A 1,153,433-nucleotide genomic window follows, 5' to 3' on the forward strand; every position below is an offset into this window, starting at 1 on the left:
TGAACATGGTTTTCTGTGCTTATCTATTTTCACACTAGGCGAATGCTGGGGCTGTACCTTAATTAAAGCCATGTCCGCTACCTTACCAGTTCTAGCCCTTTTCCATCCTTCCTTTGCTGAAAATCTTTGACTTGTTAGTGCAACGTTAAACAAGTAACAAAAGAAAACTTTTAAAAAAATTCTTCCTTCTAGATATTGCACTTCAAAATGGAAGAATCAAAGCCTCCTTTTCTGAAATATTGTGTTACATTATTGATTTTGCTGTTTTTATGGCACTACCAAAGTGCATTATTTTAGACTTGGTGATACCAGTAATTGCACACTACTATAACCATGTACAGTACATTTGTCGAGACCTCAGCCCAGAGGCTGGTTAAATCCCCAATGGCTCCTCCACCAGGTATCATTTGAGGAGGCATACAAGGAAAATGAAGAATGATGTAGTTTCTCGTGGTTTTCCTCACCAAAAAAAAAAAAAAAAAAATTATATATATATATATATATATATATATACAAACTAGGACTGTCAGAATATATTATATAGGCCTACATAGAATCGCCAATGTGGTCAGTATGCTTGCTATTGAAATTATTGTATTTTTGTTCTTGATAGGCATACTTACTAATTGTTTTTGTTTGCCTCTATTTCCGTATGAATTTTCTTTCAAGATGTTATGGCAAGCAAACCTACCAGTTGTAGTCTTCCCAAAACCTGCCATAGTCCACCCTATGATGTCATTAGTACCTAGTAATGTATTACCTGGCCCTGGGATGCTATTGTCTTGGTTGATACCGTGCTTTATGGGTTTCAGTTTCTACAGCTGTAATAGATTGAAAACTCGTCAGTACTCAGCCTATGTGAGACCATTATAATTTTAATATGGTATAAATCAAGGAATTTCACCAAAGTTTTTATGCTGATGATGATAATAATAATAATAATAATAATAATAATAATAATATTATTTTTTTTTGCGAGGGAGTGTGGAAAATCTTTCATAAGACGCTTGTGAGGGTCCGCACTCAACAAGTGTGTGGAGATTCTTACCCACTAAAAACCACACTCCCTTTTCCCACGACGTTTATCTCCGCCCCGGAAACCGCTCTCGCATTACTTCAGGGCGGATGTCGTGCTTAATGCATCTTGTGCTTCATCTTCCTTCTTCTGCTTTACTATCTGTCATAATCGTCCAGGTCCTTCTTCTTCTGACGCAGAATATTTTCTACGTAGACTGCCACCTGGTCCCAAGATTCTCGACTTCGTAGCATTACTGACACGATCCCTTCTGGCGTCAATTCTCCGTGCATAACTTCTAAGCATCTTCTTTGTGGCAGCCAATGAACACACACAAAGAAAGTATGTGATACGTCATCGATATCGCCGCAGTATATGCACACCGGACTAGTTGCTAGCCCTAGCCTATGAAGAAATTTTCGGAAGTATCCATGACCTGTCAAGAACTGTGTGAGATAGTAGTTCACTTCACCATGATTTCGGGCAACCCATACGCCCAGAGAAGGTATCAGTCTTTTCGTCCATTTCCCTCTAGAAACATCTTCCCATCTTGTTTGCCATCGTTGCATTCTGCGACTATGAGCCAAAGCCTTTGCCCTTTTCCTTCCTAGCTCTTCTTGTGTGAGCCAAATTTCTTGTCTTTCGAAGGCCAACAGGTCAATGGGAGCTACTGCTGCTACTACTAGAATCGCGGGTTCTGATACTGTGCGATATGCGCAAGCAATTCGTAAAGCTGCTCTCCGTTGTACAGCCGCAATTCTTCTCCGATATTTCACAATTTTTAACGATTCAGCCCAAATTTCCGAACCGTATAGCAGTATCGATTGAACAATCGACATGAGAAGCCGCCTTTTACTAGATATCGGTCCCTTGATATTTCCCATGAGTCTGCTCAATGCAGTCATGGTTTTCGCTGCCTTATCTGTTACCCGTTGGATGTGGTCCCAATATGTAGTAGTAGTAGTAGTAGTAGTAGTAGTAGTAGTAGTAGTAGTAGTAGTAGTAGTAGTAGTAGTAGTAACTTACCTTCAACCTAAAAAATCTGAGATTCAGAGGGATCTGGCTTTCAGAGTGATCACTTGATTGGCAATAATCATTGTCTGCAGCTTTTCCTCTTAGGCCCTCCATACCCGGATCAAACTCCACATGAGACGAATCTTCTGGAATGTCATACAGTAGACTCCACAACTCGTCACTCATCATCAGTGAGAGGTAGTGGTCTATGAGACATGTTTACCATACTGTGACAAAGTAGTGAATATCAATGCTACTGGAGACGCAGAGGAAGCAATTCTCATACAGTTCATAATATATTCAAGTTTTATTGTCGTGTTTTCTAACATCGCCATTGTGGATAGGATAATTGTGAGCAGTTGATTATATCTCAATGAATACTGTGCAGACATGTGTTATAATGCACTTTATTATAATAATTAATACAGCAGTCAAAATGACTGCTCCAGTGGTTGTAGGTATACAGTACTTTTTACTAATGCCCTATCCAATGATGCAAAATTAATTATATTTATTAATGATGATCTTAACTAGTAATGAGGAAACGTCACTGCAGCTCAATATCCTACAATAAAAACTGTAGTCAAAATTGAGTTTGGAATATGTGTAGTAGACATTTTGACCACTCTAGTGGTTCTAGTGTCACTGATGAGTAATATCAGTCAAGTCATCCCTACTTACACGTCTCTTAACACAGTAGCTGATGTTGACTAGAATTATTCATAATATTAATACTAGGTAACTATATCACAGATTCTTAAACAATTTACACATAATTATGTAAGATCATAAACAAATACAGTAGTAAACTATTTTTCTCTAGCCATCCTACAAACTATAATAATGTGTGGTTTTAGCCTATGAAGGAAAGGAAAAGCAAGATTTGTTTCATGCCACATATTGTTGGAGCAATAGTCACAATGCTTATTGTCAAATGAACAAATGTTTCTAGAATTTGGCCAGATGCAGGTCTTTTGATTTGACGCCCATAGGTGACCTGTGCATCGTGATGAGGATGAAATGATGATGAAGACGACACATACACCCAGCCCCCATGCCAGTGGAATTAACCAATTTTGGTTAAAATTCCTAACACTGCCGGGAATCGAACCTAGGTCAGTCTAGTGTCATGTATACTAAGCAATGCTCTGGTGGTATTGGAGGGTAAGTAAGTATCTGGCTACATGTAACTGGATGCATGCAAACATTCTGACTATACCATTAACAGCATAGAACATCAAAATGCTCCAAATATAATGCTGTATTATGTATATGATCTTATTTCACCTTGCATTTTGAGGCTTGGAGTAATGTTGAATGCATACCTGAAATCTATACTTAGTGGTGATTATTTACTGAATTTCTAGGCACAGTTTTATACATCATACTGATGTGTATAACTGTGTCTACATTTAGTAGTCGTAACTAATGTAAAATAATTGATAAAATCTAAACTTTGTATATACCTTTTTTGTCTTCCTTTTATTCTTTCTTTTTTCCATGTAGACGTTCAGTTTTTCTTTGTAGCTGAGCCTCACAGTGAATTCTGTTAAACTTTACAGTGATTTGCATACAGTGGCTTGCAGCTGCTATCTGCAGTCCTGACTGCTTAACTTCATGAAACTATACTTGCTGAGAGATAGCACTAGTCCAGTGGCGTAGCCAGGATCGACCGATGACGGGGGGTGAGGGCTTATAGTTTCAAAATGATGACAAAACATAATGAAGGTGCTTGTGCGTGTGTGGTGCATTCATGCACGAGTGTCATAAGGACACTGAAACAAGTAAATTATGTTGATATTCAGATTTCAATACTGGTACATTACCAAATCTTATATTAAAATACAGAACAAAAACAATATGATCAAATTGAATAGATTTACGGTGAATAGTATGTTCAGATTACAATCTAAAATCGAACATTTGAGGCTTCTTAGTAAATAGATTCAAGAGATATGTTGGTTTTACAATGATGTCTTCGTAAATGTTCAAAAGAGTCGACCTTCACTTCCTTATTATCATTTTCTGTTTATTTTCTTTTGTAAAAATTCCATGGGGGTGGGTTCTAAACCCCCAGTAATCCCCCTCCCCCCCTGGCTATACCACTGCACTAGGCACAACTGTTTACAGTATTGTGCTGCTTGCTGAATTCTCAAGTGCAGAGCAGAAATAACTTCTTTCCTTAAAACTACTTAGGTATCAGTGCTATTGGGCTAACTGTTCCATCTGTTGCTGGGTGGTTAGATATTTGAGCGGTGTAGTTTCAAAATGCGACTTTTTTTACTTTCCATAAAAAAATGAGTTGTTGTATGGAATGGGAACTACAGGAGGTTACCTTTCAAATTTGTAAGATGTTGGGTTTCAAAATGCATTTATTCTTGTCTTAAAAGGCCGTGATATTCTTCAGTTAGTTTCAAAATGCAATTTTTCCACCTGCAGGTATGCAGCAAAGAGCGCTCTTTCCAACTAACAATCACAAAGCAGTATGTATGCCAGTTTGCGCGCCATTAACTGCCGTCGTAGAGTTGTTATTCTAGATATTTTACGTTATTAAGTCTGCTGTTCTACCAAAAATTTAGCTTAATAGGAGACAGTTTTATGTGTTAGTCCTGCCTTTGAGGAACGAGGAAGGAAAAGAACAAGAAATCCAGCAATGTGGAAGAGAGAGAGGGCAAAGAGGCAAAAGTATCTAGCTTTCTTTTGAAGTTTTAGTACTGAACATAACCTTCTTTTATCTGTGTATAGTAATGGCCCATTATCTTATTATGAGGGTGCTATTGTTTCTGTAAATTAAAGACAATACATTCGTTTGTTATAGGTGTAGACCTTCATCACCTCCTAGTTACCCACAGAGTCAGCACAATGGAAAGCTGTATCAAGCCTTCCAATGCTGTCATCTAACAATGAAAGATGTTCAAGATTTCCACAACAGATTTTATTCATGTAAACTTACCAGTAAGGTGGAGCAAGATATATTCATTTTTAAATATATAAAAGAAAATACAGTTGCGAGAATAACACGTGAAGCAACCATCAAACCAAGAGCAGTATGATGTAAGTATCAGGTATATAGTGCATACCAGAGATGAATGATATCAGTATGCAAGAAAGCAATTCTTGGCATTCTTAAGATAAAGAAAGATAGAGTGTTACGATTGGCATGAAAATTTTATAAGACAGGTAAATTAGCACAAGAGAACCGTGGTGGTGATCGAAAAAGTGGTAAATTTGAACAGAAACAAGTGGGAGTGAGACAATTCATAGAGTCTCTGAAACGTGTAGAAAGTCACTACTGCAGGTCTCAGAGTGGAAACCGGTCATACCTTCAAAGTGAACTAAACCTGAGGAAACTTTGGGGAATGTACAAAAAACTGCAGAGACAAGCTTAAGAGTTAAAGAATCAATTTTTAGGAGAGTATTCAATACCGAATAGAATGTGGGTTTTGGAAGTCCATCAGAAGACGTGTGTTCAAAGTGCCTAGAGTTGAAAGAGAGATTAAAGGCTGAACGGGACGTAAACAATAAACATCAAATCATGATAGAATACAGAATCCATAAATTGCACTCTAATGCTTTCTACATGTCTCTGAAAGAAACCTGACAAATTTTATTCACACTAAGTTATGACTCAAAAAAACCTCATCCTCCTCAAAGTTCCTGATCAAGGCGCATATTAATCATGCCAACTGTATCAATACAATTTCACTCAGATCCAAGGTTCTTCTCATGGGAATATTAGTCCTGAAACCGTAAAAATACATACCTGGACTGAAAATGAATACCTGAAACCTTCTGACAAGATAGCATCAGCAGTGTATTTCTCATTAAACAATGCTAGTATTCCTGCCGAAATAGATACTGTGCGACTGATGGCAGACGGATGTGGCGGTTAAAATCGCAACTCAATAATGGTTGGTATGTGTCTGAAATTGTTGTCAGAAGCTCCTGATAATATTAAAACTGTTGAGATGATATTTTCTGTATCTGGACATAGCTTTCTACCGCCTGATAGGATTTTTGGCAATATTGAAAAAGAGCTGAGGAGAATGGCAACAATAATAAATCCTAATGAATATGAAGAAGTGTTTTCGAAATATGGCAAAGTCTTCAAATTAGTAACTGATTATGGAAATTTTGATTGGAAAAGTAATGTTCAGGATTGCTTAAAATCAATAAACCAGTGGCATTTGAAATTTAATACTTCAAAGAGGATCATAATACAACGGGGTATGCAAGTTCTATGAGTGAGAGTGAGAGTGGAGCAGTTTTATAAAAGTGATTTGTGCTTGCATAGAACTGTTTTCAAAAAGTTGCGGACTGTGTTGCAGATAACCTTGCATTTAACTAAACGAGGAGAAGTTTCTGTGAAAAGAGAAAAGTTACAGGATGTGAAGACCTTACTTAGAAAGCACTTAGGGGATGAATGGATTCAAAATGAGAACTTAGCATTCTACAGAAATTTATAAGCCAGCAAACACACTGCCACTGAAACTCAGGACTTTTGTGAACATCAAGAAGTAGAAGTTGATATTCATGTGTGAAATTGAGGAGTTTTGTGAAAATCAAGAAGTAGAAGCCAATTTTAAGTATGAGGCATAAGTCGACATTTGTATGTAACGTGAAGGTGAACTGCATCTAAAAATTAACATAAATTAACATAAATATAGTTATATTGTGTATGCTGAAAGTTCATTTGAATGAAATTGCACAAAATGTACATTTATAATAAAAACATGCCAACACACTATTCTGTGGTTCAATGATGAATTTGAAGGTGAGACTTTTCCATATTTTAACTGTAATTTCCTCAATATTGATTAAATTACCTAGTACAAAATTTTCACATATGATTCACTGATGATAAATAAAGCCAATAATTCCAAGAGAATAGTGGAATACTCACTTGATTAAAAGAAAAAGTTTTCTCTGTTTTCCTTGAAACGAACTGGAATGGAAAAGTCACGTTTTGAATCTAGACCCCTCATTTGTCTCCTTTGTTCAAGACTGTGGGAACAATTCTAGCACTGTCAATTGGTATTTAAAAGGGGTTAAGTACAATAAATCTCTGTGTTGGCAAATTTACTAGCATGTTAAGGAATTCATTTTCAGGGGAAAATTCTTACTCTGGCTTCCTTTAAGACTGGTAGTAGTTGAAAGATTGTTAAATATTTAGCATCATTTAATCAACTATTTTAAAAGCTATTCTTCCCTGCAGAAAACACATTTTTAACTTTTAATCTCCAGTGATGGATGGACTTCTCATCTAAATTAAGTCTGGTTAGTTTTTTTTTTATAGTCTACCATTAGTGTCATAAGTTACTTAAAATCTCTCTCTGCAAAGGAAAGTTTTACCCTCTCATGCTATTCTCTATTCAGTTCTTCTACTAATGTCATTAGCCTCTGCTACTTGCTATTCCAACTTGGTAAAGTTTGATATTGCCAGCCTCCTTCACTCCTCTCGTGCATTGGAATATTTTAATATCCAGTTCCTTTGAATGTGTGGACTGAAAATATCTCAAGGAATGTTTCAAATTAATCAAACTGAAACATTCTTTACTGCTTACTCTTAAAAAAACTGTGTCCTAACTTCGGTTAGTAAAAAGCCGAGCTGAGTAGCTCAGTGGTAGAGCGCTGGCCTTCTGAGCTCAAGTTGGCAGCTTCAATCCCGGCTAAGTCTGGTGGTATTTGAAGGGGCTCAAATACGTTAGCCTTGTGATGGTAGATTTACTGGCATGTTAAAGAATTTTTGCGGAAGTAAATCCAGGCACCTGGGTATCTCTGAAAATTGTAAAAGTAGTTAGTGGGGCATACAACCAATATTATTATTATTATTATTATTATTATTGTTAATATTTTTATACAAAGATAACTAGCAGAAAAACATTAAGAGAGGTGAAATTAATAATATACTTAGTGCAATTGTTCTCAAGCTGACATCACCCACAATCTACTGCTTAATCAACTCAAATTTGCGAGGTACTGGATGGGAATCGTCAGTAGCGGTGATTAGGTGGGGTGAGGGGGGCGGGCATTGCTCTTCCCCCCCACACATTGTGGAGGAAACATTACATTTTTATTCCATTTTAGCAGGCTGAAACTAAGAATCATTCAATAAAAGCAATTTGTACAAGAACCACACCCAGGCGACTGGAGTGGGACATTGATGATGATGATGATGATGATGAATTTGTACAAGCTCTCTTGTCTTGCCAGCTAATTCCTTCCTTTATATTCATTAACTGTTAACAAAATTATTAGCGGAAATGCGCACAAAAAGTTGTTTGTCGCAGCTAACTGATTTGTATCGCGCCGCAGTAAGTAGTGGAAACTTTGCATGAACTTTGAGGAAATATAGCTGGGGTATATTTTCTTGCCAACATTCATCAGTCTGGCAGCCTCTTTCGTGTCTGTTAGTTTCTTAGTGTGTAGTCAAATACTAAATGATTTTTAATTGTATAATCATGCCTATTTCTATACTTAATTTTAATACATGTGAAATTATTATTCCTTAGGTGAAAGTTTTGTTGTATGGTATTGAATCAAAATCTCAGAAAACTATTATTGCTGCACTTAAATTCATAAACTGTCAAACTTTACCTCCCTGTCAAAATTCGCTCAGATAACATAAAAAAACTTACCGCTTTGTAGCTCTTTTTTTCAGTTTTGATGTATATACCCCCAACCCCCCCCCCCTCCCGGCAGCACCCGGGTACTGGGTACTTTTCGTTGTCTGTATATTTTTTGCCCTCCCCACCTCTAATTCCCAGTCACTGGTACTGGGAATCATTGTGATTTTATGTTCTGGTCATGGATCATTCTTGTAAAATGACTTAGAACTTGAATATTTCTGACAGTTTTACTCAGAGGAATTATTTGTGATGGGCACAGTGATCGTATCATGTTTTCCTAATATCTACTGCATACTGGTAATCCCATTTCATGAGGGTTATTATTATCCATAGCATTTGTGATTAACCATGTAGAGTGCAGTTAGTGATGGATTTAAGTTAGCAAGTCAGATTATGAACACATGCTGAATTTTGTGGAATTAATTAAGTTATTTGAATTTTTTTCTGCTTATATCAAACACCACCTTGTTTTGTACTATCATATCTATTATGTCGATTTGAGAGAATAGGATTTTCTACTGCACAAAGAAGAAATAATATTGATTGTACTCATAGGGAGTTAGTAATTGCTGCAGTTGATGATCCTTATGTTAAGCCCTTAAAGATATTCGTTAGTCCATAAAGGCAGCTGCCACATGCTCACACCATTTATCAAGATGGTAATTTAATCGAAGAAGAACAGAATATATGAAATGTCATCTTCTGTGTTTCAGTTTCACTAATCCTATATAACCAAGCTCTTTCAATCTCCTTCACTTACTTTCATTATAATATAAAATATGAGAGAACTTGTCAGATAGTGGAATGTTCAGACATTTTGGGAAATGTTTTTAATTGTCAGTTTGTATCCGGAAGTACGGTCACTCTGTGTTTCGTCTTCTGCGGTTCTTCATAAACATCCACACCCCTGCTGATGCTGATAGACTCCCCCACTTGGCGACATCACTTTCCTAAAAGTAAAGTATGCAATATTTTACAAGAGATGTTGGGAATGGTTTTTAGATCAGTTCTGTGGAAGGTTATTGTAGGAAAATTGTAGGATAAGGTGTAGGCTAATGAGATCTACTTTAATGATAATGTATGGTATTTATGACTCCAAAAAGACAACAAGGATGTTATACAGCCCCATTAACCATTTTCCTGTGAACACGTTTGTGTAAAATTCCAACCTTTTATGTTTGATCTAGATACATTTCTATAATTTGTTAGCTTTGTTAAAAAAAGAACTGTTTAAACATTCATTTACCTCGGGTGTTTATATACTCATATACTACTTCTTAAAACAAATTTTGAAATTTCTGTTGTTTAAAATCCTACCTGTCTCCGGCGTTCTGGAACTTTCTCTCCATGACGACACCAGTAAACAAAATGCTCAGGGTTGTGCCATTTTCTGTCAGTGTGTTTGAGAGCCTGAAAAAAGGGATTTGATTGCTTAAATATATTCTTATATTAGCCAAATCATAGATTCATAGATCTAACAAAGATATATGATAGTCTTCCCAGGGAGAAGGTTTGGGAAACCATGGTCAATAAGAAACAGTGTACACAAACTTTAGAAATGATGCAAGCAACGTACTACAATCAGCTTACAGATTCCAGTTGGAAAGACAGAATGGTTTAGAAATGAAACTGGACTAGGATGGGAATGTTCTGTCCCTACTTTTGTTTCTAATTGTTATGGACAAAATTATAAACGAGACAAAGGAAGCATATAGGAATATGGAGATGAAGTTATTACTGTTTGCAGACAATATTGTTGTTGAGGGAATGAATAGCAAAGAAATACAAGAACAACTTGATGCACTGAATGAGAAAATTGAAAAGTATTGTGTGAAAATCAGTGCAGAGGAAAGTAAGACCATGGTGATATCAAGAGTAGAAAGACAAGGGAAAGGCATTGTGAAAAATTGGTGGTTAAAGCATTGAAATCGTTGACAGTTTCAAATACCGAGTGAGTGAATTAATGCAGAATGCAAGGCTGGATGTGGAGATTAGCAAGAGCATGCAACAGGGCAATGCATTCTACCAGAGTGTAAGAAACCTTCTCTGGAATAAGGAAGTATCAAGGAAGTTTAAAGAGATAATGTACAAAATGTACTTTGCACCCATATTGACTTACGTGGCTGATACCTAGACAATTACAAGTAGGGAGGAGAGTATAATTCAAGCCGGTGAAATGAAATACCTAAGAAGTATGATAGGAAAGAGAGATTGAGAAACGAAGATGTGAGAAAGGAGGTCGAAATGGAAAACCTAAATGAGAGAAATGTTGGGAGTAAACTAAGAGGGTTTGGACATGTAAAAGAGGATGGAAGAGAAAAGAATACTAAAACAGATAATGGAGATGAAGTTCCAGCAAAGGAAAGCGAGGAGGAGACCTTGAATAAGGCAGATTGATTCAGTTAAGGGGAGAGTAAAAAGAGGAAACCTGGACTGGGACAAAATGATGGAAGAGGAATGGTGGAAAGAGAGAGGAAGGTGGAAAAGATCCATGCCCCAAACTGGCAGGAGCTGGATAAGGGGAAAGGAGGAGGATGATTAGTCAAAATTTATAATATAAAGAAAATTTGCTTATCTGGTGTTGTATTACACTGTTGTTATCCAGAAAGAATTATCTATATTTGGTTAGTGGATTCTATTGAACTCACATGTTCTATCTGCTTTCGGATCTGGATCTCGTCATGGTAGGGATGATCACGATCACTGTTGTTGTTGATGCGAATCCTTGTGCCTGATGTCCAAAATTGATGAAGTGGTTCCTTAACCACCTTTCTACTCTTATCCTTTCCAGAAGGAGGTTGAAGGCTCACCACAACAATGCTCTCAGGTCCTTTACTTTCTGCAGGAATAAAAATATATATATTTTAAAAAATTATGACAAAATTACCAAAACAGTAGCCAGTGATTGTAATGGAACAATTTTAAATTTAACTTTTTAATTTTGAAAATCAACTTGGCTATTGCCAAACTTAGAGAAACACAAGCACAAAACATTATCCTTAAGTGAAAAGTGTGTTATTCTTAAGAATCCGGATTGAGGTGAGAAACTGACTAGTGATCCAATATAGTGTCAGAAATGCATCAGTCTGTGATATTTAAAAGGAACAGGCAAACTTTTTTTGTAAAAACTGCTGCATGTGGATTATGTGCAAGATGGACTATGAAGATGGGAAATAATCAAAAAGTTGAAGAAGTGCTCTATGCTTGGTTTCTTCTGGAATACAGCCAGATCTGAAAATAATAATGTATAGGCTACTTTCTTTTCCTCAAATACTGTGTGCAATATCAAGTTTTTTCTAGTAATTTGTAGGTGTTCTTAGTTGAAATGTTTGTTTTTGAGTCATTTCCATAAATATTAAATGAAGTGGGCATAAATTAACTTCTTTGATTGTTGTTACTGCACATGAAAATTGGGATAAGTCAGTTTTAGAAAAATTTGAAGTTGTGTCAGATTCCAAACCAGCATAGCATATTCTATTTATGTGGGTATAAGAGGTTAATTCATTGTTGTGTGACCCTCCAGAAAAATATGACTTGACCTCTCGTGCAACCTATGGAAATGAAAACTTGCAATAGAAAAACAAGTTAGGTCAATTTATCACCTTACACACCCTCCTATCTCAGAATATCTTGTGAACAGTGGCGTATGCTGGGATTAAGACATGGGCTACCACTAGACTTAGGTTACCTCTTTTCGATGGTTTAGTGCTGTGCTGTGCTGTGTTGTCAAGACTGTTTTACAGGCTACTGCCAATGCTCAACTGCTGATCAGTGGAGATGGTAGCCTAAGGTTTAGCAAATTAAAGTCCGGCTTTGTGGCTAAATGGATAGAATGTTTGCCTTTGGTCCGATGACCCCAGTTCAGTTTCTAGAATCAACCTCCTTATACTGTTAATTCCCCTGGATTGGGGACTGGGTGTTCAAGACGTCTTCGCCCTTTATTTTATGGCCATTAGGTCAACACCAAGCCTATATAGATGCCATGCCCCATTATTATTATTATTGTGCCGGGCGGTACACCTCTACGCGACGCAAGTTCAAATCTTGCGCCAATTGAAAATTCTCTACTGGGGAAACCCAGAACTTTAACCACTGAACTAACTCTACTAGTTATCAGAAGAGGTCACTGAGTGTTCTTGATTTGCTTCTGTTTTTCATTGATCAAGAAGTGTGAACATTCTCTAACAGATGTCTCTACCAAAAAAAAAAAAAACTATGGTAACACACTCTGGAGCAATGGAATGAACTCTCTTGAAGATATTTTGTGTTCTTAAGTTTTGTCTTTACTAAATTTCGTTCTTTTAATTTTGGGGTTGGCAATATTAATCTTTCTGTCCACCAGTTTTGAACTTAGCCAATCCCGAATTTCTTTAATTAATTTTTGACCAATAGTGTCTTTCTTCTTCGATGTTGATGTATAAGTTTTAGCGACCCAATAAAATTGAGGGGGTGTGTCTACTCATTCTTGAGAGGTCTCAAATTCTCCATGAGGGTATAAAAACTGCTGATTTTCTTGTCTCGGGGCCACTAGTATAACATCTAACTCAGTGCATGGATATGTAGCAGGGGGCAGGAAGCGCCTCTTTCTTCAAGCAGCAGCTCTTCAACAAGGTAATGGCCGTTTAACATCTTCATTTCTTGCTAGCTCAGCAGTTTAACTCTCGGGGAGGGTTCAAAACCTTTAGTATGTAACCTACATTTTAAAATGTATATTCCTTTTCTGTCTATGTAAAATCTACAAATCTCCTTTACTGTAAAGCGAGGATAGAGAGTGCTTTACCCTCTCGAACTCCCCTTCATTTTTTGAAATTGAGGTGACTACATTTTTATAACCGTTTCTTCTCTTCCTTAATGTATTCAAGTTTTCTCATACGGGTCACCGCCTTAGCTTGGGATTAGCCCCTGTGTTTTGGCCTCGCGCCACATAGGTTTTAAAACAAAAACTTTAGTGTAGAAGTGCAAGTAATCGCCTCCATTCAAGTTTGTATTTTGGGCCATTTATTTAACTCGTTTTGTTTTCCCTTCTGAGAAGGCCCAGTAGATTGGGTACGAGGTACCCCTGTACCATTATATGTGTGCCTTGAGGGCAGTTAGGAGTGAAGTTTGTTGTGGCCTTTGATAGGCTTGTAAAATTGAGAGCGGGTCTGCTCTTTCCTGAATTTGATTTCTGTGTGCCTCTTGGAGGCTTAACATTGTAATTTAGAGCAAGTGTTCCTTGGCATGATGGGTTTTTCTGCCCCTTTGTTAGATTTTGTACCTTGGTAAAGTTGGGCTAATAGCTCAAGGATTGTGATTGTGGGGCTTGAAGCCCAGACCTTGTAACAATCCCCTAACACTTGTAAATTCTTTGTATCTGATTTTGGCTTGTTGTTGACTTGTTAAGTTTTCAAATTCTATGTCACCATTGTTAAGTTTTGAAAATATAACCTTTGTTGAAATTTTAATTCATCTTTCGAACTTTGTAGTTGAGACCTATTCCAGCCCGCACCTTCTTTCAGCTCTGCTGTTCCACAGATACCTCGGAACAAGTGGTAGCAGAGCGTGGTTGAATGGGTCTCAATTTAGCCCCTTTTGACAGCTAAATATTGCTTTTGTTTCGAACTCCAACTATTTTCTCCGTCGCTGGAGTTTTTCGATTTTTCTAAATTTGTAAAGTTCTGTCATCATGCCCGGCCCTCGCGATGTCCTCCATCCTGGCTATTTGCGCAAGGAGGAATTAATCTATGAATTAACAATTAGAAATGTGCAATCTGGAGGCACGGTTGCAGTAGATACCAACAAGCTTAAAGACTCCCTTAATTTGCCTATTTCCATCCCCATTTTGGGAGAAAAAGAGATTGACGATGCTCTCTCCACGATCACTGACAATACTACTGAGCTAGCATCTGTAGTTAGTTTTTTTGAAGAAAATGATCCATCGCCTAATCAACTTAAACGTGTGCAAGCTAGATTGTTTCATTTTTCTAATAGAGTTAACGATCTGTTGTCTCTAAAGTTGAATGACATTCAAAGGAAGGAAGCTAGTGTTGTTCTCGAAAACCTTTCTGATTTGTCCGGTAAGGTTAGCCTATTGTTAACTGGGGCAGTTCCTCCCAAAACCGACCAACCCGCTACGGTAAACGTAGTTAGCGAGGAAGATTCTTCTAAAGGAGAGGAAAATAGGAAATCAGTAGGAGTTCAACAAACCTCGGCCCCATTAGACAATGAGTTTGAACGTCGTACCTCTTTGAATAATGCACCTTCTGACACGGCTTCTCCGCCACTTAGGCCTCTACCTACTATGTCACCTGGCTTCAGCAGTTTGCCCCATCCTTTAGCAATGTTGCTCAGAGGTATTTCTAAGTTTTCTGGTAACTCTACCAGTGACGTTATTTCATTCTTAAGATTTTTCGTTGAATTTCAGGATCATTCACTTGTTTTTTCTCTTTCTCTGAGTCAAATCCTACAAATTATTTACCCTTATTCCATTGGTATCCTCTGAGACAAGATAGTTGGGGCAATTGCCGAACAATCAACTATTGAAGAGTTTCATGCACACCTGTTAGCAAATTTTATTCCGGCTCGGGCAAGGTCATCACTAATTCAGAAGTACTATTACCGTGTACAGTGGCTGGATGAAAATCTTGCCGACTTCATCCAAGATATTAAATTCTATACCAGGGTGTTTGCTCTTCACTTCCCTGAAGAGCAGATTGTACAGGCCATTGTGGAAGGCATTTCTCCATCATACCGGTCATACTTGTGCTTTGCGTCGCGTCCTCAAACGTTTGCCGAATTAGAGGCAATGGCTGTCTCAGGGGAAGGAGTTTGATACACCGACACCTTACGTGTCGCGAAAGAACCCCCTCCGTCTTCTAGTAATTTTCGACTCCACCTCGCCGAACCTTAACACCCCGCAAATGCTATGCTTGTGGGTCACCTGACCATCTTCGGAACAAGTGCCCCTTGATTAAACCCAATGGGACCAGGAATGGAGCAGGGTCATCACAAGGCTGTTTTAAATGCGGCGCGTTTTCACATATTGCCAAGAACTGCCCTAATGCTAACAGCACCCCCTCCTGCTCAACTTCGGGTGCAACTTCTACCAACAAGCATAAGTGACTAGTGGCTCCGGCTGAGTCGGCAGATTCATCTTTTCAAGGCTCAGCCCAGGTTAAATCCGACGAAAATCCAGGGAAAAATTAGAACTGTTCTACATTCCCATTTGAATGTCCCAGAGAATGTCTTAGGATTGCGGCGGATTCACCCGCACCTGTTCCCTTTCTCAAAATTGAATTGAATAATGAACCTGTAACAGCTCTATTAGATTCTGGCGGTGTTTGTTCTATTATTTCGGCTGAATGGTACTCCAAATTGAAAACTGTTTGTAAACTTCCTGATTTTTGTTCGACTTCGGTTCAATATGTTTCGGCGAACTCATCCCCATTAGAAATTTTAGGTTTTCTGTATGTCAAAATTAGAATTGCTAAATTTACTTGGAAGGTTAAACTGTTGGTGGCTAAACACTTGTCTTGCCCTATTATTTTGGGAGCGAATTTAATGTCTTTTACTGGTCTAGTGCTCGACATTCAGAGCAAGTCGTGCACGTTCAAATTTGCTGCTAATTGTAAAATTCCCTTATTGAAATGTAGTTCTGCGTCGTGTTCATCTGTTTCGCCTACCCAGGATGAGATGTTGTTAGACCTTAGACATCTCCCTGAGGAGCAGGCTGATAGTATTCGCAGGTTGTGTCAGTCATTTCCAGAAGTTTTTTCTGATACTCTTGGTGTAACTGACCTCATCGAATACAAGATTGAGGTGACTGATTTGATTCCAGTCCGATTTCCACCTTATAGGCTGTCTCCACCCAAAATGAAGGCTTTGAAGGAAATCATAGATCAAATGTTGAAGGATGGTATAATTCGGCCCTTTAAGTCGGCGTATTCATTGCCTATTTTCCTTGTTCCGAAACCCCAAGGTGGCTTCAGGCCTGTGATTGATTATAGGGCTCTCAATCGGAATGTTGTGTTACAATCAGTGCCCCTTCCAGACCTTCACTCTTGTTTTTCATGGTTTCGTAAAGCTAAGTTCTTCACCATCTTAGATCTTAATCAGGCTTATAATCAGATACCCCTGGCTGAAGAATCTAAACATCTTACAGCGTTTGCCACGGATTGGAACTTGTATGAGTACAACCGCGTGCCTTTCGGGCTCCCCACGGGAGCAGCTGTGCTTACGAGATTGCTGGATAGGATATTCTCCGACATCAAATTCGAGTACCTGTACCATTATCTTGATGATGTCGTTGTATTTTCTGAGACCTTTGAAGAACACCTTGATCATCTGAAAGAGGTCCTTAATCGTCTTCATAAGGCAGGGTTAACAGTTAAGCTGTCCAAAGTCGCTTTTGCTAAGCCTTCTATGTCATTTCTAGGGCACATTGTGTCACCCGATGGTGTTGCTGTAGATCATTCTAGAACACAGGCCATCCGTGATTTAAAACCTCCCAAGGACATCAAAGGTATTGCTAGGTTCATTGGTATGGTGAATTTCTTCAGGAAATTTATTCCAAATTTCGCCAATAGAGTGGCGCCCTTGAACTTACTTCGTAGGAAAGGCGTCAAATTTGAGTGGGGACCTTCCCAACAAGCCGCTTTTGAAGATCTCAATTTAGCTCTGTGTAATGCCCCTGTTCTGGCCATGCCTGATTTCTCGAAGAAATTCATCGTCCAAACCGACGCGTCATCGTCTGCGGTGGCAGCAGTCCTTCTTCAAGAGACTGAACTAGGGAGGCGACCCATCGCCTATGCATCTAGGACATTATCGGCCCAAGAATCCAAGTATTCCATCTATGAACTTGAGGCTTTGGATGTCTTGTTTGCTCTAGAAAAGTTCCGCCTCTATCTGGAACATGTCAAGTTCGACTTGGAGACTGATAACCAAGCCTTAAGCTGGGTCTTAGCTAGGCCGCGTCGTACTGGTCGCATAGCCAGCTGGGCCATCAGAATTTCTGCCTTCCAATTTGATGTCAGGCATATTAGAGGAACAGAAAATGTTGTGGCAGATGGTCTAAGCCGAATGTTTGCCAATGATATAGAGACACCTGAACAGGTTGATAGTTCTTCACCTCCCGAGTCCATACCTCCTGAGTTAATGCCATTCTAACTGATGCTCCCATGCTCTTTAGGGATATTGAAAAATATCAGCGTGAAGATCCGACACTGGCCCCTATCATGGAAACCCTTTCTTCGGGGGAACATGTAGTCCCTTATGTATTGAGGAATGGTGTTTTATGTTGCCCGTCGGGGCATGATAAGAAGATGAAAGTTGTGGTTCCAGCTGTTCTCGTACCTATGATCTTCAAGTATTACCATGAGACCCCACTAGGGGGGCATTTAGGCATATTCAAAACCCGTGAAAAGATCCGTGAAATGTTCATTTGGAAGGGTATAGACAGAGAAATCCGTGAATTAGTAAAAGCTTGTAAATCTTGTTGGCTCAGTAAACCCACCTTGTCCACTAAGCAAGGGCTCTTGTCTTCCCACCAAGCGTCGCGCCCCATGGAACGACTCTATATCGACTACGTCGGACCCTTCCCCCAGTCAAAGGGGAATGCAAATAAATTCATCCTTGTGTGTGTAGATGGTTTTACAAGATTTTTTGGTTATTTCCGACTAAGCTGGCTACCGCTCAGTCCACCATTTCTTGTTTAAATTCTATCTTTGCTTCTTTTGGTCCGTGCCAATATATTGTATCTGATAATGCTAAAGCCCTTACCTCTAATCTCTTTCGTAAATTCTGTTTTGACCTATCTATCTCACATGAAACAACTTCTGCTTACTATCCTCAACCATCTCTGGCTGAACGGGTCAATCGTAATCTGAGGTCGGCACTGATTGCCTATCATCACGACGATCATTTCAGGTGGGATACATCCCTGCACTGGTTAGCCTTCGCTTTGAACTCGGCGGTTCACGAATCTCATAAATTCACCCCAGCTTCATTGATGTTCAAGTTTGTACCCAACACACCGCTCTCTAACCTGTGGTCTCTTAGCGATATTCTACCTGAGGCAATAAATCCAGATAATATTAGAGATCTTTGGAAGAAGGCCAAGGCCAATCTTAAAATTTCTCATGAAAAGGTTAGGGAAAGATATGATCGTGGACGGAGGCCCACCAACTTAAAAGTAGGAGACCAAGTTATGGTCAAGAATTTTGTTCCCGCGGGCAAGCTTGCCCCCAGATTTCATGGGCCGTGCACCGTCTTGGATTTTTTAATGCCGGTGACATTGTTAGTGAGCAATCCAGCCACCGAGAGAATCTTTAGGGTTCACCTGTCCCAGGTGAAACCTGTGTAAATTACTTGCTCATTGGATCTTTAACATCTTGTAAGAACCCCAAAAGGTTATATTTTTCTCTAAATCCTAGGCCTTCTGCCCCTTATAGTTTTACATTTCATTTTTTTTTTATCTGCTCTGTATAAATTTTGTGAAACTTTCCCTGAAGTTACTCTGCTGTCCCCTCCTTATGGCCATTATCAAGCTCCCGTCTCCTGCTAAACCCCGCCAGTGGCATTAAAATAAAAGTAATGAAATAAAAGTTTCCACGCCGCTGGCCCCTCAGCCTCAACTCCAAGATAGTACCCTAAAACATTATATTCCAACAAAATTCTGCCGCCGAGATCTTAATGTTTCATTGCCCCCGGAGCCGTGCGGCGCTGTACCGCCACTGAGTTGGGGTACGGGCCCACTCCACTCCAGTGAGGTCAACCAGTGTACGGTGAGCCGGAGTCCTCCTTCCGGCCAAGGCTGATGTGCGGCGCACCACCTGCAAACTGCTCGAGGACTGTAAACAATCGTCGCATCTGCGGCGTGCTTCACCACGACTACCCCTCTCATAGTAGTGGGAGAGGTGTATCTCAGGGTACTTGAGGGGTCCGAGCGGCCTCCACTGGATACAAGCAGCGGCGACAGTTCTTACAGTCAAAATTAATCAACAGCTTATATACTTCTTAAGCTACATGGACATTCCATATCCGCAATTACTACATTTTTGCTCCAATTAACATTTGGTGGACTCAAAAAAAAGGTTTTTCCTTTCAAGAATTAAAGTTTTTTTCTGAATTCAACTACTACAAACATAGAGACCTTTCATCAAAATCTACTACAAAGAAACTCTAAAGCTGGACTTAAACTAGTTTCATCAGACCATTTAAGAAACCTTCGGCTACTGGAAAATTTTATTTTCTCTTCATGTTCATGTTTGTGGGTTACTGTAGTCATGTCCTAGTTCGTGAACCATGGGCAACGGCTGAGTGGCCTCGTAAGTGGTCTTGAGAGTCGGGATACCAGTTGCTATGGAATGGGTGTGGGCATCTCGGACATATTCTGAGTCGTGGCCCTCCTTGTACTCAGGCGGCTAGGACTATACAATTCACCGGTGGTCCATAACCCGTCAGAGGAGAGATCCTCACTTGGACTATGTGCAAGTAGGGCAGCATCCTGCTTCATGAATTTACCGAGTTCAGAACACTTTAAGCAAGCCTCGGACCTATGGGAGTAATGGAGTCCCACTCCCATTTGACAGGCGAGGGACTCCTTGGAAACAACTTGGCGAACGAAATGGAATTCGATGGGGAGCTATCAATATTAATGGGGCTTATGGAAGAAAGAAGGTAGAACTGGCTGAGTCAGCAAAGAGGATGCATCTGGATGTGCTAGGAGTAAGTGATATTCGGGTAAGAGAGATAATGAGGAAGAGATAGAAGATTATAAGGTGTACTTGACGGGTGTTAGAAAGGGAAGGGCAGAGTCTGGGGTAGGGCTCTTTATCAGGAATACCATTGCACGCAACATAGTTTCTGTTAGGCACGTAAATGAGCGAATGATGTGGGTAGATTTGTCAGTGGGAGGAATTAAGACAAGAATTGTGTCCGTGTATTCACCATGTGAGGGTGCAGATGAGGATGAAGTTGACAAGTTTTATGAAGCATTGAGTGACATCGTGGTCAGGGTCAACAGCAAGGATAGAATAGTGCTAATGGGCGATTTCAATGCGAGAGTTGGGAATAGAACTGAAGGATACAAAAGGGTGATTGGTAAATGTGGGGAAGATATGGAAGCTAATGGGAATGGGAAGCGTTTGCTGGACTTCTGTGCTAGTATGGGTTTAGCTGTTACGAATACATTCTTCAAGCATAAGGCTATTCACCGCTACACATGGGAGGCTAGGAGTACCAGATCCATAATAGACTATATCTTAACAGACTTTGAATTCAGGAAATCTGTTCGGAATGTAAGAGTTTTTCGGGGATTTTTTGATGATACAGACCACTATCTGATCTGTAGTGAACTAAGTATTTCTAGGCCTAGGGTAAAGAAAGTGAAATCTGTCTGCAAACGAATAAGGGTAGAAAATCTCCAGGATGAGGAAATTAGACAGAAGTACATGGATATGATTAGTGAGAAGTTTCGAACAGTAGACAGTAAGCAGGTTCAGGATATAGAAAGTGAATGGGTGGCATACAGGGATGCTGTAGTAGAAACAGCAAGGGAATGCCTAGGAACAACTGTGTGTAAAGATGGGAAAAGGCGAACATCTTGGTGGAATGATGAAGTGAGAGAAGCCTGTAAACGTAAAAAGAAGGCTTATCAGAAATGGCTCCAAACAAGGGCCGAGGCAGACAGGGATTTGTACGTAGATGAAAGAAACAGAGCGAAACAAATAATTGTTGAATCCAAAAAGAAGTCATGTGAAGATTTTGGTAATAACCTGGAAAGGCTAGGTCAAGCAGCAGGGAAACCTTTCTGGACAGTAATAACAAATCTTAGGAAGGGAGGGAAAAAGGAAATGAACAGTGTTTTGAGTAATTCAGGTGAACTCATAATAGACCCCAGGGAATCACTGGAGAGGTGGAGGGAATATTTTGAACATCTTCTCAATGTAAAAGGAAATCATCCTGGTGGTGTTGCAAACAGCCAAGCTCATGGGGAGGAGGAAAATGATGTTGGTGAAATTATGTTTGAGGAAGTGGAAAGGATAGTAAATAAACTCCATTGTGATAAGGCAGCAGGAATAGATGAAATTAGACCTGAAATGGTGAAGTATAGTGGGAAGGCAGGGATGAAATGGCTTCATAGACTAGTAAAATTAGCGTGGAGTGTTGGTGAGGTACCTTCAGATTGAACAAAAGCAGTAATTGCACCTATCTACAAGCAAGGAAACAGGAAGGATTGCAACAACTATCGAGGTATCTCATTGATTATTATACCAGGCAAAGTATTCGCTGGCATCTTGGAAGGGAGGGTGCGATCAGTCGTTGAGAGGAAGTTGGATGAAAACCAGTGTGGTTTCAGACCACAGAGAGGCTGTCAGGATCAGATTTTCAGTATGCGCCAGGTAATTGAAAAATGCTACGAGAGGAATAGGCAGTTGTGTTTATGTTTCGTATATCTAGAGAAAGCATATGACAGGGTACCGAGAGAAAAGATGTTCGCCATACTGGGGGACTATGGAATAAAAGGTAGTTTATTAAAATCAATCAAAGGCATTTATGTTGACAATTGGGCTTCAGTGAGAATTGATGGTAGAATGAGTTCTTGGTTCAGGGTACTTACAGGAGTTAGACAAGGCTGTAATCTTTCACCTTTGCTGTTCATAGTTTACATGGATCATCTGCTGAAAGGTATAAAATGGCAGGGAGGGATTCAGTTAGGTGGAAATGTAGTAAGCAGTTTGGCCTATGCTGACGACTTGGTCTTAATGGCAGACTGTGCCGAAAGCCTGCAGTCTAATATCTTGGAACTTGAAAATAGGTGCAGTGAGTATAGTATGAAAATTAGCCTCTCGAAGACTAAATTGATGTCAGTAGGTAAGAAATTCAACAGAATTGAATGTCAGATTGGTGATGCAAAGCTAGAACAGGTGGATAATTTCAAGTATTTAGGTTGTGTGTTCTCCCAGGATGGTAATATAGTAAGTGAGATTGAATCAAGGTGTAGTAAAGCTAATGCAGTGAGCTCGCAGTTGCGATCAGCAGTATTCTGTAAGAAGGAAGTCAGCTCCCAGACGAAACTATCTTTACATCGGTCTGTTTTCAGACCAACTTTGCTTTACGGGAGCGAAAGCTGGGTGGACTCAGGATATCTTATTCATAAGTTAGAAGTAACAGACATGAAAGTAGCAAGAATGATTGCTGGTACAAACAGGTAGGAACAATGGCAGGAGGGTCCTCGAAATGAGGAGATAAAGGCTAAATTAGGAATGAACTCGATGGATGAAGCTGTACGCATAAACCGGCTTCGGTGGTGGGGTCATGTGCGACGAATGGAGGAGGATAGGTTACCTAGGAGAATAATGGACTCTATTATGAAGGGTAAGAGAAGTAGAGGGAGACCAAGGCGACGATGGTTAGACTCGGTTTCTAACGATTTAAAGATAAGAGGTATAGAACTATATGAGGCCACAACACTAGTTGCAAATCGAGGATTGTGGCGACATTTAGTAAATTCTCAGAGGCTTGCAGACTGAACGCTGAAAGGCATAACAGTCTATAATGATAATGTATGTATGTATTCTATATCCTTCTGCAACTGATTTCTATAATCAACACCACCAACTTGGACTTGGTTTTGGAACAAATTTTTTTTTTCTCTGTGTCACCCCATGGATGGACTTTTGGGGGGAGAGTTCTGTACCGGGCGGTACACCTCTATGCGACGGAAGTTCAAATCTTGCGCCAATTGAAACTTCTCTACTGGAGAAACCCAGAACTTTAACCACTGAACTAACTCTACTAGTTATCAGAAGAGGTCACTGAGTGTTTTTGATTTGCTTCTGTTTTTCATTGATCAAGAAGTGTGAACATTCTCTAACAGATGTCTCTACCAAAAAAAAAAAAAAAAAAAAAAAAAAAACTATGGTAACACACTCTGGCGCAATGGAATGAACTCTCTTGAAGACATTTTGTGTTCTTAAGTTTTGTCTTTACTAAATTTTGTTCTTTTAATTTTGGGGTTGGCAACATTAATCTTTCTGTCCGCCAGTTTTGAACTTAGCCAATCCCGAATTTCTTTAATTAATTTTTGACCAATAGTGTCTTTCTTCTTCGATGTTGATGTATAAGTTTTAGCGACCCAATAAAATTGAGGGGGTGTGTCTACTCATTCTTGAAAGGTCTCGAATTCTCCACGAGGGTATAAAAACTGCTGATTTTCTTGTCTCGGGGCCACTAGTATAACATCTAACTCAGTGTGTGGATATGTAGCAGGGGGTGGGAAGTGCCTCTTTCCTCAAGCAGCAGCTCTTCAACAAGGTAATGGCCGTTTAACATCTTCATTTCTTGCTAGCTCAGCAGTTTAACTCTCGGGGAGGGTTCGAAACCTGTAGTATGTAACCTACCTTTTAAAATGTAAATTCCTTTTCTGTCTATGTAAAAACTACAAATCTCCTTTACTGTAAAGCGGGGATAGGGAGTGCTTTACCCTCTCAAACTCTCCTTCATTTTTTGAAATTGAGGTGACTACATTTTTATAACCGTTTCTTCTCTTCCTTAATGTATTCAAGTTTTCTCATACGGGTCACCTCTTTAGCTTGGGATTAGCCCCTGTGTTTCGGCCTTGCACCACATAGGTTTTAAAACAAAAACTTTAGTGTAGAAGTGCAAGTAATCACCTCCATTCAGGTTTGTATATTGGGCCATTTATTTAACTCGTTTTGTTTTCCTTTCTGAGAAGGCCCAGTAGATTAGGTACGAGGTACCCCTGTACCATTATATGTGTGCCTTGAGGGCAGTTAGGAGTGAAGTTTGTTGTGGCCTTTGATAGGCTTGTAAAATTGAGAGCGGGTCTGCTCTTTCCTGAATTTGATTTCTGTGTGCCTCTTGGAGGCTTAACATTGTAATTTAGAGCAAGTGCTCCTTGGCATGATGGGTTTTTCTGCCCCTTTGTTCGATTTTTTTTTTTTTTTTTTGCTAGGGGCTTTACGTCGCACCGACACAGATAGGTCTTATGGCGACGATGGGATAGGAAAGGCCTAGGAGTTGGAAGGAAGCGGCCGTGGCCTTAATTAAGGTACAGCCCCAGCATTTGCCTGGTGTGAAAATGGGAAACCACGGAAAACCATCTTCAGGGCTGCCGATAGTGGGATTCGAACCTACTATCTCCCGGATGCAAGCTCACAGCCGCGCGCCTCTACGCGCACGGCCAACTCGCCTGGTTTGTTCGATTTTGTACCTTGGTAAAGTTGGGCTAATAGCTCAAGGATTGTGATTGTGGGGCTTGAAGCCCAGACCTTGTAACAATCCCCTAACACCTGTAAATTCTTTATATCTTATTTTGGCTTGTTGTTGACTTGTTAAGTTTTCAAATTCTATGTCACCATTGTTAAGTTTTGAAAATATAACCTTTGTTGAAATTTTAATTCATCTTTCGAACTTTGTAGTTGAGACCTATTCCAGCCTGCACCTTCTTTCACCTCTGCTGTTCCACAGATACCTCGGAACAATTATTATTATTATTATTATTATTATTTTACAGCGGTCGTACCCATTATTCACTGGTTAATTAGCTTCCTCGGGAGTTCAGTGGTGGTGTCCGACCCATGATCACGGGTTCGATTCCAACCAACAAAAGAAAACACTAAACCTGAAAGATGGCATTTCATTTTAGCAGATCTACCAATAAAAATAAAACTATATTGCTCCTTTAACAGCAGTCCTGCAGTCTCTTCCTACAAGGATGTAGAAGTAAACGGGAATGAAATACCAGCACTCTCTTATCTATATCATTAAGTGAGAAGTATGAAGTGAGGAAGAACATACGATGAGTAACGCATGGTTGATAGTTAGCAGTTGCGATCTGACGGACCGAAGCCTAGCACACCTATCTTCTGCCATCCCCGCTCCTAACCGATATACAGCTGCCAGCCGCGTGTGGCGAGTCGCGGAGAGAGGGGCGAGAGGCTGGGCTGCAATATCAGTCTCCGATGCCTTGCTCTCAGAAATATGTGCGACGTTTTTTCTCGTTGCTTTCAAGTTTTGTAAATGGAACAATGTTTCAGATGATTACATTATAATGTGCTTTAGACTTCCATCATTCTCAATTGAGATTTGTACTTCTCTGGTAGCCTTGGTAGCCCTCAGTATATGCTACTGCTTGTGAATGAATATAAACACAACTCAACTGTGTTTTCACAGTGTCTGGTTTATTTCTGTCCCCTTAATCAATTGAAATAAAAAGAAACAACACCAACACTAGTGATGTGAAGCTTGTGTCAGACCAACAGAACCATGCATGGGGTGTGACTGTTGCCTACAGTAGCTGGAAGTGTCTTATATCGACTGATTCATTTGTTACGACTGGCTTGTTTATTTTGTGGTGCATTATTAGCAATAAGGACTTGAATGCAGTCAACCAAAATTAGCTATCTATACTGTTCGCTCCTGCAGAGCAACAGTTGCATGTGACTGAAATAGATCAACATGAATTTTAAAATTTTTCAGCTCTTTACAAAACTTTGTTGACAAATTAATAAATAGATAGCACAGGTGAGCTCCACTAATTTGGCACCCCTCCAGTTCTAAAATGGCCCGTATTACTGAGACTCTACTGTCTAAAATAAAAAACATCACATTCAATTATTGTTACAGGTGAGCAGTTCAATGAAAAAGAATGAAAATGAAAATGTCATTCAAGATGTCGCTGAGTAATCAAGAGGAGTTTAAATGAATTTTCTTAAAAAATAGAGGGAAAGTAGGTTGCGTACAATCTCCACCCTAAACATACATCTGTCCAGTGCCCATATGACTAGGAAAAAAACCATCTCTCCCCTATATTTCTCCATCATTGCGGGACTTTTACAAATCTATACCCATGGATGGAGATCAGCCACTGTACTACTCGGATGATTTGTCAGACGACAGCAATGATGAGTGAACCTGTTCTCTTTCATTGGAAAACACTAGGAGATTTATATCACTGTGATTTGTTCATTCGTGTGGTATCATAAGAATACTTCAGAAATTGTAATAATTTTTCAAGAGTTTGTTGACTCTGTTGATGTTTTTCAGCCACACAGATAATTTGAGATTTGGTTAGATATGCCAATTGGTTTCTTTCAAGTATACTTTACATGTAGGTGGCTGTTATATCTTACATTTTGCTTACATAAATCTGTAAGATATTACGTGCCTTGTAGACTGAAAAATAATTTACTCTCTACTGTTGCCAGAAACTTATAGGCCCCCTTTCCTGCATCACATTTAGCGAATTTTCTTTCAGCATTAAATTATTTTATAGTCCTCAACATATGAGAGATTCACAAGAAGTATTAACATCAGAGCCATCATAACCTCTTGGTAACCAAGCAAAATATTTTCCCAATATCAGACACTGTTTTCTCAGAAGTAGTTTTTTTTAATTTATCCCATTTTTCACATGCAGTAGCAATATGTACAGTATACTTTCTTCTTATAAAACCATTCCATGCAGTCCAGCTCTACTAATTTAGCACCCCTCCAGTTCTAAAATGGCCCGTATTACTGAGACTCTACTGTCTAACATCAAAAACATCACATTCAAACGGAAGTGTAGCATTTTTTTCCAGGCATGCATTATGTTATTGAATACTGGAGGATGAACTGATTAGCCTATGAATAAGAGCATGAAGATTGATGGCATTACAGCTTTGGAGAATGATATCAATGTTGTCATGCAATACTTACTTGCAAAACCATTCTGTAAACTTTTGCCGTTGGTGAAAGAATGACTGTATGCATCATCTGAAGGTCGAACCAGTCCAATTGCACTGGGTTGAACGGTTGTTATCTCAAAGTGTTTATTGGAAATGCAATTGCAGACAGCATTTCATTATTGTGTGGAAGACAATTATGCTACCATTTTCACAAATATTCTAGTCCATTTTGCCAAATTTTGAACATGTATGTTTAGAAGTTGGATAAGGGAACCAAATGTTCATTTCAGCTTATGTAAGAGGGCATGAAAGGTGAGATGTAATCACTGGTTTCTCATCTGGGTGGCCACAGTTTGAATCCTGGACAATGTACTGTATATAAGATTTTTTGTATGAAAAGTTATATCCCTGTGGTTCATATTCCATGTAAAACTGGAAGTCCCATGACTGTGCTCATGATATCAACAGTCTCATAAAACTACAAGTTTACTTCGGTTTTTGTGAGAGAAGAAGAGGAGAGAGGAATTTACCTTCTATCGATACAATGAGCTGAATTATATTTGATTCATGACGTTCTGGATCCTGATTTCACTTGAACAGTAATGGCTCTTTCACCCATGTTAGATAATGTATAGTCCCTGTGATGATGATGATGATGATGACGATGACAATTATTATTATTATTATTATTATTATTATTATTATTATTATTATTATTGTACCGGGCGGTACACCTCCACGCCGCTAATTCAAACCTTGCGCCAGTTGAAACTCCCCTACTGGAAGAAGTCTGAACTTTGTCTTATGTGTTAATTTTCAAGTTATCCTGAAGATGTCACTACTTGGAGATTTTGAAGTTTCTGAACTGTATTGTTTTCGACGTATTTTTGTTTTGCTTGTAGTAAGAAGTGTGAACATTCTCTTCTAGAGGACACTACTGAAGAACTACAACGGCGCACCCTAGTGCGAAGTGAAAGAACTGATTTTTTTTTTGGAGAAAATTTAATTTCAAAAGTTTGTTCTTTGCTAAATTTCTTTCAGTCATTGTTTAAGTTGGCAATATTAACCCTTTCTTTCCCCTTGTTTTGAATTTAGCCAATCCCGAATTTCTTTAATTAATTTTCCACCAATAATGTGTTTCTTCTTCATTTTGTGTAGGGGTTTTCTTTATCCACCAATAAAATGTTTGTGGGCGGGTGTTTTCCTTCCTGAAACGCCTCGAACTTTCTGCGAGAGTATATAAACTGCTGATTTTAGGGTCTCCGGGCCACTTCAGTACCATCTTTCAGTGTGTAAAGTACATAGCAGGGGGCGGGTAGCGCCTCTTTCTTCGGGCAGCAGTTCAACAACCAGGTAATGGCCGATTAATAACTTCTTTTCTTGCTAGCTCAGCAGTTTAACTCTCGGGGCGGGTCCGAAGCTTTTCCACCATGTAACTTTCCCTAAAATGTAAAGTATCTTTGTATTTATTCTATCTTTTAAGCTTCATATTGGGATAGAGAGTGCTTAACCCTCTCGAGCTCCCTCTCATATTGCATTGAGGTGAACTTATTTTCACAACAGTTTCTTCCTTAACGTAATGTAAATTGTTTCCTTCTAAAAGTCACCTCTTTAGTATGGGATTAGCCCTTGCATTAACGGCCTAGTGCCAAGTAGGTTTTAAACAAAGTGTATTAGGAGCGCAAGTTCGCCTCCTCTCAAATTGGTATTTTAGAGGCCAGGTAATTAAATTTTCTCACTTAATTGGCCTCAGTAGTTTGGGTATCTTTACCCCTGTGTTTATGTCATTAGAGGAAAACTTGAAGGTGGAGTTTGGTGTGGCCTTTGATAGGCTTAACCTTTGAGAGCAGATCGCTCTTTTGAAGTTTGTTTCTGCGCGCCTCGAGGAGGCTTTATGATGTAATGGGGAGCAAGTGCTCCTGGGCTTGATTGGGGTCTTCTGCCCCTTTGTTGAATTCTGTATATCGTAAAGTTGGGCTAATTGCTCAAGAATTGTGTGTCTGGCTCTCGGAGCCCCAAATCCTGTAATTGTACATTCTCGATTAGTGGTTTTGCTACTCTGTACCTGCCATTATTGTTATTTCTTGTTTTTGCTAAGAAAATATAACCTTGTTAAATTTTAAATTCACTTTAATTTCGTAGCCTGAGACCTGTTCACCCCCCGCACCTTCTTTCACCTCTAACTACCACGGAAAACTCCGTAACAATTATTATTATTATTATTATTATGATTATTATTATTATTATTATTATTGTTGTTGTTGTTGTTGTTGTTGTTGTTGTTGAATCCAGGCCATTTCAGCTAAAGAATAATTTGGAATGATCTTGTTTGGTGAATTCAATACAAATGCAATTGTAGAATTTTTTTTACAATTGATTTTACGCTGCACCAACACAGATAGGTCTTATGGCAACAATGGGATAGGGAAGGACTAGGAGTGAGAAGAAAGCAGCCATGGCCTTAATTAAGGCACAGTCCCAGCATTTCCCTGATGTGAAAATGGGAAACCATGGAAAACCATCTTCTGGGCTGCCAACAGTGGGGTTTGAACCCACTATCTCCTGGATACAAGCTCACAGCTGCGCTTCCCTAATCATATGACCAACTTGCCAGGTGAAATTGTAGAATCTATACTGGGTTGTCCATCCACCCCTTGCGATCTTGTTTTATGCAACCCACCGCATTTGGTACAGTTCTGAAATACATTGGTCTCTCTCCCTAAACCAGGGTACTATAACAAGATGTGTGGTTACAGGCTAGAAGACGGCAGGAGTCATTAGCGCCACTTATAAATCTTAATGGGTACCCCGAATGAATGCGTAAAATACATACCTTACAACAGGAGGTGCACACACAGACCAGAAACGGGTGTTGTATAGGCTGGGAACTGCCCACTGCGTGTCAAGCCTAGCTCACTTGGCAGGGGCGCAGTTGGAGATGCGATGGTGAACAGTGCTCGAGGGTGCGGAGGTTTGAATTCCATCATTCAGTGTGCATAATATAAAACACATCTGTAGGCTTCTTCCCTCCTTTTTTAAAGAACTTACTTTGTGCAAATTGCTCATCTCATGTTTATATTGTGAAAGAGTAAGCTATGCCAAGTAAATAGAAGCATTCATGATGTACACTGCCATTCAGCAATGCAAGCTAGCAAATATCTGTGCCTGTTTTCAAACACTTGTTAATTGTGTACAATGTGACGGATGGTAAAGGAAAAGTAATAGTGAGTAGTTATGAAAAGAAAGAGTTAGAAATGATGAGAAATATGGCTTAAGTGTGTAGAAATGTAGAATTAGAGGATATCAGTGATAAAATTAACAGGTGGTTCCTGAAAAGCAGCAAGTTGTTGGATTTGAGTGCAGCATGCAATCAATGGCACCTAATGTCAGCTGGTGTAAAAATTATGGATGAACTTATATAAACTGTGTTCTATAAAATTGATGTCTGTAATGCACAAGATGCTTCTTTATTTAAACTGGTAAGTTGGCAAGAATGCAGTAGCATTTACACAAATCGAAGAATTAATGAAATTTCAAGAAGGCACATATCTTTCACATATTCTGTGAAAAATTCCCTTCATACTGGAAGGAAAAATTAATGAAGCTAAATACAAGGATTTGATGTCTCTTCTACCAAATGTACCACAGAATCACCATGCTATATATACTGTACCATGCACTCCAGCCAGATGATTTGAGTACATCTGAGAATGTCGAGGAAGACCCCAGTATGTGAAGGTACTGAAATATTTTGTTTACCTTGGCTTAAATTCAATATTCTATTTAATTGAAGATCTAAATTCTTTGTGTGAAGAAAAAAGAGATCTAAAGTAACCTGATAATGAAGGTGATTAGCGAGCTGGCCATGCTGTTAGGGGCATGCAGCTGTGAGTTTGCATCTGGAAGATAGTGAGTTCGAAACCCCACTGTTGGCAGCCTTCAATATGGTTTTCCATGGTTTCACAATTTCACACCAGGAAAATGCTGGGGCTGTACCTTAATTAAGGCCATGGCTGCTTCCTTCCCGCTCCTAGCTCTTTCCTGTCCCATCATCGCCAGGATCTGTGTCGGTGCGATGTAAAACAAATTGTAAAAAAGGAAAAATTTACTGAGTTAGACTTATTGGAAAGTGGATAGATGGACCTTGGAGTATATGGACTTGTATCTATTGAAGATGATATTATTATTATTATTATTATTATTATTATTATTATTATTATTATTATTATTATTATTATTATTATTATTACCAGATGTGTTGGCCGTGCGGTTAGGGGTGTGCAGTTGTGAGCTTGCATCCGGTAGATAGTGGGTTCGAGCCCCCACTGTCGGCAGTCCTGAAGATGGTTTCCCGTGGTTTCCCATTTTCACACCAGGCAAATGCTGGAGATATACCTTAAGTAAGGCCATGGCCACTTCCTTCCCATTCCTAGGCCTTTCCTATCCCATTGTCACGATAAGACCTATCTGTGTCGGTGCGATGTAAAGCAAATAGCAACAAAAAAATTATTATTATTATTATTATTATTATTATTATTATTATTATTATTATTATTATTATAATATATAATTCGCTGGGGCCATCAAGGACCACGTTAAGTCTTGTTGTATTTGACACTGAACTTGGCCTTCTTTAGAGCCCAAATTTCCCTCATTCTTTGTGAGTGGGCGTGCTTACACTCCTCTGTCCAAGGGGCACCGTGCCTTCTCTTCGGTTGCTCGTCTCGGTTTAACCCGTTCGTCAATATTTTCTTGCGGAAGAGATCTCTGTTAAGGGCATCTTCAGCTGAGATATGTAGCATTTGCAGGTCTTCTTTGGTATTTCTAAACCAGGGAATTGTGGTTTTGGGGTTTGAATCAAAAAAGTGAAAGATTTCTTTAGTTAACTTTCTTCCGTCCATTCTTTTCAGATGACCGTAAAATCATGCCCGTCTTTTTCTGATTGTGTCAGTAATTTTCTCTATTTTGCTGTAGACTTCCTTGTTGGATCTCTTTTGATGGATTCCATTTCTGTACATTGATCCCAAGATTCCTCTCACAATTTTGCGTTCTCTTTTCTCCAGTTCTTCAAGGAGTCCTTTGTTGGCATTTAGAGACAGGGTTTTGGCTGCATATAGAACTACTGGCTTCAGAACTGTTTCATAGTGACGTATCTTGGTGTTTTGGGAAAGGCATTTTTTGTTGTAGATTGTGCGGGATGTTTGGTAGGCTATTTCCAGTTTGCGTACTCGCTCCTGAAGTGCTTCTTTGTCCAGTCCATTTTTCATGATGATCTCACCCAGGTATTTGAATTTGTCTACTCGGGTGATGTCCCCGTATTTTGTATGGAGTTTTGGTGGAGCCTCTTTGATGTTAGTCATTACTTCTGTTTTCTCAAACGATATCTGCAAACCAGTTTGTTCGGCAATTTCCTTTAAAATTTCAACTTGAGCTCTAGCGGTTTCTATGTCGTTTGAGAGAACAGCAATATTATCGGCAAATGCTAAGCAGTTTGTTGCGATCCCCTTGGATTTGGTTCCTATTCTCAATGGACTGTAGTTGGTTTCCTGTAATCTCACCCGCCAGGTTCTGATGATCTTTTCAAGAACACAGTTGAAGAGTATCGGGGATAGCCCATCACCTTGTCGGACTCCTGTTTTGATGTCAAAGGAATGCGAGAGACATCCATGGAACTTCACCTTGGATTTTGTATTGGTCAGGGTGGCTCTAATTATTGCCAGCAGTTTCAAATCAACTCCAAATTCATTTAAGATGTTTAGCAAGACTTCCCGGTCAATGGAGTCGTACGCTTTCTTAAAGTCCACAAAGACAGACACATACTGCTTGGACCTTAGTGTACAATATCTGATGATCGTTTTGAGATTTTGGATCTGTTCAGCTGTTGAGCGATCTTTTCTGAACCCTCCTTGGTATTCACCTATTTGATGTTCGACTTGTGCTTCCAAACGCTCCAGGATAGCAAGTGATAGAATTTTGTAAGTCACGGTTAGCAAACATATTCCTCTGTAGTTGTTGATGTTCTTCATGCTGCCTTTTTTGTGTAGTGGATGGATCAAAGCTATTTTCCAATCTTCGGGTAGGGTCTCCTTGTTCCAAATTTCTTCTATTTGCTTTTGCAAGATATCAAGTGATTCCTCTGGGGCATATTTCCATAGTTCTGCTACTACTGAGTCTTCACCCGGCGCTTTGTTATTTTTGAGACGGGCAATGTGGCGCTTGATTTCATCTCTGTCGGGTGGTCTGGAATCTGGGTACCTGAGTAAGGGTTCCTTGGTCTCAATGGCGCTTTGCGGTTTAGAGCAATTAAGCAAATTCTTGAAGTAATCTGCCAGAATGCTGCAATTTTCTTCATTTGACGTTGCCAGTGTGCCGTCCTTTTGCTCAAAGCATAGAGATGGTGGTTTATAGCCAGTGAGTTTGCGTTTGAAGGCTCTGTAGTACTCTCTGCTTTCATTCTTCCTAAAGTTTTGTTCTATCTTTTCAATGAGAGATTTTTCGTATTTACGTTTCTCAGTTCTGAACACCCTAGCTGCTTGGGCACATTGGGTTTTGTAGGTTTCCCAATCATTTTCTAATTTCGTAGAGTAGTACTGTTTCCATGCATTGAGTCTTTCTTGGAGGACTGATTCGCAGGTACCATTCCACCAGGCATGCGTTTTGCTTCTCTTGATTTCTGCAACGTCTTTGGCGGCCTCAAGAAGGAGACTTTTGGTGTTGTTAAAGTCACAGTAATTTGGTCTAGCCTTCTCCTGGAACTCCTCGAGCCTTTGCCGAAGTTTATCGTTGTCGAAGCGTGTGATCTGCTTGGTTGTCTTCCTTGTGTTTGCGGGAATTGGTTTGAATTTGATAAGAGACATATAATGATCTGAGGCCACATTGATGCCTTTCTTTACCTTGACATTCATAATCTCAGGGCTGTTTCTCCTGGAGATTGCAACGTGATCAATTTGGAACTCTCGGAGAGCTTGGACGGGAGAACGCCAAGTCATTTGCTTTCTGGGTAGATGGCGAAAGTGGGTCGACATGACCTGCAGGTTGTGATTTTCGCAAATGGACACCAGTCTTTTGCCGTTGGGATTGGTTCTTTTGTGAGCAGGGTAATTTCCTATAACTTTCTTGTACTTCTGTTCACGACCTAGTTGGGCATTGAATTCACCCAAAAGAAGCTTGACATGGTGTTTGGGGATTTTGTTTAATTTTTCATCCAGTAGGTCCCAGAAATTATCAACTTCGTCTGGATCAGACTTGTTCTTATCGTTTGTAGGAGCATGTGCGTTAACTAGGGCGTAGGTTTTGTTTGCGCATTTAATTGTGAGTATAGACAATCTGTCATTCACAGGTTCGAAATTTGCAACTGATTTAAGGATCATGGTTCTAACAGCAAACGCGGTTCCAAGCATCACAGCTCCATTGAGGATTCCTCTTTGCGCTTTGCTCTTGAAAAATCGGTAGCCTTCGGATTCAAAAATCTCTTCATCTGGGTACCTTGTTTCCTGTAGGGCCATTATGGATATATGATTTTCGTGAAGAGCTTTGGTGAGGGTTTTCAGCTTGCCAGTTTGTGTAAGTGAATTTATGTTGAAAGTTGCTAGAAAGGTTTTAGATTTTGGCCTGAGTTTTTGACTCTTCGGGGTACACCGAGACGCTCCGACTCGTCTCTTGCATGATGTCGAGTCTCCCCCAGAATCCGAACGAGACTCGTGCGCCGTGGCATTCACGACGAGGGATTTTTCCGAAGATTTACCCCCTGGGGTATGTTTCTTGAAATGTTGTGCCATCATGCTTTTTGACTTGACTTTGCTTTGGACGGGTACCCATCCTTTTACAGCTAGGGTTCTTAGCCCTAGAGGTTGCCTCAAGATGTTTTCTGGCTTCTGGTCATTTACCAGTCTTCGCCATAACCCTGGCAAAGGACCAGTTTTTTTTTCACGGTGGTATTTTATTTCCCTACTACCCTCTGACTCTGCTGGTGGCAGAGCCAGCGAGCTTCCCCAATTCCAATGGGACGCGCCCGATGGAGGTAACCGGTAAATCCCCACATGGGTATTATTATTATTATTATTATTATTATTATTATTATTATTATTATTATTATTATTATTATTATTATTATTATTATTATTATTCCACAAGGAAACCTAAAACTTCCTCAAAATTAACACACATAAAAATAAATACACTTTTAATGTAAAACAGTCATCACACAGATTAATTACCAATGAATAACAGTGCAAAAAATGTATAGAGAGCACAGGATGTGTGAGTGCACTACTAGGTGGACCAGTGAGGAGAAAAGAACCACATGAGGAGTACTTCATTAATATGTAAGTTATAACATTTCAACAATTATTGGGAGGGTAGGCACATGTTTACCCTTCTCAGTAATATTAATCAATACATAAGTCATTATATAAAAAATAACAAGATGAAATGTGTGATTTGATAGAATTTACTGTAGTGTTTTGTCAAGAATGAATCATGCCATTCTATTTTAATTAAGTTGAAACTTAATTAAAATAGAATAAACTTAAATAAATGGCTCCCACTTTAACAAAAATAGAAGAAACATCATTATCATTTAAAAATTGCATATTCAGTCCCCTTTCCTCCCAATTCATGAGCCACATCCACAGCAGTAAGCCTGGGGTTTTATTTGCTTCTTTTGAAGATAAAATGTTCATCAGTTGCCATCTCTTTCTTTTTTCCTGCCACAGTTTCCCCCTTTCTTCAGAGAAATTGAGCCAATTTGTTCGTGCCACTGAATAATTCTATTCATAGTGCCTACACTGATACCAAATTTAGTGGCTAACTTTCTATGTGTCATGGAAGCATTCTGAGATTATGCTGTAATTACACTACATTTCCTGGGATTCATGTCTGCTGAAGACATACTGTATTGTTGAAGACATTATCACATAAGGAAACCTCAAAATTCCTCAGAATTAACACAAATTGAAATAAGTACACTTTTAACATAAAACAGTCATCACAGAATAATTACCAATGAATAACAGTGCAAAGAACGCATGGAGAGCACAGGATCTATGAATAAGCAATGTGTAGCATATTGTTGCCAACCATTGGGAAACTTATGAAAAAATACCTTGTTCTGATTAATTTTCATGGCACTGTTGGTACCTACAATGATCCCCATGATGTACTTTCACTCCCTCAAGACAGTAATTAAAACTTAGGGGAGAAACTAACAACTTGACTTTTCACCCCATTTACCATCAAACTATTGTCTTTTGTCCATCTCATAACATTGTCAAGATCTTTTTTCAGTTGACCGGGTGAGTTGGCCATGCGGATAGAGTTGCGCAGCTGTGAGCTTGCATCTGGGAGATGGTGGGTTCGAATTCCACTGTCGGCAGCCCTAGAGATGGTTTTCCGTGGTTTCCCATTTTTCACACCAGACAAATGCTGGGGTTGTACCGTAATTAAGGCCACGGCTACTTCCTTCCCACTCCTAGGACTTCCCTATCCCATAAGACCTATCTGTGTCGGTGCGACATAAAGCAAAGGGCCAAATGGCAAAAAAAAGAAAAAAGCAAAAAAAAAAAAAACAGTTGCTCACAATCCTGTAACTTATAAGAGTTATTTTTTAACTATGGTCTGATCAGCTGTAGCTTTGTAAAGTTGGTGTGCCTGTTGAAATGCACATGCCCACTGTCTCCTGGCATGCCTTGGGCATGATTTAATACCAGTTACTGTCGTAACATCATTGTGTATGGTTTTGATGTGGGCAGTTCAAATATTTCAGATAACTGAGCATCCCGTCAAGTGTGAAATAAGGTCTGTGACTCTATTTTTTACAACAAGGAATGTGTCAGCTGCAGATATTCATTGCCAGATATGAGAGGTGTACAGCCCAAATACAATGAGTGACAGCAAGCTGTTTAAATGGGTGACAATTTTTAAGGACATGCACGACAATGTCCTTGATGAACCGTGATCGGGCCGACCTTCTGTAATCTCAGATGATTTTGTGCACACAACACAAAAATCCACGGACACCAGCGTTTGATGATTTCCACTTTGTCATGGCAATTTCCACAAGTTTCAAGGTCAGTGCTATACAAAATCGTTTTTGACACCTTGCAGTTCAGAAAACTGTGCGTGTGATGTGTTCCCAGACTGCTTACTGACGAACACAAAACCAGGAGAATGGCTTGTACCCTTTTTTGTTCCGGTACAGTGAGGAAGAAGATCATACTTTGGACCACATTGTCACAGAGGGCAAAACATGGATTTCGCATTTGTCTTCCTAACAGAAGCAGCAATCAATGGAATGGCGACACATGTCATCTCCAGTCAAAGTGAAAACCAAACAGACAATGTCAACATGCAAGATTATGGCCACTGTGTTTTGGGACATGGTGTCCTGTTAGTCAACTTTATGCCATGAGAGACAACAATAAACTCAGCTGCGTACCTCATGATCTTGAAAAAGCTACAGCGTGCCGTACAGAACAAGCGACATGGCCTGTCGTCAGCTGGAGTATTGTTGCTGCGTGACATTGCACAACCTCATTCTACTGTTCAAACTCAAGAGTTAATCTGATCTTTTGAATGGGAGTAAATAGACCACCCACCATGCAGCCCGGACCTTGTCTCGAGTGACTTTCATCTGTTAGTGTGGCTGAGAGTAAAAATGGGGAACCGGGCAAGTTGGCCATGCGCGTAGAGGCGCGCGGCTGTGAGCTTGCATCCGGGAGATAGTAGGTTCGAATCCCACTATCGGCAGCCCTGAAGATGGTTTTCCGTGGTTTCCCATTTTCACACCAGGCGAATGCTGGGACTGTACCTTAATTAAGGCCACGGCCGCTTCCTTCCAACTTCTAGGCCTTTCCTATCCCATCGTCGCCATAAGACCTATCTGTGTCGGTGCGACGTAAAGCCCCTAGCAAAAAAAAATGGGGAAGGGGCAGCGGAAGCAATTTGTCTAGCCCTACTTTATAACCATCTGAGCAAATAAACGTTTCTTTGATGAACTGATTGAAGAAATAAACACAATTAAAGGGCTGTATGTAGAAGATGGTATAATTTTATTGGGGGATTGGAATGCGAGAGTGAGCAGTAGGGTACCGGTGTATGGGAAAGAAGTAAAAGTAGGCAGGGGGTGTTAGAATGTGGGTTAACAGAACATACATACATACATACATTATCATTATAGACTGTTATGCCTTTCAGCGTTCAGTCTGCAAGCCTCTGTGAATTTACTAAATGTCGCCACAATCCTCGATTTGCAACTAGTGTTGTGGCCTCATTTAGTTCTATACCTCTTATATTTAAATCGTTAGAAACCGAGTCTAACCATCGTCGTCTTGGTCTACCTCTACTTCTCTTACCCTCCATAGCAGAGTCCATTATTCTCCTCGGTAACCTATCCTCCTCCATTTGCCTCACATGACCCCACCACTGAAGCCGGTTTATGCGTACAGCTTCATCCATCGAGTTCATTCCTAAATTAGCCTTTATCTCCTCATTCCGAGTACCCTCCTGCCATTGTTCCCACCTGTTTGTACCAGCAATCATTCTTGCCACTTTCATGTCTGTTACTTCTAACTTATGAATAAGATATCCTGAGTCCACCCAGCTTTCGCTCCCGTAAAGCAAAGTTGGTCTGAAAACAGACCTATGTAAAGATAGTTTCATCTGGGAGCTGACTTCCTTCTTACAGAATACAGTCGATCGCAGCTGCGAGCTCACTGCATAAGCTTTACGGCATCTTGATTCAATCTCACTTACTATATTACCATCCTGGGAGAACACACAACCTAAATACTTGAAATTATCGACCTGTTCTAGCTTTGTATCACCAATCTGACATTCAATTCTGTTGAATTTCTTACCTACTGACATCAATTTAGTCTTCAAGAGGCTAATTTCCATACCATACTCATTGCACCTATTTTCAAGTTCCACGATATTAGACTGTAGGCTTTCGGCACAATCTGCCATTAAGACCAAGTCGTCAGCATAGGCCAGACTGCTTACTACATTTCCACCTAATTGAATCCCTCCCTGCCATTTTATACCTTTCAGCAGATGATCCATGTAAACTACAAACAGCAAAGGTGAAAGATTACAGCCTTGTCTAACCCCTGTAAGTACCCTGAACCACGAACTCATTCTGCCATCAATTCTCACTGAAGCCCAATTGTCAACATAAATGCCTTTGATTGCTTTTAATAATCTGCCTTTAATTCCATAGTCCCCCAGTATGGCGAACATCTTTTCCCTCGGTATCCTGTCATATGCTTTCTCTAGATCTACGAAACATAAACACAACTGCCTATTCCTCTCGTAGCATTTTTCAATTACCTGGCGCATACTGAAAATCTGATCCTGACAGCCTCTCTGTGGTCTGAAACCACACTGGTTTTCATCCAACTTCCTCTCAACGACTGATCGCACTCTCCCTTCCAAGATGCCAGTGAATACTTTGCCTGGTATACTAATCAGTGAGATACCTCGATAGTTGTTGCAATCCTTCCTGTTCCCTTGCTTATAGATAGGGGCAATTACTGCTTTTGCCCAATCTGAAGGTACCTTACCAACACTCCACGCTAATTTTACTACTGTATGAAGCCATTTCATCCCTGCCTTCCCACTGTACTTCACCATTTCAGGTCTAATTTCATCTATTCCTGCTGCCTTATGACAATGGAGTTTATTTACTATCCTTTCCACTTCCTCAAGCATAATTTCACCAACATCATTTTCCTCCTCCCCTTGAGCTTCGCTGTTCACAACACCACCAGGATGATTTCCTTTTACATTGAGAAGATGTTCAAAATATTCCCTCCACCTCTCCAGTGATTCCCTGGGATCTATTATGAGTTCACCTGAATTACTCAAAACACTGTTCATTTCCTTTTTCCCTCCCTTCCTAAGATTCTTTATTACTGTCCAGAAAGGTTTCCCTGCTGCTTGACCTAGCCTTTCCAGGTTGTTACCAAAATCTTCCCATGACTTCTTTTTGGATTCAACAATTATTTGTTTCGCTCTGTTTCTTTCATCTACATACAACTCCCTATCTGCCTCGGGCCTTGTTTGGAGCCATTTCTTATAAGCCTTCTTTTTACGTTTACAGGCTGCTCTGACTTCATCATTCCACCAAGATGTTCGCCTTTTCCCATTTTTACACACAGTTATTCCAAGGCATTCCCTGGCTGTTTCTACTACAGCATCCCTGTATGCCACCCATTCACTTTCTATATCCTGAACCTGCTTAATGTCTACTGTTCGAAACTTCTCACTAATCATATCCATGTACTTCCGTCTAATTTCCTCGTCCTGGAGATTTTCTACCCTTATTCGTTTGCAGACAGATTTCACTTTCTCTACCTTAGGCCTAGAGATACTTAGTTCACTACAGATCAGATAGTGGTCTGTATCATCGAAAAATCCGCGGAAAACTCGTACATTCCTAACAGATTTCCTGAATTCGAAGTCTGTTAAGATATAGTCTATGATGGATCTGGTACCCCTAGCCTCCCATGTGTAGCGGTGAATAGCGTTATGCTTGAAGAATGTATTCGTAACAGCTAAACCCATACTAGCACAGAAGTCCAGCAAACGCTTCCCATTCACATTTGCTTCCATATCTTCCCCACATTTACCAATCACCCTTTCGTATCCTTCAGTTCTATTCCCAACTCTCGCATTAAAATCGCCCATTAGCACTATTCTATCCTTGCTGTTTACCCTGACTACGATGTCACTCAATGCTTCATAAAACTTGTCAACTTGATCCTCATCTGCACCCTCACATGGTGAATACACGGACACAATTCTAGTCCTAATTCCTCCAACTGACAAATCTACCCACATCATTCGCTCATTTACGTGCCTAACAGAAACTATGTTCCGTGCAATGGTATTCCTGATAAAGAGCCCTACCCCAGACTCTGCCCTTCCCTTTCTAACACCCGTCAAGTACACTTTATAATCTCCTATCTCTTCCTCGTTTTCTCCCCTTTCCCGAATATCACTTACTCCTAGCACATCCAGATTCATCCTCTTTGCTGACTCAGCCAGTTCTACTTTCTTTCTTCCATAAGCCCCATTAATATTGATAGCTCCCCATCGAATTCCATTTCGTTCGCCAAGTTGTTTCCAAGGAGTCCCTCGCCTGTCAAATGGGAGTGGGACTCCGTTACTCCCATAGGTCCGAGGCTTGCTTAAAATGTTCTGAGCTCGGTCGATTCATGAAGCAGGATGCTGCCCTACTTGCACATAGTCCAAGTGAGGATCTCTCCTCTAACGGGCTATGGACCACCGGTGGATTGTACAGTCCTAGCCGCCTGAGCACAAGGAGGGCCAGGACTCAGAATATGTCCGAGGTGCCCACTCCCATTCCATAGCAACTGGTATCCCGACTCTCAGGACCACTTACTAGGCCACTCAGCCGTTGCCCATGGTTCACGAACTAGGACGTGACTACAGTAACCCACAAACATGAACCATTAACAGAACATATGTCTATCAAAATAAAATTGAGAACTTTGGTTGCTGATGAGAAGGAAAAGATGGAGCAAAGTAGGGAGATATATAGGAATGGAGGATGGAAGTATGTATGAGATGATAATGCGAAAGAGAAATTGAGACGGGATTTGAAAGAGGAGGGAGATATATTAAGGGTAGGAACTGAAAGAGCGGCAGAAGGGAATGATATGGATAGGTTGCTAGAATTAATAGAACTCCCTGTATGCAGGGCGGGGAAGGAAGTGAGGAGAAGGGTAGAGGGAAAGAAGAGCAAAATGAATGGACGGTTTGATGAAGACTGCAGGAGAAAATGTGAGGTTGTAATGAGAGCCCTAGCGGAGTTTAGGAAGGAGGGGGAGCAAGAAAAAAGGAAGGAATATTGTAAATTGAGAAGGGAATGTAAGGTGGTATTGAACGAGAAGAAAAGAGGATGGAAGGAGGTGGAAGCTGAAAAAATAAATAGATATTGTAGAGAGAAGAAATTCGAGAGGATATGGGAGTCAATAAACCGGTGAGGAAGGGGGGAAAAGTAGGAGAAAACGAATGGGTAGAGAAATAGACAAGTCATATGTAGGAAGGGAATTGAAAGTGGAAATTCCAATATTGGATGAGGAGATAACAAGGCAGGAGGTAATGAGAGTACTAAAAAATGCTAGACCCAAGGGTGCAGGAGGTGTGAACAGTATTTCCAATAGTGTGTGGAAGGAGGTTGGGGCAAACGAAGCAATGTTGAGGGGGATTGTGAAGTTCTTTAATAGGTTGCTGGAAACGGGGAAATTTCCGAGGGAATGGAGAAAGGGTGTATTATGCCCTATTTAAAAAATTAAGGGGCTAGTAGTTATCCTAACAACTATAGAGGAATTACACTCCTAGACGCGTTGTCGAAGGTGTACACGAGGGTTTTGGCAAACAGGATAACAAAGTTGGCAGAACAGTATGGTAGGATATCTGAGTTTCAAAATGGATTTAGGAAAGGAAGGAACACAGTCGATAATGTTTGGATTCTGGACACCTTGATTACAAAGTATGTGAGGATAACAGGGCATAAATTATATGTAGCAGCGATTGACTTAGAAAAAGCCTTCGATACGGTCAGTAGGGAGGCGCTATTTTTGAGATTAAGGGACGTTGGTATGTCGAAGAAAATGAGGGTGGCAATAGAAACAATTTATGAGGAAGTGTTTGTGATGATTAAATGTATGTATGTATGTGTAAAGAGGATACAATAGAAAGCTTTTGGCAATATCATTATTACTTTTGTTTCTATTGACAAATGGACCTTACTTAAAAAAATAGGCTTCATATTTCATTACACTATACAGTATAACATCATCTAAAAAGCCATATTTGTGATTCCAGTTCTATACTAATATCATTTATACTGTGTATACCATATTGGACATTTTTAAGAAAACATAAAGGTACAAGAATAGTGCCTTGCATAAAAACCCCTCTTAATCATTACAGGATCAGATAATGCTTCACCTACTCTAATTCTCAGAGTTCTACTTTCTAGAAATTTAGTCACCCATTCAATCCTCTTTAGTCTAGTCAAATAGCCCTTCTATGATCTGCCCTATCAAAAGCCTTGGATAGATCAATAGCAAATACACTCCATTTGACCTGAATTCAAAAGATCTGCTATATCTTGCTGGATTACTGCAAGTTCACCCTCATTCAACTAACCTTTCCTAAACAAGAGAAAAAGAAAGAAAAGTGAAAGAGACAAGTGAAGAGATTGAGATGGATATGGGAAATGGAAAGATGGACAAGGCATATAACAAGATAAGAGCACTACAAAACAACCCAAGAACTAGAAGTACTGTAGTTAATGATAAAAACAGAAGACTGCTGTTTGGTTAGTGGGAGGTTGTTAAACACTGGAAATCTATATATATAACTTGTCCTGACTGACTGACTGATTCATCATCGCTGAGCCAAAACTACTGGACATAATGAAATGAAATTTTGGGGATACATTCATATTAAGATGTAGGTGCTCGCTAAGAGAGGATTTTTGGATATTCTGTCGCTAAGGGGGTGAAAAGGGGGGTGAAATTTTAAAATGAGTGAATCTATATCTCAAAACTTTAAAAGATTACAAATGTAAAAATGGTTATTTAGAATCTTCTTTAAAAATAAGCAAATACATATTTTTTTGTTTTCAGAAAATCCCAATAGGAGGGGTGAAAAAGGGTGAAAAATGAGTTGAATGACTTTAAACAGGATACCGCTACTTATATCTCAGAAACTGAAGGTATTACAGACCTGAAAATTGGTACTTTTGATCTCCTTTAAAAATAAAGAAACACGTATTTTTTTGTTTTCGGAAAATCCCAATAGGAAAGGTGGAAAGGGGTGAAAAATTGGTTGAATGCATTTAATGAGGATACTTATATCTCAGAAACTGAATATATTACAGACCTGAAAATTGGTGTTTTGGATCTCCTTTAAAAATAAAGAAACACATATTATTTTGTTTTTGGAAAATCCAATTAATGGGGGGGGGGGGGTGAGAGGGGGTGAATACTTAAAATGAGTGTATCTATATCACGAAACTTTTAAAGTTTATAGATGTAAAAATTAGTATTTAGAATCTCCTTTATAAATAAAGAAACACGTATATTTTTGTTTTCGGAAAATCCCAATAGGAAGGGTGGAAAAGGGTGAAAAATGGGTTGAATGCCTTTAATGAGGCTACTTTTATTTTAGAACCTCAAGATATTACAGACCTGAAAATTGGTATTTGGGATCTACTTTAAAAATGAAGAAACAGGTATTTTTTCGTTTTGGGAAAATCCAAATATGGAGGTGAAAAGGGGGGTGAATTTTTAAAATAAGTGTATCTACATCTTAAAACTTGAAACGTTTACAGATGTAAAAATTGGCATTTAAAACCTCCTTTCAAAATAAAGAAACATGTAAATTTTTTTTCGGAAAATCCCAATAGGTGTGGTGTAAAAGGGTGAATAATGGGTTGAATGCCATTATTTTAATTAAGCTACTGATATCTCAAAAATGAAGATGTTACAGACATGAAATTTGATATTTGGATTCTGCTTTAAAGTAAAGAAACACGTATTCTTGAAAAATCCAATGAAGGGGGGTGGTGGGTGGTGAAATAATTGAAAAATGAATTGACTTAATTGTATGAGAATACTTACGTCTAATAAAAACTAAAGTTGTTACAGATGTGAAAATTGGTATTTGGATCTCCTTTAGAAACAAAGAAAACGCGTTGTTTTTTGGGGGGTGGGGAATCATCTTGGTGGACGGGTTTGAAAAGGAGTTGAATTCCTTTCATGAGGTCACACAAATCAAAAACTGAGGAAGTTAGAATCGTGATAATTGGTATTTAGAGGATCCTTTACTATTAAAGAAACAAGGTTTTTGCCGGAAAATTCAATTCTGGGGGGGCGGGGGGGGGGTTGTGGAGGAGTGTGAAAGGAAGTGAAAAAAGTGAATTATTTTTATGGGGATACTTATATCTCAAAACTGAAGGTAATAGACGTGAACATTGGTGTTTGGAATCTCCTTTAAACATAAAGAAACATGTCTTTCAGTTATTTTTGTGGGGGGGGGAGGGGTAAATAAACTTAAAGGCGGTGGGGTGTAAAAGGAGGTGAGAATAGTTGATTTTACTGTTCATAATGTACTTATAAGGAGCCTCCGTTGCTCAGGTGGCAGCGCGCCTGCCTCTCACAGCTGGGTTATGTGGTTCAAATCCCGGTCACTCCATGAGACATTCGTGCTGGACAAAACTGAGGCAGGACAGGGTTTTCTCCGGATACTCCAGTTTTCCCTGTCATCATTCATTCCAGCAAAACTGTCCAATATCATTTCATTTCATTTGTCAGTGCGACAGGCTTCGGCAGCCGGCACAATTCCTATTGCTGCCGCCAGATGGGGGCTTTATTCATTCCATTCCTGACCCTGTCGAATGACTGGAAACAGGCTGTAGTTTTCTGATGTACTTGTTCTGATCATAAACCGATCATTTTTTATCTTTCCTGGGTTCGTTTTCAAGAGCCATCTTTTTCTTCGGAGAACATTCTTAGATTACAGTACATTCTCCTGGCATATAAATAAAAATTTAAACACCTTTGAAATAAATGATAGGAATAAGATTGACCGTCCAATTGTTCACCTCTATAATAAGGTCAACAATGCATGGAATATGTCATTCGTATCACCAGATATCCCGCACACTTGGCTACGCGCGACAATGGTGCTGGTCACATTGTTAACAATGACAGTGGCAGCAGATGTAATTTACCGCCAAGTAGCGGTCTTGCATCTTGCTGCGGGGTCCAGAACATCTATAATAATAATAATAATAATAATAATAATAATAATAATAATAATAATAATAATAATAATAATAATAATGTTCTGGACCATCGTCAAATGTGCAGACCGCGCTGGAAACGGGTCCTGGACGGGTAATGACTATGAATGCAGTCCGGCCGCAGGTTCAGTACCGCCAAGGCACCCAAGACGACACCACGCCGGATCTCCTTCAGGATATGATCCATACTAAAAATGCTTATAGGAAAAGATGGCGAAGATTTAGGGACCCAAATGACCGGGTGCAATACCTGGATCTAGCCCGGGAAGTACGAAATCGATTGCTGGAAAGAAAGATTGAAAAATGGGAGGAAACTTGCCGTAATCTATTAGAAAAAGAGTCAGATCGTGAATTTTGGCGGATTCTCTCAGATAACCAGTCAGATCGCGAATTTCGGCAGATTATATATAAAACAATAAGCATTCAATTATAAATTTCAGTATAATACCGTAGCAAAGCACGGGTATCTTGCTAGTAATATATAAAGGAATTATAATCAGAAGACAGAGAACACCTCCAGACCTATTTAGAAGAGGAAAAGGATATGGAGGACAATATTCCATCCATATCCCGGAGTGAGTTTGAAAGCAGCACTATGAATTCTTTGTGATTTGAAGGCAACTGGTACAGAAAACATCCTGGCATTAAAGAAGTCCTAAGGCCATGGTAGTAAGCAAGAGTAAACAAAAGAATGGCTCCCGAATAATAATAGGAAGTGCGCAGCTGGGGGAAGTAAACAAATTATGCTACATTGGACGCATTATTACCTGTTAAATCTGAATAAGTTATTTACCATTTGATTGTCCGACTCAGCTGAACGGTCAGCGTACTGGCCTTCGGTTCAGAGGGTCCCGGGTTCTATTCCCAGCCGGTTCGGGGATTTTAACCTTAATTGGTTAATTCCAATGGCACAGGGGCTGGGTGTATGTGTTGTCTTCATCATCATTTCATCCTCATCATGACGTGCAGGTCGCCTACGGGAGTCAAATAGAAAGACCTGCACCTGGCGAGCCGAACCCTTTCTGGGATATCCTGGCACTAAAAAGCCATACGACATTATACCATTTGATTGAAAACAAGTTTATTGATTAAAAGTGTGTATGAGAAAACATCAACCACAATGCACACCACAGCCATCTTACACAAATCATGATCGATAGTTGACCTCAATCAATCCAATAGCCTCCTACTTCCCTGCCACCAATTCAGTCAGCCCTGTCAGATTGACATTCTCTTTACTCGCATCCTATTTGAAAAGCCAGTCTTTCACTTTTCCTTCTTCACAGCCGATAACAAAAGTGTTTCTCAGCACTACTGTAACTTCCTCTCCAAAAGCACAATCCCCTGCCAACTTTTTCAGTCTTGCTGCCCACTCTGTAGCTGACTCTCCCTTACTTTTAACTGCCATGTAGAATTAACTTTGAGCAGAAAAATGTGTCTTTGATGGGGTAAAATAATCCTATAACAACTTGATCACCTCAGTGTAGCTCAAGTCAGCTAACTTTATTCGCACACACAGACCTCTGGCAACGCGTAAGTGTCATCTGAGATCGACGTCACTAGAATGGCCTTTTTTTAAACTTTTATGTCACTGACTTCTGCCATGAAGTAATAATTGTACAACTTTTCTTTGATAACATTAAATTTCATTGTACCGTTTTCGAAATAGATGCCAACTGACAAATTTCAATCTGCACTCGTGGTCATTTAGGTTACACTTGCAACCACTTTTTGTTTAGTTTCACCAGTTTCTGACACTTTTCCTATTCCTCATCACCTCTGTTTTATTTGATTAAGAAAAAAGTTTATTCATTAAATGAATGTACGAAAAGACATCGAGCACAATGTACACCACAGACATATCATACAAAAACATGATCAATAGTCAACCTTGATCAATCCAAAGAGGAAGTAACAATAAATCTAATACATAAAAAGTTATTGCCGTAAGGAGTTCAAAAGAATAATATTGTTAGCAAAGAAAGCATTTCAATCCAAAAAACCCCTACTAACAAACAAAAAATTGGAAAATGCATGTTGTTAAACAGTTTAGTTCTTTCCAGTGATGGGTCTGTTTTGAGGTGCGGTGTTTGTAATATTTCAATAACAACAACTACTTCGCCTTCCACTTTCCTCAGTGCTTTTTGGATCTTAATCACTTTAAGGCTACATTTGATTACTTAGATGCTTTACCAAATGACTCCTCAGCTGTGACAAAGGACGAAGAACTAGCATCTAAACGGGAATCGCAAGATGAAATCTTTACTATGCATGCTCACTCTTACCTGACAACTGCTGTTACAAAACTGGAGGAGCAATGTCCTCAGAAAGATGAGTAATGTGCTGTTCCGATGGATGGGAAGGAAGCACGTGGGGGCTGATGACATAGATAGGCCCCTTTAAACAACAAGCAAGAGGGTAGTTGAAAGTGGAAGCTGGAGTAGAGCTGAGCCGTAAACCCTGACATTCAAGATTTTGCAAAAAACAAGGATCTACATTACTGACTACAAACAACATATGCATCACATTTGTCTGCTGATGTTCCTTTTCGATATATTCAAACTTATTGAACAGATGTACGGCTTCACTGGAAAAGCAAGAAAAACAAACCAATCTCTGTGTGATTACATGTGATAAATCTCATAATTAGACTGTATTGAAGATAATGTATTAAAGTTAAAAACTTTTTATTACCACCTATTCAATACAAAAATAATGCACTCAATTATTTATAAAATATTCATGAGGTACATTGGTTAATAGGACATGTTTCATTCGTCTTTGCAAACATCATCAGCTATAAATACACAAAACTTAAGGTCAGGGCCCTGAGTTTATTTAAATGGTTAAAAATATCGTTATATTAAAAGAATGGTAAAGTTGTAATAAAAGTTGTTGTATAGTATTAAAATTAGACTGTAACATATTATACAGATTAGCATCAAGGATTTTTCATAAAGTACAATGAATATTAATAATCTGAAAAGTAAAAACAATCATAAAGGTTGTTAAAATAGAAATGATGTAATAGTAGACATTAAAAAGAACTTTGATGTTTGAAGCGTGGATTAATTGTAGAGTTGTTGGGTATAAACTTGAAGTTTGAAATCCGTAAGGCCGGTGAAAATATTTGCTAGCGATGACAGCGTGAATAGGACAAGGCAGGCCACTTGTTATTGCCTCTAGTGAATTGTGTTGAATTGAGACAGATAATATTGTAGGCACTAAAATACGTCCATATGTGACGCGTGGATAATGTTGAAAGCATGAACTTGAAAATTATTTTTAAATCTGCTGTAGTAGAAAGGGAGTGTCTGCTAGCGTTAACTGCGTGAGGCAAAATACTATACAACCACTTTTATTACAACTTTACCATTCTTTTAATATAATGACATTTTTAACCATTTAAATAAACTCAGGGCCCTGACCTTAAGTTTTGTGTGTTTATAGCTGATGATGTTCGCAAAGACGAATGAAACATGTCCTATTAACCAATGTACCTCATGAATATTTTATAAATAATTGAGTGCATTATTTTTGTATTGAATAGGTGGTAATAAAAAGTTTTTAACTTTAATCTCTGTGTGAGTCGCTTTAAAGACATTGTTACTGAGTGAATGGCTGTGCGGTCTGGGTCATTTAGTTGTCAGCTTGCATTCGGGAAGTAGTGGGTTTGAACCCCGCTGTCGGCAGCCCTTAAGATGATTTTCCGTGATATCTCATTTTCACACCAGGCAAATGCTGGGGCCATTCCTTAATGAAGGCCATGGTTGCTTCCTTCCCACTCCTAGCCCTTTCCTATGCCCTCTTCACCATGTCGGTGTAATGTAAAGCAAATTGGAAAATATAAAAATTTGTGTTTTGGGGTTGTTTTTAGCAGCCTTTTTAATACATGTGTGAATTTGTGTCCTAATATATAATGTTATTGGTATTGATACAGTTTGCAATGAATATGCATACATTTTAAATTTGCACTTTTTTTTTGTACCTTTTAAAACTAAATTATTGCACCTTTTTGACCCAAATTTTGCATCTAAAATTTCTAGCTCTAATAATAACCTACTAACAACACTATATATATTCAAACTAAGAAATGGGATATTATTTCCTATTTTCCCCAACTCAGGTATGAAAAAAAAAGTAAAAACCTGACCTACATTAACTACAATACATAATCTACTGGATGCCAACAGGACTACTCAATGTTAGATTTAAATAAATATCAATAATTTTGATTACTACAAAGAAATACTAAAACACTAATATTTATTGCACTCAATGGAACACACAAAACTGTACACACAAAGATAACTGAATATTGATAGTTATTTGCTACTTTGTCACTAGAAGCCAAAAATATATATTTTTTATTGGCTTTACGTCGCACCGACACAGATAGGTCTTATGGCGACGATGGGACAGGAAAGGGCTAGGACTGGGAAGGAAGCATCCGTGGCCTTAATTAAGGTACAGCGTGGTGCGAAAATGGGAAACCACGGAAAACCATCTTCAAGGCTGCCGACAGTGGGCTTCGAACCCACTATCTCCCGAATACTGGATACTGGCCGCACTTCTGGTAATGGGAACTATGATTGTTGAGACGAGACTTAGCCTTAAGAAGCCGATGGCTGAGGACAATTTTCAGGGCTGCGAAAGTGGGGCTCAAACCCACCTCCTGCCGAATGCAAGCTTATGGCTACATGACCCATACTTTTACTATGTAGCCAACTCAGTTGGTAATAAAAAGTCTCCTAGGTAGTTTATCTCATTTCACATGTATAAAACCATTATGATGATTGATTTTACTGAGCACAGAACATTCACAGTTTATGTAATAATCAGGCAAATCAACACCTAGTTTCATTATGTTTCATAAGAACACACACAGAAATGTAAACAAGGGAATTACTGTTACGTTTATTAAATAATTTCTAGGATTTTTCTATAGAACAAGGATAGTATACACAATATTACCTGTTCTTCATAGAGGATATCACTAGGCATTCAATGTATTCTTTTGTGTACAGTAATCATTTTGATATAAGAAGAAAATTAGAACTTGAACTGAATTACAAACACTTGCACACTTTGTCATGTTTGAATCTAGTTTAGGACATTTATGAAGATTTATGAGCACAGTTCCTTTTTACTTCTAGTTAAGACAGTACATAAATACAGTGCCTTAATCAATTCTCTCCTTAGCAAGCAATCGGTACATAAAGCATACAATAGCATGTCAAGGCGCTTGCATGCCACCTCACTTAAAACAATAAGCCTTGCGGGTTACGTTCGAAGGAAATGTGTAAATTAAGATTATGATTCAATGTGATGCAATATTCAATATTTTTTATTAAACAGTTTAAAATGCATATTTTAATGTATTTTAAAGAGTTTCAAATATTTCTTTTCACAAGAAATGTTGAAAACGTTTTCCTCCATTCTCTAGACACACACAAACACAGTTACACATATTGTCAAACACTTTGATCAGAGTTTTATTGGATATAAACTTAACATAATTCAAAATGGCAATTTCCAATTTTTCAATTATTTTAGGCTCATCTGCATAGACTTTGGATTTAGCTGATCCCCACATGAAAAATCTGGTGGCCCAAGATCGGAGCAGTATGGCGGGCCAGAGACTTTTGGAGATTATATGCACACCAACAACATCTTTCAGTAAGTCCATTGAAGTGTGTGCTGTATATGGTTAGCATTATCTTGTGGAAAATTCTGATTGAAAATATCACCTTCCATTAACTTAATTGGTGTAGGGAAATGGATACAAAATTTCTGAACTGTATCATTCAAAATGTATTATGGTGTCAAAAGAGAGATAGGACCTACATATGTTTGCCTCGATATAGCTACCCATACACCGTTTTTTTTACTGTGTAGAGTGTTTCAAACACTGCATACGGGTTTTCAGAACATCACAAGTGGATGTTTTGTGAAGGAACACTACCTGACAGATAAAATCAAGCCTTGTCTATATAAAACACAGAATTTAGAAATGTTAGTGCCTTTTCTGCTGAAAAATTTTTGAAATCATTGGCAGTAATAATCTGTCTTCCCATGATATGGGGTTTCTAATTCATGAGCTGACATTACTTTATATGCATGTAGACATAAATCTTTTTTCACAGCTTTATGTATGTACCTATCAATACAATAGTCTCTTGAGACAGTTTTTAAATTGATTTAAAAGGACTCTGCAACAGTTTGTCCAAAATTTCACAGATTTTATCTTCTGTTAAGACAGGAGGTCTCCTAGGTCATGGTGCATCAAATACAGCTCCAGTTTCTCAGAATTTTGTTATCAAATTGCGCATGATATTTCGATGTGCCAAAGGGGTATTTGGAAATTTGTTCTGAAACTTTTTCTTGACAATTTCACTGTATTTGATCCAATCTCGAAACAGATGTTCCACTAAGAAGTTATGTTGTTCATAGTTAACATGTCTGCACAAGACGACAAACTGTACTGAAGTAAAATTCTGGGAACAGTTATTTGTGGTTTAGACCTAACTGTCAAGAGTATAATGTTGGTATAACTCACTAGTGGAACAGAGGAAGTTCTCAAGTAAGCCACAGAGACCTTACAAGCATGCAAAGCTCTGTGGAGCAGCAGAGAATAGTTGAAGGCACTGTACAGAAGGACAACTGTGAACTATGTTAGTATAGTTATACCTTCATTAAGACTAAGGACACTACCTTCTTAATTTACTGTTGCCAAAAACCTGCACATGTTAGGGCAATGTTAAATTGCTTAAAAAAAAAAAAAAAAAAAAGAAAGCAATGCCATCAACGACAACACAGTCACAAGTTATTGAAGAGTGTTTCAAAATACTGACAAGTTTTGCATGTTAAATTTAATTTCATTAATCAATTAATTAATCATTCATTTTACTAGTTATATTTTAGATCCCCAAACATATTGTTGCATAATCATGTCAATTATTAATTGTCTTTATATGGGACAGATATGAAAAATTGAGGTGTCAAAGATTTTAAAATATGTGCATTTGGTTTAAGGGCATATTAAAGTGGGTGGGGGAACCTGAGTAAATAAAAAAGAGAGTGGAGGAAACTTAAGTAAATAAAGTAATAATCTTGTTGTTAAATTCTCTGCCGAATAGATGAATATCCCCTCGTGTATTTTTTTGAATGAGAGAGAGCTTATGGTACGGTACATAATAATATAAGTTGTCATCCTAAAGCATAACTTTTTGATACACATTACTTTATTACAGGGTAATATTGTTAATCCTAATTGTATGAAGTAAAATAAAATTCTTGGAACACTTATTTGTGGTTTAGACCTAACTGTCAAGAGTATAATGTTGGTATAACTCACTTGCACCCTCAATTCTGATGCCGACTCCCCAGTGGTTGCCATTTGGTCGCTCTACTTCCAGGATGTCGCCAGTCTCCATCACATTGCAGAAGACGGAGGTCTCATCAACTCCCAGCCACTTGGATCGGGTCATAACAGTGAACTTCATGGCAGTAACGGGCTTCCCACCTGTACAAGCCATGGCCCAGGTGACTACTGGGATGTATATGCCATTGTATCAGTCCATGTGCTGGCTTATCTTTCCACCCTTTCTCAGATAGCACAGAACAAGAGTACATGCAGCCAGTCAACTGCTTGCCTTGACACTGAATAGACTTGGCAAGTAGTGGTCCAGTACCTGCCAAGACTCATCTGCTTTACCCCAAGGTCAAGCCAAATTTAAGAAGTGACTGCTGCCAATGTTTTGGAGGTAAATATAATTACAGCTGTTGGATAGAAATACTTAACCTTTTAGGATAGTTCATACAACTTAGTAAATAAAAGAAAACTCTAAGTCAAAGAACTAAAAATGTAGATCAGTGATAACAATTCATTTTTTATTACATGACACCAATTAATCATATGATTTTAATGTGTGCTACGTTATATTTCCTTAAGCAGTAATGAAAACAGTGAAGGACATTCTACTAACCTGCATTACTGTGTTATCTTCTCTGAAGCCTAATCATGTATTTGATGTAATAGTTGCATCAGTTCCTTATCTATCTCCATTTAGGTATACTTTATCTTCTTGATTGTCTACTCAGTTTGACTGAATGATACTATGAAATTCATTCTATGTATAAGCTGAGCAAGCAGTCTTATCTTTGTCATAAATAAAATGAACCTTCAAATATGTCAGAGTCCTGTTATTACAGCACATGATCTGGTATGAAGTATTCACATCTGTCTAGATCCCATGTGAAATTACTGAAACCATTGATTTTTCAGGTCAAGACTTTTCTGTTATTTGGCTCTGATACTAAATATTAACTTTGTTTTAATTCATTTCAAGATAGTTACATCCACTGTAAACACAAGCTGTCATAAACCTATTTTTAGTTTCATTGATATATCACTGAGTATAATTTCACGCTATTCTTCTTTGAAGATGTCGCTGGGCATTTATTGCATTCTTTTACGTCTTTCATGCTAGAGCATCCTCATAGTACAAGTAATCAATTTAATTTTCAACAGTTAGCAGGAGGAAATGGTTATTAGAAAATGAAAACAAATCTATTTTCCTAAAAATGTTGATGTATTATTAATTTTAAACCCAGTGCACTTAATGCTATCTTTGTTTTTCAGACTTAATGCTTCTTTCCTGAAATTGAGCTATTTTTGTCATATACTCTTTAGACCTTTTGATATACCTAACAGAAAAAATGAATGGAAACTTGGAGTTCAATTTAATTTGAAAATACTTGCATTCTTTGTCAGGTATGAATCTGTTTTAGGACATTTGCACCTTCTGTAGTATTACACTTGGTACCTAAGGTGTTGAGAATATTCAAATGTTCATTGTACATATAAAGTAGGCCTAGCAGTTAAACATGTTTCTTGTCTGCCTTCAAGAGAGGGACTAACTAAATTACCATGAAATGGATGGATTTGAACTAATTTACAAATACTGAATGGGAAAATGGCTGTCAAATATTTGTACTGTATCATATTTTTGTATCATAGGCATATATGCTTTTATTTGTGATTTAAAAAAAAATACATTGACCTTAATTCTCATTTCCAGATTTGCAGTGGCCAGTATGGTATGAAGAGCGAATCAGGTTTGAGTACAATAGACTTATCTGAATAAATCAATAAAGAAATTTCTAACATTCGGACAAAATGGAGAATGTGCAGAACTTAGTTCATATCCTCTTGTGGAAAGTTTTGTGATTATTTATGTATCTATTTATTTATATTTTTTGTCTCATTCATATGATCTCATGTAATTATTCTTAAGGATGTCAATGGACATTAAATGTATTCTTTTCTGTATTCCAGTTGATAAAAAGTCCACTGAAAGCAAGAAGTGGACTGGTAGCCACAACTGAACTCTATCAGCGTTGATGGTTTTCTATTTTGTATGAGTGTTTTAAGAACAGATTGATGATTTCCAAAGGTCTGAGCTTTGTAATGGAAAGCGTGGCATTTTAAAGTGCTCTTGTCTAGAAGCTATCAAATGTGCCTTCTTTCACGTTGGAGTTATTTAGTTTGGGAAAATGCGTTCTGAATTGGCGAGAATCGTAATAAATTTTGCCTAGAGATTTCATAAAACTTTTAGAAAGTCTTACTTTGCATCCAATAGGGGGAGGTACTGTTTCAAGTTTTACTAGTGGATTGTATTTAATGATATCCTTGCCAGAAGCATGATCTTCTTGAGGAAGTAATTCCTTTCTTACATGTTTTCTTTCTGTTGATCAGCTGTCCTATAAACATAAGAAGCAACAGTACTTTTTCAACTTCCATGCAATCTAGGTACCTACTTTAATTATGAAAATAATGTTAGATTCTTCAAGCTTAATGCAGTGTTGGTAGAAAGATTTAAAAGAAAGAATTATAGACATGAGCTAAACTTGAGAGGCATTCAATCGTCCTAAAATAAGGAGTGTGTGAAGTTTTGAAACTGGAGGTTGCAACATATGTTTGTGAAGAATATAAGGAAGTTTTGGCTGCCTTACAAGATACAATTTGGGTGAAAGTTGGGGATTGTGAGGATCAGAACAGAACTAGAGAAGGAATATAAATCAAAACCAGTAAATTGTATACTCCAATGATGATTAATAACTGTTAGGTTCATCAGTTGGCCAAAACTAATTTTAGGTAGTAAATTTATAAACTACCTTAAAAAGAAAACATATGATTACAGTATTGTACAGAAGAATCCCGTTTATCCGAAATAAAGAGGACGGAGCCACTTCGGTTGACACGTTTTTTCGGATGACACATGGTAAATATTTTCGGAAGTTAAACGTCAAAATAAAAATGCATAAACTCTGTTAAGGAAAGGTGCATACTGTTTATTAGCATTAAAATATTTACCTAATGTCACTCATTGAATAAAATCTGTGATTTTCTTCTGAATTTTCTTGGTGCAGCTATGTCGTGCAACCGTTTAATCAACAATACATCAGCTGGTGTAGATTCAGTCTGAAATAATGAAACAATTTCTTTTGCAATGGGGTAAGAAAAGTATTGGAACTACAGCATAAAATCGCAAGGCCACTGGAACGACCTTGAGTGAAAGAAAATGTATGAATGGAGAAGGGTCGCTGGACGTCCCTCGTTTTCTAACAGAAGCTACAGTATAGTCCGAGCAGTAAACAAGATGAAACTCCCGCAACTGAAGCAACGTTAACCACAGTCTATATAATCTTCATGACGAATAATAATAATAATAATAATAATAATAATAATAATAATAATAATAATAATAATAATAATAATAATAATAATGTAGTAATAGTAAAAATTCATGCTTGTTCAAGAAAAAATGTATCATGCAATGAACTAGATGGTAAGAAACTGTATTGTTTTATGCTACACGTGCATTCTGGTATAAGTCATGATATAACAATAGGGTTTGCCTAGTAGCTCTCAGCACATATAGCAAGAAAGTTATTTATATCGACGGCTAAGAACGAGAGGGTAAAAACTAAATATTAAAATACAATTTTGCCAGAGCATTTCAGTTAAGCCGGGTTTGGGTTAAGCGAAGTTTGGTTAAGCGGGGTTCTACTGTACTTGAAAAAGAAACAACTTATTTAAAATAGAATTAACTGAGTTGAAACTGAAATGATTGGCTTCAGATATTACAAAATACTCCACTGATGAGGCAGAATGTCCTTATTCTGAGGCAAAGAGACATTTTGGTGCAGTTCATCTATCGACTGACTGACTGACTGACTGATTCATCATCGCCGAGCCAAACCTACTGGACATAAAGAAATGATTTAAGGGATACATACATATTAACATGTAGGTGCTCGCTAAGGGAGGATTTTTGGATATTCCATCACTAAGGGGGTGAAAAGGGGGGTGAATTTTTAAAATGAAGATATCTCTGTCTCAAAAACTTAAAAGTTTACAGACATAAAAATTGGTATTTGGAATCTCTTTTAAAAATAAAGAAACACCTATTGTTTGGTTTTTTGGAAAAAAAAAAAAACAAACCTCTTAACGGGTGGAGGGGGGGGGGGGGTTGGTGGTGGTGAAAGAATTGAAAAGTTAGTTGAATTATTTGTATGAGAATTTATGTATATATACCAAAAAATCTAAAGATATTACAAACGTGAAAACTGGTATTTGGAATCTCCTTTAAAAATAAAGAAACACGCATTTGGTGGGGGAATCAACTTGAAAGAAACGGGTATTTTTTTTTTTCTTTTTGGAAAATTCACTTGAGTGAGGAGTGTGAAAGGAAGTAAAAAAAATGAATTCTTTTTCTGGAGAAACTTATATCTCAATACTGAAGGTTACAGACGTGGATATTTGTATTTTGAATCTCCTTTAAAAATAAACATGCATTTTTTGGGTGAGGGGAAACCAACTTAATGGGTGGGGGTTGAGTGAAAGAGGAGTTGAATTCTTTTCATGAGGATACTTATATCTCAAAAACTGAAGATGTTACAGACATGAAAATTTGTATTTGGAATTTTCTTTCAAAGTAAAGGAACACGTAATCTTTTGTCTTGGAAATACCACTTGGGGGATGAATTAATTGAAAAATTAGTTGAATTCTTTGTATGAGGATACTTATATCTCAAAAACTACAGATGTTAAAGACGTGAAAATGAGTATTTGGAATCTCCTTTAAAAATAAAGAAACACTTACTGGGGGGTAATCAACTTGGGGTGGTTGGCGGTGAAAAAAGAACTGAAGAAGTTACTGTCACGATAATTGGCATTTGGAAGCTCCTTTATAAATGAAGAAACAAGTTTTTTTGGTTTTCAGAAAATTCACTTAAGGGGAGGGTGAAAGGAAGTGAAAAATTTAATTCTTTTTATGGAGAAACTTATATCTCAAATACTTACGGTTACACACATGAAAATTTGTATTTGGAATCACCATAAAAATAAAGAAACATGCATTTTTTGGAGGGGGGAAACAACTTAACGGGCTGGGGTGGAAAAGGAGTTGAATTCTTTTTATGAGGATACTTGTGTCTCAAAAACTCCTCCAAAAAGATGTTAGAGGCATGAACATTTGTATTTGGGATCATCTTCCAAAGTAAAGAAATACATGTTCTTTTGTCTTCAGAAAATCCACTTAAGTGGGGTGAATGAATTGAAAAGTTAGTTGAATTGTTTGTGTGATGATACTTATGTTTCAAAAACTAAAAATGGTAAAGACGTGAAAATTGGTATTTGGAATCGCCTTTAAAAATAAAGAAACACGCAGTTTTGGGGAGGGGGAATCAACTTAACGGGTAGGAAGGGGGGTGAAAAAGGAGTTGAATTACTTTTATGAGTATGCTTATATCTCAAAACTGAAGATGTTACAGACGTGAAAATTACTGTTTGGAATCTCCTTTAAAAATTAAGAAACATGCATTTTTTTTCTTTCGGAATATCGACGTAAGGTGTGTGGGGTTGAAAATAAGTAAATAAGGAGTTGAAATATGTTTATGAGGATACTTTATCTTAAAAACTGAAGCTGTTACAGACATGAAGGTTGGTATTTTGCATTTCTTTTCAATGTAAAGAAACACGTATTAAAGCGGGAGAGGGGTGGAAAGGAGTGAAGAAGAAGTTGAATTAATTTAATGAGTATACATTTATCTCAAAAACTGAAGGTGTTACAGACGTACAGACATGAAAACTGGTATTTGGAATCTCCTTTAAAAATAATGAAACATGTATATTTTTGTTTTCAGAAAATCCAGTTAAGGGGCTGAAAAGAATTTTAAAAGCGGGTGTATTTTGAAAATGATTACCATTATATCTACATTATATGTCAAAAACTTAACATGTTAGAGACAAGAAACTTGATATTTGTAAAGTCCTTTAAAAATACAGGAACCTGTACCTTTTTGTTTTCGAAGAAGACACTTAACAGGGGGTGAAAGAAGTGAAAAATAGTTGAATTATTTTCTTTGTGAGGATACGTATATCTTAAAAACTGACAGTGTTATAGATGTGAAAATTGGTATTTGGAATCTCCTTTAAAAATAAAGAAACACTTATTTTTGTTTTCAGAAAATACACTTAGATGGGGTGAGGGTGGGGGAAGGATTGATCAAGGGGTTGAATTCTTATTATGGGGATACTTATGTATATCTCAAAAACTGAGGATGCTGCAGATGTTGGAATAGGTATTTGGAATCTCCTTTAAAAATAAAGAAATATGTATTTATTTTTTTGACTTGAGAGAAGACTGTTTCTCACATGTAACAGTTCTATGTCGCAAGGATGTCTTAGCCCTGAAAGGTAATACCACAAACATTGTTTACAAACAATTTCTGGGGTAACTGAAACTCAATTTCTGGGTGAGTTTTTATACTTTAAGAATTTTCAGATAATGTCTTAGTACAATGCCGAGGAACGATTACTTCGTTCAAATTATGAAATCCACGCGAGCGAAGCTGCCGGTAATTGCTAGTATAAGCATAAACTTTTGGAGTACCTGTGTAACATCATTAAGTTAAAAAGAAGAAATTCCTATTCACTGGAACAAACCGTTAATGCTCATGAAATCTCAATATGTTTTCAGGTGCTGATTTGTAGTCTGTACCCTAGAACATGAAAAATTGCTTGTGACAGGTATGTTGTGTGCACTTGTCAGTGGAAGGAAATTGCTGCTATACATAGTATTGAGGAGTAAAGTGTTGTCACAGAACAATTGAAAAGTTGTGCACATCAAACTATACGCTGTTATGACTTATACCCATTTCTTATAGTTATATCTCGTAATACTAAATGGTACTGTGGAAGTATGAACAATAAGTAGAAATGCCAAGTATCGTGTATCAGTCAAGCGACTTCATCAGTATAGCTTTGTCTATTGCTTGACAGACATGTTGTTTTCCCAAGAACAACAAGTATTCATTATTGAACCTTATCAGACATTCGTGCACACATATTGCAGACGAGTCTTATTAGGGATGTCCTGATTCTGTATCTCCCAACAATTTGATGATAACAAGGCTAATCAACTGTATTTTGGTGGGCGTCTCTTTTCGAAAGGATTGTGGCTCGCGCGTTTGCCAAATTTGTTGGCCCTAATTTTTTTCGTTTGTGGCTTCCTTAGAGGTAACATCTGTGAAAGCAATCTGCATACACTGGAGCAACTAAAGAACTCAGTTATTACCAACATCAGCGTACAGGTATTCCACAAAGTGGCCTCAAATGTTGTGAAAAGAGCTCGTGCATGCATTACCAAACTGTGCGGCCATTTTGAGCATATGTTGTTAAGACATAATTTGATTTGGACTTGGATGTAAGGTTATAAACATTATTAGTAAGTGCTGTATGTCTTGCAATTAGTTTGTGCATTAAACTGATATTGTTACTTTTCAATCAACCTGCAGAAGAGGAGCTCCCGCAGGTATAGTGTTTTTTTTTACTAAGAGATCGATTGGATTACAAATGATGTTACAAACTGGATGAAGACTACTGGTATGTGAAAAAAGAAGGGTGGGTGCCTTCCATAAGTGACATGGTAGGCTTAGGTGCACTGAAAGATCATTTTGCTCTTGAAGATAGGTATTAAATAGTGAACTCAATCCGTGAACTCATGATTATAGCTGGAAGTATAATATCCCAACTGCAAATGCGAATGAACCTCTAAACCTCTACTAAGGTGCATTCAGCCTCAAGAGGACAATTCAAGTTATGAACCTAAGAACCTACTTCTTTCTGAGCAAAATAGTGTCTATAGAAGGTATGTCTCGTATACATATAAAAGAAGATGAAAAGAAGCATAATAGGATAAAAAGAATGACAAGTCAGCATTGAAAGAGGGAACAGCAGGAAGAGGGGACAAGAGCAAATATGAAAACACGAAAGGTCAAGTACGGACTCCACATCTTCATACACTGCTGTCTTCAAAAGGATGGGCTCTCTTCTCATCAACCCCAGTTCTTGTACATCCACTTCTTGGTGAATCTGGAAAGCAGAAATGAACTCGTTTGGTACTGAGAAGAAATGGATGTTAAAGGACTGGGTAGAGAGAGAGTCCATCTACTTGTAGATGTAGAGACTGTCCTTGTCCGTCTTTCTGTTGCTCCCTCTTCTGATGCTTATCTGCCATTCTTTTTATCCTATTACATGTTTCTTTTGTGTTCGTGTTCCTTTCTTTCTATATATGACTTACCACTTTGTTCTTTTCCAATACTTAAATAGAATGTATGAATAAAACATGCTTATTCTATTCCTAAAAACTCTGTACAATTTTGGGTAATTTAATTTGAGTGTATTCTTCTCTCATGGAGAATGTATCTTGAATATCAATACCTTTGAATTTGGTAGCAAATAGAGCACTTACCTTCCACACTCTATTATTTGAAATTGATGCGCAAAGTCAGGTTAATTTAGTAAGTGCCCACATCATATTAAATGTTATGCAGATCCATCCCTGGCGAGATATAGAGTTTACAGTGCACTATATCTTCTGGTATTGGCTAGGTCAAGTTTGTAACTTTCATTAATCTGTTTCAGTATCATCTTTGGATTGGACAATATGTAAGTAGCAGTGACGAGAGAAATGCTAGCAACACCATTTCTTCTGCAGCCGGTTCCTATGATGTATGATGTAAAAGTGCCACCCGTAGGGTTGTTTTGTGTATGTATTCTGAGGAGCTTAACAAAAATACATAATAGTATATTAATGTGTATATATAATAGTTTTACAGTGTGTATTTTTTACAGGTATGTTTATAGTGTTATAATTTATGTTGAAATTACTGTGTGTTTGAGAGATTGAAAAGTTTTTGTTACATTTAACTAAGTAGACACTAAAAAGTATGGCTTCATTCTTGACAAATCTGTGAAGAATGTAACAGGAAACTACCTTGCACCATATTCCCTAGTATGCTTCTTGACTGATACCTAGGCTATGACGGCTAGTAGTGTATCTGTTAGGGATTCGATCAGCCTTTATTCTGTGAACTCAACATATATCAGTTTCGCACACACACACACACACACACACACCCCCGCATGCATGCATGCAAACTCTGTCTCTTTTCCCCCCCCCCTGAGACAATTGAATATATTCCATAGGGAGTGTAAGTTATTCAGTTCTGAGAGAGATGAATTTTGTGGAAATGTTATAAACTCAGCGGGCCATTCATCGGCCAATGGACAAAATCCTCAAGGAATTTTATAAATTTGTAAACAAAGTAAATTTTAACATTTTATAACAAACAAAATTACATAATTGGCAAGAAAACACACTTAATTAATTCTAGACTGCGTGCCAAAAGCCTAAATTCAATTCCAAATCTCTCCGCGGTGTTTGTATGGAGTAAGGGCATATGACTCTGTTGATGACAATTTGTCCCATTGGACTGAGTGAATTAGCCATGTGGTTAGGGTTGCACAGCAATGAGCTAGATAGTGATAGTGGGTTTGAATTCCACCGTCGGCAGCCCTGAAGATGGTTTTCTGTGTATTCCTATTTTCACACCAGGCAGATGATGAGGCTGTACCTTAATTAAGACCACGGCTGCTACCTTCCCAATCCTAGCCCTTTCCGATCCTTCTGTTGCCGAAAACCTTCAATGTGTTAGTGTGACATTAAGCAAGTAGCAAAAAAAAGAAATCTCCTGCCAGATGGAGCCATACAGGCGTGAATAGACCCCTTGGTACTATTCAACAGGAGTTAGTTATGTGCTGGCACTGGGTTTCAGCATCTCCCTTCCTTATGTCATATCATTAGATTCATTTCGTTAACTCCTCTGATGAGGTTGACGTTAGGAAGGGCAAGCAGTCGTAAAAGCTTGCTACAGAGTTTCATTTCACTTCATACCCAACCCTGTAGATAAATGGGATAAGGGTTGGACAGAGAGACATACATACATACATACATACATACATACATACATACATACATACATACATACATACATACATACATACATACATACATACATACATACATACATACATACATACATACATAATTAAATGTATATAGGGTATTAACTTAGTACTATCATTATGTACTATGTATACAGGGTGGAGGGTAACTAATGCACCAAATTAACACAAATGATAGATCTTGGGGAGAGGACCACAATGTTATAAATTGTATTGTTAATTGAAATCCGTGATGTAAATGACTAATGGCTCAAAATGCAGGATGATGGACTGTACAAACACTTACTGTCATGGAAAAGAGTATAGACACCCAAGTTAATTCATTAATAAAAGGTTTATCTGTTGTCCTACATAGAAAAAAGCTACACCAAAATTTAGCTCATTTTATTCTACATTTAATTAAGTGTAGTAGAAATTTTTACCTTACCCAGTTCAAATTTTAATGCAGGTTGAACAAAAAAGAGTGCTGGTATTTTTTCCATTTCCAATAGAGTGCTCACTTTGAAAATTCATAACATTAAAATTATTGATCTGATCATTACCAAACTTTAATAGGTCTTAAAGTAACTTATTGTTAATCTGTATAGGCTACCAAGTTTTTTCCGTCTGATATTTGTGGAAAAGGATGTTTGTAAATTTTGTGAAACAACATTTTCCCATTACTGGGTAATCATAGCCATAAAAAATTTGGCTTGATATGAAGCTCATGAGAATGTCAGGCAAAAATTAAAACTGCTTTTTGCCTGCATGCAATTGTTGATTTTATATTGATTTATGTTTAATTGGTTTGTTGTGTGAGGAGAAAACAGCCTACCAGTCGGCGAGAATAATACACTTGGCCCTGAAATCCTTAGCGACATTCCTAGGTTGAACATCAATTGGGCGTACCCTGCTCTACAATAAGTGGATGTTTGTTGTTTCATCAGTTGTTTAAAATCTTTATTGGACTAGCACTCGATATATGAAAGATAGAATTATGTAAGTTCTGGCTTATGAAAAGGACCTCTTCATTTCGTTAGTGATTAATGCATCAGTGCACTTTGCAGAATTATTCGGAAACTTACTTTCCTTAGAAGTAGAGAAGAAGTCATTGTTTCTTCAAAAGGTCCCATTTCTATACGAACAACAAAAATCGCAGGGGAAGTGAAAGATACTGTGAGAATCTTCACTGCTCGTTTCTGAAAATAATGTAAAGGTTGCATGTTTATCCTTCATCGTTGGCTTTTCCTGGGCAGGAAAAGTTTAAGTCCCTACAGTATGTGCCAAAAAAATCCTTTACTCTTCATCAGACTCCATAGCTGAATGGTGAGCATGTTGGTTTTCGGATACAAGGGTCCTGGGTTCGATCATTGACTAGTCATTGAAATTTATTTTCACTCAGGGCTAGGTGATGGCTTATTCAAAGTGTACCCTCTCTTCAAGATATCAATAGTAATGGTGGGACGCCTTCAACTTGTGAAATGTTTTGTATTTAAAGTTCCGGGTGATGGTAGAAAACACCACTCTTCATCATCTAGAAGATGCGGTTAGGAGCGCGCAGCTGTGAACTTGCATCCGGGAGCTAGTGGGTTCGAAGATGGTTTTCCGTGGTTTCCCATTTTCACACCAGACAAATGCTGGGGCTGTACCTTAATCAAGGCCACGGCCGCTTCCTTCGCTATCCCATCATCGCCATAAGACCTATCTGTGTCGGTGCGACGTAAAATAAATAGCGAAGCGTGTCTTGCCCGCAGTGGAAGTTCGGCTCCCTGCAAACGTCCAGTGTGCCGATAATGAACCGTGTGTGTGTTGTGTCTCACTGATCCGTGAGTGAGCCGCTCAGCACTGTCTGCTGCGAGTCAACTGAATTGTGTGCCGTGAGCTCGCCATTCCTGTGAATCGATTCGCTTGGACACTTGAATGAATCGATGCACTGCTTCCAATCATACACTCCGCAGTAAACACTAGTGTGTTAGGTAGGAGGAGGCCAGGTGAGCGCCTGCATTCCACCTGTCTGCGGTGTCGACACACTGGACCTACACCAGAAGTTCTGGTCTGGGGAGCAATTTCCTATGACAGCAGGAGCACTCTCGTAGTTATTCGACGCACCCTGATTGCAGATGTGTACGTCCGTCTGGTGATTCAACCTGTTATGCTGCCAATCATGAACACCATTCCCAGGGTGTTTTCCAATAGGATAGTGCACACCCCCATGCCCCTGTTGTAACCCAGCGTGCTGTACAGAGTGTTGACATGTTACCTTGGTCAGCTCAATGCCCCGATTTGCCCCCAATCGAGCACGTGTGGGACATCATTGGATGATAACTCCAGTGTCATCAATAACTGGCATTAACCATTCCTGTTTTGACCGACCAAGTGCAACAGGCATGGAACTCCATCCCACAAGCTGACATCCAGTACCTGTATGACACAATCCATGCAAGTTTGTATGCCTGCATTCAACGGTCAGGCAATTTCACCAGTTATTAATGGACCAGCATGGCACATTTGCGATGGCTTTTCTCGTGCGGATATTAACCTGCAGTCTTATACCTTTAATCAATTAAATATGTTACCTCAACAAATATATTGCCAAAATTTCCATATTCTACATTTCTTATTCATGGTGTTTGGATACTTTTTCCGCCAATGTAGTTTCAACAGACTGAAGAAGAGTTATAAATTAACTGAGTCAAAACTGAAAAGAAATTGTTTCAGATATTACAAAAAATAGATGAATCAAATACTATGGGAAAAAAATGTGATAGAAGAAATGAAATGAAATAATGTGCAACAAAACAATGACAAGGACAGAAGAATAGAATGTGGCTTTGAATCCCACTGTCAGCAGCTCTGAAGATGGTTTTCCATGGTTTCCCATTTTCACACCAGGCAAATGCTGGGGCTGTACCTTTGTTAATGTCATGGACGCTTCCTTCCCACTCCTAGGTCTTTCCTATCCCAACATCGTCATAAGACCTATCTGTATCAGTGTGACGTAAAGCAAATTGTAAAAAACAAAAACAAAAACAAAACAGAAGAAGAATAGAATAGAGGTGAAGATGAAAAGAAAAGGGTGTAAAAAAATCAACAAAAAGAGAAAACATTTGTGAATGAATTGGATGGGGGTGGGTTGCGGTGGAAAGGAGGATCTATTATTGAAGTTGAAGACATGAGAATGAAAAGTAAGAATAATACAATAATACAGTAATAGGTGCACACAGGTTATGAAAGTATGACACATAGTCTAGACTGAACCATCTAGTGATTAGGAGAGTATGAATTTGGAAAAAAAGTAAAAAAGAACAATGAAATAACAATAGTGAAAGACAAGGAAGAGAACTACCTACATAAATCTTTAATGGCTGGCTACCACGTATTGCTTAATTGATAGCCAGTGTGTCCATTGAAATTATTAGGATTATTATAAATTATTATAAGCTTCCTTTTAATCCTAGATCTGTAGTATTCTGTGTGGGCCAGAGCTCAAACATTTTGGAACATTACATGTTAAGTACTTCATATTAGATTCCATATTGACCAGTGGCGGCTGGTGGTATCTGAAGATGGATGTTGCACCAACATTTTCAGTGTCACATTTTTATAGCTTACTGAAATAACAAGAAACTCTATTATCGTTAAGTAATGAACTACATTCCTACAAAAACTGCAATATATCTGGCAATTACAATCCAGGAAATAAGAGACTAATTATACACTGTAACTCCAGTTAGGCCAAGTCTTAATAACGTTGTTGGCTTTACGTCTCACTAACGGCTTTTTTTTACGGTTTTCGGAGACGCCGAACTGCCGGAGTTCTTTTACATGCCAGCAAATCTACTGACATGAGGCTGACATATTTCAGCACCTTCAAATACCACCAGACTGAGCCAGGATCGAATCTGCCACGTTGAGGTCAGAAGGCCACCGCCACTCAGCCTGGCACAGTTACTCTTGCCTTACTTGAATTGAAAATTTGCCGTTCTGTTTTTCATTGAAGCAAGATGTTGGTAATACTGTGGGTGGTCTGGTATGGCGTGGAGAAGAAATTACCCAGCAAGTTGGCTGTGCGGTTAGGGTCGCGTAGCTGTGAGCTTGCATTCGGGGTATAGTGTGTTCGAACACCACTGTCGGAAGCCCTGAAAATGTTTCTCCCCTGTTTCCCATTTTTAGACCAGGCAAATGCTGTGGCTGTGCCTTAATTAAAGCCATGGTTGCTTCCTTCAAACTCCTAGCCCTTTCCTATTCCATCATCGCCATAAGACCTATCTGCGTCGGTGAAATTTATAAATTTAAAAAATGGAAATGAATTACCTTTGCGAGAGCAGAGAAAGTAGGAATGAAGTAATCTCCATGGATTGGCACAATCTGAAAGGGACATTTGGAACTGTTTCTCGGTAGGGGACTTGCTTGTCTCGTGCAACTCCCTGAAACCGATACTGGCGAGCATGCAACCTGATGCTATGCAGGCTTACGCTCGGTCCTGCTGAGGCACATTGTGCCGCACTGTCCGCTAGGGAGTTGCCGTAGGAAAGTAAATCCCCTGCGTTTGATTCGAAGCCAACAGCGTTTTTGGTCCTTTACGAAGCATTAGTACAGCGAGCGACCGAAGATGGTTGATTTTAACATTTTATCGAATATATTTTAGGTTTATACAACTAAAACATTAGAAGAATAGATGACAAATGAAGTGCAAAATTATTGGGAGTTGTGCAACCCTGCAACAATACCATGTGCTGCCGCTGATATTGACGTCAACTATTCAGCTTGTTGAGAGATGTGTTATCCACCTTTTCAATACAACACAATTAGTGATTTCTTAGATCACTAAATCAACGAACACATTAAAACTATTGTTATAGTAATCTAAGATATCACAAATTGCGTTGTATTGAAAAGGTCTGACTGGATGAGACTGATATTTCTTTGGTGTTCCTTCATAAGAATACCAATGGACCAGCATGTTTGGTCAATGTATACCTTGCTGTAAATACAGGGAGTTTTATATGCCCTAGGGTATAATAGTGGGGACAATTTGTCCTTGCTTTTACCTAAATTGTGAGCAATTTTTGTGACTAGCACAGTCACAGTTTAGCACAAACACGGTTTTTACTGTATATTGTGTTTGTGGAGCATCTTTTCTATTCGTTCTGTGGTATTGTGGATAAAACAAAGATAGTCAGTTCCCTTTAATTCTTCTTTCTGTGAATTTTGCTTAGTTGTTGCTCTGGGATGCAGGGCTCTATAAATCTTTACATCACTGTAAACATTACGCTTAAACATGACTTTGAGTTTGTCCATCTTCTTCTGGATAGATGATGGCTCACAAATTCATTTCCCTCACATGGTGAGTGTTGTGAGTTACCCTTTCTTTGTGCTGAATGGTAGTGAGATTTGGCATGGAGATAGTGATCTGTGTGAGTAGGCTTATGATACACAGTATGCCATTAGGAGCCATCTGGTTTCTTTCTTACTAGAACATCCAAGAAAGGCATATGCATACCTACCAACTTTCCCGATTTAGGCGGGAAACCCCCGATTTTCGACAGTTTTTCCCGCCTCCCGATCATTCGATTATTTCTCCCGATTTTAGCTTATTTTTGATGAACTTCAAACATTTGTTTTCAAATCCGGCTAACTTTATACGCCAGTGGCCGGAAAGTCTTTCTCTCATTGGCCGCTTTCAAATGAAATATCAACATTTATTAATAGGCTACGAGAAATGTGCGCGGATGTGCGATGTTTATTGAAACCTGTATATCGCGATGCGTATATCGATTGTCATTCCCTTGTTCTCGCATGCTATTGTTCGTGTTCGTTAACATCAGTTTAGTCGATTCTAGGGACTAGTCGGTAGATTTTAAGTCTTCCTTTAGTAATTTAGGGTCAGAATTTCAAAGCGATTTTTTTTTAGATAGGGGCCATTTGGAGACAGTTCTAGCAAATTTTTAATTTATTAGCTACTTGATAAAAAATGCATTGCGCTTCACATAATCGCGCGGGCGCGTGATGAAGTATATTAATCTATGCATTTGTTAAGTAATGGCATCTAAGTGCATGACTTATTCACACGTGCGGAGAATGAGTTCATACAATTTTCGGAAAGGTTATCAGAGACCGATCATCTCATTCACATACCTGTGAGGGGATAGAGATGTGCAGTTTTTAGCCTTTAGCTTCATATAGCAACAGTCGGGTTTTGAGACAATACGTGTTATAATATATACCATAGTACTCCTGTATTGCGCAAGACATGTAGAATAAGCAGTTTTGACCAATTGAATCTCCTGCTTTCTCCTATTTTTTTCCTGATTTTCATATCAGAATCTCCTGATTTGTTGTTTTGTAAAGTTGGCAGGTATGCATATGTCTGCCTCCCTCTCCATAGTGAATTTAATTGAAGGATGATGCTGATTTAGGTGGTTTAGAAAGTAAAGTTTCTCAGGACCTTCTGTCTAGGCCACAAATGTATCATCAACATACCTCCACCAAATCATCAGTTTGCTGCAGAAATAGCCACCCCCTCCATGAAATAATTAGCCCCTCTGACTTCCCATAGCACACCACCTGTCTGTTCTTAAAATTGCCCAATTCACAAGAAATAGCTGGAAGTCATGCAGTGGTGAAATAGCTTAGTAAGTCCTCAGGGAACAGATGCTCAGTGAGAGACATGATAGTCAGAGTCAGTTGGCACTTAAGTGAGCAAGACTCCACATAAAAACTCACCAGAAGTGCATTGGATTGAAGGGTTATGGTTGACAATTTACTAGCAAAATTAGTGTGTCCCTAACATATGATTCAGTACGTCCTATATGGGGTTGAAGCAATTTTCTTTGTGTACTTTTTCAAAGCATACATACGAGAACCTGTTACACTAACAATTGGTCTAGAGGAATGTCCTCTTTATGGATTTTTGGTAGTCCACATAATCTCTGTGGCACTATATCCCATGCAGTTGGATCATTAACCTCCTCTTTTGAAATTGAGGACTACCTTAAGAGTTCCACGGTTGCACTGGACATCAAGTGGTAGGGTCATGTGAGCTCAGTCTGTAAACAGGCTCTGACAATATTACTGGGACCTTATTCTTATACCCATCAGTGTCCATCACTACCGTCGCATTACTTTTATCAGCTGATTGCATTCAGGAGACAGAGGGTTCGAACCCTGCTGTCAGCAGCCCTAAAGATGGTTTTCTGTGGTTTCCCATTTTCACACCAGACGAATGCGGGGGCTGTACGTTAATTAAGGCCATGGATGCTTCCTCCCCATACCTAGCTTTTTCCCGTCCCCAGTGGCGGCTCATGATCAATTCCTCTAGTGGGCCTGATATAAAGATTTTGGCCATGAATATGGGATTGAGGCAGGCATCTTTGAAACATGGGTTTCTATACTGTACTGTAGTATACTATACTGTACCACAAAAGCTCAAAAAGGCAGTTCATATAGCAAAATATATCAGGCTAAATATATACACTAAATAGTTAATAATAAACAGAATTGAACTCTCTAATGGCACATTAATTATACAGCAGTTGAATATGCCTATTCTTATGACTGGCAAATATTTCAATAGGTCTGTTGTTGAAGTTGGGAACTTTACCAATTTCCTGCATATGAATTCAACAAACAGCGAGTGAATTTAGTCTGTTTTTACCTATACTATTCCAAAGATTATTCTCGACTCTTTTTAATGTGCTGAAACTTTGCTCTGCTTCCACTGTTGAGACTGCAGTAGTTAGTGCAATTTGTAGAGTTTTATGTACCTCAGAGAATGACTCTTCGAAGGAATGTTTCATGAAGAATGCGAACAAATCACAGACTGAAGGAATATGTTTAAAGGTATCATTGCAATAAATCACTAAAAGTTCATTCCTCAATTTCTCATGGGAAATAAATGGACTGCAACTCGATGAAAGGTATTGACTAAATTCGTTGGGAAAATTTCTCTTAACGTAGAAAATTTTTTCGGATCAATAATTTCGAAACTACTGAATATGTGAAACTGTTGGAATCAGTCTTTCATTTGCTTGATCACTATATCACACACTTCTTTGGCACTTACATTCAGATTTACACCAGAGCTAGATCTTTTTGTTGTTGGAGTAAGACATTCATCTTCATCTGCCTGATACCTTTCATTGTTCTCTTTTATTTCAGAAACAGCTGATTCAAAAACATTTTATGCATTGGACATGATAACTGCATTGGCACTCTGCATTGGAATCATGTTATACAAAGTATCAACATGTTTTATCATCTCAAAAAAAATTCCAGAAAAGACAAAAATTCTGAATTGCTAAGTAATTATTTTAAACCAAAACACTCACTTATTGTTACATCATCCCAACCAACTGCGTTCTCAATTTTCTCAAAACATTCCAATAAATGTGATTTGTTTTCATGAACACTACTCACAACCTGAGACTGGAAGTTCCACCTTATTGAAGAAACTTATCACAGTACATCACTTCTCTTAGGCGATGAGGAGAAAAACGTAGTAAATCCAGTAATGTTTGCAAAGAACAACCAAACAGATTTTATGTTCTTGCTACAATCATTTCATAATATCTACTAACTTAGTTGATGAGCGCAACAGTGAACGTAATTGACATACGGAAAGGAATTCTGCATCAGAGCCTGAATACCTCCCTTACTCCCTTGCATCACCATGGCTCCATCAAAGTCCTGAGCTATGAGCTTTTCCTCAACATTGAAAGGTTCAAGCAGTATTTTCAGAACCTTGCTGTGACCATAGACTGTCCTATCAGTAACATTTTCAAAGGAAGGGAATCTTTCAACAGGTTTATTGTCCTTAATGTACCGCAATATGATAACAAATTGACTTTGGCAAGTAATGTTTGTTGCTTCATCTGCCTGCACAGGAACAAAAGTTGCAGCATTGATGTCTTTGACCAAGTCTTCAATGTACATCTGATACTTACAATCTAACAGTTCGTTTTGTATAATGTGTGTCGTATATTTGGAAACTGATGTGCGAGTGCCGTTCAGATGGTCATCTAACACACAGTCGAGATTACCAAGAAGATATAATAAATCTAAGAAATTATCATGATTTGCTGAGTCCTGTATTTCATTAGGCCCCTCAGTGCTAACTTGTGAGTTCCACAAAATTTTAAGCACTTTACTATTCTATTTAGTATGTGTCTATTTTTTGTGACTACTTTATTATGTTTGTGGATTGAGATTTTATATGCAGAGTCAGTTTGTGCAGCAATGTTAACAGTCCAAATATTTTTAATTTACAGGCTTTTTCTAAGTGTAGTGCACTTTCCTCATGTCTTTTAATTTATTCATTTAAATGTTTTAGATCCTTACACCAGGTCATTGACCACTATCCTTCACCACGAAATAACACACAGTGAAAACAAAACAGACTTTGTTTCTCTTCACTCACTCTTAACCATGACATTTTACTGAACCATGTACTATAGAACGTTCTAGTTTTCTTGCCATCAAGTTGAGACAACGTGAAATCATTTGGTTGGTAAGCACCTAAATGTTTAATTTGAAACTTTTCTTCTAGACTTAATGAATTGAAGGGAGTTTTTAATAAACAATCCACTCGGTTCATCTTAAATTAGACACTCACTCGTCCACCAAATAATTGAGAATTGCCGTACCGCAATAATCACACTTCGGCGCATTGGCGCTAACTTTGGGGGAGGGAAGACATTTTCTGTTCCCCCCCCAACCATTCCTTCAGAGAAATACATTTCTCAATGGAGACTGTTCAGGCGGTAAATCTGGTGGTAGGGCTTTTCACATTTCATATAACGAAATGCATAATATATGGTATAGGAATACAGGAATAGGATATTTAATAAGAAAATTCATTTATGAAGCAAGTTCTATTTTTTTTGTGATTATTTTTTATAGCTTTGTACATAAAACATTCCTTCAAAGTATTTATGAATCAAGTTATATTTTTCTGTTTACTTGTGAATATTATTGGAAACTCCATACATAAGACTTGTTCAAAAATGTATTTGTGAAACACTTTCTATTATTGTTCTGTTTTTTCTGTTTGTTTGTGGATATAGGAATGTTTGCATTATTAGTTTTTCCTCATTTCACATGCCTGTGTTCAAGTTAATCACACCCCCCAATAATTACCCAACGCTGGCGCTGCTGCTTCCATGCACAGCCAAACAAAACGTGGAATAAAGCCAGCGCAATGACCCAGCTTCCTCTGGCACCAAATGACACGATAACTTACCAGCAACACCCATGAACACTGCCACTCTGCCAGGCAGTTAAGGAGGGGATGTAAGCCAGTCGACTGATGTGCCACTGAGAACACGTAGGGAGGCAAGGTGGTTGGGACCAGCAGAGGCTTGCTTGCTCACATGGAGCCAAGGCTGTTGACGGACTATTCGCGTTGAATATCATACTCGCTTCATAGTGTTTACAGTAACAACTAAAAACAATAAATTACAAAGGATTACAAAGGTGGAGCCTGGCCCCTCTGGCCCTTGTAGTGGATCCAGCTCTGCCCGTCCCATTTGAGTTGGTGCCATGTTAAGCTAATTGTAAGAAGAAAACAAAATTAGCTGCCAGAAAGTTCAGTTTAGAAACATCTTTGAGTTCCTTCAGAGCTCTCCTCTTGTTAAATTTGGCACAAGTACCACTGCAAACCACCTCTTAATTGGAGCTAAGTTGGCATTGTCACTTCATACTACCGGGCGAGTTGGCCATGCGCATAAAGGCGCGTGGCTGTGAGCTTGCATCCGGGAGATAGTAGGTTCGAATCCCACTATCGGCAGCCCTGAAGATGGTTTTCCGTGGTTTCCCATTTTCACACCAGGCAAATGCTGGGGCTGTACCTTAATTAAGGCCATGGCCGCTTCCTTCCAACTCCTAGGCCTTTCCTATCCCATCGTTGCCATAAGACCTATCTGTGTCAGTGCAACGTAAAGCCCCTAGCAAAAGTCACTTCATACTCAGAAGACTAGTGCACAGTGAGTAATCTGGTGATGAATGAGAGTACCATTTACAACAGACCAATGGTGAAGTATTCTCAAGTTCAAACCATCGTTATTAGGGAAGACTTCCTGGTGGTCAGATTAGTTTTCCATCTGAGAATGCGGAACAAAATCTCTGCAAAATATGATGAATTTCACCTTGTTCTCTTGATGTGACAAAAACTCAAAAGCTACATTATCATGTCTCTGATGTAATGTTTACAACCTGGATAGGACTAGTGTGTAGCTAGTGAACGCATACTGCTTAGCTATGGCATATTCCACATCCAGGGAATATTTGGGTATGGTTTTAATTTACAGCAAAATAGGACAGAACATTCATGCAGCTGCAGAGATGTACACTGAACAATTTCCACAAAGAAGACTCCACATCAGCATTTGATTGTAGCCACTATGAATAAAATATTAAATCATTAAAAACAAATGTGAACAACAGTAGCACCTTAATATATATTTTAAAAAGCACTAGATAACTTGTAAAAACCCCTTTAGTGTATTGAAAATTGGTACTATCTCCCACTGGAATTTCATCATGTTCCCCCCCTCCCAAAAAAACCAATTGGAATAACTATAGCACCTTAAGATTAAAAATAACTCAAGATAAGTGTTAAAAACCTCTTTAGTGTACCAAAAATAGTTGACAATGGAAATTTCATGCTCAGGCATGCAGCTGGTGGGTCTAGATGTGATCTTCATTCAGAGGACATTCAATCCAAAGACTTCACGAATCCTATTTTGTGGCCTCTTTTACAAGGAGTGGAATCTTCATTTTTCACAACACGCATGTGTGGCCCATGAACATGCTACAAGATGTTCCCACCGCCAGGGTTGGTTTTCCATTAATGTTTGAACAGGGATGGTGGGAGGCATTATCATAGGACTTGTGGTTTTACCTCATAGACTGACTGGCATATCACAATTTCTGGAAGGCACTCTACCACTACCTACTACTGGAGGATGTTCCACTTCATACCTGACGGCGCATGTGATTCCAACACAATTGAACATAACCACGTATCACCAATGCAGTGCGCCACCACCTGGATGCAGCATATCCACAGTGATGGATAGTGCGTTTGGGCCTTAGCAGTTGGCCAGCAAGAAGCCATAATCTATACCCCTTGTATTACTTACTAGCAAGATACCCGTACTTCGCTACGGTATTATACTGAAATTTATAATTGAATGCTTATTGTTTTAGATATATAATCCGCCGAAATTCGCGATCTGACTCGTTTTCTGCGAGAATCCACCAAAATTCCCGATCTGACTGGTTTTCTATGATTTTACGGCACGTTTCCTCTCATTTTTAAATCTTCCTTTCCAGCAATCGATTTCGTACTTCCCGGGCTAGGCTCAGGTATTCCTCCCGGTCAGTTGGGTTCGTAAATCTTTGCCATCTTTTCCTATAATATTTTTAATATGGATAAAATCCTTCAGGAGATCCGGCGTGGTGTCATATTGGGTGCCTTGGTGGCACTGAACCCACGGCCGGACTGCATTCTTAGTCATTACCGTCCAGGAGCCGTTTCCAGCGCGGTCCGCGCTTTTGACGACGGTCCAGAATATTATTATTATTATTATTATTATTATTATTATTATTATTATTATTATTATTATTATTATTATTATTATTATTATGTGTTGCTGGAATGGCTGATGACAGGGAAAACCGGAGTATCCGGAGAAAAACCTGTCCCGCCTCCATTTTGTCCAGCACGAATGTCACATGGAGTGACCGGGATTTGAACCACGGAACCCAGCTGTGAGAGGCCGGCGCGCTGCCGCCTGAGAAACGGAGGATCCTGATAAGTACATTAATAACAGTAAAATCAATTGGTCTCACCTCCTTCGACACCCCACCCCCCACCGCCGTTAAGTTTAATTACCGCCAACCCCCCCCCCCACCAACAAATTTAAAAGAATGCTTGTTTCTTTATGTTTAAGGGAGATTCCAGACACCAATGTTCACGTCTATTACCTTCGGTTTTGAGATGTAAATATCCCCATAAAAATAATTCAATTTCTTTCACTTCCTTTCACACTCCTTCCCCCCCCCCCCCCCCTAAGTGAATTTTCCCGCAAAAAGTACTTGTTTCTTCAATAGTAAAGGATCTTCTAAATACCAATTGCCACGACTCTAACTTCTTCAGTTTTTGATTTATGTGTCCTCATGAAAGGAATTCAACTCCTTTACACTCCCGCCCTCCAAGATGGTTTCCCCACCAAAACGCGTTCTTCTTTGTTTTTAAAGGAGGTCCAAATACGAATTTTCACGTCTGTAACAACTTTAGTTTTTATTAGATGTATGTATTCTCATACAATTAAGTCAATTAATTTTTCAATTCTTTCACCCCCCCCCCCCCTTCTTTGGATTTTCCGAGAATACGTGTTTCTTTACTTTTAAAGCAGATTGCAAATATCAAATTTCACGTCTGTAACATCTTCATTTTTCAGATATTAGTAGCCTAATTAAAAGAATTCATCACCATTTTCAGTCACTTTTTGCCCCCCCCTCCCTCCAACCAAGTGGTATTTCCGAAAACTAAAAGTACACGTTCATTTATGTTTAATAGAGATAAAAAAATACCATTTTTCTCTTCTGTAACATGCTAAGTTTTTTTAGATATACTGTAAAAATTCTCATTTTAAAATTTCACCCCTTTTGAGTTCCCTTTAAGTGGAGTTTCCAAAAACAAATCACCTATATTTTTTTACATTTACAGGAGATTTACACCCACTCTTTACGTCTGTAACATTTTACGTTTCCAAGATATTCTGTAGATAGTCTTTCAAAACATTCACCCCAATTTGTCACTCCTGTTTAACCGCCATTAATTGGCTTTTCCAAAAACTAAAACATACGTGTTTCTTTATTTTTAAAGGAGATCCCATATGCAAATTATCAGTTCTGTAATATCTTTCGTTTATGAGATATGTGTATCCTCATTAAAGGCATTCAACCCATTTTTCACCCTTTTACACCCCTCCTATTAGGATTTACGGGAAACAAAAAAATACGTGTTCCTTTATTTTTAGAGGAGATTCTAACTACCAATTTTTACATCTGTAAATTTTAAAGTTTTAAGATGTAGACACACTCATTTTAAAAAATTCACCCCCTCTTTTCACTCCCAATATTTGGATTTTCCAAAAACGAAAAAATGCGTGTTTCTTTACTTTTAAAGTAGATCCAAAATACCAATTTTCAGGTCTGTAATATCTTCAGGTTCTGAAATATAAGTAGCCTCATGAAAGGCATTCAACCCATTATTCACCCTTTTAAACCCTTCCTATTGGGATTTTCCGAAAACAAAAGAATACGTGTTTTTTTATTTTTAAAGGAGATTCTAAACACCAATTTTTACATGTATAAACTTAAAAAGTTTTGAGATATAGATACACTCATTTTAAAAAATCACCCCCTTTTCAACCCCCCCCCAATTAATTATATTTTCCACAGACAAAAATACGTGTTTCTTTATTTTAAAAGGAGATCCCAAACACCAATTTTCAGGTCTGTAATATCTTCAGGTTGTGAAATATAAGTAGACTCATGAAATGCATTCGACCCCTTTTTCAACCTTTACCACCCTTCCTATTACGATTTTCCGAAAGCGAAATATACGTGTTTCTTTATTTTTAATGGAGATTCTAAATACCAATTTTTACATCTATAACTTTTAAAAGTTTTGAGATATAGATACAATCATTTTAAAATATTACCCCCTTTTCACCCCCCTTAATTGGGTTTTCCAGAAACAAAAAAATACGTGTTTCTTTATTTTTAAAGGAGATCCCAAACACCAATTTTCAGGTCTATAATATCTTCAGTTTCTGAGATATAAGTAGCCTCCTTAAAGGCATTCAACCCCCTTTTCACCCCTTTTCACTCCTCCTATTGCGATTTTCCGAAAACAAAAAAATACGTGTTCCTTTATTTTTAATGAAGATTCTAAATACCAATTTTTACATCTGCAAACTTTAAAAGTTTGGAGATATAGATTCACTCATTTTAAAATTTCACCCCCTTTTCACCCTCCCATTAATTGGATTTTACAAAAACAAAAAAATACGTGCTTCTTTATTTTTAAAAGAGATCCAAAGTACCAATTTTGAGGTCTGTAATATCTTCAGTTTCTGAGATATAAGTACCGGTATCCTGATTAAAGGCATTCAACCCATTTTCTCCCATTTTCACCCTTTTTCATCCCTCCTATTGGGATTTTCTGAAAACAAAAAAATACGTTTCCTTATTTTTAAAGAAGATTCTAAATACCAATTTTTACACCTGTAAACTTTTAAAGTTTTGAGATATAGATACACTCATTTTAAAATTTCACCCCCCTTTTCACCCCCTTAGCGACGGAATATCCAAAAATCCTCTCTTAGCGAGCACCTACATTTTAATATGAATATATCCCCAAAATTTCATTTCTTTATGTCCAGTAGTTTTGGCTCGGCGATGATGAATCAGTCAGTCAGTCAGTCAGGACAAGTTATTTTATATATATAGATTTTGTGGGTACACAAAATCTAAGATGTATCGCAGAGAAGTGAAAACCCTGCAAGAACTCCGGGAACATGTTTTGGAAGCTGCCTACAACATCAGTCCAAACCACAAGGTACTGAGGTGGGTTCAAGAGAATTTTCTCCGAAGGTGCCGAGCATGAATTACACCCGCTGTAACAATGTGCCCCATTTCCTATGAACAATCTAGTTGAGTGTGTCATTCTCTAAAAGGTACACAAACACTTTGCCGTTGTGTTCTCATTTTTCTGTTAAAAAGGTAAACTATGCTTAGAGTTTTTCATGACCTTTACTTGTGTGATCATAAGCCACGGGACCTCAATTTGTATGTGGAATCTGACTCATAGGACGTGACATTTCGTTTCGTAAATCGCACATGTATTGGCCGGGAATCAAACCCGGACTGACTTGGTGAGAAATGAGGAGCAATGCCACAGGATTGTTTCTGTTACACCCTATTTTTCCCATTTTTATTGCAGGGTTAGGGGTTATACATGATTTTGCTCAGTTTTGTGGCTGGATGCTCTTCTTGATGCCAACAATTAGAGGAGAAATGCTGCGTGGTTATGTGGTGGTGGTGGTGGTGATAGTGATGGTGGTGAGTGCCATGCCTTGTTCTGTGCTGCATACAAGTGTTGATGGCGGCAGAAACATCCAGTCCCCAAGCCATAGGAATGCACTTGTTAATGTTATAAAACCTGGCCTGGATCAGGATTGGAATCGAACCTGGGCATTAAGGATGGAAGGCAAGTATTCTAGCTATTTGGCTATGCTACCAAACAGTTGTGTTCTCATTGTGGTGTTTTTTATTACCAGATTGGGCAACCTGAGGAGCATGGCACGGTTGTAAGTGGCAAGCTATTCCGGAGAGTTTGTTCCTATCAGATGGTGAGTGGTTTGAATTCTACTGCCAGCTGCCTTGAAGGTAGTGTTCCGTAGTTTCCCATTTTCACCATCAGGGTAGAAATAAGGGGCAAGAATCATCATCAATGGAATAGGCCAAATTATGCTTAGTGTCATGTTGATGATAGTTACCAGTCATTTATTACGTTTGTTAAGATTAAAGCATGAAGCTACTCCCTGTACTGTCACAAAACTTGGTCAATGCACTAGTAGTAGTCGCTCTTCTGGAGAGAGGATATGTATGTTGTTGTTGTTTATGTTGACCGCAGAAGATCGACCTTGAAAATACATCAGCAACCAGTAATCGGCTTATCACTTACTGCTTACACCGGCAGACTCATCAGGAGCTACCACCAGTCACTCCATTGCAATTCTTGCATTTCCCAAACACAATTATCCTCGAGAACGGTGCAAGGTACAGACCTGAAACTTGCAACACTATCATCCTATCTCTAAGAACTATTACTTGTGTTACTTTGGTGCATGTTACCTTTCATCCTGTACAGAGCAGAAACGTGGTCTGTCTCTAACGGGCTGCTGGAAAAGGTACCATGTTGCAGAGATGAAACTGCTGAGATATTTGTATGGACTGACAACGAGAGATAAGAATGAGACAATGAAATGAACAACAGGTGTTGATGAAGTAAGCAGAAAAGTTAAAGGAGCGTGATTGAGGTTGTCAGACTATTTTAAGAGCAGGACAGAGGATTATGTCAGAAAAATGGAAATAACGAAGGAGCAATAATGAATAAAACTCTCAAAACTCCATATAATACATCCACGTATAATAATAAACATTACGAATGAAGTAGAATTCTAACACATAATAAGAATATAAATAACTAACAGAATGTACTCATCATTGACGGGCCGATAGTTGATGGTGTCACTGACTTCTGTTTCTACCCGAGGTTAACATTTAAGCTGTCATTTTTAAGTCACTGGTAATGAAATGAATTTAGTTAAGAACTCTGTAAATTAGTAAATGAATTTAGTTAACAACTCTGTAAATTAGTACACAAAGACCTCTTTGTACACTCTATTAGTGGTCAGTCCACCTGGAGCAAAAACGCAGCTGAACAGTGTTCTGGAATGTGTGCTTTTAAGTGTAATTTTCTGGAGAAACATTAGAATTACAAAGAAAATGCATATGATCTTTTTTGTAGAAAACTGAATCTGAAGTCTTATGTTGATTGGGCTTTATTTTATGATAAGACTAACCATTTTCCCATTATTTTGTTTTTAGTGGATAAAACATGCATAACTTTCATTAAAAAAACTACATATTAAGGGGCGCCACCTCTGGAAAGCAAGCTTTAAAGTTTTAGTGGAAGGTGTAAAAGTGAGAAATGCAGTAGGATTGATTTCTGTATTAAAATTTTCATGGCTAGCTGGAAGGGAGAGGAAAGAAGCCATTCCCCTTCTTATTTTTATTCTATTTTGCTATTTGCTTTACTTCGCACCGACACAGATAGGTCATATGGCGATGATGGGATATTAAAGGCCTAGGAATGGGAAGAAAGCGGCCATGGCCTTAATTAAGGTACAGCCCCGGCATTTGTTTGGTGTGAAAATGGAAAAAACCACGGAAAACCATCTTCAGCGCTGCTGACAGTGGGGTTCGAATCCACTATCTCCCGATTACTGGATACTGACCGCACTTAAGCGACTGCAGCTATCGAGCTCGGTCATTTCCCTTCTGAAACAGGAAGGAGTTTCTACCTCTGTTGGGACAACATATGTTGAAGCAGAACCAGGGAAAAATTCAGTGATGATGAAGATAACATTTTCAGTTCTACTACAGCACAACCAGTTGCTTCACCAGTACTGGATGAATTATTACCTTTCCCGTACCGTAATCCCAAAAGACATCAAACCTAACCTACAACATAAATGCTGGGGATCTTCTTAAAATTAAACTTGGGTATTCCTTCAGGTGCCCTTTAGTTGTCTTTACAGTAAATGCAAATATATACTTTCCCCAAGAGACTGAGGCTTAGCAATCAGAATTTTAAGAAACAATTATTTTGCAGAGTAATGGCAAATTATTTGAAATGCTAAAAGTCAGAAAATAAAACAAAAATTATGGGAAAACATGATTTTGAAGGTTCCAAGGTACCACGTTTAGTCTCACTCAGTGATGATAGCCATGTAATGTGTCCGTGCTAAAAGAATACTAAATTAAGTGATTTTCTTTTCCTTTCTGACCACATGTACTTTGCTTACATTTAGAAGTTGTCTTAAATGGCTGAGAATATCGAAATTATTTTTCTTGATGTCTGGTCACTATCTCTTACTTATGTATGTCAGTAATAAGAAACAGCATTGCAGCTTTTAGTACTGTTGCACTGTCTCAAATGGAACTTTATTCTCACTGCCAATTTTTGCTGGATTGTTGCCTTTTTTTTTGGCAACTCTGCTGTGCTAAATCCATATTTTTCTGCTACCTCTATGCAGTGCTTCAACAACACTGAGTAAAAAGGTCTTCAGGTCTGAAAGATCGTAAAACGCCAAGTGTCCTGTTCTTCACTGATTATACAACATCATAGGTCACACTACTGGACTGTAGGGTCTTTGATAAATAAGTCACATTGCGCTAGAAATCTTTTGAGTAAATGGAAATCAAACAAAAATTTGAAATCCTCCATGCTTTTTAACAAAGCTTTGGCTTTCCTACCACTAGCAGAGAGAGTCCATGAAATTTCTTGTAAAGCCGACGGAGTGGCTTTAAAGTTATCCAACCATTATTATATACCTATTTATTTATAAGTAAAATTAATATTGTTATTGAAATCTGAAAAATGTTTCTACATAAAGATTAAAATTTTGACTTAAAAAATTGTAATAAACATTAAGCAAACTGGAACAAATTAAACCAGGGAAAATAAATACAGTAGAGAGTGTCCTTACCATTTAGTTATTAAAAATATTGAAGAATGCAGCAAATGAGAACAGCCATTAAATATAACTACAGGAGATTCACGAGACAAACAGTACACTGTAACATAACCAAACAGTGTCTCCACCACTTGGAAAATATAAATATGGTAGGGAATCTGAACATCTGATCATCGAGACAGTCATGTATAGCCACAGCCCACAGTCAGTCATGTTCGGCACCTACCCAACAGCATTTCTTCGGAACTTATTAGCGACATTTTAATTAGATTGGAGGGGGTAAGGTAAAACAATAATTATTTCTATCAGCATTATATAGGGAGGCTGTACAATTTTGCAATGATAATTTTATTTCATTGAGCTAAATTTAACAGAGTAACAAAAAAACTTGTAAATTACATAGGCCTATTTCTATGCCTGTAATATAAAGAAAATTTTGTTTTCTCCAAAATATTGGCGAGGGGGGGGGGTGGGCAACTGCCACCCCCAAATTATGCCTATATTTGTAGATTTCTTATAACTGTTCATTGTGGGCTGTTATGACTTTTAATTGCTCAGTCTACAATCCTCTGTGAATGAAATAAGCACCTCAACAACACTGTTTGCAACTAGCACTATAGCTTCTACTTCTTTACCTCTCACATTGAAATCTTTAAAAACTGCATCTATCCATTTGTTCCTAAGTCACCCTCTAGTTCTCTTATCAATGACTGAGTCTCTTATTCTCCTAGGTAACCTATACTCTTTTATTTACTTCACATGATCCCGCCATCAAAGCTGGTTCAATTGCGTAGCTTCATCAATCAAGTTCTTTCCTTAGCCTTTATCTCCTCATTGTGAGTACCCTCCAGTCCTTTTTTCCCCTTCTGTTTGAACAAGCAATCGTTCTTACTACTTTCATGTTTGTTACCTCCAGCTCATGGGTAAGATATTCTGGATCCACCCAGCTTTTTCTCATACACAGCAAAGAAGGTCTGAAAACAGGGCAAAGTAAGGACAGTTTCTTCTGTGAACTCACTTCCTTCTTGTGAAATACTCTTAATCACAACTTAAATCTCTCTACATTGGCTTTTTTTTACACCTTGATTTGATTTAACTTACTATTCTACAGTCTTTGGAGAATATGCATTCTAAATGATTGAAGTGATTTACTTATTCCAGTTTTGTTTTGTTTTGTTTTCTCTACCTTTGTCTTCCCAATCAGCATTACTTTAGTCTTGGAAAAGCTAATTTTTGTACCATACTTAAAGCATTCTTTTTCAAGTTCTGAGATATTAGATTACAGGTTTCCAACTCTGTCTGCCTTTCAGACAAAATCTCCAGTACAAGCCAAACTGTTTACTACATTTCTACCCTACTGATTCCCTTCCAGTCATTTTATACCTTTCAGTAAATAATCCATGGAAATGACGAACAATAAGGTTGAATTATTAGAACCTTGTCTAATACCTGAAATAAAGTAATGAGGTACTAGCACATTCCAGTTTCTCTAGAATAACATGGTATTTTTTGACCTCTGTAGAACTCATCCCACCACCATTTCTACTGCAGCCTGACTGTAATCATGAAATCCTTTGATTGCCTCTAATAAACATACCACTGGCCCCATACTAACAAAAAAGTGAAATGGCGTATGGCTTTTAGTGCCATGAGTGTCCGAGGACATGTTCGGCTCGCCAGGTGCAGTTCTTTTGATTTGACACCCGAAGGCGACCTGCACGTCATGATGAGGATGAAATGATGATGAAGACGACACATATACCCAGCTCCCATGCCAGTGAAATTAACCAATGATGGTTAAAATTCCCGACCCTGCGGGGAATCGAACCTGGGACCCCTGTGACCAAAGGCCAGCACGCTAACCATTTAGTCATGGAGCTGGACATAACAACACAGTGTGTGTGCGTGTTTTTTTTTTCGAATGTCGAGACGCTTGGATATAATAAGTCCTTTGGCCATGATAATGGGTGGTTAGTGATCTTCATTTATTTATTAATACAATCTTTGGTCAAGTAGTCAGTTACTTCTTGCCTCAGAAGCGAAGATCATTTCACGAGTGTATGTTCTTCTTCTTCTTCTTCTTCTTCTTCTTCTTCTTCTTCTTCTTCTTCTTCTTCTTCTTTTGTAGTAAGGTCACCCCTGCAGTCTAGGAGTAACAAGGCTGCTCCTTTCTCAGAGTCCTTAGGTTTGATTCTCAGTTATGTCAGGGAGTTTTACCTGGATCTGAGGGCTGGTTCAAGGTCCACTCGGCCTACATAAAAACAATCGAGGAACTACTGAATGGTGCGATGGCAGCCCCGGCATAGGAAGCAAAGAATAACAGCCGAGGGGATTTGTCACACTGACCATGCATCACCTCGTAATCCGCAGACCTTCTGATTGAACACTGGTTGCATGATAGGGCTTGGTAGGGATTTAGTGCCATGAAGTTTCTTTGCTTTTTTGTGTAATGCGTGATGGTGATAATAAGGTAAGAAGAGTGTGGAACCCGGTGTTGATGCATAGCCTACTTCTATCAAATTACACCAAGAGGTCTGCTGAAGGCTTAAGGTCTCCTTCTGATGAGTGAATAAACATTAACAGCATCATATACGCTCACTCTATATGAGTACTGTGGAAAGGTGTTGAACTGAAACCAGGCTGTTGGTGCACACTGTAGTGATCAGGAATTGCTATAACACCCCTTCTTCTACCCTGCCGATCAACATTCTGATGATGAAGTATTATTCCACCAACGGGACTTGATCCAGATAATCATGTATGACAAACATACTTTCCCTTGGTACTTTTCTTATGTACTTTTTGAGGATCTGTGAATGATAAGCATAGCTGTCTATTACTCTCAGATTAAAGGAAAGCAATAAATATAATCAGAAAGAAGCCCAAGGGAGGACCTAAGCAACAAGCCTGAGGAGTGTAATTCTACGCCACAACAAAAATCAACTGGAAAAGCAGAGCTACATAGATGAATCTACCAATATGCGGGACAAAAGCTGTTATACAAGAAGAGGAAATATTGTGCTTGTCATGCAAGTATGCCAGTTGTAGAATTGGTATGAGACAGAGGCGTAACAAATATGATGAATGCCTCTCTGCTGAAATTATACTTGGTCCCCTCAAAGAAATTGTATCAGACAATCAACAACACACATAAATTTAACTGCAGTGATGCAAACCATGTCCCTTTAATACAGTACAGTACCTATATGCAAAGACTAAAAATGTAATTCATAGATTTTATTTTACCTCCTTCAATTTGCTTTAAGTCACACCAACGCAGATATGTCTTATGGCGACAATGGGATAGGAAAAGCCTAGGAGTGGGAAGGAAGCAGCCGTGGCCTTAAGTAAGGTACAGCCCCAGTATTTACCTTGTGTGAAAATGGGAAACCATGGCAAACCATCTTTAGGGCTGCCGACACTGGGGTTCAAACCCACTATCTCTGGGATGCAAGCTCACAGCTGTGTGCCCCTAACTGCACAGCCAACTCACCCGGTGATTTTATTTTAAAAGTTACATATTTTTGTAAGGACTGAAATACAACATCTAAAGATGTCTCTTGTTTCATTTTTTAAAACGTTACTGTACTCAGATCAAAGTCTAATGAAATTGGATCATGCAGTGTACTGTCTTGGGTGGAAAAGTATTTATTTTACTGATGTCAGTGGATCTTCCCCTTTCACATTCGATGCTGAGAAGAATGATTTCAGTGAGTCAGTCTTGGGTCATATCATTTCACTATCAGTTCTTTATAAGTTCTGGTTTGAAAATGATCATTCAGCAGAGAAAACGGTAACAGGAAGAGTTGGAAACTGGTAAAATGCCATGCACAATTCTGGAACAGTTGCAGCTACAACTCAGTTATCTACTAAGTCAGTTACAGAGATTGTCATGGTGATTAGTTTTTTTTTTTCAGTGCATTTTGTGAGAAAGCGTGTCGCTCATGTTATGAGAGACAACTGCGCTAGACTCAACATAACAATAAAAAAATAAAATAAAATAATAATCACAGCTAGATGCATTCACCTGATATCTACTTATGAATTGTAAAACTATCTTTTTCAACCCATATTACTAAAGCTTCGTTATGAAACATTTCCCATTCAGAATAGCGTTCAGGTAAAATATTTTATTTCATATTATATTATTTAATTTTATATTTGCGGGGATGTCTACGGGCTACCTTAAGCCTGCATTGCAATCCGTGCAGGCCCTAGTGTTATGCCACTGATATGAGATAAAAATTACAATTGCAACATTGAAACTATGTGGATTCTGAACAAATGCAAGTGCACAGAAAACAGTGGTATAATTTTCAAAACTCAGCTTCCTGTTTCAATTGGGTGGTGTTTCACAATAAGACACAGGAACTGTGTGAAGAAACATTTAAAAGAATGGCCAAAAAATGGTTGAACACAAATGTATTAATAATAAACATAACAACACATTTAAGAGGGCTTATGTGCTGTCAGCATATTTATTATTACATTAAGGAATCACTTTGTATGTATGTTCAGTCTTCAGCCCTAAGGCTGGTTGGATCCTCAACAGCTCTGCCATCAGCTGTCATAGATGGCCTAGGCATAACTGAAGAGGCGTTCTAGGGAAATGAGGAGTGAGGTAGTTTCCTCGTTGCTTTCCTCACCGAGCCAGAAGTTGCTATTACATATCAGTTTGCCAAGCCCACTGAAATGCATGCACCAACCAACTCTACGAGCAACGTTTTCACACGATTCATAGCAGGGACTGGTTGCACAAGGAATGGCACTACTAGCATCGCTCATACCTCATTCACTTTCATATTGTCAAAGCCAAGGATAAGACAGAGGCAGATCAATGAAAGTAACAAAATTGCTCTAGCCCATACCAGAAGACATAGTGCACTCTAAACACTAGGTCCTGCCAGCCATACAGGACAATATTCCACCAGCTTGGAGTTTCTTGAGACCAGTAATAGCTAAAAATTTATTAAACTTGTGATGTATCATAACTATTATGTTTTGAAGAGCACTCAATGAAGTTTTTCTGTGAAGATCTTAGCATAAAATAATGACATTGGAAAGTACTCTATATTTTCACACAGTGACCCTACAAGACAGCAGATAGAACCAAAATGTGAGAAGAGCACAGTAGACCTTAAATTAAGCAAAGAATAATGTTATTGTTGTTGGTTTTATGACCCACTAACTACTTTTAAGGTTTTTGGAGATGTCAAAGTGCCAGAATTTTGTCCCATGGGAGTTCCTAAATGTGTTCGTAAATCTACTGAGCAAAACTGATGAATTTGAGCACTTTCATATACCTCCAAACTGAGCCAGGATTGAACTTGCCAACTTTAGCTCAGAAGGCCACCCAGCCCAGCAAATTCAGCAAATTGTACCTAAGTTTGTCTCACACTTAGAAGACCTCTTACAATCTTTCAGGTTGAAGTGATGCAACAACATGGGAATCTTCCAAAAGACAAAAGATGTAAGAAATTATCTGTATGTCAATACTGATAGTAGTAGACACTGAAGGTATCCTTTACCTATCACATCACGTTAGTTCAATTTTCACATTCACAGCAAGCATCTGTTGCACAAATTAGAACTGTTATAACTCTAGAAGTGATTAGTATGAGCCATTTGCTATTTTCTGACATTTTGTCATCATTAAACATTTTTTTGCACCATGCTAGATTTCCTGCGATTCCATGCATGCATGATCATTGGGGCCGTTATAGACATTTTTCATCTAGAATTTTGCAGTCAACTGTGTAAATGGATCAACATGCTATATATAAAATATATATATATCTTGGAAGAGTTAAATATTAAATACTGAAATGTTGCCTGTTTCAGATACCTCCATGAAAATCTTGTGATTTCTCTGAAAGAGTCTACAGTAATTGATATTCTAGAAATTCTGAACTAAAACTTTTATAAGTTTTATAATTTAAGACATACTATTCCTCAGAAATCAGAGATTAACCTAAACAAGATAGGCAAATTGTTTCTGGCTAAATTTTCTTTTATTTATTCTGTTATAAAAATAGAGAAGTTCAGATAACCTGAAATTATATGACATTTCAAGAGTAGCTGCTGCTAGAAGTAACTTTTCTTTCCATTTCTTTGAACATTGGAAAGTAGAAACATGTAGAAGCAGCTGAAATACTGATATTAATATAGTTATTTATAAGTTTAAATTATGAATCACCTGCACAGAATTTTCTAAGATGTGTGAAAATTATGGAAATTAGAATTATTTAGTTAGTTAAAAAAAAATCATTCTCACCCTTTTCAGCCATGCTTGGAAGCTCCTATAGCTTTGTGTAACTGATCAAGGACAAGCTACTTAGCATCTGCTCACTGAGTAGAGCAAGCTAATGAAAGGAGGAGGTAAACAGGATACTAACCTTATCTTAATGGGTAGACAGTCACAATGCTTATGGGTAAGTCATCATCTGTGGTTTGGGTATAAATAGTCCTTTGGTTATATATTAACAAATTAGTTTAAGTTCTGCCTGAATTAAAGTTACTATATGAGGTATGTTCTGTATGTGTTTCTACTGTCTGTTTTTGTTGACTGTTATTTATTTTGTAAGTATTGGGCAGGATGTAAAAAAGTACAACTTTTCCTGCATCCAAGTACCATGCAGGATGTTGATACAAATCTGTCTATCCTCTTATCTCATGTTTTTATACAACAATCTAAGTGACAAAAGAAAGACAACTAATTTTCTGAGTATGACAACATCAAGCACACACTTTTGATGTTTTGTAAAACACAATCACTCTTGATCTGCATTTAGGGCAGTTGCCCAGGTGGGAGATTCCCCATCTCTTGTTTTCTACCCTTTTTTCAAATGATTTCAATGAAATTGGTAAGTTATTCCAATCCCTAACTCCCCTCCCTATAAACGAATATTTGCCCCAATTTGTCATCTTGAATTCCAACATTATTTTCATATTGTGATCTTTCCTACTTTTAAAGACACCACTCAAATTTATTCGTCTACTAATGTCGTTCCACGCCATCTCTCCACTGGCAGCTCGGAACATACCGCTTAAAACTAAGAAACAAATTTAGGCTTTGGTCCACCCAACAAAGTTCTTAAAAAACATACCACTTACTCTAGCAGCACGTTTCCTTTCTCCCAGGTTATCACAGTCCAGACTTTGCAACATTTCTGGAATGCTACTCTTTTGTCGGAAATCATCCAGAACAAATCGACCTGCCGTTCTTAAGAATTTTTCCAGTTCTCGAATCAAGTTATCCTGGTGAGGGACCCATACACTGGGACCATACTCTAGTTGGGGTCTTACCAGAGATATATATGCCCTCTCCTTTACATCCTTACTACAACCCCTAAACACCCTCATAACCATATGCAGAGATCTGTACCTTTTATTTACAATCTATTTTATGTGATTACCCCAATGAAGATCTCTCCTTATATTAACATCTAGTTACTTGATGTGGGGATATTGGTATTTGGAATCTCCTTAAAAATAAAGACACACGTATTTTTTGTTTTCGGAAAATCCCAATAGGAAGGGTGAAAAAGGTTGAAAAATGGGTTGAATGGCTTTAATGTGGATACTTATATCTCAGAAACTCAAGACATTACAGACCTGAAAATTGGTATTTTGGATCTCCTTTAAAGTAAAGAAACACAATTTGTTTGTTTTTGGGTGACAAGGGGGGGGGGGGGTGAATTTTTAAAATTAGTGTATTTATATCTCAAAACTTTTAAAGTGTTCAGATGCAAAAATTGGTATATAGAATCCCCATTAAAAGAGAAAGAACAACATATTTTTTTGTTTTTGTAAAATACTAATAGGAGGGGTGAAAAAGGGTGAAAAGGGGGTTGAATGCCTTAAATGGGGATAATTATATCTCAGAAACAGAAGATATTACAAACCTGAAAATTGGTATTTGGGATCTCCTTTGAAAATAAACACAAATTTTTTTTGTTTTGGGAAAATCCAATTAATGGGTGTTAAACAGGAGTGACAAATCGGGGTGAATTTTTAGAAAGACTATATCTACAGTATGTCTCAGAAATGTAAAATGTTACAGACGTAAAAATTGGTATTTGGAATCTTCTCTGAAAGTAAAGAAACATAGATGATTTTTTTTGGAAAGTCCACTTAAGGGGAACTAAAAAGGGAGTGAAATTTTAAAATGAGCATTTCTACAGTATATCTAAAAAAACTTAACATGTTACCGAAGTGAAAAATAGTATTTTTTATCTCTGTTTAAAATAAAGAAACATGTACTTTTGGTTTTCTGAAAAACCATTTGGGTGCAGAGGTAAAAGTGACTGAAAATTGGGTTGAATACTTTTAATTAGGATACTGAAATCTAAAAAGCTGAAGATATTACAGACGTGAAATTTGGTATTTGAAATCCACTTCAAAAATATAGGAATACGTCATTTTTTGTTTTAGGAAATCCACCTAAGGGGAGGAGGGAAATTGAAAAATTAGTTGAATTATTTGTATGAGGATACTATTATCTCAAAAATGAAAGATTTTGCAGATGTGAAAATTGGTATTTGCAACCTGGTTTAAAATTAAAGAAACATGTATTCTCGGAAAATCAAATGAAGGGGGGGGGGGGGTTAAAGATTTGAAAAATTAATTGAATTAATTGTATGAGGATACTTGCATCTAATAAAAACTAAAGATGTTACAGATGTGAAAATTGGTATTTGGATCTCCTTTAAAAACAAAGGAAAAAGTGTTTTGGGGGAAAATCATCTTGGGGGGGGGGGGGGTGCTGAAAAGGAGTTGAATTCCTTTTATGAGGACACATGTCTCAAAAACTGAAGATGTTAGAGTTATAATAATTGGTATTTAGAAGTTTCTTTGCTATTAAGGAAACAAGTATTTTTAACAGGAAATTCATTTGAAGGCGGGGGGAGTGTGAAAGGAAGTGAACAACGTGATTATTTTTATGGGGGATAATTGTATCTCAGAACTGAAGGTAACTGGCGTGAACATTCGTATTTGGAATCTCCTTTAAACATAAGGAAAGCCGGGCTGAGTGGCTCAGACGGTTGAGGCGCTGGCTTTCTGACCCCAATTTGGCAGGTTCGATCCTGGCTCAGTCCGGTGGTATTTGAAGGTGCTCACATACGTCAGCCTCATGTCGGTAGATTTACTGGCACATAAAAGAACTCCTGCGGGACTAAATTCCGGCACCCCGGCATCTCCGAAAACCGTAAAAGAGTAGTTAGTGGGACGTGAACCAATAACATTATTTATTAAACATAAGGAAACATGCCTTCTTTTTTGGGGGGGGTGGGGGGTAAATCACCTTAATGGCGGTGGGGTGTAAAAGGAGTTGAGACCAATTGATTTTACTGTTCATAATGTACTTATTCTGATCATAAACCGATCATTTGTAATCTTTCCTTGGTTTGTTTTCAAGAACCATCTTTTCCTTTGCAGAACATAAAGTTAGATTAAAGTAGATTCTCCTGGCATATAAATAAAAATTTAAACACATTTGAAATAAATGATAGAAATGATAATGAAGTGCAATTGTTCACCTTTATAATAAAGTCAATAATGCACGGAGGTATATCATTCGTGTCGCCAGAAATCTCGTGCACTTGCCTACGCGCGACGATGGTACTGGTCACATGGTCACCGATGACAATGGCTGCAGATGCAATTTACCGCCATGTAGTCCAACTCGTTGGCTGAATGGTCAGCACACTGGCCTTTGGTTCAGAGGGTTCCGGGTTCGATTCCCGGCCGGGTCGGGGATTTTAACCTTAATTGGTTAATTCCAATGGCACGGGGGCTGGATGTATGTGTTGTCTTCATCACCATTTCATCCTCATCACGACGTGCAGGTCGCCTACGGGAGTCAAATAGAAAGACCTGCACCTGGCGAACCGAACCTGTCCTGGGATATCCCGGCACTAAAAGCCATACGACATTTCATTTCATTTCATTTCACCGCCATGTAGCGGTCTTGCATTTTGTTGTGGGTTCCAGACCATCAATAATAATACCGGTAATAATAATGTTCTGGACTGTCGTCAAAATGTGCGGAAACGGGTCCTGGCTGGGTAATGACTACGATTGCAGTCTGGCCGCGGGTTCAGTACCACCATGGCACCCAAGACGACACCACACCGGATCTCCTCAAGGATTTGATCTATATTAAAAATGCTTATAGGGAAAGATGGCAAAGATTTAGGGACCCAACTGACCGGGTGGAATACCTGGACCTAGCCCGGGAAGTACGAAATCGATTGTTGGAAGGAAAGATTGAAAAATGTGAGGAACATTGCCGTAATCTCTCAGAAAACGAGTCAGATCACGAATTTTGGCAGATTTTCTCAGAAAACGATTTAGATTCGGTGGATCATACATAAAACGTTAAGCATTCAATTATAAATTTCATTATAATACCGTAGCAAAGCACGGGTATCTTGCTAGTTCATTATAAGCCTATTAGTAAAATCAGTTGGATTTTTCATGCATCCAGCTCATGGGCTAAATGGTCAGCATAGTGGCCTTCAGTTTACTGGGCCTCAGGTTTGATTTCCAGCCAGGCTGAGTATTTTAGGAATGTTTGAAGAAATACCTGTGGGATGGGGTCTGGATGTTTACGTTTGTCTTGATGCACATCTTCATTTACATACAACACATCACACGACCAAACTCTGCAAAAGCATGCAGAAGTGAATACATCCCTCAACATAGGGTTGATGACAGGAAGGACATCTATAACTTAAACTGGATAATATGGAAAAAGGCCAAGAAAACAGAAGAACTTTCATGTTCATTCCTTATATATTTTTATGTAAGAATTGTAAGATAGGGGATGGTTTTTTATCTTAGATATGTTTTGTTATGAACTCTTGTATAATACCCAAACGCCTGTGTCCATTATTAATATTATTTTCTGAAAGGGAACAAGTGAGCTGACAGTTTTACATGACTAAATATTATGGTCATATCTGTAGGACTTCCAAACCACATGGAAGTGGTAATTCATTTCAGAATTCTCACTTGCTTGGCCAGTATTTGAACTGTGACTGTCTTGGAGAGAATTGAGTGAAAGTGTCACAGCTCATATGTTTCATACTTTTGCATTCTAAAATATGTAATATGAGGCTTTAATGAGAAGCCTGTGAAGGTGCTACTCAGCTCGTACATTCCCTAATTCTACACTGTAATATAGTATAAGGAGTGTTATCAGGAATTTTTTTAGGATGCAACAAAGGAGGATACAACTTTGAATGTTTGTTAAAAAATTGAAATATATTCTGATGTTTAGAAAAGTTTTTGGAGGATAGCTTCTCTGTTTGTCATGATTATTTGATGAAATAAATGAAAATATGACCACCCTTGGAACTTAAACCCAGACCAAAGGCAGCCAGTTCATCATTACAGAGCTGAGTGTATGTATCACTCTTGTACGTTGGTCATTCTTATGGAATGGTTATTGCGCTTGCCTGGAGATCAGGGAATTTCTGGTTCGCCATATAGTAAGGGGTGCAAGAAAGGATATACAATTCTCTGGTTAGGCTCCAAGTAGTGTATGGGACCCTCACCAGGATTACTTGACTTGAGAACTGGAAAAGATCCAAAGAAAAGCAGCATGATTTGTCGTGGGTTATTGCTGGCAAAAAGGTAGTGTTTTGAAGATGTTCAAAACTTTGGGCTGGGAAGTTTGGGAGTAAGGAAATGGGCTGCTCGACTAAGCAGTATGTTAAGTCAATGATGTTACAAACGTTTATTACTGTCCATCTATTCAATACAAATTAATTCTTAAAACTGAAGACTAATTAAGGCCACGGCCACTTCCTTTTCACTCCTAGCCCTTTCCTGTCCCATCGTCGCCATAAGACCTGTCTGAGTTGGAGCGACGTAAAGAACTTGTAAAAAAAGATATAAAAAATTTAAGACTTAAATCTTGTCATATTAAACTATAGGAACATGTTTCACCCATTTTATGGGCACGATTTAAGTCTTAATTTTTAGGAACTAATTTTTAATGAATAGGTGGTCAATAAAATGAAACTGCGTATGGCTCTTAGTGCCGGGAGTGTCCGACAACAAGTTTGGCTCATCAAATGCAGGTCTTTTGATCTGACGTCCGTAGGCGACATGCGCGTCGTGATGAGGATGAAATGATGATGACGTCATACACCCAGCTCCCGTGGCAGCAAAACTAACCAATTATGGGAAAAATTCCCAACCCTGCTGGGAATCGAACCCGGGACCCATGTGACCAAAGGCCAGCACGCTAACCATTTAGCCATGGAGCCGGACAGGTGGACAATAATAAACATTTGTAACAAATCCTCTTGGCTGTTATTCTTGGCTTTCTAGAATGGTGCCGCCATCTCACCATAAGATAACTCCCCAATTGTAATCAAGTAGGCAGAGTGGATCTCGAACCTGCCCTCAGATCCAGGTAAAAGTCACTGACCTGGCTGGGAATCGAATCCAGAGCCTCTGGGTAAGAGGCAGGCACACTTCCCCTACACCATGGGGCTGGATTGATTGATTGACTGACTGATTGATCGACTAATTGATTGATTGATTGATTGATTGATTGATTGATTGATTGATTGATTGCTTGATTGATTGACTGACTTAATGTACATTTCAATATGGACTAACCATGAGATTTATAATATGTAATAAGCAGTATGTTGTGAGCTGTCTGTGGAGAGATAGCGTGGAATGACATCAATAGACAAAAAAGGTTGAGTGGTGTTTTTAAAAGTAGGAATTATCACAATATGAAGATAAAGTTTTAATTCAAGAGGACTAATTTGGGTAAATATTCATTTGTAGGAAGAGGAGTTAGGGATATGAATAATTTACTGAGGGATATCAGATAAATTTCAAACTTCTTTGAAATTATTTAACAAGAGACCAGGTAAGCAACTGATATGGAATCTGCCACCTGGATGGCAGCCCTAAATGCAGATCAGTGGCAACTGGTTGATTGGTTTGGTTGACTGTAAAACAAAACTGCCAGAGCGCAACAACCCTGAAGGGCCTTGGTCTAACAAGTGATAGCTGCTCAGCTGGAAGGCCTGCAGATTATGAGGTATGGTGTGGTCAGTATGACAAATCCTCTTGGCTGTTATTCTTGGCTTTCTAGAATGGTGCCGCCATCTCACCATAAGATAACTCCCCAATTGTAATCAAGTAGGCTGAGTGGACCTTGAACCTGCCCTCAGATCCAGGTAAAAATCCCTGACTTGGCTGGGAATCGAACACAGGGCCTCCGAGTAAGAGGCAGGCACACTTCGCCTACACCATGGGGCTGGATTGATTGATTGATTGATTGATTGATTGATTGATTGATTGATTGATTGATTGATTGCTGAGATCAATAGTGGAAGTCGCTTAACACTAGAATGGCCAGAGCGGTCATTTTGACTGTGAGTGAATTTCAAGGTATTTCCACGCTTGTAATTTTTTACGCACGAGGTTGTTCTTTTGTGACTTTTAATCTTTTAGGGTTATGTACATTCACGCCAAAAATTACATCCGTAGATAATAAGGAAACACCGATATTGTCCCTTATACCTAGGAAGGCCATAAGCGGTCATTTTGACCGCTTCACTTCCTTGATATGGAGAGCTCTATTCTGCTCACTGCTTGCTTCCTGTGATATATTTACAAGTGGCGTAAATAGTATGCCTCTAGCAGTGGTTGCGAGTGGACGAGTTAGTGCCTGTCCCTTGTGTCGTATAGTGCGTAATAATGGCTCGGCGGCAAAAACTTACTCCTGTTCAATTATTAGCAGAACTTGAAAAGCTAGGAGAAGACGAATCAGGTGACGAAGATACATTATCAGATATAGACGCAATCAGTGACGATGAGGATTTTATACCTCAACAGTGTGATAATATGTCTGATAGTGATGGTGATTCGGCTGATGAAAATATGCATACAGTGGATTTCGCACCTATGATAGACGCAGTTACTCCTTCAACCAGCCGTGATCAATCTTGCAGCAGAGGACGATCTCTTAGCAGCAGGCATCTTGTTCGAAGTGGAATGGGACGAGGTGGGAGAGGTCATGAACTGGTAAAGTTTTCTTCATTTGCACCAGGGGATCAGTTATGTGGTAATGACGGAACAACTATTTGGACTGTTGTCGACAGTAGTGGGAACCCCCCTGGAAGGATGGCTGCTCAGAATGTACTGAAATAGGCAGCAGGGGCTACTTCTCATGCTAAGCGTAACGTAGAGATAACAGCAAGGTTAGTGCCTGGCGTTTACTCGTTGACGCATCCATGTTGAAGCATATAAAGATGTGCACAGAGACCGAAGCTCGTAGACAGACAATGGATAATAATTGGTCTATTTCTTTGGAAGAATTAGATACTTTTATTGCTTTGTTATACGCCCGTTGAGCTTATAAACCTACTAGTCTAGCTGTAGATCATATGTGGTCTTCTCTATGGGGTCCCCCTGTTTTCACAAACACTATGGCGAGAAACAGGTTCAAAGAAATTCTAAGGTATTTGCGCTTTGATCTCCGTAAAACTAGATCCACTCGTTTGCAGACAGATAAATTTGCTTTGGTTTTGGTTATTTGGAATAGATTTATTGAGAATTGTTATGTGTGATATAAACCAGGAGCAAATGTCACAGCTGATGAACAACTCTTTCCCAGCAAAGCTCGGTGCAGGTTCACGCAGTACATGGCCAACAAGCCAGATAAATTTGGCATAAAATTCTGGCTACTGGTAGACGTTGATTCTAAGTATGTGTGCAATGGATTTCCTTATCTTGGGAAAGACGAAATGCGACCCGCCAATGAGTCACTGCCTGAAAATATTGTCATGAAACTTATGGACCCATACCTCATGAAAGGACGTAACGTGACCACTGATAACTTCTTTACATTGGTAAAGTTGGCTGAGAGACTGAAAGAGAAGAAAACTAGTATTGTTGGAACAATCAATCGAGTAAGGAAGGAAATCCCGGTGTCAATCAAAGCACTATGTATGAATCTGTACGAGACTGTTGTTTGGAAGATCACACTACACTCACAGTATATCAACGAAAAGTGAACAAGAATGTGCTTCTGCTAAGCACTCTACACCCAAGCGTTCAAGTCAGTGAAGATAACAAGAAGCTCCCTAGTACTACTGAATTTTATAACGGAACTAAGTATGGTGTGGATGTAGTTGATCAAATGGCGCGTAAATACTCCACTGGAGTTGGATGCCGAAGGTGGCCTGTACATGTATTTTAGAACGTACTTGATCTAGCAGCAATAAATTCATGGATAGTCTACAAGGAAGTTACGGGACAGAGAATCTTTCGACATGATTATATTCTTGAAGTAATACAAGAACTAAGATCTGATTTTGTGAAGACAAGGTCCCGGTTGATTGAACTCCTTACACTTCAGCCTGAGCCTCAGATTCAGGTTCAATGTGCCAGTCGTAAGCAACGACAATGTCAAGTGAACTCCAATTGTAAACAGAACAAAACCTCTGACACATGTTCTTTGCGCAACAAAGTAGTCTGTGGAAAATGTTCGTGTAAGGTAATAACTTGAATAAATTGCTTGTCAAGTGCCTAAATAGGCTTGTAAACAGAGACTGATATTTTTATCATAATTTTTCACAAAGGCATTCAATAGCAAGTCCGCCGAAATATTTCATTGATACCTATTAGAAGTGAGAGAATATGAACAATTATTAATATTTAAAAATGGATTGATCTGTATACAATACATCCTAATGGTTAACTGTTGTTTTAAAATAAATTATTTAACATTCTCATGCTTCCCAGATCCTGGATCCTAGGTATATGTCAGTAAGCGGCAGCGGTCAAAATGACCGCCTGCGGCCTTTATAGGTATGAGGAATGTTCGGCCGTTCTAGTGTTAAGTGCAGCCAGTATCCAGTATTCGGGTCCCCTGTCAGCAGCCCTGAAGATGGTTTTCCAAGGTTTCCCATTTTCACACCAGGGAAATGCTGGCTGGGGCTGTTCGTTAATTAAGGCTATGGTTGCTTCCTTCCCACTCCTAGCCCTTTCCTCTCCCATTGTCGCTACAAGACCTATCTGTGTTGGTGTCAATCAATCAATACTGATCGGCATTTAGGACAGTCGCCTAGGTGGCAGATTCCCTATCTGTTGTTTTCCTAGCCTTTTCTTAAATGATTTCAAAGAAATTGGAAATTTATTGAACATCTCCCTTGGTAAGCTTATCCAATCCCTAACTCCCCTTCCTATAAATGAATATTTGCCCCAATTTGTCCTCTTGAATTCCAGCTTTATCTTCATATTGTGATCTTTCCTACTTTTAAAGACGCTACTCAAACTTATTCGTCTACAAATGTCATTCCATCTTTCTGAGCACGGAACATACCACTTAGTCGAGCAGCTCTTGTTCTTCCTCTCAGTTCTTCCCAACCCAAACATTGCAACATTTTTGTAACGCTACTCTTTTGTCGGAAATCACCCAGAACAAATCGAGCTGCTTTTCTTTGGATTTTTTCCAGTTCTTGAATCAAGTAATCCTGGTGAGGGTCCCAACACTGCAACCATACTCTAGTTGGGGTCTTACCAGAGACTTATATGCACTCTCCTTTACATCCTTACTACAACCCCTAAACACCCTCATAACCATGTGCAGAGATCTGTACCCTTTATTTACAATCCCATTTATGTGATTGCCCCAATGAAAATCTTTCCTTATATTAACACCTAGATACTTACAATGATCATCAAAAGGAACTTTCACCCCATCAACGCAGTAATTAAAACTGAGAGGATTTTTCCTGATTGTGAAACTCACAACCTGACTTTTAACCCTGTTTATCAACATACCATTGCCTGCTGTCCATCTCACAACATTATCGAGGTCACGTTGCAGTTGCTCACAATCTTGTAACTTATTTATTACTCTATACGGAATAACATTATCCACAAAAAGCCTTACCTCTGATTCCACTAGTTTACTCATATCATTTATATATATAAGAAAAGATAAAGGTCCAATAATACTGCCTTGAGGAATTCCCTTCCTAATTAATACAGGGTCAGATGAAGCTTCGCCTAGTCTAATTCTCTGAAATCTATTTTCTAGAAATACAGCAACCCATTCAGTCACTCTTTTGTCTAGTCCAATTGCACTTATTTTTTCCATTAATTTCCCATGATCCACCCTATCGTATGCTTTAGACAGGTCAATCACAATACAGTCCATTTGACCTCCTGAATCCAAGATATCTCCTATATCTTGCTGGAATCCTACAAATTGAGCTTCAGTGGAATAACCTTTCCTAAAAGAGAACTGCCTTCTATTGAACCAGTTATTAATTTTGCATTGTCATAAGGCAGCAGGAATAGATGAAATTAGACCTGAAATGGTGAAGTACAGTGGGAAGGCAGGGATGAAATGGCTTCATAGGGTAGTAAAATTAGCGTGGAGTGCTGGTAAGGTACCTTCAGGTTGGACAAAAGCAGTAATTGCACCTATCTATAAGCAAGGGAACAGGAAGGATTGCAACAACTATCGAGGTATCTCATTGATTAGTATACCAGGCAAAGTATTCACTGGCATCTTGGAAGGGAGGGTGCGATTAGTCGTTGAGAGGAAGTTGGATGAAAACCAGTGTGGTTTCAGACCAAAGAGAGGCTGTCAGGATCAGATTTTCAGTATCTGCCAGGTAATTGAAAAATACTACGAGAGGAATAGGCAGTTGTGTTTATGTTTCGTAGATCTGGAGAAAGCATATGACAGGGTACCAAGGGAAAAGATGTTCCCTATACTGGGGGACTATGGAATTAAAGGTAGATTATTAAAATCAATCAAAGGCATTTATGTTGACAATTGGGCTTCAGTGAGAATTGATGGTAGAATTAGTTCTTGGTTCAGCATACTTACAGGGGTTAGACAAGGCTGTAATCTTTCACCTTTGCTGTTCGTAGTTTACATGGATCATCTGCTGAAAGGTATAAAATGGCAGGGAGGGATTCAGTTAGGTGGAAACGTAGTAAGCAGTTTGGCCTATGCTGACGACTTGGTCTTAATGGCAGACTGTGCCGAAAGCCTGCAGTCTAATATCTTGGAACTTGAAAAGAGGTGCAATGAGTATGGTATGAAAATTAGCCCCTCGAAGACTAAATTGATGTCAGTAGGTAAGAAATTCAACAGAATTGAATGTCAGATTGGTGATACAAAGTTAGAACAGGTCAATAATTTCAAGTATTTAGGTTGTGTGTTCTCCCAGAATGGTAATAATATAAGTGAGATGGAATCAAGGTGTCGTAAAGCTAATGCAGTGAGCTCGCAGTTGCGATTGACAGTATTCTGTAAGAAGGAAGTCAGCTCCCAGACGAAACTATCGTTACATCGGTCTGTTTTTAGACCAACTTTGCTTTATGGGAGCGAAAGCTGGGTGGACTCAGGATATCTTATTCATAACTTAGAAGTAACAGACATGAAAGTAGCAAGAATGATTGCTGGCACAAACAGGTGGGAACAATGGCAGGAGGGTACTCGGAATGAGGAGATAAAGGCTAATTTAGGAATGAACTTGATGGATGAAGCTTTACGCATAAACCGGCTTCGGTGGTGGGGTAATGTGAGGCAAATGGAGGATAGGTTACCTAGAAGAATAATGGACTCTGTTATGGAGGGTAAGAGAAGTAGAGGGAGACCAAGACGACAATGGTTAGACTCGGTTTCTAGTGATTCAAAGATAAGAGGTATTGAACTAAATGAGGCCACAACATTATTTGCAAATCAAGGATTGTGGCGACGTTTAGTAAATTCACAGAGGCTTGCAGACTGAATGCTGAAAGGCATAACAGTCTATAATGATAATGTATGTATGTATTAATTTTGCAAACATGTCTTATATAATCAGAAATAATGCCCTCCCAAAGCTTTCATGCAACACATGTCAAACTTACTGGCCTATAATTTTCGGCTTTATGCCTATCACCCTCTCTTTTATACACAGAGGCTACTATAGCAACTTTCCATTCATTTGGTATAGCTCCTTCAACCAAACAATAATCAAATAAGTACTTCAGATATGCTACTACAGTATATCCCAACCCATTGTCTTTAATACCTACCTTCTGACTTTCTGTGGCGTAAAGCAGCTTGTAAAAAATAAATAAATAAATAGATTGATTGATTGATTTATTTATTTATTTATTTATGTATTTATTTATTCTCCTTTTATCTCTTAAAGGTATTGACTACATAAGCTATCATCATTGCATATCACTTCCATTATTGGCTTAAATTTATATTTTACTAATAATAATAATTCCAATATGCCAGAATATTTTCCCAGCAAATCTACCGATGTGAGGCTGGTGTTTTTGAGCCTTTTCAAATACCACCGAACTGAAATGGAATTCAATTTGCCAACCTGATCTTGATTTTCAAACCATAATTCTACAGCATTTGCATTATGGGTAATTTTTTTCCATTTTTGTTTTATGTTACACTGACACAGATAGGTCTTACGGTGATGATGGGATAGAAAAAGGCCTAGGAGTGGGAGGGAAGCAGCCATGGCCTCAATTGAGGTACAGTCCCAGCAATTGGCTGGTGTGAAAATGGGAAAGCATGAAAAACCATCTTCAAGGCTGCCGACAGTGGGGTTCGAACTCATTGTCTCTCGGATGCAAGCTCATAGTTGTGCGCCCCTCACGGCCAAGTCAACTCACCTGTTCGTTATGAGTAAAGTTCTCCTTATATCCTTGTGGCTGTTGGATGACATTGAGGTTACAGCATCACATATTTATGTCATCCTTCCTGAAGGAAATCTCTCCTGTATTTAAGTTTATTGATTATTGAGTCAACCAGAATCTAGCTGGAAGACAGAGGATAGGACAAATGTCCACAACTCTCCCAGTACATGCTAGTGTGGAGGAGGGCAGTGCTGTTTGTGGTTTGTGAGTGAAGAAATGTTACAGATAGCACAAATATCAAATCGCCGAATTGAGGGAATTAACCGCTCACGATTCAAGACCACGACTCAGCTGCTAACTGAACTCAGGACTCGGAGTTCCGAAGGCCAAGATGTTGATTAATGTGTATGGTAGTGGAACAAATATAGTTTTTGTTCATACAAAGAACTAGTAACATCGTGGCCAACGAACAGTGCTGTGTACTTGTGAGTGACTGTGTGTTTGTATTTTACTCGATTAACTATATGGCTGTGGTATCTGTACTGGTATGTATTTAAAGAAAAAAATAATTGTGTGCCAGAATTGGGAAGGACATGGTTACAATCTATCAGGAACCAATACAGAAGAGTGGTTGCCAAGCCTCAACACATATAGATTTGTTATCTTATCTTGGTCACATATTCTTGCTCTTCGGTGCGTAGCATAGACATCACTCCCATTTACTTTTATTTGAATTAACCTTGTGTTTTGAAAGTTAGTAAACAGTTCATATCAGCTGGAGTTAAGTTCATCTGAAAAGTTGTCATTGTTCAGATACAGCATATGAAGATATTGATAAGGATATTGACTCTGGTTGAAAATACTGATAATTGCTGAGTAATTAAACAGCCATACATTCTAAAGCCTATAGATTCAGCTAACAAGGATATCGGTATTTTCTGGAGCTTGTAGATTTGGATGTTGGTATATTGAGTGAGAACTATAACAAAACATTCCCAAATAATATTGCTTTGTCAACTTAAGTTTGAGAGGAAAATGTGTTTGTGGAATGCCTGGTGATTTTATAAACAGTGGAAATATACACACTGATGGCATAGTGTAGTTGGCAGACTGAGTGCTGGAGTTATGCCTCATCATAATGTACATTTTTAGAATTACATTTTATGAGTGTTTGTTTTGTAATCTATGTAATGATCAATTTTTTGGAGAAAACAGCCTTCCTTTATATGAAATATTTGGATGTTTTTTAAAACCTTTTGATGAAAGATATTTTTTTAGTAGGTAAATTTTAAATTCCATATGATCTTCACTTCTTAGAGGAAACAAATATATTTTGCAGAGTAGATATCTGTTTTAATGAAGAAGTAACAAAAAATAAATTGAACAATTTTTTGAACTAAGTATTAAAAAATAATATATCAGATATGAAAATCTATGCCATTAAATGAGATGCACTGCTGTATTAGATACCTTCTATTAGTATAAAAGGAAGGTAAGTTCTTAAATTTACAGGGGAAGGGCATGTACCGGGGAATCACCAGTCTTAAGTAAATATTGCGCACATATTAAGTGAGTTAAGAATAACTTAATGGCTTGAATACTTCTTTCGGAAATTAATTTGTGTGACCTACAGAATGTGTTAAAGTTTGTATGTTTGAATTGGTGCGCAGTGCTGCACTGCATGCTGATTTCACTCATCGAGAAGCTGCTACTCATTACCGTACCTGAAACTCGTTCTGTCCAACAGGTGAATTGAGGCCACGCTTGCATATGCTTAGAAAGGAAGGCTGTTCAATATTGGAGATGCAGGAAGCAGGGTATGCTTTCGTTTTCTTCGGTGAAACAAAAGTTCCATTGTGTCAAAAGCAAAAATGTTTTATATTTGTGGGAAAAGCACGTAAAGAACTGTGGGATGCGGCACGACAAATTCAGGGCAATAGCACATATGGCCGGGAAAAAATTTATGATGTGACCATCCAGCAGTGGGCAATGCAAGTTGTTCATGAAGAACAACGTGTGGGGTTCAAAGCATGCCACACGTGGGTACATAACTTTAAGAAGCACTATGGTATTTTGTCATGGAAATTAACATCTGTAACAACAAAAAAGCAGACCAACAAAGAACTATAAACCATGGCAGCAGCAAAAATATTTGTAGAATTTAAGTCTGTTGAGTCCTACAGCCCCGAAAACATGTGTAACAGTGATCAGAGAGGGTTCAGCCTGGAGATGTGTACAGGAAGGACATTGACTTTAAAGGGGAGAAAGTCAGTTACCACCACAGTGCAATCTGTGGTGTCCACCACACAGAGTTACATCATAATGCTGAGAGCTACCACAAGTGGCGAACTTATGGGGCCTTTATGCATCACTTTAATAAGAGAGTCCTGTGCTCATTCTGGATTCTTTTTCTGGACATAAGTTTACACAAAATGAACATACCGTACATCTGATGATGATCATTTCTGGTGCCACAGCTTACTGTCAACCACTATATAGACGTATACAGGTTTAGAGTAAGGAAAGGTTTGGTACTTGGATTATCTGACACTGCTCGATTATTCAATCAGGATATCATTTTGCCGCAGAGGCAAAACATTTTGAAAATTCAATCTCTGACACACCACAAATTGTCGTCTCCTCATTTTCGTCCCATGTGGCAATATGCCTGGTACCGAAGTCAGTAATCCAGGAGCCTTAGAGCATCCTGTGCAATACTGTTTTGACAGCAGTGACTTATGTTCCACTTGCCCTTATCCTCACTTCATTAGCTTTGATTGGTGTAAAATCGCTCCGTGCTTTCAAAACTTTCACTACGAGCATCATTGTTGCAAAAACTGTAAGGTGTAACTTGCTTTCGCGTGTAACATCCATTGTTATACTGATTAACCTTTATTTTTACCATAAAAATCTTGTTCTATTGCCTTTATTGACCCACACTCAATGCAGGAATTAACTTATTTCTCTTAATGTCGCTACATCATCTTTGCAACATGCTTTTACTAATGGAATAAGAAAGAAAATCAGTGGTGTGGTCTCTCGACAAGTGAACCCAACATGTGCTGCAGTCCTGCGTAACCAAGCACGTCAATACAGACATGCAAAATTTAACAGTCTCTGTATGTCGCATAAGTTTGAGTTGGCGTGGGATGACATAAGCAGAAGAACAAGCTTGAGTGCATGATCACTTCTGGTGCCACAGCATTTGGCAGATTGGGACAAATATTCATTTATAGGATGAGGAATAAGGGATTGGAATAAATTATCAAGGGAAGTGTTTGATAAATTTCCAAGTTCATTGAAAACATTTAAGAAAAAGCTAGGTAAACAATTATTTAAAAAATGTAAAAATTAGGTAAACAATTGATAGGGAATATGCCACCTGGATGACCTCCCTAAATGCAGATCATTGATCGATTGATTGATTGATTGATTGATTGATTGATTGATTGATTGATTGATTGATTGATTGATTGAACATACTTGAGTGTTCGCCAGAAATCCACCAGGTCCCACACACACCCTTCTGAGTTTGATACCATATACCGTGATTCATCTCTTGATAAAACCTTCCACCGCTCCACAGACCAATGATAGCATTGTTTTTACAACTCGGAGCGATGTTGCGCACTTGTTCATATAATCGGTGGCTTCTGGGTAGCAGCATGGTCCTGAAAACAAGTCCTATGACCTATTGATGGATCATTCTGTCACTAAAATCTGTCCCTGCAATGGAAGTCCTCTGCAATAGTTGATAAGGATGTCTGATGATTGATTCCTACTGTAGGCTACACTGTAGAGTGTTTGGAAACTTTTCGCTATGTAGTGTATATAAAGTAGAAAGTACTAATAATGTATAAAAATGGAAAATCAAGTTCTAATAATATATAAAAATGTAAAATCAATGTATATATGAATTCTATATTGTTTTTGTCATTGCAGTGATGTACAAATTCTTAAGGCGACACTCCGGAGATAAAAATATATTTTTACCTAATGCATGGAGTTTCATGAAACTTCATGGGAATGTCACCTACATAAAAATAGAGATATCACCAACGTTTCCTTCATGTATAATTAATGGTTTTTCCAAAATAAATGTCTGTTTTTGAAATTTTTAATTCCATTTTTTCATGAAATTGAATTAACGTGTTAATTTAGATTTGTAATAGGTAGATAATACTCCTTTTAAAAGCACTATGTATCAATTTTTCTGTACATAAGGAGATACTGTATATTGTACTAAAGTTTGTGTAACTTCTATGTTCTAAAATTTTGGACTTAAAAATCTCTACTACATGAAAAAATCTGCAATCAAAAATTCCATTTGCAAGTTTCTTTATATAGCTGTCATACATATACCATACAAATTTTGTTGCATTTGGCAGAATATTATGGGATGAAAATGGGTTTTAAATGTAAAATTACAATTGCAAACAAAGCATTATTACAGTGATAAATTGTTTGAATTCAGCGGAATAACTTCGTGACAAGGAAAAAGAAACTCAATCCTTTCAATTTCAGTCATAACTCAATCCTTTCAATTTCAGTCATAACACAATCCTTTCAATTTCAGTCATTGAAAAAATGTCACCAAAATAACCAAAATATTGATTTTTATCTCTAGTGTCGCCTTAATCTTTTAAAGAATCTCAACTTTGAGATTATTTGCAATTTCTCACACTTTATCTTGTAGTGATGTAAGTCTCTTCCTTGCCAAGATTAACTGAACTACCTGACTTTGGCCCTTTTGGAAACAATCTGATTTGTCAATACACAGTTTGGGATGATGTGATAGAAAGCAAAACCGGGGCGAACACTATTATCTAATGAGCATTGCTACGTCTACATTTCTTTAAAAGTGTGACAGAAAAGCATATACTGTTGCCACCTAGAAATGCAGTTCTTCCCAATCAGATGAATTAATTTAATTTTTGAAGAAGTTGAAAGTGGGACTGGGGTATTAGCTGCACTGTGTTGCAACTCCCAACATTCCAATCCCTCTTAATCAGTTAGGAAGTTCAGGCATAATTCATATCTAATTTTCTTTGAAGTAAGGTTTCTCTTTCAAATAGCCTGACTACTTCCTTTTTTTTTTTTTTTTTTTTTGGAGGTGAGGTGCACAGATCAGAAAGCTAATTTTATCTATTGTGACCGAGCGAGTTGGCCGTTCGGTTAGGGGCGCGTAGCTGTGAGCTTTCATTCAGGAGATAGTGGGTTTGAACACCACTGATGGCAATCCTGAAGATGTTCTTCCATGGTTTCCTATTTTCACACCAGGCAAATGCTGGGCTGTACTTTAATTAAGGCCACAGCCATTTCCTTCCCACTCCTAGCCCTTTCTCGTCCCATTATCGCCATAAGACCTATCAGGGTCGGTGTGGCGTAAAACTAATTGTAAACATCTACTGTGACATTTGTTGCTGTTGTTTGTCTACTCCTTAGTCTTGTTTCTTGATACTGGGTTGGGAATGAGATGAGATGAATTTATATGGCATGTTTTTATGGCCGGATGCCCTTCCTGAGCTAATGAAGATGAAATGAACTATGGTGAATGAAATTGGGTAAGGAGGCGGAAGAAATTGGCAATGGCTTTTGAATTGAAACTGTCCGAGCATTTGTCTGGAAGTGAAAATGGGGAACCACAGAAAACCATTCTCAGCACAGCCGATGATGTGGTTTGAACCCACATGTCTCCGAATGCAGAGCTTGGCTCCATAACCATAGCATATTGTTAATATGCACTGAACAAATGTTTTGAACAAATATTACTATCCTTTCAAAAACAGTGAGTGAACAGGTAAATTATAGTGCACATTGAGTGGAAGTAGTTACCCCAAATTACAATAAACTGATACAAGTATCTCCATACCCATGAACAAGTGACTGATTAGGAGTGGTGAAAAGAGATGTTAATATAATTGAAATTTGTTTGTGCCTTGGTTTTGTTTTGTTATAACACTTCTGACATATTTAATATGCAAAGGCAAAATTGTATTGCCATTTTTAAATTTAGAATTAACTGTACGTACCTGTCATTATTTCATTACCCACACCATCGCCCTCTACTATGACTGCGCTAATATGCCTTCTGATTCGCCTAGTCTCACATGTAAATGAGCGAACACGGCGTAGTTACCAGTTCAGGCACTTGGGGCACTGAGAAGCTAGCATCAGTCTGCTTGATGAGACACGCTCGGTGATCATTGCTAAGAGTGCTGGTATAATTTGAGCCTGTGTTTACCTTGTTTGGATTGTTTCTTTGGTCGTGAACCGTCTTAATGTATATGTACATAATATTGTTTACTGATGTGTGCCTTAATATAAGATGAAAAGCAGATCGGGAAGTGGGATTTCATTTCATGAATTTTCTCTCAACGAGCAACAATATCATAAATGGCAAATGTTATTTCAAGAAAGGATTTCTTGCCGAATTTCAATTCCAGATCATCGAAACGATATGTTTCCCACACCGAATAAATTCACACTTTCACGCCACGTAGGAGATAAAAACTGCGAGTCTGGAATAACACTCTTAGTAAAGGAGCGCCCCTTAATAGAAAGTCAGTGCCTAAATGAAGCGGAGAGATTGTGATTGTTGGTAGTCCATCGAACAGCAGATGTTATATGACAAGAAACTTGACACCTTCTTTCAACAGGGAGATGCTTCATTCCATGTTGAGCGAATAAAAATTACTCAACATGATTGTCATGCAAGCGAAACTAGAAATCGAATGACCCTAGCCAACAACCTTTTCTGTTTTATAATTTCTGCTGTGACTACAAAATAAAGGTTACGGCAGCATTTTTTTAAAGAGGCTCTTAGGCACAGAGTTACATACTTTAACGCTCAAAACAACGAAGGAGGTCGAAGCTTGCTTTCTTTTTCGTGTTGCGCATTGTGAGTGACAATCATAACACTAATCTTAACAGCGTAAGAATGTCTTCAAAACACATTAAACCGAAGATCTATCATCCTGTTGATAGTAAAATGCCTCTTCTTGCTTTGACAAATGGCACATTCTGAAAGGTAAGAAATTCTTTACTCAAAAATCTATGTTTGATAGTTTCCAGGATATAAATGGTGATTTTATCAAGAAACTGTATCAGATGCAATCAAATTAAACTGTGAAACCGGTTCATTTTTCTTACATGCAAAAACATCGAGCTGTCTACATTTAAGAAAATGAATGTGCGGCGCGAGAGATATTTTCTCGTCTGAAGTAATAACAGCCCTAGAATATTTAAAAGACCATTTGTATACAGATATGCACGATTTTTTAATACAGGTACCACTGTCAAATACATGTTGTCGATAAAAAGTTGATTCGACATATGTGTCAGTAGCACAAATGTAGCAAAATTGCAGCCGGACAAGATGCTTGATTCTTTTGACAAGACCAAGGTGTTCAACAGTGCTAATGGACATGATTTATAAAAGAGGTTAAAACAACAGGCTGCAGTACTCATCTGATTTGCCACTCTGAATTTTGAAAGTTATCCATGATTTTCTATTGAAAGCACAACCATTTGTGCATAAACATCTTGTTGTGTCTATGAGTGACTAGTGCCTGTGTTGCGAGATTTTCCTCAGTTCAGTTGTCCTGAAATCGGTCATTCATGGTTATTGAGTGAAGTTATTTGCGAGTGTGCTATTCCTGTATTCTTAAATAACATAGCCACATAAATAACATAGATCTTTGAAAGATTTAAACGGGAGAACGCGAAACACTTAAACAGAAAAGTGTGTGAAATGATTTAGGCTACTACCTACCGTTAACATTATTTTGTACGGTTTTTCCGCTGCAGAGGGGTACGTTATTCACTGAATTTCTTTATTAATGTGTAAGGTGTGATTCAAATATGTTTATTGAGTGACTGACTATATATTTGAACAGAAATATGTAAAACACTTAACGTGTGCTGTAATGAACAATAGTATTTTAATGCCAGCAAAACATTAGCAGTCATAGTAGAGGGCGATGCCCACACAGACAAAATGAAAAGATATAGTTATTAAAAACATAGTCAATTTTTTGCTGGAAAATGAATTTTCTACATATGGAATATGTTTAAGATATACAGTATATATTTTTCATTTTTCACTTCCTAGCAGCAGGAGGACACTACCCTGCCTGGCAGGGATCAGTTGGCACTCTGCTTGCTTTGAGAAATTTTAGAAAATTCATCTTATAAAAATGTTAAACAGAACAGAACTTGTAAATTAAATTTATCTTAAAAAATTCATATCAAGTCAGATATTTTAAATTTTATGTTTTATACTTTTATACAAAGTAGTATTTAAATTTCAAAACAAAATACACATTAAACTTCAATTTGGGCTTGCCTTAGTCTAAATACAATATTTCTTGCATGACGATAAAACAGACATACAGATACAAATTGATTTGCTGCAGTCATTCACCTTAAATGGATCTGAAACTTGTAAGTAGTTCAAATTTCTTCAAAAATGTGATTTATTGTGCACTTGTCCTCCTCTGAAAATATGGAATCCTAGTAAGGAACAAGATTCAAATTAAATCAAAGTACATTCCTCTTCCATGTATACTTCTGCTCTCATCAGCAACATTAATTCTATACCCAAAACCAAAGTGTGTAAATATCAAGATGATTATTTAGGCTTTACCAGCATTCTTTTGATTAAAAAGGAATGATCTAATGAATTCTTTGTTTAGAGATTATAGCCAATGACAGCTTGAAGCTTGTAAAACTTAAGAGGCACTTGCAGACAAATCATCCAGACCATGTAAGTAAACACATAGAATTTTTAAGCATCATGAGCAACAACTAAAAGGAAAAGCAGGTAAAAGTTCCTAAAAATGCACTGAGAGGTATCCTATTTAATTGTGAAATCCAAATCGTCTCAAATCATTGGTGAGATATTATTTTTTCCTGCAGTTATGAAAATATGCGTGGAGAAAAGTTTGGTGAGTGTCTGAAGTCGATACCACTCCCAGATGATACAGTGGCTCATCTTATTGATACAGTTGCCTCTGACATAAAAAAATCAACTGCTACCACGTCTTCATGATAGCCAAAAATTTGCCCTTCAAATTGATAACAGTATTGATATTGTAAATAGTGCCCAACTCCTTGTTTTTGTACGCTACTATCATGAAAATGAAATGCACAAGGACTTCATGTTTTGTAAAGCTCTGGAGGGGAGGACTACAGGTGAAGATAGTTTCTCTGCTTTGAATTCTTTTTTTATTGACAACAATCTGTCATGGACAAATTGTGTTGGTATATATCGATGGATTTACGTGAACTAAAAGGGGGTTCAGGGCAAGGGTGACTGATGTTACTTCTTCTGCAAAATTCACACATTGCATGATAAACAGGGAGGTATTGGCCTCAAAATTACCAGAAGTCAATACATTGCTGAACAATGCAGTCAGTGTTGTAAATTTTGTAATGCAAGAGGTTTAAACAGTAGGCTATTTTCAGCTTTTTTCAAGCAGATGAGATCTACACATGATTTGCTTCTGTTGCACATGGTGGTATATTGACTGTCATGTGGTTGTGTTGTGAAGCTGAAGAATAAACTTTGTATTTTAATACTGGATAGCAGTCCTATACTCACAGCTCTGTTTCTGGATGAAAAATGGCTTCAAATACTGTGCTTCTTGGTTGACATGTTTCAGAAACTGATGGATCTTCATATATCTCTTCAAGGATTAAATAGTAATATTATCTTTTTAAGTGAGAAAGTGATTGCGTTTAAGAGAAAGCTTTGGAAAAACCAGATTGACAAATGTAAGTGAGACATTTTCTTGCCTAAATTAATGTCTGGTGGATAATGAGTTAGATTTTTGGTAAAATAAGTGGAATTGCTGTTACACATCTCAAATACCTTCATCATCAATATGAGTATAAATTTCCAGAATCTTAAGCTGAGTATGTCTGGATTCGCAGTCCATTCAATATGAATGTAACAGCCCACTTGTCAACTGTAGAACAGGAGGAGTAAATAGAAATCTGAAGTGACAGAACACTTTGAAATTAATTTTAAAATGGAAGTCTCTTGAAAAATTTGGGTACTGATTTTGAACGAATATTTCAATTTATGAAGAAAAGCAATGGATGTGCTATTACCCTTCACATCAATATATTTGTGTGAGTCAACATTTTCTGTAATCCATCCATCAAGATGAAGCATCAGTCTTGACTGCAGCTGAAAGGTGATCTGTGGGGTGCGGTTTCAAAGTTACAACCAAAACTGGATCTGCTTTCATCACAAATTCAAGCTCACACATCATACTAAATCAGTAAGTGCCATTGAATCACCGAATTCTGAACCATGTATATTCTTATTCCTCTGTTTTACTCCTTTATTTGGGTGAAGTATTTATTTATATCATTTTTCAAATTCACATTTAAATGTTGACATTTTTAAAATATTATTTCTATTGTCATTTATACATAAGCTTTCAAATAATAAAAACATTCTAAATGAACTGAAGACAACACAGGTACTACAGATAAAGAACTATTTAGTGAAAAAATGTGTAGTGAAATAAACAAATTTGTTTAATTCCAATAAATGCACATGCAGCTGTTGTTTTCATAAGAAAGCTATAATAGTTAACTTTCAACACCTTGGAATAATACAAATGCATGAAAAGTGTTTACACAAATAATGTTGAACTCTGATGTGCTCCATGAATAATATTTTGTGTATTATTATTATTATTATTGTAACTGGTAGTTCTGGTAATTACACAGAAGCAAATACTGTAGATCTCATGAGGCATTTTTATGCCAAGTAGCCTATGAGAACTACCAAGGAAGGAATAAGGGGGTTGCTAAATATTTCATATTTCGGAGGGGGGGGGGGGGGCAGAAAATATTGAGTACCTCTTGTTTTGGGGATCATGCAAAAATATCAATTACGGCATCAGGGTTCACATTAATATGTCAGTTAATAGCTAAATACGCCAGTACATTCAGTCCCTCTTCTTCCATTGCCGAGCTCAAGTAATATCAGTGAACACAGACAGCTAAAACTTCTCTCATAACTCCATGCTGTTACAGGAAGAACAGAAAATATTTGAAGCAGTATTCAAATGTCTGGAAAGAAATTATCTGAGCATTTGTCCAATGCATCGACTGTGTTCTTTGCCCTGTCAATGAGGTCAATATTTTCCCATATTTTCTTCATTCTCATGATTTCATCTTTCACAACACTTTCTGAACTTGAGATGTCACTATCATTTGACTGTATATCAGAGAAGTTTTCATATGCCTTGCTAGGTTTCCAACAGTTTGTTAGGAGCTCAAACTTTATGCTGTTGGGGATATTTCACTTTCCAACACAGTTGCCAATGTTAAGATGATGAAATTCACATGACTGCTCCTGTACTTTCGTTCATAGTTGTTCACCCAGGGCACTGATATACAGCTGTTTCTCTGCCTCTCTAATACTACTTGGAGATGCTCATAGTATGTAAGTCTCAATACGTGCAGCTTTGGATGTAGCTGTTGCAGAAGAGTCTGTTGCTTCCTACATACTTTTTCACAAAGATGTCACAAAAGATAAACAGTATCATATGTCTAACTAAATTACTCATTCATATTTTATTATATTACTCACTGTTTTCTACATTCATAACATTCTTAACATTTCTCTGGGCAAAAGTTACTGTTTATCTGAGCAAGTTAAGGAATTCGTGCCAGAAAAGCTCTACCGTATTGTATCTACCCAGGGTAGTATAAACTCAAATATTTCAGGGATGGGGGGCACCCTATGGGTGCAAGCCTGATCCAACTCTTGGCCATCTTAAGGCTTGGTTTCTCAGAACTGACGCATGCGAGGTGCGAGGTGCGAGGCCGACGTTGCGTAGTTTCAACCCAATGACGCTGCGAGGCTCGTGGTTTCCCAGGCTTCGAAGTGGATCAGTTGCCGAGCACATGGCTCGCAGCCTGTGCGCTACTGTTGGAAGAGGAAGCGGATTATGTGTCAGTACTGGAGGGTTTTCTTCACCCCTATAGCAGTATCAATGGAAACTGTTGATGATCTTGTGATGTCAGCCTGTATCGTCCACAACCTTCTCCGGAATGAGCGAATTCCTTGCCCAAATTAACACTTTATTGGCTATTTGGAATTAACAGAAAACATGATTCCTCTGGCAGCTGACAATGGAGGTAATTCTATACATGATGCTTTCATGATAAGAGACAGCTTCAAGAAATATTTTTTGTAGCAGGGAGAGAGAATCGGTATGACAAAGAGAATATGCTAACAGGGTGGAGTGAAAGTTTTTTTTCTAACGGACAAACATGTATTTGTGTTTACCTATAGTTTACTTTTTCTGTGACCCAATTAGCATAATAACGGAATGAACACCGTTATTAAAATAAAACACGTGATTTTATTAAATGAACAATACTGAACTCAAATTTTGTAAAATTATATATACTGGCATATTTGATATTAAAGTAATGGATTTATTGGTTGATATATCATTTCTAAATCTGTTAATTATTTAATCCTTTGAAACTGAACTCATTATATTTGTTATAAGTAACATCAATAATAATAATAATAATAATAATAATAATAATAATAATAATAATAATAATAATAATAATAATAATCATAGACACCCTACCATCAATCCACAGAGGCAGCTACCACATCAATGAAAAAGCAAAGAATCCCAAGAACGGAGGTTCCAAATGACAGTAAATTAACATTAATCGTCTGGTACCTCCGTTTTTGGAGTTTCTATTTTTACGAACTCTTTCCTTCTCAAGACCATCGTATAATACATAAAACTAGCAACATTTATTAGCTGTTCTATCCATCTTCATTGATATCATTTTCCGTAAGTTGTCTTTCACAACGTTGTTTTTGTAGCTCTTGTGTTGTAAGTTATACAACACTGGGTGTATTCGAATTTCTTTAATCAGTTCCTCGTCCACTTCGTCCGTAAAGCTCATCGTGTTGCTTAAAACAGTAAAAACAAGAACAGAAATAATGTCGCCTCGCACTGCTGTCGCCTCGCACAAATCTGGCCGGACAAATCAGTGCGCGGTGACGCTGCGAGGTCTCACTGTGAGGTTGCGCACACTGCGCACCGCGCAGCTTGAGAAACCACTTGCATAAGCTCGTGTAGTTTGGATTTGTGCGAGGCGGGCCTCGCACCTCGCATGCGTCGGTTCTGAGAAACCAAGCCTTTAGCTATGAATTTCCATGATTTCTCATTTTAACTCCAGGCAAGTGACACTCACACGATCAGAAGAATTCCGGGTGGAAGGGAAAACGGGTAACGTTTAGGCATAGATTTTGGCCAGTCCTGAGAGTGCATACTAAACAAGTGGGACAATGTCAAATGTGTCCTATTCCAGGAGGTATTTTTTCATTGAAGAGGCCAGTTATATATTCATGCAGAGGAAGCGTTCATTCTATTTATTTAATTTATTTACCTCTTCCTTTTATTTATTACTAGCTGATGTACCCGTGCTTTGCGACGGGATTCTCAGAAAGACTGACTTGGTGGTTTTCCTACCTGAATTCAACATAGGTCATTACAAAAACGTCAGTAGGAATGTAGCGATTGAAAGCAATGTTATCATATAAAATACTCGATCAAATGAAAAACCGCACACTTTCTCACTTTCAACGAACAGTACTACGGTGCCGATCTAAGAGTCCAAAGTTCCAGAGCTGGAATAACCAGGTCGCAGACTGCCGTGAACACTCCTCTATCATTATTCCGTTAAATATGCACACTACTCATTCCAATCAGTGGCTCAGAGTAGGGATTGTATAGCTCTAATACTATGATGAACCAGTGTGTTACGTACCATATATATCAGAAAATGTATGAACCAGAGGAATGGCATGCTAAAGAAGAAAGTTATCTTACACCCCAGCTACTTCCCACCAATATACAGGCAGGCTGTTACAGTCGGTACGACCAGGCGAGTTGGCCGTGTGGTTAAGGGCACGCAGCTGTGAACTTGCATCCGGGAGATAGTGGATTCGAACCCCACTGCCGGCAACCCTGAAGATGGTATTCAGGAGATAGCGGGTTCGAGCCCCACTGTCGGCAGCCCTGACGATGGTTTTCCGTGGTTTCCCATTTTCACACCAGGCAAATGCCGGGACTGTACCTTAATTAAAGCCACAGCCGCTTCCTTCCACTTCCTAGACCTTTCCTATCCTATCGTCGCCATAAGACATCTGTGTCGGTGCGACGTTCAGCAAAGAAAAAAAAAGATGGTATTCCGTGGTTTCCTTTTTTCACACCAGTCACACCAGGCTGTACCTTAAAGCCAAGGCCGCTTCCTTCACACCACTATTAATTTCCTATCCCATCGTCGCCATAAGTCCTATTATCCGCACACTTTATCTTGGTGCATTTACATCCTAGTGCTGAATCGGTCGACCTCGGCGATCTTCGAGATTCGTACTGGCAACCTTTGAAACACAAACTATGAATCGCTTAAGCATCGTTGTGCAACATCTGGTGTAAACTTTACGTACTGGTACTGTTGTTGTTTACACATCAAAGCCAAAGTATAGAATTCATGCTAGGAACAGGATTCGCATCGAGAGATATGTTTTATAATGTTATATAATGTGTATGTGACATAGTTGTTGGCTTAAGATGATAACGGTTTAGAAAATTCATATCGATCGATCATGTTCTCGATTCAATTCAGATTTCATTTTTATTCAGTTGGCAGCACCAGGCAGCACTATCGATACCGGGACAGCTCCCTCCTTACTCCTCACCCCCGTACACAAATGCATCAAGATAAAGTGTGCGGACAGTACTTGTATCGGTGTGACGTCAAGCAAATTTAAAAAAAACCTCGGTACACTGCAGTAATCCTATCTATCGGGGATGAGAGGAAACAGAAGACAAAAAGCATATCACAACAAACAATGGTCAATGTAATGTTATTGTTGATAAAGTTTATGAGCTTTCTATATTGAAGGCCTTCACATTAGTTTTCTTTCGACTCTGTGATATTAGGGTGTCTTACAAAATTATTTATATCGTAGACTGTAGTTCCTTATTCTCAGACTTTACATACCGATTTTCACTAAATTCTGTTTACCCATTTTCTCGTGACTCGGCCCTGATATGGACTTAGTAACAAAAATCGAAATTCATGAATATCTCCGATTATATGCAGTACGGTAACAATGTATAAGACATAAGTGATCGGAAATTTAATAACTTCTTACATAACTACTACTAACTTACGACATAACTAAAGTTATGTTAGTTATGTAGTATTTATCGATACGACCACTAATAACATAAATAACTTATTTGAGAATTACATTTCAGACCTTCCCCTAAACTACCATTTCACTCAGCGTGAATAAAATAATTTTAGCCTAGATTGCAGTGGTTCATCACCCGACATTACATACTGATTTTCATTAAATTCTCTTCAGCCGTTTTATCGTGATGCGTGTACATTCATACATATCGACAGACAGAGAGTATGGAAAAGTAAAAAATGCATTTCGTTGTTACTGTGGACATGACCGATACAGAAATACCATTATTTTCAAATTCTGAGCAATGTACAGGAAAAACACTTATTTTATATATAGATTACATTTCAGGCCTTCCCCTAAACTAACATTTCACTCAGTGTGAATAACATTATTGATAGCCTAGATTATAGCGACCTATTACCCGACTTTGCATACCAATTTTCGTGAAGAGACGACCACTAATAAAATAAATATTTGACATTTAAATTTTAGGCCTTCCCCTAAACTACCATTTTTCTCAGCGTGCATAGCCTATATTGTAGTGACTTATTTCCCATCTTTGCCTAGCAATTTTCATTAAGACACGACCACTAAAACATAAACATTTGAGAATTAAATTTCTGGCCTTCCCCTAAACTACCATTTCACTCAGCGTTATTAAAATAATTTATAGCCTAGATTGTAGCGGTTCATCACCCGACTTTACATTCCGATTTTCAATAAATTCTCTTCAGCCGTTTTCTCGTGATGCGTGTACAGACAGACAGACAGACAGACAGACAGACAGACAGACAGACAGACAGACAGACAGACAGACAGACAGAAATCACAGAAAAGTAAAAATTGCATTTTCTTGTTACTGTGGACATGACCGATACAGAAATACCATTCTTTTCAAACTCTGAGCAATGTACAGACAAAACTCTTATTTTATATATATAGATGACAGTTCATTATGGCATTATGAGAATATCTTATTTTTCTTCATTACAACTCACCTATCAATATTCTTTATTTTTTGGGTTTTGAAGAATATTCTTCTGTTACAAGTGCCACGCAGTCGCAAATTACTCTAGCTCGATTAGCATTTTCTTGGGAGCTGTGTAAGATGTTTCTATGATTAAACATTTTGGCTATACTGACTTTTCCTAATCAAGGAAAACAATTAACTGTAATTTCATTGTGAAGAAATATGCATGATGTCTATAAGTACGGGCCGTGAAAGCATTAATGGCAACATGCATGAGGTAGTCAATTATGCATGGTTACAATTCAAGCAATCCATACATTTATTTACAATCTCATTGTTCCCATAGTTACAGTCAGTCAAAGATCCTAGAATAAATGTGAGTGTCCATTTTAAAGAATAAAATATCTAAAACCAATAAACAACAGACATATCTTTCATTTATACTTTTTCATTTCTTTTTGTGTGGCCTCCAGAGAGGACTGGCGCAGTCTTTTGAGTTGACGCCTGATATACAATCTGCACATCTGTGAAAATGGGGCGTGCACACACACACACACACACACACACACACACACACACACACACACACACACACACACACACACACACACACACACACACACACACACACACACACACACACACACACACACACACACACACACACACACACACACACACACACACACACACACACACACACACACACACACACACACACACACACACACACACACACACACACACACACACACACACACACACACACACACACACACACACACACACACACACACACACACACACACACACACACACACACGAACCACTGAAATTAAACAATGAAGGTTAAAAACCCTGACACAGCTGGGAATCCAACCCAGGACTCCTTGGACCAAAGACCAGCATGCTAACCATTTAGCCACAGAGATGGACTATTTTTCAGTGAAGAGGCCAATTATATTTTCGTGCAGAGGAAGCGTTCATTTCATTTATTTATTTACCTTTTCTTTTTGTTTATTATGACAGTTCATTATGGCATTATGAGAATATCTTTGTTTACTTCATTACAACTCACCTATCGTTATTTTTTGTTATGGATTTTGAAGAATATTCTTCTGTTACAAGTCTTAGTAAATGTAAGCATTACAATGTCATTTGATATGTGTGCATATTTTAGTGAAAAATACAGTTATTTTCCTTTTGACAGTGTTCACAAAATTATTAAAGTGGTTCAATATAATAGGGTCTGTATTTATGAAAATAAGTGTCATTATGGTCAAAACTGCTAACATTGCAGCACACAAGGATTACCAAAAAAAAAAAAACCTGGGAGAATTTGATCCTCAACAAGTTGACATGCTTATCTGTGCTCTCTCTTCGCAATTGTGTACATGTGTTCAGCTTCTACATGGCTTGGCTCTGAGAGAAAGTGTAAGCCAATACTGGGCAGTTCTGAGGTTTGTACAGATTTTCTTTCCTGAAATTAATATTTCTGGCCACTAGTTACTAATGAACATCAGTGTACTTTATACATATATCACATTCCTTGCCATATCTAGCCCAATTACACAGACACTTACTGGTGTAGACATTATAGCAACACAAGTTAAAACAATCCTAAGTATGAGGACTTTTGAAGAAAAATAACTCATTAGTGTTTACCTGCAGACTTGTTAACTTTGTCTCCATTGAAGAAATCTCCTCACTGAGCAAGTGACTACATGGTTTGGATCATGTAGCTGTCAACTAGCATTCGGAAGATAGTGGGTTCAAACCCCACTGTTGGCAGCCCTGAATATGGTTATTTTATAGTTTCCCATTTTCACACCAAGCTGTACCTTAATTAAAGCCATGGTCCCTTCCTACTCGCTTCTAGCCCTTTCCTATCCCATAGTAGCCATAAGACCTGTCTGTGTCAATGCGACCTAAAGGAAATTGTAACAAACAAAAAATCTCTTCTCCTCTAATAATACCAATGTTTTCTGCTTATGGAAGCAGTCCTGGTAGGCAGTTTGGGGGAGCACATGCACTTCTGGCTGCAATTTTACTTTGATTTCTTCAGTTGACTGAAATAGTTGCCCGTTTTGGGTGAACTGCAGTTTGGGGAACAGCAAAAAGTCTTCTGGGGTTAGGCCAAGTGAGAAGGGTGGATGGAGAAGCACAGTTGTCTTTGTCATGTCATTCCACACACCTGTTAAGTGGTTAGCCGAGTGAGATAATGAGGTGCAACAGTCCCTTGAAATGTAGTGATGGGTCATGTGTTGCAAAGCTCTCGATGCATTCTGAGCAACCAACGAAGTACGTGCCTCATAATGCTATCTCGATGTCGTATAGTGACGTCAGGCGCATGCGGTCTTTGTCTCGAGGCAGAGCTGGGAAGCGTACTAAGAGTTCTCGATGCATTCTGAGCAATCAATGCAGTCCAAGCCTCGTAATCCTATCTCAATGTTTGAATCGGGACATCATGCGCATGCAGTGTGTTATCCCTCGACTATACTTTGTCTGCTGATCAACTGACTACATTACGCCCACTTCTTTATAGTCTACTCCCAGTCAACTTACATACTTCCTCCATTTTAATTGCAAAATACCGCTTCCATGGCTAAATGGTTAGCGTGCTGGCCTTTGGTCTAAGGGGCTTCCGGGTTCGATTCTCGGCAAGGTGGGATGTTGTAACCTTCATTGATTAGTTCATTTGGTTCGGGGACTGGGTATGTGAAATAAATAGTAATGAAGAGTGTGACATACAGTATTTGTAAGATTTAATTGAAACTCTTTATTACACGACGCATCGAATAGTGTAATAATTTGAACAGAGTGGAAGATATAATGGTGTGAAGATACTGGTGTACGTGTAAATGTACCTGAAAAGGGGCTCGTTCTCGGGTTAAGTCTACTTCTGGACTATCGATACTTTTATATAAGTATGGTAACAAATAGATCGTTTCCATGAAAAGGATCATTCAAGACCAACTACAATATTATCAGACCTGAAGGCATGCATACAGGTTGAAGCCAAACTCCACCGACAAACTTTTGGAAACTGTCCAGGGATACCTTCTGTGTATTTTGGTACAAGGGACCCGTGGTCTCCGGTGTCTCATTATAGATTAGAACTGGTAGTGAAATGATGATTTATTTGGTTTTCTTCTTCTTCTCCTTCTCCTTAATCTGTTTACTCTCCAGGGTTGGTTTTTCCCTCTGACTCGCCGAGGGATCCCACCTCGACCACCTCAAGGGCAGTATCCTGGAGCGTGAGACATTGGGTCGGGGGATACAACCGAGGTGAATGACCAGTAACTTGCCTAGGTGGCCTCACCTGCTATGCTGAACAGGGACCTTGTGGGGGGATGGGAAGATTGGAAGGGATAGACAAGGAAGAGGAAAGGAAGAAGCCATGGCCTTAAGTTAGGTACCATCCCGGCATTTGCCTGGAGGAGAAGTGGGTAACCACGGAAAGCCACTTCCTGGATGGCTGAGGTGAGAATCGAACCCACCTCTACTCATTTCACCTTCCGAGGCTTAGTGGACCCCGTTCCAGCCCTCGTACCACTTTTCAAATATCGTGGCACAGCCGGGAATTGAACCCGGGCCTCCAGGGGTGGCAGCTAATCACACTAACCACTACACCACAGAGGCGGTTTATTCACTTTTATTCCCCCAAAATCCTTATTTCTGTGCAAATACTTCCACTACAGAGAAAAAGATTGCACTATTCAATAACCAAAACGTAGAACACAAAACCCAGAGTAGTGCAAAGCCTGTAATATGTAATAACCAAACCGTACAACACAAAACACAGAGTACCTAATGCGATAACCCTCAGTGGAAACATGTACACTTTTATCATAGTGTGTTCGATATGTTCTGTCAGTGTACTGTACAGTAAAGGCTGTTTTAAAGATAACAATTCCATGTCAACGGCTCCCAGGACATTAAAGAACTCCTGCGGGACAAAATTCCCACACCCCAGCGTGTGTCAAGAACTAGCATTTAGGACGGGCGTAAAAAAAAAAAAAAACCAACATTATTATTATTATTTTCAGTGCAATACAGATACAAAGATAACTGATCTGTTGAAATGGCCACGAGGTAATCGGGTTTGTTTACATTATGATTGGTTTGTATTGTATGTGTTTAAGCGGGAGAGTTTTTATCTGTTGGTTATTTTGTACATTCAGTAATGCTACAGTAACGTCTGTTAGTGATTTGGTTGTTTCTGCACTAAAAGGTTTGTGTTTGGTAGCCGAAACTCCAATTGCAAAAAAAAAACAAATAAAAATATTTGAAGAGGAGATTTGAACCATCACAAAACGGATCGAAGGACAACATCCATTTATACTATTTAGCCAACTGAGCCATACTCACAGCACATGCACAACGTTTACTAATTGTTTCTGTTTCTGCCATATTAGCTCTGGCTGAGATCCAACTGAAGTGTGCCTCGAGATGCATCGAGAGTAGTGACGTCACTCTCGAGTATCTCAAATGAGAGTTATGCCCATCAATATCTGCACCTCGAAGATGTTTCGAGAGTAGTGATGCCAGTCTTGAGTATCTTGAATGAGAGTTTTGCCCATCACTATTGTAATGTTTATGGTAGATCTAACAAGGAAACCCTCCCAACTGTATGTCTCCGATCTGATTGAGATTTGGTACGACATCTTCAGTAGGAATGTTTTATTCAGCCATATCAAAATTAGATGCCCAGTCGTATATTTAGTTCCTGTTTAGGGGTGTTAATGTTTGCTCATTTATACACTGTGTAGTTAGCAGTGAGTGGTGGGAAGCGGGTAGAGGTGGGGGAGTAATGTTGTATGAGAGAGAAAGAGTGAGAGCGTGACATTTGAACTGGCCAGCCACCCTGCCTCTACCTGCTTCCCGCTGCTCACTCCGGACTATGCGGTGCTTAAGTGAGCAAACTTTGACACCCCAAGACAGGTACTAAATATACAACTGGGCATCTATTTTTGATATGGCTGAATAAAGTATTCCTACTGAAGTCGACGTACCGAATCTCAATCAGATCGGAGACTTACAGATCCAAGGGTTTCCTTGTAAGACATCACCTTCAGCCAACAACTTATGACAAGGTGTGTGATGGTTCTAGACCCCCAGCTTGGTCCTGCTTCATGATTTATGTGGACTATTAGGTTTGCTGCTTTGCCAATAGAGAACTAAACTAATTTGAAACAACTGTAATAAATGTTGAATAACCTTGAAAGAAAGGTATTGGGATTAAATTGATACTCCAGGTGAGCAAGTCAATAATAATAATAATAATAATAATAATAATAATAATAATAATAATAATAATAATAATAATAATAGCTGTCAGCTTGCATTCGGGAGATAGTGGAATCGAACCCCACGGTCGGCAGTCCTGAAGATCGATTTCCAAGGTTTCTCATTTCTCGCCACTGATCTGCACATAGGGCTTTTGGCTCAGGTGGCAGATTTCCTAGCAATTCTTCACTCAGTCCTTTCTTAAATGATTTCAAAGAAGTTGAAAATTCATCCAACATCTCCCTTAATAAATTATTACAGTCTCTAATTTCTCTTCCTATAGATGAATAGAGTCAAACCTCCATTACTCAAATTAAGATTAATTGTTTGAAAACCACGATTGCTTCCTTCCCACTCCTAGCCTTTTCCAGTCCTATCATTGTCATAAGACCTATCTGTGTGGTGCGTCATAAATCAAACTGTAAAATAATAATAATAATAATAATAATAATAATAATAATAATAATAATTGTTGTTGTTGTTGAAATACAACATCATGCTAATAGGTTAGAGGTATTAGGGAGATTGATTGTGATCAACCTCAATGTTACAACTAAGGTATTGAGCCTTAGAGGTTGCCTCAAGATGTTCTCTGGTTTTCATTTTACAGCACTGAGCCAACCAGCAAGAAGCAATTTATTCCAATGAAAAATTACAGGAAACTGCCATAAAAACAGGACTTCAAATCTTGTATGAGAAAACTCAATACATGGAAGGAGCTTCACGATCCTTAGATGGACAACCTATGGTAACTAAATTCGGTGAAATCTTTCAGGTGACCGAATTGAAATATTTGAGAGAAATTATTCAGCCCTCTGGTTTAAACTGTGAAGCAAATAAAGAAGGAATGTCCAAACTACAGAAAGCTTATAGGATCACTTGGAACAGGTACAATAAAAAAATCAATACTGTATCTCAGAAAGCAAAACTTAGACGCTATAATACAGTAATCAAAACTGAAGCATTATACGCTTCAGAAACCTTAATCATTGGTGGTGGGTCTCTGACCACAGACATAGAGAAACAGGAAAGGAAAATTAAAAAAAAACATTTTGGCCCAGTTTGTATAGAGGAAATCTGGAGGAAAAAAATCATCCCAGGAAATATATTGTCATTCTGAAAAAATATATCACACTTTTTGGAAAAGGCGATTGAAAATTTATGGACACATTATCAGAATGAACAGTAACAGACTAAAAGAATTCTCAACCTGGGCCTTTCATCTAAAACCAGGAACAGCTGGCTTTGTGAAATTGAAACAGATCTCCAGGAAATCAACATCTCAGAAGACATTATACAGGACAGATGTAAATTCAGAACCAAAATCGACAACCACCAGTTTGAAGACAAACCCAACACTATAACTTGGACAGAAGATTGAAGGAAGAAGCTCAGCAAGAGGATGAAGAGATTTTGGGAGGAGAATAAGGCCAACATGTCAGCTAAGCTGGTTCAATCGAGCTTCTAAGTAGGGCATAACTATGTAAAAATAAAAATTATTATTATTATTTTAAATAGTAAAAATTGGTCGTGAAAGTCTTGCCTCGAAACTTCAATATATTCTTAGCTATACCTGGATCATGGTAAAGTTTCCTGAGGACTGGAAATGTGCACTAATTCACCCACTGTACAAAAACAGTTATAAAACTGACATCAACAACTATAGAGGTATCTCCTTGGTATCAGTTACTTACAAAATTTTCTCCAAAGTTCTACTGAGAAGACTTGAAAGACAAACAGATCACCTCATTAGAGAATACCAGGCAGGTTTCAGAAAGGGCAGATCATGCACAGAACAAATACTCAATCTCAAAACTTACAAATGCGCAAAACTAGACAATCAGTGATCGCTTTCGTAGATTTTAGAAAAGCATATGACTCCATAGACCAACAGACACTTTTCAAAGTACTCAAAGAATTTAAAGTAGACAGAAAAACAAGAGAACTGATCAGACAAATATTAACTGGCACTACTTCCAAAGTTAAATTCTTAGGAGAAATATCTGAGCCTTTTGATGTCAACACAGGGGTTCGACAAGAAGATGGACTGTCACCTCTCTTGTTCAGTCTTGTTCTAGAAAGAGTAATCAGAACCTGGGAAAAAGAAGTTACAGAAGTAACTCTTGGTAGACAACTGCCAAAAGCTAGAACTTAATACAATCTGGACAGAAAAATGTAAGAAGAATTTCAGTGAGAGGATGAAGAGATTTTGGGAAGAGAAGAAAGCAAAATCATCAGCTAAATAAGTTCAAGTATGCTCCTCAGCTGGCCATAACGATGTGAAAAAATAAATAAATAATAACAACAATATGTATTTCAACATACCTTCAGACACTAATAAGTGCTCAAGTGAGGGAACATAACTCTCTGACAGATTATTTAATATTTAAAAAAATGTTTTTCTTAGATTTATGCACTCATACATGTGAACAGTGCTGAGATTCAACCCTGCAATCTTAAGAACAGCAGGCAACTGCCTAACCAACTGTGCTACCCATTGGACAGAATCTTGAAAATATTAAACCGGCATAACTTTTTAATATTTTCTAACATTAACAAATTATACAGGTCAAAAAAATGAAAATGATACTATTTTTATAGAGATTGTACTGTAGGACATTAACCCTGACAGTAACACGTCTATAAATATTGCTTTAGTTACACCACACGTCTCGAAGACGTGCCACTCAAAGCCTATTATTTAAAGTTATGTTTCGGTAGGTGTTATGCTCTAGAAATAGTTTGCACCAATTGCAAGTTTTATTGAATTCGTTCATTTTAATTTACAAGGAAATGGAACGACTGAAAAAGTAAAAGAATTGTTTCAGCTAGCATATCTATATTACCATTTGATATTGAACAATTTAAAAATTTTCACTGTAAGAAGTGACTACAATAAAAAGTCTGAATTTGATATAGGCAAACGGGAAAAAACACAAAATATGAAAATAGTGTGTCCATGGTACAAGCAAATTTGAGTCCATTAAACATGAATATCCATATACAAATACTCAAAAAGAAATCAGGATTCAAACACTATCAGTACACACACAAATAAAACACAGAATTTCAGAAACTGAAGCATAAGAGCAGAAAATTAACCAAACACATGTTTCTAATTATGGCATAATAATTAGGCATGTTCCACTGTGCTCAACTCTGTTGAACATCCACTAATCTCACCAGCCTTCACAATTTGGGCAAATTTTCTTCTGATGCTCGCCACAAATGGCACGTTCGCAAATCGTGCATCTTACTTTTGTCATCCTCTTTATCTTCCAAGGACAGAGGCTGCAGTACTTCCTCTTTTCACAGGCCATGGTGGCAGACTTCTGACCTGCTTGATTTTCTCTGATCCCAAGACGCCGGGTGATTATCTCCCGAAGATGATTAGTGATTGGTTTCTCCAATCTTGTTGCCAACCAAGGAGCAACAAGCTGTTCAGAAAGCCTAACCATGAACTGAAATTGGGACATAGGTTTTCTGTTTCCCCCTCCTTTGTAAAAATTATGGAGGTACACAACATATCCATTAATGCATGTTGTATTCAGCATGTTATAAAATATACACATGGGCCAACGCTTTGTTTTGCACCCGGTGTTTGTCAGCTGACACATTTGAATGGATGAAAACCATAACAATATAAGTAGCGTTTTGGTTATTCAGAGAAAAAGGTATTTAAACATCTTAACACTCATATAAAGCATGCTATTTGTAGTTATACCACCCATCACTAGAGCGCAGAATATTACCGCTATCACTTGTATCTCTTTGCTGGTGAAAAGATACATCCTCCCGGAGTTACATTCTGCACTTAGCTCATTTAAAAAAATGTCACTTATACCGTTATGGTTTTCATCCATTCATTTGATCAAAGGAATCTACGGGACCTTTAGTGTCATTATAATTAAAAATCATCTCTGGTTTTCTGTTCAATGGATTGACAGTGTCATCATCGTGCATGGTTGAGATCAAAGTAACAAGTTTGTTAGCTTTTGGTTTATACGAAACTGCCATCATATTTTCCTTGTGGATAAATAACGATGGTCCAACTTCCCGTTTCTGAAACTTCACATCCCCGAATTCAACAAGAAGCTGGGGTTTGGTTTTCTTTATGGTGCCTAAGTAAGTCAACTTGTAGTTATGGAGAAGTTCTTCAGCTAATGGAACACTTGTAAACCAGTTGTCCCCCGTGATGTTTCATTTGGATCCTCTGATGGGCTCAACGAGAAGCTTAGTGAAGTATGTAGGGGCTGGAATGCCAGGTGGTGTTGAACCTTTTCCCAGATATGGAATGGCATTCACCATGTATTTGCTGCTCTGATCATATAGGATAGTGATTTTGAGGCCATATTTGTTTGGCTTGCTGGGAATGTACATTCGAAAACCACATTTACCCCTAAAACCAACCAACTGTTCGTCAATAGTCAGATATGAAATTGGCTGATAATTTTTCTTGCAGTTTTCAATTAGAATGTCCCAAATTTCAGATATATGAGTGAATTTATTGTTCATCAGTGTCTCCTGTCATGTATCCTTTGAATCAAATCTTAGGCAACTGCTAATGAATCGGAATTGATTCAATGATAGTGTTCCTTGATACTTGTCACCACACAATGATGAGTTGTAGAGGGCAGTAACAGGTAGGTGGTAATTTTTGGAAGCACCAGCCAAAATGAGCAAGCCAATAAATGCTTCCAGTTCTTCACTCACAATATCTATAAGGGGCCCTTCATTGGAATACCTGTTAGATTCACTGTTTCTAAGAGCAGTCATCTCTTCATTGGTGTGTTGTAAGATTGTGTGAATAATATCAGAAGAAATGAAGGCTCTAAAACATTTGATAAACTCTTTCACATTAGCAGCATTACATATAGTTTCAACATGCTGATTTACAAGGTTTTTATGGAGGGTTTTTGTGCTTGATGAAATTAGTGGTTTAGTGCTCCATTTAGTTCCATCTTTTCCAAGAACTTCAGTGCCTGGAAATGTAATCTTAGGTGATAGTGTGCCATTCATTTCTTGGTTTTCAGACAGTTCCTCAAGACGCACATTTTGCTTAGTTGTAGATGGTCCAGATGCTCTCTTCTTACTTGGTCTCCCACCCTTGCAATTCCCAGGAGCATCATGTTCCTCATCTTGTAGAAATCTCCTAATGTTTCTTGCAAGAAGTTCATCCTCATCAATGAGGTCTTCATCTCTGGGTTCGTAGCCGGGGTCATCCAAAGAGTGGTCAGAGTTATCTGTCTCCACCTCAAAATCAGCTGGTTCTTATGATGCCTCTTCATCTTCTGAAGAAATGATATCGTCTTCAATATCTGATGAAGAAAGACCTTTTTCCAGCTCAGCTGCAATTTCTTCCTCAGTAGTAATTTTCCTCCACTGTGATCTAGAAACAAAAAATAATGAAACCATTAGATGGTTTGTCAAATAAAACACCTAAAGGAAAACAACAGGAAAGAAAGAAACAGGGTTGAGAATGGAGATGAGATAATGAAGCCAACTATGCATGGTAGAAGGAAGAAAAATGGAAAAGAAAGAAAGAAGGTTGACAATGGAGATAAGATATTGAAGCCAACAACACGTGGTAGAAGGAAGCAGGTAAGGTAGGAGAGAGAGAGAGAGAGATTGGATAGTAAAGACGTAGAAATAATCTAACAATACAATGATGAGAATGCACTAAATATAGAAATAAAAAGAAGTGGCCTAATACCTAATATTTCTAACTTACTTCTTTTTATTCCTGCATACCTGACATGTGTGCATAGAAACACACAACACACAACACACAACACACCATACACCAAAATGACGTGAGAGATCACTCCATGTATGTTACACCCTACGTAAGAAAGACGTGTGAATATTTACGTTAGAGTTACACCACACGTCATTTTGGTGCACTAGGTTTTAAGAAAGGAAACATAATTTACTGTGCATGACAGACAGGCAAGCAGCACCAACAGGATCTCTTACCAGACTGAATAAACGGGGAATAGTGGTGGTGGAGGGGATAACTCTCCCCTCCCTTTGAGCGCTAAATGGCATTCATTTGCACGACACATCAGAAAGTCATATGGTTTAATGTCAGGGTTAATGTAGGAACACTTTTAGGGATGCAGAGAGTGGGCAGATTATCCACCTGCAATACTCAGAATTTTCAACAGTTCTGTAAGTCCAGCATCCAGTAGCATACCACAATTGCAACGATCAACAGAAGAAGATGAAGGAAAACTACGAAATGAGGACTGCTGTTATGATTTGTTTATACAATACGCTTGTTTTAAAGAAAGAATTTTATCATTCTTGTTGCGGGATGTACAAAAATTGTCATATAATATTAAAAGGTTGTAATATAGGGGATAAAAAACTATTAAGATGAGGATAAGAAACAACCCTCCAACTTGCAGATTTTATCTAGATTCATCTTGTGGGGCAAGCAATGTAATGTTGTCTCAGATGAGGTATTTGGCCCAAATACTTTAGGGAGCCTCATTGGCATCTTAAAATCACTGTTATGTTGCAAAAACCCACTTTTTCAGTGTCATGAAATGTCAAGATCTATCAGGTGATGGATTGTTGAATGAAAACAATACTCCCTTCACTCACACAATTGTTCATAAGTAAATCGTGAATGGGGACCAAAAAAAACCTACCATAGAGACTTCCGCCTCATAAATTATAGCTGCTTCTCCCAGTTGACTCTTGGATGAGTTAGGAATTTTGTTCCAAACCTCATTTTAACTGTCCTGATCCCTTTTATCACCACAAGTGATTATTGGATGGCATTTTACTGCATTCCTCTATATTTATAAATGTGCTGTATTAAAGTTTAGATTCAGAGAAGTTTTTGGATGGGTAACTGCCCATCCTTAGTTCTGTCACTGAAGCATCTAGGAAAACAAAATGGGTTTTTGTTTATCAGTATGGATTATTGTTTGGTGCTTCAATGAAATAACATGTTTTCAAGAGAAATATAACACCACAGATGTAACATATATATTTTAACAAAACTGTAATTACATCACATTTCTGTACAATAGATGTGCATATTTTTCTGTGTACAGTTTCACAAAATAGTTTACTGGCAATATTTTCTTTATACAGAAACATTCACAAAATATTTATACTCATTCAGTTGAGCTGTTACAGTCAATACATTTAAACAGAACAATCACATCAAATAACTCCCTTAATACAGTCAAGGGGTATCAATATATATGTATATATATAAGTAAAGCTTCTACATATAAATGAAGTTAGATATAGAATACTGTTCTTAAATTTCAAATATATTTGTCATTTTAGTTGTATATGGTATGGAGTGAAAGGTTGAATGGTTTGTGATTGATTCTAATTTCTTTCACAATCAATAGAAAACTAGATCTGTGTTATATGATCCTATTAACAATCTCTTACATAAAAATAACTGTCTTGCATTAAAAGACTGCTCCTCACTGGTTTTCAATTCCATATTGACTGAATCTACATGTGAGAGCACTATAGCTGTGAATTCAGTTCTACCTGTCTTTTTAAAGTGCTTTATTGAACTTCAGTAACATTACATATCAGTTTCATTAAAGAATTTCGCTTGTGCATGTCGATGGTGTTCAGGTCAATAAGGGACCTCCCAAATTTCCAAATTGAGGTTATGTGTGAATCAGGTAGTTAACACTGTAACCATATTCTGGTAAATTGGCTAACCATTAACACCTCCCTTCAATGAAAAAAAAAAAAAAAAAATGAAGTTGATGACCTGGGCGTAACCAACTAGTCGTAACTAACACACAGTTAACAGTACAAGTAGGTTGTACCAGTCAATTGGCGTAAGCCACTATACTTGCGACAGCCAAGTCTGTCAATCTCATAAGCACGCGCAAGCCAGCCAGTGTCTGTCTTTATTTTGATGAGCACGTCTGATTTACTTGTCATTAAAATTGACGGCATAATACATTAGTAGTACTTTTGTCATATGGTATAAAAATATTTATCAGTATACGATGCTAATTCAGTTTAGTTGTGAATCTGAGTATTACTTCTGTGAGGGTAATTTATTTAAATAAATCAGGATAGAAAATTTGTCTTTTATTATAATTTTCTTACTATTAATGATCATTCATTCACATAATAAAGACCTTACCACTGTCATTATTATTTATTCCAGTTAGTGCAACCCAAAATATACATTGTTGTAACCAACATTGAAGTTGTATCAGTCCCAGTCAAATGGCGTAACCCTCAAATTTCATGTTATAGAATTCATTTCAAGAAACTGTATGATCCCACACTACATATTCCAGTACACTACAATCTTAGACACATTATAGAATTCAAATAAACAACAATTAAGAAAGTGTAGTGAGGTGAATTTTTTTTTTTTTTCTCTTCTGAAAACTTCACTTTTTGTGGCTTACACCATTTGACCTGTACACCATCGATATACTACTGTTGAATATTTCTATGTTACACTTATAACGGGTGAAATTCATTACTTAATAATATAAATTCAGAGAAAGGAGCTCCGAAATATCGAGTTGAACGCATGGGAACACCTTTTCACCTTTCAACCTGTCAGTCCAATCAATCTGATGGCAGGCCAAATACTGCCACTATACCACCATAGTTTGTCCTGAAGTCTTCTATGGTTCTGAATGCTTGGCCTTCACTCACCATGGTCATATAGGGATGATCCATATGAAAGAGAGGAAATTCCTAAGAGCCCATGTCAGAATTTGAGGGCGAATTTCACCTGAGGTCAAATGCAGAGTTGTACTCTAAATTTGAAAAGCTGTCACTTGGTATAAGGAAGTGCTGCCTTATGTTTTACAGTCATCTGTCTCTAATGCTTAGCACCAGAATATCTCAAAGAATTTTGATCTTCTCATGACTTGGAAGTGTACCTCTCTAAGACAATGGTTCAAGAAAGAAACAAGTTCAGGACTTGAGTACATGGATTAAAGGATCTTCTGGAAAGAGTGAGAAGAGGACCTGGTGCAAAGTGGTCTGAAGTGTGAATAACTGCATGCTCCATCAAGATGAAGGAGTACTAAAAATCCAGAAAGGCTCGCAAGTGTTAACTGTGGTCCTGAGAGGTTGAAACAATATGTTGGGGAAAAGAAAAAGAAGGTCTGAGATGCTGAGGTGCCAGAATTTTGTCCCTCATGAGTTCTTCTACATGTTAGTAAATCTACCAACATGAGGCTGAGTACTCAGCAGAATACTTAAGAAATAAATCATCAACACTCAAGTGAAAGTACAGTGTCATTTTTTGTGTAGTATGTCTGTTGTTGTGCAGGATTATAATTTTTTGAATTGTTAAAATACAGTTTATCAGCTACTATGCATTAATAACTGAATGTTTTTTAATACTGTATTTGGTATTTTGTAAAGGGTTTTGTTTTCAGTTCAAACTCTGCCATCAGCTGTCCTGAGAACCTTGGTTTCCCATTTTCACTTCCAGGCAAATGCTGGGGCAGTTTCAATTCATAGGCAGCCATGAAGATGGTTTTCCCATTTTCATACCAGACAAATGCTGAAGCTATACCTTAATTAAGGCCATGGTCACTTTCTTTCCAGCCCTAGCCCTGTCCTATCAAATCATCACTGTAAGTCCTGCCTTATTTGATGTGTCATAAAACCAATAGAGAAAGTAAAGTTCGTGCAATTCTGACAACTCCTTGTTGGTGCATATTTTTGGGACAATGAATGTATTTGGATTAAGACGTGTACAGTCGTTCAAAAAAAAAACATGTGCGCATGGCGTTGTACAAGTTCCTTGCAGGTAAACTTTTCTCAGAAACAATTGAACCTATAGATATGCTTGTTGTTGGTATACACAGGGTTTATATTATCTATATAGGACACAATAATATTAAACGCAAGGAACATAATGATACCATGCACTCATTTCTTTGAGTGACTATTTATATTAATTTTTCACTTCCTCCTTATACAAAATTATATTTCTAATGTCATAGTCCACTCACCTAATCTATATTACTACATATCACAGTATTAAATTCAAAATTAATTTTTCCTGTTTCCTGTAAAGTTGACGATTTTGACATGGAAGTTTTGCATCCTACAACATCAATATAATACATGGGGGGAAAAATAGCAGTTATTGACAAACTCAGGAATGATATAGGATACTTACTATAATATCTAAATAGAAATTTTGATAGGGGCAGGGGAACATGTCAGTGATTTCAGAAGTAACCAAAGAATCCTAATTAATGGGAAATATTTTAAATATTATAAATGAAGATGTCCAAATTAAAATGAGAAAGCTATGCAGGTACAATAAAGTGAGACAGTGAATAAAACAATCTCTTTCTTGGCACCCACAAGAAGATGCTTGATGATAACTTAAAAGACACTTCAAACATTTAATGCCATTACATTACATTATTTCAAACAGTTTTGATCCTCCTTATGATCACTGGAAGCAGCTCACATTAAGGTCAGTTTTCCTGACATGAGGAACAGGACAGAGAAAGTGACTACTTAGCAGGTGATCTGAGTGATATATTTCTATACAGAATCAGAAATCACCAGACCCCATAAAGCATCCACAACTTCAGTTTCAGGTAGTTTACTCTATTTTATATGAATACTAAAATGCTGATAATAAATTGGTGTTAAATTTGAGTTCTATTGTAATATTTAATATTAAATCATTTATGAATATTTAACTTTCTCAATATTGTTATAACAGATTACTGGATGATCAGGATGTGGTACCTGCATATTTACTTGTGTATTTGCCTCTCCCCTCCCACTGTTAATTTCCCCTGAGTTCTTTTCCTATAAAAGTGAGATGAAATTCATGGAGAGAGTTTAGTGCAGAACCAATGTTATTTCGATATTTGGACCGGTAAGAAGGAAAATGGAAGTCCACATATTGATTGTTTCAAGGACCAGACTGTGGGAATGTCCTCAACACAAGGCTCTTAAAGATGATATTTATCTTCTGATAAAATTAAATGCTCAAAAGCAGTTAAATTCATAGCCCCATAACTGATTCCAGTTGTATCTTTTCTCCATTATCTTGTTAAATTTACACTTGCTTTGTCAGAACAATTTAATTTAATTCCTTCTTCAAAAAACATACAAGTTGCATTTACTCATGTTTGTTGTTCATGCTCTATTTTATATGAATACTAAAATGCCTTGCATTACTCTGATAATAAATTGGTGTTAAATTTGAGTTCTATTGTAATATTTAATATTAAATCATTTATGAATATTTAACTGCCAGCCCCATTCTGTATGGAAAGCATGCCTGCCTATTTCCCAAAGGCCCAAGGTTCGATTCACTGCCAGTCTAGGAATTTTAATTCTGACCTAAGGACTAGAACGGCTTTCATTCAGCCCCATGAGACAAGCTGAGGAGCTGTCTGATACGAAGAACAATGGGCCCAGTCATGGAAGTCAAGTAACACGGCTGACAATACCATTGTGTTTACTACACAACACTCTGATAACTGCAGGCCATCTGCAGTCATCTTGGCAGGCCAAGGGCATTGATCATCTATTTGCACCACAGGTTCTGAAACAATGTTGACTTATTTAAGAGCAAGAAAAGAGATTTGTTACAACAAATTCGATAACTTGTGAAGAGTACAACATCATAGACAATGAAGAAACTTTAAGAAATTGAATTCTGTGGCCTTTTTGAATTTTGTGAACAACAGCAGAATTCAAATTTATCTTGTTTAGATTCCCTTCTGATAATTTCAGTTATTTATGTGATGTCAAGAAGAGTGCCCAAATGTGCAGATATTACTTAATTTTTGGTGTGAGGTCAGAAGAGTAGACCACTTTATTTTTGTGCTATGGTAAAGCATAATTTTCATATATTTTTGATGAGCTATATTTAGTTTATATCTGGATTTCTGACTGCTGCTTTTCAGTTACCTTTATTAAAATAAACCAGCTCGTGTACCCATGCTTCACTATGGAATTCTACATTGTATACAGAATTCTAGGTATAATACTATACACATTGTGAGTAAGATTTTATTACATTGCATTGTTCTTGGTGTTACCCGAGAAATGCCATTGGGTGGTTGTCATACATCGTTTCACAGTCACAATTGAGTTAGGGTATTTCCATTATAATGGCAGGCCCCCTTGCCTACTGCTGGTTACAGTCAACTTGGGGAGTTCTCATTGTAATGCCAGTCTCTGTTACTTACAGAAAGTCACAATTATTCTACTGCCATTCAAATTATGTTGTACAAAGTTGTTTTTGAAGTGAGGTTGTTTTATAAAAGTTCCTCTTTAACTACTTTTCATTTGCCCCTGTAGCTGTAGAATCACAAGGCTGTCAGGAGAGCCATCGTAGACATCATTCAGCCCCATGAGACAAGCTGAGGAGCTGTCTGATGCGAAAATTAATGGACCCAGTCGTGGAAGTCAAGTAACACGGCTGAGGATACCATTGCGCTTAATACACAACACTGATACCTGCGGGCCATCTGCAGAACAACATATAACTGACCATGAGGAAAACAATAATTCCTTAAGTTCACACCAGCAAATTATAAAGACTTCCCCTGAGCTCTGTTTACTGGCACTGCGAAGCATTCTTTAACGCAAAATTGCAGTCGTTTGAATAGGATTTGGTACTCGGAGGAATCAAAGGAATGCAGGGGATGAAAACTGTTTCTCCCACACTACATCCTGTGAAGATTGTTGCAGTGAGCATGTTACTATGTAAAGACTTCACTTGCAGCCTGGTACCATTACAAAGCTCAGGATATATATATATATATATATATCAAGATTCCATAGCAGCATTATAGGTGCTCCAACTTTCAGACTGAGACTGTGAGGTGGAAAACCTGGTGGATTTAAAGTGTGGAGATACTCCACAGGGTGGTGGACCACGTCCTCTATCTCCACCACGGATTCCACAGACTTTCAACTCACCACCTTAGTAGGAAGTTTGTCCAATAAAGAATCAGTAATGCTTGCTGCGGTATTGTTTTTAGGTATGAGAATAGCTCTCCTTTAGCCAATTCAGCCAGGAGTCAGTGCTGTATGTTATGATAGGGAATAGAAAAACCAGGACGCATCTCCCTTTGTGAGTACAACACAGTAAGGTACCTTTACATTGCCAATAGCAATGAGCTCCATGCCTAATGAATACTAATATGGAAAAGAAAAGGAAAATAGTGTCAGCTATGAGAAACAGAAACTACAGTATATAGGAGGTTTAGGTTAACAGAAGGAAAATATAGTAGAACAACTATAGCGCTATGACCAAAATGAGAAAGTATTAATAATATAAGAAAATGTTATGACAAATGAAAGGTACTTCAGTAGTACGAAGGTGTATGATAGGATGCAGAGGCATGTCTGATTGTATTGCTGTAAATGAGAAAACTGACGGTGAGCACCGTAAAAATTCTCTCAGAATAATATGGTCCTTCTGCACTCTTTCTTCATGTCTTACATATTCTGCCCAAGCAGAAGCTGCTGCTTCCGTTCACCATGTTTTTAAATCCGTTAACATCTGCCCTCCAGCACTTTGACCTAGAGCGGTGGCAGTATGGTGTCAATATCTCAAACGGTTGGTGGCAGTATGGTGCCAATATCTCAAAAATGGTTTGTTTTAGGGCCTTAAACTGTGGTTTTTGGTGTCCTGAAGGGACTTGCTGAGATTTGTTCCCTGTGTTATAAGACATAAAATTAGCCTTGTCTCGTCCTTGTACAACAAATTTGATTTTCGTCTCTATTAGCCTGTGCTATTGTGGCAAAAGGCCTAAATTAAGGGAAGAAGCTGAAATTTGAAAAACCTTTTGTAGGACAAAAGGTTAAACTAACATATGTTCCTAATTTCAGCTTTCTAGGTCTTTCGGATCGGGAGATGTCACGATCGGTGAGTGGTATTTGGCTTTAATATATGAGGCGCCCAGAAGCAAAACACTGTGAGTGTACCAGAACGTTTTTTTCAGGAAACACGAAAAACATCTTACTTCCTTTGGCTTGCAGATATGCAAAATTCCTTTTCATTGTAGATTTATATTCACTTACGGACTATTTTTATTTCAAACTTTAAAATATTGGGGTATTATTTTTTTAGTTATTACCTAAAATGGTTTGGATTCACCGAGTTTTGCTCCTGTTTTCATGGATCTATGTAGGTTTGCTTCTGTAGAGATATTATCATAACGTAATTGGAAAGAAGGTGCCTTAATCCTGGTTCAAATGACAAAAGAAATTATTTATTGACTACAAGTAAGTGTGATTACATAGTATATTAGATCAAATGAAAGTCTGCAAGAAGTAAAAAGGCTGCAACCTTGCAAGTCCTGTCCTGTTCCATCGAAATTACACAGGCAACTCATTGTCTTCTGGATGAATTTCAAAGTCTGAGCCCTCCTCTGCATTGTTCACAGCTGTTTGAGAATCCATCAGATTCTTATAGAAAACAAGATCTTCGTTTTCTTCCCAACTCTCGCCGAAATGCTTTCTAAGCAGAAAATCAATGTCCCTAACTTTCACTACCTTTAAGGCTCTTCCAATCTGGATAACATTCGGCGTCATAGACGAGTAGGCGTTGCCACGTCTGCATATCCCTCTCCCTTCACCAGCGCCCATTCTGTAGGCCACTTCACCTCTTACTATTGCGTTTCCATGTTTACTCCTGGTGATCACAACCCTTTTTACAGGAGCAAATTTGAAGTGCCACTGACCACAGGGCTTGACGACATCAGCAACTGCATCTTTCCAACACCGACTTACGACATCTGCTCCCAGCTGGAAAACTATTCCGTGATCCTTGAATACTTCATGGTACTCACTTGGTAATATGACAGTAACTTTCGACCTGAGAATTTTATATATTCGACCAAAAATTCCATGGAGAAAAAAGCTTCTAAAATAGCAATATTCAAATGCAGGACACAGTGGGTATTAAGCTAGTTTTGCACCTGCAAACCACCTTAAGTAATGGTGCTTGGTAAGGATACACCAAGTTCTGCTTCTTTATAATGAAAATGGATTCACTCAGTTTTGCTTTGCAAACAGATGTGGATACGCACACTTTTGCATCTGTAGGCTGTTTTTTGGGTGCGATTTAAAGCAGACAGAAGCAGTTTTAATTGAGTTTTAAGGGTCTAATCAACAGACGACAGCATAGAGAACAAAATGGTGGCAACAACTCATTTTCGAGCAAAAGTGGATTTACTGCATTTTGCATCTGGACGCCTCATATATAGATGATTAAATAAAATCATTCAATATAAGCACACTTCAGTTTATTTATAAACAATGTATTTTTTCTATTCATAACAAGTTTATATCAATTTGTTTAAATATCTTGGGACCAAATTACATATGAAGTAGAGAACTTCAGTAGTAATATTACTGTCCACATATTACAAGAGAGCAGAAATTTGTAAGACTGATAATGCAAAGTTAAGATGGATGATACTGAAAAATAAAATGGCGTATGGCTTTTAGTGCCGGGAGTGTCCGAGGACAAGTTCGTCTCGCCAGATGCAGGTCTTTTGATTTGACGCCCATAGGCGATCTGCGTGTCATGATGAGGATGAAATAATGATGAACTTATGAGAGGGGAGTATTACAAGCAACATTTTTAAGGAAACAATGGTTGAAGAGGTTGGAAGATGATCCAGAACTCATTGGAAACTGGTTTAACCTCTTGCATTCCTTTGTTTAGTGGGCCTGGACAGATATGGTTACCATGTTGAGTCCTTTATCTAGTGCCATTGGCCAAGATGCATTTCTTTAAACATCTGCAGTTTATCGATGCACAGATTTTTTCCTTACACCAACTGGTTGTTAAGAGGTTGCCATAGTTTACATTTCCATTCTCATCAACCTTGATAGAGATAGAAGCCATTTCAGATCTGTGAAACACTTGAAATTTCAAAAAAAAATTTAGTTGATACAAAAGTCACAGCCTTGTTGATTAATCTCTCATCTGGCAGAATCAGACATGGACAATTACTGAAGAATGAAGAGGAGAGGTACAATAAGAGACAGTATTTCCTTGCTGAACTGGAAAAATACAAAATTAAGAACTATGTAGTGTGTGTTGACTGACAACATAAAGGAGTGAGACAAAAGAACAACAAATTTTTGTTAAAATGTATTTTAGAAAATTGATTATCCATCCCACTTAGTGGTTTGAAAATTACCATATCTTGGTGAAATTCCCTCCTCGAACACTAGTGGAAATTCACTGATGAATACCTAGTAAACATCATCCAATTCAAATGGCTCTTAGAACACAAACTGTTAATGTGTAGAGGACATTCCAATCATACGGGGAAAAGCACCATTCTCCTATGCCAGTCCGCAGCCGTTAGACCAAATATCTTATTCCAGGTCATTCGACAACACAACAGCCGCAGTTGGCTGAGTGATTCTATTGCAGGTGTATCACAGAGCATGTCTAGAATGTCTGGAAGATGATGGTAGGTACCAGTTGAACAACTAATTGACTTTGAACATTACATGTAGTGGGACTCTGAGAATGTGGCTGATCGTTCTGCAGAACTGCCACTCATGTGTTGGTGGTCCATCAGTGGTGGAGAAGATAGGAGAGAAAGTATTCCATAGCCATCTAGCCACACCAATACCAACTCGCTGCACTGGTAGTGCCTGGATAGAAGGATAATTCAGGTTGCCCTGACGGACAGAACAGAACAGCCCCATGTGTCTGCATGACATCTCATCATTGGGAATGTCTGTGGTGGTGTCAAGAGAGAGTGCATTTGAGAAGCAAGTGGAGGGCAGTGTTGTTAAGTGATGACAGTTGTTTCTGTCTTGTACAAATTGATGGCTGTTTTCATGTTCGCAAATGTGCAGGCAAATGGAAGAATTTGTCTTGTATTGGCACTTGCTATACTGGACTCACACCTTGGATTTTGGTAGGGTAAGCCATAAGCTACACGTATCAATTGCCTGTGGTATTCATTCAGAGGAGCATGACGACTGAGTAGTACATTTGTGATGTCAGTCCTGTTCTCCAACCATACTTTGAGACACTGCAGGAACCAATCTTCCAGCATGATAATACACATCCTTTTGTTGCATGGGTAACATGGCATGTACTACACAGTATACATATTCTACCTTGGCCCACTACATTCCAGACCTCAGCCCCATTGAGTATGTATGGGACATGATGGGATGGCATGGCATCTGACATCCAGCCTAACCCTGGGACAGCCATCCCCTAGCCCCACCAAGAAGTACAATGAGCATGGAATACTATACCCAATAGAGACATACTAGAATCACTGTTGAGAGTGGTTACACTCCTTATTCTCCTTATTAAGGTGTCTGCTGTTTGTGTTATATTTAATGTTCCGTATATCCCAGGGACTTGATATTTTGATCAGTCCCACATACTACCTCTTTCTTCCTGTTTACCAACTTTCAGACAGATATGTATATTCCTATGGGATGTTCTTAAAATGTATTTCATTAGTGCATATGTATTCACTTTATCTATGTAACATTTTTTAAAATGTTATTTCAAATCATGGGTACTTATAGATGTGAGTTTTCTTGTAGACCATATTAGACCATCTGAAATGTATTCAATTGGAATTAAAAAGGACTGCAAAAGGTTAAAGTTAAAAGAAGAATCAACAGTTTAATTTTCCAAAAGTGGTGAAAAATTAGGTTGAATTAGTAGGCTTTGATGTATTATCTTCCCAAAAGTCAATCTGGAAAAAGAGGACAATGTAAAAATAGTTGTAGAGGAAGCAGTGGTAGTGGTGGTGATGGTAATTGTTATTTTAGAAATAATGGGTAAATGGTCATTGAAGGCAGAGAAATGAAAGACTTTGTCAGGCTTACAAATCTAATACCTTTGGGATATTAAAAGAACAAGTTGATAAAAGGAGGTCACACTGAAAAGATGAAAGACAGGAGACTGGCTCAAATATATGGAGAAAATCTAAGAATTAGCCGAGGTCTTATGATTGCCAAACACACAGCCATAGAAATGATGGTGGAGCTGATTGTTTTTTATTGTCTTAGTAGTACATAGTAGTATTACTATTTTAATTTTACAGTTGCAACATAATAGGAAAGACTCGTAAACCAGCCACCAGAGGAGCAGATCAGCTCAATCCAGTGTCAGTCCCAAGTCCAGGCAAATGGTGAGTTTCAGTGACTAGTTATTGATTCTTGATGGTGATTCCATTGTCAAGTAGGTGTTTCTGTCAAGTACCGGGAAATGATCAGGTTAGTACATCTCCTACTTATGCACCCTGCAAACCCCACTCTTTTGGGGATGGGTGAGAGTGAGTGTCTAGCACCTTAAAACTGGACCGTTTTGATTCTGATTTGGTAACCCTAATAGTAGAGTCCCTTTTCCTCCAGACTGGGAGTTGGGTGTAGTGCTAACAACTCGACCTTAAAAAAACTTACTGTTATGAAACCCTTGCAAATATAAGATAGAATGGGTAGAGTTTTAGATGACGGACATCTCAACTATCAATGGAGCTCTGAGAAACGAACTGCGAATAGGATGTGGAATAAGACCTTGAAAGGATGAAGGCACAGAAATGATAATGGAGAAAGTCAAGAAGAGAGAAGAATGGGCCACTATTGTGTGGAAGGCAAAAACCCATCCAGGAATGATTCTTCTTCTTCTTCTTCTTCTTCTTCTTATTCCTGTGTATTTATAATTGTTTTAAAGGGGGAAGTGATATCAATTTTGGTCTAATAGTGAAAGCATCTGATTATTCTTTTTTCAAATAGTCCCCGGTTTGATCCTCAATTCAGCCTACAATCTTTTTTTTTTTTTTTTAATGGTGTAAAAGTCTTAAATAAGGTTAAATCTATATATATAAAATAAGAGTTTTGTCTGTACATTGCTCATAATTTGAAAAGAATGGTATTTCTGTATCGGTCATGTCCATAGTAACAAGGAAATGCACTTTTTACTTTTCCATAATTTCTGTCTGTCTGTCTGTCTGTCTGTCTGTCCGTATGTATGTACACGCATCCCTAGAAAATGGCTAAAGAGAATTTAATGAAAATCAGTAAGCAAAGTCGGGGAATAAGTCGCTACAATCTAAGCCATAAATGATTTTATTCACACTGATGGAAATGGTAGTTTAGGAGAAGGCCTAAAATTTAATTTTCAAATATTTATGTTATTAATGGTCCTATCTTAATGAAAATTGGTATTCAAAGTCGGGGAATAAGTTGCCACAATCTAGGCTATAAATAATTTTATTCACACTGAGTGAAATTGTAGTTTAGGGAAATACCTAAAATTTAATTTTTAAATATTTACGTCATTAGTGGTCCTATCTCATTTAAAACTGGTATACAAAGTCGGAGAATGAGCCACTACAATCTAGGCTATAAATCATTTTATTCATGCTGAATTTAATTGTAGTTTAGGGGAAGGCTTAAAATTTAATTCTCAAATATTTATATTATTAGTGGTCGTATTGATAAATACTACATAACCAAAGTTATATAGAATTAAATTTCAGACCATTTACGTCTTACACATTTTTACCGTACCAGCTATGATAACACAGATATTCATGAATTTGTATTTTTGTTGCCAAGTCCATATCGACGCCGAGGCACGAGAAAATGGGTTAACAGATTTTAATATAAATCGGTATATAGAGTCGAGGAATAAGAAACTACAGTCCAAGCTATAAACAATTTTATTCACCTGGATGAAATTGTAGTTTACGGCAACTAAAATTTAATTCTTAAATACCTAAGTTTCTGGTCCTATCAAAAAGTACTACATAACAAAAGTTACAGAGAATACAATTTCTTATATATTTTATTCAGTTTTACCGTACCGACTATGATGAGTGGTATTTCAGAGTCGGAAGAAAATAAATGTGAAGGCCTAACAATATCGAAAGCGCATAACATTGATCAACAATAACATTACATTGACCATTGTTTGTTGTGATATTATTTGTCTCTTATGCTGCCTCTCAACTCCGATAGATGGGATTACTGTTGCCTACCGAGTATAAGAGCCTGAGTGAATATTGGCGGGAAATAGCCGGGGAGTTAGAAAACTAGCACGCCATTCCTCTGGTCATACATTTTCTGATACAGCTGGTATGTAACACACTGGTTCTTCACAGTATTCCAGTTATTCGTTACCTACTCTGACATGTTGTTTTGAATGATCAGTGTGCATATTTAAGGCAGAGGCTGACTTAGTAGTAGTATGACCTAGTCTAGAAAAACAATTTAGGCCTATTCCAAATTAAGCACCACAATTCACTAAATAACTCAAAATTCAACCCTGAAAAGGGCCGTGTCTTAAGAAAAGCTTCTTCCTCTTCACCTAAATTAAATTTTACATTCATTTTATTCCAAATCATCAGTGAAGAGGGAGTTTCTCCTCTGGCTTGAAGGAAAAATTTGCCTCCAAATTAGATAGATTTTCCGCCGCCAGTGTAGTGAATTGAGATTTTCTGACCCATCGGGTACTCCTAGGAAACAGATTAGTAAAAGAGCATAGTTTTTGCCCTGGGAGTCTCCACTATTCGACCCTCTCCCCGCCGAAAAAAGACGAAGAGTGCTCACGAATCACGGCTGTCTGCGGCAGGTCATTCCAGCTCTGGAACTTTGGACTGTTAGATCGACGGTGTAGTCCTGTTGATTAGAAGTGAGAAAATGTGTGGTGTTACATTTGATCGAGTATTTCATATGAAAGTATTGCTTTTAATCGCGCCATTCCTACCGACGTCATTGTAATGTACGTTCATTTTGGTTGGGAAAACCACTAAGACACTCTTTCTGAGGATGTAAAAAGGCAGGTGGAGAGTGAGTGTCTGCCATTATAATGAAAACGCCCCAACCTGATTGTGACTGATGGTATGCAAGTCGGTCTACCATTACAGTGAAAATTCCTTAACTGAGTCTTCATATGAGAAAAGATGTTTGGTGACTTCCCCGTCGCGTTTCTAAGGTAACGTTAAGAGCTATGCAATTTAATACAATCTTGCTCACAATGTGTACAATAGAATTTCGTATGCAATGTAGAATTCCATAGCGAAGCATGGGTAAATCAGCTAGTCAGCCTACAAGGACAGTTGGAAAGATATTTAATACGAAACTTGACAAAACTGATCGTGTGACTAGTGCATATGGTAACAGAGTTTACTGTGTAAATTACATGGTTTCGTGTTCTTTCCCGAAGAAGGCAGATATTATGGTTGTACTGGAGGTACAGTAGTTATGCCACCGCTCTTATTTCAAAGGAGATAATTTAAAATTACTTTTATAATATTTCCTCACTGGTCAGTAATTTGATATCCAGTAGTTTCAACTTACTGTAAACATTTCAGGAAGGAATTCCTGTTAACTATCAGAAACTAATTTCACTGCACTTTCCAACAAATAAACTGCTGTGCATTCATCAATGAAGTTGTCAATTTGATTTTATTGATGTAGTCTTTTGACAGTTAGCGAATGACCATTACTAAACAGTGCATGAGTTGTGCTGACTTCAGTGATAGATCGAATAAGAACTACTCGGTTAAAATATAGCATTACTTCAGTAATCTCAACTCCTGAGAAAGGAGTTATCAGTGAGTGGACAACATCACTGATAAAGGCACTCAGTAAGACTGAATATTCTAACAGTTGAGTTTTAATTTGTTTTGTTATTATTAGTTGAAATACATGATGTCACATATGTAGCTTGAACCAAGTGTTTATAATTTTCTGTGTTTAATATAGTTTGTAAAAAGAAGACATATTTCTGTACAGTTATCGACAAAATAGAATATATTTAGATAAATACAGAAATCATTTTAACACACGTATTAACATATTTTAAATATATCTGTTTATGAACTACCTACTATATCATCAAAGGATATTTTTAGGAAAGTTATATAATCATTCTTCATTTCCCTTCTTCATCTTATTACTAATATGCTTTGATGATCATTCTAATTATATATTAAACACATAGGATACATTATAGATTTGGTTCTGAATAGTCTTATATTCTCTAAATTTAGTTACTGAAATTATGTCTGAATATATTATTCAATTATTCTCTTCTTTATCTCAATGAATATTTGTATTTACATATTTTATTTGATATATTTTAACACAGAACAGTTCCAACATTAACTTCTTATATTTAGTGTAGTATGCAATGTTTCACAGTTTTGTACAATTGTACACAAAATAGATTATATTTAGATAAATAATTTTATCACATATTAACACTCATATTAACATATCAGAAATACATTACTTTTCATCAGAAACTATCAACAACATAACATCTCTTCAAGGAATGAATGATAAAATTCAGTTTCTACTACTTATAGATGAGATATGATTCTTCCCACATGATACGGAAGTCTTTTTGTAAGTCATGACAACTATGTTATACCAGTCAATAATGCTGCAACCGAACTCAAACATGCATTGGAAATGGCCTACATCCTTCAAAATAGTCTTGCAGGGGGTCAACACTTATTTTCCAATGATGGGGAAGATGTTGAATACCATCAGCAGTGTTGGTTGCGGCAATGCAACTGATATGCCGCTCCAATATTCTGCAAAGCACATCTCATACAATAGCTTTATTTTGGAATGAGAACAAAGTCACATGGACTGAGATCTGGCAAACTGGGAGGGTGTTCTAAGACTTTCCACCCCCATCTCTGTACAAGGTCCCTCACGGGAGCTGTAGTGTGTACTGCAGCATTATCATGAAGGGGTATGGCATTGTCTGACAGTGTCGGATGTTTCCATCAAAGTGAACTACTCAGATGGCTCCGCAGAAATGTACGGCAGTACTGCAATTTTCACTTATAACCCCTGTTCCACTTTACTTACATCCATATCAGAACATGATTGGATGGACACTGATGGTATCAGGCAATGGAACTAGCTAGCCATGTCCACAGATGTGATCTGTTGGCTACCTTCAGTAGCGTGTGCCACAGAGTTTCCAACGTTATACTGGCCTTAGCATGCTGCCGCATGTTTGGACAATGTAACACCATTGCCATGACATATGAAATGACCTAGGTATTTCTATATTTTGCTCACACTAACAAAACTTTTCTCGAATTCTATCCTCCCATGAAGAGTTAATTATATGTTTTCATTCGAGTGAAGAGACAGTGCTTTTGCTTGCATTAGAAATAACAGCTTAAGCTTTCACGGTCAGCACCTTGTTGATAATAGCAGTTTTGTGTACTTGAGGCTGTGTTTGAATGGGGCTTGACATTTTCAATGATTCATTAAACAATACATTAGGCATTTTCAAGCAATCACTGTCTCTGAAAGTTAGTAGTGGAGCCAAGCCCAGAAAACTTCTATTATCAATAATAACTGTGAATTGCTTACATTACATAAGTGATTATTCGGATAGACTACTTTGCTGCATACTTAATAATTAAAATTAATTAAATATTTGACTACTGCTAAAAATATGGATATTCTAACATGTCATTAATTGCATGCAATAAATTAGAGTTAGTAATTATGAAATGCTGATTCTGAGGCCACTTTACATAATTTCCTCAGCGTAAATATAAAGAAAATATTAAAAATAATGACGTCAATGCTGTGACTTCAAAAAATTTCCTAAGTTCTTGTATTGGTATGTTATAAACAGAAATTCAGAGTAGTTAGAAATTCAGGGGTATATAGAAGGGTCTAGGTAGACAGAGATTTGATTAGAAACCTTTAGCCCAGGGCCTTACAGCTTTCATGTTATAAGAAGAAGGTAAATAAAAATGTACTCTATGTTTGTAAAAACAATCAGCTTGTACAGGATCAAATAACATTTTACTAACATTAAATATGAAAATTTGCCTGTATGATTGACAAACCAAGGTAACAATGAACTGGACTTCAGACATTATGTGATATACAATGATTACGTGAGGGAAACATGCTTTTCCAGACATAGGTTCCTGATCAAATTTCTGTATATTCTTACCCTTCTAATAATCCCTATGAGTTTGCAATAGGAGTTACTAAATACAGTATTTTGTACATCTAGAAAAGTGTTGTCAGAACATTAAGGTGTAAAGATTCATTTCCTTTGGCTGATTTTGTCTAAAGAATCTTGAAAAGAGTAACATAGAAATCTGTGGCATGAATTTAGAGCCATATTGTGGACCGCAGAATTGTGAAACATTACTTCTCTGCCTTGGATGGTGAGTTGAAACAAGATGATGTCCAATGTCAATGCTCCAGTGGTGATGTTCAGGAGACTTGACGAAAGCTCTGTCCTAAATTTTGCTAGAGTGTGGGTGAGGGAAAACCATTCTTTGGATAGGTGGTGTGAGCTCCGAGATCCAAAACTCAAGCTCTCAACAGTACAGCTTCTCATTTCTTCAAAGTATGGCTACGATGATGGGTGAGTGAAGAATGTATCAATCAATCAATCAATCAATCAATCAATCAATCAATCAATCAATCAATCAATCAATCAATCAATCAATCAATCAATCAATCAATCAATCAATCAATCAATCAATCAATCAATCAATCAATCAATCAATCAATCAATCAATCAATCAATCAATCAATCAATCAATCAATCAATCAATCAATCAATCAATCAATCAATCAATCAATCAATCAATCAATCAATCAATCAATCAATCAATCAATCAATCAATCAATCAATCAATCAATCAATCCTGATCTGCATTTAGGGCAGTCACCCAGGAGGCAGATTCCCTATCTGTTCTTTCCCTAGCCTAGGGTAGCAAACAAAAAGTAACGGAGCATTTTGTTTGATTGCCTGATGATGTACTTGATTGTAACCATATAAAACTAAGTAGAAAAAGGTTTAATATGCAATTCTGTTTGAGAATTTAACAAATGAACTAAAAATTGTAGGTTTCACACACAGGGATATTTATTCAAATACATACAAGTAATAAGGGAACCTGGGATATCTAAATAAATGAATAAACTGTTCATTTACTGAACACCTCCCATGGCACAACAGCCCTGAAGGATCATGGCCTACCAAGCGACCGCTGCTCAGCCCCAAGGCCAGCAGATTATGAGGTGTTGTGTGGTCAGCACGATGAATCCTCTCGGCCGCTATTCTTGGCTTTCTAGACCGGGCCACCATCTCACCATCAGATAGCTCCTCATGTGTAATCACTTAGGCTGAGTGGACCTCGAACCAGCCCTCAGATTCAGGTAAAAATCCCTGACCTGGTTGGGATTCAAACCTGGGGCCTCCGGGTAAGAGGCAAGCATACTACCCCTATACTGCAGGGCCAGCATTTACTGAACACACAAAGCAGAAATTTAATTTATGAATGTGTGTGCACATTTAATTTAAAAAAAAGGAAAATTCCTGTTTTTTTTCCATAAAGAAACTATGTTTCTTATCCAAACCTGGATTTTTTCCACCTAGTCATTGCCCCCAGCCGAGTCAGGGACCACAGATAAAGCATCTTGAGACAGAGCTTACTTGCACTAAGGTGGCCAGTTCCTTTCTACTGCTCCTCTTGCCAACGGCACATGAGCAACCCATCCAAATGGTGTCCATGCATAATTTTTCTTAACTTTGGTGATCTCACAGGATTTGATGTTACAGCAAGGCAACACCATTGGCCCACTTCCCATACGTGAAAAATAAAATATATTGGTTTAAAATCAAATTCCTGTCAGTTTTTTTGAATGTCACAATCCTGCACAGATCTAACTAAATTGGACATGAAACATGGGCAAGTAAAGCCAGTTAAACCTTTATTGATGTAGTAATGAATAACATGATAGTAGTCTGTTTAGTTCCTGTGTGCTGTGCACATGGTGCAAACTCTAGTGTATATATTTCACAGTTCTCATTGTGAAGACATCCAACCATGCCATGTCGCTTAACTTGGACGTTCTCGGCAGCAATCATGCTTGTCGCCCGTGAATTGCAAGAGAGTGCTCACTGTAGTGACCCTTGATAATACAAAATTCCTATAGAAACACAATTAACAATTGCTGATTGCTATTTTTATTGGAACTTCACATAGCCAAGACAAACATCTTTTGATATGACTACTTTTCCTTAAAGCTCTGTTCTTTTATGTTTTAAGATCTTGTCACTTGTATTAGTTTTACCATTGTAACATATTTCTATTGGCTGAAAAAGGCATAGAAGAAAAGGGCTGAAACTGTAGCATTCTTTGTATTAGTCCTTAAAGTTTAAGACTTAAATTATATTGACTAAGGTGGAACCTTTTAATTGTTTACCTTAATAGGAATTTTATATGATATACGATCAATATGGAATAACTTAAACATGAAAATTTTTTAATTCCACTCGCAAATGATACAATAAACTTCTTTAGCTTCATCATGAGGGTCATTACTTCTCAGCACAGTTGGTTGGTTCAGTAGTCAACATCACATCAGTATTGTCCAGTCTACCTGCTTAATCTTAAAAGGCCAGGAATCTGAACCAGAATCATTGGAAAAGCTGGCAATGCTAATAATCATAAGTATTCCATATCAGTACCGGTATTGAATTGCATTATAGTTCTTATCTCAAGAGATAACCATTAAAATGTTTACTACAACTGAATCTCTGTAAATTTCTCATTCATTGTGCCTGACTGAATGGACACTATTAAAAATATGTTCTATTCCTTGACAATATGATATCAGGAAACTGTGCCTACATTATGTCCTCCCTTAACTGATTTTTACTGAATAATAATATTAATAGAAGTGCAAGGTTCTATTACATGTAATTAGAATATTAAAAACTTCATTTCCATATGTATCTGCTTCAGTTGTTTCCAGTTGTATCTGTTTTAGCAAAATAACGCTGTGGTCAGACTGGTAAATGTAATAGTATAGTACGTTACTGCAATGTCATCAGACTTTGTACTGGCCATATGAGTAACAGTTGACCACAAGATGGGCAGGACACGAGATCTCTGCACATATGATTGTGGCCAGATTTTCGGTGCCAGGCGTGTGGGTCATTCCATCTCAGAAGTTGTGCAGACACTGGGCTTTCGAAGGGCCACCGTATCAAAAGTGTTCCACATGGATTTGGGGAATACCATCACCACCAGGGTCAACTACCGTGGTATACAATGTGTTGATGACGAAGGTCACCATCGGCTAGCTCGGATGATAAGAGGTGATAGACGGGAACAGATCACTAGCAAATTCAGTGTTTGAATTTCTCAGGATAAAGGAAGAGATTTCAAGTGATCACATTCTCATTAAATATGATCCCAAACCCCCTCTCTTACTGGCTACAGACGCTAACCCAGTGGACTTATCTACTGTGTTCTTGCATTAAGTGAGCGGTGAAGAACGATGCATTCAGATCACTTACAACTGAAAAGAACTATTCTCACTTAGACAAAGAGGCAACAGCCTATACTGGGCATGTAGGAAATTTTATCCCTGTATCTATGGCTGAAAATTTACTTTTGTAACAGTCATTGAACCTCTTTGATATATTTTTGAACCTTACAGGAACCCTCCAACAAGCACTGCATTATGTCTGATCAGATATGCTATGTTTCTCAGCAGATTTCATTATCAGATCAAACATAGTACAAAAGACCATGGAATTCAGACTATTTGTCAAGAGCTCCACTTCACCACTCTACCATTGATGAAGTAGGTGAATGCTATGTGTGTAACATTGTTATAGCACAGATCTTAATTGATCCAATTCATTTGACACAATAAGGGCACCAACACATGAAGATGTTGAACTATGGAGACTTGAAAATGACCTCCTTTATGGTCGGAACAATTTTTCAGAATTCAGCCTTCATGAGGACATAGTTTTCCACGGACCTTGGGTTCTGGTCCCAGTATCATCACAGTCATACATGTTGGATGATCTCCATGCCACTCACCAAGTATAAAAATGAAGGCTTAGGCATGAAGATACTACTGGAAGAATATTGAACATGCGGTGAAGTCCTGTTGTGCCTCTATGCTGACATCCCCAGTAATCCATGTGCAGTACCTCTGCACACCTGGAAGGCACCCAAAGAGAACTGTCAAAGAACACATGGATTTCTCTGGCCCTTTTCAGGACTGTTACTTTTTCATAGTAGTTGATACTCGATCAAAATGACCACAGATTATACCGAACAAATCTGTGCTGACATCAGCATCCATGATCCTAATGCTATAGAAAATATTCAATTGCAGTGGTATTCCACAAATTCTTGTTTTGGACAATATTCACATCAAAAGTGTTTAATGATTTTTGTTTCAGAAATGGGCTTGGACAATATTTTATAGCACCTGGCTATCCTGCAAACAACAGACAAGCTGATGATTCATCCAGGCACTTGAGAATAATCTGAAGGCCACTGCTCAAGGATCGGGCTTGCTCCACAGAAAGCTTTCTGAAATTCTGCTAGTTATTGAGTTAACTCCACCTCTAAACTTAGACAATTCATAAGCAAAAACCTATGTACTTGTTTGGATTTAATAAAAGTAAAACCACTGTTCTGTAACAGATCATAACTACAGCTGCTCAGTAATCTATTATGCCTGGGAGAATGAGTACCAGTTCAAAGTTACTCTGGTCCAGTGAAATGAAAATTTGGATCCATTCTGGAGAAACTGGAACATCTGCATTACTTAATTGAAATGGAGCCGGGCTGAGTGGCTCAGACGGTGGTATTTGAAGGTGCTCAAATACGTCAGCCTCGTGTCGGTAGATTTACTGGCACGTAAAAGAACTCCTGCGGGACTAAATTCCGGCACCTCGGCGTCTCCGAAAACCGTAAAAGAGTAGTTAGTGGGACGTAAACAAATAACATTATTAATTGAAATGGATGATGGCGATGGAACCAAGTAGCATATTGACCCAATTAGAAGCTCACTAGTTCCAAGACCAAATCAGAAACATGTCATATTTCACATTCACAGCGATGCTCACAGGAAAATCCAATAGTCTGCTGCAAGTTCTAAAATACCAAAGATTCATCAGCCCGATCAAGCAGTTCCACTATACTTAACTCGAGAAGCAGGTCCAGTGCGCAATTCAAACCAGGAACCACGACATTAAAAATATCTCCCGTCTTAGAAGCTCACACTAATTCATAGCCTCATTAGACTACAGAAACCATGCCACCATGCATCAACCATGAAATAATCAACCAGTGCCTCACAGGCCATGCACGGCATGAAAAAAAACCTGTTCAATGATAAATTTTTAATATGAAGCATGGTAAGTCTGGGAGAATTATTGTGTATTCTGTGCAAATATATTCTTTGAAATGGTCACTTATATTTATTGCATGAATGTAGTGTAGGTATATTCTTTGTCTTATTATAACTACGGGAACAATGTGTTTTTAAATAAATGCATGATTGAAGTTCTTTAATTGAATCCAAATCAAACATAACCATGACTGTTGTTTTTCATAGGGCCTCTTTGCATGCAGATATCCAACAAGTAGGTATACTGAACTCTGTCTGTGGATATATCAAACTAGCAAATACTGTCGTACTTCTTTGCACACAAACTGTTGTTATAATGCATGAAGGTGTATCATTTTTTCCATTCCACCATACATATGAGATGCTCCTCACCTACATCAGTTTAATGTAATTTGAAAGCAAATTTGCTGCTTAACACATATAGCTTATGATAAATAGTTTTTACCACTTAGTATATTTTGTGAAGTTCTGCATGTGCTTTCGACATCATCAAGGAGTAGAAAGAAGCTAGAGTTAACAATGATTTTTTTGTTGCTCGGTTGAATGCAAGAGAAGCTGCGTTCGGCGGAAGTACAGCGGCACAGACAACACTGGTGAGCGTTTTTGTTGTGTTGGTTGTATGAATATAATTTTGCAACAAATAACTGAGATATCATCAAACAAACATACAGCAATATTCTACAGTTACACTATAATTATGTACAAGTATATACAAGCTATATACAGCTCTAAAATAAATATTTTCCAGGCACACAAGATTATTACAATTCATCTGTCTTAAAAGCTATATAGATGGTCATGCTAGGGACATTGCTCAGTAAATAATGTGAAATCATAATAAAAGTTCAGCCAATGGGAATTAATTAACCTTTACATGCATGGTGTAATATATCTGAAAAAATAGATTAAGAATTGTTTTTTGCAACTGTGGAGGGAGGGTTGTGAACAAGTTGACATTTCACATTTGCTAGAAGATTGTATTGACCAGTATTTGGATGGACTTACAGTAATATCTATTGATGACCAGGAACATATCATTACTGGGCTGGCATTTGAAATGTTTATTTTCATTATTAAAAGCTGGTCATGGATATTTTTCCAATATATTTTTCCTTTTTGCAAACCTTCCAGAGAACCCAAATAATTTAAATTTACAAATGAAAATCATGCATTTGAGGGTTAAGCTTATATACTGAAGAGAGAAAGAGTGCAATATTTTACTTATATCCAGAGCAGTACTCTAATATAAACTAAGCTATTAGCACATCTAAAGACTATGTGGAGAGAGAGAGATGGTAATAATAGCTGGAGGAAAGGTATAGTATTGAAGGTTAGAGATGGATATGCAGCAACAGTCTCTATCAAAATGAATGCATAAGGTAAGTAATAAAATCACACAAACAAACTATACTGGCAGAATGTGTGTAGGCTACATACACTGAAAGAGAAATCTATTAGATATACACCATTGATTATGCAAAAGGGTTAAAGGTTACATTATCGTAATGCAGGAAGGCAGCTGAAAATTTAGGAGTAGTAGGGGACAGACTGACCTAGCCGGATAACTTGTTTATCTCTTTATTGAAGTTTTAGTCTCATGAATAATTCCTCATAGATTAAATTTCATTAAAATCAATTTTCCATGTATTTTTCAGAATATTGTAATTTATATTTGATAACTTAGGGGTGAAATGGGAATTTTGCATTAGGATATCTTAAAGTCACAGTACATTATACACTGCTGTCCATTTGGAGAAGATGGTGCCAATGTATGCATGAGGATTTCTGTTGTAGGTGAATAGTCACTGGCAGTAGCAGCGATTGGGAGTTAAAAGTGGGTGGGTGCAAGAATTTATAGAAAACAAAAAAGTACCAGGGGCCTGGGGAATATAGTGGTGGATAGATGACAAAATTGAAACAAAATAGCTTAAAAAAGGGTAAGCTTTTATGCTCACTGAGCAAATTTTGATAGAGAAGTAAAGGTTAACAATTTCTGTACTTAACTGCAGTAATAACAGGGTTTCTCTGGGGGGAGGGGGAAGTTTGATTCAACACTATACAATAACATTTTTACCAAGGGAACAATTACACATGTGCGCAGCTAAGGTTTTTTGTCATTAGATACTAATCGTGCTTCTGCACTCTGCTGCGCTAGTCTCCACTACCTGCTGTGGCGCTGAAAAATCAGTTAGCTGGATGGATGATATTTTGCGCGTATTTCCGCTAATTAATTTTTTATTTAAAGAAAATAAAGGAATGAATTAGATGATAGACAACATGGTTTTATAAATTGGTTTAGAAAATAATTCCTAGTGTTATGTGGCTAAAATGGAATACAAATTTAATTTTTTCACCACAAAGTGGGGGGTGACCACCTCCCCTAATTGCCGCTACTGGTCACTGGAGTTGAAAAGGGAGAAATGTACACATCTGCTCATTAAGGCAGAAACACGCTACTGTTGTCCGACTCGTTGACTGAATGGTCAGCGTACTGGCCTTCGGTTTAGAGGGTCCCGGGTTCGATTCCTGGCCAGGTCAGGGATTTTAACCTTAATTGGTTAATTCCAATGGCCCGGGGGCTGGGTGTTTGTGCTGTCCCCAACATCCCTGCAACTCACACACCACACATAACACTATCCTCTACCACAATAACACGCAGTTACCTACAAATGGCAGATGCCGCCCACCCTCATCAGAGTGTCTGCCTTACAAGGGCTGCACTCAGCTAGAAATAGCCACATGAAATTATTATTTACACTACTGTAACTTCACGTGAGTTCGTGCGTATCGTGATGCAATCGAACCTGTCAAGAAAGATGTGCTATGCCTTATCCACACTGTATGAAATGTAGAGTGATCACACTGCATTCATGTCACGGCTGTTGACGTTGGCTGACGTCATTGTGACGTAGAATCTGGTGACAGCGCTCTTCACGCGGAGTACAATTTTCTGCTCTAGCACATATCTGGCGATGTGAAGTGTGAATAGAAGCAATTTTTTAGCTATATGGAAGAAATGTTAATTGCATTGGTGCGGGTGCATGAGAATCTGAATGACATAGATTCGATTAACTATAGAAATCAGCAAATGTGGCATGAGGCATGGAACAAAATAGGAAAGGAATTAAAAGATCACACATACTAATTTTAATAGGCATTCAGTTGTTGAAAACAGTCCAAAATTTTACTTATGATTATTATCCCAATAATAATAATAATTTTTTTTTTGCTACTTGCTTTACATCAGATGCTCACAGCTGCGCGCTTCTAACCACATGGCCAACTCGCCCGTTCCAATAATAATAATAATAATAATAATAATAATAATAATAATAATAATAATAATAATAATAATAATAATAATAATAATAAATCAAATGGCATATGGCTTTTGGTGCTGGGAGTGTCCGAGGACATGTTTGGCTCGCCAGGGGCAGGTCTTTTGATTTGACTCCTGAAGGCGACCTGCACATCGTGATGAGGATGAAATGATGATGAAGACACATACACCCGGCCTCCGTGCCAACGAAATTAACCAACGATGGTTAAAATTCCCGACCCTGCCAGGAATCGAACCTGGGATCCCTGTGGTCAAAGGTCAGCATGCTAACCATTTAGCCACGGAGCCGGACATGATAATAATGAATTAAATACTACACAAATTACAAATACAAATTATCCTGTTGAATTAGAGAACGGTGAATAAATAATTATTGTATGATCCATTCACTGCCACACAGTTCTTTTCTTCTTTGTTCAATTTATTCTTCCACGATGAACTGTTGGTAACTGCCATGGCACAGAGCCTTCAAGCGAGTTGAAGTAATTTTTGAAATGTTCTCATATCTGAAAAGCCTGTGTAGGATTCCTCCGAATCTGTTGCAAATGCAGAGCGTACTTCAGCCAACAATTTCATCCTTGATGAGATTATGTAAGTAGTTGAATTCATCTTTGTTCAGCCTGAAGTACATCTGAAACCTTTCTGGATGCCCATTTAGCTCCCTTATTAAATTGTGGTATCCACCGCAAATTACTTTCATGTACCCACAGTCGTTTGTGACAGACAGTACTCATGGCAACAGAAATATCACAGGCAATGAAAAGATCATCAGAATGTGATGAACTGGATGTACTATCATAGTTTGCCGTCGGACGAAGTATACTGTGAATGTGGGGACAGTGTGTTTCCTGTCTTCACGCTGCATGCAGTGATATCATCAACCTCCACTCCACGCTGAATCAGCTCAGAGAAAGTACTGGTACGCGTGAAGTGACAGTAGTGTGTTTCTGCCTTTATTGTACTCTCATGTACAAGGGTATGAATAAAAAAGTATAATAGCAGTTTCTCATGGAAATGAGTTGTCAGTAGTGCACACACATATCTATGTTCTCTAATCACTACAGAATATTTAGTAAATAACGGTATTTCCATTAAGTTGCTTTGAAAGTAGCTACATTTTGCCTTACCTTTCAATACAGAAAAGACTCCATATTCACTCCTCACGGCTAGTCTGTAGAAATATCTTCAGATAGTATCAAAGGGGTGGTTTTTAAGGAGCCTTTGAGTACACACTCAAATCAATTAGTTATAAATGAGAGTCCCAGTGATCCCCGACTCTGTTTTAGTTCTTACATCTTAGAAGGTGAACTGACCATATATAGGCCTACACAAACTGCCTGATCTCCACTTTATTTCACTCTGCCCATAATTTATGAAGGGTGACTTCCTCCTTGCAGAGAGAAATCATTAATGATACTCTTATGAAGCTAATAGTTTTCATAATTTCATACAAGTATGGGCTAGTGAAGCAAACATGTTCTACACCAAATTATGTGTATCAGAAGTAGAGGTTGATGCTGTAAAGGTGACTGAAAGAAGTGTACCTGTCTTTTACATTCACATTTTCTCATTTTGAGGATGGATATTATATCTACAAGTTTGGCTATTGTAACAACATGTTTATTTTAAAACATGTTGCATTCGGTGAAATTTACAGGTACCGTAGTTATAAATTGGAACGGTTGTCCTGCACGACGTCCAACAAACCTGATGAAGTCTTCAATATTTTTTAATCATATGATATACCGCATTCCTAATTGTTGACAAATTTGTTAACAGCCACTTTAACTCCTTCCATTTAGTGCATTAGAAAGGTAACAACTTATTCTATTTTCATAGATACGCATACCAGTATTTAATTTTTTAAATCTTTGTCATGAAGGTGGAACATAAAAAAGAAAAGAAAAATACTGCAGTGCATCCTGGTTTACATACAGCAATAAAAATAAAAGAAGCAGCATCAACTAGAGTATGCAATCTTCCCAAAACTTCTGTTCCAAGGTTATTGTAATCGACTTGTAGAAAATAGTATGTAATTCTCTCTTGTTGGTCATGCCCATTGCATGTTTGATCACTTCCAGTCAATAGGTCAAAAGGCTTCTATGAATTAAGGCAACACTTCAGAGATAAAAAGATATTTTTACCTAATGCTGTGATTTTTACAGAACTTTGTGGGAATGTCACCTACATGAAAGAAGAGATATCACAAACATTTCTTTAATATGCAATTAATAGTTATTCCAAATTTTTTAAAAATATTTTGTTTTGAAATTTTTAATTCCAGTTTTTTCATGAAATTTAAGTAACATGTTAATGAAAATTTGTAATTAGGTAGATAATACTTCTTTTGAAAGCACTACATAGTGATTTTTCTGTACATAATTTATATAAAGAGATATATCGTACTAAAGTTTGTGTTCTAAAATGTTCTAAAATTTTGGATTTAAAAATCCCTACTACTTGAAAAATTTCGGCAATCAAAAATTCCATATGCAGGTTTCTTAATATAGCTGTGATACATATACCATACAAATTTTGTTACATTTGGCAGAATATTATGGGAGAAAAATGGGACTCAAATGTAAAATTACAATTGGCAGGAAAATTAAAGCAAGGTTCTAGTGATATTTTCTTCCTGATCCATTAACTAAAAGCCACCAGAACTGTATGTTTTTCATTCCTTTTCTTTCTTGCCAGCTTCTGCACAAATATTAACAACTCTGGAAGCTTGTCTCTTCTTCTTCTCCTTCTCCAAAGAACGACGGACACTTTGTTTCACTCTACGACGATCCATCTGTTTACTCAGGAGTCCCTTCACATCGGGCTCCTATCTGCAGTTTTGGCAACTTCAGTACTATATTGTCCTTGGTTAACCAATGAAATTACTTCTGACACAGCCATTACTATTTTCCTCCTAGAAATAAAGATTTCTTTCTAGCATTTTGACCAGATAACACTGTGGAAATTTTCATTAGCATTTTGTGTCTTCGCAGCACTGCACCTAGTTAAAATGGATTCTGATGCCAGTCTCCTGAACACAGGCACAATTTTCAACAATACATCCATATTCAGTGGAGTGTGAATTACTGACTTGTGCAAAACAAGGCATTATTACAGTGATCAATTGTTTGAATTCAGTGGAATAGCTTCGTGACAAGAAAAGATAAAGTCAATCCTTTCAATTTCAGTCATCAAAAAATTTCACCAAAATGATCCAAATATCTATTTTTATCTCCTGTGTGTCACCTTAACTACATGAATTGGTTCAGAACATGTACTGCAAGAAGCATGAAGTCTATCACTCTGTTGAGAACAATAATTATAACTTATTCAGAAATGTAGAACAATAGATCTTAATATAACTTTCAGATATAAATTGTGTTGGTGTAAGAAATCCTGGACCTTTAGAAAAAAGGAATAAGAGGATGAAAATCACTTAACAATATTTTGATATGGTATTTAATCAGAATTAATTTAGTTGGTTACTTACAGCCAGTATTGAAATTAACATGGTTCTTATGTATGGTATTTAAGTATAAAATAAACACATAGCACAATAGCTCGTTAAGACCTTGACTTGCCAAGGCAACTGTTGCTCAGCCAGATGGCCTGCATATACTGGAGTGCCATGTGGTCAGTGTTATGACATCCTTGGCCATATTGCTTGCCTTTCTTGAATGGATGCTTTGCTTTGTGTATCCGACAGCTTCTGAGTTGTTCTCATGCGGCTGTGTAAAGGTCATTCCAGCCATCAATCCAGAATTACAGTAAATCTTTGGACAGGCTGAGAATCAAATTCATGGCTTCTGGGTAAGAGACAGCTATGCTACTCCTACACAATGGGGCTCACTCTATGTATTTATATAATTTCCAATATTTTGGGGTGTTACAGGAAAATATGTAATAATCTACTGTATAAGTTCTCTCTCATTTCTACTGATTTGCAGAAAATTTGATAATTAGAAATAAACACCAAAGAACATTACATTTTATAATAAACTGTAATTCTCCTGAGTATTTTAATTACAAAACAATATGGTAATTATTCAAGTCCTACCCCAGTGTGGCATGGGACTCATCAACTGAATTGCCACACCTCTCCAAGATGGTGGTGGCAAGTATGCAGTTGAGACACAACTGTAAGTTGGTTAAGAGCATATGCAGGGGCAATGCACTAGGGGAAATGTGAACCTCCACTTACTTTCCTTCTCAGAACTTAGTTTTTTTATTTAGTATATATTTAATTCTCTATGAAACCTTCATTTTTTTCTAAATTAGACTGATAACTTATGTAGCACCAGTATTGTGTTAACCATTGTAATAAGGAGTGACAAGCTCAGTGTTGTGTCCTTGACTTGACTTGACTTCCAGGCCAATTTTTCACAATGAATTACCTGTATCAGAGGGGAAGTCTAATATATGTACATTAATGCACTTTTACCAAAATTAAGCTGGATTACTATTCTGCAGTATGCTGTCACAAAATTCATTTTATATTTTATTAAACTTGTGAAGGAAATACCAAACACGTATGTGCAAAATATAGTGATATATATAACTATGGATTGAAATGTTCACTAAGGGTGCATGTCATGTTTCATTGCCATTTTATCGATTTTGATGGAAGCAGCCACTAGTACAACTTAAAAGATGTAAATCTTGGGAACATTTGATTGGAGCACAATGTGTACGATTATGGAAGGGATTCTGTATCACACACAATTCCGTAATTCAGATAACTGCTATTTTCCAAACAAAACTAAAGACTTGGCAATGATAACTGTCACAAAACATACCTCATTGGCTTTTCATTTGTAATGTTTCTTTAAAGTGTATATTATCATCTCTATCTGTCATCTGTTCTCCTGTTATGATGAACATCTCTTGATTCTGAGTAAGTGCATAGACCAAAACATACCTGGCTTATGTTCAGAGGGTTTGTGAATGGAGGAATGTTTGGTTTGGCAAATGACATGGTACCTCTTAGGTGAAGGAGTTACAGTCAGCCAGTAAACAACAACAAGACAACAATCATAGACAACACAGAAATGATCTTGGTAAATTCTGTTAAATATAGTTGGTGTCGCAGAATATATATTTTGTTCCTATGACATTATCTATTTACAAAAGAATGTAGATGTCCTTCCAGGATAACCAAGTTGATGAGGACATATCAATATACTTCCTCAATGAATTTTGATATGTATATTCTTGGATACAAAAACTGACCATAATAAACACTCATAAGAACACGAATAAGTTAAGTATTAGTTTACAACATGTTGCGAGGTGTATGAGAGACTGGACATTATCATTCTATAGAAACACAGTACACAATTTCTTCTGTCTCTAAATGATGATGAATAGATATAATTCTATCAATATCAGGCCATGGACGTGATAGGTAGTAAGACAAGTGTTTCTCAGCAATTTTGAACCTCATAACTAGGACTCGGAAGTTGAAGACCTATAAAAGACCTGAAATATTAAAAAAGGGACCTAAAGACCGGCGAAAAGCACGTAAAGATGCAATCCAAATTCATTCATAATTTTAGTTTCAATTACATATTTAATGTTTAAAAGTGCAGAATTCTGCTGGTATGCAACATACAGTGCAAAATATATGAGTGAAATATTTCTTCTTTCAGAATATTGTGTTATTTAGATTAACATAATTTATAAAAAGGAATTCCATGTTTGTTAAGAAAAGTACTTGCAGAATTTAGACTGTAATATTTTTTCGCCCTAGAATGAATTCCGTGAACCCACAATGGACATCCAGGAAAAATAAACTGAAATTTGTATAACTGAAATCATATTTGGCTTAACCACACTAGGGTTGCAGAAATTGGAATTGGGAAACCTTACCTCAGTTAGCTTCGCAGTATAACACGATAGTCATCTCAAGGTTCTTAAGTGTTTTCAGACAGCACGTTGCAAAACATCCAGAAATTTCCTTCCACATTAACGAATGTTAAAAGTTCATACTTTAAGCAAGTGAGATCTTCCTCTTCAAAATTTTCTTCCTTTAGTATTTCATTTATCTTGCACATAATTTGATCCCCTTAGATTTTTTTGAAGCACAAATTTCATTTTCTCTCTTTTCAGATATGGTTCAAATATATGTACTTACTAGAGAAAAGATGTTCAAGAGGTGATGGGTGGACTAATGATGATTCGAATTTAGAATAGACAGTAAAACATAGTCAAAAAAAGGTGAAGTTGCAAAAAAACTGTTAAGATCTAAAAAAAAGACTATGAAAGGACCAATAAGCCAAAACCCCCCCAAAAAGCAAAAAAGTACAAATAAAACCCACTATTTTCTGGCCTACAATGACCCAGAATGAACATTATATTTTGTTGGGCCTCGTCTTTAGACACTCGAGAAAAAAAAAAGGATTTTTCCTTAACTTCCAAGCCCTATTTAACCAAATCAAGTTTGATGAGAATTCATATAAATGGTATAGAAGTGTAAATACACTTTGTGTTATTCATATTCAAATTAGTTGTAATTTATAACTAAATTTTACCACAGGAATATGAAAGTAGACTGTTGAAAATACTTGAAGTTTTAAAGATATGTACTATATTACAAATTTTAATTTTCATGGTGTTATCTTATGCCTCGTAGTATTTTGTTCATTAGTATCAGCTTCCAAAAGAGAAAAGTTACTTTGTAAGGAAATCATATGATTTTAAAATTACCAGTGTAGATATCCTGCAAACCATCCCTTCCCCTCATGTTCATGAGATCAAATGAATATGCTGTACCCAAAAAAAAAAAAAAAAAAAAAAACAATGCTACTTGCTCTTCATTGCATGAAAATAAAGTGCTTATATAAATGTTGAATTTGACACTTGTAGAAAAAAAGTGAATATAATGTGACAAATGCACTAAAATTTATGTTAAGAGAATTCTCTCTTAAACAGAACTATCTGCACTTAATATCTTATACCTCTTTCCTCATGCAAAAAAATGAAGCTTCATTCCAGAGAGGCACTGATGTTTTGATACTTTTAAATAATACAAGCAATACTGAATGACAATAAAACATCTGCAACATTTATGGATGAAAATACATGCTGAATAATGCAACTATTAATAATTCAGAAATATCTCTGCCCACTCTTGGTGTAATAATATTACTTTGAGGCAACCTGAATACTGTGTTTTGAAGGCACATATTGATATTAATACTATTACTACAAGACAAAAGAAAAGAGTTCTCCTTGCTCTTCATTGAGTGAAAATGAAGTGCTTATATAAATGACTTATTTAGGGAATCTGTTAACATGTTTCACTCTTCCTTAGCATCATCATTTCACATGGATTACAATGGTACATGATAGTTAAGAATGTACCGTAGGTGAGGAAACAAGTGATAGTGTAGGAAGGATTTGGGGAATTCTTCCTGGAGTGGAATATGCAGAGCCCTTTCTGGTATTTGATTCTTAAATTATGTCATGATTTTGAGAAGTAATTGTTATTGTACCAGTTTATAAAGTGTGTAAGCATAAAATTATCTTTGGGGTTGCGTGTGTATAAAAGGAGAGGAGTCTTTGTTCTGTGCAATAAAATGGAGAAGGGAACAGTTTGATCACCGTATGGCAGGCCTTGCTATTTACTTCTCACAATGTGCTGATGCCAGAAAGAACCCTTGTTTAGCATGTTCTTGTCAGTGTTAGAGAGAGTTGGAATGATGCCAGAATGAACCCTTGATTGTGGTGTTCTGGTAAGTTCAGAGGGTGTGAGAATGTTCCATCTTCATCTAAGAAGATTCGAAAGCTGCTCTGTTGAAATTCTGCACGTGATTGGTGGCTTTCTTCCCTTGTTCTGGAAGGGGGACGTGTGCAAACGGGGGTTTATATCCTAAGACACAAAGTTAGCATCGCACATTCTGATTTTGGTTCTCTGTCAAGGCGGATGTGTCTGTTCCGAGCCTAGGTAACGGTATAATGTAAGTTTTATTTTCTTTATCATATCTTAATTAACCTCTTCACTTGCAGAAATTCTATGGGGCAGGCTCACATCTTCAGTAATTCAATTTAATCAAAACAGTGCTTTGCAGTGCTTTCATGCTTTTGTTTTCGGGCCAGGCGACCTTGCCATATGTTACAATATAAGAATCGTGTTATAGTATATTTCTTTCCTTGTCTGCCTCCAGTAGAATTTGTAGTCTTTGTAAGTTAGATTGAAGTACCGGTACCTAGTGCAGGTGTTGGCTGTTAGTAATCTGTCATTTGTGTATTTGTGCTGGGATGTACTAGAGTAGGCCTATGTAATATGACCTCCTTCAAGTATTTTGAACCAAAGGACATTGAGGGGAACAGAATGGTCAAGGCAACAAGAAAGAAAAGAAAGACATATAGCAAAGGCTAGCGCGATGTGTTCTTCATCGTTATAATTGTGTATGGTGAAGCCCAAGTACCTTCTGGAAATATGTTTACCATCAAATTCATCCTGAATTCATCCCCATCAAATAGTGCAATTAATCAAATTCTTTGTGGGAGTATACTTAATGTGGAATATAGCCCTTTAAAATAGTTACTGAACATTGATACACGCAACTGTTTCTCTGGTCTAAATGCGGGATGATTGGACTGATTGTACAGGATTTAAAGGTTTATCTTTCATCATGACAACATTAGAACCAGCAGTTTTGAAGACCATCCATGCTGACAAACAGAAGGAAACTCCTGAATTCATCACTTAAAGAATCAGCATGGTAACTGAGTCGCTGTGATAAGGAAAATATTTCTAGTTAATTTAAAGTTGACGAAAAGCACATTTTTAATTTAAAAAAAGCAAATCTCTCTTATGGGTGTCACTTGCATAGGCACTTCTGCAGTTTCCTTTCTATCTCAAACATCTAAGCTTAGTGGTTCTGCTGTGGAATCGGTCCCATGCAGCAAAAGGCCTGACTAGAGTTACCTTGATTTTCTTTCATTCATTTTAGGCGAATGCTGGGATAGCATCTATCTCAAAATCCGTGGATTTAACCCAATCTTAGAACCAAATGTTTCAAGCTGTACACTATGTCACAGTCTGGGCAATGACACAGATATCCAGGTCTAATGACCAAGGAAGTCTGAAGTGCCAAGCTGCATAGCTCAGATGGCAGAGTGCTGACCTTTCCAGCTTTGACATGTTCGATCCTGGTTCAGTCTGGTGGTATTTGTACCGGTAAGTGTTCAAATATGCCAGCTTCATGTTGGACCAACACAGAAAAGAACTCATATGAGACAAAGCTTGCTTGCTTGTTGTTTTAAGGGGCCTAACATCGAAGGTCATCGGCCCCTATGAGACAAAGTTCTGGCACCTTGGCATGTCTCAAAACAGTAAAATTAGTCAGTGGGATGTAAAACTATTATTATTCTGAAATTTCCAATATAGGGACAAGAACTTCATGAGTTAATTCAGTTCCATACTGATAGGAGCCAATGGTCCAACGACTTGGCTGAATGGTCAGCATTGAGGCCTTCGGTTCAGAGGGTCCTGGGTTCAATTCCCGGCCTGGTCGAGGATTTTAATTACGTATGATTAATTCTTCTGGCTCGGGAAGTGGGTGTTTGTCTCAACACTCTTCTCTTCATATTCAGACAACACACGACACTGCTAACCACCACAGAAACAAGCAAAGGTGATTACATCCCTCTACATTGGGTTGGCATCAGGAAGGGCATCCGGCCGTAAAACAGGGCCCACATCTACATGTGCGATAAAATTCAGACCCGCAACCCCACAGCGTGGGAAAGGCGACAGAAGAAGATGGATGGGGGCCAGCAATCATCATCATCATCATCATCATCATCATCATCATCATCATCATCATCATCATCATCCCAAATACACTGCCTGACAAAAAAGTTAAGCACCTAGAAGGAGTGGTTGAAAGTGAATGAAACTACATATGCTGAAATATCATGTGCCTGTATTGAACTGATTACATACAATATGAGATGAAAGAGACAAGGCCGTTGGCAGGTACAGGTGGAATGTTGGAGCGAGGTCAGTAGGGAATCTCACCACCGCCCCCCCCCCCCCCCCGACCCCTGTCCGCAAAGCATGTCCTTATGTGGTTCGCAATGGCGTCAAACAGCCTTTAGATCCTCTCCTGAGGCAACTTCGTCCACAGATGTTGCAGCTGTCCCTCCAGATCCCGCATGTTGGTACTGGGGCGGAGTCCCTTTCCAATGTCATCCCACACAAGTTCAATGATGGAGAGGTCTGGAGATCTTGCTGGTCACGGGAGGCACTTAACATGCTCTAGGCAGTCCATAGACACATGAGCTGTGTGTGGACGTGCATTATTTTGTTGGAATACTGTCCCAGGGTGCTGAATGCAGAATGTCTTTGACGTATCGCTGTGCTGTCAAAGTCTGCCGAAGCACTATTAGAGGTGACCTGAACGCATATCCTATGGCCCCCAACACCATGATGCCAGGGATTGCGCCTGTGTGTCTTTCCACAATACGGGCAGGATCTGCCCTCTGCCCTCAACGCCGCCAAACCGACACACGATGGTCACCGGTGGTTATGGAGAAGCGGAACTCATCACTGAGGCACGTTCGTCCACTGATGCGACGCCAGTTGTCCTCTGTCCATGCCTCCTGGGCAAGGCACAACTCCAAACGCAGACTTTGGTGTTCTGGTGTCAGTAGCAACCGATGCATGGGGCGGTAGGATCCCAATCAGGCGGATGCGAGTCGTCGAGGCTCTGTGCTGGAATTCGCAGGATGTTGTAGAGTCTCCAGTACATTTTCGCAGATGTCAGGTGCCGAAGTTATGGGATTCCGCATTACTTGGTGTACCATTCGACGGTCTTCCCTCGGGATTGTGTTTCTTGGTCAACCGGAACCTGCACGACGTGATTGGGTGCCCTCTTGTACCCATTGAGTCCAACATCGAGCCACTGTGACATCTGAATAGCCAACATGCCTGGAAATTGCACGATACGACCAACCAGTCTCATGCAGTTCACAGTGCGGCCGATGTCAAATGTCGTCAATTGGTGGATAGGCATCTAACGCGTCTGCAAGCCATCGCGGGTGCTTCGTACTCTACGTAGTCCTCTCTGCACGTCTTGCTTAACTGTTTGACCCACATCAGTTGATTGGTAACTACTTATCAACAACAGGGCGGTGGCATGACACATTACAGATCCTTGTAAATCTTATCATTTACTCACACATCAATGGTATGCATGTATACTGAAATCGGAATTCTGGGTGTTTAACTTTTTTTTTTTTGCCAGGCAGTTTATAATAACACACCCCGACTTGCCTTTACCAAGGACAATAACTCCGCTGCTGTCTCTCCTTAGCTACTTAGAAGTTTAATTCTGATGGCAGCACAAGTTTAGACAAAACGGTGTGAGAAACATTAGAAGTATAGGTGATGAGTTGTGATGAGAAATATATGGAAATGAATACTTTTGATGTAGCTACATGTCTTATTAACACTTAATAATTACATATTTAATGTAAAATTAAGACGACTGAAGCATGTCTGTTAGTAGGCTACATATATATATACATATACTGATGTTTTGATGTAGCGAATATTTTTGAGTTTTCTGGGCTTCCGTGGAAAAAAGCATAACATGCAGCAGATCGTATTTAACTGTAAGGCAATGCTGTGCAGAGTGTGCATACATATAAACAAATGTTCATAGTGTGTGCAAGAGCATCAAGTAATATTGGAAACACAGGGCATGGAGTTATCTGTGGACGCGGCTAGTGGAAAACGTAACAATGATGTGAAGCAGGAAATAGCAATCGACCTTGCAAAGGATAATGGACTTGTGAAGCAAGGAGTGTTATATTCTTCAGGCATCCTTAAGATACATAGTGCTGTGTTTCACTATGCAGTTATTTCCATTCTTTCATTTTTCAGTGAGCAACATGTGTCATTAAAATTTAGCCCATAAAAAGCAATACTACTGTTATATTTATTTGTGTTGATTATTGTGCTGAAGTAAAAAAAAAAAAAAAAAACCATCACATCCAGTTAAAATATAATAACGTAATAAACTGTAATGGTAATTATGAAAACAATACATTTCATTGTTTGTTACTTCATTTATTAGTCCGGTACTTAGCTGAATGATCAGCGTAGTGGCCTTCGGTTCCGAGGAGGGACCCAGGAAAGGGGAGGGGGGGGGGGCAACTAGAAGGTAACGTCTTCACCTCCGGCCACGTTCAGAGGGAAGAAAACGTGATATTAATAAAAGGAAGTATGAGAATACGTACGCACGCACGACGAAATAAATCCGTGTTCGATTCCCACCCTGGTCGGGGATTTTAATCTTAAATGGCTGATCGTCCTGCCTCGGGGACATAATATTTGTGTTGTCGCTAGTGATGGGCAATGCTCTCGCTCCAGACTCTTGAGACTGTCGTTACAGATCACGAGACTCTCGTGGGAATCTCGAGACAGATTATCCTGTGCTGCGATCTGTGAGACGTCCCAGTAACTATGAGCGTAAGCTTGATAGCAATCATCAGCAGTTATTGCGTGAAATAATGTTCTCATATGGAAATGTGTGTACCGATAAATTTTGTCAGAAGCTTGGAAAAATACTGCATGTTCAACAATGAGTCCCTTAATACCATTGACGAAAGTGAAAACAGAATACCGGTATCTTAAATGGTTCACGAGTTATTTGAGGTGGATGTCTTATCGCTGAATAACGTTACATAATTTGTGAATAGCTGTAGATAGGCATAGGAAGTACACCTACCTGGATACCTCGCAATTGTTGTCGACAGTAGGCCTATAGCTTCTTGTGATGCAGACCGGGCCGGACAGTGATATTATGTGCTTTTAAGTGCCGGATCATACCACAAGACAGTATTTCCTCTGACGTATTTTACTTCTTTTGAACAAACTACACAGCGGGCTGTGGTATATGGCATCTTTTCAAAATAATCCCACGTCTACAACTTCGCTGCGTTTCGGACATCGTCTTAAAGTTGTCGCGAACAATTAGACGCATTCAGATTGCCTATATCGAAGTACCTAATTATGACGCGAATACTCTATAACATTGTAAGGAATTATTTCATTCGTCACCATAATGTCAGTAAACACAAACATTAGCCAAATGGATATTGAATGTGGGGTCTGATAAAAACTATGAGTGTTAAACGCAATTTTTTTTTTGCAAGCTGCTTTACGTCATACCGACACAGATAGGTCTTACGGCGACGATGGGATAGGAAGCGGTCGTGGCCTTAATTAAGGTACAGCCCCAGCATTCGCTTGGCATGAAAATGGGAAACCACGAAAAACCATTTTCAGGGCTGCCGACAGTGGGGTTCGAACGCACTACCTCCCGGATGCAAGCAGGGATAAACGATGCACATCTACAGTATCCATCATTTCCTGTACTCAGCCTACTCATTCATGTACTTACCGCTGCATACAATGTCAGAATGCGTATCCTTTATAATTATGTTTCACTGCGTCAATAACAGAACTCGGTAGAAATGAACGGCCTAGTCTCTTGTTGAGACGTACTGTATTTACGGAATGGAGAAGGCCCGTGGTTGGTTAAAACAACATTCAGCTCCGCCTATCTGTAGACCTACGACACGCAGCTCGCCGCACAATGTGGAGACAAGGCTCTCTAGATCTCTCGACAGTTTTTCGCGAGAAACGGTCTCGAGAAATCTCGAAAAATCTCGAGATCCTGTCTGAGACTGCCGATCACTAGTTGTCCCCAATATCCCTGCAACTTGTACACCACACACAACACTCTCCTCCACCACAATAACACGCAGTTTCCTTGTCGGAGGGTCGGCCTTACAAGGCTGTACCAGGCTAGCAATAGTCGCACGAAATATCAATAATATTTTTTTGGTGTTTGTTTTCAGACTCATTGTGTAAACAGATGCCAACTATGTTGTGTTCCCCCCGTACAGCTGCAAAATGTAGAAACAATTTCCAATATTTGGATATATTTTACTTCGAGCTGAGTAGATTTATATATACTCCCATTTTATTTCAAAAAGAGTTTACGAACATTGTACAACAGGAATCACATATCTGTCTGCTGTGTAGAGCTTATAATATATTTCTCTTCATTTCCCAACATTATGTTTACATGGGCATGACACGTTTTGCAAATGGGCAACTCAGATGCAAGTCAAGCCATACTTGACATATTTGATACAAGATGTACTAAGCTAACTGTGAATTGGGTGGTAGTTTTGATGGGGTGCTCGTATTTAATATTTCAAGGTTTGCTCACTTTCTTTGTAAATTATATTGTCGCAAACCTTATGTGAAGCATGAGGAAATCCTCACAATCCTTCATTCTTCTTCCTTCTTGCATCTCTGGCACTGCCTGTTATTATCTCTAGACGGACGCAGTATTTATGTTGTATCTGTCTCATGGCCCAGGCCACAGCAAAATGTAGCTTTCGCTCAAATCTGAGTCTTATTTATGGATGCCACAGTAGACATCGGGTGATGCTGAGTAATGACGTACAGAGCACGATAGTGCGTCTGGATGCTGTGAAAGGTGTTATTCAGAGTCAGTCGTGCTGTAATAGCACTTTCTGGCCCAGTGAGGAAAGAAATGGCAAACTGCCTAACTCCTCTTCTTGCTTAGACACCGTAATATGTTTTTAAGATTTTTCCTATAAATGCATAATATTCGGTGGTGTCATTAGTGGATCCAGTCAAGCGTTCAGGTTGATGACTTAACGCACATTGTTTTTCCATGTTAAAGAAATACCTAGATGGCAGTGTGTAGTTGTGAATTCACCAGTGTTGGAAAATTAATCGTGTTATATTGTGTCGTGAGCCAAAGGAAATGTCTCTTCGGATAACAGAGTAATACTCGAATACGTTAGACGATAGATTTGAAAGAAACAAAAAAGGAACATTACCAGAAATGTGTGTGTGTGAGCGAGAGAGAGAGAGAGAGAGAGAGAGAGAGAGAGAGAGAGATGTATTCATAATTCATTATCCACGATTACCTTAATTTCATTTCGGTTGCAGTAATCAGCATTTTTATAAAAATAGGATATACTGTACCACTCATCAATTTTACGAAGAATGATATTGTGTTTATTTCATGCACATTTTGCACACATGTTACCTAATGTTTATGCAGATACTAATAAGAATACTATCTCAGTTTTCATTCGAAATACTCCTTCAAGAAAGTTCATTGCCATGTTTAAGCCATTAATTCGGCCAGTGAAAAATTAAGTAAAAATGAATTTTCTCCTAAAGTGAAATTTTAATGTTTTAGTTATTAAATTTTTAGCTTGGGTCTTTTCAATAAAAATTGGTGGAATATTTCATTTAAATACAATATTAATTTAACGTTACATATAAAAATATTACCAGGTATAATTGTTTATTTAACAACATTGACCAATATTTATGATATTTATCATGTATCATAAAATTCCTATAGCCCATATTACTGGACGATGGGATAAGGTTCAGTATGCTCGCCGTTTACCTGCTGGCAACTGTACACAATTAGGTTAGAGCAAGTGGCTCGGATCACATGTAGTAGTCATCTCGTAGACGTCGTATGAAGACGGGCTGTACGTCGTCGAAGAAGGAAGGCGTATCAAGTTCAGCAGCTCGCGCTATTCCTCCATCCTTACAAGTCAGCCAGTAGGTTTCCATGAGACCTTTTCCCTGCCAAGAGAAAATTTATATTATTACTTGATCATAACAATCGTTTGTATTGGGTCGGTTCGTTTAACACAAATACGACAGCCCGCAGAATCTGTAGTATTATCAATCATAATGAGTGGGAAGATATTTTCCAGCAATTAAACGTATCCGAAAACCATAACAATGTAGTTAGTGGGACGTAATGCAAATAACACTAATGAATGAATGAATGAATGAATTATTCTAGCAATTTCACGAGATAGGAATACCGTACTGAAATAAAATGAGAAAGAAACAGAACAAGAGATAAGTGTGAGGATCTATGACATCTTCAATTCCATTATAACATGAGATGTGTTAACAATGAATAATGCTGAGTTCTATTCTGGTAGGTACCATGTTTGAAGAATGTAGGCGACATCATTTGAACTTTATAACTACGGCGTTATAGTGGAGACGTTCTTTTCTTTAGGTGTGGTTATTTCTACTGCATTCCCATTCGTATTTTTTCTGAGCATCAGTGCATGTGGTGCGCTGTTACGAACTTTTCCAGCGGGCGCGATTGTTGTGAATAGCGGTATTATTAGCGTTTTGTTCTGAGAAAGAAACCGGTATTTTGATTTCGTGTATTGCAAGTCCAGTGTTTAAAGTACCTCGAAGAAGCCGAAAAACTATTAGTTCTCAAGATAGAGAATGTATTCTGAACACCAGGTAATATTTTGAAAGGGGATATGCAAATAATATAGGTCTACCCGTGAGCAAAGTGGTACAAAGAACTGCACAGGCTAGCCGCGTAAGTGTACAGTGTCACAGATAACATCAATTAAGCACGGCTGGTCGAAAGGAGAAGAGAATGAATCAGGGACACTAGGAAACCACGGAAATAGAGAGAGACCTGTCACTAGCATTGACGAGTTCGGCTATGATATAGTACGTCGTCATATTTATCAGTATCACGCTCGAGAGAAAGTTCGAACATGTCAGAAATTAACGGCTTCCTTTAATAACATCAGATAAGCATGGCCGGTCGAAAGGAGAAGAAAATGAATGAAGGACACTAGGAAAACACAGAAATAAAGATGCTGATGCTTGTTGTCTTAAGGGGCCAAACATCAAAGGTCATCGGCCCCGGAAATAAAGAGAGCAGTGGCGTATGTTGGAATCAAGACGTGGGCCACCACTAGACTCAGGTTACCCCTTTTCGATGGTTGGTTTAGTGAACGTCAAGCAGCGTTTTGAGCTGCAGCCAATAGCCAACATAGTAGCCTGCTGTGTTGTCAAGACTGTTTCACAAGATACTGGCCTGGCCTCTGCTACTGCCAATGCTCAACCCCTGATCAGTGAAGATGGTAGCCTAAGGTTTAGCAAATTAGAGTCCAGCTTTGTGGCTAAATGGATAGAATGCTTGTCTTTTGTCCGATGGCCCCGGTTCAGTTTTCAGAATCAACCGCCTCATACTGTTAGAACATCTGGCTTTGGGGACTGGATATTTATTTATGACGTCTTCGCCATTCCTAATTAGGTCACCACCAAGCCTATACAGATGCCATGCATTATTATTATTATTGTTATTATTATTATTATCATTATTAAATGAGTTCCTTTTAAATGAGAATGAGTTCCTGGTTCAGGGTACTTACAGGGGTTAGACAAGGCTGTAATCTTTCACCTTTGCTGTTCGTAGTTTACATGGATCATCTGCTGAAAGGTATAAAATGGCAGGGAGGGATTCAGTTAGGTGGAAAGGTTGTAAGCAGTTTGGCCGGTGCTGGACGACTTGGTCTTAATGGCAGACTGTGCCGAAAACCTGCAGTCTAATATCTTGGAACTTGAAAATAGGTGCAATGAGTATGGTATGAAAATTAGCCTCTCGAAGACTAAACTGATGTCAGTAGGTAAGAAATTCAACAGAATAGAATGTCAGATTGGTGATACAAAGCTAGAACAGGTCGATAATTTCAAGTATTTAGGTTGTGTATTCTCCCAGGATGGTAATATAGTAAGTGAGATTGAATCAAGGTGTAGTAAAGCTAATGCAGTGAGCTCGCAGTTGCGATCAGCAGTATTCTGTAAGAAGGAAGCCAGCTCCCAGACGAAACTATCTTTACATCGGTCTGTTTTCAGACCACTTTGCTTTACGGGAGCGAAAGTTGGGCGGACTCAGGATATCATATTCATAAGTTAGAAGTAACAGACATGAAAGTAGCAAGAATGATTGCTGGTACAAACAGGTGGGAACAATGGCAGGAGGGTAGTCGGAATGAGGAGATAAAGGCTAATTTAGGAATGAACTCGATGGATGAAGCTGTACGCATAAACCGGCTCCGGTGGTGGTGTCATGTGAGGCGAATGGAGGAGGATAGGTTACCTAGGAGAATAATGGACTCTGCTATTGAGGGTAAGAGAAGTAGAGGGAGACCAAGACGACGATGGTTAGACTCGGTTTCTAACAATCTATATAAATAAAATTGTTCGTGTCTGTTTGTTTGTCTGTTTGTTCCACCATCACGTCGAAACGGCTGGATAGATCTCAACCAAACTTCATATTTAGAGTATACTCATCCCGGGGAAGGTTTCGATATGCATATCATTTTAAAATCTTTGAATACACGGGGGGTTTATAGGAAAACCAGAATGGTTTTTCCACCATCACGTCGAAACGGCTGGATAGATCTCAACCAAATTTCATATTTAGAGTATACTCATCCCGGGGAAGGTTTTGATATGCATATCATTTTAAAATCTTTGAGTACACGGGGGCTTTATAGGAAAACCAGAATGGTTCTTCCACCATCACGTCGAAACGGCTGGATATATCTCAACCAAATTTCATATTTAGAGTATACTCATCCCGGGGAAGGTTTCGATATGCATATCATTTTAAAATCTTTGAATACACGGGGGGTTTATAGGAAAACCAGAATGGTTTTTCCACCATCACATCGAAACAGCTGGATAGATCTCAACCAAACTTCATATTTAGAGTGTATTCCTCCCGGGGAAGGTTTCGATATGCATATCATTTTGAAATCTTTGAATACACGGGGGGTTTATAGGAAAACCAGAATGGTTTTTCCACCATCACGTCGAAACGGCTGGATATATCTCAACCAAATTTCATATTTAGAGTATACTCATCCCGGGGAAGGGTTCGATATGCTTATCATTTTAAAATCTTTGAACAGACGGGGGTTTATAGGAAAACCAGAATGGTTCTTCCACCATTTTCTCTTATACTATTGATTTTCTGTAAACTTCGTTTACCGTACGTGAAACGTCTCTTCATTATAAACAACTTTCGTTATGTTCATAATTTACCTTACTCTTTACATGACGGAGAAATTTACAATTTTCTGCTGGTACCATGCTCTGCGTTGAGTGACCGACAGACCGACAACGAACCTACAGGTTACCATGGCAACGTCTCTGACTGCATGCCAGCAGGGAAGTAACGTATTGTCATTTTCCTCATCATGCTTTTAAATTCGTGGTTGTTCCTTGGGTAGAAGGCAAGAGAGGCGTCAATCGGCCTATCTGCGGGATATTGGCGGAATATCGTTGGATGTTATAACCGCCTTCGAATAGATTAAGTAATAACACCATTAGTCATCTTATTATTTGTTTACCTAGGAATCACTGGACCTAAATTTCTTCTCTGTTACCGCTTTATTATATCCATAACTCACACTAGCATAATTTATTGAGTGGCATTTGATTTTCCGATACATTAACTTGGCATTTACATATTTGTCGTTATCCGGCTGTCCTCAGTTATAATCCATTTTCTATTACTTTCAACTTTCTTAACTGTATTATTTTCTTCCTTAATTACGCCGTATGTACGCGAGTGCTACAAACTACTGGATGTATTTCCACCAAGACTCATATTTAGAATACACCTGTCCTTGATAGGTTTTAGGGCAAATATTGTTTCTAAATCCCTGAACTGACTGGGGGTTTATACGAAACCGAAACAGTGATTTTGCACTTCCACAAAATATACACAACCAACGTTAATTTAAATCTACCTGCCTTGGTAGAAATTAATTTCTAAACCTTTTTTCTCATGTGCATAATTTCGATACGAGGATTAATAAGGGAGATATCATTAACGGACCGTTTTTTTGTACAAGTCCCATCGGACTTAACTCACGAGCGGGTGCGTGTAAAGCGTATTCCTTACAACTTGAAAACTACTGAAGACATTCGAACCAAAATTCATATTTAGCATCCACCTGTCCAAAGGTAGGTTTTAAACGTAAATAACATTTCATGTTCCGGAATGGACTGGCGGTTTATAGAGAACCGAAATGGTGATTTTACTCTTCCACAATATATACAGAACAAGACCAACCTGACTGGAAATCGACCAAACGTGATGGAATTCCACCTCTAAACCTTTTTTTCATGTGCATTTTTTCGTCAGGAGGATTAATAAGGGAGATATCATGAATGGTCAGTTTTGCAGGTTAAGTCCAGCGGACATAACCAAAAAGGTGTTTTACATGGAGCAGATTCCTTATCTATATAAATCAAATCGTAACGACTGTGTGCCTCTACACTGACTATTTTGGCGAAATTTTCGTACAGCTTTCCGTTTAAGGGGTAATAATGACCATCTGCATAATTTTTGGTTTAGCTTCCTGAAAGTCCTAATTTTTACCCGCCTCGCCCAAAATCCAGATTGCGGCATAATCTGCTAGAAGAAAAAGAAGATAATTGAAATTTGACAAAATTATACGTTTTAGCCTGTAACGAACGGAAAACATCCAAGATCATTAAATTTTTCACTTTTTATCCCCGAAGAATATCGAAACATGCAGGCAATTTTAATGATGGTGCAGACCTTCGGAAATTCCTATCACATAACAGATTGCACAATCACCGTTCAATTTTGAATGATCTACAACCTTGGTCTTATGACTTTTTGCCGTATCTGTATCCCTTTTACGTTTGATTTTTCTCTATTAATGGATGTTAAGTCAATTTGGAATTTTCACATGCATAATTCATACCTTCGATTACTTATATGAAATACAGAATCATCAAACTCTTCACGAAAATTTGCCCACCCAGTAGCCACATGTGAGCCAAATGCTATGTATCTAGCTGCCACATAATTATCCGAAAAGTAATGTAATGTGAGATAATCTTACAAGAACGTTACCCTGTTCCACGTTTCTAACTCAATCTGACCCAAGAATAGATGACATATCATAGGACCAGGCATTTAGGCCACTAAATCCGGCGTGTCTTATGGTATAATCCTTTGTCGATATGACGTACGTTTAGTAGCAGTTAATCTGTAAATGAAGGTCTTCAATATTGTAAACACGCATATACTTTCGTATGTCGATCTATATATATTCACTGATGTCGATTTGTAGCGATCGAGAAAGGGTGGGTCTGCTATTGTAATCAGTACTCCCCACACCGACTTTGACTGGCAGTATGAAAGGGTTCCTTCTCCAACTCCTGTGTAACTGTCATTAGTAAGGAAGGTCTACAATTGTAATGAATAGTTCACTTCTCGATTTGACTTGCAGAAGGCAAGTGAGCATGCAGTTTTGTTTAAAACTCCCCTACCCGATTGTGTTTGGCAGTAGGCAAGGGTGCCCGCCATTATAAAGAAATGTCCTCATCTAAAATGTGACTGGCATTAGGCATAATAGCCTGCTATTTTGATGGAAACTCACCAACATGGTGTAAGCTGGCTGGAAGTAGGAAAATGGGCCTGACATTATAATGATAACTGCACAACTCAATTTCGAGTGATAGTGGGGTAATTGCCTGCCATTATAATAAAAACTGTAATCTGTCTGGAAGTAGGAAAGGGGGGCTGCCATTTTAACGAAAACTCCCCAAATCGATTCTGTCCGCACAGTAGGCAATGGGGCCTGCAATTATAATGTAAACTTCCCAACTCGATTGTGAATGGCAGTAGGCAAGTGAGCCTGCCGTTATATCACAAATCCATAACAAACACTTTACATTGGAAACAACGTACGGGGACCTCCCCATGCTCTTTCTCGGATAACGCTAAGAGACATGCAATTTTAAAACAATCTTATTTACTGCATGCACACTATTTACTTCGATATTCGAATACAATGTAGAATACCGTAGCGAAGCACGGGTACATTCGCTAGTTTAAAGATAAGAGGTATAGAACTAAACGAGGCCACAACACTAGTTGCAAATCGAGGATTGTGGCGACGTTTAGTAAATTCTCAGAGGCTTGCAGACTGAACGCTGAAAGGCATAACAGTCTATAATGATAATGTATGTATGTATGTATGTATGTATGTATGTATGTATGTATGTATGTATGTATGTATGTATGTATGTATGTATGTATGCATGTATGTATGTATGTACGTATGTATGTTAAATAAAAATGTTGAATTTTACTGCGGTCGTACCCATCGTTCACTGGTTAATTAGCTTCCTCGGGAGATCAATGGTGGTGTCTGATCCATGATCACGGGTTCGATTCCAACCAATAAAAGAGAACACCAAACCTGAAAGGTGCATTTCATTCTAGCAGTATGAGGTGAGGAAGTGTAGCCTCCGCGGCACAGGCGGCTGCGCGCCGGCCTTTCACCGCTGGGTTCCGTGGTTCAAATCCCGGTCACTCCATGTGAGATTTGTGCTGGACAAAGCGGAGGCTTTCCAGCAACACTCTCCAATATCATTTCATTTCATCTGTCAGTCATTAATCATTGTCTCAGAGGAGTGCGACAGGCTTCTGCAGCCGGCACAATTCCTATCTTCGCCGCTAGATGGGAGCTTCATTCATTGCATTTCTGACCCGGACGAATGTCTGGAAACAGGCTGTGGATTTTCGTTACGGCGAGTAACGCATGGTTGATAGTTAGCAGTAGCGATCTGAGGATATAATATGATATAGATGAAAGTCAATATCAAATGTTGGTTCCAAGACAGATGATCCCTTGTAGTCTCAGTCCGCAATCAGAGATTGCGCCGCAATGCGCAATGTGTGCAATACCTTACTATTATTATCAACAGATAGCACAGAGAAGTTACTTCCGCCGTAGTGACACACATCCGGTTATGCTCACCACAAACCCTCCCTCCCGCCCACCCTCCACCTTCTATCCTGCAACCCCCCCCACCCCCACCCGCACCTCTCCTTCAGCACACTCACCTACTATGACGATTATAACGCAGTTCTATTATTTCCATTCGTAATACATTATAATTAATATATTTTTATATATTCCAGGTACTTGCTATGTCCTAAATGATGATAATGAGCTGATGGATAACGCATGGTTGATATTTAGCAGTGGCGATCTGAGGATATAATAGGATAGAGATGAAAGTCAATAATAAATGCTGGTGCCAAGATAGATGGCCCCTTGTAATTACTATGTTACTGAAATGGATAATTGACACATTACCACTAAGCTGATATTATGACAAATAATGAATTCCTTCAAAAGCAAGATAGCAAAGCATAGCATATGCAAGATATGGGTAGGTATCATATCAGTATACCAGTTTACCACATGAAAATAAAAATAACAGAATTAAGTGCACTGTGACAGGAAACATATATAAATACATTAATAGAACCATTCAGCTTACAGCCCCTGAGGTGTACTCAAACAGGAAATACAGGATTTCAGGAGGACTGGCGAAGATATATTTCTAATAAACAAGCACAAGGAACAAAGATTTACAGCACATACATTTGGGCACTTGAAATTCAAACAACACAAATACCGTAGCATCATGGGAACTATAGCTTAAAATCGATATTAGTTCGAACAAAGTTAATCGATTGGGTGAAGTAGGATTGAATGCAATCCAGCAATATTATCTCCATAATACTTGACGTTATACGACTGATTCTTTGTCATAAGCGCCCACTGAATGAGGTTAGACTTGAAATACTTCATTCGAGGCAAACAGTCTTTAATTACAAAAATCGCTCTTTTCATGCACACATGCGTGCCATCTACAGAACCTTCCTACAACTATCTACACGTTGTGAATGACCTCCAGCGCCATCTAAAAATTAGGACTGGAACTACCTGAAGCTAGCTACAGATTGGAACCATAAGCCCCATAAGAGTTTCACCGGAATCTGACGGACAGAAGCCTAGCACACGTATCCCCCCTCACCCCCACCGGTCCCCACTCCTGTCCGTTATACAGCAGCAAGCCGTATAGGGTGGTCGAGGGGAGAGGGACGAGAGTCTGAGCTGCAATGTCAGTCTCCGATGGCTTGCTCTCAGAAATATGTGCGACGGTTTTTCTCACTGCTTTCGAGTTTTGTAAATGGAACAATGTGTCAGATGCTTACATTATAAAGTGCTTTATACTTCCATCATTCTCAATTGAGGTTTGGGCTTCACTGATAGCCTTGGTAGCCCTCAGTATACGCCACTGAGAGAGAGACCAATCACTGGCATTGACGAGTTTGACTATGATGGAAAACGTCGTCATATTTATCAGTATCACGCTCGAGTGAAAGTTCGAACACGTCAGAAATTAACGGCTTCCTTTAATGAAGCTGGATATTTTTTGGGGGAAATAATATCTCTCTTTCATACTGTACGTCTTGAAGAATCAAATATAAGAAATTTAGCGATAGAAAAGTCTCAACACAGAGGCATGGCATTGCTCGCGCACGCGTGTATAGACCGTGTCCACGGTGATAGTTCTCGCGCAGGCTGATCAGTGATCGACAGGTTTTAGAAAATCTGACACTGCACGAACCTGTGCTATGCGCATTACATCATCAGTAGCCAATTTCAGTGAACGAATTAATGGGTCAGCTTCCCGGAGCTATTCTATGATTCGCTGCCGGCAGTAAGTCAGAAAGTGCAACTATTCAGGAGACAAACTTTTCTAATGACTACAAGGAAATAAAAGGTCAAAGGTACATGTACTGTATAACATATTGGTCTTCTTCAGATACAGCAAATATATGTAAACACAATATCAAAAATGAATGTTAGGTTTTACAAATAAATTTTAGTGATTTTGTGCAGAAGTTAGCACTGACTTACGTTGTTGGCCTCTCATTATAGTTCACATTTAATGTTCTGTTATAACATTAAAAATAACCTCAACAGTACATACAGACATCACTGTCAAGTAAATTTTACCAATATTTGCTGCTACTAGGACTATGCCATTCTAATCACAAAATTCTACCAACTCAAGGTGTGCATCTCATTATTTGCTAGAAATATGTAAATTGTGGTAAAACTAATGAAACACGGTGGGTAATAGAGGGAGCAGACAAATGAGATCTTTCTTCTTATTTCCATTAATTGCAACAGGTTTATCTGTTATTTGCCTCAAGCAAGCCTTGGTCGTACTGGTTCTGGTTCTAGGACATTTCGTACCACGAACATATCGTACCATCGGACATTTCGTACCACTTGACCGGCTGATTACCTGCGAAATATCAGTTAATGACTTTAAAACATTTGGGAGGGGACATTCCGTACCTCAGAAGACTCCGCACGGTGTGACCACTACTGATGTTAAACTTCCGTTAGACACAACTGACATGATTGGCGCACGTGCTCATTTTTATTTCGTATTCGTCATTCTCGGGGACCTAGCTATTTACACCTTTCAGTAGTTTCCTGTCTCCGCGTGACCTTCCGGCACATATCGGCCAGTGCATCAGAATCTTTTATTTTACTTACTTGACAATGAAATAATGCAGTAGTTTAGAAATATTATCCATCCTTGTGCTCGTCAGGCACATTGCGCCCTAACACAATGTATATTTCTCTCGTATTGTTTTGTTTAAGGATTTATACTAAAAAATTCGACTTTTTTATGATATCTACGAAAACACAAGTGATAAGTATAGTTTAACGGGCAACTATTAAAATTACGGGAAAACCGTCGCAGATAGATGACGACCTAGGTGGTACGAAATGTCCTCAAAAATCAAATGGTACGGAATGTCCGGATACCACTGGTTCTACGTCTTTTCAGAGATAGTGTTTCGACATGCTCTTCCTCTTTGAGTTTCGTTTTGAATTTTACTTCTCCAAAATGAGGTTCGTGCCATATATGTATACTTTCTCCAGTAACATTGTCATGAACTACGAGGGTTAAATGTCCATGTTCGTAATGCAACTACTTAAGCGCCCTACACACGTGGAAACCTGGTTTACCGATCTCGATTCGCGCGAACCAAGTTGCCGTTTATTTGCCTGTGTGTGGAGATTAACAAACGAAGTTCGTGATGATCTTGGTCTTCCATCAGGTTTTTAGAAAATATTTGTTCGGTTCGCCACCTGGGTTTAGGGCTTTCGCCTGTGTTCAGAGGATATGGACCTGGTTCGCCATTTGCCAGTGGAGATGGTGCAGCTCGAAACGACTCAGTTTTAAGTTGTTTGTGTTAACTTCTATTTACACTCACTGCTAAGTTGTCCGATAAGGATAGCGACAAGTTTATGAACCCTTCTTTTCTGAACAATTTTATCTGAAGCCTAATGGCGCTCATTGTTTATGGAAAGTGAAAAATTGCTAGTACTGAGACAGGAACAAGCATGATGAAACTTTCGAATAACCTTTTGATCATGACTTTTTTTTTTGCTAGGGGCTTTACGTCGCACCGACACAGATAGGTCTTATGGCGACGATGGGATAGGAAAGGCCTGGAGTTGGAAGGAAGCGGCCGTGGCCTTAATTAAGGTACAGCCCCAGCATTTGCCTGGTGTGAAAATTGGAAACCACGGAAAACCATCTTCAGGGCTGCCGATAGTGGGATTCGAACCTACTATCTCCCGGATGCAAGCTCACAGCCGCGCGCCTCTACGCGCACGGTTGATCATGACTTGTGAGATAATTCCCTGTTTTTCAAGATTAGGAAAATTATGGTTTTATTGGCTCCATCTGCAGTTGCCACTTTCTAGACTCAGGACACCAACTCGAACACACCAATAATCTTTTCCCGTGTGTCTATTTAGTCATTGGGTCCTTTCAGCCATACCACAAGGATCAGTCCCCGGTCCTTTATGTTTTTCTATTTTCATTAATGACATCTCTGAAGTTTTTAAAAGCAGTACCTTTCACATGTATGCAGATGACTTACAAGCTTACTTCCACTTCAGTCCCACTAACGCACATTCTTGTATAATGCATTTTAACCATGAAATCTCTCGATTGATCGAATGGAGCGCAAATCATAACCTCCAATTAAATGTGGCTAAGACCCAGCTTATTTGCATAGGTTACACAAAACTCTCGAAAACTCTTGATCTCAAATCCCTCCCAGCAATAAAAAATTCTAGATACAGATATCCGTTATAGTGACACCGTCAACAATCTAGGACTAATTTTCGACAGAACCTTATTCTGGTCTGTTCATACGTCAAATGTGATCAGAAAAGTTGTGACATGGTGGGACGTAAAACAAATAACATTATTATTATTATTATTAAAAGTTGTGACATCCATGCATATTTTGAAACGTAACGTGTCATGTACACCACCTTTCATGCGAAAACTACTTGTTCAAAGTCTTATATTCTCAATAATTGACTATGGATCAGTCGTATACAACGACTTATATGAAACTTTGACCATACAACTACAGAGGGTACAAACGCATTTGTTAGTTACGTGACAAATGCCAGGCGTGATGAACATATAACACCCTATTACGTACAGCTGAAATGGTTGAAACTCCAAGAACGACGGGAAATCTCAGTAGCCGTTGCTACGCACAAAATTTGATTTGTTGGATGCGCTTGTTGATTTGTTAGATGCGCTTGTGAATGGTCGGCTGTTGAGAGTGTTCTTATATTATTGTAGTGATAAAGTAGTTAAAACCTATTGAAATTGTTTAATTTTTTTTTGCGTGTGTGATCCATTTAGTGCTATTTATATATTGGTGTTTAGTGCTTGTTGGTAGAGATTGGGAGTAGTGATATTTATTTGAATTTTTTAACAATTAGTTTAGTTTTTGTTCAGTAGATTACGGTTTCTAGGTTCAGTGTACCTTGTTTCGAATTTAGGTTTAGAAAATACTTTAGGTAATAATATTAAATTTAAAAATATTATCTGGGCCGATGACCTTCGATGTTAGGCCCCTTAAAACAACAAGCATCAACAAGCATCAAAAATAATATTTTTAAATATCTGTAGGTTCGTTGGTATAATACTTACATAGGCAAATTATCATAAGGAGATGTAACTTCCGCAACTTTTACGGTGCCGGTATTCCGTGTAGATATCGGTCCAAACTATCATGAAGGTAATCTATAATATTATAAAACGAAGTGTTTGTCTGTCTGTCTGTGCGCGATGCCCAGCAAAATCTACAGCACGTAGAGATCTGAAATTTTGAACATCTGTAGATGGAAAGCGGTCCGAATGCACCTCGAAGCCGGAATTTTCATTTTCGCTTTTGTTGGTGAGTTATGAACGAAAAACCATCGGAAAACGTGCATTGGGATATGACAATCCAACGTGCTGTCACCAAGATTAATGCATAGAGTCGCTGTCGCTAGGCAACGTACATAAGATAGGTAGAGAACACAATATGCAAGGAGCCATTTTACGTCCAGGACGTAGGAAGCTGTTTTTGGTCTTAAATGGTGGGAGGGCATATGACGGTGTTGATGATGATTCGTCCGTCGGATCGGGACGTTAAGTCTTGAGCTATTCGCGAGGAATGGCATATATGCCGGCGCCGGGTTTCATCCTCTTCATTCTTGCTATCATATATCATGTCATTCATTTCTTTCAACAAGCAACTTTTACAAGAATTACGCGATGTTCTACACAGTTACAAGTCTATCGACTACACGGCAGAACTAATGTCGAATACATCGTTTTCGGGAGTCGCCGAAGTGAATTGTATACTCTGGATTTTTAGTATCAGGAGACAAACAACGTGGGGGTAAGAAAGCCCAGGAACCCTTAGGGGAGGGGGGCAGGGGGGTCAGATAAACAAATTAACGAAAATACTGTTGAATCCATACTTTTTAGGGTCGCTGATATGAATAGTGACACCCCGGATTTTTTTAAAAGTTCAAGTTCAACCCACTTTGGGGTGGGGGCGAGGGGGAGTGATATATAAAATTAAACGAAAATAGTGTCGAATACATAGTTTTCGGGGTCGCCGAGGTGAATTGTACATTCCGGAGTTTTAGTATCAGGAGACAAACCACGTGGGGGTAAGACAGCCCAGGAACCCTTAGGGGCAGGTCGGGGTGAAGGGGCTGAGATATAAAAATCATCGAAAATAGTGTCGAATCCATACTTTTCGGGGTCGCTGAGATGAACAGTGACACTCCGTAATTTTTTAGAGTCCAAGTTCAGCCCCCTTCGTGGTGGGGGGCGAAGGAAGAGTGATATATAGAAATAATAATGATATATAGAAATAATAGTGTCGAATACATAGTCGCTGAGGTGAATAGTGACAGTCCGAATTTTTAGTATCAGGAGATAAACCACATGGGGGTAAAACACCCTAGGAACCCTTAGGGGCGGGGGGGGGTGCAAGCGGACTGAAATATACAAATCATCGAAAGTAGTGTCGAATCCATATTTTTCGGGGTCGTTGAGATGGATAGTAACATTCCGATTTTTTAAAACTCAAAGTTTAGCCCCCTTTAGGGTGGGGGAATGGGGAGTGAGATATAATAGTAATCGAATATACTGTCGAATCGATAGTTTTCCGGGTCGCTGAGATGAATAGTAACATTCCGGATGTTTAAAGTCTAACTTCAGCCCCCTTTGGCATAGGGGGTGAGAAAGGGTGAAAAAATAAATTGTCATAAATGACCGAGATAATGGACGTGTGTATGTTCCAGTATGACTTTCAAGTATGACTTACTACTACCTGGAAAACGTACTGTGGGAGTAAGACGCCCCTAGAATCACTAGCGAAGCGGGTAAAATATTATCCATACTAATAAATGGAAGTTTGTTTGGCGCGATCTATACTGTACTATATACAATATTAAGGCATAAAAATGAAAGCAGACGGAAATTAGTGAGACCATTCTAGGCATCTTAGAAATTTAAAACTTGGTACCAGAAAACCTGATGACTTCAGGATCCCTAGAAAAATCTCAAATTCTCATAATTCTCTGAGGGGTACATGCTGGGAGTTTCAAACCTGCATAACAACACAGTCGGTGATATTTATCCAGAACCTACAGGTTTTAGGGGCTTAAAAGTTTCCTTAAAGTCCTAATTTTTAACCCACTCCCCCATATCAAGATCGCAGCACAATCTCCCAGAAAAGTTAGAAAATTGAAATTTTGCAAATTTTAGCATGTAACAGACGGAAAATTTAAGAGATGTTAAAACATTTTATTTTTTACCCCCGAAAAATATCGAAATATGGAGGCAATTTTAATGACGGTGCAGTCCTTCCTTACGATGTATTTCGTGGCTAAACGGTAAGTCGTATCACAAAACGGATGGCACAATCTCCGTTCAATTTGGAGTGATCTACAACTTCGGTCCTATGACCTTTTGTCGTATCTCTATCCCTTATACATTACATTTTTCTCTATTTCTGGATTTACCTAAATTTTGCACTTTGTACACGTACAATTGATGGTTTCATTCACTTATAGGAAAGATGGGATCATCAACTTCTACACGAATATTGGCCCACCCAGTACCCATATGTGAGCCAAATTCTATGTTTGAAGCTGTCGCATAAATATCTGACAAGTAATGCACTGTGTGAAAATCTTACACAAATTTCACCCTATTCAACGTTTCTAAAACATAATAAATTGTGGTAGACAAGTGCACCTGTCGTTATCATCACAACTCCACAACTCGCACTTTACATTGGAAACATCGTCTGCGGACCTCCGTATGCTTTTTCTCGGATAACGCCAATTTACATGCAATATAAAAATTATTATTAGCTTCATGTACAGTAATTTACTTCGATATCCGTATACAATCTGGAATACCGTAGCGAAGCACGGGTACAATTGCTAGTAATTTATTAAAATAAATAACACGATACGCCTGTAAACTTCGATTTAAAAAGAAGTTAAAGAGAATACACGGTATTTCACTGGATAAGTAGTGTACTCAACAGCCTTTGGATTGTTGACGATTGTTGCTGAATTCCGACGAGATCAAAGAGTACATGCACATGGTAGTTGTGCAAACAAATACATACATCAGATTACTTTATCCTGATAATTTGTAGTCTAAGTTCCGGCTTACTTTGTACTTTGAACCTTCGTTTATTCATCGAGTAAAAGTTAATAATCAAATTCCTATATCCCAGTAATAATGCAGTTCAAGCCCCCGACGTAGTTTTGACAGAAATTATTGTAGACAGCCTCTTATTTTTCATCATTTAAGGACACTTTTGTTCTCCGTCCCGCGTAGTGGGAAAAATGATAATAATCCACCAGTGGTTAAAATCATTTAAGCACATTTCAGTTGAAAATTGTACTGTAGATAGGTATATTTAGATAGTATCGTATCTTGCCTGCTGTATTCATGTGTATCCTTCGCTCGTATCTATTAGAGCATAGCACTAATAAAAATCTGTCTAAGCTTTCAGCTTTGTTGGTAATCTTTGAGTAGTTCTTGCAAATTTCAAACTTGCAATTTTCATTTCTATTTTAGCTTAGTACTAACATACGTTATTGTAATTAGGATGCATCTAAGCGTGGTTTAAAATTATGGTAGTGTACTTTACAGTAGTATACGAGTAATATCTTATTAGAAATTAGCGTGTTTATTCTATTATTGTAGAATATTTGTGTAGTATAGTAGAGGTATTCGTAGAAATTCTCTTACTAGAATTCTGTAGTTGTGATTAGGATAGGCTTAACTGCAGTTCAGAATTGTGTAATTCTTGTCTATTCCATTCGGTATTCAGTAATTAACGGAAGTTTTATCCTAATGTGGTGTTGTAGGATAAAAATAGATTACGACTAAGTAGTATTGTAGTATAATGGTATATTAGTTACCTTATTGTCGTGTGATCTTCGTGTACTATCCTCCTAGACTATATTTCTTACTTTTCATTGTTTTTGTACATACTACGTTATTTTATTTTTCCTTTTCTTATCATTTTTCCGTAAAGAATGGCTAAGGAGTGCAAGTGTAAGAACTGTGGGTGTGGCGAGGCATTGAGGAGTTTGAGGGAGGAGTTGGAGAGTTTGAGGGAGATAATTAGGATTCTCTCAGAAGACAGGAATGAAGGTAGGCCTCCCTCAAACAATGTACAGGATAGAGAAGGTGTAAAAGAGGGATGGGAAGGAAAGGGGGAAATTGTAGAAGACAGGTGGTCTAATGTTCTAAGGGGAAGGAGATTGCAGGCTAAGGGCTCTATTCAGGATCAGAATTCAGGTCAGGTGTCTGTGAGAAATCGGTACGAGTCATTGCAGGTAGAAAAACAGAGGGAGGATGAGAAACAGGGAACTGTTGCTGAAATGTGTGGAAGTAGGAGGAAAGGGGAATCTAGAGTAGAGGATAGGAAAAGACAGGTGGAACAGGGTCATGGGAGTGAGAAAAGAGAGAAGGAAGTAGCCTCTGCAGTTGTCAGGAAAGATAGGGCTGACCAGGAGGGGAGGTGAGCAAATACGGTGGGTAGGGTTGAGGCTCTGGTCATGGGGGATTCCATTGTTAGACATGTGGGGAAAGTGTGTGGAGGTATGGGAACCAGGGTAGAGTGTTATCCAGGAATTAGGTTGAGGTAGATGTTGAGGAAAGTAGAAGAAAAGGAGGAGGGGAAGGAGAAGGTGGTAGTGTTGGTCCCAGCAACGTAAGGCAAGCTGGTATAAGTACTGTACCAACATAGTTGGGGATGTGTGAGAACTGGTAAATGCAGCACGGGTGAAGTTTTTCCTTGCTAGTTGCTTTACGTCGCACCGACACAGATAGGTCTTATTGTGACGATGGGACAGGAGAGGGCTAGGGGTGGGAAGGAAGCGGCCTTGGCCTGAATTAAGGTACAGCCCCAGCATTTGCCTGGTGTGAAAATGGGAAACCACGGAAAACCATCTTCAGGGCTGCCGACAGTGGGGTTCGGACCTACTATCTCCCGAATACTGGATACTGGCCGCACTTAAGCGACTGCAGCTATCGAGCTCGGTAGGTGAAGTTTAAGGAAGCGGAGATTGTTATCAGTGGGATACAGTGTAGGAGGGATAATGGCTGGAGGGTAACTGGGGATTTAAATGAGACTATGGAGTGGGTATGTGGGAAACTGGGAGTGAGATTTCTAGATCCTAATGGGTGGGTAGGAGATAGGGATCTGCCCTCAGGTGGCCTTCACTTAAACCGCAGTGGTATATATAAGTTAGCAAATTTGTTTGTAAGTGTAATAGGGAAGGACGTTCAGGGAAATGGTGTAGTCTAGGGAGCGGTGATATGGTTACAGGGATCTGGAAGTCAAGTAGGGATGACAGAAATGTTAGTGTTGAACTGTAGAAGTATTGTAAAGAAAGGAATAGAATTAAGTAATTTAATAGATGTATACTTACCAGATATTGAAATAGGAGTTGAATCATGGCTGAGAAATGATATACTGTATTGTATGCAGAAAGTCCCTCACGGAACTGGATTATGTATCGTAGAGATAGGATAGGAATGGTGGGAAGGTGGTATTCATTCTGGTGAAAGAAGAATTTGTAAGCTACAAAAATGTTAAAAATGACAAACATGAAATTCTAGGCGTAAGGCTCATTTCTTAAGACAATAGGTAACTTGATATCTTTGGAGTGTACAGACCGGGAAGGGTAGCGCTATTATTTGATGAGATAATCAACTATGTGAGAAACGACATGGAAAGGAATGTGATTGTAGCGGGAGATCTGAATTTACCAAATATCAATTAGGAAGGTAATGCGAATGACAGGAAGCATGACGAATAAATGGCAAATAAGCTAATATGGGAAGAACAGCTGATTCAGAAAATGATGGAACCAACTAGAGGGAAAAATATCCTGGACGTAGTGCTGATAAAACCAGATGAGATCTATAGAGAAACCGAATAGATGGTATTAGTGATCATGAAGCTGTTTTTGTCGTAGTTAAAAATAAACGTGATGGAAAGGAAGGCCTTAAAAGCAGGACTATTAGGCAGTACCATATGGCTGATAAAGCATGCATGAGGGAGTTTAAAAAGTAGATTCGAATCTCTCTGTCGGCTGTTCTGAAAATGGTTTCCCGTGGTTTCCCATTTTCACAGCAGGCAAATGCTGGGGCTCTCCCTTAATTAAGTCCACGGCCGCTTCCTTCCCATTCCAAGGCCTTTCCTATCACGTCGCCGCCATGAGATTTTTGTGTGTCGGTGCGACGTAAAGCAAACTTGTAAAATTAGGTAAATATTACAACCACTAACTCCTCTTCCTATAAACGAATATTTGCCCCAATTACTCCTCTTGAATTCCAACTTTATCTTCATATTGTGATATTTCCTGCTTTTTAAACACGACTCAAAATTATTTGTCTACTAATGTCACTCCACGCCATCTCTCCTCTGACAGCTCGGAACATACCACTTAGTCGAGTAGCTCGTCTTCTTTCTCCCAAGTTTTTCCAGTCCAAACCTTGCAACAACGCTACTCTTTTGTCGGAAATCACCGAGAACAAATCGAGCTGCTTTTCTTTGGATTTTTTCCAGTTCTTGAATCAAGTAATCCTGGTGAGGAATCCACACACTGGAACTATACTCTAGTTGGGGGTCTTACCAGAGACTTATTTTGCCATCTCCTTTACATCCTTACTACAACCCCTAAATACCTTTATAACCAAGTGCATAAATCTATATCCTTTATTTACATTACCGGTTATGTTATTACTCCAATGAAGATCTGTTCTTATATTAACACCTAAATACTTACAGTGATCCCCATAAGGAACTTTCATCCCATAAACGCAGTAATTAAAACAGAGAGGACTATTTCTATTAGTGAAACTCGCAATCTAACTTTTAACCCCGTTTATCATCATACCATTGCTTACTATCTATCTCACAACATTGTCGAATGCCGGTTACTTTTCGTTGCCTCTCCCTGTACATGGTTCCTTCACTTTTGGTACATACAAACCAAGTCTATAACTTTTGTGCCATGACTTAGTTGCTTGAGGATCCAGAAGATAGAATGATAGAATGTCATTTCACTGTACTGCATAGCAGTTCATTTGTAACGTGTAAACTTATATAAGAACTCCTGAGTACATACCTTCACGTCCACGAGACCTCGGTGTTCGGTGCGGAATCCTCCGACAACATCCAGAGCTCTCTTCACTTCCAGGCTGATGTGTATGCGGAGAGCTGCAACAGTAAGAGCTGTCAGAGATTGTGTGTTCGCTAAGTCAGACTGGAAAATAAGTTGAATTATCTCTGTATTTTTTGGTGGAGATGTCGAGTAGGTATGCGAGGTCTATTAGAAATTTGGGGAATCATACGCACCGAAGGCATTTTTTATGGTTAATACTCAATGCACAAAGCAAATATTTACCAGATTATGAGTTTTTAAACCGGAATTATTGAATTTTGACGTGGTGATTTTACCGAAATTAAGATGCAGATATAGTTAAGGGCACGGTCATTTCCTTCACAGTCCTGTCCTATCGTCGGCATAAGACCTGTCTGTGTCGGTGCGACGTAAACCAAGAGCAGAGCAGATATATTTGGGTGAAATTGTAAAAGGTAATTGCGAATGATTCCCCCTTCCCCTATTAGGTTAATGGTGTGCATCAAATACATTTACCAACAAATCATTTACATTTAATTAATTAATTTACTCAAAATTAAAGAAAATGAAGAAAAATAGCTGAAAATGGTGTATCTTATTTATATTCATCATAGAGAAGATCTTCCATTAACACAATCATACCACACAATTAACTAAAATAATGATAGAAAAGTAGATGTCCGACTCCTTGGCTGAATATTAAGCGTTGAGGCCTTCGATTCAGAGGGTCCCGAGCTCGATTTCCGGCCAGGTCGGGGATTTTAATCTCCTTTGATTAATTTTTCTGACCCGGGGAGTGGGTGTTTGTGTTTGTCCCAACACTTTCCTCTTCATTTTCAGACAACACACCACACTACCAACCACCACATAAGTAAGTAACCTTTATTTTTCTCCAAATATTAAAGTTTTCTGAACCCGATCGATCACAACGGAGAAAAATAGAAAATGCACTTTAGAAACCAAGCAATACTCTGAAAAATTACAAGCGACAACAAAAGAAAGAAAAACAAGAACAATAAATAAATGGCAACGCGGGAAAACCAAATAATACTGAACACAAAACAGATATACAGAATTACAGAATAATAGCAACACGCTAACACACACACACACACACACACACACACACACACACACACACACACACACACACACACACACACACACACACACACACACACACACACACACACACACACACACACACACACACACACACACACACACACACACACAAAAGAATAAAACCTGCCTCTCCAATCCTGGTTGAATCAACAAATCTTAATCATTCCATACTCGCTCGTCACGCGTTAGAGCACAGCAACCCTTGTCCTTGAATCATGTTCCATTTTTCTCGGCAAGGTTGTTTGCTCCTTGTCGCGACCTACCTCACCGTACTAAGACTTGCTGAATCAACCTTTTCATTTCTTTAATCTGCTGGGTGTCATGCGTTCATTCCTCTTTACTTTTAGCTTAGCAGTCGCTTAAGTGCGGCCAGTATCCAGTATTCGGGAGATAGTAGGTTCGAACCCCACTGTCGGCAGCCCTGAAAATGGTTTTCCGTGGTTTCCCATTTTCACACCAGGCAAATGATGGGGCTGTACCTTAATTAAGGCCACGGCCGCTTCCTTCCCACTCCTAGCCCTTCCCTGTCCCATCGTCGCCGTGAGACCTATCTGTGTCGGCGCGACGTAAAACCACTAGCAAAAAAAAAAAAAAAAACTTATAGCTTACTTCCTATGTACCCAATATCGACCACGCAAGATACTACACACACAGTTCTACTTGTTTAATTTCATGTCCAATTGTCTCATTAGCCCACTTATACTACCATTTCTTTTTAATTTTTAACACATCCAAATGAATTTACAGGACCACTTCTTTTAATTGTTCAACGCATCATTTTTAACAGCACTTAAATACCAATTCAGACTCCTTCCTCTATTCCATTCTTTAATCGCCCACCCATTAATTTTTGCCTATCACTCTGTTTTAATAACTCTTGCTGCCTTACACTCAAACGTTTCACTCTCACTTTTTCTGTTTCTTTACATTGTCCTAACAAGTGCATGCCTTCATTCATTTTACAACACAATGTACATAATGAATTATCTTTATTTCTGAACCAGCTCTTATTTTTATATATGCCGAAAATCCACCACAGTAACCCACCTCTCACCGTTCTGTCCACATTACCAATATTTATTCTTGATACTTGGCTTATATTGTTAAATAGACTTAGGGATGCTCTCTCCCTACATTTCTCCATCTGTCGTTGCAGTTGTATATCCTTAACCCTCATTAAAATCGTTTTCAGTCTTCTGCTACCCCTTTTATTCCAAACTACATTCCATATATATCCCATACCTAACCTTTCCACATACAGTTTGATCTTCGACACCCAGCTTCCAGCATACATTCTTTTCAGCTGATGCTGTAAGCCGATTGTAACACTATACACCCTCTCTTTAATAGCATCCAATAGTTAAGCACCTTCGTCACACATTCGACTACTAGATACTCGCCACATATTACTATCGCCCCGGCATTTGCAGTACACTGCGGGAGACGCATTAACGTCTTACTAGATTTTCAAATAATCTGATTTAGCATATCTCAATCAATCAATACCGATCTGCATTTAGGGCAGTCGCCCAGGTGGCAGATCCCCTACCTGTTGTTTTCCTAGCCTTTTCCTAAATGATTTCAAAGAAATTGGATATTTATTGAACGCCTCCATTGGTAAGTTATTCCAATCCCTAACTCCCCTTCCTATAAATGAATATTTGCCCCAGTTTGTCCTCTTGAATTCCAACTTTATCTTCATATTGTGATCTTTCCTACTTTTTTAAACGCCACTCAAACTTATTCGCCTAATAATGTCATTCCACGCCATCTCTCTGCTGACAGCTCGGAACATACCACTTAGTCGAGCAGCTCTTCTTCTTTCTCTCAATTCTTCCCAACCCAAACTTTGCAACATTTTCGTAACGCTACTCTTTTCCGAAATCGCCCAGAACAAATCGAGCTGCTTTTATTTGGAGTTTTTCCAATTCTTGAATCAGGTAATCCTAGTGAGGGTCCCATACACTGGAACCATACTCTAGTTGGGGTCTTATCAGAGACTTACATGCCCTCTTCTTTACATCCTTACTGCAACCCCTAAGCACACTCATAACCATGTGCAGAGATATGTACCTTTAATTTACAATCCCATTTATGTGATTACCCCAATGAAGGTCTTTCCTTATATTAACACCTATATACTTACAATGATCCCCAACAGGAACTTTCACCCCATCAACGCAGTAATTATAACTGAGAGGACTTTTCTATTTGTGAAACTCACAACCTGACTTTTAACCCCGTTTATCAACATACCATTGCCTGCTGTCCATCTCACAACATTATCGAGGTCACGTTGCAGTTGCTCAGAATCTTGTAAATTATTTATTACTCTATACAGAATAACATCATCCGTAAAAACCCTTACCTCCGATTCCACTCCTTTACTCATATCATTTATATATATAAGAAAACATAAAGGTCCGATAATACTGCCTTGAGGAATTCCCCTCTTAATTATTACAGGGTCAGATAAAGCTTCACCTACTCTAATTCTCTGAGATCTATTTTCTAGAAATATAGCAACCCATTCAGTCACTCTTTTGTCTAGTCCAATTGCACTCATTTTTGCCAGTAGTCTCCCATGATCCACCCTATCAAATGCTTTAGACAGGTCAATCGCGATACAGTCCATTTGACCTCCAGAATCCACGATATCTGCTATACATTGCTGGAATACTACAAGTTGAGCTTCAGTGGAATAACCTTTCCTAAAACCGAACTGCCTTCTATCGAACCAGTTATTAATTTCACAAACATGTCTAATATAATAAGAAAGAATGCCCTCCTAAAGCTTACATGCAACGCATGTCAAACTTACTGGCCTGTAATTTTCAGCTTTATGTCTATCACTCTTTCCTTTATACACAGGGGCTACAATAGCAACTCTCCATTCATCTGGTATAGCTCCTCCGACCAAACAATAATCAAATAAGTACCTCAGATATAGTACTATATCCCAACCCATTGTCTTTAGTATATCCCCAGAAATCTGATAAATTCCAGCCGCTTTTCTAGTTTTCAACTTTTGTATCTTATTGTAAATGCCATTGTTATCATATGTAAATTTTAATACTTCATTGGCCTTAGTCTCCTCCTCTACCTCGACATTTTCCTTGTAACCAACAATCTTTACATACTGCTGACTGAATACTTCTGCCTTTTGAAGATCCTCACATACACACTCCCCTTGTTCATTAATTATTCCTGGAATGTCCTTTTTGGAACCTGTTTATGCCTTAAAATACCTATACATACCCTTCCATTTTTCACTAAAATTTGTATGACTGCCAATTATGCTTGCCATCATGTTATCCTTAGCTGCCTTCTTTGCTAGATTCAATTTTCTAGTAAGTTCCTTCAATTTCTCCTTACTTCCACAGCCATTTCTAACTCTATTTCTTTCCAGTCTGCACCTCCTTCTTAATCTCTTTATTTCTCTATTATAATAAGGTGGGTCTTTATCATTCCTTACCTCCCTTAAAGGTACAAACCTGTTTTTGTATTCCTCAACAATTTCTTTATACTCATCCCAGAGTCTGTTTTAATTTTTATTTACCGTTTTCCACCGATCATAGTTACTTTTTAGAAACTGCCTCATGCCTGCTTTATCTGCCATATGGTACTGCCTAATAGTCCTACTTTTAAGACCTTCCTTTCTATCACATTTATTTTTGACTACGACAAAAACAGCTTCATGATCACTAATACCATCTATTACTTCAGTTTCCCTATAGAGCTCATCTGGTTTTATCAGCACCACATCCAGGATATTTTTCTCTCTGGTTGGTTCCATCACTTTCTGAATCAGCTCTCCTTCCCATATTAACTTATTTGCCATTTGTTGGTCATGCTTCCTGTCGTTCGCCTTTCCTTCCCAATTGTCATCTGGCAAAATCAGATCACCCGCTACAATCACATTTCTTTCCATGTCGTTTCCCACGTAGCGGACAATCCTATCAAATAATTCCGAGTCCGCGTCACTGCTACCCTTTCCCGGTCTGTACACTCCAAATATATCAAGTTGCCTATTATCTTTAGAAATGAGCATTATACCTAGAATTTCATGTGTCTCATCTTTAACTTTTCGTAGCTTACAAATTCTTCTTTCACCGGAATGAATACTCTCCCTCCCACCATTCCTATTCTATCTCTACGATACACACTCCAGTGCCGTGAGAAAATTTCTGCATCCACTATATCATTTCTCAGCCATGATTCAACTCCTATTTCCTCTAGACCCCATAGTTCAGCCCCATACAGTACTCTGCTCGACATTGATGACTTTAACACCATCCTTTGAATACTGTACCTTATGCCCGGATACATTGTCTCCAAAATCTTAACTGAGAGAGCCGCCGCCCCATTCCATTTCGCTATCTTAATTTGATCCTCCCATCCCCCTCTTCTGTTGATAAGCATTCCTAGATATTCCAACTTTTCTACCTCTTCAATCATCTCCCCCTAGACCACCCATTTACTCTCCTGCTTTCTCGCCCTATTCTTTCGGACTACCATCACCTTCGATTTATTACAGTTAGTTTTTAGCATATTCGGAAACCGCATTTAAACTTCTCTGTAAACCCCACCCTGTTAAGGTCATTAATATCACATCATCAGCAAAAATCAATCCTGGGATCTCTACATCGTTTACAATCGGCGATTGTAATATACGTCAACTTCCCTTCGCTATCCCCTTCCCACCAGCCATTCAGAAAGTAAAATTTGCCTGCGGCACATAAGTATAAGAGTTTTAACCCATAATTATTTCTTTCTTTATCTTCGCTACATCTCCTTCCCCTCATCATCATTTCATTCTATTTGCTGAATGTTGGACAGAGCTCACCTATCCTAGCGTTCCAATTACCAAATAGCAACATTTCATCTTCTTCATATTTCTCCCCTATGACACTTGTTTCCAATAATAAATCCTCAAACAATTTTTCATTAGCGTATGTAGAGCTCTTGGGGTGACAGTATAGAAAAGCCAAGCATACATTCTATACATTTCTCACTCCCCATCTTAAATCTGACCCAGACCACCTCTTCCATCTCATTTTCTATGTCTTCCATTAACTCACTAATCTCTTTTTTATTAAAACAACAATACCCCCGACGTCCTGCACTTGGTCCGCTCTTTTATTTTAGATTTGTACTTGACCACAAACCTCCTCCACGTTAACACCTTCCCTATTTCCAACCACCTCTCAAGGTGCGCCACAATACCGAAGCTTTCTACTACTTTTATTACTTCATTACCTATTTAACAATCCTTCAATATTTACAACTCCAATCTTCTAGTCTAGTTATAACTAACATCCCCCGCATCATCATTTCCTCCCTTATTTTTACTCCCCTCAGCCACATTACTTGATTTACTTCTCGTTATTATGGCCCTCTCACTTTCCACTTCCATTTCATGTTTTCTGGACATTTTGAGACGCTCTTTGTCCTCCTTATCCTCAACACCTTCAGTTTTCTTTCCCCACAGGTCCCTTAAACTCAGACTTCTCCTTTTGCTCAAGGCCTATCTTTCTTTTATTTCTTCCCGCGTACCTTCACCTTTACCATGCACGTGCACACTGTTGACTGGACTTGCAGATTCTTGAGATTCTCCCTCAACCAACCCCTGCTGAGTCTTCGTTTCCATTCCTGAGCTGCACTGGACACTGACCTCTGCCATACGCCGACCTCTTGCCTCGTTACGTCCATCCGTTCGCTCTGCGACCTGCCTGTCACATTGCTTCGTCACCAGGCACTCTTCCTGTTTGAGCTTTATATCAATTTCCTGAAGCTTAGCCACTGCCCACGTTCTCACCCATCTACTATTTGTTACCACCAGCTGTTGGCCCGCGATGTAAGCCCTTAGTCCTTGATGCCTGGCTTTCATTAGACGTCTCCTTAAAATTTTCAAGCTCTTGTTACCTTCACTTCTAAAGTCTCTTTTGACCCATATTTTCTCTCCTTGCAAATTCCCAGCGTTTCTAACCACAATATCGGCCATCAAGGTAGATAACAGCCTGACCTTAATTGGCCTGTGCCCTCTAACTTTGTCTACCCTTTATACATCATCAATGTCAACTTCACTAAAGTTAATCTTCATTTTGTTTTGGATAACTTCCACTATTTTGTATACTATGTCCACTTTATTTTCTTTCAAACCCTCCTGGACACCATATATAAATATGCATTTCCTCGTAGGTTCCTAACTACTGACTGATTCCTCATTCATCAATTTAACCACCTCCTCTTCCAGATGTTTAGCCTTCTTCCTCAACAGCACAATATCTTACTCATTACTCCCCACCGTGGACATTGTCTCACCCATTTTTTTCTGAATCCACCTCTTAATGTCGTCAAACTCTTTTGATTGATCCTGAATCCTTTTCTTGATCTGGTCCAATTGGCACGCTTCTTTAACCACCTTCTTGATCACCTCCTTAATGGCTTCGATATCGTCCCAACTAATATTTCCACTCGTATTCCGGCCGGGATCCAATTCCACGCCCCCAGTAACTAGTAACACTCTTACCACAGCTGCCACCAAAACCACCTTACTTATACTTCCAAGATCATCCTTGCACTCCATTCTTTTTGTTATTTTCCTCTTCAAACTCCTCTGCCATCTTCTAATTGCGGCTCGATATCGCTCCACTGTAATAATTTCTCTGCACTCACCACGTCTGCTTTCACTGCTTGCTTAGACTAGACAGGGCCAACCACCACAAATACGCAATAGGGATTACATCCCTCCATAAAGGGTTGGCGTCAGGAAGGGCATCCGGCCGTAAAACAGGGCCAAATCCACATGTGCGACACAGTTCGCACCTGCGACCCCACAGGCCTGAGAAAAGTGGTAGAAAAAGAAGAATGATAGAAAAGTAGACGCAAGAAAAATCTAGCTCAATTATTATCGTACTAAGGGAAAAAGCATGTTTCAGAAAAAGCCGCAACCAGTCAATAAAGAACTTGGAATTTATCCATCCATTTCTTTTTAACGTTTGTATGAAGCACCAGTGGGACTATTTGTTTGAAGAGCAGGTGTCATTCTTTGCCATGGATGTATCAACATAGGCGGAATATAGTTTATTTAAGTTATTGGGTAAGCTATTTTCATCGGTGTATCTAAAGAGGCCTACTGGTGTTAGGCCATTAAAAAAACTGGCTAGCACAGGAATATAATTCTTCAGTTTGATTTTAATTTAATTATTAAAATAGGTTGACTAATTAAACTAAGCTGCGGGGCCTGAATTAACTTCAGTTTCTTTCTCGGCGTTGACTCAGGAATCCCAAAATTTCTGTCTACGTCTCTTATTTTGCTGTTATCTTTCCTAACAGCTCCTAGGGCATTAAAGTTTTCCATCGAGTAGGAATTTATTTCCGTACTTCTTTGGTAATTAAGTTACATCTCAGATCATATATGGGGAATTGCTGAATTAGTATCTGTTCGAATTTCTTTTCTTTTCTTTTTTTCTTTCTTTCTTTCTTAATTCTTCTACCGTCCAGGGTTGACTTTTCCCTCGGACACAGCGATGGATCCCTCCTCAACAGCCTCAACGGCAGTGTCCTGGAGCGTGAGACTTTGGGTCGGGGGATACAACTGGGGAGAAAGACCAGTACATCGCCCAGGTGGCCTCACCTGCTATGCTGAAAAGGAGCTTTGTTGGGGGGATGGGAAGATTGGAAGGGATAGACAAAGTAAAGGGAAGGAAGCGGCCGTGGCCTTAATTTAGGTACCATCCCGACATTTTCTTGGAGGAGAAGTGGGAAACCACGGAAAACTACTTAGAGGATGGTTGGGTGGGAATAGAACCTCCTGTACTCAGTTGACTTCCCGAGGCTAAGTTCCAGCTCTCATACCACTTTTAAAATTTCTTGGCAGAGCCGGGAATCGAAACTGTGCCCCATGGAGTGAGAGTTAATCACACTAACCACTACACCACAGAGGCGGACCTGTTCAAATTTAAGTAGGATAATTGTGCATCATTATCCCCCTCTGTTTTAAATCTATATTTTATTCTTTCAGGTAAAATTATTTATCAATGTCGGTAACTTCTACACTTAAAACTGGACAGAACTTAAATAATGGGATAACTGCTATACAGTAGTGTTAGCAGAGCCACCATGAGAGGCTGGGAGCTGTCAGACAGACTAACTTCTCACTTCAGTTGACGTAAACACACGAGCACCTCCCGCATACGTTTCCCCCCACTTTCCCATATATGGATTGTTTAGTTTCAAAAGAAGTTAAGTCACAAATACAAACATTTTCAGGAGAAACATAATACGGTCTACTGTGTGAACGATTTTTGAAATGGAACTCTCGCAATATTCCGATAAGAGATGGTACAGATATAACTAAAGTACAAACGTTCAGTGGTCTATGGTTTTGTAAATAATTGGAATTTAATTTGGATGCGCTTGGATTTGAAACAACTTAGTCGGGTGTTTCCCGTTTTGAAGAAGTACAAAATATATTTCTTAAGAATGCTGATGAAGGAACACGACTAAAACATCAACATTCAGTTAATAGTGTAGGATGTAAATTGCATGAAATTAAAATGAAGCCTTAAAGAGTGCAAATGCTTCATTTGTTCCAGTAGGAATTCACTCTTTATACGACTTCAATGGTATCAATTTTTTTTAAACACGAATTTCCTTCTACATGCATAAAAGAAGCATTTTCTGAATTATCAGTTCCATGAATCTGGACAATTTTATTGTAGTACGACGAGGTTCCAAAGGTAACCGACGAGGACCAAAATGTTCTTTGAATAATGCTGGAAAATCGCGTACTTCCAGTGGAGGAACCTTAACTCAGTTGCATGGAAGTCTTGATTGTCTTGAACATTCATGTAGCTTCCTATAACAACTAAGAAAGCAATTGAGCATAGTGATAGGATATTCGATTCGTTTACTGAAGCAATTAATTTGATTCCCTTCACGTCACTGAATCGATACAGTGATCCGATTCACGGCACATTAGAGTCACCGTTCCCATGACATCTGTATAGTATGTACTGATAGACAGCACGGACAGCATTCAATGCTCGCTGCTGTCAACAGGTTTTCATTCTACGAACTGCTTTCCTATGCTTCATTCAGCTTTCAGATTCAGGTTTCTCATGGAACCACCGCTTCGCATCAAGTTTTGATCTTACAAAGCTTTCCTCCACAAAGACAACGCCATTAACCGAGCTGGATAGCTGCTGTCGCTTATGTGCGGCCAGTATCCAGTATTCGGAAGGTAGAGGATTCGAGCCCCATTGTCGACAGCCCTGAATATGGTTTTCCGTGGTTTCTCATTTTTTAACACCAGGCAAACGCTGGGGCTGTACCTTAAATAAGGCCACGGCCACTTCCTTTCCTTCAAGAAAACCGAGTGACCATTTCATTTAGGTTTTGGGGGCCGTAAGACCTATCTGTGTCGGTGCGACGTAAAGCAACTTGTAAAAATAGATATAATTATTAATTATATTCCTATTATAAGATTCGTTAAACTAATAAATAAAATAACCTAATAGTCTACTTACTTACTAGTTACTTTGGAATTATGCTTTGACTACCTTTGTAACACTGCAAATAAATCCAACAATTACGTAAACCTCCCTGTTAGAAGAGGACAGTGATGCAAGTGGGTATTATTTTCAAGTGAGCTGAGAGAGAGAGTCCGTTCTTTCAGTGATCCTTAACTCTGTATGTCTCGACCGCAGGGGAAGTCCGACTCCCCGCCAATGTCCAGTGTTCCGATAATAAACCGTGTTTGTGTTGTGTCTCAATTGATCCGCGAATGCGCCACTCAGCACTGTTTGCTGCGAGTCAGCTGAATCGTGTGCCGTGAGCTCGCCATTACTGCGATTCGATTCACTGGGACAGTTGAATCAATCGATACACTGCTTCGAATCATGCACTCAGTAGCCAACACTAATCGAGAAATAATTAATTACAGTTGGATAGCACTCAATTTTATACAGAGATCATCTCTCAGTCCAATGGTACTTGAAGGTGCTCAAATACATCAGCCTCGTGTCGGTAGATTTACTGGCATGTAAAATAACTTCTGCGGGACTAAATTCCCGCACCTTGGCGTCTCCGAAGACCGTAATATTAGTTAATGGGACGTAAAGTAAATAACACTATTATCATTAATTTTATAGAAAAAACGCACTACTAAGATTTGCACGGAAACAGATAATGAACGCGACAATGAACATTACCTTCCCGCATACCATACTCGGACAGAGCAGCGTAAATGGATGGATTGTGATTCGTTGCAGCACACTGCTTAGTGCCTGTTCAAGATGTGTATGGTTTTGAAACTAACCCCATACTTCACCAGTTTAAAAAAGGCGTGATGTAGCTGGAATTGACAAATTCCTCACATATAAGCTAACCGAGGACTCTTTGGATGTAAAAATCCAACAATACTTTTTAGTATGATGTACCTGCTTTTTTAACTAAACCAGTCTATGTCCTGAGACGCCTTTCCTATTATTTTCATTTCATAGTCACAACACAGATAATAGACTCACTTTAATCTTCAAGACAAAGCTGAGTGATCATTTCACTCAGGATATGAGGGCCCTTATTATTGCCAAGGAGCCGGCCCCGTGGTGCAGGTGTAGTGTGCCTGCCTCTTACCCGGAGGCCCCAGGTTCGATTCCTTGCCAGGTCAGGGTTGTTTACCTTGATATGAGGGCTGGTGGAGGTCCACTCAGCCTACGTGATTAGAATTGAGGAGCTATCTGACGGTGAGATAGCGGCTCCGGTCTAGAAATATAAGCATAACGTCCGAGAGGATTCGTCGTGCTGACCACACGACACCTCGTAATCTGCAGGCCTTCGGACTGAGCAGTGGTCGCTTGGTAGGCGAAGGCCTTTCAAGGCTGTAGTGCCATGGGGTTAGTTTTTTATTATTATTGCCAAGACAACGCCTGCCCAGTCAAAAGGTCTGTAGTTATTGGAATGACTCGTTGTTGCATGACGATTCTCTCAGTTGTATAGCATGGAATTCACGACTCGCATCGCAGTCCCTCGTATTAGTAGTCCGTTAATTGTCCTCATTTGGCTTGGTTAAATATACAGTGGGTAAAATAAGTATTCATACATGTATGGTTTTAAACGGTACACAAACGGGAATTATCGGGAAGCAATTTATACTAACACTACAGATGCACTACTGTGACAGTGACGTACACTGGGTGTAGGCACTACATTCCTCGATTTATAACAAGTTATTGTTTAAGGGCACCCAAAAAAGTTTTCATAAAATTAGATCGTAGTCATGAATGGTATGCAAACGTCACCGACTGATGGCTGAAAACAAATCATTCATTGAGTATCCAGTTTATCAGTGAGTAGTAGTGCCTGAACCTAATGGTGTACGGGCATGGAACGTCGATCTGCTGAGTTGAAGACTGTTGTGAAGGAAAACAAAAATGTTTCCTAATGGCAAGAGGGACTTGGACACCGAAACATTGCTAAACATCTGAACTTCTCTCATGCTGCTGCCCAGTATGTTGTGAACAAATACAAACGAAGAAGATCTACGCCGCATGCGCGAAGGTCTGGGCGTCCTAGAGCTCTAACGGACCAAGAGTCGCGATATGTAGCACAACAAGCGCGCAAGAATTCGGGCGTGAAGCTGGCTTAAAAGGCAGAGTGGCAAGAAAAGAACCATTCATTAATCAGCGCAATAGAGTGAAAAGACTGGAGTTGGCTCGCGCATATCTCTGCAAACCCATGGAGTATTGGAAGGTTATATTCTCGGATGAGAGCAAGTTCAACCTTTTTGGATCTGATGGGCGAAGGTATATGTGGCGTAAACTAAATCAAGAATTTGACCCTGAGAACACTGTACTAACTGTCAAGCATGGCGGAGTTCATGTCATGGTGTGAGGATGCATGAGTTACGCTGGGGTGGGAGAACTGGCTTTTGTTGAGGATAATATGACTGTCACAGCGTATGTGAACATACTCCGAGATAATTTGCTGGCCAGTGTTGCGAAATTAAATCTTGAGGACAAGTTTGTTTTTCAGCAAGACAACAATTTAAGCATACTGCTCGTATAACAAAAGAGTGGCTGCTATATAATGTTCTCGAGCAACTTCCAACGCTACCACGGTTCCCAGAACTCAGTCTCATAGAAAATCTGTGGATATTGTTGGAACGGAGAGTAAAGAAACGGACATGCTCGTCAAAAGTAGACTTCATCAATTATCGGAAGAAGGAATGGTCGAAAATTGATGTCGACACCCCATCAAACCGTGTAAGCTACATGTCACGAATGCTTCAAGCGGTTATAGATGCCCAGGGAATGCAAACGAAGTACTGATTTTTTTTGCTAGTTGCTTTACGTCGTACCGACACGGATAGGTCTTATGGCGACGATGGGACAGGAAAGGGATAGGAGTGGGAAGGAAGCGGCCGTGGCCTTAATTAAGGTACAGCCCCAGCATTTGCCTGGTGTGAAAATGGGAAACCACGGAAAACCATTTTCTGGGCTGCCGACAGTGGGGTTCGAGCCTACTATCTCCCGAGAATACTGGATACTGGCCGCACTTAAGCGACTGCAGCTATCGAGCTCGGTGAAGTACTGATTGTCAAACTGTGTGTGGTTGAGGACAGTGTTTCAACATGTATTGAGCCGTATCATGCCTGCCCAAAAGAGATATTCAGATTATTATTTGACATAATATATAAATTTTATTCATATAAATATCATTCATATATGGTAGAGTAATGAATCCCAAGATAGCTGAGACCGGAAATCTATGGAGCCATCAAGTCGCTGGATATTGCCCAACATTTCCTCGGGACCGTGAGAATAGCTTAGCGTCACCAAGCGTTGGCACAGATCGGCATGTGTACAAGGTGCTGACCAAGCTAAATATTCAGCCTATGAGAACGTGAGGATATGGCAAACATGGAGTCTACATCGCGGGAAGTTATAATCCCAGGTTGACCAACGTGTACAGTTGCTTGAGTTAAATTCTGTCATTTGTCGGATTTCCACAGGTCTATAAGTGAAATATAATCAGGAATACGATATAAAAATTATAGGAAGAGATTTGATATGATTTGAACTGTGTTTTATTAATGTGTTATAATTAATATTGTGTCATTATCAACGGTAAGCATTCTGATTGGTGGCTTGTATAGACAAGCGGGAATCCCATAGTTGAAACGGCGTTACCTAAGCGTCGTCAGCACCCTAAGCTCTGGAGAGCATCACTCTGATCGCGGTAGCCGAGGTGATGTGAAGTTGTTCGGTGTGCTCTGAAAATTATACTTAAAAGTTGCCACGAGTACAGTATATGGTTTTAAACAGTGTTTCAGTCATGCAGTTGGATAAAGTAACTGATGCAGAGTTAATTGCAGATCATATTATCGCAAAGTTCACTACCAATATATAGACGGTGAAAATTAGCCGCAGTGTAGAAAGTACAGGAGAGACGTGCCATTGTCTCATATTCTCGTGTCGGTCGCGTTTCGCGAGGAACTCTCGATCCGTACCGCGTGCCGCTCTCAATAACTGTGTACATAAACCCTTAAGTGTAAAATTTGTAGTGTATTTATTTTATGTCAGTGTGTTGGCTGAGTGTGTAGCCAAGCAAGGGTTGTTCGGCACGTGCAGAATTGAGCGGTGAAGAGATATTCATCCAAAGCCTTCTGTGTTGCAGTGTTAAATAACTTTCAGCAAGAAGATGGCTTCGCCTATGGAAGAAGGAAGTGTATTTCTACGTGTTGAAGCAGTGATCGACATAGAGTAGAAACCCAATAAGGCAGAGATGTGAGCTGCTGCCATGTATCCAGAGAGTCGTCCAAATTAAGATAAGACGCATGTGTTAATTATGGAATGTTATATGGGTTATGTTAAAATACTAGTGCAGTTTAGAATAGGGATTTTATTTAACGTAAAGTAAGCCTGACGGCATGTGTTTATTTCACTTTGATCTTGTTGTATATACGGATAGGAGAGAAATGCATGTTCTCTGTATTTTTATTTTGATTTATGACTAGATAATTGGGATAGTGAGGGATTTGTTAGGATTAATTGTTGTTCATTTATGCATGATAATTTAGTGTAGATTATTCCGATTTTTTCTTGTATATTAGTGCTAGGAAGATTAGATTGACAAGTTCATCCAAGTTGAAAGTTAAATACTTGCTACGTTATTTTATTTTGGTCATTTAGAGAGACAGTAATAGTTAATTGCATGTCGCATGGTATTTCAGAAGCTGTACGTAAGGAGCTGCATAACGACGTTGAAAGAATAGGATCTTCGAATTTAGGTTGGAATCTGTTTTTGCCCAATGATTTGCACAGGAAACGAACCGGGTCTCATAAAAGGCTGATGTGATTTGTGAGAGATATGAGATGCATGCGGAGTTATAATTATGCAGGCCGATTGCATGCCTGATATGTGAAATAATAATGTGCAGTGGATATGTACATGCTATTGTCTTCTGAGAGAATATTATTATCAGAATTGACGGAATTGATTCCAGACCAATGAGTCTGATGTGTGTTAAATTGTCAAAGCATGCTAGGAAGGAATACGATTATACGTGAGTTTCCATGTAGCCGACGAAAGATGATGTCTCGTTGCAAGCTGATATATTGGCCGTGTCGCGCGAATGAGATGGTATTTCCGTGTTACAATCTTGGGAGACAGAATCCAAGCCTTAGTACAGTGTTGAGTACAACATTTCCTTTCAGCTCACAGCCCACCAGGAAATACTTGACGGATGACGGCGTTGTTGAGCGCTCAAATGCAGCAGAAAAAGGCAATGTTGCCCGTTGCTTTCTACATGATATTGATGGAGAATTATATGTTTTCCCTTACAGGATGATGTTTTATGATGTTTCATGTTGTTTGAACATCTTGTCTCGTTGTTAATGGGGAGCAGCCCGAGTGCTGAGTTATATTGATGGTCAATCTAGTTCTCACTAGATCCTTTGTGGTGAACCGCGATTCACGTAGAATCTGTGTAGTATGTAAGACACTTTTTCTTTATCCGATGTAAATAGATGTGTTATTTTGCTCATTTTGTTCATTGTAAATATAGCGTAGGTGAATGCCACTAGTATTTTTCATAATTCATATCATGTCCCATTGCGTCTTAGTTTTTCTTTTCATCGTAAGTTTTCTTTATATTGCAATTTTTCCATTCGAAATAACTACGTATCAGTGTATGTGTACATATGTTACCATATATCATGAACAATGGACAAACAGAAGAAGATTATTTCTGGAAGTATGCAAGTATTCAATGTTGTGCTTGATACTTCATTTCACTTTTGTTTCTTTGAATAATTAACGTTGTTAATGACCAGTTATTTCTTTAATTTTGAGATTTTTGTAATGACATTTTATTATTTGATTTATTTGATTTACGAGTAGTATGATTCGGGGATATTTATGAATAAACTCATCCTACCCCATATTATTGTTTCTCATTCGAGTTACACCTCCATTTTCCTGTCATTTACTTATATTTAAGTGTAGAACTTCGACTTTTAGCCTGACCCAATTGACGACCAACCCACTCTCTGCCCAACCCTGAGTTAGTCGGATGTTCATACAGGAATGGAGGCATCGTCCCTGAGGGTATTCACCCCTGGGTACGGTACAGTATGGATATTCATCTTCGGACAGAAAATTATATTCGTTTTGTTTTGTTGTAAAAAAAAGCAGTCATCTCTCTACAGGCTATGAAGGCCCTTGGAGGGGTGGAAGGTAAAGGCTTCCACTAACCGTAACCTCGGCACTTGATGGGGTGGAGTGGTTAGCTCTACGCCCGGTCGCCTTTGCCCCCAGGAATTAACCTGCTACTCATTTCTGGTGTAGGCTGAGTGAACATCAGGGCCATATGCATCTCCGGAAATGGAAATCTCGTTTCTTAAATTTTAGAACTTCATGACGAGGATTCGAACCCACGTCCTTCCGGGCAAACCGAGGACGCCTTTACCGCTTCAGCCAGGCAGCCCCTTGTTTTGTTGTAAAGGCTGCATAATGTACATCCATAGGTGGTTCTTCACAGTTCGTTCTTCTTCTTTATTTGTTTACCTCCAGGGTCTGTTTTCCCCTCGGACTCAGCGAGGGATCCCACCTCTACCGCCTCAAGGGCAGTGTCTTGGAGCTTCAGACTCTGGGTCGGGGGATACAACTGGGGAGGATGGTCAGTACCTCGTCCAGATGGCCTCACCTGCTATGCTGAATAGGGGCCTTGTGGGGGGATGGGAAGATAGGAAGGGGTAGACAAGGAAGAGGGAAGGAAAGGGCCGTGGCCTGAGGTTAGGTACCATCCCGGCATTTGCCTGGAGGAGAAGTGGGAAACCATGGAAAACCACTTCCAGGATGGCTGAGGTGGGGATCGAACCTACCTCTACTCAGTTGACCTCCCGAGGCTGAGTGGACCCCGTTCCAGCCCTCGTACCACGTTACAAATTTCGTGGCAGAGCCGGGAATCGAACCCGGGCCTCTGGGGGTGGCAGCTAATCACACTAACCACTACACCACAGAGGCAAACCTTTACACTTCTTTAAGAAATATAATTCATGTACTAGGGCATGAAATATTAGTGTTTTTATAAAGGATATGTGACAAGTCGCATATGCAGTGTATGGATACTTACTGTATTTTACCCACTGTATATCCCAACCCTGAGATGAGTATTAACATCTTGGACAAGCCAGATATCGATCTCGTTGCTTCTGAGTAAACAGTACAGACGCTTCTACTTTTTAATAAAATGAATTTGACCCGTCCATGAATAAGCGAACATTCTTGGGACAAAATTAATTTATACAGATTTGGGAATGATGCACTGGAATCAGATTATTAATGATTTGTAAGGTTTGTTAGAGTTCAATGTTATCTTGTTTACTGGAACTTTAGTGCTTTGTATGTTTTTTTAGTGTTCAATGTTAGTTTGTTATCGGAACATTAGAGCATTGTGTGCTTTGATATTTTTTTAGAATATACTTGCTACAGCATAATATCAACGTCAGGACATCGCCAATCGAAGACGGTAGAAAAGTGGACACTTATGTAGTCCGCGAGTGAAGCCTGATCCGATCAATAGGAAGGACATCAGTTAGAAGAGGAAATATTCCTTATGGTCTGCAGACAGCTCGTTGCATTATACAAGTACATGCTACTGTAATTCCAAATTCATGTTACATACTTCTAGGCGTCATAGAGGGGACTTACTTGTGGGAACCTATGTCTGGAAACACGTCGCTTCTGTGCTACACGTAAAACTACTGTAAATAGGATCCGACTCGTTGGCTGAACGGTCAGCGTACTGGCCTTCGGTTCAGAGGGTCCCGGGTTCGATTCCCGGCCGGGTCGGGGATTTTAACCTTAATTGGTTAATTCCTACGGCACGGGGACTGGGTGTATATGTTGTATTAATCATCATTTCTTTCTCATCACGACGCGCAGGTCGCCTACGGGAGTCAAATAGAAAGACCTGCAGCTGGCGAGTGGAACCCGTCCTGGGATATCCCGGCACTAAAAGCCATACAACATTTCATTTACTATAAATAGGAAAAAGTATTTTAGTCTCTCGGTACACCTACTGTACACTACAAGAGGTGCTGGAAATGACGACTCTATCAGCTTTGACGCACACATTATATCTTGCTCCAAAATACCAAAATTTGTACAAGCTGATCATTCTCCGACCCTACGGGGGTCAGGTAACTATGATCCTACAATTGACCCACAGGTAAAAATAGATGAATTAAATCTGGCGATCGTGATGGCCAAGCTCTTGGCCCAACTCACTTTATCCACTAATGTTCGGTCGAGATAAAATATTTGACGGTGCGCTGACATGCTGAAACTACATTTCTCCACTAATGTTCGGTGGCCCATCGCCCAGTACTTCCACAAGTATTTCTCGCGGTAAGATCAAGTGCCTGAGATCCATTAGACGGGGAGGAAGAATGTACACACCACTTGAACGGCCATCGATGATACCTGCCCATACACTTGACGCCCAGCTGTTGTTGAAATCCAGGGGACTATGTGCAATGAAGATTTCCATCAGCCGAAACATAGCTGTTTACACAGTTGAAAACAGCATCCCAAGTTAATTGGTGAAAATGATGGATGGTACAGGTCTAGTTTCACGAGTCCTGGCTCCCGCACGAGATTCAGCACACAGCGGGTAATTCTGAGGGAGTGTAGGCTACCAGAATATGCTTCGCTGATACAGTGTGTGCATCGATCCTTGAGGTCACCGTATCAAGCAGCTGTTGTAGTATAGGTGAAGCGGGAAAATGAAAATCCAGATTCGATCTAGTTTTCATTGCACCACAGAGGCAAAGCGTTTCTGGACAATTGTTCTTATTCAAAACTTAATCTGCTAGGTCTCCTCTCAAAGCCTATCTATGACAGTTTATGAAGGCACTGTTGGGGATACAGGCAGAAGACTGACAACACTAATACATATACCGGTAGAGTAAATTTCTCCTGGGTCTCGCGAATTGTTAAAAGCGGGGTGGTAATCACAGAACCCAACTTGAGGCTGGCACTACTTCTACTTAGGCCTACTTGTGCCTGACTTCCCTAATTCTTTTCTATCCCACTTCCCTTAGTCAAATCTTGTTCTTTTCAGACCCCGACGGTTTCAGCTTTGGGAAGTCTCATTTTACCTTTCTTTACGTTTAAAGGGACTGCATCTTCCATTCATGTTAAGAGGTGATGGTTATCCCAACAATCACCATCAATACACCCATAGTTCTTTACTAACTTACATTAATAATTTAGTGCTTTAACTTTTCCTGATCTATGACAGAATATAGCCTAATAACTATTTCATTATAACATACCTTCACCAGTTGATTCCATGCGACTAGCAGTGTTGACGGTGTCCCCGAATAGGCAGTAACGTGGCATCTTGGAACCAACTATACCCGCTACCACAGGGCCGGTGTGCATTCCACTACGAATTTCTAGCTGTTCGTCTGGTCGATGTGGCAGCCGAAACACAGTGCAAGCCGCTAGCAAGTCCAAGGCCATAGTAGCGATCTCAGTAACATGTTTATCACCTGCAAGGAATAATATTGATATAACACATTATTTAGTTATTGGCATTTGGTGTTTAAACCACACAGCCAGCTACATTTATTTTAACTTTATATTTCTGAATTTCTGTCTACATATATTATTGTTTTTCTAGAGGAATCTGAAAAAGAAAACTACAACACAGTAACGTAGCTTCTGCATGTAAAAGAAATTGCACCTGGCACTGAGATTCACTCAGCCTACACCATAAATCAGGGCCTCTCAAACGCCCAAAAGCTCACGCGTGCAAATCGAGGCAAGAGCTCCATGCACTGTGCATCGGTTCCACTAGGTTCGGCTTGGACCAACGCTTCGTCTCTGGGATACTCGGCTAAGCTCGGCTCAACTCGGCTCGGATTTGGAGCGCTACGGAGCAAGTGAGGAAGAGGGAGACAGGGAGAGCGAGCGAGACAGGCGTGGGGAAAGAGAGAGACAGCGCTATTGCTCCAAATCGAGGAGTGGGGTCTGCACTCTGGGCAACCAAGCGAAGTCGTCTTTTGCACCGTGCACAGTGCATGCACCAGGCGCATGCACCCTGAGAGGCCCTGCCTTAAATGAGTACCTGGTACAGGTTAATTTCTGGGGGCAAAGACTGTCGAGCGTACAGCTAAGCATTCTACCCCATCACAAGTGCTGAGGTTACGGATAGTGGAAGTTTTACCTTCCAACCCTCCCAGGGCCTTCATAGCCTATATGGAGATGACTTTGCTTTGTAAAAGAAACGTCACTCCAACGTTTATCAATAATTTTTAGATGAAGAAGAAAAAAATAACAATATCAGAACAGATCAGTTTATAATACATTAAATTACATTTCAAGAAGTAGCAGACAGCCAGATGGCGTCAAATTAAAATGTCTGCACACGGTAGCCGAGGCCATACGATTATTATTATTATTATTATTATTATTATTATTATTATTATTATTATTATTATTAATATTATTTATTCAAGAAGAGTGTATCTGATATACTGAATTATTGCCAGGCAAATATTTCTGTTTTGTGAAGCTAGGAGTGTAAATATTGATGTTGGGAACTGATGTTGATGTTTGCTTATTGATTTTATGAAAGGGTCCTGTCCTTTTCGGGATCTACTCCAGGCGAAGAAGAGGTGGTTAACATCTCCAATGGTAGTGCCATCGCATACACAGAGTGGAGAGTTCACTACGTTTATGCGATAGAAGTGACTAGCGAAGCTATCATGACTGAAGGGCATCCTGCTAATATCAGTTTTTATTTCATGGCTTAATTGGAGGCTGTGTTTGTATTGTCAAGTAACGTTTGCCTTGAGTATATTTTGATGCTATCCATTCTTGATTTCACTGTGCATGTGTCAGTTGCTTTATTCGTGGAACTGGAGCAGGGAGATGTAGCAACATGTTCTCTGTTTGATTACGTTGCGAATCTTTCTTCGCTGTTTGATCTGCGTACTCATTCTACTGGATGAGAAGTGATCCATACAACGTCGGTGGGTGTCCCGCATCTTCTTAAATCAGTAGTCAGTTTGAGGACGTTTGCTATGTAAATATGGGCACTTTGTAGTACAAGGGGTGTTGTGAGAGTGAGATAAAATGACTAATTCTTGCATCTGAATTAATTTGGCGTAATTAAGGTCTTTGGCGGTGGCAATAGCTTCTGCGGTGTAAATGGATATAACAAAAAAAGAAGTGAGCGATCCAGATTCCCTAATCTTTGAACAGTAAAAGGCGCATTCTGCAATAACAGCGGATGTAAGTTATTGCAGCCATAAGTATAAATTTGTGTTGCAGTGGGCCAATTTCTCTAGTATGGGGTCATTACAGATCTGTTGAGCAGGCCGCGGACTGGATTATTCTATTCCATTTTATTGACAGATACTGCTGTCAAGCATGGGGTAAAAGGGAAGTTCGTGCATGTTGATTCGCTTCAATTGTCGTAACTGTGGACGTATTGATATCTGCGAGTTTAGTATAGCCGAGCAAGGAAGGCAAGCGAAGCGAAGCGAAAACAAGTTATTTCATTCCTCTCCTCAATGAGGAGGGGCGGGCCATCAGCTCAACTAAGGAGCTCTTAGGCCTTATAGAGGAAAGAAATGGTGGAGAAGTTATAATCGTGAGGGTGTGTGTAGTACACACCAGAAAGGGAAAAGAGTGAATGAATCAGGCGTAAGGGCACCATCACAACAAGCCGGGACCCAGGGCGAAGCCCCCAAAGCACCCCGCACAGGAAAAACCCCCGCGAACACGAGAGGAATGGAGAGGAGAAATTTTATTTAGAGCAATGTATCTCGGGCGCGCATTCCGAAAAAGACAATGTTACATGACAGAGAGTTACATAAATACAGTACATTACAGACATTGTGCTGGTACAATGAGTGGGGTCGGTGTAGGGTAGTATGGAGAAAGGAAGTAATAGAGGGTCGTGGTAATGTTAGTGAGGGAAGTAGCGAGTAAACGAAGAAGGTCCAAGATCGGGAGGGGCGGTAGGAGGAAGGTGGGTTGGGGAGCAGGTACGTTAATAGGTGGCGGGGGTGGGGTGGGTGGCGGGACGGAAGTTGGACGAGGAGAGGGGATGTTAGGAGAAGAACGGCCAGGACAAGGCGGGGAACGGGAATGTTCCACTCTGTAAGTCCTTCCGCGGAGACGGACCCCAGTGGTGATCAGCCGGTCGACGTCGGTGGCAGGCGGGAATTGAAGGCGGACCATGAATGTTGGGCCGTGGTCGTTGAAGATCCGGAAGACTCGACGGGCCGGGACACCTTCCAGTTGAAGTCCATGAAGGATATCTTGTTCCGTGACGGCCGGGTCAATGCCACGAAGGACACAGCTCACAGACGATGGGAGTTGCCGTTGTGTGTCGTCGGATGACGGTTCTTGATGTGAAGGTGGAGCCTGCAATGTGTGAGTCTGGGGATTGGCAGGGGAGGGTAAGGGACCCGAATAAGAGAGAGGGGGGAGGTGGTGAAAGTAGACATGATAGGAGAAGAGTGGCTAGACGTGGCAATGACGGACGAAGTAGGGAAGGGAGTAGAGGCAGAAGTGGTGAAGGTAAGAGTAGTGGTGGTAGACGTAACGGAGGCAGGAGGTGGTGGGGACGGAATGGTGCGAGAAAAACGGGGTTGGACAGTGAGAGGGGGTCAGGAAGGTAGCGCAGGTCATATAAAAGACCCTCTGGAGTAGGCACCACTTCATGGGGTCTGCCGGAGAGGAGGACGCCACTGGTGATGAAACGAGCCACGTCAGCTTGCTCCCGGAAGAAGGCCAGTACATCCGGTGAAGGTTGACCAGACAACTTATCTTGGAGCCGGACAACTTCCCATATCCCGATGGAGGCACGGTGAAGTTCGAGAAAGATGAACTGGTCCGAGAAGGCAGTGTCCACGCCTTTAATGAGGCAAGTGTACATGGTGGAAGGGGAAGGCGACAGCCAACTAGGCGTCTGCCCGTTAGATTATTCTTGGGCCGACTGAGCTGCAGCAGAGAAGAGCGCCACCCAACCGAAAAAATAGCGTGGAAATGGGAAAAAGAGTTGTCACCGAAGCCCTGTTTGTGGTGTGACCGAGTATGCAAGGAAGGCATTTTCTGTTTGATGCAATTCTGACCATGATAGTTCACCAAGTGTTAGAGATGCGTAATTCTTGTCAAAATAGTTGAGTAGCTAACCGGCTCCGGTGGTGGGGGCATATGAGGCGAATGGAGGAGGATAGGTTACCTAGGAGAATAATGGACTCCGTTGTGGAGGGCAAAATAAGTAGAGGGAGACCAAGACGACGAGGGTTAGACTCAGTTTCAAACGATTTAAAGATAAAATGTATAGAACCAAACGAGGCCACAGAACTAGTTAAAAATAGTGGATTGTGGCGGAAGTTAGTTAATTCATAGAGGCTTGCAGACTGAACGCTGAACAACAGTCTATAATGAAGATGTATGTATGTAGTTGAGTAGCAGAATAGTAGACGCCGATGCGCGAATGAAATGGCAATATCCTCTACAGAGTCTTGGTGATACGATGTTAGGACTAACGTAGAAAAACCGTATTCAAGATAATTAGGTTTTACGCTGCCATTGTCTCCATTAAATTTATCCATTGGCGATATTAAATTGAAGCCGAAGCGATACGTGGAGCGTCAACCCCAAGTAGAACTTCGGGAATTAAAATTACAGCATATCAGGTCTCGGGGGACGAGTTGCGAGAAATCCTCGTTCCAGACAGTAGCAATACGAGTTTTCGGGGGACAGGTAAATTCCATCCTGGGGTGCTGTATATGGACAGCTGATACCTGTATTGTAGCCGGTATTGTCAGAATGAGGGTGATAGTCTGCTAAGCGACATGTTTATTGACTAGTAATGCAACGCCACAGTATCCATCTGTCCTGTCAGATCGAACTACTGAATAATCCCGAAATCTCACTTTTTTAGAAGGCACAAACCATGTTTCGTAGCGAGCGGCAACACTTACGTTTCGATGAGCGAGTAATCGCTCTAGACTCACCCTATCAGCGATTGCTGACCTAAAATTCCATTGTAATATATTAAGTGCCAGTGCTACTAGTAATTAACTGAAGTAACGTTTCTCGTAGAAGAGAAGGACTGAGCCGTGATTCTTCCACTAATATATAAATAAGGTGGAGTATAACATGAATTATATGTACATGTGCCGTACGAGCTTGGAATGTAGGCTGTGAATTGTGCGGTTGAGGAAGGTAAGGATTATGCGACAATAATGAATACGATACATTTTGAGGATCATTAAAGATAGAATATAGTTACCGAAAATTAGGTACATTAGTAGACCTCGGTATGTCCGACTCCCTGCCTGAGTGGTTAGCGTTGGGAACCTTCGGTTCAGCGGGTTCCGGGTTCAGTTCCCGACCGGGTTGGGGATTTTAATGGCATCTGTTTAATTCTTATGGCTCTGGGACTGGCTGGTTGAATTCGTCCCAAAACTCCCCTCTTCATATTTAGACACCCACACACTAACAACTATCACAGATACACGCAATAGTGATTACATCCTTCCACGTAAGGTTGACGTCAGGCCACATAGGGTTGGAGTCAGGAAGGTCATCCGGCCGTAAAACAGGGTCAAATACACATATGTGTGACACGGCTCACACCGCGATCCCACATGTGTGGGAAAAGCTGAAGAAAAAGAAGAATAAGAATAATATTTAGGGCTGTCCTCCACGTTACATATTCAGCGTCTACCTCCACCACCACGCACCCTTCACCAGTTGTGGGACGCACAGCAGATATCGTGGATCCAAGGTACCTGTGTAGACCTGCCCAAGTCACTGCCATCACATCTAGCTGCTGTCCGTTCTGCGAATAGCGGTTACTCGGGATGCTAACAGGTGGTCATAATGTGATTCGACTGTGTGTAACAAAAATAAAGACATCATAATGTATTACTATGTTGTTGGTTTTTATTTAGTGGTGGTAGTGGTACGATTGTAGAGCCTCCGTGGCTCAGACGGCAGCGCGTGGGCCTCTCACCGCTGGATACCGTGGTTCAAATCCCGGTCACTCCATGTGACATTTGTGCTGGACAAAGCGGGGGCGGGACAGGTTTTTCTCCGGGCACTCCGGTTTTCCCCTGTCATCTTTCATTCCAGCAACACACTCCATTCTCATTTCATAGCATCTATCAGTCATTAATAACACGTTGAGTGCCAGACCGAATTTCATAGGACTGCCGTCTAGTGCCGTGCGCTAATAACATCGAGTTACTCCCTGGTGCCAAAACGTTCACAGGCTTAACCAAGCAAATGATCACTGAAATGAGGATGTATTTATGATATATTACGTCAACTTATTATGTATATTAGGTAAAATATTTCGACCCCATATGGGGTCGTATTGGTCATTACGAATTGTACACGAACACGCGCCCCCATATGGGGTCGTACTTATACAGTAGTTACTGTCCCGACGCTCGGTCATACTTACCTTTTCCTTTGCAGGGACGCGATATATGCTGTTGATTATGAGAGATGTGTTAGCTTGTTCATACTGGGGCCGTAAAAAAGTAGGATCCCCGATTTTAGGTCAGGAAATGTTTGTAAATGGCGACCTTCCGATTTTAGGTTAGGAAATTCTTGTATAAAATGTTGTTATATAAAGTAGTGAAAATCATGTAAATTTGGTTATAAGAAGAATTAGTAGTTACTGAATACTGAATAAATATATAATTTTATTTGTATAACATTTAATTTGAGTGAGAGAACCTAGCAGCGATGATCATGCAACATGGGAAACCAGTGACTATATCGTTGAAGACGATTATAATTGTTGCAACAGCTGGCTTGAAAACCCAGAATACAGCGAGGATGTGTATGCTGAAGACTGTAATTTGTCAATGTGGATGAACGTGCGAGATCGCTATTTGTTCTGTACTGAGTTCAAAATCACTGTAACTATATACTACGTTTGCGTAATTTTCCGACTTGTCCGATATATCGTCCAGACTACCTGCTCTAAGTATTTTACTGCTCGATTTACTAGTAACGACTTAAAAAAAGAAAAGAAAACTCGCAGCACTGCACAATTACAGAAACAATCCGTGCGCGAGATAGGCAATTAAATTTTCACCATCCATAGCACTCTTGACTTACCCATATGGGGTCGCGCCAAAACAGGAATTGAAGAATGGAAGGTTGACTATGCACGTACTTAAATAGACAACCAGCAGATGGCAGGAAGAGAACTTATACAGCTTCGAATCACATACTTACTGCGCACCCAAATGGGTTCGCACAGTTCTCGATTTAGAACGAACGTACGACCCCATATGGGGACGTGAAGTTCAAAAACTTGACTACTCTCACGTACCCATATGGGGTCGCTTGGCACTCAACGTGATAAATCACTTTGGGAGCGGCGACCCCATCGTACTAACAGCCTGTATCTGCTTCATGCATTCCATCCCTGACCCGGTCAATGACTGGAAAACAGGTTGTAGGTTTTCATTTCCAGTGGTACGATTGTACGGCAAATAAAGGAATTACTTGAAGAGGCAGGTTTGACATGGACAGAACGGCTCGAACGTAAACGGCCTCCCGGATCTTTCGTACTCGGCTGTAGTATACAATACTGATGATGATGGTGCTTGTTGTTTAAAGGGGCCTAACATCTAGGTCATCGGCCCATATACACTACTGCTTGATAGAAACATTTCGTTGTTTGCCGATGTAGCCGGGAGTCAGACTATTTCATTTAATCTATGGTCCTCCTACTTGGTCATGCAGACCCGTAGTTTGAACTTCACCGTTGGTAACTCCGAAGACGGTATTCTGCGGTTTACCCTCCCTACACCACGGGTAAATACCGGGACGTTAATAAATGCCACGGTCGCTACTTCCCCTATCCCAGCGTCGTCGAATACCTCTGTGAGGCAGTGCGACGTTGCTGCCAGTAAATACGGCATGTTCCCTAAATAAGAGTAAACAGCGCTGAAGAGAGAGGGTGTGTAGTTAAAGATGAGTTGCCACCGGTCATTACAGGGACGTGTGAAGTCTGATTATTTCTTTTGGAGTACTGCAAAATCCTCGGTACATAAGTATAACCCCAAAACAATTGATGAACTTAAGGGAGAAATCACCAATTACGTAAATCATATTACATGAGAAAGTGTTCGAAAACAAGTACGAAAGAGTTGGAGTTCTGCCTTCAGTAGGGAAGACGACATTTCCAGCATTTCCTCTAACTGTGGTAAGTAATTTTACTCAATTTAATTTAATTTAGTACATCCTCATTCCCAATAACGTATAAATGACGCTAAGTTCGGCGGGATCAATTGCCAACGCAATTGAGTGTAATTTAGTGTGCTACCGTACCCACCTCGCTGAGAAGACAGTTTTGATATGCTCTGTATCTCTAGCATTGTTTCAATAAGCCATAAGCTAAATCTTCGTTTTTTCAAACGAAGAACTGCTTCAGCGATCAGAAATTCAAGAAATTGCCGAAGAAGTCTGTAGGCTATATTGCCTCGGAAGGAGATTCTGTCCGCGAAGCGAGCGGGTCAAGGGTACTTCTTCTCCCATATTCTTGTGAGGTCGCGGATACGAACCGTGTCGTGCACGTGGATTTGGTCCTGTCTTATGGGTGGATGTATTCACTAATTCGTGTTTCTGTAACGGTTGCTAGTATGGCGTGTATTATGTGTGTATGAAGAGAGGTGTATTGAGATAAACACTAACACCCAGTCCCGGAGTGAAGACGCGGTTAAAGTCCCCGACCCGATGGGGAATCAAACGTAGGACTGTCAGAACCGAAGGCCTCGACGATGGCCATTGAAGGAAGTAGCCTCACGATAGGTCAACGGTACAGAAAAACAGATGTCGGTGAAGGCAGTATGCCATTCTAGCAAGTACAGCTTAGGCAATGTGTTGAAGAAAACAAGCGAGGCTCTGCTGGTAAATCAGTTGCTGTTAGTGAATACAGTGTATCGATGAACCAGTTACGAACCTCAGTGCGCCCACGGGAAAGACTATGCCCTATATTCAAATTATATTAAAGTGGCGCGGTAAGTCAGTCGATCCGGGCTGCGTAGCTCAGGTGGTAGAGCGCTGGAGCTCTCACGTTCGCAGGTTCGATTCCGGCTCAGTACGCTGGTATTTGAAGGTGCTCAAGTACGCCAGCCTCGTGTCGGTAAATCTACTGGCACGTAAAAAATTCCTGTGGGGACAAAATTCCGGTACTTCGGCATATCCGAAATCCATAGAGAGGAGTTTGCGGGACGTGAAAGCATTCTTCTTCTTCTTCTTCTTCTTCTTCTTATCATCATCATCATCATCATCATCATCATCATCAATTAGTTGTTGTCACCCTGTTTCCAAGAAAGCGGGGAAGATACCAGCTCAAATCGGCGGTATTCGAGGGTGTTCAAATGTAACCACTCCGTGTCGTTGACATTCTTAACGTTAAGTATCTTCTGTGGGCCAATATTTCTGTTGGCAATTAAAGGGATTTTAAACAATTGTTGCTATTATTATTATTATTATTATTATTATTATTATTATTATTATTATTATTATTATTATTATTATTGCTTCATTGAAAGGAGTCTTGTTTGTTTTGCACGTATATACCTTTCTGTAGAGTTTAATTTAGGGTGAACGCTGTTCCCTGTGGTTTACTTAGGAAGCAATTTGTTGCTTTAATTAAGATTTCTTCTGCTTAACCGCGCACAATCACACGCTTGTCTTCAAGTACCTTTCAAAATGACTTCAGACGTAAGCTGTTGATGCGATTTAAACTTTCACGGCGTTGTTATTCTGTAAACAGACATATTTGTGACGCTAAAGGTGAGCAGGTAGATGGTCGCACACGGGGAGGAGATACAACCCACGAACTTACTATTAATTTTACCACACACAAGGTTTCACCTTACGTGGTATTTTACTGATACCTACTCGACTCTGATGAGGTTGGTGTGATTTTGTATAATAATAATAATAATAATAATAATAATAATAATAATAATAATAATAATAATAATAATAATAATAATAATAATAATTTATTTAATGTGTGCAAGAGATTGTTAGTAGTTCAATTTATTTTAAGTATTAATATGTTGATAATATGTCCTACTACTTCTGTAATATATGTGGTTTAGTTATAAGATTAATATTTCTCAAGTAATAATGTTATTAGAAGAGTTATGTATATATAAAACAGAGTCCTGTAAATATGTAAACGACATGATGAATGAATAAATACTACTACTACTACTACGCCCATTTCCTTTTGTATTCCAGAATGAGGATGATTGGAATCAGAATATTTATAGCCAGTATTAGATCAAAATATACTGGTACGATATATGTAAATACAAAAATACCAGGCGCGTGGAAAAACGTCGCTTTTGTTCTCGGGTTCCTTATTTCATTTTCCACTTCTCGCTTCATTTTCTTCTTCTTCTTCCCTTTTTATCTGGAGTGCCTTAGCTCCATGTTTCATTACTGTGTTGTTATCATCGTAGAATTGTTTTGCTTGCTGTTTAACATTTCTCTAATACAATTCAATATTCTTGGGTGCAGACCTTGCAGTACTACTGATCTTGTATCGATCTCTCATACGCTCAGTCATTGATTACAGAAGTATCCTATATGGAAAGGCCCCACAGTACCTCCAGAAAATCAACATTCTTCAGAATCGCGCTACGAGGATAAGGAAAAGTCCGGAATTTGGCTGGTGTTATCATGTTATCAAGGGAAAATCATTTTCAGGGTTACTCACCTTTTCTCGACTGATAGATTATAACTGCACATAGCCAACTCGCTCTGTAGTAGTAGAACTGCATATTATACAGTATAATTTCCTTTGCTGCTAGTTTGAACATTAATATAAAAATCTATAGTGTTCATGAATAATACACTCATTCAATAGCAGTTTAATAAACAAATCACGTCCCTGATGTTTTGATTCCACGCAAACCTTTAGGTCCTCACGTAAATTTATAATCTTGCAAAAGTTAGTTTGATCATGTGATGTTCAAGACTGTTAGTTTTTGTTGTGTTGTATGAAATAGCTTCCCGTTTTGTACTAACACATGATATTTGAAACTTTCCATTATACAGTTCACAGAATGTATAATCAAGTATGGTATCAGCGACTGTTTTACACATACGGAGTATTAGGCCTACATGAAAGTGAAATGCTGTTTAGTTACTCGAAAGAAAGAAAGAAAGAAAGAAAGAAAGAAAGAAAGATACAAATATACATACGAGGGCTGGAAAAAATGTAGTGGACCAGGCGAGTTGGCCGTGCGGTTAGAGGCGCGCGGCTGTGAGCTTGCATCCGGGAGATAGTGGGTTCGAATCCCACTGCCGGCAGCCCTGAAGATGGTTTTCCGTGGTTTCCCATTTTCACACCAGGCTGTATCTTAATTAAGGCCAAGGCCGCTTCCTTCCAACTCCTAGGCGCGACGTGCGACGTGCGACGTAAAGCCACTAGCAAAAATAAAAATGTAGTGTCATATATACGAAACCATTTAATGCAGAACCACCGTCTTTCTACAGGCCGCCGGGCTGAGTGGCTCAGACGGTTAAGGCGCTGGCCTTCTAACCCCAACTTGGCAGGTTCGATCCTGGCTCAGTCCGGTGGTATTTGAAGGTGCTCAAATATGACAGCCCCGTGTCGGTAGATTTACTGGCACGTAAAAAGAACTCCTGCGGGACTAAATTCCGGCACCTCGGCGTCTCCGAAGACCTTAAAAAGTAGTTAGTGGGACGTAAAACAAATAACATTATTATTATTATTATTATTATTATTATTATTATTATTATTATTATTATTATTATTATTATTATTATTATTATTATTATTATTATTATTATTTCTACAGGCCGTTAGTGTAGGCTAATCCCTTGCAACGTATTGCTCCAGTCACCATGTGTGTGGAAGGCGTATATTACCAGTAGCAGTACGGCATTTATTGATGTCCGCGACAGAGCGTGCTACGGCGTGAAGTATGGTGTCTCGTGTATGGAAACGCTTACCTCAAAGTAGTCCTTTAGTTTGGGGAACAGATTGAAGGCGCAGGGACTCATGTCAGGTGAGTAGGGTGGGTGCTCGTGGACCTTCCACCTCCGTCATGCCAACAGTTCCCACAAAGGAGCAGCATTGTGACAGCGGGCATTGTCGTGCAGGAAAATGGGTGGACGCGTTTGGAAATAGGGCCGCTTCCTGCGCAGAGCAGGACGAAGATGATGATCCAAAACCTTCGACGCGCCACTTAGATCTTTATCCATACTTGTTATTCCACCTTCGAAAACATCACTTTAGGGCGGCGTGGTTTCACACCGCAAATTGATGGCGCATCCTATCCATTCGATTGACACTTAAATTCAGGCTGGTAGACTCATGTCCACGTCTCATCAATGGTGACATTACACTTCATAAATGCGTCTCCTTCGTTGTGGTATGTGTCCGGTTGGATGCCAGCCAGTGTATACCGGTGTCATTTCTCTACGTCGGTGAGTTGATGTGGAACACAACGGGACGCAATTTTCCTCATGTTAGGACATTTCGACAGTATTCGCCACACCGTTTGATGATTGAGACCAACCTCTCTAGACAATTCCCGGATGGACCATCGATGGTCTACGGAAACGAGATCACTCACGATGTCAATCTCATCTTGAGGAATGGACGGCCGACCTGTGCGGTGCAAATCCGCAGTCTCATTCCGACTTGCACGAAGCGCCTTGATTCATCGTGCAACCGTCCTATACGATAATGCATTCTCGCCACAGACTTCACATAATCCTCAATAACATTCTGATGCATTTTTGCCACGGCCAACCTCGATTTTATTCTACGAACGCAGATTACCTTTTGAAAACATGCTTTAGAACGGTGAAATCGACATTCTTCACTGCAACGCCACACAGCAACAACACTCTCAAATGGATGCTCGTCAAATGCACACTACACATCGACAACAGCGCCACCTGACAGGTCCCATATCCTATTTGCGCACGCCCGATATCCTGAGTGTCTGGATTACGTAGTCACTACTTTATGTACAGCCCTCGTAAGTTATCGCAGTTCAGGCCAGCGTTACAATTCGCAGGCATGACTCAATTGAATGTTTCGCTTACTTGGGTGTTCCTTATCTTGTCTTCCGACTAGGAAGGAAAGATTAGGTACTTCATCAGAGCTCTGTGTTATAATATTAGTTGTGGGTGTGAAGTTCAACTGTGAGCGAAATGGTTCCTGTGTTCTGTATAAAATGTTTGAATTTTATACAGGGTGGCCCACTTAAACTTTTCACCGCAAATATATCTGGAACAACTAGATATATTGAAAAATGACTTTCACAGGCATGAAGGCAGGGAAAGGGCTAATTAAAGTAAATACTATGAGCCAGTCAAAAACGTAGGAAAATAGTATTTTCAACATCAACTTACGTTTTTTTAAATGGACATTCTGTATTATTTCGTAAGCAATCGTTAATATGAAAAATCACATGCGTAATGGCGTTTGTTTCATCGCAATAGGTCAATTACATCCCGAGATACTGCAACGTGAAGTTGACGCTTGAGATAAACGAAACGCGCAGCAGTTGCACATCCCGAGTTTCTCGCGTGAACCTCACGGTCTTCCTACTCGCGATATTTTTTTTTCATCTGATTTATTTACATGTAATAGGTAATACATAAAATGATTTCAACTGTTTAACAAAAGGAACACACAGTTAGATAGAGAAAACACAACAGGAAACGTCGTTACAACTTCGTATTGCCTAATGTTCGTTGATTATTTGAAGTCTCAGAATATCACAATAATTCACATCTGTACTTGACAAGAATTAACAAATAACAAACGAATGAATCACACAAACGTATATCACATTTTTATACAGTCTATCTTAGTTTGTTTCTAAATTTAGTTTAATTTACTCTTGGCACTTCCAGCACTTTACACTTACAGAACACTATTTAGCTGCTCTACATATTCTCCCAACCATCGCTTCCTTTGCGGACATTGAATGCACATTAAAACAGAGTCACTTATCTCGGACATTCTGTCGAGGGCACTGTAAGGCTCAGAAGATTTCAGCACACAGTCGACGTAACAACCTAACAGTAACACGACAGCACTGTTCAGTTGCGTTGGTTGGAAGCTAAATACAGGGCGGATCACCCATTCAGGTGCGATGTATGTATTCGGACGTCCGATGATACACTTTAGCGTCTGTTTAAATGTATTCCATGTCAGTCGAATCTGCGTACAAGTTGTAAGTCGGTGTTGGATTGTATCTGTATGTTGACAGAAGTTGCACAAGTCCGTCTCCAGCATATGCATGTGATGAAGTCTGCTGTTTGTCGGTGTAATGTCATGGACTACTTTATACCGGCTTTCTTTTACTGCGTCTGGAAGGATGCGATGGGAGATATTCCTCCATACTCTATTCCAGTTGATTACCATAGCTGCTTTCGTTATGTGTGGGGCTAAATACTGTTGAGATAGTATACAGCGATAAACTTTTTTCGTTGAGACATCTGGAGATGTGACGACGTCTTTTGGCATATAACTCAGCTCGACTCTCAGATATCTTGCGTGAGGTGCATGATGATGTATGTCATAATACGCTGGTGGGTTAATGCATTGTGGAAGACTGCACCATCTCATGAGGAAGTTCTTCAATTTATGATTCCCTGCTGTGTGAAAGAGCTTTAAGTGTCTTGTTAGAAACAAGGTTTTTGCTTTCTCTTTGTCGTCAATTAGTCCCAGCCCACCCTGGGATTTAGGTAAGGTGAGTGTACTTCTGGCAATTCGTATTAGTGATCCTTGCCAAATGAACCAACCAACAACCGAAATTAGACGTTTACCAATCATCCGTGGCATGGGAAGAATTTGGCTCAGATACCATATTTTGCTTAAGCAGTACATATTCACATACATTATTCTTTGTTGCAAGTGGAAAGATCGATACCTAACCTGTTGCAATATACCCCTGACTGAATGCAAAGCATCGGCCCAGTTCTTTTTGATCATCTTGTACACACTGTTAAAGCAGGTTATTCCCAGAATTTTAATTTCTTGTGTTAATGTTACACACTCTGGAAGTGCCGATTGGACTCGGCCCAGTTTCCCAATCCACATCGCCTTTGTCTTCCGTGGGTTCAGCTGAGCCCCGGAATATCTCTCACAATCCTCGATTACCTTGAACAAATGCTGGATATCAATGGTTTGATCGAATATTATAGTAACGTCATCTGCGAATGCGACAATATCCAAATTGCTAGGACTGAACGTTTGCTGTAGATTGCTAAGAAGGGGTTCTAGAGATAGAACGAAGAACAACAAAGACAGCGGACACCCTTGCTGTAGTCCTCTGTGGATGTGGATTGGCCTTGTTAAATAACCATTTATGTTAATCTTTGAAGAGCCTCCAGTAAGAATTTTGCCCACGAGAGTCGTGAATCGAGTGTCAAAGCCAAGGGCATGGAGTGTTTCAATTATATATTTGTGGTTTACCCTGTCAAATGCGTGGTCAAAATCTTGTGATATTAGCAGTTTCTTTTTATTGTTGACCAATGACTCGCTTATAATATCCCGAATGACACATAGAGAATTTATTACACACCTTCCTGGTATCGCACCAGACTGGTGTTCGGATGTGGCGTCCTCCATAAACGCAGTTAGTCTCTTTTTCACACATTTAGTTAATAGCTTATAGTCAAAATTTGAGAGCGTTAATAGCCGAAAGTCAGATAACTTGGTTGGATTTGTCATCTTGGGAAGAAGGACCACAAGGCCTTCTTTCATCTTGTCGATGTTCCTTTCTGGATTACAGGCATCATTCATTGCTGCAACAAGTTCGTCGCTAATGATGGACCAGTATGTCATATAAAAAGCTTTTCCTAGACCATCGGGACCAGGAGATTTATTCGATGCGCTTTGCAATATTGCCTGCTGGATTTCTGCTAAGGTGATGTCTTGGGTCAAACTTTCTTGTTCGCTATGCTGAATTCTTCCTCTTATACCATCAAAGAAGGGGTGTTGGTGATTTATGATGGTGGGCGACTCTTCGTTATACAAGGACTGAAGAAAGCTTTCCGCCATTTCTTTTATTATTTCGGGGCTATTCGTTATTTGTCCATTAGTTGTTTCGATGTCATGGATGTATTTTTGACGTCCTTTCCTGCAATTTCTTATAAGGTGGTAACTGGAAGGAGACTCGTTGCCTAGAACTTGACGATCTTGCGCTTGAATTTTCAAACCTTCCATTTCTCGTCGCTGTATCGTTAGTAGCTGCGCTCTTATTTTCTTTATTCTTCAATAGGTGTCAGGGTTGGTAGGATCCTCCTTATATAGCTGTCTTAAGCATTTATAGTAGAATTCTGTCGTGTGGTTTAAGTGCCTTATCCTCTCAGCACTGTATGATTTCAATAGCCAGATTGTGCGAGGTTTAGCGTATGAAATCCACCAATCAAGAGTATCTCTATACCGGGGTATGTATGTTTTCCATTTTTGCCATTCAGCGAAAAACCTTTCTTTTAAGTCCATGTTCTTCAAAATAGATTCATTTAACCTCCAAATTCCTCGTCCGCGTCTAGGTCCCCACTCAGGTTGTCGGATCTTACAGATAAACGCACAATGGTTTGAAAATTCCACTGGGCAGACATCTGTTTCCCTCACGTGTTCTTTCAGTCCCCCGCTGACATATATCCTATCGAGACGAGAAGCGCCACCTGGGTAATAATACGTATATCCAGCTGACCTCTGTTGCTTCACTTCCCATGTATCGTTTAGACGTAGCCCTCTTATTAAATTAGATAGCGCGGGACATCCCTGGAACTGTCCTGTTTGGTCTTTGGGTGATAATACTGCGTTAAAATCACCTCCAAGGATCATACTGTCTCTATGTCTGTAAATAAGTGGAAGGATGTCTGTGGTATAGAACAGCCGTCTTTGCGTCCTTGCTTGTGAGCCGGATGGGGCATAGATGTTTACAATTAGTAAGTCCCGAATACGTATGCTGATACCTCGAGAATTTGGCAGGAGCGCTGTGTCCGAGTATGGTATATTGTCCTTAATGTATATGGCTGTACCGCGTTTGTGCTCGTTAACATTAATAATTTTATCGTATCCAGGAATGGGAGCAAGATCATCGGTTGCCACTTCTTGCAACATGACGATATCCACGTCCTGGTCACGAATAATCTGTTTAAGGAGCGACTGTTTACTTGCAGTTTGAATACAATTTATATTTAGTGTCATCAATGTGTATGTTAAGAGCATAATCGTGAATATATACATGTTTCTTCTCCTAATAAATTCAACGGGGATGGGGGGAGGGACTCTATCGTCTATCTCCTACTCTACTCCCCTGTAGCCGCGGGTCTCTGCTGTTGTATGGCTTCTGTGTTTTCTCCCTCGAGGGTCTATGTGTTTTAACCTTTGTTTTGCTTTTCGAAAGTGCAACTTCTTGGGTTGATGTTTCGTTTGTCTTCAAGCTGTCTTGATTCCCTGACCTCGTCTCTTCTATTTACATAAGATTCGAGGTTTCCGCTTCGATCTCATCAGCCCATTGCATGCTATTAGTCGTAGTGTCTAGAATAACGCTCTTGTTCAGTGGTTGAATACCTATGTCCCTCTCTCCTGGTTTCTCTAGTGTCCTAGCATTTATTGTATTTTCCGCTTCCGTGTTGACAAGTGTGTTTACAAGTTCCTGTTCGTGGTTGTGTATGAGAGCAAGTTCTGTTCCGACATGACCTTCATTCTTGTGTTGACTACTATCGGATGTTTGTTGTTGCTCTTCGTCTTGTGCTGATAGCTGTAGTTGTTGCGGTGTGGATATGTCGTCTGGTGAGGCTGCCTGGCTGACTTGTGTTGGCGATAAGGCATTGGAGTGAGTAAGTGACTCATCAACTGCGTGTTGGTCTGCATCCTGTATTTGTACTGGGGCAGGTTTGTCCGTGGGAGGTATGCTTGTGGGTATAGTATCCACCTCTAACACAGCGGGTGAATCAGTGTGATGTTCCCTCTCCGCAACGATATCACTGAGTAACCTTGGCCCTGTTTTGTTGTCGTTCCCACCTCGCCGTATAGGGCAATCTTGTCTAGAGTGATCCGTAGCGTTGCAGTAAAAGCAAGATTTAGGTTGCCCTTCATATATTACCTGCGCTTTATATCCCTCTATGGCCACGATGGGTGGTATGGCAGTTTTAAGTTCTATTCGCATAGCTCTGATACCACTGTAAATGTTATAGATGTAAGTTGAAGACCATCTTTCATTTCTAATTTCCCTGACTTTCCCATACTTGTTTAAAATGACATTATTTTCTCGTTCGGCATTTCTATTGGTAGGTTCATTATTCGCACCAACTTACTATCAACATCTACACATGTAATAACAACATCAGAGAAGGAACCATTAAATTTTCGTACCTGTGATTTTCCGTTTGTAGTGAGTAATATCTTCTCTATCAATAGTTTGCTGGTTAGCTTGATGTAAGCAGCGGTTTCCAGATTATCGAGTTGAATGGCTTCCAGTTGATCCACGGTAAGTTTTAAGGTTTGCTGAATCCACTCATGAATTTCTGCTGGCCCCGGTTTATTTGTCTTGTCGGTAAATGCACATTTTATTGTATTTCGCCTAATGCTATTGGTTGCCATTGTCACTTTACTGTACTTTACTGAAAAATATTAACGCACCAACTTCACACGCAAGGAAGGCAGAGTACAGCGAACAGCTCTCTGCCACAGCTCACACCGGACTCAGTGCGATATGATTGTCGTACTACGATGCGACAGGCACTGTACTTAAATGTTATTTGCACTGTTATTAAGAGGGTTGAAAATAAGAGAAGGGTTTCCTGCCACAGCAAAAGGATATGTAAATAACGGTTTCTGTCTTGCGTGTTTTATTTACCTACACAGTACATTGCAGTACTCTGTAATGTACTACTTCAGAATGTACATAATTCGTACAACAAAGTTACTGGAACGAAATTATCTTATTTTCATCCCTCTTGATAGCAGTGCAAATAGCATTAAGTATAGCACCTGTCGCATTGTAGTACGGCAATCATATCGCGAGTAAGAGGACCGTGAGATTCGTGCTTGACTCTCGGGATGTGCGACTGCTGCGCATTTCGTTTATCTCAAGCGTCAACTTCACGTTGCAATATCTCGCGATGTAATTGACCTATTGCGATGAAACAAACGCCATTACGCATGTGATTTTTCATATTAACGATTGCTTACGAAATAATACAGGGTGTCCATTTAAAAAAACGTAAGTTGATGTTGAAAATACTATTTTCGTACGTTTTAGACTGGCTCATAGTATTTACTTTAATTAGCCCCTTCCCTGCCTTCATGCCCGTGAAAGTAATTTTTCAATATCCCTTGTTATTCCAGATATATCTGCGGTGAAACGTTTACGTGGGCCATCCTGTATTTATTATTTTATTATATTAATTACGAATACGGAAGCTAGAAAGCTTAGTATTGGCGAACTGCGCAGTAGGAAATGAATTATAGTACTGGATATATTTATGTATTTCTTAAAAAAGTGGACGTTACCCTGGCAGTTGAAGAGAGAGCATAAGCTAGCGGGTGTTCAAAAAGTTGAATATATAAAGAATGGAGAAACGAAAGGTTAATTAAGTACGATGGAATAGTACAAAGCAGAGTCCGTTACGTCGTTCATTCCTGTTCTTTAAGAATATATCACCAACATTAAATATACTTTTAAACTAAATACAAAGTGATAATACTCTACCAAATGAGTTGAGATCCACTTTAAATAGATTTCTTCATGACATAGGGTTCGAATATGTACGTCGTAAGATGGGCTAACAAATGTGCTCTCATGGATGATATAATCAGGTGGCCTCATAAGCATCTCAAGGATTTGAAATATTTAGGAATGAAGAGAAAATTATTGTTTTTATAGATGAGTCTGGGGTAAACATACTGTAGGTCATCCCTTTCCGAAGTGGTATGTTGAATTGGGAGCTTCTTTTTATTGTGACTCAAAGCAGGAGACAGATATGATAAATACATCATTGACGAGATGGCTAATTTAGCAGGAAAACATGTTCTTAGCTTGCCACCATACAACTGCGAACTTAATCCTATCGAAATGGTATGGGGGCAAGTGGAGATCTATATCAAAATGAACAACGTCTTATTAAAAAAAAGAGCTGCATACCAACACGAGACAATACAAAATTGGGCAAACTACGTGGACCACACAAAGAAAATCGAAAGTGATTTATGGAAAGCAGACGAGATTCAGGATGACGAGGAACAATTTTTGATACATTTGTCATCTCCTTCATTTGATGCATCGTCAACTGGTTCCAATTGGTATATCATACCCAACCTATAGGGCCTTCGTGTAAAAGCAATAATAGTTAACTAAATGGCCAGAACACAAAATGAAAGGAGGCAAATGCTTGCGCTCCTCGATATGAACATTTAAAACCTAAAGGGCACTAGGCCAATGAAAACAGGGGCTATTCCCAAACTATGGAGGTGACTCGTATAATAAAGAAATTTTAAGACATTGCGGAAAGGATGAAAATCAGTTACAAAACGTACTCACCTCAAACCAATATGAAGGGGAGCTCGAGAGGGTAAATCACTCTCTATCCCCGAATTACAGTTAGAGATTTTATGAAAATGTTTACATTAGCCGGCAGAACTTCCATTTTAGAGAAGTTGGTTACATAGTTAAGGTTTCGGACCTATCCCTCGGGTTAAACTGCGGAGCTAGCAAGAAATAAAGATGTTAAACGGCCATTACCCTGCTGAAGAACTGCTGCCTGATGGAAGAGGCGCCTTCCCGCCTCCTGCTTGACACACACACACAGTTAGTTAGATGTTGATTAAATGGCCAAGAGACGAGAAAATCCGCGGTTTATAAACTCTCGGGGAAAGTTCGAGACCTTTTATGAATAATCAAGACACACCCACAGAATTTTATTGGTCAAATTTAAAAGTGGCCCTCAGAATCGAAGAAAAAATACAGGATTGGTTGGAAATGAATTACAAAAATTAGGTATTGGATGGATTCAAAACTGGCGGAAAGAAAAGATAAATATTGCCAACCCAAAAATAAATGAACATCAATTAGTAAAAAACCCTTATGAATACAAAACTTCTTGAAAAAAATTCTCATCTACTGGTGAAAGTGTGAAATTTAAACTAGACCAACTTATAAATTTACTTAGAAGATATCACCACTAAATTATGATATATTTTTGTTATGGTGAATTTTCCTGAACTGACTGTATTTCTACTTGTTTTGTTTGCCATTCATCAAGAAGTTTGGACATTCTTCCATAGATGTCACTACTAAAAACTATGCTCATGCACCCTGGTGCGAAGTGAAAGAACTTTTGATTTAAAGAAGTTGGGTATTCATAAGTTTTTTCCTAATTGATGTTCATTTATTTTTGGGTTGGCAATATTTATCTTTTCCTTCCGCCAGTTTTTGAATCCAGCCAATCCCTAATTTCTGCAATTAATTTTCTACCAATCACAGTCTTCTTCTTCGATGTTGAGTGTAACTTTGAAAGTACCCAATAAACGTGAGAGAGTGTGGCTAGTTTTATCTGGAATGGTCTCGAACTTTCCCCGAGGGTTTATAAACTGCGGTTTTTCACGCTTCTTGGCCAATTGATCGTCAGTTTACTAAGTGTGTGTGTCAAAGCAGGAGGCGGGAGGCCTCTTTCATCATGCAGCAGTACATCGACAAGTTAATGGCCACATGACATCTTTATTTCTTGCTAGCTCCGCAGTTAAACCTGAGGGAAAGGTCAGAATCATTAACTATGTAACCTAGTTTTCCTAAAAATGTAACTTTCTGCCGGCTAATGTAAAAGCTTCATAAAACTTTACCTGTAAATCGGGGATACAGAGTGATGTACCCTCTCGAGCTCCCCTTCATCTTGGTTTGAGGTGCCACGTTTTTTGTAACCTTTCGTTTCTGCAATGTATTAAAGTTATTTCCATTCGTGCTACCTCAGTAGTTTGGGAATAGCCCCTGTTTCGTCGGCCAAGCGCCCTATAGGTTTTAAATATTTTTTTTTTTGGGGGGGGGGAGCGCGATCTTCGACCCCATTCAAATTGTACTCGGGCCGTTTATTTAACCTATTCTTTTTCACTTATTCCCTGTAGGTTGGGTACGAGATACCTCTATGTAATTAGATGTCTATTTGTAAATAGTGCCTCGTAAGGCCAGAGATTATTAGAGTTTCATGCTATGTTGCCTTGAGTAGGCTTGGAGAAACTGAGAGCCTGTTAGCTCTTTTAAAAGTTTTTGTATGATTAATGAATGCCTCTTGAAGGCTAGACGTTGTAATGTTGGGAGCAAGTGCTCTTTGAATTAGGGGACTTCTGCCCTGGTATAAATTGGTGCTCTTTGGTACATTTTGAGCTTGTAGCTCAGCAAATGTAAAACTAGGGGCTTAAAGCCCAAAGTGTTAAGTTTCTGAATCTTGGAATTTTCTAAGTCTTGTTTCTAAATTGCTATTTGTACCCTGAAATGTCCTTGTTATCTCACTAAGTGAAAAATGGTTAAGTTTGTTGTTTTTCAAAACGTAACCTTCAGTTTAAGTTTTAAATTCAATTCTTGACATTGTAGTTAGACCCATTCACCCCGGCACCTTCTTTCACCTCCGCGATCCACAAATACCCCGGGACAATTATTATTATTATTATTATTATTATTATTATTATTATTATTATTATTATTATTATTATTATTATTATTATTATTATTATTATTATTGTACCGGTCGGTACACCTCCACTCCGCTAATTTAAAATGTGCGCCAGTTGAAACTCCTCTGCTGGAGGAAGTCTGAACTTTATCTACGCTATTAATTCTCTACTTTCTCAGAAGATGTCACCACGTGGAAAATTTTGAGTTTTTGAACTGTGTCATTTTTGATGTGGTTTTGTTTCACTTGAAGTAAGAAGTGTGAACTTTCTCTTCTAGAGGACACTACTGAAGATCAACAATAGTGCAACCTAGTGAGGAGTCAAAGAACTATTTTTTTTTTGGAGAAAATTTAATTTCAAGAGTTTGTTCTTTGTTAAATTTCTTTCTGTCATTGTTTAAGTTGGCAATATTTACCCCTTTCTTCCCCTTGTTATGAATGTATCCAATCCCGAAATTCTTCTATTAATTTCTGACCAATCTGGTGTATCTTCCCCCAACTTGTATCGGTTGCGGGGTCCTACCCAATAAAATTATTGTGGGCGGGTGTTTTCATTCCCCTAACGCCTAGAACCTTCCGCGAGAGGATATAAACTGCTGATTTTCGGGTCTCAGCGCCACTTCTGTTCCATCTTTCAGTGTGTTAAGTACATAGCAGGAGGCGGGAAGCGCCTCTTTCTTCGGCAGCGGTCAACAACAAGGTAATGGCCGATTAATAACTTCTTTCTTTGCTAGCTCAGCAGTTTAACTTTCGGAGCGGGTTCTAAGCGTTCAACCATGTAACCTTTTCCTAAAATGTAACTACTCTTTTCATATATTCTCTTTTAAAGCTTCATACTGGGATAGAGAGTGCTAACCCTCTCGAGCTCCCACTCATATTGTTGTGAGGTGAACTTAGTTTTCTCAATCTATTCTTCGTTAACGTAAAACAAATTGTTCTCTTCTTAAGTCACCTCTTTAGTATGGGATTAGCCCTTGTATTAACGGCCTAGGGCCAAGTAGGTCTTAATCAAAGTGTATTAGGAGTGCAAGTTCGCCTCCTCTCAAATTGTTTTAGAGGTCATTTAATTAACCTGCTTTTCATTTAATAGACCTCAGTAGATTGGGTATTTTACCCATGTGTTTATGTCCGTTGAGGACAGCTTGAAGGTGGAGTTTGGTGTGGCCTGGGAGAGGCTTAAATTAAAGAGCGAGTGGCTCTTTTGGAAACGGAGTGTTGTATGCCTCGAGGAGGCTTTACTGTGTAATTTGGAGCAAGTGCTCCAGGGTTTGATTGGGGTCTTCTGCCCCTTTGTTAAAATTTGTATATCGGAAAGTTGGGCTAGTTGCTCAAGAATTGTGAACTCAGGGCTCGAAGCCCAAATTCTGTAATCCCTGTAATTGTACATTTCAAATTGTGTTTCGGCTACTAAGTACCTGTTCTTTGTTATTACTTAATCTTGAAAAGAAAATATAACCATGTTAAATTTTACATTAACTTTGATTCCGTAGTTTGAGACCCATTCACGCCCGCACCTTCTTACACCTCTACCTACCACCAAAACACGGTAACAAGTGGTAGCAGAGCGTGGTTGAATGGGTCTCAATTTAGCCCCGTTTGACGGCTAAATATTGTTTTTTCCGAACTCTAACAATTTTCTCAGTTGCTGGAATTTTTCTTGATTTTGTTTCAAAATTGTTCTGTCACCATGCCCGGCCCTCGCGATGTTCTCCATCTTAACTATTTGCGCAAAGAGGAGTTGATCTATGAATTAACTATTAGAAATGTACAATCTGGAGGCACGGTTGCAGTAGACACAAACAAGCTTAGAGAGTCCCTAGATTTGCCCATTTCCATCCCAAATTTGGGAGAGAAAGAAATTGACGACTCTCTTTCCACGATCACGGAGAATATTACTGGTCTAGCTTCTGTAGTTAGTTTTTTTGATGAAAATGATCCGTCTCCTAATCAAATTAAGCGTGTGCAAGGCAGGCTATATCATTTTTCGAATAGGGTTAACGATCTGTTGTCTCTAAAACTGAATGACGTTCAGAGGAAGGAAGCTAGTACGCTCCTGGAAAATATTTCCGAATTATCTAGTAAGGTCACTCTATTGTTGACTGGGGAAGTTCCTCCCAAATCTGATCAACCCACCATAGTGAATGCAGGTAGTGAGGAAGCGCCTCCCAAGGGAGAAGTTAATAGGAAAACCATTGCTGCCCAAACTATCTCTGCCCCATTGGACAACGAGCCTGAACGCCGTGCATCGTTGAGTAACATCCGTTCTGAATTAACTTCCTTGCCATTGAAACCTTTACCTACTATGTCACCCGGGTTTAGCAGCTTGCCTCATCCATTGGCAATGCTGCTCAGAGGTATTTCTAAGTTTTCTGTTAATATCACCAGTGATGTAATTTCATTTTTTAGATTTCTAGTTGAATTTCAGGATCATGCCCTTGTGTTTTCTCTTTCTCCATGTCAAATTTTGCAAATCATCTATCCTTATGCTATTGGTATTCTCTCTGATAAAATCGTAAGAGCCATTGCCGAGCAATCATCTATTGAGGATTTCCATGCCCATTTGTTAGCTAACTTCATCCCGGCTAGGGCCAGGTCCTCCCTTATTCAGAAGTACTATTATCGTGTACAGCGCTTGGATGAAAACTTGGCTGATTTCATACAGGACATTAAGTTTTACACTAGGGTGTTTGCCCTTCATTTTCCTGAAGATCAGATTGTACAGGCTATTGTAGAAGGCATTTCACCATCTTATAGGTCATATTTGTGTTTCGCGGCGTGCCCGCAAAGTTTCTCTGAACTTGAAGCATTGGCCGTCTCAGCGGAAGGAGTTAGATACGCCGATTCCTTGCGTGTCGCGAAAGAACCCCCGCCTTCCTTTAGTAACACTCGGCCTCCACCTCGCCGACCAGTCACACCCCGTAAATGTTATGCTTGCGGGTCGCCTGACCATCTTCGCAATAAATGTCCATTGGTCAAAACTAGTAGGGCAAATACTGGAGCTGGTTCAGCGCAAGGCTGTTTTAAATGTGGGGCTTTCTCACATATCGCCAAGAATTGCCCAAACTCAAATAGCACCCCCTCCTGCTCAACTTCCGGTGCAAATTCCAACTATGCCAATAATAAAAAGTGATTAATGGCTTCGGCTGAGTCGACTAATCCATCTTCCCGAGACTCAGCCCCTAGTAAACAGGTTGTAAATGCAGAGAACGATCAGCCTTCAAATTCATCTTTTGAATGCCCTAAAGAATGTCTTAGGATTGCGGCGGATACCCCCGCACCGGTTCCTTTTCTTAAGATTGAGTTAAATAACGAGCCTATAACAGCTCTCTTAGATTCAGGAAGTGTTTGTTCGATTATTTCGGCTGAATGGTATTCTAAATTGAAAACGGTTTGTAAACTTCCTGACTATGTCTCTTCTCCTGTTCAATACGTATCGGCTAATTCATCTCCATTAGAAATTCTAGGTTCCTTACTGGTCAAAATTCGTATTTTTAAGTTTACATGGAAAATTAAATTGTTTGTGGCCAAGCTATTGTCTTGCCCCATTATATTGGGAGCTGACTTTATTTCTCACACTGGTCTTGTGCTCGATCTCCAGTCTAGGTCGTGCACATTCAAATTTGCTTCTAATTGTAAAATCCCACTATTAAAGTGTAATTCTGTGTCATGTTCTTCTATTTCGCCTACCCAGGATGAGATGTTGTTAGACCTTAGACATCTACCTGAGGAGCAGGCTGATAGTATTCGCAAACTGTGTCAGTCGTTTCCCGAGGTGTTCTCTGATACTCTTGGTGTTACTGACCTTATTGAATACAAAATTGAGGTCACGGATTCGATTCCTGTCCGTTTTCCACCTTATAGGCTATCTCCACCTAAAATGAAGGCTCTGAAAGAAATTATCGATCAGATGTTGAAGGACGGTATTATTAGGCCCTCTAAGTCGGCGTATTCATAGCCTATTTTTCTAGTCCCGAAACCCCAAGGAGGCTTCAGGCCTGTCATTGATTACAGGGCTCTCAATCGGAAGGTGGTGTTGCAATCTGTGCCCCTTCCTGACCTTCATTCTTGTTTTTCATGGTTTCGTAAGGCCAAGTTCTTCACCATCTTGGACTTGAATCAGGCCTATAATCAAATTCCCCTTGCCGAAGAGTCTAAACATCTTACAGCGTTTGCTACGGACTGGAATTTATACGAATACAACCGCGTGCCTTTCGGGCTCCCCACCGGAGCAGCTGTACTCACTAGGCTACTAGATAGGGTCTTCTCCGACATCAAATTTGAGTACTTATATCATTACTTGGATGATGTCGTCGTATTTTCAGAGACTTTTGAAGAACATCTAGCTGATCTGCGAGAGGTTCTCGATCGCCTTCGTAAGGCTGGGTTAACTGTTAAGTTGTCCAAGGTTGCCTTTGCTAAGCCCTCTATGTCTTTCCTAGGGCATATTGTGTCACCTGATGGTGTAGCAGTCGATCATTCTAGAACACAGGCCATCCGTGATTTCAAACCTCCCAAGGACATTAAAGGTATCGCCAGGTTCATTGGTATGGTGAATTTCTTCAGGAAGTTTATTCCTAACTTCGCTAATAGAGCGGCGCCCTTAAACCTTCTTCGTAGGAAAGGCATCAAATTCGAGTGGGGACCTTCTCAACAAGCCGCTTTTGAAGACCTTAAATTAGCTCTTTGTAATGCCCCTGTACTTGCTATGCCTGATTTCTCGAAGAAATTCATTGTCCAAACCGACGCATCGTCGTCAGCAGTAGCTGCAGTCCTTCTTCAAGAGACTGAACTAGGGAGGCGCCCCATCGCCTATGCGTCTAGGACGTTGTCGGCTCAAGAAGCCAAGTACTCCATCTATGAGCTCGAAGGTTTGGCAGTCTTATTCGCCTTAGAGAAGTTCCGTCTCTATCTGGAACATGTCAAATTCGACCTGGAGACAGATAATCAAGCCTTAAGCTGGGTCTTAGGTAGGCCGCGTCGTACTGGTCGTATAGCCCGCTGGGCCATCCGTATTTCTGCCTTCCAGTTTGATGTTAGACATATCAGTGGTACCGAAAATGTTGTTGCTGATGGACTCAGCCGTATGTTTTCTAACGACGTCGAGACCCACGAACCGGTCGACAGTTCATCATCTTCCGAGTCCATACTATCTAAGGTTAATGCCATCCTAACAGATGCTCCCATGCTCTTTAGGGATATCGAGAAATATCAACGTGAAGATCCGACGCTGGCTCCGATAATGGAAACCCTCTCTTCGGGGGAACATGTTGTCCCTTATGTTCTGAGGAATGGTGTTTTATGTTGCCCTTCGAGGCATGACAAGATGATGAAGGTTGTTGTTCCAGCGGTTCTTGTACCTATGATCTTCAAGTATTATCATGAGACCCCATTAGGAGGGCATCTTGGTATCTTTAAAACTCGTGAAAAGATTCGTGAAATGTTCATCTGGAAAGGTATGGACGGTGAAATCCGTGAACTAGTAAAGGCTTGTAAATCCTGTTTGATTAGTAAACCCACCATGTCCACCAAGGTAGGCCTTTTGTCTTCGCATCAAGCATCGCGCCCCATGGAACGCCTGTATATTGATTATGTAGGACCCTTCCCCCAGTCGAAGGGAAATGCCAACAAATTCATCCTTGTATGTGTAGATGGTTTTACCAGATTTTCTTGGTTATTTCCGACTAAGCTGGCTACCGCTCAGTCTACCATTACTTGCCTAAATTCTATTTTTGCTTCTTTTGGTCCGTGCCAATATATTGTATCTGATAATGCTAAGGCTTTTACATCTAATTTATTTCGTAAATTCTGTTTTGACTTATCCATCTCTCATGTAACTACTTCTGCGTATTACCCTCAACCATCTCTGGCTGAACGGGTTAATCGTAATCTCAGGTCCGCACTGATTGCCTATCATCATGATGATCATTCCAGGTGGGACACGTCCCTGCATTGGTTAGCTTTTGCTTTGAATTCGGCGGTTCATGAATCACATAAATTCACTCCAGCTTCTTTGATGTTCAAGTTTGTTCCCAACTCGCCGCTCTCTAACCTCTGGTCTCTGAGTGACATTCTACCCGAGACAATAGATCCGGATAATATTAAAGATCTTTGGAAGAAGGCTAAAGCCAATCTTAAAGTGTCTCACGAAAAGGTTAGGGAAAAGTATGATCGTGGACGGAGACCCACCACTTTGAAGGTAGGTGACCAGGTGATGGTCAAGAATTTTGTTCCCGCGGGCAAGCTTGCCCCCAGATTTCATGGGCCATGCATCATTCTCGATTTTCTTACTCCGGTTACATTGTTAGTAAGCAATCCAGCCACCGAGAGGATATTTAGGGTTCACCTGTCACAGGTGAAACCAGTGTAAATTTTGTGTTAACTTGCTTCATATAATTTGATAGGAATATGAAGGTTATATTTTTTTGTGAGTTCCACTCTTAAGGCTTTCTGCTCCTTCTATTATATTCCTCTATATTTAAGCATTTCTTGTAAACCTCCCCCGACTCGTTAAACTGCCATCCTGTCCTTGCCACGGCCATTACCACGCTCCCGTCTCCTGCTCCACTATACACAGTGGCTGGCATAGATGAAATGCCATGGATATCTGCACGCCGCTGGCCCCTCAATCTTTCTACATGCCTGTGCCCTCAAAAGAAACATGATGGTCCAACACAATTCTGCCGCCTAGCTTTAATGTTTCAGTGCCCCCGCAGCCGCGCGGCGCGGTGCCACGTCTGGGTTCGAGGACGGGCCCCCTTGGCCCCAGCGAGGACGACATGCGCACGGCGAGCCGGAGCTCTCCTCCCGGCCAAGGCTGATGTGCGGCGCACGACCTGCTACTTGCCCGCAGCCTGTATATCTTCACCGCGGGCGCGGCGTGTTTCAACACCACTGCTTCCCTCATAGTGCGGGCGAGCGGTATCTCAGGGTACTTGAGGGGTCCGAGCGGCCTCCTTTGGACGCAAGCCGCAACGGCCGGTCTGGCCATCCCATTTCATCACCATCAACTACATGAACAGTTACTATAAGTAATGACTACACTTGGGAATTTAACTGCAATATTTGGTGGACTATGCAAAAATTTTCATCACTTTTAAGTATTAAAGGTCCATCTTCGGAATTCTACTTCTACAAACTTACAAACTATTCTTCATCTGCAACAACAAAATTTTGAAACCAAATCAACCAAATTAAGAAAACCTTATAAATTTTTTTTTGGCAATTAATCTCCATATCTACATCAAAACTTGGACCTTGTTTTCAAACAATTTCATGTGTCACCCCGGGAGGAATTTTTTGGGGGGGGAGGTCTGTACCGGTCGGTACACCTCCACTCCGCTAATTTAAAATGTGCGCCAGTTGAAACTCCTCTGCTGGAGGAAGTCTGAACTTTATCTACGCTATTAATTCTCTACTTTCTCAGAAGATGTCACCACGTGGAAAATTTTGAGTTTTTGAACTGTGTCATTTTTGATGTGGTTTTGTTTCACTTGAAGTAAGAAGTGTGAACTTTCTCTTCTAGAGGACACTACTGAAGATCAACAATAGTGCAACCTAGTGAGGAGTCAAAGAACTATTTTTTTTTAGAGAAAATTTAATTTCAAGAGTTTGTTCTTTGTTAAATTTCTTTCTGTCATTGTTTAAGTTGGCAATATTTACCCCTTTCTTCCCCTTGTTATGAATGTATCCAATCCCGAAATTCTTCTATTAATTTCTGACCAATCTGGTGTATCTTCCCCCAACTTGTATCGGTTGCGGGGTCCTACCCAATAAAATTATTGTGGGCGGGTGTTTTCATTCCCCTAACGCCTAGAACCTTCCGCGAGAGGATATAAACTGCTGATTTTCGGGTCTCAGCGCCACTTCTGTTCCATCTTTCAGTGTGTTAAGTACATAGCAGGAGGCGGGAAGCGCCTCTTTCTTCGGCAGCGGTCAACAACAAGGTAATGGCCGATTAATAACTTCTTTCTTTGCTAGCTCAGCAGTTTAACTTTCGGAGCGGGTTCTAAGCGTTCAACCATGTAACCTTTTCCTAAAATGTAACTACTCTTTTCATATATTCTCTTTTAAAGCTTCATACTGGGATAGAGAGTGCTAACCCTCTCGAGCTCCCACTCATATTGTTGTGAGGTGAACTTAGTTTTCTCAATCTATTCTTCGTTAACGTAAAACAAATTGTTCTCTTCTTAAGTCACCTCTTTAGTATGGGATTAGCCCTTGTATTAACGGCCTAGGGCCAAGTAGGTCTTAATCAAAGTGTATTAGGAGTGCAAGTTCGCCTCCTCTCAAATTGTTTTAGAGGTCATTTAATTAACCTGCTTTTCATTTAATAGACCTCAGTAGATTGGGTATTTTACCCATGTGTTTATGTCCGTTGAGGACAGCTTGAAGGTGGAGTTTGGTGTGGCCTGGGAGAGGCTTAAATTAAAGAGCGAGTGGCTCTTTTGGAAACGGAGTGTTGTATGCCTCGAGGAGGCTTTACTGTGTAATTTGGAGCAAGTGCTCCAGGGTTTGATTGGGGTCTTCTGCCCCTTTGTTAAAATTTGTATATCGGAAAGTTGGGCTAGTTGCTCAAGAATTGTGAACTCAGGGCTCGAAGCCCAAATTCTGTAATCCCTGTAATTGTACATTTCAAATTGTGTTTCGGCTACTAAGTACCTGTTCATTGTTATTACTTAATCTTGAAAAGAAAATATAACCTTGTTAAATTTTACATTAACTTTGATTCCGTAGTTTGAGACCCATTCACGCCCGCACCTTCTTACACCTCTACCTACCACCAAAACACGGTAACAATTATTATTATTATTATTATCAGTGCACCCCATTTAACGCGTACTGTCTTTAAAGGTAGAGAGGCGCCACAGATACCTCGTACGTATACTGCTGAAGGTGCACTGAATGTTACAATCGTTGATTAGATCCTTAAGTACCGTATACTGTAACAAATGTACTAGTTGTGACAACCGCTGACTATAGCTCATTCCATGTTAAAAAAACAGTATTGCTCTTATGACAACAGGGTTGCAATATCGAACGGCTTTGCTCAACACCACCACGTGAAAACGGCAGCACATAAATTCGTGAAATTCAGAATTTAATTTCATGACAAAAGGCGGAAGAAACTAAGCTACAAATGATTTTTATGAACTAAAGGTGACGGGAGAAGGGGGGGGGGTTTACAGGTGCTGTTTTTGGTTTGTACAGAATCTGAGGTAAACTAAGGCACTTAAAAAAACCTCAGCATTGAAGTGTAAGGCAAATTGGGGGAGAAAATAGACAAATAATTTTTATGGGCTGGAGAGGATTCATTTAATTGCATTTAATAATTTTTTCCAGGCAATAAAGGCTAGAAAAGGGAGCGTGATTATCTCAGTGGCTTAACTGCCGGCTTCCCATCTGGAAGGCTGAGGTTCGAATCCCGGTCGACCCTTGGTCGAGATTTTCGTCTCAGGAGTCATGTGGTGTCAGGAAGGGCATCCGGTCTAAAACCCCCGGCCGGAACCAAAATGAACCCGGGTGGCTCCAGAGACCCCAGAAATAAGTGTGATAAGCTGACGAAAGTTTTTTTAATAAATGCGCAACAAATAAATACTGTAGATGACTACAAAAGATCTCAGTATTAATGTTAAAGAAAGAAATCACACACGTAGGCTTATCGCATAATTTTCACCCAACGCAAGACAATTACGCACTGATTTAAAGCCTAAAAATACACACGCAACAAATAAATACTGTAGATGACTCCAGTATCGAGAGGATTCGTCGTGCTGACCACACGACACCTCGTAATCTGCAGGCCTTCGGGCTGAGCAGCGGTCGCTTGGTAGGCCAAGGACCTTCAAGGGCTGTAGTGCCATGGGGTTTGGTTTTTTTATGACTCCAGTACAGAAGTGAGCTGCCGGCGGTTCACAGAGTGAGGGACTACACGATGCTTGTATCAGAGCCACACAGAAGAAGGAAGGCAACGGAGCGATGGCTGTGTTCCTCCCTACGAATATATTTATGAAAAATAAAATGTTATCTAGTTATTTTAATAACTCACAGGCAAAAATGCCTCATTCTTTTTATCTATCTTCCATAATCCATTACAAAGTACAGTATAGTATCCCTTAATCACGAGGAATTATGGATGTCTTAGACGGAGTGTATTCACTCCTTGTAGGTCTATAAGAGCCGTACTGTTTTCTTAACGTGGAATTGGCTAGGTCCTTACGTACACTTCAGAAGATGTACTGACTGAAAATCGCTAATTGGCAGGAGACGGTCTGTTCGGCGAAGTGTTCAAATGTCGAAACAGACTGTACCTTTATCCCACGCTCTCGACCTTACTATCTTGTTACCGTCCAAGAGCCTCACGTCACTCCGCGTTATTGGATCATCTTTCTCGTTCTCGTCAATCTCTTTCTGCAGTTCTTCTGCTTGTTTCCGTTCTTCTGGCCTAATTAACTGGATTTTCAAAAGAATGGCCAGGTTATCCTGGAAGAGACTGTTGGACGTTACTACTGTATAAGGTATACCCTGCACTGGAGGTAAGATACACGACTTCTCCAAAGCTGACCAGCTGAAAGTACGAGCTGCATATCATTATGAAGAGTAAACGAAACGTAGGCTACGTGGTTTGATTTCCTGCATGGTGTAAGAAACTATTTCCGTTTTACTTCATTAATTTACTGAGAGAGTTGGCCGCGTGAATAGTGTTGTGTAGCCGTGAACTTGCATTCGGGAGATGATGGGTTCGAATCTCACCGTCGGCAGTCGTGAAGATTGTTTTCCATGGAATCCCATTTTCACACGAGGCAAATGTTGGGGCTGTGCCATAATTAAGGCCACGGTCGCTACCTTCCCAATCTTGCCCTTTCCCTTCCTCGCGTCGCCAAAGACGTTCGGTATGTTTGTGCGACGTTAAGCCACTAGGAAAAAAAGAAACAAAAACCCACTTTATTAATTTGTTAAAGTGAAATGTTCCTGTTGCAGTTTGACTTGACTGTTGATATCGTACTCATGGCCTCGGCTTTTCCAGCTGTGTATAATATCGAGAAAAAAAGGATGCGACGTTTAATTTTCATGATCCCACGTACAAGTGGCCGGGATGCGAATCTCAGCCATCTTACTACGAATTCAGTGACGATTTCACTCAAATATTACCCCACCTCCTCCAACCCACGTTCATGCTTTAATCTTTCTGCGAGAATGCGCCAAAATTCGCGATCTGACTCGTTTTCTAATAGATTACGGTATGTTTCCTCACATTTTTCAATCTTTCTTTCCAGCAATCGATTTCGTACTTCCCGGGCTAGGTCCAGATATTCCACCCCGTCAGTTGGGTCCCTAAATCTTTGCCATCTTTTCCTATAAGCGTTTTTAATATGGATCAAATCCTTCAGGAGATCCGGCGTGGTGTCGTCTTAGGTGCCTTGGCGGTACTGAACCCGCGGCCGGACTGCATTCTTAGTCATTACCCGTCCAGGACCATTTTCCAGGGGGGTCCGCACATTTGACAACGGTCCAGAACATTATTATTATTATTATTATTATTATTATTATTATTATTATTATTATTATTATTATTATTATTATTAAAAGATGTTCTGAACCCCACAGCAAGCTGCAAGGTCGATCCTTGGCGGTAAATTACATCTGCTGCCAGTGTCATTGTTACAATGTGACCAGCACCATCGTCGCGCGTAGGCAAGTGTGCGGGATTTCTGGCGATACCAATTTGCTTTCTTTAAATCCCAATAGGAGGGGTGTAAATGGGTGAATAATGGGATGAATGCCTTTAATGAGGATACATATATCTCAGAAACTGAAAATATTACGGAACTGAAAATTTGTATATGGGAGCTCCTTTAAAAATAAGGAAACACGTATTTTTTTGTTTTTGGAAAATCCAATTAATGGGGGTTAAACAGGAGTGACAAACTGGGGTGAATTTTTTGAAAGACTATATCTACAGAATATCTGAGAAACGTAAAATGTTATAGACGTAAAAAGTGGGTATTTGGAATCTCCTGTAAATGTAAAGAAAGATAGGTGATTTGTTTTCGGAAACTCCACGTAAGGGGAAATAAAAAGGGGTGAAATTTTAAAAAGCGAATTTCTACAGTATATCTCAAAAACTAACATGTTACAGAAGTGAAAAATGGTATTTTTATCTCTATTAAAAATAAAGAAACGTGTATTTTCAGCTTTCGGAAATACCACTTGGGTGGAAGGGGGGGGGGGTAAAAGTGACTGAAAATGGTGTTAAATTCTTTTAATTAGGCTACTGATATCTCAAAAATGAAGATATTACAGACGTGAAATCTGCTTTGGAATCTGTTTTAAAAGTAAAGAAACACGTATTCTCGGAAAATCCAATGAAGGGGGGTGGGGGGTGGGGTGAAAGAATTGAAAAATTAATTGAATTAATTGTATGAGAATACATACATCTAATAGAAACTAAAGTTGTTACGGACGTGAAAATTGGTATTTGAATCTCCTTAAACAAAGAAAAACGCGTTTGGGGGGCGGGAGTGAAAAGGAGTTGAATTCCTTTCATGAAGACACATAAATCAAAAACTGAAGAAGTTAGAGTCGTGATAATTACTATTTAGAAGATCCTTTACTATTAAGGAAACAAGTATATTTTGCCGGAAAATTCACTTACGGGGAGGGGGGAGGGGAGTGTGAAAGGAAGTGAAAATAAAGTGAATTATTTTTATGGGGATACTTATATCTCAAAACTGAATGTAACAGATGTGAACATTGGTGTTTGGAATATCTTTTAAACATAAAGAAACACGTCTTCTATTTTTTTTGGGGGGGGGGTGTAAATAAACTTAACGGCGGTGGGGTGTAAAAGGAGGTGAGATCAATTGATTTTACTGTTCATAATGTACTTAAGGAGCCTCCGTTGCTCAGGCGGCAGCGCGCCGGCCTCTCGCAGCTGGGTTCCGTGGTTCAAATCCCGGTCACTCCATGTGACATTCGTGCTGGACAAAACGGAGGCGGGACAGGTTTTTCTCCGGATACTTCGATTTTCTCTCTCATCATTCATTCCAGCAACACTGTCCAATATTTCATTTCATTTGTCATTCAACGATCATTGCCCCAGAGGTGTGCTTCGGCAGCCGGCACAATTCCTATTGTCGCTGCTAGATGGGGCTTTATTCATTCCATTCCTGACCCTGTCGAATGACTGGAAACAGGCTATATAGTTTCGATGTACTTATTCTGATCATAAACCGATCATTTTTTATCTTTCCTGGGCTGGTTTTCAACAGCCATCTTTTCCTTCGGAGAACGTTCTTAGATTACAGTAGATCCTCCTGGCATGTAGATAAAAATTTAAACACATTTGAAATAAACGATAGGAATGAGATGGACCGTCAAATTGTTCACCTCTATAATAAGGTCAACAATGCACGGAAGTATGTCATTGGTATCGCCAGAAATCCCGCACACTTGCCTACGCGCGACGATGGTGCTGGTCACATTGTAACAATGACACTGGCAGCAGATGTAATTTACCGCCAAGGATCGATCTTGCAGCTTGCTGTGGGGTTCAGAACATCTTTTAATAATAATAATAATAATAATAATAATAATAATAATAATAATAATAATAATAATAATAATAATAATAATAATAATAATGTTCTGGACCGTTGTCAAATGTGCGGACCCCCCTGGAAAATGGTCCTGGACGGGTAATGACTAAGAATGCAGTCCGGCCGCGGGTTCAGTACCGCCAAGGCACCTAAGACGACACCACGCCGGATCTCCTGAAGGATTTGATCCATATTAAAAACGCTTATAGGAAAAGATGGCAAAGATTTAGGGACCCAACTGACGGGGTGGAATATCTGGACCTAGCCCGGGAAGTACGAAATCGATTGCTGGAAAGAAAGATTGAAAAATGTGAGGAAACATACCGTAATCTATTAGAAAACGAGTCAGATCGCGAATTTTGGCGCATTCTCGCAGAAAACGAGTCAGATCGCGAATTTCGGCGGATTATATATCTAAAACAATTAGCATTCAATTATAAATTTCAGTATAATACCGTAGCGAAGCACGGGTATCTTGCTAGTTAATTAATATAACAGCACATGTTCGACTGTGTGAGGAAGGTAGTCCAGATAATGGAAGGCTTCAAAATGAAAAAAAGGATGGCATGCGTTCTATCAGCATTGCTTTGAATACTAAAAGTGTCTAGAGTGTATTTCAGTGATCCTAATTGTTGAGTAGTTCATGAGATTCACCTCTTAGAAAATCTCAGATGTTTACATACAGTATTAACTACCTTGACACTCATTTTTATTTCTCACATCCGTTTAACACGTCCGAAGTAACATAGCCATACCTTAACCCTGTGGCACTTACAGGTCAATAAGGGTTTCGTCCTGCCAGGGTGACTGCTACGCAGTCTGGTGCCCAGCAAATATTAGAGTACCACGTGCTCTTAGCGATGTCTTTCTCAGTCATATTGTTAATCTTTCTTGACAGAGCCCGCTGCCTCTCATATCAGACAGCCCCTAATGATGAGTGAGCCCCTTTGCAGTCCTTAACACAGAAATTAAACCCTTGGACGACCAGGAATCGTATCCGGGCCCCCCTGGTTAGAGGCAAACATACCACGTGGCTGGTGTACAGCCTTACTTATCGTCAATAAATTATAATCAGTAGTTCACATTGTGAACATTGAACTTCTTCAAATCATGAGAATTGACGTTCTGCATACTTGAGTAGCACCTCACAAGATGGAGCTCACGCACAGCACCTATTATTTATAAAGTAACATAAAAATACAATTTCGGCAGTCAACAACTCTACACAGTGCAAATCGAATGATTCCTATCCATGTGGCAGTTGTGACAAAACATTTCGCATTCTTTACATCGCTGGTACTGGGCTAAGTGGCTCTGAGCGTAGAGCACAGGCCCTCTGAGCACAAGTTGGCGGGTTCAATCTTGTCTTTTAAAGTCTGGTGGTATTTGAAAATACTAAAATACTCCAGCTTCATGTCGGTAGATTTAATGACATGTTACAGGCGTCCGCTGAACACAATTCTGACGCCTCCGCGTCTCCGAAAACTGCAAAAGTTATTAGTGGGACGTAAAATAATAATAATAATAATAATAATAATAATAATAATAATAATAATAATAATAATAATAATAATAATAATAATAATAATATAATAATTATCATCATCTTATTGGCCGACGTATTTTGAGATAGATGTATTGAACCCATAATTCTACCTTGCTGAAATTTGAACTACAAGATGAAGTGCATCCATATTTTTATTGCAAGGTCATCTCGCGTTCTGTGGCGTGACAACCCACAGCGGGAAGCGGCCTACCAAACATCGAACTAGATCGGAACATTTCGGCAGACCTCGGGTAATTAATAATGAAATTCTGGATAATAACCCTCACTGCGAAAGATTTCGGCACTGTCATTAACAAAGAAATAAGTAATTAAGAATTTGGGAAATAAGTGATGACGCTTAAGTCCACAGGGTGGACATGTATTTAATTAGGTCTGGAGAGAAGTTGGCATTCATACTGGCAGAGTAGTGTACACGTGTAAAGGACATGCAGTCGAAATGCGCAGGAATCCTCGTGCACGAAATTAATTAATTACGCCCGTTAAAGATACAGGAACAAATAGCAAACAACACCATCATGACTGGAAAAATAGGTGGAATCTCTGGGGTGAGTCTCAAAGAAATCCGTTCAGTGGTCATCAAAGGGAATGATTGCACAACAGCAGATAACGCCAAGCAGAGCATCCCTTCTACATGCATAAATTCTCCCTCCTCAACCAAGAGCGTCAGTCATCATTCAATTGTCCGAGAGTGTGGATCTGCGTCAGGCGACATTAAGAAGAAGGCTTAAAGTGGGCGAAATAGACTTGTAGAATTTCTAAAGCCAGTTGACTTGAGAGTGGAATATATTACCAAGTGGTAAGTGGTGAATGGAGACAAATTAGATATTGATAACATGGTATCTACGATATCCATCCCGGTCGGGGAAGAAAATCGTAAGTTAAATAATTGTAGGAGTCCTGAACTTCTGCATAGGGAGACAGCAGATCCATTGATAGCTCTTGTGAATTACTGCGGACGATATTATTTTTGGTAATCAGTAAGGAAGGACTGTGGTCTGGCGGAGATAAGCCTGTGTCTCACGGTCAGTCACACCTGTGAAACATCTGGATAGGAAGGAGTTGGGAGGTCTCCGCAAATTGTATTAGTTGAGTTCTTGACACGAACCGGGGTGGTTTAACTGTTGTATAAATAGACAGAATAAAGTGTTTTATATATATATATAATTTTTTAAATGTGTGTTGCTTCAAACCGAGTGCGGAATCTGTGTATTTATAAGGTAGTTTTTAAGCTAACAATATGTCCTGCATGTATAAGAGGCTACGTCCGAGGTGGCTGTTATAAAATGAAGCCGAGATAACGCCATGCCAACGACGCAATTACATATCTGTATAATTTAAATATCATGTTTTGTAGTCAGAAATGTAAATGCTTGTCCCTTTAAATTAATTAATTAATGAATCATAACATCGCGTTGTATATGTGGCGTGTGAAAAATTTAAGTGTTGCGACAACGAGGATATGTCTTGTCTTCATTCTATTGTGGAGGCGAATTCTCTATTATTTGTGTCAGCACGAGAGACTTTAAAATGTGTTAACATTTCTTCAAAAAAAATAAAAGTGGAGTTATATATTGTAAGGAAAATCAATTAAATAATGCTGGAGCCGATAAAACTTACAATAATGATAACGGTAAAATAACCGTTAAGTGTGATAAAGTCAAATATAAAATTGTTCAATAATAATAACAATCAAGTCGGTATAAAATTGAGATGATAAATTATGCGTTTAGTAGTAATGTCAAGCGAGATTTGAGGTTTATATCGAAATCCAGTGAAGAAAATCATAAGTCGGCATTATTAAGAAACTTAAATTTTGTGACACCATGTATTTCTGATAAAATTCACGGTATGCCATTTTGGCCGAATTCAGAAAAACATTTCGATAAGTTAATTGTGAGATCATTATGAAGTTGGCTGTTCATGGGATCGCGTGTATTTAAAAAAGTGTCAAGCAAGAAGGAAATGGATTGTAATGGAAATGAAATATTATTAAAATAGTTAGGAGGATGTTAAAGGCAGAGTAAGCCTGTATTTTGTGAGTGATGTAGAATAAGCAGGATACCGATGATAAGAGACCCTGTATTTCGACGGAGAGGAATTTTTGTGACATGGTGTATAGGTTGAGGTGTAGTATTTCTGAGCCAGGCTGTATGAGAGGAGCGATGTCCTGTAGCAATCCAGAACGACTGATGAATGTAAAGGGCTGTCAAATCCAAGTGAGCGCGTTGTAACGCCTCTTTTAAGTACAAGTTGATGTTCTCCCATGATTATTATTTTATGTAAGACCGTAGGTAACGGCAGTTAAGTTTAGGTGACGGTTCTATTTGATACCAGCGAAGTGCATTTTTGTGATAGCCGACCTCACGAACAAAATACGTTCTGATACACGGTCAGGACAATACCTAATTATTGTAAATTGAATTCTGTTCTGTATCTTTACGAGATGGAAATATCGTGGACTGGAAACATTGTGGGTCTGAAAAATGAATTTTATTATTGCGTAGATCGATGGGAAGTTACTTCACTGGACAGTTCACGATAATACCTGTTTGGAGTGTTAACATGGAAGGTCAGTTGGAGCTTCACACTCGAGTTGTAGCGTGAATATCGTGATGGTAGTGATTATTGTTTTCAGTGATATTGCGTAATATCACACGAAAGTTAAGTTTATTTTTATTTAGCGGACTTCACTGCATGTGTTGGGAGTTGAGATTGTATTGAGGAATATATTAAACTATTTGGACACGTTGTTTAATTTCGATTTCACGCTTTATTGTAGGAAATAGGCACAGTAATATTTCCAGGTTCGAGTTCATTTTTGTAGCGAATTTCACTTCATGTGTTAGAGTTTCAACGAGGATCAGATTTAAATATCCGGACATTGTATTCAAGTTTCGATTTCGCCTGGCAGTATAAATGATGTGTAGATCCCATGACGTTGGCTCAACGATAGATTTAATATGCCGTGTGTATTATATAACTTAAGGATGAGTAGACACTGTAATGTTGGCTCAACGACAGGATTAGGGCGTCGTCTGTACATAGTCAAGTCGTAGGTTAGGCATTTTTGCGAATCGACTTGAACGATGTTGGTGTTTGCAGTAGTGGATACGAATGTGAGAGATATTAGCAGGTACTATTCAGGCCATGTTTCGGCATAATTCTTAGTAGACAGAAGATGCTCCCATAATAGCGTTGCATCCGTAGCGGCATGAATATAAGGGTTGTCCCGCGTGGAAACATGGCTAATGGAGACCAATCATTATTGCTACTGTACTACTACTACTAAAATGTTTTCATTCCTTTACTGACGGGGGAGGCGGGCCTCTTAGGTGGTGACGCCGTCTCTCAGTCCGGGAGATTTGTTCGGTGAAGCAGATTTTCGGAGAAGGTGAGGGGGTTCGCGCCCGTGGCTTATATTCGGAACTGTCCCGTCATTTGCTTTAGTGCAGGAGAATGGAAAACCACGGAAAACCATTCACAGGACAGCCGACGGTTGGAGCCAGCCGTAAGGTCCAGCCCGGTCCCGTCTCCCGAATGCAGAGGCGTAGAGCCACGGTAAAGCCGTGGCCACCCCTCGTCTGCTTGGTTGGCCGGTCAGAGTGCAGACCTGTTGGACCACGGACCAGCCGTGGCTCTGCACTAAATGTGTGGTACTGTTCGCAATTTTCTAACAATTATTCTTTGATTTCATTTCCAAATTCAATACGGTATACTACAGACACATTATACTCAGAATTTGAATGATTTGATCTGGTACCTAGACAATTTCAACTGGCCTTCTGATGAAAAGAATGCATCTGAAACATTTTTGAAAAGCGCAAAATTGTGTAAATGTAACTATCACAAATTTTTAATTAATTTCGTGTGGCTATTTCTAGCCGAGTGCAGCCATTGTAAGGCAGACCCTCCGATGAGGGTGGTCGGCATCTGCCCTATGTAGGTAACTGCGTGTTATTGTGGTGGAGGATAGTGTTAAGTGTGAGTTGCAGGGATGTTGGGGACAGCACAAACACCCAGCCCCCGGGCCATTGGAATTAACCAATGAATGTTAAAATCCCCGACCCGGCCGGGAATCGAACCCGGGACCCTCTGAACCGAAGGCCAGTACGCTGACCATTCAGCCAACGAGTCGGACGCTATCACCAATGATATCAGTTGAATATGTCCCAACTAAAGTGTGTGTCTTTGACAGTAATTATAACATGCTTAGAAATCTTAAAATCCAGTCTGAATGAGTTGACTTCCTGAAACCGTCCATTTATTAAGGAAATGTTTTATCTGAGGGTTATAGTACTCAACATACCATTCGTGACAGGAAGTCCTGAAGCAACCATGTAAGAATCTCCAATTGTCTCCACTTTGTATACGTCGTAGCATTCAATTCGAGCATCGAACAGCTTGTAGATGGAGTTCAGGAACGTTACAACCTGGAAAACGAAGTATCAGATGAGTGAGGTAGCTCCAATTTGATACTCATTGCTAAGAATTTAACTAATTATTTCCTATATTAATCAAAACAAAGACAGAATTTTTGCATATCTACATACTGCACAATGTTCAATATGCTACATCTTCTCAGTAGTGAAGATGTCTGCTACTAATCAGCGCTCTACGGTTCTTCTGTTAGTGACGTTCTTAATAGAATGTGTAATTCAAATATTATTCTGAACAATGCAGTATTGTAATTCACGAAGATAATAGCTCAATAAATTGATTACTGATACATAACCATGGATAATTTAAGTACGCATTCACCGAAAGTTGGACAAGACGATCAAGAAATACCAAGATATTTTGAGCTTACATCATCCTCCTCGTTTTAATTCTTGGAGTAATTTAGAATAGCACTTATTGTATGTTAAAATAGTGGATAGTTTGTTATAAAAAGTTAAATCAAGAAACCTAAGGCTTGTTAAAGTGAGTACAGTGTAACAGATTAGACGTTAGTCGATGAGCCAGAGCTAGCAAAATTTTCGATGGCCTAAGCAAAAATCGGAGTTGAGCATAATACGTTATTATTATTATTATTATTATTATTATTATTATTATTATTATCCACTCCCGGAGCTAACTGGTTAACATGCTGGTCTTTAGTCGAAGGGGTCCAGTGATCTATTCCTGGCCCTGACGAGGACTTTAACCTTCATTGGTTATTTCATCTGTTTCAGAGACAGGGTCTTTGTGCCGTCTTTGACTGTAGATTCAATCCTAGATAGGGCCCATCCTCTCATAGGCTCAGGTTTCCGATGGGCGTCAACTAGAAACTCCTGCAACAGAGCTGCTGCAGAGGTCACATGTTATGAAAACATTCTTTTTTTTGCTAGTGTTCGAACATCGCACAATCACATCGTGCTCTGTTGTAACCCAACGTGCTGTACAGAGTGTCAGCATGTTACCTTGGCCTGCACGATCCCCCGATCTGTCCCCAATCGAGCACGTATAGGACATCATTGGGCGACAACTCCAGCGCCATCCACAACCGGCATTAACCGTCCCTGTATTGACCGACCAAGTGCAACAGGCATGGAACTCCATCCCACAAGCTGACATCCGGCACCGTACGACACAGTGCATGCAGGTTTGCATGCCTACATTCAACAGTCAGGCGATTACACCGGTTATTAATGGACCAGCAAGGCACATTTGCGATGGCTTTTCTCGCGCGGATATTAACCTGTAGTCTTGTACCTTTAACCAATTAAATATGTTACCTCGACAAATATATTGCATAACTATTTATTATCAACCAGTACCACTTTCCAATACTGACCTTCCCTTTACAAATCGCACCTTTTTCTAAAATTCCACTTGTGGTAACTAATTGTATAGATCTCGTGATTAAAAGCAGTGTCAGAAACATAACTGGGCTTCCAGTTTAGTACATCTACTCAAATGTTCACCTCGACGGCTAAGAGGTTTAACAATTTTAAATTGTACGTGGGAAAATATCTTCAACATTTCTCAATAATGCAGAGGTTAAAGGCTTTATCTAACCCTTTAGGAGACAAAATAGTAGGCTTTAGTGGTGAAATGCAATTTTTTCAAGAATCACTTGGTACCTATTTAAAAACATATAAAATTTTGCGTCAGGATCTTTACAAGGAAACATCGGCAATGGGTTAGTCGCCGATCGCGATGAAACTTGGAAAACACATTGAGGTACACGTAAAAATTATGTCGGCATCAATTTTGGGTGCCAACATTCATTAGAGCGTTAACTACGGGACCTAAAAGTTGCGACATTTCAAATTCCGCGCGATCAGCAATGAATACCTGCTGGCCAATGCTAAGCTGGCACACTGCGTACTTGGAGACACGCCTCTGCACCTCCTCCTATTGGCTCGCCACCGCAGCCGGCAATCGCGGGGAGAAGGGAAACGTGCGGTGGCGAACCAATTGGAGCGTGGAGGGGAGGAGGTGCAGAGGCGTGTCTCCAAGTACGCAGTGTGCCAGCTTAGCATTGGCCAGCAGGTATTCATCACTGATCGCGCGGAATTTGAAATGTCATAACTTTTAGGCCCCGTAGTTAACGCTCTAATGAATGTTGGCACCCAAAATTGATGCCGACATCGTTTTTGCGCGTACCTCCATGTGTTTTCCAAGTTTCATCGCGATCGACGACTTACCCATTACCGATGTTCCCTTCTTAGAATTAAATCATTACAAGAATGGAGTAAGCAGAACTGGCAGGGAATAAGTGTTACAGAGTTTCAAATTTTCCCATAGACCAACTGAAGAGTTCACTGAAAGGTGGAATTTCAAACTCTGATTGGACTATCTTAATACCATCTATGCCAATCTTTATGGAGTACCTCGTGTGAGCAGGGAGTCGCAGATGCAGCAGAGAGACAGAAACCTCTTCCCATGTAATCTATAGCTGTGCTCATAATGGGTTACTTATTAACTCTCGTCACCACAGAGTCAAATATAAACTCAAGGAACTACTGGCTAATACATGATTTGACTGCTATGAAGAAGTCTTCACAATGGATTGTGATGGATATCAACGGTTCAGTAATTTAGTAGCTTCTTTTTTATTTTTTTATTTACAGAAATGGCTCCGAAGCTCTCATTGTGGACCCGACTATCTGTTTCGAAAACAATGATCCTGAACACTCTATTTCAGTTGAAAGAGAGAAACGAGCAGTGTACGGGAAATGTGAAGACTATTACAACAAATATTCTATCACTTGTATGGAAATCGAAAGTTTAAAGTTATGGTTTTCTCTTTCGAAGCAATATGCCGTTCTCAATTTCTATAAAAAATTAATTTGATGAACACGAATCGGTAGGCATGTGTTAAACCGCCGTAACAGATTCTATAAAAAATATCAAGCACCATATGTATGGGACTTCCGACCAAATATAAACCGATCTGTAGTTACAAATTGTAACAAATACTTATTTTATTTTATTTTTCACTTTATTGTTTGAGTTTTAATTGATCAGTGAGCTGTGCATCATTGCACGGAACAGACTCACTTTATTTCCGAATAAAGTTGTTTCTCTCTCTCTTCTTTCTCATTATTTTGTTCCTTTTTCTGTTCGTAGCACCTCTCCCTATGTATAGCTGTGAGAATCTCACAATTGATATACAGAATGGTACTCAATGCCTACCTCCAAGGGAGTGCTGACGGCAGCAATTTCCGTAAAGCCAACGATGTCACTGAAATACACAGTCACAGCAGCGTAGAACTCGGCAGGGACCTTCAACATAAAACAAGAAAAAAATTGAAGTCAGTTATTTAGTGAAGCATATAAACATGATATTACAATGTAAAGATGTAAACGTAAACATTCTCTGACCTTTTTCCGTAACAGGATATATGCAAAATATCAGGTGTACTTTTGTGTGAATTGAAAAGTGGAACATATTAACTGTACCATATTCTCTTATAGGATACTAAGGACGTATATTTCGGAACCGAGCAATTGGTTACTTGGTATGTGTCACGTAGCTATTACCTTGAATTCGGGAAGTAGTGGGCTCGAGCCCCACTGTCGGCAGCCCTGGAGATGGTTTTCCGTGGTTTCCCATTTTCACACCAGGCAGATGCTGAGGCTGTACCTTAGTAAAGGTCACGGCCTCTTTCTTCCCATTCCTAGCCCTTTCCTATACCCTCGTCGCCGTAAGACCCATCTGTCTCGGTCCGACGTAAGGCAGATTGTAAAATGTAGTTCGGCACACATTTCACATCACTACTGCATGTGATTATGGCTACAACTTGCTATGTTTCGGTTTGGAAGACGGGTTACGATAAAGAATCGAATGAAAAACGACATTCCTTTTTACCACAGAAAGATCCAACTCTGTACTCCAAGTGGTCGAATTCTATTTCACCACAAGACCTGCCTTTAAGTGGTGAACATGCTCAGGACTTGGTTCCAAAAGTAGTTTTCGACTATATACGATGCCGGTTATATTTCCTAATAAACGAAGTAAGGAAAGAAATGCACGGTTGTACCATCGCAAAAACATACCTAAAGATGTCAAATGACTGATGGGGAGATGTACAGGTAAGATTTATGATTAAGTTGAGCATGTTAACATGTGAATACAGTATGTATTTATGTAGCCTAGGAATTACACAAGTATGACGTAAGCCCATTTATAACAGTTATGTGGTAATTTGTAGAAGTTTAATACGTTTATTAGGGAATATTGTGTAGCAAGTACACTAAGCAGCTAGGCTTCGATAAGCAGTTTGATTAGCAGCTAGTTTCGTAGTGAATTACTGAAATATCACTTACTGTAGTTCAACAAGGCATACAAACGTTTCAAATATTGATAAAGTTACTGACAAACCGATTTCTGAAGTAATATCGTTAAGTCATTACCAAAAACCCTACGCGTTCTTCACAGATTCCCTATGAAACAACGAACAGTGGATCTTACTTTGCATCCAATACATATAGTAAAGAAACACAGTCACGAGTCAGTAAATAGAGTGCACGATCGTGAAACACCACAATAATGAATATGAAAATCCACAGCCTTTTTCCAGTCAATGACCGGATCAGGAAGGGAATGAATGAAGCCCCCATCTAGCGGCGAGGATAGGAATTGTGCCGGGTGCCGAAACCTGTCGCACTCCTCTGGGGCAATGATTAATGAATGGCAGATGAAATGAAATGATAGTGGAGAGTGTTGCTGGAATGAATTATGACAGGGAAAACCGGAGTACCCGGAGAAAAACCTGTCCCGCTTCCGCTTTGTCCAGCACAAATCTCACATGGAGTGACTGGGATTTGAACCACGGAACCAGCGGTGAGAGGCCGGCGTGCTGCCGCCTGAGCCACGGAGGCTTTTACAATAATGAATATGCTATTTTAAATAATTTACTTAAATGTGAAATTGGGAATTGAATCACTTCACACCCCATTTAGAAACACTGGACCGGGAGAGTTGGCCGTGCGGTTAGGGACGTGCAGCTGTGAGCTTGCATCCGGGAGGTAGTGGGTTCGAACTCCACTGTCAGCAGCCCTGAAGATGGTTTTCCCTGGTTTCTCATTTTCACACCGGAAAAACGTTGGGGCTGTACCTTAACTAAGGCCACGTCCACTTCCCACTCCTAGCCCTTTCCTATCTCAGCGTCGCCATAAGACCTCTCTGTTTCGGTGCGACGTAAAGCAATTGTAAAAAAAAAATACACTTTCATGTACGGAGCTTGCCTGACCAAGGCGGTAAAGGCTTGCTCGGTTCGCTCGGAAGGACGTGGGTTCGAATCCCCGTCAGGAAGTAGTAAAATTTGAGAAATTTAAGAGGTGCATATGCCCATGAGGTTCACTCAGCCTACACAAAAAATGAAAATGAAAAACCTTCAACCTGTTTTCCAGTCATTGACCGGGTCAGGGATGGAATGAATGAAGCAGATGTAGGCTATTACAGTAGTACGATGGGGTCGCCACTCCGAAAGTGATTAATTAATGACTGATAGATGCTATGAAATGAGAATGGAGTGTGTTGCTGGAATGAAAGATGACAGGGAAAACCGGAGTACCCGGAGAAAAACCTGTCCCACCTCCGCTTTGTCCAGCACAAATCTCACATGGAGTGACCGGGATTTGAACCACGGTGTTCAGCGGTGAGAGGTCGACGCGCTGCCGTCTGAGCCACGGAGGCTCACAAAAAATGAGTACCACGTTAATTCCTGGGGCAAAGCTAACCACTCTACCCCATCAAGTGCCGAGGTTGCGGATAGTGGAAGCCTTTACCTTCCAACCCCCAAGGGCCTTCATGGCCTGTATGTGATGACTTTGCTTTGCTCTTTTTTTCTGTGTGGTTATCTATCTGTTTGTATATTCCTAAAAGGGAAAACTGCTGGACTTATTTCAACTAAACTACGTATATGGATTCTACTCACACAGAATTGTGTTATCAGTGCATGTGATGTCATGGTAATCACATGGATTTGGTATTTATAGGAAGACTAGCAAGATACCCGTGCTTCGCTACGGTATTGTACTGAAATTTATAATTGAATGCTTATTGTTTTATATATAATCCGCCGAAATTCGCGATTTGACTGGTTATCTGAGAGAATCCACCAAAATTCACGATCTGACACGTTTTCTAATAGATTACGGCAAGTTTCCTTCCATTTTTCAATCTTTCTTTCCAGCAATCGATTTCATACTTCCCGGGCTAGGTCCAGGTATTCCACCCGGTCAGTTGGGTCAATTGGACGGTTAATCTCATTCCTATCGCTTATTTCAAAGGTGTTTAAATTTTTATTTATATGCCAGGAGAGTCTACTGTAATCTAAGAACGTTCTCCGAAGGAAAAGATGGCTCTTGAAAACGAACCCAGGAAAGATAAAAAATGATCGGTTTATGATCAGAATAAGTACATCAGAAATCTACAGCCTGTTTCCAGTCATTCGACAGGGTCAGGAATGGAATGAATAAAGCCCCATCTGGCGGCGGCAATAGGAATTGTGCCGGCTGCCGAAGCCTGTCGCACTCCTCTGGGGCAATGGATAATGAATGACAAATGAAATGAAATGATATTGGACAGTGTTGCTGGAATGAATGTTGACAGGGAAAACCGGAGTATCCGGAGAAAATCCTGTCCCGCCTCCGTTTTGTCCAGCACGAATGTCTCATGGAGTGATCGGGATTTGAACCACATAATCCAGCTGTGAGAGGCAGGCGCGCTGCCACCTGAGCAACGGAGGCTCCTTATAAGTACATTATGAACAGTAAAATCAACTATTCTCACCTCCTTTTACACCCCACCGCCGTTAAGTTTATTTACCCCCCCCCCACACAAAAATAACAGAAAGGCATGTTTCTTTATGTTTAAAGGAGATTCCAAACACTAATGTTCACGTCTATTACCTTCAGTTTTGAGATATAAGTATCCCCATAAAAATAATTCACTTTTTTCACTTCCTTTCACACTCCTCCCCCCCCCCCCGAATTGAATTTTCCGGCAAAAACTTTGTTTCTTTAATAGTGAAGGATCTTCTAAATACCTATTATCACGACTCTAACTTCCTCAGTTTTTGATTTGTGTGACCTCATGAAAGGAATTCAACTCCTTTTCAAACCCGCCCACCAAGATGATTCCCCCCCCCCCAAAAAAACGCGTTTTCTTTGTTTCTCAAAGAGATCCAAATACCAATTTTCACGTCTGTAACAACTTTAGTTTTTATTAGACGTAAATATTCTCATACAATTAAATCAATTAATTTTTCAATTCTATCACCCCCCCCCCTTCATTGGATTTTTCGAGAATACGTGTTTCTTTACTTTAAAGCAGAATCCAAATATCAAATTTCACGTCTGTAACATCTTCATTTTTGAGATATCAGAAGCTTAATTAAAATAATGGCATTCAACCCATTATTCACCCTTTTACACCCCTCCTATTGGGATTTTCCGAAAACAAAAAATACATGTTTCTTTATTTTTGAAGGAGGTTTTAAATACCAATTTTTACATCTGTAAACTTTTCAAGTTTTAAGATGTAGATACACTCATTTTAAAAATTCACCCCTCTTTTCACCCCCCATATTTCGATTTTCCAAAAACGAAAAAATACCTGTTTCTTTATTTTTAAAGTAGATCCCAAATACCAATTTTCAGGTCTGTAATATCTTCAGGTTCTGAAATAAAAGTAGCCTCATTAAAGACATTCAACCCATTTTTCACCCTTTTCCACCCTTCCTGTTGGGATTTTCCGAAAACAAAAATATACGTGTTTCTTTATTTTTAAAGGAGATTCTAAAAACTAATTTTTTACATCTATAAACTTTAAAAGTTTTGTGATATAGATACAATCATTTTAAATATTCACCCCCTCTCACCCCCCATTAATTGGATTTTCCAAAAACAAAAAAATACGGGTTTCTTTATTTTTAAAGGAGATCCAAAACACCAATTTTCAGGTCTGTAATATATTCAGTTTCTGAAATATAAGTATCCCCATTAAATGCATTCAACCCATTTTTCACCCCTTTCCACCTTTCCTACAGGGGATTTTCTGAAAACAAAAAAAATACGTGTTTCTTTATTTTTAATGAAGTTTCTAAATATCAATTTTTACAACTGTAAACTTTCAAAGTTTTGAGATATAGATACACTGATTTTAAAAATTCAACCCCCTTTTCACACCCCATTAATTGGACTTTCCAAAAACAAAAAAATACGGGTTTGTTTATTTTTAAAAGAGATAAAAAGTACCAATTTTCAGGTCTGTAATACAATCATTTTTTTAGATATAAGTACTGGTATCCTGATTAAAGGCATTCAACCACTTTTTCACCCTTTTTCACCCCTCCTATTGGGATTTTCTGAAAACAATTAAATACGTATTTCCTTATTTTTCAAGAAGATTCTGAATATCAATTTTTACATTTGTAAACTTTTAAAGTTTTGAGATATAGATTCACTCATTTTAAAATTTCACCCCCCTTTTCACCCCCTTAGCGACGGAATATCCAAAAATCCTCTCTTAGCGAGCACCTACATCTTAATATGAATATATCCCCAAAATTTCATTTCATTATGTCCAGTAGTTTTGGCTCGGCGATGATGAATCTGTCAGTCAGTCAGTCAGTCAGTCAGTCAGTCAGTCAGGACAAGCTATTTTATATATATAGATTATTCTCAAATATTTTCGTTAACATTAGATCCATCAAAAGACCGTGTGCAAGAAACGTTTAAGATTATGTCATTTCCGTTCCTTTATGACATCTACGTATTTATAGTACGACGGATAATAACGCAGATGATTATGAAAAATCGAATTTTTAGCCCAAGTCCCATGGGACAAATCGTGCATGTCACTTCAAGGTGGGCAACGGGAAAAACTAAAGAACCATTTGTCTCTTTTCGACAGGACAGATATTAAGGGAGGTATCACCAATGTCAGAGATCCACGACAGTAGTCAGGGATACAATATGCAACCTGAGAACCACAGAGAATTTCGCACAACTTCGGACCAGGAACTGTATCGTACAATAAATTCGTAAATCGTTGTCTTTCTCTCTAGACTTTTTTCAGCTTCATTCTATTTCACGTTACTGCCGCGCGCTTCCATACGAGAATATCATTTAAACATGTCGCATTAAACGAGTGAACAGAGCCATGTTACTTCGTATACATTTCTGAAGGTAACATGTAATCCACTGCAAATTCTCGCGCGAAGAACGGGTACAAATGCTACAGTGGCGTATACTGAGGGCTACCAAGGCTATCGGTGAAGCCCAAACCTCAGATGCGAACGATGGAAATCTAAAGCACATCATAATGTAAACATCTGACCCATTGTTCCATTTACAAAACTTGCACGTCGCACGCATTTTTGAGAGCAAGGCGTCGGAGACTGATATTGCAGCCCAGACTCGCCCTCACCTCTCGACTCAGCTCGCGCGGCTTGCTGATGTATGTCCGGTAGATGCGAGGACCGGCGAGGATAGGTGTGCTAGGCTTCGGTCCGTCAGATCGCCACTGCTATCAACCATGCGTTACTCATCGTATATACTTCCTCACCTCATACTTTTGACTTAATTAAATGATAAGAGTGCTGGTATTTCACTCCCGTTTACTTCTACATCCTTCTAGGGAGACACTGCAGGGCTGCTGTTATAGTTTTCTTTGTATAGGTAGATCTGCTGAAAATGAAATGCAATATTTCAGATTCAGTGTTCTCTTTTGTTGGTTGGAATCGAACCCGTGATCATGGGTCGGACACCACCACTGATCTCCCAAGAAAGTTAATTAACCAGTGAATGATGGGTACAACTGTAAAAATCAAAATTTTATTTAATAATAATAATAATAATAATAATAATAATAATAATAGTGCATGGCATCTGTATAGGCTTGGTGGTGACCTAATGACGATAAAATGAATGGCGAAGACGTCATAAATCACAGTCCCCAAGCCAGGGGAATGGACAGTATGAGGGGGTTGATTATGAAAATTTAACCGGGGCCATCGGAACAGAGGCAAGGATTCTACCCATTTAGCCACAAAGCCGGACTTTAATTTGCTAAACATTAGGCTACCACTCCACTGATCAGGTGCTGAGTGTTGGTAGTGGCAGAGACCAGGGCAGTAGTACCTTGGGCAGTAGCTTGTGAAGCAGCCTTGACAACACAGCAGGCTTCTCCGTTGGCTACTGGCTGCAGCTCAAAACGCTGAAGGCTTGACGTCCACTAAACCAACCATCGGAAAGAGGTAACGTAAACATAGTGGTAGCCCAAGACTTGATCCCAGCATACGCCACTGAAATGCTAGTTTTGAATAAGAACACATATCCGGAAACGTACGGTTCCCCGCTACAAGCAAAGGACCACCATGTGTTTAAATGTCGCGTGGCTGCTGTGTCAGTGAGTGGAGCGGAGTACGTACGTTGTTGTTGCCATGTTTCTGCGTCCACTTACAAGAACGGTTCACCACGCTGACCACCAATTTCGATATAAACATTGTACCTACGCAGACAGAACAGATCATCCTCTCACTCCACAGCTGTCTCGTAAATCCGACTCTTTATGTGGCCTCACATGAAATAATCCAGAGGCGTTAAATCCTGCAAACGTGTAGGCCAATCAATTCGGCAATTACGGTCTATCCACCTTGCCTGCTTTGCTTGTAATTGGGAAATGGTACGTTGCCGGACAATCCACACTACACGCCCTCGTAGTCTTCTTCTTATTATTATTTTCTACCACTTTTCTCAAACCTGTGGGGTCGCGAGTGCGAACTGTGTCGCACATGTGGATTTGGCCCTGTTTTAAAACCGGATGCCCTTCCTGACGCCAACCCTTTATGGAGGGATGTAATCACTATTTGCATGTTTCTGTGGTGGTTGCTAGAGTAATGTGTTGTGTGAATATGAAGAGGAAAGTGTTGGGACAAACACAAACACCCACTCCCCGGACCAGAAGAATTATTCAGAGGCGATTAAAATCCCCGACCCGGCTGGGAATCGAACCCGGGACCCTCTGAACCGAAGGCCTCAACGCTGACCATTCAGCCAATGAGTCGGACTACAAGCCCTCATAGTGTGGAATAGAAATTTAGATACACCCTATACCTTATGAACTACACTCAGATACTCTACCTGTTGAGTGTGTTTGAGCTGCTGAGCTACGCTGGGTGGTAACATCTGGAAGAGGAGAGTATCACTTTTGCGTTTTTCCTTTTTCAGCTCCTTTGCTTTCTGTGCCAGGTTGGCGGAATACATCTGGAACAATACCGGTATGATAAATCGAAGTTCGAAATAGGCAAGGAATGATAGTCATTCTTGTCATTCCCTGGGTACCTGAATAGTGGCAACAGCGTTTCTGACGAGGATAATGATGATCGGAGACACTACAAGCACCAGCACTAATATAGCGATCCCATAAGCTTCCTTATGACTGGCATCCAATAGACTAGAGTTTACGTAGTCCCTGTAAACAAGAAACAACTGGCAACATCACACATTTCGTGACACATAGTAATAAACTAGGGCAGAAGTATACATGGTTAACCAAACAGAAGGTATCCTCAAAGAAAAGGAAATAACTATTTATTCTTATTTAGACTATCACATGTAATGCTTTTATTTCAACCAAGAACATTTAACAGTATTAACTATTTCTAGATCCGCCTCTGTGGTGTAGTGGCTAGTGTGATTAGCTGCCATCCCCGGAGCCCCGGGTTCGATTCCCGGCTCTGCCATGAAATTTTTGAAAAGTTATACGAGGGCTGGAACGGGGTCCACTCAGCCTCGGGAGGTCAAATGAGTGGAGGTGGGTTCGATTCCCACCTCAGCCATCCTCGAAGTGGTTTTCCGTGGTTTCCCACTTCTCCTCCAGGCAAATGCCGGGATGGTACCCAACTAAAGGCCACGGCTGCTTCCTTCCCTTTTCCTTGTCTATCCCTCCCAATCTTCCCATCTCCCCCGCAAGGCCCCTGTTCAGCAAAGCAGGTGAGGCCGCCTGGGCGGGGGTACTGGTCATCCTCTCCAGTAGTATCCCCCGACCCAGAGTCTGAAACTCCAGGACACTGCCCTTGCGGCGGTAGAGGTAGGATCCCTCGCTGAGTCCGGGGGAAAAACCAACCCTGGAGAGTAAGCAGATTAAGAAGAAGAAGAACTATTTCTAGGACGTATGATTCTTCTTCGATTAGTCTATTCGACACTTAATTTAAAATAAACATTTTGATGATTTCTTTAGTAATGTTTTCTAAACCAGATATTTTACCTCAGTCAGTAGATGCACGCTCATACAAGGAACACATTGAAAGATAACGGATCAGTGCTACGGTGAGTAAAGTAAGAGTGAAGCCAACTCATCGACACGATTCATGGCAGTGGGAAAAGTTCAGTGATAGCAACTCGCTGACATGGTTAATGGCAATGGGAAGAGCTCAGTGATAGCAACTCACTGACACGGTTCATAGCAACGAGAATAGCTCATTGACAGCAAATCATTGACACTTTCATAGCAGTGAGAATAGCTCATTGACAGCAAGTCACTGACACGTTCATAGCAGTGAGAATAGCTCATTGACAGCAAGTCACTGACACGTTCATAGCAGTGAGAATAGCTCATTGACAGCAAGTCACTGACACGTTCATAGCAGTGAGAATAGCTCATTGACAGCAAGTCACTGACACGTTCATAGCAGTGAGAAGAGCTCAGTGATAGCAACTCACTGACACGTTCATAGCAGCGAGAATAGCTCATTGACAGCAAGTCACTGACACGTTCATAGCAGTGAGAATAGCTCATTGACAGCAACTCACTGACACGTTCATAGCAGTGAGGATAGCTCATTGACAGCAACTCACTGACACGTTCATAGCAGTGAGAATAGCTCATTGACAGCAACTCACTGACACGTTCATAGCAGTGAGAAGAGCTCATTGACAGCAACTCACTGACACGTTCATAGCAGTGAGAATAGCTCATTGACAGCAAGTCACTGACACGTTCATAGCAGTGAGAATAGCTCATTGACAGCAAGTCACTGACACGTTCATAGCAGTGAGAAGAGCTCAGTGATAGCAACTCACTGACACGTTCATAGCAGCGAGAATAGCTCATTGACAGCAAGTCACTGACACGTTCATAGCAGTGAGAATAGCTCATTGACAGCAACTCACTGACACGTTCATAGCAGTGAGGATAGCTCATTGACAGCAACTCACTGACACGTTCATAGCAGTGAGAATAGCTCATTGACAGCAAGTCACTGACACGTTCATAGCAGTGAGAATAGCTCATTGACAGCAAGTCACTGACACGTTCATAGCAGTGAGAAGAGCTCAGTGATAGCAACTCACTGACACGTTCATAGCAGCGAGAATAGCTCATTGACAGCAAGTCACTGACACGTTCATAGCAGTGAGAATAGCTCATTGACAGCAACTCACTGACACGTTCATAGCAGTGAGGATAGCTCATTGACAGCAACTCACTGACACGTTCATAGCAGTGAGAAGAGCTCAGTGATAGCAACTCACTGACACGTTCATAGCAGTGAGGATAGCTCATTGACAGCAACTCACTGACACGTTCATAGCAGTGAGAAGAGCTCATTGACAGCAACTCACTGACACGTTCATAGCAGTGAGAAGAGCTCATTGACAGCAACTCACTGACACGTTCATAGCAGTGAGAAGAGCTCAGTGATAGCAACTCAATGACACGTTCATAGCAGTGAGAAGAGCTCAGTGATAGCAACTCACTGACACGTTCATAGCAGTGAGAATGGCTCAGTGACAGGAACTCACTGACACGGTTCACAGCAGTAACAGAAACTCACTGACACGGTTTACAGCATCTTACCTTCTTAAGTGTATTCATAATTTCCTTTTCCGACCTTAAAAAAGGCTACAGGAAAGTACAGCCAAATTCGGCATTTAAGTATTGTTTCCAAAATTCAGGATTTTGGGTCACCATGGTCAACATCCCCGTGTGAATAGTGCGCTTAGGGGTCTTGTCTAATGCCTGTTCACGTGTTTCTATTTTAACTAATTGGGACTGAAATTTTTAAATTTATTTTTTGCTATTTGCTTTACGTCACACCGACACGGATAGGTCTTTTGGCGAATATGGGACAGGAAAGGCCTAGGAATGGGGAGGAAGCGGCCGTGGCCTTAATTAAGGTACAGCCCCATCATTTGCCTGGTGTGAAAATAGGAAACCACGGAAAACCATCTTGAGGGCTGCCGACAGTGGGGTTCGAACCCACTATCTCCCAAATACAAGCTTACAGCTGGGTGACACTAACCACACGGCCACTTGTTCGATCATGTCATTTCAGATATGTGCATGATTTGAAGTGATTTGATAGAATCTGAGGATATTCTTGTAGAACGAAACTGTCATTCTTTATGCAATTTTTCCAGGCATGTTATAGCGTTATATATTATGTTTTAGTTAGTGTGTTCGGCAGACTGATAAGATTTTAGGTTATGTTACGATTCAAAGTATTCAAAGTAACTCACGCAGGTATAATTTTGGAAGAGGGACATTATTATTGATATTGAAGCGAATTTTCGGCTCCGAAATTACGATTGCTTGTAATTTTGCGTCGTTTAGTCTAAGACCATGCAAGTCTACAGTTACAGATTTCTTTTAAATCTTTGTTGAAAGTCTCTATTTCTTCAGGCAGTCCTTTCGGTTCACAATGTAAGTATAAGAGTAAATCGTTCGCGTGTAATTGGTATCTGCAGCTGTGAGCCGATGAAATGATATCGTTTATATAAAAAGAAATGAGGTCCGAAAACAGACCCCTGTGGGACTCCAGCCTCTACGTTTCGCCAGGATGAATATCCATTAGAATTACATTTTTACACGCTGCAGACGTTCGCGAAGATATGAGTTCATCCACAGGAGACTGTTCGTTGAGAGATAGAGCTTGTATAATTTGGGACATAGTATGCCTGTGTCAACAGAGTCAAAAGCTTTAATAAAGTCAAGAACAGCTAAAACTGTCTCTTGCCTTCTGTCTATACCCTTCCATCCGTCATCTGTTACCTCAAAAAGTGCCTGGCGAAAGCTAGCCTGGTATTCGTCAAGGATATTGTGCTTTTGGACAGAACTGCAATGTTGCTGTTGTACGGTGTATTTTAGTGCCTTTGAACAAGCTGATAGTATGTTTACTGGGCGCTGAGGCAATTTTGGGAATGGGACAACAATGGCATCTTTCCATAGCTACAGAATAGCTCTTCATATACCTAAGAAAGTAAGGCCGTTTATTGAAGGGGATTTTGCGAAAGAAATGATGGTTACAGACGCTGAAGATATATGCCCACATTTGGTAGAAGACATTGAAAGAGTAAGTTTGTCTCCTAAAAACATTATGCGACGTATTCAGGAAATGAGTGCAGAGATGTCCGCGAAGAACTCTGTTACATATCACGCAAGTTTGTAGTTAGCTATCGATGAGAGTGGTGACATATAAGATACTGCGAAATTATCTATTTTCATTCGGGACGTCGATGACAAGTTGAACATCACAGAGGAATTATTAGATGTAGTTCTCCTTAAGGGCACCACCACAGGGTTGGACATTTTCAAAGGTGTTGAAAGAGCTGTTGAAAACCCTGGCCTGAGTTGGAATAAGCTTGTTTGTGTCGCAACGGATGGCGTTCCGTATGGTAGGAGTAAATGCTGGATTAATAACACGGATGAAAGAACATATGAAACGTGTTCCTGGGGCAGCACATGATCTCAACCCATTCCATTCTTCATCAAGAGAAATGTGCCAAGTATATTAATGTTAAAAAAGTATTGTGGATACCGAGGTACAAGTTACAAACTACATCCGATCAAGAGGAATTAAACATTGACAGTTAAAAAAACTTTTCTTGTATTGCAAACGCGTGCTCCTGTTATTAGTCCCTTTGAAGAAAATGTGCAAATTCTACAAAATATTCGTCATCAGTTTGAGTCCAGGTTTCAAGATGTAGAAACATTTCCCACCACCTTTCAAATCTTTGCAACCCCGTATTCAGTGGATATCAATAATGTTCCAAGCAGGTACCAAAAGAGCTGTTCAATTTACAATGTGACAATTTTGTTGAAGGTCAAATATAAACTCAAGGAGGACTTGGCTGATTTTTACACGACTGTCCCCCAAACCAGATTTTCGAGGTTGTATGCACTTGTTGCACGGATGATATGTAAGTTCGGTACGACATACATGTGCGAACAACAATTTTTTCTGTTATGAAACTTGCTAAGTCGGAATCTGGAAGTGCCTTGTCAGATTACAACCTAACTTGCGGTCTTCGATTACAAATTGCCTAAACATGACGTCCTAACATTAATAAACTAGTTAAAGGAAAACGAACAGAAAATGTCCACGTAATAGTTTTGTATAGCTCTCTTCTAAACTGTATTATGTTCTGTACTTTCTACATAATAACATGGCTGTCCTTCACATAAACTAGAATTGTTATATATTTTCTCATATCACAGATCCGAAATGTATTTGTTTGTAATCTGTGACCAATATTGTGTAATTCAAACAGTCAGCATGAGCATTGCGATATCTACGACGTCAGTGGTGTTATAATATCTGATCTGCTTCCTGTCTCTCCTACCCGTTTCATCCCGAACGCCTCAAACCATTTCCCCTTCCCATCCGGCGCATTGACGTCACACAGCTGAACTCTACTTCACTGAGAGCCTGTGAACTCAGGTCACACTGGCGCTTCTTGGTGCTTAGTGCCTGGTCCGAGCAAACTTTAAAATATTGTGCACCTTTGTTTTAACCTGGTCAAATGTTCTGTGTAGTCAGTGAGGTACTTAATGAGTCATAACTTGTGTTTCTGTGCGTTTGCATTAATAAATATATACAGTGGCTCACAGAATTGAGCGTACACCTGGAAGTAAACAGTACTATCAGAGACAACGACCAAGCTTGACAAGTGGCGTATTACTGACGTAACCAGGAAATCGAGTAGTAAGTTCTGCCGTACTATCTGTTTCAACAGAAATCCCATTCCTATGTTCATTAGTGTTGGCTACTGAGTGTATAATTCGAAGCAGTGTATCGATTCATTCAAGTGTCCGAGTGAATCGATTCACACGAACGACGAGCTCACGGCACACGATTCAGCTGACTCTCAGCAGACAGTGCGCACTCATGGATCAGTGGGACACAATACACACACGACTCACTAGCGGGACACTGGACATTGGCGGGGAGCCGAACTTCCGCTGCAGCGAGACATACAGAGCCATGACACACTGAAAGAATCGTACGCAGTCACGGTTTAGTGAAACACAACATATACACGGTCCATTTTCCGTACACTGGACATTGGCGGGAAGCCGAACTTCCGCTGCAGAGGTACATACAGAGCCATGGCACACTGAAGAATCGTTCGCCATAACGGACTTTCGCGTTCAGCTCATTTCAAAATAATGTGTTGGGTATTCAGCCCGAAGCCTGGTTTGATCCTCCACAGTTCCACCAACAGCTGTCGTAGATAGCCTTGGCGTCACTGAAGAGGCATACTAGGGAAATGAGGAGTGAGGTAGTTTCGCGTTGCTTTCCTCACCGAGCCAGAAGTTGCTATTACATATCAGTCTGTCAAGCCCACTGAAATTCATACACCAACCGACCCTATGAGTGACATTCTCATACCATTCATAAAAGGGACTGGCTACATAAGGAATGGTATTACTAGCAATTACACATACCTCGGTCACTTTCATATTTTCAAAGCAAAGGATGAGACGAGACAGGTCAATGAAGGTAACAAATTTATTCTAGCCCATACCAGAAGACATAGTGCACTGTAAACACTACATCTTGCCAGGAAAGGCATTTGAAAATAATACCCACTAAATAATAGACGGATTTATTTGCAGTGTTAAAAAGGTGGTCAAAACATAATTCTAAAGTACCTAGCTTGTAAGTAGGTAGGCTATTAGGTTATTCTATTTACCGTAATAGTTTAACCAATCAGTATTTTTATAACTAGTTAACATTCGACAATTAATTAGTCTCAGCTCCCGAGCCTACCCGACTGGCTGAGTGGCTCAGACGGTTGAGGCCTGGCCTTCTGAGCCACTTAACAGGTTCGATCCTGGCTCAGTCCGGAGGTATAGGTGCTCAAATACGTCAGCCTCGTGTCGGTAGATTTACTGACACGTAAACGTACTCCTGCGAGATGGAATTCCGGTACCTCGGCGTCTTCGAAAACCGTAAAAGTAGTTAGTGGGACGTAAAGCCAATAACATTATTATCTAGCTTACCCCATGACTATGAGTCATGCTCATGAGTTCGATCGCTGCAGTCGCTTAAGTGCGGCCAGTATCCAGTTTTCGGGAGATAGTGGGTTCGAACACCACTGTCGGCACCCTGAAGATGGTTTTCCATGGTTTCCCATTTTCACACCAGGCAAATGCTGGGGCTGTACCTTAATTAAGGCCACGGCCGCTTCCTTCCCACTCCTAGCCCTTTCCTATCCCATCGTCGCCATAAGACCTATCTGTGTCGGTGCGACGTAAAGCAGCTTGCAAAAAAATGTCATCACCACATAAGTGGAGAGTTTTACTTACCTTAATTTGTACATATTATGTTCACCATTATTCCTCATTTTTTCCGTTTGCTTATGAGTTAGTTTATATGATTATAATTAGACTGTGGATAGGTATTTTTGGGAAAAAAGGTAGCTTGAAGGAAACAGAGGGGTCTTCGAATACCGTACACATAATATTTCGTGATTTAATGTGTGCGTGTCTTGGTGGTAACCTCCTTAAGGTATGCATGATTTTCGAAATAACTTGGGATAATATGAGGTAAATAATGAGGTAAACAAGGATCTTCAATATAGTGTTTAATATTGAGATGTAATGTGGTTTATGAGTTATGAGTGTGTTCGGGAATAATTTAATGTTGAATAAAGAAAGGGGTAGAGTCGTCGAGTTTTTATAACAAATAGGAGAATATATTACATGTTCTAGGAGGGCCTAGATTTTCGGATCTTTGAAAGTATGTTGAAGTGAATTTTGAATATTATTTATCCTTGAGTGACTTCGTGTGTATACATTTATGTTGCGTCTTTATTATTTTCACGCGAGTGGAAGATCTTCAGCACCAGGAACATATTTCATTGATACTAGCTATGCCTTCATGAAGAATTTTCTTTTGTTATCATAGAAGGTGGAAGTCATCTAGATGAAAAATCAGGTTAAGTGTGCTTGGAACTACATATATGAAGACGTATCAAACAAAATTTATTACGCAATATTGAGGCGAGTTTTATATTCATTTGATTTGCAACTGCCCAAGCGTATCGGAGGAATCATTATTGGAGAGAGCAGAGACATCGAGGACCAGATATTGCATGTCTTGAATTCAATTGTGAAGTAGAGTTATTCGTTTATAAACCCTGTAGTGTTCTTATTTTCAGATAGACATGCGTTGAATGTTATGTTCGAGGAAAAAAAAACCGACCCTGGAGGGTAAACAGGAAAATAATAAGAAGAAGGAATTCAAGAGGACAAAGTGGGGTAAATATTAGAGCACCTCAATGCATGCTTTTTACTCGCTCGTATCGTTCGAAGGTTCTGGACTCGAGCGGGTTTCCCCCCAACTATGTTGACGAGTGATCTATGCTCGCGAGAAGGATAATCGCAGGAAACAACAGGCAATCATATTCATTTTTATTAGAAAGCGATACAATAATGCCATAACATTTACGTGTTTCGTGATTTGCCTTTTTATTACTTATAATTTATACTTGGTACTGAATAAGTAAAAATTAAATAGGTAATTTTTATTTCGTAAACAACGTTAAATATAATTATCATTTTTAATAATACATTATGATAAAATATAAATAATATATGAATTAGAACTCCGAAGATCCGCCTCTGTGGTGTAGTGGTTAGTATGATTAGCTGCCACCCCGGAGACCCGGATTCGATTCCCGGTTCTGTCACGAAATTTGAAAAGTGGTACGAGGGCTGGAACGGGGCCCACTCAGCCTTGGGAGGTCAACTGAGTAAAGGTGGGTTCGATTCTCACCTCAGCCACCCTATAAGTGGTTTTCCGTGGTTTCTCACTTCTCCTTCGGGCAAATGCCGGGATGGTACCTAACTTGAGGCCACGGCCGCTTCCTTCCCTTTTCCCTTTTCCCTCTTCCCTCTTCCCTCTTCCCTCTTCCCTCTTCCAATCATCCCATCCCACCGCAAGGCCCCTGTTCAGCATAGCAGGTGAGGCCGCCTGGACGAGGTACTGGTCATCCTCCTCAGTTGTATCCCCGACCCAGGGACTGAAGCTCCAGGACACTGCCCTTGAGGCGGTAGAGGTGGGATCCCTCGCTGAGTCCGAGGGAGAAACTGACCCTGGAGGGTAAATAGATAAAGAAGAAAGAGAAGAAGAAGAACTACGAAGAACAAAATAAATTAATAAAATGTGTTTCTTCTGGTTATTTAATTCAATTTATTATAATTTGTTTGCCATTGCATCTTTTAAATATATATAATATGTGGGCCCTTTCTTTATTCTTGTACATTAGACCGAACGTAAATTAAATTATGTCTTGGGGTAAAAAGTAATAAGGATGTAGAATATACATTTTTAAAAATAATTTGCTTTACGTCGTACTGACACAGATAGGTTTTATGGCGACGGTGGGATAGGAAAGGGCTAGAAGTGGGAAGGAAGCGGTCGTGGTCTTACTTAACGTACACCCCCCCCCCCCAGCATTTACCTTGTATGAAAATGGGAAACCACTGAAAACCATTTTCAGTGTCAGGTTCCAAACCACTATCTCCCGAATGCAAGCTGACAGCTACGTGACTCGAACCGCATATCCACTCACTCGGTAAATGCAAAATTAAACTCTGTCTTTGGTTCGAAAATAAAAGTAATACAAGAATAACGAGTGAGAGCAAGAAAATTAAATCACGATTTATGTTCGTTGTGTTACGCATTCTCTTGTTTTATTTAGTGGTTTAGATATTTAAAGTTCAATTGTTGTATCAATGAAAATTAAATATGGACTTTTCCTACTTTTTCAAACCTAAACTTAATTCTCTCATTACATAGCCAACGGCCGTAGCCGTGTTGAAACACCGGATCCCGTGAGATCTCCGAAGTTAAGCAACATTGGGCGTGGTCAAGATGTCGCGCGCTGTTGGTGGGGGTAAGGGAATGGAGGAGCGGAAAGGAACTGGCCACCCTACCGTACGTAAACTCCGTCTCAGGCACACCTCTACGGAGGTTCGGACCTGTCTTCGGGCAGAATACATTCTTACCTTACCTTCTCATTAAAAACAAATATTATTTCCGTCTGCTAATGAAATCAATTACACGTGGCTATTGTGTATCAAGAGAATAACATGGGCCGTGTGGGTCAAGAGAGTTTCGTCTATCTCACAACAGATCTCCAGCAGCGCTACAAATTATCTCACTTGCTGGACTACATGCAGGAATATAAAATAATTATGGCGCAATTGTACGTACAGGTTTCCTCCACCATTTAAGTGGATCGTCGGCATCGATTGCAAGATATAGGTTAACTTCCTGCTTGCCTCATCAGTTTCAGTATCATGCCAATCTGCAAATAATAATGATTTCATTCTTTGCTTAGTAACCGGAGAGTTATTACGACGGATGGGCCTAAAAATGTGATTTATTATACTCTAACAAAAGAAAACGTGTAGGCCTACTGTACATACACATACGACTTGTAGCCACACCATCGCTGGGAGTCAAGGGCGCCCATACCCGGGGGCAAGGTGGGGCCGCGGCCCCCCTCTAGCTCTCAGGGAAAGGCAAAAATCTAGCGTAGTCACGTGTTTTTCTTTCAAGAAAATGATTTAAAAGTTAGTACGATATTACGTAAAAGCGGTAGTACCGTCCCCCACCAACAGGCAGGGGATACCGTGGGTTATTCTAACGCAAAATACAAATCGCCATTTATCTTCCAAAATATTAACATTACAACGTACCCCCAGGTCTGGGCCCCCCTCTAGAAACTGTGGGAGTGGGGATATCACAGTACGTATGCTTTACGGCACTGAACAAACATTGTCTCTCTTCTTGGGGCAGACATTTTAGTTTACGAGAAGATAGCCGCAGGAAAGTATTTTGTGCACTTCTTCAGACGAAACTTTATCTTGCATGTACTGGAGTGCACGTCGTTTAAGTTTTCGAGTCTTCTATGAAAATAGTAACACATGTAATAAATGTTGGTCTTAGTAGAGAAAAATACTCTATACCGGTATATGTTTTCATAGGTGCCAAGTAAAGTTTAAACGTACCTTAGTGTCCTCAGTGACTCCTAGGCTATTTATGACAGCTGTTGGCGGAGCTGCAGAGGATCAAACCCACAGAAGTGCCAATTGAATTGTCGGCTAAGTATCCACTTCGAGAACATCAGTCGCCTCTTTGAAGGGTTTCAGAAATCTGACGAGATGTCCCACCAGGTTGTTATCATAGCCTTCCAGTACTCCTTGAGTTTAAGAAAGTTATGAATTCTATCGTATTTCGACAAAAAAAAAAAAAAAAAAAAAACTGAATTCAACATAATAAACAGACTGTTCCATAGTTTCGATTCTTTAGCGTTCTTTCGAAGTAAGTAACGTATCCAGTTTTCTTCATAAAGCGAACTAATTTTCTTTAGCACTGATTGTGATGTGTTATTTTCCTAATTCGATTCCAGATAGTTAATTTTTTTTTTGCTAGTTGTTTTACGTCGCACCGACACAGATAGGTCTTACGACGACGATGGGATAGGAAAGGGCTAGGAGTGGGAAGGAAGCGGCCGTGGCCTTAATTAAGGTACAGCCCCAGCATTTGCCTGGTGTGAAAATGGGAAACCACGGAAAACCATTTTCAGGGCTGCCGACAGTGGGGTTCGAACCTACTATCTCCCGAATACTGGATACTGGCCGCACTTAAGCGACTGCAGCTATCGAGCTCGGTGATAAAGTTAATCAGAAACGTGTCTCAGTACTGTATTCAAACATGTGTGATAGATGAGGAATGACGGTAAGGTTCAAGGGCCTTCAAAATATTTGATCCTCGATCGGATTGTGAAACGGATGTCGTGTTAGTTCAGACTCTATTCCAGTTCGACGAGACTGTCTTTGATTTTCTCGTTGATATTTTCTCCAGTTTCTTCTCTTGTCTGGGAAAACGAATGTCGCTACTGCAAGGCTTTTCATTGTCCATTTAGAATCAACCTAATGGGAATCTTCGCACATATTTCAGCGGCCTTTGTTTGTGTTGGTTTATGCCAGATGGTTTTAGAAGGAGGTTGCATATTATCCCCCGTTTATTCTTCAACACTGTGCACCAATATTTACTAGTTCTTGGGACATCTCACAAAAGCCAGTGCACATTTTTACACATTTCTGCGTAAATAATTGTTCTGTGTTCTGTCGACACGTACTTTAGAGACGTGTGACCTCAGATGTGGTGCAGTAGCCTTAAATGTTAACAATGAAGACCACTGTTAACAGGATGCATAGCCTACCTCAGGGCTGTCCAACGTTCGTTTCTACGCGAGCACATTCACATGATAAGTAAGGGTGTGTGGGTGCCAGGTACGATTCCACTAATTCGACTATTGTTATCGGTAGTACGACTATAAAATAATAATAATAATAATAATAATAATAATAATAATAATAATAATAGACTAATAATAATAATAATAATAATAATAATAATAATAATAATAATAATAATAATAGTAATAATAATAATAAATCTAGAATTAAAAATTATATGAAAATATATTTACTCACATAATTAATGTGAAATCTGGCACTGTATGTTCGTTGCAAGTTGAGGAAAGTCTGATGTGTAACTGGAATAGGCTGCTCTTAACGCGTCATCCAGGTGTGAGTCTGTCAGGTAGGATCGGTATTTGTTTTTTATTATGTTCATATTCGAAAACGCGAGTTCACAAAGATAGGTTGAACCAAAAGAAGATTGCATCTTCAGAGCAACACTGAGGGTAATGGGATATTTTTTACCGTCCGCCAGTGTCCAGAAATTGCCATATGTTGTGTAGGAGTATTTCAAAGAAAGGTCTGACTGAAGGCTTAAAATTTCCATTTCAAATTCTTCAGGATTATAATTTTCGAATATTTCACACACCCTCCCTCCAAGCTCACAAACGTCAACAGAAGCGAAGGGATTATTGACAAACATGACCACTGGTTCAAGCATTGAAAACTGGCTAAATCTGCTACCAAATTCGGACCCAAGAGTTTCAAGATGTTTAGCAAGAGATGAAAAATCACGCTTGCCGCCATTTACTGTATCTGCCATAGATTTCAAATTTGGAAAATGTGAAAGGGAATTTCTATTTAAATGGACAATCCATACCTTAAGTTTCTTTTCAAATGCATTGAAAATACTTATCATACCTGAAATATTATGATCCATTCCTTGCAATTCGAGATTTAACTCATTTAATTTTGAAGTTATGTCTGCCAAGAATGCTAATTCGATTAGCCAAGATATATCATCAAGTTCGTGATAGTATTTCCCAGGAGATGATTTCACAGTCTCGTATCTCATCCAACAGGCAGCAAAACCGTTCGAGTGTTTTTCCCCTACTAAGCCACCTTACGTCTGCATGAAGGATGACGTCACCATACTGCGAATCTGACATACTTAAAATATTTCTGAACAATCGATGACGAGTAGATGACGATCTTATATCATTCACGACATGAGTTACAATTTTCATGACATGATCGAACTTTAAAACCTTTGCGCTTAAAGCTTCTTGGCGAATAATACAATGATAAGAAATAAATTTTGGAAATGATTTATCCCTAGCGCAAAGAGAAAGAAATCCATTATTTCTACCAGTCATAGACGGTGCCATATCTATTGTTATAGCGACAAGCTTTGACAGTGGTAAGTTACTCTCTTTGGTGAATTTAACGAAAGCATTAAATATGTCTTCTCCCCTAGTACGTCCATGAAGTGGCAATAGCTTGACAAATTCTTGCTTTACTGTAAAATTATTAAAAACTATTCTAGCAAATACACACAACTCAGCAGTGTCAGACATATCAGCACTTTCATCAAACTGGAGTGAAAAATGTTCACACGATTTCAAATCCTGATGTAATTGAGATTCCATATTATTAGAAATATGTTCAACCCGCCTAGCAACAGTTTGGTGAGACAACTGAAGTCCTTTGATTGGAGATATCAATTCAGATTTATTTTTGTGAGATTCGAACAGAGATTCAGCGGCACTTAGCATAGTTTCTATCATTACTTTCCCATCACTGAAAGCTTTTTTCCTTTTAGCTAGGACGTAACAAACTTTGTAAGAAGCTATTGTCACGTTACGCGTTTGCTGAATTGGCTTCTTAAACGCACATTGTTGCAATTCTAATTTAGATTTTAGGTCTTTCACTTTGTGTTTTCTTAGTTCAGAATTAACAGGAAATTCACTGTCAACTTTTTTTGTGATTAGTCGTAAAATGTCGCTGTATATTACTTCTTTTAGGAACAGATATGCTAGCATTACACAATAAACACACAGACTTTCCTTTCTTTTCAATAAAGCAATACTGGTCCTCCCATTCACTGTTAAAGTTATAATTTCTTTGCCTTTTAGCCATGTTAAGAAGAGTTATGTTTAATGAAATATAACTGATTATAAACTGAATAGTTTAAAGTTTAAATAGTAATGAAAAAAAGCACACGAAACATGTTGAATGTACAACTTATCACAACACAACGCACTCGAAACGTAATCCATAAGCCCTGCATAAGTTCACAAGTAATACTGAATGTTCGCCCGAAAGCAAGGAACTGGGAACATTCCAATTGCAAGACTTTCATAAATCATTTGTTCATTGTTTACAGCACAGCTTTGTTGGGATTAAAGTTACTTTGTGGGCAAATTGGGTGTCCCATTGCCGTCCTGGTGAAATTCTATCATGGTAGGTAGTTTATGGCATTGCAATCAAGTGAATCATAAGGAAGCGGTTCTGTTTGGCAGAATAAATATGCGGCTATATTTAGCTCCGTGAGTAGAGAGGGCCTTATACCTGGCGCTATCACCCCCCCCCCCTTCCTCCCCACAGTGAGATGTTTGTGGAGGATTTCCCTTTGTCGCAACTACTTACATGTCGAATAGCTCTCTTTCTGAACCATTCTTCTATCTCTTCACTAACTGCGGACACGAGTCAGTTAGGCCTAGATCACATTTATGGCTTACTCAAAAAGCTCGTTGTGTATTTGGAGGTACGGATATAACAAATTTCCTGACTTTGAGGACGGTATTTTTAAGAGGAAATTAAGAATATTTATTGAAATGCAAAAGTATAGTTTTCAAATATTAAGTAAAATTTAATTTGGAAATTGATTGCGAAGGGCACCATAAAAGGGCACCTCGGGCGCCGCGTTGGACAGGGCTGACCTACCTGCTTACCAACGTGATTAATTGCAATAGAAAACTTTTCCCACACATCACCTTTGAAGCCTACTGGCTTCCTTAAACTGTATTCGTGACTTACACATTTTTTCCATCACTACCTCTTTAGTTTCCCCGTGCCATATTGATTAGGAAAGTATCACCACGAGTGTTGCTTTCTTGTCACGAGCATCACTTGCTCCCAGTTCGCTGGCGGGCGAAAAAGCCTCGTACACTCACTCTAGCGGTGCGTTAGCCAGCGAACTGATCCCTTGCTCATGCTCGAGCGAAAAGCGACAATGCAGGGCTCTAGTAAATGAGTGCCGGGAGTCTCCGAGGACATGTTCGGCTCGCCAGGTGCAGGTTTTTTGATTTGACGCTCGTAGGCAAACTGCGCGACATAATGAGGATGAAGTGATGATGAAGACGGCACATATACCCAGCCCCCGTGCCAGTGAAATTAACCAATGATGGTTAAAATTCCCGACCCTACCGGGAATCGAAGCCGAGACCCCTGTGACCAAAGGCCAGCACGCTAACCACTTAGACATGGAGCCGGACAGGGAAGAAGAGTTAGGGAATGGAATAATTTACCAAGGTAAAATATATTTCCAAGATCTCTGAAACGATTTAAAGAAAGACTACACAAACAATTGATCGAGAATCTGCCGCCTGGGCGACAGTGCTAAATGCAGGGCAATGATGACTGTCCGTCATTAAGTTCATAATACTCGGAGGATATAATCCACTTACCTAATAGATACTCTTAACTCACGTTGCAGTTTACGCAGCTCGTCCACATACGATGCCATGTTGTCGAAATAGCGTATGGCTTCGTTGACACTTGGTTCCTGGCTGTGATTTTGGAGGATTTCATCCTTCCTGTAACAAGAAACATTTTGAATGTATGGGTGGTGCATCGTACAAGAATGTTATCCAGCTGTGTCATCCTATGACAAACAGCTGAGGGAAATATTTTGATTTTATTTCTTAAAATCTATCATATCTACATTTCTCATTATAAGGAATAATATATGTTATACAGCTATACAGTACTTCTTTTGTAGTTAACATATAAATACACACTATTTTCCTGAATAATAATAATAATAATAATAATAATAATAATAATAATAATAATAATAATAATAATAATAATAATAATAATAATAACAGTAATCCTCGAGCTCGATAGCTGCAGTCGCTTAAGTACGGCCAGTATTCGGGAGATAGTAGGTTCGAACCCCATTATCGGCAGCCCTGAAGATGGCTTTCCGTGGTTTCCCATTTTCACACCACGCAAATGCTGGGGCTGTACCTTAATTAAGGCCACGGCCGCTTCCTTCCCACTCCTAGCCCTTCCCTGTCCCATCGTCGCCATAAGACCTATCTGTGTCGGTGCGACGTAAAGCAAAAAGAAACAGTAATCCTCCAGCTCCTTGGTTGAGTGATCAGCACAAGGCCTCCGCTTCAGAGAGCACCGGGTTCGATTCCCGCTCGGGTCAGGGATTTTAACTGCATTTAATTAATTCTTCTGGCGCGGGGATTGGGTGTTTGTGTTCTTCATTCATACAATCATGCTGATAAATTTCATGGCTTTATTTTCAAATATAGTTATTTATTTATTTATTTTAAAACTCGAAACATCGACTGTTTTGGCTCTTTACTGGTCCACTTGGTATTGAAGATGATGTAAATGATATTAATCTTCAAAGATACAAGACTGGGTGACTTGGCCTTGCGGTTAGAGGCGCGCGGCTGTGAGCTTGCATCCGGGAGATTGTGGGTTCGAATCCCACTGTCGGCAGCCCTGAAGATGGTTTTCCGTGGTTTCCCATTTCCACATCAGGCAAGTGCTGGTGCTGTATCTTAATTAGGGCCACGGCCGCTTCCTATCCTACCCCATTGTCGCCATAAGACCTATCTGTGTCGGTGCGACGTAAAGCCACTAGCAAAAAAAAAAAAAAAAAAAAGATACAAGATGCTTCGTCCTGATATGCCTCCGATGAATTTCACCTTTTGAGGTAGAGAGAGACGATTTTGAAGTCTACATGGTTTTGCACATCTGTATATATGCCCATCGCGCGGGTGGAGCCATGTCGTAGTTTGATGCACGTTGTGTAGGAAGTTGCCGATATTTCTAATTCCCTGCGTATCCATTGTCATGTAATAAATTACAAACTGGTGTTCAATATATAGCCACCTAGGGGGACTGATCACCTCGGTTCGAGAGGAAGCCTTTCAGTTACCTTGATAATGAAGATTGAAATCTAATGGGAACCTGTGCTTTTGGTTCTTGTTACGAGGAGAATTACAGTATTTGACTGAGATAAGAACACGAGAGCATGATGATGCTGTTTTCAACACGGTGACCAGGGTTTGAATCCTGATCAACCTGTGTGAAATTTTTCGAAGTAATATTTCAGTTCAGGCTCAAGGCTTTTTGTCTATTACAGTTAATATTACGTAAAACTATAGAAATATTCTTGATCCTGTGTATGAGGTAAATATGTTATTTAATAAAGCTAAAATATTCAGGAGTTCACAACAGAGGAGATATTCTCTTCACAGAACGTAAGTGGGACACTTTCCGAAAAGAAAATATAATAATAATAATAATAATAATAATAATAATAATAATAATAATAATAATAATAATAATAATGTGTGAAATGTCCCTTAAATTAAGATTACTCTTCATGGGCACCAGAGAGCCAAAATTTTCGGAAGGTTTGGAGATCTTTACCGGACTAATAAATCTACAGACTCGAATCCGTCTAATTTAAGCGCTCTTAAATGACAACCGACTGTAATTCAATTCGAACACGCAGCCTTCAGCACAGAGGTCAAGAATCTAGGTAGTAGACCACTCCTGCAGTGTTGCCAACTCGGCGGATTTTCCACCAAATTTGGCGGATTTTTAAATGGAACAGCGGAAAAATTTTACATTTAGCGGACAGCGGATTTTTTGACGGATATCTGAACTTACTTTAGCGCTTTTCAGCGGTAACAATATCGCCTTTCAGCAGGAAAATAAAAAATAATACAGAACTTACTACGGTGTAATAGTCTACTTAATCATGTTGTATTGAACTTATGCTGCATACTACCACTCCTTTTCTAGACCAGCTCTGGCCCACAGCCTCAGTCTGAATTTGTTACAATCGTTACTGTACTCTTGATGAGCCGGGTAGTATCGTGTTTGATAACATGTTTCTTTTGACATCAGGTTATTCTTGGTACGTCAATACGTCGAACGAAAAGGTTAAAAAGTATTCAGATACACTGACTGACAGAGCAAATGCAACACAAAGAAGGAGTGGTCAGAACTTTATGCCAATTGCAGGGTAGACTGACGTCACTGAGGTATGCTCATGATGTGAAATGCGCCGCTGTGCTGCGCACGTAGCGAACGATAAATGGGACACGGCGTTGGCGAATGGCCCACTTCGTACCGTGATTTCTCAGCCGACAGTCATTGTAGAACGTGTTGTCGTGTGCCACAGGACACGTGTATAGCTAAGAATGCCAGGCCGCCGTCAACGGAGGCATTTCCAGCAGACAGACGACTTTACGAGGGGTATGGTGATCGGGCTGAGAAGGGCAGGTTGGTCGCTTCGTCAAATCGCAGCCGATACCCATAGGGATGTGTCACGGTGCAGCGCCTGTGGCGAAGATTGTTGGCGCAGGGACATGTGGCACGTGCGAGGGGTCCAGGCGCAGCCCGAGTGACGTCAGCACGCGAGGATCGGCGCATCCGCCGCCAAGCGGTGGCAGCCCCGCACGCCACGTCAACCGCCATTCTTCAGCATGTGCAAGACACCCTGGCTGTTCCAATATCGACCAGAACAATTTCCCGTCGATTGGTTGAAGGAGGCCTTCACTCCCGGCGTCCGCTCAGAAGACTACCATTGACTCCACAGCATAGACGTGCACGCCTGGCATGGTGCCGGGCTAGAGCGACTTGGATGAGGGAATGGCGGAACGTCGTGTTCTCCGATGAGTCACGCTTCTGTTCTGTCAGTGATAGTCACCGCAGACGAGTGTGGCGCCGGCGTGGAGAAAGGTCAAATCCGGCAGTAACTGTGGAGCGCCCTACCGCTAGACAACGCGGCATCATGGTTTGGGGCGCTATTGCGTATGATTCCACGTCACCTCTAGTGCGTATTCAAGGCACGTTAAATGCCCACCGCTACGTGCAGCATGTGCTGCGGCCGGTGGCACTCCCGTACCTTCAGGGGCTGCCCAATGCTCTGTTTAAGCAGGATAATGCCCGCTCACACACTGCTCGCATCTCCCAACAGGCTCTACGAGGTGTACAGATGCTTCCGTGGCCAGCGTACTCTCCGGATCTCTCACCAATCGAACACGTGTGGGATCTCATTGGACGCCGTTTGCAAACTCTGCCCCAGCCTCGTACGGACGACCAACTGTGGCAAATGGTTGACAGAGAATGGAGAACCATCCCTCAGGACACCATCCGCACTCTTATTGACTCTGTACCTCGACGTGTTTCTGCGTGCATCGCCGCTCGCGGTGGTCCTACATCCTACTGAGTCGATGCCGTGCGCATTGTGTAACCTGCATATCGGTTTGAAATAAACATCAATTATTCGTCCGTGCCGTCTCTGTTTTTTCCCCAACTTTCATCCCTTTCGAACCACTCCTCCTTGGCGTTGCATTGTCACTGTTAGTCAGTGTATTTCGTAAAAAGTGGTTAAATAATTAAACTTTAAAAGACTAGTCTGTTGAGCTCCCCAGTGATCCCAAACACGGGCGGTGCATCTATTGGCAGTGCAATATAATTGCGAAATTATTTGACATTATTGTTTTCCGCACTTACCAAAAACAATAAAAACAGTAATGAAAGACAAAATAACTTTCCAAATAGATTTGAAATTTTCGTATGTTCTTTGCTGCTGTGAATATATCTTGAAAAAGAATATTACCATGTGGCTTCATATGAAACATCTGCTTCAGAGCATACAGTGCAGGGAGGAGAAGATAATGAAGTCCTGTTCTGAAACTGGTGAGTGTTGAGTTAATCTCTTTTATTAAAACACCTAGTATATGCTATTTTGCTTCAGTTCGAAATTTAGCATAATTTAGCGGATTTTCAACTAAAATTTAGCGGAGAAAAGATGTATGGTTTGGCAACACTGCTTCAGGATTAAATTGAAGTATCACAGATAATTTTAATTACCTTAGCACCGGGGTGAGTTAGAAGAGGAGGGAGGTTTTTTTAACTACCTTTCGGTTAAAACATTTTTTCGTCTTCGTGGAATTACATTTCAAACATTAGCCGTCACTGGCATGGCAACGCAATGCCGGTTGATAATAACTCACCTCATCTTGACGTAGCCGTAGTCCTTCATATCACGTGTCAGCTGACGGTAGGATTTCTTGAGTTTGGGCACATAGTTGAAGGAGCTGTTGAGGAGGTCGTTGCCAAGGGCCTCATGTCGAACATAGCTGATGTAGTTATTGCCCTTTAGAGACCCTCTTGCAAAGAAGTTGATGCCGTACACCATGGCGATTCCCATATTCTCGATGGAACGGAGGAGATTTTTGAACGCGATCAAGTATCTGAAACAACACGCACTTTAAGAGAATACAAAAGAAATAATGTGTTACACGAAGTAATTCAAGACTCAATATAAACTGTAATCGCACATGAACAGGTTGGTTCTCAATGCCACCTTTTATTTTGGTAGTACTGGGAAGGAAGCGGCCACGTCCTTAATTAAAACACAGTCCCGGCATTTGCCTTGTGTGAAATAGGAAACCATGGCGTACCATTTTCAAGGCTGGTGATGGTGGAGATTTTAACCAGCCATCTCCCGAATACAATGACATGAACACGTACTGCTCAGACACCCCGCTCAGTCAATGACATCCTGGGGTCGATGTAGCACCCAGGTTTTACTTGGGTCTTGGTCGGGGATTTGAGGCTAGATACCATTCCTGGCTTCACGTGAGTTTTAGGTGAACATTCTACAGTGGGGTCACTAGGTTTCGAACTTCAGTCGTCAGGGTAGATAGAAAGCCAGCAGTAACTTTAACCATAACTATCTCCCCTAAATTGTGTATAGCAAACAGCGTTACAGATAATATGAAAATGAATAAGACTTCCATGCTGGTCTGAAAGGAACCTCTTGATTTAAAGATCCTTTTCGTTTCTGAGCAATATATTATAGCATTTCTAGCCGAGCCGTTCTCAGATATATCATCAATGTAAAGTCCCAAAAAATTAAACGAAATAAAAACCTGTGTTTTGGCGCAAGTTTGATAACAGGTATAACTTGAAAACAATGTTCTCTCACCCATGGTTAACTAATGCCGATATCGAGCTCGAATAATAATAATAATAATAATAATAATAATAATAATAATAATAATAATAATAATAATAATAATAATAATAATAATACATATTTACGATTATTATTATTATTATTATTATTATTATTATTATTATTATTATCGTTATTACTTTACGAATTATTATTATTTTACGATTATGGTTATTATTATTATTATTTGTAGATAGAAGGTTATACTTTCTAGAAGCCTGTATGCAGTGATCTACATACAGTTAGTATTAGTACTATTATTACTTACGTAATTGAATGATAGTATTGTGTATGAGGTTATGTCATGAAACATGTGTTGTACATAGACATTTACATCAGTTTAGTTAATGTAAATACCTACACATTAATATTATAATTTATTCTTACCTGTATATATAAATTGTAGTCAATAATTGTAAAACACACTGTAACTTCCAGAATGGTAATAGGCACGAGAACGATTTAGAATATTCTATACATTATAACCTATGTATTAGACACTCCAGAATGTATACGGAGATATTTTTTGTAATGTAACTTTCTAGAAGCCTGGCCAGGCACCTATATTAAGAGACGATCTTGACGGTGAAGTTAGTTATGATTTGGAAGTTAGTTATTGAGAGTTACTGTTAAGTTGTTGTTTGGAATTTATTGGTTGAAGAGTCGTGGTGTAGCAAGGTTATACTTATGATCACGTGGACGACATGCTTTTAAGCAGTCAATTGTTTTATTTGTGTTTCAATGTTGTCATCTCGATATGCAGCGATTGACAGTTGTCTTTAACCCGGCAGTGGTCGCGTGGTTGGTGGCACATAAATGGTCGCGTCTGAGGGTTTCCCTCACCCAGTAATTTTTATGTTATTGTGATAAGTAGTTTACTTAAATGCATCTGTTAATGCTATGGAAGTGTTCACGGACATGTCCCATCACGTAATATGAACGAAAATATTTCACAAATTATTCACGGTGTTAGTTTCCAGCATAATATTCTAGTCTGAGAATTATGATGTCATTCTGATACAAAAGTGGTCGCGTCATTAGCATTTCGCTCACTTCAAAACCAATACTAAAATCGGTTTTGTTTATTGTTTATCCTTTCTTTGGTTTAATAATTATCTTGAAGTGGACTTCTAATGTATTTATTTTACAAATGCAAATGATACATAAATACAATATAAAACTATACAAAGTTTTTAATGTGTGTCATCGAGACTATGTCGTGTAACGTTTCAGAGGGAAAGAAAAATTTCCAGGACTTAAGTGGTGATCTGACAAACTTGGCATTCCCTTTCACGCCTGGTAACTTAAGGATGAGGTTGACGTGATCGGTGCACAATGGATGCCCCACACCGTGCAGTTGTCCTTTCCAATATAACGAGGTACTGGTACACGCTGCTCCTCTTCCAGCTCTTCTCCCGATACCTCTGAATCAGTATCATGATCACTGTTTTCCACGTGGTCACTCTCACCCTCATTTTTACTGTCATAAGGATCATTTTCATCCATCGTATTTCTTACTTGCTTTAGTTCCTGTTCCACTTCGTCCATCCATTGCAGGATTCGCTATTCTTGTGAATTAGCCATTGAATAACTACACAATGTTGACAACTCGGTAAATCACTAATGAAAGAACACAATAACAAATAAAACAATACACCAGAGATACATTGTCGAGTTATAATAAAACAGTAACACTAGTGGTCGCGTGCTGAGAAAATCCCTCACCGAGCGCACTGCATACTAAGAACAAAAATAACTCTTCTCTAGTGAACGGCTAACTCATACTGAACATCCTGCATGGAAGATAAGGGATTGGTCAAGGAATACCTTGAGGGGAGGGAAGCTGCGCACATGGGTTGGGCAATTACAACACTTCATTTCGAGAAGTGAGGGATTCACTCACCATGCGACCTCTGCCGGGTAAAATGGCGGTTTGTGATGTGAGAGTTTTGTTTTGACAACAGTGATGAAGGTTATGTGTGTGTTCTGTAAATACATGTCAGTAAAATAATTGTACCAACCGGCATTATCTCGTGTGCGTCTTTGTGGATACGTTAGTTTATAAAATATTTTTCTGTACTCGCCATTAAGGTTATGTGTGCAGTGGTCTCCAAACAGATTACGGTACACAACAACGCTATTGTTGTCAATAAAGTTTTAAAATTTTAATTTGTTTTCAGTGATTCTCAACTTCCATCAAAAGCTTTCATATCTTATTCTCTCTTATTTTATTTCCTGTTATTTGCAGTCTATTTTTCTTAGTATCTGAAGACAGATCAGTGGTATGACGGGATGGTTCAAGTGCAAGAAGTTGAAGATTTCGATTTGATGAAAATCCCAGGGTGAGACAAGTGTTGGGGAGTGACAAATGGAACAGGTAACTCTGAAGGAGAATTGTCCTATAAATTCATCAGTTGCAAGTTATTTTCTCACATAATACTTCGAAGAACTGTCCCACCGTCTAGTACCTTGAGCATTTTGATCTTTTCTTGACAGGAGTTCTATTGTCCTTATTTCCTTCTTCCTTTCGTTTAACACATCTTTTCCTTTAATTATCCCTCTGCCTTTCTAGTCTCTCCCGGTCAATCCCTATCGTTTCTCTTTGTAACTTCCTATTTTACTCTTTTGATAGTGTTTTTCCGAGTCATTTTAGAAGAATATTTAGACCGAAACTGATACATATCATGAAAATAAAATATATAAGCTATTAATAGCCAAATAGCGGGAACAAAGCCGCAGGCAAGGCTCACTGGCTCTCACCCCAACAGTCCCATTGAAGTTGAGTGCGGGGTCCAGCCAACACACAAGAGCTCAGAGCGGTACGCAAATCCCAACCCGGTTGTGGAACAAAGCGAGTTTGTTCTTAACTCACCTCGTAGTTTGTTAAAACGATCTATTAGTCATAATATTAAGTGCGTAAAATCAATAACAGTCCACAATCCACTGTGTTAAGTATCAAACAATTGAACGTACTTCTACTTCATTTGAAAGCGTGCGCCGCTCTCACCGCGCCTGCATGTGGTATATGAGCCTCTTCGGAGTGAATTCAATCTTTTATTAGCAGTTTGTTTCGTGACAGAAGCTGATGGTAGGGGCGTATCCGGCGAGGGGGCGTGGGTCGGTTACTGGGGGGTTAGAACACCCTACCCCATGGAATGTTTACAAAAAGAAAATGAACAGAAACTGACAATAAACAATAAAGTAAATAAACATTCAGAGACATAATTTACAACCAACAGATCTGTAGTTCATTTATATAAGTACCCTTGGAATGACAAGTCATGCATGCACCTTCATTGTCTTCTACCATGATTCTGTAACTATAACCCACCTCTTCGGCCTATCCTGACTACGCTACTGGCTGATGACGAAGGTGAAATGTCCGACGTAAATACTGGCTAGTTTATTTATTTTATTGATTACTCTATACAGAATAACATTATCCGCAAAAAAAACTTATATCTGATTCCACTTCTTTACTCATATAATTTATATATATAAAACATAAAGGCCCAATAATACTGCCTTGAGGAATTCTCCTCTTAATTATTACAGGGTCAGAGAAAGCTTCGCCTACTCTAATTCTCTAAGATCTATTTTCTAGAAAAATAGCAACTCATTCAGTCACTCTTTTGTCTAGTCCAACTGCACTCATTTTTTCCAGTAGTCTCTCATGATTCACCCTATCAAATGCTTTAGACAGGTCAATCGCGGTAAAGTCCATTTGACCTCCTGAATCCAGGATATCTGCTATATCCTGCTGGAATCATACAAGTTGAGCTTCAGTGGGATAACCTTTCATAAACCCGAACTCTCTTCTATCGAACCAGTTATTGTCTAACATATTCAGAAAGAATGCTTTCCCAAAGCTTACATGCAACGCATGTCAAACTGACTGGCCTATAATTTTCAGCTTTATGTCTATCACCCTTTTCTTTATACACGGGGCTACTATAGCAACTCTCCATTCGTTTGGTATAGCTCTTTCATGCAAACAATAATCAGTTAAGAACTTCAGATATGGTACTCTATACCAACTCATTGTCTTTAGTACATTCCCAGAAATTTACCAATTCTAGCCGCTTCTCTAGTTTTCAACGTTTATACCTTATTGTAAATGTCATTGTTATCATAGGTAAATATTAATACTTATTTAGTATTAGTCACCTCCTCTATCTGGACATTATTCTTTTAATCAACAATCTTTACATACTGGTGACTGAATACTTCTGCCTTTTGAAGATCCTCACGTACACACTCCCCTTGTTCATTAATGATTGTTAGAATGTCCTTCTTGGAACCTGTTTCTGCCTTAAAGTACCTATACATACCCTTCCATTTTTCACTAAAATTTGTATTACTGCCAATTATGCTTGCCATCGTGTTATCCTTAGCTGACTTCTTTGCTAGTTTCAATTTTCTAATAAGTACTTTCACTTTTTCCTTACTTCAACAGCCTTTTCTAACTCTATTTCTTTCCAATCTGCACCTCCTTCATAGTCTCTGTATTCTCTGTTACAATAAATTGGGTCTTTACCATTCCTTACCACCTTTAAAGGTACAAACCTGTTTTCACATTCCTCAATAATTGCTTTAAACCCATCCCAGAGACTTCTTTTCCTTTTTGTTGTACTTGACGACGCAGACATATAAATATTATATGCCAGAACACTGAATCTTAATCAGGCTCATTATAGTTCAAGTTTAATTATGATACAGGTTCTCCACCAATCAGAGTTCAGATTTTCATTATTATATAGGTTCTCCAGAAATCAGAGTTCATATTTTCATTATGATAAAACTACTAGACCAATTAGGTAAGGATAGCAAAATCACCCTCCTCTGCGAACCATGTGACCTTGCCGCGGTGGGGAGGCTTGTGTGTCCCAATGATGCAGATAGCCGAGCCGCAGGTGCAACCATATCGGATGGGTATCTGTTGAGAGACCAGACTAACGAATGGTTCATCTAAAGGGGGGTAGCAGCCTTTCGGTAGTTGCAAGGGCGACAGTCTAGATGATTGACTGATACGGCCTTGTAATAATACTCAACATGGCTTAGCTGTGTTGATACTGCTACACGGCTGAAATCAACGGGAAATTACAGCCGTAACTACGTCCCGAGGACATGCAGCTCCCTCTGTATGAATGATGTACTTATGATGGCTTCCTCCCGGGTAAAATATTCCGGAGGTAAACTAGTCCCCCATTCGGATCTCCGGGTGGGGACTACACGAGAGGGGGCGATCATCAGGAAGAAGGATACTGACATTCTGCGAGTCGGAGCGTGGAATGTTAGAAGTTTGAAACGTTGTGATAGGTTAGAGAATCTGAAAAGGGAGATGGATAGGCTAAAGTTAGATGTAGTTGATATAAGTGAAGTACGTTGGCAGGAAGAACAGGATTTTTGGTCAGGCGACTACCGAATTATCAACACGAAATCAAACAGGGGAAATGCACAAGTTGGTTTAATAATGAATAAGAAAATAGGGCAGCGGATAAGCTACTACGACCAGCATAGTGAAACAATTATTGTTGTCAAGATAGACACCAAACCAATGCCCACCACAATAGTGCAGGTCTATATGCCTACTAGTTCAGCGGATGATGAAGAAATCGAAAGAATATATGAGGAGATAGAAGATTTAATTCAATATATAAAAGGTGACGAGAATCTAATTGGATGGGAGACTGGAATGCAGTGGTAGGCCAAGGAAGAGAAGGTAGTACAGTAGGAGAATTCGGATTGGGACAAAGGAACGAAAGAGGAAGTCGGCTGGTTGAATTCTGCACTGATCATAATCTAGTCCTTGCCAATACTTGGTTTAAACACCACAAACGACGGCTGTATACTTGGACGAGACCTGGAGACACTGGAAGGTATCAAATAGACTTCATTATGATTAGGCAGAGATTCAGAAACCAGGTGTTGGATTGCAAAACTTTCCCAGGAGCAGACGTGGACTCTGACCACGACTTGTTGGTCATGAAATGCCATCTGAAATTGAAGAAATTGAAGAAAGGAAAGAATGCAAAAAGATGGGATCTAGACAAGTTGAAAGAAAAGAGTGTGAGAGATTGTTTCAAGGAACATGTTGCACAAGGACTAAATGAAAAGGCTGAAGGAAACACAATAGAGGAAGAGTGGAGAGTCATGAAAAATGAAGTCAGTAGGGCTGCTGAAGAAATGTTAGGAAGGAAGAAAAGATCAACTAAGAATCAGTGGATAACTCAGGAGATACTAGACCTGATTGATGAACGACGAAAATATAAGAATGCTAGAAATGAAGAGGGCAGAAAAGAATACAGGCGATTAAAGAATCAAGTGGATAGAAAGTGCAAGGTAGCTAAGGAAGAATGGCTGAAGGAGAAGTGCAAGGATGTCGAAGACTGTATGGTCTTGGGAAAGGTAGATGCTGCATACAGGAAAATCAAGGAAACCTTTGGAGAAAGGAAATCTAGGTGCATGAATATTAAGAGCTCAGATGGAAAGCCACTTCTAGGGAAAGAAGACAAAGCAGAAAGATGGCAGGAGCATATCCAACAGTTGCATCAAGGTAACGATGTAGATAATTTGGTTCTGGAACAAGAAGAGGCTGTTGATGCTGATGAAATGGGAGACCCAATTTTGAGGTCAGAGTTTGACAGAGCTGTGAGTGACCTAAATAGGAACAAGGCACCTGGAATTGATGATATTCCCTTTGAACTACTGACTGCCTTAGGAGAAACCAGCATGGTAAGGTTATTTCATTTAGTGTGCAGGATGTATGATACAGGAGAAGTCCCATTCGATTTTCGGCAGAATGTTGTCATACCTATTCCCAAGAAAGCCGGTGCTGACAGGTGTGAAAACTACCGCACCATTAGTTTAGTATCTCATGCCTGCAAAATTTTAACACGTATTATTTACAGAAGAATGGAAAAACAAGTTGAAGCTGAGTTGGGAGAAGATCAATTTTGCTTCAGGAGAAATGTAGGAACACGTGAAGCAATCCTGACTTTACGTCTGATCTTAGAGGATTGAATCAAGGAGGACAAGCCCACGTACATGGCATTCGTAGATCTAGAAAAGGCATTCGATAATGTTGATTGGAACAAGCTATTTATGATTCTGAGGATGATAGGGATCAGATACCGAGAACGAAGAATTATCTACAACCTGTATAAAAATCAGTCTGCAGTGATAAGAATCGAGGGCTTTGAAAAAGAAGCAGCAATCCAGAAAGGAGTGAGGCAAGGCTGCAGTTTGTCCCCTCTCCTTTTCAATGTTTACATAGAACAGGCAGTAAAGGAAATCAAAGAGAAATTTGGAAAGGGAATCACAGTCCAAGGAGAGGAAATCAAAACCTTGAGATTTGCCGATGATATTGTTATTTTGTCTGAGACTGCAGAAGATCTCGAGAAGTTGCTGAATGGTATGGATGAAGTCTTGGGTAAGGAGTACAAGATGAAAATAAATAAGTCCAAAACAAAAGTAATGGAGTGCAGTCGAACGAAGGCAGGTGATGTAGGAAATATTAGATTAGGAAACAAAGTCTTAAAGGAAGTAGATGAATATTGTTACTTGGGTAGTAAAGTAACTAACGATGGCAGAAGTAAGGAGGACATAAAATGCAGACTAGCACAAGCAAGGAAGAGCTTTCTTAAGAAAAGAAATTTGCTCACTTCAAACATTGATATCGGAATTAGAAAGATGTTTTTGAAGACTTTCGTGTGGAGCGTGGCATTGTATGGAAGTGAAACATGGACGATAACTAGCTCAGAAAGAAAGAGAATAGAAGCTTTTGAAATGTGGTGTTACAGAAGAATGCTGAAGGTGAGATGGATAGATCGAATCACGAATGAAGAGATACTGAATCGAATTGGTGAGAGGAGATCGATTTGGCTAAATTTGACGAGAAGAAGAGATAGAATGATAGGACACATCTTAAGACACCCAGGACTTGTTCAGTTGGTTTTTGAAGGAAGTGTAGGTGGTAAGAACGGTAGGGGTAGACCAAAGTATGAATATGACAAACAGATTAGAGTAGATGTGGGATGCAATAGTTACGTAGAAATGAAAAGGTTAGCACAGGATAGGGTGGCATGGAGGGCTGCATCAAGCCAGTCTATGGACTGATGACTCAAACATACAGCAAAATCACATATGTTGGACACACATACTAACATCAATGCACCTTCTACTTCCAATATTCCACAACCACACGGCACATTCCCGCAAATTCACTTCACCAACTGAACAATAAACAATCTGTATTTGAAGTATAGCTAGGTTATGATAACCTTCTATCCAAAGTTTGAAAACGTACGAAATTGTGAAGGTCTGTGATCCACTCACGGAAAATCAATAACCCAGCGCATGCGCTCTGCGCTCTTTTCAGTAAACTCAACTGTAAAGCGACATCTCGACAGAAATTTATGAATATTTGAAAAATAGTTATAATTATCGTGCAGCATAAACAGTCGTAAGCAACTCGCCTATAATGGTAATTAGGACACTTGTATGGAAAATGTAAAACTCGCTTCGCTCGTTTTATAAACATACTTGTGTCTTAATTAATGCCATTATAGGCGTGTTGCACAATGTACTATTATTTACCGTTCTCCACCGATCGAGTAGCCGGTATTCGAATACCGGATATTTCAAGTGGAATTTTCAATAGGATCTGTGTGTGGTGTTAAAAAAGACATTCAGCCTTTCCCCTGGATTGCTTGTTGGCCCTACATAAACGTAAGGACGTGGAGTTAAAATCGAAATGTGATATGGAATCAGGTTTCATATACAATATATCAGCTAAAATAAAACAAATTATTCTTCCAGAATGTATATGTTCTAACAATAACACCATGCTCACCTCTTCAGTAATTGGATATATTAAGAAGCTGTGAAGTACTGTAGTTTTGTCCGATAGAAGGGTCATTTCACGAGCCACTAAAGCTATAGACCGTGGCAATCGCACTTAAACACACCTAACATGAACAGATTGTGGCGGATTTCGGTTCCTGAGCTTTAGGCACGGGAGACGATAGCCTAAACAATTGTTTTCAAATTTTAAAAATTTCTTTATTTTCCTCCAGATCTACAGTATATTACCCAATTGATCTGTTAAAGGAGAAAAGTAACAATGTCCAATCTAGACCAGCTCTTTCGACTTAATCAATTAGCCCTTACTGAACAAACATACAGATGATCAAACAAGCCAAAATAAATGAACATAAAATGAACGACAGACACTGCCATATGGTCCACAGTCAACTCCTTATCGGAGATCCGATGGCCATGGCAATACGGCAACTGGATGAACAAAAAGCAATATGACAAAAACATAAAAATAAAAATAAATTACTGCAACTGTATAAAGAATAACATAAAATACGGTAAAATAAAGACATCTGCAGAACGGCACATGTTGGGCTCGCAAAGCCTGCACATTCCACATCCTACACTGTCCTTTCTCTTGGCCTACTCAGGTTTGCTGACTCAGTCTTAACATTTCAACATCTGCCGAGCTAGTGTGCCACATTCCCCTCATGTTGCATTTTCTACATGTACTACTTCCTAATTCCCAGTCAACATTACCTAACTCCATCTCCAAGACAAACTCTTCTCGTTCCAGCATATCTAAACATACTTAATCTTACTACCCTTCTCTTGAATATAATCACTCATAGCAACCATCACTCAAAATTACATTCACACTTTCCTTCCCCATATAATTAACAAACACACTCACTCATCGGCACCACCTCTCCCAACTCATTTAAAATTACCATCACTCTTAGATTCGCTTATACTTCAAATCACCTTAACTCTGAAGATAATCACTCATGGCAACCACCACTCAAAAATACCTTGATACTTTCCTTCACTTATAATTCATTCTAAGACCAATCTCAAACCACCTTACAGCCAACCTTCATTATATCACCATACTCAATAATTAATCCGTCTTAAATACCTCCAATCAACCTCTTAATCATAATCACTTAATCACTCTCAAATACCACCAAATATTACAATCACTTCAAAATAACTATGCCAACGGCCGTAGCCGTGTTGAAACACCGGATCCCGTGAGATCTCCGAAGTTAAGCAACATTGGGCGTGGTCAGGAGTTGGATGGGTTACCACGCGCTGTTGGTGGGGGGTAAGGGAATGGAGGAGCGGAAAGGAACTAGCCACCCTACCGCACGTAAACTCCGGCTGAGGAACACCTCTGCGGAGGTTCGGACCTGCCTTCGGACAGAATAACCCTTACCTTATCTACCAAATAACTATGCAGTTCCACCATTAACTTGCTTACTCTTAGCCACCATCACTCCAACCTCATTTAAACTTAAGACTTTAAACTTAAGACACACACTCAACCATCTACCACTCTGAATATTTACAAACCGGCCCTCGCCTTTCCTTATGACCACTCTATTATTAACTAAATCAAATTCCACATATAAGTTCATCTCTCTTAACTTTAAATTACCATTCAAATATTGTTACACTCTACCATCTACCAAATTTAACTTTATAACGACCATCACTCAAAATTCCCTTCATTTAACATTTCCATCACTCTTACATTCGCTTATAATTCAAATCTACTTGTCTATAATCACTCTTAGCATTATCACACTTAACAATCACCACTCCGTTGTCAATCAATTCCACAATAAATTCACTATTACTGGGCGAGTTGGCCGTGTGGTTAGGAGCGTGCAGCTGTGAACTCGCATCCGGGAGATAGTGGGTTCGAACCCCACTGTCGGCAGCCCTGAAGATGGTTTTCCGTGGTTTCATATTATCACACCAGGCGAATGCTGGGGCTGTACCTTAATTAAGGCCACGGCCGCTTCCTTCCCATTCTTAGGCCTTTCCTATCCCATCGTCGCCGTAAGACCTATCTCTGTCGGTGCGACGTAAAGTAAATAGCTATTTTTTGCTAGCCCCAGCATTTGCCTGGTGTGAAAATGGGAAACCACGGAAAACCATCTTCAGGGCTGCCGATAGTGGGATTCGAACCTACTATCTCCCGGATGCAAGCTCACAGCCGCGCGCCTCTACGCGCACAGCCAACTCGCCCGGTAAAGCAAATAGCAAAAAAAAAATCACTATTCATTTCAAATTTACGACCAATTGTAATTCAATATACTTGGCCATAATAATCACGCTTAGCATCAAAGATTCTTAACTTTAAATCACACTATACCTTCTAATTTAATTATACATTAGCACCATTCGCTTACTTGCTAATAATACGTAACTTTTTTACTTCTCGTTACTATGCCTTCATCACTTTTACCTTTCTTACCCCATAGTTCTTTTAAACTCATGGTTCTCCCTTTAACCATAGCTCCTCTTGCTTCTACTTCCTCCCTCAAACCATTATTTTCATTATGCGTATGCCCACTTGCCATTTCTTGTGTTTTTCCCTCCACCGGGACTTCATGGATCCTCATTTCTTTTTCCGTACTGGCCTCCAGACTCAGTTACTTGTGTCCACTTGACTTTTCTTGCGTTTTTCCCCGTTTTAGCACTTTGCTTATTTCTTCTACCACCGCATCTATATACAGGTCCTCTTCATCCCTGATACTCGGTGCTCCACCATTTCTATTATGCTCGTCCTCTTCAGCCCTACTCATTTCTTCCTGCTTAGGACACTCTTCCATTGCCTGAAGTTTCGACACTGTCCAATTTCGGGTCCATTTTCCATTCGTCACCATCAGTTCCTGCCCCCTAATATGCGCCCTCAACCTTTGCAGCTTTGCCCTCACTAGATGCTTCTTTAAGGTTTTGAAGTTCTTAATTCCCTTCCAATATCCCTCTTAATCCAACTTTTTTCACTCTGCAGGTTGCCAGCGTTTCTCGTCACTATGTCCGCCATCAATGTGGATACCAGCGCCCCTTTTATAGGTCTGCGCTCTCTCACTTTGCCTACTCTCTCAGCATCATCTATATCGACCTCACTGAAATTGACTTTCATTTTGTTTTGAATGATATCTACCACTTTATAAATAATGTCCACTTTAGCTTCAGCCTTTTCCGCCTGCACACCGTAAGTAAATATGGATTTCTTCCTACGTCCTTGACTGTTTGCTTCTATTCCTTTCTTCAGATTCCACACCACCTCTTCCATATTTCTTATTTTCTCCCTCAGTGACACAATTTCTCTCTCACTGCTTTCCCATTTTAGCCTTAGTTTGTCTCGTGTTTTCCTCAATCAACTGCATCGTCTTCTCGTGCTCCTTAACTTGCTCCTGTATCATCTTTTTTAACTGATCAAACGGACAGAGCTCCTCCACTACCTCCTTTACCACCTTCATAATTACTTCTATGTCCTCCCAGGTCATATTGCCACTGCTCTGTGGGCCTGGATTTACTTCCAGGCCCCCAATAAATAGCAACACCGTGACCACCGCTGCCACCAACAGCATCTCACCCTTCAACCACATCACCATTTTACCTTCCTTTCTTTTGGTTGTTCCCTTCTTCATTCTTCCCTGCCATCTTCCGATAACTACCCGATATTGCTCTTTACCGATCATCTTCCTCGTCACACTCCACTTGACCCGTCCTCTCCCCCTCTTACTCCACTCCACTCAGCCTGCACACTCAACACGGCACGTCCATTCCCGTTGCTTGCTTAAGCTAGACTGTGCCTAACCAACTACGATACTCACGTTCATGTAATCAGCAGCCCCCGTGTACTAAGAAAACGTGAAATCAGATAACCTTTATACTTGTGGTGTGTGTACTAGTCAATACTCGTGCTGAATTTGTGCCAGGGTTGGGAAGAAAGGGTCGTGTTAAATTTTAGATACCTCTTGGAAATTCACTTTTTGACGAATTTTAATGGACCTCCTTTCGTTGTATCCAGCTCCATATTCCCAAACTAGTCTTGTATTCCAATCTGGGACAAACGGGGGGGGGGGGACGTTAACAAACTATCTTTTGGATTACGAAGACGACCTCACTGTGAACTTCTGGACTAGGGCAAATTAAGTTGTGCATGGGTACATAATTACCAAGGAACAGGAAACATACTTGCGAGCTGTTGGAATACTTTTGATTTTAGTTGAAATATTTCACAGGACATGTCTGAGGTTGGTGCTATGTTTTAGGACCCAACCGTCGTTCGGGTTAAACTACAGTACAATCCAGTAAAATAAGGACCTCACAATCGGTGTGCGATTAAGAGATAATCTATAGCTTAGAGGACAAATTTAACCAAAACGAGAATGTTGTAAGTGAGAGTGAATAAGTAACCGTACGTCACTTACCTCCATACTCCACTGTTGTCAGTTTCTTTGATCTGGTTCGTTAGGTGGTCTAGCATGGCGGCGTTCACTGATGTGTACCAGTGAAGTACTTCGGTTATGCTGCTCTCCTCCGGGTTGATCTTTTCTCTGGAATAATAATAATAATAATAATAACTTTCTTAACAAGAAAACCAAGGGACCCTAGTTTATCGAAGTTGAAAAAGACCTTCAAGAAATAGTAATCACACTCGAAGACATCCAGAAACGTGCTCCTCTCTAGAAAAAGCTCCAGGGATACAAGAGATTCCAAGAAAGGCCAAAGTTGAAAACAGGCAAGAAATGGACTGATGAAAGAATGGAGGCTCACAGAACGAGAATGCGTGAGTACTGGGGAAGAATTAAAGCTCAAGGATGCAAACGGTTGAAAGGCCGAAACGAAGAAATAATAATAATAATAATAATAATAATAATAATAATAATAATAATAATAATAATGAATTTCACAGAATGATCATCATTTTAAAGAAAAACCCTGAGAAGTTTGAGTACCAGAAAGGTAATACGGAATTGAGGCAAGCAGTGAATTTCAAAAACTGTGAATATGTATTCTCCTAGGACATCACCGTCTGCTATTCTCATAACACCTTGCCATTTGTCTCCACTTCCACGCTACACAGCGAACAGTTCTTAGTTGACGGTTTGCTTACAGAAGCGCTGATAGGATGTCCAGCTTGACAGATTTCTCACTTCCAGTAGGCGAGCATTTCCCTTGCTAATACACATGTTTTTGTTATTAACGGAGTGTTTGTGATTGTGAACGAGTTCCTTATTGATCAGCTACGACTGAATAAGAATCACGCTTTAGGAACGTAAGGTATGTATTTCTGTTGCGTTGTTTAAATTGTATTAACTGCGTTTCATTTTTTATTATTTTAATTATTCTGTCCGTTCGTAGGCCTATTTATGCATCCGGGAAAAGTAATAACGTTTAATTGTCGTAGGTGGGTGGTTAACTAAAGTGGTATTCTGTTGTGTGCCATACTGTAGGAGTAAGAGCGGGAAAGTAAAGGGGACTTCATTTCACTAATTTCCATGCAATTCAGAGCTCAGAGAGAAATGGCTCATGCTATTTATAGAGATGTATTTGTACCCAATTTTGAGGCAAGAACGTCTTTCGTATGTGGCGGTGTTTTCGTGAATCTGATTTTCACCCTGGACTGAAAATAAAGAAACTGAAGGATAATGTTTTCCCCACTGTGTTTGAAGATTATTCTGCACAGAAAACACCTACAATAACTGCAGAAAGTAGAGAAATTGAGAAACATAATGTGAACCGTGAAAGAAAAGGAAGTTGGACGATGAGTACAAAATTCAAGGCAATAATGACGTTACTGTTCCGCTAGAAATAGGAAGAGGTGATGAAAACCCATACGGTGCGCAATGTACCAATCTGACAGACCATAATAGCAAGTCCATTTAAGTTCAGACGGAAAATACTGCTAACACTAATTTTATTAAAGTGCTGAAAAACGTTTGTTTTAGCTAAGAATAAAACTGTGGCGTGCAATACAAAAAAGTTAACAAAATGGAGATGGAGGTAGAATACCAGAGGAGGCGTTTGCACCAATATGACAACCAGCACTACGCATGTTTAAAAAAAAATGCTGGAAATTAACGAAGTAAAACCTTCCAACATAAAATGCTCGTTTATTTTGATCAAATTTTAATCTTGAATAAAATATCATCCAGATGGCGAGAACATCCTTTAAAACAATGTGTAATTTGGGAATTAATTTTGCCTGAAGGGTATGACTCTGCTAGGAGCAATTTGTTTAAATTACTATCAAGGAGCACACTGAGCCGCTATGTAGGGAACACATCATGTGAAACTGCTGTAACAGACCTAGTGAAATCCAGGCTTCATGCAGAACGGGAAAGGCTGAATGAATTCGAAATCATGTGTTCTCTAACTATTGATGAGGTCTATCAAACAGCAGCTAGAGTACGATAAGAAACTAGATACATTTTTTGATCGTAAGGACACTTCTGCACATGCAAAATCTCTTAGATGTGAAATTAGATCCGATGACATAGGCCTACCTATTCTTCAAGATGCGAGAGAAAATGAGACAGTATTTGCGAACTATTCATTATGCTTTCTGATAAATAGCTTATAAATCAATTACCGAACTCCTGTCACATACGTCTTCTCAAAGAAACTTTCTGGACTGAAACGTCCCCCCCTAACTCTGTCAGTAACAAAACAAGTGAAGGCTTGTGGTTTTGTAATACTGAGGTTAGTTACTGATAATCAAAAAACTAATGCAGACATGATGAGACGATTTCCGGAAAGAAAAGCTATAAAACCACAAATATGTCATCCAGAAGACCAAAGCAGGCCTTTATTTCTAGGCTTCGAACTGTATCACATATTGAAGAACCTTAGAAACTTAGTTCTAAAAAGACAGTCAGAGACGGACATGAATAAATAACAGGAAGGCGTCTAGAAAACTTGTATTAACTACAGTAAAAGGAAGTAATTAAGCCTCTTCCTTTCGTAACAAGGAAACACGTTGCAGTTCGAGAAGATGAATGTAAAAATAAATATTTTCTACGGACGTCATCGCTGCTTTGGAATATGCGAAGGAGAATTCCTCCCATTTTAAATCACAAGCTTTCAATAATTGCGGTGCTACTATTACTTTTTTGAAATTCATAAAGGAACGTTTCAATATTCATGTTATGAATATCATTAATACACGTCACCATAAAGAGAAATACTCTTTTTGACATAAGTGACGAGAGGCTACCTTGGTTTGAAAATGAATTTTTGGCATTCTTGGCGGAAATCAAGACATGCAGTAAAGAAAAGGTTACTGGGTTTCTGAGTAAAGAAACATATGAAGCTATTCTACCTATACTGACTACTTCTTCTACCATTAAATGTATCAAGTACCTTCTGTCCTCTGGATTTCATTTTGTACTAACGAGAACATTTAACGGCGATTCAATACAGAATTTCTTCAGAAAATTGAGACATATTTCAGAAAGTAATGTCATGCTCGATTGTAGGACAGTAATATCCATCATGAACAGGATTTTGAAAACAGGCTTGTTTTCATTATCATCCCACAGAGAAGTAAAGGACAAATGGAATCAAATATCATATCAAGCAAGAATGTGCACAGGAAAAGAGATTTTACAGAGTAGTATTCCATGCTCAGTGACGAAATCTTAAACAGCCTTAATGAACTAATGAACCTCCACGTAAGTTAAATTACTGAAAATACACTGCCTAACAAAAACGTTAAGCACCCAAAAGGAGTGGTTGAAAGTGAATGAAACTACATATGCTGAATGACCATGCACATTTATTGAACACATTAGAATATGGAATGAAATAGATAGGGCTGTTGGCAGTTGCAGGTGGAATGTTGGCGCCAGGTCAGTAGGGAGTCGTACCTCCCTCCCCCCACACCCCGCAACCCTGGCCGTTTTGCGGTTCGGAATGGTATCGAACAGCCTTTGGATCCTCTCCTGAGGCAAGTTCGTCCGCAGTTGTTGTAGCTGTCCCTCCGTATCCCGCACTTTGGTACTGGGACGGAGTCCCCTCCCAATGTCATTCCACACGTGTTCAACGATGGAGAGGTCCGGAGATCTTGCTGGCCATGGAAAGACCTCAACATCCTCTAGGCAGTCCATAGATACACGTGCTGTATGTGGACGTGCATTAACTTGTTGGAACACTGTCCCAGGGTGCTGTGCCATAAGGGGTAGGACGTGCGGACGCAGAATGTCTGTGACGTATCACTGTGCCGTCAGAGTCTGCCGAAGCACTATTAGAAGTGACCTGAACGCATATCTTATGGATCCCTACACCATGATGTGAGGGATTATGCCTGTGTGTCTTTCCACAATATGGGCAGGAACAGCCCTCTTCCCTTGACGCCGCTAAACCCGCACACGATGGTCATCCTAGGGCATGGAGAAGAGGAACTCATCACTGAACATGATTCGACACCAGTCGTCCTCTATCCATGCCTCCCGCTCAAGACAGCACTCCAAACGCAGGCGTTGGTGTTCTAGTGTCAATGGCAACCGACGCATTGGGTGATAGCACTCCCATCCGGTGGGATACGAGTCGTCGAGACACTGTGCAGGAACTCGCAGCATGTTGTAGAGTCTCCAGTACATGTTTGCGGATGGCGAGTGCCAAAGTTATGGGATCCCGCATTGCTTGACGCACCATACGACGGTCCTCCCTCGGAGTGGTGTTTCTTGGTCGACCTGAACCAGCACGACCCATTGATTCGAAGATCGGGACACTGCGACATATGAAATGCCCACATGCCTGGCAATTGCACGATACGACCAACCAGCCTTATGCAGTCCCACAGTGCGGCCTCAGTCAAATGCTGTTAATTGGTGGATAGGCGTCTGACGAGTCTGCGAAACATCGCGGGTGCTTCGTACTGTACGTAGTCCTCTCGGCACGTCTTACTTAACTGTCTAACTCACAGCAGTTGACTGGTAACAACTTATCAACAACAGGACGGTGCCATCACGAATACACTCTGGTGGGCGTTCTACACATTACAGATCCTTGTAAATCAATGGTATGCATGTATACCGAAATGTGATAATATTGGACCACTCCTTCTGGGTGCTTAACTTTTTTGTCAGGCAGTGTATTTTCTCACACTATTTATGTTCTATTATATTTACTGTGCCGGCCCCGTGGTGTAGGGGTAGAGTCCCTGCCTCTTACCCGGAGGCCCCGGGTTCGATTCCCGGCCAGGTCAGGGATTTTTACCTGGACCTGAGGGCTGGTACGAGGCCCACTCAGCCTACGTGATTAGAATTGTGGAGCTATCTGACGGTGAGATAGCGGCCCCGGTATAGAAAGCCAAGAATAACCCGAGAGGATTCGTCATGCTGACTACACGACACCTCGTAATCTGCAGGCCTTCGGGCTGAGCAGCTGTCGCTTGGTAAGCCAATGCCCTTCGAGGGCTGTAGTGCCGTGGGGGGCGGTTATGTTTACTGTAATTTCCATGCACTCACCGTTTATCTAAATTTCTGGCCCTGGATTAATTACTTTGGAACAAGCGTCAATGACGTACGTTGGAGGTTTTATAGTACATCAAGTGCAGAAGGAAATTCAGTGTAAACTGCGCTATCGGCTGATTGGCAAGAGTAAAATTATTTCCCCACCGATAGTTTTAATTTAAATCAGAGACGCTTCAGATAAGCTGTGTTAGCCAACTGTAGAATTAGTGGGGATAATGACCATGATTTTCAAATTCGTGTGCAAAGTTGTGAAGTTTGTGTCCACTAGAGTGTGTGAAACTTAGTGACTGACATTGCTCTGTCTGTACTGACAAAATCCCCTTTACTAATGAGCAGTTATGCAAGCTGATTGAGCAATTTCAAATTTCTTGTACAAATTGCTTGCGAAAAAAGCAGAACGATTTGAACATGTGAAGTATCTAAATGGAAAACCTTAAAGTCGGAAGATATTAAGAGTTTAAGCTGCCTGCAGCAGACGCGAAGGCAGCGAGTGACTACAGTGACTCTATATCAGAGGTGCTCAGCTGGGTGCCCGTTAAGAGTAGCCCAGTGCGGCCAGGCTGGCGTGACGTAAATGCGGGCAGCTTACGTAACGAACATTCGTCACAGTGAAGCGAGAGAGCGGACACACTTGGAAGGGAAGGGAGGGAGCATCGATGTTCAATTGTGATTACGAAGCTCTCCTCCACTACTAAGCGAAATGCTGATTGGGGTGCAGTAATTAAAACAAAGCGCTATAATGGCAAAAAACACCCCTGATCTTTTCAAGATATTCCGGATTGATTTATACTGCGCTCGATATAAACAGTCAGTTTTATTTTCTTATATTATTTATTCAAAGAAAACTGACACATTATAATTTTTTTGTTACAATCTACAAAGGTACATGGTTTAAGCGTACAAGCTACGATTTACAATTCCTGGGATGGACATGACAGTATTTCCGTTTAATTTTTTTCTATTCGTTTTACGTCGCACCGACACAGATAGGGTTTATGGCGACGATGGGACAGGAAAGGCCTAGGAATGGGAAGGAAGCGGCCGTGGCCTTAATTAACGAACAGTCCCAGCATTTGCCTTTTGTGAAAATGGGAAACCACGGAAAACCATCTTCAGGGCTGCCGACAGATTTCCGTTTAAAAAAGTAAAATTCCTGTTATTGATTAAGCAAAAAGTAATATAATTGCATAACTCAACAAGTTTACTGCTTGATTTTGCACAGTGTTGTAGTGTTGTGTGACTTTCTCTGTTCACTGAATTTTTGAAAATAATATTTGAAATTTAACATGCATCCGATGATAATAGCTAGCCTCTAAATGGCCAGAGGGAGCCTCATTACGAGTGAGGACATAGATATTTACTATCCAACATTAAAGTGTAACAACAATGTAAATACGTAAGCATGAATGGATTGTTCGTGAGTTTATCAGATAATTTAAACCCAAACAACTACAAGCCACAGTTTAGCCACCTTAATTCCGTATTATGTTTAAAATGTTTCTAAAGCACCTCTTAACATTGATGTATCCACAAAGACACACACACAGTGCTGACAATTGTGTACACTGTTTCATTTACAAGCGGTTTACACAAATTCTATACACATAAACTAATAAGCTGCCATCATAGAACAAAACACTACTATTCGCTTTACGTCGCACCGACACAGATATATCTTATGGCGACGATGGGACAGGAAATGCCTAGGAAGTGGAAGGAAGCGGCCGTGGCCTTAATTAAAGTACAGCCCCAGCATTTGCCTGGTGTGAATATCGGAAACCACGGAAAACCATCTTCAGGGCTGCCGACAGTGGGGCTCGAACCCACTATCTCCCGATTACTAGATACTGGCCGCACTTAAGCGACTGCAGCTATCGAGCTCGTTAAAAGAAAACTAGAACGAAGAATCAGAAGAAGACTGCAACAGATGCATGTCAACTAACAACCCAACAAAACCTATTCATATACTTGACTTCATACACTCGGCTGACACGGCTTCCACACAAGTCTCATTAAAACAACTCAACTCTAGCCTCAAGACTGCCTCTTTATATAAGTTGCCTGGCCAGGCTTCTAGAAGAATATGACACAACATGCTTTCTCGTAAATTCGAGAGTCTCCAATAGCCTACTTACAATGTAAGGGAGTTTCTACATAATTCTAGTCGCACGTAGCATTTATTCTGGACTTATTACAACCGGGCGAGTTGGCCGTGCGGTTAGGGGCGTGCAGCTATGAGCTCGCATCTGGGAGATAGTGGCTTTGAACCCCACTGTCGGCAGCCCTGAAGATGATTTTCCGTGGTTTCCCCATTTTCACACCAAGCAAATGCTGGGGTTGTATCCTGATTAAGGCCACGGCCGCTTCCTTCCAACTCCTAGGCCTTTCCTATCCCCACCGGGCGAGTTGGCCGTGCGCGTAGAGGCGCGCGGCTGTGAGCTTGCATCCGGGAGATAGTAGGTTCGAATCCCACTATCGGCAGCCCTGAAGATGGTTTTCCGTGGTTTCCCATTTTCACACCAGGCAAATGCTGGGGCTGTACCTTAATTGAGGCCACGGCCGCCTCCTTCCAACTCCTAGGCCTTTCCTATCCCATCGTCGCCATAAGACCTATCTGTGTCGGTGCGACGTAAAGCCCCTAGCAAAAAAAATTCCTATCCCATCGTCGCCATAAGACCTATCTGTGTCGGTGTGACGTAAAGCCACTAGTAAAAAAAGTGTATTTGGGTAATTCCATATAAACTATCCCGTCCGTTACCCAAAGACACACTTGTTATATGATGTTAATGTTAAAAATCAAATAGAGAAATAAGAAATCATACATTATGTAAAACACCTACTTTACAGACCACTCGAAAATTATATAATATTCAATGTTATTTGCATAGATTTTTAAGTAACAGATGGGAGAACTCACGTGGAATTATTTCTCAATAATACGAATGAATGAAAAGTAAAAACAGCATTTATTTACCTTTGCTTAAAGATATTTACGACATAGAAGTGCCCTGATGCTGATACCAATCATACTTTTCTGAACATGACACACTTTTTAGCAACCCATCATTTTTAAAATGTAATCATGAAATTCCTGCCAAGGTATTTCTTTAAAATTGTATTGCAGCAATAATATTGATTTAACATATCCTTCTTTCAGTCTAGTTCTGTCATCTGCTCATTGTGAATTCATTAAAGAAAAAATCATTTCTCCACATGCATTATGGCCAGGTAAACAGAAATAGAACTCAACCAGTTTAAGCAATTCAGAATATTGCTCACTGGATTTACATTGCTTTACAAACTAAACCCATTTATTACTGGCTAACATGGATACAAAATCATTTTCATCATTATTCAACACGCTGCTCCCGGGCGGAAGTAGATAGCGTTAGCGTAGGTCAAGCCTGTTACCCAGACAACGTCAGGTAATGACGTCAGACTCTGCTTCAGGATGACCAACCAAAATAATACCATTCGTTTTCAAAAATATTTTAGCAAAATTTTAAATAATTTGGTCTGATTTTTTAAATTCAGGACATTTAGGGATTTCTAAAAATTCAGTCAGGACGTCGGGACACATGTTCAAATTCAGGACAATCGCGCTTTTTCAGGATGTATCGCAACCCTACATTCACACCACTGTGAGCAACATGTCTGTCTGTCTGTTAGGTCATCAGCCCAGAGGCTGGTTGGATCCTCAAATAGCACCACCAAAGGTTATGCGGTTATAAGGAAACCGCAAAAACCAATGGCAGCACCGAAATGAGGCGTACTAGGCAAGACGAGGAGTGAGGTAGTTTGCCATTGCTTTCCTCACTGGGTCAGAAAGTGCTATTGCAGCACGACTGACCCTATGAGCAACACCTTTCATAACACTCAGATGCACTAGTCGTGCTCTGAATGTCATTACTCAGCACCACCCATACCCCAGCAGCTTCCATATTGTCACAGCCATGGATGAGACTGGGACTTCGGTGGAAGCTACACTTTACTCTGGCCTGTGCCAAGAGAGATCGGAAAATATATATGCCTATTTAACCACATATAATTATATTCTTCGACTCCGAGGGGTCCCTGCTCAGAGATGTCTTTGGTAATGAACATTTATTTTGACTAAAATATATCTTTAACCCTTGGAGTCACGTAGGGGGTACTTCAATGGTAACTCGTTTTAACTGATAGAAAGTGGACAGCTTTCTCCATTACCAGACTCACCCTGTTTTATGCACGGCTTGAAAATGACAGATGTCTGGCTGAGTGGCTCAGACCGTTGAGGAGCTGGCCTTTTGACCCCAACTTGGCAGGTTTGATCCTGTCTCAGTCCGGTGGTATTGAAGGTGCTCAAATACGACAGCCTCGTGTCGGTAGATTTACTGGCACGTAAAAGAACTCCTGCGGGACTAAATTCCGGCACCGCGGCGTCTACGAAGACCGTAAAAGTAGTTGGTGGGACGTAAAGCAAATAACATTATTATTATTATTATTATTATTATTATTATTATTATTATTATTATTATTATTATTATTATTATTATTATTATTATTATTAAAATGACAGATGGTACATTTTCCTGCTTGTGCTACAATCTTATATAAGCGAACATTCATGGGAACGCAAGAAATATCGTTAGCTAATAAATATCTTCGTTTACGCTTAATTAAAAATTCCTTCGCTGAAATGTTTTTACCAATAAATTACTGTCTTGTAATAATGTTGTGTACAATCGAACCACTTCTCAGAAGTTCCCTTTTTTGATATTTTAAAGATGAGCTTAGAAGAGAGTATGCACTGAAAACGAAGTAATTGTGAACTGGAAAATGCTTTAGGTATTCCACTAACGGCTTTCAAGTCGGGAAATTCCAATTATTATTACTGCAATGCCTCCTCAGGATTTTCTACTCTCCCTCCAGTAAAATACTGGAAAGGGATCTTATTTCAATTTGCGTGTTATTACTTTGCTTTACGTCACACCGACATAGATAGGTCTCATGCCAACGATGGGATAGGAAAAAGGCTAGGAGTGGGAAGGAAGCGACCGAGGCCTTAACTAAGGTTCATCCTGCTGTGAAAATGGGAAACCACGGGAAACCATCTTCAGGGCTGCCGACAGTGAGGTTCGAACCGGAACCATTATTGACCGGAAAACTGTCCATATCGGAACATTTTCCCGGTCCTATGAATTATGGTTTAATATTCATGTAAGTTTACCTGTATTTAGCGGAACCTGTCTGACGCGGAAACGGAAGGAGATTTTTTGATTATAACGGGAAAATAAGTAAATTTCCTTCCTAACCCTTTTCAGTTCATGTGTACTCCCAATAGATCCGAGATGGCCAAGATGGCATTCGGCCAGGAACTGTCAGGAAATGTCTTGTCTCTGTACTCGATGCTGTAATTCGCATCGCTGAAGCAATGAAAGGTGTGTCGCCAAATATGGTACGTCAATGCTTTTACTTTTTTTTTGCTAGGGGCTTTACGTCGCACCGACACAGATAGGTCTTATGGCGACGATGGGATAGGAAAGGCCTAGGAGTTGGAAGGAAGCGGCCGTGGCCTTAATTAAGGAACAGACCCAGCATTTGCCTGGTGTGACAATGGGAAACCACGGAAAACCATTTTCAGGGCTGCCGATAGTGGGATTCGAACCTAATATCTCCCGGATGCAAGCTCACAGCCGCGCGCCTCTACGCGCACGACCAACTCGCCCGGTCAATGCTTTTACGAAGCTGAGTTTGTCTCACACCCTCACGAAGGAACCAATAAACGAAAATACTGATATGCCACATGGAACTCTTGAATAGCCTAATTATGGCAATGTCAATGCAGAAGATTACGTTGAGACAGAGGCGGCGTTAGAAAACATCGAAGAGTTCGTCACCCATCACCTCCAAGAAAAGAAAACAGAAATTGATGGCGATGAAGACGAGAACAAAGATAATGAAGAAGGTGGTTTATGTAACGTGAAGTCCTATCGACATGTCCTATCAGCCGTAGAGGACATCCAGTCTTCCTCCGCTTCCAAATAATGACGTGAAATTGTTCAACATTATTTGCCATGCCCGAATTTTAATTCAGAACCGTGCTACCAGGGATAGTTGTGTCCAGTGTACAATTCGGGATTACTGGAAGAAGTAAATTACAGTACTGTACAGCAGGGCCTCTCAGGGTGCATGCGCCTGTTGCATGCACTGTGCACGGTGCAAAAGACGACTTCGCTTGGTTGACCAGAGTACAGACCCCCACTCCTGGATTTGGAGCAATAGTGCTGTCTCTCTCTTTCCCCACGCCTGTCTCGCTCGCTCCCCCTGTCTCCCTCTTCCTCACTTGCTCCGTAGCGCTCCAAATCTGAGCCGAGTTGAGCCGAGCTTAGCCGAGTAGCACAGAGACGAAGCGTTGGTCCGAGCCGACCCGAACCGAGTGGAACCGATGCACAGTGCACGGAGCTCTTGCACCTCGATTTGCATGCGTGAGATTTTGGGCGTTTGAGAGGCCCTGCTGTACAGTTTTACTATTGGTGTTATTTCGATAAAACATATGTGTATTTAATAACTATATGAACTGTTCTACTGTGCACTGCGAGGAAGTTCTAAGCAAGAACAGATTTGTGTTAGTGCCGATGGACTGGTGTATATATGTGTGTGAATAGTGTTCTTACTGTATATACTACCGCCCACAATCATACAAATCTATTGCTGGTTTATCTAACGGAGCTATGCACCTATGAATTTTATTTTAATTTAATCACCTTTATGAAACGGAATCCTGCATACAGTGCAAACAATTTCCGGACCCTTGGGTTTCAGCTGAGGACAGGATTTACTGTATAAACAACTAAGATCAGACTAATACAGAATCGAAAGGAATTAACAAGATGTGGCTAAAATCCCCAGCCTGACTGGGAATCGAAAAGAGGTCTCTCTGGATCGAAGGTCCCTATACTGACCATTCCGCCAACGAGCTGGGTGTATGGATTCTGATTGATATGAACATGTTCTGCTGTGACGGAAACAGTAATGACATGTGAGGTAGAGAGATCAGATGTTTTGTTCCCTGTAGCCCCGCGTATACTTTGCTTGAAGCCTTTGAAATAGCGCTCAGTAGGGAAACTACAGGAAGTTCATATTCTGTCAAATGATACAAATGAGTATACAACACCGAGCGTTTTGAAGCAGGAATTTTAAAGGGCGTCGACGGTGAGTGAAGCCTGTATGGAGCTTCCTCCTTCCTTCTATTTGTGGATTTCCTGTAAGGCTGTGTGGTTCATTCATTCTCTTTTGCACAATATGACTTTCAGAAACTACCGTGTGTTGGTGGTGAGAGAAGCCTTCAATGAACTCTCTCGTTTCAGGCATTTGTGATCTGCTCTCGTGTTCATTCATTTGCTTCTGGGCAGTTTTCATATGAGGAGCTACCCTCCATGGTCCGGCGTATCACGTCTAAACCAGAGGCAGCTCAGCTCTCTGATGTGCTCTGTAGCACCCTTAAAATGCAAGCAGAGAAGAAGAGATTGAGACAGCAAAGGCGATTTTGCAGAGATAATACCTGGTGGGAAATATAAAACTGGACTGGGAAATATTTATAAGACTGACGTGGAACTGATCCTTGTTAACGAACAGGAGAACTGCCTATTACAGGAAATGCTGGAAACCGAGATTTCGATGCACCAATGAGTTGCTGTCACATGTATGCGCATGCGCACCTGGTTCGACCGAGGTTCAAAACTTAGTCATTCGAGTGGAAAGCCACCAGCTAAGCCACTGCGCTAATTGTGCCCTTAATAATAAGGTAAGGTAAGGGTGTATTCTGCCCGAAGGAGTTCCGAACCTCTGCAGAGGTGTGCCTGAGCCGGAGTTTACGTACGGTAGGGTGGCCAGTTCCTTTCCGCTCCTCCATTACCTTACCCCCATCAAGAGCGCGTGACAACTCATCCAAGCTTTGACCACGCCCAATGTTGCTTAACTTCGGAGATCTCACGGGATCCGGTGTTTCAACACGGCCATGGCCGTTGGCCTTAATAATAATAATAATAATAATAATAATAATAATAATAATAATAATAATAATAATAATAATAATAATAATAATAATAATAATAATAATTTTGACTATACTTTCACTGCCTGTAGTGCTAGATACGATCATAAGGATAGATGTGATAATCTTGAGGATTTATACTTCGAGAACCGAAACAAAAAATTTACATTTTACGAAGATCCTGTTCTGCTTTCTTAGAAGATGACGATTGCCCAAAATACGGCTGATCAATGGGATTTTATCCTGAAAAGGAGTTCTTTAATGTATCAGTAAATCTATAAACATGGATCTCACACTTTCAAACAGTCATAAATGTCAGCGCTCAACTACGTACACAATGCGGCAGGACAAAGCACAAGACTTTAGTAGGTGCTAGAAGAGAGATTCAGAGAACATGTTCATGAATATCTTGTAACAATATTAACGACAATTTTGTGTACATCATCATCATCATCATCATCATCATCATCATCATTTAGACCCTGTTCGGGCCGTTGTTGGATTCTGTGTTGCACATCTGAATTTGACCCAGTTTTACGGTGGAATGTCCTTCCTAACGTCAGCCGGCTGTATTCTACCCTCTCTTGTTTGTTTGGCGGTATGGTGGGTTATGTATAAGTGTGTTCAGGCGAACACATATCCAGTCCCTGAGGTACAGGAATCAACCAGACGCGGCTAAAATCCTTGTTATGTTTTGTTTACAATTGGCTTTTTGTCACACCTACACAGATAGGTCTTATGGGGGCGATGGGAAAGGAAAGTGCTAGAGTTGAAAGGAAGCGGCCGTGGCTTTAATTAAGTTGCAGCCCCGGCATTTGCCTGGTAGGAAAATTGGAAATCACGGAAAACCATCTTCAGAGCTATCGACAGTGGGGTTCGAATCCACTATCTCCCGAATGCAAGCTCACAGCTTTGCGCCCCTAACCGCACGGTCAAATCGTTCGGTCTAAAATCCTTGGCCCGGCCGGGAATCGAACCCGAATCGCTACCGAAGGCCACTATACCGACTATTCAGCAGAAAAGAAGACTCTACCATTTCTTTTTCCCTATGATTGATTTTTCTTTTTGTTCTAAAATTACCACCATCTCATCAAACTACCGAAAAAGTGGAAAAGTACAGAACATTATTTCCAGATTGACAGAGAATGAATTTTAATCGAGTTATCTTAACTACTGTTTTACCTAAAGCTGGTTGCACCCTGTTCCATTCCTTTACGCTAATCTCAAACTCCTGGCACAGTCGACAATCAAACTCTGAAGCTACTCTACTAAACTCTCGACTACAGCGGTGGACACAGCTCTATTCAAGAGAGTTCATTACATCTCTTTGGTTCAGGAATATTAACAGATATATGACATTTGGGTAGAGTAGCTCTGAGAATCAATATACAGTATAGCGAGGACATAAGGAATGTATCTGACAGTTCTTGTGTGTTACCTGTCGTTCAATGATCACTACATGCTCTGTGTTCTGCTAGCCACCAGCTATTGGTGCATATATTGAAAGTCTCGTGTGTTTTGTTTATGACCAGGCTGAACGTCATGTATTTAGTATTCTGGGACAAATGCAATACAAAATGATGAACCGATCCTGAACTTATTATTAAACTATTTCCGACTGAGATGATAAAGGTAAGAACTATTATTCAGATTTTCAGGGCCCAAATTTTAGTTAAACCTTATGACAATTCAGCCCATTGGGCCAAGTGTTCTACTGACCGTTGGCTACCTTCCTTGGTTAGTATACTTTCATAGCAAATTATATCAGTTCCAGTATGGTCGGGAGGAGGTTTTAACACACTTCTACGAGGGAGTTGGCTGTGTGATTCGAGGCGTATAATTGAGCTTTCATTCTGGGGAAAGTGGGTTCTAATTCCACAGTCGGCGGACCTGAAGATGGTTTCCGTGATTCTATATTTACACACCTCGTAAATGCTGGGGATGCACCTATCCTGTCGTCGCCATAAGACCTGGGTCGGTCTGACATAAAGGAAATAGAGGAAAACAACCAACTTCTCTAATCCGTGGTATTACTCCAGGTTGCGTGTCCGGTGTAACAGTCTTAAATTCATGACAGTGGAACTCGCATTCGGACTAATCAGGAAAGAAGTCTTTCGAACACGACGGTAGAAATTGAGATAGATATTCCGAGGCTAGAAAGGAAGTACTACCTTAGCATTTTCTTGAAGTGAGTGTCAAGAAAAGAACACCTATGGGATAACAGTCGTCAGTGCATGTATTTAAACGTCACATCTCCGAATGACATGGCTTCCTTGCTCTATAGTTGAGCGGTAATGAAGGTAGGCGTTTTACTTCATTTTCAATAAATTGGAAATTATATGTGCAAAAACTATAATTATTTGGATCAGGGATTGAAATGATTCCTCAGGGATTTGAAATGAAGTACTGGTCCACAATTTTCCTGAGGTGAGTGAGGAAATGCTCAGGAATAGTCAAACTCAATAAGTCAACTGACGACACCAAAACTAGATCATAGGTTCTCCGAATTTCCAGCTGCTCACTCCTATGAGAGAGTGTGATAAAGCTAACGGGAACAGAGGTGACAAAATTCATATGAACATCACTTTTAAAGGTATTAATTCTCCCTTGCACCACCATGGTTCAGGTACACGCACCCCTTTTATTTGCGCCAGGCTCTTCACTTTCAGCTTTCCTATCCGACTTCCTTTGGTCATTTCTCGTTGTCTTCTAACCTGATGGCTTTTCTGTTTTTACAATTTGCTTTCACGTCGCACAAACACTGATAAATTATATGACGGCGATGGGATAGGCGGCCGTTGCCTTAGTTAATGTACAGCCGCACAATTTGCCTGGTGTGAACATGGGAAACCACGGAAAACCATCTTCAGAGCTGCCGACAGTGGGGCTCAAACCCACTGTCTCCGGAATGCAAGTTGAGAGCTACGTGTCTCAAACCGTGTAGCCACTCGTTCGGTGATCCCGATGGCATTAGGCTTTCGAAGTCAAGGGAGACTTTCATTTTCACAAGCTTGTTGGTCATTCCTTTTACTTTCCTTTGTCGATAACTTCACTGTTCGAATTGTCGGAATCTTCCATCCTCCCCCCACCGCGAATGGTGTTAAGAAAGGGTCGTTGCGCAGTTGTACTTCCTTTTAAAACAATAAACACCACCACCAACACCGCTGTAGGGTGCTCGGTTCACCCGGAAGGAGGTGGGTTCGATTCCCTGTCAGAAAGTCGAAATATTTAAGTAACGAAATTTCCACTTCGGGAGGTGCATATGGTCCTGATGTTCATGCAGTCTACGCCAGAAATGAGTACCAGGTTAATTCCCGGGGATAGAGGCGGCCGGGCATACAGCTAACTATTCCATCCCACCAAGTGCCGAGGTTATGGATAGTGGAAGCTTTTACCTTCCACCACTATAAGGGCCTTCGTGATCAGTACGAAGATGACTTTGTTTCTTGCTATGCTTTTACCATCACTACCGTACACGCGCTCACTCTCCGCACAGCATTTGACCTTACTTAACCTCACGGCTGGATTACAACGAAGCACCCATCAGCTGTAATATTACTTCATTCAATTAATTCCACACTTTAGGAGATTCCGCTGGGACATTACACGTTCAGTCAAATAAGACATTAGGGTTGTTTATAGCTCAGAGAGAATTACAGAATTAACGTTTAGAATTAGTTCGTTGTAGTCTGTATGTTTTAACAGAAGTTCAAAAAATAATGTTATCGTCTTCTCTAAGAAAGAAATTTGAAGGATCCAATCAATAGAATAACGAACAGACAATATTATTTGCTAAGATATGACCTAAAAATGTAACGGCAATCTCATTAAAAGGCGTAATTACGCCATGTGTTGAAAATATCTTAAACTATTATCAGTCCTCAGAGATTTCAAATAATAATAATAATAATAATAATAATAATAATAATAATAATAATAATAATAATAATAATAATAATAATAATCTCCGACTCTTTGGTTCAATTGTCGGCGTAGCGACCTTCGGTTCAGGCGGTCCATGGTTCGATTCCTAGTCAGTTTGAGGATTTTAGCCGCGTCTAGTTTATTCCATTAGCACGAGAATTCAATACACAACACACCGCGTGATCAACCACTACAGAAACTGCAAATGGTAATATGAAACACGCGTAGGATACATTCCTCTACATTGGGTTGGCGTCAGGAAGAGCATCCTTCCGTAATACAAGGCCAAGTCCACATGTACAATAAAACTCTCACACGCGACCTCACCAGGGTGTGGATAAAGCGGAATAATAATAATAATAATAATAATAATAATAATAATAATAATAATAATAATAATAATAATAATAATAATAATAATAATAATAATAATAATATATTGTTTGATGTCCCTTCAATTGCTGTAGATTTTGAAAGACCCTTGGTGTTGGAATTTTGTTCCAGAGGAGTTCTCGTACTTACTGGAAGCTAACGACATGGAGATGTTGAATATAAATGAAAATGTGGACTATCTCGATTGTAAACACCTAGCTGCCGAGCTAGAAGAATGAACCAAAAGCAGATAAAATCCCTGGCCCGACCGGGAATCAAACCCAGAACCTTCTGAACCGAAGTCCACCACGCTGATCTTCCGATTCGGACACTGAAGGAATCTTCTTGAATACACAAACATGTGCAAATTTACCATTTTAAGAGTTGGCCTTTATCAGCTTACATCCATTACAACTATATACTGTATATTTTTTATTTTGCAAGTTGCTTTAAGTCGCACCGACACATGTAGGTCTTTTGTCGATAATGGGGTAAGAAAGGCCTAGGAGTGGGAAGAAATTGTCCGTGGACTTAATTAAGGTACAGCCCCCGCATTTGCCTGGTGTGAAAATGGTAAGCCACGGAAAACCGTCTTCAGGGCTGTCGATAGTGGGGTTAGAATGAACTATCTCCCGAATGCAAGCAAGCTCACAGCTCGCTCGGTATTAGAAATAGATAAGATACATCAGAGGTATTAATAATGTTGTTGGTTTCACGTCCTACCAATGGCGGCGCGTGACTATCGTCACTGGGGGTTCAACAGAAGAAAAAAAATTGCACCCCCCTCCTCCACCTCTCCCGTCGTGGGCCGTAACCTCCTAAAATAAGTTTTGAAAATGTGATCGAATACGAGAGAAGCAGACAATACATGCCGATATTTACCACATGCAAAATAAGAAATGTTTCACAATCAACTTACCTATGCAGACAGCTTATACAAAAAATCCATCCTGTGCTCCTTGAGGGATGCAGACTTATCTATAACTACTTCGTTGAAATCCACACAGGCTCGAACCAAGTCCTTTTCAATTGACAGCATAACAAGAGCATTAAGTATATCCTCGGTCATTGTGCTGCGCAAGAAAGTCTTTATTCTCTTCAGGGTTGAGAAGTACCTTTCTGCTTCAGATGTCGTCATGGGAATAGTAATAACTATATTTAAAAGTTTTATGCTTTCGCCAAAGACACTCTGCAACTTATTTTCTAAAAGAAACTACAACAAAGTCGTAGCCCCAGAAACAGTTCAAAAATCATTTCTCATGTATAATATTTCAAGTTCGGTTCTCAGTTTCGGTTTGTCGAGAAATGGGTAGGCTTCACACGCTTTGTACAGAAGTGAGTGGGGAAACTGATTCTCGAAACTGCCAAAATTCTCAGCTTGAAACAGGTTTGCTGCAAGAAGGTGGATTGTGAATTGAAACCGTTCCTTTGCTTGAAGAATGACCGTGTCACATACTTCTTTTGCCGCGACTCGTTTCGAGGTACGCAGCGGCCCTCGTGATACCTTCACTGGCGGGGGCAGTATGTCATGTTCGTCAGCGATGTGGTCAATTTTATTTTCCCGAACCATTTTTATAGAAGTCTCTAAACCTGAAAGTGCACCTTTGACTTCCAACGGATCCGAATTTCGCTTTTGTAGCGACTGTATAAAATGTCCACATGAGGCATTATCTCATGAAAAACAGCCAACCAGAACTGAAATAACGGGTGCTCCAATTTTAAACGCAAACCTCTTACTTGCGATATGGTGTTAGGCTGTCGAGAGGAAGTTTCCTTTTGATCCAGGCATTCCATGAGGGCATCTCTGTTCTCGTAAACTACTTCAGCGGTCCTTGATTTAAAATTCCACCTTGTGTTTGAAGCAAGAGGTACTCTTCTACCAACTACTTCGGTCAATACACCTGATCGCTGCGGGGAGTTATGAAAGAAGCTGCGGATTTCACTTAAATCTGCAAAAAACATACGACATACGGACATCCGTATTCTGGCTTGTCGCTTGTGCCATGGCTAAGTTCAAAGAATGGGCATAACAGTGAACATAATGTGCATGCTTAAAATCTTCCCTGATGAGAGCTTGCACTCCTGAATGGCGACCACTCATTACATTTGCCCCATCGTAACTTTGTGAAAATAACTTATCTGGGCTATCCACAACATCGCACAAAGAAGATTTCAAACACTCTGCTATTGTCTTAGCATCATGACTAGCGGGTGAGAGGAAACCCCAAAATCTTTCACCTGGCTTACCGTTGGGAAGAACGTAGCGCAGTACAATAACTAATTGTGCTGTAGTTGATATATCGGTGGTCTCGTCTGCGATTACCGAAATGAAGTGCGCAGTTGTGATTTCCTTCTTTATTTTCTCGCGACAGAATTCAAACATGCACAAAAGCAATTCATTCTGAATGTCTTTCGAGGTGCCTTTGAAAACAGTAGCTTTGGACAAATGGTCCCTTAATGCAACGACAATTTCGGATGTAAAATTAACGATGCCTCGAAATATGCCAGGATTCGACGATTCACTTGTTTCGTCATGCCTGCGCAATGCCAACTCAAACGCGCCACAGAACTTTACACAGTCGATAATTTTTGACAGCACATAACGATTTTTCCGTACTTGGTCGTTGTTTCTTTTCACAGACTGTCTGTGAGCACAGTCAAGTTGCTGCCGGATATCGTGTCTTCCCAGAAGATCGAATTCTAACTGGGCATGCATATGAGATTTAGAACTTTCGTGTTTCTTTATTTTTTGGAACAAATGTCCTAAATCTACCACTCCGACTTTGGTCCAAGTCCCTTTGCTTTCATCACTCACAAAGCATAAACACGAAAGACAAAACAACCTGTCAGTAACTTCGTACCCACAGATCCACTCGGTTGTTTTGTATATATTCATTCCGAATTTACGCACGATTTCTTTACTTTTACTTTTAGTCTGCCTCGTTATATCAAGATCAGGCATTGGACGCCCGGCGTTCTTAATCTCAAGTTTTCGCTCAAGAGAGAGACAAGAAAAGTTTGTCTTCTTAAGTATCTGGACACTGTTCAAACTCATTATGTAGCTCCTTACCTTTTCGGGGCACAACGATTGTGGACGCAACTACAACGCACAAAAATACACACACGCACACGGACAAAGATTGTTTAAGTTTCTGAACGGCACAACAGTGCAGAAAACACTCACACGCTTGCACAGCGTACAATAATATTACGAATTATGATAATTACTACGTACAAACGTTTACATACACTAGTTTCACACTTCAAAAACACGAGGAAACTATAGGAATGAATGTTCGCACTTTTGAATTGGCGTATGGCATTTAGTGCCGGGAGTGTCCGAGAACAAGTTCGGCTCACCAGATGCAGGTCTTTTGATTTGACTCCCGTAGGCGAACTGCGCGTCGTGATGATGATGAAGATGAAACATACACCCAGCCCCCGTACCAGCGAAATTAACCAATTATGGTTAAAATTCCCGACCCTGCCGGGAATCTAACCCAGGACCCCTGTGACCAAACGCCAGCACGATAACCATTTAGCCATGGAGCCGGACAATGTTCGCACTGTTCACAATGTTGGTAACTTTATTTTAAGAACTAGTGTGGGCTGGTCAATTAGCGTTTTCATTGGTATTACCTTCCCGCTACTCTTTGCCTCAATGATTTTTAAGCCAAGTTTCTCTGCAAAAAAGTAATTATTCCAAAAAAGGCAAATGAATAGATGTTTAATAAGTATTGATATATTTGGGACAAGATATCAATTGGAATTTGGCAATTTAATGTGACTTTTGGTAGTAATGATGCTATTCAACACTAGAGCTAATTATGTGCACTATTCTCTGCTGCCTGTTTAAATTCCTGTACGGGCAACATATGGCAGGCACATACTATTACAGTTTTCTTACCCACAACAACACGACTTGCGACAGACTTGAGAGAGTGGCATACTGCGTATGCGTAAAGCACGGATATTCTTTTCTGCAATATCCGGGTCTTGCTTTAATGCTGGCAGATTTTCCCCCGAACCTCTCTGCTCCCTTCGCCTAGGTACGGGCGGAGATGTAGCCTTGTATGGGGGTTCATTTCAGACGGGTATCCAGCCACAGACTATGCGCAACTCACATGAATTGAAAGCCAGTACGAGTATATTACGGACAGATGGGCTTAGCACGAGCTTTGAGGATGACGAGGGAATCGTGAAAATTAAGTAGCTGAGTACAATTTGATATAAACTGGAGGTGTATTGCTCCATTTCGCTCAAGGTACGTAGAATGCAAGGTAGGGATCAGGAGCGAGATGCGCAGTAGCAAGCAGAGCTGTGACGTCACGCAGGACCCTCGCGTTGATTCTGCTCTGAATGAGGTAGAGGTAGTTCGAATAAGAATCGCTGTACAACACGCAGAAGCTAGGTGCTAATAATACACGATTGTAACATATCTGTGGTGTATAAGAAATCGTGTGTGTTTATTTTATGTGATAAAACGTAAAAAGCAGTAATAGTGTACACTTTTCAGTATGCTTTGTCATGCCATTGCAGGCTGCACAAATTATAACAAGGAACGAATCATACACTTTCATGTATTCCCTAAAACCACTGACCTAAATAAATGGTGACAGAAGTAATCAGGACATTATTGAAAGCCATCTTTCTCAGCTTCGAGGGTTCGGAAGGCTTTATGATCATCCTCTTCCGACAGCTGTGACGCGAAAGGTGAGATCATTGCTTCTTAGCCGCAATGCTTTTGAGGCGATAAGAAATTCCAGCTGTTCTCCGGAAGATAATGAAACATTACGCCCAAATATGTTACATGCTACTGATGAACTCGATCAAAACTCGGATATCGTGTGCCATTCTAAGGCCAGCGTTGAGCCCACAACATGCTATTCTTTACCGGAGGATAAGCAAGGGTTTGCTAAAGCCCTTGAAGAGCTAGTAAAACAGCTCGAGGACAGTCGCGAAACCAAGGATCATGATGAGCTGCTTGAAAACTTCAAAGGCTATATTGCAGCTTTTAGGGTAAAGAAGAAGAACTTCGATATAGAAAGCAATTACGGAGAGAAAACAGGTCAAACTACAAGGGGAGGAAATTAGATTTCAAAAAGATTTCCATTTTTTTGCAAGTTGCTTTACGTCGCACCGACACACATAGGTCTAATGGCGACGATGGGGCAGGAAAGGGCTAGGAGTGGGAAGGAAGCGTCCGTGGGCTTAACTAAGGCACAGCCCCAGCATTTGCTTGGTGTGAAAATGGGAAACCACGAAAAACCATCTTCAGGGCTGCGGACAGTGGGGTTCGAACCCACTATCTCCCGAATACTGGACACTGGCCGCACTTAAGCGACTGCAGCTATCGAGCTCGATAGTTTAAATTTTACCACGGGAAAGAACTGAAATAGGGTTCTCAACATCATCACAAACCTTACCGATATCCTGAAGAAGGAATTCCCCGAAATTTATGAGCTTCCAAGTTGCTTCGTGAGAAGCCGTTCTCTTATTCGAATGGACGCTTTACACAAAAGTAAGACATTCAAGAGACCGGGTTTCAGTTAATACAATACCGATAAAGAAAGAAGGAAAGCAAAGAAATAGCACTGATAAGTGTGTTTGATATTTTTTTAAATATCAGCATTATACTTTGTGTATAACATACCAGTTATTTTTTATGAAAGGCAATTTATTATGTTGTATATGAAACCAGTGCTAAGAATGTTAATATACAGGCTCATTAATTTATATGGCCTATCTAACTGGAGGAGAACATTTACTGTACTGTTTGTTTTGTGGACAGTATCCTAACATTTGCTGTTTGTGTTGTTGACAGTGCATATAGTTTCCCAATACTGCTTGTAACAACGAACATATTTCTTGCAGTCATCAAGCTTTAATATTCGCGTCTGTAACAATTAGAGCCCCTTGTTATTGTTATCATAGGTGTTGAGAACATGAACATATGGAATGGTCATTCCACTGCGATCACATGCTTAGCATTGTTACAACCTTTTATACGGATCGAAATACTTCAGAAACGTTGCTGGATTGACAGTGTATTTGATCGCCTATTATTACTCTAATGAAATAGTGAAGTGGAATGCCTTTTCTGACGTTAAAATATCAATGAAGTTCTCTTATCTCTAACTTGTGGCTAAAACAGAATAGACCGGGCGAGTTGGCCGTGCGTGTAGAGGCGCGCGGCTGTGAGCTTGCATCCGGGAGATAGTAAGTTCGAATCCCACTATCGGCAGCCCTGAAAATGGTTTTCCGTGGTTTCCCATTTTCACACCAGGCAAATGCTGGGGCTGTACCTTAATTAAGGCCACGGCCGCTTCCTTCCAACTCCTAGGCCTTTCCTATCCCATCGTCGCCATAAGACCTATCTGTGTCGGTGCGACGTAAAGCCCCTAGCAAAAAAAAAAAAAAAAAAAAAAAAAAACCAGAATAGCTTACAGCTGTGTATTAGCCTACAAGGCGCTGAGGGTTCACGTTGACGTCATCGACGGCCAAGCGTGGTGGGGAGACCTGCGCGTGATCCCTACCTCTTACTCTAACTACCTTGCATTTCGCTATACCAGAAACCGCCACTGCGTCCTACTAACTACTCCTGCGGTTTTCGGGAGGCCTGAGTGCTAGAAATTTTCTCCTGCAGAAGTTCTTTTTCGTGCCTTTAAACCTAATGGACACGAACGAGGCTTCCGCCATATGTCGTTTATCATGTACAGTCCGGGTTGAGGAGTTTTCATTATAATAGCAGGCCCCATTTCCTACTGCCATTCACAGTCGTGTTTGTGAGTTTATGTTATAATGGCAGATCTCCTTGCCTACAGTCAGTTGCAATCTAGTTGGTGTGTCTTCATTAAAATGGCAGACCCCCTTGCCTATTGGCGGTCACACTCGACTTGAGAACTTGTCATTATAATGGCAGGTTCCCATGCGCTATTTTCACCCAAAGAAAGTTGTGAAAAAACGCAAGGAAACGTGTAATAAAGGACACATGGAACGTACCCATCATCGGGTACAGTACTACTTTTAAGGAATTACATATTTGCTCATGGCATTCGAGAGTATTCAACTACTGCAATGCATGTGGACGATATACTAAACTTTTCAGAAGCGGAAATAGCACCTTTTGAACATACACTCCACAACTGAAAATGGGAGTTATTAAGTGCCTCAGATAAACCGCATAAGAAAACATCGGTTGTACAGATACTAAACTTCCATAACATGAAAACTAAGTTCAAAGAAAAGTCCACCAAGTACAGTGCATGGATCTGACAGGATAAAGGAAACGCACAAGTTACTTCTATTGCAATCGTGATCTCAGCAAGTGGAACGTGCCAGAATAGTTCTACACTAAATGAATCTACTGAACATCATCTAACAGGAACTACAAACCATGCAATGTGGTTACGCGGTTTGGGTCCAGTAGCCGTGAGTTTGTATCCGGGAGATCGTGGGTTCAAACCCCACTGTCGGCAACTCTGAAGATGGTTTTCTGTTCTTTCCCATTTTCATACCAGGCAAATGTTGAAGCTGTACCTTCATTAAGGTAACAGTCGCTTCTTTCCAAGTCCTACACCATCGTCGCCGTAAGACGTGGCTGTGTCAGTGTGGCGTAAAACAAATAGCAAGACAAAATCTACACAAGGCAGTTAGGAATTTGTTTGCTGTGTTAATGTCGTAAAATCCTTAAATATTGACAGAGACAGCAAAACCTCATGTATGTAACCACCGAAATTTTACTGAAAGCAGAAACAAAACTAAAAGAATAACAAATAATAATAATAATAATAATAATAATAATAATAATAATAATAATAATAATAATAATAATAATAATAATAATAATAATAATAATAATAATAATACATTATGTATATACTACTTCTTCTTCTTCCTCTTCTTCTTATTCCTCTTCTTCTTCTTATATTTATTTGAAAACCCTTAATTTGTCATAGATTTTAGGAGATTAAATGATGCCAGAAAATTCTCCAAGACGAGTTCTTTAAGCAGCCCGGAGCGAATGACATGGAGCTAACACAACCGACCCCAGCCGAGATCGAAGCCCCTGTCTTTGGATAAGAACAAGACTAACCGACTGCACCACAGGGGTCGGATCTCAATAGTCTGTGAAGCCTGGTTTCGTTTAAGTTTACTCTTTATATGGTTCAGTTGCATTGGGACTTCCCATCTCGTGGTTCATGTTGACCTGCATTTTTACTTCGCTTGCTCGACAAGCACAGAAGGGTAATATATCACGGACCTTCTGATGTCATTTAAAGCGTGTTTCATGTAATGCCACCCACCCTTGTTAATGGGTGATAAATACGAAACGCGAGGATTTAAAAAATTGAATGTGGTTAACTGTCAAAGCTAAGCTCGTAAAAATGGAACAAGCTGCGTAGTCAATTTTGAAGTATTTTTGTACCAGAGAGAATCACCCATTTATTACTGATTTTGTGATTATCAGATACTCTTTCTTTCCTCTTCTCATCTGAAGTCAGTTTTCCATAGCAGGTTACCGGTCAGTCACTCTTTCATAAATATTACGCTATGTTTTTATAAAGCCGTTCGGGAGGGATGAGAATTAAAATCGCATTCTAGGCTTTCGTACAGGTATTTCATGGTTTCCCTACTTCAACGTAATGCTGGTACCCAACATTCAGGTCACGGTCCATTCCTGTACAATTCGGCCAAGTTAATTACAGCAGAAGCAGCAAGAACAACAACCACAATGTTATTCGTTTTACGTCCCACTCACTACCTTTATGGTTTTCAGAGACACCAAGATGCCACATCTTGTCGCGCAAGCGTTCCTTCATCTGCCAGTGAATGTAATGACCCGAGGCGGCTTATTTGAGCACCCTCAAATACTTCCGGACTGAGACGTGACTGGCTGGACCCGTCAACTTGAGCTCTGAAGGCCAGCGCTCGATTGTCTGAGCTGCTTAGCCCTGCCCCAGTTAATTATACAGAATATATGCATACATACATACATACATACATACATACATACATACATACATACATACATACATACATACATACATACATACATACATACATATCCATCCATAACGCGAATATAACACGGCAATTCAATTAATTACATTATTTCAAATAGGCCTATGTGAATTCAACCTACACAGGAGATTCAGGATACCCATTTCGTTTCGAAGCTCTAGACCAGCCGCCGATAATCTATAGCCACTGCAAGCACTCTGAGGCACGAACTGCTTGATAATTATGTTGTAAACCAGGTGCAATACAATTTTGGGCACCGCCAGAGCCCCACCTTTACAAACTTTCTCGTGAAAAACAAAGTTCGCAGAACAAAGCACCAAGGAAACTGGATAAATACGGACAGGGGATGCGAAAACAAGGATAGGAGATACCTGACTTCCATTCTTTACATGTAATTGTCCAACCCATTTGAAATTTAGAAGCAAACCAGCCAATCAGAATGCAGGATATTCTAAAGCGCCAAACATAGAGGGCAAATATTGTCAGTTATTTTGTGTTACACATACAAATAACAGGTGGAATCTAGTACACCTCACGTCAAATAATTTAAATTAATTTTGGAGATAATTTAAGTGAACAATTAGAAGTGAAATAATTAATTGTGAGGAAATAGGTCAGCACATCCCGCAGTGTAGTGTCAACGAAAATGCGTTACTGAAGTACACCCAGACACCATTCATCTGCTCTAAAATTTAATTCATCTCAAGCCAAGTGAATGTTTTGAAATTGAACGACCAGATATTTAATCAGGGAAGTCTAGTAATTCGCATGGATATTAAGTAGACAGCGGACCTAATATTTTATTAATGGAACTACGGACATGGGAGATTCATCTCCGATGCGCTCTGCGTTACGTGCGGAAGGGTATAGTTTCGGCACAAATAGCGGGATTCGAAGAGGGAAGGTCGGTAGCAAACCAACAACCGTCACACCAGTCTTCGTTTGGTAGTAGTGGTAGTAGTCTTGATACCGAGCTCGATAGCTGCAGTCGCTTAAGTGCGGCCAGTATCCAGTATTCGGGAGATAGTAGGTTCGAACCCCACTGTCGGCAGCCCTGAAGATGGTTTTCCGTGGTTTCCCATTTTCACACCAGGCAAATGCTGGGGCTGTACCTTAATTAACGCCACGGCCGCTTCCTTCCCACTCCTAGCCCTTCCCTGTCCCATCGTCGCCATAAGACCTATCTGTGTCGGTGCGACGTAAAGCAAATAGAAAAAAAAGTAGTCTTGATCAGTCGTGCTCTAAAATCATTCGTCTTCAATGAGTCAATCTCAGTGTTCACTCAGTGTTAGAGTAGATGGTAAAACGTTTTAAATGATAAGTGGTCAGAATGTTATCACTTATAGAATGGAGAAGTGAATTATTTAACTATCGTGAAACAATAATTTCCAGTAGAGATGTCAGGGCACTAAGAGAGAAGTAAGTGGCAATCGTAAACATTAATTATACACAAAAGCTAGTGGGAGTAAAGTTCATATGCCTTTGCACATTCACTTTATAAACTACTGGCAGTTACCCGCGGCTTCGCTCGCGTGATTTCGTAATTTGGTAGAAGTAATCTTTCCTCGGTACTGTACTAAGATATTATCTGAAAATCCCTAAAGTATAAAAACTCACCGAAAAATTGACTTTCACTTACTCCAGAAACTCGTTGTAAACCACGTTTGTGGTGTTGTCCTTTGGGTCTAAGATGACCATGCGAAAAGAGCTGTACATGTGTTAAACAGTCTTCTCTCAAGTCGATAAAAACCCATGTTTCTTTACTTTTAAAGAAGATTCCAAATACCTATTTCCACGTCTGTAACATCTTCAGTTTTTGAAATATAAGTAACCCTATAAAAGGAATTCATTCCCTTTATCAGTCCTTCCCCCACCTACACCGAAGTGTATTTTCCGTAAACAAAACAATATATGCCTTTTCTGAAAACAACAAAATACATGTTCCAGTATTTTTAAAGGAATTCCAAATACGAAGTTTCATGTCGTTAAAACATCTTCAATTTCTATTTATTTATTTATTTATTTATTTATTTATTTATTTATTTGATTTATTTGATGTATTGTTCAACAGGCATTTCTGCCCATTGACAGAACATTCCCATTTCTTATTTCTAATTTTATAAATAATTTACAATAAAAATTAAAATATAAACCTAATATTATACTTATGAACTATGGACAGTGGTGTGTGTTTCAACTTATTATTTTAATTTCTCCTAAGATATACATTATTAATCTAAATTAATCTAAGGACTAAACTATTCATGGTACACAATAATGCTACTCTATTTACTTTATGTCTTCTTTCTGTGCGAGTTTCCTTCTGACTGACCTTAACAAGATACTCTCGTCGTGAAATATGTCCACGTTTGGCATTTTATTAATTAACTGACATATTCTGTTTAATGGTGAATTCATATGGTGATTTGTGTTTGACCTTTTAACAAAGAAAGTTAAATTATTTCTATTGCTTCCAAACGGTGCATATAAATTTATTTGGTGGAGTAACTCTCGGTTATCTGCTTTACCTTTGAGAATTCTATGTAGGTATTTTACACACGTTAATGTTCTCCTCGTATGCAACCTATCTATCCCAAAATTTGTTATTAAGTCACTATATGCCACATATTTGGACTAGTTTTAGAGATACAGAAATACAGATCTCTTAGGAATTTAGCTTGAACATTTTCTTTTTATACGTTTGATACATGATGGATTCCAGACTATAGAGGCATATTCTATTACCGTTCTAACTAGTGAATTGTATACCTGTATTATCGCTTTGATATTCTTGAATTTATTTGTGTTTCTCATTAGAAATCCTAGGTTCCTATAGGCCTTATTTACGGCGTTGTTTATGTGTATATTGAACTGAAGTTCACTCCTAAATCCTTCTTTTCTTCAACTCGTTTTAGGCTGATACCATTCATTATATGCCGGTATTCATTTTAAAAATTCACCCGCTCTTTCAATTCTCTTCAGCTCCTTAAGTGGATTTTCCGAAAAAATGTTTCTTTATTTTTAGAGGAGATTCCAAATACTAATTTTTCAGTCTGTAACATCTTCAGTTTTCGAGATCCTCAAAAAAAGTATTCAACTTCTACTTCACTTCTTTTCAGCCCCTCCCCCCCCCCTTAAGTGAATTTTCCGAAAACAAAATGTACTTGTTTCTTTCTATATAAAGGAGCTTCCAAATACCAATTATCATGACTGTAATATCTTATCCTCATAAAAATAATTCAGTTCATTTTCACCCAACCACCCCAAGTTGATTTTCCCCCAAAATGCGTGTTTCTTTATTTGAAAATGAGATTCAAAATACCAATTTTCATGGCTGCAACATCTTTAGTTTTCGAGATATAAGTATCCTCACACAAGGAATTCAACTAATTTTTCAATGTTTCACCCCCCCCCCGACTTAAGTGGGTTTCCCGAAACCAAAAAAAGGTTTTTTTCCTATTTGTTTTTACGTCGCACCGACACAGATATGTCTTATGGCGACGATGGGATAGGAAAGGCCTAGAAAGTGGTAGGAAGCAGCCGTGGCCTTAATTAAGGTACAGCCCCGGCATTTGCCTGGTGTGAAAATGGGAAACCATGGAAAACCATCTTCACTGGCCGCACTTAAACAAAAAAGGAGACTTCAAATACCAATTTTCACGTCTGTAACATCTTCCCTTTTGTGGTATCAGTATCCTAATAAAAATAATTTAACCTGCGTTTAAGTCCTTTTTACACTCCCAGAAGTGCTTTTTCCGAAAACAAAAAATACATGTTTCTTTATTTTTAAAAGATAATAAAAATACCAATTTTCAAGTCTGTGACATGTTAAGTTCTTGAGATATACTGTAGATATGCTCGTTTTAAAAAATGCACCCACTGCTTCAGTTCCTCGTAAGTGGATTATCCGAAAACAAATTATCTAAGTTTCTTTACTTTTACAGGATATTACAAATACCAATTTTCACGTCTGTGACATGTTACGTTTCTGAGATATACTGTCGATATATTCTTTCTTTTTAATTCAACCCCGTTTATCACTTCCGTTCACCCCCATTAATTGGATTTTCCAAAAACAAAAAACACGTCATTCTTAATTTTTAAAGGAGATTCCAAATACCAGTTTTGTCTGTAACATCTTCAGTTTTAGAGATATAAGTATCCTCATAAAAGGGATTTTTCGAAAACAAAAAAAATTCTTTATTTTTAAAGGAAATTCCATATAGCCTACCAAACTTTATACCTGTAAACTTCCAAGTTTTTGAGACATGGATACGCCCCTTTACACCCCCTTAGCGACGGAATATCGAAAATTCCTCCCTTAGTGAGCACCTACACTCCAATATAAATGTATCCTCAAAACTTCATTTCTTTATGTCCAGTAGTTTTGGCTCGATGATGATGAATCAGTCAGTCAGTCAGTCAGTCAGTCAGTCAGTCAGTCAGTCAGTCAGTCAGTCAGTCAGTCAGTCAGTCATGTTATTTTATATACACCCTTTGTCAGAAAAGTTCCGGGGCAAGTGATGTATTTCTGATGTTGCAATGCGAACAAAGGAACAAATGTTGGTTTGTTGTTACCTGGTATGTGTACGTTTTGAGATGGTCTTGGCACAAGGTGGCAGTGCTGTTCTTATCAACACTCTGGTTTAGTGACGGTGACAAAATGGACGCAGATAATGAACAAAGAGTGAACATTAAATTTTGCATTAAGCTCGGAGAAACACCTAGTGAAACGTGGACAGTTATTACACAAACATATGGAGGCGATGCACTGTCAAGAAGTCGTGTGTTCGGATGGCACAAAAGGTTTCGGGAAGGCAGAGATTCAGTGCAAGACGATCCCAGAACGACTACAGTACATTCCGATGCAAATGTGGAGCGTGTAAGGCAAGAAGACCGTCTTGTAACTGTGCGTGCGATATCAGAAGAGCCTGATTTGAATCGTGACGTATGTCATAAAATTTTACGCGGTGATTTAGGGAAACAGAAACTGAATGCAAAACTCGTCCCGTACACCCTAACAGACAACCAGAAAGGGGAAAGATGAAGACTTTCTGCGGAACTACTGGATAGAGCCAGACGTCTCCCACATTTCCAACAAAGATTATTGCTGGGGGTGAAAGTTGGTGTTACCAGTATGACCCCCACGAAGCGTCAAAGTGCAGAATGGCGGAGTCCTGGATCACCAGCCTCTAAAAACGCCAAACGTCAACCTTCGAGAACAAAGACCATATTGATCGCATTCTTTGACAGTAAAGGGTTACTTCACCATGAGTACGTTCCACCAAGTGAAACAGTGAACCAAACTTAGACTTGAAACGTTTGCGACCAGCAATTCGACGTCGCCACCCTGATTTGTGGCAGTCGCAGGACTGCTTCATACTGCACGACAGTACAAGACCTCACATTGCTTTATATGTTACCGAGTATCTGGCCAGACATTCTGCAACTGTCGTTCCACATCTACCATATTCGCCCGAGCTCTCGCCTTGCGATGTTTTCTTGTTTCCGCGAGTGAAATTGCGACTGAAAGGAAAGCTTCATCAAGATATCGCAGACATTCAACGGGCTGTGACGCATGAGCTTACAAGCATCGCAGTGGACAATTTCCCTTCTTGCTTCCAAGACCTCCAGAAACGCTGGCAGAAGCTACTTCGACAGAATCTAAGATCATTACTTGGTAAGTGCAACATTTCTATTTTTTACGACCTCAGTCCTGAAACTTTTCTGACATAGGTTGTATATAGATGCCATTGAATAATAGGAGCTAAGGGAATGTAAAGTAGGCCAATAGTAAATTAGCTATAGACAGTGTAGAGAGGAATTTTATATTTCTGGTGGTATGCAAGAAACAGTAGTAATAAGTACGGACTTGCATTAGCTAGAACCATCCGTGAGGGCGGAATCCAGAAGCTTGCAGTCCGTTAGGAGGATGAAACCTATGAAGGTCACGGAAATATTCCATTTGGTCAACACATCCGGTGCATGAAAGGTCAACGACCTACCAAAGGGATTTGTGTACAAACAGAAAAGGGGAAAGTGCTGGAAGCCTCGACATAGAATCAGGTAAAACAATACTTCGCTAATTGCTTATCCAGCTGTCTACGCGAGATCTGGTAGGCTAGGAGGATCTGATAGTTAGGGTTAAAGAGACAGATGAACAAGTCTAGTGTTAGTGTGTAAGTGGTCAATATATTAATTTAAGTGGTAAAAGAAAGCAGAAAAGTCGTGTGATTAGTGCGTTTTTAAAGTGCCAATATATGTTGGATTACCCGGTTTATTGACAATAAAGCCATGGAGTGAGGTGGTTATATTTGAGATCTAACGGGTGAAATGGAACGGCGGCGACTGTCTAGCGAAACAAAGTAAGTGCACACACGACATGTTGAATTTATAATTTTGTAAATATAATTTCAGGAGCCAAAATGTTCTCCGAATTCTATTGTAATCAATGTTGGATCCTCGAGTAGAAGGATAAACTTTGACTTGATGAGTAATGTAGGTGAGATCACGTACCGGTAATAACAAATAATAATAATAATAATAATAATAATAATAATAATAATAATAATAATAATAATAATAATAATAATAATAATAATAATAATAATAATACATTTGAGAAATTAAAATAATTGAATTTAATCGATCGAAGATCAAATAATTTAATTTATCAATCTTGTGTTAACTATTGTCACCTAAAGCTAAACTCATAAAACGACGTAATTCAGAGATAAACTTGGCGTGAATTCCGATAAATAAATCGGCAATTTAAGGAGGTAGTTAGATGCCTATAAACAGTGTTGAAGAATAATTTCGAGGATAATATGATGGATGAGGTAAAAGTTTCTCAGGTTACATAGAACGCACGATGATAATAATTATTATTATTATAATCACTGATATTTGTTGAATAATAACAATAATAATAATAACAATAATGTCGACGAACTAGCATTGATTACGGTATTAACAATCTTCCTGTAATTATCAGGTGAGCATAACTGATAGCATACGGTAGCTAAAATGCGTTAATAATAGTAATTCTTAAGACAGAGTAAACATGTAAGATTAATAATCAAAAGGCCCAGATAATGTAAACGCGGAATCGATTTTATGATTTGAATAGAGCGGAGATAATTGAAACTCTCCTGATAGATATTAGTTATTATTACATGTAAATAGAGCCATTTTATAAATGAACTGATTGCGAAATTTGCATACGGTAGAAACAACAGAAAATATTAAATGTGTCACGGTCCGGAAAAGATAAGAAAGATGAGCACATGAGATGATGTAATATCCCGATAATAATTTAATGTAATTTTTTTTTAAGTTGTTTTACGTCGCACCGACACAGATAGGTCTTATGGCGACAATGGGACAGCGAAGGGCTAGGATTTGGAAGGAAGCGGCCGTGGCCTTAATTAAGGTACAGCCCCAGCATTTGCCTGATGTGAAAATGGGAAACCACGGAAAACCATTTTCAGGGCTGCCGACAGTGGGGTTCGAACCTACTATCTCCCGAATACTGGACACTAGCCGCACTTAAGCGACTGCAACTATCGAGCTCGGTAATTTAATGTAATTGAATGAAGTGTTGAGTTCCCACATAAGAGAGACAAAGAAATCATGTGATATGAATGGTAATAAATATGCAGACTACGAAGTATAAGGGACAATGGATAAAGGGAAATGTATGACGGAAATAGGTCAACAATCCAGAATTGAGTGCTCAGTGAACCAGCCCTCAGATCCAGATAAAAACTCCTGGCCGGGAATCGAACCCGGGGCCTCCGGGAAAGAGGCAGGCACGCTAACTCTACACCGCGGGGGGCTGGCCATACATACATTACTGCTCATTAATTTCATCACACTTCATACCTTACATAGAATTCCCTATAATAATATAATTTCGTGTGGTTATTTCTAGCCGAGTGCAGCCCTTGTAAGGCAGACCCTCCGATGAGGGTAGGCGGCATCTGCCATGTGTAGGTAACTGCGTGTTATTGTGGTGGAGGATAGTGTTATATGTGGTGTGTGAGTTGCAGGGATGTTGGGGACAGCACAAACACCCAGCCCTCGGGCCATTGGAATTAACCAATGAAGGTTAAAATCCCCGACCCGGCCGGGAATCGAACCCGGGACCCTCTGAACCGAAGGCCAGTACGCTGACCATTCAGCCAACGAGTCGGACATATAATTCTCTGTAAATTCAGTATAAAACCCGTTGCCTACGTTATAATACAAGGCCTGGAAATAGAGCCCGTAAAACGCTATGGAAGTGGTTACACTGAAGTTCAATGCCGGGCCGCTAGGATCGCTATCTTGCCCCCTGTCTACCAGGCTCGCGCCTTTAAACGTGTTCATTAACCGAGTTGGTTGTGAATGTATTATGTATTTGTCTGATGTTAAGCATTCGCAGTTCCAGCCATGGTTTATCCACGAGAAATTAAAGTTAGTAGAATTTCGTTTCACAAGTTTCCAGTGAATGTTCAATGTTCGGAACATTATACAGAGGAAGTATTACGCATGAGATACGACTTCAAGCTGATCAAAGTAGGAGTCTTGTTCCTAAGTTTTGATCCGAGTTACGTCATGAGAATCGGGCGATCCCAAAATTTGTCACTGGACTTTTTTAAAACTATGCTACCGTGACCGGCAATCATTTGAGAGGCATCTTCAAACTCAGAAATCTTAAATTAGGAAACCAACGAGGAAAATAATTTGCCCAACAAATTTCACGAAAATAAATGTAGCAAGAGCTAAAAATATTGTATTTTCCCGTGAAACAATCTCTGGTTTGTAAAGTATGGAGGTGGTTTTGTCCCGAGAGCATAAAATACAGTTTAAAATAAGCCATTTTTTTTATGGAGCATTTTATTAAATTGTTCAATGCGCATAACGTCTGCAACACCTCACATGGGACATATTCAGGAACGAGAACAAACGAGCATCTTTTAACCGGGCGAGTTGGTCGTACGGTTAGGGGCGTGCGGCTATGAGCTTGCATCCGGGAGATAGTGGGTTCGAATCCCACTGTCGGCAGCCCTGAAAATGGTTTTCCGTGGTTTCCCATTTTGACACCAGGCAAATGCTGGGGCTGTACCTTAATGAAGGCCACTGCCGCTTCCTTCCAACTCCTAGACCTTTCCTATCCCATCGTCACCATAATACCTATCTGTGTCGGTGCGATGTAAAGTCACTAGAAAAAAAAGCATCTTTTAGTACTGAAGATGAACTCCTCAGTTGGTTAATTAATGATTTCCTGTCATATATTAAGAAACTTAAAATGCATTCAGAAAAAGTAAATAAGAATCATGAGAGAAATGTATCAGGCATAGATCTTGACTACCCAGTCCACTGTGGCCTGCGTAAAATACCTCATAAGTATACATTTTCATTATGCATTGATGAGGAACCTAACGAGCTATGACATCGAGCTCTTCTTCAGCTACCTAAGACGCCAAGCGGAATACAATGACATTATGGTTCGTGTGGGAAAAGAAAAAACGGACTGTAAAGGCTGTTTAGAACATATCTGTTCTCCAGCTACTCAAAGTCCAACATTGTGTCTTATTCGTTTTCAAGATCGAGAAGACCTCAGATACCGAAAATCGTCTGTGGCACTTCTGCAGTGAACGACGGAATTTGTCACTTCCGCTACGCAGTACTTGTCCCGAAGAGAGTTACTAAAGGGTGTATGTTTATTTTTTCGAAAAACATGTTCAACAGTGAAATTAAGTGTGGAAAGTGTAAAGGTAACAAACCACCTCTTTTTCTACTATGAAAATTTCTGAGACCTCTGTTAGACAACATTGCTTTGCGCCACTCAAGTAGAAGAGAGAAAGTTTTGAAACTTGATAAGAAGCCCCTCAGAAAGAAAGTTTTGAAACTTCAATGACATATCCAAGCCAATGCAGCACCGCTCTATAAATAAGGTACTGTCAATACTCGCAAAAATATTCAGTTCTTTTTATTTAGGATATACTTTACTTATTGACATATACGGCCATGCGAATACAAGGGGGTAAGACCGCGATCCTAGCGGCTGAATGGTGAACTAGGAAGCAACCCGTTTCCACGAGTGCATTTCAAGGCCTTGTATTATAGCGTAGGCAACGATAAAACCGTTGGTTTTGGTCGACTAAGTGAAACGCTAGCAACCTGAGCTATTATGTTTGTTTACCTAGTTGAAAACTGAAGGCACATTAAACACATCTCTGTTGTTCCCTGTAGTGTTTTGAAGTCCGTGGTGACCATCAAGCATTGCTAAGACGCATTGTACTTTGTTGGTAGCATGCTTTGTCTCTTACTGGCAGTTGCAAGGGTGTACATCTTTGGAATGGTTCCAAGAGTGGAGATCACAGAAAACGAAACAATGTGGTGTGTCTGTAAGATAACAGGCAGCAACGAAGACTTGCCAGTGCCAGAACAACCTCACAAAGCAACTAAAAGTGATGATAAATTAATCAAAATTACTAGTAATAGAAATAGGTTAAAAACCGCGCCACAGATACGCGCATAAGTAGTATAAATGGACAAGAAAAACATATCTGTTGCAACAGTAAAAAGGAGGCTCTGAAGCTTGCTTGAAAGGACGTGTGGCATCGGAGAAGCCCGTTCTGAAGCCGATAAATAAAAATAAGAAACTCGAATTGGCTAGGGAACACCCTCATTGGACACACGAAGGTTGAAAAAAGTCCTATTCACAGATGAAGATGGAAGTCCTTGATGAGAGAAGGAGGATATTTGTTCGTCGACGTGAAGGAGGGATGTGAACCAGCAGTACATTTAAAAATGGCAGGGGTTCTGCTATGGTTTGGGGATGCTTTGTAGGAGATATAGTTGGGTACATTGTGAAAATGGAAGGACGTATGGATCAGAAGTCATAACACCACATGGTTCAGTACCATGCAGTAACATGGGTTTACCTTGCAACAGGATAATGATTCAAACATCGGTCAGCGTTTGTATGAAGTTCATTGCATCAGAGGAAGAACAGGAAGTTCTGAACGATATGGGCTGGTCGTCCCATAGATGTAATTATAATTTTTCGTGGTTTCTCACTGACACATCGGACAAATGCTGAGGCTGTACCTTAATTAAGGCCACGGTGGCTTCCTTCCTACTCCTGGCCCTTTCCTATTCCATCGTTTTTATTTGCTATTTGTTTTACGTCGCACCGACACAGATAGGTCTTATGGCATTTTCCTGGTGTGAAAATGGGAAACCACGGAAAACCATCTTCAGGGCTGTCGACAATGGGGTTCGAACACACTATCTCCCGGATGCGAGCTCACAGCTGCGCGCTCCTACCCGCACGGCCAACTCGCCCGGTACCTATCCCATCGTCGCAATAAGACTTATTCGTGTCGGTGTGACGTAAAGCAGATTGAAAAAAAACCACCTTAGATAAGGCCTATAAGAATTTAAGCTTTTTAATGAAATGAAATGGCATATGGCTTTTAGTGCCGGGAGTGTCCGAGGACATGTTCGGCTCGCCAAGTGCAGGTCTTTCTACTTGACACCCGTAGGCGACCTGCGCGTCGTGATGAGGTTGAAATGATGATGAAGACAACACATACACCCAGCCCCCCTGCCAGAGAAATTAACCAATGTTGGTTAAAATTCCCGACCCTGCCGGGAATCGAACCCGGGACCCCTGTGACCAAAGGCCAGCGCGCTAACCATTTAGCTATGGAGCCGGATAGCTTTTTAATTAGAAATACTAATAAATCCAAACATTTTAAACTTCTTATACAGATTTGAAATCCGCTGGTTATCAGTAATCTGAAATCCATCATTTCATAAGCGTATAAGGAAACTCAAAATATTCAAGCTAAATTATCGAGATATCTATATTTCTGCATCTTAAAAATTCGTGCAACATACGTGGCGTATAACGACTTAATTTTGTTTGCTAGTGGATTTACCTCGTACCGACACAGATAGGTCTTATGGCGACGATGGCATAGGGATAGGAATAGCCTAGGAGTTGGAAGGAAGTGGGCGTGGCCTTAATTAAGCTACAGCCCCAGCATTTGACTGGTGTGAAAATGGTAAACCACGGAAATCCATCTTCAGGGCTTCCGACAGTGGGATTCGAACGCACTATCTCCCGGATGCAAGCTCACAGCCACGCGCCCCTAACCGCATGGCAATGAACAAAAATTGATATTGATTCATTGCATACTAAGAGAAAATTGAGCGAGCCTAAAACACTTCTCAAAGGTGAAGTAGGGCCTAGATAATCGAGCATTTTAGTTTTTAGAATACCGGGCGAGATGGCCGTTGAACATCTCCCTTGGTAAATTGTTCCAATCCCTAACTCCCCTTCCTAAAACGAATATTTACCCCAATTTGTCCTCTTGAATTCCAGCTTTATCTTCATATTGTGATCTTTCCTACTTTTAAAGACACCACTCAAACGTATTCGTCTACAGATGTCATTCCACGCCATCTCTCTCCTGACAGATCGGAACAAACTTTGTAACATTTTTGTAACGCTACTCTTTTGTTGGAAATCACCCAGAACAATTCGAGCTGCTTTTCTTTGGATTTTATCCACCTTTTGAATCAAGTAATCCTGATGTGGGTGCCATACGCTGGAACCATACTCTACTTGGGGTCTTACCAGAGACCTATATCTTACTACAACCCCTAATCACCCTCATAACCATGTGCAGAGATCTGTCCCCTTTATTTACAATCATATTTAAGTGATTACCCCAATGAAGATCTTTCCTCATATTAACGCCTAGGTACTTACAATGATCCCCAAAAGGAACTTTTACCCCATCAACGCTGTAATTAAAACTTTGAGGACTGTTCCTATTTGTGAAACTCACAACCTGACTTTTAACCCCGTTTGTCATCATACCATTCTCTACTGTCCATCTCACAACATTATCGAGGTCATTTTGCAGTTGCTCACAATCTTGTAACTTATTACTCTACAGAATATTTCTTATAAACTACTGCATTATTTCATTATCAAGTAAGTAAAATAAAAGATTCTGATGAACTGGCCGATATGGGCTTGGGAAACAGGAAACTGCTGAAAGGTGGAAGTAGCTAAATCCCCGTGAATGACGAATAAGAGATAAGAATTAACACGCGTGCCAATCAGATCAGTTGGGCCCGACGGAGGGTTGACATCAAGTTGTGGTCACATCGTTCGGAGGCTTCTGCGCCGGTAGTGGACAATGGATACCTATACAAATGAATACATTCATTAGGATATCCTTTATACTTCGCAATACTTCCCACTGTTTCAAGTAGTACGGAATATACTTTCCTAAATATTCTAAAGTCATTCGCTGATACTTCGCAGGTAATCAGCCGGTCAAGTGGTACGAAATGTCCTATGTAGAACCTGTCTCCCCAGTACGCTTGGCCGTCAGTGCCGTCATCGGAACCCAGACATCTCAGCGCATTTTCCTCTGTATGAGGTAATACACAGCTGTGAGCGAACCTGTTTTTAACCACAAGTTAGGGATAAGAGGACTTCATAGATATTTCAACCCCACCTCAGGAAAGTTATTCCACTATTACATTGGAGTAATAATATGAAATCGAGTACAATGTGAATCAGGTAGCATAGGTGGCTTTTCTGAAATATTTATACGGTCTGTATAAAAGGTTGTAACAATGTAACATTGTAAGATTGCGATCGCAGTGGAATGGCCATTTCACACGTTCACGTTTTTAACACCTTCTGTTAGTGTGACAACAATATCAAGGGGTTCTAATTGTTACAGATATTTGCTGTTCCTAATTTGAGAAGGAGTACATTATTATGTTCAAACTGTTTAATATTTTTCAAAAAATATTCGTCGTTTAATATGTGTTCGGAGGTTGAAGTACCGGTTTGCGAAATATCTGTTGAATCTGATACATCTGCTGCATTGGATTGTTTTTCAGAATCTTCAAACGTATACACGAGACTGTCCTCTTCTTTCTTTGTAACTCGCTTTATTAACCTCTGACTTCTTGCACTGTTATAATAATAATAATTGTACCGGGCGGTACACCTCTACTCTGTTTATTTAAAAGTTGCGCCAGTTGAAACTCCTCTTCTGGAGGAAGGTTGAACTTTATCTATTCTATTAATTCTCTACTTTCTCAGAAGATGTCACCACGTGGAAAATTTTGAGTTTTTGAACTGTGTCACTTTTGATGTGTTTTTGTTTCGCTTGAAGTAAGAAGTGGGAACTTTCTCTTCTAGAGGACACTACTGAAGAATTACTATAGTGCAACCTAGTGCGAAATCAAAGAACTATTTTGTTGGAGAAATTTTTATTTCAAAAGTTTGTTTCTTGTTAAATTTCTTTCTGTTATTGTTTAAGTTGGCTGTATACCCCTCTCTTTCCCCTTAGTTTGGATCTAGCCAATCCCGAATTTCTTTAATTAATTTTCCACCAATAATGTGTTTCTTTTTCCTCTATGTAGGGGTTTCTTTTCCCGAACCAATAAAGATTTTGTGGGAGGGTGTTTTATTTCCCCTAACGCCTAGAATCTTCCGCGAGAGGATATAAACTGCTGATTTTGGGGTCTCCGGGCCACTTCTGTTCCATCTTTCAGTGTATTTAGTACATAGCAGGAGGCGGGAAGCGCCTCTTTCCTCGGCAGCGATCTACTACCAGGTAATGGCCTATTAATATCTTCTTTTCTTGCTAGGTCGGCAGTTTAACTCTCGCGGCGGGTTCGAAGCGTTTTCCATCATGTAACCTTTTCCTAAAATGTAACTACTCTTTTCTTCTTTTTCTTGTAAAGTTACATATTGGGATAGAGAGTGCTAACCCTCTCGAGCTCCCACTCACATTTGTTTTGAGGTGAACTTATTTTCTCAAACTTTTCTTCGTTTATGTAATGTAAAGTGTTCTTCTCTAAGTCACCTCTGTAGTATGGGATTAGCCCTTGCGTTAGTGGCCCAGAGCCAGATTAGGTTTTAAAAGCAAAGTGTATTAGGAGTGCAAGTTCGCCTCCTCTCAAGTTGTATTTTAGAGGTCATGTATTAATCTTTTCTCACCTAATAGACCTCAGTAGGTTGGGTATTTTACCCCTGTGTATATGTCCTTTGAGGACAACTTGAAAGTTGAGTTTGGTGTGGCCTGGGAGAGGCTTAACTTTAAGAGCGAGTGGCTCTTTTCTAAAACTGAGAGTTGTATGCCTCGAGGAGGCTTTGCTGTGTAATTTGGAGCAAAGGCTCCAGGGTTTGAGTGGGGTCTTCTGCCCCTTTTGTTAAAATTGGTATATCGTAAAGTTGAGCTAGTCGCTCAAGAATTGTGTTTTCAGGGCTCGAAGCCCAAATTCTTTAATCCCTGTAATTGTACATTTCAAGTTGTATTTAGGCTACTAAGTACCTGTTCTATTTGTTGTTACCAAATTTTGAAAAGAAAATATAACCTTGTTAAATTTTAAAATTTAATTTCTCTTTAGTAGCTTGAGACCTATTCACCACCCAGCACCTTCTTTCATGCTTAACTACCACAAAAACTCGGTAACAAGTGGTAGCAGAGCGTGGTTGAATGGGTCTCAATTTAGCCCCTTTTTACGGCTAAACATTGCTTTGATTCGAACTCTAACAATTTTCTCAGTTGCTGGAATTTTTTTTGAGTTTTTCAAAATTGTTCTGTCATCATGCCCGGCCCTCGCGATGTTCTCCTCCTTAACTACTTGCGCAAAGAGGAGTTGATATATGAGTTAACTATCAGAAACGTTCAATCTGGAGGCACGGTTGCAATAGACACTAACAAGCTTAGAGAGTCCCTTGATTTGCCCATTTCCATCCCCAATTTGGGAGAGAAAGAAATTGACGACTCTCTTTCCACGATTGTCGAGAATATTACTGGGCTAGCATCGGTAGTCAGCTTTTTTGATGAAAACGATCCATCTCCTAATCAAATTAAGCGTGTGCAAGGCAGGCTGTATCACTTTGCAAATAGAGTTAATGATCTATTGTCTCTAAAGGTGAATGACGTTCAGAGGAAGCAAGCTAATACGCTCCTTGAAACTATTTCTGAATTGTCTAATAAGGTCACTCAATTGCTAACCGGCGAAGCTCCTCCCAAAACTGATCAACCCGCCACGGTGAATGTAGGTAACGAGGAAGAGCCTCCTCAGGGAGAAGTCAATAGGATAACCGTTGCTGCTCAAACTATCTCTGCCCCATCGAACAACGAATCTGAACGCCGTGCGTCATTGAGTAACATCCGCTCTGAATTAACTTCCTTGCCCTTGAAACCTTTAACGACTATGACACCTGGGTTCAGCAGCTTGCCTCATCCATTGGCAATGTTGCTTAGAGGTATCTCTAAGTTTTCCGTCAACACCACCAGTGACGTAATTTCATTTTTAAGATTTCTAGTGGAATTTCAGGATCATGCCCTTGTGTTTTCTCTTTCCCCATGTCAAATTTTGCAAATTATCTATCCTTATGCTATTGGTGTTCTATCTGACAAAATAGTTAGAGCCATTGCCGAGCAATCTTCTATTGAGGATTTCCACGCCCATTTGCTAGCTAACTTCATCCCGGCTAGGGCCAGGTCCTCCCTTATTCAGAAATACTATTATCGGGTACAGCGCTTGGATGAAAACCTGGCAGACTTCATCCAAGATATTAAGTTTTATACTAGGGTGTTTGCTCTCCACTTCCCTGAGGATCAGATCGTGCAAGCTATTGTTGAAGGGATTTCACCACCCTACAGGTCATATTTGTGTTTCGCGGCGTGCCCGCAAACCTTCTCTGAACTGGAAGCATTAGCCGTCTCTGCGGAAGGAGTTAGGTATGCCGATTCCTTGCGTGTGGCGAAAGAACCCCCGCCTTCCTTTAGTAACACTCGGCCTCCACCTCGCCGACCAGTCAATCCCCGTAAATGTTATGCTTGTGGGTCGCCTGACCATCTGCGGAATAAGTGTCCTCTGATCAAGTCAAGTGGGACAAGGAATGGAGCAGGGTCATCACAAGGCTGTTTTAAGTGTGGGGCCTTCTCACATATCGCCAAGAATTGCCCAAACTCAAATAGCACCCCCTCCTGCTCAACTTCTGGTGCAAATTCCAGCTATTCCAATAATAAAAAGTGACTAGTGGCGTCGGCTGAGCCGACTAATCCATCTTCCCGAGACTTAGCCCCTAGTAAACAGGTTGTAAATGCAGAGAACGACCAGCCTTCAAATTCATCTTTTGAATGCCCTAAAGAGTGTCTTAGGATTGCGGCGGATACCCCCGCACCTGTTCCTTTTCTTAAGATTGAGTTAAATAACGAGCCTATAACAGCTCTCTTAGATTCAGGCAGTGTTTGTTCCATTATTTCGGCTGATTGGTATTCTAAATTGAAATCTGTTTGTAAACTCCCTGACTATGTCTCTTCTCCTGTTCAATATGTTTCGGCTAATTCATCTCCATTAGAAATTCTAGGTTCCATACATGTCAAAATTCGGGTTTTTAAATTTACATGGAAGATCAAATTGTTTGTGGCCAAGCGTTTGTCTTGCCCCATCATATTGGGAGCGGACTTCATTTCTCACACTGGTCTTGTGCTCGATCTCCAGAGTAGGTCGTGCATATTCAAATTTGCGTCCAATTGTAGAATTCCCTTGTTAAAGTGTAATTCTGTATCATGTTCATCTATTTCGCCTACCCAGGATGAGATGTTGTTAGACCTTAGACATCTACCTGAGGAGCAGGCTGATAGTATTCGGAAACTGTGTCAGTCGTTTCCCGAGGTGTTCTCTGATACTCTTGGTGTTACTGACCTTATTGAATACAAAATTGAGGTCACGGATTCAATTCCTGTCCGTTTTCCACCGTATAGGCTATCTCCACCTAAAATGAAGGCTCTGAAAGAAATCATCGATCAGATGTTGAAGGATGGTATTATTAGGCCCTCTAAGTCGGCGTATTCTTCGCCTATTTTTCTAGTCCCGAAACCCCAAGGAGGCTTCAGGCCTGTCATTGATTACAGGGCTCTCAATCGGAAGGTGGTGTTGCAATCTGTGCCCCTTCCCGACCTTCATTCTTGCTTTTCATGGTTTCGTAAGGCCAAGTTCTTCACCATCTTGGACTTGAATCAGGCCTATAATCAAATTCCCCTTGCCGAAGAGTCTAAACATCTTACAGCGTTTGCCACGGACTGGAATTTATATGAATACAACCGCGTGCCTTTCGGGCTCCCCACGGGGGCAGCTGTGCTCACTAGGCTACTAGATAGGGTCTTTTCCGACATCAAATTTGAGTACTTATATCACTACTTGGATGATGTCGTCGTATTTTCCGAAACCTTTGAAGAACATCTAGATCATTTGCGAGTAGTTCTCAATCGCCTTCGTAAGGCTGGGTTAACTGTTAAGTTGTCCAAGGTTGCCTTTGCTAAGCCCTCTATGTCATTCCTAGGGCATATTGTGTCACCTGATGGTGTAGCAGTCGATCATTCTAGAACACAGGCCATCCGTGATTTTAAACCTCCTAAGGACATCAAAGGTATCGCTAGATTCATTGGTATGGTGAATTTCTTCAGGAAGTTCATTCCTAACTTCGCTAATAGAGCGGCGCCCTTAAACCTTCTTCGTAGGAAAGGCATCAAATTCGAGTGGGGACCTTCTCAACAAGCCGCTTTCGAAGATCTTAAATTAGCTCTCTGTAATGCCCCTGTACTTGCTATGCCTGATTTCTCGAAGAAATTCATCGTCCAAACGGACGCGTCGTCGTCAGCTGTAGCTGCAGTCCTTCTTCAAGAGACTGAACTAGGGAGGCGTCCCATCGCCTATGCATCTAGGACTCTATCGGTTCAAGAAGCCAAGTATTCCATCTATGAGCTCGAAGGGTTGGCAGTCTTATTCGCCTTAGAAAAGTTCCGTCTCTATCTGGAACATGTCAAATTCGACCTGGAGACAGATAATCAAGCCTTAAGCTGGGTCTTAGGTAGGCCGCGTCGTACTGGTCGTATAGCCCGTTGGGCCATCCGTATTTCTGCCTTCCAATTTGATGTACGACATATCAGAGGTACCGAAAATGTTGTTGCTGATGGACTCAGCCGTATGTTTCATAACGACGTCGAGACCCACGAACCGGTCGATAGTTCATCACCTTCCGAGTCCATACTATCTGGTGTTAATGCCATCTTAACAGGTGCTCCCATGCTTTTTAGGGATATTGAGAAATACCAACGTGAAGATCCGACGCTGGCTCCTATAATGGAAACCCTTTCTTCTGGGGAACATGTTGTCCCTTATGTTCTGAGGAATGGTGTTCTATGTTGCCCTTCGAGGCATGATAAGTTGATGAAAGTTGTTGTTCCAGCGGTTCTTGTACCTATGATCTTCAAATACTATCATGAGACCCCATTGGGGGGGCATCTTGGAATCTTTAAAACTCGTGAAAAGATTCGTGAAATGTTCATATGGAAAGGTATGGACGGTGAAATTCGAGAACTTGTAAAAGCTTGTAAATCTTGTTTGATCAGTAAACCCACCATGTCCACTAAAGTAGGCCTTTTGTCTTCTCATCAAGCGTCGCGCCCCATGGAACGCCTGTATATCGATTATGTGGGACCCTTCCCCCAGTCAAAGGGTAATGCCAACAAGTTCATCTTTGTGTGTGTAGATGGTTTTACAAGATTTTCCTGGTTATTTCCGACTAAGCTGGCTACCGCTCAGTCCACCATTACTTGCCTAAATTCTATTTTTGCTTCTTTTGGTCCGTGCCAATACATTGTATCTGATAATGCTAAAGCTTTTACATCAAATCTGTTTCGTAAATTCTGTTTTGACTTGTCCATCTCTCATGTAACTACATCTGCTTATTACCCTCAACCATCTCTGGCTGAACGGGTTAACCGCAATCTCAGGTCCGCACTTATTGCCTATCATCATGAAGATCATTCTAGGTGGGACACGTCCCTGCATTGGTTAGCTTTTGCTTTGAATTCGGCGGTTCATGAATCTCACAAATTTACTCCAGCTTCTTTGATGTTTAAGTTCGTTCCCAACACGCCGCTCTCTAACCTCTGGTCTCTGAATGACATTCTGCCCGAGACAATAGATCCGGACAACATTAAAGATCTTTGGAAGAAGGCTAAAGCTAATCTTAAAGTGTCTCATGAAAAGGTTAGGGAAAGGTATGATCGTGGACGGAGACCCACCACTTTGAAGGTAGGTGACCAGGTTATGGTCAAAAATTTTGTTCCCGCGGGCAAGCTTGCCCCCAGATTTCATGGGCCTTGTATCATTCTCGATTTTCTTACGCCGGTTACCTTATTGCTAAGTAATCCAGCCACCGAGAGGATATTTAGAGTTCACCTGTCCCAGGTGAAACCGGTGTAATTTCTGTGTTAACTTGCTCCATATTATTTTGAAAGGATATGAAGGTTATATTTTTTTTGAGTTTCACTTTTAAGGCATTCTGCCCCTTCTGTAATATTTTGGTTTTAGATGTAAGCCTTATGTAAAACCTGCCCCGACCCGTTAAACTGCCATCCTGTTCTTGCCACGGCCATTACCACGCTCCCGTCTCCTGCTCCACTCTACACAGTGGCTTAATGAATACCATGAATATCTGCACGCCGCTGGCCCCTCACTCTCTCTACAAGCCTGTACCCTCAAAGAAAATAATTGTCCAACACAATTCTGCCGCCTAGCTTTAATGTTTCAGCGCCCCCGCAGCCGCGCAGCGCCGTGCAGCGACTGGGGAGGGGGATGGGCCCCCTCCTCTCCAGCGAGGACGACATGTGCACGGCGAGCCGGAGCTCACCTCCCGGCCAAGGCTGATGTGCGGCGCACGACCTGCTACATGCCCGCAGCCTGTATCTGTTCACCGCGGGCGCGGCGTACTTCAACACCTCTGCTCCCCTCATAGTGCGGGCGAGCGGTATCTCAGGGTACTTGAGGGGTCCGAGCGGCCTTCGTTGGACGCAAGCTGCAACGGCCGGTCTGGCCATCCGACTCAATCTACATCAACTACATGGACAGTCACCATAAGCAATAATTACATTTGGGAATTTAACAACAATATTTGGTAGACATTGCAAAATTTTTCTTCACCTTTAAGTATTAAAAGTTTATCTTCAGAAATACAAATTCTACAAACATAAAAACTTTACTGCACCGGCAACAACAAAATTTTGAAATTACTAAAATCTTATAAATGCTTCCGCAATTAATCTTAATATCAACATCAAAACTTGGACCTTATTTTGGAAACAAAGCTTATGTTCTTCTGTGTTACCCCTTGGAGGAACTTTTGGGGGGGGAGGTCTGTACCGGGCGGTACACCTCTACTCTGTTTATTTAAAAGTTGCGCCAGTTGAAACTCCTCTTCTGGAGGAAGGTTGAACTTTATCTATTCTATTAATTCTCTACTTTCTCAGAAGATGTCACCACGTGGAAAATTTTGAGTTTTTGAACTGTGTCACTTTTGATGTGTTTTTGTTTCGCTTGAAGTAAGAAGTGGGAACTTTCTCTTCTAGAGGACACTACTGAAGAATTACTATAGTGCAACCTAGTGCGAAATCAAAGAACTATTTTGTTGGAGAAATTTTTATTTCAAAAGTTTGTTTCTTGTTAAATTTCTTTCTGTTATTGTTTAAGTTGGCTGTATACCCCTCTCTTTCCCCTTAGTTTGGATCTAGCCAATCCCGAATTTCTTTAATTAATTTTCCACCAATAATGTGTTTCTTTTTCCTCTATGTAGGGGTTTCTTTTCCCGAACCAATAAAGATTTTGTGGGAGGGTGTTTTATTTCCCCTAACGCCTAGAATCTTCCGCGAGAGGATATAAACTGCTGATTTTGGGGTCTCCGGGCCACTTCTGTTCCATCTTTCAGTGTATTTAGTACATAGCAGGAGGCGGGAAGCGCCTCTTTCCTCGGCAGCGATCTACTACCAGGTAATGGCCTATTAATATCTTCTTTTCTTGCTAGGTCGGCAGTTTAACTCTCGCGGCGGGTTCGAAGCGTTTTCCATCATGTAACCTTTTCCTAAAATGTAACTACTCTTTTCTTCTTTTTCTTGTAAAGTTACATATTGGGATAGAGAGTGCTAACCCTCTCGAGCTCCCACTCACATTTGTTTTGAGGTGAACTTATTTTCTCAAACTTTTCTTCGTTTATGTAATGTAAAGTGTTCTTCTCTAAGTCACCTCTGTAGTATGGGATTAGCCCTTGCGTTAGTGGCCCAGAGCCAGATTAGGTTTTAAAAGCAAAGTGTATTAGGAGTGCAAGTTCGCCTCCTCTCAAGTTGTATTTTAGAGGTCATGTATTAATCTTTTCTCACCTAATAGACCTCAGTAGGTTGGGTATTTTACCCCTGTGTATATGTCCTTTGAGGACAACTTGAAAGTTGAGTTTGGTGTGGCCTGGGAGAGGCTTAACTTTAAGAGCGAGTGGCTCTTTTCTAAAACTGAGAGTTGTATGCCTCGAGGAGGCTTTGCTGTGTAATTTGGAGCAAAGGCTCCAGGGTTTGAGTGGGGTCTTCTGCCCCTTTTGTTAAAATTGGTATATCGTAAAGTTGAGCTAGTCGCTCAAGAATTGTGTTTTCAGGGCTCGAAGCCCAAATTCTTTAATCCCTGTAATTGTACATTTCAAGTTGTATTTAGGCTACTAAGTACCTGTTCTATTTGTTGTTACCAAATTTTGAAAAGAAAATATAACCTTGTTAAATTTTAAAATTTAATTTCTCTTTAGTAGCTTGAGACCTATTCACCACCCAGCACCTTCTTTCATGCTTAACTACCACAAAAACTCGGTAACAATAATAATAATAATAATAATAATAATAATAATAATAATAATAATAATAATAGCACATGGCAACTTCAAATGTGGAACGGAGTTCGATTCCTGGTTTCTTCTGGAGCTTAATTGAAGTAACTCTGAATTCAAATCTCGTTGATAATCTTCATCTCCAAAATGTTCGGAACAAACCCACGCATTATTTGTTGAAATCGAATCTTCTTTTACAAGCATGGACCCACCGTTTATTTAGGTCAGTGGCTTTAGGGAATGAATGAATGAATGAATTAATTAATGACATTGTATGTTTCGTTTCTTTGCGTGCCTGCTATGATTTGTGCAGCCTGCAATTCCACAACAAACCATACTGAAAAGTGTACACTATTAATGCTTTTTACGTTTTATGGCATAAAATAAATACACACGGTACCCTTTACACCACAGAAATGCTAGTATCGTGTATTATTAGCTTCTGCGGGCATACCGATTCTTATTGGACTACACCTACCTGGTTCAGGTCAGTTTCATCATGAAGGCCCCGCGTGACGTCACAGATCCGCTTTGCTACTGCGCATCTCTCCCGTGATACCTACCTTCTATTCTACGTACCTTGGGTACCTCTGTGATTAATACGACGGCCATAAATTATCCAGGATCTACACATCGGTCTTAATGTGAACATGGAACCCTCCATTTATCGGAGGCTCTTCCTGCGCGTTGTTTGCTGGTATTTTTATTTATTTATTTATTTATTAGATACAGCCTATGGAGGGCCATTTTACACTAATAGTAATAAATTTAAATACGTATAAAAGATAAGAAAGATATAAACAACAATATCAAGTATCAACAATAAATTAACAATTTTAATAGTAACAATGTAACACCAATGACAACGATAACTGGTAAGTGTCGGTTACAGAAATCAGGTCGAGGGTTGGAGGGACGGAAGATAATAGAAACCTGGAGAGGACTTAAAGGAATATTTTAATTTTTTGTTTGAAGGATGCGAAAGGTGCGAATATGTCGATATCGGGTAGTGAGTTACCAAGAGTAGGGAGACGGTGGAAGATAGAGCGTTGTTGTAAGGTTAGGCGCGGACGGGACACATGACTGCGCCAGTTGTGTGTTGGGCGGGGAGGAACGTGTATAGGGAAGTAGGCCGGAAGAATATTACATTTTGTGTAGCCATTGATTATTTTATGGAGGTAATATAGATCGGAGAATTGTAAAGGGCTTCTCAGGTCAAGTATACCCAGATAGTTCAATGTCAGATTTAGTTTTGTTCTTAAAAACAGGATTGCGAGTCTTAACAATGAAAGTGAAAAAGTTAAAAATACTATTTAGTTGAGATATGTTTGTGATAGCAGATGAGGACCACAGAGGGGAACAAAAGTCAATAATGGGGAGAACATACGAGACAAAGTATAATTTTAAGGCATTGATATCATTAATTTCAGTGAACCTATAAAGAATGCCTAGGGTACGCATAGCACGGGATTTTATAGACTGAATATGAGCAGAGAAGGTTAGTTTACAGTCTATTATAACACCTAGGTCTCTTACCTGAGAAGCCGATTGCAATGTATTTCCCTGGATGGTATAGGCAGTGTTCATTCCTTGCTTTAGCAATGAAAAGGAGATTGTATTGCACTTTTTAACATTGGGAGAAAGATTTCATTTCCTAAACCAGTCACCACACGAATTGAGTGCAGTCTGTAATTTATCACAATTATCAGGTTTTTTAGTTATTTACAGGGATGGCTTGCGGGCAGAAGCGAAAGTAGGTCTATAATAAAGGGTTTATTTTTCCCTACCGGAAACCTGTAGCGTGTACGCAGCAGAGATCTACGCTGTCCTTGAAGCTCTGCGGTACGCGCTGTCCAATGAACATCGAAACTTTCTGTTGTGTACTGACTCCTTGAGCTCGTTACAATCTGTTGATGCACGTTTCCCGCAGCACCCTCCTGGTGAAGCGGATCCAGGACCTGCAGACCTGGTGTTGGGGTGCTAGCACCAGAATCACATTCTTGTGGAGGGAAACGAGTTAGCTGATAGGGCGGGCAAGAAGGCTGTCACGTTGTTCCCGTTGCCTTACAAGGTTCCAGCCAGTGATATTCGTTCTCAGTTGAGACATTTAGTAATTCCGCATTGGGAGATGGAGTGGCAGGCCACCCCTCTTTCAAATAAGCTGAGAACGATTAAAGGAAGTACGAAGGTATAGAAGACTTTCTTTCGGGTTCCTCGGAGAAAAGCAGTGGTATTATGTCGTCTGCGGATCGGCCATGGTATTGCAACGCATTCCTACTTACTGAAGGGAGAACAATGGCAGGAGAGTACTCGGAATAAGGAGATAGAGGCTAACTTAGGAATGAATTCTACTGAAGAAGCTGTACCTATAAACTGGCTTCGGTGGTAGGGTCATGTGAGGCGAATGGAGGAGGATAGGTTACCAGGAGAATTATGGTCATGCATGGTAAGAGAAGTAAAGAGAGACCAAGACGACGATGGCTAGACTCAGTTCGTAATGATTTAAAGATAAGAGGAATAGAACAAAATGAGACCACAGAACGAGTTAGAAATAGAGGATTGTGGAGGCGTTTAATAAATTCACAGAGGCTTGCAGACTGAATGCTGAAAGTAGTGCTGATTACTGTTTTAAGTGAATGCTGAAAGGCTTAACGGTCTGTAATGAAGATGTATGTATGTATGTATGTGTGCATGCATGCATGTATGTATGTATTCATGTATGTATGTTCAAAGATAAACATTTCTGAAATTATGAAAAACTTCACAAAGAGAAGTTCTCAATAAAAAAGTTTATTACCTTGGAGGAATAATTTTCATGTATGAGATGAAGTCCAAGTTCCCTGTCTATAAGATATTGTGACGTAGCCACTCTGCCCACATATGTGTGACAAAATTGTAATGTGGCGGGTCACCTTAATTTTAATATAAATAAGTAATATATCATTGTTTCCCCATAAACAATATCCCAAGCTTATGGCTTGAAAAAGATAGTTTGTAATTAATAATGACGATAATAATAATAATGATACGTAATGAGACTCTAAAAATTCCCAGGGGTTGGGTGACGGAACACTAACCATTAAGTACACTAACTTGGAAGTTAAGGATCATTAATAAGAATTTCAGAAAATAAAAATTAAAACAGCTATTTATTAGGATGAAAAACGTGACGTAACGGCATATTAACGGAATCTGAACTTACGGAAGCAAAAGAAAAATTGAATGAAATAAATTCTAAGAAAATCAACTGTTGCGCGAAGACTTGCAGTAATTTATGCCATTGGCTCACCATTTGTAGACTCTTATGTGGATACGATCTATGTAGTAGCTGATGATTGATTGATCTCTCGTACAGGCGTCGTCATCTCTAGTTGTGGGTTCCAGTCCTACTTCTGCATTGTGCATAGTGCACTAGTTGTACCATGACTTTCCTGCCTTTAGCACTTCCTACTGTACGCCTTACATAAAGCCGTAATGAGTCCAAATTTTAATAGCCAAATCACCATGGGTTACGTTCATGGAGAGAATACACTTGTGTTCTTCCGTATTACGGAAATGTAGCGTAACTAAATTCATAACAAAATCTCTCCTGCCCTATACCAGTCAAAACCGGTCTCCCGTTGACTTGGTGTCGTAAAACTTGCGCCGAGTAAAAGTTGCGCCGTTTTAAAATCAGTAAAACTTGCGCCGTGGTCATTAATCATTCTAGGATCTCATTAGCGAGAGGTCTTGTTTGGGCATTCCACAGCGAAGTTTCGTGTTTCAGAATGTGACAGTGTCCGCTGCCTACTTACTCCTTATCAGGGTTTTCAAAATATTATTTCTGATTTCTTCATCTTTATATCAGCATCACTGTTTGAAAAAACTTCATTTGTCATTTATTAATCTTTTATACCCAGGTGAATGCGACAGTCCTCGCCAGGGCACACAATTTCCTTTCCTTGGCAGTAGCTATGGTTCATTCTTTACTCCTATTACTTCATAAGGGGTGCATATCAGGGGAAACGTAGGGTGAGACAGTTTTTTTTCTGTTTTCACCGGTCATTCTTTATTCAACCAATTCGCTATCATTTCATTTGCCATCCATTAATCTTTGTCCGTTAAAGCACGCCAGACCCCGTATTCGGCAGCATTTTCTTCCTTTAGTGGTATTTCATCCTTCATTCATTCTATTCCTGACCCTGTCAGTTAGCTACAAACAGGCTGTGGATATTCTTCATGAGACTGAAAAGCTGATTCCATGTTTGCACACTTGGTTTGTAAATTAAGTCAAACTACGTAGTTATACACATTTCACCCACTGATATAAATACGATGCAGGACTTTTAAATGTGCAAGAAACCAACATTGTTAGAGTGAATAACATTTTTTATATATTAACTAGCAATTACCCGCGGCTTCGCTCGCGTGGATTTTGTAATTTGAACAAAGTAATCGTTCCTCGGCATTGTACTAAGACATTACCGGTATCTGAAAATTCATGAAGTATAAAATCTCACCCAAAAATTGAGTTACACTTACCCCAGAAATTCTTTGTAAACCATGTTTGTGGTATTACCCTTTGGGGCTAATTCGACCGTGCGACATACAACTGTACATGTGAGAAACAGTCTTCTCTTAAGTCGAAAAAATAAATACATGTTTCTTTATGTTTAAAGGAGATTCCAAATACCTATTCCTACATCTGTAACATCTTCAGTTTTTGAGATATAAAAAAGTATCCCTATAGAAATAATTCAACCCCTCAATCAGTCCTTCCCCCATTCCCACCCCCATCTAAGTGTATTTTCCGAAAATTAAATTCGTGTTTCTTTATTATTTTAAAGGAGGTTCCAAATACCAATTTTTTACGTCTGTAACATCTTCAGTTTTTAAGATATAAGTATCCTCATAAAAATAATTCAACTATTTTTCACTTCTTTTCACCGCCCGTTAAGTGGCTTCTCCGAAAACAAAAAGGTGCATGTTCCTGTATTTCTTAAGGACTCTCAAAATATCAAGTTTCTTGTCTCTAACATGTTAATTTTTTGACACATAATGTAAATATACCGGTACTCATTTTAAAAATTTACCCGCTTTTCCAATTCTTTTCAGCCCCGTAACTGGATTATTCAAAAACCAAAAAGTAGGTACGTAAGTACGTCTGTAACACGTTCAGTTTTTGAGATAAATGTATACTCATAAAAATATTTCAACTTCTTCTTCTTCTTCACTTCCTTCCACCCCCCTCAGCCTTAAGTGGACTTCCCGAAAACAAAAAACTCGTGCTTATTTTGAAAGGAAATTGAAGATACCAACTTTCACGTCTGTAACAGCTTCAGTTTTTAAGATAAAGCATCCTCATAAATATATTTCAACTCCTTATTTACTTATTTTCAAATTCACACCCCTTACGTCGATTTTACGAAAAACACATGCGTGTTTCTTTATTTTTAAAGGAAATTCCAAATATTAATGTTCACGTCTGTAACATCTTCAGTTTTGAGGTATAAGAATCCTCATAAAATTAATCAACTCCTTTTTCAAATACCGCTGATTCCCCCCTCCGAAAACGTGCATGTTTATTTTTAAAGGAGATTCCAAATACCAATTTTCACGTATTTAGCATCTTTAGTTTGTGAGATATAAGTATCCTCATACAAATAATTCAACTGATTTTTCAATTCATTCATCCCCCTTAAGTGGATTTTCCGAAGACACAAGAACACGTGTTTCTTTACTTTGAAAGAAGATTCCAAATACAGTACAAATGTTCATGCCTCTAACATCTTCAATTTTTGAGATATACGTATTCTCATAGAAAGAATTCAACTCTTTTCCACCCCAGCCCGTTAGGTTGATTCCCCCACCCCTCCAAAAATGCGTGTTCCTTTATTTTTAAAGGAGATTCCAAATACAAATTTTCACGTGTGTAACCTTAAGTTTTTGAGACAGAAGTTTCTCCAGAAAAAGAATTCCATTTTTTCACTTCCTTTCACACTCCCCATTCAAATTAATTTTTCAAAAACAAACAGTACCCGTTTCTTTAAAATAGCCTCCAAATACCAATTATCATGACTGTAACTTCTTCAGTTTTTGAGATATACGTATCCTCGTAAAAGGAATTCATCTCCGTTTTCACCCCTCCCCCCAACACGTTGACCCCCCCCCCGGCAAAATGCGCGTTTCTTTATTTTTAAAGGAGATTCCAAATACCAATTTTTACGTCTGTAACCTTCCAAGTTTTTGAGATATAGATATCCTCATTTTAAAAATTCACCTTCTTTTCGCCCCCTCAGCGACGGAATATCCAAAAATCCTCATTTAGTGAGCATCTACACCCTAATATAAATGTATCTCGAAAATTTCATTTCTTTATGTCCAGAAATTTTGGCTCGGCGATGATGAATCAGTCAGTCGGTCAGGACATGTTATTTCATATAGAGAGATTTCAAAAATCTCAGTTGTACGGATATTCACACCATTCGTTGAACCTGGAAATAAGTCCCTGCGGTGCAGCGCAGGTAGCAGTTGCTTAAGACAGCTGTCAAACCACTTCTACTCCCGGCGGGGAATCTCCACGGCGCAACTTTTACTCGGCGCAACTTTAACAGAACCGTTGACTTTACCTCTCGTCATTGAGATAACAGGTCCCATTGCGAGTTACTTTTGACTAGTACACTACTCGGATGCGAAGTGAACTAAGTTAAGATCTTCTCCGATGTGCAGACGTACAGCCCTCCTCCCATGATAGATTAGGATCGTCCTTCAAGTAAGAGTGTCTGAGGGTGAGTGTCTCTCCAGCCCTTGTCGTTGATGTATATAGCCTACAAATCTCCCTCCATCAACCATATCACATGGTCCAGTAAGATTTGAAGTCTTATCCCTTCTCCTATATATTGCTGTGAATCCATCATGTTGCTTCATTACGTTCATTCGCATAGGTTGAACTTCTCCGCGGAAACGAAGCGTCAGGTAGCGAACTTCGAAAAGTAGGCGTCAACAAGGTTTCAGCTGTCTCCTCAGAGTATGGAAGGGGTACGTTCTCTCGTAAGCTTGATGACGTACATTTCCTGGCAATGGGCTGAAATTAGCCTGCTGACTCCGGTCACCTCACTACCGCTATCGGAAAAATTTTCTGCAAGCTATTAATACGAATGATGTTGAAATACTTTACACAATAAGTTGTTCGTTCAGAATACGTTATAGCCGCGACACAAAGAAATGAAATGATGATGTGAAATGGACGATTAAATCCTATATATACATAATAATTCAAAAATGACCTACCAGTGATTAAATATATACATCTTATCAATTAATTATATAGTTCAATAATTTAATACATTCAGTGATGTCCCAAACATCACAATATGTCTGTAGCAGAATGACAGCCCTCTTGTATACAGTCAGTTGAAAACCGTTTTGGTGGAAAATGTTCTAATATTCGTTTATTGATATAAAGTTCAGAGATGGTAATGGCTGAATATTACAATCCGTTGCTTTACTTGGTCAGTGTATTGTTCATTATGATGAACCTTCTTTTACACTCTGGTGGGGACATAGGTACTACTTCAGTTCTGTTGAGTAACTCGTTTAATGTACTACCTTACAACATTCAGAGAGCCTGGTAATAACCAACAGTAAATATAATCCTTAGGTTTGGGTAAGTGGACAGGGAAGAATATTGTAATCTTGAGCCAAAAATGCAATTGTACCACTCTGTTAGTAGCGGAGAAAATGAGGATGATCTTATTCAGGATAGCCTATGTCAGTGTCAGGATTTGTACTTCAGATATCTGTACGGTGCTGCAGGTTCCCAATCACATGATAATTGGATTAATCGCTCGGCTAACAAAGCGATTTGATCGCTTTTCCCGACCAGTAAACAATTATGATGACTGCCTGAGCGTCCGGCTCCATGGCTAAATGATTCGCATACTGGCCTTTAGTCACAGGGGTCTCGGGTTAGATTCCCGGCGGTGTCGGGAATTTTAACCATGATTGGTTAATCCCCCTGGCATGGGGACTGAGTGTATGTGTCGTCTTCATCATCATTTCATCCTCATCACGATGCGCAGGTCGCCTACGGGAGTCAAATCAAAATACCTGCACCTGGCGAGCCTAAGTCCTCGGACACATCCCGGCATTAACAACCATACGCCATTATTTTACTGCCTGAGCCTTTTAAGTGAAGCAACAGACTTATTGTTTCACCTGACTGCTGATATTGTGATCATAGGCACGGAGTATATATGAAAAAACAACAGCAGTCAAGTCTAGGAAGAACCTGAAACAGTCCACTCAGAGACGACAGAGTGGAAACCATGTATTCGATTCCCCGCTTTGCCTGAAATTAAGACATCTCCTCTTTCGTTTAGTAATGAAAGTCTCTGCATATTATTCATTCATTCATTATTTATTTATTTATTTATTTTCGTACAACACAAGGCTTATTATTACACCGTACCTACACTGTTTATTGGTAATAGCCTACACTTTTCAAAAATAATGCAATAGTTTTCCAAATGACATATCATTTTCTTCAGCTTATTCCAGATTTTTTTGCAGGTTGCTTTACGTCGCACTGACACAGATAGGTCTTATGGAGACGATAGGACAGGAAAGGGCTAGGAGTGGGAAGGAAGCGGCTGTGGCCTTAATTAAGGTACAGTCCCAGCATTTGCCTGGTGTAAAAATGGGGAAACCATGGAAAACCATCTTCAGGGCTGCCGACAGTGAGGTTCGAACGCACTATCTCCCGAATACTGGATACTGGCCGCACTTGAGCGACTGAAGCTATCAAGCTCGGTGCGGATATTTCCAGGGTCGCTGGAGTATTCCCTTACCAGTCTTAATTTGCTTTGATCAGGGGTTCGTTCAAGACCGCATGCCCTTCCTACGCTACGGGATATTTCAAGTGATAATTTCAACCCAGGTTCGACCGTGACCCGAACCTCGGTCATCTGGTGTGGAAATCCAGCAGCTAAGCCACTCCACTAATCACGCCCATTTTCAAATAACACATAATCTATTTTATTTAAATGTGTAACCCCGCTATTTTAATTAAATTAAATCAAATTAATAATAATAATAATGTTATTTGTTTTACGTCCCACTAACTACTTTTTAAGGTCTTCGGAGACGCCGAGGTGCCGGAATTTAGTCCCGCAGGAGTTCTTTTACGTGCCAGTAAATCTACCGACACGGGGCTGTCGTATTTGAGCACCTTCAAATACCACCGGACTGAGCCAGGATCGAACCTGCCAAGTTGGGGTTAGAAGGCCAGCGCCTTAACCGTCTGAGCCACTCAGCCCGGCTTAAATCAAATTAAAGTACACTATATTTGTTACACAGCGTTAGATACCTTACAAAATAACTCACTTACTAACCAACCAACTTACTATCAGGACTGATGACCTTATATATTAGGCCCCTTTAAACAACAAGAACTCACTATCAACTCACAAAACAATACATATAATTAATTATCTAAATAAATATTATATAGTAATTTACAATGCTAGGCATGGGTAATATTTCCGTTTAAACAATGTTGAGCTAATGGCAGTTTTAAACCGAATGTTTGCTGTACGGAGCTACGAAACATCGTGAAGACTATTAGAGTGCTTCATGTGATGCAGTGGCAAATGGAGGAGTGGAAATAGGCGTGTCTGTCTGCCACAGTTAAAACATAGCGCCCTCTATACAGCAATTGTGCCCACAAACGTAGCTAATAGTATCACAGATTATCAGATTCCAGTCACACCCGAAGGTACATGTCTGATGACCAAACGTGTCTCTAGACCGGAAACAAATTAAAAGCAGCGGTGAACTTTCATTTCAGTGGATGTTGGCAGAGCAATTGCAAGTCAAGTGCCCCATAATATCAGTATTGTTCCTCTCATTTCTTTTCCGAGCAAGACACTAGAGACATCAAGGCCTGGCCAAGTAATTGAGATTGACTGTCGCACTATTGGAGACAACCTCGGAGGTTTGCTCTTGTAATCATCGAGCCACTCATTAGTATGTATAGACGGTCCTTTATCTGCTAGGTCAACACAAGCCGTACAACAATTTCCAACAACGATGTGTGGGTTCGACTCTTACCGCTAATGCAAAGAGAAAAGCTGTTGTCGAAGGAGAGAGGTTTCTTTTCGAAGTCGGGGAATATTTCCTCTGCTCAGTTCAACGGTCCCGTCCAATGAGAAATATTAAACCATTCGGGAATGAAGAAGAGAAAAAGTATTTATAAAAATTGGACTCCTGGAAGGAGATGAAATGAGTACCATCCTTGAAATTATCGTTGAAAAATAAGGCCCTTTAACGTAAGGGCCCGCATATGTATGCAGTCAGTCCGTTTCTTTCTAAATCTGTCTACTGTCCAGGGTTGGTTTTACCCTCGGACTCGGCGAGGGATCACACCTCTACCGCCTCATGGGCAGTGCCCTGGATACATTGGGTCGGGGATACAACAGGGGAGGAGGACCAGTACCTCACCCAGGTGGCCTCACCCGCTATGCCGAAGAGGGGACTTGTGGGGGGATAGGAAGTTTGGGATGGATAGACAAGGAAGAAGGAAGGAAGCTGCCGTGGCCTTAAGTTAGGGAAGATACCGGCATTTGTCTGGAGGAGAAGTGGGAAACCACGAAAAACCACTTCGAGGATGGCTGAAGTGTGAGTCGACCCCTCCCCGCACCTTTACTCAGTTGACCTCCCGAGGCTGAGTGGACCCCATTCCATTCCCCGTACCACTTTTCAAATTCGTGGCAGAGCCGGGAATTGAACCTTGGCCTCCGGGTGCGGCAGTTAATCACACTAACCACTACACCACAGAGGCGGACATGTGTATGGAGTAATAGGCTAAATCTCAAAACGTTTATTATTTCGATGTATCGTCTTACCAACGCAATGGTTATGTGCCGAGAGTTACATAAACAGCACAAGTTCCAAAAGGTCTGTACCCCTAAAGGTTATACTAAGCTCCTTACGTGACAGCTGTGCGGGCTGAAAGACACATGCCCCTTGTTTAAGATCAAGATAACTCACTTGCTTGCTAGAGGCTTTACGTCGCACCGACACAGATAGGTCTTATGGCGACGATGGGATAGGAATGGCCTAGGAGTTGGAAGGAAGCGGCCGTGGCCTTAATTAAGGCACAGCCCCAGCATTTGCCTGGTGTGAAAATGGGAAACCACGGAAAACCATCTTCAGGGCTGCCGATAGTGGGATACGAACCTAAAGATAACTCAATGGATAAACAATCTGGGCAACTTTAAAAACTTATACATTTACGTGACTGTTGATGTGATCATAGTCACGGAACCTTCAGATTTACATAGAATCCGATCCACAGAGACCTGGCATTTTAATTAAAAAGAACAATATGCATTGATTGCAATTAGAACCACGGTCGCCTTCATGAGAAACAAGTGACTGTGCTTCTCGGCTATCACGTCCCTTGGGCTAGCTGTATGCCATGTCCATATTTATGTGCAAGTTTTTTGAAAATTGTAGTTTGTCTTTTCTTGACTACATTGTACAGAAAGAGAATTTTATGTAATTATCTATCGTAAAGCTTCTTTTTCTTCTTCTTTTTTCTACCGCTTTTCCCACACCTGTGGGGTCGCGGGTGCGAACTGCGTCGCACATGCGGATTTGGCCCTGTTTTACGGCCGGATGCCCTTCATGACGCCAACCCTATATGGAGGTATGTAATCACTATTGTGTGTATCTGTGGTGGTTGGTAGTGTGGTATGTTGTCTGAATATGAAGAGGAGAGTGTTGGGACGGACAAAACACCCAGTCCCGGAGCCAGAGGAATTAATCAGAAGCGATTAAAATCCCGGACCCGGCAGGGAATCGAACCCGAGACCCTCTGAATCGAAGGCCAGTACGCTGACCATTCAGCCACCGAGTCGGACCAATTATCTATCGTAAAGCATTAGATAATATTTGCTTTTCTCATAATGTCAAAATATTAGAAGATGTTTAGTCATGTTTACAAGCTGTTGCTCCTTTATTATTCTAAGTTCATCCCGTCCTGATATATAGTTCTATTTTTTTGCTAGTGGCTTTTCGTCGCACCGACACAGACAGGTCTTATGGCGTCGATGGGATAGGAAAGGGCTAGGAGTGGGAAGGAAGCGGCCGTGGCTTTAATTAAGGTCAAGTTCCAGCATTTGCCTGGTGTGAAAATGGAAAACCACGGAAAACCATCTTTAGGGCTGCCGACAGTGGGATTCAAACCCACTATCTTCCAAATGCAAGCTCACAGCTGCCCGCCCCTTACCGCACGGCCAACTCGCCGGTAATATATATAGTTCTATATTACCAAACGCAGAAGCAGAGGAGTACAGGAACACACACATTCCTGAACACGTAAAGAGAGAGCAAATGCATGCCGTACTGTTTTAAGTACAGAAACTGCGTACATGATTATGAACCCTAGGGCCGGAAGCATTTGTTGTAACTTGTGGGAAATAAGACTTGAAATATAACTTCAAAGGTGTAAGTGTTACCGGAAGAGGAAAAAGGTAAGAAAACTGAATTGCTGGACAAACTCTACATTTGATCAAGCAGGCCATTTCATTCTTCTTTAACGGCAAAGTACTAGAAGTGGCACAGCCAGCTGTCAGTTCCAATCTACTGTGTTATGCAAGAAGGACGTCGTTCCTTAATCAAACGACCTTTTGGCGGCAATACGAGGGAAAAAGACTGGGAGTGGGAAGGAAGCGGCTGTGGTATTAATTATGGTAATTATTTACCTGGTGTGAAAATGGGAAACCACGGAAAACCGTCTTCCGGGCTGCCGACGGTGGGACCCAAACCTACCATCTCCCGAATGCACGACCCTAACCGCATGGCCAACTCGCTAGGTAAGTGATAAACTAATCGTTTCTCTGCATTAGCCCTGCAGTGGACATTTATATTTCTGGTATCTGAGTATCCCAATCTTGGAGTTATGGTTTCGAACCCTGAATTATAATATTTTGGCTCAGAGTTGCCTCCACAGACCTTACAAAGTCATTGTTATGATCTACTTTTCTGGCAAGCAGTCGCATTTGATTAACAAAAGAAGTGCATGATACTTCGGTTTTCAGTTAAATTTTCTCCAGGCGACAAGGCTTGTTTAAGAGGCATGTAAATACATTGCAATAGAAGAAAATTACAAATGAAAAAACCCAAAATTTCCAAGTGGCAATCCAAAGGATCTTGGTTAAGTTTAGATGTTAACATATATTTGTACCCTTTGTCCCAGAGCCATTCAGTTAACTGCAAGGTGCTCTGAATAGACACTATTAATGATTCCATCGTTTAGATGATGCAATCTGTTGCTAGTAGTCTTCAGAATATGGAGAAAATCACATAGAGTTTTATGCGAGTCAGTCTTTATACAGAGCTTTTGAACGTATGCATGAATTTAATGCGGGTGAAACGTCTTTTAAATTTCTCGTGAATTTTTTGTTTACTGAGATCATTTGAAATCCTTGGATACTGCTTCTTGAAAAAAATATTCCATCAGAAACATTCCTACTGAATATACAGAACGTAGGTTTGGATTCAGTTTTTAGAATGAAGAAGGATCTAAAAGAGTTTTCCATAGCTTGGGACAGACTGCAAGTCCATAAGATTCACAAGTAGCAATTTTATAAAGCTTCCTATAGATGTTGAAATGTATATTTTCACCTTCATACTAAAGTTCAAACTTATCACGGAAGTAATTCCTAATGCATTTTAAAACATGCACAAAATCCGAAAAAGCCCATATTTTCCGTCTGTCATCTGCTGGATTTAATACAATACTTTACTCGCTTCCTTTCAGTACTTGCTTCACGTCGCACCGACTCACATAGATATAACTAAGATGGGAAAATACTAATACAGTTGGTCCGTTCTTGGACATTATAAATTTTCCAGATAACTCATTCCTGGTTGCCAGCGCTTCGCCCCAGTGTGCTAAATTGGGCTCATCAGTTAGTAAATAGCACACCTACCAAGACGCATGGCTAGTGCATATCGTGGTGGTCACTGCTTAGGCTACTTGGGATAGGAAAGGGCTAGGAACTGGAAGGAAGTGACCTTCAGAGCTCCCATTGCTGTTGTTAAATGTTGCGTTTCGACATAATATCGCAATACCTATCTTCTCCTTTAAAGGTTACGTCATACGAAGAACTTCAACAGCTGATAACTGCATGGTACACGGTTTGAAAAATTTGAACAGTTTTGATCGATGCATTCACGGCCGTTGTTATGCGCAAACAAAAGACAAACTGCAGACAAGGTCCTAATTTCGCGGAAATCTTGCTATGCTTCCTCAGAAGCGAACTACTACCTCCCGCGAACGTTTGAAAGATTTGAATTCAATTTTACCACTACTTTATTGACGAAATGGAACCCTTGTTTGTTAACATATTTGCATAGTGTCGTGCAATACACGCTCTATGCTCGGTTCATATTTGTCGAGTATGGCTATGACGGAGCTTTGCTTCTCAAAGACGAGGCGAGCCATGTTCGTTCGACCTTGCCGCTTGATACTCGCTCCTTCACGTGCTATCTGAGTCACAGGTACAAGTGCTCACCTCCCTGCGTCCTTGCTTAGCCGTACTCTGTTAACCCTTTAGAATACTGCATGAGTGATTTTTCGTTTTCGTTTGGTGAAAAAAATTTCAAGCTTCATTGTTCAACTTACGTTCAGTGTTTTAGATTTACCAGCAATTCTTAGCTGGGGCTAATATCTTAACACTCGTATGTGATGTGGATTTATACAGGTGAAAAGTTATATGTTGCCTGAGGGCAACAGTATGCAGTAAAGGGTTAAGTTTCTCTCGCCTACCTTTATCTCTCGAAACTTTACGCATTTACGACAATGGTGGACTCATGACTGGGCACGAAACGGTCAATAGCCTAATAAAACTCATATCTTTATACTACGTTTCTACAATATTCTGGGAGAAATGGTTAATTGATTTCACGTGCTGCTACGTGTATTCCTCCAGGCTAGCGTACTTTACTGATCTACGGTATGTACGGAAACGAAATATTATTAATGCAAAAGCCATAAAGGCCTATTTCACTACTAGCCATACCAAAGACACTGTTTATAAACTGTGCAAATTAATGCAATTATAACACATTGAATCCTTGAACTTACCGTTCCATCGCTGGTCCTCTGCCTCGGCTGTAGAGCAATATCGTACTCTCGGATCTTGGGGAAGTTACGAGTTATTTTTGTCACTTCATCGACCAAACGTAAGGGTTCGGAGGAGAGCATAACTACTTCAAATGAGAAGCAAAAATTTGCTTACTAAAATATTTATTCAATGTAAATCACGATTATTTCTTTATTAAATTTGCAGGAAAATTCAGTTTAATTTTTCACAACATGTTATAACCCAGTCACAATGCATAACGTAAATTGTAAATATATTTTTGAAATAGTTTATTATTGTATTCCAAAGAATGAAAACGCAATGCAAGATTCGTGGACAGCAAAAACCAAAAAAAGAATAGGAAACCTGAAAATCCGGCAGCAGTGATCCAAACGTGGAAAATCTGACCTTCAACAAGTATAATTCCAGATTTACATTTAATTAAGGTTATCTACCATTCGACTATCCTATCGGATATTGGAACACCCCGAATGGATCCTTAATCGAACCAAATGTTCTTACTAAACCAACTTTCCGGTTATAAAGCAGTTACGCCTTTAAATTCGTTAACATACATGTCCACAATATAAAACAAACAACAGGAAGTCTCCCCAATTTTCTATAACTAGGACTGCAATTACAAATCTGTCTACCTACACCTATCCGATTGAACCAAACTACAAGTATTCGGTAGATCAACGTGTCACATAAATCATGTGAATAACGATAAATGAAAATAAAATATACTAACAGCTGACGAATTGAAACCGCATCCTTAGTGTAAATCCTACAAAAATCAACTAAGTGTCAACACACGGCACTATCATAATATACCGGACACCAGAACAATAAATCTTAAAGTAAAGGGAAGAAACAAATGGAAACGAAAGTTCATCGAACTTGAACACCCGCGGCTAAGTAGTAGTGATCAGTCTCCATTAGCCAGGTTTCCACGTGGGACAAACCTTACATTTATGCAGCTACTGATGGAACGCTATTATGGGAGCACCTTACAGCTAGCAAGTATTATGCTGAAACATGGCCTAAATAGTACACATCAATCCTGAACCAACTTCAGATAAAAGTTCGTCTATCGTGGAAGGTCTCTCAACGAATTTTACGCTACTTTGGACATATAATGCGCCGAGATGGTAGTCTACAAAAGCTGATTGTTGAGGGCAAAGTCCAGGGAACCAGACAACGAGGACGAATACCAACGCGATGGATTGACATGGTGAACGGCCCCCTACAGTGTTCTCTCAGAGTGACCACATTGAAAGCTTTAGATAGGGAAGAATGGCGGAGTATGGTTCATCGGCTAGAGGGCTGAATATTATGATAGTCACGACGCCTCAGTCATGAGGCAAAACGAAGAAGAAGAAGAAGAATATCTTACACACTCGTATCCACTACTGCAAACACTAACATCGTTCAAGTCGATTCGCAAAAATGCCTAACCGATAACTTGGCTATGTACAAACGGCGTCCTGTTCGTGTCGTTGAGTCGAAGTTACTGTGTCTATTCATCCTTAATGATAATTGAAAAACACGCGGCATCCTAAATCTATCGTTCAGCCAACGCTACGGTATCTACACATCACTCGTACTGCCAAACTTTAACACAATGTCCGGATATTTCAGTCTAATCCTCGTAGAAACTCTAACACATGAAGTGATAATCGCTACAAAAATGAACTCGAATCTGGAAATATTACTTTTCTTTCTTTCTTTTCCTGCCGCTTTTTTCCACACCTGTGGGGTCGCGGGTGCGAACTGCGTCGCACATGTGGATTTGGCCCTGTTTTTATGGCCGGATGCCCTTCCTGACGCCAACCCTCTATGGAGGGATGTAAGCACTATTGCGTGTTTCTGTGGTGGTTGGTAGTGTAGTGTGTTGTCTGAATATGATGAGGAGAGTGTTGGGACGGACATATACACCCAGTCCCCGAGCCAGAAGAATTAATCAGAAGCGATTAAAATCCCCGACCCGGCCGGGAATCGAACCCGGGACTCTCTGAACCGAAGGCCAGTACGCTGACCATTCAGCCAACGAGTCGGACGAATCTGGAAATATTACTGTACCTATCTATTCCCTAAAATAAAGCGTGAAATCAAAATTAAACAACATGTTCGATTAATTTAATCTATTCCTCATTACAATTTAAACACATGAGGTGAAGTTCGCTAAATAAAAATAAACTCAAATCTCAAATTTCAAATCTCGTTTACCGGGCGAGTTGGCCGTGCGCGTAGAGGCGCGCGGCTGTGAGCTTGCATCCGGGAGACAGTAGGTTCGAATCCCACTATCGGCAGCCCTGAAGATGGTTTTCCGTGGTTTCCCATTTTCACACCAGGCAAATGCTGGGGCTGTACCTTAATTAAGGCCACGGCCGCTTCCTTCCAACTCCTTAGCCTTTCCTATCCCATCGTCGCCATAAGACCTATCTGTGTCGGTGCGACGTAAAGCCCCTAGCAAAAAAAATCTCGTTTGATATTACGTAATATCCCTGAAAACAATAATCACAACGATTACGATATTCACGGCATAACTCGAGTGAGAGGCTCCAACTGACCTGCCATGTCAGCACTCGAAACATCAATCATCGTGAACTGTCAGGTGAAGTAACTTCCCATCAACCTACGCAAGCTAAACTCTCATTCTAATAAAATTCATTCTCTCAATGTTTCCAGTCAGTGATGTTTCGTCTCGTAAAGGTACAGAATAGAATTCAATTTATAAAAATTAAGTGTTATCTTGACCATGTGTCAGAATGTATTTTGTTCGTGAGGTAGGCTATCACAAAATGCACTTCGCTGGTATCAAATAGAACCGTCACCTAGACTTAACTGCCATTACCTACGATCTTAAATAAAATAGTAATCATGGGATAATACCAACTTATACTTAAAATAGGCGTTACAACGCACTCACTTGGATTTGACAACCCTTACATACTTCAATCGTTCCGAATTGCTACATGAGATCGCTCCTCTTATACAGCCTGTCTCAGAAAAATTACATATCAACTTACACATCGTGTCTCAAAAATTCCTCTCCATCGAACTACAGGGCCTCTTATTCTCGGCGTCCTGCGTATTCTACATCACTCATAAAATACAGCCTTACTCTGCCTTTAACATCCTCCTATTTATTGTCATAATTAGGGGGCGGATTTCTATGACAAGTCATATTTTTTCCCTTAACATTATATCTTATAGTCTTGTATTTTCAACACGTTTCCAAGAATGACAATCAAAATTAAACAGGTTTTATTGGGCATATAAATGCATATTTAGGCTTTCTTATGTTTTATGGCATATTTTGAACAAAATATCATCATAACGGCATATTTTGGTAATTTTCATTTTAATTTCGTTTTATAAAAATCAGAATAAGCTCTAGAAATTATTTTTCAGGATAGACTGGAATATACTACTGAAGAACCATTCTAAAGTAGTGTATGGAATGTTTCTAACAGGTAGGAGCTATTGTTTGATAGCTGGGTCAATTCCTGGAAACCGGGCTATTGTTTACACGGAAGCATAGGTAATTATACAGTTATTTCTCATTATTCTTATCTCTCTCCTTCGGCCATCCCTCTTCCACCTTCAACACACTGAATGACCTTGGTCATTAGGGAGCTTCAGTCATTCAGTTCCTTTAAATATGGCTAAAACGAAAGTCTCAATTTGTGGGAAGTTTTGTTCGCGAGTTCGGTGAAAACATATTCATTACGGATAGAGTTATATTATTCTGTAAATTGTGTGAGGTAAAAGTTACTGCCGAAAAACGCTTGTCTGTGTAACAACACTGTAATACTGTAAAACATAAGAATTGTGTAACTAGATATTCTGCACTCAAAAATAGGCAACGTCTGCTATTCGAAACTCCGAAATCAAGTTCTCAGTGTTCACAATTTTCACAATATCTCTGCAAGATGATGGTTTCGTCTAATATTCCTTTAAAAAAATTTAACAGCCGAAGCTTCAGACAGTTTCCTGAAAAATATACAAAGCATCCTGTTTCCAACGAATCTACTCTCTTGTTATGAAGAGATGTTGGATATAATAAGGCGTGGCGTGGGAGACAGTAAGATATGGGTTTCAATAGACGAGATCACAGATGTGGATGGAAGATTTGTAGCAAATGTGATCGTTGGCACGTTGAAGGAAGACCGGCCTGGAGATACGTCCCTCGTGACATATGAAGTGCTAGAGAAGACAAACCATTTCACAGTTGCAGTTCTCTTCGACAATTCAATGAATCTTTTGTGTCCAAACGGGGCAAAGAGAGAGCACATTTTTCTATTTGTAACTGACGCTTGCACATGCCTTGCATAGGCCAGCTGAAGAAGTTAGAAGTAGCTACCCTGAAGTTGATAAATTAATATCGAACAGTAAGAAAGTGTTCGTCAAAGCTTCACTTCGCGTTCAGAAATTTCAAGGAGAAGCACCTTCACTACCCCTACCTCCCAAGCCAGTTATAACGCGATGGGGGACTTGGCTTGATGCCGCAGTGTACTATTGCAACAAATTAGATGTCGTGGAGAAGATCGTGAAGTCTTTTGATTCTGCAGAATCGTCCTCCATAAAAACCACTCAAGATTTATTTTCAAGCACTACATTAAAAGCGGTCCTGGCTGACATAAAGTCCAATTTTAATTCTTTATCTGGAGCAATCACGCAACTGGACGTTTCAGGTGCAGAACTAAGCGATACACTGGATGTTGTAAAGTGCATTGAACAGGAATTAAAGCATGCGAAAGGAACAATAGCATCTAGGGTGTGTAGAATTAGAAAATGTACTGAAAAAAATAGCGGACTTGTGTACCTGCGTGGAATAAGTGACATTCTTTGTGGAAACCCTTCACTGCAGATTTCCAGGAATTTTCTCGTAGTGATTTAACTCTATTCAAGTACACTGCCGTTACATCATGTGATGTCGAAAGAAGTTTCTCTCGCCACAAGACGATACTCAGCGACAACAGGAGGGGATTCTCATTCAAGAATCTTAAGATGCATGTGATCATAAATTGCAACAATTCTGATAATGGAGACTAGATCAGGTATGAAAGTTTTATTCAAATAACATATGTTTTGTGTATAAATTAAAACTGATTGAATATTGAACAGTGAAAGTAACTGTAGTGTTTATGACTTCCACAGAGTCCGTCCTTGCCTAGGAGTATGCAGTGTAACCTTAACGAGTTCATGAAATATTCATCATTTTAGTTGATTTTGGGTGAAAGATTTCGAAGAATTAAAACTTTTTAAACTCTAAATTAATTGCAGCCTGTAGCAATCGTAATAAAAGCGTTTCTATGTAATGTAGATGCTATTCATTAAGTCATATTTTGAATTTTATAGATCATAATGTTTTAGGTCATAAATGCATACATATTTCATACATTTTTAGGTCATAGAAATCCGCCCCTAGTCATGATATTTCATGTCCATTACAATAAATTTCCCTGCTTGCTTGACATTTTTTAAAATACAAGCGATCCCATCACCAAACATCTTTATAATGGTCTCACAATTAACTTCTCGAAATTTTTGCGGACCTCAGGAGCAAAATAACATGCCGTGATTTTATATATCACAAATACACGGTGTCACAAAATATAAATTTCCCAAAAAGCCAACCTTGATCATACTTCACTGGATTTCGATATGAACCGCAAATCTCGCTTACCTAACTGCTGAACGCATTATTATTATCTCAATTTTTATCCTGGGGTGATATTATTATTATTATTATTATTATTATTATTATTATTATTATTATTATTATTATTATTATTTGATACGTTGTTATTTGACTTTATCACACTCATAACGGGTATTTTATCGTTATCATTAATGTAACTTTTACCAGCTCGAACATTATTTCATTGATTTTCATTGCAATATTTAACTTCACTTTTATTTTTAAAAGAAATTTAAACACAGTTTAACGTCTCGTGCACTGACATAAATAACAGAAAATTCGCGCCCACAGTGGAATAACGACAAGAAACATCGTCGTCATAGCAACCCTACACACGCCACATATACAACGTGATGTTATGATTTATTAATTAATTCATTTAAAGGGACAAGCATTCTCATCTCTAACTACAAAAACATAATATTTGAATTAGACAGACCTGTAATTGTGCGGCTTGGCGTGGAAATATCTTGACTTCATCTTGCGCCAGCCACCTCTGAATTTAGACCCTCATAATTGCAAGAGACATTCTTCACTTAGATACTACCTTATAAATACACTGATTCTGCACTCGTCTTGAAGCAAGATACACTGATTTTTATGAGTTTTAACTTAACAATAAATTTTATTCTGTACATAAATACAACAGTTAAAACGCCCAGCCTCGTGTCGAGAATTCAATTGGTGCAGTTTGTGGACATTTCCAAATCCTTTACCTCCAGGTGTCCCACAGATGTGAATGACCGTGAGACGAAAGCTTATCTCTGCAAGACTTCAACAGTCTTCCCTTACTGATTATCAAAATAACCCTGTCAGCAATAATTCACAAGCGCTATCTATGAATCTGCTGTCTCTATACGCAGAAGTTCAGGAATCCTACAATTATTAACGTATGATCTTTCCCCCGACTGGGATGGATATCGTAAATACATTGTTTCAGTATCTAAGTTGCCTTCGCTCACCATTACCAATTTGTAAAACATTCATCCCTCAAGCCAACTGGCTTTAGAAATTCTCCAAGTCTACTTCACCCACTTTAAATCCTCTTCTTAATATCACTGCAATTAGGTTCACCCTCTCGGTCAATTGAAGGATGACAGACTCCCTTGCTTGATGAGGGGGTATTTATGCATTCTTTAGAGACGCTCTGCGTGGCGTATCTACTGTTGTGCAATCATTCCCTTTGATGACCACTGGACGGATTTCTTTGAGACTCACCCCAGAGATTCCACCTATTTTTTCCAGAAAAGACGGTGTTAAGTTATTTTTCCTGTTTCTTTAACGAGCGTAATTAATTAATTAATTAATTAATTAATTAATTTCGTGCACGGTGGTTCCCACGCATTGTGACCCTATGTCCTTGACACGTGTGTTCCACTCGGCCAGGATAGATGCTACCGTCTCTCCGAGCCTAATTAAATACATTTCCACCCTGTGAAATTTAGCTTCATCAAATATTTCCCTAAATTCTTAATTACATATTTCTTTGTGAATGACAGTGCCGAAATATCTCACAACGAGTGTTATTAGGCAGAACTTCATTATTAATTACCCGAGGTCTTCCGAAATATTCCGCCCACATTCGATGTTTTGGGGGCTCGCCTCCCGCTGTGAGTTAACGTGCCATGGAACACGAGGTGAGCTTGCAATAAAAATATGGAAGCACTTCATCTTCTAGTTGACATTTTAGCAAGGTAGAACTATGGGTTCAACAAAAAGTCAAATATGAACCTCAAAATTAATGAAAAACGTCCTCTTTGCACAAGATTTTCTATCCAAAGATATATGGCTAGTGCAGAAACTCGAACTCAAAATTGGGAAGGAATTGCAAACTAATTGTTATGATTGTTATGAATTAATAACAACTCCTTGATTTGGTATGGCTCTAGCTGACATCTACGACTCGTAAAAAGCATTCCAGCTTTACTAAAGTTTCTCTCGCTGCTGCTGGAATGCACAACTTACATCTGGCAATTACTGACAGAGTGGGCAGACTGATTTCATGCTCCTTTCACCGGGGCAGTAGGTCGTCGTCATCTTCACCAGCATTCATATCGCAGTACATACCTACTTCGTCACTCGCAGCTCAGTTGTCGCTTATTCACTCACTGAATTGTTCTTTTCCTTCGGAGCCTCATGTAGACTGGTCGAGGCATACACAGTACGACATGAAGGCTCTACCTTTTTTAGTTACTATATTTCTCATTTTAACTAAGCAAGGTGTTTGGTGGACGTTGGGATACTATTACTTAAGCAACAGCAAATTATATTTTCTTTCTTTCTTTCTTTCTTTCTTTCCTTCTTTCTTTCTTTCTTAATTCATTTACCCTCCAGGGTTGGTTTCTCCCTCGGAAACGGTGAGGGATCCTATCTCTACCGCCTCAAAAGTAGTGTCCTGGAGCGTGAGACTTTAGGGTCTAGGGGATACAACTGGGAAGGAGAATCATTACCTTGCCCAGGCGTCTCCACCTGCTATGCTGAACAGGGGCCTTGTGGGGATGGGAAGTTTGGAAGGGATAGACAAAAAAGGGGTAAGGGAACGGCCGTGGCTTTAAGTTAGGTACCATCCCCGCATTGGGCTGGAGGGGAAGTAGGAAACCACGGAAAACCACTTCGAGGATGGCTGAGTTGTGAATAGAATCCCCGCTACTCAGTTGACCTCCATAGACTGAGTGGATCCCGTCCCATCCCTCGTACCACATCTCAAATTTCGTGGCAGAGCCAGGAATCGAACCCGGCAGCTAATCACACAAGCCACTACACCAGAGAAGTGGAAGCAAATTATATTATGAACCTGATATACAGATCTGTTATACAGATGCGTCTGACTTCGTCCATTACGGCCTTCCTTTCATCTTCTTCTAACATTTTCATGTGGCGAAACGGAGGCCATAGTAATGTGGCTACTTCGTGTACAGCTGAGACTTGTACCTTTGCACTTAAGAGCTTGTGAGCTCTGATCTTTATCTTACGTATTTACTGACATAAAATCAAGGTTCAACATAATATTAATGTAATGACTAAATGCATGTTACTTGAGTGACAAACTGCAGAAGTCTACCATTAATAAATACCTCACAGTCAGCTGAGCAGTGCTGCCGCAGTTTATGGAACCACAAGAGTGCTAAGGGAATTGTTGGTGCTGTTTCGTGTTCCAGGTCATTTGTGAATGGTTTGAGGAAGGCTACCATCTGTTCTGCAACCTCATAACTGAAGTCATCTAACACTTGGAAGACATTATCATTTCCCTACAAAGCAACAATTTGATCATACTGTTTAACAACAGACTGTAACATCATACAGAGAATATTCCACCTCGTAAATACTTCTTGCTGTATATTTTTTTGAAGCTGGGCAGCGAGACCGCTTATTACGTTCAGATTCCTCACCATAGCCTATGCGGCGTTTATCTTGTTTCCACATACCGGAGCATCTTCCACAAGAAATCTCATCTCATCAAATATTTCTGCAGTAAACAGCACAAGGCAGACGTCTATGATTTTCAAAACTTTTTTTTAATGTTTGAACCGTGATCTGTTACGAACAGCATGTCTTTTTAATCACTCTGAGGAATGTTTAACTGGTAAACTTATTCAATTATACTTTAACTTATTTTCTTTGTATCTGGAAATTTTGCAGTAAAAAGCACATCACTGAACAGCTTCCACTCTCTGTTTTTTTCTTTTTTTAACAAGTTGCTTTACGTCACACCGACACAGAGAGGTCTTATGGCGAAGATGGGACAGGAAGTGTCTAGGATTGGGAAAGAAGCGGCCGTGGCCTTAATTAAGGTACAGCCTCAGCATTTGTCTGGTGTGAAAATGGGGAAACCACTGAAAACCATCTTGAGGGCTGCCGACAGTGGGGTACGAACCCACTATCTCTCAAATACTAGTTACATGCCGCACTGCAGCTATCGAGTTCGGTCACCACTCTCTGTCTATACGCTGTATAGTCAGTGTCAGATAATGGATTTTGTCAGACCACATATCAAAAGTAGCCAAGCCAACGTTTGTCGTGCATGGCAGAAATAGTCAGTGGCATTACTTCACTTCGTATTTCATTTGCCTTTGCTTGGACACCCCCCCCCCCACATGGCTCTGCAGCACTCGAAGGGCATTGGCCTACCAAGCGACCGCTGTTCAGCCTGAAGGCCTGCAGATTACGGGGTGTCGTGTGGTCAGTACGACGAATCCTCTCGGCCGTTATTCTTGGCTTTCTATACCGAGGCCACTATCTCACCGTCAGATAGCTCCTCAATTCTAATCACGTAGGCTGAGTGGACCTCGAACCAGCCCTCAGGTCCAGGTTAAAATCCCTGACCTGGCCGGGAATCGAACCCGGGGACTCCGGGTAAGAGGCAGGCACGCTATCCCTACACCACGAGGCAGGCACCTTTGCTTGAACGTTTCTACTAATGGTGGAAGGATGTGGTAACACATCAACAATATCTACTTTGCCAACATTAGCACCGATATTAATTAGCTCTTGCCCTAATTCTTTATAGTATTCCACAGCAACAGAGTTGAATGGTCGGAAATCTTTTTTATTTTTTAAAGTTGCTTTACGTCGCACCGACACAGATAGGTCTTATGGCGACAATGGGACAGGAAAGGGCTAGGAGTGGGAAGGAAGCGGCCGTGGCCTTAATTAAGGTACAGCCCCAGCATTTGCCTGGTGTGAAAATGGGAAACCACGGAAACCATCTTCAGGGCAGCCGACAGTGGGGTTCGAACCTACTATCTCCCGAATACTGGATACTGGCCACACTTAAGCGACTTCAGCTATCGAGCTCGGTCGGAAATCTTCGGCACACATGAAAACAGTCGCGCTAGTGATGGTTTGCTTTGTAACGCCGGCAATTCTTGGCGAGAAGAGCCAGAATTAAATTTGCAAATGTGTTTTTTAAATGAGTTGTACCGAATTTATATGTTCTGTACATTGCACGATTCACATGAAACATACCCTGTCTGCTGACTGTCTAGAGTGACCACTAGCCGGAATTTCTTCCAAACATCAGTACTTAATTAATTTATATTCACTGCTTTCAATTTTAGCCATAACGCTGTCCGTCGATTCATGTGGCATGGTGAACTTCAGCTCAAAACTAATGGTTAACTCAATCATTCCATCAACCGTTTATACCTCTGAATTCCCGGCCTTTGCTCATTGCAATCGAAGGCTTACTCTTATCTGGATGAACCACATTGTTTGGAACGTCAGTAAAGCAAGCCAGGTCTTCCTCGCTAATCAGCAAACTTCACTTCGGACATGCCCTGTCGAACGAATTGCAGCAAATCCGAGCATTTTAGCTTGCACTTTCCACCCATGCGTGATAGTGGTTGCATATGCAGCAAGGCACATGTTGCTCCGTCTTGGTTACCCGTCTTAAGTTCGAACAATGCACGCCACTAATTTGCACGGAAGTTTGGTGTTCTCGGCAAAGTGTTCGGAAAGACAGCAAACAGCGAGATCATCAGACTGATAAGGGAGGACGACTTTTTTGAAAATGCCGGCCTGGCGGTCTAGGGCTAGCGAGGCTACCTCTTATTCGGAGGATCCGGTTTCGCCGATTTCGATTCCTGGCCAAGTCAGTAACTTTCACCTGGATCTGAGTGCTGGTTCGAGGCCCGCTCAGCCTACGCGAGATTGGTTGAGGAGCTATCTGACGGTGAAATAGCGACCGGGTCTAGGAGGCCAAGAAGAACGGCCGAGAGAATCCTTCAGACTGACTGAGCGTCGCTTCGTAATCCGTAGGCCTTCGGTCTGAGCAACGGTCGCTCTGTAGGCCTAGCCTACCAGGGCTGTAAGGTCATGCCATTGGTTTGTTTGTGCATTTGCTTATTTATGTTGTGAACTAAATATTACAAATCAAGTGTGATGAAAGGCAGGTGAAGAAAGACAAGGGAAAATTTAATGGATATGGAGATAAAGAGAGCAGAATGTATCTGAGAAGGAGGGGTAAAAATGTAGAGATACACTATATAGAAGGAAGGAGCTCATTATCATAAATATCTTTTTAAATACTTGTTTAACCTCACACTAGCACATCGAAGGTTTTCGGCGACGGAAGAATGGGAAAGGGCTAGGATTTGGAAGGTAGAAACGCTACAATAATTAAGGTACAGCCCCAGAATTTTTCTGGTATTCAAAATGTGAAACCACGGAAAACCATCTACAGGACTGTTGACGGTGGGCTTCGAACCTACTGTCTCCCGAATGTAAGCTCACAGCTGCGTGACCCTAACCGCAGGGTCAATTCACTCAGTACAAATATTTCTTGTCCAGTTAAAACACGGAGCTTTAGCTATATGCTACTTTGATAGTGAAAAAATAAATTTCTATGATTTTAGAACGAGTTTAAATTATTATATTCGCAAACAATTTCCCTACACGCTAGTTGTCATTTTTCTAACACAACAGAACCATGTACTTTTCTTGGCAAACTGGATTAGAGTGAAAGACAAGAAATATTTTAATATGAATGGATAGGGTATACGAGATTTGACGCTAATTCTTCCGTACAAGAGGCTGCTTAGTTTTATGTCAGAAAATGTGCTATTGAGTTAAATAGTCATAGATGACATCATGTTGTTTGGGTCAGCAATCCACAGAGTAGTTTGATGCAGCTGCCTATGCCACCCTATCCTGTGTTATACTTTTCATTTCTACGTAATTACTACATCCTACATCTATTCTAATTTGTTACGTCATATTCTTGGCTTGGTCTACCTCTACCGATCTTACCGCCTACACTTCCCTCAGGAACTAAGTGAACTGGGTGTCTTAAGATGTGTCCTATCATTCTATCTCTTCTTTTGGTCAAATTTCACCAAGTCGCTCTCCTCTCGCCAATTCTATTCACTCGTGATTCGATGTATGCATCACACATTCAGCATTCTGCATTAACACCATATTACAAACAATTCTATTCTATTTCTTTCTGAACTAGTTATTATCCATGTTTCACTTCTATACATTGCCACGCTCCGGACGAAAATCTTCAAAAACACCTTTCTAATTTCTATCTCAATGTCTGAAGTGAGCACATTTCTTGTCCTTGTTTACACTAGTCTGCATTTTATGTCGTACTTATTCCTGCCATTGTTAGTTATTCTGCTACCCAAGTAACAATATTCATCCTTTAAAACTTAATTTCCTAATTTAATATTTTCTGCATGACCCGACTTCGTTCGAATACACTCCATTACTTTTGTTTTGGAAATATTTCTTTTCATCTAGTACGGTGCTCCTTCTCCAAGACTGTGTCCATACCATCCAGCAATTTCCCCAGATCTTCTGCAGACTCAGATAAAATAGCAGTATCATTGGTTAACCTCAGAGTTTTGATTTCCTCTCCTTGGATTGTGGTTCCCTTTCCAAATTCCTCCTTGATTTCCTTTACCACCTGGTATATGTAAGCAATGAAAAGGAGAAGGAACATTAAGAGAACATTTTTACTGGCGTTTCTTTCTCGTTGTTTCCACAACTTTCAGTATGGAAGGACGATAGTTTTTGTTGTTTTGCAATTGGAGTCGAATTCCGTGGTGTTGCTTCAAGAAAATATAAAATTAAATTATGGCGAATGTTGATTTAAAGAAGAAGAAAACGCGATGGATGGTCCTTCATAACATGAATCATTGGAGAAGGATGGAGTTCTCTTCCCTATATGAATGGCGGTGTTGGCTAAAGGACAATGAATGGCTGCATGGTAAGGGACGGTAGATGCAAAATGGGTTTCGGCCCTTGGGTTTCGTCCCTTAAGTGGCCACGGCTCTACCGTGGCTCTATGCCTCTGCATTCGTGAGACGGGACGGGACTGGACCTCACGGCTGGCCCCAACCGTCGGCTGTCCTGAGAATGGTTTTCCGTGGTTTTCCATTCCCCTGCACTAAGGCGAATGCCGGGACAGTCTGTAGTATAGGCCACGGCCGACCCCCCCCCCCACCTTCTCCGCACATCTCCTTCACCGTAACATATCTCCCGGCCTGAGAGACGGCGTCACCGCCTAAGAGGCCCGCCTCCCCCTTCAGGGGAGGAATGGAAACATTTAATAGTAGTAGTAGTAGTAGTAGTGATAAGGGACTCTCGCCGTCTCGTCACAAGTAGCGAAACCAAAAGCAAGCTTGTAGTTTTGTACAACTGTTGATATCGTGTTCATAGACACTTGACCCTCAGTTTTACGTGGAATCCCAACCAAAGGAATACGACTTTTCTTTTCAAAAGTTTCATATTCATTAGCCGAGATTCGAACCACAGCAACCTTGGTGAGACGCCAGTGTCAATGCCGCTCGGCAATCCCGCCCGGGAGTTGTGAGGCCTTGTGTTATTTATCTTACGTCCCACTTACAGTATTACTAACTTCTTCCGGAGTTGTCAGACCCTTAGGTGTTGACAGATAATGTAGTATTATGATGCAACTCCGACACAAATAAATTGTGACTGTTTCCTTGAGCTTGTGATGGAATGCAACCATATAATGCATTTAATCTACTGTCACTCATTAACAACGAGGCACTTGCGTATTGTTTTGACTACTTACGGACGAATGTTATCCTGTTCCTTGAACAACGTTTAGAGAGAAGGCGTAAACGGTGGTTGATGGTTGTTGGAGCGGGTGTGGCTTCATTGCCTCATCCTACGTAACTTAATGTATTTGCGTTTTCGCACCTGCGGGAATAGATCGATAAAGATAACACTGGATATAGCAGTAAGGTCACAGCAAGTGTTTCAGTTAATTGGACTTACAAAGTGTGCATCGAATCAATGAAATAAGAAAAAAGTTTCTATAGATAATTTCCAGTGAATGCAACTTCAAATACGTGCTCTCCACGGCACTCGCCTTTTGTGAGGTTGTAGAATCTTCTTCCAGCCCTTGCGATTGGCAATGAAGAGTACTAAAATGCGAGAGACCTGTCTGTGTCAGAACCTTCAGTATGTTCTTACTACCCGCTGTGCCCCAAGACTTGATTTACTGTACACTGTAGGCAAGTGTACGGTATGGCAGCGATGCGCCATACTTGATCAATATTCCCCACAGCAACAGTAAATAATTGGAGCCGGGTGGGTGGTTTAGATGGTAGAAGCGCTGGCCCTCTGAACCCAAGTTGGCTGGTTCGATCCCAGCTCAGTCTGGTGGTAGTTGAAGGTGTTCAAATAAGCCGGCCCCGTGTCGGTACATATACCAGCATGTAAAAGAACCACTGTGAGACAAAATAAGATAAGTATAACGTTAAAAATTTCGAGCACAGTCTGCAATTGGCTTTCGGAACATAAAATATAGAGTGAGCACCCTTTCTGCAGAACCCACCCAACATATTACTTGGAAACGCTGGAGTAAATGTTGGTCAACCTGTGATTCATATATTCAATCGACGAGGCTGCGATATGCTTTATTATTCACTTTAACTCTCTGTTGTGATTATGTATTAGACTTGGTCCCTAGGATGAAGGAACCATTTTTGCGGTATTCGATTCCGAACTATTTCTGACTATCTTCAGGCAGACAACATCCTTGCGACTCCTACATCACTAGTGAGTACAGGGTCTTTCATATAAACGAAGACCGTCGAAGAGGCGTTCTTACTCTCCGATCCGTAAGCTGCAATATGGGAGGCTGGCGTATACTTTGGACCTTGCAAGCAGCCTGCACGTGTTCGACCTGGCAAGCACCAGTCGCCAGTCTGAAACTCAGCAGTGAACATGATAAGACTATTGGTGTGCAGAAAATCCTAATGGTGTTTATGAAGTCCCTCATTATGGTAGGAAGATAAATGTTTAGTGTGCTGTTAGTAGATGGCGAATAATTGGGCCTATCTTTTCTCGAGACGACACTAAGTGCAGAAAAGTACCAAGATGACATTTTGATTCCGTTCTTCCATCAGTTAACGGAAGAAGAAAAATCGTGTGGGTGGTTTAAATAAGACAGCCCCTGCTCCTACAGCAGAAGATTCCCTACTCACAATCTCGGACGTGTTTGCAGACCGTGCTGGTCTATTTCTCCCTCGTTCTCCAGATCTAACAATGTGTGATTTTTACTTGTGAGGTAAACTGAAAGAAAGTATATCGAACAAATCCTCACACATTGGAGGAACTGAAAGAAAACATTACGGATGAAATCAGAAACATTACAGTGGCACAACTCACTCTCGTCAGCCAGAATGTGGTTACCAGATACAATGCCTGTATAAGCCAGGAAGAAAGACACTTCCAGCATCTTTCATCAGGTAAGATTTCATATACGATTTTAGACACGCTTAAAGCAGGCCGGCCGCGCGCGACATAAGTCCGGCTGAGGCAGCTGCCGTAGCGCATAGTACAAACACCATGCGTTCGGTCTTAGTTTATATGACAGACTCAGTACATGAGAGTTGTAATACATTCAATTCAGTGTCCGTTCCCTATCTGTAAATAAAGGTCACGTTCTAACGTTGTGCGAGAGTACATAGATATATTCCAAAGTCACACATCAAGCAATAACTCCTTGTGGCCATTACTAACATTGTGCAACCTGTAGCCCCTTGTAAGGCAGACAATCTAGAAAGGGTGGGTAATGTCTGTTTTGTATACAACATTGCGTTTTAGTATAGTGGAGGGTAGCTTGGTACTTGGTACGTGAGTTTCAGGAGTGTTGGAGGTACTACAAACACTAAGTCCCTAAACGAAGGAATTTAACCATCCACAACTCAAATTCTATGACCCTGCCAGGAATGGAACTCCAGACCTCGAGTCCCAGGCGATGATGTTAATCAGTAGGCAACGCAGCAAGACAGTACCACTATTAAATTTTCAATCCTTAAAACGTACCACTAACTGATGCATTTATTATTCCAATACAAAGATCCTATTCTTTTTTTTTTTTGCTACGGGCTTTACGTTGCACCGACACAAATAGGTCTTATGGCGACGATGGGATAGGAAAGGCCTAGGAGTTGGAAGGAAGCAGCCGTGGCCTTAATTAAGGTACAGCACCAGCATTTGCCTGGTGTGAAAATGGGAAACCGCGGAAAACCATCTTCAGGGCTGCCGATAGTGGGATTCGAAACTACTATCTCCCGGATGCAAGATCCTATTCTATATGCTAACTACCAGATAGAAAATTGTAGAGTTTCAAGTGTTAATTTGCGACCGCATAACCTAGGCATGCCGGGCGAGTTGGCCGTGCGCGTAGAGGCGCGTGGCTGTGAGCTTGCATCCGGGAGATAGTAGGTTCGAATCCCACTATCGGTAGCCCTGAAGATGGTTTTCCGTGGTTTCCCATTTTCACACCAGGCAAATGCTGGGGCTGTACCTTAATTAAGGCCACGGCCGCTTCCTTCCAACTCCTAGGCCTTTCCTATCCCATCGTCGCCAAAAGACCTATCTGTGTCGGTGCGACGTAAAGCCGCTAGCAAAAAAAATAACCTAGGCATGCCAACAACAAGGCAGTACAACAGAATTAACGAAATTACAGAATAATAATAATAATAATAATAATAATAATAATAATAATAATAATAATAATAATAATAATAATAATAATAATAATAATAATAATAATATTTTACGCACCTCTAACTACTTTGTTTAGGTACTGATTTAGGGGACGCCGAAGCACCGGAATTTTGCCCCGCAGGAGTTATTTTACGTGCCAATAAATCTAACAACGCGAGGCTGACGTATTTGAGCACATTGCAATATCACTGGACTGTGCCAGGATCGAACCTACCAAATTGGGCTCAGAAAGCCAGCGCTCTAACGCCTGTGCTGATCAACCAAAAAACTTATTATTACACTGACTGACAGAGCAAATGCAACACCAAGGAGGAGTGCTTCGAAAGGGATGAAAGTTGGGGAAAAAACAGAGTCGGCACGGAAGAATAATGGATGTTTATTTCAAACCGATATGCAGGTTACACAATGCGCACGGCATCGACTCAGTAGGATGTAGGACCACCGCGAGCGGCGATGCACGCAGAAACACGTCGAGGTACAGAGTCAATAAGAGTGCGGATGGTGTCCTGTGGGATGGTTCTCCATTCTCTGTCAACCATTTGCCACAGTTGGTCGTCCGTACGAGGCTGGGGCAGAGTTTGCAAACGTCGTCCAATGAGATCCCACACGTGTTCGATTGGTGAGAGATCCGGAGAGTACGCTGGCCACGGAAGCATCTGTACACCTCGTAGAGCCTGTTGGGAGATGCGAGCAGTGTGTGGGCGGGCATTATCCTGCTGAAACAGAGCATTGGGCAGCCCCTGAAGGTACGGGAGTGCCACCGGCCGCAGCACATGCTGCACGTAGCGGTGGGCATTTAACGTGCCTTGAATACGCACTAGAGGTGACGTGGAATCATACGCAATAGTGCCCCAAACCATGATGCCGCGTTGTCTAGCGGTAGGGCGCTCCACAGTTACTGCCGGATTTGACCTTTCTCCACGCCGACGCCACACTCGTCTGCGGTGACTATCACTGACAGAACAGAAGCGTGACTCATCGGAGAACACGACGTTCCGCCATTCCCTCATCCATTCCCTCGTCGCTCTATCCCGGCACCATGCCAGGCGTGCACGTCTATGCTGTGGAGTCAATGGTAGTCTTCTGAGCGGACGTGACGCCGGGAGTGCAGGCCTCCTTCAACCAATCGACGGGAAATTGTTCTGGTCGATATTGGAACAGCCAGGGTGTCTTGCACATGCTGAAGAATGGCGGTTGACGTGGCGTGCGGGGCTGCCACCGCTTGGCGGCGGATGCGCCGATCCTCGCGTGCTGACGTCACTCGGGCTGCGCCTGGACCGCTCGCACGTGCCACATGTCCCTGCGCCAACCATCTTCGCCACAGGCGCTGCACCGTGGACACATCCCTATGGGTATCGGCTGCGATTTGACGAAGCGACCAACCTGCCCTTCTCAGCCCGATCACCATACCCCTCGTAAAGTCGTCTGTCTGCTGGAAATGCCTCCGTTGACGGCGGCCTGGTATTCTTAGCTATACACGTGTCCTGTGGCACACGACAACACGTTCTACAATGACTGTCGGCTGAGAAATCACGGTACGAAGTGGGCCATTCGCCAACGCCGTGTCCCATTTATCGTTCGCTACGTGCGCAGCACAGCGGCGCATTTCACATCATGAGCATACCTCAGTGACGTCCGTCTACCCTGCAATTGGCATAAAGTTCTGACCACTCCTTCTTGGTGTTGCATTTGCTCTGTCAGTCAGTGTATTATTATTATGGTTATTATTATTATTATTATTATTATTATTATTATTATTATTATTATTATTATTATTATTATTATTATTATTATTATTATTATTATTACACTGAAGAAAATGGAAATTGCAACACCCAGAAGGAGTGGTGCTACATTGCTGCAATTGATCAAGCAGGACGAGTGTTTGGTTGTGATTCGATGATTATACTTTCAGGTCCCTCTGACCGCAATTTTGGACAACAATCAATACAGGATGTGCCCACCACTACCTGCAATACATTGATGAATTCGTCGAGGCATGGAGTCAATAATGCCCTGGATCGCTTCCTTGGGAATTGTGGCCCATGCTTGCTGCACTGCACGGGTCAGTTGTTCCAGAGTTGTGGGTGGCTGAGGACGGTTGGCCAATTGTCGACCCATCATGTACCACACATGCTCAATAGGACTGAGGTTCGGGGATCTGGCGGGCCATTCTAAGGTTGTGGTGTCGTGGAGAGCTTCACTGGAGATGCGGGCATTGTCCTGCTGAAACATCCTATTAGCAATGTTCGCCGTCATAGGGACAACCACTGGATTGAGTACCCTATCAACGTACTGTCGAGCAGTCATAGTGCCCTCAACAAGCACTAATTGTGATTTCACATTAAAGCCAATAACTCCCCAGACCATAATGCTTGGTGTTGGCCCTGTGTGCCTCTCGACAATAAGATCTGGGCGGCCCCTCTCCCCGGTACGTCGGCGCACACGATTCCGGCGATCACTGCGGGCAAGACAGAAGCGCGATTCATCACTAAAGACGACCGTATGCCATTCGTCGATCCACGTCGATCTTCTCGAAACCAGGCCAGCCTTACACGTCGCTGTTGTGGGGTCAATGGAACACCTTCTGCAGGGACACGGGCTCGTAAGCCAGCTGCACGCAGGCGATGACCAACTGTTTGTTGTGTAACGTGGGGTGCCACAGCTGCTCGAATTTGTGCTGCTGTTGCATGGGGTTCCATCCGGGCCATCCGAATGATGCGGCGATCTTCTCTTACAGTTGTCTGTCGCGCTGGGCCTGTGCCAGGTCTACGAGGGTGGGTACCTTCATTTGACCACTGCTGCCATACACGTTGTACCGTAGATGCCTGTCGGCTAACACGTGCAGCAACAGTTCTTAGCTATAATCCAGCCTCACACAGCCCAATTATCCGAGCCCTCTCAAACGGCGTCAGTTGTTGATAGCGTGCTTTTCTCTGTCGTCGAGGCATGTTTGATGGGGAACACTTCACTGCACAGACTGCAAGTCAACTACGCTACACCAGAGTCCGTATACTGGAGTTGATTCCTCCGCGACCAAAAACGTGGGGAGACCTGTAGCAACAATCCAATGGGTCTGAAACTTTGATCGTTTACATACCTGCATGGCATCGTTCCATATCTTGAAAATCAACAAAAACGACCAATGCATTCATGATGTTGCAATTTCCATTTTCTTAAGTGTATTATTATTATTATTATTATTATTATTATTATTATTATTATTATTATACCGGGGTACACCTTCTCCGACAAGTTAAACTGCGCGCATTCTATGGGTTCATCTCTGTAATTGAACTTGAACTATTGTTATGCAAGGTACTTGGGTTTGCAACTGTTAGATGTTTCTACCATCGGCCCAAATGCCATCTCTGGCGGGTTTAAGGACAATTAATTCTTAAGGGATAGTTGATTTTTACTATTGGCTAACCTTAGTTTTGCAGACTGTTTCGTTCTTGTGTCAATGTTGTCAAAACTTCTGCCCCCTCAATTTCCTGTATCCAAAACCAATCAGTAATGATGTGAATATTTTCTGTAGCCAATGAAAATTGGGGATATGTACAGGCATCCAGCCTATCTGTAAAGAGTTCTGGAAACTTCCCCTCGAAATGCTATAAAAGCTGGACACTTCAGGGCTGTATCGTCATCTTCATCGCTCCAGTTTTGAGTGCCCGGCGTGTACTAAGGGGACAGGGGCCGCGGGTGGCGTTCGGAAGGCCCAGTAAGCAAGTTAATGGCAGAAATTCATAATATACTATATTATAGCTCCAGGCAGAAGGCTTGAGGTGAAGGTTTCAATTTTTTTTATTCATGTGAAGTTCTAATTTCGTAGTTTAAATGCAGATTGTTGGCAAGTTTGAGGACTCTGTTCAAATCCCTGCTTGGAAACATGTGAACTATGGGAATAAAGAGCGATTACCCTCTGTTGATTCCCATTCAACTTGGTATGGGGTGACTAACATTTTTTGAACCTCTAAATTCTTAACATTTTTGGCATTTAACTTTTATCGTTTAGTCACCCCTCTGTAGAATAGGCTTAGTCTCTGTAACTTCGGGCCATAAGCCCACTTAGGGTTTTAAGAGTTTTCTAGAAGGAGTGCAGGTTTTCGCCTCTTTGCATTTTGTTTTTGGCCGATCATAATCATCATTTTATTTTTCATATTAAGGCCAGTAGTATGGGCAATCACGCCCCTGTTATATCAAACAATAAATTGTGGTGGGAAGTTCCTTTTGGAACACGTGAATTATAAAAATGTCGAGCAGACGATTGTGTGAGGATTCTCAGGTTACCCTTCTGATGTAAGAAGTTATGCCTCTGAGAGGCTGGACTGAATTTACTTTTGGAGGTCAGACTCCTAGGTTATATAAGTGAGCGGAGCAAACATGTTCTTATAAGATAGTGTACATGTTCAGAGGTATAATGCACATTCCTTGTATGTTATCGTGTTTATAACTCTCTCAAGTTTTGGTACCTAATATTCGGACTTATAGTCCATTGTTGTTGTGGGAGCTGACGAGCTCATTTAGATTTCCTTGATTGTTATTTGTTCCAAATTTTCTATCTAGCAGATTTTGAGAAAAGAAACGAAAGAAATAAAATTTCAAAATTTAGTGCATTATTTTATGCTCTGGTCCATTCCATGTCCGTCCATTCACCCCAGCACCTTCTTCCACCTCTGTGATCCACGATAATTTTCGTAACAATTATTATTATCGTCATCATCATTATCATCGCTTTTGGCCATCTTAGGACCACAGAAATTTATCCTTACATTCATCTTGACCCTTCTTCTTTCGATGTCCAATTCTTCTTCATCCTTCCACTTTACTGTTTTTTCCTCTCTTGAGTACAGGTTTTATTACCATTCCTCTCCTTTTTCTCCTGGAAACTCTTGACATTTTGTATCTATCTTCTGAAAGCTGTTATGCCTTCTTTTATATCCTCCGTTATTCCAATCTCTGTCATGTATATTTTTTTACTCCTTGGATCCACTGGTTGCCATTCTTACTCTTAAAAATATGGCTGAACACTCCTTATGTCAAACTGCTGTTATCCATCCTCATTATGTGACTATAAATTGAATTCTCCTCCTTGTAATAGTGTATGATATCATTTTCTTCGTCTATGTACAGATATTTACTCCTCCAATGTCTAAACTCTCTTCCTCCGTTTTCAATGGTCCCCGGATTTTCCTCAATATTTCCTTGTCCTTTTTCTCTGTCTCTTTTATTTCACCGAATTTCATTGATAACACACATTCTGTCGCATACAGACTCTCAGGTTTGGTTACTGTGTTGTAGTGTAAATTTCCTCGAGATATTCTTCTTGTAGATATATTTAGTCAGCTCCAGTTCCCTCGGTCTGTTTGAATTCTTATCTGAATTATTTCATCTAGGTGTTTAAATTTATTAACCTTGTTAATTTTTCCATACTCTGTCGTTAGTGCTGTGGGTGAATCTAATAGGCCTAATGATGTTATTGGCTTTACGTCCCACTAACTACTTTTACGCTTTCCTGAGACGTCGTGGGGCCGGAATTTTGTCCCGCAGGATTACTTTTACGTTCCAGTAAATCTACTGATACGAGGCTGACGTATTTGAGCACCTTCAAATTCCACCGGACTGAACGAGGATCGAACCTGCCAAGTTGGGGTCAGAAGTCCAGCGCCTCAACCGTCTGAGCCACTCAGCCCGGTATTATGCGAATCTCGAATATTGGTTATTATTATTATTATTATTATTATTATTATTATTATTATTATTATTATTAATTAGGAAGTGTTGTATTAAACTTGTCGAAAGTATTATTTCTGATTATATTAGACCCGTTTGCGAAATTACTCGCTGGTTTGATATAAGGCAGTTCGGGTTTAGGAAATGTTATTCCAGTGAGGCTCAACTTGTAGGATTCCAGCAAGGTATAGCAGATATTTTAGATTCAGGTCAAATGGACTGTACCGCAATTGTCCTATACAACGCAGGCATCGCATTTCATCTGAATATTTTTAATTTTTCTCTAACCGGGATAATTTTTCTCTCGAAGGTGAATTTTCAGAAGTTGTTTATCTTCTTCCAGTTATCACAACCAATATTATATGTTCAGTATTCAGCGAACACGGGTTAATTTTTGTAACAAATAATGCTGTTATACATTTGGTATTGATATTTCCTTGTACTTGTTTTTCTTCTATGTAATGACGGTGTATTCCATTAAAATCTAAATAACCATTGGTGTGCTGACTTTGTGTCTGCTCTTCAGTGATGAGATTTATTTATAATTATTTTACAGTTTCTTTACGCCGCGTCGACACAGATAGGTCTTATTGCGAGGATGGTATAGGAAAGGGCTTGGAGTGGGAAGGAAGCGACCGTGGCCTTAGTAATGAGATTCAGTTCTTGGAAAGGGATTAATGTATTTTAGATGCGTTTGATATGGATACCTTCCTGAGGTTTGTGTGCTTCTCTCTTACTGTGAGCAAGCCAATAGATGAGGTCTTTTTTAATCGATTGTTAAAATAATGTTATTGGGTTTACGTTCCACCACCTACTTATACGGTATTGGAAGACGTCAAGCTGACGCGATTATTATCCGCAGGAGTTCTGTTACGTGCTCGTAAATCCATCGACACGAGAGTGACGTGTTCGAGCACTTTCAAATACCAACGGGCTGAGCCAGGATCGAACGCGCTGACTTGGACTCAAATGGCTACTGTCTGAGCACACAGCCCATCAGTTGTTATAAACGATGATCTTAAGTACCACGAGACATTTAGTAATATCGCCACATATAGTTTCCAAAAATTGTCCTTTCCCAGAGCTCAATTAAAAGGATGTAAATTTCATTTAGTACAGAGTTTGGTTACATAAATTAAAGCAAATAAAACATAAAAGTTTACGAACCAAACCTCTGATTACCTAAGGGTTAAATGTTTTTAGTCTTTCCCATTTATCGGTTGCTGAAATATCAGATACTTTTTCCGTCCTTATACCAAAAGCCGCTGAAGTATCTGAATGTTTTCAATTTTTCGATTATATTCTTGAAAACTACATAGAATTCGTCAACCTCCCTTTCTCTCTCTCTCCTTTCCACTTTAATTATAGGCTAAGGCACGCAATTAGGATGCACGCGAATTACAAACACGGAAGAATGTTACCACTGTGGACTGCAGTATGAATTATGTAAATCGTAGCCACCAGTCATTCTTACATACTTGTGGGCTGATAAAAATGCACGGGGCGGGGGTGAAAAATAGAATAAGCAGCAAAAACACAGGGAAGTATTTATTTTCAACCGGTATCAGTGATTTATTACAAAAGAGATATCCCGTATTCAGTGTTTAAGGAGCATTTAACATTGAGAGAAGGCGAGTACAATTTTGAATTTACATTAAAATGTTGCTGTATTTCAAATATAAGAAGAAATGAAAAAAATTGTGCTCTTAAATGGAAAGATAAAAAAGTGCGATCAAGTGACTTTTGTCATGCAAACAACAGCCAGAAATATACAACACCTTAAGTTCAGAATTCGCGTTGAATTGTAGCAAGTTCATGCTTCAATAAATAACCTTTCTAAGCACATTTCGTCATTATTCTCCAAATATTTCATTATAACGTCGTCAAATATCATAACATAATACAGGGACGTTAAAAATATTATTAATAATATAATACAACTGCTATAACCTGCAGATATGAACATTAAATTCGATATAGTTATCTCAAAATACCACACAGACATACTTAAGTGTTGTTCCAGTACGTTTTACCTGCATTACTATAATAAGAGCAATGTGCATTTCAATAGCATGCCAGATATACCTCTTTCCATTACTTTTTTTGAAGGTGCAAAGAAAACTGTGTGGCAATATTTACATAAAACGTAACCTATCTAGATTGTTCATTTTCATTGTGTTTTGCAAGTTCTGTGACATCCGGGTGAAAGTGTATACATTTCATTTCATTTACTTTCAGGTTAATGTGAGAAATAGTAGTATTTCTCGCTACACTACTGAGTGAAACATCATGACTCCCAGCACATTTTTCGGAATATACCACCATGTCTAAGGAATGGATATTTGATAAATAATATCTCGATTACTGGATTGCGAGATGGCGGTGGCTGTGAATGTTAGGGAAATGTATCACTCCGCGGAAAATGAATTTAATTTATTATACAACACTTTGAAATCAGACAAGAGAATGAATAGAAACTGGTGTGATGAAGTGCTTTCGTCCATTAATGTTATAAATCTGACATTGGACAACTTTAAAGAAGAGTTAACTAGACTGGCGAGTACTACACAACCTAGTACACAACAAGCTACTTATGCTAATGCTGTACAGTCTAAAAATGAAGTACCATCAACTAAGCATGTGGTTATAGAAACTCCTAAAGATGAAAGTGAAGTTAAGGACTCTGAACAAACCTTTAGACAATTGCAAACCACAGCATAAATCAAATAACTGAAAATTCGTGTTAACAAAATCAAAAAGATACGAAATAAAGGTGTGGTTCTTGAGCTAAGGAATGAAAACCAGTGCAAAACTATGGTCCAAACATTTGAAGACAATACCTCTAAAGTGAAAACCATTATGCCACGAAATAATAGTCCCAGAATGGTCATTCACGGAATTGAGGTTAAGCTCCCCGAGAACGAAGTGATTGAGTGCATTATCGAACAGAATCCAGCTGTGAAACACATGTTATCCGAAGGCCAAGATGACATGCGACTATGCTTTATGAGAAAGTCATGAGATGCGGTCATTGAAGTTAGTCCTGTCATCTTTAAAGCATCTATGAGTTGTGACGAGCTTTATATTGGGTACACGAGTTGTATGTTCAATTAATATGTTCCAGTCATCCGTTGTTTCACGTGTCGTGGTTTCGGACGTTTCTCTACTGACTGCAGAAAGCAACAGACCTGCTCCCATTGCTCAGAAGCTCATAATATCGATATTTGTCCCGAAACGAAGGTTGAATGTGTAAATTGTAACTCTCAAAACCAGAAAATTACTTCAAGAAATCAGCATGGCACACTAAACACCCAGCATCCTGCTACTTCTATAGATTGTCCATTCTATAAGAAAATATAAAATGGCCCGATGACCTTAGATGTTAGGCCCCTTTTAAACAACAAGCATCATCATCATCATCATCAAAATTTCAAATATCATTAAATCAAGAATCAATTATGGTTAATCTATTAATATATCAACAAAATTTGCATAAATCACTTGTGCCTACGCAGGAGCTTCTCCTTAACATCAAACGTGATGAAGGAACAGTTTTATGCCTACAAGAACCGAATGTGAGGAAAGATAAAGTGACTGGATTTGGTCGAGAATTTCAGATTCATGTATCGAGAAATAATACACCTGAAGAACGGATTCGTGCAGCTCTTTAACAAAATCGAAATGTATTTTAATGTTTTCACAATACTGCTCTGCCGACAGAGTTGTTATTTGCACAGTCTTCAATCAGCACGAACTTTATACATGTAATGCTTATTTTGATCCCACAAGAGACATCAAAATCTATATACAGGTCCTTCAGCGGATATACGATGATTTGAAAGGAAAACTAGTTCTTTTCACTGTACACATAAACGCCAAACAAGGATTATGGTGCAGCCCCATCGAAGATTCTCGAGGAAAGCTCCTTTACGACTTTCGTAGCGCCAATAATCTTACTATCCTCAATAACGGCGACAACCAACGTACTTCCGAAGTAATTCACAGAACGTTTTAGATGTAAGTGTTTGAAATTCTTCCATTCTTCCTTTCATTTTAGAATGGAAAATAAGAAGTGATCTTTCAACACATTAAGACCATGCTCTAAGCACTGTGACTACACAATCTACGCCAAGCAGGCCTACTATTAATGCTTTGAATTATCTGACAAGATTATATAGAACAAAATATGTGAAATGGGACCACTTTAATTTGACAGGGAGAAGAAATTTAGGGAAAATGGCAACTAAGATATAGGCCTGCAAGTCCGCGAACAAGTTGGATGAAATAGTGAACTGCTTAAATGAAACCATAATAAAGCTTTCAGAGGTTAACATACCAAAGATCTCTCAAAAGCCATGTAAAAAATTCTGGTGGAATGAATAACTTTCTATACTTCGAAAGCCAGTACTGGCTTGTCACAGACGATATAAGAGAAGTCGCTGCCCTCTTTTAGGACAGAGATATGAAGAAGCATACTTGAAAACTAAGGAGGACTACAGAAAATTAATACTAAAACGGAAATCAGTATGTTGGAAGGAATTTTGCACTGCTCCAACGAAAAACAACCCTTGGGGGTGTACTTATAAATTATCTAGGAAACCGGAAAATTTAAATAGCAAACTCACCTCAATCGAAACTGAAAACAGCTACAAAAAATATCTCTGATACCGCCGACGTTCTGATGAATACATTGCTCTCAGATGAAAAAGATGACTACGAACAACAAGCTTCAATTAAAATGTTTTCAGAAATTCCTCCTTGCACTGAAGATGATGTACCATTTTTCAACAGGAAGTGGAACGTATTATCCTTTTGCAGAATGACAAGAAAGCTCCCGGCTGAGACGGATTGTCTGCTAATATAATAAAAATCTTTCACTACAGCTTTCCTTCCTTATTTGTCTTTCTGTTCAACAAATGTCTGGCTCTGAATCATTTTCCAACTTCTTGGAAATCGGCATTTGTTAAAATAATCCCGAAGGGAAGTTCTCTAGTTAATGTTACTCCCAAATTATTTAGACCAATTTGTCTTCTACCTGTGCTTGGAAAAATCTTAGAAAAATTATTCATTGATCGAGTTATGTGTTACATGTATTTCTATGGTTTTCTAAGCTGCAATCAGTATGGTTTTACTCCTCAGAAATCAACCGAAGGTGCTGTTCTTGATGTGATAGAATGAATCCAAGGCATATTTTCAACGAAGAAAGTTGCTGTATTAATTTCTATGGACATAAGTGGTGTTTTTGACAATGCTTGGTAGCCCACAATTTTGTCCCAGTTAAAGGAGGAACGATGCACAAATCTCTCTATAAACTAATTCAGGCTTACTTTTGTAAACGAAGAGTGAAGCTTCAGAATGGAACAGTAGTCTCCACAAAATATGTTTCCATTGGCTGTCCGCAAGGATAAATATATATCCCTGGTTTCTAGAATATCATTTATGACTACCTCTTACAGCTAATTCTTCCAAAAGAATGTCAAGTCATTGCCTACGCCGATGATGCTCTTTTTCTAATTGAAGTAGAAAATATGAGAGATCTTACTATTCGAACAAATCTTGCATTGTGTAGTGTTTTAAATTGGGGTGAAACTAACAAACTGAAATTTAATGCAATGAAGACCAAGGCAATGTTTCTCACGAGGAAAAGAAAACAGAACCCAAGAATAATTATGAAGGGTCATCAGATAAAAATTGAGGATCAATTATCATTTTTGGGCATTACCCTGGACAAAAAACTCACATTCACAACTCACTTCAACAACTTAAAAATTAAAGCCAGTAAATTTTTACATGGACTGACTGTTGCATGCAGACCGTCGTGGGGACTGAATTCAGATGTACTTAAAATAATTTGTGCCACTGATTCTAAACTGTGCCTCTTCTTTCCGAAACACACTGGGAAAGAAATGGGCAAGGAATAAATTATTGCAAATTCAAAGAGGGTTTGCCCTCCGGATATCCCGAACTTACCAGACAGCTTCTACCGATGCATCATTTATTATTTCTGGAATTGAGCCGCTCTTTCTGACTGCAATTGGACTAGCCTAACTGACATTACTTAAGAAAAATAGGCCATCACCTCAGCCTATCATAAATACTGCTATAGAACAACAATGCTACTTTTTACAGTTTGGTCATCCAAGATTGTTCAAGGAGATTCTCCGTAACAAATACATAGACATTCATGACTGCATCATTTGTACTGATGGCTCTCTTACATCAAGCAACGACGGTAAGGACCTTGTTGGACGTGCTTTTATACTCTATGAAAACGAAAGTGAAGTTTTTACAGCGCAGTATAAACTATCCTACTGCTGCCGGTCATTCAGGCAGAACTACTAGCCATTAAAGGTGCAACACAGTGGTGTCATGACTCCAATAAGAGGGTCCAAATACTCAGTGACTCGCAAGCTGCGTTGCAATCTATAGACAACAAATGTAATATGAACCCGTTAGCAGTTGCTATAAGATCTATAGCTCACCAAAACCGTCATATCTGCATGTCCTGGATTCGTGGACATACTGGATCCATCGGAAATGCAAGAGACGATCAATTAGAAAAAGATGCTGCTCAATCAAATATGGACGTCACGTATGACAGTTCTCCCTTATGCTATGCAAGAAGACAAATCAAAGAACATATCCTGAATCAATGCCACCTCCTTTGAACTTCTGCTTCAAATGGATCCAGTACTAGAAGAATATATTTTCCCACAGTTTACAACCGACTTCAGTGCAAACGTTTGGTGCCAAATTTTGAGTAAAAACAATTTATGTCAGGATATGGAAATTTCAAATCATATTTTGAACGTTTTAACTTTATTTTGACAGATGACTATTCTTGCTTTTGTGGGTCTACTCAGACAGTTGATCATTTAATATTTGATTGTCCTGTGTTTGCAAGAACGAGATTTGATTTGGACTCTCACTGTAACTGCTGTAGTATTCAGCTTTCACAACCATTATACCATATATTCATACAGAAAAACTGTTACAAGCATTTCCTAATTTTCACTCATCGCATCTTTCGTAAACTGGTTCTGTAAATCACCTTCATTATGTTTAACTTATAATTGTATGTTTCAACTATAACCCTAAAATACTTTGTAAAATAGGGTTCATTTGTATTCGATAATAATAATAATAATAATAATAATAATAATAATAATAATAATAATAATAATAATAATAATTCCATTATTTTATCCAATTCATAAGGTAAAGGCCAATGAGTGATGTTCAGTTTAAACGAAGTTTAAAGAGCTTGTCTTGAAGCTCCTGCCTCCTCTCCATTTAGCAGTTCCTTTAACGGAAGGTTGAAAATGAGAGGAAGTTGTTCCTCACACTCCGAACTCTCTTCGTGTGATGGTGACTGCTAACGGAACAAGAAATGCACATTCTCGTTGTCTAAGATGACGGAGATAATAAAATGGTTCAAGGAAATTGAAACAACATGTACATATGGAGACTTTATTAAGATAAGTGACATGTTGATGAAAGTTGTCTGTTAAATTCAAATTATTGTGAATCTCAGGACGACAACCGTTATTATCGCCGGCCGATGTGAAAGTACAGTAATCACATTCCAGATCAAAGTTCATCGCAGGTTTCAGTTTGCTAAAGTAACTTTGTACCTGCCTGAGTAGCCTGTTGGGACAAACAAATCGTTTAAATAAGCCCGTACCGGGCGAGTTGGCCGTGCGGTTAGGAGCGCGCGTCTGTGAGCTTGCATCCGGGAAAAGTGGGTTCGAATCCTACTGTCGGCAGCCCTGAAGATGGTTTACCGTGGTTTCCCCTTTTCACACCAGGAAAATGCTTGGGCTGTACCTTAATTAAGGCCACGGCCGCTTCCTTCCCACTCCTAGAACTTTTCTATCCCATCGTCGCCATAAGACCTATCTGTGTCGGTGCGACGTAAAGTCACTAGCAAAAGGAGGAAATTTACTAAGTTATGCCATTAATTTACCTGAATAAAATTAAACCAAGGGTAAAAAGGAACGGAATACACTTTAAATTAATACCAAACCAAACCCCATGGCACTACAGCCCTTGAAGGGCCTTGGCCTACCAAGCGACCGCTGCTCAGACTTTAAATTAATAGTGAGTTAAAATTCCAATAAACTGTTTCAATAAACAACGAAGATATACCATTAATTTACCTGAATAAAATTAAACCAAAGGAAAACAAGAACGGAATACACTTTAAATTAATAATGAGTTAAAATTCCAATAAACTGTTTAAATAAGCAACGAAGATAAGTAGAACTGAAAATTAGGAAATATCCAACCCGGCAAATCAAATAATAGTTAATAATAACAGAAGTAAACCAGAATACTCTTAAAATAATCATAATGTTATTTGATTTATGTCGCTCTAACTACTTTTACGGTTTTCGGAGACGCCGAGGTGCCGGAATTTAGTCCCGCAGGAGTTCTTTTACATGCCAGTAAATCTACCGACACGAGGCTGACGTATTTGAGCACCTTCAAATACCACCGGACTGAGCCAGGATCACTTTTAAAACCAGACTCACCGGGCGAGTTGGCCGTGCGCGTAGAGGCGCGCGGCTGTGAGCTTGCATCCGGGAGATCGTGGGTTCGAGCCCCACGGTCGGCAGCCCTGAAGATGGTTTTCCGTGGTTTCCCATTTTCACACCAGGCAAATGCTGGGGCTGTACCTTAATTAAGGCCACGGCCACTTCCTTCCAACTCCTAGGTCTTTCCTGTCCCATCGTCGCCATACGACCTATCTGTGTCGGTGCGACATGAAGCAACTAGCAAAAAAAAAAACAACCCAGACTCAACACAAGCAAATGATGGGTGCATCATATAAGGCAGGGCCTCTCAAACGCCCAAAATCTCACGCATGCAAATTGAGGCGCAAACTTCCTGTGCACAGTGCATCGGTCCCATTCGGCTCGGCTCGGACCAACGTTTTGTCTCTGGGCTACTCGGGTAAGCTCGGCTCAACTCGGCTCGGATTTGGAGCGCTACGGAGCAAGTGAGGAAGAGGGGGACAGGCGGAGCGAGCGAGACAGGCGTGGGGAAAGAGAGAGACAGCGCAATTGCTCCAAATCGAGGAGTGGGGGTCTGCACTCTGGTCAACCAAGCGAAGTCTTCTTTTGCACCGTGCACAGTGCATGCATCAGGTGCATGCACTCTGAGGGGCCCTGATATAAGGGGTAGGGTGGCGTCATAATAGTCATCTTGAAAATAATTATTTGTGCTCAAATTAAATGATAATGTTCAATATGATAACGAGAATATACAGGCCGGAATTTGCAGGAGCTTCCTTTTCTTACAACGTACAGACATGCATCGACATGTAAGTGAAAATACCAAGTGTAACATATGCGAAGTTAGATTGCCAGATCAGCAGACACAAAATACAAGCCTTTTAAAAACTCCCGGCCAAATAAAAAATTAACACTGTACTAATTAACTTTGTATCTTAATGGGTGTCAATACCCTACCCAGAATCTACTGGGATCCTTGATGGAATATCAGACGCACAGACCAGAACTAAAAAATCCCATCCGTACAATGTGGATGTATAACTGATTATATAATTAAAGCCAATTGAAGATCGGTTAATTATTACACAACAACAAGATGGGTCATATGACTAAGAGTCATAATCTCTGGTAGTAGATCGCACCACAGTACAGAAGACGACTACGTTAGGTCATGCAAAAGCATATAGTGGGGGAGGCAAGAAACTAACTCGCGCCCTTAACCGCACAGCCAACTTGCCCGGTTTTTTCCTTTTTTAAATGGGAACTTTATTCATCTGAATCGTAAGACAATCATACCAGATCTGTATCTGGTCATTATTTAATTTAATTTCCATCTGTTTCTTTTATTCGTGTCATATGTACCAATATATACAAGAAAGAGATACTGAATATATGTACTGAATATGAAAATGTACATGAAAAATTAATCGTATATAGTTATGAATGAAGCACTTGAAAAATTTGCATATGAAGTATAACAAATGGAAGAACATACATTAAAATCAAAAAGGAGAAAGCAAGTATTACATGAAAATATCTACACTATATATACATTATTTACACAAGTTGTGACCAGTATTTGGCTACGTTAATGGCATTGCTTCCAGCCAGTGCCAATTCCAACCCTGTACATGAATCTGGGCATAGACGACAGTGCAAGAGATGCCTAGAAGTCTGTTCCTCTCCACATTCGCACAATGAGTCCCCACAATGTACGATGCCCCATTTCATAATATTGTCCGTAGATATTACAACGCCGGTCCGCGGTCTGTTTAACAACTTCCACATACACCATCCCTCTTCACGACCAGGTGGCAACTTTTCTTCAATTTCAACACGTACCTTTGTTTCCATAGCTTAACCCTGGCCTTTTTTGGGTCAGAATCAAGTGGAGCAGAAGACTGTAGAAAACTCTCCCTGGACTTCATTCGAGCTCGTGGTGGCTGATGTTCATGAAGGGGATGGGCTAAGATGCTGCAAGCCTTTTGTCTCTCGATATCAGCGGCCACCTCACGTCTGATATACCTGCAAGTGATTTTAAATTGTGGTAATCTTGAGTGAACGGTTTATTTTAATGTTTACGTCCTGTTCGGGTTACTTTGGTTGTAGTGTATGTCAGCTATTTCATTGTGCTGAACTTGCTGTTTATTTCCCTTAATTTGTGAGGTAATTATGTTTATCTTTTATAAATGCTTTAACTGTCATTATTTCTGTTTGATTTGCCTTGGGTATTTAACTAACGTAACCTTTGGTTGTGTTCAATTTCCTGTGTTGTTTCATACTATTTTACTGAGCTATTTAACTTATGTACCTGGTTACATTCAATATTACCTCGATTAGTGAACCACTGAAACTTGATCTCATTACCCACGTTATATTGAAAATATCAAAAACCTTCTGCATGACATTATTAAGTTACTATGAGTTTAGTCTTGGAAAGGTATTCATAACTAACCTATTCTTCGGTAGGTTATCGGTCATTCTGTGACTTAATTCCAAAGTTTGAAATCCATCTTGCTATCAATTAGATGATTAATTAGTATTATTTCACACCATGAATTCCTCCTGCTCCTTAAAATGTATTTATTTGGCATCTTCATGTATTTTATTAAAATCTTTGATTGAGAAAATGTAGATGAGACTCGTTATTAGTAGACTGGTGCAGTATCTCATTCAAATTTGTGTTTCGGTATTAATTTTAATTTGCTCTCTGGAGCCCAACGTTTTCCACATTTGTTTTTGATTAATGACTCCGGCCGGGATACATTCCAGGTAAGTTGATTTATCTATCTATTCTTGATGAGTACTTACTTGTGTTTGGTGTTTGATTTCTGTATGTATCCGGTCTAGCTTGAAATTTTAATAAAATTAGGGCTATTTTGCGAGCTATCGCAGTGACTCCTTAGTCGTTTGTTTTATTGTATTACACACCTTGCATCAAACAGGTACAACTTGTCATTCTTGTCACCTTACTGGCAGAAATAAATTAGGTTTATGATTTTGAAAATCTGATAGTACTTTCGAATACCGGGGCATTTAGCGTCTAGAGCAAAACCCTTCTGGACATGGGGACAACCTTTCAAAAGTACAAAAATATCGGGATGTCTGGAATCCCTACTTTTAAGTCACCGTTGTTGAGATCAGAAGCCCACAGACTTTAGTGAAGAAGACTGTCTTCAGATAGGTAGTTCTCCATATTGCACTATTCATCAAGCTTTCCAGATCAGACTCGTTATTAGTAGCTCTGACGGTTGTAGTGACGGACAGGTCTTGTTTGCATGTAATTATGCTGTACAGAGATTTACACTGTTTGCCTAGTGCCATCATCAACTTTCTTTTGACAATTTGCTTTACGTCGCGCCGACACAGATAGGTCTTATATAGCGACGATGGAATAGGGAAGGGCTAGGTGTGGGAAGGAAGCAGCCATGGCCTTAAGTAAGGTACAGCCCCAGTATTTGCCTGGTGTGAAAATGGGAAACCACGGAAAATCATCTTCAGGGATGCCGACAGTGGGGTTCGAACCCACCATCTCCCGAATTCTGGATACTGGCCGCACTTAAGCGACTGCAGCTATCGAGCTCGGTCATCAATTATTGTGGTAACCTATCACTTCCGGACTGGATGCCGCTTAACAACGTTTTAGAGCTTAAAATTGTTTCCTAATATTGCTGGTCGTAGCACATGGAATTGACGAAATCCTAGCTACTGCACGTGGGATTGTTGAAACAGAAAGTCACGCCCCTGTGGTTCGGATTTCACGAAAAACTGGAGGTGATCACGATTTGAACAGTCACCTAAAATAACAAGCTTGCTTGATTTTTTTTTGTCGATAACGGAAAAAGACAATTTCAAGATTATTTCCTTCGTTGTGATTGATAGTAAAATAATAACATACGTAATACAACAAATACTATTTGTCACCACAATGTCGTTACAATTTATGAAGGCCAATGGAACGCAATTAAAAATTTAAGATTATTGTTTCTTAAAACAATCTTGAAATTTTCACAATTTTTTGTACTATTTGCGAAAAAGATCGTTCGGGAAATACGATTTCAGTATTTACTAACTTATGTATGTATAATCCAAAATGACTTCATTTTCATCTGTATTTCCGCATCACCGCCTCTGTGGTGTAGTGGTTAGCGTGATTAGCTGCCACCCCCAGAGGTCCGGGTTCGATTCCCGGCTCTGTCACGAAATTTGAAAAGTGGTACGAGGGCTGGAACGGGGTCCACTCAGCCTCGGGAGGTCAACTGAGTAGAGGTGGGTTCGATTCCCACCTCAGCCATCCTGGAAGTGGTTTTCCGTGGTTTCCCACTTCTCCTCCAGGCGAATGCCGGGATGGTACCTAACTTAAGGCCACGGCCGCTTCCTTCCCTCTTCCTTGCCTATCCCTTCCAATCTTCCCATCCCTCCACAAGGCCCCTGTTCAGCATAGCAGGTGAGGCCGCCTGGGCGAGGTACTGGTCATACTCCCCAGTTGTATCCCCCGACCAGGAGTCTGAAGCTCTAGGACACTGCCCTTGAGGCGGTGGAGGTGGGATCCCTCGCTCAGTCCGAGGGAAAAGCCGAACCTGGAGGGTAAACAGATGATGATGATGATGATTTCCGCATCAACGTGATAAAGTTATAAATGAATCTTTATTCTTTCTGTTCTTAACATTGTCGTAACCAATGTTGAGCACTGACAGGTTGGGCCAGAATTGTGCTTTATTTAATCAGTTATCACCCAGTTAACGTGATGTGACGTTCAGGCGTGTAATGGACTTGGAGCCACTGTACCTAGACCAGTGAATGGGCAACGCTAATTGTTTAATTAGTACCGCATAGTAAACATGTACTCGTACTGTGATATTCAGACACTTCGATGTTTATGAACAGCAAAAAATTTGACTTCACTTCCTTTACCACCGATTCCAAGAGACGCTGGAGTGTCAGAAATTAGATCATAAATATGAATACTCGAAGAGTAATAAAAAATTCAATGCTTCATTGTCGAGGGATAAGACAGTTCCTGATTTTAATGCGATTTTTTTCTCTATTTCCAGTTCGATCATAACACCTTAACACCTTCAAACAATAAAATATCCTACGAAACGTAATACTGTATAAACAGTATACGGAAATCAACTGACTTTCACATTAGTTTTATAACGATGAACACACTACCTCGCTGGAGTGCTTTCAACTGCTTTATGCGCGAGCGTTCACAGCAGCTGACACCCGAGGCAGGAACGCTGATGTACTGAGGAAGGTTTCTCAGAAAGCGATTGAGAGCTCTTCAACGAGATTGTAAAAATTGTGAAAATCTGTCTAATTTTGTAAATGGACGTGTGCATTGAAGAGCATGAACAATTGTTACAACAATGATTCTTTAGTTCCAAAGGTGATTACAGTACACTTCCCGCTGTTCATTATGCAGAGTATTATCTACAAGATCATTAGGTGAGTAAACTTGTGGTAAAGCTAAAACCACTGAGTTTTCACCAAAGAGGGCGGGGTTCGAACAGTGAATACATTCGGGGTTTTTAAAATGAAAACTCACATAGCTATTCTTCGGATTCCATCTAAAACTAGATATCCTGTGGCTACGGCCACGGTATGTGTGCTATAACCTTTTTTTTGTTTTCAAAGCTAAAGAGTGCGATTTCGAGTCTAGCTTCTATCAGATTAGGAAAATGTATTTGGGTCGACGCATGTTGCTCATCAAGGTCACATATGTTCGGAGAAGGATGACGCTTATAAAAGAGTGATGAAGAGTACAATACATTCTTCTTCATCCGCTATTCTCACACTGGTGGGGTCGCGGGTGCGAACTGTGGCGCACATATGGATCCGGCCCTGTTTTTGGCCGGATGCCTTCTCTGACGCCAACCCTATGTGGAGGGATGTATTTACTATTAAGTGTTTCTATGGTGGTTGGATGCGGGGCGTGATTAGCTCAGTGGCTTAGCTGCTGGTTTCCCACCCGGAAGGCTGAGGTTTGAATCTCGGTCGATTCTGGGTTGACACTTTCCTCTCAAGAATCACGTGATGCCAGGAAGGGCATCCGATCTGAAACCAAAAGGAGCCTAGGTGGCTCCAGCGACCCCAGAAATAGCTGGGATAAGCTGAAGAAACTTTAAGTTTGTTTCTGTGGTGGTTGGTAGTTCCTTATGTTGTTTGAATATGACGAGGAATGTGTTGGGCCGAACACAAACACCAAATCTCAGAGGCCTAGGAATTAACCATACTCAGAAAAATCTCTGGCCCCACCGGGAATCGAACCCGAGGCCCTCTGAACTGAAGGTCAGTAGACTGAGTATTCATTCAAGGAGCCGAACGAAGAGAATAATACATCAATAACTTTAAAATCGTCCGCCTCTGTGGTGTAGTGGTTAGCGTGATTAGCTGCCACCCCCGGAGGTCCGGGTTCGATTCCCGGCTCTGCCACGAAATTTGAAAAGTGGTACGAGGGCTGGAACGGGGTCCACTCAGCCTCGGGAGGTCAACTGAGTAGCGGTGGGTTCGATTCCCACCTCAGCCATCCTGGAAGTGGTTTTCCGTGGTTTCCCACTTCTCCTCCAGGCAAATGCCGGGATGGTACCTAACTTAAGGCCACGGCCGCTTCCTTCCCTCTTCCTTGCCTATCCCTTCCAATCTTCCCATCCCTCCACAAGGCCCCTGTTCAGCATAGCAGGTGAGGCCGCCTGGGCGAGGTACTGGTCATACTCCCCAGTTGTATCCACCGACCAAGAGTCTGAAGCTCCAGGACACTGCCCTTGAGGCGGTAGAGGTGGGATCCCTCGCTAAGTCCGAGGGAAAAACCGAACCTGAAGGGTAAACAGATGATGATGATGATGATGATAACTTTAAAATCCCTTTTCTCCATCATTATGTTCCTCATTTTGTTAACTTTCCAATTTTTGTAAAATCTTCATTATTCTAATATAGAATAGAATTCTCCTATCCCCTGTTTCAGTCGTAAGGCATGTTGTTAATGCTAGGATAACTCCAAAAGAATTGTGCCACAAAAGTAAGCAGTAAATAAGCTACCGAAAGGGAAGATACATGTTGTCCTAGACAGTATGGCATTGTTAACGTCTAGGACAAAATAAATTATATTTACTTAGTGTAGTAATAGTCAAATAATTTTAAGAGGAAAATGTAATGCATGTATCAAACTTAATGAATTGCAATAAAAGAATGCTCTCTCCCGAGTTTCCTTATTCTAATATAGCTCCTGTTTTTCCCCAGGTATTCCTCCAAAAGAACCTTAAACCTGTCACGGAACTTGAGGTTTCTCTGTTGCCACATAACCTATCTATCCTCTGCTGGCAATAATAATAATAATAATAATAATAATAATAATAATAATAATAATAATAATAATAATAATAATAATAATAATAATAATAATAATAATAATAATAATAATAATAATAGCTGTTAGTGTGATTATCTGAAAACCCCGGGGGCCTGGATTCGATTCGCGGCTCTGCCACGAAATTCGAAACGTGGTACGAGGACTGGAACGTTGTCCATTCAGCCTCGAGAGGTCAGTTGAGTAATGGGGGTTCGATTCCCACTTCAGCCATCCTCGAAGTGGTTTACCGTCGTTTCCCTCTTCTTCTGGTGCCTAACTGAAGGCCACGGCCGCTTCGTTCTTCTTTGTCTATCCCTTCCACTCTTGCAATCCCCCACAAGGCCCCGGTTCAGCATAGCAGGTGAGGCCACCTGGGTGACGTACTGGTCCTCCTCCCAGGTTGTATCCCCGACCAAATGTCTCACACTCCAGGATACTGCACTTGAGGCGGTAGAGATGGGATCCATTGCTGAGTCCGGGAGAAAATCAACCAACCCTGGAGGTAAATGGGTTTAAGAAAGGGAATAAATAAATAAATTAAATAAATAAATAAATAAATAAATAAATAAATAAATAAATACATAAATACATAAATAAATAAATAATCCACTCAGCCTCGGGAGGAAAACTGAGTAGAGCGGGGTTCAGTTTCCTCCTCAGCCATCCTCGAAGTGGTTTTTCGTGGTTTCACACTTCTGCTCAAGGCAAATGCCGGGATGGTACCAAACTTAAGGCTGCGGCCGCTTCCTTCCCCACCGAGCTCGATAGCTGTAGTCGCTTAAATCCAGTAATCGGGAGATAGTGGGTTCGAGCCCCACTGTCGGCAGCCCTGAAGGTCGTTCCGTGGTTTCCCATTTTCACACCAGGCAAATGCCGGGGCTGTACCTTAATTAAGGCCACGGCCGCTTCCTTCCAATTCCTAGGCCTTTCCTATCCCATCGTCGCCATAAGACATATCTGTATCGGTGCGACGTAAAGCAAATAGCTTCCATCCCTTCCAATCTTCCCATCCTTCACAAGGCCCCTGTTCAGCATAGCAGGTGGGGCCACCTGGGCGAGGTACTGGTCATCCTACCCAGTTGTATCTCCCGACCCATTGTCCAACGCTCCAGGACACTGCACTTGAGGCGGTAGAGGTGGGATTCCTTGCTCAGTCCGGGGGAAAAAACCAACCTTGGAGGGTAAATAGATTAAGAAAAAAGAAAGAAAGAATAATAATAATAATTCCGCCATAGCCTGTCCCAAGCTCGAGCTGAAAAAGGAGGAGGGTATTTGGCTTGAGGAAGCCATGGAAGACAGCTTGTCTCAGGAAGTATCTGCGTTTAAGAGCTACACAGAAAAGCAGCCAAATTGCAAGACTCGAGACCATATGCGAGCAGCCTCCCACCAGGCTAGGAATCAGTCCCAGCTATTCGTGACGAACCCAACTAGGAATAAACATAGAGGGAAAGCCAGACTACACAAGACGGGGAAGATTGGTGATTTCTCTCTGCTAAACCTCGTCACTAGCTGGTACAAGCAAACAAGTAATAATTTTATGTCGTAGTAAGTATATTTAGCCTCAGTGGCTCAGGCGGTAGCGCGTCGGCCTCTCTCCGCTGGGTTCCGTAGTTCAAATCCCGGTCACTCCATGTGAGATTTATGCTGGACAAAGCGGAGGCGGGGCAGGTTTTTCTCCGGGTACTCCGGTTTTCCCTGTCATCTTTCAATCCAGCAACCCTCTCCAGTATAATTTCATTTCATCTGTCAGGCATTAATCATTGCCCCAGAGGAGTGCGATAGGCCTCGGCAGGCGGCACAATTCATATCCTCGCCGCAAGATAGGGGCTTCATTCATTCCATCGCTGACCCGGTCAATGACTGCAAAACAGGTTGTAGGTTTTCAGTAACTATATTTACATTTTTCAGAGACGCTGATATGCCAGAATTTTGTCCTTCAGGAGTTTTCTTACCTGTCGGTAAGAATATCGACTCGAGGCTGATGCATTTGAACACCTTCGCTAACAGAACTGAGCCGGGGTCCAGCCTGCCAATTTGGGCTCAGGAGGCCACTCAGCCCGGTCTGGACTGATTATTAGCAAACATAGTTTTTTCTTATGAAGAACTCAACCGAGTTGAAATACATACACCGAAGGTCCCCAATGATGTTAATCGAGGTCATTATCTGGAGGACTGTAAAGGAAATTGCCATCCTGCCCCAACTAAACTCCATACAACAAGATTCTCCACGACGCCCATGGTACTCCAGAAGGAACCTCCAAAGGCGCTTCATCACCTCTATCATTAGAATGCGCGTAAATCATATAATTTTCAGAATCTATCTCTACCGTATCCAAATTGTTGAAACACCATTTTCCACACGCGACAGATAATACAAGACCTCAACCACATAACCTTCAGTGTCGATAATAATCGAGTACAACAGGCCAACCTGATAAACACTCTCTTTCCTATTTTCCCACCAGGAAAATCCTGGGGCTGTACCTTAATTAAGGCCAAGGCCGTTTCCTTCCCGCTCCTAACCCTTTTAAATTCTAAAGAACTCTCTTTTCCAACAACTGCAGTTGTAGCATTACTTCTCTTCTGGTGACCCACAATTCCAATGTATACAATACTGTAGACATTTCTGAAAGAGGCGCGCGGCTGTGAGCTTGAATCCGGGAGATAGTAGGTTCGAATCCCACTATCGGCAGCCCTGAAGATGGTTTTTCCGTGGTATCCCATTTTCACACCAGGCAAATGCTGAGGCTGTACCTTAATTAAGGCCACGGCCGCTTCCTTCCAACTCCCAGGCCTTTCCTATCCCATCGTCGCCATAAGACCTATCTGTGTCGGTGCGACGTAAAGCCCCTAGCAAAAAAAAAGTTCTGAAAGAAACTAACTTCGACATTCAGGTGAATCAAGTAACACAAATAACTTCAATGTAACTTTTAGGCCAGATGCATCATCATCTCATGATCTAAGTTTAGAAAAAAGAAGCTAAACTCTGGCTCAGGATACATTTCAATGACCCATGAATACTGTTACGGGCAGCAGGGTCCAGAGAATGGGCATGTCACTAAGCTTCTGAGAATAATTAGAGACCCTGGCAGTCAGTTCGTGGTTACTGTAGATATGATATAGATGTTGATTCCCATAGGGAATCTGAAATATTTGTCCTGAATGAGTAAATTTATAATACCAATATAAATGGTCCGTTATTGGACATTATACATTTTCCAGCTAACTCATTCTTGGTTGCCAGCGTTTCGCCCTCGTGTGCTAGGGTTGGCTCATCAGTGGTACCTAGCACACCTACCAATACGCTGGCTAGTGCTTACCGTGGAGGCCACTGCGTAGGCTACTGAAGCCACCGGCAGTGCCACTGCACTAAGAGACTGTCTCATTATCAAAAATTGATGCTTGCTTGGCCATCAGATGATATAGATGTTGATTCCCATAGGGAATCTGAAATATTTATCCTGAATGAGTAAATTTATAATACCAATATAAATGGTCCGTTATTGGACATTATAAATTTTCCAGCTAACTCATTCTTGGTTGCCAGCGTTTCGCCCTCGTGTGCTAGGGTGGGCTCATTAGTTGGTACCTAGCACACCTACCAATACGGTGGCTAGTGCATACCGTGGAGGCCACTGCGTAGACTACTGAAGCCACCGGCAGTGCCAATGCACTGAGAGACTGTCTCATTATCAAAAATTGATGCCTGCTTGGCCATCAGATGATATAGATGTTGATTCCCATAGGGAATCTGAAATATTTGTCCTGAATGAGTAAATTTATAATACCAATATAAATGGTCCGTTATTGGACATTATAAATTTTCCAGCTAACTCATTCTTGGTTGCCAGCGTTTCGCCCTCGTGTGCTAGGGTGGGCTCATCAGTTGGTACCTAGCACACCTACCAATACGCTGGCTAGTGCATACCGTGGAGGCCACTGCGTAGGCTACTGAAGCCACCGGCAGTGCCAATGCACTAAGAGACTGTCTCATTATAAAAAATTGATGCCTGCTTGGCCATCAGATGATATAGATGTTGATTCCCATAGGGAATCTGAAATATTTGTCCTGAATGAGTAAATTTATAATACCAATACCTACGCAGTGGCCACCACGGTATGCACTAGCCAGCGTATTGGTAGGTGTGCTAGGTACCAACTGATGAGCCCACCCTAGCACTCGAGGGCGAAACGCTGGCAACCAAGAATGAGTTAGCTGGAAAATTTATAATGTCCAATAACGGACCATTTATATTGGTATTATAAATTTACTCATTCAAGACAAATATTTCAGATTCCCTATGGGAATCAACATCTATATCATCTGATGGCCAAGCAGGCATCAATTTTTGATAATGAGACAGTCTCTTAGTGCATTGGCACTGCCGGTGGCTTCAGTAGCCTACGCAGTGGCCTCCACGGTATGCACTAGCCAGCGTATTGGTAGGTGTGCTAGGTACCAACTGATGAGCCCACCCTAGCACACGAGGGCGAAACGCTGGCAACCAAGAATGAGTTAGCTGGAAAATTTATAATGTCCAATAACGGACCATTTATATTGGTATTATAAATTTACTCATTCAGGAAAAATATTTCAGATTCCCTATGGGAATCAACATCTATATCATCTGATGGCCAAGCAGGCATCAATTTTTGATAATGAGACAGTCTCTCAGTGCATTGGCACTGCCGGTGGCTTCAGTAGCCTACGCAGTGGCCTCCGCGGTATGCACTAGCCAGCGTATTGGTAGGTGTGCTAGGTACCAACTGATGAGCCCACCCTAGCACACGAGGGCGAAACGCTGGCAACCAAGAATGAGTTAGCTGGAAAATTTATAATGTCCAATAACGGACCATTTATATTGGTATTATAAATTTACTCATTCAGGACAAATATTTCAGATTCCCTATGGGAATCAACATCTATATCATCTGATGGCCAAGCAGGCATCAATTTTTGATAATGAGACAGTCTCTTAGTGCATTGGCACTGCCGGTGGCTTCAGTAGCCTACGCAGAGGCCTCCACGGTATGCACTAGCCAGCGTATTGGTAGGTGTGCTAGGTACCAACTGATGAGCTCACCGTAGCACACGAGGGCGAAACGCTGGCAACCAAGAATGAGTTAGCTGGAAAATGTATAATGTCCAATAACGGACCATTTATATTGGTATTATAAATTTACTCATTCAGGACAAATATTTCAGATTCCCTATGGGAATCAACATCTATATCATCTGATGGCCAAGCAGGCATCAATTTTTGATAATGAGACAGTCTCTTAGTGCATTGGCACTGCCGGTGGCTTCAGTAGCCTACGCAGTGGCCTCCACGGTAAGCACTAGCCAGCGTATTGGTAGGTGTGCTAGGTACCAACTGATGAGCCCACCCTAGCACACAGGGCGAAACGCTGGCAACCAAGAATGCGTTAGCTGGAAAATTTATAATGTCCAATAACGGACCATTTATATTGGTATTACTGTAGATATGTTTGCAACATTGAACAATGATTATTCCATCACAGATAGGAATTTGTATTGTGTTTGAGTCATCAGTCCATAGACTGGTTTGATGCAGCTCTCCATGCCACTCTATCCTGTGCTAACCTTTTCATTTCTACGTAACTATTGCATCCTACATCTGCTCTAATCTGCTTGTCATTTTCATACCTTGGTCTACCCCTACCGTTCTTACCACCTACACTTCCTTCAAAAACCAACTGAACAAGTCCTGGGTGTCTTAAGATGTGTCCTATCATTTTATCTCTTCCTTTCGTCAAATTTAGCCGAATCGATCTCCTCTCACCAATTCGATTCAGTATCTCTTCATTTGTGATTCGATCTATCCATCTCACCTTCAGCATTCTTCCGTAACACCACATTTCAAAAGCTTCTATTCTCTTTCTTTCTGAGCTAGTTATCGTCCATGTTTCACTTCCATACAATGCCGCGCTCCACACGAAAGTCTTCAAAAACAACTTTCTAATTCCGATATCAATGTTTGAAGTGAGCAAATTTCTTTTCTAAAGAAAGCTCTTCCTTGCTTGTGCTAGTCTGCATTTTATGTCCTCCTTACTTCTGCCATCGTTAGTTATTTTACTACCCAAGTAACAATATTCATCTACTTCCTTTAAGACTTCATTTCCTAATCTAATATTTCCTACGTCACCTGCCTTCGTTCGACTGCACTCCATTACTTTTGTTTTCTACTTATTTATTTTCATCTTGTACTCCTTACCCAAGACTTCATCCATACCATTCAGCAACTTCTCGAAATCTTCTGCAGTCTCAGATAAAATAACAATATCATCGGCAAATCTCAAGGTTTTGATTTCCTCTCCTTGGACTGTGATTCCCTTTCCAAATTTCTCTTTGATTTCCTTTACTGCCTGTTCTATGTAAACATTGAAAAGGAGAGGGGACAAACTGCAGCCTTGCCTCACTCCTTTCTGGATTGCTGCTTCTTTTTGAAAGCCCTCGATTCTTATCACTGCAGACTGATTTTTATACAGATTGTAGATAATTCTTCGTTCTCGGTATCTGATCCCTATCATCTTCAGAATCATAAATAGCTTGGTCCAATCAACATTATCGAATGCCTTTTCTAGATCTACGAATGCCATGTACGTGGGCTTGTCCTTCTTGATTCGATCCTCTAAGATCAGACGTAAAGTCAGTATTGCTTCACGTGTGCCTACATTTCTTCTGAAGCCAAACTGATCTTGTCCCAACTCAGCTTCAAATTGTTTTTCCATTCTTCTGTAAATAATACGTGTTAAAATTTTGCCGGCATGAGATCCTAAACTAATGGTGCGGTAGTTTTCACACCTGTCAGCACCGGCTTTCTTGGGAATAGGTATAACAACATTCTTCCGAAAATCGGATGGGACTTCTCCTGTCTCATGCATCTTGCACATTAAATGAAATAACCTTACCATGCTGGTTTCTCCTAAGGCAGTCAGTAATTCAGAGGGAATGTCATCAATTCCAGGTGCCTTGTTCCTGTTGAGGTCACTCACAGCTCTGTCAAACTCTGACCTCAAAATTGGGTCTCCCATTTCATCAGCATCAACAGTCTCTTCATGTTCCAGAACCAAATTATTTACATCTTTACCTTGATACAACTGTTGGATATGCTCCTGTAATCTTTCTGCTTTGTCTTCTTTCCCTAGAAGTGGCTTCCCATCTGAGCTCTTAATATTCATACACCTAGATTTCCTTTCTCCAAAGGTTTCCTTGATTTTCCTGTATGCAGCATCTACCTTACCCAGGACCATACAGCCTTCGACATCCTTGCACTTCTTCTTCAGGCATTCTTCCTTAGCTACCTTGCACTTTCTATCCACTTGATTTTTAATCGTCTGTATTCTTTTCTGCCCTCTTCATTTCTAGCATTCTTGTATTGTCGTCTTTCATCAATCAGGTTTAGTATCTCCACTGATTCTTAGTTGATCTTTTCTTCCTTCCTAACATTTCTTCAGGAGCCCTACTGACTTCATTTCTCATGACTCTCCACTCTACCTCTATAGTGTGTCCTTCAGCCTTTTCATTTAGACCTTGTGCAACATGTTCCTTGAAACAATCCCTTACACTCTTTTCTTTCAACTTGTCTAGATCCCATCTTTTTGCATTCTTTCCTTTCTTCAATTTCTTCAACTTCAGATGGCATTTCATGACCAACAAGTTATAGTCAGAGTCCACGTCTGCTCCTGGGAAAGTTTTGCAATCCAACACCTGGTTTCTGAATCTCTGCCTAATCATAATGAAGTCTATTTGATATCTTCCAGTGTCTCCAGGTCTCATCCACGTATACAGCCGTCGTTTGTGGTGTTTGTACCAAGTATTGGCAAGGACTAAATTATGATCAGTGCAGAATTCAACCAGCCGACTTCCTCTTTCGTTCCTTTGTCCCAATCCAAATTCTCCTACTGTATTACCTTCTCTTCCTTGGCCTACCACTGCATTCCAGACTCCCATCACAATTAGATTCTCGTCACCTTTTACATATTGTATTAAATCTTCTATCTCCTCATATATTCTTTCGATTTCTTCATCATCCGCTGAACTAGTAGGCATATAGACCTGCACTATTGTGGTGGGCATTGGTTTGGTGTCTATCTTGACGACAATAATTCTTTCACTATGCTGTCGTAGTAGCTTACCCGCTGCCCTATTTTCTTATTCATTATTAAACCAACTCCTGCATTTCCTCTGTTTGATTTTGTGTTGATAATTCGGTAGTCGCCTGACCAAAAATCTTGTTCTTCCTGCCAACGTACCTCACTTATACCAACTACATCTAACTTTAGCCTATCCATCTCCCTTTTCAGGTTCTCTAACCTACCACAACGATTCAAACTTCTCACATTCCACGCTCCGACTCGCAGAATGTCAGTATCCATCTCCTGATGATCGCCCCCTCTCGTGTAGTCCCCACCCGGAGATCCGAATGGGGGACTAGTTTACCTCCGGAATATTTTACCCGGGAGGAAGCCATCATCAGTACATCATTCATACAGAGAGAGCTGCATGTCCTCGGGAGTTAGTTACGGCTGTAGTTTCCCGTTGCTTTCAGCCGTGTAGCAATATCAACACAGCTAAGCCATGTTGAGTATTATTACAAGGCCGTATCAGTCAATCATCCAGACTGCCGCCCGAGCAACTATCAAAAGGCTGCTACCCCCCTTTCGATGAACCATTCGTTAGTCTGGTCTCTCAACAGATACCCATCCGATATGGTTGCACCTGCGGCTCGGCTATCTGCATCATTGGGACACGCAAGCCTCCCCACCGCGGCAAGGTCACATGGTTCGCAGAGGAGGGTGATTTGTATATACTAAGGAAAATATTCAGTGGTTAGAGAAAGTGTAGTGCTGCATCCTTCTTGTCCTGGGGTCGATGACCTAGGTGTCAGGCCCCTTAAAGTAAAACATTCATCACCATCCTTCTTGTCCTATACTAATATAGCAATCAGAAATCAGAATGATGAACATTCCGCTGTGCGGACAGTTAAAGTCCAACATTCATTATAAAAGTGGCCATGCTGCTGACTGTCACAAAGGCTAAAGAATACCACAGGCCATGTTTGCTTGTATAACATGCCTGGGTGTGGTCGACCTCCCTTGGGACCCTCGTGGAAAGAAAATGACACAATAGACTCTCTCAACGAATTGTAATAGTAGTTAAATGGACATTGTCTCGACAATCGCACAGGAGACATCAACCTCTGTCAGCACGTGCTCGTGAGTTACTGGAGACCGGAAATTTCGTAAATGCCTCATTAAACAGAACGGTGGGCGTGATAACTGTGGAGCTGAGCCACATCGTACGCCTGGGGGGTCTACCTTAATGATTCCATGACTGAAATCAACGACTGTTTATCTGCAAATAAGTTTGTGCTTAATTCGTAATTGTTATTATTTTTATCATTTGTTTTACGTCGCACTGATAGAGGGTTAAGACTAGGAAGGAAGAGACCGCGGCCTTAATTAAGGTACACCCTGCCTGGAGCGAAAGTGGCAAACCACGGAAACCATCTTCAAGGTTGCCGATAGTGGGGTTCGATCCCACTATCACCCGAATGCAACTTCATAGCAACTTGATCCAAACCACGCAGCCACTTGCTCGGTACATTCATAATTATTGTGTGATCCTGGGTTTATTAGTAATTAATGTTACATTAGTGCCTCATCGTTGCTCTTTTAAGAGGAATGGACATAGAATTTGAGGGTACAACTCGTGTGCCTGCTCTTTGCTCTGTAGTATTCTACAGGGGACAAAACGGTCCTTTTGGCGACTTTCTTATCAGCATGAATCGATACATCGTAAAAAATTTTTCGGGGTTTATTATTGTTTGGGTCATCAGTCCTTAGACTGGTTTGATGTAGCTCTCCATGACACCTTATCCTGTGCTAACCTTTTCATTTCTACGTAGCTACGAGTGTCGAGTCATAAGTCATGGCAACTACTTTTTTTCGCGAACAGGAGACAATACGGAAAATCTAAGATATGCATTTGGAAATATAGGGCATGTACTTATGCATAGTGCCTGAAGACAAATTCTGACTTCAGGAGATTCTCGTAGGAAAGTGACAGAACACAGGCCATCGGTAAACATTGTTTTATTATGGTATAGAGAGCAAATACACAAGACTACGTACAAAGGACAGGTCTTCACTGGTTACAGACCTTCAAAATAATCACCCAAGGTTTCCACTGTGCGTTGCCAGCGGTGGGGCAGGCGCTGAATACCATTCGCTGCAGGTGTATCGCTAACGTGTGACACCTCTCTCCGAAATGCTGTTACAATGTCCTCTTTGTTAGCAAACCGTTGTCCACGTAACAGCTTCTTGACTTTGGGGATTAGATTATAGTCACATGGGCTCATATCAGGAGAAAAAGGCGGGTGTGGAAGAACCTCCCATCCCCACCGTTGTAAGCGACGCTGAACGATGGCTGCTGTGTGAGCTGTCGCGTTATCGTGTAGGATTATGGCGTTGTCCAAAAGATCTGAACGTTTGGTTTGCACTGCACGGCGCAATTGGTACAACAAAAAGGAATTGTAACAAACATCTTTGTCCATGGTCAGTGTACGACCTGGGCGAGGCAAATCGGCAGTTGATACTCAACCCCGTTTGAACGTCTCCACCCACCTCGCCACTGTTCTATAGGGCATAGCATACACACCTAATGCTCCCCACAGCTCTGCATGGCATTGGCGTGCATTTCTGCCGCTGAGAACTGCTATTGTAATATACGGTCGTTGCTCCTGTTTGTTGACTTCCATTTTGTGACGCTCTCACTCACAGACTGAACTTGAGGGCATGCTTGGACCCACACTGTTGTTTACATGCACCATCTAGTGGCATCATACGCAAGTACATACCGTATGTTTCCAAATGCATATCTTAGATTTTCCGTTTTGCCGCCTGTTCGCGAGAAAAAAAATAGTTGCCATGACTTATGACTAAGACCTACGTATTACATCCTAATTCTACTCTAATCTGTTTGTCATATTCATGCTTTGGTGCACTTCTACCGTTCATACCATCTACACTTCCCTCAGAAATAACTGAACAAGTCCTAGCTCTCTTAAGACAATTCCATTTCTTCTTCTGGTCAAAGTTTCGCGAAATCGTTCTCCTTTCACCAATTCGATCATCTTCATTCGTGAGTCAATTTGCCCATCTCACTTTTAGCATTCTTCTATAACACCACATTTCAAAAGCTTCTATACTACTGTTGTTATTACCCATGTTCCACTTACCGAGCGAGTTGGTCGTCCGGTTAGAGTTGCGCAGCTGTGATGTAACATTCGGGAGATAGTGGATTCGAATCCCACCGTTGGCAGCCCTGAAGGTGTTGTTACGTGGTTTCCCATTTTCAGACCTTAATTAAGGCCGGACCGAGCTCTATATCTGCAGTCACTTAAGTGCAGCCAGTATCCAGTATTCGGGAGATAGTGTGTTCAAACCCCACTGTCGGCAGCCCTGCAGATGGTTTTCCGTGGTTTCCCATTTTCACACCAGGCAAATGCTTGGGCTGTATCTTAATTAATGCCACGGCCACTTCCTTCCTACTACTAGCCTTTTCCTGTCTCTTCATCGCCATAAGACCTACCTGTGTCTGTGCGACGTAAAGCAACTTGTAAAAAAAAAGTATTTATTTTCATTTTGTAGTTTTTCTCCAAGAGCGTTTTCATACGATTCAGCAATTTTTTCAGATCTCCTGCAGACTGGAATAAAAAAATGAAATGGCCCATGGCTTTTAGTGCCGGGAGTGTCAGGAAAGGTTCGGTTCGCCAGATGCAGGTCTTTTGACTTGACTCCTGTAGACGACCTGCGTGTCGTGATGAGGATAAAATGATGATGAAAACGACACATACACCCACCCCCCGTGCCAGCGAAAATAACCAATTATGGTTAAAATTCCCGACCCTGTCGGGAATCGAACCCGGGACCCCTGTGACCAAAGGACAGCACGCTAACCATTTAGCCATGGACCCGGATACTCGAATAAAATATCATCGGCAAATCTCAGATTTTTTATTTCCTCCCCTTGGGATTGTGCTCACCTCTCCATATTCCTCTTTTATGTAACAAATAATGTAATTGGCTTTACATCCCACTAACCACTTAACGGTTTTCGGAGACCCCGAGGTGCCAGAATTTGGTCCCGCAGGAGTTCTTTTATGTGCCAGTTCTACCGACTCGACGTTGACATATTTGAACACCTTCGAGTACCATCGGACGGAGCTAGGATCAAATCTGTGAAGTTGGGGTCAGAAGGCCAGCGCCTCAACCGTCTGAACCACTCAGCCGGGCATCTTTTATTTCCTTTACCATCTGTTTTTTATAATCATTGGAAAGAATAGGGTATCTGACACTGATCACCTTCAGAATCTCTAATAGCTTGGTGCAGTTAGCATTATGAGAAGCCTTTTCGAGATACACGAATGCCACGTACGTGGGCTTGTCCTTCTTAATTCGATCCTCTAAGATCACACGTAAAGTTAGAATTGCTTCATGTGTTCCTACTATTTTTCGGAAGCCAAACTGACCTTCTCCCAACTTAAACTTGCCTTTCAATTCTTCTGTAAATAATAGGTGTTAACATTTGTGTTGATGGTGCTTGTTGTTTAAAGGGGCCTAACATCTAAAGTCATCGGCCCTATTAACATTTTGCAAGCGAGATACTAAACTAAAGGTGCCGGGACCTGATATTTAGGAAATAGTGCAGCCAAATGCTCAAGTTGATGCATAACTAAATTAAGTAACTGTATGTATTACGCGTATTGTATTCTTAGTGTCTTGTTCGACATCAGAACGGAATAGACAAGGCATACGCAAAGGAGAAAGCAGTGTTTACAGCTGCCTTTGTTTGCTGTTCTTGGAGATAAAAGGCCACATCTGTGAAGCCCGATAACAAAACTGCTAGCTATGGATACCTAGAAGAAGTTAAGACGCAATTGGTGTGATGAAGAAAGATATATTCCTCCTCTTTAGAGAATAAGTGGACTAGCCCATAATTTAAATATCCACGAATAGTAACATTTTGATTGCCACTTGTCTCGCGTATAGCCTAGAGTATTTTTTTTTTTTACTTATTTCAAGCCAAAGACCAAAGTTAGTGTTGAACTCCAGTCCTCATAGGGTGTGTTAAATTATGTGAAATTTTACGTCACTTAGGAAGTGTAATTATAAGATGGTTTGTCTGTAACTAATAAGTGCGACATAATGCTTGTAGGGTTCGTAGCTATGATCACGTGACGAGTAGAGACAGCTGCCATGGTGTATCTCCGCAGAAGGTCATAGAAGTAGTGATGCACGTTAATTACCTAATATTTGCTACGATCGAAAATGAAGAATCGCACCATAAAACAATTATGTGAACAATTACAGTTTATTAGACCTGAATGCACACTTCGAACCCACGTTTCGTCAGTGAAGATGGATACTAAAATACCACCCACGATGAGAACTAGTTGCTTAAATACAGTGATAGCTTCAGTTTAGGGTGATCGCTCCGAAGTTTTCATACGGGAAGGTTGTGTCAGCTCGCGGAAGAAGTTGTCACAAAGGAACGTGATAAAGTGAGACTTATTTTATGCAAAGCGACTTCTTTTTGCTTGCGCAACAAAGTATCAGCTAACTATTCTGCAGTCTACTGTCTGAAATAGTAAATCACCGTTTATGTGCATTGTTGCCAGGCAGTTAATAGTAGGCTATATGCCGGTAAATTTTATAGATTGCGTTGAGAAATACAGGACGATCGGATGAACACTTTAATTAGTGAATTCAAATATCGAAAACGGACCGATGACGAATTAATATTTATTTCATTTTAACAGTGTAGTACGATGTAAAAGAACTGATGAGACCAGTAGACAACGTCAATGAAGAGACAAGGTAGATAGTGAAGAGCTGGTGGTAATCCAAACTTTGCCCAGTGACAGACTGTCGTGAAGGATAGGGAAACATGTAGAAGTCCCATAAAAACCAGGCGGTTCTTACAGTGGGTTCGCTTTCATTAGCAGTAATGTGGAACAGACATGCGCCGAGGCAAGTGTAATAATTTGTTATTGATAAAATGAGGAGTGTGTAATCAATGTGTAAGTGAATTAATCGTTATATTGTGATGTGCGTTCGTTATATTTGAATAAAATGTGTTCGAGTGATATTTCCCATGGGATAACCAGTACCGCCGTGATGATTACGGAGTAGGCCTAATTTTATATGATGATATGGGTGTTTACGACTGATTGTGGGCATCATCGCAGACAGCAACAAGGTAATGTGACCGTATTGTCACTATGTATATTTATTACGAAATTAATATGTGGGGAGTGTTTGGAGCCTCTTTGTCAGGACGGGAGCAACATCCCCGCCAGAAAGACGCCAAGCTAACGCGGATTGTAGCTGATAAAGCCCCAAAGTGAGAGCGCATGATGAGAGGAAATATATATTTAGCTGACTCCGCCCCTAAAACAAATGCCGACTCACAGTAGAGCCAACGTGAGAAGGTGATTTTGGAAGTACTTTTGGCAAAATAACGCTTAAATTAAACATGAAGTACAAGTCGAAGTAACCGTAAGAATATTTCGTCATTGAAAAAATTATAAAACAAAACAATATAATATTATTTGTGAAATTACGCCTCAAAGGAATTACGTAAGCTGCCGGAGCGTCATAACGCTAGCTACGTAGCAGACAGCCAATAGGGATTCCCCGTTGGATCCTTGATTTAGACGGCTGAATTATTATTATACTACTGATCGTTTTGCGTTCCGCACTACATCAAGTATTAGTAATTGGCAGGCCACACAATCTGACGCATCGCTGATTTACATAGACTTAATGGATCTTGAGATCTGAAATTTGGAGTGGGGATCGGATATCTGTTCACCACCCACCCCATGTGAGACCATGTATGCTTGCACTTCTGAGGGTGGCTAGGTAGTCGACAGAGAGTGTATGAGGCAACCGCACGGCCGTTCTGTGGTCGAACGTCCATTTGTCTTTGTGTAGAAAATGTGGAAATAAACGGGAGTGCAAAAATTGTGTAATTTCTCATACGAATTCTCAGCAGAAAACTGTAATAGAACGATAGTGCTATATGAATTACGGATCGGTGGCGACGCGCCACGTAATTACGTGAACTATGTCGTACGTTCGCATCGCGAAAATGTGACGCTGTGATGTGCCGAATGTCGGACGGAGAAAACTGTCCTTTAATTAATCTCTCGTGGTAGAGAGAGAGACTGTGGTGTGTGCGTGAGTAATCTGAAAAATAGTGAAGATAGACACGCGAGAAATTAGCACGAAAGTCCGTGTAATATAATATAAACATAATTCCAGGTCTAAGTTATCGTGCTAAACGACAGCGTCATTGTAGTAAAGTACAGAGAAACAGACATACGAAACAGGGTTTTAAAAACATAGGAAACCAATGTCACGTTAGTTCAGATTATTAAACTATCGCAGTGATGAAACCGTGATTTCTGTACTAGCTTGGTCTGATTGAGGTAGCCTAGCTGTGACCGGAATCAGATTAACAAATATGCAACTTTCGTTCTGGGAAAGGTCGCAATCATAACAATAAAAGGGGAATTTAACTGTGACGTGTGAAGGAGTCTTTGTGAAACCCGGTGTGAGTAGTATCATTCCAGTGTTCACGATCCCAAGACCATGGATTCTTCAAGAATTATCGAGGGACATCTGGAACCCGTTACCTCCCACCGCGGCGACATGGAATAGACGCATCCTGCGGGTTCCTCGGGACTCGAACAACGGAGGACCAAACAGCTGTTGAGTACCAAGTTATAACATTGTAATGCTAATATTCCCTTTGTAAATAGATAGAGAATGTAAGAATAGGGTTAATATAATTTTATGAATTTTGAATTGTCAATTAGTTTTGCTTAGAGTGGTCAGTAGGATCCTCTTCAATTTAACTACTTGAGATTATTTGGGAAGGAAACAAGTAAGGATAATTGCATGTATTTTAGCCCATTTTACGTAATTGCATGAGCATGTACTGGGGTTATTTGCGATCAGGAGTGCTGATAGGAAAGTGTGAGAGTCTTTTAATTTTGGTGAGTTAATGTAGTAGCTTTCCTCTGAATTAATTATTCTATATGAAACAGGATGATATGACTGTAGGATCTTCACCATTGCCTGTGGACAGTATTTTAAAAGTGGGGATAGTAAGAGCACTCTCTTTATAATGTAAAGTTGTAGAGTTTATTGCTTGTTAGGATTAGAAGTGGCTGTATGACCTGTGTGTGAAGAATACGTCGTGCCCGGGTTCGAAAATCCACCCTCCCAACATTAGGGCCATGTGTAATTTTTTATTTTTTATTTTTAATTACATTTATTTATTTGGGTTGATAGTAAATGCTGATTTTACGGAAAGTAGATTCACTTCATTTTACGTATACATCCTTATATCTCTGTTTGCGGTAATGGTAAATGTTAGTCTGTGAGATAGGGAAACCATGTTAACTCTGCGATGGAAGGAACTGTATCTGAACTCTGGCCTTCTGTGAGGTTGAAATATATTGAAATGATATAGCGGCATGATATTGGGAAATATTTATAGGATATGATGAACGCCCAAGCTGATTTTAGCATATTAATAAGTGCATCAGTGTTATTGCGTTAAAACAATGAGCCGCTGACGATGCGTTGAGAAAGTATTTATTTGTGGAGAAGTTTGTTTTAAGTAGGTTCTTGTCCCGTGTTGTGGGCGCTATCCAACTAGATTTATGGCGGTCTAGTCGAGGGGGTGCAGCGTTTAAAAGGAAGATAAGTGAGCCGAGATTTCTATGCTGGCTGGTAAAGAAAATGAAGTTTCTCAGACACAATATTCATCTTTTAGTAGGAGATGTATTTTTACTTGATTTCTACATTTGTAACAAGCTATGATGAAATTAATGTAGGAATATTTAATTGTTACTTCTAATGATGCGATAGATAGGGTTTTGTTTTACAGGATACCTAATGATGGCGGAACCGTGGCCACCACTTCGAACCTTGGGGGCACGATGAGGATCGTTAGTCACACAGCAACGTGCAAATTAATAAAACGCAGCCATTATTTGTGTTATATATTTTTCTCTTTCAGGTGGTAAAATGTTTGAATATGACGTTTGGATAATTATTGTTTTATTGAAGCTAGATTTTGTGAGAATCCATGGATAGTTTTGTTCAAGTGAAGGGGTTCAAGCCCTTATGACGTGTACAGTTGGTCATCAAATGTGGTGATTCGTATTCTCCAGAGTTCTGTTTACTTGTATTATTTGTGGGATTATGTTGTGATTACGTGGAATTTTTATTGCATTTCTTATTTTATATTTTTTAAATATAATTTATCGTGTTATATTTAAATTAGGCGGCCACTCTAAGACTAATCTCAGAGTAAATCAGTGTTTTGAATATGTAAATTGGAAATCTTCCCGGGGGGAATATTTCGCATTCGCAAGGTCGTAACTTATCACTGTAAATAGTCAAATGTTTTATTATGATATTGTGAAAGGTAATTTTTTGTCGTATTCAACAGCTGAAATGAAACGTAGGGTCGATCAACAACAAAACCAGTTATACAAAGTTAAAGATTTTAGAAAGGTAATTCAACCTTCTTCAAATTGCTTGAATCGAATGAAGGAACACTCAAGAAAGAAAGAAAGAAAGAAATAAAGAAAGAAGGAAAGAAAGAAAAATAATAATATTTGAATAACAGATTAATAATCACAACTTCCCCGCATTAAAAGGTCTTTACAGTGCATAAATGATAATGTGTTAAGATCATTAAAAAGTGATTAAATGTTATTGGGATCGGAGTTAATTAATAGGCTGATGAATGTCTAAGAGTTGACGTAAATGTTGGACTTCAGGCGGAATTTCCATTTGTTTTGCGCTGTTGAGATTTAACGAGAGCCAAGTGGTCTGATTAAGGAGAAGAAATATTAAGGTAATTATGTATTTCCCAGAGATATTTTTGAGGTGTTGAGTCGTGAGGATATGCTTAGAGCGACGATTATTTCCCCGCATAAAGAGTTCGATTGTGATTTACTTGCCTCCAAATGAGAGAGCGTGATATTAAGTTGAGCGAGACGGGAAGTGTTCAGTTCGCAGAGGAACTTTAAGTGGGGAAAATAGTGAGTGGGGAAAATAGTGAGAAACACGACAAACGAACGCCAGCGTTAAGAGTTTGAATGCTCTGCAATGGACCGTTGTTATGAAGAAAAGTAAATGCTACAGCATGCCGTTAAATGTCTCTCGTGAGTTACAAAAGTTTACTCAACTCTGTTAAACAATAATATTCGCTCACATTTATGTAGGAGCAAGGTTAGGACGATCTTAAGTTTGAAGATTTAATTAATTATGATGAGCAGGGTGTCATAGTCATTTACATACTAGGTTGCGGATCCTTTCTGGGATAATCATTCAGTTCATGCAAGGGGATTTATTTGCAAGTTAATAGTTTATTTGTGATTAAGTGTGAAATTGGAGTTTATCCCCAGTATTGTATAAAGGATCCCAGTATTGTATAAAGGACGGATACATAATGGTATTTAACTGACCACGATAATAGTGTTCCAAGACATAGTCCCAGTACGCTCCAGCGAGTGTTTCACTGGTTGCTGAGGTGAGTCATAGATTGAATTGCATGACCATTTGTACAGGATTAAGAGCCATCGTGGCTCGGGTGGCAGCACGCCTGCCTCTCACCGCTGGATTACGTGGTTCAAATCCCGGTCACTCCATTCGAGATTTGCGGTGCACAAAGCGGAGGCGGGACGGGTTTTTCTCCGGGTACTCCGGGTTTCCCTGTCATTTTTCATTTCAGAAACACTCTTCACTGTAATTTTATTTCATCTGTCACTCATTAATCATTATCCAGAGGAGTGCGACAAGCATCGGCAGCCGGCACAATTCCTATCCTCGCCGCAAGAGGGAGCTTCATTCATTCCATCCCTGACCCGGTCACTGATTGGAAAAGAGGTTGTAGGTTTCCATTTTTCATTTATACAGGATTAATATTATGAAATAATAATCAAATTTACATTCAGTAAGCAAGATTAATCAAATCCGACAAACTGTAACGTGGAATCCCACCATTTGTGCATGATAATTTGGTGAGGGCTTATGTGTATTTTATTCGAGGCCATCGCAGGTTGTTGCATGCTGTCCGAGTGTTTAATTTTGTTGGCTAGTTTTCGTTGTGCTTTTTGCTCGTAATTTTATGTTGTTGTGTTGACAGTCCAACGTTGTTTATAAATGTTTATAAATGTGATACAGTTATATCCCTGCGATGATCGTTGTGCAGCTGCTATTAGTAGAATAGGGCTCCGATCGACAACTAGCGCAGATTAGTTAAGTATAGGCAACATCTTAAATTTATAGCATTATCCCAAAAAGGGAGTCACTGAACGGAACAGATATTTGGCATGTTTTCAGAGAAAGGTAATGGTAAACCTATATAAAATTTCATGTGTAATTAGTAATTTATTGATAATTACTATGTATGTCACCAACGTCTGTTCAGTTGATAGCATTTTGAGTAAGACAGGGCGAATGGCCTTAGCGCATTGAACTTATACATTAAGTGAATTAAATATCAAAGTAAGAGGTAATCATGGTCGAATTTATGAATGTATTTGCTGGTGCATCCAGGTTTTGTTGAGGAATGTTTCAGAATGATTATTCTTGAAGTAAAAGTTAGCCATGAAAATGAAGATGAACATTGTTTGTAAAAGGTCCTGTATCCGATGATAACCAATGACACCATGTTTAAATAATGAGTACATTTCTGAGTCCCATTGCAAATTATGTGTACGTTACAGCTTATAAGTTGGACAATCATGCTTATAATTACAGATCAGATGATCATTTTGAGTGTTATTTGGCATCATATTTTATAAAATGAATCATGTTTAGTTTACTACAATTATTTTATTGATTAAAGTTTGTTATAGTTCTATTTAAGCAAATCAATTAAATTCTATTTAATCAATTAAATTTAAATCCATCCAGTCAATTTAAATCAACTATTGTAATCAAGTTATTTTCAAGTAATTTTATTTCGATGAGGAAGTTGCCGCTGTGCTGGATACTTAATCCTTTTGCTTAATTTATGGAAAACTTTTTCATGAATTAATACGGAACCAAGTTCCGAGTATGAATTATAACATGCGTAATAAGGTGATACCAGAAAAAGTGGACATATATGGTATTTTAACTGTGTAATTTTAAAATTTATAAAAGGGTACAAACTATGTTTTAAAAAAGCTATTCCCAGTACGGGACGCATTATGTTAAGTGCAAAAAATATCGAAGATTGAAATTCCAATTGAAATTACAATACAAAAGTTGCTTATTTACTTCGGGTGAATCACTTAAATCAGTGCTTACAGCGTTCACACACCAAGTGGTCTGTGTTACTACTAGGGCCCGGTTCTTATGTGTAATTACATGTTCCATTCCTTTACTTGTAGACAGCTGGAAAAATGTCAAAGAATTGTGCTTCTGATATGGTTATATTTGTGTTTCATTTTACGCATTTTTACATATTACGTGAAGAAAGTAATATATTGTACATATCTCGGTGATTATAAAAATCGTGTCAGCTCGTTTAATTTTCAGACTATAGTAAACTAATTGGCGAATTTCATCTGACTTCCTGGGATGTTGAAGGATCGTTCTCAGCCTACAAGATAATTTTATCGGATTTTATCGGATTTTATCGTATTTTATCGGATAAGCGACAAAACATCACAATGGAAAATATGGAGAAGTACTTGGTGACGCACTGCACTTCACGACAAACGAAAGTTACCGTACTATTTCTGTTACTTAACAGGGGTTCAAAGTCCCCTTTTCACCGAGCTCGATAGCTGCAGTCGCTTAAGTGCGGCCAGTATCCTGAAATCGGGAGATAGTGGGTTCGAGCCCCACTGTCGGCAGCCCTGAAGATGGTATTCCGTGGTTTCCCATTTTCACACCAGGCAAATGCCGGGGCTGTACCTTAATTAAGGCAACGGTCGCTTCCTTCCAATTCCTAGGTCTTTCCTATCCCATCGTCGCCATAAGACATATCTGTGTCGGTGCGACGTAAAGCAAATAGCAAAAAAAAAAAAAAAAAAAAAAAGTCCCCTTCTACATTAACTTTTATGTAACGTTCATTTCTTTCATTTTCAAGACATGAGGGAAACAGGAAATTGCCTACAATATATTTCGCGATTTACACTGCATAACATTACTATAAAATATCAATGAATCACTACTGATCTGCATTTAGGGCAGTTGCCCAGGTGGCAGATTCCCTATCTGTTGTTTTCCTAAACTTTTCTTAAATGATTTCAAAGAAATTGGAAGTTTATTGAACATTTCCCTCTGAAGTTATTCCAATCCCTAACTCCCCCTCCTATAAACTAATATTTGCCCCAGTTTCTCCTCTTGAAATCCAACTTTATGATGATATTGTGATCTTTGCTACCTTTAAAGACACCACTCAAACTTATTCGTCTACCAACGTCATTTCACGTCATCTATACACTCAAAGCTCGGAACATACCACTTAGTCGAGCAGCTCGTCTTCTTTCTCCCAGTTCTTCCCAGCCCAAACTTTGCAACATTTTTGTAACGCTACTCTTTTGTCGGAAATCACCCAGAACAAATGGAGCTGCTTTTCGTTGGATTTTTCCAGTTCTTGAATCAGGCAATCCTCGTGAGGGTGCCATACACTGGAAGCATACTCTAGTTGGGGTCTTACCAGAGACTTATATTCCCTCTCCTTTACATCCTTACTAGAAACCCTAAACACCCTCATAATCGTGTGCAGAGATCTGTACCTTTTATTTACAATCCCATTTATGTGATTGCCCCAATGGAGATCTTTCCTTATATTAACACCAAGGTACTTATAGTGATCCCCATAATACAACCTGTGACAATAAAGTTCGGTGAATAGTCCTGTGCTGTCAACATAGATGAACAATGCACGACAGTGACCTTACTGCCCTTCGAAATAGTCCCCTCCCATAACTATGCACTGCTGAGATCGGCGAAGCATATCCTGGAAACTTTGCAGGAAGGCTTCCTTTGGGATGGTGTTCAAAAGCCTAGTCACGTTTCGTTGGATATCAGGATTATTGTCAAATCTCATTCCTTTCAAAGCGAGTTTGATGCGTGACTTTTCGGCTCTGACCACTTTCCGACGAGGGGATCCCGGAGAACGCCATTCCATGCTTTGCCGTTTCGTTTCAGGGTCGTACCTGAGACACCGGGTTTCATCTTGAGTGACAATCCAGGTCAAGACATTTGGTGCCGCATCCATCGTTTCAGCAAAATCCTGTGAAGCCTCTAAACGTGCCTGCTTCTGATCGTCAGTCAAGTGATGTGGTACAAGACGAGAACACGTTTGCCTCTTCCCTAACTTCTGGGTAACGATTTGTCGCACGGATTCACGGTTAATCTGCAGTTCATCCGCTAACATGCGCACAGTTAATCGCCGATCGTTCGTGATTTATGTCCTCACCTTCTCAATGTTTTCGTCACTGAAGGCGGTCGCCGGTCTTCCGCTACGGGGGTTGTCAGAAACACTTCGCCCGGCCTCCTCGAAAACGGGTGAACCACTCGTACACACACTTCAAGGTCAGTGCTTGTTATTCATAAATACGTACCAGTATCGCGTGCATTTATTTCGGTGTCTTGCCAAGCTTAAAACAAAACTGTTCATTGATATTTTGGTCGTTCATGTTCCTGTTCGCAGTTCAGAACCAACGCTCTAAACACGCACTGTGTCAAACAGGTATTACACGGCACACACATGCTGTTCAACTGAACAACGTTGGGAGCAGGTGGTCAAAACCTGCTGATACGCAGGTGCAGCGTTGTGTGTTGCCAGTGTTGCCGGATCGACCGTTCTGAATTCATTCACCGAACTTTATTGTCACAGATTGTATTTGAAGTATTTTGATTATGCCCTTAAATCGATTATTTAATACTGTCAACATTAGAAAACAGTGGAATATATAAATTATCTAAAGAAACAATGATTACTTTGTCATAAAAGATGGAGTATTTAAAACAATTGTATTGCCTCAAAAATAACCATATATCATAATAAAAGGAATATACGATATTTTTTGAAAATTTAGTGTATTAATATTAGTGCATATATTTAATTACATATTTCACCGATATTTGCTACAGTTTATGTACATATTTCGCAATTGATATTATATAAAATTCCGGCCCTAATTATCACTATCAGCGGACACAACGTGAACCCAGCCATTACAGATGCAACATTGTACCCAGTCCTCCTCAAAAGACTCTCCACTAATGAGATACTCTGTCTTCTGGAATCATTTTCATCTGCTTTCTTAACCCAATCTTCTATTCCGAACTCAGTTCTCGTTTTTCGATGGTGATGTCTGACCTTGACGCCTTTGTTTGATCACTCCCAATGTTATTTATGTCTTCGTTGTTCTTGTTTTTCTTTCATTAGTCACTTCAATTCTTCTTTCTCTTACAGCATATTTTTGTAAGGCGTAGATGCCAAAAATCTTGCTTTTTCCCCTTCTCTCCTTTTTTCTTACAGTGATTTTCCTCTTCGAATCATCAGTCGCAGGGCATTTTGGAGGCTTTAGAAGTGGAAGGAACAGACACGTCGACAAGGGTAGAGTCCTGTTGTGGGACGATCACAGGCAAGATGTTCAAGTTCCCTAAGATCACTGCTTGTGGCTAATCAGAGGCACTGTCTACTCTGGTGTCTTCTTCTGGCACTGATCTTGTGTTTGACGCTGGGAGGAAGTCCGATTTTTGAATAGACAGTTCCAACCAATCCACAGTTGTCTCTTTCAGTAATTTTCAATCCTTGTCTTCCATATTAGCTCATATCCACATCTCACATGCTGAACTGAATGCAGGTTTTGATTGGAGCTTGTGTGTGCTATGCTGTGTGTGTGTGTGTGTGTGGTGTGTGCGCGCGCGCGTGTGTGTGGCGTGGGGGGGGGGGAACTCAGCATATGAACATGGTGTTCCTTGGCGTACAGAAAGACTTCGAGGTCTTTGTGAGTACTGTGATCATCCAAGATTAGAAGAACTGGAATCTGTTCTGACAGAGTAGTTCTTTCAACGGAAGCTTTCGTCCATTCCTGGAAGCCTGACACCGCGATCCAACAGCTTTCTTGAGCATTAAAGATGCTTCCATCTGGTGCGTTTTTGGTCAACTTTGGATCCATTCGAATTTGAGGAAAAACAAAAAGAGTGGGGATACACTGATCCCCTCTAGCGTTTATGCAAAGCATACCTGTAATGTTCCTCCCTTGTTCACCCAACGTCAGCTTGATGACTTGTTTCTTTCCTCTAATGGATAGAACTCTCAAGGTGTTCGAATGCACACCATTGACACCAGTTTCATAACCAATTAAAAGTTCTGCTTGATGGGAAGGAATATTTCCTTATTAGTCCCTCTAGTTTGACATGAAAAGCGTCTACTTTTTACCCGTCAAATCCTTGGGCTCTCTGTAAACTTGTTGATTGAGCACAGCGCAAAGAAAATTCCGGATGACGCCTGACGAATCCGCGACAGAACTTGTTTCTCGCGATATTTTTGATTTGTTAAACTGGTGTGGTAACTTGAAGTACTCAGCAAGATCATAAGCTAGCGTTAAAAGTTCGGTGTTGTTCACGGCTAAGAAACAACTATCTAGATATTTGAGAGGTTAATAAGTTCATTTTCCAACTCGTAGTTGAATGTCTTTTGAAATCTACCCTTTGATGGTGCCATGTTAATCGAGTCACCTTTCTTAAGGGCCCACATTCGATATCCCAAAGAGCTTTGGAGCCCAAAAGTGTTCAGATGCTCTCCTAACACTGTATTTCCCAGCCAGCACACCATCAATCACCTTTTTCAACATTTCATCATTCCACTTTCCCATTTTGCGTGCTGCCATTGCATTAAATATCCCTGAATATAAACGACAGCATTAGTATGTTTGTCACAAGATTCTGTCTGTCTGCCCGGTACCGTGAACATGCGTAATGTCCGGATCTGAGGCCACGCGAGAGGGTAACGAATATTGTTTACTAAAACCTAAAGAACATTTCCTTTGCCCAAGCACATTATCCTATTCTCTATTCATATAGAATATTGTCTAACATATAAATAATTTCTTTAACTAACCTAAAGATGTCAAAGCAATAGTGTAAACGTTAACTGCGTAACACAAGTAGTACGCGAAGCGCACTTCACAACAAATATTTCAACACTGGCAAAGTCTAAAACCAAGTCGCGCGAACGTCTGCATTCCTTTGTGTCCCCCTAACACATGTGTGTCTGTTAAATGCTTCAGTCTAGCGAGGGAATGTGTGTACCTCTACTGACAGGTACTGCGGTGCGTCCGGCACTTGGGGCAACGTCCCCCTAATTAGGTTAATTAATTTATTATCAGTCACCCATTCCGAAAATTGTAATTTAAGGTTATTTCAGTCAAGTTATTTCAGGTCTGTTAATGTAATTCTGTTTCAGTTAGCTTCATAATTAATGTAAATTTGTTTGTTATTTTTCATACATGTTCAGTTAGCGCAATTTTCACGTACATTCAAGTTTAAATTGAATGTTTTCATCTCATTTTTATTTAATAAATTCCGGATCCGTGGCTAAATGGTTAGCGTGCTGGCCTTTGCTCCAGAGGGTACCGGGTTAGATTCCCGGCCGGGTCATAGATTTTAACCTTAAATGGTTAGTTCCCTTGGCTCGAGGACTGGGAACTTGTACTGTCCCCAACATCCCTGCAACTCACACACCATAGATAACACTATCCTCCACCACAATTATACGTAGTTACCTACACATGGTTACCCTCATCGGAGGGTCTGCCTTACAAGGGCTGCACTCGGCTAGATGTAGCCAAATGATAAAAAAGCATGCCATCAGGCAGTCAGCAATTCTGAGGGTATGTCATCAATTCCCGATATCTCGTTACTATTTAGGTTTCTCAAAATCTGTCGAATTCTGACCTCACAATTAGGTCCTCCATTTCAGGCGATATAAAGTTTGAAATTTATTCTGGATTTTGGTATATAGTTAATTATAGTCGAGAATGAGTTGATGTGAAGTGTTAGAGTAACAATTTACGTCAACTATTTTTTTAAATAAAAGTTGAATGCAATAAGAGTTTTCTTAAATCAAACATTGGGCATTTGATGTACGACTAGGGGAAAATCGGTTTTCGATTCTTACATTTTCAGTTGTTACTAGCAGTAAATTGGCAAAGTGGGAAATTTGTTCTCCCTTCAAAAATGATAAAATGTTGATCCATTTGAAACTTCATTAATTGAAGGGTGAACCAGTGTCTTGTAAATCTGCTACTTGGGAGCGCAGTGTTCCCTGCACTATGTGGGCATAATTGAACATTAGTAATGCAACTGAAGGCACATCGAGTGAAGTAGCTGTGCGGTTAGAGTCGCGCAGCTGTGAGCTTGTTTTCGGGAAATAGTGGGTTCGAACACCACTGTCGGCAGCCCTGAAGATGGTTTTCCGTGGTTTATCCATTTTCACGCCCTTTCCTAAACCAAGGTCGTCACAAGAGCTGTCTGTGCCGGTGCGACGTTAAAACAAGTTGTAAAAAAAGAAAAACCCTGAAGGTGTACAGACACGTGAACAAATTACACGATATAAGTGACCAATGAAGCATGCTTGTAGTTTTACATAACTGTTGACATCTTGATCCTAGCCACGGGACCTCCAGTTTTACGAGGTATCCGAAACACAAGGACGTGATATTTATTTTTAAAACTCCCGCATACATTGGCCATGATTCGAACAGTAGCCACCTGGGTGAGAAGGCAGTAACTATATCATTCGGTTATCACCAGAAGCATGTATCGTGTTCTTGCATCTCCTGCCAGCTCTCTTTCGACGAGTTGACACGTAGCAGGCGAGCGGGCGCACTGTCAGATCGAATATGCAGCGAGCTAGTTTGCTAGCTTTGACTAGCCTGAAGTGAAATGAAATGTCGTATGGCTTTTAGTGCCGGGATATCCCAGAACGGGTTCGGCTCGCCAGGTGCAGGTCTTTCTATTTGACGCCCGTATGCGACCTGCGCGTCGTGATTACGATGAAATGATGATGAAGACAACACATACACCCAGCCCCCGTGCCATTGGAATTAACCAATTAAGGTTAAAATCCCCGACCCGGCCGGGAATCGAACCCGGGACCCTCTGAACCGAAGGCCAGTACGCTGACCGTTCAGCCAACGAGTCGGAAACTCTGAAGTCTGAACCACGTATATTTGTATGACTAAGATAATAATACTTGGTGCAATAAACATTCAGTTTCAAACTTGAATATTAATAACAAAAGTAATATAGCGGAACTGTGTGTTAGATATCGATGTCGAGAAAAGCATTTCTTCTTGAATACTTGGTAACTGCTTACATTTTCTGACTAGTAAACATATTTCACAAGGCGTGCGCTGCGAACTAAGGAAACGCTGCTGTGACATGATTTGTTAATATCAAAATTTTGCTGTTGGTCCGTGAATTGGCTGGTTCACACTGAACTTATGATGCGGCGCCTCAAGACTTTAGCTGCAGTGATTCGCTTATTTCAAAAACAGTGAAGGTGTCGTGCTCTCACCTGTTAGAATAAACGCTACAGGAACTGTACATAGTATAAAGCAGCACCACTAGCGTGAGATGGAAGTTATCGGTCACTTACCAGATCCAACTTTATTCTTTATAGGAAAACGCCAATTTTTCACAATGCAAATAAGTTCAAAAGTGCAGTGCAATAGCCTTAGAAAATAAACGTTATCTTGGCACTGTTGAACTACAGTCAGGAAGGCTATCGCACGGTCCAGCGAAGACATGGTGCTTTGATACCATGAAAACGTATCGGCGAGTATTACTGAGCTCGCGTGACTCTTTGAGTGTCATGATGACGAGCTGGCAGGAGCTGCGAGACCGCGATGTAGGGACCCAAATCCTAAGTAAAGGCGGTTAAAAATTTACTGGCCACCTTATGAAAGAGGGTATTTGTATTTCCCATTTTCCTTGTCACAGATATCTGCCACCACTTTAGGGAACATTACGTAACTCACTGTGATATTTTAATCCTTTCTCTTCTGCGTTGTTCTCACGAGGCCGCATGTTTCTCATTCTAACCTCCACACCAGGATTCGAATCCTATTAAGCAGAGCAAGTACTCGAACTCAGTTAACTCGACTGTGAATCTAATATGGTAACACCTAGCGCACGAACGTGGCACACTATGTTGTGTTTTCTACACTGGCAAACATACAGAGTTCAAACATCCAGTAGATGGCACAGAAACCTTACGTACCGAATGTTAATGAAAATATGAAGAGTATCACACGACTACCATAATTCTGCTACTTCTGACACACGCTTACCAAATGTTACTGTACGAGGTGATGCAAATATTGTAGACAGGCCTGTCTACGATATATAGGAAGTGTGGCAGATGTCGACGTTGCACCTGCGAAGCCCGCTATGAGATAATTTTGTAGATAAATACTGACCCGCAGTGCAATATCACTTGAAGCAAGAATTCCATGAAGTTCCTCGCTGAAATATTTCACATAGCAGCTTTTGCAAATGCAACGACAGTATATTGTCGTTCTCGTGGTAAATTAGAACGAGGGTGTTTCTTTGTAAAGTTTTACATTGTATTGTAGACTTCTATTTAATTAATTTAGGTCTACTGTGGTAAACGTAAACTCCGGCTCAGGAACACCTCTGCAGAGGTTCGGACCTGCCTTCGGGCAGAATAACCCTTACCTACTGTGGTAAACCTCGAATAATAATAATAATAATAATAATAATAATAATAATAATAATAATAATAATAATAATAATAATAATAATAATAATAATAATAAGTTGGTTGCTTGTCCGGCTTCTTGGCTGAATGGTTAGCGCTGAGACCTTCGGTTCAGAGGTTTCCTGGTTCGATTCCCGGCAGGACTGGGAATTTTAATCGCATCTTGTTAATTCCTCTGGCACGGGGACTGGTTGCTTGTGTTTGTTCCAACACTGTCCTCTTCATATTCAGACAACATACTACACTACCAATCACCAAGGAAACATGCAATAGTGAATACATCCCGCCATATAGGTTGGGTGTCAAGAAGCGCATCTGGTCGTAAAACAGAGAGAAATATAGGCTACATGTGCAACAAAATTCACACCGGTGATCCGACAGGTGCTGTACAAGCGGTAGAAGAGGAATAAGAAGAAGAAGAAGAAGGAGGAGAAGGAAATATGTAATTTCCTGAACGTGATAATTTGGACGATTCTTTTTTAAAGTTTCCTGCAGTAAATGAGCCGTAGAATCTGGCTGTAACAATGGTTTTTTGATTAAGACTTTTTTGTAATGGCTACATTGTGTTTAAAACGGAAAGAATGTGAATTTCATGGAGTTTACTGCGGTTTGTTGGAAATTAAAGTACAATTTTTCATTATTCAAAAATTCAGCCAACCTCTTATAACTGGTGTGATGTTTTCCTGTTTTCTGTTGTTTGCCTTCCTTGAAAATTATGGACAATCAACAAAAGGTTGCTGTGATATGAATTGTGAATACCAAAATTTTGCAGTTGGCCCGTGAATTGGCTGGTTCACACTGAACTTATGATGCGGCACTTCAAGAATTTCGATGCAGTGATTCGCTTATTTCAAATATAGCGAAGGCGTCGTGCTCTCACCTGTTAGAATAAAACGCCACAGAAAGTGTACAATACAACTCCATCTGGAGCCTCATGTGATTTAACGGTAGCTGCGTGATTTCAACAGTACTCCCTAAAAGAATTATTACAACAACACTGCCTAAGAGACAATCTTTCAGATAGTGACCCGAAAAGTTATTACAAATTAACTTGTAATATAAGGACGTAAAGTGGTGTTTCATTGCGTAAATGTAATCATTGTGTTACTGTGACGGTAGATGTATACAGATCGTGTTGTGGTAAATTCCTCAATATAAATGCTATCAGAGGGTTTGAGAATGGTGTAACTTTTCATACAATAAAGTACAGAGGTGCTCAATATCTTCCGGCACAGCTTGGCCATAACAAACAAATATTGAAACAAGAAGCAATGTCTAACTTAGAATATTTCTAAGCTTAAAGCATGGTCCTCCCTCGTACATACGCATGTTGATGGAGCGCAGTTTGTTGTATGAACTGCGCTTTCGTGGGAAGGTAGCAAGATAAGAAATAATCCCCACCCCTACCAAACTGATGGAAGATATGAGTGACAGAAGAACGCTGATAATGTTGAACAGGATGAAGTAAATCCGTTCCTTTAACAAATGAAGTTTTCTTACATGAGCACTATGGGCATGTCCTCCTTAACTACTAGATTTTATATTCCAACGATATAATTATGTTTCCACGTATTTACGTGTTGGTTCCCGCTGCAGCTCTAAATTAAATGGATCTCCCACACAGCCCTGGGGAAATATATAACGGATGTCACGCATGCTTTATTATCTCTGTTTTTTTTAACAATCTGCTTCACGTCGCATCGGCTCAGGTAGGTCTTATGGCTACGCTGGAATAGGAAATGGCCAGGAGTGGGAAGGTAGTGGCCGTGGCCTGAATTAAATGGAAAACCATGGAAAACTATCTTCAGAGTTGCCGACCGTGGGATTCGAACCCACTATCTCCCGAATGCAAGCTCACAACAGGGCGCCCGTAACCGTTGGGCCAACTTTCTCGGTCTCTGCTAAATATAGGCGTCTCTAGTTCGGATAAAGACAGGTGTTTGTGAATTTTTCTCTTCTTCTGGGAAATAAAATGGAATATTTCTAGTAGAGCGGACTGCTCCTTGACTCATGTCTGAGTGAGAGTCTGTGGGTGGCCCCTCGGATCCAACAGTTCCCTAACATGTTGCCACTGTCACACCCCACGCGCTTAAAATTTTGTGTTACTGTTGACATCATGCTGGGCTGAGTGGCTCAGGGGGTAGAGCGTTGGCGGGTTCGATACCGGCTCAGTCTAGTGATATTCGAAGATGCTCCAAGACGTCAGCCTCGTGTCGGTATTTTTAGGGCACGTAAAATAACTCCTGCTGGGGAAAATGTCGGCACGTCGACGTCTCTGAAAACCGTAAAAGTTGTTATTGGGACGTAAAATATATTATTATTGTTTTAACATTTCGACCAGTTTTACGTGGAATCTGACTTTTCATCCTAAATATCCGAAATACAATGACCGCAATTCGAACCACGGCCGCTTTGGTGAGAAGCCATTCACGATAACACTTGGCTATCATGCCCCTAATACAGTAATGGTAACGAATGTCTTTCGTGCCTTGCCTACACACAGTACCATTTTTCCACTGTACACAATGAACGTGTGTGAGAACCATTCTCTCAATAGCCCACCTGGTGGTTATGATTATTAAGGCGTCAAATATTAAAGGTCTGACATCGTGGTTAGCTGGTTCAAGTCCCTTTGGTGGAAGAAATTCACAATCAGAATATTGACCGGTTGAGTAGGACAGGTGGTGGTGTCCAGTTTCTGCAACAATTGAGAGGATGGTTCCATAGTGCAGTATTATTGGACCTTTATGTTTTCTTATGTATATATGTAAAGAGCTGGAATCACAGATAAGGACTTTTGCAGATGATGTTAAATTGTATAGAGTAGTAAATAAGTTACAGGATTGTGGGCGATTGCAAAATAAATAAATAAATAAATAAATAAATAAATAAATAAATAAATAAATAAATAAATAAATAAATAAATTGGCGTATGGCATTTAGTGCCGGGAGTGTCCGAGGACAAGTTTGGCTCGCCAAATGCAGGTCTTTCAAATTGACAACCGTAGGCGACCTGCGCGTTGTGATGAGGATGAAATGCTGATAAAGACGACACATACACCCAGCCCCCATGCCAGCGGAATTAACCAATTATGGTTAAAATTCCCGACGCTGCCCTGTGACCAAAGGCCAGCACGCAAAAAAGACCTCGACAGTGTCGTGAGATGGACAGCAGACAATGCTATGAGGTTGAACTGGGTGAAGAGTTAGCCTTTATGTTTCACCAAGAGGAAAAGTCTTCTCAGTTTTAATTACTGCGTTGAACGTGTGGAAGTACACCACGGGGATCATTATACTTACTTAGGGGTTAAAACAGGGTGATTTATATAAACCGGGTGGTTTTCAAAACTAACCCATTTCTGTCTGATAGCAGATAGGAAGATGCGATTGCTTTATAAATGTGAAGAAACCCTGGGGGGATTCAGTTACCGATAATTGCCAACAGTACGAAAGCTATTCTTTGTTAAGCGACTATTGTTTTCTCAATTTTGATTGCTTTTTTATCATACATTCGTTCAAGATGCAGTGCACATTGCCTCAGTGCATGTTCTTAGTGAAAAAATATTGGATTATGAAGTCCATCGTAGCCACGCAAAGGGCGTTCCGGAGAGATCCTCCTAAGAGACACACGATATTGGCTATAGTGAGAAAGTTGGAAACAACTGGGTCTTTGTTGAGCGAGTCTGGCAATCATTGCACATCTGGTTTGGCAGATGTGGCAGTAGATGTTCAGACATGTTTGCTCCGGTCTCAAAGGAAATCGTTACGCCATTTGTCGCAGGAGGCGGAGTATTTGTATTCCATATGTCAAACAGCGACCAAGGTAAAGAAATTGAGGCCACAAAATACGACTGCCATCCACGAGTTGCAGTAGCCGGATAAGAAGAAACGAGTCCATCACTGCACATTGTTATTGGAATTCACTGAACGGTTACCGGAGATTCTGAACATGACGTGTTTCACAGACGAGGCCTGGTTCCATCTGACTGGTTACGTTAAGTCTCAAAATACTCGGATTTGGGCCACACTTAACCCACACGGTATTCATAAAAGACTCCTGCACCCACAGAAGTTCGGTGTTTGGTGTGCAGTCTCGGCAAACCGAATAGCCGATCCAGTCTTTTTCTCGGTTATGATGAACACAGTAAAAGGACATTTTCCAGCAACTTGTCGAGCAAAGAGACGACTTTGAGCTAACTCAGGGTTATTGTCACACGAAAACTGGAGCCTCTTGCTCTGATCAGCAAGTTGTTTTAGAACAGAGTGATCTCGAAGAATATGTGGCCGCCAAGATCAATGGACTTAACGACACAAGAATATTTCCTGTGGTGTTATTTCCAGGAGAAAGTATGTCGAAACGAATTACGAAAATAACGTTTTCAGGAAATCTCCCTCTCGCATTCTATGCTACAAGAAAGTGTTATCGGATGTGCCTTTAAATCCACAGCCAGTGATTACTAGATTGCGAACGAGGATAGAAAATTTTGAAGCAGTCATTTCGGGGTTCGAAGCATTTTCTCCTGAAAATGCAGCGTCCGTGCCCGAGTCCATGAGTGTGTTTCAAGGCTCGAAGGAAGCTTCTTCGATAGTATAAATCACAAGACATTTTAGTTAGATTTCAAGCTGTATAAGGAAGGTGGAAACTTCTGGATTGGTCATCCATGCGTCTATGTCAATATCGGGTGCAATTAGAAAACTGAGGAATGTGGCGAGAGTGGTTGGCGAGTGTGTTTCCAAACAAAATTCATGATGTGTTGAAAGAGAACCCCAGATACTGAAAATCTGACCCAACAGCCCCTCTGTAATCTGAACCCACATTGGTTTAAGTCCAACTTACTCATAATCATTGATCGCATCCTCCTTTCAAAAATGCCAGTGTACTTCTTGCCTGGTATAATGATTAGCTCATAATTGTTGTCCCTTACACTGTAGACAGGTGCGCATTCGCCCAGTCAGAAATTACCTTACTAATATCCCATGCTGATCTTATTACTCTATGCAGCCATTTCATCACTACCTTCTCACTATATTTCACCATTTCAGATCTAATTTCATCTATTTCTGCTGCTTTATGACAATATACAGTATTTTACCTACCACCCTTTCCACTCCCAAGTGAGTAATTTTGCCATCGTTGTCCTCCTCCCCATGTACTCGGTTGTTCGCGACTTCAACAGAAAGATTTCCAGAATAATGTTTTTATCTATCCAGTGATTCCATGGGATCTACTGTGAGTTCATCTGAATTATCCAACACACTACTCATTTTCTTTTTCCTTTCCTTTCTAAAATTCTTTATTATACCGGGAGGTACACCTCAACGCCGCGCATTCAAAATAAGCGCCTTAATGAGTGTAACTTTTGAACGTAACCAATAAAATTGAGAGGGTGTGGCCGGTTATGTCTTGAATTCGCTCGAACCTTCCCTGAGGGTATATAAACTGCGGCTTTTCATGTTTCCTTGTCAATTGATCATCGTCTTACTGTGTGTGTTAAGGCAGGAGGCGGGGCCGACTCTTTCTTCGGTCAACAGAACATCTATAAGGTAATGGCCACGTAAAATCTTTCTAGCTACCTCCGCAGCTTTATTCGAGGGGAAGGTCCGAATCCTCAATTATGTAACATACTTTTCTAAAAGGTAACTTTTCTTTCGGCTAATGTAAAAACTTCATCAAATCTTTAACTGTAAATCGGGGATAGAGAATGAGTTACCCTCTCAAGCTCCCCTTCATCTTGGTTTGAGGTGACTACGTTTTTGTAACTGTGTTCTCCTGTAATGTGTCAAAGTAATTTCCATGCGAGCCACCTCAGTAGTTTGGGAATAGCCCCTGTTTCATCGGCCGAGAGCCCTGTGGAATTTTAATTTTTTCATTATCTAGGAGCGCAGTGTACGCCTCCATTCAGTTTGTGTTCGGGCCGTTTACTTAACCTGTTCTGTTTCGTAAAGGCCCTGTAGGTTGGGTACTAGATACCCCTCTATAAAATTATTTTCAATTTGTAAGCTGTGCGTTGAGTGGCCAGAGATTGTAAATTTTGATGTAATGTTACCTTGAGTGGGCCGTAAGAAACTGAGAGCCTGTTAGCTCTTTTTCCAAAATTTTTTAAGAGTAATGAGTGCCTCTGGAAAGCTAGATATTGTATTTTGGGAGCAAGTGCTCTTGAATTAGGGGATTTCTGCCCTTGAGTAAATGATTCCTTGTTTGAATTGAAGTTGTAAGCTGGATCCGGTATCTCTGGAGTTGTAACACTAGGGGCTTGAAGCCCAGAATCTGTAAAAATCACTAATCTTGGATTTTCCTAGTCTTATTTCAAGATTGCTAATTGTACCTGTTATGTTGTTACTTGTTGATTTTTGAAATTCTAAAGAAATATAACCTTGGTTAAAGTTTTAAATTAATTTTGATATTGTAGATAGACCCATTCACCCCAGCACCTTCTTTAACCTCTTTCTGCTCCACGGGTATCCCCGTAATAATAATAATAATAATAATAATAATAATAATAATAATAATAATAATAATAATAATAATAATAATAATAATAATAATAATATGTTACCAATGATACTTTTATGGGCCGTACTTATAGGTATGATATAGGCTTTTGAGCGTATGTCGTGTCAAGAAAATACTAACGTGAATACTTTTACGTTTCGCAGAGAACTTTGCTCTGCGTCTTCAGAAGAAAATCTCGGCTGTTCACGAGGAAGACTTCTCTTCCTTCGTCTTCTGAAGACGCATAGCAAAGTTCTCCGTGAAACGTACAGAATTTCACCTTATTTCCTTGACACGGTATAAGCCCAAAAGCCTATATCATGCCTATAAACATATTATGTTTCGCTCTGTTTCTTTCATCTATGTACGATTCCCATTTTGCATCAATTCTTGTTTGGGCCCATTTTAGGTACGCCTTTTTAAGTTTACAAGCTGTCCTGACTTCATCATTCCACCAAGATGTTCGGTTTTTCCCATCTTTACACAGATTTGTTCCTAGTTATTTCCTTGCTGATTCTACTACAGCATCCTCCTATGCCACCCATTCTCTTTCTATGTCCTGAACCTACTGTTTATTCTCTGTAAATTTTAGCTAATCATTTCCATTTATTTCTAATTTTCTCATCCCGGAGATTCTGTACTCTTATTCGTTTGCAGACAGATTTCACTTTCTCCATCCTAGGTATAGTGGTACGTAGTTCATTATAGAGCAGCGTATAATAAAAAGACCACGGAATACTCACACATTCCCAGCACATTTCGTGAATCCAAAGTCTGTTATGATATAGCGATAGCCTCTTATGGATCTGGTGTCCGGCTCCATGGCTAAATAGTTAGCGTGCTGTTCTTTGATCAAAAGGGTCCCGGGTTCGATTACCGGCGGGGTCGGGAATTTTAACCATCATTGGTTAATTTCGCTGGCACGGGGGCTGGGTGTATTTGTCATCTTCATCATAATTTCATCCTCATCACGACACGCAGGTCGCCTACGGGTGTCAAATCAAAAGACTTGCCAAACTTGTCTTCGGACACTCCCGGCACTAAAAGCCATACGCCATTTCTTTTTATAACATGGATCCGGCGCCTCTACCCTTCCACGTTTATCGATAAATAGTCTTATTCTTTTAACTGCTAATCCCACATAGGCACAGAAGTCCAGTAAACGCTTCCTAGCACAAAAATAATCAAAAACTGAAGTTTAATGGTGGTGATGAAGGCCATATCTATTTCTAGCTTCCATACTCAATTAAGTAGTTGCAATAATAATTTTTAATATTTTTTGCCATTTGCTACCAACACAGATAGGTCTTATGGCGAAGATGGGACAGGGAAGCATCAATTAAGGTACAGCATGATGTGAAAATGAGAAACCGTGGAAAACCATCTTCAGGGATGTCGACAGTGTAGTTCGAACCCACTATCACCCGAATTCAAGCCGACAGCTACGTGATTCAATCCCCGCAGCCACTTGCTCGGTGCAATGGTAATTCATCTCTTTTGAAGTTCCAAGGACTCTTCACCCACCTAACCCAAACACACTGGACTAGACACTATTCAGACAGACACTGACCCTAACACTTCTTTTCTGAATGTATTGTAAGGAAAATAAATGATCGTTAGGATCGTAAACTATGTTTGCTGATTTATAAAACTCGTTCTGTAATCTCTAATTCACTGTAAGTTTCTTTAATCATCGGGAATCAGGACTGATATGAAAGTTATTAGATCCCTGGAAAATTGACGTAAGCCACTTTCATTGGGCTGCATGAAATAAGTGAAGGCAAACTTTAGGGCACTGTACTAAAGAATCGCTGTATCTTGCAATGGATCCAATTCACTTAGAAATGGAATGTGCCTTCCTACGTACGACCGTAACAGAATATCGAAAGAATTAATAAGAAGAAGATAAGAAAGAGTCATTGAACAGACGCGGTGTGTCGCTTTGTTCCTTCGTATTCTAAACACATTTTTTTGAGGATGGTGATTGTTGTTTCAAAGGACCAAATATCGATGTTACCGTCCCGCACACAATAGCATTCTTAATTAGGGGAGGAAGGTGTATTCAATGAAGGTGTGTTATATTAAACAGTCTGGCCACGACATATGTGGAAATGAATATTATTTTAAAATTATAACTGGAAAGGAAATAAATGAGCAGCATTAATGGTCGAGAACGTTAGACAGATGATGTTCTTTGACATTCTGTATTAAATAATACATGACACTCTAGTCGCAGTTTGAGAATTCCCTGTTTGTGATTATCGTCAATAATTTGTTCGCTTAGTTTCCAAATATCGGCTACAAACAAACAGTCATTTTATGACTCTTCCGATTTTCAGCGAGATACTGTATTTCTTAGGCATTTCTGGGTCGAAGCTTGTTAAGTGATCGTTATGCATAACATATTGTTTATCAGAAGATAAAATTCTCAACTGCAGGGTTCATACGTTTCTCGACAACCATAAACCAAGGGAAGGAACTTCGAAAAAGTATATTTGTTCTTTAACACATTAGCATTAGTATTTAATACGATTAATTATTTCTGTGCTTTATCCTCCTATACATTCTCTTTTGTGAAGTCTCAACTTGTGTTTGAATTCCGACTTCTACAAGGTCACTGCCAAATTATTATCACGGCTTCCTTCAAGAATCCTTACACACATATTAAGTGATGCCTCATATTATTATCCTGTTGAAGAAAGCAGGACCGAGCTCGATAGCTGCAGTCGCTTAAGTGCGGCCAGTATCCAGTATTCGGGAGGTAGTAGGTTCGAACCCCACTCTCGGAAGCTCTGAAAATGGTTTTCTGTGGTTTCCCATTTTATCACCAGGCAAATGCTGGGGCTGTACCTTAATCAAGGCCACGGCCGCTTCCTTCCCACTCCTAGCCCTTTCCTGTCCCATCGTCGCCATAAGACGTATCTGTGTCGGTGCGACGTAATGCAATTAGCAGCAAAAAAAAAAGAAGGCAGGTTCGCGGCACGTGTTCCTTGTATATGTTAACATATGTTCGCTGAGTATGATGTTGTACACAAATCGATACATGGCACCTGTAAGGGAGTTTCTTCCTCACACCATCTCCCCGTCACCTCGCAGCGACCTGCTGGCGTGTTACACTGATACTATCAGGGGATGCTATATTGAACTTGCTTCCCTCATCCCATAAACATATTCGTTGTTAGTCAACTTACAGTGTTTCGGAAATAAATTTTGATTTACTGTTTTATACCGGTTTCTAGCTACGGTGGTCACATAATTAATCCACCTCTTTCAACCTGCGCTTTATAACTGATATGTGAACATCATTAATCAACAATAATCTGTTGGCTTAGTTTCCAAGTATCGGCTACAGGCAGTCATTTTATGATTCGTCCGATTTTCAGTGAGATATTTCTTAGCCATTCTGGGTCGAAGTTTGCTATTTGTTCGATCATGGCCATTATACACTTCCGGAAAAAGAAAAAAATTAGTACACCCTCTTAGATTTCTCCAATTCACTAAAGATTCATTTTTGAAACAGTGCATATGGAGTACATGAAACGATTACATTTACAGGTCAGTAGCTCAAGCGGTGCTGAGGTACCAGGTGTCGATCCATGCCGAATCACCCATACTAGTACGTGGTATATCCTCCACGGGCGGCAATGCAGGTGCTGATTCTGGCATCCATTCGATCATACAAATGGCAAATACTGTCTTGGGATACATTATTCCCCGCCTGCTTGACATGTTCACGTAGTTCTGCAAGAGTTGTGGGTTGACTTTCGCACGTGTCAGTTTTCGTCCTATCATATCCCACACGTGTTCGATAGGAGACAAGTCCGGAGATCGTGTTGGCCAGGGAAGTTGCTGCACGTCTTGCAGAGCACGTTGAGTTTCACGCGCAGTGTGTGGGCAAGCATTATTCTGTTGGAACAACACATTACCTTCTTGTCGCAAGAATGGCAAAATAACGGGTTTTACAACATTCTGCACGTGTCGAGCGCTGGTCAGTGTTCCCTCCACAAACACCAAAAGTGAACGAGAGTTGTAATTCATCGCATCCCAGACCATAAAGCTTGGGGTGGGGCGAGTATGTCTTGGACGAATGCACTCTACGAGACAGCGCTCGCCGGGTCTACGTCGTACGCGCAAACGACGATTCCGTGTAACAAATATTGGGGAGGGAGGGGAGATCAAAGCAAGAAAATATGAACGTATGTGCTACAATGCATTGTTACTCACTTACATGCGACGGTGTTGTAGGACGTACATTGACCATGCTCCTTGGCAGCCTCAACATGGTCTGGCGATACCTGGGTCTTGTGCAGCAGCTTCGCAGGCACTAGTGATACGCTGTTCCACGTCGGTGATGCCGTTAACCGGAGTAGCGTACACCACACCTCTTATGTGTCCCCACGGATAAATCATCCCCGACGATAATTATAAATGTTTAGATAAACCCTGTATACTGTAACTTGGCAGTATTGTAGAGCTTGCAGATGCATAAAAGGGACCTGCCCTGGAGTTGTTCTTCTTTGGTGGCCCGTGTTACGGCACTTGACAATATTTCTAGTCTCATGGAAGCGATTCCACAGATGCCAAATCGTGTTCGGAACAACTCCTAGAATTCTGGCAACGTACCTTTGCGAGTAGTCTTCTTGAAGCAGTGTAGGTGGATGCGTGGCTTCTTTTGACAACTGCTTCCATCTTTGTGTACCTCAGTCCACACGATCAGTCATGACCTATAAAACACACACACTTGGCACTTGTACCTTTCCACTGACACTGAGACCTCCCAAACATCCGGGTGACATTAGAGCCCTCTGTTATGTGAACAGAAATTTTTATTCCTATAAAAGGGAGTATAGTCTAAGACTTCCCACTTCTGTTCACAGAGCGCGGAAGCCCCAAACGGGTGTCATATGGCTTCTGTCAGGCCTGGCGTGATAAGAAGTGTTGGTAGTTGAGGCAACAGGATGTTTAGCTCTGTCAATTAGGGATGGGATAAACTGCTTTTTTACCGGAGGAGTTGGCCGTGCGGTTATGGGCGCTCAGCTGTCAGCTGCATCCGGGAGATAGTGGGCTCGAACCACACTGTCGGCATCTCTGAAGACGGTTTTTCGTGGTTTCCCATTTTTGCACCAGACAAATGCTAGGGCTGTACCTTAATCAAGGCCACGCCCGCTTCCTTCCCACTCCTAGCCATTTCCTCTCCCATCGTCGCCATAAAACCTAACTGTGTCGGTGCGATGTAAAGCAAATTGCAAAGATAAACTGCTTTTTTTGAAGGAGTTTCAACCTGCTTCTGCTTCATCCGCGAAGCAACTTCAAAATAGCAGCTTCAAGAAGCCGTCTCGTTCCCTAATTGGTAGAGCAGTTGAAACTCTTTGCTTGAAGTTGTGACTGCTTCCGCTTTCTGCTATTTGTGAACTGATAGTAGCAGAGTGTTACGACTGCTTCACAATTACGGTTATAGGGATGGGATAAACTGCTTTTTCCTTTAAGCAGCTTCAAGAACCAGTCTCTTTCCCTCGTTGGTAGAGTAGTTTAAACTCTTTGATTAAGGTTGTCTGTTGCTTTCTGCTATTTGTGAACTGATAGTAGCAGAGTATTGGGACTGCTTCGCAATTGCGGTTATTTAATTTCCATCATGTTTATTAAATGTTCAATGCTACTTTATCCCGAAAAATTTATGATTTGATTTATACTAAACAAAAACTTACAACCTGTACTTCTTATGATAAAATTAAGATTATAGGATAAACTGGGTGATGCCTGTGAATTGACACTGGATTAAATTGTTTGTGGAAAGTGGTACTTAAAGGGAAGTTAAGAAATCGAGGTTAGGAGTGAATGCACAGCTTTAGATTCCCCCAAGAATACAGAAAAAACAGTAAACGTGTGTTTTCAAAATATTTTTTCGTATGAAAATGAACCAGGAAAATGTAAAATATTACCAGGGAAAGTTGTGAAAGATGTTGCTACAAATAAAACTTATGAAAATCAAAATTTATTTTCTCCCTAAAAATACCTTAAGCGTACATAGTGATATAAAATTTGGATGTTTCTGTACATTGGCAAAGTGGGCTAGTAACCTCAGTCCATACAAAGAAATAATCTCTTGACATAAACTTCTCCTCATGCAGATTATATAAAAAGTGACATATATATTTTTTGATATCTAGTCCAACTGTGAGTATACGATAAATATAATGACCCCTTTCATAAGTAACGGTGACATTGCAGATAGATTAAGCTTTTCATATCAGTTATCTTCTCCAACGCTCTTATTCTTTCCATATATTTTATCCAACTCGTACACTCTTGTTTATCGATAGTAATGATTGTATATGATACTTGCTGAATGCATTTATAATTATTACCATAGGTGTTATCAATAAAAATTGAGGTTAGGTATATACATATTTATTAATGATGTTGAAAGGGAGAAAATATCCAAGTAGGGGCCATCTGCGGAATTAAAACGTGTAGAATTTGAAAACTATTGAAGTACAGGTATGTTCAATTGCCAATCAATTACTTTTTCAAAATCAAAGAAGTGAACCCATTAGTACAATCAAATTTTACACCTTCTAAATTGAGTCTTCAACATAGGTGATGAGCCGTACCCTGAGATATTAGTCATATATTTGGCATAACAAATAATTATATAAAAGTGAATTTCAGTCAAGCATTGGAAAAGTAGCAGATTACAGAACAGTTGAGACCGGAAGTCTTCGAGTCGTAATGTCGCTGTATGTTTCGCGGAGCTTGCCTGCAACCGTGGAAAACGTTCAGCTTTACCAAGAGTTAGCACATCCCGGCACGTGTAGAATTCGTTGGCCACGAGGAGTGTTCAGCCAATTAGGAAGGGAGGGTATGGCTAATATGAATTCTGGACCGCGCAGAATTAAAATCCCAGGTTGACCAACATTGATATTTGTGTGATTTGCACAGCGAGAAAGAGAAGTCTATTCTGTTATTTGAGGGTTTTCCACAGGTCTGAGAGCGAAAAATAGTAAGGAATAAGTTATAACAATTATTTGAGCCGTAATTTGGTTGTCTTGAGTGCATCTGATATTAATATTAGTAAAGCATAAAGTCATTGTGTGTCACAAGAACTCTGATTGGTTGAGTATTTGAACATACTGGGAATCCCCTAGCCACAACGGCGTTGGATAAGTTACTTAAGCGCACCACTTGTCGGGAGCGTCCTTCTTTCTGGGTGTTTTGTTATGAAGTGAACGTCGTTCCGTACTTCTCCTTTATCTGTGCGTGAGCATCAGTGTCGTACTACAGCGTGCGCGGGACGCGTAATTGCTGCCACGTGGGCAGAATTTATTTTTGTGAACAGTGCTACGTAAACTGGGTGTAGTTGAAAGTCGCCAAGTGCGCTATGTCGCAAGTTCTTACATTAAAGAAACAGACGGTAATATTAGCCACAGGCTGGTAATTGAGTGAGGGACGCTCATCCGCATTGTACTTTCGGGCCGGTCGCGTATCGCGAAAGACTATTCGTATCGAACCGTGAGCCGCTTACAATGACTGTATTTAAACCCTTAACTTTTATTGTACAGTGAATATTACGTGCGATTTGTGTTGTTGTATTAATTTTGGCATTAATTTCGGCTGACAAAGGGTTTATTCGGCAACGTGCACGGAGAGCGGTGAAGAAATATTTACCAGAATCGTATGTGTTGCTGTTATACAGGAACTAACCTCAAGAAGATGGCATCGCCTTTAGAAGAAAGAAGATTGTTTCCACGTGTTGAAAACCTGTTGAAGAAGGAGTAGACCCCATAGGAGTAGGGATATGAGCTGCTACCAATGTCCAGGGAGTTGCCAAAATAAGATGCATGTATTATAATTAAATGGCATGTTTTATGAATTACGATTAATACTAGTGAGGCTTAGATTAGGGATTTTCTGTAATGTAATTTTTGCCTGGCGGCATGTGTTCATTTTATATTTGTGATGCTGTATTACGGACAGGATGGGATCGCATGTCTTCTTTTTATTTATTTGACTTTTATAATTAGCTAGATGGGATATTGAGGAAAATGTTAGTATGTATTTGATTTGATTTGTGTGAATTATGCATGTTATGTAGCTTAAGGTTATTCCTGTGTTATTGTTTGATAGAGATAGAAGGAATAGATTGCCAAAATCATCAACCTCCCGAGTTACACACTCGCGGCGTCGTGACTAAATTTTATTTTTCCTTTCAGATAGATTAGTGACAGAAAGGATGCATGCTGCATGTATTACAGGAGCTGTGAGACGTGTGGAGCTGTATATGCACCGTTGACTAGAATAGATTCTTCTAATGTGGGTTGGAAACTGTTTTGAACAATGATTTGAGAGGGAATCGAACCCTGATTTGTAATGAGAAAGGCTGATGGGATTACAAGATATACATGAGAATTTAGTGCATGCTGAAATATGAAGTCAATTATGCGGGCAGATTGCATGCCTGGAGATTTTATAAGAATTGTGTGAAGCGAGAATAGACCTGTGATTGTATTATGAGATATTATTGAGAATCAGAATTGCCGTGAAATAAATGTCAGGCCAGTGAATCTGATGTGTGTGTTGAATTATAGTAGCATGCTGGCAATATGTACGACTGTGTATGTGAATCTCCGAGCAGTTGTTGAGATATGAGCTCGCCCAATAGGTTAGCTTATCAGCCAAGGTTATACAGTCATCGCGAAGTGGAATTTGTTTCCGTTATTCCTGAAACATGGTGAATAATTGTTGTTGGGCGAATTGACCTGGCACGCAAGCGACGTTTCAGTTCATCCCAAAGATATTCGATTGGGTCCAGGTCAGGGTTTTGAGCAGGCCAGACCAGGACCTACACCTAATTTTCTTCGAATTACGGTCCAGTTGTCCTTGCTTTGTGGACAAGAGCATCATCATGCTGATACAGAAAAAAGTACTATTTCAAACTGTTGACAGTGTGGGAAGCATGCTACTGTATAACATAACTTTCGAAAAACCTGTTTTCATTATTTCATCGAAAAAAACTAAAATACGAGCCCAAACCAGGAAAAATAGTGCCAGACCATCACACCACCTCCTCCAAATGTCATTGTCACCACAACAAACTCGGGTAAATACCGATCACCAGGCATCCACTAGATTCATACACGCCCATTGAGTGCCACAGTATATACCGTGACTCGTCACTCCATAAAATCTTCTTCCACTGCTCCATAGACGAATGACGACTTTGTTTGTACCAATCTAAGCAACGTAGTATTGTCGTTCGTATAATTGGTTTCCGGGGAGCAACACTATGCTCAAAACCTAGTCCTATCGCCTCTCGACGAATCGTTCTATCACTGACCTCTATTCCTGACCTGTAACGGAAGTCCTCTGCAATAGTTGACAAGGATATCTGACGATTGGTTCGTACAGTACGCTTCAGAGTTTGATTGTCCTGTAATTTCATTTCCTGCGCCAGATAGAACGATGATTGGATCGGTGCTTCCCTGAACTTTCCACTTCGCAATAACATTGCTTACAGTGAATCTGGGTACGTGTAATTCCCGTGAAATTTCTCTGACGGAATGTCTGAACTTGTGGGCCCCTACAATTATGCCCCGTTCTAGCTCACTCAATTCTCTACACTGACACATTCTCATAGTAAACATGTCTACGATGTTGATGTCTGCATAACCGGACGTCGCACAGAGTACGTGCAGTGGGCAGTCCAGAGACGTTGACTACGAAATGTACGCTTTTATTACAAAACTTCTGCAGCGGAAGTAGCCTTCCTCTGTGGTTCTCAACCAAAGAGTGATTATTTCCGTCCTTCGTGGTCAAATGGTCACTTTTACCAAATGCATTTTTGTCTCAGAGGACCACAAAGGCAGACCTCGAGGGCCACTTGTGGTCCGGGATCATAGTGTCAGATATTTTATTTTACTATATATGGATTAAAGTACTGTAAATGGAATATCTCTAAAATAAACTTACCGAAATTCTTCTAGTCGCACCTGGAAAGATGCCTTGTCCAGCGAATAGACGGTTTCTCCGTCGACACCGGGAATAATGACCTTCGGCCAAGTAGTCATATTGCAGAGAGCTTGATCAGTCACAACGAAGATATCCGTCAAGTTGGACCTAAAACCCAACAGTGAATATGGATGTACTGTGTGAAATCAGTATTACCAATCTTACAAGAATGACCCTGAAAAGATTCGGAAGAAAATTCTTTGAATTATCTACTATAAAAGTAATAAAAGTTCGACTCTACTGAAAAGGGATCAGTACCTTTTAATAATGCTACTTGCTTTTACGTCCCACTAACTACTTTTACGGTTTTCGGAGACGCCGAGGTGCCGGAATTTAGTCCCGCGGGAGTTATTTTACATGCCAGTAAATCTACCGACACCGGGCGAGTTGGCCGTGCGCGTAGAGGCGCGCGGCTGTGAGCTTGCGTCCGGGAGATAGTAGGTTCGAATCCCACTATCGGCAGCCCTGAAAATGGTTTTCCGTGGTTTCCCATTTTCACACCAGGCAAATGCTGGGGCTGTACCTTAATTAAGGCCACGGCCGCTTCCTTCCAACTCCTAGGCCTTTCCTATCCCATCGTCGCCATAAGACCTATCTGTGTCGGTGCGACGTAAAGCCCATAGCAAAAAAAAAAATCTACCGACACGAGGCTGACACGAAGATCACGACTAGGCCTACCAGCTTCTCGCCTGGGCATGACATTTCCAGTGTCAGCTATTCTCTGTATAGCTGCTACAAGACCAGCTCTCGCTAGAAGTGACGAGAATGAAATGAAGTGGTTGTCCTAGAGATCAGACTGTTTACTAGGATAGACAACCTCTAACTAGAAGAGACGTCCGGCTCCATGGCTAAATGGTTAGCGTACTTTGATGACAGGGGTCCCGGGTTCGATTTCCGGCAGGTTCGGGAATTTTAACCATCATTAGTTAATTTCGCTGACACGGGGGCTGTGTGTATGTGTCGTCTTAATAATCATTTCATCCTCATCAGGACGCGCAGGTCGCCTACGGACGTCAATTCAAAAGACCTGCATCTGGCGAGCAGAACATGTCCTCGGACACTCCCGGCACTAAAAGCCATACGGCATTTCACACCAGAAGGGACGAGAATGAAGTGAAGCTATTGACCTAGAGAGGTCAGACTATGGACTAGGATAGATAACATCTCACAAGAAGGGACGAAATGAAGTGCTGATAAATCATTAATTTATTTTTCTTTCTGTATTCCGTAGAACTTAGCCTCCGTGGCTCAGGCGGCAGCGCGCCAGACTCTCACCGCTGGGTTCCGTGGTTCAAATCCCAGTCACTCCATATGAGATTTGTTTTGGACAAGCGGAGCCGGGATAGCTTTTTCCCCGGGTATTCCGGTTTTCCCTGTCATTTTTCATTCCAGCGACACTCTCCAGTATCATTTCATTTCATCTGTCAGAGGAATGCGACAGTCTTCGGCAGCCGGCACAATTCCTATCCTCGCCGCTGGATGGGACCTTCGTTCATTCCATTCCTGACCCGGTCGAATGACTGGAAACAGGCTGAGGATTTTCATTTTTCCATTCAATAGAACTAAATTAGATGCGAATTGTGAGAACATTCAGCCTGAGCGATCGTCGGGTAACGTGGACGTCATTCACAGCCAGTCGTCTGTCCTGCGTATACTTCCTGTCAGTGGCGGTGGGCTCCAAGGAGTACATTAGCACGTGAACATCCGGTTCTAATGCATAGTCGTGTTTTTATGGATAATTAAAAATAATTTCCTTTGTTTCGACCTGTTTTCATCAATCGATCGAAGGAATTCAACCTATACCGAAGTTCCGTTACATTGACAGCTGTTAGTTTCCACTGACAATGCAGGGAGCACACTGGATAGTGTGCTACGAGCCTAAGGACTATACGCATGCACATGCAGATGAAGCCATGGTTTATGCGCAGGTATCCCCTTAAGTGAGGAGCACGGTAAGGTATATGTCTTTATTATTATTTGCTGCTGACAAAAGGTCCCATGAGCCTCTGGTTGGTGACAGGGACCATACAGTACATACTTTTCTTAAGGCGACACCATAATTACATTTCGTATAGAATAGCTTTTTCTGTAAAGTGACAAGTACATTTTCGGATAAAAAGACATTGATTTTTTAACATGTTAGCATCATAGATTTTCAGAAATATATTCAGATATTGCACGGCTGTAATATATTAAATCTGGACAATATATATATATTATTGTATTAATTAAAGCAAGTTATATAGAGATTGTATTAAGATATCTGTAAAAGAGTAATATTCCTTCAGTTTTTTCTTGAAACATATAACCGATTTAGAGTTCTTTATAATAGGAGGCAACACATTATATTCCCTAAACATTGATGATTCCATGCCTTTCACTCCATACTTTACTGAATTAGAGTGAGAGGGATATATCCTTAATGATCCTCTAGTTTCATATCCATGAATTTCACTAAAATGGGAGAAGTTAACAGTAGAATGGGTTAATTTCCTGTCTAGCTTATACATAAAGACTGCTGATGAAAATGCAATTTGTTTATGGAATGGCAGAATATTTGACTTTGAAAAAACTTCATATGGCGGTTTGAAGAAGGGGAATTCATACATGATTTTGATGGCTCTTTTTTTGTAGGATTTCCAAATTCTTAATGTAATCTTTCCTACATCTTTCCCAAATAAAGCTTGTGTATGTTACTGTAGATGTGGGTGGATCATTGCAAAATATATACATTTCAATTGTTGATAAAAAATTACTGTATCTTAATCTGTGCATTATTCCTATCAAAGGGTTAATTTTGCTGATTACATAATCAATATGGCTTTTCCAGGAAAGTGTTGAGTCTAATGTTATACCAAGATACTTAGCTGAGTTGACTCGCTCTATTACTTGGTCCTTTAGGGTAACAGTGTTAGCCGCTGTGTTCTTATGGGCTGTTTTATGAAAGATTAAGTATTTTGTTTTAGGCACATTTATGACCTATTTTGAGATGAAGCACAGTCCGATAACTTGTTCAAGTCACAATTTATATCTTCCATAATTTGCGTTTCACTTAGTCCTTTATAAGTTAGTAAGATATCATCAGCAAATACTTTACATTTTCCCTTTAGTGTTAAAGATTGTATGTCATTAATATAAATCAAAAATAGAATAGGACCTAGTACTGAGCCCTGCGGTACTCCCGTTTTTGTTTGCTGCTTAGAACTATTAGTATCATGAATCATCACATATTGTGTTCGGTTTGATAAATAATTTTGGAACAATTTGTGTGCTAAACCCCTAATTCCTGCTAATTTTAACTTGTTCAGAAGTATTTTGTGGTCAACCAGGTCAAATGCTTTTTTAAGATCTATGAGTAGCCCTGCTGCTAATTTATTTTCATCTAAGGTCTTTTGAACATCTATTACTGTATCAAATACAGCATTATCAGTTCCCCTATTTGGGAAAAACCCATATTGATTATTGGAAAAGTAATTAGTTTTACACAGAAAATTTACCAATCTAATTTTTACTACCATTTCTATGAGTTTTCCAATTGCAGATAATATAATAATTGGTCTGTAATTGGATGGATCTGTATTATCTCCTGATTTAAAGAGAGGTACAATTCTGGCACATTTGAGTAATTAGGGTATTTCTCCACTGAGAATTGAACGGTTAATAATTTCCACAATATATGGCACTAAACTTTCAACACAGGTTTTTAACATGACATTGGTTATTTTATCTTCTGTTAAATTATTTTTATTTTTTAGAGAAGTGATAATTTTGAGCACTTCACATTCATCAGTAGGAGACATGAAAATACTATTAGTTTGACTTTCAGCTGCTATGCTGCCATGAACTTGCTCATCTTGAGGAAGACCTTTTCTTATATTTTCACCTACGTTAACGTATAGTTCATTTAGATTATTGCAAATGTCCTCTGTGTTTGTAATGCTGACATCATTTACCACCAGATGGCTGATTTCATGTTTATGTCCAAGCTTCCTATTTAACACTTCATTGACTATATACCATGTTTCTTTTTGGTTTTTGAAATTCTGTAATCTGTGTTCATAATACCTTTTTTGTAACTCTCTTTTTAATTTGGTTATTTTATTACTGATTCTTTTGTATTCTTCAATTACTTCTGCAGAGGGGTTTTTTACTTTAGTTTTTGAAAACAGTGAGTCTTTGATGCGAATAAGTGTTAGTAATTCTTGGGTAACCCAAGATTTTAGGGGAATGTCTTTGGTGTTCTTTCTGTTTATTGAAATTGAGCTAGTTTCAATTCCTGTACTAATATATTCAAAAATTTATTTAAATAAGTGTTTATGTCCATATCCTCACAGTTAAATTTATTTTGTAGGATATACTGATTTAATTTGTTGTAATTTACAAATTGCTTACCACTATCTTTGACTATTGGTACTAATGGAACTGATTTTTCACTAGAAATTTCACATACCAGTAGGTAGTGATCACTTAAGTTATTTGTTATATTGAATACAGGACAAATTTTACTACTATTTGTGAAAAGTATGTGATCAATTAATGTGGAGGTTGTTTTCGTTACTCTAGTTGGGTATTTGTTATTACATGTCATATAGCCGTAAGTTGTTATTAAATTGCCATATAAAGTTCTGTTTCTGAAGGTTGAAAACAAGTCTATATTTGTATATCCTAGTATTATTGAAGTATGTCCTGAACTACTATTTAGGATATTTTCTAGATCGAACATAAAACTTGGCGAGTTACTTTCCTGTGGGTTATAGATGGTAATGATTTCATATCTTCGATTTCCTTTTGTAATCGCGACTTGCAGTATGATATGAGATTTATTTATTTCTTTTATGACATTGCTTTTCCATTTGTTTGAAACATAAAGCGAAACACCCCCACGTATCTGCTCTCTTACCACATGATGAGAAATGTAGTTTTTTATTTCAAAAGCGTGGGTTAGTTTGTTGGTTAGCCAATTTTTGGAGATTGCAAGAATATCTATTGTCTTTAATCTGATCTAAGATAATTTGGATATCATCAAATTTATTTTTCATGCTTTGTGCATTTATGTGTAGGCTTTTCAATTCACATGATCTACTTTCTAAAAATCTGTCTTTAATATAATTATTTAGGGTTTCACACTTAAATTGCTCTACTTTAAGATTTTTTTTTCAGGATCCAGGTTTGGTTATGTAAGGACAAAAAATTGAAATTAAGAGAAGAAAGCTTGGAATTGAAGTGGGTACAACACAAGGAAAGGTTACCTCGATGTTTCCAGATCAGCTGAAGTGAGCAAGTTCATGCAGAACTTCAGGGTTTGCCACTCACCTCGAAGGACCGTCCTGGAACTTACAGTCCCTGACCCATGTGCCAAATATTTTCCCCTGTTGCCGTAGCTCGCGGCATTTTTTGGCGAGGGTCTCATTCCTAGGCGTTAAGTGCTCGTTGATATAGATGTTATTCACCGAACTATATCCGATTTCGTTCGTTTTCAGTGTCTTTTTTTGTCGTCTGCTACTGAGGATTTCTTCTTTCTTCCATCGATTAACAAACTTCACGATGACAGGTTGTGGTCCAGGTTTCGTGGATGGAAGTCTGTGTGCAGCGTCAATATCTTCGGGCTTTATATCGACTCCCAGCGCCTTACCAACTTCAGTTACTTTCTGGAACACTTTTTCATCCTTTTCAGCAGGAACTCCATACACTAGTAAATTGTTTTTGCGTTGATACTGCTTCAAGTCTTCTAGCTCGTTCACGGCTGCCGTTGTCGCATTTTCCGCATTTTTCTTATCTTTACTCAAAGTATCTAGTTCGTTCTTGAGGTCAACATATTTTTCGGAAAGAAAGGTTGCTAATTTCCGTAATTCTTTGTTTTCTTCCGTTAGTACTTTGAGGAACTCTTCAAGTTGTTTGGAAAAGTTCGCCATAACCTCATTTATGTTAGGTTGTGCAATGCAGTCTTCACGTTTACACGACCATTGGAATTGTTCTTCCTTACGGAAATTTTGGAGTGTTTCTTTGCTCATTTTCACACATGTTACGTGGAACCAACGTTCGCATTTACCATCACAGCCTACAGCCTGTTGATTGTTTTTTATTTTCTTGCCACACGGGGGGCACACGAACACCATGATGTTGTTTATCTTATTTATTTAGTTGTAACTGTTTGAGTGATAATTCGATTTGATTTTAATGGTTTCCTGAGTTATTAATGTTACTAATCTGCAGTATGTTCCTGAAGAATTGTGGATATTACTCACATAAAGTTGATTTTTTCGTCATTTCACTTAATATATCACACAGTCACTGCCGCCATATATTCCGTCTACAACCACCGTCTTACCAGAGATGAAAACAAGGATCGTATTACAGTTGACCACGAGGATACTCCAACTGCCCTGCTACTGATGGTCACAGCCTCCCTGAAGTTACTGTAGCATGGTATTGCCGGAAGATTTCGCTACTAGATTTCGATGTTCGTAATCGCGGGAAGAAGTTTGCTTTACGTAAATGGGTGGAGAAATTATTTGACTACAGGTAGGTGTGGTATACATTATTTTTATGTTTCTTCTCCTACCTAGGTGAACTTCGTGCTATGTAAAAATCAAGAATAGTGCTCGCATCATTTAACGTTCTTTACAGTAGAGAATCGTAGCAAAGTTGCTTTGAATTTTAGTTTCACCGAGAAGAGTAGCTTCGGCTAAAAGTGGCCACAGTTTTACCGTGGCTTTTCAGCTCTTCATTCTGTAGGTGGTGTAATGGTCCCACGGTCGTCTGCACTGAGAGTGGTTTTCCGTGGTTTTCCAATCCCCTGACGCAGGCTAATGCAGGGACAGATCCTTTAATTGGCCACAGCCTCTCCCCTCTCACCTTCTCCGCACCTCAAATCACCACAACACATCTGCTGACCAGAGAGAGGGCGTCATCTTCTAGGAGGCCCACCTTACCCCACCAGGGTACGGATTGGAAACATTTTAGTAGTAGTAGTAGTAGTAGTAATGGTAGTAGTATTCAGTTTTGTTGTACACTCGCAGACCAATCTTGGATAAAATGGATCCTCTATTATAGGAATTCAACCATAGGCCTATTATGAATGGGGAAGGAACCGAACAAGGAAGTTTTAGTGAAGTGATTTAAGAATGTTACCTTTCACTGATCTGCTTTATACTTTGGTACATTTAAGACGTGAATAAAAATGTTACTGTGAACCCCTGAAAATTTTGCTACGAGCCACCACTGCTTCCTATACCCTTCTGGAAGGAATTTAAAATTGATAGGAGAGCTGGTATGTACACCTCCAGTGGGACAGTGCCTGAAAAGTGTTGCGCCACATTTGGACGAGGGTACGAATTTAATTTTATGAAAATGTTGCAAACTTTAGGGTGGATAGACCTAAGAGTGAGGAGATGAGATGTTCGACTAAGCGGTATGTTCCTAGCTGTTAGTAAAGAGATGGCGTGGAATGGCATTAATAGACAAATGTGCCCGAATGGAGTTTTTGAAGTAAGGAAATTCATATTATGAAGAGAAAGTTGGAATTCAAGGGGACAGAATGGGGCAAATATTTGTATATAGGAAGAGGAATTAGCGATTGGAATAATTTACACGGGAGATTTTCAGTAAATTTCCAATAACTATGAAATCATTTAAGAAAAGAGCAGTTAAACAACTGATAGGCTATCTCCTACCTGGGCGACAGCCCTAAATGCAGATCAATGGTGACTGATTGATCGTATGCCGATATGGAGTCCTTCCGTTTGGAAATCGTTCGGCGTACATCTCCGCAGCTATACGAGCATTCTGTCTTACATCGCCGTAAATTAAAATCACATCCAAATATTCCCTAGATGTAAACTGTGCCATAACTAAGTGGTATATGTTCACTAGCTACACACCAGTCACGTTAAGGCGCTGGCCTTCTCACCCCAACTTGGCAGGTTCGATCCTGGCTCAGTCCGGTGGTATTTGAAGGTGCTCAAATACGTCAGTCTCGTGTCCGTAGATTTACTGGCACGTAAAAGAACTCCTGCGGGACTAAATTCCGGCACCTCGGCGTCTCCGAAAACCGTAAAAGAGTAGTTAGTGGGACGTAAAACAAATAACATTATTTACATTACGTCACAACGCGGCTGCCGACCAGGTGCACCGATCGCTGCATTGCCACATGTTCTTTGCTACCATTCAAATCATGACCTTTTTTTTACTACTAAACGCATCGATATACAGGACAGTTACCAATAAGTATCTGTTCTGACTCTTATTCCTAGGTGTTTGTACACTCCATCTTCTCGCATTCGAGCCATTAACCTTCTACTGTATATCATTGATTTTGTTTGGATACGACGTAACGGTGCAACCTAAAGAGCTGAAACTTGCGAAATTGTGATCCTCTTCCCAGGATATATTAATTATGTTTATTTGGTGCATCAGTTACCTTCCACCTGTAAAGCATTTATGAATGGGACAACTATTAACGGAGATACTTCAGAACTAATTTTTAGACCTTCCTCTAAACAACTATTTTGTGCAGCGTGAATTCAATAATTTATAGCTTACATTATAGGAAATTTTCCCTTGACCTTATACACCAATTTTCGCAGAATATTGTTCACCTGTTTTCGTGTGACACGCGTACGTACTTTAGTGAAATGATTTAAGTATATTACTTTTTACTTATTTGCGTTATACTTTGGTACATTTGAGACTTGAACAAAATGTTATGGACCCCAATGCATAGGCACAGATAGACATGACGGAAACCTTCTTCTTTCTGGACATAGCCGACACATATGTTTGGTTTGTTTGTTTTCTTCGCTAATGGTGTAACGTTGTACTAACACATCGAAGGATTTAGCGACGCGAGAATGGGAAAGGGCTAGGATTGGAAGGTGATGGCCGTAGGCTTAGTTAAGGTACAGCCCCAGCATTTGCCTGGAGTGAAAGTGGGAAACCACTGGGCGAGTTAGCCGTTCGGTTAGGGCGAGTGCAGCTGTGAGCTTGCATCCGAGAAATAGTGGGTTCAAATCCCACTGCCGGCAGCCCTGAAGGTGGTTTTCCGTGGTTTCCAATTTTCACACCAGGCAAATGCTGGGGCTGTACCTTAATTAAGGCCACGGCCGCTTCCTTCCAACTCCTAGGCCTTTCCTATTGCATCGTCGCCATAAGACCTATCTGAGTCTGTGCGACGTAAAGCCACTAGCAAAAAAAATAAATAAGGGAAGCCACGTGAACGTACATTTAATCAAGTCTCCAACCTTTCGTAATATCTCATAAGAGTATATTTCTTCCAGTATTAGAGTACCAAAAAGCATTGACCACTTCCCAAAGCACAGATCTGACTAATCATCTAGTTGCCATAGTTGCATGGTGAAACAGAAAACCAGTGTCATCCCTCGCTGTAGAGTCAATTAATTAGAGGTACCACCGGTCGATACGTGGGCAGCATGTAACGACACCACTGTGCACACAGAGCCTAATAAAATCTTGATTACTGGACTGAGGAGCGCCCCCTATGACGAATACAAGAAATACTTGGTGTGTAACGTGTAAAGCTCCACTTTCTCACAGAAAATGAGCTCACACTTCATGCGCCAGCCTTACAGGAAGTGATGAAATGTTACCCTCACGTTTTTATTCCACACACCAATTACCAAAGATAATTGAACGAGTTCTTCATATCTCAATCGATCTTTCTCCTGTTCTGGCAAACTTTCCCAGATTGCGGGCTCTGGTCTCCAACTCGACGCACTCTCTTCATTTATCTTCAGAATTCTTCTATAAGGCCTCATTTCAAAGATCTCTTACCAAGCTAGAGGTTACGCGGTTTGAGTCACGTTTATTTCAACTTGCATTCCGGAGCTATCAAGACGGTTTTCCGTAGATTCTCATTTTCACACCAAGAAAATGCCGGGGCTGTTCCTTAATTGAGGTGCATATGGCCCTGAGGTTCACTCAGCCTACACCAAAAATGAGTACCAGGTTAATTCCTGGCTGCAAAGGCGGCCGGGCGTAGAGCTAACCACTCTACCCCATCACGTGCCGAGGTTAACAATGGTGGAAGCCTTTACCTTCCACTCCTCCAAGGGCCTGCATGGCCTGTACGGAGGTGACTTTGCTTTTTGTTCCTTAAATGAGGCCACGATAGCTTTCTTCTTAATCCTAGCCCTTTTCGATCCCATCGTCACCGTTACGACATAAACGAAATTGAAATAAATAATATTTCAAAACTCTCTACTCTATCTCTTCCACCGATCTGAGTGGCTGAGAGGTTAGAGAGCAAGCCTTCTGAGCTCAAGTACCTGGGTTCAACCCTGCTCAGTCTGATGCTCAGATAGGCCAGCCTCGTGTCGGTTGATTTACTAACATGTAAACAAAATCCTGTGGGATAGAATTCCGGCACTTTGTTTTCTCCGAAATCCGTAAAAGTAGTTTAAGGGACATAAAACCAATAATTACTGTTATTATTATTATTATTATTATTATTATTATTATTATTATTATTATTATTATTATTATTATTATTATTATTATTATTATTATTCCCATTCATAGAGCGCGCTGGAACTTCTTCATTGGCTTGAGGACTTCCACCTTCCTATTCACCCAAAATCTCTTCATGAACTCACTGTGTTGCCTCTTCCGTTCTCCTGACCACTTTGTACCAGTCCTGTTGCTAGTTTTCACCATATACTGAGGTCCTGAAGAATTCGCGATTTCTTCCTCAATGTTCAGTTCATTAAGGTTCCCTCTTGTTTCTTCCAGCCAATTTATTCCCCTGTTATTGTTATTATTATCATCTCTTCCTTTGGGCAGGAGCTTATCTCATGGCTTTTCAACTGGACGGCCGAGGTACGAATCTCGATGGATGAGGGATAGAATTTTCAGCTGAACTGGCACGTGGCGTCAGGAAGGGCATCTAGCCTTAAATCCACATATTAAACACAAATTAATGATGGTAGCTCCACCGATCCGAAAAAATGCTTGGGATTAACCGAAGAAAGTTGTCATTGTTGATTTTCTCTATTCTTTCTCTTCCTGCACCAGCTGTTGACCAAGTTCACACAAATACCTACAAAAACGACTTTCTAATACAGTGATCTGTAATCATAATCTTCAAATTTGCCGAGATAAATCCTTGCTCAAACTGCTGAAGAATCTCTCCCAGGGTAAATGAAAAAAAAAGAGAAGAAAAACATATAGTCCAATAAACTTTTACTCTGGAATTTGTGACAATGAATCAGATGTTAATTTGTGGTGAGAATATTTAATACAGTTTTCTCTTTTATTACACATTTAGTATTCATAATTTGAAATAGTGAACCTTGAATCACATTAATACTAATTGCATTCTGGAAAATTCTGCTACCGTAAAATAATCAAATCGTACAGGTATATTTGGTGTAATTAGTAGATCTGTTACATGATTTCGGTGTACCGAATTCAAAATAAAGTACACACTACTATGTTGCTTATGTAATTTGAATTGATACCCAGATATGTGATTATAGCTTTCATTTAATATTTGAAGGGTTCAGGAAAACCAACCAAAAATTGACTTTTCACAGGGGAAGGGAAATATACTCTCAAACCCTTAGAAGTTTTGGTAGAGTACTTGTTTATCTCTGAAATTATAAAAAGATCATGTTTTAGTTTACTTGCGCAGTTAATTATGTAATTAAACGATGACTGGAATTTGTCAGTTCTTTTACAATTGGCTTTACGTCGCACCGACACAGACAGGTCGTGTGGCACGATGGGACAGGAAAGGGATAGGAATCGAAAGGAATCGGCCGTGGCCTGGTGTGAAAATGGGAAACTACGGAAAACCATCTTCAGGGCTGCCGACAGTGGGGTTCGAACCCACTATCTCCCGAATACTGGACACACTTAAGCGACTGCATCTATCGAGGTCGGTATTTATTAGTTCCCCTCCTCCCGTATTTTACAAGAAATAAAATATGAAACCTCTGCATCGCAGTATGTAGTAACACGTAAAACAAATAGACTTAGTTAAACTATATCCGTCAAAGGACAGAAGATCGGACCTATGAGTGTTCATCATTTTAAAGTATTTTGTAAATAGCTAGAACCTGCTAAATATTTGCTTTTCGCATGTGACATTAAAATACGGCCTCCCCTGTATTTAGACTACCCTTCCTGCTTCATCCTGCATGCCGTCTACCTTTTACCATTATAACTTGGTGCAGCAGACATTATGATATGCCGGACGAGTTGGCCGTGCGGTTGTGGACGCACAACTGTGAGCTTGCATCCGGGAGATAGTGGTTTCGAACCCCATCGCTGGCAGCCCGGAATATGTTTTTACAAGGTTTCCCATTTTCATCCCAAGCAAATACTGGGGCTGTACCTGAATCAAGACAACGGCCGCTTTCTTTCCACTCGTAGGCCTTTCCTATCCCTTCGACGTCATAAAACCTATCTGTTTCGGTGCGACGTAAAACAAACTGTAAAAAAGAAAACATTATGATATGACAACGCCATATTTGTAGTTAGTCTACCGTTTTTAAGCTATACTGTACGCTATGTTGCAAACATCTTAGAATTTCCTGCCGAGATAAATTTAATTTCTTTGGTTGGTACACCCTTTTTCCGGACTGTTAACATGGTACTAACTGCGCCCAACTAGCGGCCAGCCAGAGACTCAGTGGTCGTCTTCTCGTCCTCTTCTCCGTGTAAAACAGAACTTCCTAACGTCGCGTGGCTGGCTGCTGACAAGGTAAAGGCAACCTTCAACATGTAGTCTAAAATACTTTTACAACTGAACAACTCCTCCTCTGGTTGAGGGAGGTTTTTCATAGATTTTAATATTGTAATTACGTAAATGTTAGGATACGTTTTCCTAGATGGATTATGTAGGGAGCTTTTTACCTTTTAACAAGTTATGAAGCTTGCCTTTGTGTGATTTCGTCATGCCAGGCTAACGTAGGCATGTCAATAGGATGTTCCAGTGATTTACCCTTGGTATTCTATCCTCATCTCTCCTCTTACTGCAACTAGATGTCATACAAATTTAACCAGTTATCACCCTTTTAGGATTTGAATTCGCTTTTCTTAATCTCAGAGTAGGTTTGTTTATCCCCTGATGCAACGGGGCATTCGTGCCCCATTAGTTGATCTTCTTATGCCAAAATTTGGGGATTTCACGTGATGTTGAGCCACTGTCTGTCTGTTAGGTCATCAGCCCAGAGGCTGGTTGGATCCTTAAATAGCATCACCAAAGGCTATGCAGTTATAGGGAAACCACAAAAACCAATGACAGAGCCCAAATGAGGCGTACTAGGCAAGATGAGGAGTGAAGTAGTTTGCCATTGCTTTCCTCACTGGGCCAGAAGGTGCTACTGCAGCACAACTGATTTTATGAGCAACACCTTTCATAACGCAGATGCACTAGTTGTGCTCCAAATGTCATTACTCAGCACCACCCATACCCCAGGAGCTTCCATATTGTCACAGCCATGGATGAGACTGGGACTTCAGTGGAAGCTACACTTTGCTCTGGCCTGTGCCAACAGACGGATACAAAAATACTGTGTCCATCAAGAAATGGCAACAGGCGGGTTGAACCACTATCCTTTGGCTATTATTTTTTTTTTTTGCTAGTTGCTTTACGTCGCACCGACACAGATAGATCTTATGGCGACGATGGGACAGGAAAGGGCTAGGAGTGGGAAGGAAGCGGCCGTGGCCTTAATTAAGGTACAGCCCCAGCATTTGCCTGGTGTGAAAATGGGAAACCACGGAAAACCATTTTCAGGGCTGCCGACAGTGGAGTTCGAACCTACTATCTCCCGAATACTGGATACTGGCTGCACTTAAGCGACTGCAGCTATCGAGCGCGGTTGGCTATTTCTGGCTTTTTCTAAACTAATTCTTTCTTCTCGTTTTAGTGTAAATTTCTGTCCGCTCATTGTGTAGTATGAGACTAGATCTTGTTTTCTAGGGAGGAAATCCAACTAGGTGATGATGATACTTGTTGTTTGAAGGGGCCTAACATCGACGGTCATCGGCCCAATCCAACTAGGGTTTCATTTCTGAACTGTTGCGACTTACAGAGTTCTAACTGCGGTACTCGAACTACCTTTGTGGTACGTAAACGTACCATTCGCAGGCCCCGTGGTGTAGGGGTAGCGTGCCTGCCTCTCGCCCGGAGGCCCCGAGCTCGATTCCCGGCTAGGTCAGGGATTTTTCTCTCTACCTGAGGGCTGGTTCGACGTCCACTCAGCCTACGTGATTAGAATTGAGGAGCTATATGATGGTGAGATGGCGGCCTCGGTCTCGAAAGCCCAGAATGACGGCAAAGAGGATGCGTCGTGCTGACCACACGACCCCTCGTAATCTGCAGGCCTTCGGGCTGAGCATCGGTCGCTGAGCAGGCCAAGGCCCTTTCAAGGGCGTTAAGTGGCGTGGGTTTTGGTAAACGTAGCATTCACTTTGTGTTAAATGGTGCTCGTTATCTCAGTCTATGTTAAAGTTTTCTTCTTATCTGCCCTTTCATTGCTTGTGTTTTACATTGTTATTTAGATTTGCTGTAAAGTCAAAATTATGATTGGCTTAATATTCTATTGTCTATGTGTCATTCCATTCAGATGTTTAATCAGGTGTTATTGTTTTTTATATCTATGAAAATGAAAATCCACAGCCTGTTTACAGACATTGGACCGGGTCAGAAATGGAATGAATGAAGCCCCATCTAGCGGCAAGGATATGTATTGTGCCGGCTGCCGAAGCCTTTCGCACTCCTCTGGGGCAGTGATAAATGACTAACAGATGAAATGAAATGTTAATGGAGAGTGTTGCTGGAATGGACAAGGAAAACCGGAATACCCAGAGAAAAACCTGCGCTGCCTCCGCTTTGTCCAGCACAAATCTCACATGGAGTGACCGGGATTTGAACCACGGTATCCAGCGGTGAGAGGCGGGCGCCCTGCCGCCTGAGCCACGGAGGCTACGTTTTTATATCTATATTTAATTTATTAATAAAAAATAAACGTGAAATATTTGATAAATACATTTTTGTAAATTGAAGTGTTGCTTTCTTCTCGTATCTCTCTCGCCCAGGCCCGAAGCCCTGCCACTTCCCAAATCTCATTTCTGCTTTCACACATACTTATTACATACAGTAAATAACTATAATGAGACCGTTTATGGATGAATAAGCCAGGAGTATACAGTGAACTGTAAGAGGGTTGAATAGTCAACTTTATACCGAAATCACAAATAGTTGTCAAGTTCAGATTTGTGGGGAATGTGTCCACTACTCTTAGTTGATAACACAGGTCTAATATTTCGTAATGAGATAGAACTTACGGGAAGGATCGATATTTACGTACGTTACTTCATAATAGCATCTGTGTCTATGAAACATGTTACGAACGATCTCCAGAGTTACACAAGTATAGATCTGTTGTAAGGCTAACATGTTAGGGTATTCAGCTGAACGCGGAACAATTTGTTTCTTCAGCTGAACTCTATCTTTCTCAGCACATAAATTCTAAGAACAACTGTTTTCTATTTACGATAGGTATCTGAGGTATACTCACGGGAAATGAATACTATTTAAGGTAAAGAGAAGCTTCAAGCAACAGACTCACACATGAGAAGGAATTCCAAGCCACAAATCGATTGTGGCCGCGCGATATAAGAGTCAATCCCCTAGCACAAACAATCCTGTAAGAAGTGATGTTTGCAGATGCTTGACCTGGTTTCATGTTTGACAAAGAGTCATCATCGTCCCCCTATGTAAATGTAGTGAGTGAGGTGTGCCCATTAGGAGGATCGATTCACTTTGTAAGCTCTACATGACGCCTTTCAAGGAACTTACACTTATGCTATAGAAACTCTCTCAGATTTCCAGTTATCCTTTTCAGATAAAAGCTGAATTAGCTTAAGCCTGCCAGTTGTCACTTTTCCACTGATCCAATGTTTTCTTCAGAAATACGGATTGCAGATCGATCCACTTTTCTATTTAGTAACTGAATCCTGATAGTTAATGGAAGAGGATCTCTTATTCCATTCCCACGTGGAGCAAACCGTTTATTTCAGAGAAACACGATTTTCGGATGTGGAGATAATTGGATTAGACGCCTTCTTGGAGAACTGAATATCCACAGATTTCCGTCTAATTCATTCCTGAAAAGAAAGTTGAGAGCTCACCTATTTCGAGTCTTAATGACTGTTCAAATCCCAGTGGGATAACTAACATCTGAAGCTAGGAAAAATAGAAAAGCAAGAAAAATCGAGGATATAATGGAACGTGCAAAAGAGTTATTTAACACTAATCTGTCTACTGTGCCTCATAACCTCAACAGAGCGGTCGGGCCTTAAAATGCAGTACAGCACTAATGGGAATAATTCATCTCTTTTCTTCTCTCACGTTTTGCGATTAGCTCGTTAATGCAGCGGTTTTGCCAAATGTCCCTAAATCTGAACGCTATCGGATTAAATGCGCGAATATCGAGTCATGTACAGAATTTCAAGCCGCATTTGATGCCGTTAATAAAAAATAATGTTAAAAAGTAACCGAGTGTGAAAATGGAAAGTAACGACAAAGGCAAAGTCTTCATAGCATGGAACGTTTCATGTCAGAACTCCCATTTTATCTTCATTATGCTTGTAACGTTTTCACTGCTGGTAAAGAAATACTTCGGCTAAATTTGAGTAATAAAAATGCAGCGTGTATCTCTCTTTAAAATCATGTTCAGAACCGAGCTCGATAGCTGCAGTCCCTTAAGTGCGGCCAGTATCCAGTAATCGGGAGATAGTGGGTTCAAGCCCCACTGTTGACAGCCCTGAAGATGGTTTACCGTGGTTTCCGATTTTCTCACCAGGCAAATGCCGGGGCTGTACCTTAATTAAGGCCACGGCCGCTTCCTTCCACTTCCTAGGCCTTGCCCATCCCATCGTCGCCATAAGATATATCTGTGTCGGTGCGACGTAAAGCAAATAGCAAAAATAGCAATCATGTTCAGAAATTCGTATGTGCAAGCACGAAAATTTTATTCGCTGGCCAACGTTCTACTAATGACTTTGCATTGGGGGTAAGGGGGAGGCGTTAACGCAAGGTAAACGGTTTTCGGATATAGAAGTTAATTTTAAAACAAAGCTCAGGTTCTTTTCTCGCTTAGTTCTTAATTTACGACGGGTAGAACGTCTCGTTTGTTTAGGTTTCAAGCGTGACTCGGCTGGCTGGCTCTTGCCAGTAGGGATGTCCCAAACTGCAGACAGTCCTAAGCAGTGCAGTGTTTATTTTATCGCTAGTATAATATTTATCAAATAAAAGTCATTGATATATGTGCAATTCTTGAGGACAAGTGGATTGTGTTGGTGTAGTTTGTAAGTTCGTGCTCTTGTGTGGGGGTTCTTAGTTCAAAGAAGAACGGCAGAAGTATGTACTGTACAATGAATCTTCAAATTAAGAAGAAATGTTCCATAGGGATATCAAGGGGGAAAATCGCAATATTATAATGAGTGTCCTGGATTCCCATTAAACACAACGAATATGAGTTGTGCAGTCAGTGATACGGCTAACACTACAGGTTCTTTCGATAGAACAATCAATGCTATAAATAAGGAACACCCATACATTCTTTTGCGAACGCTTGCCAAAAAAAAAAAGGCAAACACGAGAAGGACGGCAGAAAAATGCATGGAAAATTAAATACGACGATAATGTGCAAAGTGGAGCGCGATCTTCACCAGTCAATTTGGCAACAGTGCGCTACATCTGCGCTGTAGTGCGTTTTAAGATCCGAACGCTCTATAGTACGAGTTGTCTTGGCCGTCGGGTCTAAACCGCATTCCTTCGTGGCACAGAAGCCCTAGACGAAATGTATTACAAACTGTGTTTCATGAAATAAATTTCATTTTGGATCAGTATTGACAACTATGTTATATAAGTTGAAAAACTAGTATATTGGTTCCACCTAGTCAATACCTATATTTTATTTACAATTCAAATTTGTAAAAACATCACATTACAACAATAGAACATGTCTCGGCCGCATTAGGCCATCTTCAGCTATCTATAAATAACTTAAAATGCATATATTAAAAGTTAAAAAACAGTAATCAATTCACAATTATATGGTATACCTATAAAATGTATTTCATATAATAACGCCAACCAGGCTACTAGAAAGCTAACTGCTTTATGAACCTAAAAATAAAAGTAACGAAAATCAAGAAAGATATCAGTTTTTGAAACAGTGTATGATTAATGGGGTTGTCCTCAAATTTTTAAATTTCAATCAGAGAAAACAGACAGAAGCAAAATGGATAAGAAGGACTCAAACACGAACTAATAATATTTGGTAAAAAAGTGAAATCAAGTTTCTTTATAAGAAAAAAGCGTTATTGAATGCTAAATTATATGAATCTCATTTGGAAGCACCTCTTACGCTTGGCCCCATTCGAATGGGATTCATTCCAACGCCATATCAATTCTAAATGATCTAATAATTTTTAAGAAAGAACAAACCCTGAATAAGAAATAAGACAACTTGATAAATCTCAAAAGAAGTCATCCCCCCAAAACTTATTCAGCTTCTCAGGCACTGATTAAGCATGAATTTCATTCACCAATTGAAAACCTATCTAGTGCTCACTTCAGTGAAATGGAACAAGAAATCCTAAGCAAAGTTCGTAAATATAACTGGGTGAACCCTTCAATGCATAATAATTTTGTTACTACCATAGCAGAAGCAGAATTAGCTCGTAACAACATCCCTTTGTATAAACAGGATAAGGTGAGGTATGCAATTGAAAGAAAGTTGAATAAAGTACACAATAAACAAATAAATGAAAATTTCACTGGGTTCAAAAACACCTAAACAATCTAAGAGAGAAAATTAAATATACAGACCTAATAGTTACTAAGGATGACAAAGGGAACACTACGGTTATTCAAACAAAGAACGATTATATCAATAAAACCGAACAATTCTTTGCAAAGAATAAGTTCACTGAAATTAACAAAGATCCCACTAAAAATACAAAGGAACCTTAAACATATCTTGAAAAATACTCATTTTTTCCTTACTGAAGAAGAAATCGCCAGTTTAACTACGATGAACCTGAGCCTTCCCTCACTTAGGGCTAGGCCTAAAATTCATTAACCGGGCGAGTTGGCCGTGCGCGTAGAGGCGCGCGGCTGTGAGCTTGCATCCGGGAGATAGTAGGTTCGAATCCCACTATCGGCAGCCCTGAAGATGGTTTTCCGTGGTTTCCCATTTTCACACCAGGCAAATGCTGGGGCTGTACCTTAATTAAGGCCACGGCCGCTTCCTTCCAACTCCTAGGCCTTTCCTATCCCATCGTCGCCATAAGACCTATCTGTGTCGGTGCGACGTAAAGCCCCTAGCAAAAAAAAAAAAAAAATTCATTAAAAAAATGGTGTCCCCATTTAGACCGTAATAATATTTAAAAACAGCCCACCTATAAAATATCACAATTCATTCAAAAACTTTAAAGAAACACTACCGTTTTTGGCCAACATTTCAATTAAAAATTCAGTAGAATTCCGTAATATCACTAAACATTTAGAATTAAAACCTAACTGTACCATTCACTAATTAGATATAACAAATTATGTATGCAAATATACCTATAAAAATGTACCGAGCGGTACACCTCTACGACGCAAGTTCAAATCTTGCGCCGATTGAAACTTTTCTACTGGAGAAACCCAGAACTTTGACAACTGAACTAACTCGGCTGTTTATCAGAAGATGTCACTGTGTGTTGTTGATTTGCTTTTGTTTTTCAGTGATCAAGAAGTATGGACATTCTCTAACAGATGTCTCTACCAAAAACTATGGTAATACACTCTGGTGCAATGGAATGAACTCTCTTGAAGAAATTTTGTATTCATAAGTTTTGTCTTTACTAATTTTTTTTTGCTACTTGCTTTACGTCGCACCGACACAGATAGGTCTTATGGCGACGATGGGATGGGAAAGGGCTAGGGAAGGGAAGGAAGCGGCCGTGACCTTAATTAAGGTACTAAATTTTGCTCTGTGGTTTGTGGGTTGGCAATATTAATCCTTTCCTTCCGCCTGTTTTGAATTAAGCCAATCAGTAATTTCTGTAATTAATTTTCCTCCAATCATTGCTTTCTTCTTCGAATTTCCATGTGTAACTTTTAGTCAACCAATAAAAATTTAGTGGGTGTGTCTACTCATTCCTGAAAGGTCTCGAATTTTCCACGAGGGTATAAAAACTGGTGGTTTTCTTGTCTCCGGGCCACTTTAGTAACATCTAGCTTAGTGTGTGGATATGTAGCAGGGGGCGGGAAGCGCCTCGTTCTTCAGGCAGCAGTTCTTCAACAAGGTAATGGCCTTTTAACATCTGTATTTCTTGGTAGCTCAGCAGTTTAACTCTCGGGGAGGGTTCGAAACCTTTAATATGTAACCAATCTCTTTAAAATGTAAATCACCGGGCTAGTTGGCCGTGCGTGTAGAGGCGCGCGGCTGTGAGCTTGCATCCGGGAGATCGTGGGTTCGAGCCCCACTGTCGGCAGCCCTGAAGATGGTTTTCCGTGGTTTCCCATTTTCACACCAGGCAAATGCTGGGGCTGTACCTTAATTAAGGCCACGGCCGCTTCCTTCCAACTCCTAGGCCTTTCCCATCCCATCGTCGCCATAAGACCTATCTGTGTCGGTGCGACGTAAAGCAAATAGCAAAAAAAAAAAAATGTAAATCCCTTTTCACTCTAAGTAAAAACTACAGTCTCTTTAACTGTAAAGCGGTGATAGAGAGTACTTTACCCTCTCGAGTTCCTCTTCATTTTGAATTTGAGGTGACTATGTTTTCATAACCGTTTTTCTCTTCCTTCTTAATGTGTTAAATTTATCTTGTACACTAGTCACCTCCATAGCTTGGGATTAGCCCCTGTATTATCGGCCTAGCGCCACATAGGTTTTAAAAAACTTTAGTGTAGGAGTGCAAGTACTCACCTCCATTCACTTTTGTATTTTGGGCCATTTATTTAACACGTTTTGTTTTCCTTCCTGAGAAGGCCCAGTAGATTGGGTACGAGGTACCTCTGTGCCATTATAAATGTGCCTTGAGGGCAGTTAGTGTAAAGTCAGGTTATGGCCTCTTAAATAGGCTTGAAAAATCGAGAGCGGGTCAGCTCTTTTTGGTATTTTTGAAAGGTGCCTCGGGGAGGCGTGACATTTATGATTGCTGGGAGCTAATGCTCCATGTAATTAATGGTTTTCTGCCCTTTGGTAATTTGTGGTTATGAGCTGAGAGCTCAGACTTGGGGGCTCGTAGCCCAGAATTTGTAAAATTACATTGTACCTGATATTTTTGTTATTTCACCTTGTGAAAAATTGTTAAACTTTGTTGTCTGTTGAAAATATAACCTTTATTTACATTTTAAATTCATCTTTCAGACTTGTAGTTAGACCCATTCCAGCCCGCACCTTCTTTCACCTCTGCTGTTCCACAGATACTTCAGAACAAAAAATACTAGCGATTTAGTTAAAGGTATCTTGGAAATTGCCGGGCTGAGTGGCTCAGACGGTTGAGGCAGTGGCCTTCTGATCCCAACTTGGCAGGTTCGATCCTGGCTCAGTCCGGTGATATTTGAAGGTGTTCAAATACGTCAGCCCCGTGTCGGTAGATTTACTGGTACGTAAAAGAACTCCTGCTCGGCTAAATTCCGGCACCTCGGCGTCTCCGAAAACCGGAAAGTAGTTAGTGGGACGTTAAGCCAATAACATTAGTTAATTAACTTGGAAATTGAAGAATTCATAACAAAGCTTAATTTTGTCTTGAAGAATAATTTTTTCAATATCAGTGACCACATATATCAACAAAACGGACTCCCGTTGGGCTCACCGGCATCGGGTATCCTTGCGGATATTTATATAGACTACTTAAAAAGCAATATTATTAACAAATACGAACGTATATGTCATTGGTACAGATTTGTGGACGATATATTCGCAATCATTGATCAACAAAAAGCAGACGAGTAAACCACTTTAAATTTTTTCAACTCTATAAGACATATACATTAAATCCACAACAGAATCGGAAGTTGACAAATCTTTGAATTATTTGGACCTTAAAATCACCAGGAATCACAACCGTCTTACCTACGACATCTATAGTAAACCCACTCAGACGATTAATGTAATAAAACAGGACTCTTTTCACCCGAGTTCTCGTAAGAAAACTTCTTTCTACAGCTGAATAAATAGAGCCTTGAATATTCCGCTTTCCAAGTATAATTATAAGGAACAGATTAATACCATCTACGAAATAGTTCTAAAAATGGCCATAACAAAATCTACGTGAATAAAATCATCACCAAGGTGAAAAATAAATCTGTCATCACCTTAAAGAAAGATATTGCCGACAGTAAAAGGAAGTACATTCACATATAAGAATAACAAAAATTTTCAAGTCGCTAATAGTTTCAACAAACATAACAAAGTTTCTTTTATGACCGATAATACCAATGGTAGATTACTCTACAATACGAATGTCATTAATAATAATAATAATAATAATAAAAATAATAAATTTCTAAATTTAGGGTCTATAGAATGAAACGTAATCAATGCCGGGCAAGCTATGTAGGTCAGACAGGCCGAAATTTTAATATCCGCTATCGAGAACATGGCAATGCAAAAATACACAATAGATTTTCGGCCATGAGTGAACACATGGGAGATTTCAGTCACTCAGATATTTCCATTGAAAATGACATGAACACAAAGAAGATCTCACAGAAGGGCAAATTACTTAATATCTGGGAAGGCTAGGAAATCAACAGATAGGGAATCTGCCACTTGGCCGACTGCCCTAAATGCAGATCAGTATTGATTGATTGATTGATTGATTGATTGATTGATTGATTGATTGATTGATTGATTGATTGATTGATTGATTGATCCGCATTCACTTGGATCAGTGATTTAATGCAGCCTTCAACTTCAATGAAATTTCGGAGAAAGTCAAGGCCTTATATAATGAATTCATAATTTTTTTACTAATAAGTTCAAGCTATTGCCATGACCACACTACACGTCGATCTCATGTACGCATTCAGTACCTCACTCCCTTCGTCTACATTCCCGCTCCCCTCCCGCAATCCCCACTGCCGATAACATTGCTCACACTCAAGCAAGGACGAACGTGTTACCGACTTAGTGTTAACTTGGCGTACAGATATGATATGAGGCAAACGCCGAGCTGTTCAAAGTGATTTTTATGCCTGTTTATTTATATTTTATCTACATAGTTCGTCTTTCCCTACATCTTGCTTCCCTCGCTTTAATAATCATATTAGTAACTTTTAATTTTCCTCCTAGATTTTATATCGGGCATCATGACCTGGCGGCAGTTAATTTCCACTCAATGGTTTGGCTGGCATTAAATTATTTTTATCTACATTTGTAAATTCGTAACATTTTCGAAGTCAACTGTCAACATTTTTACGTGAAACAAATTTTAAGGAACAGAAGAGACTTTTAATTACATCATCGTCATTTATTACGTAGAACTGTTCAATGTCAGACTCTTTCTGAATTCGTCACACTACATCAAGTGATTCTTTCATCTGATGATATTTGAACATGCATTTATTTTAAAATATAAGTATACCATATGAATGTATATTTTATTCATGTTCTGTAACTTTTAATATATTAATTTTAAGTTGTTTCTAGACAACTGAAGATGGCTCAATGCGGCCGAAATATGTGCTGTTTTTCTAGTGTGATGGTTTTACAATTTTGAATTGTAAATAAACTTATAGCTATTGACCATATGGAACCAATATACTACTGTAGTTTTTCAACTTACTTTCAGAGTCAGTACTGCGCAACCTAGTCTGACATATTTAGTTTCTCACCCCCTGAAAACCCATGAAATTGTGACCACCAACATACGGTTATTAGATGTTGTTAAGTCATTTACGTGTTTAGTCTTAATTTTTAGTGATAGTTATTAATGGTGACATTATGCGTATTCAATTTTATTGTTAGCCAAGGGTTGTAAATAATTAATTCGATCATTATAGCATGTTGTTCTTTTTTCGAGTGCGGTTGCACTCAGGGTTAGTAAACCCGATTTGCTTGTTAGCTGTCCACATGTGTTAATTGACTTTTGTGATATATAATTCTCTTTTTAATGAACCTGAAGATTAATTTCATGATTCATTGAGGTTTCAAATATAACAGTTTGAGAATATTTCAAGATTTTTCAAGTTATTTACATGTTCATTTGGGACATAGTTCTCTTGGTGTTGATTCCAAGCATTTTTTGGGACATGGTCACGGTGCCAGTTCTAATTGCGAGTTTACATTTTTAAATTTTATATTCTTGTTTAGTCTTGTTTGTCAATTATTAGAAAATGAATTTTGGAGCATTTAAGCTCAGAGTAGGAGCACAGTTGACTTCATGAAATGTTGGTTAAGAATTAACAATGGTTCAAGTTAGATTGGAGGTTACATCGTAACTGTTGACGGTTCATTCGATGATTGTCTGGGGCTGTACCTTAATTAAGGCCACGGCCGCTTCCTTCCCACTCCTAGCCCTTCCTTGTCCCATCGTCGCCATCAGACCTATCTGTGTCGGTGCGACGTAAAGCAACTAGCAAGAAAAAAGTTTCCAGGTTCGTTTCTTTTCTTTTCATATAAATAATTGGCAAGTAAATTCAACCTTAGAAAGTCATTAACTAGGCCCGATCAGTGTATTGGTAACGTGTTATTTTCAAAGAGGTTACGCTGATTGTTATTTTTCTTTGTCGACATGACGTAATAGTTCCAAATGTTTTTCTCGTTTCCAACTATAATTGTTTTTATTTAAATATCAAGTCAATTCTTTCATTTCAAAAACGGTTGTTATTGTCTTCCTCTTACCCTGCCGATCAAAAGAAGATGTGACTACAAGGGACAGCAACCACCCGCTGAGATCAAGAGGGCTTCGTGAGTGTATGCTCATGGCACTGAAGTCCAAGTATCGTCGAAGGTAAGGATACATACAATACCATCTAAAGAATTTCTGTTAGTAAGAAAGCAAGTTAGTAATTTTGAAATTTCTTTATCATAGTTGCAGTTTCTCCAGTTTCACGTGGAATTGGTGCCACTGGGACATGACTATTCATTTCAAAAGTCCCATATGTGTTGGTCGAGATTCGAGCCACGAACGCACTGGTGAGAAGTCAGTGATTATGCAGTCGCCTATTATGCTTATATACTCACAGGCTAAAGAAATATGCCTGCTGTAGTAAATTACCCGCAGTTCATATCATTTAATAATAATAATAATAATAATAATAATAATAATAATAATAATAATAATAATAATAATAATAATAATAATATTTTGGGTCAAACTAACTACTTTTTACTGTTTCCGGATACGCCGAGGTGCCAGAATTTAGTCCCTCAACATTCTTTTACGTGTCAGTAAATCTATCGACACGAGACCGAAGTATTTGAGCATCTTCAAATACCACCGGACTGAGCCAGGATCGAACCTGCCAAGCTGGTGTCAGAAGGTCAATGCTTCAACGGTCTGAGCCACTCAGCCGACATATTAATTTCCAACTGGAAGAAAGATACAGTTTATTATTATTATTATTATTATTATTATTATTATTATTATTATTATTATTATTATTATTATTATTATTATTATTATTATTATTATTATTATTATTTGTGCCATCTAGGACCACGTTAAGTCTTGTTACATTTGTCAGTTTGCTTCACTTTCTTTTTGAGCCCAGAATTCCCTCTTTGTGAGTGGGCCAACTTGTGTTCCTCAGTCCAGGTGGTACTTTGTCTTCCTTTCGCTTGCTTGTCTCGGTTTAGCCCATTCGTCAGTATCTTTTTGTGGAAGACATCTCTATCGAAGGCGTCTTCGGATTTTATATGCAGCATTTGGAGGTCTTCTTTGGTGTTCATCAACCAGGGAATTGTGGTTTTGGGTTTGGAGTCAAAAAAGTGAAAAATATGTTTAGTCAGCCTGTTTTTGTCCATTCGTTTGAGATGACCGTAATATTGTGCCCGTCTCTTACGGATTGTTTGTGTAATTTTCTCTATTTTTCTGTACACTTCTTTGTTGGATTTTTTAAAATAATGGGTGCCATTCTTGTAATTGGATCCCATGATACTTCTGATGATTTTGCACTCTTTCTTCTCCAATTCTTCGAGGAGTCCTTTATTAGCATTTAGGGATAGGGTTTCGGCTGCATTTTTTGTTGTAAATTGAGCGCGACGTTTGATAGGCTATTTCAAGTTGGTGTACTCGTTCCTTAAGCGCTTCTATGTTCAGTCCATTTTTCATTACGATCTCACTCAGATACTTACATTTTTCTCCTCGGTTGATCTTCCCGTATTTTGTCTGCGGTTTATTATTATTATTATTATTATTATTATTATTATTATTATTATTATTATTATTATTATTATTATTATGTGATGTAAGTGAAGAGTAAGAAGCATAATCAGTTGGTCTGCTGTTACACGTAAGTTCAAACCTGGTACATCTGTGTCAATAGCCGCCTAATTTGAGATTATTATTGTCTTAGCTAAGGCGGTAGGTAATGGTAAAAAGCAGTCTGCTTATAAACGATGAAACAGAAATCCGATTCTTGTGAGGAACAGTTTGTTTGGTGCAATTCAATAGACTACATATAAATTAGGCGACGCAACTAATGAGATACGCTAAAGTTCATATATCACGACTAATGACTTGTGAAAAAAGCCGTCATTTTCTGTACTTCTCATATGGATTTCTATAATTTACTACAAAACCCTAAAGCTTAAAACAATGTATGCAAGTTTAGACAAATAAAACAGCATCTAGAATAAAATATTTATTTACAAAGCAAGCTTTAGAGCTCAGTAATCACCGAGCGAGTTAGCCGCGCGGTTGGGTTCGCGCAGCTATGAGCTTTTATTCGGGAGATAGTGGGTTCGAACACCACTGTTAGTAGCCCTGAAAATGCTTTTCCGTGGTTTCTCGTTTTTACACCAGGCAAATACTGCGGCTGCACTTCAATTAAGGCGAGGCCAATACCTTCCCACTCCTAGACTTTCAGTATCCCATCGTCAACATAAGACCTATCTATGTCGGTGCGACGCAAAACAAATTGTTAAGAAAAAGTCAGTAATCATTAACTTACATCTTGCATGAACATTGTAGTTTGTGCCAGTAAATTCATAGATATACTTTGATTAATTTTGTGATAGTACATATATCAGACCCCCGAATTATATGTAGAAGTTAGAGATATTATTGTCGGTATTCGATTTATTATTATTATTATTATTATTATTATTATTATTATTATTATTATTATTATTATTATTATTATTATCATTATTATCAGTATTTCATTTGTATATTTTGCCATTTATATTTGTAAGCTGGAAGATATCCACATATGTAGGTATGAGTAATTTGTTTTGCACGAGTGGGAAAACATTGCTTTAATAACTCTGGTAATTCGGATGAGTCAGGTGGCTACCCCAGAGTTTGTTGTGATGTACTTGTGTCGGGAATTCCATGAGTCATGTATATATCCCAGCCTGATGAGATGAGCTTGTTGTTGTATTAGGGAAGTTCGTTGACTAATGTAATAAACCCTAGAGTTTGTTACTGTCTTGAGAGGAAGAAGTAGTTTAGGGCTTGGTCTTGACTAGAGATCGCTCATGATTGGCGGGCAAGCACCAATCCAGACGTATCATCTGAGAGGAGGGGGATGTTGATGTCTATAAAGGTAGATCATACGGCGGCAACCGGGGAAAATGTAAAGGAACGAGAAAGCAGAGAACTACTACAACTACAAGCAGTAACACTGTATGAAGGAACGACAACTGACACACTGTACGAGTAGGAAGTAGTGCTGGATATACGGTAATCGAGTGACACGGCTGCAATGGACTGGACTTCAAACGTTCATGGAACGTAGTCTTGTTATGTTCGTGGAAAGTGGTTGATCAACAAATTGTGGAGTGCGTATGCATTAAGTGTTGTAGTACTTGTGGCGGCCTGGCATTATATGTTGGTGAAAGCTATCTCAGACTTTCCATAATTTATGTTCAGGATCGATAAGCGTGTGTTACCTAAATGTATATATCTTTGAAACAAGTGTTAAAGTCTGTGAACACAGTATTACAAGGTACAGTATCTGTGTAATGTGATATCTGACGATTATGAGAATCGGCAAGTGGTATTGATACAGAGACAGTGAAGGGTATTTATCTACATATATGTACATTGTTCATCGGACTATCTACAAATGGTAGCTTAGTTTTCGCTTTCGTTTTCCCACTGTTTTCATTGTTGTTGTTGTAAATATGGAGTCTTCCAGCAATATTTTATGTGTTGTATAACTTTGTGTGTTGATGAGGTGCTCATGTACGGATTTTGTTAAGAATATAGTTAGCTATTTTAGAATAAGTGGAGTTATTGATGAACCTAGATGCAGTTCCTACCTATTTAGTCGTTTTCAGGAGGTTAGGTAAGGCCTGCAGCAGATGTACTAGTACGCAGCATTATGTACACGCCCTGGGATATAAAGTTTATCATGCCCTATCAAAATTCGAGGGATCCATTCTGTTGAACTCTGGCGCCCATACTACGGACATTTCGATTAAATATTTTTATTAATTTATTTCGATACATTATATTTACGAAGTTTTTGAGTAATGTTATTTACATAATTTTATTTATATATTCTTATTCATGATTTTATTTATTATTATTATCAAAAGGTTACAAATGGCTTCCCAACGTGTGGCTGAATGATTGGTACATCTGTTAGGCTAATGAGCGTAGGTGCACTTGTCAGGTGTGGTTGGAATTCGGCAAACTATGTGAGTGAAGTGTTTTATACGTACGTGATATGTATGTTGGAGTATGAAGAAATGTTGTAGCGAGTCGAGTATTATAAAATTGAGAAGTAGAGAGGTTGTTAAAGTTGTTGGTACTATGAATCAGGATAAGAGAAGTCAAAAGAATTCCACCACATTGAGTCTATCGAATTTAAGCGAGAGTAGCGAAATGGCTGATAGTAGGAAAGATCAATCGACAAAGATAGGTGAGGAACCGAGTAACCCGTCTCAAACTCAGAATGTAGGGGATCAAGGGGCGACCTTAACTCTTAATATGCTTCAATCACTATTTAATCAGTTCAGTAAAGAGTTGAAGGGTGAATTTAACAGTAAGAGTGATGTATTGTCCAGTAAAATAGATAATAATAATGTTGAACTGTCCAGTAAAATCGATCATAATAATGTTGAACTGTCCAGTAAAATCGATAAAAATAATATTGAATTGTCCAGTAAGATTGATAGTCAGAGTAAAGAGTTGAAGAGTGAATTGAGTTTTTTAAGTAATGAAATATACAGTATTAATAGTGAATTAAATTCCGTTAGTACGGAACTGTCCAGTAAGATTGAGAATCAGAGTAAGAAGTTAAATTCAGTGAGTGTTGAATTGTCTAGTAAAACTGATAGTTTAAGCAGTGCTGTGATTGGTAGAATAGATGAATTGAACCAGAAATTTGACCATCAAAGCAGGGAAATTCAGGAAGTCAATAATAAGGTAGAATCTCAACGCTTGGAATTGACTGAGAAAATCGAATGCCGATTTAATGTAGTTAGGAGGGAATTTGTTGAAAACAGCAAGGAATGTGATAAGAGAATAAAAATAGTGGAAGATGAAGTCGAAGAAATAGATAGAATTAAAACCAGCCAGAATGTTTTAGCGAAGCGAATAGATGAAAAGACTGGGAAATAGGAGAATTCGCCAGCAAAAGGGGAAAGTACAGGACGAGTTTGAGGTGGGTGACGAGGTGCTTCTCAGAGTTCCTCATTTGTCGAATGCCGATCAGAAAACTATGCATAAGTTTTTTCAATTGTATCAGGGTCCATATACTGTGGACAGTAGAATAGGCAAGTGTGCTTATAGGCTTCTAACTTCTGACGACTAGGTTCTTGGGACATTTAATATCTATAGCCTTCGCAGATATAAGAGATAGGATCTGCACCTTGGATGTATATATTATCAATTATGAGTTATGTGTATAGTAGCAAGAAGGGATTGTGTTCAATCGTATATGAAACAATCAGCGTTGTGCGTATATAGCCATATTATTATTATTATTATTGTTTGGACAAATTGTATTTCGTGTGTGCGAATACAATGCAGTAGACGCAATGTATATATCATTATTACAGTAAATTAAGTGTTCAGTTATGTCATTATAAGTTTATGTATGAAGTTCTGTTTTATGGTGAATCATAATATGTGATATCATCGATTCACCAAGCGGGCGTTATGTGATAGTACATACATCACACCCCCGAATTATATGTAGAAGTGAGAGATATTATTGTCAGTATTCGATTTATTATTATTATTATTATTATTATTATTATTATTATTATTATCATCATTATTATTATCAGTATTTCATTTGTATATTTTGCCATTTATATTTGTAAGCTGGAAGATATCCACATATGTAGTGTGCCATTTCACCGTTCTATAGTTACAGTATTAGGAACAAAAATGGCGTTCCAGCCATTAAAAGATCAATATGAACGCAATTAACATCGGTACGAGCCGAAAACATAATCCTTTCAACCGGTAGTCACCGAAAGAACCATTCTTAGAAGGCTGTGAGAAAAGAATGAGAGAAGCGGATTATTTAAACTGATTATTAAAAAAAGAGACTTCCATTAGAACACTAGACTCAATCCAGCACTGCAGCAAAAAGGACGGAATCGAGTAAAGAATCAAGCCAGTTATCTGATTTTATGATCAATTATTGGAGGAAAATTAAATCCGCGGCAGCCCGCTCAACGTCAACTGTATAGATTGACATATATACGCGAAATTTAAGACCAGCGATAAGGAATCGTCAAGTCTTGTTCAGCTACTACGTCACGGTTGGACTTGGAAGCATTATATTTTATCCGATACTGCACACCGTAGAGAGCAGATTTCAATCAGCTGTAAAGTGCAATTCCTAAAAAGCACGGAAAAATTACATCCGTTCAGCAAGCAAGAGAATTGACAAATAATAGCACATTTAGAGCTGTTATAGCCAAACTAGACGGCTTAGAACACATATATTCCTATATCATTGGCAGTACGAAACGAATTGCAGCATGTCAATATTAACTAATGAATTGTGTTATTCTGTTCCTGGCGTAATAGAGACCACTATGATGTTCTAAAGAACCAAAGGCAGAGACTACTCCGACTATGGTGGCGCTTCACGAGATTGATGACCCAGGAGGGTTGGTAATCAGCTGAGAGGACGAGATGGACCAGATTACTAAGCAGAACCATGGAGCGAGGCCTACCAGTCCCGATGAACAACAGCGAGATGGGAGATTCGACCCAATAAGCAAAGTTAAGTCCCCTATGAGTCGTTTTTCGTAAGTAGAAATCTTTATTTTTGGCTATGTGTGATATGATTTGTGACATTGTGCGTGCGTAGATGATATTCAAGTGTAGTTACAAGGAAGTAGGTATTCATCTGAAGTTACCGTTAATCCCATATACAGGCGTAAAATACCAGTGAATGCCGTTCGCAAATTTGTCAATGTGATGTGAGAGAAAGTGATTGATATTTTTAAATCGTTGTCAGTGAAGTGTTAGAGTATTATATGAAGGTTAATATACATATGTGATGGCTTTAACAGAACAACAAGCTTGGAGATCGTATTTAGGGGATGTTTACGATGAAATATAGTAGCACAGTTTAGTATTGTGATGCACTTTTCTTTGATACTATGACGGTAAGGATAATGTTTTTATATGTGTTGGTTATGGCACATATGCAGTGCATTTGATGAAATGAGTGCCTGAGACGCACTAATAGGAATGGTACGTGATAATTGAAGTGATAAATGGTGAATGAAGTAATAATATGAGTTGATGTTAAGTTGTGATGGTGATAGTTATTGTTATTTGAAAAGTTGGTCATGGTATTCTTCTGAGAGATGATAGTATGTGTAAATTGCGCATGCTAAGGTATATATTGAAACGTACTGTTTTCAATTGCTGTTTTTATTCCCTGATACACAAAATAGGTTAGGATACGATCTCAATGCCATCAATACAGAGTTATTTGACTATATAGAATCATCGTTTGAGCCAAGAGGCGAATAACGTTAATATTTAAGCCTTCACTGACTTATCTACGATCATTTTTTAAGTACTCTCACACACGGTAACTTAATTTATGATTTTATGGGAGCAGTTTGAAACATCACTGGTGACTTAGTAATTCATATATGGACTTTTAGATGAAGGTAGAGTCTTCTAGTATACCAATTTTTCCACTTGTGGTATAATTTGTTGGAAAATTAGTTAAGTACACTTGGCAATGCTACATTCAGCCAGATACGCACATGAATTGAATTTCAATCATGGATTAAAATAATAATTGAGTGATTTAGCCACATAAGCCTTATGATAGAATTAATTTGAGATTACTTACGACTTACAGTGGACTTGAATTTGCTTATATAGAGATCAGACATTGTGAAATATGAAACGAACATGGAAATTTTCAAGCTTATTAATTATTTGAAGTCCTAAGGAAACAAACATTGCTTTCTCACACGATTTTCTACTGTGCATGGACACGGATGTTAAGTTTACAGCAAAGTGATACTCATTTCACTAGTCACATGTGAATTAAAGATTAAATGATAGAATTTTTGGTAACTTTGAGGAACAATCCAGCTCACTAAGGAAAGATTCCAGATCTTAATTAATTAATTAATTAATTAATTAATTATTGGTTATTTTCACTGCGTTTTCACATTCTAATTTGAACTATAATTTGAAATGTTGTATATAGTAGGAAGTATAATTTTCTTTTCACTTTAACCAATTGGATGCATCTAATTATTTCAACTATATTTAATATGTTTCATTTGATTATATATATTTTAATTTTTCTTTTTCATTTGATTTTACGGACATTACCTAACTACAACCTAATATTTCGACAGACCAGAATTAGTGTGTCGATGATTAAGGCCTGGTTTTCAATTACTTGTTTAAGGTTTTTCAAAACCTGTTTTCCTTTATTCCAACATAATCACAACGCATAGAGATGCCGATAGCATTATGAGACTGTCTACGTTATATGAGGCAACTTCTAACAATATTTTACATAGTATTTAAATGATACTTAGACTGAATTGCCAATAAAAGCTGAGTAGTGAAACTATAAAATTCTTTCAATGCCTACTCAGAATAAGAGCTAGATATAAGGCTATAGTAACTTATTTTCTGATTGCGATTTCGGTAGCAACATGCACGAATTTCTTGAAATGCCTTAATAACCTTGATTTTGTGATAAATTTCGGCGACATGCGAGTATGGTATCCGACTGATAGCGTGTTGGAGACGTCCTTCTGCGTAGGTTGAGGTTTACCATAGACCATCGGCATACTTTCTCACGCGGAACCACAACCCAGCAATGTTAAACAGAAAGAATCGTTTATCAAGAGCTAGTCTGGAACTCATGTATCCTCACCTGGACGCGGGAACGGTGCAGTAGGTATGAGTAATTTGTTTTGCACGAGTGGGAAAACATTGCTTTAATAACTCTGGTAATTCGGATGAGTCAGGTGGCTACCCCAGAGTTTGTTGTGATGTACTTGTGTCGGGAATTCCATGAGTCATGTATATATCCCAGCCTGATGAGATGAGCTTGTTGTTGTATTAGGGAAGTTCGTTGACTAATGTAATAAACCCTAGAGTTTGTTACTGTCTTGAGAGGAAGAAGTAGTTTAGGGCTTGGTCTTGACTAGAGATCGCTCATGATTGGCGGGCAAGCACCAATCCAGACGTATCATCTGAGAGGAGGGGGATGTTGATGTCTATAAAGGTAGATCATACGGCGGCAACCGGGGAAAATGTAAAGGAACGAGAAAGCAGAGAACTACTACAACTACAAGCAGTAACACTGTATGAAGGAACGACAACTGACACACTGTACGAGTAGGAAGTAGTGCTGGATATACGGTAATCGAGTGACACGGCTGCAATGGACTGGACTTCAAACGTTCATGGAACGTAGTCTTGTTATGTTCGTGGAAAGTGGTTGATCAACAAATTGTGGAGTGCGTATGCATTAAGTGTTGTAGTACTTGTGGCGGCCTGGCATTATATGTTGGTGAAAGCTATCTCAGACTTTCCATAATTTATGTTCAGGATCGATAAGCGTGTGTTACCTAAATGTATATATCTTTGAAACAAGTGTTAAAGTCTGTGAACACAGTATTACAAGGTACAGTATCTGTGTAATGTGATATCTGACGATTATGAGAATCGGCAAGTGGTATTGATACAGAGACAGTGAAGGGTATTTATCTACATATATGTACATTGTTCATCGGACTATCTACAAATGGTAGCTTAGTTTTCGCTTTCGTTTTCCCACTGTTTTCATTGTTGTTGTTGTAAATATGGAGTCTTCCAGCAATATTTTATGTGTTGTATAACTTTGTGTGTTGATGAGGTGCTCATGTACGGATTTTGTTAAGAATATAGTTAGCTATTTTAGAATAAGTGGAGTTATTGATGAATCTAGGTGCAGTTCCTACCTATTTAGTCGTTCTCAGGAGGTTAGGTAAGGCCTGCAGCAGATGTACCAGTACGCAGCATTATGTACACGCCCTGGGATATAAAGTTTATCATGCTCTATCAAAATTCGAGGGATCCATTCTGTTGAACTCTGGCGCCCATACTACGGACATTTCGATTAAATATTTTTATTAATTTATTTCGATACATTATATTTACGAAGTTTTTGAGTAATGTTATTTATATAATTTTATTTATATATTCTTATTCATGATTTTATTTATTAGTATTCATCAATTAGTTACAATTTTTCAAGAGAATGTTAAATATAAATATGCGTATCGTTACTTTAAGCTGACATATTGATGTTTAACACATTTGATAAAGAAATACTTCCTATAAATGAGGGAATGATTGCTTTCTGCCATTCCTGATCCAGTTATCTCTGTCCAACTCTAATGTAAAACTGTAAAACTTAAGTATTACAAATATCCTGAGATGCAGATATCTTCAATAAATGTTTTTTAAAAACGTGGCAGTTACCCTTGAACATTGTATTTGTATAACAGTAGAGATGTATAGTCGGTTCAAAAAAAAGAATGAGTGAATTTGATATTTTGTCAGATGTAATTTTAACTACACTGAAGAAAATGGAAATTGCAACACCCAGAAAAAGTGGTGCTACATTGCTGCAATTGAACATGCAAGACGACTGTTCGGTTGTGATTCGATTATTACACTTTCAGGTCACTCTGACCGCAAGTTTGGACAACAATCAATACAGAATGTGCCCACGACGACCTGCAGTACATTGATGAATTCGTCGAGGCATGGAGTCAATAAGGCCCTGGATCGCTTTCTATGGCCCATGCTTGCTGCACTGCACGGGTCAGTTGTTCCAGAGTTGTGGGTGGCTGAGGACGGTTGGCCAGTTGTCCCACACATCATGTCCCACACATGCTCAATAGGACTGAGGTTCGGGGATCTGGAGGGCCATTCTAAGGTTGTGATGTCGTGGAGAACTTCTCTGGAGATGCGTTCAGTGTGAACCCGGGCATTGTCCTGCTGAAACATCCCATTAGCAATGTTCGCCATCATAGGGACAACCACTGGATTGAGTACCCTATCAACGTACTGTCGAGCAGTCATAGTGCCCTCAACAAGCACTAATTGTGTTTTCAAATTAAAGCCAATAGCTCCCCAGACAATAATGCTTGGTGTTGGCCCTGTGTGCCTCTCGACAATAAAATCTGGGCGCCCCTCTCCCCGGTACGTCGGCGCACACGATTCCGGCGATCACTGCGGGAAGACAGAAGCGCGATTCATCACTATAAACGACCCTATGCCATTCGTCGACCCACGTCTATCTTTCTCGATACCAAGCCAGCCTTACACGTCGCTGTTGTGGGGTCAATGGAACACCTTCTGCAGGGACACGGGCTCGTAAGCCAGCTGCACGCAGGCGATTACCAACTGTTTGTTGTGTAACGTGGGGTGCCACAGCTGCTCGAATTTGTGCTGCTGTTGCATCGGGGTCCATCCGGGCCATCCGAATGATGCGGCGATCCTCTCTTACAGTTGTCTGTCGCGCTGGGCCTGTGCCAGGTCTACGAGTGTGGGTACCTTCATTTGACCACTGCTGCCATACACGTTGTACCGTAGATGCCTGTCGGCCAACACGTGCAGCGACAGTCCTTAGCGACAATCCAGCCTCACACAGCCCAATTATCCGAGCCCTCTCAAACGGCGACAGATGTTGATAGCGTGCTCTTCTCTGTCGTCGATGCATGTTTGACGGGGAACACTTCACTATACAGACTGCAAATCAACTACGCTACACCAGAGTCCGTATACTAAAGTTGATTCCTCCGCGACCAATCACGTGGGGAGACCTGTAGCAACAATCCAATGGGTCTGAAACTTTGATCGTTTACATACCTACATGGCATCGTTCCATATCTTGAAAATCAACACAAACGACCAATGCCTTCATGGTGTTGCAATTTCCATTTTCTCAAGTGTATTATCAAAATATAATTCACTTTCCATGGAGATACAATCCGTGTGGATACCTACAACAAACATTGTTTCTATAGGTTCATTTGTTTCTTAGAAAAGTGTACCTGTACGAGTCTTGTTGGAACCAGTCCTTTTGAATCTCACGCTCACTGAGTTGGACCACGAAAGGTTCCAGAATTTCAGTGTGGTAACATTCTGCGTTGATGGTGTTACGGAAGAGAATGTGTCGATTTAGGGCACACCATGCCTCAATCTTCTGATCGTGTAGAGACGTTTCCTTCCACTTGTGAAGTTTATCAGTGCTCCACTCACGACTGTTCTGACTGTTAAACGTATCCGGACAGATGAAATCACCATGTAAAACCTAACCCAGTATGATCGTGTCGAGGAAGTAGCAGCAGAAGTAGCACTGTTACAATGATAGGGTCACTAAGTTTTGTCCACAATCTTGGAAGACGTGAAAATTAATTGTAACAAAATTCTAATTAAATAGTACTATTTTATTTTATTTTATTTGCTTATATTTTGCACACTTATTTTGTACTGAAAGGAAGAGTAAATGACCTTCTAAATGAGAATCAGATCGTACCAGAAGACTTTTCTATCGGAATGTTAACCAAATGTTTATTTGGAAGCCATGACGATGAGATTAGAGCATTTGTGATCCTAGGTTATATTAAGAAGTAAATATTGCATTGTAGTACAAGTTTTAGGTTTTGGATGTCTTATTACTAGGTAAAGGATTGTAAGGTGGAAAGCATGGTCACAAAAGGAGGAAAAATAGGTTCTAAAAATACATACACAAAGGTGAAAAAATGGTGTTGATGAAATCACGTTACAAAGATTTAAAGCAGATACATCAACTTTCCTTATCCAATTTACTGGGTTCTAATAATTAATAAACTTATTATATTGGATTACACTCATTTCAACATTTTTGACAGTAAGTCTCTGGCGCTTTTAGCTCAGCAGATTCTTATATACAGTATGGAGATAGAAACTCCATTCGACATCTACATAAACCATTGGAGCATATCTTGTCAGCACTCGTGAACGGAATTCAGCCAAAGTCGCTAAGGATTCCACATTTGGATTGTTCTTCAAATCTAATTCGCATTTGTCTTTAACAAATCCATCAAGGTTCTCCATAACACTCATAAACTTCTTCCAAACTCTGACTAACAGCCGGCAAATACCCTAGGTCTTTGTTTTTTGAGTAACTGTTGGGCCTGTTTGATGGCTTCTGCGTCCATTGAGTCTAGGGCACATATGAAGCATTTGATTTTATGAAAGTTTTCTCCGATTAAATGTTCTTGAAGAAGAGAAAAAAATTGTGTCTAATCTTTCAAAAACGTAGACAAAAGTTTGTGTGTGTGTGTAGGGGGGGGGGGTGCGAGGTGAGGAAGCATGAAATAGAAGGGAAATGTGGCAAAATGTAGTAATCTCATACAAAAGGTGCAACAGGTTGTGTTTATTTAGCTTCATTTCATGTCCCCAAATACATATATTGACCTATCAATATGAAAATAGCTATAGTTTTTCAAAGGGGCTGGACCTTAAAATACATCCACTAATTACTACCTTAATAAGAGAGCACAGGCTAGATCTGCGGGATATGGATAGAAAACGTCTCAATTTATTGTCTTTAAGTCATGGAGCATTGCTATTATTGTGTCGTGCACTACATTGTAGCTGATAAGTAGGGACCGGACTTTTTGAAAGTGCATATGCGCATAAGCAAATGCATATTTTGTGGGATTATTGGATTTATTGCATATTCTAAGCATAACATCATAGTTCAGCATATACAATTGAAATTAGGTATAATTTAAAACGTCTGTAACAAAAATGGTTTCGTCTGTGCGTTGGACTTCCCCTGTAAGTAACTTTCTAAGTAAGAGGAAACGACACAGCAGTGTTTTACGTAAGCGCGCTGCCTGGCTATTTGATGAAAGGGATGGGGTGGGACAATCCTTTCACCATCTCGGCAGCCAGTAGTCCGGGGTTAGTTTTGTGAGCAGTTTCTTCAGTTCATGTGTTACTTTATTCATAGTCTGCATATCCTTTACTCAAAATGACTAAAGAGAACAGCTGCAGAAAGTATTTATTAAATCAGTTGGTGTTAATAAATAGTGATTATTTGTCGTCTATTGTTAAGTATGCTCGAAGGAAGTGAAATGTGAAAAGAAATTTCAACTTTAACAACATGCAAAAAACGACAGCATGGCAAAGCAGGGAAAGGATAACAACACACTACAACCACTTCTTACGCATGTAAAACCGAAGCCTATACTTAATACATATTCAGGCGATCTTTGTAAGGCAGCAATATTCCGTGGAATAAATTAAACCATCCAGTTCTGCAATAATTTCTGAAGAAATACCGTGTAAACAAAAATATCCCAGTACTAAAAAATATTTAAACTATTAGATAGTACTTGAGTGGAGTCAGGGTTTCTTTGCCAGATTAATGTTCGGAACTTTCGCGGTGCCAGTACATACATTTTGTCCCATCACTTCAACTGATGTAGAAAGGTCATTCTTGACCTATAAACTTTTGACAGACAATAGACCTAATTTGTCTCCTGAAAACACTGAAAAACGTTTAGTTATCTATTGCGATGCTTCTTTATGAAGTAATGCATGTAAAATGTGAGTGAATAAAATTGGCTTATCCTTAAGTGGATATTTTTCTTTTTTTTGCGATTTGCTTTACGTCGCACTGACACAGATAGGTCTTATGGCGACGATGGGATAGGAAAGGCCTAGGAGTTGGAAGGAAGCGGCCGTGGCCTTAATTATGGTACAGCCCCGGCATTTGCCTGGTGTGAAAATGGGAAACCACGGAAAACCATTTTCAAGGCTGCCGACAGTGGGACTCGAACCCACGATCTCCCGATTACTGGATATTGGCCGCACTTAAGCGACTGCAGCTATCGAGCTCGGTGGATATTTTTCTGCTTTTAATGCATTTTTTCTACATTTTAGTGCACAATTGCATGTATATTTAATCGTTTTTGGTGCATAAAGATCCGGTCACTACTAACTGACAAGATAGATGACTCTTATGATAATAACGTTCTAGTACAAGTTTCAGGTTTTGAATGTCTTATTATTTTTACAAGAAAATACAAGTTAGATCCAGGGCTGTAGTCGAGGTTATACGCGGGTATACGCCGTATGCCTTCTGGTTAACTCCACTCATTAGAGTATGCCTTCTGATTTCTTGCGTGTACCTTCTACGCTGGTTCCTTTTCTTTTTTAATTTCGCCATTCTGTCAGTGAGTTTCAACTCTTCAGCTACTCTCGTAATCGTGAACATCGAAGGTTCAGCTTGATGAACAGCATTATCGGCCATTACTTGTTTAAGGTCATCACTGTTCGTTGCTTACGTCACCAGCCTTATGTTCATACATTCAAATGCGTCGCCTGTTAACCGATTTAAGCCTGAGAAATACTGTGTGAGAAGATGTGGCTGCAAAACCAACGTACTGCAACATAAATCAATTCAAGAGTTTGTTCCAGTGAAAAGTATGATCACAAGTCGAAAGTCACTTTGGATTGGTTTTTAATAAATAGCTGGAAGTAGGTCCAACAAGAAACTACTGTGTAACCAAATTAAGATTTTCTAACTAGTGCATTAAAGTATGGATTTCTCCTTTGTCATCATAAAATGTGCACACGACCCTGAGGTTCACTCAGCGTGCATCAGAAATGAGTATCAGGTTAATATCTAGGGGCAAAGGCGGCCGGGCATAGAGATAACCACTCCACCCCATCAAGAGCCGAGGTTAAGGATAGTGGAAGCCTTTACCTTCCTCACCTCCAAGGGCCTTCATGGCTTGTACGGCGATGACTTTGCTTTGCTTCTGCATCATAAGATGTCTTCTGTACGCCTGCTTTATGCCAAATTGAAGGAAGATTGTTATAACAGGGTGTAAACCACTCATTTTAAACTCCATGCCCTGACTAAGAGTATACCCTGTGAGAATTTTGGAAATACAGCGCAGCTTAGATCTGCAGGATTTGTTTAACAAATATATCTCACTCTATTACCTTTAAGTTAAGGAGCGTTAGTAGGCCTATGCGTCGTGTAACACTTTGATTCCAGTAATGAGCAGGCGCTACAACTGTTTGGCGAGAACTCATTACGCAGAGATTTCCTAGGCAATTATTCCACTGGGTGGTAAAGTGACATCCATCAAAGTAACGAGTATTTAACTTCAAGTGAGGCTCCGTTGATTGAGTATGCGTTATAACTTGTACAACTGCTGTCGATCTGGACGTGTGAAAACGACATGATTTGTGATCGACGGGCACATAGCGTTAGCTAAAGTTGGTGACGTTAAACTGACAGAACAATTTCAGCAGCGTAATACTGCTTAACATAGCGGAGTAAGCTGCTAGCGTTTTCACTCCAATTTAGTTAGAAGTAGAATAGAAACAAAATGTTTATACAAACTGAAATGTTGAAAATATATTTACTTTTTACAAGAACAAAGTAATGCCACCTGAGCTACGCCGGCCTGTGAAAACAAAAATATTACATATTATTAGAAAGAAGTAAATCGTACTTACGGCATTTTGAAGCTTCTTGAGAAATTTATTTATTTATTTATTTATTTATTTATTTATTTATTTATTCCTGAATTACATTTGTGGCGAATTTAGAGCTCACTTAACCACCTTAAACAATAAGATTGAAAAATGTGAACAAATCAGTGGTGCAATTAGAGTGATAATACTAATTATAAGAATATAAGGATGAAATATAGTAATAATAATAGTAATAATAATGACTGAAGTCCATAATAGATAAAAGAAAACCTATTCACACAACATATACACGATGACTCTCACAACACTGTTATATGTTCCCAGGAAAAAAGTTTCGGCAGGCAGATTCGAATTTATGAAAGGAAGTAACGTGCCGAATGTCCGTTGGGAGTGTATTCCAGAGTCTCGAAGCAGAAATTAAAACAGAATGATTGTAGGAATTCGTTCGATTTAGTGGAATTTCAAGTAGGGAACCAGATAGAGTGCTAATTTCACGTAATGAGGAAAGGAATCGAAAACTAGAAGATAGGTAGTGCTTAGTCGAGGGCAATTGGTAGACAAGTGTCATTAGGTGAAAATTACTTCGTTCAGCCCAGTGTTTTGCAATATGGTGTAAAATGAGCATAATGTCACAGTTGGAACGCATATCGTATGCATGAGTTTTGTGCTCTTTGAAGTCGCAAAGTATTGAGGCCATAAAGCCGTAAATCTGACCTAAGCCTAACTGGCTCCTACCCGCAGTTAATGGAAGGAAGAAAGGAACGAAGATCAATACGTCAGTACTTGTCGCAAGAGAAAATCCCTCATAAACCTGTGACTGTTGTAGGGGTTCTGGTGCCAGGTGTCAGGCATATTGCAGTGTGTTAACAGATCTATCCGGTTCAATACCTGTGTACCTGTGTCGGTGCGACGTCAAGCCACTAGCAAAAAAAAAACTCAACTAAGCAAACTTACGCAAGTCGAAGTTAAAGTCTCGTTCATGAATACGACCCTTAATGTTTTGGGTCCTTCTAGAAGGACGTTACGATAATTGTGGTTGCCTAGCAAATGCGCTTGATCGATTCACTCGGAAGGACGGGGTTAGGGTAGGTACCAAATATAAATGGAGGCACGAGACCATTCCACTAATAATTAAATATCTTCCTTCCTTTTTTAATATTCAGGATCTTTTTCTTTTTCCTTCGACTCGGCCCACTAGTGTGGCATGTGGGTCGTGCACTTTTACTCTCGAATATCTCTCTCTTCGCGCTTTATATTACAATGTATGAATTCATTCGTCGATAAAGTGTTTCTTTACTATTATATTTGCTCGCAGTGTATACCGGTAATGGAACCTTTATTGTATTGGACGTATTTTACCTGTAATAACGGTTATATATGGACACAGGTATTTTGTATTACCGGTATAATATCCAAACCTAAATTATTCGTAGTACAATTTTTGCTTTACGTCACACTGACACAGAGAGGTCTTATGGCGACAATGAAATAGGAAAGGCCAAGGAGTAGTAAGGAAGCGGCCGTGGCCTTAATTAAGATACAGCCTCAGCATTTGCCTGGTGTGAAAATGGGAACCCACGGAAAACCATCTTCAGGGCTGCCGACAGTGGCTAAATTATTCCGGCATTCGGTCTCTGGCCTTAAAATGCATATTCCTACAGCAGACATACTGCTCAGTATGTATCTGAAGCTCCCTGTACATCCCGAATGAAGACCCTGGCAGCATTTCGTATCAGTATCGGGAGAGAAGAGAGAGCATTGCCCGCTATGATAGAAGAAATTTCTCTTGGATGCGGCGTAAAGCAAATGGTGAAAATGAAAACCTACAACCTGTTTTCCAGTCATTGACCTGGTCAGGAATGTAATGAATGAAGCATATTATAGGCTGTTAGTACGATGGGGTCGCCACTCCCAAAGTGATATATTAATGACTGATAGATGCTATGAAATGAGAATGGAGAGTGTTGCTGGAATGAATGATGACAGGGAAAACCGGAGTACCCGGAGAAAAACCTGTCCCGCCTCCGCTTTGTCCAGCACAAATCTCACATGGAGTGACCGGGCATCTCACGGCATCCTGCGGTGAGAGGCCGATGCGCTGCCGTCTGAGCCACGGAGGCTCTTAAAGCAAATGGTACAAAATGAAAATGTTCCTAGTGAGACTTTGCGCATAGGCCTATAATCTATATGTTTCGTGGTCGGATCAGGTTTCGTTAAATAAGGAGACTTCTAGTACCACAGTCTTATCAACTTTCATGCTTAGGCCTATCCAGAAACTAATGTCAGTGTTCCAGTATTCAATAACTCGATTACGCACACCCGGAAGAAAGTTGCGTTTCGAGTTAAATGTCATGTCTTTGTTGCTCCTGACAATGTTTCCTGGAAGACTGGTGATCATGGGAGGAGCGTCCAGGCAAAACCAAACATGTTCATCAAATCCAGACTTCCAGGAGGAAAGAAAAAGACATTTTAGCAATTGGATAGCAGCTTTAGAATGTGCGACATCTCAAACACTTATATTGACACAGGAAATATCTCTGGAACAGGTCAGAAATCATTAAATAATTCCATATGTTCAAATGAACATGCAATGGTTTTGTCCAAACAGAACGTCGCTTTGTTTTTGCTCAGATGCTTGCAGGACCAGTGCTTTCTTAGCAAGACTTGTTCCTTTATTTTCAGACTGGCTAGAAGTGTTTTAAAAACACAGATTGTTTAATGGAAACACTGTAAATTATAAGTGTGTTAAAAGAAACTTGACACTGGATAGCAAAATCTATTCAAAATTTTTTAAAAAATGAAGTAGGCCTACAATAGTTATATATTTTTGTTAATGTACAGGATCAAAACCTACGATATTCAAACAATTCATTTGGTAGTTCTATTAATTTTAGTTACCACGTCAATGTAGCCATTAGTTCAGGGAGCAAATCCGGGGAGATAGAAATTCACGTACCAAGGTCGGTAGCTGCAGACGCTTAAGTGCGGCCAGTATCCGGTATTCGGGACGTAGTGATTTCGAACCCCACTGTTGACAGATCTGAAGATGATTTTCCGTGGTTTCACACATGCACACCAGGCAAGTGCTGGAGCTGTACCTTAATTAACGCCACGGCCGCTTCCTTCTCACTCTTAGCTCTTTCCTGTCCCATCGACGCCATAAGACCTATCTGTGTCGCGCGACGTAAACCAACTTGTAAAAAAAAGAGAGAAAAAAAGAAAAATCATGTGACAAATACTCGGCCTATCAGTGGTGGTTTGGACATGTTCGCATTTGCTCAGGTCCCCTACTAGGTCATATTTATGCTTCAGTTAAGACCTAGGATTTTTTACCTTCAGTATCAGGAAGACTTGCCTGATATTGCCGGATATCAGTTGAGAAACAGATTCACACGATACTATTGTATAAAAACCAATTCTTTCTTCCTTTATTAATCTGTTTACCCTCCGGGGTTGGTTTTTCCCTCGGACTCAGCCAGGAATCCCACCTCTACCGCCTCAAGGGCAGTGTCCTGGAGCGTCAGACATCAGGTCGGGGGATGACACTGAAGAGGAGGACCAGTACATCACCCGAGTGGCTTCACCTTCTATGCTGAACAGGGGCCTTGTGGGGGGATGAGAAGATTGGAAGGGATAGACAAGGAAGAGGGAAGGAAGCGGCCGTGGCCTTATTTTAGGTACCATCCCGGCTTTTGCCTGGAGGAGAAGTGGGAAACCATGGAAAACCACTTCAAGGATGGCTGAGGTGGGAATCGAACCCACCTCTACTCAATTGAACTCCCGAGGCTAGGTGGACCCCGTTCCAGCCCTCGTACCACTTTTCAAATTTCGTGGCAGAGCCGGGAATCGAACCCGGTCCTCCAGGTGTGGCAGCTAATCACACTAACCACTACATCACAGAGGCGGACATAGAAAAAAACCAATGCTCACTTAAATGTTTGATCTTTCGGATATGTTTGGTTTTACCTGGACCCTTCTCAAGTTGCTTTGCTCAAATGGTTCATTCGCAGTGCTTATTATCAGGCAGTGTATATTTATCTGGACTCGTAAAAATGTATAACCGGAATTGGCAGCTAAAATAAAATCTATGTACATGTGAAGTTTACATCTATTTCTGACAGACACTTGGCGAACGTTCCTTGTAAAATAACATGAAAGTCAAAGACGTGTGCTGGTAGTGGCACAGCTAGCGGAAGAGATGTTAATGCGGTTAAGGAGCGAGTGAAGAGAGAGAGTGATAGTCGCTTTGAGACTTCGCAGACATAGTATAAATACACAGGTAACCAAACGAGAAAAGAAGAAACACTCTAGAAAAAGCAGTTAAGTAAAGTGAAGATACTATTCACTATTCAGTACGGTCTGGGTGAGTGAATAATATTTAGTGAGTGAAACAGATGAAAACAGTTCTGCGTTTGGTGCGTAGTACGCCCATCCCATGTCCAGGATAGCTGGCGTAAGATATCACGACTAGATCTCAGGGTTCGTTACTTTTGTACGTGCGTTACTACACCCTTTTTTCGTAAACATTTTATTTTTGAGTGCTCGTGGAATTCAGACAACGCTGACACGCTATGTAAATCTATCTATCATCGGAACTGATGGACGTCTCCATCTGACGTATCATGAAATTGCAAGAAAACGGATAATTCACCAGCTTAAATCTAAGCTGATCTTTGTTACTATGGTAAATATCAATAACACATCATATTAATCTTAACTAATGTCATCTATTCAAGAAAGTGAGAATTAAGTGGATAAGAAAGGTAAAATGTGAGAATTAAGTTTAAAATTTGATTTATATTCATTCTTCTCATATGTAATAATAATCTGTGCTCATATAATCGACATCAATTATGCTATTTTGCTTCTTGTCTCTCCTATCCTTCACTATTTTGACAATATACCACAATTAAAATGGATTATTAATTATATCCAATAATATATTCATTAAAAATATATCAAATGCATCCTGACATGTGAAATTGTTGGTTGTATCGATCATAAGGATCATTCTGCACATTATCATATAGTTTGTTGTTCATGAATCACCTAAATTGTAACATGTTTCCTTATTTTACGTTAGTTTTCATTAACTTTGTTTAGGACAAGTTTTGTTAACACAGGACTGATATTTTATTTCGTAGCATTTCAATATAAGCTTCTGGAAAATATAATTTTCTCACTCGACAGCACAAATCTGCTTTCATTCAAGTTAAAATTACAATGTTAACCATCATCATACTTTATATCAATTCATTTTAATGTAAATAATCATCGGGTGTGTCTAACAGGATGATAAGTTTCTCAAATGTAACCAAATATATTAATAAATGATCTAATGTGCGAGTTATTCTAAGTATCTTGCTCAGAGAAAGTAATTTTGGAAGACTCTATATAGTATCTACTCTCAATTATATTTATCACACAATATGATAGTAATTACCCATTATGATATCATTATTTGGGAAAAATTGGATTTTAAAATAATAATAAGTTAATATATCCAAGTGCATAACCAATTATTCTTATAATAGTCCCTTTTTGATGATTTCGACCTACAATCATGATATTCCATAAGTACATGTATGTATAACCATGTCACCATTAATCTAGGATATGGATTCTAAGACAATATACTGCTACTGTATAATAAACATATACAATCCTGCTTCGCGTCAAAATTTCTTTCCTTACTCTTCAAATAAATCATTTATACCTCATATCTCGTCATAGTATTACATATTCATTCAACAAATTCTTCATTCACAACATACAGTATAACATTGTTATGTTTTCATCATAACTCATTTTACCTTATATCACTTCATATTCCTTCATATTCCTTCATATTCCTTCATATTCCTTCATATTCCTTCATATCTTATCTGACGCTAAAATAACCTTATTTCTATTTCCTCACTGTATCGGACCAATATCCTATCAAATAACGCTGACATGTTTTCAATCTGCCATTATCTCCATATTTAATGGAAACCTACAACCTGTTTTCCAGTCAGTGACCGGGCCAGGGGTGGAATGAATGAAGCCCTCATCTTGCGGCGAGGATAGGCCCGTTGCACTCCTCAGGGGCAATGATTAATGACCGAGCTCGATAGCTGCAGTCGCTTAAGTGCAGCCAGTATCCAGTATTCGGAAGATAGTAGGTTCAAACCACACTGCCGGCAGCCCTGAAGATGGTTTTCCGTGGTTTCCCATTTTCACACCAGGCAAATGCTGGGGCTGTACCTTAATTAAGGCCACAGCCGCTTCCTTCCCACTCCCAGGCCTTTCCTGTCCCATCGTCGCCATAAGACCTATCTGTGTCGGTGCGACGTAAAGCAACTTGCAAAAAAAGATTATTAATGACTGACAGATGAAATGAAATGATATTGGAGAGTATTGCTGAAATGAAAGATGACAGGGAAAACCTGAGTAACCGGAGACAAACCTGTCCTGCCTCCGCTTTGTCCAGCACAAATCTCACATGGAGTGACCGGGATTTGAACCACGGTATCCAGCGGTGAGAGGCCAGCGCGCTGCCGCCTGAGCCACGGAGGCCTCCATATTTAATGCATATCCGAATTATTATAACCTCTACACATCGTAATATCACTTGGCATTGCGTATCGAAGATCCTAAAATTATCCCTCTTATTAATATTTCAGAGCCTCCGTGACTCAGACGGCAGCGCGTCGGCCTCTCACCGCTGGATACCGTGGTTCAAATACCGGTCATTCCATGTGAGATTTGTGCTGGACAAAGCGGAGGCGGGAAAGGGTTTTTCTCCGGGTACTCCGGTTTTCCCTGTCATCTTTCATTCCAGCAACACTCTCCAATATCATTTCGTAGCATCTATCATTCATTAATATATCACTTTGGGAGTGGCGACCCCATCGTAATAACAGCCTATATTTCATTCATTACATCCCTGACCCGGTCACTGACTGGAAAGCAGGTTGTAGGTTTTCATTAATATTTCACATATGGTACAGTATAACATGGCTAATAGGGATTCTTTCTTTTCATTAGAACACTATTAACACTTTATTACACTTCCTAACTTGGGTTTGTCTTATGTTTGGTGAAGACTACTTATTCCCTTATATCATTGGCATAATTAATCACTCGCGAGGATATAACGTAATTTAAGTCATTCTGAAGACTCTAAACACATATCTATCAATGTAGGCTTTAACTACAGACATCTTATCCTTATTATTTATATATACACATGATTAAATTATACTATTGGCTAACCTCTTTTAGAAAACTTATCTATTTCCGTCGCTTTCCGGAATGATATTTATCATTTGGTCATCCTCTACAGCTCGGGAGTCTGGTCATTCGGCTTGGCCGGCATCGTTGGTGTCATCGTGGGCCAGGGGTCACCTCAGCCATGTTGGTCCAGTTCAGAATCATCCAAATAGTCGACTCACAATCTTCTTAATAAGCAATGTTTTCCTTCAAAATCTCGAGTGAGAATACAGAATACAATGACGAAATCAGCTGTGACATTATAAAAGTCTCATGGTCTTCTAACATGAATAATATAATTGGGTTCCGTTTAATATTACTTCGTATAATAGCAATGTTTCTATTAGATCTCCAGTATGTCTGCAGACTTCAATTTGTTATAGTAAAGAATGGCTCTAATAGTTGTTTATCGTCTCTAGTGCGGTATAGTGAATATTATTTCTTGAAATCACGGCCTTGTGGTTGCTCTTCTTGTTTGCCGCTGTGAATCAGTTTATGTGGAGTATTTTATTACTTTACGCGTATTTGTTAAATTTTACATCTTCTTATGCCGTAGGCTTATATATGTCCTATAAAAAGCTTTTCTTTCTTATTTCCTTCATTGTTTCAGAGAATTTGACGCGATTTCACTGCTTCTTCTTCTTCAGATACGTCCATGTACTTGAGCCAGGCTTTCATTTGTATTAATAAACAGTGTCGTCCTTGAGAGTTCGAATATCTATTTTGTCTTGGTCACTGCCACCGCATTTTTATTCATTCCGACTTTGCGTTACTCTCAGTTCCTTGATATCTTATGTAATTTATTTATTGTGTCTAACTCCATTACACGGGTACGATGCGCATTCGTATCCCTGAAATATTACTACAAAATTTGTCACAAATGGAACATAATAATTGCTTTTGCACATATCAAGTGAAAAATCTGCGGCAAATTAAGAAACACCGTCGTTATTTGAGAAATATGGAAACATACTTAAGGCTTGTAGACAGGACTGGTTTATGTCGTATTCCGCTGCTGGTGCCGTCGTTTGTTACTTTCTTCAGGTCCAGCACCGTGGAATGGGAGTGCTATGTCTGTGGATTCTCATTATCTTTGTCCATATGACTAGAGCGGCCAGTTCAAACAGCAAAATGGAGGTCAACAGAAAAATAGCATGATCCCTGGACAAATAAATCACTAGTCCGCAGAATTATTCTTATGTACATTGGCCTTACCATTTTGTCGCCTATTAAATATTGCATATCGCGATACAATTCAGGAAATGATGTCATTGACAACTGAAGCAATGAAACGAAAACAAAGAACTTCAGTGGACACAGACATCACACACGAAATTGTTGAAAGTGTAAGACAAAAGACATACGTGTGTCACTGTGATCGTAACACCAAATGTACTTGTAAAGTGGTAAAGTACGTATACATAATATTCTCAAAAAATCAAATATTTCTTAATTTGCCGCAGGTTTTTCACTTGATATGTGTAAAAGCAATTATTATGTTCAATTAACGACAAATTTTATAGTGATATTTCAGGGATACGAATGCGCACTATACCCTCCATTACTAGTAATCGCGTCCGTCTGAATTCGATTGAGCTTAATTTCTGGAATAGTGGAATGGCACAGTAGTAAATTATCGCCCAACACAATTTTTAATTTAGTACAACGACAAATCACTTTCGTAGCCATCTATACTCACTTTGCTTTCTTTTACCTTTTCTAGAAGTTGCTTCACGTCGCACCGACAGAGACAGGATGTATGGCGGCGTTGTTACAGGAATGGGCCAGGAGTGGGAAGGAAGCGGCCGTGACCTTAAGGTACAACCCCAGCATTTGCCTGGTGTGAAAATGGGAAACCATGGAAAACCACCTACAGGGCTAGCTACAGCGGAGTTCGAACCTTCTACGTTCAAAGCTACGCAGTCCGTTGGCAGTTAAGTAAGCTTAGTCTAAATAAGAGAGCGAAACAAATAGTTGTTGAATCCACAAACAAGTCGTGGGAAGATTTTGGTAATAACCTGGAAAGGCCAGGTCAAGCAGCAGGGAAACCTTTCTATACAGTAATAAATGATCTTAGGAACGGAGGGAAAAAGAAATGAACAGTGTTTTGAGTAATTCAGGTGAACTCATAATAGATCCAAGGGAATCACTGGAGAGGTGGAGGGAACATTTTGAACATCTTCTCAACGTAAAAGGAGATCTTCCTGGTGGTGTTGCGAACAGCCAAGCTCATGGGGAGGAGGAAGATGATGTTGGTGAAATTACGCTTGAGGAAGTGGAAAGGATGGTAATTAAACTACATTATCATAAAGCAGCAGGAATAGATTAAATTAGACCTGAAATGGTGAAGTATACTGGGAAGGCAGGGATGAAATGGCTTCATAGAGTAGTAAGATTAACATGGAGTGTTGGTAAGGTACCTTCGGATTGGACAAAAGCAGTAATTCCACCTATCTATAAGCACGGGAACAGGAAGGATTGCAACAACTATCGAGATTGATTAATATACCAGGCAAAGTATACACTGGAATCTTGGAAGGGAGGGTGCGATCAGTAGTTGAGAGGAAGTTGGATGAAAACCAGTGTGGCTTCAGACCACAGAGGGGCTCTCAGGATCAGATTTTCAGTATGCGCCAGGTAACTGAAAAATGCTACGAGAGGAATAGATAGCTGTGTTTATGTTTCTTAGATCTAGAGAAAGCATATGACAGGGTACCGAGGGAAAAGATGTTCGCCATACTGGGGGACTATGGAATTAAAGGTAGATTATTAAAATCAATCAAAGGCATTTATGTTGACAATTGGGCTTCAGTGAAAGTTGATGGTAGAATGAGTTCTTGGTTTAGGATACTTAAAGGGGTTAGACAAGGCTGTAATCTTTCACCTTTGCTGTTGGTAGTTTACATGGATCATCTGCTGAAAGGTATAAAATGGCAGGGAGAAATTCAGTTAGGTGGGATAGTAAGCAGTCTGGCCTATGCTGACGACTTGGTCTTAATGGCAGATTGTGCCGAAAGCCTGCAGTCTAATATCTTGGAACTTGAAAATAGGTGTAATGAGCATGGTATGAAAATTGGCCTTTTGAAGACTAAATTGATGTCAGTAGGTAAGAAATTCAACAGCATTGAATGTCAGATTTGTGATACAAAGCTAGAACAGGTCGATAAGTTCAAGTATTTAGGTTGTGTGTTCTCTCAGGATGGTAGTAGATATAGTAAGTGAGATTGAATCAAGGTGTAGTAAAGCTAATGCAGTGAGCTCGCAGTTGCGATCAGCAGTATTCTGTAAGAAGGAAGTCAGCTCCCAGACGAAACGATCTTTACATCGGTCTGTTTTCAGACCAACTTTGCTTTACGGGAGCGAAAGCTGGGTGGACTCAGGATACCTTATTCATAAGTTAGAAGTAACAGACATGAAAGTAGCGAGAATGATTGCTGGTACAAAGAGGTGGGAACAATGGCATGAGGAGAGGAGAATGAGGAGATAAATGCTAATTTCGGAATGAATTCGATGGATGAAGCTGTCCGCATAAACCGGCTTCGATGGTGGGGTCATGTGAGGCGAATGGAGGAGGATAGTTTACCTAGGAGAATTATGGACTCTGTTATGGAGGGAAGGAGAAATAGAGGGAGACCAAGACGAAGATGGTTAGACTCCATTTCTAACGATTTAAAGATCAGAGGTATAGAACTAAATGAGGCCACAGCACTAGTTGCAAATAGAGGATTGTGGCGACGTTTAGTAAATTCACAGAGGCTTGCAGACTGAATGCTGAAAGGCATAACAGACTATATTGATAATGTGTGTATGTATGTATGTATGTATGTATGTATGTATGTATGTATGTATGTATGTATGTAAATAAGAGAGGCCCGTGTCATTTGAATTAGTACTCGTCAAAGAACCTCTTTGCAGGTTGAAACTCCAGGGCTAGAGCGTCTCCTAAAACCTATAGGCCTACCAAATGAACAACAATAAATAAACAAACAAACAAACAAACCCGTGACGCAACCGGCATTAAGGGATTTGGCCTGCCAAGACGATTGCTGTCAAGCCAGATGACCTGTAGATATTAGAGTGTCATATGATCAGCGTGACATCCTCAGTTATGTTAGACTTTTGAGACTGGATCCGTTACCTGTCACATCACACAGCACCCCATTTACTCTAACGAGAATGAGTGAATCGCCTCGAGCCCTTAGTACATAATTAAAATCCTTGGACTAGCCGAGAGAATCGAACCCGCGGCCTGCGTGTAATATGCAGGCACACTACCTCCACATCACAGGGCTGACATAGCAAATGAAATGACTTTTAATAATAATAATAATAATAATAATAATAATAATAATAATAATAATAATAATAATAATAATAATAACCCGGGCTGAGTTGCTCAGGTGGTTGAGGAGCTGACTTTCTGACTCCAACTTGGCAGCTTCGATCCTGGCTCAGTCCGGTGGTATTTGAAGGTGCTCAAATACGTCAGCATCATGTCGTTAGATTTAGTGGCACGTAAATGAAGTACGGGACAAAATTCCTGTATCTCGACGTCTCCATAAACGCTAAGTGTAGTTAGTGGGTCATAAACTAATAGTAATAACATTATTATTATTATTATTATTATTATTATTATTATTATTATTATTATTATTATTATTATTATTATTATTATTATTATTATTATTATTGTGCCGGCAAATGTAATAAAATATTGCACTTTTGATGAGAGTTTTTTTCCTAATCTGCACGTTATACATAAAACACACAGTACGGGTACAATTGTACATATAGGCCTATCTCATAACGTCGCAATGCTGCTAGGAAGGTACCATTAACCCATTAGTTTTTTATATGTGGAAGTAATATTGTCGCGATATTTGTTCAGTACTAGGGACTTGAACACGGCTCCCCTGCGTGCACACGCTCTCTCTCTCTCTCTCTCTCTCTCTCTCTCTCTCTCTCTCTTTCTCTCTCCTAGAAGGCAGGCAATCTAGCCCAGATATTTGAGATACAGTAATGTTTCGCTCCGTATTCTAATGAACACAAGGGCGAGTCTCGCTCGATGAGCAGATTCGTGGCTTTACCATACCATGGGAGTATTATGTCAATAATAAGGAGTTTTTATCCTGGAGACTCGAATCCCAAATTCCTATCAGTCGATTCAACTTGGACAGTTCAATCACGCCAGAATAACGTCTTTCAGCTGTTTGATTTGAAATAACTGTGCATGAAGTCATACTGTGGACAATGATTTAAATGAAGTTGTGGCACTTGCACGGAGATGGAATGTGTTGACATTTACGCGGAAAGCCAAACATTCCTGGAAATTACTAAGATGTCGAACAGTGACACTTGCACGTAGGCCCAAGGAGAGATGTAAAGCAGAAGCAGGCGAGGGGAATACTTATGCGGTAGATAGTTAGATAGATAGATAGATAGATAGATAGATAGATAGATAGATAGATAGATAGATAGAAGATATATAGATAGATAGACAGATAGAGAGATAGATGGACAGAAGCCTTTAGACTTCATTGCTACAGTTGATACCTGGTGACAACTACTGTTCCGTGTTGAACTGGTGATAATTATTGTTCTACAGCTATGGAGTTCACTGCGGAAACCTTTGTTGGTTTACAACGGATATCAGTACACTGTGGACTATACCAATAAAGATCAACTGACTTATTACCGCGTAGATTTCAAGGAAAGTAGATGTAAAGAAGTCATAATAATAGGACCTAATAATAATAATAATAATAATAATAATGCTTTACGTCCCACTGAGGGGCTGCCTGGCCGAGGCGGTAAAGGAGTGCTCGGTTCGCCCGAAAGGACGTGGTTTCGAATCCCCGTCAGGAAGTCGTAAAATTTAAGAAACGAGATTTCTACTTCCGGAGGTGCATATGTCCCTGAGGTTCACTCAGCCTACACCAAAAATGAGTACCAGGTTACTTCCTGGGGGCAAAGCCTTTATCTTCCACCACTCCAAGGGCCTTCATGGCCTGTACGGAGATGACTTTGCTTTGCTCTGCTTACGTCCCACTATCTACTTTTACGGTTTTCGGGGACGCCGAGGTACGGGGCTGACGTATTTCAGCATCTTCAAATACCACCGGACTAAGCCAGGATCGAACCTGCCAACTTGGAGTCAGAAAGCCAGCTCCTTAACCGTCTGAGTGTTTCAGCACAGCTGCAAAGGGAAAATAACAAGAAAAAGTAATATAGTCTTGGCGAGGCAAGTCAATCCTGATGAGGCGACGAATGAAGTGAGAAAAAGAGTAGAAAAACAAATTACGAGGGAAACAGAGAGTATGATTTGAGCAATTTACACCGAGAAAGTAGGCCAGCTTTTCAATCGTGTCTATGAGAAGTACAGTGCGTGTCTATTTATACCGGAGTATATGAAAATCGAGACTCCGTGCAACTGTCACTCCGTGCAAATATCACCATCCTACTTCTGACTGACCAAGTCATGTTAGATAGAGTGAAGGGCTTCGTACAAGTGTCACTCCGTGCAACTGTCACTCCGTGCAAATATCACCATCCTACTTCTGACTGACCAAGTCATGTTAGATAGAGTGAAGAGCTTCGTGCAACTGTCACTCCGTGCAAATATCACCATCCTACTTCTGACTGACCAAGTTATGTTAGATAGAGTGAAGAGCTTCGTGCAAGTGTCACTCCGTGCAACTGTCACTCCGGGCAAGTGTTCCAACACCGATTTAAATATACTCGTCAACAAAATGTTTGCATAATGACGCAACATGTGTATCGTGCCATCCTATGCCCATTTACTACGTTGGTGTAGTCCACCACGGCCCACTTCACGTTTGCCAAGGTGGCCACTTCGTCGATTTCTAAACGTACCCCACACGTAGTCTACTTCTCAGCTGTACTTGTGATCCAGATATCATTATGCACTACTTTTGATATCAAGTGAGATGACAACACGGTTGGTGCCGCGTACCTGTGAGCTTGTATTCAAGAGATAGTGGGCTCTCAGTGATTTCCCATTCTCACAACAGAAAATCGTAGCCCTTGCTCATCCTAACGTCGCCAATGTGTTTAATAATAATGTTATTGTTTTTACGTCCCACTAGGTATTTCGACGGTTTTCGGGGACGCCGAGGTGCCGGAGTTTTATCCCGCAGGAGTTCTTTTACGTGCCAGTAAATCTACGGACAGGAGGCTGACGTATTTGCGCACCTTCAAATACCATCGGATTGAGCCAGAATCAAACTCGCCAAGTTGGGGTCAGAAGGCCAGCGCTTAAACCGTCTGAGCCACTCAGCCTGGTGCCAATGTGTTAGTGCGATGTTTAATCACCGGCAAATATAAAAATAATCTTTTTCTGTTGACGAGTATATTATGAATCCACTTCACATTGTCGTATCATATGGCGTGCAGGGGTATATTGGTTGAAATACTAATACAGTACAACCTCTCATTTGGCCCTCTGATATCCGGTCTGGTTTCCGGATATTATTTTTTAATGCATATGATAAGTAAATACTTTTGGGCCGGGATGTAGTGAACTACATTACTGAGTTGGACTGTAGCAAATATACTCCGCAATCGTCTATATAACATTTGAAGAACCATACATCACGCCATATCCCAAATTCATCGCAAACTTGTTCCTGAGCCTTGTAGTGGTTATTTCGATCTGGCACACTAGCAAACTCACCAGTAACCTAGAAGACAAAACACTGTGTTGTCGACATACTTTGTCCTTGTGGCAGCCTCCTCACAGGGAAGTTGTATTTATAATAAAAAGAAGGAATGCAAGGAGGACGTGCGCACTGGGATTATTGCGGGGGATGTGGAGATTGTTGACTCAGGCACTCAGCAATATCATGCACTTACTGTATTGCCTTTGTCTGTGTGAGTCAATCGTGAGAGTTACAGTACAATATTTATTTTTGCTGTGGTAGTGATTTTCTGGCTAAAGTGAAGTTACACAGTTTGTGTTATTTTATCGATAGCTGCAGTCGCTTAAGTGCGGCCAGTATCCAATATTCGGGAGATAGTGCTTTCGAACCTCACTGTCGGCAGCCGTGAAAATGGTTTTCCGTGGGTTCCCAATTTCACACCACACCAAGCTGTGCCTTAATTACGGCTGCGTCCGTTTCCTTTCCACTTCTAGCCCTTTCCTCTCCCATCGTCGCCATAAGACCTATCTGTGTCGGTGGTGCGACTTGTAAAAATAGTTACGATCGAAGCATGGCCGGAAAAAGGAAAAGGACCTTAGCGAGTTAAACAGACTACGATAAAAACCTTCTTAAAAAAGAAAACTAAGTAAAAGAAACATGAACTTAAGTTTATATTTCTTGTGATCTTTCTGTTTTTTATATTTTATATTTCACTAATGTTTTATGCTGTTCTTAAATACAGTGCTAGGTTTGATATTAATACACAGTGTAATGATATTATAAGCCTAATTATTTACGACATAAAGCTTTGTAGGATCTTTGCATGAATTCGGCTGTATTTTAATGATACTCCCTGATATCCTCAGTCGCAGACCACCTGGCGCCACATTAGTCCGGATATCAGAAGTTTTACTGTACGTACTGTACATGTGCTACTGGTCTTACGTCACACCAACTCAGACAAGTCTTATGGCGACGATGAGACAGGAAAGGGCTAGAAGTGGAAAGGAAGCGACCGTGCCCTTAATTAAGGTATAGTCCCAGCATTTGTCTGGTGTGAAAGAAAAACGGAATCTACCGTCATCAGGACTGCCGACAATGGGGTTCGTATGTAAGCTCACAGCCACGTGATCCAATAGCGTTGCCAACTCACTCGGTCAAATCCTAACTATTTTTGTAGATTTGATATTTCTGTACAACAGGGACTTTCGAGTTTATGTCCGACTCCTTGGCTGAATGGTCAGCGTTGAGGCCTTCGGTACAGAGGGTCTTGCGTTTGATTCTCGGCCGGTTGGGGGATTTAAATCGCATCTGCTTTCTTCTAGCTCGGTAACTGGGTGTCTATATTTGTCCCGACACACTCCTCTTCATATTCGGACAACACACCACATTACCACCCACACGCAACAGTCAATATATCCCTCCACATGGGACGGCGTCAGAAGGGCATTTGGCCATAAAACAGGGTTAAATCCACAAGTATGACACAGAACACATCCACAACCCCACAGGTATGGGAAAAATGGTAGAAGAAGGAGGAGGAGAAGAAGAAAAAGTTACTTTCGAGTTTATGAACGTCACTTTCTCTGTGTGTGTTGTCCGGGTCTTTGGCTGAATGGTCAGTATAGGCATCTGCGGTTCAGAGAGCCCCGGGTTCGACTCCCAGTCGTGCCAGGAATTTTAGGCCCGTCTGTTTTTCCTTCTGGATCGGGGACTGAGGGTTTGTACTGTTCCCAACATCCCTGTAACTCACACACTACACACAACTCTATCCTCCACTACAAAAATACGCAGTTCCCATACATGGCAGACCCCGCCCACTCTCGTTGGAGGGTCTGCCTTACAAGGGCTGCACCAAGTGAGCTGAACATGACCTCGGACACTCCCGGCACTGAAAGTCATACGATAAATAAATAAATAAATAAATAAATAAATAAATAAATAAATAAATAAATAAATAAATAAATAAATAAATAAATAAATAAATAAATAAAATTGTGTTTTTTATTGTAACACTCTATATGAAATCTGTCTTATTATCTATAGTACCCTGTTCCTTGTCCTGGTTTGTGTAATTTATTTTAACTATGATACATATGGGGTGAAGCCCACCTCCTCGGCTGAATGGAGGACTTAGTGACCTTGAATTCAGAAATTCCTGGATTCAAATCCCGGGAATTGTAGCCGTGTATTATTTTATTCCTGTGGCTCGGGGGCTAGGTTTGTGTATTAGTCTTAATAAATACCTGTTCCTACACACACATCACATCACATACCAACCCCCAAAAAGACAAGGCAATGCTGAATACATCCCTCCACATAGAATTGGAGCCAGGAAGCGCGTCCGGCCGTAAAACTAGTCCAAATTCAAACGTAGTGCCGATTCCAAGTAATTGGCAAACGATCAGGAAGAAGAAAAAGAGTGTATAATTGGGATGAAATAATCTGTAGTGTAAAAATTCACCCTGTCTTTTGCATGCAGACAAAATAGATGAACTGTACGAACGTACTTGAAGAATTACTGTCGACGTAATTTGAATCCACATGCCTCTGGAGTCGCATACTCGCCACAATAGACAGCGCTCAACAACTCCGGTCGGTTAATGCCCAGGGCTAAAAGTTAACAAAAGATTCAGTCCATCAGAATTACAACATAATAGTGTGTAATTCTACCGTCCGGGATGTCTCATAATAAGGTGAGGATTCGCACGGCCATTGCATCTTACAGGAGCATTATTGAATTCCAGTGACCAAATCAATAATAAGGAGCCTCCAGGCAATGGGCTTCACTCAGCAAGTAATTAAGCTCTTCAATTGGATTGTGCAGACCAAGTCATGGGGAAGATTTACCCATTTCTTACCCTCATCAGAAATGAGGACGAGACATTATGAGAGGAGCTGAAAGATTAAGTCTCCTTCAATTAATTTCTTTGAATATGGCTTCCTTATTGTCTCATATTGAAGCATCGAACTTTGTAAGAAGAGCACCCACTTACCTCGAAATATCTGGCAAGAGATGACTGGTCTGGGACAAATCGGAGTCCTGGCCAATCTGTTCTGATATGATCGTCATATACTTTAAGTATTTCATGCTTTGTCGAGTTTCAAACGTTTACATTCTTGAAAATAATCTAGAAAGTAGAATTTTACCATACTCTAATTATTTACCGCACTAAACTCCTAGCATCATAAAAACATATCATCTGAAACCTTTTTCAATGCACAGTTACTGAGTTACTTAATAGACGACGAGTCGATATATCTGTCGACTGGCCTTTGGATGAAATTGCTGGACTGTGTGGCTCAGACGGTTGAGGCACTGGTCTTCTGACCCCAACTTGGCAAGTTCGATCCTGGCTCAGTTAGGTGGTATTTGAAGAATGTTTCCAGAGGGGTATAATGAAAATGAGTGTTAAGCCCGGAGTGGGTAGTTTGAAAATGGAAATTCAGTGTTTGAGTGACGGCTGCCTGGAGATGAGATAGAATAACGGGGCGGTTGTAAGGGTGGATGTTGCAAAGTAGAACTGTTAGGAAACGGAACATGTCTTCGATTCCTGGTGGACTCAAGAGAGAGCGGGTAGGAGTGGTGGAGGTGTCGACTGTCCGTACCGCGGCGATGCGTTCGGACCAATCTGAAGGGAAGCTGGACGGGTTTTACACCTGTTGGAATATGTTGGATGTCCCCCACCACAGATGTTGCATCGTGGTGCTTTCTCGGCGTTGTTACATTGGGTAGTTGTATGAGGCTGGCTGTAACGACCACATACTGGATGCATTGGGCTGTAGCGAGTAGATTGTAGGCGAAGCAGCCTCGCAGCGGATAGACTGCGGTTGTGGAACTCGAGAAGGTTCAACCTTGTGGTGGTGTCGGTAGTCTATATTGTGACGCCACTTACTAGGACACGATCTACGTCTTCTTGGGTTTGTAGTAGTATTTTCACAACGTAGGTGGATCCGGTGCTACTCCTTATTCTAAAGGCTTTCCGGGCTGGAACACCCTCGATGTTAAGTTTTGGAGAATAGCCTCTTCAGAGATGGTGGGGTCCACTCTTCGAATGGCACCGCTGGATAAATTCTGGACGTCAGAGGTAAACTACTGAGACATTTCACTAACGTTACACGAGAGTAGAAAGAACCTGCTGAGGCGCATAATGTGTTACCTTTAAGTAACGTGAATTGACATACAACAGTGTGCCGATAAGAAGACACGACCAAAACATGTCACATACGATAAAAATCTCAAAATTGTCCTTTTTTTTCACATTTATGATTGTTTACCTCTGACGACAAGAATTCTACCGTGGTAATGGTGACAGTGTTTTAATGGGAGGTTAGTTTAATGGCTGTAGAGGTGATTTTGATCCCAGCTGATTCTCACCAAGGGAGTGTATTACGATCGCCGAATCTACTCTACATATTCCTACCTTGTTTACTACTGCTCGCTTCTACTTCCTTCTCGCCGCACCATGCACCTCACTCACCTGTCGTCTACTTGACTGATTACGTCATCTTCGCTGCACTCCGCTGTGCCTGTGCGCTGTGTAACCACGTGACATTATGTTTCTAGAACTCACTGGCTTGTAGCCTGCGTTCTTTTTCTAGAATCTTCCTTTCTACTATATATTGCTCTCTCCGCCTTTCCACCGTTGAGTCGGGCCAAATACTTTAATACACCAATACCGGACAGCTGTATCTCAACAGCATTGAGTGGAGTGCGAACAGCGATGGTGGTGACATCTAGCGTGTTGGTGTGAACTGCATACTTGTCTGTGCTACAGCTGAGAGGAATGCACTACACTCATTGGAAATATTTTTGTTAAAATAATTGAATAATCACAATAATTAAGAATGAAATATGAAATTTCTCCTTCATAAACCTTCAAACGAGCATTATGTTCGCCGTGCCTTTCGCTATGTCTTAAAAATTATAAAGCAGAATCTGTTTGAGGATCCACCCAGCCTCTGGGGAAATACTTAATAATTACACTCTCCTCTTCTTTCTAACCTTTTTTCAATTACCTAGCGCAGGATTTTGTATGGACTTAGCCTAGTTTTCCGGCCGGATGCCTTTCATAACAGCAATCATATGTGGAGGGATATATACCGTACTCACTAGTGTTTTTGTGGTTGTTTTTTGCATGTGTTGTATATACTTGAAGATGCGTATGAATACGAACACAAACCCATAGCCCTCGATATACAGGAATTAACAGACGCGATTAAAATCTCCGACTTAGCCGGGAATCGTACCAGGGCCCTCTGAACCGAAGGTCAGTACGCTGACCATTCCGTGGTGGTGATTATTTTAAAAGGAAGTACAACTGGCCAGTCATCCTCTATTAACACTAATCAGAAGGGAAATGGGCCGGCCCCGTGGTGTAGGGGTGGTGTGCCTGCCCCTTACCCGGAGGCCCCGAGTTCGGTTCCCGGCCAGGTCAGGGATTTTTGCCTTTACCTGAGGGCTGGTTCGAAGTCCACTCAGCCTACGTGATTAGAACTGAGGAGCTATCTGACGGTGAGATAGCGGCCCCGGTCTAGAAAGCCAAGAATAACGGCCGAGAGGATTCGTCGTGCTGACCACACGACACCTCGTAATCTGCAGGCCTTCGGGCTGAGCAACGGTTGCTTGGTAGGCCAAAGCCCTTCAAGGGCTGTAGTGCCAAGGGGTTTGGTTTTAGAAGGGAAATGGAAGAAGTCCAACACTCAAAAGAATGAAGGTATCATAAATGGGGGGGGGGGGGCACGAAGAGCTAACCAATCAGCCAAAGAGCCAACGGGGACAGATAACCTAACAACATCCATGATTTATTAAGATTTTGGGAAAGAGAAGAAGCTGTAATTAAGAAACAGTAGTTTGGTCCATTATGTTGACTTCTTCTTCTTCTTCTTCTTCTTCGGTACGGCCGATCTTTCCGAACTCTACAGAGCAACTCAACCTCACGCTGCCATCTCGCTTTTGCCGTTCTTTGAATTTTCTGTTTTACCTCTGAAGACAAAAATACATACCGGTAATATATAACACATATTGGGGTTACGTGAGTGAACTACGATGTTCCTGACAAGGATGAAGGGTCCAGAATTTCCTAAAGTCTCTTTCACAAATTAATGCATGAAGAATTAGCATACACACGTTTTAAGTTAATTGGACTGGTGCTCAAGCCTATGCCAATAATGCACTGAAATAATTTTCTTACGCCGGGCTGAGTGGCTCAGACGGTTGATGCGATGGCCTTCTGATCCAATTTGGCAGGTTCGATCCTGGCTCAGTCCGGTGGTATTTGAAGGTGCTCAAATACGTCAGCCTCGTGTGGGTAGATTCACTGGCATGTAAAGGAATTCCTGCGGGATTATATTCCGGCACCTCGGCGTGTCCGAAAACCGTAAAAGCACTTAGTGGGACGTAAATAAAATTATTATTATTTTCTTACAGTAAAAGAAAAGGTGACTGGATTCGAAACTCATGGCTTTAAATTTTCAATTTCAAGACTACCACGATAACCATTACGCTACAGACCCGCAAGTTTTCGATTGTGAAATTTATGGCACTGTTTAACAATATGGACCCTCAAGCTTGAGTATACTAGAGTTGCATATTTGTTAATATTATTGGTTTTACGTCCTACTAACATTTCAGTAGGGTATTTGATTGAATTTCTTAATATAAGGGGCATAGAATGTAACCTCAACACAGATGGAAGGTCATTACTTTTTGTAATACTTGCGGTCCTTATCATTTCCCACGCCCATTATCTTGCTGGGTAATTTGTTCAGCGCATAACACTTTTCTTGGAATATAACTGCAATGTAAGATTATTTAGTGACAAACACTGATACATTATAAACAACACGGCAGTGCGCCAAGAATCATGCAGATGGCAATATGTTTTTGAAGAGTTGGTCACACCAAGCCATGTAGGTAGCAGCACTATCGGCTTTCTCGCTGAAAACAGCAAGCTGTCCGGTATTATCATATTAAAGTATTTGGTCGGGCTTCGTGGCGGAGTGGTGGACCACACACTAAAACTGTGCTTATTGTAATCATGTCAATTTCAGCTGGACTTTATCTACAGCGACTCGGTGAGCAAGACTTATAATATTTATCTGCATTTGGACTCTAAACTGTCATTTGGGCTATTGCCTGCTGTAATACTTTCTTCTGTCGTGTCGAGTGGTTATGCTTTCCTTTAAAAACTCATAACTTAGACTGCTTCTATTCACGGACTGCGCTACGGACGATTGTAAATTATGTCCAGACGTCATCCTAGATCTATGCTATTACTAAACTTCAGCAATACCCGGTGAAGAAAATCCTTTCCCCGTCCTAATACTCATCCTACTTCCTTTCCCCCCTCCCTTTCATGCTTTTTCTCTTTCAGGGTTCAGTTGCGATGTAGATTGTACACTTCCAATTTATTCAACAGGCTTTCCTTTTATGTACCATTGGATAATTATTTGTAAATGTGGCACACCGTTTGGATTTTTCTTCTACTTGCAATTATTTATCTTGTTGTTAAATTATGGTTGTTAAATATATATTCTATTTCGCATTGTTATTTTGGTGATCTTCTATTGGCCTAGTTTCTTCTTTACTGCGCGATTTTCCTTGATTTATACTACTCCTCATCATCACTTATTATTATTATTATTATTATTATTATTATTATTATTATTATTATTATTATTATTATTATTATTATTATTATTATTCTAGTACGCTGAGCTCTCTACCGTATCGCTATATATCTTTGCATATTCCACTGCGTACTTCTGATTATTTATCGTTACTTGTACTTTTGTCTAAACACGCTACCACCCCGACTGTTACGGTAGCGCTATATTATAGTATGATAGCAGAGGTCCTCCCCCACTACAAGTGAGTGGGTTGGTGCGCAAAGTCATCACCATTCATTTTGGTAATGACACCGTTGGAGCTGCGACGAATATCGGCGATCTCTTTTCGAAGCATATTGAGAAACGTCGGAGTGTCTGAAAGGTGAAAGGAATTCCGGAGCTGGATGAAGAAGTAAAAGATGGATGTCTGCCAGACGAGGTAGGTTGGATGGAGGCAAAGGGGATTGCAGATGGGATGACGAGGACCATGTTGAAACGTTGGGGTGTTCGAAAGATGTGAGACCTCTCCTTTGGTGGCGACTGGATACACTGTATCTCACTGAGATGTAGTCCTTGAAAGGGAATAATCCCTCTTAATCCACGGCCGAACTTCCTAGTATAGTCGATCTCCGGTCCTGGTCCGAGATGATCGAAGCGTAGTCATAAAATTGGAACTCGTCGGCAAGGCCCTACATGGAGTTCGATGTTCTGCGATAAAAATACGTTCTGAGGTGAAACCCCCCCACCCCCACCGAAATCTGCTTCAGTTTATCTGGCTAATCCATTTTAAAGAGCTATTAAGTCCCATGGTTGCGTGTGGAGTAGAAATCCATTAGACGGCGAAAGATCAATCAATCAATACTGATCTGCATTTAGGGCAGTCGCCCAGGTGGCAGATTCCCTATCTGTTGCTTTCCTAGCCTTATCCGAAATGATTTCAAAGAAATTGGAAATTTATTGAACATCTCCCTTGCCTTAGTCTTTACTACTACTACTATACTGAGAGTCAAATCCAGACCTAAGCGGTCCCTTTGATGTTAGTCAGACTTCTGGTTGGTGAAAAGGCTTCCGCAGCGCTAAATAGTTCCCTAGGTTTGTTACTTGTTCCTGAAGTCAGGAGCTTCCTTCAGTTTGGTTGGATATTCTGGTGAACTGACTTGACGAATTAAAATTCTTTTCCCTGTATAAATATTATCACAGGTTGTATGCTATTCGGGTTCGCTACCAACTCTTATATTTCATACCTGGATGGGTATGAATAGTTATTGTTCTCAGTGGTATACGTAGCAAAATAATAATTACTTAACATGAGATTGATATCTTATTGCACTGTGTACTTGGTAAGCTCTGTTGGAATTCATTCCATTGCTGATAAGTTCGCATAATATGTGCGACGTTGAAGATGGATCCAAGAAAGCTGTTGGCAATACTGCCTGCAACAGCATGTTCAGTATTAGTAATGGCTGCCAGCTGTGAGCAACACGTGTGTGATAGTGTGACGCTTGAGTCCCCTGTGAAATACTTTAAAGCTAACAAAAGTAGACAAAAATTAAGTATGGAATCTAAACAAATGTCATTTAACTAAACTGCATGTCACATTTATGTGATAGAAAACGTTTGCTCGTTTGGTTGTTCGTCAGTAGGCCTATGTGTCAGCTCAGTTCGAAATATGCGCTCGCCGTAAATGAAACAGGAAGGGCCTCAATACGGTATGGGAATAGGATCCTTGGCATATTCGATAATAATAATAATAATAATAATAATAATAATAATAATAATAATAATAATAATAATAATAATAATAATAATAATAATAATAACAATAATAATAATAATTTGTACTTTACTATATATTCGTAACCGCCTCAACCTGCAGAAATGTTGTCATGAGGGGATCATGAATTCGTATTTACCTACCGAATGACGAGACTACAATAATTACAACATTCCTGGAAACATTTTATTTTGCAATCCCACTCACAGGTGGGTTTTTCAGCATGTTGAACTGTGAGAAACTGCCACTGACAGTCGTTGCACGAGAGCGGAATCGTATAGTTATGTTGTAAGTCTCCATGTGCCTCACACAAATTGCATTATGAAATAAAAATAAACCTTGCTTCTCTTGCCTCGGTATTTGTCAGTAATCTGTAAGTTTTACATGGTCAATAAAAGAATACATAGGTATGGTACGTGATGAAAGTACAGCTATGTGAAAGAAAGTGATTTCTTTTGATGCTTCACTATTTGAGAATGAAGTACTTGTCAGATAGACGCACGCCGTTAATAATAAGCTGTTTGTGATAGAGATGGAGAACGGAGACGGGAAGGGGGAACCGGGGACGTGCTCACATGCGGAAGGATACTTTTCATAAGCTCTTGAGTTGACTTTCAGTATACTACTACTACTACTACTACTACTACTACTACTACTACTACTAACGTTTGCGTTCCGTCCCTGATGGGGACGGCGGCCCTCCTAGACGGTGACGTCGTGCAGGAGAATAGAAAACCATTCTCAGTACAGAAGACGTTGGGGACCAGTACCTCTCCATCTTCCGAATGCAGAGCTGTCGAGGCACGGTAATGCCATGGCCACCGGTACGGCCAAATCCGGCTTCTGTTACTACCTACAGTGATTTCATTCCGCCTCTTAAGGGGGAGGCGGAGGTGTTAGACGGTGACGCCGTCTCTCAGGTCAGGAGGTTTGTGGGAAGGTGAGAGGGTTGGCGGCCGTGGCCTGTACTACGAGCTGTCCCGGCATTCGCCTTAGTGCAGGAGAGTGAAAGAAATAAACATTTTCACGACAGCCAACGATGGGGAACAACACTTTTCCGTCTCCCGAATGAAGAAGCGTAGAGCCACGGTAGAGCCGTGGGCTCTCCTCTGCTCGGACGGTCGGTCGTAGTGTAAAGCTATCGGACCGTGGACCAGTCGTCACCATTTGTAGGCCGAACCGCCGACCCCTTCGGCTTCGAGTTGGGTAAAAGTTTTCATTCCGTACGCGGACCGGGTGACATGCGAAGAAGTTGAGGTGGGTGCGGCCGTAGCCTATAGAAGAACTGTCCGTGCTTTTACCTTAGTGCAGGAGAATGGAAAATTAAATTCCACGCATTGGCCAAGATTCAAGCCGCACAAGCCTTGGTGAGAACCTAACGACGATATCTATTGGCTGTCATTTCTCCATTAGGGTTTTTGAGGTTATCTTCTTTATCCAGAAGTGATCGTCCTTCGTTAGCGGTGATGTTACCAAGATATCCTGAATTGTTTTCTATCGTAAATCACAAGGAAAGTATGCGTGTGCCTATACCTATGATTATAGCAGTTTACATCAAAAATACATAATGAAAAGTTGGCATTACAATTTGCATTACATTTATAATACTGTGTAAAATTCCCCAAAATTCGTTACATATTGAAGTCATAATTCTCCTACCATGAACTACTCAACTAGTGTATGGAGATCTTTGTGAACTATACATTGCATTTCCTTGTATGAGTGATATTTATTTTTAAAGACTAATCTTTTGCTTGTAATGTGAAGATCTGCTTTATATTTTGTGCCCTTCGTCAGTAAATTCACTCATTTTTTCCAAGAACATTTGTCTTTCTAATGAACGGTGTGAAATACCACGAATTGTGTGGCATTGGTACCTGAGAACTTTGTAATGGTTAACTCTTAAACTTTAGTTCTAAACTTTTTTGTGTTGTGGTTTCTGTGATATTGGAAAATACTTATCTAAATTACTTGAAATTTAGGCCTATCAACCTCGACTTTTGGTGCGTCCCTATTTTTGTGTAATCATTCACTATATTTATTAATGTTGTATCTGCTCGATCGAGTTTTGATTGTAACATTTATTATTTTATTTAACCAATATTGAAACTCATGTTAGTTTATTTAAATAGTTCTAAATTTTGGATTTCCCTTTGGTGTTGTTAAGTGATCATCACAATTTTGTAACGACCCCCTTTAAACGTAATATGACTCTACTCTCGCTATGTTAATCCTCTTTTGATTTAACTATGGATATACAGAATTACATGTGTGTATGAAGATTTCCATTCGGTAATATACGATATTTCTTTAATGTGTGCTGTGATTGTTTATTCAATATATCGCACCCTGAGTAGAAAAGTGTCGTAACTCAAAATCTGTGTTTCTTCAGAAATCAACATTTTATGTTTCCGGCCTTATTAACAAATGCACGCATGGGTTTCGGGATTCAGGAATTATTTTACAAACATAAGTTTAAGTCTAATAAACACTTCATTTTTATGAGGCGAAATCGGCGTAATTATAGATACGACATTTATGCATGAGTAGTATGCAACTTTTACAGAATTTCTAAATTGTTATTTGTATTATAATTTAGTTCATAATGAAATTAGAGTAACAAAAGTTTCATATAGAGGAATCGATAACTCAAAATCAACGGTTTTTACGAGTTACAACCTTTTCGCATTAAATTAATTAAATTTATAACCGTTAGGTTCTACAATCTGTCGACAGACTGAAAAACGTAACAGTTATGAATTAACTGAGTCGTAACTGAAAAGAAACGGCTTCAAATGTCACAAATTAAATTTGTATCCTAATACTGAAACTGTCCTTCACCCCACCTTTCCCGTCTTTGTTTACGCTGGTCCAATTCTCTTTAAATTGAACAAAGCAGGCGCTTGTTATTGTCCGTTTTACGTTACCTGCTGATCGTCACGAACAATTTACTTGTTTTCTATGACACTTGTCTAGGTTCTGCGGGTTATTCTCTCTGGGTAGCCCCTTAGGCTGCGCAATTCTCTTTTCCCACGACATTTTGTATTTGTATGTTTGGTATACTATCCTTGCACCTAGAACTTCAGGAAAGTATCCCCTCTCCGTTGTGATAGATTCACCCACAAAAGCGTGCATAAATTTTGTTTCTTTCATCATTTAATGCATACTCTCGTTGCCTTTAATTCTCAGCAAATTACATTTGATACTTGGAATATTGACATGGCAGCAGTGCCCCTACGTTTCTCCCTCCTCTTAATTTAGGACACCATACTTGTAAATTTATGTTATGTTGTAAAACTGTATATTTATATTACTAAACCAGAACTGCTACCAAAAAATAAATATATTTAAATACGTATTATTTCCAATGGTACCAAATAGGACTCTCAAGACCATTACTGATATGTATACATCTCATCAAATAACAAAATGTGAGCTAGTGGTGTTATAAACTTTGGACTTTCACCTAATAGTTATATGTGTAGAGAAAGGCCAACTTCTTAGCAAGAAATGATGTACCTCAATGTACTGCCGTTAGTAAAGATGAAGAAAGCCACCTCGGACCGCTCCAGCTGCAGTCGTGTCACCACCTTCCCGAGGTCCGTAGCGATGGTAACCTGCAACCAGACACAGTGCCATCAGATTAGTTCCATTTCTTATAGTTAGGCAAACCCCAGGGAAGTACAATCAGGCATACTACTGAACAGCTCCCGTCACAAGTTTTCGTCAGCAGGTTCTATTTCTTCTAGTCTGCCCAGTTGTAGAGAAGTAGAAACCGGTATACTTCTGAACAGAGCCTCTAACAAGAGGTCCCGAGCAAGCTCTCTTTCTTTTAGCTAGATAAGTTGCAGGAAAGTGCAATCAGATCTACTGCTGAACTATTCCTGTAACAAGAGCCTTTCAGCCAGTTCAATACAATACATGAATGTCCAGGTGTTTGATGAACATTTAATCCATTTTCTGCAAATTAAGATTTTTGATTCCTTAACATGAATGTCATTTCAAGATTTTCTCTAAAAGAAAGTATCCTGAAATAGTTAATGTGTAAATGGTAAAAACAAAGAATAATGCACTTTTGAAAAAGCTCTAATCTATTTGTTATTTCATAATGATGATAACGCTGATGCTTGTAAATGATAGTGCACATCCGTGTCTAAGCAACCTTGTTTTCCCTGGCCTTTTACCAGTTACCTGGGGTTAGCACTTCCAATGAATTTAGACTAGTTTTACGATCGGATGCCTTTCCTGACGCCGACACTATGTGGTGGATTGTCGTGGGACGTGTTGTTTGTATTTGAAGATGTGTAGTAAGACGAATACAAACACCTAGCAAGTTAATCAGACGCGATTAAACTCCCCAGCTCCACCGGGAATATCAGCTGTGTGAACTTAGCTCAGTTACCCTATTATGGGTCCCTGGGCACACAGGTATCAGTGGAAAATTAAGAAGCTGAGAAACTAGCGAAACAAGGCTCAAAAGGTCCTTTCATAGGACCAGAGCCCTTCCTGGGAGTGTCACTCCGAAGCGTGAAACTGGTAATATCCCAGTGGACAAACCAGTCTCACTTAAACATTTGGAAGAGGTTAACTATAGCAAGGCACGTGAACTTATCAAAGGGCCTAGCCAAAGTTATAAAAAGGTCCTGATAAATTTGAATAGGACCAGAATGCGAATGGTAGTTGGGCTGTTGACAGGTCACAATACCTTACAGAGACACCTACACATCATGAAAATCAGTCAGGATCCGATGTGTAGAAGATGAGGTAGGGAGGAGGAGACCTCCGCGCATGTGTTATGTCAGTGCGAGGCTCTTGCAGGCACTAGACATCGATACCTTGGCTCACATTTCGTGAGCCTGGAAGACATCAGGAATGCCAACATCCGGACACTGGTATCCTTTATAGGAGCACTAGGGCTGGACTAGGCAAACCCGTTTAAGAGACACAAAGGGTCTTCACAGACCTACGTGTGGAGCCCTGCGAAGGCAGAGTTCACCCATTCTTTATTTATCTATCTATCCACCGGGAATCGAACCTAGCGCCCTTCAAACCGAAAAACACAACACTGACCATTCAGCAAAGCGCCGGACATAAGTGTGTACACGATGAAGCGGAATGTCTAGGCCGTTATTCTTTGTTTCCTAGACCGACTTGTTATTCAAGTCCCAGTTTAAATTCAAATTGGTGAAAATCCTGCAGTCTGATGGCTGTTCAGAATGCCTTAATCATTAGTGGCGATACTGCAATTTTCTTAGTGATCAAATTAAGAGAAATATTTGCCTCACAACAAAAGAAACGAGAAACGTTCTCGCTTTGTGCAGCATGACGATGCTTTTCTTTCTGTTCACCAAAATGCTGCTGCAGTTGTGGGTTTACTGAAGATGTAATTGCAAAAACAGAAGAAACGTCTCTGTCAGCAGAGAATGGCGTGGAAATCGCAATCAAATAGTTCTTATTATCGAGGCTCTGGAGAGAGACGTTGGACGTTACCTTGTCATTTCTCCACTGTTTTCAGGAACCTAACAGTTTAACATTATTTGCGCATTTCAGAATTTAAAAAAAATATAGTACAAATATTTTTAAAAAATTAAATTTAAATTTAAATTCAAAATTTAAATTTAAAAAACTTTAAAAAATATAGTACAAATATATATAGTCTAGTGATAAAAATGTCGACATTTCTATTTGACAACTGCCCCGCATGTCTACCAAATTGATAATGCCCCATTTTAGCCAATAGATCCAAGGCGTGTCCGACTGTCCTGTCCATGGCGTAAAATAACAGTTAAATAAATAATACCTTGACTATAAGTGATGGAGAACATACGAGTATGATATAAGTTAACGGACAAGGTAATGGCGTGGGCGTCTCTACCCTGCATACGATGGGAAAACTACGACGTTAGATTTTTAAAAATGTATAAATTTAAAAAACATGAAATAAATTGATCAGATCACGACAACAAATAAATATATCACATTAAATTTTAATTCTGTATAGAGTTCATCTTGAGGAAAGACATTATGCGCCGGCACGTGCATTTAATAATAAATTGGGCTTGAATTGAATTACACAAACATTATTACGGCTGTGAACTATTTACTATATTTTCATCTTCGGAATGAATACTCGTTATACCATTTCCGCGTACACCATGGTGGAATCCTAGCTTAGCCTACCTAATCGTCTCGGGGGAAATCCTACAGATAAAAGTAATTTTACATAACAAAGTGAGTCGGTGAGTACACTATGTACAGTTCGCAGTGGGAGTAAACAAATAGCATAAACACATCGTGATTCGGACCACATACAACAAATTACACACGAATGAAACATAATAAATGTAAACATTTTGTCAAATTTTTCAAACACATTAAAAACGAAACACTTTCACACCAGCAAAGATCTTATCTTCATATCATAGGAAAAAATGGACTTAAATACAATTAGTGTTTCAACGTTGGTACCTGAAATAAATGGTCACAACTCGAAATAAATAAATACGCGCACGCCCATATCCAGTCCTACACTTGAATTCTAACTGATATTGGGACAGAATACTCACCCAAAAAACATAATGAAATAAATCATCAAACAATTAACCTCTAGGAACTTGGGTGAAATATAAGCACAGGCCGCACTAAACAAGACCCTCCACGGTAGTAAACAATCCTCGTCGGAATTAGCCCTCGACGGAATAAAACATCAACGTAGTTCAATGCTCCTATCACGCAGCTACATAAATCTGAGATTCTAATTCCCGTACAAATAAATGACACTGGCCTACACGGGTCCAAGTACAATCGACGATACTGCATAAAATAATAAAAACTACCCAAGGCAAGTCTAATAAGTACTCGTTCATCACGCTGGCCTTTAATTGAGGAACACACTTCCACATTATCACTGAATCAAATAATTCACACGTCGTAAATTTCATTTAGATGACAAGAAATTGATGACAAATATAAGTTGATGACAAACTCACAATATCCGATTCTCCCAATAATAACCTTGAGCGTATTACGAAGTTCACATCCGCACGTACATGAAGTACACAATCTCATTTCAAATGCAATTATATCGATTAACTTTAAAATCTGTTGACCGTAATTATGCCATTTTCTGTTCAGCCTGCATAAATGAATAAATGAATGTCCTAAATCGCATCCCTAAAGTTAGTTATCATATCCAAATAATAATATATTCAAACTATGACTAGGAAAATATCAATGATAAGCAGCTTCAAATAGAGACCCAGTTGGTCGATACAAAATCATCCATTCATTCGAAACTTAAGACAATACTTACATCATTAATTGCTTCATAACACATATTTACACACTTGAAATCAGGCGAAGTCGTTATCTGACTGGGCAGCATAATTCTCCACAATAAACATGTACAATCACACTATTCTATTTACACAAATCCATGATGACCCTGTACTGCCGTCGGACACAAAATACCTCCAGGATCTAACATACATTCACAGTCATACGTATGCATGGTGAAATCTGACTTTATGGCTTGCCCTTCTGATTCCCCAGGTTAATTTAAAAATGAAAATCCACAGTCGGTTTCCAGTCATTTGACCGAGTCAGGAATGGAATGAAGCCCCGTCTAGCGGCGAGGATAGGAATTGTGCCGGCTGCCGAAGCCTGTCGCACTCCTCTGGGGCAATGATTAATGAATGATAGATGAAATGAAATGGTATTGGAGAGTGTTGCTGGAATGAAATATGACAGGGAAAACCAGAGTACCCGGAGAAAACCTCAGGTTAATTTACTGAATTTAAAGTTAATCGTACTACTTGAACATGTCATCTTAACATTTAGTTTAACCCGAGATGGCCAAAGCATCTCCACTAGCAAATCAAAAATAATCAAAAAGAAAGAAACTGAAATAGCAAATAAAATTAACCCACTTGGTTTCTAAAGCAAGATGGCCTTAAACACTGGTCATTATTCTGTTAAATGATTTAGATAAAAAAGTTTTTAATGTACATATTAATTAAATTAACCTATCCCCTTGACAATTACGATAGCATATATTATTTAACTGAACTTGTCCTCGGACACCCCCGGAACTAAAAGCCATACGCCATTATTATTATTATTATTCATTCATTCATTCAACTTCGCTAATCGGCCAACTAGGGACCACGATAAGCCTCACTTTACATTCTGGCATTTGTTCATCTTTCGCTTGATCCACATCGTCTTCATTAGCTCACTGTGTTTAGCACGACGTTCTTCTGTCCACTTAGCACCAGTTGCCCGTTTTTCGTCCCGGAAAGTCCCAAAAGTCTTGATGGCTGCTCTGAAAAGATTTCGGTCTTGTGCATCTTCTGCTTGTAGGCCCAGTTCTTTAAGATCTTTCTTGACATTAACGTACCATGGCATTGCCGTTTTTGGTTTTGCATCAAATATACTGAAGATACGTTTCGTCCATCGAGAGTCGATCATCCGTCGTATATGACCGTAGAAGCGAACTCTGCCTTTACGCATTGTGTCCGTGATCTTCTCTATCTTAGAGTATACTTCTTGCCTGGATTTTCTAATGTAGATGCCATTTTTGTAGTTTGGACCAAGTATGGTGTGTAAGATCTTTCTTTCTTTCCTCTCTAAATCCGCAAGCAAACATTTCTCGGACAGGATAAGGCATTCAGATGCATACAGTGATACTGGTTTGATGACAGTGTTGTAGTGACGAATTTTTGTGTTCAGGGAAAAGCACTTTTTGTTGTAAATGTTGCGGGTGGTTTGGAAAGTGACTTCCATTTTCTTGATTCTTGCTGCTATGGCCTCTTTGTCAAGTCCATTTTGCTGAATCCATTCCCCAAGGTATTTAAATTTACTAACACGGTTTATCGTTCCATATTTGGTGTTTAGTTGTGCCGTATCATCTTTGATATTTGACATTACTTCTGTCTTTTGAAAGGAAATTTGTAAACCTGTTTGTTCTGCTACTTCCTTCAACACATTGATCTGTTCTGTTGCACTTTCGAAATTTTCTGCCATAAGGGCTATATCATCAGCGAACGCTAAGCAATCTATTTCCACTCCATTTTTCTTTGTCCCAATCCTTACGGGTTTGTAAAGGTTTCTTTCTTTTAACGTCTTTCGCCACTCCTGTATTACCTTCTCAAGTACGCAGTTGAACAAAAGAGGTGACAGCCCATCTCCCTGTCGAACGCCTGTCTTGATCTCAAAGGGTTCAGAGAGACATCCTTGGAATTTTACTTTGGATTTGGTATTGATTAGTGTTGCCCTTATTATCGCCAGCAGTTTCTTATCGACTCCTATTTCTGCAAGAATGTTAAACAACACATCACGGTCGATGGAGTCGTATGCTTTCCTGAAGTCTACAAATGTAGATACATAGGTTCGACCTCTCAGCATATTGTATCTTATTATGGTTTTTAGGTTAAGTATTTGTTCTGCACTTGATCGGCCTTTCCGAAAACCTGCTTGGTATTCCCCGAGTTTGTGCTCAATTTGCTGTTCTAGTCTTTCAAGGATGGATAGTGACAGGATCTTGTAGGCTACTGGCAGAAGAGAAATTCCACGGTAATTGTTCACATCTCTTATATTTCCTTTCTTGTGTAAAGGATGGATCAAGGCTAGCTTCCAGTCCTCTGGTAGTTGTTCTTTTTCCCATATATCTACAATGGTTTGGTGTAGGATGTCAATTGCTTCTTCCGGGGCATGTTTCCACAGTTCTGCAATCATGGAGTCTTCACCAGGAGCCTTGTTATTTTTCAGTCTCTTTATGTGGCGTTTGATTTCATCGCGATTTGGTGGAGAAGATGGCAGGTTTTGGCTCACTGGTTTGTTTGTTTTGATGGGGTTGGCTGGTTTTTCACAGTTTAGAAGGTCGTTAAAATACTTAGCTAAGATTTTGCAGTTTTCTTCATTTGATGTTGCAAGAGTTCTATCTTTCCTTAGAAAGCAAAGGGAAGGTGCCTTGTATCCTTGTACCTTCTTTTTGAAATTTCTGAAGTATTCACGGGTCTCGCCTCTATGAAAGTCTTGCTCAGTCTTGTCCAGTAGTTCCTTTTCATACTTGCGTTTCTCACTGCGTATTATTTTTGCTGTTTGTGCTTGTTGTGTTTTGTACATCTTCCAATCTTCTTCTTTTTTCGAGGTGTAATACTTTTTCCAGGCCTTCAGACGATCCCCTAAGGTCTTCTCGCAGTTATCGTTCCACCACGTGTGCTTCTTCCTCTTCTTGATTTCCGCCACTCCTTTTGCAGCTTGTATCCTCTGCTTTCTTGTGCTGTTGAAGTCTTTTTCCACTGGTTGGGCAAGTTCTTTGAATTCCTTCTCTCTTTCTCTGAGCTTTTTTGTGTCAAAGCGAATTATGGTAGGTTCGTTCTTATTTTTGTTGAGAGGGATTGGCCGAAACTTGATTACTGATACATAGTGATCTGAGTCTATGTTTATTCCCTTTTTTACGGTAACGTTCATGATTTCCGGACTGTATCTTCGAGATATAGCAACATGGTCTATTTGGAATTCTCCTATTGTTTTGTTTGGGCATCTCCATGTCATCTGTTTTCTTGGTAAGTGACGAAAGTGTGTTGACATCAGTTGGAGGTTGTGGTTATCACATAGTTCAACGAGGCGTTCTCCATTCTTGCTGGTTCTTTTGTGTGCTGGGTAGAGCCCAACAACTTTCCTGTGTTTCCGTTCACGTCCTACCTGTGCATTAAAATCACCCAATAGAATCTTGACGTGGTGCTTTGGGATTTTCGCTAATCTGGCATCCAGCATGTTCCAGAATCTATCTGTGTCTTCCAGGTCTTTTTTGTTTTGTTCATTAGTTGGAGCATGTGCATTGACTAGCGTATATGTTTTATTTGCACAACGCAGGGATAGTAGGCATAACCTATCATTAACAGCTTCAAAATTTGAGACTGACCTAAGAATTCTGGTGTTGACAGCAAAAGCTGTACCGAAGATAGGGGTGTTTTTCATTACTCTCTTATGGGATCTGCTCTTGAAGAACCGATACCCCTCAGACTCAAACGTATCTTCGTCAGTGAAGCGAGTTTCTTGCAGAGCCATTACTGCGATTTTATTTTCGTGGAGGGCATTGGTCAGCTGTTTCATCTTACCAGTTTGTATTAAACTGTTTATGTTGAACGTTGCCAAAAAGGTCTTAGATATGGGTTTCAGCTTTCGTGACTGTTCAGGATTTCCAAGACGCTCCGACTCGTCTTTAGCATGATGTTGCATCCCCCCCAGAATCCGAACGGGATGCATGCGTCGCTTGTCGGCGACGGTGGATTTCTTTGAAAAGTTGCCACCTGGGGTATTAACTTCATGTCTTTGTTTTACCATCATGCTTGAGAAGCTTTAGCTTAGCTTGGAGCAAATTGCTCATTCTACATACAACCAAGGTTGTTAGCCCTGGAGGGCCTCAAGATGTTCTCCGGCTGCGGGCAGGCATTTCCTCCTTACCCGAATCGTTATTATTATTATTATTATTATTATTATTATTATTATTATTATTATTATTATTATTATTATTATTATTATTATTTAACACACTGAATTTGAGTACCGGCATGACCACGTCAGACGGGCTCGCAACTATATAACTTTCAAACTCAAAACATTTCTGGAATGTAGGACATCAGGGAATGCTCATTTTACATTTAATTATACTAGCATTCTCAAATATAAACGACACTAATATGCTACTTTAGTGTGACTATTGAAGTCTTACTGCTCATTTTGAGGTAAATACGGTGAAACAGTTCAGCGTTACTTCACATCCATCAGAATATGCACAAGAGCATCATCGATATGTTCGTTTTTCAACATCAATCACGCTGGCCAATTAACGTTCATATCAATTAAGTTTTCAAGTAACTCATTATTTATACTAAAATTTCATCAATGTAATTCTTACTATGTCTTCATAAATATCCTTATTAGTGTATAATTAGTGTTGTAAAATATTCCGAAATAATAATGTTGCCTTCTCCCACTTAAATATAGCCTACTCTGAACCGACACTAATTACCATGAAATGGCATTCTCAGTCATTAAACATCACTTGCTCTGCTAGTGGTTTAACTTCACATTTAACTAATATCAGCTTTTGGCAACGATAGGGTAGGAAAGGGCTAGAACTGGGAAGGTGTGATCTGCGCTTGCATTTGCCTTGTGTGAAATTCGTAAATCATTTCTGAACTCTCACCAATAGGGTTCGAACTCACCATCTCTATATTGATACCGCGTAGCAAGTTCGGTCATTGCATTTTCATCCTCCGGTTTTTATTATATTTAATAGTTTGCTTGATATTTATTTTGCTATATCTCCGCACATTCTCTCTAATGCAATTTTGTACGGTACTCTTTTACATAGGGGAGCGTATTGATAGAGACACATCGTTACTCACTTCTCACCAATATTACCGTGATTCGAATACCGGCAAATGCACATAAGATTTATTTTTGAATTTTGAATTTAAGGTCACGTTCTTGTGGTTTTGGTTACACGTAATACTATAGGTATATGATCATGATATCAATAGTCACATCAAACTACAATTTTTTTTAGCTATTTATAGTTCATTGTTGGCTCGAGTAGCTTAGACGGTAGAGTGCTGGATTTCTGAGAAAATGATCCAATTGACGGCATTGGTGCAATAAACAGATATGTCCACTTTTGGCCAAAAATGAGATGTTACTACCAATGCTCTAACGTATGGTGCAAGAATGAGACTTGTCCATGGGACCAATACAGAATGAGATGAGAAATGGTCCTGTTGACGTCTGCTCGTTGGCGCAAAAACTAGACACGTCTGGGACTTGCCTTGTCATTGTACCAAACAGTATTTCACTTCCGTTCCTTGGCTTTGGATAGGTGAAACGTTTACTGCTTGCTGTATCTGATGTCCTAATATCTGCCATATGATAACAGATGGAAACACTATCGGAAGTAGATGAAAGGAAACATTCGGTAAAATCTGTTCCTGTTATATTCTCTTTGGTTGCTAGTTGTCCAACATGGCTGAACACGAAATGAATGGCAGTGATTTGTGTGTTTCAGAATGTGAGTATACATCCGATACGAATAGTTCTAGTCGTGAAACAAGTGTGCCAAAAGCTTCTAAGAAGCGGATGCGAACAGTAAGTCTCAACTACCTTGACTTTTTCTGAGGAAAAAATCATTATAAAGCGCCTCTGCCAGTTAAGGGGAGCCGGGTCTGCCTACCTTAGCAATGTTAAATTCGAAACATTTAGTGCACATTTTCTGAAAAACTATAGGTTCCACAACTCTAATTTTTTTCACGTTGTAATGTGAATACTGTACCAGAAACGCTGGTCCAGCATCAATATCGAAGTACTACAAACTTTAAACACGCGCCGCGCGCCAACAAAAACAACAAATATTTCAGGTCCTCATTAAGTTGTAATGGTCATGCTAAACAATGCCAGAGCCTCATGTAAAACTAAATGCACTTTAACGATAAAACCTCAAACAAATAAACCCTCATCAGAATATTAGCCCATCATTTCCCGGAGTGAGTGACTGAGTAAAACCGCTCCGAGAAGAGCGACTGTGAGCGTCGCGATCCAAACTTGGAACATTCGACCGGCGTAGCTTCTTGTCATATCCTACAGCGGAATATATCACTGGGCTACAAAAATGAATAGTGAAATTTCATTTAGAGCAGTCTTTATCTTAAGCATGTGATATATTGTCAACGTACATTTTCTTTCGAATTGATTTGTGTTGATTAATATGGACTATGATTTACAATTAAGTTGGAATTTTTAGTCACATTACTAGCACAAAGGTCAAATCTGTTCGCAGTTCTTATCGTACCCTACCTTATTTCTTAGTCACTTGAAAAGAAATATGCTGAGTTTTGCGAATTAAAAAATTAATATTCATTATTTCTTTACCCACAGAATGATATTAAATATAGTTTTAAACGTTAAGTGACAGCTGGACGCTTAGCTTTCCTATCTGTCCTAGGACTCGCTAACATTGAACACTGAATTCCAAGAGAAAGGACGACAACATACACTGGAGATATGCAATATGAGGCTTACAACGGGCTTTAGTTAAGCCTTCGATCAATGTTCGAACACTACCCGGTCACTTCACACGTTCTGCGGTTTATGCGGGATACCAAGCCCATTTCATTGTACACGAGCATAGTCTCGTTACGAAATGTAAGTTAAAATGCGAGGAGGAGTTTTACTCTGCCTAATCTGCAAACAGACTTCATTTACTGAAACCTACTTATTGGACACTATCAAAAATATAATTTTGTATAATTTTGTCGTCTGGAATATTACGTAACTTATACACAACAGGACGAATGAACGAATGGATAGGGCGCCACAGTTAATAACAATTGAACTAATGAAACACATTACATGAATAGTTTTGCTTTTGGGATTGCTTTCTTTTTCTGGGTTTTATTTTTAGATGTTAGAAAGATATCACCAAGGTAAATGTGATTATGGAAATACTCCAGATACCCTACGAAGCAGTTTATTGATGCACATGTGGCGAGGTGAGGAATTAAGGATTCTGTCAATGCATTAAACACTGACCTAGCGGATGCTAATGTACCACCAATGGTTCTACTCGTTGGCTAAATGATCAGCGTACTGGCCTTCGGTTCAGTGGGTCCCGGGTTCGATTCCCGGCCGGGTCGGGGTTTTTGACCTTAATTGGTTCATTCCAAGACCTGCACCAGGCCTCTCCGGAGGCCGTACGCCATTATTATTATTATTATTAACAATGGTTCTATGAATAACACCTTCCATAGTAGTGATGGTACATTTGATTCATTTTACTGAATCGATTCATTTGATTCCGTTCACATTACTGAATCGATACAGTGATCCGATTCAAGGCACATTAGTCATCGCTCCTACTGCATCTGTGTAGTATGTGCTGGTAAGAGAACGCAGCAACAGCATTCAGCGCTCGCAGCTGCCATCTGGTCTTTATACTATGAACTCCTTTCTTAGAAAAAAAATGTTAATCACTCTAATACACTGAAGGTTTCCGGCGACGCAGGGTGGGAAAGGTTAGGATTAGGAAGGTAGCAGCCATGGCCAGAATTAAGGTACAGTCCCAGGATTTCCTGGTGTGAAAATAGGGAAACTACGGAAAACCATCTTAACGGCTGCCGACGGTGGGATTCGAACCCGCCATCCCCCGAATGCAAGCGCATAGCTACGCGATACTAATAGCACGACAACTAGCTCAGTCATTTTTGAAAATATGTATTTTTCTATCAGCTGAGGATTTTTTAATATCGTCATATTTTGTATAGGTTACCCGAGATGTACAGTAGCCCGCTGGTTTTCTGATTCAACATACTGTTATTGCGTCTGTCCACATATGATTGAAGTCTTGTGCAACGATGTGACATATGAACTGAGAGAATACTGAGCCGTTCTTCCCAATATAAAACAGGTACTTTTGAGTGGTCATGAGCATGACTCATAGTCATAGGGCAGGTTAGAGTCGAGTTTAATTGTCAAATGTCAACTAAGTTATAATACTAAGATTCATTAAACAAATAAATAGTATAACCTATTAGCCTACCTACTTACTAGCTACTTCAGAATTATGTTTTGGTTACCTTTTTAACACTGCAAATAAATCCATCTATTATTTAAACCTCCCTGTAAGAAGAGGACAGTGAATGCAAATGGGTATTATTTTCAAATGAGCTGAGCTCGAGAGTCCATTATAGCATACGATTCTTTCGGTGTGCCATGGCTCACTGTATGTCTCGCTGCAGCGGAAGATCGGCTCTTCGCCAGTGTCCAGTGAGCGGATAAGGAGCCGTGTGTATCTTGTGTCTCACTGAGCCGCGCTCGTTCACGATTCATTCGGTGTGCCATGATTCACTGTCTCGCTGCAGCGGAAGCTCGGCTCTCAACCAGTGTCCAGTGAGCCGATAACGAGACCTGTGTATCTTGTGTCTCACTGAGCCGCGCTCGTTCACGATCTTTCGGTGTGCCATGATTCACTGTCTCGCTGCAGCGGAAGTTCGGCACCCGTCAACGTCCAGTGAGTGCGCCACTCAGCATTGCCCGCTGGGGGTAAGCTGAATCGTGTGCCGTGAGCTCGCCGTTCCTATGAATCGATTCACTCGGACACTTGAATGAATGGATACACTGCTTCGAATCATGCATTCAGTAGCCAACACTATTCCATAGTACATCCAGGTAAGTGTCCTTTTTGCCTTTACTCATCAATAGGGCTTGAATGATTATGAAAAGTCGTATTTTGTTCCCTTCCTATACTTGCATGCCTAACTGGTTTCTAATGCAAATCCGGTTATTCTTGTAACAAATGAGTGGTTTCTATCTATCTATATATATAAAATAGCTTGTCCTGACTGACTGACTGATTCATCATCGCCGAGCCAAAACTACTGGACATAATGAAATGAAATTTTGGGGATACATTCATATTAAGATGTAGGTGCTCGCTAAGAGAGGATATTTGGATATTCCGTTGCTGAGGGGGTGAAAAGGGGGGTGAAATTTTAAAATGAGTGTATCTATATCTCAAAACTTTAAAAGTTTACAAATGTAAAAATTGGTATTTAGAATCTTATTTAAAAATAAGGAAACACGTATTTTTTTGTTTTCAGAAAATCCCAATAGGAGGGGTGAAAAAGGGTGAAAATGGGGGAAAATGGGTTGAATGCCTTTAATCAGGATACCGGTACTTATATCTCCGAAACTGAAGATATTACAGACCTGAAAATTGGTACTTTTGATCTCTTTTAAAAATAAAGAAACACGTATTTTTTGTTTTTGGAAAATCCAATTAATGGAAGGGTGAAAAGGGGGTGAATTTTTAAAATGAATGAATCTATATCTCCAAACTTTTAAAGTTTGCAGATGTAAAAATTGGTATTTAGAATCTTCATTAAAAATAAAGAAACGCGTACTTTTGGGTTTTCGGAAAATCGCAATAGGAGGAGTGAAAAGGGGTGAAAAAGGGGTTGAATGCCTTTAATGAGGCTACTTATATCTCAGAAACTGAAGATATTACAGACCTGAAAATTGGTGTTTGGGATCTCCTTTAAAAATAAGGAAACGTACTTTTTTGTTTCTGGAAAACCCAAATAGGGGGGGGGGGTGAAAAGGGGGTAATATTTTAAAATGTGTGTATCTATATCTCAAAACTTTTAAAGGTTATAGATGTAAACATTGGTATTTAGAATCTCCTTTAAAAATAAAGAAACACGTATATTTTGTTTTCGGAAAATCCTAATAGGAAGGGTGGAGAAGGTTGAAGAATGGGTCGAATGAATTTCATGAGTCTACTTATATTTCAGAACCTGAAGATATTACAGACCTGAAAATTGGTGTTTTGGGATCTCCTTTAAAAATAAAGAAACACGTATTTCTTTGTTTGTGGAAAATCCAATTAATGGGGGGTGAAAAGGGGGTGATTTTTTAAAATATGAATGTATCTATATCTCAAAACTTTTAAAGTTTATAGATGTAAAAATTGGTATTTATAATCTCCTTTAAAAATAAAGAAACATGTATTCTTTTGTTTTCGGAAAATCCCAATAGGAAGGGTGTAAAAGGGTGAATAATGGGTTGAATGCCTTTAATGAGGCTACTTATATTTCAGAACCTGAAGATATTACAGACCTGAAAACTGGTATTTTGGATCCACTTTAAAGGTAAAGAAACACGTATTTTTTTCGTTTTTGGAAAATCCAAATATTGGGGTGTGAAAAGGGGGGGTGAATATTTTAAAATGAGTGTGTCTACATCTTAAAACTTTAAAATTTACAGATGTAAAAGTTGGTAGTTAGAATCTCCTCTAAAAATAAAGGAACACGTATTTTTTTGTTTCCTGTAAATCCTAATAGGAGGGGTGTAAAAGGGTGAAAAATGGGTTGAATGCCATTAATGAGGATACATATATCTCAGAAATGAAAGATATTACAGAACTGAAAATTTGTATATGGGATCTCCTTTAAAAATAAAGAAACACGTATTTTTTAGTTTTTGGAAAATCCAATTAATGGCGGTTAAACAGGAGTGACAAATTGGGGTGAATTTTTTTAAAGACTATATCTACAGAATATCTTGGAAACGTAAAATGTTACAGACGTAAAAAGTGGGTGTTTGGAATCTTCTGTAAATGTAAAGAAACATAGGTGATTTGTCTTTGGAAACTCCACTTAAGGGGAACTCAAGAGGGGTGAAATTTTAAAATGAGAATTTTTACAGTATATCTAAAAAAACTTAACATGTTACAGAAGTGAAAAATGGTATTTTTTATCTCTATTAAACATAAAGAAACGTGTATTTTTAGTTTTCGGAAATTCCACTTGGGTGGAGGGGGGGGGGTAAAAGTGACTGAAAATGGTGTTGAATTCTTTTAATTAGGCTACTGATATCTCAAAAATGAAGATGTTACAGACGTGAAATTTGATATTTGCAATCTTCTTTAAAAGTAAAGAAACACGTATTCTCGGAAAATCCAATGAAGTGGGGGGGGGGGGGTGAATGAATTGAAAAATTAATTGACTTAATTGTATGAGAATACATACATCTAATAAAAACTATATCTGTTACAGACGTGAAAATTCGTATTTGGATCTCTTTTAAAAACAATAAAAACGCGTTTTGGTGGGGAAACCATCTTGGAGGGCGGGAGTGTAAAGGAGTTGAATTCCTTTCATGAGGACACATAAATCAAAAACTGATGAAGTTAGAGTTGTGATAATTGGTATTTAGAAGATCGTTTACTATTAAAGAAACGAGTATTTTTTGCGGGAAAATTCACTTAGGGGGAGGGGGGAGTATTGTGAAATGAAGTGAAAAAAGTAAATTATGTTAATGGGGATACTTATATCTCAAAACTGAAGGTAATAGACGTGAACATTGGTGTTTGGAATCTCCCTTAAACATAAAGAAACAAGCCTTCTTTTAATTTTTCTTGGGGGGGGGGGGGAGTTGGCGGTAAATAAACTTAACGGCGGTGGGGTGTAGAACGAGGTGAGACCAATTGATTTTACTGTTATTAATGGACTTATAAGGATCCTCCGTTGCTCAGGCGGCATCGCGCTGGCCGCTCACAGCTGGGTTTCGTGGTTCAAATCCCGGTCACTCCATGTGACATTCGTGCTGGACCAAACGGAGGCGGGACAGGTTTTTCTCCGGATACTCCGGTTTTCCCTGTCATCGTTCATTCCAGCAACACATAATAATAATAATAATAATAATAATAATAATAATAATAATAATAATAATAATAATAATAATAATAATGTTCCGGACCGTCGTCAAATGTGCGGACCGCGCTGGAAACGGCTCCTGGACGTGTAATTACTAAGAATGTAGTCCGGCCGTGGGTTCAGTGCCGCCAAGGTACCCAATATGACACCACGCCGGATCTCCTGAAGGATTTTATCCATATTAAAAATGATTATAGGAAAAGATGGCAAAGATTTACGGACCCAACTGACCGGGAGGAATACCTGAGCCTAGCCCGGGAAGTACGAAATCGATTGCTGGAAAGGAAGATTGAAAAATGGGAGGAAACGTGCCGTAAAATAATAGAAAACCAGTCAGATCGGGAATTTTCCTGGATTCTCGCAGAAAACAAGTCAGATCGCGAATTTCGGCGGATTATATATCTAAAACAATAAGCATTCATTATAAATTTCAGTATAAAACCGTAGCGAAGCACGGGTATCTTGCTAGTATATATATAAAATAACTTGTCCTGACTGACTAATTCATCATCGCCGAGCCAAAACTACTCGACACAAAGAAATGAAATTTTGGGGATATATTCATATTAAGATGTAGGTGCTCGCTAAGAGAGGATTTTTGGATATTCCGTCGCTAAGGGGCTGAAAAGGGGGGTGAAATTTTAGAATGGGTGTATCTATATCTCAAAATTTTAAAAGTTTACGGATGTAAAAATTGGTATTTAGAATCTTATTTAAAAATAAGGAAACATATTTTTTGTTTTCATAAAATCCCAATAGGAGGGGTGAAAAAGGGTGAGAAATGGTAGAGTGCCTTTAATCAGGATACCGGTACTTATATCTCAAAAACTGAAGATATTACAGACCTGAAAATTGGTACTTTTGATCTCTTTTAAAAATAAAGAAACACGTATTTTTTGTTTTTGGAAAATCCAATTAATGGGAGGGTGAAAAGGGGGTGAATTTTTAAAATTGCATCTACTGTATATCTCGAAACTTTTAAAGTGTACAGATGTAAAAATTGGTATTTAGAAGAAACACGTATTTTTTTGTTTTTGGAAAATCCCAATAGGAGGGGTGAAAAGGGGTGAAAAAGGGGTTGAATGCCTTTAATGAGGATACTTATATCCCAGAAACTGAAGATATTACATACCTGAAAGTTGGTGTTTGGATCTCCTTTAAAAATACCGTAAAGAAACTGAGTGCGCCATCTTGAAGTATACGCATTGTGTCAATTGAGTTCGAGGTGGAACTCTGCACTTATGTATAATTTTATCAGCGATTATTAGACTGAGCTCAGTAGAGGAACATAGATTTTGGCCGAGTTGACTGGAGTATCATCTCCAAGTGGAGATAGTTTTTTCCTCTATAGCGCTTCATTCTGTAAGCAAGTAAATAGACGGTCATGCCGTGATTTATTTGTTTTATGACGTCACCGTTTAATTTGTATGTGTATTTGTGACGCAGTTTGGTCACCTATTTATTTTAGTGTAATGTCAGAAAATATGACGAAAGATCAAATGTTTTATTTCTTGGATAAAGTTAGGAAGGTTGTGGAATACCGTGTGAAGTGTTGTAAAATAATCAATTTGATGGTTATGAAACGATATAAGGTTTAAAGTAGATTGTCATTTCCGTGCGTATATTTTTCTGTATTTTTGTGTGTCAAGTTAAGATATTTAATCTGTTGTAAAAATTTCTGTTTGAAAATATGACGAAATTTGTGTAGGAATCCGTGTTTACTCGTTTTCAGTCGAAGGAAGGCACGATGTCGTGTGGAGCAATGTAAAATTTTATTAAGGAAAGTTTCGAGGAGAGATCAATAAACATTTGTTACAGGGGATTGCTATTTTAAACTGACGATAATAACACCAGCAAAATTTTGTCAGTCATATTGCGAAGTCCAGTGTGGAAAAACGAGGTCACGTTATGCGGAGATGGTTCATGTTAGAGTTTTTGTTTGTAGCATTGTGGGCCCTGATAGTTATATTCCATGTAATGTCGTCGAGATTTTTGTTGTGTTGAAACAAGTGGTTAAGTATTGCGAAGTGTGAGTTGATGTAGGATTTATGAATCAGGTTGTTGGAAGCCTGTCATAATGTGCCGGGAAGGTCTGTTGAAACCCGAGGATTTATTTGTGTAATGTTGAGAGGGGAATATGGGTCGGATTCCACGTAAAATTGTAGGTTCAAGGTGTATGTGAATATTGAGTGACATCTTAAAGTAAATCTCTGCGCATAATCTGTTTGGGTCAGGTATGTTGTATTTTGTAATTTATCAGCGAGACTATGATATCATTTCTTCAAATACCAGTTAAAACGCGAGTAGCATATGTTTCGTATCATGAAAGTAGAGAGGAGAGACTTGTTCTGAAATGACAGCTGTAATCAGGGGAGGTTACCACTGGGAAGATAACGGTAACTTATCTTTTCATTGAGTTGGACGTGATGGAAATCATATTGTAGTCTGTAGAATGGAGCTCGCCACTTTTGAAAGAATCTAATTGGAATTTTTGTCATTGAGTAATATGTTTGGAATTAGATTGCATTCTTTAGAATTAACCATCTTAATCGAGATTTGAACGTATATTTGAAGTGACGGAAATGAGACAATGGATGATCGGATTTAACAATTTCCAGGGATGTCCAAAGTAGAGTATTGGTGGTAGTTGTTGATATTGTTTCGAGGGATGCACAAAGCCTTATTTTAATATTCCGAGGTGAAGTGATGTGCATTTGGTTATTTTGCGTCGAGTTCTATTTGGGCAGATTTTGAGTACGCTATAATTAGGGTTATCCAAGCAAGTATTAATAATTGTTAGTGTTAAGGTAAACTCATGGTGTGACGTGATGAAATAAATAAATAATACTGGAAGAAATAAATGTGTTATTTTGAGCCTCCATGAATCAAGTGAACGATGAATTATATAAATTCATAGAAGTAAAAGAATTTGGGACTTTTTAAAGGAACCATTCGTCCGGGTGGATAGACTATTTTGTTAATTAGGATTATAAAAAAATCATTTCAATTTATTAAATTATAAAATTCAGTGAAAATCGTATTTGAGAAATAACTTAAAACCAAGTGACTAACTTGAAATGTATTCTGTAAATCTCAGTTTATTTTCCTGGGAAAATTCAATTGTTAACGTAACGATTAAGGGGACCTATCCGAAAGCAAAGGATTTGTACTGCCACTAGTGGTGAGCGTTGTTGTTGTTGTTGTTGTTGTTGTATCATTTGACTTTGATCGAACATTAAATGTGCTGGGATTATGAAAGTGGAAACCTTGGTCATCAACTACAGTAACTTAATTGAGTTTAGCCTTCAGCTTAGAAACTTGGATCGTCATGGGGTCATCAACCTCAGTAACTTAGATTAGGGCCATCTGTCATTATAGCATCATTTTCCTTCGTTCATCATCAACAATGACTTTAACGTAAATTACAGAGTTAGATGTCGGTCCATGACATAGTCGCAAGTCATATCGATTCAATTAATGGTCCATGTCGTACAACTAATGTGTAGCACATACCGATTTGACTGCCTTAATTATACCAAGAGTCCAGAGTTCGTGCTACGACGGCTGGATCATTACAAATCATTATGATGGTACATGTAGTCTCATATGGAAGCCGATTTTAAGGATTTCCAGACTTTCTTTATTTTACTCTTAAGTTATAACAGTGGTTTCTAGTAAGGATGCCCATCAGGCAGTTGAGTTAAAGTCCCTCAAACCAGTACATCTCTCCTCGGCGTTATAATTATCATCGTTCAGTGTGTTTAACGAACAATTTGGAGTTCGATTTTAATGTTTCTTTTTAATTTCACTTCAATAATTTCTTGAATAAATATCGATCATTTAGTAGTTAGATTAAAATTACTGAAACTCGCCTTTTACAGAAGCAAGTGACGAAGAATCCGTCAACGACCCAAGAGACAGATCTCATGCCGATTGCTAATAGGTAAGGAAGGTAGGTATCCTTTATGGACCACCGAGATCGATAGCTGCATTCGCTGAAGTGCGGCCAGTATCCAATATTCGGGAGATAGTACGTTCGAACCCCACTATCGCCAGCCCTGAAAATGGTTTTCCGTGGTTTCCCATTTTCACACCAGGCAAATGCTGGGGCTGTACCTTAATTAAGGACACGGCCGCTTCCTTCCCACACCTAGACCTTCCTTGTCCCATCGTCGCCATAAGACCTATCTGTGTCGGTGCGACGTAAAGCAACTAGCACTAGCACCTTTATAGACCTTCAAGGGTTCAGTATTGATACATATCCTGCGCTTATTTGGACCCAGCAAAATATCTGCACATTTCTGAGCTAGATTAAAGTGGTAATGGACCTCACTTATGTAAGAACATTTAAAAGTCCAACTGCATGATACTGTGTGTAACAGGCATTTATTGGTGTGCGTTAAATCTGCACACTGTTTGTATGCAGGCTTGGATAGCTATGCATTTAAATGATCCAAAATTTTTGCTGATCGATACGGCAAAGGGATAGAAGAGCAGAATGGTGTGTACGTGTGTGTGTGTGTGTGTGTGTGTGTGTGTGTGTGTGTGTGTGTGTGTGTGTGTGTGTGTGTGTGTGTGTGTGTGTGTGTGTGTGTGTGTGAGAGAGAGAGAGAGAGAGAGAGAGTTGGCCAAACAGCCTTCCCAGTTCATGTGAGGAGCCATTCACTGAAAATATGCATACTTCTAAACTCTATCGAAGAAAGGTTCGAAGTATTCGAAAATATTCGTATCCTAGTAGATATTTTGTAATAGAAATGATGTCGACCCTTTAAAATAGGATCGTGGAATCTAGTTGTCATAAGTTAGAACGATCGCGCAAGGAAAGTGATAAAAAGAGTAGGAAACAAATTGACGACTTCACGACATAGACGAACTTGAAGTTTGATGACGATTATTATTATTACTATTATTATTATTATTATTATTATTATTATTATTACGCGAATGTCGTGGATTGCAAAAGTGTAAGAAGGTACCGGGGTGAAAGGGTGGACAGAGAAAAGATCAAAGTATAATTTAAAATACTAAAATTTGAAATTTTATTTATTTCCTTTCTCTTATTCTTTTGACTTTACACTTTGATAAAAACAACAACAACAACAACAACAACAAATTCGGAGCTCGTCGGTTCAAATAACAGTAACGATCAAAATTCAGGTACACAATAATTTGCAGAATGAGCTTGTAGCTCCAATGTTACACAATTCCAAAGAGCACATTTGCTCCGCTCAATTTACAATCTAGGAGACTGAGCTCCAAAACTTACAACTTTTCAGCCTCTCAAAAGCACAAGTTTCTAAGTTACATTACATCAATACAGAAACAGTTTTTACTGTCTTACCCGCTCGACAGTCTGATTCACACTTGCCTATGGATAGTTAGAAATTAAACAGGGGCAATCAGTGCCCATACTACATGTCCTTAGAGGCCAAATGGAAAGGATTAAGATGTCTGCCGAAAACAAAATGCTAGGAGGCGAAACTCTTGCACTCTTTTTGAAATATACTCTGAAATACTAAAGATCCTATCTGGGTTTATAGCCCGAAGTTACAGAGGCTAAGCCTATACTATGACTAGATGGTGAAAATATTAAGTTCCAAAGGTAGAGATAAAATTTAAAGTCTTACAAAATCATAGTCACCCCAATACCAAGATGAATGGGAATTAATAGAGGGTGAACACTCTTTATTCCCTGAGTTACATCTTTCCCAGCAGGGATTTGAATAAAGTCATTAGACTTGCTTGAAAATTTACATTTAAAAGTTGATATTTAACTTTAGAAATTTACATTAAGAATGAGGTTTGAAACCTTCCCCTCAAGGCAGCTATCTGGAGCTGTCAGATATTTAAAAGATGTCTGCCATTGCCTTAAGGTGGTGGGTCTCCTGACGGTGGACAAGGCTTTCCCCTGCCTCCACTACGTATGCACTTTAGACTGGAGCGAAGAAGAAGACAGCATGGTCCAAAAGCTCCCAGCTTTTATACTAGAGGGAAAAGTTCCACAACTCTCTAGGCAGACGGCCTGTACACACCCATAATTTTGATTGGCTAACCGAATAAATATGAACATTTCTGATTGGCTAATACTATCATGAAGAAGGAGGATTTGTAGTGCTGGCAACTTCAGCACATAAAAACAATTTACAAACACTTCACGTTAACTAACATCGAAAATTAATTGTCCGTCCTCCCACCAGAGGGGGCACATAAGTCGATAGTAGAGATATCTGAAGATTAAAGTTCAAAATTTCTTCCTATACACAGTTCAGGGTTTATATCACAGATGGCCTTCTAGCGCTTAGTTAAAATGCACGGAGAAAGTGTAATAATAATAATAATAATAATAATAATAATAATAATAATAATAATAATAATAATAATAATAATAATAATAATTGTTGATGTTTAAAGGGCCATAGCATCTAGGTCATCGGTCCCCGAACTTGAAGGGCTCTAGGACAAAATGTAATGTATTATCCTTCAAAAATAAACCGTCTATCTGAGAGAGGGACTACAACCCTAAATGTGGGCTAATTAAAACTAAGGAAAACAAGCAGAGTGAAGCAGAACTATTAATTTTAGGAGCTATCGACACCTTTGATCACTGGATCCATGTACTTATATGGATGGAAATTAATCTATGAATATGGTACCTCTAGCGGAGTGTTTAATTATTCCATTTCAGCCAAGAACTAGTGTAGGATTAGAGCTCAAAGGCCTCAAAGAAGGAACTATCCCAGCATCTTCTTGGAGTGAACGTGAGGAATCATTCTGAGAAGCTACATTGTCCATCGTATAACTACTTTAACTTTGATCTCACGGACCCGCCAGGGAGTTTCTGTAGTTGCTGTGGTTTCTGTGCTATTTAAGCACAAAATATTGTAACGGGTTGGGGTAGTAAATAAATGAGTACAGAAACTGGTAGCGTTCTACTTCTAAAATGTATTAATATCTAACTACAAAACTACACAATAACACTCAAAGGCATGCCGAGATCACAACTTACACAAGTACACATTCGCGTACTCTCTCTTAGTTTCTCACTGTTCATTCACACTGTTACACACAGACTCCGGTCACTAACACTACAATCTCACTCATTCACATAGGTACTTCGTTGTCAGTGTCCCAGTCCATGGCAGTCTCACAGTTCAGAATGATGTTCGCTGTCCAAACTCTGTTCACAGCCCCATGTCGAAAGCCAATGTCCTCTTCCACGCTGTACCAGAACACGCGACTTTTTCTTCCAACTGACGACGAAAGTTACACAGAACGAGTCCACAGTTCGACAGACGGACACTGCAGGAGAGCGATTACGTGCTGCGGACTGCATACCCCATCCCTTAAAGGAATGCTAGAGCTCATTGGAGTCCTACCCTTGTGGGTCCAATTCTGTGGGTTGTAAGTGGCCACCAAAAGCAATATCCAACAGTTTGAAACGACAGCAGTTAACATGAAGATTACTCTGTTTGATGTTATAATGATTAAAATATGAACAATTATTTATAATTGGAAGTATGTGTTCAGTTTATAGTATACAAGGTAGTGTTCACAATCGCCTTCTTCTTGGCTCTTTTTCCATTTGTTGGAGCCGGCACTCAATGTGGATTTGGCCCAGTTTTACGGCCGCATGCCTTTCCTGATGCCTATCTCCTGTGGAGGAATGTACTTAGGTATACGCTATTGTGTGTATCATTGCTGGTGGTAGTGTGGTGTGGTGTGGTGTGTTGTGTTGTGCTGTATGTACGTAGATGAAGACACGTGTATTGAGGCGAACACAAATACTCAATACCAGAGTCAGAAGAATAAAACACATGCAGTTGAAGTCCTATTCCGGATGGGAATCGAACCCTGAGCCCTTTAAAACGAAGGCTAGTACACTGACCAGCAGCCAAGGATCCACACTTAGTCACCGCTTTGTAATACTGTTATTTGTTTTACCCAAGTCCCACTAACTACAATTTTATGATTTTCGGTGACGCTGAGGTGCAGGAATTTGGTCCCACAGGAATTGTTTTACGTTCCAGTAAATCTACCGACACGAGGCTGACGTATTTGAGCAACTTCAAGTACTACCAGACCGAGACAGGAACGAACACGCTATGTTGGGCCCAGAAGGCCAGCGCTCTACCGCCTGAGCCACTCACCTTTGCTATATGTGATTAATTTAATTTGTACTTCAGATTATCAGCTGTTGATGTTTTTAAATCAGAGATAGACTGAAACATTTATGATATATTCCTTATGTATTTAATTTCTCTAAGCATGAAGTAGCACAAAGCAATACACTGATTAAAATCCAATCAATCCTGTTTCAGAGATTTTTTGACAACAGAGCGAGTTGGTTGTGCAGTATGCATACCACACCTATAAGCTTGCATTCAGAAGATGGTGGGTTCGAACCCAAGCGTGGGGAGCCCTGAAGAGGCAATTCCGAGGTTCCCTATTTTCAAACTTGACAAATGACAGTGTTGTATCTCAGAAACTTTGCACGTGTATTCAATGTTATTTTACCGAGCAACTTGGCTACGCGGTTCGATTCGCGCAGCTATGAGCTTGCATTCGGGAGATAGTAGATTCGAACCCAAATGTCGCCATCACTGATTATGGTTTTCCAAGATTTCCCATTTTCACACCAGCAAATGCTGGGGCAGTATCTTAATGAAGGTGACGCTCGCTTCGTTCCCAGTCCTAGTCCTGTCCTATCCCATCGTCGCCATAAGACTTGTCTGAGTCGGTGCGACTTAAAATCAAAACCAACAGCAAAATACAGTATATATATTTCTGTCTGCATATAGGCAGTGGCTAGAGTGGTCATCAACGATAAATACACAGACATCATTTTCATCTCTGGAGAATCTGGTCGGAATGCAACAGAAGCTCGCAGACGGTATGCACGGGAGTTTTCAAACAGACGCCTGTCTTCTAATCGCGTATTTTAAGAACAGTATTATTTTTTCATACAAACAACTCTTTTGTTGAGTGTAATGTCTGCACGTGTATAAATTAATAAGATATTAAATTTTCTTTTCTGCATCTTTGGCGTATTTACAAACGGAACGTGTGCAATAAAACAACAGCTATTAGTTTCACAACATCCGGAACACAGCACGTTCTAGCGCTTCTTCGAAGGCAAGTGATTAGGCATCTCAGGCATCACTAGTGCATGTGGGACATTTGTAAGTGGAAAAGTACGGCGTTCGCGGGCCGCCTGGTCGGCCTCTGATGATGTAGTATGTTCTTCCTCATACTTGCTGTATACGTGAGCGTGCAAGTACCTACTATTATTTCAGTTTCTTTACTGGTGTGCGTTAGTCCCGTGATGTAGGGGTAGCGTGCTTGTCCTTAACCAGGAGCTGCGGGTTTGATTCGTGGCACGTCCATTTATTTTACTCGTAGACTGAGTGCTGTAACAATGTTCATTCATGCTCGGGAGATTACCCAAGGAAGTATCGATAAGAGAGGCAGCGGATGCGGTCAAGAAATCCCAGCAATAAGGATCTCATAAGGCTGACGACCTGAAAATGTAATATCTGCTGGTCATCTGGCTGGGCGGCAGGCACCTTAGCAAGCCAAGGTCTTGATGGGCTGTGTGTGCCATGGTTTTCGTGTTTTAGGGAAAACAGGAAAGGAAAGGTTGTAGACTATGATAAATACACCGTACCTGTATTTTCTTTGGACAGAAAATGTTATATTTTATGATTACCAAATAAGGTTATGTGTCTAACGACACTTCAACACTTAAGCGGGCAATTTATTATTTCTATCGTCCGGCTCCAAGGCTAAATGATAAGCGTGCTAGCCTTTGGTCACAGGGGTCCCGGGTTTGATTCTCGGCAGGGTCGGGAATTTTGAACACAATATGTTAATTTCACTGGCACGGGGGCTGGGTATATGTGTCGTCTTCATCATCATTTCATCCTCATCACGACGCGCAGGTCGCCTGCGGGAGCCAAATATAAGACCTAGGGCCTATTCCACGAACGAACTTTACAACTTTTCACTTTGCACTTTGCACTTTTCAATTCAGATTTTGTTCCACCATCACTTTTCATATTTAGCTTGCAAAGTGAAAAGTTAGGAATCTTTTCACTTTTCAAGCCTGTTATGTTCCTCCATTGGTACAGAAATGCAAAGTGCAAAGAAATGAAGTGAAAAGTTTTCATAAATCTTGCAAAGAGATGATTCCCTTTTCATCTGTTAATTAACAAGTATGCACACTAGTTTCTCGGCGTAGAATTTGGTTTAGTGATATAAACACATTATGACGTGCGCTTTCGTTAGCATCAAGTGAGAACAGTGATGAAGAATCCAATAAGAGAACGTACAAAGACAGGATTAATTTTCATAACCTCACTTCGGCGTAATTTCGCGAGTGATTTCGTATTACCCCAACACAGACTGACTATATTCTTGAAATGATCGATCATTTATTGAAACATGCAGCAAAAAGAAGTCAATTTCTTTCGGAAAAAAGAACAAATTCTTATATGCTTATATTGGTTAGTAAATAGTGCTGCACGGTGTAGCAGCAATGCATGGGACATCAAAATCAATTATTTGCAGAACTGTTACGAAAGTCGTGGATGTTACAGTAAATGTAATCTTTCCTAACAGTACGTTGGCTTGATAATCCACTTCATATAGTGACGGGATTTCTAATGAAGGGTGAATTTCCTTCTGTGTGTGGATGTGTTGGCGGTACTCTCGTTAACATTGATGTGTGTCATCATTTGAGAGGTTATCTTTAAAGTTGTCAAAAAAGGATGTCATGTTTCTCCTTGACAACTTCCAGCATAGCCAGCTTCTTGTAATAACCTTTCTTTCCCATGATTAGAACTTTAACGGTACGACAATTATGCCGCCAAGTTCACCGCGAAAAGTAAAGCATCAAAATCATTAGGCCTATACAGTTTGATCATGGAATAAACTCGATCGGATCAGTCATTCGCAAAGACTTTTCACTTTGCGAAGAAATTGAAAAGTACAACCTAGATCATGGTGGAACAGAAAGACTTTGCACTTTGCAAGAATTGAAAAATGAAAAGTGCAAAGTTGAAAAGTTGCAAAGTTCGTTCGTGGAACAGGCCCCTGCACCTGGCGAGCCGAACTTGTCCTCGGACACTCCCGGCACTAAAAGCCATACGCCATTTCATATCATTTTCATTATTTCTATGAAATATTTTCATTCCAAATTTAATGGGTAATCATCAGAATAATATTGTTTTAAATATACCATATGTCAGTTCGTAGTCAAAATGTGATGATTTCTTTAATATTTCGTTTATGTGCAAATCTGTACAGTTAGCTAAGAGACTACTGCCACATGTCAGCCTTAAGGAATGTTCATACTCATGAATGCTCTGGGATAACATTTTGGTGTTTTTTTTTACTTCCACAACGTAAATTTCACACTTTTCTCCAGCTAAGTAGCATAAAAAGTCTTGAACAAAAGATAGTCATTACTGCTAATAGAGTCCTGCATGACCGCGTATAAAGAGCATACAGCAGATTAAATGAAATAGTTTGACGCCCGGCTATATCGGCAAACCGCCAATCGTTTCTGTGAAGCAGTATTGTATACTGCGTCTAGTTGGCACAGTGTTAATAACTTGAGAACCCTGCAGATGAGTCGGATGCCACTTAGACAGGGTGATGGTCAGCGGCCGTTAGCCTTCATCACAAGTTTGAGTTGTGTTTGGAGTAGCCGTCTCCTTACAATGCGCTTTTGAAGAATACCTTTAACAACGGACCAGTTTTGAGAAATAATTTGGTGGTGTCCGTATTTTTTTCTGAATTGGCTTTATGTCACACCGACACGGATAGGTCTTATAGCGACGATGGAACGGGAAAGGCCTAGGAATGGGGAGGAAGTGGCAGTGGCCTTAATTAAGGCACAAGTTCACAGTCGCGCGCCCCTAACCGCACGGGCAACTCGCCCGGTGGTGGTGTCTGTATTATGGGCCGTTTCACACTAGGCGACAGGAATCGGCTACGGAGTAACTCAGGTGAACTCCGTGTCGCCGTGCGGTAGCCGGGCGCGCTACTCAGCCGCCTTCCCCGGCCTACTGCCAGTGTTCATCATGAGTTCTCAGGCAGGGGCGTGTCTCTTACTGTTCTTATTAGTGTCGAAAAGAAGGAAAGCTTCGTAGGTTTCATTCACATCCTATGTTGAAAGATCACTTGGAAAAATGCTATTTTTTTGTTTTTGCTTTACGTCGCATAGACACAGATAGGTCTTATGGTGATGATGGGACAGGAAAGGCCTAGGAATGGGAAGGAAGCGGACGTAGTCTTAAATAAGGTACAGCTCCAGCATTTGCCTGGTGTAAATATGGGAAAACACGGAAAACCATCATCAGGGCTGCCGACAGTGGGATTCGAATCCACTATCTGGCGGATGCGAGCTCACAGCTGCGCGCCCCTAACCGCACGCCCATCTCCCCCGGTGATGGTACTGTAGAGTTGTTCGTACACACAGCCACATTTTGAAACTTGTTGGTTGATTCCCTTCAACTCTCATTTTTAAGGAAAAATCAAGAACGCTCGCAACAAGGTGCCTTAATTATTGTTCTCGCTACAATTTATTTAATGATAAAAAATGGCCTGCATGCCTGCCCTTTTATTGGCAAAATCTCCATTATCATCTTATTCTGCCGGGCCTTTTCCTAATCAGTTGAGGTCGACACCTTATGTGGATCCGATCCATTTTTTTTTTTTTTTGCTAGTTGCTTTACGTCGCACCGACACAGATAGGTCTTATGGCGACGATGGGATAGGAAATGGTTAGGGGTGGGAAGGAAGAGGCCGTGGCCTTAATTAACGTACAGCCCCAGCATTTGCCTGGTGTGAAAATGGGAAACCACGGAAAACCATTTTCAGGGCTGCCGACAGTGGGGTTCGAACCTACTATCTCCCGACCCAATGTTAAGGAGCGGTATATTCACTATTGCGTGTATGTGTTAAGGTAGGTAGTGTGATGAGTTGTGTATATAGACGAACAAAAGTACCCAGTCCCCGAGGCAGTGGCATTAACCATACGAGATTAAAATCTCCGACCGTGCAAACGGCCGCGCGGTTCGGACCACGTACCTATCACCTTGCGTAAGGGTGATAGTGAGTTCGTACACCACTGTCGGCAGTCCTGAAGATGGTTTTCCGTAGTTTCCCATTTTCACACCAGGCAAATGCTGGGGCTGTACTTTAATTAAGGACACGGTCTCTTCCTTCCCACTCATCCCTTTTCTACACCCTAGTCGCCATAAGATGTATGCAAATTGTAAAAATAAGTCCCCGACTCGTTCGGGAATCGAACCCAAGACCCTCTGCACCGAAATACGTTGTGTTGAGCGTACAGCCAAACGAGTAGGACAGCAAACTCTCAATTCTATTGAGCATTTAATAAAGGTGATGTCGCTCATATTTTTAATACTTTAATTACAAAGCTCGTTTCTTTCCTGGGATGTTCTTTCTTTAAAGTCGCCCAAAAACTGTGTCCTTACTTCATAATATACATTTCTCTTTTCAGCTTTATTACTATAGCGTACTCGTCACAGTTTAAGTTCCAGATGGACGCTGCTCAATTTGTATAATTAAATTATTCATACTGAATGTAATATACACTGACTGACAGAGCAAATGCAACACCAAGAAGGAGTGGTCAGAACTTTATGCCAATTGCAGGGTAGACTGACGTCACTGAGGTATGCTCATGATGTGAAATGCGCCGCTGTGCTGCGCACGTAGCGAACGATAAATGGAACACGGCGTTGGCGAATGGCCCACTTCGTACCGTGATTTCTCAGCCGACAGTCATTGTAGAACGTGTTGTCGTGTGCCACAGGACACGTGTATAGCTAAGAATCCCAGGCCGCCGTCAACGGAGGCATTTCCAGCAGACAGACGACTTTACGAGGGGTATGGTGATCGGGCTGAGAAGGGCAGGTTGGTCGCTTCGTCAAATCGCAGCCGATACCCATAGGGATGTGTCCACGGTGCAGCGCCTGTGGCGAAGATGGTTGGCGCAGAGACATGTGGCACGTGCGAGGGGTCCAGGCGCAGCCCGAGTGACGTCAGCACGCGAGGATCGGCGCATCCGCCTCCAAGCGGTGGCAGCCCCGCACGCCACGTCAACCGCCATTCTTCAGCATGTGCAAGACACCCTGGCTGTTCCAATATCGACCAGAACAATTTCCCGTCGATTGGTTGAAGGAGGCCTGCACTCCCGGCGTCCGCTCAGAAGACTACCATTCACTCCACAGCATAGACGTGCACGCCTGGCATGGTGCCGGGCTAGAGCGACTTGGGTGAGGGAATGGCGGAACGTCGTGTTCTCCGATGAGTCACGCTTCTGTTCTGTCAGTGATAGTCACCGCAGACGAGTGTGGCGTCGGCGTGGAGAAAGGTCAAATCCGGCAGTAACTGTGGAGCGCCCTACCGCTAGACAACGCGGCATCATGGTTTGGGGCGCTATTGCGTATGATTCCACGTCACCTCTAGTGCGTATTCAAGGCACGTTAAATGCCCACCGCTACGTGCAGCATGTGCTGCGGCCGGTGGCACTCCCGTACCTTCAGGGGCTGCCCAATGCTCTGTTTCAGCAGGATAATGCCCGCCCACACACTGCTCGCATCTCCCAACAGGCTCTACGAGGTGTACAGATGCTTCCGTGGCCAGCGTACTCTCCGGATCTCTCACCAATCGAACACGTGTGGGATCTCATTGGACGCCGTTTGCAAACTCTGCCCCAGCCTCGTTCGGACGACCAACTGTGGCAAATGGTTGACAGAGAATGGAGAACCATCCCTCAGGACACCATCCGCACTCTTATTGACTCTGTACCTCGACGTGTTTCTGCGTGCATCGCCGCTCGCGGTGGTCCTACATCCTACTGAGTCGATGCCGTGCGCATTGTGTAACCTGCATATCGGTTTGAAATAAACATCAATTATTCGTCCGTGCCGTCTCTGTTTTTTCCCCAACTTTCATCCCTTTCGAACCACTCCTTCTTGGTGTTGCATTTGCTCTGTCAGTCAGTGTATTTATTTAGTTTCTTTCTTCCTTTCCTTCTCTGTTTACCCTCCAGGGTCGGTTCTTCCCTCGGACTCAGTGAGGGATCCCACCTCTACCGCCTCAAAGGCAGTGCCCTGGAGCGTGAGACTTTGGGTCGGGGGATACGACTGTGGAGGAGGACCAGTACATCGCGCAGGCGGCCACACCTGCTATGCTGAACAGGGGCCTTGTGGAGGGATGTGAAGATTGAAAGGGACAGGCAAGGAAGAAAGGAAGAGGTCGTGGCCTCAAGTTTGGTACCATGTCGGCATTTGCCTAGAGGAGAAGTGGAAAACTACGGAAAACCACTTCGAGGATGGCTGAGGTAGGAATCGAACCCACCCCTAATCCGTTGACCTCCCGAGGCTGAGTGGACCCCGTTCAAGCCCTCGTACCGCTTTTCAAATTTCGTGGCGGAGCCGCGAATCGAACCCGGTCCTCCGGGGGTAGCAGCTAATCACGCTAACCACTCCACCACAGAGGCGGACTGTATTTATTTAGTACAGTTTGTAATCTTCTGAAACGGAATACGTAACGAGAAGGAACTTGAAATGCACAGTGGTGTTCTGAATTGACCGCAGCTGGAGGCGAGTAGCCTAGTGTGAAGACATAACAATGATTCACCGGCTGTCGCCCAAGAAGCGAAGATTTGTCTGAGTAGTTTGAGGTTTATACTGGCGTCAAGTCAGATAAGGAACACAATGATTGCAAGAACGTTTGTAGGGGTAAGCTAGCACATATTTTACGGGGTGCGTTGACTCACTGTTAGTACCAACAAAATGTTCCAACAAACTTTTTACTGGCGCGCGGCTGTGAGCATGCATCCGGGAGATCGTGGGTTCGAGCCCCACTGTCGGCAGCCCTGAATGGTTTTCCGTGGTTTCCCATTTTCACACCAGGCAGATGCTGGGGCTGTACCTTAATTAAGGCCACGGCCGCTTCCTTCCAACTCCTAGGCATTTCCTATCCCATCGTCGCCATAAGACCTATCTGTGTCTGTGTGCGATGTAAAGCAACTAGCAAAAAAAAACCCTTTTTACTTTATTTTGTAATGCCCATATTTTAGGAGCCGCAAATATACCAAATATGCCTGATCCAGAGTAGGAGGAGCCGTTGTGCATCCTGTATTGCCATGCGAGTTCATCACACCCGTATTGATATTCTGTATGCCACCCGCGGAGGGACACCACACACGGTCACTGCTACCGACTGTACAAATCTGCATTTCCTGTGTATCTGATATCAGTAACACTGTGTTATTTCCAGGGAGCCTTTTAGTGCACCCATTATCACCGTTCCTTGTGTTTTTCCGTGGATCTCGAAGATCCCCTAACTTATGGACATGAGGGTATTCGTAACAAGTTGGGGTTAGGATTTGGAAGTAACCAGCTGTATTCTGTGTGTTCGATTCCTTGGAGTAGTGGAATATTTTAATTTGTATTCTAATAGTGATGGGTGCACCTTGCTCTAAGCCTTCAAATCCGTCTCAAATTTATCACAGTCTGGGGAATCAAATCTGGGTCTTCCGGCCGGATACTACTATGCTTGTCCCTAGACTGCGGCAGTGGATCTGTGTAGTGAGGAAAAGGAAGAAATCGGGGAAAAATTAGTTGTAATAACTATATGTGTTAACCTTCATTCCGTTTAAAAACTCGCCGTGCGGTGAGAATGACAAATAATATCATTTAATTCCATACACGAAGACAGTTGCCAAACACATTGTTTTAGTTTCTACCGGGAGCTACTTCTCGCCCCACCCACTAGTCATTCACCTGCCCATTAGCTGGCCTCAATTACGCTGTTATTCCAAGACCGAGGGGGAAGCCGCATGTCGTGTGTGAACGCTGGGTGATTTTCCATTCACCGCCCAAGGTATGGAGGTGGCGCTTTATAAAGACTTGTATGTTCAGCGTAAACACATAATACATGAGCAGAATTTCTAAAGCCGTGACGATCAATAAAAATAACTGCCCGTAGAGAATATGAGAAATGGACGAAAAGAGGGGATGAATCCTGTACGCGGCAAAATTAAGGATAAGAGGTGTTTAAAGTTGAATTCTATTAAATACATGAAATTCACTATAACATTATTCTTCTCCTTCTGCCTGTTGGGTCGCGGATGAGAACTGTGTCGCACATGTGGGTTTGGCCCTGTTTTACGGCCGGATGACCTTCCTGACGCCAACCCTATGGAGGGATGTACAAATACGTGTTTCTGTGGTGGTTGGTAGTGTGGTATGTTGTCTGTATATGAACAGGAGAGTGTTGGGACAAACACAAATACCCAGTTCCCGAGCCAGAAGAATTAATGCCTCGATTAAAATCATCGATCCAGCCTGGAATTGAACCCGGGACACTCTGAGCCGAAGATCTGAACGCTGATCATTCAGCTAAGGAGTCGGACGAAGTTCACAATAACCAATAACCACACTAATGTGAGAAGAAAATGTAAATTCATTTGAGTTTTAATTGTATTGTATCAAGAACAGTACGGTATGTCAAGAATGACTGAAACCCGAACTACTTAAACAAGCAACCCGCAAGGCCAGAAATCACCACGTAGCTCTGAACGAAGCGCTAGATGAAGGCAGAAACAGACAATGAGTGAAGTGGTGGCTGATTTTTATTCAAATACTGATTACGCCATGTGTGCTTTAGGCTACATCTAACAATAAATTACGAGATTTTCCTTTTAATTACATTTCTTTTCCATTTGCAATTATTGCACCAAAATCTGTGTTTATTTCAGTTAAAGCTACTTTCAGGTGCGCCAGCAGATGCCCATCAATCAAACACGATCTATGTTTTGACCTGGCATAATACATTTGTGAAAGCAATTCCTCACACAAATAAGCAGAAGCAAACACGGCCAAAATTTTAACTGCAAATAAGCTTAATTTCCTGTAGTCCGATTCTTTGGCTGAATGGTCAGCGTTGAGGCCTTCGGCTCAGAGGGTCGCGGGTTCGATTCCCGGCCGGGTTGGGAATTTTAATCGCTTCTGATTAATTCTTCTGACGCGGGGACTGGATGTTTGTGCTTGTTCCAACACTTTCCCCTTCATATTCAGACAACACACTTCACTACCAACCACCGCAGAAACACGCAATAGTGATTACATCCCTCCATATAGGGTTGGGGTCAGGAAGGGCAACCGGCCGTATAACAGGGCCAAATACACATGTAAGACACAGTTCATACCCGCGACCCCACAGATGGGGGAAAAGCGGTAGAAGAAGAAAAGGGAAGAAGAATCTTAATTTTCTGTACTTAAGAACTAAAATATATCTGACTAGCAGAAGTACCCGTTCTTCGTACGGGTTATCAGAAACTGGCTTTAGTTACTCATACTATCGGTGTGACTGACTTCATTAGATATTGATATTACTGGTGTATTTGCTTAAGTACGTAGAAATGAATTGTCATGTTTGGAATTATAGTGTATCTTCTTCTTGTTTCCTTCATGGAGCCTCTAAATATTAGTTCCTAATTAGCGTCGACCTCTAAGATCTTTTGCTACCAGGTTTTTTCTTCATTCCCACCTAGATATACCTGCTCCCTTCACAAAGCTGCAGGTTTAGTGTACGTATACTTCCGCTAGATAGTACCACAAATATAAATATTATTGAATGTATTTGTTTGATCCGACATTTCGTAACTATTACAAATGATCAAGGAAATACGCGTTGCATAAAAGAAACTACTATAATTATCGAGAATTATAATTCTCAGGGCTTGTCACTCATGTCGCACATCATATCATGAATCTGAGTATAAATGTTGAGAAATTTTTTCAAGTCATGTGCGCACCATCTTGACAATTGTGTACAGTATATAGGTTGTTTTCATGGTTGCAATGATCGTAAAAGTGGACCAAAATATCGGTACTAATAACATCAGTGATCCTACTACTCCATGATTTGATAGAAAATAATTTAAACTATAGGTAACAGACTCCGCAAAATGCTGAAAACTAAGCCAGTACGCAAAAACGGAGACCCGTCGGCAAACGCTGATCGCTGTACTACGGAGATTTCCTGGGCTATTATTTTTATACTTCACTCCCTTTCCATCCCCGCCCAAAGGAGTGCTATGAGCGTCTTACACAACAGTTTATTTTTACCAGATAGTAAGTCATATGTGTATCAATTTTTGTTGGTAGCTATGCCCATACGTACATCCATAATCTAGCCGTTGTAGAATCCTGGAGCTGACGTTGCCATGGTTACGGCCGTTCGTTTCTTTATCCGATTCCTAGAGTAGGGGTAGTGTGGTTCCAATATCTCCATAGCGGTTGGTTTTAGGGCCTTAAAACATGGTTTTCGGGCCCGAAGGGTTTACTGAGTTTTGTTCTTGCGTCAAGGGGTTTAAAATGAGCTTTGTCTCGTCCTTGTACGATAAATTAGATTTCGCCTATATTAGCCTATTATTTTAATATTTTTAAATCTCCCCCGTCGCCCCACCTTGAATTGTTTTGAAAATAAAATACAGCCCATGTTACTCACTGGCAACGTAGCCAGTTCAGTGGTTTTTAAGTCTATCCGTTACAAAAAAATATACAAATTTTTCCTCTTTATAATATTAGTATAGAAGTATAGATTACATCCCTACACATGCAGTTGCCGTCAGGAAGGGCATCCAACCGTAAAAAGTGTCAAATCCACATGTGCGACACAGTTCGCACCCGCAACCCCACAGGTGTGGGTAAAGCGATAGAAGAAGAAGATACTCATTTTAAAAATTCTCCCGCTTTTTTATTCTTTTCACCCCTTTAAGTGGATTTTCCAAAAAGAATTTGTTCATGTTTAAAGGAGATTCCAAGTACCAATTTTAAAGTCTGTAACATCTTCATTTTTTGAGGTATATGTATCCTCATATAAATAATTCAACTCCTCCCTCACTTCTTTTCACACTACCCGCTCCCCCTTAAGAGGATTTTCTGAAAACGAATATTTGTGTTCTTTTATTTTTAAATGGGATTCCAAATATCAATTTTCATGTCTGTAACATGTTAGGTTATTGTGATTTATTGTAGATAATTTCGCTGCTGTAGAATCCTGGAACTGACGTTGCCATGGTTACGGCTGTTCATTACTTTAACCGATTCCTAGAGCAGGGGTAGTGTGGTGCCAATATCTCCGTAACGGTTGGTTTTAGGGCCTTAAAACATGGTTTTTGGTCCCGTAGGACTTACCGAGTTTTGTTCTTTGCGTAAGGAGGATTAAATTGAACTTTGTCTCGTCCTTATACGATAAATTTCATATCTTGCCTATATTAGCCTATTATTTTTATATCTGCCCCCCTTGTCTCCCACCTCGAATTGTTTTTAAAATAAAATACAGGCCATGTTACTCATTGGCAATGTAGCTTTCTATAGGTGAAGTAATTTTTAAAATCGGTTCAGTAGTTTTTGAGTCTATTCGTTACAAACAAACACATTTTTCCTCTTTATAATATTAGTATAGCAAACATCCACACATGCGTTTAATATATGTATCATTTTAAGTTGATATTAATTTGAGATGAAAATCTAGTCTTATTTGCATGTTGAATGTGCAAAGGATTTACAAAAATGTCAGTCATTTCCCAGGACTTTGAAATCGGCAAATCGATTTTCTAACAATTCATTCTTAACCTTTTCTATGTTTTTATAATTTTCTTCATATTAAACTCAATATTAATCTACAGTATTTCCTTTAAAAATTTCGTAATCTAATATTTCCCGCATCGCCTTACTTCGTTCGACTGCACTTCAATACTTCTGTTATGGATTTATTAATTTTCTTGCTGTACTCCTCCAAGGCTCTGTCCATACCATTCAGGAGCTTCCCCACATCTTCCGCAGACTCAGATAAAATAACAATATCATCAGCAAAACTCAGAGTTTTGTTTACTATCCCTGGATTACGATTCACTTTCCAAACCTCTCTTTTATTTCCTATACCGCCTGTTCTATATAAACACTGAAAAAGGGAGTAGACAAACTTTATCCTTACCTCACTCGTTTCTGGATTGCTGCTTCTTTTTCATAGCTCTCGATTCCTATCAGTGCAGATTTATCTAATTACGATCACCTTCAGAATCTCAAAGAGCTTGGTTCAATCAACATGACAGAATGTCATGTACGTGGACTTGATCCTTCTTAATTAGACATTCTAAGTACAGGCATAAAGTCAGGATTGCTTCACGTGTTCCTACATTTCCCCTGATGCCAAACTGATCTGCTCCCAACTTAGCTCAACCTTGTCTTTCCATTCCTATGTAAGCAATACCTGTTAAAATTTTTCAAACGTAGGATACTAAACTAATGGTGTGGTAGTTTTCACACTTGTCAGCACCTGCTTTCTTGGTATAACACCATTCTGCCTAAAATCTAATGGCACTTCTCCTGTACCATACATCTTACACACTATGTAGGATAACCTCGCCATGCTGGTTTCTCCTAAGGCTGTCATTAATTCTGAGGGTATGTTATCAATTCCAGGTGCAATGCTGCTATTTAGGTCTCTCAAAGCTCTGTCGAATTCTGACCTCATTATTGGGTCTACCATTTCATCACCATTAACAGCATCTTCTTGTTCCAGAACTTCATCATATACTACTTTCACTTGATACAATTGTTGATATGTTCCTGCCATCATTCTGCCTTGTCTTCATTCCCTAGAAGTGGTCTTCCATCTGAGCTCTTAATATTCCTTTTCCTTTCTCGATAGGTTTCCTTGTTTTCTTGCATGTAGCATCTTCCGTTCCTACAGCCATACAACATTCAACATCCTTTCAGCCATTCTTCCTTAGCTGTCCTGCATTTTCTATGTAGTTCACTCCTTAATCACCTGTGTTCTTTTCCACACTCCTCATTTTTTGCATTCTTGCACTAATTTATCGCCCTTCATCAATCAGTTCTAGTATCTCCTGAGTTATCCACTGATTCTTACTTGATCTCACCTTTCTTTCCTACCTTTCTTCAGCAGCCCTAGTGATCTCATTCTTGACGAAAGTCCATTCTTCTTCTACTGTCTCTCCTTCATCATTTTCATGTAGACTTTTTGCAACATGTTCCTTGAAACAATCCATAATCTCTTTTCATTCAACTTATATGAACCCCATATTCTCGCATTCCTCTCTTCAATGTTTTCATCTTCAGATTACATTTCATGACCAACAAGTTGTGCAGGTTGTGGTCAGAGTCCACGTCTTTTTCTGAAAAGGTCTTGCAATCCAACACCTGGTTTCCGAATTTCTGCCTAATCATAACTATGTCTATTTAATAATTTCCGATGCATCCACATCTTGTTCACGTATACAGCCGTCGTTAGTTGTGTTTGAACCATATATTAGCAAAATTATGATCTATGCAGAATTCAACCAACCACCTTCCTCTTTCATTCCTTTGTCCCAGTCCAAATTTTCCTACTGCATTATAATGTTGCGAGACGAACAGTGGGCAATGGTATGATGATAAACGGGGTTAAAAGTCAGGTTGTGAATTTCACAAATAGAAAAATTTCTCTCAGATTAAATTACTGCTTTGATGGGATGAAAATTCCTTATGGGAATCGTTGTAAATACTTAGGTGTTAACATAAGGAAAGATCTTTTTTGGGGTAATCACATAAATGGGATAGTAAACAAACGGTACAGATCTCCGCACATGGTTAGGAGGGTGTTGAGGGGTTGTAGTAAGGAGGTAAAGGAGAGGGCATTTTAGTCTCTGGTAAGACCCCAAATAGGGTATGGTTCCAATGTGTGGGACCCTCACCAGGATTACTTGATTCAAGAACTAGAAGAAATCCAAAGAAGAGCAGCTCTATTTGTTCCGGGTGATTGCCGACAAAAGAGTAGCGTTACAAAAATGTTGTAAAGTTCGGGCTGGGAAGACTTCGGAGAAAGGGGACGAGCTGCTCGACTAAGCAGCATGTTCCGAGCTGTAACTTGAGAGATGGCGTGCAATGATATTAGTAGACGAATGTTTGAGTGGGTCTTTAAAAGTAGGAAAGATCACAATATGAAGATGAAGTTGGAATTAAAGAGGAATAATTGGGGCAAATATTTGTTTATAGGAAGGGGAGTTAGGGATTTGAATAAATTGTCAAGGGAGATGTTCAATAAATTTCCAATTTCTTTGAAACCATTTAAGAAAAAGGCTAGGAAAACAAGAGATAGGGAATCTGCCACCTGGGCGATTGCCCTAAATGCAGATCAGTAGTGATTGATTGATTGATTGATTGATTGATTGATTGATTGATTGATTGATTGATTGATTGATTGATTGATTGATTGATTGATTGATTGATTGATTGATTGATTGATTGATTGATTGTATGTCTCCCATCACAATTAGCTTCTCTTCTCCTTTTATATATTGTATTAAATCTTCTATCTCTCTCTATATTTTTCGATTTCTACATTCTCCGCTGAACTAGTAGGCATATTAGTACTATTATGGTGGCCATTGGCTTGGTATCTATTTTGACAATAGTAATCCGTTCACTATGGTGTTCGTAGCAACTTACTCGCAGCCCTATTTCATATTCATTATTAAAGCAACTCCTGCATTTCCCCTGTCTGATTTTGTTTTGAGTTGATAATTCATTAGTCGCTTGGCCGAAAATCCGTTCTTCTTGCCAAAGTGCTTCACTTATACCAACTACATATAATTTTAGGCTATCCAATTCCCATTTCATATTCTCTAACTTACTACAACGATTCAACTTCGACTTCAATGGACATCCTACACAATTTTTATACGATTACTTTTGAAAAAGAATATTCGTCGTGCTGACCACACGACATCTCGCAATCTGCAGGCCTTCGGGCTGAGGAGCGGTCGCTTGGTAGTCCAAGGCCCTTCAAGGGCTGTAGTGCCATGGGGTTTGGTTTTGTTTTTTTTGAAAAAAGAAGCAATCAAGAAACAAAAGGTCATTGACAATAAAAGACATAACCTAATGAACAAATTGCCCTCTACCGTGTAGTCGCCACCAAAAGATCCGAATGGGGGATTATTTTATCTCCGGAATATTTTAGCCGTAAGGAATCTATTATCAGTATATCATTCATTCATACAGGGAGAGCTGCATGTCCTTGAGTGTTAGTTACGACTATAGTTTCCCGTTGCTTTCAGCCGTGTAGCAGTATCAACATAGTGAAGCAAGACCATATGTTAATTATCCAGACTACTTTGCAACTTCCGAAATACTGCTCCCTCCCGCCCGCATTTCGGTGAACCATTCGTTAGTCTGGTCTTTCGACAGATGCTCATCCGATATGGTTGAACCAACGGCTCCTTTTCGTTCACTGCGAGGCGTGGTCGTGTTCACATCGAGTTCTCCGCTGTTGCCTCAGCTTACTAAGTACTATGTTTACGTGTGTAATAAGTCTATGGCCTATGTACTATTAGACTTTACCTATCTACCGCTAATAGGTTACTGTCTTTTCTTTTCCTTTTGTTTCAAATAAGAATAGCAGCAGTTCGAAAATTCCGTTTGTGTGTGTTTACGTGAGTGCATCATGAACGATCCACCTGACACGGGTCAGGAAATTAACGCTGCCTTACAAAAATGCTGCAGCAACTCTCCATCGATGATTCCAGACTCTACTTTAAGTGCTAAAAATCCTCCGAATCCACATCAACTTCTGTCGACTCAACAACCCGTCAACACCCACTCAACAGAGATGCAAGGAGCATCTGCCGCATTACTTCAAAGAGGTCAGGTACCAGTACCCACTGTTTCAGCACAACCAGCCATCAAATCAGGTAATTCTGACTCTGAGTTTTTAAGTGAATTCAATCCCCAGTGCAAAGAAATGCGTCCTAGTGGAAGTGAACCCTGTCCTACAGAGGAGTCTGACATGCTTCTTGATGTCATAAACAGTTCCGGTTCAACCGATACCACGAACAGTCCTAATGGTGCAGCTGTGGGAGAAATAAGTACTTTATCCCAATCTGTAAATCAGCCCAACACTATTCAAAGAGTTGTATATCGCAATAGCAGCGAAAAAAGGTACAATCCCAATGATCATGGCCCTTTCGTTGTTATCGTCGAAAGTGTAAACAAAGACGTGGGTAGACTCCATCCTATGGCGCTTAGTAGGCTGTTATTTAACGAGCAGGTCGTGAGCCGTCAAAACATCTTGGACATAAAACCCATAGGGCAAAACAGACTTCGAGTTGAAACCACTTCAGGAGCAGTGGCGAATCAACTAGCGGAAACAGATTTTTTTCGTAAACAAAATCTAGAAGTTTTTTCTAGTGTTATTCAAAGGCAAGGTTTAATAAAATATGTCGACCCCTCACTTAGTGAAGCTGAAATATTACGGTACATACAACCCCGTTACCAGTTGTTCGTGTAAAGCGCTTCACTAAGATTATTCGCGGTGAGAGAAGGCCTATCCCAGTTTGTTAACTTTTCATGCACAACAACTGCCAGCATATATCCACTTACTCGGAACTAGATGCCCAGTGCAACCATTTGTGATGTCCGTGCGATTATGTGAACGATGTTTGAGATCAATCATTCTAGCCCTGCAATGCCGAAGTGCCCAACGCTGTAACCGTTGCTCAGGGCCTCATGATATTAGTCAGTGTTCAGATTTAATGACTCCCTGTTGTTTTCATTGCAAAGGAACTCATCTCTCCACTGATAAAAACTTCCCAGAATATAAAAAAGTGGATTTCTGTTCGGGAACTTATGGCATTTAACAACATCTCGCAAGTGGCTGCGCTTGATATTTATAACAACAGAGCGTACGCAGACTCAGCGTCACGCCCACCAGTTAATTATCAAAGTCAGGTGGAATTTCCCCCGCTACCTAATATTTCTGTAGCCTCTAACATCGCAACACTAAGAAACTATCCAAGACAACACGAGCCCTTGACACCAATAGTTACAGCGGAACCACCACTGAAGGACGATGCACCATGGAATATCACAGAGCAGAACTCTCCCCATTCAACATTTAATCAACAACTCGACCATCCACTCGCCTCTCAGGGTAAAATGTCAGTTCCTATAAACTCGTCAAGACGTCCGTTACAAACTTTTAAACCCCATTTCCCCCCAATTTCTCAACTGGCCTATATTCCTCCACATTTACCTGTTACTCCGATTACTTACAAACCATACCCTCCCCAACCCCATCGGGTAACATCAAATCCTGTTAAAAACAACGATCAACTTATCGAGTGAATATTCAATATTATTATGCTCATCGTAGGTCAGCTTCAATCTTCAGCGTCCAGCAACATTCATCTAACAGCAATCCGCGACATGATTACCAATATTTTCGCCACTGAAAATGGACTTTAAAATCTTACAGTGGAACGGCTGGTCGGTGACCTTGAACAAAGGTGTTCTACAGCGTGAGATTCAAAGCTGAAATGCATCTATAATAGCTCTATCTGGGACATGGCTCCTTACTTTACTGATCCAACAAACTTCGTCTCAACCATATGACTACCGGGCGAGTTGGCCGTGCGCGTAGAGGCTCGCGGCTGTGACCTTGCATCCGGGAGATAGTAGGTTCGAATCCCACTATCGGCAGCCCTGAAAATGGTTTTCCGTGGTTTCCCATTTTCACACCAGGCAAATGCTGGGGCTGTACCTTAATTAAGGCCACGGCCGCTTCCTTCCAACTCCTAGGCCTTTCCTATCCCATCGTCGCCATAAGACCTATCTGTGTCGGTGCGACGTAAAGCCCCTAGCAAAAAAAAAACATATGACTTTCTACAACCCATGGCGATCAAGAATATGCTGCGACAGATTTTCCAATCTCATAATGGCATTTAAAATTCTTCAATGAAATGCACGATCGGCTATTTCAAACAAAGAGAGTCTAGATAATGCACTTCACAATATAAAGCCTCATGTTATTGTCCTGTCAGAATCATGGTTCAAACCTCAAATATACTTACATTTTCGCAACTATGCCACTATAAGGGAAGACCGTGATGATGGATATGGTGGCGTAGCTATTCTGGTACACACGACATTATCTTACAGACAGCTAACTATCCAACGTAGTGTGCCATCACCATTTCAACTGATTGCAGCTAGAATTCAACTGCCCTCTAGAACTCTTACGATAGCATCTGGATATTGCCCACTGAGAACAGCCATCACCTTGGATATTTGGCAAGAAATCATGCCGAAACTTCCTCCCCCACAGATCACATGTGGAGACTTCAACGCTCACTCCACGACATGAGGTTGTCCAACCACCGATCGATACGGCAATGATATAGTCAATATGGTCGAACAATATAATTTAGTCATCCTGAATGATCATTCCCCTACATTGGTTCCTTCACCGAATCGGCAGAAATTGGCAGTTGACCTCACTAAAACCACCCCCTCTTTATCCTTGTCCACCAATTGGCCCGTCCTTACTGATTCTGGGGGTTCCAACCACTTTTCCATTTCTATCACAATAGAGACTCCTCCTCTTCCTCAGCACCAGAAAGTGTCAAAAGGAAAATGGAACTGCTCTAAAGCAAATTGGTCATTATTTACAGCCAATATGGATGGAAAGATATTACGCCTTCCACTGCGAAATTCTAGTGGTGTCAGCTTCAATGTCTATATCTCCGCTATGGAGAAAGCTGCATCCGATTCAATTCCCCTGAAGAAAGTTGGATCTACACACACGCGAAAACCAGCTGTCTGGTGGACCCCAGATTGCTCTCGAGCTGTTGCACGACGACGGACAGCGCTTCGGCAATATCGGGAACAACCCAAGTTTGAGAGGTACCAGCAATGCCTGCACACTATAACTCAAGTAAGGAGATTTCTTAAAGAAAGGAGAAGACACAGCTGGAAGGAATTTCGTGCACCATTAGATAGGAATGCCAACATCTCCCACGCCTGGAACAAAATCAAAGCCTTCCGCCACAAGGATCATAGTCCACGAGCCCATACGATCTCACCAGCCTGTATAAAGGGATTCTTTGACAAAATAGCTCCACCGTTTGTTGATTCTCAACCACACAGTTCAACACGAACCCGAGTACTCATTTCTTATGCTCTCCCTTCTCACTGCCTGAGTTGCAAAATGCAATAAAACAGTCCTCAAGTACTGCATCAGGTTTTGATAATATTTGTTACCCGATGCTGGCCCATTTATAAATCCATGCTCTACAGTGGCTGCTTCGAATCATAAACGAAATACCTCGTATGGTCTCAAGGAGAATTTCCAATATCCTGGCAATACCCATCCTCAAATTCGGTAAGGAACCAGAGGATCCGAACGCATACCGTCCTATCGCCTTGTCTTCATGTATACTGGAAACCCTCGAGCGAGTGATTAAACTTCGACTCGAATGGTGGTTAGAATTTCACAATCTCCTACCACGAACTCAGAATGGGTTTCGAATAGGAAGAAGTACGTATGACAGTCATGCACTGCTCACTACGGACATACATAAGACATTTGTTAAGAATAGTTACATGCTTGCCCTTTTTCTGGACATTTCTCCTGCATACGACTCTGTTGATATCTCAAGATTAACACCAGGGAAATGCTGGGGCTGTACTTTAATTAAGGCCACGGCCGCTTCCTTCCCATTCCTAGACCTTTCCTGTCGCCGTAAGACCTATCTGTGCCGGAGCGATGTAAAGCAAGTAGCAAATCAAATCAAAAATATATCAAGATTAGTGTCTAAATTGATGGACCTCGACCTTCCTCATCCGCTCATCAAGGGGATTTACGATCTTCTGCACACCAGATGGATATATATGCGTTATCATGCAAAACTACTTGGCCCACGGAAAGTCTCACAAGGACAGCCTCAAGGTGCTGTGCATAGCCCCTGCTCTGCACCGTTTACACCACTGATCTAGAGACCATATTTTCACCCAGGATTAAAATGTTACAATGTGCTGGCGATGTGTGTGTGTGTATATAATAGTGCCAGCTCTCTCCAAACTGTAGAAGCCCACATGGCTTCAGCTGTATATAAATTAGATCATTGGCTTCTTGAAAATAATTTATCACTATCGCCTTCCAAGTCTCAAGTAGTGATATTTACCTGAGAGTACCACCCTTAACCTTGAACATGGGACCATACAACTTCAGAGTGAAACCTCAGGCAAGGTTTTTAGGTCTCACATATGACACTCCACTGACATGGTCGCTACATATATCTGAGTTTACACCAAAACTGGAACGAACTCTGAATATTCTTCGTGCTCTCACCGGAACATGGTGGGGGCTGATCCCTGTGTTCTCCTTCTCCTATATCGCAGTTTGATCCGATCCAAAATGGATTATGGGAGTATGTTTTATCATAACGGAAGCAAAAGCGCTCTGCGCAAGCTGGACAGAATATAAGATAGCTGTGTCAGAACCTGCATTGGAGCAATGGCTTCGACCCCAACAAATGCGTTGTTACTAGAGTGCACCGAACCTACTCTTGCTGTACGTAGACAGTATATAGCAGACAAATTTGTTTACAACAACAATGAACCATCAATCTGCAGCAGTCTTGCTGATTTAGAAACAGTTATGAGAGAGCACGGACACCGAAAATGAATCAAAAATATATGCCTTCTGAACAATCTTCAGTTTCAACGCCCCATACTTCCATCGTCAACACCCCACAAGTCTTGCCCTGCTTTTGAGATTCCGTACTGCTACTTATTGTTTTCCGTTCCAATACATCTTTTTACAACAGACTTACTTCCTCTAACCAGAGTTCAGTCTTACTTTGTAGAATATACTCAAAGACAGTGGACCAATGCTCTTCATATCTTCACTGATGGCTCAAAAATACCCTCATCGCCTGCAGTGGGATGCGCTTTTTACTGTTCCGCAACTGAAGAATCTCGTTTATTCACTTCACCAAATGCCTGGGCTATTTTTACAGCAGAAGCTATCGCTATTTCCGAAGCTCTAGCATACAGTTTAAAAGTTAAACCTTCTGCAGTTCTTATAATTACTGACTCTCTCTGTGTCTTGAAGACTTTACAGTCACCTGCTACATACAAACTAACGGTTCATCAAATTCAGATCATTCATAGAATTCGACAACTTACACGTCTCAATATTGCTGTGCACTTTCTTTGGATACCTAGCCATAAAGGTATGAAACACAACGGATATTTTGACCAGCTCGCTAGAGCAGCAACGCATTTGGGCGAACGACTATATTTTTTTTTTTTTTTTTTGCTATTTGCTTTACGTCGCACCGACACAGATATGTCTTATGGCGACGATGGGATAGGAAAAGTCTAGGAAGTGGAAGGAAGAGGCCGTGGCCTTAATTAAGGTACAGCTCCGGTATTTGCCTGGTGTGAAAATGGGAAACCACGGAAAACCACCTTCAGGGCTACCGACAGTGGGGCTCAAACCCACTATCTCCCGATTACTCGATACTGGCCGCACTTAAGCGACTGCAGCTATCGAGCTCGGTAACGACTAGATTCACCAGTGTCTATTCGAGACTATGTGCCACGTATCAAGCAGCGTTCCTGGACGCAAAATGAAGAAGAATGGCTTATTACAAAAGGGCAACGGGGAAAAAGACGGTGCTGTCCAACCATACCCTCCTCACTCACCTTGGTTCTCCAAATCGAAAGCTTGTCCCTGATACATCACTTCTTTTATTTGTATGAAGTTAAATCGCGGCAGTTTTGCAAATCTTCTCTACCGGGTAGGAGTCCTAAACTCGCCTTACTGTTCCTGTGACCGCCAAGCAATCGCTGACCTCAACCACATCTTCTTCTCTTTTTTTTTGCTAGTTGCTTTACGTCACACCGACACAGATAGGTCTTATGGCGGCGATGGGACAGGAAAGAGCTGGGAGTGGGAAGGAAGCGGCCGTGGCCTTAATTAAGGTACAGCCCCAGCATTTGCCTGGTGTGATAATGGGAAACTACGGAAAACCATTTTCAGGGCTGCCGACAGTGGGGTTCGAACCTACTATCTCCCGAATACTGGATACTGGCCGATCTTCTTCTCTTGCCATATTTATAATGTACAGCGGGAAAAATTCGTAACAACTTTACTTTCGTCGAACTTCCAGCTACCACTCAACACCCCGTGCATTTTATCATCCCAACAACCAGAGGTCTATAATACAATCGCCATATTCTTAAAAGACACCGATTTAAGATTATAAGGTTTGACGTGATACTAGTTCAGAAAAACTACGTAAACATACTGCAGTTGCAGTGTCCCAATTTGTTCTTTTTTCTCTTTTTATGTGTGTGTGTGTGTGTGTGCATTCTGTACGGACCCAAAACGTCATCCCAGCATAATATTATGGAAGATTCATATGTGTATATGTATTCTCAGTGTATATTTTATGTATATGTTTTGTATTCTAATGTATTTCTGACTGGCTGCTTGGTCTGGTACATAAAGCCAATAAATAAAATTTTAAAAAAACCTACGGCTCGGTTATCTGCTTCATTGTGATGCACAAGCCTTCCCACCGCGGCAAGGTCACATGTTCACAGGGGGTTATCATTATTATACAAACATAAGTCCACAAGCTTCTTTGGATTAATTAATCGCCTCCAATATACTCTATTTGCAATTAGCACACTTTTCTCAGTTTATTATACATTTTATACCATTAAATCATTAAAAATCGAGTCAATCGTCTTGCTTTCATTATATTTTCTTACCCTCTATGGCAGATTTCATTACTCTAGGTAACCTATTCCCCTCCATCAGTCTCACGTGACCCAGCCCACGAAGCAGATACCTGCGCGCAGTTATACCCAACGTCTTCATTCTTAACATGTCCGGCTCCATGGCTAAATGGGTAGCGTGCTGGCCTTTGGTCAAAGGGATCCCGGATTCAATTCCCGGCAGATGGTCGGGCACTTTAACCATAATTGCTTAATTCCGCTGGCATGGGGCTGGGTGTATGTGTCGTCTTCATTTGTCATTTCATCCTCATCCCAACGCGCAGGTTGCTTACGGGTGTCAACTCAAAAGACCTGCACCCGGCACTAAAAGCCTTACGCCATTTCATTCTTAACATAGCCATTAGTTCTTAATTATGCTTACCCACCTACGACTGTTTCCTCATCTTTGTACTAGCAATCATCCTCTGAACCTTAGAGCTAGCCCCGGCGATGTATTAGCAATGACGCAGTTATTCTACGGTGTCTTCATCCACGCTAACCAACTAGGAGTGAACATGGTGGATTCTTCTTCTTCTTCCAATCTATTGGGGTTGGCACTTACACGGATATGGCACAGTTTTTGGCCGAATGCGCTTCCTGACACCAACCTTGTGTGGAGGGATATATTTACTATTCCGTGTTTCTATGTGGTGCGTTGTATGTTGATGAAGGGGTGTGTATTAGGACGAACACAAATCCCAAACTCCGAGCCAGGAGAACTTACCGTATGGAGTAGAAATCGTCGACCCAGCAGGGAATTGAATGCCGATAAGCTAGCCGGACTTGTGGATTATTATTATTATTATTATTATTATTATTATTATTATTATTATTATTATTATTATTATTATTATTATCAATGGGTAAGCGGTTATCAGAGCTGGCCTTTGGTCCGAGGGATCTCGCGTTTGACTCCCAGCCAGGTGGGGATTTCATCTTCCATTGGTTTCCTCATGTTCGGGGACTGGGTATTTGTGCCGTCTTCAACATTAGAATTCATCTCAGGAAGGGCCCCATCCTCACACACTCGCAGGTCGCTATAGGACATCAGTTCGAAAGTCCTGCGCCACGCGTATCCAGAGGTCATATGCCATTGTTATTAATAATATTATCCTCTAAATTTATTAGTATGAATCCTTCACTAAATTGACAGAAGAGTGGCCATTGGTTCATACGGTCACAATTTCGATAGACGTCCGAACTGCTCTTGCTCGGAGACTGGATGATTTTCTTACTAGATACTTCTTAATTTACGCACCACACTAGCAACCACCAGCGAAACATGTACTAGTATAGTACATCCTTCCAGGAAGTGCATTCGACCGTAAAATAGCCCAAGTCCGCATGTGCTACATAGACAGCATCCGCGACCTCAGCAGGCTGTCGGAAAACTAGTGGATCAAGACCCTCTAAAGACAGCAATATATAAGACTAGCTGATGTACCCGTGCTTCGCTACGGGATTCTCAGAAAGACTGACTTTGTGGTTTCCCTAACCTAAAATCAACATAGGTCATTACAAAAACGTAAGTATGAATGTAGCGATTAAAAGCAATGCTATCATATAAAATACTCGATCAAATGGAAAGCCGCACGTTTTATCACTTTTAACGAACAGTGCTGCGGTTAGATTGCGGTGCCAATCTAATAGTCCAAAGTTCCAGAGCTGGGATGACCAGGCCGCAGATTGCCATGAACACTCATCTGCCATTATTCCGCTAAATATGTACACTTTTCATTCCAATCAGTGCCTCGAAGTAGGGATTGAATAGCCCGAATGCTATGATGATCCAGTGTGTTACGTACCAGTAGTATCATAAAATTGGTAAACCAGGGGAATGGCGTGCTAAAGAAGAAAGTTATCTAACTCCCCAGCTACTTCCCATCAATATTCAGACAGGCTGCTACACTCTGTACGACTGGGCGAGTTGACCGTGTGGTTAGCGGTGCGCGGCTGTGAGCTGGCATCTGAGAGGTAGTGGATTCCAACCCCATTGTCGGCAGCGCTGAAGATGGTATTCAGTGGTTTCCCACTTTCACACCAGTCAAATGCTGGGCCTGTACCTTCATTAAGACCTAAGGCACTCCTAGCCCTTTCCTATCCCATCGTCGCCATAAAACCTATCTATGTCGGTGCGACGTAAATCAAATAAAAAATACTCTGTACGCAGCAGTAATCCTATCTACCGGAGATGAGGGGCAACAGAAGACACAAAGCACATCACGACAAACAATGGTCAATGTAATGTTATTGTTGATCAATGTTAAGAGCCTTCTATATTGTAGGCCTTCACATTTAGTTTTCTTTCGACTCTGTGATTTGTAAAATATTTTATACCATAAACTGTAGTTTCTTATTCTCCGACTTTACATACCGATTTTCATTAAATACTGTTTACCCATTTTCTCGTTACTCGATGCTGATATGGACTTAGTAACAAAAATCCAAATTCATGAATATCTTTGTGATCATAGCCAGTACGGTAACAATGTATAAGACATGAATAATAGGAAATTTAATATTATATAACCTTAGTTATGTAGCATTCATCGATTACACATCTAATAAGAAATATTTGAGAATTACATTTTAGGCCTTCCCCTAAACTACCATTTCACTCAGCATGAATAAAATAATTTACAGCCTAGACTATAGCGACTTATTTCCTGACTTTGCATACCGATTTTCATCGAGATAGGACTACTAATAACAACAATATTTGAGAATTAAATTTTAGGCCTTCCCCTAAACTACCATTTTCTCAGCGTGAGTAAAATGATTTATAGCCTAGATTTTAGAGGCTCATCCCCCGACTTCACATACCGATTTTCATTAGACCACTAATAACATAAATAGTTGAGAATTCAATTTTAGGCCTTCCCCTAAACTACCATTTCACTCAGCACGAGTAAAATGATTTATAGCCTAGATTGTAGAGGCTCATCCCCCGACTTCACATACCGATTTTCATTAAATTCTCTTCAACCGTTTTCTCGTGATGCGTGTACAGACAGACAGACAGACAGACAGACAGACAGACAGACAGACAGACAGACAGACAGACAGACAGACAGACAGACAGACAGACAGACAGACAGACAGACAGACAGACAGACATTACGGAAAAGTAAAAAGTGCATTTTCTTGTTACTATGGACATGACCGATACAGAAATACCATTATTTTCAAATTCTGAGCAATGTACAGACAAAACTCTTATTTTATATATATAGATTTCATGAATATTAGTGCTGATTTCACTATAACAGGAATGTATAATAATAATAATAATAATAATAATAATAATAATAAGAAGAAGAAGAAGAAGAAGAAGAAGAAGAAGAAAAATAGACCGGGCGAGCTGGCCATGCTGTTAGGGGCGCGCAGCTGTGAGCTTTCATCTGGGAAATAATGGGTTCGAGCCCCGCTGTCGGAAGCCCTGAAGATGGTTTTCCGTGGTTTCCATTTTCACACCAGAAAAATGCAGGGGCTGTACCTTAATTAAGACCACAGCCGATTCGTTCCCATTCGTAGGCATTTCCAATCCCATCGTCGCCATAAGACCTATCTGTGTCCGTGCGACGTAAAACAAATAGTAAAAAAAAATTGAAGAAGGAGAAATAAAATACTGAGATGTTTAATAAAACAAAATATATTTTTCCAGTCTATGTATCTCAGCTGATGAAAGAACTGATTCACCGTTCATGTATCGCCACCAGTCGTGGACTTCATGCTGGCGCTGTACGACCAGAACCAATGGTGGGAGAAGATAACACATTCCTGTGTTACAGTGAAGCGTATGGTCGCTTATCTCCAGCTGCATTGTCAAGGCGTTACCCCAGAAGAACGCAATTTCACTGCCTGACATGTGGTATTTGGTTTTACTGTATTCTCATCCGAGCTACGTACACTATCAGATTGTATCACCCAATGAACTACAGCTGCTTGTTCTGTATTAAACGAAAAGGGGACGAATATGCTGAGAGCTTCAATGAAAGCGCATCTATAGACACGGTGAGGTGCTTTAGACCAGGAGAAAACATTGCACTGGTCAATGTGACTACGATCTGAACTGAAGACTATATATCATCGTTGTGCCTGCAAAAATCGATATGTGAAATATTTTAAATTAGAACTTCGGTCGGTAAGGTTCTGAAATCTACGGTTCAATAATGTATGACAATTGAGGCAGCATTTGCACGGGAAATGTAGTAAGTCATAAAATCTGAATTTTATAAAAGAAGAATTTTTTACAACATACTGAAGCAGATGTTACTGAAAATAAATCATGTGAAATCAGTTTAACACACAAATGCATGCTAATTATGATTCAGGCACAAGTTGTGCGATAAAATACGTTGTGAAAAATCACTCTGTAATCAGTTTGCCAGCTGACGTGTATGTTTCAAGAGGAAATTTCACTATAAAACATAAAACAAATTTTATTTGTTATCCAAGAAATCCAACATAGCCAATAAGTCCTTTTCATCGGTTCGCTGACGGTTAGTCTCCTTCGAGGAGGTTGTAAGGTGTATATGCTGTTTATCGCGTGATGGGACTGTCCTCTTTTGAGGATATTGTGATCCTTCCACGGTTCTATCTCGTTGAATGATTGCCGTATCTTGACTGAGGGAAGTTCGGCTCGTGAAATCCTTATCCAGCTCGCAGTGCTAATATTAAGGCGTTGATATTTAAATATCACTTGCTTTCCATGGCGAAGTCACGAAAATTCCCAGGCGTCATCGTGATTAAATGAAATGGTCGAATGCTCTCTGATTATTTCCGGATCTTCTTCTGCAACCATTGTTGGCCACACTTAGCACCTATTTTTGAAAACAAGGAACTACGAAGGACGTACTGTATTGATTTACACTTTATATTTTCTGCCCAAATGAAGTATATTACACATCAGTTGTTACGTCCACCTTCTCAACATGATCTCCTTGTAACTGTGTGCACTTTTGCCATCGATGTGTCAGTCCCTCCAGACTTTCCTGAAACCATTCTTTCGGAGTGCTGCGTATCCATGCCTTGACAGCTGTGTCCAGTTCTGCAAAATCCGCAAAACGGCGACCATTCGCCTTTCGCTTGCCAACTGATGGCACTGTTCGACATTTCTTTGGCGGTGGACTGCCCCTATGCTCCCAATGCATCGATTGTTGTTTCGTTTGTGGCTCATGGTAATGGAGCAATGTCTCATCACCAGTCACAAGCCTAGCCATGAAGTTGGCTGGATCTTGATCATGGCGTTGAAAAAGTTCTCTGCACATGCCCACACGCCTCTGCTTTTCGTCTGCAGACAGAGTCTAGGCACCCACATGGATGACACCTTCCCTAACTGTAAGTGGCCGTGCACGATCCGCTGCAGGATGTTTCGGCTAATTCCCGTGGCTGCCTTCATTTCCGTAAATGTGATGCACTTGTTTCCTTGGATGGCCTGTTCGACCCGGGCAATGTTGACTGGTGTTAACACTGTCACATTCATTCCAGAACTGGTTCCTTTGTCCACCGATGTGCGCCCCGTTTTCCAACTTCCCACCCAGTTGTAAACTGTTTTTCCGTGACGGTGCATGTTCTCCACAGACCGCCACCAAGCGCTGACGAATTTCTGCAGTGGTCGCACCTTGTTTCCGTAGGAACCAAGTCGTATAGCGCTGTCCCTGATGGTTGCTTTCCATGTTGTCTGCTCCTACGCTGACAGTGTTGTTATGAAATGGCTATGACGAGTGCATTCGTTGGCCCCTGTGCGTGAGCTGCTACCAAACGGTGGAACAAGACACTAGTTTCACGTCACCACCTTCAAAAGTGAAATGTGAGCCACACCCGGACGTACCAAAAATAAAGGAAAAAGAATATAGTACGCCCCTCGTAGTATGAATGCTGGCAATTACGACTAACCATTTTGAATGGAATAGGTTTCGGAGGCATTCTGTCAACTGAAGTATTACTATGACGAACTATAATAGCTATAAACGAGGTTTACACGCAGTTGACTTTCATCAAATGGCAAAGGTTATACCATACCTAATTCCATCAGAGGCACCGGCTGACATTCGCCATGCCCAACCTCGTGGACTTAACACAGGTTCCGTCTTGCCCCAATCGCAGAAACTAATCTACTGTACCAGTTGACTTGCTACTTTTTCCATGCCATTGACATGTGCGCTTACTACATTCTCCATGCAAAAACTAAATTTCGATATTTTTTTAAAACTTACTATCTTTCCCATGGCAACGCCTCAACTGTCAAGGAATTCTCGCTCTTGGTAACATACGTGCAGTGGGTCAGTATTTCTCCAAACATATTATCACATAATTGCCTGCTGCCATTTCTTGATGCATACAGTACTTTTGTATCCATCTCTTGGCACAGGCCAGAGTAAAGTGTAGCTTTCACCGAAGTCCCAGTCTCATCCATGTCTGTGACAATATGGAAGCTGCTGGGGTATGGGTGGTACTGAGTAATGGCATTCAGAGCACGACTAGTGCATCTGAGTGTTATGAAAGGTGTTGCTCATAGGGTCAGTCGTGCTGCAATAGCACTTTCTGACCAAGTGAGGAAAGCAATGGCAAACTACCTCACTCCTCGTCTTGCCTAGTGCGCCTTATTTTGGTGCTGCCATTGGTTTTTGGGGTTTCCTTATAACCGCATAACCTTTGGTGGTGCTATTTGAGGATCCAACCAGCCTCTGGGCTGATGACCTAACACAGACATTATCACATAGTGGTTTTCGTAGGCACAACGACGATATATTACCGAAACGATGATATACTGAACCATACTACATCTCCGTCGTATTGTCATTTGTTGAATACCTCGTGCATATATTATAACTAACGCGGGGACGCGAACAAAGTAAAGCGTGCTAGAATTAGGCAACCAACCACGGCGGGGACGGCTAGACCAGCGAAGAGACTGCGCGGGCGAATTTCACAATTTACTCTCCAACTCTGTTAATCGAGCCACACAGATGTCAGCTTCAAGTATAAAAATGCGGGAAGAAACAGTGGTGGAATGCTTGCGAGATTAACGAATAATTACGCCTAGGAGCCTCATGACAGAAAACTGGAACGACAGAGAATGTTATTTGGATTTATCTAGTGTCTCGAGTTGATTATATCTATTAAGTTATGTCTACTATTCAAAATTTGTCGTTATATAACATATCGTGGGAACCGAAGCCCATTCAACACAAAGAGTTAGCGTGGTTCTGACAGTGATTCCCCTAGCTATGTGCCGTCCAACGGATATGATAAAAGGGAGCAGCAGGACAAGGCGACATGAGGCTATTCTGAAGTATTTGTAGGTAGAAGAGGTTATGTCTGTATCACGGTGCGCGAATCAAGTGACAATGAAAGTGTAAGGCAGTGCGCTAGAACAAGAGGTAGTACTATTTAAACTTTGGGAAAGGTCTGTGGGAATATTAAGTTACTCTAAAACCAAAGAAACAAATTCAAGGACATTAATGCTGTTAGAACAACTTCCTTCTTTCACATTGCAAAAAAACCAGAGATGTTAATCCAGCCAATCTAAACACGGTTTCGCATTGATTACCTTTTTCACAACAGACCACGCTACAATCCTAGCCCTTCCTATTTTACCGTCATCGAAAAATTGTGCGAAATTTTGCGACGTCTAAACAAACAGGAAGGAATCAATCTGCCTCAGAGCCCCTTTCCTTAAACCGAAAGATTTGACTACGTGGTTCGCGCCATGTAGTTGTTAGCTTGCATTCGGGAGATAATGGGCTCTGTTGGCAGCCAAGTTGATGGTTTTTCATTATTCCAGAAATAGGATAAAAGAATCCTAGTCTTCAAAACCAATCATGGAAAGACACTTCTTAGCTTCTCATTTTAGTACTATTCTTCATTTCAAGATTTTCCTTCGAAATCTTATTATTCTTTAATTTATTTACGAACACTACCGCCAGCAACACAAAAGCTCACAAGAAATCGCGCTACTTTCACCTGACGTCCCGCCCATATTTTAATATTTCTGGCCAATGCTCTTTCCGCATGAATTGGTGAGCTGATGGGGACTGGTTTCCGACCGCGCCAAAACTTCTCGTCTCGCTTTAGGTCAATTGCGGGGCCACTTCACTAAACCACATTTCACGAGCTCGAGAGTCAATTCCCCGCTGCCTTAATCACCACACGGTGTCGTTTGCGGGTCGGGGAGATTAGCTTGCCTCCCATAATAGGCGAAGGTGTTTATAGTCCAACTTAGAATAGCGTATCGATATTCTGGAGGTCCCGAGGTACACTGGCCTTAAGAGTGATTCATTATAATTGTTCTACGAGGCCCAAAGTTTAGGTCATCAGCTCAATGTATGATGATGGTTATTATTATGATTGTACAATATACAGAATTAATAACACTATAAAATAATAATAATAATAATAATAATAATAATAATAATAATAATAATAATAATAATAATAATAATAATAATAATAATAATAATAATTTTTATTTTATTTGATTTGTTGACATCGACAGTACATTTGCAAATATTCAGAGAGGTATTATGCATACTTTATGTTATTACTTATACCTACAAAACACAAACGAGTATCTAACGGTGTCCCGCTCCTTGGCTAAATGGTCAGCATAGTTCTCCTGTGTTCAGAGACCCCGGGTTCGATTCCCCGGCTGGATCGGAGGCTTTAACCTTAAATGGTTAATTTCCTCGGCTATAGGACTGGTTGTTTTTACTGTCCCGAGCATCACTGCAACTCACACATCACAAATAACACTATCCTCCAACACAATAACACGAAGTTTGCCGTACATGGCAGTTTCTGCCCAACCTAGTCGGAGGGTGTGCCTTACAAGGGCTGCACAAGGCTAAAAATAGCCACGCGAAATTATTACTTTTTCTTTCTTCCCTTCTTTCTTAATCCATTTACCTTCCAGGGCTGGTTTTCCCTCGGACTAAGCGAGGGATTCCACCCTTACCGACTTATTATTATTATTATTATTATTATTATTATTATTATTATTATTATTTGCCAATGAAGTGTTATATATTGTTGTAAATTTTTAATCCTTCCCTTCAACAATTACATTAGCATAATTATATTTTACGTATGCCCATTGTTTTCTGTGATGTGAACTTCTATCACTTGGACCTTAATAAATTCCTTAAGTGTATCATTCAATGTAGAGAAATTTCTTTATGATAAATATTCCATTTATGTAAAATATATAAATTACAACATTATTCTCTATGAATCATTGTTTCACATGTTTTTTTATTGATACCATGCCTTAAGCGTACCATTTCTGAGGGCAACGTATTTACAAATTTACGAACTACAACTAGCAGTGTTCTAGAGCTGTATTCTTTTTCCTTTCTGAAAATTTGCTTTACGTCGCACCGGCACAGGTAGGTCTTATTGCTACGATGTGATAGGAAAGGCCTACGAGAAGGGAATACGGCGGTCGTGGCCTTCATTAAGGTAGAACCTCAGCATTTGCCTGGTGTGAAAAAATTACGCCATGGAAAACCATCTTCAGGGCTGCCAACAGTGGGGTTCGAACCCACTGTCTTCGGAATGGAAGCTCACAGCCGCGCGCCCCTAACCGCACGACCAATTTGCTCGGTGCCGTATTTATTATAATGCCTGTTGATCTAATGTTCATTTACAATTATATATTGTGGTATCCAGTAATTGTTTCTAATTACATTGTACATATAAAGCTGTTTAACTTTCAAGAACATTCCTTTCTGGTACAGCTTTGTTAGCATATATTAACTTAGGCTAAAGTGTGCCAATGTTCTTGTAAAAAAAAGAAAAAAACATTTATACCGTATTTATATCTGTAACAACCCGATCCCCACACACACTGTATAATATAAGCGAATTATTATTATTATTACAACTCTTTTAACGTCGCACTAACACATCTAACGTTTTCGCTGACGGAGAGATGGGAAAGGGCTACGATTGGGAAGGAAGCGGCCGTGGCCTTAATTAAGGTACAGCCACAGCATTTGCCTGATGTGAAAATGGGAAACCACGGAAAACCATCTTCAGGGCTGCCGATAGTGGGGTTCGAACCTACTATCTCCCGAATACTGGATACTGGCCGCACTTAAGCGACTGCAGCTATCGAGCTCGGTGGATCAGGTTTTAAACCTTGGCCGACTGGATGGAAATTGTGCAGTTAAGCTACAGTGTTATTCATACTACTACTACTACTACTACTACTACTACTAGCAGCAATTATGGTTTTTATCATCATCATCGTCGTCGTGTCGTCGGCTTATACCTTACAACATTAATTCCTGAAGTACTTCTGCATATAGCATTCTTTAGCATTTTTTCATGTTATTAAGTATTTAACATTTCCTCTCCTTCTCCATATAGAGTCGGTACATGTTACGGAATGCCACTCCCCTTAATTAAGAACATGGTGGCTCAGCCCAGTTACATTGCCCCTCTAGCTCGTCTCCTTTAATGAGTCTTCTGTCTGTTTCAGTCAAAGTTTACATGTCCTATCCGAGAATTTCACGCTATATAATAATAATAATAATAATAATAATAATAATAATAATAATAATAATAATAATAATAATAATAATAATAATAATAATAATAATAATTGCTACCGTGTTTTTGTGGTAGTTATGCGTGAAAGAAGGTGCGGGGTGGTGAACAGGTCTCAAGCTACGAAAGTAAAATTAATTTAAAATTTAACAAGGTTATATTTTCTTTTCAAAATTAAGAAATAACAAGTACGGCAGGTACAGAGTAGCAAGGCAACAAAAGGTGCAATTACAGTATTTACAGTATTTGGGCTTCGAGCCCCGAATTCACACTTCTAGGGCAATTAGCCCAACTTTACTCCAAAATAAGTTTTACCAGAGGGGCAGAAAACCCCATTCATGTTCAAGAGCACTTGCTCCAAATTACACAGAAAAGCCTCCTCGAGGCATACAACACTTAATTTTCAAGAAAGAGCCACACGCTCTCAAACTTTAAGCCTCTCAAAGGCCACACCAAACTCCACCTTCAAGTTGTCCTCTCAGGACATAGACACAGGGGTAACATACCCAACCTACTGAGGTCTATTAAATGAAAAAGGGTAATTACATGACCTCTAAAATAACAATTTGAGAGGAGGCGATCTGCACTCCTAATGTATTTGTTTCAAAACCTAATTTGGCTCTAGGCCACTGATGCAAGGGCTAATCCCATACTACGGAGGTGACTTTAGAAAAGAAACAAATTTACATAATGTTAAGGAAGAATAGGTTGAGAAAATAAGTTCACCTCAAAACAATATGAGTGGGAGCTCGAGAGGGTTAAGCACTCTCTATCCCAATATGTAGTTTAAAAGATAGAATAGATACAAGTTTCTTTACATTTTAAGGAAGGTTACATAATGGAAAAACTTCGGACCCGCCCCGAGAGTTAAACTGCTGAGCAAGCAAGAAAAGAAGTAATTAATCGGCCATTACCTGGTTGTTGACTGCCGCCGAAGAAAGAGGCGCTTCCCGCCCCCTGCTATGTACTTTACACAAGAAAAGATGGAACAGAAGTGGCCCGGAGACCCTAAAATCAGCAGTTTATATACTCTCGCGGAAAGTTCGAGGCGTTAGGGGAATGAGAACACCCTCCCACAAAAACTTTATTGGCTAACCAAGGAAACCCCTACACAATATTGCACCCATCGGATGAGTCTGATTGGCAACATTTTAATAATTGGATTTGTTAATAAATAGTAATAGCCAGCGTTCTTAAACAAAGGGACAGCATTGGAAATTTCTGGTAGCTAGCTCGTGAGAATGAAGCCTTGATAAGAACCCACGCTTCGTTCTCTGCTAAAAATAAATTATTGGGACACCTGTTATTACATCATCTTTTGGAACTGCGTAGTTAGAGTGGAAAAGTACTGGCAGGAGTGACTGAGATGGAGAATCATGGTTTTTGATACCCGAATCCCCTTATTCTGGAATGAACTCGTCCGTATAGATGAACAGTGGAGTCTGTGCTCCAATCAGATTGCTGCATTTAAATAATTTCAAAATTAGCGCGACTAAATGACAGGTGGCTTGTAATTAATCCCTGTCAATATTTAAGGAAGATTATATTAAGAGGAGATGTCAGTAATTATTATAGTAATTCTGAACTAACTTATTGGTTTGTGGCAAATGGATTGGAATATTGTGTATCCAGATGTTTGTTATCACCGGCAGTGGGAACCCCTTGTCAGAGTGGAGAGTGGTTTACCAGCGCGGCAGAAGATATAGTCCAGCTAACGCCTACTGTATTGTAAAAGAAATTACGAACAATTTTAGAGTCACGATGCATCATGGTAGTAACAAGAATTGATGCAATTTGTGTGTACAAAGCATTTCATGTTTTGGTAACTTTTGTTTTGGAGTTACCCAGCATTCCTTTGGTTGGGATTTTTAGTGGCAAGAATTAGTGTTCCTACGCCGATTAGTGCGCCACCATCCCCCGAATAGTGGCTTCTCACGAGTCAGTCATCATCAAGAGTCTTGGGGCGGTTAGACGTGTCTTAACTTTGCTCCGTATTCAAGTACAAAGGTACAAAATTGTGTGTATTTATTACTACAGTGGAGGTGGAAATACGCTTTATAAACAGTAGTTGGGTTGTTAAGGTATTTAAAACCACCCAAGTGAGTGGAGTATTAAATTGACAGATTTTACGAGTGTTCAGTCTATGCGGGCGAAGACGAAACTGTGAATTATGCAGAGTTGCATCTTATGTGACGTATTTTCAATATGTAGCCCGCAGAGCAAAGCAGACAGTTCAATAGGCATTGGTAGCCCGTAAGTGTGGAAACATTGCCTGCTACAGCTGATTTGTTAGTGGTGTTTGAAACGTGGAGCGAAGAAAATACTTTTACTTTCTACGAGATATTTAGCTCAAGTGGGGGTAGTCACTTTCCCCAACGGCGTGGTTTACACAAAGGGAGCGGTTGAGCCCACAAAAGACTTTGCTACAGCAGAAGCAGCCGTTAGGTTAGAGCATAGTACGTGAGATCCGGCCTAAGTTCCAAGTTATCTGAGTACTGCGTATGTGTATATATATATATATATATATATATATATATTACAGTGTAATGTCAAGTGTTAAGAACGAGTTGTTATGTTTAATATTATGAGCAGGGAATAAACGTGTGGAAAGTGTCAAACAAAAGTGAAAATTAGTAAGATAAGCCAATGTCGGATACATCAAGAATGACCAATAATATCAACATGTTTGTCATGAATCTGTAAGACAACATGGCTGCCTTTAGTCCTGGCGATCCCGAAGTGCCCTCAATGTGAGTACACAATCTCATGTTTGATTTAAAATCTAAAGCTTTCCTTTGATAGTGGTATCTTTATTTAGATAGGTATGCGAGTGACGATGATGTAATTATAAACCCGAGTACACAGCCAGAAAATTAGGATACTTCTGTTTACGAGTAGTGTAAATATTATTATTATTATTATTATTAGTCGTGCATGTATTATTTTGTTCTGTATTGACCAAGTTATATTTTTGAGGCAATTATAATGAGTGATTCGCCTATACCTGCACTTTTATTATTATTATTAGTAGCATTCTCAGTATTTTATTTAGGCGGAATTTTATTTGTTTCATGCAAGCACAGTTACCGTAATGGAGGAGTGATGAAGTCAATTAATGATAATAAAACATATATACATATATATATATAATCAATAGTTACTGTCGAAAATTCTGTTGGGACGACAGTAACACTGATACATTAACATATTGGTTGCTATGGCAAGTAACGCGGTTAGACGGTTGAGTGAACAATGTTAAATAAAGGGATTTATTTTGGCTCAGGTAAATCAAGATGTTGTCAAATAATAAGAACGATATTGAGCAACGGTAATTTATTTGAGATGTTTGAAGGTCCGTAGTTGAGAGTATATGGTAACACATGAGGTTATTTACCTGAAGATAATTATGGAGAACAAAGAGTATGGCGAACATATTCTAAATAAAAATGGAAATATAAGTATCAGCGTGATAGCTGAGAGGTAATAAAATTCGTGCAAAATAAGAAATGATGATGACGTCGTAAATGAATAAATGTGAGGAAATAAATAAGCCAGTTAAAGAAGGTATGCGTGTTAGAAGGACCAGATGATACATGTAAATGGTTTAGCCGTGAGACAATATCGTTCTGTTCAGAGAAAGTTATAGTACGCATTTGAGTGATATTTTAAAGTTGGGTTGGTAACCTGGATCACGCAACTGGGCTGGTGTGAATGCTTGCCAGTAGGAACTATTTTATTGGTTTTAACAGATGATTATTATTATTATTAATATTAGATATATTTATTATTTTTATTTGCCTCATATCAGCCATTATTTAGGTACTTTCTTTTATTGTCTGTGCATTGTCTATGCATTTTATTCTGAAGAAACCACAGTAACATTTGCAATGGGTCATGGCTATATTTCAGCGAATTAAAATATGTTGAGACGCTGAAATAAGCCAAAAGTGTGGTATGTGCTGATGACAAGGTTCATATATGTATATATTAGTGGAACTTTAGGTATTAGGTTAGGATTTCTGGCTGCGTTACCTCGCTTGGTGTACATATTAGTATAAGTTAGTGTATGTTTCTTTAAAGTAGGAGAGTTTGTCTTTTCTAGATTAATTTTACGATATCTAAGCAAGGGTCACTCGCATATATGAAAGCAAAGCTTTAGATTTTTGTATGCAACAACAACCAAGGTCCATTATGTGAGTTAAAGTTACTGAATTCTCAGGTTAAAGCTATTATTGTTTATTGCACCTGGAAGGAAGATATTGAAATTATGGGAATTCAGTAACAGTTTTGATAAGAGAAATATTATTATTATTATTAATATTGGTGAACTCTATTATGAGAATTTCATGGTTATGCCTTTACACAGTGGATTAGGTATTTCATTGAATTATGGCAAATATGGTTTTATAGAAAAAGAAAAACAATAAGCACTGTTAAGTAAGATTATATTCCAATGGTGTTATTCATGGCAAATGAATGTTCTAAGATAAATGATATAAACACATTATAACTTATCAGGATGGTGGATCAAGAATACTGTAATTACAGGTCATGTTAAATTATTATTATTATTATTATTATTATTATTATTATTAATATTGAATATTATTATTTAACATTTTACCAATGCAATTCACAAGCAATTAGGGAGTTTTGATGAATACCATATTAATCACTTGTGTCAATCAATTGTGGATTTATTAATTAATTAAATAATTAACATTTTATTTTATTTTATTTTATTCAATTTGTCTACGAGTTGGTTAACAACAGTATTGGATTTTGGTAGGCGATTATAAATTCTTTAGGACTTTTCTTTATGATATCCAACATAGAAGTAACATTCATTAAGTGATATTATTATTCTCGTTTCAATTATTATTATTATTATTATTATTATTATTATTATTATTGTTATTACAATATTATTAGTATTATCATTTCGATGCAGTGTAAATTCATTAATATCACTATATTGGAGGATTTGAGTCACAAGACAAGGATTTCCAGTGATCAGTTAGGCAATTAATTATGTAATCAATTAAATTTGAGTACAATCAAATTAGTAAAATTAATTAATTATTATATTATGGTAACTTTTGGTATGTTTGTTTGTAAACTTATTTCACATATTTGAGAGGTTAGTAGTGACATTCCTAGATTTTGATCTGCGCAAAATCGTCGTATTATTTCAATTATTATTATTATTATTATTATTATTATTATTATTATTATTATTATTATTATTATTATTATTATTATTATTACTATTGTATTACATTTTAGGTTGGTTTTCCAAACTACAGATATGCATTTGGGATACACTGTGGAGACTTTCCTGTATTCTTTTAATTGGTTTACAATGTAATCAGTGATATCAAAACAATTTTATTAATTAGTTAATCGATACTTTATATTTTTTTAATATCTATATAAAACGATTTTATCTATTATAATTATTTTGACTGATGGCACGTAGTTTTTTTTTGATGAATAACTTGAATTGGATATACAAAAAATTTATTCATATCAATATTATTATTATTATTATTATTATTATTATTATTATTATTATTATTATTATTATTATTATTATTATGGTTATTATTTTTATTATCATCACTAAATGTTCTCATGAGTATATTGTTATTCAATTGATCCACCTGGTTTATAAATAACATTATCCTAGTAAATATGTAGAGTTACACCGACATTATATAATTGGATGAACAAATATGGGAAACATCATTTAAAACAAAATTTTATGGAAAATTATAAATATTATTCTTTAGGGGTTAATGAGGTAGTCATGTGTGTCATTACTGAGAATTCTAGTTGTACAGTCTTATAAGGTAATAATGTAACATTAACCAATCTTATTTTACATTTTATAAAAATTTATTCACTTTTCTCTTTTGATTTATCAATAAAATTTTATATACATATTTAAACTCAATTCAGTCTGAGTCATAAATCATTGTAGTCAATAGTTTACCGAATGCACTATCCCTATGCATCCTGACTCGACGACAGGGACTGATCGCGCCTGAGAAGAGGACCTCACCACCTTCGGTAAGTATATTTTAGGGCAGCCGAGGCAACGTTGACATCTCATCTACACCGAAGGAGCTCTGCAAGGGTGCATAGGTAATCAGGAATGAGTTGTAAAATGTCACCCAACGCTGGGGCTTGACTGTCGTCTATAAGGGAATGGTAAGTCAACGTTAGGGTTATTTAAATGACCAGACTGAAACTTAGAACATTCATTGAACTTGTAGTAAAACGAACACTGTGTAAAAGGCGGAATTTCATATATGTGATACATATTGAATATATGTTATTAATGTTTATTTATGTAAAACATGGGACATTTATTGTTGTTGTATATAGCACGTAAGGTCACCTAGGCATAGAGGCAGACTTTTATGCATAATGGTTATAACACAGGAGCAGTGGGAGCAGCTCGTCGCGAGCATTAATATGCTCAACACCAAGGTAGAAACTGTACAGAGTGAGATGAAGGAAGGACAGGACGAAATTACCAAGAACTTAACAGAAAGTTTAGAAAATAGTCAAACAGTACTCAAGGACGAAATTACTAGGAACTTAGCGGAAAAATTTAGAGAATAGTCAAACAGTACTCAAAGACGAAATTACTAAAAACTTAGAGAATAGTCAGGCAGTGCTTAAAGATGAAATCACTAGGAACGTAACTGAAAGTTTTTCCCAGAAACTAGATGATACGCGGGCTATGTTGGAGACACTCGATGGTAAAATTGTTAGTAGTCAGGGCGAACTGAGAAAGGAATTCCTAGATAACCAAGAAAAGTTATTAAGGCTCTGCGAGACTAATAGGGCACACACTAAGCAGGAGTTGCACAGTTTAGCCGTTGCACATAAGCAATTAATTAAGCAGATAGGCGATGTAAGCATATCATTTACAAAAAGTTTGCAGGAAACCAAAGAAGAAGTGCAAGCTCAGTGTGAAAAGATGTCACAAAAGATCGTTATGATCGAAGATAGGGTCAGTCAGGTGGAGACGGAGACACGTGATAACCTTACGGCGGTTAGCACTAAAATGCAGGGAACCATGGAAAGGTTGGACCAGGGATTCAAAACGGTCGAGGCCAACCGGGTAGCAGACCAGGAAAGGGTGACACAACAATTCGCTGACATGAAAGAAGACATAGTTGAATGGCAGGTGGACATGAATAATAAATGGGAACAGTTAGATAAAGGCTTGATCTCTAGTGAAGAAGGGGTTAGAGAAGAGGTGAAAGAAGTCCTAAATAAGGAAATACACCAGTTGCAAGTACAAAGTGACAACTTAGCAACATTAATAAAATTTGTGACAGAGGAGCAAAGCGAAATTAAGAAACAGCTGGCTCAAACCACGACACCACAGGTAGTGACAGATGCTAATTCGTTCCGGGATTTGTTGATTAACAAGGAATCCAATACTCCATTAACTTCAGTTGGAGGTGGACAGACAGTTGCTGCACCGGCAAATCTCATAAATGTGCTTAAGATTACTGACGAACAACCGAGAAAATTTAACGGGAGTGGGTCGTTAACTCCAAAAATGTTTCTGAAAGATCTCAAGGCCTACTTTAGGGAAATGCAAGTACCTGAAGAAAAGAGGTTAAGAATCGCAGAAAGATATCTCGAGGGTTCTCCTAAAACATGGTTTATTGGTTTCCGATTTTTATTTGAAACTTTTGAAGATTTTGAAAAGGCATTTCTGAATCGGTATTGGGGAAGCGACGCTCAACAGAATTTAAGGCTTGAGTTATATTCCAGAAAATACAATTCCAGTATGCCTACGAGATATAGTGATTACTTTTTGAACCAGCTGGTCAAGATGAAAGAGCTGGATAATCCTCCTTGTCAACAAGAGTTGGTTCAAGCCATAGTAAAGCAGTTTCCTCCAGATGTACAAAGGATGATGATTACCGCCAAAGCACAAAGTCCTGAGGAAGCGGAAGGAATTTTGCGACAGCTGGACAATACTGTAAATATGAGCACTCCGAGGCAAGCCAAGGCCACAGAGCACAGGGCATTTGTAGTTGACACGGTGAAGGCAAATGATAAACAAGATGAAAAGGGACGTGTCACTGGTACAATTTCAAGACGACTACCGAATGAGAGGAATACACCAAGTGGTCGGGAATTTTATGAACATCGGCAGTATCAACAGAACTACAATTATCCCAGGTCATATTCGAGAAGATACTGGAACAAGGAGCAAAATAGATACCAAAATAGGAATAGAAGTCAGCCATATCAACGGTACAATCGTAGAGGAACGTGGAGTGATCATCCATCGCAGAGATCAGGCTACAGGAATCCGGAATACCGCAATTATGAGAAGAAAAGGTATGTGCAGGAACTGCGGGAGCAACAGCAACAGCAAGAGCAACAGAAGTGGAAGCAGGCGTTTGATAGACAAGACTTTAATCCCGATCTCACTGGAGCAGAGAGTATAGAATTTCAGCGAGCAAGGGAGCAGGATGGTCGACGCCAACAATCGCTTAATCCAATGGCTCAAGCTTACCCACCTGGGGGTAACAGTCAAGAAAAGAAGAAGAGCATCAATTTTGAATCCTCAACTAAACCTAACTGGAATTAATAGATACTACGCTAAATTCGCACCACTTTACATAGGCCCATATCGTGTCACTCAAACCTTTAACAATAATGCGTACAAGATAACAGATCTGGACGGGAACAACGAAGTCATTTTCAATGCTTCAAATTTGAAACTCTATAGACAGCCACGACACGAGGTTCCACCACAAGTTAACATCGTCGAACAGTGGGGAAAATCATCAGAAGAAGATGACGTCTGTTCCGAGAAGGAAGAAGAAGATGGGGAGGACACGGAGCCGTCATCAGATGAGGAGGCGACATCCCTTGTTTCCGAGGAGGAAGACGACACCATTTCGGCCCAACGCCAGGGAGAAGAGAGAAGAGAATGCTGCCCAGTATGTCTGCAAGAACGAGTGGAATTGAGGAAAGTTTTACTAACTATAGCAGAACAGTTAATAGAGGAACAGAGACGCCTTCTTCAAGAGAATCAAGAGCTCCGGAGTAACTTGCTTAAGTCAAATAGAGCATAAAATAGTACGGACTCACAGATGGTTGCAAGTGATGCACACAAGTTACATTATCAACATGGAGGTGGAAAAAAATTTTCTCGATACTCTCAAAAATTTTATTTAAAGTGGGAGAGTGTTGCACCCATCGGATGAGTCTGATTGGCAACATTTTAATAATTGGATTTGTTAATAAATAGTAATAGCCAGCGTTCTTAAACAAAGGGACAGCATTGGAAATTTCTGGTAGCTAGCTCGTGAGAATGAAGCCTTGATAAGAACCCACGCTTCGTTCTCTGCTAAAAATAAATTATTGGGACACCTGTTATTACATCATCTTTTGGAACTGCGTAGTTAGAGTGGAAAAGTACTGGCAGGAGTGACTGAGATGGAGAATCATGGTTTTTGATACCCGAATCCCCTTATTCTGGAATGAACTCGTCCGTATAGATGAACAGTGGAGTCTGTGCTCCAATCAGATTGCTGCATTTAAATAATTTCAAAATTAGCGCGACTAAATGACAGGTGGCTTGTAATTAATCCCTGTCAATATTTAAGGAAGATTATATTAAGAGGAGATGTCAGTAATTATTATAGTAATTCTGAACTAACTTATTGGTTTGTGGCAAATGGATTGGAATATTGTGTATCCAGATGTTTGTTATCACCGGCAGTGGGAACCCCTTGTCAGAGTGGAGAGTGGTTTACCAGCGCGGCAGAAGATATAGTCCAGCTAACGCCTACTGTATTGTAAAAGAAATTACGAACAATTTTAGAGTCACGATGCATCATGGTAGTAACAAGAATTGATGCAATTTGTGTGTACAAAGCATTTCATGTTTTGGTAACTTTTGTTTTGGAGTTACCCAGCATTCCTTTGGTTGGGATTTTTAGTGGCAAGAATTAGTGTTCCTACGCCGATTAGTGCGCCACCATCCCCCGAATAGTGGCTTCTCACGAGTCAGTCATCATCAAGAGTCTTGGGGCGGTTAGACGTGTCTTAACTTTGCTCCGTATTCAAGTACAAAGGTACAAAATTGTGTGTATTTATTACTACAGTGGAGGTGGAAATACGCTTTATAAACAGTAGTTGGGTTGTTAAGGTATTTAAAACCACCCAAGTGAGTGGAGTATTAAATTGACAGATTTTACGAGTGTTCAGTCTATGCGGGCGAAGACGAAACTGTGAATTATGCAGAGTTGCATCTTATGTGACGTATTTTCAATATGTAGCCCGCAGAGCAAAGCAGACAGTTCAATAGGCATTGGTAGCCCGTAAGTGTGGAAACATTGCCTGCTACAGCTGATTTGTTAGTGGTGTTTGAAACGTGGAGCGAAGAAAATACTTTTACTTTCTACGAGATATTTAGCTCAAGTGGGGGTAGTCACTTTCCCCAACGGCGTGGTTTACACAAAGGGAGCGGTTGAGCCCACAAAAGACTTTGCTACAGCAGAAGCAGCCGTTAGGTTAGAGCATAGTACGTGAGATCCGGCCTAAGTTCCAAGTTATCTGAGTACTGCGTATGTGTATATATATATATATATATATATTACAGTGTAATGTCAAGTGTTAAGAACGAGTTGTTATGTTTAATATTATGAGCAGGGAATAAACGTGTGGAAAGTGTCAAACAAAAGTGAAAATTAGTAAGATAAGCCAATGTCGGATACATCAAGAATGACCAATAATATCAACATGTTTGTCATGAATCTGTAAGACAACATGGCTGCCTTTAGTCCTGGCGATCCCGAAGTGCCCTCAATGTGAGTACACAATCTCATGTTTGATTTAAAATCTAAAGCTTTCCTTTGATAGTGGTATCTTTATTTAGATAGGTATGCGAGTGACGATGATGTAATTATAAACCCGAGTACACAGCCAGAAAATTAGGATACTTCTGTTTACGAGTAGTGTAAATATTATTATTATTATTATTATTAGTCGTGCATGTATTATTTTGTTCTGTATTGACCAAGTTATATTTTTGAGGCAATTATAATGAGTGATTCGCCTATACCTGCACTTTTATTATTATTATTAGTAGCATTCTCAGTATTTTATTTAGGCGGAATTTTATTTGTTTCATGCAAGCACAGTTACCGTAATGGAGGAGTGATGAAGTCAATTAATGATAATAAAACATATATACATATATATATATAATCAATAGTTACTGTCGAAAATTCTGTTGGGACGACAGTAACACTGATACATTAACATATTGGTTGCTATGGCAAGTAACGCGGTTAGACGGTTGAGTGAACAATGTTAAATAAAGGGATTTATTTTGGCTCAGGTAAATCAAGATGTTGTCAAATAATAAGAACGATATTGAGCAACGGTAATTTATTTGAGATGTTTGAAGGTCCGTAGTTGAGAGTATATGGTAACACATGAGGTTATTTACCTGAAGATAATTATGGAGAACAAAGAGTATGGCGAACATATTCTAAATAAAAATGGAAATATAAGTATCAGCGTGATAGCTGAGAGGTAATAAAATTCGTGCAAAATAAGAAATGATGATGACGTCGTAAATGAATAAATGTGAGGAAATAAATAAGCCAGTTAAAGAAGGTATGCGTGTTAGAAGGACCAGATGATACATGTAAATGGTTTAGCCGTGAGACAATATCGTTCTGTTCAGAGAAAGTTATAGTACGCATTTGAGTGATATTTTAAAGTTGGGTTGGTAACCTGGATCACGCAACTGGGCTGGTGTGAATGCTTGCCAGTAGGAACTATTTTATTGGTTTTAACAGATGATTATTATTATTATTAATATTAGATATATTTATTATTTTTATTTGCCTCATATCAGCCATTATTTAGGTACTTTCTTTTATTGTCTGTGCATTGTCTATGCATTTTATTCTGAAGAAACCACAGTAACATTTGCAATGGGTCATGGCTATATTTCAGCGAATTAAAATATGTTGAGACGCTGAAATAAGCCAAAAGTGTGGTATGTGCTGATGACAAGGTTCATATATGTATATATTAGTGGAACTTTAGGTATTAGGTTAGGATTTCTGGCTGCGTTACCTCGCTTGGTGTACATATTAGTATAAGTTAGTGTATGTTTCTTTAAAGTAGGAGAGTTTGTCTTTTCTAGATTAATTTTACGATATCTAAGCAAGGGTCACTCGCATATATGAAAGCAAAGCTTTAGATTTTTGTATGCAACAACAACCAAGGTCCATTATGTGAGTTAAAGTTACTGAATTCTCAGGTTAAAGCTATTATTGTTTATTGCACCTGGAAGGAAGATATTGAAATTATGGGAATTCAGTAACAGTTTTGATAAGAGAAATATTATTATTATTATTAATATTGGTGAACTCTATTATGAGAATTTCATGGTTATGCCTTTACACAGTGGATTAGGTATTTCATTGAATTATGGCAAATATGGTTTTATAGAAAAAGAAAAACAATAAGCACTGTTAAGTAAGATTATATTCCAATGGTGTTATTCATGGCAAATGAATGTTCTAAGATAAATGATATAAACACATTATAACTTATCAGGATGGTGGATCAAGAATACTGTAATTACAGGTCATGTTAAATTATTATTATTATTATTATTATTATTATTATTATTATTATTATTATTAATATTGAATATTATTATTTAACATTTTACCAATGCAATTCACAAGCAATTAGGGAGTTTTGATGAATACCATATTAATCACTTGTGTCAATCAATTGTGGATTTATTAATTAATTAAATAATTAACATTTTTTTTTTTTATTTTATTCAATTTGTCTACGAGTTGGTTAACAACAGTATTGGATTTTGGTAGGCGATTATAAATTCTTTAGGACTTTTCTTTATGATATCCAACATAGAAGTAACATTCATTAAGTGATATTATTATTCTCGTTTCAATTATTATTATTATTATTATTATTATTATTATTATTATTATTATTATTATTACAATATTATTAGTATTATCATTTCGATGCAGTGTAAATTCATTAATATCACTATATTGGAGGATTTGAGTCACAAGACAAGGATTTCCAGTGATCAGTTAGGCAATTAATTATGTAATCAATTAAATTTGAGTACAATCAAATTAGTAAAATTAATTAATTATTATATTATGGTAACTTTTGGTATGTTTGTTTGTAAACTTATTTCACATATTTGAGAGGTTAGTAGTGACATTCCTAGATTTTGATCTGCGCAAAATCGTCGTATTATTTCAATTATTATTATTATTATTATTATTATTATTATTATTATTATTATTACTATTGTATTACATTTTAGGTTGGTTTTCCAAACTACAGATATGCATTTGGGATACACTGTGGAGACTTTCCTGTATTCTTTTAATTGGTTTACAATGTAATCAGTGATATCAAAACAATTTTATTAATTAGTTAATCGATACTTTATATTTTTTTAATATCTATATAAAACGATTTTATCTATTATAATTATTTTGACTGATGGCACGTAGTTTTTTTTTGATGAATAACTTGAATTGGATATACAAAAAATTTATTCATATCAATATTATTATTATTATTATTATTATTATTATTATTATTATTATTATTATTATTATTATTATTATTATGGTTATTATTTTTATTATCATCACTAAATGTTCTCATGAGTATATTGTTATTCAATTGATCCACCTGGTTTATAAATAACATTATCCTAGTAAATATGTAGAGTTACACCGACATTATATAATTGGATGAACAAATATGGGAAACATCATTTAAAACAAAATTTTATGGAAAATTATAAATATTATTCTTTAGGGGTTAATGAGGTAGTCATGTGTGTCATTATTGAGAATTCTAGTTGTACAGTCTTATAAGGTAATAATGTAACATTAACCAATCTTATTTTACATTTTATAAAAATTTATTCACTTTTCTCTTTTGATTTATCAATAAAATTTTATATACATATTTAAACTCAATTCAGTCTGAGTCATAAATCATTGTAGTCAATAGTTTACCGAATGCACTATCCCTATGCATCCTGACTCGACGACAGGGACTGATCGCGCCTGAGAAGAGGACCTCACCACCTTCGGTAAGTATATTTTAGGGCAGCCGAGGCAACGTTGACATCTCATCTACACCGAAGGAGCTCTGCAAGGGTGCAATATGAAGAAGAAACACATAATTGGTGGAAAATTAATTCAAGAAATTCGGGATTGGCTAAATACAAAACAAGGGGAAAGAAAGGGTTAATATTGCCAACTTAAACAATGACTGAAAGAAATTTAGCAAAGAACTAACTTTTGAAATTAAATTTTCTCCAAAACAACAGTTCTTTCACTCCGCACTAGGGTGCACTATTGTTGATCTTCAGTAGTGTCCTCTAGAAGAGAAAGTTCACACTTCTTACTACAAGCAAAACAAAAATACGTCGAAAATGACACAGTTCAAAAACTCCAAATATTCCACGTAGTGACATCTTCTGAGAAATTTGAAAATTAATACCGTCAATAAAGTTCAGACTTCCTCCAGCAGAGGAGTTTCAAATGGCGCAAATTTTAAATAAGCGGCATGGAGGTGTACCGCCCGGTACAATAATAATAATAATAATAATAATAATACCGAGCGAGTTCACAGTGCGGTTACGCTCGCAGAACTGTGAGCTTGCAATCGGGAGATAGTCGGTTCGAACCCCACTGCTGGCAACCCTGAAGGTGGTTTTCCGTGGTTTCGCATTTTCACACCAGGCTGTACCTTAATTAAGGCCACAGCCTCTTCCTTCCCACTCCTAGCCCTTTCCTATCCCGTTGTTGCTGTATGACCTATCTGCGTCGGTGCGACGTAGCGCAAATTATAAGATAATGATATAATATATTCAATATTATGATTATGATTATTATTATTATTATTATTATTATTATTATTATTATTATTATTATTATTATTATTATTACTTCAATGTCCATTCTGATAACGGTCTTAAGATGTAATGATTTTAGTTTCATCAGGCTAATTCCACTAACTCGGGGACTTCGTGTTTGCAATTTTGAGAACATGCCTCCACATAGGGCTCTTTGCTATTTCTTTCTGGACTCTCAACATTCTTCATTGTTGCAAAAATCGTTGCTAGCGGAGGCAGGAATAGCATCTCACAGTCTCCTGAAAAGAGTTTCTCTTCAACATTAGTCAGATTATAGCCATATCGACGTTCGATATCACACAGTAAACCACAACAATGCCATATTTTTCTCTCGATCCCATGATTTCTCAGATAACAGTATACCTTGTGATTGCTCAAGCAACTCTAGCCTTGTTCCCTGACAAGTTTTCAAAGTATTTCCGATACCATAGTGCAGCAAGGTAATGCACATTTTCATTCACTGCACATCGCAGAACGAGATGTGTCCAGTGAAGTTAGTAGATTGGCTGTCTGTACTGTAACGTCAGCCACCCACGAAGTCTGGAGAGGCTGTGTGAGGAAACACGACGTTAGGAGAGTTGCAGATCCACAAGGGGAAACGCTGCGTTTAAACGACATAGGCTTACTTATGTTCAGCAGGCACCCGTGTATTCTGTATGAATTTAGATTTTCTTATCAATTTGGTGGGAAATTGAAACAATTATGGCTTAATACATTACAGTTATTAGAATTTTCTACTTGATAGGACACAAATAACCTGACGTGATTTTATGTAGACTGCGAACAGTAATGATAACACTGCATAATACTGCCGTCCTAAGTGCTTTCAGTTATCCTCAAAATACCTGTTTTGAGATAAATGACATGTTAGATTTTGATCTGTTTTATCTTCCTTATGCTATTTGCCATTCCCTTAGCATACACTTATCGCAGCTTCTAGCATATAAGTTGGTTAACCCAAGGAAACGCAATATACGGCATTTCGGCTACGTTTTAAGTCAACTATGTTGTAACATACGACATCGGCAGCAGAATAGCTCAATGCTGTAAAGCGCTGGCCTGCGTGTGAACTATTCATGGACTTGGTACACAGGTAATTTAAATCCTAGGCATACTTGAAGTAGTTTTCAGTGATTACTCATTTTATAACCAATTAGCCGTGCTTTCATATGACTAGGAAGACGGGCTTTGCAGTTTGTCCCGAGCCACGACGACTACTGCCTACATCCATTCTGAAAGATACAATTTAATTAAAAGTAGACCTGGTCATATTTTTCGTCCCCTGTCTCAAGTAATAGTAAATGAGGATATGAGGTTAGACATCACAATAACACATGTTACCATCTGTATTTAACACTTACTATGGATGACGGTTGCAATAACCCTAACTTCTTAGTATGATGATGACCTCAGTGACCATGGCTCAATTACTTTTAAAATACATGTCGTTATATATTTCACAATAACGTAGATTTCCAACTTAAACACAGACACATTACGTATACAGAACGTATCTTAATGAAGCAACAAGGACAACAGCGAGCATATCGCATATGACGGAGAGGATACTTCCTAGTAGAGTCAATGACCTCAAGATCAAGCTCCTTTACATAACAGCCATACTCATTATCCTCGTAATGATATTTTGTACGAAAATATGTTTCTTTGCTGCGGAGGATTGTTTCAAATACAAATGAAAAATCTTACAATAATTTTTAAAATATGCTATAGTCAGAACAAGTTGAAATTGGATGTAATGTAATTGCAAGCCTAATTGTTGTCAAGATAATTATTTCTACCCTTTATCTGATTAAACTGTTGGCTTGTGTTCACAAAAGTAAAACAATGCAAAGAAGGATAACTAAGACCCAGCCGTAGCTGCAGTTGTAGACACATGTATTTGCGGATTCCTTTTCATAAAGTATTCCTATAGTGACTGGGTTAGGTCTATAATATGGAACGGTTCTTCCCTACGGGTTACCTACAGGGTGATTCATAAGGAGTTACTACCACTTACGGAGCAGATTACTGAAGAAATTCTTGTGTTGTATGTTGGGTATTTAGCCCGAAGGCTGGTTTGATCCTCCACAGTTCCGCCAACCGCTGTCATAGATAGGCTAGGTGTCACTGAAGAGGCATACTAGGGAAATGAGGGGTGAGGTAGTTTCCCGTTGCTTTCCTCAACGAGCCACCTGTTGCTATTACATTGCAATCTGCCAATCCCACTGAAATAAATGCACCAACCGACCTTATGAGTGATATTTTCACACCATTCATAACAGGGACTGGCTGCATAAGGAATGGTATTACTAGCATCGCTCATACCTCGGTCGCTATCATATTGTCAAAGCCAAGGATGAGACTGAGACAGGTCAACGAAAGTAACACATTTATTCTAGCCCATACCAGAAGACATGGTGCACTGTAAACACTACATCTGGCTAGCAAATAACAACAAAAATGCCAAATGGACCTTGTAAAACACATTTTCTTTGAATTGATTTCATTGGAAGGGTGAAATAAAACGAACTCTTAAAAAATAATCCTTTACTTAGTTGGCTCGTGTTCTGTAGCTCAACATGAGCTTGAAATTCCTTAATTGCTTCGTACAAAAATGTTAACAATTTTGACTACAAAAGGAAATGTTTCTTGTGGAATAATAACGATTGCCACAAATTGCACCAATTCTAGCTGCTCGATCCGTGAGTCACTTTTTTGCATCATTAATGTAGGCGTACGATCTTACACACTTTACATAACACTTCCAAAATATCACCGTCAGCCTCGCAAAACTTTACCGCACGCCTATAAACTGCACACGGCTGTCTTTGGTTTACATTCAAAACACATTTTTAGCTTTAGAAAACGTGCCAGTTAAATACATAAATAATATTTCTGAAAAGTTCACTTAATTTTAGTTTACCCTTCCAACGACAGGAAATAAAGACAAATGTGTTTTACCAGCAACCTTCAAATGATTATAACTCTGGAAGTATTGAGAATAGGACACAAATTCATATAATATCCTTTGCTCACAGCATCCTCAGAAAACAGGACCGTAAGTGGCAGTAACTTCTCATGAATCCCACTGTATAGTGTTATGGTTATAGGGTGTGTTGTGTGACATGACAAAGGCAGTTTTGTATCCATAGCGTTGTACAGAACACATGTTAGAGCAATCTGCGTAATGAACCTGGAAGCTCTACTATAGCAATGGTGTTGTACTACTGTATTTGTTATACTCTGATCATTTGTTCTGACGGAGAGATTTCTCACGTTCCGCTGTACAGCACTACAAAATATGATGATAAATAGACCCTAATAAGCCTCCGTGGCTCAGACGGCAGCGCGTCGGCCTCTCACCGCTGGATATTGTGGTTCAAATCCCGGTCACTCCTTGTGAGATTTGTGCCGGACAAAGCGGAGGCTGGACAGGTTTTTCTCCGGGTCCTCTGGTTTTCCCTGTCATCTTTCATTCCAGCACACTCTCCATTATCATTTCATAGCATTTATCACTCATTAATAAATCACCTTGGGAGTGGCGACCCCATCGTAATAACAGCCTATATATGTTTCATTCATTACATCCCTGACCCGGTCAACGACTGGAATTTCTTTTTTTTTTTTTTTTTTTTTTTTTTTTTGCTAGTCGCTTTACGTCGAACCGATACAGATAAGTCTTATGGCGACGATGGGATAGTAAAGGGCTAAGAGTGGGAAGGAAGCGGCCGTGGCCTTAAATAAGGTACAGTCCCAGCATTTGCCTGGTGTGAAAATGGGAAACCACGGAAAACCATTTTCAAGGCTGCCGACAGTGGGGTTCGAACCTACTATCTCCCGAATACTGGATACTGGCCGCACTTAAGCGACTGCAGCTATCGAGCTCGGTATGACTGGAAAACAGGTTGTAGGTTTTCATTTTTCAATAGACCCTAATAATAACAATAACAATAATAATAATAATAATAATAATAATAATAATAATAATAATAATAATCATATAGCAAAGCAAAGTTACCTCCGTACAGGCCATGAAGGCCCTTGGAGGAGTGGAGGTAAAGGCTTCCACCATTGTTAACCTCGGCACATGATGGGGTAGAGTGGTTAGCTTTACGTCCGGCCGCCTTTGCCCCAAGGAATTAACCTGGTACTAATTTTTGGTGTAGGCTGAGTGAACCTCAAGGCCATTTGCACCCCCGGAAGTGGAAATCTCGTTTCTTAAATTTTACGGCTTCTTGACGGGGATTCGAACCCACGTCCTTCCGGGCGAACCGAGCACGCCTTTACCGCCTCGGCCAGGCAGCCCCTCATTATAATAATAATAATAATAATAATAATAATAATAATAATAATAATAATAATAATAATAATAATAATAATAATAATAATAATAATAATAATTCCAAAGTTGTTTGTAAAACACATTTTCTTTCAACATGAACTTGAAATTCCTTAATTGCTTCGTACAGAAATGTTAACAAATTTGACTACAAAAGGAAATGTTTCTTGTGGAATAATAACGATGATTATTATTATTATTATTATTATTATTATTATTATTATTATTATTATTATTATTATTATTATTATTATTTGGGCTTTCTCAGTCGTGAAAATACCAGCGTTTCGCCCCAGTCTAGCAGTGGGCTCATCAGTTGGATTGCTACACCTTGCCAAGACGCTGACGCTAGTACACCGCTGAGACACCACTGCAAGCCTCGTATGTAGGACAATGCAGTGGCGGTGCACTAGGCGTAGCATGTGCCTTCACTTGTACAAATGCCTGCCTTTAGCCTGTATCAAAAAATAAGTTTCCTACAAGGAAACCATAATTTAATTTCATCGATTGAAAATGTTAAAACATTAAAGCTTTGCGCTTTATCAATCGTGAAATTACCAGCGTTTCGCACCAGTGCAGCAGCGGGCTCATCAGTTGGAATTCTGCACCTTTTATACACTCTAGATTGGTTAGTGAGGTTAGCATTGCCCTCGTACGTATGCGCATGATGTCATCACCTCACCTAGGGGGTAAAAGCACCCCAGATCATTCCCTAACCAGTTAGGTCCCTCCAATGGAGTCTGTGAGGTTAGGCTTGCTCTCGTACGCAAGGTTATGACTTTATTCCACGTTCAATGGTCTAGAACCTACATAGCCTTACTACTCAACTGGGAGTCAATGACCTCGTGACCATTGTTTAAGAACATACATTGCTCATGTACTCCTTCCCAATCTTAGCCCCAGTTTATCACGGATTATAACCCTGACGTGTTATGTTACCGGTAATAATAATAATAATAATAATAATAATAATAATAATAATAATAATAATAATAATAATAATAATAATAATAATAATAATAAAGTGTTTAATGACACTTCAATTGCTGTAGACTTTTATGAGGCACCGAAGTGAAAGAATTTTATCTTAAAAGGGTTTATTTAACTTCCAGTACACCCAGTTGTACGCAGAGAGCGGAACGAGTTAGGCGTCTCAGTGTTGTTTACATTAAGCTAAAACACAGTCTTGCTAATATTCTCTGAGACATTAGCGTTTAGATTTAGTTAACCCTCAAGCACACGCGCCAGATTTTAGGACGCAGACACACGCGTGGGGGTGCTTTCCACCCCACATATTATTGTATTGTAAAATATGAATTACTGTATTAATTGGAGATTTTAAGATAGATTATGTAGGAATGATTCTTTCTTCAGGGATCCAGCCAGAAAGGTACAAGAGCGGGGAGAGCACAGAAAAGTTAATTGTACATTTCACTAGGATATAAAATGACCTGGGGTGGATTCCATCCCATACGCGTGTGTTTGATGGTTAACTGTTAGGTTTAAAAGTAAAAGCACATTGAAATGCAATTTCCAGCGAAGGTACACAAGGCCAACAGCAGTGGAAATACACACTTTGGTTTTTGAAACACTACAAATAAACATCGACCAGCTAGCAGCTCTCCAACTGGGTGCCCCGGCTAATGCAGTGGGCCTATATATCAAGGTAATTTCATCAACCATTATGGAGAGAATGTTACATTCGTTTGAAACAGGTTGCACACTCAAACTTTTTAGTGGGAAGAGACTACCGGTAATTATTGAAGCAGCTGGAATTGAGGCGACTAGAGTTCGTCTGCTTAATATTCCGCCCGAATTGTCCATTGAAACAATCAGAAATTATTTCCGAAATACGGTCATGTTAAAGATGTTTATGATGAGTCATGGTCTCAGTTCTACCGTCTACCAGTTCCCAATGGTACTCTCTCTCTCTCTCTCTCAATCTGCTTACTCTCCAGGGTTAGTTTTCCCTCGGACACAGCGAGGGATCCCACCTCTACTGCCTCAAGGGCAGTGTCCAGGAGCGCGAGACATTGGGTCGGGGATACAACTGGGGAGGATGACCAGTACCTCTCCCAGGGGGCCTCACTTGCTATGCTGAACAGGGGTCTTGGTGGGGGATGGGAAGACCGGAAGGGATATGCAAGGAAGAGGGAAGAAAGCGGCCGTGGCCTTAAGTTAGGTACCATCCCGGCATTCGTCTGGAGGAGAAGTAGGAAACCACGGAAAACCATTTCGAGTATGGCTGAGGTGGGAATCGAACCCACCTCCACTCAGTTGACCTCCCGAGGCTGAGTGGACCCCGTTTCCAGTCCTCGTGCAACTTTTTCAAATTTCGTGGAAGAGCCGTAAGAAAGTCAAGTACATCAGTAGGTTGAATATAGAGCCAAGAAAATTCACGCTGTCTACAAACGGACCAGTAATACGACGGCGTGCGTCTTTACACGCCCAACAAGTATTGGTCTAGTACACAATATTATAGTGGCATCGTGCTGTCTGCCGCATCTGGCTCATTGTGTCTGTGCTGACACGTCGGAAGGTAATATTCAGCACTGTTTCCGTGTTCAGCCAGCAATGGGAAGGAAAATGAAAGAAAGAATCGCGGAAGAAAGGAGGATTGTAGTGCGACTATTTCAGGAAGGTAAATCTTTCAAGAGACCGCCTCTGTGGTGTAGTGGTTAGCGTGATTAGCTGCCACCCCCGGAGGTCCGGGTTCGATTCCCGGCTCTGCCACGAAATTTGAAAAGTGGTACGAGGGCTGGAACGGGGTCCACTCAGCCTCGGGAGGTCAACTGAGTAGAGGTGGGTTCGATTCCCACCTCAGCCATCCTCGAAGTGGTTTTCCGTGGTTTCCCACTTCACCTCCAGGCGAATGCCGGGATGGTACCTACCTTAAGGCCACGGCCGCTTCCTTCCCTCATCCTTGCCTGTCCCTTCCAATCTTCCCATCCCCCTACAAGGCCCCTGTTCACCATAGCAGGTGAGGCCGCCTGGGCGAGGTACTGGTCATACTCCCCAGTTGTATCCCCCGACCCATAGTCTGAAGCTCCAGGACACTGCCCTTGAGGCGGTAGAGGTGGGATCCCTCGCTGAGTCCGAGGGAAAAGCCGAACCTGGAGGGTAAACAGATGATGATGATGATGAAATCTTTCAAGGACATAAGTGAAATTATTGGAAGAGCTGTTACAACTGTTAAAAATATTGTGTACAGGTACAAACGAACGAAGACAATATAAAATAGACAACGAACTGGCTGTCCCTCAAAATTATCAATACAAGACAAACGGCAAATTGTGCGTAAAGTGGCCCAAAATCCTCAGCTAAGTGCGCCGAAATAGCAGCTGCGTTACAACAAGATGTAGGAGTGCAAGTGTCATCTGAAACCATCCGAAATGCGCAATGCGAAAGAGGATATGCGGGCAAACACCCCGTAGAAAGCCGTACATCAGTAAGGCTAACAGAAAGAAGAGATTTGCGTACGCTAAAGAGCACAGAAATGACATCTATGAGGATTGGAAGACAGTCGTTTTTACTGATGAGAGTAAATTTACCCTCTTCAGGTCAGACAGACGAGTGACTGTGTGGAGGAAGACGAATTCTGAACTTGAAGAGAAGAACCTGACAGCTACTGTGAAACAAGGAGGTGGTTCCCTGATGGTGTGGGGTTGCGTAAGTGCGAATCGTGTAGGTAAATTTGCCTTTATTGAAGGGACTATGGATCACAAAGCATACATTAACATCCTCAAGACACATCTTCCATCAAGTGTACAAAGGATGGGACTCTCAGCAAAATATACGTTTACGCAAGATAAAGACCTCAAGCACACAGCCCTGAATACGAAGCTATAGCTGTTATATAATACACCGCGTTGGATGGAAACTCCACCACAATCTCCCGACATCAACCCCATCGAGAATTTGTGGCACTATTTGACACAAAACCTGAGAAAGCATGCAATATCAAACAAAGCTGACCTGAAAGAAGCCTTACTCACCGAATGGAATAACATCCCAATGAAAACTTCCGAGACCTTGGTAAGATCGATGCCAAATAAGTTAGCTGAGATTATAATGAGGAAAGAAGGACCTACCAAGTACTGAAACGTTCAATAAGGATCAAGAAATTGCGTTATGTTAATTCAGACCAATACTTTTTTGGTGGTAAGTGAAAATGATCGTTTTAAGTTATGGCCTTTTAGTTATATGGACATGGAAGAATTATGTTTTTTTACAATGTACATGTTACACAAGATGATAAATAATCAGGGAATCTAGTAAATGTCAATTTTATCATCATTCCCTTAGATTCCTCGTCCGCATATGTAGCATATCTCGACAGACCAATACTTTTTTGAGCCACTGTAAGATGGACAAGAAAAAACCTGTGCTATAGGCCTATACAACGCTCCGGATCACCTGCGCATTGACTGACCCCGCCGTGCGGACAATGTTTTGAGAAAACCACCATCACTTGCCAAAGTATTCCGCCCCTATGTACCCATAACAACAGCAAGCACTCTCCATCCGACTTACAGTTGACGAATGGAACGTTTCCTCCACTCGTAAACAAGTCTAACACAGATGACTTCGCCACAGTGAACTCACAACCGCAACCCGTAGTAAACACCGTAGTTGCTGGGGAATAACTCGCATCTGAGAGCGGAATAGCTAGCCCTGTTAATGTATCAACAGATGAAATGCACATGCTCACCACACCAGAGCCCGCTTCAAGCCACGTATCACAACAAACTATAATAATAATAATAATAATAATAATAATAATAATAATAATAATAATAATAATAATAATAATAATAATAATAATAATAATAATAATAATAATAATAATAATAATAATTGTACCGGGCGGTACACCTCCACAGCGCTAATTCAAACTTTGCGCCAGTTGAAACTCCTCTACTGGAGGAAATCTGAACTTTATCTACTGTGTTAATTTTTAAGTTTCTCAGAAGATGTCACTACTTGTAAAATTTTGAAGTTCTGAACTGTGTCAGTTTCGATTCATTTTTGTTTTCTCTGTAGCAAGAAGTGTGAACATTCTCTTCTAGATGGCACTACTTAAGAACTACTATTGTGCACCCTAGTGCGAAGTGAAGGAACTTTTTTTGAAGAAATTTAGTATGTATAAGTTTGCTCTTTGTTAAATTTCCTTCAGTCATTGTTTGTGTTGGCAATGTTAATCCTTTCGTTCCGCCAGGTTTGAATTTAGCCAATCCCGAATTTCTTTAATTAATTTATGACCAATCAGGTGTATCTTCTTCAACTTGGATATGTTGCTTAACCCTAGCCAATAAAGTGAGGGGGGGGGGGGTGTGGCTTCTCATTCATGAAACGTCTCGAACTTTCCGCGAGGGTTTATAAACTGCTAATTTTAGGGTCTCTGCGCCACTTCAGTAACATCTATCAGTGTGTAAAGTACGTAGCAGGGGGCGGGAAGCGCCTCTTTCTTCGGGCAGCACTTCAGCCACCAGGTAATGGCCGTTTAATAACTTATTTTCTTGCTAGCTCAGCAGTTTAACTCTCGGGGCAGGTCCGAAGCCTTTCTACCATGTAACTTTCCCCTAAAATGTAAAGACACTTCGTATCAATTCTATCTTTTGAACTACATATTGGGATAGAGAGTGCTTAACCCTCTCGAGCTCCCACTCATATTGCGTTGAGGGGAACTTATTTTCTCAACCGTTTCTTCCTTAATGTAATGTAAATTGTCTTCTTCTATAAGTCACCTCTCTAGTATGGGATTAGCCCTTGCAGTAACGTCCTAGTGCCAAGCAGGTTTTATATAAAGTGTATTAGGAGTGCAAGAACGCCTCCTCTCAAGTTGGTATTTTAGAGGCCATGTAATTGACCTGTTTCTTTACTTAATAGGTCTCAGTAGGTTGGGTATTTTTACCCCTGTTTTCATGTCCTTGGAGGACAACTTGAAAGTGGAGTTTGGTTTGGCCTTTGATAGGCTTAAATTTTGAGAGCGAGTTGCTCTTTCTTGAAAATTGAGTTGCTGTATGCCTCGAGGAGGCTTTTCCGTGTGAAGAGGAGCAAGTGCTCCTAGGCCTGATTGGGGTTTTCTGCCCCTCTGTTGAACCTTGAATATAAGTAAAGTTGGGCTCATTGCTCAAGAATTATGTGTCTGGCTCTCGGAGCCCAAATCCTGTAATCACTGTAATTGTACATTTTCGAATTGTGTTTCGGCTACTGAGTACCTGTTCTACTTGTTATTTCTTAATCTTGAAAAGAAAATATAACCTTGTTAAATTTTACCTTAACTTTAATTTCGTATTTTGAGACCTATTCACCCCCGCACCTTCTTTCACCTCTGCTAATCCACCAAACCACGGTAACAAGTGGTAGCAGAGGGTGATTGAATGGGTTTCAATTTAGCCCCTTTTGACGACTAAACATTGCTTTGATTCGAACTCTAACAATTTTCTCTGTTGCTGGAATTTTTTGATTTTTCCTTTTTCAAAATTGTTCTGTCATCATGCCCGGCCCTCTCGATGTTCTCCATCTCAACTATTTGCGCAAGGAGGAGTTAATCTATGAATTAACAATTAGAAATTTGCAATCTGGAGGCATGGTTGCGGTAGACACAAATAAGCTTAGAGAGTCTCTTGATTTGCCCATTTCCATCCCCACTTTGGGAGAGAAAGAAATTGACGACTCTGTTTCCACGATCACTGACAATACTACTGAGCTAGCATCTGTAGTTAGTTTTTGAAGAAAATGATCCTTCTCCTAATCAAATTAAACGTGTGCAAGCCAGGTTATTTCATTTTTCTAATAGAGTTAACGATCTGTTGTCTCTGAAGTTGAATGACGTTCAGAGGAAGGAAGCTAGTATGGTTCTTGAAAATCTTTCTGAATTGTCCAGTAAGGTTACCCAATTGTTAACTGGGGAAGTTCCTCCCAAAATTGATCAACCCACTACGGTGAACGTAGGTAGCGAGGAAGAGTCTCCCAAGGGAGAAGTCAATAGGAAAACCGTTGGAGCTCAACAAATCTCTGCCCCATTGGACAACGAGTCTGAACGCCGTACCTCGTTGAATAACGCACGTTCTGAATTAGCTTCCTCGCCACTTAAACCTCTACCTACTATGTCACCAGGGTTCAGTAGTTTGTCTCATCCATTAGCCATGCTCCTTAGAGGTATTTCGAAGTTTTGTGTTAACACTACCAGTGAAGTTATTTTATTCTTAAGGTTTTTAGTTGAATTTCAGGATCATGCCCTTGTTTTCTCTCTTTCTCCGTGTCAAATTTTGCAAATCATTTATCCCTATGCAATTGGTGTTCTCTCAGACAAAATTGTTAGGGCAATAGCGGAACAGTCATCTATTGAAGATTTTCATGCACACCTTCTTGAAAATTTCATTCCTGCTCGTGCGAGGTCATCCCTGATTCAGAAGTACTATTATCGTGTACAGCGGTTGGATGAAAACTAGGCAGATTTCATCCAAGATATTAAGTTCTATACTAGGGTATTTGCTCTTCATTTTCCCGAAGACCAAATCGTTCATGCTATTGTGGAAGGTATTTCACCATCCTATAGGTCATATTTGTGTTTCGCGGCGTGCCCGCAAACCTTCTCTGAACTTGAAGCATTGGCTGTGTCAGCCGAAGGGGTTAGGTATGCGGACACATTACGTGTTGTCAGGGAGCCCCCTCCGCCATCAAGTAACTTTCGGCCTACACCTCGCCGAACCATCACGGTCCGTAAATGTTATGCTTGTGGGTCCCTTGACCATCTTCGGAACAAGTGTCCATTAATTAAATCTAGTGGAACAAGGAATGGAACAGGGTCATCGCAAGGCTGTTTTAAATGTGGGGCTTTCTCACATATCGCCAAGAATTGCCCAAATTCGAATAGCACCCCCTCCTGCTCAACTTCTGGTGCCACTTCCACCAATGCCAATAATAAAAAGTGAATAGTGGCTCCGGCTGAGTCGACTAATCCAGCTTCCCGAGGCTCAGCCCCTGGTAAACAGGTCGAAAATTCAGGGAAAACTCAGTCTTCAGATTTATCTTTTGAATGCCCCAAAGAGTGTCTTAGGATTGCGGCGGATTCCACCGCACCTGTGCCCTTCCTCAAAACTGAGTTAAATAATGAGCCTATAACAGCTCTTTTAGATTCAGGCAGTGTTTGTTCAATTATTTCGGCTCAATGGTATTCGAAATTGAAATCTATTTGTAAACTTCCTGACTATTGCTCATCTCCTGTTCAATATGTTTCGCCTAATTCTTCATCATTAGAAATTTTAGGCTCCTTATATGTCAAAATTCGTATTTAAAATTTACTTGGAAAGTTAAATTCTTTGTGGCCAAGCACTTGTCTTGCCCCATTATATTGGGAGCTGACTTCATTTCTCACACCGGTCTTGTGCTCGATCTTCAGAGTAAGTCGTGCACTTTCAAATTTGCGTCTAATTGTAAAATCCCCTTATTGAAATGTAATTCTGCATCATGTTCATCTATTTCGCCTACCCAGGATGAGATGTTGTTAGACCTTAGACATCTACCTGAGGAACAGGCTGATAGTATTCGTAAATTGTGTCAGTCGTTTCCAGAGGTGTTCTCCGATACTCTTGGTGTTACTGACCTTACTGAATACAAAATTGAGGTCACGGATTCGGTTCCTGTCCGTTTTCCACCTTATAGGCAATCTCAACCTAGAATGAAGGCTCTGAAAGAAATCATTGATCAAATGTTGAAGGATGGTATTATTAGGCCCTCTAAGTCGGCGTATTCTTCACCTATTTTTCCAGTCCCGAAACCCCAAGCGGGCTTCAGGCCTGTCATTGATTATAGGGCTCTCAATCGGAAGGTGGTGTTACAATCTGTGCCCCTTCCTGACCTTCATTCTTGTTTTTCATGGTTTCGTAAGGCCAAGTTCTTCACCATCTTGGATTTGAATCAGGCTTATAATCAAATTCCCCTAGCTGAAGAGTCTAAACACCTTACAGCGTTTGCCACGGATTGGAATTTGTATGAATACAACCGCGTGCCTTTCGGGCTCCCCACGGGAGCAGCTTTACTCACTAGACTGCTGGATAAGGTCTTCTCCGACATCAAATTCGAGTACTTGTATTACAATCTTGATGATATCATCGTATTTTCGGAGACTTTTGAAGAACATGTAGATCATCTTCGAGAAGTTCTCAATCGCCTTCGTAAGGCCGGGTTAACTGTGAAGTTGTCCAAGGTTGCCTTTGCTAAGCCCTCCATGTCATTCCTAGGGCATATTGTGTCACCTGATGGTGTTGCAGTCGATCATTCTAGAACACAGGCCATCCGTGATTTTAAACCTCCCAAGGACATCAAAGGTATCGCCAGGTTCATTGGTATGGTGAATTTCTTCGGGAAGTTTATTCCTAACTTCGCTAATAGAGCGGCGCCCTTGAACCTTCTTCGTAGGAAAGGCATCAAATTTGAGTGGGGACCTTCTCAACAAGCCGATTTTGAAGATCTTAAATTAGCTCTCTGTAATGCCCCTGTCCTTGCTATGCCAGATTTCTCGAAGAAATTCATCGTCCAAACCGACGCGTTGTCGTCGGCGGTAGCTGCAGTCCTTCTTCAAGAGACTGAACTAGGGAGGCGACCCATCGCCTATGCATCTAGGACTCTATCGGCTCAAGAAGCCAAGTATTCCATCTATGAGCTCGAAGGTTTGGCAGTCTTATTTGCCTTAGAAAAGTTCCGTCTCTATCTGGAACATGTCAAATTCGACCTGGAGACGGATAATCAAGCCTTAAGCTGGGTCTTAGGTAGGCCGCGTCGTACTGGTCGTATAGCCCGATGGGCCATCCGAATTTCGGCCTTCCAATTTGATGTTAGGCATATCAGAGGTACTGAAAATGTTGTCGCAGACGGACTCAGCCGTATGTTTTCCAACGACGTCGAGACCCATGAACCGGTCGATATTTCATCATCTCCCGAGTCCATACTATCTGAGGTTAATGCCATCTTAACAGATGCTCCCATGCTCTTTAGGGACATTGAGAAATACCAACGTGAAGATCCGACGCTGGCTCCGATAATGGAAACCCTTTCTTCTGGGGAACATGTTGTCCCTTATGTACTGAGGAATGATGTTGCCCTTCGAGGCATGATAAGATGATGAAGGTTGTAGTTCCAGCTGTTCTTGTACCTATGATCTTTAAGTACTATCATGAGACCCCATTAGGGGGGCATCCAGGCATCTTTAAAACTCGTGAAAAGATTCGTGAAAGGTTCATCTGGAAGGGTATGGACGGTGAAATTCGTGAACTAGTAAAGGCTTGTAAATCCTGCTTGCTTAGTAAACCCACCATGTCCACCAAGGTAGGCCTGTTGTCTTCTCATCAAGCGTCGCGCCCCATGGAAAGCCTGTATATTGATTATGTAGGACCCTTCCCCCAGTCAAAGGGAAATGCCAACAAGTTCATCTTTGTATGTGTAGATGGTTTTACAAGATTTTCCTGGTTATTTCCGACTAAGCTGGCTACCGCTCAGTCCATCATTACTTGTCTAAATTCAATCTCTGCTTCTTTTGGTCCGTGTCAATATATTGTGTCTGATAATGCTAAGGCATTCACATCTAATCTATTTCGTAAATTCTGCTTTGACCTGTCCATCTGTCATGTGACAACTTCTGCTTATTACCCTCAACCATCTCTGGCTGAACGGGTTAATCGTAATCTCAGGTCGGCCCTTATTGCCTATCATCATGAAGATCATTCTAGGTGGGACACGTCCCTGCATTGGTTAGCTTTTGCTTTGAACTCGGCTATTCATGAATCACATAAATTTACTCCAGCTTCGTTGATGTTCAAGTTTGTTCCCAACACGCCGCTCTCTAACCTCTGGTCTCTGAGTGACATTCTACACGAGACAATAGATCCAGATAACATTAAAGATCTTTGGAAGAAGACTAAAGCCAATCTTAAAGTGTCTCATGAAAAGGTTAGGGAATGATATGATTGTGGACGGAGACCCACCAATTTGAAGGTAGGCGACCAGGTGATGGTCAAGAATTTTGTTCCCGCGGGCAAGCTTGCCCTCATATTTCATGGGCCGTGTACTATTCTCGATTTCCTTACTCCCGTTACCTTATTGCTAAGCAATCCAGCCACCGAGAGGATATTTAGGGTTCACCTGTCACAGGTGAAACCGGTGTAATTTCTGTGTTAACTTGCTTCATATAATTTTGAAAGAAATATGAAGGTTATATTTTTGTTTGAGGGGTTTCACTTTTAAGGCCTTCTGCCCTTGGAATCTGTTTCCTTTGTGTGTAACCATTTATTGTAAACCTTCCCCGACCAGTTAAACTGCCATCCTGTCCTTACCACGGCCATTACCACGCTCCCGTCTCCTGCCCAACAACACACAGTGGGTTTCAAATGAAATAAATATTTCTACGCCGCTGGCCCCTCAGTTCCACCACAATGAATGTACCCTAAAATCATTCTGGTCAAACAAAATTCTGCCGCCGAGCTTTAATGTTTCAGTGCCCCCGCAGCAGCGCTGCGCCGTACCGCTACTGAGGTAGGGTATGGGCCCGCCCTTCTCCAGTGAGGCCAACCAGTGTACGGCGAGCCGGAGTCCTCCTCCCGGCCAAGGCTGATGTGCGGCGCACAACCTGTAACTGGCCCGCGACCTGCATGTTCGGCGCGGGCGCGGCGTGCTTCAACTCCACTACTCCTCTCATAGTGCGGGCGAGCGGTATCTCAGGGTACTTGAGGGGTCCGAGCGGCCTCCTCTGGACACAAGCAGCTGCGGCCGGTCTGGCCGTCTAACTTAATCAACCTTGAATGTACTCAGTCAGCTACATGGACATTTAATATCAACAATTACTACAGTTTTGAATCCAACTTCAATATCTGGTGGACTTAGAAACTTTTTTCCTCAACTTTAAAAACTAAAAGTTTCCGTCTGAATTCAACCTCTACAAGCATAAAGACTTTACATCTAAAGTTACTATAAAGAATTCTGAAACTGAATCAAACCAAATTTAGAAATTTTTTATAAATGCTTCTGCAATTAACTTCTATATCAACATCATAACTTGGACCTTATTTTGAAACTAAAGTTTATGTTCTTCTGTGTTACCCCTTGGAGGAACTTTTGGGTGGGGGGGAGGTCTGTACCGGGCGGTACACCTCCACACCGCTAATTCAAACTTTGCGCCAGTTGAAACTCCTCTACTGGAGGAAATCTGAACTTTATCTACTGTGTTAATTTTCAAGTTTCTCAGAAGATGTCACTACTTGTAAAATTTTGAAGTTCTGAACTGTGTCAGTTTCGATTCATTTTTGTTTTCTCTGTAGCAAGAAGTGTGAACATTCTCTTCTAGATGGCACTACTTAAGAACTACTATTGTGCACCCTAGTGCGAAGTGAAGGAACTTTTTTTGAAGAAATTTAGTATGTATAAGTTTGCTCTTTGTTAAATTTCCTTCAGTCATTGTTTGTGTTGGCAATGTTAATCCTTTCGTTCCGCCAGGTTTGAATTTAGCCAATCCCGAATTTCTTTAATTAATTTATGACCAATCAGGTGTATCTTCTTCAACTTGGATATGTTGCTTAACCCTAGCCAATAATGTGAGGGGGTGGGTGTGGCTTCTCATTCATGAAACGTCTCGAACTTTCCGCGAGGGTTTATAAACTGCTGATTTTAGGGTCTCTGCGCCACTTCAGTAACATCTATCAGTGTGTAAAGTACGTAGCAGGGGGCGGGAAGCGCCTCTTTCTTCGGGCAGCACTTCAGCCACCAGGTAATGGCCGTTTAATAACTTATTTTCTTGCTAGCTCAGCAGTTTAACTCTCGGGGCAGGTCCGAAGCCTTTCTACCATGTAACTTTCCCCTAAAATGTAAAGACACTTCGTATCAATTCTATCTTTTGAACTACATATTGGGATAGAGAGTGCTTAACCCTCGCGAGCTCCCACTCATATTGCGTTGAGGTGAACTTATTTTCTCAACCGTTTCTTCCTTAATGTAATGTAAATTGTCTTCTTCTATAAGTCACCTCTCTAGTATGGGATTAGCCCTTGCAGTAACGTCCTAGTGCCAAGCAGGTTTTATATAAAGTGTATTAGGAGTGCAAGAACGCCTCCTCTCAAGTTGGTATTTTAGAGGCCATGTAATTGACCTGTTTCTTTACTTAATAGGCCTCAGTAGGTTGGGTATTTTTACCCCTGTTTTCATGTCCTTGGAGGACAACTTGAAAGTGGAGTTTGGTTTGGCCTTTGATAGGCTTAAATTTTGAGAGAGAGTTGCTCTTTCTTGAAAATTGAGTTGCTGTATGCCTCGAGGAGGCTTTTCCGTGTAAAGAGGAGCAAGTGCTCCTAGGTCTGATTGGGGTTTTCTGCCCCTTTGTTGAACCTTGAATATAAGTAAAGTTGGGCTCATTGCTCAAGAATTATGTGTCTGGCTCTCGGAGCCCAAATCCTGTAATCACTGTAATTGTACATTTTCGAATTGTGTTTCGGCTACTGCGTACCTGTTCTCCTTGTTATTTCTTAATCTTGAAAAGAAAATATAACCTTGTTAAATTTTACCTTACCTTTAATTTCGTATTTTGAGACCTGTTCACCCCCGCACCTTCTTTCACCTCTGCTAATCCACCAAACTACGGTAATAATAATAATAATAATAATAATAATAATAATAATAATAATAATAATGTTATTTGCTTTACGTCCCACTAACTACTTTTACGGTTTTCAGAGACGCCGAGGTGCTGGAATTTGGTCCCACATGATATCTTCTACGTGCCAGTAAATCTGCCTACACGCGGCTGACGTATTTGAACACCTTAAAATACCACCGGAGTGAGCCAGGATTGAACCTGCCAAGTTGGGGTCAGAAGGCCACCGTCTGAACCGCCTGAGCCACTCAGCCCGGCAACAAACTACAGACCAACACATGGAAGTTACAGAGCATCCAGATACACAAATGAAAGCAGATCATTCCAGAATACAAGAAGATCCTTTGGATATTGAAATTACTGCCCAGTTGAGTAAAGAGCACGTTACACACAAGAAAATTAAATTGGCGGAGGAAGTTCACACCCGCCGGTCGATACATCAGCTGATCTATAAGAAGATTCCGATAGCTCTATAACAACCAAAATTCGAAAATGCCAATCGCAACATGTTCGTCCTAAAAAACCCGCGGGTATATAAGGGAAGCACACCTTCAGCGAATCGAAATAAATCTTGTTCCACCAAAAGCCATACGACCAAGGACACGCAAGGATCGCAGCGTAAAGAGAGGACCGGTACTTGAAGAATTGGATACAATTAATAGTTGCCAATTTTAACCTCCTGTGGCCTGGCGTCCTTTTAAAAGGACACTGTTTAAAAATGGAATATCCCATAAAATATATATTTTAACAATAAAATAAAATAAAATGAACTTTTGTTGGTGCTCCATTTTATTTGGGGGGGGGGGGGAATTCGTTTACCTTGGTGTGAGATGCTTCTCACTTCACTGTCTCCCACCAGGACACCGTTAAAGAAGTATACACTTTTATGACATTTGACCAAAAGAGAAATGGTCTGGGCCTCAGGAGATTAAGAACACTTTCCTTTCAGTTCATCAAGGTCTCACTATGTTCTGGATCTGCCATTTGTTCACACTTTCTGACCGTTGAGTTTAAGGACCAGCAATGAAATGAAACACGGGAATTTCGTTGAATTCACATTTTTCCGCCACAATTCAGCACCCAGACATGACCGAGTTTACCTCTCTTACTCAATGGTTTACCATTTCGTCTTAACGTTACTCATGTACATAGCACATGTGATGCATACTTTCGACAGATGATTTTGCATACTTTTGCAACGGCAAACATCAATGGCATTTTGAGCGTAACGAAGTGGTCACTCATTAGCCTAAGAACTATATTAGAGACAATGGCATTGATATTTTATTCCTTCACGAAGTGTGTACCTACAATTTAGATATGATAAGCCCATACGAACACTATGTTAATTTAGGAGAGGATACTCCAGGAACAGCTATTATATATAGACCTGGTCTTGATATTCGTGACTTCGTCGCACATCCAAACGGTAGAGTGCTCTCCGCTCGCAATGAACACTTTGTACTCATCAATATACACGGTCCATCAGGAGCGCAAAACAGACTAGAACGAGAAAAGTTGTTTTTTCTAAAAGACCTCAACATTCATCTCACACGGGGAACCAATATTATACTTGCAGGTGATTTCAACTCCGTCCTCCACCCGAAGGATCAAACCGGACCCAACATTAACAACTCGGTAGTGCTCTCTGAACTACTCCAGCAGCTCCGTTTAAGAGACGCTTGGGAAATGAAACACGGGAATTTCGTTGAATTCACATTTTTCCGCCACAATTCAGCACCCAGACTTAACAGAGTTTACCTCTCTTACTCAATGTCCACAGTTATACATAGAATATCCGTCATCCCAGTCCCTTTCTCTGACCATCATACAGTACTCTTTCAATAACGTGTTGACACGCATGTCCTAGTGATAGGAAGAGCATACTGGAAGTTTAACAATAAACTTTTAAGAACTCCAGGTGCGACAGGAGAATTTTACACGATGTGCGAAAGAATAGTCGACAGGATACAGAATTATTCCTCACAACACCTCTTGTGGTTTCATGCGGCTAATGGCATACGGCGTTTCTTCCGAAACGTGTCTTTTCATAACGCTCTGGAACAAAAACACTCTTGGAAATTCTACGAACAAGCCTTACATGACTACAGACGTGCGCAACAGCATGGACAAGACGTACAGCATAAATTAACAGAAGTAAAGCATATACTCTGTCAGATGAAAGAACAAGACATACCGAGTGTACAGGCACGCACATGTACTCCTTCCTTAGGAGAAGATGAAAAGACGTCATCATACAGCATTAGTGCCTACGTGGCTCAGACGGCAGCACACTGGCCTCTCTCCGCTGGGTTCCGTGGTTCATATCCCGGTCACTCCATGTGAGATTTTTGCGGACAAAGCAGAGGCGGTACAGGTTTTTCTCCGGGTACTCCGGTTTTCCCCGTCATCTTTCATTCCAGCAACACTCTCCAATATCATTTCATTTCATCTGTCAGTCATTAATCATTGCCCCAGAGGAGTGCGACAGGTTTCGGCAGCCGGCACAGTTCCTATACCCGCCACTAGATGGGGGCTTCATTCGTTCCATTCCTGACCCAGTCACTGACTGGAAAACAGGCTGTGGATTTTCATTTTCATACCACATTGCCAAAGAAAAGGGTAGAAGTAGGAAAAATTAATCTCAAAATTACAAACCACAGGGGGGTTCATTGCAGGAATTGACAATATTATTCAAGTGGCAACCGATCATTTTGAACTTGCTTTGGCTCTGGACTCCACCCTAAAAAAGCACATACTTTGCTGGCGAGATTAGTGTTTACAGTGCACTATGTCTTCTGGTATGGGCTAGAATAAATTTGTTACGTTCATTGATCTGTCTCAGTCGCATTCTTGGCTTTGACAACGTGAAAGTGACCGAGGTATGAGGGGTGCTAGTAATACAATTCCTTATGCAGCCAGCCCTGTTATGAATGGTATGAAAATATCTCTCATAGGGTCGGTTGGTGCATGCATTTCAGTGGGTTTGGCAGACGGATATGTAATAGCAACTTCCGGCTCGGTGAGGAAAGCAACGGGAAACTACATCACTCCTCATTTCCCCTAGTACGCCGCTTCAGTGATGCCTAGGCTATCTATGACAGCTGTTGGCGGAGCTGTGGGGGATCAAACCAGCCTTCGTGCTGAATACCTAACATACATACAACTCTAATTAACACAGATTACAAGCTGTTTGCAAAAATCCTTGACAGACGCTTACGACTCACCTTACCTAATATCTTAGCTTCCGAGCAGCATAACGTTTTGAATAACTCCAATATCATACATAGCCTCTTAAATCTCCGTAACTTTGTGCTGCACATGTCATCTCAACCCAACAGATCTGCTGCACTCGTCAGCACAGACTTTCAACAAGCCTTTAACCGCGTTAAACATTCTTATCTGTGATCTTTCGAAGAAGATTTGCTTTCCCAAACAGGATAATCACAATACTACGGAGCTTATACAGCAATGCAACATCCAGACTACAAATTATGGCTTTCTCTCCAAAACAATCCACATTCACAGATCGATTAAACAAGGTTGTCCACTCTCCACAATCCTCTTCGCTATAAGTGTGGAAGCATTCATTAGACAATTAATTTTGAGACTTACAGGAATACAATTAGGTCAACGTCCTTACAAGCGCACGTCTATGCGGACGACATCACTATTATCTTGACACAGCCCAAACAGCTAGAAGACTTAAGGGGACCCGGTAGGGTCTATATCTATAATGTTAAATTTACTGTTTTTAGGTACCTTTATCTCAGAAACGGTTCATACTAAAGGCTTCATTTTTTCTCATGCTTTCTTTATACTTCTTGCGTGTTTTTTTTCATACTTGTTATCATGTGATACCCTGGAGAGATTCCCAATTTTTCTAAGCTTTTACACTTTATGATGTTACCTTCATTATATGTAGCCACAGTATCTTACACTCCAAAATGCAAGGTATTGACCTCTACAAAAACTCTCTTGGTAATTCGGGTCCAAATCAAATTATTAACTCTCGTTGGGGTTCTGGGTTCGTCCATGAAGGCACCATTACTTCATGGAATATTAATTTCCTGTCCTTTATCCGTCACTTACCTCTGAATATGCTAGCAAATGTCACAAATACCCATTATGTTACATCTACACACATATACCACCACTGGGCGGGAATATGAGGAGGGAGCCAAGGAAACGTGTATTGTCGTTGTCAACAACGAGATCTGCCGGCAGGTAAAGTTACCCCGCCCATGCAGTGTTGTCTTGGAAACGCAATACAAAGCACATATAATTAAGATATGACCATGAATGATAGCTCTAATGAAAGAAGAAAGTCTCTAGATTTTTATGGAATGAAAAAGTAAAAATTCCATTTTTTGCCGAATTTCACCCTTCTGGGCCCCCTTAAGATTGGTCATAGATGACCATCAACATCATTCTGGAGCAAAAATTAATCGACACAAATATGTAGTACTACCATTTGGGCCCTGGCCTACACAAGATCAATGGATTCCCTCTGCTGAAACACATAAAATCCTTGGAATAATATTTTCTTTAAATTTGACACAACTGATTGATGACAACTGGAGAAATTTGCTCAATACAGTTCGCTCTGTCCTATTTGCTCAACACCTTATAAACCTCAATATATGTCAAAAGGTCTGGACAGTTAACGCATTTTCACTCAGTAAACTGTCGTACGTAGAGCAGATTTTATCTCCACCACCCATAATAATTAAGAAAATCGATCAACTATAGGGCACTACCTATGGACAGGACAACAGTATAAAATCGCCAGAACACAATTGTACCAAAGCATTAAGAGTGGAGGGTTAGGACTAGTTTCTGTAGAAGGTGAATGCACTGCACTCTTCGTGCGAAATATTATTAATTGTGAGCGCAGACCAGATGGTGATTATGCTAACGCGGTTCTGAATAATATTATCCGAAGTGTAGCCTTTCCCACATCCCATCGTAATTTGGCACTGCATTTCAAACGAGTTTTGAGCTTTGCAGATAACCTTCCACGAACTTTAATAGATCCAATTTCAGTTATAACAATAAAACACATATACCCATGTAATGAATCGGAATAGTAAACCACCTACAATACAGGAAAACTATCCTTCGCAACACTGGAAACTAATATGGAATAATATTGCTAATAAATGGACTCCTCTTCAGTGGAAAGCAACCCTATATCTAACAATAAATGAAACTATATCAACAAAGGATAAGTTATTCCGACATTGGTGGTCTGACTTCAATATATGTGAACATTGTCAACAAAGAGATACCTTAATACAATGTGTTAAGTCTTGTGTAAATGCGGACATATGGGCGTGGCCGTTCGCAAAAATATGCAAAATACTTAAAATGACTCCAAATCACATCTTACAATATCGACTCATCAACATAGAATATGCATTCATCCCCTGCCACGGTCAACAACGCAGTTCTCTGGCTACCTGCAGCAACCATTCATTTCATTATGGAACACCGAAGGAAACCAAGACAGTTGAACTTAAGAACATTTCAGCAATACATACGGATGGAAAGATGGAAAATATAAGTGTAATGAGAAGATGTAAACAGGGTTTGGTTCATTCTTATACCAGTTTTAATTCATGGCGTAACAGTGATTGGATATTGTTATTATGATATCAGTACAAGGTGCTAATGTGACTAGGACTGCTTAAGGAACTGACAATCTATATATATATAAAATAGCTTGTCCTGACTGACTGACTGACTGACTGACTGACTGATTCATCATCGCCGAGCCAAAACTACTGGACATAAAGAAATGAAATTTTGGGGATATATTCATATTAAAATGTAGGTGCTCGCTAAGAGAGGATTTTTGGATATTCCTTCGGTAAGGGGGTGAAAATGGGGGTGAAAATGGGGGTGAAATTTTAAAATGAGTGTATCTATATCTCAAAACTTTAAAAGATTACAGATGTAAAAATTGGTATTTAGAATCTTCTTTAAAAATAAGGAAACACGTTTTTTATTGTTTTCAGAAAATCCCAATAGGAGGGACGAAAAAGGGTGAAAATGGGGGAAATGGGTTGAATGCCTTTAATCAGGATACCGGTACTTATATCTCTGAAACTGAAGATATTACAGACCTGAAAATTGGTACTTTTGATCTCTTTTAAAAATAAAGAAGCACGTATGTTTTTGTTTTTGTAAAATACAATTAATGGGAGGGTGAAAAGGGGGTGAATTTTTAAAATGAGTGACTCTGTATCTCCAAACTTTTAAAGTTTGCAGATGTAAAAATTGGTATTTAGAATCTTCATTAAAAATAAAGAAACACGTATTTCTTTGTTTTCGGAAAATCGCAATAGGAGTGAAAAGGGGTGAAAAATGGGTTGAATGCCTTTAATGAGGCTACTTATAACTCAGAAACTGAAGATATTATAGACCTGAAAATTGGTGTTTGGGATCTCTTTTAAAAATAAAGAAACATGTATTTTTTGTTTTTCTGGAAAACCCAATTAAGGGGGGGTGAAAAGGGGGTTATATTTTAAAATGACTGTATCTATATCTCAAAACTTTTAAAGGTTATAGATGTAAAAATTGGTATTTATAGTCTTCTTTGAAAATAAGGAAATACGTATTTTTTTTGTTTTCAAAAAATCCCAATAGGACGGGTGAAAAAGGGTGAAAAAGGGTGAAAAATGGGTTGAATGCCTTTAATCAGGACACCGGTACTTATATCTCAGAAACTGTAGATATTACAGACCTGAAAATTGGTGTTTTGGATCTCCTTTAAAAATAAAGAAACATGTATTTTTTGTTTTTGGAAAATCCAATTAATCGGGGGGTGAAAAGGGGGTGAATTTTTAAAATGAGTGTATATATACGGTATATCAAAACTTTGAAAGTTTACAGATGTAGAAATTGGTATTTAGAATCATCATTAAAAATAAAGAAACACGTATTTTGTTGTTTTCAGACAATCCCAATAAGACGGGTTTAAAAGGGTGAAAAATGGGTTGAATGCCTTTAATCAGGACACCGGTTCTTATATCTCAGAAACTGTAGATATTACAGACCTGAAAATTGGTACTTTTGATCTCTTTTAAAAATAAAGAAAAATGTATTTTTTTTGTTTTTGGAAAATCCAATTAATGGGAGGGGAAAAAGGGGGTGAATTTTTAAAATGAGTGTATCTATATCTCAAAACTTTAAAAGTTTGCACATGTAAAAATTGATATTTAGAATCTCCTTTAAAAATAAAGGAACACATATTTTTTGTTTTCTGTAAATGCGAATAGGAGGGGTGTAAAAGGGTGAATAATGTGTTGAATGCCTTTTATGAGGATACATATATCTCAGAAACTGAAGATATTACAGAACTGAAAATTTCTATATGGGATCTCCTTTGAAAATAAAGAAACACGTATTTTTTTGGAAATTCTAATTAATGGCGGTTAAACAGGAGTGCCATATTGGGGTGAATTTTTTGAAAGACTATATCTACAGAATATCTGAGAAACATAGAATGATACAGACGTAAAAAGTGGTATTTGGAATCTCCTGTAAATGTAAAGGAACATATGTGATTTGTTTTTGGAAACTCCTCTTAAGGGGAACTAAAAATGGGGTGAAATTTTAAAATGAGAATTTATAAAGTATATCTAAAAAAAAAAAAAAAACTGAACATGTTACAGAAGTGAAAAATGGTATTTTTTATCTCTATTAAAAATAAAGGAACGTGTATTTTTAGTTTTCAGAAATACCCCTTGGGTGGAGGGGGGGGGGTAAAGCGACTGAAAAGGGTGTTGAATTCTTTTAATTAGGCTACTGTTATCTCAAAAATGAAGATGTTACAGACGTGAAATTTTATATTTGGAATCTGCTTTAAAAGTAAAGAAACGCGTATTCTCGGAAAATCCAATGAATGGGGGGGGGGGGGTGAAAGAATTGAAAAATTAATTGACTTAATTGTATGAGAATACTTACATCTATTAAAAACTAAAGTTGTTAGGGCCTACAGACGTGAAAATTGGTATTTGGAACTCCTTTAAAAACAAAGATAAACCCGTTTTTGGTGACAAATCATCTTGGGGGCGGGAGTGAAAAGGAGATGAATTCCTTTCATGAGGACACATAAATAAAAAACAGAAGAATTTACAGAGTTACAGTCGTGATAATTGGTATTTAGAAGATCCTTTACTATTAAAGGAACAAGTACTTTTTGCAGGAAATTTACTTACCGGGGGGGGGGGGGTGCGAGGAGTGTGAAAGTGAAAAAAAGTGAATTATTTTAATCTCAAAACTGAAGGTAATATACGTGAACATTAGTGTTTGGAATAAAGAAACACGCCATCTTTTAGTTTTTTTTTTGGGGGGGGGGGGTGGGGTGTAAAAGGAGGTGAGACCAATTGATTTTACTGTTCATAATGTATTTATAAGGAGCCTCCGTTGCTCAGGCGGCAGCGCGCCGGCCTCTCACAGCTGGGTTCCGTGGTTCAAATCCCGGTCTCTCCATGTGACATTCGTGCTGGACAAAACAAAGACGGGACAGGTTTTTCTCCGGATACTCCGGTTTTCCCTGTCATCATTCACTCCAACAACACTGTCCAATATAATTTCATTTCATTTGTCATCCATTAATCATTGCCCCAGAGGAGTGCGACAGGTTTCGGCAGCCGGCACAATTCCTATTGTCGCCGCTATGTGGGGGCTTTATTCATTCCATTCCTGACCCTGTCGAATGACTGGAAACAGGCTGTAGATTTTCGATGTACTTATTCTGATCATAAACCGATCATTTTTAATCTTTCCTGGGTTCGTTTTCAAGAACCATCTTTTCCTTCGGAGAATGTTCTTAGATTAGAGTAGATTCTCCTGGCATATAAACAAAAATTTAAACACATTTGAAATAAACGATAGGAATGAGATTGACCGTCCAATTTTTCACCTCCATAATAAGGTCAATAATGCACGGAAGTATGTCATTCGTATGGCCAGAAATCCAGCACACTTGCCTACGCGCGACAATGGTGTTGGTCATATTTTCAACAATGACAATGGCAGCAGATGTAATTTACCGCCAAGTAGCGGTCTTGCATCTTGCTGTGGGGTCCAGAACATCTACAATAATAATAATAATAATAATAATAATAATAATAATAATAATAATAATAATAATAATAATAATAATAATAATAATGTTCTGGACCATCGTCAAATGTGCGGACCGCGCTGAAAACGGTTCCTGGACGGGTAATGACTAAGAATACAGTCTGGCCGCGGGTTCAGTATCGCCAAGGCACCTAAGACGACACCACGCTGGATCTCCTAAAGGATTTGACCCATATTAAAAATGCCTATAGGAAAAGATGGCAAAGATTATGGACCCAACTGACCGGGAGGAATACCTGGACTTAGCACGGGAAGTACGAAATCCATTGCTGGAAAGAAAGATTGAAAAATGGGAGGAAACTTGCCATAATCTATTAGAAAACGAGTCAGATCACGAATTTTGGCGGATTCAGTCAGAAAACGAGTCAGATCGCGAATTTTGGTGGATTCTCTCAGAGAACGAGTCAGATCGTGAATTTCGGCGGATTACATATAAAACGTTAAGGATTCAATTATAAATTTTTGTATAATGCCGTAGCGAAGCACGGGTATCTTGCTAGTTAAAAATAAAGTTAAAATATGATCAGTTCTTGTCACATTTGTGTTATCATAAGGAACGAGGACGATGAACTTGAGACACTCTAAATCATCAGTATTTGTTAATTTGGTAATGAAAATAGTTAAATGGCGCATGGCTTTTATTGCCGGGAGTGTCCGAGGACAAGTTCGGCTCGTCAGAAGCAAGTCATTCGATTTGACTCCCGTAGGCGTCCTTCGAGTCGTGATGAGGATGAAGACGACACATACACCCAGCCCCCGTGCCAGCAAAATTAACCAATTTAGGTTAACCTCTTCAGTCCCGAGCCTGTTGATGCATTCGATGTGTTATATTTTGCTCAAATATATATTTTTTTAATTCACCATAGAAAATTAGTGTGCTAAGTTGTTTTATTCGTGTAGCATATATGCTACATCAGAACTCAGAGTTTACTTTCCTACCATTATTACTTTTTTCCTTAAATTGTTTTGTTTTATTGTAAGTAGACAAAACCATACGTAGAGCATGTGCTACATACGGACTGAGTAGGTTAAAATTCTCGACCCTACCAGGAATCGAACCCGGGACCCCTGTGTCTAAAGGACAGCACGCTAACCATTTAGCCATGGAGCCCGACAATTTGGTAATAAACAAGTGTTATAGAAAAACCAGTGACACAGGTTTCTCGCGTGTAAGCACTCCTAACCCTCAGACAGCACACTTACACAAATGTGAAGCGGAGTGTACATTGGGGTCTAGTAGACATCGTTTAAAAGTACATAAAGATGTGTAATGGACCATCTTCTATCAGTGTGCTTGAGAAAACGTGGCAAGCGTTCTATAGAAGTGTCACTCAACTTTAAGAGGCAAGAAATAATAATATATTTTAGTCCTAGATAAAGAAACACCTACCGGGCGAGTTGGCCGTGCGGTTAGGGACGCGCAGCTGTGAGCTTGCATCCAGGAGATAATGGGTTCGAATCCCACTATCGGCAGCCCTGAAGATGGTTTTCCGTGGTTTCCCATTTTCACACCAGGCAAATAATGCTGGGGCTGTACCTTAGTAAAGGCCAAGGCCGCTTCCTTCCCAATCCTAGGCCTTTCCTATCCCATCGTCGCCATAAGATCTATCTGTGTCGGTGCGACATAAAGCAAATAGGAAAAAAAAAGAAATACCTCCTTCAAGCGGCCTCTCTCTCAACTCACTTTCTTAGCATCTGTGTATCTAACTGAATATTTTAACCCGTTATAACATAGTGTTATTCCATTTCATGTTGTCTCAACTGGTTCTAGTTATATTCCGGGACTCCTTGCATTTACATAAGTCTAACAGCAACCTCTTTCTGTTTTGTGATTCAATACGCTTAACCTGTTCTTTCTAACTGTTAACTCCTCAAATTGGTAATTATTGATTCGAAGTAGTCGCATGCAATGTTTCAGAGCTAGTAAACTTCCTTTAAGCATAATGACAATACATACCAGAGTCAGCTGTAATCCCTCTGACCACAGCAAGTTTTCCTTGTCACACTTTCACTTCCCGAACCCACCCATCAACCCAACTACCTGCCAGTCCGTTGATACACTCTCCACCCCCTGAAGCTACCATAGACATTGTCCAGTCAGCCATGAATGGGCACAAAAGCGCTCTTCATATAATTATGTCACCCAAATGCTCAGAGTTTAGTTTCTCAAATTCGTATTAGATGAACTAGAAGCAATTTTCATTCCACTGCCCATGCTGCGCTGAAAGTTGGGGAAAAGGAAACATGATGCCAAGAGCCTGGAATTACCTGGTTACTGCCTTCTGAATAATTACAGGCTAGGCAGATGGTTAGGAGGTGTGTGCTCTTGCCTCCTCCTGTTTGAAGCTTCAAATTATCTATCAGTTGCCTCAAGTATGAGCGAAAGCCTCAGTACTCAAACACACCCAAACCCAATGCCCCGAGTAAACACATAGCAGAGTAGTTAAAACGCAAAGGTAGCATGACCAAATCCCCAAAGTGCTATGAGTGCAGAAGTGCTGTACGACCCTCATAACATGTGAGTCAGCCGCGCCTGACTTTTCTGCTTTTAGGCATCCCAACGAACGTCAGTGGGGTAATGGTCGATTTTCCTTTGCCCAATCTCAAGCTACAGTCGCCCTTAAAGCAGTTACTGCGTCATCACTGCACGATTTTTGCAAATAACATGTATGCGACAGGTAGTTCCACAATACATCACACTGTCATACTGTTATGTAAAATGTACGTGCCATTATAAGCTTTGGATTGGTTATGAAGTTATCGCTAAAAGCGATGGCATACTGATAGAAAACGTGTGTGTATTTGTGAAGCGGGATGTAGTTTTATACCAGGTAAGCTTTCTGATTAACCGTACGCAGTACGGAATACAGACGTGTTGATACATATTTCGTAGGTAGGTGGGTTCGAATCCCACTAACGGTAAGTATTTTTATTCATATTTTAAACTTTGAGGATCAAATAAGAGGCCATTCGTGCCACATTCGACCAATAACATGCAAGTTGAATGTGTAGTGGCCTGACACTTGGTGTAGCCTAGCAGTCGTGGTCATTTCTTCGCTATGTATTCAGTAGATGAGTATGTTGACATGCTCCTCGTCTACGGCGAAGCAAGACAGAACGCACAGGAAGCACAGCGCCTGTGCCAGGAGAGCTTTCCACACAGACAACAACAAAACTCATAATACGTTTCGGAGTATGGAGCGACGTCTGCGTATAACTTTCCTGAACAGGTTCTGTTAGAGAGGCACCAGTTACGTCCGGTGAAACTGCTGAGATGGTTTTGGACGCTTTCCCGGAGAATCCTCATTGCATTCTAGTGTTTTTGTCCGTATCACCTGCAACTCCACGGACGAAATTTCGAAACTCGTGTTGATTTCTGTGTGCAGATACTGACGCAAGTGGCAAATGATCCAGCGTTTGTATCTCACATTTTATTTTCGGAGGAGGCACGATTTCACAATAATGGCTCTGTGAATCGTCATAATATGCACTACTGGAGTGTTGAAAATCGCCACTGGGTAAGGCAGGCAGTATTTCAGGTACGATGGGGAATAAATGTCTGGTGTTATATACTGGGTGATCACCTAATTTGACCATATTTCTTTGAGGATCATTTGACAGGAGCCCGGTACCTACAGTTTCTTCAAGACCAACTACCGTTGCTACTAGAGGATGTGCCTCTGGGTGATCGTGTAACCATGTGGTATCAACACGACGGAGCTCCCCCTCACATGTCAGCAGATGTTCGCAATTACCTGAATGTTACCCATTATGGTCGATGGATAGGAATGAGAGGACCTGTCACCTGGCCTGCTAGATCGCCCGATTTGATGCCACTTGACTTCTTCCTATGGGGCTATTTGAAGGGTGTAGTGTACGCTCAGCAGCCGGAAAATCCTGAAAGCCTTCGAGACTTTATTACGGAAGCCTGTGAATCCGCAACACCTACAATGCTACAAAGATCCCGAATGGCAGTTCAACGGCGTGCTGAAACGTGCATTACTGCAGAAGGCCATCTGTTCGAACACTTACTGCGCTAACAGGCTGTTGCTCAGCCAAGCGGATTCAAACCCCCAACCATTATGTCTTCGTCCAGCCCTGCTTATAAAACATCCACCTAAGCAGCCCTAATGGCCTAGAACAGTGCCGACCGAGCTCAATAGCTGCAGTCGCTTAAGTGCGGCCAGTATCCAGTATTCGGGAGATCGTGGGTTCGAGCCCCACTGTCGGCAGCCCTGAAGATGGTTTTCCGTGGTTTCCCATTTTCACACCAGGCAAATGCTGGGGCTGTACCTTAACTAAGGCCACGGCCGCTTCTTTCCCACTCCTAGCCCCTTCCTGCCTCATCGTCGCCATAAGACCTATCTGTGTCGGCGCGACGTAAAGCAATTAACAAAAAAAGAACAGTGCCAAAATAAATAAATAAATAAATTCAATAATCCACAACGTGAGGGCATTCGGATACATTGGCTCTGCGGATGATCCTTGAAGTACTGGGTGAGTTGGCCGTGCGGTTACGGGCGCACAGCTGTGAGGTTGCATCCGGGAGATAGTGGACTCGAATCCCACTGTCGGCAGCCCTGAAGATGGTTTCCCGTGGTTTCCCATTTTCACACCAGGCAAATGCTGGGGCTGTATCTTAATTAAAGCCACGGCCGCTTCCTTCCAACTCCCAGGCCTTTCCTCTGCCATCGTCGCCATAAGACCTATCTGTATCGTTGATGATGATGATGCTTGTTGTTTAAAGGGGCCTAACATCGAAGGGCATCGGCCCTCTATCTGTGTCGGTACGACGTAAAGCCACTAGCAAAAAATGATTCTCGGAGTACAAAATGCGAATAAAGTTTACAGGTTCAAGTGTGATTCGCACCCACCTACCAAACGCAGTGATATTAACTCACCGCACTTAACCTATGACACCACGGTGACTCCAGCGAGTTGGTATCCAGATAGCCTACTAGATGGACTACTACTTCCGCTTCACAAATGCATATACCTTTTCTATTAGGCCATCGCTTTTAGCGTTAATTTTATACCCTACTGAATGCTCATAATTGGCACGTACTTTCACATAACCGTATGGCAGTTTGATGCATTGTATAAATGCCTGCCGCATACGATACATGTTTTTGAAAAGGTTATGGTGCAGTGAGTGATTACAGGCGATTGTTGCTTGGTATGCGGCAAAGGAGACTAGATCATAACGACACCAGTGACGTTCGGTGGAATGCCTAGCAGCATAAAACATCAGGCGCGGCTGACTCATCCGGTATAGGCCCCAAATAGATCCCCGACTAGAACAGGCATGAAACTGTCTGAAGTTAGACTCCTTCTCCTCCTCCACCACCACCAGAGTTACCAAAACAATAACAGACTTTACTAACTAAAAGAAAAGAAGGAATAAAGAGTAACACATAGGTTTTTAAAAGGTGCTTCACGTCGCACCGACACAATTAGGTCTTATGGCGATGATGGGATAGGAAATGGCTAGGAATGGGAAGGAATCGGCCGTGACCTTAATTAAGGTAGAGCTCCAGAATTTGCAAGGTGTGAAAATAAGAAACCGCTGAAAACCATCTTGAAGGCTGCCGACGATGGAGTTCGAACTCACTATCTCCCGAATGCATGCTCAGAGTTGCGCGCTCCTAACTCAACGGCTAACTCGCTCGGTACACATACTGTACATTTATTAAACTAACAATTCAGGAGGAAGTAAAATGAACAAAATTAGTGCATAGACGTGCCACCTGAATCCGGACACATAGTACAACATTCATATATAACTTCTCTCTTAAAAATAGTGTATTCTCCGCTGTCTGGAAAAATGGCCCTGGTATACCCCCTACCGAAGAATAAATCTCCTAGACTAAACAGTGACGACACCGAGCTCGATAGCTGCAGTCGCTTAAGTGCGGTCAGTATCCAGTAATCGGGAGATTGTGGGTTCGAACCCCACTGTCGGCAGCCCTGAAGATGGTTTTCCGTGGTTTCCCATTTTCACACCAGGCAAATGCCGGGGCTGTACCTTAATTAAGGCCACGGCCGCTTCCTTCCCATTCCTAGGCCTTTCCTATCCCATCGTCGCCATAAGACCTATGTGTGTCAGTGCGACGTAAAGCAAAATAGCAAAAAAAAAAAAACAGTGACGACAGACCAAAGTTCTGCAATGAGGCCCACCGCGTAGCACTCCAAACCCAAGGACTTCGGCAGCCCAGCCCGTGCAGTGTCGTTCTCTTACGACGCGGTCCCTTACTGGTCCACAGCACTGGTCTCATAGGTTTTAAATGAGCGTGCTCAAAAGATATCCATAGGATGAACTCATAGAACGACACCGGGTATTCTTATTATTAATACAAATAATAGTGTTTTTATTTCTGCTGATTTCTACATATTGTAGGTAGTCTATAATATCGTTATTGTATTTGGGAAACAGTATACCAATTTATTTTTTGTATATTATATAATGGATTGTTCTAGATAGACTGAGCTCAAGTGCCCATTCGTGGTGTAGGAAAGTTCAAACACGTAGCCTAGTATATTTCCATGCTCCTGTAGACGTTTAGAGGCCGTAACCGACTCGCGACGAGCAACATACTTCCAAACGCGGCTGTAGGCAAACTTGAGTCATTCAGGGCTGAATCTGTAGCTGTTCGCCTTACTTAATACGCATCTGACAATATAAGCATGTTTCTAGTGGCGTGCATTGTTCGAACTTGAGGCGGGTAAACAAGACGAAGCAACATGTGCCATGCTGCATATGCAACTACCATCACGCATGAGTGGAGCGTGTAAGCTAAAATGCCCGAGTTTGCTGCAATTCGTTCGACAGGGCATGTTCGAAGCGAAGATTGTTGTCTAGAAGGATGACCTTGCTTGCTTTACTGACATTGCAAGCAATGTGGTTCATCCAGATATGAGTAAGCCCTTGTTTACAAAGAGCAAATGCCGTTAATTCGGAGGTATAAAAGGATGGTGCAATGGTTGAGTTAACCATGTTTCCTGTGACTCGTGCAATGCACTGGTAACATTCGGTACAATTCATTTCAAAAAACACGTCTGCAAATTCAATGCTGGCTCTTCTTGCCAAGTATTGTCGACAATACAAAGCAAACCATAACCAGCGCGAGTGTTTTCATGTGTGTCAAAGATTTCCGATCGTTTAACACTGTTTCCGGGGAATTAGGGCAAGAACTAATCAATATCGGTGCTAATTTTGGCAAAGTAGATATTGTTGATGTGTTACCACATCCTTCCACCATTAGTAGAATATCCAAGTAAAGACATATGAAATACGAAGTGAAGTAATGCCTCTGATTATTATTTCTTCCATGCACGACAAATGTTGGCTTCATTAATTTTGATAGGTGGACTGAGCAGATCCATTACCTGACTCTGACTATGCAGCGTATAGACAGAGAGTGGAAGCTGTTCAGTAATGTGCTTTATTACAACAAAATTTCCAGATACAAAGAAAACAGGTAAAAGTATAGTTGCGGTAGTTTACGAGTTAAACATTCCTCAGTGTGATTATAAAGACATGCTTTTCGTAACAGATCAGGGTTCAAACATAAAGAAAGCTTTTGAAAATCATAGAGTCTGCTTTGTGTTGTTCACTGCATGAATAAAGCGCATGCGCACGTATTTGAAGAGATGAGATTTCCTGTGGAAGATATTCCAGGATGTACAAACACAATGAACGCCGCAAAGGCTGTGGTGAGGTATCTGAAAAAAAAAAAACGGTCTTGCTACCCAACTTCAAAAAATGATACAGCAAGAATGAATTACGAGGTGGATTAGTCTCCATACGATGTTAGTCTTTTTTAAGCAGTATCATCTTATGCAGTGAACAGCACAAGGCAGATGTCTATGATTTTCAAGTTTTCTTTATGTTTGATCAGCAGTATGTTGCAAAATTATATGGCCTTGCAAAAGTTAGATGGCTTCAGTTACGAGGTTGCAGAACAGATGGTAGATTTCCTTAAACCATTCACAAATGATCTGGAACATGAAACAGAGCCAACAATTCACTCAATACTCTTGTAGTTCCATAAACTGCAGTACCACTGCTCAGTCAGTCAATCAGACTGTGAGGTATTTATTAATGGTTGAGTTCCGCAGTTTGTCACTTAAGTAATATGCATATAGTTATTACATTAATATTATGTCGAACCTTGATTTTACTTTCAGGAAATCCTTAAGATAAACATCAGAGCTCACAATCTCTTAAGTGAAAAGGTACAAGTCTCAACTGTACAAAAAATAGCTACATTACTATGGCCTCCGTTTCGCCACCTGAAAATGTTAGTAGAAGATGAAAGGAAGGCCGTAATGGACGAAGTCAGACGCATCTGTATAACAGATCTGTATATCAGGTTCGTAACATAATTTGCTTCCACCTCTGTGGTGTAGTGGTTAATGTGATTAACTGCCATCCCGAAGGCCCAGGTTCGATTCCCGGCATGGAACGGGGTCCACTCAGCCTCGGGAGGTCAACTGAATAGCGGTGGGTTCGATTCCCACCACAACCATCCTCGAAGTAGTTTCCCGTGGTTTCCTCCTTCCCCTCCAGGTAAAAGCCAGGATGGTACCTAAATTAAAGCCACCTTCCCTCTTCCATGCCTATCCCTTTCAATCTTCCTATCCCCCACAAGGCCCATGTACAGCATAGTGAGGTGAGGCCACTTGGGCGAGGTACTGGTCCTTCTCCTGAGTCGTAAACCATCGACCCAAAAGTCTCACGCTCCAGGACACTGCCCTTGAGGCAGTAGAGGTGGGATCCCTCGTTGAGTCCGAGGGACAAACCAACGCTGGATGATAAATAGATTAAGAAAGAAAGAAAGAAAGAAAGACAGAAAATATTTGCTATGTGTAGTTACTTAAGTAATTGCATCCCTACGTCCACCAAACACATTGTTTAGTTGAAATGAGAAATGAAAAAAAAAAAAATGACATGGCGTATGGCTTTTAGTGCCGGGAGTGTACGAGGACAAGTTTGACTCGCCAGATTCAGGTCTTTCGATTTGACTCCCGTAGGCGACCTGCGCGTCGTGATGGGGATGAAATGATGATGAAGACGATACATAAACCCAGCCCTCGAGCCAGCGGAATTAACCAATTATGGTTAAAATTCCCAACGCTGCCGGGAATCGAAGCCGGGACCCCTGTGACCAAAGACCAGCACGCTAACCATTTAGCCATGGAGCCGGACAAAATGAGAAATAAAGTAACTAAACAAGGTGCTCGGTCTCACTGTAGATCCTCCATGTCGCACTGTGCGTGCATCGACCAGTCTACAACAGCCTCCGAAGAAAAAGAACAATTCAATAAGTGAATAAATGACAACTGAGCTGCTGGTGACGAAGTAGATATGTACTGCGATATGAATGCTAGTTAAGAAGATAACGATGATATACTGCACTGGTGGAGGAAGCATGCAATCAGTCTGCCCACTCTGTCAGTAATTGCTAGACGTACCTTGTGCATTCCAGCAAGCAGTAAAAGAAATATTAATAAAGCTGGAATGGTTTTTACGAGTCGTAGTGTCAGCCAGACCCAGACCAAGTCAATGACTTGTTATTAATTTATAATAATCATCACAATAACAATAAATAATAAGTTTACAATTCATTACCAGAGCCTCCGTGGCTCAGGCGGTAGCGCGCCTGCCTCTCACCGCTGGATACCGTGGTTAAAATCCCGGTCACTCTGTGTGAGATTTGTGCTGGACAAAGCGGAGGCGGGACAGGTTTTTCTCCGGGTACTCCGGTTTTCCCTGTCATCTTTCATTCCAGCAACACTCCCCATTAATATTTCATTTCATCTGTCATTCATTTATTATTGCCTCAGAGGAGTGCGACAGGCTTCGGCAGCCGGCACATTTCCTATCCTCGCCGCTAGATGGGGGCTTCATTCATTCCATTCTTGACCCGGTCGAATGACTGGAAACAGGATGTGGATTTTCATTCACAATTCATTACCAATTTTGAGCAAAGATAACCTTTTCAGTTAATTTTGGGGTTTATATTTAACTGTACGTGTTATAATGACATTCATTTGCACAGTTTATACACAATGTCTTTGGTATGGCTAGTAGTGAAATGTATGGCGTATGCATTAATAATGTGTATCATGTTTCCGTATATAGAGCGGCTAAGTGTGATAACCAGGAGGAATACACGTAGCAGCACGTGAAATCCATTAACCATTTCTACCACTATAGTGTAGAAACATAGTATAAAAATATGAGTTTAATTATTGACAGTTTCGTGCCCAGTCATAAAACCACCATGGACGTAAAAGCGTAATGTTCATCATCATCATCTCTTTACCCTCCAGGGTCGGCTTTTCACTCGGACACAGCGAGGGATCCCACCTCTACCGCCTCAAGGGCAGTGTCCTGGAGCTTCAGACTCTTGGTCGGGGATACAACTGGGGAGAATGACCAGTACCTCGCCCAAGCGGCCTTACTTGCTATGCTGAACAGGGGCCTTGTGGAGGGATGGGAAGATTGGAAGGGATAGGCAAGGAAGAGGGAAAGAAGCGGCCGTGGCCTTATGTTAGGTACCATCCCGGCATTCGCCTGGAGGAGAAGTGGGAAACCACGGAAAACCACTTCCAGGATGGCTGAGGGGGGAATCGAACCCACCTCTACTCAGTTGACCTCCCGAGGCTGAGTGGACCCCGTTCCAGCCCTCGTACCACTTTTCAAATTTCGTGGCAGAGCCGGGAATCGAACCCGGGCCTCCGGGGGTGGCAGCTAATCACGCTAACCACTACACCACAGAGGCGGACAAAAGCGTAATGTTTCCAGAGATAAAGGTATGCGAGACAAACTTAACAGAGTTCGGCTAAGTAAGGACGGACGGAGCGAGCACCTCTACATGTGACTCAGATAACGCGTGAAGGAGCGTTTATAAAGGGGTAAGGTCGAACGAACTGGGCTCGTCTCGCTTCTGAGTAGCAAATTCGGTCATAGCCATACTCAATAAATATGAACCGAGCATAGAGCATGTTTTGCACGACACTAATGCGTTCCTGGAGTGTACCCTTAAGACTTCGAGCGATCCTAGGAGGATCGACGAACATTCCCAGCTCGCCAGGTAGCACAGGAGTCATTAATCCTCCACCAGCCTTGAACTTACAGCGGAAGGGAACGGAGACGGGGAAGAAATTAATAGCCTTAAAACGGCCGTCTCCTACGCTGAAATGATAATTAGCGTGTATTCATTTGAGGTTATTCTGCACCGCGAGGCAATGGATATTTTCTGTAACATTCACGAAATTAGCCAGGGAAATTCTGTACCTTGGATTAGTAACCTTTCAACAGTGTGCCCAGAAAGCGTTCATACGATAGTTTCGTAGTTCTTCATGTACACAATACCATGAAAAATAATAATAATATTATTAATAATAGTAATAATGAGTCCACCATTGACGCAAAAGCGTAATATTTCCAACAGAGTACGGCTATGCAAGGACACAACACGAGTGTACCATAATAATAATAATAATAATAATAATAATAATAATAATAATAATAATAATAATAATAATAATAATAAATTATTATTATTATTATTATTATTATTATTATTATTATTATTATTATTATTATTATTATTATTATTATTATTATTATTATTATTATTATAAAACAAACTCATGGCGGCCTGGATGAGTAACTCAGACGGTAGAACGTTGGCCTTATGAGCTCATGTGATGGGTTTAGTTCCAGTTCACCGAATTCGATAGTTGCAGTCGCTTAAGAGTGGCCAGTATCCAGTATTCGTGAGAGAGTGGGTTCGAACCTCACTGTCGGCAGCCCTGAAGATGGTTTTATGTGGTTTCCCATTTCCACACCAAGCAAATCTGGGGCTGTACCTTAATTAAGGCCACGGCCACTTCCTTCCTACTCCTAGCACCTTCCTGTACAATCGTCGCTATAAGATATATCTATGTCGGTGCGACGTAAAGCAACTTGTAAAAAAAGTGGAGTTCAGTTCGGTGGTGTTTGCAGGTGCTAAAATACGCCAGTCTCGCATCGGTAGATTTGCACGTAAAGTAACTCCTGTCGGAAGATATTCTGACACTTCGGCGTCTCCGAAAACCATTAAGGTAGTTAGTGCGATGAAAAAAAAAAAAACCAATATTATTATTATTTACAATTGGCTTTACGTCGCACCGACACAGGTATATTTTATGGCGACGATGGGATAGGAAAGGCCTAGGAGTAGGAAGGAAGCGGCTGTGGCCTCAATTAAGGTACAGCCCCAGCATGTGCCTGATGTGAAAATGGGAAACGACGGAAAACCACCTTCAGTGCTGCCGACAGTGGGGTTCGAACCCACTATCTCCCGGATGCAAGCTCACAGCTGCGCGGCCCTAACCGCACGGCCAACTCGGCAGGTAACATTATTATTAAACGCGTGGCGCAACAGCTTATTTAGGCCTACGCCTGCCAAGATGACCCCTGCCCAGCAGATGGTCTGCAGGTGCTGGACTGGCACGTTGTCAGTGTGACGACATCCACAACAGTATTTCTTGGCTTTCATGATCGTATCTATTGTATCTTGTACCAGAAAGCTATTCCATTGGTCTCACGAGGCTGAGTCAACACCGTTTCAGGCCTCAATCCAGAATTAAATATTTCCGAATTGGCCGGGAATCAAAACAGACACCTTGGGATAAGAGGAAGGCCTACTATTCCTGCGCTATGGGCCTGGCAATAATAATAATAATAATAATAATAATAATAATAATAATAATAATAATAATAATAATAATAATAATAATAATAGTCTAGTAGTAGTAGTAGTAGTTTGTTACCACAGACCCTTCACTTGCAGTAAATTAGTAGTATCATGTTATTGTGGATAACGTGATCATAAGCACGGAACATCAATTTGGAACTTGAACCACAAAAACGTGACATTTTACTTCAGTGGCGATGTCACTCGGCTGTTACGCTCACTCATTCACTTGGTACACATTTTAAGAAGTAAAGGAGTCACCGAATTTTACACTAAACTGATATTTACCGGACCAGAAAATTTACGGACACGGCTTCCTTGCATAAGCACTCTTACCTGGCAAATGAAATGTCGTATGGCTTTTAGTGATAGGATATCCCGGGACGGGTTCGGCTCGCCAGGTGCAGGTCTTTCAATTTGACACCCGCAGGCGACCTGCGCGTTGTAATGAGGATGAAATGATGATGAAGACAACACATACACCCAGCCCCCGTGCCATTGGAATTAACCAATTAAGGTTAAAATCCCCGACTCGGCCGGGAATCGAACCCGGGACCCTCTGAACCTAAGGCCAGTACGCTAACCGTTCAGCCAACGAGTCGGACACCTGGCAAATGAAAGCGTCGGAATTTAGTCCCACAACACTGAGCTTTAAAGACGAACTCCTGACCAATTTTAGCCTGGACGTCTGAATCATTAACCACCGGCTCGCTTTTCATTACGAATGACACGCAAACAGTCTGTTCACACCAAGCAGCTACCTTAGCTTACCAGCAGCGAAGTTGACACATTTATTCTTTTCCAGTCGAAGGTTTACTTAATGTACCCGTATTTCTGGTACATGCCAGGCTGGGTGGCTCAGACGGTTCAGCCTTCTGACCCCAACTTGGCAGGTTCTATCCTGGCTCAGTCCGGTAGTATTCGAAGATGTTAAAATACGTCAGCCTCGTGTCGGCAGAACTCCTGCGGGACAAAATTTCGGCGTCTCCAAAAACCGTAAAAGTACGTAAATAACATTATTATATATATTGAACCAAGAATGCTGATACAGCGCCCCGTCTCGAAGTATTTGAAATACCTGCTACGCGCGAGATTAGCCGACCGCAGCTGGCAAACGACGAGTTAGCTCGGTTCTGGTTGGTCAAGGACAGGCTACGTCATAAAGAATGTTCTATAATTCCATACCTGATAACTCAATAAATAAAATTAGTATCACGATTTGGACATATCACCTTGTAGCCAATGCTAAACCATGCATAATTACAAAATCTCAAGCAAATCCATGCAAAATTGATGAAGTTATTGAAAGTTGAAGTTATACAGAGATCTCGTGACGTGACCAGCTGGCTTCGTATAAATTGAGGACCAGGCAATACGATAGAGAGTGTCTGATTCCACAGCCTAGCCGTGATGGCTGAATGTAGGACGGTCTACGACGAAATTCTACCAGTGTGTTACTATGAACTTCGACAGAAAACCATCGTATAAAGGTGACTGAATATCTTCTATCAGTTCATATACCGGGTAGTGTACGTCGGACTTGCATTTTTCAAGTTATATTACAACTGTGCAACTGAACTTAGATTTCGGAACTGTGAATTCAAACTTAGTTTAATGTCGAGTGCTGATCTTAAGACTTGTATTTCCAAATGAAATTCAAATTTTTTACTTCCTGTGGAGACGTTGACTCAGTCTTTAAGACAGTGCATAAGACTAGGAGTTAGTACGTACAGCTCGAAAGATGATTAACATTTATTCCACATTACAGTTGAATAGACTTAACCAAGTAGCTTCAGTAAAGAGATATTACTTTCTCGTACAAGCGGCTGAAGGTCATGACAATACTACGACAGGCGTACTATATTGTTTTACACTTTATTTTTGTACATCCGCATATGGTTCACATTTCGCGTTTGAAGGTGGTGACGTTTAACTGGTGTCTTTTTCCACCGTTTGGTAGCAGCACACGTACAGGGGCCAACGAATGCACTCGTTATAGGCATTTCATAACAACACTGGCAGAGTAGGAGCCGTCAACATGGAAAACAACCATCAGGGACAGCGCTATACGACTTGATTCTTATGGAAAGAAGGCGTGACCACTGCAGAAATTCATCGGCGCTTGGTGGCAGTCTGTGGAGAACATGCGCCGTCACGGAAAACAGTTTACAACTGGGTGGAAGGTCGGAAAACAGGACGCACATCGGTGGACAAAGGAACCAGTTCTGGAAGGAATGTGACAGTGTCAACACCAGCCAAAATTACCCGGGTCGAACAGGCCATCCAAGGAAACAAGTGCATCACATTTACAAAATGGAGGCAGCCAAGGGAATTAGCCGAAAAACCCTGCAGCGGATAGTGCACGGCCACTTACAGCTGGGGAAGGTGTCATCCACGTGGGTGCCTAGATTCACGTCTGCAGACGAAAAGCAAAGGCGTGTGGACGTGTTCAGAGAACTTTTGCAACGCTATGATCAAGATCCAGCCGACTTCATGGCTAGGCTTGTGACTGGTGATCAGACATTGCTCCATTACCATGAGCCATAAACGAAACAACAATCGATGCAATGGAAGCATAGGAGCAATCCACCGCCAAAGAAATGTCGAACAGAGCCATCAGTTGCAAGCGAATGGCGACAGTGTTCTGGGACATAAAGCGCATCATCCTCACTGACTGACTGGAGTTTGGGGCCACGATTTACAGTGCAGCATATGTGGCGACCCTTAAGCGCTTACGTCGTGCCATTCAGACTAATCTGCCAGGGAAATGGGCTAAAGGTATGCTTCCGCAACATGACAATGCCCGGCCCCACAATAGCCGAGAGACCACCGCTGCCATTGATCAAGCGGGATTCACAGTGCTGCCACACCCACCATACTGCCCCGACTTGGCACCAAGTGATTGTCACGTGTTCGGTCACATGAAGAAACCTCTGCGTGGTCGCCGTTTTGCGGATTTTTCAGAAGTGGACACAGCTGTCAAGGCATGGGTTCGCAGTAGTCTGAAAGAATGGTTTCAGGAAGGTCTGGAGAGACTGACACGACGATGGCAAAACTGCATAATGTTACAAGGAGATTATGCTGAGCAGGTGGGCGTAACAACTGATGTGTAATGTACTTCATTTGAGTAGAAAAAATAAAGTGTAAAACAATATAATACGCCCTTCGTATGTGTAGTATTGGAGAATACAAAATGGTGTCAGTGAACAACATTGTATTTACCTGCGTAATTAAATACCCTAATACTACCACATGTGAACGGAACTAAATTCACATTCTGTAAATATCAAGTGTCGTGTTATAATAGCGTGTGAACGGAACTAAATTCATACGTCTGTACTTAACATGTTGTAGTCTCACCGGCATGTAAATAATTCTGACAATAGTAGGATGTAACGAAACTTCTTAAGCATTTGTGTCCTGTTACTTCATGTACTGTGAAACGCACAAGTGAATCATTACTTTGAATTTATTTAAATCTGTGTCCAGTGAAATTTTCATTTAAAACTATGGCAAGTGAATAATTTATTTTCAAAACTGTGACGAGTGAAATGTTTTTTTATAAAAAAACAGAATCAAGTGAATGTTGCTATTGATGCTTTCACGACTCGTACTTATAGACATGATACTGTATATTTTCTTGACACGACATAAGCCCAAAACCTTATACAGTATCATGTCTAGAATCAAGTGAATTTTGCTTTTGAGTGCGCGTTTGATCCAATTAACATTCGAACCGCAATTTATCTCTTTATTTTCATAGGTGCAGTTACAGTAAAGAAATGTTCGTGGTAGATTCTATTGCCTCCCCTGCCAACCGTACGACTTGACGCGGTAGGGAGGCTTGCGCGTCCCAATGAAGCAGATAGCCGAGCCGCAGGTGCAACCATATCGGATGTGTATCTGTCGAGAAACCAGACTAACGAATGGTTCATCGAAAGAGGGGTAGCAGACTTTCGGAAGTTGCAAGGGCGGCAGTCTAGATGATTGTCTGATATGGTCTTGTAATAATACTCAATGTGGCTTAGCTGTGTTGATGCTACACGGCTGAAAGCAACGGGAAACTACAGCCGTAACTAACTCCCCAGGACATGCCGCTCTCGCTTTATGAATGCTGTACTGATGATGGCTTCCTCCCGGGTAAAATATTCCGGAGGTAAAATTGTCCCCTATTCGGATCTGCGGGTTGGGTCTACACGAGAGGGAGCGATCATCAGGGAGATGGATACAGATATTCTTCGATTCGGAGCATGGAATGTTAGAAGTTTGAATCGTTGTGGCAGGTTACAGAATTTGAAAAGGGAGATGGCAAGGGTAATGTTAGATGTAGTTGGTATAAGTGAAGTACGTTGGCGCGAAGAAAATGATTTTTGGTCAGGCGACTGCAGAATTATCAACACAAAATCAAACAGGGGAATTGCAGGAGTTGGTTTAATAATGATTAAGAAAACAAGGCAGCGGGTAAGCTACTACGACCAGCATAGTAAAATGATTAGTGTTGTCCAGATACACAGCAAACCAATGTCCACCACAATAGTGCAGGTCTATATGCCTACTAGTTCAGCAGATGATGAAACCTTCGAAAGAATATATGAAGAGATTGAAGATTTAATACAATATTAAAAGGTGACCAGAATCTAATAGTGATGGGAGACTGGAATGCAGCGGTAGGCCAAGGAAGAGAAGGTAATGTAGTAATATGGTTGAATTGTGCACTGATCATAATTTAGTCCTTGCTAATACTTTGTTCAAACAATTTCTTGACTTTCAATAATGTCATTTACCAACAGATGGGTCTTCCCATGGGGTCACCAGCTTCACGGATCCGTGCGGATATTTACTTCAATAATTTAGAACATTCTCACATTATTGGTAAGATTAACGGAATTCAACAATGGACACGCTATGTAGATGACACGTTTGTCATTTTAGACTCCCGTATTATTAACAGCAATACAGTACTTGAACTCCACTCCACTGATGCACATATAAAATTCACCATCGAGTCAGAAAACAACAATGCCCTTAATTACCTGGACTTAACTATTATGCACAACTACAACAACACTCTATCCTTTAATATATATAGAAAACCCACCCACACCATCATTACCATCCAACAAACTTTTCTGCAGCGAGACATACATAAGAAATCAGCTTACAATAGCATGGCACTGAGAGCATTAACTGTTCCGTTATCTCGCAAGAATTACAAAAAAGAAATTAATGCTATTTACAATATTGTAGAATACAACGGTTTCAGTAGAACCTTCATCAATATAATAATAAATAGATATAAGAGCAGACCCAAGACTACCGTTCCTAAAGAGAAGTATTCCACTTTCATGTTCAATAGTAGTAGCATTTACCGAGCTCGATAGCTGCAGTCGCTTAAGTGCGGCCAGTATCCAGTATTCGGGAGATAGTAGGTTCGAACCCCACTATCGGCAGCTCTGAAAATGATTTTCCGTGGTTTCCCATTTTCACACCAGGCAAATGCTGGGGCTGTACCGTAATTAAGGCCACGGCCGCTTCCTTCCCACTCCTAGCCCTTCCTTGTCCCTTCGTTGCCATAAGACCTATCTGTGTCGGTGCGACGTAAAGCAACTAGCAAAAAAAAAAGTAGTAGCATTTACAAAATTTGTAATATCTTTTTAAAAACTCAACATTAAAATAGCGTTTAGAACCTCCCACATCAACTCCAGACTTATTTTTATCCGCAAACTGTCAACGATAACAATAATAATAGTTACCTGAACTCCGGAGTTTACAAATTAGAATGCCAATCCTGCAATTCCGGCTATGAGGGTAAAACAGGCCGCAATTTTGTCATGAAATGAAATGAAATCGCGTATGGCTTTTAGTGCCGGGAGTGTCCGAGGACAAGTACGGCTCGCCAAGTGCAGGTCGTTTGATTTGACACCCGTAGGCGACCTGCGCGTCGTCATGAGGATGAAATGATGATGAAGACGACACATACACCCACCCCCCGTGGCAGCGAAATTAACCAATGATGGTTAAAAATCCCTACCCTGCCGGGAAACGAACCCAGGCCCCCTGTGATCAAAGGCCAGCACGCTAACCATTTATCCACGGAGCCTGACAATTTTGTCATAAGATACGCCGAGCATCGCAACGCTCTCAAATATGATCGTTTTTCGGCTATGAATGATCGTCATAAAAAGTACAGTCACGAATAGACATCAATAGATAAAGATCTTGCATTATGAGCAAAACGGCACCTTTCTCAATATCAATATAGATCAGTTTATGAACCCCTCTCATAATTTGAATGAAATCATCGAAAAAAAGGAACATTCTACTTGAAACATTCACTCCATATATTTGTCAGAACTTCTATGATACAAAAAACAAATCACACCTACATCTCTCCATCTCACTACTACTCCCCCCTACCCCTCACGCCACCATCCCTTTACCCGTCCTCTTCACCCTTCACTCCTCCCATACTCGCAAACACAGCTCAGGAAACAACAGACACGATCAGTAAGAACGGGACCGTTAAATTTGAGAAGTTTGGGCCGTTTCGAGAGGACAACTACTTAATAAATTTAAACTTCATTGGCGGTTTCCACTAGGTATCACATACATTTTACCAAACGACTTGATTATTACTCCAATCTAATGATTGAAATGTGTATATATTGAATTGTTTTAATTCCGTCGTGTATCAATTTTTCGCTGCCCTCCTGACTATTTAAAAATAAGGCAAATGCACCTAGCCAGAAGTGGACACGATCATTGAGAACAGGAACACTAAAACTGAGGTCAGGCCTTTCAAGAGTGCAAATATTCAAAAAAATTGAACTTCATCGGCGATTTTCCACTATGTATCACACCCATTTTACCTGGCACATGTTTCCTCTCAAACTTAGTTTCTCAAGTTTTTCGCTGCCCTCTTAACTATTTGTGATGGTGACTCAACGGAGACAGAGTGTCATTTTGAATTTTTAGCACAGTGATTTCGTCCTGTTTTTAATTATAACACACTGCAGTTTTAGACTAAGAGGTCCACGACCTCGCCATAATAACTTATTGTTTGTTTCCGTCATGTCTAATTTGTTTTCATTCTTATCTTCATTAAGTTTTAACCCATATTTTAGCATCAATTATGTAAATAGTTTTAACCTTTTCTCACTGCAGATGTCTCAAACGAACTGATTATTACTCCATCTAATGATGGAAATGTGTATATATTGAATTGTTTTAATTCCGTCATGTCTCATTTGTTTCTCATTCTTTCCTTCATTAGGTTTTAACACATTTTTATCAGATATTATGCAAATAACTTTAACCTGGGATGGCTTAAATGAGTTGAAGCATGTTTGACTATTATTACTCCATCTAATGATGGATATGTATATGTATTGAATAGGAGGACATATTAATTTTCCTTTGTAAGGTGCAAACCATCAATACGGAATGATTCTAATATCTTGTAATTAGTACCTCTTGCCGGAAAAATTTTAACATGTATTGTTTACAGAAGAATGGAAAGACAAGTTGAAGCAGAGTTGGGAGAAGATCAATTTGGCTTCGGAAGAAATGTAGGAACACGTGAAGATATCCTAACGTAAAGGATCTTACAGGATGGAACTAAGAAGAACAAGCCCACGTACATGGCATTCATAAAACTAGAAAAGGCATTTGATAATGTTCATTGGACCAAGTTATTTGAGATTCTGAAGGTGGCTGAGATCAGATACCGAGAACGAAGGATTATCTACAATCTGTATAAAAATCAGTCTGCAGTGATAAGAATCGAGGGCTTTGAAAAAGAAGCAACAATCCAGAAAGGAGTGAGGCAAGGCTGCAGTTTGTCCCCGCCCCTTTTCAATATTTACATAGAACTGGCAGTAAAGGAAATCAAAGAGGAATTTGGAAAGGGAATCACAGTTCAAGGAGGGGAAATCAAAACCTGTTTTTTGTCTGGGACTGCAGAAGATCTCGAGAAGTTAGTCTCGGGCAAGGAGTACAAGACAAATATATCCAAAACAAAAGTAACTGGGTGCAGTCGTACGAAGGAAGGTGATGCAGGTAATATTAGATTAGGAAATGAAGTCTTAAAGGAAATACACGAATATTGTTACTAGGGTAGTGAAATAACTAACGATGGCAGAAGTAAGGAGGACATAAAATGCAGGCTAGTACAAGCAAGGAAGAGCTTTCTTAAGAAAATAAATTTGCTCACTTCCAACATTGATATAGGAATTATAAAGATGTTCTGAAGACTTACATCTGGAGCGTGGCATCGTATGGAAGCGAAACATGGACGATAACTAGCTCAGAAAGAAAGAGAATAGAAGCTTTTGAAATGTCGTGCTACAGAGGAATGCTGAAGGTGAGATGGGTAGATCGAATCACGAATGAAGAGATACTGAATAGAATTGGTGAGAGGAGATCGATTTGGCTAAATTTGACGAGAAGAAGAGATAGAATGATAGGACACATCCTAAGACACCCAGGACTTGTTCAGTTGGTTTTTGAAGGAAGTGTAGGCGGTAAGAATGGTAGAGGTAGACCAATGTACGAATATGACTAGCAGATTAGAGCAGATGTAGGATGCAGTACTTACGCAGAAATGAATAGGTTAGCACGGGATTGGGTGGCATGGAGAGCTGCATCAAACCAGTCTACGGACTGATGACTCAAACAACAACAGATTATATCACATTCTACACTGTATAGCTACATTTATTTACTCCCTTCAAGGGAACCCTTCCAACCATTCAGTTTCATTTCAAACTACACCAGTGATCAGTAAACCCTGGAACTTAGACTCTCATACCGTTTGCAATCTGCCAGAACTTCCAGACCTTCTAGTCGTCGTGGAAATTCACGTGGTCCCATTGTACAGAGAGCTGACCTATGGTGTGGGAAAGGAGTAATAGCAGCGAGGGACATCGCCTGCCAAAACACAAAGGACATTCACTCCTCTTTTCCAACCATGGCTGTATTATAGGTGGCATGCAACTTGTCTTGTTTTATGAATAAACAAATATTTCAATTTAAGGAGTTTATTTCGAAAACCTCCCTCTTTGTACGCATTCCAACCATGGACCGTAGACGCCTTGCGTAAATCCATGCTCTCCAAGGTAGCTAAGTGCGGGCGTTCCAGATATAATATATACTGTATATGTGTGCGGATAAGCCCATTAAGACTACGCAAAGTACTTAGAGGCGTGCATTTGCCTTCCTCTGTGACCATATTTTTTCATTCTTTTGCTGTGGGTTTCATTCCTGTCTTCAGACCAGGTTCTTCCAGTCTTCTTCTTTGATCTTTCTTCTTGGTCAACTTGCCATTTGTGAACTTGGATGTGAAGATTACCCTGTTCTGGACATCTGCTGGCGTAATTCCTGCCTCTTTTACATCGGTTTTCATTTCGCCAATCCATTTCATTCTTGTGCTTTACTCCTGTTTTCATAGAATTTGACTAGTTGTTTGGTAAGTCTTTTAATATGTCCATAGAATCTTAGCCTGCGTTTTCCAATGTCACTGTGAATATTTGTGTAATGCTTGATTTTCTGTCTGCCTCTAAGTTGGTATTGCCCATTGGTGAGTTTTGGGCCTGGAATTGTTCTTATGATTTTGCGTTCCTGTTTCTCAGTGTTTTCAGTGTCTGTTTTCCTGTTCAGTATTAGCGTCTCTGATCAGTAAAGACATCCTGGTTTAATGACTGTATTGTAATGTCTTAGTTTTGTGTGCTTGGAGATACATTTCTTGTTACAGATATTTTGGGTTCGTCGATACGCGGTTTCCGTCTTTTGACATCTTTTTTTCATTGGCTTTTGTTTCGAGTCCATTTTTCTAAATTGTTTCAACAAGACACTTAAATTGTCTTAAATTGTGATACTCGTTTAAGTTTTCCATATTTTGTCTCCATGAATTTTGGTGCATGATTTTTGCAAGTCGTGTATTCTGTCTTTTCAAAAGATATCTGTAGGCCTACATATTCCGCAATTTATTTGAGGAGATCAATCTGATTTTGGGCTGTTGAAATGTCTCGGGTTAATACTGCTAGGTCGTTCGGAAATGCTAGGCAATCTGTCGCTAGTTTTCCTCTGCCTAAAGTGATTGGCTGATGAATTTTGAAGACCAATTTCTGTTTGCACCATTCTTGTATCACTTTTTCAAGGACGCAGTTGAAGAGTAAAGCTGATAATCCATCTTGTTGCATTTGCCTGGCACGAAAATATGAAACCACGCAAAACCATCTTCAGGGCTGCTGTTCGAACCGCCTGTCTCCCGAATGCAATCTGATAGCTACGTGACCCAAACCGCACAGCCACTTGCTCGGTCGGAAAACTCATTCGCTCATTAATATCGGTCATTCGTTCAGATATATCAAATATTCTAAATAAGGGTCGTAACCGTGCACAAATATAATTCACAAGTGCCCATAGTGCAAACAAACTTGCAAAGTGTTAATCACAGTCTAAACTTTTATATTCCTAAACATTTAACTTTCAAAAGTGGCCTTTTGCGTGGGGTTGACACGTCCGTTTCTGAGAAGAAACTAGTCAGAAATAAAACCGATTTTAACATTTTGGGAGTTCACCGTCATCATTGGAAAATAATTCGTGATGTACAGGTTGAGCATGTTTCCAGGCACTTAGTGCGAATTTTATTTCAAGGTCGTACTCTACCGGAGTACGTTTGCATTTACGACACGTAGTGCTATAACTGCTACCGTTATGGACACGTTTTCAAAGTATGTAATGGAAACGGGCGTTGTGCATCATGTGGAGATCATCATTCTACACAAGAATGTCCTTCACCGGACTTCCCCAAATGTATATATTGTTCAGGTCGCCACCGTTCTGACGATCGTACTTGTATCGTGTATCAAAAGCTGAGACGTATTAAGTATTGCACGTCTTAACTTAACTGTTGATCAGGCCTTGGATCTAGAAAATTCTGGTACATATGCTAGCACTGCTAAACAGAATATTCCATCATCCAATGTGGAGTACGCCCAAGAATTTCCACCTATATCATCACAAGCTCTTACTCCTCATCTACCTGTTTTGATTTCGCGTAGGGGTATTAAGCCAGTACCCGTTCGAGCTTCATACTTCCCGACATTTCAACGTAAAGCTGCTTGACCACCACGGCAACCAGTTCACAATCCTTGGAAGACCTTCTATAATGGACAACGCACTTGCTTGGTTCATCGATAACATTTAAACCTTGCAAGCCAGCTTATTCAGCACCTATCACTGCACTGAATGGCTCCATGGCTGAATGGTTAGAGTGCTGGCCTTTGATCATAGGGGTCCCAGGTTCGATTCCTGGCAAGGTCGGTAATCTTAACCACATTGGTTAATTTTGCTGGCACGGGGCTGGGTGTATGTATCGTCTTCATCATCATTTCATCCCCATCACGACGCGCGGGTCGCCTATGGGAGTCAAATCAAGAGACCTGCACCTGGCGAGCCGAACATGTCCTCGGACACTTCCGGCACTAAAAGCCATACGCAATTTCATTTACTGCAGTTGTGAACAAACTTGTTGAGCTTGCTTTTCGACCGCTATTATATCGACTGACTCGGGACTCATTCTTAAGAACTTTCGCGAGGTAATCACAACTATTTTATTGCAGGAACATTTTTTGTTACTTGTTTAACGTCGCACTAACACAATGAAGGTTTTCGGCGACGGAAGGATGGAAAAGGTAGCAGCCGTGGCCTTATTAAGATACACCGCCGGGCTGAGTGGCTCATGCGTTTGAGGCGCTGGCCTTCTGACTCCAACCTGGCAGGTTCGATCCTTGCTCAGTCCGGTGGTATTTGAAGGTGCTCAAATACGTCAGGCTCGTGTCGGTAGATTTATTGGCAAGTAAAGGAACTCATACGGTACAAAATTCCGGCACCTCGGCGTCTCTGAAAACCGTAAAAGTAGCTAGTGGGACGTAAAGGAAATAACATTATTATTACAATTAAGATACAGCCCCATCATTTGCCTGGTGCGAAAATTAGACTCAGCAGAAAAACATCTTTGAGGCTGCCAAAGGCGGGATGCGAACACACTATCTCCTGAATGCAAGCTCATAGTTGCGCAACGCTAACCGCACGGCCAACTCCCTCAGTATAGCACATCTTAAATAGTTAAAATTCCCGCAGCTTAATTTTTGAAGTCCCTCACTATCGAGGATAATAAGTGAACTTCCGAATTCACACTGTGCTCTCGATGCCTCTCTAATTAAATGTTCAACGTGATAGCTTTGAGAACGGCATGTTCTACAATTAGAGTATTTGACGTTTAATACACGATGAGCAGACCGCAGGGAATGTTTACACACCGGACCTCATCAAATCTGTCCCATTATACTGACCGTAGTCTGCTGGCCTAATTATCTCAGAGTTCACGTCGTATGATAACACTTCCGTCCAGCTTGCTCGCCAGTGCAACTCGCTGCTGTAGCTAGCTCAGTCGCAATGGAGCTACTATTTTTACACCAAACTTTCGCTTACTTAAGGCACATAATAATAATAATAATAATAATAATAATAATAATAATAATAATAATAATAATAATAATAATAATAATAATAATAATAATAGTAATAATAATAATGTCCGACTCGTTGGCTGAATGGTCAGCGTACTGGCCTTCGGTTCAGAGGGTCCCGGGTTCGATTCCCCGCCGGGTCGGGGATTTTAACCTCTATTGGTTAATTCCAATGGCCTGGGGGCTGGGTGTTTGTGCTGTCCCCAACATCCCTGCAACTCACACACCACACATAACACTATCCTTCACCACAATAACACGCAGTTACCTACCCATGGCAGATGCCGCCCACCCTCATCGGAGGGTCTGCCTTACAAGGGCTGCACTCGGCTAGAAATAGCCACACGAAATAAATAAATAAAATGATAATTTCGTGTGAGGAGCAGCCCTTGTAAGGCGGACCCTACGACGAGGGTGGACGGCTTCCGCCATGTGTGGAAAAGTACGTATTTGTGTGTTGAAGGATAATGTTGTATGTGGTGTATGAGTTGCAGGAATGCTGGGGACAGCAAAAACACCCAGTCTCCAAGCCAAGGGAATTAAGCATTTAAGAGTAAATTTCTCACCGGCCGGGAATCGAACCCGAGTCCCTCTGAAGTGAAGGCCACTATACACTGACCATTCAGCCAAGGAGCCCGAATATATATACGGTATATTATTTCTAGTCAAAAGGATCGTTCAGACATCTTAGAAGGTACTATACGTTTCATATTCGCAAGTATTTGTAGATGATGACCAAGATGGTCCTAACCCTCGAATGGAGCAATACCAACAACCGTTCCTGTCCCGTCGAACTATTCAATACCCTCCGTGGCATTCTGATTTAGGTCGAATGGGAGTGTTAAGATTAACTAACTATAGACTTTAATCTTTTTCTTCCTGGCCCTATTCGCAATTTATTATTGAGGTCGGCATTTGATGTGGCCCAGTTTTACGGCCGGATTCCGTTCCTAGCGCCAACCCTATATGGAGGGATGTATTCACTATTGTGTGTTTCTGTGGTGTTCGCTCGTGTGGCATGTGGTATGTAGATAAAGAGAATTGTTTAAGACTAACTTTCTAAATTTCTATACATTTCCAGCCCCAGACCAGAGGAATTAACTATACGCTGTTAAAATCCCGGGCTCGGCCGGGAATTGAACCCGGCCCATTGAATCAAAGGTCACTACCCTACCCATTTGGTCAAGGAGCCGAATTAATAATAAAAACCAAGGTAGGGTTAAGTGGCTGTGATGGTAGAGCGTTGGCAGGTTAGAACCTGGCTCAGCCCGGGGATATTTGTAGGTGTTTAAATAAATAAATAAATAAATTATAACATTTTTGTTTAATGGTTTTATAAATCACTAATGAATGTTATCACACACGAGTTCTTAAACGTATTGGAAGCCAACGTTACTAGGTTGAAACCTCTCGTGGTCATTCTAGAAGTCGCTATTGACTTCAACATCTGACGAATGCCGAGAGTGCACTTATATTAAAACCAAATTTCCTCTCTTCCCAAACTAGACCCTACTAATGTACTGTAAATACATCACCAGTACTAACACAACAACACAGGTTATCAGAGAGACTTCATCGGAAAATAAGTGGAACTATCCATCAAGATGTCCTATATAGCTATATGAAGCAACAATAGGATCACACCTTGAACTCAGTAACAGAAGGTTATTCCGACCCATTAACCTTGTTTCTTCTCCTCGGTGGTGGCGGCGACTGTTGTCTTGAGGGGAAAGACAATGGCATTATCAACGCTTACCTACACTCACTGTGCTGGAATATTGGATAAAACCCTTAGTAGATTGTAAAACCCGGGTTCTAGCGCACTCGCAACTTTCCTCAATAATTCATGATTTTCCGCACATTTCTTTAGAATTTTACTTCTTTCCCCCCAAAAATTACAAAAGTTAAAATATTCAAAAATAAAAAAATCAACTAAAAATCGCCTCTTTCCCCCCCCCCCCAAAATTGCATATTTTAGCAAAAATAACAAAAGTTAAAATGTTACGTAAAACAGACCAAAAATTAATATTTATATAAAGTTTAAAAATCACAAAAATCCCCTAAAAATCAGCAAAAATTGCTAAAATTATGGGAAAATGATTAAAATTGTAAAAGTTAACGAAAATACGCGAAAATTCACGATAATTTACTAAAATTTATGACACTTACTAACTTCACATGGGGAGACAAGAGAGAGCTTAGAGGAAGAAAATTTAAAAAATGAAATGAAAAGCTCATGGTACTGTGATTCAAACAAACTCAATGTTGTGAATGAAATTATCTTTAATTGTTGTTTTTCTCTGTAGATCATTTTAAACTAGTAAGACTTTCTATTTTATCTTCATCTTCTAAAACTATTTTTGTATATCGATCTGGTAGTATTATTTTAAATTTGTTGTCTAGCATTAACGCTATTTTTGACCATATTTAGTTTCTATAATTTCGGCATTTGAAATATCGTAAGTTTCATTTCTTTCAGTTTTGCTAATTTAGTAAACGATGTAGAATGATTTCCTTCTTTTAAATTATTAAGTTCATCTTTTAGATTTTCAATATTCTGGCAGTCCATTTATATAGATAAGAAATCTATTCCTTAATCCTTAGATTTAATTCGTAATGGCCCCAAGTTAATGTATTAATTCCATTTTCTAATATATATCTTTTATCATCATCAGGAATTCAACAGAATATAATTCGTGTTTATAAGATCTAATTAAATTCATTGTTCTATATTGTTTTGTTTTTTCGTTTAAACATTGTTTATAATCATCGAGACTAATTTCATTCTTAACTACGGATTCTTTAACACCTTTTGATTTTTTACATTCCTTATCATCTACTTTATAAGCATACATTTTTTTATTTTAAACTAACGTGTTCTGTCATTATTTTACTACAGTTTTCATCTTTCATTTTTCCTAAGACTTTTTTGTTTACTTGTGGTATTCCAAATTGATTATCTTTTTTATATGCGTTTGTATCAATTTCATTTAACATTGTTTTCATATCGCTATAAAAATCATCAGTTCTTATACCATATATAAATGAATCGGTATCCATATAACACAAATCTATATTGTTTCCATATTTTGGTTTCATAATATTATAGTGAAAATCATACATTTTTATTTTTGAAATATCTAAAATAGCCATTCCAATATAAATTGGTTTATCAAATTTCATTTTTATTTTCTTCATATGAACAGCAGCCAAATTTTCAGAAAATATTGTTGTATGATTATAATTCGGTTTAGAAACATATTTTGTATGTTTTTCTGGATCAGTCGACGAGTGGATGGATTCGAACCACAGCAATTATTCCCTATCACCCATTTACAACACCTGTACCAACCAAGCTACTATATCCCACTGTCAGAACAGGTCGCATAACCTCCACTTATCGATGAGGAATTTTATTGACGTTTTTATCGGGAAGATCTCTTCCTTCAAGTTCTAAGAACAAATTTTTACTATTTATTGTTTATGTGGTATGCGTCGATCTAGAAATCGGATCTGAGTGGTGTGTTCTTTTTTGCTAGTTGCTTTATGTCGCACCGACACAGATAGGTCTTATGGCGACGATGGGATAGGAAAGGCTTAGGAGTTGGAAGGAAGCGGCTGTGGCCTTAGTTAAGGTACAGCCTCAGATTTGCCTGGTGTGAAGATGGGGAAACCACGGAAAATCATCATCAGAGCTGCCGACAGTGGGATTCGAACCCAATATCTCCCGGATGCATTTTCACAGCCGCGTTCCCCTGACCGCACGGCCAACTCACCCGGTCTGAGTGATGTCTACAAGCTAGATACTATGTATGCTTACGGTTCGTGGCCAGTACTGTAGAGGTTCACCCTGAATGGTAGGTCTCTAATGTGAGGATTCTTCGTTTCTAGCTAGTGGCCGCATTTTGCGAGGTTGAGTATACTCTTGACGACAGAGAAAGCGAGCTTGTAGATAGAAGTCCAACTATACAGTGAAAAGCATTGTCACATGCAACCATAATGTCGTAGTTCCTGGCTCGATACTCAGGGGCAATGAAACATTACTTACACAGAATTTGCCATCATAACTGGAATACCTCCTAATGCGGAAAGCAATTTGATAGCACCATTTCCTTAATACGAACGAGGTCGAAGATAGCAGGAAGACGTGCCTGTTTCGTGAAGTGCCGTAGCCCAGTGGTTCGAATCCACTTGCGGTGTTTTAATCCTCCGGCTGAAACAGCGAACAAAACAATCAGATTGCAGGATGCACCCATCACGCTTATTACACACAGGTACACCAAGGACGTCACATCCGTGAACGGGTAGTTGCTGTCGTTGAACAAGAAAATCTAACCGCAACAGAGGCATCCCACAGAGTACGGTCATGCGTTGTATAAGAAGTTTTCAAGAATCCGGAGATGTAAGCCGACTTGCTAACTCGGGTTCTTGGTGGGCCTCGAACCGATCGCTCGATGGCTGAGGCCCGCACGACCCTGTTCATGAACGCCGTGGAGCTACGCCAGGGCACACGTTTTCCCAGCATCTCGAGGATGGCCTTGAGACACCTAAATGATTTTCTTTTTACAATTGGCTTTACGTCGCATCAATACAGATGGGGACGATGGGATAGGAAAGGTCAAGGAGTTGGAAGGAAGCGGCCATGGCCTTAATTATGGTACAGTCCCAGTCTGGTGTGAAAATGGAAAGCCACGTAAAACCACCTTCGAGGCTGCCGACAGTGGGGTTGGAACCCACTATCTCCCGAATGCAAGCTCACAGCTGCGAGCACACCTGAATGAGACCGGGTTACAATCCCGATGAGCGGCTGAGAAGCAAAAGCTCACTGATGAGCAGAGGGTGTACCGCCTGCGTTTGCAGAGGACAAAGTACTACATGACTGGTCAAATGTCATATTCTCCGACGAGAACACGTTTCCCTCGGTGGACGATGGGCCGGTACGCGTGTTTCACCCTTTCTGCAACCGACACAGTCCAGTATACGCGGCCGAGCATCGGTGCTCTGGCCGTGTACCTATTGCGTGTTGGGATTGGATGAGCTCTCGTGGGATAGGAATGATGCACAGAATCGAGCAACGCCCGCCGCTGGGCAATATGTGCGGGTATTTCATCCCTACAGTTAATACAGTTTGAGCAGGACGTGTCTCCGATCTACACGTCCCGGTTTGTTCAGGAATGCTGTATAAAATCTAAGACAAAATTCGATAATTTGTAAAATGAGTTCAAAAGGTTGCTTTACATCTCACCGACACAGATAGGTCTTATGGCGACAATGGGACAGCAAACGACTGGGAGTGTGAAGGAAGTGGCCGTGGCCTTCATTAAGGTACAGCCCCAGCATTTGCCTGGCGTGAAAATGGGAAAGCGTGGAGAATCATCTTCAGGGCTGCCGACAGCGGGGTTCAAACCCACTGGATACTGGCCGACCATCAGCGACTACAGATACCAAGCTCGGTAAAAGTACAAACACTTACCAGGTTTAATTAAAATGTTTAATGTAGTTATAGAAAAATAATTGTAAAATAATCAAATGCACGTATGATAATAAATGTTGACTCTCTCCTCAGTTGCAGGCGATCTGGAACTAGGGGACTGGAATATTGTATTCCTCTTTTTTTCTAGTTCGGAACTGGTTCGCAGGCAAGATCACGTAAAGCTTATTGACTGGCCTCCTTATGTGATAGACATGAACCCCATCGAAACGTGTGGGCTGAGACGGAGAGTAATGTTGGAGACATGGCTCGATCCCGCGCCAAATACGAGAGACGCTATCTGGGATGTTGTTAGTGCCCTAACCGATTCCATAGCCACACGCTTGGAAGAGGTCGTGCACAACGGCGGTGCGTGGTTCTCTTACTGAGAGGATCACCGCACGGTCTTTTCTAGGGTCAGAAATAAGCGCACTCACTGCCAATAATCGAGTAACTGATCAAACACCCTATATAGATAATTAACAACAATTGCACGCTGGACACCAGGCTTCGAAATTAAATGTAATTTGAAACCGTGAGATTACAATTCATTACTACACGCGCGGACTTGCGTTAACAGGGATTACTAATGCTCACCGTAGGTTGATCTTTTCGTCGTCTGCTTCCGTGGTTAATCGTTGTCGTCCCTCTTCCACCAGCATCATACTTGGCATCTGCTTCATGGAATGGATTCCACCCTGAATCTATCACTCCCTATTGTGCTGAGTACCAAAAACATAGTACCAGCCTTACAATGTGAAATTCCACATCGGAATTAATTGAATAGAGACAACGGAAAACATCCAGTCCTTCTATATTATTTGAACTTGTCTTTCTAAATAATCTGAGTAAGTCTCACAGAGCCGATAAGAAATGTTGAGTATAAGCACATCGTAAGCGATGCACTCAAATAGCAGAGACGGATGCACAATGCAGAACAGTGGCGGCGCGTGACTTTCATCACTGGGGGTTCAAAAGAAGAAAAAAATTGCCTCCCCCCCCCCAACCTCTCCTCTCCCCATCTCCGCCAGCTTCTCTTCCATCGTGGGCCGTAACCTCCTAAACTAAGATGACATAAGTTCTAGAAATGTGATCAAATACGAGAGGAGCAGAAAATACGGTAGGCCTACATGCCGAGTTTTACCACATGCAAAATAAGAAATAACTGCTTCATTGAAGTCCGCAGAGTCTCGAACAAAGTTCCTTTCAATTGACAACATAGCAAGAGCAATAAGTCTATCATCGGTCATTGTGCTGCGCTAGAAAATCTTTATTCTCTTCAGGGTAGAGAAACACCTTTCTGCTTCCGATGTCATAGGAATAGTAACAACTATATTTAAAAGTTTTCATTGGTATTACCTTGCCGCTATTCTTTGCCTCAATGATTTTTGAGTTACGTTTCTCTCCAAATGGTAATTATTCCAAAGAAGGCAAATTAATAGGTATTTAGTAAGTAATGATATATTTGGGACAAGATATTAATTGGAATTTGACAGTTTAATGTGACTTTTGGTAGTAACGATGCTTTTCAACACTAGCGCTAGTTACGTGCACTATTCTCTGTTGCCTAGTCAAATTCCCGTAAGGCCAACAGATGGCAGGCACATACCCCAACCCCAACAACACGACTAGCTAGTCTTGAGACAGTGGCCTATTGCGCATGCGTAAAGAACAGAGATCCGTTTCTGCGATATCCTGGTCTTGCCTTAGTGCTGCCTTTCGTTCCCCCGCACCTCGCCACTCCCTTCGCCTATGTACGGACGGAGAGATCGCCTTTGCAAGGGGGTTCATTCCAGACAAGTATCCAGCCACAGACCTTGCGCAGCTCGCATGAATTGAAAGCCAGTACGAGTATATTACGGATAGAGGGACTTAGCAAGAGCTTCGAGATTGACAAGGGAGTTATGAAAATTACGTAGTTGAGTACAATTTGATATAAACTGGAGGTTCATTGCTCCATTGCGCTATACCAGAAACCGCCACTGATGCAGAATGAAGAAGAATGATTAATCGGAATGGTCTTCACCCCGCCGTGTAGATCTATATAAATCCTCTTCATATTCCCACTTCCTCCCTTGTCACATGACATCTCGTTCCAATGAGAGCCGATATACGTAACCCCCCCCCCCCCGTCTACATATAGATGAAGTATCTGTCCTTGACAGAAAAAGCCCTCCTGATAGGAGCACGTGATATGGGGTAATTTAGCCTCCCAACAACGAAATTAGGTAGCTTCCTCTTGCTGTTGCGTACGTTTCCAAGAACCATCCAAAATTAACCTTCCTGGACTATTGCGAGACACCAAGTAGCCTGTCAGCGCATGACCTGTCTTGACAATACCACGGAATATTCTAATATATTAAATTAAAAATTATTTCTTGTTCTTACGTACAATTACATAAATGATGATGATGGACGTTAATAATGAATAAAATTACATATGATATATGGTACATATATATACAATTAATTCGGGTGGGCAATCAAATTATGTAAATGTCGTGGCGACCACGATTATTACAATGGCATCATAAAATGAAGGAAGTTACGCGATTCGCCAGGTAAGTCAGTATAGGAAAAAAAGTAGACACTAAATATTTTACACTACCGAGACTCGTACTCTTGACTCCCGAGGATAGCGGCAGAACACACCATGTAGCGCTCACGGCTACCGCCTCGACTTACATAGCCTGCACGATCGGAGGCATTTCACAAAACTTTAACAAGACCGCCGGACATGATATAGTGCATACATTACCACATTACCGCTAATGTGGACACTGGACGGATAGGCAAAATTTTACACCTTGCCAGCCAAGGTTTGAACAATATAAGGGAGTATAAATTATGCAAATCTTACTTGGAATTCCTTACAGAAGAGAGATGTGTTCATTGCGAGGTCCAGGAACCCACCAGCCCACCCCCAGAAGTACATTTATTATTATAATCTAATAAAGAGCAGCACCCGCTATTATTCATTGCTGAAGTAGCTACTTGCCTTCCTACCGGCCAACGCGAATAGGGATGTGACGTCATTCCCATCAATGTTAGACTGCATTGCCAACCCCGGCAGGATAGAAGCACAAATAACTGTAGACCATGCAAAGGAAACAATGCGGAATACAGAGCAGCAAGTATTCGCTGGGACGTGCCAAATCGAATGCACTTTACTCGCTAACATAGAATGCTCTCCTATCGCCCTAGGCGAAATAGAATGAGCTGTTATCGCCCTACAGATTGCTAAAGACCTAAAAGCCGCTTCGTGATCCTAACCTGGGGGCGTACGCCCCCAGTCCAATAGTTTTGTCACTAAACAGAATGATAAATTAATTCAGCTACAGAATGATCTTAGTTCCAAAGTAAACAGACTGGCAGCATCGTAGACCGTCTGACCACGTCCTCCGGGAGAAGTAAACAGAGGACGGTTATTACGCGCGTAGCTGAATGTAGTGAGTATTGGGTGGCATATTATGCTCCAAGCCCAGAGACGTGACAAGCCATGTCCTGTGGCCGTATAACGACAACGAAATACAGCGTAACTTGGCAAGGCCATATTGACTCTACTATCCTCCAACCTGTACGTGTTGTAGGCAACCATACCTTCCAGGGGACGCTCACATCCTGCGTCGGCAAGTGAACCATTTGCCGATAGGACCAGTATTAACGTGGATATTCGAGAATTTAATATTTAGACCTTCCCTTAAACTATTAATTTACCAGCGTGAATAAAATTATTTATAGCCCATAGGCCCGGCTCATTCAATGTCAGTTAAAAGAACATTAACACACTGTTTGTTAACATAGTGTTAAAAATTTAACAGCATGATAAGATTCTTGCGCTATCCGAACATTTCCTGGGAACTGTTAGTTAACGCGGTGTTAACTCTCAAAAGTCTCGCGATCAGTGAGAATCTAGAAGGCCGTTGCAGAACCATACAGTTTGTGAGCGCGCTTCGATGCGTTTTTGTTTTAATACAGCTGCAAACCAAGGCGCGGGAAGTTAACATTATTCGAGTTTTTGTCTTGACCGTAAAATTTTTGTTGCTTTATATACCAATATGAAAAACATGAGAAGAGAATGTGTGATTTGAATTTCTCTTCTTTTGGAAATTATTTCCAAGTAACCCAGTGTTCACCCTAGGACCTACCGCCCTGCCGTTTTTACAGACCGCCCGGCTAGCATAACCTAGATATGTGCTAGTTTCATAACATCAATACATATTTGAGTCAGTGAGTGTTCCAAATTAAAATGTAAACACTGTAAAACTGTTTACTTTAATGATAAATCTTCATATTGTCAGCGTAATTGCATCAATTACATACGAGTTCAAATGTTCACCTTCACTATCACGTCGTGTCGTGCGCGAGCAGTGTCTGGAACCGCATGCGAGCATTAGATTTCACATGGCACTCCACAGCAACCGAGCGGTAAGTTCCGGTGTTACACAATGATGAACGAGACTCTTATGCCTTGCTCGTGATAATAACACTAAAATAGTTACATTTTTCAGTCTGATACTATTGTTAATGCAGAGAAGGGAATTAACTGAAATTTGATCATATTAATTTTTTACGTAGTATTTCCCGCCCGGCTGCTCATTCCCGCCACCCGGCTGGCGAACATTTCTGGGGAGAACACTGTATAACTCTTATAGAAAGTAAGCAAACTAATGGATCCGTGCTCAAAGCTAATAGTGCGCTTGGCAGAAAATTTGTAGTGAATTTAATGTGCATACTGACGTTAGCCAACGTACGATCAAGCAACTGAAACAACTATATGAAAATCAGCTCTTCTGTTTCTAACTCTCTCTGGAAAAGGCCTATCATATTTCAAATATTCAAGATACAGAAGTTCTACATCTAATGCACCTGCCATATTTTGAGCTAACAGAGAATTTAACTGCTTGAATACGGGCAGTTAAGTTAACTGAGAGTTTAACAGATTGTTAGTCTTAACCAATGTTGATTAAATGCTAATTTGGTTAAGTTCACTGTTAAATTATTTTTACAGGCAATCAAGTGTTAACTGGGGTTGAATAAACCCTGCCATGTAATCAAAATGTGTTCTGCCGTGTTCTGTGATGCGCTTACTTATTATAGAAATACTGACGGACAGACAGCAGACATGACGGGAATTTGAAAAATGCATTTCCTTCTTATTCTGGACATGACTGACACAAAAATACCTTATATTTTTTCTTTTTCTTTTTCTACAATTTTGACCGAAGTAGAGACAAAGCCCTTATATACACGGACATGGATAGTGGTCTGTTATTGTGTAGGCCCTCCTATATGTCCCCCAAGTGTAGCAACTCTTCGTGGCTTTGATTCCACAAGTGGAAGAAACACTTATGGAGAGATTCTGACCCATGTCGTTTGGATATTTACGTAACCCACAGCTTCCTGCTGTCTGAATATGCAGGCACTTGGGTGTTAATGGAACTCATCACCGAGTCCAATAAATGTTCGACAAGGTTCATATCAGGTGAATAAGGTGGCTACAGCGGTCTTTCAAACTCTCCAGAACACTCCTCTAACTAATTCTATACAACCTGGGCCCGGTGACACTTCACATTATCCTGCTGAAATATCTCATATTTGTATGGTTACGTGAAGTCCATGTAGGGCTGCAAGTGGTCACCAATCAGTTTTACAAAGCAGTCACTGGTCAGCGACCTGTTCAGCGGATTCAGTCCATGCCACGTGAGCACGCCTCACACCATTTACCAGCAGCATGTATGGTGCCTTGTTGACAACTGCGGTCCATGGCTTCATAGAGCATGCACCATATCCGAACCCTAACATCAGCTAGAAATGAATGGAACGGTGACTCATCGGGCAAGGTATACATGTCGCCGGACTTCCAGGATCCAACTAGCAACGTCACTTGCCCAAGCGAGACGCCGTACCCGGTGTCGTGGAGTTAACAAGGGCACTCTGGTAAGTCTTCTGCTCCCATATCCCATTGATGTTAAAGAGCGCTGCATTGACTGCTTGATATGCGTCTGATACATCCTACATTGAATGCGGATATGATTTGAGCCAGCATGGTTTATCTGTTACCACGGACAGTTCTAGCCAGACGCCGCTAATCGCGGTCATTAAGCATCCTTGGTCGGCCACTGCGCTGTTCACTGTGGACGCTAATACCTTCCATGAGGTGTTTCCGATACACATGTGACACCGTTGATCGAGGAACGTTAGATGTCCGCACGACTTCGGAAATAGAGTGTTCCATCCAACTGGTCCCCACTATCATGCCCGGTTCGAAAGACGATCATTCACGTCGCCTTGCCACGACCAGCACAGACGGTGTTTACACTCAGATCGCACCGGATACAGGTCTGGATACTTCCATGATGTCACAGCAAGGTGGCGCCACCCATTACCGGTATTACCTTTAACTACTACCATCCCATTGCATTTTGCATGTCGGTGTATACAGAAGTTTCCAAATAATCCTAAATCTCAGTACCAAACTGAAGATCAACAACATTTGCAGAACATTCTTAAGAAGTATTCTGTCAACGTACAAAAAAAGTCGTTGTAGACAAAACGGTACACTATTCTATATCTGTAATAATTCAGTGCCTACAACAGACAATTAATTATACATATTTTCACACATTTTCTACTTTACTGTATCGGTGAGTTCAGCATGTATTGTAAAGCGATATACGTTAGTACAAATGAGGAGATCGAATGAAAACTCTCTGCAATTCCAGCGCGCAAATTACAACCGTTCCTTTTTTTTACCTTTCTTTCTTTTCAAATGTGGCTTGTCTGTTAATAAAATTCTCGATTTCTTTCCTTCATTTGCTATAGGTTTCAAGAGATGCTGGATTACCGGAATTTCGCTCTGCAAGTATTTATCGTCTGGTTGAGAACAGCAATATATTCAGAGTTCTTCAGGCATTAATTACTTTTGGTGTAACTTATAACCACAGTATTGACTCTCCACTTGATCCTCCTGAAAATCTGTTCAGTATTCGCTTGGTATGTACTTTATTGGCTACATGTGGGGAATTTTTTAGTAGTGGCCTTAGCAAAAGAAAATTAGATGTTTATTTAGTTAGTTTTCAATATTATTTTTGGTTCAAATATTCTCATCCGTTATGGAACGAAAAGTTTGCATTTCCATGTGCAATCAAGTATATGTTCCAAGATACAGTCAAGAGCCTTCGTCCAAATATTAAATTATTTACTTCATTTATTGAAGCAAAGGATGCTGTGGCTAAACTTTGTGAACAAAACATTGGTAGCATTAAATCACAGCATTTTGAACATGAATCAATGAATCCTACAGAAGGTGAACTTGATGTTGTTGAAGAGGAATCTGATGATGACGGAACATCTGATACAGGACAGAGTGATGATGCAACACCAAAATCTTCTGATGAGCTTAGTAATGATAGTGTCTCTTCTATTTCAAAGGGCTCCACTCTAAGTGAAGGCGACAAAGGAGAAATAATTGAAAGCTCTTTTGCTCGAGAGTTAATCTACTAATACGAGTTTCATGCATTTCAGCGTTCTGTGGTCTATGTCGGAATTCTATCCTGCAAACTTCATCAAAAAAGGCGATTATGTGACCAACAGAATAGTAATCAAAGCGGGCAGAGTAGATCAGATGGTAGATCGATGGCCTCCTGAGTTCAAATTAGCGGCTTCTATCCCAGCTCATTCCGGTGATATTGGAAGATGCTCAAATACGCTCAAATACGCCTGCCTAGTGGCACGTAAAATAATTCCTGTGGAACGAAATTCCGGTATCTTCGCATCTCCGAAATTCATGAATTAAACTGGCCTGCTAACAGTTTGTATTCGGGAGATAGTGAGTTCGATCCCCAGTATCGGCAGCCATGAAGATACAGTGGAATCTCGATAACTCGAATCACATCGGGAGCTAAATTTTATTTCGAGTTATCGAAATTTTGAGAAATAGAGATTTTTTTTTTTGCTATTTGCTTTACGTCGCACCGACACAGATAAGTCTTATGGCGACGATGGGAAGGGAAAGGCCTAGGAGTGGGAAGGAAGCGGCCGTGGCCTTAATTAAGGTACAGCCCCAGCATTTGCCTGGTGTGAAAATGGCAAACCACGGAAAACCATTTTCAGGACTGCCGACAGTGGGGTTCGAACCTACTATCTCCCGAATACTGGATACTGGCCGCACTTAAATAGAGAATAGAATAGAATGATACGTATCTACGGATTTATACTGAATACAGTACTTTTTACAGTACTTAAAAATATATTAACGAACTCGTACTTTGCGGCATCGCTTTAATTACGACCCTTATTAAAGTAACGCTTTAGAAGATAGAATACAGTGCATACAGTAGTGAAACAAGAAATATACCTCCATTAACACTTTTGGAAAACATTCCGTTCGTCTCCTCTTCTTTTTTTACTCTTAACCTTCCTTTCTTCCACATACTATTCAACAACATTTATTGCTGTGAGGAACACTGTCATTTATAATCGACTGACTCTGTATGTAGATTCGAAACCACGCAGGCAAGATTCGTAAATGGAGCTTGTCATCCACGACTACCAGCGTTGCTTTCATACGTGACCGGTAATGAATTCACACGCGAGAAACAGTGAGGCTTCCGGTCACTAGAAGTTTGTTTTTCGGTTCCCTGCATATTAGCTCCCAGCATCACTGTAAACCTTTTTTTACTAGTTAACTGTTCCTTACAAACTACAAATACTGTACTGCACAGTCAATGTTGTACAAGATTCGAGTTAATTTTTTTTTTTTAGTATTCGGGAGATAGTAGGTTCGAACCCCACTGTCGGCAGCCCTGAAAATGGTTTTCCGTGGTTTCCCATTTTCACACCAGGCAAATGCTGGGGCTGTACCTTAATTAAGGCCACGGCCGCTTCCTTCCCACTCCTAGCCCTTTCCTGTCCCATCGTCGCCATAAGACCTATCTGTGTCGGTGCGACGTAAAGCAACTAGCAAAAAAAACAAAATTGTTTCAAGGGAGGAAATGTTTGCTTCGAGAAATCGAGAAATTCGTCTTACCGAATTTCGAGTAATAGAGAAATAAATACACGTGAGGAATGAAACAAACGGCCGGGAAATTTAAGTTACTTCGAGATACTGAAAATTTGAGTAATGAAGGTTCGAGATATCGAGGTTCGACTGTAGTTTGCTGTAGTTTCCCATTTTCACACCAGGAAAATGGCCTTATGGTGACGATGGGACAGGATAGGGCTAGGACTGGGAAGGAAGTGGCCGTGGCCTTAATTGAGGTACAGCCCCAGCTTTTGCCTGGTGTGAAAATGAGAAACTACGGAAAACCATCTTCAGGGCTGCCGACAGTGGGGTTCGAATCCACCATCTCCCGAATACTGGATACTGGCCGCACTTAAGCGACTGCAGCTATCGAGCTCGGTGCACCTTAATTAAGGCCACAATCACTTCCTTCTCACTCCTAGTCCTTTCGTATTCCATCGTCGCTAAAAGACAAATCTGTGTTTGTGCGACCAGAAGTTAATTATAAACATACTGTTGGGACGTCAAACCAATGAAATACTTATGAGAAGAGTTATCTATACATTTCAGCATGTTTGTGAATTTAGTCCGGACTCCAGCTATTGCTCAAAGGAGAGTAATCTTATCAGATCAGTTTAAAACTACATCTGAAGATGAAGTGAACGGAAAGAGTGTTATTTCACGTAACACTGAATTTACGCACACAGGTCTCTTATACTTTAATACTGTTAATTGCCCATTTCGTGGGCTAGGATTTACTTCTGCAATCTTAAACAAAATTATCTAGTGTCTAACCAACTAGAAGATTTTAAAACGTGAGGTGATATTCACTTACCTGTGCCTCCACATCCATCGCCTCTTGTCGGTACACGAGGATGTCCCTGAGAGTCATGGAGGTCTGCACGATGAGGGCTAGGATGGGAATAAAGGGCAGCACCAGCATCTGCATTAGCTGAAGCCGCCGGCCTCGCTTGTAAGTAGGATTAGTGGCCTCTGCACAGCACTGCCCCCGAGGAGCATACGATACATCCTCCGAGCTGACCGAGCGCACGGAGTGACCGTCCCCAGCTGCGCCAGAGGATGAAGTCCCACTCCTTGCGCCAGGGACCGCCCCATTTTTGCCGCACCGCACCGACATTTTCCTGCAACATTAAACATTGTCGTGAATTAGAATGAATTGAATTCATGAAACTAACAGACATTCAAAATATAGCGAATGGTATTGTACAAGTTGCTCGCACGCACACTTTTCTCAGAAACAATTGAACCTATGAATATAATGTATACTTTAAATATGAAATTAGCTGGTAACATGTGTGGAGAGCAGAACGTTCTGTGATGAAGCCTGTCTGTCTGTCTGTCTGTCTGTCTGTCTGTCTGTCTGTCTGTCTGTCTGTCTGTCTGTCTGTCTGTATGTCTGTCTGTAGAGTTTTCATCCCGATTAGTAGCCTCTGCACAGCACTCATCCTGTATAGAGATAAATATTCACCTACCCTACCGGATATAGCCTACAACTCGTAAAATTGGAAGACCGGACCGAACAATAACGGAGTTAATTTTCCTGATTTGGTTTATTGCTTGGAAATGAGAAGTCATCATCTTCGTGTACCTGTGTGTTTAGGAGCTGTAAAATTTCCTGCGTCATTGTAGTCCCTTCCATACAAATTATTTCAGCTGTAATTGCGGTATGAATGTTTTCCTGGGGTTTCCTAAGTAGTTTCCTACCGAGCTCGATAGCTGCAGTCGCTTAAGTGCGGCCAGTATCCAGTATTCGGGAGATAGTAGGTTCGAATCCCACTGTCGGCAGCCCTGAAAATGGTTTTCCGTGGTTTCCCATTTTCACACCAGGCAAATGCTGGGGCTGTACCTTAATTAAGGCCACGGCCGCTTCCTTCCCACTCCTAGCCCTTTCCTGTCCCATCGTCGCCGAAAAGACCTATCTGTGTCGGTGCGACGTAAAGCAACTCGCAAAAAAAAAAAAGTAGTTTCCTTGAAATAATATATGAAAACTTACACTCAAAATAGTTGCCGAAATTTTCGTGGTCCGGAATCGATCTATTAAATTCTATCGTCTCTTTGGTATCATGTGTGTACCTTGTACGCACGCCACCTATTGACAGGTAACAAGGACGACAGACAGACAGACAGACAGACAGACATAACACAATAAGTAAATAAATACATAAATACATTAATTAATTAATTACTTAATTAATTAATTAATTAATTAATAAACATACGACCTATTATGAGATATTATAAGTTAATAAGTCCGACTCGTTGGCTGAACGGTCAGCGTACTGGCCTTCGGTTCAGAGGGTCCCGGGTTCGATTCCCGGCCGGGTCGGGGATTTTAACCTTAATTGGTTAATTCCAATGGCACGGGGGCTGGGTGTATGTGTTGTCTTCATCATCATTTCATCCCCATCATGATGTGCAGGTCGCCTACGAGAGTCAAATAGAAAGACCTGCACCTGGCGAGCCGAACCCGTCCTGGGATATCCCGGCACTAAAAGCCATACGACATTTCACATTTCATAAGTTAATAAAAACTACTCCTTGTAACAAAAAGGAAGTTTCTTTTCTCGCTCGGAGAATGTCACGCGATTTGTACCTTAATGGCCAGTTCAGAGAGTTTGTTTCTGTGAGAGCACTCCTACAAGAATACGCGTGAGTCAGCCGAATTCTGTGAAGTTTAAGCAAAGATGTAACACAAAAAATTTCTCCTTGGTATAAATCTCGGTTCCAAGATGCTTTGTCCAGCGCCCTTTGTCCAGTGACATCACGTCCACAATTTGTGTCCAAAGACACACCTAATATCTATTCGGAATAGTGCCCAATTAAACCTTAGGTTCCTGAACGTTCCACACCCACATCACCAACAAATGCATTCCGTGAACAAGAATGAAGAAATATGTTCAGTTTACCGACTCGCACTTGAATTTAAATGCCATCACTTCTATGTTTTTGTAGAAGAGCAAACACAACAAATTATAAAACTCTTACCAATATACTATACACGTACCTTTTATCTGTAGATCAATCATCAGATTATTTTCGTATTCACTAATATTATGCAAATAAGAATGACAAACTAATTATTATATATGATGCTATTTACTTATTCTGGATAATATACTGTGCCTGGAATTCAACTATGTTTTTTCTTCTTCTTCGTCTTCCGCTGCCACTTATCCCAAACCTTGGTGGAGTCGCGCGTGTGAACTGTGTCGCACATTTGGACTTTGCTCCGTTTTATAGCCGGATGCCCTTCCTGAAGCCAGGCCCATCTCACTATTGCATGGTTCTGTAATTGGTAGTGAGGTGTATTGTGCGTGTTTGTGTACGTGTGTGTTAAGGCAAACACAAACACCCAGTCTTCGAGACAGGAGAATTAACCAAACGTAGCTAAAATCCCGGAGCCAGCTAAGAATCGAACCCGGGATGCTCTGAAATGAAAATAAGAGAAGATGTTTGAATTTATCCTGGAAAAGTTATAGACATACTCCCTTTCTTGCACCACGAACCTACTACGCTGGCGTAGCAGGGGGAGAGGTGATACACCCACGTGGCGCGTCCCAGGTGGCGGACAGGGGGGTCCTAACCGGCTTGCCGGCGGACTTGAGGGAAATAAAATACTTCTCGCAGACCAACCCCCCCCCCCGCCTGTGGGTGGGGGACGCAGACGAATAATTCACCCACGGTATCCCCTGCCTGTCGTAAGAGGCGATTAAAAGGGGCGACCAAGGGATGATTCTATTAGAACCATGAAACTACTTTTGATTAGTACCGTCACGCGGGGAACACCATGGGTTGCCTGTACTTGCGAGTAGTACCAATATATTTGGTACGAAATAGGTTTGTGATTAGTAGTAGCAGAGAGTGGTTCACTGTGGGTTTCCAGTACCCGTGAGCCGTACCCTTGTGAGCAACACCACGGGTCTGGGCGTTGCCTGCGATTAGTACCACTATTTAGCGGCACCGTGGGTCTGCGTTGCCTGTTCTTAGTACCCACTATGTGAGGAACACCACGGGAACACCGGCGCCCGTGATTAGTTCACCTAGGTGAGGAACACCATCAGTTTGCGTTGCCTATGTGTGGCGCCATTATGTGAGAAACACCATAGGTCTGCGTTACCTGTACGACGTCCAATACTTGTGAGTAGTACCAACATGTGTGGAACACCGTGAGTCTACGCTACTTTTGATTAGTTCCCCAACAAGACAAATACCATGGTTCTCCCTTACTAGCGATAACTACCATTATGTGGGGCCATTGACCTGGATTTTGGACCCTTTTAGACAACAAGCATCCTCGATTCAGGATTGTGCTTTAGAAGTAGTCTCTTGGTCAGTAATACTGTTTTTATGATAGTTTTGGGTAGGATCCACTGATTGTTTTAAATTCATATCCATCCATTCATTCTTCATGCCATTTTTTATTTTGGTCAGTGGATGATTTAAAACTTTTAATTTGTCATTTCATTTCGTACCATCAGGGGCCGATGACCTAGATGTTAGGCCCCTTAAAACAACAAGCATCATCATCAACCTTTCTTGCACGTAACCAGTCTTAACCTAATACACTCTTACTAATAACAAATACTTTTAAATTATGCCAATATTAATTATAACAATAAAATGAAGAAAATAAATATGTTAACAATAGTACACTACAATAGATTTATTATGTGGCAAGATTAAGGCCATTAGCCTCTCTTTTCCATCTAAGCAGAAAATACAATATTTACATGTGCAGAATTAAAACAGATAGACTACAGTTGAAATATCCTGAAGCTAATAAAGAACGTGTCGTCTCAAAACTCACGAGTCTCAAAACTCACGAGTCCCAAAACTCACGAATTCCAGGAAGAGGGTTAGTAAAAACAGGTTTCTCTACCTGGGCCAGTCTCAAAACTCACGAGCAAGGCGAGTTCTTCTTTGATTGGATAAATGTCCACCCTATTAGTGATGGGATAATGGAATACTTTTAATAATCGAATAACTTCCATCCGATTGTTTAAATAATCGAATGAATAATCAATTTCAATAATCGAATGAGTTTCAAATATCATTCAGTTATTCCGCGCAGAATAATCGGATGCGCCATGAATAATATTTTTCGATTTAAGTGTGTCGGATAGATGGTTTATTGAAATAAGCGAATAGATGAACTCTTACGAAAAATAGAAATACGCTTTTTTCCAAGTGAATCTCCAAGTATTGAAACTAAATGAGTGAATTAACTGTCTTGATCTTAAATATCTCTAAATGAAATTCCTTATTCAAGTAACTGCCGCCTTCTGGCCGCATAATGGAACTAAGTCGCAGTACTATGAACTGGCCATTTCTTTTAACTTACAGCGGGCAATACTGTGTGTCGTCCGGCTGCATGCATAAATGGTTAGCATGCTGGCCTTTGCTCCATGTGGTCAAGGGGGTCCAGGGTTCGGTTTCTGGTCTGGTCAGATATTTTAACTTTCATTAGTCATTTCCTATGGCTGGGGGACTGGGCGTTCGTGCCGCCTTCAGCATTATACTTTATTTTAGGTAGGGCCTCATCCTCACAGACGTGCAGGTCGCCTGTACGGCGTCAACTCTAAAGACCTGCACCAGACCTCCCGGTGAAAGGTAAAAAAAATATCAGCTTTAAGACAACAGCAAAATATTTTAATAATAATAATAATAATAATAATAATAATAATAATAATAATAATAATAATAATAATAATAATAATAATAATAATAATAGTAATAATAATAATAATAATACTCATCGGTCTCTTTAATTCACCAGCCATTATTCTTCCCCTGTGAGTCGGGATGGCAGAATAACTTCCACAGTACCACCCTGTCTGTCGTAGGGGAAGCGTGAGTCACCGCGCACCTCATCCCTCCTGCGGTCATCGCAAGCATCTGCTGTCCGGATTCGTGAATTTTGAGACTCATTAGAATGTTTACTTTAGCTACCAGTTTGTGGTCGTGAATTTTGATACTGTTTGTAACTAATTTTAGCCCGTGAGTTTTGAAACTCGCGAGTTTTGAGAACCATAAAGAATACAGTATAATAATAAAAAAACCTGTTTTCCAGTCAGTGAACGGGTCAGGGATGGAATGAATGAAGCCACCATCTTGCGGCGAGGATAGGAATTTTGCCGGCTGCCGAGGCCTGTCGCACTCCTCTGCGGCAATGATTAATGACTGACAGATGAAATGAAATGATAGTGGAGAGTGTTGCTGGAACAAAAGATGAAGGGAAAACATGAGTACCCGGAGAAAAACCACCTGTCCCGCCTCCGCTTTGTCCCGCACAAATCTCACATGGAGTGACCGGGATTTGAACCACGGAACCTAGCGGTGATAGGCCGACGCGCTGCCGCCTGAGCTACGGAGGCTCACACAGTATAATAATAATAATAATAATAATAATAATAATAATAATAATAATAATAATAATAATAATAATAATAATAATAATAATAATAATAATAATATGAGTAGAATTATCTAACCTAGTCATATTAAGATAGAATTGCATCAGATATACAAAACACACACTGTACGTACATAAACATTAAATTCGAGTCGATGTAACTGGCAGAAATATTAAATTAACTTAATCTAAGGGTACTAGATTTACTAATTGAAACAATGTGTCAAAAGTATTTAGATATTAAGAAGATACCGGAATATCCGGATCAATTTAAAAGCGCAGAGAAGGAATAGTCAGACGAGGAAGAAAATGGCCTATGAAAAGAAGAGGAAAATACTGAAGACGCAGTAGGAGCAGGAGTTTCGAGGTCAATAACAGATAATTAATTCATGTTTTCCTAGGATATCCACACAGGAATGTTTAAATGCTGGGTTGCTAGACATGCTTGTGACGTCCACCGGTAGCAAATTCTGTTGTCGGGCTACGGTATGGTGAATGATTGTCGTTATGTGTAGGGGGCGGGTTACACACATAGTGCAGCAAGATGATGTGTTATGCTCTGCGGAGAGGAGCTTGACGCGATCACGGAGATAGGCTGGTTGAGAAATTTTAAGAATATTATGCAAAAAGTAAAGAGTGTGAATTGTGCGACACTCTTGCAAGCGAAGCCATCCGAGCCGCCTGTATTGTGGTGTGATGTGGTGAGCGTAACGAAGCCCACAGAAAAATCTCATACAAGAATTCTGAGCACACTGTAATTTCCTTTTCCATTCTATTCCTAACTTGTCATAATATCTCAATAATCAAAATGAGGTAATGCAAGTGATTCAACAAGAATTTTCTTTTGTTGAAATGGGAAAGTAAATTTAAATTTGATGAGAAAATGTGGCGTTTCGTATATTTTTCTACACACAGATAGAGCGTGGACAGACCAGGGCAGACGTTCGTCAAATATTAAATCAAGATTCCTTACGTTTTGGCTATACTATATGAGAGTGCCATTTACCAACAACGCCCCGTCGCTGCCCATTCAGACAAGGAGCCGGAAAAAATAAAACCCAAGAAAAATACTTGCTCTCCGTGTTTGGACGTAAGTACTACTTTTTAATGTATATTTTGTGATCATAAAACGTCTTCTTGCGTTTCGCGACATTTCGTTCCAGATATATCGTCGCACAGCAAATCGTCCCAGATTACAAAATCGTCCCACGACAAATTACCACATTAGGCCTACAAAATCTCACGCGGCAAATCATTTAAATCACTTTGCATCACAAAACTGAACTCTGGCTAGTCAACTGGTACCAAACAGACAACTTCAATGGACAGCATGTTATTTGGTAATAAAAAAACCCATAGTCACATAAGCTACATATTTATCTAGCGAGTAGAATTTTAGTGATGGTCCAACCTTGACTAACTACCTTTCAAAGGGGTTGTCCCAAGTTGGAGTATGAAGGGTATAGTGCCCCGAAACACACGTAGGAAAACAACAAACGCAGTTTAACTGTAGTTCATCTTAGTAGAAACTCACATGACCTAGTGAAGGAAACAGGGCATACGCACGGGTCATACTGGGGGCAGAAATAAGGTAATGCAAGTGGTTGTTGAAATAACGGAGGAAGCAGTGACGTCAAACAAATAATAGCCTCAATCCTTAACCGACATATAAAGTCAACATCTAATGAGACATATGGAAAGCTGCATTAAGGCGAACAATCCAGAGTCAGAGAAGAAAATTATCCACCAAATCCAACAAAATTTAACAGACGTCACCGATATTCCTGACAGGTGTAAAACTGACAAGAGCTGCATGACCTTTATGTTCTAGGATATGACATTAATGGAAAAAGGTTTTGAAACCGCAATGTACATACAGATATTGTTTCAAGACAAATCTATAACATACATACATCCATATAACTCAATCATTGACTGCGACAAAATATTCATCTGTATCCCTTGGAACTAAATTATTATACAAATGAGAACTTTTCCTTGGAAATATTTTAATGTCGCGAGTAGTCTTGGAAATCATTTTCTGAGAACTGTCACGACTTCCTCATCTCGTCATGTGGAAGAAAGTTCCCTCGAAATATTTTTATCAGAAGAGAGATAGCATCCTCTTTCACATTGACTTTTTAATGAATGCTGGAAATTGGAATCTATATCCATTAGAGAGCCTGCCAGTGAAGCAGCAAGCTTGCCCTGGCTGCTCGGCAAATTGCCTCCAAATCAGGGGCTGTGAACTTTCGTATATTCCCTTGCCGAGATTATCGTTGCGGTAACATTATTTCAGAATGGTCTCTCTCTATTAATACAAGTAATTGAAGTTCTCTGGATTGCGTTGAGCTAAACTGGAGCAACCAGTTTCCTTGAAATATTCTTGCAAGTTCTCTCTCATTTTTTTGGAAAGCATCTCTAGCGTAAAATAATCTTGAAATTGTCGACGCTCAGATCATGGCAATACATCTCAGTTGCTGGAAAACGTGGGTGAAAAGTTAATTGGCTTCGGATTTCTTGAGAAAACACACTTCATAGTAGTGAATTTGTTAACAAATACATATGCACATGAAAGAAGACCATATCTCCCAAGTCATTTTTTTTGCAAGTTGATTTACGTCGCACCGACACAGATAGGTCTTATGGCGATGATGGGACAAGAAATGGCTAGGAGTGGGAAGGAAGTGGTCGCGGCCTTAATAAAGGTACAGCCCCAGCATCTCTCAAGTCAAATGCACGGAGTTGCAAAATTCAATATTCAAACTTAAAGGTTTGCTTTATTTTTTGCTAGTGGTTCAACGTCGCACAAACACATCCAAGGTTTTCGGCGACGCAAGGATGGAAAAGAGCTAGGCTAGGATTGGGAAGGCATCGGCCATGGCATTAATTAAGGTGCAGCCTTTTCTTGGACTTCCAGGTGTCATTGTGGTAGTGATCATTACTGATTCAAGGAGTAAAACAAAGTGATTACAGTCCCCAGAATTTACAGAAGAGACATTTTTAATTTTTTTAAAAATACGTAAATCTGACCGTCTCCAATTTCTAATTTCATCTACGGTTCTTTGACTAAAATACTGGTTTCGACATCAACATTTCAGAGAAAAACCAAACTAAATATTTTAATCAAACAGCCCTGGGCCTGAAATAAAATACTTAACAGTAAAATTATGTTATGGAGAAGGTTGCTAGATGTGACTGAAAAAAAATCAAATTTTTCATTAGTACGAGCTTCATTCTTCAGAGAAACCAATGCACATACGCTACTGCATGCAACAATTCACCACTGTAATGACGTAATGTCTTACTTATTTCCTTTAATTCCTAGGTGGAACACAGGGCCTCAACGAAATTTCTGGAGCTTGTTCTATCTGCCGCAAATGCTTTCACCTCTCCTCATGTCTTGTTGACTACAGCTATCTTCCTGCCTATGGTTCTCTTCCAGGTAATCCTCGGTTTGCCTTGTCTGCGACTACCTTGTGGATTTCAGCTCAATACCTGCCTTGTGATACCTTCTTGTGGTCTTCTCGGGGTGTGCCCTATTCATCTCCACTTTCTTCTCATTATTTGTTTCTGTATGGGTGGGACATTGACTTGTGGCCTCCTAAAGGTCTTTGTTTGAGATCGTCTTTGGCCACCATATTCTCATGATGTACCTCAAGCAACGATTTATAAAGTCTATAACCTTGCGGTAAAATCACGTCATGTGGCCAGCTAATAACCTATAATAATAATAATAATAATAATAATAATAATAATAATAATAATAATAATAATAATAATAATAATAATAATAATAATAATAATATTCTTTGCTTTACGTCCCATTAACTACAATACTTTTACGGTTTTCTGAAACGCTGAGGTGCCGGAATTTAGTATTGCAGAATTTCTTTACGTGCCAGTGAATCTACCGACACGATACTGTCGTATTTGAGGACCTTCAAATACCATCGGATTGAGCAAGGATCGAACTTGCCAAGTTGGGGTCAGAAGGCCAGCCACTCATCCCGGCTAATTACATGCCTGTACTGGGTCAACACGCACGGCATTCAGTTGTTTATAGTCATGCTGCGACTGCAGAATGGTGGACAGAACAGCCATGCACTTGGTTTCTTCTTCTTCTTTTTATACTACTTTTCCCCACACCTGTGGGGTCGCGGGTACGAACTGTGTCGCACATGGGGATTTGGCTCTGTTTTACGGACGGATGCCCTTCCTGACGCCAACACTATATTGGAGTGATGTAATCACTATTGCGTATTTCTGTGGTGGTTGGTAGTGTAGTGTGTTCTCTGAATTTGAAGAGGAAGCTGTTGGGGCAAACACAAACACCAAGTCCCCGGGCCAGAAGAATTAATCAGAGGCGATTAAAATCCCCGACCCGGTCAGGAATCGAACCCGGGGCCCTCTGAACTTAAGGCCTCAACGCTGACCATTCAGCCAAGGAGTCGCACCGGTCATGCACTTGGTTTATTGTGCATGGAGTGGTAATTGAATAGCTGAGAGACTTTACACAAACAATGTCCTAAGCGGCACCTGTTAAATCAGAGAACATTTGTTGGAATTAGTCGTCGACGGCGCGAAAGCTGTTCCTCAAAAGCTGTTAATTGCTGGCAATGCTGTTATCGTGGGTGCTCAGAATCTTGTGTCATTTTTATCTTCGCTGTCACTTTACAGGTTTTCCCTTTTTAGGTGCACACATCAGATACGACTGTTGATGTTCAATATTGCACCCTGATGTTTGAGGAGGAATTTTTAAGAAAGGTAGAGAACGTTATGCCAATGAGTTCGCAATATGTATGTATGTTGACCACATTGCTGTGTAACGTGAACAAGCGTTTCAACCTAACGACTATCCTTGTTGCCAGTGGTACTTGCAGAGATGTACTATCGAACCTATCTCCGCGATGTGTGTTTTTTTTTTCACTGACGAATCCTTCACACAAGACAGAGTGAGCAATTGCCTCAACCAATATCTGTGGGCTGAGAAAAGCTCACATAAACTACACCTGAAGCCAGCAACAAATATTATTTTGTTGTCAATACGTGGACAGAATGTTAGGGACTTGATTAGGTCTTACATACGTCCACCACATCTTAGTTTCAACATTTATCTGTACTATGGGATGCTCTCGTTCTCTTTCGGGGTTACAACATCATAGAGCACCACTTCACTTCGTAATTTTAACCTGATAGCATTCGAAGTCACATTCATGGCTTGCTCTTTCTAGTAACCTTAACCCATCTGATGTTCTTATTGTACGGGTATATACACAGCCGATAGTACGGTACGCCGTTAGTAGTGGGAGATCACCGTCCTTCAGCATTAAGTCGCTCAGTATGTACGAAGGATGCGTGAAGACTTCGAACGTGGAAAGCATTCAGTAACACACCAACGCAGAGCGTGAATAGACGTAATAACTCCATATTCAATGTACCTCGTAATTCATAATCACTTCATCTATCATTGTATATATGTACTGTACATATAAGTAAGTACTATTCAAAATTGGTTAATAAGCCAGTGTTCATGTAATTTCTGACCGTGCACATATCATTGCTCCAATTCAGTCTGTTTCTTGCATTGTAAAATTGTTCTCAAAATTCAGATGCAACTCCTATTCTATGTTCCACCAGCATACATATTGCCCTCCACCCCCACCCCAAATCCAGTCTACATCCATATTATTGCAATAGGATATTCCAAATTTAGACGTAACCAGTAATACTTCCAAGAAGAAAAAATGAGAAAAAAGAAAAGAAAAATGATGACCCACCATACCACCAATGCTGGTCAACAAACAAATAAAAACAAGGTACACCCTCTTGCCATGCCCCCTTACCCACAAACACGATTAAAACTACCTCTAAGATATAACCATACTTTACCACCCCCTGAACACTTTAAGGCCCTTCGGAGGATACCTAACTTCCTCACCTATCAGCAATCGGCATGACATCTTTCTCTTGGGTCGTCTACAGGTTCTTCGTCACTTGCTTAGGTATGAGGCGGGTTTCAGTAATTTAAACTATTGTCTACAATGAGACGACTCAAGTTAAAACAAATGGATGTTTTATTTACCATTGAGACGAAACCTGACCACTTGTGACCTTTCACAATCTGTAATCAATGAACTAAATCCTGTTCGTTTTAAACAATAAGTAATAATAACAACGATGATGAGAGACGCTGGCTTTGGAGACCTTAACTCAATTGCCTTATTAGAAACCACCGTCTTAATTTAAGAATGAAATAAAGAAAGTCTGGAGATATCTAAGATCGGTTTCCATGTGAGACTGCATGTACCACCATAATGATTCGTGATGATCCAGCCCCCGTAACACGAGCTCTGGACTCTTGGTATAATTATGGCAGTCCACACAGTGGTTGTACGGCATGGACTCTTAAGTGAATCGATGTAACCTGCGACTATGTCATGGACAGACATCTAACTTTGTGATTTACGTTAAAGTCATTGTGAATGATGACCGCAATAAAATGATGCTATAATGGCAGATGGGCCTAATCTAAGTCCCTGAGGTTGATGACCCCATGACCATCCAAACTTCTAAGCGGAAGGCTGAACACATTTAAGTTGAATTAGTTGATGGCCAAGGTTTCCACATTAATAAATCCCCAGCACATCTTCTGCTCAACAAATCAAAATAACAACAACAACAAACGATCACAACACTTGCGGCAGTAAAAGTCACTTACCATGGGACATGTCCCCTTAATCCTTATGTTAATAAGTTGAAATTTCCCAGCAAATAAAACTAAGATTTCCAGAATACATTTTCACGTTAGTCACGTGGTATTAAGCTAACTCTCAAAATACGGTTCCACTGAAGTTAATAAATTAATAAATGAAGTAATCTCATAATCCTGGTTTCTTTAAACTCCCTAACTGTTTCAATTACTCTTCGTTATCACTTGGACATGTCTACCAGAAACATCCCTTTGAAGAAAATACTGATTTTCTATTGTTTATGCTCATAGGTTCCTCGTTCCGCAGCTGGAAAGCGAAATACATTGTCATAACTATCGATGCCATTTATTTATTTCATGATGTCACTCAACAAGTTTGTATTATAACACTAATAATTATTAAGAAACTAGCTTGGATAATCCTATAATCTGCATAAATTTACACACAACGCAAAATAAAACAACCCTTGTGAAATCGCTTATAACGCCTACGGTTATCCCTTGGCTAATTCCGGCACCTCCTTCCATATGATTTCAGGCCGATGAGACTCAAGTGTTGTAATGCACCTCACCCAACTCTAGGGTGGATGGACTACTGCACCCCATGTGCTCCACAACCATGACCTCAAACCACATGAATCTACATTTGTGCCCTGGAAACTAACAAAAACAACAACACGATCATCCATCACGAACTTTATGGTTTGACAAGCTATCGTGACATTCAAATAAAATAATCGCAAATCTTTGGACAACCCTCAACAACACGAAGCCACATCACTACGGAGTCTCATAATTTTGACACCCCTGAAAATGGTTATTCACAACATAACACCACAATCGTGTCACTTCCTTCGCACCGATACTGAATCTCAAGTTCTCTACTAAATTAATATTTTCTTAAGTAATGAAATCAAATTCCAAACATTTATTATAAATGACAAAACCTCAGTTACAGTTTCTTTCTGACAAATGAACTGGATCGCTCGCCCAACAGCTGGCTTACTACCTGGAAACACGACCATTCTCTCGTCACCCCAATGAAAGCAAACACGTTATCTCTAACGGATCAAAAATGAAAACTCGCCTCGTTCACAACTCGCGTGAAATACAATTATTCTTCACCAACACAGAATATGCGAAGAGATTTAATTTTAAACAACACTTGAAATATTCTTATCCATCACGGTCCTACGGTTTCATGTGGGATCCTAACTATGGAATGATCCTATTCCCATATAATTAAATTACACAAATAAATACTCGGGTTCCCTACAATTAAAATCCTGACACAAAATCTCTTCAACACTACAGGATTTCAACAACCTCATCCACATTCTTTCCTATCTCTGCAAGACTTGAACAACTTGCTATCACAAATTCCCTACACGACAATAATATGGAATATCTTTCTTACGTGATCCACTATGTTGTTACATAAAACAATCTGCGACAAACTAAACATCTCTCCTCACACATCTGAAATTGACAACACGATATATCCAAAACCGAAGCTCACAACTTGACTTACAGAAAGTTTACCATTATTTTCGTCTCATCAATACTGCACAGATTTTAACAGACTTTTGGAATAACGTTTCCCTTCCACAAATCACACACCAATTTCGTTTTGTGTCTTCCCTCGACAAATTTACAGCGCCGAACACAGGAGGGTGTGCTTTCCGCAACAGTTGACATTCCATCATTACTATGCACTCGCTTTAAATGGTGAACCATGGATTAAACTTAGAGGAATTTCATCTTTACACTGAACAGAATTTCGTGATAAATTAATATCTTAACTTTGGCAAACAACAAATATAGGAGATAAACGTACGGAAATGACACTTCGCTCTGGACATTATATTCGTTTTACAGGCATCAAACCTACTACTGTACAACATTTCACACGCTAGTTTCGTGGCTCTCCCAGTTACCCAAGAAACTAAAAATGACCTTTCATCGTATTCCTATGACATTTTCACGACATAAAATGTGACCAAAATGCGTCACAGATACACAAATAAAATGGTGACATAATGAAATAAACAAATGCATTTTCATCAGGGTAAATTACATACTTGAAATCGTACGTGGTCTTGCATTATAACAGGCCCACCAGCCTCTCTCAATATTTATCTAGCCATCTCGACAGATAGTGGTTTTACATAACATAATCTCCCTTTCATTTTATTTGATACAATTCACCTGAAGGTAACTACATAAAAAGTGCCCTTCACACTTTCTCTTCCTCGCAAACCGAACACGTTCGTCAAATCAACGATCCGCACACGCAATAAAGTAAAACAATTATATTTTCTAATTCAACTGCAAGGTTTCGGCATTATAATGACCGTCTGTTGCCTGGATGTGAATTTACATGATCTAATCTATCTCCAATTGGAGATGGCGTTATATAGCCACATTTGGCCAAAACTATCTCCCCTTCTGGGGAATTAGTCTCCCCAACATCTTTACAATGTTAGTCTGAACGAAGTTCGGTCTCCTCATATTCAGTGGAAACAATGCGAAGATTGCAGATGGCGCGGCGTTCTTTTTTAAAAATTCTCCCACTACCATGCCATCCGCATTTACCGCCAAAAGTTTACTGACACTGGTTTCACCTCACAGAAAATTAATTATGCCTGATTATTACATAACACATAGTTGCTTATTTTAGTAGCGGTGTTGATGGTAAGCATTACGTGTTTCTCTTAACCGATTTGAATCGTTAAATTAACGATTAACAGACCTTTGGAATAACATTTCCGTTCAAAAAATCACACACCAATTTCAACTCGTACCTTCCCTTGACAAATTTACAGCGCCGACACAGGATGGTATGCTTTTCGCAACAGCTGACATTCCATCATTACTACGCACTCGCTCTAAATGGTGAACCACGGATTACACTTACAGGACTTTCATCTTTACACTGAACATAATTTTGTGATAAATTAATATCCTAACTTTGGCAAACAACAAATATGGGAGAATAACGTCCAGAAATGACACTTCGCTCTAGACGTTATGTTCATTTTACAGCCATCAAACATACTGCTGTACAACATTTTACACGCTTACGCTATTTTACGCTCAACTATTCTTTCCTCTGAGTTTTAGAAGAAATATCTTAATATTGGTTTACAAAACCAGTGTTTTTATTAAAGTACTAAAGCAATGGTAATAAGTATAAGTTGAGTTACGTTGATTTTGTTATTATTTTGTAGGGGTATGAGTATTTTGCTAAAAACGTAAAGGGTATGGATGATTGATTACCCGGCAGAGGCAGTCAGATTTTGGAAGGGCGGAGAAATGTCCATTCGACACTCCTTGTCCTACGATATTGCATGAAAAGTTTTCTGATTGCACATTTGGTGTTTACCAGACAAAATTAATTAATACTTGGCCATAGATTGTCCAAGAGTGATAGGTTTACCCGCTATCAGGTAGAGTAAAACAGAACGTCTAACTTCACGGGCAGGCCGGCTGGATGGCGTCAAATGAGAGGAAAAATATCTATCATTGTGTTTGGAGAAGGATAGGAACTAGCCATGACGTGTGGATGATAATTTCCAGAGAAGGTGAGGTAATTACTGATAATCTAGTTGTAGCTAATGAATTACATTAATGGCATGCAACGCATTAAATGAGCAGAATAGATTGGCGATAGAGATTTACGGTAAGGATGATTGTTTCCTCTTCCAAATTAGCCGTAGAGAAATTCATGAAAGAGCTAAGAAATAAAAGAAAGTTAAGTCGCAAGGGCCTGAGGAAGTCCTGAAACTGGAAGGAAGAGCTATTATACACTACTTCGAAATACTATTTAATCTATCCATCCAACTACGATACGTAAATTCCAGGTGGCTAGAAGAAGGCAAATCGGCAATTATCCAGGATTCGGGAGATAGTGGGTTCGAGCCCCACTGTCGGCAGCCCTGAAGATGGTTTTCCGTGGTTTCCCATTTTCACACCAGGCTGTATCTTAAATAAGGCCACGGACGCTTCCTTCCTACTCCTAGCCCTTTCCTGTCCCATCGTCGCCATAAGACCTACCTGTGTCAGTGCGACGTAAAACAAATAGTAAACAAAGAAGAAGGCAACTTTAGTCCCGGTAAAGAAAGGGAACAGACTGCTACCGGACAACTGTAGTCCCATTAGTCTTACACTGAGCACGATAGCTGCGGTCGCTTAAGTGCGGCCGGTATCCAGTATTCGGGAGATAGTAGGTTAGAACCCCACTGTCGGCAGCCCTAAAGATGGTTTTCCGTGGTTTCCTATTTTCACACCAGGCAAATGCTGAGGCTATACCTTAATTTAGGCCACGGTCGCTTCCCTCCCACTCCTAGCCCTTCCCTGTTCCATCGTCGCCGTAAGATATATCTGTGTCGGTGCGACGTAAAGCAACTAGCAAAAAAAAAACATTAGTCTTACATCCATTGTATGCAATCCAAATGGAGAACCTTCTTTCTGAATATCTAAGGTAACAATGGGAGAAAAGTTCGTGAGTTAATGACAGGCAAAACGGTTTCAGAAAAGGACTCTCTTGTGGGAGCCAGATGTCACTCTCAGAATATTAGCGAGTTATTAGACAATGATATGCAAGTTGACGCTATTGTAATTGATTTTACTGAAGCATTGTATGCAATACCACATTACATTCTGATCCAAAAATTGGTGGAAGTTTACACTGTCGATAATGATGATGCTTGTTGTTTAAAGGGTCCTAACATCTACGTCATCGGCCCACACATTGGTAAATGGGTGGTACTGTGGATCATAGAAATGTTGACAGATCGCGCACAAAAAGAGTAAAAATGGGAATTAAATACTCTAAGGAAGTTTCTATAAAGAAAGGAGTAGTACAAGGCCACTTCTATTTCTTTCGTTCACCAACGATCTGCCGAAAGAAATTCGAAGTGATTGTAGATTGTTCGCGGACGATTGGAATTTTTTGCAAGTTGCTTTACGTCGCACCGACACAGATAGATCTTATAGTGACGATGGGACAGGGAAGTGCTAGGAGTGGGAAGGATGCAGCCATGGCCTTAATTAAGGTACAGCCTCAGCATTGCCCTGGTGTGAAAATAGGAAACCACAAAACCATCTTCGGAGCTGCCGACAGTGGGGTTCGAACCCACTGTCTCCCGAATACAGGATACTGGCAGCAATTAAGCGACTGCTATTGAGTTCGGTCAGACTACTGTATTATATACATACATATATACATACATACATAAATACTGTACCAGGAACACACAGTACATGATGTATTTATTAGGAGCAAGCTCGATGTGTTTACATCTACCAGGACCAGCCAGCGCGTGAGCAAAACAGCTGTGAATGACGTAGATGCAGGAGCGAGGTAGACTAGCCCGCCCAACTCGTCTGGATACATCCGGCACCATGAATCACGCATTCGAGAAATTTTAAAAACTATCTTAATAATGGTCTATCGTCTTGGAAATGCACCATTCTGTAGCAAATTACAAGAACGTCTAAATTATCAAATCTCAAGAAAATCCACCGAGGGATTTTCGAGTAAATCCACTTTAAAATAATTACGTTATCCTATGACGTGTAGGCCATGACCACACAGCAATAGACAGGCATTCTTTGGTAAGGGCTCGGCATGCTCAGACCTATGTTATTCTGTCCGCCAAAAATAGAGTCGAGTGACGACGTGGTGATTATCAAGCGCGACGTGTAAGTTATCACGCCGAGATACGGCCTCAGTATAATTCTCGAACTGCGGATGTTAATATTTCTTCGGTCAAAAACCAAGTGAAGTGTTTAACTTATTCCATTGCTATGCACGTGTCAGAATATTATTTCAGTAACTGTGATATTTAAAAGTGTTTGAAATACTTCATCGCGATAACACAAGTGTTTGCCTATTTCTTGCTATTCAACACTTAAGTCCTCCTTAACTAGTGATAAGCTTTGAGTACGATAAACTGTGCCAAACGCACTGTTAAAAGTGAGCGACGTAAACTGATAATCCATTATAGTGTTAATCTTCACTGGATTCGAACTGATTTCCGCACGTACTTGTATATAATTACTTCTAGATATTCTTCAATGGCTTTATCATTTTACGAGGCTCACTGTGCTAGGAGTGACTGACAAGTTATTATTTATTTCATCGCTATTAGCACTGTCTTACGGATAAACTCTGAACTAGCTCTTATTGTGTCGAATGCGATATCTTATTTTACGTTGTGTGTAAGTAACCACAGTGTATTGCAAGTGAACGGTGTTCCGTTTCATCATTTTCTTCTTCTGCTTAATCTGTTACCCCCCAGGGTCGGTTTTCCCTCGGACTCAGCGAGGGATCCCACCTCTACCGCCTCAAGGGCAGTGTCCTGGAGCTTCAGACTATGGGTCGGGGGATACAACTGGGGAGGTTGACCGGCCTCACCTGCTATGCTGAACAGGGGTCTTGCGGGGGGATGGGAAGATTGGAAGGGATACACAAGGAAGAGGGAAGGAAGCGGCCGTCGCCTTAAGTTAGGTACCATCCCGGCATTTGCCTGGAGGAGAAGTGGGGAACCACGGAAAACCACTTCCAGGATAGCTGAGGTAAGAATCGAATCCTCCTCTACTCAGTTGACCTCCCGAGGCTGAGTGGACCCCGTTCCAGCCCTCGTACCACTTTTCAAATTTCGTGGCAGAGCCGGGAATCGAACCCGGGCCTCACGGGTGGCAGGTAATCACACTAACCACTACACCACAGAGGCGGACTTCATCATTTTCAGTGGTAAATAACCATGAACTGTGTTCCATCATTTCGTTTCTTAAATCAATGCGGTCCACATTTTTAACTTTTGAAGTGACATTCATTAATTTCTATGTATATGCAAGTATCAAGTAAAGTTTTTGTGGCACATTTCAAATTACGTGTTGTCCGCCAACATCAATTAAAGGCCCCGTGGTGTAGGTGAAGCGTGCCTGCCTCTTACCCGGAGGCCCCGGGTTCGATTACCGGCCAGGTCAGGGATTTTTACCTGGACCTGAGGGCTGGTTCGAGGTCCACTCAGCCTACGTGATTAGAATTGAGAAGCTGTCTGACGGTGAGATAGCGACCCCGGTCTAGAAAGCCAAGAATAACAGCCGAGATGATTCGTCGTGCTGACCACCCGACACCTCGTAATCTGCAGGCCTTCGGGCTGAGCAGCGCTCGCTTGGTAGACCAAGGCCCTTCAAGGGCTGTAGTGCCATGGGGTTGGGTTTGGTTTGGTTTGGGTTTTAAAAATGTTGGTGTCAAGTGTTTCTGAACGTGTCGGGGGACTGTACGACTGTGGACACACGTATAAAGTTAAACCACGAGTGATTATCCCGCATCAAGATTGTCGTAGACCTCCTAGAAATTCGAGACCTTCAGGTACGAGTTACGGGTTCGATTTCATGCTGGTGAGCGGACTTAGGAGTACGAGTCTAGTTCCATGGTGACGAGAGTTATGAATTTTACGAAGTGTTCAACATAACGTCAGAATAGGTGGTTATTGATATCCATGGAAGGATTTGTCATTGATTAACTATGCAGTAATACAATAATTGGGAACTTCTAAAAAGTAAATGATATATGTTTCGTATTGTTTACACCGAGCTCGATAGCTGCAGTCGCTAAAGTGCGGCCAGTATCCGGTATTCGGGAGGTAGTAGGTTCGAACCCCACTGTCGGCAGCCCTGAAAATGGTTTTCCGTGGTTTCCCATTTTCACACCACGGCCGCTTCCTTCCCACTCCTAGCCCTTTCCTGTCCCATCGTCGCCGTAAGACCTATCTGTGTCGGTGCGACGTAAAACAACTAGCAAAAGAATAAAAAAATAAACCGTATTGTTTACGTAACAGTGAGTTAATTGATACAGTGCTGACCGGGTGTGTAGAAGTAAGTTAAGGTCTGATACAGATGAGAACATCGAGCAATAAGCAAAATGAGGAAGAAAGAAATCCCCGCAAGAGAAGGGAAATGTTAGGTTGAGATACCAGTGAAAATAATCCTGAATTATCAAGTGACGAGCTAGAGAGTCAATGTCTACGAGTAAGGATGGAAGGAATATTAACAAAACTCCGAGGAAATAATAAGATAGAAATAAGAATCTACGTTGAAAATAAGAAATGAAGTAAAGAGGGACTAGCTGCTTTGTAATAGAGAAAGTCAGGTGTCTGCTCATAAACCCTCGAACACAGGGTATAAATACCGCCACAAGTGCAACATCCAGACGCACTGGGAATATTTTGTTGATATTGAGATGATTCCAGATTGTGTCCTCTGATATGAAGTAGAGTTAAAATGATACCCAATTGTTTTATACTTTAAAATTACACCTGTGAATAATAATAATAATATGAATAATCAAATTATAGATACCTGACACGGTAACATTTTACTACGGAGCTTAAATAATAGTATTTATGTCCATGATTTTTTGTTTGACCTTTCATTCGTAATTTTTTTCGTAATTTTATCATGGAAGGGTTATTATTGGATAGTTTCAGACTTGTTTAAATGATTATAGTAATCACGATATGAGATAATTAGACTTGATCACACACACCGTCGACAGTGAGACATTATTATAGCCACTGTGACGAGTGAAATCATCAGAACATTCGGTAATATTCAGTCATTTGAATGACAGGTGCTGTAAGCATCTTAGATGTAAATAACAGTCAAATTGGTACGTAATTGTATTGCCCGGTGTAAATACTGTAAGTTAGATATGATAGGGTGTCTGCTCTTTCAGGAGTGTATGTAGATGGTATAATTAGGATAACAGAGGATTAGCTGATTCTTTCTCTTGTCATTTAGTTTCTTTTATGGTCAACGTGGGAGGATTAACCCACGCTGTAATGTAAATATAAGGTCAGTAACCTTAGGGGAGAAAGGCAGCTTGATTCGTCTTTTAAAACAACATTTCGCTTGCAGTATCCAAAAAAATTGCAACTCAATAACTAAATCTCTGAACAGGTCTGTGTAGAAACGTAAATAAATAGGGCTTTAAGTGTAAATCTGTAGACTTTAAGACACCTCTTTAATAACTGGGTGAAATAAATGCGAATCATGCAGACCCGATCGGGTAAAACATTTGAATGTGTAAAACGCTAATATGTAAATGTTAGGCAGGTCTATTCAGCTGTTTTATATGTTGACAACACAGTGATCATAAAATGCTCATGGATACATTTTGTTTGAGTATCCATCCGATACTAGGTCATGAAATGTCAGTTGAGACCATACCTAATTTTATGCTAATTTAGATAATAATAATAATAATAATAATAATAATAATAATGTAACAGGGATCAGTAAGCTCCCAAACTGAGGTGCGTTCTCAGGAAACACCTGTAATTTATTGGAGCAGTGACAATTCATATAATGCAATGTACTTTTTTATGAATTTATTTTTGGTAACTGTCCATTAACTAAAGATAACTTTAACACCGCTCAGAGTTACCTTAAGCAACAATCATCGTATTTGACATTTTAGATGAAGGATAATTAAGGTTTCGTCAGTCATTTAATCAATATTGCACACCTCCGGTGTCAGCAATTAATTTCAATTTAATTAATCAGTTATGGAGAATTGTTGCTTATGGCGTCATCTAACTATTGATTGTTATTTTAGAGATTGAATAAATTTAATGATCTTATTGTCCATTTAAAATTTTTGGAATTTAATTAATTTCCATTAGATGAAATTAATTAGTAGAAATTTAATCTGGTCCATTCTCATTTAGGAGAGATAGTAGCCGTAGTATTTAATTGCCTTATGTACCAGCTATAGGAGAAGAAAGCCAAACCGATCGCGGCCCAAGCATATGAGAGTCTCTGCGCGGAAAGGATATTTTATTACAGAGCACCGTGGCAAAACCCAAGAGCAGATTACCGCCGATTCGATATTTCAAAGGGTACAGTACATAAGTTATTCGTTATAGACTGTTATATCTTTCAGCGTCAGTCTGCAAGTACCTGTGAATTTACTAACCGCTGCCACAATCCGCTATTTGTGACTAGTTGTGTGGCCTCGTTTAGTTCTCTACCTACTATCTGTAAATCGTTAGAAACTGAGCCTAGTCGTCGTCGTCTTAGTCTCCCCCTACTTCTCTTACCCTCCTTAACAGAGTCCAGTATTCTCCTAGGTAACTTATCCTCCTCGATTTGCCTCACATGACCCCACCACCGAAGCCGGTTTATGCGTAGTAGAGTTTCAACCATCGAGTTCATTCCTAATTTAGTCTTTATCTCCTCATTCCGAATAACTCCTGTCACTGTTTCTACCTGCTGCACAAGCGATCATAGTGGTTACTCTCACGTCTCTTACCTTTAACTTATGAATAAAACATCCTGAGTCCCAGCTGTTCCCCCGTACAGCAAAACTGATCTAAAGATAGGCGGGAATAATGATGGTTTCATCCGGGACTAGACTTCTTTCTTACAGAATGATGTTGATCGCAACTGTGAACTCACTGCATTAGCTTCACTTCACCTCGATTCAATCTCACTTACTATACTACCATCCTGGGAGAACACACGTCCTAAGTACTTTAAATTACCTACCTTTTCCAGCCTTGTAATCCTAACCTGACATTCAGTTTTCTTAGATTCCTTACCTACTGACATCAGTTTAGTCTTGGAAAGGATAATTTCGATATCATACTCGTAGCAACTATTCTCTAGTTCCAAGGTATCAGATTGCAGGCTTTCGGCACAGTCTGCCATTAGGACCAAGTCGCTGGGAGAGGCCGAACTGTTTACTACATTTTCCCCTTACTGAATCCCTCCTTGCCATTTAATACTTTTTCAGTAGATGATCCATATAAACTTTTGACAAAAAAGGTGAAAAGTTACAGTCTTGTATACTCTCTGTAAGTGCCTTGAAAAAAGAATACATTCTACCATCAGTTCTCACTGCAGCCCAATCGTCAACATAAATTCCTTCGATTGATTTTAATAATCTATCATTAATCCCACATTGCCCCAGTACGGCTAACGCATTTTCACTTGGTACTCGGTCATATGCCTTCTCTAGGTCTACGAAACATAAGCAAAACTGTCTATTCCTCTAGTAGCTTTCTTCAATTACCTGTCGCGTACGGAACATCTGATCCTGACTGCCCCTCTGTGATCTGAAACCACACCGGTTTTCATCCAACTTCCTCTCAACCACTGACCGCACCCTCCCTTACAAAATGCCGGTGAACACCTTGCCTGATATACTGATCAACGGAATACCTCCACAGCTGTTGCAATCCTTCGTCCAATGAGAAGCTGCCTTACTAACATTCCATGTTAATCTTATACTCTATGAAGCTATTCCATCCCTGCCTTCCCATTATATTTCACCATTTCAGGTCTATCTTCATCTATTCCTGCTGCTTTATGACAATTGAGTTTTTTTGGAATTATCCTTTCCAATTCCTCAAGTGTAATTTCACTAACATCACTGTCCTCCTCATGAGCTCGGTAGTTTTTCGACGTCAATAGGAAGATTTCCTTTTACATTGAGAAGATTTCCAACATATTCCTTCCATCTGTCCGGTTATTGCCTGGGATCTATTATGAGTTCACCTGATTTACCCAAAATGCTAATCATTACCTTTTACCCTCACCATTCTAGGATACTTTATTACTGTCCAGAAAGGCTTCCCTGCTGCTTAATCTATCCTTTTCCAGGTTATTACCGAAATATTCCCATGATTTCTTCTTGGATTCACCAACTATTTCTTTCACTTTGTTTCCTTCATCTACATACAATTCCCTATCTGCATCAGTGTTTGGTTCAAGCCATTTCTCATACGCTTTCCTTTTACGTTTATAAGCTGCTGTCACTTAATAATTCCATCAAGATATTAGCTTTTTCCCATATGTACACACAGTTGTGCCTACGCATTCACTTGCTGCTTCTACTACAGCATCACTGTATGCCACCCATTTTCTTTCTATAGCCTGAAGATGCTTACTGTCCTTTGTTCGGCACTTTTCACTAATCGTATCGATGTACTTCTGCCAAATGTCCTCATTGTGGCGATTTTCTACCTTTATTCGTCTGCAAACAGATTTCACTTTCTCTGTCCAAGGCCTAGGGATACATAGTTCGCTACATATCAGATAGTGGTACGTAAAATAAAAAAATCCGCGGAAAACACGCACATTCCTAACAGATTTCCTGATTTCGACATAGGTTATGCTTGAAGAACGTATTCGTAACTGCTAATATTACACACTAGCACAGAAGACCAATAAAAGCTTCCCATTCCTATTAGCTTCCATATCCTCTCCACATTTACCGACCACCTTCCCACATACTTCAGTTCTATTCCATCTCTCGCATTGACATCGCACATTAGCGCTATCCTATCCTTGCTGTTGACCCTGACTGCGATGTCACTCAGTGCTTCATAAATTTTGTCAACTTCCTCATCATTTGCACCCTCGCATAATCAATAGTAGGTTCGAATCCCACTATCGGCAGCCCTGAAAATGGTATAGGTATGCAGCAAGAAACTAGCTATGGTAAATATTCCGTTGTAATTCGGTCAACTGATCAGTAAAAAGCATTACCTGCAGTCTTAGACCTTTTTCCAAAAAATGTAAGATGCTTCAAGAATAGACTCCAGGATCCTGTACATTTTATGTTAATTTATATGTGATTGTGACCCACTTAAATATTAACTTCAATATACTGTAAATCGTATTGTTAACGCATTGGAAATATTTAAGTTACCTGTGAATTTGTATATGATGATGATGTACTTACAAGTTTAAGCCAGTAGTAAGTCATTGTACCATTCAATCTACTGTACACCGTATTGTTAAGGCATTGGAAATATTTAAGTTACCTGTGAATTTGTATATGATTATGATGATGATGATGATTGATGATGATGATAATGATGATGATGATGATGACGATGATAATGATGCACTTACAATTTTAAGCCAGTAGTAAGTCATTGTACCATTCAATCTACTGTACACCGTAGTGTTAAGGCATTGAAAATATTTAAGTTGTGTATGAATTTGTAGGTGTCCGCCTCTGTGGTGTAGTGGTTAGCGTGATTAGCTGCCACCCCCGGAGGCCCGGGTTCGATTCCAGGCTCTGCCACGAAATTTGAAAAGTGGTATGAGGGCTGGAACGGGGTCCACTCAGCCTCGGGAGGTCAACTGAGTAGAGGTGGATTCGATTCCCACCTCAGCCATCCTGGAAGTGGTTTTCCGTGGTTTCCCACTTCTCCTCCAGGCGAATGCCGGGATGGTACCTACCATAAGGCCACGGCCGCTTTCTTCCCTCTTCCTTGCCTATCCCTTCCAGTCTTCCCATCCCTCCACAAGGCCCCTGTTCAGTATAGCAGGTGAGGCCGCCTGGGCGAGGTACTGGTCATTCTCCCCTGTTGTATCCCCGACCAAGAGTCTGAAGCTCCAGGACACTGCCCTTGAGGCGGTAGAGGTGGGATCCCTCGCTGTGTCCGAGGGAAAAGTCGACCGTGGAGGGTAAACAGATGATGATGATGATGATGATGATGATGAATTTGTACGTGACGGTGTTGTGTATTTTCTATGTTACGCTACTAGTTAAGCCGTCAATCAATCAACCAATCAATCAGTCAATCATTGATCTCCATTTAGAGCTGTCACCCAAGTGTCACATTCCCTATCAACTCTTTACCTAGCCTTTTCTGAAAGTATTTCATAGAACTTGGGAATTTATCGAAAATTTTCTTGGTAAATTATTCCAATCCATAATTTCTCTTCCTATATTTTTTTTCTTTTTGCTAGTGGTTTAACGTCGCACTAACACATCGAGGCTTTCAGTGACGCAAGGATGGGAAAGGACGAGGATTGGGAAGGTATCCGCCGTGACCTTAAGTAAGGTACAGTCCCAGCATTTGCCGGGTGTGAAAATGGGAAATCACGGAAAACCTTCTTAAGGCCTACCTATGGTTGTATTCGAAACCACCATCTCCGAATGCAGGCTCACAGCAATGTTCCGCTAACCGCGCTGCAAACTCACTCGGTTTGCCTCAATTTGTCTTCTTGAATTCCAACTTTATCTTCATACTACGAAGTTTCTTACCTTTAAAAGCTCCGATCGTCTACTAATATCAATCCACGCCATCTCTCCACTGAGAACTCGGAACATATCGCTTAGTCGAGCAGCTAGTTTCATCTCCTTACTCCCAAGTCTTCCCAGCCCGAAGTTTGCAATATTATTGTAACACTTATTCTTTTGTCGGAAATCACCCGGAACAAATAAATTTTTCCAGTTCTCGTATCAATTAACCCTTGTGCGAATCCCAAACACTGGCATCATATTCTAATTGGCGGCTTACCACATACTTATACGCCCTCTCCTTTACATCCTTACTACATTATTATTATTATTATTATTATTATTATTATTATTATTATTATTATTATTATTATTATTATTTTTATTATTATTATTATTATTATTATTTGCTTGACGACGCACGGACACAGATAGGTCTTCGACGATGGGATAGAAAATAATTAGGAGTTGGAAGGAAGCGGCCGTGGCCTTAAATTAGGTACCACCCTCCCATTTGCCTGGTATGAAAACGGTTAACAACAGAAAACCACCTTCAGGGCTGCCGACAGTGGGGTACAAACCCACTATCTCCCGGATGAAAATTCACAGCTGAGCGCCCCTAACCGCACGCCAACTCGCCCGGTCCACAAATCGTAAATATCCTCTTAACCATATGAAGTTATCTGTAACCTTTATTTACAACCTCGGTAATCTGATTAACCCAATGAAGATATTTCCATACATCAACAGTAAATTACTGACAGTGATCGCCGTGAAGTACTTTTACCCCCATACATACAGTAACTGAATCTAAGAGGATTTTCCTCATGGTGAAATTAACAACGTTACTTTTCATCCCGGTTAAAAATCAAATCATTATATGCTGGCCATCTCCCAACATTGTCGAGGTCTTTTTGCAGTCGCTCTAACTTATTACTCTACTTACAATATAACATAATCTGCAAATATCACTATCTGTGATTCCAGTTCTTTACACATATCATTTATATACATAAGAAAAAATAAAGGTCCAATAATACCTCCCTGCGGGTCCCCATTCTTAATCGTTGCACGATCAGAAAATGCTTCACATACTCCAATTCTCCAACTTACACACCCGTTCACCACTCTTTCGCTTAGTCCAGTTGGCCTCATTTTCGTCAGAGGTCTCCCATAATCCACCCTATCAAGAGCCTTGAATAGGTCGATAGCGATACAATGCAATTGACTAGAATCTAAAATATCTGCTATATCTTCACGGAATCCTACAGGTTGAGCGTCACTGGAATACTCTTCCGAAACCCGAAATATCTTCTATCAAACCCATCAGTAATTCCGCAAACGTGTCTAGTATATTTAAGGGGCCGATGACCTAGATGTTAGGCCCCTTTAAACAACAAGCCTCGTCATCACCAGTATATTAGAAGGAATGCTTTTCCACAGCTTACATGCAACACATGTCGAGCTGACTGGCCTGCAATTATCTGCGTTATATTTATCAGTACTTTCCTTTGTACATTTTCTTTGTACACTGGGGTTGTTATAGCAACTCGCCATTCATTTCGTATAGCTCCCTCATACAAACAGTAATCAAATAATTTCAAATACAGCACTATATCCCAACTCATTTCCTTTAGTACCGGTATATCCCCAGAAATCGTATACGTTGCAACTGCGTTTCTGGTTTTTAACTTTTGTATCTGTGTGTAAACAAATTTATTATCAAGGGTAAATGTCAGTACTTCGCATGTATTAATCTCTTCCTTTACCCGCACATTCTCGCTATATCCAACTATCTTTATATATTGCTGACTGAATACCTCTGCCTTCTATAAGTCCTTACATTTACACTCCCCTTGTTCAGCAATGATCCCTGGGATGTTATTTCTGGAACTTATTTTCGCCTTAAGTACCTGTACGTACCCTCCCATTTATTTAGTTTTTACTAAAATGTATATGATTTCCGATTATCCTTGCGATCATGTTATCCTTAGCTTATGTTTCCCCAAAATTCAATTTCCTAGAAATTCCCTTCAGTCTCTCCTTACTTCCACTACCATTCCTAACTATATTTCTTCCTAGCCTGCACCTTCTTCGTAATTTCTATTTCTTTACTTTCCCCACCACCTTCAAAGGTTCCACTACCATTCCTAACTATATTTCTTCCTAGCCTGCACCTTCTTCGTAATTTCTATTTCTTTACTTTCCCCACCACCTTCAAAGGTTAATACCTGTTTTCACAATCCTCAACATTTGCTTTAAACCCACCTCATAGGCTGCTTACATTTTTATTTACTATTTTCTACTGATCATATAAAAGCTCCCCCAATGCCTCTCTTATCAACCATATGGTACTGTTTAATAGTCCTACTTGTATATCCTTCCCTTCTACCGCATTTATTTTTAACAGGGAGAGAAACAGCTTCATAGTCACTTATACCGACCATCACTTCCGTTTCTCTATAGAACTCATCTGGTTTTATCTCCACCTCGTCAATAATTGTCCCTCTAATTGGTTCCATCACTTTCTGATTCAGCTGTTCTTCCTAGATTTACTTATTCACCGTTCGTTGGTCATGTTTTCTGTCATTCACATTACCTTCCCAGTTAATATTTAGTACATTGACATCACCCGCTACAATAACGTTCCTTTCTTGGTCGTTCCCCGCACAGGTGATTATCTTATCAAATAATCCTGCATCAGTGCGAGAGGCACTTCTTCCAGGTTGTACCGCTGAATCAATTCTTAGTGTTAAGACATTGGCAATATTTAAGTCATGTGTCTATTTATGTTATTGCCTTTTAGCTATTATTGTGACACACTACTTGTAATGGAATAGGTTGTAAATTTTGTGTGAATTTCTAAGTGTCTGCGATGTGATTAGTTACGCTGCATGAAAGAGCATGGTTTAAGTTGTTTTCTACAATTTCCTATTAATTTATTTGCGATTCCTTTTAATTATTGTGTTACACTACTTGTATGTCATATGTAATTGTCAGGTCTTTTTTGTTTCCTGTTTTAATGTACTTCATTATTATTATTATTATTATTATTATTATTATTATTATTATTATTATTATTATTATTATTATTATTATTATTATGCTATCACAAAGCTTCTTGTTGCAATATAATTTCTTGTAATATTTGGTTTACATTGAATTGTTTGTTGTATTTCTGTTGTTATAATATAATGTATTTTTGAATTTTACTTCGTTGTCATATTACTGTAAGTAAGCACTTCCAAGGAGATACCTCCCAATTGAAATGTATTCGATACTATTATTATTAAAATGCCTGCACACGGGAGCAGACACCATAGTACTATTATTTATTTATTTATTTATTTATTTATTTATTTATTTATTTATTTATTTATTTATTTATTTATTTATTTATTTATTTATTTATTTATTTATTTATTTATTTATTTATTTATTTATTTATTTATTTCACTATACTCACAAGAATCTGATAAATAATAATACAATAATTTTCTAAGAACTATAATTTATGATTATAACTTAAAATGTGTTGTGGGAAACGTGTTGATCTACAAGGCTCAAACCCTCAATTTATGTTTAAGGAATTTCTCTGAACATCTTGGAAGTCTTAGCGAAGAACGGCAAGAAACATATCCCGCACAATCGAATGGATTGATAGCAGATATGAGAGATAGTGACACGTCAACTTGATACAGAATTACTGCTGCATATTTCACTGGGAGATCCGCATTTGTCAGAAAAAAGACTGTGTTTCTTCTGAAGCCTTAGAATGAAACAGAAAGAGCCATACGTGGAGTTCTTTAAAATCAGCAAGAAATTGCAGTAGTTATATGAAGTAAATTTATAATAGCTCTCAAGGCATCACTTTTTCTTGCCGTATAAGTGCATGAACAGACGATCTGAATGCGTGGAACCCAGTCACCTGTTATGTGTATTGTTTGGTGATGGTGTTAAGCATTGCCACTATTTTCTCCATCTTTTAAAATGTTTACACAAGGAACTACTTAAGGCTCAAAAGTTCCGCTTTGTGTAATTATCAGAATAATTAATTTCAAGTTCAGCAGATAACAACTTGTCGCTCGTCAATATGCACTTAAAATGAACTGACAGGCTGCACTTCCTACGCAATGTATAATGTCAAGGTTGGAGGGGTACGTCTTGTGTGAGAGTAGTTGAGACAGATGTCCATGTAGCCAGAGGACGAGAGTGTTAATTGAAGTGAGAGTTGCTGATGTTCCTGTTGTTGACATGTCCCGCCGCTCGGAAACTAGATCGCTCAAATTGGACGTGACGCGCTCATCAGCAGTGGCGACGACCCGCGGCTGTGGGCGCGAGCGCTGGCTCTGCTCACCGGAAGCTACGAGTACGCCACTGCAAGCCATTCACAATAAAAGATAAACTGCCCGCAGAAGTACGAATAAGCCCACAATGTTCTATCTGTAAAACTCACAGTGACATAAAAATTTATCAATCTAAGCTGTGGCTTATAGTGTATTGCGCCAAATAACGTTACAAGCATTTCACCACCCATACAGTATTCCACAAAACTATAACATCACAATTATTGCACATGAAATGATAAAGAATGCCTCGGCAGCGAATATTACAATAAGAGTGGAAATCCTATTCACAGTTAGGTATGTTTTTAGTAATCTCCTTCCTGTGATGGTTGCTTCTACCCGTGGGAGCTCTGGGATCAATCAATCAATCAATCAATCAATCAATCAATCAATCAATCAATCAATCAATCAATCAATCAATCAATCACTACTGACCTGCATTTAGGGCAGTCGCCCAGGTGGCAGATTCCCTATCTGTTTTCTCCCAGCCTTTTCTTAAATGATTTCAAGGAAATTAGAAATTTATTGAACATCTCCCTTGGTAAGTTATTCCAATCCCTAACTCCCCTTCCTGTCCGGCTCCATGGCTAAATAGTTAGCGTGCTAGCCTTTGGTCGCAGGGGTCCCGGGTTCGATTCCCGGCAGCGATGGGAATTTTAACCATCATTGGTTAATTTCCCTGGAACGGGGGCTGGGTGTATGTGTTGTCTTCATCATCATTTCATCTTCATCACGGTGCGCAGGTCTCCTACGGGAGTCAAATCAAAAGACCTGCACTTGGCAAGCCGAACCCGTCCTGGGATCTCCTGGCACTAAAAGCCATACGCCATTTCATTTACTCCCCTTCCTATAAACGAATATTTGCCTTAATTTGTCCTCTTGAATTCCAACTTTATCTTCATATTGTGATCTTTCCTACTTTTAAAGACACCACTCAAACTTATTCGTCTACTAATGTCATTCCACGCCATCTTTCCGCTGACAGCTCGGAACCGATCAAACTTCCCCATGTATTTTGACTGGTTTTAGCGATCGGAAACAGAACATCTTAATCTCTTGAGGACAACTGATCGACAATCTGTTCCGAAAATAGTCCAACAGCAAAGATCTGAATAAGTGAAACACAGTCCAGCTAGGTGAATGCGGCGACGGTTGGTATGTTAATGGCCGATGTACGTTGCGAAGGATATATTATCACCATTATTATTATTATTATTATTATTATTATTATTATTATTATTATTATTTCGGAACGAAGATTATTAATCAGGGTAAAGCCAGATTTATTTAGAAAAGAAACAAGCTGGTAGTTTTACGAGATCATAGCCACAGGACTTCCAGTTTTACGTAAAATCTGAACCACAGATACGCGGCCATTAATTTTTAGAATACTACACACATTGGCCGGAATTAGAAACGCAGTCGCCTTGGTGAAAGCCAGCGACGATATCAATCGGCTGTCATGCCCTCTATTTCAAAAGGAACTGGAATATATTTCCTAATATTAGGCTACATATTTCCGCTGTAATTATTTTGACATATTTGAGAGCAACCGTGCTTCTGGAAACCAGCTTCAATCAACATAGCCGTGACATACAGCTCCAGTGACTTTAGAACCATTCAATTTCTTGTTTCTGTCCCCTGCTCCTGGCTCACACTTCACTTGTTCTTTGGCTCAGTATAACGGAAACGAAACTTATATTCTCAGCAATATACTGTGAAAAATTAAATGGCGTATGGCTTTTAGTGCCGGTAGTGTCCGAGAACAAGTTCGGCTCGCCAGGTGCAGGTCTTTTGATTTGACTCCCGTAGGTGACCTGCGCGTCATGATGAGGATGAAATGATGTTGAAGACGACACATACACCCAGCCCCCGTGCCAGCGAAATTAGCCAATGAAGGTTCCCTGCCGGGAATCGAACCCGGGACCCCTGTGACCAACGGCCAGCACGCTCACCATTTAGCCATGGAGCCGGAGAGAAATATACGGTATTTTATACGGCATCATACTTTGATCATTTCGTCCTCGGACAGAAATTCATTGGGCTCCCTAAGTAATTCGATATCCCCAGCCATGCATTCCTTCGTATTTGTTTTTCTAAATGATAATGATTGTTGTTTAAAGGGGCCTAACAGGTAGGTCAACGGTCCTTTTCTTAAACCAGGCTTTACCGGGCGAGTTGGCCGTGCGCGTAGAGGCGTGCGGCTGTGAGCTTGCATCCGGGAGATAGTAGGTTCGAATTCCACTATCGGCAGCCCTGAAGATGGTTTTCCGTGGTTTCCCATTTTCACAACAGGCAAATGCTGGGGCTGTACCTTAATTAAGGCCACGGCCGCTTCCTTCCAACTCGTAGGCCTTTCCTATCCCATCGTCGCCATAAGACCTATCTGTGTCGGTGCGACGTAAAGCCCCTAGCAAAAAAAAAACAAAAAAAAAAACAGGCTTTAATATAGGTGCATTAATACGAAACTAGATCTGAACCAGTGGCAAACGGAACAGTGATGTCAATATTTTTAGGATAACCCTGGGTGTGTTGTCCACAAAACACGAGCACTTCAGAAAACTGTAAGGGAGGTTTCTGGGCAGGCTTTGTTTTACATCCGAAACTTGCCCATCTCTTCACTTACTGATCTAAGAAGGGAACTCTTACTCTTATTCAACACGATCCAACTTTTGATGATAAAGTAAATACCTCATGTTGATATTTCATTTAATGAGATATCTTTCTTTCTAGGTAAGATGTGTTGAAACAGAAGAGGCCACGGTGAATCAGGGACCAGTAAGTTCCGTCCTGTGATTCTCTGGAATGCAGGGGTGTCCATGCGCATGACTGATTTTTATATTTATTTATAACAATATATTGCAACTCAATAACATTGTTTTTAAAATGATTAGGCAACATTTCTCTTATACTGGAAGGTGTCTAAATGTATTAGCTACTAGTGTTTAGTAACTGGAGTCTTGTAATTTCTGCTTTTGACAGCGCAGTCCCAACGTCATATTCTACCAGTTAGCTGCTTGAGGTGCCGAAACTTTCAACCATTAACAAGAAGCAATGTACTGACCGAAATAAAAGACAAACTAATGTAATTCATCGCACACATTCGTTAAATTGTCTTCTTCTTCTTCTTCTACCATTTTCCCACACCTGTAGGGTCGCGGGCAAGAACCGTGTCGCACATGTGGATTTGGCCCTGTTTTACTGCCGGATGCCGTTCGTAACGCCAACTCTATGTGGAGGGATGTAATCACTATTGCGTGTTTCTGTGGTGGGTGGTAGTGTGGTGTGTTGTCTGACTATAAAGAGGAGAGTGTTGGCACAAACACAAACACCCAGTCCCGGAGTCAGAAGGATTAAACACACGCTATTAAAATCCCCGACCCGGCTGGGTATTGAACCCGGGACCTTCTGAACCAAAGCTGACCAATCAGCCAAGGAGTCGTACATTCGCTAAATTATATTAATACTCTACTATTAATTATAATTAACAATATGTATTATACAGTGTGATCGGAATGAACCGAGCAAAAATGGCAGGATGAGAAAGGGAACGTGGAAGGCAGAAAATTATGAAAATTTGTCGGTGCATGTCGCAGTACTCGTCTACAGTATGCGTCAATGCTTATTGTATGGACGTAGTCTTGAAATGAAGGAACTTACCTAGAATACGTTGTTTTATACCTGTTGTAGAGGACGTACAGTTAGCTGTAAATTAAGGGATGTAAACCAGCGTGTGGAGCGCAGTTCTAGGAAATTTATTTACGGAAGGTGAACTGACATGATCACGAATGAACTCGCCATCACGTTTAGAAAGGAGGTAAGCAATTGAAGCGTACATTGCATTAACATGTAAACACTTACATTTTATTTGACTTAAACTCTAAAACGTTCACTTCCCCAATTTAGGGGGCATCTTTCATCCGCAGACCTAGTCCAAAATGACAGTACGTTACTTACCTCATTTGACTCTGGATGAAAATAGGTAGTTCGAGGTTAGTTTCCTATCTTCGATTTAATCGTCCAGTTTCCTTGCCGGTTATTTTTGGACGGTATTTACTCTACACACTGTAGATGTCAGCATACTGGCACAATACTGCGGGAGACATGCTGTTCATTTATAATTAGGAATAATGTTTTCCCTACTCCACTGTCGTCACCACCGACTTCCCCCTGGAGAGACAAGTGCAACTGCAAAAATTTAATGAGACCGATCACTTCAACCAAAAGTACAGTGAACAACTATTTGGTAAGTTTTTCATAATAATCTTGTGTTTATGTAGCTATCCTGATGAAGTCTTTGAAATACAGACCCTCCGACTAGGGTGGATGGCATCTGCCGCGTATGGGAAACAGCATGTTAGTGTTGTGGTTGATAGAATTATTTGTGGTGTGTGAGGTACACAAATATTGGGGACAGCAAAAACACCCGGCTCTTGAGATAGTGAATTAAGCCTTTAAGATTAAATTCCCTCGGCCCTGCTAGGAAACGGACCCAGGGGCCTGAATACCGAAGACCAAGACACTGGCCACTCAGCCATGGATTCAGCCACGTTTTGGATGTTGCCGGTAAAGAAATGTCTACAAAAGTAGTGGAAGTAATTACTCAGCAACATTTAACTGAGCGAGAAGGGTCGGCTCCTTGGCTGAATGATCAGGGTACTGGCCTTTAGTACAGAGGAACTCAGGTTCGATTCCCGGCCGGGTCGGGGATTATATATGTGTATGGTAAATTCCTCTAGTTCGGGGACTGGCTGTTTATGTTCGTCTTAATACACTCCTGTTCATCTACACTACACCCGGAAACACGCAATAGTGAATATATCCCTCCACATAAGATTGGCGTCAGGAAGGGCATCCGGCAGTAAAACTAGGCCAAATCTACATAACTAGCTGACCCCAATAAATCGAGAAAAAGTCCAGGAAGAATAAAAATAATACGAAGAAGGTAATGAATTGAGTAAGCAGGGCTTCTGAACACTAATGAACATTAAAAGCAAGAAACCCGGGGGACTTCGCACAACTTAACGGTAAATATATTTGTGTTTGTCTTCAATTCCACCACGGATTGAACATTTGTGTAAGAAGTGACGAGCGCAGATTTTTCATTTATTACTCAGAACGCTTGATTCAACATCCTGAGTGAGTTAAATATGATTAAGCTCGTGACTACTGTTCTTCCTTTTCTCTAAATTAATAGCGAGTGAAATTATTTTCATAATTTTAAACTGATTTTACGAGGAATGTCATGATCGTCAGACGTTTCCCGTCAGGCTTGACGAAACTCGAGTTTTCCCGTTGAGAGTCTCTGACATAGGAAATAATAATGTTGATATTGTGATAATAGCCAAGGGATCTCTAGTTTACATGGAATTCGGACCATAAGGGTGTAATGGCTCATATAGAAAATCCTGGACTCACTAGCCGCGAATTGAACCGCGGTTGCCTTGATGAGAAACTTGCGACTTTGCCACGTGGCTATAACGCCCGCTTTGGAGAGTGATCTTTCATCTGTATGTGAAGCAAAGCCATTTCTGTACATGCCATAAGACTCTTCAAGGAATGGAAGGTAAAAGTTTCCACTAACCTCGGCACTAGATGGGACAGAGAGGTTAGCTCTCTGCCCAGCTGCCCGCCCTTTTTCTAAATATTTCGAGTTCCTGGTGGAGAATAGTGGTGAACCACCTGAGCTAGACACCCTCTAATTGAAGGTACAGTATATGGTATAGACTGTTAGCCTTCCCATGTTCTGTAACTCCCAGCAAGACCAAAATATACGTCTGTTATCGTAAACTGAAATATCATACATCGAAAAGTTACAAGACCATTCATGGTACACAAATTTGGAAAACTAATTGAACAGTTCATATTTATCACAAAATAGTTTGCTTTCTTTTATCACAAGAACAGAAATGTTTCAAGTGTACCCTTCATGCACTAAACAATCCCGTTATAAATGTGATTAACTGTTTGGAACCCTATTTATGCTATTTACAGGGAATTTAGCTTTCTTTAATGAGACATCAGACCTTCGGAGTCAACATGAGTACCTAATTTTACTTGCCATACTGATTTAGTACATTGGATAACAATTCACATATTGCCCCTATGGTTCCCGACTTGATCGTGTATTGTAGAACTAACATATTCTGCACGTATTGCATTGTCACCAGGGACATCATCATGAAGGAGGAATTTTCAAAAGTGATTCACCGTAATGTCTGCTTCCAACCTAAACTTAACTACAAATACATAACCCAGGACTGACACAACAGTAACACAACTTATTGAACATAATTCACACAAGTAGTAAGTACTGTATATAGGACTGTTAAACATGACGTCCCATATTCCTACGCAACGACATCGTGAAGTACAGTACACTGGTGGCCAAAAATCACGGGAAGCGGTGTCCCATTAGAAAATATGCCGTGTATGACACCTGAACGTTGCGGCTAGCTGAGCAGTCTGTCACAGACACCTGTGTCGTGAAGCAGGCAACACGTCGCGAATTAACTGACTTTGAACGTGGGATAATTATCGGCGCATGGCGTATGGGTCACAGCATTGCAAAGATTACGCGCGAATTCGGGTTTCTGAGGTTAACAGTGTCAAGGGTGGATCTTCAATACTGCAGAGAGAACGTTACCACCCGCGTAACCCGCCCAAAGGGAAGACCACAGGTGTTTAACGAACGGACATCACATCGCCTCCGCAGAACCATACTGGGCTCTCGACAGTCTACTGTGAGTCAGATCACCGTCCAGTTGAATGCTGGGAGTCAGGAACCCATTTCTACCAGGGCTATAAGGAGGCAACTGCACCGCATAGGCTTCATCAGCTGATGACCAACTCGTTTCCCTTTGCTGACACCCCGACACAGAGCTCAAGGACGTGCATGGGACCGCGAACATCGGCAATGGAGCAATAGACCATGGAACAGTGTCGGTGTGCAGTATGGTCCCATGAATCACGGTTCCAGTTGTATCGAGATGATGGGCGCGTGAGGGTGTGGCGTACGCGCCGTGAAGCTATGGATCCTGCGTGTCAACAAGGTTGTTTCCTGGCGGGAGGTGGCTCAGTTCTGGTCTGGTCAGCGTTCTCATGGTCTCAATTAGGCCCCATTGCCCGGCCGCAGTGAGTGCTGACAGGTGCACATTATGTGGACATTCATTCAGACCATCTGCATCCCTTTATCGCCCTATAGTACCCTTATGGAGGTGCCATGTTTCAACAGGACAATGCGCCATGTCACCACTCAGGTGGTTGGAGGAGCACTCCAGTGAAGATATGGCCATGGATTGGCCCTCTAGATCCCCCGATCTTAATCCAGTCGAACATTCCCGGATGCTGCTGATGCTGGTGTACGCTCCATGAACCCTGCGCCAACTACACGAGACCAATTGTGGGTAGCAGTGCAAGATGCGATTCGAAGCCATTCCAACACGTTGTAGAGTCGATACCTCGCCGTATTGCTGCCATTTTGAGGGCTCGCGGAGGAGCAACTCGTTATTAACATCACATTCAGTGTCTTGCCATGACTTTTGGCTACTCAGTGTATAGGCTACTGCAGCTACTGGTCAATAAAGGATCTTGGGATTAAAAAGGAAGCAGTTCAAAAATGCTTAAGTGTGTAGCTTTACGTTTAATACCCTTCGATAAGTTGTTAATACTGAGAATAGAAAGCTTCAGATAAATCATTTTATTTTCAATATTTCATCACTTCTGTCCATGTGATGAAATTTGTCACGGCCCCACACCTCAGACCGCTTGGATCTTTCGACAGGACCGTTATAAATTATGTGAACACGATGAAACCTGAAAATAATCCTTAATAGGATTATAATGAGCTATACTATATAAGAAAAGGTGTGATTTTTTGCTAGTGGCTTTACGTCGCACCGACACAGACAGGTTTTATGGCGACGATGGTATAGGAAAGAGCTAGGAGTGGGAAGGCAGCGGCCGTGGCCTTAATGAAGGTACAGCCCCAACATTTGCATGGTGTAAAATTGGGAAACCACGGACAACCATCTTCAGGAAAAGGAGTGGGATAGTTCATCGAAGGATAGAGTGCTATTGGAGTACGCCTATGTGTAGCACCCATAAACACTGGCCGTATTTTAATTGATATTCGACCGAGCTCGACAGCTGCAGTCGCTTAAGTGCGGCCAGTGTCCAGTATTCGGGAGACAGTAGGTTCGAACCCCACTGTCGGCAGCCCTGAAGATGGTTTTTCGTGGTTTCCCATTTTCACACCAGGCAAATTCTGGGGCTGTAACTTAATTAGGGCCACGACCGCTTCCTTCCTACTCCTAGCCCTTCCCTGTCCCATCGTCGCCATAAGACCTATCTGTGTCGGTGCGACGTAAAGCAACTAGCAAAAAAATCTTGATATTGGCACCTCGCGTGCTTCCCCTTGTTACGTTTATCACAGCCATAAATCAGACCGACGTTCCAGGAAGGCTACGTTTGGAAATGGTCTGTGCTAATTCACAAATACAAAAATACCGTATCCATAAAAAGACGGTAGCAGTGAAGGTTGTAATACTGTAACCTTAATAATAGTATCAACAATGTGTGTCTCCCACACATGAGCTTGTAAAACTACTTCATTCCCAAACAATATAGTGGGTGTTCTGGATCTCTACGTGACATAAAAAAGCCAATTCATTGCTACAAATCAAGAATTATCGATAACCACAAGCGAAGTCTAAATGTGCTGAAAGGCAATGGAAATGCACGATGCATTAGTTAGAGACGAAAAATGGTGTAAGACGAGGCAGGGAGTAGATGTAGAAATTTAAAAACACTCGTGGCTTCCTACTGTGAAAAAGTGGGAAGCATGGGGACACTGTTACCAGAGTCCATAGCCCACACCTTGTGTTTTTCGTTTATTCGGGCCTGTGGAGGGAAAGATCCTGCCACGCACCGAAATCGCTCCGATGGGGAACGCAACTTCATCGAAAGTAGGAACGTAATTCTTCAGGAAAGATATAGAGACCCTCGTGCCTCGCCACGATCCATATTTCAATAAATTTGGTGACCATGCAGAAAATAAATTTTGGTTGTGTATTTTCTTGTAACTACAAGAATTACCATACGTATTCCATACACTGTAACTTTCATTCGAATGCAGCCAACATTTTGACTAACCTTTTAATTATAGCGAGTCACACTTCCCTATTTAGAGAGAATTCGGATTTGGCAATTCACTTTATTATTCAAGTACTTCTCTTCAGCAATAGGAAAAATATAATAAGTTACTTCTTCCTCGCAAGGATTAGAGTACATCTTAACAGGCAGTAAACTGAGGAATTTACTTTGTCGGCAAGGTGGACAACAAAGCAGATCGTGCGCTCAATTGTTATTTGTTGTTATAAAATCAAAAAGCGAGGTTGCAGTTTTATGGATCTATTGATAGCCTTGTTCTCTGGTAGTTTATGTGCTCGTTGTGTCGTGAGGTGCAGGTCACACCACCTGTTGCACTCAATCGAGCACTGCCCACCGCTCATGGAGGATCCCGCCGTCCATCCAGACTAGACATGGAGACTAACTTACTGATGAACACCGCACTCACATGACACTGACGAACGATATCAGGGTTCGTCGTTCACTGGTAACAGTTACAAGGTTACAAGTACATCCACCAAACATGCACAGGTTATCTGACTAAGTACTGATAATGGCAATGTTTTACAGTTCTCCTACGTTTGTTATCAACATAAGGTAATGAACGGCCATACTAAACACGACATGTTACTGACCTATTTCCCTATCCACGTTCCCTCCCGCTCAGCATGTAACCACTATTTGCATCACGTGTCTAGGATTGCAGATGAGCCCCATCCTTCACTGACTACCTGTCCCCAGTAACCCCCTTCCAAACATTGATACATTTAAGCAAAAAGAAGATTAATTTAGTTTTCACCTTGGAGTTCCTTCCGCTATCTGACCTTGCTATAATTTTCTCCTTCCTGCTTCCATACCTAGCTTTCCTGAAGTATGATTCCTGCCTGCCCTTGTCTGTACTGTTGTTTCTTGATATTGTCTGTTGTTGTTGTGTCATTTTGTTATCGTTTATTTCTTCTTATTGCTATATTGCTATAAGTTAAATGTGTTATTATTGTAAAATGGGCTCTTGACTGTAGTCAATACATAAATTAATTAATTTAATTAATTAATTAATTAATTAATTTTTTTGGCCTTCCTCTGGGCCGACCTGGGTCGATTCCAAGTTCTGTCATGAATATAAGACAAGCTGTCAATGTCTGTGACTGGGAAATTCTTCCTAAGGTATTAATAATAATAATAATAATAATAATAATAATAATAATAATAATAATAATAATAATAATAATAATAATAATAATAATGGTGTTCGCTTAACGTCCCTTCAATTGCTATATATTGTAAGACTCCTCAGCGTATCGGAATGTTGTCCTGTAAACATTCTTTAAGTCCTCCTTTGTGGTTAGTGTGATTAGCTGCCACCCCGGAAGGCCCGGGTTCGATTCCCGGCTCTGCCACGATATTTGAAAGGTGGTACGAGGGCTGGAACGGGGTTTACTCAGCCTCGGGAGGTCAACAGAGTAGAGGTGGGTTCGATTCCCACCTCAGCCATCCTGGACGTAGTTTTCCGTGGTTTCCCACTTCTCCTCCAGGCAAATGCCGGGATGGTACCTAACTTAAGGCCACGGCCGCTTACTTCCCTCTTCCTTGTCTATCCTTTCCAATCTTCCCATCCCCCCGCAAGGCCCCTGTTCAGCATAGTAGGTGAGGACGCCTGGGCGAGGAACTTGTCATCCTCCCAGTTGTATCCCCCGACCCAGAGTCTGAAGCTCCAAGACACTGCCCTTGAGGCGGTAGAGGTGGGATCCCTCGCTGAGTCCGAGGGAAAAAACCGACCCTGGAGGGTAAACAGATTAAGAAAGAAGAAAGAAACGTTCTTTAAAGTGCTGGAAGCCAACGAGTGGGAAAATGGTGTATTTAATCACCCTCAAATGTCATCAAGTTTTATCGGGATCTAATCTGCTATTTGGGGACAGAAAGACAACTGCGACTATTAGACTATAAGATGCAAGAGTTGAAAGGGAACAGGATAAATATTCCACTCGCAGCCGTTCTAAACGTCATTTTCTAACGTTTTTTTACTTCAACTGTTGATGAATGGAGAGATGAGACCTAATATAAAAGTCTTAGCCACTTTCATCCCAATTTCAGCCCTAAATGGTTATACATACATTCACCAAAATTGACAGGTTACCTCAGTAAGTGACAATAATATCGCTGTGTTCATTGTATTGTATTGTATTGTATTGTATTGTAAAGTATTGTATTGTAAAATATTGTAAAGTATTGTATTGTAAAGTATTGTAAAGAAAGGAATATAATTAATTTAATAGATACATATATTTACCAGATATTATAATAGGAGTTGAATCATGGCTGAGAAATTATATAATGGATGCAGAAATTTTCTCACGGAACTGGAGTGTGTATCCTAGAGATAGGATAGGAAAGGTGGGAGGGGGAGTATTCATTCTGGTGAAAGAAGAATTTTTAAGCTACGAAAAAGTTAAAGATGAAAAACATGAAATTTTAGATGTAAGGCTCATTTCTAAAGATAATAGGCAACTTGATATCTTTGGAGTGTACAGACCGGGAAAGGGTAGCGCTGACACGGATTCAGAATTATTTGATAACATAATCAGCTATGTGGGAGACGACATGGAAATGAATGTGATTGTAGCGTGAGAGCTGAATTTACCAAGTGTCAATTGGGAAGGAAATGAGAACGACAGGAAGCATGAACAACAAATGACAAATAAGTTAATATGGGAAGGACAGCTGATTCAGAAAGTGATGGAACCAACCAGAGGGAAAAATATCCTGGATGTGGTGCTGATAAAACCAGATGAGCTCTATAGGGAAACTGAAGTAATAGATGGTATTAGCGATCATGAAGCTGTTTTTGTCGTAGTTAAAAATAAATGTGATAGGAAGGTCTTAAAAGTAGGACTATTAGGCAGTACCATATGGCTGATAAAGCAGGCATGAGGCAGTTTCTAAAAAGTAACTATGATCGGTGGAAAACGGTAAACAAAAATGTAAACATACTCTGGGATGGGTTTAAAGAAATTGTTGAGGAATCCGAAAACAGGTTTGTACCGTTAAGGGTGGTGAGGAATGGCAAAAACCCACCTTATTATAATAGAGAAATAAAGAGACTAAGAAAGAGGTGCAGACTGGAAAGACCGGGCGAGTTGGCCGTGCGCGTAGAGGCGCGCGGCTGTGAGCTTGCATCCGGGAGATAGTAGGTTCGAATCCCACTATCGGCAGCCCTGAAGATGGTTTTCCGTGGTTTCCCATTTTCACACCAGGCAAATGCTGGGGCTGTACCATAATTAAGGCCACGGCCGCTTCCTTCCAACTCCTAGGCCTTTCCTATCCCATCGTCGCCATAAGACCTATCTGTGTCGGTGCGACGTAAAGCCCCTAGCAGACTGGAAAGAAATAGAGTTAGAAATGGCTGTGGAAGTAAGGAGAAATTGAAGTAACTTACTAGAAAATTGAATCTAGCAAAGAAGGCAGCGAAGGATAACATGATGGCAAGCATAATTGGCAGTCATACAAATTTTAGTGAAAAATGGAAGGGTATGTATAGGTATTTTAAGGCAGAAAGAGGTTCCAAGAATGACATTCCAGGAATAATTAATGAACAAGGGGAGTGTGTATGTGAGGATCTTCAAAAGGCAGAAGTATTCAGTCAGCAGTATGTAAAGATTGTTGGTTACAAGAATAATGTCGAGATAGTGGAGGAGACTAAGGCCAAGGAAGTATTAATATTTACATATGATAACAATAACATTTACAATAAGATACAAAAGTTGAAAACTAGAAAAGCGGCTGGAATTGATCAGATTCCTGGGGATATACTAAAGACAATGGGTTGGGATATAGTACCATATCTGATGTACTTATTTGATTATTGTTTGGTTGAAGGAGCTATACCAGATGAATGGAGAGTTGCTGTAGTAAGCCCTGTGTATAAAGGAAAGGGTGATAGACATAAAGCTGAAAATTACAGGCCAGTAAGTTTGACGTGCATTTTATGTAAGCTTTGGGAAGGCATTCTTTCTGATTATATTAGACATGTTTGTGAAATTAATAACTGGTTCGATAGATGGCAGTTCGGTTTTAGGAAAGGTTATTCCACTGAAACTCAACTGTAGGATTCCAGCAAGATATAGCAGATATCTTGGATTCAGGAGGTCAAATGGACTGTATCGCGATTGACCTGTCTAAAGCATTTTATAGGGTTGATCATGGGAGACTACTGGCAAAAATAAGTGCAATTGGACTAGACAAAAGAGTGACTGAATGGGTTACTATATTTCTAGAAAATAGATCTCAGAGAATTAGAGTAGATGAAGCTTTATCTGAGCCTGTAATAATTAATAGGGGAATTCCTCAAGACAGTATTATGGACCTTTATGCGGATGATGTTATTCTCTATAGAGTGATAAATAAGTTACAAGTTTGTGAGCAACTGCAGCGTGACCTCGAAAATGTTGTGAGATGGACAGCAGGCAATGGTATGTTGATAAACGGGGTTAAAAGTCAGGTTATGAGTTTCACAAATAGGAAAAGTCCTCTCAGTTTTAATTACTGCGTTGATGGGGTGAAAGTTCCTTTTGGGGATCACTGTAAGTATCTAGGTGTTAATACAAGGAAAGATCTTCATTGGAGTAATCACATAAATGGGATTCTAAATAAAGGGTACAGATCTCTGCACATGGTTATGAGGGTGTTTAGGGGTTGTAATAAGGATGTAAGGGAGAGGGCATATAAGTCTCTGGTAGGACCCCAACTAGAGTATGGTTCCAGTGTATGGGACCCTCACCAGGATTACCTGATTCCAGAACTGGAAAAAATCCAAAGAAAAGCAGCTTGATTTGTTCTGGGTGATTTCCAACAAAAGAGTAGCGTTACAAAAATGTTGCAAAGTTTGGGTTGGGAAGAATTGAGAGAAAGAAGAAGAGCTGCTCGACTAAGTGATATGTTCCGAGCTGTCAGCGGAGAGATGGCGTGGAATGACATTAATAGACGAGTAAGTTTGAGTGGCGTTTATAAAAGTAGGAAAGATCACTATATGAAGAAAAAGTTGGAATTCAAGAGGACAAACTGAGGCAAATATTAATTTATAGGAAGGGGAATTAGGGATTGGAATAAGTTACCAAGGGAGACGTTCGATAAATTTCCAATTTCTTTGAAATTATTTAGGAAAAGGCTAGGAAATCAACAGATAGGGAATCTGCCACCTGGGCGACTGCCCTAAATACAGATCAATATTGATTGATTTTGATTACCTTCTCTTTATACTATCTTTAAAAGACACTGAAATGTCGAAGCTCCACCCTTAAAATTATTTTCTTTAATGGGTCATTAAATCTACCAGCACGGACTCACACTTGAGAACTCATAATGCACTTGGGTTCAATCCTGAAACCCTGAACATATTAGGCGAATGCATAATCTACTACCGACTGAGTGCACGAGGCTGTTGACCATGATATTCTGAGTTCTTTATACAATGTAAAAGATCAGTTATAAGGATATATCTCTATCATCCGATAATAGCAAGTTCACTATCACCACAGCTATCGAAAAGGCTAGGGTTCGATTTCCCATCTATGCACATGATAGTTTGAAATAAAAAGGATCACCGAGTGGATTATCTGCATGGTATGGATCATATTGCTCAAAGATTGCATTCGGCGTATGGTGGCTTCGAAACCCACCGTCAGAAGCCTGAAGATGGTTTTTCGTCGTTTCCCATTTTTACACGAGTCAGATGATGGGACAGTGCCTTAATAAGGCCACGGTAACTTTCTTCCAACGGTTCGAAATGTGGTTTAGAATGAGAAGTGTGATTTAAGTGAAACATCAGTTGATTCGGTGTCCACAGAAATGTATTTTTAGAGTGAGAATCAGATAAATACTAGATCAAACAGGATAATGTTTTCCAACAAAACTGTACCTGTCTCTTTAATAATTTTGGATTCAATAACATCATGCGAAGACAGGTTGATCTGGAAACACAGTAAGGTTTTTGGTAATGGAAAAGATGATAACACAGTGTTCTTATTTGAAAAATCACCTCACCTCATGTAATGCAAATTTCTAATAAAACAGTAACAAAACACATGCATTTGCACTAGTGGCCATAATTCTGGAAACTCTGTAAGAAATGTGGTAATTGTCATTTTTCGAGTGTTGAATTTATTTTTACCAATTTGAAATTGCTCCGAAGCATTAGAAACATAAAATAATTCATTCTTCATCGAAATAAGTTCATCTTACTTTAAACAAAGCATCTAATGTGAAAATGCATCCAATGTTCAACAAATACTGATGTGATTTTCTTTTGCATTCATTTCTTACTAAGATCTTGGTTGGATTACCTTAATTATCAATGGTCCAAGATTTATTATTTTTGCACCATTTCTCACGATTTCACGTAGTCCTTAGTTGAGAAATGACTTTTTATAGAGTGATCAACCTATTAGACAATTTCCAACAAGGAATATCCCTCCAGAGAAAATCTGAGGCCCAAGGCAGACATAATGAGGAGATAGAGTTTTTAGTTAGGAGAGTGATGGTTACGACGGGTATCTGAGAAGGAACATACGAGTGTTTTAACATAATTACAACACCCTGTGCATCTGTTATCGGTCAAAATTTAAATGCCGTCTAGGGAGTGAACTAATGCCACTGAATCCCAGACTGAAGGGTTAATAAAGGCTTATTTTAAATAACAAATCGGAATGTCTCGTACGAAATATACAATTTTCTTTATTTAATTAAATTTTACCCCAGAGCATCAAAGCAATATTTCAAATTCATTGAAATTCATTATACTAATGAGCAAAGACTTCATTAACGAAGGTCATATGTCAACACTAATATGCATGTTAAGCACTGTAATCCAAGACTTCTTCTTCTTCTCCCAAGTTTATTATTGCGATCAGCACTTAGCCCATAGCGAATACAAGTACCCAGTCCTCGAGCCAGAGGAATTAACCCCACTCAGTCCAAATCCTCGGACCGCCGGAAATCGAATAATTCAGCCAAGACGCTGGACGCTATTACCCAAGACTTCCAACGAAATAAGATCAACAACAATCGATTTTCCAATGTGTAGGCCTTGTTGCTGTTTCAGTTTCATATGCTTAATGTGTGTAATGTCTCTAAGGGTATGGTCTAATGCAGATGAGTGTAGTAAAATTGAGGCTGGGATCGGAAAGAAATTAGCCGTCATCTGTACACTACCTAGCATTCTTCCGGAGGTGAAGCGGGGAAACCCGGGGAAACTACTTCTAGGTTGGCTGAAAGTAGGAATAAACCAACTTCTCTGCTTTCCTTTATTCCGGTCTAATTCCCAGTTCCGTAAAATTTCCATTATAGGAATAGTTCCATCAGCTTCCCTGTTAAAATACGTAACATTTTAAACAAACATGGCTGCCACCACCTTCTCTTTAAAATGCCGTCGTTCACAAACAACATTACCTTTTGTTTGATATGATTGATTTCATTACAGGGTCGAGAATATTTTTAGCAATCTAGCAGTCGTTGTGTTTCTAAAATCTTATTTTCAAACTTTCCACATATTTACTGCATCCTTTGCATTCATTATTTCACGTGTTTTATGTTCATTTATCATACTGATATCGTTGACCCAAAAATTCACTTTCACTCTCGGATTATACATTACTAGAAAGCAAAACAATCTCTCTCCAACAGATCAGACTTCACCTGGGAAAGAGACTAGGTTGGGGAGAGGAACCGAGCGAATTGCTTACATGGTATGAGTCAGGAACCTAAAAGCTACATTCGGGAGGTGGTGGACTGCAACTCTACCATTGACAGCCCCAAAGATGGTTTTTTGTGGTTTTCTATTTTCACACAAGGCAAGGGGTGAGGACATACTTTAATTAGGGCCACGGCCGCTACCTTCCCAACCCTAGCCCTTTCCATCGTCGCCGAAAATCAATCAAGTTAGTGCATGTTGAGCCACTAGCAAAAAGAAACAGGAAGGAAGAGCTGAGACAAGTGCCTGTAAATAAAATATTCTACGAGTATTTCCTTGAAGTTGAAATGAGAAATTATCTTCGTCAGAATTACTCAAATATAATTCGACGTCTGCTTGGGAGGTATTTTAGGGTTGTATGGCAAAAATGTACGTAATTCTGTCGGTAAACAGATATAACTGTTGTACTTGTTCATTGGGTGTCAGCGGGAGGTCACGTTGATGTCCGCTGTACACAAAATGTCATTTAGCAGGTTCTGAACCTTCATCTTCCACTTTCATTACTCCAGTTCGTGTTATACCGCCCTTTTATGGCAGGCGTGCTCCCAGAGGGGAAAGGGGGAGATCCGCCGCCTTGACCTGGTGGTTGACAATGTGCCCTTAGAAAGGTTATTGAACTCCACATCTGCACTAGCTTGTACTTCGGCAACGCATGAAGATAAACAAGATATTTAGGATTGATTCTAAAGAAACACACACTGTATTCTCCAGCTCAAACATGTATTTAGTATATTACATTTGTCATAGAGTGTAAAGACATTTTAAAGTAGAAAATTACCAAGTGAAGACAATTCCCAGGAAATAATCTCCTAACAGATCACGAATATTCTAACATATCACTACCTGTAGAGCGCCTACAGTATGTGTTGGCAGTATTATCCTTGGATATTCCAAGTAAATGCTGAAAAAATCCTGAGTCATATTTCGAGTTAACTCAATGGACACTATCCCTGGATAACTGCAGTTATAGACGGTCTATGTTGCTCAGATGGTTGAGGCGCTGACTTTCTGATCCCAACTTGGCAGGTTCGATCTTGGCTCAGTCCCGTAGTATTTGAAAGTGCTCAAATACATCAGCCTCGTGTCGGTAGATTTACTAGCACGTAAAAGAACTCCTGCGGAACTAAATTCCGGCACCTCGGCGTATCCGAAAACCGTAATAGTAGTTAGTGGGACGCAAAAACAAATAACATCGTTATTACAGCAGGAATACATTATTAGCACGAACTCGGTTAAGAATAACACTCGTTTAGCAGGAAAAGAATTCATTGTTCCTGGCAGGGATACTTTTTTTTACAATTGATTTTACGTCGTACCGACACAGATATGTCTTATGGCGACGATGGGACAGGAAAGGGCTAGGACTGGAAAGGAAGCGGCCGTGGCCTTAATTAAGGTACAGCCCCAGCATTTGTCTGGTGTGAAAATGGGAAACCACGGAAAACCATCTTCAGGGCTGCCGACAGTGGGGTTCAAACCTACTATCTCCCGAATACTGGATACTGGCCGCACTTACGCGACTGCAGCTATCGAGCTCGGTGATGTTCATTTTCAGCATTTGCATGGTGTGAAAATGGGAAACCATGGAAAACTATCTTCCGGGCTGCTGACAGTGGGTTTCGAACCACTATCTCCCGAATGCAAGCTCACTGCTCAGTAGGGATACATTATTTATTACGGAAAGTCTTATTGGTTATCACGAATTTCGGTTAGCCCGAGTTACGAACAGTATTTCCTCTCTCGTGCATTTTAAGTCAAAATTCACAACATCGCACTGAAAGTAGGCATGCCAACGTCGGTGCGTTGCAGCACGGCGAGTTATGGCTGCTAGGTCGGTACTCGGGACACGTATGAGTTCGAATACCCCGTCGACCATCTTCGAAAAGGTTTTTCGCGGTTTCTCTTTTCACCTCCATGTAAATGCCAGTATTGTACCTTTCTCAAGACCACGGTGCCTTTTCCCAGCAGGTGCATTTACACCTAGAGATAACAAACACTTTCACACAACGGTACATGCAGCTCACCCCCATGGGATGTATCTGGCTACCTATCCTCTTCTTTCCTTCCTTCCCTATTGCATACCTCCTTTCTTGCCTCACTTAACACGATCGAACTCACGATTTTCCGATCTCTTCGAGTTCGTGTAAATTAGGTTTTACTGCGTATCTTAGTTTAGAACAGCGATACACAAAGACACGAGAATCTTGTTCGAATAGCACGGGGACAGCACACGAGCTGATAGGGAAGGCCTTTACTCTTAGCTCAGTGGCCAGTGCACGGCTCCACTAGAAACAGACATTCTTTTGCTTGCACTCTTTGATATAAGGCGTTTATAGGTGCGCCGCTGATACTGATACAGAACAGTCATTAATGACAAAACACAACAGTTTTTCATACAGGAAAGGGCACTTATATATTGGTTTTGGGATGCATTAATATAATTGGGATATGAAAAGAAGGTTGAATAATAATAATAATAATAATAATAATTTCGTGTGGCTATTTCTAGCCGAGTGCAGCCCTTGTAAGGCAGACCCTTCGATGAGGGTGGGCGGCATCTGCCATTTGTAGGTAACTGCGTGTTATTGTGGTGGAGGATAGTGTTATGTGTGGTGTGTGAGTTGCAGGGATGTTGGGGACAGCACAAACACCCAGCCCCCGGGCCATTGGAATTAACCAATTAAGGTTAAAATCCCCGACCCGGCCGGAAATCGAACCCGGGACCCTCTGAACCGAAGGCCAGTACGCTGACCATTCAGCCAACGAGTCGGACAGAAGGTTGAAGGAAGGAAGGAAGTCAGGAAGAGAGAGGGAAAGAAGAAAGCAAGGAAGGAAGGCAGGAAGGGTGGTAAGCAAAAGGGAAAAAAAGGAAGGAGGGAAGTGTGGGGGGTAAGCAAGAGGGGAGAAAGGAAGAAAGAAGGCATGTATGCAAAAGGGAAGGAAGGAAGGAAGGAAGGAAGGAAGGAAGGAGAGACGGAAGGAAATCAAGAAAGAGGGCTGGGAAGAAGGAGGGACGGAAGGAGAGAAGTCCTACTACCATGTTACATGTTGTGTATGTTTTCGTTAAAAGCGAGCTTGTAGTTAGATTTACGTGACTGTTGATATCGTTCCAGAATTACTTGGTATCCAAACCACGGGGACGTGACTTCATTTCAAAAAAGCACAAGTATTGGCCGGAATTGGAAATGTGGCCGCCTTAGGGAGAAATATGACAATTCCACCCAGCTATCATACATCTCTCAGGGGCTGCCTGGCCGAGGCGGTAAAGGCGTGGGTTCGAATCCCCGTCAGGAAGTCGTAAATTTTAAGAAATGAGATTTCCACTTCCAGAGGTTCACATGGCCCTGAGGTTCACTAAGCCTACACCAAAAATGAGTACCAGGTTAATTCCTGGGGCAAAAGCGGCCGGGCGTAGAGTTAACCACTCTACCCCATCACGTGCCAAGGTTACGGATAGTGGTGCTTGCTTGTTGTTTTAAGGGGCCTAACATCGAAGGTTATCGGCCCCGAACGGATAGTGGAAGCCTTTACCTTCCACCACTCCAAGGGCCTTTATGACCTGTACGGAGATGACTTTGGTTTGCTTGGCTTTTTTTATCATGCATATCTCTGTCCAATGAAGACATGTGGAATCAGCGTAAGGAAGTTGGAACAAATGTAATATTATTAGTCTGATATTCAAGATGTGTACTGTATTTAGATACTTTTCCTCACTCCACATAGCTTGCACAGGAAATGTTCTAATGTGTTCACACTACAACTACGATGTCCTTTTACTCCTCCTGTTGTCCGACTCGTTGGCTAAATGGTCAGCGTACTGGCCTTCGGTTCAGAGGGTCCCGAGTTCGATTCCCGGCCGGGTCGGGGATTTTAACCATCATTGGTTAATTCCAATGGCCCGGGGCTGGGCGTTTGTGCTGTCCCTAACATCCCTGCAACTCACACACCACACACTATCCTCCATCACAATAACACGCAGTTACCTACACATGGCAGATGCCGCCCACCCTCATCGGAGGGTCTACCTTACAAGGGCTGCACTCGGCTAGAAATAGCCACACGAATTAACTCCTCCTGTTTGCGGACGTTGCAGTTTCTTTTATTCTACCTCTTTTACATCGCACGAACGCACATAGGTCTTCGACGACAAGGGCCAGCAGTGGGGAGGTAGCGGCTGTGGCCTTCGGTTACTGTTTTTCCGTCCCACTGACTTCGTTTACAATTTTCGGGAGTCACGTACCGCTGGAATTCTTTTACATGCCGGTTGGCGTATTTGAGCACCTTCAAATACTATTGGACTGAACCCGACTAGGCTTCTACCGCCTCAGCCACTCTGCTTGGCCTCTATGTAGTTGTAGAGGGATGTGTTGTGATGTGTTTCACACTACTATTGTGTGATTGCATTGTGGTGTGTTGTATGGAAAATAAAGAAATGTGCATTATGAACACCACCCATCACCCTGGCTAGAAGAATTAACCAGACACGGCTAAAATCTCCGGCTCGGCTGAACCTATGGCCACTATGCTGTCAATTCAGCCAAGGCTAAGGAGCGCGACTGAACTTCTTTAGCTGATGCTGTTGCGTGTTTCTTCTCCCAAAATCTCGCCATCTTCTCTGGCTTTTCCTGCGAGCTACTGACCGGGTTTTGTTGGTGGTGGTGCTTGAATGGTCAGCAAAGCAGTGATTGTCAACTAATTTTCTGAAATTAGATCTGCCTAATACCCGGTCTAGAAAGCCAAGAATAACTGCCGAGAGGATTCGTCGTGCTCACCACACGACAACTCGTAATCTGCAGGCCTTCGGGCTGAGCAGCGGTCGCATGGTAGGCCAAGGCCCTTCAGGGCTGCAGTGCCATGGGGTTATGTTTTAGATCTGTCTAATGCAATGTCATCTGTGACACCTATATTTTGAAGATTTTTTCCAACTTCAAACAGCCAATTGTTTTTTAAATTTCATTGATAGAGCAAAGTTCAGAGTTAGTTTGGTCAATTACTCATTCTGAGAATATGTCCGTAAAATTTCACACGTCTTTCCTTAATTGTGTCTGAAATTTTCTCTGCGTGTTGGTGTAAGTCATGAGATTTCCTTATCATCCAGATTTTTCTTTCTTTTTCCTCTCTTTCTTTCCTTCTTTTTTTCTACTGCGCTGTCGTAGCAGGGAAAAAGGTAATACTCCCACGTGGTGCGTCCTAGGTGGCGGGGGTCTTAACCGGCTTGCCAGCGGACTTCACCGAAATAAAAGAGCTCTAGCGGACCAAACACATATTAGATGCGGCTGACACGCAGAAGCCGTTGAACAGCCAAAACCCATCTTCAAGCAACCTCTAAGGCCCTGTTTCATCAACGTGGGTTAAATATACTCTAACCCTGGGTTTGTTAACTTAGGGTTAATATTTTAACTCATTCTTAGCAGTCACGCGTTTCACCAAGCCGCATTAACCCTCGCAGGAAACAGCTGTCGTACTAATCAAGGAGGCAGTGACTAAAAATATGAGATCATGAACACACTTCTTGCGTCGTTCTTTTGTTCTTCTCTTGCGTGGTATTTCGTTTTCTTCCTCAGGTCCTTGTTAGATGTTATTCTTTCGTGATCGTGATCGAAAAAATGGAAGAAGTGCAGAAGAGAAATAGTGGCACGAATTTTTCTTCTTTAGAAAAAGCATTACATATTGAATTAGCCACCGAGTACCAAAACATTACAGAATGCAAAAATACTAGCGGTGTAAAATGAAAAGAAAATGAGGACACATGGGAAAGAATAACAGGAGAATTGCGATCTACGAAACAACTAAAACAGTTCTATAGAAATTTTAGCTTCTCTGTGCCAAGAAAGTAAATACACAGTTTAGTTTCAAAGTGCATTTCTGTATAACCACTACGTAATACACAGCATAATGTTCATAAGTGTTCTACTACTGAAGTGTACATTCATGCAATCACCACACATATGCTCACATTAATTTTTCAGCAATGGAGGGAAGACGCGAATGGTCCAGGAAGGACACTAGTGAAACGATACAAAAAAAATCGAGAGCTTCCCATAAATTTGGGACGTTCACAGCAGTGAATTCAGAGACAGAAGTAAGAAATCCAATGCAATCCAATTAACATGTCACCGAAGGAAATATTACGAAAATGACACAACTTGAAAACACATTTTTCCCAGGAAGTGAAGAAACTTGCAAAATTAAAAAGTGGCTCCTCAGGGATATCGGCCGAGTCTCGGTGGCCGTATTTCTCAGCAATGAAATTCGTAGAGAGTAGCGTAGCAAAGGCAAGCTAATCGGTTTTTTTTCTTCATCTGAAAGTGAGGTTGTGGATCCTTTATTCCCTATTACATCATATTTATTACCAAGCTCGATAGCTGCAATCACTTAAGTGCTGCCAGTATCCAGCATTCGGGAAATAGTGGGTTCGAACCCTACTGTCGGCAGCTCTGAAGATGATTCTCCTTGATTTCCCCTTTTCACACCAGGCAAATGCTGGGGCTGTACCTTACATAAGGTCATGGCCGCTTCCTTCCCACTTCCAGCACTTTCCTGTCCCATCGTCGCCATAAGACTTATCTGTGTCGATGCGAAGTAAAGCAACTTGTAAATACATATATTTATTAGGCCTACTGTAGTTGGTTGTTGAGTTGTCAAAATACTGTGCATTGGATTTTGGGTTGTGATTTTATGAAATTTATTTAGGAATGATGTGAGTTTTTGTAGGGCAGGTCCCTAATTATGTCAATGTTTTAGCTATCGCGTAACGTGGCGTCATTTCGACGGGAAAAAACGAATGTAAAGTTGCGAAAGCGTAGAAAATTTCAATAGTTGAATTAGAATATGAAATAATATTTTCTAGTAGTGTTTTACCAAACAGATATGTAGCTCTTCGTCGTTTACCGCGGGTACGAACTAAGCGGGGCCGTTTATTGTGAGTTTGATCTCTAGGAGAAAATCGTAGAGAACCTTTGTCAGGTAGCGCATTTCCAATTTATTCTGATCTATTATGGGCTAAACGTCATTAAGGAGACAGATACACCATTAGCCAGTCTAAATTTCATGATTTTTCACATTTTAAAATTCCAAGAATTCGAATGAAAATTTGCACGTTTAATGGTAACTGCCACCGCATTCATAGCACAGTCACAAATTTAAAGAAATGTTACCCATTTGTTATCAGTGCACTGTAAATTTTGCTGGGGTAATTTGTGCAGTCAGGCAGCGTTTTCCGCAATTATTTATTTATTCATGTGGTTCTTGTTCTTTATTCACAGGAAATAAGAGAGCTGCAGCACATCTCATCTGCCTGTATGTCGCCATGCTGGTTGAGTAGCACTGCAAGCACATGTAAACTGTATCTGCAAGTTGCTTGTGAAGAACTTGTACAAGTAACTTGCTAAGTTTTCTTGCATGATAAACTTTTGTGTTTTGTCATTATTGACTGCTCTGTTTCAGCGGCACACGTATGAACGCCTTACAGTATATCAAAGTGCCTTGCCGGAATTTGCAGCAATAACTTGCACAAGATACTTGCTACTGTAAACCTAGCCTCCTCAACTGAAATTGGCGTCAGGAAGGGCAATCGGTCGTAAAACATGCCATATGAATTCATCTCACCTTATCCTTGAACCCGTGGCAAGAAATGGGACCAAGGAGTAGACATACACACTTACATTATTATTATTATTATTATTATTATTATTATTATTATTATTATTATTATTATTATTATTATTATTATTATTATTGTTGTTGTACCGGGCGGTACACCTCTACGACGCAAGTTCAAATCTTGCGCCAACTGAAACTTCTCTACTGAACTAACTCTACTGTTTATCAGAAGATGTCACTGGGTGTTTTGATTTGCTTTTGTTTTTTATTAATCAAGAAGTGTACACAGACTCTAACGGATGTCTCTACCAAAAACTATGATAACGCACTCTGGTGTAAAGGAATGAACCTTCTTGGGGAAATGTTGTATTCATAAGTTTTGTCTTTAATAAATTGTGTTCTGTGGTTTGTGGGTTGGCAACATTAATCCTTTCTTTCCGCCTGTTTTGAATTTAACCAATCAGTAATTTCTTGTAATTAATTTTCCTCCAATCATAGCTTTCTTCTTCGAATTTCCATGTGTAACTCCTTGTCAACCAATAAAAATTTAGTGGGTGTGTCTACTCATTCCTGAAAGGCCTCGAATTTTCCGCGAGGGTATAAAAACTGCTGATTTTCTTGTCTCCGGGCCACTCGTATAACATCTAACTCAGTGTGTGAATATGTAGCAGGGGGCGGGAAGCGCCTCGTTCTTCAGACAACAGCTCTTCAACGAGGTAATGGCCTTTTAACATCTTTATTTCTTGCTAGCTCAGCAATCTAACTCTCGGGGAGGGTTCGAAACCTTTAATATGTAACCCATCTCTTTAAAATGTAAATTCCTTTTCAGTCTATGTAAAACCTACAAATCTCTTTTACTGTAAAGCGGGGATAGAGAGTGCTTTACCCTCTCGAGCTCCCCTTCATATTTGAAATTGAGGTGACTACGTTTTCATAACCGTTTCTTCTCTTCCTTAATGTATTAAAGTTTTCTCATACGAGTCACCTCCCTAGCTTGGGATTAGCCCCTGTGTATCGGCCTAGAGCCACTTAGGTTTTAAAATGTGTATTTAGGAGTGCAAGCTCACGCCTCCAGTCCTTTCTGTACTTTGGGCCAGTAACTTAACCTGATGTTTTGTTTTCATCATGCGAAGGCCCTGTAGGTTGGGTATTAAATACCCCTGTTTCTTTGTGTGCCTTGAGGGCAGATAGAAGTAAAGTTTGTTGTGGCCTTTGATAGGCTTGTAAAATTGAGAGCAGGTCCGCTCTTTCTGGTATTATTAAGCGGGAGCAAGAGCTCCAGGTAATTAAGGGTTTTCTGCCCTTTGGTATTATGTGATTGTGAACTGATAGCTCAAGGATTGATGAATTTGGGCCCGTAGCCCAGAATTTGTAAAGACCACTTAACTGGTGCTTTTCTTGTAAAGCGGCATTGTACCTGATTTTCTTTGTTATTTCCCCTAGTGGAAACTGGTTAAATATTTCTCTAATCTTGGACTTCTTGATTGTGTACCTGATTTGACTTGTTGTTACTTGTTGTACGCTCAAAATTCTATGCTACCATTGTTAAGTTTTGAAAATATAACCTTTATTGAAATTTTAATTCATCGTTCGAACTTGTAGTTAGACCCATTCCAGCCCGCACCTTCTTTCACCTCTGACATCCACGGATAACTCCGTAAAAATTATTATTATTATTATTATTATTATTATTATTATTATTATTATTATTATTATTATTATTATTATATGTGTTGTTATGAAATAGACAAAAGGTCGTGTCAATGTCTTGGCTTGCCGCCTTGACTACTGACCAGCCAGTTGACCTGCAGATACTGAGTGCACGTGGCCTGCGTAATGACATTCTCAGCCGTATTGCTTGGCTCTCATATCTGAGAGCTCCTCAGTTAGCCTCAGTCCTCAGTCTGGACTGAAATAGCTGGACTTGCCGGGAATCGCTCGTACTAATCCTACACCAAGGGGCCGGTGTTCTCGAATAGAAGCTTCATTAAGACAATGTTCTGCAATATCTACAATTGCCACTGCCATATCCTCACAGCGAATAGCGCAACCGGTTGACACGACCATATTATGATAATGTGCTACCGTGCTGAGAGGCTAATATCTGTGTTCGGCAGTTAATTCTGTGAGGACATACCGAACTGGCTGCAAAAGCCTTTACTTCTTGACAAATCAAACTTTAGAAGCAGTATATTAGCTTTCTGTTCTGGATAATCAGGGTCGGAGCGTTGTGTGCGGTAGGCATGTGTACTAGAGTGGAATTTGGATTGATGATAGAAAACAGTGAGAGAAAATATCCTCTTAGGATAACTATGGAAGACAGTAAATGTCTCAATAATGGCAAAACAAGGACACTCCATCCTTATTTCCTATCCACGCACGCTGATAAACCATTTTGTGTAACAACAAATTTCAACATTCATAAGGTGACTTGACATTAATGGGAAATTATTTTTCGAACGGGTTCAACATTTCTAGAGCGCTGTGTGTATTGAAATCACTATTCAGGAGCCATAAATTAAAGCATTGAAATTTAAGAGATAAAGCAAATTAAGTGCCCTGGAAGTGTGGAAGATTAAGGCTTCCACTATCCATCACCCCGGCAATTAGTGGGATAGATTTATAATTTGTTGAAATTACACAGTGTGTGTATATATATGTTAAAGGTTACAATATGTCATTATTTTTATTTTGGTACATCACTTGGTTTTTACCAGTCCTTAGCAAGTACGCTGATGCGTTATTTTTGTTTAGTACAGTTCATGAGATGATACAGTCCGACTCGTTGGCTGAATGGTCAGCGTACTCGCCTTCGGATCAGAGGGTCCCGGGTTCGATTTCCGGCCGGGTCGTTGACTTTAACCTTCATTGGTTAATTCCAATGGCGCGGGGGCTGGCGGTTTGTGCTGTCCCCAACATCCCTGCAACTCACACACCACACGTAACACAATAACACGCAGTTACCTTCACATGACAGATGACGCGCACTGTCATCGGAGGGTCTGCCTTACAAGGGCTGCACTCGGCTAGAATTAGCCACACGAAATTATTATTATCAGGTGATACCTAGGACAGGTCATGCCGCAGAAACGGCAGATACATTCTTCGTCTGGGGCGTGGAATCTGGTGGTTAGGCATATTTTCCCGTGGAATCCGTGGACACCGAAGCGTGTGTATACATGGCATAGTTTCTAGCTTGGGCCCTTCCACTGACCCACCATTGACTTAGTGGGACAGAGCGATTAGCTTTATGCCTGGTCACCTTTGCCCACAAGCACCCACATCTATTGTACTCTGAGTGTGTCATGAGATAGTTCATAGGTGGCAGCCTCTTTTCTGAAATACTCTGCATCGTAAAGGGGAATCGAAACCACGTCCATTCGTGTGAATCATGTCCATAATAATAATAATAATAATAATAATAATAATAATAATAATAATAATAATAATAATAATAATAGACTAAAAAGCTGCAGTGGAAGATCGGATCTCAAAAATGGGGAGAGCATACGGCTTGACAAAAAACATCTACAATAAGAAGTGCTTATCCTGGAATTCCAAATTAAAACATTACAACACCGTGGTCAAAACAGAATGCATGTATGCCAGTGAATGCCTGTTCATGAACTACAAGCTGGAGAAGCTAGAGATCCTAGAAGAATCCTCAGAAAAATTATGGGAGGTGTCGAAACTGAAAGCGGATGGAAACTTCGGAGCAACAAAGAAGTTTACTAGAAGGTGGAAAGAATCTCAGAGACCATGAAGAAAAGGAGGCTGGCGTTCCTCGGGCATCTGTACAGAATGAACGCAAACAGACTTTAAAAAATGATATTTGATTACTTCTGGAGAAAAAAGACCACTACAGCATGGATTAAGGAAACGAAGAAGGATATGGAAAGGTTAAGCATCTCGGAAGTCCAGCTGTTAGAAAGGAATACGTTTAGGAACACAGTGAAGAATTTGGAAGGAGTTCAAGCCGCAGGAAGAACTAAGAAGACCGGAAGAGCCTGGACAGATGAACAATGGAAGCAGGCCAGCGAACGCATGAAGGAGTACTGAAAAAACCGAGAAAACTCCGCACGAAGAGAAAGAAATGAAGTTGTGTGATCTTTGGTGGTCTATTCGATTTTAAATAATAATAATAATAATAATAATAATAATAATAATAATAATAATAATAATAATAATAATAGCCGAGCTGAGTGACTCATAAGGTAGAGCACAGATATTCTAAGTTATGAGAAACCAGTTTGATTCCAGCTCGGTCCAGTGATATTTGAAGATGTCTAAATACGCCACCCTGTTGTATTATCCAATGCTGATTCTTTCTAGAGCATGGGAAGTGCCGTAATCATATATAGGCCTACGTTCATTGCAGTAGGTACATATGCATTATTATAACCCACTACAAAAGGAGCGTGAACTCTCCATGAGAGTAACTGCTTCCTTCCGAATGAATTATAATAGCTATCGTAGCCGCAGACAACGAGACACAGCCGATAGAAAACAGTCTGTTAAGAGAGCCGATATTCGCTCTTCTCCGTATTGTGTACAGCAGAACGGGTTACATATAAAGCACAACATACTTCAGGGCGGCGATTCTTTCACACTCGGTAAATCCCCCCCATAAGCCTCGTTTATCTTCTTTTCACGACCTCACACTATACGTCCTCCTCTGTATCTAAGTGAGAATGCGCTATTATTATACGTATTTTACCAGATCCATAGCACTTAAACGGTTTGTCTCCGGCCGTGTGCACAGGAGTGTTTGGCTTGAACTGTATGCATTACAGCACTATTGCCACGCCTACAGTGTATTAACGTCCACAGTAGTCATATAAAATTATATTACACGAACTGCCTCTTTCTTCACACAAGAAGAAACTACTGTAGGTGATAAACGAAGAATCCTTGGGATACAAAAACTCGCTTGGAACCTTTATTTTTAAGTTGTTTGATTAAACATATTCAGGAAGGAAAAATAAAGAAAGATTTCAGACAAGAAATGACACTAGTCATGAGTTTTCTGGCAGCTTAGTAGTGAAGATTATGCATGTTATATTGAATATTGGGTTTGAATCATACGTGAAGAGTGTATTTGATCAAATTAATGTTAATTTTGTTGGGTTATGCTACAATTACTTTCACAATGGATTAATAATGTGCTTTTTGTCTATGAGTAAAATTATTCTCAAATGTCAAAGACATCAACCGTAGAGGAGAATGGAAAAATATAATTTTAATTTGTGTACTATGGCATAGAAGTTAGAATTATAATCCTGTATAAGGAAATACTGAAAGATAAATTGACAAAGGATGTTTTTGCAACAGATTGAACGAACAATTATGTATATGTCTTAATCCAAAAATGTCAAAAAGTGGCATAGGAGGTTTCCGTTCAGCAGCATCGTTTCTACGCATGATAAATTTTCAAAGACAAACATAATTAAATTGGCATAAATTAAGGATTTCCCGTAATTTGTTGTATATATAAATGCTCCCATTGTTCGCAATTTAGAATTATCCGCAATAACAGTAAAAAATTTAGGTCAAAAACTGTGCATTATATTATAAACTACAGTATATTTCATAATGGCTTAAACCTTTTGTTACTTTTTCAAACTTCAGAACACAGTAACAACCACAAATAAAGTTACGTAGTTTTTCTCTACGCTTTTCTCCATACTACTCTAATGATGACCAAGTGATACGTGTCAAAGATCAGACGTTCGTCAAATTTTCGGGTACTGCACGTAAAATTCGGTAATAGATTAAAAAACGCACGATGGTAAATTGTTCCCTAATTTATAAAACAGTCAGTAAAATGTGTGAATATGTAGGAGTTTGGATGACAATCCAAGGTAAGATAAGTTCACTGAATGTGTTCCCAGCGCTGTCTCTCAAGAAATTCAATATCCGTTGAAGAAAACGTGACTCACCGCGTCACGTCCCAACTGATTCATTGATATGTTCTTTCTCCACAATAATGTGTCCACTTAAGTGTCTTTTTCTGCAGTTAAGAGAGCTAATACTGTCGTTACGCAAGAGAACACGAACAGAAAGGTAAACGGTAAATTGTAAAGTAGACCAGAGAGCTTCATAATGATATCAGCAGGTAACATAAATATAGAATACTGTCTCGTTGTTAGATACACTTCAATGTTTATGGTAATAAATATATTGTTGTATAATGTGCGCTCTTTCATGAAATAAGACATTCCTAATTTTCACTGAAGCTTAACGGAAATGAGGCTTTTTGATGGATACAGTATTCCTGCATCCATATCTTGGCACAGACCAGACCAAAATGTAGCTTCCACTGAAGCCCCAGTCTCATCCATGGCTGTGACAATATGGCAGCTGCTGTGGTATGGGTGGTGCTGAGTAATGGCATTCGGAGCACAAACCAGTGCGTCTGAGGGTTATGAAAAGTCTTCCTCATAGCGTTAGTCGTGCTACAATATCACTGTCTGGCTCAGTGAGGAAAGCAATGGCAAATTATCTCACTCCTCATCTTGCCTAGTGCACTTTATGTTGGGGCTGCCATTAGTTTTCGTGGTTTTCCTATAACTGCATAGCCCTTAGTGGTGCTGTTTGAGGATCCATCCAGCCTCTGGGCTGATGACCTTACAGACACATACATCATCAAGTTTTGACGTCGCACTTGATATAACAATAAACGAATTGAAAATACAGTGTGTAAAGCTATTATTTACGAAATAGTCTCCTTTGTTAAAGCTAGTACGATATTTTTTTACAAATTACTCGTTATTGCAACAGTAAGAATGTAATTCTCTTTCCTACTTCAGAACCCGTAACACAAATCTACGAAAATGCCGTTCGTGGCAAAATATCGCTTCCCCGTTGAATTTTCGCCTAAAAATGGAAATGCGGTAATCCTCGTTTCAAAAGTATGTATCTGTCTCTCTTAATTTTCACCATATTTAGCAATAAAAACTAGCATGTACATATTTTAACCCGCATTCAAACGTTTAATTGATTCTGATGTGAATAAAATTCACTAACAACTGACAATATTTAGTTCTTGCTAGAGTTTCCAGGACCCTAACCCTTGTTAATTATAGCAAGATTTTCTTCAGCGTGGTAGGCAACACGCTATTTTTGCAGTTAGTTGCAGCTATGACGATATTTATGCATGTTAGTGGAAATCGGATACTGAAATAAATGACATAGGCTTAAATATAAATGAAGAAGTTTTAAAATTTCAGAATGAAAGTGTGGACGTTCTCACAACAAAGTTTTTAGGAGAAAGGGATGAGAAGCGATGTTTTATTTGTTTACTTTAATGTTCATTTTTAAACTTTGTCAGCAAGGAGGGGTGATGGGTGAAAATGATATCATCAAGAATTAAATGAGTCATTATACACTGACTGACAGTGACAATGCAACACCAAGGAGGAGTGGTTCGAAAGGGATGAAAGTTGGGGATAAAACAGAGACGGCACGGACGAATAATTGATGTTTATTTCAAACCGATATGCAGGTTACACAATGCGCACGGCATCGACTCAGTAGGATGTAGGACCACCGCGAGCGGCGATGCACTCAGAAACACGTAGAGGTACAGAGTCAATAAGAGTGCGGATGGTGTCCTGAGGGATGGTTCTCCATTCTCTGTCAACCATTTGCCACAGTTGGTCGTCCGTACGAGGCTGGGGCAGAGTTTGCAAACGGCGTCCAATGAGATCCCACACGTGTTCGATTGGTGAGAGATCCGGAGAGTACGCTGGCCACGGAAGCATCTGTACACCTCGTAGAGCCTGTTGGGAGATGCGAGCAGTGTGTGGGCGGGCATCATCCTGCTGAAACAGAGCATTGGGCAGCCCCTGAAGGTACGGGAGTGCCACCGGCCGCAGCACATGCTGCACGTAGCGGTGGGCATTTAACGTGCCTTGAATACGCACTAGAGGTGACGTGGAATCATACGCAATAGCGCCCCAAACTATGATGCCGCGTTGTCTAGCGGTAGGGCGCTCCACAGTTACTGCCGGATTTGACCTTTCTCCACGCCGACGCCACACTCGTCTGCGGTGACTATCACTGACAGAACAGAAGCGTGACTCATCGGAGAACACGACGTTCCGCCATTCCCTCATCCAAGTCGCTCTAGCCCGGCACCATGCCAGGCGTGCACGTCTAGCTGTGGAGTCAATGGTAGTCTTCTGAGCGGACGCCGGGAGTGCAGGCCTCCTTCAACCAATCGACGGGAAATTGTTCTGGTCGATATTGCACATGCTGAAGAATGGCGGTTGACGTGGCGTGCGGGGCTGCCACCGCTTGGCGGCGGATGCGCCGATCCTCGCGTGCTGACGTCACTCGGGCTGCGCCTGGACCCCTCGCACGTGCCACATGTCCCTGCGCCAACCATCTTCGCCACAGGCGCTGCACCGTGGTCACATCCCTATGGGTATCGGCTGCGATATGACGAAGCGACCAACCTGCCCTTCTCAGCCCGATCACCATACCCCTCGTAAAGTCGTCTGTCTGCTGGAAATGCCTCCGTTGACGGCGGCCTGGCATTCTTAGCTATACACGTGTCCTGTGGCACACGACAACACGTTGTACAATGACTGTCGGCTGAGAAATCACGGTACGAAGTGGGCCATTCGCCAACGCCGTGTCCCATTTATCGTTCGCTACGTGCGCAGCACAGCGGCGCATTTCACATCATGAGCATACCTCAGTGACGTCAGTCTACCCTGCAATTGGCATAAAGTTCTGACCACTCCTTATTGGTGTTGCATTTGCTCTGTCAGTCAGTGTAGTTACAATTATTTTCTGAAGAATTAAAACTCTTCCACATCACAAGGGTCGGTTGGAGTAGATATCTCACAGATATTTCGTAATTTCGTAATCCGTAATTTTTCACGTCCTACTTGTATTTTGTTCAGTTCTAATTGTTGCAAATGAACTGATGATGGTGAAGATGCTTGTTGTTTAAAGGGGCCTAACATCGAAGGTCATCTGCCCTGCGAAATGAACTATTATTTGCAATTGGGGCGTACACATATCATTTATCTCCTCTGTTAAGTTCGTTGCACTCACACGTATCTTCAACTAGCGTAGTGTTGCGACGTCTTCTACTTGAATATCTTCAGATTTAGGCACAGCAGTCATTGTGCTGCTGGCGCCTGCTGGTAAATACCCAGCGGTTGCTTCTGTACCAGGCGAAACACATCGAAGCGCTTTGAAGAAGACTGCAATCGGTTTACTGGGGAAATCCAACAACTATCTCTCTTTCCCACTCTTCTAATATCACAGGTTTGTTGCCCGTTGCCTTCAAATCAGTCTTCTTCTTGACGACTACGACGACGACGACGACAACAAAAACAACAACTACTACAAAACCATGGCGAAACATACCTGATTGGCCTTGGCCTACCATGTGACCCCTGCTCAGCTCGTAGGCCTGCAGATTACGCGGGGACGCGTAATTGGCGTAACGAACCCTCTCGGCCATTAGTATGTTTTTACGTCGCACCGACACAGATAGGTCTTATGGCGAGGATGGCGTAGGAAAGGCCTGGGAGTTGAAAGGTAGCGGCCGTGGCCTTAATTAAGGTACAGCCCCAGCATTTGCCTGGTGTGAAAATGGGAAACCCCGGAAAACAATCTCCAGGGCTGCCGACAGTGGGATTCGAACCCGCTATCTCCTGGATGCAAGCCCACAGCCGCGCGCCTCTAACCGCACGGCCAACTCACCCGGTGCCCATTAGTATAAGTCTTCTTGACAACAGCCTTCATATTACTAAATAGTTTTACCAGTTACATGGTTAATACTTGTTTATCAACAGCTACCGTGAATAAAGATATCATACGTCCGTGCAGTCACAATTCTAAGAAACCACACTTTATCGGTGATGGAATTCTCGGCCTCCTTTATAAACACGATGCCACTGGAATACTTTTTATCTGACATCGTGCACTTTCTTCAGTATTGTGAAATTCTCCAAATGTTTTTTCCAAACGCTAACAGAATTTAATTTTTGCGCGCTAATCTTCACCATTTTTTCTTATTTCACATTGAGCCGTATCCTGACGGCCCACAAGAGACAATCAAACATATATTTGCCATATTAAATAATTACTGTATATTGAAGTGGTTTTCAGCCAGGCATTGGAAAAGTAGCAGATTGCAAAACAGTTGAGACCGAAAGTCCATGGAGACATAAAGTCGCTGTATGTTGCGTGAAGCATGCTTGCGACCGTGGGAAATGTTCGGCTTCCCCAGGGGCCTGTTCCACAAAAGTATGGTCTTGTACATTACAAGTAAATTCTCTAGTAACTTGTACAAATACCAGAGTTTCTGTTCCACAAAAGAATTTTCTACAGTTGTACTTTACTACTCCATACTTACAAATTACTAGTGAATTTTTATAGGCGTGTTCCACAAAAGTACTAGTACTTGTAACTTACTAGCGAATTGAGAAGAATTCTCTACCAGTGAAAGGACAATAATATATAAATGTACTAGTGCTATTTAAATACGCTTATTTTGGATACATTTTGATAAATATGTGGTCTAGCAGTAGTGATAGTGATGGTGATGAAAATGAAAAACTATCGTCTGTACAGGGAAAGAATAAACTTCCAGTTTAACACTGTATTTGAATACAATGAACGTTTTAGGTTAAGCACAATACAAGTGGAAGAACTTTTGATAGATATTGGCCATAGCTTAAAATATCCTACGAACAGAAATAAATCTCTCTCTGCTAAACAACATTTACTAACAACATTACATTGGCTAGGAAATGGTGGTCAGTACCATGGTACTGCAGATATGCTTGGAATGGCAAAATCTTCGGTCTGTGGTAGCTGCAATAAATGATATAAAATTTCCTCAAATTGTTTGTTGGCCTGAAAATACTGAAAAAAAAATATTCCAAGAAGGACATTCCTGGAATCATTAATGAGCAGAATATCTCTTACATACGTCCAACTTTTCCCCTCAAAAGCTCCATGAGCTTTTCCCAAGTCAAATATTTCCATCCAACCATTTATTTTGTCTTGTTTTTTCAGACTCTCCCTGAATCCACCGAAACGAATATTTTTCCTATCTTCTATTTCCTTCAAAATGAATAACTTTGTTTCTCTTGACATCATTTTAACAATTCATGCAGAGTTTGCAATTTCGTAACAATTAAGTTTGGCGGCCGAATATCGTTATTAGCGGCATCTGATTCCTAATGACAGACCAAGGTAGGTAGAACATACGCGAGGATCGCGGAAGAACAGAATGGGTGATAATAACGGAGTAATTTCCTATCATCAAAGAAATAAACTGAAAAATAACATCGTAGCATTAAAAAATTCACAGGAATATTAGTTATTTCAATCTTTGCTGCATAAGTTACAGTATAATACGATATTACGATAAATGAGGCAAGCATAACCTAATTCAACGAATGGAATACGAAGATAAACAGCTGATTCATGCTATGACGTAGTATGTTTATTGATATGTCGTCACTTGTAAAACTTGTAACAATTCACTGGTAATATACAAGAGACTATCAATCTTTTGTGGAACAGAAATGTACAACTCCATACATTACAAGAACCCACACTAGTAACTTGTAATGTACAAGACCATACTTTTGTGGAATAGGCCCCAGGAGTTAGCACATCTCGGCACGTGTAGAATTCGTTGGCCATGAGGAGCGTTCAGCCAATTAGGAAGAGACGGTGTGGCTAATATGAATTCTTGACCGCGCGGAATTAAAATCCCATGTTGACCAACATGGATATCTGTGTGAAGAATACATCGATACAGAGAAGTCAGTTCTGTTATTTGATGGGTTTCCACAGGTCTGAGAGTGAGAAATAGTAAGGAATACGTTATAGCAAGTATCTGAGTCGTTATTAAGTCATCAGTTTTGTGTTTAATGTTAATTTTAACAACTATCAAAGTCATTGTGGTAACAAGCACGCTGATTGGTTGAATATTTGAACATACGGGAATCCCCTAGCTACAACGGCGTTAGCTGTGTTACTTAAGCGTCCCAACCATCGGGAGCGTCCTTCTTATTGTGTGAGTTGCCGTGAAGTGAACATCGTTCTATACTGCTCTTTATCTGTGCGCGAATGTTGCCACGTGGGCAGATATCTAACAGTGTAAGATCTTTTCTACCAAAAACAGTGCATTTATTTGTGAAGAATTCTAAGTACACTGGTGCAGTGATAAATTGCCAATTGCGCTATGTCGCAAATTCTTATTCTAAAGTAAAAAAATGAAATGGCGTATGGCTTTTAGTGCCGGGAGTGTCCGAGGACATGTTCGGCTCGCCAGGTGCAGGGATTTTTATTTGACTCCAGTAGGCGACCTGCGCGTCGAGATGAGGATGAAATGATCATGAAGACGACACATACACCCAGCCCCAGTGCCAGTGAAATTAACCAATTGCGGTTAAATTTCCCGAACCTACCGGGAATCGAACCCGGGACCCCTGTGACCAAAGACGAGCACGCTAACCATTTAGCCATGGAGTCGGACTATTCTAAAGTAATAGACGGTAATGCCAGCCGCAGACTGGTGATTGAAGGAGAAACGGTCATCCGCATTGTACTTTCGGGTCGGTCGTGTATCGCGAAGGACTTTCGTATCGAACCGCGAGCCGCTCTAAATGACTGTATCTAAACTCTAACATTTGTATAGTGAATCTTACGTGTGTTTGTGCTGTTATATTAATGTTGGCTTAATTCACAGCTGACAAGGGTTTATTCGGCACGTGCACAGAAAGCAGTGAAGAGGTATTCACTAGAAGTCTTCTGTGTTGCGGTGTACAGGAACTTACATCAAGAAGATGGCACCACCGCCTTTAGAAGAAAGAAGATTGTTTCCATGTGTTGAATACGTATTGAAGATGGAGTAGAGCACCACCGGAGCGGGAATGTGAACCGCTACCGATGTCCAGGGAGTTACCAAGATAAGGCGCATGTTTTTAAATGAAATGGCATGTTATATGAATTATGATTAATACTAGTGAGGCTTAGTGTAGGGATTTTCTTTAATGTAATTTTGCCTGACGGCATTTGTTCATTTTACATTTGTGATGCTGTAAATACGGATAGGAGGGGATCGCATGATTTCTCTATTTTTCTTTTACTTTACGATTAGTTAGATGGGATATTGAGAGAAACGTTAGGATTTATTTTATTTTATTGTGTATTATGAATGTCACCTAGCTTGGTGTTATTCCGATTTTTTAATGTTAGAGACAGAAGGATTAGATTGCCAAAATCATCCACTTTCCGAGTTAAACACTTGCGGCTTTGAGAGCAAATTTTATTTTTCCTTTTAGAAAGAATAGTGACAGATAGGATGCATGACGCATGTATTTCAGGAGCTGTGACGTGTGTGGAGCTGTATATGCACCGTTGACTAGAAAAGATTCTTCTAATGTGGGTTAGAAACTGTTTCGTACAATGATGTGAGAGGGAATCGAACTCTGATTTATAATGAGAAACGCTGATGAGATTGTAAAATATCCAAGGGAATTTAATGCATGCTGATATACGAAGTTGATTATGCAGGCAGATTACATGCCTGAAGATATAAGAATTGTGTGCAGCGAGAATAGGCCTGTGATTATATTCTGAGAGATTATTGAGAATCAGAATTGACGGGAAATGAATGTCAGGCCAGTGAATATGAGATTGCGTTGAATTTAATAGCATGCTGCCAAGGAGTACGATTGTGTATGTGAATCTCCGAGCAGTTGTGGAAATACGAGCTCGCCTTACAAGTTAGCTTATCAGCCATGTTTATAAAGACAGTGCGAAATGAGATGTTGTTTCCATAACAATCTTGTCGGAACAGTGACCAAATCCCCAGAGCAGTATTGAGTTTTAACATTTCCTTTCAGCTCATTGCAAAGCAGGAAATATGGGACAGATGAAGGCACTTTCCGGTGCGAAAATGCAGCAGAGGAACGCAATGTTGCCCATTGCTTTCCACGTGTTTATTAAAGTATATTATATGTTTTCTCTTACAGGATGGTGTTTTGCGTAATTTCATGTTGTTTTGATATGTTGTCTTGTTGTTTAACGGAGAACAGCCCGAGTCCTGAGTGAATGTTGGTGGTCAATCTAGTTCTTACTAGATCGTTTGGTGAACCGCGTTTCACGTCGAGACAGTGTAGTATGTAAGTTTTCCCCTTCCTAATCCAATGTAAATATTTGAGATATTTTAATTATGCTGCGATTATTGTAATATAGCGTAAGGAAATGCCACTAGTATTTTTCGTAGTTCATACCATGTCCCATTGCGTCTTAATTTTCGTTTAAAGATAATTATTGCGGCAACTTCCCTGAATTTCAATCCGTATTATGGTAATACTTAAAATCGTGCTACTCCATACGAATATGAACATGAACATTGGACAAGAACGTGAAGTCATTTTGAAGTTCACAAATATTTTAATGTTGTGATTTTGAACTTTCATAATATCATTTATTTGCGTAATTAACGTTTGTTGTCCATATTCTTTTCAATTTTATTTCTTTGATAACTTCATTCTCATTTTATTATTTGAATTTTTGCTTGTGGTAATATGATTCGGGGTTATTTTATGGAATAAACTCATCTTACCCCATATTAGTGTTTCTCATTCGAGATAAATCTCCATTATTCCTGTTATATACTTATAGTTAAGTGATAAACTTCGACATTTAGACTTACCCTCGACAATCAACCCACTTCTCTGCCCAACCCTGAGTTAGTCGGAAGTTTAATCAGGAAATGGAGGCATCGTCCTAGAGGGTTATTACCCCTGGGTACGGTACAACAGTACAAACACGACTAATAACAGCAACTACATCTACATCATGTTCGGAGGATATTAATACTGTGTTGCACGAAGACGTATCCGCTACTTTTGAAATTGGTTCAAAAATTGTGAGCGCTCATCTCGACTGTTAACATGGTATAAACGCCTCCGCCTCTTTTCAACCATATATGTGGATCATTCGGCGTCATTACTTCAAAATGGGCTGTATTAAGGCTCAAATTTACAGTAATATGCGCAAAATACGGCGAAGAGGTGAAACAATATCCGAATGTATTGTTTTCGTTGGTAGTTTGAGATATCCCAGTGTGGAGACACGAACCTACAAGAAGAAGAAAACCATGGACGAGTTTGTATTGCGATAATTTTTTGCAAGTGTTCTATCTTTGAATCACTTCAGTCATGTCTTTCGGCGTCGATGGGATAAGACAGGACGAAGTGTGGGAAGGAAGCGACCCTGGCCTTAAAAATGTTCACCCTGGTTCACTTGTCTGGTGTGAAAATGAGAAACAACAGAAAATCATGCCCAGGGCTGTCCATGCTGGGGTTCGAACCTACTATCTCCCGAATGAAAGGTTACAACTACATAACCCAAACCGTGTAACCAATTCACTCGGTATATGTCATGATAACTAACGTCTGATGGGATCCGTGCAGGATGAAACTCGTGTCACCTCATCTGTGTGTCAAATATTTTATATTTGAATTTCGTGTGGCTAGTGTGAGCCTTTGTAGGGGAAACCCTCGAGGGGGGTAGGCGGCATCTTCTGTACGCGGGAAACTGCATGCTAGTACGGTGTGTGATGAGTATGCTTCATGAATGTTGGGCACAGCAAAAGCACTCAGTCCCCAAGTCAAGGGACTCTCAAACCCGAGAGTCGAAAGCAAAGACGCTGTGTGTCAGTGATAAATCTTTTTTCAAACCTAACACCTACACTACCTTGGTAAAAGGATGAAGTTTGACGTACATGAGCGTCAAATGCATTGTAACTTTCTACAGTGCTATGTAATTGAGCCCCAAACTGAAGGCAGAACCTGTAATGAAAATTTGGTGCTATAGTACACCAAAATGTTGTGTAAACATTGGTTGAACTATGGTTAACTTCCCGGATTATACAAACAACATCCTACACCAAAGTCTTCACCACAGAAATCTAACAGCGTAATGTAAATGAGAAAGTAATGATGGAGAAAGGTTACCCCATACATATAGTGCGATGAAACGGACAAGAGTTTGATACACTAGCAGCTGCAGAAAAAGATCACTAGCACTCTACAGTGAACAGGAAGGTTCTTATTAACCTGTATGAAACTACAGTACACAAGCTGGGGTAAGAAACCAACCACTTCCCCTTAAACTAAGTTGGTTTACAAACCTTGACGTTGGCAACTCACTTAAGCTTAAGGTCACTGAAGAGGCATCCGGAGCCGGAGTTGTTTGCGCTAGTGTGGCCAGTTCTGTTTTTCACGCCCAACTTCGCTTAAGTTTCAAGAGCTGAGGGCATCGGGTATTTTACTATGGCACGCAGTTGGTCTCCACTTCACAACGCAAAACCAGTACACATATTCTATAATGTTTTATGTATCTGAACATCTTTATAACATGAAAACTATATAACAAGTACTATAAGATATTCAGTATTGGACAGAATACAAAAATTACAATCCTGAGAGCCAGATTTCTTCCAGATTATCTTTCAATCACCTGCTAAGTAGTGGCGAAGATGTTTAGTTGCTGACGGAGCACATCTATATAAATAAATTTAATAATGATGACTGGACACTCCAAGTTTTTGCTTCATACCTCGTTTACACCTCGTATTAGGAGTCCAAAGGACGAAAAAGAGAAGGCTCAGTTACATTTTTCTCTGCCTGTCCGTTTGATCGGTATCACGGGAAAACGGCTGAGTAGAATTCCTCAAAACTCGGTATTTAAGTTCAGGGATGTCAGGGATGTACACTAGGCTGTGTATTATTCGATTACTATACAGTGAGGCACCAATGTTAAAGGGACCAAAAGAAATAATGTCAACTTTCTCCGTTGATATCAGTTGTATCGCAAAACTTAAAACAATAAAAGTTAAGTTAAAAATATTATTTCCGACTTTAAAGATTCATGCACTTTTAGCGTGAAAGCAATAATAAGAGATCTGTTCACTATTCTTGTATCTTTTCACAAACTTTCAAATATCACAGGAAATATTTTTATATCTAAAATATATTGCACCAGTATCCCGAATTGATATACAATGGATGATTATTTTAATCAATATCTAGTTGCAAACATAGCCAGCGCAGCGAAATTCACTCCAAGTTCGGCATTTGTAACTCAAATAAATTTTGGGACGGAAGACTTAATCCTGGTAGGCAGCTTTAAGGAACGTTGCAGGAAGCTCTTAAACGGACAGGGAAACGGGGTGGCCTAGGCAGCGGTGATAAGGGTACAGGGAACTGGAAGTCAAGTATAGGTGACATAAAAAGTTAGTGTTCAACTGTAGAAGTATTGCAAAAAAGGAATAGAATTAAGTAAATTAATAGATAATATATACTTACCGGATATTGTAATAGGAGTTGAATCACAGCTGAGAAATGATATAATGGATGCAGAAATATTCTCACGGAACTGGAGTGTGTATCGTACAGATAGGAATGGTAGAAGGGGGAGTATTCATTCTGGTGAAAGAAAAATTTGCAAGGTACGAAAAAGTTAAAGATGACAAACATGAAATTCTAGGTGTAAGGCTCATCTCTAAAGATCATAGGAAACTTCATGTCTTTGGAGTGTACAGACCGGAAAAGGGTAGCGCTGACGCTGATTAAGAATTATTTCATAAGATAATCAGCTATGTGTGAAACGACATGGAAAGGAACGTGATAGTAGCGGGTGATCTCAATTTACCAAATGTCAACTGGGAAGGTAATGAGAACGACAGGAAGCATGAGCAACAAATGGCAAATAAGTCAACATGGGAAGGGCAGATGATTCAGAAAGTTATGGAACCAACTAGAGGGAAAAATATTCTGGATGTGGTTTTGGTAAAAACAGATGAGCTCTACTGAGAATCCGAAGTAATAGATGGTATCAATGATCAAGAAGCTGTTTTTGTCGTAGTTGAAAATAAATGTGATAGAAAGGAAGGTACCGTATTAAAATTAGGACTATTAGGCAGTACCATTGTCCAGGAATGTGAAAACAGGTTTTTACCTTTAAAGGTGGTAAGGAATGGTAAAGATCCACAATATTATAACAGAGAAGTAACGAGACTAAGAAGGATATGCAGGTTGGAAAGAAATAAGAGTTTGAATCACTGTGGAATTAAGCAGAAATTGAAGGAACTTACTATAAAATTGAATCCAGCAAAGAAGTCAGCTAAGGATAACGTGATGGCAAGCATAATTGTCGGTCATACAAATTTTAGTGAAAAATGGAAGAATATGGATAGGTACTTTAAGGCAGAACAGGTTCCAAGAAGGACATTCCAGGAATCTTCAATGAACAAGGGGAGTGTGTATGCGAGAATCTTCAAAAGACAGATGTATTCAGTCAGCAGTATGTAAAGATTGTTGGTTACAAGGATAATGTCCAGATAGAGGAGGTGACTAATACTAAAGAAGTATTAAAATGTACCTATGATAACAGTGACATTTAGAGTAAGATACAAAAGATGAAAACTAGAAAACCAGCTGGAATTGATAAGGTTTCGGGGGATATAATAAAGACAATGCGTTGGGATATAGAACCATATCTGAAGTACATATTTCATTATTGTTTGCATGAAGGAGCTATACCAAATGAATAGAGAGTTGCTATAGTAGCCCCTGTGTATAACGGAAAGAGTGACAGGCATAAAGCTGAAAATTACAGGCCAGTCAGTTTGACATGCATTGCATGTAAGCTTTGGAAAAGCATTATTTCCGATTATAATAGACATGTTTGCGAAATTAATAACTGGTTTGATAGAAGGCAGTTTGGGTTTAGGAAAGGTTATTCCACTGAAGCTCAACTTGTAGGATTCCAGCAAGATATAGCAGATATCCTGGATCCAGGAGGTCAATTGGACTGTATTGACCTATCTAAGGCATTTTATAGGGTAGATAATGCGAGACTACTGGCAAAAAATGAGTGCAATAGGACTTGACAAAAGAGTGAGTGAATGGGTGGCTATATTTCTCGAAAATAGAACTCAGAAAATTAGAGTAGGCGAAACTTTATCTGTCCCTGTAATAATTAAGAGGGGAATTCCTCAAGGCAGTATTTTTGGACCTTTATGTTTTCTTATATGTATCAATGATATGTGCAAAGGGGAGGAATCAGAGATAAGGCTTTTTGCAGATGATGTTATTCTGTGCATAGTAATAAATAAGTTATAAGATTATGAACAACTGAGAAATGACCTCGATAATATTGTGAGATGGACAGTGGGCAATGTTATGATGTTGAACGGTGTTAAAAGTCAGGTTGTGAGTTTCACAAATAGGAAAAGTCCTCTCAGTTTTAATTACTGCGTTGATGTGGTGAAAGTTCCTTTTAAGAATCATTTTAAGTGCCTAGGTGTTAATATAAGGAAAGATCTGCATTGTGGATTAATCACATAAATATGATTGTAAATAGAGGGTACAGATCTCTGCACATGAATGTGAGGGTAGTAAGGATGTAAAGGAGAGGGCATATAAGTCTCTGGTAAGAACCCACCTAGAGTATGGTTCCAGTCTATGGGACCCTCACCAGGATTTGTTCTGGGTGATTTCCGACAAAAAAAGTAGCGTTACGAAGATGTTGCAAAGTTTGAGCTAGGAAGACCTGGGAGAAAGAACAGGAGGTGATCGACTAAGGGGTATGTTCCGAACTGTCAGTGGGGGGGATGGCGTGTAATGTAATCAGTAGACGAATAAGTTTGAGTGGTGTCTTTAAAAGTAGGAAACACCACAATATGAAGATAAAGCTGGAATTCAAGAGGACAAATTGAGTCAAATATTTGTTTATAGGAAGGGAGTTAGGGATTGGAATATCTTACCAAGGGAGGTGTTCAATTAATTTGAAATTTCTTTGCAATCTTTTAAGAAATGGCTAGGAAAATAACAGAGGGAATCTGCCACTTGGGCGACTGTCCTAATTGCAGATCAGTAGTGACTGACACTTGTTGACATCCCTCAAATACAATTGAGATGCCGACAAGCTACCATTTCTCACAGGAAACCGGATGCCGAGAGCAATAAAGGCACACCATGCGCTTTTCAAAGGCAGCAGCAAAAGACAAGGAAAAATAATTTTAAATGAGGGATGGAGCGATAACTGACACCCCTTTTAACAGGTGGTTTTGTCCATGCGGAAAAACGTCAGAAACCCCGCAGGCAAAGTTAGGCCAATCACAACGCTCAAAATTACTAGTTTGAAAACAGCGCCTGAGATAATTCAGTAAATCTTACATGTGAGGATAAAGTTAAGGAAGAAACAGTGTGCTCCAGACAGCAGGATAAAATGTCATGTTTTCTGTACAATTTCTGTTATTTATTATACGTTTTACAATTGTGTTTGAGAAAGTGCGTAGCAGTAACGCAGTATGCCGCGCTGTGAACCACGTGTTGCCGAAATACACCTACCTACAGTGGATTCCCAAAAGAAGATAGTGCTACCCACGCCGGTAAATTAATTAAGCACTTTATAATCGATTTCCGAGGTAAAGTTCATCAGTGAGTAAGCACGAAAATCGTGAGTTCTGGAATACCTGTTGTGAGGTGATACGACATGTGATATATAAATTATTTCTGCTAGGAAGATCCACCCCACAGCGGAGGAACACCAATTGTACGAACCCCCTGCGGTTAGCAAGGAGAGCCCCGTGGTATTCACGGATCTATAAAGGAGACCCGGGCACCGCTCTCATTGTCATTGCATTCTCAGTTCTTAATGTCTATTCTTCCGTGTTACTTGTCACCTGTCAACGTCTCGAGTGAGTAAGTTACTTCAACACTTTGAGTTTTTCTGTGTCAAGCTAGGAACAATGATTAGCAACATTGACTTTAAATCGGTCATGCCGACAACTAACTTCAGACCATCAGAGTCTCAGTGCATAATGAGTTAAAGAATTCGTTCAGAATAATAGTTTCCAGGGGGAAATCAACAATCTAACTTCAACATATTAGTAATTCCACGTCTTGCCGTATAAACTATGTCATTTGCAAACACAGTAGCAATTTATTCATATTCGGTGCGCCTGATGTAATTATAACCCAGTAGATTACGTGGAAAGCAGACTTGCAGTGGTTAACGGAACGGACGCCTTGTCATAGTTATTTTTTCTAGGGACAGGTAGCTGATAGGATAAGAATGTGTGCAGCCAACGAGCAGCTCACTTAGGCCAGTTCAAATTCTGAAAATGGCAGGGTGACCGACTTTCAAACACAAACAAATATTAAGCGACCTTGTGGGAAGGGAGCAGAATTAATCCGGTATGACTGACCACTACTTTAGGGAAAGTATTTCAGAACCCAACTGATTATGAATTTACGAAGGAGTGTGTCTAAAAATTGTTTCATCGTAGAATTAGTTATAATGGCCGAGTGTAGAGGCAATCATTGATAATCAAAGTGTTCTTCTAGTATAAGATAAATTGAGTAATTAGTGAGTAAATTCGTCAAGATCGTGTTTCGTGTGTGTGACGAAGGGTACTTGAAGACGCCAATCATGTCTGGATACGGCAGTTTTACGACGATTTCCCGTGTCTCAGTCACCATGCGCTAAAGGCAAGCTTTTTCGACAGCCGAAGGGACTTCTGATGAAACGCCCGGGAATCTTCAAACGAGTAAGTGAACTAAAATCCAAGATGTTGTTTATTCTCATAATGTAAATAATACTTTTGTATAAGACGCAAGTTTGCCCAAGGTAAATGTCAGTAGCACGTAGTGATAATATCGCAGTCGTCACCTTCTAAACAGGTGTTGCCATTCACGTGCTATGATAGTAATAATATTATTTAATTTGAGGTCGACGAGTTGGCCAACAGTGACTCAAATTTCGGTACGGTACAGATTTAAACATACATTTCATGTAGGAAAACTTATTTTTACATAATATCTTAAATTACAGCAAGATCAGTGAATTTTCATTCTCACGGAATAATAATGGTAGTAATAATAATAATCATAATAAAATTACGTGTAAGATTCAGATAACGCCTTTTGAGTAAACTTAATTATTGATTTAAATTATAAGTCATGGACAAACGAGGATCAGGAACGTTAGCTGCCAGTAACCGTCATTGCAATGTCGGAATAAATATGTAATAATGGTAATAATATTTCGCGGAGAGAGATATTTATGACGGTTTTGACAGTCTTCATGATAAGCTATCCCGCTAGTTATGATTTTTTAATGCTCATTGTTACATATTTTATGCGATGTTAATAGCTTAAGTCCTGGAAACCAGTTAAGATTATTTTTGTGTTTTTTAATAAAAATAAAAGGGCCATTGTTGCTGTGTTGAAAGCGATGAGTTAGTTGTGGAAGGATGATGAACATTGATTGGTCCGTTATGATGGGGAATTACGAGGATTTATTTAAATTTATCCTGAGAGTAAAGAAAGAGATATTTTCTATGCCAGCGGATAAACTGAGAGAGAAGTGATAGAAATATTAATAGTATAAGAAATGCATGAAGCTCTGTGTAAGAAAGAAAGGAGCAATAATTTGTATACTCAGGAACATGAATATCATTTGGTGTCCACGATGATATAAATAAAGATAAAAGGAGAAATAATGAAGTAAGAAAGTGCTCACTACAGTGATAAAAAAACCTAGTTATGAAGGAAAATCTCATGCATCCAACCATCGGACAGCTACTTATATAACCTTTATAGAAGGCTCGCTGACCCTTGCAGTTCAGCTAAGATCACTTTGACGAAATATACTATCAAATGGTTTTCATCATGATTTTTTGTAAGGGAAAGAGGATGTAGCAAGTATAAGTATATTTTGACTTTATATCAATGTCATCCGAGTGCGTCATCTTTTGAGTTGATAATTATACTTCATTCTGTTATGAGAGTTCATTAAACTTGTTGTACGTCAGGGGACGGCCATGAATAATCCACATCTAGGTCATGGTCGACGCTGATTTCAATGATAACAAATCCATAGACATTGAAATCAACACGCGTCGTAGAAATCAGTAAATTATCTGTTCAGTATTTTTGTATTGTAAATAACCAAGTGCGCCAATCGGCTTGTATATAAATTAGTGTAGGATATTATAATAGATGTCTTTTTATTTCAGCAGTGTTTTCCCTTTGATTATTTTTTTACTTAGCATAGGTGGTGATTGACTGCGGTTAATAAATGTAGATATATTTTCTTTTATTAAGGAGGAGGAATTTCCGCTGTATTTTGTATAATGTCAGGTTCATGACAGCTCACGTCAATTCAACTAGACAACATCGTAGATTCATTCTTGCTTTTCATAATAACAGCAAACGTAATTATAAACGTCACTGAACAATGCACCCAACAACTATAAACTTTCTCATGTGTGAATTCGGACAATGTTGATCTAGAAATTATAAATAGGTGTTATGTATTTTTTGATCCGTTCAGGTAGTTTGGGTCCCTGTGAGACCAAATATGATCAACGCATATCATGTAAATGTAAACAATGGTTGTTCAGTTGACTAGATATTCAATTAAATTTGAGGTGATTGGCCTCCTATCTTCATGGTTTTACACAGTGATAGCACCATTAAATCTGGAAGCACCGGGCGAGTTGGCCGTGCGCGTAGAGGCGCGCGGCTGTGAGCTTGCATCCGGGAGATAGTAGGTTCGAATCCCACTATCGGCAGCCCTGAAGATGGTTTTCCGTGGTTTCCCATTTTCACACCAGGCAAATGCTGGGGCTGTACCTTAATTAAGGCCACGGCCGCTTCCTTCCAACTCCTAGGCCTTTCCCATCCCATCGTCGCCATAAGACCTATCTGTGTCGGTGCGACGTAAAGCCCCTAGCAAAAAAAAAATCTGGAAGCTTGTAATAAAGAAAGAAATCAATCAGCGGCTATTAACTTCATGATGTAATTTTTTAAGTGCCAGATGGAGACATTCAGTCGTGAGAGGGCACTAAGTCTATGTAAAAATCAACGTAATTTAATTTGGATTAAAATGTGAAGGGGATCAGTGAATCCCAAAGACTATTGAATGTTCTGCGTTATATCAATGCACATGTGAACACCACTACTTTGTAATTGGTAATGAATTATTCTAATCTCTTAGTTATCCTGTTTCAGTCATTAATTTATATTCAAGGTTCATGTTAGTGAATGGTTATTCAGTTGCTCAAGCAGGAAATATTGTAGAGTGTCATGACTGTCTAGAAACGACGTAGTTAACTTGAGTACATTTGTTTAATTATATTCGTTAAATTAATTAGTGATGACACTTAATTTTGAGCCTCTATAATTAAATCAGTGTAGTTGATTGGGAGGATGAAAACAGTTGTTCTTTGTATGTTTACTATGAGTTGATGACGGTTACACTTCTTATACACATGCTTGAATCAGATTAATATTTCAATTCCAAAAAATTTGTATTTAATATTTATTCATTTTATTAGTCAGTTTTAAAATTAAACAGATTTATAACCCAGCCTTGGTCAGTATTTCTTTTATTTCAGCCTATAGCCTAATAGCCTCGTATCCTATCACACCGCACATGACATTCTAGTGAACGAGACCACCCCTGGAGCGAAGAGACGTCTGTGGTGAGTATATTTTATTACAGGTCAGCCGTGGCGAACCAGAAAGAAGAAATCACCGCAGAGGAAGTAGTGAAAAAGGGAGAAATATGCGTAGCAATCTTCTTCTTCTTCTACCGTTTTGTTGGGTCACGGGTGCGATCAGTGTTGCAATGTAGATTTGGCCCTTCTTTACGGCGGGATGCTCTTCCTGACGCCAACCTTGTGTGGAGGGATGTAATCACCATTGCATGTGTCTGTGGTGGTTGGTAGTGTGGTGTGTTGTCTGACTATGAAGAGGAGAGTGTTGGAAAAAACACAAACACCCAACACCCGAGCCAGAAGAATTAATCAGAGGCGATTAAAATCCCCGAATCGGCCGGGAATCGAACCCGGAACTCTCTGAACAGAAGTCCAAAACGCAGACCATTCAGTCGAGGAGTCGAACAAAATATGTGCATAGCAATAATCATAGGAAATCTAATTTCCATTCATGTGTACCTCATACATTGTTACCATTCAAGCTACAGCAATGGATATATTTAAAAATTTAGATTTGTATTATTAAGTCAATCAAGGGCGAGCATCGCCGTGGTGGAAATATAGTTGAGTCGTCATGGTAACGAACTGATGACGGTGGTGTAGTTGCCGTGATTGTCTGTATAAGATGAAAAAACCGTGTGGTCATAGCGCCTTTCCCTCAGGAGGATAATGAGAATGACTATCGAAATAGGAAGAGAAACGTGAAGAAATTATCACTCCCATAATGAAGGAAAAAGGTATCATGAAGAAGAGTGGGGGAAGGTTCCACGTATCAACACGATATTTCAGTGGCAATCTAAATATTTACTAAAGTTTTACCTATCAATAATCGATGTTGCGTCACAAGTAGTCTACAAAAGCGTCATTATGTCCTTTCAACTACTTAATATTTTCAACTGGTTCATCAGTATATCTGCCTTTCAATACTATGTTACTTCGGCTTCATAATGCCGGCATTCAATTCACATCAGCTGCATCGCTGATTTCTCTACATTTTCCAGTCAACAGCTAATGCATAATCTCTCAATTATCCTTTGAGAATGACATCACATATCACACTATTCTGTTAAATATGGACCTCAACAAATCTCAGACTGCTATCGTCATCCTCCATGTTGTAACAGTGAAATAACGAAAGTGATTATGTACGGTTTAATGGAAACGACCATTTACATATCTACAAGGTGTTGATAACTTATATACCATACGCGTGATGGCATTTTGAATATCGGCAGTATCTTACTATATTAGTCGCACTAAGTAAAATAATAATAATAATAATAATAATAATAATAATAATAATAATAATAATAATAATAATAATAATAATAATACGACAGTCTGAAGATGTTGTATATTGTGGAATACTTTTAACGTAAATATCAAAGTATTATACTGGTTAACTGAGGTTAACAAATCTAGAAGTTTTAGCTCCTATCATATTTCGTGAACATCCATTTGGAGGATGCATCATTTTAAGTGCTACAGATTTAAAATTTAACGTGGCTGAAACAAAATGTTGATACTATGATCTTTAGAATTTATACCACACTGATGTAGTTTAGTATGTTCTGAATTCATGAAGTTATGGATATTTATATTACGAATAAAAAGGTTAAAATCATACATATATTTTAAGTCAATTCTTCAAATACTTTGATACTTGCATGTGAGTACTCTCGGTAAATATGTGTGAAGCGGTTTGCTGGTCTTACACATACTCCCAGGAAGCTTTCCACTCCCAACATTTTATGGACTATCGGTGGATTGAGTATTCCTAGCGACCTGAGCACAAGAAGGGCCACATCTCAAAATATTTCGAAGATGCCTGGTCCTATTCTATTGTAACTGGCACACCGACACTCAGGTTCATTAACTCCAGCTCCATGGCTCCTTTCATTCCTGCAAAAGTTATTGCTCTGCTAGTGACATGACCCGTCGTTTATATCTACCCAGTGAGGCATATGTGTGTGTCGAAAATGAAATAATATTGCGTGCTCCTTCTGTGTATATGATTTATTTGGGGTTCGCATATTTCATTCCACTAATGTCTTTTATTTCATTTTACTGGAGAGAAATTTCCTTACCGATAAGATAATCAATTCATTCGTTCTATGACTGGACAACAGACGTTTGATTAATACGGCTGATCACCGATTATAGCCCGCCTCCGTAGCGTAACGGTTAGTGTTATTAGCTGCCGTCCTCGGGGGCCCGGGTTCGGTTCCCGGTACTGCCAGAAATTTTAGAATGGCAGGAGGGCTGGTATGTGGTTGAAATGGTACATGCAGCTCACCTCCAATGGGGGTGTGCCTAAAAAGAGCTGCACCACCTCAGGATGAGGACACGAGTTTACTTACCGACTATAGACAATACATGGCCCGAAAGTCATATTCGTCATTATGAAATATATTTAGGAATCTGCGGAAGATGAAATACAAAGAAGCAGGAGTGTTAGTTTATTTGATTATTTAATTCCAAGTATATTTCTGGAAACAAAATACATTGTGTCTTTTACCATTCGAAACATTATCCAAAATATTTGAAGAATGGCTTATGTCGTAGTTAAATTTGTGTAGTGGAATTTTAATCTAAGCTTATAGACGTAGCTCTCGAGTTAATTATATTTAAAATGTATGTATAGAAATAGACTACAAGAATGAAATACCATCCCACTTGCGTATAGTTATCTAAAACTGGATATTTGGTGGAATATAGCTTGTATCATTTTCTGTCAGTGATCATCATTTGGAGTCAGATTTATCTTAACGTAGTGAAGGTCTCCGTTAGTTCGCCGGCAATTCGGAAAGTGATACACTTCAGAAAATACACAAATGTTTTCTAGGTCAATAGAACACCTGTTTCCAACTTCACTGTTTTCCAGCTCCGTGGCTCTTTTCATTCCACCAGAAGTTATTGCACTGTTTGTGACTTTACCCGTCGTTCTTATTTACCCAGTGAGGCATAGGTCAGTGTCGAAAGTGAAATAACATTGCGTGCTTCTTGTCTGTTAGTTGTTCTACTCTTCATTACAGATAATGAAGCATCGTTCCTTTCTCATGTAGCATCAGCAAATCGATTTCGAAGCTGATAGTAGGGAACGCCCAGTAACGTATTCATTCGCTTTTCTCACTACGTAACACGGCAAAAAACACAGGCGTGTTTCAAGCGCCTCTCCTATGAGTACATAAGACACAAAAGTCGGGCGTACGTTCATTTAAATAGTGATGTAAACCAAGTACTGTCAGATCTTCGGAAGCGGCTTCAGCCTAGAGCATCTCCTGTGATGCGTGCCAAGTCAACCCTATGACAATGTCGGTGAAGTAGTCGTTTCAGAGATCATTGGCATGCCGAAATTGGGAAAGAGGACCAACTAAAAATCTCTCTAGGGAAACTTGTCCAGTTGTATTTGACGTTCTAGTAAAATCTACCGCCTCATCGTGAAGATTCTTAATAAGAGAGGTCATTGGAGTAATTTATATGGCAATTACAAAATTTCAATCTCCATTTACGTACCTACATTTCACTGAAAGGAAGATGCCTTTGTCGTAACCAGTTATTTGAATGTATGCTTCTACAGCTTATGTTCAATTAGCAACACTGTGCGCTAGCTATGGACAACACATTGTCCAATGTTCTTGTCTTCCCCGTAGATACATTGAAGTTAACTGTAAAATCTTGAATAACAGCAATCTTATTCAGCGAAATTCGCTTAACAGTAATCACAGGAACACTGACGTAACTGAAAAACTGTAAAACTTTCTTTGCAAATGTAAGATTAAGTCTGGTGGACAAGTGCCCACAAAACTATACAGTTTTGGATAATCATTAGTAAACTCTTCAAGAAATTCTGCAGAGTTATCACCAGATGCTGATGTACACTACAAACGAAAATGTTCAAATAGCAGTATTGTTGGGCATAGACATGCGTATCTTCTCCCAAGAAGTAACAGGAAAATAGCTTGTAAAATCTGCAAGATTGTATTGTTTTATGGGCTGATAGCAGTATTCGAGTTGGTGTCATTCGGATCAATTATATAGGTAAGAACATACATACGTACATAGTGATAATTTATAGTGCATCACACCCCCGCATTAAGTATTACGTATATTCTGTATTCAGTTATTTATTTCGTATGTTAAAGGTAAAGTTGAGAAGTTCCCTGTAGCAGGGTGCGAAATCAGAAAGAAATGGTGGGGGGGGGGGGGGGGGAGAAGGAACATAGGGCTTAAATACTCGTGTTTACTTCAGGCAATAACCGGCAGGGGAGGAGGTATAAAATTTCCCTGTAAGTTAAATACTCCCTCCCCAGAAAAATGTACATTTTAAATCTTTTTGTTTGAATTTCGTTATAACAAGAATGATAAACATTAGAAAGTTATTCCAATCAGCTGAGAAGTTTATGAGAGTCTGTTCCTTCTTTAAGAAACGCCAGACCACGCGCTATTTGTCCTGATTTATTGCTTTAATACTTGAATCTTTCTCTGCTGACTGAACGAATATGTCAGCTTGTACACTCCTGAAGTAAATGAAATGGCGTATGGCTTTTAGTGCCGGGAGTGTCCGAGGACAAGTTCGGCTCGCCAGATGCAGGTCTTTTGATTTGACTCCCGTAGGCGACCTGCGCGTCGTGATGAGGATGAAATGATGATGAAGACGACACATAAACCCAGCCCCCGTGTCAGCGAAATTAACCAATTAAGGTTGAAATTCTCGACCCTGCCGGGAATCGAACCCGGGACCCCTGGAGCCAAAGGCCAGCACGCTAACCATTCAGCCATGGAGCCGGACACTCCTGAAGTGAATGTGTCCTATCGGAAATATAATACATGCTCCTCAAGAAGTACAGGAGTGGTGTAAGCTCGAGCTACTTAGAGCAATGATAAGAGAGGAGAGCTTCAAGTAAGTTACATTATGGCCGGGTTTCAGATGGATTTGCCTGAGTGAAACATAAACAATAGGCTGCAGGTCTGGATTGCCACTGCTACGTTGTTTTATTGCTCAAGGTCTGGCAGTCATTTGTATTATTGCTGATGTTTTTATGAAAATATGCACAGTAAAAATCATTCACTTCAGTAATAAATTATATGTGTTCTGCATTTTCCTCATTATTTTATAATGAAAGATTCCCCCCGGCCCCGGGAAATTTTAGTTGGGGGGGGGGAACCTTTGAGATAAAATCATCGGTGGGGGGAAATCCCTCCCTTCCCCCCCCCCCGCGAATTCGCACCCTGCCCTGTAGTAAATATTGTTTGTACTCTATGTATGTGTAAAGTATTTAGGAAAGTAAGAGATACTAATAATATGGAAAGTTGCATGAGTCATCAAGGAAAATGAAACCGATTGCCGAGTCTTGGACGTAGCAAGTCCACGGATGTTACACCCGTACCAAGCCATCTGGTAAGCGCAGGATCTCTCTCTCTCTCTCTCTCTCTCTCTCTCTCTCTCTCTCTCTCTATCCGCGACTTAGACAGCCCTTATCTACGCTGTGTACGTCATGAAAAGTTGGAAGGGGAAGATAGATGCCCATATAAGCGTGTGTTGGATGTGGTCCAGTATCTGTTATCAAGGGCTCATTGGATACTGTTCTTTGTCCAGTGTCCATTATCTGTCGTCCGGTGTACAGGATCTATTGCCTGTTATGAATCGTCTACCGCCTGCTGACGAGTTTATATCGTCTACGGACTATTATCAGTTTTTTGTTAATCAGTGTCCATGGTGGGGGGGGGGATCCTTTGAGATAAAATCATCGGTGGGGGAAATCCCTCCCTTCCCCCCCCCCGCGATTTCGCACCCTGCCCTGTAGTAAATATTGTTTGTACTGTATGTATGTGTAAAGTATTTAGGAAAGTAAGAGATACTAATAATATGGAAAGTTGTATGAGTCATCAAGGAAAATGAAACCGATGGTCCATTATCTATTGGCTGCTGTCTGTTAGCTAATATTTTGTAAGTGTTGTTGAACTGATACATTCTACGGCCTAATTTCGAGGCATAGATGAGTCTTATGAAAGAGACAATGTATGTTTTTGGAAAGTGAACACTATGATTATACTAGTATTAAAATCAGTGATTGGCTGAAAAGCGTACAGTATAACAAAGGTGATCTGAATCACGACACAGTGTCGGTAAGACAATTCTTGAAATTTGTGTACGTTTCACAAACTAGATATTGGGGTTGCCATTTTCATTGTTCGCCGTTGCCTCTACGATTATTACAAATATTAGTAGATCGCAGCGCTTTATTATCCATACATTTATTTCACTTTAGATTTGTGTTTATATATTAACTTATTAAGGACACTTTCCAGTCTTTCGTTTGTTTACTTTTACGGATCTTTGTGTGATTTTACAAGGGTTTGATGGAACCAATCTTCGTGGATGTTATTTTAGAATATTGCTCATTTATTGCAACTTATTATGGAGGATTTATTTAAGGTAGATAACCTTTGTGCAGTGCCCACCCGGTTAGTCGTTTTCGGGGCTTAAGGTAAGGCCGAGGCTGTTGTACTAGTACACAGCTTCTTGTACACGACCTGGGAGAGAAGAGGAAATTGATCATACTCTATATAAATTCGAGAGGTATACTTTGATGAAATCTGGCGCCCAAATCACGGATGAAAGAAATGAAAATCCACAACCTGTTTACAGTCATTTAACCGGGTCAGAAATGGAATGAATGAAGCCCCCATCTAGTGGCGAGGATAGGAATTGTGCCGGCTGCCGAAGCCTGTCGCACTCCCCTGGGGCAATGATTAATGACTAACGGATGAAATGAAATTATATTGGAGAGTGTTGCTGGAATGAATGATGACAGGAAAACCCGCAGTATCCGGAGAAAAACCTGTCCCGCCTCCGCTTTGTCCAGCACAAATCTCACATGGGGTGACCGGATTTGAACCACGGAACCCAGCGGTGAGAGGCCGGTGCGCTGCCACCTGAGCCACGGAGGCTCTCCAAATAACGGATAATTAAGATTATTATACAATTATTTTATTTATTTCAAGTAAGTTGAAGTTAAGCACAGTTGTTAAAGATGCAAATGATGCCGAACTGTGGGGCAAGTAGAATATGTAAAGTTACAATACATACATACATACATACATACATACATACATACATACATACATACATATATTACGAATTATTATACCTGCCAGTGTGCACTCTGCAAGCCGATCTGAATGACTTAAGTGTCTCGATATTTCTATATTTACACCTAGCTTTGTGGATTCTTCTACGTCTACTGTTCCTATATGTACATTTTGGATCCTTAAAATTCAATACACAGCGTAAACTGTTACTTCTACTAAAAGAGGAGCCTACCAAATTTGATTAAAATTAAATTTTCCGGAAAAGGGTTTATATGCATTTTCTTCCTAACTCCAACATTCTCCAGGGAATATGCTTTTCTGTGTTCATACGCACGTTTCATCCGATGAAAACGAAAATAATGTGTAAACATTGGTCTTACAGTTGAAAGGAGCATACTGCACCCATAAGGCGATTAGCCTGAGCGATGCGTTAATTAAATTATTAAAAATCATACATGTGAATACTGCAGATAGCAAGGAAGAGCCAGCGATTTCACAAAGTTCCAGGCAGAGACCACACAGGCTGGAAATAGATCCCCAGAAACTATTTAAAATCACGTACCGGAAATAGGTTTGGCTACAATCTTTCTCCAATAAAATTTTATGACGCCGCTCAGTGCGAAACTTTCTACAAAGTTTTCTCACGGGAAACGGGACAACGGAATGCGGCGTACCCAATTGTGTGACGGAGACAGAGGGAATACCTGTCACCCCTTGACGAAAAATGGTTTCACCCAAGCCAAGACACGCGGCAAGATTTTAGCCAATCAGAAATTCCAAAATTTAACTGCCTTATTCCAGCGGGAATATTTATCCAGTATTTCCTGATTTGGTGACGAGAGAAGTAGAAATATATCGTGTCATAATCTGGAAATAATATTTGGAGGATCATTTATGTGAATATGCAATTAATTATTCCGTAAGTAATAAGTTATCAGCATTGTGTGGAAGAATGGTTTCATCCATGAAACTGAGTCTCATGGCGGGAAGGCGCCATGTAGCGAGAGTAAATAGGCCCTATGACGCGTTTCGATTTATAAAGAAATCAACGATCATTTCTGATAGTGGAGTGCAACAGGTGAATCACACCAAATTTTGGAATCATTAGAATGCAGTTACTGAACATTAAATCTACGGGCAGTTGGAAACTTAATCCAAGGTGTCATATCACTACGCCGTACCCCTCCAGTTGGACCACTCGGGAGGCGGAGTCCCCTGAATTTACAAAACTGGTGGCAACACTTTGCCGATCACTCAGTCTTAGTTGCTATTTCTGAGCCTACAGTCAAGTTTTCAAGTGCAGCGCAGGGTGATGGTATGTGAACCTGCTACTCATATTAGTCATCGCCTAGTGTGATTCGTGAGTTTAATCAGGTGACGAACATTTGGGAGAACTCTGATAATATTAGGAGATCAGGTCATAGAAAATGTTGACACACTTACTACAGTCAAATGCTGATGATATTTGTTTTGTTAGAATGTTTTATAAATGAACACTTAACGTGGTAAGCTTCACGGAGAACACAGATTGAACTATGGGATTTTCCAGAACATTTAGTTTCCCAGCAATTTTCTAGCTCACATAACATACACACTAGTAATTGATTGAAGAAGTTATTACATTCTGTAGGACAATATTATTTTTATATAGATTTCCTCTGTGACTGATCAGAAAAACACTGCAGTTAAATCTGCGCATTGTATAAAAACTACTGTTTCATTTGAGACATTTGGAGGGAGAGACTTGGTTACTGTTGGAAGGTAACGGGAGAAGGACTGGACGTACACTTTCTAGTGCCGAGCGAGGTGAATGACTTTTAATCCCTTGTACAAACAACGGAAGGGGCAAGCTTCGCAGACCCAGTGGGAAGGACACAAGCAAGCTAGGTAGTTTGTTCCTGACAATGAACACCAACTCAATGTGTGCTAATTCCGTGTATACTGTATAAATTATATTTACGTGTAAAATTCAAGAGTGCGTGTGCTTCGACAAATCGTACGAGTGCTACATAATTAAAATGGATCCGAACCGTGTGTGCGAAATGTCAGATATTCCCAGCAAGATGAGCAAGATGGAATAAAGACCATGTAGCGGAGGCTGATGAGGATCCAGCCCATCTTCCGGCACCTAAGGTAAAGAGCATGTTGTATTTATGTGATATGTAATTGATGATGATGTGAATGATTTGTGGTCAATTTTAGGTTAGTGATATCAGGTATTCTTGTATATATAAAATTCACGTACCGATGGGAGCTTAGTTTTTGTGGGAGTGAGACCACGGCAATTACATCTAACGATTCGGGATGTAGATGTCAGAGTGTCAGTAAAATCATAATAATTATTGAATAATACTCATATTCTCTTAAGTTTCTCGTTAATCTTATTTGAGTCATTTTTGGACATGAGTTTTATGTTGTTGACGTATGGAAAATTTTACTTTACAGTAGGTGTTTCTTGCACAATGTATTTTCAAGTCTTATAATAATAATAATGATAATAACAGGTGTAAATAGTAATATTTTTGATTCTTGTGAATGTTGCCGAGTTATTTTACAATCTGCTGATGTGAAATTACAGCGTATCTGAGTTATTGTTACCTTACGTGATCACAGTTTGACATCCAGTTTTTTACCGGGTGAGTTGGCAGTGCGCGTAGAGGCGCGCGGCTGTGAGCTTGCATCCGGGAAATAGTAGGTTCGAATCCCACTATCGGCAGCCCTGAAGATGGTTTTCCGTGGTTTCCCATTTTCACACCAGGCAAATGCTGGGGCTGTGTCTTAATTAAGGCCACGGCCGCTTCCTTCCAACTCCTAGGCCTTTCCTATCCCATCGTCGCCATAAGACCTATCTGTGTCGGTGCGACGTAAAGCCCCTAGCAAAAAAATTGACACCCAGTTCGGATTTTCTTTTCTTTGTTTTGATGTAAGTTGTTAAATGCACGATTTCATTTCTTCGTGGGTACATGGCTTCGAGTTTTCGACAGTTGAGTGTGGCAGGCAATCTCGTTTATTATATTCAATTTTAGAGTTAGGAATCGTTGCCAGCCAGCTCTGAAATTCACGACAGCTTGTGAATATGAGATGAAAGATCGAAGACACCGAGAATAAAGATGCAGTAATGTCCCTGATGGTAATAATTGTGAAATGGAAAATAGAGTCTTGAGGACCATATCGTGTAATAATGTCGCATTTATGAATATGAGAACGCCACGATGAATTAGTAAATTTATTGAGCCCGTGTGGAAATGAGCGGGGCTTTGTTGACAAATAAATGCCACGTTGAGAGTAATGAGATAAATATGAGAATTGAATGGTAATCAGTTTGACTAATAGAGTTAAATATACGACAGCACATGTGACAATTATAGGCGGAAAGTTTAAGTACGCAAATATTTTCAAGGGATGACATAACGCTCGGAGACATTCCAATAAGAGGTCGAGTGGAGGCAAGGAAGCAGAGCAAGCTAGCGATGTATAATTTTGAAAGTTAATTTGTGATCATGATGACGCATGTTTCTCATTCATCGTTCTTTAAGATCGAGAATATCGGTTTCAGACATTTACGTCTTAAAGGTCAGGGAACAATAGAGGTGATGGAATTGCTGAAGCAAGAAGGTCGCGTGATGAGTGGGTACGTGTGAGTGATAACAAGCAGCAAGTTGCAACACCAGCAGCAGATTGTAAACATAGAACAGGCTGATGAGGTGTTCATTTCATTTTATTTTGTATGTGGTGGAGGGTGGTGGCTTGGGTTGGACTGCGTTTATTATTAGTTATTTATTTATTTATTTATTATTATTGTGAACGTGTATTCGGGGCTGAACGCCTGTTTTGTTCATTAATAAATACTAAAAAATACATTTACGTCTTATGTTTTGGGATTGCCGCCAAATTCAACTCAGTTGTAGTGGAAGTTCATTGTTGATAGCGATGCTTTGCACTATGAAATTTTCGGGTTTTTGATTAATTTTCGATAGGCAGCTGTCACGTTATTTTTGAGAATTTTGTTCTTTTTATTTTCTTTCGCTTTTGATATTTTTATTTGCTGTGTTTAAAGCGTAGAGGCCGAAGGTACGTGAATCTGATTGTATTTGTTTGATTTAAATGTAGGAGTAGGTAGGTTAATTTTGCATTTTGATTTCTTCTTTTGTTTGGAGCACATTGTTTCTCCAGTACTGTGTATATTTTTGTAAATACGAATTTTAAGTATTAATTTAATGGGACCACGTGTTATTCATAGTCAGAATCAACTGAAACAAGTTATTTACGCAGACATGAAGACACCGTAACGAACGAATAAAATTTGACGCCACTACTAATTAATTATGCAAATGAACCGACCTTTGGTAAAAGGTTATGTGACAAACGCCGCAAACTGACTAAAATAGGTGGAATCTGCATCCATTAACGGTAGAACATCACAATTTGGTTATTCTCAGTCCAAGGGGAGACAGCGGCAGTGTAAAGTAAATTAATGTTGTAAAAAGGCGAGTTCATTTGATAAATGTAATGACTGAGGCACTTGGACTAATTTGTTTTGTTTTGAGTGTCCAGAACTATCACAGGAAGTTAATAATGGCATAGTAATTGAGTTGTTCATAATTAATATTATGTTCTTGGTGATTTTTCTTGGTTTAGCCACCAGTTATTTTGTTGTGGCAAAGTTATATAAATACTAACGAGATATTGTCCGGCATAACGGGAAGTGTTCATGGATTTTTCTTGTCTTTTCCACTTATTTTGTTCAGATAATTATGATTTGATAGTTGGGCAAATTGACTAATTAATAAGTATTTGGAATCATGAATTTAAGATACCCGTTTGCGATTTGAGAGTATTTGGTTAATTAATTAATCAATAATTTATAAAATTCCACTTAGTTGAATTTACAGTTGGAATGTAAGTCATGGGATGTTTTCTGTGAATGGCAAGTCTTGGCAGATTATTGATTCGTTTTATCGGAGTGTTAATGGACATTTGAGTCATTAGTTCGATGGTGATGATTGTTATTTCAATTTGTGACCTTCAGTCAAGTTTATGTAAGGTAGATTTTGATTTTAGGAAGATTTGAGTTTTGTTACTTCCAGTTATTTTCTTTATTTTTATTCCAATTTATTTCAATTCATTTAAATTCTGTTTTGTTTTCCTTTTTGCCAATTTTTTGTTAGTAAAATTTTTGCTCATTTAAATTCAATTCAGTCTTTGGGTACCGTTAGTTGTAGTTAGCTGACCCGCCGATATTTTACTTCCTCACCCCTAATGTTTATGTGGCCCGACGAACTCCAGGAAGCTGAGGGACGACACCACGCCCAAGGAGATGGAGTCTACGTGAGCGGTACGTATATTTAGATGTTTTTATTTACAGGAGCAGCCGGTGCAACAGTCGATCAAGAGGTGTACCGCCACACATGCCTTGAAAAGGGCACAATACGTACAGAATTTAGAATAAATTTCCCTACACAAATATTCTTCTGCGTTTTCTTTCTAACTCGTAACGATTTACCAGAAAATTGATCTCCTTTTCATATTCAAGGAGCATTTCGAGCATGCGGCCTATAGCTCTCACACGTCCAACGCGGTATGGGCAAAACTGTAGGCAATATGGATGGACCAATGCTGAAACATCCTCCAAGATTTTCTGGAAATGAACTACGTAGTAAGGAATAGAATTTAATAACGATCAATACATATTTTCGATTAGTAATATCACTTTGAGGAGTGGTTAAGAAATCACACGCGCTTCTCTCCGGCAGATTCAGCTCGCATGCGTGCGTGTGAGGAGGTCAGGTGAGAGGGGAACATCACCCCTCCTACTTGTGTGGTGAGCAAAGAGTGAAGAAATGTAACCCGCACCGCAAGGTCCAGACCTCCTCACATTTCCACCAGCTACACTCATACAGAAAAGCTTCACATACTGTCCGCATGGGGCGCTGAAGTACTGCCATTTTCTCACGGAAAAGCAGGCGATAGTTACTATTGGTGAAACAAATTATGAATCTCTGATTCGTATTTCGTGCATAGATACATAAACACATTGTCATTATAGACTGCTATATCCTTCGCAAGCCTCTGTGAATGTTTTTAATTAAGCGCCTCCATAATCCAATATGTGTAACTAGCACTCGTTTAGTTGCACACCTCTCGTCATCAAATCATTATAAACTGAGTATAACCTTCATCCCCTTGATCTGCTTCTACTTCTACTCCTCTTACCCACCATGGGCGAGGCCATTATTCTCCTAAGTAACCTATCCTCTGGCATTTACCTTACATGACTCCAGTATCGAAGCCGGTTTATATGTAGATCTTCATCCATCGAATGCATTCCTAATCTACCCTCCATTCCGATACATTCCTGCCGTTGTTCCCACCTGCCTGTACCAGCGATCATTCTCGCTACTGTCATGTTCGTTACTTCCAGCTACTGCCCAGCGTTCACTCATGTAAAGTCGGTCTCATGCAGTACAGGAAATATCACTAAATATTTTCCGTGTGGTCTGCTCAAACAAAATACTAGTCCAAAACCATCCGTGAGTAATTTGCTGTCCATATCATTTCTTACATCAACTCATTGTGCTTACTACAATGTATTGTTGTTTAGTTCTGTGTGGAAAATCAACGTTTCAGAAGGGCATGTCCTTGTGAAAAGTGGAACCGAATGTGCAAGAAGTTCTGTTCAAACAGCAGGGGAGGGCCAGTCACAAGGAGTTATTAGGATCGTTTCTAGAGGTACCTAAGGAAGGAAGAAAGCCATATAAACCTGGACCTCAATATTTACAGAATGAAATGTGTTTGTAAAAGATTTGTTGGGGAAACAAATAGAAATAAATATTGACTTTTTTAGATATGTTTGACGTCATCCTAAACCAGGGAGTATTCGGCAACGCTGCGATAAGAAAGGGCTGCGATTGGGAAGGTAGTGGCCCTAGTCTTAATTCTGAAACTCCCCCTGCATTTTCCTTGTGTTAAATTGGGCACCGCAGAGCAACCACTTCAAGGCTGCCGACGGTGAGGTTCGAACCAACAATCTCTTCAATGCATGCTTATATATACACGATCCGTACCGTGCAGCCAATAATTAAAATATCGAATTGTGGTTCATAAGCCTGACCAACTGTATCGCAGCAGACTGGGGCATATTTGAATGCGCTCTGTAAACTTTGTAAAACTTTGTAGACGGCCTTATGCAAACAGTTTGTAAACTGGTGTTTCCCATTCAGTAAGGAATATAATTTACAATATAGGTCGACTCTCAAGATTTACCTGCTTTCTACACTGTGAAGTTCGTTTTGTCTGGCTCCTTGGCTGAATAGCCAGCGCCAGTGGTGTGGGCTTCAGATATAAAAATCCTAGGTTCGATTCTCTATGCTCTTTTGTTATTTAAAGGGGTCTAACATCTAGGTCATCAGCCCTCGATTCACGAATAGATCAAGGATTTTAGATGTTTGGTTCATTTTACCGACTCTGAAACTAAGTGTTTGTGTTGAGCTTAATATACAGTATTCCTCTTAACTTCCACACCATACAGCATACCGTCAACTACCACAGAAATACGTAGGTGCCCTCTCTGTGCGGGGAAAGCGGTCCTATAATAATAATAATAATAATAATAATAATAATAATAATAATAATAATAATAATAATAATAATAATGTCCGCCTCTGTGGTGTAGTGATTAGTGTGATTAGCTGCCACCCCCGGAGGCCCGGGTTCGATTCCCGGCTCTACCAAGAAATTTGAAAAGTGGTATAAAGGCTGGAACGGGGTCCACTCAGCCTCGGGAGGTCAACTGAGTAGAGGTGGGTTCGATTCCCACCTCAGTCATCCTGGAAGTGGTTTTCCGTGGTTTCCCAATTCCCCAGACAAATGCCGGGATGGTACCTAACTTAAGGCAACAGCCGCTTCCTTCCCTCTTCCTTGTATATCCCTTCCAGTCTTCCCATCCCCCGCAAGGCCCCTGTTCAGCACAGCAGGTGAGGCCGCCTAGGCGAGGTACTGTCATCCTCCCCAGTTGTATCCCCCGACCCAGAGTCTGAAGCTCCTGAGACGGTAGAGGTGGGATCCCTCACTGAGTCCGAGGGAAAAACCAACCCTGGAGGGTAAGCAGATAAAGAAGAAGAAGAATTGATACTATTTGTCAAGATGTTGTAAACTGTTATCAAATTAATCATCCTATTCATAATGAATATAAGTGAAATTTGAACTAGGAGTTGAGAGCAAAAGCTAATGATGTTCATTACTTGTACATTATTTTCTTACTTGTACATTATTTTCCTAGTTCAATAAGTGAGCAATGGAAACAGATGCAGTATATGACTCAGTTAAGGTCATCTTCAGTTGTACAGTAGAGTGTGAGAAGCAGTGAAAGATGTTATGAAGAACTGACTACTGAAAATGTTGACCTCGATGTAGGGAGACAGTACAATATGTAGCTCCAACCCAGCACAGAGCACAGGGCACGAATTGGCTCATTGAGTGAGGAGCACGGAGAGTGACATTGTGCGTGGCGGTCATAAGCACAATGCAAGCATAGACCGGACATATTCAGAAAATTCCCCGCAGCATTGCTACTCTACTGCGTTGTACTATAACTGCGGTAGGAAGGGGTGATTATTTCTTCTGGATACATAACGTGCAGTTAATAGGTTCGTTACCAAGCAAATTATTTCACAAAACTTCTAATGATCATGAAACAAAACAAAACAATTACGTAAATGATTTTGGCACAAGTATATGCAGCTAATACTTTATGTACATAATGTAAAACAATAATAATATTTAAAAAACCGATAAATAATATATTCCTTATTGACTGCACCACATTTCCATTCTCGTAAACTATACATCTATGTGGATTTAAGTGGAAAAAAACGTAACTTTGTATGGCTACATCAATTGTATTCTCCCCTCATTATTAATAATAATAATAATCATCATCATCATCATCATCTGTTTACCCTCCAGGTTCGGTTTTTCCCTCGGACTTAGCGAGGGATCCCACCTCTACCGCCTCAAGGGCAGTGTCCTGGAGCTTCAGACTCTTGGTCGGGGGATACAACTGGGGAGTATGACCAGTACCTCGCCCAGTCGGCCTCACCTGCTATGCTGAACAGGGGCCTTGTAGGGGGATGGGAAGATTGGAAGGGATAGGCAAGGAAGAGGGAAGGAAGCGGCTGTGGCCTTAAGTTAGGTACCATCCCGGCATTTGCCTGGAGGAGAAGTGGGAAACCACGGAAAACCACTTCCAGGATGGCTGAGGTGGGAATCGAACCCACCTCTACTCAGTTGACCTCCCGAGTCTGAGTGGACCCCGTTCCAGCCCTCGTACCACTTTTCAAATTTCGTGGCAGAGCCGGGAATCGAACCCGGACCTCCGGGGGTGGCAGCTAATCACGCTAACCACTACACCACAGAGGCGGACAATAATAATAATAATAATAATAATAATAATAATAATAATAAAAATAATTTCCTGTGGCTATTTCTAGCCGAGTGCAGCCCTTGTAAGGCAGACCCTCCGATGAGGGTGGGCGGCATCTGCCATGTGTAGGTAACTTCGTGTTATTGTGGTGGAGGATAGTGTTATGTATGGTGTGTGAGTTGTAGGGATGTTGGGGACAGCACAAACACCCAGCCCCCGGGCCATTGGAATTAACCAATGAAGGTTAAAATCCCCGACTCGGCCGAGAATCCAACCCGGGACCCTCTGAACCGAAGGCCAATACGCTGACCATTCAGCCAACGAGTCGGACATAATAGGCTAATAATAATAATAATAATAATAATAATAATAATAATAATAATAATAATAATGTTATTGAATTTTACCTTACACTAACTACTTTTACGTTTTTCGAAGACCCTGAAGTGTTGGAATATTTTCCCGCAGGAGTTCATTTACGTGCTGGTAAATCTAGCGACACGAGGCTGGCGTGTTTGAGCAACTTCAGATACCACCAGACTAAGCAGAGATCGAACCCGCCAACTTTATCCCTGAAGACCAGCGCCTCCCGCCTGAGTTACTCACCCTAGCCTATTCCGCATCCCCTTCCCCCCTTCTATTCAAACCCGTTAAGGTTGAGCTGCTTTAAGGTGTCAACTATAGCAAAAAATTTTGGGTTTTGTACAGCTGTTCTAAATTAGATTTCTTAAATGGCAAAACCTCCTCTGCGAACCATGTGACCTTGCCGCGGTGGGGAGGCTTGCGTGTCCCAATGATGCAGATAGCCGAGCCGCAGGTGCAACCATATTGGATGGGTATCTGTTGAGAGACCAGACTAACGAATGGTTCATCGAAAGGGGGGTAGCAGCCTTTCGGTAGTTGCAAGGGCAGCAGTCTAGATGATTGACTGATACGGCCTTCTAATAATACTCAACATGGCTTAGGTGTGTTGATACTGCTACACGGCTGAAAGCAACGTGAAACTACAGCCGTAACTAACTCCCGAGGACATGCAGCTCTCTCTGTATGAATGATGTACTGATGATGGCTTCCTCCCGGGTAAAATATTCCGGAGGTAAACTAGTCCCCCATTCGGATCTCCGGGTGGGGACTACACGAGAGGGGGCAATCATCAGGAAGATGGATACTGACATTCTGCGAGTCGGAGCGTGGAATGTTAGAAGTTTGAATCGTTGTGGTAGGTTAGAGAACCTGAAAAGGGAGATGGATAGGCTAAAGTTAGATGTAGTTGGTATAAGTGAAGTACGTTGGCAGGAAGAACAAGATTTTTGGTCAGGCGACTACCGAATTATCAACACAAAATCAAACAGGGGAAATGCAGGAGTTGGTTATATAATGAATAAGAAAATAGGGCAGCGGGTAAGCTACTACGACCAGCATAGTGAAAGAATTATTGTTGTCAAGATAGACACCAAACCAATGCCCACCACAATAGTGCAAGTCTATATGCGTACTAGTTCAGCGGATGATGAAGAAATCGAAAGAATATATGAGGAGATAGAAGATTTAATACAATATGTAAAAGGTGACGAGAATCTAATTGTGATGGGAGACTGGAATGCAGTGGTAGGCCAAGGAAGAGAAGGTAATACAGTAGGAGAATTTGGATTGGGACAAAGGAACGAAAGAGGAAGTCGGCTGGTTGAATTCTGCACTGATCATAATTTAGTCCTTGCCAATACTTGGTTCAAACACCACAAACGACGGCTGCATACGTGGACGAGACCTGGGAACACTGGAAGGTATCAAATAGACTTCATTATGATTAGAAACCAGGTGTTGGATTGCAAAACTTTCCCAGGAGCAGACGTGGACTCTGGCCATAACTTGTTGGTCATGAAATGCCATCTGAAGTTGAAGAAATTGAAGAAAGGAAAGAATGCAAAAAGATGGGATCTAGACAAGTTGAAAGAAAAGAGTGTGAGGGATTGTTTCAAGGAACATGTTGCACAAGGAATAAATGAAAAGGCTGAAGGAAACACCATAGAGGAAGAGTGGAGAGTCATGAAGAATGAAGTCAGTAGGGCTGCTGAAGAAATGTTAGGAAGGAAGAAAAGATCAACTAAGAATCAGTGGATAACTCAGGAGATACTAGACCTGATTGATGAACGACGAAAATACAAGAATGCTAGAAATGAAGAGGGCAGAAAAGAATACAGGCGATTAGAGAATCAAGTGGACAGAAAGTGCAAGGTAGCTAAGGAAGAATGGCTGAAGGAGAAGTGCAAGGATGTCGAAGGCTGTATGGCCCTGGGTAAGGTAGGTGCTGCATACAGGAAAATCAAGGAAACCTTTGGAGAAAGGAAATCTAGGTGTATGAATATTAAGAGCTCAGATGGAAAGCCACTTCTAGGGAAAGAAGACAAAGCAGAAAGATGGCAGGAGCATATCCAACAGTTGTATCAAGGTAAAGATGTAAATAATTTGGTTCTGGAACATGAAGAGGCTGTTGATGCTGATGAAATGGGAGACCCAATTTTGAGGTCAGAGTTTGACAGAGCTGTGAGTGACCTCAATAGGAATAAGGCACCTGGAATTGATGACATTCCCTCTGAATTACTGACTGCCTTAGGAGAAACCAGCATGGCAAGGTTATTTCATTTAGTGTACAAGATGTATGAGACAGGAGAAGTCCCATCCGATTTTCGGAAGAATGTTGTTATACCTATTCCCAAGAAAGCCGGTACTGACAGGTGTGAAAACTACCGCACAATTAGTTTAGTATCTCATGCCTGCAAAATTTTAACACGTATTATTTACAGAAGAATGGAAAAACAAGTAGAAGCTGAGTTGGGAGAAGATCAATTTGCCTTCAGAAGAAATGTAGGCACACGTGAAGCAATACTGACTTTACGTCTGATCTTAGAGGATCGAATCAAGAAAGACAAGCCCACGTACATGGCATTCGTAGATCTAGAAAAGGCATTCGATAATGTTGATTGGACCAAGCTATTTATGATTCTGAAGATGATAGGGATCAGATACCGAGAACGAAGAATTATCTACAATCTGTATAAAAATCAGTCTGCAGTGATAACAATCGAGGGCTTTGAAAAAGAAGCAGCAATCCAGAAAGGAGTGAGGCAAGGCTGCAGTTTGTCCCCTCTCCTTTTCAATGTTTACATAGAACAGGCAGTAAAGGAAATCAAAGAGAAATTTGGAAATGGAATCACAGTCCAAGGAGAGGAAATCAAAACCTTGAGATTTGCCGATGATATTGTTATTTTATCTGAGACTGCAGAAGATCTCGAGAAGTTGCTGAATGGTATGGATGAAGTCTTGGGTAAGGAGTACAAGATGAAAATAAATAAGTCCAAAACAAAAGTAATGGAGTGCAGTCGAACGAAGGCAGGTGATGTAGGAAATATTAGATTAGGAAATGAAGTCTTAAAGGAAGTAGATGAATATTGTTATTTGGGTAGTAAAATAACTGACGATGGCAGAAGTAAGGAGGACATAAAATGCAGGCTAGCACAAGCAAGGAAGAGCTTTCTTAAGAAAAGAAATTTGCTCACTTCAAACATTGATATCGGAGTTAGAAAGATGTTTTTGAAGACTTTCGTGTGGAGCGTGGCATTGTATGGAAGTGAAACATGGACGATAACTAGCTCAGAAAGAAAGAGAATAGAAGCTTTTGAAATGTGGTGTTACAGAAGAATGCTGAAGGTGAGATGGATAGATCGAATCACAAATGAAGAGATACTGAATCGAATTGGTGAGAGGCGATCGATTTGGCTAAATTTGACGAGAAGAAGAGATAGAATGATAGGACACATCTTAAGACACCCAGGACTTGTTCAGTTGGTTTTTGAAGGAAGTGTAGGTGGTAAGAACGGTAGGGGTAGACCAAGGTATGAATATGACAAGCAGATTAGAGCAGATGTAGGATGCAATAGTTACGTAGAAATGAAAAGGTTAGCGCAGGATAGAGTGGCATGGAGAGCTGCATCAAACCAGTCAGTCTATGGACTGATGACTCAAACAGCACAAATGGCAATATGTTACTGAGAACCTTTATCACCTCTCCAAACAAATATCATGCTCCACACTGTGTCACGTATCGTCACCTTGCTACATTTGTACTTTATTAGCCAATATTACCATCCTGTAGCTACCAACTCCGCTATAACTTCCTGCTATGTATTCTATGATATCATATGCTACACATTACGTCTTTCAATTCCTGCCACTAAAGCTAAGAAACGGATATTTAGACTGTGCTATTATTTTTACATTTAAGTATTCTTTCTCAAAATATTGAGGTCCTCATAGATGACATATAATATCAATTAAGCCCTCTGCCACAGTGCTCCGAAAAACAAAACAATTGCATAAATCATTTTGTTACAAAATAAGCCTGCGTGGCTCAGGCGGCAGCACGTTGGCCTCTCACCGCTGGGTTCCGTGGTTCAAATCCCGGTCTCTCCATGTGAGATTTGTGCTGAACAAAGCGGAGGCGCGACAGATTTTTCTCCGGGTACTCCGGTTTTCCCTGTCATTTTTCATTCCAGCAACACTCTTCACTATCATTTCACTTCATCTGTCAGTCATTAATCACTACCCCAGAGTAGTGCGACAGGCCTCGGCAGCAGGCACAATTCCTATCCTCGCCGCAAGATTGGGGGCTTCATTCATTCCATCCCTGACCCGGTAACTGACTGGAAAAATGGTTGTAGGTTTTCATTTTTATTTTGTTGCAAGTATATACAGCTAAAGCTTTACGTACATAACGTGCCATCATCCGAACATGATGGGGTGCTGATCCCTCTGTTCTCCTTATCGTATATCGTAGCTTAATCTAATCCAAAATGGATTATGGGAGTATGTTTTATCACAACGGATGAATTTTTATTTCCACAAGTTGCTTTACGTCGCACCGATACAGCTAGGTCTTATGGCGACGAAGGGACAGGAAGGGGCAAGGAGTAGGAAGGAAGCAGCCCCAGGATTTGACTGATGTGAACATAGGAAACCACGGAAAACCATCTTCAGGGCTGCCGACAGTGGGGTTCGAACCCACTATCTCCTGAATACTGGATACTGGCCGCACTTACGCGACTGCAGCTATCGAACTCGGAACACAACGGAAGCAAAGTCGCTCTGCAAAAGTTGGACAGAACACAATATAGTTGCATCAGAACCTGCACTGAAGCAATGGCTTCGACCCGAACAAATGCGCTGTTGCTAGAGTATGCCGAACCTCCCCCCGCTGTACGTCGACAGTATTTAGCAGATAAATTTGTATCAGCCAGGATGTAGGACAATGATCCACCAATTTTCAGCAGTCTGGCTGATTTAGAAATCGTTATGAGAGAGCACGAAAACCTAAAATTGATGAATAACATGTGCCTTCTGAACAGTCTTCAGTTTCTCCGCCCCATACTTTCACCGTTAACACCCCTCAAGTCTCGCCCTGCATTTGACATTCCGTACTCCTAGTTATCGTTTTCCTCTCCAATACATCGTCTTACAATGGACTTACTTCCTGTAACCAGAGTTCTGTCTTACTTCGTAGAATATACTCAAAGTCACTGGCCCAATGCTCTTCAGATCTCAAGTGATGGCTCACATACCCCCACCGCCTGCAGTGGGATGCGCGTTTTTACTGTCCTTTAAATGAAGAAGCTCGTTTATTTACTTTACCACATGGCTGGACGACTTTTACAGCAGAAGCTGTTGCTATTTCTGAAGCTCTAGCATACAGTTCAAGTGCTAAACCTTCAGCAGTTTTTATAATTACAGACTCTATCAGCGTCTTGAAGACACTACAGCCATCTACTACATACGAATTAACGGTCCATAAAATCCAGATCATTCTGATATTTCGACATTTATTTCGTCGCAGTATTGAGGTGCACTTCCTCTGGATAACTAGCCACAGAGGTCTCCAGCACAACGAAAATGTGTTAACCGTCTCGCTAGAGCAGCAACGCATTTGAGCCAACGTCTAGATTTCACAGTGCCATTGAGAGACTATGTGCCACGTATCAAGAAGCGTTCCCAAACGCAAATCGAAGAAGATTGGAACATTATAAAGATGCAGCGGAGAAAGCAATACTCTGTTGTACAACCATACCCTCCTCACTCACCTAGCTTTCCCAAGTGGAATGCTAGTCGCCGTTACGTCATTCTGTTATTCGCATGAGGTTCAATCATGGAAGTTTTACAAATTACCTGTACCGGATAGGAGTTCCTGTGACCGCCAAGCAATCGCTGATTTCAATCACATCTTCTTCTTGTGCCAAATTTATCATAAAATTAATAACAATTTTACTTACAATCAACTATCAGCTCCCTCTTAACATACAGTGCATTTTATCCTCCCAGCAACCAGAGGGAATGAAGCAGTGTGTGTGTGTGTGTGTGTGTGTGAGAGAGAGAGAGAGTATTTACTTAAAAATTAGTCTGGTGACAAGTTTCTAACTGATGAAGTAGAGGTGAGGTCGAAGGATGGGTGATGAAGATTTTAGTGTGCAGATGACCCAGTTTAAAATAGTTTCACGCAGTACACCACTGACTACAAATAATCCCGCTGTTTTTCTTTTACCCATCGCTTAGATGGGGAGAATTCTTGACCGAGGTGACCTAGGTGACATTACTGTTTATATTCCTGTCTTCTGAAAGAATCCTGATCTTCTTGTTTCTGCAGACTGGAGGCGCTGTCGAGAAGATTTTCTTCTTCCAGATTATTCGTTGCTTCGATGTGTTCATTGCATAGTATGGTACAACTGCTGATATGGGGATTTACTGAAGACGATGGATTGGAATATATTACCATATCTGAAGTACTTATTTGAATATTGTTTGCATGAAGGAGCTATACCAAATGAATGGAGAGTTGCTATATTAGCCCCTGTGTATAAAGGAAAGGGTGGTTAACATAAAGCTGAAAATTACAGGCCAGTCAGATTGACATGCATGGCATGTAAACCTTGGTGAATCATTCTTTCTGATTATAGTAGACATGTTTGCTAAATTAATAACTGGCTTGATAGAATGCAGTTTGGGTTTAGGAAAGGTTATTCCACTGAAGCTCAAATTGTAGGATTCCGGGAAGATATAGCAGATATTCTGGATTCAGGAGGTCAAATGGACTGTATAGCGATTGCCCTATCTAAGCATTTGATAGGGTTCATCTTCGGAAACTACTGGCAAAAATGAGTGCAATAGGACTTGACAAAAGAGTGAGTGAATGGGTGGCTATATTTTAAGAAAATAGATCTCAGAGAATTAGAGTAGGCGAAGCTTTATCTGTCCCTGTAATAATTAAGAGGGACATTCCTCAAGGCAGTATTATTGGACTTTTATGTTGTCTTATATATATAAATGATATGCGTAAAGTGGAATCAGAGATAAGGCTTTTTTCAGGTGATGTTATTCTGTGCAGAGCAATAAATAAGTTACAAGATTGTGAGCAACTGCAAAATTACTTCGATAATGTTGTGAGATGAACAGTAGGCAATGGTATGATAATAAACGGGGTTAAAAGTCAGGTTGTGAGTTTCGTAAATAGGAAAAGTCCTCTCAGTTTTACTTACTGCGTTGATGGGGTGAAAGTTCCTTTTGGGGATCATTGTAGGTACCTAGGTGTTAATATAAGGAAAGATCTTTATTGGGGTACTCACATAAATATGATTGTAAATAAAGGGTACAGATCTCTACATATGGTTATGAGGGTATTTCGAGGTTGTAGTGAGGATGTAAAGGAGAGGGCATATAAGTCCCTGGTTATATCCCAACTAGAGTATGATTCCGGCATATGGGACCCTCCCAGGATTACTTGATTCAAGCACTGGTAAAAATCCAAAGAAATCAGCTCGATTTGTTCTGGGTGATTTCCGACAAAAGAGTAGCGTTACACAAATGTTGCAAAGTTTGGGCTGGGAAGACTTGGGAGAAAGGAGATGAGCTGCTCGACTAAGTGGAATGTTCCGAGCTTTCATTAGAGAGATGGCGTGGAATGACATCAGTAGACGAATAAGTTTGAGTGGTGTCTTTAAAAGATGGAAAGATCACAATATGAAGATAAAGCTGGAATTCAAGAGGACAAACTGGGGCAAATATCAATTTATAGGAAGGGGAGTTAGGGATTGGAATAACTTACTAAGGGAAATGTTCAATAAATTTCCAATTTCTTTGCAATTGTTTAAGAAAAGGCTAGGAATACAACAGATAGAGAATCTGCCACCTGCGTGACTGCCCTAAATGCAGATGTGTATTGATTGATTGATTGATTGATTGATTGATTGATTGATTGATTGATTGATTGATTGATTGATTGATTGATTGATTGATTGATTGATTGATTGATTTACTTTGAAGGATTTCTTCTCACTTTCCTCGGAAAAGTACAAGGCAGTCGAATTAATGGTATAGAACATGGCACCTGGCATGTCTTCCGGAAGTGACGAGATCTCTTTTAAGCTGCACTTAACAATTTCATATAGGTCACTGAGAAATCGTTGAGAAACTGTCTTATTTGTGGCAAACAGGAATGCCATCCCCGTAATGTAAGCATAGCATGCCTGCCTCTAACCCGGAGACTCAGAATTCGATTCCCGGCCAGTCTAGGGATTTAAATCATGGACTAAGGAATGAAACAGGGCTCGCTCAGGCTTGTAAATCCAACAGATGAAATGTTGATACGAAAGGTAACGAACCCGGTTACGAAAACCAAACAATATGCTGAGGAGGTCGTCGCGCGTCTCGACAAGTCAAAGCTCAAAAATGGGCGTATACGCCAGGAAGGTGAGGGGTTAGATAGGAGCTGCTGGACTAATGTACTATTGATGTACTGCTAATCTTCCATCATTTCCCTGTCTAGCTTCCACGTTAGTCCTGGAATATTATATGGTGACTAGATTTATTAAATATGGACACGAAAAATGTAATTAATGATTAAGTCATGTATCACTGACCCACTGGATTCTTTGTTACTAATATTTTAGACAAATGTCCCCGTTTTATCTTGAGGACTGAGGAGACTAGAAGTTACGACGTATTGTGCCCGATCCTCATACTAGCCCACAGAACGATCACATAGGTTGTTAGGTGTTTTCCCACTTCTTCTCCAGGCAAATGCCGGGCTGGTACCTAAATTAAGGCCACGGCCGCTTCCTTCCCTCTTCCTTGTCTATCCCTTCCAATCTTCCCATCCACACGCAAGGCATCTGCTCAGCATAGCAGGTGAGGCCGCCTGAGCGAGGTACTGTTCCTCCTCCCCAGTTGTACCCCCGATCCAAAGTCTCACGCTCCAGGACACTGGCGAGATCCCTCGTTGAGTCTGAGGGAGAAAACAATCCTGGAGGCTTAACGGATAAGAAAGAATTAAAGAGAAAGAAAGAAAGAAAGAAAGAAAGAAAGAAAGAAAGAAAGAAAGAAAGAAAGAAAGAAAGAAAGAAAGAAAGTCTTATCTTCAGAAAAAGTCATTTATCTGGCGTGGATTAAAAACAATACAATGATGGCCATTAAATGTACCGTTTAGTGAAGAGATCAGGAAGAACGATTGATGACTGTGGTTGTAAAGGCGCCCAGTTCAATCTAATGGTTTAGATGGTTCGAGCCCCAGTCTTCGCCAAAGAAATTCACCATCAGATATTTGGCCGGCAAGTTAGGAGAGATGGTGGTATACAATTTCTAAATAAGTACTTCTTGATTTTCAGGAGTTTACACGTGGCTTTTATCGTATAATATTAAACGAGCAATTATTGTACTGTATATAAAGACTAGCTTTCTCGGAAATGGCTCTACAGATTTCCATTAAAATCACAGACTAGAGATTTCTTGGGACCTGAAACCGATCGGTAAGGGTCTTATCGTCCGCTTCTGTGGTGTAGTGGTTAGTGTGACTAGCTGCCACCCCCAGAGGCCCGGGATCGATTTCCGGCTCTGCCATGAAATTTGAAATGTCGTATGACGGCTGGAACGGGGTACACTCAGTCTCCTGAAAACCCTAAGCGGCTCTGAGAAACATTTAAGGAAAATCTCGCAGAAGATTTTAGACATACAGCTCGGTGAAACGGACAGTCTTCAGAAGGCGCAATTAAGCGCGCTTACCAGATTATTGTCCTTCTCCGTAGCGTAACGTTTAGTGTTATTACCCGCCGTACTCGGGTTTCGATTCCCGGTATTGCCAGAAATTTAAGAATGGCAGGAGGGCTGGTATGTGGTTGAAATGGTACTTGCAGCTCATCCCCATTAGGGGTGTGTCTGAAAAGATTTGCACCACCTCAGGATGAGGACACGAATTTACTTTACTTAACTTAACTTTACCTATAACTTAAACACTGACGGAACAGAAGGAAGAAATTTCCTATACAGGGTACAAACTTTTGGCTTTGAGGACATTGAAGAACAGAAATAAATTAGGATATTCTGAATGCCGACCAATCAGCAGCACTGGGAGAACAGATGTATCGGCTTCCTAGAGGGAAACGAATAGAAATCGTCAATACCATAATTCATGCAATAAATTATGCAAATGTTGAAACAAAATGTTTTTTTTTTCGTTGATGGTCCAGATGGCAATGGCAAGACGTTTATCTATAAAACTCTCTACTCCATGCTTACTGTAAGACATCTTAACGTTAAATGTGTGTCATTTACCGGTATCGCATCCATACTACTGCATAATAGTCGTACTTCTCATAAAACCTTTATACTCACACTACCACTAACACCAGAGTCAGTTTCGAGTATCAAGCCAGGATCTTCCAAAGCCAGGAAGTTAGTAGAAACATACATTTTTCTTATGGTTGAAACTCCGATGCTTCCAAAATACGGATTGAATATCATGGATCAACTTTTACGAAAAGTCTCCCTTTTGGTGGCAAAGTGATGGTACTAGGAGAAAACTTTCTTCAATGTCTTCTTGTACAGCCACGAGCAAACAGAGATGAGTTATTAGATCTTTCTATTAAAAGATGTTCTCTATGGCCATTATTCAAGATGTTTACACTCGAAGAAAACATACGTGTTGATTCAGAGCAACGCCAGTTTGCTGAATACCTTCTAAAGCTAGGCAACGGGGAATTACCGCTGAATATAAAGGAACAAAATGAAATGCCAGAAGATATAATTTCAAGTGACAATCTTATTGATGAAGTTTTCAGGAACTGCTTTGCTACTGGAAATTACGGAATTAAAGAGCAATACTCGCGCCTCTCAACAAAAAACGTTGATAGAATTAACCATGATATCACTGCCAAACTTCCCGGAGAGTACAAAAGCTATCACAGGTACAACTCAGTAAAATATCAACCCGAAGAAGCATTTGAATTTACAACTGAATTCCTTAATTCAGTGAACACATTTCAGATTTACCACCCATGAATTGAAATTGAAAAAAATTGCAATAATAATGCTAATACGTAATTTGGATGAACCAGAAAGTTAATGCAACGGAAGTAGTCTAATTGTCATTAAAGCAAAAGTCATCACTGGTGAACAATCCGGCAAAGAAATGCATATTCCTAGAATCACCCTTGATTCCGCAAAATATTATCTAGGAGGTACCATGCAACGACATCAGTTTCCAGTAAGACCTGCATTTGCTAATAGGGTGTACAAAGCTCAGGGCCAAACTTTCGCATTTGTAGGCGTGGACTTAAAAGGATCAGTTTTTTATACATGGTAAGCTGTACGTGGCATTTTCTAGATGCAAGAGTACATTAAGGGTACTGCTACAACAGGAGATTCCACGTCCTTCTCGTAAATATGTGTTAAATTAAGTTGTTTAACGTTTATTAACATATTTTTATAACAATGATAGTACTTTATGTAAACTAATGAGTAGTTACCATATTTTTGTTCGAAATTTATAATAAATTTATAAATTACTGGGTCCGACTCGTTGGCTAAATGCTCAGCATACTCGCCTTCGGTTCAGAGGGTCCCGGGTTCGATTCCCGGCCGGGTCGAGGATTTTAATCGCTTCTGATTAATTCTTCTGGCTCGGGGACTGGGTGTATGTGTCCGCCCCAACACTCTCCTCATCATATTCAGACAACATACCACGCTACCAACCACTACAGAAACACGCAATAGTGATTCCATCCCTCCATGTAGAGTTGCGTCAGGAAGGGCATCCGACCGTAAAACAAGGTCGAATCCCACGTGCGACGCAGTTTGCACCCGCGAACCTACAGGTGTGGGAAAAGTAGTAGGAAAAGAAGAAGAAGAAGGTGTGTAAATTACTGTGTTTTTACGAACATTTAATAGGCCTACTGTTCATCGAGTATAAATACAAGTTCACAACGATTCCGAGCAGCGCTCGGTCAACCTGGTACTGAATCCATAAATAAATAAAGCTGAGGATATAAACTGGTTTCGAACGTGGGGGTCAGGAGAGGAGAATGGAGGAGGATAGATTACATAGGAGAATAACGGACAGGACCACGGAGGGTAAGAGAAGTATATGGAGACTAAGGCGACGATAGTTTGACTCAGTTTTTAATGATTTAGAAATGAAAGGAGTGAACTAAACAAGGTCGCAGAGTTAGATGCAAGTAGATAATTATTGAAGCACTTTGTTGCTCACAAAAGCTTGCAAACTAAACGCGAAAGGCACAGCTGTGTATAATAAAGGTATATGGGTTTATATTTTATTTTTAACTTTTTTTACAATTTCGTTTACGCCGCACCGACACAGATAGGTCTTATGCCGACGATAGAATAGGAAATGCCTAGGAGTGGGAAGGAAGCAGTCGTGGCCTTAATTAAGGTACATCCAGAGTATTTTACTGGTGTGAAAATGGAAAACCAGGGAAAACCATCTTCGAACACACTATCGCCCGAATGCAAGCTGACAGCTGCGCGACCCTAACCGCACGGCCAACTCACTCGGTAAAGATGTATGTATGTATGTATGTATGTATGTATGTATGTATGTTTTGAACCCATGACCTTTGTGTCATAAGAAATCAGAGTCCTAAAGTTACCAAATGAGGCCCCTTGTCAATCACAATTAGGAGCTTCAGATACCTTATCTCACAGAAACGGCACGAGGCAAGCGGGTAGTAGCTCTCTTTCTCACGCTAAGAAAAATGATTTCACCCACACGGGTCAATGGAGTATGGATACAACAAAGTTGTTGGTTTAATAAATATACTTTTAAAAGGAATTAGCAGCGAAACTAACATAATAAATGTCATGTAATTGTGTGTGAGACAATTTGGTCCTTAGCAATACAGATTTAGATCGCCAAACAGTTTCCGAGGAAAAACTGGCAAAAGACGTGCTGGTCTGTTCACCCTATGCCACGTCAACAAAATATAGTGCCTATCAAATGAGGACATTTAACCAGTCGATTTGTCACGAGATAGTCTTAAATGTTCATAAACAATATCACTACTAATTTAGCAAGTATTGGGTTACTAGGAAACGTGCCTTCAACACAGTTCCATGAGGTAGGGAAATATACGTAAAATTATTGGCGGTAAAAGAAAAATGCCTGAGAGAGGGAACAAAGACTATAAAAAAGTGTGCACCATCTTGAAATCACCCGCATTGTGTCAATTGAGCTCGAGGAGGAACCTCGTACTGTTGTATAATTTTATCGGTGATTATTAAACTAAGTCCAACAGAGAACATGGAGTATCGTCTCCAAGTGGAGATAGCTTTTTTAAGTAGCGTACATTTAATAAACAGACAGTCATTCGTATGCCGCAGCCTTATAAGTGAAGTTTTTATTAAATAATATTAAATAATTGCGTGTGCGACCGGTATTACAACAGACGTGTTCGATTCGCGAATATACCATGTGAAGGGTATACTTTTTATGTGCCATTATTTTCAGGTGAAGTAAAATATAAATAAAATGACCTGTAAAGTCAAATGTGTAGAAATCTATATATATAAAATAACTTGTCCTGACTGACTGACTGACTGACTGACTGACTGACTGACTGACTGACTGACTGACTGACTGACTGACTCATCATCGCCGAGCCAAAACTACTGGACATAAAGAAATGAAATTTTGGGGACACATTCATATTAACATGTAGGTGCTCGCTAAGGGAGGATTTTTGGATATTCCGTCGCTAATGGGGTGAAAAGGGGGGGGGGGTGAACATTCAAAATGAGGATATCTATATCTCAAAAACTTAAAAGTTTACAGATGTAAAAATTGGTGTTTTGAATCTCCTTTAAAAATAAAAAAACACGTATTTTTTGTTTCGGAAATTCCCATTAAGGGGGGTGAAAAATGGGGGGAAAGAGGTTGAACCCCTTTTATGAGGAGACTTATATCTCAAAAACTGAAGATGTTACAGACAAGAAAATTGAAATTTGGAATCTCCCTTGAAAATAAAGAAACACGTATTTTTGTGTTTTTGGATAATCCGATGAAAAGGGGGTGAACAGGAGTGACAAACGGGGTGAATTTTAAAAAAGACTTTATCTGCAAATTATCGCAGACACGTAACATATTACGGATTTGAAAACTGGTATTTGGAATTTCCTGTAAAAGTAAAGAAACATAAATATTTTTTTCGGATAATCCACTTAAGGGGAACTGGAAAAGGGGGTGAATTTTTGAAATTAGCGTATCTACAGTATATCTAAAAAACTTAACATGTTGCAGACGTGAAAACTGGCATTTGCAATCTCCTTTAAAAATAAGGAAACACGTATTCTTTGGCTATCGGAAAAGACCGTTATCGGGGAGGGGGGGGGTCGAAAGGATTGAAAAATTAGTTGAATTATTTGTATGAGAATGTATATATACATACCAAAAAATCTAAAGATGTTGAAAACGTGAAAACTGCTACTTGGAATCTGTTTTAAAAATAAGGAAACACGCAAACACGCATTGCGGGAATAAACTTGGTAGAGGGGGGATGAAAACGGAGATGAATTCCTTTTACGAGGATACATATATCTCAAAAACTGAAGATGTTACAGAAGTGATCATTGGTATTTGGAAGCCCTTGTAAAGAAACGAGTACTGTTTGTTTTTGGAAAATTCACTTAAGTGGGGAGTGTGAAAGGAAGTAAACTAAATTGAATACTTTTTCTGGAGAAACTTATATCTCAAAACTGAAGGTTACAGACGTGGAAATAGGTATTTGGAATCTCCTTTAAAAATAAAGAAACACGCATTTTTGGGTGGGGGGAAACCAATTTAACGGGCGGGGGTGGAGTGATAAAGGAGTTGAATTCTTTTCATGAGGATACTTATATCTCAAAAACTAAAGATGTTACACACATAAAATTTAAATTTGGAATTTTTCTTTCAAACTAAAGAAACACGTAGTCTTTTGTCTTTGGAAAATCCACTTAAGGTGGGTGAATTAATTGAAAAATTAGTTGAATACTTTGTATGAGGATACTTATAGGCCTATCCGAAAAACTAAAGATGTTACAGACGTGAATATCAGTACTTGGAATCTCCTTTAAAAGTAAAGAAACACTTTTTTGGGGGGGGGGGGAATTCAACTTGGGGTGGGGGTGATGAAAAAAGGAGTTTAATTCCTTTTTATGAGGATACATATATCTCAAAACTGAAGATGTTACAGTCGTGATAACTGGCATTTGGAAGCTCCTTTATAAACAAAGATTCAAGTTTCTTGGTTTTCGGAAAATTCACTTAAGGGGGGGGGGGGGAGGGTGAAAGGAAGTGGAAAAATTTTATTCTTTTAATGGAGAAACTTATATATCAAAACTTAAGGTTGCACACGTGAACATTTTTTCTTGGAATCACCTTAAAAATAAAGTAACACGCAATTCGGAGTGGGGGAAGGGGGGAATCAGCTTGCTGGAGTGAAAATTTAGTTGAATTTTTGATAAGGATTCTTATATCTCAAAAGCTGAAGATGTTAGAGCCATGAACATTTATATTTGGAATCTTCTGTCAAAGTAAAGAAACACGTGTTCTTTTGTCTATGGAATATCCACTTAAGGGAGAGAATGAATTGAAAAATTAGTTGAGTTCTTTGTGTGAGGATACTTATATCTCAAGAAATTAAAAATGTCCGGCTCCATGACTAAATGGTTAGCGTGCTGGCCTTTGGTCACAGGGTTCGATTCTCGGCAGGGGCGGGAATTTTAACCATCATTGGTTAATTTCTCTGGGTCTGGGGCTGGGTGTATGTGTTTTCTTCATCATCATTCCATCCTCATCACGACGCGCAGGTCGCCTACGGGCGCAAAATCAAGAGACCTGCACCTGGCGAGCCGAACCCGCGAGCCGAACTTAACATGCTAGAGACAAGAAACTCGGTATTTGGAAAGTCCTTTAAAAATACAGGAACCTGTACCTTTTTGTTTTCGGAGAGGGCACTTAACACGGGGTGAAAAGTAGTGAAACATAGTTGAATTACTTTTTTACGAGGATACTCATATCTTAAAAACTGAAAATGATACAGACGTGAAAATTGATATTGAATCTCATTTAAAAATAAAGAAACACGCGCTTTTGAGGAGGGGGAATCAACTTAACGGGTAGGAAGGGGGGTGAAAAAGGATTTGAATTACTTTCATGAGTATAATTATATCTCAAAAACTGAAGATGTTACAGACGTTAAAATTAGTATTTGGAATCTTCTTTAAAAATAAAGAAACATGCATTTTTTTTTCGGAAAATCGACGTAATGGGTGTGGGGTTGAAAATAAGTAAATAAAAAGTTAAAATACGTTTATGAGGATACTTCATCTTAAAAACTGAAGCTGTTACAGACGTGAAAGTTGGTATTTTGAATTTCCTTTCAAAATAAAGAAGCAAGTATTTTTTTGTTTTCGGAAAGTCCACAAAAGGTGGGGAGGGGTGGAAAGAAGTGAGGAAGAAGAAATTGAATAATTCTTATGAGTATACGTTTATCTCTACAGGCATGAAAACTGGTATCTGAATATCTTTTAAAAATAATTATGTTGTCGGAAAATCCCGTAAAGGGGCTGAAAAGAGTTGGAAAAGCTGGTGAATTTTTAAAATGCGTACCGGTATATCTACATGATATGTCGTCCGTCTCCATGGCTAAGTGGTTAGCGTGCTGGCCTTTGGTCACAGGGGTCTCGGGTTCGATTCTCGGCAGGGGCGGGAATTTTAACCATGATTGGTTAATTTCGCTGGCACGGGGGCTGGGTGTATGTGTTTTCTTCATCATCTTTCCATCCTCATCACGACGCGCAGGTCGCCTATGGGTGCCAAATCAAGAGACCTGCACCTGGCGAGCCGAACTTAACATGGAAAGTCCTTTAAAAATACAGGAACCTGTACCTTTTTGTTTTCGGAGAGGGCACTTAACACGGGGTGAAAAGTAGTGAACATAGTTGAATTATTTTTTTACGAGGAATATTCATATCTTAAAAACTGAAAATGATACAGACGTGAACATTGATATTATTTTGGAATCTCCCTTAAAAATAAGGAAACATGTATTTTTTGTTTTCGGAAAATACACTTAGGGGAAGGACTGATCAAGGGGTTGAATTCTTTTTATGGATATACTTATGTATATCTCAAAAACTGAATATGTTACAGAAGTGGGAATAGGTATTTGGAATCTCCTTTAAAAATATAAAAAAAATGTATTTATTGTTTGACTTGAGAGAGGACTGTTTCTCTCATGTACAATTCTATGTCGCATGGTCGTCTTAGACCCAAAAGGTAATACCACAAACATGGTTTACAAAGAATTTCTGACCGAGCTCGATAGCTGCAGTCGCTTAAGTGCGGCCAGTATTCAGTAATCGGGAGATAGTGGGTTCGAACCCCACTGTCGGCAGCCCTGAAGATGATTGTTAAAGAAATCATTCGTCCGGGTAGATAGAATTTGTTGTTAATTAGGATTTATAAAAATCATTTAAATTTATTAAATTATTAGATTCAGTGAAACCGTATTTGAGAAATAACGTAAAACCAAGTGATTAACTTGAAACGTATTCTGGAAATATTAGTTTATTTTGTTGGGAAATTTCAATTGTTTACGTAACGATTAAGTGAGCATGTCCGAATGTAAAGGATTTTGCCGCCACAAAGGTTGTGAGCGTTGTTGTTGTTGTTGTATCATTTGACTTTTAATTGATTGAGCATTAAATGTGCTGGGATTATTAAAGTGGAAACCTTGGTCATCAACTACTGTAACTTAATTGTGTTTAGCCTTCAGCTTAGAAATTTGGATGGTCATGGGGTCATCAACCTCAGAGACTTAGATTAAGGCCATTTGGTATTAAAGCATCATTTTTCTTGCGGTCATCATCCACAGTGACTTTAACGTAAATTACAAAGTTAAATGTCGGTCCATGACAGTCGCAGGCCACATCGATTCAATTAAGGGTCCACTGTTTGGCACATACCGTTTGGACTGCCTTAATTATACCAAGAGTACAGAGTTCGTGTTACGAGGGCTGGATCATCACAAATCATTATGATGGTATATGTAGTCTCACGTGGAAGCTGATTTAAGGATTTCCAGACTTTCTTTACTTCACTCTTAAGAAAGTTGTTTCTAGTAAAGATGTCCATCAGGCAATTGAGTTAAAGTCTCTCAAACCAGTATATCTCTCCTCTGCGTTATATTGCCATTGTTGATTGTGTTTATTGAACAAGTTGGAGTTCGAGTTACAATGTTTGTTTTAAATTTCACAATCAAATAATTTCTTGAGTAAATATCGATTTTCTTATATTTGATTACTGATTTAGTAGATAAATTAAAATTACTGAAACCCGCCTCGTACCTAAGCAAGTGACGAAGAACCCTTAAATGACCCAAGTGACAGATCTCATGCCGATTGTCAATAGGTAAGTAAGGTAGGTACCTTTATGGACCTGAAGGGTTCAGTATGTATGTATGTATGTATGTATGTATGTATGTATGTATGTATGTATGTATGTGTGTGTGTATGTATGTATGTATGTATGTATGTATGTATGTATGTATGTATGTATGTATGTATGTATGTATGTATGTATGTATGTATGTATTGAACCCATGACCTTTGTGCCCTAAGAACATTATGCATAAATCGACAATCATTTAAAAGTTGGATTCTTGATAGCATGGATTTGACACGTGACGAGGGGTGATTACCTTCGGTCCCACGCTCTGGGATACGTGACGTCAGCCACACGTGTCAACGGCGGAAGAATCTCAAGTCATTTTTGTGAACTATTTCAAAGCGCGTGTACATGGCGTGATCCAAGCCGAGTCAAAAAAATATAGTGCCTATCAAAGGGGGTCAATCATCTCGCAAATCGAACCCGTAAAAATTTTAAATGTCCATGAACACTACCGCCAGAAATGTAGCAAGCATGTAGTCACTTTCAAAACTCTTGAAATTACAGTTTAGGTAAGTCAGAAAATTTATAGAAATTTTCTTGGCGGCAAAAGGAGATATCCGAAGAGAGGGGGTAACTGCTATAAATATGAAGGGACGCCATGACGAAGTCTCCTCCGGCATTTGTGATACAAAGCGGACGAAAAATTGTTGAGCTGCTCTGCGAAATCAAACAACGAAAGTAGACTGAGTTCAACTGCAGATTTTAGCCATTGCGGCTAGGTCTTGACTCCGTGAGGAGAGAGTTTTCTTGAGTGAAATAATTGTACCAGATAGGACGGTCAAAGTACTGAATAAATTCTAATGTGATTAAGTAATTCGTGTGCGGAAATAATTATAGTCCATCGTGTGCGCTCAGCAAACAAGTGAAGGGTATTTTCTTTTTTTTATGCTTTATTCCAGAAAACCTGAAGAAACATAATGAGCTGTACAGCCATGAATGTAAAAATGGCTAAATAAAATGCCAGGGTCGCAGGTGAGCCCTATGACGAACACTGGCGTGACTACATGAGGTAGGTGACTTTCCATCTTACTACCTCTTATATCTTGTCTCATGATCTCAAAAGGTGTATTTGAATGGGGATATACGACGCAGTGGTCACTCTACTAAGTTTTGTAAATGTGAGAATACGACTAAGAGAGTCATTTGTTTTATTTTCCACTTGGATAAATTTTTGAAGTCTTGCGAGTGCCGTATGATGTGGTAAAAAGTTATTGAATAGGGTTCCGAAGTGATATCACGTCCAATGTAGATCGTCATCCGTGTGAAGTGTACTGCCTATATTTTGTGATGCCAAATTAAGATGTTCATTCGACGTAAAATTTTTCTGTTTGCAATTTGACGTTAATAATAATCCATGGTCACTCATTTTCAATCGAGTGGAAGCGCGCTGTCGGGTGAGAACCTAGGGTGATGAATTTGGTCACGGAGAGAAACGTTTTTCTATGCCCATTTTAAACTGTGTCTGACTGACAATAAAAAGATCTAGTAGAATGTTTCAGTCATTTCTCGTAAAAATCAAGTTATTAAATACGATATCATTTATGCGAAGTTATTCATGATTAATGCATTGTGCGATATTAGACGTCGAGATTTCTAGTGAGGATTTTATTCCAGTTCTTTGTCGATGATAATTGTGGACCTGGGAAACAGAGGTTAGTTTTGTTGATATGGGATTTGTGAATCAGGTTGGACCTGTCATTGAAACCGGGACATTGAAGCCCGAGGAATGTTTTATATGAGTTAAGATGAGATGTGCGAATCAGGTTAGAGTCCTGTCATTGAAGCCGGGACACGATAGCCCGAGGTATATTTTATAATGTTGGGGAATGGAAAGAAATTCATAGAAATCCATAGCGGTATTAATTGGCGACGCGTATAATTAGTGTGGGCATCTTGAAGCTTAATCTGTGCATTTTGTTGGCTAGAATATCGTATTTGTTTAATTTTGTCGGCAGAGTTTAAAGAGAGCATTTTGAGAAGCCATTCAACTGTGAATAAACCAGGTGTTTCATGTAACTGCCAAGCGAACTTGGGGGATGAGAGGCCTCAGCTGTGATAACGGGACAGGAGTGGAATTGAGATTGTACTGTATTCTCGGCCGGGGAAAACGTTAAAATGCTGGATTTTAGTTGAAATTCATAGCCGGTAATGATCTGAGTATTGTGAAATACTGCAATTGGGGACGTAATGAACATTTGAAATCACAAACATTGAGCATAAGGAACAGAGTAACCAAAGTCAGGGTTGTCCAAAATATAGAGCGATGGTTGTGATGATCGGTTTGTCTGTGAGGGGTGTGCAAAATTCATAAATGGTAATGACGAGATATGACATCGTAATTATATGGCGAGTTGTTTGGTTTGTACGTAGATTATTAGGATATCCAAGTGTTAATAACGGTTAGGACTAGATTAGATTTTACAAGTGTGAGATCACGAGACAAGATATATAACTGGACATGAATTATGTAACAATTCTTTTCCAGCCAGACAAACATCACAATATTGAATTCACATCACAGCTGCGTAGAAATTTGTGAAGAAACCAGAGTCCGCGGAGATAAAATTTGTTGTTCGTTAACATTTCGTTAAATCATTTAAATTTATTTAATTATTAAATTCAGTGAAACCGCATTTGAAATAACTTTAATCAAGCGAATACCTTGGAGATGCATTCTGGAAATTTTAGTTTGTTTTCTGGGGAATATTAAAAAAAATAAAGTAAAAATTAAGGGGACATGGAAATGGATTTTACTGCCACAAAGTTTGTGAGCATTGCTATTGTTGTAATTATTGAACTTTGATTGATTGAGCAGTGAATGTGCTGGGATAGTAAAGTGGAAACTTTGGTCATCAACCGATGTAACTTAATTGTGTTTAGCCTTCAGCCTAGAAACTTGGATGGTCAGGGGGTCATCAACCTCAGTGACTTGGATTAGGGCCATATGCCATTGTAGCATCATTTCCTTGCGGTCATCATCCACAATGACTTTAAAGTAACATAGAAGATTAGATGTCGGTCCATGACATAGACGCAGGTCACATCGATTCAGTTAAGGGTCCATGCCGTGGAACCATTGTGTGGCACACACCAATTGTACTGCCTTAATTATACCCAGAGTCCAGAGTTCGTGTTACGAGGGCTGGACTATAACGAATCGCTATGATGGTACATGTGGTCTCACATGGAAGCCGAATTTAAGGATTTCCAGACTTTCCTTTCTTAAATGATTAATAATTGAGACAATGGTTTCTAGTACGAATGCCCGTCAGGCAGTTACGTTAAAGTCTCACACCAGTGTTCTGACGTTTATGTAAAAATGATTGTGGTGTCCAGTGGACACAATTGACTTCTATGATACCATTGACATATCAGAATGCTTCAGAATTTTCTTGAATAAATAGGAATCTTTTAAACAGACCTCTCATTCCAGTAGATAGATTAGAATTACTGAACCCTACCTTTACCTCAGCAAGTGACGAAGAACCCGATACGACCCAAGAGACAGATCTCATGAACTTTGCTGATAGGTAAGGAAGGTAGGTATCCCACTATATGGACCTAAAGGGTTCAGTATGTAGGTATGTATGTACGTATGTATGTATGTAGGTATGTATGTACGTATGTATGTATGTATGTATGTATGTATGTATGTATGTATGTATGTATGTATGTATGTATGTATGTATGTATGTATGTATGTATGTATGTATGTATGTATTGTACCAGGAAAAGTTCTTGGGTAAAGGGCATGAGTAGGACCTCAGGGAGTGGAACTTAGTTTTGGAGCCGATACAGAGTAGGATAGACTCGCAGAGCGAATAATAGATGGTTATTAAAAAAATTTAAACAATTTATTGATTCTTCACCCTGCAATGTGATTATTGGACTCAAATCTGGCATTGAAATTAAAAGTTTAAACGTAATCTTCTTGAAATCTGTTAATGAAAATTAAATGTATATCACTGATTCCAAAGTCTTTCATATGTGAGAATACGAGGTATTAGATTTCCACCTAAAGTCTTTCTAAATATGAGCACACACTTTTAATTGCAAATTGACATGAGAATTTAAATTTCTGTTGAAAGTTATTCAGTTTTTCAGTTTGTAAACCTTAATGTATAGCACGCTTGAAAAGCCTAAAGTTCTTCTATGAGATATGAAAATTAAATTTGAAAATTAAATTAATCACAAAAGATGAACTTCTGAGAAATGATGAGAACTCTGAAATATTTGATCACACGAGGCACTGAAGTTTCCACTGTTCAAAATTAATGAGAAAATTTTAGTCAGTTTGTTACTACTCACTTAATGAAAGAAATGTTGCTACAAATGTTGAAGGACGGATGTCTGGAATGTTCCGTGGAGAATCAGTATCGGCGATGTTCCATTAACACACCATGTTGACGTCCCTCGATGAGGTGATGATTGCTGGAACTGGATCGTGTAGAATTGCAGCTCGTTAAGGTGATTTTTCGCACACGGAAAATTTACTTAGTGCGAGTAGTTATCACTGACACTGTCATTTACTGTCGAACACTGTTTATGGCGTAATTGAACTTTAAAACGTTAAAAGAATAATCACAGTCCTTTCTGTATGAAATACTATTTAAAGTCGTTACTAAGAACGTCCATAATTACACAGTTCACACTTGAAAAAGGCAAATCACAGTCTATAATCACAGTCTTTGAACACGGTCATTAAGTCACTAAGGATTATTTTCTGATTATCTGGTTATTATAACGTCATATTACCTCAGAAAAAGTTCTAAGTATTCACCCAGTTTACTACTGTAAGTCGTATACTAATATGGCATGAACACTACGTGAATAAAAAAACACAGTTCAATGCTCGAAAAGAAATGAGTCCTGGTAATTCTACACATTAGTTTCTGTTCATTGTAGAAGTTCAATATTATGTAAAGTAAACTAAGTCCACACGTAATGATATACTCTCTGAACGTTAAATATTTGGTATTTGCACTTCAATAAGTTCACTCTTATTATATTCTCAAATGTCTTTAGAATTGGATGCCGTTATACATTACTAGACCAAGCGCCAAAAGTTGGTTGCGAGATAATCGCGTTTAAATTTGGTTCTATGTGTAAATTCGAGCGAACATAATTTTGCGAAATATGGTATTACTGGTGTTGTAGGATAATAGATTGTACCTTCTCACCAAATTTCAACATTTTTATACTCGCACTACATAGATTTTCTTGAAGAAATGGCGCTTAGTCTACTGATGCAATTTAAGGTTTTTCTCAAGTGCGAATAATGTATCATGATGCTACACCAATAACCCCCAACTGTTGAGTATCTACTGAGTAAAACTTCAAAAAGTATAACGTGGCGGCAGCCATGATTAAAAACTGAATCTCCTACTGTCTGAAAAGGCCCCCTAAGTGCTTGATCCACCACGAGCCGCGCCACAACTCCGGTACATTATTCATGTTTTAGATGGAGAAATTCTAGAAGGGAAGCTATTCTCTAAAGTCGTTGCTATAACGACTTACTGATTTGAGGAATTTCAACTTATCTGAGTCAAATACATTGGTAAGACATGAGCCATTGTAGTCTATACAATTTTTGAATGGATTTTCCTTCACGATAGGCCTATTATATTCTGAAAGTACAGTATTGACGTGATATTTTTAAGCCTTGTTTTGTTCTGCTTGAGACAGAAAATGTGATTAAAGCTATTTTCTCCCAAAAATACACATAAATCACTGGACAGGTAATAAAATTGTTTCTCTCAGTTCATTCAATCTCGAAATCAGGATCCCCATTAAACCTATCTACGTCATCCTCGGTGTCAGAATCTGCTTGAAGATTCTGGTAAAATTGTTTGGCATCTTCAGGTATTAGGTGCATCAGCGAACCAAAGTCTCTTAGTTTGGCTTCAGAGATAATAGGTTTTCCTTTTGGCCAAAACGGTATTAATGCCTGGTGAATGGGAACGCTACTTTCCCGTGGTCGTCCCTGTCTTGACTTATTTAGATTTACTTCCTTAGATTCACCATCAAATTCTAGAGAATGATTCTCAGACGCAACCTTCTTAGCAAGCTGCATTAGTAGCATTGTCCTTCTCCTTACTTTTGGAAGTACTTGATACATCGCTGAACTTCGTCACTTGATATACCACTCAATGTATCACCACGTAATAATGTCAGCACTATCGAAAACGCGGGCTCCCTCGCTGTCATCCGCGCGCAATGTGAGGAATGTGGCGCTTGGTCCAATGATGCAAACTGGAACGTCGCATAGTCTACTGATGCAATATACATTTTTACTGATTCCCGCTTTGTCGCTTAGGTTTTCTGTTTATTAACAACTAACGGCCTCTTGTAATGCAGTGGGGAATTTTTTATAAATAGTTCAACCCTTCCTCTACAAGATGGTGCTAAAATCTCAATTTTCGTCAAATGGCGCTTAGTCTACTGATGCATAACGGCATCCAATTAGACCGTAGTCACGAAGCGATACACTAAATACAGTGCGACGTCTTTTATAATTTTGTCGGCGATATAACTTCGTGTTCCGGAAATGCGACGGCAAGTACTTTCACCGTGACTGCGCGGACATACTGTACGAGGGTCGGTCTCCCCTCTGTCTCACTCACACACACATCTGTGTACTCGTCCTTGTACTGCTCTGCTCTGCTTGTTAGCCTTGACATATATACCGGCGCTGGGAGGGGTGGTTCTCTTGGTCATATGACCGTGAGTGCATAATCTTCTTAGACTTTAAATTATTATAACTCAACAACCATGGGATGGATTAATTCGAAATTCACAGGGATTAACTTTTATGACGTCCGCTACAATTCAGCGTTTTTCCCGTTGAAATTGGTTAAGGCGTTGAAAAGCTTGCGAAAAGAAAATCCTTTTCGAGAAATATCTCTAGGGGAGGTGAGCTTCGAGCGACAGGTGACGTCACTTGACTTCGCCTAGTGCACTCGTGGAGTCTGGCACATGCTGGAACATTCCTTTGGTCAGTTGTTCGTACGTCTGACGGATATTTTATGCTGGAATAACGTTTCTTTCGATTGATATGGGCCAGGACCTAGGCTTTCCTGGTACAGTATGTATGTATGTATGTATGTATGTATGTATGTATGTATGTATGTATGTATGTATGTATGTATGTATGTATGTATGTATGTATGTATGTATGTATGTATGTATGTATGTATGTATGTATGTATGTATGTATGTATGTATGTATGTATGTATGTATGTATGTATGTATGTATGTATGTATGTATGTATGTATGTATGTATGTATGTATGTATGTATGTATGTATGTATGTATGTATGTATGTATGTATGTATGTATGTATGTATGTATGTATGTATGTATGTATGTATGTATGTATGTATGTATGTATGTATGTATGTATGTATGTATGTATGTATGTATGTATGTATGTATGTATGTATGTATGTATGTATGTATGTATGTATGTATGTATGTATGTATGTATGTATGTATGTATGTATGTATGTATGTATGTATGTATGTATGTATGTATGTATGTATGTATGTATGTATGTATGTATGTATGTATGTATGTATGTATGTATGTATGTATGTATGTATGTATGTATGTATGTATGTATGTATGTATGTATGTATGTATGTATGTATGTATGTATGTATGTATGTATGTATGTATGTATGTATGTATGTATGTATGTATGTATGTATGTATGTATGTATGTATGTATGTATGTATGTATGTATGTATGTATGTATGTATGTATGTATGTATGTATGTATGTATGTATGTATGTATGTATGTATGTATGTATGTATGTATGTATGTATGTATGAAATTCAGTTGCCACAATTCATTCGGTGTTGGGGAATCTTTCTTGCACACCACTGTGATAACATTTTCGGTTCTATGGCGTACCCATAAATCCATGTTTTGTCATCGGCTATGAGAATCTGCATGAAGTTCTCATCTTCATTGGTGTGACAATAGCAACACATACTCAACACATTCACAAGCAAACAGCTGCTAAGCGATAACTGTTTCAGAAATGCACAGCAAATGGCTAATCTTAGGAAGGACAGCACTATACAGCATCACTTACCGCAAACTTACGGAAACTTCGCGTTTGCACAGTGTGTTCAAAGTTCTATTACTTTCTGAACAGGCCATGTATAAAATTAGTCCCGGCGCTCAAAGCTCAAAACCTGCCTCGAAGTAATTGATATTGCCCAGTCTGCCTCTTCAGTGACACCTAGGCAATCTATGAGAGCGTACGGTAGATCTATTGAGCCTTCGGTCTGAATACTGAACATACAAAAAATATACGCACATTATTACAGACAACATTATAACCATCCTTTAGATAACATCACGCACAATAATATAATAAGAGCTCGTATTTAAATACAACATTTTTACCCATTCTCTAGTTGTATTTCCCCTAAAACATTTACTACCTCCTTCCCTATTGTCTAGTCAAGTAACAATCATTCGAAGGTAACATAAGTACCTCTTAGGAGTATTATTTGAACAAGTATTAACGGCAAATAATGCGGTTTCTTTTAAATCCTGAGGCACTTAACACAGTCTTGGACAGAGTTACAATCCTAATAATAACACAGACCATCTGACAGTTTCTTCTCGAAATACAGTATATGCTCCGGGCCCTCACAAAAATGCAATAATAACAAATCAAAGATACGGTTATATATCAATACAAGTATGGACGTATTAAAAACCGATATGACGTCTGTATAAAACATTCGTCCCTAGAAACCCACAGGACGAAAGAATTATTATTGTCAGCATTTCAGCCACTGTCACACTGTATTATACTTAAGGGGACCCAGAATGCCCTATCACTTCAATGCTAAATTATCAATGTTTAATGTACTGAACTCTTTGAGGTCAAAGGTTCAGTGCCTTTTCTCAAAAACTATCCATGACAGGCGTATTAAATTTGTGTGTGTTTATGATATATACCATGAAAAGCTACTGAAGCGTATATGATTATGCTAAGTCCCATAAAACTGGCTTTATTATTTCCATCCCAGCAAGTGGCGTATTGTGTGGATGGTTGTATTGTTTTCCCAGTTATCAATAAATACATATTTATTGTAAAGTGTCAAAAAATGTATACAGTTCACAGAACATAATTTTCATTAAGATGACTATACATTTGAAATCAAACAATTAGAGATCTTTAGTACATGTAAAATATTGAATAAACAAACTGTGAATGTTTCAAGCTCCTACATATAGTGGAAGCTGAGAAAAGGTAGGCCTACATTAAATAATAAAAAAGTAAACTTATGAAAAACAGCCTTCAAAGTTAGAGTATCAAAATAAGCCTGATCCATAACTTGAGTCATCCTTCTCTACTTCAAACTGGTCCAGAAGTTTTCTTTTGGCAGCTCTATACTTTCCTGGCTTCCCTAGTTAATTTCTGGAACTTTCGGTCAGCATTTCGGCGCCATTCCTTTTCGCATTGTAGCATGGTGTCAATAGTTCGACACCCGATACCTAATCCTAGCTTTTACAAAACTTTACATCTTGTTATACTTCCTTCAGTGAATTTTGTCACTACATCAAACAGTCCGAAGTGAAGGGTATAGAACGTCTTGGGAATCCGACTCCAGTTGATATTGTTTAAACTCTCGTTTGGATTTTGTGTCTGTCTCTGCAGATACTTTTCCAGCAGATCAGGTTTTGCTAAGTCCCATAAAACTGGCTTTATTATTTCCATCCCAGCAAGTGGCGGATTGTGTGGATGGTTGTATTTTTTCCCAGTTATCAGTTTCATTACAGAAGTGCTACATTTTAAATACTGACGCTGAAACGTTAGAGATAACTCCATCTGTCATGATGGGAACCAGCTGACTACTTTTCATGCATGAGCTATTTAAAATAATTTTAAAAATACTTACACTTATCATTCAAAGGTGATTTATATGCCATTTTTAAAGCCGGGATTCCAAAGTTAATTTTTGGCTGAAAATAAGAAAATAGGTTTTGTGTCCGTAAATCTCGATTCCGGGTCCCCTTAAAGGATGACCACATCGTCACAGGAACTGTTACTACAGTTTACATCTTTCAAGCAGTTTTTCCACTGCATCTGATAGAGAGAAGCCATGACTTTCAAAGTCTACTTGATAACTGTGAAAGTGTAAAAATATTTGCCAGTCAATTGGATACAATCTACTGTATATAAGCAACATTATAATCTTGTCTGTACTTCATCAAGTTTTTGCCTCATCCAACGTTCTTCATTTTCTCGGATATACAAATGTCGAAAGTAGGTTCAATTCATTGTTTGCTAGTTTAGTAGTGCGTGTGTTTGTTAGCTTACAAGACAACGGTTAAACAGAATTTCTTAAAACTCGGTATTTACGTTCAGGGATAACCGTGTAATGCATTAGGCTAGTATAAAGTGCGTTAGACCGCAGCAAGTCGTGCAACTGCGGCCTATCCGAGTCGGGTGGCAGCGGTGTCTGCTCGGGGTCAGATGTGAGTGGACAGCTCGAGATATTGAGCAACACAGTGAATCGCGAGATTAACGGTTCTGTAATAACGCATTACACAAAATAGAATGTTAACAAAGCCAGTAACAAAGCAATTTGAAAAGGAATGAATTGTAAGCCTAATGATTGTTGTACAGTTACCAGATTCAAAGAAGATTTATACGGATCAAGATTTAGCTTCTTCCTTGCTCCTTTATGCGTTGTGAAGGCAGACAATCCAGTGTGCAGTGCCAGTGTCCGCATGGATTTAGATGGACTTTTAAATGAGCCTGTCGGAAATATCCAAAACTATCTCCTCCGTTAAAATTCGTGATCTCCCGATCTTCGGAGCATCGAATGCGCTACCGCAGCGACGAAATGTACTTATTAAATCTCACATAGCATCACGATGCTGTAGAACTGAGTCGGAAAACCGTTCGCGAAATCTTCTGTTTACTATCTTCGTGTATTTGTCACCTTCCCGGAAAACCCACTCCACTAAAAATATTCGCTCCTCTATAACAAGCATCTTAAGTCTCCCACGCCACGGCATAGCGTCGCGCTCGGCTCGTCTGGAGCGTTCCCAACATAAGCAGTATCGTCGCCAGCAAGCCAAGGTCATTGCCGAGATTCATTTCTTTCTTTCTTTCTTTCTTTCTTTCTTTCTTTCTTTCTTTCTTTCTTTCTTTCTTTCTTTCTTTCTTTCTTAATCCGTTTACCGTGCAGGGTTGATTTTTTTCCTTGGACTCAGCGAGGGATCCCACCTCTACCGCCTCAAGAGCAGTGTCCTGGAGCATGACACTTTGGGTCGGGGGGATACAACTGGAAAGGAAAACCGGCACCTCACCCAGGCGCCCTCACCTGCAATGCTGAACAGGGGCGTTGTGGGGGAATGGAAAAGATCCGAAGGGATAGACAAGGAATAGGGAAGGAAATGGATGTGGCCTTTACTTAGGTACCATCCGCGGTATTTCCCTGGAGAAGAAGTGGCCACGGAAAACCACTTTTAGGATGGCTGAGCAGGGAATCGAACCCCCATCTACTCAGTTCACCTCCCGAGGCAAAGTGGACCCAATTACAGCCCTCGTACCACTTTCAAATTTCGTGGCAGAGCCGAGAATCGAACCCGGGCCTCCGGAGGAGGGCGGAGGAGGCAGCTAATCACACTAACCACTACACCACAGAAGCGGACGAGATTCATTTCTAACGCACTATGTTATTTTGATAGTATGAATCAGTGGCAATATTAATGGGGGTCAAACCAGGAAATGTCATATTTCTCTGTTAATATTATATATATTGAAATACTGTGCGTAATAAGAGAAGTGCAAAATACAATTTCTGATCTTTTAATATGCGTTTTATCGTACGGGAAATGATAACAGATATTCGTGATTAATACATTTTTCTCAAGTTTTCTAATATCTCCGGAATTAAATACCTAACAAAAATTATAGAAAATTCAATTTGTATTGTTGTCTGATACATTTTTACCCAGTGACCTGTACGGTAATTATGAATGTAATAGTTCATTGCTAAGTTCATCAACGAAAATCATCGCTAACGGAAATAATGTTCAGTTATCATGGTAATGAACTAACAGATTGTCGTTAAAAGGGTGGAGGGCGATAGCCAAGGCCTCGAATGCCGTAAGATCGCCGAGCCGGGAGGAAGGAAACTGTTATGTGCTACAAGGCTCCAAGCCCCTGAAACTTCAGCAATACCATTACACTGGCTAGTAGTTGAGATGCCAAAGGCCGTAGCCGTGTTGAAATACCGGATCCCGTGAGATCTCCGAAGTTAAGCAACATTGGGCGTGGTCAGGAGTTGGATGGGTTGCCACGCGCTGTTGGTGGGGGGTAAGGGAATGGAGGAGCAGAAAGGAACTGGCCACCCTACCGCACGTAAACTCCGGCTCAGGACTACCTCTGCAGAGGTTCGGACCTGCCTTCGGGCAGAACAACCCTTACCTTACCTAGTAGTTGAGATGTATTCTGTCTCTTCTGCTGCCACTCATCTCAGAAAGATGGCATTATTAATGAATTTACTAACTAACCCGTCAACGACGGCACGTAATAGCTAAACTATATATATAAAATATCTTGTCCTGACTGACTGGCTGACTGATTCATCATCGCCGAGCCAAAACTACTGGACATAATGAAATGAAATTTTGGGGATACATTCATAATAAGATGTAGGTGCTCGCTAAGAGAGGATTTTTGGATATTCCGTCGCTAAGGGGGTGAAAAGGGGGGGTGAAATTTTAAAATGAGTGAATCTAAATCTCAAAACTTTAAAAGTTTACAAATGTAAAAATTGGTATTTAGATTCTTCTTTAAAAATAAGGAAATACGTATTTTTTTGTTTTCAGAAAATACCAATAGGAGGGGTGAGAGAGGGTGAAAAAGGGGTTGAATGCCTTTAATCAGGATACCGGTACTGATATCTCAGAAACTGAAGGTATTACAGACCTGAAAATTGGTACTTTTGATCACTTTTAAAAATTAAAAAACATATATATTTTTGTTTTTGGAAAATCCAATTAATAAGAGTGTGAAAAGGGGGGTGAATTTTTAAAATCAGTGTATCTATATCTCAAAACTTTGAAAGTTTACAAATGTAAAAATTGGCATTTAGAATCTTCATTAAAAATAAAGAAACACGTATTTTTTGTTTTCGGAAAATCCCAACAGGAAAGGTGGAAAGGGGTGAAAAATGGGTTGAATGCATTTAATGAGGATACTTATATCTCAGAAACTGAAGATATTACAGAACTGAAAATATGTATATGGAATCTCCTTTAAAAATAAAGGAACACGTATTTTTTTGGAAAATCCAATTAATGGGGGGTGAGAGGGGGTGACTTTTTAAAATGAGTGTATCTATATCACAAAACTTTTAAAGTTTATAGATGTAAAAAATTAGTATTTAGAATCTCCTTTAAAAATAAAAGAAACACGTATATTTTTGTTTTCGGAAAATCCCAATAGGAAGGGCAGAAAAGGGTGAAAATGTGTTGAGTGCCTTTAATGAGGCTAATTATATTTCAGAACCTGAAGATATTACAGACCTGAAAATTGGTATTTGGGATCTACTTTAAAGTAATAAGAAAAAGGTATTTTTCGTTTTTGGAAAATCCAAATAATTGGGGGGGGGTGGAAAGGGGAGTGAATTTTTAAAATGAGTGTATCTACATCCTAAAATTTTAAACGTTTACAGATGTGAAAATTGGTGTTTTTAATCTCCTTTAATAATAAAGAAACATGTATTTTTTGTTTTCGGAAAATCCCAATAGGAGGGGTGTAAAAGTGTGAATAATGGGTTGAATGCCTTTAATGAGGATACACATATCTCAGAAACTGAAGATATTACAGAACTGAAAATATGTATATGGGATCTCCTTTAAAAATAAAGAAACATTTTTTTGTTTTTGGAAAATCCAATTAATGGCGGTTAAACGGGAGTGACATATTTGGGTGAATTTTTTGAAAGGCAGTATCTACAGAATATCTGAGAAACGTAGAATGTTAAAGACGTAAAAAGTGATATTTGGAATCTCCTGTAAATGTAAAGAAACATAGGCGATTTGTTTTTTGAAACTCCTCTTAAGGTGAACTAAAAAGGGGGTTAAATTTCAAATGAGAATTTATACAGTATATCTCAAGAAACTTAACATGTGACAGAAGTGAAAAATGGTATTTTTATCTCTATAAAAATAAGGAAACGTGTATTTTTAGTTTTCGGATATAGCACTTGGGTGGAGGGGGGGATAAAAGTGACTGAAAATGGTGTTGAATTCTTTTAATTAGGCTACTGTTATCTCAAAAATGAAGATGTTACAGACGTGAAATTTGATATTTGGAATCTGCTTTAAAAGTAAAGAAACACGAATTCTCGGAAAATCCAATGAATGGGGAGGGGGGGAGGTGAAAGAATTGAAAAATTAATTGACTTAATTGTATGAGAATACTTACATCTAATAAAAACTAAGGTTGTTAGGGCCTACAGACGTGAAAATTGGTATTTGGATCTCCTTTAAAGACAAAGAAAAGCCCGTTTTGTGGGGGGGGGGGGGCGGGGAGAATCATCTTGGGAGGCGTGAGTGTAAAGGAGTTGAATTCCTTTCATGAGGACACAAAAATCAAAAACTGAAGAAGTTACAGTCGTGATAATTGGTATTTAGAAGATCCGTTACTATTAAAGAAACAAGTATTTTTTGTCGGGAAATTCACTTCATGGGGGGGGGGGGGGGAGGAGTGTAAAAGCGAAAGAAAGTGAATTATTTTAATCTGAAAACTGAAGGTAATAGACGTAAACAATGGTGTTTGGAATCTCCTTTAAACATAAAGAAACACGCCTTCTTTTAGTTTTTTGTGGGGGGGGGGGTAAATAAACTTAACGGCGGTGGGGTGTAAAACGAGGTGAGACCAACTGATTTTACTGTTCATAATGTATTTGAAAGGAGGATCCGTTGATCAGGCGGCAGCCTCTCACAGCTGGGTTCCGTGGTTCAAATCCCGGTCTCTCCATGTGACATTCGTGCTGGACAAAACGGAGGTGGGGCAGGTTTTTCTCCGGATACTCCGGTTTTCCCTGTCATCATTCATTCCAGCAACACTGTCCAATATAATTTCATTTCATTTGTCATCCATTAATCATTGCCCCAGAGGAGTGCGACAGGTTTCGGCTGCCGGCACAATTCCTATTGTCGCCACTAGATGGGGCTTTATTCATTCCATTCCTGACCCTGTCGAATGACTGGAAACAGGCTGTAGATTTTTGATGTACTTATTTTGATCATAAACCGATCATTTTTAATCCTTCCTGGGTTCGTTTTCAAGAGCCATCTTTCCCTTCGGAGAACGTTCTTAGATTACAGTACCTTCTCCTGGCATATAAATAAAAATTTAAACACATTTGAAATAAACGATAGGAATGAGATTGACCGTCCAGTTTTTCACCTCTGTACTAAGGTCAATAATGCACGGAGGTATGTCATTCGTATGGCCAGAAATCCCCCACACTTGCCTACGCGCGAAAATGGTGCTGGTCACATTCTCAACAATGACAATGGCAGCAGATGTAATTTACCGCCAAGTAGCGGTCTTGCATCTTGCTGTTGGGTCCATCTATAATAATAATAATAATAATAATAATAATAATAATAATAATAATAATAATAATAATAATAATAATAATAATAATAATAATGTTCTGGACCGTCGTCAAATGTGCGGACCGCGCTGGAAACGGGCCCTGGACGGGTTATGACTAAGAATGCAGTCCGGCTGCGGGTTCAGAACCGCCAAGGCACCCAAGACGACACCAGCCGGATCTCCTGAAGGATTTCATCCATATTAAAAATGCTTATAGGAAAAGACGGCAAAGATTTAGGGACGCAACTGACCGGGTGGAATACCTGGACCTAGCCCGGGAAGTACGAATCATAATAATATTTGCTTTACGTCCCACTAACTACTTTTACGGTCTTCGGAGACGCCGAGGTGCCGTAATTTAGTCCCGCAGGAGTTCTTTTGCGTGCCAGTAAATCTACCGACACGAGGCTGTCGTATTTGAGCACCTTCAAATACCACCGGAATGAGCCAGCATCGAACCTGCCATGTTGGGGTTAGAAGGCCAGCGCCTTAACCGTCTGAGCCACTCAGCCCGGCAAAGTACGAAATCGATTGTTGGAAAGAAAGATTGAAAAAATGGAGGGAGAATTGCCGTAATCTATTAGCAAACGACTCAGATCGCGTATTTTGGCGGATTCTCGCAGAAAACGAGTCAGATCGCGAATTTCGGCGGATTGTATGTCTAAAACAATAAGCATTCAATTATAAATTTCAGTATAATACCGTAGCGAAGCACGGGTACCTTGCTGGTGTATAATATAGGTAAGGTAAGGGTTATTCTCCCCGAAGGCAGGTCCGAACCTCCGCAGAGGTTTTCCTGAGCCGGAGTTTACGTGCGGTAGGGTGGCCAGTTCCTTTCCGCTCCTCCATTCCCTTACCCACCCCCCACCCCCCAACAGTGCGTGGCAAACCATCCAACTCCTGACCACGCCCAATGTTGCTTAAATTCGGAGATCTCACGGGATCCGGTGTTTCAACACGGCTACGGCCGTTGGCAATGTATAATATAAGCAAACAGTTAAGTCATACGAGCGGGGGTAATCACGTCACTACATACGGAATGACATGTTTTGTATAAGGTTATAGGACATATATTACTAAAGGAAGAATTACGTTCTAACGACTGGAGAGCTTGCATTTTCACATTTTCGTTATCTTCTATCAAAGACGATAGAAATCTACCTGAAAGGAGAACTCGCCCAGATGGTTACTGGGGTCGGATTTTAGCGGTGGAGGTCTGTTCATTACACCTTCCCATTATGGGCTGCATTAGTTCCCAGACTGATTAAAGGTAGGTAACTCTATTATCGGCCAGTTGATCTAAAAGGCTGCGAGACACGATAATCCAGTTACATCAGTTATACTCCAAAATCAGGTAACAGGAAAAATTTAATTTATTAGATGCCAGCTTTGATCTCTCATCATTCGTATTATTTCGTGACTTGATTCTCCTATACGCAATATTCGATATTAACTTTGCCACATAATATTAACTTTTTTGTTATTGCTGTGACCTTTGTTACGAAACCACAAGGGAAAATGCATTAAATTATAATAAAAAGTACTGGCATACTAGACAGTTTTAAAAGGTTCTAGATCGAGCACGAAATTACTAACTATGGCAACCCTTCACCCAAGTCTCCTGCCATTTTTCCTCATTATTCATTCCTGCTTGTGTAGGATAGGCAGCTGTTGCGTTTTAAGCTGAAAACTGTTCCTCGGAGTAAATTCCACAGTAGAGGATACCGACTTAACAAATCAGTATCTAGTGCACACATCAAATAGCATAAGATAAATCTAAGTTATTATTATTATTATTATTATTATTATTATTATTATTATTATTATTATTAGAATGCATCATTCCTACATGAATCGCGCCACGTGTTCCTTTGGACGTAACCATTAAACATCTTTCATAAACCGATGTAATACTGCAAACGTAACAACATTCAAACAATTCACACGACTATCGCTTTATTTTTCGACATAGTATACCATATGTGAAGATGATTTAGATTCATGAAACTTTGCAAAATTGATTTTCAAGTAGTAATCCACTGTAACTGATACCGGACTATCATGAAGAGACTGCTAGCAAGAACTATCTGAGAATAGTTATACTGGTGGAATACTGAACGGCGAAGGTGTATCATGGACCAGTTGGACACATTCAGATTGAATGTAAAGTGAAGAATTTTTCGGTTTTTCGTGTACGAGATATAGTACATATAGTACACTGAGTGGCCGAAAATCATGAGAAGACAATGAATGTGATGTTAATAACGAATTGCTCCTCCACTAGCCTTCAAAACAGCAGCAATACGGCGAGGTATCGACTCTACAAGGTGTTGGAATCGTTCTGGAGGGATCTGATCCCACGCATCTTGCACTGTTACCCACAATTGGTCTTGGGTACTTCGTGCAGGGTTCATGGAGCGTACACTAGCATCGACAGCATCCCATAAATGCTTGATTGGATTCAAATCGGGGGATCTGGAGGGCCAATCCATCGTCGTAACTCAAAGGAGTGCTCCTCCAACCATCTGCGTGCCATCAGAGAGCGGTGACATGGCGCACTGTCCTGTTGAAACATGGCATCGCTATCAGAGTGATCTAGGGCCAGAAAGGGATGCAGATAATCTGAAAGAATGTCCACATAACGTGTACCTGTCAGCGCTCCCTGCAGCCGGACAATGGGGCCTAACTGAGACCACGAGAATGCCGCCCAGACCAGAACTGAGCCACCTCCCGCCTGGACACAACCTTCTTGACACGTAGGATCCACAGCTTCATGGCGCATACGCTACACTCTCGCGCCCATAAGCTCGATACAACTGGAACCGGGATTCATCGGACCATACCACACGCCGCCACTGTTCCATGGTCCATTGCCGATGTTCGTGAGCCCATGCACGTCGTTGAGCTCTGTGTCGAGGTGTCAGCAAAAGGACACGAGTTCGTCATCGGCTGATGAAGCCTATATGGTGCAGTTGCGCCTCCTGGTTGAAATGGGTTCCCGACTCCTAACATTCAACTGGGTGGTGATTTGACTCACAGTAACATTCTCACTGCGATATTGAAGATCCACTCTCGACAGTTGACCTCGGAAACCCGAATCGCGTGTAATCTCCGCAATGCTATGACCCATGTGCCATGCGCTGATGATCATCCCACGTTAAAAGTCGGTTAAATCGCGACGTGTTGCCTTCTTCACGACACTGGTGTCTGTGACAGACTGCTCAGCTACGCCGCAGCTAGCCGCAACGCTCAGGGGTCATACACGGCACATTTTCTAATGGGACACACCTTCCCGTGATTTTTGGCCATTCAGTGTATTTATTATAACTAAAGCACATTTAATGATATTATGTCTATTACTAGTAATTCATTAATTAAAATATTAATGACACATACTCAGAGTGAAATAATATTTAGTGCTGTTCTTTCTAAATCTAGTACCTTTCTGACAAAGCGTTAGTACTATTTTATTTTTACTTCTTGCAACCCTGTTTGGACGTGTAATATCCCTGGTGGAGCGGAGCGCACTGCATGACCTTGAGTGGCACACAGGATTAAACCAACAATGTGTATAAGGGTTGTTCAATTGAAACATAGGAAATCTGAGAACACTGCAAATAGCCGATAAAACAGCCAAGAAGTGGCAGCACTCCATGGTTTTGGTGTTTTGTAGTACTTGCTCAGAACGTGGTCAGGCTGAGACACGCGTCCACTAAGTAGCTTACAGGAAAAATCGAATTAACATTCGTGTTTAATGTTTACTTCCGAATGAACACGTGGCGCTATTCGATTCTTGTGCAAAGAAATGAAATGCGTATGGCTTTTAGTGCCGGGAGTGTCCATGGACAGGTTCGGCTTGCCAGATGCAGGTCTTTTGATTTGACTCCCGTAAGCCACCTGCGCATCGTAATGAGGATGAAGACGACACATATACCCTGCCCCCGTGCCAGCGAAATGAAACAATTACGGTTAAAATTCCCGACCCTGCCGGGAATCGAACCAGGCAACCGAGTGACCAAAGGCCAGCACGCTAACCATTTAGCCATGCGGCCGAACTTTGTGCAAAGAAGGTGCTTTGACCGGAAAAACTCAGGAAGCGTACTTGTGCTCCGCGGTAACGCACGTGAACACGCTGCCAACGCAACAATGAACAGTCTGCGCTGTCTTCACTGGGGTCTTATGAATCGCCCGCCTTACAGCCAAGAACTCTGCCCTTTCGACAGTCACATCTATGCTCTATCGAAATACTTGAGAAGGAAGAGGAGTACTTTGTTTCTGGGACACATCATAGATGGAGACGGAATTAAACCAAACCCGATGAAAATAGCAGCAATCCAGCAATTTCCCACACCCACCAGGATTACACACATAAGGCAATTTCTAGGCCTATACCAGTTTTTCGTAAACAATTGTCCAGCTTATACCGATACAGTAGCGCTACTGCAGAAGGTTTTGAAGACAAATTGCCGATGGAAGTGGACACCAGAACATACTGAGGCTTTCCATAAAACCAAACAGTTATTAACAAATTCAGTATAACTAGGATACCCGTCGTTCGATAGAAAATTCATAATTCAGACAGATGCATCTAATGTCGTGATTGGAGCTGTGTTACACCAGGAGACGCCCGAGAAGGAAAATAAGATCACCTATTTAGCATTTATGAGTAGGAAATTACGTTCTCACGAATTAAAACACACGACCACCGAGTTGGAAATTGTAGGAATTGTGGCAGCTTTAAGCCAATGGAGAAAATATGTGTACGGTTTTCCAATAACAATAAGAACTAACCACAAAGCCCTAACCTCCATCCTCAAGACGAACATGGTGAGTGAAAGAGTCAGTAGATGGGGTTTATATGTGCAACAATTTGACCTTACGATGGAACACTGCCCAGGAAGATTAAATAGACTGGCAGATACCTTGAGCAGAAATCCAAATCCGGAGGAGATATCTATTAACCTGGCTGTGTTGGATGACGAAGACCAACGTATTATTGAGAAGTTTTAAGCGGGAACTCGAACCCGGTACTCCAATTTCATCGAAGCGCAGAAGAAGGCAGCGTCTTTCCACTCTTTTAATGAAATCCTACACAAGTTAATAGATGACCAACACACTAAATTACGAATTGTGGTACTTTCGATATTTCATATTCATCTCATTTGGTTAGGACATCATACGACCGGGCATGCAGGCATTGACAAGGTGACGTCTGTACTACAAGAAACCTGTACATGCCCGAGACTAAGGAGAATTGTAGAACAGGTACTGAAAACGTTTGACACATGCCAGCGGATTTAGCCTAATCTGTACCTGTTAAAATAAGCTCCAAAGGCATTATTACCCAACAAACCAAGGGAGTTATTCGCAATTGGCTTTATGGTAATTTACTGGCAGACCGTAGGGGCGTAAAGTTTATCCTAGTCTGCATGGATGTATTTTCCAAATTTGTGACCCTGTGCCCAGTCCAGAAGGCGAATACAAGATCAGTCGTCAACCAGATCAAGAATAACATCATACCAGCAATGGGCAAGCCTGAGGATATCTATAGTGACCATGGTTAACAATTTACCACAGCGAATTTCAAGCGTGAAATGCAGAACTTGGACATTATGCATGTAATGAGTAGCGTGCGTCACCCAGAGTCAAACCCAAGCGAACGCATCATGCGAGAAATGGCGAAGTACTGCCGCATCTTTATCCCACGAGAACACTGGAAATGGCTAGATGTAATCCCTATCATTACGGACTGTATCAACACTACACGTCACGAGTCAGAAGTAGGAGATTTGTCAAATGATCTCGCCTAGGTCACAGCATTGTGCGTAGTTACGTACGAGGCAGCGAAGCAGTGTATTTATTTTGTAGCAGCCAGTTTCCAGGTCGAGCAAACCTCAAGAGAAAAGCAGACGGCAACAGTGATGGCGTTCCAGGGAATCGAGTGCCAGAATTCCACACTTGACGTGCACAGCACCATTATGGTATAAAGTCCACCACGAGCCCTAGCTGGTAGCCGGAAGCATTGACGGAAGACATCAGATGAGTTGAAATGAAATGGCGTATGGCTTTTAGTGCCGGGAGTGTCCGAGGACAAGTTCGGCTCGCCAGTTGCAGGTCTTTTGAGTTGACTCCCGTAGGCGACCTGCGCGTCGTGATGAGGATGAAATAATGATGAAGACGACACATACACCCAGCCCCCGTGCCAGCGGAATTAACCAATTGTGGTTAAAATTCCCGACCCTGCCGGGAATCGAACCCGGGACCCCTGTGACCAAAGGCCAGCACGCTAACCATTTAGCCATGGAGCTGGACATCAGATGAATTGAACTACACTTTTTAAGCATGATATGTAATATTAGGCTCGTCTAAATGCCCTTTTCTTTTTCTTTTCCTTAATCTTGTATATACATTTATTATGTAAATTCTATGCCTTAAACATAATGTTTTCTAGTTATTTAAATTAATTTAACTTGGGGCAGACGATCCGAGCTTGTGATGACAAAGGGGAGTGTTAGTTTAGTGGTTTTCATGTGGTATTGTTTTATGTAGTTTCATTAGCGCCATTTTTGGGTGCCTAGATTTATGATGTCAGCATCATCAAACTAAATTCAGAGGTTAGATCACCTCTAACATTCGGGCGGGATATACGGGACCTAATACCAGATAGTTAAGGTTATAATGTGCACAAATTTTTGCATGTAGCATGTCTTTCAGCGTGGAGTTAGACCAGCGAGGTAATTTTTCCACCATTGTGTTGAGCTAAGATCTTTCAGATTAATTATGCAACAGACCGATCCGTAGCCAACCCAGAGAGGGTAGAATAAGAGGTCGGAATGTGACCAGGTATTTGTAATACTACCGTCACCGGATAGATGTGAATTTATTCGTGTGAAAACTTTGTGGATAGCCTGTGAATGAGCCGAGATTCGAAACTACAGTGTTCGAGATATTGGAAACCAGAAGCGCTTATGAGAGTATATTTATGTAGAGTACGGGTGATGTGTGCCCTGAAACGGCGGACGGGAATGTTGAATGCATTGAGGGCTTATTTTTGGGATTGCTTCCCTCCTACGCGAGCAACTGGAGCTTGTTTTGTAAGCCACGAGGACAAGAATTTGTTTGGAACGCAGGTAGACTCGATGTCGGCAACCCGTGACGTGGTAGTTGGTGTGTACGCTGTGTACCCTTATATAGTAGCCCAGGCGAAGGAAAGGTCTTGTCTACAGTTAAAGCTTATTTCCGCCGCCCATTCACTTTCTTCACAGCTGATAATTTTACCCTTGACGTCTACGACTTGCCTTGTGGGCAGGACAGTACAGCTGATATCCCGTATGTGCGACCAGGATATCAGACGGCGATATGGAGTATATATTTTGTGTTTTTCTTTCAGATGGTGTTTTCAGTGCACAGTATTGTGATTTGTATGCGCATTCTGTTTGTCTTCTTGTTAATTTGTGCGCTGCGTTGTTAAACAAGTGTATACAGCGCGTGCTGGATTTTGATTGTGGGGTTGTCTGGACCTCTCTCTAATTTATCCGGGAGGACCCCGTGATGTTAAATTCAGTGCTTTTGGGGGGAATGTGTCAGTCCCAAGACAGTGTGTTTTTATGTATATGTTCACCGACTTGATCGGATTTATTGGTTAATGTTGGGCGAGACAAGCGAGTCTTACTATTGTATGTCATATTGAATTGTACAGTTAACTTGCGGCTTTGAGCCATCCGTAGATTAACTCATCTGAATATTCCGCGTAAATACGTGATCCAAGCGTATTTCTCCATTTACGACATTTTGATATGGGTTCGAAACACGCATTTGCGTCATACGCTCATAACGTCGAGCTATTTATGTAAATTCTTGTAAACTTGTTGTGTTTAAATTTTTATCTTTTACTGGTTGTGCTATTTCTCGCGCGATTTGATTATTAAATTGTTCCACACTTCATATATTTGGCTTCTCGTTTAATTAATATATTTAATCATGCACGTTCCTATTTGATTTAAGTAAATTCTAGTTAGATTTCAAACCCACTTTGCAACCGAACGATCCACGCAGCTTCTCCGCTGAGCCAGGCCAAGATTTAGAGGACAGGGTAAGGTTCAGTACCTAACTTAAGGCCTCGGCCGCTTCCTTCTCTCTTCCTCCACTATCCCTTCGGATCTTCCCAACCCCACAAGGCCCCTGTTCAGTACAGCAGGTGAGGCCGCCTGGGCGATTACTGGTCCTCCTACCCAGTTCTATCCTCCGAACCAAAGTTTCACGCTCCAGGACACTGCCCTTGAGGCGGTAGAGGTGGGATCTCTTGCTAAGTCCGATGAAAAAACCAACCCTGTAGGGTAAACAGATAAATAATAATAATAATAATAATAATAATAAAATACAGAGCTCGATAGCTGCAGTCGCTTGAGTGCGGTCAGTATCCAATATTCGGGAGATAGTGGGTTCGAATCCCACTGTCGGCAGCCCTGAAGATGGTTCTCTGTGGTTTCCCATTTTCACACCAGGCAAATATTGGGGTTTTACCTGAATTAAGGCCACGGCCGCTTCCTTCCCACACCCAGCCTTTAAAGAGCTATATGTGTCGGTGCGACGTAAAGCAACTTGTAATAATAATAATAATAATAATGATAATAATAATAATAATAATAATAATAATAATAATAATAATAATAATAACCTGCCGACATCGTACGACATGGAGTGACGAATGGACTTTTTATCCGCCCTTCAAAAATCCAGCTACGGATCACAAGAGATGGCCCTAGTCACATCAGTTTTGGTAGAAACTTTTTCTAAATCCACATGACTTCCCAGTTTAAAATTTCATCCCATCGTCACCAGGATTCGAAACAGCCTCCATCCATGGAGGGGAAGGCTGGCAGTTAAGCCACTGTGATCTCACACTACCACGGAATATAATGATATATAATTATTACCAACTAAAATTAATACATTTTTACATTATTCCTAATTGGCGGCTGTTATGTCAATATAGGCCTACACGAAAAGCCGAATGTTGAATATTTCAGCTGGGCCGCCATAAGTCTTCGTTAAATGTTAGCTCGAGAGCAAGTTTGTTTGATACTCAACTACATAGGCTTCTCATACGTATTTGCGAGAATCTGGTGACGTAGAGTGTTGGTTCGGCTGCCGTTTATAGTCAAAGTTCACTCTACAACCTCGTAGTGACACGATATTTCTTACTCTAATCATGAGGGAATACGACGACGGAAAGAGAAACGCAATTACATTTCAAATAGAGCATGATACGCTATACAAGGGATTATCGAAGTAGATCAAGCACAAATTGCCGAAAGAAAGAAATCAAAAGAAAATTTCAAAGTACAAAATATCATTCCAATTCGTTATACTCCGTCACCAGGTATTGTAAGTGACATGGATAATAATAATAATAATAATAATAATAATAATAATAATAATAATAATAATAATAATAATAATCGTATGGGACTAATTACCATGTGCACATATTTTAATTTGACGCCATTAGGCTTCCTGCATGTCAATTCCGACATTATATTTTACTTTATCAGATGGCAGAGAAACCAGCACTCTGCTAGATGACTTGTATCTAATTAATTTTGTTGGGTAAACACCAAGTGTCTCGCTAGAAATTTTTATATGACGACAAAGTATGGCTTGGGATGCCGAATATACTTTCTTCCGTCCGTCAAAATCCGACTACATCTGTCGGGTTTGAATCCGCAATTTTCTGATCCGAAAGCCGACACTCTAGCACTGATACATACAGGGAGCTAATAATAATAATAATAATAATAATAATAATAATAATAATAATAATAATAATAATAATGGGAAGCAGAAGAAGAAAACAGAAAATAGAAAACATAGAAAGATAACAGGTCTATAAAGAGAATATTTGAAAAATCTCCAATGAACCAAACTGAAGATGATTTTAAAAAAAACTCTAGAAATGTATACAAAACATTCGAAAGGAGTTTAAAGAGATACCAGCAACATAGCTTTTGCTTTAAAACAGCCGAGAACGTGCTTTGAACACGATTAAATTTGGGCAGAATACTTCGAAAAAGCTTCTAAACTGCGAAGAAACAACAATAATGTTTGTTATAAGTGAGCCTCAAAACACTTTCCCAAATTTAAATTCCCCTAACAAAACAGAAGTACAAAATATAATCAAAGAACTCAAAAACAATACGGCTTCTGTAGAAGACACCCTTATTGCAGAAAAATGGAAATGGGACGGCGACGAAAAGAATGATAAACTTCTACACCTCTTAGAAGAAATTTGGAAAAATAAAAGGTTCCAAAAAATGGACATGTTCTCCCTTTCACCAACTATACAAAATGTGACGAAACAGATGCTAGTACCGAGCGAGTTGGCCGTGGGGTTAGGTTCGCACAGTTGTGAGCTTGCTTTCGGGAGAGAGTGGGTTCGAACCCCTCTGTCAGCAGCCCTCAAGATGGTTTTCCGTGGTTTCCCGTTTTCACACCATACAAATGCTGGGGCTGTACTTTAATTAAGGCCACGGCCGCTTTGTTCGTACTCCTAGCCCTTTCCTTTCCAATCGTCGCCAACGTATGGCTACGAGTAAAATACCACGTAGGCTTGAACTGGAATTGTATATAGATTTCTCAGCCCAAAGGCTGGTTGGAACACCAACATATCCACCTTCAAGCTGTCATAAAAAGCCTAGGCGTAACTGAAGAGGCATACTAGAAAAACGAGAAACGAGGTAGCTCCCCGTTGCTTTCTTCACCCGGCAAGCCTGTGCTATTTCCTATTGTGCCATTCAACTATTCCAGAAATTAAGTTCAATCGAATTAAGAGGAACGCGATTACTAGTAATGAAGTTAGACACAATGGATAAATTATATAAAATGTCAAGGAAATTGAGAGTAACGCAAAGTCGGAATAAATAAGATCGTGATGACAGTGGCCAAAACAAAATAGATATTCGAATTGTTAAGACCAACACTGTTTAAAATTCACAAATGAAAAGCTAACTCAAGGGACTGGACGTGTTGCAAACAAGAAGCTGCATAAATCCTATAAGACATTAAAAACCAGAGAAGAATTTAAGGAAAGAAAGACATTCATAACGTCTACTAGATACGCGTGAAATATTAAAATACGAGACTTGTGAATCGAGTAGCAGCGGCATAGAAAACCTACAAAGACAATGCCGTGGCTATAAAAGTAGATATTCAATACATCGCAGCATAAATGATCAACAACTAATTAGTCCATTCTATACGAGATAAACTTGAAATATTAGCAGACATATTGGAGATCTAATATCAATTGAAATTATACGAAGCAATATTAAGCGGAATTAAGTAGTTAAATTATGTTAGAAGGCTTTGAATACGATAATATGTCACAGCTGATTTAATCAATGTATTTTGTCTTTTCAACCGAGCTTTTCAAGGAAACCATGGCTCTCTAAGAAGATTTGAGATCGACTATCTGGATGATTCCGAGCTGAATTGACGTGGCAGAAATGGCCCCTGGTACCCGATGACATCACGATGACAGGCCAAGCAGAATGACCAGAACCCAGAACTGCGAAGGGTGACCAAATGACAGATATCATTCCGGAAAGCGACGGAAGAAGATAAGTTGCTTTAATAAAATATATATATATATGTGTGTCAATATGAAAGAACAAGGTTAGCAATTTTGTAGTTAAAGTCCACAGTAATAGATATGTGTTTAGTGTCGTCAGAATTATTTAAATGATGTTAGATTCTCACGAGTGATTTATATGTACCGATGGTATAAGGGAATAGGTAGTCTTCATCATAAATAAGACAAACTCCAGTTAGGGAATGTAATAAAGTGATAATAAGGTTTCAACGAAAGCAAAGAATCCCAATTAGCCATGTTATACCGTATCATGTGTGAAGTGTATAAGAGGGATAATTTTAGGATCTTCGATACGCAATGCCAAGTAATAGTAGGGGTTATATGTTACCATTCTAAGTTAGGATATATACTAGATATAGATATGATGGCAGACTGAAGACCTGTAAATATTATTTAAGAAGATACAGATCCGATACGACGAATATATGAAAATAAGGTTATTTAAGCGTCAAATAAGTTATATATGCTAAATGTATGAAAGAATATGAAGAGTTATGAGTTAAAATGAGTTGTGATGAAGATATTATGATGTTATATGAAGAAAATGGAAAATATATTGAAGGAATATGTAATGCTATGACGAAATATGAGAGGTAAATGATATATTTGAAATGTCAGGAAAGAAATATTGACGAACAGTATGTTCATCATGCAATAATAATGTATTGTCCGAGAATCCATATCATACGTTAATGTTGACATGGTAACACATATATGAAATGTTATTATAGATTAAGATCATCAGTATGCAGTAGAGGGTTCACTTTTCTTGCTTAAACGTTGTTCTTATTTTCTTAATTTTTGACGTACTGAACAAAGTTTTCCCGAGATCACTGGACAAACGTGTTGTTCCCCATGTGGCTCGGCCAACTGAGTCGTGTGTGCAGTCTGCCCTTCTCTTGCCCTTGGCAGAGGGTATGCGCGACCGAACTCTACTTGCGAATAGTTCCCACAGGGTCAAGTAGATACACGACTGAAGGATTAAATAGTCGATTACTCGATTCCGCGGGTAGGGCGAGCTTCTAACCAACTACAATACATTTCAGACGATCAAGAAAAGAGCGGCCGCATGACTTGAGTACGGAAGATGAAAATCCACACCCTGTTGCCAGTCATTTGACCGGGTCAGGAATGGAATGAATGAAGCCCCCATCTAGCGGCGAGGATAGGAACTGTGCCGGCTGCCGAAGCCTGTCGTACTCCTCTGGGACAATGATTAATGACTGACAGATAAAATGAAATGATATTAGTGAGTGTTGCTGGAATGAATGTTAACAGGGAAAATTGGAGCACCCGGAGAAAAACCTGTCACGCCTCCGCTTTGTCCAACACAAGCCTCACATGTAGTGACCGGGATCTGAACCAAGGAACCCAGCGGTGAGAGGCCGGAGCGCTGCCGCCTGAGCCACGGAGGCCACAGTACGGAAGATGTCCACCTTAAATAACCGTTACATATCGTCGTTGCGCCGCGGAATACCGTTTGTTGTGAAGGGAGAAATACTGACCCGCTGTACATGTATCAGTTAGAACGAAAATTCATTGAACCACAGTAGACGGCAGAGCCATTCCGGGTAGGAGTCCTAAGCTGAAACATTATCACATAGCGGCTTTTCTAGGGTTAACGGCGATTTATAGAAAATGTATTTATACTTTTGGTAATTTTTTCTGAGGGGCTCACAATCAAACTTGTGCAGTACTTTTACGGAGTGTCAATAACCGCAAAGATAACTGTACTAACTTCGCTTTCTTAAATGGAATTACACTATTTTCTACACTATTTCAGTTTGTACACCGACATAGGTATCCTTCAACCCCAATTTAGGAAATTCGATCGTGCCTCAGTCGTCCAGTGGTATTTAAATGTGCTGAAATACGTCAGTCTTGTGCCGGTAGATTTATTGGTACGTAAAATAATACCTGTGGGACAAAATTCCGACACCTCAGCATATCCGAAAACCGTCAAAGGTAGTTAGTAGAACGTAAAAAATAACAAAAATATTATTATATTGTTCTTTCAATTGGCTTTATGTCGCACCGACACAGATAGATCTTATGGCGACGATAGGATAGTAAAGAGCAGCAGTGGGAAGTAAACAACCGTTGTCTTAATATTAAGGTACATACCCTGCATTTGCCCGGTGTAAAATGGGAAACCATGGAAAACCACGGGTTTCGAACCCACAATTCCTGGCTGGGCCACCGGAATTTAATCGTGACTCCCATGGCGCAGAGATTAGGTATTTATGTCCTCAACATTCCTGAAGATCACTCCACAACCACATTATACAGTTTCGAAATCACTGCAGATCATCCACCCCCATCAGAGGGTCTGCCTTACAAGAAATGCGCCGGGCGAGTTGGGCGTGCGGTTACGGGCGCGCAGCTGTGAGCTCGCATCCGGGAGATAGTGGGTTCGAACCCCACTGTCGGCAGCCCTGAAGATGGTTTTCCGTGGTTTCCCATATTCACACCAGGCAAATGCTGAGGCTGTACCTTAATTAAGGCTACGGCTGCTTCCTTCCCATTCCTAGGCATTTCCTGTCCCATCGTCGCTATAAGGCCCTATCTGTGTCGGTGCGGCGTAAAGCAAAAAAGAACAAGAACTGCACCAGGCTAGCATAACCACATGAAATTAGGGGAGGGAGGGGCAAGCGAGTCAGACGGGTTATGTGCGTCCACCCTATCTAATTTTCAAAACTGTAGGATTTTGGACCCTGTACGAGGTTACATGTTGTGAAATTGGCTTACGAGATGTGCAGGTTGAGTTATGAAACGTTCCGCCGCGAAACTTCGAACTTGCCGGTGTTTCTTCTCTACAAAATACAATTTATTTATTACTAGTCAGACAGATTCATAAAAGTGTGGAGCAAACTTCAAGATAGCATTTCTTAAGTACATAATATTTGGCCTATCAGGGTAGCTTGGTAACAGCGTTCAACGACTAGTCTCCACAATCAGCCAATTTATTTGAGTGTTGCGCGGGGCAAGCGAGTCCACTTCAGCATTCCCCTTGACTGATGTCTGATCTAGCTAAAGCTTTGTAATGATATGCTTATACTTTAATTATAACGCTTGAGCAGTGTTATTCAGTCCTTTCCCTACATCTTCTTTGTAAGAGTGTTCAGAAATTACATCAGAAAGACAGACAGGGGAGTGGCATGGAGTGAAGATTTGCAAAATTCTTGGGAGGACATAAATACAGGAAGTTTATCCATGGTAAAGGACTGCATTAAACATAGTATACCACTAACAACATTAGTTTCCAGAATGTTATTAATCAAGCCACTCTCTGACGCTAACTGAAGCTCCCTCAGTTCAAACGGTGACAACCTTTAGATTAGTATATTAAGAAACCGGATGACTTTTCAATTCCTCCGTCCTTAAAGTGAAAACTAGTTTAAACCTTTCCATATTTAACATTTCTTTCCGTCGAATAGTTCGATAAGAAGTGAACTCATTCATAACAGGAGGACGACAGGAAAAGACTGGCGGCAAACGTTTCTGCAAGCTGGACTGAGCAAGCTAGCTACAAGACATGGTAGTTCTTACAATAGAGCACAAGAACGACCCTTCGATTTTATAACATAATTGGCTTGAGGAAAGTTTTTGTTAGCATGTGTATTTATATCGTTATTTACGATTTTATATATCTATGTTTTGTTTTGTGTAAACCCAAAATTAAATTGATTATTCTGATCAAAAATAAGTAGGAAAATGAGACTCACTTGCCCCATCTTGGTGAACGCTTTTGCCCCACTAGTAGCGGAAAGTGAGTACATGAGCTTAATATTGTTAATTTATTGTTTTTCCTTTTTTTAATTGCTTTACGTCGCGCGGACATAGATAGGTCTCATGGTGACGACGACGACGATGGGATAGGAAAGGACTAGAAATAAGAAGGAAGCGGCTATGGGTTAATTAAGGTACAGCCCCAGCATTTGCCCGGTTTAAAATTGGAAAATCACGGAAAACAATCTTCAGGGCTGCCGTGAGTGGGGTTCGAGCCCACTATCCCCCGGATGCAAGCTCACAGCTGCGCGCCCCTAACCGCACGGCCAACTCGCCCGGTTTTTATTATTTCAAGCATGCATATGTTTTATTTACTTCTTGTGATTGCTACGTGTGATTAAGAAGGTCTTGAGCTAAGTTTGCTATATTTATTATTAATTTCAACTAACGATTCTGCTATTTTGCCTTAGGTGAATCGCTTGCCCCACTCCCTCCTACTATTATTTCTCACTTCGATGAACGTTGCCTACGCAACTTTCCACCATCTTTGCATGTAAACGCATCAACTCAAATTTGCTACAAACACCAACACAAACTGTTTCTCGAAGTACAGGTGAAAATGACATGACACTATCACATGTAGAGCTTTCTACCAATCAGCAGACCAAATTGGTGGCATCCGATGAGACAATTAATACCCGAATTTTGTATAAACAGATATTTAGTCACGGGGGTGCTTAGCGGAATATTAAAAAATAAGATAATGTTCTGCGTCTGGTGAGATTTCCAAAGTATTCCTTATTACGAGCTTTGCCCACATATGACACGAATACTGCAGCAGTGTGGAGTAATTACAGCATTATATTCAATAGAACAGATCAGAACGAACGATTAGAATGAGTGGTGTTCTCTACCAAAGTAACTCTAGGACCCATGGGTATTCGATTTACATATAGAAATTTGCACTTTTATCTGATATATATATATTATCACCAGAGGTGTGCATCGTGCTCTCGCAGCCCGTGCCAGCACATTTTTGGCGAGTTAGCTCGTCGTCCATGCATCCTTTGCCGCCCGACTGTTTGCAACACTTCAAGTATTGCCTCTTGAAAATTGTGGACTCGCCAGGGGGACGAAAGCAAATCAGCGAGGTCCCACCTCGGGAGGAGGTCATTGGCTTCATCGCACTACACGTGGATCAGCAAATATTCCAGCGTCGATCCGTATTTTCCAACATTCTTTGCATATCTCTGGGGTCTTGAGTCAACAACCATGTACCCATAAACGCCATATTTTCCTGCCACTACTATTGCCACGAACAGCACCACTACTACCTCCATCGCCACCATTGGACGATTCGCCGCAGACACCTCTGCCGTAGCTTTCCAACACAGCACTGATTTCCAGCCACGCAGCTCAGAATTACGAAGCACGCTTTCTACAAGTGGCATCAGCTCATCATCTCTACACCTCACGAGCACCATCCAAAAGAAGGGTCCCTTGTCTAGCCAGCAGAGAGGAACGAGTACCACGTCTCCTGGCAGTAGATTCAGCGCCAGGACCGCAGTTGAGCACAGCAGGCGAAACATCTCCACCCATGGATACCAGCATACAGCACTCTCCGCCGTCTACCACAAATACCGCCACCACCACTACCACTACCACTACCAACTCTCGGCTCGAATATTCCTGAATTTCCGGCACTAGATGACCCATCATCCACCTCCATTTTCTACAGCCAACCCCCTCTGGAACTCGTGCATTTCTCCTCTCCAATCCTTCCCCAGAACGTCAGTCACCCCAAGCCATTTTCTCCATGCTTCTCCACCACAATCTGCGCCTAGAATACATCGCTAATATCCGACAGACATCAAGAGGAATAATCATCCAAATCAACGAAGACACTACAGCTCATCTGCTCGCCACCCAAATCAGAACAATCCCCTTCGGATCAAACTCACCTCTTCAACCCCTTCCATCACCACTAATTTAACTCCCACCTCCCCCACCCCGTTATCATCAGCTAAGCTGCGTCAACCGTGGCGTGGATCCTTCACTCACACAAGAAACGATTGTCACCGAGCTCAACGCAGTGGGAATACCAGCTCAGAGGGCCTTCCGCACCACGAACGCAGCGGGGCCAATATTCATGGTAGGGATCCTCCTGCCAACACCAGTCGACGTGGAAATACTACTTGTCAGTGGTGTCTCAATCCATCATCATAATTACAAACTCGAACAATCCCGCGCTCCATCTCCACAGACCCTCAGATGTGAAAAATGTCTCCATTATAATCAACACACAACAGCACAATGCAAAACAATTCATCCCATCTGCGGTCATTCCACCCAACATAACTTCACGAACAAGTGCCCCAACACCCTTCACTTCCCCCCTCCACAGGTGTAACACCTGCGGTGGCAACCATGCAGTTTATTCTCGCCGAAGTAAGGGCCGTCCCCCACCTCTCCTAAACCACCCTGAATCAATAGCCCCCATTCGCACTATATGCCCACCAAGCACGCTAGACCGATAGTCCTCAACCATCTATAGGCAGCAGCCAATCAGGCGCAGAATTTACACTTTCTCACAACACATTCAGGTTTAAATACACATTTCAACTTTACACCTTTAGAAACTGTTGTATAACCCTTTTTATAGTACTTTCATCCTCAGACACTTGCCCAATAATAACATATATTTCCATGTTTCCTTGCCATGCACTAAAGACAACCAAGTCAAGAATAATAAGGAAGTGTAAGTGCAATCAGAGCTACGCAATTACCACCTTTATACTACTTTTTTCTATACTGTAAATGCATTCATAACTCAAAATTTGCCATGTTTATCAGGCGTAGGATTATAACGTAAAAAGGAAAAAATAGCAAATAAGAAAACATGAAAACATTATCCTCAACTTGAATGTATATATCTAATTCTATGTATTGAATCATATCGTTTCATGGTGATAGAGATGTTATTTAACGCATCAGGAACGCTGTACCGGGAGTCGAAACTGGTAAGGCGCGAAAAGAAGCTTGGAGCTCGAAGGGGGGACAAGGCAAGCTAGACTGGGCGTGGCAAGATGTGTGAGAGAGCGAAGAAGCAAGGGAAAAGGATAGAACGACTCGAATACTGTTTGGAGATTCACAGATACAACACATATAAGAAGAAACGCGGCATGAAGCAGGCCTGGCAAGGTATGGAAAGACGACGATAATTACTCATATGAATAAATTTCGGCAAAGTTAAAATAACAGGACATTTTGTAGTAATTTACTGTGTGCTTCGAACTGATCCGATGTGCTAAGTGTAATTGCATTTCTTAGTATGATTTGAGCGGGATGAGCGTAGGAACCAAGCTTTAGTTTGCACAAAGGAGAAGTGTTTGTATCAGAGGGTTTCCACGTGTTTGGCGTCTCTGTCAAGAACATATAACGGAGAATTGAGACGAGATGGCATTCAATGTAAGACAGGCGATGAGTGCGTCGTGACCTTGTAGCAATCACACAAAGCCAGTGTTAGAATATATAGTGTAGGTCAGTTTTTATCATCCGTAGCCTGGAGAAATAGCAATTACACGGAGCTAGGAAGTAATATTTTAATAAAATTTGATCCAGAAATCAGTGCGCAGATTCGTGCTACAATTTTTAACAAATACCTTCTACTTATGTTTAGGAGCTCTACGGGACGAACTATCAGTCTGTATGGGAGATATGTTCTATAGTTTCTTCAGTTCGAACCCACGATATACTGAACTAGGAGTGGCGGGAGTGCGCAAACAGGCATCTTAATTGTGTGCGTAAAATTGCAGTTATTGGCGGTGCGGGATTCTACGACAAGAGTTGATTGAGCACGAGACCTTCCTACAAACCAGCGCTCAAGCAGACGGCAGCGCGATGGACCATACCATGGAACTGAACCGAGGACCAGCAGCCCAAGATGACGCTAGCGAAATGTTGGGCTAAGTCCATACGCAGTCCAGCATGGAGGAGCCGTGAGGTCGCAATATAAGAGATAAATTTGAACAGCCTTTTCTTTTGGGATGAGAGTGGGGCAGTTCAGCTTCGCATATTTTTCTTTGTAAGTAAACGTTAATTATACCTTAATCATTTAAATATGCTTAGGACTAATGCATGTGTTATCTGTGATATTAGATTTAAATCAATTGTGTACAGTTACGAGGGTGTTAGGATTAGGTTTGCTCTATAGTCATGTAAAGTAGTGTTATTCTTATTGGGAATTAATGTATAGAAGCTTGTGAAGCTAGGATCATTGAAAATTAAAGGACTGAGGTGCCTTATAAGTATCGAATGGGAGACTCTTACTGGAGTGCCAGGCGACCTAAAGAATAGGAATTGCATGTTGTGTTAATGTGCATGAGCTTTAACAGATATGCAGAAGTAGCTGAGGATATTAAATCCCAACGTTGTACTAGAAATGGTTTTTAAAATAATTCCGGAAAGCTAACACATGGCTATGCACATGGCACATGGCATGTACCGGGGTCAGCATGAAGAAAAGAGATTTACTGAGTATATTTCGGATATTCTGGATGGCCTGAAGCGAGGTTAACCATATAGGCCTTTGTGTTATGAGTCTTAGGAAAATGATTCCAGACCAGAGAGATTGTTATTATGTCTTATTGAGTGGCCACAATCGCCCGCAATCTGTTCCCTAGCGAGGGGATGAGATTTGGCTTAGCTGACAGCTGCCTTGTACTATCAGACAGGAAGGGGACCCATTAGCCATGTGATGATAAGCAGATGTGAAAGAGGTTTTGTCGTGTAGCTATGTGTATCTGCAGACAGACAAATGTCATTGTTTGAAACAGCAAGGGGAAGACGGCCTTGCCATTTCCTCAGCAAAGGTAAGGTCAATGAATGTCGCTTCAGAAGATGACCCTAAGATGCGATTACATCACCAATCCATCAAGAGCATTGTGTATTTTGTGTCTTTATTTCAGATCCAATGGAATATTCGTGATTCGTTTATTGTTGTTGTTTGCTGTGTCTCAATGTTCGTGTTTGTCATTTTATTGTGAATTGCTAAGGGGAAAGGCTCGTACGCATTTTAGGGGATGAGAGGTTCAATCCTCATCTTTGATTATGAGATCGGGCTCATATTAGCTTCAGTGTCTTTCTGGGGGCATAAGAAAGTCCTGATCTAAGCTTTCTTGTGGATTATGTGTCCCAAATTAATTGTGAATAAATTTAATCTTAGTTTTCTCCTATATGCGAAGATTTCTGCTGTTTATCTCATGTACCAGGACGTTTAAGTACGGCGCAGATAGTCGAGTCTGTTCAAACTCATCTATATATACACTGTAGTGTTTATGTAACCGACACACGGATTCCAAGATTAATGATTTTAGACTTGTTTTGACAGGCAAGGTCCTGGTACCACTCGATGGCTAACAACGCTAATTGTAGTAGAAATCATATTGAGTTATCTAAGGGAATTTATATTTTCTTATCCGTTTTTATGTTTTAGCATATTAAAATATTTCAAGCAAATTTTAGTAGTAGTATAATAGGCGGGTTCTGCCGCCACCACCACCACCGGCTCCCAGAGGCCTCCTCCACCACCACCAGCCAGAGGCCTCCCAGAGGCCTCCTCCACCACCACCACAGCCAGAGGCCTCCCAGAGGTCTACTCCACCACCCACGGGAAATTTGAATTTGTAAACAAAGCCACGTGCTTCTTGACAGCTGTCATCGACAACAACGCATCGCTAACCTCACTGATGCCATCTTGACGGGCCTAAACCTCAGTGGTACCAACTTAACCTAACTAGCGCGAGGTAAACAAATCCACGTGTTTTTTGACAGCCACGTGCTTTTTGACAGACAACAACGCATCGCTAACCTCAGTACTGCCATCTTGACGGGCCTAACCTCAGTGCTACCAACTTAACCTCACAAGCGCGAGATAAACAAAGCCACGTGCTTATTGACAGCCACGTGCTTTTTTGACAGCTGTCATCCGCCATCTTTAAACTACAGAGCACCGTGCTGCCCTCTTTATCGCAGTAGCTGCAAATTCGTCACCTGTCATCGGCAGTGCTGTCATCTTGGCGGGCATAAACCTTAGTGCTACCAACTTAACCTCACTAGCGCGAGATAAACAAATCCACGTGCTTTTTTGACAGCTGCGATCCGCCATCTTTCATCTATAGAGCACAGTGCTGCCCTCTTTAGCTACTTACCTTTGAAATGTGGTACGTCACAGCTGTCATCCGCCATCTTGCATCGCAAACCTCAGTGCTGCACTCTTTAGCTAGATACCATTGAAATGTAGTGGCGGCAATTTGAAAAATTCTTTACGCTCTTGTTTGGAAACAAACCTATGCGCTTTTTTTGACAGGTATCATCCGCCATCTTTAATCCAGAGAGCACCGTGCTGCCCTCTTTAGCTACTTACCTTTGAAATGTGGTACGTCACAGCTGTCATCCGCCATTTTGCATCGCAAACCTCAGTGCTGCATTCTTTAGCTAGATACCTTTGAAATGTAGTGGCGGCAATTTGAAAAATTCTTTATGCTCTTGTTTGGAAACAAACCTATGCGCTTTTTTTTGACAGCTATCATCCGCCATCTTTAATCCAGAGAGCACCGTGCTGCCCTCTATGTGGTGGTGGTAAATTCTACGAGCTCTTGTTTGGAAACAAACCCATGTGCTCTTCTGACAGCTGTCAATCGCCATCTTTAATCCAGAGAGCACCGTGCTGCCCTCTTTGTGCCGGTGACAAATTCCACGTGCTCTTGTTTGGAAACAAACTCACGTGCTTTTTGACAGCTGTCATCCACCAACCTGCATCACAAACCTCAGTGCTGTACTCTTTACCTAGATACCTTTGAAATGTGGTGGCGGCAAATTCCACGTGCTCTTGTTTGGAAACAAAGCCACGTGCTTTTTTGACAGCTGTCATCCGCCATCTTTAATCAATAGAGCACTGTGCTGCTATCATGCGGGTAATTTCGTCAGCTGTCATCCGCCATCTTTAATCTACAGAGCACCGTGCTGCCCTCTGTAGTAGCGGGCAATTTGAAAAGTTCTGTTAGCTGTCATCCGCCATCTTTAATCAAGAGAGCAGCGTGCTGCCATCTTTAGCTAGATACCTTTGAAATGTGGTGGCGGCAAATTCCACGTGATCTTGTTTAGTAAACAAACTCACGCGCTTTTTGTCAGCTGTCATCCGCCATCTTACATTGCAAACCTAAGTGCTACACTCTTTAGTTGAAATATGGTGGCGGATAGTTTAAAAAGAAAAATTCTACAGCAGCCATCTCTCGACGCTAATTGCACAAGATGGTGGCTATACATGACTCCTTAAAGGTGCTTATGCAAGATGGTCGCTATACATAGGTTCTTATGAGACACACTTGGGATGCTTGCGCAAGATGGCGGTTATACAAGGCTCCTTATGAGACACCCTAGGGATGCTTGTGCAAGATGGTGGTTGCTCTTATGAGGCGGCTTAAGGGTCCTTGCACAAGATAGCTAGAGACGCCCCTAAGCATGCTTGCGCAAGATGGTGGACGCAAGATGGCGGCTATACATAGCTCCTTATGAGAGAGCCTAGGGGGTGCTCACACAAGATGGCGGCTACTCTTATGAAGAAAGCTAGCTTAGAGGCTACTGCGCAAGATAACGGTTGCTGTTATGCATGCGGTGGAGAGCAAATTGAAATTCTATGTGCTTAATCAACAGAACACCCTGCTGCCCTCTTTAGCTGAAATGTGGTGGTGGATAAATTGAAAAATTATTTTGACAGGTGTCATCTTTAAACAATGACGACTATACATAGGCTGTTAAGACCTTATCATTCTCCCCCTCCTCCTCCTTCTCTACCTCCTCCTCCTCCTCCTCCTCCTCCTCCTCCGCCTCTTATGTCAAGGCATAGCTTTATATCGAACAAGTTTAAACCTGCATCGCGAAGGCAAGCGTGTGCAGCGATAATATTATTGTACATGTTTAGACTTGCGAAACATAAGAAGAGTAGAATCAAACGCTGTACTCGATACAACATGTGATCAGAACATTTATTGATGTGTTCAGAACACAAAATAAGTAGAACCGAACACTGTACTCGATACAACATGTCAGGGGATACCCTTGTTCTAAGAAGATCAGATTGAAACATAACAAGACTTGAATCGAACACTGTACTCGATGTCGTTAACTTCAACATGTGATTAAAACATTGTTTGGTGTGTTCAGAACACTACATAAGTAGAATCGAACGCTGTACTTAATACAACATGTTAGGGGATACCTTTGCTCTAAGAAGATCAGATTGAAACATAACAAGACTAGAATTGAACACTGCACTCGATGTCGTTAACCTTAACATGTGATCAGAACATTGATTGATGTGTTCAGATCACTAAACAAGTAGAACCGAACACTGTACTCGATACAACATGTTAGGGGATACCTTTGTTCTAAGAAAATTAGATTGAAACATAACAAGACTAGAATCGAACACTGCACTCGATGTCGTTAACCTTAACATGTGATCAGAACATTGATTGAAGTGTTCAGATCACTAAACAAGTAGAACCGAACACTGTACTCGATACAACATGTCAGGGGATAACTTTGTTCTAAGAAAATTAGATTGAAACATAACAAGACTAGAACCGAACCCTGTACTCGATACAACATGTTAGGGGATACCTTTGTTCTAAGAAAACTAGATTGAAACATAACAAGACTAGAATCGAACACTGTACTCGATGTCGTTAACCTTGACATGTGATCAGAACATTGATTGATGTGTTCAGATCACTAAACAAGTAGAACCGAACACTGTACTCGATACAACATGTCAGGGGATACCTTTGTTCTAAGAAAATTAGATTGAAACATAAAAAGACTAGAATCGAACACAACACTCGATGTCGTTAACCTTAACATGTGATCCGATACAACATGTTAGGGGATACCTTTGTTCTAAGAAAATTAGATTGAAACATAGCAAGAACTAGAATCGAACACTGTACTCGATACAACATGTGATCAGAACATTGTTTGATGTGTTCAGAGCAAAAGTACAACTTCAATGATTTACCTAGTGTAAAAATCAAAAACACACTGTGCACATATCGCGAAGCTATCTCGCCTACCACTTGCCTAGTATGAAAATCAAAAACACACTGTGCACATATCGCATAGCTAACTCGGCAACACTTCAAATGATTTGCTTAGTACGAAAATTAAAAAAAATCTATACCGCGTAGCTAACTCGTTCACCGCACTGCTAAGACGCTTAGTAATTGCAAATACACTGATATATGTCATGCGAAAATCAAAAAAGCACACTGCGTAGCCAACTCGCTCGGTCACTCGCTTAGTAATTGCAACACGACTAGAACACTGATACACGTAACTCTTTTTTTCTCGAAACACACACACACACGGATAAGAATGTTGCGAGATACTACATACTTACATGTTTTTTTAAAAAAATAGGGGGGTGAATGATCATAACTTATATGTACACATGTTGTCTCCTCCAAGTTGTAAGACGAAATAGACGCAGTACTGCGAGTTTCCGCTATAGCTTGCGAACGGAAGTAGCATGATATCTCAGCAAAAAAAAAAAAAAATACGCGTGAGCTTGCATACACGCAAGTCAGACACAATGATGAATACCGCGATTCAAATCCTGGCAACTTATGCCGTCAGGAAGGGCATCCGGCTAGATCATGTAATTACACGTTATGACGATCGCTCAGGTCCCTCACCTAGCATTTGCTATTTTTACGGCTTCCGACAGTAGGAGTTCGAACCCGCTATCTCCCGAAGTAGCGAGAATGATTGCGGGTACAAGAGTGTTGAGGGTGATTCATCTGTCGGATGGAGGTGATAAGCCTTGTGCAGGCTTCTTCGGTAGGAGTAGGCTATGTGCCGGTACCGGAACATCTAGTTATAAAACCCGCTACAACAGATTTATCGCGTATACTGCGATTTAAAATCCTAGTCCGTTAACGTCAGGAAGGGTAACCGGTAGTAAAACTATGGTGTATGATCTAAGAGGCGGGGTGCGCAAAAAGCCAGCATTAAGTAAGGGCTGTTGATGGGGACGTTAAACCTTGTGCAGACTCCTTCGAAAATGATAGTGAGTACAAGACATTGATGGTGCTTCATCTGTCGGATGGATTCAATAAGCCTTGTGCAGGCTTCTTCAGTAGGAGTAGGCTATGTCCCGGTACCGGGACATCTATTTATAAAACCTGCTACAACAGATTTGTCACGTACACTGCGATTTAAAATCCTAGTCCTTTAATGTCAGGAAGGGTAACCAGCTGTAAAACTATAGAGTATGATGTAAGAGGCTAAATACTAATAGTTTATGCGTCAAGAAGGGCATCTAGCTATTAAACAATAGTTTGTGGTGTGGGACACAATTTAAAATCTTGTTTCGCTCATCAAAAATAACACCCGGCTGTAAAATTAATTCTTGTGATTTAAAATCTTAGTTCTCGCGTTAGGAAGAGTATCTAGCAGTAAAACAGATTCTCGCGAGTTAAAATCTTAGTCCTCGCGTCAAGGAGAGTAAATAGCCGTAAAACTATGGTGTATGATGTAAGAGGCTAGATACTGTAATTTAAAATCTTATTTCTTGCATCTCGAAGGGTAACTAGTTTTAAAACAAATTCTTGCGATTTAAAATCTTAGTTCCTGCACTAAGAAGAGCATCTAGCTGTATAACCCCGATTCTCGTGTTAGAAAGTGCAACTAGTTGTAAAACAGATTCTTAATCCCAGTTCTTTGACGTCAGGAAGGGCAACCGGTCGAAAACAATAGTGTATGATGTAAGAGGCTAGATACTGCTAGTTTTGTGTCAGGAAGGGCAACCAGTCGTAAAACAGATTCTTGTAATTTAACATCTCGCGTCAGGAAGGGCAACCGGCCGTACCGTGAAACAATAGTGTATGATGTAAGAGGCTAGATACTGCTTTTTAAAATCTAAGAAGAGCATCTAGCTGTAAAACCCCGATTCTCGTGTTAGAAAGGGCAACTAGTTGTAAAACAGATTCTTAATCCCAGTTCTTTGACGTCAGGAAGGGCAACCGGTCGAAAACAATAGTGTATGATGTAAATGGCTAGATACTGCTATTTAAAATCCTAGAAGGGCATCCAGTTGTAAAACAGATTCTTGTGATTTAAAATCTCGCGTCAGGAAGGGCAACCGGCCGTACCGTAAAACAATAGTGTATGATGTAAGAGGCTAGATACTGCTTTTTAAAATCCTAGAAGGGCATCCTGTTGTAAAACGGATTCATGTGATTTAAAATCTCGCGCCAGGAAGGGCAACCGGCCGTAAAACAGATTCTCGCGATTTAAACTCTTGCGTCAGGAGGAGGCACTCGGCTGTAAAATATATTTTTAATCCCGGCTATGTTACGTTAGGAACCACATCTAGCTGTAAAAACAGGAGCTCCAAACATTGACAGTGTTAAGCTTTAGGAACGGGCTATGGGTTACATTTTTTGTTCCACTGCTTTTTTGTTCTGCAGTCTTTGAAGTTGTATCGGCGCAGTTAGAGCGACGTGAGGAATGAATGCGTTGACTGAAATTGTACACTCGGCTTCCGGCTGTACTAACCTTGAACGAGGACACTGCGTGCTGATAAGCCACTTGTAACTCACGGAACGTTTTCTTAGCCGTGTAGCATTTAGCTCGTGTAAGTTCCTAACATAAAATATTATGATTGTACGGAGAGGTTAAAACACAGTGCCAGAACATAGCCTACCCCTATCGAAAGACCCTGCACGGTGCCGGCAAATAGACTACTCCTGTTGAAGGAGTCTGCACAAGGTTTAACGCCCCCCATCAACAGCCCTTACTTAATGCTGGCTTTTTTGCACGCCCTCGAAACTACCTAAGAATGTAATATACTACAGTAGGGAGAGGGTAAAACTCGATGCCGGCACATAGCCTACTCCTGCCGAAAGAGCCTGCACACAGCTTATCGCCTCCACCCGACTGATGAATCACCCTCAACATCTTGTACTCAAAATCATTTTCGAAGGAGTCTGCACAAGGTTTAACGTCCCCATCAACAGCCCTTACTTAATTCTGTCTTTTTTGCACACCCTCGAAACTACCCAAGAATGTAATATACTACAGTAGGGAGAGGGTAAAACCCGGTGCCGGCACATAGCCTACTCCTACTGAAGAAGCCTGCACACAGCTTATCGCCTCCATCCGACAGATGAATCGTCATCAACATCTTGTACACACAATCATTTTCGAAGGAGTCTGCACAAGGTTTAACGCCCCCATCAACAGCCCTTACTTAATGCTGGCTTTTTGCACGCCCTCGAAACTACCTAAGAATGTAATATACTACAGTAAGGAGAGGGTAAAACCCATTGCCGGCACATAGCCTACTCCTGCCGAAAGAGCCTGCACAAGGCTTATCGCCTCCATCCGACTGATGAATCACCCTCAACATCTTGTACTCACAATCATTTTCGAAGGAGTCTGCACAAGGATTAACGTCCCCATCAACAGCCCTTACTTAATGCTGGCTTTTTGCACGCCCTCGAAACTACCTAAGAATGTAATATACTACAGTAGGGAGAGGGTAAAGCCCGGTGCCGGCACATAGCCTACTCCTACTGAAGAAGCCTGCACAAGGCTTATTGCCTCCATCCGACAGATGAATCACCATTAACGTCTTGTACTCACAATCATTTTCGAAGGAGTCTGCACAAGGTTTAACGTCCCCATCAACAGCCCTTACTTAATGCTGGCTTTTTGCACACCCCGCCTCTTAGATCATACACCATAGTTTTACGACCGGTTACCTTTCCTGACGATAAAGGACTAGGATTTTAAATCGCAGTATACGCGATAAATCTGTTGTAGCGGGTTTTATAACTAGATGTTCCGGTAACGGCACATAGCCTACTCCTACCGAAGAAGCCTGCACAAGGCTTATCACCGCCATCCGACAGATGAATCACCCTCAACACTCTTGTACCCGCAATCATTCTCGCTACTTCGGGAGATAGCGGGTTCGAACTCCTACAGTCGGAAGCCGTAAAAATAGCAAATGCTAGGTGAGGGACCTGCGCGATCGTCATAACGTGTAATTACATGATCTAGCCAGATGCCCTTCCTGACGGCATAAGTTGCCAGGATTCGAATCGCGGTATGCATCATTGTGTCTGACTTGCGTGTATGCAAGCTCACGCGTATTTTCTTTGCTGAGATATCATGCTACTTCCGTTCGCCAGCTATAGCGGAAACTCGCAGTACTGCGTCTATTTCGTCTTACAACTTGGAGGAGACAACATGTGTACATATAATTTATGATCTTTCACCCCCTATTTAAAAAAAAACATGTAAGTATGTAGTATCTCGCAACATTCTTATCCGTGTGTGTGTGTGCGTGTGTGTGTGTGTGTGTGTATGTGTGTGTGTGTGTGTGTGTGTGTGTGTGTGTGTGTGTGTGTTTCGAGAAAAAAGTGTAACGTGTATCAGTGTTCTAGTCGTGTTGCAATTACTAAGCGAGTGACCGAGCGAGTTGGCTACGCAGTGTGCTTTCTTGATTTTCACACGACATATATCAGTGTATTTGCAATTACTAAGCGTCTTAGCAGTGCGGTGAACGAGTTAGCTACGCGGTATAGATTTTTTATTTTCGCACTAAGCAAATCATTTGAAGTGTTGCCGAGTTAGCTATGCGATATGTGCACAGTGTGTTTTTGATTTTCATACTAGGCATGTGATAGGCGAGATAGCTTCGCGATATGTGCACAGTGTGTTTTTGATTTTTACACTAGGTAAATCATTGAAGTTGTACTTTTGCTCTGAACACATCAAACAATGTTCTGATCACATGTTGTATCGAGTACAGTGTTCGATTCTAGTCTTGCTATGTTTCAATCTAATTTTCTTAGAACAAAGATATCCCCTAACATGTTGTATCGGATCACATGTTAAGGTTTACGACATCGAGTGTAGTGCTCGATTCTAGTCTTTTTATGTTTCAATCTAATTTTCTTAGAACAAAGGTATCCCCTGACATGTTGTATCGAGTACAGTGTTCGGTTCTACTTGTTTAGTGATCTGAACACATCAATCAATGTTCTGATCACATGTTAAGGTTAACGACATCGAGTGCAGTGTTCGATTCTAGTCTTGTTATGTTTCAATCTAATTTTCTTAGAACAAAGGTATCCCCTAACATGTTGTATCGAGTACAGTGTTCGGTTCTAGTCTTGTTATGTTTCAATCTAATTTTCTTAGAACAAAGTTATCCCCTGACATGTTGTATCGAGTACAGTGTTCGGTTCTACTTGTTTAGTGATCTGAACACATCAATCAATGTTCTGATCACATGTTAAGGTTAACGATATCGAGTGCAGTGTTCGATTCTAGTCTTGTTATGTTTCAATCTAATTTTCTTAGAACAAAGGTATCCCCTAACATGTTGTATCGAGTACAGTGTTCGGTTCTACTTGTTTAGTGATCTGAACACATCAATCAATGTTCTGATCACATGTTAAGGTTAACGACATCGAGTGCAGTGTTCAATTCTAGTCTTGTTATGTTTCAATCTGATCTTCTTAGAGCAAAGGTATCCCCTAACATGTTGAATTAAGTACAGCGTTCGGTTCTACTTATGTAGTGTTCTGAACACACCAAACAATGTTTTAATCACATGTTGAAGTTAACGACATCGAGTACAGTGTTCGATTCAAGTCTTGTTATGTTTCAATCTAATCTTCTTAGAACAAGGGTATAACCTTACATGTTGTATCGAGTACACTGTTCGGTTCTACTTATTTTGTGTTCTGAACACATCAATCAATGTTCTGATCACATGTTGTATCGAGTACAGCGTTTGATTCTACTCTTCTTATGTTTCGCAAGTCTAAACATGTACAATAATGTTATCGCTGCACACGCTTGCCTTCGCGATGCAGGTTTAAACTTGTTCGATATAAAGCTATGCCTTGACATAAGAGGCGGAGGAGGAGGAGGAGGTAGAGAAGGAGGAGGAGGGGGAGAATGATAAGGTCTTAACAGCCTATGTATAGTCGTCATTGTTTAAAGATAACACCTGTCAAAAGAATTTTTCAAATTATCCTCCACCACATTTCAGCTAAAGAGGGCAGCAGGGTGCTCTGTTGATTAAGCACATAGAATTTCAATTTGCTCTCCACCGCATGCATAACAGCAACCGTTATCTTGCGCAGTAGCCTCTAAGCTAGCTTTCTTCATAAGAGTAGCCGCCATCTTGTGTGAGAAACCCCTAGGCTGTCTCATAAGGAGCTATGTATAGCCGCCGTCTTGCGTCCGCCATCTTGCGCAAGCATCCTTAAGGGGCGTCTCTAGCCATCTTGTCCAAGGATCCTTAAGCCGCCTCATAAGAGCAACCACCATCTTGCGCAAGCATCCCTAGGGTGTCTCATAAGGAGCCTTGTATAACCGCCATCTTGCCCAAGCATCCCAAGGGAGTCTCATAAGAACCTACGTATAGCGATCATCTTGCATAAGCACCTTTAAGGAGTCATGTATAGCCACCATCTTGTGCAATTAGCGTCGAGAGATGGCTGCTGTAGAATTTTTCTTTTTAAATTATCCGCCACCATTTTTCAACTAAAGAGTGTAGTACTGAGGTTTGCGATGAAAGATGGCGGATGACAGCTGACGAAATTACCCGCATGATAGCAGCACAGTGCTCTATTGATTAAAGATGGCGGATGACAGCTGTCAAAAAAGCACGTGGCTTTGTTTCCAAACAAGAGCACGTGGAATTTGCCGCCACCACATTTCAAAGGTATCTAGCTAAAGATGGAAGCACGGTGGTCTCTTGATTAAATATGGCGGATGACAGCTAACAGAACTTTTCAAATTGCCCGCTACTACAGAGAGCAGCACGGTGCTCTGTGGATTAAAGATGGTGGATGACAGCTGACGAAATTACCCGCATGATAGCAGCACAGTGCTCTATTGATTAAAGATGGCGGATGACAGCTGTCAAAAAAGCACGTGGCTTTGTTTCCAAACAAGAGCATGTAGAATTTGCCGCCAGCACATTTCAAAGGTATCTAGCTAAAGAGGGCAGCACGGTGCTCTGTTGTTTAAAGATGGCGGATGACAGCTGTCAAAAAAGCATGTTGATTTGTTTCCAAACAAGAGCACGTGGAATTTTCCGCCATCACATTTCAACTAAAGATTGCAGCACCCTTCTCTCTGGATTAAAGATGGCGGATGACAGCTGTCGGAAAAGCATATAGGTTTGTAAAGCACGTGGAATTTACCGCCACCACATTTCAAAGGTAAGTAGCTAAAGAGGGCAGCACGGTGCTTAAAGATGGCTGCTGTCAAAAAAGCATTTTTCAAATTATCCGCCACCACATTTCAAAGGTAAGTAGCTAAAAAGGGCAGCACTGCGCTCTATAGATTAAAGATGGCTGGTGACAGCTGTCAAAACATTCACGTGGCTTTGTTTATCTCACGCTAGTGAGGTTAAGTTGGTAGCACTAAGGTTTAGGCCCGCCAAGATGGCAGCACTGCCGATGACAGGTGATGAATTTGCGGCTACTGCGACAAAGAGGGCAGCACGGTGCTCTATAGTTTAAAGATGGCGGATGACAGCTGTCAAAAAGCACGTGGCTTTGTTTATCTCGCGCTTGTGAGGTTAAGTTGGTATTACTGAGGTTTAGGCCCGTCAAGATGGCAGCAGGCCGATGACAGGTGACGAATTTGTGGCTACTGCGATAAAGAGGGCAGCACGGTGCTCTATAGTTTAAAGATGGCGGATGACAGCTGTCAAGAAATCACGTGGCTGTCAAAAAGCACGTGGCTTTGTTTATCTCGCGCTTGTGAGGTTAAGTTGGTACTACTGAGGTTTAGGCCCGTCAAGATGGCAGCAGCGAGGTTAGCGATGCGTTGTTGTCTGTCAAAAAGCACGTGGCTGTCAAAAAACACGTTTCTTTGTTTACCTCGCGCTAGTTAGGTTAAGTTGGTACCACTGAGGTTTAGGCCCGTCAAGATATCAGCAGTGAGGTTAGCGATGCGTTGTTGTCGATGATAGCTGTCAAAAAGCACGTGGCTTTGTTTACAAATTCAAATTTCCCGCGGGTGGTGGAGGAGACCTCTGGGAGGCCTCTGGCTGTGGTGGTGGTGGTGGAGGAGGCCTCTGGGAGCTGGTGGTGGTGGTGGCGCCCGAATCCGCCTATTATACTACTTTTAGTCCTCATTCACTCACACAAATACAATTCCTGTCCTAATTACATCTTTAAGAGGTCTTTGGCAATTCAATAAAACGTAGCCCACTGGCCTCAAATTTCCCTTCCATCTCCTTCATTTCTCACATCTTTTACCCACCTCCCTCTTCCAGCACATCTCCCCAACCCGCCTGCAACTCTCGGCCCCCAAACCGCCTGCAACTCTCGGCCGGACATATAAGTACGACGCAGATATTCGAGTCTGTTCAAACTTATCTAAGTATGCTGTGCAGTGTTTATGTAACCGGCACACGGATTCCAAGATTAATGACTTTAGACCTGTTTAGACAGGCAAGGTTATTCGCCCCTTCAGGGTGGGGAATGAAAATATCATCATCATCACCATCATCATCATCATCATCTCATAGACATGACAGTCAAAGCGCCACGCGGAACACATCACGGTGGGCCGCGCTCTAGCTCGACTTGCTCGTATGCATAGTATCAGCAAGCCACGTGCTTTTGGACCGCCAGGTACACGCACTACCAGTGCCAATCCCGTTCAGTAGCGGCAAGACAACGGACATGTCGCCGAAAACGCCATATTTTAGCCCCGAGAAACGAGTGCTTCCACCGTACTTAAAGAAATTTCAGCAAGACAAGACCACTTACCACCCAAGAAAGCAGTATAATCAGCCCTCAGAATGTAAATGACCTACTAGTGCAAAACATTAAGAAAAGCCTATTGCATTTCAGTTTTGTACTCATTTGTGCTGTGAATAACTGGCGTATCCCTGTGTTCTTTGCAGTGCAGTTAGCTCGACTTAGAACCGGAACAGCGCATACATGTCAAGCGGTAGCTAATGAAGTTGCCTCCGGCAAGGAAGCATCTTGAAGTTCACCCGTAAAAGCCGCAGTTCTGCACACGTGTCGCTTTCAGTTATTCGTTTGATCGTGCAGAATAAGGTTCTTAAAATTCAGTCTATTTTGGAAATACCCTTAACTGGGGAGTGCTTCTTTTTCAAATGTCTTAAAATTCAGCACGTGCGTAAATTATCAATTACTTAGCGTGAAACATAATCAAATGCATGTATTGTAATGCCAACTGAAAAGTTCACGCTTGAAGAGAAAGTTTCTATGTACAAGATGTAGGGTATCTAAAAATCAACTCGTGTAGAGAGGTGTGTAGAAAATTTCGGATGAAATTCCCTGGTATTACAATTCTAGTAGAGAAACTGTTAGGCTTCTTGTTAATAAACTAACGACAACAGGATCACTAAACGCTAAAATTCTTAAGCCGAAACAAACATTTCTAATGGAGGGAAAAATTGACATCGGTGCATCGTTTGCACGCTCAAAATAAATATCTAGGACATATTACACAGAAAGATGGTGTTTCAAAAACCTAGGTTCATACGACTACCAAAGTCCTTAAACTGAAATAGTGACTATCGCACATGAATTACGGCTCCGTGACGATGAAAATGAAAAAGGAATGAATTTCTGTACTTGGGTTTTACAAGACATTGTTGGCGGCATTGCTGCTCCACAGTTGATATTTTTTCCGATGTGGAATGGTTTCATTTCAATAGACACAGATACAATTCAAACATACTCGTACAGTATTTTTAATGTTGTCAGATGATAAGAGAAGCAACGGGTATTTCAATTAAGAGTCTGCTACGCCTCATACTGCCAATGACCCCTTAAACGATATAAAAAATATGTTTGTGACAGGGCTGTTTCTAGGATTATGGCCCCTCGTTCTCCCGATCTTGCCGTGTGTGACTTTTATTTGTGATGAACCCTGAAAAATAAAGTTTTTGTTACTAATCCCCGCACTATAGAGGAATCACAGGAAAATATTACGCGTGTGAATGGTGATTTCACCAGAAGAGGTCACGAATGTACGGCTGCAGATTAGGGTAGAGCAGACCGGAACAGTCAGTTGTTCCGGAACATTAGGAGTTTGAGGTGGAGTGTTTCGGTACAGTGTGCCGGCACACGGGACTGTAACTGCGCAGTAGAGAGATCTTCGTGAGACAAGATGACATGCTCCGCGTCAGCAGGAATATGCTGCTGTACCGGACGTGCTGTGTGCAGTTACGGCCAGCGTAAAGCTGCACGGAACGTGAAGGAACAGTTGGAACACTGAAATTCGCGGCAATAATAACGTTTAAAGGCTGCTTTTAGGTAAAAAAATTTCGGTCTATATGAAATACACATAACACGATCACAATGGCAGTACAGGTGTTTAAAAGTAACTAATACAAGGATTTTTTCACCGGTTGAATGTATCAGCCTATATTGTGAGTAATTAGGGTCAGGCTTAAACTTCACCGCACGTGAAAAAGCAATCGGAACTGTGAAATAGGCATCCAGAAAATCATGTCTAAATGTTGTTTTTAGGATAAGAATGTTTTCATTCATTTTGAAATACACCTGTCACAATTACACCGGCAGTAGATGTGTTCACAAATTTCACAATGTTATTTTCGCCAGTTAAAAATACACTCGCGCAGTTGAAGAAACATTCGTCAGTACCCTATTTACGTACACAATATACAAGCGGAACATGAAAATAAAAACTAACCCAAAGAAGCAAATCACAAAGATAAAAATTGAACACTATATACAAGCGGAACAGGATATTTAAAAAAACTATACAAGCAGAACAAGAGAATAAAAATTGTGGGAAGTTTAAGTTTAAAATGTCTCGTCATTGTGACGGTTGAAGATCGCTTTGCAGACAAAATAGAAGAACATAAATTGCATTTCACGCTGTCCGGTTTTATTCTAGTAAAAAAGTCTAAACAGGACTCCGGTGCGACATTATTCAAAGTTAACCGTCTTTCTTACGGTATATATTACTAGGCTTCAATGAAAACACTCTTACAAAACAGAACGCATTAAGTTATCCGCATGTATCGATGACCAGTTGCCGGTTCAACGGAACTCACAGAACAAAGAGGATACGACGGAACACGGAACACTCCAGCACATGGCGGCACACTGCTGGTATCGACAGTCAGCTAGTGGGCGAAGGGCAGTGCATAGTAGCGCTTCTGAGGGGATAGCAAGTCACTGTCTCGGTCTCGCTTGAGAATGTTTCGGAACAACTGATGCTGCGTGTCCCGGAACAGCGGAACATAACTGTGCACCGGCACAGTGTGCCGAAATAGAGACAGTGCCCAACCCTACTGCAGATGGACATCACTTTCATCACCGCCTATAGCACGGTTGGTATACAAAACCGGAACACTGTGCATTTATCAGTAGATTGAGCGGGTTTAAAGGTCTGAATTCCCCCTTTACGGTCAGTAGAACGAAGGTAGTCGTGTAGTTAAGTCCTACTCCGCTAGTGTGTGTTACCACCTGTCCGACCGCTTGGCGCTTGACAGTCTGAGCGAATGCACCACATCTGGTACGACTGATTCACATTCCCACTCAGTACGAAATCCGGTGAGAACATGGAACGGGAGTCCAAAGACAGGGTGAAAGCAAAACCTGAGAGGAAGCAAAATGGATTACTAAATTAAGAAAGGATGAAGAGCTAAATGTGGGAATACTTTTTTACTATTAACAACAGCGAATGATCAACATGTAGGATATGTGCCTTGTAAATGTTGTGCTTCCTTATTGAAGTTTGCATCTACTACATGACATATGAAAGCTGTGGCGTATTTGTCAATGTGGGGTGCTAATAAATATTATGTTCATACAAATGGCTAAAAGGACGAAAATCTTGGCATAGATAATGATAGGATGGTCGACCCACAACATCAAAGATCGTCAAACGGAAATCATTAGGACACCATAACGCTAGAAGCAAGCAAATGTTATTTCACTGGTGGTGACTTGTCGGACCACGGAAAGGCATGCGCTTGATGCCTCGTTGGGTCAAACCTAGTATATCAGACTTATTATTCATCAATCAGCAGAGCCAGTGGACGCCACGGCGGGCTAACCGAGAGGGCTGTCCGTGGTAAGTACAATGTTCAAAAAAAGAGGAGGAAAAGGTAAAGAGTGAGAGAGAACGTACAACGAACCAAATGTAAGAAAAGTGAATTGATATAAAACAAATTGTATTTAAACTTCAAATGACTAGAATAGGCAGTGTATAACAAACAAAGAATCGGAATTACAAACATTTAGCAAGGGCCCAGCCCGTTTGACAACCAAAATACAATCAATATGAATAATAATTAAGAATTCTTGGGAATAACGATTATGATTTTCAAGAAAAGCCCAAGACCAGAGTTCGACAGAAAAAAAAAACAGAATTAGCACCTATTTAAATTTACTACTGCCTTTTTTAAAAAAAACACATTGGTTAAGAATTGAAGGGGGGGTACATTAGTATATCTGAAAATAGTGATTTAAGGCCACCCTTACAATCTTCATTTGAAACCCAAAAGAGGGATAGAGAATTAAAGCACGTTGGGAGGCAAAATTTTTACCACTCAATACCGGAAAAGAAAAAAGGGAAAGAAAAAGAAAACTGACTGAGAAGGGAAGAAAAGATGAAAAGGAGGGGGGAAAACCTTCCAGTCTGCTTAAACGCTATCACGTTGGCAATGTAAGCGACCACCCGGGCCTGTCGAAAAAGTCCAGGATGTGGCAACACTTCTATCACTTGTCCAAGCACAGTTTATTTTGGTGTATGAGATAGATAAAGGTATCAGTCTGAAGGACTCAGTTAGAAAGTTGGAATGGAGACCATGAAGCCACCAAATAATTTAACATTCAAAGTTCAAATCTTGATATAAACCACGAAAGATATAAAAAGTTGTAACATTTTGCTCACCCAGTCTGTTGATAAACAATGCAGCTATTCACAAATTAAAAGTAGGTAAAACGTCGCAACGGGCCAGCCGCTAGCGAACAGTTCCGCTCTCTCCACTCGTGTTGTTTTCCAACTCAATATCTGACCGGGGAAACTAAGGAATAGCTTGCTTATATACGTGGTGAAGAGATTCGAGAAGTTACTCGATGAAAAATACGTAGGTGTGACGTCACAACGAGGGAGCAGCAACAGTGCCGGAGAACAGGCCAGTCAGTGAACAGCTGGGCGAGCAAGCAGATGGATGGTAGAATGCGACAGAAGGCAGAAGGTAAGATGTAGTAGAGCGGTCGTAACATATTCCCACCACTCGGCGAATCCGAAGGATGGGGGAGATGACGACGATGATGCAGAGGAGTAAAAGAAATTCCCATGTTGACCAAAGAAGGTACCATAGCCAGAACTCGTAGAACGATTAAGCAGAAACGGAAAGCAAAAACCAAACAGGCATAAGCAGCGAAATAAAAAAAGGAAAAAGAGAAGAAAGGGAAAAAGGGATGGGATGGGATAGAGAGATAAAGAGGGGAAAAAAGGGGTATAAAGAAAAAGGAAGAGAAAAGTGATATGGATTGAAAGAGAGAATTACAAAAATATACATATATACTTTAATAAAAAAAGGAGTGGCCTTAATATATAGAGAGAGAGATGCAATAAAGATAGATGTTTTAGGACAATATATGTAATTTAAAGTAGAGTTTCCCATATTAGAAATCAAAAATGGGATATAAAACCCCCAAAATTTATATATGGGAGAGTCAGACATAGGGCGAGGGTGAGTGGAGAGAGCAGAACGGAGTGAGCAAAAGGAAAAGAAGAAAATACAAGTATAGAAAACTCAAAATGGACAAATGAAAGAAGATAAATAACCTAACCAAAAGGAACAACAAAGGCAGCCTGGAAGAAATCCCTATCCCTGGCCCTCAGGAACAGAAGGAGGAAAAAATTTCTTCATCAGAGAAAAATGAGCCTTTTTAACATCAGTAGGAGTGTCAAGGGATTGGAGGAGGGCAGTGGTCGGAGAGGGAAAGGAGAGGATACGGAAAGGGCGAATCCAGCGAGGGGAGAGCTTTGCAGATAAATTTTGAGAAGTAGAACTAATGGGGTGATTCTTTAATAATACAAAATCAGAAACTTGAAAAGATGGAGAACAGACTCGGGAATTGCAAGCCTTACGGTGAAGATCTCTGGCGTGAAGAAGTTGTTGAAGGGCTTGATTCAGTTGAGTATCAGTGAGAAGATGAGGGGGGTTTCCAATAATGAGGGTAAATTCCAAGATAAAGAAAGGGGTGTGTGTAACTCTCTGCCAAGAAACAACTTGGCAGGAGTAAAAGAGTTAATAGTAGCATTTAATGCCAAAACAAAATGGGGGAGTTCGGAATCCCAAGACTTATGGTCAGTAGAATGAAAAATAGAAAGAAAGGTTTTGAAATTTCGATGGTAACGTTCTACAATGTTACCCTGAGGATGATATGGGGAGGTAAAAACTTTCTTGATACCGTGAGAGAAACAAAAATTATAAAAAGCTTTAGAAGTAAAAATAGAGGCATTATCGGAAATTAATACTTTAGGAAGACCAATGATAGGAAAAATCTGAGTGGATAATAAATTAATAATTATTTGGGAAGAAATATTTCGTAACGGACGAACAATAAAAAACTTTGAAAAACCGTCGAGCAAAGTGAATATATAAGCATTTGCTTTTGAAGATTTAACTAATGGGCCAACAATGTCAATATAGAATTTCTCAGCGGAATGAGTAGCAGGGGAAGCAGCATAAGTACCATAGGGTTGGTGGTTGAGTGGCTTATGTTTTTGACAAGAATCACATAAACGAACCCATGAATATATGTCTTTTCTCATCTGTGGCCAAAAAAAGAGGCAAGACGAGCATAAGTTTTGACCATTCCAAAGTGGCCCCCAACAGGGGAAACATGAAAATACTGAAAAATCATAGGACGTAAATTTGAAGGAAGAACGAGGCGAGAAATAGCACGTGGAGTAGGTTTAAAAATGAGGAGATGATTCTGCAAACGAAAAGGACCAGAGTAATTTGGAAGAGAAAGGTCATGAATCAGCTGTTGGCAACACGGATCTTGTTTCTGATGGTCTACAGAGGACTGAAAAGAAAGAGGAAAATTAGTAAGGGAGGAAATAGAAGTAATAGCATTAACAGGCAAAGAATCAATTTCAGGTTCATGGGATTGATTATCTTCAAAAAGGCGGGATAAAGCATCAGCAACTGAATTATGGAAACCCGATACAAACTTGAGCGAAAATTTAAAGCGAGATAACCGAAGGAGCCACCGACCAGTACGGCCTATTTTAGGAGCATTATGAATCAACCAGGATAGTGCTTGATTGTCGATATTTACTACAAATTCCCGATGGTCCAAGTATTCGGCAAAATGTTCAATAGCCAGAAGAAGCCCCAGAGCTTCTCTTTCGTAGACAGAATATTTTCGTCCGACAGGAGATAAAAGACGACTGAAATAGGCAATGGGTAAGGTTTGGCCATTACAAGTTTGTTGTAAGACAGCACCAAGAGCGACGTCAGAGGCATCAGTTGAGAGTTCAAAGGGGAGGGAAAAATCGGGAATTTGCAAGAGAGGGGCATGAGAAAGTTTTGATTTTAAGGTATCAAAAGCAAGTTGTTGAGAATTAGTCCAGTGAAATTTAATGACTTTTCTTTTAAGGAGATTTAAAGGTTCCGAAGTTTGAGAGAAATTAGGAATGTATTTGGCATAAAAGCCCACCATACCTAAAAAGGAGCGCATTTTTTTCAAATTCTGAGGAGGGGGAATTTTATGAATGGCGGAAACACGGTCAGGATCAACAGCGACACACTGTGAACTAAGGATATGACCAAGAAATTTGATAGATGTTTGAGCGACAAGAACCTTGGAAGGGTTAACAGTCAAGCCAACGGAACGAAGACGTGTAAGAACTTCACGGACATGCAGTAGGTGAGATTCAAAATCAGGAGAATAAACAAGGATATCGTCAATAAAAGGAAATAAATATTTGTACTTAAGATCGGAAAATAAAGAATCAACAAAACGCTGCATGATCTGAGATCCAAGATTTAAACCAAAAGGAACTTTTTTGAACTGATATAAACCATTAGGCGTAATGAACGCAGTGTAGCGAGAGCTAATGTCATCAAGGGGAATCTGATTGTAAGCGGAATTGAAATCAAAAATAGTAAAATAATGAGAATTAGAAAAATGTTGAAAAGCGGATTGTAATTTGGGCATCGGATAGGCATCATACAATATACGGGAGTTCAATTTCATATAATCGACAATAAATCGAAAGGAGCCATCAGGTTTATTAACAATGAAGGCAGGAGAAGCATAATTGGAGGATGAAGGAACGATAGTGCCATCACGAAGCATCTTATCAATTAATTCATTAAGAATCTTCATCCTAGGAGAGCTGAGAAAATACGGAGAAGAACGAACCGGAGTAGTGTCAGTCAGATCGATATGAGCAGTGAAGTTCTTAACAGTCCCTAAGTTAGGGGTGATCATATCAGAAAATTCCTGGAGCAGAGACTGTACCTGATCAGAATAAAGGGAATTAATTGTGAGGGAGGAAGACTGATGGAGAAAGGGATAATCAAAGAGGTTTATCAACGGAACAGATTTAGATGAAAAATGAAAAGAAACCTGGGAGTGAACTGAATCAAGAATGAGACCAGTGTGAGAAAAAAATCAAAACCTAAAATGAGAGGAGACGATAAATGTTCAACCACAAGGAAAGTAAAAGGCCAGGAAAAATATTGCATTTTAATGTTTAAAGATATACTGCCAAGGACATGAAGGGGTTGGTTTGATGCGGAAATACATTGCCGAGAAGATGGAGTATACTGCAAATGAGGAACATTAGCTTTTAATGATTCAAAAAATGGTAAACTAATAAGGGATACGGCAGCACCTGAATCTAAAAGAGCAACCGATGGCAAATTATTCACAGTTATCAACACATGAGAAGTACATGGAAGGAAAGAAGCATTATATATACTGGAAGAAAATTGAGTAACATTTTCAGCTGGAGAAAAAGTAGATGAAGGCAGGTTTTCCCCAATAATACGACGACTGCCTAACGACGTGGGTGGAAGGCGTTTCCCGAAAGTGAGGCAGTAGAATACTTAGAAATATGTCCCTGACCTTTACAAGGAAAGCATGTTATAGTTGAACGATTTGTTGATGGAGAAGGGGAGACGGAAGGCGAAGGTAACGAAATAGGTAAGGGAGGGGGTACGATACCAGGTGGGGGAATAGATGAATAATATGAAAGATCTCCTAAAGAATTAATGACATGAGACTGAGCCAAATTATATAACTGAAGCATGGTAGTGGGGGGGTTAAGTGCATCAAGGAGCTGACGAAAGGAAGGAGCAGCATAAAAACGGACAATTGAAATTAATTCAGAAGTATTATAAGCAATGTTCAATACATCACTATAGGTGGTAATAGAATCAAGATAGTCATGTGTAGATTCAGTAGGTAGTTGGTGGCGACGGACAAAGTACTTAATTTATATCGAATCTCATATGGCAAAAAATAATTGTGTATTATAGTCCGTAAGTGAAACCATGAAGAGATATTAGACATATTATCAAGCCAAAATTTTGAAAAGAAACCAGTAGTTTTAGCCGACAAAAGACCGATTAATTGAGGGAAGAAAGCAAGTGTAATATTTAAAAATTTTCTCACAGAGAAAAGCCAAATGGTCAAGCTGCGAGGATCAGTAGCCTGTAGCTGAGGTACAAGAAGCAATGACTGCTTAACTATCTGAATATTAAGTGCACTGTCAACAGAAGTAAGGTGAGGGGAGGAAGAAAAATGGGATGGTGGAGACGGAAACATTGCATGTTGAGCAAGGACTGGAGAAAATTTTATGTCATCAGAAGAAGGAGAGAAAGACATCAAGTCCCCGACAGGAGGGTTGGGTAAGGACAAATTATGATATGAAGGAAGTGGTGAAGAATTAGAACTGTCACCCAGAGGAAAGTTATCCGAAAAACATGCCATAACGATAAGGAAAAGAAAAACAGGGCGTATAATTATTAGAAAAGATTGTCTGCTACCATTTGTGGCGTATTTGTCAATGTGGGGTGCTAATAAATATTATGTTCATACAAATGGCTAAAAGGACGAAAATCTTGGCATAGATAATGATAGGATGGTCGACCCACAACATCAAAGATCGTCAAACGGTAATCATTAGGACACCATAACGCTAGAAGCAAGCAAATGTTATTTCACTGGTGGTGACTTGTCGGACCACGGAAAGGCATGCGCTTGATGCCTCGTTGGGTCAAACCTAGTATATCAGACTTATTATTCATCAATCAGCAGAGCCAGTGGACGCCACGGCGGGCTAACCGAGAGGGCTGTCCGTGGTAAGTACAATGTTCAAAAAAAGAGGAGGAAAAGGTAAAGAGTGAGAGAGAACGTACAACGAACCAAATGTGAGAAAAGTAAATTGATTTAAAACAAATTGTATTTAAACTCCAAATGACTAGAATAGGCAGTGTATAACAAACAAAGAATGGGAATTACAAACATTTAGCAAGGGCCCAGCCCGTTTGACAACCAAAATACAATCAATATGAATAATAATTAAGAATTCTTGGGAATAACGATTATGATTTTCAAGAAAAGCCCAAGACCAGAGTTCGACAGAAAAAAAACCAGAATTAGCACCTATTTAAATTTACTACTACCTTTTTAAAAAAACACATTGGTTAAGAATTAAAAGGGGGGTACATTAGTATATCTGAAAATAATGATTTAAGGCCACCCTTACAATCTTCATTTGAAACCCAAAAGAGGGCAAGAGAATTAAAGGACGTCGGGAGGCAAAATTTTTACCACTCAATACCGGAAAGGGAAAGAAAAAAGAAAACTGAGTGAGAAGGGAAGAAAAGAGGAAAAGGAGGGGGGGAAATCCTTCCAGGCTGCTTAAACGCTATCACGTTGGCAATGTAAGCGACCACTCGGGCCTATCGAAAAAGTCCAGGATGTGGCAACACTTCTATCACTTGTCCAAGCACAGTTTATTTTGGTGTATGAGATAGATAAAGGTATCAGTCTGAAGGACTCAGTTAGAAAGTTGGAATGGAGACCATGAAGCCACCAAATAATTTAACATTCAAAGTTCAAATCTTGATATAAACCACGAAAGATATAAAAAGTTGTAACATTTTGCTCACCCAGTCTGTTGATAAACAATGCAGCTATTCACAAATTAAAAGTAGGTAAAACGTCGCAACGGACCAGCCGCTAGCAAACAGTTCCGCTCTCTCCACTCGTGTTGTTTTCCAACTCAATGTCTGACCGGGGAAACTAAGGAATAGCTTGCTTATATACGTGGTGAAGAGATTCGAGAAGTTACTCGATGAAAAATACGTAGGTGTGACGTCACAACGAGGGAGCAGCAACAGTGCCGGAGAACAGGCCAGTCAGTGAACAGCTGGGCGAGCAAGCAGATGGACGGTAGAATGCGACAGAAGGCAGAAGGTAAGATGTAGTAGAGCGGTCGTAACAAAGCGCACGTGTGTAAAGTGCAGCTGAACACAGAGCATCCAACAAATACAATACCACATGATATGAAATGTTACACAGGAATGCGTCAATATGTGTGCAACAGATCTCCGTTCTTTTATGGTTGTTCCATACTACAAAAATGTATTTATTAAAAGATTGCCGCCTTTCTAATGACGATCCCCTTACATAATGGAGAAATCACAGGACAGAATATCAAAGACTTGCTCTGCTAGCTAAGAAAATATTGTCTATCCCAGCCTTCAATGCGGCAAGTGAAAGAAAATTCAGTTCAGTTGGTAACCTAATTAATGACAAAAGGAGCTCGCTCTAACAAGATATAGTATATGACACTCTCTTGATTCATTCTGTACTAAAACAGACAACACAATAATGGTGAATGTTTGGAACAATGTGAAAGATAGTACAAGTTAATATCCTGTGTCTACTAACGTGACAAGTTGATCTCACAGTCTTTATAGTAAGTTTGTAATTACTTCACTTCAAAGCATATTTCGTTAACATATTTGCATGGTGTCCAAAATTTTATAGTCAGCCACTCTCCTTTCCTCGCTCCTTTTAATTTTGTTCGTCGTAAATTCGTTGATACTGTCCGTAAACGCACCAGCCGCCTTATCTCAGACTACTTGCTGCTAGGCAACCCACCCAAGGTCGACCGAAATACGGTCGACCGTATGAGGTTGGAATTTACGTGAGCGAACGAACTACGTCGTTTGCAGACCTCTAAGCGGGAGGTTCCAGATCGAAAATCTCTGCTAGTGGCACGCCGTCACAAGGCAGAGCTAACCGCTCTGTATTATAAAGCTTTATGTTTCAGAGTAATGATGGATCCAATCAGTGACCGATAACCTCCAATTCACTACAGTTTGGTAGTTCACATGCTTTTGTGAAATGTACTTACTAACTCAGAAAAGGTAAGCATTTATCTAGTATTTAAGAAGAAGGCCTTCTCCATATCGACATCTAATATGCAGTTATGATATTAACATGTAAGTTTCAAACTGAATGTACTTTATATTACGTGCACGTGGCTCATACTTTAGGCCAGTCAAAGTCTACAGCAGAGGTGCTCACGCTGGGCATTCCGTCCCGCGGACGCTCAGTACTGTAAGTGGGCGGGCTGGCAGGTGTTGAGCGCAGCGTACGCTATTCAGCCTCAGTGATGTTGTGGCTACGTCGCAGACCGCGAAGGATGGGCGAAGTTCTCCCCGTCACTCTTGATCACTGCTGCGATACCCGAGTTTGAAATGGAGGCAGAAAATAATTAAAGAAAGAGGGCAGAAATCCACGTCAATTTTCAATTTACGTTATAAGAAAAGTTATTCATGTTCATTGTAGTTTACGTATTTTGACCGGATGCAATAAAGAGTTCGGCCTACAATCTCAAATATTTTTTTGATGTAGGCCTATGTAAAGAATTACAATTTTCACTATTACGTTTTAACACGTGCTTTGGAAACAGTTCTAATATAATACGGAGTTAAGGTGGATAAGCTGTTGCTAGTGGTTGTTTGGCTTTAAAATATCTGATAAACTCACCAACAATCCAATCATGCTTACTGGGAATAATATCAATGAGGTTATTTATTTGAAGGCATGGTGTACATCTACCTGGTAGACATAGTTACGTTGTTCTTGTTGTCGTACTTTAATGTTGGATAGTAAATATCTATGTCCTCACTAGTAATGAAACTCCCTCTTGCCATTTAGAGGCTAGCTATTATCACCGGACTCCTGTTAAATTTTAAATCCTATTTTCAGGAATTCAGTGAACAGAGAAAGTCACACAACACTACAACACTGTGCAAAAATAATTGTTGCATTATGTAATTATATTCATTTTTGCTTAGTGAATAACAGGAATTTGACCTTTCTTAAATGAAAATATTGTCCCTCCCAGACAAGGAATTGTAATTCGTAGCTTGTACGCTTAAACCATGTACCTTTGTAGATGGTAACACAAACATTATAATGTGTCGGTTTTCTTTGAATAAATAAATATAAGAAAATAAAACCGACTGTTTATATCGAGCGCAGTATAAATCAAAGAGGAATATCTTGAAAAGGTCAGGGTTTTTTATTGCGATTATACAGTTTTAATTTAAATACTGCACCCCAGTCAGCACTTCGGTGAGTAGTGGAGGAGAGCTTTGTAATCAGAAGTGAACGTCAATGCTCCCTCGCTGCCCGGCAAAGGGTGTCCGCTCTCTCGCTTCACTGTGACGTGTGCTTGTTACGTACGCTTCTTGGATCTACGTCACGCCTGCATGGCCGCACTGGGCTTGCCTCAACAGGCGCGCTGCTGTGCACCTCTGGTCTACAAGCTAACTCGGCACTCTGCTCCAGCTCGGTGATCTGCGTTCCACGCGGCGGGTTGTATTAGCTCCGCCAGCTCGCCTGATACTCACCTTATACTAGTCAGCTCATCGGAAGCGAGCTGGCACAAGATGTAAGAGCGCCATGCATGCATCTGCTTTCCAAATTCTCCTCATTAGCCAAGACTTTTGCCACCTGGTTGGCATTTTCTTCAGACTGTGGATAGTTATTTAAAAGGAAAATCATTTGGTGATTCCAATGCTGCCAACAAGTACCTGTATGACTTCTTCCCCTCTAAACCATCGGTATTCTTCATGGATGGAACTTTAACTTTTCCGCGAAAATGGACCAGTGCTTTTATGTATTTGTTTGCATAAACACACAAAATTTAGACCAAAACTATCTTTCAAAAGTCATCAGAACTATCTGTACAACAAATAGTATGGTGCACAACACTGAGAGTGAATTACGACATCATCTGAATATATGGAACTCACAGTTGGTCCATTCTTCTCTAGTTTGTCGTGCAGTATGTAGTTGCTACATCTTCAACTCAATGCCGTGACTCGCCTGCTGGACGCCTCGTGGACTCGTCTCGTAATCACTCGGGGTTCTGGGTGATCCAGCGTTCCACCTCAATCTGTTCAGAAATAAAAATTCTATTAAGATCATATTTTTTTACTCAAAAATTAAGGTAGGAAATTGGGAAGGTGAATTTAAAAATGATGCGAATTATTTCAAGATTGAAAATACTATTCCAACAAAATGTACCTTCATGTAGTCTACATACTCACAAATGCAAACCCAAATTTGTTAACACACAAGACGTTTATTTTAAAGTAGAAGAAAAAGTATGTTTCCAATCATGTAGACTACATTTCAGTTTGCGCGCGCTTACGAGTATGTTGTTTGCTGGCAGGATCGCAATATCGAGCAGCCCTGTAAGTAGCGGGGAACAACGGGTAAAGAACATTTGGACACAACGCTACGAATTGCACATACGTTTTTTGCGAGTTGCACTGGGTGGTGTAAGAAACCACTCCATAGGGCAAAGAACTTTAACTACTACTGTCTAACGTTAGGGTGCAGCACATTCTGGAGACCCCAATCACTCGCTCAGCCACAGTTAGGCATTACTGGCACTTAATAGCAGTGTTGCCAACTTAGCTTTTCCCCCACTAAACCTAGATTATTTCATCCAGCGTTCCTCACGCGATGTGGCTGTGTGGTCACCCACAGTATGAAAACACTCTCTCTCCTTGCATAGTATGGCAGCAACGGCGAAACTAACTATGATCATGGTAAGTGACTCACCACTGGTCCAGCGGAAGCATGGAATGTACCTTTATGATATAATATTATGACATCCCTTCTCATACTTCAGTTTCACTATCGTCCGATGAACTCACAAGACTTCCTTACTTGTGATAGGCTCCTCACTTTCATCTATCCTATCCGACCTCTCTTAGTCAACTCTTGTTCTTTTCCGACCCCGACCGTATTAGGTCACGAGGCCCAGGGAGTTTTTCACTTTCACGCCGTTCGTTGTCCTTGTAATTCTTTGACCGATATCTTCATTTCTCTAAGTGTCTGACCCGTAATAATTTTTTCTCTCTGATTAGTGTTCTTTAGAGAATGGTTGCCCAGGTGTACTTCCCCTTAAAACAATAATCACCACCACCTCCCTCTGTCAGGACTAGCTCAGTGTGCACAATTTAATATCTATGGTTTGCGGTTATAGCAATTTGCTAATTGAACAGAACAACGAACATCATCATTCCCTACCGGTGAGCAGTGCTATAAATATTTGGCTTATTTTTTAACTTTTTCTAGTTCTGATTTACCTTTTTCTAACTTATATTGGATGATGATGTAGCTTATTAAATGAAAATCGGGTTGGCATCACTCCTTACTAGCCCAGGCCAATTGAGTCAATGGTGTCTTACGGCCCCGCTACTTCCCCACGAGCTCGTCTCCTTCGTGTCTGATAATAGATAAATTTACCAGCAAAAAGGACCGTAGGATGGGATTAACAGAGAATATGCGTGATTTTCAAATATATGTTATTTGAAAAGTACACAAATGAAATAGTTCGGAAACATATTGCATTGTGATGGGTCTCTTTTTGGGTGCTAGTTGCTTTACGTCGCACCGACACAGATAGGTCTTATGGCGACGACGGGATAGGAAAGGCCTAAGAGTTAGAAGGAAGTGGCCGTGGCCTTGTGGCCTTAATTAAGGTACAGTCCGAGCATTTGCCTGGTGTGAAAAGGGGGAAACCACGGAAAACCATATTCAAGGCTGCCGACAGTGGGATTCGAAACCACTATCTCCCGGGTGCAAGCTCACAGCCTCGCGCCCCTAACCGCACGGCCAACCTGACCGGTTTTCTTTGTTTTCTAACATTTAAAAGTCTCCTTCTGCAAGGACTGTTGAACGTCCTGTGACGTAACCGGCGGGCTAAGGCTCTATAAGATGGGTATGCTAAGCCGCCATTTTGGTTCATACATGCGCACTGGGCCATGTGATCAAACTCTAGATTCTCCTACGAGCGCTCGCTTCGTCACTTTGAAAGTACCGCTTTAGTCACCGCGTGCAGGGACAGAATAGTGCTATGTTTGTGTGGATATTTATTACATAATGGTGGGCAGTTCTGCACCTAATTGTAGTCATGTCTCTACTGCGGGATATAGGTTGTTTAGATTCCCTACTAGTGCATTATGCCTCCACTTCCTCTGCTACACCTTCTACTTCAACTTAAACCTGCATCCAGCTCCGACTGACATTACTACACCCCTTAATTTAGTCACATTGATCATTCAATGTTCAGTTCTGCCCCCGAAGTCTGGCAACAGTAGTTCAAACACCACAGTTACGATATTTTCCTAAACTAACTTCATATGACAGAAATAATTTGTTTACCGTTGTTGGTAGTACAACAAATGTATTATTGAAAACCAAGATCTGTGGTAGGCCTATATGCAGACAGGTTTTAAACTATGAGCTTTCTGACTCAAGCTCTGGAACATTCGTATTTTTTTAATTTGGGCGGTATAAGGAAACCAAACTGTGAAGTTATGCAATTCATTTGTACATGTGAGGTCTTCTATAGGGACTACAAGTATTATATACGATAATGCAAAATGGTGCAAATCTTGTAACGGAGAAAATTTTAAATGATAAATATACCGGTACATGTTTTCCAAAGTGCTGTAATTTAAAAGAAAACATTGTTAGGCACTTCTTCAAAATTCGATCCTATGCTGTTGTGGACTTTAACGAGGTAAAATGTATGGGACTGCTTCGGAAAAAGAAGAGAAAAATATAAATAAGGAATGAAATGTTATTGTTTTGTAAATACTGTACTAAAAGGAGACAGTAAATTAGTAAAATATTACTTAAATATAATTTTCCTTTTAAATGTGCTGCCTGAGCAAGGTAACCTATGTTACAACCCTTTGAAAAAATCATACTACTACTCCTCAAACCAGAGTAATCTATGTAAAAAAAAAAAAGAGTACTGTTAACTTTGCCATAGGAAAACATTTTCAATATTATCCACAGCTCGAGGGCACTCCCCTTATAAGTCACTGGTAACTGATTATCAGTGAAATACTTCAGGTTGGGAGAGAAGATTCAACTATAGAAGTAGTTACTCTATTCCTATTTTCTTCCCGAATGTAATTTATAACAACATAACATTTGTTTCATGAATAAACTAAAATCCTCTGTTCACTGCTACTGCATAAGCTGGTGAGATTCATAACACTCACCAAATATTAAGTTTATTTTGCACATATAATGTCTTTTTTTAAAATACTGGTAAATAAGAAAAAAAGGCTAAATTTTAGAAGAAAGAAATAAACTTAATAATAATAATAATTTCGTGTGGCTATTTCTAGCCGAGTGCAGCCCTTCTCAGGCAGACCCTCCGATGAGGGTGGGCGGCATCTGCCATGTGTAGGTAACTGCGTGTTATTGTGGTGGAGGATAGTGTTATGTGTGGTGTGTGAGTTGCAGGGATGTTGGGAACAGCACTAACACCCAGCCCCCGAGCCAATGGAATTAACCAATTAAGGTTAAAATCCCCGACCCGCCCGGGAATCGAACCCGGGACCCTCTGAACCGAAGGCCAGTACGCTGACCATTCAGCCAACGAGTCGGACAACTTAATGAATACCAGTTACTCGAGTGTGTTCGTCTTCGTACATCAAATTTCAGCGTTATTTTTGTTCGAAGAATATTTTTCTTATTATTTCGACAACATTGAAAAGAGCGCTGAATCAATTTCACACAAGTATGAAATACCGACTGAGATCATATGGTATCAAAATTTTCTGTAACAATTTATATATCTTCGACACTGACCGATTACCACGTCAGATTCTACGATTTAGGAATGACAGTAGCCTATATGAATACCACGGTGTCCCTCATTTCATTCGACGGCACCGCAGTGCATAGGTTACGAACATCCAATTCTACTTGTCAATAATATTAATATTAATAATAACCCGATGTATTAGTAAGCTACTTTTTCTAATATTTCTCCAGTGGGAGTATATGCCTAGTTTGTTTGTTTATTAAAAGACACATTATCAACGACTTTGCTTTTATAATCCCCGTCTCGAGTTACACAATAATGTACGGAATATACTAATATTTATGTTGAGTAACCGTTTGAGTGATATTGAGAATGATTATTTTTACGGTATGTTAGTTTAGCATTATTTTCTAGTGTGTAGAACAGTAAAAAAGAGAGATATACAAGGCTGGGTCGGTCAGGTGCCTTACCAACGTACTGCAGGAATGAACCATAATGGCGTGCGACCATACCTAGTCTGTAGAGAGCCCTACGGCGGGCTGTGACGTCACCGTCCAGTACCGCATGAAGATCTACCAGCCATTGTGCATCAGCTGTCCCTAAAAATCCGAATGTTTATTATTCGTGTTCGGAAATAACTTCAAAATGACAGAAGAAGGGCTCAAAAAAGCACAGTGAGACAATCAACCCTGTGTGGACGCAATCATGGTGGCATCGTTCTAAAAAAGGAAAACAGCGACTGTTTAGTGGCTGCAGAAATTCGCGGATCAAAGGCAAGGCGGTGACTTCTTTTATGTACGTGCAATGTACTGTAACTCATAGTATTAGAATAACAAGGAACATGATAGAAATTACTTAAATCGTCTTAACAATGTATTTCTAGATTAGAAAATACATTAAATTTCCGGGCTTTCACCATTACTAAAGTAACAAGTCTGACTTCAGTACTAACATAAAAATACGGCTAGCATTATAATACTACTGTATAACCTATCCTTCCTGAAAAATATACATTGAATAAATATATGTAGTTCATTTCTTTAGTTATTGACTGTCGAACAAGGACAGTGTCTTGGTGACATCTTAATCACTCAATATGGGAATATCTATGGGTGCTGTGATTTTTACCCTTTGGTTTATTGATTTGGCATGCATCATCTAAAACTTAGGCTAAGTTTGGACAATATTTTAAACAGCAACATCACTATTATTTGTATATATCTTTAGTCCTCAGCCCGAAGGCTGGTTGGATCCTCAACAGTTCCGCCATCAGCTGTCATAGATGGCCTAGGCATCACTGAAGGGGCGTACTAGGGAAATGAGGAGTGAGGTAGTTTCCCGTTGCTTTCCTTACCGAGCCAGAAGTTGCTATTACATATCAGTTTGCCAAGCCCACTGAAATGCATGCACCAGCTGAACCAATGAGCAATATTTTCACACCATTCATAGCAGGGACTGGCTGCAGAAGGAATGGCATTACTAGCATCACTCATACCTCAGTCACTTTCATTTTGTCAAAGCCAAGGATAAGACTGAGACAGGTCAATGAAACTAACAAAATTGCTCTAGCCCATACCAGAAGACATAGTGCACTGTAAACACTAGGTCCTGCCAGCAAAGGCACCTACTATTTGTAGTAATGAATATTCACTGCAGCGTGCGCAATTATGTTAATTATTTAATTAATATTGTTTTCATTATTATTAATGAGCAAGACAGAGATATCGCCAACCGACAAGCATTGGGTTTGTAAAAAAACATTTGTGTTTTCTAAATTCACGTTGTTTTTTCATGATGTACAAGCTTACTTTCTGTTATATTAGAGAGTATTTAGTTGTAGCGTAAATTTGTTTACAAAAGTTTCGTCTTCAATAAATAAGTAAATAAATAAATAAATAAATAAATAAATAAATAAATAAATAAATAAATAAATCTTCATTATAGACAGTTCACCTTGGGAGAGGCGACCCCATTGTAATAATAGCCTATATCTGGTTCATTCATTACATCCCTGACCCGGTCAAAGACTGGAAAACAGGTTGTAGGTTTTCATTTTCATTCATATAGACAGTTATACCTTTCAACGTTCAGTCCGCAAGCCTCTGTGAATTTACAAACCGCCATCACAATCGTCTATTTGTAACTAGTTCTGTGGCGTCGCTTAGTTCTCTTATCTTGATGTCATTAGAAACTGAGTCTAACCTCCGTGGTCTTGGTTTCCCACTACTCCTCTTACCCTCCATACAAATAAATGACAGTCACATGCCAAGGTAAATAAATGAGATAATTACGTAAATTACTATGTGAATATGACAATAATAATACAGATCGCATGAGCTACAGATTTAAATTGCTTCGCAATGAATAACAGAAACGTGCGTGTAGAGGCGCGCGGCTGTGAGCTTGCATCCGGGAGATAGTAGGTTCGAATCCCACTATCGGCAGCCCTGAAAATGGTTTTCCGTGGTTTCCCATTTTCACACCAGGCAAATGCTGGGGCTGTACCTTAATTAAGGCCACGACCGCTTCCTTCCAACTCCTAGGCCTTTCCTATCCCATCGTCGCCATAAGACCTATCTGTGTCGGTGCGACGTAAAGCCCCTAGCAAAAAAAAAAAAATAACAGAAAGTCCAAGTGTACAGTAGTGCGCATGCGTAAGCATGTGATTGCTTACAACCAATTAATAACCAGAATTAAATCTTGGATTTCTGGTCTGTAGATAAATGTAGGGCCAATGGCGGGAAAGTGGTTGGGAACACATTGATGCCAGAGGTCGGCCGACCCCAGAGGAGAAACTGGAGCCATTACCCCAGCTGTCGTCCGCCTCGTTGGCTGAACGGACAGCGTACTGGCCTTCGGTTCAGAGGGTCCCGGGTTCGATTCCCGGCCGGGTCGGGGATTTTAACCTTAATTGGTTAATTCCAGTGGCACGGGGGCTGGGTGTATGTGTTGTCTTCATCATCATTTCATCCTTATCATGACGCGCAGGTCGCCTACGGGAGTCAAATGAAAAGACCTGCACCTGGCGAGCCGAACCCGTTCTGGGATATCCCGGCACTAAAAGCCATACGACATTTCATTTCACCCCAGCTGTCTAAAATACATGCAGAACACTACGTCAGTTTGTTTAAAAGTAGGTCATTGACCCCTTCTGTGCGGGTTGCCTAACTCACAGGCGCTACCCCCCCCCCTTTTTTTTCAATTCAAAACTTGAACAACTTCCCTTACTCATATCGTATTTCTTCTGGACCATTTCCTGGACATTGTCGTTTCCAGAATTCCTTAGTTCATATTTTCTCCTCCGCCATATTTCAAATATTTGATACTAAGTTATTGAAGCAATCCATGTCCCCGCCATGACACATTCTACACCAGCTGTTCCTATGGATGTTCTGCACCTTTCATTTCCTTGGTACTCTATTTCTGAAAGTTATATTCATTTAGTGTTCAGAAAAATGCTCCGCTATTTTGGGATTCGAACTCCAGTGTTCAGCATTCATACTCCACCGCCTTACCCCAAGGCCATATATCAGTGTGGAACGCTGTCATTGAGATACTGGGTAATAACATTCTAAAGGTAAGGGACCTATGAAAGTATAAACACCATGAATTTCATTTTGTAGGCACAATGTAGTCCGCCTCTGTGGTGTACTGGTTAGTGTAATTAGCTGCCAGCCCCGGAGGCCCGGGTTCGATTTCCGGCTCTGCCACGAAATTTGAAAAGTTGTACGAGGGCTGGAACGGGATCTACTCAGCCTCGGGAGGTCAACTGAGTAGAGGTGGATTCGATTCCCACCTCAGCCATCCTGGAAGTGGTTTTCCGTGGTTTCCCACTTCTCCTCCAGGCAAATGCCGGGATGGTGCCTAACGTAAGGCCACGGCCGGTTCCTTCCTTTTTCCTTGTCTATACCTTCCAATCTTTACACCCCGCCACAAGGTTCCTGTTGAGCCTAGCAGGTGAGGCCGCCTGGGCGAGGCACTCGTCCACCTTCTCAGTTTCACGCTCCAGGACACTGCCTTTGAGACGGTAGAGGTGAGATACATCGCTGAGTAAGAGGGAAAAACTCTTTCTTGTCCATCCCATCCAATCTTCCCATCCCCCGCCAAGGCCCCTGTTCAGCATAGCCGGTGAGGCCGCCTGGGCGAGGTACTGGTCATGCTCCCCAGTTGTATCCCCGGACATAATGTCTCACACTCCAGGACACTGCCCTTGAAGCGGTAGAGGTGGGATCCCTCGCTGAGTCCGATGGAAAACCAACCCCGGAGGGTAAGCAGATTAAGAAAGAAAGACACAATGTAGGAAAAAAATACCGTAATTAATGTATCGGTCCGCATCTGTGCTATAACGATTAGTGTGATTAGCTGCCACTCCCGGAAGCCCGGGTTCGATTCCCAATTCTGCCAGGATTTTTGAAAAGTGTTACGAAGGCTGGAACGTGAGCCACTCAGCCTCGGGGTGTCAACTGAGCAGAGGGGGCTTCGATTCCCTCCTCAGCCATCCTAGAAACGGCTTTCCGTGATTTCCCACTTCTCCTCCAGGCAAATGCCGGGATGGTACCTAACTTAAGGCCACGACCGGTTCCTTCCTTTTTCCTTGTCTATACCTTCCAATCTTTACACCCCGCCATGAGGTTCCTGTTGAGCATAGCAGGTGAGGCCGCCTGGGCGAGGCACTCGTCCACCTTCTCAGTTTCACGCTCCAGGACACTGCCCTTGAGACGGTAGAGGTGAGATACATCGCTGAGTAAGAGGGAAAAACTGACTATAAGTAGAACACCTGAAAATAAAATAGAGCATGTCATTGACCTAACCAGGACGTAGGGCGTGGCGTGGCGAGGCGGAAGGTCAATGGACTGACTAGCCAGCTGGACTCACAACAATGACAGAACAACAGTTTATCAACACCTCGCATTCTATGCTAGAGTGGAGATAAAAGAGGACTTCATTAAGTTGAGTTCCAGATTTCAAGTTCCTAAATATTTAAACAGAAATAAACATAAACATTTCTAAATATTTGAGTGTGATATGATAGAATCTGATGATTTTCTTTGAAGAATGAAACATGTCATTCTGTTTTAAGTTGCATCCTGGAAAATTTTCGGTAGTGACTTAGTGTGATGAACGTGATTGATATCTTTCTTTCTTTCTTAATCGGTTTACCCTCCAGGGTTGGTCTTTTCCCTCGGACTCAGTGATGGATTCCACTCCTACCGCTCAATGGCAGTGTCCTAGAGCATGAGACTTTACGTCGAGGATACAACTGGAAAGGAGTAACAGTACCTCGCCCGGGCGGCCCCACCTGCTATGCTGAACAATGGCCTTCTGGGGTGTGGGGCATGGGAAGAACGGAATGGATTTACAAGGAAGCGGCCGTGGCCTTTGTTATGTACCATCCCGACATTTTCCTGGAGGAGAAGTGGGAAACCACGGAAAACCACTTCGAAGGTGGCTGAAGTGGGAATTCCACCCCCTCTACTCGGTCGACCTCCCGAGGCTGAGTGGACCCCATTCCAGCCATGGTACCACTTTTCAAGTTTCGCGACAGAGCCTCCGGGGATGGCAGCTAATCACTCTAACCACTACACCACAGAGGACGACTATCGATATCTTGCTCTTTACGATGACTTCACGTGTCACACGGACAGGATTTCTTGAATATGTGTTCATATTGTGAGCATAGCGTCTTGACTCAGGAAAATATGGTCGCTAATATACATCTCAGTGCGAGTGAATGCATGTGTGTGCGTATCCACCTATTCCTTAGGTTTTGAATATTTTTTTGCAGGTATATAAACCTAAAACACAAACTGTGTAAGTTACTTTGTGGTCAGCTTTCCTTCATCCTATTCCGTTTTAATTAAAGATTTTCCTAGTTGCTTTACGTCGCACCGACAAAGATAGGTCTTATGACGACGATGGGATAGGAAAGGCCTAGGATTTTGAAGAAAGTGGCCGTGGCCTGAATTAAGGTGCAGCCCCAGCATTTGCCTGGTGTGAAAATGGTAAACCACAGAAAACCATCTTCAGGGCTGCCGACAGTGGGATTCGAACCCACTATCTCCCGGATGCAAGGTCACAGCCGCGTGCCCCTGACCGCACGGACAACTCGCCTGGTGATTGAAGTTGTAGGTTCGTGGTTGGAGGAATTGCTTATGCAAGGTAAGTGTGACAATCTTGGGAAGTATAGGTAATTTATTCGTTATGAAATAATTACCAGTCTCAGTTTTTATTAATTTGTATTTTCGAACGCGTTTCAAAGCGTTTAAATTGTGACATTTAATTGTTGATCCATTTAATACACAGTTGTTTTCTAAGAATATTATACTATTTCATTGAAGACTATGGGGCTATGTGTATTATGAAATTGTTACATCTGTGTTGAGTCAACTATAGGTGTATGTCATCTCAGAAATATTCAGTTGCTGCTGAAGCTTAGTTTTTAAATATTCATTTTCAGTTTTATCATTGAGTATGTGCTAAGGATCTATTAATTGGTGCTTTCATATTTCTAGAGTTTCTAAACTGTTCAGTTTTATCCCTTTCTGATTTACCTCTAAACCAGTGAGAGAATTTTGCCTAATGACCTGTGTCAAGTAGATGTGCAGCAATGGCTGTTTTTCCATGTTTACGTAAATAAAGTAAAATGTATATTATTATTCTATAAGCACTTTCAACATTCGTAAGATTGAGGGGCGTAAGCAAAGGGCGAGGGGCTGTTGCTAGGGGTTAGACCCCAACATAGAAGTTTTACAAAATAAAATAAAAGGAAACTGACAATAAAGAAGTGAAAGTCGACTCAATGTGTTGGCTCTTTCAAACATTCACAGAGATATAATTGTAAAACTAACAGATCTCTTGAATCTATTTTATAAGAAACCTCAAAATTTGGATTTTAGATTGTAATCTGAATATACCATTCGCTGTAAACTGTTGACCTAGATCATATTGTTCTTGTACTGCATTTTAATGTAAGATTTTCTAGTGTACTGGAAACTGAATATCAACATAATTCACTTGTATCAGTGTCCTTACAAAGACACTCATGCATGCGCACACCACACACTCACAAGTACCTTCATTATGTTCCATCATCATTTTGTAACTATGAACTCCCCCTTCGGTCGATCGTGGCTACGCTACTGTTTCCAATATATCATCGGATCGCCAAAATCCATTTCTTCCTAGTTTTACGGTCCTTTGGCACATTAATATTATTTTTTGCGGTGGTATGCGATGTGTTGATGCACATCGGAACTATACACCATTTATAAGTTTCCTGCCTCACTGTCTGCCCAAGATTCATTTTAAGTCCAAAAAATAACACTCAGATTATTACACAATGTATAGAAATTGAACTTAACTTTTCCAGACACTAGCATAAAGGAGAAATACGTGAACTGTGTCTGTTTTACAAAGCACACTATGTGTTATTTTGTCTGCTAATACAGGCAATCTGGACGATGACCTCAGACCAATGAGATCGTGTACTTGCGTCACGTGAAATTTTCGTACTTTAATTTGGATTTTTATCATGTTTGGAGTTATTTCTACATTCTGACCAGATATTTGAATTCTGCATGAAATTCTAAATCAGATTAACACATTTTAAATTAAAACCCCGGACCATGCATGTTCCCTATTCATCGCCATGTGGTCTAAACCGTTAGATAGAGAGATGGGGAGTGTCAAGGGCTGAGTGGAGGGTAGATCTACCATTCTGTTTTTGTGCGTATTTGCGTATGTGAGAGAGAAAAAGAGAGAATTTGAGTATGAAAAAGAAAAATATTGCACATCCATTTGAATAGACCACGAGCCGCCACTGCCTTTTGGTTGTTCTCTCTACATTGCAGTCATCAGCTCTATATAATTAACGTGTGTGTATGATTTTATTGGACTGCCTGCATTGAACTGCATGTTCGTAATTTATAATAATGATAATGATGGTATTGGTTTTACCTCCCACTAACAACTTTTATAGTACTCAGAGAAGCCGAGGTGCCGTAATTTGGTCCAATAGGGCTCTTATACGTGCCAGTAAATGTACAGGCACGAGTATGGCGTATCTGAACTAAGCCTCAAGGTGCAAACAGTATATCCAGAGAACAAACGTGGCTCAGAAACGTGTATACGGACGAACACAGATATTCACTGAATTCATAAACGGAAACGACGAAACTTTCTCTGAAGTCGAACCAAGGAACAGTCATCGTGTGTTGTGGGGGTCCGCAGCCCTGTGTTCAAACCTATCCGTCTGTACGCAGCTGTTGTATTGGGCGACTGGACTTGCGAGACGAAGTGAATGTAAGGCGAGGCTAACGAAAATGATTATATCCTTCCTCAGGTAATACCTGGGAGCCGGACTACCTACTGTGTGAAGAGGACAAAAACCTGTATATAGGTAACAATTAGTCAATGCGGTCACTGGTCATTCATGGTTAAATAGAATTGTGTGTGCACATGTAAGTGCGTGAATTAATTTAGGCCATCCTAGAAATGAATCGGAGTGATAAAACAGACGGTATTTTATTCGTAACAATACAATGACATAATACTGCAATTGGCCTTATATTGATGTACATTTTAAGGACACAGTGGTCTCGGGATTTAGTTCCATAGGAGTTCTTTTACATCCCAGAAACCAACGAAACGTGTTGCGGCACTTGAACACCCTCAAATACAACTGAATTCGAAAGAATTCAGTACACTAGCGGACCCGTACGAGAAATCTCGCATGTTCATAAATCACAATTTTCCAAATAGGTTTATAATGAGAGACTTAAGGAGAAAGGTTGTTTATGTTTTCATTTGAAGGAGATGATCACAGAACACTATTTACAACTTTTATGCCTATATTTACAGTACCTCCTTAAATACAACATTGGAAATGGCAATGCAGTCATCCAGTACCACATGTTTCTCGTTTTTGCAAATAGAAAATAAAATATTATTGGAAGATTTAAATCTGGAGAAACCTGCATATAATTGGCCGTACGAGAACACGGGCTCGGGAAAATGCAGCCCTGCTTTTCGCAATGTTTGGCCCTGCGACTTATTAATAGTCACAGCATATGCTATTTTAATGGGGAACTGCTTTCGCGTCATAAGGAAGGGGATAGTGGGATCCGATGGGGTTAGGGTTATTCTGGGAATTACAACAATATTTCCTGAACTGATAACTTTTGCAGTGACAGTGAAATCATGGAACTGAGTTATGACCATTCTCGCGCCGTTGATGAGGCCTTCCTTAGAATTGAGGTTTCTAACGAGCATTACAGCAGTATTCTTCTTTAGCGCTAATTTGTGTGAAGGAAGGCCTTAGGGATGTAAACTGTGAAGAAATTCATCCGAGCAAAGGTTTTCCTGAAAATCACCTTCGCTTGCAATTGAATCACAGATGAAATAAGTTTTGCTTCGCCTCGAACTGTACGTTGAACAAAATGATTTGTAATTATTTCGCAATTATCATTTTTAGGGCAAAGAATGGCACAGTCTAGAAAGTGAATAACGTTGTCATCGTTTAGCTCTTGCGTGTTGAATACTTTGCGTACAATGTCACATTCTGGTACCTAGCAATGCTTAGGAATCTGAACTGCGTCTGAAGATATTTCAGTTAGAATTTCAAGTTCTCCGTTCCCTAGCTTAAGAAACCAATCACTGAAACCTGGATCATCATTCGCTCTCATGTTTTTTGTCAACTTTCTGCTGTGAATTGTGGACCATAAAGGTGATGTTACTCTCAACAATGGTAGTTCGGTTGCCATGTCTTACAACAGGCAGTACCTGTCTAAAGTTTCCACCGAACAGAATAGTCTTACCTCCAAAAGGAGCCGTGCTGTTGAAAATTTCTTTCAATAGCCGATCGACAATGTTTAACGCATCTTTGGGGACCATTGAGACCTCATCCCAAACAATTGAAGTAGCTTTTCGGATGACGTTCGCTTGCTTGGAGTAACTTCGGATGCTTGAAACTGATGTATCCAAAATTGGGACGGACAATTTAAAGAGTGAATGAGTTGTTTGGCCACCTTGTAACAAGCTTGGAGCTATACCAGTCCAGGCAAAACATAATACAACCTTGTCTTCTCCATGCAAGATGCAGAACAACGTGCGGTACACAAAATGTTTTTCCTGTCCCTCCCGGTCAATCAATTAAGTAAGATTGTTGGTTTCCACTCCGTACAGCCGTCAGAACTTAGTCTGCGATTTGCCGTTGCTCGTTGTTCAACTTTTCGTAACCCGAAATATCTTCTGTCCTTTTTTGGTGTAAATTGTAGGCGTTCTCTATCGAATCTTTGCGGTGACGTGGAATTGGTAAACGAAATTGCCCACATTCTCTTCCATGTTGGCAGAATATTTCTTGCAAGTTTGCCAAAGCCCGTTCCGCACTCGTTTCGTGATCGTGTTGCCTTGCAAAATCTTCTGTCAAAGATTGCCGGAAGGTTTCCCACAAGTGAGGAATGTTGCTTGGAGAGCAAAGAAGCATATAATAGCAAATATCTGACGCAGCTTATGAGGCATATGCAAGGTGACTGCCTCATTCAAGCATCGAACCCAATCCTGGTCATCTTGTAACAAATGTAATTTCTCCGCAGCTTCTTGGAATGTAGCGCAAAGGATCCCATCTACGGTCCTGAGATCTTCATAACTTGTTGCAAGTTGCTTTACGTCGCATCGACACAGATAGGTCTTATGGTGACGATGGGACAGGAAAGGGTTAGGAGTGGGAAGGAAGCGGCCCTGGCCTTAAATAGGGTACAGCTCCAGCATTTGCCTGGTGTGAAAATGGAAAACCACGGAAAAACCATCTTCAGGGCTGCCGACAGTGCGGTTCGAACCTACTATGCTGAGAGTCAACTCAAGACCTTAGCGGTCCCTTTGATGTTAGTCAGACTTCTGGTCGGTGAAAAGGCTTCCGCAGCGCCAAATAGTTCCCTAGGTTTGTTACTTGTTCCTGAAGTCAGGAGCTTCCTTCAGTTTGGTTAGATATTCTGGTGAACTGACTTGATGAATTAAAATTTTTGCCCTGTATAAATATGGAAAATATATCACAGGTTGTATGTTATTCGGGTTCGTTACCAACTCTTATATTTCATACGTAGATGGCTGTGAATAGTTATTGTTCTCAGTGGTGTATGTAGCAAAATAATAATAATTTAATATGATATTGATATCTTATTGCACTGTGTACTTAGTAAGTTTGTTCGAGTTCATTCCACTGTTGATAAGTTCGCATAATAGGTGGGACGTTGAAGATGGATCCAAGAAAACTGTTGGCAATACTGGCTGCAACAGCATGTTCACTGTTCAGTATTCATAATGGCTGCCAGCTGTGAGCAAGACGTGTGTGATGCTGTGACGCTTGAGTCTCCTGTGAAATACTTGAAAGCTAACAAAGTGGAGAAAAATTAAGTAGGACATCTAAACCAAATTTTTTTAAACGTTTACAGTAGCCTACAAGATTAGAATCCACTGTGGACTGTGGAAGACGTGAAAAAGTCCGCGCAGCTGATCGGCGTTTCTGTGTACAGTGTTTACGCCGCTCGCTTGGAATGGAAATTCCAAGTCTCCAGGGAAAGAACGATGTGTCAGCTCAGCACTCGCCGTAAATAAAATAGGAAGGGCCTTAACACGGTATGGGAATAGGATTCTTGGCGTATTCGATAATAATAATAATAATAATAATAATAATAATAATAATAATAATAATAATGTGTACTTTACTTTATATTCGCAACCGCCCTCTACCTACAGAAATGTTGTCATGAGAGGATCATGAGTTCGTTTTTACCTTCCGAATGACGAGACTACAATATTTACAACATTCCTGGAAGCATTGTATTTTGCAATCCCACTCACCGGTGGGTTTTTCAGCTTTTTTAACTATGAGAAACTGCCACTGACAGTCGTTGCACGGGAGCGGAATCGTATACGTATGTTGTAAGTCTCTGATTGGCTCCGCCATGTTTTATACAAATGTCCCGTCAGCTGATTTAAACGTATCTATTCAGCACAGGGTAAGAAACAAAAATAATTCTTGCTTCTCTTGCCTCGGAATTCGTCAGTAATCTGTAGGTTTTACATGGTCAATAAAGGAATAAATAGGTATGGTACGTAATCAAAGTACAGCTATGTGAAAGGCAGTGATTTCGTTTGATGCTTCACTATTTCAGAATGAAGTACTGTACTTGTCAGATGGACGCACGGCGTTAATGATAAGCTGGTTGTGGCGGAGATGGAGAACCGTGACGAGACGGGAAGGGGGAACAGGAGACGTGCTCACATGCGGAAGGATACTTTTCCTAAGCTCTTGACTTGAATTTCAGTATATCTCCCGAATACTGGATACTGGCCGCACTTAAGTGGCTGCAGCTATCGAGCTCGGTCATAACTTGTTGGTCCTTTGACATGCAGAGGAAGAAGACGTATGAAATGTCTCTGACGGTCGTTGGGGCTTACGGTGAACATTCGTCCAATGGTGTTTGTGAGGCGTCGGTGCGTATTCCACATGTTGTTGATCCAAATGTAGTACTCTGGTGTTTGTGGGTACAAATATTGCCGGGCAGCTTCGTCTTGTTCATTCAGTTTGAAAAATGCTGTAAGCTTCGTGTCTTTCTGTACATTTGGTTGCAGCAGTAGGTCTTGTCCAGGTTGAAAGTAGATCGTTTGCTCGTTTGCTCGTTTGGTAAGTGTACATGCAGTCGTTGGACAGAATGAGAGCGATCAAACAAAGCTATTTCCTGAATCCTCCACATTGCCCCCGGTGGGCTAATATAACGGCAGTTTAAAAAGAGGTCTACCTCATCTAAGGTTACTTGCTGTTCACGGTCTGCATTATTTCGCAAGCGTGGACGCACAATCATGACCCTTGAAAAACATACTTATACAAATATTTCACTGATTTAATTGATGAACAAATCTCAACATTAATATGTGTCTCATATTTGAGAGATAAGTAAGGATTAGGCACAATCCAGCGATTATCTACTTCATGGGAGCCTATAATAATTGAAAGCCCATTTTCTCTCCTTCGATACATGGGGTAGCCTTGAACACTAACATTTGCTTTATTGAGAAAGTTTTTTGGATAGCCTTCAGTACATTTACCATCTTGCATGCAAGTACTGTCAGTGTTGGACGTTCCGCATGGTCCATGTACCATGTATTGCTGTATAATATTGTGTAACCGAGGATTTTGTTCAAAGTCACGAATTTCTGCTGAAACGATAGAATCAAACTGTTCCCCGTCGCGTAACTTACCCGAATCTCTGAGCATTAAAAGGAGATGGGCATGAGGCAAACCTATTTTCTGAAATTCAGTGACATATACGAAAGCTGTTGCTACACCAAAAATATCCCCTTTGAATAAATCAGTGAACAACGCCTTAATTTTTAGGTGAAATACCCCAGTAATCAAGTCAGGTCTGTTCTCTACCTTTTCATATGGCTTTAATTCTGCAGTGAACTCTGTCCACTTAGGATTACATGTGAACGTTTTAAAGATGTATGGTTTGCGAAACCGAGTGACTATAGTCATTGTATCTTGAAAATTTTGTAACATGTTGCGAGGACTCCCCAAGAACGTAGATGGAAGTATGACAGGAACTCCAAGTAGATCACCCGTTTCATGCGCATCGCTGTTCATAAAATCAATTAATCCCTTGTCACTCTCGGCACGAAGTTGCTTTTGATGTGATCTAACAAACACTATCCGTGAACCTTCTACTTTAACATAAATATCGACTACTTACTGTTGGAATAGCCTGCCTGACGAATGAATATGATTGTAGTCTCCTCTTAATGCAAGTTGATAAGAATAGTACGGTATTGTAAATGTGTTGTACCATTTCTAACCGCACTCTTGCGAATATCTACATGTTGCATACCTGGTTTCCACTCACTATCACTACTTGGAAATAACAGTGGTTAGCACACTGGATCACAGTGTGAATTTATGTACGATATTGTAGTCAATTGTCCAGTAGCCTTACAATAAACAACGAAATCAAATTTTCCTGTAGGTGACCCATCCGAAGTAACAAAAACAGCTGCGACTTCACTGACTGTTGGGACATTGTATCGTCTTGAGTCGAAAGCATTATCTGTGGAAAACGTCATCTTAATATTAGATGTACCATCCACTGCACCTTTCATGAATTTGAACAGTTGAGCACATGGGTTTACACGTTGTAACATACACTGTAAATTTGCCATTATTTCTGTACCACACCCTTTGTATGTTGCGGAGTTCCAAAGCCTCTTGTGTATCTAAAATGAATAGGCCTGCGTAAGTGGGAGTTTGTCCGAGGGGTGTTGCAAACTGCCAGCTCGATGATGTACTTTTCCATTAATTTTAAAACAGAAAGGACCTCTGACGGGCACATTTATGATATCCACTAGAACGGAAGCAAATGCAAGTGCACTATTATACTGACGAATGTTCTGGAAGTAATTTTTGGTTTTACTACCATTCTTTTCAATAAAATTATTAAGATCATCACACACATCTACTTCTGGCAATGCAACTTTCCCATTGCGGCAACAAATTTTTGAAGACTCGCCTGGATACAATGTAGCAGAACAAAAATTGCAAGTAACGTTCATTGAGCCAACGGAGTGATTTGCAACATCATTGTCATTGTGCATTAGCCTCGCACAACAGTAAGTAATAGGACATTTATCCTGAACACGTTTCCTGTTTACATCTTGTTGTAACCTGTTAATGTAATAATTAATTGGTCATTTGGTACTGCTTGCTGTGTTGATGTCTCTGATGTAGATGTTGGAGCTGGCTGTGTATGCATTGGTGGTGCGGAAGGCTGTGACGATTGCTCTTCATAGGTCTGAGTTCTCCGGTTTTGTCGCAATGTGACCAGCCTCCGCTGCCCAAGACATGACTCTTCATTCCTTTCAGCTTGTTGTCTGCGTCGTCCCGCAGTAATTGCGCTGAGTGATTTATTTCGGGGCATATTAACAAACCTGGAATGTAATAAATCCATTGTTTAAACGAATAAGTTTAAATCGTTTGTGTGCTGAGTCCATTCATTGAGAGCTTAGCATTAACACTCACCATTATACGATTTGAGTAATCAAACCATTCATTTACCGTGTGTCACATCCATGCGAAGTGACAGAAGAAAAATTTGTAAAAGAATTAACGTTGAATATTTTAAAGTAAAAGACGACAACAGATAGTTACAGCCTGTTATAATGGCATGAATAAGGCGTCCCAGCGGCTAAAATGTGAATTGGACAGCAGTGATGGCGCGTATTCTCCTACAGCAGCAGTATTTGCAAATCGCACACTTCATTCAATTTTTAAAGTCATTTTTAAATAAATAAATTTTTATATAAGTAAATAAATAAATAAATAAATAAATAAATAAATAAATAAATAAATAAATAAATAAATAAATAAATAAATAAATAAATAAATAAATAAATAAATAAATAAATATTTAAATAAATGAAATAAGAGTGCAATTCGTCACTGATAATGTATATTCTCTTTCTTTTGAAAGCTCATTTAACACGATCGGTTTCTTGTGAGCACCACAAAAGGGATCTGTACTATTGAAATAATATTTATGATGTGTCAGGCCTCACGATCGCACCCGCGGATCAACTGAGGACATGATATAGTGGCAGCAGCTATATCATTAATGCTGATAAGAAGATCGATACATCGACCTTGTATCAGCATACAGCTGCCTCGCGTCCTAGCATCCTTGGATGTTACAATGTGACGTGGTTACTGCGCATTGAGGAAGGCAACGGGAAACCACCTCAATTAATTTTCCCTAGTAATCACCATGGCTATGCTTGCAGCTAAATTAGTATCCGGAGTAAGCTCCTCAATCGGATCTCCGGGAGGGGCAGATACAAGCACAGCAATAGAAAGACTGAAATATCAAGGTAGAGTCAAGATTGGAACTTGGAATGTGAAGACGATGAACCAGGCGGGAAAGATCCACAATGCAATAAAGGAGATGACTAGAATGAAAATAGATATTCTAGGAGTAAGCGAAATGCGATGGCCAGGATCTGGAACCATCAACATAGACGAGCACCGAGTTTGCTACTCGGGTACAGACAATGGTATGCATGAACATGGGGTAGGAATCATACTGAATAAAAGAATAGCCAAGTGTGTTAACAACGTTATTCCAGTCTCATCACGTGTTATGTTAGTTCAAATAAAAGCAAGGCCAGTTGACTTAAAAATTATTCAATTCTACGCTCCTACTGCAGACAAACCAGATGAGGAAGTCGAAAATTTCTATAATAGCATAAACCATATCCTGAACAAGCTAAAAAGAGAAGACCTCAACATAGTCATGGGCGACTTTAATGCAAAACTTGGGGCGGGAAGAACATCAAACGCCGTCGGACCCTTTGGTCTAGGAGACAGGAATGCTCGAGGAGATGAGTTGGAACTATTTGCAGAAACAAATCAGCTAGTGGTTATGAATACATGGTTTAAACTACCACCACGCAAGTTATACACATGGAAATCGCCCATGGACACACCAGGACACATTGTGAGGAATCAGATTGATTTCATGATGGTGAACAAAAGATACAGAAATGGTTCTACATCTGTCAGAACATATCCAGGAGCAGACATACAATCAGACCATGTCCCAGTGGTTGGAAATTTTAAGATCAGAATGAAATATGTTGTCCCCAAAACAGCACGGAAATACGACTTGAGAAAATTGAAAGATGCTATCATACAGCAGACAGTCAAGACAGCTCTAAACAATAAATTGATTGACAATTGTGACGATGTTAATGAAAAACTCATACACCTATAAGAAGTGATAAAAGGAGTAAAAGAAGAGCATTTGAGACCGGACTTTAGAAAGAGGAAAACGTGGATGACAAATGAGATTCTGGACCTAATGGAAGAACGAAGGAAGAGAAGAGGTAATTTGATGGAATACAGAGCGGTTCAAAATACAATCAGAAGGAAAATTATAGAAGCCAAAGAGAAAGAGAAAACTGAATTATGTGCAGAAATAGAGTTTTATCAGAGTAGACATGACGATTTTAATGTTCACCGGAAGGTCAGAGAGGCAACAAAAAATATCGCAAATCAAACTGTGCAAAGCTTGTAGATAGTAGTGGTAACCTCATAATCGACAAGGAAGAAAAAAAGAGAAAATGGGAGAAATATCTGGAACAGTTATTCCAAGATGACATGAGGAGAGAGGAACCAGAGATATCAGACACAACAGGACCAGATATCCTAGTAAGTGAAGTGGAAGCGGGAATACAACAGATGAAGGAAGGGAAAGCAGCTGGGCCAGATGGCATACAAGCAGAATTTCTCAAACTGCTCAGTGAGGAAAAATAAAAATGATCACAAAATATTCAACGACATTTACTCATCAGGTAAAATCCCTCCAGAGTGGTTAAAATCAGAATTTATTGCTTTACCTAAGAAATCAAATGCCAAAGAATGTGGGGACTACCGTACCATCAGTTTAATGAGCCATCTGCTAAAATTATTTCTTAAAGTGATACACAAGCGGATATACAGTATTTGTGAAGAACAGATAGCGTCCAACCAGTTTGGGTTTTTGAAGGCAGTTGGCACTAGAGAAGCAATATTTAGTGTACAGGTACTGTTCCAAAAATGTAGGGATATCAACTGTAACGTATTTGCATGCCTCATTGATTATCAAAAGGCGTTTGATCGCGTGATTCATGAACACCTGATAGACGTACTCAAGAAAACAGGAATTGATGGGAAAGATCTAAGAATAATAGCAAATTTATACTGGAACCAATCTGCAGTCATGAAAATAGATCAAGACCAATCTGAGCAAGTTAGAATACACCAAGGGGTCAGGCAAGGATGTATAATATCACCGATACTCTTCAACCTGTATTCTGAGCACGTATTCAAAGAAGCCCTATTTGATGTGGAGGAAGGAATTTCAGTGAATGGTGTCAAACTCAACAATTTGCGCTACGCAGATGACACAATTGTCTTTGCAGATACAATGGAAGGGCTACAGAAGTTGATGAACAAAATTTCTGAAACAAGCAAGAGATATGGTCTGGACATCAACACTAATAAAACAAAATTGATGATCATCAGTAAGAAGAACATCCGAGGCGTGAATCTGTTCCTCAATGGAGCAAGTATAGAGAGAGTTTCACAGTATTCGTACCTGGGTACCATCATTAACGAAGCATGGGACAATTCGCAAGAGATAAAGTGTCGTATTGGAAAAGCGAGAAGTGTTTTCAATTCAATGAGCTCAACCTTCAAGAATCACGACCTTACCATGGATACCAAAATGCGGCTCCTTAGGTGCTATGTGTTTTCAGTTCTCTTTTACTGTGTGGAAACATGGACGCTTACAAAAGCCACCACTGCTAGACTGGAAGCATTTGAACTCTGGCTATACAGAAGAATTTTGAGAATATCATGGACTCAGAAGATTACAAACATTGAGGTTCTACGCCGAGCTAACAAGAGACCAGAGCTGATCAACACCATCAAGTGCCGTAAACTACAATATTTTGGACACATCATGAGGAATCAGAAAAGGTATGAGCTGCTTCAACTTATCCTGCAAGGGAAAATAGAAGGAAAAAGATCTCCTGGGCGAAGAAGAATTTCCTGGCTCGACAAACTTAAAACCTGGTTCAACAAAACATCTGCAGAACTGTTCCGAATTTCAATGGATAAATCCCGAATAGCCATGTTGATCGCCAACGTCCGAGGCGGACAGGCACGCTAAGAAGAAGAAGAAGAAGGCCTCACGACGTTACCCAATGGCGGTACTGAGGTGACATACCCCCGCTGAGTCCTTGGGAATCAGCCGAAACCGCAGAAAGCGACAATGAAAAATAATTGCGTTCAATAAACTCGCGAGCACGTAACGAATATGTAATCTCACACACCATTAAATAGATTTCTGTACTCGTCACCGCAATTGTAAAACTCTTCTATCAATTAATATGTATTGGATCAGAGGAATATGAGGAGCTGAGTTTCATTTCGTGTATTTCTTCTTCCTCTTCCGCCACTATTCCTACATTCTGGTGGGGTGCCGTGTGCGAAGTGTGTTGCAAATGTGAACTTAGACCTGTTTTAAGGTCAAATTCCCTTCCTGATGCGACCCCATTATGGAGGGATGTTTCTGTGTTGTGTGTATTGAGACAGACACAGACTCCTAGATTCCGAGACAAAGAAATTAAGTAGATGTCGAAAAATCCCCGAACTTGTCGTGAATCGAGCATGTGACACTTTGAACCGAAGGCTGGAATGATGACCATTCAGCCAAAGAGCTTGATCATTTAGTTTATTTATACTTATTTATATGTTCATAGGTAACATCTCAATAGTTTCGAAGCTCTGGGAGGTAGCATTATTCGCTGGTGCCTGCCCTCCCCCCAGGACGTTACTCCACAGGAAACTGTACAGGTCGTAACTGATTTAATCGTACAATAACCGGTGCATTTAGTTCATCTCAGGCCAGAGAATCAGTGATGGCTAATGAAAGAGCAATAAAGACTGTAGAGACGCTTGTTCCATTGTCTTATGTTATAGGCAGTCATAGATATTATAAAAGGAGATATATGCGTCACAATGGCTTAAAACCGGCTTCCGTTAGATATTATTCCACATACGGAAGTATAAATTGTTTGTCTCTCGCATATTCGGTCAATGTTCGAGATGTAGTTAATTTCAGGTAACTTTTGAGAATTTAGTGCCCTTCCACGTGTTCTATGAGAAACAGGAAAGCAGGGAAGGGTAGCTACTACAGTATGTGACAAAAAAAACAGTTCTGAAACATGCTCTGAACATCAAACAGCATTGAATGTCGCGAGAAACCTATCAACCCAACAACAATGGAAGCAGCGAGATGGAGCTACAGCTTACACTGTGAGAGGTTCACTTGCCCTTCTGCAACACCGGCTTGGAGACCACTTAATTTCCCTTACAGTTGTCACTCCCCGGATCTCACGCCCCCAGATGCCTGCATATGGGGCATGCCTAGGAATGTCCCCAAAGTATCTTCGTGTCCTTGTGGCAACCTGTGTTCATCTAGATGTTCGACAATCCACAGGAACGTAATGAACAATACATGAGACGTGAGAGTGCCCATTGTGGATACATGCTGTACTGATGCAGTTAGATACGTGTTGCCGTCATCACTTTTCTGTTATAATCTTGATGTTCCGAGCAAATTTTTAATTTGAGTACTGTTTGTTTTTCTGCATACTCTATTAAATCCACTGAGAGTAACGACAAGAATTCAGATAAATGTAAGGAAATTGGAAGTGTTCTATCGATAAAGTATTGTGGACAAAGGTTAACAATAGAAGAACCGAACCCATCATTTTGACAGCTGTGGTCATTTCACACCGCAATAAATCCTACTTATATCCGCCTGAAATATTATAACTTTAATTTACTTTTAATTATTAAAAACCGAACAAGTGGCTGCGCGGTTTGTGTCATTCGGGAGATACCTAGTGGGTCTGAACTCCATCGTTGCCGTCACACAAATCTATGTCCATTCTACGTAAAGCAAATTGTAAAAATAAGAATTATTATTTAAAGTACCCAAAAGTTTAATTAGGGGCTGCCTGGCCGAGACGGTAAAGGCGTGCTCGGTTCGCCCGGAAGGATGTGGGTTCGAATCCCCATCAGGAAGTCTTAAAATTTAAGAAACGAGATTTCCACTTCCGGAGGTGTATATGGCCCTGAGGTTCACTCAGCCTACACCATAAATGAGTACCAGGTTAATTCCTGGGGGCAAAGGCGGCCGGGCGTAGAGCTAACCACTCTACCCCATCACGTGCCGTGGTTAACAATGGTGGAAGCCTTTACCTTCCACTCCTTCAAAGGTCTTCATGGCCTGTACGGAGGTGTCTTTGTCTAAAGTTTAATTAATGCATTACTTATGGGAAAGTAGTATTTAAACATTTTGGGTATGGATAAGTGTAGAATTAATTTGCTGTGTTATATTAAATAAGGAACTGTTTAAATTGCACTGGTTCGCTTGGATGGGCGTTCGATTCCTCATCCAAAATCGGGAAATTGAGGAAGGAGTCTTCCATTTCTGGATAGGCACATGACTGATGTTCACAAAGTCAACAACAGAAATAAGTAAAAGTTCTGGGAGAGGAGGTGGTCGCTCATAGAGCTAACTGCTTTATCGCACCAGGTGCCGCGTAGGGTGACCAGACGTCCCGCATTTTAAGGTAATTTGTAAATGTCCCGTGCGGGACGTCATTTGACTCCAATTGTTTCGTTTTCTACCTGAAACAATTTTCGTGCTACTGTCATCGGTACGAATTCACAATACGCAGCTGCCCTGCCGTCTATCTTCAACTAAACATAGCGTAACCGTTCCGAAAGCATGATAATTTGATGTGTAAAGAAGCATGTCATCGCATCCTTTATCATATTTAATTATCGGGCATCGTTTTTATCTAACACCGGTATATCTTTTTCTTTCTTTTCTTCCGCTTTTCCCACATCTGTCGGATCGCGGGTGCAAACTGTGTCGCACATGTGCATTTGGCCCTCTTTTACGGCCAGATGCCCTTTCCGACACAACCCTCTAGGAAGGGATGTAATCACTATTCCTTGTTTCTGTGGGGGTTGGTAGTGTAGTGTGTTGTCTGAATATGAAGACGAAAGTGTTGGGACAAACACAAACAACCAGTCCCCGGGCCAGAAGAATTAATGAGAGGTGATTAAAATCTCCGACCCGGGCGGAAATCGAACCTGGGACCCTCTGAACCAAAGGACTCAACGCTGACCAGTAAGCCAATGAGTCGGGTATCTAATACCGGTATTTATAATATTAATATTGTGAGAAAGAAGATCACAATTTACACTTTAGGGTCTGTCTGTTTGGGGTCTATCAAAACGCCTGAGGATGATATTGTTTCTACCGCTTTTCCCACACTTGATGGGTCGCGGGTGCCAACTGTGTCACACATATGCGGACTTGGCCCTGTTTTACGGCCGGATGCCCTTCCTGACGCCAACCCTATACGGAGTGATGTAATCACTATTGCGTGTTTATGTGGTGGTTGGTAGTGCACTATGTTGTATGAATATGAAGAGGAAAGTATTGGGACAAACACAAACACCCAGTCCCCGAGCCAGAAGAATTAATCAGACGCTATTAAAATCCCCGACTCGGCCCGGATTCGATCCCGGGACCCTCTGAAACGAAGGCCTCAACGCTGACCATTCAGCCAAGGAGTCGGACATTCTCATCTAACAAATATCCTCATTATAGTACAGAGTTACACACATCTTATGAGTATTAGTCTGCTGAGTTCACAGAGTGCCGGCCCCGTGGTAGCCCCTTTCGGTACTTCCAGGATGGGACTAGCGAGTCAGGCGACCAGTAATTTCCCAGCCGCCCTGTCGGGTGGGGCCGGCCTTTCTGTGTATTGTTCTCGTCGGCCGCTTTAACTGTGATTTCCTGGGAGATGCAACGAGAATGTTCCGTCTCTAACCACGTCGTGAATATTCTGGTACACATCACTCGAGCTATAAAAAGGGAGGCTAGCCGCGGACAGTCAGTGTTGGACTCGGGGTCAGCGTTGGAGTCAGTGAGAGATTCAGCGTGTTGGGGTTCGGTGGCTGGGCTGAGGGCGACAGAGGTATTGGCTATCGCTAGTGTCCCACCGAGGTCTAAACGAGTTGTTGTTATTGCGAGGTGTCCAGCGAGTAGCTTGACTGCAGACGGCGTGCGGGACAGAAGACTGTATACTGCCTTAGAGTACTGTGTGTGCATTTCTGTGGACTGAGGATTGCCATGGGTCAGCGAGGGAAGCAGCTATCGTGGGATCTTTGTTAATAGTCGCCGTTGAATACTGTTGAGCTGATGCTGTTTAATTGTTCACTGCGTGTGACTGTGTGAATTACTGGACTGTCTCTGGAGTCGAACCAAGGAACAATCATCGTGTGTTGTGCGGCGAGTAAACCTGAGTTGAAACCTGTCTGCACACAGTTGCTCTACGGGGTGACTGGACTTAGAGAAATCAAAGTAAGGCGAAACAGTGAATGGGATTAATACCCTTGCAATTAATTCCAACGAGCTAGGATTCCCCGTTGTATGTAAAGAACGGAGACTTGCAAATAGACAACAATTTGTAAGTGTGGCCGTTCCACGTTGAATAGAATTCTCTCTCTCTCTCTCTCTCTCTGTGTGTGTGTGTGTGTGTGTGTGTGTGAATTTATTGGGTCATTTGACATTAATTAGTGTAATAAAACAGGCAGTATTTTATTGGTAACAGTATTAATCCTGAATTCCGGAGTAATCCTTCCATTCACTACTAACTCAGCAAACGTAGCGTATTTTCGTCACTATGTCTCTGCTGGCGAGACCTAATGTTTACAGTGCATTATGCCTTTTGGTGTCCGGCTCCATGGCTAAATGGTTAGCGTGTTGGCCCTTGGTCACAGGGGTCTCGGGTTCGATTGCCGGCAGGGTCGGGAATTTTAACCACCATTGGTTAATTTCTCTGGCACGGGGGCTAGGTATATGTGTTGTCTTCATCATCATTCCATCTTCATCATGACGCGCAGGTCGCCTACGGGAGTCAAATCGAAAGACCTGCACTTGGCGAACCGAACATGTCCTCGGACACTCTCGGCACTAAAAGTCATACAATTTCCATTTCAATTCTATGTCTTCTGGTATGGGCTAGAACAAGTTTGTTACTTTCATTGATCCGTCATAGTGTTATCCTTGGCTTTGACAATATGAAAGTGACTGAGGTATGAGCAATGGTGGTAATGCCATTACTTATCATCCAGCCCCTGCTATGAAAGGTGTAAAAATGTTTCTCACAGGGTCGGTTGGTGCATGCATCTCAGTGGGCTTGGCAGACTAATATGTAATAGCAACGTCTGGCTCGGTGAGGAAAGCAACGAGAAACTACCTCGCTCATTATTTCCCTAGTACGCCTTTTCCGTGATGCCGAGGCCATCTATGACAGCTAATGGTGGAGCTGTTGGGGATCCAACCAGCCTTCGTGCTGATGATTGAACGTACATACGACTACCATATAGACCCAATGGTCGTTTCGTCTAGAAAAATCACTATGCGATAGTATTTCAGCTTAGAACTCTGACCCGAGAGGTTCTGTCATCTAAGGTGCAGTATTGCATGAACTACAGTATGTCAAAGAATTTTCGTTCTAGTGATGCATGTGCTGCGGGTCAGTATTTCTCCCCTCACATTGTCACATGACGGTATTTCAAGGCGCAACGACGATATGTTGTCAATACAGTTTCGTTTAGGGTCTTGGAACGTTGTAGTCACGAACCTAGTGTATTTAGGCACCTATATACGTGTCGTGTTACTAGTGAATGATTATATATTTTTACTGATCGAAATATGAGTGGAGAAATTATAGTAACAAGGGAAGGTTGCGTACCGGGGAATCGCCGATCTTACGTGAATTTTCCACACTTTAAATGGGCCAAGAATAACACAATGGACAAAATATTTACGTCGGAAATTTACTCGTGCAACCTACAGAAAGCGTTAAACTTCGTGTGTTTGAATGAGCGTGCTTGGCTACGCTGTACTGCGCCGCGTGGTGGGTTCACTCGTAGACAGGTCGCTATTCCATACCCTACCAGCAACTCGCACCATCCAACAACTGATTTGATACCATGCTGACATACAGTATGCTTATAGTAATTGTATGAGCCAAGTGGTTGTTTGTATAATACAGGTATTAGTCGACATAGGCAAAGTTATTTTTGCGTTGGAAAAAATGGAGCATGTGATACTGAGCCTCTCAACATTCCAAAACATGATGTGCTGGACGCCGTTGACGGTATATTGATTGGCCTGCTTCTTTGTTGATTTGCTGTCGGTAGATGCAGAGTGGGTCTCGGCCCATACGTGGCCACGGCTGGTCCGTGGTCCAACAGTTCTGCACTCTGACCGGCCAACCAAGCAGACTAGGGGTGGCCACGGCTCTACCGTTGCTCAACGCCTCTGCATTCGGGAGACGGTACAGGGCTGGACCTCACGGCTGGCCCCAACCGTCGGCTGTCCTGAGAATGGTTTTCCGTGGTTTTCCATTCTCCTGCACTAAGGCGAATGCCGGGATATTGTAGACCACGGCCCCCAATCTCCTCACCTTCTCCGAGCATCTCCTTCACAGTAACAAATCTCCCGGCCTGAGAGACGGCGTCACCGTCTAAGAGGCCCGCCTCCCCCTTCAGGGGAGGAATGAAAACATTTTAGTAGTAGTTGATTTGCATCTGTTTCGAAGCATGTGTTTAACTTTTTACGCACTGATATTTACTGTTGTCATCATAAGCTGCCTAGTTTTCATCCTATGTGGCAGTACGTCTGGTATCGAAGCCAGTACTTGTCCGAAGGCCAGGGAGCCTTTGAGCATTCTGTGAAATATTGTTTTGACAGCAGTGATTTAAAATGTTCAACTTGCCCTTATCCTCGCTTCATTAGGTGTGGTTGATGCAGAACCGCTTCGTGCTATCAACATGTTTACCATAAGCAATATTGTTAGAGAAATTATAAGAAGTAACTTGTTTTCGTATGTAACGTCCCTTGTTATATCATTAACCTTTATTTTCCCCATGACATTCTTATTCTAATGTCATTATTGACCCATAATCAATGCAGGAATTGAATTATTTTTCTTAACTCCGCTACATCATTTTCGCGACGTTCTACGCAATTATTAACTGAATAAGAGAGTACATAGATCAATGGCGCGGTCCCTCGACTAGTGAACCCACCACACGTCGCAGGCCTGCGTAGCCAAGCGCGCTAATTCAAACTTGCTCATTTTAACGCATTATGTAGGTCGCATGAGTTAATTTCCGAGAGAAATGTTTTGGCCGTTATGTTATTCTTGACTCACTCAACGTGTGTGCAAGATTTACGTAAGATCCGTGATTCCCAGGTACGCGAACTTTCCTTGTAAGAGAGAATTTTTTGTTTCGCAGGAGTTATTTTACGTGCCGATAACTCTACCGACAAGAGGCTGGCGTATTTGAGCACCTTCAAATACCACCGGATTGAAATGGGCTCGGAAGGCCAGCACTTCTGTCGTCTGAGCCAGTCATCCCGGCTCACATTTAGTGCTCAGACTGGCTCCCTTCTGGCCTCCGATCCCAAGATCGCGGGTCCAAACCGGACAAAGGTAGGTGGATTTTATTGGGCGGAAAGAGTCCATTCGTCGCTCCATGTCGTACGATGTCCACATGCAAAATATCTCTGGTGACACAGTTATTAATTAAAACTCAGCCATAGATCGCCCAGAAGAGATCCATTTTACTCTGCCATCTGGTAGAGTAAAACGGAACATCGAAATTTACACGGAGGCAGCCTAATTGGTGACAAATGAAAATACCTGCATTCGGTAGCTGAGCTTTACGATTAGTTTCTTTTGTGAATGATGATCAGACCCACGCAAATATACCATATATAAAACCAATCATGTTCAACCGATAAGCACAGGATCTCTTGGCCTTGCAAGCATTCAAGCATGTGTAGAATTTAATTGTTACGTTATTGGGTTAACTCACCACTACCTAATTTTAGATTTTTACAGACTCCAAGGTGCCGAGTTTTATCATGCACGACTTCTTTTACCTACAGGTAAATTTTCCGACACCAGGCAGGCTGACGTAGTTGACTATCTACAAATGCTGCAGGACTAAGGTGGGATCAAATCGCAAACTTGGGGTCAGAAAACCACGGCTCAACTACCTGAGGTACTCATCCCTCCACGACATAGTAATTGACATCGAATAATCTACTTCAATAGCAAATACTCTGCCTAGGATTTTTTTTCATGACGCATAACCTGGAACTAAGGTGTTTAACCCACTTTTCTTTCCAAGCACTGCATAGAGTTTATCATTCGTAAATATATATGTATAATATTTGTAATTATTTTCAAGGCGATTGTATTATTGTTGTGATTTCAGAAATCCCAGATGTCCTTTAAGCAGAAGGAACATGTCACTCTGTGGTTAATAATAACTCACGTACTGGCATCAGTGTCTTAGTTTGTATTTATAAATTATATTCTGCCAATTCACCAGCCCCGTGGTGTAGAGGTAGCGTGCCTCGGAGGCCTCGGGTTCGATTTCCAACCAGTACAGGGATTTTGATTCTGGACTGAGGGTTGGTATTGAACCCATGACCTTTGTGTCCCAAGAATTTTGTTTCTTAAAGTTACCACATCAGGCCCCATGTGAATCGTAATGAGAAGCTCGAATGTATATTTATATCGCAGAGGCGACGCGAGGCATGAAGATGGCTGCGTTCTTTCCCACGCTATGAGATGTGACGTCATCCGCACGAGTCGAAGGTGGATGGATACAGAAGAATGTTTTGGTTAAATAAGTATATTTAAATAAAGGAGTTAGCAATGAACGTAGTACTATATGTGTCCTGTAGTTATCTGTAAGACAATTGGTCTTTAGTAAGACAGATTTGAGATTGTTAAGCCATTTCCATGGATATTTCATGAAGGACGCGCGTGTCTATTTTGCCCACGCCGAGTCGTCAGAATATAGTGCCTATCAAATGAGGTCAAGTAACCAGTTAATTTGGTACGAAATAATTTTATATGATCACGTACAATGTCACTAGCAAGTTAGCAAGTACTTGGTTACAGCAAAAACTGTTTTAAATACATTTCCACAAAGTCGGAAAAAGTACGCAAATTTTCTTGGCGGCAAGAAAAAATGACTGAGGAGGGGGACAGAAACTATAAATAAAAAGGTACGCCATCTTGAATCACCCTACATTGTATCATTAAAGCTCGCGAGAGAGGGTTATACTGTTGAGTCAATCGATCGTCAAGAAATAGACTAAGTCCAGCAAATATAGACTTTGGCCGAGGTGGCCGGAGTCTTGACTCCAAGTGGAGATAGTTTCATCGCAGAATTAATCTGATGTAAAGACGGTCAAGATACCGAAGTAGTATTTGTGAAATTATAATACATTCTGTTGTAAAGAAAAGTATTTCTTGTGCGGGCAACAAATCCAATCATTCGAGTTCGAGCTGCGAAAACACCGAGTGAAGGGATTTCTTTTTATGCTTTATTTTTCAGGAAAGAAACATAAATAAAACCAAATGTGAAGCCAGAAGTATTAAAATGGCTAATAAATATCCGAGGGTTGCTGGTGAGCCAAAAATGGAAGCTGACGTGCAGTTAAGGTAGATGTAATTCCATCACACCGTCTTTTGTATCTGTTTTTCGATGTCACACTTATATGTATTTGTAATGGGTATTTATGACGCAGTTTGGTCACCCATTTGTTTGGTAAATGTTAGGAATATGACGAAAGGTCACTTGTTTTCTTTTTCTGCTTGTATAAATTTTGTAAATTATTACGAGTGCCGTGTAACGTGTTGTAAATAGTCAATAATGAGGGTTACGAAGTAATATCACGTCCAAAGTAGATCGTCATTTCCGTGAATTTATTGCCTCTATTTTGTGGTGTCAACTTAAGATGTTTTTATCTGACCTAAAAGTGTTATGTTTGAATTGATGGAGGTGGTACAAGATATCCGTTGTATCCATTTTCAATCGGGTATAAGCGCGCTGTCGTGTTGAGTAGTGCACATCGGTGAATATTTGTCACAAAGAGTAATGCTATTCTATGTCCGTTTAAACTGTGTCTGACTGACAATAAATAACAGTAAAGTCTGTCAGTCATATTTGTGAAAATCCAGTTTTTTAAATTACGAGGTCATGTTATAAGAAGTTGTTCATTATTTTGTATTGGACGAAATTATGCGTCGTGGATTCTAAGGATTATTTATTCCATTTTTTTGTCATTGAGATTTGTCGTATAGTTGAGGTAGGATTTGTGAATCAGGTGACTGGAAGCCTGTAAATGATGCCGGGATTTCTGCATGAGCCCGAGGAAGATATTTGTATAATATTTGAGATGTGAAAGTGTGAGAGAATCCATGTAAGTGTTAATTTGCGACGTGTATAATTATTGAATGACATCTTAAAAGTAAAGCATATCTGTTTGGGTCAGGAATGTCGTATTTATAATTCTATTTGTGAAGGCGAAGATTTCATTCTTTCGAGACCAGTTAAGCGTGAAAATAGGACAGGTGTTATTTTTCAAAGCGCTGACGAGGACGGTCCCTTATGTCAAATACCACCAGGTGATCGAGAGTTCGCCGCTCGGAGATAGCGGTATTTGTGCTGGCTGTTACGTGTTGAAAATGAGATTGTATTCTTTAGAACGGAGATCGTAAATGTGCGAGAACTAGTTGAAATTTCCTCCGTGAGTAACGTCTAGTTAGACTATAATGAGTGAAGTTAACCGATTCCAGGGTGTCCAAAATGGAGTGATGTAGTAGTGGTTGATTTACTTTTGAGGGGTGCACAAAGCTTTATGAAAATGTCATGATGGGATATGACATAGTAATTGGCTTACATTTTACGGCGAGTTACTTATGCAGATTTTTGTTTTGTAGTTAATTATTAGGGTTATCCAAGTATTAATAAATTGCTAGTATCAGATTAAACAAAGTGTGATGTCATGAAACAAGATATAATACTGGAAAAACTGCACGATAACAAACGACGATAAGAATTTAGGGAATTAAAATTAATTACGTCAGAATTTGAGTAGGGACTTGTTAAAGAAATCATTCGTCCGCGGAGACAGAATTTGTTGTTAATTAAGATTCATAAAATCATTTAAATTTATCAAATTATTAAACTCAGTGGAAGCCGTATTTGTGAAATAACTTAAAACCACGTGAATAACTTGAAGGTGCATTCTGAAAATCTTAGTTTATTTTTCTGGGAAAGTTCAAATATTAACGTAACGCTTAAGGGGACATGTACGAAGGTAATGGATTTTGTGAGCGTTGTTGTTGTTGTTGTTGTATTAGTTGACTTTGATTGATTGAGCATTAAATGTGCTGGGATTAGTAAAGTGGAAACTTTGGTCATCAACCGATGTAACTTAATTATGTTTAGCTTTCAGCTTAGAAACTTGGATGGTCACGGGGTCATCAACCTCAGTGACTTAGATAAAGTCCACATGCCACTATAGCATCATTTTCCTTGCGGTCATCATCCACAATGACTGTAAAGTAAATTAGAAGTTTAGATGTCGGTCCATGACATAGTCGCAGGTCACATCGATTAAATTAAGGGTCCATGCCGTACAACCACTGTGTGGCACACACCGATTAGACTGCCTTAATTACACCCAGAGACCAGAGTTCGTGTTACGGGGGCTGGACCATGACGAATCATTATGATGGTACATGCAATCTCACATGGAAGCCGAATTTAAGGATTTCTAGACTTTCTTTTCGTCATTCATAATTTGTGACAATGGTTTCTAGTAAGGATGCCCATCAGGCAGTTAAGTAAAAGGCTCAAACCAGTACACTGCTCCTCTGTGTTGTAATTATTGTGGCATCGATTGGACGAGATGAGTCCAAACTATATTGAGTTCTAAAATTTGCCTCGTTATTTCTTTAATAAACACAAAATATTTCTTGAATGGACCTTTCATTCAAGTAGCTGGATTCAATAATATGAAATCCCACCGTACCTCAGCAAGTGACGAAGAGCCCGTAACGACTCAAGAGACAAATCTCATGCTAATTGCTGATAGGTAAGGAAGGTAGGTATCCTTTATGGACCATCAAGTGTTCAGTATATAAACCTTCTGCGGCTAAGACGACCATATGACATAGAACTATACATGTGAGAAACAGTCTTGTCTCAAGTCGAAAAATAAACACATGTTTCTTTATTTTTAAAGGAAATTCCAAATAGCTATTCCCACATATGTAAAATCTGTAGTTTTTGAGATATAAACAAGTATCCCCATAAAAATAATTCAACCTCTTGATCAGTCCTTCCCCCATCCCCGCCCCCATTTAAGTGTATTTTCCGAAAACAAAAATACATGTTTCTGTATTTTTAATAGAGGTTCCAAATACCAATTTTCACGTCTGTAACATCTTCAGTTTTAAGATATAAGTATCCTCATTAAAAAATTCAACTATTTTTCACTTCTTTTCATCTCCCGTTAAGTGCCCTCTCCGGAGACAAAAAGGTACATGTTCCTGTATTTTTAAAGGACTTTATAAATATCTAGTTTCTTGTCTCTGACATGTTAAGTTTTGACATATAATGTAGATATAACGGTACTCATTTCAAAAATTCGCCCTCTTTTCCAATTCCTTTCAGCCCCTTAACTGGATTTTCTGGAAATAAAAAATACGTGTTTCATTATTTTTAAAGGGGATTCCAAATACCAGTTTTCATGTTTGTACGTCTATAACACCTTCAGTTTTTGAGATAAATGTATACTCATAAGAATAATTCAACTTCTTCTTCTCTTCTTTCCACCCCCCTCCCGCCTTAAGTGGCCTTTCGAAAACTAAAAAAATTGGTGTTTGTTTATTTTGAAAGGAAATTCGAAATACCAACTTTCACTTCTGGAACACCTTTAGATTTTAAGATAAAGTATCCTCATAAACATATTTCAACTCCTTATCAATTTATTTTTAATCCCACACCCCTTACGTCGATTTTCAGAAAAAAGAAACAAATCTCTGTTCCTTTATCTTTAAAGGATATTCCAAATACTAATTTTCACGTCTGTAACATCTTCAGTTTTTAAGATATAAGTATCCTCATAAACGTAATTCAACTCCATTTCTATTCCCCCCTTCCTACTCGTTAAATTGATTCCCCCTCTACAAAAGTGCATCTTTCTTTATTTTTAAAGGAGATTCCAAATACCAATTTTCACGTCTTTAACATCTTTAGTTTTTGAGATATGAGTATCCTCATACAAAGAATTCAACTAATTTTTCAATTCATTCACCCGCCTTAAGTGGATTTTCCGAAGACAAAAGGACACGTGTTTCTTTACTTTGAAAGAAGATACCAAATACAATTGTTCAAGCCTCTAACATATTCTGTTTTTGAGATATGAGTATCCTTATAAAAAGAATTCAAACCTTTTTCACCGCAGCCCGTTAAGTTGATCCTCCCCTCCAAAAAATGCGTGTTTCTTCATATTTAAAGGATATTCCAAATACAAATTTTCACGTGCATACATCTTTAGTTTCTAAGTTATAAGTGTCCTCAAACAAAGAATTTAACTAATTTTTCAATGAATTCACCCCACTTGAGTGGATTTTCCAAAGACAAAAGATTACGTGTTTCCTTACTTTGAAAACAAATTCCAAATACAAATTTTCATGTCTGTAACATCTTCCGTTTTTTTAGATATAAGTATCCTCATGAAAAGATTTCAACTCCTTTTTCACTCCATCCCAGGCCGTTAAATTGGTTTCACCCCACTCAAAGAAATGCGCGTTTCTTTACTTTTCAAGGAGATTCCAAATTCCATCTTCCACGTCTGTAACCTTCATTTTTGAGATGTAAGTTTCTCCAGAAAAAGAATTCAATCTTTTTCACTTTCTTTCACACTCCCCACTTAAGTGAATTTTCCAAAAATAATCAGTACCCGTTTATTTCAAAGAGCTTCCAAATACGAAATATCACGACTTTAACATCTCCGGTTTTTGAGATATATGTATCTTCGTAAAAGGAATTCATCTCCGTTTTCATCCCCCCTACCAAGCTGATTCCACACACCCCCAAATGTGGGTTTCTACATTTTTAGAGGAGATTACAAATACCAGTTTTCACGTTTGTAACATCTTTAGACATTTTGGGTATATATATTCATACAAATAATCCACCTAATTTTCCAATTTTCACCCCCCGCCCCTGTTAAATGTTTTTCCGAACATAAAAGAATACGTGTTTCGATATTCTTAAAGGAGAATCCAAATACCAATTTGTACGTCTGCAACATATTAAGTTTTTGAGATATGCTGTAGATATGCTAAAATTTCACCCACTTTTTCAGTTCCCCTTAAGTGTTCCCAAAAAAGGTATTTATGTGTCTTTACTTTTACAGGAAATTCCAAATACCAGTTTTAAAATCTGTAGTATGTTACGTGTCTGAGAAAATTTGCAGATATAACCTTTTTTTAACTTCACCCCGTTTGTCATTCCTGTTCACCCCCTATTCATCGGATTATCCAAGAACATAAAAATACGTTGTTCATTATTTTCAAAGAAGATTCTAACTACCAATTTTCATAACCGTAACATCTTCAGTTTTTGAGATGTAAGTCTCCTCATAAAAGGTGTTCAATCCATTTTCCCCCATTTTTCATCCCCCTTAATGGGATTTTCCGAAAACAAAAAAGGCTTGTGTCTTTATTTTTAAGGGAGTTTCCAAATACCAATTTTTACGTCTGTAAACTTTTAAGTTTTTGAGATATAGATATCCTCATTTTAAAAATTCACCCCCCTTTTTACCCCCTTAGCGCCGGGATATCCAAAAATCCTCCCTTAGTGAGCACCTACACCGTAATATAAATGTATCTCCAAAATTTCATTTCCTTATGTCCAGTAGCTTTGGCTCGGCGATGATGAATCAGTCAGTCAGTCAGTCAGTCAGTCAGTCAGTCAGTCAGGACATGTTGTTTTATATATATAGATAAAACAGTGGAACTGTAAAGTAGGGCTCAGCTTGCAGGACGGGGTCAGACAGTGAAAAAATAATCGTGTGCAGGTCTTTCGAATTGACACCTTGTAGGCGACCTGCGTGTCTGAGTATATGGCCCTACCCAGCCCACTAGTTATAGGAATTAAGTAATGAAAGTTAAAATCCCCGATCCATTCGGGAATCGAACCCGGGATCACTTAATGCTAACCATTTAGTCATAGATTCGGACACGGCAGTGAAATTATAATGGCACATTCAGGTTCACGTTTGAGGAGGGTGTGTTCACCTCGAGCTACAGTACAATGTTGAATTTTTTGAGGTATGAAGTCATTTAAAGCATGGATCACTGGACTGAGTAACATATTAACAAGTGCGATTTCACATTAAAGCTGATAGCACCCCAAATAATTGTGTCCATTAACAATTAGAACGACGCCGCCTTTCTCCCCAATACATAGTCGAAAACGACGGCTTTCATGCAATTGTCTTTGTTGAAGTTAACATGGAAATAAATTAAACTATACTTATTCAATTAAACCTTGTGGTATTAATTAAAATATTTTCATATCTGTTTTCTTGTTCATTTGAACCAAGGGAGTTTCATATGTTTATTTAAGCATTCTAATTAACTTATTTTATGAAGTTAATTTTTAATTAAGTGATTAATTCCATTGTCATAAGTCAGCAGGTATAGATGAAATTAGACCTGAAATGGCGAAGTATAGTGGGAAGGCAGGGATGAAATGGCTTCATAGAGTAGTAAAATTAGCGTGGAGTGTTGGTAAGGTATCTTCAGATTGGGCAAAAGCAGTAATTTCACCTATCTATAAGCAAGGGAACAGGAAGGATTGCAACAACTATCGAGGTATCTCATTGATTAGTATACCAGGCAAAGTATTCACTTGCATCTTGGAAGGGAGGGTGCGATCAGTCGTTGAGAGGAAGTTGGATGAAAACCAGTGTGGTTTCAGACCACAGAGAGGCTGTCAGGATCAGATTTTCAGTATGCGCCAGGTAATTGAAAAATGCTACGAGAGGAATAGGCAGTTGTGTTTATGTTTCGTAGATCTAGGGAAAGCATATGACAGGGTACCGAGGGAAAAGATGTTCACTATACTGGGGGACTATGGAATTAAATGTAGATTATTAAAATCAATCAAAGGCATTTATGTTGACAATTGGGCTTAAGTGAGAATTGATGGTTGAATGAGTTCTTGGTTCAGGGTACTTACAGGGGTTAGACAAGGCTGCAATCTTTCACCTTTGCTGTTCGTAGTTTACATGGATCATCTGCTGAAAGGAGTAAAAAGGCAGGGAGTTATTCAGTTAGGTGCAAATGTAGTAAGCAGTTTGGCCTATGCTGACAACTTGGTCTTAATGGCAGACTGTGCCAAAAACCTGCAGTCTAATATCTTAGAACTTGAAAATAGGTGCAATGAGTATGGTATGAAAATTAGCCTCTCGAAGACTAAATTAATGTCAGTAGGTAAGAAATTCAACAGAATTAAATGTCAGATTTGTGATACAAAGCTAGAACAGGTAGATAATTTCAAGTATTTAGGTTGTGTGTTCTCCCAGGATGGTAATATGGTAAGTGAGATTGAATCAATGTGTCGTAAAGCTAATGCAGTGAGCTCGCAGTTGCGATCAACAGTATTCTGTAAGAAGGAAGTCAGCTCACAGACGAAACTATCTTTACATCGGTCTGTTTTCAAACCAACTTTGCTTTACGGGAGCGAAAGCTGGGTGGACTTAGGATATCTTATTCATAAATCAGAAGTAACAGACATGAACGTAGCAAGAATGATTGCTGGTACAAACAGGTAGGAACAATGGCAAGAGGGTACTCGGAATGAGGAGATAAAGCCTAATTTAGGAATGAACTCGATGGATGAAGCTGTACGCATAAACCGGCTTCGGTGGTGGGGTCATGTGAGACGAATGGAGGAGGATAGGTTACCTAGGAGAATAATGGAGTCTGTTATGGAGGGTAAGAGAAGTAGAGGGAGACCAAGGCGACGATGGTTAGACTCGGTTTCTAACGATTCAAAGATAAGAGGTATAGAACTAAATGAGGCCACAACACTAGTTGCAAATCGAGGATTGTGGCGACGTTTAGTAAATTCACAGAGGCTTGCAGACTGAACGCTGAAAGGCATAACAGTTTATAATGATAATGTATGTATGTATTAAATTCACATATCTCGTTCTCCAGATCTAACAATGTGTGATTTTTACTTGTGGGGTAAACTGAAGGAAAGAATGTATCGAAGAAATCCTCACACATTCGAGGAACTGAAAGAAAACTTTAGAAATGAAATCAGAAACATTACAGTGGCAGAACTCACTCGCGTTAGCCAGGATGTGGTTACCAGATATATTGCCTGTTTAACCCAGGAGGAACGACACTTCCAGTATCTTTTATAAGGTAAGATTTCATATAAGATTGTATACACGCTTAAAGCAGGCCGGCCGCGCGCGACGTAAGTTCGTCTGAGGCAGCTGCCGTAGCGCAGAGTACAAACACCATGCGTTCGGTCTGAGTTTATATGACAGACCCTTTATAAAGAGCAAAGTCTGGAGGTGGTTCGCAAGAAACTAAGATTTACTGAGTAGACGATTTGACCTACGGTTTCGCTTAAAAGACGTATTTTCTGTTATATCTCGTGTAATGTTGTTTTAGAGACGATACTATCTAAGGAAAAGCCTCGAAAGCAAAATTAATGTTTTGTTTGTTGTTTTCATGATTTCATTTAACTTAATGTCAAATTTCATTAAATACATTGTGAATTCTTTTCATTTTATAAATATCTTTCTCATTTTCAATACCTTTTTCAATAAATATGAGTCGCTAAAGCATATCCTTATATTTATGATTTCCTTCGTACCCTGTCGATCATTCGATGAATTGACTACAACGGACACACCACCCCTGAGATTAAGAAGAACCAGTGAGTGATTACGATTTCGAGGTCCTGAAAGAAGATCGATGAATTAGATAAGGGTCCAGGGTCATGTCTTCGAGTATATTATGTTATTTTATCAGAGTACTGCCACCCTACGAGTTGAACTGTAGATAGATGTTTATCAGACGTACAGCTCCAGTCCTCAGAGATAACTCACACTCACAGAGATCAATTATCTGCAGCTCTTTTACTCTGGGATAGTTGCTGCTGTCGTGCTTTACTGTGCCGTCGAGATTGATAGAAGTTCACTTCACTTATTTTTTTAAAAATTTATTTAATTGACCTTTGTTGGAACAACATTTGGCCATCCTCAACACTCACAGCACACATATAAAAAATATAAATTGTCAGTGTAAAGTACTTATAATAAATGGAAACCAAATCATCCACATTCTTCAAGTACAGAACACTACACTAAATCTCTCTTCCGGGAGAAGAGGGGGAGATCAAACAAAACACTACCGGGCGAGTTGACCGTGCGGTTAAGAGCGCGCGGCTGTGAGCTTGCATTCGGGAGATAGTGGATTCGAACCCCACTGTCGGCAGCCCTGAAGATGGTTTTCCGTGTTTTCCCATTTTCACACCAGGCAAATACTTGGGCTGTACCTTAATTAAGGCCACGGCCGCTTCCTACCCATTCCTAGGCCTTTCCTATCCCATCGTCTCCATAAGACCTATCTGTGTCGGTCCGATGTACAGCAAAGAGAAAAAAAGCACTGGTAACAATGCGAAGAGCACAAAGTCAAATTCTTATATCCGCGGTTCTCAAAAAGGCCATCACAACATTGAGAACTGAATTATTTTCACCGTGCAACACCAATGCAGCGCTGGTCGGGAACGGCACTTGTAGATCAGATAGTTCAGATAGAGAGTGGCTTCGAGGAGCGTCATAAAGGCCACATTTCAACAAAATGTGGTTGAGATCTACATCCTCCGCATACTGACATCGACAGCGCGGTCAAACCAAAACCGTTATACCGATGAAACGTATAATACCATGGCTAAGGGGGGATGTTGGGTTGTACGAGAGCATACGATCTACGTTTATGCAATTGAGATGTTTCCCATTCCGTAGACCATTTGTGAAGAATTTGTTGTCGAATAGTGGGAATAAAGTCCATCCATGGGAGTTGCAGCGCTGTAAGTAGACCTTCCGATGCTCCACGTTTGGCTAGTACGTCAGTTTTCTCCTTGCCAAAAATTCCACTATGTCCTTTGACTCAAAGAAATGCTATGGAGCAACCTGAAGAGTAGATGTTAAAAGCTTGCTCCGCGACGTAATACAAGTAACCATGCGTTTGGAGATTCCACTGGAGATTTTTTAATTTCCTCATAATCATTTGGGAGTCCGTAATGATGAGAGCGGAATCGAATCGCTTGTTTTGGCAAAAATGAAGTGCAGCACAAATAGCTAAAATTTCTGCTGTATAAATAGAGGTTTCGGCGGTAGTTCGAAGCTACCACATTCTCCGGTTTGTTGGCAGTAATATGCATATCCCACCGAGACTTCGAATTTGGAACCATCCGTGAAGATATAAGTACTATTGGGCCACATGGAGCGAATCAGAGCCGGAATGTAGTTCTGTGTATGAACATCTGTGGTGAGATATCTAGGTAGATATCGGCAGTCGATGTGAAAAACACTGAAAGCTGGCTTTAAATTCGGGCATGGTTCATGTTTTACGAGTTAGTGAGAAAATCGTATTTAGTTCGTTGTAGCAGCGTAACAGAAGCGGTGGCTTGTATCGTCAGCATCGTCCATGTCTCTCCTCGATAACGGTCAATCGTTAAAGTGCAATAACAATGGGATGCTGTGAAATAGCAGAACGTTGTAACAGAAATGTCTTGCCTATCATTTCTCGGCGCATTTGCAAAGATAATTCTCCAGCTGCTATTAGGAGAGCATTTGTTGGTGTGGATGTCATAACACCCAGACTGGTGCGCATCGCCCGAAATTGTATGGTATCGAGTTTCTTCGTGACGTATGCAGGAGCATTCCCATACAAAAAAACCTCCCATAACCAATCATGGAGCGTATCATAGAACAATACAGAGTCAAAAGTATAACAGGATCAGCTTTCCACCAGGTACGTGTCACAAAGAGGAGAATATTAATCGCTCGTTCAATTTCTGGAAGAACATGAGCAATATGGCAACTCCAATTTAGTCGACTATCAAAGTGCATACCCAATAGGCGTAATGATTATTTCACTGGACATGTGAATGGTCCTAAATGAATATCACCAAGCTGAGGTAAAGTCCTCTTTCGGATGACAGTCACCACAGTACATTTCGATTGAGACAATTCAAGACCATTATTACGCAACCATTTTGCGAGATCGCAGGCCACATAATGTAAACGAAGAGATGTGATGATGATGATGACGATGATGATTATGATGATGATGATGATGATGCTTGTTGTTTTAAGGGGCTTAACATCGAAGGTCATCGGCCCCTACGAAGAGATGTAACCTCGAAGCTAAAGGAAGTAGTGTAAATGCACACATCGTCCGCGTATTGTAAAAGGTGAATCGAGGGGCTGAACAGATTCTCAAGATCAGTAGTATAAATTGTATACAAAAGCGGGCTGAGCACAGAGCCCTGTGAGAGACCTTTACACACGCGACGAGGGCCATGTAAACGTCCATGTCCATCTCGTACGTAGATAGGTCTTGTAACAATGTCTGAAGACCATATATAAAATCTGCAGTGATATGGAATGCTTGAAGCTTACTGAAGAGAACTGCTATACTGACGTTATCATAAGCTGAGCTGATAACCAGTGAGAGATCCGTAAAGTATCCATTAATCGCAAAAGCATGTACTATTGCAGAAGTGAATATACTGAGATGGTCAAATGTTCCTTTCCCACGGCGGAATCCATACTGCGACTGAGGAAGCAGCTGCTGGTGTTCTAACCACCACTCAAGTCGTGTTTCCACCATCCTTTCCAGAGTCCTTACCGCACATGAGGAAAGAGCAATTGTTCTATAAGAAGAAGGGTCACTAAGATCCTTTCCAGACTTCAGAATGGGGATGATAATTTAAGTAATCTAGTCCGAAGGTAATTCTTCCCGTGTCCATATATTCTTAAAAAGGTCTAATAATAAAAACCTGCGATTGGCGAGGGAGATCGGAAAACAGCGAGTACTGGATGTAGTCCTTACCAGGGGCAGTGTTGTTGTTATATTTTAACGCCACCTGGAGTTCCGTGTAAGTAAATGGCCGTAACAGAAAATGATTGCGATCCCAGTTGGGTGAAAATCGCCAACCAGGCAATTGCGGCACAGTCGGTAGAGCAGTATGACTATGAAAAGCCTCGACACAATCGGACGGAAATGAAGAACGTGGGGAGCTATTCCCCACCCCTTTTAAGGATCTTACTTTATTGCAGATAGTAGTAAGCAGGGTTTTTCTGCTAATTTCTTCACAGTATCTTCGCCACCTGGAACGTTTTCTCTGTTTTAAAAATATTTTGAACTGTGCGCTGATACGTTGATAATTAGAATAATTTTTCCAGGAAGAAAGACGTCGATATTGCGTAAAAGCAATTTTTCCTCTTGCAATCATTCGGGAGCATTCTGTATCCCACCACGGCGTAGGGGTATGTTTCGGAAAACAGGAAGGCTGTTTCACTGGGATACTAACCGAAGCTGCAGCACGTATGATGTGTATTAAACAGTCGTATTATTTTAAGTGGGTCGGTACGGTAGGGAGAGTTGCAGTACGAAGTTCGGAGTCTATGTTCCTGCTGAAGGCAACCCAATCTGCTCGTTCGGTGTTCAATTTTGTGGTGGAGTAGAAGGTTGTAGGTAAAGCATAGATACTCGGTAAATGAATTTCGATAGGAAGATGATCACATCCCAGGGAGTATCGTCGTGATTCCAGGTTTGGTTGGCAGCAATGGATGGAGAACAAATAGTTACATCTACTGCCGAAGGTCGATGTCCAGGCCGAGATATAAGGGTAGGACTACCGTCGTTGAGTACGACCAGGTGGTAGTCATCCATCATATACTGAAGGGCTATTCCAGCACGGTCCGTAAAAGCACACCCTGAAGCTACACTATGGGCGTTTAGGTCTCCACATATAATGCATGGAGGTTCCAGTTGGTTAAATAAACTGTCCCATTCGCCTGGTTGAATTACAATACGTGATGGACACCGTGGTGAGGAAGATACGAGCCGCTATCACTTGGAATGAAATAACTCCGGGAAAAGTAAGGAATATTTCACAGTGACGAATATTGTTGTCTATTAACAGACTACGGTCTCCATATCCGCCAACTCTGTCTGAACGCAGAACACGATATCCAGGAAACATAACAGGTATACCAGCGCGAAACCAAATCTCAGATAATGCTGCCAAGTTGATGTGCCAATCATGTAATTCTTGTTGAAGACTGTGTTTATGAGCCAGCGCTGATTGGCTATTCCACTGCAATATTTTTATTTTGAAAGCTTCCATGAATGTTTTGTGTTATCATTTCGCGAAGGTCCGATGCCGAAGGGATACACGATTTGATAGGAGAATACCGTGTAGAAGCTGTGTAACTAGGTAATGGATGTCAGTAATAAGGGATTCTGATGAAGTAAATGGTGGTTGAGAAGAGCTGCCAGTCAAGGGACTTGCACTACGGTGTGCTATTAAGTGCGGCTGAGGTGAATAAGGGTTTAGGCCCACTGGCCCCCCACTGACTTCATGGGGATGTTAAAATACGGATGGGTATGGGAATATATGTTCTGGTAACTCCGGAGGAGGTCGCCGACGTTGAAAAACGGTAATTTTGTGATTTTTGTCTTGGTAAGGGAGGAAAACATCGCTCATATGTGAGAGGCTGAACCACTTCAGCATATGATTTTTTCATAACAGCTTCTTTAGCTTCCTTGTATGGTATGTTATATTTGGCCGAAACCTCGTTATTATTTGTTATACTCGGGTCACTCTTTACTGAGGGCATTGTGTTGACCTTGACAATGTAGGCACTGAGGTTGAGGCAGTAAGCAGGGGTTTGGAGCGAGTGACACACCACAGTAATTGCATCTACCCTGAGAGCGACAGTGTTTACTAATGTGTCGGAAGCGCAAGCAATTGTAACAAATACGTACTGGTGCCACATATGGAGAAACCTCACAACGTGTCCCATACACTGACACACTGTTTAGCAGAGTCTGGGAGTCCAAGGTAACCACACAAGTCCGTATTGGAACAGCAGTTGAAACATTGCCCTTAAGTGAGCGCTTATACATACGACGGCCTCGTCTGATTTTAACTGAAGAATCTGTCACCTGTAATAGTTCGTCTTGCTCTATTTCTGTATGCATATCTCGAATGACATCCTGTCGAGTGATGACGAAAGAAGGAATGTAACCTTCTAATTGATATGAGGAAAAGAAAGTAGAACTAACGAACCAATTTGCAGCTTGTGCTGAATAAAATTCCATTTTAAGACAATTTTTCCCGATGGAGTAAATATCTTTGATATTTCGACGTTGAGATGGACAATCCCGATAAATCATTTTACCAAACGCCATCGGATGTAGTTTATTTATGTTTCCTTCTTTCCCTTCCACGTGGATGTAGTAAGTCCCTGAAGAATCATTGTGATACCAGTTAGCTTTGTTATAATCATATGCGCTGAGCCGAGGCGGTGCTCCGCTATTTTTAGGGGGAAGCACAGCTGGTACCGCATTTAAGTCAGAAACACTATTACCTTGACTAGAAGCTGAGCTAGACCCTGAATCACTGGGAGAGTAGATCTGTTGTGAAACATTACCTGTAGCGTTTTCTGGTGTAACTTGCTTGTTTCTTATCGATGTTACCTGACGGTTCTTCTAATACTCGCTTGTTTGCCGGCACAACAGATGGAAAACTCGTCTCCATATTACAGTCGTAATTAGGTGGTGGATTTAGCACTACCAGAGCACTACCGACGCTATGAGACACCTGCTGTATACTTTTCAGTATGAGCACATTAGACGGTGATATGGGGGGAGGGCCACCCTCCCCATAGGGGCCCATTTCCATAGCACTAACTGCTAATTAAATTGCGAGGTATGTAATTAGGCTACACACTAGTAAACGTAGTCATTGAAATGAAATGGCGTATGGCTTTTAGTGTCGGGAGTGTCCGAGGACATGTTCGGCTCGCCAGTTGCAGGTCTTTTGATTTGACGTCCGTAGACAACCTGCGCGTCGTGATGAAGATGGAATGATGAAAGACAACTCACACACCCAGCCCACGTGACAACGAAATAAACCACTGATGGTTAAAATTTCCGACCCTGCCTGGAATCGAACCCGGGACTCCTGTGACCAAAGGCCAGCACGCTAACCATTTAGCCATGGACCCGACAACGTAGTCATTGAAAGGCATGAATAAATGTCCACATAACTACTAAGCCCGTACTGCCGTACGATAAGTGAGCGTGAATCACACGGAGCGAACACACAAGCAACTGCACGCCACGAAGGTTAAGATCACACTGTTCACTTCACAGGCTTTCTTTTACAAGTTGTTTTACGTCGCACCGACACAGATAGGTCTTAGGCGACGATGGGACAGGGAAGGGCTAGGAGTGGGAAGGAAGCGGCCGTAGCCTTTAGAAAGGTACAGCCCCAGCATTTGCCTTGTGTGAAAATGGGAAACCATGGAAAACCATCTTCAGGGCTGCCGAGAGTGGGGTTCGAACCCACTATCTCCCGAATACTGGATACTGGTCGTATTTAAGCGACTGCAGCTATCGAGCTCGGTACTAGACATGGTTCACCCGCGTCTAATCACATGGGAAGTGCCGTATAATCAATCCAATTGGCCAGAAACCAGCATCGTTTATGTACCATATCTACATAGCATGGGGCTTCCTCGCCGAGGTGGTAAAGGCGTGCTCGGTTCGCCCGGAAGGAGTGGGTTTGAATCCTCGTCAGAAAGTCGTAAAATTGAAGAAGCGGGAATTCCACTTCCAGAGGTGCATATGGCCCTGAGGTTCACCCAGCCTACACCAAAAACGAGTACCAGGTTAATTGCTGGGGGCAAAGGCGGCCGGGCGTAGAGATAACCACTCTACCCCATCACGTACCGAGGTTACGAATAGTGGAAGCCATTACATTCCACCCCTCCAAGGGTCTTTATGGGCTGTACGGAGATGACTTTGCTTTGCTTTTTTATCTATATAGCACCATTTCGTACCGATACAATCAATACAAATGACGTATTCATTCTTTGTTTTGTAAATCCCATTCTGGGCAACGTATCCCGTCGTTAATGAAACTAGTATTTGAACCAATACAGCAGAATCAACACTGGAATCGCAGTTCGATGCACATCGAGTACTCAATTGATGTCGACGGCCTTGAAATGGTGAGGAATCCTCCACATAAGTCATTTTTAAACTAAAGTATGCTGACGCTATGTACATCACACTTTCTTTAACATCTGATTCATTTACATATAATAGTTAATACATAAAATTCTTTCAACTGTTTAACAAATGAACACACTATTAGAAAGAGAAAAGCACAAACCGAAACCATCTTTATAACTTCTTGATGCCTAATGTTCATGATTTATTTGAAGTCTCAGAATATCACAATAATGCCCATCTGCAGATGACAAGAAATAAAAAATTCATAAATCACACAAACGTATGTCACACATTTTATACAGTCTATCTTCATTTAATTTTTTAATTTACCCTTGATACTTTCAGCACTTCACACTTACAGAGCACTGCTTAGCTGCTCTACATATTCTCGGAAACCATCTCTTCCTTTTCGGACACTCAATGCACATTAAAACATAATCATTTATCTCGGACATTCTTTCGAGTTCACAGTATGGCTCAGAATATATCAGCACACAGATGACATGACAACCTAACAGTAACACAACAGCGCTGTTCAGTTGCGGTGGTTGTAAACTAAATGTAGGGCGGATCACCCATTCAGGTGCGATATACGACGTCCGATGATGCACTTCAGCATCTGTTTAAATTTATTCCATGTCGGTTGAATCTTCGCACAAGTTTTAATTCTGTGTTGGATTGTGTCTTTATGTTGACAGAAGTTGCACAAATCCGTCTTCATCATATGACTATGATGAAGTCTGCTGTTTGTCGGTATAATGTCATGGATTACTTTATACCAACTTTCTTTTACTGCGTCTGGAAGTATCCTACTATAAATATTCCTCCATACTCGATTCCAGTTGATCATCATAGCTGCTTTCGTTATGTCAGGGGCTGGATACTGTTGAGACTATAAAATTATAAACCTTTTTCGTTGAGACATCTGGAGATGTGACGACGTCCTTTGGCATATAACTCCACTTCACTCTCAGATATATTGCGTGAGGTGCATGATGATGGATGTTAGAATAAGCTGGTGGGTTAATGCACTGTTGAAGACTGCACCATCTCGTGAGGAAATTCTTCGATTTATGATCCCCTGCTCTGTGGAACAGATTTCAGTTTCTTGTTAGAAATACGGCTTTTGCTTTCTCTTTGACATCGATTAGTCCCAACCCACCCTGGGATTTAGGTAAGGTGAGTGTACTTCTGCCAAGACGTATTAATGACCCTTGCCAAATGATCCAACCAACAACCGAAATTATACGTTTACAAATCATCCTTGGCATGGGAAAGATTTGGCTCAGATACCATATTTTGCTTAATCTGTACACATTCACATGCATTATTCTTTGTTGCAAAAGGAAAGATCTATACCTAACCTGTTGCAATATGCCCCTTACAGAATAAAATGCATCGGCCCAGTTCTTTTTTGATCATCTTGTGCACACTGTTAAAGGAGGTTATTCCCAGAATTTTAATGTCTTACGTTAATGTTACACACTATGGAAGTGCCCATTGGACACGGCCCGTTTTCCCAATCCACATCGCCTTTGTCTTCTTTGGGTTCAGATTAGCCCCGGGATATCCCCTGTAATCCTCGATTACCTTGAACTAATGCTGGATATCAGTGGTTTGATCTAATACTAGATTAATCTCATTTGCGAATGATTACTAGTACTGAAAGTTTGTTGCAGATTGCTAAGAAGGGGTTCTAGGGAGAGGACAAAGATCAACATAGACAGCGGACACCCTTGTCGTACTCCTCTGTGGATGTGGATTGGCCTTGTTGAATAACCATTTATGTTCATCTCTGAAGAGCCTCCATTATTAATTTTACCCATGAGAGTCGTGAATCGAGTGTCTAAGCCAAGGGCATTTAGTGTTTCAATTATATATTTGTGGTTTACCCTGCCAAATGCGTGATCAAAATCTAGTGATATTAGAAGTTTCTTTGGATTGTTAACCAATGACTCGCTTATAATATCCCGAAGTACACATAGAGTATTTATTGCACATCTTCCTGGTATCGCACCAGACTGGTGTTCGGATGAGACGTCCTCCATAATCGCAGTTAGTCTCTTCTTCAGACATTCAGCTAATAGCTTATAGTCAAAATGTAAGAGCCTTATGGGCCGAAAGTCAGATAACTTGTTTGGATTTGTCATCTTGGGGAGAAGGACCACAAGGCCTTCTTTCATCTTGTCGAAGTTCTTTTCTGGATTACAGGCATCATGCATTGCTGCAACAATTTCATCTCTAATGATGGACCGAAATGCCACGTAAAAAGCTCTTCCTAGACCATCGGGACCAGCAGATTTGTTCGGTACGTTTTGTAGTATTGCTTGCTGGATTTCCACAAAGGTGATGTCTTGGGTCAAACTTTCCTGTTCCTTATTTTGAATTCTTCCTCTGATACCATCAAAAATGGGTGTTGGTGATTTATGGTATTGAACGACTCTTCTTTATACAAGGACTGAAAAAGTTTTCCGCCATTTCTTTGATCATTTCTGGGCTATTCGTTATTTGTCCATTAGTTGTTGCGATGCGATGGATGTACTTTTGACGTCCTCTCCTGCAATTCCACATAAGTTGTTAATTGGAAGGAGACTCGTTGGCAATATTTTGATGATCTTGCGCTTGACTTTTCAGACCTTCCATTTTCCTTCGCTGTATCGTTAGTAGCTGAACTCTTGTTTTCTTTGTTCTTCGATATGTATCAGGTTTGGTAGGATCCACCTTATATAACTACCTTAAGCTTTATAACAGAATTCTTTCGTTTGGTTTAACTGCATTATCCTCTTGGCACTGTATGTCTTCAATAGCCAGATCGTGCGAGGTGTAGCGTATAACAGCCACAAACAAGAGTATCTCTATATCAGGGTATGTATGATTTCCACCTTTGCCATTCGGCTAAAAATCTTTCTTGTAAGTCCATTTTATTCAAAATAGATTAATTTAGCCTCCAAATTCCTCGTTCGCGTCTTGGTCCCCACTCGGGTTGTCAGATCTTACAGATAAACGCACAATGGTTTGAAAATTCCATTGGGCGTAAATCTGTTTCCCTTACTTGGTCTTTCAGCCCCCGCTGACATATTGAGACAGAAACGCCCTACTTCAGTTTTGCGGAGAGCAAGGCGTGTACGGTTCATGCTTTAGAGAGTACGAGAGAAGGGTAGTGAAATAAGTTTATATTTAAAGTGGAACTTGCAGTTTATTCAAAAGAAATGCATAGAAATTATATCACCTTTTACAGACGAATAGTTTGAATACCCTTGAAGATGTGGAGGAGGCGTCGTTCTGCGGCGTCGGCGTCGTCCCACGTCGTCAAAGTCGTCCCACGTTGTCAGTGTTGACCGACGGCTGTTGTCAGCCCTTGATGTTGAAGGAGACTCGAACCTGGGGCGGTCGTCTGATGATAGTGCAGCGTGGAATAGTTGTTGGGTTTTGTATTCCACTAAGTCCCATGAAAGGAGCAGAAAAATGTAGAACATTCGCACAGAATGTCAATGGAATCTGATACGACACTTCTCTACCGCACTGCACTGCGAATTAGGGCGAGACACTGTTTGCTGGTCGAATAGGTTCCACTGTAAATGGTTTTGGACGCACATTTGAGAAAAAAGAAAAAGAGATGAGTTCAAAGTCACAGTTCTGTGAGAATAATGCAATAGTCACTATCGAACTTGAAGTGATAAGCAATGAAAATAATCTGGAACCTTCTGAGATACGATGGTTTAGCACTTCACTCAGTCTCAAAAGAAAATAAATTACGTCCTTTGGACACAGTCTCTGCACTGTTTGTAATGAGTACATGCAACGTCCTAGCACACACACTCGTAGAAATAAATTAAAGATTCTGCGAAGACAGAAAGAAACAGTTTATAACACAGTCTTGTGAAATGGAACCAAGTTCTGTTACGACTCAGTTTTAACAAAAATCACGTAATTTCTCAGAGGTAAAATTATCACTGAGGCACAATATTACACGTAAATTTAGACATAGTCTTTATGAGGGGAATTGACATAGTCGAAAAGAAATAAAGGTACCGTATTCCACGAATCAGCACTGTCCTTGAAAGGAAATATCGCCACAGTTTTATGAAAGTAAATATTAGCACAGTTCTGTGAAGTGGATTGACACAGTCTTTTAAAAGTGAAGATTGGCACAGTTCTATGAAAATAAAATGTCGACACTGTTTTTTTTTCACGGAGTGATTGACACAGTCTTTGAAAGAGAAGTAGGCACTGTTCTTTACGAAATAAAGTGACACTGTCCATAAAAGAAGTGTCCTGTCACTAGGGCACAATTCTTACGAAATAGCCTAACAATCTCTTGTAGAGGAAACAACTAAAGCACACTCTTTATGCCCTAAGTCCTTTAAGCACAGTTTCAAAATGTACAGTCTCTTCAATTACACAGTTCACAAAACGAAATGACGTTACACAGCTCGTCAGACTGATATTAACAAGAATAAGCGTTCGTTTACATGCGAAGTTAGAGTCCACAGAGAAGGCTTTCAACACAAGTATTACGTACTTTCGAACCCCGGTCCTAAGCCGGACAAAGTAACGAACCGTATCACAGAGCGAGGCGACTGGTTCATGACGATGCGCTCGCTCGCACACACACTGACACATCCAGTGACACACTGACTCACTCAAGGCTGGCGACCTTCTTTTATTGCCCAAGGTCGGACGGTGAGACTGTAAATGTGAGCATCTTAAAAAAATTCATATCTCGGCCATCCGTCCACCGATTTTAATGAAAGTTTGGGTAGTAGCATTTATTGTCCAGGCCTACAAGGTGACGTTCTCGAGATTATGATTTAACCATCCGTTCGTGATGAAATGCCATACAATCGGAAAGAACTTTCGGTGTGACGTCACTTGGCCTTGGCTGGCACGCTGGATCAGCGCTTGCTTGCATGCTGTCCCCCACAATGCCTGCGCGCTCGGCGCTCGTTTTGAATGCATACAGCCGGGTGTTAGCGAGTTCTCTTCAAGAAATACATGAACGCGAATGCTCGCAGGGCATTTCCGTTTCAATATATTCTATCTAGTCGAGAAGCGCCACCTTGGAAATAATACCTATATCCAGCTGACCTCTGTTGTTTCACTTCCCATGTGTCTTTTAGACGTAGCCCTTTTATTAAATCAGATAGCGCGGGACATCCGTGGAACTATCCTGTTTGGTCTTTGGTTGATAACACTGCGTTAAAACCACGTCCAAGGATCATATTGGCTCTATGTCTGTAAATAAGTTGAAGGATTTATATGGTATAGAACAGCCGTCTTTGGGTCCTTGCTTGTCAGCCTGATGGGGTTTAGATGTTTACAATTAGTAAGTCCCAAATACGTATGCAGATTCCTCGAGAACTTGGTAGGAGTGCTGTGTCCGAGTATGGTATATTGTCCTCAATGTATATGGCTGTACCGCGTTTGTGCTCGTTAACATTGATATCTTTATCGTATCCAATAATGGTAGCAAGGTCTTCGGTTGCCACTTCTTGCAATATAACTATATCCACGCCCTGGTCACGAATAGTCTGTTTAAGAAGCGACTGTTTACTTGCATTTTGTATTCAATTTATGTTTAGTGTCATCAATGTGTATGTTAATAGCATCCTCGTGAGAGTATGCATGTTTCTTCTCCTAATAAATTCAACGGACATGGGAGGAGGGACTCCATCGTCTATTTCCTACTCCACTGCCCTGTAGCCGCGGATCTTCGCCGTTGTGTGGCTTCTGTGTTTCCTCCATCGAGGGTCGAAGTGTTTTTACTTTGGTTTTCTCTTCGAAATGGCAGCTTCTTGAGTTGGTGTTCCATTTGCCTTCAAGCTTTCTTGATCATCTCTTGTATTTCCACAAGATTTGAGGTTTCCGCTTCGATCTCATCGGCCTCTTGCATGCTATTGGTCGTAGTGTCTTGAATAACGCTCTTGTTCAATGGTTGAATACTTGTGTCCCTCTCTCCTGGTTTCTCTAGTGTCCTAGCATTTATTGTATTCTCCGCTTCAGTGTTAACAGGTGTGTTTACAATTTCCTGTTCGAGGTTGTGTATTAGAGAAATTTCTGCTCCTACGTGACCTTCATTCTTTTGTTCACTATTTTCGGATGTTTGTTGTTGCTCTTGTTCGTCTTGTTTTGGTTGCTGTATGGTTATGTCGTTCGGTGGAGCTGCCTGGCTGACTTGTGGCGGCGATAAGGCATTGGAATGAGTAAATGACTCATCGACTTCGTGTTGTCCTGCAGTCTGTGTTTGTACTGGGGCAAATTTCTTTGTGTGAGGTATGCTTGTGGGTACAGTATCCAACTCTAATACAGCAGGTGAATCAGTGTGACGTTCTCTGTTAGCCTTATGGGGCAATCTTGTCTAAAATGATCCGTAGCGTTGCAGTAAGAGCAAGATTTAGGTTGCCCTTCATATATTACCTGCGCTTTATATCCCTCGATGGCCACAATAGTGGTATGGCAGTTTTAAGTTCTATTCGCATAGCTCGGATACCACTGTAAATGTTATAGATGTAGGATGAAGGCCATATTTCTTTTCTGATTTCCCTGCTAAAATGTCATTATTTTCTCGTTCGGTATTTCTATTGATAGGTTCATTATTCTGACCCATTTACTATCAATATATGGACATGTTATAACAACACCAGAGAAGGAACCATTAAATGTTCGTACCTGTGATTTTCCGTTTGTATTTAGTAATATATTCTCCATCAGTAGTTTACTGGTTACTTTGGTGTAAACAGCGATTTCCATATTCTCGAGTTGAATGGCTTCCAATTGATCAACTTTAAGTTTTAAGGTTTGCTGAATCCACTCATGAATTTCTGCTGGCCCTGGTTGATTTGTCTTGTCGGTAAATGCACATTTGATTGTATTCCTCCTAATGCTATTGGTTGCCATTGTCACTTTATTATATTTTACTGGAAAATATAAACGCACCAACGTCAAACGCAATGAAGGCAGAGCACAGAGCACCGCTCTCTGCCAAAGCTCAAGTCAGACGATGACTTCAAACAGCAATAGCTCTACTTCAATCTACTGTACTGTAAAATAAATACAGTAGGTGTTATCGTGTATTCTTTTCGGAAAAATCGAATTACTGAATAACACCTATCACATTTGAGATCAGATGGAAAAATATGGCTACTGGTTGTTGTTGCCGAAAGCAAGTAGGAGAGCCATACGAGGCTGAAGAGGTTCCATGTTAAGCATGCTTTCTTCATGTCTGAATTTTCAGACTGTCGTTCAGGAAAATTCCGAACTCCTGTGGATTATTGTATCGGTTCTGAACTATCGGCAGATTGTCACGAAAATCATTGTATTTACCTCATACTTCTGGAAGTGCAGACAATATATATCACTATATTGTGTGTATGTCCTGTATTCGCTGTTGTTAATTTGAAGAACTTAATACATTTGTTAACTGTTTATTCGATGGGTGTGTTTTGCAACAGTAATCCAACTCCTTAAAGATCTTGATTGCACTATCAAAGATGTTGTTGCTAAATATGGGAACACAAAACTCTTAGTGAGGACAGTTTGCTGAAATTACCATGCTAGCCATCAATGTGGCTCTGACTTGCTAGACTTGTTTTCATGCTTTGTTGACCAAGATGGTGTTTGTAAATAAAGAATAGAAAACATGAAGTCATTATAAAGTCAGTTTATCTCGTACAACAGTTCCGTTTCTTGATACGGGGTTTGGGATGAGGTGAGATGAATTTATATACCATATTTGTTACGGCCAGATGCTCTTCCTGACGTCAACTTCAGTTGGAGGAGCTAATGAAGATGAAATGAATGATTGAGAATGAAATTGGGAATAGGAACTATTCTGACACTTGGCAAACAAACAAACAAACAAACAAACAAACAAACAAACACCATGCCGCAAGAGCCCCGAAGGGCTATAGCCTACCAAGCGACCGCTCCTCAGTCCGAAGGCCTGCAGATTATGAGGTGTCATGTGGTCAGCACGACGAATCCTCTCGGCCATTATACTTAGCTTTCTAGACCGGGCCGCCATTGCACCGTCAGATAGCTTCTCAATTGTAATTAGTAATCACTTAGGCTGAGTGGACCTCGAACCAGCCCTCAGATTCAGGTAAAAATCCCTGACCTAGTCGGAAATCGAACCCGGGGCCTCCGGGTAAGAGGCAAGCACGCTATCCCTACACCGCGGGGCTGGTTCTGGCAGTTGCCTGGAAGTGAAAATGGGAAATCCCAAAAACCCATCCTCAGAACAGCCGACGGTGGGGTTCGAACCCACGCATCTCCTGAATGCAGAGTTCGGCTCCGTAGGCGTAGCGCGTTAATACGCGCGGTCACTCCACTCGGTCCTCTACTATCATCACTGTTTGATAAAAACCTTCGTCTTAACTGTTTTTCATAGATTGGTACTTTGTTTTCGTATAGTTGTAATTTGCTATTAAATGTGCCATATTTCATTTTAAAAATGCTACAGTTATAACAAAGTTGTCTTCCTTAATTAAATCTTTGTAGAGTCCATAGTTCTTCATGTTTCTACAGCTGCCAGGATTCTTCTTCTTCTCTTGTGTTCAGCAGCGTACACGCACTCTCTTTCTGAGAGTTCCCTTACGAATAATGGATCATATCGGTATCTTATCAGGAGCGTTGCGACATTTCGACTATATGTATCGGAAATCTGCTCGTTTCCTGTTATTCCCATGAGGTCTGCGGAAAATTTCATATTTGTTGAGAGGAATGTAAGAAAATCTTCCAGCCCTCCACGCAACCTCGCTGTTCATCTAAAATCCTCCCTGGACTCCCCAACATCATCAGACTTGAGACACCAATTGTCATTATCTTAAGCCAGCAAATATATTGAACTGTCAGTATCACCGTATACCCCGCATCTGGTACCGGCAGAAATCTACGTTTCTAACACTGTTTTATTTCGTCTCTATCCATTTCGCCTGAGCCCCAGCACAGAACTGTTGAACAATGTTTCTGTATATGATTAATTAACATCTTCCTGACCATGAGCTTAGAAATGACCCCGACATGTAATTAACGGGGACTTCTCCACGACCGCAGATTTCACATTGGACATTGACGTATCGGCTTTCGCGCACCACACCAGCAGAATGATTAAAAGGATAGAACCAATTATGTGGTACACACAATCAATTAGCATGCCGCGGGCCTCCGATGATCTATGATGTCACCACGCTGTGTAATGTGAAATAACACATCATTGTTGTGACAAACCATCACATTTATAATGTGATCACACCGCTGATTAAACAGGTCGGGTATTGGCCCCCTTATCAAGTCGCAAAATGACGCATCGATACAATTACCGCTAAGTTCACTAAATACAGTATTTATACCACATGATGTTTAGAACGTGTAACGAATACCTATTATGTTTACGGGTGGTGAAATTTATCATTTTGAAATCAGAAAATTAGCATTTTGATATATTTAGCATTTTGCAGCGTATATACATTATTTTGAAATTTAGAGTTTTATCGCGTTTTGAAGAAAAGGAATTTGAGTTAATTCTGATGAATAGATCATGTATTTTGATAATATTGTTACGAATATAAAACTCCATCTGTTTCATTCACACATATTTAAACACAAGCAATTCTAACCAGTTATGAACGGCCACACTAATTACTAGTCTATTTACAAATCTCTCTACGTTATGGCGCAGCATGGGTCTAGCCCGTTCCTTTACCTGGGACATTAATCCTTACTTTCACTTTCCCCCAAGTCCAATCACCTCCTACAGCCACTGTGCGTAGACAGTTGGATTTGAACACAGTGCCCCTGGCTATACGACACACGACGACTGTTCGTCGGTTCGACTCCAATGGTAGTCCAGTACTTCACACAGTCTCATGCAATAAACAACTAAACAGCTCAACAGTATTCAACAGCAGGACGACACTCACAACAGCGAACATTAACACACGTCCATTTATCCTCGCACTCACGATAGCGCGTTTCGTCGCTGGCTCACGGTGATCCTCAGTCCACAGAATTACACGATCACGCAGTACAATCTTTCATTCTGTCGTCTTCGCCTACACACTGGTCTCTCCGACATCACAACAACAGCTCCTGGTTCAGACCTCGGTGGGACACTAGCTACAGCCAACACCTCTGTCGCCCTCAGCCCAGCCACCAAACCCCAACTCACTGAGTGTCACATTGACTCCACCTCGGAGCCCAGCTGTCACTCCGAGTCCAATACTGACTCCGTGTCCAACACTGACTGACAGTCCGCGGCTAGTCTCCCTTTTTATACCTCGCGTAATTTGATCCAGAAATTTCGCTATGTCACTGGAGGCAGAACATTCCCGTTGAATCTCAAAGAAACTCACTGGTAAGCCGGCCGACGAGAACAATACACGGAAAGGCAGGCCCCATCCCACAGGCTGCCTGGGAGATTCCAGGTCGTCTGAGTCCCCAGCCACTTCCTGGAAGTACCGAAAGGGGCTACCACGGGGCTGGTAGGTAACAATATTAATGTGAAATTAAAATCGCATTTGCATAGAGCTAATAATAAATTAAAATGCACCACATATTTTCAAATTGTATATTTATTTTAAATTGATATATGCTGAAGCGCCACACAGAAAGTACAAATTTATGTTGATGCAAAATCAGAATAATAAAATTAAAACTAGCCTATACAAAATTACCTGGTACACAAAGGTACACTGTCGAAGGAAATCATACATCATACCTGAATATTTTGTTTTGTCTTTCGTATTCTTCTATCATTTACGATTAAATTGTATTTACTGAAGTAACTTTCAGTATTGCACCAATGATAGGACCCCGAATACATTGCAGAGCTACTTGGACGAACTTTGGGTATTTCAGCTTAGCAGCTAACTGCATTTGTAGGCAGTCGAAGGGGCTTAAATTCCTCGGTTTAAGTTTCCAGAAGAAGAATTTTCGGTTTCGCACTTTAGTATAAATTTCGAATTTTATCGCGTTTTAAAAGCACATTGAAAATTCGCTTACAAATCGTGAAATATGCAAATACAAAAGCACAAACCTTCATAAACATTCGGCGTAATATCGCTATTGTGAAAAATTACAACCCCTAGTTATGCTGTTCTTCTAAACTTTAAAACAAAATCAAGCTCCTAGTTTTGTGTGACTGTTGAGACCGGAATCATAGCCACTTTACATGGAATCCGAACTACATGTTGTGAATTTTCGTTTCAAAGATCCCACGAAATTTGGCCGGGATTCGAACTGTAACCGCCTTGGTAAAAATCATGTGACGATGCCACTCAGTTATCATACCCGTTTGCTAAACTTACGAAGACAATGTGGCGTATAATAATAATAATAATAATAATAATAATAATAATAATAATAATAATAATAGTTGTTACTTCCTCTGTCCCAAAATAATAGTCGCATTCCGTCAACGAGCTTTTATTGTTAACAAAGGCAATGTAATAGCAATTTAAGCACAGAACAGTGGTGTGGGCTCTGTCGCAGAGCATATAAACTGGTTTGGCAGTCTGGGACATATGCGCATGACCTTGGTAGGTGGTCGCATGAACCGAGGTGTTCAGAACAAAGCGAGCTATCGGTGAATGCAGTGGTAGTGACGCTTTGTGTGTACAATAGATGTCAATTCGAAGTACGTACCGCTTACATATTTTACTTGCAGTGATAAAGTGCCGTTGAAGAAATGGGAAGAGTGAAAAATATTGATGATGATCAGAGGAGGGCCATTTATGAGCACTTACTTCGTGTAAGTAATAATGGCATCTTGCAAAGAGGTGTAATAAAGGAAAGTGCTGTGAAATTTGCCGTCCATAGACGGTCCATAGAGCGCATATGGAAACAAGGTGAGAACTTCATAATGAATGACAACATTGTTGCTGATGTCTCCGCTAGAATGAAAGGGAGAGTCGGTAGAAAGAAGAAATGCATAGATCAGGATAGACTTAAAAACATTCCATTGCGTCAAAGAAAGGCTATCAGATCTGTAGCTGTCGCTTTGGGTATGGTAAAATCAACAGTGCATCGCAGAATCCAAGAAAAAGCTGTTCGACGACTTTCATCAAGACTAAAACCAACACTGACCTTCAGAGGAGAACATAAGCGTTTGGAAATTTTGTATGTCAATGTTGGATCCAGCAATTTCGATACGCACAGCATGATTTCAGGACATGTTCGATCGGATTCATGTTGATGAAAAATGGTTTTACATGACTGCAGAAAAAGGACGATTTTACCTTGCTGCTGAAGAACCCTATCCACATCGAACCTGTCAGAATAAACGCTTCATTACGAAGGTGATGTTTCTAGCAGCAGTGGCACGTTCCCGTCCTGATTCAGTGCGTAACCAGTACTTTGCTGGTAAACTGGGGGTATTTCCATTCATCGTCCAGGAACCAGCAAAACGCAGTAGTGAAAATAGGCCTAGGGGGACACTAGTTACGAAACCTATCCAATCCGTTACACAGGACGAATACAGAAAGATACTCATCGAGAAAGTTATTCCTGCTATCCAGTTAAAATGGCCTTCATGGACAGCATCAAAACCCATCTACATACAACAGGATAATGCAAAACCGCACATTGATCCTACTGATCATGAGTTTAAATCTGCCGCTTCTAATACTGGTCTAACCATACAATTGTACTGTCAGCCTCCAAATAGCCCAGATATGAATGTCCTAGATCTCGGCTTCTTCCATGCCATACATTCTCTCCAATATCAAGGGGAAACATCCACAGTAGATGAACTTGTTACTGCTGTTGAAAAAGACTTCAACGACCTTCCTGCTGAGACACTGAATAATGTCTTCCTGCCCCTGCAACAAGTTATGGTTGAATGCATGAAGGTTCATTGAAAGAACTGTTACAACTTGCCTCTCATGGGGAAACAGAATCTGCAACGACAGGGGTGTATACCTCTTGTTCTACAGTGTGATACCGATATTGTCATATGAGCTCGTGCTGCCTTAGAACGTGTTGAGTGATCAGGTGCAGTTGTGAGTACTGTCAATAGCATCGGCTTGGTGTGGTGTATTAGTGATGCAAGTATATTCCTTTCTGTATTATTTATTGTCAATAAATTACTTGCGAAAGAAATGTGACTATTATTTTGGGACAGAGGAAGTATTATTTATTAACGTATCTTAATGTATTTCAGCTGATGAATGTATTTAGAGATGCTGTTTAATATAAAGGCATATTTACTAACACTGTTATCTCACATTATAACATTTCAAATGCTGATCGACTATAATGCGATTCGACCGTACAACCTTGATCACAGGAGAATAGTGCCTAATTAACAGGCGGCTTCATGTAACGTTGTGGATCAATAAGCAACAAACACACCTACAAAGGTGACACTACCTTGAATTTTCATGTGGAGATTGGAAAGTCGAACTTTCAGTTGTTTGTGAAAATATGTACATATTTATGTAGTCTTGCCTATAGACAGAACGTCAACTCAAACATTTGGCAGCATATCAGTTTAAGTTGTAGGACCAGTTATGAAGTATTAGTGTCGTGTTCATAACAGCCGAGTAAATGTCCACGACGAAAGGAAGGATAATGTCAACATCTAATCGTGTCCGCATAATCACTTTACTTCAAGCAAGAATGTCAGCCAGGGAAATTGCTTGACGAATACTAGTATACCATAGTGATGTAGTGACATGGAAACTGATTCAGAACAACGGGCAATGTTGATTACTTGGCCCGCGCAGTTCGTCTACGTCCTACAACTGCAGACGATGACCACTATCTCCGACTGCTGGTGCGGAGGAACCTCGAGATGAATGCCACAGGACTCATTTCAGCGCTCATGGTAGCTCCTGGACGTCGTATATACAATCAGATATTGAGGAAGGGTTCCATGATGACTTCCCGACGGCCATGGCAAGGACTAACTCTTACACCTCGACTTCGTACAGCCGATACAATAGGGCAGAAATCATGATGAATGGACTCGCGAGAATTGGCATATGGTTCCGTCTCATTTTTTTTACAATTGGCTTTACGTCGCACCAACACATATAGGTCTTATGGCAACGATGGTGTGAAAATGGGAAAACACGGAAAACCATCTTCAGGGTTGTCGACAGGGGGTTCGAACCCACTATGTCCCGGATGCAAGCTCACAGTTGCGCGTCCCTGACAGCATGGCCAACTCGCCCGGTGGTTCCGTTTACAAGCTAATGTCTGTAAGGTGGCATACTGAATGCTACGAAGTACAGGGACGACATTCTCCAACCAATAGAAGTGTCACATCGCCAGCAATTAGGAAACTTCACCTTGTGTCCATTGTGCATATGCACGTGCATATTAATAATAATAATAATAATAATAATAATAATAATAATAATAATAATAATAATAATAATAATAATAATAGTTTTACGCCCCACCAACTACTTTTACGGTTTTCGGAGACGTCTATGTACCGGAATTTCGCCCCGTACGAATTATTTTACGTGCCGGTAAGTCTACTGATACGAGGCTAGCGTATTTGAGCACCTTCTCATACTACCGGACTGAGGCGGGAACAAACCCACCAACGTGGGCTCAGAAGGCCAGCGTTTCTACCGTCTGAGCCACTCGGCCCGACTCATATGCATAAATACATTCATTTGTATTATAGACTTTTGCATCTTTAGTGCTCAGGCTGAAAATATCTGTAAATTAAAGGCCGATGATCTAGATATTAGACCCATTTAAACAAGAATCATCATCATCATCATCATCATCATCACCATCATCATCTTTTAATTAACCCAATGGCACAACAGCCCTGGCGGACCTATGTCTACCAAGCTACTGCTGATCAACTCGAAGACCTGCAGATTACGAGGTGCCAGGTGGTCAGCGCGACGAATCCTCTTGGCACCATTCTTGGCTTTCCAGACTGGAACAAGTACGGTATCTCACCGCCAGATTGCTCTTCAGTTGTAATCACGTAGGCTGAGTTGACCTCGAACCAGGTAAAAAATTAACTGGCCTGGCCGCAATCAAACCTGGGGACCTCCGGGTGAGAGGTAGGTGCGCTACCCCTAGACCGCGGGGCCGGCTCTGTGAATTAACAGTGTAGGGCCTGCATCTAAATTTCAACCAGTGCCGTGACTTAATTTGCCTCCATTTTTCTCATTTAGAGATAAAATGTGAGTCTAAACCTTATCTCCTATGTCACCCTCTCTTCCTCTTATTATCCACAGATGAGTTCATCATTCTCCTTAGTAACCTATCTTTCTCCATCTGCCTCACATGACTAAAAGCCGAAGCTGGTTCATGCACACAGCTTCATCCATCAAGCTGATTCATCTGTTACATCCATCGTATGAATGAGATCATATAATCACCCAGTTTTAACTCAAGTGCAGAAAACTTCACGTAACAGCCCAGTTGTATGGAGTTTCTGTTCGATGGAGTGTTTCCATGTGTTGTCTGTATTCGTGTCTGTACTTGTGACCAGCTGAGCTAGGAAGCATTAAGCCTAGAGTATATATATTAGATACTACCCTGTCTATAACCCTGGGACGGCAGAAAAAGTGTGTGTGTGTATGTGTGTGTGTGGGGGGGGGGGAGTAATCTAGTCTAAGACTGGAAGTTCATTTCTTAACAATTATAGCTGCTCTCAGTAGAGTAAGCCAGGTAAGAATGTCTTCCACTCCTATTCAAAACTAATATACTTTAAGAGATACACATTACCTTACTTAGAATTTCACAAATACTGACCAGAAAGGGTAGCAATCAGACCCTGCTATCATAAGTTCGGAGCTCAGATGATGTCTGTACAGAAATTACCCCAGTTCCCTTTCAGATCTGAACCTACCACACACCACCCGTGGTGCCAAATTCCAATTGTAGCTAAATGACAATAAGCCATTTGAAAGTGCTAATTCCATTACCTCGCTACCGGTACGCTATGAGAATAGATTCTTCCTTTTCAGCCTGAAACTCGCCAGTCACTGTAAAATAGTACACTGTCTTATACAGATGGATATTAGCGCGTTATGAGTAAGGGTAGTTAACCTCTTTTAGTGGTAGGCTAAATGTGTCATCAAAAACAAGGACAAGTGGCTGATTGAGAGTGATTACATGAAAGTGTTTCGTCGAGTGCCTGTTCTTCCATGAAAATGCCGAATAAAGAACAGAAGCTAACTTAGTCCGCATCTGCTTCCGCTCTCGCGGGTAAGGTTAGTTATTCAACAAAAGCAAAAGTGCGAAAATATCAAGACTATTATCTAAAACTAGTTTTCACTAACATTCTTGTGAACAAGCAGGAACGGCCACTGTACGAGCTTTGCTTGGATATTTTAGCTAACGATAGTTTGAAACCTGTGAAACGTACAAGACACTTCTAGGCAAAACATTCAGAACTTGTGAGTAATACTATCGACCTTTTTAAGCGTCACGGATAACAATTGAAGGTAAATGTCATATTCCTAGAGAATTATGCTACAGTTCCTTAGAAAGTACTAAGTGCATTCTTACAGGTATCTTACTTGATTGCAAAATCTATGTCGCCATACATTATAGGTGAGAAGTTAATTCTTCATGAAGCCGTAGAGATGTGAACGATCATAAATGGAGAAAAGTATGGCGAGAATCTGAAGACGATACCGTTGTCAGCAGACACAGTGGCTCGGCGTATTGATTCGGTGCCCTCTGGTATAAAAATACAATTATTAGCACGCCTTTATAACAGTCCTAAATTCGCGTTACAAATTGATGAAAGCAGAGGTGTTGTAAATCATGTCCATCTTCTTGTATCTATTCGCTATTGTCACAAAAATGATACCCACAAGGGCTTTTTATTTACGAAGATATGAAAAGGAGGACTACAGGAGAAGATATTTTCTGTCCTTTAAATTCATATTTTCATAGACAATAATCTCTCATGGACTAGTTGCAATGGTATACGGTATGTACACATGGGATGCCTGCATTTACTGGAAATAGAAAGGGATTCAGAGCAAGGGTGACTGCTGTTAATTCATCTGTAACATTCACATACTGCTTGATACAAAAGTATTACAACCCGAAACTAATAAAGTACTAAACGATGCAGTGAATATCGTGAATTTTGTGAAAGCTAGAGCTGTAAACAGTAGGATTATTTTCCATTCTTTGCGATGAGATGGGATCCACGCAGGGTACACGTCTATTGCGCATGGGGGTACATTGTTTTTCGCGTGGTAAAGTCCTCGTCGGATTGTGGAGTTGAAGGGTGAACTTCGCCTATTCCTGTCGGACAGCAATTATATATTTAAAGCTCTGTTCATGGATGATAAATGGGTTCTTATATTGTACCACTTAGCTGTTGTATTTGAGAAACAAGCGAATTTAACGTATCACTTCAAGGTCGGAATAGTAATATCATCTTGCTAAGTAACAACTTGCTCACGTTTAAGAAGAAACTGGAACTGTGGAAGAACTAGTTAGTGAAAAGGAACTATGAAATGTTTCCTTGCCTGAATGAACTCCGGGATGAAGCTGTGCTAAAGTAGTAGGCGCTATGTATGTTCTAAAACAATGGGTGCTAAATCAGCATTTTCTCACGGTTTTGGCGGGAAATTTGAATTTTTGTTAAGTCAGCATTTTCCTGGTGCAGGGAAAGTAAATGACCTGGCGTTATTGACCCCCCCCAGCGAGGTTCAGACGCCATTATAACGTTTTAATTTTAATTACGAGCGTAGCCTAACCTCACAGACTACCCTGGAGGAACCCTATCTGTTGGGTAGCTCGTAGGTAAGTTGGAATATCATCATGACGTTTGAACGTATCCTCGCTCACAGGAGCTAACTTAACCTCAAACAGGTTCCTTATTGAGGAGCCTTATTGGTCAGGTTAACTACAGAAGTTTTGGGGGAGAGGGTTTTCCCCACTGGGTCATCCCCAACCCAACCAAAATAAATTTCGGTCTCCTTGGGAAGGTTGGAGACCAGCTAGCGATTGCTATCCTCAAGGCGAGTAACACCGAAGCCCGTCTGCTAGTGATGTGCGCGAGTGATGCCTGGAATCGCGGTACTCGACTCTTTCGAGTCCAGGCTCGGGCTCGTTTCGCTTGCGAAGACTCGATGACAGCATGACGTCACACGTTCGCTCTCTCGCCCGCTGTTAGATGGATGGAGCATATGTACAAGTGGTCGCCGAGGTTTTATGGGATTGCGATGGACCGGTACGATATAAATATTCTTAATGAGTAAGTAAAATAAATAATCTGAATTTGATGATGACTTGCGAAAGATAATACTACAACTATATACGCATAATAAAGTATGAACATATCCGTTCACGGCGTCTCTCACCGATTCCACTGAATATGCCCTATATTCTAATAATGATAGCTTCTCTGGCCTTCAGCCCAACTTGGCAGGTTCGATACTGATTCAGTCCGGTGGTATCTGAAGGTGCTCAGATACGCCACCCTCGTGTCGGTAGAATTGCTGGCACATGAAAGAACTCCTGGGTGAGTAAATTCCGGCACCATGGCATCTCCGAAAACCATAAAAATGTACGTAGTTGGACGTAAAAGTGGTGGTGGTGGTTATTATTATTGTTTAAAGAGGAAGTACAACTAGGCAATCATCCTCTATATAACACTAATCAGAGAGAAAAAAGGAAGGGATCCAACTCATAACATGATTATTATTATTATTATTATTATTATTATTATTATTATTATTATTATTATTATTATTATTATTATTATTATTATTATTATTATTATTATTATTATTATTATTATTATTATTATTATTTAGAAATCACTGTCACGGTGCCCGGCTCCATGTCTAAATGGTTAGAGTGTTGGCCTTTGGTCACAGGAGTCCCGGGTTCCATTCCCGGCAGGGTCTGGAATTTTAACCATCATTGGTTAATTTCCCTGGCACGGAGGCTGGGTGTATGTGTTGCTTCATCATCATTTCATCCTCATCACGACGCGCAGGTCGCCTACGGGAGTCAAATCAAAAGACCTGCACCTGGCGAGCCGAACCCGTCTTGGGATCTCCTGGCACTAAAAAGCCATACGCCATTTCATTTTTTTCACTGTCACGGTATGCCTACAATCGTCCGAGCGGACAGGCGAATAGTTTATACTTACATCATACTTTCGGCAGATATAATGTAGGGTATTAAGATTAGGCGTCCGGAATGTGAAGTGTGTACACGAAGCAAATCATCAGACAGAATATCATTCTGTTCTAGCTAAACAATGAACGCAATGAATAAAATAAACCCTCCGTTTTGACGTTTATCTTTGCAACACATGACTGTGCAAAGGAACAAAACCGAGTGTAGTCTTTAGAAGTTGAGCGAAGGTCGAAGAATAGCGGCGGGATGTAAGCAGTACTTTTTTTTTTTTTTTTTTTTTTGCTATTTGCTATTTGCTTTACGTCGCACCAACACAGATAGGTCTTACGGCGACGATGGGATAGGAAAGGCCTAGGAAGTGGAAGGAAGCGGCTGTGGCCTTAATTAAGGTATAGCCCCGGCATTTGCCTGGTGTGAAAATGGGAACTCACGGAAAGCCATCTTCAGGGCTGCCGACAGTGGGATTCGAATCCACTATCTCCCGGATGCAAGCTGACAGCCGCGCGCCCCTAACCGAACTGCGTGTTTCTGTGGTGATTTGTAGTGTAGTGTGTTGTGTGAATATGAAGTGGAGAGTGTTGAGACGGACACAAATACCCGAGCCAGGAGAATTAATCAGAAGCGATTAAAATCCCCGAACCGGCCGGGAATCGAACCCGGGACCCTCTGATCCGAAGGCTAGTACTCTGACCATTCAGCAACGAGTTGGACAATAACAATAAGTGACACTACAGCACATGTATGTTTCTGAACGCCGTACACATGTATCTTTGCAATAAATTCTCTGGCAGTAATATTGTCATTATTTCGCACAATATTACTACACGTTTTCCTACAAGGACGTCGCGGGAATAATATTTCATAGCTATCAACAAATCCCTGGTGGCTACTTCTAGGCTGCACAGTAATAAAAGTAATAATAATAATAACAATTATAATAGAACGCTGCCGTTATCGACATTAGAAAAGGTCCCCACCACAGTGTGGAAATTGTCTCTTCGGTCCTATGTGTCTATCTTTCAAGTTGACGGTTTGTTAGTAAGTCATAAATATTTTGCTTGTGGTGATCATAATTATCGTAACAATCAAATTATTGACGACTGATGACTCAATAAAACCCATCATCAGCAGCAAACATATTCCAACCCACATCACAAAAATATTCTGTGAGTGACCCTGAATGCCGTGCAATCCAGTACAATAGATTATAGTTCTAAGACATGTCCACAGATAGCGACAATAGTATGCTTGGACTCGAGTCTGGAGTCGAGTATACCGATTCTAAGAGCACATTACTCGATTCTACTCGATTCCGTCACTAGCCCATCACTACCGTCTGCACTCCGGTGTTATTGTCTGAGCCGCGGCGGGGAAGTAAGGGGAGTGAGAGTTGCGCGCGCACAGAGCAGTGGAGGGGAAGCTGTAGTTCTAGAATCCCCCGCTATGTATATAGTTGATTACTTTGTTAAGAGCCCAACCCCGCACCCCCACCACCATCAACAAGAACAAGAATACTTTCTTAACATATTGCGCTATCAGCGGGTATGCAATTAGTTATGCTGTCCCGCCGCTATGTTACGCTAATGAGCATCATAATCATCATACAAAGATTTAATTCCCCTCCCTGATAGGGAGGGAAGGGCCACCGAGAAGGTTGCCCCTTCTCTCTGGCCAGGAGATTCGGCGGGTTGGACAGGAGAGATGGAGTCAGGAGGACGGTAGGCCTAAAGGTGATATGCGAAGGAGGAAGGAGTTGTGAGGTGGTACCGACCTCTTGGGTAATTTTATTACCGTAAAAAATAATTTATATTCATTGATACATGAGTAACAAGATAGTGGAGAATTATGTAAATTTTGATAATAATATAGTCTAGTAGTCACATTAAGCATAATGGGACTATCTATGTAAGGATATATATACATTACGGTTTTATCCATTGCCACCTGTCTACAGTTTCTTTCTTTTCGTGATATAATACAAGGATATATAGGACGACCACTATATTGAAAAAAAGTTAAATTATTACATATACATTGTTGCGAATGGGTTATACATCAAAGCTTGTGATATAGTGCGTTGAAATTACCTATATGTACATAACTGCCTTACAGTTTCTTTCTGACACTGATAATACATTTAAGTAACACGACAGTGTATGTGTTTGTTTCTTTGTTTCATTGTTTTTTCATGCAAGAACTTGGGCTAGGTATATAGTACATTGTGATACTACGTCTACAGCTGTATACATGTTTTACAATTTCTATCCACAGGGATAATGCATTCATAACACGACTGGCCTTTTCTTATTATTTTTTTAGAAGAACCTGAGCTATATATTGTACCAGTAAAAGATAGCCCGTACTAACTGGTTATTTCAAAGGAGCATGAATTAAAGTTCTCAAGGCGCTTCCTAGGCAAAAATAGCTAAGGTTTGGTACAGGAGGATAGGTTCTATCTACAATAAGTGAAAATGTACTTTGAATAGTCTGTTTATTCAAAATATTGGCAATTTGAAATGTACACTGACTGACAGAGCAAATTCAACACCAAGAAGGAGTGGTCAGAACTTTATGCCAATTGCAGGGTAGACTGACGTCACTGAGGTATGCTCATGATGTGAAATGCGCCGCTGTGCTGCGCACGTAGCGAACGATAAATGGGACACGGCGTTGGCGAATGGCCCACTTCGTACCGTGATTTCTCAGCCGACAGTCATTGTAGAACGTGTTGTCGTGTGCCACAGGACACGTGTATAGCTAAGAATGCCAGGCCGCCGTCAACGGAGGCATTTCCAGCAGACAGACGACTTTACGAGGGGTATGGTGATCGGGCTGAGAAGGGCAGGTTGGTCGCTTCGTCAAATCGCAGCCGATACCCATAGGGATGTGTCCACGGTGCAGCGCCTGTGGCGAAGATGGTTGGCGCAGGGACATGTGGCACGTGCGAGGGGTCCAGGCGCAACCCGAGTGACGTCAGCACGCGAGGATCGGCGCATCCGCCGCCAAGCGGTGGCAGCCCCGCACGCCACGTCAACCGCCATTCTTCAGCATGTGCAAGACACCCTGGCTGTTCCAATATCGACCAGAACAATTTCCCGTCGATTGGTTGAAGGAGGCCTGCACTCCCGGCTTCCGCTCAGAAGACTACCATTGACTCCACAGCATAGACGTGCACGCCTGGCATGGTGCCGGGCTAGAGCGACTTGGATGAGGGAATGGCGGAACGTCGTGTTCTCCGATGAGTCACGCTTCTGTTCTGTCAGTGATAGTCACCGCAGACGAGTGTGGCGTCGGCGTGGAGAAAGGTCAAATCCGGCAGTAACTGTGGAGCGCCCTACCGCTAGACAACGCGGCATCATGGTTTGGGGCGCTATTGCGTATGATTCCACGTCACCTCTAGTGCGTATTCAAGGCACGTTAAATGCCCACCGCTACGTGCAGCATGTGCTGCGGCCGGTGGCACTCCCGTACCTTCAGGGGCTGCCCAATGCTCTGTTTCAGCAGGATAATGCCCGCCCACACACTGCTCGCATCTTCCAACAGGCTCTACGAGGTGTACAGATGCTTCCGTGGCCAGCGTACTCTCCGGATCTCTCACCAATCGAACACGTGTGGGATCTCATTGGACGCCGTTTGCAAACTCTGCCCCAGCCTCGTACGGACGACCAACTGTGGCAAATGGTTGACAGAGAATGGAGAACCATCCCTCAGGACACCATCCGCACTCTTATTGACTCTGTACATCGACGTGTTTCTGCGTGCATCGCCGCTCGCGGTGGTCCTACATCCTACTGAGTCGATGCCGTGCGCATTGTGTAACCTGCATATCGGTTTGAAATAAACATCAATTATTCGTCCGTGCCGTCTCTGTTTTTTTCCCAACTTTCATCCCTTTCAAACCACTCCTCCTTGGTGTTGCATTTGCTCTGTCAGTCAGTATATATCGCCTTGGTGCAATGAACCGCCATCTCCCGAATCGTCTTCCCGAATGGTTCTCCAGGCAACTCGTACTCCAGGGTCCTCTCGTAACCATGGAACTCGACTCGTGCTCCCAAGTTCGCTCGCCGTGCCTCGTACCAGAACGTCTCAAATTTCTCGGAGTTCTACGGCGACCTTGATGCGGGGTAATCACTCGTGGTTTATATTTATACGAGTGTTCACAGTCGTCCAGTCCCCCGACACGTTCACAATCACTTGTCACCAAAAATTGCAAAAATACTGCCTTTCATTTATATGGGCAGACAACACGTTGTTTAGAATATGCCAATAAACTTCACTTGACACTTGCAGATAGTTAATGAATGTCACTTCATTATGTTAAAGTTGAAAATGCGGATAGAATTGATTTAATAAATGAAATGATGGAACGCAGTCCATGGTTATTTACCGCTGAAAATAATGAAACTAAACACAGTTCACTTGCAATATACTGACTGTGGTTATTTGCCACAACGAAAATAATACTGTCGCACTTGACACACAGAGTTTATCTGCACGACACTGCTAATAGCGATTAAATAATTAATAACTTGTCAGTCACTCTTAGCACAGTGAGTCTTGTAAAATAATAAAGTCACTGAAGAATATTTAGAAACAATTATATACAATTATGTGCAAAAATCAGTTCGAATCCAGTTAAGTTCAATACTATAATGGATTATCTGGTTTTGCTCATATTTAATAGTACGGTTGGCACAGTCTATCGTACTCAAAGTTTATCATTAGTTAAGGATCACTTAAGTGTTGAATAGCAAGAAATATCCAAACACCTGTGTTATAACGATGATATATTTCAAACACTTTTAAATATCACGGTTACTGAAATATTAAATAACGTTCTATCACCAGCACAGTAACGAAATAAGTTAAACACTTCACTTGGTTTTTGGTCGAAGAAATATTAAATTCCGCAGTTCCAGAATTACACTGAGTTCAATTCTCGGCGTGAGAATTTACAAGTGTCGTTTCATAATCACCAAGTCGTCACTTGACTCTACTTTCCGACGGACGGAATAACATAGGGTCTGACCATGTAGAGCCCTTGCCGAAGAATGCCTGTCTATCGCTGCATAACCCCGTCTCTTTTATGGTCAAGGCCTACACGTCATAGGATAACGTGATTATTTAAAGTGGATTTACTCGAAAGTCCCACGATAGATTTTCTTGAGATTTGACAGCAGAGACAGAATGGCGTATCTCCCAAAACGATACGACCATTATTTAAAACGTTTTGTACATGTCTGAATCGAAAGTTCTCGAATGCATGACCCACTGGTTTCAGATCTATCCAGTGCTCGCCACGAGGTAGGTAGACGAGTTGAACGGGCTAGTCTGCCCTGCTCCTGCATCTATGTCACGCACACCTGTTCGCTCGCAAGCTGCCTCGTCCTGGTAGATGTAAACACATCGAGCTTTTGAGTTCTCGGCGTGGCTGACAATGATACGACATTGCTCTTAATAAATACTGCATGTACCGTGCGTTCCTGGTACAATATACAAAGTGTCCGGGATATAGGTATAATAATATAAAATTTAATAACTTGAGAAATAATGGAGATATTTATTGGCGGTTTGTTTCTACAACTAGGGTAACTCAAAACGTTTCCTTTGTTCGCTTGCGGTGGTGGTGGTACCACATGCGCATGCGCGTAACTGCATTGTTCACAAGAAGCGCGCCAGTAACCATGTGGACTCCACAGCAGAAGGTGTTCTGTGTGCTTTCGCTCGCGGAGATAAAAACCGTTACACTAGTACAACGTAGATTTCGGCGTGAGTATGGACAGTTACCAACTGATGATGTTCCCACTTACGTAACAATCATGACATGGAACAGGCGCCTTCGAGAATCTGGGACCTTGCTGTCGATGTCGGGCCGCCACGCCAAGCACGCATTTTCAGAGGCTACTGTTGATTTAATCCGTGCGTCCTTCAAGCGGAGCCCTCCTAAGTCAATTCGACAACCAAGTAGTCAGTTACAGTTACCTCGTTCGACAGTACACGATGTCGTCCACAAAAGGTTGCGCCTACGGGAGTACAAACTGCAGCTTCGTCAGAAAATCAAACCTCAGTAGAGGCCGCTACGGAAGGCATTCGCGGAGACATTTCTGGCAAAAATTGATGGAAACAAGGCATTCCTCGATTCGGTCTGTTTCTCGGACGAGGCTACATTCCATATTTCCGGCACGGTAAACGAGCACAATTGCCGCATATGGGGATCTTAACCCCCTCCCCTCACGTAGTGATAGAGTTGGAACGGGACTCTCCGAAAGTGAATGTGTGGTGTGGATTGTTGAAGGACAGGATTATTGGCCCATTCTTCTTCGAGGAGCCTACAGTTAATGAAACACGTTACCTAGACATGTTGGAGCAGTATGTTGTGCCACAACTTCCTCGTGACGTGATCTTTCAGCAAGATGGTGCACCATGCCATTATGCGGAAGCTGTGAGGGATTTCTTGAATCGTGAGTTCCCAGATCGCTGGATTGGGAGAGGTAGTCCATCAATTGCTTGGCCCCCTAGAAGCCCCGACATTACGCCACTTGATTTTTTCCTGTGGGGATTTGTCAAGAATCAAATGTAGGCTACCAGACACCAGTTCGTGATCTACCAGATCTGCGTCATCGCATTCGTGCAGCTATCGCAAATGTTACGCCTACAATGCTGCAGAACACTTGGAGAGAAGTGGAATACCGATTAGATATCTTTGAGTTACCCTACTTGTAGAAACAAATCGCAAGTAAATATCTCCACTACTTCTCAAGTTATTAAATTTTATATTATTATACTTTTAGCCCGCACACCTTGTATTACAGATATTGTACTGCTACGTCTTTCCATGGTTACATGTTGTTACGTGCCATCCCGGTGGTAGCCCCTTTCGGTACTTCTTGGAAGGGACTAGTGAGTCTGCCGAGTGTGGAGTTCCCAGACGGCCTAGAGAGCATAGCTGGCATTTTCGTGTATTGTTCTCACCGGCTGGCTTACCTGTGAGTTTCTTGGAGATGCACCTAGGATATTCCTCCTCCAGCAACATCGTGAATATTCTCGTCCACATCACCCGAGCTATAAAAAAAGAGGCTAGCCGCGTACATTCAGTCAGTTTTGGGCTCTGTGATGGAGGCTGTGTGAAACTCAGTGTGTTGGGATTCGGTGGCTAGACTCAGGGTGACAGAGGTGTTGCCTGTCGCTAGTGTCCCGTCGAGGCCTGAACGATGAGCTGTTGTGGTTGTTGTATCGGAGTGTCCATACAGCGGTTAGACCGAAGACGGAGTGCGGAACGAAAGACTGTGCACTACCTGAGAGTACTGTGTGTTTGTGTATTTCTATGGAATGACGATCGCCGTGAGTCAGGGAGGGATGCAGCTATCGTGAGGGTAATTGGAACAACGGTAATGGTCGTTTTGTGAGAACTGTCTTGCTGTTTAGCACTGTTGATCTGTTGCTGTTTAATTGTTCACTGGTTGTGACTGTGTTAATATCTGTAGTTGAACCAAGGAACAGTCATCGCGTGTCGTGTAGCTAGTAGCACTGTGCTCAAATCCAACGGTCTGCCCAAAACTGCTCTATGGGTTGAATAGGAGAAGTGAAAGTAAGAATTATAACCGAGCCCAGGTAATACCGACGGACTAGACCACCTGCTGTGTAAATAGAAGAGAGACTTCTAAGCAGATATTAATTAGTGAGTATGGTCATTCATGCCTGAATAGAATTGTTTGAGTACGATTATTGGGTCATCCTGAAATAAATTATTAGGGTAATAAAACAGACGCTACTTTATTCGTAACAATATATTACAATTCCTGTCTATAATTTCCTAGCTTTTACGATATGATACGGAGATAACACTTCCATAACACGACCGTTTTTCAGTTGAAATACAGATAAAGTTGTTTAAATATGAAGACAGAACATTGTGTGAAAAATTGGTTATAGGGTGATAGTGATGATTATACTTAAACTTAGAAATGTACATATTAGGCATGAAAAATATCGGGAGCGAGATGTTTCCAATTACAAAGATTTGTTGATGGTCCGAATTATGGTTTACTGACACGATGCTGGACATCCTATTGATATAGCCTATAAGCCGAATACAGATATTTGATTATATTATGTGTAAACAATTATACCTCGTAATGATAAGATGATTTATTTACATTATAATATGGACGGGGAGGACGCTGACATGGACACAATCACTACTAGGACTTAAGTTGAATACAGATATTTGAATATGTAAACAATTTTAATGAGAGGGTGATTTATTTACATTATAATATGGACGGGGAGAACGCTGACATGGATACATCAATTGGTGGAGTAACTAAGTGTGAACTGAAATGATATGGGCCGTTGATGGGGCCTGGGGAAGGAGGGAACCGGACTAGGGACACCCATCACAGTGTTGGATTGTCACCACTCTGCGGTGGATGAAGGGAACGGAACCGGGAAAAGTGGTCTGAATAAAATGCGGGGAGGGACGAGGTGTTTGATCAGGGAGGGATGGTCCCGTGAGAGGGAACGTTGGATGGTACGTTGAAAGTTGATCTGGACATAGGTATATACTTTTGAGAAGGGGAAAATGTCGTAAAGGTCAGACGTTTGGTAGGTGAAAGGAAGGCGGAGAGTACGACGTTCGATGGAAAGAAGGGATGGTAGAGGTTGGGATGGGAATGGGCCACGGCTGCCCAAGTGGTGAGGCCGTAAGTGACGGGGGTCGAACAAAGGAGTTGTATGTTAGGAGGAGGGAGGAATTAAGACTGGGTGCCGGTCAGGCGACGCACCAGCTGGGCACGCGTGGCAGTATATATTTGAGGTTGAGGAAATGGGGACGGAAGGTGATATGTTGTTCAAAATGGATACCGAGGTACTTTAGGGTGGGTTCGGTTCAGATAGGGGTGCTGCGGATACGGAGGTGGAGTTGGGTGGGACAGCGGGTAACGCTAGACATGCCACGTCTACGACGGAAAAGAATGGATTGAGTTTTGGGGGTTCAGTTTGAGGTGCCATCGGTCACACCAGGAGATGAAGGGGTTCAGTAAGGTTGGACTGCGCGGCTAATGGACTGAACAGACTGGAGGGGAGCCAGGATGGTGATGTCTTCTGAAAACTGGAACAGTTGGAGCGGATTGGGTGTTGGTAATCTTGGCAATAAACAGTATGAAGAGGAACGGGAGTGTGGGGAGTCTTGAGGGACACCAAGGCTAAGGGAGAAAAAAGAGGAGAGTTTTTGGTGAATTGAAATCTGGATGGAATGATTGGAAAAGTGGATGAGATGAGCCAGATGTAGGATAAGGGGATGGTAAAGCATAGCAGCTTGAAAAAGGAATGCAGCGTGCCATATGGAGTCCAATGCTAGGTTAAAATCGAAAGTAATAAGAAGTGTGGGACGGCCTTGGTTGAAGTTATTGGAAGTGAGCTGGACGAGGCGCAAGTGTTGGTCGGTGGTGGATAGATCAGGGCGAAACTGAACTGGGAAGTGGGGAGTAGGTGGTTGGATTGAAGGTGAGGGATGCAGGTGGTGGACAAGGATTTTAGTGAGGACAGTAATAAGGATGATGGGACGGTAGGAATCAGGATCTGAAAGAGGTCTGCCGATTTTTCTAATGAGCACGATGCATATACCTCATACAAGCTAGCTCCAAAACTCTTGCAGTAGTGCCTACGACTGTCCAGCACCAGGCAGCCTACCACTCTCTCCCCATGTGCGGGAGGGGTCGGTAAACGCACACCGGTTGACAGTTGGCCAATTTACGGTGGGGAAGAGGTAGTACACTCCCCCAAGCAATACAGCATAATGCATTACTGACCTGCATGTGCATGAGTTAATAGACAAGATAGTGACTCTTATGAAACTAAATGTAGGGAACTGGCATATGGCTACTTCCGTGTCTCAGAACTCAGCTGAGCTGAGGTTACCTCCATGCCTTAGAGCTGAGCTTATGCTATGCCATATGGCCGCAATACAGCACTGTTATTAGACTACATGAAAGGATCTAGCATAGGGCTATTTGCGGGTCTCGGAACTGAGCGTTCATAGTTTTAAGACGAGATGCCCTTCTCGGTTTCGTGTTTATTAACTTCACAAGTTTAACTACCCGGATAACCTGATAGAATCGTGCTCGACTCTGGAATCATAGATAAATTTCACAGGTTTACGGTTCGATGCTTTTCTGTCGGCGATTGTTAACGTAAGCCCAAATTCGAGCCACCTAGCTAATTTGACAGTCTCGATATGAACACACTACTTTAAGTAGACTAACTGTAGGGATCTCGCATAGGGCTACTCTGAAGTCTCGGTTCTGAGCGTTCTTAGTTTTATGACTAGGTGCCCTTCTCTGTTTGTGTCTGTTAATAAGACAAGCTTAAGTTTATCTCACCAGACTTGAGTTCGACTCTGGAATCACATATATAGTTCTTAGTTTTACGGTTAGATGTACTTCTCTTTGTGAGTTAACCTGACAACCACATGTTCGACTCCGCTTGGCTAACTATCACCTTACGAGCTCGAGTTTAACTCCCAGTTGAAATAGTGTATATTCTTGTGCTCGTACTTGAGGGTTCGGTTCTTGTAGGATTCATTAAATTTTGTTAGTGGAAGGGGCTCCTATTCCTTCTCTTTTTCATCCTCGTCTTCTTTCTTTTTTCTTCTTGCATTGGCATTAGTAAAGAAAAACGTGAGAGTAACAGGTTATGTCTTGTCTGTGCACGTGTCTTTTAACGCACAGAACGAACGCTTGCGGGAATTACATGACTGGCTGCACTAGCTTCTTATTTGACCTTTACGCGCAAACCTATGTTTGTTTCCGGTGGTTGTAACACTAAATTTCTGGTTGTAACCGTCGACCTTAGAGATCTGAATACTAGTGACTTCTGGTAGCCTACTGTCGGAGATTAAACTCCTATGTTTAACACTGAAAACTGTTCGCGCTACTTCATTTCTGAATGAGGTTGAGACTTACTGATATCAAGACGGTATGAGGCAGAGAATTTACCTCTTTCTACGATCACGTGTTTTGACATGCGATGATCACGTGGACAACATAATGAATTTTTATATTTGTTTCTTACTACGATTTCTCCCTTTCGTAAACTCGTGTCTTTAAATATGCTACGCATATAAGAATACATATCATACTCAGACGATAAGATACCGTACTCTCCTAGAGAGTTGAGTGCTTTTTATTTAATCATGGCAAGACCATTGACAGCTGATGTTCATGGCTTTAAAGTAAACGGAAAAAATTGTGTTTAACGGAGTAGTTGTGTTAGATTGCACCGTGACGTGGGCTCCAAACGTTGTATATTTAGTATTTAGACGGCCCATTCCCTACTGTTTGCAAACGTATGAAGATAAAAAGCAGATGCAATGGATTAAAGAGAATATGGGGTAGCGCTGGGAAGAAAATGTTATTCCTTGTCGCTTTCTAGCTAAGAGTATGAACGCTTATGTGATTGGAACAGATCTTGTGTTTGTAGAGGGTTGCGAAAAGAAAGAATGGGCGTGCGATTATCTACTATCAACATATTAACTTACCAATCTACATGAATTAGGATGTCCATCATAACAAACTATTTTCAAAGAGCATAGAACAGATACTAGTAAAAAATATTTACGCCATGTGTGTGCGTTCTATGATTGGTTGTGCAGCACTGCATACCGGGAGGTGAGCTACATAATGTAAGTTGCAGTCTTCAAATCTCATCAGTGAGAGAGAAATATGTGTAGAGTTCGGACATCATGTAATATTTACGTGATATTAAGTGTAACGCTGTTGAAAAGGTGATCGAAAATGTTATGCTTGCAAGAAGAAACTAACACTTTTACTCAAGAAGAATTTTACATATTATCAAAAGTATTTCTAGTAAATATGGCTGCGAATGCTGTAAAGAAAATCTGAGAGAAGGTGCCTCGTGCGTGGACGCAAGATCATCAACAGGTGAAATCAGCTAGGAGACATTCAGAGAGAGAGTGTCGTACATTTCAACTCATTAAGCTGTATCAAGGACCTAAAAAGAACGAGTTGATTTCGTTTATAACACTTATAATGGCTGCGAAGAGAGCGGACAAGCAGACGCGGAAAAAGGCGCAGACACATTCTGGGAGAATGGTGAGGAAGCATACTGGACATGGACACATCAATAAGGTGATTGATCTTCCTTTTCAGTTTCACCTTCCCACCTACCAGCACTACGGACCTGGCACTCAACTCGATGCTCCCTACGCACGTGGTATTGGTATGATGAATGCCAGTTGCAAATACATTGCTTATCAAGAAAACAAACCTGATACGTGATGTGTAGCTAATAAAAATGTTCTTCGTAAGGCAATGCACTGTGTGACGCTACCTAAAGTACAGTATCAGAGAAGATAGTAGTGCTTGTCATCGTTCGTGGAAGGAATGGTCAATTGATAGTAGGTGGTGGTATTAGAAAACAAAGACATTGGAAAAATCTATGTGAAAAAACTAAACAGATTTACTTGATGAAAAAAAGAAATTGTTACATGCAGAAATAAATAGGATTTGTGTCACATATGCAGTTGTTGATTATTTTCTACTTGTTATGTTAATCCTACTCTAAAACAAGTCCTAACTTATATAGAAATCATGTTGACTAACAAATTAAATCGTTTTAGGCAATATTAGAGAGGAGAGGTAAAGGATCTTGTTTCTCTGTAAAAATGAAATGCGCTAAACTTCCTCTTTATTAATCCATGAATTGAAGTTATTATTAAAACCGAGCCATTTGACATACAGCTTATTACCACGACGACGAATCACACGTTCTGTTAAATAGTGATCAGGATATTTTTTCTGCAGCTCTTCGATGTAAAATACTCCTTCTATAGGCTGTCCTGAAATACTGTGAAGTAAAAAGGTAACTACCTGGATTAGTAAGCTTAACTCCGTCCATTTGAAATATTTCCGTGCTCCAGTCAGGGGATTATCCTTTTGAAAAGACTTGTGGTTGCTGACACGAACAAAATCACCCCTTTGAAAGCTAGCACAGGCACTATTTCTCGCGAGAAATTTCGAGAGATCTCTAGAGCGTTGTCCCACATTGTGCGGTGAGGAGTGTGCCGTAGGCCTGAAGGTAGACGGAGCTAAATTATGTTTTGCCGAGTATGAGAATAGCCAACCACTGGCCTTCTCTATTCAATACGTGTCAACAAGTGACTTGGCCGTTCATTTCTTTAATTTCTACCGAGGTCTATTTTGAAGCAATATGACTTATTTATAAAGGATGCCTGTGCATTCTGGCATTGTATGCAGCGGTAAGTACACAAATGAGTAGGCTAAGTACAGAAACTGATTGCTACTGTAGGTGTGTTGGTGTGTTGACCAGTGCTTGTGTTTACCGGCATTATGGTGACGAAGGGAATATTTCCTTGCAATATTCTAGAGTATTCACGTCATAATTACGTATTTCGGTATATGTCGGTGCAATTTGTAACTTTGCCTAATTGTATGCGAAAACTTTAATACTATGTCCGAAACGCAACTTAAGTCGTGGGCGTGGGATTATTTTGAAGAGATGCCGCATAGCACAGCCCTCTGTGTTGTTTGTTCCAAAGAAGTAAAATACGTCAGTAGAAATACTTGTGGAATGATCCGGCATTTAAAAACACATATCACTGAAGGGTAACCGTCACATAACACCTACTGTCCAGTCTGCATCACAAGAAGCCACCCTCCAGACAACAATTGTGTGGTATCCAAGTAGGTGTACATCCGATCTACAGTTATTAACAAATTATACACGGTTGTTCGCCTAAGATGTCAACCTCAAATATGTCTTGAACCGTTATCTTTCACTTTCGTTAATGGTATTAAGGGGTCATGGTTGAGCATGCAGTACTTTTCCAGGATTTTGGAAAAATTTATCGGCACACACGTTTCCATAAGAGAACGTTATTTCACGCAATAACTGCTGATGATATACTATCCAGCTTACGTTCGCAGTTACTGGGATGTCGCACAGATTGCATCACAGGAAAATCGCCTCGAGATTCTCGCGAGAGTCTCAAGATCTGTGACGTCAGTCTCTAGATTCTTGAACGAGAGCATTGCCGATTACTAGCCGTGGATCAACTGTTTCGATTACACGATGAATAGCATCTAAGCGTGGTGTATCCTTGATAACAAAACGTGCGATGAGGGGTATCGTCCTAGGTAGACACAAGTCTATGTAGGAGATCAATTCCGCGATAAAAGCCTTGTGCTCTGAATTCTGGCCACATCCTTGGTTTGAGTGTGTGATTAAAGCGTTCGATAACACCTTCTTTGATGCTGCTATACTTAGAATAGAGATAAATGTAGAATGACAGGACATAAGATGAAAGAACAGTGTTGTAAAACGTTTCACCTTGACCAACTTCAAGAAAACATGGGCAGCGTTTGATTGCTGAACAATATGTTTAAAAGCGTCTTTGACAGCTGTTGCCTTAGAATGCTCAGGTTCTGCAAAAGCAAAATGAGAGTGCACATCGATCACAGTAAGCAAATACTTATACCCCTTATTAGCAGATGCATAAGGAATCATTTCTACTTAGTCACCTCGCCATAGATCATCTATTCCGCGTGTGATGACGCGTCTGCGACTGTAGGTGCGATGAGCTAGTTTATATAACTAGTGTGCGATGCCTTTCTTTCCAGGTGAGGTCTTGCCTTTAAGAGCCATTACTTAATAATGACGGCATTATCTCTCTTTTTCTAGAATCTTTGATTCAAGACCTGTGTGGCCGGGATCTTGAGAGGGAATGAGAAGTTGCAGACGTTCTACGAGTAGCTTAGGGTTGTTGCAGTCTTTTACGTCTACATGCGGTTACAGAGGCTTGTATATGTCATTAAGAACTACGTGCAGATACTGTAGTTGATGTGAAGGAAACGGCTTAGAAATAAAATCACGATACCCGCGTTTTTTATTTGCATTTACAGCTTCTCTCCTCATGGAATTACGTCGAGTAGTATCAGTAGCAAAAGGAATTGCTTTATATTTTGTATCATCATATGGAGAAATTATGTTCTTGTCAATTATTCATGAAAAGAAGAGTTCTAAGTGATCTTTAGTAGTTTTATAAGTCACACGTTTTAAGATAAGACTGGTATCATTAATCTTAATATCGACATTACCTATACGAAAACAGTCATCCTCATAGCGAATACCGTAAGTCGTATCGGTTTGTCCTTTAAAGACCTTTTATGTGTAAGGAGCTAAGAATGAGCCATATGTGTTTTGAATAAAATGCAACTGATTACTATACTCTGGTGTGATCACTACCTCAGGCAAGGATGGTAATTTTTGCTTTGATGTGGTAGGTTTTACTGCAATGATACCTGTTCTTAAAAACTTAACTTGCTTTGATGGTAAAGAGGCATCAAGACCTTATTCTTCTTCTTTTTCCTCATCCTTCTTCATCCTGCTCCTCATTTTATTGCTCCTTATCTTGAGATGTTTGCAAGACAACAAATCTTTAAAACATATTCTTGGCATCGCAGACCTAATTCTAATCCGCATGTGGTTATTTGTAACAGAACTAGGTGGGAGATGTGACACTTTGTCTCTGACAGGTAGTGTGTCTTGCTGCTTTACAATCTTCACGGTGACTTAGTGAAGAAGTCGAACATAATAAGAATATATATCATGAATGGGACAGGAGATAACTATCAGTTCGTAAATCTCTGTTGACGAGCGAGATCGTATACAGAATGGTTAACCAACTGTATCCAAACGTTTTGAAGAAGAAACGAAGACTGTGGGATTGGAAGCAGTTGTAAAAGCAGCGCAATAAGCTATTCGAGGATAAAAAATCTACGGTTAGCCATCACTAAAGCTTTCGTGCAGCAAAAGAGCAAATGTCTCCTAAGAGTAAAGCAATGTTTTGCAAAGGTGCTCGAATTATTCCTGTACCAAAACAAGGTGGATACCTTCCAGCGCTGCTAGATGAGCGGCTTTGGGATCTCTGCTACGGGGTGCTAGTGCTGTATCAAGGACTATTAAGGCTGTAAAAGAGGCAAATCAGCAGTTGAAAAAGTGTGAATAAGTGGATGGAGACAATTGCATTACACGATGAAGGTGTACACATGAAGCTAGCACCATACAAGAAGGGGATTAGGTATATACTTATTACCCAAAAAATGTCTACTGAATGCACCGCCACATCAACCTCTAACCCACGAAGAAGGTGCTACGTTTCGTAAACAACTAGGAATTCACGATTTTCGTGGTGTATTTATGCGAGATCAACTACCGGCATGCCCATATCATCGTGAGGGTACTGTGATCAACTTAGACGACAGCCGTGGAGCTGGAACTCATTACGTTGCTTACGTAAAACGTAAATCGAAAGTATGGTATTTCGATAGTTATCGAGACTTACTCAAACGCTATTTCGGAAGTAGTGCAGATACTGTTTACAATAGAAACCACATATAAGAATTTAAAACACACATGTGCGGTCGATTATATCTAATGTTCCTACATGACTGTAGACGAAGAGCATCAGTGTGCACGTGATGTCCAACGTAGCAAGAACATTTACCGTACGCGAAGAAGGACCTGAAGTAAGTCTACGTTAATCCACCGATCTAACTCATATCATTGGTCTCCTAGTCTCAGACTAGTATCATTTGAATGCTATAATAAAATATATCAAGGCGAGATGGAATAAACAAGTTCTATTACGATATGTATGTGCTAACGTTACCGATAGGCACTTATTCTGTAGATGATATTTACGGACACACTGAAACTACGTTAGTAGAACAGTTTGGCGGTGAGAGTTTTAGTAATCACAATTACAGATTTTCTCTTACTGTAAGACACATCACACATACATGTGTCAATGAATCTTCTTTCAAGGTTGAATTTAAATCACAACCTGATACGATTGGACTGCTATTCGGAATGTTAGCAAGAGAACTAAGGCCTAATGTAGGTACGTCATGAGTCTGATTGACATATAACACTCTGCGATGACTATCATATAAGCATTACTTGTAATATTCAGCCTTGTATAATAATCAACAATATTCACACTTCTTCCATGACTTCATCATTACAGAAAACAGTGGTTTATCGTTCGTGAATAAACGTTGGGCTTTATTATCCTGTAAATCTAACATGCATCAGTGGCATTACCCTTAGGCTTGTCAATAAACATAATCAGCATATGTACGTATCTTACGAACTTCATCTTAAACCAATATGAAACATATCTAAGAAACCACGATGTTCATCGAAGCGACATACTATATTTTTGCGAGGGGTCATTGAGTTAAGGGATTGCATGGAGAGTGTCTGAAAAACATAGGTTATACACAGCTACAACAACAATGTGAAAGATATTCTAGACATTATGAGCACAGTAGAACTCAAGAAGGTGAGTAAGAAGTGAGTAACATTCTTATCACTTATTTACATTCGAGCTTAATAACAATGATGACATTCACATCATCAGGCAGCAAGATTTATACACCCTACCCTATGAAAGCTACCTCTATATCGAAAGATGCATAAATAAGACAGATGAAAGTGGTCCATGCTCGTCACAACAAAACAACCATGGACTAGCCTTTCTCTTTTCTGAGGTGCGTTATGAAGTAAAGAGAGCAGAAATAGATAGATCGAAGAATGTTGGCATCGAAAGTGCAATGAAATTCTACCCTTCTTTTAGAACTTAAGAAAGTAATCCCTTACGGATTGCAGGATGGTGTCCAAAAGGTACTGAAAACTGCATGATTAATGACGATGGTACTTTCACAGGTATGTTATCATTAAAATATATTCTCGGCAACACAGAAGACTATAGACGTATCAAAATCAACTCCAAACAAAACCTAACTCTAATACGAGATCGAAGTGTTTACAATTCTCTTAGGGCAGTAGCAACACCCGTAGACACGAAAATCACGCTTCAACTTATCTTGTGCAGGATTCAGCATGTGACATTAAATGATTGTAAAAACTCCGATTGCTCAAGTTTATAGAAAATGATACACCATTACCTACAGGTTTTCGAAGTTGTGTTACCACCTACAAATAAGCATAGGTGGGCTGTAAAAACTCACGTTTTTTCTGAAAAACTACCGTACATTATTCATGAATTTCAAAAAATCGTAAATTAATTCATGAAAATGATAGCCTTCAGTTGGATAACTGAAAATTATGAAATATCAGGCTATACATGAACGTAATTACATCAGTACTTTAGCCCTGGAGACAAGACTTTCACACGCGCGGAAGGACTGTCGTTTGTTTACACGCTCGCGGCCACCTCTGGAAGGATGTTGTTAAGCGGTGCTCAGTGCTGTCAACCTCTCTACTTAGGAACTAATGAGTGAGTGGTGCTTCGATATGTGGTGGTGGTGATTATTGTTACACCATTGGTCTGGACTGGTTCTTGCCGTGCGGACGGTTAGGATAGGGTCTGGACAAGACAGTGATATAGGGACAAGCAAAGGGGGGCTGGAGGCATTAGCCCCCAGGTTGGAAGGCGCGAAGCGCCCTTAGGCCTCTAGTTTCGCGTGGAAACGCGACTGGTCTGGACGGGTTCTTGCCGTGCGGACGGTTAGGATGGAACCCGTACAAGACCATTGGTCTGGGCTTGTTCTTACCACACGGACGGTTAGGACAGGATCTGGACAAAACCTGTGCTATAGGGCCAAGCAAAGGGGCGCTTTTATTGTGCTGGGGTTAATAATGGATTATGATTATAATAACTGACGGGAATGAGATCACGTGCCACTTTACGTTGGCCAATGGGAATGCAAGTAGGTACTTCAGCAATGAAAATGGCGTGTGGTACTCTTCATTAGGTTATAAAAGTAAATGTAGTTCTTGGGGCGGGATTGTGGGTTTCTGCTTATCTATGAACACATCTCTCCTCTGAGACGCATTCCAAGTAAGATTTCATTAATTTCCACTTACTTATAACGTTAGAAAAATATTGTCTCCGGTGCTGGAGTTTTTCCCGTAATTACTTACCCTTGCGAAAACATGGACATTAATTTTGAGACAAATAAATTTGGTTTGCTCTATGACATGTTTCGTAAATTTCAATCATCTTATTACGAGAAAGAAGGTCGCCTGCTATTTTCTACTGAAGAATTTAAAAATAAAACGCCGATTGTAGTCATTAACTGCTCTTATCATGAGCAAACTATTAAATACTACAAATATGAATATTTCTACATCGTTATTACTAGTGTGTGCTTTGACATCCACGATTATGGAGAGTAAAGAATAAATCAGAGATGACGCAGTTTTGTGTGCAAATCTTGCATTGAACCTGGCGATACACTTGTGAGTAAGTCTCTTACAGCTTTCTATAAACATAAACCCCTAGGCCATATACCGCAGCAGTTAAATATGTATTTACCACCTGAGTTTCTCTCAAAGTACGCTGCTTACGATGTGCATTTCGCTACCTTTCTACAGTAAGATATAATTAGAGGTAGCCACTTGCAAACACTGTCAATGAGACTACAAGCATCGAAGTAAAAACGGCAATACCGATTGGGATGGACAAAATCCAATTATAAAAGACTGTACACAATGCAACAATATATTAAGCAATGTATTTAAGGCTATGTTTTAAACAGCGTCCGCGTTGTGTTAATGTATAACGTAAGCACAACTCTATTGTTTTATTTCTTTGTTACAATAAGCCTATCCTGCAACTGCTACTCCTAATACCTCAGTCACTTCTACATCACTTCTACTTTCATCGGTGAACATTATTACGGCTCTCTAAAGATTTCGTCATTGTGCTGCAGGTAAGTATTTTCCATGCATACGGTATAAAAGAGTATGATCCACCTACATGTCTTAGGAACGTCGTAGGTATATCAGGTAAATCTTCACCTCTTTTAGAAAGGAACCACTGAGCTCGATAGCTGCAGTCACTTAACTGCGGCCAGTATCCAGTATTAGGGAGATAGTGGGTTCGAACCCCACTGTGGACAGCCCTAAAGATGGTATTCCGTGGTTTCCCGTTTTTACACCAGGCTAATGCTGGGGCTGTACCATAATTAAGGCTACAGCCACTTCCTTCCCACTCCTAGACCTTTTCTGTCCCATCGTTGCCATCGTTGCCCATCCTTGTCGGTGCGACGTAAAGGAATTTTTAAAGGAAAAAGGAATTAGCGCGAACGGTTTTCAAATCTGCAAGGTCGACGGCTACAATCAGGAAATGAGTGTTCCATCCACCGGAAACAAACATAAAGATAAAAGATAAAGATAAAAAAAGAAGCTAGCGCAGCAAGTCATATAATTACCGAAAGAGTACGGTCTGTGCGTTAAGAAACACGTACACAGACAAGACAAAACCTGCTACTCACAGGATTTTCTTTATTAATGCCAGTGTAAGAAGAAGAAAGGGAAGGAGGGGGAGGAGGAGAAGGAGAAAGATGTGGAGGTGGCCACTTAGATGAAACCTACAAGAATCGAACCCTCAAACACGAGTAAAAACGCGTACACTACTTCAGCTGGGATTTTCACTCGAACTTGTATGTTTAATCAAGCAGAGCTGAACATCAACACAAACAGAGAAGGGCATCTAACCGTAAAACTAAGAACTTCACCTATGATTCCAGATTCGAACTCAATCCTGGAGATATAAATTTAAGATTATGAAGTCAATAAATACAGAGGAGGGCATCTAGTCCTTAAACTATGAACGCTCAGCTCCGAGACCCGGAAGTAGCCCTATGCTAAATTCTTACAGTTAGTCTAATAAAAGCTATGTTTAGTGGCCATCTTGCATAGCATAAACTCAGATCTAAGGCCTGGTTTAATGTTAGGCTCAGCTCAGCTCAGCCAAGCGGAGTCGAACATGTGGTTGCCAGGTTAATAAACACAAACAAAGGAGTCACTATCTTATCTATTAAATCATGCACAGTCAGATCAGTAACCATTTATGGTTTATTGTTTGGCTGAGTGGACTAAGCTATCTCCCACTAAAAAAAATGTCAACCGGTAAGCGTTTACCGATACCTCCCGCACATAAAGAAAGAAACGCCTGGTTGCTTGGCTCGCGAGAGTTGGATGCACGACTGTAAGAGCAAGGGTGCGGTGATAGCTTTCATGTGTTACATGCATGCTGTCATTTTGCTCATTGCTGTCATTTTGCTCATTTGCACAACATAGTGCTGGGACACCAGAACTAATTGCATACCCGCTGCTGGCGCAATCTGTTAACAAACTAATCAACTCTATACCTAGCGGGGGGACTCTAGAACTACAGCTTCCCTACACTGCTATGTGCGCGCGCACGTGTCATTCCTCTCACTTCCCCGCTGCGGCTTCGACAATTAAATTGGAATACAGACGGGCTCCAGTGTTGGAAGGACGAGCTGACTGTCGAAGCGGAAGGACGTACGTGCCTCTCGCTCCACTTTCTCTCTCCTTGCCAGGCGCTCTGTACTTTTTAAGTATCAGCCAGGCAGTTGTACTTATTAGTACATCTTCGAAAGAGCATATGTCTAAGCTGAGCACTTCTCAGTGCTCGCATCTATTTCAGGAGGACTACAACGGATAACAGAGGGCAGCCAGATGGAACCGAGGATGCCCGAGGAGGTTGCGAGGGAGTTCGGGCTCTTGGTCCGGAACCTTTTCAGTCGAGTCCCACCAGCGACGGAGATCAGCACGGAGCCAGAGGCCCCGGCACCTGAGCCGGAGCTGGAGCAGGAGGCGCCGGAGATCGAGGTGGAGACTGAGCCTTACAGGGACGGGTGCGACCCCCTTGACGGCTTCTTCTTCTCCGAGGGCTACTCCGACCCGGAGTGCGAGGCGCTGCTGGTGTACTACAGACCGGGGCGCCCTGTATCTTCTGAACGGGGCCTAGTCCTGGACAGAATGCGGCGCCCCCGCCACGGAGGCAGGATCCTATCGACGACCATGGCCGTCGAAAGCTTCCTACTAGGAGGTCTCATCATTAGGCACCACGACCAGGAGCGGATGCGCGACGCGGACAGGGAGCTCTCTGCTCTGTTCCAGGTCATCCGCCTACCTCGGAGGGACGGCGTGCCAGGGACCAACGCCGGCGCCCTCAGGAGGAGGACCGAGACGGAGACCAGGGAGACCCAGACGCCGAGGAGGCTACGACATAGGGCGGTTAACACCGACCTAGTCCAGGCCATACAGCCGGCGACCTGCGACGCCACCACGGAGGTGGAGCATGCCGCCCCCTGGCGCCGCGACTGGGCGACCCAGGCTGAGCGGCTCGGAACTGCGAAGTGGACGCAGACCGCTCCTCCTTGGACCACCCTCACGAAGTGGACGCAGACCCAGGCCTACCAGGAACGGCCTGTTACCCGGGCGCAATCCAGGAAAGCGCCCGTGACGGCGGACTACAGCACGGCTGTGGAGGAGGACGTCCCCTGGCGTTCCGAGGCTGCTGTCCAGGCCCAGCCTACCAGCGTGCCTGTCGAGCTGCAGACATCGACGTGCGCCCCACAGGACAGGGAACGCAGTCGTGTGTTAGCACCGACCGACGCCACCACCGCCAGCCAGGAGAAAGAAGACGGCGACGCAGTGGGACCACCCGCTACCCCGAGGTCACCAGGCCGGGAGGAGGGCCACCAGGACGAGGCCTCTTCCCCCGCCGAGAAGAAACCACCGGGAAGGAGACGACGCCGCCCCAGGACCGGGAGGAAGAAGATGCCGGCCCACCAGGAGAGGGCCGCCCAGCCGCAACCCAGGACTGCTCCCAGGACAGCAGTCTACCGAGGAACAAATCAGGAGAGGACCTCAGCGGGTAGCGGCAGCCAGGTGAGATTGAAACGTCCCCCTCAGCAGCTCTTGGAATGTTTCCGCTGTCTGAGGTGGGGCCACCGGCAGGAGAGCTGCGGGCTCCAAGTGAAGTGCAACCGTTGTGGGGGTGATCACCACTACACGGCCTGCGCAACACTTAAGGAGGCGCCGGTGTGCGCCAACTGCGCGGAGGGCCACCCGGCCTCCCATCGCAGTTGCCCAGTCTGCCAGGCCATGACGCGGGCAGAGAGGAAGGAGGCCCGGCGTCATGACCCACCCCCTTCCAGGAGGCCCCCGCCACGCGGGCTTGGCCTCATTCTCCGGGATCGGAGTCTGGGTACGAGGGACCCCAAGGAGGTGGTGCGGTGCGGCAGGCCCTAGTGGTACTCGACGCATGGCTCCGCAACCGGCAAGGCCCGCGCTAGTCACGGCAGTGCCCAGACGGACTGATCCCCTGGCAGACGGAACGGCGAGACTATGGTTCATGGCTAGCTGGTGCATGATACCTCTTCTCAACTAACACTACCACTGGACCTTTTCCAGTCCACGTCCTTGCATGTGCTAACACAAAATGTCAGGTTTTACATGTAGGCTCTTTCTCTTTCTGCCTATGTGGTTTCTCCCTGACCCTTCAATACCACACCTCAACACTACCTTACCAATACAAACTCTTGCCGTGGTAGCGAGTCTAACTCGGAAACCGGCAGATACTCCCTGTATAACTTTCCCACTCTTCCCTGCTATCTCTTCTTAGAAATTAATAGCATGTCGGAGGCCATGTAGATTGAGTCGATGGTCACGGCGGGGGAGCGAGCTACGGCGGCCCCCCGTAAAAAGAAAAAAGGCTCCAGTGTTACTCTCCTTCGGGAGAGAAAACGCTAACTGGTCTTCAGCCTTCCCAAGGAAACCGGCATTTTTTGGTTTGGTTGGGAGGTGACCCAGGAGGAGCGAATTCTCCCTCCAACCATTTTTGGATGGGTTGTGAGATGACCCTGAGGGAGAACCCTACCCCCTAAAAACCTCTGACGCTACCCTGAATGATAAGGCTCATCCATAAGAAGCCTGTGTGATATTATTCTAGCGCCTGTTGGCGAGAATAGTTTAAGATGCCATGATGACATCATAACCTTAAGTACAAGCCACCTAATCGATAGGGCTCCTCAAAGGGGAGTCTGTGAAGTTAGGTTTACGATCGTAAGTAAGGTTAAGACGTTATAATGACGTCCTAACCTCACCAAGGGGTCAATAACCCCAGTAATTGACCTTGTCTGCACCGGAAGGGTGCTGACTCAGCAAATATTGAAATATCCCGCCGTGAGCGTGGCTAAATGCTGATTCAGCACCCATTGTTTCAGGACATGCATAGCGTCTACTACTAGTTGGTCTTAAGTAAGATTAATGCCATTGTTATAGAACTTCTCAGAAACCTTCGCCTGAAATTTGCCTGAACATGGCTGGATCCGAAGTCAAGACCAATCGTGTTTCCACACGAAATTAGAGGCCTAAGGCCGCTTCGCGGCTTCTAACTTGGGGAGTTACGCCCCAGACCTCCTTTGCTTGTCCCTATATCACTGGTCTTGCCCAGATCCTATTCTAACCGTCCGCACGGCAAGAACCAATGGTGTAACAATAATCACCACCACCACCTATCGGAACATCTCACTTGTCAATAGTAGAACAATAGCACCTAATAGAGCTATAAATTTTCACAGTCCTTCAAAATGAGTCCATGTCGAGGTCTCATTACAGTTTCTGGGCTACACACTGGAATCGAATATCATAATTTAACAAGAAAAGCTGTGGGCGCACTCTAGCCTCTCGCATCAATTTATTTGTGTGAGTTAAGTATTTTCCGCAATGGCATCCATCAAGCCGAATCATCGACCTTGCCTGCTGCTGAGAGGGAATATGCGGATTTCAGTCTCAAATATTTAGCCAAGATTGGAACTGCTCTCATCGCAAATTCAAGCCCACCTATCACACCGAATCAGAAGGCGAAGTTGAATGACCAGATGATGAATATTAAAATAATACATTTGTCTCTCTTGAATGAATTTGCTTAGTTAGTTAACAGTATGTTATAACTACTCCTCTTCTGAATCTTAATTCTGTTTAAATATCCATGTTTTTATATTATGTGTATTATTTAATGTTTTCAAGAACATTGATGCTCATAAGATTATCGCTTTCAGTGTTAAAATTATTCTAATTGAACTAATAATGAAGAGAGCAAAGATGTTGGTTGGTAAAGAACTAATTAGTCGCAAGGTTTCTGAAGTGAAATGAGCCAGTTTTTATCTCCTGATTAGTGTATATGCAATCAATAATATTTCCAAGTTACACTAGTAATAATATTAAAACTTCAGTGATATATTCAAGTAATGATAATGCAGGAACATTTTCCACAAAGTTATTGAAATTTAATGTGCTTTAAGGACACTATTTCACTTTAGTGTAAGTGAAGTTTATGAATTTTGTCTTTTCTTCCAGTGCTTTATATTACTTTATATTCAAACATAAACGTGCTCTTTTAAGGTGCATTAGATATATTGGTTATCAGTTTATTATTACCATTTATTTTTTCAAAAATTATCTAGCATCATTTGCTAGTTAATATTATTATTTCTCGTGAACCGGATTTCTGTGGAATGTAATGAGTATTGAAAGGGAGGAAAGGAAGAAAGTGTAAAGAAGAACGGAAGAAATTTTATGCTCCGGAAGGTGGGCGCAACATAAAAAATTGTGGACGGATTGGTCAAGCTGTGCGCCCCGTTCCCTACCCACAAGCCAGAGCCGGCCAGGGACATTCTATGGAAGAAGCCTCTAGACCAAGTCACAAAGTAAGTGATTCTTTACCATTTTTCTTTACGTCGCACCAACGCAGATATGTTTAATGGCGTCGATGGGATAGGTAATGGCTAGGTCGGAAAGGAAGTTACCGTGGACTTAACTAAGGAACATCCCCAGCATGTTCCTGGTGTGAAAAAGGGAAATCACGGAAAACTATCTTCAGGGCTGTCGACAAAAGGGTTCGAACACACTATCTGCTGGATGCAAGCGGACAACTACGTGACGCGAACCACATAGCCACTCGCTGGGTGTAAGTGAAAACAATACATCTAATAGGAAAATGGGAGAATCAGAGCAGTGCGCAGCACCAAGGCTGATTGGATATACCGAAAGAGGATTTCTCATCTAGTATTTTTGTTAGGTGTCAGTGGGGAGTGGAGGTTGGGGTGTTACTGGGTTTGGGATATATGTGCAGATGAATGAAATGAAATGGCGCAGGTCTTTTGATTTGACGTCGTTAGGCGACCTGCGTGTCGCCAAACTTAATTGGTACGAAATTGCAAATTCTGCTTGCATTGTTAAAATGGTGTCAAGAGAAACGAAGTTATTCATTTTGAAGGAAATAGAAATAAGGAAAGATATTCTATTCGGTGCATTCAGGGAGAGTCTGGAAAAACAAGACAAAATAAATGGTTGGATGGAAATATTTGACGTGTGAAAAGCTCATGGAGCTTTTGAGGGGGAAAAGTTGGACGTACCGTATGTAAGAGATATTCTGCTCATTAATGATTCCAGGAATGTACTTCTTGGGACATGTTTGTTCGGTATTTTCAGGCCAACGAACAATTTGAGGAAATTTTATATCATTTATTGCAGCTACCACAGAATGTATTCCTACAGACCGCAGATTTTGCCATCCCATACATATCTGAAATATCATGATACTGACCACCATTTCCTAGCCAATGTAGTGTTGTTAGTAACTGTTGTTTAGCAGAGAGATGTTTTAACCTATGCCCAATATCTATCAAAAGTTCTTCCACTTGCGTTGTGCTTAACCTAAAACGCTCATTGTATTCAAACACAGTGTTAAACTGGAAGTTTATTCTTTCCATATACAGGTGGCAGTTTTCATTTCCATCACCCTCACTATCACTACTGCTAGACCATATATTTATCAAAATGTATTTGAAATAAGTGAATTTAAATAGCACTAGGGGCCTATTCCACAAAAGTATGGTCTTGTACATTACAAGTTACTAGTGTGGGTTCTTGTAACGTATGGAGTTGTACATTTCTGTTCCACAAAAGATTGAAAGTCTCTTGTATATTACCAGTGAATTGTTACAAGTTTTACAAGTGACGACATATCAATGAACATACTACGTCATAGCACGAATCAGCTGTTTACCTTCGTATTCCATTCGTTGAATTAGCCTATGCTTGCCTCGTTTATTTTAATATCGTATTTTAAGTTAAGTTATGCAGCAAAGATTCAAAGAACTCTAATATTTCTGTGAATTTCTTAATGCTACAATGTTATTTTTCAGTTTATTTCTTTGATGATAGGAAATTACTCCGTTATTATCACCCATTCTGTTCCTCCGCGATCCTCGCATATGTTCCACGATAGTCTGACATACCCACCTCGGTCTGTCATTTGGAATCAGATGCCACTAATAACGATATTCGGCCGCCAAACTTAATTGTTACAAAATTGCAAATTCTGCATGAATTGTTAAAATGGTGTCAAGGAAAGGAAGTTATTCTCTTTGAAGGAAATAGAAAGAAGGAAAGATATCCTTTTCGGTGCATTCAGCGAGAGTCTGAAAAATCAAGACAAAATAAATGGTTGGATGAAAATATTTGACTTGGGAAAAGCTCATGGAGCTTTTGAGGGAAAAGTTGGATTAATGATTGGAATTAATTGGACTTAATGATCCCAGGAATGTCCTTCTTGGAACATGTTTGTTCAGTATTTTCAGGCCAACGAACAATTTGAGGAAATTTTATGTCATTTATTGCAGCTACCACAGAATATATTGACCTACAGACCGAAAATTTTGCCATCCCATGTATATCTGAAATACCATGGTACTGACCACCATTTCCTAGCCAATGGAGTGTTGTTAGTAACTGTTGTTTAGCAGAGAGAGATTTATTTCTGCTCGTAGGATGTTTTAACCTATGCCCAATATCTATCAAAAGTTCTTACAGTTGTATTGTGCTTAACCAAGAACGCTCATTGTATTCAAATAGTGTTAAACTGGAAGTTTATTCTTTCCCTATACAGACGGTCGTTTTCGTTTTCGTTAACATCACTCCTGCTAGACCACATATTTATCAAAATGCATCTGAAATAAGTATATTTAAATAGCACTAGTACATTTATATATTATTGTCCTTTCACTGGTAGAGAATACTTCCCAATTCACTAGTAAGTTACAAGTACTAGTACTTTTGAGGAACACTCCCATAAAAATTCACTGGTAATTTATAAGTATGGAGTAGTAAAGTACAACTGTAGAAAATTCTTTTGTGAAACAGAAACTCTGGTATTTGTACTAGTTACTAGAGAATTGTCCGACTCGTTGGCTGAATGGTCAGCGTACTGGCCTTCGGTTCAGAGGGTCCCGGGTTCGATTCCCGGCCGGGACGGGGATTTTAACTTTCATTGGTTAATTCGAATGGCCCGGGGGCTGGGTGTTTGTGATGTTTCCAACATCCCTGCAACTCACACACCACACATAACACTATCCTCCACCACAATAACACGCAGTTACCTACACATGGCAGATGCCGCCCACCCTCATCGGAGGGTCTGCCTTACAAAGACTACACTCGGCTAGAAATAGCCACACTTGTAATGTAATGTACAAGACAATACTTTTGTGGATAGGCCCAAGTACATTTATATATTATTGTCTTTTCACTGGTTGAGAATACTTCCCAAATGCTAGTACTTTCGTGGAATTCGCCCATAAAAACTCACTGGAAATTTGTAAATATGGAGTATTAAAGTACAACTGTAGAAAATTCTCCCGTGGAACAGAAATTCTGGTATTTGTACTAGTTACTAGAGAAGTTACTTTTAATGTACAAGACCATACTTTTGTGGAATAGGCCCCTGGTGACGAACTACTGTTCTCCGACGGTAAAGCATTCTTATATTCACACCCTCATTACTGTAGAATACCTCATCGTGAACAGTCGAGATTTTCTTCTGAAGGAGTGGAGCAAAGTTCTCTGCGAAACGTAAAGAGTTTCACCTTGTACCCTTGACAAGGCATAAGCCTGAAAGCCCATAATCATATCTACAAGTACGGGCCGTGAAAGCATCAATGTTAATGTTATTCATTTATTTATTTATTTATTTATTTATTTATTTATTTATTTATTTATTTATTTATTTATTTATTTATTTATTTATTTATTTATTTATTTATTTTGGCTCTTCCACATCTCTTAAGTTCCCTAGTAGTTCAAAGAAGTTTGTTATTATTATTATTATTATTATTATTATTATTATTATTATTATTATTATTATTATTATTACACACATACATACATTATCATTATAGACTGTTATGCCTTTCAGCGTTCAGTCTGCAAGCCTCTGAGAATTTACAAAATGTCGCCACAATCTTCGATTTGCAACTAATGTTTTGGCCTCATTTAGTTCTATACCTCTTATCTTTAAATCGTTAGAAACCGAGTCTAACCATCGTCGTCTTGGTCTCCCTCTACATCTCTTACGCTCCAGAGCAGAGTCCATTATTCTCCTAGGTAACCTACCCTCCTCCATTCGCCTCACATGACCCCACCACCGAAGCCGATTTATGCGTACAGCTTCATCCATCGAGTTCATCCCTAAATTAGCCTATATCTCCTCATTCCGAGTACCTTCCTGCCATTGTTCCCACCTGTTTGTACCAGCAATCATTCTTGCTACTTTCATGTCTGTTACTTCTTTTTTTTTTTTTTTTTGCTAGTTGCTTTACGTCGCACCGACACAGATAGGTCTTATGGCGACGATGGGACAGGGAAGGGCTAGGAGTGGGAAGGAAGCGGCCGTGGCCTTAATTAAGGTACAGCCCCAGCATTTGCCTGGTGTGAAAATGGGAAACCACTGTTACTTCTAACTTATGAATAAGATATCCTGAGTCCACCCAGGTTTCGCTCCCGTAAAGCAAAGTTGGCCTGAAAACAGACCGATGTAAAGATAGTTTCGTCTGTGAGCTGACTTCCTTCTTACAGAATACTGTTGATCGCAACTGCGAGCTCACTGCATTAGCTTTACTACACCTTGATTCAATCTCACCATATTACCATCCTGGGAGAACACATAACCTAAATACTTGAAATTATCTACCTGTTCTAGCTTTGTATCATAAATGTGACATTCAATTCTGTTGAATTTCTTACCTACTGACATCAATTTAGTCTTCGAGAGGCTAATTTTCATACCATACTCATTGCATCTATTTTCAAATTGCAAGATATTAGACTGCAGGCTTCCGGCACAGTCTGCTATTAAGACGAAGTCGTCAGCATTGGCCAAACTGCTTACTACATTTCCACTTAACTGAATCCCTCCCTGCCATTTTATATCTTTCAGCAGATGATCCATGTAAACTACGAACAGCAAAGGTGAAAGATTACAGCCTTGTCTAACGCCTGTAAGTACTCTGAACCAAGAACTCATTCTACCATCAATTCTCACTGAAGCCCAATTGTCAACATAAATGCCTTTGATTGACTTTAATAATCTACCTTTAATGCCATAGTCCCCCAGTATAGTGAACATCTTTTCCCCCGGTACCCTGACATATGCTTTCTCTAGATCTAAGAAACATAAACACAACTGCCTATTCCTCTCGTAGCATTTTTCAATTACCTGGCGCATACTGAAAATCTGATCCTGACAGCCTCTCTGTGGTCTGAAACCACACTGGTTTTCATCCAACTTCCTCTCAACGACTGATCGCACCCTCCCTTCCAAGATGCCAGTGAATACTTTGCCTGGTATACTAATCAATGAGATACCTCGATAGTTGTTGCAATCCTTCCTGTTCCCTTGCTTATAGATAGGTGCAATTACTGCTTTTGTCCAATCTGAAGGTACCTTACCAACACTCCACGCTAATTTTACTACTCTATGAAGCCATTTCATCCCTGCCTTCCCTCTATACTTCACCATTTCAGGTCTAATTTCATCTATTCCTGCTCCCTTATAACAATGGAGTTCATTTACCATCCTTTCCACTTCCTCAAGTATAATTTCACCAACATCATTTTCCTCCTCCCCATGAGCTTGGCTGTTTGCAACACCACCAGGATGATTTCCTTTTACATTGAGAATATGTTCAAAATATTCCCTCCACCTCTCCAGTGATTCTCTGGGATCTATTATGAGTTCACCTGAATTACTCAAAACACTGTTCATTTCCTTTTTTCCCTCCCTTCCTAAGATTCTTTATTACTGTCCAGAAAGGTTTCCCTGCTGCTTGACCTAGCCTCTCCAGCTTATTACCAAAATCTTCCCATGACTTCTTTTTGGATTCAACAACTATTTGTTTCGCTCTGTTTCTTTCATCTACGTACAAATCCCTGTCTGCCTCGGCCCTTGTTTCGACCCCATTTCTGGTAAGCCTTCTTTTTACGTCTACAGGCTGCTCTCACTTCATCATTCCACCAAGATGTTCGCCTTTTCCCATCTTTACACACAGTCGTTCCTAGGCATTCCCTTGCTGTTTCTACTACAGCATCCCTGTATGCCACCCATTCACTTTCTATATCCTGAACCTGCTTACTGTCTACTATTCGAAACTTCTCACTAATCATATCCATGTACTTCTGTCTAATTTCCTCGTCCTGGAGATTTTCTACCCTTATTTATTATTATTATTATTATTATTATTATTATTATTCGCAATGAAGTGATAAAGCCTAAGTATGGAATAAACTGGATGGGTGAAGCCATGCACATGAATCGGGTTCGGTGATGGAAGTATCCGAGGTGAATGAAGGAGAATAGGCTAATTAAGAGTGTTATGGATTCGGCCATCGAGGGTAAGGGAAGCACAGGGAGACCTGGCAGATGATAGTGTTTAATGATTTCAAGGTAAAAAGCTAGAGGTATAAAAATTCATAATACTGCTGTAGTTGTTAGTAGGGGATTGCGGAGACACTTATTTCATTCACAGCTGCTTGCAGACCGAACGTTGAACGGCAAAACAGTCCATAAAGAAGACGTACTGTATGTGAAATCAGACGGGGAGGGGAGAAAATATACTCTATTTTTAAAAATCTTGAAGTAATACCTTACAAAAGTAGAGTGGTTGGATATATTCATTTCTCAGCAATATCAGCTTCCTCTTTTCAACAGTCTCCATTATATTGAATGTTGAATATACTGTAACATGTATTTTGTTACTCGCACGGCAGTCTAGGTTGCTATATATTACTAAAGCATAACAATGTATTATTTATGAAAATATCGAGGCAATCATGTTATTGGTATGTCAGAATTAATTTCCAATATTGAAATGTACATATCGGCGTTATTAAGTAAGCCATTTCGGGTATTTATATGTTCAAATTATGAATGTTAGTGGTAAGAATCAGATAGCCCTTTCTAGGACATTTCAACTCAGTCTAGTTGTGTACAAAGAGGGGCTGTATAACCATGGCCATGAAAAAAATGAAAAATCGTATGGCTTTTAGTGCCGGGAGTGTCCGAGGACAAGTTCGGCTCGCCAGAAGCAGGTCTTTTGATTTGACTCCCGTAAGCGACCTGCGCGTCATGATGAGGATGAAATGATGATGAAGACGACACATACACCCAGCTCGCGTGTCAGCGAAATTAACCAATTATTGTTAAAATTCCCGACCCTGCCGGGAATCGAACCCGGGACCCCTGTCACGAAAGGCCAGCACGCTAACCATTTAGCCATGGAGCCGGACCATGGCCATGAATATCCAGATAAAGAGCACAGAACGGAAAATGTGTCAGCTGCGTTTATCCAAGCACCTGATTAGGAAAAGGTGGAGTGATGAAACGGAACAGAATTTCGATATGAGTGACGTAGAAAGGGCATATAACGAAGACATAAATGCATAGGAAGTGATAGTCTGGAAGGGACTGTTTATTCTGATTCAGGGTACTCATGACGTTACTCGTTATGTTCTGTGGATACTTATTTCGATGGTGACTCTCTTTCTGTACTCAGTGGTTATGGACCATGACTGCTGGCAGTGTATCGTTCTGCCAGTCCTATATTCGTAAAGTTTGAGTGAGTTGCGCCAATGTTGTAAGTGACGCGTAGACTATGGACTGCCTCACTTCAGTCGCACACGAACTATCGTCGGTCTATTGGGCTATGAGGGAGTGGCTCGACAAGTGCATCAGGTCGGATGGCGGTAACTGGGCGTGTAAGGCAAGAGGGAGGATGGAGATATCTGCACTGACGTAGTGCGGTGCGAGTTTGGAGACATAGCATCGCAAGGAGGTCGAACCGAGGACGGCTCAGGTGTTCCACGACATGAGGCCTCAGATCCAGTCACGGAAGCAGTAATATTTTGGAGTGAGTGGCCATCTGTCCGCCTCTGTGGTGTAGTGGTTAGTGTGATTAGCTGCCACCCCCAGAGGTCCGGGTTCGATTCTCGGCTCTGCCACGAAATTTGAAAAGTGGTACGAGGGCTGGAACGGGGTCCACTCAGCCTCGGGAGGTCAACTGAGTAGAGGTGGGTTCGATTCCCACCTCAGCCATCCTAGAAGTGGTTTTCCGTGGTTTCCCAATTCTCCTCCAGGCGAATGCCGGGATGGTACCTAACTTAAGGCACGGCTACTTCCTTCCTTCTTCCTTGCCTGTCCCATCCAATCTTCCCATCCCTCCACAAGGCCCCTGTTGAGCGTAGCAGGTGAGGCCGCCTGGGAGAGGTACTGGTCATTCTCCCCATTTGTATCCCCCGACCCAAAGTCTGAAGCTCCAGGACACTGCCCTTGAGGCGGTAGAGGTGGGATCCCTCGCTGAGTCTGAGGGAAAAACCAAGCCTGGATGGTAAGCAGATTAAGAAGAAGAAGAAGAGTGGCCATCTATTCTAAAAGGGAGATGTGCATGAATAATAATATGTTTGAGTGGAGTTTTTCTGATTCTTACAGAAAACTATACATTCTAATTGACAAAATTGTATAGTATCTTGTTTCTTTTCTGAATATATATATTAGAGAAAAACAGCTAATTAAATGTATTTATGGTGGCCTTGTTACCATGCTCCTGCCATTCTCTAACGTTTGCAGGGGTTAATAGGTAAGTCTCAGTCAAGAGAGAACCAGTTTTTCAGCTTTTATGAAACGGCCTGAGAGGAATATTTTACGCTCTACCATTTATTATTATTATTATTAGCAGTAGTAGTAGTAGTAGTAGTCTAAATTGAGGGATCCTAGGGTGACATCTATCGCCAATTTACCTGCATTTTTGGCAAATTATAAATTATTATTATTGTTGTATTTTTTTATTTTTACAATTTGCTTACGTCGCACCGACACAGGTAGGTCTTGTGGCGACGATGGGATAGGAAATGCCTAGGAGATGGAAGGAGCGGCCGTGGCCTTAATTAAGGTAGAGCCCCAGCATTTGCCTGGTGTGAAAATGGGAAACGAAGGAAAACTGGCTTCAGGGCTGTTGATAGTGGGGTTCAAACCCACTATCTCTCGTATGCAAGCTCGCAGCAATTTATTTATTAACTTATTTTAAATTTTATTTCATTGGAAGTCGCCAAGTGATTAGTTATGGTGCGAGAATTAATATTACTGTTTTTAATATTACAATTAACGCACAAACGCGAGGCAAATATTTTTTATATTACAATACATAGTTATTGTTTCTGATACTCGACTTTTTCAGAAATATTATTAATAAACTATTAAAGACAGGACTTTCGCCATCTTCACAGTTATTAAGATAATGCTACATAGAATAATAATAACTATTTATTAAATTTGACCGACTTCCCCACACTAAAATATTTAATGTCACTACGGTTTTCTCTTCAAAGCAGGAGACTGACTGCATCATTCACAAATCTTTGGGCTCCTTTTGTAATTGTATGGGAATTAATACTTTTTTGGTTTACGAAACTCGCGCCTGAACTTACGCAACCCTACAGGAACTGCTATCTCTGCGCACTTCAGCTGAACACGCTACCCGCTTGTTGAGTTGCTACCCTACAGGAACTGCTATCTCTGCGCACTTCAGCTGAACACGCTACCCGCTTGTTGAGTTGCTACGTGCTTCTCGTGAGAGCTCAACCCATGGCTCAACCTCACCTTAGTCATTATTTATTACTTTTATTCGTATATCATTCATGGCCTCATAAATTTGACAACGCAGATTTCTTTAACTGACTAAACTAAAAGCATTAATTTATTCAGACTTTTTCCATAATAAAAATAAAATTAACACTTTAGTGTACTGACTATCTCAATACGATCGTGAACAACACACATGATTTACATATCATTGAAGATCCTTTGTTATATGTGTAAAGATAAAACCTCATTTTATTTTCTACATCCAAGTGTAACTAAAATATGAACCTCGGAAATCAGGCAAACTTGTATTAGACGATAAATATAAATATGCTTTTCTGTGAACGTATTACATTTAGGAAAATATTACTTATATAATCTTGATTTTGAAGCAATTAATTAAAACAATTGTATTGTTATTTTTATTTTTTGTATTTTTGTCCTACTTCTCGTGGATGTCCCGTGTGTATCAATTGTAAGTTTTTATTATTATTATTATTATTATTATTATTATTATTATTATTATTATTATTATTATTATTATTATTATTTGTTTTGCCTCCCATTAACTACTATTATGCCTTCCAGAGATAACAACATGCCGGAACTATGTCGCACAGGAATTCTTTTACGCGTCGATAAATGTACCCACTCGAGGCTGGTGTACTTCAGCACCTCGAAATACCACTTGACTGAACCAGATCTAATCTGCCTACTTGGGCTCAGAAGACCAGTGCTCTACCGTCTGAGCCACTCAGTTCGGCAGATGTATGTATTATCCTATGACAGACCTAGGTAAGAAACATTTCAAGGGCCGATTACCTTGACGTTTGGACACTTAGAACAACAATCATCATCAAAGGTTTCGGATAGAATGACTGTGCTGAAGGATTAGAGAATTGTGAAAATGTCTCCCTATGATCCATTTCCCAGCAGATAACATATATGCTTACTTGTACACTTCCTGCCACAAAAATGAGTGCGTTCTTATACGAAAGAATCAGCCTAAGTCTTTGTATAACTCGTCCCGTACTATCGTCTTTCGTAATAAAGTACTTCTTGTCTTACTGTTTCATGTATAGTCACTCAAATAGGAATAAGCGTATGGTATTGTAAGTTCCTCACATTTAATATTTTGTGAGACTTAACTTCAATTATTAGCAAAATAGAATTCACCTCCGATGTAGATACAAACCCTGTGGATACCCACAACAAATATTGTATCTATAGGTTCAGTTGTTTCTGAGCAAAGTGTACCTGCGAGGAACTCACACAATACCAAGCGCTCATTCTTATATTTGAGCGACCGTACATTTGTCCAATATAAATTTTGCCGCCAAGCGAGTTGACCCTGCAGTTAGTATCGCACAGTTGTGAGCTTGCATTCGGGAGATAGTGGGTTCGAATCCCACCATTGGCAGCCATAAAAATATATTTCCGTGGTTTCCCATTTTCATACCAGGCAAATATTGGGGCTGTGCCCGCTACCTTCCCAATCCTAGCCCAGTCCCATTCTTCCGTCTCCGAAAAACTTCGATGTGTTTGTGTGATGTTAACAAGTAACAAGAATAAACGTTGCTAATAAATTTGTATAGTTTATTATCTTAGCAAAGTGACAGGCAGAGTTTAGGGCAATTTGCAGAGAATATTATCGTTTGAACATTTCTGAAGGAATACAAGTGCACCCTTTTATTGGCAAAGCGTATATAAACTTACTTGTATTAACAAACCTCGTCCCGTACTACCGTCTGTACCGAGCTCGATAGCTGCAGTCGCTTAAGTGCGGCCAGTATCCAGTAATCGGGAGATAGTGGGTTCGAGCCCCACTGTCGGCAGCCCTGAAGATGGTTTTCCATGGTTTCCCATTTTCACACCAGGCAAATGCCGGGGCTGTACCTTAATTAAGGCCACGGCCGCTTCCTTCCATTTCCTAGGCCTTTCCTACCCCATCGTCGCCGTAAGACATATCTGTATCGGCGCGACGTAAAGCAAATAGCAAAAAAAAAAAAACTACGGTCTGCCGTAATAAAACATTTCTTGCCTTACTCTTTTATATATATTTGCACAATATACAGTATACTTTGTCCATACACTAGCGTATTTCTATTATATTTCGAAAGGTATAATAATTAATAATAATTTCGTGTGGCTATTACTAGCCGATTGCAGCCCTTGTAAGGCAGACCCTCCGATGAGGGTGGGCGGTATCTGCCATATATAGGTAACTGCGTGTTATTGTGGTGGAGGATAGTGTTATGTGTGGTGTGTGAGTTGCAGGGATGTTGGGGACAGCACAAACACCCAGCCCCCGGGCCAATGGAATTAACCAATTAAGGTTAAAATCCCCGACCCGGCCGGGAATCGAACCCGGGACCCTCTGAACCGAAGGCCAGTACGCTGACCATTCAGCCAACGAGTCGGACATTTCGAAAGGTGAAAAGCAGCGTTTAGGGCGATTGTAGCTAACGTTATCATTTAAAAACGTTCTAAAGGCATAAACGGGCGCACTTTAATTAGCAAGCCTCCGTATATTAACTAGTCTAGATATCTGTATGATAATGTGCTCTTTCCTTTTAGTTGCACTTGTACTCTTTATTTTTATTTATTTATTTATTTTTATTATTTTACTATCTGTCCGCCTCTGTGGTGTAGTGGTTAGCGTGATTAGCTGCCACCCCCGGAGGTCCGGGTTCGATTCCCGGCTCTGCCACGAAAATTTGAAAAGTGGTACGAGGGCCGGAACGGGGTTCACTCAGCCTCGGGAGGTCAATTGAGTAGAGGTGGGTTCGATTCCCACCTCAGCCATCCTCGAAGTGGTTTTCCGTGGTTTCCCACTTCTCCTCCAGGCGAATGCCGGGATGGTGCCTAACTTAAGGCCACGGCCGCTTCCTTCCCTCTTCCTTGTCTATCCCTTCCAATCTTCCCATCCCTCCACAAGGCCCTTGTTCAGCATAGCAGGTGAGGCCGCCTGGGCGAGGTACTGGTCATTCTCCCCAGTTGTATCCCCAACCGAGAGTCTGAAGCTCCAGGACACTGCCCTTGAGGCGGTAAAGGTGGGATCCCTCGCTGAATCCGAGGGAAAAGCCGAACCTGGAGGGTAAACAGATGATGATGATGATTTTACTATCTGCTTTACGTTGCACCAATACAGATAGGTCTTACGGTGACGATGGGATAGGAAAGGACTAGGAGTGGGAAGGAAGCGATAGTGGCCGTAATTTGCCTGGTGTGAAAATGGGAAACCACAGAAAACCATCTTCAGGGCTGCCGACAGTAGGGTTCGAACCCACTATCTCCCGAATGCAAGCTAATAACTACATGGCCCAAAGTGCACAGCCACTTGCTCGATAATTTTCTTTTTAAGTCACGAAGCATACATAATTTGTCATTCTAAAGACAATAACTGGGGATTCCATTGCATGCGCTGAAATTTATTCCAAGCCAGTGCTACGTAAGGAGATGGTGTCCCAGCTAGCACAGAGGCATGGGAAACTCCTGCCTGGCGGGGACTGTCGTAGATACAGTCACTCAGAAAGAGACTGTGCACATGGGATTTTATAACTTCTTTGCAGTAAGTTTTCTCATTTTAAAAAATGAACCTGCAGTTATAATGTTTGTTGTGAGTTTCCACATGGTTTGTATCTACGTGGGAGGCCAATTACATTTTGATAATAATTGAAATTAAAATTAAATTCAAGGGACATACAGTACCATAAGCTTGCGCTCATTTTTTCAGCGACTATACACCTAGAGGGATGTATACTTTATTATTATTATTATTATTACTATTATTATTATTATTATTATTATTATTATTATTATTATTATTATTATTATTATTATTATTATGGAACATTACTGGCATGTAAATGTCAGATGAAAACCAGAGATGCCTGAAGAAACCATCCCCGCGGCCGCTTTGTCCAGCTCAGATTTAAAATACTCTCACCGACGGCTGAACCTGGGATAAAGTGAAGGGAAACAACACGTACCTGTGTGAGCCACGATATGCCTAGGTTCCATAGGAGAAAATCCCGTCCTCCAATTGAGGACTGGTGCCACTTACCATAGATTCAATGTTCTCAGACCCCTAAAATCTTAGGCTAAACCAGTCATTAAAGTGTTCGTTTCCTCCATAATGTAATGTTCGTTTTCAGTTATTGTATACATCCAACCCCATCTTCCACTAATTCCAGTAAACCTGATTTTTTCAGAGTGAAGTGCATACCTATTCATTTCAATTTACCTCATCACTTTATTGGCCAGAACTGACCCAGTGTTTGGGCTGTTAAACATAAGTAACGGTAATACAACTTTTTCTACATTTGAAACATATTTGTGAAATGCAATTGCTCCTCAATCAATGGTCTCTTAAATGGAGAAAGAGACTTTGCTTTGCCCATTATTCGTTTGTGTACAACATCTTTTATGTTTTAATAGAAATACTACTTTATTCATTTATAAAGACACGTTTTTATTGTTGCATTGAGAATGGCCTGAACAAAGAACAAAGTAAATGTGTATTCTGTTCATTCATTGACATAGCCTGCGGGCCAGCGACGGTGCCAGTGCCTTGGACCACTGAAATACTGGCCTTGTGGCTAGCCATATTCAGCAGGATGGACAGGTATTACATCTCTGATTTGCTAAACAATGAGTATTCGTCTCTTAAATCATGATGATTACAGAATAGCATTCATCGTATGTGATAATCCACTTTGCTGAGAACTTGCATATTAATTCAAGGAGTTTTAAAATAATAAACATGAGCACAATTAGCTGTTTTGCAAATAAACCAACTGAAAGCATAAAACACGATGGACATTCTATTTATAATTAATTTTAAGTTCATATTTTTGAAGTGCACGCAATAGAAATATGAAATTAAGTCACTTCCCTTTACAAGTTCTTCAAACTTTTCGGCAGGTTATTTATTTTAATTTCTTCATCTTATTAAATTTATGACGAAATAAGAACATCGTATGGTTACCTGTATCTTTCAGACTAAATCCAATGTATAAAATGTTTTCTTTTTAATGTCCAATATGAAAATGTGAGTAGTAGTTAGCTATCGCGTTACGTTTGTAACAATACAACTAAGGCAATCATTTATGAAAAGTGTATGTATGTTTTGTAGCATAGAACATTTAGACGGCGACAAACATCAAAGCAAGCAGCACACCACACAGACGTGGACGTTACCTGTCGATGTGTGTCTTGAGGCTCGACTGACGGGACCCCAAACAGTACTGACGGCAGTACGGACGGACAGAACGCCAGCCCGCCTCACACGAGCATGCTCAGCCACCACATCGATTCAGCCAATACGAGCTCTCGTTCATCCCTTAGCCTACATAATTAATGTATCGGTTTATTGGAGAGCGGAGGAGGGAAGTGTTACATACGAATTGTTGGCAATGACCCATACCCAAGGCTAATATTGCGCATCACAACCTTCTACTGTGATTCCAGAGGGATTACTGAATGTGTAGGTAAGAACCTTGATATCGTCCTATTACACAGGTACCACGCCTTCTTTTACGATCCCCTGTCCTCCATGGTCTAATATCCTCTCGTCTAGTTGGTCTGGGTTCCAATCACGGCTCTGCCAAGAGTCTAAGACAGAGGTGCTCAGCTGGGCGCCCCTTGAGGCTTGCCCAGTGCGGCCGGGCTGGCTTGACGTAAATGCGGGAAGCTTACGTAGGAAGCATACGTCACAGTGAAGCGAGTGAGCGAACGCACTTTGCAGGGAAGCGAGGGAGCATGGACTTTCGACTGTTATTACGAAGCTCTCCTCCACTACTCAACGAAGTGCTGATTCGGGTACATTGTTGTTGTTCGAGTCATCAGTCTGAAGACGGGTTTGATGCAACACTCCATGCCACCCTATCCTGTGCTAACCTTTTCATTTCTACCTAATTATCGCATCCTTCATCTGCTCTAATCAGCTTGTAATATTCATACCTTGGTCTACCCCTACCGTTCTTACCACCTACACTTCCTTCAAAAACCAACTGTACAAGTCCTGGGTGTCTAAAGATGTGTTCTATCATTCTACCTCTTCTTCTCGTCAAATTTAGCCAAGTAGATCTCCTCTCACTAATTCGATTCAGTATCTCTTCATTTGTGATTCGATCTATCCATCTCACCGTCAGCATACTTCTGTAGCACAACATTCCATAAACTTATATTTTCCTTCTTTCTGAGCTGGTTATCGTCCATATTTCACTTCCATACAATGCCACGCTTCAAATGAAAGTCTTCAGATACATCTTCCTAATTCCTATATCAATGTTTGAAGTGGGCAAATTCATTTTCTTAAGAAAGCTCTTCCTTGCTTGTGTTAGTCTGCGTTTTATGTCATCCTTACTTCTGCCATCGTTAGTTATTTTACTGCCCAAGTAACAATATTCACCTAGTTCATTTAAGAATTAATTTCATAATCTAATTTTACGTGCATCACGTGCCACGTTCGACTGCACTCCATTACCTTTGTTTTGGACTTATTTATTTTCAACTTGTACTCCTTACCCAAGACTTCGTCCATATCATTCAACAACTTCTCCAGATCTTCTGCAGTCTCGGATAAAATAACAATATCATCAGCAAATCTCAAGTTTTTTATTTCCTCTCCTTGGACTGTGATTCCCTTTCCTGCAGCCTTGCCTCACTCCTTTCTGGATTGTTGCTTCTTTTTCATTATTCATTTAAAACAAAACTTTACAATCGCAACGAAAACCTGACCTTTTCAAGATATTCCGGTTTGATTTCTGCACTCGATATAAGCAGCCTGTTTCATTTTCTTATTATTCATTCAAAGAAAACTGACAGGTTATAATTTTTGTGTTACAATCACCAAACGTACAGGATTTAAGCGTATAAGCTACGATTTACAATTCCTTGGATGGGAATGACAGTATTTCCATTCCTGTTATTCATTAAGCAAATAGTAATATATATACATAACGCAACAACGAATTTGCATAGTGTTGTGTGGCTTTCCCTGTTCACTGACTTTCTGAAAATAATATTTAACAGGCGTCCAGTGATAATAGCTAGCCTCTAAATGGTGATAGGGAGTTTCATCACGAGTGAGGACATCGATATTTACTATCCAAGATTAAAGTACCACAACAATGTAAATGTATCTACCAGTTAGATGTACAGTATCCCTTGAAATAAGTAACCTCAGTAATTTTATTCCCGGTAAGCATGATGGGATTGTTGGTAAGTTTATGAGATTTAAACCCAAACGAACACAAGCCACAGCTTATCCACCTACCGGGCGAGTTGGACGTGCGGTTAGGGGCCTGCAGCTGTGTGCTTGCATCCGGGAGATAGTGGGTTCGAACCCCAGTGTTGGCAGGCCTGAAGATGGTTTTCCGTGGTTTCCCATTTTCACACCAGGCACACCAGGGCTGTACCTTAATTAAGGCCACGGCCGCTTCCTTCCTATTCCTAGGCCTTCCCTGTCCCATCGTCGCCATAAGACCTATCTGTGTCGGTGCGACGTAAAGCAAATAGCTTATCCACCTTAACTCCGTATTATATTAGAACTGTTTCTAAAGCACCTCTTAACATGTAGTAGTGAAAATTCTAATTCATTACGCACATTATAAAAATATTTGAGGTTGTAGTCCTAACTCTTTATTGTATCCGGTCAAAACACGTAAACTGCAATGAACATAAATTACTTATTTCCTACAATGTGAATTGAAAATGACGTGCATTTCTGCTCTCTTTCTTTCATTATTTTCTGCCTCCATTTCATACTGCGTATCGCAGCAGTGATCGAGAGTGACGGGGAGAACTTCGCCCAACCTCAACGGCCTGTGACGTAGCCACAAAGTCACTGTGGTTGAATAGCGTACGCTGCGCTCATCACCTGCCAGTCCGCCCACTTACAGTGCTGAGCGCCCGCGGGACGGAATGCCCAGCGTGTGCACCTCTGATCTAAGACTAATATAAGGGTACGCTAAAAATCTTCACTTCTTCTTCGTCTTCTGTCGCCGCTTTTTTCCAGGCCCTGGTGGGGTCACGGGTGCGCATTGTGTTTAACGTGGATGCCCTACCCTATGTGGAGGGATGTATTCACCATTGTGTGTGTGTGTGTGTGTGTGTGTGTGTGTGTGTGTGTGTGTGTGTGTGTGTGTGTGTGTGTGTGTGTGTGTGTGTGACGAATATTGGGACAAACAAGCACGAAGTCTCCGAATCAGAGGAATGAACCAGACACGCTGTCGGGGGATCGAACCCGAGACCGGCCCCTCCGAACCGAAGGCTATGGCACAGAGCATTTGCCAAAGAGCTAGACAAGGGTGCACTAACAATGCTAAGATTAATTCTTACTGGACGACGAGAAGAAAGAAGAGAGGTCCGAAAAAGCAAATAGTCATTCTGCCGCGTCGGACAGCTCTTATTTTACCGTAGAAATTACAACTTAGAAAACAATACCTGGCTGGAACTGCACAACACAATGGCTTAGAGTATCGGCAGGCACATTCGAGTGTCTTAGCTCCTCTCCTTTCCCCAGTCCGGCTCCACGGCTAAATGGTTAGCGTGCTGGCCTTTGGTCACAGGAGTCCAGGGTTCGATTCCCGGCAGGGTCGGGAATTTTAACCATAATCGGTTAATTTCGCTGGCACGGGGACTGGGTGTATGTATCGTCTTCATCATAATTTCATCTCATCACGACACGCAGGGCGCCTACGGGTGTCAAATCGAAAGATCTGCATCTGGCGAGCCGAACTTGTCCTCGGACACTCCCGACACTGAAAGCCATACGCCATTTCATTTCATTTCCTTTCCCCACTAAACTAAAATGAAAACAGTACTCAGCAGTGAAAATACGAAACAGCCGCCTGAAATCAGCACTGGAGCAGAGTTTACAAAAAGTTATACAATGTTAATATTGTCAATCAATCAATACTGATCTGCATTTAGGGCAGCCGACCAGGTGGCAGATTCCCTATCTGTTGTTTTCCTAGCCATTTCTTTAATGATTTCAAAGAAATTGGATATATATTGAACATCTCCCTTGGTAAGTTGTTCCAATCACTAACTCCCCTTCCTATAAATGAATGTTTGCCCCAATTTGTCCTCTTGAATTCCAACTTCATCTTCATATTGTGATCTTTCCTACTTTTAAAGATACCACTCAAACTTATTTGTCTACTAATGTCATTCTGAGATATATTTTCTAGAAATATAGCAACCCATCAGTCACGCTTTTGTCCAGTCCAATTGCAGTCATTTTTCCAGTAGTCTCCCATGATCCACCCTATCAAATGCTTTAGACAGGTCAATCGCGATACAGACCATTTGACCTCCTGAATCCAAGATATCTGCTATATCTTGCTGGAATCCTACAAGTTGAGCTTCGGTGGATAGCCTTTCCCAAACCCGAACCGCCTTCTATCGAACCAGTTATTAATTTCGCAGGCATGTCTAATATAATCAGAAAGAATGCCTTCCCAAAGCTTACATGGAATGCATATTAAACTTACTGGCCTGTAATTTTCAGCTTTATGTCTGTCACCCTTACCTTTATACATAGGGGCTACTATAGCAACTCTCCATTAATAAAAGACCTGCATCTGGCGAGCCGAACTTGTCCTCAGACACTCCCGGCACTAAAAGCCATACGCCATTTCATTTCATTCATTCGGTATAACTCCTTCATGCAAACAATAATCAAATAAGTACTTCAGATATGGTACTATATCCCAACCCATTGTCTTTAGAATATCTCCAGAAATCTTATCAATTCCAGCCACTTTTCTAGTTTTCAACTTTTGTATCTTATTGTAAATGTCATTGTTATTATATGTAAAATTTTAATATCTTTAGCATTAGTAACCTCCTCTATCTGGACATTATCCGTAACCAACAACCTTTACATACTGCTGACGGAATACTTCTGCCTTTTTAAGATCCTCGCATACACACTCCCCTGGTTCATTAATGATTCCTAGAATGTCCTTCTTGGAACCAGTTTCTGCCTTGAATTATCTATACATACCCTTCCATTTTTCACTAAAATTTGTAGACTGCCAATTATGCTTGCCATCATGTTATGCTTAACTGACTTCTTCGTTAGATTCAGTTTCCTAGTAAGTCCCCTCAATTTCTCCTTACTTCCGCAGCCATTTCTATTTCTTTCGAATGTACACCTCCTTCTTAGTCTCTTTCTCTGTTATAATAAGGTGGGATTTTACCATTCCTTACCACCTTTAAAGGTTACAAACCTGTTTTCATGTTGTTGTTGTTTGAGTCATCAGTCCATAGACTGGTTTGATGCAGCTCTCCGTGCCACCCTATCCTGTGCTAACCTTTTCATTTCTACGTAACTATTGCATCCTACATCTGCTCTAATCTGTTTGTCATATTCATACCTTGGTCTACCCCTACCGTTCTTGCCACCTACACTTCCTTCAAAAACCAGCTGAACAAGTCCTGGGTGTCTTAAGATGTGTCCTATCATTCTATCTCTTCTTCTCGTCAAATTTAGCCAAATCGATCTCCTCTCACCAATTCGATTCAGTATCTCTTCATTCGTGATTCGATCTATCCATCTCACCTTCAGCATTCTTCTGTAACACCACATTTCAAAAGCTTCTATTCTCTTTCTTTCTGAGCTAGTTATCGTCCATGTTTCACTTCCATACAATGCCACGCTCCACACAAAAGTCTTCAAAAACATCTTTCTAATTCCGATATCAATGTTTCAAATGAGCAAATTTCTTTTCTTAAGAAAGCTCTTCCTTGCTTGTGCTAGTCTGCATTTTATGTCCTCCTTACTTCTGCCATCGTTGGTTATTTTACTACCAAAGTAACAGTATTCATCTACTTCCTTTAAGACTTCGTTTCCTAATCTAATATTTCCTACATCACCTGCCTTCGTTCGACTGCACTCCATTACTTTTGTTTTGGACTTATTTATTTTCATCTTGTACTCCTTACCTAAGACTTCATCCATACCATGCAGCAACTTCTCAAGATCTTCTGCAGTCTCAGATAAAATAACAATATCATCGGCAAATCTCAAGGTTTTGATTTCCTCTCCTTGGACTGTGATTCCCTTTCCAAATTTCTCTTTGATTTCCTTTACTGCCTGTTCTATGTAAACATTGAAAAGGAGAGGAGACAAACTGCAGCCTTGCCTCACTCCTTTCTGGATTGCTGCTTCTTTTTCAAAGCCCTCGATTCTTATCACTGCAGACTGATTTTTATACAGGTTGTAGATAATTCTTCGTTCACGGTATCTGATCCCTATCATCTTCAGAATCATAAATAGCCTGGTCCAATCAACATTATCGAATGCCTTTTCTAGATCTACGAATGCCATGTACGTGGGCTTGTCCTTCTTGATTCGATCCTCTAAGGTCAGACGTAAAGTCAGGATTGCTTCACGTGTTCCTACATTTCTTCTGAAGCCAAATTGATCTTCCCCCAACTCAACTGTTTTCATATACCGCATTAAACCCATCTCAGAGCCTGTTTACATTTCTATTTATTGTTTTCCACTGATCATAGTTACTTTTTAAAAACTCCCTCATGCCTGATTTATCAGCCGTATGGTACTGCCTAATAGTCCTACTTTTAAGACCTTACTTTCTATCACATTTATTTTTAACTACGACGAAAACAGCTTCATCTGACCAAGAGAGTGATAAAAATCGATTTAAACCTGGTTTTAGCTGGCCAAATGTTGTTAAAACAGGGAAAGTAACGTATATATCATTCTATCTGAATCTATTACATAATGGTTACCAACTTATATTCAAGCACAAATTTCTTATAAAATGCTGTCATTGTTGTTATGATGTTTTATATGTTGTAACAAGTTAACTGGCTCAGTTCACTTGCTTATTTATTTAAAATAACCTCCCAAAATCATGGGCTGCCACAAGACAAATATACCGAACACTTATTTTTTACTTCGTTTCTTTCTTCTACTTAAAAGGGTTCCTAAGGACAGACGGTAGAAAATTGCTATCATTTTGCAGCCTGCTTTGAGCAAAATTCAAACGAATACAGCTGAGCTCCTATTCACACTATAGTAATGAAATTTTCACCACATATATGCATGATGTTCTTAACTGCTATTACACATTTTAAGAATTATAATTCAATTAGTTCACCTGCATTGGGATATTTTGAAAATACATAAAATTAAATCGTTTCACGCATGCTTCTCTTTAGGTACAATTTTCTCATAAAATTACAAATATACATGTACTAAACTTTTAAATTTGATATAATATATGTGATCTACTAAACAAAAGAAATACAGTTAAACGATTGTTTAGCAATTTTTTTCTATTTTCCTCATTTATTTTGCATAAAATATTGCTAATATAAATGTAAATATTCGAAATAGTTTCAATTTAAATAATATAAAATTATATTCACCACCTTAAGGGCGGTTTAAAGAGTGCACGAAGAATAATAATAGTAAGTCTATCTGAAATAGTTGCTGAAAAAAGTGCACCTGAATATCTGAAAACTCAAATTGTTCAAAATTATCGTTCTCTCTTCTCGTCTATCAGTAACAATAAACCATAGCATTGTTAGTGCACGCTTGTCCGGTTCCTTGGCTGAATGGTACAAAAATACAAAGGCTAAACAACCAAAAATGTCAATGTAAGGTGGAGACTGAAAATTCTGAGAGCGGTACAGAAGAACTCTTTCCCAATAAATGTCGTAAATCAAGTTCAGAGGAATCAACAGCCGTTTCCACACATAGCATTCCTATCCCCTCCACTTCAGCCACACAGCCTCTACTGGCACCATCAGTTCGACAGACAAGTATTATTCAGTTTACAGTCAAAATTGTAGTGATAGGCAAAATTTAGACAGACAGTAGCAAGATTTTTTTATTTTTGCAGTATTCCATTTATTACTGCAGAGCGACCAGAATTCTTTGAAACTCATTGCATTGCTGAGAACTGATTTTAGGCTCCCTAGTCGTAAACAATTGGCAGGTAGTCTACTGGGTACCGTTTAGGAATAATTTAGAGGAAAAGCAAAATGTGGTTTAAGTGGAAAAAGAGTATCTTACAAGGTGGATGAATTACAATTTATAACGATTCTGTACTTGCTAATTGCGTTTCCAAAAGCACAACGTCATCTTCTGTAGGCTATGATCGTATTTTCTACCTGCAATTGTTGCAGGATCTGGTCCGGCTCCTTGGCAGAATGGTCAGCGTACTTGCCTTCGGTTCAGAGGGACACAGGTTCAACTCCCGGCTGGATCGGAGATTTTAACTGCGTCTGGTTAATTCCCCTGGCTTAAGGACTGGGTGTTCATGATCGTCTTAATACATATCTTCGTTTACGCATAGCATATATTTGGATCGATGACCTAGATGTTAGGTCCGTTTAAACAAGCAACAGCAGCATATCGCACTACACAATACCGGTACTTAATATATCCCTCCTCACAGGGTAGGCATCAGAAAGCGTTCCGGCTGTAAAACTGAGCTTAATTCACAAAAAGATGATTGGGAAAAGGCCCGGAAAGAAGAAGAAGAATCGATACAGTATGTAATAAATGTATTGTAGACTATTGTTCACAGTTAACGAGGAAAGTAATAAAAATAATAATGTTAATGGTTTTACGTCCCACTAACTACCTTTACGGGTTTCGGAGATGCCAATGTGCCGCAAATTTGTCCCGCAGGTAGATTTACCGACAGAGGGCTGACGTATTTGAGTACCTGCAAATACCACTGGATTGAGTCTGGATTGAACCCGCAAACGTGAGGTCAGAAAGCCAGCGTTCTACCACCTGAACTACTCAGTGGATTATCCACAGTACAGAGAGGAGGAGCGGTGATACCTCCAAAAGGCAGGCTAAATGACCTCTTATAGCTGACAACTTTGAAGCCGCAGCCATTCAACTTAACCTAGACTCAGAGTTGTCGACGGTAATATCAGCGCACCTCCCACCTAAGAAGACATTCAGAACGCTGCCCCTTCACTACGAGCATGTCTGACTCGCAGGAAAGTAGCTCATACTCACGCTCGCCAGTACACGGGGAAACATTTGCAGCGGGCGGGAGTCGCACTCCCGAATGCTAGTCGTGAGTGAACCACCCGCGCGAAAGTCAATGTAAAGGGAGCGCGTTGAGAGAAGAACCGGAACACAAATAATAAATACAATTTCGTTTAATGGGCGAAATTCTCCTAAATTCCAAAAGCACAATTTCACCCCCACTTTTTCTGAAAGAACTACATATAACACTATAAATTATAATTAACGTATTAATATTCGCAGCTGTGCATACAAACATCTAAAATGAACAGGTAAATGTGTAGAATAAAGTAAACACAGTATATATTTTACCACCCACCATTCCTATCCTATCTCTAAGATACACACTCCAGTTCCGTGAGAACATTTCTGCATCCATTATATCATTTCTCAGCCATAATTCAACTCCGATTACAATATCTGGTAAGTATGTATATCTATTAATTACTTAATTCTATTCCTTTCTTTACAATACTTCTACAGTTCAACACTAACATTTTTATGTCATCCCTACTTGATTTACAGTTCCCTGTTCCCTTATCACAGCTCCCTTGGTCACCCCGTTTCCTTGACTGTACCTCCCTATGACCCTTAAAATCAAATTTGCTAACTTATATGTGCCACTGCGGTTTAAGTGAAGGCCACCTGAGCGCAGATCCCTGTCTCCTACCCACCCATTAGCGCCTAGAAATTTCACTCCCAGTTTCCCACAGACCCACTCCATAGTCTCATTTAAATCCCCAATCACCCTCCAGTCAGTATCCCTCCTACACAATATTCCACTGATAACAGTCTCCGCTTCCTTAGACTACACCCGTGCTGCATTAACCAGATCCCACAAATCTCCAACTATGTTGGTACTTATGTCAGCTTGCCTTACGTTGTTTGTAGCAACGTGGAACACTACTACCTTCTCCTTCCCCTCCTCCTTCTCTTCTACTTTCCTCAACATCTGCCTCAACCTAATTCCTGGATAACACTCTACCCTGGTTCCCTTTCCTCCACACACTTTCCCCACATGTCTAACGATGGAATCCCACATGACCAGAGCCTCAACCCTACCCACCTCATTTGATCCCCTCCCCTCCTGGTCAGCCCTATCTTTCCTGATAGCTGCAGAAGGTACTTTCTCCTCCCTTTTTCTCCTTCCCATGACCCTGTTCCACCTGTCTTTTCCTATCCTCTACTCTACATTTCCCTTTGCTACCTTTTCCCTTCCTCCTACTTCCACACATCTCTGCAACAGTTCCCTGTTCCTCATCTTCCCTCTGTTGTTCTGCCGGGAACAATAATTTTGGTAGCATGCTACCTCTTCACAATAAGATATGAAGGAGTACAGCAACCTTGTCGGTAGCAATACGAAGACGGTAGTATAATCGGTAGTATTTTGTTTAATTCATTTAATTAAATTTAAGATTTTCTACTAATTGCATTCTCTTTCCCTCCTCACACCTATCAAATGTTTTCCTAGTCGTCACCATTTTATTTTTATGAAAATGTAGGTTGAACAACTTCTAGTTCTGATAATTTACAGAAGGCTGAAGTATTCAGTCAGCCTTATGTAAATATGATCGAACCTGCAAAGTTTGCGACGGAAGGCCAGAGTCCCAACCGTCTGAGCCATTCAGCCTGGCAGAGTGATGTAGGTGGTGGCATACAATTTCTAATTACTAGATTGTGTGCCCAAAAAAGCCTTGATTAAATTCCAATCCTCTCCGCAGTGCTCATGTTGAGTGAGGGCATATAACATCGGATGGAGACGTAAAGCCTTGAGCAGACCCCTTGATGATACTCGACAGGAGAAGGCTATGTGCCACTACATACTTTTACCCTCTCCCTTCCTACTATCATATATCATGTCATTCATTTAATCTTATTATCTTACCTGATGATGTTGACGTCAGCAAGGGCATCCGGTTATAAAAGTCCATCTTAAAAGATTCATCTCACCGCAAATCTGACACCGTAGAGAAACGGGACAACGAATGGAAACACGTTAGTTTATAACGTCATGCACCCTTAGCGAGTAGTCCGCATTTCAAATCACCCACGCTGTGACGTCACAGCTATGTCAGGAGAAGGCCTGTGCGTTTGGTTATGTAAAGATATACATGCATTTTTAAATCGCCCGCGCTTATTACGTCACAGGTCCGTCACTACACCAAGGGGAGAGACGGGAAAAGAGCCTGTGAGTGCGTGAGTAATCCGTTTTACAGTAACTTGCAAGCTCGCCGTCAGAGTTCACCTCAAGCTGATGTACTGTACATGCTCACATGCGCACTAGCTATTCCCCCCTGTTTATGTCTCTAGCGGGATCTGATAGTCTTTCGATTACAGTAACTCACGAAGTCGCCGCGAGGGTGCACTGATATATCTCTACCGGGATCTGATAGTCATTTGTCACGCTGTGGCGTCACAGCTCTGTCAGGAGAAAGCATGCTCGTTCCGTTATGTAAACATGAGCATGCATTTCTAAATCGCCTGCGCTTTTTACGTCACAGCTCCGTCACTACTCCATGGGGGAGACGACAAAGAGCGTGTGTGTGGTTAGGTTACCGTTCGTGGCCATGGTTAGGTTAATACACGTGTTAACCGTACCTAAAGTCACCTCATTAGTTCGGCTCCTCCAAGGGAAACTCGCCTGAAGTTAGGTTGGCGTTCCTTGCAGCGAGGTTAGGTTGACACGTCATAACCTCAAGTACCAGTCACCTAACGATTGGACTCCTCCTCCTGTCTGTAAGGTTAGTGTTCGTGCACAAAGTTAGATTAAGACGTCATAATGATGTCTTAAGCTCATCTGCAGGTCACCTAACCGATTTGTAGCTCCTCCATGGGCGCCCGATCGATTCGGCTCCTTCAAAGGGGTCCGTGACCTTTCCGACTCAGCTCCTACAAGGGGGCCCGTGAGTTAAGCATTGTCCTTGTACGTAAGAGCATGATGTCATAACCTCACCTAGCGGTCGAAAACACTCCAGGTTAGCCAGTGAGGTTAGCATTGTCCTCGTACATATGCCTAGGACGTCATAACCTCTCCTAGGCGGTCAAAAAGGACCCGCAGATCATTCCCTGAATTAGGCCATTCCAATGGAGTCTGTGAGGTTAGGCTTGCTCTCGTACGCAAGGTTATGACGTTATTCCACGTTCAATGGTCTGGAACCTACATAGCCTTACTACTCAACTAGTGGTCAATGAGCTAATTCCCGAACTGGCATAGCCTTACTACTCAACTAGGGGTCAATGACCTCGTGGGAAAATGCTGACTTACCACCCATTTCTTTAGAACTTATATTGCTCATACTACTCCTAAAGGAGATATAAACGAGCTGTACAACTCTACCTATATTAGTGTAAATCATGAGGCAGGAGAACCGTCAGAGAAAAGAGTCTAATTGACCCCGACTTTGACGAATGGTTTTCCGCTCCTGTAGTAATCATTGAAGTTAGCAGATTGTATAGCTGCAGCCATTGACGTTAACATTTCAGAAAAATAAGTTATTTCCTAGTAGCGAATATATGTACATGCGTACCCAAGATTAGCGATGCTGGCCAAAGGAGTTCTTTGTATTCCAGCGAAAAAATAACCTTTAGTAAGGCAGACATTTTTGTACAAGAGAGGATATCGCCATTATCTCCGGAAACCAAGGATGCCATTTTCATTGTGCATAAAGCAAATATCTGAGTCTGCAGTCAGTATGTTTCTGTACCATTTCTCTTTGTGGTTTGGTAGCAATGAGCACCGTATTATTGCTTACGATAATTGCAACATGTTAATATTGTTGATTTTATGTTTCTTAGGAAAATGATATAACTCCATTTCCCATATTCGTCAACGATATACAACGCTAATTTTATTTTTGTGTTTCTTTCCTCAGGTTTATATGTTCATCTGTTCGTTTTGTATGTTTACGAGCGAAGCTACGAAGATAAGTACTCATTGTTTGTGTATAATGTTAAATTTAATTCACTTTGAAGGAAGGTGTGTTAGAATGAATACCTCTCTTTGTTATTTCATTTAGTATTCTTGTAGCTCTATGAAAAATATTGTTGCTTACGACAGTTGCAACGTATTGAGCGTAATGCATATTTCTTCGAATGCAAGTAAATAATCTCCACTGTTTAGCAGCAATTTACGGTAGTAGTATAATTGGACAGTTCTGCCGCCTCCTCCGCCGCCCGCGGCGCGGGAAATTTGAATTTTGGCGGGAGATTTGAATTTGTAAACAAAGCCACGTGCTTTTTGACAGCTGTCATCGACAACAACGCATCGCTAACCTCACTGCTGCCATCTTGACGGGCCTAAACCTCACTAGTGCCAACTTAACCTAACTAGCATGAGGTAAACAAAGCCACGTGTTTTTTGACAGCCACGTGCTTTTTGACAGACAACAACGCATCGCTAACCTCAGTACTGCCATCTTGACGGGCCTAAACCTCAGTAGTGCCAACTTAACCTAACTAGCGCGAGGTAAACAAAGCCACGTGCTTTTTGACAGCCACGTGCTTTTTTTGATAGATTTGTAAACAAAGCCACGTGCTTTTTGACAGACAACAACGCATCGCTAACCTCAGTACTGCCATCTTGACGGACCTAAACCTCAGTAGTGCCAACTTAACCTAACTAGCGCGTGAGGTAAACAAAGCCACGTGCTTTTTTGACAGCTGTCATCCGCCATCTTTAAACACTGTGCTGCCCTCTTGCGTCACCTGTCATCGGCAGTGCTGCCATCTTGGCGGGCCTAAACCTCAGTGCTACCAACTTAACCTCACTAGCGTGAGATAAACAAATCCACGTGCAGCTGTCATCCGCCATCTTTGAGCATCGTGCTGCCCTCTTTAGCTACTTACCTTTGAAATGTGGTACGTCATCCGCCATCTTGCATCCGAAACCTCAGTGCTGCCTGGTGACGGCAAATTCCACGTGCTCTTGTTTGGAAACAAAGCCACGTGCAGCTGTCATCCGCCATCTTTGAGCATAGTGCTCCCCTCTTTAGCTACTTACCTTTGAAATGTGGTACGTCATCCGCCATCTTGCAACCGAAACCTCAGTGCTGCCTGGTGACGGCAAATTCCACGTGCTCTTGTTTGGAAACAAAGCCACGTGCAGCTGTCATCCGCCATCTTTGAGCACCGTGCTGCCCTCTTTAGCTACTTACCTTTGAAATGTGGTACGTCATCCGCCATCTTGCATCCGAAACCTCAGTGCTGCACTCTATGTAGTGACGGCAAATTCCACGCGCTCTTGTTTGGAAACAAAGCCACGTGCAGCTGTCATCCGCCATCTTGTATCACAAACCTCAGTGCTACACTCTATGTGGTGGCGGCAAATTCTAAATGCTTTACAAACCTATGCCCCTTTTTTTGACAGCTGTCATCCGCCATCTTTAAACACTGTGCTGCCCTCTTGCGTCACCTGTCATCGGCAGTGCTGCCATCTTGGCGGGCCTAAACCTCAGTGCTACCAACTTAACCTCACTAGCGTGAGATAAACAAATCCACGTGCAGCTGTCATCCGCCATCTTTGAGCATCGTGCTGCCCTCTTTAGCTACTTACCTTTGAAATGTGGTACGTCATCCGCCATCTTGCAACCGAAACCTCAGTGCTGCCTGGTGACGGCAAATTCCACGTGCTCTTGTTTGGAAACAAAGCCACGTGCAGCTGTCATCCGCCATCTTTGAGCACCGTGCTGCCCTCTTTAGCTACTTACCTTTGAAATGTGGTACGTCATCCGCCATCTTGCATCCGAAACCTCAGTGCTGCACTCTATGTAGTGACGGCAAATTCCACGTGCTCTTGTTTGGAAACAAAGCCACGTGCAGCTGTCATCCGCCATCTTGCATCACAAACCTCAGTGCTACACTCTATGTGGTGGCGGCAAATTCTAAATGCTTTACAAACCTATGCCCCTTTTTTTGACAGCTATCATCCGCCATCTTTAATCACCGTGCTGCCCGGTGGCGGTAAATTCCACAAGCTTTACAAACCCATGTGCTTTTCTGACAGCTGTCATCCGCCATCTTTAATCACCGTGCTGCCCGGTGGCGGCAAATTCCACGTACTCTTGTTTGGAAACAAAGCTATGTGCAGCTGTCATCCGCCATCTTTAATCACCGTGCTGCCTGGCGGCGGTAAATTCTACGTGCTTTACAAACTCACGCGCTTTTTGTCAGCTGTCATCAGCCCAGCAATTCTCTTTCTATATAATAATTTCTTGTGGCTATTTCTGGCCAAGTGCAGTCTAAAAACAAAAATCCTAGTCTTGTTACATCAGGAAGGGTAACTAGCTAAGTCCTGGTCTTTCAGCGTCAGGAAGGGCGACCGGTCGAAAACAATAGTGTATGACGTGAGAGGCTAGATACTACCAGTTTTGCGTCAGGAAGGGCAACTCAACAAATTCATGCGATTTAAAAATCTTAGTCAGGAGGGGCATCCAGCTGTAAAACAATAGTTCGTGATTTAAAATCTAAGAAGTACATCTAGCTGTAAATCCCCCGATTCTCGACAGATTCTTAATCCGAGTTCTTTGACGTCAGGAAGGGCAACCGGTCGAAAACCATAGTGTATGATGTGAGAGGCTAGATACTACTAGTTTTGCGTCAGGAAGGACAACTCAACAAATTCTTGCGATTTAAAAATCTTAGTCAGGAAGGGCATCCGGCTGTAAAACAATAGTTCATGATTTAAAATCTAAGAAGCGCATCTAGCTGTAAATCCCCGATTCCCGTGTTAGAAGTTGTAAAACAGATTCTTAATCTGAGTTGTCAGGAAGGGCAACCGGTTGAAAACTATAGTGTAAGAGGTTAGATACTGCTAGTTTTGGGTCAGGAAGGGTAACTCAACAAATTCATGCGATTTAAAATCTGTAAAACGCATTTTTATTCCCAAGAGAATCGAACCCGAGACTACTGGGTGAGAGGCATGCACGCTAAACTAAACTGTAGGCTATGGGTTTGTTCTACAGTCCTTGAAGTATCGGCACAGTCATTCTGAGCGAGTGTGGAATGCATGTGTTAGCTGAAATTGTACACGTATCTTCCGGCTTGTGTAACCTTGAACGAAGACACGGTGTGCTGATAAGCGACTTGTAACTCACGAACGTCTTCTTAGCTGAGTAGCATTCAGCCATGTAAGCTCTTAAAACACAGTACTAATTAAGGTTGTAAAATATTCTGAAATAGTCCTCCTCTGTAGTGTAGTAGTTAGTGTGATTAGCTGCTACCCCCCGAGGTCCGAGTTCGATTCCCGGCTCTGCCACGGAATGTGTAGCATTTAGCCTATGTAAGTTCCTAACGTAAACTATCATGATTGTACGGAGAGGTTAAAACACACACAGTGTCAGCATATAGCACACCCCTATCGAAAGAGCCTGCGCGGTGCCGGCATGTAGGCTTCTCCTGATGAAGGAGCCTGCACAAGGTTTAACGTCCCCATCAACAGCCCTTACTTAATGCTGGCTTTTTTTGCACACCCCGCCGCTTAGATCATACACCATAGTTTTACGACCGGTTACCCTTCCTGACTAGGATTTTAAATCGATAACTAGATATCCCGACATAGCCTACTCCTACCGAAGAAGCCTGCATAAGGCTTATTGCCTCCATCCGACAGATGAATCACCATCAACGTCTTGTACTCAAAATCATTTTCGAAGGAGTCTGCATAAGGTTTAACACCCCCTATCAACAGCCCTTACTTAATGCTGGATTTTTTTGCACACCCCGCCTCTTAGTAGTTTCATACGACCGGTTGCCCTTCCTGACTAGGATTTTAAAACGATAACTAGATATCCCGACATAGCCTACTCCTACCGAAGAAGCCTGCACAAGGCTTATTGCCTCCATCCGACAGATGAATCACCAACAACGTCTTGTACTCAAAATCATTTTCGAAGGAGTCTGCACAAGGTTTAACGTCCCCATCAACAGCCCTTACTTAATGCAGGCTTTTTTGCACACCCCGTCTCTTAGTAGTTTTACACGACCGGTTGCCCTTCCTGACTAGGATTTTCAATCGATAACTAGATGTCCCGACATAGCCTACTCCTACCGAAGAAGCCTGCGCACAGCTTAACGCCTCCATCCAACAAATGAATCACCCTCAAACACTCTTCAATCATTCTCGCTACTTCGGAAGATAGCGGGTTCGAACTGGAAGCCGTAAATGCTAGGCGAGGGACCTGCGCGATCGTCATAACATGATCTAGCTAGATGCCCTTCCCGACGGCATAAGTTGCCAGGATTTGAATCGCGTACCCTGACTAGAAGAAGCCTGCACATAGCTTAACGCCTCCATCCGACGAATGAATCACCCTCAACACTCTTCAATCATTCTCGCTACTTCAGAAGATAGCGGGTTCGAACTAGAAGCCGTAAATGCTAGGCGAGGGGGCCTGCGCGATCGTCATTACATGATCTAGCTAAATGTAGTTTTAGCTCAATACCTACAGGTAAGGAATACCGCGGTTGTAGCTTAGTACCCTCGAGAAATCGAGGATCGCGCGCTAACTTTCCAAGGCTCGAACTCTTAAATTCTAACACCTCGGCATCAACAGGAGGTTCGATTCCGGCTTAAATACGTCAGCCTGCGGGACTACAGGGGGAGAGCTCTTGCTGCATAAACACTTCGTTCCGACTGTACTGCAGTTGTCAGCGATTTCTCTCATCCGCTTGGTAACAAGCAGCATATTTACTCGCTGCAGTCTGCGCGAAGTGCTCACAGTTCTCTGTATGCGTTTATTACGTACACACACATCTCCCGTCCGCTGTGAGTATTATTCTTCAGCCTTTATCTTAAGGTAAGGTAGAACTGTTCGTTACTTTTTTGCAAAGCAACTTCTACGCTAGACATCTACATTCATATATGTTTGTTCTTTTCATGTACCGTTCGAAAGTACGCATTTTATTTATCCGAGTAACAGTCTGCAGCACGTGCATTTTTTTAAAGGTATGTTTTCGAACTTTGAGTTGTAAAGATAACTAGGTTAGATGATGTACCCCTACACACTACATTCATATATGTTTCTTCTTTTTAGGTACGACCAGAATATTATCATTCGAGTTTCAGGCTTGAACGCACGCATTTTATTCATCCGAGTAACAGTTTGCAGCGCGAAGATTTTAAGGTATGTCTGACCCCTATTCGTTGAAACTTGGTTTCTTCTAAAACATCGTAACTTTAGTCTATTGATAAATAGTTGTTCTCTTTAATCCTCACGCTATAGACGAGGTATAATTTCAAACACGTGCACATAGCTATGTCTGCCCTCAACAGGCTGAAAATTGGTTTCATCTAAAACATCGTAACTTTAGAGTATTGATAAATAGTTGTTCTCTTCAACCCGCATACTATAGACGAGGTATAATTTCAAACACGCGCACATAGCTATGTCTGTCCTCAACAGGCTGAAAATTGGTTTCTTCTAAAACATCGTAACTTTAGTCTATTGATAAATTGTTGTTCTCTTCAACCCGCATACTATAGACGGGGTATAATTTCAAACACGCGCACATAGCTATGTCCGTCCTCAACGGGCTGAAACTTGGTTTCTTCTAAAACATCGTAACTTTAAGCTATTGATAAATAGTTGTTCTCTTTAATCCTCACGCTATAGACGAGGTATAATTTCAAACACGCGCACATAGCTATGTCTGTCCTCAACGGGTTTAAACTTGGTTTCTTCTAAAACATCGTAACTTTAAGCTATTGATAAATAGTTGTTCTCTTTAATCCTCATACTATAGACGGGGTATAATTTCAATCGCACACATAGCTATGTCTGCCCTCAACAGGCTGAAAATTGGTTTCTTCTAAAACATCGTAACTTTAGAGTATTGATAAATAGTTGTTCTCTTCAACCCGCATACTATAGACGAGGTATAATTTCAAACACGCGCACATAGCTATGTCTGTCCTCAACAGGCTGAAAATTGGTTTCTTCTAAAACATCGTAACTTTAGTCTATTGATAAATAGTTGTTCTCTTCAACCCGCATACTATAGACGGGGTATAATTTCAAACACGCGCACATAGCTATGTCTGTCCTCAACGGGCTGAAACTTGGTTTCTTCTAAAACATCGTAACTTTAAGCTATTGATAAATACTTGTTCTCTTTAATCCTCACGCTATAGACGAGGTATAATTTCAAACACGCGCACATAGCTATGTCTGTCCTCAACGGGTTGAAACTTGGTTTCTTCTAAAACATCGTAACTTTAAGCTATTGATAAATAGTTGTTCTCTTTAATCCTCATACTATAGACGGGGTATAATTTCAATCGCACACAAAGCTATGTCTATCCTCAACAGGCTGAAACTTGGTTTCTTCTAAAACATCGTACCTTTAAGCTATTGATAAATAGTTGTTCTATTCAACCCGCATACTATAGACGGGGTATAATTTTAAACACGCACACATGGCTATGTCTATCCTTAACGGGTTGAAACTTGGTTTCTTCTAAAACATCGTAACTTTAAGCAATTGATAAATAGTTGTTCTCTTCAATCCTCATACTATAGACGTGGTATAATTTCAAACACGCGCACATAGCTATGTCTGCCCTCAACAGGCTGAAAATTGGTTTCTTCTAAAACATCGTAACTTTAGAGTATTGATAAATAGTTGTTCTCTTCAACCCGCATACTATAGACGTGGTATAATTTCAAACACGCGTACATAGCTATGTCTATCCTCAACAGGCTGAAACTTGGTTTCTTCCGAACATCGTAACTTTAAGCTATTGATAAATAGTTGTTCTCTTCAACCCGCATACTATAGACGTGGTATAATTTCAAACACGTGCACATAGCAATGTCTGCCCTCAACAGGCTGAAAATTGGTTTCTACTAAAACATCGTAACTTTAAGGTATTGATAAATTGTTGTTCTCTTTAATCCTCACGCTATAGACGAGGTATAATTTCAAACACGCGCAAATAGCTATGTCTGCCCTCTACAGGTTAAAACTTGGTTTCCTCTAAAACATCGTAACTTTAAGCTAATCATGAATAGTTGTTCTCTTCAATCCTCGCGCTATAGACGAGGTATAATTTCAAACACGTGCACATAGCTATGTCTGCCCTCAACAGGCTGAAACTTGGTTTCTTCTAAAACATCGTAACTTTAAGCTATTGATAAATAGTTGTTCTCATTAATCCTCACGCTATAGACGAGATATAATTTCAAACACGCGCACATAGCTATGTCTGTCCTCAACGGGTTGAAACTTGGTTTCTTCTAAAACATCGTAACTTTAAGCTATTGATAATTAGTTGTTCTCTTTAATCCTCATACTATAGACGGGGTATAATTTCAATCGCACACATAGCTATGTCTATCCTCAACAGGCTGAAACTTGGTTTCTTCTAAAACATCGTAACTTTAAGCTATTGATAAATAGTTGTTCTATTCAACCCGCATACTATAGACGGGGTATAATTTTAAACACGCACACATGGCTATGTCTATCCTTAACGGGTTGAAACTTGGTTTCTTTTAAAACATCGTAACTTTAAGCAATTGATAAATAGTTGTTCTCTTCAATCCTCATACTATAGACGTGGTATAATTTCAAACACGCGCACATAGCTATGTCTGCCCTCAACAGGCTGAAAATTGGTTTCTTCTAAAACATCGTAACTTTAGAGTATTGATAAATAGTTGTTCTCTTCAACCCGCATACAATAGACGTGGTATAATTTCAAACACGCGTACATAGCTATGTCTATCCTCAACAGGCTGAAACTTGGTTTCTTCCGAACATCGTAACTTTAAGCTATTGATAAATAGTTGTTCTCTTCAACCCGCATACTATAGACGTGGTATAATTTCAAACACGTGCACATAGCTATGTCTGCCCTCAACAGGCTGAAAATTGGTTTCTTCTAAACATCGTAACTTTAAGCTATTGATAAATTGTTGTTCCCTTTAATCCTCACGCTATAGACGAGGTATAATTTCAAACACGCGCACATAGCTATGTCTGCCCTCAACAGGTTGAAACTTGGTTTCTTCTAAAACATCGTAACTTTAAGCTAATCATAAATAGTTGTTCTCTTCAATCCTCGCGCTATAGACGAGGTATAATTTCAAACACGTGCACATAGCTATGTCTGCCCTCAACAGGCTGAAAATTGGTTTCTTCTAAAACATCGTAACTTTAAGCTATTGATAAATAGTTGTTCTCTTTAATCCTCACGCTATAGACGAGGTATAATTTCAAACACGCGCACATAGCTATGTCTGTCCTCAACGGGTTGAAACTTGGTTTCTTCTAAAACATCGTAACTTTAAGCTATTGATAAATAGTTGTTCTCTTTAATCCTCATACTATAGACGGGGTATAATTTCAATCGCACACATAGCTATGTCTATTCTCAACAGGCTGAAACTTGGTTTCTTCTAAAACATCGTAACTTTAAGCTATTGATAAATAGTTGTTCTATTCAACCCGCATACTATAGACGGGGTATAATTTTAAACACGAACACATGGCTATGTCTATCCTTAACGGGTTGAAACTTGGTTTCTTCTAAAACATCGTAACTTTAAGCAATTGATAAATAGTTGTTCTCTTCAATCCTCATACTATAGACGTGGTACAATTTCAAACACGCGCACATAGCTATGTCTGCCCTCAACAGGCTGAAAATTGGTTTCTTCTAAAACATCGTAACTTTAAGCTATTGATAAATTGTTGTTCTCTTTAATCCTCACGCTATAGACGAGGTATAATTTCAAACACGCGCACATAGCTATGTCTGCCCTCAACAGGTTGAAACTTGGTTTCTTCTAAAACATCGTAACTTTAAGCTAATCATAAATAGTTGTTCTCTTCAATCCTCGCGCTATAGACGAGGTATAATTTCAAACAAGTGCACATAGCTATGTCTGCCCTCAACAGGCTGAAAATTGGTTTCTTCTAAGACATCGTAACTTTAAGCTATTGATAAATAGTTGTTCTCTTTAATCCTCACGCTATAGACGAGGTATAATTTCAAACACGCGCACATAGCTATGTCTATCCTCAACGGGTTAAAACTTGGTTTCTTCTAAAACATCGTAACTTTAAGCTAATCATAAATAGTTGTTCTCTTCAATCCTCGCGCTATAGGCGAGGTATAATTTCAAACACGCGCACATAGCTACGTCTGTTCTCAACAGGCTGAAACTTGGTTTCTTCTAAAACATTGTAACTTTAAGCTATTGATAAATAGTTGTTCTCTTCAATCCTCATACTATAGACGTGGTATAATTTCAAACACGCGCACATAGCTATGTCTATCCTCAACGGGCTGAAACCTGGTTTCTTCTAAAACATCGTAACTTTAAGCTAATCATAAATAGTTGTTCTCTTGAATCCTCGCGCTATAGACGAGGTATAATTTCAAACACGTGCACATAGCTATGTCTGCCCTCAACAGGCTGAAAATTGGTTTCTTCTAAAACATCGTAACTTCAAGCTATTGATAAATAGTTGTTCTCTTCAATCCTCGCGCTATAGACGAGGTATAATTTCAAACACGTGCACATAGCTATGTCTGCCCTCAACAGGCTGAAACTTGGTTTCTTCTAAAACATCGTAACTTTAAGCTATTGATAAATAGTTGTTCTCTTTAATCCTCACACTATAGACGAGGTATAATTTCAAACACGCGCACATAGCTATGTCTGTCCTCAACGGGTTGAAACTTGGTTTCTTCTAAATCATCGTAACTTTAAGCTATTGATAAATAGTTGTTCTCTTTAATCCTCATACTATAGACGGGGTATAATTTCAATCGCACACATAGCTATGTCTATCCTCAACAGGCTGAAACTTGGTTTCTTCTAAAACATCGTAACTTTAAGCTATTGATAAATAGTTGTTCTATTCAACCCGCATACTATAGACGGGGTATAATTTTAAACACGCACACATGGCTATGTCTATCCTTAACGGGTTGAAACTTGGTTTCTTCTAAAACATCGTAACTTTAAGCAATTGATAAATAGTTGTTCTCTTCAATCCTCATACTATAGACGTGGTATAATTTCAAACACGCGCACATAGCTATGTCTGCCCTCAACAGGCTGAAAATTGGTTTCTTCTAAAACATCGTAACTTTAGAGTATTGATAAATAGTTGTTCTCTTCAACCCGCATACTATAGACGTGGTATAATTTCAAACACGCGTACATAGCTATGTCTATCCTCAACAGGCTGAAACTTGGTTTCTTCCGAACATCGTAACTTTAAGCTATTGATAAATAGTTGTTCTCTTCAACCCGCATACTATAGACGTGGTATAATTTCAAACACGTGCACATAGCTATGTCTGCCCTCAACAGGCTGAAAATTGTTTCTTCTAAAACATCGTAACTTTAAGCTATTGATAAATTGTTGTTCTCTTTAATCCTCACGCTATAGACGAGGTATAATTTCAAACACGCGCACATAGCTATGTCTGCCCTCAACAGGTTGAAACTTGGTTTCTTCTAAAACATCGTAACTTTAAGCTAATCATAAATAGTTGTTCTCTTCAATCCTCGCGCTATAGACGAGGTATAATTTCAAACACGTGCACATAGCTATGTCTGCCCTCAACAGGCTGAAAATTGGTTTCTTCTAAAACATCGTAACTTTAAGCTATTGATAAATAGTTGTTCTCTTTAATCCTCACGCTATAGACGAGGTATAATTTCAAACACGCGCACATAGCTATGTCTGTCCTCAACGGGTTGGAACTTGGTTTCTTCTAAAACATCGTAACTTTAAGCTATTGATAAATAGTTGTTCTCTTTAATCCTCATACTATAGACGGGGTATAATTTCAATCGCACACATAGCTATGTCTATCCTCAACGGGCTGAAACTTGGTTTCTTCTAAAACATCGTAACTTTAAGCTATTGATAAATAGTTGTTCTATTCAACCCGCATACTATAGACGGGGTATAATTTTAAACACGCACACATGGCTATGTCTATCCTTAACGGGTTGAAACTTGGTTTCTTCTAAAACATCGTAACTTTAAGCAATTGATAAATAGTTGTTCTCTTCAATCCTCATACTATAGACGTGGTATAATTTCAAACACGCGCACATAGCTATGTCTGCCCTCAACAGGCTGAAAATTGGTTTCTTCCAAAACATCGTAACTTTAGAGTATTGATAAATAGTTGTTCTCTTCAACCCGCATACTATAGACGTGGTATAATTTCAAACACGCGTACATAGCTATGTCTATCCTCAACAGGCTGAAACTTGGTTTCTTCCGAACATCGTAACTTTAAGCTATTGATAAATAGTTGTTCTCTTTAATCCTCACGCTATAGACGAGGTATAATTTCAAACACGCGCACATAGCTATGTCTGCCCTCAACAGGTTGAAACATGGTTTCTTCTAAAACATCGTAACTTTAAGCTAATCATAAATAGTTGTTCTCTTCAGTCCTCGCGCTATAGACGAGGTATAATTTCAAACACGAGCACATAGCTATGTCTATCCTCAACGGGTTGAAACTTGGTTTCTTCTAAAACATCGTAACCTTAAGCTAATCATAAATAGTTGTTCTCTTCAATCCTCGCGCTATAGACGAGGTATAATTTCAAACACGCGCACATAGCTATGTCTGTTCTCAACAGGCTGAAACTTGGTTTCTTCTAAAACATTGTAACTTTAAGCTATTGATAAATAGTTGTTCTCTTCAATCCTCACACTATAGACGTGGTATAATTGCAAACACGCGCACATAGCTATGTCTATCCTCAACGGGCTGAAACCTGGTTTCTTCTAAAACATCGTAACTTTAAGCTAATCATAAATAGTTGTTCTCTTGAATCCTCGCGCTATATACGAGGTATAATTTCAAACACGTGCACATAGCTATGTCTGCCCTCAACAGGCTGAAAATTGGTTTCTTCTAAAACATCGTAACTTTAAGCTATTGATAAATAGTTGTTCTATTCAACCCGCATACTATAGACGGGGTATAATTTTAAACACGCACACATGGCTATGTCTATCCTTAACGGGTTGAAACTTGGTTTCTTCTAAAGCATCGTAACTTTAAGCAATTGATAAATAGTTGTTCTCTTCAATCCTCATACTATAGACGTGGTACAATTTCAAACACGCGCACATAGCTATGTCTGCCCTGAACAGGCTGAAAATTGGTTTCTTCTAAAACATCGTAACTTAAAGCTATTGATAAATTGTTGTTCTCTTTAATCCTCACGCTATAGACGAGGTATAATTTCAAACACGCGCACATAGCTATGTCTGCCCTCAACAGGTTGAAACTTGGTTTCTTCTAAAACATCGTAACTTTAAGCTAATCATAAATAGTTGTTCTCTTCAATCCTCGCGCTATAGACGAGGTATAATTTCAAACACGTGCACATAGCTATGTCTGCTCTCAACAGGCTGAAAATTGGTTTCTTCTAAAACATCGTAACTTTAAGCTATTGATAAATAGTTGTTCTCTTTAATCCTCACGCTATAGACGAGGTATAATTTCAAACACGCGCACATAGCTATGTCTATCCTCAACGGGTTGAAACTTGGTTTCTTCTAAAACATCGTAACTTTAAGCTAATCATAAATAGTTGTTCTCTTCAATCCTCGCGCTATAGACGAGGTATAATTTCAAACACGCGCACATAGCTATGTCTGTTCTCAACAGGCTGAAACTTGGTTTCTTCTAAAACATTGTAACTTTAAGCTATTGATAAATAGTTGTTCTCTTCAATCCTCATACTATAGACGTGGTATAATTTCAAACACGCGCACATAGCTATGTCTATCCTCAACGGGCTGAAACCTGGTTTCTTCTAAAACATCGTAACTTTAAGCTAATCATAAATAGTTGTTCTCTTGAATCCTCGCGATATAGACGAGGCATAATTTCAAACACGTGCACATAGCTATGTCTGCCCTCAACAGGCTGAAAATTGGTTTCTTCTAAAACATCGTAACTTTAAGCTATTGATAAATAGTTGTTCTCTTCAATCCTCGCGCTATAGACTAGGTATAATTTCAAACACGTGCACATAGCTATGTCTGCCCTCAACAGGCTGAAACTTGGTTTCTTCTAAAACATCGTAACTTTAAGCTATTGATAAATAGTTGTTCTCTTTAATCCTCACACTATAGACGAGGTATAATTTCAAACACGCGCACATAGCTATGTCTGTCCTCAACGGGTTGAAATTTGGTTTCTTCTAAAACATCGTAACTTTAAGCTATTGATAAATAGTTGTTCTTTTTAATCCTCATACTATAGACGGGGTATAATTTCAATCGCACACATAGCTATGTCTATCCTCAACAGGCTGAAACTTGGTTTCTTCTAAAACATCGTAACTTTAAGCTATTGATAAATAGTTTTTCTATTCAGCCCGCATACTATAGACGGGGTATAATTTCAAACACGCACACATGGCTATGTCTATCCTTAACGGGTTGAAACTTGGTTTCTTCTAAAACATCGTAACTTTAAGCAATTGATAAATAGTTGTTCTCTTCAACCCGCATACTATAGACGTGGTATAATTTCAAACACGTGCACATAGCTATGTCTGCCCTCAACAGGCTGAAAATTGGTTTCTTCTAAAACGTCGTAACTTTAAGCTATTGATAAATTGTTGTTCTCTTTAATCCTCACGCTATAGACGAGGTATAATTTCAAACACGCGCACATAGCTATGTCTGCCCTCAACAGGTTGAAACATGGTTTCTTCTAAAACATCGTAACTTTAAGCTAATCATAAATAGTTGTTCTCTTCAATCTTCGCGCTATAGACGAGGTATAATTTCAAACACGTGCACATAGCTATGTCTGCCCTCAACAGGCTGAAAATTGGTTTCTTTTAAAACATCGTAACTTTAAGCTATTGATAAATAGTTGTTCTCTTTAATCCTCACGCTATAGACGAGGTATAATTTCAAACACGCGCACATAGCTATGTCTGTCCTCAACGGGTTGGAACTTGGTTTCTTCTAAAACATCGTAACTTTAAGCTATTGATAAATAGTTGTTCTCTTTAATCCTCATACTATAGACGGGGTATAATTTCAATCGCACACATAGCTATGTCTATCCTCAACAGGCTGAAACTTGGTTTCTTCTAAAACATCGTAACTTTAAGCTATTGATAAATAGTTGTTCTATTCAACCCGCATACTATAGACGGGGTATAATTTTAAACACGCACACATGGCTATGTCTATCCTTAACGGGTTGAAACTTGGTTTCTTCCAAAACATCGTAACTTTAGAGTATTGATAAATAGTTGTTCTCTTCAACCCGCATACTATAGACGTGGTATAATTTCAAACACGCGTACATAGCTATGTCTATCCTCAACAGGCTGAAACTTGGTTTCTTCCGAACATCGTAACTTTAAGCTATTGATAAATAGTTGTTCTCTTCAACCCGCATACTATAGACGTGGTATAATTTCAAACACGTGCGCATAGCTATGTCTGCCCTCAACAGGCTGAAAATTGGTTTCTTCTAAAACATCGTAACTTTAAGCTATTGATAAATTGTTGTTCTCTTTAATCCTCACGCTATAGACGAGGTATAATTTCAAACACGCGCACTTAGTTATGTCTGCCCTCAACAGGTTGAAACATGGTTTCTTCTAAAACATCGTAACTTTAAGCTAATCATAAATAGTTGTTCTCTTCAATCCTCGCGCTATAGACGAGGTATAATTTCAAACACGCGCACATAGCTATGTCTATCCTCAACGGGTTGAAACTTGGTTTCTTCTAAAACATCGTAACTTTAAGCTAATCATAAATAGTTGTTCTCTTCAATCCTCGCGCTATAGACGAGGTATAATTTCAAACACGCGCACATAGCTATGTCTGTTCTCAACAGGCTGAAACTTGGTTTCTTCTAAAACATTGTAACTTTAAGCTATTGATAAATAGTTGTTCTCTTCAATCCTCATACTATAGACGTGGTATAATTTCAAACACGCGCACATAGCTATGTCTATCCTCAACGGGCTGAAACCTGGTTTCTTCTAAAACTTCGTAACTTTAAGCTAATCATAAATAGTTGTTCTCTTGAATCCTCGCGCTATAGACGAGGTATAATTTCAAACACGTGCACATAGCTATGTCTGCCCTCAACAGGCTGAAAAATGGTTTCTTCTAAAACATCGTAACTTTAAGCTATTGATAAATAGTTGTTCTCTTCAATCCTTGCGCTATAGACGAGGTATAATTTCAAACACGTGCACATAGCTATGTCTGCCCTCAACAGGCTGAAACTTGGTTTCTTCTAAAACATCGTAACTTTAGAGTATTGATAAATAGTTAATCTCTTCAACCCGCATACTATAGACGTGGTATAATTTCAAACACGCGTACATAGCTATGTCTATCCTCAACAGGCTGAAACTTGGTTTCTTCCGAACATCGTAACTTTAAGCTATTGATAAATAGTTGTTCTCTTCAACCCGCATACTATAGACGTGGTATAATTTCAAACACGTGCACATAGCTATGTCTGGCCTCAACAGGCTGAAAATTGGTTTCTTCTAAAACATCGTAACTTTAAGCTATTGATAAATTGTTGTTCTCTTTAATCCTCACGCTATAGACGAGGTATAATTTCAAACACGCGCACATAGCTATGTCTGCCCTCAACAGGTTGAAACTTGGTTTCTTCTAAAACATCGTAACTTTAAGCTAATCATAAATAGTTGTTCTCTTCAATCCTCGCGCTATAGACGAGGTATAATTTCAAACACGTGCACATAGCTATGTCTGCCCTCAACAGGCTGAAAATTGGTTTCTTCTAAAACATCGTAACTTTAAGCTATTGATAAATAGTTGTTCTCTTTAATCCTCACGCTATAGACGAGGTATAATTTCAAACACGCGCACATAGCTATGTCTGTCCTCAACGGGTTGAAACTTGGTTTCTTCTAAAACATCGTAACTTTAAGCTATTGATAAATAGTTGTTCTCTTTAATCCTCATACTATAGACGGGGTATAATTTCAATCGCACACATAGCTATGTCTATCCTCAACAGGCTGAAACTTGGTTTCTTCTAAAACATCGTAACTTTAAGCTATTGATAAATAGTTGTTCTATTCAACCCGCATACTATAGACGGGGTATAATTTTAAACACGCACACATGGCTATGTCTATCCTTAACGGGTTGAAACTTGGTTTCTTCTAAAACATCGTAACTTTAAGCAATTGATAAATAGTTGTTCTCTTCAATCCTCATACTATAGACGTGGTACAATTTCAAACACGCGCACATAGCTATGTCTGCCCTCAACAGGCTGAAAATTGGTTTCTTCTAAAACATCGTAACTTTAAGCTATTGATAAATTGTTGTTCTCTTTAATCCTCACGCTATAGACGAGGTATAATTTCAAACACGCGCACATAGCTATGTCTGCCCTCAACAGGTTGAAATTGGGTTTCTTCTAAAACATCGTAACTTTAAGCTAATCATAAATAGTTGTTCTCTTCAATCCTCGCGCTATAGACGAGGTATAATTTCAAACACGTGCACATAGCTATGTCTGCCCTCAACAGGCTGAAAATTGGTTTCTTCTAAAACATCGTAACTTTAAGCTATTGATAAATAGTTGTTCTCTTTAATCCTCACGCTATAGACGAGGTATAATTTCAAACACGCGCACATAGCTATGTCTATCCTCAACGGGTTGAAACTTGGTTTCTTCTAAAACATCGTAACTTTAAGCTAATCATAAATAGTTGTTCTCTTCAATCCTCGCGCTATAGACGAGGTATAATTTCAAACACGCGCACATAGCTATGTCTGTTCTCAACAGGCTGAAACTTGGTTTCTTCTAAAACATTGTAACTTTAAGCTATTGATAAATAGTTGTTCTCTTCAATCCTCATACTATAGACGTGGTATAATTTCAAACACGCGCACATAGCTATGTCTATCCTCAACGGGCTGAAACCTGGTTTCTTCTAAAACATCGTAACTTTAAGCTAATCATAAATAGTTGTTCTCTTGAATCCTCGCGATATAGACGAGGTATAATTTCAAACACGCGCACATAGCTATGTCTGCCCTCAACAGGCTGAAAATTGGTTTCTTCTAAAACATCGTAACTTTAAGCTATTGATAAATAGTTGTTCTCTTCAATCCTCGCGCTATAGACGAGGTATGATTTCAAACACGTGCACATAGCTATGTCTGCCCTCAACAGGCTGAAACTTGGTTTCTTCTAAAACATCGTAACTTTAAGCTATTGATAAATAGTTGTTCTCTTTAATCCTCACACTATAGACGAGGTATAATTTCAAACACGCACACATAGCTATGTCTGTCCTCAACGGGTTGAAACTTGGTTTCTTCTAAAACATCGTAACTTTAAGGTATTGATAAATAGTTGTTCTTTTTAATCCTCATACTATAGACGGGGTATAATTTCAATCGCACACATAGCTATGTCTATCCTCAACAGGCTGAAACTTGGTTTCTTCTAAAACATCGTAACTTTAAGCTATTGATAAATAGTTTTTTTTACAACCCGCATACTATAGACGGGGTATAATTTTAAACACGCACACATGGCTATGTCTATCCTTAACGGGTTGAAACTTGGTTTCTTCTAAAACATCGTAACTTTAAGCAATTGATAAACAGTTATTCTCTTCAACCCGCATACTATAGACGTGGTATAATTTCAAACACGTGCACATAGCTATGTCTGCCCTCAACAGGCTGAAAATTGGTTTCTTCTAAAACATCGTAACTTTAAGCTATTGATAAATTGTTGTTCTCTTTAATCCTCACGCTATAGACGAGGTATAATTTCAAACACGCGCACATAGCTATGTCTGCCCTCAACAGGTTGAAACTTGGTTTCTTCTAAAACATCGTAACTTTAAGCTAATCATAAATAGTTGTTCTCTTCAATCCTCGCGCTATAGACGAAGTATAATTTCAAGCACGTGCACATAGCTATGTCTGCCCTCAACAGGCTGAAAATTGGTTTCTTCTAAAACATCGTAACTTTAAGCTATTGATAAATTGTTGTTCTCTTTAATCCTCACGCTATAGACGAGGTATAATTTCAAACACGCGCACATAGCTATGTCTGCCCTCAACAGGTTGAAACTTGGTTTCTTCTAAAACATCGTAACTTTAAGCTAATCATAAATAGTTGTTCTCTTCAATCCTCGCGCTATAGACGAGGTATAATTTCAAACACGTGCACATAGCTATGTCTGCCCTCAACAGGCTGAAAATTGGTTTCTTCTAAAACATCGTAACTTTAAGCTATTGATAAATAGTTGTTCTCTTTAATCCTCACGCTATAGACGAGGTATAATTTCAAACACGCGCACATAGCTATGTCTGTCCTCAACGGGTTGGAACTTGGTTTCTTCTAAAACATTGTAACTTTAAGCTATTGATAAATAGTTGTTCTCTTTAATCCTCATACTATAGACGGGGTATAATTTCAATCGCACACATAGCTATGTCTATCCTCAACAGGCTGAAACTTGGTTTCTTCTAAAACATCGTAACTTTAAGCTATTGATAAATAGTTGTTCTATTAAACCCGCATACTATAGACGGGGTATAATTTTAAACACGCACACATGGCTATGTCTATCCTTAACGGGTTGAAACTTGGTTTCTTCTAAAACATCGTAACTTTAAGCAATTGATAAATAGTTGTTCTCTTCAATCCTCATACTATAGACGTGGTATAATTTCAAACACGCGCACATAGCTATGTCTGCCCTCAACAGGCTGAAAATTGGTTTCTTCCAAAACATCGTAACTTTAGAGTATTGATAAGTAGTTGTTCTCTTCAACCCGCATACTATAGACGTGGTATAATTTCAAACACGCGTACATAGCTATGTCTATCCTCAACAGGCTGAAACTTGGTTTCTTCCGAACATCGTAACTTTAAGCTATTGATAAATAGTTGTTCTCTTCAACCCGCATACTATAGACGTGGTATAATTTCAAACACGTGCGCATAGCTATGTCTGCCCTCAACAGGCTGAAAATTGGTTTCTTCTAAAACATCGTAACTTTAAGCTATTGATAAATTGTTGTTCTCTTTAATCCTCACGCTATAGACGAGGTATAATTTCAAACACGCGCACTTAGCTATGTCTGCCCTCAACAGGTTGAAACATGGTTTCTTCTAAAACATCGTAACTTTAAGCTAATCATAAATAGTTGTTCTCTTCAATCCTCGCGCTATAGACGAGGTATAATTTCAAACACGCGCACATAGCTATGTCTATCCTCAACGGGTTGAAACTTGGTTTCTTCTAAAACATCGTAACTTTAAGCTAATCATAAATAGTTGTTCTCTTCAATCCTCGCGCTATAGACGAGGTATAATTTCAAACACGCGCACATAGCTATGTCTGTTCTCAACAGGCTGAAACTTGGTTTCTTCTAAAACATTGTAACTTTAAGCTATTGATAAATAGTTGTTCTCTTCAATCCTCATACTATAGACGTGGTATAATTTCAAACACGCGCACATAGCTATGTCTATCCTCAACGGGCTGAAACCTGGTTTTTTCTAAAACTTCGTAACTTTAAGCTAATCATAAATAGTTGTTCTCTTCAATCCTCGCGCTATAGACGAGGTATAATTTCAACCACGCGCACATAGCTATGTCTGTCCTCAACAGGTTGAAACTTGGTTTCTTCCGAACATCATAACTTTAAGCTAATCATAAATAGTTGTTCTCTGCAATCCTCATACTATAGACGAGGTATAATTTCAAACACGCACACATGGCTATGTCTGTCCTCAACGGGCTGAAACTTGGTTTCTTCCGAACATCGTAACTTTAGTCGTTCTCTTCAATCCTCATGCTATAGGCCTAACTCACAGCCATGTCCAACCTCTATACGTTGAAACTTGGTTTCTTCCGTAACTTTCACCTAATCTCGTTCTCTTTTCAGATGTTCCCCTGCTGCGAGGAATGTAATGTTACGTTTGCAAGGCGTGATAACTTCATGCGCCATATGAAATCAAAACACCCTAGCATAACATCCGCTTTATGTAAAGTTTGTAGTGTGTATTTCGCTAACGTAGTGCGATACGAGGCTCACTTAGCAGAGGTACATCAAATATCTACTTGCCCTCAGGTAGTAGTAGGGAAAAAGCGTGCAGCTACTAATGTAGCTGTAGAAAGTACTAGTAGTAAAAAACCTAGGAAAAATCATGAACTTCAAACTATTCACTGCGAGCACTGTAACACCGATGTACCATCTTCGCATTTTCAGGGACACTTACGGAGTAATGCAGGGAAAAAGCGTGCAGCTACTGATGTAGCTGTAGAAAGTACTAGTAGTAAAAACCTAGAAAAAATCATGAACTTCAAACTATTCACTGCGAGCACTGTAACACCGATGTACCATCTTCGCGTTTTCAGGACACTTACGGAGTAATGCACATAAAAATAATGCGTGTATAAGTGGTAGTAACGCAAACATCGAGGAAATTAATACAGCATTTAAAAGTAGGATTGCTAGTTACCGAATTCGCACCAGTCAAAAGTTTCAGAGCACTTCAAACTTTTTAAATTGCGTTCAACCGGATGTACAACAGCTTCTTGCTAAATCTTTGTCCAATCATAGTTTATTTAAAGTTAATTTTGAACTTTTCGTCGTGTACATTAAAAGCACGGATGAATCCGAAATAACGGACATTAAATCATTTAATACGAAGAATTTTGTCATAAGTCAGTCGACTAATTTTGGTGATGTACTTAGGGATGTCTCTAACATTATTTCAACTAAGAGCGAGGAATTTCAGGAATAGGAATCAGGGTGGGCTTTAGTTGAAATAATGTATCTAGAAGTTAACATCAATAAGTACAATCCTATGCGTGGATCTTCGCACATTGAGCTGCCGACATGGATTCAGTTAAGAAAAGCTGTTGTAAACATCCAAAACAATGACGAAGCATGTTTTGCATGGGCGGTGATGTCAGCTTTAAATCCTGCTAAATCGAATGTAGCGAATAGAACATCATCGTATCCACACTATTCAACGCAGCTAAATTTCGATAGTATAGAATTTCCTGTGCAGATAAAGGATATTAAGCGCTTTGAGGAACTAAATAACATTAGTATTAATGTGTATGGTGTAGAGAAAAAGTCTGTAGTAGGTCCTCTGTATTATACATGTCATAAGAAGAGTACTCATGTTAATTTACTCTACATTGAAAACAGTGTGAATAGCCACTTTTGCTGGATTAAAAATCTGTGTAGACTTGTTGGCAGTCAGTTGTCAAAACATGATGGTAAAAAGTGGCTATGTGATGGATGCCTGCAGTATTTTAGAACTGAAGATCAGTTAACGAAGCATTCCAAGAATGACTGCAATCATGTACGTACAGAGATACCTACTACAGGCAATAATGTTTTAAAATTTACAAATTTTCACAAGCAGATGTGGGTACCGTTCGTGATTTATGCAGACTTTGAAGCCATCCTCACGCCATGCAACACATGCTCAACTAATCCTGACAACTCTTTCACTAATACTACGCACATACATGTCCCGTATAGCTTCGCGTATTACATCAAGTGTAGTTACGATAGTACGCTTAACAAGTTAGAGCTGTATCGAGGACATGATGTTGCTAAAGTATTTTTAGAAAGACTTGAAAGTGATGCAGTTCGTCTCGGTCGTATTCTGAATAGTAATATTCCTATGAAGCCACTCACCGAAATTCAGTTAAATGATCATGAACGTGCTACAAAGTGTAGCATTTGTGATGGGGAATTTTCCGAAAATGACCCTAAAGTTTTTGATCATGATCATTTAACTGGTTTCTACAGATGTGCCGCTCATTATAGCTGTAATCTTAAGTATAGAGTTCCTAAATTTATCCCTGTAATTTTTCATAACTTATCTGGTTACGACTCTCATTTCATCATTTCACAATTTGGAGCTTCAGATGAAAAAGTAGATATAATCCCTCAGAATAAAGAGCGGTACATTGCGTTTGCAAAGTCTGTAAAAGTAGATGCTGAGCATTCTATAAAACTGAGATTCCTTGACTCGTTTCGCTTTATGGCGAGTAGCCTCGATAAACTTTCTAGTCATTTACAGCCTGAACAATTTACGGAAATTCGACGCGTTTTTCCCGAAGAAGCGCAGTTTAATTTACTTCGGCGTAAGGGTGTTTTTTGTTATGAATATCTCGACTGCTTAGACCGCCTCGAAGAACGTGCCTTACCATCGAAACAATCCTTTTACAGCTCGCTGAATACAGCAGATATTAGTGATGATGACTATTTACATGCACAACATATCTGGGAGCAGTTCCACATTCAAACGCTGGGTGAATACTCCGATTTATATTTAAAGACAGATGTACTTTTGTTAGCTGATGTTTTTGAAAATTTTCGCTGTGTTTGCATGAACACCTACAGCCTTGACCCATGTCAGTATTTTACTGCACCTGGGTTAAGTTGGGATGCTATGTTAAAACACACGCATGTGAATTTGGAACTGCTGACCGATATCGATATGGTGCACTTCATAAAATCATCAATTCGAGGCGGGCTAAGTCAGTGCAGCGGGCGGTATTCGAAGGCGAATAATAAGTACATGCCGAGTTTCGATTCCAGTCAGGAATCTCGGTATATCGTTTACCTCGATGCTAATAATCAGTATGGGTGGGCGATGAGTCAGCATCTACCGGTGAGTGGTTTCCGCTGGCTGACGCAGTGCGAAATTGATGCTTTACAGCTACACGCCCTAGGTGATGAAGCTGATAAAGGCTATTTCCTCGAAGTTGACTTACAGTATCCTAAAGAGTTACACACTTCTCATAATGACCTACCGTTCTGCCCTGAAAATATGAAGCCCCCGTACATTGCATCAACGACGAAAATGCTCATTGCTAATTTGTGCGATAAATCTAAGTATATCATTCATTACCGAAATTTAAAACAGTGTTTGCAGCATGGTTTGAAGTTATCCAAAATTCACCGCGTACTAGAATTTAATCAGTCACCGTGGCTAAAGCCATATATCGATCTGAACAATAATTTAAGAACGAATGCGGTTAACGAGTTTGAAAAAGATTTCTACAAGCTCATGAATAACAGTGTGTTTGGTAAGACTATGGAAAATGTTGACAAACGCGTTGATGTAAAATTGATTACAAACTGGGATAATATTAAGAAAAGGTATGGTGCTAACTATTTAATAAGTAAACCAAATTTCCACAGCTGCACCATCATACATGAGAATTTAGTTATTATACAGATGAATCGTGTCAAGGTTAAGTATGACAAACCTACCTACGTCGGCTTTGCAGTACTTGAATTGGCTAAAACACTCATGTATGAATTCCATTACGATTATATGATGAAGAAGTACGCGCATAATGCACAATTGCTCTACACAGATACCGATTCGTTTATTTATCAAATCAAAACTGATGACTATTACAATGATATAAAGCCGGACTTGGGTAGGTTTGATACAAGTAACTATCCTGCAGATAATCAATATCATCTACCGCTAGTGAACAAAAAGGTTCTAGGTAAAATGAAAGATGAATGTGCTGGGAATATTATCGATTCATTTGTAGGTACTAAATCCAAGTCATATTGTATACAACTCTTAAATGAATTACAAATAAAGAGATTGAAGGGGGTTAAAAAGAATGTCGTTCAGAATCAGCTAAGTTTTGAAAACTATAACAATTGCATTAAAAGTAATCCACCTGTTTTGCATAAGCAAATGTCTGTCATTAGAAGCAAGAAGCACCAGTTGTACACTCATTTAATTAGTAAGGTAGCCCTTAATAGCGATGATAGTAAACGGTTTGTCATTCCAAATTCTACCAACACGCTAGCCTGGGGGCATAGTAGTATTGATAGGTACTACTTTACATAAACATTATGCTAGAGGTGTGTACTTACGTTACGCTGTCTTACATCACAATTCACTGTAGGGGGGAGGTACGCTGAGAGCGTAGTACGGCAAGTTTAAACTTGTACATTCAAGAATTGCATCGAGAAGTACGCAAACATCACTAGGGTAAAACGATTCAAGATAAAACTTGTACATACAAGATGTAAATAAATAATGTAGAATTGGCATATTCTTTTATTTTAGGTTAGGTATCACCTTCCTCCCGCTCCTTATTTGCAAGATAGAGTTTTTGTTTATTACTCATAGAAGAAAGAAGGTGATGAGCGGATTCGTAAGTATAGTATCGTCTAGTTCGGTAAGTATCTCGAGAGCAGATTTTTTTGCCAAAAAAGCACATAGGTTTGTAAAGCACGTAGAATTTGCCGCCACCGGGGCAGCACTGTTCTCTCTGGATTAAAAGCTTTGTTTCCAAACAAGAGCACGTGGGATTTGCCGCCACCGGGCAGCACGGTGATTAAAGATGGCGGATGACAGCTGTCAGAAAAGCACATGGGTTTGTAAAGCATGTGGAATTTACCGCCACCGGGCAGCACGGTGATTAAAGATGGCGGATGATAGCTGTCAAAAAAAAGGGGCATAGGTTTGTAAAGCATTTAGAATTTGCCGCCACCACATAGAGTGTAGCACTGAGGTTTGTGATACAAGATGGCGGATGACAGCTGCACGTGGCTTTGTTTCCAAACAAGAGCACGTGGAATTTGCCGTCACTACATAGAGTGCAGCACTGAGGTTTCGGATGCAAGATGGCGGATGACGTACCACATTTCAAAGGTAAGTAGCTAAAGAGGGCAGCACGGTGCTCAAAGATGGCGGATGACAGCTGCACGTGGCTTTGTTTCCAAACAAGAGCACGTGGAATTTGCCGTCACCAGGCAGCACTGAGGTTTCGGTTGCAAGATGGCGGATGACGTACCACATTTCAAAGGTAAGTAGCTAAAGAGGGGAGCACTATGCTCAAAGATGGCGGATGACAGCTGCACGTGGCTTTGTTTCCAAACAAGAGCACGTGGAATTTGCCGTCACCAGGCAGCACTGAGGTTTCGGATGCAAGATGGCGGATGACGTACCACATTTCAAAGGTAAGTAGCTAAAGAGGGCAGCACGATGCTCAAAGATGGCGGATGACAGCTGCACGTGGATTTGTTTATCTCACGCTAGTGAGGTTAAGTTGGTAGCACTGAGGTTTAGGCCCGCCAAGATGGCAGCACTGCCGATGACAGGTGACGCAAGAGGGCAGCACAGTGTTTAAAGATGGCGGATGACAGCTGACAAAAAAGCACGTGGCTTTGTTTACCTCACGCGCTAGTTAGGTTAAGTTGGCACTACTGAGGTTTAGGTCCGTCAAGATGGCAGTACTGAGGTTAGCGATGCGTTGTTGTCTGTCAAAAAGCACGTGGCTTTGTTTACAAATCTATCAAAAAAGCACGTGGCTGTCAAAAAACACGTGGCTTTGTTTACCTCGCGCTAGTTAGGTTAAGTTGGCACTACTGAGGTTTAGGCCCGTCAAGATGGCAGTACTGAGGTTAGCGATGCGTTGTTGTCTGTCAAAAAGCACGTGGCTGTCAAAAAACACGTGGCTTTGTTTACCTCATGCTAGTTAGGTTAAGTTGGCACTAGTGAGGTTTAGGCCCGTCAAGATGGCAGCAGTGAGGTTAGCGATGCGTTGTTGTCGATGACAGCTGTCAAAAAGCACGTGGCTTTGTTTACAAATTCAAATCTCCCGCCAAAATTCAAATCTCCCGCCAAAATTCAAATTTCCCGCCAAAATTCAAATTTCCCGCGCCGCGGGCGGCGGAGGAGGCGGCAGAACTGTCCAATTATACTACTACCGTAAATTGCTGCTAAACAGTGGAGATTATTTACTTGCATTCGAAGAAATATGCATTACGCTCAATACGTTGCAACTGTCGTAAGCAACAATATTTTTCATAGAGCTACAAGAATACTAAATGAAATAACAAAGAGAGGTATTCATTCTAACACACCTTCCTTCAAAGTGAATTAAATTTAACATTATACACAAACAATGAGTACTTATCTTCGTAGCTTCGCACGTAAACATACAAAACGAACAGATGAACATATAAACCTGAGGAAAGAAACACAAAAATAAAATTAGCGTTGTATATCGTTGACGAATATGGGAAATGGAGTTATATCATTTTCCTAAGAAACATAAAATCAACAATATTAACATGTTGCAATTATCGTAAGCAATAATACGGTGCTCATTGCTACCAAACCACAAAGAGAAATGGTACAGAAACATACTGACTGCAGACTCAGATATTTGCTTTATGCACAATGAAAATGGCATCCTTGGTTTCCGGAGATAATGGCGATATCCTCTCTTGTACAAAAATATCTGCCTTACTAAAGGTTATTTTTTCGATGGAATACAAAGAACTCCTTTGGCCAGCATCGCTAATCTTGGGTACGCATGTACATATATTCGCTACTAGGAAATAACTTATTTTTCTGAAATGTTAACGTCAATGGCTGCAGCTATACAATCTGCTAACTTCAATGATTACTACAGGAGCGGAAAACCATTCGTCAAAGTCGGGGTCAATTAGACTCTTTTCTCTGACGGTTCTCCTGCCTCATGATTTACACTAATATAGGTAGAGTTGTACAGCTCGTTTATATCTTCTTTAGGAGTAGTATGAGCAATGTAAGTTCTAAAGAAATGGGTGGTAAGTCAGCATTTTCCCACGAGGTCATTGACCCCTAGTTGAGTAGTAAGGCTATGCCAGTTCGGGAATTAGCTCATTGACCACTAGTTGAGTAGTAAGGCTATGTAGGTTCCAGACCATTGAACGTGGAATAACGTCATAACCTTGCGTACGAGAGCAAGCCTAACCTCACAGACTCCATTGGAATGGCCTAATTCAGGGAATGATCTGCGGGTGCTTTTTGACCGCCTAGGAGAGGTTATGACGTCCTAGGCATATGTACGAGGACAATGCTAACCTCACTGGTTAACCTGGAGTGTTTTCGACCGCTAGGTGAGGTTATGACATCATGCTCTTACGTACAAGGACAATGCTTAACTCACGGGCCCCCTTGTAGGAGCTGAGTCGGAAAGGTCACGGACCCCTTTGGAGGAGCCGAATCGATCGGGCGCCCATGGAGGAGCTACAAATCGGTTAGGTGACCTGCAGATGAGCTTAAGACATCATTATGACGTCTTAATCTAACTTTGTGCACGAACACTAACCTTACAGACAGGAGGAGGAGTCCAATCGTTAGGTGACTGGTACTTGAGGTTATGACGTGTCAACCTAACCTCGCTGCAAGGAACGCCAACCTAACTTCAGGCGAGTTTCCCTTGGAGGAGCCGAACTAATGAGGTGACTTTAGGTACGGTTAACACGTGTATTAACCTAACCATGGCCACGAACGGTAACCTAACCACACACACGCTCTTTGTCGTCTCCCCCATGGAGTAGTGACGGAGCTGTGACGTAAAAAGCGCAGGCGATTTAGAAATGCATGCTCATGTTTACATAACGGAACGAGCATGCTTTCTCCTGACAGAGCTGTGACGCCACAGCGTGACAAATGACTATCAGATCCCGGTAGAGATATATCAGTGCACCCTCGCGGCGACTTCGTGAGTTACTGTAATCGAAAGACTATCAGATCCCGCTAGAGACATAAACAGGGGGGAATAGCTAGTGCGCATGTGAGCATGTACAGTACATCAGCTTGAGGTAAACTCTGACGGCGAGCTTGCAAGTTACTGTAAAACGGATTACTCACGCACTCACAGGCTCTTTTCCCGTCTCTCCCCTTGGTGTAGTGACGGACCTGTGACGTAATAAGCGCGGGCGATTTAAAAATGCATGTATATCTTTACATAACCAAACGCACAGGCCTTCTCCTGACATAGCTGTGACGTCACAGCGTGGGTGATTTGAAATGCGGACTACTCGCTAAGGGTGCATGACGTTATAAACTAACGTGTTTCCATTCGTTGTCCCGTTTCTCTACGGTGTCAGATTTGCGGTGAGATGAATCTTTTAAGATGGACTTTTATAACCGGATGCCCTTGCTGACGTCAACATCATCAGGTAAGATAATAAGATTAAATGAATGACATGATATATGATAGTAGGAAGGGAGAGGGTAAAAGTATGTAGTGGCACATAGCCTTCTCCTGTCGAGTATCATCAAGGGGTCTGCTCAAGGCTTTACGTCTCCATCCGATGTTATATGCCCTCACTCAACATGAGCACTGCGGAGAGGATTGGAATTTAATCAAGGCTTTTTTGGGCACACAATCTAGTAATTAGAAATTGTATGCCACCACCTACATCACTCTGCCAGGCTGAATGGCTCAGACGGTTGGGACTCTGGCCTTCCGTCGCAAACTTTGCAGGTTCGATCATATTTACATAAGGCTGACTGAATACTTCAGCCTTCTGTAAATTATCAGAACTAGAAGTTGTTCAACCTACATTTTCATAAAAATAAAATGGTGACGACTAGGAAAACATTTGATAGGTGTGAGGAGGGAAAGAGAATGCAATTAGTAGAAAATCTTAAATTTAATTAAATGAATTAAACAAAATACTACCGATTATACTACCGTCTTCGTATTGCTACCGACAAGGTTGCTGTACTCCTTCATATCTTATTGTGAAGAGGTAGCATGCTTCCAAAATTGTTGTTCCCGGCAGAACAACAGAGGGAAGATGAGGAACAGGGAACTGTTGCAGAGATGTGTGGAAGTAGGAGGAAGGGAAAAGGTAGCAAAGGGAAATGTAGAGTAGAGGATAGGAAAAGACAGGTGGAACAGGGTCATGGGAAGGAGAAAAAGGGAGGAGAAAGTACCTTCTGCAGCTATCAGGAAAGATAGGGCTGACCAGGAGGGGAGGGGATCAAATGAGGTGGGTAGGGTTGAGGCTCTGGTCATGTGGGATTCCATCGTTAGACATGTGGGGAAAGTGTGTGGAGGAAAGGGAACCAGGGTAGAGTGTTATCCAGGAATTAGGTTGAGGCAGATGTTGAGGAAAGTAGAAGAGAAGGAGGAGGGGAAGGAGAAGGTGGTAGCGTTCCACGTTGCTACAAACAACGTAAGGCAAGCTGACATAAGTACCAACATAGTTGGAGATTTGTGGGATCTGGTTAATGCAGCACGGGTGTAGTCTAAGGAAGCGGAGACTGTTATCAGTGGAATATTGTGTAGGAGGGATACTGACTGGAGGGTGATTGGGGATTTAAATGAGACTATGGAGTGGGTCTGTGGGAAACTGGGAGTGAAATTTCTAGGCGCTAATGGGTGGGTAGGAGACAGGGATCTGCGCTCAGGTGGCCTTCACTTAAACCGCAGTGGCACATATAAGTTAGCAAATTTGATTTTAAGCGTCATACGGAGGTACAGTCAAGGAAACGGGGTGACCAAGGGAGCTGTGATAAGGGAACAGGGAACTGTAAATCAAGTAGGGATGACATAAAAATGTTAGTGTTGAACTGTAGAAGTATTGTAAAGAAAGGAATAGAATTAAGTAATTAATAGATATACATACTTACCAGATATTGTAATCGGAGTTGAATTATGGCTGAGAAATGATATAATGGATGCAGAAATGTTCTCACGGAACTGGAGTGTATCCTAGAGATAGGATAGGAATGGTGGGTGGGGGAGTATTCATTCTGGTGAAGGAAGAATTTGTAAGCTACGAAAAAGTTAAAGATGAAAAACATGACATTTTAGGTGTAAGGCTCATTTCTAAAGATAATAGACAACTTGATATCTTTGGAGTGTACAGACCGGGAAAGGGTAGCGCTGACACGGATTCAGAATTATTTGATAAGATAATCAGCTGTGTGGGATACAACAGGGAAATGAATGTGATTGTAGCGAGAGGTCTGAATTTACCAAGTGTCAATTGGGAAGGAAATGAGAACGACAGGAAGCATGACCAACAAATGGCAAATAGGTTAATATGGGAAGGACAGCTGATTCAGAAAATGATGGAACCAACTAGAAGGTAAAATATATTGGATGTGGTGCTGGTAAAACCAGATGAGCTGTATAGAGAAACCAAAGTAATAGATGGTATTGGTGATCATGAAGCTGTTTTTGTCGTAGTTAAAAATAAATGTGATAGAAAGGAAGGTCTTAAAAGTAAGACTATTAGGCAGTACCATATGGCTGATAAAGCAGGCATGAGTCAGTTTCTAAAAAATAACTATGACCCGTGGAAAACGGTATATAAAAATGTAAACGCCAATTGTTGATGAATGTGAAAACAGGCTTGTACCTTTAAAGGGGGTAAGGAATGGTAAGGTCCCACCTTATTATAATAGAGAAGTAAAGAGATAAAGGAGGTGCAGATTGGAAAGAAATAGAGTTAGAAATGGATGTGGAAGTAAGGAGAAATTGAAGGAATTCACTAGGAAATTGAATTTGTGACGTGCCCTTCTTAGAGAACAATAATTGAACGAGAAATGCGACTATGCAAGCTAAGGGCGCCAGTCTTTATGTTGATGACTTAAAAACAAAAATTTATAATAAAGCTTGGACGGACTCTCATCACAGGGATGGGGTGATAGTGCACTAATCATTAAGCAGGAGAATTAGAAATCAAAAGGCTAATTAAGGCAGACTGATTAAAATGAACCAAGAGAATAACATTTATTATGCTAAATAAAAATGACGACGGTTTGACGAGAACTGAATTTAAAATAGGAAATGAATTTAACAAAAAAATGAATGACTCTACTTCGCGAAAACTTGCAATATTTTTAACTCGCTTGCTCACCATGTAGTCTTGTTCTGCTTGTCCTGCGAACGCCTCCGTCCTTGTAGCAGGAAAACTGCCGGTCGTCTTTGAGGTCTTTCTATCTGCCGCCAAGTACCATTCCTGCCTTGCTAAGTGCACCGACCACTAATTGGAAGATGGCTTCGACACTAACACTCCCTATTATGCTCTATCCCATATATTGGAGATGAGCCCTAAATCATAGTTAGAAAAACCTCCTTGGGTTATGTGGAGAGGATACTGAATTAACATTCCTTCCAACTTGACTGAAAATGTGTACCGTAGTTTCATTTCTAGCTAGTTTAATGCTACCTATTGTTTTAGACTGGTACAAACCGGTCTAGTAGTCGAGCTGTACGTACTTCCTGATGAGAGTGGCTATACACCCCTCATTCAGAGATCCCTAAGTACCACGTCGTGGTAACGAAGTTATGAATGTAGAAGTGATAAACTATCACACTAGTCCACTATGGTACAACAACCATAAGACCAGTCCTCAGACCTCAAGCGAAACACAAGATAGAAGGAGAATGATGCCAAGAGCTCCAAGACGCCCTTAAGTAAGCTTTTCTGGCTCTAATCACAGGTCAAAACACGTGGTCCAATCAGGTGACACGTCTCTCCCTTCTCCAGATATTAAAGTTGATGGGTCCCAACCATGATATCAACTGTTCTTCTATTAGCCCTTTCACTCAGTATCCATGGCAACATGACGCTCCTTTGAAAATATAGGCGGTCATCAGTTCGAATTACTCAGCTCGAAATACAGTAGCTCTGGTTACAACGCTTGAACACGTGCTCGCTTTTCCCAGAATTTGATGTCTAAATTTGTCCTTCCTTCTTCCTCGGTGATGTGGCAAGATAGAGGAAAATCTACTGCAAGTTAAATTTAAACGAATGTCGCAAGAATCTAAATTAATATTAGGATATTCAGCCCTCATTTACAAGTCGTAGTTACAAAGTAATGAAATGATAGTGAGCAAATGATCAAACATGAATTATAATAAAAGTACATACGAAGATAAATATCATGACGTAAAAATAAATCATACTTGAATTAATTAAACATTATAAAATTACCACAATTACACTGTGACGTCTGGAACGTTACAAATTTAGCAAAGAAGGCAGCTAAGCATAACATGATGGCAAGCATAATTGGCAGTCATACAAATTTTAGTGAAAAATTGAAGGGTATGTATAGGTATTTTAAGGCAGAAACAGGTTCCAAGAAGGTCCTTCCAGAAATAATTAATGAACAAGGAGAGTGTGTATGTGAGGGTCTTCAAAAGGCAGAAGTATTCAGTCAGCAGTATGTAAAAGATTGTTGGTTACAACGGTAATGTCCAGATAGAGGAGGAGACTAATGCTAAAGAAGTATTCAAATTTACATATGATAACAATGACATTTACAAGAAGATACAAAAGTTGAAAACTAGAAAAGCGGCTGGAATTGATAAGATTTCTGGGGATATACTAAAGACAATGGGTTAGGATATAGTACCATATCTGAAGTACTTATTTGATTATTGTTTGGTTAAAGGAGCGAAACCAAATGAATGGAGAGTTGCTATAGTAAGCCCCTGTGTATAAAGGAAAGGGTGATAGACATAAAGCTGAAAGTTACAGGCCAGTAAGTTTAACATGCGTTGCATGTAAGCTTTGGGAAGGCATTAATTCTGATTATATTAGACATGTTTGCGAAATTAATAACTGGTTCGATAGAAGGCAGTTCGGTTTTAGGAAAGTTTATTCCACTGAAGCTCAACTTGTAGGATTCCAGCAAGATATAGCAGATATCTTGGATTATGGAGGTCAAATGGATTGTATCGCAATTGGCCTGTCTAAAGCATTTGATATGGTGGATCATGGAGACTACTGCAAAAATAAGCGCAATTCAACTAGAAAAAAAGTGACCCAATGGGTTGCTATATTTCTAGAAAATAGATCTCAGAGAATTAGAGTAGGTGAAGCTTTATCTGAGCCTGTAATAATTAATAGGGGATTTCCTCAAGGCAGTATTATTGGACCTCTATATTTTCTTATATATATATATAAATGATATGAGTAAACAAGTGGAATCAGAGGTAAGGTTTTTTGCGGATGATGTAATTCTGTATAGAGTAATAAATTAGTTACGTGATTGTGAGAAACTGCAACGTGAACTCGATAATGTTGTGAGATGGACAGCAGGCAATGGTATGTTGATAAATGGGGTTAAAAGTCAGGTTGTGAGTTTCACAAATAGGAAAAGTCCTCTCAGTTTTAATTACTGCGTTGATGGGATGAAAGTTCCTTTCGGGGATCATTGTAAGTATCTAGGTGTTAATATAAGGAAAGATCTTCATTGGGGTAATAGCATAAATGGGATTGTAAATAAAGGGTACAGATCTCTGCACATGGTTATGAGGGTGTTTAGGGGTTGTAGTAAGGATGTAAAGGAAAGGGCATATATGTCTCTGGTAAGACCCCAAGTAGAGTATGGCTCAAGTGTATGGGACCCTCACCAGGATTACTTGATTCAAGAACTGGAAGAAGTCCGGAGAAAAGCAGCTCGATTTGTTCTGGCTGATTTTCGACATAAGAGTAGCGTTACCAAAATGTTGCAAAGTTTGGGCTGGCAAGAGTTGGGAGAAAGAAGACGAGCAGCTCGACTAATGTTCCGAGCTGTCAGCGGAGAGATGGCGTGGAATGACACTAGTAGACGAATAAGTTTGAGTGGCGTCTTTAAAAGTAGGAAAGATCGCAATATGAAGATAAAGTTGGAATTCAAGACGACAAATTGGAGCAAATATTCATTCATAGGAAGGGGAGTTAGTGATTGGAATAACTTACCAAGGGAGATGTTCAATAAATTTCCAATTTCTCTGCAATCATTTAAGAAAATTCTAGGAAAACAACAGATACGGAATCTGCCACCTGAGCGACTGCCCTAAATGCAGATCAGTATTGATTGATTGATTGATTGATTGATTGATTGATTGATTGATTGATTGATTGATTGATTGATTGATTGATTGATTGATTGATTGATTGATTGATTGATTGATTGATTGATTGATTGATTGATTGATTGATTGATTGCCCCCGGCAACATTAAAATTTAAAAAAAATTATTGTTTATGAAATTAAGTTTTCAAATATATTTTACTATGAATGTTAAGCTTCGCAAACGAGCTGATGCAGTTCTTACCTTAATGTCATCCAAGTATTTAGTTCCTTTCTGAATTATTATCAGGTGCTGTAAAGAATGGAAAAAGTTCATCCATACACTGTCTACGGTTTACAATCTTCGAATTAGGTCCGTCGCAATTGCATTCGGTGTGATTTTCACTTCGATGCTTGTAATGTCATCGACACAGACTGCATGAATCTACATCGACTGACATCTTACTGTGGAGAGGTAGGATGTCCCAAGAGGCATCTACGAAAGGAGCAGCGTACATAGATAAAAATCCTGGTGTTAAACACTGAATCAGATATTTTGGCATCTGATATAAGGTTCTATGTTTATAGAATATCTTAATAGCCTCACTTACTTCAGTGAGCTAAATAGGATGTAGCGTATTAGTTATGCTGGTAGGTGAACATGATGCACATTCACAGTCTTGTTTGTTATCAAGACGATTGTCTGTAACCGTGTAGTCTTTTTCTTCTTTCCGTTCCATAGTGTATGGTGTAGAAGCACACACTGATGATCATAATCAATGGCTATCCTTATTTATAGTCTTGTAATAACATTCGCTATTAGATGGTAAGTGACATCACTCATATAAATAATAAGACAATAGACTGATGTGTTAGCAGGAATATTTTCACATGTTTCAAATTCTAAACAGTCTATAACTACAATCGATGATTTATTTTTAAATTCTTCAGGAGAACATAGCGCACGATCTTCCTTCTGATAATACGATGATTGGAATTTACAAAACATGTCGTAGAGCAATCCAAATTTGTTTCTCTCAAAATTAATGTCAATGTTTTCGTAGGGATACTTAATTCCGTTGAGATGTAGTCTAATACTTCTTAATTTACGGTGATCAAAGTGTGAGCTATCTTTTTCATGGTTGAATTTACGATGGGTTTGATATCCATAAATAACATACAAAGACTTTTCAGTAAAACGTGACGTTTTAAAAGCCCTGCTATGCTTGTTTGTAGGTGGTGACAGAGCATACTCATGCAACTCCCAACTTCGGAAACGTTTAGGTAATGGTGTCTCATTTTCTACAATCTTGACCAATCGAAGTTTTTCTTAACCAGATAACGTTTCATGTGGAATCCACCACAATATACGATGAAGAGTAATTTTCGAGTCTACTGGTGATTCTGCTGCTTTAAGAGAATTGTAATCACTTCGATCACGGATCAGAATTAGCTCTTGTTTTGCGTTGATTATAATGCGTCTAAAATCATCAGAAAAGCTAAGAATGTGTTTTAATGGCAACATACCCGAGAAAGTACAGTCCTGATTAATCATCCAGATGTTATTAGCTTTTGGACACCATCCGTAAAATATTACTTTCTTCATCACTATAAGAAGAGTATAGTTTCATTGCACTTGTAATACCAACATTCTTCGATCTAGCTCAAAAATAAGTGAGTTGGCGGACCCAGAATGTGCATGCATAATAGAAAGCTTAATGAACAGGCCATTTTCGTTAAGAACTTTTTAAGAAAAAAGCATAATTGTAAAAGGTAGACCCACGCCTTCTCTTAATGTACTCAAGGAATCGAAAAGAACAGTACGATATTTTCATGACTCGTGGTACATAAATCTGGACTGGTTATGTGGTTGTGCAAAAATGGATAAACTGTACTGTTGGCCATGTATTCTATTTTCCTCAGAAAAATAATGGTTGGAATAAAGACGGTGTGGACAATTTAGATAGTTTTAGAGTTTTAAAGAGACGCCATTAGGTCTTTCAAGCACAAATCAACGCTGTTGCCGATATGATTCAATTCGGAAGGTCCAGAATAGAGTTCTGTTTGAGTACAACTTAAAGAAAGAACATTGCCGAGCATAATAAGCTAGTAAAAAATAACGGATATATTGTCAGCACTTTAATAGATACTGTTTTTTCTATTTCAAAGTAAGGATTACCTTTCAGGGATCATCGAGAAACTGAAGAATCCGATAACAGAGATAATTACAGGGAGTTACTAACATTAATTGCTAAGAAGGATGACGTATTTCGGCACCCCTTAGAAACATCTACGGTTTTCTCAGGACTTTCATCTGATATACAAAATGATATTATTGAATCCATAGCTACTTTCACGATCAGCGAAATTAAAAACGAGGTTAAGAAAGCAAACTTTATTTCCGTTATTTTGGATGAAAGTACAGACGTTTTTAACAGAGCACAACTCCTGACTGTATTTAGATATGTTAGTCCCGAAGTCGAAATTCAAGAGAGATTTTTGAGATTCAGTGATGTAAGCGGTGACCATTCTGTTGTTTCTCTCTCTAAATATCTCTTTGGACTGTTACAAGAATTTCAGTGTGGTGACAAGTTAGTAACAGAAACATTTGATGGCACAGCAGTAATGGCAGGATAACACAGTGGGTTGCAGAAGTTTGTCAGGGATAAATGAAAATGAAAACCTACAACCTGTTTTCCAGTCATTGACCGGGTCAGGGATGTAATGAATGAAACATATATAGGCTGTTATTACAATGGGGTCGCCACTCCCAAGGTGATTCTTAATGAGTGATAAATGCTATGAAATGATAATGGAGAGTGTTGCTGGAATGAAAAATGACAGGGAAAACCGGAGTACCCGGAGAAAAACCTGTCCCGCCTCCGCTTTGTCCAGCACAAATCTCACATGGAGTGACCGGGATTTGAACCACGGTATTGTCACTGTCCAGGCTTCTCCAGCCCTACTAATTTAATATAATATCATTTTACGCGATATCATTGATATCAAGTTTATCCGCCATCGGCAATTATTTGTAATAACATATTTATTCAACGTCAATCATTTGTAATCAAGGCATTTTGGAATCATCTTGTATATATGATAACATCGTTTTATTATTTAAATTATTATATTATGTAGGATAAGAATTCATTATGTTGTAAATACGGTCAATATGTTGAGACATAGTTGTTTTCATTTCATCTCATGTTTGTGTATACGGAGGGTTATTCTTGAAGCTTGGGATTTTGCGTGAGTCATGGGTTTATCGTATGACCAAGGCTAGTAAACAGCGACCCGTGCGCGAGGCTTGCAAGCTGGTCAGCTATATCATCGCCACGCCTTCTGGACTTTTCGAGGAAGAAGGGAAGGGGAGTTGATGCTTCGATCTATCGAATCAGATACTTCGTTGTATATGAGTTTTGAGAATGAACTGTTACCAAGAGTGGGGGTGAGCCCGGATATATACTAATTCTCAACACGAGAACGCGACCTTACAACCTTACAACCTTACAACCTAACGAGATACTCCTTCACTAGTACTTCTACTGTGAACATCTACTTTGTACGACGTGATTTGAATTTGAAACAGTGTGTGGTCGCTCCGCGACATAAGTATTTTTGTACAATGTGTTATCGCTTCGATACAGTACTTAGTTGCGGTAATGTTATCGGATCCGCGTGAAACGAAACAAGCTTACGGCTTGTGTTATATTCAGTAAATATTCTGGACGAAGAACTATGTTTAGTTCAAGTCTATGGAATTTTGGTACAAGTCGGTACCGTATAAATAGTATAGCTCAGTTGGATTGAGATTTCTACTAATATGGAAAAATTCATATCTCTGAATTTTCTCCTCATACGATCAACGCTGATCAGGTTTTACAAGTATAGGGCCAATGTCTAATTTAAAGACTAGGCAAGCAGGGAGTGCTAGTCCAGATAGCCCGTACCATATCAGAGAAGGAAGGAAGGATGTCCATGGAGCAAAGTCTACATCGAGAAGGAGAGAACGAGTAACCACGGAAACCAGATGACTTCAACGAAAGCTGCAATTGGTGAGCTTCAATTAGATAAAGCAAGCAATAGTAAATTCAGTAAATTAAATTATAAATTCCTCCACGCTTTAAGGAAACTTTTCCGATTCATCTCATTTTTTTGTATAATAAATTCATTTGTATTTTATATTGCGTTAATTTTCTTTCTTAAGCGATACTTAATGGTTAATTATTTAAAATCCTACCCCTGTGATTTAAGTATAAGTCTCTATGCTAGTAAATATAAATTTTGGTTTACAGTTTTATTTAAAACTGTAACCATGGCGCCCAAACATTACATAGAGAAATGGGGAACCATGGAATGTTAATTGTTTCTATTTGCGTGGCAATTTGCGGGCAAGCCACAAATAGTTTATTTAATATTCATGTGTCCCAAGATAATAACTTGCATCTCCTCAAGTGTTTTGACGAGGTGGACCAGTTACAGTATCCAGCGGTGAGAGGCCGACGCGCTGCCCTCTGAGCCACGGAGGCTCCTCAGGGATAAATATGACCAGAATATACTTGTTCACTGCTATGGTCATAGGCTCAACTTCGTATTACAGCAATCTGTTAACCACATCAAGGAATGCAAAGTATTTTTCAGACCTTGTCCAGGTTAGCAGGGTTTTTTCATCATCCCCTAAAAGGGCCGCTTCTCTAGACAAAGTAATACAGAGATGATTACCAACAATAACGCCTACCCGACGGATATATACTGGTAGGCTCGTTGAAGTTGTGTCCTCTCTCTATACAGATCTCCTTGAATTCTTCAGAGAAATGAAAGATAACGCAGACGAATGGGACGGTGGAACGAGAATTCAAGCTAAGGGTTACTATGTCACCCTGCAAGACTTTGATTTATATTTCCTATTAAATTTATTTGCTGAAGTGCTTCCTCAATCTGATCCTTTAGAAGAAAATACGTGACACTGCCTTCTTCTCCAAAGAGATCCAGCAATTTAAAGCGTTTTTGCAGACAACCAGAAATAATTTTGAAACTATGTGGTCAAAGTTGCAAAACAATGAAGGGGGCAAGATTACCCTCAAAAGCGCCAGAGAATTGATTTTATAGGAACTAATAAAACTTCGTATCTCCTATTGTATTTGGAAATAATTGACATCATATCCGTGCAACTATCAGATATATTTTCTGATATTAACAAGCTGGAGTTCCTGCAGTTAATTGATATTTACCAGTTTAACAATTTCGCGACGGAGTTCCCGAACAGTGCCTATCAGTCGTTAGTGAAGACCTATGGACGAAATTTTGACTGCATGAAACTTAAAAGTGAACTGGTTGTCCTCTACACGAAGTCGGACCTTGTGAAAAATAATGCATATGAAGTCTACCAATATTTGCACACCAGTGGTCTTAAAGAAGCATATCTAGAAGCAACGAAATTGATTGACTTCATTCTCACCATCCCGGCAACTAGCGCTTCCGCTGAAAGAAGCCTCTCAGCCTTAAATAGGATACATACCGTCCAAATAAATTCACAAGTACAGGACAGGCTCTCTGCACTTTCTTTGATTGCGATTGAGAAGAAATTTCTGAGTGACTTAATGAAGAGGCCTAATTTCTACGATGCTGTGATAGATATTTTTGATACCACAACATGCCGCCGTATCGACTTGAAGTACAAATAGGAAATACTGAGGTAAGCCTTGAAGCTCCGTTAGAAATGAATTTAAACCTTTATGTTTATGAGTGCGTGAGTAGCCTGCCATACATTTTGCATGATGTGCAATTAGTGCATGATCGAGAGTGCTAGTTTCTATGATGTTGATGCTCACTAGTGTTCAACATTATGTGCCATTTCATCACTTTCAAATGAAGTTATCTTATACAAAAGTAATATCAATAATCAAGTCTTTCACTTTTATGAAATGACATCGGTACCGCTCATAAAAATGCTGCGGTGCGAGAGACAATATAGACTACTCTCAGAACGAGTGTGGTAACACTTTACAAAACGTCACGCGTCGACACTGAACTATATAAAAGCACATCATAATATGCATTCTCAGTCATTTCTTAATTATAAGACATACTTACGATATCGTATTATTACACACTAATTTAACTAGATCACATGACTTTCATCAACTTAAATCTCAGATTAATTTGTAGAATTTCATTATCTACAAACCCGAGGTTCGTACTCTCGTACGGTCACACTTTGCTCGACTAATATTTGCATCTGACTTCTTACCTGCCCCCAACTTCTAACGGGGTATGCCGAGAATGCTATGGATTTACTATCTACGTCAGCTTCTTCACAAGGATGATCTTACAGACGTGTATCCACGGACGCCGGCGACCAGCTGCTCAGGGGAACCAGCGGCGTAGTGAACTATACGGGGCAGCAGACGAGTCAACAATTCGGGACCCTTATAATTTCACCTTATAAATAACATTGTAGGCCTTTCGCTGTCCGCAGTTTCATTTACACTGACTGACAGAGCAAATGCAACACCAAGAAGGAGTGGTTCGAAAGGGATGAAAGTTGGGGAAAAAACAGAGACGGCACGGACGAATAATTGATGTTTATTTCAAACCGATATGCAGGTTACACAATGCGCACGGCATCGACTCAGTAGGATGTAGGACCACCGCGAGCGGCGATGCACGCAGAAACACGTCGAGGTACAGAGTCAATAAGAGTGCGGATGGTGTCCTGAGGGATGGTTCTCCATTCTCTGTCAACCATTTGCCACAGTTGGTCGTCCGTACGAGGCTGGGGCAGAGTTTGCAAACGGCGTCCAATGAGATCCCACACGTGTTCGATTGGTGAGAGATCCGGAGAGTACGCTGGCCACGGAAGCATCTGTACACCTCGTAGAGCCTGTTGGGAGATGCGAGCAGTGTGTGGGCGGGCATTATCCTGCTGAAACAGAGCATTGGGCAGCCCCTGAAGGTACGGGAGTGCCACCGGCCGCAGCACATGCTGCACGTAGCGGTGGGCATTTAACGTGCCTTGAATACGCACTAGAGGTGACGTGGAATCATACGCAATAGCGCCCCAAACCATGATACCGCGTTGTCCAGCGGTAGGGCGCTCCACAGTTACTGCCGGATTTGACCTTTCTCCACGCCGACGCCACACTCGTCTGCGGTGACTATCACTGACAGAACAGAAGCGTGACTCATCGGAGAACACGACGTTCCGCCATTCCCTCATCCAAGTCGCTCTAGCCCGGCACCATGCCAGGCGTGCACGTCTATGCTGTGGAGTCAATGGTAATCTTCTGAGCGGACGGCGGGAGTGCAGGCCTCCTTCAACCAATCGACGGGAAATTGTTCTGGTCGATATTGGAACAGCCAGGGTGTCTTGCACATGCTGAAGAATGGCGGTTGACGTGGCGTGCGGGGCTGCCACCGCTTGGCGGCGGATGCGGCGATCCTCGCGTGCTGACATCACTCGGGCTGCGCCTGGACCCCTCGCACGTGCCACATGTCCCTGCGCCAACAATCTTCGCCACAGGCGCTGCACCGTGGACACATCCCTATGGGTATCGGCTGCGATTTGACGAAGCGACCAACCTGCCCTTCTCAGCCCGATCACCATACCCCTCGTAAAGTCGTCTGTCTGCTGGAAATGCCTCCGTTGACGGCGGCCTGGCATTCTTAGCTATACACGTGTCCTGTGGCACACGACAACACGTTCTGCAATGACTGTCGGCTGAGAAATCACGGTACGAAGTGGGCCATTCGCCAACGCCGTGTCCCATTTATCGTTCGCTACGTGCGCAGCACAGCGGCGCATTTCACATCATGAGCATACCTCAGTGACGTCAGTCTACCCTGCAATTGGCATAAAGTTCTGACCACTCCTTCTTGGTGTTGCATTTGCTCTGTCAGTCAGTGTATTTAAGCCTTATTTTGATATGTTTATCCGTTTTAGGTCAACTCAAGACCGTATCAGTGGTTTTTAGCTTTCATGTCTATTTATTTATTTATTTATTTATTTATTTATTTATTTATTTATTTATTTATTTATTTATTTGTTTGTTTGTTTGTTTGTTTGTTTGTTTGTTTGTTTGTTTGTTTGTTTGTTTGTTTGTTTGTTCCACAATCACGGGGAAACGGCTGGATAGATCTCACCCAAACTTTGTATTTAGAGTCAACTCATTCAGGAGCAAGTTTTGATATACATATCATTTAAAAATCACTGAAAAGACCGGGGGTTCATAGGAAGAGAAGAAGAGATTTTCTAGGACACTCTTGATTAAATCTCTACCAAGCTTCATATTTAGGGTCTACTCATCCAGGAGCAGGTTTTGATATGCATATCATTTAAAAATCACTGAACGGTCTGGGATTTAAAAGAAGACCAGAAGAGTTTTTTGAATTTTCTCTTACACTATTGACTATATCTTTACCAAATTTCATATTTAGTGTCTAATCATGCATGAGCAGGTTTCGATATGCATATCATTTAAAAATCGCTGAATAGACTGGGGGTTTATAGTAATAAAAGAAGAGTTTTTCAATTTTTCTTGCACTATTGACTATATCTCGATCAAACTTCATATTTAGAGACTAACTGGTCTAGGAGCATGTTTTGGTATGCATATCATTTAAAAATCACTGAATAGACCGGCGGTTTATAGGAAGACTAGCAATTTTTTCCTTCATTTTAAATATTTTTTTGTTATGTACGTAATTTCGCTTAGTCTTCAAATGACGGAGAAAAATACTATTTTCTATGGGCTTCATATATTTTCAGCCAGTGACGGACACCCTCGCAGACCTACAGTTATTTGAAGGATCAATAACAGAAGAAAATCAGAGAATGCATAAATTACTCTCAGCTTCAAAATTAACCCTACAAAATATAACTGAACATCTAGGAAACATGAGGTAGAACTTTTCCTTTGTCTGTCTGTCTGTCTGTCTGTCTGTCTGTCTGTCTGTCTGTCTGTCTGTCTGTCTGTCTGTCTGTCTGTCTGTCTGTCTGTCTGTCTGTCTGTCTGTCTGTCTGTCTGTCTGTCTGTCTGTACATTACTAAAAGTGTAAAACTGCTGGACTTATTTCAACCAAACTGTTTATTTGGAATTTACTAACTCAGGATTGTGTTATCACATCAGGTGCATATGATGTCATGACAATCACATGAGTTGGTATTTATAGGAAGATCATTCTCAAACATTTTCGTTAACATCAGGTCTGTCAAAAGACAGTATATAACAAACGTTTAAGAATATGTTATTTCCGTTCTATTATGTTATGCACGTATTTATCGCTCGACGGATAATAACGCAGATGATTACGAAAAATAGGATTTATAGTCCAAGTCCCGTGGGATATGTTGTACATGTCACTTCAAGCTGGGTAATGAGAAAAACGAAAGAGTCATTCTACTCCTTTCGTCAGGGCAGATATGAAGGGAGTTACCATCATCGTCAGAGCACCACGCCAGTGGTCAGAGACACAATATGCAACCTGAAAGAACCACGGCGAATTTCGAACTTCGGACCAGGAACTGTACGGTACAATAAATTCGGAAATCGTCCTCATTCCCTCTCGACTTTGTTCAGCGTCATCATATTTCACGTTACTGCCACGCGCTTTCTTAGGTAAATAACATTTTAACATGCCGCATTAAACGTGTGAATAGAGTCATGTTACTTCGCAGGAATTCCTGAAGGAAACATGTAATCTACTGCAAATTCCTGCGCGAAGAACGACTTCAATTTATCCTCAGTAGCAATATAACTTATCACACGTCAACATTACAGAGATTATTATATATTAATATAAGAATAATAACAAAAATATCAGTACAAATAGCAGATATAAAATAATGACAACTGGTGATGAATAATAAATATTTATATAGGCCTATAATGGTTATTTCACTCACCCTAAATATGCCTTTCTATGCTTTTCCCGGAGCTGAACTCGCTTATAACTTCTGGATAAAATAGAGATGAGGTGCTGTCGTTTTCTATGGACAATATTACAAATCCCGACAACAGATCCTGTGTCATGATCGTTCGCAGCTAGGTCTTTATTAACTTCAATCTCGAGAAACTTATTTCAGCGTACTCAGTGGTTACAGGAACAGCAAGAATAATTATTACCAGATTACAAACATTTAAGTTTTGGTCTCACAATATGTGTAAAAACAGTTCTTGAATACCCCGTATATGTGTGAACGGATCACGGTAATAAGCACATGTAATTCATCTAGTAGTTCATAACAATCAACACCACAATCTTCACCATCAGACAAAACATTTTTCAAATCTAGGCAACGTTTAAAATGTTTATTTATGCATATCCTTCCCATTCGACAAGTCATACATAAACTCAGAGGCGTCAGTGAATTGGGCAAATGCTTAAAACCTAGTTTTCAAGTTTGAATGAATTTCATTTATCATAACACTGAAATATTCTACTCAAATTGGTTTTCTTAAGGCTCATCATCACTATAATATTCAAACGTCTGCGAATTTACAGTAAGGAGTTCGCCTTTATTTGAATATTCATGCCACGTCATACATGATTTACTATTGCTTGCACATTCACGAACTGCTCCTAATGCAGACTGAAAATCTGTTGAATAGTATTTTTCAATCCAAGCATGGAAATCCTGAAGATGTGTTTGAGTGTTTTTAAATGAGTTTCAATATTTTGCCGAAGTTTACGCACTTCGCCAACATGAAACAGGACATCATACGATATAATCACCAAAAGCAGGAACTCAAATGTTGCCATTTCATTTAAAACGATTCAATAAATAAATAAATAAATAAATAAATAAATAAATAAATAAATAAATAAATAAATAAATAAATAAATAAATCAATCAATCAATAATGATCTGCATTTAGGGCAGGGGCCCAGGTCACACATTCGCTATCTGTTGTTTTCCTATCCATTTCTTAAATGACTGCAAAGAAATTGGAAATTTATTGAACATCTCCCTTGGTGAATTATTTCAATCCCTAACTCCCCTTCCTATAAACAAATATATACCCCAATTTAGCCTCTTGAATTTCATATTTATCTTTATATTGTGATCTTTCCTACTTTTAAAGACACCACTCAAACTTTCTCGCCTACTAATGTCATTCCACGCCATCCCTCCACTGACAGCACGGAACACACTATTTAGTCGAGCAGCTCGTCCCAAGTCTTCCCAGTCCAAACATTGCAAAATTTTTGTAACGCTACTCTCTTGTCGGAAATCGCCCAGAACAAATCGAGCTGCTTTTCTTTGGATTTTTTCCAGTTCTTGAATCAAGTAATCATGGTGAGGGTCCCATACACTCGAACCATACTCTAGTTGTGATCTTACCAGAGACTTATATGCCCTCTCCTTTACATTCTTACTACAACCCCTAGATACCCTCATAACAATGTGCAGAGATCTGTACCCTTTATTTACAATCGTATTTATGTGATTTTCCCAATGAACCCCAAAAGGAACTTCCAGCCCATCAACGCAATAATTCAAACTGAGAGAACATTTCCTATTTGTGAAACTCGCAACCTGACTTTTAACCCCGTTTATCATCGTACCATTTCCTACTGTACATGTCACAACATTATCGTGGTCATTTTGCAGTTGCTCGCCATCTTGCAACTTACCGGTATTTATTACTCTGTACAGAATAAAATCATCTTCAAAAGGCCTTATCGCTGATTCCACTTCTTTACACGCCATTTATACATACAAGAAAACATAAAGGTCCAATAATACCGCCTGCAGGAAATCCCCTCTTAATTATTACAGGGTCAGATAAGGATTCGCCTACTTTAATTCTCTGAGTTCTATTTTCTAGCAACATAGCCATCCACTCAGCCACGCTTTCCTCTAGTTCAATTGCAATTATTTTTGCCAGTAGTCTCCCATGATCCACCCTATCAAATGCCTTAGATAGGTCAATCGGGACACTGTCCATTTGACCTCCTGAATCCAGGATATCTGCTATATCTCGCTGGAATCCTACAATTTGAGCTTCAGTGGAATAACCTTTGCTAAACCCGAACTGCCTTCTAGCGAACCAATTATTAATTTCGCAAACATGTCTAATATGATCAGAAAGAATGCTTTGACAAAGCTTACATGCAATCCATGTCAAACTGACTGGCCTGTAATTTTCAGCTTTATATCTACCACTATTTCCTTTATACACAGGGTCTACTATAGCAACTCCCCGTTCATTAGGCATAGCTCCTTCACGCAAACAATAATCAAATAAGCACTTCAGATATGGTACTACAGTATATTCCAACCGATTGTCTTTAGTATATCCCCGAAACCTAGTCAATTCCAGCTGCTTTTCTGGTTTTCAACTTTTGTATCTTACTTTAAATGGCATTGTTATCATATGTAAATTTTAATACTTCTTTAGTATTAGTCACCTCCTCTATCTAGACATTAACCTTGCAATCAACCATCTTTACATACTGCTGACTGAATACTTCTGCCTTTTGAAGGTTCTCGCATACACACTCCCCCTTTTCATTAATGATTCCTGAAATGTCCTTCTTGGAACCTGTTTCTGCCTTAAAGAGCCTATACATATCTTTCCTTTTTCACTAAGATTTGTGAAAACCTACAAACTGTTTTCCAGTCATTGACTGGGTCAGGGATGGAATGAATGAAGCCCCCATCTTGCGGCGAGGATACGAATTGTGCCGGCTGCCGAAGCCTGTCGCACTCCTCTGGGGCAATGATTAATGACTGACAGAGGAAATGAAATGATATTGGAGAGTTTTGATGGAATGAAATATGACAGGGAAAACCGGACTACCAGGAGAAAAACCTGTCCCGCCTCCACTTTGTCCAGCACAAATCTCACATGGAGTGACCGGGATTTGAACCACGGAACCCAGCGGTGACAGGTCGACGCGCTGCCGCCTGAGCCACGGAGGCAGGTACGCTAAAATTTGTATGACTGCTAATTACGCTTTCCATCATGGTATCATTGATGATGATAATGATGATGATTATGCTTGTTTAAACGGGGCCTAATATCTAGGTCATCGGCCGCTAATGGTGCGAAATGCAATGACAATTTAAAAGTACAAAATTCATCCACTGACCAGAATTCGAAACATGATGATGAAGAATGAATGGATGAATATGAATTTAAAACAATCAGTGGATCTGATCCGCAATGCCTCACCTTCCCAGAAGCAATATTACTGGCCAAGGGACTGCTTCCGAAGCATAATCCTGAATCGATGATTCTTGTTGTCTAAAGGGGTTCAATATCTAGGTCAACGCTCCTTCGAGATGGCACTTAACGCTAGTAAATGAAATGGCGTATGGCTTTTAGTGCCGGGAGTGTCCGAAGACATGTTCGGCTCGCCAGGTGCAGGTCTTTTGATTTGACTCCCGTAGGCGACCTGCGCGTTGTGATGAGGATGAAATGATGATGAGGACAGCACATACACCCAGCCCCAGTGCCAGCGAAATTAACCAATGATGGTTAAAATTCCCGACCCTGCCGGGAATCGAACCCGAGACCCCTACGACCAAAGGCCAACACGCTAACCATTTAGCCATGGAGTCGGACTTAACGCTAGTAAAGTAGAACCATGGTATTTCTCAAGTTGCGGTACTAATCAAAGGTAGCGTAAACACACGGTGTTCCAAACATAGATTCAATTTCCTAGTGAGTTCCTTCAATTTCTCCTTACATCCACAGCCATTTATAACTTCATTTCTTTCCAACCTGCCCCTCCGTCTTAGTCTCTTTACTTCTCTGTTATAATATAGTGGATCTTTACCATCCCTTACCACCTTTAAAGATATAAACCTGTTTTCACATTCCTCAAAAATTGCTTTGCACCCATCCCAGAGTATGTTTACTAGTCACAAGTATTGTACAGTACCGGTACGTCGTACAAGTAACGCAGACCTATGGTGTTTCTCACATAATGGCGTCACTCATAGGCAACGCAAACCCATGATGCACTTCACGTAGGTGTACTAATCACAGGGACTGGTACTATCCCGTGGTGTTTCTCACATAGTGGGTACAAATCACAGGCAACGCAGACCAACAGTGTCGCTCATATACAGTGGTGGTACTAATCACAGGCAACGCCCAGACCCGTGATGTTTCTCACATAATGGCACAAATCACAGGCAACGTCAGCCTGTGATGTTCCGCATATAGTGGCACTAACCACAGGCACTGGAAAAAACCCACAATGAAACGCTCTCTGCTGCTACTTATTTATTTTGTACCTAACATAGTAGTACTACTCGCAAGTAAAGACGACCCATGGATTTCCGCGCGTGATGGTGCTAATCAAAATAGTTTCATGGTTCTAATACAATAATCCCTCGGTCGCACCTCTAGTCGCCTCTTACGACAGGCAGAGGATACCGTGGGTGTATTCTTCGTCTGCACCCCCCACCCACAGGAGGTCATGTTATCCTTAGCTGACTTCTTTGCTAGATTCAATTTCCTAGTGAGTTCCTTCAATTTCTCCTTACATCCACAGCCATTTATAACTCCATTTCTTTCCAACCTGCACCTCCGTCTTAGTCTCTTAACTTCTCTGTTATAATATAGTGGATCCTTACCATCCCTTACCACCTTTAAAGATACAAACCTGTTTTCACATTCCTCAAAAATTGCTTTACACCCATCCCAGTGTATGTTTACATTTTTCTTTACCGTTCTCCACCAATCATACTTACCTTTTTTAAACTCCCTCATGCCTGTTTTATCAGCCATATGGTACTGCCTAATAGTCCTAATTTTAAGACCTTCCTTTCTATCACATTTTTTTCTACGACAAAATCAGCTTCGTGGTCAATAATAACATCTACCACTTCGGATTCTCTATAGAGTTCATCTGGTTTTACCAGCACCACGTCCAGAATATTCTTCCCACTAGTTGGTTCCATCACTTTCTGAATCAGCTGCCTTTCCCATATTAACTTACTAGCAGTTACCCGCGGCTTCGCTCGCGTGGATTTCCTAATTTGATAAAAGTAATCATATCTCGGAATTGTACTAAGACATTATCTGAAAATCCCTAAAGTATAAAAACTCACCGAGAAACCTAGTTTCATTAACCCCAGAAACACTTTGTAAACCACGTTTCTGGTGTTACCTTTTCGGGGTAAGACGACCATGCGACATAGAACTGTACATGTGAGAAAGTATTCTATCACGTCGAAAAGGAAAAGTAAATACATGTTTCTTTATTTTTATAGGAGATTCCAAATACATATTTCCACATCTGGAACATCTTCAGGTTTTGAGACATAAGTATCCCCATAAAAAGATCCTTTATCATTCCTTCCCCAACCACACCCCCATCTAAGTGGATTTTCCAAAAACAAAAAATATATGTCACTTTATTTTTAAATGAGATTCCAAAGACCAATTTTCACGTCTGTAACATCTTCAGCTTTTGTGATATAAGTATCCTCATAAAAAATTATTCAACTCCTTTTTCACTTCTTTTCACCCCGTTAAGGGCCTTTTCCGAAAACAAAAAGGTGCATGTCCCTGTACGTTTAAAAGACTTTCCAAATACCGTACCAAGTTTCTTTTCTGTAACACGTTAAGTTTTTGACATATACTCTAGATATACCGGTACTCATTTTAAAAATTCACCCGCTTTTTCAATTCCTCTCAGCCCCTTAAGTAGATTTTCGAAAACAAGCATATATACGTGTTTCAATATTTTAAAAGGAGATTCCAAATACCAGCTTACATTTCTGTACGTCTGTAACACCATCAGCTCTTGAGATCTATGTATACTCATAAAAAGAATTCAACTTCATCTTCACTTCTTTATCTCTCCCCTGAAGTGGACTTTCCGAAAACAAAAAATATGTGTTTCTTGATATTTAAAGGAAATTGAAAATATCAACTTCCACGTCTATAACAGCTTCAGGTTTAAGATATCCTAAACATAATTCAACTCCTGCTTTACTTATTTTCAACCCCGCCCCCCCCCCCTTAAGTCGATTTTCCGAAAACAGAGAATACGTGTTTCTTTTCTTTGAAAAAAGATTCTTAATACAAATGTTCATGCCTGTAACATCTTCATCTTTTGAGATATACGTATCCTCATAAAAAGAATTCCACTCCATTTTCACCCCACTCCCGCCTGCTAAGTTGATTCCTCTCCCCTCCAAAAATGCGTGTTTCTTTACTTTTAAAGGATATTCCAAATACAAATTTTCACGATTGCAACTTTCTGTTTTTGAGCTATAAGTTTCTTTACAAAGGTATAAGTTTCTCCATAAAAGGAATTTTATTCACTTCCTTTCACCACCACACCCCCTCAAGTGAATTTTTCGAAAACAAAAAATACGTCTTTCTTTCTTTCTTTATAAACGAGCTTCGAAATACCAATTACCACGACTGTAACATCTTCAGTTTTGAGGTATGGTATATGTAACCTCATAAAAAGAATTAAGCTCCTTTTTCACCACCACCCCCCCCCCCCCAGTAATTTTTTTCCCCAAAATGCGTGCTTATTTACTTTTAAAGAAGATTCCAAATACCAATTTTCACATCTGTAACATTAAGTTTTTGAGATATAAGTTTCTCCATAAAAAGAATTAAATATTTTTCACCCCTTTCACACTCCCACTTAAGTGAATTTTCCGAAAACAAAAAATACTTGTTTCTTTATTTATAAAGGAGCTTCCAGTCACCAATTATCACGACTTTAACATCTTCAGTTTTTGAGATATATGTATCCTCATGAAAATAATTCAGCTCCGTTTTCATCCGTCCACTCCCACCAAGTTGATTCCCCCCAAAATTGCGTGTTTCATTATGTTCAAAGGAGATTGCAAATACCAATTTTCAAATTTGTAACATATTTAGTTTTTTAAATATAAGTATTCTCATACAAATATTTCAACTAATTTTTCGATTCTTTCAAACGCCCCCCCCCCCCACCCATTAAGTGAATTTTCATAAAACAAAATAATACGCGCTTCTTTTCTAAGGAGTTTCGAAATATCAATTTTCACGTATACAACATCTTTAGTTTTTGACATATAAGTATTCCCATAAAAATCATTCAACTCCTCCTAAGTAGATTTTCCGAAAACAAAAAATGTATTTCTTTACTTTTACAGGAGACTACCAATACCAATTTTCAAGTCTGTAATACGTTACGTGTCTGAGACAATTTGCAGATATAGTCTTTTTTTATATTCACCCCGCTTGTCACTCCTGTTCACCCCCTATATATTGGATTTTCCAAAAACACAAAAACACGTGTTTCCTTATTTTCAAAAGAGATTCCAAATACCAATTTTCATGCCTGTAACATCTCAGTTTTTGAGATACAAGTATCCTTATAAAAGGTATTCAACCCCCTTTTCCCCTTTCCCCCCCCCCTTAATGGGATTTTCCAAAAAAACAAAAATACGTTGTTTCTTTATTTGTAAAGGAAATTCCAAATACCACTTTTTAGGTCCGTAAACTTTTAAGATTTTGAGATACTGATATCGTCATTTGAAATATTCATCCCCCTTTTCACCCCCATAGCGACGGAATATTCAAAAATCCTTGTTTAGTGAGCACCTACAACCTAATATAAATATATTCCCAAAATTTCATGTCTTTAAGTCCAGTAGTTCTGTCTCGGCGGTAAAAAGTCAGTCAGTCAGTCAGTCAGTCAGTCAGTCAGGACATGTTATTTAATATATATATTTGCCATTTGTTTGTCATGCTTCCTGTCGTTTGCATTACCTTCCGAATTGACAATTGGTAAATTGAGGTCACTCGCTACAATTACGTTCCATAACGTTTCCCACATAGCACATTATCTTATCAAATAATTCTGAATCAGCATCAGCGCTACCCTTTTCTGGTCTGTACACTCCAAAGACATCAAGTTGCCTATTATCTCTAGAGATAAGCCTTACAACTAGAATTCCATGTTTGTTATATTTAACTTTTTCGCAGCTTACAAATTCTTCTTTCACCAGAATGAATACTCTCCCTCCTACCATTCCTATCCTATCTCTACGATATACACTCCAGTTCCGTGAGAATATTTCTGCATCCATTATATCATTTCTAAGCCATGATTCAACTCCTATGACAATATCTGGTGAGTATATATTTATTAAATCACTTAATTCTGTTCCTTTATTTACAGTTCAACACTAATATTTTTATGTCATCCCTACTTGACTTACAGATCCCTGTACCCTTATCATCGCTCCCAATACCACCCCGTTTCCCTGAATGTACTTCCGTATAACCCTTCTAAAGAAATTTCGTTACTTACATGTACCACTGCGTTTTAAGTGAAGGCCATTCAAGCGCAGATCCCTATCGCCCATCCACCCATTAGGATCTAGACATTTCACTCCCAGTTTCCCACATACTTACTCCATAGCCTCATTTATATACCCAATCACCTTCCAGTCAGTATCCCTCCTACACAGCATTCCACAGATAACAATCTCTCCGCTTCATTAAACTTCAGCCGTGCTGCATTTAACAGATCCCACACATCCCCAAATACGTTGGTACTTATACCTGCTTGCCTTACGTTGTTGGTATCAGCGTGAAACACTACCACCTTCTCCTTTCCCCCCCCCCCTCCTCTTCTACTTTCCTCAACATCTGCCTTAACCTAATTCCTGGGTAACACTCTACTTGGTACCCTTTTCTCCACACACTTTCTCCACAGGTCTAACAATGGAACCCCCCATGGCCAGAGCCCTAACACTACCCACCTCATTTGATCCCCCCCTCCTCCTGATCAGCCCTGTCTTTCCTCACTGTTGCAGAAGCTACTTCCTCCTCGCTTTCCTCCCTCCCAAGACCCTGTTCTACCTGCCTTTTCCTATCCTCTGTTCTACATTTCCCTTTCCTACCATTTCATTTCCTCCTACTTCCATACGTCTTTCTTTTTTCAATTTTCTTTACGTCGCACCGACACAGATAGGTCTTATGGCGACGATGGGATATGAATGGCCCAGGAATGGGAAGTGGTCGTGGCCTTAATTAAAGTAAAGCCTCATAAGTTACCTAGTGTGTAAATGGGAAACTACGGGAAGCCATCTTCGGGGCTGCCGACAATAGGGTTCGAACCCACTATCTCCTGGATGCAAGCTTACAGCTGCGCGGCCCTAACCACACGGCCAACTCGCCCGGTACTTCCTCACTTTTCAGCAACAGTTCCCTGTTCCACGTCCAGCTCCATGGCTAAATGGTTAGTGTGCTGGCCTTTGGTCACAGGGGTCCCGGGTTCGATACCTGGCAAGGTCGAGAATTTTAACTATAATTGATTAATTTCGCTGGCACGGGGGCTGGGTGTGTGTGTCGTCTTCATCATTTCATCCTCATCACGACGCGCAGGTTGCCTACGGGAGTCAAATCAAAATACCTGCATCTGGCAAGCCAAACTTGTCCTCGGACACTCCCGGCACTAAAAGCCATATGCCATTTCATATTCCCTTTCCCACATTTTCCCTCTGTTTTTCGACCTGGAGTGACTCGTACCGATTTATCACAGACACCTGTCCTGAATTCTGATCCTGAATAGAGCCCTTAGCCTGCAATACCCTTCCCCTTAAAACATTAGACCATCTGTCTTCTACACTTCACCCTTTCCTTCCCATCCCTCTTTTACACCTACTGTATCCTGTACATTGTTTGAGGGAGGTCTACTTTCCTTCCTGTCGTCTGAGAGAATCCTGATTATCTCCCTCAAACACTCCAAATCCTCCCTCATACTACTTAATGCCTGGTCACACCCACAGTTTATTTACTTGCACTCCTTTGCCATTCTTTACTGAATAATTAAAAGAAAAGAAAAACTGAAATAACTTATTCTGTGCAAAATAAAAGTGAAAGGAAAGACATATTGTCTAGGATGGTACACAAAGATCACACGACAATAAGGTCATTAATATAGGCTACTACTACACTAAATTTTTATCCTACAACACCCTAACATATTAACACTGCCGTTGATTGCTGAATACCGAAAGGAATACACAAGAATTACAAAATTCTAAACTGCAGTTAAGCCTACCCTAACTACTACAACAGAATTCTAGTAAGAGAGTTACTACAGATACTTCTACTATACTATACAATTATTTCACAGTAATAGAATAAACACACAACTCGTAATTTCTAATAAGATCCACTACAAATTCGCATTCGCTCACTATTAAAGAATCATCACAGGTGCTACGAAGTTTTTTAATTGCTTTGAAAATATCATCTAACTGTAATCGTATAGCTTTAGCACATTCAGTCTGCATTCCCAACGTGTTTCACTGTTCCACTTAGAGGTTCTGAAGACATTTGTAGGGTTTTTAAATTCAAGATTTCCTTTAGGACGACCTGGAGAAAAGGGTATATATTTAATGAATTAAGCCAAAAATACTATTTTCTATAGTCTACGATTTTGCTGCATCACCTAAAAGAAGGTTCCAGTTATGACAGTTGCATGGTGTAAAAAAATTATCTTAGGGTCAATGTCTGTATTCGCGTTCTCACACCTCAATTTACACCAAACATATTTGCCCCATTATCGTAACACAGTCATTGTGGCAGAAAGACCCAAACATTCACTTTACTTTAAAATGATATCCGTTACTGCAGCAGCATTTGTTTCATATACGGAAATAAAACCAACGAAATGCTCTTCGATACAACCCGTCTGAATGTCAACAAACCTCAAAATGATTTGCTCAATTCGAATAGTGTCTCTCGTACAGTCAACTAATACGACAAATTATTTAGCTAATTTAACTTTATTTACTACGGTCACTTTTACTTTATTGGACATAAATTCAGTCAATTCATTTTCAATTTGAGGTTTTAAATAATGGCTGTGGATTTCACTTTCTCTTATATTTCGGAAAGCTTCTTGAAGCATTGTGTCATATTTTGATAATAGGCTAATTTTATCAGATCTATCCAATTTCCTGAATTTTTGCTGTATCTAGGGATCAAGTTTCTCTGTGCCCTCTAAAAGATACGTTACGAGATGCCAAACATTGTATTACACTTATGAATCTTTCTGAAAGATCTCTTCAGTGTTTTTTTAGCTTCGTGAATAAGTAACTGTGGCACACGGTCTATATTAAACCAGTAGATAATCCTTAAATTAACAATGTTAGCCAGGATGATGATGATGATGATGATGATGATAATAATAATAATAATAATAATAATAACTCAAATCATTATAGCGGTAGCAATAATGAAGGTAATGGAAACTGTAGTGATAAGGAAACTACTATTACCGATACCACTAATTATTATTGTACCGGGAGGTACACCCCAACGCCGCGCATTTAAATCTAGCGCCTACAAGAACTCCTCTACTGGTGAAACAGTGAAATTGAAACTAGACCAACTTATAAATTTACTCAGAAAATGTCACCACTAAAATATGATATAATGTTGTTATTGTGAAGTTTCCTGAACTGACTATATTTCTACTTGTTTTGTTTGCCATTCATCAAAAAGTTTGGACATTCTTCCATAGATGTCACTGCTAAAAACTATCATCATGCACCCGGGTGCGAAATGAAAGAACTTTTGATTTAAAGAAGTTCAGTATTGATAAGTTTTTTTTTACTAATTGATGTTCATTTATTTTTGGGTTGGCAATGTTTATCTTTTCTTTCCGCCAGTTTTGAATCCAGCCAATCCCTAATTTCTGTAATTAATTTTCTACCAATCACAGTCTTCTTCTTCTTCTTCTTCTTCTTCGATTTTGAGTGTAACCTTTAAATTACCCAATAAAATGAGAGCGTGTGGCTAGTTTAATCTTGAATGGTCTCGAACTTTCCCCGAGGGTTTATAAACTGCGGATTTTCACGTCTCTTACTGTGTGTGTGCGCGCGCGTGTGTGTGTGTGTGTGTTGAGTGTGTGTGTGTGTGTGTGTGTGTGTGTGTGTGTGTGTGTGTGTGTGTGTGTGTGTGTGTGTGTGTGAAGCAGGAGGCCTCTTCGTCAGCTGCTAGAACTGCTATACGGTGAGGGCCACTTAACATCTTTATTTCTTGCTAGCTCCGCAGTTTAACCCGAGGGAAAGCTCCGAAATCATTAACCATGTAACCTTCTTTTCTAAATATGTAACCTTCTGCCGGCTAAGGTAATAACTTCATAAAATCTTCAACTGTAAATCGGGGATAGAGAGTAATGTACCCTCTCGAGCTCCCCTTCATCTTGGTTTGAGGTGCCACGTTTTGTTTCTGCAATGTGTTAAAGTTATTTCCATTCGTGCTGCCTCAGTAATTTGGGAATAGCCCCTGTTTCGTCGGCCCAGCGCCCTATAAGTTTTTTTTGGAGCTCAGTCTTCGACTCCATTCAAATTGTACTCGGGCCGTTTATTTAACCTGTTCTTTTTCACTAAGGCCCTGTAGGTTGGGTACTAGCTACCTCTGTGTAATGTGATTTCTATTTGTAAAGAGTGCCTTTAGCCATGGAGCCGGAAATAATAATAATAATAATAATAATAATGTCCGGCTCCATGGCTAAATGGTTAGCGTGCTGGCCTTTGGTCAGAGGGGTCCCGGGTTCGATTCCCGGCAGGGTCGGGAATTTTAACCATCATTGGTTAATTTCACTGGCACTGGGGCTGGGTGTATGTGTCGTCTTCATCATCATTTCATCCTCATCCCGACGCGCAGGTCACCTACGGGTGTCAAATCGAAAGACCTGCACCTGGCGAGCCGAACATGTCCTCGGACACTCCCGGCACTAAGAGCCATACGCCATTTCATTATTTTCATAATAATAATAATAATAATAATAATAATAATAATAATAATAAGTAAATGTCTGCACTCATCTGATCTGTGAGTTTCACTGGGATTAACCCCCTGCCTGCGAACCGGCGAGCTAAAACTTGTAGGCGTTTTACTGCCGGGTGCAAACTATGTGAAGTCCTTACCTCAAAGGCCACACACAGAGAACAGGCCAGTTCATTAAACGGTCTTCCATCACAGCATAAATATAAATGCTACTCTCTCACAGTTTCATTATCTGTCGTCATACGTCAACTAAGAGATAAGTACCGTTTCCCCACGCATTACAAATTTATGATACCATGATCTCATAACATCAAATCCAAATAACATGTTTTCCTCATGTGACTGCTAGCTCCTGACAAGAAATACGGAATAGCTCGGAGACAGACTGGAGTACAAATTGTTTATAAACGTAAAATAGATAAAACGCTAAATTCCGCTATAATAAATCTAGAATTCCGCCAAAAAATCCGCTGTCCGCTAAATGGTATATTTCTCCGCCGACAGTCTTCTAATTCCGCCAAATTTAGCGGAAAATCCGCTAAGTTGGCAACACTGCTCCTAGGCCGTTACCTACTATGACACCTGGGTTCAGCAGTTTGCCTCATCCTTTGGCTATGTTGCTTAGGGGAATCTCTAAGTTTTCTATTAATTTTACTAATGGTGTCATTTCATTTTTAAGATTCTTAGTTGAATTTCAAGATCACGCTCTAGTATTTTCTCTCTCTTCTTCTCAAATTATTGAAATTATTTACCCTTATTCCATAGGTGTCCTCTCGGACAAAATAGTCAGAGCAATAGCTGAACAATCTTCCATAGAAGACTACCACACACATCTCTTAGCTAACTTCATTCCGGCTCGAGCAATGTCATCATTAATTCAAAAGTACTATTTCAGAGTACAGCGACTGGATGAAAACCTGGCAGACTTTATCCAAGACATTAAGTTCTACACAAGGGTATTCGCTCTTTATTTCCCGGAAGATCAAATCGTGCAGACCATTGTGGAAGGCATCTCCCCACACTATAGGTCATATCTGTGTTTTGCGTCGTGTCCTCAAACCTTTGCTGAATTGGAGGCTATGGCGGTATGAGCCGAAGGAGTTAGGTATGCCGACACCTTACGAGTCGCTAAGGAGCCCCCTCCGTCTTCGAGTAACTTTCGGCCTCAACCTCGCCGAACTATCACCACCCGCAAATGTTATGCTTGTGGGTCGGCAGATCATCTCCGCAACAAGTGCTCAGTAATAAAATCGAGTGGGACAAAGAATGGAGCAGGGTCGTCACAAGGATGTTTTAAATGTGGCTCGCTTTCTCATATCGCGAAGAATTGCTCTAACGCCAATAGCACACCCTCCTGTTCAACTTCTGGTGCAACCTCCGCGAACTCTAATGACGGGAAATGACTAGTGTCATCGGCTGAGTCGGCGCGTTCATCTTTTCCAGGCTCAGCCCCTGTTAAACCCAGCGAAAGCTCAGGCACGGATCAGGGTTCTTCTAATTTATCATTCGAAGGTCCTAAAGAATGCCTCGTGATTGCAGCGGAGTCCCCCGCACTGGTACCTTTTCTAAAAATTGAGTTGAACAATGAACCGGTCACTACCCTGTTAGACTCAGGGAGTGTTTGTTCCATTATTTCGGCTGAATGGTATTCAAAATTAAAGTCTGTCTGTAAATTTTCTGATTATTATTCGACTTCGATCCAAAACGTTTCGGCTAATTCCTCTCCATTAGAAATTTTGGGGTTTATCTTTGCCAAAATTCGGATTTCTAAATTTACTTCGAAAATTAAATTGTTTGTCGCTAAGCACTTGTCTTGCCCCATGATATTAGGAGCAGACTTCATGTCTCATACTGGCCTAGTGCTTGATATTCAGAGCAAGTCGTACACTTTCAAATTTGCTAGTAACTCTAAGATTCCTTTGCTTAAGTGTAGTTCTGCATCATGTTCACCTGCTTCGCCTACCCAGGATGAGATGTCGTTAGACCTTAGACATCTACCTGAGGAGCAGGCTGATAGTATTCGTGAGTTGTGTCAGTCATTTCCGGATGTATTTTCCGATACTCTTGGCGTTACTGACCTTATTGAATACAAGACTGAGGTTACGGATTCGATCCCAGTTAGGTTTCCGCCTTATAGGCTATCTCCTCCTAAAATGAAGGCTATTAAAAAGATCATCGGCCAGATGTTAAAAGATGGTATTATTCGACCTTCCAAGTCGGCGTATTCATCGCCCATTTTTCTGGTTCCGAAACCCCAAGGTGGCTTCAGGCCTCTGATTGACTATAGGGCTTTAAATCGGAAGGTGTTGTTACAATCTGTGCCTCTTCCCGACCTTCACTCCCGTTTTTCATGGTTTCGGAAAGCTAAGTTCTTCACCATCTTAGACCTTAATCCGGCGTACAATCAGATCCCTCTAGCTGAATAATCGAAATATCTAACAGGTTTTGCCACGGATTGGAACTTGTATGAGTACAACCGCGTGCCTTTCGTGCTCCCAACGGGGGCAGCTGTGCTCACTAGACTGCTAGATAGGGTCTTCTCCGACATCAAATTCGAATACCTGTACCATTATCTTGATGATGTCGTCGTATTTTCTGAGACCTTTGAAGAACAACTTGATCATCTAAAAGAGGTCCTTAATCGCCTTCGTAAGGCAGGGTTAACTGTGAAGTTATCTAAGGTAGCTTTTGCTAAACCGTCCATGTCATTCCTTGGGCATATTGTGTCGCCCGAAGGTGTTTCGATTGATCATTTTTCAAACCACCTAAGGACATCAAAGGTATTGCCAGGTTCATAGGCATGGTGAATTTCTTCAGGAAATGTATTCCTAACTTCGCTAACAGAGCGGCGCCCTTGAACTTTCTTCGTAGGAAAGGTGTCAAATTTGAGTGGGGGCCGTCTCAACAAGCCGCTTTCGAAGATCTGAAATTAGCTCTTTGTAATGTCCCTGTCCTTGCTATGCCTGATTTCTCGAAGAAATTCATCGTTCAAACCGACGCTTCGTCATTGGCGGTGGCTGCTGTGCTTCTTCAAGAAACTGAACTCGGAAGGCGACCCATCGCCTATGCATCTAGGACATTATCGGCTCAAGAAGCCAAATATTCTATCTATGAACTTGAGGGTTTGGCAGTCTTATTTGCATTAGAGAAGTTCCGCCTTTATCTGGAACATGTCAACTTCGATCTGGAAACAGATACCCAAGCCTTGAGTTGGGTCTTAGCTAGGCCGCGTTGTACTGGTCGTATAGCCCGATGGGCCATCAGGATTTCTGCCTTCCAGTTTGATGTTAGGCATATCATAGGATCTGAGAATGTCGTTGCGGATGGATTAAGCCGCATGTTTGCTCAGGAGGTGGAGACCACTGAACAGGAAGATAGTTCTTCTCTTCCCACGTCCATTCCTTCGGCCGTAAATGCCATTCTAACTAATGCCCCATATTGTTTAGGGATATTGAAAAATATCAACGTGAAGATCCTGTGCTGGCCCCTATTATGGAAACCCTTTCTTCTGGGTAACATGTCGTCCCTTATGTGTTGAGGAACGGGGTTTTGTGTGTCCGTCGAGGCATGATAGCATAAATATAAATGCTACTCTCTCACAGTTTCATTATCTGTCGTCATACGTCAACTAAGAGATAAGTACCGTTTCCCCACGCATTACAAATTTATGATACCATGATCTCATAACATCAAATCCAAATATCATGTTTTCCTCGTGTGACTGCTAGCTCCTGACAAGAAATACGGAATAGCTCGGAGACAGACTGGAGTACAAATTGTTTAAAAACGTAAAATAGATCAAACGCTAAATTCCGCTATAATAAATCTAGAATTCCGCCAAAAAATCCGCTGTCCGCTAAATGGTATATTTCTCCGCCGACAGTCTTCTAATTCCGCCAAATTTAGCGGAAAATCCGCTAAGTTGGCAACACTGCTCCTAGGCCGTTACCTACTATGACACCTGGGTTCAGCAGTTTGCCTCATCCTTTGGCTATGTTGCTTAGGGGAATCTCTAAGTTTTCTATTAATTTTACTAATGGTGTCATTTCATTTTTAAGATTCTTAGTTGAATTTCAAGATCACGCTCTAGTATTTTCTCTCTCTTCTTCTCAAATTATTGAAATTATTTACCCTTATTCCATAGGTGTCCTCTCGGACAAAATAGTCAGAGCAATAGCTGAACAATCTTCCATAGAAGACTACCACGCACATCTCTTAGCTAACTTCATTCCGGCTCGAGCAATGTCATCATTAATTCAAAGGTACTATTTCAGAGTACAGCGACTGGATGAAAACCTGGCAGACTTTATCCAAGACATTAAGTTCTACACAAGGGTATTCGCTCTTTATTTCCCGGAAGATCAAATCGTGCAGACCATTGTGGAAGGCATCTCCCCACACTATAGGTCATATCTGTGTTTTGCGTCGTGTCCTCAAACCTTTGCTGAATTGGAGGCTATGGCGGTATGAGCCGAAGGAGTTAGGTATGCCGACACCTTACGAGTCGCTAAGGAGCCCCCTCCGTCTTCGAGTAACTTTCGGCCTCAACCTCGCCGAACTATCACCACCCGCAAATATTATGCTTGTGGGTCGGCAGATCATCTCCGCAACAAGTGCCCAGTAATAAAATCGAGTGGGACAAAGAATGGAACAGGGTCGTCACAAGGATGTTTTAAATGTGGCTCGCTTTCTCATATCGCCAAGAATTGCCCTAACGCCAATAGCACACCCTCCTGTTCAACTTCTGATGCAACCTCCGCGAACTCTAATGACGGGAAATGACTAGTGTCATCGGCTGAGTCGGCGCGTTCATCTTTTCCAGGCTCAGCCCCTGTTAAACCCAGCGAAAGCTCAGGCACGGATCAGGGTTCTTCTAATTTATCATTCGAAGGTCCTAAAGAATGCCTCGTGATTGCAGCGGAGTCCCCCGCACTGGTACCTTTTCTAAAAATTGAGTTGAACAATGAACCGGTCACTACCCTGTTAGACTCAGGGAGGGTTTGTTCCATTATTTCGGCTGAATGGTATTCAAAATTAAAGTCTGTCTGTAAATTTTCTGATTATTATTCGACTTCGATCCAAAACGTTTCGGCTAATTCCTCTCCATTAGAAATTTTGGGGTTTATCTTTGCCAAAATTCGGATTTCTAAATTTACTTGGAAAATTAAATTTTTTGTCGCTAAGCACTTGTCTTGCCCCATGATATTAGGAGCAGACTTCATGTCTCATACTGGCCTAGTGCTTGACATTCAGAGCAAGTCGTGCACTTTCAAATTTGCTAGTAACTCTAAGATTCCTTTGCTTAAGTGTAGTTCTGCATCATGTTCACCTGCTTCGCCTACCCAGGATGAGATGTCGTTAGACATTAGACATCTACCTGAGGAGCAGGCTGATAGTATTCGTGAGTTGTGTCAGTCATTTCCGGATGTATTTTCCGATACTCTTGGCGTTACTGACCTTATTGAATACAAGACTGAGGTTACGGATTCGATCCCAGTTAGTTTTCCGCCTTATAGGCTATCTCCTCCTAAAATGAAGGCTCTTAAAAAGATCATTGGCCAGATGTTAAAAGATGGTATTATTCGACCTTCCAAGTCGGCGTATTCATCGCCCATTTTTCTGGTTCCGAAACCCCAAGGTGGCTTCAGGCCTCTGATTGACTATAGGGCTTTAAATCGGAAGGTGTTGTTACAATCTGTGCCTCTTCCCAACCTTCACTCCCGTTTTTCATGGTTTCGGAAAGCTAAGTTCTTCACCATCTTAGACCTTAATCCGGCGTACAATCAGATCCCTCTAGCTGAATAATCGAAATATCTAACAGGTTTTGCCACGGATTGGAACTTGTATGAGTACAACCGCGTGCCTTTCGTCCTCCCAACGGGGGCAGCTGTGCTCACTAGACTGCTAGATAGGGTCTTCTCCGACATCAAATTCGAATACCTGTACCATTATCTTGATGATGTCGTTGTATTTTCTGAGACCTTTGAAGAACAACTTGATCATCTAAAAGAGGTCCTTAATCGCCTTCGTAAGGTAGGGTTAACTGTGAAGTTATCTAACGTAGCTTTTGCTAAACCGTCCATGTCATTCCTTGGGCATATTGTGTCGCCCGAAGGTGTTTCGATTGATCATTCTATAACACAGGCCATCCGTGATTTCAAACCACCTAAGGACATCAAAGGTATTGCCAGGTTCATAGGCATGGTGAATTTCTTCAGGAAATGTATTCCTAACTTCGCTAACAGAGCGGCGCCCTTGAACTTTCTTCGTAGGAAAGGTGTCAAATTTGAGTGGGGGCCGTCTCAACAAGCCGCTTTCGAAGATCTGAAATTAGCTCTTTGTAATGTCCCTGTCCTTGCTATGCCTGATTTCTCGAAGAAATTCATCGTTCAAACCGACGCTTCGTCATTGGCGGTGGCTGCTGTGCTTCTTCAAGAAACTGAACTCGGAAGGCGACCCATCGCCTATGCATCTAGGACATTATCGGCTCAAGAAGCCAAATATTCTATCTATGAACTTGAGGGTTTGGCAGTCTTATTTGCATTAGAGAAGTTCCGCCTTTATCTGGAACATGTCAACTTCGATCTGGAAACAGATACCCAAGCCTTAAGTTGGGTCTTAGCTAGGCCGCGTTGTACTGGTCGTATAGCCCGATGGGCCATCAGGATTTCTGCCTTCCAGTTTGATGTTAGGCATATCAGAGTATCTGAGAATGTTGTTGCGGATGGATTAAGCCGCATGTTTGCTCAGGAGGTGGAGACCTCTGAACAGGAAGATAGTTCTTCTCTTCCCACGCCCATACCTTTGGCCGTAAATGCCATTCTAACTAATGCCCCATATTGTTTAGGGATATTGAAAAATATCAACCTGAAGATCCTGTGCTGGCCCCTATTATGGAAACCCTTTCTTCTGGGTAACATGTCGTCCCTTATGTGTTGAGGAACGGGGTTTTGTGTGTCCGTCGAGGCATGATCAAAAGGTGAAAGTTGTGGTCCCAGCTGTTCTTGTACCTATGATCTTCGAGTACTATCATGAGACCTCATGAGGGGGGCATTTAGGCACCTTCAAAACTCGAGAAAAGATCCGAGAGATGTTTATTTGGAAAGGTATGGACGGTGAAATTAGAGAATTGGTAAAAGCTTGTAAACCTTGCTTGCTTAGTAAGCCCACCTTGTCCACTAAGCTAGGTCTACTATCTTCCCATCAAGCGTCGCGCCCCATGGAACGCCTCTATATACGTCCGGGCCAATGACCTCGATGTTAGGCCCCTTTAAACTACAAGCATCAGCATCATTAGACTACGTCGTACCCTTCCCCCAATCAAAGGGAACGCCAACAAATTCATTCTCGTGTGTGTAGATGGTTTCACTAGGTTTTCCTGGTTATTTCCGACTAAGCTGGCTACCGCTCAGTCCACCATTTCTTGTTTAAATAACATTTTCGCTTTCTTTGGACCGTGTCAATATATAGTTTCTGAAAATGCTAAGGCATTTACACCCAACCTCTTCCGTAAATTCTGTTTTGATCTGTCTATATCACATGTAACAACATCGGCGTATTATCCTCAACCATCTCTGGCTGAGCGGGTCAATCGTAATCTGAGATCGGCTCTTATACCATATCATCATGATGATCATTCCAGGTGGGATACATCCCTGCATTGGTTGGCTTTTGCTTTGAATTCGGTAGTTCATGAATCTCATAAGTTTACTCCAGCTTCTCTGATGTTTAAATTTGTGCTTAACACGCCGCTCTCTAATCTTTGGTCACTTAATGATATTCTACCAGAGACAATAGATCCCGATAATATTAGAGATCTATGGAATAAGGCGAAGCACAACCTGAATGTTTCTCATGAAACGGTTAGGGAAAGATATGATCGTGGACGGAGGCCCACCAATTTAAAAGTCGGAGATCAAGTCATGGTTAGGAATTTTGTTCCCGCGGGCAACCTTGCCCCCAGATATCATGGGCCGTGCATCATATTGGATTTCCTGACTCCCGTTACATTATTAGTGAGCAATCCAGCCACAGAGAAGATCTTTAGACCCCACCTCTCTCAAATTAAACCTGTATAATTAGTTATTTTGGATATTCATTGCCGCTAATATTTAGCAGGAGTTTGAAGGTTATATTTTTGTTAAATAATCTCTCGAGGCCTTCTGCCCCGATTATCGTATTATATTTTGTATGTGATCTGTATGTACGATCTTCCCCTCTGGTTTTCCTGCTGTCAATTCCCTTGTGGCAATTACCAAGCCCCGTCTCCTGCATATCCACACTATTGGCTGTAAAGCACCTTCCACGCCGCCCGCTCCTCAGCATCACCAATAAAGATCGTACCCTATAATCTCAAGTCTACAACACCACCTTTCTGTCGCAGAGATCTTACTGTTTCAGTGCCCCCTCAGCTGGCCGCCGCTGTATTTTAACATCTTGTGAGGAAACCAAGCAGAAGAACGGGCCCTCTTCGCTCTAGCAAGGCCTCCTTCAGAACGGCGCGCCAAAGTGCATCTTCCCGGCAAAGGCTGAAGTGCGGCGCCCCTACCGCCAACTAATCTGGGGACTGTATATATACTTCTAATCTGCGGCGTCCATCACCACGACTACCCCTCTCATAGTAGCGGGAGAGGTGTATCTGGGGGTACTTGAGGGGTCCGGGCGACCTCAAATGGATATTGGCAGCGGCGGCAGGACTTGCCGTCAAAAAATATTCCCATGTATTTTACCTTCTATGACAACAAGGACACTCTAAAGTTGGAATTTAACAAGTTTCTACCCATCAACAAAACAAAAGGTCTTAGAAATTTTCTTCAACTGGATTTTTTTTCAAAATTCTTCTGTCACCCCGAGGAAGGACATTTGAGGGGGGGGGGGAGGTCAGTACCGGGAGGTACACACCAACGGCGCGCAATTAAATCTAGCGCATATAAGAACTCTTCTACTGGTGAAACAGTGAAATTGAAACTAGACCAACTTATAAATTTACTCAGATGATGTCACCACTAAAATATGATATAATGTTGTTATTGTGAAGTTTCCTGAACTGACTGTATTTCTACTTTTTTGTTTGCCATTCATCAAGGAGTTTGGACATTCTTCCATAGACATCACTACTAAAAACTATGATCATGCACCCTGGTGCGAAATTAAAGAACTTTTGCTTTAAAGGAGTTTTGTATTCATAAGTTTCTTTTACTAATTGATGTTCATTTATTTTTGGGTTGGCAATATTTATGTTTTCTTTCCGCCAGTTCTGAATCCATCCAATCCCTAATTTCTGTAATTAATTTTCTACCAATCACAGTCTTCTTCTTCTTCGATTTTGAGTGTAACATTTAAATTACCCAATAAAATGAGAGGGTGTGGCTAGTTTAATCTTGAATGGTCTCAAACTTTCGCCGAGGGTTTATGAACTGCGGATTTTCCCATCTCTTGGGCAATTGATCGTCATCTTACTGAGTGTGTGTGTGTCAAGCAGGAGGCGGGAGGCCTCTTCGTCAGCTGCCAGAACTTCTATAAGGTAATGGCCACTTAACATCTTTATTTCTTGCTAGCTCCGCAGTTTAACCCGAGGAAAAGGTCCGAAATCGTTAACCATGTAACCTTCTTTTCTAAACACGTAAGCTTCTACCGGAGGTGCCACGTTTTGTTTCTGCAATGTGTTAAAGTTATTTCCATTCGTGCTACCTCAGTAGTCTGGGAATAGCCCCTGTTTCGTCGGCCCAGCGCCCTATAAGTTTTAATTTTTTTTCTTCTGGAGCTCAATCAATCAATCAATCAATCAACACTGATCTGCATTTAGGGCAGTCGCCCAGGTGGCAGATTCCCTATCTGTTGCTTTCCTAGCCTTTTCCGAAATGATTTCAAAGAAATTGGAAATTTATTGAACATCTCCCTTGGTAAGTTATTCCAATCCCTAACTCCCCTTCCTATAAATGAATATTTGCCCCAGTTTGTCCTTTTGAATTCCAACTTTATCTTCATATTGTGATCTTTCCTACTTTTATAGACGCCATTCAAACCTATTCGTCTACTAATGTCATTCCACGCCATCTCTCCACTGACAGCTCGGAACATACCACTTAGTTCAACAATGATAAAGGTGTAAAATTTTCAATACGGACCTAAAATGAGGTTTATAACATGTAATGTGACAGCCAACCAGGCAAAATGTAGATTAAATAAGTTTCTCAATCTGAAAAAAAAAAAAAAAAAAAAAAAAACTAAGAATTTAATTATGTAACAACTATACGTGATAATATAAGTATTGAATAGGTGGAATAAATTAAAACACCTTTATCATTGTTGAACTGTAAAATTTTCAATACGGACCTAAAATGAGGTTTATAACATGTAACATACCACTTAGTCGAGCAGCTCTTCTTCTTTCTCTCAATTCTTCCCAACCCAAACATTGCAACATTTTTGTAACGCTACTCTTTTGTCGGAAATCACCCAGAACAAATCGAGCTGCTTTTCTTTGGATTTTTTCCAGTTCTTGAATCAGGTAATCCTGGTGAGGGTCCCATACACTGGAACCATACTCTAGTTGGGGTCTTACCAGAGACTTATATGCACTCTCCTTTACATCCTTACTACAACCCCTAAACACCCTCATAACCATGTGCAGAGATCGGTACCCTTTATTTACAATCCCATTTATGTGATTACCCCAGTGAAGATCTTTCCTTATATTAACACCTAGATACTTACAATGATCCCCAAAAGGAACTTTCACCCCATCAATGCAGTAATTAAAACTGAGAGAACTTTTCCTATTTGTGAAACTCACAACCTGACTTTTAGCCCCGTTTATCAACATACCATTGCCTGCTGTCCATCTCACAATATTTTCGAGGTCACGTTGCAGTTGCTCACAATCTTGTAACTTATTTATCACTCTATAGAGAATAACATCATCCGCAAAAAGCCTTACCTCCGATTCCACTCCTTTACTCATATCATTTATATATATAAGAAAACATAAAGGTCCGATAACACTGCCCTGAGGAACTCCCCTCTCAACTATTACAGGGTCAGACAAAGCTTCACCTACTCTAACTTTCTGAGATCTATTTTCTAGAAATATAGCAACCCATTCAGTCACTCTTTTGTCTAGTCCAATTGCACTCATTTTTGCCAGTAGTCTCCCATGATCCACCCTATCAAATGCTTTAGACATGTCAATCGCGATACAGTCCATTTGACCTCCAGAATCCAAGATATCTGCTATATCTTGCTGGAATCCTACAAGTTGAGCATCAGTGGAATAACCTTTCCTAAAACCGAATTGCCTTCTATCGAACCAGTTATTAATTTCACAAACATGTCGAATATAATCAGAAAGAATGCCTTCCCAAAGCTTACATACAATGCATGTCAAACTTACTGGCCTGTAATTTTCAGCTTTATGTCTATCACCCTTTCCTTTATACACAGGGGCTACTATAGCAACTCTCCATTCATCTGGTATAGCTCCTTCGGCCAAACAATAATCAAATAAGTACTTCAGATATGGTACTATATCCCAACCCATTGTCTTTAGTATATCCCCAGAAATCTGATCAATTCCAGCCGCTTTTCTAGTTTTCAACTTTTGTATCTTATTGTAAATGTCATTGTTATCATACTCCATTCAAATTGTACTCGGGCTATTTATTTAACCTGTTCTTTTTCACTAAGGCCCTGTAGGTTGGGTACTAGCTACCTCTGTGTAATGTGATTTCTATTTGTAAAGAGTGCCTTGTAAGGCCAGAGATTTTTATATTTTCATGCAATGTTGCCTTGAGTAGGCTTGGAAAACTGAGAGCCTGTTAGCTCTTTTCCTATTTTGTGCTTGTAACGAGTGCCTCTGGAAGGCTAGTTATTGTAATATGGGAGCAAGTGCTCCATGAATTAGGGGGTTTTCTGCCCTTGAGTAAAATTTGTGCTCTTTGTAATTTTGAGCTTGTAGCTCAGGAAATGTAAAGTTAGGGGCTTAAGGCCCAAGGTGTTAAGGTTCTGAATCTTGGATTCTTCTTTGTTCAATGATTGCAACTTGTACCTGCAATATTGTCATAAAATCTTGTCATGTGTGAAGTTCTGAAAATATAACCTTAACTTTAAGTTTTAAATTCTATTCTTGACATTGTAGGTAGACCCATTCATCCCGGCACCTTCTTCCACCTCTGTGATCCACAAATACCCCTGAACAATTATAATAATCTAAACAAAATTAAATGTGAGGAATCCAGTAGAGGTATGGGAAACAAATTTAATCACAGTGAACCAATTATAGATATAAGCATTTTGCACCTAAATATCTGTAGCTTATGATATAAAACTCTAGAACTAAATGCATTCTTAATGTATTATGATCTTGATATAGAGTACTTTGTATTAATGAACATTGGTTGGAGAAGAGAGTTGGAATTTATTCACCTTAATGGTTTTATTCTATCTGACCAATTTTTTTTAACTAATCAGACTGGAGGATGTGCTTTATTTCTATCCTTTGACTTAGTATACGAAGTTATTGATGTTTCTCCATTTTTTGTTGAATCTCATTGTGAACTAGTAGATATTTTGCTTGCTGAATTTAACCTTAGTCCTGGTAGCATTTTACCGATACCTTCCGGCAGTATAAATATCTTTCTTGAAAGTATAGAATCATTACTTGATAAGATATTAAATTCTAGGACTAAAATAAAAGTAATAATCTGTGAGGACCTTAATGTAGCTTTTAGATTATCTTATACAGAAAATCGCATGGTTTGAAATCGTTTTAAATACTGCCAATGAAACAACGCGTGGCCAGTCCTGCTTAAACAATACCTTCACTGACATACATACATACATACATACATACATTCATTATCATTAAAGACTGATATGCCTTTCAGCATTCAGTCTGCAAGCCCCTGAGAATTTACTAAACGTCGCCACAATCCTCTATTTGCAACTAGTGCTGTGGCCTCATGTAGTTCTATACCTCTTATCCTTAAATCGTTAGAAACTGCGTTTTCAGTCACTTCTGCTCAACATTATTTTACACACTCGTCTATCAATAGTTACAATATAATTGGAGGCAATGAGTGCCCATACTAAATGGCCTTAATCTATATATATAAAATAACGTGGACCGACCGACCGACTGACTGATTCATCATCGCCGAGCCAAAACTACTGGACATAAAGAAATGAAATTTTTGGGGATACATTTATATTAGGGTGTAGGTGCTTACTAAGGGAGGATTCTTGGATATTTGGTTATTTGCTTATTTGCTTCACGTCTCACTAACTAATTTTACAGTTTTTTTGAGACGCTGAGGTGCTGGAATTTAGTCCCTCAGGAGCCCTTTTACATGCCAGTAAAGTCTACCGACATGAGGCTGACGTATTTGAGCGCCTTCAAATATCAGCAGACTAAGCCAAGTCAACTGTCTGAGCCACTCAGCCTGGCATACCGACTATAGAGAGAGGCTTCAGCATTGTTTTGTGACTTTGTGGTATAAACTGACAGATAAACAGTTTTCTTGATTAAGGATTAACCAATTAATGAGAATGCCAAAGTTGTCTGTAATGACAAAAGGCCATGAGGTGGAGTTCACTAAACACAGCCTGTATTCCAGCAATCTACGAACAGTCATATGCAAAACATGCAATGTAACTATCATGGTAATGACAAGATTCCTACATGAAACATGTGGAATCAGTAAAACGCAGGCATTTATCATCTGTTTCAATAAAAGGAGGACCGAGCTCGATAGCTGCAGTCGCTTAAGTGCGGCCAGTATCCAGTATTCGGGAGATAGTAGGTTCGAACCCCACTGTCGACAGCCCTGAAAATGGTTTTCCGTGGTTTCCCATTTTCACACCAGGCAAATGCTGGGGCTGTACCTGAATTAAGGCCACGGCCGCTTCCTTCCCACTCCTAGCCCTTCCCTGTCGCCATAAGACCTATCTGTGTCGGTGCAATGTAAATCAACTAGCAAAAAAAGGTTAAAGGAGGAATTAAATGCCAAGCATTAACAACTGCTCTATTCAACACATGGAAGAAAAAGAAGGATGCTGCCTGTGAGTTTACCACTGATACTACTGAAGCATTCATGAAAACAAACATCCCTCTTGAGAAGTTTGATGATCCCAACATTCAAGCATGGATGGTGAAATACGTACAAGGTATGTTTATTTCTATCTTCAAATTAGTAGCAGACAGGTTGCATGTAATTTTTTTTTTTTTTTGCTAGTTGCTTTACGTCGCACTGACTCAGATAGGTCTTATGGCGACGAGCGTGTAATTCTTGAGAGAGTATATAGTACAGAGCAATAGAATGCTAGGCTTGACGTGGAGTGAAAAATATGCTAGAGGGGAAGAAGGTGGATGTATTTTGCAATTACCAGTACACCGATGAACCATTACATTATGAACACCTACCTAATACAGGCATTTAACCTGCAGAACTGTCACCACTTGGTAGGCATCAATACAGCCAACTGGCAGAAGGTATTCTTGGGTATCTCATACCACAAGCGCAACAGTAGATCTTCCAGTAGGCATACACTGTGGGGCAAGAGCGATGAAGCACAAACTTACTTGTCCTAGTTGAACCATAAATGTTCAAATGGATTGATATCCAGGCTATTTTGGAGCAATAGCATTTAAACAAATTCACTGACATGCTCCTCAAACCAGTCCTTCACAATCCTGGCAGTGTAGCATGGCATATTGTTCTGATGGAAGTGGCCATCACAACGGGGAACACTGTTGACATGAACGGATGAACTTTGTTCCTAATAATGTCCAGATATTGGATAGCTGTTGGGGCTTGGCATATCAGAATCATGGGCCCCAGTGTGTCCGAGGAAACTATTAACGAGATCATCACACCTACTCCACCAGCCTGTTTCTGTTCAACAGTGCAATCGGGTGCCATAGCCTCGAATGGTAATCGACGTATATGCACTTGGCCATCAATGTGATGAATCAGGAATCTAGATTCATTGGACCAGGCAGCTCTTTCTTTTTTTCCAATCATTCACAGTCCAGTTTCTATTACTTTTTGCCCACCTCATGCGCTGCTGTCGGTGGAGTTGGGGTACAACTGGCTCTTCGACTCCGCAGTACAATGTGTAGCAGTGTTCACTGAACCATGTACTGTGAAACATTGCCCTGGTCACTGCTGTAGAACCTCCGGACGATTTCTTGAAGTGTGACCTTGCCGTCGCTCCAAACAGTGCACAAATCTCCACTGGCCTCTGGCATCAATGAGCTGCTGTAAGCACACAGGTGGATGACGCGCTGTTGTTTTTCCATCACTGCACCCCCTTTCAATACATACTCGACAACAGTGGGATGAGAGTAGCAAACAAGCCACACTGTTTCAGAGAAACTGATATGAATGTGCCATGCCATCACAATTTGATCTCTTATCAAATATGGGGGGGATCATCCGCTTTTCCCATTTTGACGCCGGGCACACAACTAACAGTGAGCCTCTAGACCCTACATTTACCATACTGCCAGCTTGTCACATGTACCTCTCTATGCTCCAGGCGTGATAAATGTCCCTCGATCAGATTGGTCATAATGTAAATGGCTCATCAGTGTATCCTTGTTGGGATGTTCATTTTCTTGAGTCAACCAACGCAACAAACTGCGGATGTGCAATTCCTGACCCTCTAAAATCATACGGTGTTGAGTATGAAAAACTTTGCCCTGTATTACAGCATGCAAAGTATATTCATGGACTTAAAACTGATTTTGGGTGAGAATTTGATATACATTCAATGTTGGATCCATAAATAAAAAATTGTTGGTAACACATGGGCGCATGTGCTGCAGAAAATGAATGAGGCTATTGTGAAAACCAGGAGTTTGTTTCTAAACACCTGTAAAGAAAAACACATTTCTATGCACAGTTTCTAGAGGAACAGCTGGGGAAGAGATGTCCAATGTACCCAGTACCTGTATGACTCGATGGATAGTTTCAAAGTACATTTTACTTATCTGAATACTTTCCATAAATTGTTGCATTTGAGAGATAAATAATAGTGGTGGACTTTCCTAGCTCTTTAGACTATGATGAAATACCTACAATTCATGCTGAAGCAGTGTTTGTATGTGAACATACAAAAAGATTTGTAGACCTGATTACCTAGTTGGAAGGTTCTACATATCTCAAAGAGAACTAAAGAAACTTGAATGAATTTTTTTATAATGTAAAGAATGACATTTTGATGGCTACTAATACTGCTCTGGATTGCTATGATATTAACAGCGTTGTTACTCTCAAGGTCAGACATATGTACCGTATTTTTTTTTAAATTGAGGCACGAAATTCGGGTGCGGGTTTTATTTGCGTCAATGTTCGCAACACGCTCCTGGCTAACCTAGTTTTCGATACTGGGTGTACAGTTGTGCTTTGTGTAACAGCAGATGAAAGAAAACTGTCCCCATACATCATATTTAAATGGAAAACAATTCAGCCTTTAATTTAAAACTTCCTTTACATTTTAAAAATTATTATTTTACACAGTAATTTAAATTCAAAATTTCTCTGTGTCATGATAGAATGCGTCTTCCGGAACGTGCAGGGGTAGCTTTCTGCACTTTCACTCACTTTGGTGCGTCGACATTGTGTTTCATAGTTGCTAAGTTTGAGTTAAATCTTTTTTTTTTTTTTTTCCCACCGTTTTTAGGAACGCCACAGTATCACATAACAGGCAGTGTGTGAAGAAGCAGAATCCGCGAACACTGGCGATTCTCTTTGGCGATGCCGACAGTTGGCGAAAAAGCGTGGCTCGTAATTATAATCAATTCGTACGCAACAAACAATATTGTCAATGCCAATGAAACTGCATTGGTTTCTTTATGCCTAGCCAAAATGGACTTTTTAAAAAGAGATGGGGTCACTGTACTGTGTTTCAATGCAGACGGAAGTGAAAGACTTCTCCCCTCATCATAGGAAAGTTCGATAAGCCACAATGTTTTAAGGGCATTGGGTACTTTCCGTGCAAATACAAGGCAACTAAAAATGCATGCAGTACAGTAATCCAACCAATAAAGTACTTGCACAGGGGAACCAGCATTGACTTCTCGTCTTTGAAATATTTTTCTTTTCTTTCGTTGCGTAAGGTTATGTTTGTCACCGAGTTATCCAAGTGCATTATTTAAATACTGTAAATGCACCTTGTTGGCTACATTTTGGAAATAGTTCCTTTCCATTGCATTTGAAAGGTTTAAACTGTGAATCAATGTTAATTGTGTGCAGTAACGGAATATTTTTTGACACGGGAAGGGTTGGAATTTCTGTAGTATGAGTTGGTGGTTAATTCAAAATCACGTAATTTTAAGTCCGATTTTTGCGTCCCAACAATTTCAAATTAACGAGGTTTTACCACATCGCAAAACTGACATCCGAGTTCGCCGGTGTGTCTGTTTCAACTGTTTACATTGCACGAAAAAGAATTATCCACCACCGGTCAATTAATATCCATGTAAAGGAAAGACCGCGTGTGAAAAGTGTTTTAGACATGGTGTATAACGAATTTGTAAGTAATTTAGCAGAGGATACTAGTGATGCAAGAGACAACGAATCTTTCGATCTACAGGGAAACGAGCCTACTGCAAGTTCAGATTAATGAAATACCCAGGCCTACTTAATAATTTTCATGGCAAATATATTTTATAGCAGTGATAATGTATTTCTCAAATAAAAAGGGCACTAGGAAAGTTTTTCAATTTGAGTGAACGCTTTAGACTTTTTCAAAATAATTTCCACCACACTCAATACACTTCTCCATATGTCGAAACCAGTCACTGAACCAACTCTGCCACTTTTCTTCGGGTACACTTTCACACTTTTCATCCCATGCTGCCAGAAGCTCCTCGTCGGATGCAAAATAGCGCACTTTCAGCTTCATCTTCACTTCTGCGAAGAGTGCAAAGTCACATGGGGCAAGATCAGGACTGTATGGAGGGTGATCAAGCACAGTCAACCCTGATCTGGTGGGAAAGTCCATTGTTACATTAGCACGATGTGCTGGAGCATTGTCGTGATGCAAGAGCCAAGTGTTGAGCCGTGACCTTGGACGGAGCTGCTTGAGAGCCTGGATGACCTGAGGAAGACAAGTCTCACTGTACCACTTCGCAGTAACTGTCCTTTGTGTTTCTAGCACAACCCGAGTCAGGATGCCCCTTTTAGTGAAGAATACTGCAATCATCCTTTTCTTCAATGACCTTGACTTTCGCACAGTCAGAGGAGTACCCTCACCTTCACACAGCCACACCTTGTTCTGGGATTTTGTTGGGAGATCATAATAATAAAGCCAAGTTTCGTCACCTGTAACGATGCTATTGACGTTACGGGAAGTCCCATTTCCAAACTGTTTTAGCATTTTTCGGCACCATTTTACTCGATGTGCCCTTTGTTCCTCTGAAAGTGAATGGGGCACCCAAAGGGAACAAACCTTTCTAACGTGGAGATGGTCGTGTAGAATTGAACGAATAGCTGGTGCAGGGATGTGGAAGGTCTCATCTACCTGCCAATATGTCAACCGCCTCTCTTGCTGCAACATTTTCCTCACAGCTTCAATGTTTTCCTCAGTCACTGATTCAGACGGTCACCCAGAAAGAGGATCGTCTTCAACCCCAAAATTTCCCCTTTGGAACACTATGTACCAGCGGAAAATTATTGCCTGATGTGGACAGTCTTTCCCCAGCACAGGAGTTATTTCCTCCAGGCACAGTTAATCCACGAGAAAAATTGTAGCAGTAATTGCGCGATATTCAATTTTAGACCACACTGACATCTTAACTTGCTTTCAGTCCCACTGCTTGGTAACAATTGGTGTGAAAGTCACGCCTTGCTGTCTTCTAGACCGGTTTTCACCCCTCACCATAACAGGGGTGTCCAGCCAACCATTTTTGCGTATTGCAAAATTTTCCTAGTGCCCTTTGTATGCTCAGGAAATGCAACTATATCCGTAAATTAGCACGTTCATATGTGCATAAAAACCATGTAGACCTCGCGGAGTGTTATGAAATATTTGTTTATGCCTATGTTACTCTTTCAATGGAAGGAATTTTAGTTGATTTAATTGTTTCAAAATGAGCCTTCCTAAAATTAAGGGTGCGGGGATTATTTGGCGGCAGGAATTATTCACGTAAATACGGTATATCATTAAAGGCATCAACAAAATTTTGCTCATTCATTTCATCTGATCTTAGTCTGATCACTTTTGAAAATCTAAGTATCCTAGATCCAAAGATCATCATGCTGACTGATATTAACCCCGAACAGGTGTGCAAGTTCAAGTGTTTGAATGATATGGAACAAGGTGAATTAATGTCTGTTTTATTTTTTGCAAACTGAAACAGTGCATATAGAAACAAGTAAGGGGAAGTACAGTGTGTAAGATTTGGCCAAGTTAATTAATGTCTGGTTTTTGCAAACTGAAACAGTGTAGGCTACACAGAAACGAGTACAGTCGACATTGTGCAGTGTTTGAATGCAATTAGTTTCATACTGTATATCCAGAATTTTCAAAATGGTATGAAGAGGCAATTTGTATTCCAAGTAGTAATGTTGATGCAGGAAGATGTCTTTCTATTTATAATGATGTTTTAATCAACAAGAGACATGATTCTTTTTCTAGAAGTCTTTCTTAAATCATAGAAGAGCTATAATATTAAGTCACTACTAGACAACGTATTCAACGTTCTGCCATGACGTTTTCATGGTTAAAAGCACTGTGTCAGGTATTAAGGTCCAATCTCGTAAGTAAAAAGAAAAGTTTTCCTCCAGCCTATTCTTGATCCTTTAACTAGCACTGGTTCTTATTTATAATATGTGACCTTCACACTGTCACATTTGATCATCATGATTAAGAAGAGATACTCAAGACAAAGAAAGACACTGCATGTTGTTCTTTTACATAATTTTAATGTGTTAATGTGCTCAAAATCTCATTTCAACATGTCTCTTGTTAAATACATTTTATATATTTTTTTTTTTACTAAGCGAGTTGGCCATGTGGATAGCAATGCGCAGCTGTGGGTTTGCATTAAGGAGATAGTGGGTTCGAACCACACTGTCGTCAGCCCTGAAGATGGTTTTCTGTAGTTTCCCCATTTGTTTTGTTCCTATTTACAAGTTGCTTTACGTTGCATCGACACAGATAGGTCTTATGATGATGATGGAATAGGAAAGTAATAGGAGTGACAAGGAAGCAGACGTGGCCTTAATTAAGGTACAGCCCAAGCATTTTCCTGGTGTGAAAATGGAAAACCATTAAAACCATCTTCAGGGCTGCCAACAATGGGGTTCAAACCCACTATCTCCCAAATGCAAGCTCACACCTGCGCGCCCCTAACCGCACAGCCAACTTGCTCAGTGATTTCCCATTTTCACACCTTAATGAAGGCCATGGCTGCTTCCTGCCCACACCTAGCCATTTCCCATCCCATCATCACCATAAGACCTATCTGTGTTGGTGTGACGTAAACCCAATTGTATAAAAAAAAATAAAAAATAAACAATTTATCTTAAGATGTCTTTCATAAACATTTATTAGCTGAAGATAACCTAACAAAGATTGAAACATGTTCGCATTATTAATAGGACTATATATACCATTTATATTTAAGTAGATACTCGTAATTTGTACTGAACAGGTGGACCATTATAAATAAATTCTTGCCAAGCAAGTGGCCACGCAGTTTGGCTCGCATAGCAATCAGCTTGATTTCCAGAGTTAGTGGGTTCGAACCCCACTCTCCGCAGCCTCGAAGATGGTTTTCTGTGGTTTCCCATTTTCATGCCAGGCAAATGCTAAGGTTGTACCTTAATTAAGGCCATGGTCACTTCCTTCCCACTCCTAGCCCCTTCCTGTCCCATTGTCACCATAAGACCTACCTGTGTTGGTGTGACATAAAGCAAAATGTAAAAATAAAAAAGAATCTAATGAAGAATTATTGACGTAAATTGTCAAGTCAATGCAGAACCAAATATGAAATTTATCACTACTTGTGATATAGAGAAGGTGTCACTTGTGGTAGTTGCTTCCAGTAAGCATGCAGAGGTAAGGGCACCTTTACAAACATCATCTTAGTTGAAGCAACAAGTTCATTGACTTGAGTAAAGTGAATTTGTATCTCTTCTGCAACTCGGTGAATAGCATGGACCAACCACGTGAAGTGGATGAGGTGGGAGTAGAACACTTTAAGTGCCATTGCAGCCTTCAACATATAGACCACTGAGTCACTGTAAATGACATTAAAATAACTATTTCTTCTTGAACCCCTCCAGGCCACAGTTTCAGTGCACGGTCTCACACAACCAATACTGCAATGTATTGGCCCATAACATCAGTGGTTTCATCCACAGAAATTCAGATGTAAGAAGAGAATATTTCCGTTCTCAGGGACTCCACAGCAAGATATCTCTTGCAAAGTATAGATTTGTCAGGAACATGGTGAAAACAGTACTTCTAGAGAAAAGTGCAGGACTTTGGCTCTTGAAATTTGTTTCATGGTATGTTTGTTGTGATCATGATTTCACAAGTCTTATGAAACTTACTTCAAGAAGAATCTTTATTATGTTTGTGTTAATAAAGTTGAATGCAACTGCTTATTTTTATTGTGAAGTGCACTTTGTGTGTGCTGTTCTAATTGAGATTTTATTGTACAGCCTATTTTTTTTGTCACATACTTGACACACCACCACTTTTCCATTAGTAGTAAAAGTATCGTCCATACTTATCCCGGATCGAAGATCCACAGCTACAGAGCTTGAGACTAGATCCATCGCAGCTGAAATACTTATCTTCTCACTGTACAACTGAGATAGTACTTAAAGAACAGAACTGCAGTTGATGACTAAACATAATGTCCTCGGTAGCTGTAAGTACTTCAAATGGTAATCTGCCTACTGTTTCCTGGATGAATCAACCATACAACCAGTGGCGGCCGGTCAATACGTGCTACCGGGCTACAGCACGTAGCTTGGAAGTGTAAGGAATTAATTATATTCAGTACAATTATTCTGGTGTCTTTTCTTTGTTTTGAGTACAGTTTGAATTTGTGCTTTGTGAAAATCAGGGCGAGATCTGTCGAACAACTAGCGCCGTTCTCCCGCGGAACCTGGCTCGTGCTCACGAGAAATGAGCTCGGGCGTGTAGCCTGAAGGAAGCAATACGCAGGCGCAGCCAAGTTTGAAACACTCCCCGTAGCCGGTGGAGTATACCGTCAACCGGGATCAACTTTCTCTGATCCCGTCTATAGTTACTTTTTCTCCCGCAAGGGGGTAGAAATGCTCGATGCCTCTTGCTACCGTGATGTTCACGGCCGACTTGATGCGTCGCTCTAGCTAGCGGAGCGCAGTGAGGTATCCAGTCGGCCGTGTGATGTTGAACGTGATAAGCGATTCTGCCACCAGAGAGTAGCATCGTCTGGGCTCAAACTGTAACTGGGGGCAATCTATCACAAACATACTGTTGTTATTAAGGTAACCAACCAATGCTTATTAAAATATCCATCTTCCTTTTGTGTCAAAAATAAGGAATTCGTACGTGATTAAAAGAATCTTGGACTGACCCTAAATGTTATCCCGCATTAGAATGTATTTATGCTGGTAATAGAAGAGGTCTCAATGATTCTGTTGGTAGCACTTTCAGTTGCTTTGTGCGGTGTTTGATCTCGCGGTTATATTGTTGGTGCGTGTTTTTCTATCACTGTGTTGGTGCTTAAGTTCATACGGAGAATTATCCAATTATTTATCCTCTACAGTGTATATCAAGTGAAATTAAATTATTCTTAGTGAGGATTTATATTTCCATCATCCAATTTGGGAAGTGAGTATACAGCATGAATAGTGTGGACAGTTTGATGAAAGAACCATTTTCTAGGAGAACATTAGAAGAAAAAGTGAACATAAAAAGAATAGGTCGTCCCACTCCAGTCTTAAATTTAACTCAGAAGTCTTCGAGAGGGCGAAATTCCAGTTATATCAGGCATTTCAACTGTAAAGTTTACGACAATAACAGTTGGATATGTGGCTGTGATATAAGAAATGCTTTGTTTTGTTTTCCTTGCGTCTTATTTGGAAATAATGATATCTGGAGTACGAAAGGTGTGAAGGATCTGGGGCATTTGAACGAGTATATGAAGAAGCATTCGTCGAACAGAAAACACATCAATAATGTAGTGGACCTAAGTGCTCTAGGAAATGTGAATATTGCAACACAACTTAGTAGGGCATATCACGACAATTTGCAGAGACATAATGCAGAAATAGAGAAGAATAGGTATATTTTGTCTAAAATCATTGACTGTATAAAATTTTGTGGGGCATTCGAACTAGCTTTACGTGGTCATGATGAGTCTTCCGTATCTGAAAATCCAGGAGTGTTCTTGGGATTAGTTGATTTCATGAGCAGTCTAGACAGTGCCATTAAGGAACACATGGAATCCAATAAGGTATTTAAGGGCACATCAAAAACCATCCAGAATGAATTGCTAGACTGTATGCTGGAAGTCTGCCGTGAAAAGATACTGGAGGAAATACATAACTCTAAGTACACTGCTATTATAGCAGATGAAACTACTGACGTTTCTGAAGAGCTACAGTTAGCAATTGTGTTCAGATACGTATTAAATGGACAACCACTTGAAAGATTTTGGGGATTCTTTAATCCAGATGGACAAACTGCAGATGCAATATCTGAGTGCATACTGCAGCAGGTCAATAGCATTTTTCAGGTTAATCCAGATAAAATTATCGCCCAAACTTACGATGGAGCATCCGTGATGAGTGGTGAAAGAGGTGGAGTTCAAAAGAAAATCAAAGCTCACTATCCCCTAGCCAATTACATTCACTGCTACGCCCACCAGCTCAACCTCGTATTAGAACACGCGGCCTCTCAAAATCAAGCTGCGCGCGTATTTTTCTGCAGCCTATCTGCATTTCCTGCATTCTTTTCCAGATCTCCTCAACGTCTGGCAGCTTTGGAGAAAGTGGTAGCACGAAGAATTCCAGGATGTTCATCAACAAGGTGGAACTTCAAGTCTAGAACCGTCAATGTCGTGCATGAAAACAAAGATGCTTTGTTGCAATGCTTTCTGGACCTGGAACAGTCGAAATCTGTAAGGACAGTTCAAGAAGCACGTGGACTCAGGCACAATTTGGAGGACGAAGAGTTCTTATTTTGGCTGTCCTTCTTTCACAGAATTATGCCTCATGTGGATATTTTGTACTCCCAGCTACAAGCAAGATCGACAGATGCAATAAAAATAGGAAAAGCTGTTGGCATTTTTAAGAAGACTGTTGCTTTAGTCAGGGATTCTGTCGATAAAATAGCAAATGAAGTTTCTTTAGAAATGCCACAAAGCAAAAAACGCAGAACGGAATCCTACAGGACGGCTGATGCTAAGGATGTTTGTGATCGAATCACTGAAGAGTTAGATCGTAGATTTGAGTCTCTTTCTTATTTAGAGGTTGCAAATTTGTTAGATTCGATGAATTTTAGCGAATATTCAAAACAGTTCCCTGTAAAAGCAGTGAATACTGTGTGTGACGTATACAGACTCCCAGACAAGAATAGACTAATGACTGAGCTCAGCGTTCTGTATGAAAGAACTGATTTCAGAGAAATTGACGGTGCAGTTCCTTTACTTCAACTGATCCTGAAGAACAAACTGCAGGATACCTTCGCCCAGATAACAGAATTGCTCAGGATTTTGATTACGATTCCAATGACTACTTCCGAACCGGAAAGATGCTTTTCGAGTCTTAAAAGGATTAAAACGTTCCTTCGAAATACTATGTGTCAGGAACGGTTGAATGCATTAGCGATGCTATCAGTAGAGAAAAAGCTTATCTCGGAAATAAAGAACTTTAACCAAAAGGTGATCGACAAGTTTTGCAGCAAGAAAGATCGCCGTATGGACTTTGTATTTCGCCATTAGGTGAGTAAAAACAATCTTTCTCGAAATAACTATTTATCTCGTAGATAGTTGTCGAAGTATTCATCTGCTTCCAAATTAATGTTTTTGTTTGTTCTGTGTTATAAATTGTGAGAAATTATTATTATTATTATTATTATTATTATTATTATTATTATTATTAAGAAGTTTGAAGTAACTTGTGAGTTGTTCATCATGGCAATAAGCAGATTGAAAACAGCGTATTTAGGGTTTTTTGTAGCACGTAGGACGATTTTTTCACGAGCCGCCACTGCATACAACTCATATGTTTGCTCATATAGTTCCACAAGGAACACCTCCACAGACTATAAAAGGTATGAGGACTATGAGGACAGGAGGTGTTCCTTGTGGAACTATATGAGCAAACATGTAAGTTGTATGGTTGATTCATCCATATAGTATGAAGGATAATCACAAAGGTAGTGCTAATGCGAGTGTTAGTACCAAGTGTGTACTGCATATATTACTGAACAAAATACCACCCTTATCTCTCACTTCCAAACCTCTACCTGCCTTATTGCAGGTGGTGCCCTACACAATTTATAATTTTTTTTGCTATTTGCTTTATGCTGCACCGACACAGATAGGTCTTACAGCGACAATGGGATAGGAATGGCCTAGGAATGGGAAAGAAGCAGCCGTGGCCTTAATTAAGGTACAGCCCCAGCATTTGCCTGGTGTGAAAATAGGAAACCACATAAAACCATCTTCAGAGCTACCGACAGTGGGGATCGAACCCACTATCTCCCGGATGCAAGCTAACAGCTGCGCACCCCTAACCGCACAGCCAACTTGCCTGGTTAATTTATAATTTCCAATTTTCTTGTGAAGCCAGCTAACAAGATGGCAGTAAAAGTTAGCGTGCATTCAGGTGGTAGGGTGACAAGCCAATTATGTATTGAGACCTGTCAATCAGCTATGTTTTCCAGAGCTAATTAAGAAATGCAAGGTGAAAGGATAAGCTGGGAAATACCAGGTTATACTTAGTTGACTCGTCACATCGTGAAAGCAGGAATATGTATTCTATTAACATACTGACAACTTAAAATTGAAAACTTTGAAGTGTTTTATAATTTTGCAAAGTCTAAAAGTGTAAAACATCCTGACAAAAGTACAACTTTTCATGCTTTAAGTATTTTTTTAATATATTCCACAAAAATTATTGTCACTAGTCAAACAAACTAAAAGATGGACTAGACATCTTTATTTATTGGTCTGAGCCTTAAACCCTTGTACACTGCTACCCTGAAAGCTAGTACTAGCAACATTATGTTCCGACGATACCACTCAAAATTATATAGCACATGAGTCTTCCATTTCTCATCTAGGAACTTCTTATAAAAGATAGACATCTCATCTGCAGTCATTTGCGTGTTAACATCAGTTGGATTACTGGCTTCTTTGCTGGCAGAGATAAATGCTCTCCTTTTCTGAAATAAAGAGGAAAAATACATATCCAATGAATCCAAAATAGGATGGAATCAAACACATAACTTTCAATGTTACAGACAGAGTTGCTAAGGAATCAAACCATGCAAAAGAATGTCATGTTTGTAAAAATACATCATTATTGAAAGTTATGCTCACAACTTACATTACAGGGTAGAAATAAGCAGAAATGCTTCATAGAGAAAGAAGAATTCAATTTCTTACTGGCTATGTACTGGCTATATTCATTTCAAACGAAGCTAAAATGCACTGCCTGACCAAAAGAAAACTGAAGCACCGAGAAGAGGAGGAAGAAACAAAATGAACACCACGTGTTGAGAGAGGGTATGTGATGTTATTTCAGTGATTACAAAATCGAGCAAATTTACAAACTTGTTAGTATGAGCACATTTATCAGTATGATGTTGCACCCCCTTCAGGCCTGGATGCATGCACTGATTCTGTTGGGAAGGGTATTATAAAGACGTGATAGACTGGGTATTATAAAGCCTTTGTATCCTGGGTCACGTCGACTGGAACCTTGATGACAAGTATGCCTGCCATCATGTTCCCTGCAGTCAAACATCGGGCCACTGTCACATCCGAATGCCCCACATACGTGAATATTGCACAATTTGACCAGCCAGCCAAATGGAGACCCACAATGAGGCCCATTTCAAACTCTGTCACGTGCTGATAACGCTGTCTACGCAGCATCTCCGTGTCCTTCACAGTGATCACTCAACATCTGATGCTGTTCACCCCCATTATATACCTTACAAGGTCTTTTAACAACACTAACCACAAACAATACTAATGTACTCTGGTGGCTGTTCTACCTTTCACAGAGAATTGGGTCTCTAATCGTTTACATACCCGCCAATGGTGTGTACATGTACGAAGTTACATTGACATCTGACCATTTCTTCTGGGTGCATCAATTTTTGGTCAGGCAGTGTAGATAAGCCGCATTTTAGAAGAAATTATTAAATAGAGTAAAACCTGATGCATCCATTGATTGCATTATCCTGAGTAATGTGTGCCTTCTGCCTAGCCCCTAGACATTTCCAATAGGAAGCCATTATAAAATACCCTGTTATATCGAGCTTCAGTCCCATGTAAGATGCTCTATTTCAAGGAAATATTCGTTGGTTAATTTTTTGCAAAGTTCAGAAGAAATGGACAATTACACTATATCATCAGAAGTGTACCTACAGACCTGAAGGAAGCTCTAAACTTTACCAGGAGCTGAAGGCTACGCAGAGTATGCTGATAATGTGGTGTGGTTTTGAATGCTGCATGCAGCTCTTCAAGAATATCCGTCATATCCAGCCTGACGACCCAGCGCATGTGCCAATGGATATGTCACCACTGAAGCTGGGTATAAAGGAAGCCTCTCGCCGAGACACAGCAGAATGCCACAAGCTGGCGAACCTTGCGACCTGAGCACCCAGTGATAATAATCGGCATGTGGGATATAAGGATTATTAAGGACACCACCGAGACTATCATTTTATGTGTGCGTAAGTTAGGAGCTAACTCAGACAGTGTTCATGTCCTGACTGACTGACTGACTGACTGACTGACTGACTCATCATCACCGAGCCAAAACTACTCGACATAAAGAAATTAAATTTTGGGGGTACATTTATATTACGGTGTAGGTGCTCACTAAGGGAGGATTTTTCGATATTCTGGCACTAAGGGGGTGAAATGGGGGGTGAATTTTTAAAATGAGGATATCTATAACTCAAAAACTTAAACGTTTACAGACGTAAAAAGTGGAACTTGCAATCTCCTTTAAAAATAAAGAAACACATATTTTTTTTGTTTTTGGAAAATCCCATTAAGGGGGGGTGAAAAATTGGGGAAAGGTATTGAACACCTTTTATGAGAAGACTTTTATCTCAAAAACCGAAGATGTTACAGACATACAAATTGGTATTTAGAACCTACTTTGAAAATAAAGAAACATGTATTTTTGTGTTTTTGGATAATCCGATGAATAGGGGGTGAACAGGAGAGACAAATGGAGTGAATTTATAAAAAGGCTATATTTGCAAATTATCTCAGACATGTAACATATTACAGATTTGAAAACTAGTATTTGGAATTTCCTGTAAAAGTAAAGAAAAATTAATATTTCTTTCGGAAAATCCACTTAAGGGGAACTGGAAAAAAAGGGGTGAAATTTTAAAATTAGCATATCTACAGTATATCTCTAAAACTTAACATGTTTTAGACGTGAAAATTGGCACTTGGAATCTCCTTTAAAAATAAGGAAACACATATTCCTTTGTTAACGGAAAAACCTTAACGGGCGGGAGCGGGGGGGGTGAAAAAATTGAAAAATTAGTTGAATTATTTGGTATATTTTTGGTGTGTATATATATATATATATATACCAAAAAAATCTAAAGATATTACAAATGTGAAAACTGGTATTTGGAATTTCCATTAAAAATAAAGAAACACGCATTTCGGAGCGGGGGAGGAATCAACTTGGTACGGGAGGATGAAAACAGAGATGAATTTCATTTGCAAGGATACATATATCTCAAAAACTAAAGATGTTACAGTCGTGATCATTTGTGTTTAGAAGCTCTTTAAAAGAAATGGGTACTGTTTATTTTTGGAAAAATTCACTAAAGTGGGGAGAGTGAAAGGAAGTGAAAAAGATTGAATTTTTTGTTTTTTTTTCCAGAGAAACTTATATCTCAAAACTAAGGGTTACAGACGTGGAAATTGGTATTTGGAATTTCCTTAAAAAATAAGAAACACGCATTTTTGGGTGGGGTGAAACCAACTTAATGGTCACGGTTGGAGTAAAAAAGGAGATGAATACTTTTCATGAGGATACTCATATCTCAAAAACTGAAGATGTTACAGACATGAAAATTTGTATTTGGAATTTCCTTTCAAAGAAAAGAAACGCGTAATCTTTTGTCTTTGGAAAATCCACTTAAGGGGGGTGAATTAATTGAAAAATTACTTGAATTATTTGTATGAGGATACTTATATCTCAAAAACTAAAGATGTTACACATGTGAAAAATTGTATTTGGAATCTCCTTTAAAAATAAAGAAACACGAATTTTTGAGGGAGTGGGGTAAATCAACTTAACAGGCTGGGGTGAAAAAGGACTTGACTTCTTTTTATTAGGATACTTTTATATCTCAAAAACTGAAGATGTTAGAGGCATGAGAATGTGTATTTGGAATCTTCTTTCAAAGTAAAGAAACACGTGTTCTTTCGTCTTCGGAAAATCCACTTAAGGGGGATGAATGAATTGAAAAATTAGTTGAATTCTTTGTATGAGGATACTTATATCTTAAAAACTAAAGATGTTAAAGACGTGAAAATTGGCATTTGGAATCTCCTTTAAAAATAAAGAAACCCGCACTTTTGGGGAGGGGGGGAATCAACTTAACGGGTAGGAGGGCGGGGGGGTGAAAAAGGAGTTGAATTACTTTTATGAGCATACTTATATCTCAAAAACTGAAGATGTTACAGACATGAAAATTAGTATATGGAATCTCCTTTAAAAATAAAGAAACACGCATTTGTTTTTTTGTTTTTTTGTTTTTAAGGCATAAGGGGTGTGGGGTTGAAAATAAGTACATAAGGAGTTGAAATATGTTTATGAGGATACTTTATCTTTAAAACTGAAGCTGTTACAGACGTGAAAGTTGGCATTTTGAATTTCCTTTCAAAATAAAGGAACACTTATTTGTTTTTGGAAAGTCCACTTAAGGCTGGAGAGGGGTGGAAAGAAATGAAGGAGAAGAAGAAGATTTATGAGTATACATGTATCTAAAAAATTGAAGGTGTTACAGACATACAGACATGAAAACTGATATTTGGATTCCCCTTTAAAAATAATGAAATACATATTTTTTTTGTTTTCAGAAAATCCAGTTAAGGGGCTGAAAGGAATTGGAAAAGCGGGTGAATTTTTGTAATGAGTAATGGTATATATCTACATTATATGGCAAAAACTTAACATGTTAGAGACAAAAAACTTGGTATTTGGAAAGTCCTTTAAAATTACAGGAACATGTGCCTTTTTGTTTTCGGAGGAGGCACTTAACTGGAGTGAAATAAGGGAAAATTGTTGAATTATTTTTATGGGGATACTTATATCTTACAAACTGAAGATGTTATAGACGTGAAAATTGGTATTTCGAATCTCCTTTAAAAATAAAGAAACGTGTATTTTCATTTTCGGAAAATACACCTAAATGGGAGTGGGGGTGGGGGAAGGACTGATCAAGGGGTTGAATTCTTTTTATGGGGATACTTATGTATATCTCAAAATCTGAAGATGTTACAGATGTGGGAATAGGTATTTCAATCTCCTTTAAAAATAAAGAAACATGTATTTATTTTTTCAACTTGAGAGAAGACTGTTTCTTACATGTACATTTCTGTGTTGCATGGTCGTCTTAGCCCTAAAAGGTAATACCACAAACATGGTTTACAAAGAATTTCTGGGGTAAATGAAATTTAATTTTTGGGTCAGGTTTTATACTTTCGGAATTTTTAGATAATGTCTTAGTGCAATGCCGAGGAACGATTACTTTGATCAAATTATTAAATCCATTTGAGCAAAGCCGCGGGTAATTGCTAGTATGGACATATAAATTTTCGTCGGTATCTTCAAGTCCCTTGTGAATAAGTAGTGTCCTTACAGACTTGTAATTGATGCGGCTATCTTTGAAGTGGTACATATTGTGAATATCCAAAGTTCTACTGAATGTATTTCCTCCGGTTTACATGTCTGTCATTTTCTAAAAGTCATCAGCATTATTTTGTAATGCAAGTGCTGATAGATTTGCTTTCTCTAATAAAGTTATATGGGTTGTCTATTTCTGAAAACTGATTCTATTAGGATACAACAGCTGACATTCAGACTTTGCAATCAGATTATCTAAATCTCACCAAGGTAGTCTGTAGTGTGTATGGAGTACACAAATGGACTAATACTGTAGAGGTAAGGAGAGGCCAATTTAGGATTTCTTGGAAACACGTTGTTACATACCAATGTAGAAATCATGGAAAAGGAAGTGAGAGAAGAAACCTTTTCATCACATCCCTCACTGGTTTACCAAGACAGTTCTAAGATTGCCTTTCAAATGTGTTCATTGTACTGAAGCTTGTCTGTGATTATGAGTGTAGAAAGTAAAGCACTTTCCTTATCAGGTAAAGTAGATATTTTGTGGAATTAAAATGAAATGAAATGAAATGAAAACACTTAACTTAACCACAAAGAGCTTGCTGATTTTCTAGGAATTCCATTCTCTCCATTAAGAACGATAGTAAAAATAATCATGATTCAATCACCGCAGTCAGGAGGATGTAATACTGTATCTACAATATGGTGTACTCTATTTTATTTACCTACTATATTTCAGCAAGTCTATAGTCTCCTTTACAATGAGAAACATACAAATTACGTAATTATATTTCTTAGTTCCTCCCCACCTAATATGCGGTCTCGTTTAATACGCAGTATTTATGCAGTCCCTTGAACAGCAACTTATTGACGTTTTACTGCACAAATATATTTTACCCTACGTAAGGGTTTTTCTTTACGCTTGACGACATGATGTGTCAAATAGAATATCAAGCATAAATAACATTTCTGCAGTCATGCATTAACTTCAATTAGGGATGCTATTTTTTTTTTTTTGCTATGGGCTTTACGTCGCATCGACACAGATAGGTCTTATGGCGACGATGGGATAGGAATGGCCTAGGAGTTGGAAGGAAGCGGCCATGGCCTTAATTAAGGTACAGCCCCAGCATTTGCCTGGTGTGAAAATGGGAAACCACGGAAAACCATTTTCAGGGCTGCCGATAGTGGGATTCGAACCTACTATCTCCCGGATGCAAGCTCACAGCCGCGCGCCTCTACGTGCACGGCCAACTCGCCCGGTCAATTAGGGATGGTACATGAGGGTACACGTCTCGAGAAGCCTGAGAACTCGATGCTTTGCTGGCAAGAAACATATTGCAAGGCTCTACTCCAAAGAATGGGAAGCACGCTTTTGAGATCTCAAGGTACACTGAGAGCAATAACATGCTGTATCTTGGTAAAATGGACGAATCGGGGAGGCAGTTTGGTCTTCCGTTCACAACGAACAACACAGATGTATGTGAACGAGAAGAAATGTGCTAGATCTATTTCGCCTCCGATAACTCGCAGGGTGGACAGCACAAATTGTAATTTCATTTGAGCCTCAGCCTTTGATTCATCGTGAATGGGAAAGATCCGCATCCTTCTGCTCGTTATCTGATGAATGTGATATTTTAAGGACACATTTACAGCTGCCAAGAGAAAATTATGTGTAACGGTTCAAATCTCATTCCAAGATGATATCTGTATTATTATTATTATTATTATTATTATTATTATTATTATTATTATTGTACTTCTACTACTTGTACTACTATTATTGTAACTTCGCCACTACAAATAAAGGCAAATATAAATATATATATATTATTATTATTATTGTTATTATTATTATTCAATTCAATTCTGCAATGATGATCGCTTGCGTGATTGTCGTTAAATGTATGTATATATGCGTGTGTGTAGATTAACACTAAAAACATGTACAGTAAGAGTTGCTGTATATCAGGTGTGGAAGTATTGTGTGTAATAACTTGTGACATTACAACATGCTGCAATACTGCTAGCGTAACTGCCGAGTCATCGCTCTATCATCGTGTGCATTTAGCAGTGAGCTCAATTATTTTGGAGAAACCTATAGCCACCCCAGGCAATTTCACCATAGTATGTAACATTTGTCGCCGGGTGGGAGTAGTATTATAGTTATTTCCGGATATTGCGTAGGTGTGTCAGCTAAGGCTATATAAGCTGGACCAGTGTCTTATAGCATCAGAGGAGATCAAGGAAGGAGCCTCCCCGAAGATTGTGGTTACTGCAGTCGGGCAATTCCTGGGCAACGGTTTAATACCGGCTAATTCTTCAACAAAGGTGCTGCTACACAGCAACAAGTATGCAAGAGAACTTACGAACGAAAAGTCCTTTTCAGGACCAACCACGCACAGAACACTCATCAATCCCTATTGGTAACAGCTTACGAATATGTCACTTGAATATTAAATCGATTTCCTCTGCTAAGAGTCAATACCTTCACGTCTGATGCTGCAGAACGAAGTAGATGTTATACCAATACAGGAGACTCACACCAAGAATGATGCAGATCTTTACAGAAGAGGAAGAATTTATGGATACGTTCTGGTTGGATCCATAAATGATGAACAGTATGGCATTGCAACATATGTCAGGTCCCATCTTACTGACTACAAAGTAACTTACCAGGATAGAACGGCAGATATTTTTGTTTTGGGTGTAGAAGTTGCCGGCACCAGGGTTGCAAATATTTACAAACCACCGCAAGTTAGTTGGCCAAATTCACATGTAAGATTCTTCAGTCATCCAGTTGTGTATGTTGATGATTTCAACAGTCAGAGTCATGTCTGGGGATACTAGAAAGAGGACCAAAATGGAGCTATTCTAAATGAATGGATGGACATGCACAATCTTCAGCTTGTGTATAATGCTAAAGATCCTGGAACGTTCCGATCTGGCAGATGGTTAAAAGATTATTCTCCTGATTTGTGCATCACATCTAGATCTGGAAATAATGAAATGACACAACAAAAAGTCAAGTCTTTCCCACACAGCCAGCATAGGCCAGTCACAATTCATTTTGGTACTGAAATTCCATTAGTCACTTCCATACCTCAACCTCGATGGAATTTTCAACTTGCAAACTGGGAACTATTTCAGAAAGTTCTAGATAATTTCGTTCAATGGATTCCTCCAGTACCATCCAATTATGAATGATTTGTGGGTGCGATTAAAGCAAATGCCAGGAAATGTATCCCACGTGGTTTTCGAAAGGAGTACATCCCTGGATGGTCCCAAGAATGTGATGAGTTATATGCCAAATATCAAGAATCTCACAACGATGTGACAGCTGATGACCTCTTGGAAGGTCCGAATAAGAACAGAAGAGAAAAATGGCATAAAACAACGGCAGGACTCAACTTCACCATTCTAGTCGGAAGGCTAATGCTGTTGCATCCAGACTGATGAATATTTCAAAAACTAAAATAGACAAAGAACAGACATGAACTGTGAAGAATGAACTGTACAAAAAGAGGTCCCATCTAAAACCACACCCAGTCTACTCACGTGACTTCTGCATTGAGGAACTTGATAAAGCCTTGAATATGCTAAAGGTAAACAAAGCCGCTGGCTTTGGTGGCATATATCCAGAGTTTCTTAAAGCCATCGGACCAAAAACAAAGATGCGGCTTATTGGATTTTTCAATGAAATTCTGAAAACTGGAAAATTACCGAAGCTTTTCAAACAGGCTCAGATAATTGCCATCCTGAAACCGGGAAAAGATGGAACTGATGCTTCTCATTATCGACCAATATCACTACTCAGCATGACCCATAAGCTACTAGAAAGGCTTATTCTAAATCGCATTCAAGAGGCCATTGATCAAATCATGAAGAAGGAGGCTTTAGGAAACATCAGAGTTGCTGCGACCAGGTCTTAACATTGGCAACTGTAGTAGAAGCTGGATTTCAATGAGGTCTCAAATCAGCTGCAGTTTTCGTGGATCTTACAGCAGCTTGCGACACTGTATGGAGCGAGGGCTTGATGTCCAAATTTATTGAAATCATCCCATGTCAAAAGTTGGCACTTTTAATGAACAACATGCTTTCTGACAGGCGCTTTAAGGTGTTCCTGAATGGGCAAGCTAGCAGGTGGAGGATTCTAAACAATGGCCTGCCTCAGGGGCCAGTTCTGGCCCCCATTTTGTTTAACCTGTATACCCATGACATGCCTTACACAGATTCCATGAAAATCCAATATGCAGACGACCTGGCATTAATTAACCTGAGTAAAGATTTCATGAACTGTGAGAATGTTCTAACTAGTGATCTGGCAAAACTGAGTGATTACTTCCACAAATGGAGACCTCAACCCAACCCAAATACGACTGAGGTTACTGCATTCATCTAAATAATAAAGAAGCCAAAGGAAGCTACATGTGACTTTTGACAGAATGGAAGTACCCCATAACTACAATCCAATATATCTTGGAATCACTCTGGATCAGTCCTTGGCATTCAAACAACAGTGCATCAAGTTATCAAGGAAACTTGGCTCAAGAGTGAATCTACTCCGCAAGATTGCCAGAAGCAGCTGGGGTGCAGACGCTAATACTCTACGTTCTGCTGCACTCGTTCTTGTGTATTCTGCTGGTGAATAATGTGCCCCTGTATGGGAAAACAGTGCTCATACCACTAAGATTGATGTGCAACTCAATGAAACCATGAGGGTTATCACTTGTACTGTTAGATCTACTCCCATACAGTGGCTACCAGTCCTAGCTAATATTGCTCTGCAAGATCTAAGGAGGGAAGCAGCTAAGATAAGCTTGCTCAAGAAGATCACCTCTCATAAGAACTCCCCATTGTATGATGCCCTGCAAGATCCACCAACAACACGTTTTAAATCACGCAAGCCACCCTGAGTTGATTTAGAAGGTATCAATTATTTCAACATGACCTACAAGTGGCAACAACGTTGGAACAAACATCCACCCAACAATGCTCACCTGGTTGAAGATCCTACAAAGAAGGTAGAGGGATTCCAAGTACCTCGCCAAACCTGGTTGAAGCTGAACCGCATTAGAACGGGTCAAGGGAGGTGTGGTCACACTTTAAAGAAATGGGGTTTCCGTTCATCTGCTGCCTGTGACTGTGGAGTGGAGGACCAAACCATACAACAGATTGTTCACGAGCGCCCGCTTCGTGCATTTGACGGTGGTCTGAAGACACTACACCAAGTGACACCATGTGCTCTGGAATGGTTGTCAAATTTGGATATTTCCATTTGATTATTTGTAAACTTTTGTGTACTTGTACAACCATACGATATATATATAGCATCAGTCAAAGGGATGGAGAGGCCTCAGTCAGTCAGTTAGTGAGTCAAATGGATGGTGAACAGTGAGTGAGTCATTGAGAGAGTGAGGCCACAGTTGGTCGGTCAGTCAAAGGGATGGAGAGGCCTCAGTCGGTCAGTTATTGAGTCAAATGGAAGGAGAGACCTCAGTAGGTCAGTTAGTTGAAGATATGGAAGGAGAGACTTGCCATGAAGTCATATGAACGGAGAGACTTGCCATGAAGTCATATGAACGGAGAGACTTGCCATGAAGTCATATGGATGGAGACACTTGCCAAGAAGTGTTGTACTGAGATGATAGTAGTCAGTCATCTGGATAGAGCAGCAGCAGTCACATGGATACTTAGTCATCAGTGAAACAAAAAGGATACATCACCAAATTAGGCTTGATACACCTACAGCAAAACGCCAACTCAAAGGAATACGTTGTTATTACACTCAAAGTGTTGAAGGTACAGTCAAGTGAACCAGTGAGGGATACATTTCTTGTAAGATTTTTAAATGTCCGGTCAAGAAGAATTCAAATTTAATGCCGAGTTTCTTTCAGTTGTAATGTCATAATTTTATATTTTCATCTGATTTATCGCAACAGGTCTTGCTATTTCTTCTATATAATTTAAGAATATATTTTGTTCTATCAAATTAATTAATCATTTTATTTCAAAGGTAGAATTAGATAACCTCAAATTTAATGGGGAAACCGAACAACAATCTCCTTTTCCTAGAACCTATACGGTATGTTGTCAAAAGTAAGCTTATTACCCCACACCCTAGAGATATTCAAGACTCTCATTCTCTTATTGCTGCATTGAGTTGTAGCTGGCGCCCATCAAATAACGTATGTGTAAGTAATCAGGTAAGAACTAAGTGTGAGTACAAGGTCCAACGATTTTTTTATTTTATTAAATGAATATTAATTTTCATATTTTTCATTTAAATTCAGATTTTATATGTTTATAAAGTAAGGAGAAGAGTTTGGAACTTCTCACATGGGCATAGTAACACTTCACAGAAGTCCTCGAAAATTATGTGCAATGCGATATGAATTACCAGTCTATCCAGCCTTAGGGCTGAAGACTGAACATACAACACATAGTTTTGAAAGCAGAAATGCATCAGGCACAATTCGCTATCTGAAGTATCATGAGATATTCTGAAGTGTTAAAATATTCCTTATTTAACATCTAGGACTTAAAATGAGCAACTATCACCTCAAATTCAAACTTCATAAGTTAAATGGTTTAGGAGGATTTAATATTTTTGATTTCAGGTCTTAACCTCCATTTAAGCCCCTGTTGAGTACAATGTTTTAAAATTCTATCTTATTTAACATCTAGGACATAAAATAGCAATCATTACATCAAATGTTAACTTTGTATATCACATGGCGTTAGAATAATGAATATTTTAGTTTTCGGGGTTTGACCCTGGTTTCACTCCATTAGGACTGGAATTTTTCAAAAGTTCAGCAGCTGATAAAAGACAACAGTGTGAGATATTGGATTATTTTTACAAATTATTTATTAATATGACCAACACTCTAATGCACATATACCCGTTCACGTTTTTCCGACCACACTGCACATATATATTTAGCACATCATCATCATCATCATCACCCCTCTCTCTCGTTCAGCTCCTGCAAGGTTGGGATGTTTATGGCATCTTTCCATCTTCCTCTATCCGACCACCATTATTAATCACTAAATGTGTTCTAATCCGTATTTCTTCCAATTTTAGTATTCTTGATCATTTTCAACCACCTTACTCTGGGTCTCCCTTCAATCAATCACTACTGATCTGCATTTAGGGCAGTCGCCCAGGTGGCAGATTCCCTATCTGTTGTTTTCCTAGCCTTTTCTTAAATGATCGCAAAGAAATTGGAAAATTATTGAACATTTCCCTTGGTAAGTTATTCCAATCCCTAACTCCCCTTCCTATAAACGAATATTTGCCCCAATTTGTACGCTTGAATTCCAACTTTATCTTCATATTGTGATCTTTCCTACTTTTAAAGACACCACTCAAGCTTATTCGTCTACTGATGTCCTCCCACGCCATCTCTCTTCTGACAGCTCGGAACATACCATTTATTACAAGTGATGAAAATCATTTTTCGTCCGTATATTCAAAAATGTGTTTGATGATTATAAGAGAGGTAAGATTTACATTTGTTATAAACATGTTCATGAAGTAACTAAAAATCTAATATATTGATAAAAACATATGTAGTTCTTTGTTGAATAGGACTTGTTTGATTGTACTATAGTAAAAGAAGGTGGCTTGAAGCCGTAGTCATTAATAGATGTCTAGATTTTTTAATATCTTTAACCAGATGCCTGGTAAAATAACAAGGTTTATGATAATGACTGAGGATGCCTCACAGTAGGAGGCGAAACATGTCTCATCTGAATAATGTTTTAAAGTAAATGCCAACATCTTGTAATGTATTGAATAGGTGGAAATAAACAAAAAATATTATCCTATATACAGTTTACATACCATTTAATCGAGCAGCTTGTCTCCTTTCTCCCAAATCTTCCCAGCCCAAACTTTGCAACATTTTTGTAACGCTACTCTTTTGTCTGAAATCACCCAGAACAAATCGAGCAGCTTTTCTTTGGATTTTTTCCAGTTCTTGAATCAAGTAATCCTGGTGAGGGTCCCATACACTGGAATCATACTCTTGTGGGGGTCTTACCAGAGACTTACATGCCCTCTCCTTTACATCCTTACTACAACCCCTAAATACCCTCATAACCATGTGCAAAGATCTGTACCCTTTATTAACAATCATATTTATGTGATTACCCCAATGAAGGTCTTTTCTTATATTAACACCTAGGTACTTACAATGATCCCCAAAAGGAACTTTCACCCCATCAACGCAATAATTAAAACTGAGAGGACTTTTCCTATTTGTGAAACTCACAACCTGACTTTTAACCCCGTTTATCATCATACCATTGTCAACCGTCCATCTCACAACACTATCGAGGTCACTCTGCAGCCGCTCACAATCTTGTAACTTATTTATTACTCTGTACAGAATAACATCATCTGCAAACAGCCGTATCTCTGATTCCACTTCTTTACACATATCATTGATATATATAAGAAAACATAAAGGTCCAATAATACTGCCTTGAGGAATTCCCCTCTTAATTATTACAGGGTCAGATAAAGCTTCGCCTACTCTAATTCTCTGAGTTCTATTTTCTAGAAATATAGCAACCCATTCAGTCACTCTTTTTTCTAGTCCAATTGCACTCATTTTTGCCAGTAGTCTTCTATGATCTACCCTATCAAATGCCTTAGATAGGTCAATCGCAATACAGTCCATTTGGCCTCCTGAATCCAGGATATCTGCTATATCTTGCTGAAATCCTACAAGCTGAGCTTCAGTCGAATAACCTTTCCTATCCTCTACTCTACATTTTCCTTTCCTACCTTTTCCTTTCCTCCTAATTCCACACTTCTCAGCAACAGTTCCCTGTTCCTCATCTTCCTTCTGTTGTTCCACCTGCAGTGATTTGTACCAATTTCTCACAGACACCTGTCCGGAATACTGATCTTGAATAGAGCCCTTAGCCTGCAATACCCTTCCCCTTAAAACATTAGACCACCTGTCTTCTACAATTCTCCCCTTTCCTTCCCATCCCTCTTTTGCACCTACTGTATCCTGTACTTGCACTCCTTAGCCATTCTTAATGGAATAATGAAAAGAAAAAAGAAAATAATTTATTCTGTGCACACAAAAAAATTAAAGGAGAGAAATGTCTAGGATAGTACACAAAGGTCACATGACTACAAGGTAATTAATATACTACTGCACTACAACACCCCAACATGATGAAAACTGCCGTTAATTACTGAATACTGAAAGGAATACACAATGAAAAATGAAAATCCAAAACCTCTTTCGAGTCATTCGACCGGGTCAGGGATGGAATGAATGAAGCCCCCGCCTAGCGTGAGGATAGGAATTGTCCTGGCTGCTGGAGCCTGTTGCACTCTTCTGGGGCAATGATTAATGACAGACAGATGAAATGATATTGGAGTGTGTTGATGGAATGAATGAAGACAGGGAAAACCGGAGTACTCGGAGAAAAACCTGTCGAGCCTGCATTTTATCCAGCACAATTCTCACATGGAATGACCGGGATTTGAACCACAAAACTCAGTAGTGAGAGGCTGGTGTGCTTCCACTTGAGCCACGGAGGCTCTCCAAAAGGAATACACAAGAATTACACAATTCTAAACTGCAGTTAAGCCTATCCTAATTACAACTACTGAATTATTTTAAGAGAGTTTCTAGAGATACTTTTACTGCACAAATATTTCACAATAATGGAATAAGCATGCTAATTTCTAATAAGATACTACCAATACACCACAATAATTTTTAAACTACATTCAGATGTATCTTAATTACAATAGGTTATTAGGTTTTAATAATCTCATTCAATATGTTGAGTTATCCTTACACTTCCTCTCTGTTTGCTCCCCACACTTCATTATCATCTGCAAACAGTATTACCCTCGGCTCACTGTCCCTATATTTTTCCTTTGTCTCCTTCACAATTTCATCCATAACCATTAAGAATAACAGTGGTAACAGCACATTTCCTTGTCATAGTCCAGTCTCATTCCAAAACCATTCTGTTCTCTCTTCATGTGTCTGGACACTGCTGCAACAATTTTTATACAATGCTTGCACATATTCTATTGTTTGTTTTCCCAACACTTTGCATACCTTTGCTCTAAATTTGGCTAAATTTGACCAGAAGAAGAGCTAGAATGATAGGACACATCTTAAGACACCCAGGATTTGTGCAGCTGGTTTTTGAAAGAAGGATGTAGGTGGTAAGAACGGTAGGGGTAGACCAACAGATTACAAGAAGATATCTAACAGATTAGAGCAGATGTAGAATGTGGCAGTTATGTAGAAATGAAAAGGTGAGCACAGGATAGGGTGGCATGGAGATCTGCATCAAACCAGTCTATGGACTGATGACTCAAACAACAACAACAACAACAACAACAACAACCACCACCACCACCACCACCACCACCACCACCACCACCACCACCACCACCACCACCACCACCACCTTTGCTCTGAGTATATTATCGTAAGCTTTTTCCAAATCAATGAATTCCATCATCATATCTCTTCTGTATTCCCATTGTCCATTAAATGCCTCATACTGAAGATGGGATCTAGTGATAATCTTCCATTTCAAAAGCCATATTGCTCATCTTGTATTTGTCCTTCCACCTTTCTTCTTATTCGCTTTTCTAGTACTTCCAAATATTTTTGCCAACTGAGAAATTAGTGTGATTCCTCAATAATTATTACATATCTTCTTGTCCCCCTTCTTAAATATGGCTAATATTACTCCTTTACTCCAGTCATTAGGTACTGATTTTTTTTTTTTTAAATACATCTAAATAGCCCATGCAGCCACTGTAGACAAACAGGTCCTGATGCTTTTATCATTTCCATACAAAATTCATCCAATCCTGCTGCTTTCCCCACTTCATTTGACAGCAATATCCACCTCTTCCATTGTGATTTGACCCTCGGATTCCGTCCCTCACACACTACCTCTATCATCTCGTCTACCCCCCTTCTCACATTCTGAAGTTCATCACAATTTTCCATCTTTTCCTAATCTCCTCTGGTTGTGTTATCATCTCAACTTCTTTTCCTTTCACCTTTTGTGTAAAATCTTCCTTTTCTCTTCCCTCATACAAGTCCATATAGCATCCGTTTACCACTATACATATCCCTCCCAACTTTTTATTTTCTTCACATACTACTTTCTTGCACCTACTTTTCATAAGCTGATACTTTCTTCTTCTTGCTTCCATTTTGTCCCTATTCCATAATTGCAATTCTTTATATTTTTCTCTGCTTCCTTTACCCTCTCTTTCCACCATGGGATTGCTTCTACCTTTCACTCTTTCAGATATTCTATCATAAGCATTTTTTTCTGCACAGCTTACAAATGCCCTCTTGAACATGTCCCATTCCACTTCCATACTCTGCACCTCAGTTCTGGGTGTGTTGTTTCAATTCATTTTGGAATTTTGCTTTTACTTCCATAACTTTTAATTTCCATACTTTTATCTTCTCCTCTCTATTTTTTCTAGCACTACTCTATGGTCTCCATCAAAGGCTAATTCTGACATGACTGTTACATCTAACAACTGTCTATGATTTGCTCTTTTCACCAAGAAGTTGTACTAATTGCAAAAAATAAATAAAGCAGGAATTAAAGATTATATTTTGGGGTTGTGTGTGCAAAAAGGGAACCTTTGTTTCAAGAACTCTGTGGTAATGTTGTGAAGAAAACTATGAGAGCACCCAACAGGTGACTAGGCACTTCATTTCTCACGACTCACTGACACCAGAACAAACTCTTGTTTCTGGTGTTCTGCTCTGTCAGAGTGTGTGAGAATTTTCCACCCTCATGTAGGACGATGCGAGATCTGCTCTGTCTTTAAATTCTGCATGTTATTGGTGAATAGGTTCCATTGTTCTGGAAGGATGCTGCGTGCAACTGGGTGGGGGTTATATCTTAAGAGTCTAAAGTTAGCATCCTCCTTTTTCATCTTGGTTCTCAGTCAGGGCTGATGTAACCAGTTCGAGCTCTTGCTCCACAGGGGAGTTCATGCTGATGTTGCGGGAGAATGGGATAAGGTAAATTTTCTTTTCTTTGTAATGTCGCAGATTAACTTGTATCACTCACAGGAAATCTACGGGACAGTCTCACATCTTCAATGACTGAATTTAGTCAAAATAGCACTTTTTAGTGCTACAATATAATTTTGTTGGAGCAACCAAACACATTTTTGTACGTATCATGTAAATTTCCTGAACCATATTGTTTGCCAGTGTCTGGTAGTACGTTCTAATGTAGTTGATAAAAAAAGAAAATGCTGCCACCTTACGGCAATTAGTAACGCTTTTAAAATTCCCCTCATTTTCTTTTTTTATCACCTGAATTGGAACATACCACCAGAGACTGGCAAACAATGTGTCTCAGGAAATTTACATGACACGTACAGAGAGATATATACAAAAAAAGTTTGGTTGCTCCAACAAAATTATATTGTAGCACTGAAAAGTGCTATTTCGACTAAATTCAATCAGTGAAGATATGAGGCTGCCCCGTAGATTTCCTGCAAGTGATACAAGTTAATCTGCGACATTACAAAGAAAAGAAAATTTACCTTATCCCATTATCCCACAACATCAGCATGAACTCCCCTGTGGAGCAAGAGCTCGAACTGGTTACATCAGCCCTGACTGAGAACCAAGATGAGAAAGGAAGATGCCAACTTTTGCGATATATTTTCAGCCTTGTTGTCAATTCCCAGGATATTCATAATTTGGTTCTTATCTACGCTCCATTACTTTCTTTTCCTCTTAATATGTTGTTCTCAAGCTTATGGGAAGGTTAAATGTGGTATCATCTTCACCTGCCTGCGAGCACAGCTGTCAGTTTGATTAGGTTGCCTTATTAACTTCCAAGGGTTTTAAAGGTAGGATTATGAGTAATTTATTTAAATAATTTTGTGAGTGTTGGTGTGCACTCAGTTTCAAATGTGTCTTCCTTAATTTCTTTGGGCTATCTACATTTTTACATCAATTTCTGAAAGTAAGTTACGTTAAGTGAAGTTACGTTATGATAATTTTATTAAGTGTTATGAAGTTATTTTTAATAAATTGTAAGAAACATGATTGCCTGTGTTCAAGAGTGTAAGTGTCCCCAGTTCATGTTCCTGGTAGGGTCGTCCAGCACCATCCACATCCTGTTGTCCATCTGTTCGTATCGCCTACAGTTGTCCTTGTATTTCTGTGGGGTTTTTTTTATTGTTGTTGTTTTTTTTTTTACAAGCTGCTTTACATTGCACCGACACAGATAGGTCTTATGGTGATGATGGGAATTGGAAAGGGCTAGGAGTGGGAAGGAAGTGGACATGGCCTTAATTAAGGTAGATTAGGGGCCAATGACCTAGATGTTAGGCCCCTTTAAACAACCAGCATCAACATCATCATCAATTAAGGTAGAGCCCCAACATCCACCTGGTGTGAAAATGGGAAGCTAAGGAAAACCATCTTCAGGGCTGCCGGCAGTGGGGTTCAAACCCACTATATCCAGAATGCAAGCTCACCGCTGTGCGCCCCTAACCACACAGCCTCGGATTTATGTATTTTGTTTATCTTTTCCTTTTGTTTGCTTATTCTTGTTTTTTTAATGTGTATAATGTCAATGTGTGCTACATCACAACATTACCACACAGTTCTTAAAACAAAGATGACCTTTTTGCACATGCAACCCCAAAATATTATCTTTAAAATTACTTTTTTTTTTTTTTTTTTTTTTTTTTTTTTTTTTTTTTTTTTTTTTTTTTTTTTTACAATTGGTACAACTTTTTGGTAAACCTCCATGGTTCAGGTGACAGCACGCCAGCCTCTCATCACTGTGTTCCGTGGTTCAAATTCCGGTCACTCCATGTGAGATTTGTGCTGGACAAAGCAGAGGCAGGACAGGTTTTTCTCCAGGTACTCCAGTTTTCTCTGTCAACTTTCATTCCAACGACACTTTCCAATATCATTTCATTTCATCTGTCAGTCATTAATCATTGCCTTAGAGGCTTCAGCAGCCGGCACAATTCCTTTTTTTTTTTTTTGGTTGCTATTTTTGCTTCACGTCGCACCGACACAGATAGGTCTTATGGCGACGATGGGGTAGGAAAGGCTTAGGAATTGGAAGGAAGCGGCCGTGGCCTTAATTAAGGTACAGCCCCAGCATTTGCCTGGTGTGAAAATGGGAAACCATGGAAAACCATCTTCAGGGCTGCTGACGGTGGGGCTTGAACCCACTATCTCCCAATTACTGGATACTGGCTACACTTAAGTGACTACAGCTATCGAGCTCGGTACAATTCCTATCCTCGTCGCTATATGGGGGTTTCATTCATTCCATTCCTGACCTGGTCGAATGACTGGAAACAGGGTGAGAATTTTCATTTTCACAACTTGTTGGTGAAAAGAGCAAATTGTAGACAGTTGTTAGATGTAACAGCCTTGCATTCTTCATATTTTTCACTGCTTCCTTTACACTCTCATTCCACCATGGTGTCTGTTATCTTTCACTGTTTCAGCTATTCTGCCATAAGCACTCTCTGCACAGCTTATAAATGTCTTCTTGAATATGTCTCGTTCAACTTCCACACTCTCCATCTCAGTTCTGGGTATGTGTTGTCTCAATTCATTTTGGTCTTTTTCTTTAACTTCTACACTGACTGACAGAGCAAATGCAACACCAAGAAGGAGTGGTCAGAACTTTATGCCAATTGCAGGGTAGACTGACATCACTGAGGTATGCTCATGATGTGAAATGCGCCGCTGTGCTGCGCACGTAGCGAACGATAAATGGGACACGGCGTTGGCAAATGGCCCACTTCGTACCGTGATTTCTCAGCCGACAGTCATTGTAGAACGTGTTGTCGTGTGCCACAGGACACGTGTATAGCTAAGAATGCCAGGCCGCCGTCAACGGAGGCATTTCCAGCAGACAGACGACTTTACGAGGGGTATGGTGATCGGGCTGAGAAGGGCAGGTTCGTCGCTTCGTCAAATCGCAGCCGATACCCATAGGGATGTGTCCACGGTGCAGCGCCTGTGGCGAAGATGGTTGGCGCAGGGACATGTGGCACGTGCGAGGGGTCCAGGCGCAGCCCGAGTGACGTCAGCACGCGAGGATCGGCGCATCCGCCGCCAAGCGGTGGCAGCCCCGCACGCCACGTCAACCGCCATTCTTCAGCATGTGCAAGACACCCTGGCTGTTCCAATATCGACCAGAACAATTTCCCGTCGATTGGTTGAAGGAGGCCTGCACTCCCGGCGTCCGCTCAGAAGACTACCATTGACTCCACAGCATAGACATGCACGCCTGGCATGGTGCCGGGCTAGAGCGACTTGGATGAGGGAATGGCGGAACGTCGTATTCTCCAATGAGTCACGCTTCTGTTCTGTCAGTGATAGTCACCGCAGACGAGTGTGGCGTCGGCGTGGAGAAAGGTCAAATCCGGCAGTAACTGTGGAGCGCCCTACCGCTAGACAACGCGGCATCATGGTTTGGGGTGCTATTGCGTATGATTCCACGTCACCTCTAGTGCGTATTCAAGGCACGTTAAATGCCCACCGCTACGTGCAGCATGTGCTGCGGCCGGTGGCACTCCCGTACCTTCAGGGGCTGCCCAATGCTCTGTTTCAGCAGGATAATGCCCGCCCACACACTGCTCGCATCTCCCAACAGGCTCTACGAGGTGTACAGATGCTTCCGTGGCCAGCGTACTCTCCGGATCTCTCACCAATCGAACACGTGTGGGATCTCATTGGACGCCGTTTGCAAACTCTGCCCCAGCCTCGTACGGACGACTAACTGTGGCAAATGGTTGACAGAGAATGGAGAACCATCCCTCAGGACACCATCCACACTCTTATTGACTCTGTACCTCGACGTGTTTCTGCGTGCATCGCCGCTCGCGGTGGTCCTACATCCTACTGAGTCGATGCCATGCGCATTGTGTAACCTGCATATCGGTTTGAAATAAACATCAATTATTCTTCCGTGCCGACTCTGTTTTTTCCCCAACTTTCATCCCTTTCGAACCACTCCTCCTTGGTGTTGCATTTGCTCTGTCAGTCAGTGTATATCTTTTAATTTCCATACTTAGATTTTCTCTCTCTCTTATCTCTTTCATTCTCACTGTTTTTCCAACTTTCATTTTTCCTACCGCTACTCTATTGTCTCCATCAAAGGCTACTTCTGGCAAGACTGTTACGTCTAACAACTGTCTACGAATTGCTCTTTCCACCAAGAAGTAACCAATTACTGTCTTTGTCCTTCGGTTTCTCCATCGGTATCTTGTAATGTTTCAACTATTCTTCCGGAACCATGTATTGCCCATATTAACCTATTTCTCAAACAAGAATCCACCAAATTCTCTCCCTCGTTTTTTCCTCTTTCCATAACCAAAACGTAAAATAATAATTTTATTTGGTTTACGTCTCACTAACTTCTTTCACGTTTTTTGGAGACTTCGTGTTGCCAAAAATTTGTCCCGCAGGAGTTCTTTTACAATTTCGACCTGTGCAGGTTATTGTAAATAAAGAATTTTTGTGAATAAATTAATTCCATCCCCTTGTCTACAGAGATTAAACAGCCAAAGTAGGGGACTGCCAGTAGGGGTGAAGTACAGTTGGGACTTCAACGGCCCTGGGACTGCTACGGTAGCTGTAAAGGCCCTTCAAGAAGTCTGAAAAATGGTGGCAAAAGGGGCTCTGGTTAAGGCGCAACAGGTTGTTATGCACGTTAGGTACCAAAATGGGTTTTAAAAAAAAGGCAATGTAAATTTAAATCTTATAGCAGTTGTATAGTAACTTGAAGTGATTCCACAAATGTATATGAGTCGATTATGTGTGTAAGTACAGAAGATATTATGAGTATAATTTTTACATAACATAAATTTATTAAGGATGAGCTGTGTGATTAACAGAAAAATTGCTAATGTAAATTGTAGCCTATAATACTATATTTAAGGAAAATGTCTTCTTTTCTTTTTTTAATTTAAAATGTAGTGCTTGAGAACAATGTATTTTTGTGTATCATATACCACAGAGGTAGACATCTCATTTGCAAATAAAGTTAATTTGATTGAAAAGAAAGTCTGTTAATAACTGCGATTTGTTTCCCAGCTCAATGTGATGTGGTGAAGTTAACTGTGGTCAAGAATTTCTTATTCAAGAATTTCTTGGGAGTTTCTCTAATGATGGACGCCATATTGCATTTTGATATTTTGTAAAAAGACCTCGACAATGTTGTAAGATAGACAGCAGGCAATGGTATGATGATAAATGGGGTTAAAAATCAGGTTGTGAGTTTCACTAATAGCAAAAGTCCTCGCAGTTTTAATTACTGCGTTGATGGGGGTGAAAGTTCCTCATGGGGATCACTGTAAGTACCTAGGTGTTAATATAAGGAAAGATCTTCATTGGGGTAATCACATAAATGGTATTGTAAATAAAGGGTAGAGATCTCTGCACATGGTTATGCGGGTATTTAGGGGTTGCAATAAGGATGTATAGGAGATGGCATATAAATCTCTGGTAAGACTCCAACCAGAGTATGGTTCGAGTGTATGGGACCCTCACCAGGATTACTTGATTCGAGAACTGGAAAAAATCCAAAGAAAAGCAGCTCGATTTGTTCTGGGTGATTTCTGGCAAAAGAGTAACATTACAATAAAGTTGCAAAATTGGAGCTGGGAAGACTTGGGAGAAAGGAGACGAGCTGCTCGACTAATTGGTATGTTGCAGGTTATAAATTTCATTTTTTGTCTGTATTAAAGATCTACTTGTGATACAAATTCTTATAATTTTATTAAATACCACCTATTCAATACAATTATGACATAATAAAAACTTACATATTTATTAAGTTGTTGTTATGGTACATGTTTCGCTCCTTTTTCGTGAGCATCATCAGCCAATCATCATTTACTTAAGGTTATATAAGATCATGAATCTATTCTATTGGATTAAATTATGCTTGTAAACTTGATTGACAAGTCTTATAATACTGTTTACAAGTCATATAACAATAAAATTCTGTCTTTAAGTTAAAACATATTTGTCTAAAATCTATCTAAGTCTAACATTTTATTGACGAAACTCATCTGGTGAACATCCTTTAAAATTATTTTTAAAAACCCTCTGAGATCTGGCTAATTATTGATTCAATGTTGCTCGACTTGTATGGTTGCCGTTGAAACTTCGTTGACTATATTAACAATTTTCTACAGTTGATAATTGCCTATGTTATGAACATTTAACTTATTCTCGATGTTGCAGGAGTAACATTTGTACAAAATGTATTGGCATTAATTTATGTTGTCAATACGAGAATATTGTTTATGATCAAACTTGTTGCTGAATAAACACTTTATAATGTGAGGTAGAATTTGAATGGTTCTCGTATGTTCCAAATTGGACTTGTTGGTATATCTGCAATGAAAGATAAAAAATATATGTTTAGGGTTTTGATTATAATTCTGTATAAATTTCTTATTGAAAGAACTGTCACTTACTTTTCTTTCTGCTGCGTAATTGTCTAGTGTTAGTCCTAGCCTCTTGAGAACTACTTGTTGTTCTGTTTGCACTCCTTGTATTATATGAGCGAGTGTGGATGAGTTTACGCTTTGACAGGGAGTGGGAAGGGGAAGTGAAGGTAGGTGGTGCATTGATAGCTACAGTAGACTGTGGAGGGGATTGCCTAGGAGAAGGAGGAGTTGAGTTTGTTTGCGTCAATAAGCCATTAACTTTTGTCGGATTAAAATGTTTATAGAATTTATGTACATCAGATTTATGCATTTGTATTAATTCCGGTAATTGTACTAAGATATCTCAAACGTGTAAATGCAGCAAAACACAAGAAACACTCTGCAATGGGAGCACACATGCAAGAAACTGGACACAGTTTTACAACTACTGAAAGGGATTTAAGAATTTTAAGAAGAGTAGAAAAAGGAAAAGAAATGATAGAATTGGAAAACATATATTCATTTAGATCAGCAAAACAACAAAAATAAAAACCTAAATGATGAAATTGAAATAAAGAACCCCATCTTAGTACAGCGCCTCAACCGTCTGAGCTACTCAGCCCAGCTAACCAAAAAGTCCAATTACTTCCTCTATTCCTTTTCTGTTGCATACCAGCATATTGTTCCTGAAACATGTATGATAGAATAAATAATTTTCAATCACTAAAAGTACCACCACTGACTTAAAGTCTTCCATGACAGTCACTTCCAGATCGTTTATTTCTCTCTCCAGTATCTCCAGGAATCTGTCCATATCAACTTCTTTGCAGTGAGTCTGGGGTGCATACACATGGATGAAATCCCTTACTCCATTCTCTGTCCTTGATTATTCTATCATTTACGTAGCCCACTTTATCGACATACTTATCTAAGATCTTGTTTGTTATTATCCCCACTACAATAGAGTGTACCTCTTCCTCAATTTCTTCCTTCCTTTTCCCCTCCACTTAACTCACTCAATTCCATCAAGCTAAATTCTCCTTCCCCATCAAATCAATCACTTGTTCTGACTTTTCAGTCAGTGACATAAGTTTGATTATAGCTTCGAAACATTCTCTACTGTTTGCCCACTTCCCACAGTTCTCCCAGCATAAGAATTGTACATCGCTTCAGGAAATGCCCTGGCCTTTTCTGAGGCTGATTTAAAAGTGCCATTTTAATTTTAGACTGTTATTAAAATGGCCATTTTAGAGCTACTGCCAGCAGGTAATCAGGGTGCTACTAACATGGAGTATGAACGCCTTTTGCAGCCGCCCCTAACCTGGGATCAGATGCTACTCGATGGGTTCCAGTGTCATTCCCTACACTGAGGGTACCATTACCCCATCTAAGGACACTCATCCGCCCGAAACCCTTGGTCACCTTAGGGGGATTGGGTTATTTACCGCCACAGGACACTTGGTGTTGAGATGCTGCCTGTACAGTCTACTCATTACTGTAGCAGCACAATTGGCGATACAAGCCTTCTTCTTCTTTTGCTGCCGCTTTTTCTCACACCTGTGGGGTCATGGGTGCGTACTGCGTCGCACATGTGGATTTGGCCCTGTTTTACGGCCGGATGCCCTTCCCGACGCCAACCCTATACGGAGGGATGTAATCACTATTGCGTGTTTTTGTGGTGGTTGGTAGTGTAGTGTGTTGGCTGAATATGATGAAGAGAGTGTTGGGACGGACACATACACCCAATCCCTGAGCCAGAAGAATTAATCAGAAGTGATTAAAATCCCCGTCCCGGCCGGGAATCGAACCTCTGAAACGAAGGCCAGTATGCTGACCATACAGCCAACAAGTCGGATAATTTGTAAGACAAGCCTATTTACCAGATATATGAACAAAATCTTTAAATTGTCCAAAATATGATGTTAAAAGCCAAATAAGTACCCACATCAAAATGCTTTTATATATATTTTTAAATACTCAGAAATCAATGCAAAAGCTTCAGAAAGACACATCCTAGAAATATACTACATCCCTTCGACTACTGTACTGGTCTTAAAAGAGAAAATGGAGTAAAAAAAATTAGCCAGTAAATCTGCTGGCATAGTTCTGACTGCCAATGACTGCATCAGGATTTCATCACCCAACCCTGAGCCCAGAAGGTGAGCATCCAACCAATTGAGTTATGCAGTCAATGTCTATCATCAGGCAAGCCTACAAAATATCTTGATTGAATAAAACATAATTAATTCATAGAAGTCATTAAAACAATAAACTTGAGAACCGATGCCTTACAGCATACTACAGTATATTGTATGCCACTTTGAAATACACAAAACCTAGCAGATAAGATGTGGAGTTCTAGAACATAAACAACTAAAGAAGGTTAAAGGTTTAATCACTGTCATATCTCTCTCTCATTTTCTGTTATCTTCATTATCAGTCCAGACTACAAAAGAAATTTTTTTAAAAAAATATTACCTTGTAAAATTCCCTATTATGCTCAGTCCAAAAAGTTTCATTCCACTGTCGTACTTCCTCCCTACGAAGGCGAAATTCTGTTTCAAGAGGAGTCTCGTCCTTCGGTACATGAAGAACCATTTGCCTCAGATTGGAAATTGAATTTGCTGGCCCTATCATGTCTCTCTTCACATTCTTAGGGAGCGTACTTTGCATTCTTATAGATAAAGGCAAAAGAATCTGAAACAAAAGCAATCTAAAGGGGCAATCTAATTACCAAGAACAAAATAAATTATAACTAGACACCGGATATGTATGCAAATGCATATTTTGTTTGCCGATATGTAGACCTCCAAAACTGACAAGGAAGTGCATTTGAAGGTGAAAATGGACAAATTGTTAAGTTTAATAGTGCATATAGGTAGGGGTATACCTGTAGATATTTTGCTAGTTGGTAAAGAAAAATACACCTCACAACACATGCTATGTACGTTTTACCTCGTCTTATTAATTTTCCTATAAACAAGCCAAATATTTCAGGACCTAATGTGTTTTGAATTGCCATAGTAGGAAACGCCGGTTACGTCATACTGTCCTCGTGTCGTTGAATCACGTGTCAACCACAGTAGCAGAGTGTAGGGGTTGTTGAACCAGTTTCCTATCATAGGTCAACTCATGTTGGTGTGCTCTTCCCCTAGTCCCTGGGGAAGAGGGATGGCATTGCACACGCGAGACGAGGTCTTGCTGTACTCGTAAACCAGTCTAGCTTTTGTAATAATAATAATAATAATAATAATAATAATAATAATATTATTAGGTTTTACATCCCATTAACTACTTTTATGGTTTTTGGAGACATTGAGATGCCAGAATGTTGTCCCACATGATTTCTTTTAATGCTACTAAATCTACTGACCCGAGACTGACGTGTTTGAGCACCTTCAAATATCACCGGACTGAGCCGGATCGAACACTCCAAATTGTGATCAGAAGGCCAGCGCTCTACCATCCAGCTAATCAACCTGGCATTAGAGCATCTGTTTCACCTTATCTAGGATATTATAGGCCTACACCTGTTGAGATCCATAGTTATAAACGTTGATAAGTGTTTCCTATGCAGAGCATTAATTACAAGTAGTCAATTCTTCTTATTCTTCTTATTCTTACATATGACTTTGCTCCATTGATTCATTCCAAAATGTATTCTTGTTTTTATTTTAAATGTATAATTTTTTAATCTCAAGACACTGTTAACTCTACGTATACCAGTCAGATGAGGAAACTATCTGATGCAGCTGTTATGCAAGCAATCCGAGTGACGTTACAGTCAGTGGTGGTGCGTGAAGGACTGAATGCGGCACTGAATGTAGGCTCCACGCTACGTGCCCCACTGTCCTTGCTGGCAAGTTGTTGTTGCCTGTCCCGCAGTCGTGGGACAGATGTAGCCAATTGATTACATAATGGAAACCTTTACATGTGCCGAAGTAGCTGATATTCACCTCATTTACGGAGCAGCTGGAGAAACTGTACATGCAGCGAGGAAGCTGTGTGCACAACAATTTCCAAACCGCTGTATTTCCAGTAGCCGAACGTTCGTCATTGTGTACCAAAGGTTCCGGGACTCAGGCTCCCTTCATCCTCGGATCGAGTGCCGTGGATCACATCGCAATCCCTCGGAGCTTCAGCAGGAAGAAGGATTTTTTTTTAAATTTGTCGAGCTTGGCAAGACAAGTAGGTACATCTAACTAGACTGCTCATCGTACATTGCGTGAACAGCTATTGTAACCACACTACCACAGAGTTCAGCATCTCACTGAGCAAGTAGCCGCATGGTTTGGGTCATGTAGCTATCAGCTTGCATTCCGGAGACAGTGGACTCGAACCTCACTGTCGGCAGCCCTGAAGATGATTTTCTGTGGTTTCCCATTTTTACACCAGGCAAATGCTGGGGTTGTACTTTAATTAATGCTTCTTTACCATTCCTAGTCCTTTCCTATCCTATCGTCATAGTAAGACCTATCTGTGTCGGTAAAATACTCTTAAAAACATCATATCCCTTTAATCACGGAAGTAACTTCCGACGATTACTAAAAAATTTATATATATTGGCTCAACACATCATTCTCGATTGTTACAAGAAATATTTGCACAAATACCCCTAATACTCTGTATGTGCACATTTGCATATATTTGAGATTAGTGCATACATTCCAAAGTTTGAATTTATTGTGTATGTTTTCAATTTTTATTACTGGTACGAATATTTTAACATGTTTTACAGCATTCTTCAAGAAAATATAATGTAATTAATGCTATGAACTCTTGCAGAATGAGTGGCCTTGTTCTGAATGAACATTACAGGTGTGGTAAGATTTCAAGGGAAAATCAAGAGAAGAACACAGCGTGTGCTCCCGAATTCAAGTACTGTCCTGTCACATCTGCGGATGTAGTGAGATCATTCTCCAGACTAAAGCTAATTTTAACAGCAAACACCACAAATTTATACTAGAAAACTTTGAGAAGATTCTTGTAGTGTACTGCAAAGCAAATTATGGACAGAAAAAGTAGGGTGTGCAGTGTTGTTCACGTTTGTGTTTATTTACACGGTTTCCTTACAGCCTTGCGAATGATGATTTGTCATGTGTATTGATTAACATACTATATTTTATCTAGAAGACATGTGAACACTGATAGGTTGATATGGTACGTCTCCCAAACTATGCACGGATTCTTTGTATTAGTGTTAAAAGCCACAGTTGTAAGTAGAGTGTGATTTTTGTTTTACATTCGATTGTTTATTCATGATCATGATTTTATGTATTGTGTGGGTGAATCACATGAGCCTAGCAAAAGAATCTTACGTTTGCATTTCATAAAAGTGTTTAATAGCTTGAAAATAGGTGCATACTAAAGTGCATATTTCACCACTTTTTGCAGCTCAGATTTATACCAGAAAACTTGGAGAAGATTCTCGTAGTATACTGCAAAGCAAATTATGGACAGAAAAAGTAGGGTGTGCAGTGTTGTTCAAGTTTGTGTAAATCCGATGTCTAATTATAACACTTGAAAATAAAGATTTACAACTACAAGAAATGGTAATACTGAAAACCTTACAAATGCTAATAATTAGTTTGCAATGGTCCAGCCTTAATCAGGAATTGGATTGTACCAACTACAGCTCAGTGACAAATAGGGGAAGGGAGGTCCACCTATTCAATACCATTTGATTTAAATACCAAATATCTTTATTAGATATAAGGGACTAGTTTCTACCCTGTAAATTGGGTCATCTTCAGCCTTAATTACCAGTTAGAAAAACATATAAAATCTTATACAACACAATCACCAATATTCCGTTGAAATACAATACTAAATTTATTGACAAATAGTGTTCATCAGCACTTATGTGTCATTGTTAAAATATGGTTATTTATACTTATGTCCTTGGTAATATGAATAACTTGTCTTCTTTGGAAATGTAATCTTAAGGTAAAACTACAGTATATGAATACACATTCACAATTAAAAGAGATAAATAAGTTGATGTAACATATTAAAATTGTCTTCCAGTAATGATTTGCAACGTCTGTTGATATGGTGATACACAGTTCAAAAAAATTAGGGGAACATTGAACATATGCCATGCTCCACAAAACAATACCTCACACTCAGGTATATTACCAACTAAACCTTTATTCTTTACCGTTGAAGTACACGAAAGAACATTGATGGATTCACGTTCATTTTCAGAACACAAGTAGAAATATCCAAATAGGGGCGAAAACAAAGTGATAACAGTCTTACAGAGTGGATTTTTATCAAAGTTGGAGAGCTTCAGTATGGTATATGTCCTCCACGAGCATTTATCACAGCTTGGCACCTATGTGGCATGCTCCATATATGTTGACGGAGGTCACGTTGCAGTATCAGGTCCCATTCTTCAATGAGAGCCTGTTCGAGGTCTTCGAGAGTCTGTGGTGGAACAGGACGCCCACGAACACTTCTGTCAAGCCTATCCCACACAGGCTCAATGGGATTAAGGACGGGACTCCCTGCTCGCCATTCCATCTCTTGAATGTCCAGTTCTCGCAAGACAGCTCTGGTGATGCACACTACATGAGCCCTGGCATTGTCTTGCATGAGTACGAATTCAGGGCCAACACCATATGCAGCAACCAACACATGCTGTAGCAGTATCTGCTCGATGTATCCCGCAGCGGTAAGATTACCACGGACAACGACAAGATCCATACGGCCATCAATACTGATGGCACCCTACATTATCACAGAACCTTGTCCGAATCGATCACCTTACTGGACAACATTTGGCATGTACTGCTCACCACGGCGTCTCCATACACGTTGAGGTCCATCACGCTGTGTCAGGGGAAATCTGGACTCGTCTGTGAACAACACAGGTCTCCATTGGCGAAGTTGCCAGTTAACATGTGTACGGGCAAACAGAAGGCGAGCTGCGCGATGTTGCTGCGTTAAACGGGGCACTCGAACAGGACGTCTGGGTCATAAGGATATTTCTCTTAACCTGTTCCTTACTGTCTGGTCAGACACCGTGACTCCAGTGACCTTCCTGAGGTCTTGTTGCAGTTCTCTGGCAGTTGCTGAACGACGCCGCAATGCAAAGATGGTCAGTTATCGGTCATCCTGTGGGGTTGTTATGCATCCACAACCTTGTCTAACCCTCCTTGTGAACTGGCCTGTCTCACTGTAGCGATTTCACAAGCGTTGAATAACTGACGGAGAGACATTGAGATCCACAGCAACACATCGAAAAATCCATCCTTCCTGGATCAAAGTGACGGCCCTTGCAACTTGAACCTCGTTAAGATGTCCCATTGGATGTGCTGGTTTACATACAACATGCTCAAATGACCGCTGTAGTCTGTGTAGCTCACAACGACACACGGACGCACCGCTATTCACTTTGTTTTGAGGGGTCACCCGACAGTTTAATCCATGGCTACGCCTACAGATGGAGTATAACTTTGATTTGACATGGCCTGAGTAGCTAAGGTCTCAAAGTATGGCGTACGACCATTGGAACCCCATCTACCAAATTAACGTTCACATACCAGACATTAAAAAACATGTTCCCTTAATTTTTTGAACTGTGTATTTTCATCATGGTGTTGATGTATGCTGTATAAGCTCCAAGTGGTGGGTATGTGTCTATAATTATATTAAGTAGCTAGGTATAACACTATCAATGTAGTTACAATGTTCAACTTTTAACTTTTCTTTTAATTGTGGTCAGTGTGAGGAATCCTCTCAGCTGTTATTCTTCTTATCTTTCTAGACCAGGACCACATCTCACCATTTGATACCTCCTCTCATTATTCATACACAGGCTGAGGTGGACCCCAAACAAGTCCTTGGATACATGTAAAAATCCATGGCTTGGCTGGGAATCGAACCAAGGGCCACCAAGAAACAGGAAGACTCACTACCCCTCAACTGTGGGGCCAGCTAATGCAAGAAAGCCTGCATAAAATAGGTTCTTACATCTGTACAAAATAATTACCACAAAGAGAGTAAATACTAGCAGAAAATGGAGGGAAAAAGAACTCAACAAGGCAAAACAAAACATAATGAAGTCCAAGAAACATTTTTTTGAAAAGGGAAGGAGTCAGATATAGCAGGTTTAAAAAGAAACTTGCAAGTTCACTAGTTTCTGTTCATTTCTGCCAGCGTCAGCGATGGATAGAAGATATGCCTGCTGGTACTACAATAGATAAAGCTACCTCTGCATAATTCAATGAAGCTTCTAGAGGAGTAGAAGGTAAAGATTTTCACAACAGAATCCCTAACCATAACTCTAAGGAGGTTAGAGAAGTTAGTTCCATGCCCAGCCACCATAAATGAAATTCTCAATTTTAAACATCTCAAATTCCTGGCAGGAAATCTAATCTCTGCCTGCCTGACACCTTTACTATCACAGGTAGGCAACATAGCTATGTGTGTTTACAATATATATGAAATCAAATTAACTACAGTAATTTTGATTGTATGCATTCTCTGTCAAGAGCTACCTAGGCCTATTAATTACAGTAGTCCTCTTTCACGGTTCACAGAATGTTCACCTGTTACTACACTATTGAGACTTAAGTTTTTGCCTTCTGCAAGTATGAGGGATGAGACTTTGTTTAGGTGTGTGTGCATATTAATTTATCAAAACCGGTTTACTTTCAGCATATATGCCAAGCAAAGCCATGCATAAGGGGTCACAAAACTTATCACCATTGGATTATCTTCAGCAAAAGGGGTTAGAAAATTTATCCCAATTGGTTTATTTTCAGCATATGTGTCAAGCCAGAAGAGAGAGAGAGAGAGAGAGAGTGTGTGTTGGGGGGGGGTTGGCAACGACTAGACCTTGGAATTTTATGCATGAAGTAACATTTTGAGCACCTAAAATAGCTCATAAAATGATTAAATTAGACACCATTTCTTTAATTATGCAGGAATGTTAAGTGTTTTTACATTCATGAGTATAACCATCACATGTTATTTGTATTCATAATTATTAGCACCACATTGTATCATCAGGATCCATATCTGTTACAGTTTACCCCCTGTGGGTGGGGGATGCAGATGAAGAATACACCCTGGTAATCCCTGCCTGTCGTAACAGGCGAATAAAAGGGGCGAAAGAATGAAAGACTAACCATACACAGTTGCCCGCAACAACTGACATGCTTCTGGTTAACGTAATTTTAATTAACAGTTGTTTTGAATCCTTTAATGACAAAGTGCAATATATGTTTTAAATTGGGGCAAAAACATTAAAAATTGTAATTAGTGGGACATAAACCTATAACATTATACATTTCATTACTAGTTTTCTCCTCTCTGTGTGCAGATTAGTGCACGTAACCTATATAGCAGTGAGAAGAAAAACAATGTCATAAGACAAGTTTTCAAAAGCTTCTTTCATTCCTGGCAGGTGAATATAATGATCTTATTTATGACAGAACTTTTGTTCGTTGGTCTTTTGTGTAACAACAGGTAAGAATAGTACTATTCCCTTATTACTCCTCCCCTGATGATACCAATTACAGACCCAGCTGGAGGCAGTAGCGGTACATGTTCTTCAGGTAGTACTGATTATTGCTCTAAGAGGGAGTATAACCAGGCACATGTAGTAGTACTAATCGCAAGTAAAATCGACTCATGATGTTCATCGCATAATGGTACTAATCGTAGATTGTTTCATCATTTCAAAAGTATCACCCCTTTTATTCACCTCTTATGACAGGCAGGGGATACCATGAGTGTATTCATCTACATCTCCCACCCACACGGGGTAAAATGTAACAAATCTGGGCTAAATCCTGATGATACACTGTGGACTAATAATTATGAATACAAATAACATGTGATGGTTATAGTTATACTCATGAATGTAAAAACACTTAACATTCCTGGATAATTAAAGAAATGGTGTCTAATTCAATAATTTTATGAGCAATTTCAGGTGCTCAAAATGTTACTCCATGCATAAAATTCCAAGGTCAGAGAGAGAGAGAGAGAGAGACGCATACATACATATGCTGAAAATAAACCCATGGGGATAAATTTTCTCACCCCTTATGCTGAAGATAATCCAATGATGATAAGTTTTGTGACCCCTTAGGCATTGCTTTGCTTGGCATATATGCTGAAAGTAAACCAGTGGTGATAAAATAATATGCACACACACACCTAAACAAAGTCTAATCCCTTGTAAATTGCTTTGCTCGGCATACATGACATAAAGAACCCATGGTGGAAAGTTATCTTCATTGTGTTTATAGAACTAGAGTACTCTCCCACCACTACATTTTGAAACTTAGGATGTGGAATCTTATAAACCATACCCCATATAATATACAGTATAATTCAGCAGTCCCTTTCAATATCGTTTGCTGCAGCCCAACTAACGTGCACATGTTTATAGTGGTGCTATTCCCCTGCAGGCGTACTGTATGGTACTAATGTTAATTTTGCACACGATTCTGAAACCTAGCGAAATGTTATATCATCCGTTCGCATAACATGATGCCTTGAAATCATGTAGCAACGTCCTTTTACCATGTAACTATGTTAATGTGTTGTGCCTCGTGACCGGGTGTAACGAAGAGGGGAATCAATGCATAAAACTAAGTAACAGTGCAGTAATTAATGTCTTAAACACCGAACTGGATGGCATATGTACTCTGCTCTTGTCGTACTACCAGCATGTTTCTGGCAGTGTAACGTAGCGGTTGTGGTTAGGCATTCACCCAGCAATCGACAAAATGTGCCAGCGGTGGTTCGAATCCTGCATCGTTCAAATATTTTTGCATCAGTATGATGTTTGAATACGTAAACACAGGCCCACGTTTGCCACATTCAAATAGTAGAAGGACGCTGTTATTCACCTTGTGCCCTGCACATACTCCTCTGTTTAGGGCCTGAATGTTCTGTAATCTCTGCTATCATTCGGCATCTTTTCCACAGAGGAATACGTTAACATGCTCCTCACTTATGGGGAAGCAAGACAAAATGCGTGCGAGGCACTATGTCTGTACCAGGACGGTATCCCGACAGGTGACATCCGACTGCTACGACATTCCGCCATGTTGGAAAACGCCTAAGGACAACAGGCGTGATTTCCAACCAGCCACCAGTCCGCGATAGGCCCATTACGTTAGGTGAAACAGAAGAGGCCGTTTTGGAGGCAGCTCGTAATTATCCACACATCAGTACAAGGGCGACTGCATGACAGGTGAACACCAGCCAGCCGTCCGTCTGGCGAATACTGCATGAACATAAATTTCACCCATACCATCTTGAGCTACACCAAGAGCTCCACGGGCGGGATTTCGAAGCTAGAATGGAGTTCTGTCGGTGGCTATTAGGCAGGCTGGACAATGATGCAGCACTCGTATCGCATATCTGGTTCTCAGAAGATTTGCGCTTCCACAATAATGGGAACGTCAATCGTCACAACAGACACTATTGGAGTTCAGACAATCCTCACTGGGTGCGACAGGTGGCCCGTCAAGTACGATGGGGAGTGAATGTTTGGTGTGGAATCTTGGGGGATCACCTGATTGAACCTTATTTCTTTGAGGGCCATTGGACGGGCCCACGCTACCTGCACTTCCTGCATCAGGAACTCCCACTGCTGCTGGAGGATGTGCCCTTGCACGATCATTTGACGATGTGGTTGCAACAGGATTGAGCTCCACCACATTCTACTTTGCCCGTTCGTAACCATATGAACGAGAACTGCTAGGGAAATGGATAGGCCTGCCAGATCACCAGATTTAACGCCGTTAGACTTCTTCTTGTGGGGACATTTGAAGAACGTTGTTTTCACTCAAGCGCCGGAAAACCTGACGAGCTCCAGCAACACATGCCTCCCAAGCAATTACACCTGGAATGCTTCAGCGCGCAAGACGATCTATTGGACGCCAGGCCCGAATGGACATAAACCAAAACGATCATCAAAACGAGCATTTGCTGCGATAAAACCTTGTCAGGGCAGTGGTGTTCCTATTATTTCCAGTCTGTATGTGTCCGGCCTGCTAACTAATTGGCCCTTCTTAGGGCTACAAACACATTCATTCACACACAATTTGCATGAAAGCAGGCACTGAACTTACATTGCGTGTGGTACATATTAAACAAATCAGAGGTTGCGTAGCGAAGTGCGTGCTGTAAACATGGTTGGCATTGAACAGTACCGGGCCGCTATTGGGAAATGGCAGGCAAGGCAGAAGAAGGAGGTCAGGAATGGATTGGTGACGGACGGATTGAAAATGAGTGAAGCGGTGCTGGTGGTGACAGTGATAGCAGTGTTACTGGTTATTGGGGGGGTGGAAGTGAACCCAGGCCCAAATACCAGTGGAAAATTTAGCGCAGAGGATTTGGCCGCACTCAGGGTGGTTGTAAGTGAAGTGATGCAGGAAAAGTGTCAATGGGATAAGGTGCAGGAAATAAAGGACATGATGGAGGAGCAGAGAAGGGAGATAGGGAACATGAAGAAATGGCTTGAAACGAAGACAGAGGAATCGAGCAGGAGAGTGGTCAATAACGAGAAAGAAATCGAGTTATTGAGAGGGGAAGTGAAGCATCTGAAAGACGAGGTGATGAAGATGAAGAAAGAAGCGGAGGGGTACAGGCAGGAGAGATTGAAAAAAGCCATATTTTTATATGGAATTGAGGAAGGGGCGAGAGAGAGCAAGATTGAGCTGATATTTAAGGTGGTGGAAGCTATACGTGATGTTATGAAGGTAAACTTTAGTGAGGTAGACATTGATGATGTAGAGAGAGTTGGTAGAATCAAAGGTCGGAGGCCAATTAGGGTTACATTGTTCTCAACCCTAATGGCAGATTCTGTGTTAAGAAACAGCAAGAATTTACAAGGGCGGAAAATAGGGGTGAAAGGAGACATGGGAAGAGAAGGAAGTGAAAACGCGAAGATCTTGAATAGGCACCTTTGGAGAGCGAGGAACCAGGGGCTAAAGGCCCGAATAAGAGGTCTGAGGTTGGAGGTGACGAACGGGCGATGGGTCAGAGTTCATTCAGTTTCTAAGCTAAAGGAAATGGACGAAAACGAGAGGGTTGAGAGTGGTGAGAGGTCAAGGCAAGATGGGAAGAAGAAAGAAGAAAAGAAGAGGAGGGGGGACGTGGCAGGAGAGCAAGGCATCTCGGAAGAGAATGGGCAGTGCAGCCGGGAGACAGAAGACCAAGATAGTGAAGTGGACGGTGAGAGTGGACCGCAAGAAACTGGGAGAGGAGAGTGTAGTGGTGCAGTGAGTAAGAAAGGACAAAGGGAGATGGATTCAGAAGTCCAAAATAGTGAGGGGGAGAGTGGGGGTGAGCAGCAAGAAGAGGTGAGTGCAGGGTGCAGTGGTGTAGCGAAAAAGAAAGGTCAAGAGGAGACAGATCGACAAGAAGGTAAAAAACTTATGAGTAAAGTCAGGAGTAAGAGCTTAAAAGACATATGGGGAAAAGTACGTAAAGGGATGGAGGATACAGAGGGAGAGAGGTCGATAAATACTAGAAGTAAGAATAGAGCGGGAGACCTAGAAGGGAGGGAGGGAAAGTTATAACAATTTTGGAAGATAGGATGTGTGAATATTGAAGGAGTAAGGAGCAAATTAGGAAACAAGAAAGTTAGGGAAGTAATTGAAAGTTTCGATGTTGTGGCACTCTTAGAGACGTGGTTGGAAACAGGGAGGGAGATTACATGGAAGGGGTTTGAGATAAAATATAAATATAGAAGAAAAGAGAGGAATAAGGGACGAGCACCAGGAGGGATGATAGTTCTAATTAGGGAAGAAATTAGTGAAAGAGTAGAGGATATAGAGACGGATATGATGGAAACCATATGGCTGAGATTGAATTTGGGAGAGAGAGAGGGACGGAGGAAGAAAATAAATCTAGCTTTTGTTTACTGTCATCCTAGTAATTCAGAATATGCAAATAAATATTTTTTTGAAGAGTTATTGGTGGATATTGGTAGGATAAGGGGAATGTATCCAGGGGAGGAGGATATGTTGTTATTTGGGGATTGGAACGCGAGAATAGGAGAACAGAGCCCAATTTATAGTAGGGAGGATGGAATGTGTTTGTTAGAAAGCAGAAGGAGTGAGGACAAAATTACAAATAGTTATGGAGAGAAGCTCCTAGAGATGTGTGCTGTGGGAAACTTGTATATTCTGAATGGGTGGATAGAGGGTGACAGGACGGGGAAATTGACATATGTTACGGAGAAAGGGGGTAGTGTGATAGATATGGTTCTGAGCTCGGAAGGGATGATAGAGGAAGTTGTAAGTATGGAAATAGGAGATTGGATTGAGTCACACCATTTCCCGGTGAGGGTTATGCTGAAAAGAGAGGTAGAGAAGCGTACAATGAAGGAAAATGAGACAAAGGATAAACGAGGGAGGGGTTATAATAAGTACAAATGGACAGAGAAGGTAGGCCGGGATTGGAATAGGGTAGTAAAGGAGGAGTTACATCTTCTGAAATATGGGTGGGAAGGGGCGTTAGAAGAGAATGATACTGATAAAGCCTTGGAATTGTTGCTACATCCAATAAAGATGATAGCGCAGAAGGTGAAAGCTAGAAAAGGAAATAAGAAAGAGGGAGAAGAATGGTTTAATAGGGAGTGTGAAGGATTGCGGAGGAGGGTGATGGACGCTTTAGGAGAATATAGAAGGAAAGGTGGAAGCCAAGAAAGGGAGTTTTTCTGTAGATTGAGGAAGGAGTATAAAAAGAAAATTTCTGAGACAAAAAAGACGTGGTTAGAGGAACAAATGGAAGCCATAAATAATGACTGCAAGACTAACAATTTTGAGCGAGTCTGGGATAAGATTAATAGAATTATTAAGGGTGGAAGGAATATGGAGAGAACGAGTATTGAGGAAGTGCAATGGGTCAGGCACTTCGAGGAATTACTAGGAAAAAAGGGGGGTGATAGATGGAGAGGTTCGGGAGAAGAAATAATTTGGAGTAATAGGGGAGTGGCAATTTATGACTTGGATAAAGAAATCACAAGAGAGGAAATCCGGGGAGTGATAAGTAGAGCCAGAGCGAAGTCGGCCGGGGGGTGTAATGGTATAAATAATAAGTTTTGGAAGGAAATTAGTAAAAATGAGATAATGATAGAGGGCATGGTGAAACTATTCAATAGGATATTCGAGGGAGGAAATTACCCTAGGGAATGGGAAACAGGAATTATATGCCCTATATACAAGGGAAAGGGTAGTAGGAACGATGTGAACAGTTATAGGGGTATATCTCTGTTGGATTCTCTGAGTAAAATATATACGGGGGTGCTAGCGAACAGAATAAGTGGGTGGGCGGAAGAAAATGGAATTTTGACAGATTACCAAGGGGGATTTAGGAAAAAGAAAAGAACAGTGGATAATATAATGATAGTAAAGACTATTTTAGAAAAGTATAAGAATATGAATAGAAGTACGGTTTATGTAGCAGCAATAGATTTTGAGAAAGCTTTTGATAAGGTAAATAGAGAGGCCCTACGAGAGAAATTAGGTAGGCTAGGGATTTCGGAGAAGATGTTGAGGGCAGTGGAAGGAATATACAGGGACGTCAGGTTTTGTGTAAAATTGGGAGAAGAGAGAATGAGTGGACCATTGGAGTCCAAGGTGGGTTTAAAACAAGGTTGCAAGTTATCGCCCATACTGTTTATTTTATTTATAAACGATATTTTAGAGGGGTTTGGGGCAGGAAATTGGGCTGTACCGGTAATTAATGGTTTGGAAGTGCCAGGACTGATATTTGCGGATGATGTGTTATTGATGACGTTAACTTCAGGGGCGATGAATAGGGCCTTAGAGTCAGTGATGCTATTTGTGAGGAAATGGGGATTGAAAATTAATGGAAATAAGTCTAAAATATTGATAGTACAGGTGAACAAAAGAAGAAAGATGGAAGGGAATTGGGTAATACAGGGAGAAAGATTGGAACAGGTAAGGAAGCTGGAATATCTAGGAGTTATTTTTAATGATAAAGGAACTTGGAGTGACCAGATCAAAAGAATGAAATATAGAGGCTTGGCAGCCTTAGCCTCAGTCAGAAATTTGCTACTCAAGTTCCCGGGGATCAGTTATAAAACACTGAGACTCGTGTTCAGGTCGGTAATAGTGGGGAGGGTATTATACGGAGCAGAAGTTTGGGGGCTGGATGAAAAAAGAGAGGAACTAAGAAAGATTGTTAGTAGTTTTGCTAAGTTAGTGATGGGCTTACCGAGGTGTACAGCAAATGTAGGGGCGGAATTAATGTGTGGGGAGGATTTGGAATCAGAGGGTGTGAAAAGAATAGTTAGATATTGGATGAATTTAAAAAGACAGGAAGGTGGGAGAGTTTTACAGGCTGCATATGTACAGCAATTTAAGAGCATGTATAAGGGGGGATGGTTAGAAAAAATAAAAGGATATTTAGAGAGGATAGGATTAGGGCACCTGTGGGGGGAGGTTTGGTCAAAGACAGAAGTGAGAGGGATAAAAATACTAGAAAGGAGAATTAGGGATATCCATAGGCAGAAATTATTGGGGGAAAGCAGACTAAGAAATTCGCTGATTGTTTTGACGAAAATAGAGGAGATAGCAGGGTTGAATATTAGATACGTTGATAGGTCAAATCGATATGGGATGATGTGGTGGCTTTTAGGTCTGCCAAGGAATAAGGGCTGGTTACAGGGCAGGGATAAGACAAGGTGTGTACTTTGTGGAGATGTGAATGATGAGTTTCACTTGCTAAGAGACTGTGAGGGAACGAGGGGGTTAAGACATAGATTATTGAGTGCCGAGAATCGGGAAGTACTGGGGAGAGGGGATGAGAACGCAATACTGAGATGGATTCTTAAACAATGGGAAAAAGGGGGTGAATTGAACAGGTATTTTTGTGCGACAAAAAAGGCCTGCGAGAGTAAAATGAAGGAGAGTGAGTTAGAGGGTGGGCAGGGGAATAGGGGGGTAGAATAGTTATCTGTATAAGGGAAGGAGATAGTAGGTTAAAATTTTAATGGTTTAGTGTATATAGGGACTGAGTATTTAGTTAGGGGAGTTGGGTAAGAGGACAGGATGGCATGGTCTGTTTGTTTTATGATATGTCAGTAATTGTTATTCATTGTAATTTTATTAGGCTAGGATGGTAACTATTTGTGAAGGCTGAAATATGGTAAATAATTTGTGAAGCCTGAGACGTGGTAAGGGTGAAGTGATATATTTATTGTGATATTTGGAGTTGACGCTGATTGGTAAGTCTTACGATATGTCAGTAATTGTTATTCACTGTAAATTCACTAGGTTATGATGGTAATTGTTTATAGTGTGGTATGAGATTGAGAGGTGGTATATGAAGCGATGTGTTGGTATTGAAGGGTAGCTGTATTAGCTTTTGGTTGGGTAGGAGGTTTATTTAATGCTAACTAAGTGAGTGTGAAGAGGGTCAAGAGTTTTGGATGGTAGAGATTGAAATGTGGTGTTGGTGAAGAGATGGTATATGAGTGTTTGGTATTTTAAGGTGAAGATGGCCTGGTATCTAGATAAGATTAAGGTAAGATGTGTCATATTGCTGAAATGAGGTGTTGGAGAAGTGGTGGTATAAAATGGTCGCAGTTATTGAGGACTATGGTTGAAATATGGTGAGAAGCGGTGTTAAGTGGTGTTATTTTGCAAATCTGAGATGTTGTAAATTTAGATTTAGTGGTGTATTGTGGAAGGTATATGAGGTGGATCTGGAATGGAAATTGTGGATAAGAGGTGGTATCTGAATCCGGGAGTTGGTATGTAGATGGTTTATTTATTGCTGAATTAGTTTAGATTTATCGGGGGAAAAAAAAAAAAAAAAATGTGGTGTGGGAGAAGTGTTGGTATAGGCGAAGATGGTTTGGTAATGAGATGGTTTAATTTATTGCTGAAACTTTTGGAGTTGGAGAGATGATTGTATTAAGTGCGGGTTGGTAAATGTAGTGTATGATGGATTGAAGGGCAATTGCGGAATGTTGGTTGTTATGGTTTGGACAGAGAGTAAGTTAGAGGACAATGAAGATGACGTATGTGCTGAATCCACAAGGACACGGAATGAGTGGTGGTTGCGATAGCAAATGTAATGCTGAGCATGGCTTGGGTTTTAAAATGAGATCAAGCATGGCTAAATAATGGTCAAGTTGCAACATGAGAGGTAGTAATGCATTGAAATAAAAGTGGTATTTAAGGTAAGTGTGGAGGGAGACCAGTGTTGAAATTTGATTGTAAGTTATTGTGATTTTCTGCTGGGTTATAATTGTGTTATTTATTGTTGTGAACGTGGAGGACTTTTGTTTGTGTTATGGCTGGTTAGAATGTAAGTGCTGACTGTCGATGTTTTGGTATTGATCGGGAGTAGGTCAGGGAAAAGGAATGTGACGAAAGTTGCTGTTGGCATAAGGACAAGTGATGAGTTTGCTGGATCCTCGAGCCGAGGACTGCTACAGAATTGTTATCATTTTTGTTATTATTTATTCCTATTATCTCTATTATCATTATTTTATTTTTATGTATTATATTATTATTTTTATTATTATTATATATTTTTTTATTATAATTATTAATATTGTGTCTTATTGCTTTGTGAACATGTAATGGGGCGGAGAGCCTGTTTGTTCATAAATAAATACTAAATACTATTAAACAAATATTTCAAAAATTTGTAATCTTCTTCCCAAACTCGTACCTCCCACCTGACAAGCAAGCCCACTGCGCCACGCCATTACCAACTCCACTACAATTCCGTACAGCACACTGGACAGCTTATAGCAAGTATTAGGTTTACTGCGGTCAAAATATCAATTTAGTGTTCCGCCGGCGTATCCAGTTCATATGATCTAGAAGGCACACGCAAGTCTTCCAGTGTTTAATACGACTATAACACTACGACGTCCTATCATGGTGAGGCGGTAAATACTTTTTTTTTTTTTTTTTTTTTGCTAGGGGCTTTACGTCGCACCGACACAGATAGGTCTTATGGCGACGATGGGAGAGGAAAGGCCTAGGAGTTGGAAGGAAGCGGCCGTGGCCTTAATTAAGGTACAGCCCCAGCATTTGCCTGGTGTGAAAATGGGAAACCACGGAAAACCATCTTCAGGGCTGCCGATAGTGGGATTCGAACCTACTATCTCCCGGATGCAAGCTCACAGCCGCGCGCCTCTACGAGCACGGCCAACTCGCCCGGTATCGGTAAATACTAAGATACCCAGTTGTATTGTCTGAGCATACTGGCAGGGCAGATGTTTTCAGGACGGAATGAATATTGTGGGTTGCATAAAACTACATTGGAAGGGGCGGCTGAATCACGCTGTATAGGAGAGAGAAAAGTGTTCACTGCCACTCCTGGGGATCCACCACCCAGCCCTAATTATTTTTACAAGTTGCTTTACGTCGCACCAACAGATAGGTCTTATGGTAACAATGCGATAGGAAAGGGCTAGGAGTGGAAAGGAAACGGCCATGCCCTTAATTAAGGTATAGCCCCAGCATTAGCCTGGTATGAAAATGGTAATACACGGAAAACCATCTTCAGGGCTGCTGACAGTGAGGTTCGAACCCACTATCTCCCAAATGCAAGCTCACAGCTGCGTGCCCCTAACGTCATGGCCAACTCTTTCAGTACTTTTATTTTATAGCAAACTACATTTTCAAAATTAGGCAGACAAAGGAATGCTGGTATTGACTGAATCCAACAATATGGCATCACTCCCATAATTCAGTACAGATACTTTCATAGATACATGTCAACACCAACTACGCCACAATAAAAAGTCCTAAACAAACGGTGATAGGAAATACTAGAGGCCCGTATGATGCTTAGAGCCTAATATGGGGACTTTTGTCCCCAGACAGCCTTTGTTTGCCATGCAAATGTGGTCTGTCTAGATCAATGGTCTAGTCACTCATCAGACCTATCAATTCAAGTAGTGTCCACTCTTCAACATAGAATGTGCCGCTGTGCTCTATCACTTAATACGGCAACCAGCCGCACACGGGAGATTTACCTGAACAGGTGGTGGCATTGTCTGAGCAAGTGACATAGGTGCTATGAACAAAAGAGCATTGTCGCATTCCAGTACGGTACTGGATGGAACAGTTCTAGTTCTATTTCTACCTGTATTTACATTAGCAGTTGGTAGCATTGTCTGGTGATCTCAGTAAGCCACTAAAAAGAACAGAGCATCATCCTCCATTCCCCTCGCAGCACTCGCTCACAGATCTAGTTCTTATCAAGTCTGCCTCTGTAGCATAACGGTTAGCACCATTAGGTAACGTCCTAGACCTGGGTTTGATTCCCAGTACTGCCAGCAATTTAAGAATGGCGGGAGGTTAATTAAGTTTCTCCAAAATCCAATTAATTTACTGATTTCAATGTACTCTGACACATTCCTACACACTGCACATTGAAGAATACACCTCTTACCTTTGCAATCCCCCAAGTGCTCAAATATCTATGAACGGTACAGACAGCTCAGGAGAGTAAACAATACTTGTGTGAAGATAAGGGAATCGTACAGCTAGAAGGTCTTAGTTCATGCAGGTAATTCAGTATTATGCCATGCTAAATTTTCCACCATGAGAGAGAGAGAGAGAGTGTGTGTGTTTTTTATATGCAGGGTGTATCAGAACTATACTGACAAAAAAATCAGGGGTGGTGTTATATAATATTTGTTATCAATGATAGGCTTGTTGTTAATAATAATACGAGGGTCGAGTCATAAGTCATGGCAACTATTTTTTTTTCTCGCGAACAGGAGACAACACGGAAAATCTAAGATATGCATTTGGAAATTTAGGGCATGTACTTATGCATAGTGCATGAAGACAAATTCTGACTTCAGAAGATTCTCGTAGGAAAGTGAAAGAACACAGGCCATTGGTAAACATTCTTTTATTATGGTATAGACAGCAAATACACAAGACTACTTACAAAGGACAGGTCACCATTGGTTACAGACCTTCGAAATAATCACCCAAGGTTTCCACTGTGCGTTGCCAGCGGTGGGGCAGGCGCTGAATACCATTCGCTGCATGTGTATCGCTAACGTGTGACACCTCTCTCCGAAATGCTGTTACAATGTCCTCTTTGTTAGCAAACCATTGTCCACGTAGTGGCTTCTTGACTTTGGGGATAAGATCATAGTCACAAACCTAATGCTTCCCGCAGCTCTACATGGCATTGGCATGCATTTCTGCTGCAGAGAACTATTATTTTAATACACAATCATTGCTCCTGCTTGTTGACTTCCATTTTGTGACGCTCTCACTCACACACTGAACTTGAGGGCATGCTTAGACCCACACTGTTGTTTACATACACCATCTAATGGCATCATACGCAAGTACATATCATACGTTTCCAAATGTATATCTTAGATTTTCCGTGTTGCCTCCTGTTCATGAGGGAAAACAAATAGTTGCCATGACTTATGACTCGACCTCAGTAATAATAATGATGAGAATATACGCTATGAATTAAGGAAGTGACTGGGGATTTGGAGGTTTCTGTGGAAAGTACAGATATTACACGAAGAGTTAATGCAAATCATGATTTAACAGGGTCCGACTCATTGGCTGAACGATCAGCATACTGGCCTTCGGTTCGGAGGGTCCCGGGTTCGATTCCCAGCCAGGTTGGGGATTTTAATCTTAATTGGTTAATTCCAATGGCACGGGGGCTGGGTGTATGTGTTGTCTTCATCATCATTTCATCCTCATCACGATGCGCAGGTCGACTACGGGAGTCAAATAGAAAGACCTGCACTTGGTGAGCCAAACCCATCCTGGGATATCCCGGCACTAAAAAGCCATACGACATTTCATGATTTAACAGGATAAACAACAATATGTATATTTGAACCAGCAAAATACAATTAACGAAAGAGGACCAACAAGTTTAAAAGTCTATTAGCAATAACAACCCATTGAGTTAACCACAAAGTAAGGCTAAAATCAATTCAACAAGGAATCAAATTGATTACATTCTGATAAATAAGTGTTTCAGAAATTCCATCAAAAGAGTCACAGCATATACAGATGCAGATATTTCCTCCGATCATAATCCATTGATAGCTAATGTAGGAGTTCATCTGAAAATCATGAAGAATAAGCCTAGAAGAAAGGTACTACCGGGCGAGTTGGCCATGCAGTTAGGAGCGCGCAGCTGTGAGCTCGCATCCGGGAGATAGTGGGTTCGAATCCCACTGTCGGCAGCCCTAAAGATGGTTTTCCGTGGTTTCCCATTTTCACACCAGGCAAATGCTGGGGCTGTACCTTAATTAAGGCCACGGCCGCTTCCTTCCCATTCCTTGGCTTTTCCTGTCCCATCGTCGCCATAAGACCTATCTGTGTCGGAGTGACGTAAAGCAACTAGCAAAAAAAATAAAGTAAGAAAGGTACTAAATACCGCTAATGTACAAAATTGTGAAACTCGGCAGAAAATTGCTAAGGATTTGAATAGGCATTTAAAAGAAATCAATACCAATAGCTGTGAAACAGCAAATGATTTGTGGAATCACTTTAAAAGTCGGGTAGAGGTACTTCTTCAAAACAAAGATGAAAAGATACATCCAATGAAGAAAAAGAAATGGGTGACAGATGATATTCTTGAACTAATGGAACAACGAAGATTAGTAAAAAATGATGCAGAGGAATACAAATAATTACTACGCCACATAAGGAAAGAAATAATGAGCTGTGAAAGAGAACTGAATGAAAGAAAAATGTGTGGAAATGGAAATCTTTCCAGTCTAAACATGATCTGTTCAATATACATCAAAAATTAAAGGAAATAGCTGGCATGAACAGAAAACATAACCTTTCTGTACTGGTTGATGCCACAGACAGGCCTATTATTAATGAACAAGAAGTTTTAAATACTTGGGAAAATATCTGATGGAACTTTTCTGTGATCAGAGACGTGAGGAAACTAACCAACAAGCTAAATGTGAAGGCCTATATGCTATATGCTGTGAAAGTTTCAAAAAGCAAGAAATCACCAGGTCCAGATAAAATCCCTGTAGAACTTCTTAAAATGACTGACGAAAACAATATCCAATTCTTGTTTTGTTTTTTTTTGCTAGGGGCTTTACGTCGCACCAACACAGATAGGTCTTATGGCGACGATGGGATAGGAAAGGCCTAGGAGTTGGAAGGAAGCGGCCATTGCCTTAATTAAGGTACAGCCCCAGCATTTGCCTGGTGTGAAAATGGGAAACCACGGAAAACCATTTTCAGGGCTGCCGATAGTGGGATTCGAACCTACTATCTCCCGGATGCAAGCTCACAGCCACGCGCCTCTACGCGCACGGCCAACTCGCCCGGTCCAATTCTTGGTAAAGTTGTTCAATCTATATATATATAAAATAGCTTGTCCTGACTGACTGACTGACTGATTCATCATCGCTGAGCCAAAACTACTGGACATAAAGAAATGAAATTTTGGGGATATATTCATGTTATGATGTAGGTGCTCGCTAAGAGAGGATTTTTGGATATTCCTTCGGTAAGGGGGTGAAAATGGGGGTGAAATTTTAAAATGAGTGTATCTATATCTCAAAACTTTAAAAGTTTACAGATGTAAAAATTGGTATTTAGAATCTTCTTTAAAAATAAGGAAACACGTATTTTTTTGTTTTCAGAAAATCCCAATATGAGGGATGAAAAAGGGTGAAAATGGGGGAAAATGGGTTGAATGCCTTTAATCAGGATACCGGTACTTATATCTCTGAAACTGAAGATATTACAGACCTGAAAATTGGTACTTTTGATCTCTTTTAAAAATAAAGAAGCACGTATTTTTTGTTTTTGTAAAATACAATTAATGGGAGGGTGAAAAGGGGGTGAATTTTTAAAATGAGTGACTCTATATCTCCTAACTTTTAAAGTTTGCAGATGTAAAAATTGGTATTTTGAATCTTCATTAAAAATAAAGAAACACGTATTTCTTTGTTTTCGGAAAATCGCAATAGGAGGAGTGAAAAGGGGTGAAATCTATATATCCTGACTGACTGACTGACTGATTCATCATCGCCGAGCCAAAACTACTGGACATAAAGAAATGAAATTTTGGGCATATATTCATATTAAGATGTAGGTGCTCGCTAAGAGACGATTTTTGGATATTCCTTCGCTAAGGGGGTGAAAAGGGGGGTGAAATTTTAAAAAAAGTGTATCTATATCTCAAAACTTTAAAAGTTTACAGATGTAAAAATTGGTATTTAGAATCTTCTTTAAAAATAAGGAAACACGTATTTTTTTGTTTTCATAAAATCCCTATAGGAGGGGTGAAAATGGGGGGAAAAGGTTGAATGCCTTTAATCAGGATACCGGTACTTATATCTCAGAAAGTGAAGCTATTACAGACCTGAAAATTGGTACTTTTGATCTCTTTTAAAAATAAAGAAACACATATTTTTTTGTTTTTGGAAAATCCATTCAATGAGAGGGTGAAAAGGGGGTGAAATTTTAAAATGAGTGAATCTATATCTCCAAACTTTTAAAGTTTGCAGATGTAAAAATTGGTATTTAGAATCGCCATTAAAAATAAAGAAACACGTATTTTTTTGTTTTCGGAAAATCGCAATAGGAGGAGTGAAAAGGGGTGAAAAAGGGTTTGAATGTCTTTAATGATGCTACTTATATCTCAGAAACTGAATATATTACAAACCTGAAAATTGGTGTTTGGGATCTCCTTTAAAAATAAAGAAATACGTACTTTTTGTTTCTGGAAAATCCAAGTAAGGGGGGTGTGAAAAAGGGGGTAATATTTTAAAATGAGTGTATCTATATCTCAAAACTTTTAAAGGTTATAGATGTGAAAATTGGTATTTAGAATCCCCTTTAAAAATAAAGAAACACGTATATTTTGTTTTCAGAAAATCCTAATAGGAAGGGTGGAAAAGGTTGAAAAATCGGTCCAATGCCTTTCATGAGTCTACTTATATTTCAGAACCTGAAGATATTACAGACCAAAAAATTGGTGTTTGGGATCTCCTTTAAAAATAAAGAAACACGTATTTTTGTGTTTTTGGAAAATCCAATTAATGTGGGGGGTGAAAAGGGGGTGATTTTTTAAAATGAGTGTATCTATATCTCTAAACTTTTAAAGTTTATAGATGTAAAAATTGGTATTTAGAATCTTCTTTAAAAATAAAGAAACACGTATTCTTTTGTTTTCGGAAAATCCCAAACGGAAGGGTGTAAAAAAAAGGGTGAAAAAGTGAGGCTACTTATACTTCAGAACCTGAAGATATTACAGACCTGAAAATTGTTATTTGGGATCTATTTAAAAGTAAAGAAACACGTATTTTTTCGTTTTTGGAAAATCCAAATATTGAGGGTGAAAAGGGGGGGTGATTTTTTAAAATGAGTGTGTCTACATCTTAAAACTTTAAAATTTACAGATGTAAAATTGGTAGTTAGAATCTCCTCTAAAAATAAAGGAATATGTATTTTTTGTTTCCTGTAAATCCCAATAGGAGGGGTGTAAAAGGGTGAAAAATGGGTTGAATACCTTTAATAAGGATACATATATCTCAGAAACGAAAGATATTACAGAACTGAAAATTTGTATATGGGATCTCTTTTAAAAATAAAGAAACACGTATTTTTTAGTTTTTGGAAAATCAAATTAATGGCAGTTAAACAGGATTGACAAATTGGGGTGAATTTTTTGAAAGATTATATCTACAGAATATCTTGGAAAAGTAAAATGTTACAGACGTAAAAAGTGGGTGTTTGGAATCTCCTGTAAATGTAAAGAAACATAGGTGATTTGTTTTTGGAAACTCCACTTAAGGGGAACTCAAAAGGGGTGAAATTTTAAAATGAGAATTTTTACAGTATATCTAAAACATACATACATACATACATTATCATTATAGACTGTTATGCCTTTCAGCGTTCAGTCTGCAAGCCTCTGAGAATTTACCAAACGTCGCCACAATCCTCGATTTGCAACTAGTGTTGTGGCCTCATTTAGTTCTATACCTCTTATCTTTAAATCGTTAGAAACAGAGTCTAACCATCGTCGTCTTGGTCTCCCTCTACTTCTCTTACCCTCCATAACAGAGTCCATTATTCTCCTAGGTAACCTATCCTCCTCCATTCGCCTCACATGACCCCACCACCGAAGCCGGTTTCTGCGTACAGCTTCATCCATCGAGTTCATTCCTAAATTAGCCTTTATCTCCTCATTCCGAGTTCCCTCCTGCCATTGTTCCCACCTGTTTGTACCAGCAATCATTCTTGCTACTTTCATGTCTGTTACTTCTAACTTATGAATAAGATATCCTGAGTCCACCCAGCTTTCGCTCCCATAAAGCAAAGTTGGTCTGAAAACAGACCGATGTAAAGATAGTTTTGTCTGGGAGCTGACTTCCTTCTTGCAGAATACTGCTGATCGCAACTGCGAGCTCACTGCATTAGCTTTACTACACCTTGATTCAATCTCACTTACTATATTACCATCCTGGGAAAACACACAACCTAAATACTTGAAATTATCGACCTGTTCTAGCTTTGTATCACCAATCTGACATTCAATTCTGTTGGATTTCTTACCTACTGACATCAATTTAGTCTTCGAGAGGCTAATTTTCATACCATACTCATTGCACCTATTTTCAAGTTCCAAGATGTTAGACTGCAGGCTTTCGGCACAGTTTGCCATTAAGACCAAGTCGTCAGCATAGGCCAGGCTGCTTACTACATTTCCACCTAACTGAATCCCTCCCTGCCATTTTATACCTTTCAGCATATGATCCATGTAAACTACAAACAGCAAAGGTGAAAGATTACAGCCTTGTCTAACTCCTGTAAGTACCCTGAACCAAGAACTCATTCTACCATCAATTCTCACTGAAGCCCAATTGTCAACATAAATGCCTTTGATTGATTTTAATAATCTACCTTTAATTCCATAGTCCCCCAGTATAGCGAACATCTTTTCCCTCGGTACCCTGTCATATGCTTTCTCTAGATCTACGAAACATAAACACAACTGCCTATTCCTCTCGTAGCATTTTTCAATTACCTGGCGCATACTGAAAATCTGATCCTGACAGCCTCTCTGTGGTCTGAAACCACACTGGTTTTCATCCAACTTCCTCTCAACGACTGATCGCACCCTCCCTTCCAAGATGCCTGTGAATACTTTGCCTGGTATACTAATCAATGAGATACCTCGATAGTTGTTGCAATCCTTCCTGTTCCCTTGCTTATAGATAGGTGCAATTACTGCTTTTGTCCAATCTGAAGGTACCTTACCAACACTCCACGCTAATTTTACTACTCTATGAAGCCATTTCATCCCTGCCTTCCCACTATACTTCACCATTTCAGGTCTAATTTCATCTATTCCTGCTGCCTTATGACAATGGAGTTTATTTACTATCCTTTCCACTTCCTCAAGCATAATTTCACCAACATCATTTTCCTCCTCCCCATGAGCTTGACTGTTTGCAACACCACCATGATGATTTCCTTTTACATTGAGAAGATGTTCAAAATATTCCCTCCACCTCTCCAGTGATTCCCTGGGATCTGTTATGAGTTCACCTGAATTACTCAAAACACTGTTCATTTCCTTTTTCCCTCCCTTCCTAAGATTCTTTATTACTGTCCAGAAAGGTTTCCCTGCTGCTTGACCTAGCCTTTCCAGGTTATTACCAAAATCTTCCCATGACTTCTTTTTGGATTCAACAACTATTTGTTTCGCTCTGTTTCTTTCATCTACGTACAACTCCCTGTCTGCCTCGGCCCTTGTTTGGAGCCATTTCTGATAAGCCTTCTTTTTACGTTTACAGGCTGCTCTCACTTCATCATTCCACCAAGATGTTCGCCTTTTCCCATCTTTACACACAGTTGTTCCTACGCATTCCCTTGCTGTTTCTACTACAGCATCCCTGTATGCCACCCATTCACTTTCTATATCCTGAACCTGCTTACTGTCTACTGTTCGAAACTTCTCACTAATCATATCCATGTACTTCTGTCTAATTTCCTCATCCTGGAGATTTTCTACCCTTATTCGTTTGCAGACAGATTTCACTTTCTCTACCCTAGGCCTAGAGATACTTAGTTCACTACAGATCAGATAATGGTCTGTATCATCGAAAAATCCCCGAAAAACTCGTACATTCCTAAAAGATTTCCTGAATTCAAAGTCTGTTAAGATATAGTCTATTATGGATCTGGTACCCCTAGCCTCCCATGTGTAGCGGTGAATAGCCTTATGCTTGAAGAATGTATTCGTAACAGCTAAACCCATACTAGCACAGAAGTCCAGCAAACGCTTCCCATTCCCATTAGCTTCCATATCTTCCCCACATTTACCAATCACCCTTTCGTATCCTTCAGTTCTATTCCCAACTCTCGCATTGAAATCGCCCATTAGCACTATTCTATCCTTGCTGTTGACCCTGACCACGATGTCACTCAATGCTTCATAAATCTTGTCGACTTCATCCTCATCTGCACCCTCACATGGTGAATACATGGACACAATTCTTGTCCTAATTCCTCCCACTGACAAATCTACCCACATCATTCGCTCACTTACGTGCCTAACAGAAACTATGTTGCGTGCAATGGTATTCCTGATAAAGAGCCCTACCCCAGACTCTGCCCTTCCCTTTCTAACACCCGTCAAGTACACTTTATAATCTCCTATCTCTTCCTCCTTATCTCCCCTTACCCGAATATCACTTACTCCTAGCACATCCAGATGCATCCTCTTTGCTGACTCAGCAAGTTCTACCTTCTTTCTTCCATAAGCCCCATTAATATTGATAGCTCCCCATCGAATTCCATTTCGTTCGCCAAGTTGTTTCCAAGGAGTCCCTCGCCTGTCAAATGGGAGTGGGACTCCATTACTCCCATAGGTCCGAGGCTTGCTTAAAGTGTTCTGAGCTCGGTAAATTCATGAAGCAGGATGCTGCCCTACTTGCACATAGTCCAAGTGAGGATCTCTCCTCTAACGGGTTATGGACCACCGGTGAATTGTGTAGTCCTGGCCGCCTGAGCACAAGGAGGGCCACGACTCAGAATATGTCCGAGATGCCCACTCTCATTCCATAGCAACTGGTATCCCGACTCTCAGGACCACTTACTAGGCCACTCAGCCGTTGCCCATGGTTCACGAACTAGGACGTGACTACAGTAACCCACAAACATGAACCATGTATATCTAAAAAAACTTAACATATTGCAGAAGTGAAAAATGGTATTTTTTATCTCTATTAAACATAAAGAAACGTGTATTCTTAGTTTTCGGAAATACCACTTGGGTGGAGAGGGGGGGGGGAGGTAAAAGTGACTGAAAATAGTATTGAATTCTTTTAATTAGGCTACTGATATCTCAAAAATGAAGATGTTACAGACGTGAAATTTGATATTTGCAATCTGATTTAAAGTAAAGAAACACGTATACTCGGAAAATCCAATGAAGGTGGTGGTGGTGGGTGTGGGGGGTGAAAGAATTGAAAAATTGACTTAATTGTATGAGAATATATACATCTAATAAAAATTAAAGTTGTTACAGACGTGAAAATTCGTATTTGGATCTCCTTTAAAAACAAAGAAAAACGCGTTTGGGGAGGGGGAATAATCTTGGAGGGCGGGAGTGTAAAGGAGTTTAATTCCTTTCATGAGGACACTTAAATCAAAAACTGAAGAATTTAGAGTCGTGATAATTGGTATTTAGAGATCCTTTACTATTAAAGAAACATATTTGCGGGAAAATTCACTTGGGGGGGGGGGGGGAGTAGTGTGAAATGAAGTGAAAAAATTAAATTATTTTTATGGGGATACTTATATCTCAAAACTGAAGGTAATAGACGTGAACATTGGTGTTTGGAATCTCCTTTAAACATAAGGAAACACGTCTTCTTTTTGGTGGGGGGTGGCGCTAAATAAACTTAACGGCGGTGGGGTGTAGAAGGACCAATTGATTTTACTGTTATTAATGTACTTTAAGGATCCTCCGTTGCTCAGGTGGCAGCGCGCCGGCCTCTCACAGCTGGGTTCCGTGGTTCAAATCCCGGTCACTCCATGTGACATTCGTGCTGAACAAAACGGAGGCGGGACAGGTTTTTCTCCGGATACTCCGGTTTTCCCTGTCATCAGCCATTCCAGCAACACATAATAGTAATAATAATAATAATAATAATAATAATAATAATAATAATAATAATAATAATGTTCCGGACCGTCGTCAAATGTGCGGACTGCGCTGGAAACGGCTCCTGGACGGGTAATGACTAAGAATGCAGTCGGGTCGCGGGTTCAGTGCCGCCAAGGCACCCAATACGACACCACGCCGGATATCCTGAAGGATTTTATCCATATTAAAAATGATTATAGGAAAAGATGGCAAAGAATTACGGACCCAACTGACCGGGAGGAATATCTGAGCCTAGCCCGGGAAATACGAAATCGATTGCTGGAAAGGAAAATTGAAAAATGGGAGGAAACGTGCCGTAATCTAATAGAAAACGAGTCAGATCGGGAATTTTGGTGGATTCTCGCAGAAAACGAGTCAGATCGCGAAATTCGGCGGATTATATATGTAAAACAATAAGCATTCAATTATAAATTTCAGGATAATACCGTAGCGAAGCACGGGTTTCTTGCTAGTACTATATATAATAATATAGACATCCCATCTGACTGGCTGTTATCTACATTCTCCACGTTGCCAAAGAAGCAAAAGGCATGTAAGTGTAATGATTATAGGCTAATAAGTCTCATGAGCCACACATTTAAAGTATTCCTTCGTGTAATACATAACAGAATCAAGACTAAGTGTGAACAAGACCTCGACGAAACGCAGTTTGGGTTCAGAAATTCTTTTGGTACAAGGGAAGCACTGTTTGCGCTAAATATCCTAATTCTGAACAGTCTAGATCAACAGCAAGAAGTGTTTGCTTGTTTCATTGATTTTGAAAAGGCATTTGACAGAGTACAACATCCAAAACTTGTAGAAGTCCTAAAGGATATGAGTTGACAGCAAAGATATCAGCATTATTGAAAATCTTTACTGGAGACAAAAGGCCATTGTCCGAATCGGAAATCAAACTACAAACGAGATGGCCATCCAAAGAGGAGTTAGACAAGGCTGTGTTTTATCTCCATTGTTATTCAACCTTTACTCGGATAAAATTTTCAAAACAGCTTTAGAAAATCACCAATATGGAATAAAAGTAAATGATGGCATAATTAACAACATAAGATTTGCAGATGATACAGTCATCTTTTGTGACAATTTTGAGAAGAAGAAGAAGAACCTCATAGAACAGGGTAAGAAGACAATAAAGCTTTTACACAAAACCTCACCATTAAGAGTCCATTTTACTAGTATTAACAAGAGGTAAACAACCTGAAAAAGAACAGAACCCCACCAAACAGAAGGAAAGGGAACTCCAGGTGGAAATGGGAAATGCGGGGTACATCCTGCAAAGAAAAGCCTCAACAGAGGAAAGAACTAACAACATATGGAGAAATCATCGTTTACATATTGGTGAAATAACTCACTCTCCATGTTCAAAACCACATGCCATCACCGAGCTCCAACCTTTAGTGTCCATGACTTAGCAAAATAATTAGCTGCCTCTGTGGATCAGCGGTAGAGTGTCGGCCTCCGAATCCCAAGATAGCGGGTTCAAACCCGGCAGAGGTAGTCGGATTTTTGAAGGGCGGAAAAAAGTCCATTCGACACTCCATGTCGTACGATGTCGGCATGTTAAAGATCTCTGGTGACACATTTGGTGTTTACCCGACAAAATTCATTAAAATCTCAGCCATAGACGCCCAAGAGAGTTTCGGTTTACTCGGTCTGCCATCTAGTGGGGGCCTAGAGTAAAACGGAACGTCGAAATTGACGAGCAGACAGCCAGATGGCGTCAAATTGAAATGTCTGCACACGGTAGCTGAGGCCATACGATTATTATTATTATTATTATTAGCAAAATAATTCCTTACACTCGCACCAACCTCACAATCAATGGACAACGTAAGGATCTTTGAAAACAAAGAGATGGGTCGGTAGATGCAGAGTGGGGTCTCGGCCCATAAGTGGCCATGGCTGGTCCATGGTCCAACAGCTCTGCACTCTGACCGGCCAAGAGGTGTGGCCATACCTCTACGCCTCTGCATTCAGGACACGGAACAGGGCTGGACCTCACGGCTGGCCCCAACCGTCGGCTATCCTGAGAATGGTTTTCCATCCTCCTGCACTAAAGCGAATGCCGGAACAGTTCCTAGTATAGGCCACGGCTGCCAACACCCTCACCTCCTCCGAGAGTCTCCTTCACCATAACAAATCTCCCAGCTTGAGAGACGGCGTCACCGTCTAAGAGGCCCGCCTTCCACTTCAGTGGAGGGATGAAAACATTTTAGTAGTAGTAGCAAGGAGATGCGTCGCTAGATGCAGAGAGGGTCTCAGCCCATAAGTGGCTATGGCTGGTCCGTTGTCCAACAGCTCTGTACTCCGATCGACCAACCGAGCAGAGGAGGGGTGGCCGTGGCTCTACGCCTCTGCATTCGGGAGACGGAGAGGTGGTGTCCTTAGAATGGTTTTCTGTAGTTTTCCATTCTCCTAAACTAAGACGAATGCCGGGACAGTTCCTAGTATAGGCCAGAGCCGCTAACCCTCTCACCTCCTCCGTACATCTCTTTCACCGTAACAAATCTCCTGACCTAAGAGATGGCGTCATCATCTAGAAGGCCCACCTCCCCGTTCAGGCCAGGAATGAAAACATTTTAGTAGTAGTAGCAAGGAGATGTGTCAGACTAACAATACCCTTCCCACTTACCTAATTCATTATCGTAATGTCATCCCCACCACTGACAAAGGAAAAGCAATTTTTTTGTCCAACTTTACGCTTCGGTTTATTCCCCAGATTCATCTCCCCATTTTATTCATCCAGACGAACCCTTAATTAATCAACTAACACATCCTACCTGTCCTGATTTACAACCATCCTTCTGCCATTATGTTGATATTGATTACCACCGTCCTCTTCATATTCCGATTACCCCTCAAGAAATTCATTCCTTCCTTCTCCACTGTAGAAATACCCCTACCGGCTCAGACAAAATCGCTTATTGGCATATTAGTGAAGCTCCCCCCACTTCTCATTGAACTTCTTATTATCCTTTACACCACCATGCTCTACATCGGTTTCTTTCCAGAAAACTGAGTTAGTGCACATATCCTTTTATTCCTCAAACCCGGCAAACTCCCTTCCGACATTACCTCCTACTGACCCATTAGAATATCCTTTCGAAAATTTTTGAGGGAATCCTCATTACCTTACCTCCCTCAACCTTTTTCTCTCTTCTCAAGCAGGTTTTAGATCTCATTTCTCTACTCATGATCATTTATTTCATATTACATCCTCTCTCAACTCCTTCCTTTGCCCCCGCAATACTGCTGCTTTGGTGTGCCTGGATGTCAACCGGGCATTTGATACTGTCTGGCATCCGGGCATGCTTTATAAGCTCAGACATTTGCGGCTTCCTACCACACTCATTCATTTTATTTACAATTACCTCAGCTTCTGTACTGCACATATAATTATACATCATATCCCATCCTACTCCTTCCCAATTACCTCTGGAGTTCCTCAGGGAAGCCCGTCTCGTATTATCTTCTTTTTACTCATGATATATCTCACCCTCAATCCCCCCTCTGCCTATAACACTATGCAGACAATCTTGGAACCCTTGCCCTCTGTAACACAACTCCATCACTTACTAACCACCTCCAAAACTACCTTGATCTTTTGGAATCCTGGTTCAGTAACTGGCATATCTCCAAAACACAATTCATCGTCTTCTGTAAAAAAATCCCAACTTTACCATCCTCGCCACCGCGTCCCCCTAACATTATATAACACCCCTTTAGTAGAAACTAATACACTAACATATTTAGGCATTAAATTCCAAAATATTCTCCGCTGGAACCACCACATCGCTATCATCTCTAAAAGATCCTATTCCCGCTCTAGACCTCTTCGTATGCTCACTGGGCGTACATGGAGTCTCACTCCTTACCAACTCATTAATATCTATAAATCCTTCATCCGTCCCATCGTTACCTATGCTTCATTTGCATGGATAATTGCTGACTTCCGACAAGATATACAATTATTCAAACTTGACAGACATGCTCTCCGAATAGCTCACCACCTCCCACTCAATACCCTTCAACAAATTTCACACCTATCTACTCATTCCCGATCATCCTCGAACACATTCACACCCTTTGTCTCAAATACCTAACCAAAGGTACTCTTAATAACAACCCACTTATCGCCGAATCCATTACTCTTTCCCCCTTAGCCATGGCCATAATGAATAATGCCCGTACTCCTGCCATTTCTCATCTTTTCCCCTCTCCCCATCACTTAGCTTCCTCTTTTTACACCACTGTTACCTTGTATTTATATTTTTTCTTTTTTTTTCTTTCCTATCAATAGTAATATTTCATACTCCTGGGCACAGGTGGTGCATTCCACACCTGCAGTTCTGCGATTTCTTTATTTTATTTTCATTTTATTATCTATTCTCCATATATCTTTCAGTTTATCGTCTTGTTTCTAATTATGCCAATCTTTACTCTCATTTTTTATCACTTTTGTTACTATTGTTATTATTATAACTACTACTATATAGTATTTTTTGCTTCTTATTAATATCAACTATTCCTATTTTCATTCACTATCTAACCATGTGAATATTTACAATATATTGCTATCACTACTATTCTTCTTATTATCATTATCAATCAATCAATCAATCAATCAATCAATCAATCAATCACTACTGATCTGCATTTAGGGCAGTCGCCCAGGTGGCAGATTCCCTATCTGTTGTATTCCTAGACTTTTCTTAAACGTTCGCAAAGAAATGAATATTTGTCCCAATTTGTCCTCTTGAATTCCAACTTTATCTTCATATTGTGATCTTTCCTACTTTTAAAGACACCACTCAAAATTATTCGTCTACTGATGTCCTCCCACGTCATCTCTCCACTGACAGCTCAGAACATACCACTTAATCAAGCAGCTCGTCTCCTTTCTCCAAAGTCTTCCCAGCCTAAACTTTGCAACATTCATGTAACGCTACTCTTTTGTCGGAAATCACCCAGAACAAATCGAGCTGCTTTTCTTTGGATTTTTTTCCAGTTCTTGAATCAAGTAATCCTGGTGAGGGTCCCATACACTCGAACCATACTCTAGTTGGGGTCTTACCAGAGACTTACATGCCCTCTCCTTTACATCCTTACTACAACCCCTAAATACCCTCATAACCATGTGCAGAGATCTGTACCCTTTATTAACAATGATCCCCAAAAGGAACCTTCACCCCATCAATGCAGTAATTAAAACTGAGAGGACTTTTCCTATTTGTGAAACTCACAACCTGACTTTTAACCCTGTTTATCATCATACCATTGTCCACCATCCATCTCACAATGCTATTGAGGTCACCCTGCAGCTGCTCACAATCTTGTAACTTATATATTACTCTGTACAGAATAACATCATCTGCAAACAGCCTTATCTCTGATTCCACTTCTTTACACATATCATTGATATATATAAGAAAACATATTGGTCCAATAATACTGCCTTGAGGAATTCCCCTCTTAATTATTACAGGGTCAGATAAAGCTTTGCCTACTCTAATTCTCTGACAAGGGGGCATTCCCTACTCGTCACCACCGATTTCGCTCAAATTTATAGAACATGCAGGGCTTGGCTAGAAATGAAAGAACCCAAAGTGGGAACTCCAGATGGCCAAGCGTATAGAAAATAAAAATGTTGATGCAGCTCTCGCACCGTATAAGCCACGTAGGTTAGTGCGCACGCCGAGCAGTAGTTGGCGTAGCGGTAAGAAGAAATTCGATGGTCATGGGTTCGACTACCCGCGTGGAGAATATTTTTCTCAATTTTTATATTATTCCTTTAATTTATTTTATTTATTTATATGCAAAAGGCATATAGCACGTCATTTTTTAATGAGCACACAATTGTAGAAAATTTGGAGTTGCGAACTTTCCCGACGTGTTCAAACAGAAATTCTTCTTTTTTCTCCTTTATTGGCTATCTCACCTCCTTGGGGAATGCGCCATAAACGTGCATAGTTGTTTTGCTGTAAGATTCGTTTTCACATGACAAGTGAAGGTTGCTCCTGGCGGCTGTACACAAACAATAGATTCTTGGCGCAGGTAGAAAAAGTCTTACAATGAAATCCCAATTTTTTACCTTTTCTATGCCTTTTGCGTATAAATAAATAAATAAATAAATTGAATTATTCACCTCTTTGCGTAATTGGAAAATGAATAATATAAAAGTTGATAGAAACAACCAGTTTCCAAACGGGGAGTCGAACCCACGACCATCGACTTACTAGTCCAAGCTCTTACCGCTACGCCAACAGCTGCTCGGCGCACGCACTAACGTATGTGGCTTATACGGCGCGAGAGCCGCGCCAACATTTGTATTTTCTTTTTTTTTTCTATACGCTTGGCCATATGGAGTTCCCACTTCAGGTACTTTCATTTCTAGCCAAGCCCTGCAAGTTCTATAAATTTGAGCGAAATCGGTGGTGACGAGTAGGGAATGCCCCCTTGTGAGTTCTATTTTCTAGAAATATAGCCACCCATTCAGTCACTCTTTTTTCTAGTCCAATAGCACTCATTTTTGCCAGTAGTCTTCCATGATCTACCCTATCAAATGCCTTAGAAAGGTCAATCGCAATACAGTCCATTTGGCCTCCTGAATCCAGGATATCTGCTATATCTTGCTGAAATCCTACAAGCTTTAGTGGAATAACCTTTCCTAAACCCAAACTGCCTTCTGTCAAACCAGTTATTGATTTTGCAAACATGTCTAATATAATCAGACAGAATGCTTTCCCAAAGCTTACATGCAATGCATGTCAAACTGACTGGCCTGTAATTTTCAGCTTTATGTCTATCATCCTTTCCTTTATACACAGGGGCTACTATAGCAACTCTCCATTCATTTGGTATAGCTCCTTCATGCAAACAATAATCAAATAAGTACCTCAAATATGGTACTATATCCCAACCCATTGTCTTTAGTATATCCCCCAAAACCTTACCAATTCCAGCTGCTTTCCTAGTTTTCAACTTTTGTATCTTACTGTAAATGTCATTGTTGTCATGGGTAAATTTTAATACTTCTTTAGTATTACTCACATCCCCTATCTGGACATTATCCTTGTAACCAACAATCTTTACATACTGCTGACTGAATACTTCTGCCTTTTGAAGATCCTCACATACACTCCCCTTGTTCATTAATGATTCCTGGAATGTCCTTCTTGGAACCTGTTTCTGCCTATAATTTCATCTGTGTTTATTCTCAATCCATTCTGGAATTTAAAGTACATTTACTATGTTTATACATTCATATTTCTTTTGTTCTTCTTCTTCGTCTTATTTAGTTTTGTTATATTTACTTTCATTGTAGGTTAAACATTTCTCAATGACCATCTTCTTTTAATTATATACTTGTCTGTCTCCAGTGTCATAATGTGACACAGATATCTTTAATTTAATTTGTGATTATACTTCTGTGCCGTGTATTTCTGTGATCGTTTGTGCTATGTTTTATGACATAAGACTTGTTTTATTTTCTCATGGTACAAGTGCTTTCAGTTCTTTGTGTGCCACATTTTATCTAAGTCTTGTCAATATATTACGGCCAAGTTCTACGCTCATAATTCACTAGTTTAAGTTCTCTGTATTACTTTGATTGCATGATTATAAAAGTGCTTCGAACAATGAACTCTGTATATGCAACCTGCTTCACATCTGGCAAGCAAAAGTATTTACATGGCCGTCAAAACTTCAACAACTCCTGCCACAAAATCAAAACAAACCACCTTTTACCCACTGTTTCTGTACTAGTAAACTTTGTACTATGCTAAGCATTTTGTTGAAATCAATAAACAGGGTATTTGTGGGGGTTCTGACTGGGGGGCGGGAGTTGTGCAGACTTCTCCTTGGGGCCCGGCCTGCTGTCGCGGTGCCTATGCGCTAATCATTCATATTCCTTTCCTTAACATGTATGTACCAGACATACAACCACTTTATATTTTCCTTCCATTACTCACATTCATTTGCCATGGCCTAAGAGCTACATCGTGTAGCTGATGGCCCACCCACTCCTCGTATGACACAAGCGTGGGAATGAAATAGTTTCATTTATTAATTTTTCTTTAAGATGTGTCGAGGGATGAAAAGTGGCCACTCTGACCAGCTCTACCGTGACTCTATGCCTCTGCATTCGGGAGACGGGAAAGGACTGGACCTCACGGCTGGCCCCAACCATCGGCTCTCCTGAGAATTGTTTTCCGTGGTTCTCCATTCTCCTGCATGAGGCGAATGTCGGGACACTTCCTAGTATAGGCCATGACCGCCAACCCCCTCACCTTCTCCGAGCATCTCCTTCACGTAAAAAATCTCCCAGCCTGAGAGATGGCATTACCGTTTAAGAAGCCCACCTCCCCCTTCAGGGGAGGAATGGAAACAATTTAGCAGTACGCAAGGAGATGTGGTCAATGGATGCAGAGTAGGTCTCGGCCCACAAGTGGCCACGGCTGGACCATGGTCCAACAGCTCTGCACTCCGACCGGCCAACCGAGCAGAGGAGGAGTGGCTATGGCTCTCCCATAGCTCCACGCCTCTGCATTTGGAAGACGGGACAAGGCTGGACCTCATGGCTGGCCCCAACCGTTGGCTGTCCCGAGAATGATTTTCCGTGGTTTTCCATTCTCCTGCACTAAGGCGAATGCTGGGGCAGTTCCTAGTAAGGGCCGCGGCCATCAAACCCCTCACTTTCTCCGAGCATCTCCTTCACCATAATAACGGCTAATGGCATTACCATCCAAGAGGCCCTCCTCCCCCTTCAGGGGCGGAATGAAAACATTTTAGTAGTAGTAGCAAGATGTTAATTCCATTGTAAGCAAATATGTATGATTTTTGTATTAATTTGCAGTTTAAACTAGAACTCCTATATATATCGTAATGAGGAATGTAATGAACTCTGTATAGCTCAACCAGTACATACTTAGGTAACTACAGTGCAACCAAATTGTATTACTTTTGTATTCATTTGCAGCAGAAAGTAGTAATTCCTGTATATATTGTAAGGTAGAATGTAATGAACTCTGTTCATAACCACTATTGTAATCAACACTCACTTGTGTACATGATCATATATATATAACCATATAAGTTTTTTTGCTAGTTGCTTTTACGTCGCTCCGACACAGATAGGTCTTATGGCGACGATGGGACAGGGAAGGGCTAGGAGTGGGAAGGAAGCGGCCGTGGCCTCAATTAAGGTGCAGCCCCATATAAGTTTATTTTTTTTTGCTAGGGGCTTTACGTCGCACCGATACAGATAGGTCTTATGGCGACGATGGGATAGGAAAGGCCTAGGAGTTGGAAGGAAGCGGCCGTGGCCTTAATTAAGGTACAGCCCCAGCATTTGCCTGGTGTGAAAATGGGAAACCACGGAAAACCATATTCAGGGCTGCCGATAGTGGGATTCGAACCTACTATCTCCCGGATGCAAGCTCACAGCCGCGCGCCTCTACGCGCACGGCCAACTCGCCCGGTCATATAAGTTTAGAAGAACCGCAAAACTTATTGTACCTCTCAGAGAGATACTGTAAATATCAAACTATGTAATATAAATCGTAACCAACAGAAAGAGAATAAAGCAATGAAAGGTCAAAAATCCCCTCCTCACCTTCCTCTACCAAGTCAAACCACAACACGCACCACCCTACTCCTGCAACCCCACAAGTATCTTGTTCATTTCGCATCGTCTCATTCCAGACTTAGTAGCAGTGTACAGTTTGTTCTGCACAAAGATGAACTTTTACCAAGAATACAGGCAACTTTTGAGGTCGTTCGCGACAAACCACACATCCTGAACAGAGTCCAAAAAGGTCACTATTACACCATTGTGAACTATGCATCGAATTAGGAGTGGGAGCATAATGAAAATGTACTGTAATGAAACCATTGGACGTATTGTTTCCTTCGTTCAGTATTTCATTCCATTTACAATGTTGTGATTGAAGGAATACACAATTGTGGGGAGACAGCATTGCACCTTCAAGCATGTTAAATAATAAAGAACATTATTGCGACCAACAAACGAGAGGGGAAACGATCTGGTGCATTCCTTCACTGAGCAGTGTGTCTTAATTACAGTGTGTTCTTGTACTGTGTGTGCAGTTACAGCTGTTTAATAAGCGAACTGAGGATATTGCCTGTAAGAGGCAGGACAAACTGGTGCGAGTCGAACGAGGAAACTTGGGCATACGCGTAGAGCATTATCTCTGTCTCCATCAGACTCCCCAATGCCCCTCCCTACCCTTCTCTTCCCTGAAGCATGGCAGCAGCTTGTGTTCTGGCATAGCAAATACAGCGAGTTCGTCAATTTGAATCGCGCACCTGGAAGTAACAAAATGTCATTTTCTCGAAAAGAAAATTTTTCTCTGCCAATCCGACTGCACCATCATTCTTAACCTAACACAAAGAGCATCCCTGACGTGATATTGGTAAGACACATCACACAGTACATTTTAAAAATATAATAAATATGTTCAATGGAATTACATATTTGAGATATGTGCCTATTTGAAATCAAATGAATCATTATGACATCCTACAGGCCTACTAAAAAAAATTTTCAAAACATAAACAATATTTTAAAAGAAATAGGCTTAGTTTACAGTACTGTGAGATTGGTTAATCACTTTTGAATGCTGAAGGCAGAGCGAGTTGGCCGCGTGAATAGGGGCGCATTCAGGAGAGAGTGAGTTTAAACCCCACTGTCAGCAGCCCTGAAGGTTGATTTCTGTGGTTTCCCATTTTCACACCAAGGACGATTGCTTCCTTCCCACTCCTAGACATTTCCTATCCCATTATGGCCATAAGACCTATCTGCATTGGTGCAACGTAAAGCAAATAGTTAAGAAAAAGATGGAAGTTACATGTGACTGTTGATATTGCGATCATACACATTTTATGAAGCACAGAGGTGGAGCTTTTCATTTCAAAACTCCCTTATAAACTGGATGCCTTTGCTGGCGAGACCTAGTGTTTACAGTGAACTATGTCTTCTGGTATGATCTAGAGCAATTTTGTTACTTTCATTGACCTGTCTCGGTCATATCTTTGGCTTTGATAATATGAAAGTGACTGAGGTACGAGCAATGCTAGTAATGCCATTCTTTATGCAGCCAGTCGCTGCTACGAATGGTGTGAAAATGTTGCTCATAGGGTCGGTTGGTGTGTGTACTTCAATGGGCTTGGCAGACTGATATCTAATAGCAAATTATGTCTTGGTCAGGAAAGCAACGGGATAGTATCACACTCCTCATCCCCCAGTACACCTCTTCATTTATGCCTAGGCAATGTATGACAGCTAATGGTGAAGCTGTTGTGAATCCAACCAGCCTTCGGACTGAACATACATACATACATACATACATATATTGGCTGGAATTCGAACCGGAACTTCGGAACGACGGACGATCATTCACTCATGGGTTATGATTGTTTTAAAAGGCTTGACTATCTAGATATAAACTACAAAGCTTTTAATTAAGGTAAAAGTCGATATGTCATAAAGTCACCGTAGTGTTCAACAAAGCACCGAGAATTACTTTTATGCGTATGTAGAATTACGATCCTACACATTTAATTCGGTGACGCTGACTAAATCCTTCACCAGGCTAGATCGTGCACTTCTCAACGATAGGTTATGTTCAGGTCACCATACTAGCCGTCAAAGCACAAAGAATTACTTGTATGTGTATACAGTATTATAAGATTATAATCCCACTCTTTTAATTCGATAACGCTGAGTCGATCCTCCATCAAGTTAGAGGGTGCACTTCTCAACCATTGGTTACGTTCAGATCACTGAAGGCTGCAACTAACAGTTTACAACTGATGAAAATGTATCATCTCGCCTTAAATGACTTTTGTCCGATTGGTGCGTTAATGGAAAGGTAGTCAAAGTTAATTTTGAACACAATATGACGTGGGAGTCATGAGAAGTGGAGCAATTGCCATTCAAAACAGGATGAGTACAGACTCCTCTACTCCTCCGGTGAGCAAGAGTTAAGATTCCTCAGCACCTCCGGTATTTATTTCATTAGCCGTTTGTCAACATATATGCATTATTTCAGTGGACAAGAGAAATTATTAAATCTTACGGAAAATGTTTTTATACCACTGAAGCGAATTAAAAAGCCTTTTTTCCGACTGATACGTACATCCATCCGATAGAAAGGTGGCTTCTTTGCAACCTTCTGCACAATCTTCATTCCGAATGAAACCATCTCCAACTTCTCATTTGCCTGTCAAAGATACGTAAGAATTTTACGTTTTGAGGAACAAACGTTAATGCTAGTGATGGGTCGTTCATGAACGAACTGACTCTTTTGAACGACTCATTGAAGAGAGCTAGCTCAGAGCTAGCTCTCTCAATGAGAGTCGACTCTTGTAAGAGCTAGCTCCCTCCTTGCTCCTTGAGAGCTAGCACGAGCCGACTCTTTTATCAACAGCTAGTCGTTCAATTACGAGTCGACTCTTGTATGAGCTAGCTCCCTCCTTGCTCCCTGAGAGCTAGCACGAGCCGACTCTTTTATCAGCAGCGACTCCAAGAAAGAGCTAGCTCGTCACATCGACTCTCGTTCATTTCTAGCCAATGCCATGCCTCAGATAATCACGTGACGTACTGAAGCAGCTTTCTTTTTTATAGCCTCTTCCCGCATTCAGTCAGTGCTCTGAGTGCAGTGGTTGTGGGCTGTTTGTTAGGTACGTTTTTGTGCCATAGTTCTGGCAACTTGCAACGTAACGGAACAATGAAATGAAATAAACAACATGTTATTGAGCAATACTTACCTGTTCACTTCCTGTATGCACTCATAATCTATGAAGGATTTAGGGCCTAGTATAGATCTAGTAGGTTAGGAGCAAATAAACGACACGAAGTTCGGGTTAACTAACCTCAACTAAACACGAACAAACAGTCGCTATCCAGAATACTGAATATACCACTCGGCAAGTAGAAACGGCGTAGTTTTATTCTGTCTGAAATAATTAAGAAATACTCTGATAAATCCTCATCTGTTTCTTAAATGAGTTCGTAGTTATGAATTAACATATTGCCAAAGTTTTTCGGTTTTACGGTACAGTGGATAAAATAATATTACGTAGTTTTAAATCGAATTAAGGCAAACAGAAAATAACACTAGTTTTGGCTTTAAAATATAGGCTAAATAACTCATACCAACGTGTATACCGCAGTACATTTTCAAATAATTATTTATTGACGTGTAAGAAGTCCGACTCCTTAGCTGGATGGTCAGCATTGAGGCCCTCGCTGCAGAGGGTCCCGGATTCGATTCTCGGCCAAGTCGGGAATGTAATTCTTCTGGCTCGGGAAATGGATATTTGTGTTCGTCCCAACACTTTCCTCTTCATATTCAGACAACACACCACAATACCAACCACCATAGAAACACGCAATATTGATTACATCCCTCCGCATAAGGTTAGCGTCAGGAAGGACATCCGGTCATAAAACAGGGCCAGCCGGGCTGAGTGACTCAAACGGTTGAGGCGCTGGCCTACTGACACCAACTTGGCAGGTTCGATCCTGGCTCAGTCCGGTGGTATTTGAAGGTGCTCAAATACGTCAGCCTTGTGTCGGTAGATTTACTGTCACGTAAAAGAACCCCTGCGGGGCTAAATTCTGGCACCTCGGCGTCTCCGAAAACCGTAAATGTTGTTGGTGCGACGTAAAGCCAGTAACATTATTACTTATTATAAAACAGGGCCAAATCCACATTTGCGGAACAGTTCGCACCCGCGAACCCACAAGTGTGGGAAAAGTGGTCGAAGCGGAAGAAGAAGAAGAAGTAAGTTTAGATAGTGTAAGGAATGGCAATATATCGAACATATACGACTCATACGGTTTAATCGTTCTTGAAAAAAAAATAGAAGAGAGTGTGACCATACTGTACACGAAAAATAGGCAAAATGCTATGCGTACTGTAGTATACTTGGTTATATGTACATTTGTGCTGATAGTAGTTTCCATTATTTTCGTTAAAGATCGCGTTTAATCAGCTATGTTTCCTACGCTGCATTAATGAATGAAAGAATCTGTTGTCCCAACGCGGAGTGTCAAGTGAGAAACTTTCTGCAGCTCCAGTCGAAAGAGGATATTCTGATGACATCTTTTGAGTAAAATGTAAACTACGTGCACAGGAATATTCTTCTTATGCTTATCTGGATTGCCGGGGTCGAACGGAAGTATTGCCAATATCTCGAACATACGTCCCGTACGGTGCATTCAATCTTGAAAGACATCATTTTAAGGAGAATGGAACATAGGCAAAGTAATATTAGATGTCATCAATCAACACTGTATATTTGTGACACGTTTCTTCGTTACTGTGTATAAAACTTTATCATCGGATTAATTGCGAATCTTGGCAGCAATGTACATTTGTTTTATGCTAAGAGTAGCGTACCAAACTATACATTGTGTTGCCATCTGTTGTGTAAAAGGTGAACTATCTCGCACCATATTAGATGTTATCCATTAATACTGCATATTTGTTAAACATTTCTTCGTTACTGTATATAAAGCTTTATCGTTAGATTATTTGCCAATGTTGCCAGGAGTGCATTTGTTTATTCGTTTTATTTCAAGAGAAGCTTTCTGAACTAGACGTTGTGCTGCCATCTGTTGTGGAAAATATAAACTATTTGCGCTATATCGTTCGTTCCCGGAAGTCATACAGAGCGACCGGAAGTCATAAAGAGCCGTCTGCCCTAAACCGGATGAACGAATGAACGAACGAACCTGGAGCGGAGAGCGGCCTCTGACTTCCTGGCTCGCTCCTACCTTCCCGCTCCCAAGAGTCGACTCTTTTGAACGACTCTCAGTTAGGAGCGGGAGCAAATGAGCTAGCTCCCTCAAAAGAGCTAGTTCGACCCATCACTAGTTAATGCAAAAACACAATTTTGACAAGTTTTTCGTACATATGATTCTAAACAAACAGGTAGGGCCAACCTTGATTAGATGCAATACCTCGATCTCATAGGAACGATTGTAATGATACTGATTGGTTAACACGACTCATATTTTCATTTTCTATGATGTGAGATTTAGCAAGAACAATATTAAGTGCCTTTGCCCTTATAAAGAAAAGGGATGTCAAAGTTATTGTACTATTTTTGAAGGTTGGTACACAGCAGCCAAGCCCGCCAATCTTCGAACTTCGGAACATCGCCGTCTCGATCCTCTTGGCGGCAGTGCTTCGGAACGGCTCTCCAGCCGGCCGTGAGTTGAACTTGTATATGCTACTGGAAAATGGCCTCATTTCTAGCGTTCGTGACGGTGAGATATGTACTAGATTATAGAAATCTATGATCCTGTATAGTATCTATCGAGTAAACAGACGATATATAATGGTGGGGAAAAATCCTTCACTAGAGAAAATGACAGATCCCCCTCCCACGGCTTTTATCAAACATATTGACAATACTTTTCGCGATTATATCTTCGTTAGCGACCTTAATATTACCTCTTATACCCTACATGATCTGTCGCGTTTTACTGCTGTTTGTCACAATATCCGGGGCATACATTTTCCTTTCCCCTTCCCCACTTTACCCGCACACAATACTACCCCTGATGTCCTCATAGTCTCTCCTTCCTTTCCCAATATCCTTAAGATCGAACACTTTTTCATGCTTGGTAGCGATCATGCTCCTGCACTTATTACAATTCCTGTTTTTTTCTCCCATACACATATTCCCCTCCCCGCCCTCCCCCTATCCGTCGATATAATCATACCAATTGGACTGCATACCGTCAAACTATTACTACTTTACTTCGTGATTCCCCTTCCCCCACCTCTCCTACTAACCTTTTCTCTCTAGTTACTAAAATACAACATGCTTTAATAACAGCAGATACCCTTCATGTTCCTCGCCACTCATATAGCCCCCTCAAACCCCCTATCCCACACAAAGGAATCCAATTACTTCGACTCGCCCATGACTTATATCGTGAATATGTTTCTACCCGCGACCCAGACACTTTACTACGACACAGACGTACGCTCCGACATGCACGTTCTTATATTAAAGCTATTCGCCGTAAACAATGGACTATCGCCTGTACTGATGTTTCTGACTCTCCTGACTCGCGTCACTTCTGGACTACTCTTAAACGTCTTACTCAAACCACCAACCCTCTTCCTACATACCGTATTCATCACCATAATACTGTCCCTACCACTGATAAAGAAAAAGCCGACACCTTCGCCCATTATTTCACTACTGTTTACTCCCCCACTTTTCATCATCCCGAAGATCCATTCTCCACGAATTTGCCCACCCGAATCGCCCTGACTTACAACCATCCTTCTCGCATTACGCCAACATTGACTATACTTATCCTCCTGAATGCTCCCATTACTCCTGCTGATATTGATTCCTTCCTTCGCAATCGTCGTAACACCGCTCCTGGCTCTGATAAAATCACGTACCATCATATTCGCGAATCCCTCCCCTTCTCTTCGACTTACTCAGTATACTCTATACTAATATGCTTTACACCGGTTTCTTCCCTGAACATTGGGGTAAAGCAAATATTCTTCTTTTTCTCAAACCTGGTAAGCTCCCTTCTGACCTCACATCCTATCGCCTCATCAGTCTGTTAAGCATTCTAAAATCTTTGAAGGGATACTAGCCGGCAGAATTTCCCATTATCTTACCTCTTTAAACCTTCTCCCACATTCTCAAGCCGGATTTCGTTCTCATTTCTCTACCCATTACCATCTTTTCCATATTACATCCTCTCTTCATACTTTCCTTCGCCCTCGCAAGTCCGCAGCGTTGGTATGCCTGGATGTCAATAGAGCCTTTGACTCTGTTTGGCATCCGGGCCTACTCTTCAAACTCCGCCTCCCTACTACGCTGATTCGTTTTATTTATAACTTTCTGCACTCCCGCACTGTTTACATTCTTATTAATCATACCCCATCGAATTACTTTCCTCTCACTTCTGGTGTTGCACAAGGAAGCCCTTTATCTCCGATCCTCTATCTTCTTTTCACTCACGATATTCCACATCCTGATCCTCCCCTCCGTTTATATCAATACGCGGATGATCTAGCGATTCTTGCACTATGTAACTCTGTAATAACACTGTTTCTCTTACTAACAAACTTCAATCCTACCTTGATGCCCTTGAATCCTTGTTCAATTCCTGGCACATCTCTGTCAATCCTGTTAAAACTCAATTCATGGTTTGTCGTAAAAAATCCCGTCTCGCCCCACCCCCCGCGTAATCGCGTCCCACTTACACCATATAACACCCCATTAGGGGAAACTAATACATTAACATACCTTGGTATCCTCTTCCAGAACAATCTCCGCTGGAATCATCATCTTACAGCTGCTTATAAGATCTATCTATTTCTAGTTTTCATTCCCCTCCCTGAAGGGGAGGGGCGGGCCATCCTGAAGGTAACGCCTTCACTCTGGCCAGGAGTTTCGTCAGGTTGGAGAAGGAGTGATGGTATGGGGAGGAGGGTAATTTGATGTATGGAATTAGGAGGTGTGTGCGGATGGTATTTAATTATCGGGGATGTGTGTAAGGGTTAAATATAATGGAAAAGGAAGGTGGGTAAAGGAAGTGTTTTTGTTTTTGTTTTATATTGATATATAAATACGGTCTACAGTTTGACAGTACTTGGGATATTAACATAAATTAATGAGTTTTATCTTTACAGTCATGTATGAAGTTCTAAAGTATAACACAGTACTGATTAGAAATTTTCCGTTGATTCCTTCACCATGATGATCTCTTCTGAAGATAGAGGGGCCAATATGTGAAGAGTAACATTAAATTCGTGATGCACTCACAAGACGACATTTAACATGATGTAAGTGTATTCAGTGATTAAAAATAGTGGGGAGGATGCGATGCTATGATGTGGGTGCATGAGCTGAGGGGGTTGGGGATGTGTTCAGACAAGGGTTTCTAAGGGAGTAAAGTTGAAGTGCGAATTTAGGCCGGAATGAGTGGTGAGAAAATGAAGATTGAATGTTTGGTTTGCTGCTGCTTGTAAGTGAGTGACGACTAAGGGACGGTTGTAGGGATGGGTATTTAGTAACGAAATGGTGACAAAACGAATTAGATCCTCTTCTGTAGGTATTTGAAAAAGGGAACGGCTAGGTGACGTAGGTGAATCAGTGATTCTGATAGGGGCTATGAGTTCTGGTTGATTTCTAGATGGTGCAGGGCGGCGACGGCAGCGGCGAGAATACACTGCATGATTACCTCCACAGGTATGGCATTGCGGGGGTCGATGCGTGTTGGGGCACCTGGGTGTAGAGTGATCTTGATTGCAATGTCCACATTTAGGAGTCTTGGCGGTACACTGAATGGTGGTATGATTATTGTAGATGAGACAGCGCTCACACCGGATGGCTTGTGGTGGTGGGGCACGAGATGGTTCCACTTTATGGTGGTGTCTATGAATAGAGACCCCGCTGGCCAAAACACGGTCGACATCTTCGGGCGATGGCAGAAGAATTCTCACCATATAGGTGGGACCCGTGGAGTTCTTGATTCTGAATGCCTTCTTGACTGGGATACCTTCCGCGTGAAGTTCGGAGATTATTGTTTCTTCTGTAATTGAGGGGTCAACAACTCGTATTATACAGCTGAGAAGGCGGTAGCGTGGTGGGGACGGGGGAGTTTTGATGGGTTGAGGAGAGAGGAGTTGAAAAGCGGTAGTTGATCCAAGTTGATGAGCTCCTAATGCAGTGGTGAGTTGAGTGGCCGTGATGTCCCCATTAACTTGAATGATGACTCCAGTTGTTGTTCGTCGGATGTCCGCTATATCCTCACGGCGCATATTCAATTTGAGCAGGGTGGAGAAAATGGCGTTGGGAGACTGGAACTCGGGGGCAGGATTGGAGAGTAGAAATGAATGCGTTCCTGAGGGGGTAGGTTGAAGCAAACGGGAATAAATAATGGGACGTCTTGTGCCGGATACGGATGAAAGTCCGAGTGGAGAGGGGGTAGTGATGGTGGGTGGAGAATTGGTAGAAATGGGCTGATTGATGGCGTCCATGGACTGCGGAGACGCACTTGTATTGTCTGTCGATGGTGCAGGGTTTGGGTCCAGAGCAAGGCGTCGTGGAGCTTGTTCTTCCTGCGGAGCAGACTGTGGAGAAAACCTCTTGCTTATAAGAGAGCATACTCCCGTTTTCGTGGCCTGCGTATGCTCACAGGACATACCTGGGGTCTTAAACCCACTCATATCATAAACATTTATAAATCCTTCATACGTCCCATCATTACATACGCCTCCCTCACTTGGATCACAGCTGACGTACCACAGTATATACAACTACTTAAACTTGACCGCCACGCTTTACGCATCGCTCATCGACTTCCTCTTGATACACCCTCCGCCAACTTCACTCCCCTTTATTATTTTCCTACCATATTCGATCATCTCCATTCTCTTCGTTTGAAATACCTGACCACAGGGCAACTTCATAACCATCCTCTTATCACTGAATCACTATCTCTTTTCCCCCTCGCCATGGCCATTCTGAAGGACGCCCGTACCCCTGCTACTTCTCATCCCTTCCCCCCTCCTATTACTTAGCTTTCCCACTTTGCCGCCACTGTCACTTTATATTTATACAGCTTTCTTTTTCAGTCCACTTGTCTCTGCTCCTGAGTACAGTGGTGCACACCACACTTGTGGTACTGCGTGATTTTCGTTTCTTTTTTATTATTGTTATTATTATTATTATTACTATTATTATTATTATTCTCCTAACTCTATTATACTTTCTCTTACTCTTCCTATTCTCAACACTCTACTTAATTCTGTCAGTATTATATTATTATTATTATTATTATTATTATTATTATTATTATTATTATTATTATTATTATTATTATTATTATTATTAGTATTAGTATTATTACTCCTTCCGCATTCTTATTACTATTTTATTCCTATTCTTATACTTAATTCTTATCTTATTATTCATAGTGTTATTATTATTCTTATGTTTGTACTTATTATTCTCTATAGTTTTAGTTCTTTTAGTTTTTATTAGTTCTTAGGTTAAGACCATCTACTGTATTTATCGATCATTTAAATTACTTATTAGCCTCATGTGACAGAGTCATTTTCCTTGAATATCTTAGTCACAGTACGTGTCGTGTACCGTACTGTAGTGTTTTGTTTGTCACAGTGTTCGTGCTTCACGTCTTTTCTAAAGGCTACTTTTATTCTCTACAGTACAGTGTGTCTGCCGTTTTTGTTTCTGTGTCACATCGTAAACTCAGTCTCTGTACATTTATTCCGTTTGGCCTTGTGATATATCTGCTTTAACGGACGCTTATAAACGTACGTGCAGTGTGGTCAATGACCTCATTCTTTGTTTATGTTTCACTCTGGACTCCGCACTTGTTTCATCGCCACAGCAAGATCAATGCCAACCACTCCTATGTTTGTTTTTGTTTACATACCCATGCTCTGTTTGTAAATATTGTCTCATGTCTATTATGTATTGTGTTTTCTTATCAATAAACGGGGTATTTGAGGGGTCTATATTCTGGGTGGGGTGCTCTGCGGGCTTCCCTTGGGGTCCGTCCTGTTGTCACGTTTATCCTTCTGCGCTTACAGGTTTCATATATATATATATATATATCAATTTTCATTTTACGGTATGTACAAGACATACATATGTATATAAGTATATTTCACTCTCACAACTCTCCTCCTTCTCCTATGGCCTAAGAGCTACGCGTATAGCTGTCGGCCCGCCCATCCCTCCTCGAGGTGTGGGAATGAAATTACCATTTTGATTGATTTACTTTTTACATTGATACAATCAGTCTACAGTAAATGTTCGGACCGGAATCTCTACCCGTCGACAGTCTTACGTCTACACATCAGGAAGCTTCTGAAAGTTACGCGATAAGTCCTTCACCGCCGCCATCACCTGCGCGATCACGTTCGCCCAGGCCCAGGCAAATACTTTAATACACCAATATCGGACAGCTCTATCTCAACAGCATTGAGTGGAGTGCGAACAGCGACGGTGGTGACATCTAGCGTGTTGGTGTGAACTGCATACTTGTCTCTGCGACAGTTGAGAGGAATCCACTACACTCATTGGAAATAGTTTTGTTAAAATAATTCAATAATCACAATAATTAAGAATTTTTTTTTAAATGACATGCCTCCTTCATAAACCTCCAAACGAGCATTATGTTAGCCGTGCCTTTCGCTATGTCTTAAGAATTATAAAGCAGAATTTGTTTGAGGATCCACCCAGCCTCTGGGGGGGACATTTAACAACTACACTCTCCTCTTCTTCCTAGCCTTTTCTCAATTACCTAGCGGCGGCTACAGCAGGATTTTGTATGGACTTAGCCTAGTTCTCCGGCCGGATGCCTTTCCTAACAGCAATCATATCTGGAAGAATATATACCGTACTTACTATTGCGTGTTTCTGTGCTTGTTTTTCGTATGATGTGTTGTATATACTTGAAAACGCGTATGAATACGAACACATATCCGTAGCTCTCGATCTACAGGAATTAACAGACGCTATTAAAATCTCCGACTCAGCCGGGAATCGTACCAGGGCCCTCTGAACCGAAGGCCAGTACGCTGGCCATTCCGTGGTGGTGATTATTTTAAGAGGAAGTACAACTGGCCAGCCATCCTCTATTAACACTTATCAGAAGGGAAATTGAAGAGGTCAAGCACTCCGAAGAATTAAGGTACCGGTATCATAAAAAGGTGAGGAAAAGAGGGGGGCACGAAGCGCTAACCATTCAGTCAAAGCGCCAAAGGAGGCAGATAACTTAGCAACATCCATGATTTACTAAGATTTTGGGAAAGAGAAGCTGTAATTAACGAACAGGAGTTTTGGTCCATTATTTCGACTTCATATTCTTCTTCGGTATGGCCGATCTTCCCGAACTCTACAGGAGAACTCACCTCACGCTGCTAACTCGCTTTTGCTGTACTTTGAATAATCTTTTTTACATATGAAGACAGAAATACATAATATAACACAAATTGGGATTACGAAAGTGAACTACGATGTTCCTGAGAAGGGAGAAGTGTTCAGAATTTCCTAAAGTCTCTTTCACAAATTTATTCATGAAGAATTACCATACACACGTTTTAAATTAGTTGGACGGGTGCTCAGGCCTATGCCAATAATACACTGAAATAATTTTCTTAGGCCGGGCTGAGTGGTTCAGACGGTTGATGCGAAGGCCTTCTGATCCAAGTTTGGCAAGTTCGATCTTGGCTCATTCCGGTGGTATTTGAAGGTGCTTAAATACGTCAGTCTCGTGTAGGTAGATTTACTGGCATGTAAAAGAATTCCTGCGGGACTATATTCCGGCACCTTGACGTCTCCGAAAACCGGAAAGTACTTAATGGGACGTAAAGAAAATTATTATTATTATTATTATTATTATTACCGGGCGAGTTGGCCGTGCGGTTAGGGGCGCGGAGCTGTGAGCTTGCATCCGGGAGATGGAGGGTTCGAACGCCATTGTCGGCAACCTTGAAGATGGTTTTCCATCACACCAGGCAAATGCTGGGGCTGTAGCTTAATTAAGGCCACGGCCGCTTCCTTCCCATTCCTATGCCTTTCCTATCTCATCATCGACATAAGACCTATCTGTGTCGTAGCGACGTAAAACAAATAGAAAAACTATGGATATTTACTTACAGTAAAAAAAGAAGGTAACTGGATTCGAAACTCATGGCCTTCAATTTTCAATATGAAGACTACCGCGATAACCATTACGCTACAGGACCACAAGTTTTCGATTGTGAAATTTATGGTACTGTTTAACAATGTTAGCCCTCAAGTTTGAGTGTACTAGAGCTCCGTGTTTGTTAATATTAAGTTATTGGTTTTACGTCCCACTAACATTTCAGTAGAGTATTTGATTTATTTTCTTAATATAAGGGGCATAGAATGTAACCTCAACACAAATGCGAGGTCATTAATTTTTTTAATACTTGCGGTGGAATATAACTGCAATGTAAGATTATTTAGTGATAAACATTGATACATTATGAACAACACGGCAGTGAGTCAAGAATCATACAGGTAGCAATATGTTAATGAAGAGTTGGTCACACCAAGCCATGTAGGTAGCAGCACTATCGACTTTCTCGCTGAAAACAGCAAGCTGTCCGGTATTGTCATATTAAAGTATTTGGCCCAGGTCGCCACTAGCAATGTGACGAGTCGACCGGGTAGGACAGGGAGAGCGAGACAATCGCAATGTCTCCTGAAACAAGCCCGACTCCAATCCTCAGACCTTAATGCTACTCTCGATCGTTCAAAGGTGGCGAATCGAGTAGCCGGAATGGTTGGAAATATGGGTTTGTTTTGGTTTGTTGTTATCGTATGTAGTCGGTGTAATTTTATGAAAGTTGACGATAAATGTTAGTTTCCTTCTAGAATATAAGTGTGCGAGTGTATTTATATGAGTCAGTGGACACATAGGATCTATAATTATACGCAGTAATGTGAGAATGTGCTTGATTTGATCGTGCTTTTACCCATTAAAGAACATGAGTGCACTGGGTGGACCAGGTTTTAGTCTAACTATGGCATTGCCTCTCATACAACTATTCTTAAGTTTCCAACGGAATAGAACATTAAGAGAGAAATGGATTAGTAATATACAACGTGATTATTTTGAAGTACATGACAAAACTCCAGCGTGCATACATCATTTTGAGAATAAGTCTGAGGTTAGGGAAGCCATTTCTCGACTTCCAAACTATTCGTGTTCCTCAAAAAATATTGATTTAGATAGAATATAACTGATATTGTGTTATTCAGCCTGTGTATGTGCTTCAAAGTGTCGAGTGATTTAGATGCAAATGTATTTTACAATAATATGTGCTTTGCCTGCGGAAATGTTTAGCTGGATCTTGGAGTATAACAAAACTTATAAGTGTGACAGACGGAGCAATCTGTATACTGTTACACAGAAGAAATAGTGACTTAGAGGGATTATCCAGGTTTGTAACGCAGGGTTTTATTCTGCCAACACCTTCCGAATCATGCTGTGGTTATCTGTTATCAAGCAGACTACAACGAACTGAAGCTCGTCCATGTGGTTACATACTGTATCAATATTTAGTCAGTAGAGTTCTCATATTCTTTAATGGGTAAAATCCTATTATATCTTTAGTGTCTGAACGTTTCATTTCTAAGGTTACTATCATTGTGTGAAGTGCTGTTATGCCATAAGTCAACATTATGTTAACATTACCGGGGCTGTTCATTGGGTTAACATAATCATTTCGGGTGTACTTGGGCTGAGTGACTCAGACGATTAAGGCGCTAGCCTTCTGACCCCAAATTGGCAGATTCCATCCTGGCTCAGTCCGGTGCACTGATCTCTACACATGGATGGCTGGTAGCTTGGGTGGCAGTAAGCCGAATAGAAGAAGACTGGCGTAGTAAGATGGCAGCGAGCGCACGAGACCATGAGGAGCGCGCTTGCTTTGTTTATGCTTAGTTCAGTGACGCCAGGTCTCCTGATTGTTGTTCCACGGGTGTTCTGTGCTGTTTTATTGCAATACTCCACACGTTTACAAAGGAATTAAGATGAAATACATCAATAAAAAATCACTAGATATTTCACTCGCTGAATTGAATCCACATGTTACTTCTGCACGTTAGTAAAATATAAACAAACAAGGGAGACATGCTTGTACTACTACGATTAATAAAAATACTAATTCCTAAATGTAAATAATACAAATACATAATATATTTAAACTATCAAAGTATACATGTCTGGCAGATATAAATGGAGTAATATTTGGAAGAGGTACAACATTATCTCCGTCAGTTCAAATTATAATATTTCCTAACATAACGTAATTGTATTGATTACGTAGTAAACAAGTGACTGTCAGTATGCCGCAGTGTACTTCTATGGCAAATACGCCGCAAAATACTTGAATATCCAGCGAAAAACACGCAGTAAACTATCATTAGGCCGTTACAGGAGAAGTGGATGTGGTTCTGGGCTTTTATATGTCCCGCGGGCTCATATTAAATGGCTTCTACAAGCTTTAAACAAGCCGAAATTACTACAATAAAAACATCTTCTGAAAGAGGAAGAATGGGGCTATTTTTGTATAAATAAAAGAAAAGCCTAGATTTTTGGCTCAAAATACGAAAAATTCAGTCATACCTCCCCTAAAGAATGCACAATTTCGTGGCATACATGTATAAAATTTACAGCAATGTTTCCAAAACTGTTTGTCACTCGTATTGCATTACGGATCGCTAATTGCATGTGTTCAGCACCTAAGTTAGTATTTGTCGGCCGTTATTATACACTCATTTTTATTGCTATCCCGGAGATTTACTGACCTCGGAATGACGTGTCGGTGTTCCCAATGTCCTTATGCTTTGAGTGAACATGTCCCTCTATTTTTATTAATTCCAATGCGCCATTAATTGCGATTTAAATTATATAAGGAGAGCTATAGGATGGGTACACCAACATGGCGGATCGCGCGCTCAACTTGGCGTACTTTCTCCTGCAGCGGAGAGCTGCCATCAGCGATTCACGTATAGAGATCAGTGGTCCGGTGGTATTTGAAGGTGCTGAATTACGTCATCCTCATGTCGGTATATTTACTGGCACGTAAAAGAACTACTGCAGGACTAAATTTCGACACTTCGACGTCTCCGAAAAACGTAAAAATTGTAGTTAGTGTTACGTAAAGCCAATAACATTATTATTTCGGATGTACTTCCCATTCATTGGGTGCTGAATTTAAGAAATTGTCCACCACTTCAAAACTAAGCCGACAAATTATGGTTCACAGTTCTCATGAGAGCGGATAAATCGAGGAATTTTGCACCTCAGTTTAGTTTGAAACATTGAAAATGATATCAGAAATATGATTTTAACATTTTTATTATGTATTTTCATCTATCCAGCGAAGTGATATCTAAGAGAAAACGTTATTTGATGAATTGAAATTTCTAAATAATCAGCTTGTTTTTCTCTTTTCTAGTAGAATATATGTGTTTCTAGTTAATTATATGGGGTGCGTACTTGTTGGCGAAGCGTTTTCATACGTGTTAAAGTGATTTTCCCTATGATGTTACATTTATCATGTTAAATTACCGCCGTTTATATAATATGTACGGTACGTGATATTTTCGTGTTAGCCAATACCAGCAATCTCGGAACTTCAGCCGCCATTTTTTTTTTTTTTTTTTTTTTTTTTTTTTTTGCATTACGGTCTAAGGATTGGAGTCGGTCTTGCCCGAAAGAAGCGAGTAAGGGAACTCGAGTTGACGAGTCGGGCATGGAGAGCGAGTCAAGAGGCCGAGGCTTTGTGTGTGCGCTGAGTATACTCGAGTCTATGTTACGACTGTGAATATGCAGGTTGCACATTTCAGGCATGAAAACGAAGACAATTGTATTCGTAATAGTATAGTAATCGAGTAAAGCATTTCCTACCAGAAAGCACATACTTGTTAAATTAACACTGTCTAGCAGCTAAAGAAAACAATGTGTAATAAATATGGAAACATAAATACTGAGCTCGTCTCAAATGTAAACCAAATAATAGTCTCAACCCTTTGTGAAGAAAACTAATTCTATAACACAGTAGCAATTACCCACGGCTCCGCTCGCGTGGATTTCGTAATTTGATTAGAGCAATCGTTCCTCGGCATTGTACTAAGAGACTGTCTGGAAAGCCCTTAAGTATAAAAACTCACCCAAAAATTGAGTTACATTTATCCCAGAAATTCTTTCTTTTTTGCTATTTGCTTTACGTCACACCGACACAGATAGGTCTTATGGCGACTATGGAACAGGAAAGGCCTAGGAATGGGAAGGAAGCGGCCGTGGCCTTAATGTACATCCCCAGCATTTACCTGGTATGAAAATGGGAAACCACGGAAAACCATCTTCAGGGCTGCCGACAGTGGGGTTCGAAGCCACTATCTTCCGATTACTGGATACTGGCCGCACTTAAGCGACTGCAGCTATCGAGCTCGGTCAGAAATTCCTTGTCAACCATGTTTGTGGTATTACCTTTTGGGTCTAAGACGACCATGCGACATAGAATTGTACATGAGAGAAACAGTCCTCTCTCAAGTCAAAAAATAAATACATGTTTTTATATTTTTATTTTTTTGCTAGTTGCTTTACGTCGCACCGACACAGATAGGTCTTATGGCGACGATGGGACAGGGAAGGGCTAGGAGTGGGAAGGAAGCGGCCGTGGCCTTAATTAAGGTACAGCCCCAGCATTTGCCTGGTGTGAAAATGGGAAACCACGGAAAACCATTTTCAGGGCTGCCGACAGTAGGGTTCGAACCTACTATCTCCCGAATACTGGATACTGGCCGCACTTAAGCGACTGCAGCTATCGAGCTCGGTTTTTATATTTTTAAAGGAGATTCCAAATACGAATTCCCACATCTGTAACATATTCAGTTTTTGAGATATACATAAGTATCCCCATAAAAAGAATTCAACCCCTTGATCAGTACTTCCCCTACCCCCATCTAAGTGTATTTTCCGAAAACAAAAAATACATGTTTCCTTATTTTTAAAGGACATTCCAAAATAATATCGATTTTCACGTCTGTATCATTTTCAGTTTTTAAGATATGAGTATCCTCGTAAAAATAAATCAACTATTTTTCACTACGTTTCACCCCGTGTTAAGTGCCCTCTCCGAAAACGAAAAGGTTCCTCTATTTTTAGAGGACTTTCCAAATACCAAGTTTCTTGTCTCTAGCATGTTAAGATCGGCTCGCCAGGTGCAGGACTCTTGATTTGGCTCCCGTAGGCGACCTGCGCGTCGTGATGAGGATGGAATGATGATGAAGAAAACACATACACCCAGCCCCCGTTCCAGCGAAATTAACCAATCATGGTTAAAATTCCCGCCCCTGCCGAGAATCGAACCCGGGACCCCTGTGACCAAATGGCAGCACGCTAACCATTTAGCCATGGAGACGGAAAACACATCATGTAGATATACCGGTACTCATTTTAAAAATTCCCCCGCTTTTCCAATTCTTTTCAGCCCCTTAATGGGATTTTCCGACAACAAAATAATACGTGCTTCATTATTTTTAAAGGATATTCAAATACCAGTTTTCATGCCTGTAGAGATGTATACTCAGAATAATTATTAAATTTCTTCTTCCTCGCTTCTTTCCACCCCTCCCACCTTAAGTGGACTTTCCGAAAACAAAAAAAATTGTTTCTTTATTTTGAAAGGAAATTCAAAATACCAACTTTCACGTCTGTAACAGCTTAAGTTTTTAAGATAAAGTATCCTCATAAACGTATTTAAACTTTTTATTTACTTAGTTTCAACCCCAAAGAGGATTCCAAATACTAATTTTCACGTCTGTAACATCTTCAGTTTTTGAGATATAATTATACTCATGAAAGTAATTCAAATCCTTTTTCACCCCCCTTCCTACCCGTTAAGTTGATTCCTCCTCCCCAAAAGCGCGTGTTTCTTTATTTTTAAATGAGATTCCAAGTACAATGTTCACGTCTTTTACATTTTTAGTTGAAATGAAATGGCGTATGGCATTTAGTGCCGGGAGATCCCAGGACATGTTCGGCTCGCCAGGTGCAGGTCTTTTGATTTGACTCCGGTAGGCGACCTGCGCGTCGTGATGAGGATGAAATGATGATGAAGACAACACATACACCCAGCCCCCGTGCCAGAGAAATTAACCGATGATGGTTAAAATTCCCGACCCTGCCGGGAATCGAACCCGGGTCCCCTGTGACCAAAGGCCAGCACGCTAACCATTCAACCATAGAGCCGGACATTTGTAATTTCTTGAGATATAAGTATCCTCACACAAAGAACTCAACTAATTTTTCAATTCATTCACCCCCTTAAGTGGATTTTCCATTGACAAAAGAACACGTGCTTCTTTACTTTGAAGGAAGATTCCAAATATAAATGTTCATGCCTCTAACATCTTCAGTTTTGAGATATAAGTATCCTCACAAAAATATTCAACTAAATTTTCACTCCAGCAAGTTGATTTCCCCTTCCCACTCCAAATTGCGTGTTACTTTATTTTTTAAGGTGATTCCAAGAAAAATGTGCACGTGTGCAACCCTAAGTTTTTGATATATAAGTTTTCCCATTTAAAGAATTAAACTTTTTCACTTCCCTTCACCCTCCCCCACCCCTTAAGTTAATTTTCCGAAAACAAAGAAACTTGCTTCTTTGTTTATAAAGGAGCTTATAAATGCCAATTATCACAACTGTAACATCTTCAGTTTTGAGATATATGTATCCTCATAAAAAGGAATTAAACTCCTTTTTCACTGCCCCCACACCAAGTTGATATTCCCCCCCTCCTCAACTGATATTCACGTCTGTAACATCTTTAGTTTTTCGTATGTAAGTATCCTCATACAAAGTATTCAACTAATTTTTCAGTTAATTCACCCACCTAAAGTGGATTTTCCAAAAACAAAAGACTACGTGTTTCCTTAGTTTGAAAGAAAAATTTAAAAATGCAAATTTTCATGTGTGTAACATCTTCAGTTTTTGAGATATTGTATAAGTACCCTCATGAAAATAATTCAACTACTTTATCACTCCACCCTCGCCCGTTAAATTGGTATCCCCCAACCAAAAAATGCGTGTTTCTTTATTTTTAAAGGAGATTACAAATACCTATTTCCACGTCTGTAACCTTCAGTTTTGAGATATAAGTTTCTCCAGAAAAAGTATTCAATTATTTTACTTCCTTTCACACTTCCCACCCAAGTGAATTTTCCAAAAACAAACAGTACTCGTTTCTTTAAAAGAGCTTCCAAATACCAATTATCACTTCTGTAACATCTTCAGTTTTTGAGATTTATGTATCCTCGTAAAAGGAATTCATCTCCGTTTTCATCCCCCCTCTACCAAGTTTATCCCCCCCGCAAATCCGTATTTGCGTGTTTCCTTATTTTTAAAACAGATTCTAAATACCAGTTTTCACGTTTTTAACATCTTTAGATTTTTGGTATGTAAATATAAGTAGATATAATGGACAGTTCTGCGGCCGCCTCCGCCTCCGACTCCCAGGGGTCCAATCCTCCTCCTCCTCCTCCTCCCGGGGGCCTTCCCAGGGGCCTCTTCTCCTCCCGCGGGAAATTTGAATTTTGGCGCGAGATTTGAATTGGTAAACAAAGCCACGTGATTTTTGACAGCTGTCATAGACAACAACGCATCGCTAACCTCACTGCTGCCATCTTGACGGGCCTAAACTTCAGTGCTGCCAACTTAACCCCACTAGCGCGAGATTTGAATGGGTAAACAAAGCCACGGGCTTTTCTTGACAGCCACGTGCTTTTTGACAGCTGTCATCGACAACAACGCATCGGTAACATCAGTGCTGCTATCTTGACGGGCCTAAACCTCAGTGGTGCCAACTTAACCTCACTAGCGCGAGATTTGAATGGGTAAACAAAGCTACGTGCTTTTTTGACAGCTGTCATCCGCCATCTTTAGTCAAGAGAGCACCGTGCTGCCCTCTTTAGCTACATATCTTTGAAATGTGGTGGCGGAAATTTCAAAAATTCCGCATGCTTTTTGACAGCAGCCATCTTCATTCAACAGAGCACCGTGCTGCACTATTTAGCTACTTACATTTGAAATGTGGTGGTGGGCAATTTTAAAAAGTTCTATTTGACAAGCTGCCATCATTAATCAACAGAGCACCGTGCTGCTATCTTTATCGTAGTAGTGGGCAATTCCGTCAGCTGTCATCCGCCATCTTAAGCACGTAGTAGCGGGCAATTTGAAAAGTTCCGTTAGCTGTCATCCGCCATCTTTAATCAACAGAGCATCGTGCTGCCCTCTTTAGCTACTACCTTTGACATGTAGTGGTGGTGGGTAATTAAAATTCCATGTGCTTTCTTGACAGCAGCCATCTTGAATCAAGAGAGCACCGTGCTGCTATCTTTATCGTAGTGGCGGACAATCCCGTCAGCTGTCACCCGCCATCTTTATTTAACAAAGCACCGTGCTGCACTCTTTAGCTATTTACCTTTGAAATGTGGTGGCGGCAATTTGAAAAATTCTATTTGACAGCAGCCATCTTTAATCAACAGAGCACCGTCCTGCCCTCTTTAACTACTTACCTTTGAAATGTGGTGGCGGGCAATTTCTACGTGACAGCTGTCATCCGCCATCTTTCATCGCAAGCCTCAGTGCTGCCATCTTTAGCTACTTATAATTTGAAAAATTCTATTTGACAGCAGCCATCTTTAATCAACAGAGCACCGTGCTGCTATCTTTAGCTACTACTATCTTACATCGCTTACCTCTGTGCTGCTATCATTAGCTACTTACCTTTGGAATGTGGTGGCGGCAATTTCCACGTGATTTTTTGACAATTGTCATCTTTAATTAACAGAGCAAACAAAGCCACGTGCTTTTCTGACAGCTGTCATCCGCCATATTACATCGCTTACCTCGGTGCTGCTATCTTTAGCTACTTACCTATGAAATGTGGTGGCGGACTATTTAAAATATTCTGCGTGCTTTTTTGACAGCAGCTATCTTTATTCAACAGAGTACCGTGCTGCTATCTTTACGGCTACTACATCGCTAATTAGCACTTAGAGGCTACTACACAAGATGGCGGTGGCTATTATAGCCTCCTCCTGTACCTCCTCTGTTAAGGCATAGCTTTATCGAACAAGTTTAAACATGCATCGGGATAGCTAGAGTAAGCACGTGCTGCAGTGATGACGTCATCGTGTATGTTTAGACTTGATCATTTTCTTAAGAGTAAGTAGGTGTAAGGAATGCAATAAGTATAACATTTTGAATGCGATCAAATATTCATTTACAATGCACTACAACAGTGTTCATTTTGCTGCTGAAAAGGTTGGTATGCTTTTTAACAACGTTTTGCGGTATGCTTCTGAAATGCCTTTTGCAACATTCAAATTAAACAAAACTTTTAGAAATATATTATACTAAGTATGTTATGCTTTACAGAGAAGATTATACACTTCTTACCTTGTTGTTATTCCTTTTCTGAATCATCGTCATCATGAGGTACTAGAGAAAGTTCATTCATACACTGTGTACAGTGTTCAGTCCTCGGATTTGGTCCATCCCAATCATCATCACCATTTTCTCCTCGATGCTTGTAATGCCGTTGACAAGTTCTGCATAAAGCTACATCGATCGACATCTTACTGTGTAGAGGAAGGATGTCCCAAAAAGTATGTACGTAAGAGGCAGCGTACGTAGATAAACATCCTGGTGGTAAGTATTGAATAAGATGTTTTGGCATCGACGTTCTATGTTTATAGAACATCTTAATAACCTCACTTACTCGTGTAAGATAAATAAGATGTTGCATATGAGCATGCAAACAGCACGCACATTTACAGTTTTGTTCCATAGCGTACGATGTCGAAGCACACACTAATGTTAATGATAAAGGGCTATACTTATTTATAGTCTGGTAACAATATTCGTTAGCGGATGGTAAGTAACATCACTTGTATGAATAATAAGACAATAGGCTGCTGTGTTAGCAGGAATGTTTTCAGATGTTTCAAATTCTAAACGAATATCAACTGGAGATTCTTTTATAGATTCTTCATGATACGAGCAGTCTATAACAACATTCGGTGCTTTATTTTTAAATTCGTGAGATGTAAATAGCGGACAATCTTCTTTCTGATAATACGATGATTGAAATTTACAAAACATGTCATACAGCATCCCAAACTTATTTTTCTCAAAGTTAATGTCTATGTTTTCGTAGGGATACGTAATTCCGTTGAGATATAGTCTAACGTGTCTTAATTTACAGTGATCAAACAGTGAGCTATCTTTTTCGTGATTGAATTTACGATTCGTTTGAAATCCAAAAATAATATACAAGGGCTCCTCAGTAAATTTTTCTCAGTAAATTACCAGCAGTGCCGTAAAGAGGGCAGCACTAAGGTTAGCGATGCAAGACGGCGGATGACAGCTGTCACGTGGAATTGCCTACCACCACATTCCAAAGGTATAGCAGCACGATGCTCTGTTGATTAAAGATGACTGCTGTCAAATAGAATTTTTCAAATTATCCGCCACCACCTTTCAAAGGTAAGTCGCTAAAGAGTGCAGCACTGAGATTTGCGATGCAAAATGGCGGATGACAGCTGTCACGTAGAAATTGCCCACAACCACATTTCAAAGGTAAGTAGATAAAGAGGGCAGCACGATGCTCTGTTGATTAAAGATGGCTGCTGTCAAATAGAATTTTTCAAATTGCCGCCACCACATTTCAAAGGTAAATAGCTAAAGAGTGCAGCACTGAGGTTTGCGATGCAATATGGCGGATAACAGCTGTCACGAAGACATTGCCCGCCACCACATTTCGAAGGTAAATAGCTAAAGAGGGCAGCACTAACATTAGCGATGCAGGATGGCGGATGACAGCTGTTACGTAGAAATTGCCCACTACTACGATAAAGATAGCAGCACGGTGCTCTGTGGATTAAATATGACTGCTGTCAAATAGAATTTTTTAAAATTGCCGCCACCACATTTCAAAGATATGTAGCTAAAGAGGGCAGCACGGTGCTCTCTTGATTAAAGATGGCGGATGACAGATGTCAAAAAAGCACGTAGCTTTGTTTACCCATTCAAATCTCGCGCTAGTGAGGTTAAGTTGGCACCACTGAGGTTTAGGCCCGTCAAGATAGCAGCACTAAGGTTAGCAATGCGTTGTTGTCGATGACAGATGTCAAAAAGCACGTGGCTGTCAAGAAAAGCCCGTGGCTTTGTTTACCCATTCAAATCTCGCGCTAGTGAGGTTAAGTTGGCAGCACTGAAGTTTAGGCCCGTCAAGATGGCAGCAGTGAGGTTAGCGATGCGTTGTTGTCGATGACAGCTTTCAAAAAATCACGTGGCTTTGTTTACCAATTCAAATCTCGCCCCCAAAATTCAAATTTCCCGCTGGAGGAGGAAGAGGCCCCTGGGAAGGCCACCCGGGAGGAGGAGGAGGAGGAGGAGGAGGAGGAGGAGGAGGAGGAGGAGCGGGCCTCTGGTAAGGCTGCCGGGAGGAGGAGTGGGCCCCTCGTAAGGCCCCCTGGAGGAGGAGGAGGAGGAGGAGCGGGCCCCTGGGAGCGGGAGGCGGATACGGCTGCAGAACTGTCCATTACATCTACTTATATACATTCTCATACAAATAATTCAACTAATTTTTCAATCCTTTCACCTACCCACCCCTTTAAGGGCCTTTTCCGATAGGCAAAGAATACGCTTTTCTTTATTTTTAAAGGAGATTCGAAATACCTATTTTCACGTCTGCAACATGTTATGTTTTTGAGATTTCATGTCTGTAACATCTTCAGTTTTTGAGATATAAGTCTCCTCATAACAGGTGTTCAACCCGTTTTCCCCCGTTTTCACCCCCGTTAATGGGATTTTCCGAAAACAAAAAAAGCGTTTCTTTATTTTTAAAGGATATTCAAAACACCAATTTTTACATATGTAAACTTTTAAGTTTTGAGATATAGATATCGTCATTTTAAATATTCACCCCCCCTTTTCACCCCCTTAGCGACGGAATATCCAAAAATCCTCCCTTAGCGAGCACCTATGTGTTAATATGGATCTGTCCCCAAATTGTCATTTCTTTATGTCCATTAGTTTTGGCTCGGCGATGATGAATCAGTCAGTCAGTCAGGACAAGTTATTTTATATATATAGATTATACAAACGCTAGAGGAAAAAAGGCTTAATCATTTGTGAAAATAACGTTAATGCAGTATCTGATTTCTTGCTTAGGTTAGGAATCGATCAAAGAACAGAAAGCACTCGGCCGAACTCGGGGCTATTCGGAACTTATCATATTTTTGACCTCGTGTAGCAAATGACGAGTTGAATTGGTGATGGGAATATCGAATGTTTTAAACTATCGGTAGACTACCGATATAGTTTTCATTCGGTTTGAAATCGGTTATAAATTTGTAATATGCGTTTTGTACTGCGGTAGTACTAGTAACTAGTAATAAGTCATTTGCTAGTAACTACCGAAATGTGGATTGTTGTATTAAACTACCGATATTTTAGCGTGTTTCTTTCGTTGGTAGTGATATAAGCGGAAATATTGAGACTAGTAACAAACGTTACACAACGTTCGAGTGAAGTGATTGGAAACTGAAATACCTACGTTGGTCTAGATAAAATGTCCCGAATAAAGTAATTGTGGTCATTGCGTTCCATTTTAAATAAAATGCATTTTTGTATCCCTAACCATAAGTTAATGAATTTAAGATCGTCTGTTCATAAAATAACAAATGTTAGGTAATTTCAGATGAATGTTAGGTTTACACCTTATTGTAATTTAAAGATAAAAATTTCATAATATTACGTATTGAACTGTATCACAATTAAATTGAAATAAGAAATTAAGTGGTTCATCCTATTCAATACATTGCATATGTTGCGCTGATCTTTAGGAGCTAGCATCTTACTTTATTTAAGCGACATTTCTTCGACTTCTACACAATTTTGGGACTTCAAATTTATTAAATCATATTATGACTTCGCGCCTGGCAGTGTTCGCACGCTAGTTTAATGAACTGTTCACCTCTTCTCGTAAACATTTTAAAGCACAGTGCCGAGTATTGCGTGTGTTGTGCTACTCTTCAGGGACTTAAGCCTCGTTACATATAAGCGACCGATCTTCGACTTCTTCTGGATTTTATGATTTAAAATCGCGCAGTGCTAACCCCTATTGTCATATATTGCTTCTTGAACTGCTTTTGTGAAAGACTTATCCTTTAATTCTTTGTTTTCCCATGCATTGTTTTTGTATTTTTAATCGGCTGATGATGTCCCAGATTGGTGGTCGAAACCGGTACCGCTTTTAACCAAATAACAATGTAACACTACATTTCTTATTCACTTGTATTGAATAGGTTGAACCTCTTAATTTCTTATTTCAACCTTATTGTAAGAACACGACATATTAAAGTGATGTGAATATACCAAACTAAACTAAATGAAAAAAATATATTTTCTTAGGACCAAGTAATAGTGCATACATTAATTTAAAAATAATTCCATTAATTTAAGATTAATGTTCAATCATTAGAGGTTCATGGTTAGTATATGGAAAATATTTATAAAACCTATAACATGTTTATCTATTGATAAACTGCACTTATCATAATACAAATTTGAGTCAAATATCTATTCATTTATAATAAACTAGCCAGATACCCGTGCTTCGCTACGGTATTATACTGAAATTTATAATTGAATGCTTATTATTGTTTTAGATATATAATCCGCCGAAATTCGCGATCTGACTCGTTTCTGCAAGAATCCGCCAAAATTCGCGATCTGAATCGTTTTCTAATAGATTACGGCAAGTTTCTTCCCATTCTTTAATCTTTCTTTCCAGCAATCGATTTCGTACGGTACTTCCCGGCTAGGTCCAAGTATTCCACCCGGTCAGTTGGGTCCCTAAATCTTTGCCATATTTTCCTATAAGCATCTTTAATGTGGATCAAATCCTTCAGCAGATCCGGCGTGGTGTGGTCTTGGGTGACTTGGCGGTACTAAACCCACGGCCGTACTGCATTCTTAGTCATTACACGTCCAGGACCCGTTTTCAGCACGGTCGGCACATTTGATGACAGTCCAGAATATTATCATTATTATTATTATTATTATTATTATTATTATTATTATTGGTATTAGATGTTCTGGACCCCACAGCAAGATGCAAGACCGCTATTTGTTGGTAAATTACATCTGCTGCCATTGTCATTGTTGACAATGTGACAAGCACCACTGTTGCGCGTAGGCAAGTGTGCGGGATTTCTGGAGATACGAATTACATACTTCCGTGCATTATTGACATTATAGAGGTGAACAATTTGACGGTCAATCTAATTCCTATCGTTTATTTCAAATGTGTTTAAATTTTTATTTCTATGCCGGGAGAATCTATTGTAATGTAAGAACGTTCTCCGAAGGAAAAGATGGCTGTTGAAAACGAACCCAGGAAAAATTAAAAATGATCGGTTTATGATCAGAATAAGTACATCGAAAATCTACAGCCTGTTTCCAGTCATTCGGAAGGGTCAGGAATGAAATGAATAAAGCCCCCATCTAGCGGCGACAATAGGAATTGTGCCGGCTACCGAAACCTGTCGCGCTGCTCTGGGGCAATGATTAAAGAATGACAAATGAAATGAAATGATATTGGACAGTGTTGCTGGAATGAATGATGAGAGGGGAAACCGGAGTATCCGGAGAAAAACCTGTCCCAACTCCGTTTTGTCACATGGAGGGACCGGGATTTGAAACATGGAACCCAGCTGTGAGAGGCCGGCGCGCTGCCGCCTGATCAACGGAGGCTCCTTATAAGTACATTATGAGCAGTAAAATCAATTGGTCTCACGTCCTTTTACATCCCACCACCGTTAAATTTATTTACCCCCCCCCCCCAAAAAAAATGTGTGTGTTTTTTATGTTTAAAGGAGATTCCAAACACCAATGTTCACTTCTATTACCTTCAGTTTTGAGATATAAGTATCCCCATAGAAATACACTGACTAACAGAGCAAATGCAACACCAAGAAGGAGTGGTTCGAAAGGGATGAAAGTTGGGGAAAAAACAGAGACGGCACGGACGAATAATTGATGTTTATTTCAAACCGATATGCAGGTTACACAATGCGCACGGCATCGACTCAGTAGGATGTAGGACCACCGCGAGCGGCGATGCACGCAGAAACACGTCGAGGTACAGAGTCAATAAGAGTGCGGATGGTGTCCTGAGGGATGGTTCTCCATTCTCTGTCAACCATTTGCCACAGTTGGTCGTCCGTACGAGGCTGGGGCAGAGTTTGCAAACGTCGTCCAATGAGATCCCACACGTGTTCGATTGGTGAGAGATCCGGAGAGTACGCTGGCCACGGAAGCATCTGTACACCTCGTAGAGCCTGTTGGGAGATGCGATCAGTGTGTGGGCGGGCATTATCCTGCTGAAACAGAGCATTGGGCAGCCCCTGAAGGTACGGGAGTGCCACCGGACGCAGCACATGCTGCACGTAGCGGTGGGCATTTAACGTGCCTTGAATACGCACTAGAGGTGACGTGGAATCATACGCAATAGCGCCCCAAACCATGATGCCGCGTTGTCTAGCGGTAGGGCGCTCCACAGTTACTGCCGGATTTGACCTTTCTCCACGCCGACGCCACACTCGTCTGCGGTGACTATCACTGACAGAACAGAAGCGTGACTCATCGGAGAACACGACGTTCCGCCATTTCCTCATCCAAGTCGCTCTAGCCCGGCACCATGCCAGGCGTGCACGTCTATGCTGTGGAGTCAATGGTAGTCGTCTGAGCGGTCGCCGGGAGTGCAGGCCTCCTTCAACCAATCGACGGGAAATTGTTCTGGTCGATATTGGAACAGCCAGGGTGTTTTGCACATACTGAAGAATGGCGGTTGACGTGGCGTGCGGGGCTGCCACCGCTTGGCGGCGGATGCGCCGATCCTCGCGTGCTGACGTCACTCGGGCTGCGCCTGGACCCCTCGCACGTGCCACATGTCCCTGCGCCAACCATCTTCGCCACAGGCGCTGCACCGTGGACACATCCCTATGGGTATCGGCTGCGATTTAACGAAGCGACCAACCTGCCCTTCTCAGCCCGATCACCATACCCCTCGTAAAGTCGTCTGTCTGCTGGAAATGCCTCCGTTGACGGGGGCCTGGCATTCTTAGCTATACACGTGTCCTGTGGCACACGACAACACGTTCTACAATGACTGTCGGCTGAGAAATCACGGTACGAAGTGGGCCATTCGCCAACGCCGTGTCTCATTTATCGTTCGCTACGTGCGCAGCACAGCGGCGAATTTCACATCATGAGCATACCTCAGTGACGTCAGTCTACCCTGCAATTGGCATAAAGTTCTGACCACTCCTTCTTGGTGTTGCATTTGCTCTGTCAGTCAGTGTAAATCACTTTTTTTACTCCATTCACACACCTCACCCCCCCCCGCTCCAAGTCAATTTTCCGGCAAAAATACTCGATTCTTTAATAGTAAAGGATCTTCTAAATACCACTTATCACGACTCTAACTTCTTCAGTTTTTGATTTGTGTGTCCTCATGAAAGGAATTCAACTCCTTTTCACTCCCGCCCCCAAAGATGGTTTCCCCAAAACGCGTTTTATTTGTTTTAAAGGAGATCCAAAAACCAATTTTTCACGATTGTAACAACTTTAGTTTTTATTAGATGTATGTATTCTCATACAATTTAGTCAATTAATTTTTCAATTCTTTCACCCCCTCCCCTTCATTGGATTTTCCGAGAATACGTTTTTCTTTGCTTTTAAAGCATACCCCAAATGTCAAATTTCACGTCTGTAACATTTTCATTTTTGAGATATCATTAGCCTAATTAAAATAATTCAACACCATTTTCAGTCACTTTCACCCCCCCCCCCCAATCTACCTAAGTGCTATTTCCGAAAACTAAAAATACACGTTTCATTATTTTTAATAGAGATAAAAAAATACATTTTTTCACTTCTGTAACATGTTCAGTTTTTGAGATATACTGTAGAAATTCTCATTTCAAAATCTCACCCCCTTTAGTTCCCTTTAAGTGGAGTTTCCAAAAATAAATCCCCTATGTTTCTTTACATTTACAGGAGATTCCAAATACCCATTTTTTTACATCTGTAACATTTTACGTTTCTCAGATATTCTGTAGATATAGTCTTTCAAAAAAATCACCCCAATTTGTCACTCCTGTTTAACCGCCATTAATTGGATTTTCCAAAAGCAAAATAATACGTATTTCTTTATTTTTAAATGAGATCCCATATACAAATTTTCATTTCTGTAATATCTTCAGTTTCTGAGATATGTGTATCCTCATTAAAGGCATTTAACCACTTTTTCACCCTTTTCCACCCTTCCTATATGGATTTCGCGAAAACAAAAAATACGTGTTTTTTATTTTTAAAGGAGATTCTAAATACCAATTTTTACATCTAGAAACTTTAAATGTTTCGAGATATAGATACACTCATTTCAATAATTCACCCCTTTTCACCCCCATTAACTGGATTTTCCAAAAACAAAAAATACGTGTTTCTTTATTTTTAAAGGAGATCCCAAACACCAATTTTTAGGTCTGTAATATCTTCAGTCTCTGAGATATAAGTACCGGTATCCTGATTAAAGGTATTCAACCTTTCTTCACCCTCTTTTACCCCTCCTATTGGGATTTTATGAAAACAAAAAAATACGTGTTTTCTTATTTTTAAGGAAGATTCTAAATAGCAATTTTTACATCTGTAAACTTTTAAAGTTTTGAGATATAGGTACACCCATTTTAAAATTTCACCCCCCTTTTCACCTCCTTAGCGACGGAATATCCAAAAATCCTCTCTTAGCGAGCACCTACATATTAATATGAATACATCCCCAAAATTTCATTTTCTTATGTCCAGTAATTTTGGCTCGACGATGATGAATCAGTCAGTCAGTCAGTCAGTCAGTCAGTCAGTCAGTCAGTCAGTCAGTCAGTCAGTCAGTCAGTCAGTCAGTCAGTCAGGACAAGTTATTTTATATATATAGATGACTCTGACTTCACTCCGTAACGAAAGTGGAGGCCGATATCAGCGTTGACTAGTGGAAACAATTGGAATTTGCGATCCGAATGAAAAAGTCGATTGCAAACGGAAACAATCTGCTGTAACGGTAGTTGACGACTATCGAATAATTCGGTAATTTTCATTCGACAGTCCCGTCACTAAGTTGAATACGCGTCAACTGAAATAACTCGTTTCGGAAACACTGCCAACTCGAGTCGATGACAATCGCTACGTGTTGTGAATGAGATGGGATGTGCTATAGATATTTCAACTAGGCAAGGCGTGTATGGGAACAGGAATTCTTTTTGTATTCACAGAGTTTACTCAAGTCCATGTCATAACTCTGAATATAGACTATAGGATGCTCAACTGAGGCACAAAAAGTAATCGCACTCGTAGTAATTTATTCAAATAGTAATAACGTATTTTATATCAGAGATCATATACATGTTAGACTATAAACACTGGTCAGTAGCTGAATAAAATGAATTTGATAAAATCAAGGAGAAAAGCTCTGAATTAGGCCTTTTCCTAAAATTTAGACAAAATATAGTCTCAACCCTTTGATTTAAAAACTAATTGATAACACTATTAATACTAAAACTACAGGAAAACTAAATAAGAAATTTAATATCATTACGCACACTTCCTAAAAAATCAAGCCTAATAGTTTTGTTGTAAACACAATATGTTCTCCTACTTATGATTTGTAGGCTGCAGCACACCAACTATCGAGAAATAAAATTTTGTCCAACTTCTTCGGTGACAGTCTGTTTCGTCGCTCACTTGCGACCATACCAGCCTTGGAAAATAATCTTTCGGATGGGACCGATGTCGCAGGTATACACAAGTACTTATTGGCCAATTTGTAAAGGGAAGGAAAAATGGTTTTTTTGTCCTCCCAAAACTGTAAAGGATTATCTTTATTGTCTAAATATGGTAATACCAAGTATTGTTCCACCATTATTGTAGCTGAAGAAGCCGAAGTTTGTTAAGTTGTCATTTCCTTAATCCTTTTGTCCAATGTTTCCCAAAGATCATCTTCGTCATTTTCTGTTGGTGTAGAATCTGTTGATATAGATTGCACCTGCTGTGTGTGCGTGACTGTGAGTTGATTATCTGCCACAAGTTCTTCGATCACCCACTTCTGAGCATTATCTGCATTCGACTCCAAGCCAAAGCCTTTTTTCTTGAAGCGAGGATCAAGGAAGGTTGATTTCGACGCCGTTATGTTGTTTTCGTAGACATTTAGCCGTTTATCGAGCACCTCAACTAACGATTTTTGTAAATTTCTTCCTGCATCTGTTCGAGGTTTCTTTTTGTTATTGTGTTTTGCAGTCCCCTTATTAGTGGGATCACACAAGACAAAGTCGGATAAGATTCTCCACATAGGATTACAGTCATCTTTTTCACAGGACTTCAGAGAGCAGTTCGCAGAAGAAAAAATTATGAAGTGGCCAGCGAAGTTTAAAATAGGGATGCATAGAACTAGCACCGATAGGGCACACTGCTGTTGTATTGGGTAAGCGCAATGCGCTCTTCATATGTCTCCTGTGTACTCATGCCGCTAAATATCCACGAATTTAAGTTGTTTAAGTTGTTATTTTCGTCACTATGCCGAGCTATTGCAGGGTTCCTCTTTGCAAAAATTAGGGAAGACCATTTTCGCTTCAGCAGTTTCCACAAAATAAAGGAATGAGGAAGAAATGGTTACATGCTATTAGATGGAAAATTTTCGGTGAGAAGAATCTGACCGAAAATATTAAAGTGTGTTCCCATTATTTTCAACCCGGTTACTTCACGAAAACTTTGTTGGGTAAGTGGGATTTACGAAGGGAAATAATTCCTATTTTCTACCTATAAACTGGTTAGGCATTTCGATAACAACCACCGAATTTATGCGTTAGAATTTAAAGGTGAGAGAGCAACATTAACACCGGGCGCTGTTCCATCGCTTTTTCCGTGGACCACGAACACAACAGAAACGAGCAAGAGGCCATACACCACAAAATTGCCGGATTACCACGATAAGCCTACAATATCGGAATATGCAGAAAATAACTCCTTTGAAGTACGGGAAGAAATCATTAATATACCCAAAGAAGTGAATGTAAAATTTGTGAATCCCATTTTCAAAGACATCAACACTCAAGTACTACAGATAATTTGGTTGTTGAGCAAACTATGCGTAATCCTGATTCAATATTGCTTTATACAGGGTTTGTAGGCGTCCAACATTGTAATTTGGTGTTTGCTGTTCTGGAAGAAAACAGATACAATTTACAGATATTCCCTCTTGAACACAAACTGAGTTTCTTCTTGACAATTATGAAGCTACGGACCGACAAATCTGACAAGGAACTAGGCCTTAACTTCGGAATCCATAAAACTACTAAAAATGCCAAATTTCTCGTCCATAACATCCTTCGTTTTTGAGATATAAGTATCCTCTAACAAATAATTCAACTAATTTTTCGATTCATTTATCTTCACGCCCCCTATTTGGATTTTCTGAAAACAAAAATTGCGTGTTTCTTTGTTTTTAAGGGAGATTCCAAATACCAATTTTCACGTCTGTAATATCTTCAGTTTTGGAGATACCATCATCCTAATAAAATAATTCAACCCATTTTCAGTCATTTTACCCCCCCCCCCCAAAAGTGGATTTTTCGAAAACAAAAGAATACGTGTTTCTTTACTTTTCAAGAAGATTTCAAATACAAACTTTCTTCTGTAACATGTTCAGTTTTTTAGATATACGTGTCCTCATAAAAAGAGTTCAACCCACTTTTCAGTCCTTTTTACAACCCCCTTAAGTGAATTTTCCAAAAACAAAAATACTTGTTTCATTATTTTTAAAGTAGATTCAAAATACCAATTTTCACGTCTGTAATATCTTCAGTTATGGAAAATCCAGTATCCTAATAAAAGTAATTCAAACTTTTTTGGTAATTTTATCCACACTTCAGTGTTTTTCCGAACACAAAAAATTCGTCTTTCTAGATTCCTACCGCCCCATTACCTTCATCGCAGTCCTAGCCAAAATCCTGGATAAAATCCTAGTTCGCCGCCTCCACTCCCACCTGCAAACCAACCATCTCCTACCCCGCTCACAATTTGGTTTCCGGCCCAAACGTTCCACTGAAGACCAACTCATCCGTCTCATCCAAACTACATCCAATAATTTTAACCGAGCTCGTCCCACGCTCCTTATCACCTTTGACTTCCAATTGGCCTTCGACTCAGTCTGGCTCCCCGCGCTCCTCTTTAAATTAAGGTTCTTCGCCTTCCCCATCCCTTACATCCGCCTGGTATCCTCATACCTAACCAACCGCACTACCCAGATATCCATAAACAACCAACCCTCCCCACCATTTTCTCTCACTCTAGGAGTTCCCCAAGGTTCTCCCCTCTCACCGCTACTCTTTGTCCTCTTCGTAGCTCATATTCCGCAACCCCCTGCCCCCGTCCAACTCCTACAGTTTGCAGACGATACAGCAATCCTGATCCCCCTATACTCAGTCCAAACCATCAACCGTACCATCCAACCTTACCTCGACACCTTCATCTCCTGGTGTGACCGGTGGCACCTAAAAATAAACCCCGATAAAACCCAAGCCATCCTCTTCCGTCGCAACCGTGGCAAATCCAGTACCACTGGCAACCCCGACCAACTCAACCTCAAAGTCCGGGACACCCGCATCCGCACCCAATCCACCTTAAAATACCTCGGCATCCTCTTTGACCAGCACCTAACCTTTCGCCCCAATTCCAACACCTCAAGTCCAAGACGGCCTCCCTTGCCCGACTGGTGCGCCGCCTGGCCGGCATACGGTGGGGTCTGCAATCTTCCCTCCTCCTCCACACATACAAGACATTTGTCCAACCTCCCATTACCTATGGATTCACTACCTGGGCAGCCATACCTAAATCCAACCCTAACCTCTATCGCCCACTCCTTTCTATAGAACGACGCACCGTACGCCACGCCCTCCGTCTTCCCTTCCGCTATCCTCCCTCGGACCTCCACGACATATTCCCATTCCCCAAATTTGTCGTCTACGTTCTCAACCAATTCCAGCACGCCTACCGACGAGCCCTCAACCGCGGCTACCCTTCCCTTAACCACCTCCTCAATGGCTCCCCTCCCCCCTCTCCACATTTCATCCAAACACACTTATACCGCTCCCTGCCCCCACCCTGAAGTGATGCCACCCTGAGGACTGTGACCACACTACACCACCTCCCACGCTCCAACCCAACCTCACCAACCACAATAGTCCCCATCCCCCCAATAGAAATACTACATTACATGACACAATTGGGAGCACGCACACGCGTCCTCACCACTCCCCCTTCAATCCGATGCCCTCCTGCCCTGTGTACAGAATCCACATCACAGCCAAATGTATGTTATTTACTCTAGTTATCTTTCGATTTACACATTGTAACCAAAAATCCTGTATCAGTCATCATTTTGTCTTCCAATCTATAAATAATTAAGAATTAATTTTGTATTAAGCTCTAGTAGAAAACTAACATCTGTACATATGATAATACGTAACAAAATAAACCCCGATGACCTCATTGTATTGTATTAAAATTCTTTGTAATCATTTCATTTGTCTACCCTTTAAACATGAAGTACTAATTTTGTATTAAACACCCTACGTCTGTATATATGTCCGGCTCCATGGCTAAATGGTTAGCATGCTGGCCTTTGGTCACAGGGGTCCCGGGTTCGATTCCCGGCAGGTTCGGGAATTTTAACCTTAATGGGTTAATTTCACTGGCACGGGGGCTGGGTGCATGTGCCGTCTTCATCATCATTTCATCCTCATCACGACGTGTAGGTCGCCTACGGGCGTCAAATCAAAAGACCTGCATCTGGCGAGCCGAACTTGTCCTCGGGCACTACCGGCACTAAAAGTCATACGCCATTTCATTTCATCTGTATATATTATAAAATGTACTGTAATATATTGAATCCCTATTACCATACCGCATTCTATTTAGTTTCTGTGTAATCATTTCATTTTCACTTTATAAACAAGAGTACTAATTCTGTATTTAATAATCCAACCACTGTGCATAATGTAAAATGTACCGTAATATAATGAACCCCTATGCACATACTATATTCTATTTAATGCCTGTGTAATAAATTTATTGTTCCAGTTTATATACAATCAAGTATTGAATTTGTATCATTCCGTTGTGGAAACAACAAACAGCTGCATACATTGTAATATAATGGACACTCATGACCAAGCAATGTATCTTATAGAGCTATCTGTATATATTGTACTGTAAATATTGTAACACTTTGTATTGTAAAATGTTGTAATAGAGTTTTGTTAACCTGCCAATGTACCTCCCCTACAGCAATTTGAACAGTGAACTATAAATTGTTATTGTATTATAAAATACTGTAGTTGCACACTGCATTGTATAATATTGTAAGTGTTTTGTTAACCTACTAATGTACCACCCCAACATCATTTTAAACAGTGAACTATTACTTGTTATTGTATTGTAAATAACATAGTAGCACACTGTACTGTATTATATTGTAATAACGTTTTGTGAACCCACTAATGTACCTCTACAACACCAATTTAAAACTTTGTACTATGAACTGTAAATAACTAAAGAAAATAAATGAGAGGTAAAAATCCCCTCCCCTCCATCCTCTACAAGTCAATCCTCAACTCCCTGCAACCTACTCCCACAAATCACCTGGCCAGAAAAAAGGCGTCACCTTCTGAGTGGCCCGCCCCTCCCCCCACCAAGGAGGGGAATGAAAACCTCTCAAATGAATGTTCAGTGGAGTCGCTACTGGCGTGCTAGCCGGCCAGTGTCTTGGAAAATGTGCGGTATCCAACTGATGAGCCAATGCCGCACTCTGGGCGAAACACTGGTAATTTTTGACGATTGAGATTCCTGAATTTTATTTTTAGCTATCTCAATCGTAAGCCATATTTTGGTCAAAAGAAGACGTGTTTATTTTTAAAGGAGATTCCAAATACCAATTTTCACGTCTGTAACATCTTCAGTTTTGGAGATATAAGCATCCTTACAAAAAGAATTCAACTATTTTTTCACCCCACCCCCGTTAAGTTGATTCCCGCCCCCTAATATGTGTGTTCCTTTATTTTTAAAGGAGATTCCAAATACCAAATTTCACGTCTGTAACCTTCTGTTTTTGAGACATAAGTATATACATAAAAAGAATTAAAATTTTTCACTTCCTATCACCCTCCCCCTTAAGTGAATTTTCCAAAAACACAAAATGCTTCTTTTTTTATAAAGGAGCTTCCAAATACCAATTATCACGACTGTAACAACTTCAGTTTTTGAAATATGTGTCCTCATAAAAGGAATTTAACTCCTTTTCACCCCCTCTCCCTAAGATTATTTTCCCCTTAAAATGTGCATTTCTTTATTTTAAAGGAGATTCCAAATAACAATTTTCACGTCTGTATCAACTTTAGTTTTCATAAGATATAAGTATCCTTATAAAAATAATTCAATTAATTTTTCAATTCTTTCACCCGCCTTTATTGTATTTTCCAAAATCAAAGGAATATGTGTTACTTTACTTTTAAATGGGATTCCAAATACCAATGTTCACGTCTACAACATCTTTAGTTTTTGACATATAAGTAGTCTCGTGCAAATCATTTAATTTTTTAAATTATTCACTCCCGCCTAAGTGCACTTTGTGAAAACAAAAAATACGCGTTTCTTATTCCAATCACCATTTTTAAAATTTGTAACATCGTCAGTTTTTGAGATTTCTGTATCCTAATAAAAATAATTCAACCAACTTTTCAGGCCTTCTATCTGCCCGCCCCCAAACAAGTGTTTTTTTCGGAAATATTTTCCGAAAACCAGAAAAAACATGTTTCTCATTTTTGAAAGAGATTAAAAATACCAATTTTTACTTCTGTAACATGTTACGTTCTTGAGAAATACTGCAGATATGCTCATTCTAAAGTTCACCCACTTTTTTTAGTTCCCCCTAAGTGGATTTTTTTAAAAATTATCTATGTCTCTTTACGTTTACAGGAGATTCCAAGTACCAGCTTTTACGTCTGTAATATATTACGCTTCTGAGATATCTGTAGATATAGTCCTTCTAAAAATTCTACCCTTTTGTAACACCTGTTCACTCCCCATTAATTGGATTTTCCAAAAACAAAAACATATGTTTCTTTATTTTTAAAGGGGATTCCAAATACCAATTTTCACGTCTATAACATCTTCAGTTTTTGAGATATAAGTATCCTCATAAAAGGTATTAAAACCACTTTTTTCACCCCCTTAATTGGATTTTCCTAAAACAAAAAATACGTGTCTCTTTATTTCAAAAAGAGATTGAAATATCAATTTTTACGTCTGTAAACTTTTAAGTTTTTGAGATACAGATATTCCGGTACTCATTTTAAAAATTCACCACTCCCCTTTCACCCCTCCCCTTGTGGCTACTCCAACCACTACTCTTATACTTACATCTCCTTCACACAATATACATAACATTTGTTTGAGCGCCAGTTGCTTTTTTAAGAAAAACAACAAAATTCGGTAGAGCATACCTCTTATATCAATTATCTCAAGGCGTGAGGTGATAAACTCACATATTTGGCAATATACAGGGATATGGATCAGGACAATATTAAATTACTGTTGCATTTCCACAATTGAGGATTGTACATGGAACTGGAATCACTTATTATAATTAAAAATAAAACTGAGTTTATGACTAAATTTACGTCACAATGAACAATCATTTACGTCTTTTAATTTTAACAAAAGAAATATATCGTGAGATTTGCGGTACAAAGAAAAGGAAAATTTAATCTAAACAAAAAAAGCTATTGGCATGAACTTGAAGTGAGATGTGATATCGCCGCTGATTACACTCTTCTTCATGTTATGAATGCATAACATGTCTGATGCTTTAATTACCTGTTGTCTGCATACACCGCTGTTGAACTTGAAATTCTTGGGAAAACCTGTGAGCTGAAGTCGGGAGCCGTCTGTTGTAATCTTCTTATATAACAAGGAGTTGGCCTACATACCATGTACGCGTGTAGGGAGCTCCAATGTAATTACGTCCACTCAATATATTATAAGAGATTTGAAAATATTATGGAGACATCTTGTGAAGTCCATCCTCACAAGAAGATGATGTTTCTTTATCAGCATAGTACCCGTCTCTGCTCGGATACAAGCACCACTTGTAGACCTCCTCGATTATTACCGGACCTCTTGAAAACACAACTCTTAGCTCTTACCATCACACTAAGACCACTTCTTCCATTTGATACCTCTGACTGTAACATATGATCTGCACGATATCAACTGCTTATGAACTGAGTAAGAACAGAATCCCTCTCCCCACCGTCGCCTTGACTTTATATAACCTCGCGATGACGACTCCTCTCCCTACTCCTGTTCATCCCTTCCACTTCCACATACAGTAGCTGGCGAATACTGACACTTGGTCGCAATCACGTGTCCACGCACTGATGTCATCAGTCATGTGTCGTCTAAGCGTACCCAAGCGGTCCGAAAATGACTATGCCGAATGCGTCACTGGGAAATCTCTTTGCACAGTTAAACATAGCCTCGATTGCAAAATACTATGCCAGCTCATCTAGCCAAAGTTACAAGCCACAGCATGACAATATGAAACCAACAAATCTCACTTACTACAATACAGAAGAATTACAAATTAATTTCACTTACCCTATGATTAAATACAATAATATACGTGATACCTAATTATTACAGTCTAAATGATGAGAAACAGAATATATAAAATCTAATGAATCGGGTTAATAATAATAATAATAATAATAATAATAATAATAATAATAATAATAATAATAATAATAAATACAGAATGGAGTCTGTAACCCTGTTGTACGGTTACACCCTAGTGAGCACTTACACTCTAATATACACGTATCTCCGAAATTTCATTATATTATGCCCAGTAGTTAACGCTCGGCGAAGATGAATCAGTCAGTAAGTCAGACAGGACATGTTTATTTTATATACTAGCAGTTACCAGTGGCTTCGCTCACGTGGATTTCGTAAAATGATAAAAGTAATCGTTCCTCGGTACCATACTGCCCCTTTCAAATTTGGCCTACAATAAGTATTTATTGTGTCTGCGAGTGAAAGATTATTATTCCATTAGCATGGGCGATATTCTCCAGCCCTGTGTTACAGAGACGGTCTCACTTGTACAGAATCGGTCTTGTTGGCGAGGGAAGCAATGTATTTTTTTGAGCTGTCAGCTGTCACCACGTGATCTACTGAAAGGAACCAAGGTCGTCTCGAAACGAACCGGGTATGTCAAGTTTCAGACGGAAGTACTTTCGAGAATTGAAACGCTAGACGTCGGCCAATTACGGACAATTATAGTGACACACCCCTTGTGCTGAATATGCTTGAATACCCCAGTTTCCAGAAGAAACTCTCTCTTTTGCTGTGTACTTCGACGCTCTTCGACGTGCTTTTGCTGTGTTCTTCGACGCTCTGTTGCTGTGTACTTCGACTTGCTATTTTGCTGTATACTCCGATGCTGCTCTTACATTCACGACGCAGACGCTTCTTGGATTAATTATTCGGCAGTACAATCAGTCACCCTTCATGAATGATTGTATCAACGAGTCTGGCAGATTTTCATAAACAAGTTACGTATTTTTCATCTTTAAATTCATCGCGTGTGTGTACGGAACACCTAAAATTATTTGTCAGTTTCAGCTTCTACAGTACGATAAGAAGGAAGAGAATCGCCACGTGTTGGATTGAGTATTTCAAGACGTTGCTACACTTTGAAGAGGAAGCCTACCGCAACTCTACTTTGAACATCAAGGCTACCATGGTGTGCGAAAATGTAGGCGATCTCTGACATAGGGAGATAGCGACCGAGGGCAGATAACTTACCACATGTTCCAGATCATCGGCAGAGATCCAGTTCCATCATTCATTTAAGTACTCTTTTCTAATGTTTATCTGTTCATCTTTGCAGAAATAATGCTTACTTATTCATTAGTGGTATTATTTGTTCTAGTCTTGCAGTAGTTTTGAATATTTTCATCCTTCTTTCAAATGGGATATGGTAGTATTGTCATTTGTGTGTGAATGAATATTGGTCTCTATTAGAATAGCTAGAACGTGTGTGTGTCTTCTACGATTATTCTAGCTGTCCAATTTAACAGTCTAGTGTGAGTTAAAATCATTGTCCTCACCGCTAATGTATAATTCAATTTTGAAAATATTTTTTTTGAAGTTGTGTGGGACAGATTTACGGCATGTTTTGTTACGCCGGATTCTATATAAGATTTTCTTCCTGCATGATTTAAGGCGTGTTAGTGTCATCTGGCATATTGCCGAACCCTAGTTGCGCGAATTTGAGATCTAGCACATATAATAATAATAATAATAATAATAATAATAATAATAATAATAATAATAATAATAATAATAATAATAAATTTTCATCTCGGGTTAAATAAATGAATAAGGGTCGTGAGTTTAAATATTGCTTGATCTTGTGTGTAAGATGTTAATGTGTGCTCAAGTAGGATGAATATGAGCCTGGAATATGGCAGAATCTCGACGGATCATTTATTGTATTTTATTGACTTGAGAATGGATAATTTACTGTGTGTTATTGACTTGTGAATCCATTTATTGAGTCTTATTTGGAGAATACGTGTTGTTGGACGTAATTTCTTCAAGTGGAGCACGTGTTAGTTGATAGACGTGGAGTTGAGTAATAATAATGTCGTGACTCATGAACCATGAAAGCGAATGCTAATATTTGACCTGTACTATTGCGTTTCTGTAGACGACATTTTTTCAGATATCAACCGCCGATGTTATCATGACCAACGTTGTAAATTTCATCTTCTTTAACTAAGACTGGCTGAGCAAGCCCGGTTTAGAAGGGGGCAATACTAAGACATTATCTGATAATCCCTAAAGTATAAACACTCACTGACAAATTGAGTTTCATTTACCCCAGATACTCTTTGTAAACCACGTTTGTGTTATTGCCTTTTAGGGCTAAAATGAGCATGCAACATAGAACTGTACATGTGAGAAACAGTCTTCTCTCAAATCGAAAAAAGAATTATTTTTAAAGGAGATTCCAAATATCTATTTCCACGTCGTAACATCTTCAGTTTTTGAGAAAACTATAAGAATCCCCATAAAAAGAATTCATCCCCTTTATCAGTCCTTCCCATTTTCCGAAAACAAAAAATCATATTCCTTTATTTTTAAAGGAGATTATAAATACCAATTTTCGCATTTGCAACATCTTCAGTTTTTGAGATATAAGCATCCAATAAAAAATATCACTTCTTTTCACCACCCGTTAAGTGCCTTTTCCAAAATAAAAAAATACGAAATACGTGCTCATGTATTTTAAGGGACTTTCCGAATACCAAGTTTCATGTCTGTAACATGTTAAGTTTTTGACATAATACTGTAGATATACCGGTACTCATTTTCAAAATTCACCCACTTTTCAAATTATTTTCTGCCCCTTAAGTGGATTTTCCGAAAATAAAAAATACGTGTTCCTTTATTTTAAAAGGAGATTCAAAATACCAACTTTCATGTCTATAACATCTTCAGTTTTTGAGATAAAAGTTTCCTCATAAAAATAATTCAATTTCTTCTCCTCTTCCTTCCACCCCCTCTCCCTTTAAGTGGCACTTTCCGAAAACCAAAAATATGTATTTTCCTTCTTTACTTATTTTCACCCCCCCCCCTTTTTAAGTCGGGTTTCTGAAAACAAAAATACGTGTTTGTTTTTAAAGGAGATTCCAAATACCAAGTTTCACGTCTGTAACATCTTTAGCTTTTAGAGATATACCCTAAGTATCCTCATACAAATAATTCAACGATTTTTCCTATTCTTTCCCCACTTTAATTGTCGGAAAACAAAAGAAGACGTGTTTATTTTTAACCTTTTCCCTCCCAAGTTTCTTTCAGCCTTATGCATGCCCCATACCAGATTTTTCTGGACGTTTCGACAGGGGTTGTAATAGGCCATAACTTCTTTGTATGTACACAGCTACTGAAAAGTCATGTAACGACAATATTAGCAATGGTTTTCTCCTGACATTTTTCCCAAAACTTGAAAGAACTTGGCGTGATGAATGTCGACAGCTTGTTTCACTGCAACTTATCTCCACTATTATCATAAAAAATAAGACTCGTCATCATTGCCTAAAATTTCTAAAATATAATCTTTCGTTATGCTTTCTTTACACTCCCGTGCACCCATCTCAGAAGACAGCTGTGAAAGAAAAACACAAGGCACATATCGTCAAAAAGCGGTAAGGCGATTTATGAATCGTCCGTCGTCTGAACAAAGCATGTCAACAGCGTTGGAATGAACTCGGAAGTGAACAAGTGCGTATTGCTTTAAATCCGAATTAAATCGTGTTTGGGACAGCGGGAGAAATGTGGACATCCGAGTTAACTCGGGCATGGGATGGAAAAGGTTAAAGGAGATTCCAAATACCAATTTTCACGTCTGTAACGTCTTCTAGTTTTGGAGATATAAGTATCCTCACAAAAAGAATTCAAATATTTTTTCACCCCACCCCTGTTAAGTTGATCCCCCCACCAAAATGCGTGTTCCTTTAATTTTAAAGGAAATATTTTGTTTTTGAGGTATAGGCAGTCCCATACAAATAATTTAAACCGTTTTTTAATTTTTCACCCCGACTAAGTGGACTTTCAGAAAACAAAAATTACGCATTTCTTTATTTTTAAACGACATTCCAATCACCAATATTCACATTTGTAACATTGTCAGTTTTTGGGATACCAGTATCCTAATAAAAAAAATCAATCCACTTTTCAGTCCTTCTATCCGCTTTCCCCCTCCCCACAAGTGCTTTTTCCGAAAACAAAAAATACATGTTTCATATTTTTGAAAGAGATACCAATATTCACTTCTGTAACATGTTAAGTTCTTGAGATATACTATAGATATGCTCATTCTAAAAATTCACTCCCTTTTATAGTTCCCTTAAGTGGATTTTCCAAAAAAATCTGTCTCTTCACTTTTACAGGAGATTCCAACTACAAGTTTTTATGTCTGTAATATATTACGTTTCCGAGATATACTGTAGATATAGTCCTTCTAAAAATTCATCCATTTTGTAACACCTGTTCACCCTCCATCAATTGGATTTTCCAAAAACAAAAAATATATTTCTTTATTTTTAAAGGAGATTCAAAATACCAATTTTCATGTCTGTAACATCTTCAGATTTTGAGATATAAGTATCCTCATAAAAGGTACTTAAACCACTTTTCACCCCCCCTCCCAATTGGATTTTCCTAAAACAAAAAACACGCTTTTCTTTATTTTTAAAAGAGATTGCAAATACCAATGTTTACATCTGTAAACTTTTAAGTTTTTGAGATATAGATATACTCATTTAAAAAATTCACCCCTCTTTTCACCGTTAGCGATGGAATAACATCCTCGACCTGGCCAGGAATCGTGAACCCGGGACCCTCTGAACCGAAAGCCAGTACGCTGACCATTCTGCCAACGAGTCGGACAACTGGTCCTTGATATCCTGGATACTGGCAATGGGACGGAAATGGCGTCTGAGCTGGTCCCACACGTTCTATCGGGGACAGATCTGGGGATCTTGCTGGCCACAGGAGTACCTCAACATTACGCAGACTGTTCATAAAGACATGTGCTGAGTTTGAACAAGCATTGTCCTGTTGAAAAATGGCACCACGATACTGTCGCATGAGAGATGACACATGAGGATGCAGGATGTCCGTGATGTACCGTTGTGCCGTCAGAGTTCCCTCAATCACTACCAGCCATGACTGAAGTCATGCCTGATGGATCCCACACTACGACGCTAGGAGTAACACCGCTGTGCCTCTCAAAAACTTTGGAAGAATGGGACCTTTCCCTAGGTCGCCGCCATACTCGTCGCCGCCATTCTCACAGATGATGGTCTTCTGGGGCAGTGCAGAGCCATGATTCATCGCTGAACACAATGCAATGCCATCCATCAGCAGTCCATGCTTCGTGGTCATGGCACCACTCCAAGCGGAGCCGCTTTTGTTGTGGTATTAACGGCAGCCTAGTCATGAGACGGTTATTCCCTAGTCCGGCTGCCGCTAGCCTCCGACCAATGATGTGGGATGACACAGAATGTTGCAAGGAGTCCATTACTTGTTCTGGGATAGCAGGTGCAGGTCAGGGGTTACAATGTCCTTGGTGCACAATACAGCGATCCTCCCTTGTGGTGGTCAGACATGGTCGACCGGAAACTTGACTCATGCTTACAGAGTTTTCTGATGCTCCCATCTAATCAATACTACATAAGTTATAAAATTTGTTTATTTACATCTAAGCTGCAGTACTAGTTTTGATCCATGGACCATCCTCAGTTGCTTACACTAACAATTAAAATAGTATATTCACAATCATTAGAATCCACTTTCTTTGAGTCTTAAAATTTAATAACTGTCCATGTTTCATTTCACTAACATATCGCTATCTGTTGAATTAAAACACTCTTCTCGAATTTTTATAAATTCATTGTTAAAATCTAGTAACTTATATGTTTAATTTGTTACACTAACAAATAAAAGACTACATTCACAATCATTAGAAGCTATTTTCTTTGAGTTATTGTCATATATTACAGTCTTAATATCTAATAAAACAGCTGTTTCATTTCAATGACATATCTCTATCTGTTGAATGGGGAACCATCAGTTCACTATCTTAAAATCTAGTAGCCAGTTGTTTGATTTGTTCTTATTGTGCTACGCTAAAATCTCAGTAAAATGGGGCTTCATGAAATTAGTTACACTAGTATATATCTCTTTTATTTTGGCTGCGTGAACTTAGTATTGAAAAGTTGTTTATCAGCTAGTTGTTGTGCTCTTGAGAGTAAGGCCAAGAGGATCTGCAAATAAGTGGTCGATTGCATAATGAATATACCCTTATTTGTGTGAAACACCTCCTTGTAGAGTAAATGTGTTATGTGATGTCTGGAAAGAGAAAAAGAGATGTTAGAAAGTGTTTTTATTAATATGTGTTAAGTTTCAAAAAGTATTAAAGACTTAAATTACACCTTGTGTCCTCATGAGCCAATTCCCAGCAGCTCCGTTGCTAGTGCACTGAGTAGTGTTCCCTGTTTGCGGTGAGCTATTGCTTAGCATGTGAGAGGCGAGGGCAAGAGGGGTAGTAGTGCGAGGTGGAGGAGGCGTGTCTTGCAGTGGCTGAAGCGCGTGTTTACGGTGTTGATTGATGATTTTACTTAAGTAATGGTTTTTAATTAGAGGAATAATAGCATCATGTAGGATATTGGTTCTGTCGGTTATTTCAGTAAGGTTTGATTTGATTGGTATATTGTTCAAGATCATAGGATATAAACTTCCTTCTTATGATCCGTATTGAATTGTAATTACAATATAATTATTAAATTGATGTCGTAATGGTCAATACTATAATATTATGCAATATTCTAAATTACATTAATTAAGGACTAGTTTCAAGGTGTATAATACAAAGGGCACTAGGAAAGATTTGCAATGCGAGTGGAAGCTGTAGACGTTTTCAAAATAATTTCTAACCGCATTCAATGCACTTCTCCATACGTCGAAACCAGTCACTGAACTAACTCTGCCACTTTTCTTCGGTTACATTTAACGCTCTCGATCCCATGCTGCCAGAAGCTCCTCGTCGGATGCAAAATGCCGCCCTTTCAGCCTCATCTTCACTTCTGGGAAGAGTGCAAAGTCATTGGGACAAGATCAGGACTGTATGGAGGGTGATCAAGCACAGTCAACCCTGATCTGGCAAGAAAATCCAATGTTACATTAGTACGATGTGCTGGGGCATTGTCGTGATGCAAGAGCCAAGTGTTGAGCCGTGACTTAGGACGGAGCTGCTTGAGAGCCTGGATGACCTGAGGCAGACAAGCCTCACTGTACCTCTTCGCAGTAACTGTCCTTCGTGTTTCTAGCACAACCCGAGTCAGGCTGCCCCGGTTAGTGATGAATACTGCAATCATCCTTTTCTTCATTGACCTTGACTTTCATACAGTTACAGGAGTACCCTCATCATCAGACAGCCACACCTTGTTCTGGGATTTTGTTGGGACATCGTAATAATAAAGCCAAGTTTCGTCACCTGTAACGATGCTATTGACGTTACGCGAAGTCTCATTTTCAAACTGTTTTAGCATTCTTCGGCATCATTTCACTCGATGTGCCCTTTGTTCTTCTGAAAGTGAATGGGGCAGGCAAAAGGAACAAACCTTTCTAACATGAAGATGGTCGTGTAGAATTGAATGAATAGCTGGTGCAGGAATATATCTTCTACCTCCCGATATGTCAACCGCCTCTCTTGCTGCAACATTTTCATCAGAGCTTCAATGTTTACCTCAGTCACTGATTCAGACGGTCGTCCAGAACGAGGATCGTCTTCAACCCCAATATTTCCCCTCTGGAACTCTTTGTACCAGCGGAAAATTGTGCGATGTGGACAGTCTTCCCCTAGTACAGGAATCATTTCCTCCAGGCACTGGTCAACAGTTAATACACGAGCAAAATTGTAGCGGATAATTGCGCGATATTCACATTTAGACCACACTGACATCTTAGCTTGCGTTCAATCCCACTGCTTGGTAACAACTGGTATGAAGGTCGTGTCTTGCTGTCCTCTAGACCAGTTTTCACCCCTCTTTTCATCCCTCATCATAACAGGGTTGTCCAGCCAACCATTTTTGCGTATTGCAAAACTTTCCTAGTGCCCTTTGTAGGTGTATAAAACATTTTTCAGTAATATTGAGTAGGGTGCCTTTCGGTATGGTTTTTAAAATTTTCGTATCATTTTCGATGTTGGAAAAGCTGAGTTTTGAATCAATCACATGTTGCCCTATTGCTGAAAATCTATTATGTATAATTGCATTTATTATATGTTCGGTGTAACGAGTGTTAAAGTTCCTCCAAGTGCTCGATGTAGCTGGCTCGGCATTTTGTGCATTCCAATCTGTAAATACCTGAGTTGTTGTATTTATTGGGCTTATTAATTCATCTTCTTCCTTCAGGCTAGTAACCCGTCGGAAGGACATTTGATTGCTTTCAAGTCTTGCAAAAAGAAAAATGCAAGACCGTAACGGGACACATGGCCCAATACTTGGAAGGAAGATGATGATAATGATGATGATGATGATGATGATGATTAATTCATCTTACGTTGTGAAAGAAGGAAGAGTTGTTTTGGGAAATTTTAAATGCTTCTTTTAGATTATATCTTTTGAATACGTTGGTGGTTATGGTGTGTACTGGTGTAGTTGAAGGTGAAGGACGCATATTCATTTTTAGGTTTATCTTCTTTAATTAGTTTTGATTTGGGTTTGTGTTTGATCTTGCAGATAATTTTATTTATGAATTCCCTGTTGTATCCATTGTTTCTAGATATTGTATGCACTGTGTTGATTTATTTTTTATCGTCGGACGTAAAACAACTTGTAATAAAATAAAACTAATTTCTTTTATAAAGTTATCTGTAGATAACGGGACATTAAATGTTCTGTTGATCATGCTATAAAATGCAGCTTTTTCTGGGGCATTAGGATGGGTGGAGTCTTGCCTTACGGTATTCAATGTCTAGGTTGTTTTTTATAAATATTAAATTCTAAATGGTTGTCATGCGTAATGACAGTTAAATCAAGATAGTTTAAGGTACGGTTTGTTTCTGTCTGTGCTGTGAATTTTATGTTTAGATCTATATTATTTAATAGTTCTGAAATGCTGTTGCCATTAGCAAATCTTCCGTCTACTCTTGCAAAGGCGTCATCTACGAATCTGCACCACAAATATATGTTATCAGTTTTATCAATTTTGGTGTGTTCGAAGTGGTCTAGGTACATTTTCGCCAAAATCCCAGAGGCTGGCGATCCCATAGAAAGGCCATGTTGTTGGTATATAATGTCGTTAAAACTAAAGTAGTTATTGCTGAGAGCAAATTTTAGTATGTTAATAAATTCTTCAATTTCCATAAGCCTCAGTTTCCCTTGTTGTTTCAAGTTTCTTTCCATTAAATTTATGGTTTTATTTATGGAGATACTTGGATATATGTTGGTAATCCCATAATATGATACTAATAAGTGGTATTGTTGGATTTCTAATTATTTGGTGATATTGCAAAATTCTATGGTGTTTCTTATTGTTCTTTTTGATGAAAATAAATAATTTTCTTCAGAAATCTTTGAATAAATTTTGAAATTTTATATGTGGGACTAGGTCTGTAATTTATGATGGGTCTGATTGGGATTGCGGCCCCATGGTGTAGGGGTAGCATGCCTGCCACTCTCCAGGGATTTTTCTCTCGCCCTGAGGGCTGGTTCGGGGTCCACTCAGCCTACATGATTAGAATTGAGGAGCTATCTGACGGTGAGATGGCGGCCCTGGTCTCGAAAGCCCATAATAACGGCCGAGAGGATGCGTCGTGCTGACCACACGACCCCTCGTAATCTGCAGGCCTTTGGGCTGAGCAGCGGTCGCTGGACAGGCCAAGGCCCTTTCAAGGGCGTTAAGTGCCGTGGGGTTTGGTTTGGTTTTTCTTTTTTTAGCTGTGGGAAGCATTGGGTTCAAAAATGTTAATTTGGCAATTTCTTGGTCGTTGAGGAGAAAGTTTGTATTTTTTAGATTATCTTGAGATTTTTTGGGATCCTATTAATAAGGTCCTTTTTACTGATTTTATATGTGTCATTTGAAAGGAATTGCTGGGTTTTGGTTATGTATTCATCTTTGTTCATAATCACGGTTGTATTTCCTTTGTCAGTTTGGTTATTAATAAATTATTGTTTTAGATCTTATTTTTTAATTATTTCAGTTTTTATTGTTGATTGTGTTACTGTTATTATTTTTGTGGCTCTTAATGTCAGTGGCGTATGCTGGGATCAAGACGTGGCCTACCAATAGACTCAGGTTACCCCTTATTGATAGTTGGTTTAGTGAACGTGAAGTCCTTAGTGTTTTGAGTTGCAGCCAATAGCCAACAGAGAAGCCTGCTGTATTGTCAAGGCTGCTTCACAAGCTACTGCCCTGGTCTCTGCCATTGCCAATATTCAAGACCTGATCAGTGGAGATAGTAGCCTAAGGTTTAGCAAAATATCTATCTATCTGCTGTACTGTCAAGGCTGCTTCACAAGCTACTGCCCTGGCCTCTGCCATTGCCAATACTCAACACCTGATCAGTGGAGATGGCAGCCTAAGGTTTAGCAAAATAAAGTCTGGCTTTGTGGCTAAATAGATAGAACGCTTGTCTTTGGTCCGATAGCCCTGGTTCAGTTTTCAGAATCAACCCCTCTGGTTCAGTTTTCAGAATCAACCCCTCATACTGTTAATTCCCTTGGCTTAGGGATTGGGGGTTTATGATGTCTTCGCCATTCATTTTATCCTCATTAGGTCACCACCAAACCTATACAGATGCCATCACTATTATTATTATTATTATTATTATTATTATTATTATTATTATTATTATTATTATTATTATTATTATTGTTATTATTATTATATGAAATAAACATGTAGAATTTTATAGTGGTCGTACCCATCGTTCACTGGTTAATTAGCTTCCTCGGGAGATCAGTGGTGGTGTCCGATCCATGATCACGGTTATCGATTCCAACCAACAAAAGAGAACACTAAACCTGAAAGAATGCATTTCATTTTAGCACACCAACCTATAAGAAGAAGACCATATTACTCGTATAACAGCAGTCCTGCAACGTCTTCCAACAAGAATGAGGAAGTGAACGGGAGTGAAATACCAGCGCTCCGTTATGTATGAGGTGAGGAAGTATGCAAGATGAGTAACGCGTGATTGATAGTTAGCAGTGGCGATTTGGCGGAACGAAGCCTTGCACAGCTATCAGCCTGTCACCCCGATCCCAGCACACATCGGACATACGTCAGCAAGCCGCTTGATGCTGGCCGAGGGGAGAGGGACGAGAGTCTAGGCTGCAATGTCAGTCTCCGATGCCTTGCTCCCAGAAATACGTGCGACGTTTCTTTCTCACTGCTTTCAAGTTTTTAAAATGGAACAATATGTCAGAACAATAAATCAATCAATACTGATCTGCATTTAGGGCAGTCACCCAGGTGGCAGATTCCCTATATGTTGCTTTCCTAGCCTTTTCCTAAATGATTTCAAAGAAATTGGAAATTTATTGAACATCTCCCTTGGTACGTTATTCCAATCCATAACTCCCCTTCCTATAAATGAATATTTGCCCCAGTTTGTCCTCTTGAATTCCAACTTTATCTTCATATTGTGATCTTTCCTACATTTATAAACGCCATTCAAACTTATTCGTCTACTAATGACATTCCACGCCATCTCTCCGCTGACAGCTCGGAACATACCACTTAGTCGAGCAGTTCTTCTTCTTTCCCTCAATTCTTCCCAACCCAAACACTGCAACATTTTTGTAACGCTACTCTTTTGTCGGAAATCACCCAGAACAAATCGAGCTGCTTTTCTTTGGATTTTTTCCAGTTCTTGAATCAGGTAATCCTGGTGAGGGTCCCATACACTGGAACCATACTCTAGTTGGGGTCTTACCAGAGACTTATATGCACTCTCCTTTACATCCTTACTACAACCCCTAAACACCCTCATAACCATGTGCAGAGATCTGTACCCTTTATTTACAATCCCATTTATGTGATTACCCCAAAAAGATATTTCCTTATATTAACACCTAGATACTTACAATGATCCCCAAAAGGAACATTCACCCCATCAACGCAGTAATTAAAACTGAGAGGACTTTCCCTATTTGTGAAACTCACAACCAGACTTTTAACCCCGTTTATCAACATACCATTGCCTGCTGTCCATCTCACAACATTTCGAGATCACGTTGCAGTTGCTCACAATCTTGTAACTTATTTATCACTCTATAGAGAATAACATCATCCGCAAAAAGCCTTACCTCCGATTCCACTCCTTTACTCATATCATTTATATATATAAGAAAACATAAAGGTCCGATAATACTGCCTTGAGGAATTCCCCTCTAAATTATTACAGGGTCAGATAAAGCTTCACCTACTCTAATTCTCTGAGATCTATTTTCTAGAAATATAGCAACCCATTCAGTCACTCTTTTGTCTAGTCCAATTGCACTCATTTTTGCCAGTAGTCTCCCATGATCCACCCTATCAAATGCTTTAGACAGGTCAATCGCGATACAGTCCATTTGACCTCCAGAATCCAAGATATCTGCTATACCTTGCTGGAATCCTCCAAGTTGAGCTTCAGTGGAATAACCTTTCCTAAAACCGAATTGCCTTCTATCGAACCAGTTATTAATTTCACAAACATGTCTAATATAATCAGAAAGAATGCATTCCCAAAGCTTACATACAATGCATGTCAATCTTACTCTCCTGTAATTTTCAGCTTTATGTCTATCACCCTCTCCTTTATACACAGGGGCTACCATAGCAACTCTCCATTCATCTGGTATAGCTCCTCCAACCAAACAATAATCAAATAAGTACTTCAGATATGGTACTATATCCCAACCCATTGTTTTTAGTATATCCCCAGAAATCTGATCAATTCCAGCCGCTTTTCTAGTTTTCAACTTTTGT

At 40.2% G+C, this 1,153,433-nt stretch overlaps 3 protein-coding genes and 1 long non-coding RNA gene across 4 annotated transcripts; 1 reads left to right on the forward strand and 3 right to left on the reverse strand.

The window, feature by feature from the left end:
• Window positions 1-8,738: 8,738 nt before the first annotated feature.
• Window positions 8,739-53,925, reverse strand: l(1)G0469 (lethal (1) G0469). Its single transcript, XM_067141579.2, has 4 exons — window positions 53,528-53,925; window positions 11,307-11,497; window positions 9,976-10,068; window positions 8,739-9,608 (listed from the first exon to the last, which is right to left on the reverse strand). The coding sequence occupies exons 1-4, from the start codon at window positions 53,706-53,708 to the stop codon at window positions 9,519-9,521; spliced, it is 555 nt and encodes a 184-aa protein (XP_066997680.1). The 5' UTR covers window positions 53,709-53,925; the 3' UTR covers window positions 8,739-9,518.
• Window positions 53,838-153,349, forward strand: LOC136864512 (uncharacterized). The gene is made up of 4 exons (XR_010859323.2): window positions 53,838-53,936; window positions 55,254-55,290; window positions 62,165-62,288; window positions 152,278-153,349. It is a non-coding gene; the product is annotated as an uncharacterized lncRNA (long non-coding RNA).
• Window positions 153,350-172,099: 18,750 nt separating this feature from the next.
• On the reverse strand, window positions 172,100-942,098 carry LOC136863716 (uncharacterized). Its single transcript, XM_067140074.2, has 16 exons — window positions 942,070-942,098; window positions 835,177-835,319; window positions 657,620-657,926; window positions 516,912-517,009; window positions 447,888-448,034; window positions 299,474-299,599; window positions 292,063-292,071; window positions 285,193-285,432; window positions 280,600-280,728; window positions 264,751-264,880; window positions 264,550-264,672; window positions 256,591-256,680; window positions 253,277-253,400; window positions 211,398-211,616; window positions 191,410-191,501; window positions 172,100-172,240 (listed from the first exon to the last, which is right to left on the reverse strand). Exons 2-16 carry the CDS (start codon window positions 835,185-835,187, stop codon window positions 172,100-172,102), a joined length of 1,986 nt encoding a protein of 661 aa, XP_066996175.2. The 5' UTR covers window positions 835,188-835,319; window positions 942,070-942,098.
• A 95,244-nt stretch (window positions 942,099-1,037,342) lies between these two features.
• Coa8 (Cytochrome c oxidase assembly factor 8) lies at window positions 1,037,343-1,103,350 on the reverse strand. Its single transcript, XM_067139487.2, has 3 exons — window positions 1,103,217-1,103,350; window positions 1,063,354-1,063,572; window positions 1,037,343-1,037,730 (listed from the first exon to the last, which is right to left on the reverse strand). Exons 1-3 carry the CDS (start codon window positions 1,103,280-1,103,282, stop codon window positions 1,037,494-1,037,496), a joined length of 522 nt encoding a protein of 173 aa, XP_066995588.1. The 5' UTR covers window positions 1,103,283-1,103,350; the 3' UTR covers window positions 1,037,343-1,037,493.
• Between the last annotated feature and the right edge of the window lie 50,083 nt (window positions 1,103,351-1,153,433).

Source organism: Anabrus simplex, chromosome 2 (genome assembly GCF_040414725.1).
Source record: "Anabrus simplex isolate iqAnaSimp1 chromosome 2, ASM4041472v1, whole genome shotgun sequence".
In the NCBI taxonomy this organism is placed as follows: domain Eukaryota; kingdom Metazoa; phylum Arthropoda; class Insecta; order Orthoptera; family Tettigoniidae; genus Anabrus; species Anabrus simplex.

Bases quoted from the DNA above. Each gene is read 5' to 3' on its own strand.
- LOC136863716 (XM_067140074.2), bottom strand. The intron at 517,010-657,619 runs GTAAGTGAATAT...GTCTGGTTGCAG, and splicing joins CGATGGATGTGGAGGCACAG to GTTACCATCGCTACGGACCT. The intron at 172,241-191,409 runs GTATGTACTCAG...TTCTCTTGGCAG, and splicing joins GAGGTCTCGTGGACGTGAAG to GGAAAAGGTCTCATGGAAAC.
- Coa8 (XM_067139487.2), bottom strand. From the start codon at position 1,103,282: ATGGTTTCATTCGGAATGAAGATTGTGCAGAAGGTTGCAAAGAAGCCA. The intron at 1,063,573-1,103,216 runs GTACGTATCAGT...CTTTTGTTTCAG, and splicing joins CACCTTTCTATCGGATGGAT to ATTCTTTTGCCTTTATCTAT. The intron at 1,037,731-1,063,353 runs GTAATATTTTTT...TCTTTATTTCAG, and splicing joins ATAATAGGGAATTTTACAAG to AAAAGGAGAGCATTTATCTC.